The 1,093,033-nt window shown below is 41.4% G+C and overlaps 5 protein-coding genes and 1 long non-coding RNA gene across 8 annotated transcripts; 3 read left to right on the top strand and 3 right to left on the bottom strand.

The window, feature by feature from the left end:
* Positions 1 to 108,973: 108,973 nt before the first annotated feature.
* LOC124798181 (cytochrome c oxidase subunit 5A, mitochondrial) lies at positions 108,974 to 109,924 on the bottom strand. Its single transcript, XM_047261467.1, has 2 exons — positions 109,794 to 109,924; positions 108,974 to 109,600 (listed from the first exon to the last, which is right to left on the bottom strand). The coding sequence occupies exon 2, from the start codon at positions 109,589 to 109,591 to the stop codon at positions 109,136 to 109,138; it is 456 nt and encodes a 151-aa protein (XP_047117423.1). The 5' UTR covers positions 109,592 to 109,600; positions 109,794 to 109,924; the 3' UTR covers positions 108,974 to 109,135.
* Positions 109,925 to 110,113: 189 nt separating this feature from the next.
* On the top strand, positions 110,114 to 273,757 carry LOC124797872 (bifunctional arginine demethylase and lysyl-hydroxylase PSR). 2 transcript variants are annotated; one of them, XM_047260960.1, is made up of 9 exons: positions 110,114 to 110,399; positions 123,958 to 124,163; positions 192,609 to 192,761; positions 213,780 to 213,976; positions 220,878 to 221,025; positions 233,562 to 233,750; positions 234,759 to 234,997; positions 254,892 to 254,959; positions 271,356 to 273,757. In XM_047260960.1, exons 1-8 carry the CDS (start codon positions 110,339 to 110,341, stop codon positions 254,926 to 254,928), a joined length of 1,230 nt encoding a protein of 409 aa, XP_047116916.1. In that variant the 5' UTR covers positions 110,114 to 110,338; the 3' UTR covers positions 254,929 to 254,959; positions 271,356 to 273,757. The 2 variants fall into 2 exon arrangements, with proteins under 2 accessions (XP_047116916.1, XP_047116917.1); XM_047260961.1 differs by lacking the exons at positions 110,114 to 110,399; positions 123,958 to 124,163 and adding an exon at positions 125,577 to 125,686.
* Positions 273,758 to 275,857: 2,100 nt separating this feature from the next.
* On the bottom strand, positions 275,858 to 362,302 carry LOC124797871 (U3 small nucleolar ribonucleoprotein protein MPP10). Its single transcript, XM_047260959.1, has 11 exons — positions 362,203 to 362,302; positions 361,625 to 362,106; positions 337,886 to 338,121; positions 329,955 to 330,076; positions 325,455 to 325,795; positions 312,953 to 313,137; positions 310,279 to 310,437; positions 305,528 to 305,636; positions 304,512 to 304,678; positions 303,680 to 303,879; positions 275,858 to 276,017 (listed from the first exon to the last, which is right to left on the bottom strand). Exons 1-10 carry the CDS (start codon positions 362,277 to 362,279, stop codon positions 303,721 to 303,723), a joined length of 2,037 nt encoding a protein of 678 aa, XP_047116915.1. The 5' UTR covers positions 362,280 to 362,302; the 3' UTR covers positions 275,858 to 276,017; positions 303,680 to 303,720.
* A 35,532-nt stretch (positions 362,303 to 397,834) lies between these two features.
* On the bottom strand, positions 397,835 to 399,201 carry LOC124797893. Its single transcript, XR_007016899.1, has 3 exons — positions 399,079 to 399,201; positions 398,884 to 398,978; positions 397,835 to 397,962 (listed from the first exon to the last, which is right to left on the bottom strand). It is a non-coding gene; the product is annotated as an uncharacterized LOC124797893 (long non-coding RNA).
* Positions 399,202 to 414,386: 15,185 nt separating this feature from the next.
* On the top strand, positions 414,387 to 990,848 carry LOC124798104 (ral guanine nucleotide dissociation stimulator-like 1). 2 transcript variants are annotated; one of them, XM_047261355.1, is made up of 15 exons: positions 414,387 to 414,809; positions 882,964 to 883,068; positions 906,046 to 906,242; positions 906,968 to 907,030; positions 908,517 to 908,698; positions 914,437 to 914,567; positions 921,293 to 921,505; positions 939,998 to 940,108; positions 942,501 to 942,665; positions 954,061 to 954,201; positions 957,193 to 957,389; positions 966,174 to 966,288; positions 973,884 to 974,109; positions 980,076 to 980,210; positions 985,807 to 990,848. In XM_047261355.1, the coding sequence occupies exons 1-15, from the start codon at positions 414,786 to 414,788 to the stop codon at positions 985,947 to 985,949; spliced, it is 2,148 nt and encodes a 715-aa protein (XP_047117311.1). In that variant the 5' UTR covers positions 414,387 to 414,785; the 3' UTR covers positions 985,950 to 990,848. The 2 variants fall into 2 exon arrangements, with proteins under 2 accessions (XP_047117311.1, XP_047117310.1); XM_047261354.1 differs by lacking the exon at positions 414,387 to 414,809 and adding an exon at positions 566,876 to 566,971.
* A 60,180-nt stretch (positions 990,849 to 1,051,028) lies between these two features.
* On the top strand, positions 1,051,029 to 1,091,977 carry LOC124798406 (alpha-ketoglutarate dehydrogenase component 4). Its single transcript, XM_047261800.1, has 4 exons — positions 1,051,029 to 1,051,336; positions 1,064,169 to 1,064,223; positions 1,075,172 to 1,075,320; positions 1,091,838 to 1,091,977. Exons 1-4 carry the CDS (start codon positions 1,051,304 to 1,051,306, stop codon positions 1,091,853 to 1,091,855), a joined length of 255 nt encoding a protein of 84 aa, XP_047117756.1. The 5' UTR covers positions 1,051,029 to 1,051,303; the 3' UTR covers positions 1,091,856 to 1,091,977.
* Positions 1,091,978 to 1,093,033: the final 1,056 nt, after the last annotated feature.

Here is a 1,093,033-nt window from a genome sequence, read left to right as displayed (position 1 = left end):
AGTTTGGCTCGACAACAACATTGAAGGGAGTGGTTCGTTACGCAAGAGGAAACAATGAGTGAGCTTGGTATGACCAACGCGTAGACGGCATAAGACAATGGACTTCTTCCGAGAGGAGTGAAAGAAAGCCGCCAAACCGCAGTAGACTGCTTAGTTGTGCGGAGTTTATTACTGAGAGCAGTAGGTCATTAGATGTCTTTCCACTCTTGGGCAAAGAGATATGTGTCCTAGATCCGCATATCCACAGCTGAAATCATGAAAGAGGACGGGGGGGAGGGGGGTAAGTATCCGCTTCTCTAGCCAAACAGTCAGCCAGTTCATTCCCTGGGATGCCCAAATGACTTAGGACCCCGAGAAAGACAACTGAGTAGGTGGCACAGCCAAGGGCAGAGGAAAGGTCATGGATAGCAGAGACCAAAGGGTGACGCGAGTGGCATCGGTCGATAGCCTGCAGGCTGCTCATTCAGTTGGTACATATTAAAAAAATGTGAAAAGAGGCCTGAGAAACAATATGGAGGGTCCTACTGATGGCTAGTAGCTGTGCTACGAATACACTACAAGATCCTACCAATAAATGGTGTTCTAAACCAATACGAGACGTGAAAGCGTGTCACACCTTAGCTATCGTCTTAGAACCATCAGTGCAGAAGATGGTGGCACCCTGAAACTCTGCAAGGATGGAACATACAAGACGCCAGAAAACCATAGGACCCTGGAACAGATCAGTCCCAATCCATGGTCTAGGCACCATGCAAGGAAGGGTGTGGGAAGAAATACACAGGCGGCATTGCAATGAGTGGAGATGGAAGATCCCGACAGAGGAAAGTGAGACGCATCCCAGCTGGCAATCCCAATCATGGGTGGTTATCAGGAGGGAGACATCCCTCGCTTGCAAAGAGGACAAGGTACAGGGAATGGTCAGGGAATCGACGAATGGCGATTGTGTAAGAAATCAGGTGTTGGCTCTGTCATATTTCTAGAGGGGGAACCCATGCTTCTGAGAGTAGTCTGTCAATGGGACCAGTGTGAAAGGCACCAATATCCAGACGCACCCCACAGTGGTGAACAGGGTTAAGTATTTTCAGAGTGGAAGGACCCACTGAGCCATAAACTTGACAATCATATCCAGTCTGAACAAGACTAGAGCACAGTAAAGACAGAGAAGAGTAGCATGGTCTGCACCCCATGATGTATGGACCAGGAGGCAGAGAGCATAAAGCTTCTGCATTCACATAGTCTTCAGGTGGCGAATATGGGGCAGCCGCGTCAGCTTTTTGTCAAAAATAAGGCCCAAGGAACGGAACTGTGCTACTACATCGAGGAGCTGGTCACCTAATTAAAGTTATGGATTGGGGTGTACTGTAGGTCGACGACAAAAATGCATAACAAGCGTTTCGGAGTGAGAAAACATGAAGCCATGGGAGATGGTCCACACAGAGGCCCGTCAGATGGTGCTTTGGAGCTGGCACTCAGCAGATGCTACTGAGTGGGAGCTGCACCAGATGCAAAAATCGTCGACATACAACGCCAAGGTAACCATTGGCCCAACAGAGGTTACAAGCCCATTGATGTCTATGTGGAAGAGTGTCACACTTAAAACAAAACCGTGAGGAATACCGTTCTCCTGTACCCGAAGGGTGCTGAGTGAAGTGCCAACTATAACCTGGAAGAGCTGGTGAGATAAAAACTCGCGGATAAAAACCGGAAAGGGGCCGCGAAAGACCCAGCTGTGGAGGGTAACTAAAAGAGTGATGGTGCCAAGCCATGTCATGAGCCTTATGTAGGTCAAAGAAGACCATGGCAACGTGCTGGCGATTAATAAAAGTCCGTTGGACTGCTGTTTCCAATCTGAGTAGATGGTCAGCTGTAGATCGTCTTTCACAGAACCACACTGATATGGGGACAAAAGGCCTCGAGATATGAGTACCCAGTGTAATCGGAAGCTAACCATCCTCTCAAGCAGTTTACAAAGTACGTTCGTCAGCGGTCAGTACCTGTTGAGAGACGTTGGTTTCTTCCTGGGCTTAAGGATGAGGATAACTATACCGTCTCACTACTGCGAGGGGAAAGCACCCATGAGCCAAACGCGGTTGAGGACTTTTACTAAATGTTGCCTCTGGGTAACGTTCAAATGTTGGATCATCTGGTTGTGGGTGGAATCCAGGCCTGGTACTGTGTCATGTGAAGAGGTAAGAGCTTGCAAGAATTCTCATTCAGTGAATGATTCATTATAGGATTCAGCATGATGAGGCTGAAACAGAGAGGGGTCTGTTCAACTCGGAGTTTCTGCTGGAGAAAGGTAGCGGGCTAGGAAGATGACGCCGATGCCGTCGCGAAGTACACCGAGAGGTGTTCTGCAAGGACCAATGGATCAGTGCACAGAGCACCTTGGAGGATAAGACCCTGGACAGATGACTGTCGCTGGGGGCCCAGAAGGCTATGGAGCTTGGACCATACCTGTGAGGAAGAGGCATACGTCTCCAGGGAGGAAACATGGTGCCCCCAGCATTCCTTCTTACTCTGCTTAGTAAGGTAACGAGCCTTAACACAGAGATGCTTAAAAGTGAGGAGAGTGGTTTGTGAAAGGTGTTATTTAAATCGCTGCAGCGCTCGTCGGCGGTCCTGAATAGAGACTGCTGCGTCCTTGGTCCACCACGGTACTAGTCGACGACGAGGGGGACCCGTGGACAGGGGGACAGCTGTGCCAGCAGCGTGAAGAATAGTGGCAGATATACCCTGTACGACTGCATCAATGCAATTAGAGAGAGAGATGTCGAAGAGCACAGAGACGTATATAAAACCCAGTTGGCCCTGCAGAATGCACAACGTGGGGGCCTGTCTCCATGGCGGCGGCAGGGAAGCGATAAAATCACCGGAAAGTGGTCACTGTTATAAAGATCGTCATGGAGTGACCAGTGTACGGAAGCCACGAGAACAGGAGAGGAGGTGGTGAGATCGACAATAGTAAAGCTGCTATGAGCAGTACTGAAGTGTGCAAGGGAACCGTCATTGAGGAGACACAAATCGAAGGCTGTAATAATCTGGTCAATGAAGAGACCCCTAACCGTCGAAGTGGCACGCTCCCACAGGCGGTGGTGTGTATTAAGACCCAGAGTAGGAGAAATGGGGGCGGGGGTTGCTGTATTAAGGCAGCCGGTTCAAAATAAGGAAGTGGTCTACCTGGAGGGAGATAGACGTGAGAAACGGTGATTTCCGGAGTCGATTGCATTCTAACCACTATTGCTTCCAAGTTTATTTATATACCTATTCACACGTCTAGTTCCATAGGACCAAATATGAGGAGCAAATCTCCAAGATCATGGAACATGTCAGTACATGAAATTACAACATAAAAGTAATAACCGACCAAATAAAATATTTGTGAACCCAAAAACCCAAGCCATACGTTTAAGTAAACGCAATCAACGATATAACATAGGAATGAGCTTAATTGTTCAAGGAAATTCTCGACAGAATAGAAGGATTGGCCTATGAGGAAACTCTTCAGTTTCGTTTGAAAGCGCTTGGATTACTGCTAAGATTTTTGAGTTCTTGTGATAGCTTATTGAAAATGGATGCAACAGTATAATGCACACCTTTCTGCACAAGAGTTAAGGAAGTGCGATCCAAATGCAGGTTGGATTTCTGCCGAGTATTAACTGAGTGAAAGCCGCTAGCTCTTGAGAATAAGCTGATATTGTTAACAAGAAACAACAGTAAAGAATATACATAATGAGAGACCAATGTCAGAACGCCCAGAATAGTGAACAGAGGTCGATAAGAGGTTCGCAAACTTACACCACTTATTGCCCGAACTGCCCGTTTCTGAGCCAAAAAGTTGTTCCAAAATATAATACCATATGACATAAGAGAATGGAAATAAGCGAAGTAGACTAATTTTCGTGTCGAACCATCACTTACTTCAGATACTGTTCGAATAGTAAAAACGGAAGCATTAAGTCTTTGAACAAGATCCTGAATGTGGGCTTTCCATGACAGTTTACTATCTATCTGAACACCTATAAATTTGAACCGCTCAGTTTCACTAATCATATGCCCATTCTATGAAATTAAAACGTCCTGTTTTGTTGAATTTTGTGTTAGGAACAGTAAAAACTGATTCTTACTGTGGTTTAGCTTTAGTTTATTTTCTACAAGCCATGAACTTATGTCATTAACTGCACTATTTGAAACAGAGTCAATGTTGCATACAAGATCCTTTACTAACAAGCTAGTGTCAACAGCAAACAGAAATATTTTAGAATTACCTGTAATACTAAAGGGCATATCATTTATATAAATATGGAACAGGAGTGGCCCAAACACTGATCCCTGGGGCACCCCCCATTTGACCGTACGCCACTCAGACCCCACATCGCAGTCATTCTCAACACCATGAATAAATCACCTTTTTGCTGTTTGTTGTTAAAGTAAGAGCAGAACCAATTGTGAGCTTCTCCTCAAATTCCGTAATGGTTCAACTTCTGGAGCAATATTTTTGTGATCAACACAACAAAACACCTTAGTTAAATCCTCAAATACGCCTACCTTTCGAAACCTTTTTTTTAATCCATCCAGTACCTGACAAAGAAAAGAGAATATAGCAGTTCCAGTTGTTAAACGACTTCTAAAGCCGAAGTGTACATTTGATAGCAAATTACGTGATATAAAGTGATGAATTATCTTTACGTACACAGCCTTTTCAATAACTTTAGCAAACTCTGATGGCATAAAAATAGGCCTAAAATTGTCTACATTATCCCTTTCTCCCTTTTTATAAAGTGGCTTTACTACTGAGTACTTTAATCATACAGGAAACTGACCATTCACGAAGGAAAAATAACAGATAAAGCTAAATACAGGGCTAACATACGCAGCAGAGTACTTTAATATTCTGCCAGGCACTCCATCATATCCATGAGAGTCCTTAGTCTTCAGCGATTTAATTATTGGCTCAATCTCCCCCTTGTCAGTGTCACAGAGGAGTATTTCAGACATCAATCCCAGAAAGGCATTTTTTAAGACAGTTATATGATTTCAGAATCTAAGTTTTTATTTAATTCACCAGCAATGCTCTGAAAGTGAGTGTTAAATACTGTACATATATCTGACTTACCAGTGACAGAAATATTTTACTATGAACAGACTTCATATCGTCGACCTTGTGCTGCAGACCGACACTTCCTTCACAACTGACCATATGAGTTTAATTGTATTCTGTGAATTAGCTATTCTATTTCTGTACCATAGACTCTTTGCCTTCCTAATTACATTTTTAAGCACCTTACAATACTATTTGTAATGGGCTACTGTAGCTTTGTTGTGAATACTTCTAACATTTTGATATAATTCCTACTTTGTTTCACATGATATCCTTATCCCATTAGTCAGCCACTCAGGCTGCCTGTAACTGCTAGTACCATGTTTAGAATGTTATAATGGAAATCATTTCTCCAAGAGCATGAAAAATGTCTTAAGGAAACAATTATATTTGTCACCTATCTTATCAGGTATATAAACATCCTGCCACTCTTGTTCCTTAATGAGGTTTAAAAAACTCTCTATTGCTTTTGGATTAACTTTCCTATATAGCTTATAATTATGTGTAACATTTGTTTGAGTACAAAAGCCTTTTAGTGTTCAAATTTTTGCATCATGGGCTGAAAGGCCATTCACTCTTTGAAAACAGAATGCCCATGTATTAATGAAACATGAATAAAAATATTGTCTATGACTGTGCTGTTGTTCCCCTGCACCATGATTGGAAACAAACACAGTCTACGTCATATCATACTATTTAAGGGATCTACCAACATCGTCTTTCTTGCACAACCATGTACAAAGTTAATATTGAAGTCACCACATGTAACTAGTTTTTGGTACTTCCTATAAAGTGAACCAAGAACCCTCTCTAACTTGAGCAGCAAAGCTCTGAAGTCAGAGTTAGGGGACCTATAAACAACAACAATTAGAAGTTTAGTTTCACCAAATTCAACTGCCCCCACACAACATTCAAATACCTGTTCAGTGTAGTGCTGCGATATGTCTGCGACTCATATGGAATACAGTTTTTTACATACATGGCCACTTCCCCACCCCGCAAAGAACTCCTTGAAAGCTAACTTGAATCCTGGTAAAGTGATCCTCTGAATTGTCAAATTATTTAAATGGTGCTCTGATACACCACTAATTTTATAGTCAACATCTATAAGCAGTTCACTAACTTTATTTCTAATACCTCTTATATTCTGATGAAATATGCTAATTCCTTCTCTGCTTGGAAACATGGCATCCTCTGAAGGTGAGCCCTTAGCTAGAGGGACTTCCTTTAAGCAGGTATACCTATCAGCTGACTTCAATCTAAAAAAGATGCAGCTCTAACACCAAGTACTACAGGAATTTTTCCATGAGTGGTCCCACCAGCACCCACTACACTGTCACCTATTAGCTTTTCTAGCTCCCCCCCCCCTTCCCATACCTATTGAGATACAGGCCCTGCCTAGTGAAACCTGATCTACTGATAGACTCAACTGGCACCAATGAAGTGTGACTCATGACCTCTGCTATCAGTGCCCTCTCCAGACCCATGTTAACGTTCCTAACGGCTGCACTAAGATGAGGCCAATCATGATGCTGAAACAGTTGCACTAAATGCACATTAGTGCCACCAGTTTGAGTAGCTATCTTTACCAGGTCACCACCTACATCATATTCCCGATCCTTATGTCAGCCCCGATACCTGAGTGGTCAGCATGACGGATTGCCGTCCTACAGGGCCAGGTTCAATTCCCGGCTGGGTCGGAGATTTTCTCCGCTCAGGGACTGGGTGTTGTGTTGTCTTCATCATCATTTCACCCCCATCTGACGCGCAGGTCGCACAATGTGGTGTCGAATGTAATAAGACCTGCACCAAGGTGGCCGGACCCGCCCTGCAAGGGGCCTCCTGGCCAATGACGCCAAACGCTCATTTCCATTTTTCCCCATTCCTATCATAATCCAGTCAAATAGCAGATATACCTTGCAAAAGGTGGGGTAGAAGAGTTTATTTTTTCAACTCGTTCATATGGTTGGAAAGATTAGGAAATGGAGTTTTACCAACAAAATTTCGCTTGGAAAAACTTTCTGCAGTCAAAAAACTTGGAAAATTTCGGAATTTTTTCAGTTTTTCCAAAATATCTCAGCTTCATTTGCTCCTATCGCTTTAGCGTCTATTTTATTTTTTAAAGAGCACAAAATTCTCTATAAATTTGATTCTTGCCATTTTTTTCTACTCCCAATATCTAAGGCGCTACAGCGCCTCAAAAGATACCAGTTTTTCAAATTTTGAGCATAGTGGCAAGACACCTTATTTTTGAGCACTATTTTTTCAGTTTCTGTTTGTGTAGTATAAATACATTATACATCATGTTATATGTTGGAATTTACCACCTCACTTTCAGGTATTCAGTTTCTCTGTATGCAACATGAGTATTGCTGGGCACCCAACTATTGTGATTCTTACATCATTACCTGAAGTTCATGGGCCACCTCAGCCCTGGTATTTGTAAAACTATAAATATAAAAATACATCATTAAGAGACATAGACACACACACACACACACACACACACACACACACACACACACAAAAAGTAAATTGTCTCAGGAAACTGAACTATTATTAGCTGCAATAGGCAACCTAATTAGATAGGTAATTATTCTTGTGTATAAAAGCCACACAGCTGACATTAAAAATAAGCAGCTTTATTACAATTAAAATGCATTGTCAGTTACTAAAAAATGTTGACAGTTCTGGGTGTGTAATACTTGTAATATCGCACTTTAGCGCACTTGAGACAAATTTGAGCATCACTTCCAACGTTTTGATGGGCCAGGTTCCTCAGTGTCACCAGAAATACCTTGAGTTACGGATTCAGGGTCTGTACATAGAGCTGATCCCAGATTGACCTCTTCTTTAGACAGCGAGTCAGCCTCAGCAAGTTCGTTGATTTCGTCAGCGCTGTCCTCAACATCCTTCATAACATCTTCTTCACTGTCTTCATATAAAAATTTTGGCACGTTTTCACGGTTGACCTCAATACATTTCTTGCAAATTGAAGAACATTTCAAACCCGCTTTTCTGCAGGAGCACGCTCCGCCACAGTTCAGCTTGCATAAGCATGAAACAATGTGAAGTGCTTCAGGTGCTGGATCTTGGCTCATTATAACGGGTGTTGAACCGGGGTCACTGTGATTCCAGCCCAATTTCTCAGGAGGTTTCCAGTTTCCCATCCAACTTTGGACTTGTTGGTAAGTCCGCAACGAATGATGTTGTGCAGCATCTTGTGTAGGTGGCAACCGTGCAAATTTCAGTTTGCTTTTTGTGGCAGACTTGGCGAATAGCTGGTACCGCAAATGGTCTAGTGTGTGGGAACTGCTGACACCTCCACTATACAATGCGACAGTAACCTATTCTCCTGCTGTTATTATTTCTTCACGGGTAGCATGTGGTTTATTGAACGTGCAAAGCGCTGAGGTTAGGTGTACATTTTTCGCAACAATATTGCAGCACTTCATTTTTCCATGACCAAAAAAAGCGGATGTTATATCACATCCGCTAAAGGCGTGAGTGAACAGAATATATTCACTGTCAAAGTTGTAAGATGCAGTGGAAAACCACTTGTCTTCTGCATTTCCTCTTCCTGGCGTTAAGAAAAATAAGTTTTCAATGCCTTGCCCCAAACCGGTGATGAGCACGAGCAGGTCAACATCTTCTCCTACAATGACAACACTTCCAAAATCTTTGGTTCTTAAAATGGCAGATGTTACAATCATAACGCCAGCATCTTCTTGTGCCTGGTGCACTTCAATGCTACACTCCAGAAATTCCTTTTTAAGAAGTGCGATCAAACATCTTGTTTCGTTCGTTGTACAAGAACTTGTCCTGAGGGACTTGGTTCACCATCTCTGATTCAACCACAAGGTCAACCGAAGAATGTTTTTTGGACCTACGAATCCTCTCAGCACTCTTTGTGCTTCATTTGTCTCCCTCACATGGATACCCATCAAATGCAATAGCAAATTGAGATCCAAAATGACGTTGCAGGTAAGAAACATAGCTTTGGGCTATTTTCTTATAACTGATCATTAACGTCAATCAACTGTAGAAAATGTACGGCACCTGCATGCAATCGTATTACATATTGTAACACAAATAAACTTCACGCAATCCGACGTGAATGTGCTCGTAGTTACTGAATATGATGCTGTTTGTCCTGGCCCTGCAGCAGAGTGAGATGGCAAATTCCAATGAATAACATGATGAGTAATATGTTTATACTACACAAATAGAAACTGAAATAACAGTGTTCAAAAATTAGGTAATTTGCCACTTTGCTCGAAATTTGAAAAATTGGTATTTTTTGACGCGCTGTAGCACCTTAGATACCGGGAGTAGAAAAAAATGGTAAGAACCAAATTTGTAGAGAATTTTGTGCTCTTTTAAAAAGAAAATAGACGTCAAAGCGATAGGAGCAAATGAAACCGAGATATTTTGAAAAAACTGAAAAAATTCCGAAATTTTCGAAGTTTTTTGACTGCAGAAAGTTTTCCCAAGAGAAATTTTGTTGGCAAAACTTGGTTTTCTAACCTTTGCAACAATATGAACGAGTTAAAAAAATAAAATCTTCTGCCCCACCTTTTGGAAGGTACAGGCTTTTTTTCTGACAGTTTGACTTGACTATCAAGACTGTTCCCTGCTCCATCCACTATCACTAGCTGATCCTCTTCCGTAAAATTCCTACATAACTCCCCTATGCTGTCAGTCACCTAAGCCTACCCTGCACTAGGCTTCACAATGCTGGTGACCTGGTACTCACTCCCCAACACTTCATGCAACTGCTGGCCAACACCTCTAACGTGCGAACTACCTAGCAGCAGAACATTCTTCTCTCTGTTAGACTTTGCAACTGACCTAGGCCTCCTAACTGCTGATGACTGCTGCACGTTCCCTACACCTATAGCTACAAGAGGCTCCTCTCCACTCAACTCTGACAGTTAGTCAGATCTATTGCATATACGCAAAGTATAACTGTCTGAATACCTCCTCCTCCTAGCTGCCTTCTTGCCAACTGCTGGTTCCCATTACCCAGCAACCTTCACCCTCCTCAGCCTATCTAGTTCCTCCTTTGCATGTTGTAACTTCACCTGAAGGACACAGATCTTACGCTCCTGCTCCTCTATCACCTTATTTCTATTACAGATTCTGCATTCCCAGGAGAGGATCTCGCTAGAATGCCCATTGGCTTCTCCACTGCATTCCCTCCAATGAAAATACTTTGAACAAATCCCACAGCGTAACCCACTACTCACAAACCAACGACATAGCCCACACTTCTCACTCATGGTAATGATTTAATGACGTAATCCAAGAAAATATAATGACTGCTAACAATGAGTTAAATTTCATTCGAGCAGCAAATTGTACTGTGTTTTGAATCTTCCGGTAATGTTACTCCATTCTTAACTGTCAGTATTGTGTCCTTCTTACTTTTATTAATTTGTCTGGTATTACAGCATATGTCAAGTGCCAGGTTGTGATTTTAGAAGCCCACTCATAAGTACCAATCGTTACTGTGTCCGCAAATGAAATAAATGTTGCAAAACCTTCTGATGCCACAACTGGCAAGACAGATTCATGAGCCACATTTTATATCTCATCTTCTTTGGGCGATGTGATGTAAGGGTCACAGCCTTGGACGCAGCCACCACGTGCGAGTAAGAGTGCAAGCTGGCCTTAAAGTGGAATGCTGACGAACTGTAGTGTCAGTAACACTAGCCATAGACAACCTCCACACACGCAGTAGTCACAGTAGTAGTAGCGTCGCGTCGCTGGCAGCCTGCACGGACAGAGCTGTTTCCAATGCATGTGGTTTGATCGCGGAATTTATGTCTTTTTCGGCTCTCAATGAACTCTTGACAAATCCGTATTTGTTTATGCTAGGATGTCGGACACAGTTATGATGAGTCGGCGAAGCGAGCACGTTATTACAAATGTATTTATAGAACTAAAGTGGTGATGGTTAAAAACTCATAGTTTGCGTATTTCTGTATCTCCTCATGGACCCAATGTCCGCAATAATTCTGACAAATACCAAGGGAGACCCTCAGCCGAGGACACAAACTTCATAAACGCCTTTTCGAAGTGGTCTCAGCATGGCGGTCGATTATGGAAACCCTACAGTCCTGAGGAGGTGCAGCGATGTGTGAACCTCCGAGAATTTCCAAGTTCCTGGCACATCTCCACAGCGAATCAGCAGCAGGAGCAGTAGCAGCAGCAACGTGTACGTCATCTGACAACACGAAGTCATCCAACGCTGGAATTCAGATTAGTCTATTCAAATTTGAGTAGGATACGAAAGGCAGTGATGGATTTGTAAAACTTTTGAACAGGGATTTTGTTGGCATATATAAATCAGTATGACAGAATCTAACCTGGGTAACATGGCGAACTCCAAACTGTTATAAACGATTTGCGAAAAAGAGATTCAGTGGTTAAAAACAGATAGAATAGAGCGCATCCTTCCACATGACTTGTCAAATGATAGCTCTTGCAGTGCTCGCCCCATAAAGAGTTTTTCGTTATTGCCGTCGGTACCAGTGTTTAGTAGTAACCCGAGTAAGGCAAAAAAGTAATTCAAAGGTGGTAAAATTTGCTGTTTTGAAGAGCGCGCCGCAGCGCGTAGTGTAAAGCAGTCGCCCTCCGTTTCTAGCGGTGGCACCGCTGTGGCTATCGCAGCTTTGGTGTCTCCCTCTGGTGGAAAAGAGGGAAGGTAGCCTGTTCACGTGCATTTAAGGGGCGCTATCAGTTCGCTAGGCGGTTAGTCAGTCGCAGGCAGTTGGTCAGCGAAGTCAGCCTGTCAGTCTCGGCGAGTCTGGTCAGTTAGTCAGCTGGGTCAGTGTGGGCCAGTCAGTGTCTGTCTGCGTCTGGACTGCTGGTATGTGTTACGCCGCTTTCACACTATACGGTTTTGACCGTACGGCAAAAAGCCGTACGAGTTTTAGCCGTGCCTGTGTTGCTTTCACATTACACGGCTTTTTGACGTGACCAGTTGTTGGTGTCTATTCAGTTTGCTTAATGTGTGTATCAAGATGAACCGTAAACGAGTTGTTGCTTTGTGGTTGCTTCATCGTCGCCGCAAAAGAAAAGGTCGTCTTTTGTGGGTACACCCCATTAACCAGAGAAGAGACGAAGTGGGTTTATTTTATACACTCTTTGAAGATTTGAGGAACGACGGAAATAAATTCTTTAACTATTTCCGAATGTCTATTACCTCGTTTGACGAATTACATAGAAAACTAAAGGATGTGTTACAACGACAAAACACACAATTCCGCAATTGCATCCAACCTGTTCAAATGCTGGCTATCACGTTAAGGTAATTTAATACATAAAAACTAGTTCTGTTTATTTACTTATTTATTTGTGTTTTACATTTTTATTACGCTCAGATTATGAAGTAGAAAAGTCAATATCAATATCAGCAGTTGAAACCAAAGAGTTTGTAGCAGGACTGACTGTACTGTCACTTTGTGGCGACAGGCTCTCTGCAAAAACGTTGTAGAACTGCGTTGTTGATGGTGGGCCTTCATGGCTACTTGTGGAAGGCGAAGGGTATGGTGGTGGCACTTTATTAATTCGTTGATAAGAACTGCGACCTTGAGAAGTCTGTAATGGTTGTTCGAGAAAAGTAGTTGGGTTTGGTGCAGCTGGAGGAGGACGAATCTGATGCGTATGGTAAGAGGATATTGGAGCAGCATTTTCCATAGGTGAATAAGAATAAGCTTGAAATCTATTATTATAGGGCATGGGAGGTGTGTAATGGGTAAATGGAGGAGGTTGAGCTGTCAATATATTTCTCCTTTCATATATATTTTCTATAACTTTGAGGACTCCCATCTGAAACTGAAGATAATCCTGTTCATCAAATTTTTCCAGATGAGGCTTCAGACTAAGTAAAAATGACATTTTGCTGCAAGGTTTGTCTTCTTCCAGAGCTCGTAATATTTTCATTTCGATTGCATCAGGTTTTCTATGTTTTCTGTTTGTATGGCACTCGCTTTTGGATGTTTGTTGTGTGGGTGCTGTATCAAATGGCCCAGAAACATTCTCAGTATTTTCGACGGAGCCCTGCGTTTCTATATCTTCTTCCAGTCTGGCGGTGCGTTCCGATTGAAAACTGTCCTCCGTCTCTCGAGCATCATACAGCTTTTTTAGAAACTGCAGCTGATCAGAATATACATACTTTTTCATTTTCTTTGCTGCTGAGCCACTTTTTTTCGCAGCTTGAATTTTTATGTTTGACTTCACAAAGGAGTCTCGTAGATTGGTCCACCTCCGTATTACTTCTATACCTACATCAAAAGAAAACAAAACTGTATGAAAACATTTTAATTTTGTATAGAAAAAAGCAAAACTGTAACAAAAAATGTCCACTGCAAACTAAATGTCACTGATTTTTTTTCGTTTTGTTCAGGTATCTGGCAAGCGGTTGTTCCTTCACTGACTTACATTTCCAGTACAGAATTGGGATTTCTACAGCAAGTAAAGTGGTTAATGATGTATGCACAGCAATTTGGTCATCACTGCGGGAAGAATGTATACAAAGACCGACCAAAGAGGTATGGGAATCAATAGCGGCTGGATTTGAACGTACTGCTAATTTCCCCCACTGCTTAGGAGCGGTGGATGGAAAACATATCCGTCTTACTGCCCCATTTAATAGCGGATCAATGTACTTCAATTACAAAGAATACTTTTCTGTGGTTCTGATGGCTGTAGCGGATTCCAACTACAGGTTCATTTATGTCGACGTAGGAAGTTATGGCAAAGACTGTGACTCTTCAGTGTTCAGACGGTCCAGTTTATGGAAGTCAATAGAAAGTAATTCCCTGGAATTTCCAGACGTCCAATGTCTGCCTGGTACGGAAGGTCCAAAAGTACCCTACTTCTTCGTGGGAGACGCAGCATTTGGCCTACACACGCATTTGCTCCGGCCTTTTGGGGGAACAAACTTGACAGTTGAGAAACGTGTATTTAATTACCGTTTGTGCAGAGCAAGGAGGTATGTGGAATGTGCTTTTGGCATCCTCACCAATAAGTGGCGGTTGTTTCACCGACCTTTAAATGTTCATCCAGATTTTGCAGTAAAAATGGTTAAAGCTTGCATTGTTTTACACAATTTTGTACGTCAGAGAGATGGATTTATAATTGAAGACACCACATCCTTCACTGGTTTGGAAGACTTAGCCCAAGATGCCAACATAAGAGGAGGACTGACAGCCAACGCCATAAGGAACACTCTTTGTAAATATTTTATGACAAATGCTGGAAGCGTGTCATGGCAGATGTCAAAGATATAAATTAACAAGCCTTTTCCTTTTTGTAGATTGTTTGTGAAAGCCTGCGACTGTATAGTAAATAGTTTTCTTTATAAATAAATTACTGCTACCACTCACGTTTTTAATCGTTTTGTTTATATTTTGTACGACGCGTTTCGGGAAATAATTCCGATCTTCAAGTGCGTTTTTTTCTCTAAGTTTTCATTATGTGTAGTGTTTTTTTATTTGTGAGGTCTTGTGCGTGTTTCTCTTATAAATTACAGTAAAGAAAACAGAATGCAAGACCTGACACATAAAAAGACACCACACATGATGAAAACTTAGAGAAAAACGCACTTAAGGATGGGAATTATTTCCCGAAACGCGTCGTGCAAAATATAAACAAAACAAAAAAAACGTGACTGGTAGCAGTAATTTACTTATAAACAAACGATTTACTTTTAGAATAAAATTTATAACGTTAAATAAAAACTGTTTAAAACGTATTAAATGTAATATTAATATATTAAATAAATACTTACCAAACGCATTTTTATCTTTGTCTTCCATCTCATCAAAATCTTGCTTCAGTGCTACGCAAACTTCCCGCCAAGCATTCTTTGTAGCAATACGATCTCTATACGCATCTAGAGTTTTGTCCCACAGAACAGGTCTTACTTCCACCAAGGTTATCAAAAGTTCAGTATCAATTTCATCCATTCTTCTACACTTTTCAGTAAACAAGAATAAACACAAATGAATAAAACGACACTACAACGAACTAGTCGACGCCGTACGGCTCAAAACCGTCCAGTGTGAAAGCATGCACTTAGTCACGTAGGCCACTGTTGTCGAACTTGCCGTACGGCGACCGTCTGTTGTAGTGGCAAGACACGGCTGCAGCACGGCACGGCAGCGGCATTTTGCCGTCGCCGTATAATGTGAAAGGCGCCATACATTTCTTCACACCTACAGCCGTACGGCTTTTTGCCGTACGGTCAAAACCGTATAGTGTGAAAGCGGCGTTACGCCGCTTTCACACTATACGGTTTTGACCGTACGGCAAAAAGCCGTACGGCTGTAGGTGTGAAGAAATGTATGGCGCCTTTCACATTATACGGCGACGGCAAAATGCCGCTGCCGTGCCGTGCTGCAGCCGTGTCTTGCCACTACAACAGACGGTCGCCGTACGGCAAGTTCGACAACAGTGGCCTACGTGACTAAGTGCATGCTTTCACACTGGACGGTTTTGAGCCGTACGGCGTCGACTAGTTCGTTGTAGTGTCGTTTTATTCATTTGTGTTTATTCTTGTTTACTGAAAAGTGTAGAAGAATGGATGAAATTGATACTGAACTTTTGATAACCTTGGTGGAAGTAAGACCTGTTCTGTGGGACAAAACTCTAGATGCGTATAGAGATCGTATTGCTACAAAGAATGCTTGGCGGGAAGTTTGCGTAGCACTGAAGCAAGATTTTGATGAGATGGAAGACAAAGATAAAAATGCGTTTGGTAAGTATTTATTTAATATATTAATATTACATTTAATACGTTTTAAACAGTTTTTATTTAACGTTATAAATTTTATTCTAAAAGTAAATCGTTTGTTTATAAGTAAATTACTGCTACCAGTCACGTTTTTTTTGTTTTGTTTATATTTTGCACGACGCGTTTCGGGAAATAATTCCCATCCTTAAGTGCGTTTTTCTCTAAGTTTTCATCATGTGTGGTGTCTTTTTATGTGTCAGGTCTTGCATTCTGTTTTCTTTACTGTAATTTATAAGAGAAACACGCACAAGACCTCACAAATAAAAAAACACTACACATAATGAAAACTTAGAGAAAAAAACGCACTTGAAGATCGGAATTATTTCCCGAAACGCGTCGTACAAAATATAAACAAAACGATTAAAAACGTGAGTGGTAGCAGTAATTTATTTATAAAGAAAACTATTTACTATACAGTCGCAGGCTTTCACAAACAATCTACAAAAAGGAAAAGGCTTGTTAATTTATATCTTTGACATCTGCCATGACACGCTTCCAGCATTTGTCATAAAATATTTACAAAGAGTGTTCCTTATGGCGTTGGCTGTCAGTCCTCCTCTTATGTTGGCATCTTGGGCTAAGTCTTCCAAACCAGTGAAGGATGTGGTGTCTTCAATTATAAATCCATCTCTCTGACGTACAAAATTGTGTAAAACAATGCAAGCTTTAACCATTTTTACTGCAAAATCTGGATGAACATTTAAAGGTCGGTGAAACAACCGCCACTTATTGGTGAGGATGCCAAAAGCACATTCCACATACCTCCTTGCTCTGCACAAACGGTAATTAAATACACGTTTCTCAACTGTCAAGTTTGTTCCCCCAAAAGGCCGGAGCAAATGCGTGTGTAGGCCAAATGCTGCGTCTCCCACGAAGAAGTAGGGTACTTTTGGACCTTCCGTACCAGGCAGACATTGGACGTCTGGAAATTCCAGGGAATTACTTTCTATTGACTTCCATAAACTGGACCGTCTGAACACTGAAGAGTCACAGTCTTTGCCATAACTTCCTACGTCGACATAAATGAACCTGTAGTTGGAATCCGCTACAGCCATCAGAACCACAGAAAAGTATTCTTTGTAATTGAAGTACATTGATCCGCTATTAAATGGGGCAGTAAGACGGATATGTTTTCCATCCACCGCTCCTAAGCAGTGGGGGAAATTAGCAGTACGTTCAAATCCAGCCGCTATTGATTCCCATACCTCTTTGGTCGGTCTTTGTATACATTCTTCCCGCAGTGATGACCAAATTGCTGTGCATACATCATTAACCACTTTACTTGCTGTAGAAATCCCAATTCTGTACTGGAAATGTAAGTCAGTGAAGGAACAACCGCTTGCCAGATACCTGAACAAAACGAAAAAAAATCAGTGACATTTAGTTTGCAGTGGACATTTTTTGTTACAGTTTTGCTTTTTTCTATACAAAATTAAAATGTTTTCATACAGTTTTGTTTTCTTTTGATGTAGGTATAGAAGTAATACGGAGGTGGACCAATCTACGAGACTCCTTTGTGAAGTCAAACATAAAAATTCAAGCTGCGAAAAAAAGTGGCTCAGCAGCAAAGAAAATGAAAAAGTATGTATATTCTGATCAGCTGCAGTTTCTAAAAAAGCTGTATGATGCTCGAGAGACGGAGGACAGTTTTCAATCGGAACGCACCGCCAGACTGGAAGAAGATATAGAAACGCAGGGCTCCGTCGAAAATACTGAGAATGTTTCTGGGCCATTTGATACAGCACCCACACAACAAACATCCAAAAGCGAGTGCCATACAAACAGAAAACATAGAAAACCTGATGCAATCGAAATGAAAATATTACGAGCTCTGGAAGAAGACAAACCTTGCAGCAAAATGTCATTTTTACTTAGTCTGAAGCCTCATCTGGAAAAATTTGATGAACAGGATTATCTTCAGTTTCAGATGGGAGTCCTCAAAGTTATAGAAAATATATATGAAAGGAGAAATATATTGACAGCTCAACCTCCTCCATTTACCCATTACACACCTCCCATGCCCTATAATAATAGATTTCAAGCTTATTCTTATTCACCTATGGAAAATGCTGCTCCAATATCCTCTTACCATACGCATCAGATTCGTCCTCCTCCAGCTGCACCAAACCCAACTACTTTTCTCGAACAACCATTACAGACTTCTCAAGGTCGCAGTTCTTATCAACGAATTAATAAAGTGCCACCACCATACCCTTCGCCTTCCACAAGTAGCCATGAAGGCCCACCATCAACAACGCAGTTCTACAACGTTTTTGCAGAGAGCCTGTCGCCACAAAGTGACAGTACAGTCAGTCCTGCTACAAACTCTTTGGTTTCAACTGCTGATATTGATATTGACTTTTCTACTTCATAATCTGAGCGTAATAAAAATGTAAAACACAAATAAATAAGTAAATAAACAGAACTAGTTTTTATGTATTAAATTACCTTAACGTGATAGCCAGCATTTGAACAGGTTGGATGCAATTGCGGAATTGTGTGTTTTGTCGTTGTAACACATCCTTTAGTTTTCTATGTAATTCGTCAAACGAGGTAATAGACATTCGGAAATAGTTAAAGAATTTATTTCCGTCGTTCCTCAAATCTTCAAAGAGTGTATAAAATAAACCCACTTCGTCTCTTCTCTGGTTAATGGGGTGTACCCACAAAAGACGACCTTTTCTTTTGCGGCGACGATGAAGCAACCACAAAGCAACAACTCGTTTACGGTTCATCTTGATACACACATTAAGCAAACTGAATAGACACCAACAACTGGTCACGTCAAAAAGCCGTGTAATGTGAAAGCAACACAGGCACGGCTAAAACTCGTACGGCTTTTTGCCGTACGGTCAAAACCGTATAGTGTGAAAGCGGCGTTAGGCCGCCAGCCTGCTCGAGTTTGGTCAGGCAATGGTCATTGGCGGTTGGATCGATCGGTTGGTCGGTCGCGCATTGAGACACCAGATGACTTGTCCGCCTGGAGCGTCGGCGCATGTGAGGTGGCCACGGAGTCCAGTGGGCCGCGCCGTATAGCGAGGGGTAGTGGCTTCGCGGCCGACACGAGAGCAACAGGAGTCAACCCACGACATCTGTCTGGCCGGGGCGAGCTGCGACGGGAGATAGGCGCGCCTTCCTGCGTCCGTTGAAGCGGCTGGCAGCGGACGGCTCGGGAGAGCGTTTTGGGGGTGCTGCGCCAGGTCTTCGCCAGAAATTGCAGTTTATTAGAAGTTAAGTGATTCGTGATATGTTGTGTCATTTACTTGTTAAATTCTACTTGTTTTCTTGGTCAGTTTCTTGCCCCCCCCCCCCCCCCCCCCAGCTTGCTTGTCTGTCTCCCGTCCGCATTTGTTGGGCAGTTAGTGTCTGTCTGTCTGTCTGTCGGTCTGCCGTACGTTAATAGCTGCCTCTGTCATGTTTGTCGGATTCGGTGTTAAGGAATTTATTCCCGGAAGTGAAGTGTAACGGCCGAATTCCTGAAATATGTTTTTTTATCTTGCCTATCATCTTGAGAGGTGGTATATGTGAAATGTAGAGCATGTTGTACATTTTATGTAAGTCTGAATTTCATGGGTTTTATTTAAATAGTCATTTTTATAAAGTTGCCACCCTTCCACCGTAAGAGTCCTTTTAAAAATAAATTGCACTTTCGGTGGCAAATAATTTCTTAGTGTGAGTGTTTGTACCCTTTTCCATCCCTCTTACGGGGTGTATAGTTAATGTGTTTGTGTGAGTTGTTAAAAACTTTAGTTTAAAGTAATCTGGTGTGTTGCAGATTTGCACCAGTGTAGTCTTTCAGAGGTTGTTGTGAGCGGTCGTGACTACGGCCGTGTTGAAATGGAGTGGCAAGCTTCTCAGCCCGAAGGCTCATACTGTCAATATTGCTCTTTCTGCCTCTAAATAAAAGTGTAACTTGATATTTCGAAGGTGTTTTCTGCTTATAAATTTTAAATCTGTTTTTGAAAAGGCTTTTATGAATAAAATTCCCATTTGTTAAAGGTAATTTCATTTTCATCAGTTACTCCCTGGCAACTACTTCCACGCTCACCTAGTGTGATTAAATGTGTTAATGTTCTTGATGAATCGCTAGTAAATAAAGTAAATTCTTTAAGAAAAGATTTTGAAAGTAAATTCACGGTTCAGTGATCTTCCAAGAATTCGAAGAAACTGCCTTGTTGAGTTCATGTACTAATTCAGATAAATTATCAGTTGCTAAATTAAGAATTCAGGGAGCCGCACAAGATTTCATCAGCGCGGAGCCCACTTGCGTGACATCAGAAGATTACAATGAATACAAAGCGACAGTTGTTCAGAGATTCAAACGCAAAAATACTATATGATTCTACATAGATCAACTTCACAGTCTGCGGATGCGACAGGACAAATCTATTGAGCAATTTGCAGACAGAACCCATGAGTTCTATGGCAAGGAAGTAAGCAAAGCAGCCAGATTAGCGCAATGTAAGACCTTTCAGAAAGCAGCAGAAACAGGTGTTGGCTTCGTGGAAGCATTAAGACGGCCGATTGATATGCGAAAAGAAGAACATTGAGTATTCAACACAAAAGAAAGAATGTTACAGATGTAACAAGTCTGGTCCTAAACGTGAAGACTCTAAAGAGAAACGAATTTGCTACAATTGCGATATACAGGCCACATATCGAGAGACTGCAGCAATAAAAGAAAGAGTAATGCGAGCAACAGTCAACCTGGTAGATCGCTGAACGAGTGCAGGGACGTACATGCCACCACATCGTCCATCCTCTGCCCGAGACAGTGATTCCTGTTAGCTCCACCGAAAATCGGAACGACAATGATTTTGTGATAGGTACTGTATATCGTGTACGACAGATTAAGCTACTTATTGTTATAGGAGCACAGATCTCGCTAATGTATGTTACATTGAGAAAATGGATAAGTTAAGACCGCCAGTTTAAGGCGCGCGGGTTAAACGGCGGGAAGTTGCGTAACCACAGAGAGTTTGACGTAGAGTTACGTTTAAGCCAAGAAAAATACACAGCGAGGGTGCAAGTACTTACAAATAATGAAAAGCGCTACAACGGTGTACTTGGATTTGATTTCTTGTCTGCTAACAGGGCAGAGATATTTGTCGTTGATAGAATGATCAAACTATACTGCAGAAACCACGACCTACGAAATCGCTCTTCAGATCATTGTGCATTGTGTGTATTGTGTATTAAACTGGGGACCTAGAAACGACGGAGAGGCTTCGTCCCGCCGTAGCCCTCAGTGGTTCACAACACCACAACAGCCCACAGCAGTCCACGCACCACACCGCCACTCTACACTGAACCCAGGGCTATTGTGCGGTTCGGCCCCCAGTGGACCCCCGGGAACGTCTCATACTAGACGAGTGTAATCCCAATCGTTTGCATGTTAGAGTAATTATGGTGTGCGCGTACATGGAGACAGTGTTTGCACAGCAATTGCCGACATAGTATAACTGAGGCGGAATAAGGGGAGCCAGCCCGCATTCGCCGAGGCAGATGGAAAACCACCTTAAAAACCATCCATAGGCTGGCTGGCACACCGGACCTCACACTAAGCTGCCGGGAGGATTCGTGGCGGGGACCAGCACGCCTTCTCACTTGGGGAGCAGCGAGTTTGACCGCGTGGCTAGTCAGGCGGGCTCTTCAGATTATACTCAAAGGAGCAGCAGCACTGACGTCGTGGGATCGGTCTATTCGACCGATGCATTAGTTCGACCAACTGAGTCGATGTACAGATTGGTCAGCCTCAGAAAATTCCCCAGGGAACAGGTAAAACAGTCTATATCGAAATCTGGTCACCCCGATGCAAAGAATGAACTCTGTTATTGACTGAGCGGTCGGATAAATGTGAGTTACTGGACAAAATGCTATGTTATGGTTCCAGAAGTGTAGACGTAGCTACAGTGATGAGACAGAATGTAGCTACAGTCCCAATATCAGTAACGAACATGAGCAATGAAGACGTCGTATTGCCACAAGGAACGAATATAAGTAAAAGTGATGCCATACAGATTCCAAATGACGTTTCAAATGTCACAGTTACGAAGACAGATTTTTGTAGCGATACCGAAAAATAGCAGTCAGGAGTCGAAATTAATAACGAACTAAAGAACAAGATTTGGTTGAAGATAGAATATCTAGCAGTTTAAGAATAGAAGATCTGAGCACCTGTTTTATTGGAGTATGCAGATCTTTTCCAAGAGCGTTCAAATTTACCGGTTACTAATCTGGTTGAACATTGTGTACATATTGAAAACAGCACTGATCACTCAGATACCTTACAGAATACCATTCAGTCAGACAGAGCTGGTAGAAGAAATCATTAAAGAACAACTAGAAGCCAGAATTAAAGAACCAAACCCTGCAGATTCACAATGGTGTTCACCGGTTGTCGTTGTTAAGAAGAAATCCGTTTTTGGAGAAACACAGTTCCGTTTTTGTGTGGATTACCAAGATCTGAATTCAGTAACCACACCAGATATCTACCCCTTACCAGACCTGGTAGAAGCTCTGGATTACTTGGGCAGATGTCGAATTTTTTCGGTTTGTGATCTAACAAGTGGATATCATCAGCTCACAGCGCATCCAGATGATCGAGCGAAAATCTGGTTTATAGTAACAACAGGACTGTATTTATACTTGTGTATGACATTTGGACTTCTCAATTCACCAGCCACCTTTCAACGCCTGATGGATTCCGTTTTATGAGGGCTCGGACCAACACAAGCTCTTGTATACCTCGATGACTAACAATTTTCGGTGAAAACATGAAGTGGCATACTAAGAGACTCAAGCAGTTTTTGAGCGTATAAGAAGTGCGACCTGTCCTTATGAATGGATAAATATCACTTTTCCCAAAATCAAGTGAAGTACCTTGGACATGGACTAGTGAAGACATCTGCCCTCATCCAAAATTAACTGAAGTTGTCAAGAATTTTCCAGAACCACAGAATTTAAAGAAATTACAATCATTCCTGGGATTAGTAAAGTTCTATAGTCGTTTCAAGCCAGCAAATCTAGGATGCCCAATCACACAGATACTTAAAAAGGGAACTACATTCAAATGATCAATAGATTGCACAAAGGCAATGGAAGAACTTAAAACTGTCCTGACCACAGCTTCAGTGTTAGCCTATCTAGATTTCAGTAAGCCCTTCATTCTTTCAACAGATGCTTCATATTTTGCTGTTGGTGCTGTTTCATCTCATGAAATTGATGACCATGAACACCCAGTATCATTTGCTTCCAAACAAGTAAACAAAGCAGAATGGAATTACACGAGTACTACAACAGAAAAGGAGCTTGGTGCTTTGGTTTCTGGTATAGCAAATAACAGACTTTTTTGACAGGAAGAGAATTCACAGCGATTACAGATCATGCTGCGCTTAAACAGCTATTGAGCTTAAAGGACCCAAGTTCCAGACTAACAAGGTGAGACTCTGTGAGTTTCAGTTTAAAGTTATTGATCGATCTGGCAAATTACAAGTAAATGCTGATGTGAAGGTGAGTGTTTGTGTTACAATAAGTCATGAGGAAGAGTCAAAAGCAGCTCAGGTGGAGGATCCAAAATGCAAAGCATGGAAAAATGATCACCGTTTTGTCCAAATAGATGGATTGCAGTACAAGATCACTAGCAAAGGAAACTGCCTAGTTATTCCGAAAAGCATGAGAGAGCAAATCATGATAGAACAACATGACTCTTTATTATCTGGACAGTGTGGTGAAAAACAACAACAAACATTAAACATCTAAGGTATATTGATGGCCAAGACGTAAAGCTGACATTTTTGAGTTTGTTTCATCATATGATTCTCGCAACAGATGGAATAATTTGGGAAAAAATAAGGCCCTATTACAAGAACTGCCAGAAACTAGTGAACCATTTGAAAGAGTGGGCCTTGATGTTGTTGGACCTTTGCCTAAGACTAGGAATTAATACATATTGACAATGTTAGATTATTTTTCCAAATATATTCTCATGATACCAATAACTGATTAGAGTCAGAGATCATGGCTAAGTTTTTTTTGTAAGAGATAGGATTCTAAAGTTTGGGTCACCATTAAGCATAATCAGTTACCAAGGATCAAATTTCATGAATGAATTGCTGAAACAGACTTGTAAGTGAATGCAAATAAAGCAACTAAGGACTACACTGGCAACCCTGAAGGAACTGGATGCATTCAACAAGTTCCCAGAACAATCATTAAGATGGTTAGCCACCACATAAGCAGCAAGCATGACAGTTGGGATGTGTGTCTTACATAAGTAGTGAGCACTTACAATGCAAAAATGCACAAGTCAACTGGCTTAAGTCCATATGAAGTTATATGTGGAAGATAGATGCATTCACCCTTGGGACTTTGCATGATCGACCACTCGAATCAGCAATGAACACTTAAAGGAATTAGTGCATAGGCTAAAGAAGACATCCTTTAAATCCGTTCCGTGATCCGAGGCATGTTCCCTTTTTGAAAGCAGTTGATTTATCCACTACTGGCTTGCTAGGCCTATCGCAGCTTCACCAGAGCCCCGTTAGCCGTCACGTTTCAGGGTTCCCATAGGGCCTTCTCAGCTACCGTAGCGGTCCTGGGGCACACGAAGTCCCCGCTGTACATCGCCCCTAAAGGCAATCCCCTACTTTGTGCCGTTGCCCATCTCCCACGACTTGGACGAGGGGTTGGACTTATGCTTTTTACCGATGACCTGATGTTATGGGGAAATTGCGTGAAGGAGGTGCAAGAGCAGTTAGATGCATGGGAGGCAACGGCAGCACAATATGGAATGCATTTCTCTGCAAAGAAAAGTGAAATAATCGTCACAACAAGGAAGAAGAATAGGCCAAATGTGGATATAACTTGTGGAGGGGAAAAACTACAAGTGGTAGAGAACTTCAAGTACCTGGGAAGCGTGATTGAAAGTAAGGGGGGAAACGCAATGGAAATAAATGAAAGATGCAGAAAAGCAGGGCAGTTCTACAAATGCATTAGGGGGCTTATTTGGAGCAAGGAGGTGCCACAGAAATCCAAGGGAATTATATACCGAACCTACTTTGTCCCCATATTGACATATGGAAGTGAGACATGGGTAATGCACAAAAGCGACAAAAGTAGAATACAGGCTAGTGAAATGAAGTTCCAGAGGAGCAGGTTGGGTGTAACAAGACGAGACAGATTGCGAAATTTGTATGTGAGGGAAAGACTAAAGGAGGAACCAGTACAGGACAGGATAGAAAAATCAAGACTGCAGTGGTATGGACACATGAAGAGAATGGATGAGGGAAAAATTCCAAAGAGGATGTTTGATCTGCAACTGGAGGGGAAGAGGCCCAGAGGAAGACCAAGAGATAGATGGGTGAAGGGAGTGAAGGAATGTGTGATGAGAAGAGGAGAGAACTGGACGAAGGTGGAAGAGGGGGAATGGTGGAAAGACAGAACACGGTGGAGAGGCTTGTGTTCCCGACAGACCCAGCCAGTGGCTGGAAACTGTCCAAGATGATGATGATGCTAAAGAAGACATGGAAGGGAGTGATATGGTGAAATCATCCATCTTTTCTGCGGCAAGTGAAACAACTCGATCGCCAAGCAGTTGCGCCATAGTATCAAGTCAGGGATCTTGTCTACCTGAGCAACGTAGTGTTAAAGAAGAGTCTGGTCAAAAAGTTTAAGAAGTTTTGTAAAGGACCGTATCCAATCTTGGAGGTGTTGCCGCCAGTCACTCTTAAGCTCCAACTGCCTTTTCGTTCGATTGTCGTTCATGTTAGTCATGTAAATCTAATTCTAGGTAGTCTTCCTGTAGCATCATGAGATGACGACAAGGACCGATCGAGAGGCTGACCAGCTGTTTCTAAATCCAGGAACGAGCAATGCGACATTGCAGTCCAGACATCGAGGCTGAGGCGTCGCCATACACCAAGCGATCTAGCCCCAGACACCGCTACAATCTTGATAGATGTGTGTAATGTGAGTGAGTGTAAAACACGTGTTTATGTCTCAGCCATGTGCATATATGTGAATGAGTTGTGCAAATATAGATTGCAGCTATTACATAAAGTGTGTAAGAGTAACTAAATTTTATTCCACAGGTTACCACAAGAGACGCATTAGAACTAATTAACCATGTTTACCATAATTCTAATTCTTATTATGATAACGTGTTCCATTAATGTCATTGTAGTAGTACCACAGACAACAGCTGTTTCGTTCGAACCACAATCAGACATGGTAGTTTCAACAAATAATGCTAAGTGAATACTTAAATACAATTTAATTGAGATTCAACAACAATTCAATTCAGTTAAAAAGCAAATTGATTCGATTCGTTCAGTCAAAGATAATGACACAGTTTCTGAAATGGGAACGCCTCAGTATAACAATTGGATAACTGCCAAAATGCAGGTTGAGTCCACATTTGCTAATTATGAAAAGAGGTTAACTGTTTCTTAAACCTTTTGCCACACAAACCCTTGTTAGGCGCAAACATGCCTAGTATGATTTTGGAGGAAGAGTCCTTCATACTGTAGTTGGTACATTAATAAGCTGACATCTGCCGAACATTAAAGACAAAATTATACTCCTCAAACAGGTCAAGCACGAATTCATTTCACTAATCTAATGAAATAATTGTATGAAAGAGTATGCAAAGAACCTTCTAATCACACAGTTTTTATAGAACAAATTGTAAAGCAAGTTATTACGCACTTCCACATCATTCATGGTGAGATGAATGCAACCATCCATGAGCTGTTAGAAGGATTAAATGCTGTGAGTGCTCACTTGGATTTAAACACCCTGGTTTTAAGAATTACTACTGACAGTCTATCAAGTGTTACAATTGTTGCTCTTAATTACCCTGTTAATTCTTATAATTTGTATGATTACTACAAGTTAACTACAACACACTCTTTAATGACTGAAGATGAATTAACTGTTATTGTTTCTATACCCACTGCCATATTACAGCATATTTTTGAAATATATGAAACTGATACATTGTGACAACAAGCAGGCCTTCACATCATGTATCAGCTAAAGGGTTATTTATTCATCAGTAAGGAACAAAGGTATTTTTATCTCTTAATGAGCATGATCTGTATATATGTAAACGTAGTAATAAGTTAATTTCCTCTGAATCGGCAGCATTTTTAGATAGCAGAGTGTATAGCAGGGAGGAAGAATTGTTTATGAATAATCCTCCGTGAGATGATTTCCTTAGGGAGTTAACGCATCTGTATCAGCCATTTCTTAAATGATGTTATGAAGGTACAATTTAATCTTTCAATTCGACTTTCGATGTCACATTTACATGTACAACTTCTGGTACACTGGATCAACATTTCACCCTCAAATTAAATGGTAGTGAATTAATTTTAAATGCCACCGATTGTGATTTAGCATGTGATCTGTTTGATAGCCTTCTGCATTGTCAACTACATTTGATGCAGCTGGAAAGCTCCCATTAATGAGAATGTTACCTGTTTACTATAAGGAATCATTCATACTAACATACACAAACCATCTCCTGTCCAGTTTTCCCAAGAATTCCTATTCATGCTAACTTTTTGCAAGTTGTGTATACGCAGACTGAAGTGATGAATGAAGATTTCTACCAACGCTAGAATTCGCATCCAGGTCTCCTGCTCACTAGGGAGATGCGCTCATCATTACACCACCCTGGCACTGTGGCTTTGAACAACTGCACAAGCCACTCTAGCATGCCTCCCTGTTCAACCTGAATTCACATTCACTCCTCAGCCCACTTGATATTCCCCATAACAGCATTCCAGAGGTTTTCCAACTGTGTAGGAGTAGCACCTCAGCATCAAACGAAATGGGGGTTCCTGCCTGAAACCCAGGCGTATGTGCTTTAATCCAATGAAACTACATCATTCCAGTGACTTTTCAAGTCTCAAACATCTATGATGTAAACATGCAGACTGAAGCGATGAATGAAAATTTGTACCTAAGCTGGGATCAGCACCCAGACACTCTGCTCTCTAGGCACGTGCACTAACCACTATGCCACCCTGGCACAGTGACTTTGCACAGCTGCACGAACTTTCAAGTGGGATGAGGTGTGAATAGGAATTTGGACCAAGAAGGGAGGCATGCCACAGGTAGTCTGCACAGTTGTGCAAGACCACTTTGCCAGGATGGCTTAGTAGTTAGTGCATCTGCCCAGTGAGCAAGAGACCTGGGTTTGAATCCTAGCTTTGGTACAAATTTACAGTCAGTCTGCTTATATATGGAGGTCTGAAACTTAAAGGTTTCTTAAACAATATGTTTTCAGTGGATTTTTACAGGTTCTTACCTTAGCCATGTGGTCAAACACGAACGTTCTCTGGCGGTACAAGTACACGTTCCTGAAAAATGTAACAGACGAGCACCTGTCAATTTTCCTGACATCGAAGGACGAGTAAGTCATTGGAAGCCTTTTACAACTGAATCAGTTACATATTTCTGAAGCAACGCCAATCATGGCGTGACACATGAATACTGTATTTTCCTGTCAACTAACAGTTGCTTGTGGCGTTGAATATAGTACAAATACTATGTGTTGCTATTCTAAATATGTGGATTGTATGCTCTAAAATCTGAGATCTCTGCAGAACATTAGGTAGATATGGTGAGAACAGCATACTTGTTTACACTAGTGAGCCCAAACATATTGACCACATGTTTAGTACTGTGTTGTTGAGGTGTTCGTCCACAGCTGCGATTCTGCAGCGCCTGGATTCAAAAAAATTCTTGGTAGGTTTCCAGAAGTTGTGACACCCGGTATCAAAGTGCAGGTCAAGCAATTCCCGTAAATCACGGGCCAGTGGTTTGCGGGCGCGAGGTTGGCGCCTATTACCATCCAAGATGTGTTCCATCAAGTACACGTCAGGCAAATTTGGTTGCCAACATATCAATAGGAGTTAACTATCGTGCTCCTCAAACCACTATAGCATGCTTCTGTCCTCGTAACACCAATAGTTATCCTGGTTATCCTGATGGAAGATGCCATCGCCATTGGGGAAAACACCCATTTGTGGCCCATATCGTCGCTATAATGGTTCCCCAATTCCTTTCTGCTCCACATACAGGGTCTCAGGGATTTGAGTGCAGATATTTCTTTTGGTGACTGAAGACAGTGTACTGAACAATGTTACATCAGTGGTTACTTCATTTGCAGACTAATAATTATAGACATTAGGAATAGTGTATTTTTGGGTTGGTTAGTACCTCCAAGTACACGTGGCAAAAGCAAACTGTTAACGCTTACTTTTCACTGAGCAGCAGATCAGGTTTTGGAGTTTGGACAGGTCGCGCGGTTCCAGACTGAAGCGCTTAGAACCGCTCGGCCACATCGGCCCGGCAGTGGCTAGTGCAGATGTCACTCCCATCATAGCCTGCATTACTGCTACATCTTACTGTTGGTTAGCTTCCTAGTTGTCAACTGATAATCCAACAACAACTACCACCACCACATCAACAATCATATTTTCACACCTTTACTCCCCAACCTCATTTCTGTGATCAAAGGCACTGCCTTTTGATGATAGCAAATGAAATGAAGCACGAGTTTAACTCCAATCTTGACAGCTGGATAAGAAAAGCTCTCAACCTGACACAAAACCGTTTCCATGGCAAAAGAGAGAAGCCCCACATGTATTATAAGGCAAACCGCGCAGTCGGTAATAGAACAGAAAACACAAAAATAACGTAGAATATCTCTTGTTCATATTGGAGGGACATAGAAAGCTCATGCTTTCAAGACGTCATAGAGCAGATTTCGCCAACGTCCTATGGGTAGACCTGGAGACAGCCGCCCCCCCCCCCCCCTCCTTTCATGGAAGGAGGCCCAGTTGAGGGAAGGCAACGTCCAGCCCGCATCCACCACTCTGGCCCACAGCCATGCCCCATCCGGGCAGCCACAGCCTGTCCCTTCCACACCTCAGGAAGACAGTGTTACAGTGCAATGCATAGAAGGTTTTGTATCAGCGAAATTGCGATAGTTTAAGTGATTATGAAACCAAGGAAGAGAAAAATCTGCCTCCCCTTTGCCTCATAAGGTGTTTGTGTTCCATTGAGGTGTCCAATATAAAGTTGTGTCTTTTTCTGTCGTCCTTTTGTCTCATTGTTTCGATTAGATGTATTATAATATTATTTGACCCTATGTTTCTTGAACCATTTTCTGTTATCCCTTATATGCCATCACCAAGCGTGTTTATGTGGATCTATAATTGCTCTTGCTGTTTCGTTCCTATATGTTGTGCTCTCCACTTCATACTTTTTAATAACATATTTCCGTCTGTTCGACAAGAAAATTGTTGTCTTACTCATTTAAATGTTACAATGTTTAGTAATATAATAACACTCCTATTGACATTGATTATAGCAACAAATGCTTTTAAACAAGGAAAAAAACAACTAGATTAGAGAACTTTCATAATAAGACTCAAAGGACGATAATGCAAAGAGAAAAATATAAGCAATCAGGATATAAGCAAAGCAAACTCATAACACAAAGCAAAAATAAACAAGTACGAAACGAAAATTTAAAAGGAAATATGGCAATAAAATGTAACCCAAATTTTGTCACTTCGTTGTTGTTATACTTCATTAAAGAAACAAAGTATATGTTGTTGAAAGGAAAGGTATGCTAGCAGGTATGCGTCCACCGCCTTCAAAACTTTTTTAGCCACTTTTTTAAAAGATTCAAGGTCATTCTTATTCATTTAATAGAAATATTATCCCAAAAGTCGATGTTATTTATTATAAATAATGCATTTTTTGCAGTTCTTGCTGGAAAGGCCAACGGGTGAAATGTTTCCCTAGTGTCCAGAAATCTTCCTAGTGACCAGAAATCTTAATATGACTGTCAGTGCAAGTCTGAAAGTAAACACAAGCTGTACACAGGAAACTTCTGCTATTATGAAACTTTTTATAAAATATATAAACCTTTCTCCAGGTTTATGGACTGGCTCACGCTTGTATTTTTCTAGTAAATATCTTTCTCAATGGTGATGAGCAGCTTCAAAAAAATCTCCTCTTCCATTCGAACGAAATTACGAAACAAATCTCGATCTTGGAGTCTGTGATGAAATACGTTATTCCAGAGTGTTGGTAGTCAATGCAACATCGAGAATATTGATATTATGCAGGCGCCAACTGATACTCCACACTATGCTTTAACTACACTCCTGGAAATGGAAAAAAGAACACATTGACATCGGTGTGTCAGACCCACCATACTTGCTCCGGACACTGCGAGAGGGCTGTACAAGCAATGATCACACGCACGGCACAGCGGACACTCCAGGAACCGCGGTGTTGGCCGTCGAATGGCGATAGCTGCGCAGCATTTGTGCACCGCCGCCGTCAGTGTCAGCCAATTTGCCGTGGCATACGGAGCTCCATCGCAGTCTTTAACACTGGTAGCATGCCGCGACAGCGTGGACGTGAACCGTATGTGCAGTTGACGGACTTTGAGCGAGGGCGTATAGTGGGCATGCGGGAGGCCGGGTGGACGTACCGCCGAATTGCTCAACACGTGGGGCGTGAGGTCTCCACAGTACATCGATGTTGTCGCCAGTGGTCGGCGGAAGGTGCACGTGCCCGTCGACCTGGGACCGGACCGCAGCGACGCACGGATGCACGCCAAGACCGTAGGATCCTACGCAGTGCCGTAGAGGACCGCACCGCCACTTCCCAGCAAATTAGGGACACTGTTGCTCCTGGAGTATCGGCGAGGACCTTTCGCAACCGTCTCCATGAAGCTGGGCTACGGTCCCGCACACCGTTAGGCCGTCTTCCACTCACGCCCCAACATCGTGCAGCCCGCCTCCAGTGGTGTCGCGACAGGCGTGAATGGAGGGACGAATGGAGACGTGTCGTCTTCAGCGATGAGAGTCGCTTCTGCCTTGGTGCCAATGATGGTCGTATGCGTGTTTGGCGCCGTGCAGGTGAGCGCCACAATCAGGACTGCATACGACCGAGGCACACAGGGCCAACACCCGGCATCATGGTGTGGGGAGCGATCTCCTACACTGGCCGTACACCACTGGTGATCGTCGAGGGGACACTGAATAGTGCACGGTACATCCAAACCGTCATCGAACCCATCGTTCTACCATTCCTAGACCGGCAAGGGTACTTGCTGTTCCAACAGGACAATGCACGTCCGCATGTATCCCATGCCACCCAACGTGCTCTAGAAGGTGTAAGTCAACTACCCTGGCCAGCAAGATCTCCGGATCTGTCCCCCATTGAGCATGTTTGGGACTGGATGAAGCGTCGTCTCACGCGGTCTGCACGTCCAGCACGAACGCTGGTCCAACTGAGGCGCCAGGTGGAAATAGCATGGCAAGCCGTTCCACAGGACTACATCCAGCATCTCTACGATCGTCTCCATGGGAGAATAGCAGCCTGCATTGCTGCGAAAGGTGGATATACACTGTACTAGTGCCGACATTGTGCATGCTCTGTTGCCTGTGTCTATGTGCCTGTGGTTCTGTCAGTGTGATGTATCTGACCCCAGGAATGTGTCAATAAAGTTTCCCCTTCCTGGGACAATGAATCCACGGTGTTCTTATTTCAATTTCCAGGAGTGTATATTCAGTATACAGTGGGATGAAAATTCGGTTGAGTTAACGAATAACTTCTACTAGTAGGCCTATGTATCTTAGATCATTGTACAGCATCATGTAGTGTTCTTCTACCAGCAATTCGTTGTTCAAACTATCAACGAGTCCAGAATCTTCTTCGCGATTTTCCGCTCTTCCACAATTGCTAACAGAATTACCATACCTATTTTACGTGCCTCATAAAGAAACTGTGTGGTTTTCGAACTAAATGAAGCCGACAACGGCGGCTGGAGAGCGCTGACCGCGCAAATCACGTTAAACAGCTCGTCCCGCATGCTGACAGCGTTTTCTCCTCTGAGGTCAGGCGTCCCTTCCATGTCCACTCCAACGTTAGCTGCCTCGTGAGTACAGGATTACAACTTCCAGGTTAGTTTTTCTTTCTGTCCACCTTGTTCTTGTCATTTTCCGCCCTATCCACATTTCAGCAGCTTCAACTCGATTCGTTTCGAGTTTACCCAAAGTCCAACTTTCACTTCCAAAGAGCAATGTATTCCATGCAAACGATTTTGCAAAGGATTTTCAGACATCTACAGAAGCTCATAAATCACGCCAATAATCATTTTCATATGTTTGTGACATGTCTTTATTGCTCATTTCAAAAAATACTTAGATTCTAAAGGAAGTCACGTGTATATTACACATTAAGATGCAATTCTGCTGCTCTGTGGAGGAAGAAGCTCGACGTGACTTGCGCACATTGAGGAAAATATTGGCGTTTCCCAAAACGCAGCACTGACAATGCTTCTCTAAATGAAACTAGGTAATGAGTTTGGAGAAAATAAATCGCAAAGCTGTGTGGCAGTTCCTATGATGTCCTTAAAAGATTGATACTGAAGAACTGAAAAGGAATGCTACCGAAGAATATTCTTTATACATTGAATACTGAGTGAAATTGGCCTCAATACACAGCAAATTTGATACTATGTCGCATGTATGTTAGTATTCTCCCATCCTCATATTTCAAATAGAAGGCATTTTCTCCGCTTCCATTTAAAAGTTCCTTATCTGCTATCTCACACACGCGTATATGAATCATGTACACACAAATAACCGAGCATGTAATAGCCGTGCCTGTTGTCACCTGGCGCTATACTGCTCCACACCTGCATCCCTCATGTGTAGCAAGCAACAGTAGTGAGGGAACAATCGAAAAAAAAGTGATCTACTCGATTGTTGGGTGTCTGTTGTATTATTGTTTATTTATTTCGAGTGAAACTAGTCTGTGGGCACAACCGAATGAAAAAGGTCAGCTGTCACCGGCGCATCCAGCTCAGAGCGGAAACATTCCATCGTTTTGGCATTGGTAAATCGGCGTTGTTGAATGCACTCTGTTATCTCCTGCCGACACAGTTACTGTCGTTTCGATATTTGCTTGTTACTTAGTGGCAACAAGTAGGTTTTAGTTCAGTTTTTCGTCCATGTTTCTGAATAGCCATTTATTTAATAGTAAACTTTGTGTCTGGATCAAAATACAGAAGCACTCAGCGGCATGGGAATGTAAAAAATTATATCGTTGGATAAAAGGTGTTCGTCAAGCTAATTCAATGCGATATACCGTACATGCGAGGACGATTCATATTCTGAAACTATATTAAGGAAATTCAATGAAAATTAACGAAGATAACAAATATTTCTCGCGAACCAAACTCCACTTCAAGAAGTTTACGATACATATATTTCATTTACTCGTAGTTTGAGAAACCAGATAAAGTGACTGGTTCTGCTGAGAACATTTATTGTTAGCGAATCACAAACAATACGGTTTATTATGAAAGTTATTATTCATTCCAAGCACTTTTACTTAAACTCGGTTTTAGCAATATTCCGCATGGTACCATACAACACTGATTGTTTCACACTGAAGTCTTAAAGCGAACACCCGGTGGGAATAATTATGCAGAAAGCAGATTTTCTAGTACATCCAACAATACCGGCACACACATCGTCTGAACGCCGCTGCCTGTCTAGCACTGACTTGACCACCACAATAAGTGCTCGCGCAGAGCAGCAACAATATTTACTACGGAAAGCATTGTGAAAGGACAGAGGTTACTTTGGAACATTGGACTCGTCTAGGCCAGCGGTAGTTGCATTAACGTAATATACACTTTGCAGTGAAGATCGATAAGTTTACAACCAAATATCACAAATAATGACAAATATATTGAGGTGGAAGGATATACATTGGACTGTCAAACAAACTGGTACACCTGCCTAATATCGTGTAGGGCCAACGCGAGCATGCAGAAGTTCCGAAAAACGACTAATGCCTGAAGTAAGGCTGGAGGGAATTGACGTTGTGAATACTGCCGGGCTGTCCATGAATACATAATAGTATCGAGATCTTTTCTGGGGCCCTATTCTGTATCGTTCTTATCGATCGGTGTAATATGTTAGTCTCGGTAGTGACGTCATTCTCGATTCTTTATCGAAATATCCTATTCAGTAAGCTTCTGACACCTGTTACCGAACGGTCCTCCCACCGATTGTACGACAATTGTACCGAGAGGTTTTGGATTTCGGTGTGCCCCTGTCGATTGGTGAACTGTGGTTTATGTACATCTATAATTTGTTATTTTAAACATATTTAGCGGTTTTAGCTTTGGATTTAGTGATTGTGTTACTAAAGAATCACCAAAAAATGGCTGGCTCTGAGCACTATGGGACTTAACATAAGAATCACCAGAAGACGCGTCCAGTTGGAAAGGGAGTTCATAATAGACTATTTTTCTTTGTTAGGAACATGGTTAGGTTAGGTTGTTACTGTGAATGATTACATCCAAAAAACCGTTTTCGGTCAGTATTCTCTCAAAATACGTGTTATTTTTATGCAAATAAGAATTTAAAGATCATTAAATATCAAGTCATCGGCTCTGCTTACGTATATTACACGAGTGTGAACTGACGTTACTAGTGACTTTGTGTACTTTTTCCCATAAATGGTTTAATTAGTAATTGTTATTATTATTATTATTACTATGGAAAGCCATTATGTGAAGCCTGATACTGGAAACCTTCCAAACTATCACGCATTTATGACTTACGGAGCACCGTTTGGCAACGAAGTCAGCCTACGTTCCTCTACAGAATAATATGAGAACTGAGCGCTATGTTCCTGTTGTTTCCCGTGGTTAAGTGGTTAGCGCGCGGGAGTGTCATATGAAAGGATACGGTGAAAGGTCTCTGTTGGATTCCTTTCATGTTTAATTTCTTAAATCTGTTGTCATTTATGGAGTAAATTCCTCTCCTAAATTTACTGTGGCGTTTCTGACTATCTGGGAGGAGACTGAGTAGTGGAACGTGTTACTTTTACACATAAACAAGAACGATCTGTCACACTACTACACTTTAAAACACAGTTTATATGTAATTCATGTCACACAGTCTCATACGGAACCTACATCCGCTTTCTTTTATATACTGTATATGATAAGATACTGTCATCCCCCTTCCCTTCTGTGTGAGAGTATGAATGAGCAAATGTATTTGTAGTTGCATGCTTGAGGGTAGCAGACAAGCCTGTCTGCTAGAGAACAGTAGGACCAACGTCGGAACAGGTAGCTACGCTTCCTAAAAGCAAAGAGGTTTCTATCCTTAGTATGGTTCTGTCCGTCCGTTGTCATGTTGGTATAGGAAGCTGCCCCTCTGGCCACTTCCGTTGGTCTTTGTGAGCCACCCTGCAGGAAGCACGCTCGGCTGTAGGCAGTTGCAGTCTGGCGGTGGCGAGCGTCTGAAGTGGTAAGATCTCCGGCTAAGCGCGTGTCTGCTAAGTCCATAGGACAATGGATTTGTTAAGTTCAGCCTAACTGAAAATTTAATCATCTTTATCTCGGGTTTAGCTCTAAAATATCTAAGGTTATCTTAAATTGCAGCGTAGTGTAATTCTCGTGTGAAGTTCAGATTATTTTGGGGTAGTTGGTTTGTCATTACTTTGCGAGTAAAGTGGAACCACGTGTTGATCAGTAACTCTAACTAAGTTCATCAATCTTAAATGTGAATGCTTGTGTGATTATAACGTCTCGTCTGGACAATATTTTACAATATAGCAACTTTTCTTTATGCTTTTCTTTATGTTCAACCCACGTGGAGTGTACTTTGCGAGACCAGTACCACGTGCTTATATAACTGTTTGACCCATCAGGTTAATAGTAAGACGTTAGTAACCAGTTCAAGGTTTTGCTTTTGTCAATTGCTTTTCGATCTAATGTATTTTAATTATCAAAATTATTGTGGAGTTGTACGCTTTGTGTAAACCAAATTGACCACGTGGAGCATGTGGTGTAATCATCAAAGTAGCCCTCAGCTATTCTTTTTGCGAAGACTTCACAAAGAGTTAATATGAATTTAGTATACCAGTGTGTGGTAATTACATGACGGACAGGATTGTGGTATGAACGTAATTTCTTTGGGTATAAAAACTGAATCTGTTGGTTGTGGTTAATTTCTTCTTGCTTATTTTTCAATGTTCTTCGTGAGTTATTTTATGAATGCAGTGTCGTATGCAGTCTCCCAATCTTGGCTCCATATTTTATGTGTTCCGTAAGATTACAATCTCACATTTTTCAATCGTAAATAAGGCACCAGCTCAGTTATAACTCACGTATAATATGCTGAAATTTCAATGAACAATCTTAAATTAAATTTCCAAATATAAACTGATTTCTTTCTTTTTATTTAAATTCTCTTTATATATATATATATATATATATTACCGGTTTTATTGTCAGTCAGTACCACTTTCATCATAGCAAAAATTAATGTAGCAATATTACAACGGGTTCGCGCAAGGATGAGAAAAAAAAATTTCCTCTTCATAAATGCAACACGTTCTGAGACATTATTATACGAGTAAGTTAAGATTTTTCTTTAATATTCGTTTTTACTTTCATGTAAGATTGCCCTTCCTCAGTAATGATTTCGTGATTTCTGTGTGTTTAAAAAACGAAATATGAACTTGCTGGAGATGAAATTGCTGTGAGTGAAACAACCGACAGTGACCTTTATATTTTTTCTTGTCAGAAATAATTCACCATTTTTTCCGAATATGTAGCGATTTCCGAGTTGCGGTTAGACAGGAATCTAAGAGCACAACGTAAATTACTGGGAATGTAACTAGCAGCAGTCATCTTCATAATCTTGCTTGTCACAACTGTTTATCTGCAATCGAATCCTCATCAACAGTAGACAGAGATGAAAGATCTCCGCCGTAATATTTTTAGACTGTAGCACCATATATGAAACATTTTCATTCAATAGATGTATGTTATAAACTTCGACAAACTGCAGGAGCTCTCGAAAATGCGTTTTTTCAATTTTGTTTTTAAGACCCAAATCGCTGACGTATCGTATAGGGAAGTGGGCTACTTAATCATTTGGATTTCTGGGAGCGAGTTATAACCACATTCTGTTTACCTTCTTATTCTTTGAAACTCTCAGAATCAATTTTTCGGGTGTGGTACTACATACTATTCCTAACTCATTTTCCGAAACATAAAATCCAAAACACGATGTCAGTGTGAATGAGAATAAGATGACATAATGCGGCATTTACGAAATCTGCAGAATACAGTCAAATACGCTATCGTTATTATGCAAGCATGGAAACATGCGGTCTGGGAAACTGTAAAAATTTCTATTCATTTCAGCCGAGAATCATGGAAATGGATTTACTGTGCCTGATACTGTTAAGGAGGAAGCAAGAGCGATGAAAGCGGGCACGTTAGCTCGATGGAACGCGGCGCCATGCGTTATGGCAACGTAAACGCAATTTTCTGTACTTGGAAGAATAGCGCGCCTGTGTCGTCCGCTAGCTGTTTTGTGTGCTTGGCGCTGTGCGCGCTGCTGTGCGCATGCGCGGATCTGCGGGCGCTTGCTTTTGATTGGTTTGAGCGACGAGACCGTTCGGTGCTCTTGAGTACCGAAACGATCGGCACAATGGCGGAAAGATACAGAATAGGCACCCAGAGCAGCATGTTGCAAAGCATCCCAGAAATGCTCAATAATATTCATATTTGGAGAGTTTGGTGACAGCCGAAGTGTTTAAACTCTGGATAGTGTTCCTGGAGTCACTCTGTAGCAATTCTGGACGTGTGGGGTGTCGCACTGTCCTGCTGGAATTGTGCAAGTCCGTCGAATTGCACAGTGGACATGAACAGATGCAGGTGATCAGACAGGGTGCATTCCGTGCGTTTCACCTGTCAAAGTCATATCTAGAAGTATAAGGGGTCCCATATCACTCCAACTGCATATGCCCCACACCATTACAGAGCCACCACCAGCTTGAGCAGTCCCCTGCTGACATTCAGGGTCCATGGATTAGTGAGGTTGTCTCCGTACCTGTTACGTCCATTCGCTCGATAAAATTTGAAATGGGACTCGTTCCACTAGGCAACATGTTTCCAGTCATCAACAGTCCAATATCGGCGTTGACGGGTCCAACTGACGTGTAAAGCTTTGTATTGTGCAGTCATTAAGCTTATATTAGTGGGCTCTCAGCTTTGAAAGCCCATATAGATGATGTTTTGTTGAATGGTTTACATGCTGGCACTTTTGATGGCCCAGTGTTGAAGAAATGGTTCAAATGGCTCTGAGCACTATGGGACTTAACTTCTAAGGTCATAAGTCCCCTAGAACTTAGAACTACTTAAACCTAACTAACCTAAGGACATCACACACATCCATACCGAGGCAGGAGTCGAACGTGCGACCGTAGCGGTCGCGCGGTTCCAGACTGTAGCGCCTAGACCCAGTGTTGAAATCTGCAGCAATTTGCATAAGGGTTGTTTTCTGTCGTCTTGAACGATTCTTTTCAGTTGTCCTGTACTTGCAGGATGTTTTTCCGACCGCAGCGATGTCGGAAATTTGATGCTTTAACGGATTCCTGATATTCACGATACACTAGTGAAATGTTCGTATAGGACAATCCTCACTTCATCGCTACCTCGGAGATGCTGTGTCCCAGCACTCGTGCCCTGACTATAACACCACTTTCAAACTCACTCAAATCTTGGTAACCCACCACTGCAGCAACAGTAACCGATCCAACTGCGCCAGACACTTGTTGCCGACCACCGCGCCGTATTCTGCATGTTTACATATCTCTGTATTTGAATACGCATGCCTATACCAGTTTCATTGGCGTTTCAGTGTATCATCCTCACCAACAAGGACATTCTGCAGTAGGTAGGGTGCTAGATGCATTCTTGTGGGGTTTACTAGCGGAAAATTCACGCAAAGTATAAGTGGAATTACCAGAATCATTAAAAGATGCTGTAGCAGTTGTTACAGCTTTAGCAGATAAATACATACAGTGATCAGGATGAGGGAAAATAAGGTCTTTAATTCAGAAATCATATGCTATCGATGTAGTCAACTTGGTCATGTGTGTCAGACTAATAGGAAACCTCAGTGTGGAAGGTATAAATTAACTGGACATGCGAAAGAGGCATGTCTGCACAGCCTTCCACAGACACAGGAAGGGTGGTCGCAAGTTAGAGCTCGCACCCTGGCATTAAAGGAGTAAGAAAAGATGCGGCCACTCTGCAGTGCTCACAGTAAATATGAGGACAAGATACCCAGTTGCTGAATCAGTGGCAGATTATTTTTTGACTGGCTGTGTAGGAGGATGCGTGTGTAAAATTTTTCTGGATAAGGCAACACAGGTATCCATAGCGAGTCAGGGTATACTTCATGTAAAGAATTTGAACCTGCCTCATTGTGGATTAAGTGTGGTGTAAGTGGGATAGTATTCATTCACTCGATTCGGCATGGATGAACTTCCCATTGGCAGACACAGACTTCAGGGCCTGTGTGGAAGTACTTCCTTGAATTGACAAAGTCTGTACTGTCATGCCTGGACTGAATTTCCTGAACAAATATCAAGCCAAATTCGAAGTGGAATGGCGTGTAGTAGAGCTGGATGGGACATAATTCTGTTTCGGTTCTATTAATGGGAAAACTGTAATGTCTTAAGGCATGAACCTGCTGTTTGGGAAGCCATCCAGACTGCATGCATGGTCCCTTAGACTCAACTCATGGAATAAAAAACCGAAAGATGCAGAGAAGCTAGTCTTGGTTGATGTAGGAGCAGATTTGCCTTTCAGTACATTGTGTATAGTAGAACCCTTGGCAGAAAATGAGGAACTGGACAAGTCACAATGCTTTGTACACAGTACCTTGTCGTATCTTTAAGAGGTTGATGGAAACCAAGTAGTGCCCATTAGTGAAAATGATTTTGGGTCAATGGTAGTCGAACTACCATGAGGCGTTATGATAGCCAACCTGGACACGTTAGGGGAAGATTGCACTGTGCCAGAATTGGCACCTACGAGTGCTCACGTATCTAGCTCTGATAAAATGTTCAGTCATCGCCCCAACCCAGTACAAGAGTAAATCGAGAAAAAAATAAGAAAAAATAAAAAATATGTGCACACCAAATTGCTAATAATACATGAAGAGGTGCAATAGATCTCAATTAACCTCTCAGAAGAAACAGGTTCTTCAAGGCACTGTTTGTACATTGCAAAAAACAACCAGCCCTCCAACACTATTATCATAATTATCCCACAGATCTTTTGGAGATAGGCTTGTAAATAATTACAGAGATAATTAACGGACCACAAACGAGTGTGCTGTAAAAATTACTGTTAATGAAAACTATACTTGACAGACATACTTGACCACGTAATATTGACACCTCTTGACTCGTTATTCAGATAACATCACTGTACTTGGTACTAAATTATTTCAGTTAATTAATCCCAATTTTTACACATTTGAAAATGTATAAAAGGTTCTGCATTTAATTACTTTTATAAAGCAGTTAACATCTCAGGCCAAAGTTGTATTTGTTACTGTGGTTATTTAATCCTCTGACTAGTGATACTTCTGTTAATAATGTTTAAATCTCTATAATAACGTCACTAAGAATGAGTATGGACTAAATACACTGGTAATCACAATTCACTTACAATCCGTTTGTTCCTGTACTTGATCCTACAATCAAGGAAAACCCAAGGATTACACTTGCTTATTAAATCGCACAGAGTACACAACAAGTTACTACCTCATAGCTCATAGTAACACTACCCTCCACAGATTTCCACAAATAGCTAACACTCAGCTACTTTAGAGCGTGCTTGTCCCAAAATCTCCAAACTACAGGCAACACCCAGATCCTTTGGCATTTACAACAAACTATCACAGGCAACAAAACCAGTCCTCGTCAAACACAACTGCTGGCATTAAAACTTTATTTATGGTAATACCTACAACACACAAATACCACTCTTCAACGCTACACTAAGTCCATCACTCAAAGATTGCTTGGCCTCACGTCAAGTACAAAACAACATTACGAGGAGCTACTTTGAAATAAAATTTATCAAACTGTTCCACTGATTGTGCCCTGGCATCGTTACTGTGTCGTTTCAGCTTGCATTTAAAAATCTAAATCCATTAGTTAGAAGCTTCTGAAATCTTTCCAACAAAATTTACAGAAAATCTCCAACTGTCTTGATAATTGATACCGCATTCTCCGAGCAAAGTATCGATAGTGACACACATATCGTTGTTGGCGAATGTCGCGGTGGCTGTCAGGAAAGGCCTTGTCCCCCACATTAACTGCTGCTGAGGGGAGAGGAGCGGTGGGTGACAGGAAGGACACATCGGCTGCTCGTAGCAGCGCTGGCACCCGCGTTTTGTGCTTAACAAGAAATCGGAGGCGGCACTCGTATTAACATTGACCGCTTAAGGAAACAGGCTACTTTTCCGGCTCAATATTATGTAAAAATCAACACCTATTTCTCTCAGGCACTGTTTATAATGTATATGTTCTACAGATTTTTTGTTGATATCAGGTAATGCAGCACACTTTCTAAACAAATTAGAAGTATTTTGAATATTTATGAACAGGCTTAGGATTATTTAAAAAATTACAAAGAAATTGGTGCAATTTTTTATTCCAAAATGTTTCCTCAAATTGAGGTACCGTTTAATCCAATGTTGTACATTTAAAGGGGACCAAATTTTTGCCGGATATACATGACATGATGGCTGAAGTACTAGACCTGTTTAATTCCACCTATTATGTATATTACAAGGATAAAAAATATCACATCTTACATTTTAATTTTTATAATTTTTTTCATGAAACTTCCTTGCAGACTGAGACTCGAACTCGAGACCTTTGCCTTTCGCAGGCAAGTGCTCTACCAACTGACCTACCCAAGCACGGCCCAGGCCCCGTCCTCACAGCTTTAATTCCGAACTGATCTATCAGGTCGAATCCTTCGGGAACGAGCTGAAGTCAAAACGAACACAAATCTGTGTCTGAATCCAAGGTGATGAAGGGCTCTCCCCCATTCGGAAAGTGGCAAGAAGTGTGAACTGCAGCTGCCGAAGCAGGTGGCGAAAGCGGACGCCGGGAGGCCGCAGAGAAGAAATGTACATCTCGTACTGGCGGTCAAAAATGTCATCAAAGAAACGGTCAAAGGTTGGGTGGCCTGGCATGGAAAAAAGCCGACACGCATACCTACTGAGTAGGATGTTGCGCCGGTATGACAGTGGTAGTTCACCGGCTTCTGCGGAGAGACTCTCAGCAGGGCTAGTACAGAAGGCACCAGTGGCGTGACGGATCCCCAAATGGCGTATTGTATTTAGACGGCGTAAGATAGAGGCCGTGTAGAGGAGTAGACAATGCATCAATAATCCAACTTGGAGCGGACAAGAAATCGATAGAGGTGGAGGGGGCAGTCCGGTCAGCTCCCCAAGAGGTACCACTCAATACATGAAGGACATTGAGGAACCGGGTGCAGCGTGCAGCCAGGTAGGACATGTGGGGAGACCAACTGAGTTTCCTATCGAACGTAAGCCCTAAGAACTTCGTTCCATCCACGAACGAGAGAGCGTTTTGGCCCAGTCGCAAGGACAGTGGAAGAAACACATTGTACCGTCAGAAGTTTACACAAACGGATTTGGTGGCAGAAAAGCGGAAGCCATTTGTGACACTCCATGAATAGAGGTGGTCCAGAAAACACTGGAGAGAGTGTTGCAGGAGACACATCCGCTGGGAGCTGCATTAAATAGCAAAGTCGTCAATGAAAAGAGAGCCGGAAATGCCAGCTGGAAAACAGTCCATAATGAGGTTGATGGCTATAGCAAAGAGTACGACACTCAGTATGGAGCCCTGAGGCACCCCATTCTCCTATGGAAAGGTGTGGGACAAGGAGGAACCAACACATACCCGGAAAAGTCTGTTTGTTAAAAATTCCCGGATGATAGTCGAAAGATGACCGCGGAGGCCTCATGTGTGCATAGTACGTAGAATGCCTGTCCGCCAACAGGTATCATAGGCTTTCTCCAAATCAAAGAAAACTGCCACTGTTTGTCGCTTCTGCAGAAAATTATTCATGATGAACGTCGACATGGTGACAAGATGATCAACCACTGAGCGGCGCTTTCGGAACCCACACTGAACATAGTGAGAAGATGGTGTAACTCCAGCCACCACACTAATCGACCATTGATCGTGCATTCCATCACCTTACAAAGGCTGCTGGTAAGGGAAATTGGACGATAGCTGGAAGGAAGAGATATATCTTTACCAGGCTTAGGTAGGGGAACATAATAGCATCACGCCAAAGCGTGGGAAATACACTGTCAGTCCAAATACAGCTATAGGTATCGAGGAGAAAGCATTTTCCCGCACGAGGGAGATTCTGCAGCATGAGGACGTGGATTGTATCGGGCCCAGGAGCAGAAGACCTGGATGAGGAGAAAACAAGCTCGAGCTCCCTCATAGTAAAAGGAGTATTGTAGCATTCTCGATTCAAAGAGAGAATATAGATTGCACAAGCCTCCTCCACCTGTTTCTGAGGAAGGAAGGCAGGATGTTAGTGGATGGAGCTTGAAACCTCCGTAAAGTACCGGCCCAAAGCGTTGGAAACATCGACAGGGTCGACTATGACGTTTCCCGCCACAGTCAAACCAGAATCGAGGAGTGGGCAGTAGTCCCGGAAAGCTGGCACAGGCCACTCCAGAGGACGGAGTAAATCTGTTGAACGAGCTAGTGAAGGGAACCCAGCATGCTGTTTTGCTTTCCTTAATAGTGCGACGGCACTGCACACGTAGTTGCTTGTAGTGGATGCAGTTCGTTAACGTAGGAAGATGGTGAAAGACACGAAGCACACGTCGTTGGCCACTAATCGCATTGCTGCACTCCACAGTCTACCAAGGGACCAGGACCCGACAGGGAGAAATAGTAGTACGAGGGACAGAGGATTCAGCAGTCGAGAGAATAACGTCCATGAGGTGCTCGACCTGTTCATCACAGCTGGGAAACGGCCGTTTGTCTAAGACTGCCAAGGAGGAATATAGCCTCCAGTCAGCAAGAGACAATTTCCAATGAGCGGGCTTCTGAGGCGGGGTATGATTGTACAGGCGAGTCACACAAGGGAAGTGGTCACTCGAGTAAGTATCGGAAAGAGCACACCACTTGAGACGTTGAGCGAGCTGAGCACAACAGATCGAGAGGTCTAAGTGGGAATAAGTGTGCGTGGAATCAGAGAAAAACGTGGCTTCGCCAGTGTTAAGGCACAAAAGATTAAGATGATTAAGAAGATCCATCAAAAGAGAACCTCTCGGGCAGGCGACAGGTGAGCCCCAAAGAGGATGATGGGCATTGGTTGAAAGGTGGCTACACTGTGCCACTGCGCCAGAGATTGCGCCAAAGAGTACTATTAAGCCGCCTCCACAGTGTGTGTTAAGAGTTCGTAGCAGTCAGTGGTTGTCGGGAGTTCGTAGAAGTCAGTGGTAGTAGAGAGCTCGTAGAGGACAGTATGTGTTAAGAGTCGTACCCAGAGGTGCTAGTGGGCACTGCTTGTCGTGAAGTCGGAGTGAGATGTGGTAGTAAAGAGTGTTGTTCCATGTTTTATGCAGTTATTTGATGGGAGAGATAGCAGATGTTATTGTAATGAGTGCATTTCGTCAATATATATGAAGGTAAAAACTACAATGTTCTTTTATTGATTGTGTGTCTGAAATAATGCGTCACTACAGGTTCAGTCAACAAAGCATCTGGCTTGTGTTCTTGTATTAGAGTGAATTCTGGTTTTCTTGCGTAATTATAGTTTTTCTAATTTTCTTTTCTCACGTCAGCATAGTTGGCATTTAAAAATTCTTGTCTTGTTGGAAAAGAACCGTGCCAGATGTGGACGTTGAGTCACACTCCCACATACAGAACAGTTACTCTTGTGCTTGTTGGCTTCGTAGATTTTATAGTTGCTGGGGACTTAATTAATTAACTGTGTTCACGAAAATTTTCGTACATTGTTTGTTGCAGTCAGATTGCGTAATAATACTAGTCAGGGCCAACCGATTACGAGACACTGCGTAATCGGACGGACATACAGCTACTAAAAATATTTTCAATCATAAATTAAATTAAGCCCCCATTCACGTGGCGACCCTGCCAGGATCGTCCCTTGGAATTTTTCTGACTGTAAAAATAGTAGACAGTAGTATTGTTGTAGTAATTTGTAGCTAGTAATTGTAGTCTATTTTGCATGTGTAGATTTGGTAATTGGCATTCTTCTAATGGTATTTTTTCTCAGAATTAAATTTGTTGTCTTGTCAACGGGTTTGACAATTTAGTGCAATTATTTCAATTGTTCGATTGATCGTGTTTGAAGGAAACATCTCGTGTGAATAGTATTGTTGGAGATAAAGAGTCACCGTGTGTAATTTTCGTACAGTGACGAATCTTTCGTATATTTTGTAAATGATTACGCGATCAATGAAAAAAGCGAAAATGATGAATAGTGAGAATAACGAAATTGCTGACATGGCGAACTCGCCAACACAGGACAACAGTATGATGAATAATGGAGTTGAAAACAAGGTAATAAGTCGGGAAAATAGTCCGGAACCATTTCAAAATTTTTCTCAATTAGAAAATTCACAGAATCCGAGATTAACGATAGAAGATTCTGAAATAGTATCGAACACAGATAGCTTTACAGCTATGACGAAGGAAACTGGTTTTGCGGGAAATGTTAGGGGCGAAAATAATTTTGAGACAGTTACCATGGGGCAGTTGATGAGTGCTATATTAAAAATGGAAACACGGATGGGAACAATGGAAACACGGTTAGGATCTGAATTAAAAACAGAGATGGGAACTTTACGGGCTGAATTAAAAACTGATATGGGAACAATGGAAACTCGGTTAGGATCTGAATTTAAAACAGAGATGGGAACTTTGGAAACACGGATAGATTCACGAATAGGGACATGTTTCAAAAATATGAAAGATGAATTAAAGAAAGAAATCAGGGAAGAAGTACAACCGATTCTGAATTCTCACAATAATAGATTAATTGCAGTAGAAATCAGACAAAGGGAACAGGATAGAGAACAGGAAGAAAGAGATCGCGTGATAGTACAAAAATTTTCAGAGTTAAATTTACAACGTGCAAACGATAAGAAAGAAATATTTGAAAGAATCGAGGAATCCGTACCAAATGACAGAATAAATAATCTAACACGACAATATGAACAGTTAACTACCAAATGTGTCAATACTGAAACCCGAGTCGCGACACTTACGGAAGACGTAAACAAACAGAAAGAAAAAATAGGTGACTTATCGGAAAGAGTTGAGGAAATTTCAGATAAATTGACAAATCTTAGTTTACATGGGGACAGAGATTCAGATGATACAGCCCCATTGCCATTTGCAGAAACCGAAGAATACCAGAACATAAATAAGCATGTTGAAAATCAGGGAAAATTTAATGAACGCGTGAAAAAGGAATTTGAGGCATTACGGAAGCAAGTCAAACAAATTGAAGGCGAAATAGTAGGAAAGGACAGTAGAAGGAATTTAGAATCACAGGTAGCAGAGGGGTTTGAAGAAAATAATTTGTTTCATTTACGGGATGCAACAAGAGAGCGCCAGGCGCGCGAACTTTACAATAATCGACATTCGGACCGGGACAGACGCGGTAGGTCTTTGTCGCCACGAGGCGAAAACTTTGATTATAAACACTTTTTGACTGTCCGGAAATTTAAGATCTTCCGCAATTCTAAGAATGACATACATCCATGTGCATGGCTAGATCAATTTATGTACGCACTTCCACCAAATTGGCCACTAAGTCACAAACTAGAATTCATGTGTGGATATTTAGAAAACGAACCGGCGACGCGGATGCGCGCACTCATTAGAGATTGCAATAATTTAAATGATTTTTATCATGCATTTCTATCGGCATATTGGTCCGAAAACACACAAGACAGAGTCAAACATAGTCTGATTATGCAGCGTAATTTTAAACAGTCTGTGTTCCGCACGCCGGCAGAGTACTTTGAAGACATGATTCGAAAGAATCAGTTCCTGTCCAACCCTTATAGCCCGACTGAATTAATTCGCATTTGTTTAACTAAGTTGCCACAATCCATAAGACAAATTGCTTTGGCCGGAAGATGTAAAGATGGCATTGAGACTTTTAAGACTTTGTTGCAAGAACTGGAGTATGACAACGACGACGGGACTTCTTGTAACTTTTTCAGTAATAGTATTTATAATAGACTTTCAGAGAAAAGAAATAGTGATCGGAACGGGCGTTATATGGGTAATTTTGAGAATGACAGACGTAACAGACACGACAATAGATACCAGCCCTATGACAATAACAGACGTTCTAACAGAAATTACACAGACAACTATAACAACGGTAATTCGTATCGGAATGATCAATCATACGGAAACAGTAATCGGTATTATCAAGACAGAAATTATTCAAACAGTAATAGAAATTCTTACTACAGAAACAATCAGGGTAGTAGATACAACAATAATTTCAGAAGTGACAGTCGAAATTACACAAGGAGTAGTTATGCAGACAGACAGGAAAACAGAAATTTTAATAACAGACACAACCAAGAATTTGTATCTAACAGACAGGAGGGACCTAATTGGCATCCTCCACGTGACAGAATTTCAGAGAGACAAGTGCAAATCGTAGAAATGGATCCGCGAAATGACGCGAATACTCAAAGACGTGACGCAAACAATCGACAATGACTTGCAGCTTCGGCTTCTGGCAGCAATATAGACGGTTCAGAAAGTAATGACACTACGACTTTACACTACGTACGCCTGGAAGACATGAGAGACATTTTGTTAGATGAAAAGGAAAATAATGTAGACGCATTTTTACATCCTGTTATTGAAGTATGTGTGGATAAGAATAAGTTCACTGCAGTTTTAGATTCTGGGAGCCCATTGAATGTCATTAGTGAATCAGTTTTTCGTATATGTGAAAGAACTATTGCTTGTCCTGTGTTACCTATTTCTAAAACTACAATTCGAGGTGCGATTTCTGGAAAAAGTGTGGAGGTCAAACAACAGACCAATTTAAATTTCATTTGTCAAGGATACGAATTTTCTGCTAATTTTATTATTGTTCCATTACTCAGTACACAAATTATATTAGGTATGGAGTTTCTTAACGCACATAAGGCAATTTTGAACTTTAAAGAAGGAAGTGTAAATTTGACTGTTGCTGGAATGCCGAAATGTATAAAATTTTTCGAGTGTTTAACAAGATCTGAGTCAGATACAAAATGTTTAAGGTTTCTTACTTCTGATGTTTTCGTTGAGCATTATGACGACAATGTGTTTATTCATGATAATGACAACAGATACAGAGACGCGGTGGATGATATAATTAATGGCGAAGAATTAATTAATGAAAAGGTTAAGAAAGCTGAAGTGCCAGATGACGTTGCAAGAGAAGAGCTGCACCACATTTTGACTTCACATGCTACAGTGTTTAGTCATCACACAGGAACTATACAAGGCTTACAATATTTATTTAAAGTGAAGGAACACACACCATTTCGAGGAAAAACGTACGCTATTCCTTTGGCTTACAGAGACAAGGTTAAGAATGAACTTCAGTACATGTTAGATCAGGGCATTATTGAGCCTGCAGTCAGTCCTTATACTAGCCCATTACACGTTGTTCTTAAAAAGGATGGGTCAATTCGTTTGGTTCTGGATTCCAGACAGATAAATAATATCATTATTCCTGAAACTGACCGTCCACAAAATTTAGATGAACTTCTTCAACATTTCCATGGAATTAAAGTTTTATCCACGATTGATATGCGCGCAAGTTTTTGGCAAATAGAACTCCACCCTGATTGTAGAAAATATACTGCCTTTTTGGCTTTTGGTAACTGTTACCAATTTCGGAAATTACCGTTTGGACTTACTGTATCTTCAGCAGCATTCATTCGTAGCTTAAATGAAATTTTACCTGTTTATCTTCGTGACAACATTACTTCTTATGTTGAGGACATTCTTATTGCTAAACATTCTTGGAGTGAGCACAACAAAATTTTGGACTCATTATTACGTATTTTTGCAAGAGTTGGCATCACAGTGAACTTAGAAAAATCAGAATTTGGTCGTTCTCAGGTGAAATTTCTCGGTCACATTATCTCTACAGAAGGTATTCTTCCTGATCCAGAAAAATTAGATGCTATACGTAATTATGCTGTTCCTACTACAAAACGTGATGTTCGTAGTTTCCTTGGTGTCTGTAATTTTCTTAGACGCTTTGTTAAATTGGACGATTTGGCCACACCTCGTTTATGTGAACTATCTGGAAAGAAATCTAATTGGTGTTGGGATGAGGAAGCTCAGTCAGAATTTGAACAGCTTCGTGATGCTTTAGTTGTTGCTCCACTTCTTTCACATCCGGATTTATCTAAAGAATTTTGTTTGGCAACGGACTCATCATACAAAGGCCTAGGAGCACATTTATTTCAAGAGATAGAAGAAAACGGCGTTGTAGTACAGAAGACTATTGCATTTGGAAGTCGTGTTCTCTCTAAATCAGAAAAGAATTATTCGATTACGGAACTTGAAGCTTTGGCTGTTGTTTGGGCTTTCACAAAATTTCGCACATTTTTGTTTGGCAGACATACTAAGGTTTACACCGATCATCGAGCTCTGGAATTTCTTATGTCAACAAAATTAACTCATGGCAGATTGTCACGATGGGCGTTGTACCTACAGGAATTTGACTTTAGCATTGTTTACATACAGGGTTCTTCTAATATTGTTGCCGATGCTTTATCACGTGCACCTATGGGTTTGAAACAAAGTGCTGAAGAGGACTGCAAGGAAAACAATTATTGTTTGATGTATATTCAAGGTGTTGCGTTTGAGAACTTTATTTCGTCTTCGCTCCAGGACATCGCTAAGCAGCAAAATAAGGATCCAATCTGGAAGGACATTAAGGAGAAGTGGAGGAGAAAGGAAAGCGTAGCGATTAGACAGCATTATCTAGTTCGCAATGACATTCTTTTTAAACGAAAATCGGTCGACAACTCCGTTTGGTTAGTTTGTATTCCTGATGAGTGGGTCAATAAATTGATTTGGTATACGCATCTCAGTTATGCACACTTTGGTCCCCGAAAATGCTTTCACAAATTACGAGAAAATTGTTATTTCAGTAATATGGAAAAACGTATTCGATCTGTTCTTGCCAAATGCAAATTATGTCAAATGGCTAAGCCTCCAACGATTTCTCACAGAGCACCGTTGTTTCCCATCATTCCAACGAAATTAAAGGAGATGGCTGCAGTCGATTTGTTTGGTCCAGTGGTTCGTTCTATTAATGGTTTTGCGTACATTTTCGTAGCAGTGGAACTGACATCAAAATATGTGTGTTTTACACCTTTACGCAAAGCAACAGCTCGTTCAGTATCTAATGCTTTCATCAAACATTTTCTTAAAGAAGTTGGTCATGTTGATAAGGTTATATCAGATAATGGATCACAGTTTCGTTCTAAAGCTTGGCTTCGTACTCTACAGCGTCGTAAAATTAAACCAATCTTCATTTCACTTTTTCACCCTCAATCTAACGCTTCAGAGAGATGGATGAAGGAAATCAATAAATTGTGCCGTCTTTATTGTCATCAGAATCACAGAACATGGGATCAGTATCTTCATATTTTTCAAAATATTTTGAATGAACTCCCTAATGATTCAACTTCTTTACCACCTCTATTGGTATTAAAAAATAAAGCACCGACAAATCGCATTTCTGAAATCGTTCCTTTTCCGCCTTCACGGAAACTGCGGCATTCTGAAGTTGTCAACCTGGCTCTGCAAAATATTGCATCTGCGGCTGCTAGAAGAGAGAAATCAGCTAGACGTCCTGGTCGTTCAAAAATCTTGTCAGTTGGTCAGAAGGTATTAATTAAGTCCCACCGTTTGTCTCACAAAGGAAAAGGCTTGTGTCGCAAATTTTTTCTGGTTCATAACGGTCCATATAGAATTCGTAAAATTATACATGATAACACTGTTGAAGTAGAAACTCTTAAATCGCGACGCTCTAAAGGAATACATCATATATCAAACGTTAAAATTTTTGTGGAATGACATACTTGTGAGAAACTAACAGCTACATGTAAACACGCAGAGAGTACAAGGATACCGCGCTGTGTTTTGGTGGCGGCACATACTCAAAGCAACAGTCAAGTCTGCGCGCCGCACAAGGCAGTCGTTGACCGCGAACAATTGCTTCCTACGTCACGCGCCTACAGCTGATCGAGCGCTCAGTGCGAATGCACTGACAGCCGTAAACAAACACACAGTCTAATTTCTCCGACTAAATTCAGTATAAAGCTATAGTGACTTGATGAATTATGTTATTAACATTCAGTATTTTGCAGGATACGGTTGTATAAAGTATTTAAGACCTTCAGATAAATTCTGTGTGTCTCCGACGTTAAGAGGACTTGCTATCGAGAAATTTTCAGGAAGAATGTAATTTCGAAGAAGAAACTAATTAACTAAAAAAAAAAAAAAAGGTAACTATTAATTGAGTTTATTTTTCAGGTAACATATTTCCACTTAGGTACGTACTTTAGACGTAATTTGCTGCTCGCGATTACGTGATTCATACTTTGTGCTAATTTCATGTTCTATGAAATTACTTGTGAAGCGACGTGCTTGCGTACGTTAACTGATTTTGACAATGATTATTAATGAACTGGGTTGTAACTTGTGTATATTATGCATCGCTTGGCTGCACTGCTTTTTCACCGATGTCATATTTTTTAATTATGTGCCTGCTGTGCTTATTTATTTAAATTATAATTGGCGCCTGATTAATTGTGCTGTTGTGGTTAGGTATGTAAGTTATACTTTGTGATTTATCTGCTTGCGCCTTCATGTTTACTTATTAGGATGACATATGAACATTTATTTGCTTATGCTGATATGATGCTAATGACCTGTTTGCTGCTATGCGTATGGATTGCATATTTATACATATCTGTTGTTGTCATAACTACTCTTTAATTTGGTGTATAGAAATGCTGATATACTGTGTACAAACAGAGAGTTTAGGTTACACTATGGTATAGGTTACAGATTGTTCGCTTGGCAGAGCCTCGTTGTAAGGATTGTGCTGCATCCACTTCTTGACATTCTGTTCTCTACTGGTATATTTACTCGCTATTGCTTGTTTTGCTTACGCTAAGTGCCTTATATTTTTAAGATAAGAAAATGAACTGCTATAATTCGACGAACGACATTAGTACAAAAAACTTCATAGAAGTCACATGAGCTGGAGGTTTTATGGAAGCTGTATAACTTTATGCTAATAGGAAGGAAGCTAACGACATGACATACCAGTACTAGGTTTAGACCATTAACAGTTATTACACTGCATTTTTCGTGAGCAATTGAAATAGGACGTGACACTTGATACAAGAAATACTCCACATGTTTGCTTCTGCCATAATTCTTGAAGTGATGTACACACTGTGAAATATTATGATCATTCACACTCCGTAATCGTACTTAATTACTGAGAATTATTCGAACTAAGTCTGTTAGGGGTCATGTATTTATTTCTTTGTTTATAATTCATAATGAGTAGAAAATTTGGGTCAGATGGATTACACAGAGGTTGTGTGTTGACAATGTGTCTTCGGATTGTATGGGATGATGAGGTTTGCATTAGGATTTTATCTGTACTTGTTCGAGGAGACTGACTAGAGGAAAGAGTTGTTATGGAAGTGAAATGATATTGGTGCTGAGGTTTATATTTATCGACGTATTATTGAGGTATAGAGATTATATGAAGTTGAGTTGTTATGGAAGTGAAATGATATTGGTGCTGAGGTTTATATTTATCGACGTATTATTGAGGTATAGAGATTATATGAAGTTGATGATTATTGGAGTTTTTGTGGACAAGAGGTAAGGTAAATGCTATTAATGATGAGGTTTATATGTATCGACGTATTGAAGAAGTATTAGTGACGTATTGAGATTATGTGATGCTGATGATTATTGGAGTTTTGGTGTATAAGAGGTAAAGTAAGTGAGGAGCATATTCTTTTGTTGTTGGTCTTATGGAACAAGGAGGATGAAGATAGCAGACTAGAACATTAAAATAGAAGGAAGATAGTCTATACACACACTTTGTTAAATCACTAAGCAGTATATACTTTTTTTTTTGGAGAGAGGAAGTAATTGCATATCTTGGCTCACTGACAGTTGTTCAACAACAGTACATTTTGATCTGGCTTGGCAAACATTCGTCTTGACATGATGACTATGACGTTGACTAACTATTATTGACTGTTATACATTGCTGCCACTACTACTTGATACACATGATGAACATCAGATTTAGACAGAATTTCATTTACACAATTAACACTATTCAGTTACACAGTAGTACTTAATGTGGATGAAAGTTAAGTGAGTGTGTTTTGTGTGTTTTTCTTTACTAATCCTACCCACCTATCTCGTAAGTTTTATTTTATTGTTGGTAGTGGCTTGCACTGACACCCATGAATATTATAGGTTTACTGGTATGTGTGTATTGTAATAGTTAATAGGACAATTATCTGACATCATTTGTGTGTTTGTTATGATTTGTATGTTACTGTAAAAGCACTGTATGTGTATTCAAACTATTGTTCATGCCTGAACTGTCTGATTAGTGAAGATAAATATTCTGAACTGTTACCTGCACTTTTCAACATGATGTGTGACATTTAGTCATGTTTAATTTCTGCTGATGAACTGTGTGATCAGTGATTGTAAACAAAATTATGGACTGTTACCTGTACCTTTTCTACATGATTGGTGCCACTAGGACATGTTTAATTTCTGCTCATAAACTCTGATGAACAGTGTGATCAGTGCTAGTGAATTTTATCGAACTGCTTCTACTGAAAAGATGTCCCCTGTTGCTGTGTGCACCTGATCAACATTGCTGATGCCACTAATGGACTGCTTCTACTGAAATGGTGTCACTTGTTGGTGTCTGCACCTGCTCTCAATATTGCTGGGTGCCACTGATGGACTGCTTCTACTGAAATGGTGTCACTTGTTGGTGTTTGCACCTACTCAATATTGCTGGGTGCCATTGATGGACTGCTTCTACTGAAATAATGTCACTTGTTGCTGTCTGCACCTGCTCAACATTGCTGGGTGCAACTGATGGATTGCTTCTACTGAAATGATGTCACTTGTTGCTGTCTGCACCAACTCAACATTGCTGATGCCACTAATGGAACTGCTTCTGCTGAGAGATGTGACTTTTTGCTGTTTGCACCTACTTGACATTGCTGGGTGCAACTGATGGACTACTCCTACTGAAATGATATCACTTGTTGGTGTCTGCACCTGCTCAATATTGCTGGGTGCCACTGATGGACTGCTTCTACTGAAAAGATGTCCCCTGTTGCTGTGTGCACCTGATCAACATTGCTGATGCCACTAATGGACTGCTTCTACTGAAATGGTGTCACTTGTTTGTGTCTGCACCTGCTCTCAACATTGCTGGGTGCAACTGATGGACTACTCCTACTGAAATGATATCACTTGTTGGTGTCTGCACGTGCTCAACATTGCTGGGTGCAACTGATGAACTGTTTCTACTGAAATGAAGTCACTTGTTGCTGTCTGCACCTGCTCAATATTGCTGGGTGCCACCGATGAACTGCTTCTACTGAACTAATGTGACTTGTTGCTGTGTGTACCTCTTGAACTTTACTGGGTGCCACTGATGGTCTGCTTCTACTGAAATGGTGTCACTTGTTGGTGTCTGCACCTGCTCTCAACATTGCTGGGTGCAACTGATGAACTGTTTCTACTGAAATGAAGTCACTTGTTGCTGTCTGCACCTGCTCAATATTGCTGGGTGCCACTGATGGACTGCTTCTACTGAAAAGATGTCCCCTGTTGCTGTGTGCACCTGCTCAACATTGCTGGGTGCAACTGATAAACTGTTTTTACTGAAATGAAGTCACTTGTTGCTGTCTGCACCTACTCAACATTGCTGGGTGCCTCTGATGGACTGCTTCTACTGAACTAATGTGACTTGTTGCTGTGTGTACCTCTTGAACTTTACTGGGTGCCACAGATGGAACTGCTTCTACTGAAATAATGTCACTTGTTGCTGTCTGCACCTGCTCAACATTGCTGGGTGCAACTGATGGACTGCTTCTACTGAAATGATGTCACTTGTTGGTGTCTGCACCTGCTTAACATTGCTGGGTGCAACTGATGGATTGCTTCTACTGAACTAATGTGACTTGTTGCTGGGTGTACCTGCTAAACTTTACTGGGTGCAACTGATGAACTGCTTCTACTGAAAATATGTCACCTGTTAGTGTTTTTCTTTTTTTTGTATAAACTAATCATTGAAAGCATTTTAGGTGAGCATTTGTATAAACTGATTTTTTGTATATTGTGTAAACTATTATGTAAGTCACATGTATGAAAAGAAGTTGTATTGCTTACTGTATTTCATATATTAGGTTAGTGAAAGGTCAGTGCAAAGCCAAAATTTTTAACTAATTATGTGATATTTAGGTATTAATATTATCTTTTATTTTTGTCTGTATTTTTCTGGACGAATTTGGTGGTATTTTCACCACCAATGCTGGCAAAAATACCATCAAATTCTGGCCTGTGGAGGAGGGGCATATGAAAGGTGGCTACACTGTGCCACTGCGCCAGAGATTGCGCCAAAGAGTACTATTAAGCCGCCTCCACAGTGTGTGTTAAGAGTTCGTAGCAGTCAGTGGTTGTCGGGAGTTCGTAGAAGTCAGTGGTAGTAGAGAGCTCGTAGAGGACAGTATGTGTTAAGAGTCGTACCCAGAGGTGCTAGTGGGCACTGCTTGTCGTGAAGTCGGAGTGAGATGTGGTAGTAAAGAGTGTTGTTCCATGTTTTATGCAGTTATTTGATGGGAGAGATAGCAGATGTTATTGTAATGAGTGCATTTCGTCAATATATATGAAGGTAAAAACTACAATGTTCTTTTATTGATTGTGTGTCTGAAATAATGCGTCACTACAGGTTCAGTCAACAAAGCATCTGGCTTGTGTTCTTGTATTAGAGTGAATTCTGGTTTTCTTGCGTAATTATAGTTTTTCTAATTTTCTTTTCTCACGTCAGCATAGTTGGTATTTAAAAATTCTTGTCTTGTTGGAAAAGAACCGTGCCAGATGTGGACGTTGAGTCACACTCCCACATACAGAACAGTTACTCTTGTGCTTTTTGGCTTCGTAGATTTTATAGTTGCTGGGGACTTAATTAATTAACTGTGTTCACGAAAATTTTCGTACATTGTTTGTTGCAGTCAGATTGCGTAATAATACTAGTCAGGGCCAACCGATTACGAGACACTGCGTAATCGGACGGACATACAGCTACTAAAAATATTTTCAATCATAAATTAAATTAAGCCCCCATGCATGGTGTCAAAGAGGAGCAGAAAGGGTGGAGGAAGCTGAGCAACAAGCTGTATCAGGTCCGCCCTAGTGACAGCAGAAGACGAAGGGATATAAATGGTGCAGAGGGAAAAGGTAAATTCGGGAAGGAAAACACGGGCAGCAACTGCTTGCAGGTGGGTGTGCAAGGGGATAGGATGATGACAAACATCTTCTCGTAGAAGCATGATGACTCCACCATGAGCAGGAATCCCTGCCGTAAGGGGAAGGTCCATCCATAGCGAAGTAAAATGCGAAAGAGCAAAATGGTCTTGCGGACATAGTTTGGTTTCTTGGAGACAGACTGCAAGTGGACACTGCGATCGCAGGAGCAGCTGGAGGTCCGCCCTGTTAGACCGAAGGCCACAGATATTCCATTGTAAAAGGGCCATAAAATTTAGGAACACCGGAGAATGAAGAAGAAACACTCGCCTCGATGGCTGCTTAGGGCGAGCCATCAAGGGAGGACGGCCACTGGAATCCACAGGTGGAGGATCTTCGTCCGTCAACGCAGCAGGATCAATGGAGCTTCCCCTGTGTCGGTCAGTTGAAAGGGACCGACGAGTCGACGAGGGCCAGTCAGATGGCTGCGAACTCGAGGTACACAAGAAATCTTACTGGGAATATTCCTTTTTGAATTAATGATTCGTTGGCTGCGTTGCAACCGTCTTCGCCGGTGAGGGCGAAGACCTGGGAAGCGGGAGACAGGATATCAGCTTGAAGGCGAGGCAACTTTGCCACCATCAAACTGAACTGTAAGTCACAAGTTTGCGTAGCCATGCTTTTCGTGGGACGAGGAGAGGCTAACACTGTGCTGTAGCTTCCAGATGAAGGGACAGTCGGTTTACGGCTCGCCAACAGTTTCCAGACAACAGGAAAAGGTACCTTCTCCTTCACCCTTAGCTCCAGCACAGCCCGCTCGTCTTGACATACAGGACAAGAAGGAGAAGACGCAGCATGATCTCCATGGCAATTAATGCAATGGGGGAAAGGAGGTGGAAAGGAGCCTTCGTGTGCATCCCTGCTACAAGTGACGCATTTGGCTGCATTTTTACATGACGTGCTGGTATGATTGAACCGGTGACATTTATAACATCGCAACGGATTGGGAATGGAAGAGCGCACAGAGATGACTTCATACCCTGCCTTTATCTTTGTAGGAAGCGTTAACCGATCGAAACTCAGGAACAATGTGCGAGTGGGCACCAAATCGGCAGTTTCCTTTTTCACAACTCGATGAACAGCAGTAACGCCCTGATCCGATAGATAATTAGTTATTTCGTCCTCCGTCAAATCATCCAACAGCCGAGTGTAGATAACACCACGGAACGAGTTAAGTGTCCTGTGAGCCTCCACTTTTATAGGATATTCGTGGAGGGTTTGGGCCTTGAGTAGTTTCTGTGCCTGGAGAGCACTATTAATTTCCAAAAGCAACATTCCATTGTGGAGACAGGAGCATGGCTTCACAGGGCCGGCGATGCCACCCACGCCTTTCTGTATAACAAAGGGGTTTACAGAAGGAAAAGTCTGGTTTTCATCTAAACATAAGACTACAAGATTTCGAGGGGCAATACGTAGAGACATTGAGGCAGGAGCCTCATTCCACTTCCTTTTGTGGGAAACGCTCGGAGAAAGAGAAGGAAAATCAGTCATTGGGAAGAATTCTCCCATGACTGCCAGCGTCTTCGATGGCGTGTTCCTTCCAGCAGGAGCCCCCTGCCTTAGGTGATTTTCCACACCTTAGGACACACCTCCCAAACGAATGACGGAGGGACCAATCGGCAGAGGACGAAGGCAACAGCTCAGGCAGTCACCTCTCCCTGGGCCTGGCCTGTGCCAGGGGGTACGTGCGGGCCCTAGATGCCAACCCGGGGCTGGGAATTACCCGTTACCCAGTATCCTGCTACGCGTGAAATGCGTGGGTGGCTGTCAGGTACACATAGGGAGGAGAAGAAAAGGTAAGAAGGAAAGGAAGAAAGAAATAATGGCCTCAAACGCCACAGCAGAGGAAAAAGAGATCAGAACAAGATAAGAGCAGAACAAGGAATGAAAGGAACAAGGAAAGAACGGAACAAGGAAAGAACGGAACAAGGAAAACTGAACAGGGAAAGAGGAAAAAGGGAAAGAGCAAAACGAGGAAAGAGCAGTGCAGGGAAGAAGTGATACGGGAAAAGAGCAGTGCAGGGAAAGAGCAATACAAGAAAAGAGCAGTGTAGGGAAAGAGCAATACAAGAAAAGAGCAGTGTAGGGAAAGAGTGATACAGGAAAAGAGCAGTGTAGGGAAAGAGCGATACAGGGAAAAGACAGTATAGAGAAAGAGCGTTACAGGGAAAGGACAGTATAGGGAAAGAGCAGTATAAGAGAGAAGAGACCTACAAATAAACCAACGCAAATGAGCTTCAAGAGCCCATGGAGGCATGAGACATCTCCCCAAGAGAGGGGAAAAGGACAGAAGAAGAGGAGACAAGCATCACTGAAAGAGAAGCGGTGCTGCAAGGACTGGGGCCCCATGGTCGAAGCACGTACTCACCAAAGAGCAGTGAGCCCCCTGGGGGGAACACTGCTGATAATCGCAAGCTGCCTTCAATGCTGATTGGCAAATCTGCTAGGCCAAGAGCTTTTAAAAACTACAACATCAAGTCCCTGCCCATTTATTATCGCAACCAGAAAAAAGCCAGGATGGATGGTAAGCTGTTCAAAGAATGGTTTCATGGCCAGTTTGTTCCCTCTGTTCGACGGTTTTCTAAGGAAAATCATTTGTCTCTCTGTGCAATCCTTTTGATTGATAACGCGCCATCTCAACCCAACACCGAGGAATTATGTGATGGAGAAATTGTGATGAAGTTTTTGCCGCCGAATGATGCACCACTTCTACAGCCGATGGACCAGAGTGTACTGCAAACATCAAAACTGATTTACAAAAAAAAAAAAAAAAAAAAAAAAAAAAAAAAAAAAAAAAAAAAAAAAAAAAAAAAAAAAAAAAAAATTTCAGGACAACCTAGTTGAAAATGAAGAGGAAAATCTACTACAAATGATACAGACAACCCCTGGCTGTGAAGGAGTTAGTGAAGGAGATGTAGATGAGTGGATGGCAGTGGATGGGGCATGTGTGGAGAACCTTACTGACGCTGATTTAGTTGGTGCTCTGACTCAAGACCAGGAAGAAGGGCTGCTGTGACGGAAGTGACAATGAGCCTGAAAGCGACAAAGGAGAGCTGGTGCCACACAGTGATGCATCAGAAGCCCTTGAACTCGCGCTACGTCATTTGGAGCAACAGCCCACTGCTACACCTGCTGATTTGATGTTTATAAGACGATGGCGCAACTATGCGTCATATCACAGACTGTCTTCATTACACCAAAAAACAATGACTGACTTTTTGTCATCTAAAAAGTAGGGATAAAATGTCTGCTGCATTTTAGTAAGTTTGACAGCTTTTCTTTCATTGTTATGCATTGTTTAAACCTAATGGTTTCTTGCCAATTTTTCTAATACATGTTTACTGTACTGTGTAAATTAAAATAGTGTGTATGTACAGCAGTTTAACGCACAGTTTTCCATACTCAGATTAACATTTTCATGTTTGGATTAACCGAACATTTGGGTTGCAGGGGCTTGGATTAGCGGGACTCTGCTGTACTTCGTGCCTAGGGCAGTTTAATGTTGGCAGTGCTCAGAGACAAATGAATATCTTTCAGGTAGTGCCGATTTTCTCCGCTTCTGGCAGCACTAGCGAAATCGTCAAGTTGTTGTGACCAAACAATAAACGTGTCTCGGCCCACATGCAGTAACACAACAATTGTTTACCAACTCAAGCTCACACACTCTTCAGTTCCTCTATAGTGACTAACTGCTTCTTTCCACAAAACCACAGCCAAACTTTAACTCTAGACAAACGTGGAGCGCTACCATTACTCTTTAACAATCAATATATAGTTTGATGTGGTTGTCGTTTCGTAGGATAGCGGCCAGATGGCCCAGGATAATCTCTGGCGTGTGTAGCTGCTGTCAGCCACCACAGCATAGATGATCTTTGCCGCTTCACCTGTAAAGCTGATTATATGTTTACTGATTTTTATAGCACGCACAAACACACACACACACACACACACACACACACACACACACACACACACACTCACTGACTTTAGTTACACGAAACAAAGTATTTTTACATCCTTTATTTGCTTTACGACATTTTGCCGCTGTCATAATAGATTTAACGACCACATTATTTCTGTAACGCCACGAAACTGTCCAAAATTAATTTTTACACATTACAAGATTTCAGTATGAAGTATTCTCAGCTGGGACAGTCTGCCGATTTAGCATCACTGCAGGTAAAAGTATCACATTTGCAAGGAAGTGATAGGGAGGTAATGGAAAAGATGTTAGCGGAATATGCGGAATTATTCAACACCCCCAGACCATTGACAACTACATCAGTAACACAGAATAAGAGTGTACAAGGAAGTGTACCAAGTTCCACACCACCTCCAACTGCTGATGGAGGAATTTATAAATCACCATTTACATGACAGAATAGAGTACCAGTGCATGGGTGGAACTTGTAGTTATCATACCAAGAGCTCAGATGGAAGTAGGACCCATGGATTCTGTTTTGACTACTGATATTTGAATCAAAATATGACCACAGATGTGTACCCAATTTCAAAAATCACAGAAACATTGGCTAACCTGAAGTAGTGATGTTGACCACGGATTTGTGAAGTGGGTACCATCAGTTGGAGGTAGCGCCAGAAGGCAGACCTAAAACCAGATTTATGCTTCCATACAATTATTACCAGTACCTCTGAAAGCCTTTCAGGTTGAAAAATGGGTAAGTTGCATACCAAAGCCTATTGGATGACGTATTATTAGGCCTTATATCAAAAGAAGATATGGTGCACTTAGACAGTATTACAGGATTTTCTAAGGACATGAAAGAACATATGGTTTGTTGACAGGACATCTTTAGTTAACTGTGAGTAGCACAGCTTTCAGAAGAAGTTCATTATTTGGGTCACGTTATCAGCCAGGATGACGTGCAAACAAAGCCCCAGTTCACACAGCCTGTGCAGGGATTCCGTATTCCTACAATGGAGAAGAGTTTCAGTCCATTTTATGTTTGCCTAATTATTACAGCAAGTTTGTTCCAAAGTTTGCCACCACAAGACCTCTTACATATCTGTTAAAGAAGGAAATAAAGTTTCAATGGCCTCCAGATTGCAAGCAGACCTTTGTGTGATTAAAGGACGTATTGACTTCTGCTCCCGTGCATGCTCTACTGGATTCTTAAAATTAATCCACACTGCCTTGTGATGCCAGTTGCCATTCCTTATGGTGAATGTTAAGCCAAGAAATAGACAGGGCAGAGCACCCACTCAGTAGCCTATGCTTCTAGGCAACTAAGTATGGCAGAAAAGACTTATTCAGCTACAGAGAAAAATATGCTCAGCCTGATTAACGGTATTATATATTTCTGTTGTTACTAATATTGTAGACATTGCGAAGTCATACAGCACTGAAACAACTAGTGGGCCTTAAACTTCCAACTAGCTGCTTGACCCAATGGGCTTTACAGTTTCTGCAGTAGTACGTCATCCTAGAAAAAGTGCATGGCAGTGTTAACAGATTAAGACACAAGCTACACATGGTGGAACATATTGATATTTTTGCAGACGAGTGCTGAAAGCTTGGGCCAGTGACAGAGACTGTTAGCAGTTTGTGGCTCAAACCAAGTCCTGTGCTGCCGATGAAGTATTGTACAAAGGAACAATGTGTGGATGACTTAGTCATCAGCAGATTATATTACCGAGATTGTCAGAGGCCAACAGATAATTTCAGGTGGTTGGTGTGGACATTCCCAGACCACCTGCAAAGACACCAGCAGGGAATCGATACGTCTTAACTATAATGAATCGTTTCTCATGTTACTTGTCTATGACTGCCAAAACTGTAGGTGCAGACGGTAGCTCAAGCAATGGTGAATCAATGGGTTCTAAAGTTTGGGCACTGGAAACTGTGATAAATATCACAGTCAAGCTAATGAAACAGTTACGTAGACTTTTAGATAGATAGATAGATAGATAGATATTCAGCGATCACAGGCCCTGCAGACCACGCGCTGCTTCCACAAACTGCCTCCATTCCTTCCTGCTTTGGGCACGCTTCCTCCAGGTGTCTTCAGTTGCCACGGCTGCTAGGTCCTTCACCAGGTCGTCCATCCAGGGCCGCCGTGGTCATCCAATGGGACGTTTGGTGTTTGGTTTCCCCGCTAGTGCCATCTTCGCCTGTCTTCCATCTGGCATACAAGCTACATGGCCAACCCATTGTGTTCTTTTGCTCTTTATCTTCTGTAGGATAGTTTGTTGTCGTCGCATCAGAAGGTAGATTTCCTCGTTTTTGCTCCTCCTCCATTCTCCGTTATCTAAAACTGGTCCCCAAATCTGCTGTCATATGCACGTTGAAAATCGACGAACACGCTGTAGATATCTTTATCATATTCCCAGTGTTTTTCAAACAACTGTCTTAATGTGAAAATGTGATCTATTGTCGATCGGTTTGGTCGAAAGCCAGCTTGGTACTCCTGTATGTTGTTCTCTATGAATGGTTGCAATTTTCTGAGGATGATGATGGACAGCACCTTATATGTTACATTCAACAAGTTGATTTCTCTGTAGTTACGACATTCCATTTTGCTTCCCTTATTGTATATTGGGCATATTATAGCCAATTTCCATTCTTCTGGCAATGTCTCCTTCTCCCATATCAACTGGATCAGTTTATATATCTATAAGTGTAAGCCCTCACCTCCCTCCTTGATTAATTCTGATGTTATTCTGTCATCCCCTGGGGTTTTGTTGTTTCTGAGTCCTTTTATTGTGAGCTTCACGTCTTCTTCACTAACTTCCCATTCTTCTTCATCTTTCCTTTCCTCTGTAGTGTTTGCAGGTAATATCTCATCTTAGTCTGGGCGATTCAACAGTTCTGAGAAGTATTCTTTCCATCCTTCTACAATTCTTTCCTTGTCATTTATCAAGTTGCCGTTCTTATCTCTTATGAAAAAAGTTGTGCTCTGGAATCCACATTTCCGATTTTTTATGTATGGTATTGGAAGAATTGCCTTGAGTTCTTGTTTTGGCTATCTGCCTCAACTTGTTCTAGCAAACTGGTTAGATATATTCTCTTCTCTGCTCTTGGGATTTGCATTGTCTCCCGTCTGATGTTAATAAAATGTTCCCTTTTCTGCTCATTCTGCCTGTCAGCTAGCCACTTCTCCCTCGTCTTCCTTCTCTTTTCTGTATCCTTCTCTTTTCTGTATCCTTCTCTTTTCTGTATCTTGATGAACCATTTCCTCTTCTTCATTATCTTCTTTCTTCCCAATACATCCTCTGCTACACTTAGTACTGTGGACTTTATTTCTTTCCACCTTTCCTCCACATTCTCTCTTGGTTCCAGGGTCTCTAGGACCTCAAAATGGTTTTTGATTTTTATAGCATATCGTTCTTTAATGGCACCTTCTCGTAGTTTCTCAACATTCAAAGCAGGTCCTAGTGTCCCCTTCTTCTTATGCATGTAGGTTAACATGAGTTTAAGCCTGCACACAATGCGGAAGTGGTATGATGCACAGTCAGCTCCTCTATACGACCTGACGTCCATGACTCTATGGCTATAGTGCTGGTCGACCAAGATGTGATCTATCTGATTGGTGGTTCTTCCATCTGGTGAACACCATGTTCCCATATGTATTCTCTTCTGTTTGAAGTAAATCTAACTTACTCTCAGGTTATTTGAGATAGCTAAGTTGATCATCCTCTGACCATTCTCATTGGTCTCATCATGCAAACTGTGCCTTCCTATAGTTGGTATGTAGAATTCTTCTTTTCCTGCTTTTCCATTAAAATCTCCCAGCACTATCCTGATAGTTCTAGTTGGTCATAGAACTCTTCCTTTTCCTCATCTGTTTCATTCTCAGTTGGGGCATGAACCTTGATGAATGTGATGTCTGAGACTTGGTTTCCAAGTACTATGAAGGATATTCGCTTGTTAATAGCTTTGAATCCCTTCACCAAATTTGCTGCTTTGTTGAGTATTACAAAACCAGTGCCAAATTCGTGTTTATCTAAACATCCGCCATAGAATAGTGTGTATCCATCCTCTTTGTGAGTTTCTTCTCCTACCCGTCTTGTCTCTTGTACCGCCACCAGGTCCAGTTTATATCAGTTAATTTCTGAGACCGTAGTCTGGATGGTTCCTGATCTATACAGGCTCTGAACATTCCAAGATCCAAAATTAAAATTTCTAAATCTTATGGCATTTGTCCTTTGCAGTTTTCGTATTCCATTGTATCCACCCATGTCCAAGGCAAGTTTGTATTTTGTAACAAAGAGTTTTTTACAGGATTGGGTTGTTAGCCCAATGCCCAACCCTCCTCCTTTATCCGGGCTTGGGACCGGCAGTGGCTGTTACAAGGCAGCTGACCCCAGGCAGAGTTATGCAGACTCTTACATATTCAGAATTTGTGGACATGTGCAGTGGGTTGGAGGACAGAATATATGGCAAAACAGAACAAGTCCACTGAACCATAGTGAAAAATGTTAAGTTGTTATATGAATAACCACCTTAGTGACTGTGGCTCTACTACCATATGCAGTAGCAGCAAGTAATTCAAAAGCATATCAAAATACGAGATTATCACTGTATGAGGTTAATTATGGATGAAAGGTGTACCGGTGGGGAGGAAAGTCAACTGTTCCTGTTGTTACTGTGGGATTGAAGGGCATATGGCGCCAGGATAAAAAAGCAAATACAAAAGCCCTAGAGCAGCAAGGAGGAGTGTAAAAGGAAAAGGCCAAGCTGCCCAAGTACCTTGTCTGGCAATGGGTAGTGTTGACTGATCTCTATTTTCTGAAACGAGAAACAAAGAAATTCATTATGTGATAACAAGGGTTTATCAGCTAACAGAAACGACCTCTCTTGTCAAGGTAAAGTTACATCTACCTATGTGTACTGCTGTATTGCATATGGGATGAGTCCACCCATTTAGGGGTGTTCCAAAAGCCCTACCTCAGTTACTGGTGGCTCCCTCGAAAAGGGAGAGACCTGTTGAAATGAGCAAATACCTCTACAATTACTCTAGCTTATTCAAATGCACTAAGGTCACGTGGTAGCCTAATGAGATAACTCAAAATTTTCTCTTCCTTTATGACATGGTCTCGACCCAATTAACCACTGGTGAACAGCAGATGGTAGCCCCACTTTGGGCCACCAAATAATGGGCAAGGGAAAGTGAGTGAGCAAGAGACTTCATCATGGAGACGGTCTTGGGTCTGTCAAGTGGGTATGGGAGAACAGGGGCCCTGCACGTCCAGGAATTGGATGTGATAAGTCCAATGACTGATGGGCATTAACATTAGATTTTAGTGCACAGGCAGAGAAAAATGAAATACAATGATTAAACGACACTTTCAAAAAATTGCAACTGTTGGTTCAGGAACAATTGGTGCTAAATGACACTCAGAGTGAATATCATCTAATATGGTCCATTCTTGAATGCCTCCAGCTGCAGCTTCACTAGACAGCAGAACTAATGCTGCAAGTCAAGTGGCAGCAGAAAAGAGGGTAGATGGACACAATGGAGTGAATTTTGAAGGCAGTCTTTGGTATGGCTGGTACTGAAGACCTAGGAAAAGTAAACTCTGTTCTGCACTAGGTACAGACCAATACAAAAGATAATCAAGGGCTCGCTGAATTCCACACCAAACAGCTAGCATGTCTTTAGCAAATAATACTTCACACCTTTGTACTCTGTTCAACACGTTAATGTCTCACATTCTGGAAACAACAGTCAGGGTAAACAAGGACTTGGGAATAATAAAGAATTGTCTGGATGTCACTGAGCACCAGTTGACCATCACAAGGCTTCTTAAGACTCTCACAGATATCATCACGAATGAGCACTACTGTAGTTCAAGATGCACTCAGCCATACTACTCATGGCCACCTGACCCTAGTACATTTATCCCCCGGGATAGTTTTTTGAAGGATTACAGACACCTTTGGAATTGCTGGCAATGCTAGACGATAGTTCCTTACCCTTGTACTACAATATAGTCAATGTTGACATCACCCATATGGAACCCAGTTACAAATTCAGGTGCAAATATCCCTGAAGTGTAAAGAATGTTGGTTTGAGTGCTATGTCACCCCCTTCAATCCAGTAGCGTGAGGAGTTCTGAAGAAGTTCATGCAATCAATCATACATGTTGTACCAATTGTAACACCTGACAGAACATCCCACACATTACTCTCTGCTTCGGGAGTGTCGCTGTAGCATGCTGAGTGAATCACAGTGTGCCATACAAAGCTGATGCATACGGTCCCAGGATCATGCGAGCTCAGCCTGTTCCACATGCAGAACCCCTTGTATGAATGCCCTCAGGAAAGAATTACAAGGGAAATGAATACCTGCAAAGGATAGGTTCACAATGGTTCTTTTTGGTGGCAGACCTGGTAAATTTTCATCTGCACATGCTATGACTAAGGATGGTTAAGCAACACACAATAATCAGAGCTACAAGGACAAGGCTCAATAATCAAAGGCACCCACTGTGACAAATCTGGTCCCATTTTCCAGCTACTTACCGCCAATACTGGAAACACATCTTCACATGCTATCTATTCACTACTCCATCTTCTCCTTGAAATTCTTCCTAGAGAGAACCTGATCCACTCAAACACTACTCTGGACTCAACCTGTTTTGCCTCCCCTGACTAAATGCTAGCCACCCAGAATGGTTGGATTTCAATGGAGCAATTAGTTGGGCATATAAGGCAGCATCATAATGAATGTCAGCACAAACACATTACTAAGGAACCTCCACATCAGCCACACTCTTGTAATTAGGCTATTAATAGGTCTATTGCTATCTCAAGCATAGGGTCACACAGATCCTGCCCCTAGAAACCACCCACATGCAGACTTCTACTAATAGTGTCAGAACCTGTAAGGAAGAGGCTTAAGCCGGGTTCACACACACAACGAAAGTATAGTTACAAGTCAAGTCATTCTGGAGTGGCACTGTGAGCTACCGTTCACACAGGACGCCACAAATTCTTCGTAATTGCGCAGTTTGCAAAATGGCGTCACCTGTCTCAGCTGATTAAACAGCTGTACATATTACTAAATAACATGTTTTGGAAACATAATAAATGTAAAATATTACTTAGCAAAGTGTTTCTCGTCTCTCTTGTCTCGACTACATGTTTTAAGAACTGGTCTGCAGCTTCAAACCAAGCAAGGCTGGGTTTATAAATATCGTCTGTAGCTGCACCACTCTTAAGTGATTTGAATACTTTTTTATGTTCATTCAAATAAGCATTTCGAATGCTTCGAATTTTTAATTTTGTTGTAGCTACATCAATTCCAGGTACATATTCATGCATACTGTTTACTATTTCAATTAATGCAGCATCTCTCAAATTTCTGTCTTTGTATGATTCGCTTTTGTGGTTCCAAAGGCATTCTCGTTCTAGATACACCTCCAAGAATCTCATAATTGTCGCTGTTGACCACTTTTTCCACATATTAATAGCAAACGCACAAACAAAAAGCACTATCTGCGAATGAAGACGTACTAGAAAGGTTTGAATCCAGCCGCGAGGTAGCAATCGAATGACGTTATTCGATTGTGCAGAAGGTAAAATGGCGCAACAAAGTAGAACCAAGTTCAACTTTTTGTGGCGTGACGAAAGTTGCGCTTCTTAAATGGCGCCACCGAAAACTAGGAGTTCACACATGCAACTACAAAGCAACTGCAGGTCGCCATTAGCAGTGGCGATACTTTTGTTGCCTGTATGAACCCAGTTTTAGCTGTTGATAAGCTATGAAAGGACTTATATAGGTGATGTGAGCCAAGGACTAATTGAATGTGTAAAATGCTGTGGTGAACTAGACATCTAGCGCCAATGACAAACCACACAACTTCTAATTTGGTTAGGTTGCCTTGTGCTCCGCCCCTACAGAACAGATACTGTGAGAACTTGAAACTCTGAGGCCAGAACAGCAGGTGGCAACAACAGTGTACTATAACATGCTGTTGCAACATTATGCTGTGGCACCTGCCTGGATCCTACCTGCCAGTAAGTGACAAGTGAGTTACCAAAGCAAGGGAGGCTTAGGCAAATGGCGTACATGATTTTGTTTTAGTTACACCACAACAAACCCACGTTTGCACAAAGAAATACTGATCATCCGGTCATGCTGGTCACCAAATTGGCAAGTAGCTAGGTTAGCTTCTGCTGTAGTGTTGGCTTTCATCATGAGGCCGCCACTGCTCAGCTGTCTTCCTGATTGGACCGCCTGCCAGGGGTCCAGTCTAAGTGTCAACAGGCCGACTGCCAAACTGGGGACCTCTAATCAAGGCAATCTGCCAGTGCCAGGCAGTGCCAGCCACCATCAGGTCAAGGCTTCATTCTCAGATGCTTCCATCACCTCATACTGGGCTGACCACCAGCCAGCCTCACCTATGACCAAGCTCAGCCAGGCCACTTTACCTTCCAGCAGAGCCAGCACCAGAAGCCACGAGTAAGCAAATGTTGTATGTTCTCCTCGCTGCCACAATATTGTTGACTCAACCTGACCCACCAAGCTCCACCAGGGAACAACCAGACCTGTTACAAAGAAGAAAGGGGGAGTGGCTATAGATGTGAAAGGTGGATTTAACTCTCAGGTCCTTCATGTTAATGAATATTGTGTTAAACAGTTCTTTGAATGCTGTGCCACAATACTGGATCAGGAAACACACAGTCGTATGGTAGTGGCACCAAGAAAATATTAAGTTACCAATAGGATATAACAAGCAGCAGCCTTTTCCAAGTAGCAGTTTTCATCGTATTTTATATAATTTAGTTGAACTGGTACAAGCATGGACTGTTTCAAGTAATACAGTAATAGTTTATTGTCAATACAAATTATTGATTAAGTTTCCATAATTTGCTCCTCTTTTGTGCATGTATATCTTCACTCATGTTGAATAAATTAATGAGTGAATGAAAAGAAGAATGGAATGGTCTAGCTGACTATGAACTTTTGCACAGACAAGATAGTGGGTTTATAAGGCCTCCACAATTCTCCCTAGATAATTTCTGATGTCATTTACAGTTGTAGAATATGTGCACTTTAAATTTCTAATTATAATTAACAGTTCTTCCTGATTACATTGAAGAATAAAGAGAAATAAGGTTTTTGTCTGAGCTGTCTGGTAAGATCTGGTTTTATTATTACATGTTGGAAGTCTACTGACTTCCTGTTCATTTGTATTTGAAAAACATAACCTGAAGGCGATTGATTTGTAATTTTTACGCCTTTATGCTGTAAATGCACACTGACATTCTGTGGGCTCCTATCATCCGTCTGCTGTTTTACTATTTTTTCACACAGCTTTCACACTGTAGTTGTCATTTGGCATTTCATTTGGATAACTGATAACTTTGTTAAGTATTGTTTTGGGATACTGAGATGAAATCCAACATCCATTTTATGAATGTTTGATATCTCATTGAGTCTTCATTTTTCTAGAAGACAAATTTCTCTCATGTCTCTTCTCATGTGTAGGCTTCATTCCTTGTTTTCCTCCTTAGTCACTGTTTGAAATTATGTGTTCTGATGATTGAAATCCTCACTTCTCTTTGTTCTTTGTGGTGGCTAACTTTGGAGTTAAAACAATGATTTACTGATTACAAAAGAGGATTGAGATGATCATTTAAACATCTGCTCAAAGTCACAGTCAAGAGGCAATACAGGGTAAAAGCTGTGTTTGCAATAACTTAAATTCCAAGGTGGGAACAAAAATGAGGGAAGCTTGACTCACCTATAGGTAATCAGTGCATGGTGTATGTACACATGTGACAGCACAGAGGTTTTGACCTATCATTTTTACTCTTTCAAGTACATTTTCTCTCTCTCTCTCTCTCTCTCTCTCTCTCTCTCTCTCTCTCTCTCTCTCTCTCTCACACACACACACACACACACACACACATACAAAAAAACAAACAAAAAATATACATAGGCAAGCAAACTCACCCGCCTGTGTCCACAGTACCTGTTTATAAGTGATTACTCAGACTGGCCTGAGTGTGGAAAAAAGGAAAGGAATGGAGCAGCTGGGAGGGGGTAACATGCACAGGGTAAGAAGGGACTGTGGAGGACGTGGGAGAAAGGAAAGGAGGAAACCAGTGATTGCTTGAATAAGTAACAAAGCAAAACGAGAGAGACAGTCAAAAGATAAGGATATGGGGGGAGGGGCAAATGCAGGGGACAAGTGAGTACAAGGTATGGACAAATGAAGTGTAGTGTGGGAAATTACATGAAAGTAAAAGGTGAAGATAAGGGTAATAGATTGGGCAGAAGAATAGCATAAGTTTCTGCCAAGGATGATTGTAAGAACAGAGGATGCGCAAGATGGACAGTTCCTACCTGTGTAACACAGAAAAGCTGCAGGAGGGAGGGGAGACTCCAAATTGCATGGGTATTGAAGTAGCTTTCAAAGTTATTGATGTGTGGCATGTTTTCTAGCTGACGATCGAATCTGTGATTGGTCATAGTTTACAGTGGCCATTATATGGATAAACGAGTGATGGAACTGGTAAGCTGCTGTCATCACATAGAACATTGCACAGTAACCATTTTCACATGTATTGTTGCATTTAATAGGATATGAAGTGATTGTGAGAGGTGACAGTGAGAGGTAGTGGATGGGTGACAGTGACAAGTCTTGCATTGACATGTGGAATAATCGGGTCTACTGCTGGATGTTTGTGACGCTCTGGCACAATATTTCGGCCATGTAACTTGTTGCCTACTTCAGGTGCTACCTGAGACTGCCGTATTGGATGATCTTGTCCAGTATATATGCCCAGAGGGTGCTGGGCGCTCTGTTTGCCATCCACGCCCGCCCGGTGCTGCTTGTAAGGTGTTGTCTCTTCCCCGGTGCTCCCTCGGACGTCCGCGCCTGTCTTGGTCGCCATCTGTGGCAGATCTCTGAGGCCTGTCCTGTGTCAGGCGTTCCGTTCGCGGTTGGCGCCCGCCTGATGCTGCTCCTGAGGTTTTGGCCCTTCCCTGGTGCTCCCACAGATGTCCGCGCCCGGCTCGTCCATCATCTGCGATCGTGGCGGCTGTCAGAGGCCTGGCCCTCGTTGGGAGTTGCGTTCACGGTCCGCACCCACCTGGCGCTGCTCCTGTGGTGTCACAACTTCTTGAGGAGTTTCTTGGTTCCTTTCGTTGGGCCCTGATAAGCTCCAGAGCCAGACTCCATGCCGAGCTGAGCTGGTAACCGCTGTTTCGGTTTACTAGGTTGTCTATGACCTTGATCTCGATGGCCTCCTTTATGACACTGTCCCAAAATGTTGGCGTCTGTGTCACAATTTTGCTGTTGTTGTTGTCCATTGAGTGACCAAGCTCCAGACAGTGCTCCACTATGACAGATTTGGTTGCCTGTCCGAGTCTGGTGTGCCTCTGATGTTCTTTGCACCTGATGTCCATCGTCCTGGTTGTCTGGCCAGTCTATGAAAATCAACAGCATGTCAACAGGCCAAGTTTGAGCGCCTCAACAAGAAGGTACAACAGGATGGTGACACACGCACAGTGGTCAACCTGAGTGACAAGCAGCTCGATATGGTCACCTCAAAAGCACTCAGCAAGGGCTTCAATTTTTCAGTGACTCCCAGAAGCGTACCTGTTGCAGCCTTCATCAGTTCAGTTGAGCAAGTTGTGAACACGCTACCTTCCATCGTGTCTGAAGAGATCTGCAGGGAGACCTGCAGGGCACTCATCAGGACAAAGTCCCCCAAATCTAACATCTCGAGCAAGGAGATGGTGGCACTGAGGCAGTTATGGGAGGATGACAGCGTTGTAGTTCTGCCAGCTGATAAGGGTAACTCCACAGTCATCTTAAACAAGTTGGAGTATGATGGGAAGGTGCAATAACTTCTGGAAGACACTGCCTACAAACCACTATATGGTGACCCCACTGACATGGTGGATAAAAAGACCCAAAAGTTGCTGAAGGAGACAGGTCTACCTGAACAGGTCATCAAGAAGCTTCATCCCAAAGCACCTGTACCACCCAGACTCTATGGACTCCCCAAGGTCCACAAGGAGGGGGTCCCTCTTCAACCTAATGTCAGTAACATTGGCACAGCGACAAACCTCACTGCACAATACCTGAAGAAGATACTGGCACCATATGTGGGCAAATGTGCACACCACATTCGGAACTCGGAGGACTTCCTACAACGGCTAAGGCATCTACACACCATGGACTCTGACATCATGGTCAGTTCCGACGTGGTGTCGCTCTTCACATGAGTGCCACTCACTGATTCACTCAATATCATTGGAGAGAAATTTGATGGTGCCCTGCACGACTTGTTCAAGCATCTATTGACCTCAACATATTTCCTTTATGGGGGTCAATTTTATGAGCAAACAGGAGGAGGGGCAATGGGCAGCCCTTTATCACCAGTGGTAGCCAACCTTTTCATGGAAAGGTACGAAGAGGAGGCACTTGCATCAGCCACTTACCAACCCAAGTTCTTTCTAAGGTATGTCGATGACACATTCGTCATTTGGCCCCATGGCAGGGAGAACCTAGATGACTTTTTGGAACATCTAAATTTACGCTACCCAAGTATAAAATTTACTATGGAGCTAGAGAAGGATGGACAGCTCCCATTCTTGGATGTCCTGGTCAAGAGGAAGGCAGATGGCAGTCTGGGGTACAGTGTGTATCGTAAGCCCACCCACATAGACTTATACCTTCAAGCCAGAAGCTGCCACCACCTGGCACAGAAGAATGGAGTCTTGAAAACATTAGTTCACAGCACTCGGGCTCTGTCGGATACGGAAAGTCTGGCCACAGAGATAGAACATCTACAGCTGGTGTTCAGCAGAAATGGATACTCCTCCACAGACATCCAAAGGGCACTTCGAGCTACCAGCCAACCACAGGGTACAGAAGAGGAGCCAGAGGAGGTGAAGAAGGTGGCATACCTGCCATATGCTGGACCTATTTCTGCAAAGATCAGCAGAATTCTTTCAAAATATGATATAAAGAGTATCTTCTGTCCACCCTCCAAAATTGGGACAATGCTAGGGAGTGTGAAGGATGACCTGAGGCTACGTAAACCAGGCATTTACAACATACCGTGCCAGTGCGGAAAGTCATACATTGGCCAGACAACCAGGATGGTGGATGTCAGGTGCAAAGAACACCAGAGGCACACCAGACTCGGACAGGCAACCAAATCTGCCATAGTGGAGAACTGTCTGGAGCTTGGTCACTCAGTGACCTACAACAACACCAAAATTGTGACACAGACGCCAAGATTTTGGAACAGTGTCATAAAGGAGGCCATTGAGATCAAGGTCACAGACAACCTAATAAACCGATACAGCGGTTACCAGCTCAGCTCGGCGTGGAATCCAGCTCTGGAACTTATCAGGGCCCAACGAAAGGAACCAAGAAACTCCTCAAGAAGTTGTGACACTGCAGGAGCAGTGCCAGGTGCACGTGGACCGTGAACGCAACTCCCGACGCGGGACAGGCCTCTGACAGCCACCACGACCGCAGATGATGGACAAGCCAGGCGCGGACGACTGTTGGAGCACCAGGGAAGTGCCAACGCCTCAGGACCAGTGTCAGGCGGGCACGGACCACGAATGGAGAGCCCAACGCGGGACGGCCACGACCACAGATGACGACCGAATCAGACGCGGACATCTGACGGAGCATCAGAGAAGAGACAACACCTTACAAGCAGCATCAGGCGGGCGCAGACCACGAATGGAGTGCCGATGCAAGGTGGGCCTCAGACAGCTGCAACAACTGCAGATGGTGGACGAGCCGTGCATGGTCATCCATGGGAGCACCAGGGAAGGCCCAAAACCTCAGGAGCAGCACCAGGCGGGCACAGACCGTGAACAGAGCACCTGACACAGGACGGGCCTGAGAGAGTTGCCACAGGTGTGGACATCTGAGGGAGCACCAGGTAAGAGACAACACCTTACAAGCAGTGCCGGGTGGGCGCGGACGCCAAACAGAGCGCCCAACACCCTCTGGGCATAAATACTGGACAAGATCCTCCAATATGGCAGTCTCAGGTAGCACCTGAAGAAGACAATGAGTTACGTGGCCTAAATATTGTGCCAGAGCGACACAAACATGCGGCAGTAGAGATTGATTATTCCACATGTCAAGATCTCGCCGGGAAAGCCTGAAGAGTTACAAGTCTTGCATTGGTTCACCCATAGGGATTCACCCCTTGAACTTTGGCACTAAAAACAAATTTTATGTAGGGGCTGAACATGGTACTGCCTAGGATATTCAATTTTTTGATTTATTTATTCCGTTTTGAAATAGGCATTTACTATCACACCTTTAGTCCACAGGCAGTTTCTAATTTCTCAAGCTGATCAATATTATCAGTTGCACTCACCACTTTACTTTCACTGATCAGTGTCACTACAATCAACAATCTGAGGTGTCCTGTGATTGGTTGATGCATTCATTTATTCACCATGTTCGGCAGATCCTATAAGAAGGAAAACCTTAAGGAGTGTAGAACAAGTCAAAGTACACATTAACAAAAGAAAATTTATGTTTAAAACTTCTGCCTTTGGATTGTGTTAACAAATACCCTGTACCACTTTGGTTATTTGTGTGCACACCTCCTAAATGTAACCTAGTAAATTATAAGAAAAGTTGGTACTTACGGAAAAATGCTGCTTCCCTAATTACTTTAAATAGTTGTTGCTTATCTACTATTGATATGTCAATATGTACTTGTTCAGAGTGATATTTTAAACAAAATATATACCTATACCAGAATCAACAGAAGTCTGTCCGTGGCACCAGTACTGGTTTACTGGTTGTCATGTAGTTGCTAACTGCAATGCAGCTAGCAGGAATTTCCAGTTCTTAAAATGTAGATAATCAATTAATTTCTTTGTGAAGAGGTCAGAATTCACAATTTCTTGCTTTTTCTTGTTAGTGGCTTGTTAAATAGGTTGGCCTCAGAGAATGCATAATTCAACCATCGCTAGACAAGGTGACAAAGTCTGCATCAAAATTATTTTTGTGTCTTGAATTGTGATTGTGCCAATAATCTGTGTAAGATGCACTGTTCTCTGTCTTACATTGTTACTGCTCATTTACACTGAATAAATATTTTATTTACTTCAGCTGCATTTTCCCAGAAGATAAAGTCAGAAGACAACAGCTGGTGCAAATATACAATCCTGTTATGTCATCACGGTGAGAGGCACTTCTATGTGAACCAATGTGCCGAACTGGACCTCTTGATTAGTTTATGTTCGTGTTGGTTCCATTTTAGTTTGTTTTTCAGTTTGACTCCACGGATTTTGACACAGTGTTTCATTTGGTGGAAGATCATTAACAGATCTTTACTGCTTATTTGTAATTACTTCATAAACATATTTGTAAAATTTTATAGTTCTTATGTTAACTTTGAACCACCTGTAGAGTTGTTTAGGTATTACTGATCTTTGTCTCATAATGTTGAGTCTGTGCCTTTGATTAGTATGCTAGTGTCATCAGCAAATATTACAGTTTTTGAACTACTATTTAAAATGATTGGAAGACCATTTGTGTAGGTTAAGAATAAGAGTGGATCCACTACCTATCCTTGTGGAAATGTACTATGGGTGTCTGTAAAATAAGGTTCCCATTTTTTTCACAGTGTAAAACATGTTTATTTCATGAATGCATACATTTTTTCTGCATAGAAGCCACTGAGGTCAATACATTTTTGCTTGCAGTGTATGAGCTTTTGAATGCCCGAGTCAAAAAAATCTGCCACCAAGCTGCGCAGATACCTGAACCGCTTCTTCCAGCTCTTCTCTGTCGCCGAAATGCATTCCATCTAGGTGTTTCTTCATGTCAGAGAAGAGATGGTTGTCACTTGGGGCTAAGTCCGGGCTGTAGGGTGGGTGTTTGACAACACCCCATCCAAATTTTGTGATGAGCTCGTTGGTGGCTTTAGCGGTGTGTGGTCGCGCATTATCCTGATGCAAACGCACCCCCTTGGACAGCATACCCCTCCCCTTGTTTTGAATTACACAGTGCAATTTTGCAGTGTCTCGCAGTACCTGGCAGTGTTGATTGTTGTACCGGTGGGCAAGAACTTGCACAACAATACCCCCTTCCTATCCCAAAACAATGTTGCCATCACTTTGACGACACTTTACGTTTGTTTGAATTTTCGCAATCTCAGCGACTCTGGGTGCTTCCATTGTTTGGACTGTTCTTTGATTTCGGGTGTACAGTAGTGCACCCAAGTCTCATCTCCAGTGACGATGGAGTCGAGGTATTCCTCACCATGAGTTCCATGATCTTGAAGCTGCTTCAAAGTGTTGACGTTTGTGGTCTTCGGTCAACATTCTTGGCACCCACCTTGCGCAAACCTTAGCATACCCTAGATGGTCCGTCAAAATCTTGTCAATAGAGGTTTTGCTGACACCAGGGATCATTTCGGAGAGCTCATGAACTGTCACTCTTTGGTCTGAGAGCACCGCTGTCTACAGTTTTGCGATTGTTTCGTCAGAAACAATGGCCGTCCGGAACGCTCCTCATCATGGACATCAGTGCGCTCGTTCTTGAACTCTCTGCACCATTTGTGTACATGTTGTATGCTCATACACTTGTCTCCATAGATTTCACATAGCTAGGAATGAATTTCTGCTGGCGCAATGATTTTTGCAGACAAGAAATGGATCACTGGGCGCAGCTCACACCTGGCCGGTTAAGTGAGGGGAGATCCAAGCCAAGACTGAGCCTCACAGGCAGCTTGCTAGGGAGGGGTTTGGAGTGAGGGAACCAAGGTGCACTACAGAATCATGGGATTAACCACAACAGCACTTTTCAGGACTGTAGTGCCAAGGGAACTTTATTTTATGGACAAGCCTCATACATGCTATGTTTCATAATCTGAAGTTTGTTTCACACCCGAGACAAAGCCTGTTGTGACCTTCGGCTTTCTGTTATGAAGGGAAAAGTCCACCCACACAATAGGGATAACATTAATTATAAGGAGTGTTCAAAAAGAAACAAGCCAGAGGCATAATTACAGAAACGAGTACCTGTATGTTAGAAGTATTGACCCTGGCTGTTGGGACACTTGTCCCACTGTGACACACAGCAGTGAATAGCTCTCTCATAAAATTCCCAGGGCTGTGAAGTTAACCAGTTCCACACATACAGCTGGACATCATCGTCCGCGGTGGATCGTTTACCCCTAAGAGCCAGGGACCAAAAATGGCATAATCACAGGGAGAGAGATCCTGACTGTATGGAGGTTGGCTGAGAACCTCCAATTTTCATTTCTGCAGGAGTGCCACAACCGTCTTGGCCACATGAGGCTTTGCATTGTCATAGAGCAGAATGACCCCACAGGTGAGACTGCCTGGTAGTTTTGATTTAATCGTTTAGAGAATGACAGTCAAGGTTTGTGAGTAACACTAGTCATTCCCTGTTGTCTTGCGCTGCAGGAAGTGAGTCAGAAAGGGACCATGTTGGGCAAAGAAGAACGTCAGCATAACGATTCACCTCAGACGACAACGTCCAGCTGTATGTGTGAAACTGTTTAACATTGCAGCCCTGGGAATTTTATGAGACAGCCATTCACTGCCTTGTGTCACAGTGAGACAAGTGTCTCAATAGCCAGGGTCAATACTTCTAACATACAGGTACTGGTTTCTGTAATTATGCCTCCAGCTCATTTGTTTTTGAACACCCCTTATACACTTAAGTTTGCCAAGTAGAATTTTGTGATCCATACAATCAAAGGCTTGAGCATGGTCATGTAAAATATCAACAGGATAATTTTACAGCTTGTTAGCTGGCATAAGCATGAATAGCAATAAGCTGAATAGTGGTAGCCTTAGCTTTTTTTGTTAACAGAATGTACAGGTTAAATTTCTATGATTTACTTCTTTTTTCTGGACATACCTTGACTTCTTCTACTTGCATGAAAATTCTTCTTAATGGGATCCAAAAGATGTGATGAATGGATGAATGACTGACTAACTGAATGAATGAATAGTTTTTGTTGTTTATCTCATTGAGGACTGCATTTGTGGAACCGTACATACTGTTTCTGCAAGGAATCATTTATAAAAGTTAAACTGAAAGACTTTGACTTACAATAAATAAGTCAGTATTTTATTATAGACTACTTTCACAATACTTTTTGTGTAGATTGGAAGAACAGAAAGTGTATACAATTTATGTATTAAAAGTGAGTGAAGTCCCAGACCCTCCAGGATGATGAATATTGAGCTGTACAACTCTTTTAATGCTGTGCCACCATATTGGATAAGGAAACAGACATGCTAAAAGTATTTACAGTTTACAGGGCACCAGGAGAAATATCTTGTTGTTGTTGTGGTCTTCAGTCCAGAGACTGGTTTGATGCAGCTCTCCATGCTACTCTATCCTGTGCAAGTTTCTTCATCTCCGAATAACTACTGCAACCTACATCCTTATGAATTTGCTTAGTGTATTCATCTCTTGGTCTCCTTCTATGATTTTTACTCTCCACGTTTCTTCCCCGGTACTAAATGGTGATTAACTGATACCTCAGAATGTGTCCTACTAACCGATCCCTTCTTCTAGTCAAGTTGTGCCACAAATTCCTGTTCTCCCCAATTCTGTTCAGCACCTCCTCATTAACTACGCAATCTACCCATTTAATCCTCTGCATTCTTCTGTAGCACATCTCGAAAGTTTCTATTCTCTTCTTGTCTGCACTGTTTATCACCCATATTTCACTTTCATACATCGCTACACTCCATGCAAATACTTTCAGAAAAGACTTCCTAACACTTAAATCTATATACAATGTTAACAGATTTATCTTCTTCAGAAACACTTTCCTTGCCATAGCCAGTCTATATTTTATATCCTCTTTACTTTGACCATTTTGCTCGCTAAATAACAAAACTCATTTACTACTTAAAGTGTTTCATTTCCTAATCTAATTCCTTCGGCATCCCCTGATTTAATTTGACTACATTCCATTATCCTCATTTTGATTTTGTTGATGTTCATCTTATATCCTCCTTTCAAGACACTGTCCATTCCATTCAGCCGCTCTTCCAGGTCCTTTGCTGTCTCTAACAGAAGTACAATGTTGTCGGCAAACTTCAAAGTTTTTATTTCTTCTCCATGGATTTTACTTCCTACTCCAAATTTTTCTTTTGTTTCCTTTACTGCTTGCTCAATATACAGACTGAATAACATCGGGGTTAGACTACAACCCTGTCTCACTCCCTTCTCAACCACTGCTTCCCTTTCTTGCCCCTTAACACTTATAACTGTATCTGGTTTCTGTACAAACTGTAAATGGCCTTTTGCTCCCTGTAGTTTACACCTGCCACCTTCAGAATTTGAAAGAAAGTATTCCAGTCAGCATTGTCAAAAGCTTTCTCCAAGTCTACAAATGCCACAAACGTAGGTTTGCCTTTCTTTAACCTATCTTCTAAGATAAGTCATAGGGTCAATATTGCCTCACATGTTCCAACATTTCTACAGAATCCAAACTGATCTTCCCTGAGGTCAGCCTCTACCAGTTCTTCCATTTGCCTGTAAAGAATTCATGTCAGTATTTTGCAAGCATGATTTATTGAACTGACAGTTTGGTAATTTTTACACCTGTCAACACCTGCTTTCTTTGGGAATGGAATTATTATATTTTTCTTGAAGTCTGAAGGTATTTGGCCTGTCTCATACATCTTGCTCACCAGATGGTAGAATTTTGTCAGGACTGGCTCTCCCAAGGCTACTGTAGATCTAATGGAATATTATCTATTCCTGGGTTTTTTCGAATTAGGTCTTTCAGCGCTCTGTCAAATTCATCACGCAGTATAATACCTCCCATTTCATCTTCATCTACATCCTCTTCCATTTCCATGATATTGCCCTTGTATAGACCCTCTTGTATAGGAATACCTTATGCTTTATACAGCAGTTAGAGACAGTTTCAATAAGGTTATACACACCTGACTGAATAATCACTGTTGTGGAGATTTTAATATTAATTTTCGGTCAGGTATCCCTGATCAAGGCACCTAGAATTGTTGGTGTCCAAAACAGAGCATTTTATTGAGTTCTACCCAAATCAGAGGACAGTCTACAGTCAAGAATTAACATCATACTAATAGTGTAAATATTAGAAAATAGAAAATACTGTAGATAACAGAAAAGCAAAACACATGCAGTATGCTCAAAACATAAAAATACTTCATGAATGAAATGAAAGATATGTGGGATGTATTAAATAAAAATTGGAATGCTAACAACACTGAGACTCCAGCAAAAATGTGTGGAGGAGATAATGCACGGTGATCATTAAATTTGATAATTGCTTCCTTACTTTTGCAACAAACATTCCATCCACTAATAAGCAACCAAATGAAAATGCATTAGATTTACTTCTGTGGAAAATATGGCCTCTAAAAAAGATTACAAAAGTCATCAGGTCACTAATATGTAGTAATTCTGCTTGCTATGATGGTGAATCTGGCAGCATTTTAAAATCTTGTGCTGTCTTGACAGGATTACCTTTAACTATCTCTGAAATAAGTCAGTGTCACAGGGTATATTTCGTGACAAACTTAAATATAATATTGTGACACCCATCTATAAAACTGGGGCCAAGCAAACCACCTCTTTGAGAAAGTAGTCTATGTTGGAATACTGAGTCATTTATCTGTGGATACAGCACCTGTTTGAGAACATTTTTCCACACAAATGTCTTATCATTTGGTGACTAACTCACTCCCTCCCCCCTTTCCCCTTATGCACTTGCTTCCAAATCAGTTTTCACTACTATTTGTGATACACACTGTGCACGAATCCTGTACCTGGGCACCCTTGGTGCCCCACTGAACTTGTCACCTCAAGAAGTGTTGTGCAACAGAGTGTTTTATCAAATACCCTGGTCCACTATTGATATCTGTTCCAGGTAAAGATGATCATGATAGCAGATATTTGTTAAGTGGTGTATAAGAAAGGAGCAGATGTGCAACATGGTCTTTATTTGTGCACAGGTTGTGTGCACTGTATCAACAAAGGCAGCAGTGAGGAGTTGTGTCATGCACAGTGTTCATTGCAGTACAAGGCTATACGTATGTTTTGGCACTCTGAGTTGGCCTTGTAGTGGATGGCTTGTAGTAATGGGGCCACCAGCAGTGTCAACAGGAACCCAAAACAAATGTACCACTTTTATGTTAAATAGAACTTTGCTGCATGGCCTAAGAGTCAGATGTTATACATCAGTAGGTGTTAATGTCTGACATTTGCTTAAACTACTTGTAGTTCTAATTATTGGGATGTGTTGTTTTGAGACTTGTAGGCTTTAAATACAGAGAAGTGCATATGAGAGTTCGAAGCTCAGTTAGTAGCTCAAAGTAGTCATAGTGATCTTACATTTCAGTGTCACCCAGCAAGAATTGAATTCCAGAAGGAAATCAAGTTTGTACACAGTGGTGGGACAGAGCAACTGGACCACCAGAACAATTTCTCAAGGCGACTGTGAATAGTGGCTTGGGAGAGAATAGGGGTGCAAGCATGAAATATAATGTATAATGGAAACTGATTAAAAATTGCTGCTTAAATAATTAAAAAAGAAATTTTGGAAAAATAATTGAAAGAAATTGGAAAGTACTCATATCCTGAGTGAACTTTAGCTGGCATTAATATCAACATACCTTCAATATTCAATACATTATTAGATTAACATTTGTAAATTTACGTGCATCCTTTTCTTGTTACTGTTATTGTGCATAGAGATTGGTATGAGAATACTGGTTCCGGATCGCCCCTCCTCCGCTCACGCAAATTCTTCTTGTTAGCTACAATCCTCTTGATGCAGGATTCTTGGCGCATCATGGAATAATGAACAAAATATGACTGGGAGAATAAACTTTGCTATCCTCATAACTTTCTATAACACTTTTTAATGTACGACTCGAATACACATTTTTTTAACAATATTAAAAATTCATCAGTTGAAGAGCATATGTCTACTTGTTTTGTTTCTATGCCAATATTATCTGTGGTACAAAATTGTTATTATTATTATTATATCTAAAAACAAAGATGATGTGACTTACCGAACGAAAGTGCTGGCAGGTCGATAGACACACAAACAAACACAAACATACACATGAAATTCAAGCTTTCGCAACAAACTGTTGCCTCATCAGGAAAGAGGGAAGGAGAGGGAAAGACGAAAGGATGTGGGTTTTAAGGGAGAGGGTAAGGAGTCATTCCAATCCCGGGAGCGGAAAGACTTATCTTAAGGGGGAAAAAGGACAGGTATACACCCGCACACACACACATATCCATCCGCACATCTACAGACACAAGCAGACATATATGTATATTGGATAAAAAGAAAAGAATGAGAGAGAAAAGAAAAAAATAATAATATGATACATTACAACTGTCATCAGCAATATTTATAACAGGTAACTGGCAGATCCAAAATAGTGAAAATGTACTAAGTGCAGACAGCAGCTGAAGTACACCAATAAGAAAAAACTACTACCTTTTCACTGTGTGTGGCAACTGATCTACGAAACAAAGCATAAAAGTTTCAAGAATATTGATGAGATATTAGGAAGAACTAATTTGCTGTCCCCTTGGCAACTAATAATCAACAGTAGAGCTTCTAGAGCTGAAAGCTTAAGTTTGTCAGACAAAATTTTCAAAGACAATATTATTGAGATTGAGCCAAAAAACATTATTTAAAACTGTGAATTAACAATTTACATGAAGAAGGAATAATTCATTAGTGAAATATCAAATACCTAGCAACATAATATGACAATGTGCTTGCATGCAAGTAAAAGGCAAGACCAGCAGAATTTTCAACAGGTAATAGATTACAGGGGGGTTGGCAAGGAAGATAACAGATGTGACTGCAGCCAGTGAACAACACTATTTCATGTAACCATAGCCCACACCATTATGGAGCCACCTCCAGCTTGCACAGCACCTTGTGGACAATTTGTGTCCACGACTTCATGGGATCTGCACCACACTCAAAACCTTCCATCAGCTCTTACCAGTTGAAATTGGGACTCATCTGACCAGGCCATGGTTTTCTAGTCATCTACAGTTCAACCGATAGTCACGAGCCCAGGAGAGGCATTGCAAGCAATGTCATGCTTTAGCAAAGGCACTTGCTTTATTGTCTGCTACCACAGACCATTAACACTAAATTTCTCTGCACTGCCCGAACGGATACCATCTCACATTGATTTCTGTGCTTATTTTCCATAGAGTTGCTTGCCTGTTAGCACTGATAACTTTACACAAATGCCACTGCCCTCTGTTGTTAAGTGAAGGCTGTCGGCATTGTGTTGTCCATGATGAGAGGTAATGCCTGAAATCTGGTATTCTTGGCACTTTCTTGACACTTTAAATATCAGAATATTGAATTCCCTACCGTTTTCTGAAATGGAATATCCCATGTTCAAATCTGTTAATTCCCATTGTGCAGCCATAATCACTTCGGAAACCTTTTCACATGAATCACTTGAGTACAAATGACACCTCCGCTAATGCATTGTCCTTTTATACCCTGTGTACAAGATACTACCACAACCCGTACGAGCATATATCGTTATCCCATGACTTTTGTCACCTCAGTGTAAACATGTCCTGTTTCTGTGAGTTAGGAAGGAAGGAAGGAAGGAAGGAAGGCAGGACGATTGGGTTTAACATCCCATCGACATCGAGGTCATTACAGACGATGCACAAGCTCCAATTGTCTCAAGGTTGGGGAAGGAAATCAGTCATGCCCTTCCAAGGGAACCATCCAGTATTTTCCTGGAGTGATTTAGGGAAATCACAGAAAACCTAAATCTGGATGGCCAGACAATGGTTTGAATCATCGTCCTCCTGAATGCAAGTTCATGTACTAACCATTGTTAGTTGCCTCTCAGGGTGGCTTTTGTAATGATACTCCACAGAGAAACCCTGCAAGACATTATCAAGAACTCCGTGCTTACTCTTAACCATCAATTTCATTCAGATTTATAATTTATGCAGGGCTTGGTCAGAAATAAAAGTGACAGAAGTGGGAGCTCCAAAAAGCCAAGTGCGTGGAAAAAAACAGTGTTTTCAGTGTGGGTTGGGCAAGTTGTGAACCATTTATGTTGACATAGCTTCCTGGCAGTAGTGGGCACAGAGGAAAGAAGAACATGTAACAGTAATCTGAGGGTCAAGGGATCAAATCCCTATTCATAAACTTTATTGTTAATTTTTATGTTATTTACACTCCAGATGAAATGAAATAATTCTCAATAACTGTATTTATTAGCAATTTCATTAAAGACACCAGATTTTTCAAGGTGGAGGAGGGCTGCCATCGAGCAATATTTATTGTTAATTTTTATGTTATTTACACTCCAGATGAAATGAAATAATTCTCAATAACTGTATTTATTAGCAATTTCATTAAAGACACCAGATTTTTCAAGGTGGAGGAGGGCTGCCATCGAGCAGTATAAAAATGCCCCCCCCCCCAAAAAATGTACTCCACTAAAGACATTGAACAAAAAGTTTAAAAACTGCTTTTATCTCATTGAGAGAGAGAAAGAAATCACACCCCCAAGAAGATTGCATGGAATTACATTCCGTCGTACAACACTACTATTTGGTGAAATGATGTGAGATGACTGAGCACCTCTTATGAATGAAAACCAAATCTGTTGTTCCATACACACTTTAAGTAACCATACAAGCATACAAATGCGGCACTTATAATCCGTAGGAGATTCTGAGAATATTATTGCTTCCCGTTTTTACGAGTATCGCCCTAGCACATGTACTCCATCAACTGTAAAATAACAAAAGTATCTAATTTTAAACATGAAATTCTCATGCATGACTTACAATCCCTTCCTAGAAACTTATTTCGAATTCCAAATTACCGTTTCCTTTCCTTTTCATGTCTTTTATGAAAATATTAGTGTATGCAATGTTTTGAGCATTATTTCAGGTTATTTGCACTGTAATAAAAATAAAAATTTAAAATACAAATTTTGAAAAATCTGCTTAGAGACTCATCCCACAACCCTCTGATTACCATTCTATATTCTTTCCACTGCATCAACCTCTGCCTGGAAACTATGCTAAGATAAATGGCTCATGCCTGGCCTAACCAGCAGCAGAAATGCTATTTTTTTTTCTAAATGTTTGCTATCTGGTGCTGATTCTTCTATCTAGCCGAGCGCTCCATATAGCATAAATTTATGAGCAGGTGTGGTCCCCCTGTAACAGAAGAGTGTTGGCTTACTTTTGTTTTATTTTGTTTCTTACACCACTGACCTGTCTGTGGTAAGTTAATATGGATATAGAGCATGTGGATTCTTTCTTTTTTTTTCATTTTACATGACAATGTGTGATCCTTATAAACAAACCAATATATACACTCCTGGAAATGGAAAAAAGAACACATTGACACCGGTGTGTCAGACCCACCATACTTGTTCCGGACACTGTGAGAGGGCTGTACAAGCAATGATCACACGCACGGCACAGCGGACACACCAGGAACCGCGGTGTTGGCCGTCGAATGGCGCTAGCTGCGCAGCATTTGTGCACCGCCGCCGTCAGTGTCAGCCAGTTTGCCGTGGCATACGGAGCTCCATCGCAGTCTTTAACACTGGTAGCATGCCGCGACAGCGTAGACGTGAACCGTATGTGCAGTTGACGGACTTTGAGCGAGGGCGTATAGTGGGCATGCGGGAGGCCGGGTGGACGTACCGCCGAATTGCTCAACACGTGGGGCGTGAGGTCTCCACAGTACATCGATGTTGTCGCCAGTGGTCGGCGGAAGGTGCACGTGCCCGTCGACCTGGGACCGGACCGCAGCGACGCACGGTTGCATGCCAAGACCGTAGGATCCTACGCAGTGCCGTAGGGGACCGCACCGCCACTTCCCAGCAAATTAGGGACACTGTTGCTCCTGGGGTATCGGCGAGGACCATTCGCAACCGTCTCCATGAAGCTGGGCTATGGTCACGCACACCGTTAGGCCGTCTTCCGCTCACGCCCCAACATCGTGCAGCCCGCCTCCAGTGGTGTCGCGACAGGCGTGAATGGAGGGACGAATGGAGACGTGTCGTCTTCAGCGATGAGAGTCGCTTCTGCCTTGGTGCCAATGATGGCCGTATGCGTGTCTGGCGCCGTGCAGGTGAGCGCCACAATCAGGACTGCATACGACCGAGGCACACAGGGCCAACACCGGGCATCATGGTGTGGGGAGCGATCTCCTACACTGGCCGTACACCACTGGTGATCATCGAGGGGACACTGAATAGTGCACGGTACATCCAAACCGTCATCGAACCCATCGTTCTACCATTCCTAGACCGGCAAGGGAACTTGCTGTTCCAACAGGATAATGCACGTCCACATGTATCCCGTGCCACCCAACGTGCTCTAGAAGGTGTAAGTCAACTATCCTGGCCAGCAAGATCTCCGGATCTGTCCCCCATTGAGCATGTTTGGGACTGGATGAAGCGTCGTCTCACGCGGTCTGCACGTCCAGCACAAACGCTGGTCCAACTGAGGCGCCAGGTGGAAATGGCATGGCAAGCCATTCCACAGGACTACATCCAGCATCTCTACAATCGTCTCCATGGGAGAATAGCAGCCTGCATTGCTGCGGAAGGTGGATATACACTGTACTAGTGACGACATTGTGCATGCTCTGTTGCCTGTGTCTATGTGCCTGTGGTTCTGTCAGTGTGATCATGTGATGTATCTGACCCCAGGAATGTGTCAATAAAGTTTCCCCTTCCTGGGACAATGAATTCACGGTGTTCTTATTTCAATTTCCAGGAGTGTAGGTAGTAATATAAAAAAAAGACATAAGAAATATTAGATTAGGTTTACGTGGTAAGACGGCAGTTTCCACCATTTAGTAGACACAGTAAATAAAAAATAAAAGAGGACCTCACTTAAAAGAACCATGTATGTTACATGAGTATTTATATAATCGTTCAGCATTACATTACATTACACATTAATGTATAGTTTTAGGAGGGTTTTTCATTGTGACTAAGGACCTTTATAGAAGAAATTGCCTCAGTGGCCCCATTCACATGGAATAGTTATTAAACTTACATTTAATACTGAGGGAAGAGCATTATAAACTTTTATGCCAGTGTATTACACACCCTTCTGCACAATCCCCAGGCTTTTACTTTCACCGTAGAACTTGTGCTTCCTCCTTGTGTTGTATTCATGATATTCACTATTTATTTTGTACGACTCAGTATTTTTACTATTGAAACAAATAAAAAATATACAGGGCGTACATAAGATACTGGAAAACTTTCAATTATTTATTGCACAAGAACTAAACATTGTACAGATGTCACACATATTGCATTTTGAAGAGAAACTCTGAAAGTTTTTTTTACAAACATTTGATATGCGAACCATGAGTGACCCAGCACAGGTCTCTATGGTAATCGAATTCTTGCCATACCCATCCCAACATGGCATCGTCGACTGTGGCAGTCGCTTCCTGTATTCTCTCCCAGAACTCTGCTACATCACCTGGTAGAGGCAGTACATGCTGTGATTTTTATCTTAATTTTATTGTAACTTTATGTGAATGTAATAACACACATACATACACACAAAGTAAAAAAACACTATACACACTTGATATGTTGCTATGTTAACCTACCTTACAGATATACTTTATTTTTATATAAACTCTTAGATGTTAAGCACTATTCTTTTTTTTTAAGCACACACAGTAAACATTGTATTTTACTTGCTCCGCACCTTTCAACATCCCCCCCCTTAAAATACAATGTTTGTTTTTAATGACTCTAAATCACAAGCTTCACAAATTTAGTTATCACATTGTCATGGTAATTGTTTCATAATAGCATTTCCAAATTTCTCGAACTTTGATCTTTGTAGAGGTTTGGTCAGTATGTCTGCTAATTGTTCTTCTGTATTACAATATTTTATCTCAAACAAACCTTCTCTGTATTGTTCGCTAACATAGTGAAATTTTACATCTATATGTTTGCTTCGTCTAACCACCTGTCCTGTTTTGATCATTTGGATATCACTTCGATTGCCTACATGAAGAATGATTTTCACTTTTCTTCTGGTTAACTCTTGTATTAGGGTATTGATGTGTTATATTTCTTTGGTGCATTCTGCTGCTGAAATGTATTCTGCTTCAGTTGATGAAGTAGCTATCACACTTTGCTTCTTGGAACAACAACTAATGGGAGCACCATTATAAAGAACTATGTGTGCACTTGTACTTTTTCTGTCTCTTAAATCTTGTGCATAATCTGCATCACAATAAACATTTAGATGAATACTGTCATCTTCTTCACTTTCTTTTTTCTTACAGAAAGGACCATAATTCTTGGAACCATGTAGATATCTAAGAGTTCTTTTTACATTTTTGTAATCCCTTTTCTTGGGGTCTTCTGTGAAGCGGCTCGGCTCTCATAATTTACTGTAAATCCAAGATGTGGTCTGGTTTTACATGACAAATAAAGAAGGCTTCCTATGGCTTCACGATATGCAAATTCAATGTGTTCATTTTCTTGATTTCCTTCATTTGTCTTTCCCTCTGGAACTAATGGAGTCTTCATGGCCTTACAGTCAGCCATATTGAATTTTTCTAGTACTTTCTTTGCATACTGTTCTTGGTGTAAAAATATTCCATCCTGTGTCTTCATTATTTGTATCCCTAAGTACTTTTCCTATTATGATTGCATCATCAACATGTATAGCCATGTACATTTCTTCGGTTGCATCTTTAAATATGCACTGATCCAATTTCAATTGAATTAGTCCATCTGATTTAAGGAAATCTGTCAAAGTTTTATTCCATCTGGATGGGGCTTGTTTAAATCCATACAGAGCTTTCTTCAAAAAACAGATTTTTCCAGCTTCTTTGTATCCTTCAGGTATCTTCATAAAAATTTCTTCATCCAGTTTCCCATAGAGAAATGCTGTTTTGACATCAAACACTCTCATATGGAAACTTTTCTCTGCTGCCAGCTCAAACAACAGTCTCAATGAACATATATCTACTACTGGGCTGAATAATTCCTTGAAATCTATATCCTTTTCTTGTTGACAAGCTCTGATAACTAGTCTGGCTTTATATTGTCCATCATCTTTGACTTTAAAGATCAATTTGGTTGTTAAGATTTCTTTCCCTTTAGCTTCCCCTGATCTAACCAACTACCATGTTTCATTTTCTGTTGAAGAGATCTCTTTTCTTCTTCAATTGCTTTTAACCAATTTTCTTTGTCTGGACCACTCATACATTCTTCATAGGTACGTAAAGCTGTTTCATAATCATTATATTTTACAGGTTTTTTTCAAATTAGTTTTTTTCCTAAGGTTGTAGTTTCCTGTGTCTTCATTGCATGTTATTATGTCTTGATTTTCTCCTCCTTGATTTTCATGGTCTTCTACTTTATTTTCTTTATAGCTAGTATCATTTGATAGTTCATCAATAACAAGATTTTTCTGTAGTTTCTTTTGTCACTTTCTGCTCAAAATTAACATCTCTTGACACAACAATATTTCTTCTTTCTGCATCAAACAGTCTGTAGCCATTTGGTGCATAACCAACAAAAATGTATGCATTACTTCTTACATCTAGTTTCTTCAAATAGCACAAATTTTCGGCAAAAGCTCTTGATCCAAAAATTTGAAGTCTTGACAGATCTGATCTTTTCCCAAACCACATCTCTGCAGGTGGGCTTATATTGATTAAGTACGTAGCAGTGAGCACTGCCTCGCCCCATAGCTCTTTCTTTAGCTTGGTATTGAATATCATAGCTCTTGCCTTGTTCATTATTGTCATATTTAGTCTCTCTGCTTTCCCATTAAGCTGAGGGCTCTAAGGAATACTACAGTTAGCACAATTCCATTTCCTTCACACCAATTCTTAAACTCACGGCTGGTGCATTCACCACCTTTATCACATCTTACTTTTCACACTTTTGTATTGAACTTATTTTCACTTTGTAACACATATTTTCTTATGAATCTTTCAGCCTCTGACATATATCTTAACAAGTAGGTTACACAGAAATGAGTGAAATCATATAACACTGTCATGTAGGACCTATATCCATTAAATGTTGGGGGTTCTCTCTCTCCACAGATATCAGTAGGTACGATTTCAAGAAGTCTTGTTGCTCTTTCTCTCACAGTAGAAAATGGTTTTCTTCTAGATAGGTTCCCGGGAATTATGCCAGATAATACTGTAAAAGCCGCACAATATTTCAGCGAGACAACTGCCCGCCATCTTCAGGTGCTACTGTCGCGTCGCTGAGAAGCTCGCCAATTTATACGTTGGCGCCAGTGGGGCATAACGTCATCAGAGACCAATTGTAGACGTCGTCAAATACCAGAGCCCTCTGCTGGAAGAATGGGTTGCAGTCTGCGGAAGCGTGCTGCGGCGTGGGAAATGCGGCCGGGAGCAACGGACCCCGTTGGCGCGCGATTTAAGCATCTGCGCTAAGGTTTCCCATCTGTGTTGACTCGGTGCAGTTGCTAATCTGCGGCTGACGATTCCTTAGTGCCGCCAAGGCTGGCTCCCAGGTTTTGCTCAGGTGAAACCCCGTGTCTCTGTTTTTAGATCACTGCTTATACATATTTCGATCGCCTCTTTGATGATGGAGTCCCAGTATGTGGAAGCATATGAGAGGATCTTGGTTTCTTCATAGTTCATGCCGTGTCCCGAGTCAAGGCAGTGTTCAGCTACCACAGATTTCTCTGGTTGACCCAACCTCATGTGATGTTTATGTTCGTCGCATCTGTCTTTAACCGTATGACATGTCTGGCCAATATAAGCCTTCCCACAGTGGCACAGGATTTTATATATTCCTGGTCTCCTCAGGCAAAGGTTGTCTTTAACAGAGCCCAGCATTGACTGCACTCATGCTGGAGGCTGGAAAACGCATTTAATCCAGTATTTCTTGAAAATTCTGCCCATTTTAAAAGACATACCACCGACATACGGTAGAAAAACCAACCCCGTGGTGTTCTTTGCTTCTTCAGGCTGTTCTTGAGGTTTGGAGCATGCTGGTCGAAATGCATTCCAGATCTGCTTCAGAGTACCCATTCTGGGCAAACACAGAGCAGAGATGGCTAAGCTCTGCCGATAAGCTGTCCTGATCTGAGATGGCTCTAACCCTATGCACTAGCGTGCTAATACACCACTGCGCAGTGAGGGATGATGACAGCTCGTAGCTTGTAAATACAAGTCTGTGTGCATAGGCTTCCGGAACACACTGTGACCCAAGGACCCATCTCCTTTTCTACAAACCAAAACATCCAGAAACGGGAGCTCACCATCTTTCTCTACCTCCATGGTGAAACAGATGTTTGGATGGAGGGAATTCAGATGTTCCCCGAAAAGAAGGAAGCATTGCTGTCCCATGCGGTCATACCACAAACGTATCATCTACATATCTCCAAAAACATTTGGGTTTCAAAACTGCCATCTGAAGTGCTTTGTCCTTTTCAAACATGTGCTTACCTCGACTTACTTTTTATTCAATGACCAGTATTTTGAGCAGACTGATGGTGTTGCTATGGGTAGCCCTCTGTCTCCCATAGTAGCTAATCTTTTTATGAAGATCAGGACAGCTTATCGGCAGAGCTTAGCCATCTCCGCTCTGTGTTTGCCCAGAACGGGTACACCGAGAAGAAGATTTGAAATTCATTTCGACCAGCAAGCTCCAAATCTCAAGAACAGCCTGAAGAAGCAGAGAACACCACGGGGTTGGTTTTTCTTCTGGCCTCCAGCACGAGTGCAATCAATGCTGGGCTCTGTTAAAGACAATCTCGGCCTGAGGAGACCAGGAATATATAAAATCCGGTGCCACTGGGAAGTCTTATATTGGCCAGACGTGTCGTACGGTTAAAGACATATGCGACGAACATAAATGTCACACGAGGTTGGGTCAGTGAGAGAAATCTGCAGTTGCTGAACACTGCCTTGACACGGGACATGGCATGAACTATGAAGAAACCAAGATCCTCTCATATGCTTCCGCATACTGGGACTCCATCATCAAAGAGGTGGTCGAAATATGTTTAAGCAGTGACCTAATAAACAGAGACATTGGGTTTCACCTGAGCAAAGGCTTGGGAGCCAGCCTTGGCGGCACTAAGGAATCGTCAGAAGCAGATTAGCAACTGCACCGAGTCAACGCAGATGGGAAACCTTAGTGCAGATGCTTAAATCGCATGCCAACACCTCGTGCGCTGTGAACGGGGTCCGTCGCTCCCAGCCGCATTTCTCACGCCTTGGCGTGCTTCCACAGACCACGACCCGTTCCTCCAGCAGAAGGCTCTGGTATTCAACGCCATCTATGATTGGCCTTCGATGACATTTTGCCCCCGCTGGTGCCTGTGCTGTTCTAGAAAGCCAACATATAAATTGACGAGCTTCTCAGAGACACGACAGTAGCACCTGAAGATGGCGGGCAGTTGTCTCGCTGAAATATTGTGCGGCTTTTACAATATTATCCGGAGTAATTCCTGGGAACCTATCAAGCAGATGCAGCGCCGGGAAAGCCTCAAACAGCACAATGGTTTTGTTGTTAATTTAGCTCTCACACAAGCTTTGCACAATTGTTCTGCTGAGCATAAACTATTCGGAACTCCTTCACACATTCTCTTAATCTTTGAAGTACAGCTTATGCCTGGATGACCTAGTTTCTTATGCCATTCTTGTTTTTCTTCTTGTGTCGGTAGTGATTGCATTACTGATTTAATGTTCACTTCATACAACCCATTTGTTGTTTTTTTTATTATTTTATTTTATTTGTCCTTTCAAAATAGGTATTTCACCTTTGTAGATATGAACAGAATGTTTAGTAAATACAACTGTACAATCTTTTTCAGTGATTGCTTTTACAGACATCACATTTCTGCTCAGTTCAGGAACATACATAACATCTTTTAGAATACAGTTATCTCCTAGAAAGTTTCCTGTTGCTACTATTTTCATTGATCCACCTTGTTTGGCAACTTTTACAATACTATCATAATGTCTCACATTTGTTAACTTGTCCATTTCATTACACAAATGTTCTGTAGATGCACTATCAACAACCATGACCATATCTTCTTTCTCATTGCCTTCCTGTGAAATCTTTTCTTTGTTACATTTATATGCAATATGTGCAGTGTCTTCCATCTTCTTTTCATCAATGTCTTGTTTCTTGTTTTCTTGAGTGACTAGATCTTCTTCTATGTCTTCAAAAGTGCAAAATGATATTCTTTCGCTGTCTTTGTTCTTAAAATAACAATCTTCTTCTTTGTGGTTAGTCTTTTTGCAATGAGAACAGGGCTTGAAAGATCTCAATTTTGGTTCTTGAATTTTATTTTTAAAGTAACACTCTTCTTCTTTGTGATTATTGGGTTGGATTGTTTTGGGGGAAGAGACCAAACAGCGAGGTCATCAGTCTCATCGGATGAGGGAAGGACGTGGAAGGAAGTCGGCCATGCCCTTTCAAAGGAACCATCCCGGCATTTGCCTGAAGCGATTTAGGAAAATCACGGAAAACCTAAATCAGGATGGCCGGACGCGGGATTGAACCGTCGTCCTCCCGAATGCGAGTCCAGTGTGCTAACCAATGCGCCACCTCGTTCGGTTTGTGATTATTCCTCTTGCATATAGAACAGTGTTCTTTCTTCTTGGGCTTCTTGCATTCTCTTGCATAATGTCCATGACCACCTTTACAAATTATATAGTTTCTTTTATTTTTGTTAAACTCAACATCAAGGCAATACTCTCTTCTTGATTATTGTTTTTCAGTTATTCCTCTTCTTTTATAAGGCTTGCAATTAGATTTTCCATAGTCTTCTCACCACTAGGTGACGAATCCCATGCTGGACAAAAGTGTTTGAATTCTTTTGGCAAAATAGACAATATCTTGTGTATGATTATAATATCTGTCATCTTTTCTGACTGGAGACGATTCAGTTCAAATGCTATATTCTGTAGTGCACTTATATTACTAGCTTTGTCTCTGGTTTTATCGTACCATACTTGAAACTATAAAATTCTTGAAGCAACTGCTGAGTTCTTTGAGATGCATCTTTGTTGTAAATTGCTTTAAGTTTATCATACATTGCCTTGGAAGTTTCACAACACAGTACATGTGGCTTTATCTTTTTATCAACTGCTCTCATTATAAAATGTTTTACCTTGCTGTCCATTTTCTGCTTTTTTTCCCTAAAGTTTTGCAGTTTTCCAGTGTTTCAGTTCCATCCACAATATCACACAGGTCTTGCATATTAAATAATATTCTAATTTCAACATCCCACAGATTTAATGTACTACTATGTTTAATCACTTGTATATATTAAATTCTTCGTTTTCTTGAAACATCTTTAACTGTTTTTCTTCCTTATTCATGCCTTCTATTTTTTTAGCTTTTCTATTTTCTTATTGCTCTGGGCCATAACCTGCTGTGATTTTTATCTTAATTTTATTCTAACTTTATGTGAATGTAATAATACACATATAATAGAGGGATACATTCCACGTGGGAAAAATATATCTAAAAACACAGATGATGTGACTTACCGAACGAAAGTGCTGGCAGGTCGATAGACACACAAACATACACATGTCTGCTTGTGTCTGTGTATGTGCGGATGGATATGTGTGTGTGTGCGAGTGTATACCCCTTCTTTCCCCCTAAGGTAAGTCTTTCCGCTCCCGGGATTGGAATGAGTCCTTACCCTCTCCCTTAAAACCCACATCCTTTCGTCTTTCCCTCTCCTTCCCTCTTTCCTGATGAGGCAACAGTTTGTTGCGAAAGCTTGAATTTCATGTGTATGTTTGTGTGTCTATCGACCTGCCAGCACTTTCGTTCGGTAAGTCACATCATCTGTGTTTTTAGATATATAATAACACACATAAATAGACACAAAAAAAACTATACACACTTGACATGTTGCTATGCCAACCTACCTTACAGATATACTTTATTTTTATATAAACTCTTAGATGTTAAGCACTATTCTTTTTTTTAAGCACACACGGCAAATATCGTATTTTACTTGCTTCGCACCTTTCAACAGTACGTACACCAGATCTTTAATGTGTCCCCACAGAAAAAAATCACATTGAGTAAGATCTGGTGATCTAGGAGGCCATTTCATGAAACAGCTGTCCCCTTCCATAGCGCGGCAGATCCATCGATGCCATATTCAGGTACCCACGAACTTCACGGTCAAAATGGAGTGGAGTCCCATCCTGCTGAAAGATGAATGGAGAGTCTAATTGCATTTGAGGCATCAGCCATTGCTGCAACATGTCCAAGTAGGAACTCCACATGGAACTCCAACATACAGAAAGCTCACTCCGCACCCCAACTCGCCTTGTTTGCGACTAGCGCTGACTGTCGGAAAATTACCAAACTACGCTGTGGCAGTATACATGGAAAAAAAAAACACTTTCAGGGTTTCTCTTCAAAATGGCAAGTGTATGATATCTGTACAACGTTTGGTTCCTGTGCAATAAGTAATTGAAAGTGTTCGTGGACTTTATGTACACCCTCTATGTTGGGAAGAAGTAGTACTAATAGCAGTAGTACACTCCCTTCACCATAAGAATAAACCTAATGTAAACAAACACAAACGTGATGATTGGTCAGTAGCCGCAGCTCTCGTACATTGGTGTTGTTCCGCTCTTAGAAGTAGGTCCAGCTTATGTATTAGATACCTTATTACTATATCACTGTAAATGACTCTATTAGACATTCTGATGTATTAACAGCCATGAAATTTTTTCTTATTCATACTTTAGGTATTTAATTTTCATTTCAAAAATCGTGTACAGTCAGAGTCTCTGTTACGTGCTGCGCTAGTGCTCTGATTGTCTCATTCTTCAGAAGTACTGCGAAAATGGATGAAACTGCTTCGTAGTGAAACACGTGCATGGAACACCATTAATGGTTGGAAACAAGTTATTCTTAATGTTTGTCACAACATTACAGAGAAAAATGAGCTTTGAGATATTTAAAAAAAAAAATTATTAGGGACGGTATTTGAGATGTATTCGTGGCTTGACAGATTGTGGGTAGTGTCGTAGATTGATAATCGGCCGGGCTGGTGGGCGAAAGTTCGCAACCATTATGATCAACAATTTGTTTTTGTTTGGTTTGAATACCTAAATCTTTTTTTTTTTTTTCAAGAAAAATGCATGTCTAGTTTCTAATTACACACACACACACACACACACACACACACACACACACACACAAATCGGTATATTATAAAAATTGTTAAAGACTTTGAAGTTAAGGAAACATTACACAATCAAATTTTTTGGAGAAAAATGACCATTGTTTTATAGGACAAATGTGGTCTCACACGAGCCAAAGTGATAAATATCGTAGAAACACAGAAAACAATTTTCACGGCGTGAAGCACACTGCACAAATTTTACAGTTGTTACCTTAACACTGCACCCTGAACTCAATGGAATTGACATGGAGCCAAGTTAAGAGATTTGTCACGAGAAGTAACACGACATTTAAGCTTCCAGCCTTACTGCAACTAATGCACAAAGCTTTGTGACCCAACACTGCCGAACGACGTCATAAAAGAGGAGGAGGAAATGTGGACTTTTTGGTGGCTTGGGATTCTGTTGCTGATCGCCTCGTTATCAAGGTAGCAGTACTGATATGGAAGAAGTTCAGAGATTATCAAAACGACTGACTGTAATACCTTCAGTGGCTTCAATATGTAACTACATGATGAAATCCTAGCAGTGCGTTCTTACATCGCACCCAACTCCTGCAGAAAAATTACTCCTCTTAAAGTCATGAATTTTCAGCACATTCGTTTTTAATTACTGCGTTAGCTACGATCGAGCGCATATTATGTTTTCCATCAGCTCACCTAAGAAGCGTATCGCCTGAGTTTTACTATTATTTCCTTCTGTTCAAAAGCTGAATGGACATTCAAGGCTATATTGTTCACTACGTGTCTCTTTTTACGTCTTTACTTCAACTGTTCACATCACTGCAGGTTACTTGGATCACGTGGCTGGGCAGTGCTTTCCAAGATACATGTACCGGTAAAGCTGTTGTCCCGTATCATCATTGTGTCGATGTACGGCTAATGCACAGCATACAACGTGCCTTCATTATCACACTTAACAGTACTCGAGACAGCTTGGCTTCTGCTACACGTGAACCGAAATGATGTTTACACGAAGTTAATTCTTCCGATGAATGTAGTTTAGTAGTATGAACTTTTAGTTTTCGCAAAAGGATCCTACAACTATATCTACAGGCTACAAAGCTCATTATTATTATTATTACATGTTTTTGGGCCAGGAATATTCTCTTACCAAATTAACTAATGAGGCGGTGCAATAAAAGTAAATATATGGTTTATTTAACAGACACAAACTGTAAGAACGTCATAGATAACTGCACAGATTGTAGAGGTCTCTTTATAGCTCTTGGAAGCCTTACACTCACTTCCCCACACATTTACTGCTTAAAACTTTTTGTTACTGGTAATAAATTCATTTTTTCCCATGTCTTGCCCAGCGCTCAGAGTGTAACAAATAGCAAAACGATTTCTAAAATATATCTGTAGTATAGTGTGAAAATTGGCAACTGACCAAAATTATGAAAAGTGGGAGGTAATCCACAGGAGTGCTAAAGGAATACGTTAAACTACGGTTACATGACAAATTAATCAAATCTAACGGCCGTAAATTCAGCCAAATACCTAGGTATCACAATTAAAACAACCTAAATTGGAAAGAACACACACAAAATATTATGGGGAAGGTGAACCAAAGACTGCAATTTATGGGCAGAACACATAGAAGATGCAACAGGCCTACTAAAGATACTGGCTACACTACGTTTGCCAGTCTCCTTTTGGAGTACTACTGTACTGTGTGGAATCCTAACCAATAGGATTAATGAAGTACATCGAGAAAGCTCAAAGAAGTGCAGCACTGTTTGTATTACCGAGAAACAGGGGAGAGTGTGTCACGGATATGATACAAGATTTGGGGGTGGACATCATTAAAACAAAGGTATTTCTCGTTGTGGTGGGATCTTTTCACAAAACGTCAATCACTAACTTTCTCCTCCAAATGCGCAAAAATTTTGTTGACACTGACCTACCTAGGTAGAAACTATCATCATAATAAAATAAGGAAAATCAGAACTTGCCCGGAAAGATGTAAGCGTTAGTTTTTTTCCACACGCTGTTCGAGATTGGGATAATTATTGTGAGGGTTGAATGAACCCTCTGCCAGGCACTTAAGTATGATAAGGAAAAATCTCATATCTACTCCTACAAATTATCAGAATATCTGTATTCCAGACTGATATTTCTGTTAGCTACATGACAACTGAAGCATTCATTGTAGAGCTGCATGAGAAATAGCAGTGCATTGTAAACAAAACTATACATACATGTGCAGGTAACAAATTCACTGAAAGATTCCAGAAAACTTAAGTAAATATTACGCCATCAAGAGTACATGAACAGCATCCACTCAATTTCAAAAAGGAAACAGCAGTATTTTCAAAATATTAGCTTTCTTTCAAATGTAACTGGCCTAAGCACAGACAGTATTAAATAGTATCATGACAGTTTATTGTTAGTGCAGGGTACATACGAAGTTTCTATGATCTATGTGTATTTTTTTAATGTATGCTTTGGCTTATTCCACAGCCATTAGGGCTTTTTTTCCCTTTCTTTTGCTTTTGATGGAATCTACGGAACATGATGTTCGAATGAATGAGTGGTTTCCTAGTTTCCATTTCTATAAATGGATGTCACTCTAGTATATGTATGTCATTAAGTAATTATATATAAAAACAAAGATGAGGTGACTTACCGAATGAAAGCGCTGGCAGGTCGATACACACACAAACAAACACAAAACATACACACAAAATTCAAGCTTTCGCAACAAACTGTTGCCTCATCAGGAAATAGGGAAGGAGAGGGAAAGACGAAAGGAAGTGGGTTTTAAGGGTGAGGGTAAGGAGTCATTCCAATCCCGGGAGTGGAAAAACTTACCTTGGGGGGAAAAAAGGACAGGTATACACTCGCGCGCGCGCACACACACACGCGCGCGCACACACACACGCGCACACACACACACACACACACACACACCACACACACACACACACACCCATGGGTGTGTGTGTGTGTGTGTGTGTGTGTGTGTGTGTGTGTGTGTGTGTGTGTGTGTGTGTGTGTGTGGGCGCGCGCGCGCGCTGCGCGCGCGTGCGCGAGTGTATACCTGTCCTTTTTTCCCCCTAAGGTAAGTTTTTCCACTCCCGGGATTGGAATGACTCCTTACCCTCACCCTTAAAACCCACTTCCTTTCGTCTTTCCCTCTCCTTCCCTCTTTCCTGATGAGGCAACAGTTTGTTGCGAAAGCTTGAATTTTGTGTGTGTGTTTTGTGTTTGTTTGTGTGTCTATCGACCTGCCAGCGCTTTCGTTCAGTAAGTCACCTCATCTTTGTTTTTATATATAATTTTTCCCACGTGGAATGTTTCCCTCTATTATATTCATTAAGTAATTACTAAGATAATTCAAGAACAGCCATATCAAGTCAGGACAAGATTTTAACACTGTTACAAACACTAATAGGCATACATAGTGATTTTTGTTCTCTCTTTGGAGGTTCTTTTACATTAATAGCTGTTGATAGTGATAGTAGGTGCACTGTGCTTTTTCACTGTGGCCAAGTAATAAGTGGCCATAACAACATGAAAAATGCAATTTCTAGCAGAAATGTTTCCCTGTTCAAAATTAAACTACATTAAATTTCCTACAAAAAAGGTCCTATTCATTCTTTCTCTAGGACTGCACTGCACTACAGGGAATAGAAAAAATATCATCATTATTAAAAATAGTGTTTTAATGGCAAGTGTACCACATCTAAGTGGGGTAGAGCTGTATTAAGTGATAAATTGCATTCTGGGGGTGTAATAGAGTGGAAGATGGAGGGAGGGAGGGGGGAGGAAGCCAGATTGTGGCCATGCACTTCCCTCTTTCATAAGTCTGCAAACTGAAGAGCGAACAGGCAATTCCCGACTCTTCCTAACCCTACAACATCACAAGGAGCAACTACATGGTGTTTTACAACATTACACCAATGCTTCCACAGCATTCTTTATGAATCACTGATGACACAGTGGGCAGACATGCCTGGGCAGGATTTACTTCCCCCAAAATATGGTAACCCAACAAGGACTACTAACGTGTGGACAGAAAATACAGATATTTATCTCCAATGTTCTACACCACTAGAGGGAAAATGGATTCTTAGTCACACTGCACAGCAGCTGTAGCAATTGTTAGTCACCCTGCACAGTAGCTGTAGTGTTCTTCAAGGAAAGACAACTTCTCCCCACCTGCTTGCTTTCCAGTTTATAGGACTATACTGCACCAGCATTTTCTGTCCACTTATTTGAGTAGACAAAATAACTTCACTGAGCTGATGTTCGTATAGTTGAGTTATTTTCAGTTTTATTAAGTTAGTACTTATTTGTGACTGTTGAGTTAGCTTCCTTCCTATAAACAATGGCTGCACTGTTTAATTTGAGTTGTTAATTACTTATGTAGTGTTGGTGGGAAAGGGACTGGATTGGTCAGTGCGGCACCCTGTTGCTGGCTATAGTTGACAGCGTAGTGTAAAGCTGCGCAACCATGTTGTTATAGATGACCAAAGTCACTGCACTTCTCTCGCCATTAATTGTGCTACTGGTAGATTCCATAAACCTTCTCCAATCAAGAATTACTGGCACTTGAGGATAGGACTGCACTGAGTGGAGCCACTTACCACACACCTACAGCATAACATGCAATGTGGGTGTTATATCTTATGGAATGGGACGGATCATGTTCAGATTTAGAACAGGGATCTGCTGTAATGCAATGCTTAAATTACATGGAAATATTTGAAGTACTGTAACATCTAGGTGACCTACTGTTGCAGATACAATTTAAGCCTCTGGACCTCTTCAGATGTCAGGAGAGCCGACTCTGAAGTGATGCATTTGATACCCCTCAAGCTGTGAAACGTATCCCAGCCACTGATGGTGGAGACAATGGAACTGACATTATCAAATACACACTGATAGCATATTATATATTTTGACTAAAGTTCAGTCTTGATCACACCATTTATGTTTTAATGATATAGGTAACTGGTTTCGGTTCTTTTTACAAAAACATCATCAGACCCATGGCTCCCTTAGGATGGTAGGCGGAGCTCTCCTCACTGCTACGCAGAGTTGACTGCATAACAGTGAGGAGAGCTCCGCCTACCATCCTAAAGGAGCCATGGGTCTGATAATGGTTTTGTAAAAAGAACCGAAACCAGTTACCTATATCATTAAAACATAAATGGTGTGATCAAGACTGAACTTTAGTCAAAATATAATAATTAATTGATCACTGTTTTCCAAAAATGTTTACCAAAATTAAGCATATTATATGTTAGTCAAGATCTTCAGTGTGATATAACTCCAGCTGTTAAGTTCTTTACACAAACACTCACCCGACAACTGCAAGTAAGTACTCACTCAATAAACTGAAAATAACTACTATATAAACACAAGCTCAGTTAAGTAAGAAAACTGGATAGAAAATTCTGGAGAGGTGTAGACTGTCTTCCTTCAAGAACACTACAGCTGCCGTACAGAATGATTGAGAATCATTTTCCCCTCTAGCAGTGTGCAACATTTTTCAGAGACTTTTGAAGATTACGTTCACGTGTTTCTTGCGTTAGTGCTATTAGTAACACACATCTGTATTACATGGAAAATTAATGTACTATGTGGAAAATAAATGCCACCCAGGTATGTTCTCGTAGTGCATCACCAGTGACACTGTGGAAGGCTTGGTATAATTTTTTTAAACACCCTATAGTTGCTTCGTGTGATGTAATGGAGTAGTGTGTGTGGGGAATTGCTTGTTCTCTCTTCAATTTACACACCTATGAACGAGGGAAGTACAAGACACAATGCAGCAACTACTAGTCCACATAAGAAAATGAATAGAATTTTTTTTTTTGTAGCAAATTTATAGTAGTTTAATTTTGTACTGGGAAACATTTTTGCTACAAATTGTAGTTTTTGAGTTATTCAAGAAAAACATAAAAAAGTGACTTTAAACACCCCCCCCCCCCTCCCCCCAGGTTCCACACTCTCATACTCGCATACTTCCACTCAAAATTGTTAGTGTGTTGTTCATAGGTCTCCCTCCTACCACTGCACAAAAATTTGTGACAACACTTTTTCCTTGGACTACAAGTAAGAATCAACTGGCTTTGTCACACCTTCTCCCGGCTGAACTATATAACTTTCTTTTGATGTGTCCCTCCTGTCAAAATGAGTGACAGCTTAACTTTTAATTTTATATGAAGTATAATCTGTTAAATTATTTTGTCAACTAGAAAATGTTGAAATGATCGTAATATTTATACGGTGGAGCAGAGGAAACTTTTTTTTTTTTTGTGCTAGCGCTTTGTGACGAATGTGGGTACTCAACTTGGGTGATCGCTGCCAGACAACTCAGACAATGCTGTTTCAGTAGCATCTGTGGAGCTTTGAACCATAGAGCATCATGTGTTCTGTCAAGCAGTTTTTTTAGACACAATGATTCTATGGTCACAGTTCAACATCTTTTCTATCGAAAGTTTAATTTCAGATGTCAAGATGCAGTCTCAGATCAAAACATCATACTATGATTGGTTACAGCATTTAGAAGTACTGGATCTGTGATGAAAAAGAAACCAGCTGGTCTTCCTCATTCTGTTTGAAGTCCGAAAAATGTAGACCAAGTGAGAATGGCAGTTCTTCCTAGTCCGAAATGATCTACTAGGCAACAGTCTGTATCCCTTGGTATGTCATGTCGCTTGCTGCATCACACCTTAGAAGAGTATCTCAAATTTCACCCATATAAAATATGGATTTCCAGAAGGTAAGTGAAATGGATTTTGTGCACCTCAGAGAATTTTGTATCATAATGGACACTATTCTTGCGGAAGAGAGAATTTTGTATCATAATGGACACTATTCTTGCGGAAGATGCAAATATCCCAGTACTCATCAGTGATGAAGCCCATTTTCATATGGATAGTTATGTCGATGTAAAAATGCTGTTACTGGGTGTCCGACAACCCCCATGAACTACTACACAAAGCTCTTCACAGCTCAAAAGTAGTGTGTGGTGCATGATCTCAAAGACAGGATTGTTGGACTTTACTTTTTTCAAGGAGGAGAAATGTTAAACAACTTTCTTCATCCAGAACATGTAAGGCGATGAATCAACACGAGAGAAATATGGTTCCAGCAGGACAGTGCCATGGGTCACATGACGAGAGCATTGTGGAAGTGGTCTCACAAATGGTCCTGGGACCTGTCATTTCTTGCTATGGTGATACTACTTTGCCCCCAAGCTCACCCAATCTATAACTTCTTTTTGTGGGGCTACTTAAAATCAAGAGTGTACATGAACAAGCCCTCCACAATTTATGATCTCCAGTTTTTCATTCATCAGGAAACTGAAGCTGTGACGAATGAAATATTGGAGAGAGCTGTGTGTAACTTTCAGGAGATGATCCAAATATATGTCCAGCAAAGACATCATCTAAACGACATTATTTTCTGAACTTAATTAAGACAGATTTTAAAAGTGCAATAAAAGTACTATTATTGAGTGTACGTATTTTTAAAAAAAAAATAAAACCAGATTTCAGTTATCCAATATTGAAAAACATGCATTTCCTGTACCAGTACTCCAAGCTGTATATTCAGAAGAAAAAGAAAATTAAAATATCTGCAGCAAAAGGCTGAAAATAACGGAAGGATCATACAAATGCAGCGAACTTATTTTACAGCAAACTGCATGAACCATTCCAGGCTAATGGAGAAACTATCAATACAGGATACATGGGAAACGCTATGACATAGTCACATTGTAAATTAAGAACAGTAAACACTGTGCAGAAGTCACACACATTAGTGGTACATAATTAATTACAGATGTGAATTACAAACTGCCAGATGTGCAGTGCCACAAGATGCCACACTTGGAGTAGTACTATTAATTCTCTGCAAAAATGATTTGCCCAAAATCTATAAAACAGAAACTTACTATATATGACTCTACAATTAACATACGCAGCTGACACAAGGAGGCACTTGAAAAGTTCTAAATAGTGCAACAATCTCTTTGTAAATTAATCTAAAGCAATTTATGTAGAAGATCTGACAAATTTTCCTTGATACACATTTGTCTCAAATCTCTCTGCAATAATGTTAGAAGCTGAAGAAATGAATTAATATTTGTGCCACAGCCAGGAAAATAAGCTGAAGAAGTGAACTAAACTTCGTGGTAGGGAGGGCATTGGACTAGCATAGTCCACACAGCTGTGTTACCTATAATGTTGTGGTGATGTAATGGCTAGCACACCTGCCTAGAAAGCAAACTGGTTCAAATCCTGGCTACGGCACAAATTTTAAGTCATTTCTTCAGCTTCTACCATTATCGTAAATTATGTTGTGTTCCAAACCAAAAACAATGAAGTACATGATGTAAATAAATTAAAAAGAAAGTCCATTAATGAATTATGCAGCACAAGAATTTTAGGAACTATTATAGATAAGCATTTGACAATTTGGGGAGGAGGCAGGGCACATAGATGTACTGTGTGAAGGAGACATTTTCCCGGTTTGAAAGACAACAAAATTTGTGGATGATAAAGTTCTCAGGCCAATTTACTACAACCGTTTGTTCCCAGATCTGTCCTACTCCATTCATGTGAGGAAGTGCAAAATCTAGCTACTTAAAAAGAACATCTAAAATTCTGAAAAGAGCAGTTAGGTGTACAGCAAAAATGCCACACAGACAGACTTTTACACAAGTTTTTACAAAATATTACAACAGTATACTCAATATATATCAGAGTATTACAGCAGTGAGAGTAAGTGATAAAAACCAGCTAAATAAAGATGTGCGTGACCATGAAACAAGAGGCAAGGAAAATTATAACAGAAGACAGGAAAATAAACTGACAATGACTGCTCCAGATGAAGCAAGCAAAAGGTTCGCCCCCCCCCCCTTTCACAAGTTACCAAAATTAAGGAAGAAAAGGAATTACTTTTTTAAAACCCATTAAAGGTGCAACAAAACACACACACACACACACACACACACACACACACACACACACACACAATCTAGTTACAATTGATTATCTGTTACCATTATAGTTACATAAAATTTTGTTTTTCTGTTATCAACAATAAATATAAGAAATTTTATTCTGTGTAAAATTGACAACATAATGTGTCTAACATTATTGTAAGGTATAATCTATATGCAAAAACGCACTGAACTAAGAAAAAGATCCAAAGTGCCTATATAATTCTAAACTTATATTTGAATCATATCAATTTGACAACTCTTGTAATCCACAGAATAATTTCTTAACAACTGATACTTAATATTAAGTTGCTTCCCATGACAGTAAATCAGGGATGAATTTTAGCAAAGTAGATGTGACAATTGTGGCGAATGACACTAAACAACGTAGTTACCAGTAGTTGGTTTAGTACATGTGTTAAATATCTATTGAAAAGAAATGTAATTCACTTACTAAAAATAGCTTATTGGTTAACCCCTCCCCTCCTGCTATGCTTTATGGAGAAATCCAAATACCTAAAATTTTAACACGTTCCAGTGTAAGTTACAAAGATGCAAGAAAATTAGAGAAAACTGAACATGAAAATAAGAGAAAACTGAGAATCACCCTCTTGCCAGCAAACATAACAATATACTGTACTAAAAACCGAAATTTCACAAGTTTCACTCGTGGGTGCATGTTCCCCACCAGAGCACACAACTATCAATGGATTATATTTCACACTTTGCTTGACTGATTTCCATTGGTGGTGACAAACTTCTCATTGTTTGTGTGTACTTTAGTTGCAGAGTTTTCAGTTTGTTTGCATGTTGATGACTCAATGCATTTACTATCCAGAATGTTGTCATCTCCTAAATTTACATTTTGCCAGAACTTCGTGTTCTCTACTTCTAAATGGTCCTTTATCCCCCCGCTGCCACAGAACTTCCCCGGAAAACAGTACTGTGCTACAGACTGCATACTGAATCCCTGTAACCTACTTCATAACTCTGAATGTGCTCCTTGCATCAATGTTGCCTCCAGAACAGACTGCTCTAATGCCCATGCTTACCTGCTCCACCCAAGTATCATCATCTCTCAAACTACTGCACCCCACATTTTCCTGAACATCCTTGCAGTAACCAAGGTTTGTGTCCCCATTTACAATTTTTGTCCCCCAACACACTTTGCTTCCATTACAAAACTGACTACATTTTACTTATGGAAGCAGCAAAGAAGTACATACAATTATCTTTTCACTCTTTTGCAGTATGCAAGTTTTATTCTATGTCCCACAGTTTTGCCTCAAGATGAGGGTAATGCTGGAACTCCCAACTATGTAATATGATGAACTCCTAATCAAGCCAAAATTAAAATGTTCCACTTCATTCTGCCCCCTTACAGCATGTACTGTGTGTGTCACAAACTGCCACTGCATTATTTCAAGTCCACCAGAAAGCTACAAACACTATTGGTCTTATGAAGTCTTTTCTTTATCAATACCTATAACACCTACATCTCGCAATGCAACATCCAGCAATCCTTCCCAAATTTGTTTCACAAGCAAACACTGCACACAAAACTGTGTTTTCACATAGAGGCGCAATGAACAATAATGTACTTACTTTACTAAGGTTTCAAGCTTCTCTTTTCGTTCTTCCGTGTTTGCCATTTAAAAACTGGGTCGTTTTGAAAATCAGCCTTATGCGAACAATTAGTTTAATTTTATATTTACCGAGACATGTTTCGACACCAATGTGTCATCTTCTGTGGATCAAATTTTTATTTCTGTAAAGTATAATATCACATTTGTAATAATTTAACTGCTGTAGGCCTAAAAAATACAATGTACTGTTCAGTACCTTACATGCACCCCCCCCCCCCGACTAAATTTGGATTCTCAACAGATCAGAAACTGTCACATCACCTCAATTTACCCACAAAGTTTTTGATGATTGTGTGGTATTCTGGTTATATATGGGAGAAAATAAAAAAATTGTCATACCACAACAGGTAGGCCTACCTATACAGCAATTTAGACTGTCGTTCCACACGGCTGAAAACTTGGATAGCATTTGAAACTTTGAAATATAAACACCACTTAGTTTCTTCAGTGTCTTCTGCTCCAAATAAGTTTAATGCCGTTGCCAAAATCTTATGCGGATATCACACACTAAAGCATTGTTTTGAAGTATCACAAATTACTTCAAAACCTATATAGATCCAGACATTTTATGCGCTTACTGAAAACTCTGAATTATACCATACAGGTGCTGGAAAATGGAAGATACTCTGAACTCAAGTCCAAACAAATGAATTTATTATTACATTCAATTGCACATGTAAATTAATCACAAACTGCATACATTTACAACTGAAGATGTATGTCTGCGAAATGTTTCAGACGTTAATACCTGCTATAACACTTCACCTAAGCACTGCTTTATCAGCAATAGCTATCTACATATCATACACACTCTGCAATGCTAATTCTGGTTTGTCATAACCAAGTTCTTCAGGAGTGTTGATTCCGAGCTCTTCCAACGTCGGTCGGATTTCTTGTATTACGTATGGATAAATTTCTTCGACTTTGCTCCCACACTTATCCTTTACGGACTCCAGGAACCTTACCGCCAGGGCATAATCATTTATTCTACGGCATGCCCTCAATGCTGCATTTATAATTTTTGGCTCTGGTACCAGGTCAAAACCAACAAGGTCATTCATTGCCTTGCGCACCTCCCAGCCATCAATATCCTCCCTGTTAAAAAATGCCTCATACCGAGCATCAAATTCTTCGTCTGTTTCGGTGTGCGACGACATTAAACGTGATGGAATGGCAGAGCACGCCGCACGGTTTTTAAATGCCAGGCCCCGTAAAGAATAATGAAGTCTAAGAGCAACCGTTCGCATCATTTTGGTAACCTGCAAAATAAAACTGCTAATGTTATATGCAGTAACGCAACATGAGCAGTACATTCGCGAAGTAATTAATACTGCATTAACAATGAAAGCAGTCTAACGTCACTGTAAAACTTGACATTCAAAATTAACACATATTTTAAATTGCTGCATGACACATTTCATCACTTTCAAGCTAAATGATAACTCAACATACCAATTATTATACAATAAGTACTTTAGCCTCTACCGAGTACCGAGACGGACGAAGTTAACCAAGGAAGCTAAGATATTGCTACAGCACCAGCGGTGTTCGAATCACAGATGAAAGCTATTTATAGGAGAAAGTTCATTCTCGATATCGTACGTTTTATGAAAATATATATTCTGACTGATGTAACATGCGGCTTCAGATTCCTATTGTATACAGACATTATTACCGAAATTAAAATTTATTTAATGATTTATGTGTGAGGACATCTCGAAAAGTTGCTCTTCTGTTGCGCATATTTTTTTATTTATTATTTTCCTGGTTAAGACGATTGTGCGACTGTGTGTATATGAGTTGAAATATTTCACACCTGCAATAAAGCCGTGTACGTGACAAATTGGATGTCTGTAATGACGGCCCCGAGTAGTTTACTATGCTGACGTAGTGGTTCACGATGGCGGTTATCAGTATTTTGGTTATGATAGCTCACATGTGATTTAACTTCTGTTATTTTGTAATATTATTTATTGTCACAGCATATTTTATATAAAATGGAAATAGACCACAGAGCAAAGAAAAGAATTAAAGAAATCAAGAGAAAAGCAAGACCAGGTGAGTGTAATAGTAAGTTGTATACAACACTAATTCATGCAGTTTTGTTCGCCAAAAACGCCGAAAGAACTACAAAAATCATTTAGAATGGGAGGAAGGCGGAGTAGAAGTGACTGACAGGATTATTTCATTCTATCCTTTCCCCGATCCACGAAGTAAATGAGTGTAGATGCTCGGAATATATGTATGTACAGCCTAAGGAGTCTTGTAATTACAGGCAAAATAATGCTTTATTTTCGTTGCCGCCCACTGTACGTCACACCTATCCCTAATGGCACATGGACAGTATTTAGAAGTTTTTGAAGAAGGCTTAGCTACGTCGTAATATTAGTGTCGTATACAGTACACAAAACCATTTCATCGGAAGGGTGATATTATATGAGAAAGCGTCTAACGCTACTACAGGAGAGTGTTATCACAATACATTTCTCAGCATAAACACATTTTGCGTTTATTTTAGGGAACAATGACCAAAACTAGTGCCCAGTCAGCTTAAGATATAGAGAAGCTCAAGTTTTCGATAACAAAGTGAAAGACAAAATAAACTGTGCTTTCAAATATTTCTTAATGAGTATTACTCACAAATAACTATCGCCCTTTAAAATCTAGCATTAAACAAGTGACACACATGAAATTGTGAAAACTGATCCAAGGTTTTGGCCTCAGTGAAATCCCACTTAGTCTTTGCATGGAATTTAAGTTTGTTATGTTTCTAGCAATTTCTTCTCGTTAATAATTCGAGTAGATAAGTTTTTTTATCTGGAGACAGCAAGTACTGGAAAAATACGTGATATTGGTGGTTATGTACCTCTACACATTGAGACCAGATTACATAAATATTTAGGATTATACTAGACAGTAATCAGCCAAGACAGACTAATTGCAGGAGAGCCTCTGGAAAACTGAAAGATTTAATTCCCAGTAAGAACCAACAGATGAATTTGAAATGCTTGTCATGTAGGAATGGGAAAGATCATATTTGACAAATTACAGTTCGCAAAGGAATTCGTCGATGGAATAATGTGGAAAGTAAAGGAAAGGCAGCCAACCACCTGAGGCTGACTGATGTGCAACACATAAGAACATTGAGCAGAAAACAATATTCACATCAGCTTTCAAGCTCTTGCTCTAGCAAAAGCACACAAACAACCACAACAACAACAATGACCAGTTTTGCTGTGGCCTGGGGCATATATATATATATATATATATGTGTGTGTGTGTGTGTGTGTGTGTGTGTGTGTGTGTGTGTGTGTGTGTGTGTTTTAGAGAGAGAGGGGGGGGAGAAAAGTTTAGTCATCTTGTAAATATGTAAGGTGGTGGAAGAGTTGTAATAGTCTGTATTTTATTTAGGCTCTATCTGCTGTGGGGCTGAGATGGGAACATTTCTCTTTTCTGCAAGTTTAGGTTGAGTGTGAATTTGTGCCTTAGATGATGGCATTTTGTGATGTTTGTTTTTTCCTGCAGTCAACCAATTTTGACATGAAACACTGTCAGGAACTGAGTAAGAGATGAAGAAACAATTGTATGTGTGGTTCTTCCTCCAGTGATGTATGCCCTTCAACCTCCAGTGATGTATACCAATCAAAAGTGATGACTGTGAGCAAAAGAATGAAAAGTGATAACTTCCTTACAATTGGCACATGTTTGTTGTCATTGTAGGAGGAGGGAGGACAGTGCCGGATAATGCAGATTCGTATGTTGAAGTAAATTGAACAAGCTTTCCATATGGGCTCATGGAAACCACTCACAAGTGGTCTGTTGTTGGACATTGTCAGTGCTATTAGTGGCACAAAGTTAGTGTCCAGTCACTAGTGAAAGAGACGGGAACTGAAGTTGAGGGCAACAGAGTAGAATCTGAAATGCATAACTCTGTTTTCAAATGTTCCTTTACAAAGGAAAAACCAGGAGAATTGCCCCAATGTAATCCTCATACCACTGAAATGGTGAATGAAATAAGTATTACTATCAGTGGTGCTGAGAAGCAACAAAAATCATTAAAATCGAACAACAGAGCTCCAGGGCCCAATGCAATCCCTGTCAGATTCTATGCTGAATTTGCATCCGAGTTAGCCCCCCCCCCCCCCCCCCGCACACACACACACAAAACTATAATCGACCACAGATCTGTCAAACAAAAAACTGTGACAAGTTTTTGGAAAAATCACAGGTCACACCCATCTGAATAAGGATAGTAGTAGTGATCCACGAAACTGATGTCCAATAACCTTGATATAAATTTGTTGTAGAATCATAGAACATATTCTGAGCCCAAACATAATGTGGTATCTTGAACAGAATGACTTGCTCAATGTGCCAACCAACATGAATTAAGAAAACATTGATTATGTGAAACCCAACTCCCACTTTTCTCACATGACATACTGAAAGCTTTGGATCAAGGCAGTCAGGTAGATGCAGTATTTGTTGATTTCCAAAAAGCATTTGACTCAGTACCACACCTACACTTATTGTCAAAAGTACAATCATATGGGGTATCAAGTGAAATTTGTGATGGGCTGAGGACTTTTTGGTAGGGAGGATGCAGCATGTTATCTTGGATGGAGAATCATAGTCAGATGTGGAAGTAACTTCGGATGTGCTACAAGGAAGCGTGTTGGGACTTTCACTATTCATGTTCTATATTAATGTACTTGCAGACAATAGTAATAGTAAGTTCAAGATTTTTGCAAATGATGCAGTTATCTGTAACGAAGTACTACTTGAAAGAAGCTGCATAAATATTGAGTCAGATCGTGATAAGATTTCAAAGCGGTGCAGAGATTGGCAACTTGCTTTAAATGTTCAGAAATGTAAGATTGTGCACCCACAAACAAACAAGAAAGTAATACCCTATGACTATAATATCAATGAGTCACATTTGGAGTTGGCCATCTCATACAAGTACCTGGGTGTAACAGTTTGTAGAGATATGAAATGGAATGATTACAGAGGCTCAGTCATGGGTAAAGTAGATGGTAGACTCCAGTTTACTTGTGGAACACTGGGGAAGCGCAACCAGTCTACAAGGGAGACTGCTTACAAATCACTCACGTGACCCATCCTGGAATATTGCTCAAGTGTGTGGAACCCCTACCAAATAGGAGTAACAGGAGATATTGAACATGTACTGAGAAGGGCAGCACGAATGGTCACTGGTTTGTTTAATCCATGGGACAGTGTCACAGAGATATTGAAGGAACTGAACGGTAAGACCTGTGAAGATTGGAATAAATTATCCTGAGTGAGTTCGTTAACAAGGTTTCAAGAACCGCCTTTAAATGATGAGTCTAGGAATTTGGCCTACTGCAGTCCTCTACATATTGCTCACATAGGGATTGTGATATAAGATCAGAATAAGTACTGTGCTCTGTACATGAATGGAATGGAAAGAAACCCTAATAACTGGTGCAATGAGATGTACCCTCTGCCATGCACCTCATAGTGGTTTGCAAAGTGTAGGTGTTGATCTAGACATCTGCTCCCAGGACAGCCACCAAGTAGGGGAGCCTGGGGTGGTTTTCAGACGTAAATTTGAAGCAAGCTTAATAAACATACAGCCTCACCACTGCCCAAGGGAACCTGAATTTTTGTCAAATAAGTTTTCTTTTCTATTAGAGCGATCTTTTTCAAGCAGTTATATGTATCTTGAATCAAATTATTTTCATAGAACATTTACAGCAGCATGGGTTTAGAAAATGTGTTAGAAAAATTCCTTTAAACATTTAGTTTCATCAAGTTTTAATATAATTTTCCATTGCACTAGTGTATCAACAGTAGCTAAATTTTATACAGAGTTATCAACCTACATTAAATGGTCTTCAAGCAAGAAATAAAATCTTTAGATGATAATATGACAGAGAGAGGAATTTTGAAGAAAAGTGGCTATATTTCATACACTTAGGAGCTTACAAGGTAAATTTAATTGCTTTTAAGTTTCTAAGTGATAAATCATACACTCAGTGGACAAGCTGCAGATCAAGAGGAATATTCTATTATAATCTTTGGCTTGGACCAGTAATGTAATGTTAAAGGCTGCTCTGACATCAGCTTTCAATGCATATTTTCACAGTTTGGTTGTTAGATGACAAAGCCAGTGAATGTGGAAGCAAATAAACCTTGCTGTGGTTACAGACTGATTTGTAGCTTAGCCCAAGGGCTAAGTTAAATTGGAAGGTGATAGTTTGATTGTGAGTTGGGTAGCCAAGTGCAAAAACAAAAAGCCTGATTGTGGAGACTTACTGATCTGTAGTTTAGCCCTTTTCAAAAACTCACCACTTATATCACCTTATACTTGCCGTATTTGTTTCTGACGTTTATCATATTTTCTACTTCGCTTATCAAAGCCGGCGATAAGTATCGAATATTCCTCTTTATCCCCAGCTGCTAAGAGTAATCGCACAAGTGAATGAAAATCCCAGTGTAAGCATCAGAAATGTTACTAGGAAATGTGGGCAATACAGGGACTTATTTTCTCATCTTAAAGGACAACGCAGTGGCACAGCTGGAAGGGAGCTAGTTGTTTTTGAAAGTGAAAAAGTGGAACTGGAAAACTCATTGAAGTTTGTTGCTAAATGGGGATTTGCACTAACAATGTGACTGAGTGAAACATGTTACTTATTTTATCAACGAGAGAGTGGGAGAAGACTGATTCCCAAACTTTAAGAAGTGCCAGGATTTTGAACTTTAAGAAGTGTCAGGATTTTGCAGTGAAGAAACCACAGCCTAGGTGAGATGTCACAAATAATTCATTGACAATTTACAACTTTTATGATTTGGCGAAAGACGAAATTTGTATAAAAGATGATCCAGAATGTATTCACAATCTGAATGAGACACGTTTCTGCCTAGGTCCACCTAGAACATACGAAAGGTCTGATAGAATTTTAAATGGTTGGGAAAGGGAAAATATTGATGATCACTAAAAGACCAAGTGGAAGTTGTAGCCGGTCAGTAGTTTAGGCCAGACATGTTAAAGCCATTGATGATGAAAAACAACTCTATGTATAATCAAGAAGTAGAATAAATGACTCTTTAAAGTTAAGAAACATTAAACTGTGATTGTGATATACAAATTCTCTTTGAAAGGTTCATATCTTTCATTGCTCGTTGTTTCATAATTGGCTTAAAAATGCACTGGTATAGTGTTTCACTAACATAGACCTACATTTTGTCTTTCAGTTACCCCAGTTGATTGATTAATTTCATATTTTGTGGACCATGTGCACTTATAATTCGTAATTATGTTGAATGAGTCATATTGCATTACATCACAAATTAATTTGTAAATATGGCTACAATCTTAATATTTATAAATGGTGGCTTTTTTAAAAGAATTACACAGGTGTGAGTTGGGAATTCCTACCCACTGTCTTTCACACATTACAATAATAGAAATTCTTCTATGGAATATGAGGAATTGTAAAGTAGAAAATTTTTCAGTTTGATTTCAAATTTTACTTTGCTGTCTGCCAGACATTTTTTAATCAATGGGTAAGTGATAGAAAATTTTGGTTGCAGCATTGTGCATCCCCTTTTTGTGCTAAAAACAACTTTATTGTGGAGTAATGAATGCCACTTTTTCTCGTGGTATTGCACTTACGTACATCATTGTCCTTTTGAACAGTAGACCATTTTTTTTACAACAAACTTCATGAGGGAATAAACATACTGTGATGCAGTAGTCAGAACGTTTAACTCCTTAAACAGATGTCTACAAGGTGATCGTGGATCAGCATCATATATTTTTACAGCACATTTTTGAGCAACAAAGACCCCCTTTCTTAAGGATGAGTTAACTCAGAACACTATTCCATATGAAATTATTGACTGAAAGTATGCAAAATATGTCATCTTACTCTTTTGTCTCTCCCTGAGATTTGCAATGATTGTAAGTGCAAATGTAGCTGAACCAATTCCTGTTAGGAGTTCCAAAATGTGTGTTTTCCAGTTTAAATTCTTATCAAGATGGACACTTAAGAATTTTGAAGTTTCCACCCTATTTATTATTTCCTCACTATGAGTTACACTTCTCATTGATGTAGTACCCCTAGATGTGCAAAACTGAGTATGTCGCGTCTTTTTAAAGTTAATGGTGAGATCATTCCCAGAAGAGTCAGTGATACTTTTAAGAGCATTGTTTACAATTTCTTCAGTTTCTGTATGTGTAGTTGGACTACCTACAAAACTAGTGTCATCTGCAAAAGAACTAATTATTTTTGTTGTATATTAGCCAGAAAATTATTTACATATGTGTGGAACAATTGTGAACCTAAGACTAAGCCTTGTGAAGCTCCACATATGCTTCCTCCCGAGTCCCAGTTACGTACCCAGAGTATATTGGTACAACTTTCTGCATTCTTTTGGTTAGGTGTTACATCAGTTGGTTTGCTGTGCCATCAATTCCATAAAACCTCAGTTTTCTAGGAGAATGCTGTGACTCACATAGTCAAATGCCTTAGATAGGTCACAGAATATACCAGCCAGTGCTATGTATTTATTTAACACTTGTAAAAATTTGTGAGTGAACATGTGAATTGCATTGTCAATGAAGCAACTCTTTTGAAATCCACACTTCTGTTTTAATGAGGATATTGTTGCTCATGTGGGATACTATAGAATAGATACTTTCAATAATTCTTTAAATAATCCAAATGGCAGCCGTCTGGAAATTACCCCATGAATGTGTGAGATGCACCCCATTCCATTGTTAATTTCCAGACACATTTTTATTGTTTGTTCAGTATATCGTGAAATTTTCTGCAGACAATGGTTGGTTATGTAAGAATATTACATGAGGAAAGTTTTACAGAAAACGTCGGTATGTCAGCTATAGCAAAAGTAACATATTTGTCTGAAAGCTACCCCAAACATTCCATGAGAAATTTCAGAATGAGAGAGTTCTTTATCCATGTTAAATTCCCCTTCTGCTATAATGTGTCATTTCTCTTTTCAAAAGTGGCTTCGTTTCTTGCAAAAGAGTATATTGTGCAAAATAGAGAGAGATACGTACGTGCAAGCATTAAATAATGTAACAGCCATAATGGAATACAGGCCAGATTTTCATACCAGCGACCAACAAATTGAAAAGTGCAGTTGCAGATACACTGGAAAATGTGTAGCATCCTGAGAGAGAGGAGGAAACATGAAACTATGCGGGTTGAGTAGGTTCCTGCTATTATTTCAGTGATTACAAAAATTGAGTATGAGCCCACTTCTCAGTAATACATAGTACTCCCTCTGGACTAGATGTTTGCACTAATTTGGTTGGGAGTATGTCATAAAGCCATTGTATCCTCTCCTGAGGCAAGCTGGTTCACAGCTGCTGTAACTGGCCTTTGATCATCTTCAGGATAGGTAGTTAATTTCATGTTCCATGGATCATTTGCACAATAAATTGTAATGATCTGAAAGAATCATTTTGCATTCACATTGCAAATTGATTTGTAAATACACCTACATGCTGAACATTTATAAGACTTTTTAAATATACAGATGTGAGTTAGTAATTCCTTTTTACACATTTCAGTAATAGATATTCTTCTGCGGTACAGGAGGAGTTGGCATGGAGAAACAATTTCAGTTTATTTTCAAATTTAACTTTGCTGTCTGTCAGATATTTTATATCCCTGGATAAGTTACAAAAAGTTCAGTTGTGCCATTACACATCTCTTTTTGTGCTAAAGATGGCCTTAATGTGGAGTAATGAATGTCATTTTTCCTTTTGGTATTGGAATTATGTATGTTATGTTCCTTAATGCCCAAGTCTTTATACAGTGTCTATGAAATGAATGTGGGTGAACACATTTTTGAGCAATGAAGACTTCCTTTCTTAAAGATGAGTTACCAGGGAACATTATTCCACGACATTGAATGAAAATATGCAGACTGTCAGCTCACTAATTTGTCTCTACCCAAGATTTGCAATGATTCTAATTGCAAATGTATCAAACATTTATTTGCAACAACCTTAAGGACTTTCTCATTTGTCATTCTCACTGTCTACAGTATGATGACTGGGTGTTGTGTGATGTCCTTAGGTTAGTTAGGTTTAAATAGTTCTACGTTCTAGGGGACTGATGACCATAGATGTTAAGTCCCATAATGCTCAGAGCCATTTTTTTGTTTACAGTATCTTATGGATGTCACAATACATCATGTCTCAAAACCTTTTATTTTTCTTTTGTTCATTTATTTATTTACTCATTCATCCAAGGATCAAATCACAGTGATATAAGATTTGTCAAGGTAATACAGTGCTAATCAGTAGGACAAAATATAACACATAGCATACATGAAATGCTGTAAGAAGATAGAACAGATGCCTGCATGGATAGGAGGTGGTCGGCCATAGCCTTGATTAAGGAATCATTGCAGCATTTGCTTTAGCGATCCAGGAAAACCATGGAAAACCCAAATCCAGATGGCTGGATAGACCAGCTCCATCCTCCTGAATATGAAGTCAGTGTCCTAACAGCTGCACTGCCTCATTCAGTAATTCTCTAATGATTGATGTTTCTTCATTTACACACAAAGTGTTTCGTGTAACGTACAGTACAAAACATGGTTTTCTTCCTCACTTCCCATACACCGAGGACACTGGCAGAGACTCCAGGTTTGTTTCCAGTCACTTGCAATGAAAACAGTTCCAGTCTTTACTGTTGGTCACACTAAGATGCCCAGAATGAATTCTGGATGAGGAAGAGGCTGCAATGGCTCTTGACTCAATTCTGGACTCCACATATTCAAGTAGTTAGTGGTGTTTATTTTTAATGTCAAATCTTGTATCTCATAAAGGAGTATTGCCCAAACACAGAATTTAGGAAACTATTGTTTTATGCCCCAAACATGTAAGCACTATTTAAATATTTGCAATTCTACTTGAACCTATGGAATGTAGTTTAGGTTAGATACAGTGACAATTAGTAGAGTTCAGTAGCAAGCAACACATGTTTGTGCTCAAACGAGTACAGGATTATCAACACAAAATAAAGAATTAAAAAACTATGATACAGGATTGTAATTCAGTAGTAGAAAGAGAAAGCCGGCCACGGTGGCCGAGCGGTTCTAAGCGCTTCAGTCCGGAACCGCGCGACCGCTACGGTCGCAGGTTCGAATCCTGCCTCGGGCATGGATGTGTGTGATGTCCTTAGGTTAGTTAGGTTTAAGTAGTTCTAAGTTCTAGGGGACTTATGACCTCAGCTGTTGAGTCCCATAGTGCTCAGAGCCATTTGAACCATTTTGAAAGAGAAAGAACATGGAAAATAATAGAACATAGACTGGGGGAAGTAATGAAAGGGGAAGTCATTAGGTAGAATTGTACACATAGCACAGTCATCATTGCTAATACTTGGTTTAGGAATCGTGAAAGATTTTATATCTGGAAGAAACCTGGAGGCTCAGGAAAATATAAGATAAATTACAGAGTGATGAAGCAGAAAATTTAGAACCAGATTTAAACAGCAAACCATTTACAGGGCATATGTGGATTCTGACCATAATTTACTGGTTATTGATTATGAATGGAAGAAACTGGAAAGAGGGGGGAAAATTAAATGGGATCTGGATAAGTTAAAATAACCAGAGGTTGTCAAGAATTTCACAGAGAGTGTTAGGCAACAATAGACTCAAACAGGGAAAATGAATACAATAGAAGACAAACGTGTAGGTTTGACAGATGAAATAGTAAGGGCTGTTGTAGACAAACAGATGAGTCCCAGTAAAAACTCATGGGTAATACAAAAAATATTGAGTTTAATCAATGAAAAGAGGGAATATAAATAGGCAACAAATGAAGCAACCAAAGTGGAACAGATGTCTGAACATGAGAATGACAAAAAATGAAAATCGCAACGCAAAAACAGCTAGAGGAGAAATGCAAAGCTGTAGAAGCATGTGTAACTGTGGGGAAGGTGGATGACATCTGTCGGAAAATTAGATAGATCCATGGAGAAAAGATAATCATCTGTATGAGTGCTAAGAACTAAGATGACAAATTATTACTAAGCAAAGGAGGAGTGTACAAGAAACATAGGCTTGAAGACAATTTTACATAAAGGAGACAGATGAAGATTAGATATGATAAAGAATTGGACGGAGCCTTAAAAAAGCCAAATTGATACAGGGCCTGTGGGGTATACAACATTCCCTCAGAATGATAAAAATGCTTGACAGATCTATTCCACTCGGTGTGGATTGTGTATGAGATTGGCAAAATGCGTTCAGACATTCAAGACCAATGTAGTACGAAGTGCATTCAAGTTCTAAGGCCTCCGATTTTTTTTCTAATTAACTACTCACCCGAAATCGATGAAACTGGCGTTACTTCTCGACGTAATCGCCCTGCAGACGTACACATTTTTCACAACGCTGACGCCATGATTCCATGACAGCGGCGAAGGCTTCTTTAGCAGTCTGTTTTGACCACTGAAAAATCGCTGAGGCAATAGCAGCACAGCTGGTGAGTGTGCAGCCACGTAGAGTGTCTTTCATTGTTGGACAAAGCCAAAAGTCACTAGGAGCCAGGTCAGGTGAGTAGGGAGCATGAGGAATCACTTCAAAGTTGTTATCACGAAGATACTGTTGCGTAACGTTAGCTTGATGTGCGGGTGCGTTGTCTTGGTGAAACAGCACACGCGCAGCCCTTCCCGGACGTTTTTGTTGCAGTGCAGGAAGAAATTTGTTCTTCAAAACATTTCCATAGGATGCACCTGTTACCATAGTGCCCTTTGGAACGCAATGGGTAAGGATTACGCCCTCGCTGTCCCAGAACATGGACACCCATCATTTTTTCAGCACTGGCTGTTACCCGAAATTTTTTGGTGGCGGTGAATCTGTGTGCTTCCATTGAGCTGACTGGCACTTTGTTTCTGGATTGAAAAATGGCATCCACGTCTCATCCATTGTCACAACTGACGAAAAGAAAGTCTCATTCATGCTGTCATTGCGTGTCAACATTGCTTGGCAACATGCCACACGGGCAGCCATGTGGTCGTCCGTCGGCATTCGTGGCACCCACCTGGATGACACTTTTCGCATTTTCAGGTCGTCATGCAGGATTGTGTGCACAAAACCCACAGAAATGCCAACTCTGGAGGCGATCTGTTCAACAGTCATTCGGCGATCCCCCAAAACAATTCTCTCCACTTTCTCGATCATGTCGTCAGACTGGCTTGTGCGAGCCCGAGGTTGTTTCGGTTTGTTGTCACACGATGTTCTGCCTTCATTCAACTGTCGCACCCACGAACGCACTTTCGACACATCCATAACTCCATCACCACATGTCTGCTTCAACTGTCGATGAATTTCAATTGGTTTCACACCAACCAAATTCAGAAAACGAATGATTGCACGCTGTTCAAGTAAGGAAAACTTCGCCATTTTAAGTATTTAAAACAGTTCTCATTCTCGCCACTGGCGGTAAAATTCTATCTGCCGTACGGTGCTGCCATCTCTGGGATGTATTGACAATGAATGCGGCCTCATTTTAAAACAATGCGCATGTTTCTATCTCTTTCCAGTCCGGAGAAAAAAAATTGGAGGCCTTAGAACTTGAATGCACCTCATATTCGCAGCTGTAAATGAGACATCTGCTGAAAGTTATGAATATTACCAAATCATCAGTTTAGTAAGTCATGACTCATGAGAGAGAAATACTAACATGGATTATTTGTAGATGAATGGAAGAACTGGAAGAAGCTAACTATGAGGAAGACCAATTTGGATTTCAGTGAAATGTAGGAATAAGCAGATCAATACTGGCCCCACAATTTCCCTTTAGAAGGTAGGCTGAAGAAAGGACAACCTATATTAATAGCAATTGTAGACCTAGAGAAAGCTTTTGACATTGTTGGATGGAATACAATCTTTAAAATTCCGAAGGTGGCAGGGATAAAATAAAGGGAGTGAAAGTTTTAACTACAACATATACAGAAAGCAGAGTGCAGTTTTAACATAGGACATGATGTTGAGGGGGGCGGGGGGGAGTGTGAGTGAGTGTGTGTGTTTTAGCCTATCCTCTGTGTTATTCCGTCTATATGTTGAGGTAGTGGTGAAAGAAAAAATAAATAAAAACTTGTAACATTTGCTGATGACAGAGATTGCAAATTGCTTAGATCAGTTGAACAGAATAGGCAGTGGTTGAAAATGAGGTTATAAAGTAAACGTCAATGAAAAATAAAAAAGAGTAATTCATGGTAGTAGACTTAAACCTGACAATGGTGCTGGAACTGGACGAGGATATGAGACACTAAAAGTGGTAGATGAGTTTTGCTGTTTCAACAGCAAAATAATTGGTGATAGCTGAAGTAGAGAGGATAGAAAATGAAAACTGGCGATAGCAGGAAAAACTTTTCTGAAAAACATCTAATATAAATTTAAGTGTTGAAGATAAACAGTATAGATATGAAGTGAAAAGAAGCAGCTTTTGAAGTGTGATGTTTCTGAATAGTGCTTACGATCAAGTGGATGGATTAGATAATTGATGTAGATGCACTGAATTGAATGGAAGAGAAAAGAAATCTTATGGCACAACTTGACTAAAAGAAGGACATTTCTTGAATTCCTGAAGCTTCATGGAATGACTAGTTTTATAATAGAAGGAAAAGAGGGGCGGGGCGTGGGGGGGGGGGGGGGGTTAACAACAAGGCTTGACTGCACTAATCAGCTTAAAGTGACTGTAGTGTGAATTACTTTTGCAGAGTGATGAGGCTCACTCAGGATAGTGTGAAAAGCCATATCAAACCAGTCATTGGACTGCACCACATGAACAACAAAAAAAATCTTTCACGTTCCATGTAGAGGTACAACATACACATTCTAACATACTGCAGGCTAACTTACTTCACTGCTGTATTAGCTGATCACTCAGTGGTTAGTGTAAGGACATCACATAGACATTGTTTGCATCGTTCTTAAGTGATTTTGCATATTTCCCCTTTGATTCAGTGGCTTTGTGTAGCATCACCACCATAATTTCAGACTCATGTTCCCTCGACAAATATCATTCTGTTTCTGACCTCTGTACGTTGGCCACAACTGAAGTTCTCCATGACAGTTGGACAGGATGCTCGATAGTTAGTGCAATACACTTGAAAATTTAGCAGTCCCCATCGATAAATTTCTTAGATGACTTACAGCAATGATTGCTTTTAACACTTTCCTTATGTTTCCTCTTTTAGCAACAGCATCATCAATGGACCAGAGGACATAAAACCCTTGTGAGACCACTAAGATAGAATGCTCAGACTTGTGGAACACTATGTACATCACTCAGTTATTTCACTTACTCCTTTTGATTGAAAACATATATAGGGTGTTGCAAGTATGTGTGTACAAAATTTGGAACTGCTGTGTGATAAGTATTGTTTTAGCAGAAGAAGAGAAAAATCCATATTTTCTTAGTCTTCAATAGAAATGTATAAAATCTAGAAAACTAAAACAGTTCTAAATTAATGCTACTCGGAAGTTCTTCCATGCATCTCAACAGAATGAGAGTTGCATTTGTTTGTGTATGTACAAGTTGCATTGTGTAGTTGTGATATGATAACTGTGTTTTCAGAACTGAATGATAAAGGAGATTGGACACAACTTGGGTATGCCCAGAGGTTTGACCCTTACAAATTGGTGAATGACAATGTAGAGAGAATACATGTGAAGGATTTTTCACCTAAGGCTTTTATAGAAAAGTATGAGAGTATATACAAACCAGTAGTCATTCTTGGTATACAAGACAAGTGGAAAGCAAAACATAAATGGAATCTCGAGGTAAGTAGGATGCACGTAACCATGATTGTGATGTCTTCTGTTTATCTTTCACCAATCTTCCATGCATGAAAGGACACTGGGTGGCATCTAAGTTAGAAACTTGGGAAAAGCGGGTACCAACTAGTTAGAGATTATCAAGCATATTATTGTCTCAAAGAATTCTTTTTCTGAGTCTTCCATGTTTTCTACATTTAATGTTTGGGCTGTTAACAGATGTATGTCATTAGCTGATGAGTGCCTTATGATATCAGCAGGGGAAGTTGCTCATTACAGAATTGTAGAAATACTGGCACCATCCATTATGTGGGGCTGTAATATAAATCATGACGACTGTTTACTTTTCTCAATATGACAGTAAACTTATTACATACCGTAGCAGGTGTGTAATAACATCACTTAATAGATTTACAATGTATGTTTGCCTACTGGAGGAAGGTCAAATGTCAAAAGTGAGTCATACAGAATGGATATTACTTTTTGTTGAAGATACAGTTGAAAGAGAAACTGAAGGAGAAAAAGATGTAGCAGGCAGACACTTTAGGACATAGTATTAAAGTACTATGTTTATGTCGTGAGAGGCAGGAAACTTCCTAGGTGGCACAGGAAAAAACCGTCATGATTGGTTGTATTGAAGGGATCAGTCTCACTGTTACTGAACATGGTTTAGGAAAACAATTTAAAATGTGAATCAAGTTGATCAACTTGCAATGTGAGCATTTCCTAAAAAATGCCACAAGGAAGCTTGTGGCAAGTGCACTTTTTTATTTTTTTTTAAATTAAAAGAATCAGTTCAATCCGTAATCTCAACAGTTGAGGTGGCCACTCTTACATTGTATCTACTGTTGTTTGAAATCAGGCAGAAGTGCAGCCTGTGATATACAGGAAACTGATACTGACACAGTCTAGCACTCATTTTTGTATTCAAGTGATGGAGCCAAAATTTGACATCTTGCATATTGTGAATGGATAAATTTACAACTACTAGTGATAACAAGTAAGCTCAAAGAAAATCTAAGAGCCATTTGATGTTTGGTGTTCTGAAAGAGCCTAAAGTTATTTGTTATGTAATGTTTAATGCTTAAAATGTAAACTATTATACCATAGTAGAACACTCAACAGTTTCTGTCTTCATTATGACATAAGAAATTATTCTGATAAAGAAGAAAGTACAAATCCAGTGAAAGCTAATAATCGTATCTGACAAGAGTGTCTCATAATTTGCTCTTGAAGATTATGACTGCAGTATTTACAGTAGTGCAGAAGCCCACTTACATTGCTGTCAACATATGTTTATAGTTCACTTTCTCCTACAATATGCAGATGATGACTTTATTACTGATAGCTACCAAGTGTACAAATAATCTTTCCACAGTGCTTTTGGTCTTGGATAACTGCCTGGCTACACTCGTGATTGGGTGCCACATCGCAGTACAAATGACTGCAGGCTTCCTTGATGTATTCTAATGCTTAAATCTTCTTGGGTGATCAGTCAAGTGGTGTCATCGTCTTATCACAACATTTCAGTGAGTTTCATACCCATAATCTTAAGGTGAAGTGTCAGGATCCTGTATTCTGCATATCTACTTAGCCACTGGACTGCTACCTATTCTGTGGGCAGGCCAATCATGTGCCTACAGAAGCAGGTGCTGCTCCAGTGGTGGTGGGGAATTGGTATGCATAGTGTCATGAAATCTGTCTGCGGACACCACCACCTTCAGGATGGAACATTCCTGTTGCATTTGCATAACTACAGAATCCCATGGTGTGCTGAATTGAAAAATAAACATGCTATCTTGGTTTATGAGGTTGTTGTGCAAACGTGTTTCTACCTCCACTTTGACAATCGAGTCTCACAACCCATTGGGACTGCAAACCTTTTTTGTTTGTTCAGAATCGAAGGTGTGTTCCTTGTTGGTGCTATGCTCTGTGCAAAGATCCTCCCCTAACTGTCAATGTTGTAAATATTAATTTTAAATAACATAGCTCCCAAATATAAACTATTTCATATGCAGTGCACGTAGACAAAGTTCAGGAAAGGAGTCTTCACATATATTATTAATCATTTACTTAACTTGCAAATGTCATCAGTGTCTAGAGGTTGTGGAAATGACATGGCTGAAGTGTGGTAACTTGTTTTCAGATTTTGATGACTTACTTCAAATCTATATTAATTACTAAAGATATCAATATAATGGAAGGAAACATTCCACGTGGGAAAAATTATATATAAAAACAAAGATGAGGTGACTTACCGAACAAAAGCGCTGGCAGGTCGATAGACACACAAACAAACACAAACATACACACAAAATTCAAGCTTTCGCAACAAACTGTTGCCTCATCAGGAAAGAGGGAAGGAGAGGGGAAGACGAAAGGAAGTGGGTTTTAAAGGAGAGGGTAAGGAGTCATTCCAATCCCGGGAGCGGAAAGACTTACCTTAGGGGGAAAAAAGGACAGGTATACACTCGCACACACGCACATATCCATCCACACATACAGACCTGTCCTTTTTTCCCCCTAAGGTAAGTCTTTCCGCTCCCGGGATTGGAATGACTCCTTACCCTCTCCTTTAAAACCCACTTCCTTTCGTCTTCCCCTCTCCTTCCCTCTTTCCTGATGAGGCAACAGTTTGTTGCGAAAGCTTGAATTTTGTGTGTATGTTTGTGTTTGTTTGTGTGTCTATCGACCTGCCAGCGCTTTTGTTCGGTAAGTCACCTCATCTTTGTTTTTATATTTAATTACTAAAGAGGCACAATCATCATTGATTTTCACATGGAACCACAAATTAGCACAGGACAAATGTGTTGTGAAATCGTATATTATCTCCATAAACACATGTCATAGAGCTTCACGAACTGTTCGTCGTTACAGTCGCAGCACGAGTGAAGCATTTGTCCCCAAAAAAAAAGGAAAGTAGAGCATATATACAATGTGTTTTGTTTTAGGAATTTCCAAAAAAGTGCTGTAAATCAAATTAGTACCAAGTTGACTTCCATTTTTAAGTTTTACCATAATTTTGATTTAACTCTCAAAACACCCCAAGGGGGGGGGGGGTCGCAATTCATGCCCACCTTCTGCAGTTATTGCAGTTTAGTCATGCACTTTATATTTTACAATTTTGACACAATTATTTATTGTTTTTAATGATTTCTTATATGAGAGTCTATAGTCGCTTTGAATTTTTCAGTAAAGCTTATACAGAAAACTCTAGTCTTATTAGTGAACGTGACTTTTTGCAACAAGTGTCATATTCATATTTCCAAGTTCAGGACCCTTCTTACACATCTTTTTATCTTTAAGAAGTATGTTGTGAATAAAACTCAGTGAAAATAATGAAAGATGTATTTTTAAAAAAATTTCGGTTGTGCTCATAAAGTACCCCTCTTGTGTACACATTAAAGAAAACGTGTGATATTGTTAAGATAGTGCTAAAAGATATTTTCAGGTTCTGCACCCTACTTATTTATCAGTACCTATTTAAAAATTTATGTTTTTAATAAAAGTTAACAACAGTTATAGAAATTGTTTATTTTTAATTTTTTGTGGTGGGCACAAAGTACCCACCCCTGTAGTATGTGTTTTGGAAAATACGTTGCTATTGCTAAGGTTAATGAATGTATTTTAAATGTGTAAATTCTTTTAGTCATTTATGAAAATGTGAGGTAATGACAGTATTTTAAAAATAGTGTAGATATTTCTAAAGTTATTGGTTTTATTATGTTGATACCATAATCAGATATCAGTTGTAACTTAATATAAATAGTGACATTTGTCTTCAATAAATTTAAAATGACTTTGCAAGATAAGAATCAGTGATAATATTCTGTTTTATATGCTTTTACTGTCATTTACTGGAAAAATAATTTTCGTTATGTAATATTGTAGCATGTGTAACTAGGCGCGCGCACACACACACACACACACACACACACACACACACACACACACACACAAATTGTGAATTAAGTACTTTACAAATGAAAATAAACTCAGTCATGGTCAAAAACCAGGTGGTATCATAGGTCTCTTTAGTTGAGGGAAATTCTGTCAGGTCTTCATTTATATCTGCCCTGATTGAGCATTTCTGATGCGTTCCATATGGTGCTGTGAGATGCGTCGCACATTCACTCTCGATACTGTAAACACCTGATGTCTGCAGTCCTAGCTGGTTTTTGGTCGAGATTGCATGGAAAATTATCATTATTTGACGTTTCTCCATTATTCTCGCAATCTTGGCTGTCGGCGCAACTCATTTGGCTTCTTCTTCGTTTTCTTCTTCTTCTTCTTCTTCTTCTTCTTCTTCTTCTTCTTCTAGTTTTTCCTCCCTCCTCTTATGTACCTTTAATGTGCATCTTATTTGCATCTTGTTCTGACCATTATTGTGGAAGTCACTGCAGATGCTGTAACTCATTCGGCAAGCTCTGTGTCATAGATGTACATGTCTAGTAAAGCATCTAGAAATGTGCATGAAGTCTGAAAAGTATTACAGATAAACACTGCAGCTTTCAACGAAGTATGCCATGTAGTAATAAAGAGTGAAGATGGTGAATGAAGTTCTTTAATTTATATGAACTGAAAGGGTTTGGGTGGCAAAAATAAAAAAATTCTTTATATGGGTTTCCTCATAAAATATTATTAAAATATCAATGTTTTTATACTAATATTTCATCATCAGAATAATGTTCTACAGCTGTAAATGACGATTAACTTTTATTACATATTCATATAATAGAGGGAAACATTCCACGTGGGAAAAATATATCTAAAAACAAAGATGATGTGTCTTACCAAACGAAAGCACTGGCAGGTTGATAGACACACAAACAAACATAAACATACACACAGAATTCAAGCTTTCGCAACCAACGGTTGCTTCATCAGGAAAGAGGGAAAGACAAAAGGATGTGGGTTTTAAGGGAGAGGGTAAGGAGTCGTTCCAATCCCGGGAGCGGAAAGACTTACCTTAGGGGGAAAAAAGGACAGGTATACACTCGCGCACACACACACACACACACACACACACACACACACACACACACACATATATCCATCCGCACATATACAGACACAAGCAGACATGTGTAAAGGCAAAGAGTTTGCCTTTACAAATGTCTGCTTGTGTCTGTGTATGTGCGGATGGATATGTGTGTGTGTGCGAGTGTATACCTGTCCTTTTTTCCCCCTAACGTAAGTCTTTCCGCTCCCGGGATTGGAATGACTCCTTACCCTCTCCCTTAAAGCCCACGTCCTTTCATCTTTCCCTCTCCTTCCCTCTTTCCTGATGAAGAAACCGTTGGTTGCGAAAGCTTGAATTTGGTGTGTATGTTTATGTTTGTTTGTGTGTCTATCAACCTGCCAGCGCTTTCGTTTGGTAAGTCACATCATCTTTGTTTTTAGATATATTATTACATATTCAGTTATAGAGACTTGTTGTGAGCAGATACAAAATTCACATTAACTCTGATGTTATTGGGTTGGTTCACAAATTTGTAGTGTTTTTGTTTTGTGTGTTGGTATCCATGTTGCTAGGGGTTTATTTATCAATTGTCATTTTGTATTTGTAGTTCACTGTTGCTGTTTGAGATATTTGTCATTTGGAGATTGTGAGTGGAGCTGTGGATGCTAGAAAATGGAGTGCCAAGTTGAAAAATCTGAACATTTCTGCGATATTCTTCTGTTTGAGTTCAATAGAAGGGTGACGGCAGCAGAGGCAGTTGGAAACATTTGAGCTGTGTATGCAGATAATGCCACTGGACATAGCACGGCAAGGAGGAGGATTGTTATGACATTAGTTATCCTCCACTTTCAAGAAGACCTCCAGGGTTTGATGAAGATCATTTAAATGTAATAATCCACAACGATTTAGGTCAGTGTTCCCTGACAGCTTGCAGCACTGTTGCCAGCTTTCAGTTACAAAGTGCTAACAGCTGTAGGTGGAAACATTAGACATATATAAAGGTCTGTTTAGAAAATTACATTACATTATTGGTTGAGGTAGGCCCGCGAAGCTGTCGTGCCTGGCCCACTGCAACTGTCAGGGACCAATTTATGCTGACTAAACTGCAGTGAACTGGCAGATTTGACAAACTGTGATCATTCCATAATGTGTGACATTTGCATGCAATGAAGAAGGTTCAAAAATTGGGTGTATGGGTACCACATGCTCTAAGCCAAAATCACATAAATCAGCGGATGGCCATATGTGCATCTCTGTGTGCTCATTATCAGTTGGCTCATGAACACTACTGACAGCTTCTATCGTGTATTGTAACTGATGATGAGAAATGGTGTCTTTATGCTAACATAAAGAAAAGAAAGGAATGGTTGAGCCCAAAGAAAGCAACTCCCTGTACAAAGACCCGCATGCATTCACAAAAGATAATGTTATGCATCTGGTGGAACAATGATGATGTAGTATATTACAAATTGCTTTCCTGAGGTTTAACCATCACTGCTGACTTCTAGTGTTAACAAATGGGATATCGTGCAGACACAATCCAAGAACAAAGACCAGGAAGACTGAGTGAAGTGATGCTGCAATACAATAACACCTGCCCGCATTCTGCTGGACTGACAAAAAATACTGTATAGAAGATGGGTTGGGAACTCATTCCGCACCCACCTTACTCAGCTGAATTTGCCCCCTCAGATTTTCACCTTTTCCGTGTTCTATTGAACCATGAACAACCATTGAACAATCTTCGAGAAAGTTCGACGAGTTCTTCACCTAAAAACCACATGATTTCTACAGTCACAGAATCAAGAAGTTACCTCAGCATTGACAGAATGTTGTAAATAGTGAAGGAGAATATATCATTCATGATTAAAGTTTCTGTTATGTGTATCCGTTGTGTTTATTAAGCTTATGGAAAAACACAATGAACCTCTGCACCAACCTCATATAAGAGTTTCTACATCATTATAATACACATTATCATTTTGGGTCTTCACTTGCAACTCTTGTAAAGAAAGATTCTGGGGCCTTCCTAGGCAATCCTTGCAGTGTTGGTAGCTCCAAGCAGCCCCTGCTGTAATGTAGGCAAGTCTACTGGTGAACTCCAGCCACTACACCCAAGTACTACCTCAAAAAAATATTAAAATGCAAAACAAACATTTGAACTAACATGGAATAACAAGTACCTATAAGTGACACATTTCTGTGTTATTTAAACATCATAACCATTATAATAACAATATTATGAAAAATATTGATTGCTACGCACCACATAGAGGAGGTATTGAGCAGGACCGTGCCAAGGTGGTCCTACACAATTGGCAGAACTGCCAAGGCTGCACCACTGCCGCTCCCCCCTTTTTTTCAAGCATGCACACACAAAAAACAAGCACACTTACCATTTTTCCATTTTTATTTTTTCCCCCTCCTCCCCTACATAGGAGGTAGGTTTGATAAAAGTTATGCATTATTAAAAAATATTATTTGAATGAACTTTATATTAGGAGCAGTCAGATGGAAAAAATTCAGTAAACTGTTTATTATTTCAAAAGTAATTGCCGTAGCTGTTAATACAGCTGTCCCCACTGTGAGATTTGGAGGCAGGTTCACATGTTGCCAAGATTGTTCTGGCTATGCAGAAGTTTCACTGGGAAACCCTTATACATCCTCCATACAGTTCTGACCTCTTCTCACATGACTTCCATACTTTTTGGAGCCCTGAAGAAAGATGTTCGTGGCTATTGATTTGCTTCGGATGAAGAGGTGCCTGCATGGGTAAAATTACATGGAGACATTGACCATCTTGTCTCACAGTGGGATATATTTATTAACAGTTATGGCAAGTACATTTGAAAGAATAAACAATTTGCTTACTTTCCCACCTGTCTCATTTTCATTTGACAGCCCCTTACATTAGTGTTGTTATGAAAGAAACGAGTCAGAGGCTGTAAAATTAAAACCACTGAAGGGATCACAATATTGTAATGCCATGGAAACAGTTGTGGGCACTTTAGGAATGCTGAGACCCCAAACTCGCTGTTGGAAGGACTCAGGCACACCTCCATATGACGACAGAGCGAGAACATAGACGCCTCAACCATCCACTGCATTCAGAAGTGCTTAAAACAGAGAAACAGGGGCTTCCAAAAGAAGAGAAAATGGGTGTAGTGTGTTTCTTTACAATGGAAGGAATACAGGGAATGGAAATTCATTGTAGAATGGCACACATGTACGGAGAGCACTGCTTGCCCCCTTGCAAAGGTCAAGACGTGGCGCAAGCAATTCAAGAAATATCGAGGGTCTGTAATGTCTCACTACTCTGCTGATACCATTGTCCAACAGGTGGATGCCCTCATTATAAAGAATGGCGAGTTATGGTTGCCCAATAAGTCTTATTGAGTGTTGAAATTGCAAGAGACATTTAGTGCACTCTATTACACATCTGCCATTCTTCAATGCTTTTCCATTCCCTGCTGCCATTCTTCGATGCTTTTCCATTCCCTGCACTTCTTCCACTGTCAGGAAATGCACTACATCCCTTTGCTGTTCTTTGGAAGGTTCCCTTTTTCTATTTTCACCACTACTAAGGCCAATGGGCTCATGTGGGTGTGCGCCCAAGTCCCTCTAGTGGTTAGTTTGGGACTTCAGTGCTCATACAGTGATGACATCTTTTGCCGTAGGTAAAGGCATTACTGAACCTGCAACAATTTTCATTACAGTCTTTGACTCGGTTCTTTTTGAATGACCTTGATAGATTAAACTATACAAGGTCTGTTCAAAAAATTCTGGAACATTGTTCACAAAATTTTTTTGTATGCTTTCCTTTCACTTATTGTCATGGTCTCCTTCAAAATACTCTTCTCCACAATTGAAGCACCCCTCCCTATGCCATTTCCATTTCTGGAACCACTGTTGGTACTTCTCTTGCTGGATCACCCAAAGTGCCGCCTGGGAATTTTCTCATATCTTGTCTTTCATTGCAAATCTTCAACCTTTCAACATGGTTTTCAACTTTGGAAATAAAAAAAATTGCAGGGGTCAGGTATGGAGGGTATAGAGGATGAGACAGCACATTGATTGCTTTTTTTGTGCAGTAGTCACATAACAACAGGGAGGAATGCGTGGGTCCATTATCATGATGCAAGAACCATGAATTATCTTACCAAATTGCAGGCTGTTCCATTCTCACACTATCTCGCTGGCATTGCAACACGTGCCGATAGTACTGTCGATTAACAGTTTGTCCCTGTGGCATGAATTCATGATAAACTAATCCTTCAAAGTCAAAGAAAACTCTCAGCATGGCTTTGACATTTGACTTGACCTGACGAGCTTTTTTTAGTCTTCGAGAACTTTCCTAACCCGTTATGAAGATTGAACCTTGGTCTCAGCATCATAACCATAGACCCACATGTCATCAACAGTTATGATTATTTTAAGGAACATCTCGTTCTCATTTGCGTGATCCAAAAGCTCTTCATAGATTGTGAGGTGAAGGTCTTTCTGGTCTTGACTCATCAGCCGTGGGATGAACTTGGCAGCAACATGATGCATTCCAAGATGCTGTGTCAGGACTTCATGACATGCTCCAACTGAAGTATTACATTCTTCTACATCTACATCTACATTGATACTCTGCAAATCACATTTAAGTGGCTGGCAGAGGGTTCATCGAACCACCTTCACAATTCTCTATTATTCCAATCTCGTATAGTGTGCGGAAAGAATGAATACTTGTATCTTTCCATATGAGCTCTGATTTCCCTTATTTTATCTTGGCGATCGTTCCTCCCAATCTAGGTCGGTGTCAACAAAATATTTTAGCATTCGGAGGAGAAAGATGGTGGTTGGAATTTCGTGAGAAGATTCCGTCGCAACAAAAAACGACTTTCGCTTAATGATGTCCAGCCCAAATCCTGTATCATTTCTGTGGCACTCTCTCCCATGTTTTGCGATAATACAAAACGTGCTGCCCTTCTTTGAACTTTTTCGATGTACTCCGTCAGTCCTATCTGGTAAGGATCCCACACCGCACAGCAGTATTCTAAAAAAGGACAGACAAGCGTAGTGTGGGCAGTTTCCTTAGTAGGTCTGTTACATTTTCTAAGTGTCCTGCCAATAAAACACAGTCTTTGGTTAGCCTTCCCCACAACATTTTCTGTGTGTTCCTTCCAATTTGTTTGTTATTGTAATACCTAGATATTTAGTTGAATTTACAACTTTTAAATTAGACCGATTTATCGTGTAACTGAAGTTTAACGAGTTCCTTTTAACACTCATGTGGATGACCTCACACTTTTCATTATTTAGGGTCAACTGCCAGTTTTCGCACCATTCAGATATCTTTTCTAAATCGTTTTCCAGTTTGTTTTTGTCTTCTGATGACTTTATTGGTCAATAAACAACAGCATCATGTGCAAACAACCAAAGACGGCTGCTCAGATTGTCTCCAAAGTCATTTATCTATATAAGGAACAGAAAAGTGCCTATAACACTACCTTGGGGAATTTCAGAAATCAATCTGTTTCTTCTGCAATCTCTTTGACAGTAAATCCTTGATTGCCACCCACAATATCATTGAGGTTCCTGACGAGCATCTTCAGTAGACATCAAAGGGTGTCCTGAACGAGGATCATCTTTAACTTCCGTCCAGCCATTTTTGAACCGTGTGAACCATTCATATCACAGAGTACGACTTAAGCACTCATCACTGTAGGTTTCCTGCGTTATGTGGTGTTTCTATGTAAAGGTTTCCTTGAGTGTCACACAAAATTTAATGATGGCATGTTGCACCTGTAAGTCTGTCATCTCGAAATTCACAAACTGTGTGACACAACGTTGTACTCAGTACACTATTGGACAATAACTATCTGGAACTTCCAGCAGTTACACATTAAACATAGGCATGTGGAGGGGTGTCAGCTGCAGTTTGCTCCAACACACCATTGGCGTGAAATTATGAATGTTCCAGAATTTTTTTGAACAGACCTCATACAGATAACTGTACCGTAGGTGCTATCACAACAGAGGAGTACCTGTGAAGAGGCCAGACTAACCCTTGGGTCCTGGGAGGGGCAGCAGACTTTTGAAGGGGCGACAGTCTACATGACTGATTGATCTGGTCTTGTAACATCAGTCAACATGCTCTTGCTGTGCTTGCACTGCGAACAGCTGAATGTAAGGGGAAACTGCAGCATGTTATTTTCCCAATGACATGAAGCTCTACTGTGTGTTTAAATGATGATTGCTTCCTCTCGAGTAAAATATTCCAGAGATAAAAATAGTACCTCATTCGGGTCTTGGGATGAGGATTAGTCTCTGCTTACATCTATAACTACGTGACAACAATGCAATTCATATATAAGGGCCTGATAGAGATTTCATTAAACCACCTTCAAGCTATTTTGCTACCGTTCCACTCTCGAACAATGTGCGGGAAAAACAAACACTTGAATCTTACCATGTGAGCTCATTTATCTTATTTTATTATGGTGGTCACCTTTTCCTATGTAGGTGGGCCCAAACACAGGGTGTCTACGACCTGGGACAACCGGAAGATCCAGGAAAAACCCGGGAATATTTTCATCCGGGAGAAAACTGGGAAAAACCTGGGAATTTTTTTGAATTCCAGGAATTTTTCATTGTTTTTGTTCTCAGTTAAATTTTTGTAATTTTGACTGGTAAGAACCAATACTCTAACAAAGGATATTACTGTATCCTGCTGCTGCACAATAATACTGCAGCCATAAAACATGAATGAGAGAAAAAACTAAAATAAAACTTAAATTGCAAAGGAAGTGCGCCATATACAGCAACAAAACACAGTGCTCATACAAGCGTCTGCCAGCAGCGAAATGTGTCAAAGGCTTTAGGAAGACTATGCTATGCTTCGTAACAACAAATTGCCTCCGATGAGCATGACGTCACAACTGTTAACATTAGATTTGTTTTAGCAGTTACGAGTGGGATCATGCACATGCACAGTTGAGTAGTATCTTCTTCCGCTTCTGGCTACAGAAGGCAGCTAGGTGCTACCGGGAAAAATTTTACTGGCGCACCCAAGCTGCCTGGATCTAGGAGTGTGGGGGGAGGGGGGGGGGGGGGGGACAAATTCATGCAAACCTTGTTTCGCAAAGCTCCTAGCATCCAGCGCACATTGATCTATCGATTATTCGTATGACTTTGAAACGTGTCCCTGTCAGTTTTTGAACACTGTTGAACACATTCTAAGTTGATTTCTGAATGAATCATATGTTGATTTGTGAATGCCTCTGTCAGTGGAATCCTCATCACATCTAGGAATAAACTTTCCTGCAGACAAAAGGGGCTATACGAGCTGAGGAGAGTATTGCCGAACGAAAGAAAGCCAACCACTGTCTGATTATGTGGTTGATAGGGTTTGCAAATGATGAGTGTTGTTATGATTACCAGCGAAATCCATAGATTCAGACTACCAGAGTGCGAATAAATGACTAACAGGAATAACAGGTAAGAAAGATTGCGTATTATCTTCTCGGTGTATCCAAGAAAATGAAATTTTGACAGAAAATGTTTGGCCAGATCGCTATACTAGCAAAGACCAGTTGTACAGTCTCCGGCTAGCAGCCGCTTTAAGGGCTATTCTGGAAGTAGTGCGGAAAATGCATTGTTCGAAAACGTAACAGTGCCTAACCGGAGATTAATCGCGGGATAACTGAACTGGTTATTCTGGCAGAGTTAGTGAAGTTAACCGGCGAATAAGTTTTGACATTGGCAGGGATAGATACAGAATTAGTGATGACAACATTGTTTGTTAGAACGAGGAAGGAGAAGAAACAGGGACATCACACAAATTATCGAAGAATAAGATGATTCCAAATTTCTATAAAAATCTCGCACCACTACTTTTTGATCTCATCCTTGAGAAAATGGAGTGTATGAATGAAGTGTAAAACAATTTCCTAACGTAAAGCTTTTTGCTTGTAGTAGGCCTAATAAGCATTTGATATGGTACTTTGTGAATTATAATCTGCCGTGTTATAAAAATGACCATTTCTGCCAAAACAGTTTCGTTTATTTGGTGTGTGTGTGTGTTACAGTTGCTGCAATAGTAGAAAGACCTATTTTCTTTCGTCTACCAGACAGTGACAACGGACGTAATCAGATTGAGAAACCACACGAGTCATTGGTACTATTTGTATTAACAGCTTTTTCAGTAGTAGACAACGACATTTCGATTTTTCATGGAGCAAAAGGTTTGATGAACTTTGATGAGGTATCAGATTCTTTCGCAGAAAGGAAAGCGCGCCATGTAAAGCTGTAGGAAGATTAGAGAGAAAAAAATTCTAGGAGCTAAGGATTGAAGAAATGTGTACTGTCTTGCTTGTCCCTTCTCTTTACTGGTTTTATGTATCCTAAGCTTAATTTTATGTCACACAAAGCAGCAAGTTGTTAGCTAATAGGGAATAAAGAGTGCAAATTTTCTGAAGAGTTTTTTTTTTTTTTTTTTAAAAAAGCTAGGGGGGGGGGGGGACAGGATGTCAAACCGGCTGACTGGAAGCGATGGCATCCAGTACAAAAGATACACGTTTCAATTCCACAGACCGAAATACAGTGACGTGCGAAGAAGAATGCTGTGTGAAGAGGTGTGGTGCTGCACTTTGGCACACTTAAGATCAGATAACATGTCTTACAATTCCTCGGACACGTATGTTTTGTGTATCAGAGTCTTCAGAAAGATGTGCGTTACAAAATGAACGTATTTTTGAAAATTCGATTTTTTTGACGTCTTATCCCAAACGCTCGATGGACGCCACTATCTACTATTGCCCCGGTTCAGAAAGATCGTACATACGGGTCTGATGCGCAGAGCAGTCTGAGTTATAATAGGAAAGTGGGTAGTCTCCATGTGACCCGTGTTTAGTTTTAATGATTTTGCTGTTTCCAGTTTGTCTACTGCACTCACGTCAAATGAAAACAAAATTGATTTCTTTGGCCGGGAGCTGTCATGTGAATTAAAATACATTCACATAATTATGGAAGGCTAAAATACATTATTAGTTTCAGATTTTATTTTATTTCCACCTTTCTGACAGTCAAGCATTAATTGACATGCAGAACAATGAAGTTATTTTTATCGGTTTGCTGAAGAAATTTTCTTTTATTAATGTTTTCCCCTGAGGCAGTCAATATATTTGAAACAAAGGGTTTAATTTCAAACTATTGGCTAGTTTCAACTGTTCGGATCATTTCAAGTGTGTGTTTTCATCTTCTAGCAGGTATGGCATTATGCCATAACAAAGACATGTCTGCTTTTTGTGTGTGTGTGTGTGTGTGTGTGTGTGTGTGTGTGCGTGTGTGTGTGTGTGTGTGCGTGTGCATACCCGTCCTTTTTTCCCCCTAAGGTAAATCTTTCCGCTCCCGGGATTGGAATGACTCCTTACCCTCTCCCTTAAAACCCACATCCTTTCGTCTTTCCCTCTCCTTCCCTCTTTCCTGATGAGGCAACAGTTTGTTGCGAAAGCTTGAATTTTGTGTGTATGTTTGTGTTCGTTTGTGTGTCTGTCGACCTGCCAGCACTTTCATTTGGTAAGTCACATCATCTTTGTTTTTAGATATATATATATAAAAACCCTTAACTTTTCCTGTTTGTGTGTTCGCGCTACTTAACAGTGATGTTGCTATTGGCAGACTACACCACGTGTCCAAAGCTCTGAATATCCGCTGTCGTCGGCTGGCGAGATCACGTGACATGAGCTATGACTGGCTTATAAATACGCATCGCAATCTCGATTTCAATGCTTCGGAAAGTAACATGCGGTGTTTGTTGGAATTCAAATGTATACTTTCGTAATACGAAAATATGCAGCATACATGTTACTGCACATCAATATCTTTCCAAAAGGTGTTTCGTTTTCTAAAGCGCTGGAAAATTCTATGCCCATGTGTAACCATTCAAAGGACTGATAAGTTATACAGTTCCGAGAGAAAATATACTGTCAATTAACAGGGAAAAACTATGTTTCCATCCGGGAGAAAGTGTATTTTTAACCGGGAAATCCAGGAATTTTTTTTTCCTTGTCCACATATACCACCTGAAACAAAATATTTTCATATTTGGAGGAGAAAGTAACTGATTGAAATTTTGTGAAATGATCTTGCCGCAAATAAACGTGCCTATGTTGATAGTACAACTCTTTCAATGTCCTCAGTCAATCCTATCTCATGCGGATCCTATACCAAGCATCAGTAATTGAGAAGATGACGGACAAATGTAGTGCCTTGACATTTTACAGATCATAGTGTGGAACATTAGATCTTTTAATTAGGGAGGTGCATTAGAGAATTTAAAAAGAGAAATAAATACTTTGAAGTCAGTTGTTGTTGGAATTAGTGAAGTGCAACAGCAGGAACAACAGGATGTCTGGTCAGGTCAATATAAGTTCTATCAATGCAGAATGGGATCGAGTAATCTGTATTATATGATGAGACAAGGAAATTATATCAATTGTGGGATAAGAAAGAATAGAAGAACATGGACTGGGGGAATGAACGAAACAGGAAGCAGCCTAGTAAATTTTTTCACAGAGCATAATTTCATCATCATCAAGACTTGGTTTAAGGATCATGTAAGAAGTTTGTATACATGGGTCCACTTTAAGTTTTCAGATTGATTACATAAAAGTAAGACAAAAATATAGAAACCCTATTTTAAACTGCAAGACATTTTACAGAACAATTTTGACTCTGATCGTAATTTATTGGTTTTGAACTGCAGACTAAAACTGAAGAACTTGAAAAAAATTAGGAAGTTAAGGAAATGGGAGCTTGCTAAATTGAAGCAACTGGAGGCTGTTGAGAGTTTCAGAAGGAGCATTGGGCAACTTTTGTTTGGAGGAATGCAATAGAATGAATGGGTAACATTGTTAGATGAAGCGGTGAAGGCAGCAGATGACCACATTGGCAAAAGACAACAAGACCTAGGAGAAATTCTTGGATATCACAGGTGATATTCAGTTTTTTAAAAATGCACCAATGAAGCAGCCGAAAAGGAATAGAGATATCTAAAAATTGCTATTGACAGAAAGTGCTTAAATATTAAGCATCTGGTAGAGAACAAATGCAAGGCTGTAGAAGCATATGTAACTAGAGCAAAGATAGGTGCTGTCTATAAGAAAATTAAAGAGACCTTTGGAGAAAAGAAAAGCAATTGTATGAACATCAAGAGCTCAGATAGCATGCCAGTCTTATGCAAAGAAAGGAAAGCTGAAAGATGGGAGGAATCTATATAGGACCCCTACAAGGGAAATGAACTTGATGACAATATTTTAGAAAGGGAGGTATTAGTAGCTGAAGATGAGATGGGAGTTATGGTCCTGTGAGACAAATTTAACAGAGCACTGAAAGACTTTTTATTGGTGACAAGGCTCCTGAAACGGGTAACATTTTCCCAGAAGTTCATATTCTTGAGGAAAAAAACCTTGTTTCACAAAGCGTCTAGTATCCAGCACACATTGGTCCATCAATTATTCATATGATTTTGAAACGCAACGCTGTTGGCTTTTTAACATATTCTAAGTTTATTTCTGAATGAATCATAAGTTAATTTTTGAATGTGTGCATAGTGTACGTCATATCTCTGCCAGAGGAATCTCAGTTGCATCTAGAAATAAACTTTCCTGCAGACAGACAGGGACGGGGCTATATGAGCTGAGCAGAATAAAGCCGAAGAATGCCAATCGCTGTTTGTTTATGTGGTTGACTAGGCTTGCGAATGATTAGCGTTGTTATAATTACTAGTGAAATTAAGGCAAAAATAATTTGAAATTTTTAATTTATCCTCTATAACTCTTATTTTTACAATTATTTAAGTGTTGTCCAAATGCTTCTAGTTTATTTTATTGCACTAAACAAAGCCTGCAGCATTTTATTATTTATCACACAAAAGCACATAATTTTGTGTGGTTCTTTTAAATATAGTACACATAAATTGACTGTTAGAGTACCGAATTTTACACTCTGAAAAATTATACAATCTCTGTAGCAAATAAATTTCCAAATAAAACTATATTCCATGGTTTAAATTTGCGCATAAAAATTCCACCTAACAACTATGAATCACCACTCTGAACCCATTCAGTTTTAACAGACACTAGAAATATGTCACTGAAGAAACAGACAGGTCCCCATCACAACTTTCCTGAAGTTCTTCCTCTGAATTATACTCTTGTTCGATAGCAGAACTGTGATCACTGGCTAATGTAAAATCATTGTCTTTATCATTTATTTCTTGATCTGTATCACTGACACGTTCCTCCATAGACGGACTAACAATTTCATCAAACTCGGGAAAATTAAAAATGACACATTCGTGCCTACACATTTTGAGTTATATGGTACCACACTGAAGAAAACAGGTACGTAGTTCATGAGGCGCAGTCTATGAGACTCCAACACCTACCAGTAACACGTGTCAACAATAAACGCAGAAGGTGATAATGCAACCAACAACAGAACATTGTAGCTTGGCAATTTAAGGAGGGAAGGGGGGGGGGGGTTATAGAAGCATTCCAACAAAACTGGCATTGGACAGCGAGTTCAAAAACTTTTAAGCAGACTGAGAGACCACACCTCGTGAGTTACGTGTTAACAGGCAAAAAAGATTACATATTATCTTCTCGGTGTATCCAAGAAAATGAAATTTTGACAGAAATTTTTTTGACCAGACCACTACACTCGTAAGGGTCAGTTGTACAGTCCTCCATAACAGCCACTGAAGTTCTGTTCTGGGGGCAGTGCGGAAAATGCATTATACTAACACGTAATAGCGCCTAACCCAACTTATGGAAGAATATGACAATTCCAATAAAAATTTCGTACAACTACTTTTCGATGTCATGCTTCAGAAGCCAGAGTGTATGAATGAAATGTGAAACTATTTCCTAACATAAAGCTTTTTGCTTGTAGTAGGCCTAATAAGCATTTGGTATTGGTGCTTCGTGAAGTATGTTCTTTCATATTATAAAAATGACTATTTATGCTGAAAGTGTTTTGTTTATTTGGTGTGTGGTACAATTACTGCAATATTAGATGGGCCTATTTCGTTTTATCTAGCAGACAGCGACAAAATACACGTAATCAGATCGAGAAACCACACCAGCCTTGGATATTATTTCTTTTAACAGCTTTTTCAGTATTAGAAAAAGACATTTAGTTTTTTCATGTAGCAAAACGTTTGATGAACTTTGATGAGGTAACAGATTCTTTCCCAGAAAGAAAAGCATACCATGTAAAGCTATAGCAAAATTAGAGAGAAAAAAGTGCTAGGACTTACTAAGAATTGAAGAAGTGTGTACTGTCTTCTTGTCTCTTGTCTTTATTGGTTTTATGTAGGCTATATTTAAGTTCATGTTACCCAAAAAGCAAGTTATTAGCTAATAGGCAATAAAGAGTGCAGATTTTCTGAAGAGTCCTTGTTTTCCCAGTTACAAATATTAATATTAATTGCAAGTTTTTTTAAAGAGGGGCTGGATGTCAAACTGGCTAACTGGGAGCTGGAGAGGCACCACAGAACATTTTAATTTCCACTGTCTTGAATATAGTTTGATGGCATCCATTACAAAATATTACACCTTTGAATTCCACAGAGTGAAATACAGTGATGTGCGATAGAAGAATGCTGTGTGAAGAAGCATGGCACTGCACTTTGGCACACTTAAAGACCAAGTAACGTGTCTTACATTTCCTCGAACACGTATGTTTTATGCATATATCAGACTCTTCAGAAAGGTGGCACTACAAAATGAACATATTTTTGAAAAGTCGATTTTTTTAAATTTTTGGCATCCTGCCCCAAACACTCGAGGGAGGGGGCACCACTATTTAGTATTGCCACAGTTCAGAAATATCGCTAATCTGGGGCAGATGCACAGAGCAGTCTGAGGTGTTATGGGGAGCTGGATAGTCTCCACGTGCCTCATGCTCGTGTTTACGTTTAGTGATTTTGCTGTTTCCTCTCCGTTTATTGCTCTCACATCAAATGAAAACAAAACTGATTTGTGTGTCTGGGAGCTATCAAATGAATTAAAATACATTCACATAATTACGGAAGGCTGAAATATATTATTAGTTTCATATTTTATTTTATTTCCACCTTTCTGACACTCAAGCATTAATCGCCTTGCAGAACAATGAAGTAATTTTTGCCAGTTTGCTGTGGAAATTTGGCTTTTATCAATCTTTTCCTCAGACACAGTCAATATATTTGAAACGAAGTATTTAATTCCACACCATTGGCTAGTTTCTACTGTTCACTGCATTTCAAAAATGCAAGTTTTCATCTTCTCCCTGCCGCCGTTGGATAAGCAGCTGCAGCAGCAAGTCGTATACTCTTAGCTCACTTATTTGTTACATAGTTTAATTCTTAATTTCTTTGCGTGTTTTTCGTATTTGTGTTGTTTAATTCATAAATTTCGGGCGTATTGTAGTATTTGAGAGTTGTAGCATTGCGTTTTAGTACCTGAATAGTGTAAAATCGTAAGTCTCCTTCCGCCGCCAAGCAGTGTGTCAGCAGTGAGCAAGTAGCAACATTACTGCATTTACTAGGCACTCTTGTATTTTAATAACCGTTTAAATTTTGTGTCGAATTGTTTGTGCTCTCTGTAGATTAGTTCAGATGTTCTTTGCACAGCAGTTTTTAGCATGGATAGGGACTGCAACTGCTGTGTTCGGATGCAGGCTGAGTTGGCATCCCTTCACTCCCAGCTTCAGGCAGTGTTGGCTTCGGTCACACAGCTTGAGGCTGTTGCCAATGGGCATCACTTTGGGGGTCCGGATGGGGGTTTGTCGGGGACAGCCAGCTCGTCCCACGCATCCCCCGATCGGACTAAGACTGTGGCTGCCCGGGATACTGCCCACATTGAGGCTGATCACTCACCTGTGGTAGAGTGGGAGGTCATCTCGAGGTGTGGCAAGGGGCGAAAGACATTCCGGAGGGCTGAACGGAAGGCCTCTCCAGTTTGTCTGACGAACCGATTTCAGGCTCTGTCTCAGGCTGATACTGATCTTCGGCCGAACATGGCTGCTTGTCCCGTTCCAGAGGTTGCCCTAAGTCTGCAAGATCCAGGCGGTCACAGAGGGTGAGCTTACTGGTAGTTGGGAGTTCCAACGTCAGGTGCGTAATGGGGCCCCTTAGGGATATGGCAGCAAGAGAGGGGAAGAAAACCAATGTGCACTCCGTGTGCATACCGGGGGGAGTCATTCCAGGTGTGGAAAGGGTCCTTATGGATGCCATGAAGGGTACAGGGTGCATCCATCTGCAGGTGGTCGCTCATGTCGGCACCAATGATGTGTGTCGCTATGGATCGGAGGAAATCCTCTCTGGCTTCCGGCAGCTATCTGATTTGGTGAAGACTGCCAGTCTCGCTAGCGGGATGAAAGCAGAGCTCACCATCTGCAGCATCATCGACAGGACTGACTGCGGACCTTAGGTACAGAGCCGAGTGGAGGGTCCGAATCAGAGGCCGAGACGGTTCTGCGACCGTGTGAGCTGCAGATTCCTCGACTTGCGCCATAGGGTGGTGGGGTTTCGGGTTCCGCTGGATAGGTCAGGAGTCCACTACACGCAGCAAGCAGCTACACGGGTAGCAGGGGTTGTGTGGCGTGGACTGGGTGGTTTTTTAGGTTAGATGGCCTCGGGCAAGTACAGAAAGGGCAACAGCCTCAAAGGGTGCGGGGCAAAGTCAGGACATGCGGGGACCAAGCAGCAATCGGTATTGTAATTGTAAACTGTCGAAGCTGCATTAGTAAAGTACCAGAACTTGAAGCACTGATAGAAAGCACCAAAGCTGAAATCGTTATAGGTACAGAAAGCTGGCTGAAGCTAGAGATAAATTCTGCCCAAATTTTTACAAAGGCACAGACGGTGTTTAGAAAGGATAGATTGCATGCAACTGGTGGTGGCATGTTTGTCGTTGTTAGTAGTAGTTTATCCTGTAGTGAAGTAGAAGTGGATAGTTCCTGTGAATTCTTATGGGTGGAGGTTACACTCAACAACCGAGCTAGGTTAATAGTTGGCTCCTTTTACCGACCTCCTGACTCAGCAGCATTAGTGGCAGAACAACTGAGAGAAAATTTGGAATACATTTCACATAAATTTTCTCAGCATGCTATAGTCTCAGGTGGAGATTTTAATTTACCAGATATAGACTGGGACACTCAGATGTTTAGGACGGGTGGTAGGGACAGAGCATCGAGTGACATTATACTGAGTGCACTATCCGAAAATTACCTCAAGCAATTAAACAGAGAACCGACTCGTGGAGATAACATCTTGGACCTACTGATAACAAACAGACACGAACTTTTCGACTCTGGAAGTGCAGAACAGGGAATCAGTGATCATAAGGCCGTTGCAGCATCCCTGAATATGGAAGTTAATAGGAATATAAAAAAAGGGAGGAAGGTTTATCTGTTTAGCAAGAGTAATAGAAGGCAGATTTCAGACTACCTAACAGATCAAAACGAAAATTTCTGTTCCGACACTGACAATGTTGAGTGTTTATGGAAAAAGTTCAAGGCAATCGTAAAATGCGTTTTAGACAGGTACGTGCCGAGTAAAACTGTGAGGGACGGGAAAAACCCACCATGGTACAACAACAAAGTTAGGAAACTACTGCAAAAGCGAAGAGAGCTCCACTCCAAGTTTAAACGCAGCCAAAACCTCTCAGACAAACAGAAGCTAAACGATGTCAAAGTTAGCGTAAGGAGGGCTATGCGTGAAGCGTTCATTGAATTCGAAAGTAAAATTCTATGTACCGACTTGACAGAAAATCCTAGGAAGTTCTGGTCTTACGTTAAATCTGTAAGTGGCTCGAAACAGCATATCCAGACACTACGGGATGATGATGGCATTGAAACGGAGGATGACACGCGTAAAGCTGGAATACTAAACACCTTTTTCCAAAGCCGTTTCACAGAGGAAGACCGCACTGCAGTTCCTTCTCTAAATCCTCGCACAAACGAAAAAATAGCTGACATCGAAATAAGTGTCCAAGGAATAGAAAAGCAACTGGAATCACTCAATAGAGGAAAGTCCACTGGACCTGATGGGATACCAGTTCGATTCTACACAGAGTACGCGAAAGAACTTGCCCCCCCCCCCCCCCTTCTAACAGCCGTGTACTGCAAGTCTCTAGAGGAACGGAGGGTTCCAAATGATTGGAAAAGAGCACAGGTAGTCCCAGTCTTCAAGAAGGGTTGTCGAGCAGATGCGCAAAACTATAGACCTATATCTCTGACATCGATCTCTTATAGAATTTTAGAACATGTTTTTTGCTCGCGTATCATGTCATTTCTGGAAACCCAGAATCTACTATGTAGGAATCAACATGGATTCCGGAAACAGCGATCGTGTGAGACCCAACTCTCTTTATTTGTTCATGAGACCCAGAAAATATTAGATACAGGCTCCCAGGTAGATGCTATTTTTCTTGACTTCCGGAAGGCGTTCGATACAGTTCCGCACTGTCACCTGATAAACAAAGTAAGAGCCTACGGAATATCAGACCAGCTGTGTGGCTGGATTGAAGAGTTTTTAGCAAACAGAACACAGCATGTTGTTATCAATGGAGAGACGTCTACAGACGTTAAAGTAACCTCTGGCGTGCCACAGTGGAGTGTTATGGGACCATTGCTTTTCACAATATATATAAATGACCTAGTAGATAGTGTCGGAAGTTCCATGCGGCTTTTCGCGGATGATGCTGTAGTATACAGAGAAGTTGCAGCATTAGAAAATTGTAGCGAAATGCAGGAAGATCTGCAGCGGATAGGCACTTGGTGCAGGGAGTGGCAACTGACCCTTAACATAGACAAATGTAATGTATTGCGAATACATAGAAAGAAGGATCCTTTATTGTATGATTATATGATAGCGGAACAAACACTGGTAGCAGTTACTTCTGTAAAATATCTGGGAGTATGCGTGCGGAACGATTTGAAGTGGAATGATCATATAAAATTAATTGTTGGTAAGGCGGGTACCAGTTGAGATTCATTGGGAGAGTGCTTAGAAAATGTAGTCCATCAACAAAGGAGGTGGCTTACAAAACACTCGTTCGACCTATACTTGAGTATTGCTCATCAGTGTGGGATCCGTACCAGATCGGTCTGATGGAGGAGATAGAGAAGATCCAAAGAAGAGCGGCGCGTTTCGTCACAGGGTTATTTGGTAACCGTGATAGCGTTACGGAGATGTTTAATAAACTCAAGTGGCAGACTCTGCAAGAGAGGCGCTCTGCATCGCAGTGTAGCTTGCTCGCCAGGTTTCGAGAGGGTGCGTTTCTGGATGAGGTATCGAATATATTGCTTCCCCCTACTTATACCTCCCGAGGAGATCACGAATGTAAAATTAGAGAGATTAGAGCGCGCATGGAGGCTTTCAGACAGTCGTTCTTCCCGCGAACCATACGCGACTGGAACAGGAAAGGGAGGTAATGACAGTGGCACGTAAAGTGCCCTCCGCCACACACCGTTGGGTGGCTTGCGGAGTATCAATGTAGATGTAGATTTAGTGTGGGATCCGTACCAGATCGGGTTGACGGAGGAGATAGAGAAGATCCAAAGAAGAGCGGCGCATTTCGTCACAGGGTTATTTGGTAACCGTGATAGCGTTACGGAGATGTTTAGCAAACTCAAGTGGCAGACTCTGCAAGAGAGGTGCTCTGCATCGCGGTGTAGTTTGCTCGCCAGGTTTCGAGAGGGTGCGTTTCTTGATGAGGTATCGAATATATTGCTTCCCCCTACTTATACCTCCCGAGGAGATCTCGAATGTAAAATTAGAGAGATTTGAGCGCGTACGGAGGCTTTCAGACAGTCGTTCTTCCCGCGAACCATACGCGTCTGGAACAGAAAAGGGAGGTAATGACCGTGGCACGTAAAGTGCCCTCCACCACACACCGTTGGGTGGCTTGCGGAGTATAAATGTAGATGTAGATGTAGATGTCATAACACGTATGGCACTATGCCATAATAAAGAACCAAACATGAGATTAACAGTAATGGTACTCCAAGAAAATTTACATCCGAATCTGGACATATGAATGTGCACTTTAAGCCGAATTATGCATTTTTGTATGGTTCCCGAAATTATGATGCTCTTGGAGTATCCTTTGACGTCTTGTTTCTTTTATGACATAATGTAAGATCTTTTAATGTTGTACACATAAGAACACACAGGCTTCCTGCATCATTGTAACTGCGCAAGTGCGGTGACACCTGTTCTTTGGCATTCTCTGGCAGCTACTGAAACAAACCTATTTCCAACAGGTCGTAGGAAAATATTGCGAATGGAAGTAAATTTCCTTTTGCGCAAGATGAACTATGTGCGAGAATGTACGAGGAATTTCTTAAATCACAGAGCGTTTGACTGTCATTTAAAGATCAACTCTTTGAGGATGCCCATATAGAAAATTTTCGAGCCCATACGATCAGACACTTATGTCATTATTAAAAATTTTACTGGCACATTTGTGTAATGTATCTTAAAGTGTAACCCACGCAAAAAAATCAACATTATATGTGAAAGTCTAGCTTCTCTTCCAGCTTATTAATCTGAGAGACCAATATTGTATGTGAAAGGTTTGCTTTTCTGGTAGCAACACTAGGTATATTAATTTAAACCATTAACTTTTCCTATTTGTGTGTACGCACTACTTGACAGTGATATAGCTATTGGCTGACTACATCAAGTATCCTATGCTCTGAATATCCGCTGTCATCGGCTGGCGAGATCACATGACATGAGATATGACTGGCTTACAAAAGTGCATCGCAATCTCAATTTCAATGCTTGGTGGAATTCAAATTTATACTTTTGTAATACGAAAATATGCAGTGTACATGTTGCTGCACATCAAAGATCTTTCCAAAACATATTTTCTCCCCTGAGTTTCGTTTTCTAAAGAGCCGGGAAATTCTATGCCGGTGTGTACAAGCATAACCATTCAAAGGATTGATAAGTTTTACAGTTCTGAGGAAAAGTATACTGTCAGTTAACACAGGAAAAGTGTGTTTTCACCCGGGAGAAAGTGTATTTTTAACTGGGAAAATTCCAGGTTTTGTGTGCGTGTGCATGTGCGCGTGCATGTCTGCATATACACCCTGAAAATCTACGCCTTTCTTTTTGTCGGCAATGCACACTGATTTTAGCTTGATGTACATTATATAAGATTTTGTGCACGCCTCATAAATTAGTAGCAGTGCATAAATTATTAACTGGAAAGAAAAAGAAAAGGGCTATGAGTAAGTCTTGAGAACATAATCCTTTTTAAGAATTATGTTTTTATTATAATGCTAGTTCCATTTTCTTATATTGGTTATGTCCCTGAAGCCTCCATGTGCTGTACACAGTCCATCCCTTAGTGCATTGGGTCCAAGAAAGCTTACACTTGCTCGGTCTTGAAGGAGCCACTGTGTTGTTTATGCGGGTTCCTGGTCACATCGGTCAGACGGGAAACAAGGTAGCTGACACTGCTGCCAAGGCTGCAGTCCTTCTACATCGGCATGCTAGTTCTTCCATTCTTTACGATGATCCTCTTACCTCGCCCCTCTAGTTCTTCCACTCCTGATGATCTCTGTGTTGCCATCTGAGACAGGTGGTGTCACTTTGGCATCACCACTGCCCTACCCTTCGCAGGAGCAAGCTCCAAGGAACTAAACCTCTCCCAGTGGCTTGGCTGACCTCCTCTCGGCCCACTTGCCATGAGGGGATCACTTTTGCTAGGTCGTGTATTGGGCATTGTCATTTTAGCCATCACCATATGTTGAGTGATCATCCCCCACCGCTTTGTGCTCGTTGTAATCAACTTTTGATGGTACACCATTTCCTGACCAAATGCCCCCCTCCCCCCTCACTTCTTTAAGGGGGGGGGGGGGGGGGGGGGGGGGGGAAAAAAAAAAAAAAAAAAAAAAAGAGAGAGAATGATGTACAGGCTGTGAACCACGTTTTACTTTTTATCCATTGTAACAATATGGTGAAGGACATTTAATCTTTAGTTCGGGATCTCCATATTCTTATGATGTGGACCTTTCTCCCAGAGGAAGTCACTGTTCTTAACTCTCTTGCCTTCCATCAGTTGGGCTTAACGTGTAGTCGCTTTTAACTCGTTTTCCATATTAGTATTCTAAGATTCTGACTTGGGTGCGGATGACCTTAGTGGTTTTTGTGCACTGGAACAAAACAATCAAACAAACAAAGCCGTTGAGAACCTACAATACCGTAGCAAACTTGCAGCAAAAAAATCCATTGTTGAACATGAGGTTGTAGTGCCTAAAGAATTTCGAGGTAAATTCTAGAGGCACTCGTATTTCACTGTCTCGAACACACAATATTTTAAGGATGAGTGTGTGAGAATGGAAATGTGTCTACTGCGCCACGGTTTATGTGTGTGCAGGACAGGCATGCGTTACGAGAAGACTAAAGTTGTGGCGGTCTACCGGTGCTGACAAGTGGTGGCCGTGGACACCTTGGAATCCGTATGTTCAGTGCAAGGAGTAATCAAGGGCTACTCTTTGTTAGTGAAATAATAATGACTATTGGGAACAAATGAAATATGTTTTATCTAGAGACTGATATACTCTGTTGTGTGACAAGGGTTATTAAAACCAAAAGAGACTGTAATGGTATATGTGAAGTACTAAGGTTTTCCAGATGTAGATGATTTATGAGACTTGAAAGAACATGTGTAGAAGAAAATATAGCGGAGTTGATATAAAAGTATTCTGGGAGCAGTGAATCATTTCAAGGGTAGAGTAGTAGTTCAGTAACATTTCCCTAACCAGCACATAATCTTCTGAGAAGAAGCATTGTGAAGATCGATGCAGCCATCTGCCCTTAGAAGAAGATCGGCTGCACAAAATACTAAATCACCCACGAGAGACATGAGAGTCTTGCAGCCCAGTACCACACAGTCTCCGGTTGTCAGGAAAACGTTAGAACATGGTGACCCAAGTGACAGGACCCGAAGAAAATGGGAATTTTAAGACAGAAATTGAGATAAGAAGGTATTGAGTTGCCATAGCAACTGATAGTAACAAGACAAAAAAACTGTTATGCAGTATTGGATCCTGCCTGAAAGGAAGAAGTGGTGAAAGAGTTAATAAGCACCTTACAGAGGAAGACACAGAGGATAATTCGACTAAGAAAATTTGGTGTGGGGTAGTATGCAGTCCTCACACGTACGTCGATCCAGTGGACACCGATGCAGTAACCAGCCGCCGACACTGACGCAGTAAACCACCACCGTGCCGACTGCAGCGGCTGCCGTTCACCGTTGCTGACTGCAGCGGCTGCCGTTCACCATTGCTGACTGGAACGGCTGCCGTTCACTATTGCTGACTTCACTTCCGCTCACCGACACCGCAACCTATGTTCGAAACTGCCAGCGCCTGTGCTATTCACCGGTGCTGATTCTACACCTGCTTACCGACGCAGCCTAAAACTCTATGCCGGGTGAGCGAAAGACAATAATTGTTCAAGTAGAAAATTAAAAAAGAAACTGTTCAAAGACTATACTACTGTAGCTAATACATTTAGAGGTGAAGTTGTTTTAGATGATCATTAGGTCGAAAATCACTAGGGTTATGGACAGCATTCAAAAAACAGGGGAAACTTCAGAACCAGCCGTGGTCATGACAGTGAGTAGAGAGATGCCAGACTGGTCTGAGGTAGTGAATTTACTTAAAGCCCAGAGAGCAGATTCAGCGTCTTTAAGAATAGAACTGATTGATCAAAATGCTTCTTTAAGAAAAGAACTAAATACTAAGTTAGATGCTCAAAGAACAGATTTAAATGCTCAGAATGCTTCCTTGAGAGAAGAACTGAGTGCAACTTTAAGTGAAAAAATAGATGGCCAGAGGGTAGCTTCAACTGCTCAAATTGCCTCTTTGAGAAATGAAATAAGTACAACTTTAAGTGAAAAACTAGAAGCACAGGGTGAAGCTTTAAATTCGAACTTCAGTGTATTAAATGATGAAGTGGAATTTACGATTAGATTTAAAGAATGAATTAAGTAATTCTTTAACTGTCCAAATGAAGCAAATGTTTACGGACTTTAGCCAAAAGCAGAATGATTAATTTCAGAAGTTGACCCAGAAATTAGAATTTGATATTGAAGACAAGTGTAACCATATAGAGTCTGAATTTAATGAAAAATTAGGGTCACTTCAGTGTGTGTAATGTTACATTCGATGCAGTGAAACAAAGACTACATACCTTAAAAGATAGTGTAGAAAGACAGGATAAGCTGATCCCTATTGTCCAGTCGCAAATTGTAGGTGTCAACACTCGAGTCGATGATGTGGAGAGAAATTTTAAAGAAAAACTGGCAACTTCAGACACGCTAAATATAAGTGGGGTGGACGAACAGATAGAGGAAATGACAGACCGAAAAAGTGGCCGCGAGAGTAACCTCCGACAATGTGTCTCCAAATTTGTTTTCTGAACTTAACAATACCAGGAGAGGTATAGATAATTTTTGGAAAGAATTCAAATTTATCCAGGATAGAGTAGAAAACAGAATAACTTTACCTGATATTGTGTTACCTAGTAAAGTGGTGATTGTTTTGCCGTTGGGAAACTTTCAAACAAAATGTAACGAGAAGTACTGGTCTGCACTTGCTCAAGTGAAGTTAATATCAGATCCATAGGATCCGGGCTTGGTCACGTATATTCCCCAGGGACGTTAACATTCTGTGTTAATGGGCAGAGTGACGACTGTTGGTTCCTGAGTTGTTTTCGGTGTTACTTCCACATTAGTTTTCCTACACTGAATTCTCTTCAAATCTTCAACTATTCTGTAATCTATTCATAACCTCTTAAATTATCCTGTCATGTCACCATTTAAGTGACTGAATATGATTAAAAGATTGTGACTAATTTAAGAGAATCACTAATAAACAGTGATCTCTACACATAAAATGGAACAAACAGAATAATATTCTAGTAGAAGGTGTATTATGATGGTACTATGCAAACAGAGTGACATCAAGACAGAATGGACAAGAGCTTTTTTTCTCCGCCTCGAGTTTCGACCACTGCATTTTCATACATTATCCTACGAAGTAAATACATATTCCGTATTGTTCATCTTCGAAAGTAGCAGCATTGCAATGTACTACGAAAATCCGACTGACAAGACTGCTTGGGGTGTTTGTCAATATGGCCAACTATACGTCCTGAATTTTTTCCTACCTGTGAGAAGAGACGGTTGCTAATAAGAACTTTTATGAATTGTGAATCACATGCAGTACTCTCTTTAGCATAAGAATAATATGAGTATAAGCATTTTGCCATGTATTCTTCCGTGTTTGCTGCTATCTCATTTAAATCCTGACTGCCTAATAAACTACGAAACTAGAGCGACACAACAGCAAACACGGAAGAATATACATATCATGTCATGTTTATATTTGTATTATTCTTATGCCTAATAGTGATACAGTCAGAAATGAAGCACGGCAATTGACTAGATTTTTAAATGTAAGATGACTCTAATTTCTGTGCAGAATGTAATGTACTACAGAGGAGTCTGCAAAGATTTTCAAAGGGAGAAAAATTTTTGCTAAACTCTCATTCAGAACATCTTCTATCATGTGCAGTCTATTATTTGGTTCTTGTTGATCATTATCAACGAAAGCAGCAGTCTAAGTAACAACAAATAGCAGTCTCTTGCCATTGTTTTGCTACTGAGACGATTCCTCTCTCTCTCTTTTTCTTATTGTAGGCGGCGGTAGTGCGCACAAAAGGGAGCCATGCGAGCGGCGACAGGTCGTAAACGCTCATCAAAATGAGGCAAACAATTCTTGACACAGTACAGTAATGCATTTTCAGCTTAGAGTGACGTAAACACCTATTTCAAAGAGAACGGCACTTAAGAGATCAAAGAAAAATAAGCAATCAATTCAAACCAGACGAAGCACGTGAAAAGGAAGGGTACCCGTATAAATATGGACGGAGCACCTGACGCATAGCAATGGCTACCTGGTAAAGCTTAACTGCTAAGCTTATGACCCGCATCAAACTACTGTAGCTGTATCATCATTCATTCGACCTAAAACTTTTTTCTCCCCTTGAATTTCGAATCTCAAATTTCAGGTGTGGCTTAGATTCGTGAAATTTTTATTTCCCTTAATTTCGAGTCTCATTTTTCAGGTGCGGCTTAGATTCGAGTAAATACGTTAATTCCCTCAGCATCACCCAACTTAATTCGAGTTCATTCCATTATCCTCATTTTGCTTTTGTTGATGTTCATCTTATATCCTCCTTTCAAGACACTGTCCATTCCATTCAACTGCTCTACCAAGTCCTTTGCTGTCTCTGCAGAATTACAATGTTATCGGCGAACCTCAAAGTTTTTATTCCTTCTCCATGAATATTAATACCTATTCCGAATTTTTCTTTTGTTTCCTTTACTGCTTGCTCAATATACAGATTGGATAACATCGGGGAGAGGCTACGACCCTGTCTCACTCCCTTCCCAACCACTGCTTCCCTTTCATGCCCCTCGACTCGTATAACTGCCATCTGGTTTCTGTACAAATTGTAAATAGCCTTTCGCTCCCTGTATTTTACCCCTGCCACCTTCTGAATTTGAAAGAGAGTATTCCAGTCAACATTGTCAAAAGCTTTCTCTAAGTCTACAAATGCTAGAAACGTAGGTTTGCCTTTCCTTAATCTTTCTTCTAAGATAAGTCGTAAGGTCAGTATTGCCTCACGTGTTCCAATATTTCTACGGAATCCAAGCTGATCTTCCCCAAGGTCGGCTTCTTCTACTAGTTTTTCCATTCGTCTATAAAGAATTCGCATTAGTATTTTGCAGCCGTGACTTATTAAACTGATTGTTCGGTAATTTTCACGTCTGTCAACACCTGCTTTCTTTGGGATTGGAATTATTATATTCTTCTTGAAGTCTGAGGGAATTTCGCCTGTCCCATACATCTTGCTCACCAGATGGTAGAGTTTTGTCAGGACTGGCTCTCCCAAGGCTGTCAGTAGTTCTAATGGAATGTTGTCTACTCCCGGGGCCTTGTTTCGACTCAGGACTTCCAATGCTCCGTCAAACTGTTCACGCAGTATCGTATCTCCCATTTCATCTTCATCTACATCCTCTTCCATTTCCACAATATTGTCCTCAAGTACATCGCCCTTGTATAGACCCTCTATATACTCCTTCCACCTTTCTGCTTTCCCTTCTTTGCTTAGAACTGGGTTTCCATCTGAGCTCTTGATATTCATACAAGTGGTTCTTCTTTCTCCAAAGGTCTCTTTAATTTTCCTGTAAGCAGTATCTATCTTACCCTTAGTGAGATTAGCCTCTACATCCTTACATTTGTCCTCTAGCCATCCCTGCTTAGCCATTTTGCACTTCCTGTTGATCTCATTTTTGAGACGTTTGTATTCCTTCTTGCCTGCTTCCTTTACTGCATTTTTATATTTTCTCCTTTCATCAGTTAAATTCAATATTTCTTCTGTTACCCAAGGATTTCTACTAGCCCTCATCGTTTTACCTACTTGATCCTCTGCTGCCTTCACTACTTCATCCCTCAGAGCTACCCATTCTTCTTCTACTGTATTTTTTCCCCCATTTGTGACAATTGCTCCCTTATGCTCCCCCTGAAACTCTGTACAACCTCTGGTTTAATCTGTTTGTCCAGGTCCCATCTCCTTAAATTCCCACCTTTTTGCAGTTTCTTCAGTTTTAATCTATAGTTCATAACCAATAGATTGTGGTCAGAGTCCACATCTGCCCCTGGAAATGTACAATTTAAAACCTGGTTCCTAAATCTCTGTCTTACCATTATATAATCTATCTGATACCTTTTAGTATCTCCAGGATTCTTCCATGTGTACAACCTTCTTTTATGATTCTTGAACCAAGTGTTAGCTATGATTAAGTTATTCTCTGTGCAAAATTCTACCAGGCAGCTTCCTCTTTCATTTCTTACCCCCAATCCATATTCACCTACTACTTTTCCTGCTACCGAATTCCAGTCCCCCATGTCTATTAAATTTTCATCTCCCTTCACTATCTGAATAATTTCTTTTATCTCATCATACTGTAGTGTTACCTTTATTATCTTCTCCTCATTAGCTATTGAAACAACCTCGCTTTGTAATGTAATTTTAATTTTCACCCAAAGGCACATTCAACACAGCGGGAAAAATACACGTCTTTCGTATCAAGACAAGAGAGAGAGACATCAATTAGTTCTTAAAAACAAAAACCTACGCAAAAGTATAAAAAAAGAACAAAATTATTTATAAAATCGGTCGCTGGCGCAGCGCTCTTCTGCGTGCGCGATCGTAAATTTTAACTTTGTATTGGCGGAGGCGCGGAAGTCAAAGAACCATTACAATGCCTCCTCTACTGACACGCTCCGCAAGCGAGCGTGGCAGTATAGAAAATTTACATAGATACATATATATATATGAGAAAATAAGAAATGTACATATTACAAAAATATTTTTGAGCACAACGCTCTTTTCATATAAGTCTTTGTATACAGTCTTTTTGGTGTGTATCTTCTTTAGGAGTCGTAACATTAATGTCTTTGAATTGCAGCGTACTATCGTTGCTTAGCACAGCGTTTGAATTCAGTTCATATGATTCGTGTTTACAATGGAATTAATTCGAACAATAAATGTTTCTATTATATTGCTCCAATGTCTTTAAACGTAGTATCGGATTCTGAGTGTGTGTGTACTGCCTGGATCTCTTGCGTGTGACTGGAAGAAAGTCCAAAGTTTGTTCAATGTGCAACACGAAATTGTGATCTCCAGCAGTCGAATTTTGGTTTTTTTTTTTTTAATAAGAGGTGGAGCCCCTCCACGCCCACACCGGCATGATGGCCAACACAACAGGTCTACTGCCATCTCTGCATAAGGGTTAGTATTCACTAAAGTGAGGTGTCGCAGGATGTGGGTGCTGCGATGTTTGCGTACGTCTGGTTAGGATTAACCATTAATACGCGCTCATCTGGAGATAGATTGGTCGAAATCTGACGAAGGGTAGCGGTTTGAAGGGCAGAGGAAAAAAAGTGCCAAGGCAAGAGCCAAGGGAAAAAAACCTCTGCGAAAGTTAGGTCGGGCGGCAAGAGCAGTAGCGGTTGTCTTGCTGCCTGCGATAGGTTGTGCAAGGATAGGCTTTGTTAGTAGTGGGTATCATGCATGTCGATACCTTGACGTTGTGCGTTTGTGCTGCTCGGCGGCTGGCGCTGGGTGCTGGTACAGAGTCCTCGTTCAGCGTCCTGCTACCTGCAACAGTTATGTTTGTTATCGGTCTTGTGTCCGATAGGTCATATACCGGAGGCACAGTGTGAGGGAGTGTTGGGAGATTGTTCGTGCGTCTGTGGGCGAGCTCGTCGGTGTCCCTGCTGTGGCCTGTTGGTCGGCTCTAATAGCAGCTGGTGGTTGCCAGTCAGTATTGCTGATATGCAGGGGCTTACCGACGTTTGTCGCTGTTTGCGTATGTTAGTTTACCATAGGTGGTTATGCCCTAGCTAGCAGCGTAGCGTCTTTGGTCGCTTGTGTTTCCACCTGTGGTTGTGATCGTAGTTTACCAGAGTGAGGATGAAAGGATTGTTCGAGTGTTTCGAGTTCCTGTACAGTCGTGTGGCGTGTTTCTTGAATACTTCCTTGAGGGTATCAAGGCGGTATTCATGGTGAAGATCCACGGTGCGTGTGTAGCGTGGAGCATTGCTAATGATTCGTAGCACTTTGTTCTGTATGATCTGCAGGCGGCGCAGTCGTGTGGGAGCTGCATATCCCCAGACGGGAGCTGCGTACGTCATCAGAGGTCTAATCAGTGTCGTGTATAAGGACCTCGACACCCTCCTATTCAGTGTGCTTTCCCTGTTGAGCATTGGGTAGAGCTGTTTGAGCCTCGCGTGCGCTCGGTTGGCAACGTATTCGATGTGGTCCCCCCATGTAAGTTTCCGGTCCAGCCAGACACCAAGGTATCTGACTTTCTCTCGGAAACGTATTGGGCGTGTATGTAGTGTTATCGGTCTACAGTGTTGGTGTTTGCGCAGTAGTTTCGGTCTGCATGTGAACAGAACTGCTTCGCACTTGTCGACGTTTACTTTAATACGCCATCGCTCCAGCCAAGGCTCAGCTGTTCTGAGTGCTGTCTGTATTCGTGAGTTGATGTTCGACGGTTTCCAGTCTTGCGCGAGGATGGCTGTGTCATCCGCGTAGACGGCTAACGTCGTGTTTCGTGTCGCTGGGTAGTCATTAATGTACAGGTTAAACAAGATGGGCCCCAGAATGCTTCCTTGGAGTACTCCAGCTTGGATACCGTGTTGTGTTGATTGTTTATCCTGCACGTTAGTGTTGAAACATCTGTTCGTGAGATATGAGTGTATGAGACGTACGAGTCCGTCTGGGAAACCAGCTTCGCTTAGTTTGCGTATGAGTCCGTTGTGCCAGAGACGATCGAAAGCCTTTTCGATGTCTAGGAACACGGCCCCTGTGGCTTTGTTCATGTTGTAGCCGTGTGTTATATGTTCGACTACGCGGAGGAGTTGTTGTGTTGTCGAGTGGTGATTCCTAAAGCCGAATTGCTCCGGTCTTAGGGTGTCGTTGGCGATGCAATGCCTAGTGATACGTTTTAGTATTACCTTCTCAACAATCTTGCTGAGCGAGCACAGCAGACTGATGGGTCGGTAATTTTGTGGGAGGGAGTGGTCTTTCCCTGGCTTCCTGAACATCAGGACCTTGGCCGCCTTCCAAAAGTCAGGGAAGTGTTGGTGTGTCAGGATGGCATTCGTTAGGTGTGTGAGGTATTCTACGGCTTTATCCGTGAACTCTTGGAGGACACGGTTTTGAATGCCATCAGGCCCAGGGGCTTTTCTAGCGTTGGTGTGCTTGATAGCCCATGTGACTTCATTTGTGCTAGCACGTCTGATTTCGTCGCGCGAGGGCTGGGCTACAAGTCGTGTAACCTCCTGGTCCGTTTCAAGTGTGAATGCTGGGTCTGAAGGAACCAGATTCGGCATGAAGGACGCTGCAAGTGTTGTGGCCATAAGCTCTGCCTTCTCCGTCGCGGAGTAGGCTGGGCCGTCTGGTCCTTGTAACGTGGGAATGTAATGTTTCTCCCTGGTGAAGTGTCTGGCCAGCTGCCACACGCCAGAACGTGTGGTATCCAGCCGAGCGAGTCTCTGTCCCCATTGTTCGTTTCTGAATGTTTGGATTTTATTCCGTATTATGCCCTGGAGTCTGTTGACGTACAGTTTATAGAACGGGCGCCTGGTACGCTGCCAGTATCTCCTGAGGCGGTTCCTCATTGAGATAAGGCCCAGGATTTCCTGGGGCAGGGCCGTCGAGTGTTGTCTTGGTGTTGTAAATGGAATGGCGTCTGTCATTGCGTCTTGGACGGCAGTTGTGAGAGCCTCCACAGCCTCATCGATTTGCTGTGTGTTGTTAATTTCGTGGGTGTCAGGAATGCGACTATCAAGCGTTTCCTTGAACAGTGTCCAGTTCGCACGCTTGTAGTTAAGCATCCTGCGTGGTTCAATGTCCTGCAGTGTCTCTTCCATGTGCAGTATTACAGGCATGTGGTCTGAGTCCAGATCGTTTTCAACCGTTAGGTTGAGTGTGCATGTGATGCCCTTTATGAGGGCTATGTCTAACACGTCTGGCCTATGTCGGGCCTGTGTAGGCACGAACGTGGGAACGTCCGGCCCAAGTATGATGTAGTTTCGGCCTAGTGCGTGTTCGTACAGTTTCTTGCCGTTGGAGGTTCGTATTCGTGAGTTCCAATCGGGGTGTTTCGCGTTGAGGTCTCCAGCGGCTATTACCCGCGGTGCCATGTTGAGTACTGTGCTGATATCGCGTGTTACTATGTTTTTAGGAGGATTGTATAGCGATACCAGTGTGGTGTTGGCTCCGTTGAACTTGACCCTAACGGCCGTAGCCTCCAGTCTTTCAAGTGCTGGGAGCTCGATGTTCGTGTGGTCTATGTCTCTGTGTATAATGATTGCCGTGCCGCCTCCCCTCCTGCCATCCGCTCGGTCGGTACGATAGACGCAATAACCTGGGAGGTTTAGTTGTTTGCGAGGCGTAAGCAGTGTTTCGTTCACAAGAGCGATTCGGATACCCTTTCGCTCCATGAACGCGGCCATCTCGGCTTTTTTGTTTGCGATCCCGTTGGCATTCCAAAACCGGATCTGTGTGATTGTGTTTAAGTCTGCGTTTCGGGGCTGGTGTGGTGTATTATCCATGTAGTAGTGTAAAGAGCGGTGTGATAGTGGCTTGGAAGCTAGTCCAGTTGAGCGTACCCGACATGAACTGCATGAAGAGTTGTGAGACACACCCCATAATCTTCGTGACTATTTCGGTGGTCGTGCGTCCGGGGAATAATGTTTCCATTATTCTCTGGAATGTTGTTGTGATATTGGTCATGTCGGCCTGGGAGTTGTTGGTCGTGTTAGCGGCCGCTTGTTCCAGTGTTGGCGTTTGGTGAGGGCTGGCCTGCGAGTCGGTTGTTTGTGTGGCAGTTGTGGGCGCCTGTGTATTTTTTGAGGTGAGTGGGTGTGTTATGTGGGTTGTTGAGTTAGTGTCCGGGATGTGTTCGTGGGTGTTGGTGTTCTGTTGACTGTGTACTTGTTGTGGTGCGGTCGTGTTCCTCGTGCTGCGGCTGTTTCTCCTTCTCCTCCTCCTCTGGCGCTGTGGTTGTCCCTGTGTGGGTGCGTTTTCTGTAGCTTGTGATGGGCTGCAGTTCGCGATCTCAGGGGGTAGAGTGGTGTTGTTGCTTGTTTCGTGTGGTGTGCCCGGTGCGGGAGTGGTGTCATTTGTTGTGCTTGTCTGTTGTGTGTCTGTTGCTGGGGGTGTTTGCTGAGCGTGTTCTGAGCTCTGGGGCTCCTCTGACCGTCCCGCGCTGCTGGGGCTGCCAGCGACCGCTCCAGCGAAGGATAGTCCACTTCTTACTGGGCGCGGGGGCGGTTTTGGAACTGTGATGGCGGTTGGCTTCGCATGTTTCGCGATTTTGCGCCTCAGAGCTGCTTTGTATGCAATGCACCCTCTGTAGTTTGCCGGATGGGCAGCACCACAGTTGGCGCACTTGCGAGGTGCTGTATTGGGGAGTTTGCAGCGTTGGGTTGTGTGACCGCCAGCGCAAATGCGGCAGCGGGGGGCGAGACCGCATCTGATACCCGCGTGCGCATAGCGCTGGCAGTTGTGGCATTGTTGGGGGGTGCGCGGCGTGTTGTACACCTCTACATTAACGACCATGTGAAGAAATAATTTTAACTTCAGCAGGTCGCGGGATTTGGCCGTGTCGGCCAGCTCCGCCATGTAGTTATGTGACGGTCTCGCTGTGCCGAACTCTGACATCCGGTTTACCCGAATGCACTCCCACCCGAGAGCAGAGAGTTCGTTGTGTACCGTGTCGGTCGGGGTTCGTGAGTCTATCCCCTTAATCACGTACTGTTGTGTTTTTTCCAAGACTGTCCTGTACGTGAAGTGTTCTACCTTCCTTTCTTTGAGAAAGTCCAGTAGATTCGTGTAGTCTGCCTTGTTCGCCACGTACAGTGTGGCGTGTTCCCCAGTGAGCTTAGAGTAGTATGTTGTGGGGCTGTGCTTATTGTTAAATTCTTTGTTTAGGAGACTTAGGTCTCCATAGTTATGAATGATGACCGGTGGGAAGCCAGTCGCGGTGTTGTTTGTGTTCTGCGTAGCTGCGTGTATGTTTGTGGTTGCTGCAGTCGCAGGGTTGTTTGTGTTGGTCCCTGTGTTGTTATTGTTTGTTCGCGGCGTGGATGGTGTTGGCAGCAGCGCTCGGCCATTGCCTCGTGAGTTTGTGGGCTCACTTGTTAGCGTAGTTGGCTGCTGTTTGCGCCTTGGGCCGACCTGCTGCCACAGCCCGTCTTCATTTGTGTTTGTTGTGTCCTCTGTCGGCTCTGGATCCGGTTCCGTCGGTGCCTGGGCCGCCAGAGGTGAAATAGGGGGCATGTCCTTCTGTTGTACAGCAGGTGCCTGTGTGTGTGGTGTGGGTGTTTCTGTTCGTGTGTTTTCGCTGCCCATCAGCTCTGCGATCAGCTCCAGCTGTTCCGCGATCTGCTGGTCCTTCAGGGCAACCTGCTCCTGGAAGGTGGACAGTGGGACGGAAATGATGGCGGGAGTAGCCGGCATTACCGCCTCTTGTGCTGCAGCTTTGCTGCGGGTGAGTGGTGGGGAAGCACAGGAAAGATCGGACATCTTTGCTGTTTCAGGAGTATTTATTTATTTGGATAGGGAAGGATGGAACACGACAATTTTGCTCTTTTTAAGGAGCGACAATAATGCTTTTTAGCGAAAGCGCTGTGTACCTTGTTCCTACAGAAGAGGGGTGTCCCTACGACCTATCTGCGCGGAGTGCAATGCGCGGCGCAAGAGAGCGCGGGTTGAAGAGAGCGGCCTACAGTGCGCGGGGTTATCCGACGTGAACGGGCCCCTGACACTGAGATTACCCTACCAAAGAACGGGAGAGTCCCGCTGGGGAGATTTGCAACCGAAGTTGCAGGAAGTGGAGCCGAAGCTCTTGCCACTCAGCGCCCGAAAGCGTTAAGCAGCTTGCGCGGGTTCGTGCCGCTCAGAAGAGCATCACTGGCAGCTACGCCAGTTGTAGCTTATTAGGGACCACTCCAAGGAGCTATCCGCGGGCAGCTACGCCAGGTGCAGAGAGCAGCGTTCCGCTCGGGTCGGCTGCTCGACTGCGAGTCGAATTGGTGGCGTCTACCGGGGTATAAATGGTCGGGTCTAGTGCAGCAGGGGATACAACCCGACGGCTTTGAACAATGACGTCATTCCTTAGTCATAGATCGTAATGTCTTCACTTCGAGGCATAGATTATAAAGCAGTTCTGTGTTCTAATAAGCACTATCATTAAAATAATTGAATGTTAATCTAAAAGCGATCGCTTGATATTCGGTACATCATTAAACGTGTGATTTAATTAACTTAATTGTTTGTTTTTTATTCGGCCGGTACTTAATATTTTTCGTAATGATATTGAGGTAATGTGGATTATAAATTTTTTATTATAGAACAATTTGTAGTGTCTTACTTTCGTTTATAGGAATGGATTTATCTACCGCTATGAATCTGGACGATTTAAGGAAAGTTATGGGCCAAGATATGTTGACCACAATTTGCTTCCTGCAAATGTGTGGTCTCATAGCGGAATACGTTCAATGTCGTGAGTGCGGCAAACATATGCGCCTTAAGAGTGTATCGAGTCGCCGTACTCACGACTTGTTCGTATGGCGCTGCAGCAAAGATCGGTTGTGGCGGTCCATTAGACGAGGGACGTGGTTCGAGAAATCTAAGCTCGCCCTCAGAGACATAATGAAAATAACATATTGTTGGTGTTTAAGATATCCTGTATGGCTGTGTGTGCATGAGTGTCCTGTCAGTAAACATACTGTAGTAGACTGGTACTCGTTTTCTAGGGAGGTTTGTGGGGAATATATGAAATATAGGGGGCCGTTGGAGGGGCCGGGCGTTATGGTGGAAATTGATGAGTCTCATTTTGGGAAAAGGAAATACAATAGGGGGGAACCTCCGGTTGGATTATGGGTGTGAGGGGGCGGTAGTTTCAGGTCAGCATTGTAATGATGTAGTCTTTAGAGTAGTACCAAATAGAAGTAAGGAAGTTTTGGTTAGGTTAATTGAAGATGAGGTGGCAGAGGGATCTGTTATTTCAGACGGGTTTTCTTCTTATAGGGATTTAGGGGATAGGGCTTACCAACATCTTGTAGTAAACCATAACATTGAATTTAGATCTATCGACAGGCGCCTGTACTAACAGCATAGAGGGGTACCGGTCGGCGGTAAAATCACTCATAGGGAAAGGGAAACGCCGAATTTCAACTCTCCAAAGCCATCTAGATGAGTATTCTTGGAGACAAAGCATTCCGCGGACATATTGCCTGTTTAAATGTTTCATTAAACATGTGGGCAAAATGTACCGTCCCAAACATCTCAGTTAATTTCAGGAGGGAGGGAAGGGGGGTTGGTGAATGTGTGTGTGGGGGGGGCGGGGGGAGGGGAGAGAGAGAGAGATTTCGTAATGTGTTTGTTGTGAGTGTGGGTATGTGATTTTCATTACTGTCTGTTTAGGCGAGCTTCCGTTATTCGTCGATATTTCCGTGTGGTAAGTTCTCTTTTCCATTTCCTTCTTTATCTATATTTCACTATTTTCCCATATTTCACTCTCTTATTCCACCAATATGTGTATTTCCGTGTTGCGAAGTACGTAACAGAAATTTGGGAGCTGGCGATCTTTTTTCGTTTTCCAGCTCTAGTATCAGCATGACATTTTCGAATGTGTACTTCCGAAACCCCATCACAACAACATCCTTCACTTCACCTTTACACTGACGACACAACTATAATTTGTATCCCGTACTTCACTTCGCCTTTACACTGACACTATATATGTCAATTCGCGAGCAAGATAAAAATGTTGCGTATAGCTATATAGCTCACGTAACGAATGGGATACTATTAGCGTCCAAGGCACAGTAGCTGATAAGTGTTTTTTGGCTTTTTAAAAAAAAATCTCACGAGATAGAATAAACTGATCCTACTTTATTAAGCAATCAATAAAGAAACGAAACTGAAACATAACAGCAAAAGCGAAAATGGTAAACTGCAAATAGAATAGATTAGCCATGCATAACACCCACCCATCTCCCCAGGAGTCGGAACTCCCGCACCCATTAGAATATACACATGCTTCAGTAGGTGATAAGTGTTTTTTGGCTTTTAAAAAAAAATCTCACTAGATAGAATAACCTGATCCTAAGATACAGATGCTTCAGTAGCTGATAAGTGTTTTTTGGCTTTTTTTAAAAAAAAACTCACGAGATAGAATAAACTGATCCTACTTTATTAAGCAATCAATAAAAAAACTAAACTAAAACATAACAGCAAAAGCTAGACATAAAAGCAAAAACTAGAACAATAAATGTTTCTATTATATTGCTCCAATGTCTTTAAACGTAGTATCGGATTCTGAGTGTGTGTGTACTGCCTGGATCTCTTGCGTGTGACTTGAAGAAAATCCAAAGTTTGTTCAATGTGTCAACACGAAATTGTGATCTCCAGCAGTCGAATTTTGGTGGCGTCTCCCTGGGTATAAATGGTCAGTGAGGGCACAGGAAACACCTCACTGCCTACGACAGGTGATGAGCTTGTCTTTTACTCCAACCTGAAGACCTGCCGGCTTCCACAACACCATACACTTCAAAGCATATTGACACTATGTAAATATTGCTTGACCAGTGTTCCATCACGTTGGTTTCTTCTTTGCATTTTCAGTTCCATTTATATGAATCATGTGCTACATGCACAAGTCCTTTGCAGGTCATTAACATCTACTTAAAATACATTTCTTGATATAGTATGTGCATAAATATACAATATTTACAATTAATCATTACATGAGATAGTTACATTGTTGTCATATAGCACATATACAGAATTAAATGAAAAATATAGTAAATTTTTACGTTACATTCAATATCATTGTGCTGACATGTGAATTACATTACATTCAGATTGAAATATACATTTTATTTGTTAGCTCATTCTTTTTTTCTTTTCTTTCCTTTTTTTGTTCCTTTCCCTTTCGTTACACTTGCAACATTTGAAGATAATTGTGGCAGCTCTCTAGAATATTCAACTTAAAATTCACCTCGCCTCCTGGAATAAAATTTACACATATTTCAAGCTTCAAGACAGCCCTCTGTAGGAGGATAGGTTCATGGGATGGTTGCTAACTACTTCATAAATACTAGTAAAGTCATCCCCTACAGTGGACTACACAAAATAAAATATGATAAATAAAATACGTGTTAACTTAATATAATGTAAAAGTTCCTATACCTAATACCGTTTCTAAGTGTGGTGTCCCCACTATTGCTGTTTCTAAGAGTGGTACCCCTCTATTACCATTTCTAAGAGCTGTGCCTCTCTAAATATCTTAGGATCCTACAAGTATGTACATCAGTGTGGTAAGAGAGAGAGAGAGAGAGAGAGAGAGAGAGAGAGAGAGAGAGAGAGAGTGTGTGTGTGTGTGTGTGTGTGTGTGTGTGTGTGTGTGTGCCATGCTGTATATCAATTCTGTATTTACCTTGTGGTACCTGTAAAATTCTATTCATAAATAAATATTTGTGTATGTCTCTCCATACTGTCAGATAATCACGAATTATATAATGTCAAATATTTCATCAACATGTATAAATTTTTCTAAGGGAGGGATGAGAGTATGAACCACAACAGAGGACTGACGTTTTGTTTTCTCCTTATTCTCCTTTCTATTTAATGGTGCATTAGTTCAGTTCAGTAGATGATCTTTAATTATGTCATTAGATGGCTGCTAAATATGTTCTCTTAAATAATTCTTCCAATCTGAAGTGTCAAGCCTACATAACTCCAAAAATTTCATTACAAGTTCCCATTAGATTAGTGTTAAAGTGAAAGTAATGGAAAGAAAGATTTAAATCTTCTGGTATATTTCCAACAGTGGCTGCTGTAAATAATTCTTTCCACATAAATCTATACTTTCACCTTTAGTTATAAGAATATATAAGACACCACATAAGTTATTATCTCAGGCATACCAATCTTTCAATAAGTATTCTTTCCACTACTTTCATTCTGTATTCCATGAGTACATGTGATATAGCGTTCAAATCTAGTTTCTCTCCTCTCAACATATTCTCAATTACTCATAACATTCTCACCTATCCATTATTCATTCTTCACAAAATAACATATCCTTATTCCTCAGCATTATATATATATATATATATATATATATATATATATATATATTTCTCTTATTCATCACCACTTACTTTTTACTTCAACAACAACAACAACAACAACAACAATAATAATACCCTTTTCTCATCTTATATTCCATTTACCTCTCTCCATATTACTATTTATCCTCTTATTAAACTAAAATTACATTCACTCATCTCATTCAGTCACTCACATCACTCATATCAACATTACTATTATCACATGCCTCCTAAAGAAAATACTTCTGTTCAGTTCTCTGCCTCCTCTTATGTGTATACGCCTCAATAGCAACTCCTCTTATAACCAAATATCTTATTAGCTATTGGATGGTTCACATTGCTTTCTAGACTTACCTGCATTCATAAGATTGTAAGTATCTGTATAACTTAAATGTAGGCTCATCATAACTGTATATCATATTAATTATCTTCTTTGTTTTACTGGTACTATTAAAATCTATATCCTGATATAATTCTTTTTCTATTTTCTTACTGTCATCATATCGGAGAAAACAAATCGTCGGTTCCGTTGCGCTCTGCTCCCTATCGACCGTAACTCGAGCGCTTAGCTCGGTCGTCGTTCGTTTTCCGGCAAATTCGGTTGTTGCTGCAGGTTGGGTTCATTGCCCAACTCAATAATATTTACATTTCTGTCGCGCGTCACCCAAGTATCAGCTGTTTGGTTGTTGACATTACCTCGCGTCGCATTGGGAGTTCCGTTAGGTACGAATTGAGGGTTGCTGTATTGCATGTGTCGTGGCGGTGGTCCATTGTGATTTCCCCATACATTATTTCGCCCATGACTGTAACTGGTATTGTCATTACTGTTATTCCTGCAATACATGTTTGGATGTTGTTTCTCTGAAAATATCCTGGATGGTACCTGTTATCCTCTCTTCTTTGATCTCTATAATTTCGGTTCCTTCTTCTGTTGTTGTTATTTTGAATATAACTGTTATTGTTCTGATTGTAATTACTGTTCAGATAACCATTATAGTAATAATTACTGTTTCCTTGCCAATGCTGCGAGTTGTTTCTCCTAATATTGAATGGATTTGTCCCAGTGTAGTGCGAATTGTTTCTTTGAGTGTTTTGTTGTGGTTGTCGGAGTCGGATTCCAATAGCCTCTGTCATTTCTGTTGTGCGTACGCGAATTGCTTGGATGGATCGGATACAATTGATTGAAATTCCTGATCTCATCTTTGTAAACAACATCTAGGCCTATCTCATCAACATAACTAAAAAAATTCTTTATGTTGTCCTCGGACACTCCTATTAATTTATCACGGTAAGGAAATGGTAAGTGGCTTTTAAGTGTTCTAATTACGTCTGGTAAATCTGCTGGTTTTGTCCAATATAATGGTTTGTCTAGGTAGCGTTAAAAGTATTGTCGTAAAGTCTCTTTCTTCGGGTTGTAAATTTCTGGATTGTATACTTCTCGTTTTAAACTTTGCTGTTCTGTGATCGACCAGAATTCCTCAAGAAATGCTTGTTCTAACTGTTCAAATGTTAAACATCGTCTTTTAATTGCTGCTCCCCACTTAGCTGCTCCCCACTTAGCTGCTCTTCCACGTAACAAATTTGTAACATATCGAATTTTGTTGGCTTCTAACCAATGTCTCGGGAAAATACCATCAAAAGAGCGGATGAAAACAATCGGATGCACTTTGTCTTTCTCATCACATGAAAATGTCTGAAAGTATCCATGTCGTACTAATGTTTCATCAGCTACTCCCGATGGTATTATGGGTCCTGCATTTTGTGTCAAACTGTGCATAGTATGTGGTGATGTCTGATAGTAATTTTGATCTTGTGGTAGCATTGAAAATGGTTCATTGGGATTTGTATCACTCATTGGTAATACTATTTTCGGCTGTGTGCTGGGTCTAGCATTATTATGATTCTCATTTATGTTTTGGTTGCCTGTTATGGGTTTTGGTATCACTGACGAACTTGGTATTACATTTTCTTTAAGTTTACGTACCTCTTTCTGAATATTATCTGTTTCTCCCTTTACTTGTTCCTTTGTCTTATCTAAAATGATCTGTGTCATTGTGTCAAACTTCTCATCTAAATAATCATCACATAATTTGCATTCATGTACAAGTTTTTCTGCTAGAGTTGTCATTCTTTAAAGATGCTACATCTGCTCTGTCTTCAAGTTTTTCTAACTTTTCCTGTAAGGATTTCTGCTCCAATGTTACATCATTTAATCTGTCTGAAAGGTCTGTAATCGTCAGGTCTAAGTGTTCTTGGTTTGTTTTTTACGGAATTGTGTGACTGTCGTAATTCGTCAACTTGGGTACTGGTTTTCTGTTGTTCAAAAACTACTGTTAACAATTTCTCATTACATCGTTGTAAGTCAGTTTTTGTCTCGTCACTGAATTCCACAAATACCTTTTCTTGTCTCGTAACCTTGTCTGATAAGTCAGTAAATTTCCTTCCAAGACTACTGGTGGTTTCTGTCAAGTCGGCAATTTGTCTCGATTGTTTTTCAAAATTTTGTTTTATGTCCTGTGTCAGTTCATCGAATTTAGTGTCAAATTTCCCAATGTCACATTTTAAATTGTCGTCTAAAGCGTCAAATCTTTTGTCTAAAGTGTCAAATTTTCTGTTTTGGTCACCAAGTAACTTCAGAATCTGGTTGAGCATGTCAGAGTCCTGTGTCTTAGTTTCGTCATTTTTTCGTGTCTGATTGATGTCTGGTTCTGAAGTTGACGTTGTCAATGTCACGTTTTGTCGCGTAGTACTCACTCTCCATTCGCCTGTATATCTGTTTAAATATAGGGGTTGTTGTCTTAATCGATCCGGTAAAATTATGTCTTGAACATCCTCACAATTAAGTTCAATATTCATTTGACTGTCGGACATGTTTTGCAATGTGTCACTTTCACTAAGCTCGTCTGCGGAAACAATTTCTACGCGTCTAGCGTCCATCTTGCGATTTTCGTAATTAATTGCAAATAAAATTTTCCAATGGTAAAAAAAAAAATTTTTTTTAATATGATATGTTGAAATCTGAAATTTCTCTTATGGAAATGGATATTTCTATATGATTTCTAATTAGAAATTGAATTATTAAACTGGTACTGAAATTTCCCTCTGACAAATAAATGACTGTGAATATGCTCTTCACTTATCATTTGCAATAATAGTAGTAAATCAATTTTAACTACAATTTGAAAAAATAATTTCGAAATAAATGGATCGGAATAAAGGAAGTACAGATGGCTGCTTGAAACTGGAAAAAATGTAAATTTCTGTACTCACCCTTTTTCAGTCTTGTATTGCAAATGTAGCGTCAAATATACAGTTTTCAATCCAAAATTTTTCTTTCGCGTCCGTGCTAATTTTTTATGGAACGTTATCCTTTCCCCCTTTTTTTTTTTACCAAATTAATTTCCTCAAGATGAAAACGAAAATTAACACGAATTAATAACAGGGAAAACAATATTGTTGTAAATTTCATGCAAGTAACATTACAATTGAAATGAATGAGACTTAGTCCAAATTCATTTTCTGATGCTATTAAGTGGTTAAAATTAGATAAAATGTCCAAAATTTATAAATAACTGCACTTGTATTTAATCCGAACTGCACTTGTATCAAATCCGAAGATTGCAAGTCCTGTCACCAGGACGCCAATTGTACTGTTACCTTTATTATCTTCTCCTCATTAGCTATTGAAACAACCTCGCTTTGTAATGTAATTTTAATTTTCACCCAAAGGCACATTCAACACAGCGGGAAAAATACACGTCTTTCGTATCAAGACAAGAGAGAGAGACATCAATTAGTTCTTAAAAACAAAAACCTACGCAAAAGTAAAAAAAAAAACAACAAAATTATTTATAAAATCGGTCGCTGGCGCAGCGCTCTTCTGCGCGCGCGATCGTAAATTATAAATTTGTATTGGCGGAGACGCGGAAGTCAAAGTACCATTACAATACATTTCATCAATTTCTTCATCATCTGCAGAGCTAGTTGGCATATAAACTTGTACTACTGTAGTGGGCGTGGCTTTTGTGTCTATCTTGGCCACAATAATGTGTAGTAATGAGAGTAGTTCAGTAATATTTCCCTAACCAGCACATAACCTTCGGAGAAGAAGCATTGTGAAGATCGACACAGCCATCTGTTCTGAGAAGAAGATCGGCTATACACAGTACGCAAATCACCCGTGAGAGGCGTGTGAGTCTTGCACCCAAGTACCACATAGCCATCAGGAAAAGGTTAAAACGTAGCTGTGAAAGTGACAACTATGTGAACCAACCACACTTTGGCACATAACCCATGCACTGTCTATTTGGTAGCAATTTCTTTATGATGATTCTTGGATGAAATTACACTGTGACAACAGCATTTGTGTATAGCCTCAGGTCAAGAGAAAGGTTTCTTTTCACAGCAGAAGATAGGAACATGTGGGGCAAATGAACTGACATACCTCTTTCAGGTAATTCTTAAATTGTCTTTTAAGAAATTTTATTTATTTATTTTGTTTGTTTTATCCCCCTCCCCAAGCCAGTTTTTATGCTCTCTCTGTGCCTGTGGCTATATATACATATATATAATTGTTTTTGGGTGGATGGGGGGTGGGGGAGGGGGGCAGGAGAGACACATAGAAGGGTAGGAGCAGTGGTGGAATTTGTAGTGTTGGAGTGGGAGCATGGAAGGGAATTGGTTGAGGAAGGGCTGTGACTAGCGGAGGTTGAGGTCAGGGGGGTTTTGGGAACAAGGGATATGTTGTATGGAGAGTTCCTACCTGCACAGTTCAGAAAAGCTGGTGTAGGTTGGAAGGTTCAGTCATTAAAATGAAACAAATTGTGTTGGGGAATGTTTTTGGCAACTAGGTCTTGGTCACAGTTTGGTGATGGTCATTCATGTGGTCAGACAGTTTGTTAGTTATCATTCATGTGTGGGAAGCAGCACAGTGGTTGCAGCTTAGTTTGTAGATCACATAACTGCTTTTGCAGGTACTCTTGTCTTTGATGGTATAGGAGATACGTGTGACAGGGCTGGAGCAGGTGATAGTGGGAGGATGGATGGGACAGCTCTTGCATAATTGGGAACAGGAGTGGAGTAGGGATGGACAGGCGTATTGCAGAGGTTCATTGAGTGGTGAAATGCCACTGTGGAAGGGGTAAGAGGATATTCCTAATTTCATGGCACAACAAGACGTAATCAAGACCGCGATGAAAAATGTGACTCAGGTGCTCCACTGCTGGGTAGTACTGACAAGGGAATGTTCCCAGCTGTAAATAAATGATCCTGATGAAACTTTCAGGTATGTAGAGAGGTTAAAATAATGCGATACCTTTTTTTTGTCTAAGGGCTAGGGCTAAAAAGGCTCAATGGGGCTGGTACAGCTATTGGAAATGTATGGTGTTGATGTTGGAAGAACTTTGTGAGAAGATTTGCATATCTAGTTCTGCTGGATAATGATGATGATGATGATGATGATGATGATGATGATGATGATGTCGTCTCCACTTGAGAAAAAATATAATCTAGCACGTAACAGTTCTCTTTGCTAAGATTTTCCAGTGTACTGAAATATTCCTGATACAATTCGGGATTCTTAGAGGATCATCCACCACAATTTACAAAAACTACTGGATTTTGTTTAATATTGTGTTGCTTGTCGTGTGTATTATGTGGAGAAATTTTGTTCATTTTCTGTGTGTGGTGTAAAAAAAATGTATTGTTCTAAGCATTCCTTTATAGTTTGTCATCATTGTAATAATTTTATATCATAATAATGAGAGTTACTTATTAGTTTCAATGAACAAAATACATGTAAGTGAAATGGTAAACCAGAAAACAGAATAAACATTAATTTAAAATGTAAAATGACAGTTTAAAATTTAAAAGAAAATTAAGCAAAACATGTAATTAGAATAATAATGAATGGTTAGATATTTTGATTAGGTATATTGACAATACTCTGACAGTACAATGTATACAGCGTATTATCCAAAAATGGTATGTCAGAAACCAGCATTATTATACATGGATGGATGTGGTGTGAAAGCTTTTTTAATTTGTGTCGTAAGAAATGTTTTCATTTTTTTTCAAAATTAATTGATAGTGGTAGGGAGTTTCACAAAATTTCAGATTAGTACAGAAGTTGATTATACAGCTTTCAAGAATCTTAATTACATTTCAACTTTTATGTGAAACATATTTTTTATGTATTAGATATTTCCCATGAACCCAATATGCCAAATTACTTTTTAGAGTGTGCTGTACCTGTTAAAAGTGAAATTGGACAAAAACAAAACAATATATGTCACATTATTTTGACCTTTCTACATACTTGTGAAGTTACACCTGGGAATGTTCCCTTGTGGTTCACAAGAGCTGTGCTCCCTTGTGGCCGGACAGTGAGTATGTGGGAAAGTCGCAGTAAGTCTGTTCCTGGACTAGGTTGGGATGGTAATTGCTGTCTGTGAGGACTCAATGAAGCCCTTGACATATTTGGAGTGTGTCTGCTCGTCACTTCAGATGTGACAATTGCACGTGGCTAGGCCATATGGAACGGACTTCTTGTTACGGATTAGGTGGCAGCTGTCGAAGTAAAGGCATTGTTGGTGATCGGTAGGTTTGATGTAGAAGGATGTATTGATGTAGCCATCCCTGAGTGGAGGTCAACATCGAGGAACGTGTCTTGTTGATGGTAGAAAGGGGGTGAGGTGAAGCAAATGGGGCGATGTAGAGGCATGTTGCGGTTCTGGAAGTATATGGATAGGGTGGCCCCAGCCTCTGTCCAGATCACAAAGATGTCATCAGTGAATATGAACCATGTAAGGGGCTTGGGGTTCTGGGAGGTTCGGAAGGATTCCTCTAGATGGCACATGAATAGGTTAGCATAAGATGTTACAATTTGGTTGCCCATTGCTGTACCACAAATTTGTTTGTAGGTGATACCTTCAAAGGAGAAGTAATTGTTGGTGAGGATATAGTTGGTCACTGTGACCAGAAAGGGAGTTGTAGGTTCCCCAGTGCCCCATTGACTTCGAACCTTCCACTTAACTAAAAACCAAAAAAAAAAGCAGTTTATCATTGAAGCTAGAAAATCTGTTGTCTATTGGATCAAATATTTCATTCATTTTAGAAAATCCTTCATTGATTTGTGTTCTCAGATATGAAATCACCTGTCATAATTCTATTGATTGGTCTACATCTACATCTACATTGATACTCTGCAAGCCAGCCAACGGTGTGTGGCGGAGGGCACTTTACGTGCCACTGTCATTACCTCCCTTTCCTGTTCCAGTCGCGTATGGTTCGCGGGAAGAACGACTGTCTGAAAGCCTCCGTGCGTGCTCTAATCTCTCTAATTTTACATTCGTGATCTCCTCGGGAGGTATAAGTAGGGGGAAGCAATATATTCGATACCTCATCCAGAAACGCACCCTCTCGAAACCTGGCGAGCAAGCTACACCGCAATGCAGAGCGCCTCTCTTGCAGAGTCTGCCACTTGAGTTTATTAAACATCTCCGTAACGCTATCACGGTTACCAAATAACCCTGTGACGAAACGCGCCGCTCTTCTTTGGATCTTCTCTATCTCCTCCGTCAGACCGATCTGGTACGGATCCCACACTGATGAGTAATACTCAAGTATAGGTCGAACGAGTGTTTTGTAAGCCACCTCCTTTGTTGATGGACTACATTTTCTAAGCACTCTCCCAATGAATCTCAACTGGTACCCGCCTTACCAACAATTAATTTTATATGATAATTCCACTTCAAATCGTTCCGCACGCATACTCCCAGATATTTTACAAAAGTAACTGCTACCAGTGTTTGTTCCGCTATCATATAATCATACAATAAAGGATCCTTCTTTCTATGTATTCGCAATACATTACATTTGTGTCAGTGTGTGCCTTATTTCTGTTGATTGATTTAAAATCATATGCATAATTGTTTCTGAAGTCTACTTTTCCCTCATGGGAGTCATGGTAATCAGTATCCATACAAATGTTAATGTAAAAAGGCACTATAATCATACAATAAAGGATCCTTCTTTCTATGTATTCGCAATACATTACATTTGTGTCAGTGTGTGCCTTATTTCTGTTGATTGATTTAAAATCATATGCATAATTGTTTCTGAAGTCTACTTTTCCCTCATGGGAGTCATGGTAATCAGTATCCATACAAATGTTAATGTAAAAAGGCACAGAATTGGCACTGATATTAATTAAGAACATACTAAATAAGGAATGTGCATCTCTTTTGTCTGTATTGCTCTCAAATCAACAAAATTCACTGAATAAGTTCTCTGTCAAAATTGAAAATAGTCTAACAAATCACCTGTATATAATGGGAATGGCTTGACCAGTTATTAGACAAACTCAGTGTAATAATTAAAATTATGAATTTGCTGCATAATAAAATTGATATTAAGTATACAGATCCCACTGGATTTTCCTAAAGTGAACCCACATAGAGTTCGTATATGCCCCATCTGTCACTTTTGTATATGCTATTGTAAGTAGGCTGTTTATGTTTTCTCTATGTAAGTAGGCTGTTTATGTTTTCTCTATGTAAGTAGGCTGTTTATGTTTTCTTATTGGCAACGTTACAAGTAGGCTGTTTATGTTTTCTTATTGGCAACGTTACGTAGCGCTCAATATGAAAATCACTGGCTGTGCTGTGTGCAGTCTGTGGCTAGTTTGCATTGTTGTCTGCCATTGTAGTGTTGGGCAGCGGCAGCTGGATGTGAACAGCGCGTAGCGTTGCGCAGTTGGAGGTGAGCCGCCAGCAGTGGTGGATGTGGGGAGAGAGATGGCGGAGTTTAGAAGTTGTCATGAACTGATATATATTATGACTTGTGATGATATTAAGGTAAATACATTGTTTGCTCTCTATTAATATCTTTCATTTGCTAACTACCCCTATCAGTAGTTAGTGCCTTCAGTAGTTTGAATCTTTTATTTAGCTGGCAGTAGTGGCGCTCGCTGTATTGCAGTAGCTTGAGCAGCGAAGATTTTTGTGAGGTAAGTGATTTGTGAAAGGTATAGTTTAATGTTTGTCAGGGCCATTCTTTAGTAGGGAGTTTTGAAAGTCAGATTGCGTTGCGCTAAAAATATTGTGTGTCAGTATAAGCACAGTCATGTATAATTGTTCAAAGGGGAAGTTTCATATTAAACAGCCTACTTACATAGAGAAAACATAAACAGCCTACTTACATAGAGAAAACATAAACAGCCTACTTACATAGCCCCCATGCTCCCCACAAAAAATTTTACAAAATATTTTTGGGCAGTGGCCAATACATATTTGTTAAAATTTTTCACCATCGTAATTACAATAACAAAGAAATCAAATGCACACACTTATTGATATTATGTTGGTCAAAAGCTCAAATTTTCTCACAGTCTATAAAGACAGTCTTGATCATACATAACAGGAGAATAGCAGTGTTTTTCTCAAAGTCTGAGCAGTAAAAGAAAATGCACACAGAAGTAGTGGATTTCCATGCAGTCTTGAAGAAGTAGTGTTGTCTTTCCAATGGAAAGACAGTGCTGACTCTCGACATGCATGCAGGTAATGGGCCACAACAGAGCAAACCCACAGCAGAGTCAGTCGTAGTTTGGAAGAATATTGGTAGGTAGGTCATCACAGAGCAGACCCACTGTAGTCCTGGTAGAGATTGTGGTATTGGTGGGCCACCAGAGGTGCAGACCCACTGCAGTCCTTGTAGAAATGGCCAGCAGCCATCTGTTGCGATTGTGCAGGTGCACATTCACCATCGAAGAGTCTTGCGGAGAATATAGCAAGTCCATAAACCACCACTTGTGCACTCACAAAGTTTCTGGAATTGTCCTTAGATCCAGCAATGCTGTTATCCAGTCCCATGCTGAGTTATTAACACACGTGCAAACACTCACAGTCCCAACTTCTCACATATTATCCATATACTATGACCAACAGAAACGTGTGCAGTGAAATGTAACTAACAAGTTAATAATATCATGAACTGATGACAATTACAATTTTATAACAGAAGAATACAATAACAAAGGTACAAAATACATCATTAAAGAACATAACAATACAGATAACATTTGTAGTAAAACAGGCGTTACAAAAGAATAGAAATAGACATATACGTCAGTGTTACAAAAATAGTGACATAAGTACATACATAAAATAATGAGAATAGTTTTCGAAACATTAATTTCACACATGAACATAGAAACAGAACAGAATTGTAAACAACTTTACAAAGAAAATAACATATTATTAATGCAACTTATATTTGAGGATAACAGTATTCCTCCTCATAGTGAATATAGCTTAGTATTAGAAGAGAAAAAAAATTCTATGAAACAGTACACAGAGACAGGAAGAAAACAAATACTCAAGGGTACACAAACACATAGTGGGATAACACCAATAGGAAAGGACAGGGTTCGTTTTCAGTGTAACATTTGGTACTGCAGTCCAACCCAAAACTTCATATATCTTTCCTCTTATTTCATCCTCTGTTTCCACCAAAAAAAATTCTATCTAAGCATGCTTTCTGTATTTATATGTTCACACATTTCTTACCTCAACATTTATTTCCAAGAAAATCCTACCTAAACCTGTTTTATGTACTTTTTTCGTATTAATTCTCAATGCATTTCTTCCAATTCATCGCAACTCATTCTCTTATAGTCTACCCCCTCTTAAGCTAACTTAAATCTACTGAGCTCAGATGCTAAACTAAGGGACGAGGCAATGCAGCATCACATAACAAATCAACACAAACAGCAATGCAAAAAAATGCAAATTGGCAAAGCTAGCAGCATAAATGAGCAAAAGTCAAATTCAATAACACTATGCCTGGCAAACAGCAGCAACTTATACCTAAACATGACATAGCGCAAGCAGAAAAAATATTACACTAAACAACAATGCAGATAAGGGAAATGTATATTCACATCTTAATGTCTATGTAATTAAAGTGGTGCACCACAAGAAGTTATTCTACCAAAAAGTTACCAATTACTTGAAAAGAAAATTATGAATGCAGTTACTAGTTCCTTCTTATTGTTCTTTCCTGTCCAAGTGCTCCTTTTTTAAAGAATGTGGATCATAAAATAATTATTTAATAGATCTGTTGACAGAAAGTGTTCACATTAGCAAATGCATTTCATTTTATAAAAGCAATGCTGCAACACAGCTGGAAACCAGATATCAAATGAAATAAGCAATTACGCAAACCAAAGCATAAAAACATCATTCAATAGCTATGTGGCATTTCGTAAGTCAGTAGCTCTCAATTCTCGTAGAAAGACACTTGTCATTATCAGGTTTGCAGATGTAAGAATATTTCCAAGGATAATGGCCTCCCCTTTCTTTTTTTTTCTTTCTTCCTGTGCTCTGAAAGGCACGCGCTAATGACATTTTCTCCAGGCGTCTGACACAGCTGGGTGCCCGCGACGCATTACGTGCAGGTGGTCACTTAACTTTCGTACGGAAATATTTACGACAGGAGATTCTGCTACCGTGGTAGTCTCATATAAAAATATTTCACAGGTCAAGAATTAGCGTTGCAAATCTGTAGAAACAAAACCCTATAAATATAACAGTGTCCAAAAAAATTTTCAGTGGCATTGTGATACATTCATGCATATACACACACATTTCATAACTCTTAAAGTACGATTCTTGGTTTCCAACAACCTTTTCATAAATCAGAGTCCCTAACCCCTACTCCTTATTCCTTACCTTATTACACATATACATATTCATATTCATCAACACGTCTTCAATATTTCATCATAATAGCTACATAGCATAATCAGATTCCTCATATAGCATCAGCTTATTTATCATAAACATACCTCAACAGCATAGTACACATCGTCGTCGTAATAATAACATCATAACACTTCAGTCAAATCTTAAAATCGTCGTAACTTCCTCCAATAATTTCAAAACGTAAAAAAAATTCTCTGCTCATTTCAATAGTGTCATCTACCTCAAACGTACTTTAAAATCATGATCCCATACCAAATATCTCAAAGCTCTCATAGTATCACAATGAATCCGAAAAAATGTGAACATTTCACAAAGTACAGACAAAATACAGTTTCATAAGTGTGAAGTTATCCAACTGTAATTGCGTAAACATCTGTCACTGACGTAGTAAAAAGAATGTTTGTTTCTCTGTCAAATAATCAGATAGCTGTGTAATTCTGTGTTAGAGAAATATGGTACCGACGTGTAAAGTTGTATAAGCAAATACCATATTAGCTAGGGCTCCTTGTGGTTGCCAAACACATGGTACACAAAGTAGGCGTATACCCCCCTGAGGATTAATGTAATTATACCCTCAGGTGTTACAGATTACAGCAATGGAATGAAATGTATCACGGAAAACTTTCTTTGTAATTCAAAAATCTTTAAAAATAAATGTTTTAAGTATAAAATTGATCACTCAAATGCGTGTCCTGTAGCGCTAAATGCGCGTCTTGCTGTAAGATAATTCTGTGGAACTGTCGTAGTTATCGTCCTCTGTAAGCAAAGTTCTGCTAAAGTCAATGTACTTACCTCATGATAAACAAAAGTAAAATGCATTGTGTATAGATATCGTAGTTATTACGCTTATTGTTGTGATGAGGAAAGTACTGTGCTGTAACGTATTGTTGTGCTACAGAAAAGGCTGTCTCCTTGTAGCTACACCATAAAAGTTACTACTAAAACATGTTTTACTTTCCGGAATAATACAGAAAAACTGTGCAGATATAAAACAGAAACACCGCAAAATCAACATTGTAAATTGTCACTCATTAGTAGCGTCGTGATAAAAATCGTGTAGCTGTCACATAAACTAATCACTCTGTCGTCTGGTATCTCACAGAAAGTACTTTAAACCCAGAATGTATTTTCAAGTAAACCAAAATGTTGCATGAAAATTTCATTAGCAGTGCTGGTATATGTTCTAAGTATGTAAGCCTAATATTCGTTACGTAATCGTGCAACTAACAAGGAGGAATGTATAAATAACAACACTGTGTCGTCTGTTCGCAATAACAATGCATTCGCAATTTCTGTTTGAATAAGTTCTCTTGGTTCTTGACTGGATATTTAACTTCAAACATTGTTGCATGGTAACAGTTTCTTAAGTCTGACAAAGCATACTAGAAATGTGAAGCGAAACGTTTTATGGCAAAGAAAAAGTTAAAAAGCAGATTATCTCCCAATAAATGGTTTTACATGTGAAATGTGGTGTAGCCCTTTACTCTTCCTAGCACGCAGAGTTTCAACTTTAACGCAATTATCATGTGGTATACGTCGGTAAAGAATACTGGAATTTTGCTCAAGGTTAGCGTCAATGTTATTTTTCCCTGAGCCAGCGGGCGCACGCGGCTGCCTGCGGTGTGAGTCATTGTCTGTTTCTTTGTTGGCGCGCGCCGTTACTGGGATTAGGAGGCCTAACTTCCACAAATTCGCCTTGCCCAGAGGGCCCAGCTCTGTTTAAAGCTCGCCAGTTCTGATGGAATTCAGGTCTGTCGTTATGTCGGTAGTTGACATAGTTTCTTGTTTGTCGGTCATGTGGTGGAGAATTTCTCCCGGAATCGTAATTGCGTGGTGGACCGTTGCGTCTGAAGTTATTCTGTCTCCCTTGATAATAATTATTTTGGTTCCCATATTGTCTGTTTCTCTGATTGTCTCTGTGATAGTCATTACTGCGGCGAGGTGATCTTTCCCTGTAATTATTACTACTCTGCCAGCGGTTGTCATACGGGTGGTGTCTATTTTGGTCACGATTTACGTTGTAAGAATAGAATTGTCGTGTCCAGTTATTGTTTCTGTCGTCACGGAATTGTGACGGATGTGCCCTGTAGTGATTGTTTTGCTCCTGTTTTCGCGTTCCGCGGTTGTCAGTGTCAATTTCCAGTTCTTGTAACAGTCCCAGAAAAGCTTCAATGTCATCTTTGCAACGTCCTGCCAAAATAATATGCCGTAAGTGTTCAGGCAGTTTGATTAAGCAAATGCGGATGAGTTCTGAGGGGCTGTATGGGTTTGATAAGTACTGATTCTTGTGCAACATGTCTTCAAAATATTTGACAAGACTGGAAAATTCAGATTGTTCGAAATGTTTCATCATTATGATACCATGCTTTACGCGGTCTTGTGTGGCTTGAGACCAATATGCTGAGAGGAAGGCATGGTAAAATTCTCCTTCACTGTGGCAATCGTGAATGACCGATCGCATTCTCACAGCTGGTTCCTTCTCCAAGTAGCCACACATAAATTCTAATCTGTGTTCTAATGACCAGTTGGGAGGGAAACAATGAGAGAATTGATGGAGCCACGCTTGTGGATGAATGTCGTTGGCAGAATTCTTAAATGTTTTGAATTTACGTGTAGTAATGAACAGCTTATAGTCATAATCATCATGTCGTCGAGTCGCATATCGGTCATTGTTACGTCGCTTCGGCGGCTCCAACTCAAAATTCGGTGCACATTGCCGATTTCTTTCACAATTTCCGAAGTGCCCTGTGTTGTTATTTTGTGTCTGTTCCATATTTCTATGTCCCTCTTCCCGTATTGGGGCGCGAGTGTCCTCTGAAATACGTAATTCTTGTACTACTTGTGCCAACTGATCTTGCACTTCCCGGATTTCTCTTTGGTGTTGCGTATCAATTTGATTCAGATTTTGTTTCAGTTTCCTAATTTGTGCGTTCTGTTCTGTGTCATTAAAGACTACCGGTTTTGCGTCATTCAGATTATCATCTACCTTCGCAGATAAATTATTTAGCTGATCCGAAAGTTCAACTACTTTCTCTGATAATGAACACATTTCCTCAGTGTGTTTTTCTGAACCAAGTTTCAGAGTGTCCATTTGTGTTGAAATCGAATCTACTGTGTCCTTTAAGTTATCCTGAGTTTTTGCAAGTTGCGTAACCGAATCGGTAGATGCAACTGAGTCAATTTTAGCTTGCAAGGTGTTGTGATTTTCATGAACAATAGTTTGCAGTTCTTTTATGGCTGCTTCGTGATTCTGTAATGCATTTTCATGACGCGAAAAAATAGGTTGAAAATGCTCACAAATTTGAGTTTTTACGTCATTACAGACTTTTTGACATTTCGATTCAATGTTATGTAACTCAGCAGTTAAATCCTCACGTGTTTGTTCGAGAGTTTGTTCCAATGAGTCTAACTTTTTGAGATTTTGTTCCACTGTGTCTAACTGTTGCTGTGTTTGTCTCTGGTGTTGTTCCATTGTGTCTAACTTTTCAAGCTTTTGCTGTGTTTGTCTCTGATTTTGTTCCATTTGTTGCATTAATTGCAATAATAATGTATTAGTGTCTGGAATCTGTTTCTCTACGCTTTTCGGCAGTGCATTTGCACCGGCAACATTCACATTTTGACAAGCAGAAAATGCGTCTTGACTTATTTGAGAAAACGGTGATAACCCAAAACCTGAATCTACAGTATTTGCGAAATTGTGTCCTGTCATTTCGGATTCCTGAGGCGAGCTGTTGCCGACCGATCGATCGATAATGCTTCCCTGTTCACTACCTGTTTCACTGTCTACACCATTGTTTGCAGCCCGCTCCATTTCCCTATTCACAATTACCAAATTACTACTTTGAACATCAGTTAATTCATTACTCTGCGGCGCTAACACACTGCCTTCGTCTTCACTGTCATTTCTCAGTTTACTTTGGAGCCTAGTATTACGTTTTTCACACGCCATTATTGTCACAGTATTTCACACGACAACACAGAAAAACACAATTTGAAGATCAAAAATAAGAGAACACATTAACATAGCACTGAAAATAATATCTAGTTAATTGCAAGCGCAGCTGCGAAATACTTGCTGCAAATCTACATGCATGCCACAACTGTTTTACTATACAATAATGAAAGACTGCAACTACAAAGGAGATTTTCTCTACAATTACGCGCTAGCAATAAACAAAATCTACACTAATTACACAAACTACAAGAAAAAATCAGAAGATTCCAGTGAGGTATCCTAGGCTGAGGGTCGACATATGAAACGTCCCCTTTTAAACAATTTATATATGAGACTGTGCTTATACTGACACACAATATTTTTAGCGCAACGCAATCTGACTTTCAAAACTCCCTACTAAAGAATGGCCCTGACAAACATTAAACTATACCTTTCACAAATCACTTACCTCACAAAAATCTTCGCTGCTCAAGCTACTGCAATACAGCGAGCGCCACTACTGCCAGCTAAATAAAAGATTCAAACTACTGAAGGCACTAACTACTGATAGGGGTAGTTAGCAAATGAAAGATATTAATAGAGAGCAAACAATGTATTTACCTTAATATCATCACAAGTCATAATATATATCAGTTCATGACAACTTCTAAACTCCGCCATCTCTCTCCCCACATCCACCACTGCTGGCGGCTCACCTCCAACTGCGCAACGCTACGCGCTGTTCACATCCAACTGCCGCTGCCCAACACTACAATGGCAGACAACAATGCAAACTAGCCACAGACTGCACACAGCACAGCCAGTGATTTTCATATTGAGCGCTACGTAACGTTGCCAATAAGAAAACATAAACAGCCTACTTGTAACGTTGCCAATAAGAAAACATAAACAGCCTACTTACATAGAGAAAACATAAACAGCCTACTTACATAGAGAAAACATAAACAGCCTACTTACACTATATCTGCTCGATCAGTGCTGGAAGCCCATTGCACTGGCAGCCAGTGTCGTATTGAACTCTTGACTGTGAACTGCAGGCTGCCAATTGCAGCTCTCTCTCTCTGATGTTGTCTTGAACTATTCTTCTCATAAAGTGAGCTTACATCCACCAAACACACGTTGCATGTGTGTATTCGATAATTGTTGCCAGTGCATAACTTTTGATTAACTGTTGCTCAAGACCAATTGAAATTAAATTCATTGTGTGGGAATCATCATTGTGTTTAATATTGATTGCTGAATTTTACTTAATAATGTTTGCTGGTGTTTGTCCTCATTGTTGAATTTCTTGACAGCTGCTTGCACATTATTGATGCCTAGAAAAATTCACTTTTGTTCCTCCTTTGGAAGTAATACCGATTATTTTAAAATTGTTTCCAGTACAAAATATGCAGCACAGCTGTAGTTGCCACAGTGCCTGTTTCACACATGAATGTCTCAAGCAACATTGTATCACTCTTCCTTAACAACATAGGAACTCAGATTCGTGTGCAGCACTTAATGTCTTATTAATGTACATTTGTACAACTTTTAGTTAATATTAATTCTCCATCAACGTAAATGTTATATGCACTTAATTCGCATAAATTCTTCTCAGTACTTCACTATTACTTTAAAGTTCTCTGGTAAATGATTTTGGATTATCTTTAGTTTCGTTTTACACTCGAAGTAATTGGAAAGTCTTTAGTTCATTTCATGCCATACAGTTAGAAATCTTACTCACTGTACTGCAGCACTCGCCCACATATTGAGATTGTCTGAGTTCATTAATATTCTTCCACATGAATCAGAGAAATTTTCTTGAGTCTTGAAGAACCGAGTCGTACTCTAAGTGTTCTGCAATAAATCTTTTCTTATTTTTTGAATGTTTGTTCTTCTTAATAAGTCTCTTCTTTTCTTCTTAGTTAATTTCCAAATAGAACTTCTTCACTGCAGATCCGTTTTTTAACACACCTTCATCACACGAAAAATCCTGTACCTTCGTATTACTTATGTGTCATGGCAGAAGCATTTCCCAAGATTTTCGCTAATCAGTGATACAAATTCCTTCACGTACTAGTGTTCCTCTTTTTAATACGTCACAAACAGTATGAACAATGCGCCTGATGTAGATCGCATGATTTTTAAGTTGCAGAATGTAAGTCAGCATACACTGATGAGCCAAAACATAATGACCACTGCCAGCTAATGCCAATCAGGGCAAGTGACATGGTAAGAAAAGTATATCAACATTAGCAATGATACGTATGGGGAAATCCACTGACATAAGTAATTTTGACAAAGGCAGATTGATTGTCTGGCCCAGTGACTGGGAACAACCATCTCTGAAACAGTGGAGATGATCAGCTGTTAATGTCCTGCTGTCATAAACATCTATGTAAAGTGGTTGAAGGACAGTAAACCACAAGTAAATGACAATGTGTTAGACATCCATGCTTCATCACAAAACATTGAGGTCAGAGGCTTGGCCCGTCTGTAAAGCAGGATCAGTGGCTATCTGTGCCAGTCTGATGACAGAGTACAATGGTAGTGTAGGGCTGAATAAAATGATTGTGTAAGTAAAAGTGTTTTGGAACACACTGTTCAGTGCGCATTGTTGAACATGGAGCTGCACAGCAGCAACCCGTGTATTCCAAAGTTGACACATTGTGATTGCAGTAGACACGGGATTGTCAAGATTAGGCTATGATTACTGGTAGAATGTGGTCTTGGCAAATAAATCACATTTCTTATTACACCAGGTCAGTGGTTGTGTCCGGATATGCTGTTTTCCAGATGAACAGCTGCTCAAAATGTACGTCACACAGCAGACGCAGTGGCCATGTCCAGATATGCTGTTATCCATACGAATAGCTGCTCAAAACATGCAGCACTCCATGGACCAAGTTGGGTGAGGGGAAGTTATAATAGTGCTTCCCAGACAAAAACGGGAATTTGGATTGAAGAGTGAGCTGTGCTAGGATAATTCATGCAGTTGTACAAAGCCACTGTGCCAGGGCAGCATAGTGGTTAGCACATGTGTCTAGTGGGCAGGAGACCCAGGTTTGAATCCCAGAATTTTCAGTTGTTGCTTCAGTCTGCATGTACACACGATTACAAAATATGGACTGCAAAGGAAGCAGCAAAAAGTGTGCTAATATTCAGTATGACAATAATACCAATCTTATCTAGCGTCAAATAACTGTCACTGTTGCAGGCCCAGAATCGTATGTCTGTGATTTGAGAGGCATGGTAATGAATTCTCTCTGATGTGTTGGCCACCAAATTCATCTGATGCACCCCAGTGGAAATGAAATACTATTGCCCACCAGCTCCGTACCCACAAATCACTAGCCCTTAATTCGTGGAGTTTGCATGAGCTGTCCACAGGCATCTGGGGACATACCTCAAAACCTACCAAAGACTTGTCAAATCCAACTTTGCATCATGGCATTGTCTGTTTTCTCGAGGCAGCAGGTTATCAAAAGCATGGGGTTCACTTGTTCTCCAATCAAGGGTCCCACGAAAGTATTCATTGTGTATATATACTGTTCTTTCGGGCAATAGTTTTGTATAGAATAAAATACACTGGATCATCAGATGTTACTTGTCCTGATTTGCGACACTTTCTTCATATAGGAACTGAAAATACAACTTCTTTAATGTGCTGTCATCACGAACAAACTTTCCAGTATGCTTATACAGATACAACTTCATAATGCGATTGTTGAATATGGAAAGGGAATATCACATTCTAACATGTCACTGCTGTGTCAAAAAAAAGAAAAGAAAAAAGGAGGGGGGGGGGGGGGGCTACTCACCATTCGTTGTGCCTGTCTCCAGTTCAATGGGTCATCTTTATGACAGGTAGCAATGTATCCATCGCCTAATAATATTGACATTCAAGCCTGGCGTTATCTTTATTTAATAGTCACTAACATTGGCAGCTATTGTGTAGGAGCACAAGACCCACGTGAACACCCTAACTTTTGACATCTTGCGGATTTATTGGTTATTTTTCTTTGAGTGCTGTTTAACGTACTGCAGATGTGCTAATCTGAAATACCCAGCACTAAACCTGCCGCACTGTGATCCTCTAGACTCGGTGAAACTTTGGCATAAGGATCGCAAGCACACCTTCACTTGTGCACGTTTTTAGGAGCTTTTGTGCACGCGCAACTGGTGTGACATAATTGCATTATGCGACAAATGCATACTGATTTGATAAACGATTTGCACGGTTCAGGGCATGCACTGTTAGCTCTTACCATTCAACTACAAGTTTACATCAATGCCACGACGTGGTAACACACTGCAGCAGTCTTTTATTCATGTTTGCTTGCCATAAACCCCACTAGATGGTAGCACACTCCACAGATATGTAAGTTCACTCAGTGTATAGTAAATTATATGTTGTAGCTATACTGAAAGAACAACCTCTTTTGTGGAATTCTGAATGAGATATGTTTTGGTTTTAATCATAAAGTAATCCATTTGAGGCACCAAGAACCATAAAGCACATAATCGTCGATTGTGAGAGTGTACCATTTATTCATGATTCTGACATCTGTTGATCTTAAGGTGGGTCAGGTTTGTCTGCACTGTAGGGCCACATTGTACATACATCTCGACATTCACAAAAAATTGTCTCACTGGTTTCTGTGATATTCACTTAAATATGGGGGGGGGGGGGGGGGGGTCGAAGACGGTGTGCTTTTGGCCCTTATGGCTCTTAGCACCTCATTTGTATTCTAGTCAAGTAACCTTGTTGGTAGATAGTACTACTTGAATTTAATAATTTCTGCAAGAGGCAGTTTGTGTTTGGAGTTGGTTGTTTACTGTGCAGGAATTGGATTTTCCTGTGCAGTGTCAGCATGAACTCTATTGAACTTGTATTAAGTGCTAACAAGAAAGAAAATTACCAAGAAAAGTTAACCGCAAAGGAAGTAGACCAGAGCCATTGCCTGAGAAAGTGACGAAATCAAATAATTGTGACTACAAGCAAACATTTAATAAAGAAGCCTGTAATAAGTGGAAGCTGTGTGGGTGCAAAGCAAGAATGCCCGATTTTCAACCCAGAAGTTAATTCATTAACAAATAAATGAATTACAAAGCTTGTACTTTTGTCCAAAAAAATAAAAAAGCACGAAAACTCCCACTTACACAAGAATGCAAAACGGAGAGTAACAAAAGTTTAAACATTATTTCCTTCTTGCCATAAACTGTATTTATGTGCAAAATAAGGGAGTCCACAAAAACAATTCTTCCTTTTTCATACACATTATGCATATTATTGTTATTATTGACAGTGGCTGAAGTTGTATAAATGCGTTGACAAGCATAGCTGTTACACAGTAGATGCTATTAATGTTGCTCTCTGATATGTCTCTGAATTTAAAAATTTGTGAACACACAGAATGTGTACCTACGAGCTACAACTGGTCACTAATAAACTATTTGACTATGTCAAACATTCTCCCATCACTCATTGTGGATTTTGGCAGCTTGGATGCTGCAGACAAAAATAAAAAATTGGGTAGTAGTAGAGAAGAAAAAGTTACACTATTTACTGTTTGTGGTGCACTGTACTTCAAATTGCTTCTGCTTGTAAAGTGATCACGAGATAATTATCATGCAGACAATCTGTGCAATGATCATTGTTAGAACTGGCATATTTAAATAGTGTGTTTTGGCAGGAATTGTCATAGTTTATTTGTGTAAATGATTAAGACGGCATACTTTGTTGTTTCATTGAATTTTTGCCCCTTTTTCTTAGTGTTTCGTCTTGCAATTAACTTGCAGTTCGCCTCCACTCTCATGATAATGTGACATTAGTGCCTTGAATTACCAAAATAGTTCCTTTCTTCAACGTAAATCAAGTGCCAAACCACAACTACTGAAAGTATCATGGTAACTTTTCTGCTTCTGTTGGGTAAATAGCTGTAATCAGTAAGATTTTCCTCAGAATTAATAATGTGCTTCCAGATGTTCAACAGAGTTGATGTTTCCATTTTGGTCTTGCGCCAGTTTATAGCTACGTCTGTCTCTTGATACTGCACTCTTTGATACTATTTCGTTTTTCAGAGCCAGTACTGATATTGTGTGAAACTCACGTTCCCTCGTTGTTTACCAGCCCCCCCCCCCCCCCTTGCCCGCTGTATAAGTCATTTAAGTGCAGTATCCAAAAATCTAGGTTTAGTAATTGCACCTGTCATAAAATCCTGAACTACCAGAACAGTAATGTGATTCAGACCTACTAAACTTGGTTTCTTGCTGATTTTAAAGGATGTTGACATAGTTTTCTGTGCGTAAGCAGTTGTGATTATAAAGTTTTATACTAATTTTATGATGTTCCATTCATACACTATGAAAGTGCACAAGAATTAAGCTCACAAGACTGAAAAGTAGAGAACTATGCATCAGGAAATCCTTTCCAAAATGCTTGCCGAAACTATTATGTGAAGCCCTCTATCACCAAAGACCTGTTTCATAGCCCAGAAGTAGCCTTGTGGGGAACATATCTGTTCAGTTTTCCCCCACAAATATTGGTCACAAACATTCAGAGATTTAAGTAGCCGTTAAGAAAAGAAATTGCCTCTGCTTCTTGGAATGCGTGAGAGAGAGAGTGAATTCAACTGTTTGTTGTCTGTGCCCTGCCATCTTTTGCACTATATTACGAGAGTGGATCAGAAAGCAATGTCTTCTCAAACCAAAAAAATGTGTGTTATCTCTCCTGGCGTGTAATTTTGGAGCAAAACAAGAAAATAGTTATGTTCATTGTATTTTGACGTATGACTCGGATGGTTAAATGACTAGGCCAAATGTTGTATGAGATTGAGATCCTTTGCATGCAACCAGCATTTCTTTCTTTCATATATTCTATTTGTAACATCATCCTTAATGTTTGATACGTTGTAAATTGTGCTCCTAGGTGGTTCAAAACATATGACCATTTGATCTTTATCAATAATGGGCAGCTTAGGAAATAAATCCGTCATCAGTGTGTAAGTTATATAATCTTAGGAGAGAGAAGAAAATGATATCTAGCATTTGGGAAGTTTCCACTTTTGTTGCTAGTGATCATATATACCTAAATACATAGGCAGCAAATAATACTGATCCATTCTTAGTATAACCATTAAATTGTGATGTCTTACCTCATTATATGAGATACGAAGTCACTGCGCTGTAGTCATATCACAGAGCAGACGTGCTACACTTAAGGGCGATTCAGGACGAGCGGCACATAATTTGTGAATGATTCTACATGTGATAATGAACTGAAAAAGTCCAATTTTTCCCTCGTTATGGACCTGTAGTGAGTTGAAAACTACACCCATTCATGGACGATTATAAAGACAATTGTAAATATTACTTACCAAAATGCTGTGTAGGCACTGTGGTGGACATAATAATGATGGGGCAGATCTGTCCCTCAAGAGGTGTGAGGGGACGGGGGGGTGTTCTCCAACAGATGGCAGCACTGTGACGTCACACTGACATGACAGCTGCAGGCGTACTCCTTGTGCAATAGTGGGTTGAATCAGTGAACAGTCATGAGGCTGTGTGCGTGTTGTGCTTGAATGTTGTTTAATTGGGCAAGTCCGTTGTGTTATGTTAGACACATTCACCCATGCAGAATACTCAAACATATTGTTTATGTGCAGGTACTGTAAAGGCAATGCCAGTGCGGCTGTGACAGAATACCATAAATGTTTCACTGATCAATGAACCTCCTGTGGCAGGCTATTTCCCTGAATTTTTCAAACATTACGTCAATCCAGAACACTACACAGTGTACACTTAACATCAGAATGTGAGGCCATCAAGTCAATGGAAGAAGGGGAAGATATTATTGCAATTGTACAACGGAGTCGCACCACCAGTACATGGTGCATGGCCCATTAGCCATCAGCTCGATATTCCACAAACGTGAGTGTGGTGTATGTTACATTCCGAGGGCTTGTACCCATTCCATGTGCAGCCCATATAAGATTTGCAGCTAGGTGACTCAGTAAGCAGACAACAATTTTGTGAATGGTTGGCTGTGCACAGAGATGTCATGCAATACGCTTTATTTACAGATGAGACTACATTTAGAGAACCCGCATGACACTAAGGAAGCAAGATTCCAAGTTAGGTTCTCAGTGAATGTCTGGTGTTGTATGACTGATGACATGGTGATAGGGTCTGTGATCCTCTCAAATTACATGAAAGCCACAGAATACACACATTTCCTGATAGAAGACCTCCCTGCACTTTTGGAATATGTGTCAGTAGATCAACGATGGCAGACATATCTGCAACATGATGGATCAGCGATTCATTATACCAGACAAGTATCTCAGTATATGAATAACACATTTCCTCAGCAATGGATTGGCCATGGTGGACCCATTAACTGGCCTGCTAGATCACCCGACCTAATCCCATCAGACTCTGTTTATGGGGCTGGTTAAAGGGGAATGTGTCTGCTATGTACGTGGATACATGTGAGGAACTTGTTGCTCTCATCACTGACATTGTTGTCTGCATTAAATCCTGCTGAGATGATGATCTGTGTGCAGCGCAACACACCCGCCGATGCATTGACAAGTGCACTGAAATGGGCTGGGGACTTTTTGTACAACTCTTGTAGGTTGGATTGGTCATCTGTTCCACCATTATTGTATCCACCACAGTGCCTTCAAAACATTTTGGTAAGTAATGTTCATACTTGTCTTCATAATCATTCATGAATGTGTGTAGTCTTCAACCTGCTCCAGTTCCATAATGATCAAAAATCAAACAAATGTTCATAGAAATTTTTGTTTATTTTTTCATGTAGAATCACCTCACAAATTATGTGACATTCCTTCTGGATCACACTATATATTATTATTAGCAATTTCTCTTCATAACACTGCACCAACTTTGCAAGTGAGGATGGACTTCGCTCTGTCTAAGAAGCTGAATATATTTTAAAAGATTTCCAACAGTCTCAAACCAGTTGAAACATTGGAATACGCAGGCTGCTACTGTCTGTCACTAGGAGTTACAAAAAGCTAACATGCTTTTAAAAGTTTGTTTAATTTTGGTAATCACTGCAGCAAATGTAGAGATACCTTTTCAGTTATGTTCATATATTTTTACAATTAAGTGTATTGGTTTTTATTTTAGTTTTTAAAGTGTTTGACTATTTAAATTGTAAACATGTAAATTATTCTTAAACAGTGGAAAATCCAGGATGGAATAAAGACAATATTATGAAAAGGATAAATTGCTACTCACCAGCTAGATGAGATGTTGAGTCACCGACAGGCACAACAAAAGACATTTAAGTTTTTGGCCAAAAGATGTTCTTCTAAAATAGAAAACACACACATTCACACAAGCACAACTCACACACTCACATGACGTCTGTCTCTGGCCACTAAAGCTAGACTGCCAGTAACTGCACCTGATGGGAGAAGCCATGCATTGGCTGTGGGGGTAAGGAGGCGGCTGGGGTGGGGAAGGGTTGGTAGGGACAGTAGGTTAGGGGTTGAGGAGGATGTAGTGCCACTTTTGGGACTGTGGTGGGACATGATGGGATCAAGGTGGGCTGCTAGGTGCTGTGAGGAGATTTATTTTATTTTTTATTTTTATTTTTTTTGGGGGGGGGGGGGGGGAGTAGAAAATTAGAAAAATAAAAGCAAAGGAAGAGACTAGTGGATACATTAGTGGAATAGAACCCTATTGGCAGAAAGCTTAAATGTATAGCAGTATTTTTCGTGTGCATTTCTGTGACTTAACAGCTCCTCTATAAGATAAGTAGCAATCTACTCTTTTCATAATAGTGTAAGTTTTTCTTGTGTGACATTGTAACATATTTTCATAAAATTTTTAATAGTTTTTAGTAATTGACTTGTAATAGTTTGTAGATTTAATGTATCATGAATATTCAGCTGGAGAAAAGTAACTGTGTTTTTCCTTCATCTTGTTTATAGAAGCTGGCAAAGAAGTACAGGAATCAGAAGTTTAAATGTGGTGAAGACAATGAAGGTTATAGTGTGAAAATGAAAATGAAATATTATGTCCAGTATATGGAGACAACCTTGGATGACAGTCCATTGTACATATTTGATAGCAGCTTTGGTGAGGTATCAAACTATTATTTGTTAATTATTTTGAAAAATATGTATTTTGAGATTATGAATGGGCCCCTTTCCATGCCAGGTGGTCTAATTTTGGATTTTGTAGAAATTTTGTGTGAACATTTGCATGTTACCAGTGAACGTCGGTAAAGCTTTATTTTCACCAACTTACTACTTGCAAAGCTATAGTCATTTGTTTGACCCCATAGCACATCTATCAACAATGCACCTGTGAGTTTTCAGCAATGCATCTGTGAGTTTTCTGCAACATTTTGAGACATAATATCTCTGGAAATATTTTCTTCAGAGAAACAAAACTGAACCATCTTGCACAACATTTTGCGCTGTCTTAAGCGAAATGATTAAAAAAAGATTTCCTGGCCAATTGTACAGATAATTTGAAGCTTTCTATATCTCTGAAAGTAATTATGGAATAAATCTGTGTGTGTGTGTGTGTGTGTGTGTGTGTGTGTGTGTGTGAATGGTGTTTGTCTCTCTTTTACTGATGAAGGGTGTGGCTGAAAGCTTTTAATTGTGCCTGTCTGCAACTTGATGTGTCTTCTTTACAGTAAGCACCAATCTACCTTTCCCTACATTTTTATTTGTATGAAAAATGAAGTGGCTAAGGAATCCCATAAGAGAATAGTTTTCTCTTTTATTGTGGTTCTAATAATTTGAGGTAATCACATATGAAAGGTGTAATTTTTTGGGTTCTGTGTTTTCAAAATTTCTTCCCAAACTATCCCATCAGTGACACGATCTGGCCAGCAGTGTAGTTTTTCTCCTGACACTCTACAGCAAGTTAATGAAGCCTGTAAAAAAATTCAAGTAGCTTGAAGTATGCCTAAGCTCAGGATCCTAAAAAAGACACCTTATAGCTTTTGCCCCTGACACTTCTAGAAATGTATCAGCTTGGGAACTCGTGGTAAAGAAATCCACTCATGGCTGCTGTTGCAGAGCTATCGGCCGTGACCCCTATGGCAATGGAGATGCTGGCTTTCTCACTTTACAAGCAAACAGTTGTGATTTGGCCACCATAAACTGTAATAACACAGTTGTACAATATTTTATCTGTACACCAATTTTCCACATAACTGACAAACTATGCTAATGCAAAGTGTGCTAAAACTTAAACCAGAATTAAACTAGCACATCAGTAGCATTTCACAATTTTAAAGAGACACTAATAATTATCTATAACAGGAATCCATTCCATAAAATTTCAGGAAGACTGCGCCGAACTTCACCAAAATTTACAAAATGTGTGAGTAGTATAAAACCTGATGGCTATTTATGTGATGTGTGCTGCAGCTGATAAGCAACAATGTTACTACCATGATCTCCATTGCCTTGGTGATGGACGATTAAATTGTGAACTTTATAAACAATATGAGTCCCTAATTATAGCAGAAAAACATCCAAATATGTCACTATGGTCACTATGAGTCATGACAAGAGACACCCTTTCTTCTTGTATATGTGTGGATGGATATGTGTGTGTGTGCGCGAGTGTATACCCATCCTTTTTTCCCCCTAAGGTAAGTCTTTCCGCTCCCGGGATTGGAATGACTCCTTACCCTCTCCCTTAAAACCCACATCCTTTCGTCTTTCCCTCTCCTTCCCTCTTTCCTGATGAGGCAACAGTTTGTTGTGAAAGCTTGAATTTTGTGCGTATGTTTGTGTTTGTTTGTGTGTCTGTCGACCTGCCAGCACTTTCATTTGGTAAGTCACATCATCTTTGTTTTTAGATATATATATAATTCAGTAGTTAACCTTTCCTCCAAACCTCTCTCCCAATCCGAAACCTCTGTCCTATCCAAAGGCCTCACCTTCAGCCCCACTCCCAGATTCAACCAAACAGCCCTCGTCAAAGATTTACTGTCCTACACTCGTACTCTCTGCTGGAAGTATCACTTTGCCACGAAGAAAAATGATCCTAATCCTACTCCTAATGATCCGACTCCTCAAGACACCATCCAAATTGAACCCTGCCTGGAACAGTTCCGTCCTCCGTCACAGCGGGACCCACCTCCTCTTCCTCAAAATCACCCTCTCCAAACCTTCCAGGAATATCTGACTTCCAGCCTTGCATCTCAGTCCTTCTTAAAAAACCTTAATCCTACACCCAACATCACCACTGCTGAAGCCCAGGCTATCCGTGATCTGAAGGCTGACGGATCCATCATCATTCTTCCGGCAGACAAGGGTTCCACGACCGTGGTACTTGATCGTCGGGAGTATGTGGCTGAGGGACTGCGTCAGCTTTCAGACAACACCACATACAAAGTTTGCCAAGGTAACCCCATTCCCGATGTCCAGGCGGAGCTTCAAGGAATCCTCAGAACCTTAGGCCCCCTGCAAAACCTTTCACCTGACTCCATCAACCTCCTGACCCCACCGACACCCCGCACCCCTACCTTCTACCTTCTTCCTAAAATCCACAAACCCAATCATCCCGGCCGCCCCATTGTAGCTGGTTACCAAGCCCCCACAGAACGTATCTCTGCCTACGTAGATCAACACCTTCAACCCATTACATGCAGTCTCCCATCCTTCATCAAGGACACCAACCACTTCCTTGAACGCCTGGAATCCTTACCCAATCTGTTACCCCCGGAAACCATCCTTGTAACCATTGATGCCACGTCCTTATACACAAATATTCCGCACGTCCAGGGCCTCGCTGCGATGGAGCATTTCCTTTCACGCCGATCACCTGCCACCCTACCTAAAACCTCTTTCCTCATCACCTTAGCCAGCTTCATCCTGACCCACAACTTCTTCACTTTTGAAGGCCAGACATACCAACAATTAAAGGGAACAGCCATGGGTACCAGGATGGCCCCCTCGTACGCCAACCTATTCATGGGTCGCTTAGAGGAAGCCTTCTTGGTTACCCAAGTCTGCCAACCCAAAGTTTGGTACAGATTTATTGATGACATCTTCATGATCTGGACTCACAGTGAAGAACAACTCCAGAATTTCCTCTCCAACCTCAACTCCTTTGGTTCCATCAGTTTCACCTGGTCCTACTCCAAATCCCATGCCACTTTCCTTGACGTTGACCTCCACCTGTCCAATGGCCAACTTCACACGTCTGTTCACATCAAACCCACCAACAAGCAACAGTACCTCCATTATGACAGCTGCCACCCATTCCACATCAAACGGTCCCTTCCCTACAGCCTAGGTCTTCGTGGCAAACGAATCTGCTCCAGTCCGGAATCCCTGAATCATTACACCAACAACCTGAAAACAGCTTTCGCATCCCGCAACTACCCTCCCGACCTGGTACAGAAGCAAATAACCAGAGCCACTTCCTCGTCCCCTCAAACCCAGAATCCCCCACAGAAGAACCACAAAAGTGCCCCACTTGTGACAGGATACTTTCCGGGACTGGACCAGACTCTGAATGTGGCTCTCCAGCAGGGATACGACTTCCTCAAATCCTGCCCTGAAATGAGATCCATCCTTCATGAAATCCTCCCCACTCTGCCAAGAGTGTCTTTCCGCCGTCCACCTAACCTTCGTAACCTGTTAGTTCATCCCTATGAAATCCCCAAACCACCTTCCCTACCCTCTGGCTCCTATCCTTGTAACCGCCCCCGATGCAAAACCTGTCCCATGCACCCTCCCACCACTACCTACTCCAGTCCTGTAACCCGGAAGGTGTACACGATCAAAGGCAGAGCCACGTGTGAAAGCACCCACGTGATTTACCAACTGACCTGTCTACACTGTGACGCATTCTATGTGGGAATGACCAGCAACAAACTGTCCATTCGCATGAATGGACACAGGCAGACAGTGTTTGTTGGTAATGAGGATCACCCTGTGGCTAAACATGCCTTGGTGCACGGCCAGCACATCTTGGCACAGTGTTACACCGTCCGGGTTATCTGGATACTTCCCACCAACACCAACCTATCCGAACTCCGGAGATGGGAACTTGCCCTTCAGTATATCCTCTCTTCTCGTCATCCGCCAGGCCTCAATCTCGGCTAATTTCAAGTTGCCGCCACTCATACCTCACCTGTCTTTCAACAACTTCTTTGCCTCTACACTTCTGCCTCGACTGACATCTCTGCCCAAACTCTTTGTCTTTAAATATGTCTGCTTGTGTCTGTATGTGTGGATGGATATGTGCGTGTGTGCGAGTGTATACCTGTCCTTTTTTCCCCCTAAGGTAAGTCTTTCCGCTCCCGGGATTGGAATGACTCCTTACCCTCTCCTTTAAAACCCACTTCCTTTCGTCTTCCCCTCTCCTTCCCTCTTTCCTGATGAGGCAACAATTTGTTGCGAAAGCTTGAATTTTGTGTGTATGTTTGTGTTTGTTTGTGTGTCTATCGACCTGCCAGCGTTTTTGTTCGGTAAGTCACCTCATCTTTGTATTTATATATAATTTTTCCCACGTGGAATGTTTCCTTCCATTATATATATATATATATATATATATATATATATATATATATATATATATTAAGGTCTTCAAGTTTTTTCTCGCCTTAGTCATCAAATTTTTTGATACTCAGTTTCCCATAGAGTACTAAATAATTGTAGAACATAATAAAAGATGTCAGATTTTATTTGAGACCAGTGGAATGTGGGCCCATTTTCAAGGACATCCAACTTGTCATTATTTTTTGATGCCTTATATGGTCACATTGCAAAACCAAATATAGTTTTTGGGTGGTTTAGAACATTGTCTTTCTAGTGAAACAGGTTTAAAAGAGTTTGGCCTGCTATGCTGCAAATTATCCATATGAAAATTGGCCAGGAGATTTTTTTTCTTGTTTCACAAGAGATAGTGCAAAAAATTGTACAAGATGGTCTAGTTTTGTTTCTTTCAAGAAAATATTGCCAGAGATGTTATGTCTTAAAGGTGCCAAAAACTCAAGGATGCACTGTTGATAGGTGCACTATGGGGTAAAACGAACAACTATATCTCCAGAAGTATTGAATTGGTGACAGTGTAACTTTACCAGTGTTTTATCAGGAACATGCGAATGTTCATACAGAATTGGTCACGTGGGAACATCTAGAGTTGCTGGTATGGAAATAACCAATAGGATAAATTTAGCAGCAGGCAGGCAGATTTAATAATAAGCTGTTGGATATTGCAAGCTATTGGTCGAAGTATTACATCAGATGAACACACACACACACACACACACACTACTTTTCTGATAGCTTATGACATCCATAGCATATAATATCCACCGGCTTACTTTTAAATGTGGCTGTCCATGTGCAACGCCTCCTCTGTGTGATGATGAGTATCTAACTGTCCATTTCATATTGTTGTTTGTTACCCCATCCCAGATTTTCTGTTGTTTAAATATCTAATTTACTTTTATGTAATGGTAATTTTTTTAACTGGAATTATCAGTGCATCCTGTACTCATGGTGGAACCAAACTTCCAGAACAGCTGGGGTAAACACATCTAAAGGCAACAAAACTCATAGCTTTTAGAAAAACAACTTCGTTCTTCAGGGCAGGACCAAATGATCCCTCTTAATCTGGATTGTTAGTGAACTCCTACATCCTAACCACCCCCTTACATACTTACTTATTTTGACCTAGGTCATTAATTTTTAAGAGACAGGTGTTTGATAATGTTGCTCGGATACTGCACAATCAGTAGCTATAACAAATATGTTTTTATTGGGTTGTAGTTTTTGTTTTGGCTTTTATTTCATTGTTGTTTTTTAAGTACTACACTATAACCTTGTTAACACAAATCCAAAAGGACCAGAAAATCAAGAGTTTATGTTTAAAAAAATTGCATTAAGTGGAAAAACACAGATTCTATTATGTATACATTTACAGTAGTACAGTGATGTGTAATACACTATAGTATCAATCACTTAACATTACTGTAGACTTATAACACAATAAAGTGACTGTCAAACCACAATTACTCACAAACTACACCATTTTTTTGGAAAAATTCAAGCCTGGTTTGCTGACATGAAAATATCTTGTAATTTCACGACCAGTTATAACTACAGCATCTGTAAACCCAGCAGTGATGTCAGATATTGAAGCAAATCGTTCTAAACTGTTTTTGGCACTGAGATTCCACAGAAGCACATATGACAACATTGTCATGTGCACTAATGAACTGCTGTCATGTGCACTGTCCATTCATCAGTTGAAGTGGCATCATCTAACTTGTGGACATCTTCAGTTTTGCTGTCTCAGGGCTCTGTTAAAGCACTTATGTGTATGGTGTCGCGACACAGACTTCCTGGGTGCTGTGATGACTTTTATTGCATCAAGAAGATTCCAATGTGATGTTGCAGTATTGTTTTCAGCAGCACAAATTGCAGCTGTTAAAAAGTTGCTTGCGATGTAGTTCTCTTCATGAGAGAAATGATGCTTTGGGCCAAGGGCTGAAGGCAGCTTGTCGCATTTGGTGGGAAAAAACTGAACCCTTGTGTTGATCAGGTTCAGATAGTGTACATTGTGGGCTGTACATTTGTCCAGTGTAAGAAGAATATGTCAGTTTTGAGCACCCATTCGACTGTTGAAACGAAGAAGTCACTTGCAAAACGATGTGCCATTGATCCAAGTGTCCGTGTGGTGAGAGTAGATGGGAGGTAAAGTGCCCATATGTATGTTTTTAAAACAACACTGTTGCTCAGACTTACCAATAACCTAGGTACGAAACTTCTCACTGCCGTCCGCATTACATACAAGGGCAACAGTTACATGTTGTTTGCTGCGTGGTCCACCTTGACATTTATCGCCTTTTGTCCCTTCGGTGCAATGTGAAAAAAGTCTAGTTTTATCCTTATTGAACACATCACATTAGGCATACTTTTCCCTCACACTGTTGAATTCATGCAACCATCTATTTGCACTTTCTTCAACACCTTTATTTGCTTCACCACAAATTTGTACAGATGCAGTTGAGTATCTCTGTTGGAACCAATACAGCCAACCAGCAAAACAAATGAAGTATTCAGTGCCTATATTTTTGGCACTCATTTGCTTCCAACTGAATCATAGGGCCACTTCAAGGTATGTTAGATACACATATATGATTGAATCATTTTAGAAGTAATTCCTCATTGTCTTCACACTTATTGCTACAAAGTAATTTAAATTTGTTTCCGAAACCTAATGTAGCAGCATTAATGATTTTTTTTTCTCAATTCTTAATTATTGTAGATAAAATGGATTTGAGAATTCCAGACTGCTCTGCAGTTGTTTTCTCCATCTGTTTTCTCTTTGCCAAGTTTCACACACTGCTTTTTGTTGATATTTTTTCAATATTCGAACTCGATTTGGCTGCAACTAAAAAAACACCTGGCATCAAATATGTTTCTAAATGCTGATGCATATATTATTGAATTTATTTAAATGTATTGTATGCACTGATTGTTTTGGTAACAGTCACAGCTGCTGACCTACAATACATTAGAAACAAGTCAACAATGGGTAGTTAGCTTTGTAGCTACATCCTTGCATTCATTTCAGAAAAAAATTAACACTTAAAAATACTGTATAATTATGCTAGGGACTGAAAAAGATTTTGTTATTCATCTTCTCCGAAATTCATATTATCAGGTAAAACTTTGTATAAGAACTAATATATTCCTGTCGGGGCCAATATATTTTGCATGTTAAGTGCAAGACGGGCATGAAAGGGAAGCAGCGGTTGAGAAGGGAGTGAGACAGGGTTGTAGCCTCTCCCCAATGTTATTCAATCTGTATATTGAGCAAGCAGTGAAGGAAATAAAAGGAAAAATTCGGAGTAGGTATTAAAATCCATGGAGAAGAAATAAAAACTTTCAGGTTTGCCGATGACACTGTAATTCTGTCGGAGACAGCAAAGGACTTGGAAGAGCAGTTGAACGGAATGGGCAGTGTCTTGAAAGGAGGATATAAGATGAACATCAACAGAAGCAAAATGAGGGTAATGGAATGTAGTCAGATTAAATCAGATGATGCTGAGGGAATTAGATTAGGAAATGAGACACTTAAAGTAGTAGATGAGTTTTGCTATTTGGGAAGCAAAATTACTGATGATGGTCGAAGTAGAGGTGATATAAAATGTAGACTGGCAATGGCAAGGAAAGTGTTTCTGAAGAAGAGAAATTTGTTAACATCAAGTATAGATTTAACTGTCAGGAAGTCGTTTCTGAAAGTATTTGTATGGAGTGTAGACATGTATGGAAGTGAAACATGGACGATAAATAGTTTAGACAAGATGAGAATAGAAGCTTTTGAAATGTGATGCTAGAGAAGAATGCTGAAGATTATATGGGTAAATCATGTAACTAATGAGAAGGTACTGAACAGAATTGGGGAGAAGAGGAATTTGTGGCACAACTTGACTAGGTGAAAGAATCAGTTCTTAGGACATGTTCTGAGGCATCAAGGGATTACTAATTTAGTATTGGAAGGCAGTGTGGAGGGTAAAAATAGTAGAGGTAGACCAAGAGATGAATACACTAAACAGATTCAGAAGGATGTAGGTTGCAGTAAGTACTGGGAGATGAAGTAGCTTGCACGGGATAGAGTAGCATGGAGAGCTGCATCAAACCAGTCTCAGGACTGAAGACCACAACAACAACAACAACAAGTGCAAGTTCATGCTAATGAAGTTGTAGTGTATAATTAAATGGACTGTTATATATTTCAAATCACATTTAACTACTCTCAGATTTTGGGTTTATGTAAATACGACTTGGAACTGTGTTACACAATGATTGCACACTTTTTCTTCACAAGCAAAATTAATTGATGTTGAATTTTTAGATTAAATTTTTATTGTGATTACAACATTTGTTATCTTTGAAGTGCCCATATACTGTAATATTATAAGGAAAGTTATGCATGTCCTGACAGAAATAAGGAATGCAGGTAATAAGATTAAAGCTGTATGGGACATTGTCAAATGGAAGACATGACAGCCAGTGTGTCTTAAGGACTCCATAACAGTTAAACTAAGTGACAGTGTTGTGATTGATAACTCACGAGTTTCAAGTACATTTAACAATTGCTTTCTAAATGTAGCAGTAAACATGGGTTAGATGGTTCAAACAATGGAAAGTCCAGGTTGAAATATCAACAGTATTATGAACAGGATAGATTGCTACTTATCTTAATGATGGCACATTGAGTTGCTGAAAGGCATGATGAACAAATTGCTACATAAGCTTAGAGCCAAATTTTTCTTCATAAAAGAGAAACACACTCACATTCACACAACCAAGCACACCTCACACACACGACTGCTACCTGCAGCCATTCCGGCCTGACTGCAGTCTGGACAGAGAAAAGGGTTGTGTGTGTGAGTTATGTTTGCATGTGTGAATGTGTGTGCATTTCTCTTTTCAGAAGAATGCTTTGGCCGATATGTAGCAATCTTTTCATCATACCTATCTGTAATTCAGTATGTCATCTTTATGAATTAAATGGTTGAGTTGAAAAAACAAGATAGTGTATTAAAAATATCATTCCACAACACTTCAAGCAGCTAGAAGTAGCACCAACATTCCTCACTGAGATTAATGTATCACAGAAATTAATATAATTACAAAAATTCTAAAAAATAAAAGCTCATGTGAGGTTGATGAAATTTCAGACAGAATTCTGAAAAGTTATTCCAACTTAGGAAGCTTTTCTTATTTATTGCTTTAGCTTTTTATTACATCAAATACAATTATACATCAATTCATTCATTTACTTATTCAAGTTTCAGTTTGAAAAAAAAATGACTGCTCCTTTTATTATAGTGCTCAGGTGCTACTTTATCTAAGACTTCAAGCAAAACATTAATGTAACGTCACGTAGATCTGTTCTGTACAGTCATTAGAGTTTATTCTATTAAATTATGAAACAGAATTTCTGTCGAAAAACTATAAAATTATGAGATGGGGCTGATGACAAGTACTTGCCTTTAAGCAGAGAAATATTTAGTATTGCCAATAGAAACAGAAAAAAATAGAAGACACTATCATGGCTTTCAAAATTATTGGTTCTTTCCCCAGGGGGAGAAAAGAATGAGGAAGATGAGTGAGAAAAATGGTTGAGATTATTTGAAACTTACATCCCTTCAGTTCAGATATTCTAATCAGTTGTAATATTTAAGGAATCTATTTATGCTTCTTGCTTTGTGGTTGTGAATAGCACAGTTTCCCCTAATTCACTCTTGTTATTAACCATAAGTACCATTATGAAGATATGTATTGGCATGCACATGTGAGAATTCACATGTGAGGCTTCTGCAAGATGATAATATATAATGCCCACTTCTGTAGAATAAATACTTTTTGACCTTAGTAACATTACCCTGAAGATTACACCTTAGGGCAGCATATTTTGACTGATGCATGAAACATTTCAAATAACTAACTAAGTACCTAGTGAATTGTGATATTGTTGCTCGTTTGGATTGTGTGCTGTAGTTCTGATGCGTGTACGACAGCGGAATTTTCTGACAAATTTGTGAACAATTGATTTTTTCTAGTAGTTGTGATAATATTCACTCTTTGCTCTGGTTGCTTATGTCTTATTGATGAAGTATCCAATATGAAGTCAAAGGAAGCCATTCAGAAAATAATACATGTATGATCGCAATGTGTATACAACCATTGTAAGAACTGCTTTTGAGAGAGGTCAGAGAAGGTGAAAATCATAAATGTTTGGACCATTGCTTGTGATTTCTTGCATAAAGGTAAAAATCGTCCAGTTGAACTGATATTAATTGTTATTTTTCCAAGTGTAACAAATGCTGGGTTGGTTCACAGCTGATCTCTGTTTCTGAGGATCTTGACATCAATGGGAAATTAGATCTTTTACAAGCATAACTCTGTGTGCATATTTCTTATAGTTTTGTTGCCTTTTAACTGATATTATGTCCTCATAGTCCTTGTATTTTGTAATTGGATCTCTCTTAATGCACTGACATGAACCTCTCTGTTTTATCTCTTGATACATTTTCTGGTTTATCAGTACTTAAAAACATATATTCTTGTCTAGAGATGGAAATCCAGGTCTGGTACCTCAAACTTCTCAGCAAAACGCCGGCCGGTGCGGCTGTGCGGTTCTAGGCATTTCAGTCTGGAACCGCGTGACCGCTACGGTCGCAGGTTCGAATCCTGCCTCAGGCATGGATGTGTGTGATGTCCTTAGGTTAGTTAGGTTTAAGTAGTTCTAAGTTCTAGGGGACTGATGACTATAGATGTTAAGTCCCATAGTACTCAGAGCCATTTGAACCAATCCATCGAAACTGACAGACTGGTTCTTTCATCAGCCTTTGTTGGATTGTGGTTTGAAAACATGAGCACGGCATAAAATTACTTAACTACTTTATTCATAATTTACTGAGGACAACAGACTTGAAAGCACGTGCATAGCAACATCTATGAACACTTGTGACATTACATGGCTGTAAAATTGGAATCTCAAGATACCCCCTCAATTTTCACAAACAGTTTGAGAATTAAATCTTAAACTTCTGGTTCTAGGATCAAGGTCCAAATCCATTAACATATTTCTTGTGCTTTGATGCAGGAAGAATCTTCATCAATACATCAGCCGTTGTATCTTCTGTTGGATGATATTCCAGTTTCAGTGGATACTCTTGTAGAGCTTGCTGTATGAAGTGATATTTTATGTGAATGTGCTTTGTCTGTAAATGAAAAACTGACTGATTGACATTGAAAAGGGTGATGTATGATTGTTTCTCTAAACCCAGCTCCTTCATGAATGTTGACAGGTAGACCACTTCCATTGCTGCTTCATTGAGGCTCATGTACTCGGCTTCAGTTGATAAAAGAGCAATGGCTCTGCTTGTGTGAACACCATGAGATTGCTAATCTCGATGAAGTGAAGTAGTAGCCAGTATATGGCTTTCTATCAACACTGGAACTTCCCCAATCAGCATCTGCAAAACATAAGATTCCTTCCTTATCCTTTTTGCTGGTCAGTTCCCTGTCTATGGTTCCTTTGAGGTGTCTAAGCCTTTTGCCAGGAACAAAATTAAGGCTATCATTGTACTGGCATAGCTTATTTACCACGTAGCATAAGTCGGTTCAAGTACAGTGGTGATGTACATCGGTGCTCCTTCCAGGTCTCCGTATTTGTAGCTGTTGCACCCAACTTGCTCCCAGTTGTCAATGGAGCTTGCACTCATCCATTTCGAATCAGTGTAAAACTTGTCTGAAATAGCCATTTTGACATAATGTAATTTTGTCAACAATTTGCTTTACCTCAGTGCCCAGATAGCATCTTATGGCCCCAAGATCCTTGATATTAAGTCTGGCAGAGAACTCACTCTTCATTTGTTTCCTCCTTTTGGAGTCTGCTGAAAAGACAATAATGTCATCTACATAGAGGAGTAGGAAGACTGGACATTTTCTTATAATATTTAAAAGACATGTGGCTCTGAATTGATGTTATGGTCGCATTCAATTTGGCATGCTACCGGTGACCAGCTCGGTGCCACACATAATCTTCTTCTTGACTTCTTTTTTAAGTTTACACCCTTTATCACCAGATTCCAATATTTGGAGCACGTCACTTGCCTTCTTGGCTATGATTGTCTTTCTCCGCCTCTCTCATCTTTTGTAATGCTCTACTGGCAAGTCCAAGAGCCTCATGAATATTTCTGTCAGTTCAGCAATTGATAAATGCAGTGGTGATATGCAGTTGAGAGACACACAAGTCAAATTTGACTGAGAGAACCATGAGTAATCTAAGTGGTTCACTGCTTGTAACTCAGAGAGAATGTTTCTCCAAAGTCGTCTCCTTGTGCAGCTATTTTGCTTTTCCCCTCAGCAAATATCCATCACTATTGTATTTATTCCTCAAAACAGTCCTACAGTCACTTACCGTTTTATTTGTGTATCTGTCTGCAATGTCTGCTGTATCATTTTTCACTGGTGACCTAATTTCATCATACGTAGCTTTCAACCACTCTTGATGATCTGAACCACATAATGGATTGTTGACATTGACTTCTGTTGCAAAGTTAATATCATGAACTGAAACATTTGATCAGTCTACATAGAGGAACTCTGGGTCAAGTTTAAAAAAATAGTTGACTATGCACAGGATAGATATGTACCCAGTAGAACAGTTCATAAAGGGAGGGAACCTCTGTGGTATACATCACTGTGAAGAAAATTTTAAAGAAACAGAGATACTGCATAATAGATGTAAAACAAAGCATAGGGCTATCGATAGAGAGATGCTGAATGAAACACATTTGGCTGTCAAGAGAGCAATGTGTGATTCCTTCAATGACTACCATAAGAGAATATTTTTCAAGTGATCTGTTGCTGAACTCAGAGAAATTCTGGTCATTTGTAAAGGCTGTTAGTGGTACCAAAGTTAGTGTCCAGGCCCTAGTGAATGAGGGGGGGACTGAAACTGAGGATAGCAAAGCAAAAGCTGAAATGATTAACTCTGCTTTCAAATGTTCCTTTACAAAGGAAAACCCAGGAGATTTGCCCTAACTTTGTCCTCGTACCATTGAAAAGATGAATGAAATAAGTATTAGTGTCAGTGGTATTGAGAAACAGCTGAAATCGATAAAACTGAAAGCTCTAGGACTTGATGCAATCCATGTCAGATTTTATACTGAATATACAGCAGAGTTAGCCCCACTTCTAAGTATAATCAATCGTAGATCCCTTGAACAAAAAACCTCGCCCAGTTCTTGGAAAAAGGCACAGGTCACACCCGTATACAAGAAGGGCAGTATAAGTGATTCACAAAACTACCGTCTAATATCCATTATATCGATTTGTCGTAGAATCTTAGAATATATTCTGAGCTCATACATAACGAGGTATCTCTAACAGAATGACCTCCTCAATGCCAACCATCATGGATTTCAAAAACAGATCATGTGAAACGTAACTCGCACTTTTCTCACATGACATACTGAAAGCTTTGGATCAAGGCAATCAAGTAAATGCTGTATTTCTTGATTTCCAAAAAGCATTTGACTCAGTACCACAGTTATGTTTATTCAAAAGAATTATCATATGGGGTATCAAGTAAAATTTGTGACTGAATTAAGGACTTTCTGGTAGGGAGGATGCAACATGTTATCTTGGATGGACAGTGTTCGTCAGAAGTAACTTCGAGTGTGCCCCAGGGAACTGTGTTGCGACCCTTACTGTTCATGCTGTATATTAATGATCTTGCAGATATTAATAGTAAAACCAAGCTTTTTGAAGATGATGCAGTTATCTGTAATGAAGCACTATTTGAAAGAAGCTGCATAAATATTGAGTCAGATCTTAATAAGATTTCAAAGTGGTTCAGAGATTGCCAACTTGCTTTAAATGTTCAGAAATGTAAAATTATGCACTTCTCAAAACACACAAACTTAGTATTCCAGGACTATAATATCAATAAGTCAGTTGGAATCAGCCAACACATTGTAGGGATATGAAATGGAATGATCAGATGGGTTCAGTTGTGGGTAAAGCAGGTGGTAGACTTCGGTTTATTGGTAGAATATTAGGAAAGTGCAATCAATCATCAACAAAGGAGATTACGTACAAATCACTTGTGTGACCTGTTGCAGAATATTGCTCAAGTGTGTAGGACCCATACCAGGTAAGACTAACAGGGAATATTGAACATATACAGAGAAGGGCAGCACAAATGGTCACAGGTTTGTTAATCCATGGGAGAGTGTCACAGAGATACTGAAGGAACTAAACTGGAAGACCCGTGAAGATAGGCATAAACTGTCCTGAGAGAGTTCGTTAACAAGGTTTTTAGAACCAATTTTACTCTAGTCAGATACTACATCCCCCTGCATATTGCTTACCTAGGGGCCATGAGGATAAGATTAGAATAATTACTGCATGCACAGAGCCATTCAACCAATCATTCTTCCTGCATTTCATAAATGAATGGAACGGGAAGAAATCTTAATAACTTGTACAATGAGACGTACCCCTACCATGCACCTCACGGTGGTTTGCAGAGTATAGGTGTAGGTGTAGTCTACATGTGGCAGAAACTGTTGCGCAGGTGTCATCATTGGGGATGAATTCTTGGCCTGCAGTGATCGGAAGCCCACATACCTTAGTTCGATGGACCCTTTCCCATGTCTACACTAGCTTTGATCTTCCACCTCCAAGTTTTGTCGTCATGTTGAACTCATTACTCACAGGCACAATAAGTATTTCTTCAAACCATTGAATTTTTCATTGTCTAGCAATGATTCCGATTCAGTGTTTTTGCCACCAATGAAATCTCCTGGCCCTGAATTTATTTTGTGATGCCCTCTCTTTGGTGATGATCCGGTTCTTCTTAATAAGTTTGTTCGGGCTCAAAACTGTCATGATCAAGGAATCTCACATCTCTTGACGTGTGAATCCTATGATCTCTTGGTACCCACACACAATAGTCTTTCAGTCAGAGTAGTGTACAAAAATCCCTCCTTTGCCTTTAGTATCAAACTTTCTGTGCTTGGCGATTTATCATGGATGACATTTTGACTGAATGTACGAAGATCAGATAGGTCAGGTTTTCTCTTCAGCCATTTTTCATATGGAGTTCCATCAGACAATCCTTTGGTTGAGCAAAAATTTCGGCTGTAGTCAACTATGTTGATGGTTTCAGAACAAAATGATGTTGGTAGTCCTGGCTCGAGCAACATCGTATAATGATCCATTTCAACCTACAAATGGCCTGATTTTTCAACTAGGTTTTTGAATTCAGCATATTTGTTGGCACCTTCTCCTTTGTCAGAGAAGTAGATTTGCTGTGGTCATCTATAAAGGTAAAAAGTAAAAAGAAAAAAAAAATCTTGCACTGTCTACGTTTACATCTACATACACACTTTGCAGGCCACCTTATAGTGTGTGGCTAATTATTTCCATTCCATTTGCTAATAGAATAAGGGAAAAATGACTGTCTACAAGCATCCATATGGGCCCTAATTACACTTGTCTAATCTTCATGGTCCTTATGCAAAATTATAGTGACAATAGTAGAATCTTCCCTCCAAGGATTCCCATATGATTTTACAAAGCATCTCCATAATACTTGCATATTGATCGAACCGACTGGTAAAATAATCTAGCAGCATGTCTCTGATTTGCTTTTATGTCTTCCTTTAATCCTACCTGTTGGGGATCCCAAACACTCAAGCAGTACTCAAGAATGGGTTGCACCAGCATTTATATGCCATCTCTTTTATAGATGAGCTACACTTTCCCAAAATTCTCCCAATAAATGAAGTTGAGCATTTGCCTTCACTACTACCAACCTGATGTGGTCATTCCATTTTGTATCGCTTTGCAATGTTATGCCAAAATATTCTGTATTTGAACATTATCGAATTGTTTTTCCTACTTATCTGCAGTAACATACATTTTTCTACACAAACTAGAAATTTTGATTGAGTCATCTTGTATCCTCGTACAGTCATTCAACTTTGACACCTTACCATACACCACAGCATCATCAGCCAAACAATCGCAGATTGCTGCCCACCCTGTTTGCCAAATCATTTATGTATGCTTTCCAGGACACCCCTGACAATAGCCTTGTCTCTGATTAAAAGTCGCTGCTGAGGACAATTTACTGGGTTCTACTACTTAAAAAGTCCTCGAGCTACTAAGATATCTGGGAACCTAATCCGTATGCTTGGACTTTCATCAACAGCCGGCAGTGGCGCACCGTATCAAATTCTTTCCATATATTTAGGAATATGGAATCTGCCTGTTGCCCTCCATCCATAATTTTTAGGATGTCATGTGAGAGAAGGGCAAGCTGAGTTTCACCAGAGCAATGCTTTCTAAATCTGTGACGATTTGTGAACAGAAGCTTTTCCATCTCAATGAAATTTATTGTATTAGACCTGAGAATGTGTTCAAGAAACCACCTTGAAAATTTCTTTCATTGGACCACAACGGAATGTCTGTGATTTTTCTTTAAAGAAATATAGAGCTTCTGGTGAGATTGGCATCACTGAACTTGAAACCTATTGCATATTTGTTTTTGAGCATTTTGATCATATCTCACAAATTCAAGTGGTCTAATCGAGCTTCTCGCTTTTCGTAACTTTTGGCTCAGCAACGGTCCACACCTTTGGATCATTTTCTGGTAAATGAAACCAGCTACGCGCTCATTTTGCAATCGCATTGACTTTACCATTAGTATTTCATATAAATGCATGATTTTTCTCAAATGTCGATGTCTACAACTTTTGCTGCTGAAAGGAGGTTTGTGCAGAGTTTTGGCACTAAAGTGTTTTTCAGTATTATAGAGTTGGCGTCATTTGCTGCAATTGGGAAGTGTATGTCACCTTGAGGTGTTACTAGCGGAGTGCTATTGTCTGCAAGTATTAAATTCTCTTGCATTTCTGTCACATGTATAAACACTTTTGGATTGTTGCACATGCGTGATGTGCATGCACTGTCTGCACACAAAAAAATATTAGATTCATAAACTTCAGAGCAGACTCATTCGTAGAGAAACAACAATGAGCTTTGTCGACTTTGTTCTCAACTCTCACAGAGTTTCTTCTTGAAAAAATACACATCTTCCTTGTGTCCTTTCTTGTTATAAAAGCTGCAATTTTATGTTGATTTTCCCACTTTGTTTTTGCTTTGATTTTTGTTCCAATTTGTCACTGTCACTCACAGCACTTTTTCACTGGTTCACAAAATGTTTACCCGCTTTAACAAACATTGTAACACTTACATTTTCACTAGCTTTCTGAATCCTTGCATTGTGTTCAAGATTTTTGCTTTTAGTGGCTCAACATCTAGTTGAGTGTCATGGGACTCAATAGCACATCTAACATTGTGATTACTACCTGAAAGACTGCAGAGCATCACTATTGGCAATAGATCACTGTTTATGTCGACATCCATTGCTTGTAACTCGCTCACAGCATCGAAGAATTCAGTAAGGTGATGATTTACATCATCACTAGGTTTCATTTAAGAAATGTGATGGTGCATGAGGCTTTTGATGATCTTGCATTGGGTGCATAATTGATTCTATTTTAAACCATACTTTATGTGATGTAATGCAGTGTTTTACTTTCTTCATCTCACTGGGATTGGTGGATCAAATCAAGTGTACTTTTCTGTCAGTCACGAGCCATGCTCTTTACACAGCTTTTGTAATAGTGAGCATTTGTCCTTTGCCAGTCACTGCGGGCTACAGTATGTCTCCAGATACACATTGCCATGTATGATTTTTTTTATGAGTAGTGCTTCTAATTGTATTCTCCATGTGTTGTGATTATTGCATGACAGCGTTTCCAGTCAACTTCCCTGTGCAGCAGTCATATGTGGAATATTTGTCATGTTAATGAACTTGTGTATTCCCACACTTTTAAGCTTACAAATTTAGTTTTGTATAATCGAAAAATGTCACTTTTACTGATCACATGATCTTGGTCCATAACCTTTTAGGGTTGTAGTTTGAAAATACAGGGACAATATGTAATTACTGGACTACTTTATTCATAATTAACTATGTGGAGGATAACACAGAACTGAAAACAACAGAATTGAAAGTGTGCACATAGCAACATCTACGGACACCAATGATATTTTCATGGCAGTAAAATTTTAATCTCAGCAGCCTTCCCTGTTCAAGTCACTATCCAAAAAATTAACTTGACTTTTGACAGAATAGAATTGCCTTACTGTTCTTCATTCCAAGACATTGTCTTATATGAATATTATGATCTGCTTTGTGCTGATAAAAACATGGCTGCCAGCTTCATTCTTGTGGTGGGTGGAAATGATAGGTTATGCTTTGACTTTACAGCTGACAGCCTTGACAAGTGCAAGAGTTCTAATTTACCAGAAAGAAGTTGAAAAGATGTGTGTGTGATTATTATAAATATATATATATATATATATATATATATATATATATATATATATATATATATATATGTAATGGAAGGAAACATTCCACGTGGGAAAAATTATATATAAAAACAAAGATGAGGTGACTTACCGAACAAAAGCGCTGGCAGGTCGATAGACACACAAACAAACACAAACATACACACAAAATTCAAGCTTTCGCAACAAACTGTTGCCTCATCAGGAAAGAGGGAAGGAGAGGGGAAGACGAAAGGAAGTGGGTTTTAAGGGAGAGGGTAAGGAGTCATTCCAATCCCGGGAGCGGAAAGACTTACCTTAGGGGGAAAAAAGGACAGGTATACACTCGCACACACGCACATATCCATCCACACATACATACAGACACAAGAGATAGTGCAAAAAATTGGTCTTTAAATATGTCTGCTTGTGTCTGTATGTGTGGATGGATATGTGCGTGTGTGCGAGTGTATACCTGTCCTTTTTTCCCCCTAAGGTAAGTCTTTCCGCTCCCGGGATTGGAATGACTCCTTACCCTCTCCCTTAAAACCCACTTCCTTTCGTCTTCCCCTCTCCTTCCCTCTTTCCTGATGAGGCAACAGTTTGTTGCGAAAGCTTGAATTTTGTGTGTATGTTTGTGTTTGTTTGTGTGTCTATCGACCTGCCAGCGCTTTTGTTCGGTAAGTCACCTCATCTTTATATATATATATATATATATATATATATATATATATATATATATATATATATATGGTTATAATAGAGGGAAACATTCCACGTAGGAAAAATATATCTAAAAACAAAGATGATGTGACTTACCAAATGAAAGTGCTGGCAGGTCGACAGACACACAAACATACACACAAAATTCAAGCTTTCGCAACAAACTGTTGCCTCATCAGGAAAGAGGGAAGGAGAGGGAAAGACGAAAGGATGTGGGTTTTAAGGGAGAGGGTAAGGAGTCATTCCAATCCCGGGAGCGGAAAGACTTACCTTAGGGGGAAAAAAGGACGGGTATACACTCGCATATAGGGAAACATTCCACGCGGGAAAAATATATATGTCTTTGACAACAGGTTTTCCTCATGCACTTATGTCTGGAATAAAAATAAGCATTAGTTGCACAATTTACATCCTGTTTTATTCTGCCGTAAATGCACATAAGTACCAGTGCACAAATGGCTCGAAAGGATATAGATATCTTGTACTGTAACTACTTTCAAGCAGTCTTAACTTTTTGTGTTTCTAATTCACAGATGGGTTATTGTAAAATTGCATGACACTCTTATGTTAGATTTAAAACATTTGAAGAAGACCTCTGTTTTATCTAAATTAACTAAGGATTTGATTATGTGGTAAGTGTGCCCCAAATGTGTTGCAAGAGGTGGAGCTACTGTATTCGCTGTGAGCACCAAATCTTTCATGAGGACATTACTGTACAAATGATTTCAGTTGTCCTGCTTGATTAGTGTTTGAGCTCAGTGTTTGAAGCGTCATTTCCACCCTCCTCACAAAAACACCAGCTGTTGTTTACGCAGCCACAAATTGTAATTTTTTTCACCTTTTATAATATATATAGATTTAAGTGTCAGGAAGATGTTTCTGAAAGTATTTGTATGGAGTGTAGCCATGTATGGAAGTGAAACATGGACAATAAATAGTTTGGACAAGAAGAGAATAGAAGCTTTCGAAATGTGGTGCTACAGAAGAATGCTGAAGATTAGATGGGTAGATCACATAACTAATGAGGAAGTATTGAATAGGATTGGGGAGAAGAGAAATTTGTGGCACTTCTTGACCAGAAGAAGGGATCGGTTGGTAGGACATGTTCTTAGGCATCAAGGGATCACCAATTTAGTATTGGAGGGCAGCGTGGAGGGTAAAAATCGTAGAGGGAGACCAAGAGATGAATACACTAAGCAGATTCAAAAGGATGTAGGCTGCAGTAGGTACTGGGAGATGAAGAAGCTTGCACAGTATAGAGTAGCATGGAGAGCTGCATCAAACCAGTCTCAGGACTGAAGACCACAACAGCAACAACATATAATACATGTTAGTTCCATACCTGTTTTACCAAGTATTTCATACAAATCTTCTGTACCATGGCTAAACTCCTAGAATGTAGCATAAGTATAAATAAATTGTTGTCTGACCCAACTGGATCACTTAACTGTATTCTTTCAGCACCCTCGTAGGCGACGGTTACTGGAGGACTACGAAGTTCCAGAATACTTCCAAGATGACTTATTCCAGCATGCTGGAGAAGAGCGTCGTCCCCCCTATCGTTGGTTTGTCATGGGACCAGCTAGATCAGGCACTGGTATTCATATTGATCCACTTGGAACATCTGCTTGGAATGCTCTTATATCTGGTCACAAAAGGTTTGTTGCTTCTTCCTCTCATAAATATTAACATATCCCAAATCGTTCGTGAGGTATAGCACTGTAGATAGAGGTCTGCGCAGATGCAGACTTCCCCAGTAATATGTTCGTTTGCTTAGCTGTCTTTCACAGCAGCAATTATAATAATTTTTTTTTTCCTGTCTTATGCTAACTGCAAATAATAATTTTTTTACCAGGTGCATTTAGCTTTCATTTCTAAAACATTTTCAGTGGGCACAGTATATTTGCTTCTTGTGTACATATTCTGCAAACCGCTGTTTTTCCTTCGTTGTTAGCAGTGACTAAAGAAAACTGTGATTCTTAAACTTCTCCCGGCGTATTTCTTGCGCAAACAGTCCACGGGTGTACTGCCGGTCCATAGTGTCCAATGGGCACAATATTTCAGTGATCAGACATGTCGCCGTCATCAGGTGCGCTGACGAACTGAGTTCCTGAGGGCGGACGGCCGTCCTAAATCCCCTTCCCCTGCGAGGCGTTCTCTCCGTGGTCCTCGGCCACGCGTCGACGATCGCTGAGAGGCTGGCATCGGCATCTGTGGTGGTGGGTGGCATCGGTGTAACTGCCTCTTCCGTTCTGGTCGCTCATTCGTTTTCTTTGCTGAGCCTCTTTTTAATTTGACTAAGCCCTATTGTCAGCAACATTAGGGCACCTACATATTTGCTGGCCAAATACCTGGCAGAACTACTAAGCCCTTACGTGGGTAAATGCCCTCATCACATTCGGAATTCTTCAAGCTGAAAGACTCAGGACTCAGATATCCTGGTGAGTTTTGACATTGTCTCATTATTCACCAGGGTGCCTCTTCGAGAGTCAGTTGAGCTCATTGCACAGAAATTTTCGTCTTTGGTCGTGAATTTTTGTATGGAGTATTTCGAGGAGGAAGCTTTGGCATCATCCAAATGAAAACCTACTTTTTTTCTATGTTATGTTGATGACACGTTTGTGATATGGCGCCATGGAAGGGGCAAGCTCCTAGGCTTCCTTACACACCTGAACTCCATACATCCGAATATCAAATTCACTATGGAGACCGAAGCAGAAGGAAGTTTACCATTCCTGGACGTCATGGTCAAAAGAAGAGCGGATGGCACCCGGGGCCATCAGGTATACAGGAAGAAAACGCACACCGACCTGTATTTGCATGCAAATAGCTGCCACCACCCTTCACAGAGGAATGGGGTACTAAAAATACTGGTGCACAGGGCGCACACCATCTCGGACGCAGAGAGTCTGCCCCATGAGCTGGAACACCTCAAAACTGTATTTCGGAAAAACGGGTACTCGGAATGGCAGATCAGACGCGCACTCCGCCCCACCTCTACAGTACAGCGTGTGGAGATGGACGAAGTCACGGAGGAAGAGATAGCCACCGCCTATATACCGTATGCTGGCGCACTATCAGGGAAGATAGGACGAATATTGAGGAAACACAGAGTAGAAGCTGTCTTTTGCCTGCCCAATGAAACATTAACATTATTGGGAAGTGTCAAAGACGATCTCGGTTTGCAGAAGGCTGGCATATACCAGATTCCCTGTGAGTGTGGGAAGACCTACATTGGACAGACAGTGCCCACCATCTAAGATCGTTGCCGAGAACATCAGAGGCACAATCGACTTATGTACCCCAGCAAGTCAGCAGTCGCAGAGCACTGTTTGTCTGAAAATCACGAAATGGACTAGCAACATACCAGGGTCTTGACAAAGACATCTAAATACTGGGACAGCATCGTTAGAGAGGCTATCGAAATTCGTACCAGGGACGGACTAATCAACAGAGATTGTGGCTATAACCTCAGCAAGGCGCGGGAACCAGCACTGAGTCTAATTAAAAAGAGGCCCAGCAAAGAAAACAAAAGAGCGGCCAGGGCGGACGAGGCAGTTACACGGACGCCACCAAAGACGCTGACACCAGCCTCTCAGCAATTGCCGATGCGCGGACCACGGAAAGAACGCCTCGCGGGGGAAGGGGATTTAGGACGGCCGCCCACCCTCAGGAGCTCAGTTCATCTGCACACCTTACGATGGCGACATGTCTGATTGCCGAAATATTGTGCTCGTTGGACACTATGGACCGGCAGTACACCCGTGGACTGTTCAAGCGCTAAAGAAAACTGGTTATACATTTACTCATGGCAGTTTTCCCCCTTTTCAGTTCTTCTTTTTGTTAAGCTGCATTGATGTTTTTTCTCCAGACTTTTGTAAAACTTCAGAAGACTTCCATGTGTATGGGGGGGGGGGCGGGGGGGGGGGGTGAGTGAGAGCACTTAAACCAGAAAAAGAATGGTACTTTTTCAAAATCCACTGAAGTAATAATTATTTGTGCTTACATGTATCTGAGTGCCTCCCATCAATCATCTGTTTGTGTGTGGTGGCCTTTGCTCGTTTCTGTTTAATAACGTAAAATAATTGAATAAATTTTTATTAATAGTAACAAGTGTGCTGAAAACAATTAATGTAAACAGTCTACAACAGTATTCCCAGATGCTGGTAGAGTTTCTGTCTGGGTGAATTTTTCCCGTTGTGGAAGTATTATTAAGTAAACTATACTGATGAGTGGTTAAACTGCTAGGTTTTTTTTCTTTTTCTTTTAATTAATTAATTTATTTATTTATTTTTATTTTTGCTCGATGCCTTTTGTGAACATTTAATGTAAAAATTAAATATCTATAATTTAGAGTAAATGGGCAGGGGAAGATGTGGGAATTGCTTGTATCACACAGTGAAGTGGAATAATGGATTCAGAAGGGGAGTGGGACTGCAGCATGAGTGAAAATGGCGGTGCATTTTGGGAAACGACTTGCAAATGTTGAAGGTAGTGAGATTATGGGATCAAAGAATGTGTTTAAAGGAAAATCCAATCTACATAATTCAGAGAAAGCTCGTATTGCTCGAAGATCAAAATGATAAAAGTCATGAAACAGCCATTCACATTGAAGTGTGAAGCATTTTGTGCTAGACAGTATGTTTCACCACTAGGTGGATCTACTCTATACTTAGCCACAGTTTTTGGTGGTGGCCTGGCCGTACATAAGAGATGAGTAGTTGGTTGGTTGTCACGTCCACATAAATGACTGTGCAAAAGTTACAGCATCACTGGTATGTGATTCTTACTGCTTTCATACATGGTCCTACCTCTGATAGGGTAAGTCATCCTCTGATATGACCCATGGGGCAAGGGGTTGGGAGGTGGTGTGGCATAAGAATAGACAGTGGTGTTCTGTAGATTGTTTAGACAGTGGAAGTTACTTTGGAAGAGGTGGGAAGGATTGTGGGTTAAATGTTCATGTCCAGGTACAACAATAGATAGTCAGTCAAAGTCATGGCAAAGGATGTTAAGCTGTTTGCCATGCAGAGCAATGAAGAGGTTGCCGCTTTGCACCTGATTTGTAGGGATGGTTGAAGGTTCAGGTTCATATGTGGAAATGCTGCAGGAGATCTCCAGATGAATTTTTTGTCTGCAGGGGAGATGCACTGGTTTTAAACCTTCTGGCAGGTTAAGACTATGTGCCAGACCGAAACTTGAATCTGGGACGTTTGCCTTTCACAGGCAAGCATTCCTTTCTTCAAGGAACATTAATGAGGCAATATGTTGGGAGGAGGGTCGGTACCCCCCCCCCCCCCCCCCCCCAAAAAAAAAAAACCCTAACGACTTTATGTATGTAATGGATTGATATATTATTATTATTATTATTATTATTATTTAATTAATATGAATTAGAGTAGTGTTCTTATAATTGTAATTATTTTTTATTTTGATCATGCTGTTGCATCCTTGAGTCCCCGTTTCGTGATGTACTCATGTCCGGTTAATGGCTGACGCTAGCATCACAAAACGTATAATGTTCAATGAACATGTAGCAACATGTTTCTCATCACATCTAGAATGGTTGTCAGTGCTATGATGTAAGTTGGGCGTAGAAAATTTGCGTCAGCCGGCCTCGGCTGCGCGATGACGTCAAGGTCAGGCGATAAGTGTAGTTACGTAACAAAGCTGTTGCCTCCTTGAGCCCCCCCGGTTCGTGATGTACCCATGTCCGGTTAATGGCTGACGCTACAGATCAGTTTGAATACAGATGAATTTATTTGTGAAAATAAAAAGTACAGTCACCAACAAACTTTACATATTCACAAACTCCTTTACCTTTAACCCAAATGAATACAGACTCATTTACAGATATTTTTCTCTTATTACAAGTATACAAAGACAATGCAGAAGGCGACATATAAGCTGATTTACCAAAGTCTTTATTTGCAAGTTCTGCCATATGGTAGGTACGATAGGAGATAATGTCTCTATCAACAAAACTTTCAAGTCCGGGAACACTAGGTACTCCTGTACCTCCACGTACAATGGCTACAGTAAGCCAACCATTAGCATGTGAAAAAGTGTCATTAATATCAATACTAAAATTAAGTCTACATCTACAGAAAACACAAGGTCAGTCGACAAGTGCAGTAGCAGCAACACTCTTCACTGGAATGCGATTCTTCTTGTCTCCAGCTCTTTTGGCGAACTCGATGTTGTCGATCGTTTTATACCCTGTCTGTTTAGAACGGCGACGAAATCTCCTGTAAGGCATCGTGGCGGCGTTCAATGCAGTTGCCTGTGCAGCAGCAGCAGTGCGAATGAGCAACTTCTCCTGACTGTACTTTGAATTTTCATAAATAAATGGATCATTATGCAAACTGATCTGTAGCGTCAGCCATTAACCGGACATGGGTACATCACGAACCGGGGGGCTCAAGGATGCAACAGCTTTGTTCCATTATGTCACTTATCGCTCGACCTTGTTGACTTGCCGCAGCCGCGGCCGGCTGACGCAATCGTGGCGGTGCGCCAGCAGACGCGCATACTCTAAAACACCCAGTATGCGCATCTGGGATAACGATCCGCTGGCACTGTGAAAATTTTCTAAGTCCAAGCTACCGCATGTACTATATAAGCCTCCAAGGTATGTGGGAGAATTCTGTGAAGTTCGCAAAGTAGGTAATGTACCTGGGAGAAGTAAAGCTGTGAGGGTGGGTCATGAGGCATTAATCAGTTGAGCACATTACCATGAAAGGCAAAGGTCCCAAGCATGAGTCCCGGAAGTTGTGCAGGAGATCTATTTGCAAACTAGGTTTGGAGCATTATGTCTTAGTAAGTCCTTCAGGGTACTGGGCATTACCTTTATCGTGGAACACACGCAACTTCTCCTGCAAGCACCAAAAATGTATACTGGTGCCACACACCTGTCCCATCCACTTCCTGGCTGGTCATCCCAACCATCAGCCACTCTACCCTCCAACCTTCCCTCCTCTCCCCATCTCCTCCTTCCCCTCACCCATTCCATCTGACACAGCCACAGTACAATGCAATGTAGTGTGTGTGTGTGTGTGTGTGTGTGTGTGTGTGTGTGTGAGAGAGAGAGAGAGAGAGAGAGAGAGAGAGAGAGAGAGAGAGAAGGGGGGGGGGGGCGGCAAGGGGATCACTCTTGCTCTGAAATAGTACTTTGTTTTGAAAGCTTTAGCAATGTTTTCTATTGTTTTGTTTGTGTGTTTATCAACCTTTCAACACCTGAGTTATATGGTGAGTTACAAGGTGTGTTTTTTGAGTAAGTACCGTTTTGAAATTTAAAAAAAGACGTGCTAAGATATCTCAATAATTTTATTTTTACATGAAAGCCTGTACCTTAATCTACTTTTCTACATAATTTCCATCAATATTGAGGCACTTGTCATAACGTTGTACCAGTTTTTGAATACCCACCTCATAGAAGTCTGCCACCTGACTTGTTAACCACTGCTTCACCACTGTTTTGACTTCGTCATCGTCTTGAAGACACTGACCGCCCAGGTGTTTCTTCAAGTGCAGGAACAGATGGTAGTCACTGGGCACAAGATCGGGGCTGTACAGGGAATGATTTCGAGTTTCCCATAGAAAAGATGTGATGAGACCTTTCGTCTGATTCGCCACATGCGGACGGTCATTCTCTTGCAGCAAAACAATGCCCTTGCTCAACTTGCCACGTCTTTTGTTCTGAATTGAACAGCGCAGATTCTGCAATGTCTTACGATGAGCTGCTGCATTGATTGTCTCATTACGAGGCAGAAATTCCACAAGCAATACTCCTTTTCTGTCCCAAAAAACTGTGCACATGATTTTGCGGGCAGAAATTGTTTGCTTAACTTTCAATTTTCTGGGTGAATCTGAATGCCACCATTCCATGGACTGTTGCTTTGATTCTCGTGTGATGTAGGCCACCCATGTTTCATCGCCCATAACAATTTGGCTTCAGAAATCATCATTGTCATTGTGTACCGCTCAAGGAAAGTCAATGCACTGTCTAAACATTTGGTTTTGTGCACATCCGTCAACATTTTCAGTACCCAACTTGCGCACAATTTTCGGTAATTCAAGTGCTCGGTCACAATGCCATACAAAACACTACGAGAAACATTAGGAAAGTCATCCAGCAATGAATATCGATCACTTTTAGGCGTCTAGCACTAAGAAATCTTATAACAGCCCGTACTTCACAGTCGACGTGACTCAGGATTATCGGAGGCATCTTAAACACTCAGTACACAACGTAAATGAGGAAGAATCAGACTGTAATGGCGTCAGTACATAGACAACAGATGTAGGTACCCAGTGTGCATGCGCAGAACGCCGACCGCAGCGCTGCGGTGTGGCAAAACGGTACTTACTTAAAAAACACTCCTCGTATTTTATATTGGCTGCTTACTTGCATTTTTTTAAACTTTCCGTTATTTTCCACATTGAAAGTTAAACATTCTGTACAAATTTTTATACATATTGTATACTTTATTTGAATTCCTTATCCCTCTTAAAGCTATTCTTTCATGAGCATGAATTGTTTTTTATGTATTATTATAGGTGGTGCCTTTTTCCAACTCATACACCACGTGAGTTACTTAAAGTAACTTCAGCAGATGGAGGCAAACAACGTGATGAAGCAATAACTTGGTTTACTGTGATATATCCCCGCACTCAGTTGCCAACGTGGCCAGCTGACTGCAAACCTGTGAGTATGGGATAGTCTGAGACTAGATGAGCCTCTCTTTCTCTCTACCTTGATATTAAATTTATGTAGCAAGTAACAATACCTATAGCAAAGACAGAAAGAAATATACGTATTTATAAATGATTGTTTTCTAATAAACTTTTGTAAGCCTATCCAAGATTCATGTCATAACTTCAACAGTCTCTTTTGCAGCCCAGATTCCCCCTATGAGATTGCATCACATGGCCAGTTGGCTGAAAACGTAAATAAAATGCTAAAAATGCTAAGTACAATATTTAGATGTAACGTTTACCTATTTCAGCATTGTAGTATTGTCCTTAGATGCTTATAGGTGCACTTGGCTTCTTTTCTCTTCATAGCTTTTCACTGAGTGCGCAACCATCCTGCTGTAATTTGTATAACATTTGTGATGATGAGTGTCTAGCAATAAATGAACATCAGCAGCTCATTTAACTTCCCATGGTAAATTGTTTCATCTTTGAAATTACTCATCGGAAGAGTTCCTCAGATTTGTCACTTAACATGGCCACAGTTTTTAAGGATGAAATCAAACAGAAAATGTATTATCTTATAGCCCTACAGATTTTATTCTTCATCAAATCTTTATAGTTATCAGAATTTGTACTTCAAGGAAGTTAACGGACACTTGAACAAAGTAATTACATGCTAAATTCTCACTGCCTGTAAGAACTTAAGTGAGATATCCATCCTTGATCAGTTTGCATACATGCAGACCAACAAAAGCCCCTCCTCTGTTTTGATTTCATTGAGGCAGGAAACTTTCTTACTTAAGGTACTAAAATGTATACAGCTATGAAACCAGTGGTTGGAAGATGGTGTCATCTAGTGGGCAGTTTACAATTAGTATTTTCCTTGTAAAGGATTGGCGATTGTTTGCATTGATTTCAAACGTTAAAATAGTAACTAGCAAACATCATGTTCTCTGCCCTGCTGAAAAAATATACAATAAATGCTTAACTCGCAAGATAAAATTATTGATACAATGGAATTGCTTCTAAAGATACTGTCAGAGTGAGGAAACTGAGGCATGTGAAATACAACTTTAAAACGTCTATCCCATTCACCACCATTCACTCCGTTTCCACTTCTAAAGTAATTTTTGGCTGGAAAACATTTAGAGTTCAGTGAAGAGAGATGCAGTCGTATAGGTATTTTTCAAATTCTGCTAGATGGAATCTGTTTTCTAGAAAAGTACGGATAAAATAAATAGGCATAAAATGGCACTGTTACCAAATGAGTGTATTTTGACCAAAAAAGTCTTTCAGTGCCAGCTGAGTTTCTAATTGTTCTCGAAGTCTCGTTTAAAATTTCATTAAATCTTTTCCAACAGTATTGCTGGACCTGTAGGAGATTGTATATCTATTGCCATATTTGACTCTCACTGTGTCATTCTTATTTTTGTAGGCTCTTTACACTAAAAAGCAGGCTCTTTCAATGTACTGTAAAGTTATTACATAAGACTTACATGTAATGAAAACGGAACTGTCAGTGGTGGGACATTCAGTGTTGATCTGCTCTCCTTTCCAACTTCATTCATGATGTCCTATGGTTAAACCAGGAACAAAGACCAGGATGAGACATTTAACATAAATTAGGGACACTCTTCAGTATAGCCACCAGTATTCAGATTAAAGACTTCCTTGGGATAGTAGAGTTAGCTGTTCATAAATTTAGCAAAACTTGTCAGGATAGTCCAAGTATTTGTAAGTCATACTGATTTGAACTATAATTGTCATACACAAATTTGCATTGTTAGCCGCATCAGGCAGAAAAGTCCTCTACCATTTTTGCTTTGATTGGGGTAATGTGATGTTCTTTGGCAAGCTAGCGTAGAAACATCACAAAATTGGCTAAGTGCAAAATGCTCACATTCATTTACATATACAGGTTGTAGCAGAACAAATAGTAGGATATAAAAAGGATAGAACATCATAACATTTCAGAGCAAATTATTAAAACATAAGTAGAAATCAAAGAAAAATACATGCCATTACACATCATGTACTTGGTTCTGAATGTAACACCATATAGACAATTGCCATCATGTTCCATGCATTCCTCCAGGTGGCGAATGGTACACTCCATCACCCATTTCAACATGTTCGGTGAGATCTCCTCCACAACTGCAAGGAATTTTAAGTTCGGCCACAGTATGAGGATGTGTAGTCATACACTTCACTTTTCAACTATAGTGGCCAGTGAATGCCTGCAAATCGGGAAATCTCTTGACCAGGAAAAAGATGTTGTAAGATGTTCAAGGATTGGCAGGCCGTATGAGCTGTTGTCCAGTCCTGTTGGAACAAAACATCACTGTTCCACCTAAGAAGGGGCAAGTTATTTATCATTTGGACACAGCTGTTTCTAGTAACTGTTACTGCACATCTATGAAGCTCCTCAATAAAATATGGACCAATGATGCTAAATGAAGCCACACAACACGACACAGTCATATGTTTACAGCACAGGGATTTTTCATGAGGCTGACTAGGGTTACCCGGGCTGTGGTGCCTAGTGCCTGCAATTCTGTTTGTTTACACTACTGTCTAGGTGAAAATGAGCCTCATCTAACTTCAGTATGATGTTTCGCATCTGCAGGTAGGCTGATTTGTTTCAGGAAGCAAATGGTGAAGGTTGGTCGAACAACTTTGTCTTGTTTGTTTAGTTTCTGTGTGATGTGCAGTTTGTATGAGTGGAAATGAAGGTTATCATGGATGGATCTGCAGGGAATGATCTGACATTGTTAGCACCAAGGCATGTCTGGCAGCATAACAATGAGGACTTTGGATGGGTATGTGATGTGTCTCCTCTACTCACTGTGCAGTGTGCTGTGGGACTTTTCTTCTTTGCTCAGGATGCTTTTGTGCTGAATTATTGCACCCACTGTACAACTGTCTGATGATTGCAGACTTTATCATTACATTTCAACTTGAAATGATGATGAAAGAGTAACTGAGCTGTGATGGGAGACTCATTATTTTTTTAACCCATTTGTGGGCAAAATTACTGTAGGATTATTTTTAATAAGTGGAAAGCAGTTAGTAATTAATAGATATATATATATATATATTAATCATATAAAATGTCAGATTTGCTGCATTTGTTAAAGGGGGTCCATACAATGAAGTGGGAAGTATTCTTCCCATGGCCCTTCTTTGGAGTTAAAAAATAAAAGAAAAATTTGTAATATATCTCATATTAATTTGAAAAATTTACTTTTTTGTTCCAATTACTTTTCACAATTATTTGCCATGAAATTTCCTAAAACATGGGTCAATACAAAGTGGTATTTGACAGTATGTACAAACACAACATGTGTGTTTTTTGCTGCTTTGGTACTACAATAACAGCACCTCCTGTAGGTTTCTCCTAAAATAGGTTGGTGTGTTCTCCCACAGCCGCAAGACGAACGTCTTCAGGTACTTCGACTTTTTGTGCCAGAAAAACAGATTTCTGGCCTTGTCTTTTCCAGGATGACAAGCCAGCAATCAGTTGCCTGGCTAGAAAGATTCTGTATGTCAGCTGATCATGCTGTCAACCTTCTCTTTTACTTATTTTCCATAGTAAAAAACTGTTTACTTTGGCAACATCCACTAGGAAATAAAATATTGTGAGCCACCATTTCACAAAGCATCTGCCAAGAGTATACTTTCTCATAGTTGGTCAAATTTATCTACTCCGCCCATTATTTTATTGTATTCTGCCACAACTTCAGGACATGGAATATCTGTACTAGGTCCAAACTTGTCTTTTCTCTTCGCCACTGTTGTTATTCTTGGGTCTTGAATAAATTACAAGAAAGTGACTGGACAGTTAGCCATCCACTTAATAGCATAAATGGCTCCTCTCGTATCAAACTGGATCTCACCTCTCCCCAATTTGATGTTATCCTTCTTAATTTTGGGTAAATCTTTTCTCTTTGTCTTGACAGTCCACAAGCTTACACACCCTTCTTCAAAAGTACTGCCATCAATTTCACAGTGGCAAAGAATCTATCTAAAGCAAGAATATTATTTTTATTTGGTATTTTCTTTGTTAGATCTAACACAACCCTTTCACCCAATGTCATAGTACTATTTGTTTTACGCTTGCCTGTGTAAACATCAAAGTTCATTACATATCAATTGAGCGAATCTGACAAGCACCACACTTTATAGCCTCGTTTCACTGGCTTCATTGGCATATATTGCTTCATTGATGATCTTCATTTGAAGGGAATCATCGATTCATCTACTGACATAAATGATGAGGGCTCATAATTGTTCTTACATTTCTGCAAAAGTCTTTCTATCAGTGGCCGTAGTGTATGCAATTTGTCATATTCTGGAAGATTTCTAGGTTTTGCAGTTTCATTGTTATTGCAATGAATATTCTCTGCCATCTTTTTAAATCTTTTGCTTGTCTTAACATTAGTGATTGCATCTACTTTTAGTATAGGGTCCGGGCTCCAAAAATTAGAGGGAGCAGAAAGTTGGTGAATGCCCATTATAATAAAGCATACTATAAAAGCTTTCATTTCTTGAATTGTTGTGTCTACCCAGATTTTTGATGGGCTTCTGCTACCATGATTTTGTTTTGCATACAGGTTTGTTTCATTTACAATCAGAGTGAGAATAACATCATCAAAGAACTTACAAAAATAACTGAGCTCTCGATCGCTGCCACTAAATGGAAATTTAGGTTCTCCCCCTCCCCCTTTTTGCTTGAAAGTTGTTCTTGACATTGTCAAAGAAAGAACAGTCTCCATTCCATTCTTCTTCACATTCACTTCCACTTCCACTGTCAAGCGTATTGAAATTGACATTTGTAGGAAGCAAAAACGATTCAGTGTCAAGTACACCAACAAAAGCATCTTGCTCCACAGAAACATGACTTGAATCACCTATGAAAGTGTCATCTAAAACATTCAGTTCATTGACAGCACCTTGATCTCCTTCAGTTTATGAGTGACTTTCATCAGGCAACAAAAATAATATATATAAACTACTTCAACATGTTTACGATTGTTGAGATCTAATGAATGAGCCATCTGAAAGCGAAGGAATGCAAAAGATAGAGGATGGAAGGGGTAAAACAATACTGTAGCAGATTCAATGTAAGCAAGCGCATGGTTTGGTATGATAATGAGACATTCTTTGATAATATAATGATGTGTGTATTATTTCTGAAGTGTACTGGGTCAAAATTCTCAAATAATTGTATCAAAACAGAGAAACATTTATTTTAGAATCTTGGGAAAAAAAAAAAAAATCTACCAAAAAGGCGGTGGGAAATATACTTCCCACCAACAAGATCGAACATTGCAAGTGATGTCAACGAGTAATGAAAATAAAACACATTTTACAACACTCAGGAAACACCAAGTAATGAGATAACACAACAAAAATTAAAAGTATTTATCTTAGACTGAAGCAGTGGGAAGAAAATCACAAAACATCATGATAACAGTGAGTCAAAAGCTCCTCTACAGACAGACACTCAGCGACACAATGCCTCTAAGAGATCAGACTGCTTTAACGTCAGGAACTTATAATTGGAAGTGGTTCCCCCTGTACTTTTCGCTAGATGACAGCACCATAAAGAGGTGGGAAGAATGTATCCCACGGGACCAGGAGCAGATTACTTGAAGTGGGAAGCATGTTTTCCACTGCCTGTACAAATGGCTGCCCTAATGATTATCACAGATTTTGAGCTGAGGTGTGTTCTTACCAGGGAATACTTAGCTAGCTATATTATTATAGCCACTGTTGTAACCTCCAAATCCCACAGAAAACACACACTTAACTCCTATGCCCATATTTGATATCTGCAAATGTGTGCGTGTTTCAAGAAACAACAGTTTGCAGCAAACGCACAGAATTGACAGAACTGCTCTCGTGTTGTAGTTCACTTAAATCATATTGCATTACTGGCCTTTAATGTTGGCTCTGGATAAACTGCCCATTGTCATTGTCAATAGCCATTGATTGCTCCACACTGAAGATGTGTCTGTGTGTGTGTTGTTGTCTATCATCTCTTTAAAAGTTTTATTTCAGTGTGGTTCATGAATGGCAGTTTATGATGTCAGTTGGCAACACAAGTGTACCTGTTCTGTAAGTTGCTTTAAAGTATTAATAAGTGACTCTTCAAACTTTCCCAGTGAATATGTTGTAAATAGTCTTCACAGCTTTGCCGCCAGATCATATTGTGCAGATTCCACAATATTTCCTCGGAGCAACTGTCCAACATCTTCAGGTGGTTCAGCCTTGCTAGTGACTAGGTACGACTGATGGTATCCGCATGTCGACTCCCCATTTCTAGAACATGCGCATGGAGTATGCGCAGGCACGGAAATCACACATGCACAAATGATTTGCAGATAGATAGTGCCATATTCAAATGCCCTCTGCCGAAAATTGCAGAGCGGCTCTCCTGTGAGTGCGCTGTACCAACAGTGCGGCCAGACGTTATTCACGAAAGACCATACTAGACCAATGTTATGATGGGTCTGTTATCAAAAACTCTTTATTTTTGCATCGTGATTTAAAAGCAGCCAGTGCAGGGTTCCAGGCTGTGCTCGATTGAAATCTCATATTTCTGTTGATGAGATTATCAGCTGTACGGATATGTATTGCTTCTTTAATGGCGCAATCCCAGAAAGATTATGCCAGGGATAAAACTTGAAATGTCAGGGAAATTTGCCATTTTTCCCTATTCTTGTATAAAAATATAACAGTTAATTAATATTGGTAAATCATTGTTATTTTATGTTGAATTTTATCTTGACTTTTTCCTCAAGGCTAATGTTTGTATATAACCTAGAAATGACAACAGACAAAGTGAGACAAAACAGATGGGGAAATAGTAAACTTTGATGGTGAAGTTTGCAGATTTGTTTTCTAACTAGATCCTTCTCTTGTGTTAGGTCCGATTATGTTGATAATGGGGTACTGAGCAGATTTGACAGCTGTTGCCCGTCACATTAGGTAGACAGACTCTTTAGGTCAGTTCATACCAGTTGTTACAGAAATGAGCATTAAAACAGGCAATAGTTAATTACAAATGGAGACATTCATACAGACTAAGAGCAGAAAAGAATGTCGCATCACCATCAAGGTTTCTTGAGAAGTTAGTTTTGATGCTGAGGTCGTCAGTTAGTGTTAGAAGTTAACTTATTCTTGCCACCCTGATCAATTTATTTTATAGTGCTGGATTTTATACTGGTTTGACTTCTTAGTACATATTTTATTGCTTGCTTTGTTTTTGTGCCATATTATAGAAGTTTCTTGAGGATTTCATATTTTTCCTTCAAGTATTCTCTCAGACAAGAGTCATAATCTGAAAACAAAAAATTATTTAGGTTTTACAATACCTGTATAAAGACAGCCTGCACTATGCAAGAATAAGAATGTAAATAATTTTAAAAAAGTTTCCTAGTGAAAACTGGGTTAACAGTGAAACAGTCAGCTCGATTAAAGGATAGGAATACAGTTTTTCCTCATTATTTGGCAATTAGCAAGAAAATAAGACACAGTTGAATGAGAGAAAGATGATAATTACTGCCTACCAAATATTGCTTGTTTTGTGTGTGTGTGTGTTTTATAACAAATAAAAGATGACGACAATTGAAATGTTTGCATGATTCTTTCCCTATTCTTTCAGTTTGTAAGCACTGTGTAGCATTAACACTTTGAGAACTGGCAGCTTAGACACACTCTTGGTCCAGTGGGACGGCCATTTTTAGTGTTTTTTGAAATGTTGCTGGCATGTTTCTATTAAAGATACCTTGAAACAGAAAACATATTATGAAAGAACAGTCTTTAAGGTCTATTTAAAACATTTATTTTAATTATATTGGTTGATAACAAAATTAATAACAACAGACATAAAATGTACGATTTCGGTTTCACAGTCTGAACACCACCAGCTGGTTTCCTTCCTACCTGCTTTACCACTAGATTTTTTTGTTTCTGAGAGCAAACTTTACACACGCTAGTTGGACGCTCCTTCTTCGGAGTGGCTGGAATTTTTTCTGCAAAGTGTCGTCCTAGAAGTCTGTTGCTGTGAGTTTCACTAGGAACATTGTCTTGTGCTAAATATGTACCTTTGTGAATCACTCCTTTACGAATGTGTTGTAGAAAAGTGGAAAAATGACAGGTCTTTCTTTGAGCAAGAGTCCTGGTTTCCCGGTATAAGACAAATGCATTTGTTGCAGCCATTATAAGCATATGGAAGAACAATTTCTTCCACCACTTCATCTATTTTCTCCTAAATGCATAGTAAGAAATCATTTGATCACTCCTATCAACCCCCGTTTTGTAAATATTATAGTCAAGAATGGCATCTGGTTTTAATTTTACTTTGATACCTTTCTTTGTATGAAGAGAAGTGTTAGAGCTGGTCATTTTATGCACAGTGGACAGGCATAGTACATCTCTTGTGTCTTTCCACTTCAGACAAAGCAGATGATTCCTCCTCATTGACACAGATTCATACCTTTTCAGTTTTGGGAAACAATTTCATTTAGTAGTTCTTTCCGGTTAGTCATGCACGTACCTATTGCTTTCACTTTATGTTGCCCCAGAAAATCTAATACTGTTGGTGAACTATAAAATCTTTCCATGTAAAGAGTGTGACCTCTCTCAAAATAATGGTATTATGGAGTTGTCTTGTGTTCCTTTCCCAGCATATACCTCCAATCTAAGAACATAACCAGTTTGGGAATCACACATAATAAACATCTTGATTCCATACTTGTCAGGTTTATTTTTTATGTGAAACCGAAATGCCATTCTTCCACGAAAACCACACATGCCTTCGTCAATAGTGAGGTTTTCTCATGGGTAAAATGATTTTTGTGATTCTAATACGAAATGATCCAGGATTTGCCTGATTTTATGCATGGGGACATGCTGAGTTTGACTTTTCAGAATGTAAGTTGCACTGTCATTCAAATGCAGGTTTGATAATATTGCCTTGAATCTGTTTCTGGCCATAACGGAGCCAGGGAAAGGGTTGAAATAAAATTGTTAGTCGACCAGTAATCTGTCAGTTTTGACGTGTATATAAATATGAAAAAATAAATAAATAAATAAATAAAATAAATAAAAATAAAAAATAAATCATGAAGCTTTACTCCCACCCACGAATTACAAAAACTCTGAGGCTTGCCCTGGAAGCTGCTTTGAGTTTGTCATAAGCAGACTTTGCAAATTTGTTTGTTTCGGATTTTATATGTTCCATTATGGAATTGGGGAAAAAGATCGAAAACATATTGAGAGGAGTGGAATTCTCATGAACAGCTGCCATTATTCTAACTTTTCTCTACAAATTGTGGCACAGTAGGCTGACCATCAGCAAATTTCCAGCCAAATTTGGCATCAGCGGGTTTTTTCTGTGAAATTCGTTGCCTCTTTGTTGGAGTTACAGACAGCTGTGTTGCAGGGGATGTACTTTGTTCAGTAAACACCGGCTGCACAGTTGCAGGCTCATCAGATTCCTCTGCAAGATAGATGAGACGAACAGAAATAAATTTTCTGCTGACTGAAGCAACTTGAGCAATATAAGTCGTAATAATAATACTGAAGAAAAACTGCACTAGACAGCTCCCTACCTATATCTGAATGCTCTTCATTCTTTTGCCATTCAGACATTTCCCACTCAGAACCAGAATCCTCCAATTCTTCTTCTAAGGCTTCTAAAATTTCTTTCTCACTCAGAAAATGTGACATATTTGAGAGAGATAAAACAATAAATGGAAAACAGTAATGAGAACTTTGAAACTTAAGGCTACACCAATGCACAATGGCGCAGCGTGTCATGGAAGCTGCTATTCGTGTCTTGCCATTTCTTTTGACGTAGAGTTCTAAAACCAGAACACAGAGGGGAGCAGCAGTCAGGGGACAGATAGGCAGGTGTTCCACACAGCACTACCACAGTAGCCAGCCTGCTTCTGGATAGCTAATAGGCTGTGAGTGGCGTGCAACAGCTGCCCGACCTATACTCGCGTGCGGTCGTTTTGAAGCAGTTCTGTGGCCTGACCTATGCTCGGGCTTGTGGTCACCAAAGTGTTAAAAGAATGAACATTGTGAAGAAGATTCATTCTGATTTGGCTTTCACCAGTAACTCTGCAACCATTGATAGTGTTCTCATGCTGACAATATATTCCATCTTTGCTGTATGACAAATGGTCCCCCATAAATCCACTTTCGACTTTCGCCAACACCATTAGCAAGATGACATTTTCACATACTGTGAAAGTGGGTACTGGAACACGGCCTCCCCCCCCCCCCTCCTCTCCCCCTCCTCTCCCTTCTTCCTCTCGCCAGTCTGTGCATTTGGATTTGGTATTCAGAGTGGAATATATGAAAAAATTAACTAACCCATCACAAACAATTATTGGAGATCAGTAAGCCATGTTAAGTGCTCGACGCATAAATTGAATCTAACACTGCAATAATTAATATAAAGAGTGTTAGTAAGCGAAAGCATTCAGCAGTGCAAAATCCAGGATGGAATGTAACAATATTGGAAAGGATAGTTGCTACTTACCATATAGAGGAGATGCTGAGTCACAAATAGGCACAGCAAAGAGACTGTCAGAAACAAAGCCAACAAGAGAAAGCATTTGCTTTTGCATTTTTAAAGGTGCAGAAGAGAGATATGAAGGTTTTCGTTCTTACAGTAATAACACTCTGAACCTCTTGGCTTTCCAGTCACCATTGTGGCAGAATATTTTGAAGAAATGGTGTAATTCTTCCTCAGTTACAGTATGCAAAAGTTTCCATATGCAGTGATTGAATTCCATATGCAGTGATTGAATGAGCTATTTCACTTTCTAATGGTGAAATAAGTTCAGTATTTGTTGAGACCATGTTTGTTAGAGAATACTCCACTTCCCACAAACAATATTTCAATTAAAACAGATTGAAGGTGGCTTGATTATTGTGGGGAAAGGATATTGTGATGATGAAATGAACACACTTTTGACACACATGATGAGAATTACTTCAGAGCTGAAGGAAATATTGAAAAACTGTGGGTTGCACCTTCAGACTGGGCTGAAGGCTCTTATGGCAACAGATCTATGCAAATCTTTGGTCACAGCTTTAGGATCTTGTCTCAGTGCTGAAATGAAAATGAAAATCTCTGCTAACACTGATATTGAAAAATGTCTTTTATATCTTGGATGGCAGACCTCAGCGAAGTAAATTTTCTGAAAGTGTACAGCTCCCTTCAGAATATAGTAGAAATGCAAATCTCTGTGCAAGCTAGGAATGTAGACATTGTTAAATGTCTGTGACAACAATACTTCATAAACCACACCCTGCTTTGTCGCAATGAATGAAAAAATTATTTTTCTTTAAGTTACTAGATTTAATGGGGTCAAAGCAAATGTTTCTTTTTCCAACCAGTGTAATAAATAAATGTGTGTGTACTGCCTAGTGTAATACTAACCCTATATATTTTATAATCATATAGGTTTATAAGCTATTAGCACCCTCTCACTGTTCAGAAGTGAGATTGATGTTATGTTTAATGGGTATTGTTACAAAATCTTGTTCAATGATGGCATTTATTTTGTTACATGTAGACAACAGTGATCAAATAATCCTGAGTTGTTGTTTCTTTATTGGTCCAGATCTTGTTCTTAGCTTCATACTGCATGTAGCTTCAAACAAGGTTCCAAGCGGCCGCTACGGTCGCAGGTTCGAATCCTGCCTCGGGCATGGATGTTTGTGATGTCCTTAGGTTAGTTAGGTTTAACTAGTTCTAAGTTCTAGGGGACTAATGACCTCAGCAGTTGAGTCCCATAGTGCTCAGAGCCGTTTTTGAAGGTTCCAAGCTTGCTTCATTCAAAACAGTTTTGTTCATGAAACAGATTTGTGTTTTGGCCAGGTACAGTGTATATAGATGCTGCCATGTTGTTGTTACTTGCCATGTAAGTGAATGCTGGACTGTTTATATTACCTCCACAAGAAAATCTTTGAAACATATTTCAAAAAAACTTAGAAATGAAAGTTGAACTGTTACAATACTTATGACAGCATGACTCCATCAAGTACATGCTAAATATGTCCATGTATGTTACCTGTCCAAATTACAGTATTTATAATGACTGCATTAAGAGAACCCATACTGTTGAGCCAAGAGAAATGAGGAATAATGCCTATTTATTCTCCTCCATGTTTGTGCTGGTGGGTTTCTTAGATTTTTTGCAAGCTAATAAGACTTATTTTGTTGAGTGACCAAGTAAACAAATTTTGATGCACTGCTATACATCTACATCATTCCTCTTCATCAGAGTGGATTGAATACAAGTTTATGAGATGTAAAATATCATATACAATATGTCTTTGATGTACATAATAAAGCTTTACTGGGTCAGTGGCCCAGAATGTGCATTAAAGGAATTTTTTGGGAAAAATGGCCTACTTGGGGGCAGATGAAATTACACTGAAATGCTTGTTAGTTCCTAAATGCGTTCACAATGCCTTCCATGTTTTACTACATGGCATTTATTCCCTCTGTCTCAACAGGTAGAAATACTGCAGGGCCCCGGAGAGACTGTATTTGTACCTGGTGGATGGTGGCATGTAGTTCTTAACCTTGATACCACTATTGCTGTCACACAAAACTTCTGCAGCCGTACCAACTTTCCCATTGTTTGGCACAAAACTGTACGAGGAAGACCAAAGTTATCCCAAAAGTGGTACCGTGTACTGAAGGTAGGTTCCGTTTCTTAATTGTTTGACACATTTTTATATAAACTGTAAACAAACTTCTACTTCCTCTGTTTACCGTTCTTTCACTTTGCAAAATAGTTGGAAACAGCTGTACCTTTAAGTAAAGTAAAATGGTGCTCCAGAACCCAACATTATAGACAAAAGAATTCACATTGTCTTACTACGCATTATTATTATTATTATTTCACTTTTAATGTGGGTCAATATGCTAATGATGGCTTTCTTCATGTTGTCTGTATAGATTATCATATGACAGCCAAATGAATAATTATTGCAATGTCTGATTCAGCAATTTCTCCATATTCTATGCTGAAGATTGAAAACGTCCATCACAGGAACAGATACCTAGTTTCTTGATCTCATGGTCATCATCTTGGTAAAATATTAAACAGTTGATAAATTTAACAGAAGACAGCCCTTTTGTTAGTACATGGAAACAAACTGTACAGACTCAACACTGCTGTCTCTACAAATTAAACCCTAAATCAGTAAGATGCTTGGATGAACTGAGTACCACATAAGATGATTAGGTACATTTTTAGGGATACATAGATTGATAACAAGTCACAAGAGGCCAAGTCTCAAGACATTTTATGGTTGCCAGGTGCAAGAAAGTGTAATGTCTTGCACTGATGGAGGTGTCTTCCTACATGTACTGCACTCATATAATGAGACTGCGTTGTGTTTTTTCCACTCTGACACTGCTTCCGATTCCTTTCTGTGGTCTTCCAATGATGATGGTAGCATCTTGTCATCTGGCAATACTGTGAAGCATCTTTGTATCTTTTCACCAAAGAGAGACAGTGCATGTAGATTCAATATGAAGAATGCCACCAAACATTGAATGATGTACACTAAAGTTCACACTTCTTTTTCTTTTTGAAAATACTTTAAGAATAGGTTCAAATTAATATTAATGCTCATACTTTGTATTGGTCAAGTCTGTTTATTGTACAAAAATAATGTATTGTATTTCATTGTGTCATTTAGGAGAAGGAGCCATCGCTAGCAGCCATTGCTGATTCTGTGAATGTGAATGAAAGTACAGGTGTGGCATCAGACAGTTCCAGTGGCAGCTGCTCAACATCGAGCTCCAGTGACTCAGATTCTGATTCTGGCTCGTCACAGTCGCATACTACATCGCCAGCACAGAAGCGATCACGCACGAGATCTCGTTCCTCTTCAAGTGATAGTGGTCAGGAATCACTCACTGCCCACAAGAAAAAGAGGTGAGCAATTGTTGAATTTCGCATGTACATATATAATTCTTCGTTAAGCCAGTAACCAACTCACAAAAACAATAAGCATTACATGAATCATAAATTAGTTGCAATTCTTCCATCTGAAACATTTTTAAGTTGTCTGATGCAAGTCGTGAGCAGGTTACACAATATTACATTAGTTATAGCCATTTACAATGCAATGGCTTAGTTATCATTCACAGGTGCAATATGGGCGTAATTGGACGAGCTGTGGTTAAATAGTGGAACTTTAAATAAATAAACCATGTTCCCTAGAATACCTTTCACAAGTCAGTGGCTGTCCAAATATATAGAGAAAGCTATGTGACTATTCACGAGGACGTCGTTATCAGGAGAAAGAAAACTGGCGTTCTACGGATCGGAGCGTGGAATGTCAGATCCCTTAATCGAGCAGGTAGGTTAGAAAATTTAAAAAGGGAAATGGACAGGTTAAAGTTAGATATAGTGGGAATTAATGAAGTTTGGTGGCAGGAGGAACAAGACTTTTCGTCAGGTGAATACAGGGTTATAAATACAAAATCAAATAGGGGTAATGCAGGAGTAGGTTTAATAACGAATATAAAAAAAATAGGAGTGCAGGTAAGCTACTGCAAACAGCATAGTGAACGCATTATTGTGGCCAAGATAGACACGAGGCCCATGCCTACTACAGCAGTGCAAGTTTATATGCAAACTAGCTCTGCAGGTGATGATGAAATGTATGATGAGATAAAATAAATTATTCAGGTACAGAAGGGTGACGAAAATTTAATAGTCATGGGTAACTGGAATTCAACAGTAGGAAAAGGAAGAGAAGGAAACATAATAGGTGAATATGGATTAGGGCTAAGAAATGAGAGAGGAAGCCGCCTGGTAGAATTTTGCACAGGGCATAACTTAATCATAGCTAACACTTGGTTCAAGAATCATGAAAGTAGGTTGTATACATGGAGATACTGACAGCTTTCAGATAGATTATATAATGATAAGACAGAGATTTAGGAACCAGGTTTTAAATTGTAAGACATTTCCAGAGGCAGATGTGGACTCTGACCACAATCTATTGGTTATGAACTGTAGATTAAAACTGAAGAAACTGCAAAAAGGTGGGAATTTAATAAGATGGGACCTGGATAAACTGAAAGAACCAGAGGTTGTACAGAGCTTCAGGGAGAGCATAAGGGAACAATTGACAGGAATGGGGGAAAGAAATACAGTAGAAGAAGAATGGGTAGTTTTGAGGGATGGAATAGTGAAGGCAGCAGAGGATCAAGTAGGTAAAAAGACGAGGGCTAGAAGAAATCCTTGGTTAACAGAAGAGATACTGAATTTAATTGATGAAAGGAGAAAATATAAAAATGCAGTAAATGAAGCAGGCAAAAAGGAATACAAACGTCTCAAAACTGAGATCGACAGGAAGTGCAAAATGGCTAAGCAGGGATGGCTAGAGGACAAATGAAAGAATGTAGAGGCTTATCTCACGAGGGGTAAGATAGATACTGCCTACAGGAAAATTAAAGAGACCTTTGGAGAAAAGAGAGCCACTTGTATGAATATCAAGAGCTCAGATGGAAACCCAGTTCTAAGCAAAGAAGGGAAACAGAAAGGTGGAAGAAGGAGTATATATAGAGTCTATACAGGGGCGATGTTCTTGAGGACAATATTATGGAAATGGAAGAGGATGTAGATGAAGATGAAATGGGAGATACAATACTGCGTGAAGAGTTTGACAGAGCATTGGAAGTCCTGAGTCGAAACAAGGCCCCGGGAGTAGACAACATTCCATTAGAACTACTGGCAGCCTTGGGAGAGCCAGTCCTGACAAAACTCTACCATCTGGTGAGCTAGATGTATGAGACAGGCGAAATTCCCTCAGACTTCAAGAAGAATATAATAATTCCAATCCCAAAGAAAGCAGGTGTTGATAGATGTGAAAATTACCGAACAGTCAGTTTAATAAGTCACAGCTGCAAAATACTAACGTGAATTCTTTACAGACGAATGGAAAAACTGGTAGAAGCCGACCTAGGGGAAGATCAGTTTGGATTCCATAGAAATGTTGGAACATGTGAGGCAATACTGACCCTACGACTTAACTTAGAAGAAAGATTAAGGAAAGGCAAACCTACGTTTCTAGCAATTGTAGACTTACAGAAAGCTTTTGACAATGTTGACTGGAATACTCTCTTTCAAATTCTGAAGGTGGCAGGGGTAAAATACAGGGAGCGAAAGGCTATTTACAATTTGTACAGAAACCAGATGGCAGTTATAAGAGTCTAGGGACATGAAAGGGAAGCAGTGGTTGGGAAGGGAGTGAGACAGGGTTGTAGCCTCTCCCCGATGCTATTCCAGGGTGTATACGATCCGGGACAACCGGGAGATCCGGAAATTTTTTTCATCCGGGAAAAACCCGGGATATTTTTAGAATTCCGGGAATTTTTCATTGTTTGAGTTTTCAGTTAAATTTTTGTAATTTTGGCTGGTAAGAACCGATACTCTAACAAAGAATATTACTGTATCCCACTACTGCAAAATAATATTCAATAATAAAAGATAAACGAGATAAAAAAACAAAAATAACTTAAATTGCAAAGGAAATGCGCCATATACGAAAACGACACACAGTGCTCATGCAAGCGTCTGCCAATTGTAAATGTGTCAAATGCTTTAGGAAGACTATGCAGTGCTTCATAACAACAAATTGCCTCCAGTGAGCGTGAAGTCGCAACTGTTTACATTCAATTTGTTTTAGCAGTTAGGCGTGGGCTCATGCGCATGCGCAGTTGAGTCACGTTTGAATAGTAGATTCTCCCGCTTCTGGCTACAGGAATGTGGCTGTTGGCTGTGCAAGCAGTCGCAGCAAGCAGCTAGATGCTACCGGGAAAAGGGGATGCCAAATTGATATTCTTGAGGGGAAAAAACTTGTTTCACAAAGCGCCTAGCATCCAGCACACTTTTTTCTATCGATTATTCATATGATTTTGAAATGCTTCCCTGTTGGTTTTTGAACACATTTTAAGTTGATTTCTGAATGAATCATAAGTTGACTTTTGAATGCATGCATAGCGTACGTGATGTGTCTGTCAGGAGAATCCTCGTTGCATCTAGAAATAAACTTTCCGCAGACAAAAGGGGGCGAGGCAATACAAGCTGAGGGAGTAAGGCCGAACGGATGAATGCCAATCGCTGTCTGTTTATGTGGTTGATTGGGTTTGATCAGCATTGTTATAATTACTAGCGAAATCCATAGATTCAGACCACGAGAATGGAAATAAACGACTAACAGGAATAACAAGTGAGAAAGATTACGTATTATCTTCTTGGTGTATCCAAGAAAATGAAATTTTGACAGAAAACTTTTGGCCAGATCGCTACACTAGTAAGGACCAGTGGTACACTCCCCGGCTAGCAGACGCGTAAGTTCTTTTCTGGAAGCAACGCGGAAAACGTGTTGTTCGAACACGTAATAACGCCTAACCGGAAAATAATCATGGGATAACTAAACCTGTGATTCTGACAGGGTTAGTGAAGTTAATCGGCAAACAAATATTGACAGTGGCAGCAATAGCTACAGAATTGGTGATGGCAAGATTGTTAGAACGAGGGAGGAGAAGAAATGGGGACATCACACAAATTATGAAAGAATAAGAAGATTCCAAATGTATATAAAAATTTCGTAATACTACTTTTCGATCTCATGCTTGAAGCTGGTGCGTATGAATGAAATGTGAAACTATTTCCTAACGTAAACCTTTTTGCTTGTAGTATGCCTAATAGGCACTTGATATTGGTACTTTGTGGATTATATTCTGTCATGTTATGAAAATGGCCATTTGTGCCGAAACAGTCTTGTTTATTTGGTGTGTTAAAAAATTGCTGCCATATTAGAAAGGCCTATTTTGTTTTATCTAGCAGACAGTGACAAAATAGATGTAATCAGATCGAGAAACCACACCAGTCTTGGGTATTATTTGTATTAACAGCTTTTTCAGTTTTAAAGATAACGACATTTCGATTTTTCATGTAGCAAAACGTTTGACGAACTTTGATGAGGTAATAGATTCTTTCGCAGAAAGGAAAGCACGCCATATAAAGCTGTAGCAAGATTAGATAGAAAAAATTCTAGGAAATAAGGTTTGAAGAAATGTGTAATTTCTTGCTTATCTCTTGTCAGTATTGGCTTTATATATCTTATATTTAATTTTGTGTTACACAAAACAGCAAGTTATTAACTAATAGGCAATAAAGAGTTCAGATTTTCTGAAGAGTTCTTGTTGTCTCGATTACAAGTAATTCCATCCGCTATTAATTGCTAGATTTTTTTTTAAGAGGGGCAGGCTGTCAAACTGGCCGACTGGGAGCAGGAGAGGCACCACAGGACATTTCAATTTCAACTCGCCTGAATATAGTTTGGACGTGCGGTAGAAAAATGCTTTATGAAGAGGCGGGGCACTGCACTTTGGTATACTTAAGACCAAATAATATGTCTTACATTTAGGTAGTCTCCACGTGACCCGTGTTTACATTTAGTGATTTTGTTGTTTCCCCTTCGTTTACTCTCACGTCAAATGAAAACAAAATGGATATCTGTGGCCGGGAGCTATCAAGTGAATTGAAACACATTCACATAATTACGGAAGGCTAAAATATGTCATTTGTTTCAGATTTTATTTTATTTCCACCTTTCTGACAGTCAAGCATTAATCGCCTTGCGGAACAATGAAGTTATTTTTGTCTGTCTGCTAAAGAAATTTTACTTCTGTTAACCTTTTCCGCAGAGGCAGTCAATGTATTTGAAACGAAATGTTTAATTCCACAGTACTGGCTAGTTTCAACTGTTAGCTGCATTTCAAGTGCACGTTTTCAATTTCTAGCACGTATGGCATAATGTCATAATAAAGAACCAAACATGATATAATATGGTACTGGTGCTCCAAGAAAATTTACATCCCGAAAACCTCACTGAAAAGCCTAACTAACCTAAGGACATCACACACATCCATGCTCGAGGCAGGATTCGAACCTGCGACCATAGCGGTCGCGTGGTTCCAGACTGAAGCGCCTAGGCGCCTAGAACCACTCGGCCACTTCGGCCGGCTTACTGGCACATTTTTGTGGTATATCTTAAAGTGTAACACGCGCAAAAAAGATCAACAGTATATGCGAAAGCTTAGCTTCTCTTGTAGCTTGAGAACAATATTATATGTGAAAACTTTGCTTTTCTTGTAGCAACACTGTGTATATTAATTTAAACTATTAACTTTCCCTGTTTGTGTGTTCATGCTAGTTAACAGTGATGTTGCTGTTGGCTGACTACACCACGTGTCATATGCTCTGAATATCCGCTGTCATCGGCTGGCGAGATCACTTGACATGAGCTACGAACGGCCTACAAAACCGCATCGAAATCTCGATTTCAATGACTCGGAAAGCATCATGTGGTGTTCAGTGGAATTCCAGTGCATACTTTCGTAATACGAAAATACGCAGCGTACATGTTGCTGCCATCAAAGATGTTTCCAAAACGTGTCTTTTTCCCTGAGTTTCGTTTTCTAAAGTGCCGGGAAATTGTACCCCCCCCCCCCCTCCCCGTGTATAAAACCACAACCATTCAAAAGATTGATAAGGGAAAATATACTGTCACCTGGGAGAAAGTGTATTTTTAACCGGGAAATCCGGGAAATTTTTTTCCTTGTCCACGTATACACCCTGTATTCAATCTGTATATTGAGCAAGCAATAAAGGAAACAAAAGAAAAGTTCGGGGTAGGCATTAAAATCCATGGAGAAGAAATAAAAACTTTGTGGTTCGCCGATGACATAGTAATTCTGTCAGAGACAGCAAAGGACTTGGAAGAGCAGTTGAATGGAATGGACAGTGTCTTGAAAGGAGGATATAAGATGAACATCAACAAAAGCAAAACAAGGATAATGGAATGTAGTCGAATTAAGTCAGATGATGCTGAGGGAATTGGATTAGGAAATGGCACTTAAAGCAGTAAAGGAATTTTGCTATTTGGGGAGCAAAATAACTGATGATGGTCGAAGTAGAGAGGATATAAAATGTAGACTGGCAATGGCAATGGCAAGGAAAGCGTTTCTGAAGAAGAGAAATTTGTTAGCATTGAGTATAGATTTAAACGTCAGGAAGTCGTTTCTGAAAGTATTTGTATGGAGTGTAGCCATGTATGGAAGTGAAATGTGGACGATAAATAGTTTAGACAAGAAGAGAATAGAAGCTTTCAAAATGTGGTGCTACAGATGAATGCTGAAGATTAGATAGGTAGATCACATAACTAATGAGGAGATATTGAATAGAATTGGGGAGAAGAGGAGTTTGTGGTACAACTTGACTAGAAGAAGGGATCGGTTGGTAGGACATGTTCGAGGCATCAAGAGATCACCAATTTAGTGCTGGAGGGCAGCATGGAGGGTAAAAATCGTAGAGGGAGACCAAGAGATGAATACACTAAGCAGATTCAGAAGGATGTAGTCTGCAATAGGTACTGGGAGATGAAGCAGCTTGCACAGAATAGAGTAGCATGGAGAGCTGCATCAAACCAGTCTCAGAACTGAAGACCACAACAACAACAACAACATGTGACATTATAATCCTACACATCTATGTACTCTGCAAGCTGTAAGGGGAATGTACATTATGCCAGTATTAGCAATTTTGTATCCTATTCTGTCTGTGTATTGAGTGAAGGGAAACATGAAAATGCATCTGTATCTGCCCTATCTCTCTCGTCTGCTTCTCATGATCTCCGCAAGAGACATGAAAGAGTGGCAGCAGAATTAGCAAGTCATCTTATTCAACTACTGTTTCTCTAATGGCTCTGAGCACTATGGGACTCATACTGTTTCTCTAAATGTACCCACCAGGCTATCTATCATCAGGAGTCCTCCTGCTTCCAAAGATTCCATTTAAGTTCCCCAAGCATCTGAATTACACTTTCGTGTAGATCATACTGACCTGTTTTTATCGTAACAGTGCGGGTTCAAATGTTTGCTGTCTTGCTTATTATTTCACAAGGACTCTAAATACTGAATGATGGAACAGTACTCCAGGATTAGTTGCACTGTTCTCGTGTGTGATTTTCTTTACTGTTGCACTAATCTTTTCCAATATCCTTTCAATATATAGGTCTTCCATTTGCATTCCTATCAGATTTTGTACGTTCATCCCATTTCATATTGATTCTTGGTATTATCCCTAAATATTTAAATAATACAACAGGCTCCAGAAGTTTATCATTGATATTGTAATAGGATAAAGTCACATTTTTTTGGTTTTATTATTGACATTGTCTTTCATTTAAACACCTTTAAAGAGGTTCATTTGGTGCATTATTCTGCATTTCCTTACAATCATCCAACGATGCTACTTTCTTGTAGACAACAGTATCATCAGTGAACAGTTTGATAGTGCTGCTGACTCTTCTTTCTTCTTTTTCCTGGCCATATCCCATATCTGGACCATGTTGTATGTTAATCCGGATTTGCCAATGTTAGTGGTAGACGATGGCCAGATGTCATTCTTCTCACACACACATTTGAAATGGAATTTGTTTACCCCATCTGTCTGCCTCTATTTTTTTCCCACGTAAAAGTGTGAGGAAGTTTTAGTGAATTGTAAATCATGTATCAGGTGGAATGTACACCTATGTGATCAAAAGTATCCGGTCACCCCAAAAAACATACTTTTTCATAATAGGTGCATTGTGCTGCCACCTTCTGCCAGGTACTCTATATCAGCGACCTCAGTAGTCATTAGACATCGCGAGAGAGCAGAGTGGGGTGCTACGCAGAACTCATGGACTTTGAATGTGGTCAGGTGATTGGGTGTCATTTGTTCAAATTGCTCTAAGCACTATGGGACTTAACATCTGAGGTCATCATTCCCCTAGACTTAAAACTACTTAAACCTAACTAACATAAGGGCGTCACACACATCTATGCCCAAGGCAGGATTTGAACCTCTGACCATAGCAGCCACGTGGTTATGGACTGAAGTGCCTAGAACCGCTTGGCCACAGCAGCCGGCTGTGCCATTTGTGTCATACGTCTGTACACAAGATTTCCACACTCCTAAAAATCCCTTGGTCCACTGTTTCCAGTGCAATAGTGAAGTGGAATCGTGAAGGGACCCGTTCAGCACAAAAGTGTCGAGGTCTACCTCGTCTGTTGACTGACAGAGACCGCCGACAGCTGAAGAGGGTCATAATGTGTAATAGGCAGACATCTATCCTGACCATCACACAGGAATTCCAAACTGCATCAGCATTCACAGCAATTACTATGCCTTTTATGTGGGAGGTGGGAAAACTTGGATTTCATGGTTGAGCGGCTGCTCATAGGCCATACTTCATGCTGGTAAATGCCAGATGACACCTTGCTTGGTGTAAGGAGCATAAACATTGGACGATTGAACAGTGGAAAAACGTTGTGTGGATCATGGTATACAATGTGGCAATGTGATGTCAGGATGTGGGTATGGCGAATGCCCGGTGGACGTCATCTGCCAGCGTGTGTAGTGCTAACTGTAAAATTCAGAGGTGGTGGTGTTATGGTATGGTCGTGTTTTTCATGGTGGGGGCTTGCACCCGTTGTTGTTTTGCATGGCACTAACACAGGACAGGCCTACATTGATGTTTTGAGCACCTTCTTGCTTCCCACTGTTGAAGAGCAATTCGGGGATGGAGATTGTATCTTTCAACACAATCGAGCACCTGTTCATATTGCACATCCTGTGGCCGAGTAGTTCAACAAAATAACATCCTGGATGGGGTTTTTAGGCAGTTTCCTCATATCTGATTAGGCAAATACAAGACTGGTACCAATATCTCACCTCAGTTACACAGTTTGCGAACATTTAGAAAATGTTGGCATATTTTCACATGGATAATACCAGATGGAGACAGTTAGGGTGACAAATTTCATGCCAGTAGATAAGGGTGACAGGAAGGATGTCTGGACACCCTCAATCAGTAACAAAGCCAATTCCTATAATTAACTTGCCAATTCGGGAGGCACAGCCTTCGCGCCACACGCAACACAGTAATCACCTCTGTCAGTGCACCGCTATAATGACTTAAACAGATACATTTCGACAACATTAGGTACTTGGCAACAAAATCACTCATGTTCTGTACCTTGGCATGTGCTCCACACGTAAGAACAGTATCTACAGTTAACTCACTGGAGCTGCCTGAACCAGTACATTCACATGGAGATAAACATAATGAGCATTACAGTCATGTTCTATGTTCTTCTGTATACAAAATATAATTTTCATTACTCATTGTTTTGCTATTTATGATATACACTACAAGGTGGCACAGCAGTACTACACTCATGCTCATAAATTAAAGATAATGCTGATACATGGTGAAACAACGCTCTGGTGGGCGGTTTGCGTGTTTAAATCACCTTGGGGCATGAGGCATGCGGCGCATTTGACCTGCGGTCTTCGCACGGTGGCATTGGCAGCAGTCCACATACGCAGAGGTGTATATGTCAGAGTACGATGCAGCGAGTAAGTGTGCAGACATTTTCAGACGTGCTAATGGTGACTGTGTGTTGAAAATGGCTCAAAGAACACATATTGATGACATTACGAGGGGTAGAAAACTAGAGCAAATGGAGGCTGGTCAAACACAGCAGGTCATAGCACAGGCCCTCCATGTGCCACAAAGTGTGATCTCAAGATTATGGCAATGATTCCAGCAGACAGGAAACGTGCAGGCGCTACGGTACGGGATGGCCACAGAGTACAACACCACAAGAAGACCGATATCTCACCATCAGTGCCCACAGATGGCCACGGACTATTGCAGGTAGTCTTGCTCAGGACCTTGCTGCAGCCACTGGAACAGTTGTCTCCAGACACAAAGTCTACAGACGACTGAACAGACGTGGTTTATTCACCCGGAGACCTGCAAGGTGCATACCGCTGACCCATGGTCACAGGAGAGCCCGTAAAGCGTGGTGTCAGGAGCACAGTACATGGTCATTGGAACAGTGGTCCCAGGTTGTGTTCACGGATGAGTCCAGGTACAGTGTGAACAGTGATTCTCGCCAGGTTTTCATCTGCCGTGAACCAGGAACCAGATACCAACCTCTTAATGTACTTGAAAGGGACATGTATGGAGGTCATGGTCTGATGGTGTGGGGTGGGATTATGATTGGTGCACATACACCCCTGCATGTCTTCGACAGAGGAACTGTAACAGGTCAGGTGTATTGGGACATCATTTTACACCAGTATGACCGCCTTTTCAGGGTGCAGTGGGTCCCACCTTCCTCCTGATGGATGATAACACACGGCCCCAGTGAGCTGCCATCTTGGAGGCGTGCCTTGAAACAAAAGACATCAGACCTAAACCCCATTGAGCACATCTGGGATGTACTCGGTCGACATATTGCTGCACGTCTTAAAACCCCTATGACACTTCAGGAGCTCCGACAGGCACTGGTGCAAGACTGGGAGGGTATAGCCCAGCTGCTACCTGACTACCTGATCTGGAGTATGTAAATCCATTGTGCGGCCTGTGTACATGTGCATGGTGATCATACCGCGTATTGATGTCGGGATACATGCACAGGAAACGTGGTGTTTTGTAGCACATGTGTTTCGGGACAGCTTTCTCAACTTGTCACCAATACCGTGGACTTACGGATCTGTGTCGTGTGTGTTTCCTATGTGCGTATGCTATTAGTGCCTCTTTTGTGTAGTGCCACATTGTGTGGCACCACATTCTGCAATTATCCTTAATTTATGAGCATGAATATAGAATGGCAGAGGCTATTAAGTACATTTTCAAAATTGGGTAATTTTTTGTTTTTTTCCACAATGTGTCCTGCACAGCCAGACAATTTCATGATTCGCAGAGATTACAACTTTTTTGATATCATTCTCTCCTAAAAAGATTTCTCATTTACCACAATCAGTAAAGTGAGGCAGTGTCTGTCAAAATACTGTCTGGTTTAATACACTCCTGGAAATGGCAAAAAGAACACATTGACACCGGTGTGTCAGACCCACCATACTTGCTCCGGACACTGCGAGAGGGCTGTACAAGCAATGATCACACGCACGGCACAGCGGACACACCAGCAACCGCGGTGTTGGCCGTCGAATGGCGCTAGCTGTGCAGCATTTGTGCACTGCCGCCGTCAGTGTCAGCCAGTTTGCCGTGGCATACGGAGCTCCATCGCAGTCTTTAACACTGGTAGCATGCCGCGACAGCGTGGACGTGAACCGTATGTGCAGTTGACGGACTTTGAGCGAGGGCGTATAGTGGGCATGCGGGAGGCCGGGTGGACGTACCGCCGAATTGCTCAACACGTGGGGCGTGAGGTCTCCACAGTACATCGATGTTGTCGCCAGTGGTTGGCGGAAGGTGCACGTGCCCGTCGACCTGGGACCGGACCACAGCGACGCACGGATGCACGCCAAGACCGTAGGATCCTACGCAGTGCCGTAGGGGACCGCACCACCACTTCCCAGCAAATTAGGGACACTGTTGCTCCTGGTGTATCGGCGAGGACCATTCGCAACCGTGTCCATGAAGCTGGGCTACGGTCCCGCACACCGTTAGGCCGTCTTTTTCTCACGCCCCAACATCGTGCAGCCCGCCTCCAGTGGTGTCGCGACAGGCGTGAATGGAGGGACGAATGGAGACGTGTCGTCTTCAGCGATGAGAGTCGCTTCTGCCTTGGTGCCAATGATGGTCGTATGCGTGTTTGGCGCCGTGCAGGTGAGCGCCACAATCAGGACTGCATACGACCAAGGCACACATGGCCAACACCCGGCATCATGGTGTGGGGAGCGATCTCCTACACTGGCCGTACACCACTGGTGATCGTCGAGGGGACACTGAATAGTGCACGGTACATCCAAACCGTCATCGAACCCATCATTCTACCATTCCTAGACCGGCAAGGGAACTTGCTGTTCCAACAGGACAATGCACGTCCGCATGTATCCCGTGCCACCCAACGTGCTCTAGAAGGTGTAAGTCAACTACCCTGGCCAGCAAGATCTCCGGATCTGTCCCCCATTGAGCATGTTTCGGACTGGATGAAGCATCGTCTCACGCGGTCTGCACGTCTAGCACGAACGCTGGTCCAACTGAGGCGCCAGGTGGAAATGGCATGGCAAGCCGTTCCACAGGACTACATCCAGCATCTCTACGATCGTCTCCATGGGAGAATAGCAGCCTGCATTGCTGCGAAAGGTGGATATACACTGTACTAGTGCCGACATTGTGCATGCTCTGTTGCCTGTGTCTATGCGCCTGTGGTTCTGTCAGTGTGATCATGTGATGTATCTGACCCCAGGAATGTGTCAATAAAGTTTCCCCTTCCTGGGACAATGAATTCACGGTGTTCTTATTTCAATTTCCAGGAGTGTAGTTTGCACGAAACAATCCTTCGTTAATGTCTTGCTCATTTTCCTACCAATGTATTTTCATAATACGTGGAACCCTCACATATTTTGAGAAAACTGTTAAGACTGCAGTCTTAATAGTTTGCACTTGTGGAAAGTTCCCTGTTACGTCCAATAGCAAGCAGGAAAGATCCAATGCTGCCAATATCGTGGTTCATCAGGTATTGTATGATAAATGAATATCTTGTGTTGAAAGTGGTTAGCACACTGGACTCGCATTCGGGAGGATGATGGTTCAATCCTGCATCGTGATTTAGGTTTTCCGTGATCTCCCTAAATCGCTCCAGGCAAATGCCGTGATGGTTCCTTTGAAAGGGTAAGGCCGACTTCCTTCCCCGTCCTTCCCTAATCCAATTAGACTGATGACCTCGCTGTGTGGTCTCCTCCCTCAGAACGACTCAACCTTGTGTTGAATAGTTGGAATTTTGTTTCCTGCTAAATGTCACACCTTTAAGCAGTGCACATATGCTACAGGCCTTGTTATTAAAATCATGTGTTCCTGCAGCTTCATATTTCTTTGGTCTGAAATGCCAGTAGCTGACATCTGTATAGTCAGTCAGTCACCTACTGCATTTCTGGATACACACAATCTCCAGTTATCAAAATTTGCCAGCACCCTGTGGTACAATACATCCTCGTATAAATTCCCTTCACCATGAGTTGGGCTGTATTCACTTACCCTATGTAACCCTGATAGCATATTGAGAATAATATTCTCTTTCATGGCATGTATTCAGTTTCAAAATCCTATTGCTGAAGTGCGAGTGGGTTATCTTGTCAGCAGTTGTGTGTCAGCTTATATTTCATTAAAAATGATAATGCTTTGTGGTCTGTGTGCACCCTTCTTATTCAAACTTCGCACAATGGTGGAATGTTTCCTTGGTCTTTATTTCCGTGATGGGGGTGTTAAAAATAGGCTGTTGAAGCAGTCCAGTAATCAGTTCGTAACTTCCATATCTTGCTAGGTTTTGTGCTTCTCACAGTCACTGTACAAGAACAGTGCTGCAAGGATCCTGCTGTCCTGTAACCTTGGACCATGAATACAGTTTCTCTCCCATGGACTTCGACCCATTGCGCCAAAGATGCTGAAAGAGAATTTCCTTGTTCCAGTGGAATCACACACTCAGAGAAGTTGAACTCAATGTGTTTCCTATAATGTACAACTGTAACTTCTCTTAATAAATTGATTATATATGTGTTACATTCCAGCTAGATGTTGTCATATTTCCATCTCACAGGAAACTCAGAACAGTAGTACAATAAAAACTGAACATCAATGGCATGACAATTTCTTTGGCGTCACAGAGGTCACATGTGCTTCATGCCTTTCCCTCATGGCCCACACGGCAAATGACTGCCCAACAGGTAGAAGTGTCAGCCAAGAGCCTGCAACTCCGATAGCACAGGATCAGTACAATTCCAGTCCACACAAACCATCAAATACTCTCTCAAAAGTGGGGTGCTTCCTACTTCCTATCTGTCTTAACTCACTTCATTATGTTAACTCATCGTGCTTTCCCACGAATATGCCAGTGATTTCCTTTCATGACTTTTCTAATGCTTCTCAAATGCCTCGTGCATGGTTTTCGACCTGATGTTAGAATGTTTGTTTGCACATGCGCACACACATGCACATTGTACACATAACATACTTAGTTGCAGGTAGACCAATATTGTATAATCAAATGTTATAGAGAATTTTCTGCAGTACATTATCAGCATTAAGCTGGTCTCAGATGTGGATACCTGTGGCAACAATTAATCTCTTCATCATGTGGAAAAATCTACAATACTGTGTTGTGAACGTACAGGTTACCAGTGGATGACTGACCAAGCTTCACTAGTTCTTGTAAAAGGATTTTAATACTCTCTACCCCCCCACCCCCCACCCACCCTCACCCACCGCGAAATAAACAAACAAAACTTGCATCCTCTTCTCCACAAGAGTAAAAAAAGTCTTTGCAATGTGCAACCTGTGAAGATGTTTATGGAAACACTCATGGTTAAATTTGAGTGTGGCTATTAGATAGTCTGTTCAACAAAATTCTTCATTGGATTTGAGAATCAACATGTATATCTCCTACACTACTGCAGGTATCATCATTGTTAGATGTGGTGTATTATTTCTAAAACTTTCATATATTTACAGTTTGTAGTTCACAAGTTATCCTTCCTTTCCGACATTGCTTTTACTAAAGCAAAGTGCTGCTGCAGCATTAATGGAATCAGAATAATGAAATTGTGCCTCAAGATTCTAATATCATCTTACATTCAGCACTAGTTCTACCCTGGATGACATTCCCTACTTTTGAGCTAAAGTTAAATATTCCTCACACGTGCGACCGCACACACATTACGACACCACTATGAAGACTTTTAACAACAACTCCTACTGTGCTGTGTGCCCAAAAACAAGCAAATAAATACCCATTGTTGTGACCATAGTGGTTTAACCATGTGTTGCCGCACCTCACAGAGGCTGTAGTTATTCTCCTATCGATCAAGATAGAGCAACGGTGACTCCTTCACTGTCAATGCTACCTCCCTATACAACAACTTACCCCTTCCCCATGGCCCTGCAATTTCAAACACTACCTCTCCCCCTGTCCTGCCAGCTTCAGCCCCACCACATTTCTTATCCATAACTACTTTTGACCCAAGGAGACTATATCCAAACAAATTGGTGGTATTGCTATGGGTACCCACACAGCACCCTCAAATGCCAACTTGTTTGTGGGCCATCTAGAGCAAGCTGTTCCTGCATTGCCTCATGGGGCAGAGGCACCTGCAAGTGTCTGTCAGCATGCCTACTGGTGGGCGCTGAGCGGCCTTGTTGCATTCATTCTCCTGCTTGGTCACCTCTGCCCTTGTGTCAGTTGTTTGTGTACTCCTGTTGATGTGTGCGTGTAGGTGGGCACTCGAATTGAAACAGCCCAGTTTAGAGGAAGTGTTCCTAGCCATCCAAGATTGTAAACCACTCGTCTGGTTCAGATTAATTTATAATGATTTCTTCGTGATCTGATTACAGGACCTCATTTTTCCATTGCGTCAACGCCTTCTTTCCCATCCATTTCAGCCAGTCCTCTTCAAACCATTGTGCCACTTCCACCTCTCCATATTGAGCCTGCCAACCATCAACTACTCCTCTAGTTTGATAACTGCCATCCCTTCCATACAGTCTGACCATCCTTGGACTGATTACCAGCAGTCAAATGTCTTCCTAAGGCGTATACAGGCAGGCTACAAGTGAATCTGGAAAGTGATGAAGGCATTACTTGCTTGTCTCATCTGTGACTTTGCTCTACGAATCATACACCACATTAATACATTCAAATAATCTGGACTATCAAGAACACTTTCTGCTTCTATTATTGAGGCAAAAGAGTCTTGAGCCTTTTTGGTTGAGAATGAAACCAGCAGCTCACTGATCAGCGGAAAGTGGATGCCAAGCCAAGGTTTGTTGAAGAATTCATAAAAAATGTAATTCCTCTATGAAAGATGTTACTATTAAAGCTCTCACTTGTGCTTGTGTCTGTGTACTTTAATAAAGAGACAGAAAAGATTCAAGGAAGAGCTGTGTGGTTTGTCGCAAGTTTATTAAGCCAGTGCAAGGATATGCACAATAAAATTCAGTGGGAGATACTTTAATGAAAAGACACTGTGCATTAAAAAAGTCCTTTACTTAAAACACCATTAATCACTACATCCAACCCTATCCTGGAAAGCATCGCCCTTCCCCTCCCAACAGCACCTCAGTGCTTAAAGGGATTAGGTATGCCAACTGCAAGAATGTAAATGGAGTACAAATGTTCTGGATCACATCTAGTTAATTAGTTACCCTTTACAAAGACAAGTCGCTGTACTTCCAAAGATACAGAATGAGTAGCTATTACTTACGTGCCTTCAGGGAGCAAAATAGCAGTACTGTTGATATAATCTTATAAAACACTATGATCAACTTTTGGAACTACCAGTTTGTTCCTCATAGACGGATAGGTTGGGGAAGGTTAGAAAGGAGTGATAGTTGTATCTTTCTCTCACAACAATTACAACAATATGCCTATTACATTAAGAGAAATCTCTCAGGCTGGTCTTTTCTAGGTTTTAATTATCATTACTCTGAGACGAATGAAACATTACATGGCAGTTACTTATTTTGCTAAACTGCTAATGGGTGTGCAGACATCCCAAGTATTAAGATTTGTCCATAATTACCATGATTTCTAAGCTAAAATTATAGAATTCACCACCATATTTGATTTATTTTAGTGGTTTCACTACACAATGTTTTTTGTTGCATCATTTTGCGAATCATTATTGTTTCAGAAGCAATGCAATACCCTTTAATCATTTCTTTAACACAGACTATATAATATACACAAACACTTCTCAGCTACACTGTTGTCGGTGTGTGCGTGTTAACTTTTAAGTTACATTTCAATTTGGCGTACTGATGTTCATGCTGTGATGTCACCGTCGAGTAGCATTTAAACTAACTTTCACACCTTTTTTTTTTAGTCTCTTTTGGGCATAGGTAAATGACTGTATAAAGTTTAATGTAATTGTTTCTTTTGAAGTCATGAATACTCTTCCACAGAATTTTTTATTGGTCATCTTTTTCACATCTTCACAATTATGTCACAAATCTGTGAAACATCACTAGCAACTGCAGTCACAGTTCCCAAGTGACTAGCGACACACTCATTGCTGTATTCTGTGTTTGCATGGTATAGTCAATTGTTTGTGCGTAAATAACGACAGTTTCAAGTTGTCATTTTTTTTCTTTAATAATATTTTCGATTGTGTTATGTGGTTAGTCCTGCTGCTTTAACAGAAAGTTTTGGTTCACTGATACTCAAGTAAAATATATAGTGTGTATTTATTGTTACAATGTTCTTTGCATTCAGTAATCCAAAATGAAGGGATTTTTAGTTAGTTTGATCTTGAAAGCTGATGGCGGTAATTCAAAAAACCTGTAACTCATACAGTCACAAAAGTCTACTCATCATGAATTCTGTAGTATTTGTTCATGCAATATTGTTATTTCACACGGAGGTCAAGATAACTCACTGTCATATAAATAGCCAGCTTCATATAAACAATGGAAAGTGTTTAGCCAAAGTAAATCTTCCATAGAAATGTTCATAACCTCTGTGAACAAAAGAACCGTGTAAGTAATTCTGAGTTACTCTTATGCAACTTCGAGATCTAATTTTTAAATTTCCAGCATCCTTTTTGCGTTTCTTACTAGGGATTAAAGGCCTCAGTTTTCACTTTTCAAGCAATGCAATTACACTTCAGATTGAGATTTTTGTCAATTTAAAAAAAATATCCAGGGGGAGGGCCCCACAGCCACTTCCCCAATTCTCTTGTCTCCATTACAGATAACTTCTTTCCATACTTAGCATCTCCACACCTAATACATGCCATTGTTGAAAACAATCCTTCGCACATTTGTGGCAATTTAAAAGCAAGCTTATTATAGCATGTTTCTCCCTTCATAATTCCTGAAATAGCTACCTGTATTACATTTAAGATCTTTGTGCCTTTTCTTGTTATTTTGGAAAATGCTAGCAAGATTGTGAGAAGTAAATGGTTATCTTGCACTTTTTATAAAATAAATAATGCTTGTTGCAAATGTCATGTGTAACAGAGGTGGTATATCAATGAAAACAATCAATTATTGATAAAATTATTTAATTGGGTAGACAAAAAAATCTATTCACCAAGCGGCATCAGAACACACACAAAAGATTGCTGTGATTGGGAAGCTTTCGGAGCCAGTGGCAGAAGGTTTGGGAAGAAGGGTGAAGGAAAAGGATTGGAGATATCTAGGAAAAGGGGTAGATTTTGGGAGAGTCACTCAGAACCGCGGGTGAGGGGAGACTTGCTGTACAGGACGAGAAGGAAAGACTATCATCCCTTCTCATCCCATACAGTAAAGTCTCCTGACCCACGGTTCTGGGTGACTTTCCCAAAATTTACCCCTTTTCCTTCAGCCTTCTTACTTCACCTTCAACCCTTCTGCCTGAAGAAGGAGCCACTGGCTCCGAAAGCTTGCTAATCACAACACTCTTTTATGTGTGTGTTCTACCACCGCTTGGTGAGTAGATTTTTTATCTATCCAATTAAATAATTTTAGAAATAGTATATCAGTTTGACACACATTAAGGGTGAAAAATCTAAACCAAAACTGACATGGCAATATTACTGAAGAAGTGAAAAATGTATGGAAAGGCAACTGACTGTTGTATGTACTAAAACTAGTAAAGTACACAACTGCTTGTACAATACTGGTAAAAATACAAAAGAAACAAACCTGACAATGTAATATATTGTGTTTGTAACTGAAACATATTGAAATTTAGCCCTTACAAATCAATGAGTGAGTGTCATGAGCTATTTCAGTTTCCACATAAAAAAACCAAGTTGTGGTTAGAATACAAGGAAATACTACCTGCAATAGCATTGTGTCTATAAAATCACCATATGTGACTTTAGCTTGAGCTAATGGAAATCCTACCATCTTTCACTTCCACAACCACCACCATCATCATCATCAGCCACTTAAATCCGTATGTGTTATCATGCAGTATTGTCTCCTTTGTGGTGCTAGCATATGATTTTTCATCCATTTCTGTGTTCTGCAGTAGATTGTTTGTAATCAACCTGTACCTGAGAAACATTAGGAGTAGTTTCATTTGCTATTGACACCTTTTATAATTATTTCAACCACTTTGTTTTTAAATTTGTCTAGTGCACTGTTCATGCAGTAGTCTTCTGACTTCATACATTCAGGTCATCCCATTTAAGTTTTGCTCCTCATTTTGTAAACAATTCGAACGGTAACAATAATTTGTACCAGTGTTTGTACAAAAACAATTTTTTGGTGGCCTAAATGTTAACTCAGAGCACAGTATTGGCATTTGCAAGGCACTAGGGGGTAGTTCACTTTTCTCCCATTTTGTGTTGGTGCTGCTGTAACTGATGATCCTACCCCTTCCCCCAAAACACACACACACACACACACACACACACACACACACACAGTGAATTGTCTTTCTATAAATATTTATGTTCCTTTTTAGACAATGTGATATTGTAATTAAACAGTGAAAACTGACTGTGAAATGCATTTTATTTTGCAAACACATCTCTAAAAACACTGACAGAGTTGAACTTTATTCTAATGGGGAGAATGCTTTTCTTAAATTATCGAAATATTTTGTCAACAAACATGCTGTAAAATCTTCCAGGGCTCTTTAACACAAATCACTAAGGGATCAGTTTTGTGCTTACAGTCCGTGTAGTTAGCAACTACGACACCACACTGGACAATTCCCATGCTGCAAGAATATCAATTTCATTGCAATCTTGTAGATGTAATGTTTAGTGTTGTCCTATAAGAATCTTGTTTAATCATTTTCAGGAGAAAAGCAGTCCAGTCACCAAAGGCTACATCATAGTGCATGATATACCATGCATTATAATGTTTTGGTAAGTTCAGCAGTTTCCTCTCCCTTCTGAAGTAGATGTATATGTAAATTGCAATGTGCTAATGCCCTTTACTTACCGCAGAGTTTCACAGTGTTTAAAAGAACATACATAAAGTGTATGTAACTTTCAGTTTCCAAGCCATGTGGAAAAGAGCTGGTTTTCAGAGAAGTGTGAAAGTACATCAGTGGCACAATTTGGACCTACCTACACGTGGCTTTGTCAAAAGCTGTATAACAGAAAAATTTCCTGAACATTGGATCACAGCTACATAGAGCCACTCCACAATAAAGAAGATAAGACCAATCCAGATAACTACAGAGTTATATCTCTATTGGATTGCACATAAAAGTTTTTTTTCTGTAATTTTATATCATAGAATTAAACAATAACTAGAGCAAGAAGTAAATGAATACCAAGGAGGTTTAAGACCTTGGGGGTTTAAGGCAGGAAAACTGCCTGTCACCACTATTGTTTAATTGTATATTGAAACATATAATGAGAGAATAGTACATGGTTAACCTAAAATTAATTTAACTTTAAACTGCCTGCGACTCTCAGATAACCGTGCTCTCTTGCTCAACAATGTTCAGGAAACACCAAAAGTTAAACCACTGCAGGAAATCTGCCTCAGAATATCCTTTGAAAATACAGAAATTATGAATGAAAACCGTGCATGGCTGAATAGAATAAACAGTCTGACAAAAATGCCCTTCAGTAACAACAAAACAGTTACATGACAAATTTCTTAACAACTAATGTTGTAGAAAGACAGAAGAAAATGGATACTGGAGACTAGCTTCTGATGAAACCATCTACGAGGAAATGGAACTGGAACCCCATGCGCACTTTTTCTATCCAGCCAGGTATATATACTTTACAGAAACATTTTGGAATACACTTCTTTGCTGTACAATTAGAGCTTTGACGAACCGTTTGTGATTTGAAATAGCAGATTAACTATAGTGATGTCAGCATCTCAATGTATAAAGTGGATTGAGTCCATTGAATCTCTGGACTTCCATACAGCTAGCCAGAAATATTCGAATTTGCTCAGAAAACTAGATGGTGGTACCCCACAAGATCACATTTACAATCTTGTTACCCCCAACCCATTTGCAGCCAACATCATATCCACTTCCAGAACTCCTCAAGTCTGAGCACATACTATTAGGGGTAATAGGAAATTAAAGGCACTCAAAAGAGATTGCAAAGCTGAAACTGACTGTTCTCTACATTCAAAATTGAGGAAGTAACAATTGCCATAAAAGAAATGAAATCAGAGAGAGCCCCAGGTTTGATGGCATTCACACAGAATTCCTTTTGGTGTGGCCACTATTGTGAAAAAGTGGCTGGCTGAGTTCTTCACAAACACTCTGCATACATGCAACTTACCATATGCAGTGAAACAAGTTAAAAGTCATAGCCTTATTGAAACCAGGTAAACCAAATGACAGGCCAGAAAGTTATCAACCCATAGCCCTACTTAGTACACAGGAAAGAATGGTATACAATAGAAGAGTCATACAATCTTTTTTTTTTAAAAAAAAAAAATGCTGATTGAACAGGGAGGATACAGACCATAAGACAGATGCATTAGATGCAAGTGCTCTCCCTTACAGCAATAGAAGCTGGTTTCCAGAGCCACGGTACGCAGCAGCTGTATTCATTGGTTGACAGCTGCTTCATATTGGAACTTGTACAAGTCGTCCCAAGCCTAAAAATTGGCAATCTCACCAATAAAATGCTCAGTAAATGATGTTTCCAAATACTAATGGGCAACAAGATGAGTTCACAGCTACAGGTAAACAATGGGCTGCCACAAGGATCTGGCCCTCTCATGTTCAATTTGTTCATATTGGATATGCCTGAAACCACATCAAGAAAGTTTGGGTATCATGGCAACTGGGCACAGGCAAAGTTATCAAGTCTGTATTGACCAGTGATTTAGTAACTGTTTGTCTGTATTTTCAAAAAGGAGGTTGCAGCCAAATGTCCTAAGTCAGAAGTCTCAATGTTTTCCCTAAACAACAAGCTGGCCAACAAAAAGCTCACAGTCTACTTTGAAAGAATGTTAATATAATAGAGGGAAACATTCCACGTGGGAAATATTATATATAAAAACAAAGATGAGGTGACTTACCGAACAAAAGCGCTGGCAGGTCGATAGACACACAAGCAAACACAAACATACACACAAAACTCTAGCTTTCGCAACCAACGGTTGCCTCATCAGGAAAGAGGGAAGGAGAGGGAAAGATGAAAGGATGTGGGTTTTAAGGGAGAGGGTAAGGAGTCATTCCAATCCCGGGAGCGGAAAGACTTACCTTAGTGGGAAAAAAGGACAGGTATACACTCGCGCGCGCACACACACACACACACACACACACACACACACACACACACACACACACACACACACATATCCATCCACACATACAGACACAAGCAGACATATTTAAAGACAAAGAGTTTGGGCAGAGATGTCAGTCGAGGCAGAACTGTAGAGGCAAAGAAGTTGTTGAAAGACAGGTGAGGTATGGGTGGCGGCAACTTGAAATTAGCGGAGATTGAGGCCTGGCGGATGACGAGAAGAGAGGATATACTGAAGGGCAAGTTCCCATCTCCGGAGTTCGGATAGGTTGGTGTTGGTGGGAAGTATCCAGATAACCCGGACGGTGTAACACTGTGCCAAGATGTGCTGGCTGTGCACCAAGGCATGTTTGGCCACAGGGTGATCCTCATTACCAACAAACACTGTCTGCCTGTGTCCATTCATGCGAATGGACAGTTTGTTGCTGGTCATTCCCACATAGAATGCATCACAGAGTTCATCCCTATGAAATCCCCAAACCACCTTCCCTACCCTCTGGCTCCTATCCTTGTAACCGCCCCCGATGCAAAACCTGTCCCATGCACCCTCCCACCACCACCTACTCCAGTCCTGTAACCCGGAAGGTGTACACGATCAAAGGCAGAGCCACGTGTGAAAGCACCCACGTGATTTACCAACTGACCTGCCTACACTGTGATGCATTCTATGTGGGAATGACCAGCAACATACTGTCCATTCGCATGAATGGACACAGGCAGACAGTGTTTGTTAGTAATGAGGATCACCCTGTGGCTAAACATGCCTTGGTGCACAGCCAGCACATCTTGGCACAGTGTTACACCATCCGGGTTATCTGGATACTTCCCACCAACACCAACCTATCCGAACTCCGGAGATGGGAACTTGCCCTTCAGTATATCCTCTCTTCTCCTTATCCGCCAGGCCTCAATCTCCGCTAATTTCAAGTTGCCGCCACTCATACCTCACCTGTCTTTCAACAACTTCTTTGCCTCTACAGTTCAGCCTCGACTGACATCTCTGCCCAAACTCTTTGTCTTTAAATATGTCTGCCTGTGTCTGTATGTGTGGATGGATATGTGTGTGTGTGTGCGAGTGCATACCTGTCCTTTTTTCCCACTAAGGTAAGTCTTTCCGCTCCCAGGATTGGAATGACTCCTTACCCTCTCCCTTAAAACCCACATCCTTTCATCTTTCCCTCTCCTTCCCTCTTTCCTGATGAGGCAACCATTGGTTGCGAAAGCTAGAATTTTGTGTGTATGTTTGTGTTTGCTTGTGTGTCTATCGACCTGCCATTGCTTTTGTTCGGTAAGTCACCTCATCTTTGTTTTTATATATAATTTTTCCCACGTGTAATGTTTCCCTCTATTATATTGACATCATTAATTTGAATCCAACAATTACGTTTGTTATTGTCACTGTTGCATTTCGAAATCTTTTCTGTCGTCTTATTTTCCTCTTTCTGTTTTTGCCAGTAGTTTCACTTTGTATTCACCTTCCCCTTTTTACCGTAATCTGCTATACTATTTTATCCCGCCTTTATATACTCAATAATACGTAACCCACTTCCAAACCATAACCAAAAAAATTGTTTTGCCGCTTTCAGCACTACCGCCGCTATAATATCCACCGTTTCTAGTTCACAAACAGTTCCTTTCACCTTTTAAACAACCATTTTGGCCAGTTCTAATAACTTTCGCTTTATTTCCATTTCCGTTTTTCCCACATCACTTATAATTTTTAGCTGCTTCCCACAGGTTTTAACGTCATTATTTCTTCGTCTGACTATTGTTAGTCTCATTTTCATAATCTGTCACCACAAAACCACTCCTTTTAATATACTACACGCAGTTTTTTCGAAATTTTCCCGAATTTCTCCGTCCTTTAACGTGTTTTGGTGGCAACACAACCACCTAACCTTTATGCACATCATTGTCTACCAACCCAAGTCCAACATAGCCCAGCTGTAACCAACACCCTTTCGCCTTTTTTCATTCCAGATCTCCAGTTACTTTCCAGTTCACCTCATGTTACACTTTCCACCTTCTAATACCATGTCACCCTCACAACGACCCCATTAAGTTTTATTTACATTCCCTCCGCAAACATGCCTTCGCCCTAGCAAGATTACGCTCCCATATTCTATTTTCTCAGGCTTGTCTGACATTTGGCATTACCCCCAAAGGCCTCACACTTAAAGTTCCCATCTCTGGCTGCAACCCTTCCTTCCATCAGTCCCTATACCAGTTCCAAACTGAACAATCCATTGCCCTCACCCACCTAATCCTTCACCTACACATCAACTCAGCCAATGAACACACCCGTCAACTCCTATCCTTAATAAAAGTCCTTAATCTTTCCTCTCCCACATCCACACCGGCTGTTCAGAGCATCCTCCTACAGGCCAACCGTAAATTAGAACAGCATGCCACCCTCCACCTCAAAAAACTATCCAATCTCCTGGTTTCCCACCTCCGGAAAGGCAACTCACTCGCCCTTCACAACCTTTCCAGCAAACCTCAACCTCCTGTCATTGCACACAAACCCAGTCTCTCCCATCTACTCGATCTCCCACTTCCAGCTCCACTCCCTCCAAAACCTCAAAATTCCGATCAACACAATTTGGAACCACAACACCCTAATTCAGTAGTTAACCTTTCCTCCAAACCTCTCTCCCAATCCGAAACCTCTGTCCTATCCAAAGGCCTCACCTTCAGCCCCACTCCCAGATTCAACCAAACAGCCCTCGTCAAAGATTTACTGTCCTACACTCGTACTCTCTGCTGGAAATATCACTTTGCCACGAAGAAAAATGATCTTAATCCTACTCCTAATGATCCAACTCCCCAAGACACCATCCAAATTGAACCCTGCCTGGAACAGTTCCGTCCTCCGTCACAGCGGGACCCACCTCCTCTTCCTCAAAATCACCCTCTCCAAACCTTCCAGGAATTTCTGACTTCCAGCCTTGCGTCTCAATCCTTCTTAAAAAACCTTAATCCTACACCCAACATCACCACTGCTGAAGCCCAGGCTATCCGTGATCTGAAGGCTGACCGATCCATCGTCATTCTTCCGGCGGACAAGGGTTCCACGACCGTGGTACTTGATCGTCGGGAGTATGTGGCTGAGGGACTGCGTCAGCTTTCAGACAACACCACATACAAAGTTTGCCAAGGTAACCCCATTCCCGATGTCCAGGCGGAGCTTCAAGGAATCCTCAGAACCTTAGGCCCCCTGCAAAACCTTTCACCTGACTCCATCAACCTCCTGACCCCACCGACACCCCGCACCTCTACCTTCTACCTAAAATCCACAAACTCAATCATCCTGGCCGCCCCATTGTAGCTGGTTACCAAGCCCCCACAGAACGTATCTCTGCCTACGTAGATCAACACCTTCAACCCATTACATGCAGTCTCCCATCCTTCATCAAAGGCACCAACCACTTCCTTGAACGCCTGGAATCCTTACCCAATCTGTTACCCCCGGAAACCATCCTTGTAACCATTGATGCCACTTCCTTATACACAAATATTCCGCACGTCCAGGGCCTCGCTGCGATGGAGCATTTCCTTTCACGCCGATCACCTGCCACCCTACCTAAAACCTCTTTCCTCATTACCTTAGCCAGCTTCATCCTGACCCACAACTTCTTCACTTTTGAAGGCCAGACATACTAACAATTAAAGGGAACAGCCATGGGTACCAGGATGGCCCCCTCGTACACCAACCTATTCATGGGTCACTTAGAGGAAGCCGCCTTGGTTACCCAGGTCTGCCAACCCAAAGTTTGGTACAGATTTATTGATGACATCTTCATGATCTGGACTCACAGTGAAGAACAACTCCAGAATTTCCTCTCCAACCTCAACTCCTTTGGTTCCATCAGATTCACCTGGTCCTACTCCAAATCTCATGCCACTTTCCTTGACGTTGACCTCCACCTGTCCAATGGCCAACTTCACACGTCCGTCCACATCAAACCCACCAACAAGCAACAGTACCTCCATTATGACAGCTGCCACCCATTCCACATCAAACGGTCTCTTCCCTACAGCCTAGGTCTTCGTGGCAAATGAAACTGCTCCAGTCCGGAATCCCTGAATCATTACACCAACAACCTGACAACAGCTTTCGCATCCCGCAACTACCCTCCCGACCTGGTACAGAAGCAAATAACCAGTGCCACTTCCTCATCCCCTCAAACACAGAATCCCCCACAGAAGAACCACTAAAGTGCCCCACTTGTGACAGGATACTTTCTGGGACTGGACCAGACTCTGAATGTGGCTCTCCAGCAGGGATACGACTTCCTCAAATCCTGCCCTGAAATGAGATCCATCCTTCATGAAATCCTCCCCACTCCGCCAAGAGTGTCTTTCCGCCGTCCACCTAACCTACGTAACCTCTTAGTTCATCCCTATGAAATCCCCAAACCACCTTCCCTACCCTCTGGCTCCTATCCTTGTAACCGACCCTGGTGCAAAACCTGTCCCATGCACCCTCCCACCACCACCTACTCCAGTCCTGTAACCCGGAAGGTGTACACGATCAAAGGCAGAGCCACGTGTGAAAGCACCCACGTGATTTACCAACTGACCTGCCTACACTGTGATGCATTCTATGTGGGAATGACCAGCAACAAACTGTCCATTCGCATGAATGGACACAGGCAGAGAGTGTTTGTTGGTAATGAGGATCACCCTGTGGCTAAACATGCCTTGGTGCACAGCCAGCACATCTTGGCACAGTGTTACACCGTCCGGGTTATCTGGATACTTCCCACCAACACCAACCTATCCGAACTCCGGAGATGGGAACTTGCCCTTCAGTATATCCTCTCTTCTCCTTATCCGCCAGGCCTCAATCTCCGCTAATTTCAAGTTGCCGCCACTCATACCTCACCTGTCTTTCAACAACTTCTTTGCCTCTACACTTCTGCCTCGACTGACATCTCTGCCCAAACTCTTTGTCTTTAAATATGTCTGCTTGTGTCTGTATGTGTGGATGGATATGTGTGTGTGTGTGTGCGAGTGTATACCTGTCCTTTTTTCCCACTAAGGTAAGTCTTTCTGCTCCCGGGATTGGAATGACTCCTTACCCTCTCCATTAAAACCCACATCCTTTCATCTTTCCCTCTTTCCTGATGAGGCAACCGTTGGTTGCGAAAGCTAGAATTTTGTGTGTATGTTTGTGTTTGCTTGTGTGTCTATCGACCTGCCAGCGCTTTTGTTCGGTAAGTCACCTCATCTTTGTTTTTATATATAATTGAAAGAATGTTATTCAGACATAACTAAACTCAGTATATCTAGAGATCATGCGTGATAGAACACAACTCAGTTACAAACAGCATCTATTAACAACAGCTTCTGTAATCAAAATTCGATATAACATTTTCCAGAAACTGTGTTGGGACAACATGGGGATCCTCTGTGTCTACATTTTGCACTCCAACTGTGGGACTGGTTTACCCTGTTGCAAAATATTGCTTCCCATGGTGGATGGATAGTACTCGCACAAGACTTGTCAACATACAGCTCAACTTTATCATGTAATTCAAGTGGTACAATCAGACCTACATCTACTTGTGGGTTATCCATACTTAGCCACATACCACCTCCTTCTCTGTGGCTGGAAGCTGCACTTGTACAGGAGTACAAAAAAACTGCAGAAAAATCCTCACCTCCCTGTTCACACAAATATTCCAACTATTAGCAAAAGCGGACTTCACTCTTTGACACCCACCTGTGGTAACCACAAGGGTGTTATTTGACACCAGATTCAGTATTAATGACTACTTGAGATTCACATGGCAGATTATGCTATTATGGAACAACTAAAGATGCCATGCATATCACCCAAGCCACATGGCTTTGCAGGGCCACACAAGATCTAGCCAGTTCTTAATCGAATAAGATCCAACACTGGAAGGTGTACTGACTCTGTACAAGTGGAAAAAATAACTTCTCCAAGTTGCAACTATGGCACTGCAAAGCAAAGTGTTTGCCATGTAAATTCTAGCATGTCCTGCAAGGGCTTTCCCTGGTGATTCAACTGACTTCCTAGTGGTGACAGAGGAATCAACAGACTGTGTATATGATTGGATACTAGTTTGTAAGTGCAGCCATTTGTAATATGAGGATTGGAACTTTAATAGTGGCAACTATTTATTTACAGCTCGTACAAAGTAGATATATGTTTCAAAGTAGTCACAAGCATTGTGTATAACCTGTTGTCATAGTTTGTGTTCCAAAAATGAACAGCATAGAAACAGATGTGATGACACTTTCTGCAGGACCTGTCCATCATTTTGCAGGACAATGCTCAAGCACGTACAGTGCAAGCTGTTGCTGATTTGTTTGACTGATGGGGTTGCTAAGTGCTATTCCACTACTGCACTCCCCTGACTTAAGCCTTCGTAAGTTCAACTCGGTTTCTAAACTGAAGGAAACACTTCACGGCATTCGCTTCAGAACTGCTATAAATTTGTCGGGCAACAGACCGCGCTGCTCAAACTATCAACACAACTGGCACTGCTAAGAATATCCTACTTCCACATCACTGCCAACGGGTTGTACACAATGCTGGTGACTATTTTTGTGATGTAGCCATACACAAAATAAATACATTACTTTTAATGACTCAGTGCCCCTACCGATTGGCCGACGAAATACATTTTTAAGAGTATACCCATTAAAATATTTCCATGTTGCTGTATGAAATATGAAAGTTTACAGTATAATTGTATCATAGGGAAATTCCGTTGAGGAAATTAATAAATTATGAGGCAGAATTAATTGCTTTGTCTTCCTTCCTTAATCCTCACTACTGGCAGGTACTTCTCATCGTGAGGTGTGAATGAACTGCCCTTCCTTTTTAACTGTTCCCAACTTACCTATCTCTCCTACCCGATGAAGGAAGTGTAAGTTCCAAAATCTAGGTATTGTGTCACTTTCACTTTTGTGTTTATCTATCAACAGAACTGTACATATTGCTTCCTGAAGGTAAGTATTGGCCAGCAATTTATTAATTTACAATATAATTCATGGATGGCGAGTCTCGAGGGACAGACAAGATGTCATTTCTTATGAAAAAAAAACTGTCCTGTAAGAGGAATTTTACACAAATTTAAAAATACATGAGGCTAGTGAACTTAATCTGTATTTGGGATGCAGATTTTCTGTGAAGAATACCTATATTAATATTCTTTATGGAAAAGTCAAATTTCGAGGTGAAAAATCTGCCAGCACTCATTTTACATTTACTGAATAAGTAGAAGAGAGACAGACTCCCAGTAGTCAAGAAGCAATGCTTAAGGATAATGCTGGTACCCCAAATTCAACCTATATTTTCTCAGTTTTAAAATGGAGTTGTGTCCTCTTTCTTCTGCTAGTGCAGAAATGATGTATAGGCAGGTAATAAATTAATTGGCGAGCCTTTTTGGAAAAAGAACTGACAAGTACTCAAAAGTATATGTTCAACTATTCCCAAGACTTCAACAATGCATTCTCATACAGACACGTAGAACACCCCTTTCATAAAGAAAGACTATATACTGGAAAGATGAGTCACGCAAACTATTAGTTGTCAATGAGGTAGAGACACTTTTCATCAGCATCTAAAAAGAAAGGAAATATTGAGGTAATGCGGTACTTGTATTTAAAAAATAATATTGTTATAGAACAGTAGCAACACAGATAGGGAATGATTGTCAGTGTAAAATAACTAACAATGGAAAATCCAGGATGGAATGTAACAATATTATGAGAAGGAAAGTTGCTACTCACCAAACAGTGGAGATGCTGAGTCACATATGCTGTTGCTGTTTGATGCAGCTCTCCGTGCTACTCTATCCTGTGCAAGCTTCTTCATCTCCAAGTAACTACTGCAACCTACATCCTTCTGACTCTGCTTAGTGTATTCATCTCTTGGTCTCCCTCTATGATTTTTACCCTTCACGTTGCCCTCCAATACTAAATTGGTAATCCCTTGGTGCCTCAGAACATGTCCGAAGAACCGATTCTTTCACCTAGTCAAGTTGTGCCACAAATTCCTCTTCTCCCAAATTCTGTTCAGTACCTCCTCATTAGTTACATGATCTACCCATCTAATCTTCAGCATTCTTCTCTAGCATCACATTTCAAAAGCTTCTATTCTCTTCTTGTCCAAACTATTTATCGTCCATGTTTCACTTCCATACATGGCTACACTCCATACAAATACTTTCAGAAACGACTTCCTGGCACTTAAATCTATACTTGATGTTAACAAATTTCTCTTCTTCAGAAACGCTTTCCTTGCCATTGCCAGTCTACATTATATATCATCTCTACTTCAACCATCATCAGTAATTTTGCTCCACAAATAGCAAAACTCATCTACTACTTTCAGTGTCTCATTTCCTAATCTAATTCCCTCAGCATCCTCTGATTTAATCTGACTACATTCCATTATCCTTGTTTTGCTTTTGTTGATGTTCATCTTATATCCTCCTTTCAAGACACTGTCCATTCCGTTCAACTGCTCTTCCAGGTCCTTTGCTGTCTCTGACAGAATTACAATGTTATCGGCAAACCCGAAAGTTTTTATTTCTTTTCCATTGATTTTAATTCCTGCTCTAAATTTTTCTTTTGTCTCCTGTATTGCTTGCTAAAGTACAGATTGAATAACATCGGGGATAGGCTACACCTTTTCCCAACCATTGCTTCCCTTTCGTGCCCCTCAACACACAACTGCCATCTGGTTTCTGTACAAATAGCCTTTCATCCCTGTATTTAACACCTGCCACCATCAGAATTTGAAAGCGAGTATTTCAGTCAACATTGTCAAAAGCTTTCTCTAAGTCTACAAATGCTACAAATGTAGGTTTGCCTTTCCCTAATCTATCTTCTAAGATAAGTCATAGGGTCAGTATTGCCTCACGCATTCCAACATTTCTATGGAATCCATACTGATCTTCCCCAAGGTCAGCTTCTACCAGTCCTTCCACTTGTCTGTAAAGAATTAGTGTTAGTATTTTGCAGCCATGACTTGTTAAACTAATAGTTTGGTAATTTTTCACACCTGTCAACACCTGCTTTCTTTGGGATTGGAATTATTATATTCTTCTTGAAGTCTGAGGGTATTTCGCCTGTCTCATACATCTTGGTCACCAGATGGTAGAGTTTTGTCATGGCTGGCTCTCCCAAGGCTATCAGTAGTTCTAATGGAATGGTGTCTACTCCCAGGGCCTTGTTTCGATTTCGGTCTTTCAGTGCTGTGTTAAATTCTTCACGCAGTATCATATCTCCCATTTCATCTGCACTAAGTCCTCTTCCATTTCCACAATATTGTCCTCAAGTACATCGCCCTTGTATAGACCCTCTATATACTCCTTCCACCTTTCTGCTTTCCCTTCTTTGCTTAGAACTGGTTTTCCATCTGAGCTCTTGATATTCATACAAGATGTTCTCTTTCCTCCAAATGTCTCTTTTCCTTTAGCCATCCCTGCTTAGCAATTTTGCACTTCCTGTCCATCTCATTTTTGAGACGTTTGTATTCCTTTTTGCCTGCTTCATTTACTGCATTTTTATATTTTCTCATGTCATCAATTAAATTCAGTATCTCTTCTGTTACCCAAGGATTTCTACCAGCCCTCATCTTTTTATGTACGTGATCCTCTGCTGCCTTCACTAATTCATCTCTCAAAGCTACCCATTCTCCTTCTATTGTATTTATTTCCCCAATTCTTGTCAATTGTTCCCTAACGCTCTCTCTGAAACTTCCTGCAACCTCTGGTTATTTCAGTTTATCCAGGTCCCAGGTGCCTATGTGTAACTCGGCATCTCCGCTATATGGTGAGTAGCAGCTTTCCTTCTCATAATATTGTCAGTGTAAAATTTGTACTGTGTGAGTCCTTTGTCAATTGGTAGCCCTATATCAAAATATTCCATAAACAACTTTGAAAATAAAAAAAATCATTAATTCTATACTTGAAATTCAACACAATCAACATTGTTTGAAAACCATTAGTGCTGTATGTAAAGTAACTCATCAAGTATTTATAACAACGGAAGGGTTAATGTCAACCTTGCGTTTATACTTTCGTTTCCATTCATTCAACAATAACCTTTCCTCTGTACAGAACAATGAAAGAATGGGTAATTCAAATGTGATTATCCCCAAAATTCCTTTGCCCTTGTTTGTGATAAGATTAGGTTAGTACTTGTTCCATAGATCATGAATACGACACTTCGTAATGATATGGAACGTGTCAGGTTAATAAAAGGTGTCTATACAAGATACTACAGTACACAAAATATTACATGACACTCAATGTGTGTTTTTCTTCTTTTTTTTTCTTTTTTTTTTGTGTGTGTGTGTGTGTGTGTGTGTGTGTGTGTGTGTGTGTGTGTGTGTGTGTGTGTGTGTGTGTGTTGGGGGAATTACCCACTTACTATATCCAAAAATTCATCTGATGAGTAGAAGGAGTTGCCATTAAGAAATTCTTTTAATTTCCTTTTAAATGCTATATGGCTATGTGTCAGACTTCTTATGTTATTAGGTAAGTGACCAAAGACTTTTGTGGCATCATAATTTACCCCCTTCTGAGCCAAAGTTAGATTTAACCTTGAGTAGTGAAGATCATCCTTTCTCCTAGTGTTGTAGCCATTTATTTGCTATTACTTTTGAATTCGTTCGGATTGTTAATAACAAATTTCATAAGTGAATGTATATATTGTGAGGCTACAGTGAAGATTTCTAGCTCTTTGAATAAGTGTCTGCAGGATGATCTTGGATGAGCTCCAGCAATTATTCTGATTACGCGTTTTTGTGCATTGAACACTCTTTTACTCAATGATGAGTTGCCCCAGAATATGATGCCATACGAAAGGAGAGAATGAAAATAGGCGTGGTAAGCTAACTTACTCAGATGTATATCGCCAAAATTTGCAATGACCCTAATAGCATAAGTAGCTGAACTCAAACGTTTCAGCAGATCCTCAGTGTGTTTTTTCCAGTTCAACCCCTCATCAATGCACACACCTAGAAATTTTGAATATTCTACCTTAGCTACCGATTTCTGATCGAAGTCTATATTTATTAATGGTGTCATTCCATTTACTGTGTGTAACTGTATATACTGTGTTTTGTCAAAGTTTAATGAGAGCCCATTTGCAGAGAACCACTTAATGATTTTCTGAAAAACTTCGTTTACAATTTCACCAGATAATTTTTGTCTGTTGGGTGTGATAGCTATCCTCATATCATCGGCAAAAAGTACCAGCTTTGCATCTTCGTGAATATACAGGGTGATTCAAAAAGAATACCACAACTTTAGGAATTTAAAACTCTGCAACGACAAAAGGCAGAGCTAAGCACTATCTGTCGGCGAATTAAGGGAGCTATAAAGTTTCATTTAGTTGTACATTTGTTCGCTTTAGGCGCTGTTGACTAGGCTGAAAACCAAACTACCCGAGGCAGCCCGTGACAGAGCATTTCATCACTGGCCTCCAAGAAGCCCTGATCTTACCCCCTGCGATTTTTTCTTATGGGGGTATGTTAAGGATATGGTGTTTCAGCCACCTCTCCCAGCCACCATTGATGATTTGAAACGAGAAATAACAGCAGCTATACAAACTGTTACGCCTGATATGCTACAGAGAGTGTGGAACGAGTTGCAGTATCGGGTTGATATTGCTCGTGTGTCTGGAGGGGGCCATATTGAACATCTCTGAACTTGTTTTTGAGTGAAAAAAAAACCTTTTTAAATACTCTTTGTAATGATGTATTACAGAAGGTTATATTATGTTTCTTTCATTAAATACACATTTTTAAAGTTGTGGTATTCTTTTTGAATCACCCTGTAGAATGTCAAGTCATTAATATATATTAAGAACAGCAGAGGACCCAAGACCGAACCTTGCGGTACCCCATTCTTAATTGTTTCCCAGTTTGAGAAATCACGAGTTTTTTGCATATTATGTGAACTGTTAATTTCAACTTTCTGCACTCTTCCAGTTAGGTATGATTTAAACCATTTGAGCACTGTCCCATTCATACCACAGTACTTGAGCTTATCTAGAAGTATTCCATGATTTACACTATCAAAAGCCTTTGATAGATCACAAAAAATCCCAACGGGTGACTTCAGGTTACTCAGAGCATTTAATATTTCATTAGTGAAATTATATATAGCATTTTCCCTTGAAAAAGCCTTCTGGAAACCAAACTGACATTTTGTTAAAACTTTATTTTTACAAAGGTGTGAAGCTACTCTACAATACATTACTTTTTCAAGAATTTTGGATAAGGCAGTCAGAAGAGAGATTGGGCGGTAGTTGTTGACGTCAGACGTATCCCCTTTTTTATGCAGTGGTTTAACAATGGCACACTTCAGTCTATCTGGGAAAATACCCTGCTTCAGAGAGCTATTACATATGTGGCTAAGAATCCCACATATTTCTTGGAACAAGCTTTTATTATCCTGCTGGAAATGCCATCAACTCCATGTGAGCTTTTATTCTTGAGAGAGTTTATTATCTTCCTAATTTCAGAAGGAGAGGTGGGTGGAATTTCAATTGTATCAAATGGTGTGGGTAAGGCCTCTTCCATTAACTACCTTGCTTCTTCTAATGAACATTTAGATCCTATTTTCTCTACATTTAAAAAATGATTATGCAAAATGTTTTCGACTTCCGGCTTGTTGTTTATCAAGGTTCCATCCACTTTGATGGTGATGCCGTCATCCTGTACTCTTGGTTGCGCTGTCTCCCTTGTAATAATATTCCAAATTGTTTTGATTTTGTTATCAGAGGTATTAATCTCAGCCATGTGCATATGCTTCTGGACTTTTTAATAACATTTCTTAATGTAGCACAGTAGTTTTTATAATATTTGGCTGTTTCTGGGCCATTACTCTTTCTTGTTGTTAGATACAGTTCCCTTTTGTGGGTTACAAGATATTTTTATTCCTTTAGTAAGCCCAGGTTTTTGCATGGTTTCTTATAATTAGATTTAACTACTTTCTTGGGAAACAGTTTTCAAATTCTCTTACAAGTGTGTCGTGAAATAAGTTATATTTTAAATTAGCATCGGGTTCCTTGTACACCTCATGCCAGTCTAACTGCTGAAGATTTTCTCTGAAATTTCTAATTGTTGAGTCATTAATTGAACGCAAAACTTTGGAGGGTAGTTTTGAATTACTGAATGGAGCTATGTCATACTGTAACTAGCTGAGCATCATGAGCCCATTCTCAACAGGACAAGAATTTATGTTTTTAAACGTATCTTGGTCTATAAAAGTGTTAGCTATCAATGTGCTGCTGTCGTTTACTATCCGAGTAGGAAAATTAATGACATGTCAAATTGAAAGAACCCAGCAAGACTTCCAGGTCATTCTTCCTATTACACTCTTTCAGTGAATCAACATTGAAGTCCCCACAAATAACAGTTTGCATCCAAGTTTTCCAAGAATAAATGAAAGTTCCCTGAAGGGGACCTATATACTGTTACAATTATAAAAGAGCCCTCCTTCAGTTTAAGTTGACAGGCACATGCTTCTATATGTTGCTCTAGACAAAAGTTTTTTGTATCTAAGCTTTCTACACAGTGATAACTTTTGACATATATGGCAACTCCTTCTCCCACCGTATTCTCTCTACTCATATGTGCAGCTAGTTTATAACCACTGATATTTACCTTTTCCATATCAGACACAATGTGATGCTCAGACAGGCATAGTATATCTATTACATTATCAGATTCAATGTCATCTAAACAAACCAGCTCATCTACTTTATTCTTTAATCCACCAATATTTTGGTTAAATATGGTAACATTATTATTTACTTTCCTTTTGTGAGATTTTGTCAGTTTTGGACCTCTTTAGCACTTGCTGCCTGAACTTCTCATTGGACCCTGATATTAGTCTAAAAAAGTGGTACATCCATGAGTACTAGTGTCCCCCCTTTTGCATTTATCCACTCTTTGTATTGTAATACTATCCACTTCTTTAAAGATCAATTTGATGTGTGGCTAAACACTCATTTGTTTTGTTTACAGACATTTACTTCAGCAACCAAACCACCTACTACAGTACATCAGCATGAAGATTCAATATTTTTTATAAACAAACAAGTGATAAGGCTCCCATAGAATGGCAGCAATGTGAACAATGGTTGAAGTTAGTGGCCATTAGATATCACTGACTGGGATTTTTAAAAATTAGGAAATTTTTCATAGTTTTTTGTGTGTGTTTCATTTTCTGTTGTAAAAGATTTTAGTGCTCTCCACTTTTAAGACATTGTGATTTTTTCCTGCCTAACTTTCCTATTTTAAAATATTTATGGCATTACTTTATTACCTCTAGTCTGGCTTGGGGAGGGGGAAAATCAGTATCCCATGAACTGTGAAATGAAATGTTTTTGAGGAGGGGGAAGAAGAAATAGGAGTAGAGCAATGGAGCTATTGTTGTGAAGTACACAAGGTCAGTATAATTTAAAACTTTTACTCTCCTCTATGTACACAGTCATATTTACTTTTGCTACATGTAAATTTGAAAAAGCCAATTGGCGTTCAACATCAAACTGCTTCCTCAACTACAGCAGCCACTTTAAACCGTTTCATTAAATGTTTGGAGTCTATTGGTCTTTTTAATTTCAACCAAAGGCAGCAGACATAACAGGTAAGGTGCCGAATAAGAAGACATATTGTTGGCTACAGGAATTAAATTGCAGTGTTCATAGGTGACTTGGTGGGGAAAAAATTTCTTGTAGATGTTCATAGAACAATTTTTTGACAGCAAAATATGTTGCTTATATTACGTTCACTTATCACATATGTGGCTGATACCTGAGCCTATCAGTACTTTGAATTTACAATAGGAAATAACTTTTACTTTAGATAAGTGCATAATGGCCAATTGTTCCAGTAAACAAAAAATATAGTGTCTTTAAACTAATTTTTACCCTTGCTTCCATATGTTATTTTTGTCTTTTAATAATCAGACCCTGTGCGGAACCTTTCACTTATGCCTATTTGTAAAACTATTATCAGTTCTTTACTGCACTGTGCAGTAACATAAGTCAAACAGAAATAAATGATAACATTGACTGCTGCACCTGGAAACAGCCTCGTTCTGATCTAACTTAGGTGAGATGATCTGCAAATCACTTATCAGTGCTATTTCTCTTATGTGGAAAAAAATGAGTTATCACAGCTTATCAATTTAAAACTTCTTAGATTATTTCTATAATATCAAATGCAGAAAATCAGAAGAGCAATTCATATTATAGAAATACCTGTACAAGTTTTGTGTCAGTTTTAGTAACATGAATGTACGAAGTATGTATTTTATTGTGGTGTAAAACTGGATATTTATTCAAAGCACTTTTACTTGAATTTCACTAAACAGTATTGGTTAGAAAGACTGTAGAGTGGTGTAGGCACTATGTACTCATAAATATTGTGTGTGTGACATTTTCACTTCTGAAGAAGTGTGAATCAGCTTTACAACAGTATGGGTACTTCAAGTACTCTTTGATATCTTAACAATACATGAACTGATGTTACTTAATGTGTTTGAGTTACAAAGAAATTGTGTTCTGAATCCATATTTCTGTGGCCACCCCTCTGATTTTAAAAAATTGTAAAAAAGTGTCAATTTGTTTCTGCTGTTTTTACAGTTGTGCCTGGTTTGGCAAATATCCTTAACTGTAAATTGTATTAGTTTCTGTACAGATTGTATATAATGTATTATTGTATAAAACAGTAGGTTGCCCAAGCACTCAGAAAGATTTTGGTTTATATAGTAAGAATTGAAACTGACATTCCTGGTGCTGTAGTAGTAAATTTCTTACAAGAGATATGGTAATCTACATGCAGCGAAGTATTTGTGTCACATTATTGGTGATACGTGGTGAATATTGTTTCTCAGTGATCAGTGCTTAGTTAGTGCTGGTTATTATAAGTATTATTGTTAGCCTTGAATTTCAGTTTTTACCATGGAAGGAACCCTACAATAGTAATTATTTTTGTTATTATTAGGAGTTATGTGGAAGAAATTATCAGTAATCATTTTATAAAGCTTGAATCCAAAGTTTTTCTTACATGTCATTTATTTTAAAATATATGACCAGAGGTAAAATTCCACTTTTCAGCCGTAATAATAATAATAATGAAGAATGTGCCTTCTGAAATCTCTGAGAGGTTTTATAATTATAAATGTTTCCTTCCTTGTAGCTTCCTATTGAGAGTGAAGGTAATAGTTACCATATGAATGTGTATTTATGAATCATGAATGTATCTGGTTTGATTGTATGCCTTTCTCAGGGAAGCATTTTGGCATTTGGGCAGTATTACTAAGAGCTACAAATCTTAGTGCCTAAAAGCCTGTGGACACTAGTCTTCCTCCAGCATTCAGTGTACTGTTGGAAAGATGCTATTAAAATACTATGAAATTAAAATTACTTGTTATTTTTTTATGCAGCACTGTTCCAAGTTTACAGAATAACCCAGTTCAAACTAAGAGCATACATCCTCAACCAAATGAGTGTTCAGTACAATCAATTTTACTAAGTAATTAGAATTTTATGCATGCAACAGTAGTAATTATGAGGGCCCATTACAAGAAAAATGAATAGCATGTGAAAACAAAAGGACTGTTGCTTGGTAGAACAGATGTAATGGCTTAGAAGCTGAGTGACATTACACTTGCATTAAAAAAGAGGAAGTGATTTCCCATTAACTAAAGTCAAAGGTGACAGCAAGTAGTATTCTACTTCTAATAGAGTTACATATTCTAAAGGCAACCTTGTCAAAGCAACCACTCTACTGTCATTTTCTGTTCGTTTTAGTTTCACATAACTGTCACATCTTTTTTTATGCCCTTCCAAACCCTAGGCCAACCTCTTCCCCTTTTTCCTCACCCCCCCCCCCCCCCATTTTCCCTTCAAGAATATTAATAATAAAGTAGTTGTGTCGGGTGACACGTCAAATAAATTTTATTTTTGTTTTCCATTTCCTTTAATAATCTCTCTTCATGCACTTCCCTTGAGACTTCCAGGTTGATTTGTACCGAATTCACATTTCAGCAGCTTCAAGTCAGTTCCTTTTCATTTGATCCATAGTCCAACTTTCCCTTCTGTAGAGCACTCTATGCCAAGTATTTTCTGACGTCTATATTCATATGTTTGCAGGTTATAATGTTTTCCTTAGTGATAAATGCCTAATTTACAATGCTATCCTTCTCTTCACTTTCATTAAGCCTTTATTGCCCCCTGTGATTTTAGTAGTTACATTACAAAATTGTTTCACCTCCTCAGTTCTGACATCAGTTTTTATGTATCCCATTACTTTTGTTTTCAGTTTGTTCACTCAGTTTAAGAGCATTTGATAGGACTTGCAACAATCACAGTGTCATCGGCAAATCTAATATGCCTATCCTTTCATCATTTGCCTTTATGACCTTTCCCTTCTCCTTCACAATCTGAATAGCTTGTTAAATAAATGTGGAGGTAGGGGGAATTCATTTCTAATCTTTGCCACTTCCTCTATGTTATTGATGTTCTTTGGTTCTAATGCAGTTGATTAATCATTCTTCTGGCCGTCCTGTTAAGTCCTATTTTCTTCATAACTCTCAAGAGTAGCTCCCAGTTTGTATTGTCAAAAGCTTTTTCTAAGCCAATGAAAGGACATCAAGTTCTGTTCACATCAATCTTGCTCTCCAACAGCAACAACAAAGCCAAAATTGCTTCCCTTGTTCCTCTGCCCCCTCTAAATCCAAGTTGGTCTGCTCCAGTATACTTATCTACTTGTCCTTTTATCCTGTTTCTAACTATGTTAATGAGTATTCCGGGGTCGCAGTTAAAAATATTGAAAAGAATCTAAGTAACTCTGGAAATCTGTCTGTGTCTGTCTGTCTATGTCTTGAACTAAAAGGTGGTGATATAGGGAAAAAATTCCGCGTGGGAAAAATATATATAAAAAAACAAAGATGCTGTGACTTACCAAACGGGAAAGCGCTGATAGATACACACAATAAAAACACACACACACAAAAATTTCAAGCTTTCGCAACCCAAGGTTGCTTCATCAGGAAAGAGGGAGAGGGTAAGGAGTCATTCCAATCCTGGGAGTGGAAAGACTTACCTTAGAGGAAAAAAAGGAATCTCTCTCTCTCTCTCTCTCTCTCTCTCTCTCTCTCTCTCTCTCTCTCTCACACACACACACACACACACACACACACACACACACACACACACATTATATTTGCATTCTAGTTTCTGTAATGGAGAATAATAGTGACTATAGAAGATCCTAGTTACTGACTAATTACTCAACACACACTTCCTTTGGCTGAGCTATAAGTGAAAAGTTTTCAGGTACTCTCCAGGTTTCTTACACAAAGCATTTGTAGAACCACATAATTTTATGAATGTGTGTTGTCATTGGCCATATGCCATTTAAATGACTATTGTGAAATGACACACAGCTGAGGCAATATTAAAATGTTATATTTAAACCTAATTTGAGGTGTAGATTGTAGTATCAAGTGACAACAGAGATATGATTGATACCATAGTTTATACAATCTTTACGTATAAAAATACAGTGATTATTTACAGAACAGCTGTATAAACAGTAAAGAAGATAAGTTACCACTATTTTGATGGAGTTCACTTCAGAAGCAAGTGTTGACCCGAACTGTCAGGGGAAGAAATTAACCTGAAAATAAAATATGTGAACACAGATTTTAATATTGCTGTCAGTACCATTTTCATAGAAAACACAGTTTAATATTAAAATAACATCCAGAAAAGTTAGTTAAATTGAGCCATTATCTATGAGTAATTGTCCTTCAAATATCTGTAATTAATACACAGCACATCCAAATTCTGTACGTGTGTCTACAAAAAAAGAAGTAAATTATTTTTATAATTTCATGCATTTATTAAAAATAAACAGCCCCACCCTTGAATCAGTACACAGATGGAAGCAAGATCAATTCTCATAGAATTGTAGTACATTCTTTTTGAAGTCCATGTACAATGATAGTCATGATTTCAGAATTTTGAGCTTTTTTCAGATAGGAAAATTATCAAAAGAAGTGCAATACATAGTCAGGGCCCAATTTCTGAACAATCAACAAGGAGAAGTATCACCAAAATAGGGGTGCAGTGGCATTGTAGCATGACAGTGTTAACGTTTTACAGCAGTATCATGAACATTTATATGTTATTGTTTTTCTTGATGAAACATTGGTAAAAACAAGCCATTCCAAGAATAAAAGGTATGTGATAAAGGCACTATGCCTGCATTCATAAATTTATGAAAATTTTGTGTTCCTAAAATAACAAATACCACTGTGAAATTAAACACAATTGCTTTTACGACCTCCTGTACTTCCAATGTATGTAACTTAGTAATATTCAGTGATTCATGACCAACCAATTCTAATCGCCTCCAGAAAATAATACAATGGGTATATTTTAACAGTATGGTATTAGTCAGTGACCCATGAGGGACCACTCTCAATTGCCTGCAGAAAATAAAACAATGGGTACATTTAATCAGCAATCAGAAATTTTCCACCCAAGCTCTACAGCACATGCACAGCATTGATCACAAGGAGATTCATACTTCCAGAACACTTCTCTAGTGTCACTTAACAACACACAAATTATTTTCACATCATACTGGATTATTTCATTCCAAGTACCTTTGTTTAGTTTGAGACTGAAGTTACTTTTTAGTGCTGCACCATACAAATGTGCAAGAAGTGCATTCTTTCATCCTATAATAGTTGTACGATATGCACAGGGGAAGAAACCATTGTACTAGCAAGCCTAAATTACGTGTAACTACCTGTCTAAATCAAACAATGGAAGCGCCAAGTAGGAATGTCAACAATGTAGGAAAAGACAGAGTGTTACTTACCAAAGACTGTGTCCGAAAGCTTTCCGTAAGTGTCTTTCAATTGTGCCTGTCTGCAACTTAAAGTGTCTTCTATACAGTAGGTAGCAATCTGTCTTCTCCTACATTGTTTAACTGTCTGTCTGCATCAAACAGAACCTTACATTCTGTCTTTGCCTGTCTGCAACTTAAAGTGTCTTCTATACAGTAGGTAGCAATCTGTCTTCTCCTACATTGTTTAACTGTCTGTCTGCATCAAATAGAACCTTACATTCTGTCTTGTTTAATTCCTGATATTTCTATACTATTGCCACTACTGCTCATTTCTTTACATTAGGTGTCATATACAATGTACCAAAGGAGGATGTATAACAATAAAACATGACATGCAACTGATCCATAAAATTGACACTCAAACAAAACTACACATGGACTAGCTACAAAGGAAGAACATTTACTGTGCTGTTTAACATTTTTATAACACAATAAATGTCGGTGAGGGCGTGGATTCTCTTGCTAAAACTCAATATATTTGACCAGCAGGCACTTCATTAATACATTGAAAATATTTAGACACACCATCCAACGAGATGCCATATAGTCTCAGAATTCAAACTTCAGTTTGGTTAGATCAACAACTCTTGTTTTATGTATGAACAGTGAACGTAACTGACCAACACACATCAAAAGGAAGCTGGTGACTTTGCAGCACTGAGTGTACTTACTGCGTGTAAGTTGTAGTCGCAAGTACATACTTGTGTTCCAACATGGCATGTTTTATTATGAAATGCATCATTCAACAGTGTGGTAACATAGAAAAAAGGAAGTAGAAAAAATGTAGAAACATTTCTGCATGCACTTAATAACACAAAAAAGGTTCAAAACATTATATCTTTCAGTATTTTCAAAATTAAGAGACTGTTAATGTAGTCAAAATTTGGTTGAAATTCATTTTGGTAAAAGAAAGTGTTTGCATCAGTGATCTCGCAAATTCCATCTTAATGTACTTAAGGTAGTCCAGTTGTTAATTATCTTCAATTATTGTTGGAAATTTTAGAGTGGGAAAATTATCCGAAGTTGAATACTGAAAATTTGTAATAATCTCAATGAAAATAACCAAAAGAAAATCAATAAGTCTCCATATATGAAGATTCTCCGACTAGGCCTGCATAATCTTGTTAACACTTTCTCGAACTGTTTATTGGAACCTAGAGTATTTCATACTGGTGATGTGTACACTTATGTACTATTAGTTCGTGTGTATCCAGATACACTGTTCTGAAGATGTACACAGAGCTTTTAAATACAATATTCATTAACCTGCAGGGCCTACAATTTAATAAAAATGGCCAATTCCCCTTTTCTTTTACTGATACCACAATAGTATGATATTAGACTTTCTCCATTGGCTACACACTGAGGTTACAAAAGTCATGGGATAGCAATATGCACATACATAAATTGAGGTAATACTGCGTACACAAGGTATAAAAGGGAAGTGCACTGGTGAAGCTCTACTCTGTACTCAGGTGACTCATGTGACATGGCTTCCGGCATTATTGTGGCCACACAATGGAAATTAACAGGTTTTGAATGCGGAATGATAGTTGGAGCTAGACGCATGGGACATTCCATTTGGGAATTCAATATCTGTGATCCACAACATCAAGAGAGATGAGAATACCAAGTTTCAGGCATTATATCTCGCCACGGACAACACAGAGGCCGATGGCCTTCACTTAATGACTAAGAGCAAAGGCGTCCATGAACCATGGACCTTGCCGTTGGTGGGGAAGCTTGCGTATCTACAGATAGCTATACTGTAGGTGCAACCACAACAGTAGGGTATCTGTTGAGAGGCTAGATACAATGTGTGGTTCCTGAAGAGGGGCAGCAGCCTTTTCAGTAGTTGCAGGGGCAACAGTCTGGATGACTGACTGATCTGGCCTTGTAACATTAACCAAAATGGCCTTGCTGTGCCGGTACCACAAATGGGTGAAACAAGGTGAAACTACAGCTGTAATTTTTCCCGAGGGCATGCAGCTTTACTGTTTGGTTAAATTATGATGACATCCTCTTGTGTAAAATATTCCAGAGGTAAAATAGTCCCCATTCAGATCTCTGGAGGGGACTACTCAGGAAGACATCATTATCAGAAGAAACAAAACTGGCAATCTATGGATTGGAGTGTGGAATGTCAGATCCCTTACTTGGGCAGGTAGGTTAGAAAATTTAAAAAGGGAAATGGATTGGTTAAAGTTAGATATAGTGGGAATTAGTGAAGTTCGGCGGCAGGAGGAACAAGACTTTTGGTCAGATGGACACAGGGCTATAAATACAAAATCAAATAGGGGTAATGCAGGAGAGGGTTTAATAATGAATAAAAAAAATAGGTGCATAGGTAAGGTACTTCAAACAGCATAGTGATCACATTAATGTAGCCAACATAGACACGAAGCCCATGCCTACCACAGTTTATATGCCAACTAGCTCCGCAGATGACTAAGAGACTGAAGAAATGTATGATGAGATAAAAGAAATCATTCAGATAGTGAGGGGAGACAAAAATTTAACAGTAATGGGAGACTGAAATTTAAGAGCAGGAAAAGGAAGAGAAGGAAAATTAGTGAGTGAATATAGAATCGGGGTAAGGAATGAATAAGGAACCAGGTTTTAAATAGTAAGACATTTCCAGGGGCAGATGTGGGCTCTGACCACAATTTGTTGGTTATGAAATCTACACTAAAACTGAAGAAAATATAAAAAAGTGGGAGTTTGAGGTGATGGGACCTGGATAAACTGAAAGAACCAGTAGTTGTAGAGAGTTTCAGAAAGAGCATCAGGGAACAATTGACAAGAATGGGGGAAAGAAATACAACAGAAGAGGAATGGGTAGCTTTGAGAGCTGAAAAAGTGAAGGCAGCAGAGGATCAACTAGGTAGAAAGATGAGGGCTAGTAGAAATTGTTGGGTAACAGAAGAGATACTGAATTTAATTGATGAAAGGAGAAAATATAAAAATGCAGTATATGACGCAGGGAAAAGGAATACAAACATCACAAAATGGAGATCAACAGAAGTGTAAAATGGCTAAGCAGGATTGGCTAGAGGACAAATGTAAGGACACAGCGGCATATATCACTAGGGGTAAGACAGATACTGCCTACAGGAAAATTAAAGAGATCTTTGGAGAAAAGAGAACCACTTGTATGAATATCAAGATCTCAAATAGAAAACCAGTTCTAAGCAAAGAAGGGAAAGCAGAAAGGTGGAAAGAGCACAAGGGTGATGTACTTGAGGGCGATATTATGGAAATGGAAGAGGACATAGATGAAGATGAAATGGGAGATATGATATTGTGTGAAGAATGTGACAGAGCAACGAAAGAACAAAGTCAAAACAAGGCCCCGAGAGTAGACATCATTCCATTAGAACTACTGAAAGCCTTGGGAGAGCCAGCCATGACAAAACTCTACCATCTTGTGACCAGGATGTGTGAGACAAGAAGAATATAATAATTCCAATCCCAAAGAAAGAAGGTGTTGACAAGTGTGAAAATTACCGAACTATCAGTTTAATAAGTCACGGTTGCAAAATACTAACATATGGAAGGACTGGTAGAAGCTTACCTTGGGGAAGATCAGTATGGATTCCATAGAAATGTTGGAACAGATGAGGCAATACTGACCTCATGACTTATCTTAGAGGATAGATTAAGGAAGGGCAAACATATGTTTCTAGCATATGTAGACTTAGAGAAAGCTTTTGACAATGTTGACTGGAATACTCTCTTTCAATTTCTGAAGATGGTAGGAGTCAATTACAGGGAACAAAAGGCTATTTACAATTTGTACAGAAACCAGATGGCAGTTATAAGAGTCAAGGGGCAATAAAGGGGAGCAATCATTGGGAAGGGGGTAGTGAGACAGGGTTGTAGCCTATCCCCGATATTATTCAATCTGTATATTAGCAAGCAATAAAGGAAACAAAAGAAAAATTTGGAGTACGAATTAAAATCCATGGAGAAGAAATAAAAACTTTTAGGTTTGCCGATGACATTGTAATTCTGTCGGAGACAACAAAGGACCTGGAAGAGCAGTTGAAAGGAATGGACAGTGTCTTGAAAGGAGGATATAAGATGAACATCAACAAAAGCAAAATGAGGGTAATGGAATGTAGTCAGATTAAATCAGATGATGCTGAGGGAATTAGATTAGGAAATGAGACACTTAAAGTCGTAGATGAGTTTTGCTATTTGGGGAGCAAAATTACTGATGATGGTTGAAGTAGAGATGATATAAAATGTAGACTGGCAATGGCAAGGAAAGCATTTCTGAAAACATCAAGTATAGATTTAAATGGCAGGAAGTCGTTCCTGAAAGTATATGTATGGAGTGTAGCCATGTATGGAAGTGAAACATGGACGATAAATAGTTTGGACAAGAAGAGAATAGAAGCTTTCGAAATGTGATGCTAGAGAAGAATGCTGAAGATTAGATGGGTAGATCATGTAACTAATGAGGAGGTACTGAACAGAACTGGGGAGAAGAGGAATTTGTGGCACAATTTGACTATAAGAAGGGATCAGTTCGTAGGACATGTTCTGAGGCATCAAGGGATCACAAATTTATCATTGGAGGACAGCGGGGAGGGTAAAAATCGTAGAGGTAGACCAAGAGATGAATACACTAAGCAGATTCAGAAGGATGTAGGCTGCTGTAGTTACTTGGAGATGATTAAACTTTCACAGGATAGAGTAGCATGGAGATCTGCATCAAACCAATCTCTGGACTGAAGACAACAACAACAACTTAATCACAACAAGTTGCATCATCTGCAAACTGTTAATATTGTCTGTCAGGTCATTAATATGTAATACAAACATCAAGGGTCCATACATACTTCCCTTTGGCATAACTGAAGTTACTTCCAAATCTCTTCACAACTCTCCAATCAAGATAACATGCTACATCCTCTATGCCAAGAAATCCTCAAACCAATCGTAAATTTTGTTTTTTTATTGCTATAACCCTTTACATACTATTTGGATACATGCCACCACACCATGCCATTGGTGTGTTACATTTTAAATATTCTATAAGTGGCATCTGTGTAGACCTGTGGTAAGCCACATGACTTGTGCACAGGGCACAGCACCTGCTGCGCCACCTACCATAGCCCCCTCTTGAGTGCTCCAGGTACTTACTATCATATTTTGTTCATACTTATCTGCTTGTACCAGTATCTGGATTGGTTCTATGTTTGTGTCTACATTTTCAACTGTTGTTCACTTGTCTGTGGAAGAAGAACGAACTTCGTTCATTGCATCTGTGCTGTTGTTTGTGTATTACAGTATGATAAGGCTACCCCATGTGATCATAGTTTTATCAGCAAGTTTAGGTATGGTCCTGAGTCAAATGCTCTTTGGAAATGAAAAAAATACTACAGTAGAGCATCGATTATCCGAATTGGGGGACGTGGGTGTTCGGAAAACTGGTTTGTTCGGATAATTGAACTGTACATGTTTATTTGCCAAGAAGAACTACTGTACAGTAGGATCAAGCATAGCTATAAAATTTGCTATGCTCGTCTTTTCTTTTTTTATATCTGTAATTGTCGACTTCCCCACCTTGTACTCATTGGATAAAGTGGTTGCAGATTCACCTTCTTCTAATCTTTTAATAATCCCGTACTTGTCCCTCATGGAAAGGACAACACGTTTACGTTTAAGCATTTTGTATCGCCAAGTTCACTTCTTCACGCAGCAGCACACAAGTGGTCGTAACAGAAAAAAGAAGGTGACTGTTTGCACCGTGAGAAGCTCTTCTTGGGGGCGCACAATCCTTCAAACTGCGCGGAGCGCCACGCCTCAACTCTAAACTGGCGCAGCTGTTGCTGTGAACAGCTTTGATACTGCCGCTACTTCTTCTGCCAGTGCCCAGCCGACAGAAGTGTGCTGATTGTTGAAACACAGCGACTGGCGGCTTGGCCGGTCAGAAGCGCCTCGTGAAGGCTCCATTAGAAGCAATGTTCCGCCAGCGGTGGCCCAGTGCGGCAACTACTGTGGGAAACTTGGTTTGGGAGTGAGGGGGATGATGGACAGTAGGGTGGGAGAGTAACAGGTGCGAGCGAGTACACAGTTCGGTTAAGCGGTCGTTCGGTTGACCGACGCTCTACTGTACTTCTCCCTGACTGCCTTGAGCCATGGTTTTTAGGATGTCACATGCGAGAAGCGCAAGTTGTGTTTCACTTGACCAAAGTTTCTGGAATCCATAACATCACCTAAAGTGTTGCCAGTCCCTTGCCTGGGTAAAGGAGGTGCTTTGGCATCAGATATGCCAAAACAAAGATGTCAAGACCTTCAACATCAGCCATTGAAACCAGAAGAGCGTTCCCCATACGCTGACGTATGGGTGAAGGCTACTGAGTCAAGAGCAGGCTTGGCGAAAGAAGCTAGCTCCAATCAGGATAGACACACTGAATGTCAGATCAGTGACAGGAAGAAAAAGAGAGGTGGCTTTTATGACAGCTCACACACACACACAAATATATACAAAATGAGTTGAAAATTCTGTTAACTTTCATACTGAGTTTAGGTAAGTGCTGGTGACTGGATGGTGGTGACAGCATAAATGGGTTTTAGGATCTGAGTACCCAGGTGCCTAGGTTGAGGGGGGGCAGGCAAAATAATAAGTAGTAGTAGTAGTAGTAGTAGTAGTAGTAAGGCAGGAGGTTATGACGGTATAGAGACGAGAGGTTCACACACGAGGTCATCTCTATAGGAATTTGTGGGATAGGAAGGTGTAGGATAAAGTAACTGAATGTGGTTGTGGAAGTTCTGGCAGTGCTACGTAAGAAGTACTATTTGCATAGTGACTACTGCATAAGAGAATTATATTTTTTTGCTTTATATGAAGAGTACAAATTGCTCAGTAAAACAATAATTTTCTCTCCCATAGTTAATGCTGTGCTGTGGAATGATTGAGCATATTAGTGCTTACATCTCTACTAGTTCCTCAATTTTGTTCATTGTAAAGGACATCCAAGGTAAATGACATGTTTTCCCTCTAACTACCAACACTTTTTTAAGAATTTCATTGCACTTTGAAACAAAACTGTAATAATGACACGAAGGTTAATTATCTTCGAGCATTATTTATTTATTTATTAATAAGTAATCCTTTTTATGGGGTAATTAGTTTCTACCTGTTTTGCGGAAATAATTTTTGGTTGTGGATTTATATAGTTTTCTAGGTAAAAGTAGTTGCAAGTAGACTAGTTGGTCTTGGTTGCCAATTTTGATCAGTGAGCAAGAATGATTTGCGGACCTCCACAGGACACCAGTTGATTCAAAAGATTTCTGGTGAAATACTGGAACTTTCAGAGGCAGTGTAGACAACAATAAACTCCTGATCAATTTAATGTAACTTAGTTCTTGGGACAAAGGAAAGAAACTATTCTCTGGTATTGAAAACTGAAGTAAAAGTATAGAGAACAAGGGGAACACACATGTAAATATCTAGTTTTGGTCACATACCAAAATGAAAGGGATTATTAGATGCCTAGATGGTTCAAATGGCTCTGAGCACTATGGGACTAAACTTCTAAGGTCATCAGTCCCCTAGAACTTAGAACTACTTAAACCTAACTAACCTATGGACATCACACACATCCATGCCTGAGGCAGGATTCGAACCTGCAACCGTAGCGGTCGCGCGGTTCCAGACTGTAGCACCTTTAACCGCTTGGCCACTCCGGCCGGCAGATGCCTAGAAACTCAGAGTAAGTTGACCCATCGGAAGTGTTGCACACTGTAGTGAATTGATATAATCGTAATGGTCCTTAAAATCACAAAAAATAATAGTTAAGAATAAAATTGTGATGTATTACTGAAACTCAAATGCTATACGAATCACTTATCTGGTGGATACTTCATAACAACCATATCACAGTGTACACGTGGACAAGGAGAAAAAATTCCCGGATCTCCCGGTTAAAAATACATTTTCTCCCGGGTGAAAATACACTTTTGCCGTGCTAAGTGACAGTATACTTTTCCTCGGAACTGCAAAACTTATCCTTTGATAGGATATGCTTTTATACAGCAGCGTAGAATTTCCCAGCACTTTAGAAAATGATACTCAGGGGGAAAAAACATGTTTTGGAAAGATCTTTGATGTGCAGCAACATGTACACAGCATAATTTCTTATTATGAAAGTATAAATTCGAATTCCACCAACAAGAAAAGTTAATGGTTTAAATTAATATACATAGTGTTGCTACAAGAAAAGCAAAGCTTTCTCATATAATATTTGTCTCTAAGATTAATAAGCTACAAGAGAAGCTAAGCTTTCACTTATAATGTTGATCTGTTAAGTGCATGTTACACTTTAAAATACATCACACAAATACGCCAGCAAAATTTTTAATACCGACATATATCTCTGATCGTCTGGGCTCAAAATTCTTCTAAATGGTTCATCATCAAAGAGTTGATTTTTAAAAGAGACCAAACACTCTGTGATTTAAGAAATCCATCATACATTCTCGCACATAGTTTATCTTGAGCAAAATGAAATTTACTTTGAAGGTAATGCTTTCCAAACAACAGTTCACAATATTTTCCTGTGACCTGTTAGAAATAGATTCATTTCAGCAGTTGTCAAAGAGCGCCAGATAAGAGGTGTCACCACGCTTTCGCAGCTACGGTGATGTAGGAAGCCCGTATGTTCATACGTGTAAAACATTAAAAGATCTTACATTACATCATAAAAGAAACAAGACATCAGAGGATACTCCAAGAGCTTCAGAATTTCATGAACCATACCAAAATGCATAGTTCGCCTTACAGTGCACATTCGTATGTCCAGATTCTCAATGACATAGGCCTCAACCAGATATGAAGCTTTTCAGTGTGGTTTTCGGGATGTAAATTTTCGTGGAGTACCAGTACTACATTGTCTTGTGTTTGGTTCTTTATTATGGCATAATGCCATACGTGCTAGAAGATGAAAATGTGCACCTGAAATGCAGCGAACAGTTGAAACTAGCCAATAGTGTGGAATAAATTGACTGCTTAAGCAGTCTGTTCTGTTTTGTGTATCTATCGGCTGCACTGAGCTGAGGTAAGTACTGGCCAGCCCCTCTATCTCTTTGTTAGTATTTGTTTCACATCTTTATATGAGATTTTCCATTAATCATTTAGATCACCTATATGGTCCACATCCTTCATTGTTTTGTCCCTTTGTTAGCTATCACTTATATCTGTCATCTAAGCACTTTCTCTTCTTCAGTGATTCGTCACCAACTGGGCTAGTTTCATTTCCCTTCCTCCAATTATCTTCTTCCGTTTATAGTCCACTTCCCTTTATTTATTTACTGATTTATTTATTTAACATTCCACAGTTTTAATGTTCATTATTAGCTGTTTTCCAGCCAACAATCACTGCCAACAATCTTTGTCTAACAAATTTCCACACCTACCAGTATCATCCCTTTCCGTCAATTTTGTGTTGCTGGCGATCTTTTTGTGCCATTGGCTATCTTTCTCTGCCACAGGCAAATTTTTTTGGGACATTTTTGCGCCGCCCGGGATCTTTTTTGCACCGCTCGCAATCTTTTTTGCGCCGTTCGTGATCTTTTTTGGGCAACGTGTGTTCGTTTCCCCTGATCTGGGCGTATTTGCTTGGTCTGGTCAACCTTTATCCATAGTGTTTTTCTTATTTAGTGGTCTTCCTTTGGCATTGAACATTACCAACACATTTTCTTTCTCATCCTTCCCTCCTTGTTTTATTCCTTCTTATTATTACTATTTTAACTTTATTTATTTAATTTCCCTACCCACCAGTTACCCACTATGTACCCTAATCCTATACCACATTATTTACATTCATTCCGGAAACATGCATTCACTGTAGCCAAACTGCAATCCCACATGCTTTTCCTCCGGTCCTGCTTAACCTTTGGAATTACCCCTAAAGGACTTACCTTAAAAGTTCCCATCTCTGGGTGCAATCCCTCCTGCCACCAGTCTCTCCTGGACTTCCAGAACCTTCAATCCTTAGCCCTTACCCAACTTGTCCTGAATCTCTACACTACTTCATGTAACCACCACTCCCAACAGCTCCTATCTCTCTTCAAAGTCCTCCACCTCTCAAACCCTTGCTTGGAGAACACACTCAGGAACATCATCCTAGAAGCCAGCTGCAAACTTGAGTTCCACGCCACACACCACCTGAAAAAACTATCCACAGTGCTAGTGCAACACCTAAGAAGTGTGGTCCCTCTCCCTATCCCTCACAAACACCAACCACAACAGCACCTTCAACAAACCCCCCTCACAGCCAACAAACCTAGCCTAACCACCCTACTCAATCTCCCAATCTCAGCACATACCCCACACAGACCAAATCTCAACTATAACCACAGTCAAATGCCACATATCACCAGTCCCAATTCAGTTCTAAACCTCTCATCCAGATCCCTCTCTCCTCCAGAGACATCTGTTCGTTCAAAATGCTTAACCTTTAGCCTCACACCTAAATTCAACCACACTGCCCTGGTTAAAGATCTCTCATTCACCCGGAACCTCAACTGGAAATATCACTTCACCACCCAAACACAGCCCCTAAATACTAGACCCAGTTTTGAACCCTGTCTAGAACAGTTACGACTGCCTTCTCAAAGGGATCCTCCTCCCCTCCCCCAAAACCATCCCTTGCAAACATTTCAGGAATTTCTCACATCCAGTGTTGCCTCCCACTCCTTGAAGAACATCCCGACAACCCCCAACATCACCCCAATTGAATCCTGTGCCATTAAGGAGCTGAAAACAGACCGCTCTATTGTCATCCTCCCGGCGGATAAAGGCTTCATAACTGTGGTACTTGACCGTGTGGAGTATGTGGCAGAATGACTGCGTCAACTCTCCGACACCTCAACCTACAAAGCTGTTACCCAAGATCCCATTCCTTCCATCCAGACTGAGCTGCAGAAAATCCTAAAAATCCAAGGTCCCTCACAAGGCCTCACAACAGCTTCCATAGACCTACTCACTCCACCTGAGCCACATACCCTTACTTTCTACCTATTACCCAAAATCCACAAAGAGAAGCATTCTGGCCACCACATTGTGGCAGGCTTCAAAGCCCCAACAGATTGTATCTCAGCTCTAGAGACCAACACCTTCAACCTATCACTCGTAGACTCCCATCCTACATCAATGACACAAACCACTTCCTAGAATGCCTCAAATCCGTTCCCACTCCCCTCCCACCTGAAACCTTTCTTGTCACCATAGATGCTACATCCCTTTACACAAACATCCCATATACCCATGGTCTCTCTGCCCTTGAACACTACCTCTCCCAAGGCCCACCCGAAGATCTTCCGAAAACCTCGTTCCTTATCACACTTACCAACTTCATCCTCACCCATAATTACTTCACTTTTGAAGGTCAGACCTACAAACAAATCAGGGAAACGGCCATCAGAAGTGGGATGGCTCCGTCCTATGCCAACCTCTTCATGGGCCACATGGAAGAGGCTTTCCTGAAGACCCAACAGCTGCTTCCCCTGGCCTGGTATAGGCTTATAGATGACATCTTTGTGGTCTGAACTCTTGGTGAAGAAACACTCCTTAATTTCCTCCATAACCTCAACTTGTTTTTGAATCTGAATTTCACCTGGTCCTTCTCCAAAACCCTAGCCACCTTCCTGGATGTTGACCTTCATCTTGTTGAAGCTCACATCCACACCTCTGTCGGCATCAAACCCACAAACAAACAACAGTACCTTCACTTTGATAGCTGCCATCCATTTCACAACAAATGCTCCCTTCCCTACAGCCTAGGTATTCGTGACAAACGTATCTGCTCCAGTGACAAATCCCTCAACAATTACACCAATAACCTGACCAGTGCTTTCCTCTCCCGCAACTATCCTGCAGACCTCGTCCACAAACAGATCTCCTGAGCAATACATTCCTCCCTGTCCAACAATAATGTTCCTACCCCCAGACCACGCAGAAGCATCCCCCTTGTCACCCAATATTATCCTGGCCTCGAATACATCAACAAATTACTCCGCCAGGGATATGACTTTCTCAAGTCAAGCCCTGAAATGTGATCATCCCTTGACAATATTCTCCCCACACCACCCAGAGTTACCTTTGGTCGCCCCCCTAACCTCCGTAACATCCTTGTCAAACCCTACAATACTCCCAGACCACCTTCTCTACCCAGTGGTTCCTACCCCAGTAACCGACCCCGCTGCAAAACCTGCCCCATGCATCCCCCCACAACCACTTACTCCAGCCCCGCTACTGGTAAAACATACACAATTCAAGGCAGGGCCACATGTGAAACAACACGTCATTTATCAGCTGACATGCCTGCACTGCACAGCCTTTTACACTGGTATGACGACAACTAAACTGGCTGAGCGCATGAACGGGCACAGACTAACTGTCCGCCTAGGAGATGTCCAATACCCAGTAGCAGAGCATGCCGTCCAGCATAATTCTAGGGACCTAGGAGCCTGCTACACCGTACGTGCCATTTGGCTTCTCCCACCCAACAGCAGTCCCTCGAAACTGCAGAGATGGGAACTTGTACTCCAACACATCCTTTCATCCCGCCATCACCCTGGACTGAACCTACGTTAACCAACCTCACTCCCATTTACTCTTCAGTCTTCTCCTCTTTTCCTTTCCTCTTTAGCCATTCACGCATCTTTTCATCTTACATAGTTGTGTTTACCTTTATACTATATACCTCTTCACTTCTATATGCATCCCCTTTGGTTTGAAGCTGGCACAGTACTTACAATAGAATATCTTTGGCTTCCCTCTGACACCCATGCCTCCATCTTTGCTACCCTCTCTGTTTACCTTTCCCTTGTTGCTTCAATAACCTGGGTTGTGAGTAACTGAATCCACTTTCCCTTCTTCCCCCTTCCCCCCCCCCCCCCCCCCCCCCCCGACAAAGGAACAAAGTTCTGAAAGCTAGGATAAAAATTTTCTGTTCTGTTTTGTGTATCTATCAGCTGTACTGAGCTGAGGTAAGTACTGGCCAGCCCCTCTATCTCTTTGTTAGTATTTGTTTCACATCTTTATATGAGATTTTCCATTAATCATTAAAACTAGTAACATAGTTTACCCTTCCGTAATTATGTGAATGTATTTTAATTTACTTGATAGCTCCCAAAAAAATCCATCTTGTTTTCATTTGACGTGAGAGCAGTAAACGAAGAGGAAACAGAAAAATCACTAAATGTAAAAACGGGTCACGTGGAGACAACCCGCCCCTCCCCCCCAACTATAGCTCAGACTGCTCTGCGCATCAGAATGTCAAAAATAAAAGAAAAAGACTTTTCAAAAATAAGTTCATTTTGTAGCTCACATCTTTTTCAAGAGTCTGATACATAAAATATATATCTTCGACAATATGTAAGACACGTTATTTGGTCTTAAGTGTGCAGTGAGGTGCCACACATCTTCAAACAATGTTGTTATACTGCACGTCACTGTATTTTGCTCTGTGGAACTCAAATGTGTATATTTTGTAATGGATGCCATCAAACTATTTCAGGACAGTGGAAATTAAAATGTCCTGTAGCGCCTCTTCTGCTCCCATTCGGCCAGTTTGACATCCTGCCATCTTTTTTTTTTGTGTGTGTAAGAAACCCCTCGCAATTAATACTGGATAGGATTATTTGTAACCAGGAGAACAAGAACTCTTCAGAGAAACTTGACTCTTTATTGCCTATTAGCTAATAACTTGCTCTTCTGTGTGACATAAAATTAAATATAGGACACTTAAAACAAGTAAAGACATGAGACAGGCAAGACAGTACACATTTCTTCAATCCTTAGGTCTTAGCGATTTTTCTCTCTAATCTTGCTACAGCTTTACGTGGTGTGCTTTCCTTTCTGCAAAGGGACTATCACCTTATCAAAGTTCGTCACACATTTTGCTACATGAAAAATAGAAATTTCGTTGTCTAATACTGAAAAAGCTGTTAATATAAATAGTACCCAAGCCTGGTGTGGTTTCTCGATCTGATTACATCTATTTTGTCACTGTGTGCTGGAGAAAACAAAATAGGCCTTTCTAATATTTCAGCAATTGTAACACACATCAAATAAGTGAGACTGTTTTGGCAGTAATGATCAGTTTTATAATACGTCAGAATATAATTCACGAAGTACCAATATGAAATACCTATTTGGCCTACTACAAGCAAAAAGCTTTATGTTAGGAAATAGTTTCACATTTCATTCATATGCTCCAGTTTCTCATGCACGAGACCAAAAAGCAGTAGAACGAAATTTTTGTATAAATTTGGAATTGTCATATTCTTCCATAATTTGTGTGATGTCCCCGTTTCTTCTCCTTCCTCCTTCTAATAAACAGTCTTGTCATCACTAATTCTGTAACTATTCCTACCACTGTGAAAAATCATTCTACGGTTAACTTCACTAACCCTGCCCCAATCACCGGTTTAGTTACCAGCGATTATTCTCCGGTTAAGCGTTATTACGTGTTCGTACAATGCATTTTCCGCACTACTCCCAGAGTGGACCTTAAGCGGCTGCTAGCTGGGGACTACAACTGGCCCTGTCTCGTGTAGCAATCTGACCAAAAGATTTCTGTCAAAATTTCACTTTCTTGGATACACCGAGAAGCTAATATGTTATCTTTCTTACCTGTTAGTCGTTTATTTCCACTCTGGTAGTCTGAATCTATGGATTTCGCTAGTAATTATAACAACGTTGAATGTTCGCAAACCATATCAACCACATAAACAAGCAGCACTTGGCATTCACCGGTTCGGCTTATTCCGCTCAGCTTGTATAGCCCCATCCCATTTTGTCTGCAGGAAAGTTTATTTCTAGATGTGACGAGGATTCCCCTGGCACGAACATCAAGTACACTATGCACGCATTCAAAAATCAACTTATAATTCATTCAGAAATCAACTTAGAATGTGTTCAAAAACCAGCAGGGGTGCGTTTCAAAATCATATGAATAATCGACAGACCGACGTGCACTGGATGCTAGGTGCTTTGGGAAACAAGGGTTTTTTCCTCAAGAATATGAATTTGCCCCCTCCCCCCGAAATTGCCACCCGGTTCAGATACCCCGGTTTGCTTTCACTCCCCACTAGATCCGGGCCTGCAGCACACGTGTGAATCTGGCAGCTTGGGCGCGCCAGTAAAATTTTTCCGGGTACCATGTGGCTGGTTGCTGTTCTTACTCAGCCAACAGCCACATTTACGTAGCCAGAAGCGGGAGAAGATATTACTCAAATGCGACTCAACTGCGTGTGTGTGCTTGAGCCCACTTGTAACTGATCTAATGAATCTAATGTAAACAGTTGTGATGCCACACTCATCGAAAGCAATTTGTTGTTATGAAGCATTGCAAAGTCTTCCAAAAGCCTTTGACACTTTTGCTGTTGGCAGACGCTTGTCCGAGCACTGTGTTATTTTAAATTGTGCATTTTCTTTGCAATTCAAGTTTTATTTTCGTTTTTTTCTCTCTTTCATGTTTTAATTCTGCAGTATTATTCTGCAGTAGCGGGATACAGTAATATCCTTTCTTAGAGTAACAGTTCTTACCAGTCAAAATTACAAAAATTTAACTCAAAACTAAAACAACGAAAAATTCCTGGAATTCTAAAAAAATTCCCGGATTTTTCCCGGTCTTCTCGAGGATGAAAAAATTCCCGGGTTTTTCCCGGATCTCCCAGTTCTCCCGGCTCATATACACCCTGCATATACAAGTTCCAAAATATTGCCCATAAAAAGCTATTATATTTTTGATGTAAGAGCCACAATTAATGCAAATGGTTAGCTGAAAAGGACTATGCGTATATAAAAGAGACAAATAAGAGATCTTGTGTTACAAATCTTTGTTTCTGCAATGAATTTGTTATGTTAATAATTATTTTAATGCTTCCCACGCTTATTCAATCATACAGATAGCATATGTGGGGGTACAGATGATTTTTAACATATGCAAATCTTTGGATAGCATTTGTACCCTCTACAGTCTTGTATGTTTGACCAAGTGCATATATTTTGAACTAGCTTCAGCCAACATATAATTGACATTTGTTAATTGATATATTACCATTATGCTGCTTTATTTATTGTGGGAATTTGTTTGTTTGAGGTACTCCTAGAGAGTGTCGCGTGGCAACATTGGATCTCCTCACAATGTGCTTGCACCATACACAGTGCTTCCTCAGATTCTGCAACATGTGCGCCACACCATGGAACCCTCCTGGAGAAGTTCTTTGCCAAGGAGCTTCTCAACAGTCAAAGAACAGATGGAAGATTCAACCTAAGATGTTTCAGTTAGTACACAAATGACATTGTTTGACTTGGGAACATCTTGCTTTTGTTAATGGAATAATTTGATGTTCAAAGATTGATACATGCATAATAAAGAAAGTAGTCATTCATTATATGGACTTTCTATCAGTAGCTTGGAAACATCGCAAGAATAGTGTTTTTTAGATTTTACAGAGTATTCATCTGACCAGCACTGAGGCCTAACTGCAAGAAGTTGGACTTCGTTAGCATGAACCCTCACAGCTGGATGGGGCAGTAACTCCTCAGTTGGTCTCCTCTGTCTACATATATTTTAAAGAAATTTTAGTCTAGTACAGTGTCTGGTGTTACCGCTTCCCTGTATCTGCTCCTGGATTTTACACTGACATGTGACAGGTGAAGGAGACTCATACATCACACTTGTTTTTCCATTTCAAGTAGATTTGGTGTCTTTTGCAACAAAATACTGTTTCTCCTTTCAATTAGTTTCTTATTTATTTGGTCTCTAGGTAAACCTGTCTCATTCATAACTATTTCAAGTTCCAATGTATTTTTTTCAGGAGGTCAAGCACTGTAAGGCTCTTGCAGAATCTGCCTATCAATATTCATGAGCCTTTCTCAACAAGAGGAACACAGCTTTAGTAGCAACAATCTGACAGAATTGTCCACATTTAATTTCCCTCCAGCATCCTTGACAACATACATTGTAATCCACTTTTTTTTTTTTTTTTTGAACCCGGAACCCAGTTCTCTCTTCAAAAAGGCAGACTGTTTTATCTTTCATCAGATTTTGATATAGATAAAAAACTGTTCTGTATTTTTATGTGTAGTGATCCCAAATAGCTCTTGTTTCATGTAAAAGTCGTTGGCCAGTTCTCATTGAGGCATCCATATTACCTTTATTACCAATTCTATGCCATTCACCAGCCACAGCTGGACAGATACCGTCAAGATACAACAATATCAAAATACATGAATACAACTTTACTGTGATAGTGATTTAATACCGCAAGACATATTTAAGTTATAAATTAGATTAAATAATATCATAACTATAAAATAGATACAAGTATATAATGAAATTAAATATAACGGTTGCTGTTGGAGTCATGGAATTGAGCTGCAGCTCAAGTAAACACTATGCTATTACTAGAGAAGAAGTCTTCAATATTGTAGAAGGGTTGCTCTTTTAGCTTACACAAAATAGAAGTTTTAAACTGCTCCCATGGTAAAGACTGAATGTGATCAGGTAGAGCATTAAACAATTTTAGGGCCACCATTGGGAAGCTGTTTGGTGTCGTTGCTAATCGACACCTTGTCATGTCAATACTGTCTTTGTTGCAAGTGCTGTATTTGTGAACTTCATTTCTCTTCTGTAAATATCATGGTTTCTCTTTATGTGGAAGAGGCAGTTCAATATATATACTGGCTGTAAACAGTCAGAAATCCTAACCTGGTGAAAATTGGTTTACTGTGGTCTGTTTTTTAGCTTGTAGTAATGATCCTCATTGCTTTCTTTTGCAGTAAAAGCAAATTCTTGCAGCCTGCAGAATGGCCCCAAAACAACAGCCCATAACTGATGCGGCTGTGGAACACTGCACAGTACACAGTTAGAAGGTACTGTTCTGGTACTATACTTTTCAGTTTCCTCAAGAGGTACAGGACTCGTGAAAGTTTGGAACATACATGTTTGGTGTGCTGTTGCCAGGTTAATTTGGTATCAATGAGAAAGCCCAGAAGTTTAACATCTGCTGTGTTACCCAGTGCTCTAGTATTGCTGAGGCTGCATATCATCCTCTGAGTTTTTTTCTTCATTAATTTTCATTTTGTTCATCATAAACCAGGCCTCAGCTTCATTGAACAAGACTTCTGCTTGTTGGACTGCCTGTTCAAAATTCTCTGCTTTTGAGAACAAGGTTGTATCGTCCGCAAACTGCAAGGTATGCCCATTGGACCCTATGTCATTTACAAAGATAAGGAACAGCAGGGGCTCTGTTACCGATCCCTGTGGCACACCATGCTGTAGCTTCTTCTCACCTGAATCAGCTCCTTGCACGGAGACAATCTCGTCTGTTTCTCAGGTAGGATTCAAGAGTTTGCAGGACAGATCCCCCTACACCATATGTTTTTAGCTTTCTGAGCAGGGCCTTATGTGGGATGCAGTCAAATGCCTTACTAAGGTCACAGAGTACTAGTGCTATAGACTCTTTGTCTTCAAAACCGTTTCTTTCATTATCAATTTCATCACCTTCGCTAGTACTGGTATTATAGATATAGGCCTGTTGCTTGACACTTCATGTGGACTGCCTTTTTTTGTAAACAGGCACTGAAGTCTGGAAATTCCCCTGCACGGAGGCTTTCATATATTACTACTGCTAATGGCTGTGCAATTTCACTGATTATAGTTTTTAAACATAGTACAGGACATGCCATAAATATCAGGGCTCCCTGAAGACTTGTAGCCTTTTACAATTTTTATTATTTCTTTTGGATACACTCTTTCCATATTGCCATGCTGCATTTATTCTCAAATTTCACAGCAGCTGCAGGATCTATTCCAAAGTCAGGAATTTCATCTACTGTGTTTTCCACTGTTTTTATAAAATAGTCATCTGGAGCAAGAACTAGAGCAAGAGATGGGCTTTTTCCTGTGCTCATTAACCAGGTCCCATGCTGCTTTACAAGGATTGTGAGCTTCTTCAATAAATCTGGCATTGCTTTCCTTCTTTGCTTTTCTACTTCCTTTCTGTAGGTCCTTTTGGTCTGTAAATAACTAGAGTACAGTCTATCCTTAATATCTATATCTTTAGCAGCTTTGACCTTGTCATTTAGTATTTGGACAATACATTTTATTTTGGTTAGTCTAGGAGTATACCACCTCTTTACTTTGTTAGTTTTTTGTCTACATTTTGATGTAGCATTTGAATATCTCTTGGGTTTTAATGGGTAATGTTCACCAAATTTAGGGTCTGGAACATGTGACTGAATGCAGAATCTGGTGGCAATTCATCAATTATTTGGTGCCAATCTATAGAAGACACCGTAGTTTTGAAATCATCTAAGCTTTTCTTTGTAATAACTCTATTTCTGAATACATAATTTGAATGCCAGCTGGGAATTTGTTGTGTACTTACTGAGTTTGTCCATAACTTCATGATTACCGCATGGTGATCTGCTAATATAGGGTCCACCACACTTACTTTGTAGTCCCAACTATTCAGGTTTGTCACAACTGTGTCAAGACAAATAGCTCCTCTTGTTGGTACAGAGTTTCCTACGAATAGCCCATAGCTGCTTACTAAGTTCATGAAAGCTCTTTCTTTATCATTACCTTCTCCAATATGAGTGTTGAAGTCTCCACATAAAGCAATTTTTGTCCCTAAGTGCACTAGGTGATACAGACAGCTTTCCAACTGGTTGAGGAAATTTTCAAAATTTCCATCTGGGGAACGGTAGACGGAAACAACAATTAAGTTGGCATCTGACGGTCCCAAAGCAGCTAATTCTAGGTCTAGACCTACACAAAAATTTACTTAAGTCAATTTTATTGGCACTGAGTTTACTATTTGCATACACAGCCACACCACCATTGACAGTAGTTTCTCTACACCATGCAGTCACCATTTATAAATATTTAATGTTTCTGTAGTATTCTGTTTGTGGCTGGGCTAGCCAGTGTTCACATATACATAATAGATCAAGTCTCACTTCATCAACAAACAGTGACAATGTATCAAGTTTTGTTCTGAGACACTGCACATTTACACTCGCTATAACTAAGACAGCATTTTCTTCAATGATATCATTTCGTTTTTCACTGGAATGTTCTTGGTCTTGGGAGTTTATTGTACTGGTGCACTGGGCATCCTCCAGAATAAAAACGTTTTATCACAATGTTCTTCGGCCATATACTGTTGCCATTATTTTACCTTTTAGGTCAAAATCAACACCAATTTTGAAGCTATTATTTATTCCCTTTGTTTCCAGTTTTTCAACTGTAAAATTGTTGTGATTTGGGAAAGTGTTCTGTATGCTTTGCTCAAATACAGCAACCTGGATATGGCAATAATTTTGTCTCTTGACATTAGCTGAGAGACAAATGGTGATGCAAGAACAGAGTCCCACAATTCCAAGTTCATTACAACACACATATGCAACACAATTGTAAAGAACTGGTGAAATTTGGTGTATTCTCACTGTGCTCCAAATTCCATAGTAAATTTCGTTTGACTATGTTTCAACAGTAAAGTTAAGACAAAGTAGCACTTGTGGAGCTATTTTTCCTTCATTTTAACAATATTATGGAAGGATAGTTGATAGTTGCTGCTCACCATAGAGCGGAGATGAGGAGTCCGCAGAGAGGCACAACAAAAAGACTGTGACAAAATAAGCTTTCGTCCACAATGCCTTTGTCAAAAATAGACACCCACACATGCATGAACGCACATGCGCCCCCCCTCCCCCTCCCCGCCACACACACACACACACACACACACACACACACACACACACACACTCATAACCGCAGTCTGCAGCAGCTGAAGCCACGCTATAAGCAGCAGCAACAGTGCGTGATGGAATAGGCAACTGGGTGGGGGTAAGGAGGGGGCTGCGGTGGGGTGGGGTTGGGGAGGGATAATAGGATAGGGGTGGAGGACGGTTAAGTGGTGCTAGGGAGCTAGCTGGGACAAGGTGGACAGAGAGAGTAGGGCAGCTAGATGCAGTCGGGAGGTTAGAAAGAGGGCAGGAGAGAGAGGGGGAAGGGTAGCAGAAAAGGAGAGAAGTAGAAAGACTGGGTGCATGATGGAATAGAGGGCTGTGTAGTGCTGGAATGGGAACTTTCGGACTTTAGGAAGTATGTAGAATGTAGGAATGCAGGGAGTGGTAGGGGTGAGGAGAGAGATGGACTCGGGGAGAGGTTCTGGGATGGGCTTATATGGGCATGACAACCAATAAACTATCTGTCCTCATGAATGGACACCAACTGTGGCCAAGACACAACTGGTCCACCCTGTTGCTGAGCATGCCGCCCAGCGAGACTTTCTTCATTTCAATGACTGCTTCACAGCCTGTGCCATATGGATCCTTCCCACCAATACCAGCTTTTCTGAATTCCGCAGGTGGGAATTCTCCCTGCAATATATCCTAAGTTTTCTTAAGCATCCTGGCCTCAACCTTCATTAGTCATTGTCCTCACCCATATAGCCCCTCCCCCATTCCCATTCCAGCACTAAACAGCTCCCTCTTCCACCAATGCACCCAGTCTTTTTACTTCTCTCCTTTTCTGCTACACCTCCCCCTCTCTCCCCAACCCTCTGTCTAACCTCCTGACTGCACCTAGCTGCCCTACCCTCTCTCCACCTCGTCCCTGCAAGCTCCCCAGCAGCACTTAACAGTCCCCCACCCATACCCAAATATCCCTCCCCCTCCCCACCCCAGCCTCCTCCTAGTTACTTCTCCTATCATGCATTGCTGCTTCTGCCTGTAGTGTGGCTTCAGCTGCCACAGACTGTGGTCATGTGTGTTTGAGTGTGTGTGTGTGTCAGTCGTTTATTTATGACAAAGGCCTTGTTGACCAAAACTTTTTTTGTGACAGTCTTTTTGTTGTGCCTATCTGCGACTAAGCATCTCCCCTTTATGGTGAGTAGCAACTATCTGTTTCATAATATTGTTCCATCCTGGATTTTCTGTTGTCTCTCATTTTATTTTTAGAAATAGGCTCTGATCAAAAAATGAGAGACAGTTCTGGTCTGTTGATAATTCATCAACAGGTACCTGAATTCCACTTGTTTCTGCAAAGATAAATAGGTTGCGCATCTAAATCACACCATTTGTTATAGAAACGTACATTGTTAAAGTGAAAGAAAAATCTTGCATATCTGAAACTTGTAGACTATGTTTTCATGGCCACTTGCATCTCTACTGGCTACAGCACAATTTTCACTTTCTGAAAGATATAATTGCCATTTCCCTGTTTTATACCACAATCTAAATTTCAGCCCTAGACCATTATCAAGTGTTACAACTGTAGAGATGCTCTGGTCCTCTGGCTCCTAGGTACCACTTACACAGATTTAGCATCTCACCACGTTGCAAGAATTCAGAGACAGTATGGTGACGATTCTGCATTGGACACATTGTCTCCAAATCCGTTACATATTATGTGGGTAATGATGAGCCTTCTACAGCTGTCATCATGACCTTGGTGTCATGCTATGGCACTTCCAGAGCATGCACAATCTGAAATACGCAGCAGACATATTTGTGGAGTATACTCGTTTATACAATGTCCCAATTCTTGGCACATCACAAACATTTCAGTTCAATGACTGACACAACATACGTCAAGACTTATTCACACCCAAGCAGAGTCCTGGAAATGCAAAAATCTGACAAGCAGAGTCCTGGAAATGTACAAATCAGATATCCTTCACTTGCACTGTTTCAGCAGTAAACATCCACTACACATGCGAACACTGTCTTAGTTCATCCATGCATTAAGCAGAGCACAATTCACAGAATATTAATCACTGGCTTTTTGTAGTTCATCAATGTTTTGTTCATGTTTATACGCACAAAAGCTAACAGACCAACCATGTGGTATAACTGCGGCTCCGTACAAAAGTAAAATCGTTAACACTTTTCACTCTCCAGCTCAAATTAATAATTGTCATCTTCTGAAAATTCGGCATTTCTGTCTGACAGTTTGCCCAGTTCTGAGCCATTATCCAAGAGTGCTGAGTCTGATAAGTGATACTTGTATGCCAAATTATCTGAATTTCAGTGCTACTATGTTTTCATGCACCTATCAATGTAGGAATAATGCAACACGTCATGAAACATAACAACCTACGACAATGCTCCTAGTGCACGAGAAACTCATGTAACAACGGCAAAGTCAATGAGACACTGAAGCATGCATCAAATAAATGCCTTGAATATAGAACTTCTATTGCCTCCTAGAGATGAACATTACAATTACCTCAAGCCAAATAACTATTCTTGCAACACACCAACTGAAAAGACACTTTTAAATGGCAGCTAAATACGATGCAACTAAAGAATATATGGAATATATACAAAGGATTCAAGATTAACTCTTACCAAAGAGTGGTATATTCGTAACCCCAATGTTTTAACTGGCAGACACTTTAACAGGGTGTATATGACCCGGGAAATCCAGGGAAAATCCGGGAATTTTTCATTGTTTTAGTTTTCAGATAAATTTTTGTAATTCTGACGGGTGAGAACTGATTCTCTAGCAAAGAATAATACTGCAGCAAAAAAAAAAAAAAAAAACAGAGGGGGCAGCGGGGGGGGGGGGGGGGGGGGGGGGGGGGGGGGAGGAATAAATCTTTAGTTGCAAAGGAAATGCGCCATTTACAACAAGAAAACACAGTGCATGCACAAGCATCTGCAAACAGCAAAAATATGTCAAAGGCCTTAGGAAGGAGACTATGTAATACTTGATAACAATAAACTCCTTTCTATGAGCGTGAAGTCACAACTGTTTACATTAGGCTCATTTAAGCGGTTGCCAGCAGGCTCATGCGGATGTGCAGTTGACTTCCGAAAGAGCAGTACCTTCTCCCGCTTCCGGCAGTAGCTGCAAACAGCCAAATGCTAACGAGAAAAATTTTTCTTGCGCACCCTAGCTGCCAGATTCGCTCATGTGCAGAGTTGTAGTGGGGAGGGGGGTAGTTGTTTGCATTAAGTGATTTTGCTGTTTCCTCTTCGTTTACAGCTCCCACGTCAAATGAAAACAAAACAGATTTCTGTGGCCGGGAGCTATCAAACAAATTAAAATACATTCAAATAATTATGGAAGGCAAAAATATATTATTAGTTTCAGTTTTCTGATTTGATTTTATTTACAAGTTTTTAGCATTCACACATAAATGTCTTTGCAGAATAATGAAGTTATTGTTGTCAGTTTGGTAAAGAAATTTGGCTTTATTAATCTTTCTTCCTGAGGCAATCAATTTATTTGAAACGAAGTGTTTCATTCCACAGTATTGGCTAGTTCTAATTGTTCGCATAATTTCAAGTGCATGTTTCCATCTTCTGGCCATGTACGGCATTATGTCATAATAAAGAACCAAACATAAGATAGTACAGTACTGCTACTCCAAGAAAATTTATGTCCCATAAACCACACTGAGAAGCTTAATATCAGGTGGGACCTACTTCATTGTGAATCACGACAAACCAATGTGCACTTCAGGCTGAATTATGCATTTCAGTATAGTTTATGAAATTCCGATACTCTTGGAGTATCCTCTGATGTCCTGTTTCTTTTATGGTGTAATGTAAGATCTCTTTATGCTTTATACATACAAACATGCGGGCTTCCTCCATCACAGCTGTGCAGGAGCAATAATGCCCGTTTTCTGGTACCTCAGGCACTGCTAAATCAAACCTATTTGTGACAGTCTTGCTATAGTATTGTGAATGGTGGTTTGAAAGACGTTACTTTCGAAGGAAATTTCCTTTTACAAAAGATGAATTATGTTATGTGTGAGCAAGTGGGATGAATTTCTTAAATCACAGAGTGTTTGGCTCTCGTTTAAAACTGAACACCTTGAGGACCAGCCACATAGATGAAATTCGAGCCCAGAAGACCAGAGATCGTAAATTTACTGACAGATTTGTGTGTCATACCTTAAAGTATAACACACACAGAAAAGATCAATATTACATGTGAAAGCTTAGCTTCTCTTGTAGCTTATTAATCTTAGAGACCAATATTATATGTGAAAGCTTAGCTTTTCTTGTTGCTACACTATGTATATTAATGTTAACCATTAACTTTTCCTCTTTGTGTATTCGTGGTACATAAGTGCTATTGGCTTACTACAGCAGTTGTCCTATGCTCTGAATATCTGTTGTCATCGGCTGGCGAGATCACTTGGCATGAGATATGATTGGCTTACAATAGGGCATCGCAATCTCGATTTCAAACCTCTGAAAACTAATGTGATGTGTTCAGTGCAATTCAAATTTACACTTTCGTAATACGAAAATAAGCAGCGTACATGTTGCTGATATCAAAGGTCTTTCCAAAACTTCTCTCTCTCCAAAACTTCTCTCCTTTTTTTTCATCAAAGGCCGTTCCAGAACTTCTCTCCCCTCTTCCCATTTTTCCGGGAAGTTCTACGCCAGTGTATAAAACTTTAACCATTCAAAGGATTGATAAGTTTTACAGTTCCAAGGGAAAAATCTACGGAAATCCTTCTATCACTTAGCAGAGAAAAAGTGTATTTTTGCCCGGGAAAAAGTATATTTCTAAACGGGGTACCTGGGAAAAGTTCTGGATATTTTTTTTTCCCTTGTCCATGTATACACCCTGTTTAAGTAAGACATTGTATTCCCTACAATAACCTGTTTACAAAACTTAAGGAACCATCTTTCAGGGCAGAAACTACAAATACTCCTCAGGCCCTAGATTATGCAGATAAAATTGGGCTACCAACAGCTCACTGGAGACACACAAGCAGTTGAATCCTTTTTCAAGCTGATGCTGATCCTGAATCCAAATAAACATAGATGTTAATGCAGTTCTGTCTTGAGCTTCAACAACATGCAACTAAGCTTGGAAAAGCACGAATGGGGGCATTATTGAAAGAACTCCAAAAAATTTTGTCAGCACTTATGAAGATCGCATCATGTGGTGTTTTAATAAAATGTAACTGTCCTTCTCAAAGACGTAATGTGTGCAGCCCAAAGCAATTGGCTTTAGAGAGAGAATTAACCAGTGCGCACAACGTGAAGGAGAGTAATAAGAGAAGAAATGAAGTTAAGCTTGTGGGAAAACTGGCACTGCTTTACTTCCTCACAATGTTGAGACAATCTCTCAAGCAGACAGATTAATATACTAGATTATGACTGCGTTTTTTAGTATGCATTAATCTTGAAACAACAGGGAACTTAAGAAACATGAAAGCAATAATATATTTCCTAATTTGCAAAATCATTTGAATATCCTTTGAAACGACACACATTTACTGCACTAACAATGTATTCACCGAGTTTCTTTCTTACTTAACTTTGGGTTGATCAGATACGACAAACATATCCATTATGGGAAAAAAACCTCTCCTAAGCATTTTTGAAACTATAACAGCAGAATTGGTACCTTTCATAGTTCAACCACGAAGCTCCAGGGACACTTGTTTTTTATAGTTTCAATTTCTTGGCATTAGCTGAATGGTGTGCAACACTAGCATCCCGTTTTGCTGCACTGAGCCTCTGCACCTGGCCCCGGACTTCATCTTGTAGTTGATTGAAGAATGCAGTGGATGACTTAATGCCACGATCAGCACCAGAATCTTCCAACTGAAAACAATGAGGTATGATTATAGAAAAGTTTTTATATGTAAACATAATTCACTAGCACACAGTATACAAAACATGAGCATTCGTATGAACTAAAACAAACAATACACAACTGTTTAAAAAAATATGAGGCTGAGGTCCTATTGTTGCATGAGAAAAGAAAAGGATGAAGGAAAATAACATCTGAGGTCATTCACAAAAGAAAGGTCACTTTAAAATGTTAGAGAACCATTCTCTCAGTATTGTATCCATAAAATTAATATTTTCTCCCATTGTAGTCTACTACTATTGCCCAGCTCCATTTAATTTTGGTGAATGCTAAGGGTACAGATACTTATACTTAATATATACTTTTGCCTATTGCTTTTAGTGTGGTCATGATATTCATTGCTGCTACGTGAAGCTTATTGAATTTTCATCAATATAACTGGCTTTCATACCTGACTTTCAATTTATGGGGGCAATCCTCTCAAAAGAGAAGTAACAAGATGGGTATACAAAATATTCTCAATGTCATTTATGACACGATTTAAATATCAGTATGTGTAGTGTGTACACAAGTAATTAAAAATTCTGCTGTTTAATTTCTCAAAAGAGTTATTCATATGATAGGTGAAATAATATTTGCTTGCCTTTGAGATGTTACTGCCTCTAACCAGTACACCAGACACCTTTTGCTTCTCCACCATTCTCTGGGCACGCCTCTTCTGTGCCATCTTCTTACGACGACGCTCCCTTTTTCGGTCAGTGGCAGTCTTCTCTGCCGTGCTAGCAATGTCTCCACCTCCGCGTGGTTTTGCTGCAAAGTTTAATAAAAGTTATGTATTAAAAAATACCACAAAAATTATTTATTAAAACATTTACCCTTGCATCACAGTACAAAGTAAATAGAGAATTAATAACAGTATGAATTCCAGGGTATATGTAAAACTCAGATGTCCTTCAGATTTAACATGTTTGTCCAACTTTCAGACACTCAGGTAAGAAATTTAAGCTTCTGAATCAAAAGAGAACTCCCATAACTAAAGGGAGATCTTGTGCAGCTCTCTGCTTGTCAAATGATTACTGTTGGTCACCCAAGAATCCATTGTGAATGAAGCATATGAGAATAAATACAAACTGCATCCATCAGTTAATCTGTAATTTCTCCCAACAGAGTATAATATTCACACACAATGGTGGCAGGAGAAAACACACATAAAATGTATTGAAATGTGCAAGCTTTTGGAGCCAGTGGATCCTTTTGGAAAAAGGGTTTAAGGGAAAGGAAGAGGAATGAAGGAAAATGACTGCTAAAGTTTGTGAATGGAGGGAAGTTATATGACAGTCACCCAGAACCCCCGAGTCCGGGAAGACTTACTGGACGAGATGGAGATGAAAATGAAAGAAGAAAGAAATTTTTGTGTGTAAAATCAAATCTGCACATAACTGAAATTGTGCCAGTAGATTCTTTTTTAGTGAAAGTGAAATATAAGTTACAATTAAGGCACTGCTCTTATTTTGGGGGACGTATTAGAGTCAGTTTATGCAAAGCAAATTTCTGATTTGTATATCCAAGTGTTTCACTTTCTGAGATAAAGAGATAAATCCAGTATATTTGCTCCTAATTCCTGAAGTGCACTTTGTATTTGCTTTGTGTGTGACTTACATTTGACTTCTTCTGGTGCAAGTAAAGTTGCATCACTAGTAGCCGCAGGTGCCACCTCCTCAACAGAAACTGCTGGGAGATTTGTTACTACTTTCACTTCAGGAGCAACCTATGACAATAAAATGAAAGTAATCAAACTAACACTTAGAAACATGCACAAAGGAACAGATGACAAATCAGTTCCAAATGGCTCTGAGCACTATGGGACTTAACATCTGTGGTCATCAGTCCCCTAGAACTTAGAACTACTTAAACCTAACTAACCTAAGGACATCACACACATCCATGCCCGAGGCAGGATTCGAACCTGCAACCGTAGCAGTCGCGCGGTTCCGGACTGCGCGCCTAGAACTGCTAGACCACCGCGGCCGGCGACAAATCAGTTCAATGGATTGAAAACGCCTTTATTTAAATATACTGTGAATTCGATTACACTTGTATTCGTCTTCTTCTTGAATATCACAAAAAGAAGCATTCAGTCTAGCTGCTACTCTATCTACTGCTATAAGTAACTATTTTAGCATAAAACATGATACACCAAAAGGACCAAATATGGTTAAGGGGATTATGAAATGCTCAATTTACAGTCAAAGTCTCTTTGCAGTGTGTCATTTTAACAGTCACTCATGAACACTGAGAAAAAACTTCCACATTAGTGTCGCATAATTCAAATCCTTATGCGCCTCCTCCCACTTCATTATCCACAACTGAGATTGAAATACTAGGAGCTACAAAGAAGTTTGAGCCACAGCCTTCCTTGCCGATAACTGTGATCTACATGCTCTTCCAAATTTAGCTTTTCACAATATTTCTAATCTGTGACAGTGAAATGTTGAGCCTTAATGACTGTGGTCAATACCTTCATTTATCCTAAAAGTCTATGACCAATTACCTCACTATTCTGCATGATTCACAACTTATGTCAATGCACCCCTACTCTGTGAAGTCCCTTGAAATTTTAAACCACAGGCACATACATTTTCTCACTGTAATCACAAATAACATAAGTGAAAATGTGTGTGTTGATCAGCAACTGGAGACACTATCCTCTTTACTAAAACAGTTCTCAACCTACCACTGCACGCTGACCAAAAGCTGAAACTCTGAAATGGAATCACCAGTATGATCAAAAGTAGGGTACAGTAGAATCTACATATAAATCTTTACAACCCACCTAACAGTGTGTGGTGGAAGATGCTCTGTGTATCAGTGTTGTTTTGCCCTTTTCTGTTTCAACCGTAAAAGATTCACACAGGAAGAATGATAGTTTGAAAGCGTCCATGCAAGTTTGAATCTCTATAATTTTACCTTCATGATCTTTTCATTAAATATACATAGGAGGAGACTAGTATAGTTTCTTGCTCCAGTTCTCTTTAGTGACAGTGAATATGCTTTGCTTCTGATGCAAACTGAACCATCTGGGTGAAAAAGAAGCATCTATTTACACCCATTTACACCAAAAAGCAATACCATCTACATTCAGTGTATTCACGTTAACAGTATCGCAAAAAGGTTACACAAAGCAAACTGTCATTGTAATGAAAAAAAATTTAAAAAAGTCACTTATGACATTTTCTATTACACTTTGAATCACTTATGAGGTGTGAACAAAAAGTAAAAGGAATTTCTTAATTCTGCAGGTTTTATTCAAACTATTTTCAATTTTTTTATCTTATTGGTACACATGTTCCTAATGTACATTAGCATTCTAGCTGTTTTGAATATTTAATTTATTGTTGACAGTCAAAAAGGTTACATATAATTTTGACTGCTCTGCAAATTTTTACTTTTGAAAAAGATGGATCAAAAAATCTGCATTAAATTTTGCTTGGAAAATGAAATAAAGTGCTGCACTGCATCTGAAATGTTGGCTGTAGTTTTTGGTGAATCTACTATGAATAAGACAAGGGTTTACAACTGGTATAAATGTTTCAAAGAGGGTCACATGAAGACACTGAAGATTATGCCCTGGCACATCAGTTACTGATGACAATGTGAAACAAGTAAAGAAAATGGTTCCGAAAAATTGCCAAATCATTATCACTATCAGAGGTTGCTGATGATGTCAGCATATCCTTTCGCTCATGCCAAGCAATTTTTTTTTTTTTTTCAGATATTTTGGGCATAAAACTTGTGGCAGAAAAGTTCTTTCTAAAATTGTTGAATTGCTGAATGAAGTCGTCAATGATCCAGAACTTCTAAAGAAAGAGATAACAGATGATGAAACATGGGTATACAGGCATGATGTTGAAAACAAATCCCAATCGTCCCAATGAAAATTGCCCAGAGAGCCAAGACCAAAAAATATTCAACAAGTTCGATCACACGTGAAAGGTTCTCCTCACTGTTTTCTTTGATTACAATAGGATAGGGCATCACGAGTTCCTGCCTTCTGGTTGTATGGTCAATAACACGCTGAAGTTGTGCGCCATTTGCGTGAAACAATCTGAAGAAAATGACTAGAATTGTGACAAAACCACTAGTGGAAATTACATCACAATAATACAATAATGCTCCTGCTCACATCTCAATACTTGTTCATGATTTTTTGGCAAAAAAATGAAACTGTTAATGTTGCCTCAGCCACCATATTTGCTGGATATGGGCCCCTACAACTTCTTTCTATACCCGAGGCTGAAAAGAACCGTGAAAGGATGTTGTTTTGCCACCACTGATGAGATAAAAACAGAACTACTGAAGAAGCTGAACACCTTAATGAAAAGTGTGATTCCAAGACTAGAAAAAGTGTTTGCACAAGTGTATTATATCTCAGGGAGATTACTTTTAAGAAGACAAAGTTGTTGATGGAAAAAAAAGATTCTTTGAGAAAAACAATAATTCCTCTCACTTTTTGATCACACCTCATATGCTTAGGTTTAACTGTGCATTTAATTTGGAACAATGAGAAGTTTTGTGTATTTTCATTCGTGCTTCCATTTGACATAAATATTGAAACTATGTTGGTGTTGTAATATGCACATTCTTTCAGATAGAATGGTGTCCTTTGCTACACACCAAGATTTTCAGTTTTCTTACCAGACTAAATCCAAACTTCTATTTCATTTCTTAGTGGGATTATAGTTGCATATACTTTACTTCATTAATTTATTACTCTTATATAATAGCTGGATCTCATCGGTCCCCTGCCTTGAGGCCAGCTAGAATGAGAGGCATTTCTACTGGCATACGTCTGTGTAGTGTGTACACACAGTGATCTGAACTGTTACAGGATGTGACACACCTATACTGACAGCAGACATAAATGAATACGAAGTATAAATATGAACAAATCTGGTCATTTTATTCGGATCTTTTCGTGCAAGTGGCACATAACTTCCAGCAGTATTCCTTACCAAGAGACCAATGTGCTCATATTTTAAAAGTTAAGGCTTTGTAGATAACATATTCTTCTTGTTAACTGAAGGGGATAGTTGGAAAAGAAAAGCTAATTAGATATCATAGTGAGAAGAATATTAGTACTAACTAGCAGTACGTGAAATGGAAGTGCCTTTGTCCTCTGTCCACGGCAGAACCCTTTCTTTCATAGATACAAGGAAACATCAATTTATTGGCAGTTGCTGTGGTTTTTGTACCCTTTGTAGGGAAACCATATTTTTCCCTATTTCCCTGTTTTCTTGTAGGAATTTGGTCCACAAGGAAATGTTAATGTTAATACTAGTCGAAACACTAAAGGAAACAGAACATCCTCTAACAATCTTCCACTATGAGAGTATTAAGGATGCTTCCATTCTGATAAATGTTCATAGTCTTATGAACAAGCTGATCACTTCAAAATTTCAGAACAGTTCCCGAATAACATACCAAATTAAATATACAAGATTATGTTACTACAATTTTGCCTACCGGAAACCTCTCAATGGTACATTCCAAATGAGGCGATACCTCACTAGCATACTAGAAAGCCTTTGAACACATTTGAAACCACTCAGCGGTGCTATGTCCTTTTATGGACTTGTGCAAGTAAAAACAATAAGTATGACAACAGAGCTTGAAAAAAAATGCAACCCTAAAATTAAATTTATGTTCTCACAATGGCTCCATCAGACAGCTTGAAGTGAATCAACACGCAGTGTACTGTAGCCTCTAATACTTTATACATCACAGCCCACTTTATGCTGTCACTCTCTTGCTTTATATACCTATGACCCTTTGTATCCTGACAAATGCCACTAGAACTTTGTAGCATTCAGAAAAACAAGTCACCTTTTGTACTATACCAATATACAGGCTCACACAGCAGTAAGAACTGGAGATGAAATAGAACAGATGCCTCACTTACTATACTCACTTCAATGGAAACATGCAACATTTCATTCGAAAGAGATAAAAAGTGGAGCAATGGCAAAATTTTTCCTTTGGTGGAAGAGTACTTAACACCCTACACCACTGTATTGAATGTAATGCCATAAGTCAAAGAATAGAAAGAAATTAAGGGTTCAACATACTGACAGAAATATTCCTGCAGAATTAAGAAGCAGTTAAATGTTCACCATGAGACCTACCCGACAAAACAGAGAAATTAGAAGAAGATTTAGGAAAGGTAATGCATAGCTACAATTCCAGGGACATATGAAATAATACACACTGTGAAATACATCATGGAGGCACTTCACATGAAAAGTGGTACGATCATTTGATTGACACACACTCACAAAAACAGTAAGCAGTAATGTTGCATAGCAGAATTTGTGTACAAAACAAACTGTTAACATGCAACAACAAACCCTCACCATTTTAGGAGTGTAATGAAAGTTTGATAATGCATCAAGCTTGGAAAATAAATTTGCCATGAGGGTGCGGATTTCACGATGTTCTGCAGGCTCTTCTTCTGGCTTCTCCTGCCCAGGTGCTGCATCGTTAGATGTTTTTTCTTTCTGCTTTAGGTACTCCTGCACAGAAAATTGGATTGAAAATGAACACACGCATCTAAAGTAAACTGAATATTAAATTAAATGAACTGATTTTTCTTTGCACGTGATCTTGTTGATAATAATGACTTTTTGTTTCCTCAATAGTAGCAGCTCAGCTTGATTACTCTCTGTGGCACACAAATCATAAACTTAATAAGGTAATATGCTTCAACAAATGAATATAAAATGAAAGATGTAGTTGCAGAAACTGATTAAAAGAATAAATACTGTTTCCTTATGCTATGAGGGAACTTCAAAAAGTAAGTTACACATTATTAAAGCATGCCAAGTAATTTTTATTGGATGCTACATTACACTTCCAAGTGACACAGAGACATGACAGTTTTTCATAGTCAAAGTCTATAAACAAGGAGTCAGAAATTCTATGAACTGCTCAATTTCTCAGTGATAGAAATCTGCTCCCTCATCAAAGAAACATTTGAGAATTGCTGCATGAATGGTCTCATTACAGAAAAAATCTCCCCCCCAAGATGTCCTTTCAGTTTGCCAAACAGATGGATATTTCATGTTGCAAGATCTGGACTTAACAATCAGCATTATCCATGTTTGTGTGGCCTTGGTCAAACTGTTGACACCATTTCTCTATGACTGGACACGAAACTGCATTACCAGAATTTCGTGGTGAATCTGAGTGTAATTTAGGCATTTTACCCACAAGAACCATACTTCAACTTTGGAGTGTTTCAAGTTGCTGCACTGTGTCACTTGCACATGTGATGCACTTATCATTAATATCACAACAGAACTGTGTCATCAGCAGGAAAGTGAGACCATGTAATCTCTTCTGACAATGTGCCATTCTTGTTGCAAAATGATCTCAGTGTGGGACAATATGTAACTTTCTCTCTGTACTGACTATGTATTATTTCTGCTCTTGTTGTTAAGGTCCTCAGTCTGAAGGCTGGTTTGACGCAGTTCTCTCAGCTAGTGTGTACGGTGCAAGTCTCTTCATTTCTGCAGAACTACTGTAACCTACATCCACTTGAACATGCTTACTGTAGTCAAGTCTCCTTCTCCCTCTACACATTTTATCCTCAGGATGTGAACCTCAGCATGTGCCCTATCAGTCTATTCCTTCTTTTAATCAAATTGTGCCATAAATTTCTTTCATCCACAACTCCTCATCAGTCAGCTGATCTATTCACCTATTCTTCAACTTTCTCCAGTGGCACCACATTTCGAAGTTCCTTTTCTCTACTTGCCTGTGCAGTTGCCATCCATGATTCACTTCCATATACATTTAAATTCCAGACAAATAGTTTTAGTAAAAAACTTTTCTTGCTATTGCCAGTCTGCATTTTACACCCTCTCTACTTTGGCCATTACTGATTATTTTGCTGCTCAAATCTCAAAACTCATCACCCACTTTTAGTGTTCCTAATATAATTCTCTCACTACCACTTGATTTAATTTTGTTGATGTTCATCTTATATTCTTTTTTCAAGACATTATTCCTTCCACTCAAGTCATCTTCCCAAGTCGTTTGCTGTCACTGTCAAATTACAATGTTATTGACAAACCTTAATGTTTCTATTTTTCCTTCCTAAACTTTAATTCAACCTGTATATTTCTCCTTGCTTTCCCTTGCTATTTTCTCAGTGTAGAAATTGAGTACCTTTGGGAAACCCTAACTCATTCCCTTCTCGACTACCACATATGTTCAGTAATTATGCAGGTAAATGGTTTAATAACAGAAAACAGTGCACTATATTTCTTCCTATTGCATTCAACAACCTTAAAGTAGATTGAAAATGCAGCATAAATGTTAGAATGGCTTTAGAACGATACAGTTTTGACACAGATAAATTTTTCAGAGGGGAAATAAGTTTTTCAACCAATTAACTTGCTCATTGTAATACATTCATAATATGGTATTATTGTAACTAGTAAGATGAAGTTCTAAGCAATTCATCTTGGCAAGAACAACTCTGAAACACTGTAACTTTTCATGTATATGAAGTCTGTTAATGGAGAAAGAAGCAAAAGAGGGGACTGCCTACAGAGTCAAGTGGTATAAACCAAAAGTCAATGGCAAAATATAGTTGGTAGCCTGTAGAATTGACAAAAAAGGACTCTGTTGTTAGCACTGGTACTGAAAATATTATTCAGAATATGTCTTTTGTGGCCAGAGCTTCAATATTTTCACATGTCAATCTCACATGCCCCTGCTACATACAGGATACACTGCAGTGAACACCTCAGCAGTGCTGACAGTAAAATTATGTATCTTTCTGTAAATAGTGAACATATCTAGAGGACTATCCTAATATCAATGTAAACTCATATGTTGTTAATATTCTAATGGGAGTCCAGCATATGCCTAGAATTAATAAGAAAAAATACAACATTGAACATAGGTGAATATGTACAATATATAATTTTTCAAGTTCAAGTGATACAGTCTAAAAGATAAACCACAAACTACTCACTAATTTATCTGATACTCAGGAAATAGGCCTACAACTACACACACCTGCTCATACACCTCAGCAAGACTCAGTTTGCTCTTTTCCTGATCCAGGATGAGTCTCTTTCTATATTCATGAGGAGATTCTACTGGTTTCTGCTTCCTCACTACATCATCCCAAGCACGGTCTTTAATTCTTTGTCTAATTATGTCCTCCAATTTCAGAGTGGTCTTCTCAGTTCGCACAGGAGCTGCAGACAATAGGTAAACAGTGCTGCAAGATTTGTTTACAACAAAATACAGTACATGAAATAATAGCTTCCCTTTGTGTGAACTTATAAGTCGACACAGGTTGAACACTAAATGAATTCAAAAGCACCTCCAACAATAAGACATCAGATATCTCAAAAAGCAACAACTATGTCACTGGAGGGCAATTCTGCTGAATCCCTCATCGTCAAAATTTCTGTTGCTTGCAAGTAAATAAATTAAACACGACGATTTGTAGTACTATATTGACTAATGATGTTGGTCCTGACAGTTCATGCTAATTTTAATCACACACTGTGCAATTCTGTCTACCAGTTCATGCTAATTTTAATCACACACTGTGCAATTCTGTCTACAAATGGGAGAAGAGAAAGTTTCCTGCCTATAAGACTCCAAACATGTCAAACTTTCTTTTGTTACTGCCACAGTCTCCATGTCATATAAGCAGTGGACACAGCACAATTTTTCACAGTTTATCTCAAATATCAGTTACTCAAATATTTTCAACAAGGTTTAGTAAGAACGTCATGCCTCTTCTAACAATTCCCATTCAATTTCGTTGAACATCTCAGATACACTTTCATAGCACTATACCACAGCTTCTTACAGTCCCACAAATATAAATCAGAAATCTTTAAATTACTGCTGTCATAGCAGCTTGATAGAGGCTCCACATACTTGAGCAGCACTTTAAAATACATCACACTGGCATCATGAAAGAATTTTTCTTTAAGGATGCACTGTATACTCCCACAACACCCCCTTGAATATAAGTTTTGCACTTTTTTCCTTACTTCTGGTTTTACATGTTTGTTACATTTCACATCACTTAGTAGTTTTAGTACCCCTGCAGTTACATGAACACTATTCATAGCAAATAACACATTAAAGGAAAGCAGTGCTATGACTAAGATCAAAAACCACTGAAGTCTGAATTTCATACTTGAATGGAAGCGTTACAAATATAATGTTCACAGTTTTTACTTCAACAACATTTGAGAAAAGTGAAAGATCAAGTCCCACGCAGAGTGTGAGAAAAAAGTTTTCAGTCAGTGAGAACAGTCCAAACAGATCTGGTGCAATAACAGCACGTTGTATACAGAAAACAATGTATGGAGTGCCGTGCTGGGCCAGGCAAATATTGTATCGGTGTGAGCCAGGAGATAACGGCACAGGTATGATCAATGCCAGCTGGACCACTAACAGGCAGCAGCCATGGTGACTCATGGCTAGACAGTATAACGGTACAGTCTCCCCCCAGGACTCATATGAAATGCCCAATACCACCTGTTTTACATGCATCCGGATAGTTTTCAGACAATTCAGTGCTTCCTAAGACCTTGTATATGTGTCTTTATATGTACCATTCTGTCCTATTTGATAAAAAAAACTCAATATTCGTTGTGAAGGGGCGTGGAATATTCTGGAAGGACGTGCGTTGTCGTAATTATCGATGTATTGTTGTCACTGATAAAATTATGTACATATACTAAATTAAGTAACTAATCAAGAAATTGAAGTAATAAGTCCTCAGCAATAAATAAATAGAGACTGCAGAGATGTTAGCACAAAAAAATCAATGCTTCTAATTAAAAAAATGGTAATCTAAAAATCCAGTAACAGAAGACCTCACTATCTTGAGAAACGGCTTAAAAGTTATTACCAAGCAAAGTATTTTCATTTGTTATTTATTTTTATGTCTTCCTCTGTAATTAATGTTCCTTGTAATTACATTTATAATTAACTCTCCAATTGTTTACATCTCACAGTTTTCCAATTTCCAAAATTCAAGGCCTTATTTGTGCATTCTATTTAACCGGATAAAGCATGAGCTCTGTACTACCATTACATGTTGGTAACCAAATCCAAACTGTAATTAATTACATAACTAAAATAATACAAGAGACATTATTGTAATTAAAGTTCAGAATGATTTTCTTATGGAAAAGTAAAGATATTACTTTAAAAGATTGTCACTGAATATTGTATTTTATACCTTATTCGGCTGTAACATCAGTTTCTTTACGTTTTGTAAAATTTAATTGTAACATCAAAATTGTACGAAATTAATAATGCTTTATTTTGGAAGTTATTGTTAAAATTCTACATAAAGCGATGCAGCGAGTTAGCTGTTGAGTAGTTGTTTTGTCAGTCAGTTTTTGAAGTTACTTTTGGAAGTCAAAGATATCAGTGAAACCTGTCCGTGTTTTGTTTACATGACGAGTGTGCAGTTCGAATGTCAATTAATGTGAATAAATTTTGTGAAGCATGAAAATTTCCCATTCATTCATCAATGGACCAGGCAGAAGAAACTTCAGTTAAGTAACATTCAACATGAATTGTTACATTTGGTGGAGTTGAGCTAGGATCGATGTTTGATATGTGGAAATATGTTGAACAAGTGACTGTTTCAGGTGAACGTAAGATGAATGCCAAGCATAAATTTTGTGTTATGGACGCACAGAACAAATGGATGTTGCCACATGGAAAGAGTTGGTGTGGATAAAAAGGACCAAATTCTCGGACAGCACCATCAACCATCATATGAGTAACACTTTATCTTTTTAATTAAATAGTTTTGTGACAGTGAGAAACATTTGTGTGGGAAGTTTTTATATTTTGAAATTTACCATGGCCAATAATGACAAGGTAAAAATGATTGAGGAACCAATTGAAAACACTTCGGACCTAGGAGCAAGTATCGGTGAACTGTCGATCAGTAGTAATCAAAATGTAGATCGAAGCTTTTGTGGAGAGGGTTCCAGTGAAAATGTCAACACGAGTACCCCAATTGCACAGGGAAGAGTAAGTGGAGATGATTTGTTAATGTTATTAATGCAGCCTATGAAAGAAGTGAAGGAACAGATGGGACAGAGGGGACAGATTGGACAGATTAGGCAAGAAGCGAAGGAACAGATGGGACAGATTAGGCAAGAAGCGAAGGAACAGATGGGACAGATTAGGCAAGAAGTGAAGGAACAGATGGGACAGATTAAGCAGGATACTAGTAAGATAAGGGAAATCCTGGTTGGTTTGGAAGCATTAAAAATTACTGTTGAGACAGGGTAAGGTGGACTCAATACAGGTGTAGGAGCAGTAGAAAGAAGGTTAGAAATATTAGAAACTAATTTCACACAAGAGCTGTCAAAAAAAGAGGAGAGATTCGAAACACTAGATAAGCATGTAGAAGTAGAAAATTCTGAAATTAAAGTAGAGGTTGTTCAGACTAGGAGAATCTTAGAATAAAAAGTAGAAACGTACCAAAGGAACTCTGAGCTGACATTTACAGACATTACCAATCAAATAAGTAATGTAGAACTGAAGTGTGATGAAAAAATAGGTTTGTGTAAAAATAATGTTTTAGATTTAAGTAGGAAAGTTGTAGAACTACAAGAGGGTGTAGCTCAAAGAAATTTTGTTAGAAATATTAATTGTGTAAGGGTGGCATACCTTTAAAATGCTTTCCAGGAGATGGTAAATTGCATCCTGTTGATTTTTTACAGCATTGTCAAGATAATTTTAGTAATGACATGTTGTTGTTGTGGTCTTCAGTCCTGAGACTGGTTTGATGCAGCACTCAATGCTACTCTATCCTGTGCAAGCTTCTTCATCTCCCAGTACCTACTGCAGCCTACATTCTTCTGAATCTGCTTAGTGTATTCATCTCTTGGTCTCCCTCTACAATTTTTACCCTCCATGCTGCCCTCCAATACTAAATTGGTGATCCCTTGATGTCTCAGAACATGTCCTACCAACCCATCCCTTCTTCTAGTCAAGTTGTGCCACAAGCTCCTATTCTCCCCAATTCTATTCAATACCTCCTCATTAGTTACGTGATCTACCCATCTAATCTTCAGCATTCTTCTGTAGCACCACATTTCGAAAGCTTCTATTCTCATCTTGTCTAAACTATTTATTGTCCACGTTTCACTTCCATACATGGCTACACTCCATACAAATACTTTCAGAAACAACTTCCTGACATTTAAATCTATACTCGATGTTAACAAATTTTTCTTCTTCAGAAACGCTTTCCTTCCCATTGCCAGTCTACATTTTATATCCTCTCTACTTCGACCATCATCAGTTAGTTTGCTCCCCAAATAGCAAAACTCCTTTACTACTTTAAGTGTCTCATTTCCTAATCTAATTCCCTCAGCATCACCCAACTTAATTCCACTACATTCCATTATCCTTGTTTTGCTTTTGTTGATGTTCATCTTATACCCTCCTATCAAGACACTGTCCATTCCGTTCAACTGCTCTTCCAAGTCCTTCGCTGTCTCTGACAGAATTACAATGTCATCGGCGAACCTCAAAGCTTTTATTTCTTCTCCATGGATTTTAATACCTACTCCGAACTTTTCTTTTGTTTTCTTTATTGCTTGCTCAATATACAGATTGAATAACATCGGGGATAGGCTACAACCCTGTCTCACTCCCTTCCCAACCACTGCTTCCCTTTCATACCCCTCGACCCTTATAACCGCCATCTGCTTTCTGTATAAATTGTAAATAGCCTTTCGCTCCCTGTGTTTTACCCCTGCCACCTTCAGAATTTGAAAGAGAGTATTCCAATCAACATTGTCAAAAGCTTTCTCCAAGTCTACAAATGCTAGAAACGTAGGTTTGCCTTTCCTTAATCTTTCTTCTAAGATAAGTCGTAGGGTCAGTATTGCCTCACTTGTTCCAACATTTCTACGGAATCCAAACTGATCTTCTATAAGTTTTTCCATTCGTCTGTAAAGAATTCGCGTTAGTATTTCGCAGCTGTGACTTATTAAACTGATTGTTCGGTAATTTTCACATCTGTCAACACCTGCCTTCTTTGGGATTGGAATTATTGTATTCTTCTTGAAGTCTGAGGGAATTTCGCCTGACTCATACATCTTGCTCACCAGATGGTAGAGTTTTGTCAGGACTGGCTCTCCCAAGGCTGTCAGTAGTTCTAATGAAATGTTGTATACTCCACGGGCCTTGTTTCGACTCAGGTCCTTCAGTGCTCTGTCAAACTCTTCACGCAGTATCATATCTCCCATTTCATCTTCATCTACATCCTCTTCCATTTCCATAATATTGTTCTCAAGTACATCGCCCTTGTATAGACCCTCTATATACTCCTTCCACCTTACTGCTTTCCCTTCTTTGCTTAGAACTGGGTTTCCATCAAAGCTCTTGATATTCATGCAAGTGGTTCTCCTTACTCCAAAGGTCTCTTTAATTTTCCTGTAAGCAGTATCTATCTTACCCCTAGTCAGATTAGCCTCTACATCCTTACATTTGTCCTCTAGCCATCCCTGCTTAGCCATTTTGCACTTCCTGTCGATCTCATTTTTGAGACGTTTGTATTCCTTCTTGCCTGCTTCATTTACTGCATTTTTATATTTTCTCCTTTCATCAATTAAATTCAATATTTCTTCTGTTACCCAAGGGTTTCTACTAGCCCTCATCATTTTATCTATTTGATCCTCTGCTGCCTTCACTATTTCATCCCTCAAAGCTACCCATTCTTCTTCTACTGTATTTCTTTCCTCCAGTCCTGTCAATTGTTCCCTTATGCTCTCCCTGAAAGTCTCTACAACCTCTGGTTCTTTCAGTTTATCCAGGTCCAATCTCCTTAAATTCCCACCTTTTTGCAGTTTCTTCAGTTTTAATCTACAGTTCATAACCAATAGATTTTGGTCACAGTCCACATCTGCCCCTGGAAATGTCTTCCAATTTAAAACCTGGTTCCTAAATCTCTGTCTTACCATTATATAATCTATCTGATACCTTTTAGTATCTCCAGGGCTCTTCCATATATACAACCTTCTTTCATGATTCTTGAACCAAGTGTTGGCTATGATTAAGTTATGCTCTGCGCAAAATTCTAACAGGCAGCTTCCTCTTTCATTTCTTAGCCCCAATCCATATTCACTTACTATGTTTCCTTCTCTCCCTTTTCCTACTGACGAATTCCAGCCACCCATGACTATTAAATTTTCGTCACCCTTCTGTACCTGAATAATTTCTTTTATCTCATCATACATTTCATCAATTTCTTCATCATCTGCAGAGCTAGTTGGCATATAAACTTGTACTACTGTAGTAGGAGTGGGCTTCATGTCTATCTTGGCCACAATAATGCATTCACTATGCTGTTGGTAGTAGCTTACCCGCACTCCAATTTTTTTATTCATTATTAAACCTACACCTGCATTACCCCTATTTGATTTTGTATTTATAACCCTGTATTTGCCTGACCAAAAGTCTTGTTCCTCCTGCCACCGAACTTCACTAATTCCCACTATATCTAACTTTAACCTATCCATTTCCCTTTTTAAATTTTCTAACCTACCTGCCCGATTAAGGGATCTGACATTCCACGCTCCGATCCGCAGAACGCCAGTTTTCTTTCTCCTGATAATGACGTCCTCTTGAGTAGTCCCCGCCCAGAGATCCGAATGGGGGACTATTTTACCTCCGGAATATTTTACCCAAGAGGACGCCATCATCATTTAATCATACAGTAAAGCTGCATGCCCTCGGGAAAAATTACGGCTGTAGTTTCACCTTGCTTTCAGCCGTTCGCAGTACCAGAACAGCAAGGCCATTTTGGTTAGTGTTACAAGGCCAGATCAGTCAATCATCCAGACTGTTGCCCCTGCAACTACTGAAAAGGCTGCTGCCCCTCTTCAGGAACCACACGTTTGTCTGGCCTCTCAACAGATACCCCTCCATTGTGGTTGCACCTACGGTACGGCTATCTGTATCGTTGAGGCACTCAAACCTCCCCACCAACGGCAAGGTCCATGGTTCATAGGGAGGAGTAATGACATGACAATGTTAAAATTAAATTTGTTAACAGATTTTTGGATGGAGAAGCAATCTCATGGGCCAATCAGAATGTTAATTGTACCATGTCATATGATGAATTTGAAAGAAAGTTCTTAAATAAGTTTTGGTCAAAATCTGAGCAAGCTAGGATTAAGAGTGAGTTTTTGAATGGTCGAATGTATGGGGAAGGTGATGGTAGCTTGAAGTGTTCTTGTGAAAACCAATTGAGGAAATTAGTACACTTAAACAAACCTTTTGACGAACTAATACAAATAGATGCCTTAAAAATGAGATTGCCAAAGAGTACAGTGGGAGTTGATTTATGGACCAGGTGACTCCGTAGATCAGTTCCTGAGGTATGAAGATAAGTTGGATAGAGCCTTTGAGAGAAATGAGAGGTTTAGTAATGGCAGATTTGGCAATCCACCATCATGGGGGGGGGGGGGGGGGGGTGAGGGGGGGGGCATCAGAGCAGGAATCGAGGTAGGGGTGACAATGAAAATCAAAATAATAATAATAATAATAATAGTGGTTACAATAGAAGTGAATATAGATGGATCAACAGCAGAAATGGAAATGGAAACTGAGGATATGACAACAGGGAGAGACCTTGGGAGAATAATGACAGACAATTGGATAATCACCAATCAAGACCAAACAAATTTAAACTGAATGACTCCTCACTAGGAGCCTGTCAGTTTCAGATGAGAAATAAGCACCTAAATCAGGTTAAACATTACTGACCTAGAAACAATGAAAATAATACAGAAGACAGAGTAATCGAAGATACTGGAGTGGAAATGACAGAACTAATGTAAGAAGAGCACATCAGATTAGCAAATTACAGTCTGATAGTAAATTCTGGAAAAGTATGAATGATAGTGCGGAAGATAGAATTATTAGCATTTTTAAGAATGTCGAAGAAACTATTCAGTGCGGCAAAGAAGTTTGCGAAGAAAATGTTGGTTCTGATGGTGAAGAAAATGTTGGTTCTGATGGTAATTTTGATGAGTTTGGATTAAGTAAATTAATGGAGGAAGAATCTATCACCGTTAAGCACTTAAGTGATGATACTTATACTGGTGTACTTGTCAACAATTCTGATGATCATTGTAAAGATGTTGTAGAAGTGCCTAGTATTGGAGATGATAGCATGTGTGACAATGTTGATAGTGAAAGCAACAGTAGCAATAGTGAATGGGAGGAAGAATTAGACAGTGTGGTGTGTATGGAGGTTAAAGAAGATTTAATTAATGGTGAAGATGGTGATGTCAGTAGTATTTGTGAAGAATATGAGAACCAGATTGGAAGGTATCACCAGATAAGGAACATGTAGACAGACAATATGACTTAGATGCGTGATTTAGATGCATTCCAACTGGGAAGGTAGAACCAATCAGCAGGTTTACAGTGAGATCAGTTCTGGGAAAAGTAGACAGTGTGTAAAAGAGGGACATGACATCAAGCAATCATCTGATGTAGCTCTAAGTAAAATTCAGACAAGTAAGAGAAATTGTACAGGCAAGAATGGTGTAAATGAAAAAATTGATGTTACCAAGGAAGAAAACGAAGAAGAATGCAGTGAAGACAAGTATGCTGAATTAGTGGTCACCAAACTAAAAGAAGCTGGAAGTCTAGATGAAGAACAGACTCATCAGTTAGGTAGTTTGTTGTGGGAATACAAAGATGTGTTTAGTGAGAAACCTGAAAAGGGAGAAAAACTATGAATGCAGACTTAATCTAAAATCTCACAAACCATTTTTTAATCAAACCATATGGAGTAAGTGTCAAACACCAAGAAAAATTATGATGATATAAAAGCCCTCAGGAGGACACATCTTTGTGTCAAGTGAGTGGCAAGCACTAGGTCTCCAAGCTATGTAGCATTCTATTTTCTTCTTTTCGGTTTCGGACACTACATCTTTTACTCATCTATAAACCTGTAGTGAAGTTATCTCTTACTGAAAATACTACCTATTCTCTGTAGTATGAGTTTTCTGTATGTAATATGACTATTGAGTGACATTATTTGAGGAATAATTTGAAAATGTAAACTGTGTACTAAATTTAACTTTCCTACAATAATGATTGACCAGTTATTGTAGTTATACTCTGTAGAGCATGTATTTGATTTGTAGGTGCTTCTTTGAGAATTACAGGCATGGTCATGATTTTACGAATTTGTTAATGAGATGAACAAATGGACAATGGTAAAGATGTACATGTGTTATTAATGGACAAGTTGCACTGTGAAAAAAAGACATTTTGTGAAAAGTTTGTTATTACAAGATGGTGTGATGAGCAACCTGTGAGTTTGATTGACTGATATGCTAAAGAGTTAAATGAGATCTGGGGGGTCAAATATACTGTATAGTGGAATATACTGAAATATTAATAAAAAAGGAAGGATACATATATAATTCATTTTTGGTTCATTGACTTTAATCTGTATATAGCTAAATCTTTACAGTTTAGAGATGCTTAATTGTGTGTGATTTTGTTTGTAAATATGCTAATAGTATAGGGTAATAAGCGAATGCTTTTGATATATTCATACCTGATGCGACCTTAATTGTAACCTACACGAGTACCTTGAGTAATGAGTTCATCCCTGTTCCTACCTAGAGAACTGTATCCAAGATCCTAACCCGACATGGAAGTGAAAATTAAAAAACTGTGAAACTAATAGTGGACTGTGCTACTGCAGCGTAGAGACTGCCAGAAAAAGAGGGGTTGCAGACACAAGATGGACAGCACAAAAGGACCGATGATTGTGAGCTGCCAATTCCTTAAGATGTGCAATGTGAACCAGTGACTGGAACGACAGCTAAGAAAAGAAAACATTGATACAAGTAATACTTGTAAGAGTGGCAGGGGGGGAGGGGGGGGGGGGACCCAACCGGTAAAGTCTCCCCCCAGGACTCTTAATGTCCAATACCACCTTTTTTTTTTTAAAAAAAATCGATATTCGTTGTGAAGGGGCGTGGAATGTTCTGGAAGGACGTGCGTTGTCGTAATTATCGATGTATTGTTGTCACTGATAAAATTATGTACATATACTAAATTAAGCAACTAATTAAGAAATTGAAGTAATAAGTCCTCAGCAATAAATAACTAGAGACTGCAGAGATGTTAGCACAAAAAAATCAATGCTTCTAATTAAAAAAATGGTAATCTAAAAATCCAGTAACAGAAGACCTCACTATCTTGAGAAATGGCTTAAAAGTTATTACCAAGCAAAGTATTTTCATTTGTTATTTATTTTTATGTCTTCCTCTGTAATTAATGTTCTTTGTAATTACATTTATAATTAACTCTCCAATTGTTTACATCTCGCAGTTTTCCAATTTTCAAAATTTAAGGCCTTATTTGTGCATTCTATTTAATCGGATAAAGCATGAGCTCTGTACTACCATTACATGTCGGTAACCAAATCCAAACCGTAATTAATTACATAACTAATATAATACAAGAGACATTATTGTAATTAAAGTTCAGAATGATTTTCTTATGGAAAAGTAAAGATATTACTATAAAAAATTGTCACTGAATATTGTATTTTATACCTTATTCGGCTGTAACATCAGTTTCTTTACGTTTTGTAAAATTTAATTGTAACATAAAAATTATAAAAAATAAATAATGCTTTATTTTGGCAGTTATTGTTAAAATTCTATACAAAGTGATGCAGTGAGTTAGTTTAGTTGTTTTGTGAGTCAGTTTTTGAAGTTACTTCTGGAAGTCAAAGATATCAGTGAAGTCTGTCCGTGTTTTGTTTACAAGACAAGTGTGCAGTTCGGATGTCAATTATGTGAATAAATTTTGTGAAGCATGAAAATTTCCCATTCATTCATCAATGGACAAGGCTGAAGAAACTTAAGTAACATTCAACATGAATTGTTACAACGGGCAGTCTGAGAGATAAAGTGGCTTCATCTAATCCAGGTGCCTTAGCTGTGTGGCAGTGGTCTGAAACTTGGGGCATCTGGTTTTTAACAAAGATACTTTGGTTCCCCTTCTTGTGTATAGCCAAATGTACGGTCCCAGATGTATGAGGGAGACCAATAAATGTGATGGTATGGGGGTTATGAGCTCTCTGGGGCAGGCACCAAAGATTAAATAATGTATGGTGAGTGTGCTCTTGTAGCAGCTCTATCAGGTTACAACCAGTCACAAGGATAAACTGTTATGTAGTGAGGAACCTTTTAATAACTTGCTGTAATTTGCAGCATCTTATCGACTCTCTTCCTGTACATCTCGCAGCAGCCGTGCTTCAAAAGGCAGTTGTTCAGGCTTTTGACAAGTGGTCACATTAATGTGATTAGACAGTGTAATTACTGTTAATAACTACTTACAGCTCAACATAAGCATATGTTCAAAATAATATATGACACATGATGTAAATCCTGTTATCAATTTCTCGTGACATGACTGTAGAAAAACAAATAGCTACACATTTACGTATAGTGAAAACCATATTTAACATGAAATCATATTTTTGTTCTGATGCAATAATTTTACACTTGTTTTTTCTTATCTTAACATAAAAAGATTTCACTTATCAGATGAACAAAAACAGTTTTTGCAGTTGCAACGATCCACAAATTTATTGCTGCCCCACCTTTTATATTTATTTTTTCCTGTTACGCTGAACAAAGTAAACAGTGGGTGCTACTATGCAATTGTTTGTCTGTAGGTACTGTTATTATAATGACACTTCTATCATTTTTCAGATTCCTAAATGAATAAGGCGAAGTTGGTGAAACGTATGTGGCAATCAATTGATTTTGTGTCAATATTATATTATATTGTTCTTTATATGCAGCTACCATAAATTTATTTATTTTTACATGCAACGGTAAAGGAATTGTGACAAAGCAAACTGCTGTTTCATTACCTTTTCAGCTGAACACTGCTTGGACATGCATGTATGGTCTTGTATAGTATGTATGACTACTCTAGTTCAAAAAAGGATCTGAAAGCTATCAACATTATCAGTCTTGTTTATGTGCATTTTGACAACTCCATGTTTCTACTATTCAGTAAGATGTATGTTTGCGATGTACAGTTTATACCTAAAAGACTAAATTTTAGCAGATAATGGATACTGGACTATAATAAAATTTTACAAGATCAAAAATACAGTATCAGCACACCCCTCCAGCAAGCACTGTTTAATACAGCGCGTGCGCACACGCACACGCACACACACACACACACACACACACACACACACACACACACACACACACACACACACACACTTCACCAGTTTTGTATATTGTGCCAATTTGTAATTCTCCCCCCCCCCCTTCTCTCTCTCTCTCTCTCTCTCTCTCTCTCTCACGAGCAATACTACATTGTTATACACTGCAGTCTTGGCAAATACTTTATTGGACATTAAGTTTTTTATATATATATATATATATATATATATATATTAGCTGCAGAACACTGAGAACATAACAAATAAAATTGTTACCTGGTCTTGTGACGCTGTCAAATTCAACTGCTTCCTCCAGCAGTGAATTGTGGGGACGAGTGTCAGCACCAACTTCACCTTTAAGTTGCCATGGTTTTTCAGAAAGTGCTTGTTGTTCTAGTTTGGCTACCTTTTCATCTAGTCGTGCCTTCCTTCGTTCAAGACTAGACAAGGTAGTCTCCTCACTGACAGCAACAGCCTTTTTGGTCCCTATATCTGTGCATTTAATTTCATTTCCCTGCAATTGCTCTATGTTTCTTTCTGTGTCATCATCATCATCATCATCATCATCTTCTTCTTCTTCTTCTTCTTCTTCTTCTTCTTCAGCTGGCAGACTGAACCTGTGAGTAAGTTTTGAAAACTTCTATATTAAGAAATAAAAACTAAATAACAAATGCACTCACAATCTTAACATACAAAGACAAAAAAAGGCCTATACACTTTCATTCTGCAAAAGAAAAGGAAATACTACACTAATATTGTAAATGAAATCTGTACACTTCTCCTCTGCTGCTTCCACCACACAACGTTTTAGTGTTATATGTTAGAGCATTCCATCAGAATTGAAACATATAATTGTAGCAATTACAAATAGACACATTAGTTCACTAATAATATGTTTTTGTTCACATGGCCATCATCTACAGCAGCTGTTGTGTGTCAATTATTATTGTTTTTCCTTGTCTTAAGCTTACTGCAATTTGTCATCTGTTGTACCAACTGGCAAAAAACACCGAAAGGAATGTGTGTGCCACATTTATAAAAGAGAACTGTTTTTAATCTATAAATACCACCCCTCCTTTCAAAATGATCTTCACCTTTACAGATTCTGCCAGTCCCTGTCCCTCACAAGCCTGGTACTGCAAAGACAACTCCAAGCCATAGGCATTTCAGAGCCACCTGCACTCCCTCTGCAAGATACTAATACTGCGCAGTCCTTACTACATACATCACATCTTTGAAATTGAATCCCTTGCTCTCCAGTACCTGGAAGAGCATTCCAGACACCACCTCCATAAATTATCCAACCTGCTGACATCCTACTGCCGCCTGAGAGCACCACTATCCAGTCCATACCCTATGCACTGATTCTCTTTGTCAATCCCTCAGAGCACCCAAACCCTGCCTAGCTGATCTTTTCAACCTGTCACATCCCCCAGAACTCCCTACTAACACTCCACCAAATCTAGCGCTGAAACATTCCTGTAACACTGTTGTTAACCATTCTATTGAAACCCTCAGCCCCACAAAAGTTCCAGTCCTATCCAGAGGCCTCACCTTTAATCACACACCCCAATTTAACCATGCTGGACTTATCAAAACTTGTCAAGGACCTACTGCCCTTCTCTTGATCCCTGCAAAGGCAACACTTCTTTGCCACCAATCCCTCCAACCAAAGCCAATTTCATTATTATTTTACTGGCAATCCGTTTCAACAATACAATTAATCATCATCATAACCTCCAAATATATAGTGGCTAAATTTTCCCAAAAGACAACATCATAAAGTCCCACATGAAAATAACTGGTACCCACATCAGCTCTTGTAGTGCTTACTATACATGCAGTATACATTTAGAAAACCTGGTGATGATGAAATGTATTGTTGAAACTGGTTGCCAATGAACTGATAATGAAATTACAGCTGACGAAAGGTTGAAAATAGTAATATTCCTATCGGCTGTGATCCTCTCCTCCTATTTAATAGAGGTGGATATGCCAAAAAGCCAACCTAATCCCAACACTGAACCCTATCTCCCCAGTTCACACTACCATCCAACTGTGATCCCCCCCCCAACTGTCCACTGGTCACCTTACAGGAAATCCTTACCTCCAACTTGGCCTCACCATCCTTCGCAAGTCCCTTCCTCAGAATACCAACCTCTCAGCAGAAGAAAGGACACCCATACACAACTTCAAAAACAAATTCTGACCTAATCATCCTACCTGCAGACAAAGATTGCACCACTGTTGTTATGAATTGCACTGACTACCTGGTGGAAAGCCACTGTCAATTATGTGACTACTCCACTTATAAATTCTGTCAGAATGACCCCACCCCAGAAGTCAAACGTAACCTCCAATCCCAGTTTGAAGCCTTAGGCCCTTCACTGAACCTCTCCCCTCAATACATTTCTCTCCTAACCCCTATGACATCCATACTCCCACCTTCTACATGTTCCCCAATATCCACAAACCCAACAATCCTGAACACCCCATTGTGGCTGGTTATTGTGCTCCCATCAATAGAGTTTTGGCCCTCACTGACCAACACCTTCAGCCAACTGCCCGAAATCTAGCCTCCTACGTCAAAGGTACTGACCACTTCCTTCATCAACTCTCCACCATCCCCATCTCTTTACCTTGTGGACCCCTACTCATCAATGTTAATGCCACTTCCCTCTAAACCAACATCCCTCATGCCCAAGACCTTACCGCTATTGAACACTACCTTTCCCAGCATCTTTCAGGCTCCATACTAACAGCCTCACTCCTCACACACTTTACTAACTTTATTCTAACTCATAATTACTTCTCCTTCGAAGGTAAGGTATACAAACAAATATGCAACACAGCCATGGGCACCTGCATGGCATCCTCCTATGCCAGCTTGTTCACAGGTCATGTAGAGAGACTTTTATAGCCTCCCATAACACCAAACCCCCATCCTAGTTCAGGTTCACCTATATCTTAATGATCTCAACTCACTGCCAGGACACCCTATCATTACTCCTTCACAACCTCAACACCTTCTCTCCCATCTGCTTCATCTGGTCCTCCTCAACCCACCGTGATACCTTCCTGGACTTTGACAACCTCCTCTCTAATGGATCCATTCACACCTCTGTCCACATTAAACCCACCAACAGTTCTTGCATTGTGACCACTATCATCTCTTCCACACCAAAAAATCCCTCCCATACTGCCTGGCCACCCAGCGATGGCATATCTGCGGTGGCAAGAACTCCCTTGCCCCCTCCGCTGAAGGTCTCACCAAGGTCTTCATAAACAGGCGCTATCTCCCAAGAGTCTGCAAACAGATCTCACACCCCCAACCCTCCCACACACTAAAGACTAGCCACAAAAGAGTGTCCGTTTGTCACTCATCACCACCCAAGACTGGAACAATGGAAGCACATCCTTCGCCAGTGCTCTGCTTAACAATCATCATGCCCTGAAATGAGACAGATCCTGCCACCTCTCCTGAAGTGGCGTTCCATCATGTACCCAACCTGCACAACATCCATGTCCATCCCCATGCCACTCCCAATGCCAACCCCTTGCAACAGGGATCATATGCCTGTGGAAGACCAAGATGCAAGACCTGCCCAATCCATCCAACAGCACTTCCAGTCTTGTCACAAGCTTATCCTACTCCATCAGAGGCCAGGCCACTTGTGAAAATAGCCATGTCATATAGCAGTTCTGGTGCAGTCATTCCACAAATTTTTATATTGGTATGACTATGAGCCCGCCATCCGACAGGATGAACAGCCACCACCAAACTGTGGCCAAGAGCAAAGCAGATCACCATGTGGCACAACGTGAAGCTGAACATAACATGCTTGACTTCAATGGCTGCTTCACTACTCAAGCCAATGGATCCTCCCCTGCACCATTAGCTTTTCTGAAATGCGCAGGTGGGAGTTATCCTTACAACACATACTACACTCCCAAAATTATCCCAGCCTCAACCTACATTAATATACTGTCCCCTGCCCTCTGCCAACCTACCTGTCCATCTTTCCCCTTCAACTCTCCTCTCCTCTTTCACTCTTTCTCCTGCCCTCCCCTCTCCCTGCTCCACAGCCTCCCTACACTGTGTCTGTTGGCAATCTGGTCCCTGCAGGCTCTGGCACACCTAGCACTCTTCTCTCCCTCCACCCATACACTGCTATCCCATTCCTCACCCCCTCTAACGAATGCTGTGGCAAAAAGTTAATGTGTAAGTGTCTTTACGCTGTGTCTGTCTGCAACTTAACCTGTTGTCTTTATGCTAAATAGCGATCTATCTTTTCCTTACACTGTTAAAATGTAAACCATTCCAAAATAAGCACTAAGTGTGCTCTACAAATAAAAGTGAAACATGACTGGTGAAAACCACACTTAAACTGCAGTAAGCTTAAGAAAGGAAAAAACAATAAGTTGGTAAGTACTTATTTTCAGGAGACAAAAGCCTATTACTGCTGATACACCCAATTCAAAGTGTAAGTTTGCCTTGGCCTAACACGTGGGCCCCCTCTCGTCGTGGGAACTGAATGATTTGCCTCTCCTTTCTTATCTTCTACAACCTATGCCTCTTTCCTCCATGAGGAAGAAAATATTAGCTCCAAATGCTATGAATAGTTCTCAGTTTTACATGTTTGTAACAGCAATACTGGAATTCTGCCTTCCAAAGGTAAATAATGGACATCTATCATGTCCCTTTATAATTTTATAGTTTTTGTGTTGAATTTTCCTTTTGATAAAATATATAGTAATAGTAAGACCGTTCATTACCTTACACTCCTCTTGTTACTTCTTCCATTTACTTGGTCATCAATGTGTGTTCGGTCAGTTGTGCGCCCTCCTAAATCTGGTTCATCAAAGAAATCTCCATACTTTGCTCTGAGTGCAGATCCCTGTTACAAAGCGATGAAAAGATGGAATATGTGTTTAATATTAACTGTTCGGTTCTTGTAATAGTCATAGATTATATTTATAGTCTCCGCACAACAATGAGCATGACTGGTGCAAAATACTATTACCGTATTTACTCGAATCTAAGCCGCACCTGAAATCTGAGACTCGAAATTCAAGGGGAGAGAAAAGTTTTAGGTCGCGCCTCCAAATCAAAACAAAGTTGGTCCATTGTAATATGAGACACAATTTAGGTCAAATGAATGATGATACAGCTATAGTAGTTTGGTTCGAGTCGTAAGCTTAGCAGTTAAGCTTTAACAGGTAGCCGTTGCTATGCATCAGGCGCTCCTTCCGTATTTATACGGGTACCCTTCCTTTTTCACATGCTTCGTCTGATTTGAATTGATTGCTTATTTTTCTTTGATCTGATAAGTGCCGTTCTCTTTGTTATAGGCATTTACGTCACTCTAAGGCGAAAATGCATTACTGTACTGTGTCATGCATTGTTTGTCACATTCTGATAAAGAGTGTTTACGACCTGTCGCCGCTCGCAGCATGGCTTGCTTGTGCGCGCACTACCACCGCTTACAATTTAAAAAAAAAAAAAAAAGAGAGGAAACATCTCATTAGCAAAACAATGGCAAGAGACTACTATTTGTTGTTACTTACACTGCTGCTTTCTTTGATAATGATCAACAAGAACCAAATAATAGACTGCGTATGATAGAAGATGTTCTGAACGAGAGTTTGGCAACAATTTTTCTCCGTTTGAAAATCTTTGCAGACGCCTCTTTAGTACATTACATTCTGCACAGAAATTAGAGTCATCTTAGATCTAAAAATTTAATCAATTGCGTGCTTCATTTCTGATTGTATCACTATTCGGCATAAGAATAATATGAATATAAACATGACATGATATGATATGTATATTCTTCTGTGTTTGCTGTTGTCTCACTCTAGTTTCGTAGTTTATTAGGCAGACAGGATTTAAATGAGATAGCAGCAAACACGAAAGAATACAGGGCAAAATGTTTATATTCGTATTATTATTATGGTGAATAGAATACTGCATGTGATTCACAATTCATAAAAGTTCCTATTAGCAACCATCTCTTCTCACAGATAGGAAAAAATTCAGAACACAGAGTTGGCCATATTGACAAACATCCCAAACAGTCTTGCCAGTCGGATTTTCGTAGTGCATTGAAATGCTGCTACATTCGAAGTTGAACAATAAGGAATTTGTATTTACTCCATTGGATAATGTATGAAAATGCAGTGGTTGAAACCCTATGAAAATGCAGTGGTTGAAACTCAGGGCGGAGAAAAAAAGCTCGTCTTCCACCTTTTTTTTTTAAATTTATTTACTGACGCAGAGGTTTTGGTGCCAGTATTTATCTTTGTGCCTGCGAAGCGCTACATATATTCGACGACAGAAGTTAGTTATGGCGGCACCTACCAACGTTTTTCAGAACTTCTGCTTTGCACTCGATTCTAAGCCGCAGGCGGTTTTTTGGATTACAAAAACCGGAAAAAAAAGTGCGGCTTAGATTCGAGTAAATACGGTAACTTCTGGTCCTTCAAATGGTAGCTGTGGTGAATAACAAAAATAAAAAAATCTTACAATGTATTACCCTGCAAGGAGAAGTGGTAATGTGGCCACAGCAGGAACTAACTTGGTCACGTGACTAGGGACAGCCATGCTCTGATTAAAATAGTATACTTTGTTACATTTTTGTGCGAGAAGTATTGCTGAATAAAAATGCCAGTCAGTGTTTAACCGTTGTTCATGCAGACAACAACATGAGATTCACTTCTCATATATGACTCAAAAATCAAAACATTGGATTATCACTCAGAAATGGACAGTAAAAGTTTTCAAAAATGTGTATAGTCCTAGGTTATCCAGGCTTACCCCCATAAAATATTGTCATTTTTGACAGTGCACCTCATCACAATAAGCAGGAAAATGAACCAATGTCTACTTGTTCTCTAAAATGTGAAATGTAATTCTGGCTGGCCAAATACAAATATTATGAGCCATGTCTACAGAAAGTCAAACTTTTGGCATTAGTGAAGAATCACCAGCCTTGTTCTGTTTATTACATAGGTAAAATTTTTGCAATAAAATGGATTTGTCTTCCTCCTACTGCCACCATACCATTCAGACCTAAATCCCTTCTATAATTTTTAAGGAAAGATGTTTTGATGGACCAAGAAACAGAAAATATAATTATATCATCTGCTATGTATTCAAGCCAGGAATCATTATTCACAAGTGCAGAAATATTTTCTCAATTAACAGAATAACAACCGCACTATCCTTTGTACCATGCTTTCTCCTACCTGCAAACACTGTCATCCATAATTGTTTGTGGGTGACAAAATATTCACTACCTCACAAAGGGAGGCAGAGGATAGCAGGAATCGACTTTTTGAAACCTATAAGGAGGTGAGCAAATAAAAAAGTTTGCGTGACGGTCAAAATGATAAGGCAAAGGTTTAGAAATTTTAAAAAAATACTGAACAAAGTCAGTTTGATAAAAATTTAACAATAAAAATTTGAAAGCCTCTGTAGGGATTCAAACTCATAACCTCTGCTGGTCACAAATATACCATATTTAAACCCCTATACTGTGCCTCGTCTCAGGACAGGTACAAGATTTTAATACTCTGGATGCTATAGCATTCTGTTTAGGAAAAGTACAAAAATTTTAATGCTCTGCATTCTACAGCACCACACATGATACTTTTTGCTAATTACTCGCAATGTCTTTACCCATTTGTAATATTTCTAGCCACTGTAAGTGTTCAAAATATTTGATTATAATACTGTTCAACCAGCAATCACTTAGCAATTAATTTCCATAATGCATGTGATCAGTGGGAGTAATAAAAGTATCACATGGATAAGATTTCTCCTCTTGAACAACCTCCTCAGTATCTGTATGTTTTAAAAGGCTCCAAAGGTGCTGATAATGTCACTTACAGAGTTGACTAAATCAGAACAGCACATTTACATAATCATAATCCACTCGTGTTACACAAGTGACACATGAATGCAATATTTGATCAGGTTAGCAAATTAGATTCAAGATTAGCTTGTAAACATGATTGTGAACACTGCCATCAGATTTCAAAATCAGATTTTTGTCTTCTGCAAATTATGTAGCTTGTAAAAATGGCAGTAGATGGGCGACACATGACACCACTCCATCTACATCTACGTCCATACTCCGCAAGCCACCTGACGGTGTGTGGCGGAGGGTACCTTCAGTACCTCTATCGGTTCTCCCTTCTATTCCAGTCTCGTATTGTTCGTGGAAAGAAGGACTGTCGGTATGCCTCTGTGTGGGCTCTAATCTCTCTGGTTTTATCCTCATGGTCTCTTCGCGAGATATACGTAGGAGGGAGCAATATACTGCTTGACTCTTCGGTGAAGGTATGTTCTCGAAACTTCAATAAAAGCCCGTACCGAGCTACTGAGCGTCTCTCCTGCAGAGTCTTCCACTGGAGTTTATCTATCATCTCCGTAACGCTTTCGCGATTACTAAATGATCCTGTAACGAAGCGCGCTGCTCTCCGTTGGATCTTCTCTATCTCTTCTATCAACCCTATCTGGTACGGATCCCACACTGCTGAGCAGTATTCAAGCAGTGGGCGAACAAGCGTACTGTAACCTACTTCCTTTGTTTTCGGATTGCATTTCCTTAGGATTCTTCCAATGAATCTCAGTCTGGCATCTGCTTTACCGACGATCAACATTATATGATCATTCCATTTTAAATCACTCCTAATGCGTACTCCCAGATAATTTATGGTATTAACTGCTTCCAGTTGCTGACCTGCTATTTTGTAGCTAAATGATAAAGGATCTATCTTTCTGTATATTCGCAGCACATTACACTTGTCTACATTGAGATTCAATTGCCATTCCCTGCACCATGCATCAATTCGCTGCAGATCCTCCTGCATTTCAATACAATTTTCCATTGTTACAACCTCTCGGTACACCACAGCATCATCTGCAAAAAGCCTCAGTGAACTTCCGATGTCATCCACCAGGTCATTTATGTATATTGTGAATAGCAACGGTCCTATGACACTCCCCTGCGGCACACCTGAAATCACTCTTACTTCGGAAGACTTCTCTCCATTGAGAATAACATGCTGCGTCCTGTTATCTAGGAACTCCTCAATCCAATCACACAATTGGTCTGATAGTCCATATGCTCTTACTTTGTTCATTAAACGACTGTGGGGAACTGTATCGAACGCCTTGCGGAAGTCAAGAAACACGGCATCTACCTGTGAACCAGTGTCTATGGCCCTCTGAGTCTCGTGGACGAATAGCGCGAGCTGGGTTTCACATGACCGTCTTTTTCGAAACCCATGCTGATTCCTACAGAGTAGATTTCTAGTCTCCAGAAAAGTCATTATACTCGAACACAATACGTGTTCCAAAATTCTGCAACTGATCGACGTTAGAGATATAGGTCTATAGTTCTGCACATCTGTTCGACGTCCCTTCTTGAAAACGGGGATGACCTGCGCCCTTTTCCAATCCTTTGGAACGCTACGCTCTTCTAGAGACCTACGGTACACCGCTGCAAGAAGGGGGGCAAGTTCCTTCGCGTACTCTGTGTAAAACTGAACTGGTATCCCATCAGGTCCAGAGGCCTTTCCTCTTTTGAGCGATTTTAATTGTTTCTCTATCCCTCTGTCGTCTATTTCGATATCTACCATTTTGTCATCTGTGCGACAATCTAGAGAAGGAACTACAGTGCAACCTTCCTCTGTGAAACAACTTTGGAAAAAGACATTTAGTATTTCGGCCTTTAGTCTGTCATCCTCTGTTTCAGTACCATTTTGGTCACAGAGTGTCTGGACATTTTGTTTTGATCCACCTACCGCTTTGACATAAGACCAAAATTTCTTAGGATTTTCTGCCAAGTCAGTACATAGAACTTTACTTTCGAATTCATTGAACGCCTCTCGCATAGCCCTCCTCACACTACATTTCGCTTCGCGTAATTTTTGTTTGTCTGCAAGGCTTTGGCTATGTTTATGTTTGCTGTGAAGTTCCCTTTGCTTCCGCAGCAGTTTTCTAACTAGGTTGTTGTACCACGGTGGCTCTTTCCCATCTCTTACGATCTTGCTTGGCACATACTCATCTAACGCATAATGTACGACGGTTTTGAACTTCGTCCACTGATCCTCAACACTATCTGTACTTGAGACAAAACTTTTGTGTTGAGCCAACAGGTACTCTGAAATCTGCTTTTTGTCACTTTTTCTAAACAGAAAAATCTTCCTACCCTTTTTAATATTCCTATTTACGGCTGAAATCATCGATGCCGTAACCGCTTTATGATCGCTGATTCCCTGTTCTGCGTTAACTTTTTCAAATAGTTCGGGTCTGTTTGTCACCAGAAGGTCTAATATGTTATCCCCACGAGTCGGTTCTCTGTTTAACTGCTCAAGGTAGTTTTCAGATAAAGCACTTAAAAAAATTTCACAGGATTCTTTGTCCCTGCCACCCGTTATGAACGTTTGAGTCTCCCAGTCTATATCTGGCAAATTAAAATCTCCACCCAGAACTATAACATGGTGGGGAAATCTACTCGAAATATTTTCCAAATTATCCTTCAGGTGCTCAGCCACAACAGCTGTTGAGCCAGGGGGCCTATAGAGACATCCAATTACCATGTCTGAGCCTGCTTTAACCGTGACCTTCACCCAAATCATTTCACATTTCGGATCTCCGTCAATTTCCTTCGATACTATTGCACTTCTTATCGCTATAAACACGCCTCCCCCTTCACTGTTCAGCCTGTCTCTACGGTATACATTCCAATCTGAGTTTAGGATTTCATTACTGTTTACGTCTGGTTTCAGCCAACTTTCTGTCCCTAGTACTATATGGGCATTGTGACCGTATATTAATGAGAGCAGTTCTGGGACCTTTCTATAGACGCTCCTGCAGTTTACTATTAGCACATTAATTTTGTTATTCCCTGTTGCATTTTGCCTACTCCTACCTTGCCGCGTCTCAGGAGGCGTCTTGTCGGGCCTAGGGAGGGGATTCTCTAACCTAAAAAACCCCCATGTGCACTCCACACGTACTCCGCTACCCTTGTAGCCGCTTCCGGCGTGTAGTGCACGCCTGACCTATTCAGGGGGACCCTACATTTCTCCACCCGATAGCGGAGGTCGAGAAATTTGCACCCCAGATCTCCGCAGAATCGTCTGAGCCTCTGGTTTAAGCCTTCCACTCGGCTCCAAACCAGAGGACCGCGATCGGTTCTGGGAACGATACTACAAATTGTTAGCTCTGATTCCACCCCGCGAGCGAGGCTTTCCGCCTTCACCAATTCCGCCAACCGCCTGTACGAACTGAGGATGACCTCTGAACCCAGACGGCAGGAGTCATTGGTGCCGACATGAGCAACAATTTGCAGTCGGGTGCACCCAGTGCTCTCTATCGCCGCCGGTAGGGCCTCCTCCACATCTCGGATGAGGCCCCCCGGCAAGCAGACAGAGTGAACACTGGCCGTCTTCCCCGACCTTCCCGCTATTTCCCTAAGGGGCTCCATCACCCGCCTAACGTTGGAGCTCCCAATAACTAATAAACCCCTCCCCCCGTGTGCCTGCTCGGACCTTGCTGAAGGAGCAGCCACATGTCCACTCACAGGCAGAGCGGGCGATGCCACACGGCCAGCCTCCACATTGACCCTCCGCCTCGTGCGCCGCGAACGCCGCTGAACCCGCCACTCCCCTTGGGGAGAGGGTGGCCCAACCGCGCCCGGTACCGGCGAAGATGTCTCGACAGCAGGGACAGTGTGTGAAGCATGTAACACCTGAGGTGTACCCTGCGACGCACCAGACTCCCCACTGCCGCTACACTCCGAGGCAGCAGCCTGAAGACGGCTGACCGCGGCCATCAACGCGCTCAGCTGTTCGCGAACAGTGGCCAGCTCCTCCTGCGTCCGTACACAGCAGTCACACATCCTATCCATCCTAAGGAATCAATTTACTGAAGAGAGTTGTTCAACCTTTAACTAGACTGCTAAGGCGGCTGTTTATTCACTAAACTGGGGTTGCTAGCCACTTCTTGTAGAAAACAATGAAAATTGCACTACCTGTCTCTGTGCTGTATTGAAAACAAACACGAAATCTATGGAACACTATTAATAGCACCAGACAATTAAAGCTTCCTAAAAGCAAATACACACGGAAGAAGTGACAAGTGAGAAAAATACAGTTAATACTTAAATTAAGGTAGCTCGCTGCACAGCAGACGTGAAGCAGACGGCAGTTACGACGACACTGACTCTACTGGCACTATGGCTGACTAAAGGGACTCTCTGACTGTATTCAAAACAAACACGAAATCTATGGAACACTATTAATAGCACCAGACAATTAAAGCTTCCTAAAAGCAAATACACACGGAAGAAGAAGTGACAAGTGAGAAAAATACAGTTAATACTTAAATTGAGGTAGCTCGCTGCACAGCAGACGTGAAGCAGACGGCAGTAAGAATACTGGAGAGTATGCCAGTGTTGCTCCGCTTCCCCTTCACCCCCCCTCCCCTCCCCACCCTATTTCTTGAGCATAAACACAGCGGTGCTGCCACCATGGCAAGATTACCCCATCACTTAGCTGAGTAATACTCAATGCTATTGATGTTATCATGACACACAAAGCACCACATACAAAATCTGCAACCAAAACCATAAAATTCATACATTTTTTGGTATATCTTATGTTTTGCAGAAGGAAAATAAAAAATTAATTTGTACTTCGTCATTGCTGTCTTCAGAAGGCATGTCCTCAAAGTAATCTATTGACTCAACATCATCATTGTCGTCATCATCATCATCATTTAACTGCCCATCTGACTTGTCCCCAGGTATTTTCTTTGAATTCAGGCGGTTGTTTGAGTTTTCTTTCCTATCTTCCTTGTCTAGGAACTCTTCCATCTCTCCCAATTTAAAGAATTTATCATCCACAACTGATGTTTTCTGTCCTCCACTGGCTGAAAACAGACATTAAAATTCATATTATAACATCTGCAAATAAAACACAGACACACATGAATAATTCTTAAGCATTTTAATTACATATATAAAATTAACATCGAATTTTTCAATGAATGGTATGCTTCCAGATGTTCTACCAAGTTATTGTTTCCATTTTATGAACAATATTTCAATGACTGAACCAGCTGACTCCTTCAGGTGCTGCAAGTTAGTCACAGAGAGAAAACTACAGTGAGAATCATTTTAACTGACTGTAAAACAGATGACTGCTTCCTGGAATTCATGAGTCATTGTATTTGACCAACTTGGATACAGTAAAATTTTAACTGGTTCTTGCAATGTAATATTAATGAACTGTTTGCATAATTAGGTTAGACAGCCAATATTAGTGTGCAAAAAGTGTCTTGTAACAATATTATAATTCTGAGTAGGGAGTGAGTGCTGCAAGTTATAAAGAACAAGTTTTGCCTTTATAACCCATAGCATTCACTCATTACTAAGCAGCTGACGATCATGCCTTCCAGCACACACTACAGCTGCTATCATGCAGCTTACCGATGGGTATTTTATTATCATAATCTTTTAACATTTCTGTATCTAGTTAACATGCTATGTAAATTCCGAGTTCCCTTGTAGAAATTTGTGTTAAATTTCAGTGATTGCCTACGGTCTGAGGATGGTCTTTTATGACTGAAACAAGTCACAATTATAAAATATCTGTTTTTTGCACTCAAGACTGATTATTTTATCATCATCTGTCTGCATTGATAATGTGATCCACACTGAACAAGGAAATAGTTTTTGTTCCCTGTTGCTGGAAGTTTATACCAGTTTGTAACATATCCTCCTATGATAAGAGTCGCTCCTGCCCACAAACTGTGTAACTGCTTGCTGCCAAATCCTATAGTGCATTTCAAAACTTTCCATCCCCATGAAGACAGCATCACTGCTGCACAGTACTGTGTCAAGTGATTGTAATGTTGCCTGTCATTGATCCTCTTTGAAAAAAGCTTAAAATATTTTGGCTGGTAATGGTACAACCACCTTCAAAACGAGCCAGTGACTGAATGAAAACCACTAGTCACAATACATATAAAATATCTTAAGAAGATATAATACTGACCTGGATACATGCCTACAAGATGATTTTTTTTAGTCAATATAAATGGGATGTGTCTGAAGATCTGCCCTATAGCCCAAACTTGGCTGCAAATGTTTTGCACCTCTTCAAACCCACTAAAACATGGTTTGGCTTTCAACACTGAGCCTGAGGAAGAATTTTCAGTGACTATCATGAGCTGACTACAATCTCATAAATTTGTGCAGAAGGAATTAGCCTGCTTGTTAGGAGACACGAAAAGTCTCAAAGTGAAATGGTGATTATGCAGAGGTATAATAGAAAAGTGTAATATTTAGCTTTTTGCAATAAATTTGCTTTTAACTGTTGCAGTATTTATTTATAGCTTAACTGAGGTTAACTTCAGAATACATCTCTATTTCCTCTGACAAGTTCAAAAATGTTCAAATGTGTGTGAAATCTTATGGGACTTAACTGCTAAGGTCATCAGTCCCTGAGCTTACACACTACTTAACCTAAATTATCCTACGGACAAACACACACACTCATGCCCGAGGGAGGACTCGAACCTCCGCCAGGACCAGCCGCACAGTCCATGACTGCAGCGCCTCTGACAAGTAAAAAGTTTCCTGAAGTAATTGCAAAATACAAGCCAATTAATTGGCCAAAGTAGGAAAGTTACAGAATGACAAAATTACATTCATTAATCCAAAATTCACTATCAGAGCCTATATTCCTTGTGATGAAGAAATAGGCATGGTTTGCAATGAAACTTAAGCCTAAGAGTTCATAAGAGTAAATTCTTCTACAATGTTAATCAGGTCTGTTTCCCTGGAGAATTGGCTGTACAAAAATGCAAATGTAAAAAAAGACGACTTTGCATTGTTTGAATGGTGTGGTCTGATGCATCCCTTGACATTACCTGCAACACAGAATCTAACATTTGTCCAGACAGGTCAGACAACACCAAATGATCACAATAGAGTCATTACAGTTATTTACATTAAACACTCGTGGGAGTCACTGCAGTCAGAGATACTAAATGCACAGTGAATCAAAGTGTTGTGCTTTGGAGGGAGTAGAGTGGCATTACTATTACTCTTTGTTTTTTGTTTTTTTTTAACATCTCCATAGTTGTAATGGATTTTTTATTCTCGATCAGAGTCTGTTCTCACAAGGTTTAATAAAAAGTTTCTTCATAACTTTACTTTGGTTTGTGTTACTTAGTATTTACAGTGAATATTGTCATAAAGTGGTGAACCCACAAGCAAAAAGAGCTAATGTTCATGCAAATGGATGCACAAAATCAGGCAGTATCATTGGGTAAAAATGAAAGAAGAGATGAGAACACAGCTGGCAGCCTTGCGGGACAATATGCAGAGGCAAATCGCAGGTCTGCCAATTAGCGAAGTCAGACAAGTCTACCGACCAGTCCGCAGTCACAAAACGACGGGACTAGATGTGCTATTAGGGAAAGACCATGGAGGAAGGTATGGACCCTGCAGTTCCTACTGGACAAACCAGTACTATGGTCTGCAATGCTGGAACTGGTGTACTAGCAAAATGGGGTAATGGATGAGTGCACAAAATTCGCAGCAGTGGTGAAACACATTAGACAACAGGGTGGCCACTATCGGCACAGCCGCTGGAGGAGCAACAATACACATGCTTGAAGAAAGCACTAACTGATTACAAGTATAAACCATTTGATCACTCTATCAAGCAAGTGTTACATTATGAGCAAATGGGGGACGGGACTCCCCCCGAGTATCTGCAGCACTTGTGTGGCATCATAGGAGACACAGATTTACCAAACAGAATGCTGATGCATATATGGTTCGCACAGCTACCAGAAGCAATGAAAACATCAGTGGTTAAATGTGAAAAAGACGGTATTACCACACTGATAAAGTCCACGCAACATTAAACTACTCACAGACAGTGGGCATCGCACTGGTTCCTAGCAACTGTGAAAATGAGGCAGCAGCTATACACAGAATCCAACAACTGGATCTAAATCAACAGCTGCATGAACTGCAACAGAAGATTGAGTCACTACAGAAAGAGGTGATTAGCTGCTTCAAGAGGCAGAGGAGATCAATCAGGTGAGACTTGGAATGAAAATGAGGTGAATCAGAATAGTTTTCAGCAGCAGGTCTGTTGAAACCATTGGCGATTTGGTGATAGAACCACAATATGCACAGTTTCATGTAGCAACCATGAAAGTCAGCAGTTAGGACGTGAGCCAGGGAAGAAGCTGAACATGGTGAGTAATCTACCTCGAGCCCCTATTCTATCACACAGACTGTACATCAGAGATGTGTATTTATGCCGTTACAATTTTATAGACTCTGAATTGGACATTAGCCTACTACTGGCAGAAATCTGTATAGAGGTATGAAATTCCCCACAAGCAGTTCTTATGGCAGCCAATAAATTACCAATAGCGATGCATGATAAATTTACATTAAGAGTCAGTTTGGGTCTCCAGCAGGACTATGAGTGGACCTTTGTTATAGCAGAAGCTTTAGATTCCATTCTAGGTGCTGCTTTTCTTTACCACACCAGAAAGGAAGTCAACATTAGCACCACATAGGTTTGCAAAGGCAATTAAGTCATCAGGAGCTTATTAGGACAAAAAGTTATGCAGGCAGTGACCCATGCAAGAATATCATCATCATCATCATCATCATCATGTGCGAACAGCACTGAAGTATCACTTATACAGCAAGTAGTACCCAATGTGGTGCACCACATTCAAATGATACCATGTCTACAAGTTTCGCAACCCCTCAGGTGGTCAGCCTCAGACCATTTTGTAGCAACAACAGCACAATTCAAAAATTTACTGCAAAATGGAGCAATACACACGTCTGGCAGACAGTGGACCTCGTCATTGCATTTTGTGAAGAAAAAAAGATAGTACTTAAAGGTCTTGTGGTGATTACAGGGCACTTAGTGCCCACAAAGTCCTGGACTGATACACTTTACCAAAGTACTGGCAGTGATGACAACATTCAGTGTGATTGATTGTAAGAAGGCTTACCACCAAATTCCAGTTGCAGACAATGTTTATTGATGAGGTACTGCATGGATTAAAGCATTGTTTTTTGTACTCAGATTACGCTTGAGTATTTTCAAAGTCAGCAAGTCAGCATGAAGAACATCTGAAAAATGTATTTGAGTGCATAAAGAAAGAGAGAGAGAGAGAGAGTTGTAGCCAATGAAGTGAAATGTACAATCTAGCAGAAACAAGTAACACTTTTGGGTTATGATGTATCAGCATCCAGAATATGCCCTCCAAAGGACTAAATAGCTTTCATACAGAGAGTAGCCTCCCACAGTTTATCATCAAATTGGAAGATTTACTGGAGCAATCAATTTCAACACACAGAATTTACCAGGCACAGCCTAGATGCAGACACCATTGACAGCATTTCTAGCGAGCAGAGACACAATTGGCCAACATCCTCCGAAATGGTCCCCTGATGGTTCTTTTCACACAAACTTACAGCACGCAAATCAAAAGAGTACATGTGACAGGGAGTTACTTGCCATATATGAGTCAGTGTGATACATTCGTCTGCACATATAAGCCAGAGCATTTATGGTCTACACCGATCTTTAGCCTATAACCTTTGCATTAAGGAGAACAAGGACACCTGCTCCCCACACCAATTTTGGCAGTTGGAATTTATTGCCCATTTACAACAGACCTGTGTCACATTAGTGGAATGGAGAACATCACTGCAGATTTCTTGTCATGGGTGAAAGCCATATCACAAACCTACCTGGTAAGAGCCCAAACGCATGACCCACAACTCAGACGATACAACAATGACATCTCTACATGGCTGCAGTTTAAACAAGTACGAGTAGCAAGAACATGAACTGAGGTCTGGTGTGATGTGTCACGTAGCCAGTCAGACCCATTTATCCTTGCAGCCCAGTGAAAATCATTCTTTGAAACTATCCATGGGTTGTCCCACACAAGTTGTGTGCCATGTCCAAAAACCAGTAGGAGATTTCCTGCCAATGGTGGAAAGGTTTGCACACTTCCACTTGGATACTGTGGGACTACTATCGCCATCAGAAGGATTTTGTTATCTCCTGACAGTAGAAGATCAATATACAAGATGGGCAAAAACAGTACCACTTAACAGTCGTGTCAGCAGAGACAGTAGCATAAGTCTTTTTGGCCACACGGATAGCGGGATTCAACTGACCTCTGCACATAACTACAGATCATGGGAAAAAAGTTCGAATCAAAGGTATTCTCAAAGCTGTCCAGATTATGCGGATTCCGATACCATTACACAACCACCTATCAGCTGACCAGTAACAGAATGGTCAAATGGTCGCACAAGATATTAAAGGCTGCATTGATGTGCCATACAGACAGTTGAGCCTCAACCTTGCCAGTGTTGCTACCGGGATTGTGAACTGCTTACAAACCAGATTTAAAAATGTCTACAGTGGAAATGATCCACAGAGAGACTCTGCAGCTACCAGAAGATTTCTTCATGGGATGAGGACTATCGACAACCGTGGAATTGCCACATGTCTTACCAACAAGTAACGGACCAGATATCTAAACTCTGTCCTCCATCAGAACCGTGACATGGAAATGGAAAAATGTTCTTGCATACAGAGTTTCGAGCATGTTCACACGTAATGCTGAAGATGGACACCATTCAACCACCACAGAATACTGGCAAGCAGTGAACATCCATTAAAGGTAGATGTAAATGGCAAGGCACAAACCGTGAAACCCGCCCACATACTAGCTACTGATGAAGAAATCGCAGACAGAAGACTCAGGAATAGAAGACAGGAAGAGACACTGTTGCCCCACAAGGAGGGCAAGAAAGCAGACCAGGAGGTCGGACGTCCTCAGGAGACAAGACACAGCTGACACAGGTGTACAAAGGGCGCACCTGAGTGGGTCGAAGGACAACATACAGATACTCATACGTCCCAGGAGCTCTGCTCTTCTGTGCGGGGCTCTGTGGGAGTCACCACAGTCAGAAAAACAAATCCATAGTGAATCACAGTGTTGTGCTTCAGAGAGAGTAGAGCGGCATTGCTATTACTCTTTACATTTTGTAACAATTCCAGGGTTGTTAAGGGTTTGTTACTCTCAATTTGATTCTGTTTTCTCACAGTTGAATAGAGTTCCTTCACAGTTTTACATCAGTGCATATTGTTTTTATAATATTTATAGCAAATAACACCACACACTTTTTATAAATTTGTAAGTTCATTTTACCCCTAGCATTACATCAGTATGAAATCTATGACACTAGACCTATAGCTATAGTAGCAGTTTATCACAATGTTAACATTAACAGAACAGAATGATAGTGAAATTCATAACATTATTAACTGAATGAACTATAGGTCATAGAGTAAAATGTTATTACAGTTTCTTGTTCATTTCAATAAAATCTACTTCTTAATAAAAATATGCAATGCAACAAAAATATGTTTATTCTGTAAACGAAGCACTGGTGGAGATAGAAAGATAAGGGTTTATCCCGATGACGATGAGAGGTGCAGCCCAAGCTCAGATTGTGAGAATAAATAACTTGATCAAGCACTTTCCAAGGGAATTGTACAGGCATTTCTATTAAGCTGTTTGGGGCAACCATGGAAAGCCTAAATATGGATAATTTGACAGGTAACTGAACCGTGAACGAAAAGTACACAGAATTTACAGAAGTGTACTTCTGGTATGGAAATACAGGGTGTCACAAAAAGGTACGGCCAGACTTTCAGGAAACATTCCTCACACACAAATAAAGAAAAGATGTTATGTGGACATGTGTCCGGAAACACTTAATTTCCACGTTAGAGCTCAATTTAGTTTCGTCAGTACGTACTGTACTTCCTCGATTCACCGCCAGTTGGCCCAATTGAAGGAAGGTAATGTTGACTTCGGTGCTTGTGTTGACATGCGACTCATTACTCTACAGTACTAGCATCAAGCACATCAGTACGTAGCATCAACAGGTTAGTGTTCATCACAAACTTGGTTTTGCAGTCAGTGCAATGTTTACAAATGCAGAGTTGGCAGATGCCCATTCGATGTATGGATTAGCACAGGGCAATAGCTGTGGCGCGGTACGTTTGTATCGAGACAGATTTCCAGAATGAAGGTGTCCCGACAGGAAGACGTTTGAAGCAATTGATCGGCATCTTGGGGAGCATGGATCATTCCAGCCTATGACTCGCGACTGGGGAAGACCTAGAACGACGAGGACACCTGCAATGGACGAGGCAATTCTTCGTGCAGTTGATGATAACCCTAATGTCAGCGCCAGAGAAGTTGCTGCTGTACAAGGTAACGTTGACCATGTCACTGTATGGAGAGTGCTATGGGAGAATCAGTTGTTTCCATACCATGTACAGCGTGTGCAGGCACTATCAGCAGCTGATTGGCCTCCACGAGTACACTTCTACGAATGGTTCATTCAACAATGTGTCAATCCTCATTTTAGTGCAAATGTTCTCTTTAAGCATGAGGCTGCATTCCAACGTGGTCAAACTGTAAATTTTCACAATCAACATGTGTGGGCTGACGAGAATCCGCACGCAATTGTGCGATCACATCATCAACACAGATTTTCTGTGAATGTTTGGGCAGGCATTGTTGGTGATGTCTTGATTGGGCCCCATGTTCTTCCACCTATGCTCAATGGAGCACGTTATCATGATTTCATACGGGATACTCTATCTGTGCTGCTAGAACATGTGTCTTTACAAGTACGACACAACATGTGGTTCATGCATGATGGAGCTCCTGCACATTTCAGTCGAAGTGTTCGTACGCTTCTCAACAACAGATTCGGTGACCGATGGATAGGTAGAGGCGGACCAATTCCATGGCCTCCATGCTCTCCTGACCTCAACCCTCTTGTCTTTCATTTATGGGGGCATTTGAAAGCTCTTGTCTACGCAACCCCGGTACCAAATGTAGAGACTCTTCGTGCTAGTATTGTGGATGGCTGTGATACAATACGCCATTCTCCAGGGCTGCATCAGCGCATCAGAGATTCCATGCGACGGAGGGTGGATGCACGTATCCTCGCTAACGGAGGACATTTTGAACATTTCCTGTAACAAAGTGTTTGAAGCCACGTTGGTACGTTCTGATGCTGTGTGTTTCCATTCCATGATTAATGTGATTTGAAGAGAAGTAATAAAATGAGCTCTAACATGGAAAGTAAGCGTTTCCGGACACATGTCCACATAACATATTTTCTTTCTTTGTGTGTGAGGAATGTTTCCTGAAAGTTTGGCCGGACCTTTTTGTAACACCCTGTATAACACGGGGTGTTTCTAAAAGGACTTAACATCTTTGAAAATTCATATAAAGTAATTCACAGTACCTACAGAGTTGATTGTAGTGTCAATTTGTACGGAAATACATAAAGTTTTGTCTCGTGTAGTTTGCTAGTACTGAACTGCACTGTAAGGAGTGCTGGCAGCAGTTACGTTAAGATGGCTGCCTTCACTGGACCCGAGCATGCTGGCTGTGTGTTTTGGTTCGAAGACTCAAAGTCGGCAACAATAGTTCAGCTTAATTTCCATACCAAGTACACTAAAGATCCTCCTAGTAGGCCTACAATTTATGAATGGCATAAATGTTTTGTAGAAACAGGGTGCTCGCTATGCATGGGAAATCATCAGTTAGTCCAGGCATGTCTGACGATGTCGCTGAGCGAGTGAAACAATGTTTTGTCACACAGTCCTACAAAACTGACCTGGTATGCATCTTGTGAACTGCAAATCCCACACATGATTCTCTGGTGTGTGTTGAGAAACCGTTTGCATTGAAACTGTTCAGACAGATAATCGTATAAGCGATAAAAGACATTGATAAAATTGCTCATAAGAACTTGTGTGTGGATGTGTTATATCGATAACATGAGAATGAATATTTCTTGGACAAGATCATCTTTTCTGGTAAGTCGACTTTTCATTTAAGTGGCTAGGTTAACTAACACACATAACTATACGATTTGGGGCGATGAAAACCCACATCCTTCATTGCAACATGCTTGTGAATTTACACCACCACTGAGCAAGTTACACCTGCAATGCTACAGCGAGTTTGGGAAGAAACTGACTTTCGATGGGATGCGTGCAGGATAACCAACGGAAGCCAAATATAGCATCTTTAGTTAAAGGTAAAAAGACTTGATGTGTTTCCCTACAAAATAACACTAAACCCAGCTCTATATCTTCTTTCAATAAATTTATATGAATTTTTAAAGTTGTAAAGTCTTTTTTGAAACACCCTGTATATCTAATGGCAACATACAGATCTTCCCTCTTTGAGGATGTCCATATCAAAACTATTATCAGTGGCCATGAGGAGGTTGTAGCAACAATGATTACTGAAGTAAAAAAGGTGACTAAAATACATGGGAAGATTCATGTGCTATAATGAAGTCATTAGTTTCATGGAATGTGAAGAATGTAGAAAACAAAGCACAATTTCTTATCAAATGAAACTTAAAACTATTGAATAACACCAACACTACTACTTTAAAATAGATATGTACTATCTTCAACATACCTAACTGAGTGAGAGTAATTCATAGGATATTTGTATGTAGTTTGTCGTAAGGCATGTAGTGTTAAGCATATACATACTATACTTTCTATATTCAAATGTTGGTAGATTTTACATTGACTGACAACTAAAATAGAATACTTGAAGTTACAATGCAACTGAAAGCTTTCAGAACTCAAAGACTATCACATTTTCTATTGGTAGGAAACTAGCGGTACACAGGAAAGTAGTTTTGAGATTTCATGACAAACATGATTTGTTAATATCTGACTGCGGTACGGGACGGGACAGGATGTGAAATTGGCTTGCAAAGATCACAATATTTTCTGGAGGAGTGGAAAAAGGTGCCCTAAGTTGCATTTCAACAGATATGTTGGCTCAACTTGAGCTTTTGACATCACTTTTCTGCTTTGACCTGCGACTTAACTGTGTTGTGTGACATCAGGTGGCATGGCATATTTGAAATGCATCAAGTTTGTTGAGGGTGTGTTGGAGTAGGCAATGGTGCACACTAGCGTGGGATATTTATGTTTCTAAATTGTTTGTGAGTGTTGTTAGTGATATTGAACTCCTTGACTGTTGTTTGTGGTAATACTATTAGAAGAGATTGTTGCAGTTTGTCAGTGAGTTGTTTTGATGTTGGCAGTTATGGACAATAGATGCATTTTTAGGTTTGGAATTATTAGGGAGATATATTGTTTATGGATGGAGATTTAATTTTATGTTTTGTTTTTTGTTGCTTATGTATTTAACAATGAAGTTCACGAGCATGACTCTGCATTGCAATGAGGGACAACATGTTCAACATGATTAAATTCTATAGTTATTCAGTTTAATTGCAGAAAATGAGAAGTGTTACATTTAAGGAGAAGGTATGAGACAGAGTGAAGTTGCCACACTTGGGACCAGTCCAGTAATGTGTCACTGTCGGCGGGACAACATTTGGCGTTCTACCAGGAGAGTTCCCTGGTTTGAGAAGTCTGGAGATTGTGTTGTTGACACACTGTTTCTACTATTGGTAGATTTGTGTGTCAGCTGACTGGTTGGTTTGGGAAGTATGTTCTTATGTTTTTATTTGTTTAATTGTAGTCTGTATGGTACACAAGTCTTTGTGCATAATTTTGCATTTCTTGTACACAGAAGTAGGAGTAAGTGCAATTTATTTATGAATTTTTTTGTTATATTGTTAACTGCTGGGATTATGAGTAGTAGGTATCATGGAGTTTGATTTACTTACATTGGTGAGGTCAGGTTTTCAATGTTGGTCATGTTTGGTTTTCTGGTTTCATGGAATAGAATAGCTGACTGATACTGTCAAAACTGCCTTTCATTGGTTTATGTAAATTTTCACTATGTGTATCTGTTGCATCTTTTAACATTTTTCGGATGATTTGGTTTAGGACCTTGTATTGCTATCAGTCTTTCAAGTGACTGATACAGCTCAAATAATGTTGCCAATACCGTCTTTTAGTTTTCGTGATTTTTCACTATATGTATCAGTAATGGCTATTTTAGTGCAATTTAGCTCAGGAATTTTGTATTTTTATCAGTCTTTAAGTAAAACTACGTAGGTCAACTGATGTTGACAGTATCACCTTTCATTAGTTTTCACAAATTATAGCCATATGTATTGATCTTGCTTTTCGTTTTGTGTAGAGCAACCTGTTTTAGTATCTTCGTAGCAGTAACAGTCTTTCAAGATGAGCTATACAGCTCATCTGAGGCTTTCGATACCAGTTGCTTCACTGTCCATTTTTTGCTTGTTTGGGAACTATTGTTTTTCTTGTTTATGTCATCATTGCATTTTGTACATCTTACTATTAACGTGATTTTGCAGTTCTGTTAAATTTTAGTTTCATCCTGTGGACCCCCCCCCCCCCCCCCCCCCCCCCACACACACACACACAAAGTAGTCTTGTTGGCTTCAATATTTTTCATTAAGAATTTGTACTATCCATACCTACTTGAGGTTTATATTTTCATGTCGTGGAAATATTTGAGATTACTGGTCGCCATCTTGAAATCATGCTTGTGATGCATCATCGGTCTTTGTATAGCATCGCTGGTCAAAGCTGATGGGTGATGCCAAAAGTCTTATGGTGGTGAAGTGTGCTCTCTTTTCCCAATTTCAGCAGTGTTGTATTTTCCAAAAAATGAGGGCCAGTAATGAGCAAATTATGACTTTGTTAGACATCAATTTTGGAGCTAGAACACATTGTCTATTTTCTAACCTCTTACTGAATACCTCACAATATCCTCCCACTGGCCAACATGTACAAGAGTATGTACATGTGGAAGAAACATACTGAGGCCTGCACCAATCATATTCTTAACTTTAACCTGCCAAGCTATTTGATAGCTGTATAAACACTTTCACCAGGTTACAACTCAGTAACGTATAGCTAAACTGTTGTTAGTGTTCTAATATAAAGGAAAAGAAGCACCACATAAGACAGTTGTTCTAATGGTGAAAGTCTAAGAAATACTAAGAAAGATACACTATGGAGAACAACTGCACTCCATATTATGCTAGGTTATTACTCGAACATGCAGGTACAGTACAAGAACTAGATAATTTTGTTATCTGTTAGAATGGGTGAATGCAGCCTACGTATTAATTTAATTAGCTAGTTTGATGCTACACGATTGTAGGACAAGTACATCATGATTAGTGCGAACAGCCCAAAGACGTCATAACATGGTGGAGATATGAGCTTCCACAAATAAATGATGGGTGACATCACTAACAATAGAAAAACTGACAAATTAATGAGACCTATGTGGGAATTCCCTACCCCCATGAATCATGGACCTTGCCGTTGGTGAAGAAACTAGCGTGCCTCAGCGATACAGATGGCCGTACCGTAGGTGCAACCACAATGGAGGGGTATCTGTTGAGAGGCCAGACAATCGAGTGGTTCCTGAAGAGGGGCAGCAGCTTTTTCAGTAGTTGCAGGGGCAACAGTCTTGATGATTGACTGATCTGGCTTTGCAACACTAACCAAAACGGCCTTGCTGTGCTGGTACTGCGAACGACTGAAAGCAAGGGGAAACTACAGCCGTAATTTTTCCTGAGGGCATGCAGCTTTACTGTATGGTTAAATGATGATGGCGTCCTCTTGGGTAAAATATTCCGGAGGTAAAATAGTCCCCCATTCGGATCTCTGGGCGGCGACTACTCAAGAGGACGTCGTTATCAGGAGAAAGAAAACTGGCGTTCTACGGATCGGAGCGTGGAATGTCAGATCCCTTAATCGGGCAGGTAAGTTAGAAAATTTAAAAACGGAAATGGATAGGTTGAAGTTAGATATAGTGGGAATTAGTGAAGTTCGGTGGCAGGAGGAACAAGACTTTTGGTCAGGCAAATACAGGGTTATAAATACAAAATCAAATAGGGGTAATGCAGGTGTAGGTTTAATAATGAATAAAAAAATTGGAGTGCGGGTAAGCTACTACCAACAGCATAGTGAACGCATTATTGTGGCCAAGATAGACATGAAGCCCACTCCTACTACAGTAGTACAAGTTTATATGCCAACTAGCTCTGCAGATGATGAAGAAATTGATGAAATGTATGATGAGATAAAAGAAATTATTCAGGTACAGAAGGGTGACGAAAATTTAATAGTCATGGGTGGCTGGAATTCGTCAGTAGGAAAAGGGAGAGAAGGAAACATAGTAAGTGAATATGGATTGGGGCTAAGAAATGAAAGAGGAAGCTGCCTGTTAGAATTTTGCGCAGAGCATAACTTAATCATAGCCAACACTTGGTTCAAGAATCATGAAAGAAGGTTGTATACATGGAAGAGCCCTGGAGATACTAAAAGGTATCAGATAGATTATATAATGGTAAGACAGAGATTTAGGAACCAGGTTTTAAATTGGAAGACATTTCCAGGGGCAGATGTGGACTGTGACCAAAATCTATTGGTTATGAACTGTAGATTAAAACTGAAGAAACTGCAAAAAGGTGGGAATTTAAGGAGATTGGACCTGGATAAACTGAAAGAACCAGAGGTTGTAGAGACTTTCAGGGAGAGCATAAGGGAACAATTGACAGGACTGGAGGAAAGAAATACAGTAGAAGAAGAATAGGTAGCTTTGAGGGATGAAGTAGTGAAGGCAGCAGAGGATCAAGTAGGTAAAAAGAAGAGGGCTAGTACAAACCCTTGGGTAACAGAAGAAATATTGAATTTAATTGATGAAAGGAGAAAATATAAAAACGCAGTAAATGAAGCAGGCAAAAGGGAATACAAACGTCTCAAAAATGAGATTGACAGGAAGTGCAAAATGGCTAAGCAGGGATGGCTAGAGGACAAATGTAAGGATGTAGAGGCTTATCTTATTAGGGGTAAGATAGATACTACCTACAGGAAAATTAAAGAGACCTTTGGAGAAAAGAGAGCCACTTGTATGAATACCAAGAGCTCAGATGGAAACCCAGTTCTAAGCAAAGAAGGGAAAGCAGAAAGGTGGAAGGAGTATATAGAGCGGGCTGTTCCAGCTCGTCGGCTCCGTTGTGAGCCGTGGAGTGCTCCCTGCTCCGGGGAGCCGTGTCGCTCGCTGTGACCATTCTAGTGGGCCGGCACGCTAGCACGTGGCACGGCTGGCTGAGGCAGACGGCAAGGCAAGCGTTTTGATGTGCCAGCTGCGTCTTACAGGATCAACAACCTCATACTCTTAGGTGCTAAGACGTGGTTACATGCTACTTAAGGAAATACGATGTTCAGAAAATAAATAAGAAACAGCTGTTTTACAAGAAATTGCATACTAAATTTATTGGGCCTCTGTAGCTTGAATTTTCTTTTCATTACAAGATTGGAAATATCAGTCGTCAAAGTGTTCGCAGCGTTAATGAGGAGGATGGCCTTCATTGCTGCGTCCTGAAGAAACGATCGTTCCTTACTTTTTACTCTTTTCATTGCTGAGAAAAGCTGCTCACGACAATACGTAGATCTAAACATCCACATGATCTGAGCCGCATTGTTGTGTAGCTTGGGAAAAGTTTTTTGCTGTAATGAACAATACCATCGTGACAAATGCAATGTGTTGTAGTACCTCAATTTCAACAAAGTTGAATTTTGCAAATCAATAATCTCCAATTGAACTGAGGATGACAAGTTATTGGAGGAAACTGAAAAAGGAGTGCACTAGTGAGGTCTCGGAATCGTGTTTCAAACGACATGATGAGCTGCTTTAACTTTGCTTGGTAATTGCCGAAAGTAGTACCTTCATGTAGTTTTAAAGAAGCAAGACTAATGAAGAATGTTAAATGTCCATTACTCATCTGCCTCTCAAAATAACGTAACTTTCCCACGAACACTTTGATCTGGTCGTGCATGTCAACGATTAGCTGCCCTTCGCCCTGCAATGACAGATTTAAATTATTCAGATGCATTGTTATGTCAGCTAGGAATGCCAGGTCTGGTATCCATTTTATATCTTTCAGACAACGCATTTCTTCCTCTTTCATTTTGAGAAAAAGGGTTACTTCCTCACGACTGGCAAAGAAAACATCAAGAACTTTTCCCCGACTCAGTCAACGAACTGTACTGTGGTAAGGTATATCCCCATACTCTGCTTCCATATCTTTCAGGAATCCTTTGAATTGGCAATGATTCATATCGTGACGCCGCACAAAATTCACACACTTCACGACATCTTTCATTACGCCACCTAGCTCTACTGTTTCAGCACACAGTGCCTCTTGAGGAATAAACCATTGAAAAGTGAAAATGTCTTTCCCAAATTCGTCCCTGAGTTTATTTTTCAAACGAGAAGCAAAACTTTGGTGACACCCGATCATTTGTGGTGCACCGTCTGTCACTACAGAATGGAGCTTATCCCACTGCAAATTCATATTGTCCACTGATTCACAAACAGCTTCAAAAATGTCACGTCCTGTTGCAGTGTAATCAAGTGGTACCACATCCAAGAGTTCTTCATTTACTTGAAGACATGTATAATGCCGTTGCATATTGTACCTCTTCGCAGATTTAAATACTTTATGACATACAACACACTGCGGACGACCATCCCTCTCAATCAATAGAAAGGTATCCTCCAATAGAAGTACAGGGCTCCCGCGGCTAGTCATAGCTGTCATTGAACACGGATTATTGCGTCAGTTGCGGCTGCATGCGGCCAGGGGGCAGTGAGTTCACTTTCCCCCTCCACGCGGGCTCCGAGCTGCCGCAGCTCGGTTGGAACAGCCTGATATAGAGGGTCTATACAAGGGTGATGTACTTGAGGACAATATTATGGAAATGGAAGAGGATGTAGAAGAAGATGAAATGGGAGATACGATACTGCGTGAAGAGTTTGACAGAGCACTGAAAGACCTGAGTCAAAACAAGGCCCCCGGGAGTAGACAACATTCCATTGGAACTAATGACGGCCTTGGGAGAGCCAGTCCTGACAAAACTCTACCATTTGGTGAGCAAGATGTATGAGACAGGCGAAATACCCTCAGACTTCAAGAAGAATATAATAATTCCAATCCCAAACAAAGCAGGTGTTGACAGATGTTAAAATTACCGAACTATCAGTTTAATAAGTCACAGCTGCAAAATACTAACGCATATTCTTTATAGACGAATGGAAAAACTGGTAGTAGCCGACCTCAGCGAAGATCAGTTTGGATTCCGCAGAAATGTTGGAACACGTGAGGGAATACTGACCCTACGACTTATCTTAGAAAATAGATTAAGGAAAGGCAAACCCACATTTCTAGCATTTGTAGACTTAAGAGAAAGCTTTTGACAATGTTGACTGAAATACTCTCTTTGAAATTCTGAAGGTGGCAGGGGTAAAATACAGGGAGCGAATGGCTATTTACAATTTGTACAGAAACCAGATGGCAGTTATAAGAGTCGAGGGGCATGAAAGGGAAGCAGCGGTTGGGAAGGGAGTGAGACAGGGTTGTAGCCTATCCCCGATGTTATTCAATCTGTATATTGAGCAAGCAGTAAAGGAAACAAAAGAAAAATTCGGAGTGGGTATTAAAGTCCATGGAGAAGAAATAAAAACTTTGAGGTTCGCCGATGACATTTTAATTCTGTCAGAGACAGCAAAGGACTTGGAAGAGCAGTTGAACGGAATGGACAGTGTCTTGAAAGGAGGATATAAGATGAACATCAACAAAAGCAAAATGAGGATAATGGAATACAGTCAAATTAAGTCAGGTGATGCTGAGGGAATTAGATTAGGAAATGAGACGCTTAAAGTAGTAAAGGCATTTTGCTATTTGGGAAGCAAAATAACTGATGATGGTCAACGTAGAGAGGATATAAAATGTAGACTGGCAATGGCAAGGAAAGCGTTTCTGAAGAAGAGAAATTTGCTAACATCGAGTATAGATTTAAGTGTCAGGAAGTCGTTTCTGAAAGTATTTGTATGGAGTGTTACAACCTCTGTAGTTGCACAAGAAAAATGAATCTTAGCTCCTACAAAAGTAATAGGTCCATTTAGTAGCTCTTCTTGTGCTACATTATTAGGAGTAAGACTAAATGTATCAACAGTCTTGTACACAGGCAGTCTTGATCTTCTTGCATATCTTCTCCTCCTGTACGGCATGGCTGTGTGCTCAGTGCGGCTGCCTCGAGTCGAATGAGCGTGCAGCTGCCTGTACAGCGGAAGTTACTGCTGATAAGCGCCGCCAAACTGGGCGCGGCAGGAAGTAGCGCGCTGATAATCCAACATGGCGGCCGCATCCGGAATTTTTAGTAGCGGCTCGTGCTTAGTTAAAACTCTAGCGCGAGCCGCCGAGCCCTAGCGGCGGCAGAGCGAAACTCGTTCAAGGTCAACCGCCAATATGGCGGAGCACACAGCCATATAGAAGTGAAACATGGACGATAAATAGTTTGAACAAGAAGAGAATAGAAGCTTTCGAAATGTGGTGCTACAGAAGAATGCTGAAGATTAGATGGGTAGATCACATAACTAATGAGGAGGTATTGAATAGAATTGGGGAGAAGAGGAGTTTGTGGCACAACTTGACAAGAAGAAGGGATCGGTTGGTAGGACATGTTCTGAGGCATCAAGGGATCACAAATTTAGCATTAGAGGGCAGCGTGGAGGGTAAAAATCGTAGAGGGAGACCAAGAGATGAATACACTAAGCAGATTCAGAAGGATGTAGGTTGCAGTAAGTACTGGGAGATGAAGAAGCTTGCCCAGGATAGAGTAGCATGGAGAGCTGCATCAAACCAGTCTCAGGACTGAAGACAACAACAACAACATGTGGGAATGCGAGGAACTGAGTGGCGAGGAGAGGAGAAGGAGGGGGGGGGGGGGGGGGACAGCAAATTCCAAAAATCTTTTGCTTAGACATATAGGCCTATAACTCAGGTGTCCTCAGATTAAGGAAGGGGGGCAACAAACAGTAATAGAGTGGGTGCTGGGTTGCATTAAAATTTATATCTCATATTATCACCCTCAGTCCAGCCTCAATGCCAGAGGCAGTGGTCGTGTGTGTGTGTGTGTGTGTGTGTGTGTGTGTGTGTGTGTGTGTTAGATGAGGGCTTTTGGGTGAAAGCTGAAGTCTATAGCAGTCTTTTTGTCGTGCCTGTCTGTGGCTTGGTGTCATCTCTATGTGGTGAGTAGCAATCTATCCTTTTCATAATACTGCCATGACTACAAGAATAGATTATTAATCAAAGCAACTGTGACTGAACACTCAATTTCAGTCAGACTTCTGGAGTTACTGCACAGGTAATGAGCTAGAGAGAGGTTGAATTCTAAAGCATGTTCAGTGGAAGTAGTTAATTGGATTTAAAATAAAGTAATGCAATCCCTGTCATTCCCATGGATAAATGGTTGATTCACAGTGGTAGCAACAGATTCCAGGGAAGTGATTCACCATCTATCTCTTCTCTTTCAAAAGCATGTAGTCCTAATAAGGAAGAAGATTCATATTTAACTGAAGAACTTTCTTCTTTCATATCTCTCCCTGTACTTATCAATAACATTAATTCCAAATGCAAAATGAAAGTGCATACATATCAGGTTGATTACCCAGTATTAGGCTTTACCACATTATTTTGAATCATGAAACAGCCACAGTGTTTCTTTGTTTGGAGATTTTTGCCAGCAATAACTTAAAGCATGCAAAACTGAAGAGATATCTGCAGACAAATCATTCAGACTACGTAAGAAAATCCATCAAATTGTTTATTCATCATGACCAACAACTGAAAGAAAATGTCAGATTCCCTTAAAAGAAAACGAGCATCCCTAGAGGTATCCTACTTAACTGCAAAATCCAAATCACTACATATTATTGGCGAGAAATTACTTCTCCCCACAGCCCTCAAAATGTGAAAAATCATACATGGAGAAATTTGGTGAGAGTCTGAAGTTGATACCACTCTCAGATGACTCATATTAATCCAAAAGGTACTGACACGAAAAAACAGTTGCCACCACATTTTAATGACAACCAAAAATTCACCCTGCAACTTGACAACTGTACTGATGTCAAAAGTTTTTCTCAGCTTCTTGTTTTTGTACACTACTGTTATGAAGATGAAATGCACAAGAACTTTCATTTTGTAAAGCCCTGGAAGGGAGGACTACAGGTGGGGATATTTTGTTGCTTGTGAATTCCTTTTTTGTTTATAACAGCCTTTCATGGACAAATTGTGTTGGTATACACACCAGTTGAGTGGCAGCATTTAATGAAACTAAAATGGGGTTCATGGCACAATTCACACATTACATGAGACACAGAAAAGCATTGCCTTCTAAAGTAGTACAACCAGAAGTCAATAAAATGCTGAATGATACAGTCAGTGTTGCAAATTTTGTGAAAGCATGAACTTTAAACATTAGGCTATTTCCATTCTTTGCAAGGAGATGGGTTCTACTCATGATCCACTTGTATTGCACACTGAGTACACTGGTTGTCTCAAGGTAAAGTTTTTCATTGGGTTGTGCTGAAACCCCAACAGCTTTTCCTACTGAACAGGAGTCTTACAGTACGGCTCTGTTTTTAGGTGCAAAATGGCTTCTAATATTGTGCTAGTTGACCGATAGGTTTGAGAAACTGAATGATCTTAATGTATCACTTCAAAGACAAAATAGCAGCCTAATGTCTTTCTAAATGATAAAGTGCATGCAGCCGTGAGAAAATTTGGACTTTAGAATACTCAGATGTAGGAGAGCAACAGCAATACTTTTTCTTGTATGAATGATCTTGTAAAGGAAAATAAGCTGGATGTAGGAAAAATCAGTACAGGTGGCGTAGTACATATCAAAAACCTTCGTGGGTCGACAGAAGCGTCCGATCCCATGTGTCGGCTTTGAGCAGTGACGTAAGGGTGTCGTCGTATGTGACGTCATGACAGCGCGGAGTTTGGTTTGTGAGTTTGGCGTGTTTGTAGATGTCGTCGTGTTGTGGTTTGTTGTGCTCTCTGGTGGTATGTTCAGCGTTTTCGTTTGTGTGATGTAATGGGCTCAGTTTGCTTTCGCTCATTATCCAGAATTGTTCGAGTGTCGGCTGTGTTTGTAGTGGAATTCGTTTCAGTGAGTTAACGATTTTGTGTGAAGGTTAATTTAGTGTTGTTCGCTGTACATCGTCTGGTAATTTTAGTGAAATTAATCGGTTGTTGTTTTTGTTCAGAAATGGATATGACGGATAAAATTAACAGTGCGCACGTCATGGGAAGTGTTTGATCCAAATGTGTGGCTGTGTATGTTGATATCGGTATCAGGAGATGTTTTTGAGCTATATAGGACAAGGGAAGTGTTTGATCCTAATTTATGGGATCGGGAGCTGCTGTTGAGCTATCGGTCAAGGGAAGTGTCCGATTCCAGATGATATTGTGTTTAGTGGTATTTGGGGAGTTTTGTGGTGTCGGTTTTTTTCGTCGTTTTGTGTGGTTTTGTATGGGGGTGGGTGTCTAAATTTGTTTATATTTAGTTTGCCCTCAACCAAAAACACCCCATTTCCCACGCTTGCCCCGTTAGTGTCATTAGGCTTCTTGTGGAAAGTGTGTGTGTTCGTTTTTCGATGTATTTTCGTACTCATAATGTGTACGTACCGACTTTATATGCGCCACATTGGAATTGTGGTTTATCGTCGTTTCCACCATATTTGTGACGTCATGGGTCAAAGCAGACGGGCGGGATTGGACGATTCCGTATTTCCACCTTCGTCAACAATTCGATGATAGATTTCCAGGACTTTCACCTGAGTATGACTGAACCCATAATCTGTTCAATACGATAACAACAGACCATTGTCAAAAGCAGAACAAGAGGAGCTAATAAAACTCTCAAGTTAAAGGATGTTTCAAAACGAATATCTAAATTAGCAAGAAGGGCAGTGGGTGAGTTGTTACCCTTCCCATCAACTTACGTGCGAGTCAACATTTTCCACAATGGCATTAATCACGACAAAACATAGGTCTCAACTACAGCTGGAAGCAGAACTGCAAGTTGCTGTTTCAAAAATGTAGCCACATCTAGATCTGCTTTTTTGACTAATTCAAGCATACATTTTACACCAAATGCGCAAATGTCAGAACATTTCTGAATTCTGAGCTGTAGGCACTTTTAGACTTGCTCATTTCCTTTATGGATGATCAGTTTGAATATAACAGCTTTTAAACTGTCATTTGAATATTGACTATTGTTCTCTTGTCATTTATGCATCATGATCTTTCAAATATTAAAGCATTGTAAATTAATTGAAAGCAATATAGATGGAAACAGTTAAACTTTAATTGACTAATTTGTGAACAATTTTATAAAAAAAATATGTAGTGAAATACACACATTAGCTTAGTTCCAGTAATTGCACATGCAGCTGTTGTTATTTATAAATATAGCTGAGATGGAGTAACAAGATCCCCGACAACTAGTGCTATTGTCAGCTTTCAGCAGCGAAGTACATATAGCTATATGCAAGACAGTAGCCTTCTATAGAGCTGTGACAACACTGAAGCATTGCCATAGGGATGTTTACAGAATTGCATTACATGACTGGTTGAGGTGGGCACATGAAGCTGTCACACACAGCCCAATGCAACTGTGAGGGATCATCTTACGCAGTCTTTACCATAATTGTAACATTTTGTCCAAAATTACAGGAGCAGCAAGTTTGCACAATGAAAAAGAAACACTAATTCAATCTTCAGTGTAATGGAACTAAGTTGAAGGCCAGTCCCTGAAGATAACATGCTAAAATACCAGTAAAAGGTGGTCTTGCATATTACTCATATGTTATCAACATACAACAGGCATCACACAATAGGTATCCAGATATTTAGGGCCACATGGCGTATGACAAAAAAACAAGTTGGAAATGGATACAGTTGTGAATGGACCACTTATAAGACGTGTACAAAACTATAGGAAAAAAAAGAACATGAATTACAACATTGTACTGGTTTAATGGATTCTGGGAAAGCTTTTGACTCACTTTCAACAAACTCTGTTCTGTCAGAACTTGAGAAACAAGGCAATGATTCAGCCTAAGCATGCTATGCGAGTCAACCGAAGCGTCTGATTCCACTCGTTGGCTTTGACATGAGACATAAGGCCGTTGTGGTGTGTGACGTCAGTACAGCGCGGAGTTTAGTTTGTGAGAGTGGCATGTTTGTAGGTGTCGTTTTGATGTGATCGGTGGTGCTCTCTCGCAGTGTGTTTATATGTTGTGCGTTAGGTGATGTTTTTGGTTTAGTTTGCGCATGTGGCATATTTGTAAGTGGCGTATTGTTGCAATCGGTGGTTCTCTCTGGCGGTGTGTTTGTGGTTAGCATGTTATATGACATATGGGGTTCACTTGCATGGTAGCATTGCATGTGTGTGGTATCAGTGGTGACTGTTCTTTCAGCTGAATATTTTTCAGTGAGTTAACGATTTTGGTTCTGTTGTGTCGACATTACAGTAGTTTTTTTTTCTGTTTGTCGTGTGTGAATTTTGGTAAATCGCTTTGTTTATCTCTTTGATAAGTATGGATATGACTGACAAGGTCAACAGTTTTCAGCTGTCAGCGATGACGAGGGGCAGTGCGTTGTCTCTAATACAATTTCTTCAGCTATTCGACCTGTTGGCTTAAGTCGTGAAGTGTTCAGTGTGTCATGAAGAAATGAGGCTTACTAAAGTTCTAAGGATAACAGGTCAAGGGAAGTGTTCGATTCCAATTTTGATTCTCCAGGTTTTTTTTTTTTTTTTTTGTAGGATTAAGTGTGATGGTTGTGGTGGTGAATGTTTTGAGACATAGTGTGGCATCGGTAGTTGCTGTTGACTTATACGTTATGGGAAACGTCCGATTCCACTCGACTGCTTTGACCAATGATGTCACCAATATGGAGGAAACGACCATTCAGAACAACTCCCATATCGCGACTATGACGTCATTACGTAAACATGACGACAAACACAAAATTAGATCGAAAAACCATCAAATACATATTCCTCAAAAAAATAATGAAAAAAAATGTTTACAGCCATATTGAAAAATGCAAGGGGTGGTCGTTGGTCAAATACTTAATTTTTACTAGTACCGCAAATAGCTTCATTGACAATATCGAAATGGGTGGTTTCTAAAAACTATTTGCTGCGTAAACAAATTTCTGTAAATATTAAACAGATAATAAACGTGGCTAGTAAAATATTTTGCCCGCAAAAACATTCTGATACATGAAATGAAAATCGAAGTCATCAGCGATAATAAAACTTGATAAAATACTATATAGTACAACAAGGGAGGAACGTTGGTCAATGTAAAACACATTCAATGAGTGACAACTTTAGTTCCAACTAAACATCGGTCCTAAGTATTACACTATAACTACAAATAACAGAAACACAATTCCAGGACATAGGCTACATACCTCTCTGCAACTTTGTCATATTTCTGCCGCGTCTTGGTGATTCGCTTTCTTCTGCATCTTTCTCTTCTAAGGGGTCAGAGGAGCAACCCTCTTCTTCCCTATTCGGTTTCCTAACACGTACGTCTCCGTGATCGGAGAAAACCTCGTCGTCACTGCCATTTTCACTACTATACGATTCATGACGACCGCTTTGATGGTTTTCTGGGTTATCGTCTGTCGTGAATGAATCGTCCTCAATGCTCCTAGTCGTCGGGAATTGTAATCGCTTCTTGCACGCAGTAAAAAAAGCAATTTTATCAATAAAGTTGCCAAAAACTGCTTCATTCTGAAGTTCCAGCTGTTGCCAAATTTGTTCTTCGTCAAAGTCTTGTATAATAAGCTCTGGTAAAGCGTCTCCACATGATCCATCTTCTGCTGATTTCGTGTAATCATATAAAGTCTTTACTAGCAACTTTATACTATCAGCTAGCTCATTCTGAACCCTGTCAAAGATATAAATAAAATAATTTTTCTGCGTTTGATGGAACTGAACAACAAAAAAACACAAAAAATGTTGAAATCTTCAATTTGTCACTTACTTCAAGTAATTTTCTGGTTTCTTAATAAAATTTTCAAACTTCTCCCTAACCTCATCCAACACGTGAGCACTTGCCATCTTCTGCGCACATTGTATACAAACAGCGCAACGGACGCTAAGAAACAGATATAACACTTTGATACCACAGACACAACCCATGCATAATATAATCTCTGCGAATTTGGTTACATTTTTATTTAATAATTTATACTTTACAAATTTCGCATCGTTAGTAACAGTGGAACTGGAGAAACTTTCTGCAGAAAAGAAATGTCTACAATTAATTGATTCTTTCAAGTAAGGCTATCACAACCAAGCGCAACCATTTTCAAATTGTCGCTATTCCAAATGCGCAGCTTCTCGATTGTTTCGACCGTCGCAACCCTTTGCGTTTACATCACCCATTGCTAGCACTTGCTATGCTCGAATGCATACTTACACTTAGTGTTTTGTTGTTTGAGCACCCGCAGTGCTAGTTGACAATTTTATTATTTTCGTGTTGCCCAAATGTTTCTGAATTAGATAATGAAACAAAGCACCGGGTACTTACTTTTTTCATGCTCAGCAATAAGCGTTTCTAGTTGATTTTCATTGTCATGTGAAAATATTTACAGAAGTATTTTGTGTGCTGTTTGTATGACTGTTGTGCCTCTCTTGCACTATACTGTGTCGTCTTTTTGAGGTTAATATAACATACTTTGCCGTCTACATTATGCAGAAAAACATACACCCTGTTAAATATCTCACACTATTGAGTGGTGGTTTGCGTGTGTGTGGTTTTCTGCACAATGGAAAAGGCATTGTATCTTATAACTACAAAAAACGGCTACAGCGCAAGATCGGCAACACAACACAAATATACCAATGAAAATATTTTATCATGACGATGAGAATTTCTCGATCATGACTATGATAATTTCTCGGAATGCATCGTGCGATGCATGAAAAAATACCTGAGTGGTGCAATGTTTCATTTCCGTATTTACAGAATGATTGAGAGTTGCAAGCTTTCCAAAAACATCGAGTATTATAAATGAAATTGAGTCAAGCGTTTTGCTTCCCACTTGTGGTCGGCACTCCTTGGAGAACAAGCCATACAAAATATTATCTGAAGACGTTCTTAATTATTCCTGACACCATTTTCTTCAACAACGCCCTGTTTTCTTTTACATATTTAGACTATATGCATATGGTGAAAAAATTTTATCAGCTTGTAGCACTGATTTTGGTAACACAAATTTTGTTGCTGCTTGACAATACATTGGAGATAATTAGTACCAATGTGAATAAACAACATTGTACTTAATGCCCAAACATTACAAATGCTAGAAATTAGTTACTTTAAGGAAAAATGTTCATTGTTTTAGTTGGCTGATAGTGGCTGCAATGTGTGCACTGGTTAAATATCCGCTATGCAGCTTAATTTCACTAATAAATGTGTAACAGCTTCTTCTTTTGCTTGCGCCTTTGTCTCGCAGTTTTTGCAGGGTTGGCGTGGTTACCATCGGATTTGGCAATGATAATTGAAGGGGTGGCCAGATGCCCTTCCTACCACCACCCTGTACCCCCCAGGATGGAATCAATGTACCTCAGCTGTCTGCATCTAGTGTAAACCATGAAATAGCGCAAATGTGTTTCAAATGTCTGTGAGGTGGGACGTGGGGACCAGCCCAGTATTCACCTAGTGGGATGTGGAAAACAGCCTAAAAACCATATCCAGCCTGGCTTGCACACCAGGCCTCATCGTTAATCCACCAGTTGGATTCGATCCGGGGCCAGGAAGCAGCACTTTAGTGCTCTCAGCTAACCTGGCAGGTCAATAAATGTGTAACAGCATAGCATGCTTATTTCTACCTATGCCACCTGCCCTCTAAAAAGATTCAAATTAACGTGGACACGTCATTTATAGCAATGTGTATGTCTACCTCCATACTCTGCAAACCACCCTGAGGCATGTAGCAGAGGGTACGTCCCATTGCGCCAATTACTAAGGCTTCTTCCTGTTCTATTCATGTATGGTGTGCAATCTACAAATTTCATTCCTTGTTTGAAGACCATTTAACATAAGTTGATAACTCTGCAGAAAATTTAGCTATTGTTAATGCACTGGTGCAACGGAAAATTAAAATAAAATTTGATGAAACGAAAAGTTAAAAAGAATTTTTCTGCCACATTTTCTAAACTTATGCTGCTATAAATGATATATGAAAATAATTTGATTCACAATACATATAACTGCTCGAAAAAAGATTACTCTAATAGAAAAGCAAAGTTATTTGACAAAAATTCAGATTGTCATGTGGGTGGTGTGGCTATTTGTTAATTAGGCTTGCTCCGGTTTTATGTATGCATACCCTACTTGTTGGCTGTCATGGGAGCAGATGTATTATGATGTCTACATCAACGTCTATACTTTACAAACCACCATGAGATGCATGGCAGAGGGTACATCTCATTGTACCAGTTATTAGGATTTCTTACCATTCCATTCATGTACGAAGTGCAGGAAGAATGATTGGTTGAATACCTCTGTGCATGCAGTATTATTGTAATCTTATCCTCGTGATCCCTATGTGAGCCATACATACAGGATTCTAGTATATCCCTTTAGAGTAATCATTTAAAGCTGATTCTTGAAACTTTGTTAATAGACTTTCTCAGGATAATTTACTTCTATCTTCAAGAGACTTCCAGATTAGTTCCTTCAGTGTCTCTGTGACATTCTCCCACAGACTAAACAAACCTGTGACCAATCATGCTGCCCTTCTCTGCATATGTTCAATATCCCCTGTTAGTCCTACCTGGTACTGGTCCTACACAGTTGAGCAATATTCTAGAACCAGTCACATGAGTGATTTGTAAGCAATCTCCTTTGTAAATTGATTGTACTTCCCCAGTATTCTATCAATAAATCGAAGTCTGCCACATTTTTTACCCATGACTGAACCTATCTGATCATTACATTTCATATCCTTACTAAGTGTTACACTCAGGTATTGTATGAGTTGGCTGTTTCCAATAGTGACTCATTGGTTTCATAGTCACAGGATACTACATTTTTTCGTTTTGTGAAGCACAAAATTTTACATTTCTGAACAATTAGAGCAAGTTGCAAATCTCTACACCACATTGAAAACTTATCAAAATCTGACTGAATATTTTTGCAGCTTCTTTCAGATAGTACTTCAGTATAGATAATTGTATCATCCGCAAAATGCCTGACTTTATTATTAATATTGTCTGCAAGATCGTTAATATACAGTATGCACACTAAGGGTCCCAACACACTTCCCTGTGGCACACCCGAAGTTACTTTTACATTGACAATAACTCTCCATCCAAATGATGACTCTCCATCCAAGACAATATGCTGTGCCCTCCCTAACAAAAAGTCCTCAATCCAGTCACAAATTGCACTTGATACCCCATATGATCATACTTTTGGTAATAAGCAGAAGTGCAGTACTGAGTCAAATGTTTTTCATAAATCAAGAAATACTGCAGCTACCTGGTTGCCTTGATCCAAAGCTTTCAGTATGTCAAGTAATAAAAGTGTGATTTGGGTTTCACATGATTGATATCTTCGAAATCCATGCTGGTTGGTATTGGGAAGGTTATTCTGTTTGAGCATTTTCAACTTCTCACGGTGTAATGAATAGTCCATTATGTTTGAGCTCAGAATATGTTCTTAGATTCTACAAGAAATCAATGTCAAGGATATTGGAAGGTAGTTATGTGGATTACTACTACCATCGTTCTTGTAGAGAGAAGTGACCCGTTCCTTCTTCCAAGAACTGGAAACGGTTTTTTGTTCGAGGGATCTGTTGTGGGTGAACTTAGGATATAATTTTATAGCAAGAAGACAACACTTTTTGGAATAGTGATCTTTCTTTAATACCTAAAAGATGACTCACAGCAACAATAAAACCCTCATAAAGTAAAAGCATAGAAAATAGAAAAAACTCTTAGGAGCAAAGAAATTCGGACAACACAAAACCAGGCACCACTGTAGGAGAGGAGAGGAAATGCACAGGTCTGATTTATTTACTTTAACACTTCCCCTTAAATCAAACTGTGGTGCACTGAAGAACTTTTAAATAAAAAATAAGAATTCAAAACACATTAGTTATGAAGTCCTATCTTGGTACAAATTGCTTTAAATTTGTATGACTTTAAAGGCTTTGTAAACATGTCACCAAGTTGATTTTCAAAACACACATATTCTACATTGATATCCCCATTTTGATAGAGTTCTCGGACAAAATAGTACCCTATTTCGATGTGCTTAGAGCGTTTGTGGTTCTCTGGGTTTTTACTAATTTAATGGCACTTGCATTGTCAGTGAACAATACGTGCATGTTTCTTTTTCCACTGATCTCCAACAGTAGTCTGTTGAGCCATACTAACTCCTTGGCTCCTTTACTTGCAGCAACGAAATCCGCTTCAATGGTAGATAGCGCAGCTGGTATTTGCAGTTGAGATGTCCACGATACCACCGTATCACCAATCATTGAAACAAAACTATTTGTTAATCGCCTTGTTTTGGTGTTGCCAGGATAGTCAGCATCAGCATTGGCACAAAATTTACCACAAGACGAAGTATAGAAGAGACCTAAGTCTGAAGGACTGTGAAGATATCTGAAAATGCGTTTTACAGCTTTCCAATCAGAAGAAGTGGGTTTAGCCATAGATCGAGCAACTTTTGAAACAGCATAAAGCGAGATCTGGACAAGTCGAGCATGCCAGGTACATTAATCATCCCACAGCCGAACAATAAGGAACGTTGTTGCCAAGAGTATTGCTATATTCACTGTCTAATTGTTCATTATCACAGGGAGTTTTTTAATGATTTTGAATCTGCCACGTTAAACCCATGTACAATTTTCTCTGTGCATGTTCGCTGTGAAATAAACAAGCCAGACTCTCGTTGCTCTCTTTGCATACCTAAAAAATTAGAATAAGGATCCCAATGTTATTTTGAATTTAGATATTAACATATTTAAAATGAATTCACTGCACTTTCAATTGTTCCTGCAATAACTCCATCATCGGCATAAATTAGCAATCAGCAATTTTTCTGTTTTGCTTTGTCGAACGTAAATTACGAGGATCTGCTGCCGAACTAATAAAGCGATTTTTCTCATGAATGAATGAAACTTTTCCTCCAGCAACGAAGTGATTGCTTAAGTCCATACAATGATTACTTTAGGCGGCAAACACGACCTGACCCGTCGTCGAAAACTTCCGGCTGAGCCATGTATATTTCTGTATTCAAGTCACCACATAAAAATGCTGTTCTAACGTCGAATTGATAAAATTTCATATTTTCTTCTGCTGCAATCGCTATTACAGCACGAATAGCGTCATAACAGACAGACGTAAGACGGCGTCCGGTGCGGTTGTTTGTAGTGAGAAAATGAACAAAAGTTACAGCTGTGCGGTGAAAAGCGGAACATACGTGAATTATAACATTGAAATAGTGAAGCTAAATAAACGTGTATCAAGTCTGCCAATGAATTGTAGATGTACTAAGGCGCATTTAGAAAAGTAAAATGCCGAACTGAAAAATGCGCGTAACATCCCGATCGCCAAAGCAAGTAAAGCACAGAACTGGGAGCACAGGACTAGCACGACCAAGGAAGAAAGTAGCAAAAAGGTGACAAATACAACAAATGGAATGAACCGCGGCAATAAAACCAGTTTCAATGTCCTACCTACAATAATAGATATAAAGGCAGAAGCAACAAGGCAACAAATCTTTACTAGGCCAAAAGGACTTGGTCATGTGAAACCTAGTGACTGTAGAAACCCTGTGGTAACAAACAACCGTTTTCATGCACTAGATGTGTAATACACGGAAAACTGTGACAACAACATGACGAATCTATATAGCGACAAGCAGATGACCAGAAACTTCCACAACAAACGTGAAGACAAACTCAAAGTGAAAACATTCTCTGATACCCATTGACGTGAAATTGCGAAAATCTACGTTACAATCATTGTATACAAGAAACTAGTATTGTCAAACCAAGTGCACCCACCCAAGAACTCGTTAGCAACGTAGAAACTGAAAATGATCTTCATATTTTCGTCATAGCTGGAGCCAATACTGTCTATAAAAACGATCTCCACAGTGCAACACGAAACCTTAGGGCAATAGTAAATTCAACAGAAGAGAAATCAGTTTTTGTAGTCGGAATTCCACATAGGCATGATCTTTTGGAATGGTCATGCGTGATGTGGAAATCCTATATGCAATCAGGCAATACCCAAAGATTTGCAGGGCTTACCAAAATGCATATTTATAAGTCTGGACTCCTTGCAAAGAGACTGTTACACTGCACCTTAATAACAGAGGCAAAGAAGATTCTGTGCCAAAACATCAGCATGATACTGAAAGCATCTGACAACCAAGAAGTAATTGCTGCCCTTCTAGTTCCTTCCTTGATGCAAACAGAGCCTGAAGAAATGATTACTTCTAAAGCAGCAGTAGAGGTAGAAGCAGCAATTGTACCTCCACACATAACAAATGCTGCAGCAGCATTACCTACCACACTTCATGTACAGGATTCCGCAGCAGCAGAAGAAGAAGCAACAACCACATCTCTGTAGGCACCAGATGCCACAACAGTGCCTCCACACACCATAACAGCAGTTTCATCAATTCCTGTAATAGCAGCCTCACCTACAATACCATCACAATGAGGGAAGAGTAGGCATAAAACGGTAGATGTGCTACCACTCTAAGTGAACATTTTTTTAGTAAAAGCCAACAAGATGTAGAAATCCAAAAGATAAGCAATGTCAAAGGTTTGAAAACCAAGCACCATAGTGTTCATTGTGTGAGCAATAAGAGTGTAGATCTTAAAATATGTTACCTTAACGTTCAAGGACTGAAAGATAAAGAACTTATCACAAATGAGTTTGGTCTTGATAACCAGTTTGATATTTTTTGTCTGAGTGAACACTGGGCTAATGACAATGAATTTGCAGTTCCCAAATTTGACAACTTTAGTATAGTAAATAGCTACTGTAGGAAAGAGCACATTAGAGGTGGTGTGGCAATTTACACCATCCAGTCACTCAATTGGACAAAAACCAAACTTGACCTAAATTCCTTGTGTGATGAACAGCACTTTGAAGTTATGGGTATAATCATTAATAGTCATAAGCTAATAGTAGTATCCATGTGCAACCACCAAAGAGAAGCATTAACATATTTTTAGAAAAAATGGACATGCTACTGAGTGAATTGAGTAATATTAGATGGCTACACTATGCTATTGCAATAGGAGGTGATTTGAATGCTGATTTTGATGTTCCTAAATGTAAGGGCAACGTTGCAGAGCTAGAAAACTTACTAAGACAACACAATTTACATCATGTCAATAACAGGCCCACAAGAAACAAAGCATGTTTAGATAACATCTTGGTAAATTTCAAGACCACTGAAAACACATGCGATGTTGTAGTGTTCCCATTCTCAGACAATGACCCTGTACCTCTAAATTATGCAAGTAAAATTCCCCTCAACAGGAGCAATACAAACGGACCTGTCCCAACAGTTGTGATTACCAGACTCATAACTGAGGATAAAAATAACACATTTCGTAATTCACTTGCTGACAGAGACTGGTTTGGCCATTGTAGTCTCGATGGACATTACACATCAAGTAATGACCTGCCAGCCAAAATAATATTTGCTATTTAGCCATAGTATTCCCATGCAGAAAATCAAAATAACAGTCAGCAGCCACAAATCTAGATCTCAAAACAGACAAAATATGTGGTACACTAAATAGCTAACAGGTCTAAACAAACAAGTTTTGTTACTGTACAACATATACAATAGTATGAAGTCTGACTGCCAAATCAGCCTATGTGGAATGCAGGAATGAATACTAAAAAGCCATCCTGCATGCCAAAAAAACCTACAATGCGAACAGCATACTTAATTCCACCAATAAATGCAAAACAGCTTCGAAAATAATTAACAGTGCTGCCACAGATGCTAAAAAAGACAAAATTAATATCCCACCTAAAACACTCAATGAGTTTTTTATTAATTCAGTGAAAGAAACAGGAGAGACAATTATCAAACCCGACATTAGTCCATCAGAGATACTCTCTCAAAATTGGGATAGACGGTCACTAAACACAAGCTTGCTAGCCTTCTCCGAAGTATCACCTAGATTTATACAAGGGGTCATAAAACAACTGAAATCATCTGATAGCTTAGATATATATGACATATCATGCAACGTGCTAAAAAAGTGTGTGATTGCATTCTGCACCCTTTAACCCAATGCATAAACAAGTGCTTTAAAAAATGGCTCTGAGCACTATGGGACTTAACTTCTGAGGTCATCAGTACCCTAGAATTTAGAACTACTTAAACCTAACTAACCTAAGGACATCACACACATCCATGCCCGAGGCAGGATTCGAACCTGAGACTGTAGCGGTCGCGCGGCTCCATACTGTAGTACCTAGAACCACTCAGCCACTCCAGCCGGCAGAGATTTTTGGTAACAACCTTTCTTCAGACTGTAGCAAAACAAGTGCTTACTTGAGGGATATCTTCCTGATGAATTAAAACTGTCTAGAATCGTCCCAGTGTACAAAAAGGGAGATAAAGACTCTCCATCTACTTACAGGACTATCTCAATAGTACCCGCATTATCCAAGGTAATAGAATGCATCATGGATATTATTATCTCACTTTGAGAAACTAGGAATAATTAATGTTACACAATATGTGTTTAGGGAGAATCTGTCGACCATTGATGCAATCGACACGGTAGTCAGTTACATCCTCAAAGTTTTTTAGGACAAAGGCTTCGCTCAGGTCTCATTCTGTGACATAAGTAAGGCCTTCGACTGTGTTGAGCACACATCGTTACTAGAGGAACTAGAATTCTATGGTATCAAAGGAAACAGTCTCAGACTATTAAAGCTTATCTCAATAACCGTAAATACGTAGTTTGTGTTTGTAAGAAAATTTCAAACATAGAAAATGTTAAAGTAGGTGTGCCTCAGGGATCTGTACTGAGGCCCTTTCTGTTTCTGACAAAGATCAATGACCTCCCCTCAATTATTAGATCCACCATTGTATTGTATGCAGCTGATACGACTTTTCTACATAGCAGTAACAATCTTAAATATCTTAAAACCTGTGCTGAAAATACACTAACTCACACAGCAAATTGGTTCAGAGCAAATGATTTCTCGCTAAATGAAAATAAAACTCAGCAGATAATCTTCACTCTAAGAGACAAGCCACTATCTGATGACCCTAGTTATGTTAAATTCCTGGGAGTTTATTTAGACGAAAAGTTATCCTGGGGCTAACATGTAAATTGTATAAGTAGTAAGTCATCTAGAGTAATTTATTTCTTTAGACCATTCTGAAATTGTGTACCTGAAACATACATCAGATCATCTTATTTTGCATTTGCTTCTTGAGAATGGTGTGGCTGGTATCCTAATTCGTAGTCACTATATTTTTTCTGGGGAGCGTATTTCACTGGACGTCGATTTGGTAACTCATTCGAATATTCTTGGTCAATAGTTTCCATCTGATCAACAGTAGATTCACGTTTCTCTCCTGTTTCTTTAGTTACGGAATTAAATTCCAATTCAGTCGAATTTTCAGTTGCACATAACTTTCCTGGTTGAAAATCGACATTGTGTGACTTCATCACACGATGTTTTGATGGAATTCACACTTTGTAGCCATCTTTGTCATTCATGAAGCCAATGAAATGGCCAGGCATTGCCTTGTCATCGAACTTAAAACGAAATTTCTGTGGCAAATAAACATAGCATTCTGATCAAAAAATTCTTAGATAGTTAAAACCGTTAAACATTTTGCCAGTTCACAATTCGAAATGTGTTTTACCTACAATAGTTGACTTCCCAGTACGATAGAGCAGAAAAACGGCTGTCTCACATGCAGGAGCCCAAAATGATTTAGGTCACTTGCTAGAGGTTAACATCGAGGGAGCTAATACAACTACACTATGTGGTCAAAAGTATCTGGACACTCCCAAAAGCATTCGTTTCTCATATTAGGTGCATTGTGCTGACAACTACTGTCAGGTACTCCATATCAGCTACATCACTAGTCATTACACATTGTGAGAGAGCAGAATGGAGCGCTTCACGGAACTCACGGACATCGAACGTGGTCAGATGATTGGGTGTCGCTTGTGTCATACATCTGTACTCAAGATTTCCACAGTCCTAAATGTCCCTAGGTCTACTGTATCCGATGTGATAGTGAAGTGGAATCGTGAAGGGACACATACAGCACAAAAGCGTACAGGCCGACCTCATCTGTTGACTGACAGAGACTGCCAGCAGTTGAAGAGCATCGTAATGTGTAATCGGCAGACATCTATCCAGACCATCACACAGGAATTCCAAACTGCATTAGGGTCCACTGCGGGTACTATGACAGTTAGGTGACACGTGAGAAAACTTGTATTTCATGGTTGAGCTGCTGCTCATAAGCCATACATCACGCCGGTAAATGCCAAATGATGCCTCGCTTGGTGTAAGAAGTGTAAACATTGGCTGATTGAACAGTGGAAAAACGTTTTGTGGAGCATGGTACGCAATGTGGCAATGCGATGCCAGGGTGTGGGTATGGTGAACGCCCGGGTCAACGTCATCTGCCAGTGTATGTAGTGCCAACAATAAAATTCGGAGGCGATGGTGTCATGGTGAGGTCATATTTTTCATGGAGGGGCTTGCAACCCTTGTTGTTTTGTGTGGCACTATCAGAGGACAGGCCTACATTGATGTTTTGAGCACCTTCTTGCTTCCCACTGTTGAAGAGCAATTCGGGGATGGCGACTGCATCTTTCAAACGATCAAGCACCTGCCCATAATGCACGGCTCTTGGTAGAGTGGTTACACGACAATAACATCCCTGTAGTGGACTGGCCAACACAGAGTCCTGACCTGAATCTTATGGAACACCTTTGGGATGTTTTGGAACGCTGACTTCGTGCCAAGCCTCACCGATCGACATCGATATCTCTCCTCAGTGCAGCACTCAATGAATAATGCGCTGCCATTCCCCAAGAAACCTTCGAGCACCTGATTGAACGTATGTCTGCGAAAGTGGAAACTGTCATCAAGGGTAAGGGTGGGTCAACACCACATTGAATTCCAGTATTACCGAGGGAGGGTGCCACTAACTTGTAAGTCATTTTCAGCCAGGTGTCCTGATACTTTTGATCACATAGTGTATTTGTCGATTTGCTTGTCCAGCAACACCATTTTGCTCAGGAGTGTCTGGACACGTAAGACGAAACTCAATACCATGACCTTGTAGCGCAGCAGCTACCAAGTTGCAATTAAGCTCTCCTCCACTGCAGACCGAAATACTTTTACCCTATGACCAACAGCATCACACTCCTTCAAAAATGTTTTCAAATTTTTAGCCACTTCAGATTTATTTCGCATAAAATTTATCCAAACAAAACGAGAATAGTCATCTTTGAAAATCACATAGTAACGAAAACCATTTATAGAGTCAACAGACATGGGTCCATTAAAGTCTGCATTGATCAACCAGTCGACAGTTTTTGGACGATCTCTGTGATGGCTATATGGTTTATGGCGAGATTTGCCAAGAACACATCCATCACAAAACGATGTGGTATCAGGGCACTTAACTGATACATCGAAACAAGAAGGCACATCTTATGACTGAGTCTCTCAGGCCAACATTGTAATTGTTCTTCTGAAGTTGCTATGTTAATCATTACTTGTGAATCCTAAGGGCAAACTTGAATGTTCATATCTGTACTGAACCAATTATCTTCGTGTTATGACTGTTTCACTGTTCCGCCGAATGATAACACCTTTGTTATGACATTTTCAAGCAAAGCAGGTGTCCACCTTTTGTTTCTGAATATTTCAATATTAATATTGACAGTTCCATGTGCAAAAATAAGTTGTTTCCTATCTGTCTTTACGTATTGTGGAATCGGAAATTTTTCTGATGTAGAGAAATGCCGTTTATTTGGTGAAACATAATGTATCATGCCAGAGTCCAAAATCTAAGAATCTGCACTATCAAAATTAAAATGAGACAACAAGCTAGTGGCTAGAAATACAGCGTGAGTCAGAAGGAAAGGTACATGCCTTGAGGGGTGATCTTCATATGGACGTATGCCCAATTCCGAATGGTTTCCGAAATAGAACACAGCTTTTGTAAGTTTTTCTTGAATAACTCGAAAACCACACCTCCCCCCCCCCCCCCCCCCGCGCAGAGAAAACGTGTCCCAGTACAAAATTAAACTATATTAAATTTCCTACAAAAAAGGTCCTGTTAATTTTTTTCTCTAGAAGTAATGGTTTGTGCGAAGAGAGCGTGAGAATGTTCATGACCTCAGAAGTTAAGTCCCATAGTGAAAAAAAAAAAAAAATGAGAAACTCGCTCGACGCGCATGTGCTGTAGCTTACGTAGTTTTTATTGGCTAACTTGGGGTAGTATCCCGACTTGATATATCAGAAGTGTCCCATATCAAACTGTTCGTCGCAACTTGCTGCCGAAATTTGCCTACAAAATCTACGTAAGCTACAGCAATTTGAGAGAGTTTCCTGACTTGAAAGACCAAAAGTGTCCCGTATCAAACTGTTCGTCTCAACTTGCTACCTCATATTGGCCTACAAAAACTACGTAAGCTACAGCGCATGCGAGTCGAGTGAGTTTTTCAACATTATAGCGCCCTTTTCGCACAAACCATTAGTTCTAGAGAAAAAAAAGAAATAGGACCTTTTTTGTAGGAAATTTAATATAGTTTAATTTTGTATTGCAGCAAGTTTTCGCTGGAGGGTGCGGTTTTCGAGGTATTCAAGAAAAACGTACAGAAGTGATATTAAATGTGTTCTACCTCGGAAACCACTCGGAATAGGGCATATGTCCACATGAAGTCTTTTGTACAGAATTCATAATACACTAGTGGCCATTAAAATTGCTAAATGAAGAAGAAATGCAAATGATAAACGGGTATCCATTGGACAAATATATTATATTAGAACTGACATGTGATTACATTTTCATGCAATTTGGTTGCATAGATCCTGAGAAATCAGTACCCAGAACAACCATCTCTGACCGTAATAACGGTCTTGATACGCCTGGGCACTGAGTCAAACAGAGCTTGGATGGCGCGTAGAAGTACAGCTGTCCATGCAGCTTCAACACGATACCACAGTTCATCAGGAGTAGTGACTGGTGTATTGTGACGAACCAGTTGCTCGGCCACCATTGACCAGACGTTTTCAATTGGTGAGAAATCTGGAGAATGTGCAGGCCAGGGCAGCAGTCGAACATTTTCTGTATCCACAAATGCCCGTACAGGACCTGCAACATGTGCATTATCCTGCTCAAGTGTAGGGTTTCCCAGGGATCGAATGAAGGGTAGAGCCACGGGTCGTAACATATCTGAAATGTAACGTCCACTGTTCAATGTGCCGTCAATACGAACAAGAGGTGACCGAGACGTGTAACCAATGGCACCCTATACCATCACTCCGGGTGATTCGCCAGTATGACGATGACGAATACAAGCTTCCAATGTGCGTTCACCGCGATGTCACCAAATACGAATGCGACCATCATGATGCTGTAAACAGAACCCGGATTCATCAGAAAAAATGACGTTTTGGCATTCGTGCACCCAGGTTCGTCGTTGAGTACACCATTGCAGGCGTTCCTGTCTGTGATGCAGTGTCAAGGGTAACCGCAGCCATGGTCTCCTAGCTGATAGTCCATGTTGCTGCAAACGTCGTCGAACTGTTCGTGAAGATGGTTGTTGTCTTGCAAACGTCCCCATCTGTTGACTCAGGGATCGAGACGTGGCTGCACGATCCGTTACAGCCATGCGGATAAGATGCCTGTCATCTCGACTGCTAGTGATACGAGGCCGTTGGGATCCAGCACGGCGTTCCGTATTACCCTCCTGAACCCACCGATTCCGTACTGTGCTAACAGTCATTGGATGTCGACCAACGCGAGCAGCAATGTCGCGATACGATAAACCGCAATCGCAATAGGCTACAACGCGACCTTTATCAAAGTCGGAAACGTGATGGTACGCATTTCTCCTCCTTACACGAGGCATCACAACGACGCTTCACCAGGCATCGCCGGTCAACTGCTGTTTGTGTAGGAGAAATCGGTTGTAAACTTTCCTCATGTCAGTACGTTGTAGGTGTCGCCACCGGCGCCAACCTTGTGTGAATACTCTGAAAAGCTAATCATTTGCATATCACAGCATCTTCTTCTTGTCGGTTAAATTTCGCATCTGTAGCACGTCATCTTCGTGGTGTAGCAATTTTAATGTCCAGTAGTGTACTATCATCGCTCAAAGCATGCACCTTTCCTCCTGACTCACCCTCTATATTTGGTTTGCTGCTCACTTTTAAACTGGAACTTGAATTATTATTGTCGTTAGCTGTTGCTTTTGCTTCTTCTGTGGCCATGCAGCTTTCTTGCAATAAAGACAGTACGATTTACTCTCTTCTTTGACTTACTCCCCTCTGTTGCAAATTTCTTTTGTTTTTGATGTTGCTTATTGGATTTTAACTTTGCGTAGAAAGCATCAGCTGCCTGTGTAGCTATCGAATTCTCAATCAAATGCAAACTCTCAATAAGAAGCTTTGTCGTCCGCTCAGATTCAGGAACACGATACCAAGTCAACCTGTGAAACTGATATTCGAGTCCCAATGTTTTGAGAATACGATGGTGGAGCAGAGAAAGGGACAAAGCATTTGGATTAATTTTGTTCAGTTCACTGCACAAGTCATGGAAATATTTGCAAGTAGCTACATGTATTTTGTTATAGACATGACGCCAACTTTTGACGTTCCAAAGAATCAATCAGTCGATGTAATGAAGATTGCTCGTATACCGACGTAAGGGTGTCTCAAATTTCTTTTGTGTCAGTCTTCTTTCTTACATGAATAAGCAGGTTCCTCATCAAGCACCATTCCATTGATACGAGATGCCCAAGCATTGCATATTGCCAGGACTGATATGCGTCGGACAGTTCGTCTTCTTCTGCTAATGACGGACACTGATGTGTACTATCTTTAATGGAATAAAGAGACTGTTCCTTTAAACAAAGTTGAATCTGCAATTTTCATGTTTCCCACTGACCTTCACTTGACAATTTGCAAATGTTTGTACGACTACTATCATCACTCAACTGAAGAGCTGTGTCTGCCATTTCAAAAATTTTGCAGTATCACGAATATCCTAGTAAATGCAAAAATAGTCTAGCGAATGAATGTTATAATTCTCAGAACCTGAAGCGTTCAAACCTGGGCCCATAACATGTAGGGGGTGAACTTAGGACATAATTTTATAGCAAAAACAGAAGACGTTTAGGAATAGTGATCTTCATCCTTTACTAAAGATAACTCATAGCAGCAAGAAAAACTTCATAGATTAAAAGCACAGAAAATAAAAGAAATTCTTAGGAGCAAAGAAATTCACACAACACAAAACCAATCACTGCCATAGGAAAGGAGAGGAAACACACAGTTCTGATTTATTTTCTTTAACAATTAAAATTTGTATCATCTTCAGATAGAATGTAAATTTTCTGTTAATTTCATGTAATCTTGTCCTTGTAATAGACCAGGAAATTAATCACCACAAAAAAGGAAGTAAACTGTGTGTTGCCTGCTGTAAGAAGTTTTATATTTTGTATTTATGTTGGAGTTTATAGGACTTTGGATTGTTATCAGTAGTTTATTTTGTATGAATTCTGTCTGTAGTAGTGATCAATTTAATCTGATTCATTGTTTGACAAAATGTAAATTTGCTGTTTTATTTTTGTATGTAGTTCAGTTCTTTTGTGCAATGTTAATCTATTTCTGTTTATGACAAGCCAATATTGTTTGTTCAATGGAATGGATGCTAAATAAATAAAAAAAACAATATTATGAGAAGAAAAGTTGCTACTCATCATATAGCGGAGATGCTGAGTCACAGATCGGCACGATAAAAAGACTCTCACAATTAAAGTTTTCAGTCATTAAGGCCTTCATCAACAGTAGACACACATGTGTACAGACATACACTCACGCAAACGCAACTCACACACATGCTTGCAGTCTCAGGCAACTGAAACCACACTGTGAACAACATCACCAGTGCAGGCTAGAGTGGCAACTGGTTGGGGGTAAGGAGAAGCTGGGACAGGGAGGGGGAGAGATACTATGGTACGGGTGGTGGACAGGGTGGACAGTGAAGTTCTGTAGGTTAGATGGAGAGCAGGGGACAGGTGAGGAGGGGAGGGGGAAGTAGTGGAAAAGGAAAGGAAATAAATACTGGGTGTGGTGGTGGTGGAACAACGGCTGTGTAGTGCTGGAGTGGGAACAGGGAAGGGGCTGGATGGGTAGGACAGTGACCAACGAAGGTTGAAGCCAGGAGTGTTATGGGAATGTAGGACATATTGCAAGGAAAGTTCCCACCTGCGCAATTCAGAAATGCTGGTGTTAGTGGGAATGATCCATAAGGCACAGGCTCCCCCACCTAAAAACAAAAAACAAAACAAAAAAATTGACAACTCATCCCTGCTCCTCTCATGTCTCTACCTAACATACAAGACAATTTCACTAATTTTCACTCTCTCTCTCTCTCTCTCTCTCTCTCTCTCTCTCTCTCTCACACACACACACACACACAGACAAATAAACAAAAATAAAGAAAAAAGTGGTTTCACAGGTTGACAACACTCATAATGCCAACAAAGACAAACAAACAGACGTAAGCACTGTTACCATGTAGAATGAGAAACAGTTTACAAAAGTGAAGTGTAAATAATGCAGCACAAGAAATACTGCAGAATGGCAAAAGCTGACAAGTGCAAATGTGAATCGAAGTCTTTCGACTGCTGCTAACTGTAAGGGAAAGAGCAGAATATGTAAAGAAACACCATAAGTAACTTGCACACCAACTTAGAAAACAAAACACTGTTTTTCAGCTAAAACAAACAAAAATGTACAAATGTTTGTATCCAATTTGCAGAATAACCACAGAAGATACTTTATAAACAGAAGTGAATGTGTCTAGTGGAATTGTTTTTAATTAAATTGCTGTCAGGTCAATACGGATAATCAGTTGTATGTATTTGCAGAAATTACTGTATGCAGACTGTGTGCCTGGGAGCACCAGAGGAATATAAAGAGACTGGAAGGAGGAGTCACCACAAATGGACTGGAATCTTCTCAAGCAGTGAGACAAACATATAAGAAGAATATATACATTTTTTTCTTTATAGTTTTGTGTAACTGATGCAGTTATTTCTTTTTAAAACTGTGCGAAAATGGACAAGTTTTAAATCTGAATCTTTGTGCTAAGCTTTTCTTTGAGCATGTATTCATAATTTTTGTGTATTTGATCTGCTACACTCTCTGTTACATTTTGTGTTCACTGAAGTCAACTTCATGTGGTGGTGATTGCTGATTTTTGGGGAATTCTATATTATGTTTCTGGCAATTGACAATTGAGTAAAGTTTTATTTTTGACAGAGTATAAAATCGATTCTAATCTCTCATCTACAATACTCTGTGGGGGGGGGGGGGGGAGTGAAACATGCCAATATATGATTGTTAGGATAACTATGACATGCAGTGTTCACCTCAGGTGTCAGACTGCCACATGTACAAACTTCTATAAATTTTTTAACAACCTTATTTCAGTTATCGGGTCATTTAGAATTCAATTTATTATACTGATTCATATTCTGTCATTAATTTTATTCCAACTTTAGCAAGCATACATATATTTCTGCACTAGTTCAACTGTTAATAATCAATAGTTGAACATAAAACATAAACAGTTCTCAGTTTTTAATTGAAAGATCATTTCTGTAAGGACTGAAAGTAGCATTCCAATTGTATTGGTGTAATAAACTCACAGAAATGTTGGGAACATATTCCAACTAGTAATTTTCATGATATAAGTAACTTTACAAAAAAACATAGTTAGCTAACATATTTTATGAATTTCAATACTAAAAATGCAATGTGAGAGGAACAAATTAATGCATAACTGAATGATGATAGTCATGACAGTCTATGTGCACTAGCAAGATTTTGCTTGTAATCTATAAATTTTGTTTCTAACAAGACATGATGACAGTAACTGTTACAAATATATAGAAGGACTGGCGAATCAGCCAGGGAGGTTTCAGTTTTCTGACAGTTTTTGTGAGACACTTTTGTTACAATATTATGCAATAACATGTGATTTTGAAAGAGAACATTGTGTTAACCTGAATTCCTCGAAATTTCTCTTAGCAACCAAATCAATAGCTACACTGCCAAGAAGTCAGCAAGTTGCAGCAAATTTTGGTGAGCAGGTAACTCGCAAATTCTTTTACAGAGGTCACCAAGAAATGATGGTTATTTGCTAATTAATTGTTATGGCCTGGTATGTTTCATGTTGAATTACATATCCCATAAAAACTTAACTTCTCTAATAGTATACACATTCTGATCAGAAGTACATGGACATCACTTAGTAATGCAGAATTGACCACTAGAAGCCGTGAGAGATAGTCCTGCCAGAATAAAAGGACATGGGGGTATTGCATTGTAGTAGAGAAGCAGTAACTGCTGAATGGATAGATCAAGAGAGCTCAGTGACTTCGAACTTGGACTGGACTTTGGACATCACCCGAGTATCAGATCCCTCATGGACATCAAAACCATTCTAAAGCTGTTCAAGTCCACTGTTGCCAATGTGATTGTCAAGTGGAAATATTAAGGAACAAGATCAGAAAGATCTCATGTAATGACAGACAGGGACCATCAGGTACTGTGGAGGATGGTTATAAAAGAATTGGATGAAATCAGCAGAAGGCATCACCTATGAGTTCTGAAGTGCTATGAGCAGTCCATGTAGAATAATGACTGTGCATAGAGAGTTAAAAGAATGGGGTATAATAGAGTGATGACACACACTAAATCTCATGACACACTGATGGGAGTGTTTGGGTTTGCTGACTGCCTGGAAAAAGTTACCTGTCATCATGTGTAGTGCCAAAAATGAAATATGGAGGTAGTGGTGTTACAGTAAGGGGGGGATGTTTTTCATGATTAGAATGTGGCCTCCTTATTGCAATTAAGAAAACATTAAATGAGGATGGATAGAAACTCATTTTATAACATCGCGTAATGCATACAATAGAGAAGCAGTTCAGAGATGATGACTTCTTGAGTCAGCATGACAGTGCACCCTGTGAGAAAGTAGTATCTGTGAGGCAATGGTTTATGGACAATAGCATTCCTGAAACGAAATGGCTTGTTCAGACTCCCATCCCAAATGTAATGGACTACCTTTAGGATGGGCTAGAACATTGACTTTGCTACATATTGCAGTGTCCAACATCACTACCATCTCTGGTTTCAGTTCTTGAGGAACGATAGGCTACCATTCCTCCACAGATATTCACACCCGTCACTGAAAGTATCCACAGCAGAGTTCAAGGTATCATAAAGCTGAAGGGTGGGCACACACTACATTAATGTACACTAATAATAGGTATCCAGTTAGTGTTGATCAGATACTGTATTATGACAGACATAATAAAATGTCTTCACTAATTCACAGAAGATCCCAGCTGATGATACGACGTCAAGATTTTATTATGTCGTCACTAAATGTTCAAAAAGCATACTTAGTAGAGTGCTTATTTTGAAATCCAAATTATGACTCGCCAAGTATCCCATTACTACACAGGTGGCTGTCAACTCTGGAGTACATCACCCTTTCAAAAATTTTACGAAATGAAGTAAGAAGTGACATTGGGCAGTAGTGAGATATATCTATGGAATCACCCTTCTTATAGAGAGGCCTAAACAGGGCTCACTGCAGTATTTCTGGAAAAACATCCTAAACTGATGATTCATTACATACAAGATTAAGAACATTGGATATTACAGGACACAACTTTTTAGTGTCATTCTGGAGTATTAACCATCCCATATAAACTTTTACAGTTAACATTCATGATGATCTTCCTTTTTTAAAATGGATTTATGGGATTAATTTTTATTACACTGAATGTCTGTACTCCAAATTCTTCCGAATTATTTGCACAAATTTGTAAAAAGTGATTATTAAAAATACATCCAACATATAAACTGTCCTAACACATTCCCATTCTCTTTAATAGAAATAATTTCATCTTCTATGGCTTCTTTCTCCGGCTATATTTTAACAATATTCTTTATTGATTTGATATTATGGTGCGATCTGTCAGTTTCAGACAAGATGTGCATACTTTTGCATTTTTTATGATTTTTCTTAATATCTTACAGTACTGTTTGTAATATAAGAGTATTTATGGATTATTATTTCTTCTGGCTGTTTTTTTATATGTCCAATTTTCAGTGGGAATGTATCTGTTGTGATCCACAGTTTCTGATGACTTTTTATCATTTTTGTTTAATTATATTTTTAGGAAAACTACTTCCAAAAATGGATAGGAACCTATTAAGAAATATTGTGAATTTAGAGCTGGCATTAGACTCATTATGGACTCTGTCACGCTTATCATTTTTCAAGCTTTCTTTAAAATCATCAGTAGTTTTGTCATTAATTAGGCTCACTATTTTCTTTGATTGTTTCTGAACTCTACACAAAGTTAAATTACGTAATGTGTGTAATAATGCACTTTGATCTGACAATCTGTTTATCACAGCATAAGCATGCACTCTTTGACTTCTTTTTGTTGTATGAATACGTTACCTGTAAGGCTACTACTACCATAAACAACTCAGTTAGAAAAATTTATGACCAATAGTAAATTGTAAGTGAGTAACATTCACATCTGTCAGATTCTTTCAAGAAATTACATTAAAATCACCACAAATTATAACTATTTCTTTCTGTTTGGCAGACAGCTCAATATATCAACAAAATTTGTCAAGTGCATTACAGAAGTACAGCACTGAAACAGAATATGGAACTCCAGTATGTGGCGATAGCGAATGGTAGGTAACACAGTGGTATGGAGGAGACAATACACTTTACCATATAGAAACTCATACAAGTAACTTATTTACACCCCATTACATTGTGTTGCTATATATGAATTTAATGCATCCACATTTTATTTTCCAGTCATACATACATCAGTTATGAGAGTTTAATATTTTCCTAGGGAGAAACAGAGAAAAACATTTACATCAGGATTCTACATTACGCGTTGCTGGCTCAGCTACGCTTTGTCCACGCCTCCTGCATTGGGGAGGGAGTAAGGAATACTATTCTACTGATTTATGGATTACTAAGGAATTGCTATTCGTCCTTTCTTAAATCACTTATCAGGGAACTCCCTTTTCGTGGAACTGAAACGTATTAACGACTCATGTACTATATACTATTGTGTTGCTTATTATTGTTTACGTGTAGCTTTGTGTTTGTAACGCTAAAGTTTTTGAATTATTTCATGCTTATCTCTTTATGATTATGTGGAAACGTCATTGTTTATATTCGCATGTAATGCGATATAAATTGATTAGTTTTATTTGAGGACACATGACTTCGTGTTTATGTGCACTTTGTAGTCAGTAGGCACGGATAAATGATTTGTAGTTGGATTGCAATGATGTATATTCTTATTCTTCATTTGCTTGATGACCAAAATATACAGACAGACATACTAATAATTAAATCATTTCTTTGAAATGCGGCCCGTTTCTTCTTTATGGTACCTATAACACCTGTCGTAAATCTCTTCTTCTGCGCCATGTCGATGCACTGGTCGCTGCAATATAACAAACTTATGACAAACTTAAAAACTAATTGTGTTTCGTAGCTCATAGGCCACACATATACTCGGTCATCACATTCGTTCGCAAACGTTTTTCATTTTTCATTCTTATTTGTTTATATATTAATTTACTTGCATTTGTATCCTTTTATTCATTTACCCTGCAAAGAAAGTTTCTTTGACATCTCCTATGGTATCTTATCCTTTTGTTAGGTAACACGACCTGTATGTTTCGTTATAATGATTTCTTTTAATTCTAGTTACAATGTATATATTTTAGTATTCACGCAACTTCGCATGTTGATATAAATATAATATTATATTCTTTCATTCCATGATATTAAATATAATTGTTACGTGTTATTATTTATTTTGAAATTGGGCTTGAAACTTGTGCAGCTTCACGTTTCTATTTGGTTGCACCACGAGTTAACCTGTTGCGCTTGTGCAAGTTCAACGTCTCTTCCCTAGTACTGACATAAGCATGCAGTGTTGAGAGTGGACAGCTGAGTCGTATGCTGCTCTAGTTTGCATTTTGCTTCGCGTGAAGCTGTGTTTATACACTTCCTTCTCATCAACTGTTTGTCTTTGCTTACAAAACAAAAAATTACTTAAGTCTACACATATTTCATTCAAAAAAACACATAATAAAATATTTTACTTATAAAACTATGACATTACTTATAAATATATTCTATGACAAGAAAACTGCTGTGATATTGTGTCACTACTCGTGAAAAGCTCTTGAGCCTTTGTGAGGGTGGAGACCTTTGTCTCTCCCTGTGTTTTCATATACCAACCTACGAGTTCCAGGATAAGGTATTTTTGCAATAATATATGGCCCTGAGTATAGAAATTGCCATTTTTTGTTCAACTTACCGATCTTTGTCGATTTGGGATGTGTTCTCAAGAAGACTCGTTGCCTTCAAAAAAATGTGTAACTCGTTTTAACTTTTTGTTGTATATTCTTTTTCTGTATTCTGCTCTACTCTCCAGCATAGAAAGAAAGATCCTTTATCATTTAGCTACAATATAGCAGGTCAGCAACTGGAAGCAGTTAATTTCATAAATTATCTGGGAGTACGCATTAGGAGTGATTTAAAATGGAATTATCATATAAAGTTGATCGTCGGTAAAGCAGGCGCCAGACTGAGATTCATTGGAAGAATCCTAAGGAAATGCAGTCCGAAAACAAAGGAAGTAGGTTACAGTACACTTGTTCAGACACTGCTTGAATATTGCTCACCAGTGTGGGATCCGTAACAGATACAGTTGATAGAAGAGGTAGAGATGATCCAATGGAGAGCAGCGCGCTTCGTTTGATGATCATTTAGTAATTGCGAAAGCGTTACGGAGATGATAGATAAACTCCAGTGGAAGACTCTGTAGGAGACCCGTTCAGAAGCTTGGTACGGGCTTTTGTTGAAGTTTCGAGAAAATACCTTCACCGAGGAGTCAAGCACTATATTGCTCCCTCCTACATATATCTCACAAAGAGACCATGAGGATAAAATCAGAGAGATTTGAGCCCACACAGAGGCATACCGACAGTCTTTCTTTCCATGAACAATACGAGACTGGAATAGAAGGAAGAACCGATAGAGGTTCTCAAGGTACCCTCCGCCACACACCGTCAGGTGGCTTGTGGAGTATGGATGTAGATGTAGATGTAGATCTAGATGTAGATAATTACTGCTCGTTTGATTTGATCCTGTAAAGTTAACTCTTTAGTAGGTTATTTTGGTATGGGTGCTTTGTGTTAAACATCACTTCATTAGAAGTGAAACCTGTGGAAGTGTTGGGAGATTGTTTACTATTTGCATAAATGGAGTCACGTATTCAATCCATCATGAACGCTTATTATGAGCGTATATTCTAATAAATCTATTGAATTCTTTAAACACCCTCTCCACGGAATTTGCTTCTGGGTGGAAAAAACTTACCAAGATGTCCAAGATGTCCTGTGTATTCATGAATTGTTTCAATTTTCTTCCCACGAAATCGGCTTCATTGTCTATTAATATTACTTTGGGTTTCCCTACTCTCCGTAAATAATCCTCTTCAATTCTCCTTATGATGCTACTGGCTGTAGTGGTTTTGATAGCATGAAGTTTGATGTATTTTTTGAAAATATCATAAAGAGCTATTATGTATATGGTCCTGCGATATCCACAGAAACCATTTCCAGTGGAGCTTTGGTTAGGATTGGGTGTAGTTCTGTAAACTTTGGCATCTTGGATGATTTTGTTCTTTGGCAAATAGCACTCTTTTTAAATATTTTTGAAACAAGTTGTCGTAAATTAGGAAAGTAACACAGTTTGGAAATCTTGTCTGTACCTTTTATTACTCCGTAGTGTCCCCATACTTCGTGCGTGTGTTTGATAAATTCGTCGATATATTCCTCAGGAAGGCATAACACCAATGGATAGAACTTTCGTGCCTCCAGTGAAACAAAACGCCTTTGTATAACTGATACCATTTACTTACACTACTAGCCATTAAAATTGCTACACCAAGAAGAAATGCAGATGATAAACGGGTATCCATTGGACAAATATATTATACTAGAACTGACATGTGATTACATTTTCACGCAATTTGGGTGCATAGATCCTGAGAAATCAGTACCCAGAACAACCACCTCTGGCCATAATAACGGCCTTGATACGCCTGAGCATTGAGTCAAACAGAGCTTGTATGGCGTGTACAGGTACAGCTGCCCATGCAGCTTCAACATGATACCACAGTTCATCAAGAGTACTGACTGGTGTATTGTGATGTGGAAGTTGCTAAGCCACCATTGACCAGACATTTTCAATTGGTGAGAGATCTGGAGAATGTGTTGGCCAGGGCAGCAGTCGAACATTTTCTGTATCCAAAAATGCTCGTACAGGACCTGCAACATGTGGTCGTTCATTATCCTGCTGAAATGTAGGGTTTCGCAGTGATCAAATGAAGGGTAGAGCCACGGGTCGTAACACATCTGAAATGTAACGTCCACTGTTCAAAGTGCTGTCACTGTGAACAAGAGGTGACCGAGATGTGTAACCAATGGCACTCCATACCATCACGCCGGGTGATACACCCGTATGGCGATGACGATTACACGCTTCCAATGTGCGTTCACCGCGATGTCACCAAATACGAATGCGACCATCATGATGCTGTAAACAGAACCCGGATTCATCAGAAAAATGACGTTTTGCCATTCGTGCACCCAGGTTCGTCGTTGAGTACACCATTGCAGACGTTCCTGTCTGATGCAGTGTCAAGGGTAACCTCAGCCATGGTCTCCGAGCTGATAATCCATGCTGCTGCAAACGTCGTCGAACTGTTCGTGCAGATGGTTGTTGTCTTGCAAACGTCCCCATTTGTTGACTCAGGGATCGAGACGTGGCCGCATGATCCGTTACAGCCATGCAGATAAGATGCCTGTCATCTCGACTGCTAGTGATACGAGGCCGTTGGGATCCAGCACGGCATTCCGTATTAACCTCGTGAACCCACCGATTCCATATTCTGCTAACAGTCATTGGATCTCGATCAACACGAGCAGCAATGTCGCGATACGATAAACCGCAATCGCGATAGGCTACAATCCAACTTTTATCAAAGTCGGAAACGTGATGGTACGGATTTCTCCTCCTTAAACGAGGCATCGCAACAATGTTTCACCAGGCAACGCCAGTCAACTGCTGTTCGTGTATGAGAAATGGTTCAAATGTCTCTGAGGACCATGGGACTTAACATCTGAGGTCATCAGTCCTCTATGACTTAGAACTACTTAAACCTGAATAACCTACGGACATCACACACATCCATGCCCGAGGCAGGATTTGAACATGCGACGTAGCGGTCGCGGGGTTCCAGACTGTAGCGCCTAAAACCGCTCGGCCACCTCGGTCGGCTGTGTATGAGAAATCGGTTGGAAACTTTCCTCGTGTCAGCACATTGTAGGTGTCGCCACTGGCGCCAACCTTGTGTGAATGCTCTGAAAAGCTAATCATTTGCATATTATAGCATCTTCTTCCTGTCGGTTAAATTTCGCGTCTGTAGCACGTCATCTTCGTGGTGTAGCAATTTTAATGGGCAATAGTGGATATTATGGTTTGTATTCTGGTTGAGATTTTGTATTACCTTTTTTCACCTATTGTCTTGGTGTTGTATCATTCCCATCTGTTTACAAAATTTTTTTGTAGTCTGATTTTTGTGTATTATTTTGCATTAATAATGTTTGAATTTCTGAATTGTGGTCAGACAGTTCACTGAACTCACCTAGGCCCTGTGGTAATCTGGATAGTGCATCTGCAATAATATTCTGACTGCCTTTTACGTATATTATTTCAAAATTGAATTCCTGAAGGTACAAACAGCACCTCGATAGTCTCCGGTGTAACAATTTACATGTTAAGAGAAAAGATAATGATTGGTGATCAAAATAGGCCTTAGTGTTTTTACCCCAAAGAAAATACTCAAATTTCTTAAATGCTCAAATTACTGCTAAACTTTCCAGTTCTGATACGGAATATGATCTTTCTGCCTCTGATCAATTTCTGCTGGCAAAGCTGATGGCTTTGGGTACTGTTTTTCCTTCTTCTTGTTCTTCTTGTATCTGGAACAAATATGCCCCCAGCCCCTGAGACGAAGTGTACGTGCTTAAACAAAAGTCCTTACACATGTCAGGATGACTCAAAATGTTTGCTGATATTAATGCATTTTTAATTTTGGTAAAGTCCTCCTGGCATCTCTCATACCATAGCTGAGGTTTATTCTTCCTCAACAGGTTAAGTAGGGCATCGCTATTCATAAGTTGTTGTAGTATAAATTTTCGAAAAAAGGAGGTTAGTCCTCGGAATGCTTTCAATTGTTTTTTGCTCCTTGGGGACGGGCAGTTACGTATGGCATCTAGTTTCTTTGGGTCGTTAATATCACAGTGTAACATAATAGTCGCGACACTCACTGCTGTAAAAGTTGTCACCGTTTGACAGATGGAGCGACACTAGCGCTCGAAGAGGCGAGTAAGAGGACCGTCAGACGTGTCGTAAGCATAATGTTTGTTTTGCATCCATTTCCTACGTAATTTACGAAATAGTTGAGTTATTTTCTTTCCTTTAAGGGTTTGTGTAGTATCAGAAGGCATATATGTTTCTAAAAATGATTCTAAAATAAGCGCAAGTGTGGACAAAACCGTGAATCGAGTGGCAAGCTACACATTCGTGAAGAAACACTTGTGACATTGGATAGAACTGCAGTTTACCACGTTGATATCAAAAGAATATGAACACACAGATTCACATGTAAGTAGCACAGACATGTACCTCTACATGCAAAAGCGATCGACAGCTCATTTATCGTTCTGTAGGCCTACTGTGTTTGTCATTGTTGTCGCCTGTTGCCACAAACACGGCCTTCATCTTTATATTATTCTAAGTGGGACAAGCAACTGCCAAATAGTGGGAAAAATAACATTATAATGAGCTGATTACATTACATTTCACGCAAAACCAAATATTTGAGTAATTTTCAAACAATCTGTCAGTAATGAACAAGGTGCTAACAAAATGAAGTCATCGCACGAAGGAAGCAAGGAAAATTAAGTGACTAACAACAGAAGTGAATGAAATACATACCAAACGCTTTTGTAAGACACGAATAACTCCACTTAATCTAACCACTTCATCGTCAAAGCATGTCTGTGTTGATGATTCACACGAATTTGCCACTGATACATGGAGAGTTGAACTGGCTGCTTCTGTGTCATAGGACTTCAGGTGGATTGTCGAATCTTTGTGGCAGTTTCCTCTTCATTGTCAGTTGAGGTGACTTCTTTGGGAAGTCAAACAGTGTGGGTACTGCATTCTACACGAGTTTATTATTGTCTGCATTCATGAACTGGTTTTGTTCGAAATGTAGCGAACAAAACCTAATATTATTATACTGGTAAACTGGGTCGTTTTTTCATAAGGTCTTCTCGTCTTCTACTAACTAACCATATTCTGCTCCTGAAACGAAACATTAGTCATTAATATACATGTAGTTTGCAAGTGAATCCTGACGATATAGTTTAGTAACATGATGGTATATACCTCTCAGGATCCTTAGAAAACGTAAAAAAGACAGCTTTGGTGTCTTCTTCCTGTTGTTACTGCAATTTATTGCGCTACAAACGCTCCAGCTTGTAAAAACCATTGTAGAAATCAAAATAAACAACCACTATTCGCTTTCACAATCGCGCCGAACTCACAGTTTAACCTGCTGGCCGCTTGGGGCGCTGCTGGCGCGGTAGGCAACATAATCGAGGCGAAGTGTCGCGACTGTTATGTTAGACTGTGGTAATATACTCTGTTCTGATATGATATGTCCTAAAAATTTTACTTGTTCTTTGCCAAAGTTAAATTTTTTTAAGGATTTGCTGTTACTTTGTACTCTGTAAACCTCTGAAATACTTTTTCCATTATACTGATGTGTTATACCCAAGTTGATGTGGCTATTAACAAATCGTCAACATAAAAGGTAACCTTACTGAGCAATTCTGGTCCGAAGACCCAGTACAAAGATTATATAAATACACCTGCACTAATGTTTAAGTCAAAGGGTAGAACTTGAAATTCATAACTCCTGCCATTGCAGACAAACGCTGTGTATTATCTACTCTCCTCATGTAACTTTATTTGCCAATAAGATTTTTTAAGTTCGAGGATACTGAAATATTTGGTGTTATGAATTTTTAGTAACTGTTCATCTAAATTATCTGGCTTTGTTCTTAGTGGTACTAGGATTTTATTTATGCCTCTAGCGTCTAAAACCAGTCGTTCTTATCCTTCAACTTTGCTAACTTGTAGTATTGGGCTGCAATATGTTAGAATATGATGGCTGTATGATTCCCCATTCGCACATTCTATTGATTTCCTGCTTAACTGCTTCACGCTTTGCCCGCGGTATTGGGCAAGACATAACACAAAAAGTTTCGTGAGGATAGACGTTAAGTTTATGTCCATAATCTTTGATTACTCCTGGATTCTTATTAAAAACATTTGCATATTCAAAAAGTAAGTCAGAAAGCTCTTGTCGTTGTGTAGCATCTAGAATATTTGATTTGTTCAATTTTTTCTCTACTAATGCCTGGTTAACTTCAGTGTCAGTATCGTGTTCATTATCACATTTGTTCAAAAAATACACGGTGGGATATGAACAGTGTACAGTGACATGGGGTTCTGGGTTTATTGGGTCATACCTCTCTGGTGTGGTAATCAGGCTGACACAAAATCTTTGGTCTTTCACAAAGAAATGGCACTTACCATTACCTATGACTATTTGAGTTTCGTAGGTTATAAATGTGTCCATACATATCAGGCAGTTCAAATGGCTCTGAGGACTAAGGGACTTAACATCAGAGGTCATCAGTCCCCTATCAGGCAGTTGACAATAAGTTTGTCTGCTATTAAAAAATTACACTGCACAGAAAATTGTTCAATGTGCATGGTGATAAGAGCTTGGTGGTTTACTAATTTGGTTTTGCCGCCAGTAGCAGTTTGTACTGGCAGGACAGGAAATTTATTCCGTCTTTTTAATACATTGAAAAATGCATCAGACATTAAATTAGTCGTGGACCCTGTAACAAGTATTAACTCTGTGTCTATACCAAAGATTTTCACCCTGACTACTGTGTGCACCTTTTCTTCTAGTGTGTTTTTCGTCAGTCCTGGTTCATGTTGGTATAGCACGTCTTTTATGTCTCCTTGCTCACTGAATCGTACAAAACATGTTTGAAAATCTGATTTGCTCCCATCATATACTATGGGGCTCACGTACAACCAATTCGGGTTTTCCTGCGTTGTAGTCTGATCTTCTACTGTGCATGGAACAATTTCTGTCAGTTGTACTGTGTGATTGTTTCCCCAGTGCGTATCATTTCCAGTTCGCGACATGCCTTCTTGTGTGTTTATATGGCTGTTGTGGAAATTGCCATATTGTGATTTTGCTGCGCAAAATTTGGCTGCGGTACAGTGTGTGGCTTATTATTGTTGCCGCGCGCTGGCCTTTGGTACGGCTAACTTACCTACATGTGGTGCATAGTTTTGAGGGGAGGGATTGAAATTAGCTTGTGGATGGTAATCGTTCCTATTATACGAAAAGTTTTGTTTAAATCTCTTGTTCTTGCCATTTCCATTCCCGTATCCATTACCACGGTTAATGTATCCTTGCGTTTGCGCGTACCAGACTTGCTGTATGTTCATGTCTGGCTTTTTATTTTGACCATTCGATTTATGTTGTTGTGATGTTTGGCTGTCTGACGCCCTATTTGTTATTACTTTCTCTTCATATATTAGATCGATTGAATCTAAAATGGATATAAAATATTCTGTGTCGTGCTCAGGTGTAGTAATTAATTTTTCACGAATGTGTGATGGCAAACGACTTTTTAAATTTTTTAAAACATCAACATGAGAAATAGGATTCGTCCAATAACGTGTTTTATTGAGATACTTCTCAAAATACCGTTTCAAGCTACCATATTTGCTATTAAAAAGGGAGCAGGGTTAAAAACCTCTCGCCTGAGTCTCTCCTGTACGGCTTCTGAGCAGTATTTGTCAAGAAACGCCCGTTCAAATTGTATATATGTGGCACAACGCTCAGCTACCTCGGTCGCCCACAAAAGTACATCGCCTTGCGTGTACCCAATCACAAAGCTGATCTTTTGAGCTTCCGTCATTTCTAGGAAACAAATGGCGAAAAGCACTAATAAATACAACAGGATTCATCTTCTTACCTTCACTCATAAATGTTAGAAATTGACGGTGCCTTAATAGTCCTTCGTCAGCAAATATAGTGGACAAGCTGTTTGCATTGTGCGCTGTGTTTACATAGCTGTCATAATTATTTACATTTCTCATAGGTACTGGTTCTGGTGTTATGCCCTGTAAACATACTCTCTGCATTCCGTCATTACAACTGGCATTGTTTGTTGTATTTGCAATATCTCTTTGGTTTGCTGTCGCTGGCTCTTTGTTTATGGGTACAGCTTGTGCCCTTCTCAACATTTTCGCGTAAGTAGTTGCGTATCCTGTGCTCTGTAGCTTGCAAATTGAGGTTCACTTTGTCGGTAATGTCATTTTCCTTTTGCTGAATAACTTTTTCAACTACATCATTGATTAATCTACATGCCTTCAGGGTCTAGTTTATCATGGGATACGACCCACAGAACACCAATAAAGTAGAAGTGCAAAGACCACGTTATTATACGGAAACACAGAACGACACCAGCGCTACTTGTGGCCTGGCTGTGAACTTCAATACGAAAAAATATGGCGCGAAAATCACTTATGTTTATTTCTAAATACGCGAATTAGATGACAATATTTTTCATTTAATCTTTGAATGTGGGCCGCATAGTGCAGTAATAAAGATTTTTGAGATTTTGCAAAGTAATATATAAAAGAAATTTCAATCAAAAACAAACATTAACTACTCGTAGCTGCAGTTTACATTGTGAGAATTTTCGTAAATTACGACGTCACCTTTTGACTGTGAAATTTTTTTGTAAAACTAAATATTGCGATTTTGGCCGTGTGGCCATTATCATGTGGAAATAAACGAGCTTTAGCATATGTCAGACTAAAAAATCATCTGACATTGCACGCATATATAAATGATTTTTACGTTTCCACATATCCTAAAGCACATTATGTCCACTCGCATGATCGAAAGTGGAATAGTAGGTTACACAAATAAATAACTACACAGCTAAAGGATAACCAAGAGGTCATTTACAAAAAACAAATCTGTGCTACAAACCAAGGATGTACTGTAAAGTCTACAAAATCTGATTTATTATTTTTTCTGTTGATTGTTATTTATGGATATTCAGTCATCCGAAATTGAACTTCTGCACAGTTCAAATAAATTTATGAAACACATAAAATACTACTTTACATCAACTGAAAAACAAATTGGGAGCAGAGCAAGTAGACACTCCATGAATGTAGCCAAAATGTTTTTGCCAATGAGACATACAAAGAAAATGAACTGCAACACATAATATTTTTTTTTCCTTTTTCCCCAACTTGGCTGTTATTTTGGTAACACTCATCATGTTTAAATAATGAAAGAAGACGCTGGTACAACGTTTGTTTTTAACATTTTTATTTATTTACTTCCTCTTTGAAAACTTTGTTTGGTACACTACTGAAAATTAACACAAATTCCCCTAGACAGCACTTTATTCATTATACTTTTAGAGTCCAATCATCACATCTAGAAAGTGTTAAGTTATGTTACTGCTGAATTACCAGATTTTGTCATAACAAATCAAAGGCATGATTTTGATACAAGAACATGTAATTCTCTGCTTTTAACACAACATTTGTATATGTATAGGGAGCTTACTCTCATTGTACACATAATAAACACTGAAATACAAAGTCTTTTAACATGATTTGAACTTCTTTTTAAGTTGTTGCATACACAATTTCCTCTTGTTTGTAAATTTCTTTTCTTTCACATACTTGTAGATTATAAATGGAATACTTGTCTTCAGAAGTCTCTCTTCAATGTCATGTTTATTAGAAATTGTTGTATGAGACAGAACAAATGTTTTTTAAAAATTATCATGTAGTCTTGTGTGACCATGACTATTTAGATACTCATACAGCTGATCATGGAGTGCCCTTAGGAAAATCATGACTCTCACTTGCATATTTCAAATGAGAATGCTCCTCACTATTCTCTTTAAATGAGGTAAACAAATGATTTTCAGTCACAACAGAGGAGTAGAGACTGGTATTACATGTTTCACAATCATCTGGTACATCTATGGCTTTTAGTACATAGCCTGCTCCATAGGCTAAGGATTGTTGATCTTCTACAGACTCGATGATACCATCTGAGTAAGAATAAATTTGCTCAGGTGTATCAGTGTCATTCATCTCACATTCACTTAAATGTTCACTCCTACCACGAGCTGCCAAAAAGTGCCACAAACTGCTTAAGGGAGTGTAATCATCATTTTCACAGTTACTTACACTCATGGCTTTGAAAGGCAAATTCATATGATTGACAACACAAGTCTTCAGAGCTTGTACAAACTGAAAACAAGTTGGGTTTGTATTAGCAATACCATGTTGTCTTATACAACAAAAGAAATTTTCTGAAACATCTTGATTGAATGCCTTAAAATTTAAGTACTTAAAGCCAACCACTTTCAAGGTCTTCCACAAGAAAATAATAGACTGTAATGTAATCTGCCAACCTTTTATGAAGCTAAACATATTAGTCTTGTTTCTTCCCGTTTTTAAATCTATTATTTGCCAGCTGCCTATTTCCCTCAATATGCTATACCACATTTCTAAATGTGGCGAATTTTCTGATAAAGCACACCTAAATTGTTTTCCATCCCTGGGATATTGCTCATTACTGTTGAGTGACTCAAAGAGATTATCTACCTTTTCCACAAACTCAGCTGTGTGTATAGCTTCAGATGGTAATGTGTGAGTAGAAACATACGTTTCAATTGCAGCTGCAACCATATGGCTCATTTGTGCAGCAGCAACTTTTACCTTAATTTTGACATGGGAATCAGAAAAGTTAAAGTGTTGTGCTTTTAATTTGGGTAGAGTTTTGAACCATTTTTTTTATCAAAAAAGAACACTGTACTCATGTACTCAAACTTTGCTGCTTTGTGAGGTTCAAATTGAATTTTATTATCTATCAAAGCATTTCAAGTGTTTTTGAGCAGATGTGGTACATCATAAATGGTAACAATTGGTTGATTATTGATGACAAAATGAAATATACTGGGCTTCAACAAATTTGCTTCACACAGTTGCTTAAGGGCCTTTTGGTTTGTTGCATTCTGGTCACAAACAGTACAAACCACTCTGAACCCAATATTCTGTAGTTCACTTATGATGTGAACAATGAGTGATTTCAAATGGGTGTAGTGGATAGTGGTTGCGATAAAGTAATATGCTAGAACTTGTTTCCAAGTTCTGTGAATGCCTTTCAGCATAAAAACCAATGCTTGACTAGCAGCTACAGGCGAACGTCCTGAATGACCCAAGTCCTGATACCCATAGATTAGCTGTTTGTGTGCATCATAGTACATACCATCATCCAGAGACATTTCATCACAAAGTAGAGCACAATACTTGTCATTTTCATGCATATTACTTACTTCCCTTGCTAAAAAGTTTAATAAAGCTGGATTAAGTCCTGTATCGAATGGTATGTGGGAAAGCACTCCCTTGAGCAGCCTGACAGATGGAGGGGAGAAGTATGTGGCCAAATATCTGTACAACCGGGGACTATGCTTATAAATAGATAAAGTAAATGCCTTATCTTGTATAGACCATCGTACTGCTGTGGACTGCATATTGGCATTTCTTAACTGACTATTACTAAAAGTTTTAGTCACATCATTCAACTCTTCTTCAATTAACTGAAATTTCCTGTCATCATACAACTCTTTTAGAATTTTCAATTTATTCCTCTCATTCTGTAGCTGTTTTTACAATTTACACACTCTGGAAACTGTAATTCTCTGCAGTTTATACATTTTGTGTTTTCTTGGAGTTAAGTCACGTTTAGAAACGCCAGATCCTATTACACCTGGACTACTTTCAACATCATAAACAGGTGAGGATAAAAAGCTGTACTCACCATCATCTGTGCTCTGTAAAGGGGGACTGCTTCGTTGTATTACTGTAGATTCTGCATTGTGACCTGTCTCATGCACACTTATATTTGCACCTGATATGGTGAAACCGCTGCCACCACCACCAGTGTAACACAGATGGGTGGGGGGAGGGTGATACAACACCAATTCCTTGTGCTTTGGTATAACACCAGGATTTAGCCTGTGTCTAGTAAAGTTCACAAAATCTGCTTCATGAAAATGATCGGGACTAGTGCAGCAGGGGATACAACCCGTCGGCTTTGAACAATGACGTCACAAGTCGCCAGAGAGCATGTATTACAGAGATGAAAGAGCTGAGGATAATGTTGAGAAACAAAGGAATGCGAGAGAGATAAACATTCATCTTGTCAAAAGCATAAGTGTTTTTTGACTTTTTAAAAAAATATCTCACGAGATAGAATAAACTGATCCTACTTTATTAAGCAGCTCCCTTCAGTACCTAATAAGTGTTTTTTGGCTTTTTTAAAAAAAATCTCACGAGATAGACTAAACTGATCCTACTTTATTAAGCAATATCTTGTCAAAAGCCGAGAAGCGATTCTTCGTAGTGTTGTAGCTGCCTTCAGTAGCTAATAAGTGTTTTTTGGCTTTTTTAAAAAAAAATCTCACGAGATAGAATAAACTGATCCTACTTTATCAAGCAATATCTTGTCAAAAGCCGAGAAGCGATTCTTCGTAGTGTTGTAGCTGCCTTCAGGTAGCTGATAAGTGTTTTTTGGCTTTAAAAAAAAAATTTCACGAGATAGAATAAACTGATCCTACTTTATTAAGCAATAGTGTTTTTTTTTTGGCTTTTAAAAAAAAAATCTCATGAGATAGAATAAACTGATCCTACTTTATTAAGCAATCAGTAAAAAAACGAAATTGAAACATAACAGCAAAAGCTTATTAGAACACAGAACTGCTTTATTATCTATGCCTCAAAGTGAAGACATTACGATCTATGACTAAGGAATGACGTCATTGTTCAAAGCCGACGGGTTGTATCCCCTGCTGCACTAGACCCAAATGATCCTCACACACATAATAATAACTACAGTTGACACCTTCATCTATATTACAGATCAATTTCCATTTCTTTAAAGTCTCACTTTTTGATGCAGCTGGAAATTTATAGAAGTGTTTATTCTTGTGTTTGGAATTTGTTTTTACATAATAACTACTCCTGCATCTGGGAAACTTGCACAACTATTTCAGTTTCAATCTCAAACTGGATTCTTCTCTTCTTGTATGCTCCATCCTCAAGTGTCTGAAATGTTATTCAAACCAAAAATTAGGAACGAGAAAAAAAGATCAGGTATGGTTTACATTGATTAACGTTAAAGAAAACTCAATGTGAAATTAATTTCCCTATCAAAAATCATATTAGCTTATGTCTAAATGCAGCTATCCTGTAGTGAAGTATTGATTACTGTTATCATAGATTGTAATCTGATGTGGTATTGCTACAAAATAGTGAAAAAACGAAACAAATTCTCATTTCTACTACGGATATGCACATCACTCTATATATAACTGTGTGAGCGTAGTTGCACTATATTCTATATTCAATACTACTTCGTTAAACAGTGCTATCAGGCAGTAGAAACACTGCTTATTGTACCATTTCAGTATATTTCAGCATCTAGATACCATGGTAGATACCAAATTCAATTGTACATTATCAGTAACAGTTACAGCTGTAAATCTGTATTACACTGTGTTGAGCATTGAAGTGCGAGAAGATTTCTACTGCATTGGATATTGCCACAATAATACGAGTAAATGTCCAACTGCTTGAAGAACCTGCTTTGTGTGACTTCCAAACAAATGTCTAATTATGTGACAACACAACCTTTGTCGATACAACAGCAACAAACACTTTTTACCTGGATAGAGTGTTATGTACTGAACAGAATATTTACTGTCGAAAACGGGAAATAGAACACACTCGAGGCATTACAAATCAATTGTAACACGTCCAATATTTGGTGTGTAGTAAACGGGACAATAAATGGTACTTATTATGTCACTAAGAGTACTTCGTGGCAAAAAGGAAGATGAATCAAAGTCAGAATTATATTCAATTACAGGATTCGGAAAGTTGAATACCAACTATGTCAAAATCTGCTAGCATGGGATTCTCTATGATATACAAGGAAATATGAACAGAAATAAGAAATATACTTACCCTTTAAGTAAACTGAGCAATGGAAATTGTATTTCTTTGCAGGAACAAATATACAAGAGTCCACAGAACGTAATGTGATGATACAGCCTCGTGTTCTATATGAAACAAAAGTAAAAAAGTAAATACTCAATCATCACACCATCAAATATTACGAATGCATCCAAAAATTAAGCAGAATAATAGCAACATACTTACACTGCAATTTAAACGAAAAATCACGATCACGTTCCTACGATACCAAAACCATTATGGAAGACTACATCATCCAAGAGGAACACGAGACTATAAATTGCTAAACTTGCAGCGCTCCAAGTGGCCTGGGACCAAACCAACGTCGTGTTACCGGAAATCCCTATATGAGTTTCACCCCCCTGGATACAACCCGTCGGCTTTGACCAATGACGTCAGAATTGGCCAGAGAGCATGTATCACAAAGATGAAAGGGCTGAGAAGAATGTTCAGAAACAAAGTAACGCAAGAGAGAAAAACTATACTTCACATCTATAAGGGCCAGTAGTATTTTCATGTTAATGATATCGCGTGTTTGTATCTTAGTATTTCTCCGCAAAATACAATGGAAAGAAATGAATGAAATATATTACTAGCAAAGAATACATGACGTTACATGTATGTCAGTTGTACCTCGAAACTCTTTCGAACTGTATTGCTTAAGTGCAGTACGGGATACAAGTTCAGCGTAAGTCGATTTCTTAGTTTCAACTAGCATTGCTGTCCTGTTGTTCACTTGAACTATGTATCCCCTGCTTCACTAAACCGTAAATGAAACACCGGATACAAATTAAAAGCTCATTTGAAGCGTGTTGCTTAAGTACAGTACGGAATAGGAGTTTGCGGTAAGTCAATTTCTTCGTTTTCACTAGCATTACTGTCCTTGAACGATGTATCCTCTGCTTCATTAAACCCTAAGTGGAACACGGGATACAAATTGTAGATGCAGTGTTTATTTCGTCTCCGCTAATACTAACAGTCCTTTCTTACGTACATATCAGTATTACTGATGACAGAAGGACCTACGTATGTAATATATGTATACCAGACTTCCGTTGACCTCTATATATGTACACTGGTAACTAAAAGGTGGAAATAGACGTAAGTTACATTTGCAACCTGTACCTCAATTGAACTACACGGAGACAAGAAGACGACACATGTACAATTTGTATCCCGTACTTCACTATGGGGTACAGTTTTCTTGTTGCCTTGTACGCTAATAGTATCCCATTCGTTACTTGAGCTATATAGCTGTATGCAACATTTGTATCTATATTGTGTCAGCGTAAAGGCGAAGTGAAGGACGGGATACAAATTTTAGTTGTGTCGTCAGTGTAAAGGCGAAGTGAAGGACGGGATACAAGTTGCAGTTGTGTCAGGGGTTTCGCCTGTAATATAGCAAGTACACATTCGAAAATGTTGTACTGATACTAGTGCTGGGAAACGAAAGAAGATCGACAGACGAGAAATTTCTATTACGTACTTCACAGCACGAAAATACACATATTGGTGGAATGAAACAGTGAAATATGTCGAAATAATAAAATACAGTGAAAGAAGCTAACGGGAAAGTGAACTTATCACACGGAAATATCGAGGAATAACCGAAGCTCGCCTAGACAGACAGTAACGAAAATTACATACCCACAAACAGACAAATCCAGTCCTATAACGAAAACAAGACATTAAAAATTGTTCTACAATAACAAACTAATACTCCAAATTACCTCAATATCATTACGAATAATTATTTCAATGCGCAACGATAGCGCTTATCCAGATCACAGAACTGCTTTATTATCTATGCCTCGAAGTGAAGACATTGCTATCTATGACTAATGTACGACGTCATTGATCAAAGCCGACGGGTTGTATCCCCTGCTTCACTAGACCTTTCCTTCATTACTTTTTCCGCTGCTGTACTGGTTTTGTCTACAGTACCAGCTTCAGCTTTTGAAATTACATCAGCTAAATTTTCACCTTCTTCTGCCATAAGTTTTTCTCTTTCTTGACCGTGTGTACAATATTAATTCTTAATCGGACTTCCTCTTCTGATGCAGGCAGCTATGTTGGCACGACAATGGGATACTCGGCGGAAGAAAACTCGTGGTTTTGCACAAAAACGAACTCTCAGAAGTCATATTTTCATAGGATTATTATTCAAACAACACATTGTATCACAAGAAATACGTCTTCTCGCCACGACAGAGTTTTTATCACTTGTCATTCGCCTTCCGGCGTAGCAAATTACATTTTTTCCGTCGCTTACAGCGGCCGTGCTTATGATTATTATAATTGGTTTTAAACTTTTGTCGTAGCTTGTTGGGGCTTTTCCTCAGGTACCTATACACTTGGCCGAAGCTGTGATATCAGAGCGTCGGAAGGCGGATACTGGCGATGGATGGAAGAGACCTCAGGTCCTCTTGTTACTGCACTGTCTCGCTGACCACCCATTTTGCACCTTATCCATCTCTCAGCTCAACTCCTCTTCGAAATTTCCTTCTTTTCAGTGTTTTCATTGGTGGACAAAATTTTGAATGCAGTCCAATGACAGATCGCCGTTTCATGGCCACGCCTCTCCAGATAGGATGGATGTTTCCTATCTGGCATGGGCTGGTGTGTGCTTTGGGAACTGGGATCTTTCTCACGATTTCACATTCTTATGATGTTTTTCTGCATTCCGTGGCTGTTGTGAGAGCAGCTACACAATAGTTCTTTGTAATCACTCTCTCTGCATGATGCCTGGACAGACTCATGTTTGCACTTCGTCTCAGAGTCTGCTGGCGTCCATGATTTATAAGGAAGTCAGCATTGTTAAGAAGATGCTTTTCTCCACAGTAAGGACTTACTGTCGAGAAAGCATCTTCTTAAGAATGCTGACTTTTTTCACAAGCCTCCCTGTGTGAATTCTCAGTGCTTCGTGTATGCTCCTCTCTCTGTTCCTGAAATTGTTGGCACATTTCTGCTTTCTAAAGCAGGTAAAATGACTGCTGCCAGGCCATAACATCTCAAATGTTCTTGCACATTCATTCTTGACATTTCATCCTAACGGCTGCAGATTTCCATCAGTTCCCGGCAAGCTTCTCATTGTTGGTGAGGCTCTTCGCAACATGTCCCTTCTTGAGTGAGGCAAGAGCATCTGCCCAGCTTCTTGCTGTGTGCTTGCAGAATGGCTAGGTGCTCACCTCAGGGTTTCTGGCTCTCTCCTCCTCCTCCTTCTCAGCCGCTGGCGCTATGAGTTGGCAAAGGTGGCCACGGCTGGAGGTATTACAATACGAAATAGTAGGGTGGAAAAATAATGTCCGAGGACTGCTCAAGTGGTTGAAAGGCACAGTCATGAATATGTTTATTGTCCAAATGTGGCGCAGCCAAAACAGTAGCATTGATAAGAGCACGCTGTCAAATTAGATGGATAGTGTGTCTCTGTCTGGCACTGCAATAACACTCCATGTTTGAATTGAAGTCGCTTGAAGACTGTTTGATGCTATGTTGTGGAGTGCCAGACATTATGACTATATATTCCACACACAAATGAGCCATCTGTTGCGCACCAATGGACAGTGGAACACCATGATGCACCAGGCAGTCGGTATGCTACACAGCTGTGTCAATGTCTCATGATTGAACATGTTTGAAGCATTGCACACAAATGTTCTATGTCATAGCATGGGACATAAAACAAAGCTGCAGGAAAATTACTGTCAGTTCACATGAAATACACAGCGGTGGAGTGTGATAATAGTTGAACTGTCTTTGCATGGTAACTGGCTTGGTAAAAAGTGAGAAGATATGGCATGACACAGTAATTGGGGCTGACCAATGTGGAACTCCAGTATGTAGTGATAGCAAATGAGATGTAACACACTGGTATGGAGGACACAACACACTTTATTTTATAGAAACTCAATACACATAAGGATACACGACATAATGCACTTGAGTCACAGAGTGAACCTAACTGCTGCCATCGACTGTCAGAGATAAGAAGGAGAATTGTTTGCCTGGCCAGTGATGCTATCAGTCCCACAAATTGTTCAATGCAACACTCATTGAGGGGTACAGACTGTGACACTATTCCTCTATAAGTGCTCTAAGCCACTCCCCTTTTTCTCATGTTATGCCTAAGGTAAATCGATACAAATTGATACAATCTTGTATCCCGCTATGTGCATGTGTTCAATTTGTATGACTTCCAACAATATTCTGTTACGCGTAACTTATCTGCAGAAATATAGTGGTATGAGATTTCTAATTTTACAAGCTCTGTATGTTTTGATGGAAAAGTTCAAATATAATAATATTGTTGTCTCTTCTGCTACCATTTTTGATTCTTGACTGATTGTTGCAACTATGTCTATGACTGTTTGGCAGTTGTGTGTGGAAACATTTACCTTACAAAGGCCTAGTGCAAATGTTAGAAATTACAGGGAGTCGACAAACAATACTCTAGAAATTATTCATGCAAGTAAAATCCTTCCAGAAACATTACTTATTTACCAACATCAGCTTCATAAAAAATTCCAAAATTGAAAAAAATTGCAATAATGCAAAACCCAAGATGGAATAACAACAATATTATGAAAAGGACAGATTCCTATTCACCATATAGAAGAGATGCTAAGCTGCAGACAGGCACAATGAAAAAGACTGCTATTTGAGCTTCAGAAAAAGTCCTTCTAAAGTAGACAACTCATACAAATGTGCCACTATCTCTTGTCTACGGCTGCTGAGGCTGGACTGCATGCAGCAACTGCACCTGATGGGAGACGTGATCTGTGGGTGGTGGGGGTAGGTGGCAGCTGGGGCAGGTAGGGTAAGAGTGAGGCATAGCAGGGACAACCTGCGGCCAGGTGTAGTGCTGCTTGTGAGAGCAGGATAGGACTTCCAAGTGGTAGTGGGAGGCGGGAAAGGAGAGAAGCAGAGGAGATGAAAAAGACCAGTGGGTACATTGGTGGAATAGAAGGCTGTGTAGTGCTGGAGTGGGAGCAGGAAAGGGGATGGATAGATAAAGAACAGGGACTAGCAAAGTTTGAGACCAGGCAGGTTATGGGAATGTAGGGCATGTTGCATCAAGAGTTACCATATATACAGTTCAGAAAAGCTGGTGCTGGTAAGAGGGATCTAGATGGCACAGGCTGTTAAGCAGTCACTCATGTGAAGCATGTTGCGTTGGGCAGTATGTTCAGCAAATGATTGGACAAGCAGCCTCGTGACCACAGTTTGTCACTGGCCTCTCACGCGCACTGGCAACTTATTGGCTTCCATGCTCATGTAGAAAGCAGCACAATGGTTGCAGCTTAGTTTTTAGATCACATGACTGCTTCCCAGGTAGCCCTGCCTTTGACGGGTCAGGAGATGCCCATAATCAGGCTAGAATAGGTGGTGGTGGGAAGATGGAAGGGGCATGTCTTGCATCTTGGTCTATTGCAGGGATAGGAGCCATGAGGTATGGAATTAGAAGCAGACATTGGGCGGGGATGAACAAGGATTTTCGTGAGTGGCACAACACCACTATGGGAGGACTGGGAAGGATATTATGTAGCACATTTCTCATTTCAGGGCATGACGATAAACAATTGAAACCTTGGCAGAGAATGTGAAGCAGTTGCTCCAGTCCTGGGAGGTACAGAAACATAAGGGGAGTGCTCCTTTGTGGCCACGTGATGGATATGCGGGAGGCGGCAACTGGCTGGTGAGAGAAATCTCAGCAGGAATGAGTGGATAATTTTGGTTTGAGTAGGCCTCAGTGAGACCCTTGCTTACCTGGAGAGGGACTGCTCATCACTATAGGTGTGACAGCAATGGATGGAAGAAACTTCACGGTATGGAACAGTTGGCAGCTGTCAAAGTGTGGGTATTACTGGCGATTGACAGATTTGATATGGGCAGTACTTATACAACCATCCTTGAAGTGGAGGTTAATATAATGGAAGATGGCTTGTTGGTTTGAAGAGAACCAGGTGACGTGAATGGGGGAGAAGCTGTTGAGGTTCTGGAGGAATGCTGATAGGGTGTCCTCACTCTCTGTCCATATCACGAAGTCATAAATGATGACAAACTGTGGCCAAGAGACAGTTGGGCCACCCAGTTGCTGAACGAGCTGCCCACAAGAACATGCTTCACTTCAAAGACTGATTCACGGCTTGCACCATCTGGATGCTTCCCACCAACACTAGCATTTCCGAACTGCACAGGTTGGAACTCACCCTGGAACATATCCTATGTTTCTGTAACCCCACTGGCCTTTGCTAGTCCCCATCATTCACCTAGCCAACCTCTTCCCTGTTCCCACTCCAGCACTACACAGCCTTCTATTCCACCTATGCACTCACTAGCCTTTTTTGCCTTCTCTCCTTTCCCACCTCACGCCCCTCCCCTTCCCTCAAAGCTCCCAACTGCATCTAGCAGCACTACCCTGCCCCTACCATGTCTCTGCATGCTCTCATGTGCAGCACTACACTTTCCCACACCACTATCTTGCTTTCCCCCTCCCCCTCCCCACACCCGCCGCCTCCTTGCCGCCACCTTGCCCCCACCATCCACAGTTGCTTCTCCCTTCAGCAACCAGAGATAGAGGTCATTCATGAGTAGGTTGTATGTGTTTTCTACTTTTAGAAAAACTGATTTGACCAAAATTTCAAATGTATAGCAGTCCTTTCGTTGTGCCTGTCTGTAACTCAACATCTCTATATGGTGAGTAGCAATCTATCCTTTTCATAGTATTGTTTGTGTTCCAAAGCTGGAATAATGTATCATGAAGGCTAACTGCAATTTCGTGGGGAGTCAACACAAACCTGAGTATGACAGCAATGGCTCTGGTTTATTGATATGATGATGATTGTGTAGCCGTGTAGCTAACCAGTCACCACATCCATATAGTGTAATTTCAACTATCAAAAGCTGTACACATTGTATTTGATGTACTTCTGGCTATGACTGTTCAGTGACTCTCAATGGTAAGCAGTAACACTCCACCGCCCATAAGGAGTACATTGCCGAGGAATAATTTTTTCTCCACAGACTACATAATCCAATAAGGTTTAACAACCCAAACAAAATCTTGTCAAGCAGCCTAGAGAATCACCACAAGCCCTGTATCCAGCAATTTTGATCCTATGGTTGCTGGAAATTGGAGTGGTTATCTGGCTACATGGTATACACTCAATGACATCCAATATGGAAAAGGAAGAACTATGTTTCACTCCACACCAGGGAATGGTGAGAGTCTTGAAAGCTTGACTGCAGTGATGTTGAGTAAATGATGCTACACATCACACTGGGCTGTCACTGTGTGATTCTGCTGAATCCCTGAAAGAACTACATCAGATTGGTTGTAAGGCAATTGAGTGGTCAGAAAATGTGAATACTGATCTTCATTTTTTCAATCTTTTGCATATCTTGGTTGTGCATATTTTTTGTTCGTGAATGTTAGTCTATCAGAACTGTGTATTTATTTATAAATGTCCAAGATCATCAAACACTAAATAATAATAAACAATAAATCATCTGTAAGTGATTTCCCCTTATTATATTTACCATAGTCATTTAATTTTACTGTCAGTACTGCTTATCATTTCTAGACTTAATGTGCACTCCCCTCAGTTATTTCAGAACTTTTCTTAATAAGCTGTAACACTATTTCTAACACAAAAAATATTTCTCCATTTTTCCTTATACTGGTCATATTTAATTTTTTGTGTGGCTTTTTTTATTTATTGTTTTTCTGAATCCTGCCTTGATCCAAAGATATCTTGGCAAGTTTCTAATATTTACGGGGTGTTTATAATTAAACTTTTGGTACTTAAGAAGGCCCCCATGTAAAGTGAGTTTTTGTTGGACAATGAAACTGTCTGAAAACATTTGTAAACATGTACAGAAGAGAAATAACGGACAAACCATTGAAGGAAACATTTTAATTCCCACATGAGGGGGTAACATTTGTTAATTGCGTACAATGTTTACATTCCAGGATACCAAACATTGCTCTATTTGATGACCATCTGCACTGCCAACCTGAAGCCACACTAAAGATTGCTGCCCAAAAACTATGGTGAACCCTAGAATGTTCAACTGTCATGACACAGTTTGTACACTGCTTGATATTTGCACATTGCATCCACCATTCTCAGCCATGACAACAGTAACTTCTTCAACAATAGGTGGCTCAATTGGCTGTCGACTTCTCCCAGGAGCAACTTTCAAATTGCCAGTTAATTCAAACATCTGCATTATGTTCTTTAACTTCTATGCACAAAGAGGACCACTCCTTATTCCTTTAATGCATCGACATTCACAAACAGCAGCAGCATTATTGATGTTGTGATAAAACAACAGCCCTACGAGTAAAATCCTGCTCACCTAACCAAGAACCATGTTGACTGTCTGCAATGCACACAGATGCTTGTTGTTCTGCCCTATATCGCTGTACCAGTGCAAGCGCCTAATAGCAAGACATGACATTAGAACTACTAGCGAAACAAATCCTGCAATGCACAGTTTGAACATCATTCCTATAAAGTTGGGTACCTACAAAATAGTTTTCCATCTATACTGGCTCAAGTATCAAAAGTATAACTATAACCACCATGTATTTTGAGGGAGGAGGGATTTGTACAAACTGTTTCTGAAAGCGGGACAAGCTTATTATTATACTGCTGAAATCTGCTCAACCATTTCTTCACAGATCAAACAATTTGTCTTGAAAATATATGATTAAAAAAGGTAATACAGCACCCAATATATAAAATTAAAGAAAGGCAACCATTCAACTATGGCAGACTGATTTTTGGAGCCAGAGTCGTACCGAGGCCATGGTAAGATAGGCCTCTGCCAAGCATGTAGGCACAGATAAAAAACTGGCTGGGAAATAAAATCTTCTACCCCTTGTGTTATTATCTACTGTGTACATGTGAAGCCTTTCCCTCAGCTTGCAACTGTAAACACCTGCTGTTATCACAATGTTATTTCATTCAAGGAAACAACTATTACGAACAGAGGTCTGCCACCATCATTGTTTTTGTGGTACAGTTGCTGCTTGCACAACATACTCATATTTAGCAATGGAATTTTTGCAGCTACATTGCAACAATATTGTAGGAACTCTAAAACTGGTGAATGGATATTGAAGCAGATATGGTGTTTGACTCAATGTTTCCAGTTCTTGCTGGACGTTTGCATATGAGGACTGTGGTGAGACTGTTCCAGCTAGTGTGCTTGAAATTATTTGATACAATAATAAATGAAATGCAAGGCTGGTCTCATATATCTCAATCACCATTCCATCTGACTTAAATAGGAAGTCAGGAAACACCTTAAATGAAAGCTCAGCATCTTATCCTGAAGAATGTCCAGCTGATTTTGATGCCAAATGTAACAGGGATATTGACAGAGCAGAGCTAGTTAACGAAGTAGTTGCTTTCAAGTTCCAGGTGAAAGCTGATGAAGATCATTGACATAGTTTCCTATTTGGATATTTTGAAAGGTTTTTCAAAAGTGTAGTTAGGCAATGTTTTTCCATACAATGGAATAGTTTTGAGTATATTTTTGACAATACCAGTGACAGCAACAACTTGTAAACTCAGTTTAAGCAAATTTATGATGATAAACTACTCAAGATTCTGTATGGGCATTAGTAGACTGTCAAATTTAGCTACAACTCCCACGTCACTCTCATAGGGACTGTGAGAACTAGATTAGAATAATTACTGCACACATGCACGCATTCAATCAATCATTCTTCCTGTGCTCCATACGTGAACGGAACAGGAAGAAACCCTAATAACTGGTACAATGGGACATGCCCTCTGCCCTGCACCTCACGGTGGTTTGCAGTGTATAGATGGATATACTTGATATACCAATGAAAATAACCAGTGTCCGAAAATATAATAGGATTGTTGGTATCTGCACCAGATGAGATTCGAAACCCTGAGAGCTTCAAGGTGGACAATAGGGCAATACCCAAGAGAGAGAGATTATTTAAGAAACATTGTGTAAGAGTCATTAAAAGTGGAAAGCTAAGTGCATTACATATGGTAGACAGGAGGGGGGGGGGGGGGGGGGAACACACAGGTTGGAAAAAGAAAGATATAGTAAAATAAAAGGAAGTGAAGAAAAGGAAATGTTACCAAAAAGAAATGCTGAGGCCCAAAAGTTAACTTAAATTTAAGCCAGTTCCCATCTGCAGAGTTCTGAGAAACTGGTGAGTGAGAAGGCAGTTGGCAAGTTTGGTGAAACAGGCACCGAGGCTCTGTTACGGTGTAGAGCGTGCTATGCAACAGGATATTGTGTGTTGCCAGTGTACACCTGTGGTTCATCATAACTGATAACTTGGTGATAGTCACACACACGTAGAAGGCCGAATTGTGTTTACATAACACCTGGTACACAACATGTGTTGGTTCACAAATGGCTCTTCTTTTGGTAGTATATTTGTTGCCGGTTGCAGGGCTTGTATAAGTGATGGTGGAGGGTGCATAGGGCAAATCTTACAGCAGGGACAGTCACAAGGCTAGGAGCCATGGGATAAGGAAATGCGTGCGGAAGGAGCATAGGGTCGGGCAAGGATATTGCAGAGATTGGGAGGATGACAAATAGTTTTTCTAGGTGTGGTTGGACTAATGTGGGGCAGAATGAACTTCATTTTAGTACATGATTCTAGGAAGTCATGACCTTGTCAAAGTAGCTGATTAATACATTCATGGCCAGTACTGAGTGACAAGAAGTGTACTCCAAAGCTGTTTTTTGGCGGCATCTCCAATACCAGGACTGGATGTGATGGCATGGGAAATTTGCTTTGAGCTTGGCTGGAGGGATAGTTATGTCCAGTGACGGCTGAGGTGACAATGATGGTGTATTGCTGTAAAGACTCTACATCTGAACAAAAATGTATGACTAGAGTGCCAAGGCTGTATGGGAGGGAATGCTTAACATGGAAAGGATGACAATTGACAAAATGTAAGTAGTGTCATTTATTTGAAGTTTAATGTGAACAGTAGTGTGTGGCTGACCCACAGTGATGATGAGGCCAACATCAAGGAAGGTGGCATGAGATTGATTACAGGACCATGTAAAATTAAAGTGGGAGAACATATTTAGAGATTCCAAAAATTTCAACAGGCCAGTCTCACCACGAGTCCATGTGGCAAAGATGTAATCAATGAATCTGAACCAAACCAAAGCAGGAGCTGAAAGCTTATGGAGCCCCATGGAAAGGCTGGCATAGGAAGGAACTATCCTGATTCTCATGGCCACACCCCTGATCTATTTGTATGTCTACCCCTCAAAGGTGAAGTGGCTGTTTGTAAGTATAAAGTTGATTAAGGTGAGCAGGGAGGATATCACAGATTTGGTAGCTTGTGGGCACTGGTTGAGATAATGTTCAACAGCAGACAGACAATGCACATGGGGACTATTGGTATGGAGGGATACTTGGCTTAACTGACATAACCAATGAGTTTACATATCTTAAAGCAAGGAAATGCAATGTAAAATTATAGTGAAAACACAGTTCCTGGAAAGTTACAATTTCTCAGCAATTAATTATATATATTTCTTGTATTTTTAATTAGTTATTCATGCACTACTAATAATTTATGGGAAACAAATAAAATTTGATCTTTATTATACATAGTTCTAAAACAAATATACAGTCCAAGTAGATGCCACAAAAAATAAACTGCAGATTCTGTTTAACTTCTCATTTTTTTAGAATGTTTACACAATTTGTAATTTTCCATTATTTTTTAGTAATGCATCTGGAATGTATGTAATATTCGATCTTCCAAGAAAACTTAAGGAACTTGTAATTTATTTACTACAACAATACATTTAGTTTGTAGCTTTATATCAGTACAGTTAATATACCGTTTTTCTATAATATTCATTTTTTATTAAACCTACTTACAAAATTAGAAAATTTGCTAAATCTGCACAGAGAGATTGCAGAAAGATTGTTTCATGGAGCAGTGAAGCAGAAAAAAGGGGGGGAGGGGGGGCAGCAGCTGTGATGGTCCTGTTACTGTGCAGCACAGGATCACACTGGTACAGCTCTATGTGGAGTATAGAAACACATAACAGAAAACAGTCTGAAAGCTAGTGTGAATACTGTTTACTTTTATACATTTCTATGCTCCACACATCAGTCACTAAACATGAGTGGTTACCTTTCTCTTATTTTATGTCCATTATTGTTAATATGTCACTCATTCTTTCATAGAATTTGGTGCAATAGATATTCATTTGTAGAACAGTAAGGTGAAAATTTCATTCAAATACATGCTGGTGGATAGTCACATTGCATCTCTGTATCAGTACTGAAAAGATCACTTTTCTCAAAAGAAGGCATACTATGAAATTACAAGACCAGTAAGTAAAGAATTAGTACTAGTTTGAATTGTCCATATATTCTGAAAAGCTTAGAAAATGAAGTGAAATTCCGTGTCTGCTACATACCTAGCCACTATGCACTGTGGATCACTGGGCTTCCCTTTAAAGGATATGTGCACAAAATTGTAAAGTAATTTCTACTGAATCCTAGTCAGGATCGAAACCTGGGAGGGCCACAGAAGTTTTTCAATCTGCCTTTATGCTAGTCTTCACCTCTCAATGATGTAAAGGTGTCCCAGGAATGACACTTGATTCAGATTCCACACTAACCTACAGGACCCCTTTCCCAAGTAGGATGATTGCTGTAAGTTAAAGGTGTGCAAGTCCCAGAAGTGGTGTACAGTTAAAAAAACTTGCAAACAGGCAGCTGAACATTACTCTAAGTGAGGACACCCAGCCCATCATGCCATATGATTTTGCTTTACTTTAACTGGATAAAAATTCTATATTCTTAGAGATAGCAGTTAGAATTTGCCTTGTGTTTTAATGGCATTTTGCTTATATTATTTCTGTTTTCATATTTTTAATACTGAATGTTAACTTATACAACTTGTAAATTTCCTAAATTTTGTTTGTACTCATGGTTATTGCAGAAACTAGTGCAATCAAGCTTTGGCACTATTTTTGTTGGTTTTACAAAAATACACAGTATTCTTTAACTCACTGAATGAGGTTTTAACAATAATTCTTGTTTCATCTGCTCTTTTACTGTAGCAGTTTCTGCATATTACGGTGTTTAAAAAATTTCTGAGACTTATTCCTACCATCCGGGAAACCAAAGAATTGCTTCTAATGCTCTGCTTCAGCTATTTTTAAAATGTTAAGTTGGTATATTTAAAAGTATTGGAGAAAGTGAGGAAGATAATCTGAAAAATGTATGGAAACAACCATTGAAAATGTGACATGGTATGCATTTTGTTTTCTTGACTTGTTTGACTCTTATCAATATTTCGTGACATCTTTGTTTTCCGCAGCTTTCTTCTGAAGTCTCCCATCTTGTTGAGTTTCTTTAAGCCATTCGCTAATTGCCTTATCTGCAGTGGAGATGATTGCATCATAAATGATTTTTTGAGCAGTTTCCACAAATGCACTTGGTTTGTAGCCTTGCTTTCCCATAATCTTCACTGTTCCAAAGTTCTCTTCATTTATAGCAATTACAACTTTAAATGTCTCCTCTTTTGAGAACTTTTGATAATACAGAGAGTGTTGAATTCTTTTCGAGATTATTGCTCACATACTGTCATTGGAGCTATGTATTTTACCATGGACATAGGTCTGTAGTAAGTCTGGCTGTACCAGACCCCAGAATATAGATTTATAACACTGATTACTGCTGATGGAAAACTTTGTTCATGATTGTAGGCCTGTTTTTCTTTACTGGACCAAATAACCCTAGGAGAAACAGTGTTGTGGAGTTTCATTGGCAGGCATCTTATGGAAAAATGCTGCCTTCACATCACATTACTTTTCTTTCATATTGCATGAATTTCTTCTAGTTTTTGAGACATTCTAGTGTTATGGAATTACTTTAACTTTATGTGGCACTGAATAGTAAAGCAATTACACAAGACCCCTCTCAGTACGGAAATGTCTCAACACAAGCACACAAAACTTTCGAATACAAACAGGGAGCTACTGTAGATGCCACAGAGTATAAAAAAACCAATCAGCTCTTTCTATATGTCATCTTAATACGTCTGTGAGTCTGCCAGCACAAAATGGCACGAATTTCCCCAATACCCAGAACTTAGGGGAAACAGGATGTTTACAAGTAGAGAGTAGTGGCAGCTCAAAAGGAGGCATAGTTGGTGTACAATGTGGAGTCATTTAGAGATTGATTAACAACATAATACTATGCCACTAAAAAAATGACATCATTTGTATTGTGATGAAGCTGAGAAACGACAATCAACTGGCGTCACTAAATACAAGAGAAACTTATAAAATCCAACACAGTACCTGACTCCCACAGGAATAGGTGATTTTGGGCTGGCAAGATATTTGTTATTAATGTCTTCAAACATTTATAAACTTGAAAATATTAAACTAATGCGGAAAATTAGAGATTTTAATCAGGGATATTAATGAATTGCACAATGAGCAGTTCATATATAAAATACGATTTTCCTGTCATTCGTAGGCGCTTCACCACTGCAAAACCATTCGCCTACAAACGTTACCTAGGCCCCACGCGACGATACAGTAGTTTGTTATCATGACTTTCTTTTTTAAGTGTACAATACAATCCACAATATCGTTCTCTTCTGTAAATTGCTATCTCCCACTACAGTAAGCAACACAATATAAGCCACCACCCACAAGAAATAAATGATCTAATACAAACAAAACACTTGGCTCACAACTACAAGTGAAATGTACAATCCAAAATGTAACAGACTGTGTCTACGTGACAGATGACATCACACGTCAAAGTATATACCCACGGCTCGCATTGTACACTAAGATTAGATGTACTTTCCGTTCCAATTGATCCATAGTGAGGAGATCCTCTGGGATGAGGAACACGTCAGGAAACAAGAATAAAAACAGATATGCTAACAGTACTTTCCAGAGACCCCAAATGAAATTTCCCTTGTGGGTGTGGAATCGGTCAAGAAATCTTACGCAACTTTAGCTCGGCATTTACTGGTTTAAAGACGTTTACAGGGAAGATGCTGAACAAATACTTAGGGAGAGGTTTAAGTGGGCAATATGCGATTTTTTAAACCCATTATGTTTTTCACAATTTCTTTCTGCACATATTCCCGAAACATGTAAGTTCTTGGGCGTCTATGGTTGACCAACTCCTGTTCCATCTGAAGCACATCTGTAAAAGCAAAACTTCACGTTACTTACTGAGCACTAAAATCATCTTAAACAATAACATTCAGCAAGGCAAGATATTAGCACATGAAAACATCAAGCTGTTGTACAGAGTGATTGGTCCTTTCCCCATCCGTCAATTGTCATCTTGCAAGTTACAACTGACAACTGCTTAGACTCGCAGAGCGCCACCGCCATCTCACAGCTACCAGCTAAGCGAACGTCCTCTCATGGTTCAGAATTCCATTCACAGATGGCGCGCACAGCACCGCAGAGCTTGTACGAATCACGTCACACGGAAACAAGAAAGCTTGGCAGGTAGTACTCGGAATCTCGGAACCTGTTGAAGTGTTGTTTGCAGTGAATGGCATACAGGCACCGGCCGCGTTCAGTCGCTTCTGGTCTTCTTAGACGAAAAGATGCGCACCTTTCGTCTGCAGTCACTGTTCTTCTCCGGTGAAAGTTAGCATCGGTTACCACATTATACAATGAGTTCAGTATTCGAATGCTGTTTATCTCACACAGTGGAGGAGAAAAGAATGAGTGAAGAAGTGCTGTAGTGCTAATTAAAGAGTTTCGAAAGGATCTCAGTGTGCAGCAATGTTCTGGAATGTGTGAAATCCTACGCCTGGAAGACTTTATTGGCTTTTGGATCCGGGGACAATGTGGACTGAAGAAGAATGAACCCAGATGCGGATAGCCTGGTAAGTGGATGATGTACACAGGATTATTTATTCGTGTTATGAGTGAGAGTTTATGTGACTCCTCAGTGCTCTCATGTATGTGTGCGGTACGTCTCAGTGAGCCGATCGCTGAACAGCATGACGAGTAGCTAGCTGTCAGTTTGACAGTTGAACAGTGTCATCCCTGTCATCGACTTGCTTGAGATTTTATGCATGCCTTGGCGTCATTATTTAGTCTTCTTGATTTATTTTTGGCGAATGGAGATGCGTGTCATGTGCTGGAATTAAATGACAAGAAACCGAAGCGAGCAGTGCCTTGCCAGGGCCTTGGCCCCTCGGAGGCGCGGCCAGCCGCCTGCGCCAGGGATAGCGGTACCCGAGGCGCTGACGTGCTACCGGCCGGTCCCACGCCACTGCCAGGCGCGTCCTGGGCAAAAACCCAGCGCTCGGGCCTTCTCACTTCTAACCATCAACTCCCTACGCCTGCGCATATGCGTTCCTGCGTTGGAAACATGGCAACGACAGGGAATGTACACTGGTCAGCAAGGAAATATTAAAGTATACATAGATTTGTCTTTAAATGGTTTTTTGGTTTCCGGAATTCGAAACGAAATTTTGTGTAGCAAGAATTTCTTAAACATTTAAGCTCATGACAGGATTAATGGTCTACTATTAGTTTAATCGACCAAACAGTAGGGCAAAAGTTTGACTCTTATCTTGATTATTTACAGTCTTCTAAATTCCCATTCCACCTTTCTGCTCGCCAACCTGCAATTTACAATACAATACAATACATTTCTAAGGTAAGAAAGAGTTACTACTTTGTGCAGAGTATTATTTAGTAACAGAAGCGCGGGATTACTAGAAGATTGTTTTGGAACAGTTCTGTGCTACAGGTATAGTTCAATACTTATTAACAGCTGCTGAACAAAACATTGCTCTGTCGCACGGCAAAATATGTGTGTTACATACCGATATTGCATGTGCATTTTTCCCTCTTGTGAGAAATGTCTAACTGATATTAACTTGGTTATAAAGAGTAGTCACTTAATGGAAGTAAGGCAAAGGAACTGTACGTACATACTCTTCTCAATTATGAAGAAAGGGTTGTTCCTTTGCCTTATATATAATTATTAATTTTAGCAGCTTCCGAAAGCATTGATGATGGCCCATAACAAATGCGGAATTTCAGCTAAATGTTGACACATATCCTGCTGGCAAATCCCTATTTTCGGCAGTTAGATTTAAATATAATTTATATTATTGTAACTAAACTAATATGGAAGATACTGGAAGAAAGTTCTTCTAATGAAGTCACAGGACTGTTGCATGGTCCAGCCATGCTAAAATGGTTTCCTTTTTTTTTCTTTTTTATTAAAATCATGTCGGTCGCGTGTCGGGATGGTTCTCAACAATAGGCCTTGACCGTCACCTTCCACATTCCCTGCTCATTAATAGTAAGGGCCTCATCAATGTATTTAAATACTATTCATTAAAATAGTGTCATTTACACGAATGTGACAATGTCAGCGTCTTTCCGTGATACGGAGAAAAAAAGTTTTCGTTGTAACTGATTAATTACAGATCAGAATAAAGGTGAATATATAAAGTGTTTACGCCACGGTTAGCTTTTCGTGTATTTGGTGTTGAAAAAAACTATTTTTTCTACATTATAGAAATACATGTCATTTAGCCACGATGTAAATACCAGTCTCGTTGTACTTGTAGATAAAGCGACCTATTGCGTATGGAATAGGATTAATCTGTAGAGGTTCTTATTACACTGGTGGTGTAGATTATCGTTAAGATTGCATTTCATAACTGTGAAGGGAAACTTTTGCAAATATCGAAGAAAAAAGGGTAGTTTTCATTTGATTTATTTGTGAACCGTATTATGAGCTCGTTCCTTTTCTCGCGGTACAATAGAGATCAACAAATAGCACTTTTCCAAACAAAATTGGCAATTTAGTTGCGTTGATCTGGTGATATACCAAGCCATAGCTTTCAGCTGCCTTTTTATAATCCAGAAAATAAGATGTGGACGATAAGCAGTACAGACGAGAGGAGAACAAACTTCTGGAATGTAACACTACAGAAGAATGTTGGAGATTAGATGGATAGTCGGGTTGAACAGAACCGGAGAGAAGAGAGCATTACGCCAAAACTTGACCAAGTTGATAACAAAATGACGGATCAAGGAACAGTCAGTCTGTTGATGGATTTGGGGGGGGGGGGGGGAGAGAGAGAGAGAGAGAGAGAGAGAGAGAGAGAGAGAGAGAGAGAGAGAGAGACTCTGACTTTTTTTGAGAGGGGGGGGGGGGGGCGGTGGCACGTAACTAATGAGGGAGAACACTCACAGTGAGTCTGCTGCTAATAATTACTGCTTGAATTTATCTATGTGATGGCCCGCCTGGGTCTTCTTCAGTCAGTTCCCGGTTACAGCCGGATAATCTGTCAGCAAATTTCACATGGAGTAATCCAGGAGCGACTTCCTTGTTTGACGTCGGCATCCCACTACGGAGATCCTTCTGGGCTCTCCTCCTTCTGCGTTTGGAGTTAACCGTGGAATCGTGTTCAAAGTCCGTAACAGTCACGCACTCATGCTTCCTACACACATTATGTTGCTACGAACGAGTGACATTGACAGTAAGGCAAGTCATCTTCCGAGTTTGATTTGCACTAGTGGCAGTACTGTTTAAAACACGCAGACACTCAGCGAATTTAACTAACCATTGCCTGATACTGCTGAATTTCTGCTTAAACCATCTTCGAAAATAATAATTTCTCACTCTTATGTGACTTTAAAGAGCCTAGAATTATTTCCAGTTATCATGCGAAGAGAAAAGGAATTCGTTCGGATGAGAAGACATCCATTTCATGGAAGCTGCTTGCAGTTGCTTCTGATTGTGTCCTGTATGGCCGGACAGTTAAAATTTAAACTTAAGAGAACACCATTTTAAATCTTCCAACGTTTTTCCTTACGGTTGTGATGATTGATTTCTCAACTCTAGAGCTAAGCCTTACTCACACTTCCACTACTACGGATGTGCCAGTGCCTTAAGAATCTTCACGTATTGCAATATGTCTCAGGTATGCAAGTATTTAGGGTCAGGATCGTCTCGAGGGTTCTTAATTTTCTCATTTTCATCAGAAGCTGTAGAAGTTTCATGGACGTAAGATTGATGAATCGCAGCAGGGGACACTAAAGTCATGCAAGTACCTGTGGAACTGTCACTGCACGGTAGTGAAACTGAATGGCTGCAACGTTCTGGCCATGGCTGGCTAATGTGCTATGCTTCGGTTCACTAGTAGAGTACCACGAAACTACACATAGTTTACGAACGAAACTGCTTTAGAAACGCTGGCAGTAACTGTCCTACATTGTTGCTCAGTTGTCAGACCACTCGAGGATTTTGGATGTGTGCGGCGAAGGACAATAAGTGTCGTATCATGTTTGCTCTAACTCTGGGAAGTTCATACGTATTATACCAACACAAAAGAAAAGACATTACTCGTATTACTGCGAAACAACTACTCGTGGATTAATGCTAACGGGTTACATTTTTTCAGACTTGAGCTGTGCCCATAACGTGGTGATAATTTTCACTGAATCTGTAGAGTCCGTGGCAGAAATCGGGCAGTTTACTGCGGGTGTGTTCTTGCGCCCTGCTGGATGGAAAATGCTGTGTGCGAAGTGTCATATTTAGCGCACCATTTTAAATCTTGTAACCAGTTCTTACGTCGAATTTAGTTTCTAGTACGCTCCTCGTTGCATGTCTCCTGAATTCGCTTAAAATTTACGGAGAACGAAGTAAAATTCTGAGTCACACTGGACATGCATGTCGCCGATGTGACGTCCAATTGAAAGAATTGCATAAGACATCATCATTACTATTATTACACTGATGGGGAAAAAGTCGCGCAACACCAAGAAGGAGTTGTGCGATATAATGTAAGTTGGTAGACGTATTTCTTAAAGTGAAAGACGATACCTATTCAAATTTCGCGCCAGTCTCGTAAGTGGCGCTATGAGGATGCGAATCAGGTTTGTTTTAAATACACAGTCAAGAACGCCTTTGTCGACACCTCACTGAGTTTGAATGAGGTCGTGTTAATAGGGATGTGAGAAACTGGATATCCCTTCTACGATACTGCAGAAAGACTTGGCAGGAATGTAGCCACTGTATATAATTACTGGCAATGGTGGTAGCGAGAAGACCAGCCTCCGGACGGTCAAGTGTCAGTACCGAGAGGGAAGATCGAGTGTTTGGCGAATGGCTCTGGCGTATCTTACTGCATCTGCACCAGCAGTTTGAACAGCAGTTGACACCACACTGACACAAAGAACTGTTACGAATCGCTTACTTCAAGGACAGCTCCGAGTGAGAAGCTGTGTAGAGTGCATTCCACTGACATCACACCACCGCCATCTCTCCGACTTCAATGGTGTCAAGTGAGAGCTCATTGGAAGGCTGGGTGCAGGTCTTGTGTGTTTTCTGATGAAAGCTGGATCTGCCTCGATACCAGTGATAGCCTTGTGTTGGTTAGGAGGAGGCCAGTTGAGAGCCTACAACCAATCTGTCTGCGTGCTAGACACACTGGGCGTACACGTGGAGTTATGGCCTGTGGTGCGATTTCGAGAACGGGGACACTCTCGTGGTTACCCCACCCACCTTGATTGCAAATTTGGCTGTCAGTCTGTTGATTCGATCTGCTGTGCTGCCATTCATGAACAGCATTCCAGGAGGATGTTTTCCAACAGGATAACGCTCGCCCACATACCGCTGTTGTAACCTTTCATACGTCAGTGTGTCGACATGTCGCCTTCATCTGCTCAATTATCGGATCTTCCTCCAATCGAGCGCATATGAGACTTCATCGTATAACTCCCCAACGTCATCCACAACCAGCATTAAGCATCACTGTGTTGACTGACCAAGTGCAGCAGGCATAGGACTCCATCCCACAAACTGACATCCGGCACCTGTACAACACAATGTGTTTCACATTTGCAGTGGCTTATCTCGCGCTTTCATCAATCTGTGATCTTCCAATGTTAATATTAAATCGCTTAAATAGGTCACCTAGACATACGAATTTCTGAAATTTCATTACTCTACATTATTCTTTTCGTGTTGCGATTTTTTCTTCTGTGTATTATTATTAATTATTATTATTTTCGATTATTCCCACTTAAAGAGAGCGTTTGAACTTGAATTCCTTTATAATGATTGTTTGTTTTTTCTGAGCCCAAATATTCTTCCTGTGTTCACTGTGTTGTTTCTTTCGCTCCGCTGTCCATTTGCATCCTGTTCTCTTCTGTGTTGTGGTGTCAAATTTACGTTTTTTGATGATGATCCTCCAAATATTCTTCCTGTGTTCACTGTGTTGTTTCTTTCGCTCCGCTGTCCATTTGCATCCTGTTCTCTTCTGTGTTGTGGTGTCAAATTTACGTTTTTTGATGATGATCCTGAATTCAGTTCTATTTTCTGCATCGTTTACTGTTATGTGTGCTTGTCTGACGTCCTCTCAACTTCTTTTATCCATTTTGTTTTTCCCCTGCCTAAGTTGATGACTTTGAGAATTCGCTTTGAAATTGTTTTCATTCATCCTTTGGATATGCCCGTAGAACTGCGTTCTTCTTTTCCTTATTGTATCCGTAATCTTGTCTGTGTATTTATATAATTCTGATGTTGGTCTCTTCTTCCAGATTCCTTGCTCTTGTATCGGGCCAAAAATTTTCCTGAGAATTTTCCTTTCTTGTTTCTCGGTTTCCTTGATTTTAGTTTGCCCACCTATTTGTGTTGTTTCAGATGCATACAGTGCCTCCGGAAGTAAGACAGTGTTGTAGTGCCTCAATTTTGCGTTAATGGATATGGACTTATGGTTATAGTTCCGCGTGAGTTTATATGCTTTCTGTAGTTTTTTTTATTTTTTCCTCAATTGCCTTTAGGTTGATCCCTGATGACTGGATGATTTCTCCCAAGTACTTAAAATGTGGTACTTGTACGATTTTCCCATGGGTTGTCACAATAGGCAATTTGTCTTGTGGCACTCTCTCTATGTACTGGGTTTTCTCATACGAGATTTGCAGGCCAGTTCTTTGTGCAATTTCGTGTAACTTCTCAATGGCAGTAGTGGCTTCTTTTCTATTATTTGTGAGGATTGCAAGGTCATCTGCGAAAGCTAAACACTTCACACTGAATTTATTATCTTTTCTAATGCCAATTTGGATTATTTCGACTTCTTTTCCCCGTGTCCTAATAATTTTTTCAAGAATGATATTAGAGAGTAATGGTGAAAGTTCGTCACCCTGTCGCACTCCAGTTTGGATTTCAAATGGTTCAGAGATATCCCCCATAAATTTAACCTTGGAGACTGTGTCAGTCAACGTTTTCCGAATGATTTCTCTTATCTTTCTGTCAGTGCTGAATTCTTCCATCGTGTTGCAGAGCGCTACTCTGTCTATTGAGTCGTAGGCCTTCTTAAAAGCTACAAAAGTGACCACTGTGTTTCGGGTGTTTCTCATCTGGAGAATCATTTTCAGATTCCAGATCTGTTCTATACATGATCGTCCTTTGCGAAAACCAGCCTGGTAGTCTCCTATTTGTGGGTCAGCTTGTTCTTCTAATCTATTCATGAGAACTTTTGATAGGATTTTATATGTGACCGGCACGAGTGAGATAGCCCTGTAGTTATTTGGTTCAGTTTTGTCCCCTTTTTTGTGGAGTGGATGGATGAGTGCGCATTTCCATTCAGAAGCGATCTGTTCTGTTTCCCAAATGTTTAATATGATTTTGTGGATTTTCCTGTTAATCTTTCATCATTTAGTTTCCATAGTTCTGCAATAATTCCATCTTCTCCTGGTGCTCTATTGTTTTTCAGTGTCTTGATAATTTATACTATTTCGTTGATGGTTGGTGGTTTAGCGTCTTGATTTGGTGTAAACGTCTGGTAGTGAATATCCTCTGTAGGTCTTTCGCAGTTGAGAAGTTCGTTTATTATTATTATTATTATTATTATTATTATTATTATTATTATTATTATTTCTTTCGTTTCTCAGACATTATGTCTGGTTAAAAATGGAAAGTGACGCGGACCTTCATCAAGCGTGACTTCCTTTTAACTGTACGGTTGATGTTACATTGCATTTACGAACTTACGGGTAAGTGAACGTGTATCAATAATTATAGATTTCTGTAGTTGTATATATTCGTTTGGATGTAGCTGTATTGCGTTGATGTACTCGTGGATATTGTGTGGTATGACTCCTGTAGTTGATAGTATAATTGATACAATGTAACTTTATCCTGGTGCCACATGTCTTTGACTTCCTCAGGCAGTTGGATGTATGTTTCAATTTTTTCTCCTCTTTTCCTCTGTATATTTGTTGTATTGGGTATGGATATTTGTATTAGTTGTGTTAATTTCTTCTTTTTATTGGTGAGTATGATGTCAAGTTCGTTATGTGGTGGTGTTTTATCTGTTATAATGGTTCTGTTCCAGTATAATTTGTATTCATCACTCTCCAGTACATTTTGTGGTGCATACTTGTATGTGGGAACGTGTTGTTTTATAAGTTTATGTTGTAAGGCAAGCTGTTGATGTATTATTTTTGCTACATTGTCATGTCTTCTGGGGTATTCTGTATTTGCTAGTTTTGTACATCCGCTTGTGATGTGATCTACTGTTTCTGTTTGTTGTTTGCAAAGTCTGCATTTTCTGGTGTTTATTGTTTGATCCTGTATTGCAATCATGAATCCTTCCGTCTCACTGTATATATTGCCTTTTCTTAGCCATGTGTTGGATGCGTCTTGATCGATGTGTGGCTGTGTTAGATGATACGGTTGCTTGCCATGTAGTGTTTTCTTTTTCCAATTTACTTTCTTCGTATCTGTTGATGTTATGTGATCTAAAGGGTTGTAGAAGTGGTTATGAAATTGCAGTGGTGTAGCCGATGTATTTATATGAGTGATTGCTTTTTGTATTTTGCTAGTTTCTGCTCGTTCTAGAAAGAATTTTCTTAAATTGTCTACCTGTCCATAATGTAGGTTTTTTATGTCGATAGATCCCCTTCCTCCTTCCTTTCTGCTTAATGTGAATCTTTCTGTTGCTGAATGTATGTGATGTATTCTATATGTGTGGCATTGTGATCGTGTTAAGTGTATTGAGTGCTTCTAGATCTGCGTTACTCCATTTCACTACTCCAAATGAGTAGGTCAATATTGGTATAGCATAAGTATTTATAGCTTTTGTCTTGTTTCTTGCTGTCAATTCTGTTTTCAGTATTTTTGTTAGTCTTTGTCTACATTTTTCTTTTAGTTCTTCTTTAATATTTGTATTATCTATTCCTATTTTTTGTCTGTATCCTAGATATTTATAGGCATCGGTTTGTCCATTGCTTCTATGCACTCGCTGTGGTTATCCAATATGTAATCTTCTTGTTTAGTGTGTTTTCCCTTGACTATGCTATTTTTCTTACGTTTGTCTTTTCCAAAAGCCATATTTATATCATTGCTGAATACTTCTGTTATCTTTAGTAATTGGTTGAGTTGTTGATTTGTTGCTGCCAGTAGTTTTAGATCATCCATGTATAGCAAATGTGTGATTTTGTGTTGGTATGTTCCAGTAATATTGTATCCATAATTTGTCTTATTTAGCATATTGGATAGTGGGTTATTATTATTATTATTATTATTATTATTATTATTATTAGCTGGTAAGAGCAGTACCTTCAGTTGAAACGCCAACGCCAGCGCTATCCACTTTACCGTTGTTTTCCCGGCCGAGCATGGGAATGCTATGGCGTCTGCTGCGAAGCCATTGCTATTCGGCTTGCGGGCAGCGCGTTCCACATCCTGCAGCAGTATCCGGTCGGCAGCCCGGCCGCGCCGCCGTCACGTACACGCGGTTTTCTTCTCACTGCACTTTCTATAGCGGCGCGTCGCGTCGGCCGCGGCGTGAAAACGCCGCAGTCGGCAATTATCCGCGCGGCTTGCGTCGCCAGGAGAAACACTGCCGTAGGGCGTAGCGCATCTCACTTATTGGCGTAACAGCAGCTGCACTGCGCTCTGACACAACACGCCCGCCTGTGCGTCTTCTGCGGCAGCGCTCTACTAATGCGAGGAAAAGGGGCTGTCATTAGAGGCCGACCGCTAGCTCAAGAGGTCGAAAAGCGGCTAAGGGACAGCAAGCTTTAGGTTGAGAGGAACCATCCCAGTATTCGCTTCAAGTCCTTTACGAAGGCAGCAGAAAATCTAAACTAGGATTCTGCACAAACTGATACACTGCTTCAGTGACTTTCTATTTTCTACATCTACACCTGCAATGGTAATGGCAAGGAAAGCGTTTCTGAAGAAGAGAAATTTGTTAACATCGAGTATTGATTTAAGTGTTAGGAAGTCGTTTCTGAAAGTATTTGTATGGAGTGTAGCCATGTATGGAAGTGAAACGTGGACGATAAATAGTTTAGACAAGAAAGCTTTCGAAATGTGGTGCTACAGAAGAATGCTGAAGATCAGATGGGTAGATCACATAACTAATGAGGAGGTATTGAATTGGGGAGAAGAGGAGTATGTGGCACAACTTGACTAGAAGAAGGGATCGGTTGGTAGGACATATTCTGAGGCATCAAGGGATCACCAATTTAGTACTGTAGGGCAGCGTGGAGGGTAAAAATCACAGAGGGAGACCAAGAGATGAGTACACTAAGCAGATTCAGAAGGATGTAGGCTGCAGTAGGTACTAGGAGATGAAGAAGCTTGCACAGGATAGAGTAGCATGGAGAGCGGCATCAAACCAGTCTCAGTACTGAAGACCACAACAACAAACAATACCTGCAATTACTCTGCAGTTTACAGTTACGTGTTTGGCAGAGGATTCACCACCTTTAACCTACTTCTCTATCGTTCCTGTCTCGAACAGCGCGCAGGAAAAACGAAAGCTTAAATCTTCCCGTGCGAGCTCTGATTTCTCTTATTTTATTACGACCATCATTTCTCCCTATGTAGGTATCGCGGCAAACAAAATATTTTCACCCTCTTAGGAGGAACTGGTTATCGAAATTTCATGAGAATGTCCAGCCGCTGCGAAAAGCGTCTTTGTTTTAATGACTGCCACCCTGTCATATCCGTCGCACCCTATCTCTCATTTCGCCATGATGCAAAACAAGCTGCCCTTCTTTGAACTTTTTCGATGGTCTCCATCAATCCTATCTGACACAGATCCCGCACCGCATCCAGAAGCGTGCGGACAAGCATAATGTAAGCAGTCTCTTTAGTAAACCTAAGGCATTTTCTGAGTGTTCTGCCAATAAATTGTAGTCTTTGGTTTGCTATACACACAACATTATCTGTGTGATCGTTCTTATTTAAATTATTCGTATCTGTAATCCCTAAGTGTTTAGTTGAGTTTAGTCTTTAGATATGTATGATGTATCGTGTAACCGAAATTTAGTGGACTTCTTTTAGTACTCATGTGGATGACGTCACACATTTCATTATTTAGAGTCAGCTGACACTTTATTAATAGTATCGCATGATGTTTTCAGCTCCTTACCGCTCGTTGTTGATCTACAGTCGAAATTGAAATGGTGGAAATTATAATAAATAATACACTTAATGGTAAACATACAATTTTAAAAAATCTACAAGACTGTTATCCCAAATCAAACAATTTTGACAAAATGCAATTTCTTTCTATTATCTGATGACTTGAAAAGATGGTAAATGGCAGCATCATCTGCAGCCAATCTAAGAGGGCTGCTTAGATTGTCTCCTGCATCGTTTATGTAGATCAGGTACAACAGAGGGCCTATAACACTTCGTCGAGGAACGCCAGATATAACTTCTGCTTTATTCGATGACTTTCCGTCAATTATTACAAATTGTGACCTTTCCGTAAGAGCTGTACTCGCATTCGGGAGGACGACGGTTCGAACCCGCGTCGAGCTATCCCAATTTCCCTAAATCGCTTCAGGCGATTGCCCGGATGGTTCCTTGAAACGGCACGGCCTATTTCCTTCCCCGCCCGTCCCTAATCCTATGGGACCGATGACATCGCTGTTTGGTCCCCTCCCCCGAATCAACTAACCAACCAACCATCCTCTCCGTACGAGTTCTGGCTTCTCGTATTTTTTTACGAAATTAATTTCTCCCAATGTAGATGGGAGTCAACAAAACATTTTGAGAAAATTGTATTTGGTTTGGGGTCACAGTCCTGTAGATTTTTAAAATGGTATATTTACCATTAAGTGTATTATTTGTTACAATTTTCACCATTTTAAATTCGACTGTAGCTCAACAACAAGTGGTAAGGAGCTGAAAAACATCATGCGATAATATTAATAAAACGGGCATATTAAGGTAGGTAAAATTTCACGAGGAGGAGAAAGCTAGTGATTGAAATTTCGTGAAAAGATCTCGCTACAAGGTAAAACACCTTTGATTTTCATGATTTTCACCCCAACTCGCTTGTTGTATCCGTGACTTTACATCTTCATAATCTTTAAACCACCGTAAAGTGTTTGGCAGAGGTTACTTCCCATTTTACCAGTTGTTATGGCTTTCTCCTGTTCCATTCACGTATCGAGCACGGGAAGAATGTCTATTTAAATACCACTGTGCGCACTGCAATTAATCTAATTGTCCTCACAATCGCAATGGGAGAGATACGCAGGGGATTGTAGGATATTCTTAGATTCATCATTTAAAAATTGATCTTGGCAACTTATTATGCTTTCTCGGGATAGTTTGCGCCTATCTTACAGCCTCTGCGTGTTCAATTTCTTCACTCTCTCTATGACTCTGCCACAGTGCAAGAAAGCCTGTGGCCATTCATGCTGCCCTTCTCTGCATATGTTCGATATCCTCTGTTAGTGTTATACGGTACGGGTTCCACACACTTGAGCAATATTTTTGGATGGGTCGAGTGATTTGAAAGCTATCTCCTTTGCAGATTACTTGCATATCCCTGGCAGTCTAGCAATGAATCGAAATCTGCCACGTGCTTTATCTAAGATTAGCCTGTGTTATCGTTCCATTTCATATTCTTACAAAGTGTTATACCAAGGCATTTGTATGAGTTGTGGCGCTTTGATACTATAGTCATAAGGTACTATGTTTTTTCGTTTTTTAAAAAACAAAATTTTACATTTATGAACATTTCAATCAAGCTGCCAATCCTTGCGTTATTCTGAAGTGCTTTCAAAAATCGACTGAATATTTGTGCAATTTTGTCAGTCATACCCCTACTTCATTACAGTTAACTGCATCATCCGCGAAAAGTATCAGATTAGATTAATATTGTCTGCGAGGCCGTTAATATAAAAGAACAGAACTCCCAATACTCTTCCCCGAGGCACATCCGAAGTTACCACTACACATACCGATGACTGCGTGCTACCTACCAAGAAATCCAGTCCAATCACAAATTTCGTTTGATATCCCCTACTATGTTCTTTCGATAATAAGCGTAGATGCGTTACTGAGGCAAAGGTTTTTCCGAACTGCATCTACCTGACTGTCTTGATCCCTGGCTTTCAGAATGTCTTGTGGGAAAAGTGCAAGTTGGGTTTCAAATGATTGATGTTTTCGCAATTCATTTTAGTTATCATGGAGGATCTCATTACATCTGAGCTCAAAAAATGTTCCAAGATTCTGGTAACGATCCCATACCGAGCATCAGTACTCCGGAAGATGATTGAATTTAGTAGATTTGTTGCATCTTCTAAGTGTTCGGCCAATAAAACCTAAACTTTGGGTCGCCTTTCCCACAAAATTTTCTATTTGACGGTTCCAATTTAAGTTGTTAGTAATTGTAATACTTGGGTATTCAGTTGGATTGAAAATCTTTAAATTTGTGTGATTTAACAAGTAACCGAAATTTAATGGAATTTTTTTAGTACTCGTGTGGAGGAGTTAATGCTTTTTATTGTTTAGGGCCAAACACAACATTTCGCATCTGCAGCTCTAGTGTATGCTGCCACAGCGCACCAGTTGTGACTATCGTTACGCGTTTGAGTCACTATTTTCCAGGTTTTATAGTGCAAAGATGTTAGCTGTCACAACGGATTTTGGACACTGGTGAGAGACTCTTCACAGACAATGAGGTACGCGTATGTCACAGAATTCTTAGTTAACACACTGTTGCAGTTGTAGGAACCTTTTTAATTAAATAAATGGGACTGTGATGAAATCAGTATTATGTGTCTGTATATTTATATTAGTGCATCACGTATCTGCGTCTAATGGTAAATATTATTTTTGCTAATGTTACAAGTAGAAATGAGGATACATAATAAATATATTGTTTACAGTTTGCTGAAATCACGTTGATATTTTTGATACATTTTTAAATAAGTTGATTGAGCTTGATTCAGGCTGTTTACTCAGTAATTTTTGCCCAGTGTGCTAGGGGTAAATGAAATTCTCAAGCTCTTCATGCAGATTCATCATATGTAAAGTCTAAGTGGCCCCACAGACAGTGGATGAGCTAAGGGGAGCTGATGCAGGAAACCTACATCGCCATTGTAAGCATGATCCTAGTGGAGGTGCGTCCTGTGAAGTTTGTGGTGTTCCACTTTCGTTCAGCATATTTTGGCTACGTGTGTCTTGTATACTGACATGACGGCAGCCTTCGGTTTGGCAGGAGATATGCCTACCATCCTCGCCGGTACTAAAACCATGTTACTTGGGTTCTGAAACTTTGTGAACTGTCGGGGTTATCCCTAAAGCACTGGGGTGGGGAGGCGAACTGTAATAAGCTATAACCTACTCCAAATGTGAGGACAACCTTCGTCGTAAATGGCTTCATTTGTTTCTGATGGCATTTTGTTGTAAGGAATTCGAATTAACCTGTAGAAAAATAGAGCACGACTGTGAAATGCCATCTCCAGCAGACTACGTGTTGTTCCGTCAATAAATCTACTATTTTATGATCCTTTCGAAACCACGTAATTTCAACGAGGTTTGTTTTCCAGTGTTCTTACATAGCATTATTTGCAATCGCTTGAAAATGCCGCAAACTGCGCTGTTGACAATTGTTTATTTCAACAGATACCTGACACGTTCCACATCATTACGAAGTGTCGTATTCATGATCTCTGGAACAAGTACTAATCTAATCTAATCTTTCGTATAGCACCCAGAAGAACTGTGTTTTCTTAGACTTATTCACCATTTATTTTGTCTCTGCATAACCACTTGCCTTCCGTAAATAATATTCCACCGAATTTTGTACAACTTTTCAACGTATTATGCTATTTGTCTAAATCGGCCTTGTAGCAAATAAAATTTCAACCATCGTGGGGAAAGTGGTGCAGATTATGTAAGGCTTCATAAAATCTGTCGCTTAACTCTTCCATCGTAGCTTTTTTTGTAAAGTACATTTCACTTTGCTAAGCCATCAATCTAGGTAAGTTTTACAGGTAATACTAACATTAATTTCTTTCAATTACAGTGAACAGTAGTCCACATCGGTTATTTCAGTGATCATATACTAGCACAAGAGAAGATAATAGCAGAGTTCATTAAAAAAACGCAGGGAGGGAGAGAAATTTCCGTACGGAAACTACTGACATCAAGTACATTTTCTCCATAAATCCTACACTACTGAATCTAAAAGGCTAATATATTTTTGCTTTCCTCGAGATGAGATTAATATATATTTGTACAACCGTCAGAATTTGAAAACACGAAATATTTGTTGAAAAATATCTTTTTTTTTGTAAACACTGTTCACACATTTGTTGTACAACCGTTATTTACTAATTGATGCCCAACGAAGTCGGATTTGTAGATATTTCTGAGACCTATGGATATAACAGTACACCAAATCCCCCATCATAACGCAAGGCGTCTCACATGTCAGAGGAAGACATTTGTGTTGCTGTTCTGACGCAGCGTCAGAGTCTCCCGGGCTGTTGGTGCCGTTGTCAATGGAAGTTGGTGTATCAACGGAGCAAATTGCGTCGACAGAGCGTTCGAGTGTGTTAATAGGCGTTTATTTGTACATAGTGCATCTGATTCTTTTTAAATATTTTTTGCTCGCTTTGATAATTATAAATATTGGTAGCAAATTCATACCTAATAAAAATACGATGAGTGACATGCTAGATTTCGAAGTGCCATGAGTGTTTCTAAGCGCTACAGAGACAACAGTGCAGTTTTGTGCATATCTACACTTGCTTCACTACATTTCAAGGTGGTTGCGTCATCTTTATGTGGCAAACTACTACATGTTTGAGAGTGAGTCTGTAGTTGATACTATGATAGTGAGAGAAGCCAGAAGGTGCAGCAAGGACTGCTTAGGGTACAAAGGAAAAGGAACGCGATCTCATGCATCTCATCCGAACTAGTCGGCTCTTGAAACTTCCTGGCAGATTAAAACTGTGTGCCCGACCGAGACTCGAACTCGGGACCTTTGCCTTTCGCGGGCAAGTGCTCTACCATCTGAGCTACCGAAGCACGACTCACGCCCGGTACTCACAGCTTTACTTCTGCCAGTATCTCGTCTCCTACCTTCCAAACCCCGCGAAGGCAAAGGTCCCGAGTTCGAGTCTCGGTCGGGCACACAGTTTTAATCTGCCAGGAAGTTTCATATCAGCGCACACTCCGCTGCAGAGTGAAAATCTCATTCTAGTCGGCTCTTGTTCGTGCTGTGGGAATGGAGCTACTTTTGAACATTGTATGCTAACGCTACATTATGGTGACTGTTTGCGAAAAAACCAACCGCATGGGTACGAGGTATGTTTAAAAAGAATTTTGTAATTTTGCTTGCTGTGTTAGTCATGTTCGTGCAGTTTATTCATTTTTGTTGGTAAACACCTCTGAAAACAGTCTGTAGTGTTAGCCATTTCGGTTATTTAGTCTTTGACAGCTGTCAAAAATTTGTACGTATTTTTGTTGCACTGGCTGTTAATTATTTAGTACAAAAATAAATCAGAGTATCAGTATTAAATTACGCTAAAGGAATGAAATAAAGTGCAACAAATTTTTAGATGTATTAAATATTGTTTTTGATGAGTCTGATAAAGTGATAAAACAGGGACTTACGAAAGGTGTAAGCTTTGCGAAGAACGCCTTGAAGACATTGAAGATATAGATCGTCAACCGATGAAATTGTGGAGAAAGTGAAAGAAATGATTATGAACGAACGCCGAATCAGTCATAGAAATCGATGAAAACGTGTCATAACAGGTGATGACACATGTATTTACAGATATTACGCAAAGCTCAGTCGTCCCAATGGAAGAATTCTGGATGACCAAGACCGAGGAAAGCTCGACAGGTACTGACTAATGTAAGGGTTATGCTCACGATGTTCTTAGATTTTTAACTGAATAATGCATGATGAGTTCATACCACAATGTGGAACGACCAAAAAGGAATTACAAACTCAATACCGACTGCGTGAAGTAGTCCGAAAAGACGCCCTGATTTGTTGCGAAGCAATTCATGCCTTCTGGACCACAGTAATGAACGTGCTCACACTTCGTTACTCGTTCCTGAACATTCTGCCAAAAACAATACTGTAATGATGACCCTGCCAGACATGGTCCGATGTTTTTTTTTTTCTGTTCCCAAATATGAAGAAAATCTTGAAGGGCCGTCGTTTTACAAGCATAGGTGAGACTGATAAAGCATTGCTGAGAGAGTTAAAAGCTATCCCAAATATGGTTTCAGGGTGTTTCAGTGATTAGAGAAACCGCTAGTGCTAGTGTGTTATATTTCAAGGGGACGGTTTTGAAGGGGATAACATTGATGTAGACGAGTAAACAATTTTTTTCCGAAAGCGAATCCCATTACTTTTTGAATACAAACTCGTACAGTTGATCGTTCACCAAAGTAGGGAGCGTTTGCAACTGGCTCGCTTACATGTACACTGCACTGCAGCTCAATTCAGCGCAGTTCTCTTCACAGACGAGTTCAGTTCAGATTGCGGAAATACTGCAGATGTGTTTTGATCTAGTGAAAAGATTTAAACCGTTACCCTTTACACATCCGTGAAAGTAACGCTTGCGGAAGCGACTGCTATGTTGTACGGACACATTCCACGTGCTCCTATGCCTGTGCAACGAATGCCTCCAGGATGCTTGTGTGCGACGTTATGGCGCTGATAACGTACAGCCACTCGGTACTGATCTCTTGTACGAATATGTGAAACAGCGAACAAATAAACTCGTGGAGGTGGCAAGTTCGATCTCCCGACCTTAATCCCATACGCCTAAGGGGTGCTCGAAATTATGTTGCTAGGTTTATTGTTATTCTCAGTCCTCCCCTGAAAGAGGCGTTCTACCTTTGGATGTCACAGTCAGTTATAGACAGAATCACAAGTCGCTGAATGTAGCTTATAGTTGCTAGGGGTAATCACACTCCATCATTAGCTTTTTGTTATTGACGCGTCTATGTTGTGCGTTCCCAAAGAATTTCTAACAATCGATGCCGACAGTGGTTTTTCGTGTTTTATTTGTCCTGTGCCACATAAGCTAAACGTTGTCTAAACTTCTACAGATTCAGTACTTAAAGTTGGTTTTTATCCATTTACGGAAACCAGTGTTGTTTGACAAGAGAAGAAAGCAGACAAATGTCGAGGCACGAAATAAAACGGTTAATGCCTGATGAATGCAAAATCAGGAAGGGACTAATATTTAGCATACAAAAAACCGACACGTACAGCACAAAAGCGTACAGGCTGACCTCGTCTGTTGACTGACAGAGATCGCCGACAGTTGAAGAGGGTCGTAATGTGTAAGAGGCAGACATCTATCCAGATCATCACACAGGAATTCCAAACTGCATCAGGATCCACTGCAATTACTACGCCTGTAAATGCCGGTAAATGCCAAACGACGCCTCACTTGGTGTAAGGAGCGTAAACATTGGACGATTGAACAGTGGAAAAAACATTGTGTGGAGTGCAGAATCGCGGTACACAATGTGGCGATCCGATGGCAGGTTGTGGGCCTGGCGAATGCCAGGTGAACGTCATCTGCCAGCATGTGTAGTGCCAACAGTAAAATTCGGAGGCAGTGATGTTACGGTGTGGTCGTGTTTTTCATGGAAAGGACTTGCACCCGCTGTTTTGCGTGGAACTATCACAGAACAGGCCTACATTGCTGTGTTCAGCACCTTCTTGCTTCCCACTGTTGAAGAGCAATTCGGGGATGGCGACTGCATCTTTCAACACGATCAAGCACCTGTTCATAATGTACGGCCTGTGGCGGAGTGGTTACACGACAATAACATCACTATAATGGACTGTCCTGCACAGAGTCCTGGCCTTAATCCTACAGGATACCTTTGGGATGTTTTGGAACGCAGAGTTCGTGCCAGGCCTCATCGATAGCTCTCCTGTGTGCAGCACTCCGTGAAGAATGGGCTGCCATTCCCCAAGAAACCTTCGAGCACCTGATTGAACGTATCCCTGCGAGAGTGGAAGCTGACATCAAGGCTAAGGGTGGGCCAACACCATATTGAATTCCAGCATTACCGATGGGGGGCGCCACGAACTTTTAAGTCATTTTCAGCCAGGTGTCCGGATACTTTTGATCACAGTGTACTTTAAAAAGAGTTAGAAAAATCACCGACAGTTCAAATCTGTATCGTTGTGCGGGAACTCGAATCCTTCTCATCTTAGACGTGCGTCTAATGCCGTCACACTGCGTCACCTCGCTTGATCCGAGGATTACACCTGAAACCAGTCGTAATTAGGAGTTCAATAGCTGAATCTGAGCTTCACTATTTAGGTATTATTTCAAATTTGTAGTATATTTTTTCTGTTTTTCTCCTGCTATAGTCTGCTGAAACAAATTTCCAGTCACTATAAAGTTAATTCGTGTTTGCAATTGTATGATACAGGGTGAGACAAATAAAAGTGGCCCGGACGAGTGGTTACGATTGGACTTGAATGTATGCACATAATCACACCCAGTAACTTGCACACCACGTGTACGCCAATCACGAGATACACATCGGTTCAGAGCGTAGTGCGGGCGCCTTTACATAATCTTCACGTCCGACAGAGTTCTTAGCAGACGTCAGTCTGATCGCGGCCTAGGTCGCGTGATCTATCAGTGTGCGATTACAATTTGTGTGGAGCCGTAGTCTAAGGCGTATGGCAATAACACTCGTAGTCTCCAAGAACTGCAGCAGACCATGGAACTATGTTCTGCGGGCCACTTTTATTTACTCCACCCTTACAAGTACATTGAGTAGTTATTAGTAAACTCCCAAAAACACTTAGCACTCTTTTGTCCCGTTACTTGCGATAAAGGGCGTTACTTTTAAAATAACCTACAGATGCAATACAATACAGCGAGGTGAAAAGTCATACGATACTACCTAATATCGTGCCAGCAGTCCTTTTCCCCGGCGTAGTGCAGCAAATCGACGTGACATGAAATCAACAAGTCGTTGGAAGTAATCTGCTGAAATGTTGAGCCATGCTGCCTCTACAGCCGTTCATAATTGCGGAAGTGTAGCCGGTGCAGAGCTGTGAGCACGAACTGACCTCTTGATTAGGCCTCATAAATGTTTGATGGGATTCATATCGGGCGATATGAGTGGCCAAATCATTTGCTCGAATGTTCTTCAAAGCAGTCGCGAACAATTGTGGTCCAGTGACATAGCGCATTGAGATCCATAAAAATCCCATGGTTGTATGGAAGCGTGAAGTCCATGAATGTCTGCAACTGGCCTCCAAGTAGCCGAACATAACCACTTCTGGTCAATGATCGGTTAAGTTAAACTAGAGGACCCAGTCTGTTCCATGTAAACACAGTCTACACCATTATGGAGCCACCACCAGCTTGCACAGTGCCTTGACAAATTGGGTCGATGGCTTCGTGGGATATGCGCCACACTAGAACACTACCATCAGCCCTTGCCAACTGAAATCCGGAATGACCTTACCAGGCCACGGTTTTAGAGTCGTCTAGGGTCCAACCGATATGGTCACGAGCCCAGGAAAGGCGCTGCATGAGATATCGTGCTGTTCGCAAACGCACTCCCATCGATCGTCTGCTGCCACAGCCCGCTGAGGCCAAATTTCACCGCGCTGCCCTAACAGATACGTTCGTCTTACGTTATTCACGCACTGTTGCTCATTTCTTAACACTGGCAACTCTAGTAAAAGCCGCTGCTCAGTCGTTAAGTGAAGGCCGTCAGCCAGTGAATCGTCCATGGTGAGAGGTAATGCCCGAAATTTGGTGTCCTCGGCACTCTCTTCTGTGAATCTCGGAATATTGAATTCTCTGACGATTTTGAAATGGAATGTCCCATGCGTCTAGCTCGAACTACCTTCCCGTCTTGCGTCAATAATCACATCGGTAACCTCACATGAATCAAGTGAGGGCAACTGACAGCTCTGACAATGTAGTGCCCTTTTCTATCCTGTGTAAGCGATACTATAGCCATCTGTCTAAGTGCATATTGCTAGCCCATGACATTTGCCACCTCAGCGTATTTTAATCTGTTTTACTTTATCTCTCATCCGTAATGTCATCCCAATGTAACGAAGAGGTTTCTTTGGAAATAGTATTCAGTTGAAACAATAGTTAAGTCTTATACAATTATTCTTACGAATAAGTCAGTTTTTCTGTGGGCTGCCCTTAACTGATTTACATCTGTGTTGAAATAAGATCCTTATGAAATATTGTACCCACAGACTTTGTAACCCATCTGCAGTGTTCTTTAAACGTTAGGCAGCCAGTCATTAACGGCTCGTCACAGACCGTAGTAAATGGCTCTGCCTCTTGGGGCGGAACTTCGCAAAATGCCAGCAATCTGAGATCTTAGCCCCGTCTGCGGAAGGCAGTCGACGTTGTTTCTGCCTGCAGGGTATCCCAGTTAATTAGTAAAAAGAGGAAATTAGACAGAGATTCAAGTCTAATTAAAACAAATTAAAGTTTAGTTGAATATATTCTCCTAAATTTATATACATATAGCCGAGAGTAGCCTTCACTGACAAGATAAACAAGACACACAGAGATAGTAATCAGTGAATGCTAGGATCAGCATACATAATTATGAAAAGAACTTGAACAACCCCAGGTTGTTAAAAGTGCCACTGAATAATGTGATGAGAGTGCTAACATATTATGGAGAGAGCTGAACCCATGACGTAGTGATCGCTGCTACTATAGGGGCTGGTTGGGGTGGTTGTGGCGACAGCTTACCACATGGCAGAGGGTGTCGTATCGCTGGAAAAGCGCTGCATAGTCGTGATAGGCAAATTCCAAACGATGACGTGTACATACGCTGCTTTAGGCTTTTTTATACAGCTCATATGGTACTACTTAACGTTTTGATGAGTATTACGCACAATATGCCCCAGTTCCATTGGGACTGCTTGCGTAAATTTCGAAACTGCAATGCCATCTCGCGGCGAGTTGCACAGTTACGAAAATTCGTGAAGAAGGTCAACAGGCACCCTGCCCGCGAATGTAGCAATGTGAGTCTGACGCTCATCGGAAAATGATGGTGGAGCAACGGGGCAACATCAAGTATTGTGTTAACTTTTGTGTTTGTGGACAAGAATCCGTCGAATTCGACCGGAATAGCGAGAGGCAGGTACCTGGTCGGTCCTCCACGACAATGCCCCAACCCACAAAGCGAAGATTATCTACCGGTTATGTGTCAGTCAACGGAGCACTGTTCTAGATCACTCGCCGGATTTGGCTCCAGGCGACTTCTGCTGGTTCCCCTGATTGAAGTTGACAATGAAAGAACACTCTTGCGACGCAGTTAAGGACATCCAAGGAAATTGCACAGCAGTACTAAATTCAGTTTCAAAAAAGGTCAACAGAGACTGTTTCAAAACAGTTTTAAAACGATTTCAGCTGTGTATTGATTCAGGGGGAGTCTATTTAGAATAAAACCAGTGATGTTTTGAGCATAATCAATGATTTTTATTTTTCATAGCCACAGTCCTAACGAAACTGGGACACAGCGTGTATGTTTTGCAATGAAATTAGTGCAATGCCACTTTGCATCCAAAAGATAAAGAAACCCTTGTCTACTCTGCTGTACGCCACCACTGCATTTAAAAAGATCTGGGAAACAATATTGAAGAACAGACATCAATGTGTTACGTCATTTGGCACACAAAGGTGGAATACACTCTTCTATTCGTTATGACATGAAAGCAAACGGCATCTGAATGTCATCTTGAGGAATTTCTTGTCATGTTGTGACAACTCGTGAAGACTGGTGTCTGGAAGCAGGTGTAAAAGTATGTCTTCCCATCGCATCCCAAACAAGCTTTACGTGTGAAAAAACAGGATACTGGGCAGGCCATTCGTCAAGACAGTTTGGGCTGTGAACCGCAACGTCGGGTCATGCATTATCCTACTGAAATATACCTAGTATCGTTGTGATATGTATATGACAAAAGTGTTTGCCATTCTTGCCACATACTGGCGAGCATTCAGCCTTTTTTCAGCAGCTATCAAGTGAATCCTGTTGTCATATCCAATAGCTACCCACAGCACGAGTTGGAGATGTATCGGTCCCTAGAATCGCTGCTTCCTGCAACCTTTTGTCGGGTCGTCTTAAGGACACATTGTCGTTGGTCTGACCGCCACCAACGGAAGCCAGATTCACCATTGAACACAACAGAATGCCATTCAATGTTCCAGCTTACTCTGGCTCTAGACCATGCAAGTGTCTGTTGCCTGTGGTATGGTGCAAGCTGTTAACGACACAAGGTAACTACATATCTCAACCTAGCTTCCAATAATCTGTTCCCTACGGTTCGTGGTGACACTGCCTGTTACCTTCACTAGAATTCAGCTGCTGTCATCCATCTTTTTGACAGAGCCAGTCGTAGAATCGTACGACCTCCTCGTGGCGTACGGTAGTTCTTGTGGAAGGACCCGTGCCTTCTCTTCCTGACACACTTTTGTCCTGACTCCATCTGGGCACCACTCTTTCTGCATTGTACTACAGCTTGCTGCCTGTCAGACCAGTCGGTATGATGCTCCCATGTCCCTCATGTCAATGATTAGACTTTTCACGAAGTCCTAAAGATGGCGATCAGCTGTGCGTACATGTCTTCTGGGCATGCTGCTTTGTGATCTCAGCTTGAATAGTTCAAAAACCGTTGGATAATCCCAGTAACCACCATCCCATTCATTACTGCGGGAATGGCTTTTTCTGTACTGAAAATAAGCTAGCACATGAATGAAATTTTGCTCAACGTACAGAGGAGTCAGTTTGGCAGAGTTCGGTCAAGAAGTTCATGATGTAACACTTTCCATTCCCATTAGTGTAGTAGACTCCAAACGGTTCAGCTGATTTGTTGCACATTCAACTTATCATATTTCGTAAAATGTAATAAGTAAAATACCCGCCATCGCCATTTATCACGTTTAACACAAAAGACCTTTTTCTTATTTCGATAGAAAGGTGATGTAATAAAAGGAATTTATAACACGTTGATGTATTCTCGCATCAGTTACACGAAACTTTTGTGAACATGTGCGATTTTTCTTGTGAGAAATGTTCCTAATAAACTTCTACGTTTTAAATGAATATTCAGTACTGTAATACGGAATGTAATAGGAAATTTTGTTCTTTTCGTGCTGTCTCCTGGTCTTCGCTGTTTATATTTTTAATGAGGTAAGAAAAGTAGTCTCGGCTGCAACGTAGTGTGCAATGTTACTGTGTGTGTTGGTCAGTCACATTTCAAATTAACATCCAGGAACAGTTTCTGCAATCCAAACACAGATAAAGTTGTGTTTCATGAAAACTCTTATTGTTCACCCAAATTTAGATAAGTGTTCAATGTCTTAATCAGCTGAATCGCCTTGTAAGAGACATTGTCTGTATAGGAATCTAGTCTATTTCAAAACATGTTTTCTTCACTCAAGAAACATCATCAAACTGATCTTTCGTCTACCTCTTGTCGGTGAGGTTTTTTTTTCTGCTTCCGTTCAAACGTGGCTCTTCACTTAACGTTTATTAGTGGCTTTCTCTCTTATCAATACACTCAGCTGCATTTGTCACACAAATCATATTGCATTTCATGTAACTACGTTGCATATTATGGTGTTCAACCATATTGCCGTTTCAATAAACAAATTCCTGAGTTAATTGTTGTAACAACCATGATACTCCGTTCTAGCGTTGACACTTTTTTATACTCCATTTGTGCAATATAAATGTATAAAGGTAATGTTTATTTATCACGGTGCACTACTCTAATGGAAATCGAAATTGAACACATCCGACCAGGGACGGCGAAAGAAAACTTTTTATGCTTATTTCAAAGGAGTGTGACTTGTGTTTTCTCGAATGGTTTTGATTAAAGTTTCTCGTAATCTTATTTTGTAATCTCTTCGAGGGAACTCTAGAAATATTCTTGCACTATGACACATTCTTTTCCCCACCATTTTCAGAAAATGCGCTTATAGCACACGACTAACACAGTGCATCATTCAGATTACATAAAGTGTTTGCTAGATTAGCGAGACTACGACATGTCAACAGTTGGGCAAGTGCAACCGAACTACTGCAGGAGCGCTCTAGAACGCAGGAACGTGTTAATTTTTATCGCAACAGTGTGCACGAACAGCAGATACCATAGATCACTGCGTGACAGGATATTCTCAGAGTCAGTGCCTATATCGGAAATTTCCGAAGATACTGCACATTATTCTGAACGGAGTAATATACAGGCGCTGCAGAAATAATCGGCTGTGCAGCAGAGGAATATAATATGACCATTGCTATTCCTTACTGACTTAACGTTGATAATTAGTTGCAGCCACAGGCTTTTCGCAGATGATGCAGTCGTACCCCGTAAAAAATTATGATTACAACCAGTTAGCACTGAAAAATAACTGTTAACCTTATGCAGAGACTGGTAAGAGTTTATAGTGTATAGAAATTTAAAGTTGCGCAGTTCACGAAATGTAAAATCGAGGCATGTTTTGATTAAAATTAACACATCTCAGTCGGTCAGTCATGCCATTCAAATATTTGGAGTAACAAGGACTAGTTATATGAACTGGAACGACCACATAGGCTCACAAGGGTGAACCTCCATAGGTCACTCTCTGACACAGCCTAAACTTCATAGGGACACTTATTTTGGCTTAGGTGCCAATACTCAATAGGTTTCTAGAAAATGACCGTCAAAGTTTCGTCGCAACTTCGTCAGCCCACCCACGCAGTGTGTATGGATCAAAGCCGATGTATCATATAATTAGTAAGAGAAAATTATCGTTTCGAGGTGATAAACGTACGGAAATAGCTGTCGGCCAATTGAATCACCTGACGCACTCTTACACTGCCCATTAAGGATTAACGCTTTCCGGAAAACAGTTATCAACTGTTTTTGTGTGTGTCCGGAAGTAAGTAGCTAGTTTCGTCCTAGAGTCCAGGAAGACGTAAATAAATTAATGGAACAGCATCAGAATGTGTACGCAACAATCACAAAAACGTATCATTAGTTTCTGGACAAAGTTTTGCTAACTTAAGTAAAAACGAAACAGTTTATCTGCATTATTGACTTGTGGGGTGGACAAAACTATGCCTACTTAAGGGTGGGCCGTTTGACGATGAAATCAGAATACCAATGTGTTCACTAAAAGTAACTTCGCCAAGTGTACACAATTCTGTCAACCCTACGACGTATACTTTAGTCGACAGATGGAGAATTATATTCGTCGATTACGGAAGTGCCCTACTCTCGTAGCACAGCAAAGGGAAACGACGAATAGAAGCGACTTAGTTACGGTACGTGCCTTGTTCCTCCATCAATTGCAGTCTCCAGCTTTCGAGAAATGCTTCAATACCCATGATTTGCCGCGAAATTATCGCCAGATCGCGAAGTATTTAGCAGCGTTAACGAGATTGTTTTTCCTAATGATATTCACACTAGAAATATGATTTTGACCTACGTATCTTCACATGGTGCTCTTGGTGCTCCGAATTTTTATACTTTGAACATATTTATGGCAGATATCACCCTGGGGAATGGAATGGTTTTCTTCAGCTATAAAAGTAAACATCAAAACAAAAATTGAAATACTAGATTTTATGTGTTTTCCATTTTATAAGATTTGTGATGATAAAATTTATTTTTAATAACATTTGACATGAAAGAAAGTTAAAAAGTCATAAGATTGGGTTTGATCACGTGGCGCAAAAACTAGAAACTGTGCTCTTCCCCTCTGCACTACCGACTCCATGACAAAGTAGTGTTGAAACATTGACCGTCATTTTCCAGGAAACTACTGAGTGTCGGCACTTAAGCCAGACTAAGGATTTCTTTATTTTTGCCCTTCTTTCACCCCGCGAAATTTCGTCTGTGTCAGATAGCGACCTATGGAGGGCTCCCCTTGTCAGTTATATCGCATACAGCATTTTTTGAATAGTAGACGGGGCAACTAGACTTTCTGTACGAAAGACGTTGGACAAAAAACGCTTGAACACCCAATACTTGAAATTTGTTCATGAATACGGGATCATGTCGGGTGGGACTGACATATATTATCGAACGTATATGACTGGTCACAGGAATTTTTGACTGCATAGAGGGAGTGCAATAAAATGTTGAAAAATCTTAACTGGTGGCGGAAACTCGAAAAAAGATGCAAGACATGTCACGATAACCTGCTTAGAAAAACTGAAGAACCATATGCCAGTGCAGCAGTTAGCAGTATTGTCCAGCCCTCTATGTAACTATCCTGCAGAGATCGTGCAGGTAAATAACAGCTCGCTCAGAGGCGTACGGGCAGTTATCCTTTCTAAGCTGCATCCTTGATGAGAATGGGAAGAAAGCTCGATAAGTGATACGAACATGACCCTCCGCACTTCATTCGTCTTTTTCCGTAAGAACTTCCATCAGTTCATGTTCTATGAGGACAAGATGAAGAGTTATCTGCTCTTATTTTTCAAGGTAGTCCCCGTCAGAGGTTGCCAAACTGAGATTTAAAGGTTGGATATTCCAACACTTAGTAACTCAAATCCATAATTTTGACCTGTTGTCAAAGAACATTTGTGGGCCGATTCCTTGCTCTGATGAAGGATGATTTTTTTTTTGTCTTTTGCTGTCTTGCTGTCTTGAAAAGCAGTTTAACTTCAAGGTTATTCAGAAACCTTGCTTAGTATTCATCAGTTACTGTATAGTAATCACCTTTTACAAGGCAATAAGTAAGAGGAATCGTCAGCACACTGATCACAGCCTTGTCGACAGGCGAAATGAAACTTCCTCTAAGCTGCTACAAGACCGCAAGCTTTCACCCACGGCTTTGATTTTGGTTTCGTTTCTGGTTTAACGTCCTGGACCATTACCTCGGTCCGTTGTAATCCTTGGATTATTATTAATATTAAATATGATGATCTGTAAAAAGTTGGTGGTCTGGTCATGAACCGGCTTTCGGCTTTGTAGGCCAACGTCAGGTGACAACAAAATTTCGTAATCACAAATAAACTGACGTGCGACTGATACCATAGAGTATAAGTAGCTATGGAGTGAGCATTCGGATGTGCAGAACGAGAATTTTCAGAAACATCTGTTGCAGCTCAAGTCACGTGATTTTGGGACGGCGAATTTCAGCCCGTATAGCCCTTAGGGTATTTTGAATGTTATTGCTTAGTTGCTATGGATAGCTCTCCTTCAGAAGTACATTGAAACTTGGTATACTCGTTTTACAGAGATTTTAACAATTTGATGCCAGGTACTGAAGTTGGATTAAATGGTTTTTACTTTACACACTGGACTCGCATTGGGGAGGACGACGGTTCAAATTAGAGTCCGGCTATCCTGATTTAGGTCTCTTGTGATTTCCCTAAATCGCTTCAGGCAAACGGTGGGATGATTCCTTTGAAAATGGCACGGCCTATTTCCTTCTCCATTCTTCCCTAATCCGATGGGACCGATGACCTTGCTGTTTGGCCCCTTCCCCAAATCGACCATTTACATTACAATGACACTGTATAGGGAGCAGTCTCAAGCAGAAATATACACACACAAGAGTTTGAGAACTTGTATAAATTGGAGGAAATTAATCGGACTGTCGTGTATAAATTTTATCTACATATGAACATAGCACCAATATGTATACACTGACTGGCATTTACTCAAACACACTTGCACCTTTCTCTAGCACTTGTCTCGTAAGCACAAGGTCATAAAATACCAGAAATACTCTTTACAATGTAAGACTTCATAACATCTTGTATCAATGTTTTTCAACATGTGAAGTGCCTCATATCAATATGACATTTACAATTACACATTCGTTGTACATACCCATGAAAAGTAACTGGTCTTATTTTCACATACAGTACTTCTCTTTACATCCATAACATCGACAATAGCGCACCGTAGCGATTACTAAAACTCAAACGTGTGGGAACGTATATAAAATAAGGCGAATACGTGTAATATTCTAGTTTCACTATTACCGAAAATTGTAGACAGGTGTCGTCGTCCCAAAATCACGTGATCAGCCCGGTTTGATGTTGAGAACATACGCATTCGCCTATGCTCACACCGTAGATTATATATATAAAGTGCTTACAAAAGAAAGTATTCCTTGTACACGTTACGCAGAAATTTTTGTTTTTAGCAAAATAATGAAAAATGAAATTTCATATGTAGAAATCTTCACATGTTTAACAAAAGATGAAAAATAAACGAGAATTTTCAATTATAATCTAACATTTGCATAATTGAAACTTAATTCAACAGAGGGGGAAAGGAAATCATTTCATCAGCTAGGAACATGAAAGAAGCTGGAGGCTAGAAAACATGGAACGTCTTTTAACAACGAAATCACCAATACGATGCAAAATGGCGTTTTACGTACTGTTAAGAAAAACAGAAAGAGGACACTACTAGAAATATGTGAAGCCAGTGAACATATGACACAGAAATCAAACTTAATTTTAAACTACCGAACAAAAATTGCTTTCACTTATTCTGTTAAATTAAATTTAAATTATGTAAATGTTAGATCATAACAGTAAGTTAAAGTTTATTCTTCATATCTTGTTAAAAGTAACGGGTTTCGCATAACATAAAAAGTATCCTTTCATTTGTAAACAGCCTGAATCCTATCATTTTTATGTATCATCTGTGCCGGTAATATCTGTACCAGTCGCACATCAGTTTATATGTGGATACAACATTAAACTGCCAACCGACAATGGTCTTAGAAGCCGAAGACTGGTTCATGGTGAAATAAATATCTTCTTGCAGACCATCAGGAATGTGTTTCTCATTTAGCATTATTATCGTGTTTTCTCAAGCATCGGTGGCTATTTCAGTAAAGATTATTTGTAAACATTGCACTCAATTCAATTTTCGCATTGTCTGCGTCACACAAATCTTTCTCTTTCTTCTGGTGCGCCTGAAGCATCAGTTACTTCAGTCTTTTTATCGCCAATCATCCAATAGTATTTTCTTGCATGGATAAACTCCTATTAGCAATAAATCGCCTAAAACAAAAAAAAATTACTGACCGCCGAGTGGACTTTTGACTTTTCTTTTTGCGCCACATTTATCAACATAACAAAAACAAATTTCATTGATATCAATGCCGTGTCTGTGGTAGACAGGTTTCAGGGTGCCCTTGTATTAGGGATATCTTGCTGGACACATTTGGCATCTTCACAAACTGGCTAAACTTAGCAAATGAAGCAGTTAGTTTTCCATATGGGAAGCTGCTTATTGGTGCTGGTGCCTACACAGAAAGGTGAGCTATAACGACGGTCGTAACTTTCACCGCGACAGACGCAACCGCAGCTAAGAGTTGCAGAACCGTAACGTAAAGCCGAGGGTCGCCCACGGACAGATCCAGAGTCAATTCCATTTACGCCCGTCTTGAACTTTCACGTACTCTTATATTAATAACTGAAAACCTCGTTCCTCAAACTGTATGCGTAGGCCTTAGGAAATAATGCAATAAAGGTTTCTGCCCTGACAAATGATTAAGAAACGTATGAAAGTGATTAGTGTTTCACTGAAAATTACCCATGCACCAACAAGAGCAGGAAAACTTTTTTCCTATGCAAGAGACAGAATAGCGGTTTCTAGAAATAAACCAGTGTTATCCCAATTACGAGTGGAATATTTTCAGCCAATCGAGTTTACGCGTAGCTTAGAGAATGATATCTTTCGGGATGCGAGGCAGATTAAAATATTGGACTGTCCTTTCCGACGTCAGTTTTCCCCAAATCACTTAGTGGAATATTAAGATATTTCCTGCAGGAAGCCTACTTTAACTGAATCCCCCCGTCATTCTGTGTCTAAGGCACAAGTTCTGTTCATCGAAAATGAGAGATGCACTCACCCGCGCGTGACTCTGGATAGGCATAGCCTCCTGAGATGCGACTTCCACCTGAACTGAAAAGATGCTACAAGCAAGTTTCTACTCCTTAATGAATGCTTACGTATGTAAGGATGTAGTATACTTCATGCCAATTTGACGATTGTTGTACGTCACTTCCATAACGCTGTAATTTTTAGAGATCAGCAGCATATGTTTCACGGCGGGAATTCTGGATTTCCTTGCCAGTAGCGTCTAGTAAGGCAAATCGACTGTCATACGACAAATGACATCTACATAGTTTTTGTTTAAACTTCCGCTACTACCGTGAGAAACGAGTGATCGTAGGACAATCAAGCTTTGTAGAAACATTCGTAAGGACAAGCGGAAAAGAAATAACGAATAAACCATTGAACGAAACACGGTTTAATTTCCACATGACGGGGTAACATTTCTTAATTGCGTGCCACGTTTGCGTCCCGGGTTACAAACATTCCACATTGTGACGACGCTCTGCATCCACATCCTGAAAGTTTGTAGTGCAACTACTTCACAATTGTTCGCAGCACTTTTCGAACGACAGACCATTAAGGTTCTTTGAGAATTTTTTTCTCGGGATGTGTTATAGATACCAATGTCATATTTCGTCAAAATGTTTATTGATATTTCCTCTACAAACTGGAAGTTTTTTGACCGGAAATGTCGAAGAGCAAAAACGGAAGTGCCGCCGGATCGAAACAAAATTTCGATGTAGACCTCCACGCGCGGTATGTCACAGGTCAGCCGGCTCTTCTGAAATCAAAATTCAGTTGACATTAGCGAAGTATAAAACTTCCTTTAGGAGTTGTACCTCGCTTAAGTTATTGGGCCATTGGAAACAAAATGGCGGCCATTTGAAAAAAATGGGGTTTTTTCATCGATTTTTCGACTTCGTCGGCCAAGTAAAAATATTTATAGTTGATGGATCGGAATAAAAGTGGTACACTACTAGACAATTTAGTTAGCTTCGTCGGAAACAAAGAATCATGCTGATCGATTCAGTAGACTTGAAGTTACCACATACCACGCGATAAAAAAAAAGTCATTTCGAGGAATACGCGTTTGAAGTTTTGACTACATATAAATGCAATATTATGCAACATACGTTCACTCTGCTATTCCGGGTCCATAAACTAGTCCTTCCTCTTCCTCATAGAGGGCATTCTACCCGAACTGGGCCATCCTGCGCTGCTCCAGAGCCGCTCGTACGGCCGGTGACAAGCGGTTTTCGGCCGCTTGATCCGGTGGTCGTCCGAATGCTTGGCGAACTGCGTCGAATAGAGTACCAGGGTGACGTCCATCGTTGGTCTTCAGAATTGCTGAATACCCTTCGTTGAAGCTGCTCACTGCCGGGAAAGTCGCAGTCTCCACAGTCTTTGCACCAGAATGCAAATGCTTGGGGGCTAACTTCCAAACACACGCGTTCAAACTTTCGTTTTGATTTTTGTGTTTCCTAGGAAGCACCAGTACAATAACTCGTCCCCCGAAAGAAAGAAAAAAACTGGTGCGTCAAGAAGGCAGATTTCAGGCAGGTGCATTTTTCAAACATTTTCGTTCCGTATTCGGAAAAACACTTTTATGGATCCAAAAATGCAATTTAAAAAATCTATTTTTTGAACTAAAATATAGTAAACCTCACCTCAAGTGTTCAGCTGCCGTAACACTGCTTGAAGCTCGCACACTGCGTCCAGCATTCGTAGCCATGGCAAGAATAACTTCAGCAATATGTGGTGCAAATGGCCACCGGCCACTCCGAAGAGCAATTCCCAAATCGCCAGTTCGAACTTCGGAATCATGTTCTTCAACCTCGGTGTGGAAAAAGGACTTTTTCTTATTTCAATTTATTAGCTTACGCTTTGTGTCCATTCAGCCATCTCAATAATGGAAAGGCGACGACACGTCAGTGTACTGGAGACGATTTTGTCAGTTACGATGATACGAACGTAGGAACAAGGCAGCAACCAGTCTCCGAACGCAGAAAATCTCTGACCCGGCCAGGAATCGAACCCGGACACCTGTTAGCAATCTGCGGCGCTGACCCTGCAGTTGCTGAGGCGGACAAAAATGAGGATTTCATCATATTCTTTTAATGCGTCGATACTCGCGAAGGGCATCAGCGCTATTGCTGTTATTTTGATAAAACAGCTTTACGAGTAAAGCCCTGCTCACCTTGTCCAGACCCAAGTTGACTGTCCGCAACTGTACTGCACACTGATTTCAACCCTTTGGGGCCTAACGGTAAGTTGGTTGCTCTGTGCTTCGGGCGCTCAACGCCGGGGTTACCAGCGTTAATGGTAAGTTATGACACTAACACTACTAACAACGCAAATACTGCAGCATGCAGTCGGAGCGTTCATTCCTATCAAGTTGGATGCCAATACGTAAATAGTTTCCTGTCTATAATGGCTTGCACTTCTGAGATCATCTTGCTCATAACGCACTTATCTTACAAGAAATCGTTTGTACAACCAACCGGTTGCAAATAATTTATTGTAATAATCCTTTACCAGGTTTCTTTACCACTGAGGGTATCTTATTCAGAATGAATAAAGTCACCTGTGTTAAATATTTTTCTTCTGTCTTTTTAAAATTTTCTAACAGCTTTGGGAACTTGGGCAGGCAGAAATACCGTAATTTTAAACATGTTTGACAGCAACAAACGTAAATAAAAATTCAATAAATGATGTATTCAGCCAACCGACTGGCTGTCAAAAATTGTGAGGTTTCTACCTGCCCAAGTATCGAACGCTGTTGGCAAAATACAAAGATTTCAGAAGAGACATATTTAACGCAGGTGACTTTCTTCCTTTTGAAAAAGATACCCTTAGTGATATCGAAACCTGGTCAAGACTTATTATAACAGAGTTTTAGCAACCGGTTATCTGGAGGCCCACGACAACGACAGGCGCGTATGTCACAACATATCTTACGAGCGCCAGCAACCGTCTACGGCGGGGAGCGAATAACTATTTCAGATGAGTTTAATAGTTCATAACTGCGCGTTTAATTGCACGCAACTTTTCGATAGCACACGACAAAATTGAGACCTTTTCAATTAATTCATTTCCCTTGGGCGCTGCACGAAGCCAAATGTTACCGAAGTATTGCGGACGTCACGAGCTCGTTGCACGGCCCATATTTCTCGCTGCCCCGCGCGGCTGTATACATCATTTATTGAAAGCTTATGAACAGTTGCTGCTGTCAGTCATGTTTAAAACTGAGGTATTTAACTGATTTAACAGGAAATCGTTCTTGAATGTGATGACCTGGTAATGGAAATGAACGTGGGTGAAACGTTTGTTGTTTCCTGAATTACAAAATTGTGATGTAATTTCTTCACTTTCGTACACAGTACACATTTGTGTCATTAAGCTTCACTGCAAACAATGAAGAGATTTTCTCTTAGCGTTAAGAGTCGTGGAGATTGTTTTGTAGAAACTGCCTGTCAATAAGTGGCTATCGTGACCTGTCTCATACCTCTCACATCACTACGTCATGAGCATTTTCTTTTACGTCTCGAAACCTACATGCACAGATGTTTAGATCGCCAGCAATCACGCTAGTGGATGTTGCTCGTTATTTTCAACATTGCGTTTTCTCCACGGGAACCGTTCTGTGGGTAAAGACGCTACTTTCACTCCCACGGTTGCAGAAACAGCTCGGGACGATTTGCTCGCTGCGGAGAGGCTGCCGTGGGACCGACAGCTGGCGGTCGCCCGGAAACCGCGCACGCGGCTGACGATGATGGCCAAGTTACGAAACGCCCAGGGGTGACCGCCTGCCAAGCGCCTGCAACTTTCTCCGCCCGCTGCTTCTTGCTACAGAGCCACAAGCCACGCTTTGCGGATTTCGTCCCAGAAGGCGCCGCACAGCATCCGATTAACGCCACTTACTAGCGCTGTTAGTAAATTATCGATTCATAGAAATATCGATACCTCGTGCAAAAGATATAGATATATATGAGTGATAATGATTTACCGATAAGTCAATATCGAAATGGCAATATCGAGAGCTGATATTTGTATTTTATATTGCGTAATTTTTATTTCTTTTATTTTTATTTATTTTTTGCAATTTTCGGTAAATATTTGAAATTCTCCTTTTGAAATTGTGGTAGATCATCATTTTGCTTTCACTGTGTGAAGGAATCTTCCTACTTTCTGAGCTTTCATCACGTCCATTTTTCTCTTTGACTGTGTGAAGTAAATAAAGGTGGCAGAAATATGTAGTCCAATTATATTGGCAGGTGGCGGTGTGAATGGAATAACAAGATTTCCCAGTTGCGTTAAAAAAAAAAAAAAAAAAGGTTTTTAACGCAACTAATGTGCTATTTCTTCATACTGGCATTCTTAAAAAACAGGTGCTGCAAATGATGGACAAAAGTCTAAATGACAAGATTGGTCTTTGCGGTTGGTGGAGACGTGTGAGAGGAAATGCTGACTCGCTCGGCGCTACAGACAGAAACTGCAACGTTTCATTTGACACTACAACTGCAAGTTCTGTGGCGTTTGGAGAAATGAAAAAAAAGAAAAAAAAACAGGGAAGTCGAAATGAAGTGTTCGGACAAATCCGATATGAGATGAGACAAAACAACGGACCCATCGGACTACTTCTGTTGTTAGCAAAGTGCTTATCGCCAAGCCTGAACGTGAATCGTTTTTCTTTCAATTCTTGCTCTAAGGGGGATAAGCAGGATGCTAGCTTGTTGATGTACTGAATATCTGATAATAAATCAGCGACAGTATATTTACAATGTGCAGCTGATATTTTTATAGGCCAGTATGTCGTTATTTTTTTCGTCAATATATCGATATATGAATTTTTTTCGGTATATCGAGGGCCGATATTGATATTTTTTAAACATCGGTTAATCGGATTCCTGATGTTTTTAAAAATATTAAGTCCTCTCACTTGCTATACCGTCTTTATCTCGCTCTATAGGGTGTTCGGAAATTCCCTTTACAGACTTGTAGGACTTGGAGAACGGAGTTACTACATACGATTTTGAAAGGAACCCGTGTCCGTTAACGTCATCCAACGACGCTACGAAGCGTCATCCAACGACGCTACGAAGCTTCAAAGGTATAGGCGTCTGCGTCTGTAAATTTATGTACATGCAGGGTCATTCCCTAATGTTGTTACAGACTTGGAAACGGATAAATACATAACTTCCTGGTAAATGTCCCTGGTTCAGAAAAGAAAGAGTCGAAAATTACAAGCCAAGATCATTCTGATATTTCTGACAGTGGAATACATGTACCGGTACTTTCGTTGCGAAGAACCTATGGTATGCAGCTTTCAGAGGTGGTAGTATGAATCAAAACAAGAAAAAATGTACAATAAACATGGACTCTAAAATGCATACCTTAAGAGTTATGAGCACTTATTTATCTTCACTACTATGGAACACACCTCTTCTATTGAACAAGTGCTCATAGCTTTTAAGGTATGCATTTTAGTGCCCATGTTTACTGCACTTTCTTCTTGTTTTGGTCCATACTACCACCTCTGAAAGTTTCCTATCGTACAATCTTAGCAACAATAGCACCGGCACATGTGTTCCACCGCCAGAGATATCAATCAGTACAGTTTTCGCTTATAACTTTCGACTCTTTCGTTTCCGGTATGGGGAGCCTTACCTCAGTTGATACATTTACCCTTCTCCATCACCCCTGAAAACTTGTAACGTCATCACAGAATCACCATGTACATACATACATTTACAGGCGCCGGCCGTATACCTCTGACGCTCTGCAGCGTCGTTGGGTGACGTTCCCGGACATGGGATGCTATTCAAGATATTATGTACTCATTCCCCTGTACAAGGTTAGAAATTTGTAACGGGCATTTCCGAACACCGTGTATACATCCAGTCTTTTGACTAGTTCGATGCATCCATTTACACTCTTATTGTCTCATGCTATTCGTTCAGGACACCTGGGCCGCAAAATTGGGCAGGCTATTTAGGCTGAAACACAAAAATTTGATTGAAATAAATTGCCCTGTGGCACTGTTGGCTGGGAAATCCTATGGGGTGGATTCAGCTGCCTAGTCTGAAAGCTGGCTCGCAGCTCAACCGAGAACCTTCTTTTATGAGGGCATCAGGATGCTTATACTACGATGGACCAAGTGCATTGAAATGCAAGGAGACTATGTCGAAAAAGGATGTTCTTGTAAGTTTCCTATTTGATTACAATAAAATTTTATAACTACTTTGCGGATAATAATTGACTTACCCTCGTACCTGGGAGTGTGGGGTATATTTGTGTTAAAATATTGAGGAAGCGACTTCTCTCGCCCAAAAGCTACCATTCAAGTAAGTAGACATTATTCAGTCATAATAATTTAACTTCAATGTAATGGGGAGAGAAGTTAAAACATGACTCATAGGGTCATGCACTTCACCAGATCAATAGATGCTGTGCATCACGGATTTCTGCTGGATGGATACCCGAGCTACTGGAGAGCGGAATTCTTTAAAAAAGGGAAAGACTACGGTTTAAGCACTACGGAGCTCCATCCCATTGTCTACGGATCGTGCGACACTACCTCACCGCAATGATTCATGGGCGACAGATTGGTCGAAGAGATCTGTCCGTTCGCCGGACTTGAATCCGTTGGCTTCATGGCTATGGCTATTGGTGTTGCCCAAACCATCGACGATGTGCAGATGTTACAAGAACGCTTGCTCAGTCCGTGTGACTTAATCCGAATGGAACCAGGTGTATCTGAAAGAGCGTGTGATTCACTACGAAGAAGGCCTGAAGGATGCTTCAGGATTCGTGGTAATCACCAGTAGCACTGCCTATGTCCGCTTCTGCGTAACAAGCAGATAGGAATGAGAGGGCACATTGGCTAATATCTCAACAGCTACGGGGTTTCCTAACATTTCGTGATAGGAACTTTTCTTGTTTTGATCGAGACTACCTCTTGCTTTGGGAACTCCAATTGGTATCCCTGGAGGGAATAGGGCGTTCTTTTCGATGAACACTCTTGAGAAAATTTCGAGAACCAGAACTTCAAGCTGAATGCAGAACGGATCTACTGCCGCCAACGTACATTTCTTGTAAGGACCACGAAGATAAAAGAAATTAGAGCTCGTGCCGTGGCATATAACCAGTCGTTTTTCGCTCGTTCTGTGGAACAGGGAAGGAAATGACTGGTGGTGGTAGAAAGTACCCTTCGCCGTGCACCAGACGGTGACTTGCGGAGTATGTACGTTGACGTGTATGTAGATATGTAACACTTTTTTTAAACACCACGTATATTACGTCTTCCAGTATACAGGTGTAGACGATGCCTAGTAAAACACTGCAGTGCTCAGACCTTCTTGTTGAAGACTGATTTATACGCGGAACAGGAAAGAATACGTTGGTAGTACGCGTCTACACTCCAATACGCCTACAATGAAAGTACGCAGTCTTTTATAATATTTTAAGATAAAATCTCTACCTATCTTTATCCCACAGGACTCGCGTACATAACATTCAGTAGCCGTTTCGGCTTCGTTGATGGAATCTTCCTGAAGATTGCAGATGAGTACCTGCGTACAGAAGTTCACCTTTAAGAAAGTTGTAACAGGGAAGACAGGCCTGTAGATTGTGTTTAACTCCAACTCAAGGTTTTTTTGTATTACATAGGGTTATGACCCCCCCATGAACCATGGACCTTGCCGTTGGTGGGGAGGCTTGCGTGCCTCAGCGATACAGATAGCCGTACCGTAGGTGCAACCACAACGGAGGGGTATCTGTTGAGAGGCCAGACAAACGTGTGGTTCCTGAAGAGGTGGTGGTGGTGGTTAGTGTTTAACGTCCCGTCGACAACGAGGTCATTAGAGACGGAGCGCATGCTCGGGTTAGGGAAGGATTGGGAAGGAAATCGGCCGTGCCCTTTCAAAGGAACCATCCCGGCATTTGCCTGAAACGATTTAGGGAAATCACGGAAAACCTAAATCAGGATGGCTGGAGACGGGATTGAACCGTCGTCCTCCCGAATGCGAGTCCAGTGTGCTAGCCACTGCGCCACCTCGCTCGGTGTTCTTGAAGACGGGCAGCAGCCTTTTCAGTAGTTGCAAGGGCAACAGTCTGGATGATTGACTGATCTGGCCTTGTAACAATAACCAAAACGGCCTTGCTGTGCTGGTACTGCGAACGGCTGAAAGCAAGGGGAAACTACAGCCGTAATTTTTCCCGAGGGCATGCAGCTTTACTGTATGATTACATGATGATGGCGTCCTCTTGGGTAAAATATTCCAGAGGTAAAATAGTCCCCCATTCGGATCTCCGGGCGGGGACTACTCAAGAGGATGTCGTTATCAGGAGAAAGAAAACTGGCGTTCTACGGATCGGAGCGTGAAATGTCAGATCCCTTAATCGGGCAGGTAAGTTAGAAAATTTAAAAAGGGAAATGGATAGGTTGAAGGTAGATATAGTGGGAATTAGTGAAGTTCGGTGGCAGGAGGAACAAGACTTCTGGTCAGGTGACTACAGGGTTATAAACACAAAATCAAATAGGGGTAATGCAGGAGTAGGTTTAATAATGAATAGGAAAATAGGAATGCGGGTAAGCTACTACAAACAGCATAGTGAACGCATTATTGTGGCCAAGATAGATACGAAGCCCACACCTACTACAGTAGTACAAGTTTATATGCCAACTAGCTCTGCAGATGACGAAGAAATTGAAGAAATGTATGATGAAATAAAAGAAATTATTCAGATTGTGAAGGGAGACGAAAATTTAATAGTCATGGGTGACTGGAATTCGAGTGTAGGAAAAGGGAGAGAAGGAAACGTAGTAGGTGAATATGGATTGGGGGACAGAAATGAAAGAGGAAGCCGCCTTGTAGAATTTTGCACAGAGCACAACATAATCATAACTAACACTTGGTTTAAGAATCATGAAAGAAGGTTGTATACATGGAAGAACCCTGGAGATACTAAAAGGTATCAGATAGATTATATAATGGTAAGACAGAGATTTAGGAACCAGGTTTTAAATTGTAAGACATTTCCAGGGGCAGATGTGGACTCTGACCACAATCTATTGGTTATGACCTGTAGATTAAAACTGAAGAAACTGCAAAAAGGTGGGAATTTAAGGAGATGGGACCTGGATAAACTAAAAGAACCAGAGGTTGTACAGAGATTCAGGGAGAGCATAAGGGAGCAATTGACAGGAATGGGGGAAATAAATACAGTAGAAGAAGAATGGGTAGCTTTGAGGGATGAAGTAGTGAAGGCAGCAGAGGATCAAGTAGGTAAAAAGACGAGGGCTAGTAGAAATCTTTGGGTAACAGAAGAAATACTGAATTTAATTGATGAAAGGAGAAAATATAAAAATGCAGTAAGTGAAACAGGCAAAAAGGAATACAAACGTCTCAAAAATGAGATCGACAGGAAGTGCAAAATGGCTAAGCAGGGATGGCTAGAGGACAAATGTAAGGATGTAGAGGCCTATCTCACTAGGGGTAAGATAGATACCGCCTACAGGAAAATTAAAGAGACCTTTGGAGATAAGAGAACGACTTGTATGAATATCAAGAGCTCAGATGGAAACCCAGTTCTAAGCAAAGAAGGGAAAGCAGAAAGATGGAAGGAGTATATAGAGGATCTATACAAGGGCGATGTACTTGAGGACAATATTATGGAAATGGAAGAGGATGTAGATGAAGATGAAATGGGAGATACGATACTGCGTGAAGAGTTTGACAGAGCACTGAAAGACCTGAGTCGAAACAAGGCCCCCGGAGTAGACAATATTCCATTGGAACTACTGACGGCCGTGGGAGAGCCAGTCCTGACAAAACTCTACCATCTGGTGAGCAAGATGTATGAAACAGGCGAAATACCCTCAGACGTCAAGAAGAATATAATAATTCCAATCCCAAAGAAAGCAGGTATTGACAGATGTGAAAATTACCGAACTATCAGCTTAATAAGTCACAGCTGCAAAATACTAACACGAATTCTTTACAGACGAATGGAAAAACTAGTAGAAGCCAACCTCGGGGAAGATCAGTTTGGATTCCGTAGAAACACTGGAACACGTGAGGCAATACTGACCCTACGACTTATCTTAGAAGAAAGATTAAGGAAAGGCAAACCTACGTTTCTAGCATTTGTAGACTTAGAGAAAGCTTTTGACAATGTTGACTGGAATACTCTCTTTAAAATTCTAAAGGTGGCAGGGGTAAAATACAGGGAGCGAAAGGCTATTTACAATTTGTACAGAAACCAGATGGCAGTTATACGAGTCGAGGGACATGAAAGGGAAGCAGTGGTTGGGAAGTGAGTAAGACAGGGTTGTAGCCTCTCCCCGATGTTGTTCAATCTGTATATTGAGCAAGCAGTAAAGGAAACAAAAGAAAAATTCGGAGTAGGTATTAAAATTCGTGGAGAAGAAATAAAAACTTTGAGGTTCGCCGATGACATTGTAATTCTGTCAGAGACAGCAAAGGACTTGGAAGAGCAGTTGAACGGAATGGACAGTGTCTTGATAGGAGGGTATAGGATGGTGTCTTGAAAGGAGGATGTAAGATGAACATCAACAAAAGCAAAACAAGGATAATGGAATGTAGTCTAATTAAGTCGGGTGATGCTGAGGGAATTAGATTAGGAAATGAGACACTTAAAGTAGTAAAGGAGTTTTGCTATTTGGGGAGCAAAATAACTGATGATGGTCTAAGTAGAGAGGATATAAAATGTAGGCTGGCAATGGCAAGGAAAGCGTTTCTGAAGAAGAGAAATTTGTTAACATCCAGTATTGATTTAAATGTCAGGAAGTCATTTTTGAAAGTATTCGTATGGAGTGTAGCCATGTATGGAAGTGAAACATGGACGATAAATAGTTTGGACAAGAAGAGAATAGAAGCTTTCGAAATGTGGTGCTACAGAAGAATGCTGAAGATTAGATGGGTAGATCACATAACTAATGAGGAAGTATTGAATAGGATTGGGGAGAAGAGAAGTTTGTGGCACAACTTGACTAGAAGAAGGGATCGGTTGGTAGGACATGTCCTGAGGCATCAAGGCATCACCAATTTAGTATTGGAGGGCAGCGTGGAGGGTAAAAATCGTAGAGGGAGACCAAGAGATAAATACACTAAGCAGATTCTGAAGGATGTAGGTTGCATTAGGTACTGGGAGATGAAAAAGCTTGCACAGGATAGAGTAGCATGGAGAGCTGCATCAAACCAGTCTCAGGACTGAAGACCACAACAACAACAGCAGGGTTATGACCGCTCTTAACGACGCGTTATTCCGGTCTATGTGCACTTTGTTACCTGGGAAATAACCGTAAAAGGTTTTGCTCTTACTTTCAAGATTACAAAGAAAACTTAGACTAGGACAGAATCCGTCAGGAACATTATCATACGACATTCCCACACTCGGTCTTTCCACGGGGTGACTGCAGTGCAAACTTCACAGAAGCTCTCTCAGTAACTTGCTGCACTAGCACTCGCGTAAGTTTGTTAGTTGTACATCTATATCTACATTTATACTCCGCAAGCCACCCAACGGTTTGTGGCGGAGGGCACTTTGCGTGCCACTGTCATAAACTCCCTTTCCTCTTCCAGTCGCGTATGGTTCGCGGGAAGAACGACTGCCGGAAAGCCTCCGTGCACGCTCGAATCTCTCTAATTTTACATTCGTGATCTCCTCGGGAGGTATAAGTAGGGGGAAGCAATGTATTCAATACCTCATCTAGAAACGCACCCTCTCGAAACCTGGACAGCAAGCAACACCGCGATGCAGAGCGCCTCTCTTGCAGAGTCTGCCACTTGAGTTTGCTAAACATCTCCGTAACGCTATCGCGCTTACCAAATAACCCTGTGACGAAACGCGCCGCTCTTCTTTGGATCTTCTCTATCTCCTCTGTCAACCCGACCTGGTACGCATCCCACACTGATAAGCAATACTCTAGTATAGGTCGAACGAGTGTTTTGTAAGCCACCTCCTTTGTTGATGGACTACATTTTCTTAGGACTCTCCCAATGAATCTCAACCTGGCACCCGCCTTACCAACAATTAATTTTATATGATCATTCCACTTCAAATCGTTCCGTACGAATACTCCCAGATATTTTACAGAAGTAACTGCTACCAGTGTTTGTTCCGCTATCATATAAATATACAATAAAGGATCCTTTCTATGTATTCGCAATACATTACATTTGTCTATGTTAAGGGTCAGTTGCCACTCCCTGCACCAAGTGCCTATCCGCTGCAGATCTTCCTGCATTTCGCTGCAATTTTCTAATCTTGTAACTTCTCTGTATCCTACAGCATCATCCGCGAAAAGCCGCATGGAACTACTAGGTCATTTATATATATTGTGAAAAGCAATGGTCCCATGACACTCCCCTGTGGCACGCCAGAGGTTAATTTAACGTCTGTAGACGCCTCTCCATTGAGAGCAACACGCTGTGTTCTGTTTGCGAAAAACTCTTCAATCCAGCCACACAGCTGGTCTGATATTCCGTAGGCTCTTACTTCGTTTATCAGGTGACAGTGCGGAACTGTATCGCACGCCTTCCGGAAGTCAAGGAAAATGGCATCTACCTGGGAGCCTGTATCTAATATTTTCTGGGTCTGATGAACAAATAAAGCGAGTTGGGTCTCATACGATCGCTGTTTCCGGAATCCATGTTGATTCCTACAGAGTAGATTCTGGGTTTCCAGAAATGACATGATACGCGAGCAGAAAACATGTTCTAAAATTCTACAATAGATCGATGTCAGAGATATAGGCCTATAGTTTTGCGCATCTGCTCGACGACCCTTCTTAAAAACTGGAACTGCCTGTGCTCTTTTCCATAGTTCAGCATATTCTATCATTTTGTTATCATCGTTGACTATAAACTCAGTCCCTCACCCCAGTTCTTGCCTTCTATTTTGGTCTAGTTATATTTGTGACATTTTTTACCCGCCCAGATAGCCGCGTGTGTTAGCACGCTACTTCCTGCATTCGAACAGGCGCGCCGGCCCGGACAGACATCGTGCTGCGAATTAGCGACGACGTCTGGAGAGTCGGCTAGACTGGATGAGGTTTTTGGATGGTTGCCCACTTCACACTGAGTAATACTGAGCTGGTACCCAGGTCGCAACCATTTAAAAAACGTTTGCACACCGTGACATGGTTAACACTAAACATAGACAGTTGGGGTGCTCAAATTCCGTCTCAGAGAAGGGGGAGGGGGGGGGGCGGGAGATGGGTTAAAGGGGGGAGGGTAAAGAGGTGGAGACGTCTTTTTATTGCCGCAGTTTTGTATTTCATCTTTCTTGACCGTGTCGCATAGAATTTGAAATAATGAACTTTAGTTCTCAGCATTGCCAAATGAAGAGCACCAAACTTAATTTTCTTTCATTTGCAACTGTATTCTTGCCATAAGTGCAGCTGCGATGTAATATAATGACGTCTTTGTCATCCCGTGGCACAATAGCTTTTGTTTATTATTCAGAAATGACTTTTGGTGTAGCAGCTTCACTATTGCTCACGAAAATAGCTCAGATACTGTAATACAGAATTCATGACTTTGCCGAATAACGTGTTTAATGTATAGGCAATTATAATTAATATAATGTATTGTCTCACAATAATTATTCTTAGACATGGAACGTTTATGCTCAAGGCGCAGCAAATTTTATATTCTGTGAAAGTAAGGATTAAAATATTCTTATTTGTTATTGTTTCTCATTTGGGATCTTCCAGCATTTGCTAGGACGAATTTTAAAAATCAGCCTACAGTAGGCGTCGTACACTTAAATAATATAACTGGGACATGGAAATGAATGGTTATAATACACTAGCGACAGTGAAGAGGAAGATAAACCTATATAAATTAGTGATACGCAACTGTACCTATCGATTTGTCAATTGATGGGTTCGCAGCTTGGATTAATACTTTAAGTTACAAATTTCTGCTTTTGAGCTGCTAATTTTGTTCAAATTTTCTTTCGCAAATTCATTAGCAAATGAATAAGAATGAAATAAGTAGAAAACGATGACTTTATAACGTACTGATCAAGTGAAATTTGCGGGCTAACATCCCAAAGATGGTCGAGCTCACATGCGGTTCCTCTTCGTCGAAATGTCTTGGCTCAAACTCGTCTGGGGACTGAACTGCGCGTGTCGCATTATACGCCCTAAATTAGACACTTGTGACCGTTTGGTTAAATTGTCGGGCTGATGGCAAGTTTGCGAAATACAAAGTTAACATAGCATATAATAACAGTAATAATAATATCGGGAACGCCCCATAAATGATGTAGGCCACACATTTGCGAATTGCTTAGAATAATGTTTATTCAGAAAGAAAACTAATGGCGAAAGTGGTCGCATTTAGAATTACTATTACATTCGAGCGCATATCCATTTGGCATAGTTAGATCACTCACAATCTCTTCGCCAAAAACAATACTCCAACTCGATGTTGGCACGAAAAGTTAGAGTTCACTCCAGGCTCGCGGCTGCTCACCGCTCAGAGACCACACAACGCGAAATTTTCTAAGTCGTTTCACTCCCTAGCTGCCTAAAGACCGACTGTCCACTTTCGCGTCTCAATCCGAACTGTACCCTTTGGTGTCTCCAGCCAAACTGCCGCTTTCGCGTCTGCACCAGCATTGTCTTTCTGCCCGTCCCTGGCCGTGTTTCCCGCGCGCCGAGCATCCTCTCTCAACTGACTGGGGCAGTTCCCTTTCTGAAGCCGTCCATCTGGTTGGATACAACTTATTCTACATTACTTTACATTTTGACACATTTAAATAATCAAAGAACAGATACCATCTTTATAATTAAGGCTCACCGGCGATTTGACCAACTTCTTCTGTGCGTATGCACAAACAGTGCCCGAACTCTTACGGGAAGCGGCGGTAAAGCCGCGAGTAATGAGTATGATGGGCAGGGGTACTATGAATATAATGCGGGACAATAAGTTGCGAATGTGGGTCTCACGGGAGGCGTGCCAGAGGTAAGTCCCTGCAGTGGCACTATCTTCTGTGTCCTTGGTGGCTCAGATGAATAGCCGGCACGGTAGCTCAGCGTGTTCGGTCAGAAGGCCGATTGCTCTCTGTAATAAAAAAAAAAAAAACTGAGTAAACGAATCAACGATCAAATTGAACGGATGTCATGTGACGTCCGCCCAGACCAAACGCAACCAACAATACCGAACAGAATGGAAAAAAAGGTGGATAGTGTCTGCCATGTAAGCGGGAGATCCCGGATTCGAGTCCCGATCGGTGCACACATTTTCAACTGTCCCCGTTGACGTATATCAACGCCTGTATGCAGCTAAGGGTGTTCATTTCATTGTAATTTCAAGTTAAATTCTTTTACATAAAACTAATACAATTTCCTTCTTAACTTTGAATGTCACGGCCAGTAGCCTTGCAACAATGTGCTTTCTGATAAATAAATAAAGAACAAAAGTAACTATTACGCACTAAACTTTACAACAAATACTTAATGATTCAATGAGGTTTCATGCTGTCATCGTTCAATGTGTTTTGTGTGGAGGAAATGACGATCTGATGCTTGACTGTAAATACTGATCATTTAAATTTAGTATATCTTTTAAACAAATGAAGTTACAGAGTTGTTATTTACAACATTTGTCATTTTAATGATGCACTTCTATATGCAATGTCGTTCGTTAAGATAGGCCATAGCGCTCAGATGTTAGAATTCAGGTTTTCGTTACAAAACTTGTGAATTTCACTTTTACTGTAAATCCTGAACTATTATAGATATGATCAATATTATGGGACCACCTTGAAAATTTATGGAGGATGGCAGATTAAAATTACTGTGGCTCGATTCCCTGCATTACTACAGAATTAAATAGTTTTCTTAAATATTTCCCTTTATAACACATCTTAGGTTTGCCATATTTAACACTGCTACGTCTCCTTAGCCACTACGGCTTGACGTAGGTTCTCGTCTGTCTCACTCGCAAACTACAGCGCTTAGGCCTCAGTAGACAACAGACGTCTGTGAGTTTCCCCATCTCGTGGTGAATCTCATCCCCCTTTGTGGCACGCGGTCCTGGACGACAGGGTTCGTTTCACAATTCCTGTAGGCCAACTCTTTCATCCATATATTTAAAGGAGAGCGCAGTGTTCGTTAACTCACAAATTACACCATAGAAGAAAGATTAATTTTTACGACGAACAGTGCTCGTGTGACAAAATGCACAATATTGTGACACTAAAGTAAGGTAAAACTAATTCTTTTTCCTTAATTCTATTTTTCTCGCTATAGGCTGCCTCACATTCTTTACTGCTGAATAATTACTCGTGAGCACAGAAAAGTGATTTATCAATGGAAATTTAAAAGTATTTCTTTGTGTGGTTCTGCAGGTCGATCTCTAAAAATTACAGGGTCCTGCAGTCACACTTACAGATGTCTGATTACTCGAGACAGGTCCTCCTTTCTGGTTCGGCTGATAATTAAAACGCTGTGAAATTAGATCGTGCGTGCCGGCTTAGTGTGAACTCTGCTGTTAAACGGATCACCGTGGAAACTTACGTTGTGATGATGGTGGTTGTGGTGGTGTCGTGATAAGACAACGGCGACACAATAAAATCGTAACCCGTCGACGTCGTCATCTGATGGATAACGATACATCGACATCCACATCAATATTCCGCAACCCACCGTACGGTATATGGCGGAGGGTGCCTCTGGTACCACTATCGTTTCGCTCCTTCCTGTTCCATTTACGAACTACGCGTGGGAAGATGTCCATAAATTTCCGGATGAGTTCCAGTTTCTCTCATTTTTCATCATGGTCACTTCGAAAGACACACATGGGAATGAGGAAAAGCTTGTTCGACTCTTCTTTGAATGTATTCGCTCGTAATTTCAAAAGAAGCCTTCTGGGAAGAACATACCGCCTCTCTTGTAGCTACTGCTACCGGAGTTCGTTGAGCATCTCCGTAACTCTCTCGCGCTGAGGAAATGATACCATGACGAAACGTGCTTCTCTACATTAAATGTTGTTCCTCTCATATATTAATCGAACCCGCTAATGGTACCACATAAATCAGTAATACTCAAGAATAGATCGAACAAGTGTTTTGTAAGATACTTCTTTCGTGGATGAGTTGCACTTCCGTAAATTCTTCCAGTGAATTTCAGTCTGAAATCCTACTACTCTTATGTGGTCATTCCGCTTCTTACTAAAGCCTAGGTCTGCCCCTCAAAAATTAAACGACGGCAGTGTTTCAAATCGCGCTGCGACTTCCCCGTTGCACTGGCTTTCAGTTTCGTTTCGTCCACCAACCTACCTCGCGCCCGCTTTTTAGCAACTCAAAAGCGTAAATTTATGACTTAAAGTGTTTTTCCAGGATGCGAACCCATCAATTGACAAATCAGTCAGTACGGTAGTGAGTGCATCACTAATTTATAAACCATTATCTCTCTCTTCATTGTCGCTAACGTATTATAGTCATCCATTTCCATGTCTCAGTCATTATGTATCAATTAATTGTACGACGCTTGCTGTAGGATGATATTTAAAATTCTGAAATTCATCCTAGCAAATTCTAAAAGATCCCGAACGAGAAACAAAAACCAAATAAGAATATTTTAATCTTTCTTTTACTGAATATAAAATTTGTTGTGCCTTGTATATAAGCGTTCCATGTATAAGAATAATTATTCTGAGCTAAGGGATGGCGGTAGATCTTCCGTAAGCTTCGAAATGAGCACTGCCAGCACGTTGTCCATGTTTGGCAAAAGGAGAGGAGAGACGTAAGCTGTCAAGTTTTCTAGGACTCAGGACCGTCAACCGTAGTATTGAAATAAACCAACGATGAAGGCTGAAAATTTGTACTGGACTGGTACTCAAACTCGGATGCTCCTCTTCTCCAGAACGGTTGTGTTAACCACCTCGGCCATCTAGATACGTTTCCCATCCAGCACAATTTGTGAACATGTTACATTTCTAAAAATCTTGTAATCTACATGGGCGAGTTCCACGGAAGTGGTGCCTGTTCTGTCGGACATCACAATTTGATGTAAGGTATCACAATGAATCTGTTCAGAATGTTTCCTGCCGAAACATGACTCACGTAAATCCCTTGGTTTAGTATAATGAACTATTTGTATGTTACAGACATTCGGTGCCGTACTTTGCTTGACAGTGATGCTTAAATTAATTATTGGTCGATGGAGCTTATTGTTAGCGCTTTGAGCAACGCTTCAAACAAGAAAATAACCGTAATGTCAAAAGTCATTCTATGTTGTTGTAGTTGTGGTCTTCAGTCCTGAGACTGGTTTGATACAGCTCTCCATGCTACTCTATCCTGTGCAAGCTTCTTCATCTCCCAGTACCTACTGTAACCTACATCCTTCTGAATCTGCTTAGTGTATTCATCTCTTGGTCTCCCCCTACGATTTTTACCCTCCACGCTGCCCTCCAATACTAAATTGGTGATCCCTTGATGCCTCAGAACATGTCCTACCAACCGATCCCTTCTTCTGGTCAAGTTGTGCCACAAACTTCTCTTCTCCCCAATCCTATTCAATACTTCCTCATTAATTATGTGATCTACCCATCTAATCTTCAGCATTCTTCTGTAGCACCACATTTCGAAAGCTTCTATTCTCTTCTTGTCCAAACTATTTACTGTCCATGTTTCACTTCCATACATGGCTACAGTCCATACAAATACTTCCAGAAATGACTTCCTGACACTTAAATCTATACTCGATGTTAACAAATTTCTCTTCTTCAGAAACGCTTTCCTTGCCATTGCCAGTCTACATTTTATATCGTCTCTACTTCGACTATTATCAGTTATTTTGCTCCCCAAATAGCAAAACTCCTTTACTACTTTAAGTGTCTCATTTCCTAATCTAATACCCTCAACATCACCCGACTTAATTCGACTACATTCCATTATCCTCGTTTTGCTTTTGTTGATGTTCATCTTACATCCTCCCTTCAAGACACCTTCCATTCCGTTCAACTGCTCTTCCAAGTCCTTTGCTGTCTCTGACAGAATTACAATGTCATCGGCGAACCTCAAAGTTTTTATTTCTTCCCCATGGATTTTAATACCTACTCCGAATTTTTCTTTTGTTTCCTTTACTGCTTGCTCAATATACAGATTGAATAACATCGGGGAGAGGCTACAACCCTGTCTTACTCACTTCCCAACCACTGCTTCCCTTTCATGTCCCTCGACTCTTATAACTGCCATCTGGTTTCTGTACAAATTGTAAGTAGCCTTTCGCTCCCTGTATTTTACCCCTGCCACCTTTAGAATTTGAAAGAGAGTATTCCAGTCAACATTGTCAAAAGCTTTCTCTAAGTCTACAAATGCTAGAAACGTAGGTTTGCATTTCCTTAATCTTTCTTCTAAGATATGTCGTAAGGTCAGTATTGCCTCACGTGTTCCAGTATTTCTACGGAATCCAAACTGATCTTCCCCGAGGTCGGCTTCTACTAGTTTTTCCATTCGTCTGTAAAGAACTCGTGTTACTATTTTGCAGCTGTGGCTTATTAAACTGATAGTTCGGTAATTTTCACATCTGTCAACACCTGCTTTCTTTGGGATTCGAATTATTATATTCTTCTTGACGTCTGAGGGTATTTCGCCTGACTCATACATCTTGCTCACCAGACGGTAGAGTTTTATCAGGACTGGCTCTCCCAAGGCCGTCAGTAGTTCCAATGAAATGTTGTCTACTCCGGGGGCCTTGTTTCGACTCAGGTCCTTCAGTGCTCTGTCAAACTCTTCACGCAGTATCGTATCTCCCATTTCATCTTCACCTACATCCTCTTCCATTTCCATAATATTGTCCTCAAGTACATCGCCCTTGTATAGACCCTCTATATACTCCTTCCACCTTTCTGCTTTCCCTTCTTTGCTTAGAACTGGGTTTCCATCTGAGCTCTTGATATTCATACAAGTGGTTCTGTTTTCTCCAAAGGTCTCTTTAATTTTCCTGTAGGCAGTATCTATCTTACCCCTGGTGAGATAACCCTCTACATCCTTACATTTGTCCTCTAGCCATCCCTGCTTAGCCATTTTGCACTTCCTGCCGATCTCATTTTTTGAGACGTTTGTATTCCTTTTTGCCTGCTTCATTTACTGCATTTTTATATTTTCTCCTTTCATCAATTAAATTCAATATTTCTTCTGTTACCCAAGGATTTCTACTAGCCCTCGTCTTTTTACCTACTTGGTCCTCTGCTGCCTTCACTACTTCATCCCTCAAAGCTACCCATTCTTCTTCTACTGTATTTATTTCCCCCATTCCTGTCAATTGTTCCCTTATGCTCTCCCTGAAACTCTCTACAACCTCTGGTTCTTTCAATTTATCCAGGTCCCATCTCCTTAAATTCCCACCTTTTTGCAGTTTCTTCAGTTTTAATCTACAGTTCATAACCAATAGATTGTGGTCAGAGTCCACATCTGCCCCTGGAAATGTCTTACAATTTAAAACCTGGTTCCTAAATCTCTGTCTTACCATTATATAATCTATCTGATACCTTTTAGTATCTCCAGGGTTCTTCCATGTATGCAACCTTCTATCATGATTGTTAAACCACGTGTTAGCTATGATTAAGTTGTGCTCTGTGCAAAATTCTACCAGGCGGCTTCCTCTTTCATTTCTTAGCCCCAATCCATATTCACCTACTATGTTTCCTTCTCTCCCTTTTCCTACACTCGAATTCCAGTCACCCATTCTACTAGTGCGAAAATCAGTGTACATTAATGTAATGGAGAGAGACAAAACTTACATTTTCTGAGGTGTCTGCCTTACCGTAAATTACTGGAACCGACGATGACCATAAGCAAGTTGTTAACTGACATGATTTTAGAAAACTACGTAATCAAAATAGTTTCTCAGTAGTACTGTCGTTCTGAAACGATTTTTAGTCAAAAAGAAAGAAGGAATATTATGGTTTAATACCCCGTCAACTACGCGGTCTTCAGAGACGGGCCACGTACTCAAATTGGATAAGCATGGGGCAGGATACTTGGCGTGTCCTTGGAAGTGCTGTAGTTGCATTTGTCTTAATTAATAGACACAGCGAAAATCTTAAATCCAGATGGCCTGATGATTATTTGAACCCCGCTCCTCGCACGGTTCGATTGTTGTTCGGCGCGTTACCTATAGAAGCCAGATTAGCTTTAAAGTTCTGCACTTCGCCTTATTTGGCAAGTCTAGTAAAAAAAGGATAATTAAAATAATCGAATAAAACCATAGATCTCATTTTTTTAGTAACTGCATTCATAGTTCCCAGTGGCAGCAGTGTCTCGCTGACACATTTTGGAAGTCGTGGGCGATAACTACATACTTGAACGACTTTCCCTCAGGGTTTCTGCCCACGGAAGCCGCTGGTAGATAATTAAATCGCGTATGCAGAACCACAGCTCTCTGGATCTTAGCCGAATCGCGCCGCCTGCACGTAATTTTCCTCAGTGCGTGGGAGTGACCAGTTAGCGGTGGAGAATACGTGTTGGAATTGTCAAGGGCGTTCAGTCAAAATGTATTGACGTATACAGTGAAAATTTTGCTAATTCGTTAAACAATAAATTGCAGGCTACCATAAAATCCGTCGTCTGTCAGAAGGCATTTACTGGAAAAATCGCAACATCCTTTTAAGTGAGTTAAAATAATGTGGTGTAACAGGAAAATCTGCAAAATGGTTAGTCATATCTGTCTATCTTAAAGCAAAGTGTGTCAATGGGAAAATATTAAGCTATCAATCTTCATCCTACTGGGAACTAGTTGGTTTCACACTAGATCCCTTATTAGAACCCTATTTGTCTTTTGCCCTTTAATTACCTTCCTTCAGCAATATAACCAGATTCAAAATTTACTTTTCGGAGATTGTACGAGCACTGTGATACAGAACAAATAGAGTGTAGATTTAGGAAAAGCTGTTAATGAAATTTTTATGGACCCCAATAAAATGGTTTCTGCCCAATTCATTGTCGTTAATCTCTGGAAAAACTCAGTATATGCAGTTCAGATCTGTGAGCTTTCCACTCAGAAAATGCGTAAAATATGACGACATTCAGATGAGAGGGTAACAGCATAAAGTTATTGGGATGACTACCTGATAACAAATTAGTCAGGAGGAGTATCTGAAAGAACTGATGAAATGAACAAATAAATCTTTATTTGCAATTCAAATATCGTTGAGTATAGGTGATCTAAATATTAAAAATTTAACGTACGTCGCTTATTTGCGTTCCAAATGCCATACGGTTTAATAATGTCCGATACGGTAACTTAAATCTCAAAATATAGAAGTGTACAATGTGAGTTATTTGTATTGTGCGGTCGCGCGGTATTAGTCGAGCGGACTAGGCGCTGCGGTCATGGACTGTGCGGTTGGTCCCAGCGGAGGTTCGAGTCTGTGTGTGTGTGTGTGTGTGTGTGTGTGTGTGTGTGTGTGTGTGTGTGTGTGTGTCCTTAGGATAATTTAGGTTAAGTAGTGTGTAAGCTGAGGGACTGATGAGCTTAGCAGTTAAGTCCCATAAGACTTCACACACATTTGAATATTTGTACTGGGCGTTCAAGAACGTCGCAGCCCTGTTCGAAGAACTGGATATAGCCTATTAATTACTTATTATGAATTTTTTTCCGTAATGAAATTTATTGTAATGTGTATCTTTCATATCAGTTGTTCACATAACATGATGAATATTAGGAACAGAAACGATCTACGAGCACTTACTTTGGCCCATATTTGTGCTTAAAGCTCAGAAACACGCACTTTAAATAATTTGCGTGCAGTCATGAAAAGTTTAGCCGCTTCAGAAGAGCTTAAAGAATTTGTTAGTGGTTAACTCCTCGTTCCCCAGTGACGAATGTCGTAGAAGCAGCAGTTGGTGTATTTATTAACATCAGTTAAAGTAAATTTTTTCATAATATCTAAGTTGTACACCTCTTCCACGTAATAATGCAATCTGTGTAAATAAGCACTGTAAACTTTTTTAAAAAAATGTTGTTTGTCTACAATAACTTAAGAATTATTTTATGCACTTCGGTATGTATACGGCACACTTAAATCTTCGTGATAAATTTTGCATTATTTTATAAATAAAAATATACTTGATATTTCACTTATTCAGTATATTTCACTTATTCAGTATATTTCACTTATTCAGTATATTTCACTTATTCAGTATATTTCACTTATTCAGTATATTTCACTTACTCAGTATATTTCACTTACTCAGTATATTTCACTTATTCAGTATATTTCACTTATTCAGTATATTTCACTTATTCAGTATATTTCACTTATTCAGTATATTTCACTTATTCAGTATATTTCACTTATTCAGTATATTTCACTTATTCAGTATATTTCACTTATTCAGTATATTTCACTTATTCAGTATATTTCACTTATTCAGTATATTTCACTTATTCAGTATATTTCACTTATTCAGTATATTTCACTTATTCAGTATATTTCACTTATTCAGTATATTTCACTTATTCAGTATATTTCACTTATTCAGTATATTTCACTTATTCAGTATATTTCACTTATTCAGTATATTTCACTTATTCAGTATATTTCACTTATTCAGTATATTTCACTTATTCAGTATATTTCACTTATTCAGTATATTTCACTTATTCAGTATATTTCACTTAGCCCTCTATGAGAGGAGTATCAACATATTAGTTCCTCTGTAAATATTACGTATTTTTGTTTTTCTGATACGCTCCTTGTCTTCCAGAATCGCCTCATTATGGAACGGGCAGTGTCTTGAATTTAAATCTCGTGTAATAGTTTCAGCGACTGTATCTCAAAAGGGGACATCTTTTACCCCGCCTGACAGATAAAAAATGTAGCCGTATCAGGACGGGTAATCAGATATTTAACTCTCACGGACGACGATTTACGGTCAGAAGCACCCAAGAACACCACATACCCAGCCACACAGCTTCAATCTTAGAGGTTTTTTATATTTTAAACCTCTCCAACTGGAACAGTGTGTGAAGAATCTGTGTCCGCGTTCTAATCTAGAAATGTGAAAAAAAATGGCTCTGAGCACTATGGGACTAAACTTCTGAGGTCATCAGTCCCCTAGAACTTAGAACTACTTAAACATAACTAACCTAAGGACATCACACACATCCATGCCCGAGGCAGGATTCGAACCTGCGACCGTAGCGGTCGCTCGGTTCCAGACTGTAGCGCCTAGAACCGCTCGGCCACACCGCCCGGCTAGAAATGTGAAGTGTAATATTGTCTGCATATATTAATGCTACATCAGTTTCTCACAATTTACTCGAAAATGAAACCATTTATATTCCATTCACTGCAACACTACTGTACCGTGATTGAAAACAGACTGCATTTCCCATCTCTCATTGTCTAAAACATTTAACGAACTGGAAGTTCGTTCGTATCGCACCGACGTTTGTATTGCACGTTCAAACAGTACTTAAAGCGCAAATGAAACCCATTTGTATTAATGACAGAGGTAATAACAATGCCCCGGCTCGCTTCATGTCTGTCATTGATTTCCCGCTTTGTAGAGCCAGAGCCGTAGGAGGAACATCTGTTCTGCGGCGTGTAGCGAGTAGCGTGCTACCGCCCCCTGGAGCTGTAGCAATTAAACGCCAGGTTAACGGCCTGGGCGTGCCCCGTTACCCAAGTCCCCGCCCCATGGTTCAGCTGTAGGAGGAGGGCCTTATATTCCGGATACTGCCACAGCGCGGCATCTGTACGAGTCTCGCGGGCGAAAGCGTTGTGCTTGTCAGGACCGCAGAGACACCCTCTGGCTTGGAATGTAGACCCCGGATATTTGAAGATAACAGGAATTTTACGTTTCATTTCTCTTTTTTAGTGCATTGCCTTCCAAGTAACTTACTCCTAATTGCTGACAACCATTATGCAAATATATGCCTTTTTATAATATGCAAGTGGAACGCATTTTGATCAAAGGAGAGACAGATGATGATAAATGCAGCAATACTATTTTGCTTAATTCTTGTAACACATTGGTGGTAAAAGGTTACTTAATTACAACAGGCGCATTCGACTTTAGAGTAATCTCTGATTTTTCTACTGTTAGGATGTTATTGGTAATTCAGGTATACATTCCTAGACCGGCAATAACGCATCTTTTACTGAAATCTGACGTTTGGTGAAGTAAGATGGCGGCGTCAGTTGTAAACTTTAAGAGGTGGTCTAAAGAAGTTCTGCAGTTGAGCAAATGTATGTGTACTAGTTGAGTTTAACACACACACACACACACACACACACACACACACACACACACACACACACACACACACACACATTGTAGAATTGTGTTATGAGAAGACTATCAGTTACCTATACACACGTTTAAAGCAGACAATGATTTCGTAAAAACGCTCAAATTGATAAAGACACTTCTTATCAGCGACAAAAAGCACTTTCTACTTATAGGAGCACTTTCATAATGAGCATGTGATTTGAAGAATAGCCGAAATTGATCAAAATTCGTTAAACAAAATTCAGCTAAGTCTGTTAAGACTAAATTTATTAACCCCCTTAAAATATAGATGTACTTTTTAAACACTGCCGGTATTTCAGATAAGACAATGTAATTGTTTAGCCTTACAAACAGTATAAAAGAAAAACACGTAAAATGTTTCAATTATTGCTTGCATTGAGACATGTTCCTTTCCTAGTACCTCCCGTCTACTGTACGAAAAATTACAGCCAGACTCGATGAATGTATTGACCATATGTCAAAACTCATACGTAATGTTATTATGTTAGTTCATCCCCATTTCTTACGACTGTTTGATCAGTAAATAAACAGCTGTATAGCAATCCTTTCCGCTCGTCGCCATATTGTGACACCAGTGATACTGTTTACGATATTGCCAGTCTAGTAATCTATGTCTCTGGATTAATTTCTGCATCATTAGCGTAAAACAAGTGAGAACGGACAAAAGAATAAATACTAAAGGGCTTAGCGTATATAAAATTTCCAATAGGATAAGCAACATTTCTATTTTTCTATGCCTCAGAGGCACTCGGTACATGTTGCTTTAATTCAAAGGATATACAACCTACCAAGAACGCGAGTCCTGCTGTATGGGACACATTGAGTGATTAATGTGTGGTTGACTCAGGGAATATTGTAGAAGCTGCAGATTAAAGAAGACAGATTCATCATTTGCTGAACAGTACTTTAACTAGTGAGGCAGATATGTAGTAGATGTAAAAGTCCGATACATGGCAAGAAAGATACAAAGCTCACTCAATTAGAAGTTTAGAAACTAAAAAAAACTGTGTATCACTATATTTGCTACCGAATCAGTTGACTCAGTTCAATTACTTGCGCCTTTTAGATAATGTTACAACCTCTACATAACAGAAGAACCTTGGCGTCTTCAGTAACAAATAGGTGTTCACACAGATACCCGTTGCTGCTCACAAAGTTCTACTCCGACGACATTATGTTCGCATTAAGACAACGTGGGTGGGTTGAGGGGTGGTAGTGTGGGAATAAACAGTGGGGAGACCGCAATAACATTCAGATGTGAGCAGGGAGCAATGTGGTGCAGTCTCGACTAGGTGAAAAAAGTGAGGAAAACCGATACGTAGCAATAACGTAAACTGTTTTTGAGAACAGATATGTTGTTAGCGTACTTTGTATAGTTCGGTTACCTGCAATATTAGAGTATTTCCTACGCAACCATTTTTTGTTACTGTTTGTTTAAAATTGAAGTGTAATATGGCTTGGATAACCACTTAACTTCAGACAGTTGAAAAGTGAGTTTTTACACTTTATCTGCAACAGTTTGTACTAATAGCCAACCTAATGCGTGAAAAATGGTCAATATTAATGTCCGCTCAGTAGATAACATAGAAACGTTTTTCAATTGGTGCATCGAGTGGAAATGATTCTCTTTACTTTCATGCAGACACAAGGCGCTAATTATTGCCTTGAAAGAATTATTACGCCAATGGACGACACGTGTTCCAAAGCGGAAGTATCTTTCTCAGTTAATTCACCCATAAAAATGTTTTGCACCACCTACATGTCTGCGAATATATGAGAGATTAGATTAAAGGAGAGCAGGGGTTGAAACAAAAGCTGTGAAACAAAAACACTGTAACGCACTCCATTCGAACTGGCCTCTAGCGATGAGAGTTGGCCGACATAATACACGATGCCGCACCAAAACGTTACTGACACGCATTCCTGCTGAATCTTTGGGACTGTGTCACTAAGACGTACATTTGCACCAGACCGCTTCCACACTCATCTACAACGACCACCAGGCACGAGAGAAATCCTATACTCACGAGGAGTACACGGATAGTGCCATAATCCGATTTCCCAGAAACTTCCGTCAATGTAAGAGGGTTAAAAATAACCGAACACGTATCTCGGCTTATCCGTAGATATTCGACCGTTTCTGAGAACATGACCGTCAGAGTTTTCGAGGTACTTTAAGTGCCTGTCAGTGAGTGAATAGTTCAACCGAAGGGGTGGCGATGTGGCTATCGATGCGGCTTTGTGTTCGAAATCCGATTATGATTTTTATTTTTAATTTTCATTACCTGTCCACGTCCGTAGGAGATTACTACATGAATGTTTTCCGATGTATATTGAAATAACATTTTCCTTATTCGTCTATTAATTGTGTGTCTGGTAAATGAATTTTAAAAATTAATGAATGAAAAATTGTTTGTAATTTTTTTTCGGTGAAATTACTGTGGTGTATTTTGATTTACAATAAGTTGATAGCGCCAGGTTTCTGAAAACTGATCGGTTACTAGTGGTTTGCCGCAAAATTATTGCCAACGTGTGAAATCTTCAGCAATCTTAACGTTTCCATGCCGAGTGCATTTGATATCGCTGTGGCAAACCTGTCTTCGCGTGATGCTCGTTATATCCGGAATTTCTGTGTTTGGATGGTTTCTACGATCGATATCAGCCTAGGGTATGCACCAAATCATCCTGAAGAATAAACATAAGTATAAAATATAAGAATTAGAAATTGATATAAGAATGAAATATAAGAAAACGAGAATGTAAAAAAAATTATCACTGAAAGAATCATACACACATACGTATATTATATAGTGGAAGTGTGAAACTTATTGTGAAACAGTTGTAATTTTGCAATTAGTATAACGCCCTTGTACCCACTAACACGATTAGAAACATTCGGGAAGTAAACTTCTACGGACATGAATACAGAAATGAAGAAAAATAAAATAAATAAAAGCAATAATCGCGTTTCGAATACGGGACGCAAAAGTGAGAGGCCGCGACGTTAGCCACCATACCAGCAGCGGGCTGCGCTTATCGCGTACTGAAATGCATCTAAATTGCGTTGAAAACATTGCTAGTCGTTTTCTCAGAAACGGACGTGTATCTCCGGATAAGCTGAGACACGTGTTCGCTTCTTTTGGCTTCTCTTCCACTGGGCAAAGTTTCTGGAAAATCAGTTAGTGCCGTGTTCTCCTCGTCAGTGAAGAGACCCTGACGCCATTGATTCAGATTCCAGTCCAGGTATAATACTAATGTACTTAATTGACTCATAGAGGTGAAATTCACAGAGTGGAGAACGATCTGTCTTGGTCAGCCAATTTGTGTGTAGCGGGCGACAGTTGGTATTGTTGACCGTGGACGAAAACCACGAGACAGATCTTCGATGTTCTGTGCCACTTGATACCACTTGAATATTAGAGGGACGTGGTTCTGTTGCACACCTGTTCAACGGGAAATTTCCCGTGTTCACAATCCTTCTTGGTGGAGACACACTACATGCGCGCACTCTGCGCTCATAATGGTTATTCGCGGCACATTGACAGACTGAGCAGCGTACAAACGCCGCCTTGTCCCGTTTAATATTGGAGACACAGTGTGCTCCACTGAAAAAGCTCTGACAATGCATGTTTACATTTACCTCCATTACACAGACAGGTAGCTGTAAGAAGCGATTTCCTGTCGTAAAAACTACTGAGAAAGAGGACCTCAATAAACAATTGGGCAAATGCACTACACAGGTCCTGAGAGGCTGTAAAATCTTTTTAATCTGGTAACTTATTTCCTTAGACTAATATTTACACTTTTTTTTTCTTCCAGCATGATGGATATAAGCAGGACTGGAGGTTAATAGTTGCGCTAATTATAGAAATACAGGGTAGTAGCTTAACCCTAATTCTTTTCTGTCTGTACACTGAGCAAGCAGTAAATAAAGCCAAAGAAAATTTTGGAGAGAGAATCAAAGTTCAGTGAGAAGGACTGAAGACTCTGAAGTTTGCTGTTAACATTGTAATTCTGTCACAGACAGCAAAAATTTGTAAGAAAGGTTGAGCGGAGTGTCTAGTGTCTTGAAAGGGTGTGTAGGATGAACAACAACAAAAGCAAAAGAAATTTAATGAAATGGAGTCCAAATAAATCAGGCGATGCTGAGGCAGTTGGATTAGGAAATGAGACAGTAAAAGTAGTACATACGTTTTGCTGCCTAGGGAGCAAAATACCTGGTGATAGTCATAGGGTAGTGGATATAAAACGAAGACTGGTTATAGTAAGGAAAACAAATGGTAAATCATGACATACCTCCTAATATCGTGTCGGACCACCTTTCACGAGCCGGCCGGAGTGGCCAAGCGGTTAAAGGCGCTACAGTCTGGAACCGCGCGACTGCTACGGTCGCAGGTTCGAATCCTGCCTCGGGCATGGATGTGTGTGATGTCCTTAGGTTAGTTAGGTTTAAGTAGTTCTAAGTTCTAGGGGACTGATGACCTTAGAAGTTAAGTCCCATAGTGCTCAGAGCCATTTCATTTTCCTTTCACGAGCGCGCAGTGCACCAGATCGACGTGGAATGGAGTCAACAAGTTTTGTTATTGTCCCCTGTATAAATTTTGAGCCCTTGTACCTCCATAGCTGTCCATTATAGTGACAGTGTTGCGGTGTAGGATTTTGTGCACGAACTGACATCGCGATTATGTTCCTAAACGTTCGATAGGATTCTTATGGGGCGATTAGCTAGTACTGACTAGAATGTTCTTCAAACCACTCGCAGACAATTGTCGCCCGGTGACATGGCGCACTGTCATCCATAAAAATTCCTTCATTGTTAGGGAATGGCTGCAAAAGTCTCAAAGTAGTCGAACATAACCCAATCATTCACTGGTTCAGTTGAACCAGAGGACCCAGTCCATTTCACGTAAACACAGCCCGTACCATTATGGAGCCACCACCAGCTTGCACAGTGCCTTATAGACAATTTGGGTCCACTGCTTAGTGGGATCTCCGCTACATTCGAACTCTATCATCAGCGCTTACCAACTGAAATCAGGCCTCATCTGACAAGGCCACAGTTTTCCAGTCGTCTAGGGTCCAACTAATATGGTCACGAGCCCAGAAGAGGCGCTCCAAGCGACGTCCTATTGGTGGCGAAGGCACTTAGGACGTCGTCTGCTGCCAGATTTTGCCGCCATGTCCAAACGGATACGTTAGTCGTACGTCACACATTGATTTCTGCGGTTATTTCACCCAGTGTTGCTTGTATCTTAGCACTGAAAACTCTACCAAACGCCGTTGCGTTCGGTCGTTAAGTGAACGACGTGGCCACAGCGTGAAGAAAGGTGATGCCTGAAATTCGTTGTTCTCGGCACTCTCTTGACAATGTACATCTCGGAATTTTTAATTACAGAATGATTCCCGAAATGGAATGTCCCATGCGCCAGCTCCAGCTACCATTCCTCGTTCACCGTCTGTTTATTCACGTTGTGCGGCCATGATCACGTCGGAAACCTTTTCGGATGAATCACCTGAGTACAAATGACAGCTCCGCCAAAGCGCCGCCCTTTTGTCCCTTGTGTACGGGAGACTACCGCCATCTGTACATGTGCATACCTCTATCCCTTGACTTTTGTCTCCTCAAGGGAAATTTCAGTGTTAGAAAAGCGTTTTTTGAATGTAGTTGTCTGGAACGTAGACTTGTTCGGAAGTGGATGATCAACTGTTAAAATAGGAAGAGAGCAGAAGTTTTTGAAATGTGATACTAAAGAATATTAAGTGGCTTGATCCTATAACTAATGAGGAAGTACTGAAAGGAATTGGGGAGAAAGGAAATCTTTGGGATAACTTCAACAAAATAAGAGGTCGGTTTACGGGACACGTTCTGAGTAGTTCAGGAATCACCAGTTCCGTGTTGGAGGATAGTGCGAGGGGGTAAAAATTGTCCTGGGGGACGAAGTAAATGGAATGAAATGTGCGTATGGCATATTTTGCCGAGGTCCCCTTCTGGGATTACGGTCGCCTGGTGCAAGACTTTTTATTTGACGCCATTCCGGGGTATTGTGCTTCCGATAGTGATTCTAATGGACGCAGGTTGTAGTGGTTATTCGGAGATGGAGAGGCTTGCACAAGATAGACGAGCATGCAAAGTAGCCCAAACCAGTCTTCGGACTGAAGACCGACGACGACGTCGACGTCTACAATAATATGTAAAATTAATTACATAGTCATTAAGATGGTATCTTTCGAGTACTTTATAAACGTCAACTGAAGATTCAGAGCAGGCATGCTGTTTCATAACTGAGAACTTTCATTATGTGGGTTCTGAAATGTTATAGTTACAGTGTAGAACACTTCGCAAAGATTTAAGGAGTGTTCAAATACAGATGTAAGTAGCGTCGTGACAAGCATATCGCTTGAAATTTGAGATAACATAGACACCTTGGGACGCGAATATACTGTCATCACCACCCAAAGTATTCGAAGCAGGCAATGCGACGCTCACCGTCTTTCACGACGTCCGAGGTCCGATACTCATCAAATTCCTCGAGCACGGAACGACTGTCACACTCTCAGTAACCTACGCACGTCCATCAAGAGCAAAGGGCCCGGGCTGCTCGCGGAGGGAGTGATTCTGCTCCACGATAACGCGCGTCCACACTTCCCCAAGGTCACAGAGTGTAATGGCCAAGTTCAAGTAAGAGCAGATAGAGCATCCGCCCTATAGCTCGGACATGTTGCCCTGCGACTTCTGTGTGTCTGGCCTCCGGAAAAAAAAATCTCACAGGCAAGGACGTGAACTCGGACGAACTGAAAGACACAGTGGAAGGCTGGGTCCTGTCACAACCACAGGAATTCCGGGACGGGGAAACCTTTGGCTCGTGAAACAGTGGGATAGTTCCGCTCAGGCCTCTCACAGTTACTTTTGAATAAAGGCTTTAATTACACTCACGGTATGTTTTCGTACCTTTTATTTTGAACATCCCTCGAGTTATACCTTAAAATGCGTTGTTGAATAAAGAGTTAGATTTAAACTTGTAAAGCTGAATAGTTTATTGTTTCATATACAGTCGTCTTATATAGTTAACGTCAATCTAACCTCAAAATTCTCTGTTTTCAAAGAATATCTCGTCACATAATTCCAGAGATAGCCAGAGAAGGTTTTGTAGGAACGGTGACCTGTCGCCATGAGGTAAAAGTACGGCAGGCTGGACTGTCAGATAATCTGTGTGAGCTGTCGCTATTCTTGAGGAGGAAGACATTCCGACGCGGGTCTTTGTGTCTTCCCTACAGAGGGAGAGCGAGAGAGAAGGGACAGTAATTCCCGCTGACTGCTGAGCTGTGATCAGCTCAGCGCGACGGGAAGCTGTGGCCGCTGCCGGTCTTATCTGCGTCCGCCTCTCTCTCTCTCTCTGACGGAAAAAATTGTAATATCAAGGAAGAGTTGTGCGGCATAAACGGAAGTTGGCAGGTGTGTTTCTACATCTGAAAGATGTCTATTAAAAATTCGAGCCAGTCGCATAAGAGAGGCGCTAATAGCAAAACAATGAGAATGCAAATCAGGTTTGTTTTAAATACACGCTGTAACGGTCGTGGTTACCTTTGAGACTGGACGTCGTGAGTTGATGTTACTCAAGAACGCCTCTAAGGTGACAAAGACGCTACTATCAACACCTCACTGAGTTTGAACAATGTCATGTAATAGGGCTACTTCGAGCGGTACTAGACGCTTCAGTCCGGAACCGCGCGACTGCTTCGGTCGCAGGTTTGAATCCTGCCTCGGGCATGGATGTGTATGATGTCCTTAGGTTAGTTAGGTTTGAGTAGTTCTAAGTTCTAGGGGACTGATGACCTCAGATGTTAAGTCCCATAGTGCTCAGAGCCATTTGAACCATAGGGCTACTTGAAGCTGGATATTCCTTCTGTTTTACTGCAGTAAGAACTAGCAGGATTGTAGCCATTGTACAATGTTGCAATGTACAGCTGCAAGAAACCCGGGCACTACAAAGAGGGAAGACCATCGTGTGCGGCGTGTGGCTCTGGCGCATCGTACTGAATCTGCAGCAGCAATTCGAGCAGTGGTTGGCACCACAGTGACGGAACGAACTATTACAAATCAGTTACTTCTAGGACAGCTCCGGGCCAGACGCTCTGTAGCGTGCATTCCAATGATCCCAAACTACCGCCATTTGCGACTTCAGTGAGCGAGAACTCATTGGATGGCAGGTTGGAGGTCTGTTGTGCTCGCGTGTGCGCGTGCCTGAGTTATTATTATTAAGATTGTTAGTTGCGTAATTAATAGAATGTAGAGTACGTCTTAGCACCCAGACACCGAGCCATAAAGTCCACGCAGCAAATAAATAAAAATAAATAGTAAATGTTTTGTGTCACTTCTACAAGTTACCATATTGTCTTTACTACGAAACTGCACTTTAAACTTGCACAGTGTCATTGTTTACACAGTGCGAAAATAAGATGGCGGAGAGTTCAGCGTGTTCTGAGCAGGAGTTTTGAAAACTTGTTTTGGTCTTAAGCTTTGATGTGTGTGTTTGTTTTATGGAGCTGGGTCGTCTGACAGTTCTTTGACGACAGACAACAAAGTTCCGTTGCAGAGAACTCTGTATTCATTTATTACTTTTCCTTCTACTACGGTTTTCTGGATTTTGTAGTTTTCTTCAGGTGTTAGTTTCTCTGGAGGGGGGGATTGTTGCGGCATTTGAAAATTTTTAGGTCAGTCTTGGTGTTTCCTGGTCTGTGGTCCATATCCGTAAGGTGTTACCCGAATGTAGAATGGCAGCTGCTACTTTTTAGTGCTCTTCTGTATATCTAACTTTGAAATTTCAATTTGTCCGTGCCGAAACTACCACTAAAAAAATTTATTTGTAAACAAACACAGACACAAGAATGAACCTCAACATGACTGCGTCCTCCAACTCGCCGTACATACAGCAACAAGAATTAAGGCCCACCAATCCGCTCCCGCCACGAGTATGGTAGGCTTACGTGCGTTTAAGTAGTTCTCAGCAGCGACTTAAGCCAGTAAGTTGCAAGGTGGCTCGTATCATTTCGGTGAACAATGATGACTTATTAGTCTTACTATTATTTTATTATGATATAGCTCGAATGTGAAAAATACTGGTGGAAGATAGGGTCCAAAACGAAGGAGTTTGTGCGTTTGAAGATAATTTTTTTTCATCCGTCTTCTGACCGCCATGGTTAGTTGATTTGGGGGAGGGGATCAAGCGGCGAGGTGATCTGTCTCATCGGATTGGGAAAGGATAGGGAAGGAAGTCGGCCGTGCTCTTTCAAAGGAGCCATCCCAGAATTCGCCTGAACCGATTTAGGGAAATCAAGGAAAACCTAAATCAGTGTGACCGGATGCGAGTTTGAATCATTGTCCTCCCGAATGCGTGTCCAGTGTGCTAACCACTGCGCCACCTTCCTCGGCGACCGGGATAGTGCGGTCCGCCACAAGTGTCGTCTGTGCTAACTTAATCATCGGAGATAGTTTTGTGGGGGTGGTGACGCATCACTTTGAGGCCTGGATTGTCACATAATCCGTGTGAGCCGTCGACACAGAGGAAGTGCTGCTACCATATCCGGCGTAGGTCAAACACTTAGGTTTATGTAACTACAGATTTGTGTTACGCTTCAATAACAGTAGCTGTAAGATATCTGCTGTGCAAGGTTTTGTTATTTCCTTTACACTGGAGCATACTGTTCCGCAGTGAGCACTGACAACAGTCCTGCAAGGAGATGAGAGACTCTAGATCTTCGGGACCATTTTCGAAGGCCACAACTGCCGGGTGATGCGATAGGGACTTACCATACTGTTTCCTACTCTCAATTTTCTCTCTCTCCTCTTGCTGTCTTTTAATTAGATTCCTTCAACATTTATATATAGTTTACATCCTCTAGATTTATTAGCAATAGACTGCACAAAACACTAACAGAACTGTCATTCTTTCAGTTATTCTTCTATTATCAAACAGCATTGCGTAAATAATTTGTGAACGAATCCGAGAACTGTATGTCATTTTCTTATTGTGATTAAGACTGTTAGTTGTGCAACTAATGGACAGTAAACTCCGTTACAGTATCTAGACAGCGAACCATAAAGTCCACGCAGCAAATAAATAAATAACCAATGTATATGTCCCACTCACTGCTTTCCCTAAAAGTTTTACCATTTACTTTCCCCGATGCCATGACATGTACCATTGGTAACGTATTTTTGTTGAAAAGTAGTTTCGTCCCTGTCATGAAACTGCAGGTTCGATATTTCACGGATGCTAACAGTCTTAGCCAAGTTTCCCGCTGGGAATTCGTCCTGTCGGGCAAGACAGTCATCGCGTAGCGGAGCCATCGTCAGCTGCGACTGTAGGAGAATACAAGATGACTTAGACAAAATTTCTAGTTGGCGTGATGAATGGCAGCTATCTCTAAATGTAGAAAAATGGAAGTTAATGCGCATGAATAGGAAAAACAAACCCCTTAATGTTGAGATACAGAATTAGTAGTGTCCTGCTTGACACAGTCACGTTGTTTAAATACCTGGGCTTAACGTTGCAACTTCCATATGCTCCCATATTATCTTGACTATGAAACTGCACTTTAAACTTGCACTGGAATGGAACGAGCATCTGAGGACTGTGGTAGGGAAAGCGGATGATGGATTTCGGTTTGTTGTTTGAATTCTAGGAAAGTGTGATTCATCTGTAAGGAGACAGCATATAGAACGCTAGTGCGAACTATTCATGAGGCCTGCTCGGCTGTTTGGGATCCGTACCAGGTCGGATTAAAGGAAGACAACGCAGCAGTTCAGCGGCGGGTTGCTAGATTTGTTAGTGGTAGGTTCGAACAGTACGCAAGTGTTACGGAAATGCATTCGATATTCCATTGGGAATCCCTGGAGATAACACAATGTTCTTTGCGGGGAACGGTATTGAGAGAAACTGCCTCCAACATACATTGATCGTAAGGACTACGAAAGTAAGATACGAGAAATTAGGGGATCATTCAGAGGCATATAGACAGTCGTTCTTCCTCGCTCTATTTGCGAGGAGAGTGGAACAGGGAAGAAAATGACTAGGAATGGTACGGGGTACCCTTCGCCACGCGTCGAATGGCGGCTTGCGGAATATCTATGTAAGTGCAAGAACTCAAGAGCTACTTTCTATAATGTTGGTATGGACTTCGAATTAGTAAGTTTTTAACAGTTACAACTGCGCGAGAAGACCCAGTAGATCACTTTGTCGTCTTCTGTGTACAGCGTTTTTGGAGGTTGGCACCCCTCCCCTGCTGTGGCCCAGGGATCCCACCGCGGCCTTTGCTTGTCGGTCTGGCCTGGCCGTACCCTTCCCACGCTTTTGTTTACCTTGTGCTTATATTTGCCATTTTTGATATTTTATCTTTCCCAAACTTTTGTCATCTTGTCTGCGTTGCTGCTTTCCTTATAACGGACGGTGAGGGGATGCTGTTGGGATGCAGAGGGTGCGTCTGCCACCGCATCCCATGCTGCCCGGGCCTCCGACTGCATTCTGGACAGAGCGGCACGCCCACCTTACCCCCTCTCACTCCCCTTCAGCTTCTCCTTGATTTTATCTCTTTTATTGCCTTTTGTATCCTTCTTCTGAGAATTCCTCCTGGCAGATGACCTCGCAGTTTGGTCCTTTTAACTCCAACAACCAACCAAACAATTCGAAACATTGCAGCACGTTTCCAGAAACCGAAAAATCGATCGTTGTGAAGAATGGAGTTGAAGACTTCCTCTGTCAACATTGCTGCAGTGAGACATGTGTTTTAGTAGCTACCTGCTCAGATGATCAAACCACATGACTAACCTTGCGTGTAGGCGTCTAAGCTAACCGGACGCTTCAACTACTTTTGGCCATGACAGGACGCAAGCTTATTTCCAGCAGGCCCAGGAAGCATCTGCTATCATGGGAAAGTCGCTAGCATAGAAGCCAGAGGTGTACACGTTCGGTTTCTAACCTGTCCACAATTGCCTGCTAGCGAGGCAGGCAAGCTGCCGCACATTGTGAGTGAAATGTGCAGGCTGCTTTACTCCTATCCAAGCCAAGCTATACGCAATTGAAGCAGGCAAAGGAATCTTGCTCATTACTCAAATATCGCCTTATAGGATTTGTTGATCTGGAAAAAACGTTCGAAATTCTGAGAAAAATAAGAGTAGGCTATAGGGAAAGATAAGTAATATACAATAAGTACAAGAACCTAGAGGGAACAATAAGACTGGAACACCAAGAACGAAGTGCTCCGATTCCGATTAAAAAAAGGGGGGGGGGGGGGGGTAAGACAAGATGTAGTCATTCGGACCTATTGCTCAGTCTCTGCATCGAAGATGCAATGATGGAAATAAAAGAAGGGTTCAAGATTGGAATTACAATTCAGTGTAAAAGGATATCAATGACAAGATTCATTGATGACATTTCTATCTTCAGTGAAAGTGATGGCCGGCCGGAGTGGCCGTGCGGCTCTAGGCATTACAGTCTGGAGCCGCGTGACCGCTACGGTCGCAGGTTCGAATCCTGCCTCGGGCATAGATGTGTTTGATGTCCTTAAGTTAGTTAGGTTTAAGTAGTTCTAAGTTCTAGGGGACTGATGACCACGGATGTTAAGTCCCATAGTGCTCAGAGCCATTTGAACCATTTGAAAGTGATGAAGAATTATGTGATCTGCTGAATGGAACGAAAAGTCTGATGTGTACAGACTGTGGACTGAGAGGAAATCGAAGAAGGACGAACGTAATGAGAAGTAGCAGAAATGATAATAACGAGAAACTTAACTTCAGGATTGGTGATCACAAAGTAGATAAGGAATTATGCTACCTAGGCAGCAAAAAAGCCAAGACGGACGGAGCAAGGACGACATAAAAAGCGAACTAGCACTGGCATAAGGGATATACCTGGCGAGGAGAAGTCTGCTAGTATGAAACATAGACCTGAATTTGAGGAAGAAATTTCTGAGAATGTAGGCTCAAAGCACAGAATTGTATGGTAGTGAAACATGGTGTTTGGGGAAACCAGAAAAGAAGAGAATCGAAGCATTTGAGATGTGGTGCTACAGAAGAACGTTGGAAATTAGGTGGATTGAGACTGTAAGCAACTAGGAAGTTCTCCAGAGAATCGGCGGGTAAGGAATATATGCAAAACACTGACAAGAATGAGGGAAAGGATGGTATGACATCTGTCAAGACATCAAGGAATAACTTTCATGGTACTAGAGGGAGCTTTAAAGGGTAAACACTGTAGAGGAAAAAAGAGATGGGATACAGCCATCAAATAATTGAGATGGGTTGTAAGTGCTACTCTGAGGTGAAGAGGTTGACTAAGTCCCGCGATACAACACAACGCGAAATTTTCTGTCATTTCACTTCCTCACTACCTAAAGACCGACCATCCGCTTTCGCGTCTGCTTCCGAACTGTACCCTTTGGTGTCTCCAGCCGAACTGTACTTTTTGGTGTCTAGACCAGAACTGTCCGCTTTCGCCTCTGCACCAGCACTCTCTCTGCGCGTCCCCGGCCGTGTTTCCCGCATGCCGAGCATCGTCGGTCAACTGACTAGCGCAGTTCCCTTTCCTGAAGCCGTCCATCTGATTGGCTACAGCTTATTCTACATTACTTTACATTTTAACATAGTTAAATAATCAAAGAATGACCACTTTCACGTTTTAAATAAAGTAACAATAATATCCATAAGATAATAAACGTAAAATTCTTTTACATAAAATCGATACAATTTTCTTCTTAGCTTTGAATGCCACGGCCAGTAGCCTTGCACCCATGTGCTTTCTGATATATAAATAAAGAACAAAAGTAACTATTATGCACTAAACTTTGCAACAAATATTCTATTACCTAAATGATTCAATAAAGTGTCATGCTGTTATCTTTCAGTGTGTTTTGTGTGGAGGAAATGATGATCTGATGCTTAACTCAAAATAGTGATAAATTAAGTGTACTATATCTCTTAAACAAATAAACTTACGGAGTTTATATTTACAAAGTTTGTCATTTTAATGATGCGCTTCTATATGAAATGTCGATCGTTAAGATCGACCAAAGCGTTCAGATTTTAGCATTCAGGTCTTTGTTACAAAACTTGTGAATTTCACTTTAGCAGTAAATTCTAAACTATTATAGATATGATCAATATTCAAGTTTTATTGGGATCACCTCGAAAATTTATCGAGGACGACAGATTAAAATTACTGTGGCTTGATGACTACAGAATTAAATAGTTTTCATAAATGTTTCCCTTTAAGGCCGATCTTAGTTCCGCCATATTTAACACTGCTGCGTCTCCTTGCCCTCAAAAGGCTGCTACTGGGTTTCCCTATGACGTAGGTTCTCGCCTGTCTCACCCGCACTCTACAGCGCTTAGGCCTCAGTAGACAGTAGACGTCTGTGAGTTTCCCCATCTCGTGGTGAATCTGCGCCCTTTGTGGCACGCGGTCCTAGACGGCAGGGTTCGTTTCACAGTTCCTGTGGGCTGACTCTTTAGGCCTTATATTTAAATGAGAGCTCAATGCTTGTTAACTCACACTCTCAAAAAATCTCATGACGAGGCACAACGAAATATATATTCATTTTGGGTGACTGAAGGCCAAAAGCGGGTGAATTTTATTTGTCCTTTTTTCCTTTTTGTTGTATTTCCCTCTTATTTATTTCATTATGAACGGTTTTCTCCGCAACTTCACTCTCTTTCGACTGGTACTGGCTATTCTCAGTTCGAACCTTCATCAGGTCACTTCTTTATGTTTTCTGTAGTAAACAGAATCGTCTCTGAAAATGGATTCCTTTGCACATATGAACCTGAAGATGTCTATTGTACTGCATTGCCAACTAAAGTAAGGTTTTGGAATTCCAGTTTCTGTAACCTCAGTTTGTTCCAGCCAAATATGACCCCAGTTACATTAATTTTAATTACTTTTTCCAGGACATGTATTGCGGGTTCGCTGAATTCATTCTATGTGGCCAAAATAGTTCATTCTAAAATCCCCAAATGCATTCTAGTGAACACGAAGTTCGTTTTTCATATCATGTTAATGTAAATATACATGTCTTAAAGAAGCAGCTTTTCTGTCATTCAAAACTTCGTTCGTACTGTATTACATACTACCAGAATGTAGTTTTTAATATCCACTGAACCATATTGTTCAAATGTGTGTGAAATCTTATGGGACTTAACTGCTAAGGTCATCAGTCCCTAAGCTTACACACTACTTAATCTAAATTATCCTAAGGACAAACACCATACCCATGCCCGAGGGAGGACTCGAACCTGCACCGGGACCGGCCGCACAGTCCATGAAGGCAGCGCCCAAGACCTCTCGGCTAATCCCGCGCGGCACTGAAACCTATTATTTCCTATTTTAGACCGAGCGAGGTGGCGCAGTGGTTAGCACACTGGACTCGCATTCGGGAGGACGACGGTTCAAACCCGCGTCCGGCCATCCAGATTTAGGTTTTCCGTGATTTTCCTAACTTGTTCCAGGCAAATGCCGGGATGATTCTTTTCAAAGGGCACGACCGAGTTCCTTGGCCATGGTTAACACAATCCGAGCTAGCGCTCGGTCTCTAATGATCTAGATATCGACGGGACGTTAAACCTAATCTTCCTTCCTTTCTACTTCACTCAGTGTTTGCTCTAAATGGGGAAAGCCTATATACTGGTAAATGTCCACCAAGTCTTTAGCACACATATTCACGCATTTTTGAGCCAAAAATTCTTTGTGCTGTTTAAAAATATTCAGTAAGTGAGGAAACTGCTGGTCAAATTTAAAAACATATCGTAACATACTCAAGGTTCCCGAATGAGTGCCTAGTAATTTCATATACAATTTTCATTGCGAGACACCTACCGATTCATACGAAGCTGCCTGATAAAAACACGAGAATTTTTTCACTGGTCGGCTTGGGCTCTGTTTCCTGACTCGTATATATTCCCCAGTCTTAATTTCTCCATTTCTCCTTCAACTTTTATTCTGCTCCCACTGTTTTGGTAACTGAGCTGCAGTGAAGCTACGTATGCAAACGTATGTCCGGCTAGTCACGCTGTATTGATAGCGCAACCTGTTGTCGTCAGGTGCAGCAGGCTGAACGGGTCCCGTGAACCTTTACCAGGTTTGCGGAAACCGAAGTTGGCCTGTTTTATCCTATGTGCTTCAGTACACAAATATTGTAAAATGATGAACAAACCGCCTTCAGTCACAAGTTGCGTTTATTTACTGCACTATGCATTTCGAGCCCTGGAGGCTCATCTTCAGGTGCTTTTTAGTAAATCACTAAAAAGCACCTGAACATGAGCCTCCAGGTCTCGAAATGCATAGTGCAGTAAATAAACGCAACTTGTGACTGAAGGCGGTTTGTTCTTCATTTTACGAAAGTAAAACAGTCGCGGACGAAACACTGAAAAACAATGGAAACATTAAGACACAAATATTTTTTTGTCTCCGTTGCGGCAGGCTGAGCTGCTTTAATGGTTGCAGCGTTTATGGTAAGTCAGATATATGTACAGTATTTAACAATCACTTTCTGGACATAGCTGGTGAATTAAATAAAAACTCAGTTTCTACAGGGAATTATATAACTCGCCTGAAGAAGGGCTTTCGGAGACTTTCAAACACATTAAATGTATTCGGAATTGACAATATGGACAAACATTAGCTGTACAATAGAATGACAGTGAAAATTTTGTGCCGGACCGGGACTCGAACCCAGATTTCCCGCTTATCGCGACAGTTGTCTTACAATACGGCTACCTGTGCACGACCTACTACCAGAACCAAACTTCCATATGTGGACAATCATGTGTCTACAACCTGTACTCGTGCGACCATTATATATAGTCTTGTATTTTATAGCTTGCCCGGTGTCTGCGGTTAAATACGGTATTGCAGTGCCTGTGTTATTCTGAATTACGATGCAAAGTTCCTCGGGACATGGATCCATGTCTGAACTCTTTTTTTTTCCCACGATTATTTTGTATTGTCGGTACAGTCCATTTAATTTCAGACTATGCAGTAATCGCCTATTCCCCTTCGGATAACTGCCAAATGCAGGCCGTTTTTAATTGCAGGCAGCACCCCGCCCACCTTTCCCTTATATCTGTGCAACGTAGCCGCCGCGGTGCAGCGAATTACCTTCCACGAGCAGTTTGCCGGTATGGATCTGGCGGCGCGCCTCTTCCTCGACATCAAGCAGCAGTTCCACTCTCAAATTGGCCTTCCCCTCTACCGCATTACGGTAAATCACATTGGCGCGCGTGCAGCAGCGGTGGATATTGGACTGAAGTACCGGCCGGGCGGCACGTGCCCGCGCACTCCAGTCGAGTGCAGAGGTGGGTGGCGGTTGTGCTGATGCCGACGGCGGCACGTGACCCAGCGCGCCTCGTGTCATCCACACGAGCAGTCGCGAGCCGTCTGCTCTGACGTCAAAGCGTCAACGTCGGTCCAGTCCTGCGCTGTCGGCAGTGGCGTCCACACGTGTTCGCCGGAGAAACACGTGCAGAGTGCGCGCAGAATAACGTGACCGATAGATGCGCAATCGGTAGTGCAAGAGTGACGAGGGCGGTAGAGTTGGGGGGCGGGAGCAATCGCTGTAGGGGAAGTATCGGTCTAGACCAGGGCTTCCCAACGTGTGGTCCGCGGACCCCTTAGGGGTCCGCCGGCTCTTTCTAGGGGGTCCGCAGCCACCTTTCACCAAATCGTGTAAAATAATGAGTAAAATTATTGAATAAAAATGTGAAAATCAAATTCATCACTATTTTTTTTTCTTTGAAAACATGTGTATAGCACTCGAAAGTTGGCAATAACATTTGATCTTTGGCAATAATATTTGACAGTCGGCAACACAAACGAAAACATTGGTGCACGTGTGTGTGTGTGTTGTCCTTAGCGGAAGTTAAACTTAGGATAACAGTGTGTGAGACTAGGGACTGATGACCTCAGCGGTTAAGTGCCATAGACTTACATACATTTGAACATTTTTCTTCGGATTTCACGAACCCCCCCCCCCACGCACACACACGACTGTTACGAAATACGCATGCTCCTTACACAACAGTTGCCAAACAGTGGAAGTGAACAGACCAAAGGCGGCAGCTTGTGAACAGCGAACACTTTGGACGTGACGTCGATTGCTCTTGGAGGTAGGCAGCTCCAATGTGTGAAATGTCAATTACCAAGTAATATTAATCAGGCTATAGCGTTTTGAACAAAGGGAGTAAATCCACTAGTAAGTGCCTGGATACAGTGGGAATTCAAATTGGATCGTTAATTTCAAGTTGTTTTCATTCATCTCTAAACCAAAGCCTTTTGATACTTCGGGGGGGGGGGGGGGGGGGGGGTCATTGGGAACATGGTACTTGCATTAAGAAGCTTTCAGTTCCCATCATGGGTTTTGCTCTGAAATTTAAACTTCATGTGCTCATGACTGACTAGGGGTCCGCCATGAATTTTCGACTGAAGAAGGGGTCCGCCAGCTGAAAAGGATGGGAGGCCCTGGTCTAGACTGAAGCTTGCGCTCCTGTTTTTTGTTAATATTAAGTGGAGCGCCTCCAGGCCACACTTGAACGATGACCATTCAATAAGATCTACTGTCACCTCTGCTTTGGTTAGTATCTATAGGGAATTCCGCTAAAAATGCAACAAAAGCAGCGATTTATTTTCGCCAGGCTTGTTACGCATTTGTGGCCTTCATAGAAGCGTCATGAGTAGCGAATATTGAGTAAAATTTCTTTTGTTGCCATGCTAAAATTTACTTTTTTTTACCAAAACGCAGCAGAGTTTACACGATGTTAGCTCGCTATGTTGTGCAGACACAATTGTGAGGGTATTCTGAAAAAGTGGTTTACTAAGTTTATTCGGTGAGGAACTGTGGAAAAGTAAGGTCAGTACCTTTTTGAAAAAGTTCAACCTCGATAATAAAAACAAGTGTAATGTCTCCACTTACATTGTTCCAAAACCCATAGCATTTCTCGTTTCACCAGCTATCGATGGCACCTAAAAATTAAATTCTTTCCTCGAAAAAGTCTGTTGTTAGTGGAATAATACAGTAGACAATGAAGTTTTATGTAATAACCATATGGCAAAATACTCTCTTCTATGTGTGCTGTCATTTACCAAAATCCATTTTCGATATCTCAAAATGTTTATGAAACGTGAGGAATGGTGTGTATTATTTCATTCTGGCTTTATCGCTGGCGCGCGCGGTCGCAAATCAGTCATAGATCAGATCCATTTTCTCGATACTGGTGACAGAGAGATCTCCACCCATATACAGGGGAAACTTCAATATGTTAGCTAAATTTCATACGCAGCATCATATTATGTAATATGCACCGAATGCAGAATCATAGCGACCCCTAATTTTCATTGCCAACTTGTTCGAATTTCCGGTAGTGTCTTACTTAAATGTAAATATCGCAACAACTTTGACCATTAACGAAATGGTGGAGACACAAAAATAAATCGGACATCTAAGGCTCTAATTAATAGAAAAATAGATTTTTTACCGAATAGTTCCTGTTAAATCGTTTGAGAGAGATTGGAGGGCTTGCGCCGAGGTTGTCATTGCAGCGCGCCCCTGATTGGCCGAAAGCGGGCAAACAATGTTGGCCTCCCCCTCCGAACAAACGAATGAACTCGCCCAGCGCAATGGACGAAAATTAGTCGCTGCGTATTGTCCACCGTATCCTGCGCGGACTGTACTGTAGCGCTCTCAAAACATAAACGAAATTTACCAAGTCCTTTCACGGTAATCGCGAAATGTAAAGCGACTGTTCGTGTTGTAAAGTAACTCTGCACCAAACAAGCTTTACCAGAATGACCAGTTGCCTTTAGGAGGCTGAAAGCTAGAAGAAAGATGAGGGTTAATTAATTAATTAAAGCTAATCTGATTAGGGCTAGCAGCCCCTCCTTACATCGGGCCACACATACAGAATATTTTTTCTACATCATGTTGTTGTTGTGGTCTTCAGTCCTGAGACTGGTTTGATGCAGCTCTTCATGCTACTCTATCCTGTGCAAGCTTCTTCATCTCCCAGTACCTACTGCAGCCTACATCCTTCTGAATCTGCTTAGTGTATTCATCTCTTGGTCTCCCTCTACGATTTTTACCCTCCACGCTGCCCTCCAGTACCAAATTGGTGATCCCTTGATGCCTCAGAACATGTCCTACCAACCGATCCCTTCTTCTAGTCAAGTTGTGCCACAAACTCCTCTTATCCCCAATTCTATTCAATACCTCCTCATTAGTTATGTGATCTACCCATCTAATCTTCAGCATTATTCTGTAGCACCACATTTCGAAAGCTTCTATTCTCTTCTTGTCTAAACTATTTATCGTCCATGTTTCATTTCCATACATGGCTACACTCCATACAAATACTTTCCTGTCACTTAAATCTATACTCGATGTTACCAGATTTCTCTTCTTCAGAAACGCTTTTCTTGCCATTGCCAATCTACATTTTATATCCTCTCTACTTCGACCACATCAGTTATTTTGCTCCCCAAATAGCAAAACTCCTTTACTACTTTAAGTGCCTCATTTCCTAATCTAATTCCCTCAGCATCACCCGATTTAATTCGACTACATTCAATTATCCTCGTTTTGCTTTTGTTGATGTTCATCTTATACCCTCCTTTCAAGACATATTCTACATCATAGGCAACTAAAAGTAACGATTTGAATATGGCAAATGGTAGGAAAATGATTTGAGTGTCTGTACTGACAATTTGAGTAAATAATAACTTCACTATTAACTAATAAAGTTAGTACTGACAGTGCTTGGCTATTGCTGCTGCCTGATGATGATAGTGACAAATATAAAAAGAATTTATAGGTGTACAAAATGGATGTTTTCTGATGTAGCGAGTTCTGGCAAACGAAATTTGCGGAAACTGCATCAGCTAAGAAAATTGAGAAATGAAGGAAGATCTGGTTGGAAACGAGGATACACGAGAATGGCGAGTGTCCGTACAGGGACAATGGTAATTGTTATTTTTGCTTTAGTAAATGTGTCATTAACTATCTTCTGAAGCTGCAGACGTTATTCAGATCTCTAATATAAAGCGGGGAGTAACCCGTGATCTAGGGGTAGCGTCTTTGATTCATAATCAAAACGTCTTCGGTCCCGGGTTCGATCCCCGCCACTGCCTAAATTTTGATAATCAGCATTGGCGGCCGAAGACTTCCGGCATAAGAAGTCAGCCTCATTCTGCCAACGGCCTTGTCAAAGAGGGCGGAGGAGCGGATAGAGGTTCAGGGCACTCTCTTGTCCTAGGAGTGGGAAATTGCCCCTAAAGGCGGAAGAATCAGCAATGATCAACGACATGAGGATGCAGAAGGCAATGGAAACCACTGCATTAAAGACACGTAACGTGTATCCACAGGACATGTGGCCTGTAACTGAAGAAGTGTTATGATCTCTCCATTGGCAAAAGATTTCGGAATAGTCCCCCATTCGGATCTCCGGGAGGGGACTGCCAAGGGGGAGGTTACCATGAGAAAAAGATTGAATAATCAACGAAAGGACGAAAGGATAACGTTCTAAGAGTCGGGGCGTGGAATGTCAGAAGCTTGAACGTGGTAGGGAAACTAGAAAATCTGAAAAGGAAATGCAAAGGCTCAATCTAGATATAGTAGGGGTCAGTGAAGTGAAGTGGAAGGAAGACAAGGATTTCTGGTCAGATGAGTATCGGGTAATATCAACAGCAGCAGAAAATGGTACAACAGGTGTAGGATTCGTTATGAATAGGAAGGTAGGGCAGAGGGTGTGTTACTGTGAACAGTTCAGTGACCGGGTTGTTCTAATCAGAATCGACAGCAGACCAACACCGACAACGATAGTTCAGGTATACATGCTGACGTCGCAAGCTGAAGATGAACAGATAGAGAAAGTGTATGAGGATATTGAAAGGGGGTATGTAAAGGGGGACGAAAATCTAATAGTCATGGGCGAGTGGAATGCAGTTGTAGGGGAAGGAGTAGAAGAAAAGGTTACAGGAGACTATGGGCTTGGGACAAGGAATGAAAGAGGAGAAAGACTAATTGAGTTCTGTAACAAGTTTCAGCTAGTAATAGCGAATACCCTGTTCAAGAATCACAAGAGGAGGAGGTATACTTGGAAAAGGCCGGTAGATACGGGAAGATTTCAATTAGATTACATCATGGTCAGACAGAGATTCCGAAATCAGATACTAGATTGTAAGGCGTACCCACGAGCAGATACAGACTCAGATCACAATATAGTAGTGATGAAGAGTAGGCTGAAGTTCAAGACATTAGTCAGGAAGAATCAATACGCAAAGAAGTGGGATACGGAAGTACTAAGGAATGACGAGATACGTTTGAAGTTCTCTAACGCTATAGATACAGCAATAAGGAATAGCGCAGTAGGCAGTACAGTTGAAGAGGAATGGACATCTCTAAAAAGGGCCATCACAGAAGTTGGGAAGGAAAACATAGGTACAAAGAAGGTAGCTGCGAAGAAACCATGGGTAACAGAAGAATTACTTCAGTTGATTGATGAAAGGAGGAAGTACAAACATGTTCCGGAAAAATCAGGAATACAGAAATACAAGTCGCTGAGGAATGAAATAAATAGGAAGTGCAGGGAAGCTAAGACGAAATGGCTGCAGGAAAAATGTGAAGACATCGAAAAAGATATGATTGTCGGAAGGACAGACTCAGCATACAGGAAAGTCAAAACAACCTTTGGTGACATTAAAATCAACGGTGGTAACATTAAGAGTGCAACGGAAATTCCACTGTTAAATGCAGAGGAGAGAGCAGATAGATGGAAAGAACACACTGAAAGCCTTTATGAGGGTGAAGATTTGTCTGATGTGATAGAAGAAGAAACAGGAGTCGATTTCGAAGAGATAGGGGATCCAGTATTAGAATCGGAATTTAAAAGAGCTTTGGAGGACTTACGGTCAAATAAGGCAGAAGGGATAGATAACATTCCATCAGAATTTCTAAAATCATTGGGGGAAGTGGCAACAAAACGACTATTCACGTTGGTGTGTAGAATATATGAGTCTGGCGATACACCATCTGACTTTCGGAAAAGCGTCATCCACACAATTCCAAAGACGGTAAGAGCTGACAAGTGCGAGAATTATCGCACAATCAGCTTAACAGCTCATGCATCGAAGCTGATAACAAGAATAATATACAGAAGAATGGAAAAGAAAATTGAGAATGCGATAGGTGACGATCAGTTTGGCTTTAGGAAAAGTAAAGGGACGAGAGAGGCAATTCTGATGTTACGGCTAATAATGGAAGCAAGGCTAAAGAAAAATCAAGACACTTTCATAGGATTTGTCGACCTGGAAAAAGGTTCGACAATATAAAATGGTGGAAGCTGTTCGAGATTCTGAAAAAAGTAGGGGTAAGCTATAGGGAGAGACGGGTCATATACAATATGTACAACAACCAAGAGGGAATAATAAGAGTGGACGATCAAGAACGAAGTGCTCGTATTAAGAAGGGTGTAAGACAAGGCTGTAGCCTTTCGCCTCTACTCTTCAATCTGTACATCGAGGAAGCAATGATGGAAATAAAAGAAAGGTTCAGGAGTGGAATAAAAATACAAGGTGAAAGGATATCAATGATACGATTCGCTGATGACATTGCTATCCTGAGTGAAAGTGAAGAAGAATTAAATGATCTGCTGAACGGAATGAACAGTCTAATGAGTACACAGTATGGTTTGAGAGTAAATCGGAGAAAGACGACGGTAATGAGAAGTAGTAGAAATGAGAACAGCGAGAAACTTAACATCAGGATTGATGGTCACGAAGTCAATGAAGTTAAGGAAATCTGCTACCTAGGCAGTAAAATAACCAATGACGGACGGAGCAAAGAGGACATCAAAAGCAGACTCGGTATGGCAAAAGAGGTATTTCTGGCCAAGAGAAGTCTACTAATATCAAATACCGGCCTTAATTTGAGGAAGAAATTTCTGAGGATGTACGTCTGGAGTACAGCATTGTATGGTAGTGAAACATGGACTGTGGGAAAACCGGAACAGAAGAGAATCGAAGCATTTGGGATGTGGTGCTATAGACGAATGTTGAAAATTAGGTGGACTGATAAGGTAAGAAATGAGGAGGTTCTACGCAGAATCGGAGAGGAAAGGAATATGTGGAAAACACTGATAAGGAGAAGGGACAGGATGATAGGACATCTGCTAAGACATGAGGGAATGACTTCTATGGTACTAGAGGGAGCTGTAGAGGGCAAAAACTGTAGAGGAAGACAGAGATTGGAATACGTCAAGCAAATAATTGAGGACGTAGGTTGCAAGTGCTACTCTGAGATGAAGAGGTTAGCACAGGAAAGGAATTCGTGGCCGGCCGCATCAAACCGGTAAGTAGACTGATGACAAAAAAAAAAGGCGGAAGATTATTCTAGTCAGGTTTTTGCTACTGAGGAGGACTTAGAGACATTGGGTCATTAGAGATGGAGCACAAGCTGATATTGTTCCAAGGATGGAGAAAGAAATTTGCAGTGCCCTTTCAAAAGAATCGTCCCGACTTTTGCCTGGAGCTATTTAGGAAAATCACGGGAAATCTAAATGTGGATTGTCGGACGTGAATTTGAACCACCCTCTTCCCGAGTGCAAGTTTATTGTGCTAACCATAGCGCCACCTCGCTCGATCTGAAAACTAGAACTGTGCTGCCTTCTACTAGAAATGAGACCAAGACTGTCACAGACTTGAGCATCGGACTCAATCAGTAATAATTCTTCGTTTGCAGCAGCCAGGTTTCGCCTATCAGATCACGCAGGAATGTTGGCGAGTGTGTTCATTAATTTAGATTACTTGTAACAGTTACGATATGATTCCATTCGGGACGACAAAGGTTGATATCGCCGTCCGGCCACTCAGAATTGGGTTTTCCTTCATTTCTGTAAATATTTCAATGCAAATAGTAGGATTGTTCCTCCGTAAAGCACACGAACGAGGTAGTGCCCTGGCCCTAATGAGCACCTCGTCGACGGACTGTTTCCTCCTACCTTCCTTTCTTCTTCCGTCTCGAAACCTACGGCAGTGCTAACCTATTTCTTTTCTTTCGCTTTTTCCTTCTTTCTTAAAATCGTTCAGTGTACAAAGCTTAAAATCGTTCAGTGTATAAAGCGTAATACACGAGTTAGATTACTATCTGTGGTGCTGGATATTCGGGAAAAGCTGCCGGGGTCACATAAAAGTCTGACCTTTCAGATGATGGTTTGCTGTGGTTGCCCTGAATAATAAGCGGCAAGTGCACGGAGGATGCATAAAGGCAGTGGCTGGTTTCTTGATCCGTGTATGTCCTCTTCCGTCAGTGGTCTGTTCGATTCTCCGCACTGTCCCTGCTGTTTTACTGTAACAGGTTGTCCAGTCCGTAGTGAAAGCGGAGACAGTAGTGCATTGCTTAAGCAGTGGACTCGTGTTCTGAAGGAACGGGCATCAAATATGCACCGGCCATATGCTTTCTGTGATCACCTAAAATGAGACTTCTGGGCTGAATCCTCATCTGAGGTGAGAGCGACGGCCGCGGTGGTCTTGCGGTTCTAGGCGCTCAGTCCGGAACCGCGTGACTGCTACGGTCGCAGGTTCGAATCCTGCCTCGGGCATGGATGTGTGTGATGTCCTTAGGTTAGTTAGGTTTAAGTAGTTCTAAGTTCTAGGGGACTGATGACCACAGATGTTAAGTCCCATAGTGCTCAGAGCCATTGAGGTGAGAGCCTGCCTTATCCTCCATCCATCCTAGTCTGAGCTGGTGCTCCCTCCCTACTACGCGTAGATAAATAACAGCAGGTAAAGGCAGCCTCATCTTTTTAACACACTTTCATTGTCACTTTCTTGTTTCTCTGTTTGCCTGGGGCAAACTTTGCAATGGATTTTAGCTAGTCAATGAGCTAGAGACTTCATATTTTGAACATAGCTCAGAACTAGATGAAAATGCAATGTTAACTTGTTTTCTTGTCTGTGTGTTCAGTAGGGGTGGGGGTTGGGGTTGGGCCTGAAAAAAGCTGGTAGTGCCTGACATCCCAGCTGCACTGCAGCACTGGTGTGGTTCGTGGCTAGCACGACAGAGCTGAGAAAGGGAGAAGAGGAAACGGACGGAGAGAGGGGAGGAGGAGATGTGTGCAACATATGTGACACATGTAAGTGGGCAAAGTCACAGGTAAAAAGTTGGTATATAATTATATAAATAATTGTTTGAATAAAAAATAATTTTATCAAAATGCTTAAAATCCATTGAGAAATTTCGCACACACGGGACTTCAAGAGGAGGAAATAATTATTTACACTAAAGCGAAGTTTTAATATAATACACTCTTAAACTGAACTAAAAGTTAAAATAAGTCTCCTAGCTGCATACAGATTCTTAACCTCATACAGAAGCTCCTGAGAAGTTATACTTGTGAAATTTTTGTAGCTATGACAATATATGCAAGATTTAAAACGAATAGCTAGAGGTACATGCAGTAGATAATAATGAGAAGATAAACTATTCATCATTGATTATGTGTTGCATGCATCCCATGTTTTTGTTATAGATCTTAAAAATACTGTCATAGCTATCAAAAATTCTCAAGCATAAATTTTCACGTCTGTCTGTATGGGAGTTAGGAATCAGTTCGGGGCTAGGAGAAACTATTTTGAATTAAAAAAAAACTTGTTATATTAAATTGTTTTTATTTAAATAATAATTATTTGATGAAGCTTAGTTCAGTTGAAGCGAAGCATTTATCAACGGAAGTTAAAACTTAGTAGTCACATTTTGTGTGTGTCTACAGCACTGTAATTGAGAAATCTGTCAATGTGATTGCGATCGCACGTTATTAGAATACGTAGTGAAGAGAGAAATAGGAAACATTTGGAATGTGGTGAAAGAGGAAAACCGAAAAAGGAGGAGAGCAGGTCAAATATGAAATGGAGACTGTTAGGCAATAAAGGGAGGGGAGAGAATGGAAGATCTTCATGATAAGAAGAGAATTGATTGGGTATAGACCGAGACATTCAGGACACATTATTTATATAATCCGTTAGGTTAAAATTTTGCGATATGTAATGTAAATTGATACAGACTCTGGTGTTGAACCTAATGAGTGGTGAAAGGAACAGCCTTCTTATATGACTCGAAAGACAGACGACTAAAACACAAAGAAATTAACTTCGTCCTCTATTTCTCCTCCTCTCCCCCCTCCCCCTTCCCCTCCCCCCCCCCCCCCACACATACGTTTCCTTTCTAATTTGTGTCTCTTTCTAAACTCTTAATGGTAGTTATTTAAATAACATGTTATACAGAGAGACATGTATAGTTTTCACGTGTAATTTTTCGTTCAGAAACGAAGGGAGGTTGGTTTTTAACGCCTAGTCGACAACGTAGTAATTCAGGGACTGATCGTACTGACTGACAGGAGCAGCAGTCACATCTTGTAACGGAACTATTTTATTCTGCTCTTCAATCTCGGATCTTACAAACAGTTTCGAGACAGGTTACGACTTCTTAGTAGATCGTCAGATATTTTGAATGTTACGCAGTAACCAATGTAAACATGCATGTGAGTCAGGAGGAGGTGATAATATTGGTGATTCTGAAGAAAAAACTTTAAATGAATATGCGCCCTTTTCTTAACTGTATCCGACACAAAGCTGTTCGAAAGTCACGGGCGTCGGTCGCATGTCCTGCTTCACAAGCACTCATATGCGTACACAACCAAAGCCACGCCAGGTTACGTAGTGTCGTCTTCACTACTTCAATATGCACTTCACTAGCGCATGATTGGGCGATTAGTCCTGCAAGTGAACATGTTTACTTCACATGTCAGTACTACAGTGGTTGCACCAGTTGTTACGTATGCTTTAACTGCATTAGATTACCGTTTGTGAGGCTTGCGTAAGAGCCAAGTCTACGAGCGCAGAGTGGATTCAAATGGTTCAAATGGCTCTGAGCACTATGGGACTTAACATCTATGGCCATGAGTCCCCTAGAACTTAGAACTACTTAAACCTAACTAACCTAAGGACATCACACAACACCCAGTCATCACGAGGCAGAGAAAATCCCTGACCCCGCCGGGAATCGAACCCGGGAACCCGGGCGCGGGAAGCGAGAACGCTACCGCGCGCAGAGTGGACACGGAGGAGGAACGTCTCGCTCGTATTTTGCACGGTGAGCTGAAGTAGAGGACGGTAAGAATGAGCTCAGATCAACAACACAGCAGCTGTCTAAAAGAGCTGCATTGCAACTGACGGTGGACTTTTTGAATATCTTCTGTGGGGGGGGGGGGGAAATGAAACAATTAAGCAAAACATGAATCACAATGTTTCATTTACTATCACGTGCATTTGTCCTGTTCCCCGCTGTTTTCATCAGTTTCCTCGGAAACTGTTAAGAACAGGACGTACGTTCATATGACTTGTTTCGCTCAGAATCACTAATAACATCGCCCCTCAAAGTATGTACCTTTCCTCGTATATGCTCTAATACAGCATTTGATCGGACAGGACAAGAATAATGGAATGGAGAATTTCAGTGTCTCTTCGAAGTAACAGTTCCAGCGTTCCCTACAATTGATTTGTGGTAACCAAGGAAAATCTAGCTCTGGACTGAGTGACGGGCAACTGGAGCGTGGTCGTGTCGAATGAGAATCCCATGTCTACACGACTGCGTCTCGTCGCTCGGTTGACATCAGAGGTAGACTACTCGCATAGAGGTATTTACGGAATCATTTACATGGAAAAAAGTACCTACTTGAGAAAGTAAAGAAATAATTACGGAGTCCAGGCCGGGACATTAAGCATTCCGACTGCAATTCGTGTTTCACCGTTACTCAAATTACGTTGATTATTGACTGATCGCAAAACTTATTACATGGCACGTTATGGAAGCTATTACGTGGGTGATTGTGCAGTTAATTACATGCTTCGTTGTGGATGCAGGTTCTACGTTACAGCACTGCATTACAACACCAACTGTTGTTATATAAAATGCTTCCGCTGACAGGCCTACCAGGTAGGGTTATTATAAGCACATCACGCGATTCAGATGGACTCTGGGAAGGGATCTGTAGTCAATAAATTTTGAAGCTATTTTGTCACTCGAATACATACAGTTAAAATCTTGTGTAAAGGCAAGGAAATATTAGGTTGGTGTATAAGTTCGTAGCGTTTTTTTTATATTCGTATTCCGGCTGCTACCTACCTATTTATTTATCAACTGGTTTTTTTGTCATTTGTGGTTCACTGTTGCCTGTTGCTATTTGAGTTCACACATTGTCATTTTCTCAGTGAATAGAGCTGTGGACGAAAGAAAATGGAGTGGCATGTGAAGAAAACGGAACATTTCCGACGTATTTTCCTGTTTGAGTTGAGCAGAGGATTGACAGCAGCGGTGGCAGCCAGGAATGTTTGCGCATTGTATGGCGATAATGGCATTGGACAGAACACGACAAGAAAATAGTTTTCTCATTTTGAGGAGGATCGTTTTGACATCAGTGACTCTACACGTTCAGGAAGACCTTCGGCGTTTGAAGAAGATCGTTTCAACGCTTTAATTCGCAATAATCCTCGTCATTGTACCCGAGAACTGAAAAATGTAAAACATCATTCCGCTGTCGTGAGATATTTATATGCAACGGGGAAGGCTCAGAAATTGGTTGTACAGGTACCGCATATTCTAAGCCAAAATCACGAAAATCAGCGGTTGGCCATATATGTATCTCCGCTTGTTCGTCAACAATTAACTCGTGAACATCTCCAAGCATTCCCATCATGTGTCAGTACTAGTGACGGGAAATGGTGTCTTTAGATCAACAAAAGGAAAAAAAAGGAATGGTTAAGCCCAAACAAAACACAGCTCCTCGTACAGAGACATGCGCACATCCGCAAAAGATAATGTCATGCATCTGGTGGAACGGCGACGGTGTGGTGTACTAGGAACTGGATCCCCATCTCTGCTGACATTTATCGTCAACACTGAGACGTCTTGCATACGCAGTCCTAGAACAACGACCTGGAAGGCTGCGTGATTTTACCCCACGATAACGCCCGCCCACATTATGTTATTCAAGGAACTTCCTTTAGTAAAAAGATTGTTGCGGATGAGGATGAGGAGGGAGGAAATGAAACATTGTACCAGGCACACAGCCTACACCTCTCGGATTGCGCTAAGGAACCGCCGTATTTAACGGATGTATCACCATCAACAATGTCACATGCCTTCACTTCACGAGACACTGAGAACAAGTTTGGAGTTTAATCAAAGACACTGTAGGTGAAGACGAAATTTGCGTTACCACCTCTCCTGACCTTTTCGGCTAAATACAGGTGGTGAAACTTCCTTCCAACACCAGGATTCGAAGCTGTTACCTTGGAGTCGAGTGCCACCGCACATGCATGCATTAATGATCTCGCCTATGGAGGCGCGTACTAGTCCAGAGATCATTTGAAACTCTGCCCAAGAGTTCAGTGTCATCTCGAGAACTGAATCTCCCACGTCTTGCTCAAAAGAAGCGCTTCTTCCCCGTTAAGGCTATGTATAAACATGTACGTAGTTAACAGGGTACTGAAGTGCTCACCTTTCATCTGGCCACATTAATAACAAATTTTGTCTTCATTGTAAGGCTTCAAGATAGTCCAAACTTTAAATGACGGAAATTTGAGCCATAAGGTTTTAATGCTGTTACTAACTACAGCCACGAGAATGAAACTTCATATCTGTGATGGCATTTACACTGTTATGAAAGTTTCGTAAGAGTGGAAATGGGCGCAGTATCTGGATTGGAATCCTGGTGTGCTGGAGAACTGGTGTAGGATTTGGAAGAAAAGGACAAAGGTACTGGCAGATTGAAGTGAGCTGTGCTCAGATGATGGGAATACCGATGCATCCTAAAAGCCATGTCCGGATTTTCCGGTAACGTTCTCGTGTATACACAAAAGTCATGGGATAGCTATATGCACATATAAAGATGGGGGTAGTGTCGCGTTCACAAGGTATGAAAGGGCAATACACTGGCGGAGCTGCCGTTTTTACTCAGGTGATTTATGTGAAGAGGTTTCCCATGTTATTATGGCCGGGAATTAGGACTTTGAATACGGAATGGTGGTCAGAGCTAGCCACACGGGACATTTCATTTCGGAAATAGTTAAGAAATTCAATATACCGAGATCCATAGTGTCAGAAGCGTGGCGAGAATACCAAATTTCAGGCGTTACCTTTCATCAAGGACAACGCAGCAGCCGATGGCCTTTACTTAACGACAGAGAGCAGCGGCACTTCATAGATTTCTCAGCGATAATAGACAAGCAACACTGCGTGAAACAACCACAGAAATCAATATCGGACATATGTCGAACGCATCCATCAGTGGAGTGTGGTGGAATTTGGCATTAATGGGGTATGGTAGCAGACGACCGACGCGAGTGCTTTTGCTAACAGTACGAAATTGCCTGCAGCGACTCTGCTGGGCTCGCGACCATATTGCGTGAATCCTAGATGACTGGAAAATCGTGTCCTGGTCTGATACTTACCGATTTCAGTTGGTAAGAGTTGAGTGTGGCACAGACTTCACGAAACAGTGTACCCAAGATGTCAATAAGACACTGTGGAAGCTGTGGTGGCTCCATAATAGTGTGGACTGTGTTTACATGGAATAGAGTGGGTCCTTTGAGCCAACTGAACCGATCACTGACTGGAAACGATTGTTTGCGGCTACTTTGAGACCATTTATTCCCAAACAACGATGAAATTTTTATGAATGACAATGCGCCATGTCTCCGGGGCCACAATTGTTCTCGATTGGTTTGAAGAACATTCAGGACAATTCGAGCGAATGATTTAACCACCCAGATCGCCCGACGTGAATCCCATCGGGTGTTTGAGACATAGTGCAGAGGTCAGTTCGTGTATAACATTCTGCACCGGCAACACTTTCGCACTTATGGTCGGCTATAGAGGCAGCAATGCTCAGTATTTCTGCAGGGGACTTCCGACGATTAGCTGAGCCCATGCCAAGTCGATTTGCTGCACTAAATCGTGCAAGAGCAGGTCCGACACGATATTAGCTGGTATCCCATGACTTTTGTCACCTCTATATACGCTGCTGATCTGTTAAAAAATTCAGTATTTCTCATTTCCGATGAATCTTAACACAATCACCAGTGACCTTAGGGTAAAGCAGACAACAACGCTTGTACAATTAGGGAAACTGAAATGAATAAAAATGTTTGTAACTTGTGGGTGAGTAAGTTTTCACTTTGACCAGTGTTTGACGTGGTCCGCCCCGCAAATCTGGAGGCAAAGTGATAAAGCGTGTACGTCCTCCCTCGAGTCCCGGTATCCGATGGCTGTTGACTAAGGTTAGGAGATGCAAATCGAGTTGGGAGTTAGCAAAGCGCTGTTGCCGGACCGTCGACACTCGGCAGACGGGGCGCGCTTTGTATTCATGAGCGCAGCACTCTGGCCAAGGCGGTCGCCAAAAAAAGTAAAGGAGGCACTGCCTTCCCTGTTAAAGCAGCCATTCACAACACAGTCGTAGGAGTTCATTGTTATTCTCGTGCTGCGTATATTGAGTTATTTTCTGCATACAGGAACAAAAGAGATTTACATGTATGTGATCTCTTTATCCGTTTCTTCCAGAGCCAAGCACCCATTAAACAAAGTAACCTGACCTTTGCCAACGACATTTCTAACGTTTCGACGCAGTGTTCCGTCTGTTACTTCACTGCTTTCTTCTTCCTGAAACTCAAACTTCTCAATGATTTTCTCTGAACACTTCGTTCCTTTTAACAATATCTACAACTAACTACTCCTTTCAGTGCCGATTACATAATCGTTCAAGTCTTTGGCGCATGGCTTACAAACTTCTACATTCTGTTACGGATTGTCCTCGCCCTGTACTCCAGGATCCTTACATTAACCGCCATTCGCTCTTAGATATTCTCCGTACCTATGTAAATAAAAAATCAATTGCCGCACTTATGAAAATTCATCACCTGAGAACGGCTTGAGCGATATGGTAGATTTTATTGTCAGGACAAGGTTTGATGAAAGAAAATTTTTGTAAAATCCACCGGAAAAACCGGAAATTAAAATCAGTTGTGAAAGATCGCCACTTGAGAACGGCGCGACCAAACTGGTTTTTGAGGGGTTGTGTTCGTAATTATGGATGGTAATGGTATTTATGGTACGAAAAAGGAAATAAAAAAAAACTTTTTGGCAGTTCTGCTGTTAGATGTTTACACAACAAAAAGGGATCAGATTGACAGTTTTATACGTATGAAGAAATAAATAAATAAATACGTAATGCAGAAATGGAAAACGTTCTTCCCGAAAACCTCGAAAAGTTCTTCAGCAGTTTACTTCCAACTATTACATGACAATCTGGGTGGCCGAGCGGTTCTAGGCGCTTCCGTCCGGAACCGCACGACTGCTACGGTCGCCTGCAGTCGCAGGTTCGAATCCTGCCTCGGGCATGGATGTCTGTGATGTCCTTAGGTTAGTTAGGTTTAAGTAGTTCTAAGTTCCAGGGGACTGATGACCTCAGCTGTTAAGTCCCATAGTGCTCAGAGCCATTTGAACCATATTACATATATAAATATATGTGTAATACACAAAGGGGAAACACTGTTACCAAAAAACTCGAAAAGATCTTGAGGAATTTAGTTACACGATACTATTCTAAACATTCAGACAGAGAGGGCGTGGAGGAGGTTATGCACAGAAAGATCGGGGGAGCAGGAAATGTACAGGGAGAGGGGGTGGGGATGAGGAGACAGGCAGAGAGAGGAGGGGGCGGGGGGAGGAATTTAGGATGTATATTCAATTCCCCTATATATTTAGCAACTGTGAAGCACTGCCGCGTTCGTTAGTTTCAAATGTTTTTCTAGATTTTTTTCTCCGACAAAGACCACAATTCACCAGTTACATTTTTTTAAATTGCTTCTTTAATCTCTCTCTTTGAAGACCAGTTTTCTCTTTAGCAAGACTTTTTGTCCTACGTACAACATTTTCGATTAACATGTCGCGTTAACACTGAGTATAATTTCGAGCTTCCACGAAAATCCCCCTTTGTACTCGTCAGGAACAAGTGCCTACCGTGCTTGCTTTTGTGGTGCGAAGGCTTGCGATTCGTCAGTGTACGTTACCTTTACCTCACACTGCCACGGACAATGTTCGTGTCTGAACTGGTTGGTGGTGTCACCACTCTTAGATGGACTTCAGTCTCGCACATTTGTCTGCCTTCTTAGGGCCCAGGGCTTTCTTTCACGCACTGTGAAGATTACAGCCACTGTCTCGGTTGAATCTGTCCTCGCACATTCTAAATTTCTATTGCTTCTTTGATAACAGAATCCCGGTATGCAGGAGCGTGGTACAACATTTTAGTTTCATCAAAAATTCTTTTGTGTTTTTAAACTGTTTTCATCTCATTCCTCAAATTCTCGATTTTTTAAATGTGCCTTTGGTGTGCGCAGCAGTCGGTGAGACTACGAATAGACTGACCGATGTAGTTGCTTCCGCTTTCACAAGGAGCACTAAACATTCCAGGGACACGGAACAGAGACTATCGGTAAAAGTGTTCAGTATCTCATTTATCTTCTTGGCTGGTAGGAAAATAGGCCTCATGCATCTTCTTCCCTGGACAGCACCTGTTTTGCTAGATCTACATTTTCTTGGTTCTGCAACTCAGAAGTTAGCCTTTAGCCCTGCATCCACTCAAGCAAGTGTTCGCCCCTTATCTTCTCTTTCGTGATTCCTTGTTGCTCTTGTCCGGAAACTGATTAAATACCCCTGTGTCTGTATAATTAATTCCCGTCCTTCACGTCACTGACATATTAATATAGCTTGTACACATTAACAATTTGAAATTGTTGAAAAATATTAATTTTTATCTCTAATAAGCTAGATGACCGTTGAGAAAGTTTACAGTCTGATAATTTAACCGTAGTGTATTTTGTTCCGAAACTAGAAGATGAAGTTGAAATTTTTATAACAATTCTTGAAGATAAGTGCCCAGGTATGTTCCCATTCTCACCTGTGCACAGGCAACAGACGTCTAAAGGATGGGTTTAAACGTGTTGCCTTCTGTCCTATTTCTCTCTTTGTTTTCTTTTCTTTCTGGTAAACGGATGCTGTTAACTGATGAGTAAAATGACGTTCACGGCTAGTGCAGGCCCTCTGGTTATATCAGTCCATTCGTAGGAGGCGACGAGAAAGTAGAAGGTCGGTCGGAGGCAACGTAGGAGGCTCTCATCTGACCGAAGTAAAGTTGTCCAGCACACCCTGAGTTATCGACTAGTACTCTCCTAACGACTATTCCGGTTACTATCTTCGAAGGCGCTGACAAAACGGAAGGGGCCCCATTTGACAAATACGAGAGGATTAACTTCAGCATTGCGTATTTCAACTTACCTGACGTACTACTTATGGACGCATTTTCTGAGGAATATTGTTGCAATTCTGCTGGGGAAATATTTTTCTCCCCCATCGTTGACGATATTTCGGAGGCAGGCAACTGCAGTGCGTGTTATTCTGTACAGACGCATCTGATGAGTATTTCGAAATAAGAGCATCTATCCTGTATGAATAATAATAATAATAATAATAATAATAATGATCATCATTGAAGTCTATTCTGAGGAGCGTTTTTATGTTGTGTAAATTGTGATATCAGAATTGTGAGAATTTGCCCGTATTATAAGAGGGGAGATCGGAAAGTAAAGGACAATAATTTTACTACCAAAACGTTTAATAGGTAACAAAATAAAACAAAACACAAATGAACTAAAAATCGCAAAAAACTTACATCTTTTTACCTACTTTTTCTACATAGTCACGAACGTTCCCGACCAATTTTTCCCCATTGTGGTTCCAGTTTCAATATCTCCTGCTCGTAGAATTCCATTTGGTTGGAATATAGCCGCATGTGAACTGCTGATTTCACTTCCACGTCCGTCGCAAAGCGTTGGCCGGCCAGGAAATTCCTCAAGGGACCAGACAGGTGCAAGTCCTCTATTGCAATGTCTGGACCGTATGGTGGCTGCTGGAGCACCTCCCATTCAAATTTGGCAGTCTTCTCACGAACAGGAGTAGCAAAATGGAGGTGAGCATTGTCATGAAGTAGTCTGAAACCTTCAGCATTAATGCTGTGGCGTTTGTCACGAAGGTCATGACTTAACTTAATCAAAATTGTAATGTAGGATGCAGCATTCACAGTGGCCCCATGTTCAGCAAAGTCCACCACCAACACACCAAGATATCCCAGAACACTGCCACAAGCACTTCCCTAAAAGACTGTCTCACTTTGAATTTTTTTCGTGCTGGCGAACCAGCATGTTTCCACTTCATATCGGCCTGGTTGGTTTCGGTGGTGTAATGGTACGCCCGCGGCTCATCACTAGTGAAGATTGCTTCCCGAAAGTCATGCACTGCTGCGGTGCAACGAGTTAAGCGATCCAAATTTGTCATCATTCGCTGGCCTTTGGGGTTGTCTGTCGGGTTCTTGGCCACCCAGCGGGCACTAAGTTTATCAAATTTCAACGTATCATGACAATATCTTACACTGCACCACAGGAAATTTTTAACTGTTGCGATAAGGCTCGCAGTTGCAAACGCCGGTCTTTCAAAATTGCTACCTCAATGGCTCCGACATTATGCGGCGTTGGAGCTGTGACCGGAGCGTGACGGATCACTAAGTTTCACACGTCCCTCTTGGAAGAACGCTTATCACCTGGAGACATTGCTACGGTTCATGCGGTCGTCCCCATACATGCCTCGCATGTCCCTGTGAATTTCACTCGGTTTAAGCACTCTGGCCCACAAATATCGAACTGCATTTCGCTGCTCTTCGTAAGCTGACGACAGTAACAAGAGCGCCATGTTTGTTTCTTAGTTCGGGCTTCTCTCGCTAGAGCTGCACATGGCAACAAAACACCGTCTGCAGCGCGAACTTCATACTACATCGTCGTGAAATTTCAACATTCCAGCTGCGATACCAGGGGAAAAAATTATTGACCGTTACTTTCCGATCCTCCCTCGTAGTTCTTAAATTAATTTCGTGACACAGTTATCCTAGTTTATAAAATTTCGCACGTATCTTATATTTTCCTATATGTTCCTGAATTGAAATTTCTTAGATGTTATGTTAAACCAGTGTTCAACTCACTTATGTAAACAAATTATTACTGCTACATTAAAACGTTTATAAACACTGCCTGACAAAATTCACGTACGTACCGGTTGCGTTATTACTAGGCCTACTAATGCACATGCGAATGCGTGAACAGCGTGAGATGAAGACTTTAACTTTGCCTACTTGTGGGTCTCCATTTATCCGACTGGTCGAATCGTCCAATATGTGGGTCACTAGTATGTGACAGCGTCCGAGGTTAGACTGTATTGAAAAGTGAGAGGAGGCATACTCTTTGTGAAGGTCCTGGTCGTCCACGTCTGTCCAAAATGCAGGATCGCCGTATTGTGCACCACACACATCGTAACCCCGTGACGACTGCGCCTGTCACCCAAGAACGACTAATGCAAGATTCTACGTCACCCTGCACTATTGGTCGGAGACTAGCAGCAGCTGGACAAGGGAATTACTGTCCCATGTGTAGGTTGCCATCAACACCACAACACAAACGGCTGCATTCGCAGTGATGCCGTGACCAGAAAGTGTGGACTGCCGATGGATGGCATCGCACTGTGTTCAGTGATGAATCTCGGTTCTGTAGTATCTCGGATGACCTTCGTCGGCGAATATGGCATCGACCTGGGAAGAGTTCCATTCTTCCAATGTTTTTGGAGATGTCCATTGGTGTTACTCCTGCCGTCATGTTACAGGGAGCTGTCAGATATGACTTCACGTCGCGGATGACAATGATTGATGGAACTCTGACGGCACAACAGTCTGTCAGAGACAGCTTGTGTCCTCATTTGATAATACCGTGATGCGATTTTTCAACAGGACAGTACTTTACAATAATGATCTATGTCGAAGCAACGAATTAAAATTTGTACCGGGACCATGATTCGAACCCGAGTCTTCTGCTTACTTTTTTTCGTCGCATTTTGTTCTACATTTTTCGTTGAACTTGTTTGGGGCAGACGTCCGATGACACTCGTTCAGGTTCTTCGTTAATCCGTTCACTCAGTTGACAGATGGTAGCTGACCCTCTGACCGAACACGACGAGCTACCGTGCCGGCGCTTACGACGCAGATGCGTTACCTGTTACGCCACTGTGTCACATACTCGGAATACCCTAGTACGTCTCACTCCCTGATACAAACTCCAGCTCACGCCTCAGCCCATTGCTGTTCCTCTTATAAACTAGCATCAGTATTGCTGAGGCTCTCCCATGTTGGAATAGGACCTTAGCAATGAGCGAAATGGAATTGATCCTGCATGCGTAGGCGATATAAAGTTGATTTTCCTGAGATATATTGAGTCTCTCCTTTATCTATGATAATGATGTAGGCTGAAGCAATGAATTAAAATTTCTGCTAGAACCAGCATTCGATTCCGGGTCTCTAGCTTATTACGTAGATGTAGCAGCCATTACACCACACCATGGCCTTCACCATTATCATAGATAAAAATGAGACTCAATATGTCTCAGGAATATACACTCCTGGAAATTGAAATAAGAACACCGTGAATTCATTGTCCCAGGAAGGGGAAACTTTATTGACACATTCCTGGGGTCAGATACATCACATGATCACACTGACAGAACCACAGGCACATAGACACAGGCAACAGAGCATGCACAATGTCGGCACTAGTACAGTGTATATCCACCTTTCGCAGCAATGCAGGCTGCTATTCTCCCATGGAGACGATCGTAGAGATGCTGGATGTAGTCCTGTGGAACGGCTTGCCATGCCATTTCCACCTGGCGCCTCAGTTGGACCAGCGTTCGTGCTGGACGTGCAGACCGCGTGAGACGACGCTTCATCCAGTCCCAAACATGCTCAATGGGGGACAGATCCGGAGATCTTGCTGGCCAGGGTAGTTGACTTACACCTTCTAGAGCACGTTCGGTGGCACGGGATACATGCGGACGTGCATTGTCCTGTTGGAACAGCAAGTTCCCTTGCCGGTCTAGGAATGGTAGAACGATGGGTTCGATGACGGTTTGGATGTACCGTGCACTATTCAGTGTCCCCTCGACGATCACCAGTGGTGTACGGCCAGTGTAGGAGATCGCTCCCCACACCATGATGCCGGGTGTTGCCCCTGTGTGCCTCGGTCGTATGCAGTCCTGATTGTGGCGCTCACCTGCACGGCGCCAAACACGCATACGACCATCATTGGCACCAAGGCAGAAGTGACTCTCATCGCTGAAGACGACAAGTCTCCATTCGTCCCTCCATTCACGCCTGTCGCGACACCACTGGAGGCGGGCTGCACGATGTTGGGGCGTGAGCGGAAGACGGCCTAACGGTGTGCGGGACCGTAGCCCAGCTTCATGGAGACGGTTGCGAATGGTCCTCGCCGATACCCCAGGAGCAACAGTGTCCTTAATTTGCTGGGAAGTGGCGGTGCGGTCCCCTACGGCACTGCGTAGGATCCTACGGTCTTGGCGTGCATCCGTGCGTCGCTGCGGTCCGGTCCCAGGTCGACGGGCACGTGCACCTTCCGCCGACCACTGGCGACAACATCGATGTACTGTGGAGACCTCACGCCCCACGTGTTGAGCAATTCGGCGGTACGTCCACCCGGCCTCCCGCATGCCCACTATACGCCCTCGCTCAAAGTCCGTCAACTGCACATACGGTTCACGTCCACGCTGTCGCGGCATGCTACCAGTGTTAAAGACTGCGATGGAGCTCCGTATGCCACGGCAAACTGGCTGACACTGACGGCGGCGGTGCACAAATGCTGCGCAGCTAGCGCCATTCGACGGCCAACACCGCGGTTCCTGGTGTGTCGTCTGTGCCGTGCGTGTGATCATTGCTTGTACAGCCCTCTCGCAGTGTCCGGAGCAAGTATGGTGGGTCTGACACACCGGTGTCAATGTGTTCTTTTTTCCATTTCCAGGAGTGTATACCAGCTACGCCTGAGGTACTGGCAGGATAACCCCGTTTCGCTCATTGCTAAGTTGCTATTCCAGTTTGGAGAGCCTTAGCAATACTGATGCAATACTCATGCCTCAGCCCATTGCTACTTCCCTTCCAAGGAAATAGCAATAGGCTGAGGCACGAGTTGGAATTTGTAACGGGAAGGGAGACATACTAGGGTGTTCCACGTAGCTGCAGTGCCGGTGTGGAGTAAAGGCTAGTGCATCTGCCTAATAAGTGGGAGAACTGGGTTTTAACCCCATTGCTGGTAAAAATTTTAACACGTTGCTTCGGTTTGCATCGTTATCGTAGGTAAAAGCTGAGATTCAATATGCCTCGGGAAGATAAACTGTATATGGTTTTTGTAGGAGAATGCTCTTTATGAACTGTCTGCGTGACGGTGGGGTACTCCGATCACTAGCAAGAGCTGCAGAATCTGTCACTGATAGTACAGTGTACATGCGTGAGACCAGCTCGGACGTCCTTCCCAGTGCCAGTATCCAGAATATCAGATACCAGTTAAAACGGTTGTGGGCCACTTTGCTCAGGAGATGATAAAACGGCATTATCACACCTTTCCCAAACGAAATCACTACATGCATCCAGCCTAGAGGGGCTGCAACATCAAATTGATAAGTGGGCTCATACTGCGTAGTTCTTTGTAAATTTGACACAATTTTTTTTATCACTGAAACATCATGTATCGTCTCAGTCCGCGAAGTTCCATTTTATAGTCTCCTCTCCTTCTGGGTCGTAAGAAACGATCCCCCCCCCCCGTCACCGAACTCATCCCTGGATCCGCGCCTGAGTGAGGAGCAACGACAGTTTGCCTATGTGAGCGGCGCGTACAGCGGGAACGGTTAGCGCGAGCTCGTGTCTTGGGTCGTGTGTGGGCGCGCCCGTGGGAGCGAGCAGTGTGCCGGCAGACGGAGTTCCGCTAGCTCCTGCTTCTGCCTCTGCTTCTACCGCTGAGTAACGGGCGGCAGACGCTGGCCTTGGGCGCTCCGGGTCACCCACCCGACCGCGACCGAGCCACACACACACACACACACACACACACACACACACACAGAAGCAGGAGGAGGCGCCTTTTGTTCTTCCACTCGTGCCAGAGCTGCCGGCCAGATCGAACTTTCACTTTCCATGTGCACTTCCATCCTTCACGTCGCTGCGTGTGGCCGCCGGCCGCCGGCCACCGTCTCGAGGCAAGTTCTCCCGTAAAGCTGAATATTCTGCAGCGGTTCTCTGCACCACCACACGGAGGGAGCTTTCATTCTACTATACAGCCCTTTAAGTCCCGTTCACTGGCGGAGTAGTTGTTTGTCGTAGCTGTTCACGACTGCTCTCTCCGCATTACGCCCACAGATGTGGTAGACACGACGTAGCATTATGCAGAGAACTACCTCCTAGTTCCACTCAATTTTCGCTGACTCATAAAATACGACATGCAGAGAAACACATGTAAATACTTTTCTAAAAGAGTACAGCGACATTTCACTGTGTTACTGTTTTCTTCTTTACAATCCAGATTTTGGTTTTTACGTCATTATCGAGTACAACGATAAAAATTCTTAAGCCATTAACACGTCATATCTGCTAAAGTCAGCCAGAAGCAGGTCCTGATTACGTGCTTTGGACAGACTTCACCACATATGACGTGTTACTCGTTTAATAATTTTTAGCATTGTACTCGATAATGACGTAAAAGCCAAAATATACAGAGTGCAGAAGAAAACTACAATAATATATATACTCAAATGGCGGTGTACTCTTTCTAAAAACACTGTGAGACTGTGGTCGGCACCATCTAAAACTTTTTCCTTGCAAGTACGTGTTAAGAAAGCGCCGCGCAATTTTCGCTTCAAAAAAAAAAAAAAAACAATCTCTAAATAGTCATTCCGAGCATACAGTAGTGTTTAAAGCCTTGTACTTCCATAGTCAGAAGCAAGCATAAAATTAATGAGCAATAAGATCAGTTAAAAGCGTTTTACTTCCTATCCAGTAGCCATCAGTTTACTGTAGTTGCAAGTAATTAAATGTCACGTGGCTCCCAGCTGATGGAAGTCTAAAGCTTTCACGACAATTAGATGTCTCGCATCATGATGTAAGTAGTTAATTACTTATCCAAGCGCCTTCGCATTTTTCCTCACGAGTCTGGATGTCCCGCGTTCCACAACCATCCGCCACAGAAAAATCTGAGTTCTACGGGAATAGAATCCACGGCTTCAAATGGTTCAAATGGCTCTGAGCACTATGGGACTTAACATCTGAGGTCATCGGTCCCCTAGAACTTAGAACCACTTAAACCTAACTAACCTAAGGACATCACACACATGCATGCCCGAGGCAGGATTCGAACCTGCGACCGTAGCGGTCGCGCAGTTCCAGACTGAAGCGCCTAGAACCGCTCGGCCAGACTAATCTATGCCTTCCTCGACATTAGCTGACAACGCTAACATTGACAAACATCTGCATACATATTGTCGAGCATCATGCTATATACTACACAGATTATTTTTGTCGAAATATTTCACTCAAGGAAAGTTCAACAGCAACATTTCTCTCGAGCACTACTCACGTTCTTTTACAGATGACTTACTCTCCATCTGAAATGACATATTGCGTCCTCCTTACCAAGAAATCGTCAGTCCAGTCCCATATTTTATTTGATGTCCCGTACGATGATTTTTTATTATTTTTATTCTTTAGAATAATTTTTTTAAGTTAATGGTTAGGTAAGAGGCAGTCTTAGTTAAAAAGCGTCGCATGCTTTTCAGAAGTCAAGAAATAATGAGTGAATCTGATTGCCTTGGTCTATGGTTTTCAGGCTGTCATATGAGAAAAACGTGAGTTGATTTTGGAATGTAACAGGTCATTCTGTTCGAGAAACTTCATTGCATTTAAACTCTGAAAACATTATAAGATCTTACAACGGATGGATGTCAGAGATATTAGGCGAAGTTTTACGGGTCACTTATACTATCCTTCTTATAGACTTTCGTGACCTGTGACTTTTGCAACTTTTGGAGCACAATTTTCTGTTCGAGGGGTTAAGGGATAGTGGACACGGACACAAATATAGAAACACCACCAGAAATAAATGATTGAACATACATGTAGATGCTAGCCAAGCCTGCAAATTGGGCTGTTCTTTGACTACAAAAGACATTTTTGCAATGTCCTTAATGTTGCAGGCGTGGCACTTGAAGTCAGTCGCGGTCAGAAAGTGTCCTGCGAAGTTGTGAGTGCATTACATCAGGAATAAATAAATTCAAATGTGAGTAAATTGTTGGTGCTCTTATGATGGTCCTTCCGTTACTAAGGTAGCCGAAGTATTTGGTGTTTCAAGGGGAATTGTATCGAAGACTTATAACGCATATAGCGAAAGCGGAGAAACATCCTCCGCTAAATCACAACGTGGGCGAAAGTGTATGTTGAAGAGGACTGAGACAAAAAATAAGAGGACGACAATTGCAAAAGCCACTGCAGGACTGAATGTCGCACCAAAACAGCACGAAGGGAGCTCCATGGGGTGGGAACTGAAGGGCGAGCCAGAATTCCAAAACCACTCAACAGTGATGGAAACTGCCGAAACAGGTTAACATGGTGCCGAATTGGGAAATCTGGATTATGTAGCAATGGAAGAAAATCATTCGGCCAGGTGAGTCTTGTAACACAGTGTTTCCAAGTTCTGGCCGACTTTACGTCCTAAAAGTGAAACATGGCGGGGGTTCGGTGACGATTTGGGCAGACATATCGTAGTATTCCTGGGCCCCATGGGTACCCTGCAAGGTCGCTTCACTGCCAAGGATCATGTGACCATTTTGGCTGATCAGGTCCATCCCGTGGTAAAAGGGTTGTTCCCAATCCTGGCGCTATGTTCCAAGACCACAGGACCCCATTTCATGCAGCCCGTATTGTCGTGGACAGCTTTTCTGAGCACGAGGATGAGTTTTTGCATCTCCCCTGGCCACAATAGTCACCAGGTCTCAATATATTGAACCTCCGTGGACGTCCTTGGAAGTAATGGCGCGTGATCAGTAGCCACCTCCATCATAGTTACTTGAACTTACCACGGTTTTTCAGGAAGAATGGTATAACACACGCTTGAAAACCTCACAGGAACTGCTTTTATCCATTCCGAGACGACTGGAAGCTGTTCTGAATGGTGATGGGTTTCCTATATGATATTAGCCATGGTTAAGTGGTGTTTGTGGTATTCACATATTTTCGTCCAATACCTGCATATGATGATTTAGAAAGGGACTAGCGCGTCCGCAAACTTTGAGTGAAATCTCAGAGATTACATCGCGGCCTAGGACCTTGTTCGGTTTCACGGAGAAGCTTATTGTCGAAACTGTTAAGTTCCGTGGGTTCAAGAAAGGGGAAGCAGGGTATTACTCCCCCTCACACGTATCTTACTGACTAGCAACAACATAAGATGCTGGAGCACGTGACCGTTGTTCCCGAATGCATCAGGAAAGAAGAGTCGGATATTCATAACTGGCACAGTTAGCAACGATATTAGAAAGTCTTTTTCCACAGTGCAGATGTAGAATAACGGCACTTCATAAAACTATCTCCCTTCACAAAATTCAGTTCATTTTCGTGGAACTGGAGAAAATGCGGAATTTTTTTTTGGAATATAACAACTACCTGCACAGTCAACTACGCCGTGACATTTACTGGGAAAAGACCTCGAATCGAGTCCAGAATTGGTTCAGAATGCAATAAGAAAGTTTGTGCTGAATAGCTTTTTTCTCACGAACGACCTGCGCGTCGGACAGTTTCATTTGTTGGGTTTAGTGCCAAAATTATCTGCCCCGGCGCCTGGCCTCTCTCTCTCTCTCTCTCTCTCTCTCTCTCTCTCTCTGTGTGTGTGTGTGTGTGTGTGTGTGTGTGTGTGTCGGCCGTCCCTTTCCCTCCCCCTCTCAGTCCGCTCTCTATCTTCCGAGCGTCCCTCGAGCGGTTGGGCGCCATTATGTCTGCGCCCCGAGTGGAGTGGTCAGGCGACAGACAGAACAGTGGGTAGGCATCCTGGCACTGCCTCACACCCTACGATGAACAGTCGATGCAGACAAGGCACTGGACACCCAGTCCTCGGTCGTAGCCTAGCAACGGCTCCCGTCTTGACCGGGACCAGCAACTGGCCCCACCGTCTTCTCAGGCTGACTCCACACAACGCACGGAGACGAAAAAGTGTATCTCACCGACAGCGATATGTAGTGTTTTTGAAAAGATAAAAGTTCAGTTTTACTCAGTGCTACCAACATGTGCCGTTTGTCACATGTAGTAACTAGTTTTTCTTTTATTCGCTTCTAGTTACTTCCTGCGTTAGAAACCACTTTTAGTCACTAGATCAAAAAATATAAAAAACAAGTGAAGTATTTGAATCAGCAAATTGAAGGGGCAACCACGGGAATGAGTGGGTTTCGGGCGTGCACAAACTAAAAAAAAAATAATAAAGCTAAGATCATTCCCAAGCAACCAAAAATCTAAAATTAACATGAACTCCTCCTGGATAACCAAAAAAAGCAAGAAACACAGAACTGGAATCGAATATTTCGCTGGAACTATATAACGGAGACGAAGACAGCGATACAGGACATACCCACACGAAACGAGATAATCGAGAAATAACACACAAATTACCACAGAATAAAGCAAAAGCCAATATAAAAATGTGGAATCGCATTGTACGCTGGGCTTATACAACTCAAATGAAGACAACGATACCACACATCACTCCTCAAAAAAAATTGAGAAATGGCATACATGAATTCGTCTTAAATAAACAGAAAAATCAAAAGAAAAAGGAATCCAATACTTAGTTTCACTCATATACTTGAAGCGAAGACAATGATAATCTCGGACACTCCCATAAAACGACGGCTTAATCAAAAAACATACAAATTCTTTCAGAATTAACTGAAAGAAAATATAGTTAAATATTGGAATCGCACAACAAACTAAAATTAACAGGTCAATAAATGAAAACAAGTAACCAATAATTAACAAATACTGGACCACATTCATTTAAATCATTACTACAAACCAAATCACAAAAACAAAATATCCACCACAAGAGTTAGACTCCGAATAACAACACTACTCCTATAAGATCAATCGATTTCATATATGCAACGTCTCAACGACGTTGTCCTCGAAAACAAGCCAAATATTTGTAAAAACCGAAATTATAAATAACATAACTGTAGTTGCATTCACGACTATTTGAGCTATGCATTGTTGTCAAACATCATAGATTACGACAATAACTGAGACAATCACAGAAAACATTTAATAACAGACCACTCACATTCTTCGCAATGCAATCTCATGACGTCACAGAGGACTTCGTGAGTTTGGATAGACGGATGGAATCGGACCGTGCGATTGCCACAAAAATTTATTTGCACGAAAAATGTTTGTGCAAATTTGAATTTGGTAATTTTTGCAAATGAAAATATTTACATATGGTATATTTTAATGGAAGACTTCTCCGACATACAGCATTCATTGGGATTACCTAGACTTCATTTCAAAAAGCATAGCACATCCAGATGGGTAACACTGGAAACAGCTTCAGCAGTCCGATGGTATCAGAAATAGTTCTTACATTTTATTCCAGCAAAGAAGTCTACTCTAGCTTCCAACAGTGGGTACTCACACAGTCTTCAACTTCTGAAAACACACACACACACACACACACACACACACACACACACACAATGAAAACTGAATTGGCATTTGTTTGCTTCACTACACACATTTTAATCCGATTCACGAAAGAAAAAGGAGCCATTGATGCATTTGCTTCATAATGAAATTAAGATTTCTTCAGGTGTTGCTAGGAATAATTTGTAAAACGTCGGTATTGAAGACTTGTAAACTATCAGAGGATACAATAAATATCGGGCATGCAGCCGCTCAAATACTACTTCAACTGATATTTCGGACATTTTTTGGCACGTCATCGTCAGTCTTGTGACTCTCTGAGGATGTTCGGACGATACGTGGCCGAAATATCAGTTGAAGTAATACTATTTGCGCTGCTGTTTGTTCGATATTTAATGAATTATTCAATAGGCCGCGAGAAGTTGAAAATGCGTACTAGAACATATATTACAGGAATAAAATTTACTATCTCTACAAGACATGTTCTTTTTTGATGATGATACAACAGCTCTCCAGCAGGTATCTGAAAAGGCCAGTTCTTGACGCATGTTAAGAAGTGTTCCACTGAGATCTGCAAATATAATCTTCTTCAAACCAACTTGGCAGGGTCAAAGAATCTGCAGTATTTCCGGCATCATCACCCACGTAACAGGACATCAGCAGAAAGTTTCAGTGATAATGTAAGCATCGCAAAATCATTACCGCTGGATACTGATTGTGATCGGCTAGTAGATGAATGGAAGCTTCTGTGTGTGTGTGTGTGTGTGTGTGTGTGAAATCTTATGGGTCTTAACTGGTAAGGTCATCAGTCCCTAAGCTTACACATTACCTAACCTAAATTATCCTAAGGACAAACACACACACCCATGCCCGAGGGAGGACTCGAACCTCCGCCGGGACCAGCCGCACAGTCCATGACTGCACCGACTTAGACCGCTCTGGAAGCTTCTCAAGTTGGATACCAATACAATAGAACCAAGTAGAGCTAAACTTAACGTAATTATAAGTAAATAATGGCCAAAGCCATCCAAAGTAACGCATTTGCTTTCGATATCCTTAAACAGTGAAGAACTATAAAATAAGGATGAAGCACGTCGCACTTGACAGCTATTAGAATAAAGGTGAAAGAAATGCCTTCTTCTTATTTGTAAAGAGTTAATTACGATCTTAACCGGCCTTTTTGGTGAGGGATATTTTTCTCTTTAAATCAGTGGTCTTATTTTTGACGTGCTGTAGCATCTTAAATAAAGTTAGTCACGTTTTTGCTAAATTTTGTCACCTTTATCGTCTTTCAGATCCAAAAATTGTTGGCAGCCTTGTTTAATTTTATTAGATCTCTGTCTAAAACCTGGTCAAGCAAAGTAGGCTACAGGCTACAGAACTATTAAAAAAACATATATTTACTAAAATGTTCAGCTATTTTTGAGAATGTCGCTTTGAGCAGAAAATGAAAACTCCGATAATATCCATGTTGGAAGTCAGAAAAAAAATGCTGAAGATGGTATGCACAAAAATAAGAGTATGTCATGCAATATTGCACGTAAATCGTAAGTGAAGAGTTCTCTGAGTGAGTTCCAACATAACAATAAACATACATTGTGCGTTAAATAAAGAAAAAGCTGTCTGTCATCGCATGGACGGCAGGATCTATCCTCGCTTTCGCCTGCACTATTGGAGCAAAACATTTCGAAGCTCACAACAGAATATAAAAATATCGTAACTTGTTCTTCTACTTTTTTTTCCTGAGTGAACTCTTATTTATCGATAGATTCGTTCTGGAAATTTCAGCAGGGCCTTTTGCACTGTATCAGATTTGGGCATCGGCTAGAACGGTTCCGTAATGCACAGCCGCGATTTATAACTAAGTGGGGGAGGGGGTTGAGCGGTGTCTGTCTAGCTGTAAGAGAGAACAAAGTTTTGGGGGGTGCGGAAGAAATGTGGAGTCCACCAACTGCAGCAGTGTTCGTTGTGAGACCGTGTTGAGAAGATGAGGTCCCAGAAGCTGAGTCGAAGGTAATTTGCTTAAAAGGAAGATTGGAGTAATATTACTATGTCGAGTAGACTCGCGAGCGTTCCGAAGTTGGTTATTATCGCTAAGTGGTGTAATACCGCAGAATAATGTTCCAGAAGTGACCGGAACATTGTTTCCCAGACACAGGAAATTACTTAACACTCTAGTTCAGTATCCCCTTCCACGGCGTAGAAAGTCCAGTGGCATGCACTAGTAGAAAATTAATAAACTGCCCGAAATGTTACTGGCATAAACTTAGTTGCAGCGCATGAACAGTGACTTCGACAACCTAGTTCTAAACCATCTAAAGCAATAATAATAATAATAATAATAATAATAATAATAACTTTCTCTTTAGACACGTGATACATATTAATTCACGCGGCTGAGCCTATTGTAACAAAGACGGCTCCTTACTTGACCATTAACTTAAAAACAATTTATTCTAAATAATAAAAAAGGGGAGGGGCAAGGCTGAAACGAATAACGTAAACAAGCTTTAATCCTCTTTACATGACAGGTTTTCTTACGTCCCGATTCAAGACAGTGTTACAGTCACCGCAACAGAATCATAATAACCTAAAATATACACACATCAACAGTCTTCTTATAATTTTCTATTAATTTAACCGAGTAACAATTAGCACGACACTTCCGCAGCTCTTGTGCTAGTGGCTGACTTTATTACCTCTGGACACGGGGCCTCGGTTTCGATTCCCGGCCTGGTCGGGGATTTTCTCCGCCTGGGGACTGGGTGTTTGTGTTGTCCTCCTCATCTCATCATCATTCGGTAAGTGCTGAGATTGGAGCTGTAAAGACTGGGAACATTTACGGGTGACCTCGATGTTGTGCGCCCCACAAACTATCATCATCATCATCATCATCATATCATCATCATCATCATCATCATCATCATCAACAACAACAACATTAGCATGATACAGTGAAAGTCATTTTGGTAAGCAATAACATTTTATGATGGTAAAGCTTTCAACTTTGCCTTAAAATTTGTAATTCGTCGTGAACTATTGTAGGGTGTGGGAGGGGGGGGGGGGGCTATTAAAAGTGTGTTACAGTGTGTGCGCGCATTTTTTTATTACCCAAGGACAAGTTCCTGACCTAAAAATCATTTCTCTGCCTGGTGTTCGCAGAATGAACGCTGCTGTTCCTCTGAAACAAGTTCAAGCTATCATACATACAACTCATAGGCGAACGGACGTGCTTCGACGCCAGTCTAATAAACAATTAGTTAAAGAGGGGCCAACTGGAGGTTCGTAACTCAACACCACACATGACTTTGTTGGATCTAAAGATGTTCTTCGTACCTTCCCCAGAATGTTACCCTATACGTTATCGAGAGATAAAATTATGCAAAGGAAACCTGTTCAGTAAATCACTATTGCTAGCTGTGAACTATGTTCTGGTCGTAAAATAACTCTGTACAAGCTTTAATAGTTCAGAGTTCAACATGATAATTAATATGAAGACTAGTAACTCATACTCTATTCTCATTTACGTAAATCAAGCGGCAAAAGTTAGAGTCCCACTCTGGAACATATTCAGACGTCTCAAAATGTATAGTCCCTTCAAAAGTTAGAATATTGTAGCGGCTATTCACTGCCCAGAAACCTGTACGAATGAACTGCGCATGTTACTCTAGGCATGTCTGCCTTCTTCCAGAACTCGCCACAAAGTGTCCAGGATTGCTCCCTTTAGTTCTTCACTTAAAAATTCCCAGCCTCCATTTGACTGTTGTAGTGTTCTGCTACTGTCAGCTTTTCCATTGGCTGAAGGCCATCCCCACCAAAAATTCATCGTTCTTACGTGCTGCAGACATGATTTGACCCATCTAGACCACTTTCCCGCACTAAACTAATGTATTACAGCAATATTCAAATAAAAGAAATGTTACAAACATTCAGTTACATTCACAAGATTTACAATAAATGTAAGTAATAGTTTATACGTAAATAAACAAGCCCGCTTTCCCGAGCAACTGCACTCACGTTAAATGAAAAATAATTGTAGTTAAATCTTGTTTAGACAATTATTTATGCCCGCGACAGAAGAGTTTTTCGGTTCTATTTTCAATTGTAGTGTCCATTAACACATGCAATTGTCCTTTCTTAAATCAGCATAGTTTTTTAATAGCAATTTCAATCTACATCTGAATAAAGTTACTGGCAAAATGGTAATCGGTTCATAAAATAGCTACACAAATATGACAAAGTGAGGTATTGATGTTGTGTTCATTTGCTGTGTGACTGTGGCGGATAGGATGTTCTGACACACATTTGCATAAAGAAACAGATATAAAAGACGTCGTAATCAATAACTAAAATAGATACAGCTACACAGCTTTCAGGGATAATAGCTATAGTGCAATGCTATCATCTGAGATATATGTAGTTTGCTGAAAACCCATGAACAGATTAAGCATTAATTCAGAGGTTCATTGTGTTAATGTTTATTCACTGTGAAATATTAACTTCTGTAGTTTTAAAGATGTGGAAATATCGTTGTGCCATTGGATGTGCCTCATTTTTCTGAGATCAGAGATGTATTCAGATTTGCATTTTATCTGGCAGTGAGTTACTGTCGAATGTCAAAGAGCTGTAAGTTACCCATCTTTAAGATTGCCAGACACTCCGCCATTTCTTGGGATTTTGTCTCCTGCACAATTCAATACGAGCGACAGCCGTCTACGTTCCCAGGTTGGGATTTGCCCGTTTCCGGCGACGCTGCTCGTCTCTGCTGCACCTGGACACGCCCTGGCCGGCCGCCTGACTCGCACTCACCCCAGCAAGCAAATTGTGCTCTCCTCCAGTACTAGAGCTAGGTAAACGAGTAATTCTCTTAATTACTCTTAACGTTACAATCGTTCACCAAAATGTATTTTGGCGGCAGTAGAATCAGTCCACAGTCAGTCACAAATGTCAGTTTTCTAAATTTTATCAATAGTTTTTTTGCGAATAGAACATTGTCTTCTCTTCAACGATTCACATTTGAGTTCACGAAGCGTTTCCGTAGTAGCAGTACGTTGACAAAACCACGTCCAGGGTCGATTAGAATACGTGCATATGTGTTTCTCATCCATCCCATGAAATATTTAGATAAATGTAGCAAGTCATCTCCCATGTTGAGCTTTCATCACCATTATCGCTGGGAGTTTCTGAGCGTTACGTATCTCACTGTTGTGGCGCCCTTCAGTTTACTTAGAATAATACTACGCAAGTATAGTAGAGTTGTGAGAGCATCCGCGGCATGTTCCGAGCATCTAACGACGTGCTGTGAAATAATACTATCGTATTGTATCGTACAGTTCCGAACCGACCGAGTCGAGTGTTGGAATGCCTGTTAATCCGATTTCTGTCTTAACTGGTTCAGAGATTTTATTTCTGCTCCGATAGCTGACCATACCATGGGGACGTGGTCTTGTATGTTGACCAACTCCGGCGGGTTCCCGCTATCCCCGGGGGCTCTTTTGTTGTTTTTGAAGATGGTGCCTGATGGATTGGTTTTCCTAAGCCGCCTGGAAATAAGCTCCACGGGAGACTGCCGTTGCACACTGCAGGTTGTGATCCACGTCCGCTACACTTCCTTAGGAGTTGCAAGCTTTCTTATGTCTTAGAGTATTTTCCAGCACCGTTGAAGTTGAAAAAAAAAACTGCCTTGGCAGAAAGCAGCAATTTGCGGAGTAAAGATATTAGTGGAGAAAAGGAAAGGGAAGAAGGTGACGGATGACAGTGCTTTCATTCTGCTCCTGAGATTTATTAGCGATAAGGTCTTAAAGTTTAAACTGTTCCGAGAGGTACTTCGAGCTCTCCAAATCGACGAGTCGCTCGGTACGCTTCCCTAGGGACTAGCTTGTAAACAGATAGACAGTAGGCAATGCTTCCTTAAACTACAGATAATTTGTATAATTTGTACAGATGGCCGACTTTTTTTTCCAGAATTCGCGCTGGAAATACTGTCACCTATAGAGTATCAAAAGAAGTGGATTTTGACACATTATACCGTACATTATAGCTTGTTTCTTTGTATATGATTACTACACGTTCAAGGTGGAGCAAATTAAAGTATGGCGTGATGTAGTGTATTAGCCATTCATTATAACGTCCCGGAAAAAATGGGAATTGACCAGGAGAAAAGATACGCTTTAGTTATTTTACACGCTCTGAAGAAATTCCAGAGTTTTCTGCTTGTGGAAGTTCACTGTTCAATTCAATAGTCTAACCTTTATATAGCTTTTTCCTTCCCAGCTTAATATATTTAGATCAGATCATTGTGGATCTAAAACTGTCTCATGCTAGAGAAATCTAGAAGACATACTTCCGTAATGCTTTTTAGAAACGCTAAACATTTTCACAGCAGCTAATTTTCGAAAACGAAACGTCCTTTACTAGCATTTCAATACGGTTCTTAATTAAACATCAAAGGATTATTAACAAGAATTGCTTAATTGACACTTCAGTTCCGGAAATGCAATTCAGATAAAAGTATAAAGCAATAATTTGGTGACAGCAAGACGGCACACTACTTATTGAGCTACAGGCGAAATATTTCGTAGATAATAGTGACCTGAAATGTTCGAAGTCGATTTTTTTTCTTCCCAAGAGAAGAAATCTGTAGTTGTGGTCTGCTACAGACTGAAACAGTTATCCAAAAACAACTCCAGAAAGCTCAGCGAACAGTCGAGATGAGAGAGACCCTGGCAAAAAAAATGTCGCGTCTCGCTGATAAAGAATTTCGTTACATACAGATAACTTTCAAGGATTTTCATTTGCGTTCCTCGTATGTGGGCATGAAGTCTAGCAAAGGTTAACCGGTTTTTGTAGGCAAGTATGCGAGTTGGTGTGTCCGCACTCGATTGGTAGGAAATCTAGATGGTGGAGGTGATGGCTACCTAGAGGTGCAGTTTAATGATGGAGACGGACTTGGCGGGTATTAATTAAAATAAAAAAATATTGCGTTTGTTGTCGTGAAAACGAAGAGTTTCTATGTGCTGTCTCACCTTCGTGTAGATTATCTGCAGAAGTTGCAAGAATGGGGTGGGAGGTCGTTTGCAGTATACTGACTGTTGCTGGTGAAAGCCTTCCAGTTCAGCCCTAGGATCCTGGAATATATTTGAAAGCAGTTTGTGCTACAGGAGATCCATTATCGGTGCAGTACGTCACGTAATTTGTCTCGCGCGCTGCACACCCCCATAAAGCCGGCTATTTCAACGTGCGGGGAGTTTGCGCGGCAAGAACAGACACGACATTTTGCGTCGGCAGGGAAGCAAAACTTAGGAGGTAGCGCATCAGTGTTTTCCCAGGAAATGAAACTTCAACGAGTTAACTATCAGTCCATTCCTGCTGTCTGAGGACTACATTGTGTGAAACCAGTTTTGTTATAATTATTAATGTTTTATTATTTACAAAAAAATCAATGAAAAAATTTTACAAGTCTGTAGCACACAGCAAAAACCTCAGCCACAAAACAATATTCATAGATTTAAGTTTTATGTAGCAACTTAAGTACTGAACCTTGTACAAATCATTGTACTCTTCAGTATTATTTATTATATTAGTACTGTTCATCACTAAAGTCATGTAGTGAAAAACAGAATGCTTGGGTGACAATCTCACTTATTTGAGTAACTTCCCTAAAAAGTGACGTAGACATGTCAGCGTAAGACCTGGAGAACGGTGCTGACAAGTGCTGCCACTTCGAATGACTTCGGTTATAATTCGTAGTTGATGAACTGCGAGGGTGAGTCAGTAAATAAGTCGCAAACGCCATTATACCGCACATCATTTTAAATTTCGCACCTATACGTATCTAGAAGGTGGCAGCACACATGGAAAGGAAGGTAGCCGATTCACAGTATTCCGGTATTCCGCACGCAGTGGTTAATGACCTGCAATCAGATATAGATGGGAGGTGTGTTATGTGTGTGAACACGACTAGAGCAATGTAATTATTGAGAGCCGAGGGGCTGTCCTCAGAGCTCCTCCGTAGCGAAATTAGCCCCGTACATATTTAGAAATGTATTTCATAGAAATTTTTGTCCAGTTGGATACAAGAATTCAGCAAAGAACAGAAAAGTCACAAACCACGAGCGTCCTGGCCATCCTTGTTATCCAGGAACACCACATTGTTTCCACCTTTAGGGCCGCTGCCGCTTTTGGGTTGCAGAAATTTAAGGAACCAAATAAATTTGTCATATCCTGAGAGGCCTCTCGCAAGATGCGAACGCTGCCACAAGAACTCTAAGCTGCGGGCTTTTAACACTTTCCCGAACGGTAGGATAAGTGTTTAAGTTTATAAGGGCAATACGTTGAACAGGAAATATATTTCAGGCTGTACATGCGACTCTGATGTCTCCGTCCCATTCTGAGACTTCATTACTAAATGACCCTCATGGAACCACACTGACGCTGTTGGTTATTGGTTAATATTTCTATCGTTCTGACGATTCGGAAAACACCAGTATTGTTCTGGGTAAAGGGATCTGTCCGAAATTTTTGAAGAACATGTGAGTTTCATCCTCTTGTGGTGGTGGTTTCGAAAGCTCTTCCAGACAGTTTCTAATGTGGAGTTTGTCCTCTTGGTTCTCATTTAAATATTTGAAAAGGGCATCACTTTTCTTCTTTTTGGGCAGCTAAAAGAGGTGGTTCTGATGTTCGCTAAGATTCGGTGGAAAGTGGTTTAAGCTCAAGGGTTCCTTGAGAGTTAGCTGCACAGTTAATTATTGGTTCTCATACTGGTGGCTCGATGGTTGCTGGTCACGTATGCTTTAATTACTCAGGTGGGACGTACTGAACTTCGGTTCTTGCCCTATGGCTGTAATGTTTTCATGCAATCAAAAATGTTCAAATGTGTGTGAAATCTTATGGGATTTAACTGCTAAGGTCATCAGTCCCTAAGCGTGCACACTACTTAATCTAAATTATACTAAGGACAAACACACACACATCCAAACCCGACGGAAGACTCGAACCTCCACCGGGACCAGCCGCACAGTCCATGACTGCAGCGGCTGAGACCGCTCGGATAATCCCGCGCGGCTTTTCATACAATCCCTCGTGCACTTGAGCACATCAGTTCCTGCACTGGTGAGTCTTTCTCATCTGCAGCGACTCACTGAGCAATCTGCAAACTCTCGACCAGTGTTATCCTTGCCAACCCTTGGTCATGGCTATCCAGGATTCCCTGCATGCCCTTGAACAATATGGATGCTCAGTGACCTTCGTCTGGACCCAGGCTATGTCTGGATCACGGGGAATGAACTCACTGATAGCCTGGCCAAACTGGCCACCAGTAAGCCGACTCTTGGGACCGGTATTCTGGAAACAGTCCTTCGATCGCTACTGCGCAGTCAAGTTTTAGGGATCTGGAATACGGAATGTCTCATTCTGACTTCATCAAACCAACTTCTGGTGATAAAGGAGACAACGAATTTGTGGAGGTCCTCTAAGTAGGCCCCTCGCAAAGACTCTACTGTCCTTTGCCGGCTCCGCATCAGCCATATTTGGTTGACTCCTGGTGATCTCCTCCGTCACGAGAACCCACTTCACTGTCGTTGTGGTTCCCTTTAGACGCATTTTGCTGCACTTTCCCAACTTAGCCGACCTGAATCGTGCTTTTAATCTCCCTGACTCGCTACCCCTGGTGTTAGGAGATGATACCTCAGCGGTTGACGTAGTTTCACGTTTTATTTGTCAGCGGGGCTTCCACCACTCGCTTTAAGGGAGGGCCACTTAACCCCATGGGTCCATTGATGGGTTGTCAGAACGCTCTGTTGCCTCCTATATCCAGACCGGGCTACGGCTGTCCTCTCGCGCGTAGTCTCTTCAACTCGTTCGTCTTTTGTCTCTGTGTGCTTCTCTTGCCCTGTCCGTGTTTCTAGTCATTCCTAGGCAGTTGCTGAGTGGAGTACCTCTGGTAAATGGCGAGGTTGGAGAATGTATCTCCCCTCATAGCACTCTATTTTCGAGGGCTTCCGGATAGAAGGAGCACCTCGCCTGCCTTTCTTCCTATGTCTCCCTTTCTTCATTTTTGTCCCTTAACTAGCCCTCGTTGACCTTTGGTAGATCTTCGGGTTTTCTTACTCTGGGTTTTACGTTGTAGGTAATTTCTAATATACAGTCATGTAGATCTGTCTGTACGAGGAAAAAGGGACTGATGGAGTAGTAGTTTGGTCCCTTTAATCAACCAATGAACCAGCCATTGTTGGATTCCACCGACACATTAGTGCTCGTTTCATATTCCACCTATTCTAGATATCTCAGCCCTGTCCCAGCTCTTTTCTTTTTTGAGCAGAGGCTGTGATAATCTATTCTCTGCTCTTCCACAGTCTTTAGTGCTAAATCACTAGAACGCAGCGTACAACGCGATAGACTCGTCCGGAACCAGTTGGGCTGTTACGCCTGACGTAAAACGTTGTAGCACTACGCGTTGCGCTCTCTCCGAAAACTCCTTCACTGTTTTGTCACTGCTCTGTGGGCGACACAGTACGCCGAGTCTATTACGTTCTACGTGCGGCAAAATTACTGCTCGTGGGAAAACCTGGCTTAAGGGTGCATGGACTGCGATCGCCGTCGCGCGGTGAGGAGGGTGTGAGGGGGTGGGGAGAGTGTCATGGCGTGACGCCCCGGCATTATAGAGGAAGATTTGTGGAAACGTTTCAGTGTATGTACTTGCTGGCTGCAGGGGAAAGCTCAAATTTCTAGTTCGAATCCACGATGGGGAATAATTTTTGTGGCTTCTTAAGTTCCTTGCACCCCAGCAGCATTAGCGACGTAGATAAAATTTCCAGTTGGTGCAATTAATGGCAGCTAGCCTTAAATGTGGAAAAAGTTAATGTGGATGAGTAGGAAGATCAGACCTGTAATGTTCGGATACAGTATTGATAGTGTCCTGCTTGACACTGTCAAGTCATTTAAATAATTGAGCGTTACGTTGCAAAGCGATGTGAGGTGGAACGAGCATGGGAGAACGGTGGTTAGGGAAGGTGAATGGTCGACTTCGGTTTATTGGGAGAATTTTAGGAAAGAGTGATCCACTTGTGAAGGAGACGCTGGTGCAACCTATTCTTGAGTACTGCTAGTGTGTTTGGGATCCATACCGGGTCTGATTGAAGGAAGACCTCGAAGCAATTCATAGGCGGGCTGCTCGATTTGTTACCGGTAGGTTCGAACAACACATAAGCGTTACGGAGACGCTTCGGGAACTCAAACGGGAATCCTTAGAGGGAAGGCGACGTTCTTTTCGAGAAATACTGTTCCGAAAATTCAGAGAACCGGCATTTGAAGCTGACTACTGATGCCAACATGCATTTCGCATAAGGACCACGAAGATAAGAGAAATTAAGGCTCATACGGAGGCATATAGACAGTCGTTTTTCCGTCGCTCTATTTGCAAGTGGAACAGGAAAGGAAATGACAAGTTGTGGTACAGGATACCCTCCGCCACGCACCGTACTGCGGCATGCGGAGTATCTGTGTGGATGTAGATGTGACACAGTTCCATTACTCGCCACTTCTATCTGCTGATACTATTCATTATCCCATCCAGGCCATGTTGTAAATCATCCCTCTTACTCGCATGCCCCATTTCCTTTATTTCAGTTGCTATAATTTCTATCGTTGTGTTAAAAAAATTACTTTCTATAATCACAGCTGCTTGACTCAACTGCTTAACATCATTATTGTCTTACCTGTTTGTAATTTGGGACTTATTAAAGATAGGATTATTTTGTTGAGCCACGTCTTTGGAATATGTCACCAGAGCTTGTCCAGTTATTTTTTTATGTGCAATTGTTGTAATTTGTCTATAGTTGATTAGTTAATGTGACACATATTTTATCTTAGTTAAATAGTCTTACGTCGTATTCACACTGAAATAATCCCTGTTACTCCTAATTCTAACTGTGACCGAGCGGTTATAGGCGCTTCAGTCCGGTCGCAGTTTCGAATCCTCCCTCGGGCATGGATGTGTGTAATGTTCTTAGGTTAGTTAGGCTTAAGTAGTTTTAAGTCTAGTGGAGTGATGACCTCAGATGTTAAGTCCCATAGTGCTTAGAGCCATTTGAGCCTAATTCTAACATTAACTTTTCTCATTTCTGGAAATGGAGATACTCTGTACATGCACTAGTTTAAAATGTGTGATCCACAAAATTTCACTGCACTGCATCCGTATCTTTGTATCTGATGATGACGTGACAGTCCAAAACCGATTCGTATAACAAATAATAAATACTGTAGAATGTTATACTAGCGTTGTGTGTGTTCCATTCATAATGTATACAATATTCTACCAAGAATCGACGGAACAGTCAATCAGTGCACATTTAGAAAAAGTTCTCACACTTAAACATGAGGTTTGCTCTAGATGCAGGGAGAAGGAGTACACAAATTCCGTCCCGCGTGGGTTGATGGCATCAGGAAGGGGCTCTCGCCACCAGATGCCACGAACATTGCGAAAACCCATTCAAAATGCCGACTACGTAGAGAAACGGGAACAGGCGAAGAAGAAGTAGTGTAAAATTTCGTGTTTTATTTTGTGGCTTAATATAAACATCTTTTTCAGTTTTACTTTACTGAACGAGGCGCGACTAAAAAGTTCTCTCTTTAGTCTTAAAAGTAAATCTACTGAGCATAATACACCTCGAGCGACTCACCGCCGTTACACGTCTGTGGATGTGATACAGACTGCCGAGCGCTGCGACCGTGGTGGTTGCCGGCCCGTCACTTAGTAGAGCTGGCAGAGGCGGTATAGAACGCACTAGCTGTTACCCACGTCTGCGCTCGCAGTCATTAGTTCTACTATGAAGAATGATGGTGCTTAAGTAAGCTACTAATTTATAAATATCTGGGTATACAGCGTTGTAGATACGCATCATACTCAAATGCAACCTCACTGAAAGCCTTCCACGTACTACATGTAGCGGCACGTCGTGTCTCTGTTTGCAGTACAGCATTTAAATGACGCAGTCATTATGAGTCTTGAAGCGTTTCAGAACTCATAAGAGACGCGTGACGCTCAGCGCCTAACGTGCGACGGCCTAGTGAATTTTCTAATGTCTCTCTAGCTCTTACGGCTGGATGACATTCTGCATCTAAGTTCCAGAGGACTTGAGACTGCTCCGAGGTTTGTTGGTTTCGAGTAACTTGCTCAGTTCGAGAGCGTTTATGACTATGCGCTATATCTGACTTACTCTCTGAGACATGTCGTAAAAGAAATACGGTAATATTTATTTCTTAAGGCTTTCCTGACGTATTAGTTTTAAATAGGTTCTCGAGCTTATCGTCGGATTTCTTTATTGTAACATCACAATATTTCGTCGTCAAAAATGTCCAGCTTTGACAGGTGGTGTAGCAGTTGTTTTCAAAATTTCAGAAACCTCTAACACGAGTAAGCACTGGATTCGCACTTTTACAGAATATCTAACAACAGATTCGCCGACCTCCGCGCAACCGTCGTCTGCATACCACTCATGTACACCATACTTAAAAATATTAATAATACTCAGAAAAAATAACTTTCTGAAGTAGCCTATTTTCTTCCTCAAGGTTCAAGTTACCTTCAACCAAATTTAATCGAAATCGGTTCCGCGGTTTAGTCGTGAAAACGTAACTAACAGAGTTACTGTCTCCATTATCATATTAGTATGGATGACACGCTACGAGCCCCACGCTGCCAGTGGTTCCCGCATAGCTGTGTCCAGTTTTGCGGGACAAAATTAACAGTCACCAGTTACGAATTTAAAATAACTTAGCTTACGATTGTGTGTACATGACTGACCAGTATTTTTAAAGCACTGGAAATAGTAAAATACTGACATAACGTTATTTGTATTTTCAGAACTTAAAGATTATAATCGACGCAGATTTTTTCAAACTACATCCAACAAATTTCAAGTTGCACAAGAGGTGTGTGTGTGTGTGTGTGTGTGTCATAGTCGACAGAGGTTATTTACTTTACATTGTTAACAAAGGTCGCTTAAAAATAGTTTGCTGACATACCGTCTCATTAAACTTTGAGGCTCGTCAGTGGAACAGTCGAACAACCCGAATACTTCCAAAACTTGACAGCGATTCGTCTGAATTACAGTTAGCGGCTGTCTTCTTCAATTACAATTAATGCTGTTTTTGAAATCCTGCTTCACGTTTCTTCCTTGAATTCAGTCAGAGTGCGCCCCCACAGTGCCTTTGGCCACCACGTTTCAACGTATTTCTGTAAAGTTTTCATAGATGCTTTTAACTATTCAGATTACTCATTGTTCTCATTTTCTCCCACTGACTGTCGCAATGTTAGGTTTCCAGTTTATGCTGCAATGCGCGACATATATTAAGCTTTCTCAACTCATGGGTCATGAACTTTTACTTTGTTTCACAGTCGTATAAAACTCTTATGAAATTGTGTACTATCCAGAGACCTAAACTCTATAAGTTTATAATACGACACATTTCACTTTTAAAAGTGAGCTGTAAATCTTTATAACCAATTTCCAGGAATTATCTTCAAGTCATCACTTGCAACGGCGGGCATCTGTCAGTTCTGCATGTCGGAAAGTCGAGTGTTTGGAGAAATCTGGAACAGTGGTTAAGTGACTGTTCCCACTTAATGAAGACACGAGTAAGAGACGCCCCGGTTATTTGGTTAGTTCCGGCGTATACACGACGTTAGTTTGTTGTGGCCTAGAAATATATTTCAGTTTTATGACACAAAAACTTATTAATGGCAGACTGTTTTTTTCTTCGCTATGTGTACAGAGTCAACCGTCAACCGTCAAGTGTAATGTTAGTGTTTCGAGTAACATTGACAGTGTTACTCAATGCAAAAATCAAGATGCATACCGCCTGTTAATGCTTAAATTAGTGACATAAGTTTTTATTAGATATTTATCTTCACTTACTATATGAAATTATAATATTGCAGTACAAAAGTATAAACAGTGTGGTTGAGAATAAATATTAAATGTTCTAGAAAGAGGTGGTATATTCTAATTCGTATGAAAAGTTCCGTATAACATAAACCAACCGTTCGAAAAGTTCCGAGGCTTATCTTATTCTTGGCGTATTCGTGACGTCAGTGCAGTAACGACGGTGGGAACTTGAACTGACACGTGTCAGTTGCAGGTAGGCAGTGTCAGGTAGTGGACGTGCAGCCGTGGTGTCGCAAATCGCAATAATTCTAAAAGAATTCAAGACATTCTCCAGAATGTTTTGGAGAAGAGGAAAACGTGTGAAACGTTTGTCCCGGACGCCATGACTATCGAACGAAAAACACGCTTGGACGCCTGCCGCGACTTGATTGAAATGAAAAACGCGGTTAAAGGCGCTACAGTCTGGAACCGCACGACCACTACGGTCGCAGGTTCGAATCCTGCCTCGGGCATGGATGTGTGTGATGTCCTTAGGTTAGTTAGGTTTAAGTAGTTCTAAGTGACTTATGACCACAGCAGTTGAGTCCCATAGTGCTCAGAGCCATTTTGAAAAACGCGTATAGTTCTTTTCTGGAAAAACTCATCACGGCTGATGGGATCTGGTGTCATCAATATGAACCTACCACAAAACGACAAAGGAGTTCATATGAACGATCAACACTTTGACGAATAACCCACATTAAAGCCAATGTGACGCGCGAACCGATCATCCCAAAGGAAGACTTTTCTGACAGTTTCACGCTGTTGTATGAACGTTCTAAATGTTTTACACCGTTGGCGGGAGACTCTTTTAGAGCACCTGAAGCATTAAAACCACTGTCTTCAGTTTTCTCTAGTTTTTATTAATTGTCTGGAATCTTTTTGGACTAACAGAGTACGTCCAGTTCTTATTGGTTACACAGATACAGCTGGTTACAGGGACAATGTTTTTCTTTCACGTGTTGGTTCTCCAGTTGCTATGGATTTATTTATCGACTGTCATTTTTGTTTTAAAGTTCAAATTGTCAAGTTGTACTTGACTTAAAGTAACTGACTTTTCAACTTTCTGATTTGTTGGCCAGCTCCACTATATCGTTTAAGAACGCCACACGCATTTGTTAGTGCTGAGCATGCCAAAAATGGTTTTTGTGTATGGGTTTTGCAGTGGAAACGTAGCTGCTGCTTGTAGAGAATGTGATAGATGATTTTGCAGCCGCACAGAACTGGATTCACGAGTGTTCACTCGCGTTTTCACTAGACTGCGTGATACTGTAGCAGTGCCCAGCAGTCATTTTGTATCTGAATGTTCGAGTTAACAGAGCGTCGACGAAGAAGCTGAGCCGGCCGAAGTGGCCGAGCGGTTCTAGGCGCTACACTCTGGAGCCGCGCGGGTTCGAATCCTGCCTCGGGCATGGATGTGTGTGATGTCCTTAGGTTAGTTGGGTTTAAGTAGTTCTAAGTTCTGGGGGACTGATGACCTCAGACGTTAAGTCCCATTATGCTCTGAGCCATTTGAAGAAGCTGACATTATTCAGCTGAAGAACGTAATCCTTCAACAACCACATGTAGAATTTCAACACGTATCTGTCTCTCACACACAAGAATACGGCGGAAATTACATATGCTCGGCCTCTGTCATTACCATCTACAGTGGATTCATCACCTTCGAAAACGAGGTGAAGGCAGGCGTTTGGAGTATTACTGTTAGCTAGTTACAAATCGCCGAGTAATCCCATTAATACTGTTTACTGATGAAGCCACTTGCACCAGTGACGGTATCAATATCACTAGCAAATCATGTAGGTGGTCTGCCGAAAACCCAAATGCCTCTGTCTAGAGACATTTCAAGCTTGTGTGTCTGTACATTTGTAGTGAGATGTGATAGACAATCGGTTGATTAGGTCTCTTGTATTACCAAGTCATCTAATGGAGCCCCGGATCTAAACTTTCTCGAAAATTAGCTTCTTGCGTTTTTGGAAGAGATTCCTTTAGCCACAAGGATGTGTATGTTCTTTCAGCACGAAGGGTCTCCTGTTCATTCTAGTTGTCAGGGGGCACATCACCTAAACCTAACATTCCCCGAAACACGGATCGGCCGAAATGGTCAAGTTTCTTATCCACAGGGGTCCCTGGATCTCACGCCTTTAGATTTTTTCTTGTGGGGATGGTTGAAAAGAGACGTTTCAAAAGACAAAAAAAGCACAAGAGACGATCTGATCTTCCAGATTACGAGTAACGCTGTCGTCATAAAAGTACGCTAGTACGATCTCAGAAGGCCCGCACTTCGAAAGTGCAATGACGTCGGCATTTGAATTTATGAAAAACAAATTTGGACTTAATCTGTTGCCTTTGAGTAACACCATCTGTGAGTATTTGTTTCTGTTATGTTCTAACAGCTGCATCTCTGGAACCAACAAAAGTGGGAAACATGTTAACTTAGTGTGGAATGTTTCATGCGAATTAGTCTATAACTTACTACCACCTTGTAAAATATACACTGTTTCTCCTGTATTGATGAACAGAGGGCCCACAGTTCATCAGTGCTACAGTCTCCGCGCAACCATGAACCGGCCTGGGAACTGGTGCCATCTGAGCTCATGATACCACGAAGAAAGACTGCTTCCCTGGCCCAAGTTTCAGTGAAATCTTCAGTTCTTTCCGCTTACTCAGATTTGTGTAAAGATAACAGTAATTTTTCGTAGCCATTTTGCAGTTCTTCTGATACTGATATTGATGTGTGTATGTCCGTTGTCTTGCCTGCATTTTTTACGCTTGTTCCATATTATGTTGTTCGGCCTGTTCTTGATCGATTCTGCCGTGGCATAACAACAGCTTCCACTCCGTCCAGAGTGAGTCTGAACCGGTCGTATGTAAATTTTCTGCTGCACGCCCTAGCACCCTCCAAGCATGCGTTTCTCAGTCGAACTGCAGTGGCGGATTAATGTCCGCTAGTTTTCACACCAGGCAGCCATATCATGATTTTTGCAAAACGTTGTTCATTTGTCTCTTTCTTTTTCCCATCATGTGAAAACTACGGCAGGAACTGCGGAAACCGTGACGACAGTTTAACGTGATAAAAAGGTTTGACGTATAGCGATAAACGCATGGAAATCAGGACAGTACATTTCGTGCAGTGAATACGCAACGGGTAGCCTAACCGGAGAGGCGCAGCCAGCAACAACCGCTTCGTTCTGCGTCAATTAACGAGACAACGACTACAGATAATTTAATTAAGGCGCTGTAAAGGGTTATAAGATCATCTGCTACGTGGAAGACCGAGTCTTCAGCAATTAAACTTTTGGAAGCCCTCTTAGTGTCTGGTTTATTATTGGTAATTTTACGGCCTGTAGAGTTTAGAGCACAGTGCTCAGTAATTGTGATCACACACCTCTTTGAAACCACCCATGAAGAAATTCCTCTTTTAAAAAAAAAACACTACTTTGCACTAAGTATATAGATAAGTGAACATGTTCGACGTTTGAAAAAAGGTTTTCATCAAATTTCTCTCCACTGGACAACAGTCCAGCTTGTTCACGGGAGTTCTCATTAAAGATGAAGCCATGTCAAAACTCATGAAAGGTTCAGTGTTCGAAGTCAACCGATGAAGTCCACTAAAATTAAATACGTGTTGTTTAGACGTGTAACTTTAAGGATCCTCAGCCTGACTCGATAATAAACAGGAATGCCAATATTGTCGGTAACTTTCTGTAACAGAGGCTGTCCATGATTTCGGGCAAACAATATAACCAATCTCGCTACACTACATACATTCGGCCTTACTCCAAACTGTCTTGCTACAGAAGATACCATGCGTGAATTATGACACTTTTGCGTGTGCTTCGTCAGTTTAAGTGTGATACAAGCAATTGTATCGAAGATAGAGAAAGTTTGGGGAAATATTACAAACCAAAAGGGGCCTGCCTGCAACTCAAATGTATAAACGATTATCACAGTCTATAACGAATCTCTTTCAGCTAGCGTCAGCAGTCACGTAATGTCACCTGCGTATTAGTTCTTTCCACTGAATTATTAACAATTTATCTGCTTTTATAATTAACCGTTATGCCACACATTCTTATGTATGTTTGTATGTATTGGGGGGTTTAGAGTTGCTATTATTTCTTATCATATTAAAAGACGGCGTTAAAAGTGTCCATAAGGCGCGTTCCGGTATACAGATACAGTGGCATTTTATTAAAAAGTCTGCTAAACTGATTTAACTGCCAGTTTTTCATACTGGAAATACCCATTAGTTTCGCAGAATTACGCAACGTACCGTCTGTCTACGACACATTGCTCCGAAGTCGGGTACTACAAGATAAAGCATCCTCACAGAAAAACACCACCGCTCACTGAAACTTATGTCTCGCAGGCTGAAGTATCGTGAGCCAGTGCCAAACTGCAAGCTGACAGTCCGGCCATGGCGCACCTCCGACCAGCCTCAGAGGAGGGGCCAACTCTCCTCAGCCCCCTTCGTATTGAGCACGCGCTTACCGCTTTCGATAAGACGACTCACCGGAATGCAGAGCTTATGGAGGAACATTCTCAGTGAATTGTGTTTTAATATATTGTAGTTCATATGCTGACAAGATGGAAACCTTTGGTTTTCCCTCAATTTTTGGCGATAATGGGATGACAGGAAGAAAATTGTTAAAATGCTGTTTGACTGGGCGGAGATTTTAATGTGTTTCATGATGGCTGGTTCATGCTATTAATTTCACAGCCAATAAGCCAAATTCACGTACAAAACTATTTTATTAATACTTTAAATGTATCACAACAGTATGCTAAGAGAAACTGGTGAATGGATGTATAACATTTTAATGATTGGATTTGTAGATTTATCTTCAACATTAGTAACTATACGCACCATTAAATTGAATACGGGAGGTAATGATCGCTGTTAGGCACCCAAAATTAAACCCATCAACCTATCCATCCACCCATGCACATTTACGTTCTTTCAACACGGCGTTTATGCCATGATGCGATTTATAATAGTTTTGATATGTATTGTACTGTCTGTTACATCGTGTTGAACTCAATCTCGTATTTATTTTGTCTTCGTGAAACACAGTAGATTGCAAGAACGTTATTTTGTTTGCACATATTTGCTCTTTCCATTCACTAATAGGTACTTCATACAGCTCCGAAAGTAGATACTACGCTGTGAATAATTTAGGTATGTTTTGTAAGCTATTTGTGCTCGCCTTTGTATAGCGGATGTTATCGTAGTGCCTCTTTGGTTCTAGATAACTAACCTTTAGACCTCGATCTGGTTTCTGCAAAACCGTTATAACGTAATCGACGTCCTGTACTTCATTCTTGATATAGGATCATCATGTAAATGGTACCAACTGATGATGAACTTGCAGTATCTTGAAAGCTGGCTTATGGGAGAATAATTATTTCGAAACAATAAACTTCGAAGTGTAATTCTTTGCTGTCGGAAGATATTTTATTTAGAGTAGAATCGCACCAACCTCCAAGATTGCCCACACCAAGTTAAAATATGTTAATTTCTTCGTTCGGTTTTCTTTTTTTCCCTAGTCTCACTTCAAATGCCAGTAACAACGAACTTTCATCAAGTGCGCACAATAGTTCGTTCTGCAACCGATTGAATATTTCTCTCAGGCGCTACAAATGTTACGTGCGAGTCTTCGGCAATAACTTCACTTGCAGAGTGAGTTTACACTTACATCACTGTTGCGGAATTCTCAGAGCGCGGATCGTCTTCGACAGGCATCTTTCTCATTCAAGGGCATGAAATTTACTTCCAGCTGTCGTCCTTGATGGAACACACGCCTCAAAATAATCTGTCTAATTGTAGTGGAGTGAGTCTAGAGAAAAGCCTTTTCTGTCAGCGCTCCAGACCAGGTCACAAGAGCTGCTTCCATCTCGGAATGGAAATCGCTCGTAAATCATTCTTCCACCTTTCCCACTGTCGTAGACAGATCGTCCCATGCTACAACCAGTTCAGAGTGTGGGCTGACAAAGAACCTCAGTCATATTACAGAGCGTCTGTAATTTTAGTTACGTTTGTTGTAAGGCTGTTACTGGTCTGTGCTATTATCTTCAGACTATAATAGGCAATAAGTTCGACTCTGTGCTATAGCTGTAATTTTTTATGTACACTAAGTCAGTAAATAATAAGATATAATACTGTTATTCAGTGTCCAACATATTGCTGTCAGGATGCGGTCTTTATCCGTTCAGGATATAACGTACGCTGTACAGATTCGAAGATATCAACCGTTGCCTTTGCACACGTGTAAGTGCGTAGTGTGTTGAAATACAATGAAAGAAGAGAGATTCCCCTTACGAAAAACGACTTTTTATTTACTGGAAACTGTCAGGAAGTTACCTAAACATTTACTCCTAAAGCTTTAAATCCTTTGGCTTCGCTCAAAATGTTACTGGTTTGATCTCTATTATCTGTGGTAGGTTTGTTTGGAGGGATATCATACGAAACAGTTGTAAAATAGCAACTATTATGTTTTTACTTTTTAAGCGCAGTGGAGATGAATATTTTTACTATGTTAGTTACATTTTATTGTTAAAGAAACACAATTTTAAACTATGTAGGAATCAGAATGCAAAAATTTGTTATAGATTCAAAATATCTACTGAGTGGCTAGCGATGATGCTTTGAATCTCCACTGATGATACTTTAACAATAAAGCGAAATGCATCTGGTGAAAACTTTAATAATTTGCAATGTGCTTAAGACAGAAATAAAACAAATGTTACATTTCATTTTCCTGGAAAACTCAATGTACATGGTCTAGCTATTATTTTCTGGTGATTAGGTGATAGGTCAATGTGTACTTTACGAAATAAATGAACGTCTGATGTATTCCAAGCGAGTGAATAAAAATGTTAAAGAAATGCAGTTCACGCACAACCTCTGGACGTCGATAAACGTTCACCTGGGAAAAGAAAAAAAGAGAAACGTTGCTACTGATGAAAAACTAAAAGGAAATTTCGTCATGGCGCACCAGTGTCAAATTTTCCGGTAGCAGGTAAAATTTGCGGAAATAAAAATTCTGGTCAGAAAAGCGTGCGTTTGACTGCAGCCTTCCGTATCGGAATTCTATAATTAAACTCCGGGTCGATGGTGGGGAAAGGCGGCGAAAGCAACAGCGGGGAAGCGCTCCAGGTGAACGGCACTCGGTTTGGGGAGAAACCAGGGAAACCAGAGCGGCTGCGTAGCTGACCAAGCCTACACAGACAAAAAGGGCTGGGGGGGGGGGGGGGGGGCGGCGGCTCGGGGGTAGAGCTCACTTACGGAAAAGGTGCCTCAATTTCTGCGTTCCGTAAAAGAAGCTAAAAGTAATGCTTTATGTGTAGTATATGCAGTCTGTACTACGACTGTATTAAAGTTTGAAACGCCTTACACAGCTCCAAACAATATTAAAAATGGACGACACAAAAATAAAATATGGTGAGATGGTGTTGGAGACACTACGGAATCTGGCTCATGTATCGACGTCAAAACCATTTACAAATTTGAAAAGAAAGTTTTATGTATCTTATATTGGTCTGTGATTATGTGCGTCCAAACTTTCACCCTTCTTGTAAACGAGTGTGACCTGCACTCTTTTCCGGTATCACGGAACAGTACGCTGCGCGAGAGATTTCCAACGCTATTCATTGTGATACATAACTAGAATTACGTCCGGGGCCGATACCTTGTTTGCTTTAAGTAGTATTCTTTGTCTCTTAGTACCGGGGTACTAATATCAAATGGTAGTATCCTTTTGAGCGAATCCATTCTAAACGCGGAAAATCAAAATTTTTGCTTCCTGTCTGTTGCCATCAGTTTCAAAAGCAGACGGATCCACGAGGGATTGAATGGAAGGTTTGGACCCGTTCATAGATTTTACGTATGACTAGAATGCCCTAGGATTTTCTGATGATCTTCCACGAGGATCTGTCACTGAATATTGTTGTGAACTTCTCACGTGGCCCTTCAAGAATACACGCGTTGCTATTAACTTTTTTTCGTCAACAATCCCACAATTTCGGTTATAGAAAGAGTGTAATAGTCTGTTATCGCAACATTCTACCAATGGTACCGTTAAACTCGTCTCTGCCTTTGCCGTCTTTTATTCTTCGCTTTGAGAAGTTGCAGTGATACTTCATTCCCCTGCCGACACTCATTACCAATTTAATGTTACGCAGTGAGCAGTTCAGTTAAAGAATTAATTATTTGAAAACGTGCAGTGAAAAAAATTTCCATTTTATTGATGCAATCATCATACAAATCGAACCTGTGGTTAGATTTCTGTGCAGTTTTGAAGAAAGTGAAGCAGCAGAATACAAAGGCAAGCGAGGTAGTCATGTTTACTATTGTTCCGTAGGAAATGAGAGGGAATGGCCGGACGTGCAGCAGTAATGCTGCGTAAGCAGAAGCTTCATCAAGTTAAGGTTCCAACGTGGGTTATCGAACCTTCTAGAAGTTCTGCTTAAAGATACGCTTCACTCAAAGGAAAAGAAGGGCTAAATTTGAGTGAAGGGATATCCTTTCGGCCCGAAGCAGTGGACTCGTCCATATTTGTCAAGCGGCGGAGACACAAAACAATGCCCGTATCTCGTGGTCGTGCGGTAGCGTTCTCGCTTCCCACGCCCGGGTTCCCGGGTTCGATTCCCGGTGGGGTCAGGGATTTTCTCTGCCTCGTGATGGCTGGGTGTTGTGTGCTGTCCTTAGGTTAGTTAGGTTTGAGTAGTTCTAAGTTCTAGGGGACTGATGACCATAGATGTTAAGTCCCATAGTGCTAAGGGCCATTTGAACCATTTTTTTTTGAACACAAAACAATAGTGCGTTGTAATTGTACTTTCTGTAAGATAATTGCACATAGTAAAATTCTCGTAATAGACTATCCGAGTGAAAACTTAAACTGTAGTTCAAAATGGTTCAAATGGCTCTGAGCACTATGCGACTTAACTTCTGAGGTCATCAGTCGCCTAGAACTTCGAACTAATTAAACCTAACTAACCTAAGGACATCACACACATCCATACCCGAGGCAGGATTCGAACCTGCGACCGTAGCGGTCGCTCGGCTCCAGACTGTAGCGCCTAGAACCGCACGGCCACTCCGGCCGGCAAACTGTAGTTCAGTCGACGTTGTAAGGTAACATAAGTAAAATCGCATATGAAGCGACTTCGTACCACGAGCGTAGGTTCTGTTTGTATGGTGACAATAATTCCGTCATTGGAAGTGATTAGATAATGATGAATGAAGCTTACGCCGCGTTGCTGACTCATTGCTAGCGACAATCATGGTAAGTAGGACTGAGTGGTAATTTCGGTATTCTTTAGACCAGGGGTGTCCAACCCTTCAGGTGCCTCATTAGAAGAGGACGAGTAGTTTTGAGCGGTACAGAATATACTTCTACATCTACATGACTACTCTGCAATTCACATTTAAGTGCTTGGCAGAGGGTTCATCGAACCACAATCATACTATCTCTCTACCATTCCACTCCCGAACAGCGCGCGGGAAAAACGAACACCTAAACCTTTCTGTTCGAGCTCTGATTTCTCTTATTTTATTTTGATGAACATTCCTACCTATGTAGGCCGGGCTCAACAAAATATTTTCGCATTCGGAAGAGAAAGTTGGTGACTGAAATTTCGTAAATAGACTTAACACTAACGATACGCGCTGAAAAAAAAAGATCATGGACCAATGAGAGAATATCATGATGTGGCGGGAGTTTCAAATCGAAAATATTCAGTTTATCATAACTTCACATAAAATAAATTTTATGGACATTTTTTAATTTGGTTTTTTATAGATCGTGTGATACATCCTGGCTTCCTGGGCCACACTAACACTTGGTTTGGGCCGCGGTTTGGACAACATTGCTTTAGACGATGGCTAATAGCCTTACGATCGCGACTTAGTATGTAAACATGATAGGAGTGGAAAACCTTTGTTGAGCAGTGCCAAGCAGTATCTCAGTGTACCAGCGTTTAATGAGTAAAATTCCACGTGGCAGAATATTTTAACAGGCTTCGTTAAAAATGTATGTTTATCACTCGCCTTGTGTGTTTAATTTCTTATGGGTGTCGCGAGTTTTTGGAGTGCACTTCGAGAACATAATTGATCTGAATTAATGGCTCCCGTGAAAACTTTTTGAATTCTTGTGTTACGCAAATGTCGCTTTGATCGAGAAATCATACTTGTGTATACCAACTTAACTGGAGGACACAGGGCTTCAACAATGTAGTTTGTTTTTATTGAACGAGTTTGGCATTTATTTGCTGGCGGATCAGCCTCCTCCCTGGCCTATTGTTTAATTCAAGGTATGCGAAGATCTCGCCAGTGGGACCGCAACGTCGGAAGAACTCGTGCAGATGTGTTTTACAGGACACATTGTCGCTAAGGTCGGAGACTCGTCCAAAAAAATCAGTGGGTGCGAGTCAGAGTGCTGTTACGCGTGCCCGTAGCTACGCTAGCCACCATTCCAGACAGCCCGTTTATACTCTGATGAGCCCAAATATTATGACCATCTGCTTAATAGCTCATTTGTCCGTCTCTGGAACGAAATAAATCACTGATTTTGCGTATCAGAGGTCTGTCAGCATGTTAGTAGGTTTGTGAAGGTATGTGACATTAGATGTGTTCGCAGAGGTCATGTAATTCGCATAAATAACGGGCCGCCGATTTGCGTGTGCGATGATGGCGTACGATAGCGACCCAGATCAGTTCCATGATATTTACATCAGGCGAATTTGGTGGCCGAGACATCGACGTGAGTTCACTATAATGTTCCTCAGACCACTATAGTACGATTCCGACTCCGAGACTCAGACAACTGTGCAGCTGAAAGATGACATCGCTGTCGGGGAAGACATCAAGCATGAAGGGATGCAAGTGGTTCGCAGCTGTCAGCGCGTGTTCGATTACAACCACAGATCCCACACAAGCACAGGAGACTGTCTCCCACAGCATAATACTGCTCCCACCAGCCTGCTACACTTTTCATCTCGATGACGGCCCTTGTGGAAACGGCTATCGACCTACTGTAGCAAAAATGTGATACACCCGAAGAGCCGACGGGTTTCCATTGATCGACAGTTGAATCCAAATGGTCCTGTGCCCACTGCGTCGTAATTGACGAATGACGTTGGGTCAGCATGTGGACACACATGCGTGATCTGCTGCGGAGCTCCATGTTCAACAATGTAAGATGAACGGTGTGCTCTCAAACACTTGAGCGTGCGCCAGCATCGTGCTCTTTCGACAGAGATGCCACCGAACACCATCTATCCTACTTTACAGAGCAGACAAGTCTCCGAACCACAGTTCTGTGAAGAGTCGTGCAAATCCAACCATTTAGCGCCTAATGGTAGTTTCACTGCCCTCTTTCCTCTTACCGTAGACGCTCACGACAGTAGAATGTGAACATTAGACTAGCTTCGCCGTTTTCGAGATGCTCGTTCACGGGCCCTGCGTAATTAGAATCTGCTCATCGTCAAAGTCGTTTACCTCAATTAATTTCCTCATTTGCAGCCCCTGACTTCACTGGGGTGACCTCCCGTCACTGTCTGCTCCGCGTAGATACTTTTGTTACCGAGTCACGAACCCACAACGGCACCAGGCGGCATTCAGCGTCGTGATGGGCAGCGATCATGTTTCGGCTTATAAGTGTATAAGGACGTTGTATTTTTACCTTCACACAGCTTGTACAAACTGTTAAAAATTTGTAAATGGATGGAAGATTAAAACATGGAACTGAGGTTTATAACATGTTTCAACTTTAAATAGGATTATATACATATAAGTATATAGTTCTGGCAATACCGGCCATGACCTCCTCCTTCTGTGCACACATATTCCCCGAACTCTTACAGGACGACTTGGTAAGAATGTCTTCCACGAGTAATGAGTGTGTTGGGGTGGGACACTACGAATGTAGTGTGTGGACATACAAGGTGAGAATGTGAGTCTCGTGGGAGGCGTGCGCGAGGTAGTCCCTGCAGTCGCGCTATCCTCTGTGCCCTCGGTGGCTCAGATGGATAGAGCGTCTGCCATGTAAGCAGGAGATTCCGGGTTAGAGTTCCGGTCGGGGCACACATTTTCACCTGTCCCCGTTCATATATATCATCGCCCGTGAGCAGCTGACGGTTTGAATATAATTCTAATTAAATAAGGTTGTTCTGACTGTGCCGGATCTCTAATGGCGACCTGCTTAGGACGCCGACACAAGACAGCAGGGCTATCTCCACAACCGTTGTAAATCTAGATGTTGTCTCTATCTTGCGCCGTGCTATAGTAAATGCGAATTCAAGCTATCTACCTGCACCGAGGAAGGTAGCGCAGCGGTTAGCACACTGGGCTCGCATTGGGGAGGATGATGGTTCAAACCCCGTCCGGTTATCCTGAATTAGGTTTTCTGTGATTTCCCTAAATTAGTTGAACCAAATGCCGGGATGGTTCCATCGAAACAACATGGGCGATTTCCTTCTTCTTCCTTCCTTAATCCGAGCTTGTGAACTCAAATTACTTCGTTGTCGACAGGACGTTAAACGCTACTATTCCCTCATTCCTTCATTCCTTCGCTCCCTTTACGCTATCACCCAGCATAACGTCACTCCTCCGTAGCCGCCTGGTGCCCGACGGAGAGGTACGCGGTTCGAATTCTGGTAGTGTCGTACATCATGTCGTAAGACGTGAACAAAAGGGGGTGAAGGGGGGGGGGGAGATAGTTCCCGTAGCTTCCTCACTCATTCCGCATTCACGATATTCGTTTTTTTTTTTTTTTTTTCGTTACATTAGACTCTGCCTTTGTGTTTGGGCTTCCTTCCTTAATCTACACGATTTGATATTGCACCTTGCATGGTGTGAACGAGAACTGATAAGTACTTTAGTTTTCTGTATCAGTAGGATGAATGATAATTGCGCGAAGAGATTAGTTTCAAAGGAAATAAACCATGTTGACTAGAACAAATCAGTTGTCCGGGAAGAGTGAAGGATCTGAAGTACAGTGCGCATTGTTGAAACCTCCCTCTATCGAGGTTATGACATTTTCGGCCTCACTGGTTATTTTCTTCCGAACTTACTTGTCCTTTTCGTAAATAGTGAGCATTATGCGAGTTCATTAAGTAATGGCGAGCTAGCCGACGCAAATCTGTAAGGATTATGGCCACTCCAACAGGCTAGGAGCGTCAGCCTGACTGAGGCTAACGATGTGGTGGTAATGCTTCCAACGAGAGCATGAGGAAGCAGCTTGGTCCCTCGGGAAATTCTGCTCATACGGTAGCATACAGCGAGGGGCAGGGACGGCATGAAATCGAACGCGAGGAATGTGTCCGTATGAAATATAATTTCATTACATCTCGGAAATGGCGGCTAGTGGGATCGAGAGCTAGCCGCGGCTATAAATTGCTACCTTACTTACATGTTACAGGATGAATTTTCTGAGCAACAGAATTTTCGACGATTTATATTTTCTGTCGTTCCTTAGTTGCTTTAATTTGCAACTGTCCTAGAAATCAAGAGAATAATAAGTAAAACTGTAATGTAGATAGATATTTGTAATTACTATGTATCCCAATATACAGGGTGTTACAAAAAGGTACCGCCAAACTTTCAGGAAACATTCCTCACACACAAATAAAGAAAAGATGTTATGTGGACATGTGTCCGGAAATGTTTAATTTCCATGTTAGAGCTCATTTTAGTTTCGTCAGTATGTACTGTACTTCCTCGATTCACCGCCAGTTGGCCCAATTGAAGGAAGGTAATGTTGACTTCGGTGCTTGTGTTGACATGTGACTCATTGCTCCACAGTACTAGCATCAAGCACATCAGTACGTAGCCTCAACAGGTTAGTGATCATCAGGAACGTGGTTTTGCAGTCAGTGCAACGTTTACAAGTGCGGAGTTGGCAGATGCCCATTTGATGTATGGATTAGCACGGGGCAATAGCCGTGGCGCGGTACGTTTGCATCGAGACAGATTTCCAGAACGAAGGTGCCCCGACAGGAAGACGTTCGAAGCAATTGATCGGCGTCTTAGGGAGCACGGAGCATTCCAGCCTATGACTCGCGACTGGGGAAGACCTAGAACGACGAGGACACCTGCAATGGATGAGGCAATGTCAGCCTCAGAGAAGTTGCGGCTGTACAAGGTAACGTTGACCACATCACTGTATGGAGACTGTTACGGGAGAACCAGTTGTTTCCGTACCATGTACAGCGTGTGCAGGCACTATCAGCAGCTGATTGGCCTCCACGGGTACACTTCTGCGAATCGTTCTTCCGACAATGTGTCAATCCTCATTTCAGTGCAAATGTTCTCTTTACGGATGAGGCTTCATTCCAACGTGATCAAATTGTAAATTTTCACAATCAACATGTGTGGACTGACGAGAATCCGCACTCAATTGTGCAATCTGTCATCAACACAGATTTTCTGTGAACGTTTGTGCAGGCATTGTTGGTGATGTCTTGATTGGTCCCCATGTTCTTCCACCTACGCTCAATGGAGCACGTTATCATGATTTCATAGGGGATACTCTATCTGTGCTGCTAGAACATGTGTCTTTACAAGTACGACACAACAGGTGGTTCATGCACGATGGAGCTCCTGCACATTTCAGTCGAAGTGTTCGTACGCTTCTCAACAACAGATTCGGTGACCGATGGATTGGTAGAGGGCGGACCAATGCCATGGCCTCCACGCTCTCCTGACCTCAACCCTCTTGACTTTCATATATGGGGGCATTTGAAAGCTCTTGTCTACGCAACCCCTGTACCAAAAGTAGAGACTCTTCGTGCTCGTATTGTGGACGGCTGTGATACAATACGCCATTCTCCAGGGCTGCATCAGCGATTCCATGCGACGGAGGGTGGATGCATGTATCCTCGCTAACGGAGGACATTTTGAACATTTCCTGTAACAAAGTGTTTGAAGTCACGCTATTACGTTCTGCTGCTGTGTGTTTCCAATCCATGATTAATGTGATTTGAAGAGAAGTAATAAAATGAGCTCTAACATGGAAAGTAAGCGTTTCCGGACACATGTCCACATAACATATTTTCTTTCTTTGTGTGTGAGGAATGTTTCCTAAAAGTTTGGACGTACCTTTTTGTAACAAACATGTGTTACAGGCCACTGAAGATGCTTCACAAATAAAAGAAGCGAAACGTGTAACGGAATGCATGCGGTGATGCACCTTAAGTAATTGTAAGCTAGCGCTAAGGCCTTATGTGGTCACCTGGCTCGAATAAATATGTAATTTGTAATTCCGTTAAAGATTTCAAAAAACATATTTGTGTTTTTAGGCAAAGAATTGGAATAGAACTTTGAATTTCCAAAAATGTTTAAGTATCAACCTCAAATGTAATAGTAAAGCTACTGTAATTAACTTTACTTGTCACGATCCACGTCGTGTTGAAGCGGCATTCGTAAAAAGATCTGTCTTCTTCTGGGACAAATAAAGAAACAATTGCCCAGGGAGGAAGTTGATTTGTACTTAGTAGTGGTTCAAAAAATGGCTCTGAGCACTATGGGACTTAACTTCTGAGGTCATCAGTCCCCTAGAACTTAGAACTACTTAAACCTAACTAACCTAAGGACATCACACATCCATGCCCGAGGCAGGATTCGAACCTGCGACCGTAGGAGTCGCGCAGTGCCGGACTGAAGCGCCTAGAACCGCTTGGTCACCACGGCCGGCGTACTTAGTAGTGACTGAAGGGATTCGTAAATGAGGTACGTTTCCTCAACGCAAGTCCCGAGGTTCACAATTGCCTTGAGGCAAGTGCAGACTACTTACAGGTAAGAAGGATTACAGAAGTGCGTTCCTAGGTTCTAAGACACTGCTGTCAGTGGCTTGTCCATATGAGGAGTCAAACGTGGTGACTTCATTGGTGCTTGTTGCAAGGATTAATCATAATCGTTCCATTCCCGTCTACTACCTCTTTCCCATAATCAAAAAGCACGACAGTTACGACGTACTAACCTGAGTCGTGTAAAATTTACCACCGCATTTTCGACAGGCTGCCATAGACAAAGCGTAGGTGGCCGATAGGCATCGTAAAGGATGACTTGTATCACAAAGTGAGCGATGTACTCCTCAAATCATCTGAAAGTTACGCCGCTGTCGTTCAGAGTTACGTCACTTTGAAGGTGGTGGCGTCGAGAAAGCGGTAGCAGAGCCGCGGTACGAAGTCCTTCTGGTGGTGAACGAGCCATCCGAATATTCTGCGTCAGCGAGAAGCTGGCGAGAAGCGGAGAGAGGAAGTTGAGGGCCCCAGAGCGGCCTGCTAATCAAAAGTTGCGCCCTTCCCTTCCGTCCCAGCAGACTGACTAATGCCGCCTTTGCGTATGTCGGACGCGGAAGTGTAGCACGGGCCAGCAGTCGTGGTTGCCTTTTGACTCATTTCGCGTTAGAAGCTGTCTTCTTATCACTTACTCAGTGCTTTATAAGGCTAGGGTGCTGACGCACGTTTGTGAGCAGCTGAACGGTTTGTTACAGTATCTGTGGGTTTCAAAATGGTTCAAATGGCTCTGAGCACTATGGGACTCAACTGCTGTGGTCATAAGTCCCCTAGAACTTAGAACTACTTAAACCTAACTAACCTAAGGACATCACATACATTCATGCCCGAGGCAGGATTCGAACCTGCGACCGTAGCGGTCGCGCGGTTCCAGACTGAAGCGCCTAGAACCGCACGGCCGCACCGGCCAAACACTTAAAGCAGTCATTAAAAATGCCATTTTCAATTTTCTAGTGGTCTTTTTGAGTTGTGCTCAGACGGAATACTAATCTGATGCAGTCCTTTACGCTAATACATTCGGTGTAAACCTCTTCATCCTTGCATAACTACCGCAACCTATAACCTCTGTAACCCCCTTTACTTCGTTCAAGTATTGTTCTCCGTCTAAAAGTTTTAATCCCGCTCGCTCGATTCCCCCTTCCTCCCCCCCCCCTCCCCCCCCACACACACGGTCTTCCCTCCATTAACCAAATCGATTACTCCTCGATGCCTCTGGATGTTTCCTCTCAACCGACCCTTCTTCTAATCAAATTGTGCCACAAACTTCTCTTCTCCTCGATTCAGTTCAGTATCTCTTGATCAGTTATCCGATCTACGAATATTACATTTAGCATTCTTCTATAGTACGACGTTTCGAAATCTTCTATTCTCCTCTTGTATGAACATTTTATCGTCCACGTTTACGCCGCCCAGGGTTACACTTCTGGTAAATAATTTGATGACAGACTTCCTAACACTTAAATTGATATTATATGTTAACATATTCTTCTTCTATACACTCTCTACTTCGGCCATCGTGAGTTATTATTCTGCCCAAATGGCAAATGTAATTTACAACTTTCAATGTCTTATCACGTTTCACTTGAATTAACTGTCCATTAGGTTAAAAGAGGCTTTGAAGAGAGTCTTCCTGACATGTTTCAGTTAAAATGAGATTATCACATGGATTACTCCATTATACTGGAACTCAGAATTTTGAAAGACGCGTAATTCTTATTTGAAATCACATCTGCAAACTGAAAAGCAACTGGTTGGTAAGCACGCGGCCTGGCTGCGTGTGTAAACATCAGGAACAGAAGAAAATTGTCAGTGAAGCCTCGCTCGTCGCAGGTCTGTTCGACTTCTAGATCATGACTTATCTAATTCTATAAAAATCTCTGATAAATGGGACGGGATCGGGGAACTTCGAAACACAGATCATTTTACGTTTAATTACCGCGCCCATTAACTACGACACAATATTGACACAAAATACTTTGGAATAAAGATTGTTTTACGACATTGTTTGTCCGCAACTCGTGGTCGTGCGGTAGCATTCTCGCTTCCCACGCCCGGGTTCCCGGGTTCGATTCCCGGCGGGGTCAGGGATTTCCTTGCCTCGTGATGACTGGGTGTTGTGTGATGTCCTTAGGTTAGTTAGGTTTAAGTAGTTCTAAGTTCTAGGGGACTGATGACCATAGGTGTTAAGGCCCATAGTGCTCAGAGCCATTTGAACCATTTGAACGACATTATTTGAAATGGTCCTTCAGTTACGTCGACTGACATCATTTCAAACGTAAAACAAATAGGATAAGTGTAAGGCATTGTGAGAAAATCAACAGGTGTGTATGTTATGTTTTGATATGCGATTAAAGTTTGTGAGGTTGTTATATACTATTAAAATGTCATTTTATGGTCAACACGACACGGTGCTCTGTAGCCATCAAAAATCGCTACCACTCCCCCTCGCCCCGCAAGCTTTCATTCGTGAATTGTGTGCAGGATCTGTAGCTGTTAGTAAGCCACTGATAAGCTCAGGTTTATCTGAAACTCGCAGTCTGTAAACTAAGTGATCATTTGACGAAATACATGAGAGAGATACCACAATAAATTAAGCAACAATATCATCTGAAAAATGCGAAATATGGCAATTACCTGACAGCACATAGGGCACAGAGAAAAAAGTTGGCAGGTGCGAAGAAGTCAATAGAAAGGAAATCTAAAACGGAAGAATTGACTATTAAAGACAAGACAAAAGTTTAAAGCAGATGATCACGTAGTGTTACACGTCACCTGCCCACAACTTCCGCTAACAAATGGCACCCAATGAAGATGATGCCACACAGTTTGGCCTTAGAAGAATCTGACACGATCTCCTTGCTGGTGTCCACGAAGCAGGCACTTTGGACGTTGATTAATCGAAGCTAACTATGGGGTGTAGGTGGGCAGAAATGGCAGTACCACCAATCAACAATGGAAGGAGCCCAAATTTGACTCCTTAATTGCGATATATTCTTCATTCAAGAGTTACAAAGCAAGAGGAAATTAATATTAAGCACTGGTATGGGGAGGAAGGATAACACTAATGTCCAACCTCAAGTTTACGCGATAAAAGTCTAAATTACGATAGAAGTTACAAAAATGTAATCCGTGAAACTCTCGTAAGTTTGAGATGAGCGAGAGAGAAAAATATTGACAATAAGGGGCAACAATGGATCATGACGGCACGTTAAGTAGCCTGTAGGGCGTAGGCCATATAGCACGAGTACTGGAATATCTGGTGTCCGTGAGGTGTAGCGTCTCGCCGCGTCGTGCCGGCGGCTGCTGGCGAGGTCCTGGCCGCTACGCGTTGTCTGCTCCAGGACACCGACAAAAGTGAGGCTGAGTGACCCTGCTGGGTCCTATTTGAAAACTCGGTCCCAGGAAGGAAACAGCAGACTGTCAGGGAAGGAAGTGTTTTCTATGCCACACTAAACGACCATCCATATAAAAAGCTGTAACTATCTTACTAGCAAGTTCTGAAGGAACTCTCCACATTTATTAGGCTGTCATTGCCTGGCTTGTCCTAACCACTAACTGTCTCCCAGTAATGTATCCCTAGGCTCCTAGAGTAGTCCTTCAAACCAAGAGGGTTCTCTAATGGTCACCGCCATCATGGTGACCAAAATTAATTCTAGTCAAAAAGGCGCTGCCTTAAAATTAACCAGGCACAAAATTATTCTTGTACAGAGGAAACGATGTTAGATAACTAGCCGCTCACTCTCGTATCGGGAACAGGAAGGCAGAATATTCATTATTTAATTTATAGCTTTATTCCGCAATAAAATAAATTTAATATCACAGTTACACTGAAGTGATGGAATATATAGAATTCAAAAAATCTATTGAGAAATGTCTTAGAGAGGATGTCAAAAAATACAATGACAGTTTTTTAAGAACAACAATTGAAAATAATAACCATCTCATATAGTTAAATCCTCAGGGTACTAGCTTGGCAGACAGTGAAGTGATACGGACGCGAATCGAATTTGCGTCATTTAAGACCGCTGGTCTGGCACTCCGGGCAGCCCGAGTGTGGTCTTCAGGCGGTTTTTCACGTTCGCTTAGGCGAATGTTGGTCTGGTCTCCAATTTTCGCCTCAGGAAACGCGATACACACAGACTTAAAATACGATAGCACGAAGAACAAAGTTTACACAATACATAGACTAATGTCGCACGTGACTTCCCTCACTTTGATTACATGGCGACTGTGGCGATAGGAGTAGCATCCGATCACAAAGTTAAAATGAAATAAAACTGCCACATCATGAAAACAGCGGATCCTGTACGTTCGAATAAACACCGAAGAAGACAAGACTGAAAATAATAAAGGTATGAACAAAAGAGAACAAATTTATATGAGGTAGGTGACACATCACATGGAAAGAACATTGTCCAAGCGTACCAAAATTTCTTTACATGATTGTCTAGGTCAAGAGATGAATCAGAAATACAGATAGCTTACAATGGAAACAATGGCAGCCGGCCGGTGTGGCCGTGCGGTTCTAGGCGCGTCAGTCTGGAACCGCGTGACCGCTACGGTCCCAGGTTCGAATCCTGCCTTGGGCATGGATGTGTGTGATGTCCTTAGGTTAGTTAGGTTTAAGTAGTTCTAAGTTCTAGGGGACTTATGACATAAGATGTTGAGTCCCATAGTGTTCAGAGCCATTTGAACCATTTGAAACAATGGCAGTGCGGTATTAATGTGTGATAAGGTGTTACAAGCCATTTCTGTTATGTAGAAGGGAAAGGCAACGTGGTATGGTGATATTTCAGTTGAAATTGTTAAAGACGGATGCAAAGTGACAAAATGGAATTTGTAAAATTGTTTACGGACTGTATATGGAAGAAGTCAATTGCACCAAACTGGAACGCTAATAAGACATAAAAGCAAAGGAATAAGCTGACTTCAGGAATAGATGTCGTACAGTTCACTACCCTGACTAACGAACAGTGGTGTAGAAGTGAGAGGTGATCATGGATTACTACTTTGCCTGATAGATTTTAAGAAAGTTTCTGATTCGGTTTCAACCAAATCTATACGAACAGCCATTTAGAAACAAGGCTCTGATCCAGTCTTCGTTAGTATACCGGGGAGTGTACACGTCAGTGCGACTTCAACATGACTGTGGAAAAATAAAATTATATATACACTATGTGATCAGAAGTATCCGGACACCTGGCTGAGAATGACTTAAAAGTTCGTGGCCCCCTCCACCGGTAATGCTGGAATTCAATATTGTGTTGGCCAACCCCTAATCTTGATAACAGCTTCCACTCTCGCAGGCATACGTTGAATCAGGTGCTGGAAGGTTTCTTGGGAAATAGCAGGCCATTCTCCACGGAGTGCTGCAGTGAGGAGAGGTATCGATGTCGGTCGGGGAGGCCTGGCGCGTAGTCGGGGTTCCAAAACATCTCAAAGGTGTCCTATAGGATTCAGGTCAGGGCTCGGTGCGGGGCAGACCATTACAGGGATGTTATTGTCTTGTAACCACTCCGCCACAGGTCGTGCATTATGAACAGGTGCTCGATCATGCTAAAAGATGCAATCGCCATCCTCGAATAGCTCTTAAACAGTGGGAAGCAAGAAGGTGCTTCAAACATCAATGTAGTCCTGTGCTGTGATAGTGCCAAGTAAAACAACGAGGAGTACAAGCCCCCCTCTATGAGAAACACGACCACACGATAACACCACCGCCTCCGAATTTTACTGTTGTCACTACAAACGCTGGCAGATGATGTTCACCGGGCATTCGCCATACCCACACTATGTCATCGGATCGCCGCATTGTGTACCGTGATTCGTCACTCCACACAATGTTTTTCCACTGATCAATTGTCCAATATTTAAGCTCCTGACACCAAACTAGGCGTCGTTTGGCTTTTTCCGGCGCGATGTATAGCTCGTGAGTAGCCGCTCGACCATGAAATCCAAGTTTTCTCACCTCCCGCCTAACTGTCACATTGTTTGCAGTGGATCCTGATGCAGTTTGGAATTCCTGTGTGATGGTCTGGATAAATGTCTGCGTATTACACATTACGACCCTCTTCAACGTCGGCGGTCTTTGTCAGTCAACCAGCCTGTACGCTTTTGTGCTGTGTGTGTCACTTAACGTTTCCACTTCACTGTCACATCAGAGACAGTGGACCTATGGATGTTTGGGAGTGTGAAAATCTCGCGTACAGATGGACGACACAAATGACACCCAATTACCTGACCACGTGAGTTCCATGGAGCGCCCCATTCTGCTCTCTCACGATGTATAATGGCTACTGAGGTCGCTGATATGGAGTACCTGCCAATAAGTGGCAGCACAATGCACCTAATATGAAAAACATATGTTTTTGGGGATGTCCGGATGCTTTTGATCACTTAGTGTATATATGAGGTATGCAAAGAGATTTGTCACCAAAACTGTTGTTAACCGTCTTAGACTGGCTTTTCATAGCTGTAAACTGGGAATACACAGGAATGAAGGTCAAAGCAACATCTCTGAACCTCAATTTATTTCGCTGGTCACTTCCACAATAAATGGAAGAAATTAACAGCACGTTTGAGTAGACCTGAAAATCATATGGAATACTCTAGTTGCCCCCTTAGCAGCTACCAGCTCAGCAAAGAATGTCGTAAACACCAACTCTGCGTTTGTTACCAAACTTTTATCTTCTGAGGATGTAGTAAAAACTCTTGAATTGTGTTCCTGTACCTCCCTCAGCTTCACTGCAGCTGAATGAATTTTGCTAGCCACATGTTTCTGGCAGTCGTCTCTTGCACCACGCACAAGTATTCATCTAAATGGACTCCATTTTCGCTAATGGCTACCTTAATAAGAAACGTACATATGCAGACTGAAGCGAAGAATGAAAATTTGTATCGAGGCCGGGATTTGGGGTCTCTTGCTCACTAGGCAAATGCAATAACCACCCTGGCACATTTTCACAGCTGCACGGACTTCCCTATCACTCCTCGTTCCGCAGTCGAAATTCCCGTTCACGCCTCTGCCCACTTGGTATTCCCCCTAAACTCGAACAGCACTGCAGACACTCTTCAGCTGTATTGAAACAGTACCTCAGCATCTAACGAAATGGGATATCCTGCCTGAAATCTAGGCGTAGGTACTTTAATCAAGTGAAACTATATGGTTGCAGAGACTATTCCAAGCATCACACATCCCCAAGTGGACTGAGCCCGAATGGGAAGTTGGATCGAGGAGGGAGGAAAGCTAGGGTAGTTAATCGCGTTGCGCAATGCCAATGTGCCAGGGTGGCGTAATGGGTAGCGCACCTGTCTAGTGAGCAGGAGACCTGGGTTCGAATTCCGGCCTTCGAACAGGTTTTCATCCGTCACTTCAGTCTAAATACATACGTTATATATGTGTGACGTGAAAAGGTCTCTGGAACCATATAGTCTCATTTGATAAAGAAAAATAGCCCAGTGCTTCAGCATGTTACATGTTACATTTTTTAGTGTACACTTGGGCCTGTTAATGGTGGTGTAACACATGTTGTCCTCGCATTTGGATGCAATACTGCACTAGTCTCTCCAGTGAATTATGAGTTCTTTCAGACACCCACGGACCATCTCGCAAACCTCGGCAAGACTGCAAAGTTCGCTGCTCCAGTTCTTCAACCGTATCGACGGCAGTGCACATATGAGATTATGCAAGACACAAAAAAACTATTTAGGTCTGGTAATATCTAATGTCAAAGTGCAGTCCATCGTCTACCGTATGTCACCTGACATCAGTAGCAAACTGTGCTTGTGAAGTGTCATACATGATCCACATTCCCCACTCATGGGACCTGCGTGAAATTTGAATCCAATTAGATGGCGACGTAATCGAAAGGTTTACATTTAAAAAAAGATTTGTATTATCTAGGACAATATTTCATACTGCAGTCCGTGGCTGCTCGTAACGACGCAGTGGCAGCTATCTTTCAAGCGGATTGTGTACTGAAACAAGTTTTTGTTTCTATTTTTGCAGATTTTCACCCGTGCCATATTTCGCTGTTAATTGAGACACATTTTCTATACAAAAGCATCGCCTGCAAATATCATGAAGGGCTCCCGACGTTCTCCACCAAACCATTTCTATAGTAAATCGTGTACTTTACCGGCTCTATAACACATCCTTTGGGAAACCCGAAGCTACATTCACGCGTGATAATTCCTTCGTGTTGACTATGTGATGAATGCTATTTTCGAGGAAGTTTCAATCCAGTCTGTAACCTTATGCGACATTGCTTAAGATCGTATATTGATCGCAACCTAAATTAGCGATATCTTACCGAATGCCTTATGAGAGATATCGAAAAAACTCAAGCGTCATTATCCGCTGCATTGTGAAATCATGGACGGACAGAACGAGACGAAATTCACGGGAATGTTGCTGTCTGAGTCCGCTTTCCCTTTCCTGAAAACAGAAATAATTTATAACTGCAAAAATTCCCTTGCAGCACTGTGTTTCTTCACTGACTAACGATTAACTGCTGTTAAAAGGGGAGCACGTTCTTTCATTGTATGACCACGCTCAGTCACTAGACATACGAGAGCTAAATCGTCTGAACATGCCGATTCACAATTTTGAAGTAGTTCCCAAAGTGAGTAAGCGCGTGTGAATACCCAAACGACACACGATCAATTGCGTCTTCTGCTGTAGCCAGCTTAGAACGTAGAGTTAATTGCTGCTATAAACGCGCGTCCGCCCGCCCGCCCGCCTCCTCTTCTGCGTGTGCATGTTTGTGTGCATGTTTGTGTGCGTGTTTGTGCGCGCGCGTGCGTATGGCAAAAAGCAGCAGCATGGTCACAAGGACGTCACTCATCCTAAAGACGTCCATGCTTGACTGGACGATATTAAGAAGGTCGTTCAGTAAGTAAATCAATACAACTTTTTTATCTGTCAATTTGGTTGGAAAAGAACGCGGAATTTGTTGTGAGACATCGTGGAATATTCCCTCTTCACCCTCCGTTGTTTCACGAAGATCCGATATATGGCGGCGCTATACGTAACCTTCAAAAAGACGTCTGCAACAGAGGTGCGTTCAAGGCAGGGGGCTGTCATTGAGTGTCTTTTAGCGGAAAACCATAGCACTGCAAATATTTATAGGCACTTGCAGAATGTCTACGGGGCCCTGGCAGTGAAAAAAAGCACGTTGAGTCGTTGGGCGAGGCGTCTGTCATCGACGCAACAAGGTCGTGCAAACCTGTTAGATATCCCGCACACCAGCTGACCGCATACAACTGCGACTGCTGCAATGTTAGAACGTGCCGACATTCTCTTTCGAGGTGTTCGATGGATCACAAACAAACGTCTCACTGTTCAACTTGACGTCTCTGTTGGTAGCGCTGACACACTCTACCATAGAGAGGAGTTCGCAAATCTTCATTGGACTGTTCTTCCTCATCCACCCTATAATCTGGATCTCTCACCTTCCGACTACCATCCGTTTGGCCCAATGAAGAATGCACTATGCGGAAGCAGTACATGGATGATGGAGGGGCTACTGATGCAGCAAGACTTCGGCTTCGATTGTACATACCATAGTTGCCCGATTTTCTGGTGTGTCTAAGACAAGGTGCTGTACATATACCAGTGATAAACAAAGTTACCGGATACAATATTAGTCTCTTCCTTGAAAGAGGACATATACAGCTTTGTGGCTCTGTAGCCGGTGTGAAATTGGTACCAGACAGCCATGTAACACTCCACCACTGACGTAGTGTTTGAGGCAGTCAAATGTATGGTATCAGGGCAGTGGAGGCAAGACAAACGCCAGAAAGTAGCTAATGTGTTTGGAAGTGCCTATGACCATACCGAAAACGAAATTGTCGAATTTGTTGCCATATCAGCGTCCGCTGTGTAACATGTCAACAAGCATTGATGTACCACTCTCCACCGTGAACATGGCGTAAAAATCGGTCGTAAGAAAATGTTAACCGACAGGTACCAAAGACAAGTGTCACACTTAGTCTGTGACGATGGTTTCAAACTATGCTGGAATTACTTATTTTTTTCTGTTACCCTTCACGCTAAGTTGTTTCATGAGGGGTGTTCAGTAAGCAATGCAACGCACTTTCTTTCTGAAAGCTGGTTGCTTCTACCCAGGATTCCAATACACCATATTACTACTCAATCTTTGGCTACAAAACTCTACTTTGCAACATAATCTCCACTGAATGCGACGGCCTTTCGCTACCTCACTGGGAGGGCCTCTACGCCCGCATGGTACCACTCCACTGGTCGACGTCTGAGCCAAATTCTTACTGCATCACTAATCTCCCCATCGTGCTCGAACTGCTTCCCACGGAATGCATCCTTTATTGGGACAAACAGATTAAAGTTGGAAGGTGCGAGATCCGGGTTGTAGGGTGGATGAGGAAGAACAGTCGAATGAATTTTACGCGAGATCCTCTGGGTGTCAGCAATCTCAACAGAGACACACAGTTTTGCAGTGACATGTTTCATTAAGATCTGTCGATCACCTCGAATCAGTGTGTTCGCATGGTTCAACATTGCAGGAGTCACATCAGTGTGTGGTCGGCTAACACATGAAGGATCAGACAGGTCTGCACAAACTTGTTGGGATGATGACAGACGCCTCGCCCAACGATTCATCATGCTTTTGTTCACAGTAAGGTCTTCTACACATTCGGCAAGCGCCTATGAATACCTACAATGCTCTTATTTTCTGCCAAAAGGAACTCGATGACATCTCTCTGCTTGGAATGCACCTCCATTACAGACAACATTTTGAAGGCTAAGTATAGTGCTGCTGCTACCCATCGGTACCAAGAAACTATAGGGGTTGAAGCGAGAATATTTCACCATGTCTCACAACAATTTCTGCATGTTTTAAACCGCAACTGACCGAGAAAAAAATGTATTTTATGACTTGTTGAAGGTTCCTCATCTGTTTAAGCAAACACATTGCAACACTTTTCAAGGAAGGTTTGGCTCATCGACAGATCTTTATTCATGAAGGTAAATATTACTGTTCTGCTGCTGAAGTGGCTATTGGGGTGTAACTATTACATAGTCATGGTTCCTATACTTACCACCCCTCCCCCTCCCAAGTTAGCTGTGTGAAAAAACGCCTGATAACGACAAAAACATGCTTGTAACGCATTCAATGTGTTCAGTTAAACATAAAATAAATAAATAAATAAATGTGACTAGTTTAGGAAAAACACAGATAATTACTGCGCACAGTCACGATTCCTAAACCAGTAAATAAAAAGGCCCAATTCTGGTAGAAGGGAGCTACGTTATGGAGACCCAATGTCTTTGAAATAAGTGATTGTACAGTATTCCTTACAACACACACCCTTCAAGGTGGTGCACATCAGAATTCAAGGCGCAGATTCTGCCGAGACTGGGACGCTATCAACAGAACAGTGCCTTGCACGACTCTTCACTCCCCTAAGAGATTAAACGCCACAACACCGGTAATGTTGGGAAAGTTCTTCAATACTCTGTGTCTTGTCTTGTCCTGTCTTGACTTGCCCTGCATTACCACACGGGACTTCTAAAATCTGGCCGGTATATTTTGGGGTGGCCGAAAGCAACAGCTAGTTATTCCCGAAACGGAAGCCACTACGGTAAACGACGAGTCGCGACCATACACTTCCCAGCGACGTTCTCCACTTGAGTAACGCACAGCCTCCAAGTACGCCGAAAACCACCTATGTTGCATCTTCAGACTTGGTACGACGTAACATAGTGTCGGTTGGTTTTTTGACTGTTTGCGTCTAACCTCTTCAGTCTGTTCTCAGAAAAATACACTTATTGCACATGTTCAAAGTTACTTCCTATGCTAATGTGAATCACACAACATTACTCACTGGGGATGAACATTAAGAAAGCTAATTCGGTCATTTTGACTGAGAGCCACTTTCACGCGTCTGTCCGAGTTGAACGATCCACCGCGACTCCCGTAACAGTGGCCGCGCGTCCCTCAGCTTACCTCTGGGCGTTGAGAATGTCGTCAGCCAGCGTCACTTACTGTATATTAAATACACTTGCAACTCCGCCTTTCTCCGTTAGGGAAGGTAAATAGAGCTTGTAACTGATGCACCGCTGCCACTTTACTGTAGTCCCCGCACCCTCACACTGACGATGCGACACAGAAACTGCTTCGCGATTTCATATTACAGGGGAACATTAGACTAAATTGTAATAAAGGTGGCCAGTCTCCCACCGTCCGCCACAACAAACCTTTTAAGGGACTACTTTTCCACCGAAATATGACACCTCATGGACTCGTCCGTCCGAAGCGAAGTGAAGGGGTGCTCTCCCTCTAAAACTGCGTTGCAGCTTCTTGCTTTAGGCCACCTTCGGTATTCCTGGGCGTCTGTGAGGCAGCTACTAGCCCTGCGACCGCCGGCCGCCATGCTGACGTTCAGCCCTGGCAGCTGCGCCCCGTTCTGGGGCGGCGGCACGCCACCGACCACCAATCGCACCTGATATGGTCGCCCTAATTCTGATACTCCCACAGAATTAAACTGAGAATTTCTCTTATATCCGTAGTTCGATGTACAAACTGTTTTCATCGTTCGACTTCACATAATTTACTACTTTAATGACATGGATTTTTAACTAGCTAACTTTCATGATTCGATACCTAAAATCTTATACTTCTTTAATCGAGATTTCGAGAGTGCGTAGTGCTATGACAGTACACTGTCACATCTCAGGCTGCACGTCTTCAGTGGTCAAGGCAGGAGAGAAACTGAACAGAAGCTGGGTGCAGGTGTGTGCTCTTGTCCAAAGACTCGCAGCTGTCTCTTTCCAAACGATGCAAGCCATCGCATGCACCGTTGCCCACAATGAGGCGTTCAACCCGGAGAGTCTGGATATTGTAGAGCGAGTCATATACGGGTTGGTGATATTCTGGAGGTGTTGGCAGGGCTGCTAGTTGACAGATGCTCGGGTATGCTAGCTCGCCTTGAATGACATGCTCACTCACTAGATCTTAATCCCACTGAAAATGGTTGAGACTATTCAGAAAATCAGGTGAAACTGATCAAGCACAACCCCCGCAGATTCGTAGCTCTAAGAATGGTAATCATCAATGAGTGGTGGCTTCAGTTGGATATAGCACACCTGAAGAAACTTGAGGATTCTTTTTCCCGTCGAACTGAGGTCACACATTAAAGCTACAAATTGCGTTTCGACATATTAGCGTGAAGTCTTTCGGGGATAGCTATATTTTTTTCCAGTATGCTAATCGGTAAAAATGCTTACCAACAGGTGACGCAAAGTTCTTTACAGTCGTCTTATAATAGCGAAGATTTTCTATGGCCGTTGACAAGTCTTTTCTCAACTTAAGCGTCCAATGCTTAGTAGGTGTGCAAGTGAAGAGTGAGGTGTGAAAGTAAGCTCGTCACGTCGTAATGTCTAGAGAAAGAGAGTTGGTTTCACTGACAGCAGAACTTCCCTTCCTACCGCTGTGGCTAGCGTGGTCGAAAGACTTTGACCTACCAGCGAAACGTCGGCCCTCAGGGAAATGACACGTTGTCAGAGTTTCACTCTTCTTCTTCTTCTTCCTATCCATTGTTGGATGATGGCGACTACATGGTGCATCTTCATTGTAGAGACTGCTGTATGTAGCAGGTGCTCTGCACTGGCTAAATCTACCCTTCCTTTGTTACCTAACCAAAGTATTATTCTTCGCCCTTTCCTTCTTTTACCTTCGATCTTTCCTTCTAATCTAAGCAGTAGAAGTATATACGAGGGTTGACTGAAAAGTAATACCTCCACCTTCGTAACTATTCAACAGTTGGCAGCATTGGTATGCGGCAGGTACTGGCTTGTTCCGTAACCTCTTCTCTAAAGCTGCAGTTGGCGGGAAGCCTTAACATTGAACGGTTGTGCTGTTACACTGCAAAGTATGGAACCCTGCGCAGACGGTCGGTCCATGCGATTTAAGCAACGTGCAATCATTGAATTCTTGACAGCAGAAGGTGTCACCCCAAAGGAGATTTATCAGAGAATGAAAGCAATTTATGGCGATTGTGTTGATGTGAAAGGAAAAGGGATATGTTTTCCTGCAGCATGACAATGCCAAACCACAGCAGAACTTCAGAGACTGAATCTCACCACCGTACGGCATCCTCCATACAGACTAGATTTAGCACCGTCTGACTTTCATCTGTTCCCGATAATGAAAGACGATCTGCGGGGACATCATTATGCTTCTGATGATGACGCTGAGAGAACTGAGAGACTGTGGTTGCGGAAACAGAGTGTCGACTTCTTCCATGACGGCTTCAGAAAACTTGTTCATCGTTGGCAGAAATGTATCCAATTGGCTGATGATTGTGTGGAAAAGTGAATATTGGTAATTAAAGATCACACTCTAGGCATTATTTCGGCGTTTTATTTATTGAAATATTCCCATCCAAACCCAATTAACGAAGGTGAAGGCATCACTTTTCATTCAACCCTTGTATCTGCTGTTCCGTAAGGCATGACCTAGGACTGCATGTTTTCTTTTTTTAAACGCTGTTAACATTTCTCATTGACTGCGTATTCATCGAAATACATCGATGTCGGTTGTTTTCGCTGTCTTCGATATTCAAGTATTCTGTGCTGAATCCATATTTTAAAGGCTACGATCTTTACTGTCTGCATTTAGTATCCATCCTTCGGACCAGATATAGCTTCTTACAAACAGAACCCTTAAGTTTAGCCGGCCGCGGTGGTCTCGCGGTTCTAGGCGCGCAGTCCGGAACCGCGCGTCTGCTACGGTCGCAGGTTCGAATCCTGCCTCGGGCATGGATGTATGTGATGTCCTTAGGTTAGTTAGGTTTAAGTAGTTCTAAGTTCTAGGGGACAGATGACCACAGCTGTTAAGTCCCATAGTGCTCAGAGCCATTTGAACCTTAAGTTTAGGTGTAGATTTATACTTGTGAGAATTATCTTCAGTTTTACGAGAGACATTTTATCTCCATGTGTGATGTCCAGTCTTAACATAGCCAGGTTCCAAGGTACTTAAACTTGCCTACTCTTTGTATTAAGGACCCACTGAATCGCAGATTTCCATTTTCAAATGAGTGTGGCTGCCATGTGATAATCATAAAATGCGTGTTTTTGGTTCTGATATTCAGACCTAAATTACTGCTGTAATTCCTACCACTTCGAGGAGTTGTTGAAGATCATCTAAATTATCAGCAGTCACTCCTACAGTTTCGTACAGGAACACAAAAAACAGTCGCGGACAGTAATAACATTACAGTGGTCAATGCTTTCATAGCAGCACGCCACGGTAGTCTCCAGGACAGTAATTGTTTCATAAAAATTATTCTGTACCAAGCATGAGGCTCGGCCACTCACCTCGTGTCTCTCAGCTGTGTGCAGCAACCTCCAGATGGCGCTAACAAACATGGACCTCTTTCTGCTTCCGTGCCCTTCCTCCAACCCTTTGTGTCACTTCTCCGATAGTGTGGACAGCCAATAGGGAGTGATGGCGACTGCAGACCGCTTCGATTCTGCCGACAGTCACCAAAACACGACGCGTGGCAAACACTGAAATGTTGCTTTTTTGAATAATTAGTAGAATATGCCCCAATTTTTTGCGGCTAAAATACGTTAAGAACTAATTTTCTCCGTAGAAATAAATCCGCAAAATAAGGAGAAAAGGTCAGGATCTAATGACAGGAATGTATTTTCTTGCTGTTCAGCTAAATAATTTTCTAAAGAAATGTTTATGTATCGAAACTGTAAAGCAAGTTGAAGGCAGTCGCCGTAATATGTATTTGGATTATACAAAAGCAGGAGCTGTGATCTCTCTCTCTCTCTCTCTCTCTCTCTCTCTCTCTCTCTCTCTCTCTCGTTTGGTTTCGGTGGTTGTTTCAAAAATGTAAGTTTTGCTCTGTAACGTTTGGCAAATAATTACGCTAATTTAATTTCAAAATCCGTGTTTTAATTAAGACTGTACTTTCCTTTTTTCATTAATTACACATATCAAATTTTTGTGCTGCATTTTAGAACTTTTTCAGGCTGCAGCGAAGGAGAGTTGCTGTCAAATTGTTTGGTGGCCACAGTCGAACGCTACTATCTTTCAATCGGCTATTACTTTAGCAAACTTTTATTTCAGCGTCCCTGAGATCTTTTACCGGTCTTTTCTATCAGTATCCGGGCAATGTAATTCCGCAAACTGCATAATTTTTAGATCAGTTACTGGCCTCTAAACAATGCTTTTGGTCAACGGTCTCGTCGGTCTGATGCTGGTTGGCGGAATATCATGGTCAACAAGTAAAAATTTTTCTATGCACCATTTTACCATTTTGGATGCATTGCCACCAGCAAAAGCAATAAATTTAATAATAAATCATTATTTTTTAAAATACCAGTAATATTAAAACACTGTAAGCTATACTTGCAAATGGATAATGCATCTGTCTTCTCAGCCGCGCGGGATTAGCCCTACGGTCTAGGGCGCTGCAGTGAAGGACTGTGTGGCTGGTCCCGGCGGAGGTTCGAGTCCTCCCTCGGGCATGGGTGCGTGTGTGTTTGTCCTTAGGATAATTTAGGTTAAGTAGTATGTAAGCTTAGGGACTGATGACCTTAGCAGTTAAGTCCCATAAGATTTCACACACATTTGAACAATTTTGTCTTCTCAGGGTGTTAAACAGACATTCGACAGAAATATGAATCTGGCCCTGTAAGTTAGCTAATGTCAGGTGCAGATTGTAACAAATTAATTAGAAATGCTGCTGTCACGTAACTAGAAGGCATGAATTAATAAAAGTGAAAGTTTGGGATCTGTTCTAGAAAGACAAAACAGCTGTTCTCTTTTTCATTCTACGTATAATTTATCAGGTGAGATTTCAGGGTTCAAGTGATACACAACAATCACGTTCAATCACTTTCAACCCTCAATAACAAAATATTTAACTCTTGGAAATATTGAATTGTTAGTTACTAAATCGTTATCGCTACAAATGAAAATTTTATCACAGGCAAGAATGATCAAAAATCTTCATCTATTAAATTTACTTCTACGATATCGTAGCTGGTCAATGCACTAAGTTGGTGGAGAATAAATTTACCTTTTAAGCCAATCAAAAAAACTCATGTACTCAACGTGAGGGTAGGTTAGTAACTTGGCTTTTGATATTCAATGATCAAAGTGTACGTCGGTTAGAGTGAGCAAAATCTTTACTCAACATTTGGTGTGGCCTAATGCGTGATGGTACTTTACCAAGTGGGATCTGCAACGGCGTTGTTCCTGTGCTGGATCTGAAACGCTAATTCCCTACTCTGGCCTTGACTGAATCTACTCAGTCTCAACTTTCCTGTGTCCTGTAGAACGTTAATATTTCCCTAGTCGAAATAATGACTATTGCACACTAGCTAAGGGTTGAAGCGATATGCGCAATTTCATTGCATCATTGGAGGTGAATTTTTATTTTTCTTGCCGGGTCGCAGCAAGCCCTGTTAAAGCCGTGCAGCCATTTACCCTCGGTCCTGGCCGTATTTACGTTAAAAGGAATAATGTATTTTTCTGGCCTTATCCTTTTCTGTGCTGAAGCTCGGCATTCTCTTGTTAAGTGGGGTTTTCCAATGCCATTAACCCACCTTCTCGGTTCGTCTCCAAAATGCGTTTCACTTTCTTATTTATGCATGCCCCTGTCCTTATATTGGTAGATATTGTTTTGTTAGTTTTTGATACACGAGATTACTGCAATCGCGTTGTTCCTGTGCTGGATCTGAAACGCTAATTCCCTACTCTGGCCTCGATAATATAGTTTTCTGAGGATCTCGTACTGTGTCGTACTGTCGTTACAGACCGAGCTCATGTAAGGTCCGTAAATGCGGACGCCTTACAACATTCAGTTACAAACCAGTAATTACACTTCACTTGCTCAGCTCTGAAGCCTTCGTTCCAAAATGGCAGTTTCTATTTACAGAGAACTTTAACCATTGACAAAGAGTGTCCAAATATTACTATAAGCGATACTTAAAATGTATATACGCAGTGATGATATAACTTTAGGGTAGGCCTACCTTCTAATGTCGTGTTGGATCTCCTTTTGCCTGGCGTAGCGCAGGACACTACATGGCATGGACTCAAGAAGTCATTGGAAGTCCCCTGCAAAAATATCGAACCATGCTGCCTCTGTAGCCGTCCATAATTGCGGAAGTGTTGTCAGTACAGAATGTTGTGCACGGACTGACCACTCGATTATGTCCCATAAACGTTCAATGGCATCTGGGTGGCCAAATCATTCGCTGATTTGTCCAGAATGTTCTTAAAACCACTTGTGACCAGTGACATGGCGTATTCTCATCCATAAAAAATCCGTCGTTGTTTGGGAACATGAAGTCCATTAATAGCTGCAAATAGTCTCCAAGAAGCCGAATATAACCTTTTCCATTCAATGGTCGGTTGAATTGGACCAGAGAACCCAGCCCACTCCATGTCAACACAGCACACACCGTTATGGAGCCACCACCAGCTTGCACAGCCCCTTTTATACAGCTCGAGTCCATGCCTTCGCGGGGCCTGTGCACACTCGACCCCCACCACTAGCGCTTACCAATTGAAATCGGGAATCATCTGACTAGGCCACAGTTTTTCAGTCGCCTGGGGTCCACCATTAAGTAAGCACAGCGGAACAAGCGTGAATGTTTCCGGTTGGAGTAGTAGTAGCATTCAGTTTCGGCATTCACAACAGAAATTTAGAACGACCGGAGGGCAGAGTGCAGGAGTGGCGCCAGCTTTCGGTGGCGCTCGCTGGCCGCGTCCGCAGCCGGCTGCGAGTGGCCGCGCTCAGCGCTGCCGGCCCCGCCCCCTTACTACGGAAAGCACTCGCGTCACAGCGCGCCGCTTCGCCGGTTGCCTACCCCAAGGAGCGCTCCCGTGAGTGACGTCAGAGGGACGCTGCGCGCCGCGGCTCGATATATCGAGCGCATCTGCCGATAAGAGCGGCGGCGACCGCGGCGCGCCAGCCGCCGGCGCCGGCTCAGTCGGTAGACGGCCGCCCGCGAGTGTGCATGCCGACGCCGGCCGCCGCGCCGCCGCATGCTGCTGCACTGCGCGTGCGCGGGCCCTCCGGCGCGCAAGCACCGCCCCAAGACGCAGTGGTATGTCAAGGTACGTCTCGTCACGTCTCCAGGCGCTCCCCTAGTCGGCGCGCAGCTTCTAAAAGCGGCTGCCGTGTTCGGTATTAATCTATGCACAGAAGGCGGTCATTAGTAGCACTAAGGGAAGAGCTCGTACCTACCACGAATCGCCTACGCACACACGTCGCCACAGCTTCCAGCGCTCGTCGTTTTGTGATGCAAAATGCATGAATTATTTAGTGGTTTTATAACGCACAAGGGAGCTGATTTCTTAGACGCTGATTTTTTCCTCCAGATCTCGTTCAAAAGACGAAACACTAAAGCGCCCTTATTCTTTAGATGCAAAAAAACCTCTTGTCGCGTTGATGAACGATGATCACCTGGCGTGAAGCGACATCTAGTGTCAGAGACCAGTCCGAAAGCTTCTCGCAGAGTTCGTTGCCTAGAGTTTCCCGACAATTTGAAAACTTGTGATTCCGGCGTCTGTTCGGCCCAGAGTTCTTACGACAGGTGTCCGCATGAAATGCGGACGCTCCATTGCTCTGGCAATGTCTTGGAATGTCATGTCCTGTCAGGTCATGTCAAGGCTAATATGAAAAAAAGATCGCACATTAGAAAACCGAGAAATGAAATTTGATGAAAAAATTGTCACTTTTATGTGTTTATGTAGCGTTAAAGAGTTTTTTTGCTACGAATTCGAGGAGAATAAATCTTTTCATTTATTTATATTTAGAAGTGCTGAATTCGTATTTCCTGTTACACTATTTCATCACTGCCTGTTACTATGTATGTCGTTGGACAGCAGCTTGTTTTGCATGACATCAGCTTTTACTGAATACATCTTTAATGTTTACAAATGATATTAAATAACCTTCATCATGAGAGAGATTTTCTTGCATTTGTTTTCTTCTCCGGAAGATGATAAACGTACAGAATCGTTCCGCAGATATTGAATTAATGAATGTTTCTAAATTAATATTTGTAAGTTAAATATAATATGTTTCGTGACAGTTATTGTAATACTGTGGGTATTGGGTCTACCTTCTACCAAGCACAGTAGTCTTTATATTCACCAAAATATTTGGCACTTTTACCCGTAGCATAATACGAATTTTGCCGTTAAATTCCATATGTGAGTCTGTTTTGATGTATACCCAATCTGTTCCGGACTGCTTTTGACAAATACGAAGCATAAACTGGGCTACGTCGTCCGTTGGCAGTAAATTTGTCGAAATTACAAATCTTGGAAAATAGCACCACAGAGAACGAAATAAAAACAAATTTGCAGATGGAAATCACAGCAGCGACCAAACACGTCAGAAAGAACGCAAGCAGTAATTTATTTTGATGTGGCCGTGTTGCTCGGTAGTTCAGTGGACGAGGGGCAGACTACGTACCTGAAAGTTCAGGGTTCTATCCTCCGTTTCGCGTAATTTTTTTATGTCTGTGCGTTTTTCATCTGTGACAATGACTTGTTAATATAAAGGTGCCAAGTTACACCGTGGGTCGGAAATCTCCCCTAACTTGCCTGTCAGTCAATGTTCGAACAAGCCTTCGGGTTTAGTACAGATTTGCTTTACAGGGCGGACTTAATTATCCAACTACTATTAATGCAAATACAAAAAAACCTATAGATACTGAGTATCACTAAATTACTTTCAGGTATACTCTTGTTTTTCCGGCCGGAGGGGCCGAGCGGTTCTAAGCGCTACAGTCTGGAACCGCGCGACCGCTACGGTCGCAGGTTCGAATCCTGCCTCTGCCATGAATGTGTGTGTTGTCCTTAGGTTAGTTAGGTTTAAGTAGTTCTAAGTTCTAGGGGACTGATGACCTCAGATGTTAAGTCCCATAGTGCTCAGAGCCATTTGAACTCTTGTTTTCTGGTCTGGCTGCGTAAAAGTTTATGTATCGCTGACTACAATTTCAGTACTGGATATTATTCTGAATTAATTATTAAATTGTGTCTAAATTATATTTAAAAAGTCAGACTATGTACTTCATCTAGAACGTTGTGTAGAAGACATTATGGAAAACACGCTTCCGTTAAAACTTAACATACCAATGAAAGAAGCTACTGTTAGCTTATAAAAGTAATAACAAAATTTTGAACCACATACAGGGTGTTCGAGAGTGCCGCATATTGTTATACAGGATTAATCGGTGTAAACTCGAAGAAAAATCTGGAATCGTATGTCTGGAAAAAATACTCTTCCTGCGATAATCGTCTGTTGCTTGACACTACAGGAGGTGCTTATTATTACCACCAATCATTCTTACACATCCTTCAGCCAGCCCCCTCCTCAAAGAATTTTGAACTAGTGTGAACACATTTGGATGCTTTTGGATTTGGTGACATGCTTGTTACACTCTCTGCTGTAACGTGTGTACGTTTTCGACGCATGTGGAACACACGGGTGCTTTTAAATACCCCCACTGCCACAATTGTCAGGTATTAAGATGAAGAGAGCGGGGAGGCGTGCGAACTGTGCGACGGCTACGGCGATACCTCGTCGCGAGTGATCACGAGCCTGCTAGTCGTTGGAACCTTTTTGTCGAGTTGGAATACGGGGTTGAAGATGTTTGGCGTTCATGACACGTGCCTCTCTATTAACGGCTTTGTCTGAACCATAGCGGAATACCATATCTGTCAATTCCCGTGTGGAATAACAGGACTCCATCTCACTGTTCACGCTGTTGACGCTCCGCGGAATGCCAGTACAACCCCAAACGACACGTGCGGTATGTCTGATGCAGGGGAACGCTGTAAGTGCTACTCCTGACAACAGCATAACGTCAGAGGACTAAACAGAGACAAACACAAACAATAAGAATGTGAGCAGTGAACATCAGCAGGAAGGCAGCCTGCAGCACTGAGTACTGACCGTTCTCGGCAAAAGTAAAACGGACCGTATATCGACAAGTATTTGTTACCGAACACGTGTTTACGGGACCTTTTTCTGTTTTTGACCAGTGCTGTCTCCTATAATAAATACGGTACATTCCTTTTTTGAAACCGTAAATGTAGCACCCGCAACGAAGTACTTTTTACGCATTACTCCAATTAATTACTGTCCTGTACAACGCGTGTCATGTTTCGGATGAGCAGTGGGCGCCGGATGTGTGTTGACTACGTATGATGCGACCAGTGTCGAGAGGAAGACGGGCTGCAGGTAATTGGAATTTCCGAACCTTGTCGACACCGGGCGACACACCAACTCAACTTTGTAAAGAGATAGTACCGATTTCCTGCTCATTAGTAATCCTTCTAATGGGGCACCAAATAGTAATCTAACTTCAAACTGTAACTTTGGTGACGCATATCGAGCCCTACAACACTTGTAGCTCATACGTGCCGCTCTAGGCACAAGTTTCAGGTAGCTAACTCCTACTGCTGTCACCGCCAAACATTGGCCTAACGAAGTATTAAGATGTTTGACGCATCATCTTTTGATGGAAAGAAAGCAGGTTCGAGTCCTCCCACCGGCATGGGTGTGTGTGTTTGTCCTTAGGATAATTTAGGTTAAGTAGTGTGTAAGCTTAGGGTCTGATGACCTTAGCAGTTAAGTCCCATAAGACTTCACACACATTTGAACATTTTTTTTTTGAAAGAAAGGCTAATTAAGACCTCATGTTAAAAAATGTTCAAATATGTGTGAAATGTTATGGGACTTAACTGCTAAGGTCATCAGTCCCTAAGCTTACACACTACTTAACCTAAATTATCCTAAGGACAAACACACACATCCATGTCCGAGGAAGGACTTGAACCTCCGCCGGAACCAGCCGCACAGTCCATGACTGCAGCCCCTTGGACCTCATGTTAAATAAAGTACATTACGACTAGTCCATCAACAGCGTTGCTACTCACGGTCTAAATAGAAAACGACATAAAAACCTTGAGCAATATTTTGCCGTAAGAGATAGTGTACCATAATAAAACATTAACCGCTTTCGGCGAGGACTAATTCATGGGAACGATGCAATATAAGTTCACCGGACAAAGTATTAGTCTCCGTATTAAAAAAGAGCACACTGACAGTTTCCTCACACCAATGAGAATCCTTGGCAGTACCGGGAATCGAACCCGTGGCTCTCAGCATGACAGCCATCTATGCTGACTACTCTGCTACGGAGGCGGACACGGCGTAAGAACAGTGGTAGTAAGAAGATTCTAATTGACACGGACCAGAAGCGAATGTCACACCTTGTCAACGACACTAGATTTCAAACTCAACAGGAAGCGCTGCTGCCAGAGAACACAGGTTGATCTCTACCATTTATCGAGGGAAAATTGGGAAAGGAACAACATGCAGTAGGCGTTTGGAGTCTGGTGCTTCTGAAAAGAGCACTGCGTACAGGTGTACGTAAGACAGCATGTCTTAAATGTGCCAAACAACATAGAAACTGAACTACATTAAATGTATTCGCAGTTGCGAATACGGACAACCATCAGTTGTAGAATAGAATGACGACAATGAAAATTGGTGCCGGATTGGGACTGGAACATGAATTTCCCGCTTATTGGGAGCGATCGCCTTACCATTTGGCTGTTCAAGGACGACTCGAGGCCAGACTCAAACATTCATATATCGTCAGTCACCCGTCTACAACCTGGACTCGTACGGCCATTATGTATAAACCCATACAGAGGAGACATTTAGTTGAAAGTCGCTTGTCCGGTGTCGGCGGATAAATATGATACTGCATCGTAATTTGGAATAACACACGCACTGCAATACGTACCGTATCGTAGAAACTGAATAGTTACCGACTGCACTGACTACTTAATGAGTACTTCAATCCTCAATATCTGAAGGGTGTTATGTTCTAAGTACATATTTCGTACCATAACTTCGGCCCACTCATTGAGGTTATCGTGAACATGAACCAGGGTGTTTACTTCAACATTCTCAGTGACCAAATGCAACCTGTTCCTCTACATCCTCGTGGTGAGCATACTGTGGACACTCCTTGTTCCAAGACGATAATGGCCGTGTTCACAGGACTGGAAGCATACGTTCCTGGTTTGACGAGCACTCAGATGTCCTATACAGTACCTCGACTGTTCCGTTAAATCGCTCAAATTTAACCACATAGATAAAGTCTGCGACTGTTTGGAATGATGTGTGTAACTTAGTAGTCATCGCCCCAGCAGTCTGGTAGCTCTAAGGTATTAGGTAACTCACGAGTAGCTTCTGCCGGCACCGACGTGAGGAAACTAGTCGCGAAATGAGGCCATTAGGGCACTGCAGAGGAGACCGGTGTGACCTTTGCGTGGGATTAAATTAGAAAAGTCAGTGCTTCGGTCACATATTTTATTAAAATCGATAACCGGTTTCGCCTTTGCAGCCATCATCAGATATAAAAACTATAGCAACAAAACATAGGGGAGTGTACTGACTACACGCCTACGTGTGTCAATCAGTCAGTATACTCTTCTTTGTGTTAGCACCGTAATTTTTACCAGATCTGATGATGGCTGCAAAGCCGAAACCGGTTGTCAGTTTTAATAAAGTAGCTTGTGTACAAGTCATTGACTTTTATCATATAATGGGGAAACAAGGAGTCTCTCAGCCTCGCAAAATAGCGGCTATTAAAAGGCCAGAGGAGTTGTTAGACTGTAGAAGCGTGTTGTCGCCTGCAGTACATGATTTTTAATTAGCTGTGCTTATCTGGAGAATAACGAATTCGAATACGAAAACCACCCCGTCACACAGTGGGCCAACTGGCTTCAAAACCTGGACATATAATAAAAACGGGTTTAAAATCCAACAAAACTGTCTTCTTTTCAGATTCTTCGGGTCGTTGGTTAGGAATCGATGACATAATTACAAAATGCCGGATCCAATTTGATGGATTAAAAAATTATAAGTTTAGCTGACTCGGGTAAAACTTGGGCAATAAAGTGTTGTGAGATCGATGATAACGTATTAAAGTCGAAATTGCCGTACTGAAATGTTTTATACCACGTTTTATAGTTTTCAGTCGAAATCAGTCACATTCGTAGCTTGTGTCATTACTGCTTTCAGAAGTATCGCTGTCAGGTTGTCCACTGGTAGATGGTTCGAAAATCTTTTGCCTCAGGTGGCATCTGTTTATCCTCAATTGTCATTTTCTGGACTCTCCAGGTGAATTGACCCGAAAGTGCTAGAAACTGATGAAATACGACTTGCATCGCTTTCTCACGGTAATATTTGCGTGTAAAATCTGCTTGGTAACACCGGATATCCTTATTCTGAGCTTCCTGCGCACTTTCAGATAGCAGACCTATCGGGAACGTAGCAGCTTCGATTATTGCATATCCCCGCATCAAAACTACGTGAACTGAATGTAACTCCACTTCTGTCTGGGGTATGGGACTATGGCTGGTCAATATCCAATAAAACAATACCAATCGCCGTTATTTACGCTTTATTTTTAGGCTACGAGTTTCGACGATACACTACGTCATCTTCAGGCTTGCTTCAATTGGGTAACCTGTATTCTGTAACACGAAGGTTACTCGATTGAAGCAGGCCTGAAGATGAGGTAGTGTATCGTTGAAACTGGTAGCCTAAAAATAAAACCTAAATAATGGCGATTGGTATTGTTTTATTGGGTATGTGAACTGATGTCGGTATCGAAACTTATTGCATGATATTGAAGAGTCCAGTGAAGCTGCCCCCCGTCTTTAGAGAAGTATATCTCTTTTTTTTCAGAGACCTTGATAGATATGTTTCAGTTTTAGAGTTGTCTCCAAAAATTTAAATAGTTCTGAAGCATCTGGCGAAAAAAACATTACTCGGGGAAATTTTGATGTTGTAAAAAAATTTATTTGCCAAATTGCGATGAAAATTTATGATCATAATGCTGAATAGCTCCCCAAAATTCTATTGAAAACCCTATGACACTTTTTGTGCAGATAATAGTGTATGAGATGATTTCAATAACGAGGGACCCATATATACAGAGTGGCAATGGCGGACGGTAGAAAAATGACCGTCACTAAAAACGTGCAAATGTGCGCACGCAAATACGTTTGAACACGTTAACATACTATCAACATAGCAGGAGAGCCATTTACAAAAAGAGGAGCCACTGAGAGGAAATTTTGTAGCCAACGATTTCGTATAATATCGGTAGAAATTTATTTTTAGGTCGATTTACGTCCTTACACCGGTTAAAAAGTCATAAACCTATCTTCTGGAGTACTACTCATTTTATCCCGACAGCTAGGCGGGGTCGTTGTCACGTATCAAACAGGACACACAAGAAATATCTGATACTGTGTCGTTGTCCGATCCACTGTTTACCGTCAAATGTCACGGCACGTGTCATGTCGACTTGATACTGGAGATACACAGCAGCATTGGGGAAGTGTGCACCAGTGCAAACTGCCTAAGATTTCGCGCGACTTACGTCCGAACGCGCAACCTTCTTCTATTCTGTCCAGGTTTTGATGCGAGTTGGTCAAATGTGTAGTCTGGTCGAATTTTGTGTTGGGGTCTACCGAATGCGTATTCAGCGTCGTTGAATATAACGAAGCTCCAGGATTTGCAGCGTGCGCCGCGCCTCCTGTCACACGTGTTGCGGCGCCCCTGAGGAAGTCCGGCAGCGCGACTCGGGCGACCGTCACGCCGCTATGACGTCGGCGCGGTCTCACGCCTGAGCTGTCCGCGCCGTAATAACACATTACTCAGCGGCTGACAGCAGGTTGCTAGGGAGCGCGGCAAGGCCCCAGGCCCTAGGGACAGCGCAGGGAAGCGTCGTGCTGGACACACACTTCTCATTCCCCACCCGTCGTCTGCAGCACGGAATGACGTCAGCGCTGGTGGGCAGATGTAGGATCAGTCTCGTCTGATAGGAGGACTGCTAAAGATAAAGAAGAGATTGCGCGTCAAGATTGTAAACATGGCTTCGTTGCGTAATGTTACTGACCGGATAAGCGGAAATAACTCGAAAGTTACATAAGGTGATAAGGTTTTCAGGCAACTCCTATTACTTTGCGAAGTGTTCTGATGACTCTTTCGCAATCAGTGGTGTGCAGATCGCTGTCAGGTCTCCAGATTTACATTTTAAGTGGCTTTCCTAAATGACTTGAGGCGAGGGCCGATATAATTCCATTCAAAAACCTCATCCTCGCTCATTACCAAGTCATACTTCCCGTCTACGATTCCATCGTAGACTGTAAAGCAGCCACAGTTTCCAGCAACTTTTAACATCCAATATTCCTTCTCTATTACTGACTGATAGAGAATGTAAAGAAACAACAGATTTACAGGTAATTTTCAGTACAATGAACCCCCCTCACTCTCCCGGGGGGCTCGTCACTCTTTGGCGGGTTCGTGCTTGGCGACCACGGGGCCACAACCTTTGTAGCGTTTTTTTTCTTTTCCGTGCTGCTTGTCTATCCTCTTGCTATTCTCCCCCCCCCCCCCTTGGGGAACATGTCTAGGATATTATTGGGAATGTTCTGCATTGTCTGTCTCTGACGTAAGAACACTTTGTTTTTCGCTCCCTTTTCCTTTCTTCGTTTCCCTTCTCCTCTCGTTCCTCCTCTTCGGCGTTTGAGGTTCCTCTTTTTCTTCTTCCTCCCTGTGCGCTCCTGAAGGCCGGCTCACGCATCCGAAGCTTAACAGGTGACTGGGTAACGCGTAATTCCCAGCCCCGGGTCGACAGGTAAGGTTCGCACGTACAGGCCAGGTGCAGGGAGGGGTGATTGCCCTAGCTGCAACCTTCTCAATTTGCCGATTGGTCCCTCTGTCAGATGTTTAGAAGATGTGACCTGAGGTGTGAACAGTCCCTAAGGCGGACGCGCACCCTTGTGAAGGGAGCCCCAGTTGGAAGGAGCGCGCCTTCGGAGACGCTGGCAATCATGGGGGATTTCCTCGAAATGAGTCAATCATCTTCCCAATCAACGTCTACGAAACGTAGACTTAATTAAGCTAATGATTCGAAGACACTTCCCGCTGCACCACGGTTCCTCGTGGTCTCACGTACTGAAGAGTCAGTCCTTCGCCACGGTAAATCCGTTTATTATTCAGAAAGGTGTTGATGCAATGACTGGCACTGTCAAATCCCGCTCTCGTTTACGGAACGGCACTTTGCTTTTGGAGACTGCTTCTGATTCTCAAGCACAGCGACTGCTTGCTGCCTCGCTTCTCCACGGCTACCCTGTTCGTGTCAAAGCCCATAGAACTTTCAATTCTTCCCGTGGTGTAATTTACACCAGGCTGCACCGACGGTCTAATCGAGGCAGACATCCAATCTTACCTCTCTGGCAGGTTGTCATTGCCGTCCATCGTGTGATGAAAAAGATAGATTCCTCCTTAGTGCCCTCCCGCACTCTTTTCCTCGTCTTTGATAGAGTAGTACTGCCGTCAAAGATCAAAGCAGGCTAGATAGGTTTAAATGATAAGCATAATAATAATCGTAAAATGATAGGATGCCAACTAATTTTGTTTTATTGCACCAATCGCAAAATCAGTAAAACTATTCCTAGAGCCGGACTGTCGTTATTACTGGTCATTAATCATTAGTTCCCGAGCACTGCGGAAGTCATAAAAATGCTTCACAGGATCTTACAGTTAATTCCGTCTTTTCGCGGAGTTGCACTTCACACACTCGTTCACATGTTGCCACCTCGAAAATCGATTGTAGACTGCCTTGGATTACCACGACGTTGCACATGTACGTCATCCGAGGCAGTTTTTCAACAAGCCGCTCCGTCTTTACATGACATCAGATTTTATACACGGATTCATGCGTTAACTTCACGGGAACTAATCGTAGACTAGTATTGAGCTATCTTAGCAGTTTGGCCCCTGCCCTCTCAGGGCGCACTTGTGGTTCATCTACATCCATACTCCGCAAGCCACCTGACAGAGTGTTGCGGAGGGTACCTTGAGCACCTCTATCGGTTCTCCCTTCTATTCCAGTCTCGTATTGTTCGTGGAAAGAAAGATTGTCGGTATGCCTCAGTGCGAGCTCTAATCTCTCTGATGTTATCCGCATGGTCTCTTCGCGAGATATACGTAGGAGGGAGCAATATACTGCTTGACTCCTCGGTGAAGGTATGTTCTCGAAACTTCAACAAAAGCCCGTATCGAGCTGCTGAGCGTCTCTCTTGCAGTCTTCCACTGGAGTTTATCATTTCCGTAACGCTTTCGCGATTACTAAATGATCCTGTGACGAAGAGCGCTGCTCTCTGTTGGATCTTCTCTCTCTCTCTTCTATCAACCCTATCTGGTACGGATCCCACACCGCTGAGCAGTATTCAAGAAGTGGGCGAACAAGTGTACTGTAACCTATTTCTTATTCCTTTGTTTTCGGACTGCATTTCCTTAGGATTCTTCCAATGAATCTCAGTCTAGCATCTGCTTCACAGACGATTAATTTTATGTGGTCATTCCATTTTAAAACACTCCTAATGCCTACTCCCAGATAATTTATGGAATTAACTGCTTCTAGTTGCTGACCTGCTATATTGTAGCTAAATGATAAAGGATCTTTCTTTCTATGTATTCGCAGCACATTACACTTGTCTACATTGAGATTCAATTGCTATTCATCCTTTCCATCAAAAAGCATGACGGTAACTAAAATGTTAAGTTGGCACTTTCTAATGAATTGAGTGATGTTAAAATCCTTATTAACAAGTTCTCAGTGCAAGTAACGTGATCAGCAAGGATGGAGCTGGGATGCTGATATCCTTGCCGCCCAGCCTTGTAGGTGAATCCCCACTGTCTCTCTGCTCCATTGCGATACGACACACGTTCACCCTGCCGTTGTCGCGCTATGTGACTATCTGGCTCGTTGTTCGACGAGTCTTCCTTGTGATACAACCTACTCGCTAGTTTCCCGTAACAAAATCTTGTTATACTGTGCGTTAAAACATTGTAACTAAAATGTAATAAACGTGGGCAGTGATGTAACATAAACGCCACGACTAGCGACAGTCTGATCATTCGGACTTATTATGGCAACTCGTAATTACGGTCGCATCCCGGCCACCCACGCTTCCATGCCGCCACTAAGGTAATCTATCACGTTCTCATGGCATGTGCAATCATTAGTTAATACGTTTCTTGCACGCCCTCAATTACGCTTTTTTAATTCTTCATTTTGTATCCTCCGATTACTTACGTATGTGGCTGCTTCTTGAGTGACAGATATTTGCCTACCGGTCAGTAATAACCTTCTGGTATCCAGGCACTTCTGCGATCTATTTCAGTGCCTTTTTACCTTGATCACTCTGTGAGACTCATTGTAGATGTCTGTTGGTCTTTTGAAACTATACCTGTTGAGTCTGTGGTAGACTCCTATTTAAGAAGAATCTTGCTGTAGCCTCTGTCCGTAATCTCTCAATTATAATTGTGAAGACAAGGACGAATTGAACACGTGGTAAGAAATGAATTTGGTGCATTAGGCGCGGTCGGGGCAGGAAGTAGCTTAGCTCGGTGGTCTTTTGGAAGCCACACAAACTGGAACAGTGTTACATCTTTCACAATCATCTGTAAACAAACACACATGAACACAACTATGCATTTCCGTAAACGTCTGGTGTTCATTAAATAGCAAATGAAAGCATGAAACTTCATGGTACTTTTATTTTAGATACATGTGTACATAACTAACTTCGCTATCAAAGGGAATATGAAGGCAGCTGTGTGTTTCTTCCAGTTTTCATCACACAATACACAGTGACACATGAGGCAACTGTGATAAGATTGCAAAGGGAAGTAAAATGCAAAATTCTGAACTTCCTGCGAAATAGTTTCCCTGCGTGCTCTCATCTCTTCGTGCCGAAGTCTGACAAACGGTGGTGTCGACAGCATAGCATATGAATCCCCGTGATACATAAGGGGCGATAAAAAAGTTTCCATTTCGAGGCCGTAAAGTCCAGAATCGGTATGCCAATCAGGCAAAATCACCGAGAGCTTTGAGGCAATCATTCCATCGACGCACCAGGTTGAAGATATCCGTTTGGTAAAACGCAGTATCTTGTATGTGTGAAGAAACTCGTGCTGCACACCTTCGTCCGACGGAAAAAGTCGACCCTTCAAGGCCTTCTGTAAGGAACCGAACCCGCGATAATCGCATGAGGAGAAATCAGCAAAACCGGCGGGTGTTAGTGTCTCTCACTTGTCATCTATAATGGATGGGACTGGCCTCCCAGATCGACCACCGTCTTGTAATCGAACGGTGACCAGCACGGAACTTTGAGCACCATTCCACTACGGTGGTTTAGACAGATTAGACAGACGTGCTGCCCTATACACATACTTCACTCTCCCGTGTGTGTGTGTGTGTGTGTGTGTGTGTGTGTGTGTGTGTGTATACAGGCGTTTCTTTGGCAACCAAAAAAAGAATAACATCATTTTGGTCCTGTTTGGACACATTTGGTAATAACATCGCCATAGTTCAGATTTCCGCATTTACCGCACACACAGTGTCATACTAATACCTCGCTTACACGTCGGTGCTTATATACCAAATGTTGGTCGTTTAGAATTTTTTCGCCTGTGATATTGTAATTTCTACACAAAGGAGCGCGAGCGTGCACGCCTGTGTGTGTGTGTGTGTGTGTGTGTGTGTGTGTGTGTGTATACAGGCGTTTCTTTGGCAACCAAAAAAAGAATAACATCATTTTGGTCCTGTTTGGACACATTTGGTAATAACATCGCCATAGTTCAGATTTCCGCATTTACCGCACACACAGTGTCATACTAATACCTCGCTTACACGTCGGTGCTTATATACCAAATGTTGGTCGTTTAGAATTTTTTCGCCTGTGATATTGTAATTTCTACACAAAGGAGCGCGAGCGTGCACGCCTGTGTGTGTGTGTGTGTGTGTGTGTGTGTTTTTGTTTGGAGGGGGGTCTCACTTGTTTGCGTTAGTGTTGATGTTCATATGAAAAAGTCGTTACGAAACAGTTTCCCGTGCGGAAGCTACCTCGGGAAGTCACCGCTGCAATTAAGGGATTTCGCCATTCCAGCATATTCACAGACGATGAATCACAGTTTCCACACATGAACCTATAGTTTCTAGAGGACCTGTATGCCATTCAGTCCTTCTGCGACTGATATTTTAACAGGGACATTTTCAACACTCTTACGATTATGGAATTAGTGATTTTAGTGGGACATAATCGAGACATCAGTTCGTGCACGATGTCCTGCACCGGCAACAGTACGACGGACAGCCAAGTGGAACATGAACGTCATTATTCGTTCGATAATAGCATTGCATTCAGCATTCGGCACTCGTAATATTGGCGAGTTCAAAGAGGCGGAGAAACACTTCACAAAAAAATGGTTCAAATGGTTCTGAGCACCATGGGACTTAACAGCTGAGGTCATCAGTCCCCTAGGCCTTAGAACTACTTAAACCTAACTAACCTAAGGACATAACACACATCCATGCCCGAGGCAGGATTCGAACCTACGACCGTAGCGGTCGCGCGGTTCCAGACTGAAGCGCCTAGAACTGCTCGGCCACTCCGGCCGGCCGAAACGCTTAACAGCTTCTTACGTTCTCACAGAGGCAAGCACTCAAACTACGTTTCCGTACTATAATTTGCTGCACATACATTTGTTCAGACGAGTTGTTGGCTCCACTTCTGTGTGCAGTATATCGACGACTGGGCCCAGTCTCCTATCCAGGTCTGTGAGCTTGGTTGGTTGATTGGTTATTTCGTTGCAGTCCAGGTAGCCAATACGCACACACTGGACCTGAAGAAGGCAACTGGTCAGTCAGATATATTGCGCATAAATGTGGAGTCAACAGCTTAGCTGAACAAACAAAATCACACCATTAATGTCGCGGGGAGGCTGTACCAAGAAATTCAGTATCGTCTCGTTCTGAATTCGTCTCTCGAGCTACACTGTCTGTGTGTCGGTTTCTCACTTACTGTAGCACCAGTGCAAAAATATCTGTAACCTAAATGTAATGTGTACTGCTGCAGTGTTCTTCTTTTACGTCCGACCACTCTATACTTCATCAGTGTTACCATGAAAAGAAAGCGCTTTACACAACGCGAAACGATCCATATTCAGGCGTACTATAATGCTAAAGGCAAACACCGATAAATAAAAAAATTAAAAAGCAAAACCTCGATAACATCGACAGATATGAAGAGTGGACAATAAAATAAAAAACAGATTTCTGAATGGTGCTAGAAGATCTGTATTACATGGTTTTATTTTGATGCGTATTGCAAGAAAAATCAAAGTTGTTCTTCCCGAGCAACGTACAGAAATAACGAAAATGCAACTTTTTTGTGGAGAGAAAGAGAGTCGAACAACGGCCATCTTATTATGCTTTTAATAATTTACTCGAAGACACCTCGCTTGATGTTTTAATGATTATCGTCATGAGTAGAAAAGCTGGTAGAAACAACGAAAGTTTCAGTGCCACATACTGATATAATAGCGATTTTGACGATGTTTTGCGCATTGTACTGTAGTTAACGGAAGCGTTTCTGTATCCTATTACACGCCACGATCGGAAACAGAAACGGGAACTGGTTAGTGCGCATTCCTGTGCAGGCCAGTTCAGTGTTTAGATCCACGCGGTATTTCGCTGATTTCACGGAAATTGTCGTCGGGACGCATAGAGCCAGCCACGTACCGCGTTGCAAACTGCGCGTGCTACGTGTGTGGTACACGGGGATTCAGGCGGGGTTTTCCGTACCGATGTGACGGCTGGGTCGCGACCGGGATGGGAACGGCGTCCGTAAGTCTGTTTACCGAGTAAGTGTTAATGACTGCTGCGTACGTACTTCACTGGAAATGTACCTGGCGTGTTCTGTTACGGAAGATCCGTAATTGGCTTCCTTGTTGTTGCTAGCGACAACAGGAACCAACGGCTGCGGGCTATTTCCGAAGGAAACAGTGTGAATTTACTTACCTATGCACTATTTTCCGTAAGTATTTTTATGATCCACTGACAAGCACTGCATAAGTTACACACACATTTTTATTTTCTTAATGAGCTATTTTCCTTGTATGAAGACGGAAATTGTGCACATTTTAGTTTACTGGAGTTTTTATTAATCAAAATCTGAAATATTGAAACAGAAATAAACAATCGCTTGATGTTTTCTTCAGAGAGGGCATTTACTAATCACAGGAAAAAAACCTGCCGGAAGAATGTGCGGAATGAGGGAAAAATCGACTGGTGCAAGCGTTGTCTTGTAACAGGCAATTCGTTAAGAACACAAGAGACGCTGAATGTTTAACATTTCAACCGCAATGAGTTACCACAAAAACTGGTGTATATCTGAAACGCGACTGTTAAGTTTTCGTCTTTTGATTTCAACTGGCACTCGTACTTAGAGGATGAAATGCCATGCCTCGGTGACCGTGCCGATGAAACAGAATATTACGAAGGAAACATGAGACGACAAAGGTTTCGGATCTGCGCGAAGTTCTTGATCGATTCAAATAATTTCTCGTAAAAGATATTTCTTTCTGCCTACCACCTAGTACGGTACGTTGCCAGAGGTACTGAATAGGTGACTGTAAGTGCGCTAGAGTATTCTGCTAGTGATTTGATTAGGCATTCTTTTCTTCAATGCTTCTATATTGTGAGACTGGATAGTACTTTCTTATACACGTGTCTCATCCTGGTATGCGTTGCGTCCATACCTGTATCACAAGAATGCGACATCCCTGTCCCCGTTTGTCGGAAGTCACAGTACCATGGTCGAACTCGGAATGAGACGAGCGAAATGTTTTTGCCATTAGCGGTGGATTACTCTCGCAAGACCAAATAATACGACGGTGTTTGTTCCAGAGGCCACGACAGTGATGTCACGGCCTTGGCATTTAACTCCGGCAAAAGAAATATCCGATGCGAAGTTCGTGCGGGCAGCCGACTGCACCCCCAGCGAACGCCACGGTCTCTGCGAGAACAATAGAAAATGTGTTTATACTGAAGTTCTTGCACTCCGAAGGCCTTGAAGTCGACACAGACGCCGTGAAATGAGAGCAGAGGATCACGTAATTTACACGAAAAGAGCGAACTTCAGGGAATGAAGGAGAGAAGACCTCTCGTTGTGAAAGTTCGGGTACCCGTCATCAACAGCAAACAAGTGATACGGGAACTATTTTATTACACTCACAGAACAGGGTGACGCAACAAAAGGCTTTGTGGAGCATCAAAGTTACAGAACAGTAGAGGGTTTTACAGGTTTCCTTTCACATTAGTGCCTTGCGTATCTCTACGCCATGGTAGTTGGATGCATGTCTAAGTCTTTCATTTTGAAGAGTATCCCGCAATTTTTCAAATTAAATACCTGGATAACTAGTCAAGAGATTGGAATAGTGTTCGTAATTAGTTCGAAGTACAGTGAACTAATCTCTGTTCTAGGGAGTACACGTTGACACTTTTTGATATCTAAAGGGTTGTAAACAACTACTTAACGACTGCACAATATTTGCCTTCACAAGTACGTCATGGATCTGAAAAAGAAATTGTAGAGAAACAGTACCAGTGAGACGTACAACTGGTGACGGCTTTACTTATTCTGCGTACCAATAAGAAGCTGATTTTGCTTGGCTGCAAAATAAAAGCTGACTTATGTTATCTTGTTGAAAACAGACAATTTGAGAATAGTGGCTGTAGTAGTATTATAAGGATTATAAATTGAATACAAAAATTAGACACAAATATGATGTAAGAAGTCTATTCATACTAAAATTTGTGGTTTCGGATTTTTAAATCCACTGTCAGATGGCTCTCACAAGTAATCATACTGAGGCCACGCTTTGTGGTGTTAAGTTTTTGGTGCTCTAAGGTAAAGTAAACTTTAAAATCCATTAAGCATATGTAAAAGTTTCATAATGTTAAGAACCGAAATTTCTTAAAGTTGACTGACATATAATTTGGCGAAAACTAACGTGGTGTATGCTTGTGAGACACATGCGTAGACCATTTTTAATCTGCCATTTTGCTATGGTATACATAGTCTACGTGCGTATACAATGGAAATTTCAGTAATTATCCGTTTAATAAAAACCATTGTAATTTTAGGGTACCACACACTATCCTCAGCATCGACAAAATGTCCCGGCTTCACAAGGGCAACGAAAGGTACAATAGAAATAATCGACGAATGCTTCGCCCAGGAACACACACCACATAAGTTTACGCCAAATAATATGTCGAGCAAATTTAAGAAATTTCCCTTATGATTCCTCAAATTACGAATCTTTTCTATATAAGTTTACTTAATTTCGAACATTTTTTCTATTATTTTACAGCACCAAACAATTAACGACAACAAAGACATGGGTTTTATAAGTTTTCGTGTTGAGCCTCAAAGTATGGATTTAAAAAAGAATCCAAATCGGATGATCGTTCAATTTAAAATAAGTATTTATACCATATTTGTGGCTAGTTGGTTTATTCAAGTTATAATAATCACAAAGCGCTGTATTGATACAGATTGAACTCGAATTGTTCAGGGATACTATCTAGGTGTCTTAGTACAAGCGACCCGTGATCTCTAGAGGATGGATACACAGTAATTTCAGTTAGTTTGATTTCTTACCGCATCTTACTGCACAGAAAAATCAGTATAGTAGTAAACCTGTCAAAGGTGTGGGCTTTGTATCTTGTTTGAAAAGAAACTTGCAGTTGGCAACGATGAAACTCACTTTATACCTCGTCCTCAAGCTTAGTTCAGTAATACTCGATTCGTTCTCGCATTTGTTTTTCCAGCAGTGTTAGTTGTACCTTAAGAGCGAAACGAGGCAGTGTAGATAGTTGTACTGACGAGGAGTTGGGCGATATTTGCCTCGTGTATGGCTTCATTGAATGCAACGTAACAGCGGTACAGAGACGCTATGCTGGGCTGTTCGCGCAGTGACGGCACAGTACTGTTACTTCTTTACATCTGTGTTTCGTGTTGAAGGTCTTGGAGATGGCGTTTTACAAGCGTTTTCGCCGCTGTGAAGATACTTTCGCAGAAAGAAAGGTAACAAATCGAGTAAATGATACTTACATTATTCTCGAATGAGTCATTGGAAATCGCGGATCCCTTACGCCAAAATATTTGGGAAATATTTGCAAACAGCATCCGATATTTTGTCGGTAGGGTTGGGGCTCGCCCTACATTCGGCGACACTAGGGGATTTGCTGTCGCTGTCCGAAGGCAGCTGAATGTGTCTGTAGCCGGCCCTGTGCTGCTATCGTGTTGTGATGTTTTGTGTTGTGGGTTCCTCGGCTTGACAGCTGACGACACGCACTTCCGAGAGTCCCGCCGAGGGCGCTGAGCAGTGTCTGCTCTTGGCTTCCCTCTCCCAGAACAGCGGCGCGCGACGGCCCGCACGATGGCTGGGGTTCCACGAGAGTGATACCTGCGGCAATACGCCGCAACAGCCTTGTAAGACTGAAGGCTCCGGCATTTGCTGGAGAACCGCATTCCGCTAGCATACCTTCTAAATTCTCTTTGTGCTTCCGTAGAAGTATGCATACATTTTCAGCGAAAGAAAACATTTTAGAGCTTTATTTTATGTTTTGGTGGTCTTAGTGGAATATTAGCTATGCACGTTACGCGAGCCGGCCGCTGTGGCCGAGCAGTTCTAGGCGCTTCAGTCCGGAACCGCGCTGCTGCTACGGTCGCAGGTTCGAATCCTGCCTCGGGCATGGATGTGTGTGATGTCCTTAAGTTAGTTAGGTTTAAGTGACCCATAGTGCTTAGAGCCATTTGAACATTACGCGATGAAAAGTGTCTCGACACCTATTGGTGGACGTTAATATGACGTGCGTCCACCCTTCGCCTCAGACAGTTTGAACGCTGCAGGGGACAGTTTGAGTGAGGCGTCTGATTGTTTGTGGAGGAATGGCAGCCCGATCTTCCTCACGAGCAGAAACCAGAGAAGGTAGTGATGTTGGACGCTCGGGTTTGGAATGATGTCGGTGATCTAACTCATCCCAAAGGCGTTCTATTGGGCTTTTATCGGCTTCTACTGTTCCTCTACCGTACGCAGTGCATAACACTGTGGTTGATCTGTAGAGGAGATCACATATAGGAAACTAGTGTGATCCAGGGTTAAGTAGTGTTCGAGTGTTTGGGATCCGCACCAGGCCGGATTAAAGGAAGACATCGAAGCAATTTGGAGGCAGGGTGCTTGATTTGTTATTGGTAGCTTCTAACAACGCCAAAGTATTGTCGAGATGCTCCTGGAAGTCACATGGGGATCGCTGGAGAGAAAAGGACGTTCTTTTCTTTTTCACGGTTCAGAAAACTTAGAAATTAGACATCGTATGGGAGCGCATAGACAATCGATTTTCCCTCTCTCTATTTGGAGTGGAATGGGAAAAGACTAGTAGTGTTACAGGCTACCCTCCGCCACGATCCATAAGGTCGCTTGTTGAGTATGTATTTAGATGTAGGAGATACGTTCATATCCTTCCGCATTCAGCGCATTGAGCGCAAAAAGAGGACCGCCTACTAACTACGAAAAACACGCCAGTACGGTAACACCACCTGCTTCGTACTGCTCTGTTGGCACTACACATGACGGCAGGTAACGTTATCCAGGCATTCGCCAAACCTAAACTCTTCATTCACATTGCCACAGAGATTACCGTGATTCATCACTCCATTGTATCCGATTCTTTTTAACACTCTACGCACACTGATTGTGCTAGCTAGTTTGTTGGTAGCACTATGGAACTCACCGGTGATCTCTTCCGCTGATTTCGTACGATTTTTAAAACCACACTCCGCAATACTCAAGGTTCCTCGTCTGTCAGTACAGGATTATTGCTTGATCTTGGAATATCTGAAGTTTTTCCTTGGCGCTTACATTTCATAATCACATCACCAACAGTCAGCATGAACAACTGTAAAAGGAGTGAAATGTCGCTGATGTATTTATTATTCAGGTGACATCCAATGACTTGTCCATGTTTTGAGGTCACTGAGTTTTCCTGACCGACCTATTCTACTGTTTCTTCTTCTCTACTGACAATTACGTACTATCCTCCCCTCTTATACTGGCGGGTCCGTCTCTTGTGACATCCTCATGGTCAATTCCGCATTACATGTGGCTGTCCGGATGATTTTGATATGAGATAGTGTGTTACCTGTCAGTCACGAAAATGGTTCGAGTAGGGTCCTTCAGTTTTTATATCACTGTTCCGTAAATAAGTTGTTCATTTTACATTTGTAGTCCGAGAGTGCTTCACAGCTCACTTAAGGAGACGCTTTTACCTCTGTAGCTGTGAATGCTACGAATGGTACAGACGAGGATCAACAGAGGAAAAACAATGAAGTGAAATGAGGTGTTTCGCAAGTACGTAAATACTGAGTTCCACATCACTGATGATGCTGAGAGGTAGAGAGCAAGGATTGGGCTAAATTCGTCTCACGTGTGCTTACACATATACAGGACGATTTAGTTAAGCCATTGACTGGAAATTGCAGCAATTAGTTCACGACGGCTGTGTTCTCTTGATGTCTTCTACTGGTCGTATTATTTTGTGAGGCTGATGTGACTGTGGACGTTTATTTGCAATGAAAACAACTTTTGCCAGATTGTATGCCATAACACAATATTTCAAATCATTTATATATCCGATCGGCGTCTTAAAACCACGCATATTTCACAAAGGAGAAAGAGCACATTTTTGTAAGATTATATACCATTTTCTGTGAAGATCCTCTTCAGTGGAGTAAAAGAAGTTGCCCAACACAAATGTCTTTAATAGAATCTTAAGCTCCATTGCATTACTCACAGTACATTTAGAATATCCCCTGGGAGGTGATTGAATACGTGTGTTCCGATGTGTCTGATTAACGTCTGTACTAATGTGACATTCTTAAAACTAGTGTAGAAAATAGTGAATACTAATATAGTGCTATATTAATTTTAACTAGATTTTTTTTATGAGAGAAATCAAAGTTCAATATGGCAGTTTTCGGACAGTCGTACTTCCCGCGCACCATTCGAAAATGGAACAGGAAAAGAGGAAAATGACGGTGCACCATAAGTACCCTCCGCCACATACCGGGTAAGATGGATAGCGGAGTATAGATGGAGGTGTAGAATAACTAATCTCCGTACACTACTGGGCAACGATCTTGAGCAATTGAATCAGAGACAGCTGCTGTGTTGGGGCGAGAAGTACAGGGTGTGCATACAACGTTCCCCCGATTACAAAAATTTATTTCTACTTCACTATGCTAGGCACACGTATATGATTTGTTGCGAATGGTAGTTTAAATCATGAAGTTTTTAAGGATACACTTTTACGCCTTATTTTGCTCCTCAGTTACAGGAATTTCAATCGTGGGTAGTGTTTCAACAAGATGGTTTTCTACCACGCTGGAGATTATTTGTTCGCCAGTTACTGGATGAGACCTTTCCGGACAGATGGGGTCGGTAGAGACCGTCGAACATCATGGCCAACCCCCCCAGGGGGTCCACAACTCTTTTGTGGATACGTGTGTAGCGAGCACGGGACCCCGAGCTAATGTGGCCTTCCTTCCTTTCCGGGCTGCATACTTTCCCTTTCCGCATCCTTTCCCATCCCCCATCTTCGCCCGCCCCCCCCCCCCCTCACCTCTGGCTCTTTCCTTCCCTTTCTCCCCCTCTGGGAGTACGGTTTGTGGCTACGTCCGGAGACGGACGCTCGTAAATGTACCGCATTCTTTGCCTTCCTTGCTTGTATGTCTTCATCCTTCCTTTGTCCTTCTCATTTCCTTACCTCTTCTCTTTACCCTGCGGCGTTTGAGACCTCTCTTCTTTCCTTTCCCTTTCTCTTTCTTCCTCCCTGTGCGTGTCTGAAGGCCGACCCACGCATTTTTGTGCGTAGCCGGTGACGGGGTAACGCGTAATTCCCCGCCCCGGGTAGACAGGTAGGACACGTACGTACCCCCTGGTAACGGCCAGGCCCAGGGAGGGGTGATTACCCGAGCTGATACCTTCCGAAAGTGCCGATTGGTCCCTCCGTCCGTTTGTCGGGAGGTGTGACCTGAGGTGTGAACAATCACCTAAGGCAGGAGTGCCCTCAGAAAGGGCTCCCACAAGGGAGGAGCGCGCCATCGGAGACGCCGGTAATCATGGGGGATTCTTCCGCAATGGTTTCCTCACCTTCCACTATGACTGCTCACAAGCGGAAGTTCACTGAGTCTCAGCCACAGTCGGTTCTTCCGTCGTTGCCACAGTTCCTTGTTGTTTCTCAGTCTGACGGAAGTCACGGCTTCTCCATGGTCAACCCTTTCATTATTCAGAAAGGTGTCGACGCAATTGCAGGTCCTGTAAAGTCTTGTTCCAGATTACGGAATGGCACCTTGTTGTTAGAAACAGTCAGTGCCCTCCAGGCACAAAAATTGCTGCGTACTTCACTGCTGTACGCCTTCCCTGTCCGGGTTGAAGCGCACCGCACTTTAAATTCCTCGTGTGGAGTCGTTTATACACGCTCCCTCGATGGATTGTCTGACAAAGAAATTCAGCACTACTTGTCTGACCAGGGCGTAACGGCTGTTCATAGAGTTATGAAAAGGGTTGACACAAACCTCATTCCAACCCGCACTGTCTTCTTGACATTTGACAAAGTTCAACTCCCATCGAAAATCAAAGCAGGCTATGAGATAATTTCCGTTCGCCCTTACGTCCCAAACCCTACGCGTTGGTATCGGTGTCAGCGGTTCAATCACACCAGCCAGTCCTGTTCCAATCCGGCCAAATGTGTTACGTGTGGCAAGGATGCCCATGAGGGTGCTTGTCCACCTCCATCCCCTCGCTGCATCAACTGTATGGGTGACCACGCTGCTTCCTCTCGTGATTGCCCCGTTTTTAAGGACGAAAAGCTCATCCAGGAAATCAGAGTGAAGGAAAAGGTGTCGACCTTTGCTGGTCGAAAATTATTCGCCAGTCGACAGCCCACCTTGCCTCAGACAGGAAAATACAGCACTGTCCTTGCTTCTCCTCGGCCAACAAAGGAGGCGGCCACGCAGACCTGCGACCTCACCTTTAGTACCACGGTCGTCAGATCGGCCAGCGCAAAGATCGCCCGTTCAATCTCATCACTTTCGCCTGCCCACTCTATGGCTCACCCTTCATCGGGTTCTGCTAAATCTCGAGCCCAAAAGTCAGATACCAAGACTTCGAAAAAAGAGCATACTCGTGAAGATTTTTTACGTACCCCAACTTCACAACCATCGGTTCCTCCTTCTTCTAAACATCATAATTCCAAGAAGGCTACAAAGAAACCCGGTTCATCTCCTTCTCCGCCAAGGCGTGTCCCATCTACAGCACCACCTGGCGGAAATCGCCCTCGGCCGTCTTCTGTGTCGCCGAGGCGCACTGCTGGCGGCCGATCAACCGGCCGATCGCTGGTGGCAGGAGCTGCTCCTGAACAACCTATGGATCAGGATCTTCTGCCTTCGGCTGAATGCCATTCCATGCTGTCGGTCGCAAGCTCTGAGCAGTCGTTGAGTCGACAGCAACTTTGATCACTTTCCTCCATTTTCTGTTCACCCTATGTCCATTATCCACTGGAATATCCGCGGCATTCGAGCCAATCGGGATGAATTGTCGATCCTCTTACGATCCTACTCGCCGGTCATCTTCTGTCTTCAGGAAACAAAGCTGCGTCCCCTTGACCGCTTTGTTCTCCCTCATTTTCAGTCCGTCCGATGTGATCTCCCCTCTGTTGAAGGCACTCCAGCCCATGGAGGACTCATGATTCTTCTCCATGATACTCTCCATTATCACCCAATCCACTTAAACACTTCCTTCCAAGCTGTCGCCGTCCGTCTTTCCCTTTGTGGATACAGGTTCTCTCTTTGTACTGTATACATTCCATCGTCCACACCAATGGCACGAGCTGATCTCCTTCATCTTCTTGGTCAGCTTCCACCCCCCTATTTGCTGTTTGGGGACTTCAATGCCCACCACTCGCTTTGGGGATCTCCACATCCTTGTCCACGTGGCTCACTATTGCTAGACGTCTTCCACCAAGCGGATCTAGTTTGCCTCAACACTGGGGTCCCCACATTTTTGTCTGCCTCCACGACAAATTTATCTCATTTGGACCTTGCGGTCGGTACTGTTCCGCTAGCTCGGCGCTTCGAATGGTTCGCCCTTGATGATACACACTCGAGTGACCACTTTCCATGTGTCCTTAGACTGCAGCCTCAACTGCCATATATGTGCCCGCGACGCTGGAAGTTTGCCCAAGCCGATTGGACACTTTTTTCGTCTCTAGCGACATTCGATGACCGTCGCTTTCCCAGCGTCGACGATGAGGTCGCACGTATTACCGACGTTATTCTTACAGCTGCGGAACGTTCAATACCACGCACCTCCGAATTGCCCCGGCGCCCCCCAGTTCCTTGGTGGAACGAGGCATGCCGTGACGCAATACGTGAGCGGCGACGTGCTCTTCGCATTTTCCGCCACCATCCTACTTTGGCCAACTGTATCCGCTATAAGCAGTTCCGTGCGCTATGCCGTCGCGTCATCCGCGATAGCAAGAAGGCAAGCTGGAAATTCTTTATTAGCTCATTTAACACCTTCACTCCCTCCTCGGAAGTTTGGAGTCGACTTCGACTGTTCTCAGGCGCGCCTAGTTTCTCCCCGGTCTCTGGGCTCACTGTCGCGCATGATACATTAGTGGACCCCGTCGCAATTTCTAACTCATTGGGTCAGCACTTTGCTGAGATTTCGAGCTCTTCAAATTACCCGCCAGCGTTTCTCCCGAAGAAACGTGCAGCGGAAGTGCGACATCTTGCTTTCTCCTCTCAAAACCGCGAAAGCTACAATACTGTTTTCTCCATGCGGGAACTCCAACATGCACTCTCTTCTTCTCGCTCCTCCGCCCCAGGACCGGATGGTATCCACGTCCAAATGTTGCTGCATTTATCAACCCATAGTCTGCGTTACCTCCTTCGCCTTTATAATCGAATTTGGACCGACAGTACTTTTCTCAGACGATGGCGGGAAGCTATCGTCGTTCCCGTTTCGAAACCTGGAAAGGACAAACATCTCCCCTCTAGCTATCTCCCCATTTCTCTCACGAGTAGTGTCTGTAAGGTTTTGGAGCGTATGGTGAATTACCGTTTAGCTTGGTGGCTGGAATCCCGCAGTCTTTTAACACCTGCCCAATGCGGATTCCGAAAGCATCGTTCTGCAGTTGACCATCTTGTTGCTCTCTCCACTTCTATCATGAACAATTTTCTCCGGAAACGCCAAACGGTAGCAATATTTTTTGATCTGGAGAGAGCATACGATAGCTGTTGGAGGACAGGCATCCTCCGCACACTGTTCTCTTGGGGCTTTCGAGGCCGGCTGTCCCTTTTTCTTCGCGAATTTATGGCATAGCGCACATTTAGGGTGCGGATGAACACTACTCTCTCCCGTACTTTCTCCCAAGAAAACGGGGTACCCCAGGGCTCCGTGCTGAGTGTTCTACTGTTTGCCATTGCCATAAATCCAATTATGGATTGTCTCCTTCCTGATGTCTCGGGCTCCCTCTTTGTGGACGATTTTGCGATTTACTACAGCTCTCAACGGACCAGCCTTCTTGAACGACGTCTTCAAGGATGTCTCGATCGCCTCCACTCGTGGAGCATCGAAACCGGCATCCGTTTTTCTCCCAGTAAGACCGTTTGTGTTAATTTTTGGCTACGTAAGGAGTTTCTTCCACCCTCCTTACATCTAGGACCTGTCAACCTTCCGTTTTCAGACGTCGCTAAATTCTTGGGTCTTATGTTTGACAGAAAACTGTGCTGGTCCTCCCACGTTTCCTATCTTTCGGCTCGCTGTCTGCGATCCCTCAACACCCTCCGTGTCCTGAATGGTACCTCCTGGGGAGCGGACCGAGTGGTCCTTCTCCGCCTCTATCGCGCCTTAGTGCGCTCGAAATTGGACTATGGAAGCATAGTCTACTCCTCTGCTCGGCCGTCTATTCTTCGGCGTCTCGACTCTATCCACCAACGTGGATTTCGTTTAGTGTCTGGAGCTTTTCACACCAGCCCTGTGGAAAGCCTTTATGCTGAGACTGCTGATCCTCCGCTGTCCAATCGGCGAACAGTCCTTCTGAGTCGTTATGCTAGCCATCTGTCTTCCATGCCTGCTAATCCAGCCCATGACATTTTTTTCGACGCCTTCTTTGATGTAGGGTATGCAGGCCGCCCCTCCTCCCTACTACCACCGGGAGTCCGCTTCCGTCAACTGCTTCATTCTCTTTCCTTCCGCTTTCCTAAAAACTTCTTGACAACTTGGGGTACAGCACCGCCTTGGCTCCGTCCCCGGATCTGCCTGCTCCGTGACCTTTGTCGATTTCCCAAGGATGGTACCCCTTCACTTGTTTATCGTCGGGCATTTGCTGCTCTATGTGCACAAATGACGGACGCCACATTTATTTACACCGACGGCTCGAAAACATCGTTAGGTGTAGGGAGTGCCTATATTGTTGGAGACGCCCCAAATCAATTCCGGCTTCCCGACCAGTGTTCGGTTTATACTGCGGAGCTTTACGCTGTTCTCCAGGCTGTCCACTACATCCGCCGCCATCAGCGGATACAGTACGTAATCTGCTCAGATTCTCTCAGCTCTCACCTCAGTCTCCAAGCTCTTTACCCTGTGCACCCTCTGGTCCACCGGATTCAGGACTGTCTGCGCTTGCTCCACCTGGGGGGCGTCTCGGTGGCGTTCCTCTGGCTCCCGGGACACGTTGGTATCCGTGGAAATGAGGCGGCCGATATTGCAGCCAAGGCTGCAGTCTCTCTTCTTCGGCCAGCTATTCAATCAATTCCCTTCGCCGATCTACGGAGCGTTTTATGTCGTCGAGTTGTTCTTTTATGGCACGCGCGTTGGTCGACACTTCCCCATAATAAATTGCGGGACGTGAAAACTCTTCCTTGTGCTTGGACCTCTTCCTCCCGAACGCGTCGTCGGGAGGAGGTAATTTTAACTAGACTCCGGATAGGGCACTGTCTTTTTAGCCATCGACATCTTTTAAGCGGCGATCCTCCCCCACTCTGTCCCCACTGCTCTCAGCTGTGGACGGTAAGACACCTTTTAATTGAGTGCCCCTATTTTAATCCGTTACGCTCCCGTCTACAGCTATCGCCTGATATATCGTCGATTTTAGCAGATGACACGCGCTCAACCGATCGCGTTCTCGAGTTTATTAGTGCCAGTTAAATGACATCAGTCATTTGAAGCTTTTTTTTGGGGACAACCAACCCCTTTCTGTAGTGGATTTTTGAGCCTTCCTTCTGCTTTTAGTTTCTCCAATTTTATGGCTTTCGTTCCCATTGCTGCTGGTTTCCATTTTGGGTTTTTTACTGTTTCCTAAGCCACGGACCGGGCGCTAATGACCATAGCAGTTTTGCGCCCTAAAACCACAAAAAAAAAAAATCATGGCCAACGCTTTCACGAGGTATAACACTCTTGAATTTTTTGTAGGTATACGTTAAGGATAAAATGTTCAGTTCACCAGTTTATACACGCTTAACCAACGAGCTGTACAGCGAGCGGCGGAGAGGTAAGCGGCTATGTCCCTCTGTAGGCGCTCTACTCTACTCTACATCTACATCTACATCCATACTCCGCAATCCACCATACGGTGCGTGGCGGAGGGTACCTCGTACCACAACTAGCATCTTCTCTCCCTGTTACACTCCCAAACAAAACGAGGGAAAAATGACTGCCTATAATCCTCTGCACGAGCTCTAATCTCTCTTATCTTTGTGGTCTTCCCGCGAAATGTAAGTTGGCGGCAGTGAAATCGTACTGCAGTCAGCCTCAAATGCTGGTTCTCTAAATTTCCTCAGTAGCGATTTACGAAAAGAAATCCTCCTTTCCTCCAGAGACTCCCACCCAAGTTCCTGAAGCGTTTCTGTAACACTCGTGTGATGATAAAACCTACCAGAAACAAATCTAGCAGGCCGCCTCTGAATTGCTTCTATGTCCTCCCTCAGTCCGACCTGATAGGGATCCCAAACGCTCGAGCAGTACTCAAGAATAGGTCGTATTAGTGTTTTATAAGCGGTCTCCTTTACAGATGAACCACATCTTCCCAAAATTTTACCAATGAACCGAAGACGACTATCCGCATTCCCCACAACAGCCATTAGATGCTTGTCGCACTTCATATCGCTCTCCAATGTTACGCCCAAATATTTAATCGACGTGACTGTGTAAAGCGCTACACTACTAATGGAGTATTCAAACATTACAGGATTTTTTTTCCTATTCATCTGAATTATTTTACATTTATCTATATTGAGAGTTAGCTGCCATTCTTTACACCAGTCACAAATCCTGTCCAAGTCATCTTGTATCCTCCTACAGTCCCTCAACGACGACACCTTCCCGTATACCACAGCATCATCAGCAAACAGCCGCACATTGCTATCCACCCTATCCAAAAGATCATTTATGTAGATAGAAAACAACAGCGGACCTACCACATTTCCCTGGGGCACTCCAGATGATACCATCACCCTCGATGAACACTCTCTCATCTTAGTCTCACGACCTTTACGCGAGACGTAAGACGATGGTAGTATTGTCTGCTTGGAATAACTGTTCTCTAAATTTACCCTAGAAGGCTACGGAAGAACTACGTCCTTTTTTCCGAGAAATCCTACTTCAGTTACTCGAGCATTGGTGTTACTCTTTCGTACTGGTTGTAGCAACCTATTACGGTGCTAGCAGAAAACCACTGCAGTCGTTCGATGCCTGCTGTCAGACCTGCTTGATAATGTCCCCACATGTGCCCTATTTGCAGTGTACCTCACAGAGGCAGTGCACTTTTCGTGAATCCTACCAACAAATTTGTGTTCCATACGCCTTTTCTAATGCTGATTTTACGCTATCGTTCAATTTCATATCGCTTCTTAGTATTGCCCTTAACCACTTACCTGATTTCACGTACTCATGTGTCAAGGATGAGCCGTGAGCACCTCAGTTCAGGGAGGAACCGCCGCCGGTGCCCGCAGTCAGTTGCCGTCGGCTGTAAGCTGCTGGCCGGCCGGAGTGGCCGAGCGGTTCTAGGCGCTACAGTCTGGAACCGCGCGACCGCTACGGTCGCAGGTTCGAATCCTGCCTCGGGCATGGATGTGTGTGCTATCCTTACGTTAGTTAGGTTTAAGTAGTTCTAAGTTCTAGGGGACTGATGACCTCAGATTTTAAGTCCCATAGTGCTCAGAGCCATTTGAACCATTTATAACCTGCTGACAGAGATACTGTCGACTGTGACAGACTGCAGCTTCGGGAGGACAGGCAACAGCATTCCAAATCATTCGCCAACTGAGTCCTGGATAACGACCACTCCTAGGTGAACCACCTCGTTGTAGGATACGGAAGTCACTGTTGCACTCGTGTTCCTCTGCGCACCGCCTGTCATGAACCACAGAAACACCACCACTGGACGCCCGAAGTGTAGAAGAGTGTCGTCTGTACAGAAGATTCACGTTACATGTTGGTATTCGCAAATTCCAGGGTGACCGTACGTCGAAGACAACAGATGCATCTTGATCGCCGATTACACAACGTTCTAATAACTGGTGAAAATATTCTCTTGTGAGAGATGTTTGCATTGGAGGACATGGAACTGCTTGATATTTATGCGTCGAACCTTTTTGGCGAACAATATAAGAAACTGCGGCTCGATCATGTGCATCTGTTTGATCACTTACAGCAATCCGTAACGGACGACATCTCAGCAAGACAACTGGTTCCCAGCTGTGGCTACGGTTTCACGAACTCTTCACAAGGACGCCTGTATAGTTGCCCCATGTCATCTGATCTATAGGGTATTATGCTCCTCACGGATCCCCCTCCAGACAATCTCCGTGAGACGTTGACGGTAACTGTAGCTACAGGAGAAACTGCATCATCCCTCTTCTTAAATGCAGCATGTTGCTTATGCCTTAAACGGCAGGTTCACTAGTTCAAGGCTCATGTTACCTTGGTGGTGAATGACGTAACGGTTTTCAGATTTCATGACAAACGTCTGTGGGAATACTTGTTACTGATCAATACCCATTGCACACTGAAAACACTCTTTAATGAGGAGGGGGAGAAAGCAAGGTGAAAGAACGCCTTCCCAAGGTATGGCCAGTGTTCCCTCAGGTGCAAAAGGGATTTTCCTTATCGACTACTCTTCGAAATGTGAAACTATTACTGGGGAGTTCTACAATAATCGTCTAGATGAAATGGGTAAAGAAAAACGTGATGAGGCCCGGTTTCATGAGTGAAAAAGAGAACAGAGTAATGCTCCTGCTCGTAAATGCGCTTCTGCCACGTGCTGTACATGATGTTGAGTCCAATGAAGAAGTTATGGAGACTTTAGATGGATTTTTGTCAGCCCTTCCAGAATCAAACTTGAGAAATAGGATCTAGGACTCCGAGGAACGTTGTACAAAATACTATGACCGAGAGTTGCTGTCCTCACTACCAGGAGGAGAAATGAGGACGCTACCTCGGTGTGTCCACTGCTGAAGTTCGTAGTTCGTCAGCCAGAGACGGCTATTTGCGAAGAGGCCCCGAGATGCGGCAGCCGCAACAGCGGCTCAGCGCGGCGGTGTCTGCAGAAGGGCGGCCCAAGGTCGCCTGAGGGAGAGCCAGGCAGAGGCGGCACGTGAGGCGACGGCCCGCTCCGCGCGCTCTGCCCGTCGCGCCGCTGCGATGCATAATGCAGTCCCGCGACCGGCCGCAGCTAATGGACCGCGCGCGTGGCGGCGAGCCGCTGCTGGCAGAAATAGACGCAGCCGCTCCAGTGACCTGGCCCATGGGGGGCACGCCGTATTCGCGACGGTGTTCACAGGCCCCTGTCTCGGCCATGCCTCAACTACAGCACCCTCCCCCCTTTTCTCTCTCTCTCTCTCTCTCTCTCTCACACTCTCAAAAACACACACACACACACACACACACACACACACACACACACACACACACAAATTTGACTTGTTCTATATCCACTGTACTGTCAAAGTAGTTATGGATCAAAATAGATCTGTAGATGATGATGATGATGATCTGTTCAGTAATCAGTCAACTCTTTGTGTCAGAGCGCAAAGGTTTCAAAACTTACAGGGAAATGTATTAACACGACAGGATGGCACAGCCAACATGATTAACATGTGATTTCAAACCTGAGGAAACGCTATTACGGAGTTGAGTTTAAAAAGAAATTTCATCTTGCATGAAACCATTCGTAAACTGCAGCCAATTCATGAATGGTTCTATGAAAGATGAAATTTTTTCTTAAGCTCATCTCCGTTGCGGTGTTTCCTCAGGTTTGAAATCGCATGACTCACTGTATGCGATGTCTTTTTCTTTACTTAGGCCAGAGTACTCACCGTAGTGCTAAGGACACTACAGTCTGAAAGAGAATAGATTTAAGGAGGCATGAAACAGACTTGTAGAGGGATGATATGTCTATCAAGGACATTATCGATACCACTCCTTGCCCAGCTGTGTTAATGCTCCATCTCTGAGGCTCAGGAAGCTGATGGGACAAACTCCTGCCCTTCGTTTTTTTCTTTTCTTACACACAAACTCCAAACCGTCCTCCCTATGCGGTCTTCAGAGCTGGATAGAGTACTTGCCTCCGAAACACATAGTTAACATAAAATGTTTCTTCCTCTCTTTTATTTTCCGTTCTCGTTACACGAGTTATTTTCACAATGAGTGTGCGAAATTGCTCTACGTGCAATTAGAGCAGACTCCTCTTGATTAGACGAGCACCTCTTTGCAAATACGATATTACAGTAAAAGGATACTTTTTAGAATACCAAGAATTTACTTTGCGATTGGACTCGCATTACTGCCTCTTGCAACACATTGCCCATTGACATGGTGGTAAAAGTTGAGAATTCGATGTGACATCAGGCGTATAGCTTCCTTGGCCAACTGTACTGTCTAAGAGGGGAACATCTAGCGAGAGCCGTTCCAATACCACCCAGGTCAAGCCGTACAGACGAAGGTTCGTTTGGTGTATGGTGTCATCATAGACGTAGATGACACAAGCAGGTCACACACACAATGCTGTTGTTGTGGACTTCAGTCCTGAGACTGGTTTGATGCAGCTCTCCACGCACATACAATAAAGCTGCATGCTCTCGGGAAAAGTTACGGCTGTAGTTTCCCCTTGCTTTCAGCTACAAATGTTGTCGTGGCCAAGACTTCGTACACGTGGGATTTATTTTTGATTTTTAAATCTTCGTTGTGTTTGTATACGACGTTGGAAGTAGTATGACTGGGGACATGAACCAGGAGCTTGCTTGCTTCAATAACAACCGGGAGAGCCACGTATAACTGGCCATACGAAAAGCTACTCATACTAAGGTCCACGCCCGCAACACGCAGCCGTCTGGACTTCTACTCTGTTTATGGTCATGGCATAACATAAGCTCACTGGGAACTGTGCACTTCTGAAGTCAAATGAAAAATCGTGAGGAATAAGTGGGATTCAGTGTGTAAAAACCCGCCCGCCTGCACCGCTTCCCATGAAAATTCCCGCTTCTGTGATGTTACTTTGTAGAGAAATAGCTTTAAGCCTCTGTCACTGAGGCGATCTGAAGAACGAGGTAATGCACGACGCTTTCGATCAAAGTCATGCATCGGTTTTGGAAAGTGTTTCCAGAGAACGAGTTAAAGCCTGATGTTCTGGACCCGCAACAAGTCTCACCTCATGACCATCATTGGATTCTCGAGACCGTATTTTAGCTTTTCTAGTGTATTCAGAAAGACTCGGTCTTTTTCTAGCCTTTTTTATTCGTAAATAAAACAAATTCAAAATGAAATGAGTAAGCACTCGTATTACAAAGAAAACTTATAAATTCGTTTTTCCTAGCAAAGATTATAAGTAAAACCCCCAAAAGAAGCAAAGCAATTTCGTTAAGCGATTAACAGGTAAAGAGAAAGCATTACATCCGTATATCCTAACCAAATAAATTCACTGTTAGTTCGTATTCGCAAAGATAAGATTGAGGCTCGTAATTCTGTCACTGATGTAAACTAATGAAAATACATCAGTCACTGAGTTAAAAAAAAAAAACTAACAGCACCGTCTATCGGTACTGTGCTGTGCTAGGTCGTGATGATTAAACATCTGAATTACTAAGCTGCGAAGATGATTTTAGATAAAATGTTAAATTAGGAAATCTATTTTTTTTCGTGAAGCGGTTTTGATGAAATAAAGCCTATATGTTTCCCCAAGCTACGCTCAGATTACCTGTCAAAACCCTATAAAAACTCGTCAAGTGGTTTTGCAGATTAGCGTGTTCAGACAACACGACGATTTTGCAGTTTTATTACTAGTAAAACACACACACACACACACACACACACACACACACACACACACACACACACACACACACTTCAGTGCAGTGTTTTCATTCCGGCTTTTGTCGTTCGCAACCATCACGCACTATTTTTGTCAACTGTATACACAGATTTTGATAACACAATTTCATGTTCATCTAGACAGGTGGTGCCCCGATAGCAAAATTACGTTTAATTAATTCTGGTAACATTGTTAAACTCTCTGCACTAAAATTAACGGCAGAAAATTCACTGACAGTGCCAGTGACTTACCTCACATAACTTGGCTCAAATTTCAGTCACAATCCATGGTTGGGGAATGTGGTAAAAGCATGGTTGTGCACTGGTAGATTTTTCTTCTGAAATATAAGTCGCGACTATTGTCCGAGATGGGTAGGTTGAGAAGGGCCTGAACATCCGATCTAATTCCTCTAAATTTTTCTGTATGGGTCAGCTAAAAAGTGATGTGTAGAGTACTCCCGTTGATATGGTTTAAGCAGTGTACTGCACATCTTTGTCAAGATTCATGAGATGATCTGGGGGTGTCTGAAGACATTCGAAACTCCCTGCAGTGACGAGTGAAGTGTTGCGTCCAAGTACGAGGACGGAACATGGGAGACCTTTTACAAGTAAGAATAAGCAGTAACTTGCAACATGTAACTTAACGAAGCAGTACTGAAGTCGTTGCCAAGGTAGGCTGTGAATAAAATTGGAGCGTATTCTGAAGGGGACTAACTCAAAAAGTTCCACTGACAGAAAAGATTGCAACACCAACAAATAATTAATGCAGATAACGAAATTTCGGAAATACATTAGTCTCGGTAAGATATTTAAGTCGTTGACATTGCGAGATCACAGGTTAATGTAAGTGCGAGGTAAGCCACTGCTAATGTGAAATGCTGGTACATTAATAACCGGTGTCCCACCAGAATGTTGAATGTATTGTGTCTACAGCTTCCGGGTGTAAGTTTGTGGGATGGAGTTTCATGCCTGTTGCACTTGGCCGGTCAGTACATGGACGAGGCTGCAGTTGTCGGCCTATGATGTCCTATATGTGATCGACTGGAGACAAATCTGGTGATCGAGCAGGTCAAGGCAACATGTCGACACTCTGTGGAGCATGTCAGGTTGCAATAGCCGTATGTGGGCAAGCTTAATCCTGTTAGAAAATACACCCTGGAATGCTGTTCATGAATAGCAGCAAGGCAATTCGAATCGCCAGATTGAGGTAACGAATTTGCAGTCAGGCAGCGTGAGGTGAAAACGAGAGTTCTTTTGCTACCATATGAAATCACTCCCCAGACGTCCAGGTGTAGGTCCAGTGTGTCTAGCATGCAGACAAAATTAGAATTAATTTAATACCTTCAGCTGCTGACGGGCGTTGATATATATCAACGGGGTCAGGTGAAAATGTGTGCCCCGACCGGGACTCGAACCCGGGATTTCCTGCTTACATGGCAGACGCTCTATCCATCTGAACCACCGAGGGCACAGAGGATAGTGCGACTGCAGCGACTATCCCGCGCACACCTCCCGCGAGACCCAAATTCTCACCTTGTATGTCCACACACTACATTCGCAGTGTCCCACCCCAACACACTCATTACTCGTGGAAGACATTCTTACCAAGTCCCGTAAGAGTTCAGGGAATGTGTGCGCATCCGCACAGAAGGAGGAGGTCATGACCAGTATTGCCAGAACTTGTATACTTAAATGGATATGGTGTCTGTTCTTTCGGACATGTCCGGCCATCACTGGCACCGAGACAGGACCAGCTTTCAACACAACAGACCTCTACCCTTCCCTCAAATGAACTGTAGCTTGATACCAATGGAGCCACACATGGCGGTGGTTTGCTGTCAGTGGAATGTATGCTACATGGCGTCTGGCTCGGAGCTGTCCTTGAAGTAACAGATTCGTTACAGTTCGTTGTCATTGAGGTGCTATCTGCTAATCAATTGCTGCTGCATATGGATTACGATGCGCCAGAGCCATACCCCGAATACGATGGTCTTACCTCTCGGTAGTGTCGCGAGACCGTCCGGAGCCCGGCCTTCTTTCGACCGTGTATTCTCGTGACCGCCGCCATGAGCAGTCGTGTACAGTGGTTACACTACTGCCAAGTCTTTCAGCGATATTGCAGAAGGAACAGCCGGCTTCTCGTAGCACTATTACATGACCACGTTCAGACTCAGTGAGGTGTTGGTAGTGGCGCCTTTATCGCCTTGACTAACATCAACTCACCACGTCCGATCTCAAAGGTTAGAAACGCTCAGGACCTTTAAGGTTCTATTTAAAGCAAACCTGATTTGCAACCTCATAGCGGCGCTTCTAGTCCCACTCTTCTGCTACTGGCTCGAAATTTGAATAGACATTTTTCAAATGTAGAAGCACGCCTATCAAGTTCATGTCGCACAACTCCTCCTTGATGTTGCAGTCTTTTTCCGTCAGTGTAGTATTTCATATTAGTGCAGTATTTCAAACTGAAGTTAGTGGCTGTTGGAAGCCACTGATTCGCAGTTACGTCGCAAACGGCTCGTTAGCAGACCCCATATTTGCCAGAGTGCTTTTGCTACACGCGTCGGTTTTCGATATTACAATATCCATAGTCTCACCGCGTCATAACCCCTTTAACTTGCAGTCCATAACTGGTTTGGTGCCCAGCACAGTTACCAGGAGTCGGCCGTTGTGGCCGAGGGGTTCTAGGCGCTTCATTCCGGTGCCGCGCTGCTGCTGCGGTCGCAGGTTCGAATCCTTCCTCGGGCATGGATGTGTGTGATGTCCTTAGGTTAGTTAGGTTTAAGTAGTTCTAAATCTAGGGGACTGATGACCTCAGATGTTAAGTCCCATAGTGCACAGGGCCAGTTACCAGGAACATTGAAGAGCAGAGCGCGGCCGCCTAGCCGTCCCCTCCGTGTCCCTGGACCGCATAGAGCCCGTCCTCTGGCGTGTAACTGTACCGTACTGTACACCGCTGTGTGTGACGCCGACTGTTGTGTCTGAGACGGCGGCCTCGCCGTGGTTTGCTAGAGCGCGCTAACAGGCGCAGCGGCTCCTTGCTACTCCGCCTCCTGCCTAGCACACCGGTTTCTCAACTGACCTGACCCCGACTCTTCTTCAGACACGACTGTCACAAACCGACACACGTACATGTTGCTTTGGCAGTGGGTTTTTGTGTTCGTGCAGCCATCTGGAAACACTCAATAGTTAAAAAAAAAACTGTAAGAGTCCAGATTGACTAAATTTTGATTCTTTCTCGCTCTTAAAATTAAAAAAGTTCGAGTCATGTTCTTTAAACGAAATGGAACAAAATTAATTAGGTAATTTTTCTTTTTTGGAGGCGATGACTAGCCTCGTAGACGTGATCCGGTTGTGTCCTACAGCTTCGTAATGCTGTTGGCTGGTAATCTTGTTAATTTCTCTTTTATCAACAATTTTTAAAATAAGGAGGTACTCACAGGAGCGAATATTACCGAATCACCAGTTTAATGACTCATTGTTAGAGAATATCGACAGGAATTATGTACCGAAGAATGGAAATAATATTACACGTTATGGAGGATAAGGTTGAGTTTCGAATCAATGCAGGACCGTGCAGGGTAATACTTACCTTACAACGTAGGTTGGAGAAAGACAAACCTACTTTAGAGCATTCGCAGATTTAGAGAAAGCTTTAGATAACGTTGACTGGAATACATTCTTGCTTCCAGATTCTGAAGATAGCGATGATAAAACACAGGGGGTGAAACGTTATCTACAATTTCGACTCTTATACCTGCTATCTGATTCCTATAAAAGAGCGTGAAAGGGAAACACTGAAGAGACGGGAGTAAACAGCGTTGTTACCTATCCCCATAATTATTCAGTTTTGACATCGAGCAAGCAGTAAAGGAAACCAAGGAGAAATTCAGAAGCGGAATTAAAGTTCATAAAGAATAAATAAAAACTTTGCGTAGCGATTTTCCGCAGCAGCTGTTAAAATCAGTTATTATTGGTTCTTTCGTCTTAGGCTTACTGCAATTAATTAAACATAACACGAGACGCGTTTCGCTTTTGTTTACAAAGCATCTTCTGTGATCGCTGGTATTTCTCTGCCTCTTCTTTACGTATTCTCGAAATCACTGCTCCTTGTCTCTTTGTTACAGTGACTGATGTCGGAAGGAACTTTGTTACACGTGTAAACTTGGCAGTTTTTGCGTTTCTGCGTTTTTTATTACGCTGAATTTCCGTTATGCGAAGTGTAAATAACGCAAATGCAGCGTAAGAAAGGGTGCGGACAGGCAAAAACTGCCAAGAGTATGTGTGTAACGAAGTTCCTTCCGACATCAATCACTGCTAATAAAGAGGGAAGAAGCAGTGGTTTCGAGAAGATGTGAACAAGAGGCAGAAACACCGATGACAACATAAGCTGCTTTGTAAATAGAAGCGAAACGCGTTTCGTGTAAAATTCTGTTTAATTGCACTAAGCTTAAGATGGAGAAACCAGTAATAACCGAAAAACTTTGAGGTTTGTCAGTGACCCGTAATTCTGTCAGGAAGACTAGTGGACTGGGACGAGCAGAAAAACGGAATGGATAACGTCTTGAAAGGAGGTTATAAGATGAACATTAGCCAAGTAAAACAAGGATGATGGGATATAGTTGAATTAAACGAGGCTATCTTGAAGGAATTTTTGAGAATCGAGACACCAAAAGCAGTAGATGGATTTTACTATTGGCCAGCAGAAAACTGATGATGGCAGAAGTTTTGAGGATATGAAATGCAGACTCACTATAGACCGGGAAATATTTCTGAAAAAGAGCTATTTTTTTACATATTTCTGAAGGTATGTGCCTGGTACGGAAGCGGAGAAGTCCCCTGTAAACAGTTCAAAGAGGAAGAGAGTAGAAGCCTTTGAAGTGTCGTGCTCTAGAAGCATATTGCACCTTGAATGCGTAGGTCAAACAAATGATGATGTACTGAACTGGAATGGGAAAAATGGAAGTTTATGCCACAGCCTCATTAAAAGAAGGGATCCCGAGGCATCAAGAAATCGTCACTGCAGGGTAGAATGAGTGAGGGTGGGTGGGGGGTAAAAGTTATCGAGGGAGACGAAGGGGTGTATGCAGTAAGCAACTTCAGATAGATACAGGTGGTAGCACTGATGCAAAGATGGAGAGATGTGCACAGGATGACTAGCGTCGAGAGGGGCATCCAACCAAACACCGGACTGAAGATCGCAACAACATGAATTTTTTCACACATTGACTGTGTTTTGAGATTTGTCTGATGCTCCTCTCTCTCTCTCTCTCTCTCTCTCTCTCTCTCTCTCTCTCTCTACAGGAGTGGAAGAGGACAGAGGGGAATGTCTGACAACTGATTGCGTACATCTCGAGCCATGGTTAGTGCAGTGACTTGTAGACCATAAGTAATTTTGATCAGTGACATCTGATGTCGCATTGGAGAACGATCGTGCTATAATAAACTTCTCTGGTCCACAGCTTGTGAGTTATAATGAGCGAACGTGGAACATGTGCGCTGCACACCAACACAATCTCCAAACAGCCAGCGCCGGCTTGACCCTGAAGAGCTTCCGCCGAGGCGGCATCAGCTCCCTTGTGAGACAGGCAAAACATGGAGATAAGACGGGCGGCAAGGCTGTTTACTGACGCCGTGCTCTCAGCACACTGACTGAAAACTCCAGTAGCGGCGAAAACCGCACAACTTGCAGCAAGAGAGCAAACAAGGCGACTCCAAGGTAGATAAGTCAGTTTGTACGGCGTAAGAGGAGAGACTGTTCTAGCGGCTTAATTACTAATAACCTAAATTGGAGGATAACTTTTACGCTCTTCGTAAGAAGTTTTAACGCTTGTATAATACCGAGAGTGCTTCATAGCTGAAAGTAAAGCGTTCGCGCAGAATTCTTTTGTACTCGTGATTGCGGCATTCTGTGAAGTAAACTGAACTTTTCGGTCTGATATTCGTCAGGATGACGACGTACGCAGATTTAAGATCAGAATGACTCACAGTTATCAGAAAAAGTTCAGAATTCATCATTCAAAAAGGAGTCACTGGAACATGGAGCGGTTTTCGTAGCAATGCACAAGAACAGTGAGATGATTGCCATAATGGTGACAGTTTTCACCTATTAGGGGCCGCTGTAGTTGTCCCAATGCTGATCGCTCTCAGCGAACAGTTTATTCGCCCATCTAAATTTCCGTCTGTCGTTAAAACTATCTCCGCAAAATTATTTTTATTTGAAAAAAAAAAAACGATCTTTATACTCATTACATACAAATTTTATGAGCAAGTTTCACAAAAATAATGTTAAGCATCGGACAAAAGATTTTTTTCTAGTGTAACAATTACAATGCTTCACTTCACTAAGAACCCACAGTAAAGACAGTTAAAATGACTATGCCGGGCCTTTCCCCTAAGAGTCATTAGATGCATTTTTCCTGGCGTTTCGGCAGATATTTACAATTTCGTTTTTGCATTGTGTAGCTGGAGTCAGCCCATACAAACAGTGCTCGTCACGTCTATCGTGCAACGCCTAGAGTCGTCCGAAAGCGTCTGTTTGTTCCCATTACAAATAAAATTATTTTTAAATCGGAATTTTACGTGCCCATTCCATAGAGCGCTCCCAAATTAGTCTAGTCTGATATTCGTTTTACTGGTGTGTGTTAACAGGGACAGTAAAACACGGAGAATAAACAGCAACCCAGCAGCGACTAAGTAGCGCTGCATGCTTGGCGGTTGCAGTCAGCGCGCGCCGGGGCAGTGTTGCCACTGCTGGAGTACTGGCTGTTATTCCAATGTTACTGTACATATCGATAAAACAAATATCGCACTTGGTTAACCTGGAACCGCTCTATCGAATGGACATGCAAAATTCAGCTTTAAAACAGCCTCGGATCTACGATATTTCCGAACCGGGGAAGAAACTTGATAGTGGCGGCCCCCCCTCCCCCCAATCACATTCGAGCATTTGAGACAGGACGCTAAAATTTTTTAATAAATCCATTTTTCAAAAATGTGTTCGTTCTATAGCACACATCTTTCTGAAGAGTTTGATTTATAACACGTGAAAGTTCAAGGAAAAGTAAGACTTGTTACTTGGTCTCAAGTATGCCAAAGGGCAGTGCCTCGCCTTTTCACACACAATTCTTGTATCGCACGTCACTGTATTTCGCTCAGTTGAATTCAAACGTGTATATTTTGTAATGGAGCCCCCGCCCATTAAAAAAAAAAAAAAACAAAAAAACCTCACAAGTAATAAGTAATAATTGGGTTCGATTATTTGTGACCGGGAAAGTAAGAACTCTTCAGAAAATTTGCATTAGGTAATAACTTTCTCTTCTGTGTGACATAAAGTTAAATATAGGAAACGTAAAACCAGGAAAGGCAAGAGACGAGCAAGACAGTACAGATATCTTCAATCCTTAGGTCTCAGCATTCTTTTCTCTTCAATCTTGCTACAGCTTTGCACTTCGTGCTTTCCTTTCTGCGAAAAAATATATTACCTCATCAAAACTCGTCAAACATTTTGCTACATGAAAAATCAAAATGTTGTAGAATACAGAAAAGGCTGTTCATACGAAAGGTATCGAAGATGGCGTGTTTTCCGATTTTATTACGTCTATTTTGTCACTGTCTGCTAGATAAACAAAATAGGCTTTTCTAATATTGCAGCACTTTTAACAAACACCAAATAAGAGAGACTGTTTTGTCGCAATGATCATTTTTATCTACCTCATATGCATAAATAACACAACTGAATGTAATTCACGAAGTACCAATATCAAATGCCTGTTATGCCTATTACATGCGAAAAGTTTTGTGTTAGAAAATAGTTTCCCATTTCATTCATATGCTCCAATTTTTCAAGCGTCAGATCGGAAAGTAATAGTAATAGAAAATTTTTACATAAATCTGGAATATTCATGTTCTTCCATATAATGTGGGTGCCGTCCCCGTTTCTTCCCTCGTCCTAACAAACAATCTCGTGATCACTGATTCTGTAACTATTCCTGCCACTGTCAAACCTCATCCTCCGGTTAACTTCACTAACCCTGCCAGAATCACTGGTTTAGTTATCCCGCATTTATTCTCCCGTGAGATGTTATTACGTGTCCGTACAACGCGTTTTCCGCGCTATTCCGAGAATAGAACTCAAGCGGCTGCTAACCGGGGACTGTATAACTTGCCCTTTGTTGTGTAGCAATCTGGCAATAACTTTCTGTCAAAATTTCAATTTCCTCCATATACTCAGAAGATAACATGTAATCTTTTTTACCTTTTATTCTCGTTAGTCGTCTATTCCCACTCCGCCGGCCGGAGTGGCCGAGCGGTTCTAGGCGCTTCAATCTGGAATCGCGCGACCGCTACGGTCGCAGGTTCGAATCCTGCCTCGGGAATGGATGTGTGTGATGTCCTTAGTTTAGTTAGGTTTAAGTAGTTCTAAGTTCTAGGGGACTGATGACCTCAGAAGTTAAGTCCCATAGTGCTCAGAACCATCTGAACCATTCCCACTCCGGTAGTCTGAATCTATGGATATCTCTGATAGTTATAAGAACGCTTATCATTCGCACAACCAGTGAATCACATAAACAGCGATTTGTATTCACCCGTTCAGGTTTATTCGGCTCAGCTCGTATAGCCCCGTTAGCCTGCAGGAATTATTTTTATTTCTTGCTGCGACGGGGATTCCACTGGCAGAGACATTAGGTACACCATGCACGCTTTCAAAAATTGACTTAAAATGTGTTCAAAAATCCACAGGGATGCGTTTGAAAATCATATGAATAATAGACAGACCACCGTGCGCTAGATGCTAGGCACTTTGTGAAACAAGATTTTTTTTTTTTCTTCAAGAATATGAATTCGTTTGTAATGGGAAACAAATAGACGCTTTCCGTCGACTGTGGGCGTCGCATAAACCTGCCGAAACACCAGAGAAAATACGCCTGACTCGTGTGTGTGTGTGTGTGTGTGTGTGTGTGTGTGTGTGTGTGTGTCCTTCACTTACACACAAAATGTTACTACAGCACTTTACTATCCTAGCAAGTGTGTCCGGATTATTCCGTAACCTAATTTGACCTTTTCGCTTTCTTTTTCCACTGCGTTTTTATGCTGGTTATCCCTTTTCCTCATAAACAAAGTATCTGCCTTTCCGCGCTCGGCCAAAATTCTGAGTTTACATCCTAAGTGTATTTTCCTGAAGTAAAAACAGCAGCGCATATAATTTCTAGGAAAGCCAGAATTATATCGCTAGGAATTGCAATGAAACAATATTGTTCCTCATTCCGCTGTACTTGACAGTGCGCGCTACAGGATCTATACAAAGATGTTTCATCTGAAATATCCAGTGCTGCAGTATGCGAGGAATGAAATATTCACGGACTATGGAGTGGCGAATTTATAACTCCACGCACGCAGTACAAATTAACTTTTCAACTGCTTAATTATTGTAGTGTTTTTTGCGTCTTTTTTTGTTGCCTCGATGCTGCTGAGAGCGGAGCCACAGAAAGCGCGGGCACGAAATCACATACCTAGTTCCCTGACAAAATAAGCGCCTTTTCAAAGCGTTGCGCAAATCGATTTCACTGATTAGAGTGAAAATTACAAAACTGCATTTCTGCTAATCTCCTTTTCTCAATGCTTTCATTTTATGACGACTTTAAAACGTGAAAAAAAATTTCCAATCTATCACCATTACTGTTGCCATAGAAACTGATCAGGTATTTCAGTACAATGAACGATCTGTGACACAATGGAACAATCAAAATGAAAGTGCCTGTTCAATTAAAACTGCTTCGTTCGAAAGTACCTCAGTAGCATCGAGTAAATTCGAATACTGATGAAACACAAATGAAATTGATAATGTAATTGAAGTTTTCACAGCTGCTGTATCCTTCCTTGGAGACGATATTTTTTGGGGCGTGCCATTGGTCTAAAGTTTAATTTCCTATTCCGGGTAACTTCTATGGGGGATGGAGAGAGTGGTCTCTGGATTTTTCGAAGTTTACTGCTTTAAAAGGCAGATGCTTCGAACACAGTACTGTTCAAGCTAGACGAAACAGATAATACCTTTATTAATGAAACTGTCAACTCAGTTTTCAGTGTGGTTTTACAGACTTCATAAAGCTTCAGAGATTTCCGTCAAGTCCGCTGCAACCCCCTTGTAAACGGTGGTCAGGGTTCTCGAAATCTGTGTACTGGATGGATGAAGGATGGTGTTAGAAGGAAAATGCTTGTCGCAAGGGTCCTTGAGACCTGTGAGCTGTTTGAAAGTTTTCACCGTAGCGTCGAAAGTTCCCCGACGCGCGTGCTCGTTATTCATCCTAAACTCAGTCGACCACGCACTGGTTATTTCAGTAGAACACGTTTGCTGGCTGATCTTATGTACAATAATTTCCCGTTGTACTTGTTTCCATTTACGGTGAGTCGTCAGTTTTAGACAGAATTTTTGATCACTTACATTCGCATGTCTTCTTCATGGAAAATGATTAAGTAACAGCAACAGAGGAAGACACAGTGATAAAAAAAAACTACTTGCAAGTAGCTTTCATCGCCGTTGAAGATTAATACAAAAATACACTTATGTGGTTAAGTGTAGCTGTTAAATTGCGTTAATTGTCGAGGACGATTAACAAATACCGCACTGTTATGGAGAAACTGATATCGGATGTAACATTTTATCAACGACTGCAGTATTTTCGACATTGGCATTAAGGTGCTTGACCAAAATACAAATTTACATATACAAAATAAATAAATGCGACTGAGACTCAATAATGTCATTTCGGCGTAAACAGTTACAAATTAAAAAGAAAATTCATTGCTTTAACGGTATTTATATTTAAAATGTTGTACTAAATCATCTTAGTGTTATTACTCATTTGCCGCGCGGGGTTAGCTGAGCGGTCTCAGGCGCTGTAGTCATGGACTGTGCGGCTGGTCCCGGCGCAGGTTCGAGTCCTCCCTCGGGCATGGTTGTATGTATGTGTTGTCCTTAGAGTAAGATTAAGTAGTGAGTAAGCGTAGAGACCGATGACCTAAGCAGTTTGGTCCCGTAAGATTTTACCACAAATTTCCAAATCAAGGAGATTTTAAATCAATTTCCCATCCTTTTCGCATGACTGGGTAATAACTGAAAATTAAAACTAATGTACGTTGCATAGACTGGTCTTTGAACTGCTGCAATTTTTATGATTCCTGTGGCGGCAGCAGTATTTCTTATCAGGATTTTGCCCACAGTCCTCCGACGGGGGGAACAACGCGGACCGAGGTCATTAGAGACGTAGAAAAAGTATGAACTACGAAGAAAACAGGACGTGTCCCATTTGAAGGAAGTATTTTGATGCCTATATTCGCTATTTTGGAAAAGCACTTTTAGCCTAGATCTGCGTGACCAGACGGGGATCTGAGCCACATCATTCGCAATGAGAGTCCAATACCTTACTCAACGGCTGAATATCAACGTCCGTCGTGAAGACTATTTACGTAACTATTTACATAAAGTTACAGCCAGTCCTTTGCCCACCTTCTTTAGCGTATACACACGTGTACTCTGCTTTTAATTACATCATTTTCTGTGGGACGTCGAAGTCCAAAAGAGAAAAAACGTTAACACGGCGTAGCTCATTAGCAGCAATTAAAATTTTTGGCTGTACTCCGCCTTCTAGGCTTGCAGCAGTGTTAAGTAGAGCCGCCGTGCAGTAGCGCTGTGACTTCAATGCCACTCTATAATCTCTCATCGGCTTTCTGACGTTACCCGACAGCGAGAGTTCAATGAGCGGACCGTTCTCATTAAACCCTGATGGACGCTCTGCGCCGTGTATTTGTAGTTGCCGTTATACCTGAGCGGCTTCGTGCTGCGTCCTTAGCTCTCGGAGCTGCGGGCCTGGCGCTAGTGATGTTGATTGGACACTCAGTTTTGTGGACTACTTGAAAATGCAGTTTGTGAATTTCTCTCCTCGTTATCCTAATTTCTGTTACGTTCCTCTCATCAGAGGTGTGACGATGCTTTGCACTACTTTGAGCTCACCGAGTACGACGTGTACTTAAGTTTCCCACGCTTGTTTCCACGGGGCACCTGAAATACGGAAGCAAGAGTCAACGGATACCAGTGGAATTTCCAGCATTCTATTCTGCATTCTCTGGAGTTGGTTGCTATATCCTGTTGGGAGTTAACTGTATTTGTACTTCTTTATATATATATATATATCCCCCACACACACACACTTCCGTTATCAGACTGAAGAATTCTTTGATGCCTCAGAATGTTTGTCCTATGTGTCCTACTAACCATTCCATTAGCCATTACTTTATTTTCGTTGCAGTTCTACATCTACATCCATACCCCGCAAGCCACCTGACGGTGTGTGGCGGAGGGTACTTTGAGTACCTCTATCGGTTCTCCCTTCTATTCCAGTCTCGTATTGTTCATCTTGGTCTCTTTTTAAAACGCTACCCAATCCGTTCAGAAGCTCTTCCAGAATTATAATGTTATCAGCAAATCTCCAGGTTCTTATTCCTTATTTTTTAAATTTAAATTCCATTTCCAAATTTCTCTTTCATTACCGTGACACCTTGCACATTGAGTGTAGACCAGTCAACACTGTCAAAACATTTCTCTAAATCTACAAGTGATGTATATGTAGGTTTCCCTTTCTTCAAGAATAAGTTGTAGGTTAAGTATTGCCTCGCGCATTAATACATTTCTCCAGAACCCAAACTGATCTTTCAACCTATACCTACTTCTACATTCTTCTGTAAATAATTCGTGTCAGTATTTTGCAACGAACTTACGGTATTTAGTAGTATTCACATCTGTCAACACCTGCCTTGTGTAGAATTCCAATTATTACATTCTTCCTGAAGTCTGAGGGTTGTCCACCTGTATCACGTATCTTGAAAACAATTTGGTCATGGCACGCTATCCCAAGAATCTCAATAACTCCAATGTAATTTCATTTGCTCTAGGGGACTTGTTTCCACTGAGTTCTTTCATTGCTCTGCCATTTCATCTCGCAGAACTGTATCTCCCATCTCATCTTCATCTACTGGCTCTTCCCTTTCTATAGTGCCGTCATCAAGTTCAATTCCATTGTACAGATCCTACAAATGTTCTTTCCTTCTTTCAGCTCGCCCTTCTTTGCGTACTGTTTATTTGTTGTCCCAGCTCTTGATGTTCATACAGTTGATCCTCTTTCCTCGAAACATCTCTTAAAATTTCTTATAGGCAGCTCTTGTCTATCCTCTTGGTTTTGTAAGCTTCCGCAGCCTTCCATTTGATGTTTAGCCTGTTCTCATTTATGCATACTTGTTAATCTCAGTGGTAAGACGTCTATATTCAAGGTCTCCTATTTCATTTACTGTATTTTTTGATTTTCTCCTTTCATCAATTAAATTTATTATCTCCTACATTATACAAGGATTCCTACCTGTGAAATCGTTTGTTGCATTGACTTTTTCATCTCTCAAAGCTCTCCATCGTTTTCTGTTGTATCCCTTTCCCCTATTTCAGTCAAACGTTGTCTAACACTTCCACTGAAACTCTCAACAACCTCTGTTTGCCTCAGTTTATCTAGGTCCTATCTCCTTAATTTCGTATCTTTTTGCTATTCCTCAGTTCTAATCCGTAGTTCAAAACCAATAAATTAGACAAGAGTTCACATCTTCCTTGGAAATGTCTTACAATTTAGAATCTAGTTTGTAAATTCCTGTGTTACCATTACACACAGTCGGTCTGAAAACTTCCAATGGTCTCAGAGGTCTTCCATGTACGAGGTGTGTTTTTTAAGTAAGTACCGTTTTGAAATTTAAAAAAGACGTGCTAAGATATCTCAATCATTTTATTTTTACGTGAAAGCCTGTATCTTAATCTACTTTTCTACATAATTTCCGTCAATATTGAGGCACTTGTCATAATGTTGTACCAGTTTTTGAATACTCTCCTCATAGAAGTCTGCCGCCTAACTTGTTAACCACTGCATCACCACTGTTTTGACTTCATCATCGTCTTGAAGACGCTGACCACCCAAGTGTTCCTTCAAGATGAAACATGGTTCCTTCAAGATGAAACATGGGTGGCCTACGTCACACCAGAATCAAAGCAACAGTCCATGGAATGGCGGCATTCAGATTCACCCAGTAAAATGAAGGTTAAGCAAACAATTTCTGCCGGGAATATCATGTGCACAGTTTTTTGGGACAGAAAAGGAGTACTGCTTGTGAAATTTCTGCCTCGTAATGAGACAATCAATGCAGCAGCTTACTGTAAGACACTGCACAATCTGCGCCATTCAGTTCAGAACAAGTTGAGCAAGGGCATCGTTTTGCTGCAAGACAATGCCCGTCCGCATGTGGCGAATCAGACCAAAGATCTCATCACGGGAAACTCTAGATCATCCTCCGTACAGCCCCGATCTTGCGCCCAGTGACTACCATCTGTTCCTTCACTTGAAGAAACACCTGGGCGGTCAGCGTCTTCATGACGAAGTCAAAACAGTGGTGATGCAGTGGTTAACAAGTCAGGCGGCAGACTTCTATGAGGTGGGTATTCAAAAACTGGTACAACGTTATGACAAGTGCTTCAATATTGATGGAAATTATGTAGAAAAGTAGATTAAGGTACAGGCTTTCATGTAAAAATAAAATTATTGAGATATCTTAGCACGTCTTTTTTAAATTTCAAAACGGTACTTACTCAAAAAACACGCCTCGTATAAAACCTTCTTACATGATTTTCAATCGAAGTGTTGGTGATGACTGAATTACACTCTGTGCGAAATTCTGCTAGGCGGCTTCCTTTATTATTCATATCCCCCTATTGTTTCTTTTTCTTCTGTCGAATTCCAATCATGCATCGCAATTAAACTTTCAATATCCTTTAACCATCTGAATAGTTTGTTTTCTCATCATACATTGCATAACCGTATCCAAAGTTGTATTGCTAACGTTATACATACCTGATCAGAAGTCATGTTCTTCCTGCTGATGCACTTTACTAATTGCCACTTCAAACTATCATTTTCCCTTTTTAAGTTCTCTTACGTAACTACCCAAGTAAGGGCCTTAAGGCGCCCATTCACAGCCCGACTGGTCACAACCCGCTCGTAGCCGCCGCCGACTGTGTCTGGTCACTGGTGACTGCTTGGCAGACCTTACTTGCATGCACTGATAGACTGTAGGCTGGCAGGTAGAGGGCTAGGGTAGCAGGTAGAGGTTCGCCGGTCGAACCGACGGACCCGGACCATGGACGCGACCACGAGCCCATCGCCCACACACAAGCGAGCGCGTCGTGGCAGACCCGCTCGCCGAGATGTCGACAGACCGATCCTGCTCTGTGTGTGTGTGTGTGTGGGGGGGGGGGGGGGGGGAGGAGACCTAGAGAGTGGTGCAAACAAAGGTCCTTGATGGACGGAGGGGGCAGTGGAGCGAGGTTCTGTGCAGTGGTGAGTCACCCTAAATGACGTGGCACTCGCGCGGCCGCGTGTGATCCTGGCGTATGCCCGAAGAAGTTGGGGTGGCGGCCTCGATCTCCTCTTCGCGGTTTATACTCGGGTCATTAGGTATAATTGGAATAATGAAAAATTCTGATTAAAAACCATATAAAACAATAGGTTGAGTCCCACGCTATAGAAATAATTAAAAGGTGGAGCTTTACTGTTCATCATAATGCCTCTGCCCACAAAACAAGGGAATCTCTTAGTGATTCCAAGAAAATTACATAAATCTGCTGTATCGGGTGTGTATACATCCCACACATGAACCCCTAATTCTTTCACCAGTTCTACCCACAAAACAAGGGAATTTCTTAGTGATTCCAAGAAAATGACATAAATCTGCTGTATCGGGTGTGTATACATCCCACACATGAACCCCTAATTCTTTCACCAGTTATTCCTAATCACCTGCCTACTCAGTGTCTTCCTCGAATGAAGAGATTTTTTAGAAGTACCTCACCATTTACTCACATTTTATTTATAACTTTTCAATGACTGAGAATTTGTGTGTGTAATCTTTAACATGAGTGCTTTCACACAATACGAGGTCGTATAGCTTAACGCGCAGCGTGTTAGCTCGAGAGACATGGAGGTGAGATAGACAAGGATCGAATCTGAGCGAAAGGAACACAGAAAGGAGAAAGACAGTTGGCCAGGAACACTGTCCGGTCTGAGTGTGGTTTTAGGTGGTTTTCTACGATCTTTTAGATGAATTACAGGCTGTTCCGCCATCTCTGCATTAGAAGATATGATACACAAACAAACCACGAGGACACACAGAAAAGAGTGTACACGGTTCACAGACAGATGTGAAAGTTTCGTTAGTTCTTGCTAAAGACTGAGACACGGGCAGTTCATCTCGAAATAAATAAATGTTAGGTTTGTTACTGTTTACAGTGGTCTTCCATCAATACTATAATCGAATAGTAAACTATCTCTCCACCTGCTTATATGCAAAACTTTAAATAGCCATGAGTTATTGTCCTCATCGAAATGAAAAGAAATTACCGCATAAAAGTAAAAGTAACTGCTCGACTCACGAGGCAGTCAAATGAAAACCGAAGTGGTGGCCGAGCGGTTCTAGGCGCTACAGTCTAGGACCGCGCGACCGCTGCGGTCGCAGGTTCGAATCCTGCCTCGGGCATGGATGTGTGTGATGTCCTTAGGTTAGTTAGGTTTAAGTAATTCTAAGTTCTAGGGGACTAATGACCTTAGAAGTAAAGTCCCATAGTGCTCAGAGCCACTTGAACCATTTTTGAAAACCGAACACCCGCCACAACGAGACCTTGAAATGGTTCCATTCGAAAGTAATGACTGCACGGCTTAAGACATTTTTCCCCTCTGGAAGACAAGACAATCAACTCCTGTTTCGTAGAAAGTGGTCGGCCGATGACTGAACCACAAGCGCACCCACTCTTGCATTTTCTCGTCCTAGTGAAACCGACGTCCACGCATATCTTCAGGTCTCCAACGATTTGAAAATAACACCGTGAAAGATCCTGGGTGTACGGAGGATAGTGCCGTGTTTCCCATACCAAATCGCTGAAACGTAAGCTTCCTCCGATTGGCCGTGTGAGGGCGGCCGTTACAGAGAAACAGCCTGATTCCTCTCGATAGCATCCAGGGCGTTTCGATTTCGTGACGCGTCGCAGTTTCTGCCGAGTATCTTCGTAGCGCTGCGCAATGATTTTGGTTCCACGCTCCAGGAAGTGGACGAGCTGAGGGCCCTTGCAATGGAAGGAGGTGGTCATCATGATCTTACTGGAACTTGTGTGAACAGCTTTGGATTTCTTTGGTGCGGGAGATGTGGGATACTTCCACTGCCATAAAGCCATAACACCCAGCAATGTTATCAGACGGAATAAATCCTGATGCACGAAACGCCCGCCGCCACTCTGCCAATCGGACGAAGCCACAACGATTTGGTTGGGAAACACTGCAACGTCCTCCGTACAGCCTAGATCTTTCACCGCGCAATTTTCACGTCTTTGGTGATCTAAAGAAAGACATGCATGGACGTTGGTTTCAGTCTGGAAGAGTTGGTGCGGTTGTTGTGGGACCGTCAGAGGCCGATCGCGTTCTAAGGAGCAGGAACAGATCGTCTCGTCTCCCATTGGGACAAATGTTTTAACGCGTGTGGTGATTACATTTGAATGGAGCCATTCCTTGGTCCTGATGTTGCGGAAGTTCGGTTTTCATTTGACTGCCCTTCATAATTCATCCACGAAAGAAGTTGCTTTTGAAACAGTTGTAAGGTCGATTCTTGACTCTTGCTCTTCTTGGCCTTACCTTGGTGGGTTAACAGAAGACAGACGGAAAAGAGGAGGGCGGGGGGGGGGGGGGGAGGAAAGTAGGGAGAAAGAGAGAGAGAGAGAGAGAGAGAGAGAGAGAGAGAGAGAGAGAGAGAGAGAGAGAGAGAGAGAGACAACTAAGAGCAGCGCAGCAGCGCGTTACGCGTTACGCGTTACGCGTTACGTCACTGGATCGGTCGGAGGAAAGAAACAATATTGCACTAGAAATAGCTTCCACCGAATATCGTAAGGTGGCTTGCGAGGTATAGATTTAGATGTAGGCATAATTCAGTGTTTGTAGCAGCCCTGCCCGTCTCGTAATTAGTGAGTACGTAGTCACTTACCAGCTCGTAATGTGGGCGTGTGGGTGTGAACACAATACTGCACGCTGCCGAATGCTGGGCCAGAGGCGGTGACAGGTGGCGCCGCGCTGGGACAAGCAGTGCTGGTGGGCGGGCTTCATGTAGTCACAGAGCAGAGCTCAGCTGGCGCTATGAGGGTCACGCCGGCCGTACCCGCCAGCCAACAGCCGTGGTCCGCCTGACTCACGGAGAAACACCCGGCCACCCACACCCACCACTCTACCTCTCGTTTACGCAGCCGGGAAGTTCAGTCACAGGCGGAGGGCACGGCGCGCCTCTCCGGGAGCTCGTGTGGACGGAAGTCGACCGGTATTACCGAAACAAATGAGCACAACCTGCTCTCGCATGGTAGTTGTGGCGCGATAAGACAACCGAAACAACGCCCTTCCTGTAGGCCATTACAATTTCAGAAAAGAGCAATCCTGTTGGACGAACATCCGCAACTATTATACAAGAGGTTGAAAATACCGCTTCTGTTGTAAATTTCTTTTATTACCACTACCGGTTTCGGGCTTTCATAACCCCATCCTCAGGTGTCGCACTAAAAATAGTAAGAGGCGGCAGATAATTTTTAAACGCCGCAGAAAAGATATAAAAACATAAAATTTCATAAAAAAGTTTTAAAAAACGTTTAGATACCGCCGGTCGAGATAGGTGCTGTGGAACCTATGTCAGTGCGAAAGTGACACCAAGCAGTACTGCGGACGACTGCCTGGGTAGGGAAACAAACAAATAAAACCAGGACACAAAATTAACGGCTTTCGTTGCCACTTGTTGACAAACTGCCTATTGGCTTCTGTCTCGGGTTCTTCGGCCGACGTTCGTCTAATGATTTTACTGACGTTTCGCCTGCACGAGTGGCTGGCATTGTCCAGCCTTCACCACCGGCAATGGAGAGTGAAGCCTTGACAATGCCAGCCACTCGTCTAGGAGAAACGTCAGTAAAATCATTAGACGAACGTCGGCCGAAGAACCCGAGATAGAAGCCAACAGGCAAAACTAGGACACTTACATTGTGCTGTGGTCCCCGAGCGCCGCGGTGGACGTGTACTAGGCGCGGTTTGCTACCTATGAGCAGAGAACAGGGAGTAGTGAATGCGAACGAGGAAGTAAATTGGTAAATTATATAATAATTTTATATCGCAGCTTCCACTCAGTTTTACCACAGTTCTGCACCGACCTGTTCAATGCGCTTCTTTACTACGCATAATGCACTTATTTCGTGTATTTTTACGTAATTTTGTTTTTTCTACATTTTAAATGTAAACCACTAATTCAAATTGTGAACGGCCGGGCTAGTGGCTCCGCGTTCTTCTCTGCGTCAATAGATGGCAGCACTTTTGCCACTCTGGTTTACCAATTTGCATCCCCGTTCGCATCCGCTACTCCCTGTTCTCTGCTCGTAGGTAGCACACCACGCCTAGTGCACGTCCACCGCTGCGCTCGGGGACCACAGCACAGTGTAACTGTCCTGGCTTTTTTGTATATTTCCCTACACAGGGTGTCGTCCATAATACTGTCTGGTCTCACTTTCGTGTTGACACAGGTTACACAGCACCTAGCCCTCCGGCGGTTTCGAAACGTTTTTTAAGAGTTTTTAAAACTTCTTATGAAACTTTATGTTTTTTTATATCTGTTGCGGCGTGTAAAAATTGTCTCTCGCCTATTGCAATTTTCAGTGCAACACTTCAGGATCGGCTTACGAGAGCGCGAAACCGGTCGTGATAATGAAAGAAATTTACAACTGAAGCGGTATTTTCAACCTCTAGTTCAGAAAAAAAAAACTGTTCCACTTAAAACGAATCGATCACGTATGGTTTTGAAGCTCGAGCTTCTAAGCTTTGTTTAAAAAATCATCTGCGTGTGAGAAAAACGAATATATTGATTTCATAGAGTTGTTCTCATGTAACGTGTGCTTTAGACGTCGTATTCAATTGCTGAGCAAAACTGACTGTTGATTGGTCCCGTGTTGCGCATGTGAACAGGGTCGCGAATTAAAACTTTAAACTTCATGAATTGAAAAATCTGAAATAAAGGAAACGAATCTGATAAAATGCCAAAGGAAACTAATTGTGTGCTCAGTGAAAACTACATAACTAAAACTCACTATCGAAGTACATTATGAACGTTGCGCGGGTTGATGTTCAAAGTTTGAGTTGGAATGTCCACAGAAATAAATGACTGCTCTACTCGAAAGAAAATAACTGTTTGAAATTATCAGCTTTGTTCACTGAAAATTAATGTTCTAGGTAGTATGACACCTGACAATCCTGAGTGCACACCATTTGCTCAAGAATGCAAGGAGAAATCTGCCGTGAAATACAAATGACTTACCTCTTGCTCAGTATGCTTTTTTGTGTGTATGCGGCACTGATGTTCTCGAGAACAAACACAAATTAGCAGATGCAGTAACTAAAGATAATTTAATCCTCTGTATTTTTTGTGCTTGTCAGTAACAATCAGTGATTCGTATGGCGTAAGGTGCATTGCACACACGACAGAATATTTAAAACTTTACTGTAAATCATGGAGGTGGGTTTTACTTTAAAGAAAATCGTTTTTGAGAAAACAAACTCTGATCATTGACGAAAAGGCCGCACAACATAGGAAGACTGCAACAATTACAAAATTCTCTGATTACAAATAAACTAATCTTTAAAATTCTTCCTCAGTCTTTTCCATCAATGTAGAGAATAAGAAAGTATTATAAGTTTTCATCTCCATAATAAAGTATTCCAGATAGATTCTCCCGAATTCACAAATACAAATTCATGATCCTCTGTTCTGGAACTGCACACGGAAGCATGGTGAATGTTTTTGAGGAATTGCTCCCCGCATATTAAGCTTCTGCAATTTACAAAACACAGTGTTTATGTTGCTGCTGCGTGTCTGACCCCTGTTGATATTCACTCCGTTTCATATATGTTGGGCGTAAACAAAGCTTAGATTTGATGTCAGGCTGATACAAAAACAAATGAATATTGCCAGGGGCTAGATACACAACAGCAACATAAACATTGTTTTGTGAATTGCAAAAGCGTAATTTGCGAATGGAACTCCTCAAAGCCGGCCGATGTGGCCAAGCGGTTCTAGGCGCTTCAGTCCGGAATCGCGCGACCGCTACGGTCGCAGGTTCGAATCCTGCCTCGGGCATGGATGTGTGTGATGTCCTTAGGTTAGTTAGGTTGAAGTAGTTCTAAGTTCTAGGGGACTGATGACCTCAGATGTTACGTCCCATAGTGCTCAGAGCCATTTGAACCATTTTTGGAACTCCTCAAAAACATGTACCGCTGTCATGTTTTGATGTGCATTTCCACAACTGGGGAACATGCAGACGAGGGCGGATACTTAGAAAATCACTATTAATACTCGGAAAATTCAGCCGTTAAATAATTTCGCCCAACAAAATTTAAGTTTATATACGATCTTTATAGATGAAATTCGTCAACCAAACCCACAGAACATCATCTAATTGCAGATAAGTTACCAGTATACAATATTATAAAAGAGGATCCTACAGAACCGAACAATATAAACATGACATAATAACTACAGCAGACAAACTGTTTAGTCCCTAACTTCGTTAGAATAATTAGTACTTAAAACAAGCGTGTCTTGGCTTTATTATTTTTAATTGTGTTTATATTTGTAACCTGTGTCTCATTGATATTACCAGATTCAGAGATCAAGCGATTTACTGGTAGGGGAGGTTCACATCCGTTAATAATATGTATGCCTAAGTGTATCCCGTATGCCCTAAGCATACATGATTGATGTAGAAATTCCAAAAGAGAACATCGCCCAGCCTAACCGCAAGCATACACACTACGCTCACATAATATGCTATTATGCTCGTATTCTCGCGAGCGATTGAACGCCAGTAACAAGTTACGTCATACCATTACGAAAAAAACCTGACTGAACATCTCGAAACAAGTGGTTAAGAATATTAACAGTACCAAAACTACCTATCCCTGCTGCGTACTACGATTTGCCGAAAAAATTAGATTCTTTCTCTTTAAATAGTTTAACATCTTACGATATAAACTTGTAGAGACACGGAACGTAGTGCTGTACTCCACGTGTAGCGACGAACGTTTTTGGAAAGGCTTTGGTTCATCGTGTAACTAAGTGAGGTACAGGTCTACAGCATGGGAAGAAATAGAGAATGTATAGAAGGTGTGCAAGTGCTTCCCAGCGGGGCCCACATGTTGCCGAGATTGTTTCGGTTATGCTACAGAAGTTATGCCCAATCTCTTAGACATTCTCTGTACAGTCCTGATCTCCGCCCCCCCCCCCCCCCCCCCTCCCCCGTGCGGTTTACATATTTTAGAAGACCTCACGAGAGACATTTGTGGTTGTGGCTGTCGATTTGTTTCGGACGAAGAGGTGCACGGCTGGGTATAACCTCGGTTCCGTAGGCACCTTCAAACAGTTTTTTTTTTTCGATAAATATATTAAGTGCATGAAATGCATTCGCAGTTGCGCACGCGAACAACCATCAGCTATATTAGGGATTGAGGACAATGGAAGTTCGTGCAGGACCGGGACTCGACCTTGGAGTTCCCATTATTACCCGAACAGTTGCCCTGGCTATCCGTGCACGACTCACGGCCAGACCCATACTTCAACATCTCGTCGTTCTTGCGCCACAACCTGTGTTCTTACACACATCATATAAGTCCCATACAGGCGAGGACATTTTAATTGAAAGTCGATGCATGGCCGAAGCAACTTTGCATCGTTCTTCTAAACACAAGCACTGCAGTATCGTACTTATTCGCCGATACCAGGCAGCGTCTTTCAGTTAAAATGACCCCCCCCCCCCCCCCCCCCCCCCGTACTGCAGTTACATAATGTGCGTACGGGTATGGGTTATGGCGCAGGAACGACGACATATTATGGAAGTTTGGGTCTGGCCGCGGATAACCAAACCGGTTTAAAGCGACCGCTTGCGTAAAAGCGGGAAATCCAGGTTCGAGTACCAGTCAGGCAGAAATTTTCATTGTCATTCCTTTATACAGCTGACGGTTGTTCGTACTCACAGCTGAGAATACAATTCATGCATTCATAACGGCTGTAGTCGCCACAGTGCCTGTTTCTTTGGACATGCATGCATGTTCGAAGGAATATTGCATCGTTATTCTTAACAACACAGCCTCTGCAATATAGTAAATGTATTAAGTTACGGTGATTACGTCTGAAATAATAAACTGTTTACTTGATTTTTTCCCCTACTGGCCGGCCGGTGTGGCCGAGCGTTCTAGGCGCTTCAGTCTGGAACCGCACGACCGCTACGGTCGCAGGTTCGAATCCTGCCTCGGGCATGGATGTGTGTGATGTCCTTAGGTTAGTTAGGTTTAAGTAGTTCTAAGTCTAGGGGACTGATGACCTCAGATGTTAAGTCCCCTGGTGCTCAGAGCCATTTGAACCATCCCCCCCCCCCCCCCCCCCCCTACTGTCTCGTTTTCATTGACTGCCCCTCATAGCTGATGAATTTCATATTTGAACAACGTACGTATTCGAACTAAACGAAAAAAGAAGAAATGACCGATACGAGACTCGAACAATCCAGCGATTATCAATCTTTCTCCATCTCTATGTGCAGGGTTCTCAAAATAAAATTTTGATTTGATGTGTCACAATAAAATGGAAGTTGAAGTCTTTCGACAAAATCTTTATTTTTTATTGAAATATACAACTTAGAAATTTATTTTTTAAAAATACTGTCATTTAAAAGCAATCAATCACGTCTATGACACTCATTTAAACGATGAACAGAAGTTTGTATGACGTCTCGGCATGTAAGCACTGACTGAGTTGCTCCAGAGAAGATGGATTATTGACATATTCCCATAAGAAAAAATCAGTGAGACTCAAATCTGGACTGCGTGGGAACCAATTTATGCCACCCCTCCTGGAGATCGATTTGTCAGGGAAAATTTCACGAATATGTAGTAGAGACGCATTGGACGTGTGTGCTGTGGCTCCGTCTGGATGAAACCATGTTCTTTGGTTACAACAGGGAAAATTTTGTAGTTCAGGCACCAAAAAGTCATTTAACATCGTCACATAAGGCTGCAAATTCTCTGTAACTACAGGACCGTTCTTGTCCTCGAAAAAGTACGGGCCAGTTATTCCTCCAGCCGACATTGTAACCAAAAAAATGTTCAAATGTGTGTGAAATCTTATGGGACTTAATTGCTAAGGTCATCAGTCCCTAAGCTTACACACTACTTAACCTAAATCATCCTGAGTACAAACACACAAACCCATGCCCGAGGGAGGACTCGAACCTCCGCCGGGACCAGCCGCACAGTCCATGGCTGCAGCGCCCCAGACCGCTCGGCTAATCCTGCGCGGCATTGTAGCCCATACAGGTAAAAACTTGCGCGGCATTGTAGCCCATACAGTAACTTCTGGCGAATGAGGGGTATTCTCATGCTTCTGTTTAGGATTCGTTGCGCTCTAGTATCGGCAATTTTGTTTATTGACGTGATCATTAGGGTGAAAACGAGCCTCGTCAGAAAAAAAGATATTTTTAAATGAAGGGCACTCACTCACACCGTTAACGAACTGCAGCCTATGTCTGGCATCGTAAGGTTTTAATTCTTGCACCAACCGGACACATGTCCGTAAAACCTGTTTTCCTCAATTTCCAGTCAGGAAATCGTTCCTACAGTTTGTCGGTTTTATTAATGTTGCCCCGTATAGTCTACTGCGAAAAATGGACACTCCGAACTTGGTACAGTTGTATGCTGCTTGTTTCTTCACTGTCTTCCTTCTCTTCTAGCGCAGGTTGAAAGTGAACAGGGAAATAATTCTTGTTGTTGTGTTGGACGAAAGAAGATTAGAAGTTCAATGAACAAATAAAATACGAAATAAAGACATAGAACAGGTGGAGAATGTATCTGCTGAAAATCCTGGAACACTTCAGTGTGACCTATACTTGGCGATCCGGAAAAAGTTAACTTAGTACTCGAGGAGCACTATAGGAGGGGGGGAAACGTAATGGGCAACACAAGGATTCACTTATCTAACACCAGCTACCGCTGACTTCGCGTTTCACGGCTGTATGGAAATGAATAATTGAACATAAGGTGGCAAGAGGTGAGAGTTCCTGATTTCAGAATTTTTTTTTTATGTAAGTTCTTCCGGCACTGCGCAGTGCAGTGGCTTATGCGCCAGATCTTCTGGTCACAATAGAACATTTTATTACAACGGTTTTTCTACTGCTGTCTCAAAATCTTACATCGTTGAATTGCAAGTAGCATTTTCCGCTTTCCGTATTTCATTTTTGTTGTCACAGATAGATTATATTAGGGAAGTTGTGTTCATTTGCAAAGTAATTTTTAAACGATATCGTCAATATTTAGAAGTGTCCGGTCAGTGTTTAATGTAATCGATGGTAGTTGTAAATTGTTATTAAAATTATGCTTTAATTTTTGTCTTTGTAAAATGTAACTGTTATATTGTGCGTGCTGAAACAATTTCTGTTTTTCCAGGTAAGCTTCTCGACTATGCCGATCATTGCAGCAAGAGCCTTACAGATTGGTAAGCACGTGTCAGCTCTGTTACCTATACTACTCTGTGCCTGCCAAGCCAACTGCCATACTGAAGCACTATTGTCCAGTGCAAGGCTTTGAAGATTTTGTTACTTTGTGCATTGTCGAGTAACACGAAAGTAACATTTATTCTTATTGTTTTGTGCTATTATTTGCCACGTCGTCGAACAGTCCGAAAGTAATGTTTGGATATAACAACTTTCTTTTCTCCTGCTTGTTGTCCGGTGTATCGGTCTCTATTTAATAAATTAACAACTTTTCTATTGTCCTCGACATTGGAGAACATATTGTAACGAAGAAGAAATATAAAGTCTATCACGAGAGATCCATAGACGAAGTGAATAGTCTGGGTTCCACTCTCCGTTACCAAAATATCTAACGCTTATAGTACCTATGGAAAGATGAGGTTGGAAATTGTAAACTCAAGAAACTGGAAGCTGTTTATACCTTACTTAAACCATGACACTGTCTCTCACACCATTAACTCTCCACTTCAAGTGGTACACATTTTTCTGTATCTTACAATATGAATGGTAACACTCCTCTTCCGTTACATTCAAGGGAATTATTTGGACATTCTTCAAACCTTCAATGTGAATTTTAGATGTTTCCCTATTTTTAGACTTTTGACCAACATCAATCACGCCTACTGCGACATACGAAAATGTATTTAACAGTATTTGTGTTTAGCAGAAATTTCCGTTGTGGTTTGCAAGATGTCAGAAATTGCTCTTTTACTTAATGCTAAGTAACATATACTTTAATAGACAATACAAATTTGTATTTTTCCTAAAAGAGCAAGGTACTATAGCACTGTATATAAAGAATAGGTCCATATTAATAACTGAGTGCAGCTGAAAGACGTGCCTATAAAAAAACTCGTAGATATAAGTGTCGGCACTTGTCTCTATACTAAAGCTACAATACTTCGTCTGAGTTTCTATGTAATTAAATTATACTTTTTTGCTTGGTTTTTGACGCTGCAGATCAGTTATACCAGTGCCAATGCAACATTTTAGTCAGTTCGTTTTAGAGCTATTTTGTCCCTATAACGAACTGGAATAGAAGAGACACATTTAGGTTGATACGCTAGCCCGAAGTACGTCCAACAGTTTCTCAGTGGTCGACTAAAAACTTCTCGAATCATTCACGGGACGGTGAAACGTTTTGCAGTTCGTTCACATTTCTCAAACACTTCCGCTTCACTACGAAATTTGTTTTATTTCCCACATTTCACGACTTTCTGACAGTGATTTCTACTAATAATCGGAAATGGCCCTACCATTCGGCTCTTTTTTTGCGGGGGATTGAGGGTGGGGGGGGGGGGGGGGGGAAGGTGCCCTTGTTGAGTCCGGTTCTGTGCAGCCAAATACTCGGAGCGTAGCGAGTGTACTACGTAGGGGAGTTGGAAAATAAGTTTCCCCTGTCGACTGTGGTCAGAGTAGTGTGTGACAGGAAAGAAAGAAAATGAGATATTAAAGATAAAAGACATCTTTATTTTTCTACAGAATTTTCAAGTACATTGATACATTTGTCATACCGCTTTATAAGCTTCAAAAAACCTTCCAGGAAAAAATCAGGGCGTTGCATACGGAAGGAGCGTTGAATGGCTTGTTTGACGTCAGCACCGCTGCCAAAGAGCCTTCTGCCGAGAGTTTTCTTCAAAGAAGGAAACAGATGGAAGTCACTTGGTGCGAGAACTAGACTGTAAGGCGGATGGTGTAGGAGCTCCCAACCAAGAGTTGCAACATGGTTTTGCGTTACCATCGCCCTGTGTGGTCTCGCATTGTCATCCAACAGCAGAACGCCAGATCTGAGAAGGCCAAGCCGCTTTTTTCGAATCACCTCTTTCAATTTCGACAGTACCGCGCAGCACTGATGGTTGCATGCTCCAGAAAGTCCAGCAGCAAAACTCCTTTGCCGTCCCAGAAAATGGTGAGTAGCACTTTACCTGCAGACAGAGTGCTTTTGGACTTCTTTTGGACAGGTGATGATGGATGTTTCCTCTCCATGGATGTGGCCTTCGATTCGGGCATGTAATGGTGGACCCACGTATCATACCCCGTCACAATCCGAAACAGGTCATTGCCAGATTCATGGTAGCGCACGAGCTGTTCCAGGCTGGACGCCATGCGTTGTTCCATGTGTGTCAGGGTCAATTGGCGGGGCACCCATCGTGCTGACACCTTCCTGTATCGAAGAATGTCGTGGATGATCTGAGCTCGCTCATGTCCGATTCTAAGTTCTGCCGCTACTCCATCGATTGTGATACGCTGGTTCGCTTTAATAATGTCATCCATCTTCCTGGCATTTGCACTGCAGTGGTCGTGCGCGTCCGTCCAGGTCTCGATACGTCCTGCATTTGCTGACGTCCATCACTGAATTGCTGGCACCATCTCCGCACCATTTGCCTCAACATCACACCTGACCCATACACCTCAAACAAGACGGTTATGAATTTCTGTGCATGATACTCCACGTGCCCAATCATAGCGGATAACAGCTCTCACTTCCGCCTTTGACCACGACTCCAAAACGCACTTTCTCTCCAGAGCTCCGGGAAAAGACTGAGCGGCTGGCCTCTACCCAGTGGTATATCGGTGTCTTGCACGTGCGCGTTCACCTGCCGTGTCGTCTTTCGCCCATATCACACAACTCTGCCCACAGTCGACAGCGGAAACTTATTTTCCAACTCCCCTCGTAGATCAATTCTAGCTAAGAAGAGATGCTTTTGTTTCTGGAACTATTCATCTTTAGCAGAAATTTGGAAGCTTAAAGTGCATATGTGTCCTAAAGTAACTTTTTTAACATCTTCTCTACGCGAAAGTAGCTGAGTAAATGTCAAATATGAGCCGAGAAAAATTGCGGCGACAAAAACTTGTATGTCTCGTACGCGCCGTTGTCTCATAATGAAGTTCAACTCGAGCTTCATCATTGCAAACAGTTGCTAACGCAGGAGCAGAACGTTCATTGGTTATAAATTCGTTTTTAGGTAACTTACTAGCATTAGAGATGTTTAGAGAGGCGTGCATTGCTTCAGACTTTATCTCCAGCTTTTTTTTCTTTTCTTTTCTTTTTTTTTTCATTTGTCAAGGGCAAGTAACCTCTCCTCAAAACTTAGGTCTCCACTCAGTTGTAAACAATAGTGTCACCTAATGAGCAGCCAGAGAAATTATTCTAAGGTTGAATTTCGTAGTTACTGCTCTGATAAAATGACGATAAATGAAAATGCAACAGCAGTAACAGAGGGACGCCACTGCAAAATAAAATTTTCTTATTACAGATTCTAAATGCTATGTCAAACTTTTCGCCAAATGTGTTATGCTCAAAGGGATGTCAGAAAACGATATCGTGCAAGCTGGCTATATAATCGTTACATTGCATTTGGACAGTAACACAACTTTTACATTGCTTAAGGATCTACTAATGTAAATATCCACGAATAAGTTATAATAAAAACAAGTAAGCTTACATAAGGGAATGGCTCCCTTTCCATCCGTATAATGCCATACTGGATTTTTCGTACGGATCACTATCCTATTTGAAGCTGAATGCTCTAAACGACCTAAATGTGAACAACAGCTTTCCACAAGTGTCTCGTGACGTAATTTTCTTGTGCTGTGCCCTGAAGTACTGTTTTCTGCTCTAGCTTAGGAGAGTGTTGTCCTATAAAATATAATACCGCCTGTGCGTTTGAAATTCATAGCTAATGACACCATTCGTAAAAGGGAATGTGCCTGTTTCGCTGAACGGAAAGAAGGAAACAAAGAAAGAAAAATAATTATCGTTTGATTTCCCATCGACAACAATGTCACTAGAGACTGAGTACAAGCTCGGATTAGGGAAGGATAGGGAAGGTAATCGGCCGTGCCGTTTTCAATGGAACCATCCTTGCATTTGTCTGGAGCGATTTAGAGAAATCACGGAAAACCTAAATCTGGATGACTAGACGGGTATTTGAACAGTCCTCCTCTCGAGGGTGAGTCCTTGGTTAAACAAACTTTGCTGCATAAACATAGCCTACAGTTTAATGCAACTGACTTCATGTCACTAAGGCCACCGACAAAGTTTCAGAGGTTGTTCAGGGATATTTTCTGTTTTGGTACAAGGAACGTGTGGTCTCTGGTGGCTCGTTACAGCGTGAAAATGTGATACTGATTTATTCAGTTTGTTAGCATAATTACCTTTGATTTTGTGAAAATACCTTCACAAATGTGAAATGTGTGTAATTTGCAACCACTGATACGTCCAACACGAAACAGAGACTAATGTAACAACGCTCAGATGTGATGAGCTTGCGTTCGTCGTGGGAACAGCTCAGCTTAGTGTCCTCGTGCTGTCACTGTGCTGCTCTTACATTATGTTCAGAGAAGTCATACGCGAGCAGCATATCGGCTATCCATACTGCTGTATATTACTACTAACATACAACCAACACTGCCGGAAAAATACGTCCGAGACAGAACCGAGCAGTATTGAATAAAAGCTTGACAGCAAAGATTAAATTGGACATTACTCTTTTCAGGTGGAAATACCGGGAGTGAATGGGGCTGGTATGTTTAGAGGCAAGTGTGGGAAAGAGGAGGGATGTTATGGAGGGAAACCGTCACCAGTGTTGGACTGAAACTAGAAACTTTGAAGGACTGGAAGTAATAGACTTTTAGCATGAAACTATGTTCATTTTTGTGCATTGGGAAAATACATTTGTCGTAGTTATACTTTACTAAGTCAAGAATAGCTAAAATAACTTTATTTCTGTGTTTAGCTCCACTCTGGTCTGCTGTGCATTCTGCTACTTTTAATGTCGCTGTGAATAGCAAAATTGTTTCGATATTAAGTAAAACTTTTTTCGGATAGATTTGGAGCTATTCAACACTCATAACGAGTTCTGCCTGTCTTGTAACTGATAATGAATGGATACGTTTATGTGTTTGGCGGGGCACTATGGGAGTTCCGTTGGCGCACTTTTTCCTTGGGGGTGGGTGGGTGTGTCGGGGAAGGGGGGGGGGGGGAGGAGGAGGAGGATGTTACATTCAGCCTACCCTTGCAATTTGCTGTGCACACCCGTGGTGATAGGTAACTTTAATGTCTTGACTGATTTTTAATTATTTTGGTCCAAAAAAATGGTTCAAAAATGGGAAGTGCATAGTTTTTTTTGCTGCTTCAATTGGTGAAATAAATTTTTATTGGTTACCTTCGCATGTTGTACGGAAGTAACACAGTACATTCATTTGCTGCTGAAAAGGGGCCCTGCAGCCGACCCGTGCTACGGGCCCACTTAACCTTGACATGGGATTGAGCAGTTAGAATATGGAAGACGTGGATGATTAAGCGTGGATCAAGGGTGAGGCGGGGTGGGGCATCAATACCACCGAAGAACATTTCACTAAAAGGTCCATATTTCTGTGTGTATCAGTTTCAAAGTTCCTTAGATAGTATCCGGAAAATAAAGCAGTGTTAGAAAATATAAAAATGGCAAGCATTACTAGAAAATTGCAGGCTACGTTTGACACAGGAACTTCAGTTGGTCGTTAGAGGGCTGGTCGACTTGGATGCATTTCGGATAGGCTGCAGAGAGCATTACAGCTGGTGAAAGGCGCCCATTCAGTAGTGGCTGTGCGTGACGTCAACAACAAAAATGACTTGCTCGTGAGCCCCCAAGTATATCAGGCAAAGCACAGAAAGTTGATTAAGGCAAGACAGAAATAGGAAGTTTCTTCTCTAAGGAAACCGATGACGACGACGACGACGACGACGACGGCGACAACAACAACAACAATGACGGCACTGAGTTTCCTGACTGCAGGCGTAAATGACTGACAGAAAAAGTGTCTCCTGTTTATAGGCTCGCGTAGCCATAGTTTGCATAGTTGTGTTTACAATCATAATGCTTAGTGAAACATTGATAACGGCGAGCCCACACTTCCATTTTATACCATGTACATTATTATTATTATTATTATTATTATTATTATTATTATTATTAGACGTAAAGCGATGTCCTAAGCATTAATGTAAGGCAAGTTATTGCTGTAGTAAAACATTTTATATTCTAACACCTCATTTCAGAGCCACGTTCGTGTGCTCTTCGTGTGGCAATTGTCTTCGTCAGGGTCGGTTTCTTCCGGAACGAATTTTTTCCTAATCGTCCTGAATGTGTAATGGCCGTGGGCGATAAGGTTCACCTCAAGGTTGAGTAATTCCCGCGACAGCCTATGTTTTCCAACTAGGGATGACGGTTTTCCAACTAGAGATGACTGTCATCGCTGAAACAGCAGGTTTTCGATTATATTGCTATTATTCCACGCTAGTTTAACCTGAGTGTTAAAATCGCTCAAAATAACCAGTTTCTGAAATAACCAACTTTAGGTTTTTTATTCCTGTAATAAACGTAGAGAACGAACAAAGCTTGAAATATTATAACTCAGTTTCAGGACACATGGAATCAAAATGTTAAATTTATTCTGTCCATCGTTCGCTGATTTTTCTCGGAAAGTGGTAAGCGGTTAAATATTCCAAAAAATTTCCTATCCTGTTGATTCTAATTATTTGATTTCCGCTCAAAATCATGTTGTAAACGGGGAACATGCCGGTATTTGGTCAGTACGAATAGTCAGTGCTAAAGGCTGAAGACTTGAATCGAAGAATCCATTTTTCCAGTTAATTTGTCCGTTTGAAAAGGTTGCAAGCGCATGAATGCATATTACGTAGACACAGGCAGCAGATGAGAAACTTTCTATTTGTATTGTATACTATGTATGGATTGTTGTTAAGTTTTTAATTTATTGCTGTTACATAATTTCCTTCGTGATCTATTATTACATAGACATGGCGGGAAAATCTTTAATCTTTTAAAACAAATAAAGCATTGTACTTGATTGCTAGTCATTTGGTAAAAATATTTCCAGTCTATGGTAGATGCCATTCTGCAACACGACAGATGCCCGGCGACGACAGCGGGAAACAACCGCGTACATCAGGTGGTGGCAAATCTTACACACTGCACGAACAAGTGTACCTCAAGCCACGACACAGGGACAGTGTCTCAGCAGTGCTGAACCAATTCTTATGCCACGTGTTTGTTGCTCATTTCTGACGGCATTGTTACTAAAATGGCACTGATCGCTTTTCCCTTTTTCTATAATAACGTAATATTCCATACTAACGCAATTTTCACAAATAAAAATTACTCCTTTTTTAAAAATCGTTTTTTTGAGAACGAAAAATTTTGGCATTGCTGCCATAGCTAATTAATATTTCGTTTTTTATTCGGTTGTTGGTAAAAATAAAAAAATCTACGTATTATACCAAACAAATGCAGAAAAAAACTGGTTATTCAGAACTAAAATAAGATTTTAGCCGATCCGTTTTTCCCATCCTTATTTTCAACAATCGCAGGAAAAGTTGTTAAGTCCTGACAGGAACCAGCACCTTAGAGAAGCTCCGTAAGTGGTAGAATGAAACGGCCAGTGGACAAGGGAAATACCTTCCGATTCTGGTTGCCCGAAAGATATGAATTTTAAGTAATTCGTGGAGCTGTTTCGAGCTCGCGAAATCGTGTAGTCGGCCGGCGACCCTCGTAGGCGGTGGAAGGGGTGCGCCCTCTGCAGCCGATCTGGTCGTTTAGATTTTAATAGGAGGCAGTTGGTGATCTTGAGCAATCAAACAAGTTACTTAGCGCAATGTAGAAGACAGTATCCGAAGAGCGTAACTGGGCTTGGCCGTAGATTTTTTAGCCGCTTGCCTGTTCTTCTCGATAAGTGTTGCGGATTGGTGAGCATGGACTTGTTCAATAAAAAGTCACCAGAGCAAAGACTGTAGCCATTAGGTAGCTGGTGGCTAGGGTTAAGTCGGGCAAAGTTGACAGCGATGTTTCTTTGTGACATTGCCGGTACTGACTCTGAACTTTGTATTAACTGTGAGTGGTCGTCATTATTGCAGTCCAGTGGTCGGATCTCGGAATCTTTCTAAAAGTGGGTGGTTTGTCACAGAGCTTTGATTATTGACGTGGAGCTATGCGGAGTTCAATGCTGTCTCGTGGATCAAAGACACGCTAATGACCGTTACGAGAGAACACGGCAAGTGCCATAACCCGATTTCCCAGAAACTTCGCTCCGTGGAAGAGCAGCCAAAATAAGCGAATACGTGTCTCGGCCTATCCGTGGATACTCGACCGTTTCTGATAAAACGAACGTCAAAGCTTTACACGTAACTTAGATGCCTTTTAGAGCGCGATAACAGCCTAACTGGTGGCACGTGGCTAGCGTTGCGCTCCCTCACTTTTGCACTCCGTGTTCGAAAACCGATTATTGTTTTACTTTCTCCAATTACCTACTCACGCCTGTAGAAGGTTACTACACAAATGTTTCTTATCAATCTGGGGGATACATGGGCGTTACATTAATTGTAAAATTACGACTACGTTTCACAATAAATGTCATACATTTCTTACATGATATATGTGTGCATGGTACAGGCTTAGAACCTTTACGTTTTGTATGCAATGTGTGTTTATGGTTTTTTATGGTGTAAATTCTCATATTTTTAGATCTCATACTTACATCAATTGTTATATTTTATTTTTATGTTTATTCTTTAGGAAGATTTGGTGCATGCCCTTAAATGACACCCATCATAGAACCATTTAAAACATTGAAATTCCGAACATACAGGCGTAGAGCGAAGGCAAGTTTGCCATAGCGACATTTCTTTGTACGAGGGTTGACTGAAAAGTAATGCCTTCACCTTCGCAACTCTTCAACAGTTGGCAGCATTGGTATGGTGCAGGTACTGGCTTGTTCCGTAGCCTCTTCTCTAGAGCTCCAGTTGGCGGGAAGCCTTAGCACTGAACAGTTGTGCTGTTACAGTGTAAAGTATGGAACTCTGCGCAGACGGTCGGTCAATGCGATTTAAGCAACGTGCATTCATTGAATTCTTGACAGCAGAAGGTGTCACCCCAAAGGAGATTCATCAGAGAATGAAAGCAGTTTATGGTGATTGTGTTGATATGAGAACTGTGCGTCGTTGGGCGAGTAAGTTTAAAGATGTTGAGGCGGAAACATCTGACATGCGTAACAAACTGAGTTGGTCGTCCTGTGACAGCAGCTACCGAGTTTCACAAGCAAAATGTTGACAGACTGATTCAGGACGATCGTCGTATCACTCAGAAAGAAATTGAAAGCACAACTGGTATTTCACAAGAACGTGTGGGTCCCAGTACTGCTTTCCTTGGCAAGTCACACACTTCACGTGCAACCACAGCAGAACTTCAGTGACTGAATCTCACCACCGTACGGCATTCTCCATACAGTGTGTATTTATCCCCGTCCGACTTCCATCTGTTCCCGACAATGAAAGACGCTCTGCGAGGACATCATTATGCTTCTGATGAAGACGTTGAGAGAACTGTGAGACTGTGGTTGCGGAAACAGTGTGTCATCTTCTTCCGTGACGGATTCAGAAAACTGGTTCATCGTTGGCAGAAATGTATCCAATGGCTGACGATTATGTGGAAAAGAGAATATTGGTAATAATTAAAGATCACATTCTAAAGATTATTTCTGCGTTTGATTCATTAAAATATCCCCATGGTTCAAATGGCTCTGAGCACTATGGGACTCAACATCTGAGGTCATCAGTCCCTTACACTTAGAACTACTTAAACCTAACTAACCTAAGGACATCACACACATCCATACCCGAGGCAGGATTCGAACCTGCGACCGTAGCACCAGTGCGGTTCCGGACTGAAACGCCTAGAACCGCTCGGCCATGGTGGCCGGCAAAATATTCCCATCCAAGCCCAATTAACGAAGGTGGAGGCACTATTTTTCATCCAACCCTCGTATCAATTTCAGTCAGCAAAGAAAAGTTGTTAACATTGCTGAATATTTCACGCGTTGGCAATAATTTAGCGGCAAACCACGCATGGCGGATCACTTTTCCGTAAACTGACTGTTGCATATGATTACGAATCAAAATACACCACACGAATTCAATCGAAAACAATTTCAAATAATTTTTCTGCTAAATTTCTTTTACTTCTCATCTATGGTCACAAAATTTTTGTCATCAGTCACCGGTTTCGGTCTATAACGACCATCTTAAGATTTGTTTTATAAAAAAAATGTCCTAACTGTGCGGCTGGTCCCGGCGGAAGTTAGTCCTCCCTCGGTCATGGATGTGTGTGTTTGTCCTTAGGAGAATTTAGGTTAAGTAGCGAGGTGCCGGGGCTAGCAGTGTATTTAACACTAAATCCTTCTAGAACCATCATATGGAAATGATGATCTAAGCCCCCCCCCCCCCTTCTCTAACTCCGACTTTTGCTGTTGCACATGGATTCAGAAGAAACGCGAACTGACTCTAATAGACCCTGCAAGTGGAGTAGAAAAGAGTTTGGCACCTGCAATAATTTAATTTGATAGAAATTAATTTGATAAATAAGTTTCATTAACGTGGTGAGAAATGAAAGGGTTGCTCTACCGCTCTAGAGAATGAAAGTTCTGTACAAAATAATAATTTGATTTATTATGACTAAACTCAAAATAATAAACACAACACATGAAACATTTACAATACGTCAAATTGGATACTCAAATAAATGCTGTGAAGGTGAAGTTGTCTGTAAACTAGCTTGTGACGTTTATGATAAGTGGTAAGTGGAGCCAATTCCTTGCAACTCAAATCTTAAGAGAAACACCCAGCCAACCCAACGTTAATTGCTGTTACAGTAGTGAGAACTCAGACAATGAACACCCAAGACAGAACCACGTTAGAAAAGACGGGAACAGACGCGCTCTGCTGAGCTCTGATTATCAAAGGGCAAAATTCCCTAATCTGCCGGTGCTGCTGACATACATTACCAAGCTGTCTTGTTAACTGCAAGGACACGATCTGGCGTACCGGAGGCGATGGCTGGTTGCTTCGACGTCCAGTCGTGGTGATGATAATGTCGCGAGTATAGCCCGAAACAAATTATCCTGGTCTGGTTGTTCAAGACTAAAGACTTCCTATCAATACAAACGCGTCTCTGAGGGAGACGAAAAAGGCTCGCCACACAATCACTGACGATACAATGATTGATTTTAACAAGCGAAGTCACACAGTAACTCTGATACAGTCAACTTTAGCCAAAATTGCTCAAGACAGACAACATAGGCCGCTTGTACGCAGAACGCTCAATTGCCAACTGTGCTCGGAAAGTTAGTTGAAGTCGAAACTTCAGTAACTTCGTCTAACAGTTACAATTAAATGACAGTATATTAGACAGCCAACAGAAGGCAGGCTGTCCAAAGCAGCGAGAGCTCAGCTTGTAACCTACTCCGACCGAAAGGCGAGAGCTGACCCTTCAAGAGCACCCGTACAAGCCGAACACAGAACATTCTCGCCCCCACGACAGTGGCCGAGGTTAAACGTTCCAATCAGCAACTCGAAAACAGGCGGAAAATTCCACTCTATTGCCGTCGCACTGCTATTCCGCCAATGAAGACACTTGGCGCCAATTTCCGCGCCGATTTTGCTACGTCACGGAGCTATGCCCTGAGCAAACCAATCACAGTTATGATTTTGCAGAAAACGCGGGAATTAACCCGCCAAGACTGCCTGCTAACACAAGTCATTCCCACGCCTCGCTGGTAGCCCGCCAGAAAGTGTTTTCACTAACTTTCTGCGAAGTAACGGAATCTCTAGCCCAGCCGCTTCGTCAGGCCCCTGTGGGCGTGTCGCCCCCGCTCTTACGACAATGTCGGCGTCTGGAAGGCATCCACTCGACTCCCTCACACCCGTCGGCTTAACCCTTTCAAGATCAGCAGAACCCGCCTGTCACCGGACCACCTGGGTGACGAGAGACGCTGCATGGGAAGTCCGCATGTGAAGGAATAGCAACTTTTCACCGCATGCAATTAGAGAGGAAAATCGAATTACTCAGAGTAAGATAGAAATATGAGAGGGGTAGTAGTGTGTAAGCTTAGGGACTGATGACCTTAGCAGTAAAGTCCCATAAGATTTCACACACATTTGAACAAAAAATGTCCTAATATGCTGAAGCCATTATTATTGCTAACTGTGAACAGTAAAAAAAAAATAATTTAGTTGCACAAAATTATATTCGCGGGAGGGGTGGAGAGAGGGGGAGGGGGAGGGGGAGGGGGGAGCGGAAGAAACGGTGATGTCCCCAGTACTCACCCCGAATCGCTGCCTATGGGTGGTATCGGTGGAGAGAGTTAGTCTGTACAAGTGCCCAGACGGATCCCGCGTGGACAATGCTCGCATTATCTTCGGTGAAAGCCGACAGGAGAACAGTGGAGCGGGCGCCCTGCATGACCCATCTGGCAGTGCCAGTGGCCGTGGCAGTCATCTGTTCCGGCCGCGGAGCGCGCACACTGCGCTCGATGGCCCGTACGCTGTCGCGTTTACAATGCCTCGCTTGTTTAGGACGCGCTTTGTTACTTTCTTCTGCTCTGTTTGGGAAACAAAATCAGGGCGCGTAATACACGCATTTTTGCGCTTCATTTCCATTGAAACAAATCGCTCTTTTATTACTAACCATACGTGCATCACATTCTTTGTGCATTACAGTGGTTGTTATTGCTACTCATTTCTCTTTGTTCGAGCATGAATCAGTAAGAGATCTCTAGTAAGAAACTATGAGAAATTATTTTTAAAAAAAGTTAAATTTCAACGTTCCGTCGACATTTAGGCTGGAAAATAACGTAAGGATGAAGCGCAGCAGGCTCTGAAAAGGACCAATTTTTGGCATTGGACTGAATTTACCTATAGAAAAAACGGAAAATTGAACTCAGAATGACACGTAAATACATGGTGACTCAAAAATGACTTCTAAATGTAGAATTATATTGGTTTATTAAGATAACTTACAGAATCTGTAGATGTGCCATTTTGTAGCAAACAACCTCAACTTTGATTCACGTAGTGTCTCAGTACACCATTTCGCCACCAGGAGCACGCCTATTTTCAGTGATGCGGATCGTGCTCGCTGCGTGTTTTCGTTTAATGAAACGAACACCGCAACAACTGCAGAACAAGCGGAGCGAGATTCCACCTGCAACCATGGAATACGTTCGTGACAACCCCAAAATTAATGTGTTTTATGCCCGTAGCAAACTGAAAGTGTACGGCCCTTTCTTGGTGATGGAGAAAACTGCCACTCGTATTGTGTAGCCACAGACCGATGAAAATGACCGAGACGGTAAGGTTTACTACCAGGAAGACGGCGCATCACCTCATTTGTTCGTGGAAGTTCGAGGTTTCCTCGAGAATCGCTTTCGTGGCCGGTGGACCGGCCGTGAAAGGCCAATCGCAAGGCCACCTCATTCCCCAGACTTGACGCTACTCAATTCCTTCCTCTGGGCTGTCATTAAAGACTGCGTTTATGTTGCTTCCCTACCAAACAATTTAGCCGACCAAAACATCGAATCTACGCTGCCGGTGCACAAGTTATTCCCGATTTCCTAAAACGAGTGTGGGAAGAAACTGATTACCGGTGTAATGTTTGCCGCTTCTTAAATGGCACACACATGGAACCAAAATGACATTTGACACTTTCATGTGAAACTTGAGGCTGTTTACTACAAAAGAACACATCGACCTGTTCTGTAAGTTACCTCAATAAATGTCATTCCAAAGTTGTAAGTCCTTTTTGACTCATCCTGTATATTACTGTGTGCACGCCGAACATGAAACTGAAAGTGCGCTTTGCATAGGGTTGCTCAGACGGCTCCGTGGAACGACTACTTCACCGCCACTCAAGATACAGATGCAGTACTCGTTGTACTGTATTTTAATGTTACTTGGATAATACTGTTAATATTTGCTTGCTGTAGGGCATTCTGAAGCGGCATACGCAAAACTAGCCTAAGGCCGATACTAGTCTAGGAAAGGTAATGAATTACGAAAAAGTGCGACGACGGGGTAATGATGATTTTACGTCATCTGCGGAATCCAGAAAGAGTAAAAATGTAAATTAAATATTGTTTTCCGCTGGGATATTCTTTTTGACACGCGTACGGCGTTACACAGTAGGAGCGGCACAACGGTTAAAAATATTGGCCTCGCATCAAAGTGGAGCGTGCTTCGTATCCCCATCCTCTCAACCTGACGTAGGTTGTCCATTGTTTCCCTCACTCACTTTCATCCGTTCAAAGAGAATTCCTTTGTAAAAGGCGCAGCTGTTTCCTACCACATATTTATCCAATCGTTTTTAAGTTTCTAGTGACGTCATCGACGAATCCTTAACCCGTAATCTTCTTCCGTCATTTAACGTTGCTGGTCTCAATCATCTCCTCTTCCCGTGAAAATGTGTATAACTTTCTCTTTTCATCTACGACTGGAGTGGAACGAAACCTTAATTTTCCTGATATTCCCTTGAGTGTGCATTCTTCATGTGTTTCTGAAAGCATTTTCGATTACGTTTAAGTGATCTATGAGTGGAGTCGTATCGGTTCTATTTACAAATAAGACGTTATTAATATTTAATTTTGCGAGCCTAGTTGAAAGAAAAGTGTTATTTTAAAATGGCTTCATATTTAGTCTGTATATACTTGTTATCGGTGACAGAAAACACCAGGAATAGTACATGGTGGTTATAATCCAACTTTTGCTACTTCAATCAGTGTAGGCAGTAAACTATTTACCATATTGGTGTTCAACTTCACAGCAATGATGTTCAGACAGTGCACTGCAGGATTAGCGTTGTCATGACCTGCCGTTAGGCGCCGATGCTGGCACGGCAACGTAGGGTTGACACACAAGCATCAGCATGCATTACAGCTGCAGAAGATCAACACGGGTCTGGACAAGGTGAGCAGGGCCTTACTCGTAAATCAGTTTTATCAAAACAGCAACAATAGTGCTGGTGCTCTTCGTATCAGTTCATTAAAGGGGTATGGAGAGAGCCTATGGCCGCACCGGGATTGAAGAATATGTTTCGGATGTTAGAATAAACTGGCGATTTGTGAACTGCGCCTGGGAGAGGCCGATGGTCAACTACACCACCACCAGCTGCGAAAGCTGCACGCAATATGAGGTCTTCAAGCAACGCACGAGCTGACAAAAACAGCTGATCACGCCACGGCCCACCGTTCGGAAAGTGCTGCGAACAAAATACACTCCTGTAAATTGAAATAAGAACACCGTGAATTCATTGTCCTAGGAAGGGGAAACTTTATTGACACATTCCTGGGGTCAGATACATCACATGATCACACTGACAGAACCACAGGCACATAGACACAGGCAACAGAGCATGCACAATGTCGGCACTAGTACAGTGTATATCCACCTTTCGCAGCAATGCAGGCTGCTATTCTCCCATGGAGACGGTCGTAGAGATGCTGGATGTAGTCCTGTGGAACGGCTTGCCATGCCATTTCCACCTGGCGCCTCAGTTGGACCAGCGTTCGTGCTGGACGTGCAGACCGCGTGAGACGACGATTCATCCAGTCCCAAACATGCTCAATGGGGGACAGATCCGGAGATCTTGCTGGCCAGGGTAGTTGACTTACACCTTCTAGAGCACGTTGGGTGGCACGGGATACATGCGGACGTGCATTGTCCTGTTGGAACAGCAAGTTCCCTTGCCGGTCTAGGAATGGTAGAACGATGGGTTCGATGACGGTTTGGATGTACCGTGCACTATTCAGTGTCCCCTCGACGATCACCAGTGGTGTACGGCCAGTGTAGGAGATCGCTCCCCACACCATGATGCCGGGTGTTGCCCCTGTGTGCCTCGGTCGTATGCAGTCCTGATTGTGGCGCTCACCTGCACGGCGCCAAACACGCATACGACCATCATTGGCACCAAGGCAGAAGCGACTCTCATCGCTGAAGACGACACGTCTCCATTCGTCCCTCCATTCACGCCTGTCGCGACACCACTGGAGGCGGGCTGCACGATGTTGGGGCGTGAGCGGAAGACGGCCTAACGGTGTGCGGGACCGTAGCCCAGCTTCATGGAGACGGTTGCGAATGGTCCTCGCCGATACCCCAGGAGCAACAGTGTCCCTAATTTGCTGGGAAGTGGCGGTGCGGTCCCCTACGGCACTGCGTAGGATCCTACGGTCTTGGCGTGCATCCGTGCGTCGCTGCGGTCCGGTCCCAGGTCGACGGGCACGTGCACCTTCCGCCGACCACTGGCGACAACATCGATGTACTGTGGAGACCTCACGCCCCACGTGTTGAGCAATTCGGCGGTACGTCCACCCGGCCTCCCGCATGCCCACTATACGCCCTCGCTCAAAGTCCGTCAACTGCACATACGGTTCACGTCCACGCTGTCGCGGCATGCTACCAGTGTTAAAGACTGCGATGGAGCTCCGTATGCCACGGCAACTGGCTGACACTGACGGCGGCGGTGCACAAATGCTGCGCAGCCAGCTCCATTCGACGGCCAACAGCGCGGTTCCTGGTGTGTCCGCTGTGCCGTGCGTGTGATCATTGCTTGTACAGCCCTCTCGCAGTGTCCGGAGCAAGTATGGTGGGTCTGACACACCGGTGTCAATGTGTTCTTTTTTCCATTTCCAGGAGTGTATGTGAAATGGTATCTGCTGTCGTAGATTTAAACGCTCGTCATAACCAGCAACGTTTGTAACCTGCAACAAAAACATTGTACGTAGTTACCAAATGTTACTCTTGTCATTTGGAAATTTAAATGTATATCTTTCAGTGGTTTATTCGTTATTTCTGGTTCGCATATCCCTATAAATTTTTCGACTGGTTTTATTATCCTATAATCGGTTATTTTCCATGGGGACCCTCTCAAGTAGCGAAAGTTGAATTATAGTTACCCTGCATTTCCAGCCGCAGCTGGACTGTGAACACAGATGATGTTGGAAATATAGATTTATATACTTAGTGTACAGTTGTGGAATGAATATCGCGCTAGTCGGACTATCGTCTGAGCACATTAAATTATACTTGAAAATGTTGTAAAGGCAGCCAAAAGACGTTTCTCGTTGATACTCGAAATTGAAGTACGCTTAAGCAATGTCCGTTTAAGCTGACTAATACAGCACGTCTCAAAAACCGAACTGAAAATATATGCAGAAACACCACAGAAAAGCGACATGACGAGGTTTAGCACGGAGCGTCTGTATAATACCATGAAGAGCGAGCTGTCACCTGAACTTCACACTGATTTCGAAAGCTTAGATGTAGAGGAAGCTGTGAAAATAGATGCAATTATAACACGCTGAAGTTACGGAGACTTGTTGTTGTTTTTGTAGTTACGGTCATCAGCCTGAAATTCACCATTCCTGTCGCTTGCCCACTGAAATGAAGAGGTTCCTTTCCGAATGACTACTGCATCCAGCTTCAAAGGCCTGTCTTGTATACTCGTGTCTACTCCCACACCAACGATTGTTTCCTTCAACCACGATGTTCAGGAATGACCCGTGTCGTAATATGTTCAAATCCTTTCTCTCTTGTCGATTCATCGAACTCTTGGATAACCATCTGGTGTTCTGCAGTGCCCTATAACAATACATTTCAAAGGCTTCTAATCGTTTCATCTTGGTCTTCCTCCTTATCCCTGTTTCGCTCTCATATAGAGCTGTGCTCTGAACGTAGCAGTCCCTGAATCTGTCTCTGCTCTGAAAGTTAATATTTTGGATAATTACGTCTGTTTCTAATAAACAGAATTCAATTTGGCGTTGCGCAATCCCTGTTGCTGTGTCTTCTCTGCCTCTAAATTCGAAATCTCTTGTATTTCTGAGACAAAAAAAATTCGTAAACCTGTCCTAGAGTCACTTGTCCAAGTTAAGCGTTTATCGTCCATCATGTCCACCTGCGGACAAACAGTTACCAAAAATGCTAAAAACGTTCAACAGCCACGTTCGTATAAATATATAAATATTTCGTTATTCAAAACAATCTGCTTCGACAGTCTTTGCTGTCATAAAGCACCTTGTGAAAATAGCCACACACACACACACACACACACACACACACACACAAATATATATCTCACAATGAAACATCCAGGATGGAATGTAACAATATGACTATTTCTGACGAAGGCCTTGCTGGCTGAAAGCTCATTTGTGACAGGTTTTGTTGCGCCTATCTGCGACTCATCATCTCCGCTATGTGGTGAGTACCAACTTTCCTTTCATAATATTATTATATATATCGCTCACACATGCTTGCTGCATCACAAAAACTCACTACGCAGTAGCACATCTGTGAACATTTTTAAACATTGAAAATCCACCTTAAAAGTTGTACCGGTGAAGGTGGATTTTCAATGTTTAAAAAATATCCAGTTTACTGTGTTTTCGTAACGTGACAAACATCTGTCAGCGATGTATATCTATGGACATGGCCATTTATACAAGGTGCCTTACGTTTTTAAATGTTTTAGTGACGTCAGACCTATTACAGTGTGCTGACTTTCATCCGCGTGACAACTTGGTGTGACGTCCAACGTAAAATGAAGACGTTTCAGAACAAAAAGATTTTTTAAGACTTGAAGATCACAGCAAAGCCTGTCGAAACCGGTTGTTTTAAATAAAGAAATATTTATACTACCTTGGCTATTGAATGTATTTAGTAAATAAAACAGGTCATCCTTCGGTCTTATCAAAATCAGAAAATTGAGTCACCGTTAGCCTAGTTTTCATTGTTGTTTGTGTGCATTTTAACCCCATGTTCAGACTTTTACGAAGCATCCGACATTCATTGACCAGAGACTGGCATCGGACGCAAAATCCGAGGTTCGCAGATCCGCTAATGAAACTGAAGTACCTTTGAGCACCAGCAGCGCGGAAATCGCCAAAGGGAGGGCCGCTCCGCCACCTGTCTGGTGAATACCACCGAGATATCGATTCGGCAAGTAATGACGGCGGCCGTGCAGTCGCCATCATTAAGTTTAACCCCGGCGCGGGAGGCCATTGTTGTGAGGTGTTTTTGTTTAACGCGCGCCGCCGGGGCAGGGCGGCCAGTGACCGCGGGGGGGGGGGGGGGGGGGGGGAGAGGGGGCGCTATAAATACCCGCCGTCATCGATCAGCTGGCCAGAGCCGGGGCTGGGGTCACGCCGCCACCGGGCGCGCAGCGGAATGCAGCCCAAAGGCGAGGCGCCAGCACGCGGCACCCCCACCCCTAAGGTCGCTTACCGACTGGCGGTTTTGTCACGCTATTTGCCCGCGCGGCAGAGCCGCGTACTTGCTTTAACACGCAGTTCCCTCCCACAAGGCCTAACACACCGGCGATTTGACGGCGCGACTCGCTGTGCACCCGCCAACCTCCACGAGTAATCGCGGCGAATTCAGCCTCGTCTGACCCTTTGACACGCGGCTATTTGGCAGCGCGGCTACAGAGAGAGGGGGTGAACAGTTGCCGCCTCGCACGGTTGTGCTGCATTTAATTTTTGTTAGCGCTTTGTGATTGTTGAAGCACGTGCATTTCAGCTGTCGGGTTAAAGAATTTTGTGCTCTTTTCTGCTGCAAAAGAATTTGTGGCATGGAACTTTTGGTCACTGAAGTAGAACGTCGTCCTATAATTTGGGGGCCGGCCGGAGTGGCCGTGCGGTTCTAGGCGCTGAAGTCTGGAACCGAGCGACCGCTACGGTTGCAGGTTCGAATCCTGCCTCGGGCATGGATGTGTGTGATATCCTTAGGTTAGTTCGGTTTAATTAGTTCTAAGTTCTCGGCGACTGATGACCTCAGAAGTTGAGTCCCATAGTACTCAGAGCCATTTGAACCATTTATAACTTGGGACTCAGGAAATAAGGGTTAGGCCAGTAAGAACGTAAAACGTATTTCTTGGGAGACGATGTGTGAAAAAAAGAAAAAGAATATTTCTGACTTCCAAAACAAACCAATTATTTCTAAAGTTTCATCCAGCTTGAACCCGTCTCTTACGCGAACGAAGTTGTGCGTATCCCAAAAGTGCGCTACATGAAGCGGCGCGCTGTCTTAGAGAGCAAATGCTTCATATCTGATAAAGCAGAATAGAAGTGTCTCATACGAAATAGAGGGAGGACGAGGTTTTGGGAGATTTAACTCAACAAGTGGAAAATCTCAAAAAGTAGTTCTACTGCGTAATCAAAACAAAAAAATTGATACACTAAATTTCCTGTCATCTGTAATTCCCATTAAACCAGCAGCGTTGGGAGAAGCTGATATTGATGAGGCAAATGACTCTGGTGTGCAGGTTGGAGTTGACTCCAGTACTCGTAAACAGACAAAGGACGACAGAGGAGGAGAAATTATTTTAGATCCTTGCGGCAAATGTAAAAAAAAATTTAAAAAAATCTGAGCTTGGAGCTGATGGCCCTGACAAGTCTTTTCTGCTGTCATTACTAGATGATTTGAAATCTGTACGACAGCTTTAGAAAAAAATTTCAGCTTTTAAGAAATACAGTTCGCCATAAAAATTAAATTTACAGCTCACTCACTCACATACAAACACATTATATCAAATCCACACACAGCTGTTTTTGCTTCCGGTCCAGGGCCAAGTATATCAAACCGTGATGCCACACTGTCACTTATATCACCTGGTTGATCTGTTGACACTGATTTGTTTTCTGTGTAGAATATCAAATGATATGTAAAATAGGCATTTTATTTACCTTAAAATAAGGTCACAGACATTCTGAAGTAGTTTAAGAATTTTTGCCGAGTTTTCTCTCAATTCCTTACGGATTTTAAAAAATGCAGTATTTCTCCCGAATATGGCTCAAATGGCTCTGAGCACTATGGCACTTGACATCTGAGGTCATCAGTCCCCTAGAACTTAGAACTACTTAAACCTACCTAACCTAATGACATCAGACACATCCATGCCCGAAGCAGGGTTCGAACCCGCGACCGCACCGGTCGCGCGGCTCCAAACTGAAGCGCCTAGAACCGCTCGTCCACCGCGGCCGGCTTCTCCCGAATAGTATACATGGGATGAACCTATTACTTTCGTTGACATCCATGGCGTTTGTATTTTCTTTGCAATAATAAAGCGAAAAACAACGCTTCCTCACCAGAAGCCACTTCGTAATTGGCTCGCAAAAAGCACACTGACAGCTCTCGTCACAGAACTTCTGCCGCGTGCCCGACGACTTACCAGCGCGGCCGAACTACCTCGCAAATGTACGTTGACGGCAGTAGAATCGATCCGCAATCGGCCTCAGATCCCGGATCTCCAAATTTCCGCAATAGTTGCCTGGCGAAAAGAGCGTGGTATTCTCCAGGGTTTCACATTTGAATTCACGAACCATCTGGTGATCGAACCTGGCGGTAGCGAATCTAGCAGAGCGCCTCTGAATTGATTCGATGTCTTCCTTTAATCCGACCTGGTGGGAATCCCAAACACTCAAGCACTACTCAAGAATGTGTCGTACAAGCATTCTATATTACCACAGTCTAATATATACAATCGCGACACTCACTGCTGTGAAAGTTGTTACCATTTGACAGTTCAAGTGACACTAGCGCCTCTAGCGGCCAGAAAGCTCGCCTTCCTCTGACGGCAGATGCGACGTAAAAATAATGTTTGTTTTTAATTCGTTTTGTACATAATTTACAAAATAGTTAGTATATTTTTGCGTCACAAGTGTTAGGAAAACAGCGAGGGACATAAATGATCGTGAAATGTATGTAAACAGTGCACGAACTATTGAATGAAGTGACATAAGCTGCAACATATTCTATAAGAAATAATCAATAAGTAGCATACAATCGCACTTATTCCACTGAAAGTAAGAGAATACACACTGTGTATGCCACATATGAAGTATATGGATGCTCTTCCTTGTGTAAAAATGAAGCGACACATCACTTTTCATTACGTTCTGCTTTGCAGGAAGCCTGCTTCCAAAAATACAATTTCCATTCTTTGTGGTATCAGGTTATCTCAGTAAAAAGCATGACTGCTTTAAAACTTATTACATCCCATGATACATTTAACGAAAATGAAATTAAATGGATGAGTCAGTCCTAACACGTTAGCAACCCAAACGAGCCAGCTTCATCACTTTTTTACTTCTTCTCTTGCTCCTACGGACTAAGTCTTCATTCCTGAATTTAATAATGTAAAAGAGCCTCAGTTTCACAAACAGTCTTATTAACAACAGCTTGGTTTCAGCACAGCACCCAGGTGGAAAATTGGGTATGACCATCAACATGTTCACAAAGAAAGTACCACAATTACTTATGTGAGCATATTCATCAAAAGCAGAAGTCATCTTAGTCTCACAACGAGTTAATTCTTTGACATCTTCTGTGCAAATAAATAGGCTTCCAAAGTTGCCTTCATAACTTTTAAAATGACAGTAAACTTAGTCATTTGCATCTAAGTCTTGGCTGCCATCTACATGTACTGTCCTACATTTATAACAGTCATGAATTGTAAGCAGTTTCTTTAATACATAACCAGAAACGTATCTCATGCTGTTTGCCTCTCTGAGGTCTGTTTGGACTTCCACATTTGGTAGTCTGATCAATATAATAAAGTCGTGTGACCAGGGCCTCCCGTCGGGTAGACCGTTCGCCTGGTGCAAGTCTTTCGAGTTGACGCCACGTCGGCGACTTGCGCGTCAAATGGTTCAAATGGCTCTGAGCACTATCGTACTTAACATCTGAGGTCATCAGTCCCCTAGAACTTAGAACTACTTAAAGCTAACTAACCTAAGGACATCACACACATCCATACCCGAGGCAGGATTCGAACCTGCGACCGTAGCGGTCGCGCGGTTCCAGACTGAAGTGCCTAGAACCGCTCGGCCACACCAGCCGACCGACTTGCGCGTCGATGGGGATGAAATTATGATGATTAGGACAACACAACAACCATTCCCTGAGCGGAGAAAATCTCCGACCCAGCCGGGAGTCGAACCCGGGCCCTTAGGATTGACATTCTGTCGCGCTGACCACTCAGCTACCGGGGGCGGCAGTCTGATAAATGAACTCCTGTCACTGATGTCCAACAGTGGTGAAACAAGTAATTTGGGAGCTCCTTTCATATCCACTATTGTCTGACCCCAGTTGATCCCCTCACAATTGGAGGTAGGTACACTGTGTATGTTCATTAATTTGCTTAAAGCACAATTATTGAATGCAGCACAAATCTGTCGTGGTGATGGGTTGCTACAAAAACCACCTTTATGCCTTATCACTGAGAAAACGTTTTCCAGTGGATCTTGATTAATTTTGCGTGTTAATAAATATGACTTGGTTCCATCCAAAACATCATCAACAAACATGTTCAAAGCAGTTATGTTACCCAGAAGTCCTTTAACACATTTAATCCTAGATGAAAAATCTTTTCCAACCACATCTACAAATTTCCATGACTGTATCCATGGCTTCAGTGTCTTTAATATTTCCAAATGTCTTGAAACACTTGTAACGCAGTTCCTTAAGGATACAGGCCGTTTAACACTATATGCATTAAATATGTCAAAAATATCGTTTACTTTTTGGCAAAAATCTGCAGTAGCAGTAGTAGATGATGAATGGTGCCACAAGTAACAAGTGTCTCAATGCCTGCTCCTGCTGTATGACTCAACACACGAACTGTAGTGCTTACCTTCGTTTTTGAAAATGCTGGCAATTGGACAGCTCTTTTAGTGAGCTTGGGACCAACATGTACTTCCTTTCACAATCGCTTGAGTACAACTGACAAATGTCCTTCCATGAAGCACTGCCAATCCATCCTTTATCAGTTGTGTGGATAATGTTATACCTGAATAAATTATTACGCATGCTTTTTAACAGGTGTGGGGTGTCATAAAAAAGTAGATGTTACTCCCTTCGTGTACTAAGCATGGAATAAGTCGTGTGATACCCAGTCTGTACCTCCACTCCACAAAATTCGAGCCTTGGTCAGTCACACATGTTTTTACAACCAAACCTGTCTCTGTGAGTTTTTTGACAACTTTAAAAAATATACGCGTCAGATGGGTGGCTCCTACTGGTCCTTTGGAGGAATAATATACTAATGGCTGTTTACAATTTGAGAAGATGCCGTTAATCATTATAACTAATGCAGTATTGGCAACCACAGATGTACATATGAAACCCATGTCTTCAAACCCAATAAACGATCCCTAGAGCTATAATATATCAAATTTTCCATTAGTGACATCTCATCCCTAGACAAATTAATAATTATATCAGTTTCTGGTAACTGCTGCACTTTCTGCTTTAAAAGATGAAATTTGTTATTATTTATCCCACAATTTAAGTGTATATCTTCTACCTACTTCTGTAAGGTACGTACTGATGGAAGGCTAAAACAGTGTGATAAAAAACTGTATGCCTGAGTACTATAATACAACAAATTAAGTGCAAATAATTTAGTTTCATCTTTCCATCTCGCACCACGTTTTCCATTCAATGGTATACTGATTTGGCTTATCAATAGATCGAGAGCATCTTTTTTCAAGTACTTGGAACCAATACTTTTTAACATGAGCTTGTCCTTTTGTACTTGTGTCCTGTGATGTTGTGGTTGCAGTTTATTCTTACGATGGGCACTTTCCTTGCCACGTAGTAATTTTGTACGAAGTCTAATGATTTGAACATTTTTACATTTCACACGATTTTCCAACGCACGAATAATTTCACGTAATCTAAGCATTTCATCTTCAAAAGATGTCTGTGTTGCAGATTCCGTTGTTAGTGATTTTATGTATTTCTCTCGTGTAGGAACACTTGTGGTAGCTGTTTCTTCAGTGTCAGGAGACAAGTTTTATTGTTTTTGCAGTAACACTTTCACGTTTGTATGGCAATTTTCTCTTCATCGTCACTAGTTGTGGCTTATTCGGCACGTCAAATAACGTAGGAAATGCATTCCATACCAATGTCTTCTTTTCCGCGCTCATGAACTGGTTTGACTCGAAATGAAACGCACAAAACTTCACGTTATTGTGCAAATAAAGGACATCTTTTTGCAGCAGGTTCTATCTTCTACTATTTATTAACCATTTCTTGTTCCTAAAAAAGAAAAACAAATTCAGTAATTAAATACAGTTTAGAAAAAAAATCGTAAATAAAGTTCTAGGCGCTACAGTCTGGAACCGCGCGACCACTACGGCCGCAGGTTCGAATCCTGCCTCGGGCATGGATGTGTGTGATGTCCTTAGGTTAGTTAGGTTTAAGTAGTTCTAAGCTCTAGGGGACTGATGACCTCAGAAGTTAAGTCCCATAGTGCTCAGAGCCATTTGAACCGTAAACAAAGAGCGCTCTAATGCCATGTTTCATACCTCACAGGGTCCTTAGGAAACCTGAAGAATGACAAATGTGGTGTCTTCTTCCTATTATTACTGCAATTGATTGCGCTACATACGCTGCGTTTCGTAAAAACCTTGTTAAAAATGAATATAAACGATACTGTTTACATTTACTGAATACCGTATTCAGCAGCGTAGCTTCTCCACCGCTTGGGGCACTGTTGTCGCGATGTAAAACAAAAATCAGTGAGAGTGGCGCGACTGTATATATTAGACTGTGATATTACGTTGTCGCCTTTATAGATGAGCTACAATTTCTCAAAATTCTCCCAACAAAACGAAATCGAGCATGCTCTGTTGAAGGAAAGCGCATGCAACATGCTAGTGCGACTAATTCTAGAGTACTGTTCCATTCCAGAATGAGATTTCCACTCTGCAGCGGAGTGTGCGCTGATATGAACGAGATACTGGCAGAAGTAAAGCTGTGAGTACCGGGCGTGAGTCGTGCTTCGGTAGCTCTGATGGTAGAGCACTTGCCCGCGAAAGGCAAAGGTCCCGAGTTCGAGTCTCGGTCGGGCACACAGTTTTAATCTGCCAGGAAGTTTCATACTGTTCCATTGTTTGGGAATATGCAAAATGTGCCAAGGAACAGTTACACGTTTTTGACAAGGTTTTGCATTTTCGGAAATACCATTTTTGACTACGTTACGGTGATTTGAAAATGGGAGTCCCAAACCGAAAATAGTCACAGAGTGAACAAAAAAGTGAAATTTGGAACTTTGGCTGGTTTTTCGCTGTACTGACCACAGCTATTCCAGCATGCTGGAAGTTAGTTCAAAGTGGGATGCGCTTGCGAAGAGCGCATTACACCATTCATTAGCGTTGCAATCTGGATGCTACTGGCTTGCAAATAAACTGGCTTATCTCTGCACTTCTGTGGGTGGGGCGACACACTGGCAGACATATACTGTGCAAACGAACGTCTTTCAGCTTTCGATTCAGTTTGTTGGCTCTTACGAGGCGCGTGCGAACTCTGTAATTGTCATGCAGGTACTGTTAGACATACTCATACAGTCAAGGTCGAATATCGGTCCTCGTGCGTGAGGGTTGCTCTTGATAAAGCATCTACTGTGGTATGAGGAATGAGAGTATATCTTCTCTGGTGAAACTTCACCAAACACCTGAAATGACACCTGTTAGTAAATTCAGCGCTGCTGAGGGTGTGGCCTGGATCCTTAGATGCGTCAGAGGACTCTACACTGCAAAACCGAACTTTTTCTTTGTTTTTACTCTGTAAACCTCTTCAAGAAACAACACCCTGTTCCGCCCAAACGACTGTGATATTTCATATCTACAGCGCAGCGCTTTTGTTACCTTGCACTAACGCACCCATTGTAAACAGCAGACTCATTTCCTATACACATAGTACATTCAGGTTTGTTACGTTATCTTGTCGATCATAAACAAATACGGCACACCTTTTCTTATTTTCCTCATTTTCCCCTTTACACTTAATGTTAGAATACTGTTGTCTTGGCTGACAATGTTATCACTAGGTAACCGTTGACACATGAAGTGATCCAAATTAACGTGACTCACGCTTGACTTTGCTACAGTAAACAGAATATTATACGGTTTCATAATATGCTAGTGGCGTACGTTTTCTCAGTAAATGTTTCAGTTCTCCCTCCTTCAAGTCAGGAGTTTTTCACTTAGTTCGATACCTCTCTCTGTATCTTCCTACCTTGGCCGATTCTTTCGATACGTACCTACGTGCCACATCCAACATCCGCGATAATCTGATTTCCATAGCCTTTCGCTAGTCTTATAACGTTTCCCTTCTACTGTGACTTCCTGTGAGCGAGGTCGATGGCGTAGTGGTTACGACATTGGTTCAAATCCACATCCAACCATCCAGATTCAGGCACAATGTAGTTCCTCCCAACCACTTCAGGCGAATGATGGGATGGCCCTTCGTATAGGGCACTGGACGTTCGGTAGCTCTCATGCTCTAAACCTAGTTTCTATTTCGTCTGTAATGACCTCGTCGTAACAGACCGTTAAACCTTAACCTCTTTCTTTCTTTTTTTTCCCCTCCAAGGTCTAATATGCATACTTGTGGATGCAGTAATACATATGCCATTTAACTATCCACCCTTCTGGTAATGTTTCCCGTAGATTACTTTCCTCTCCTCTTTTCTTATTCATCATCATTTCGTACTTCATCTGTCTACTAAAATTTTAACAGACTTCTATAGCTCCATCTGCACACATTTACATTGTCTGCTCTTTCCCGATTGTCCATATTTCACTTCCACACAATGCTGAACTCTAAACGTAAAGTTCTAGAGTACTTTCGCTAAAAAAGAAACGATTTTCTGCTACGCCACTTTGTTTCTGGTACATCCATTGATTCGAATGGGATACCTCAACTAATCATCTTTCATCTTTTTTACATAGTTCTTTTGTCTTCTAATACCGACTCTTCCTCAATCTTTGTTTAGCAAATTCATACTCCTCAACGCTCTCGTATATTGAGCCTTTCTGTAGATCCACGAATGTTATCAAGATATCCTGATTTTTTAAATTATTATTATTGTTCTTTCTTTTCTCAGACGGTATGTCTGGTCAAAAATGGAAAGTGACGCGGACCTTGATCAAGCGTGACTTCCTTTTAACTGTACGGTATATGTTATATTGCATTTAGGAACTTACGGGTAATTGAACACGTATCAATAATTACGGATTTCTGTAGTTTTATATATAAGTTTGGATGTAGCTGTATTGCCTTGATGTACTGGTGGATACTGTGTGCTATGACTCCTGTAGTTGATATTGTAATTGGTATTATGTCAACTTTATCCTGATGCCACATGTCCTTGACTTCCCCAGGCAGTTGGATATATTTTTCAATTTTTTCTCCTGTTTTCTTTTGTATATTTGTTGTATTGGGTATGGATATTTCGATTAGTTGTGTTAATTTCATCTTTTTATTGGTGAGTATGATGTCAGGTTTGTTATGTGGCGTTGTTTTATCTGTTATAATGGATCTGTTCCAGTATAATTTGTATTCATCATTTTCCAGTACATTTTGTGGTGCATACTTGTATGTGGGAACGTGTTGTTTTATAAGTTTATGCTGTAAGGCAAGCTGTTGATGTATTATTTTTGCTACGTTGTCATGTCTTCTGGGGTATTCTGTATTTGCTAGTTTTGTACATCCGCTTGTGACGTGATCTACTGTTTCTATTTGTTGTTTGCAAAGTCTGCATTTATCTGTTGTGGTATTGGGATCTTTAATAATATGCTTGCTGTAATATCTGGTGTTTATTATTTGATCCTGTATTGCAATCATGAATCCTTCCGTCGCACTGTATATATTGTCTTTTCTTAGCCATGTGTTGGATGCGTCTTGATCAATGTGTGGCTGTGTTAGATGATACGGGTGCTTGCCATGTAGTGTTTTCTTTTTCCAATTTACTTTCTTCGTATCTGTTGATGTTATGTGATCTAAAGGGTTGTAGAAGTGGTTATGAAATTGCAGTGGTGTAGCCGATGTGTTTATATGAGTGATTGCTTTGTGTATTTTGCTAGTTTCTGCTCGTTCTATAAAGAATTTTCTTAAATTGTCTACCCGTCCATAATGTAGGTTTTTTATGTCGATAGATCCCCTTCCTCCTTCCTTTCTGCTTAATGTGAATCTTTCTGTTGCTGAATGTATGTGATGTATTCTATATTTGTGGCATTGTGATCGTGTTAAGTGTATTGAGTGCTTCTAGATCTGCGTTACTCCATTTCACTACTCCAAATGAGTAGGTCAATATTGGTATAGCATAAGTATTTATAGCTTTTGTCTTGTTTCTTGCTGTCAATTCTGTTTTCAGTATTTTTGTTAGTCTTTGTCTATATATTCTTTTAGTTCTTTAATATTTGTATTATCTATTCCTATTTTTTGTCTGTATCCTAGATATATATAGGAATCCGTTTGTTCCATCGCTTCTATGCAGTCGCTGTGGTTATCCAATATGTAATCTTCTTGTTTAGTGTGTTTTCCCTTGACTATGCTATTTTTCTTACGTTTGTCTGTTCCAAAAGCCATATTTATATCATTGCTGAATATTTCTGTTATCTTTAGTAATTGGTTGAGTTGTTGATTTGTTGCTGCCAGTAGTTTTAGATCATCCATGTATAGCAAATGTGTGATTTTGTGTTGGTATGTTCCATTAATATTGTATCCATAATTTGTATTATTTAGCATGTTGGGTAGTGGGTTCAGAGGAAGGCAGAACCAGAAAGGACCTAATGAGTCTCCTTGGTATATTCCACGCTTAATCTGTATAGGCTGTGACGCGATATTATTTGAATTTGTTTGGATATTAAGTGTGGTTTTCCAATTTTTCATTACTATGTTTAGAAACTGTATCAGTTTAGGATCTACTTTGTATATTTCCAATATTTGTAGTAACCATGAATGGGGTACACTATCAAAAGCTTTTTGGTAATCAATGTATGCGTAGTGTAGCGACCTTTGTTTAGTTTTAGCTTGATATGTCACCTCTGCATCTATTATCAGTTGCTCTTTACATCCTCATCCTCATGCTCCTTTGCAACAGACTTTTTGCTCTTCATTTATAATTTTGTTCTGTGTTGTATGTGTCATTAATTTCTGTGTAATGACTGAAGTTAATATTTTGTATATTGTTGGTAGGCATGTTATGGGGCGATATTTAGCTGGGTTTGCTGTGTCTGCTCGATCTTTATGTTTCAGATAAGTTATTCCATGTGTAAGTGTATCAGGGAATGTGTATGGGTCTGCAATGTAACTGTTAAATAATTTAGTTAGATGTGAATGTGTTGAGGTGAACTTCTTTAGCCAGAAATTTCCTATTACATCTTTTCCAGGGGCCTTCCAATTGTGAGTAGAATTAATTGCTCGGGTGACTTCATGTTGCAAAATTATCACTTCAGGCATTTGTGGTATCATCTTGTATGTGTCTGTTTCTGCTTGTATCCACCGTGCATGCCTGTTATGTTGTACCGGGTTTGACCATATGTTGCTCCAGAAGTGATCCATGTCTGTTATGTTTGGTGGATTGTCTATTTTAACGTGTGTGTTATCTATTGTCTGGTAAAATTTCTTTGGGTTTGTGTTGAATGTTTGGTTTTGTTTCCTTCTATTTTCACTTTTTTGTATCTTTTAAGTCGTTTGGCCAATGCTTGTAATTTCTGCTTCTTTTCATCTAATTGCTCTATCGCTTCTTGTTGTGAGATTTTACCTCACTTTTTTCGTTTTTTTCTGACATTTCATTTCTTATAATTTGTGTTAGCTGTCCAATGTCTTTTCTCAGTTTTTCTATTCTGGTCTGTAGCCTGTGTTGCCATGCTGGTTTTGTGGGTTCTTGTGTGTGTTGGTTGGTTCTGATCTCTGCCTAGTGTGTATATTTAGTGTAGTGAGTGCTCCTATATAAACCAGTAGTTGTAACTCTTGCATAGTTGTATTTTCATTTATTTTGTTGTGTATGATTGTGTTGATAGTTGTTATTGTTGTTTCGACTTGTGGGTTATTTGGTGGTCTATGCAAGAATGGTCTAATGTCTGTATTTGTGTCTTTGTATTCTATATATGTTAGCTGAAATTTTTCTTCATATCTAACATGTGTGTCACTTCGTGTTTTATTTGTGCTTGTTCTGGTGGCTGTCTTAAGATGTCGTTTTCCTCTGATTGTTTAATTGATGCATGGTGTTCTTTGTTTGCTTGCTCTGAAATGTTTGAGTCTATTACTGTATTTTCTTCTTCTTCTGATTGCACATTATTTTGTTTCAGTATTTGTTGTACTTCTTGTTTGATGTTTTCTAATTCTGACTGGGGTATCCTGTTATTTTTGATTATTTCACAGATCTGATCAGCTAGTTGTTTTTCTGTTAAAAATTTTAATTCTGGGTATCTGGTAATAAATGTTTTGTATACTTGTGGTCTGTATCCAGTTGTGTTGGTTCTTAAGTTTGTTGCTTGGTAATAACAGAACATGAGGTGTCGGTTAACTTCATCTGACCATCTCATCCTCTGTCTTTGTTTTCCATCTAGAGTGGTTGCAGGAAGCATGTCCTGCAAAACACCTCTATTTGGATTATTATTATTATTATTATTCCTTCTCTTGACAACTTTCAGATCCGAAGCGCTTCTCTGTAGCGTCTACTTCTTATATGGTTGAAATGGCTCTAAGTACTGTGGGACTTAATATCAGAGGTCATCAGTCCCCTAGAACTAACTACTTCAACATAACTAACCTAAGGACATCACAGGCACCATGCCCGAGGCAGGATTCGAACCTGCGACCGTAGCAGTCGCGCCATTCCGGACTGAAGCGCCTAGGACCGCTCGTCCACAGCGGCCGGCGTCTACTTACTATAAATCAATCCGCTTTTCCTCCACTATTTATCTTTATATTCATTCATACTCGATATCCTGCATCTACCCATATCTACCTTATGCTTGAAAGTCGTTCCACGATGTAGGTTGCGCTCATGCACTTTAATAATAAGTACTGTTCCAGCAGTACTGTTATCTAGCTCCACATTCCCACATTCGTCGACCCGCCAATCGGCCCTCCTCCCTCTCCAGCTCAAATTAATGTTGCAGTGCAACACCATACTGTTCTGTACGCTTCGTTCCAATAAATCTCTTTGATGCGGCTGATTGAATTTCATTCTATTGCTGCTGCTCGTCGTGTTTGCAGAACACTGCTCTGCTACAAGTTGAAATGATACACGCTATGCCGGCCGGAGTGGCCGTGCGGTTCTAGGCGCTACAGTCTGGAACCGAGCGACCGCTACGGTCGTAGGTTCGAATCCTGCCTCGGTCATGGATGTGTGTGATGTTCTTCGGTTAGTTAGGTTTAAGTAGTTCTAAGTACTAGGGGACTGATGACTTCAGATGTTAAGTCCCATAGTGCTCAGAGTCATTTTGATACACGTTATATTGGGTTGTTGCGAGCGTTAATATGCGACCCGTTCAACTCCATTTTTACATGTAAGTACAAATAATGAGTAACATTCTACGACCTCCACCAGAAACTGACGTACATTCCTTGCAACGAGATCATCCCCGTTGAATAAATTCAGTTAAAATTCTTTATTTCACTACAAAATTTGCTATTTTACGTGACAATATGCAGTTTTTGTCCCAAAGTAGTATTATGAATTACCTACATGAACAACTAACGAACCAAGTACATGCGAACCAGATCTTCTATAACTGAGGTGACAGAAATCATGGGATGGCGATATGCAAATATACAGATGGCGGTAGTACCGCGTGCACGAGGTACAAAGGGGCAGTGCATTAGCGGAGCTGCCATTTGTGCTCTGTGAAAACGTTTCTGACGTGACTATAGCCACTCGACAGGTGTACATTGGCATACAGGGTAACGACATGGCTGACAAAGCTGCCAAGGAAGCATGTTCGGATAGTGCTGCCCATCAATGTCCCATCCCGCTGCTCGCCATTATTCATTTTCTGACATGAATCATGCGTCAGTAGGAGACGGAATGGTTGCAGGTGACAGCCAACAAACTGCGGTCGCTCAAATCGACCACAAAGGGTTGGCGGACTTCATGTTAGCCTCGCCGCTAGAAGGAGGTTTTGCTTTGCAGACTGCACATCGGGCATAGCCCTTTCACACACGGCTTGCTCTTCTGGCGGGAGGATCCACCATTCTGTGAAGTTTGTGGCGTGCCGCTTTCAAAAGATGGTTCAAATGGCTCTGAGCACTATGAACTTAGAACTAATTAAACCTAACTAACCTAATGACATCACACACATCCATGCCCGAGGCAGGATTCGAACCTGCGACCGTAGCGGTCGCGTGGTTCCAGACTATAGCGCCTAGAACCGCTCGGTCACTAACGCCGGCTGCCGCTTTCAGTTCAGCATATTGTGGCTACGTGTGTCCTGTATAGTGATATTAGGGCAGCCCTCAGTCTCGCTGGAGATCTGCCCACCATCCCCGCAGATACCGATACCAGTGTTACAAGAGTGGTGAAATTTTGTGAACTGTCAGGCCTCATCCCTAAATTGGTGGAGAAGGGAGGCAAACTTTAATACGTTATAAACTGCTCCGCATGTGGGGACAGCCTTCGTCCCCACCCCATGAGATTTGCGTGTTGGCCGGCCGCGGTGTCCGAGCGGTTCTAGGCGCTTCAGTCCGGAACCGCGAGACTGCTACGGTCGCAGGTTCGAATCCTGCCTCGGGCATGGATTTGTGTCTTGTCCTTAGGTTAGTTAGGTTTAAGTATTTCTAAGTTCTAGGGGACTGATGACCTCAGATGTTAAGTCCCATAGTGCTCAGAGCCATTTGAGCCATATTTGCATGTTGACTTTTCGTCAGGGCGCTGATGACCATGATGTTGAGCGGTCCCTCAACACAAATAATCATCATCATCATCATCATCATCATCATCATCATCGTGCATTAGCAATCTTCGCTCGCAGAGTGGTAATTGGAATTAGACGCATGGAACATCCCATTTCGGAAATCGTTAGGGAATTCAATATTCAGAGATCCACAGTGTCAAGAGCATGCCGAGAATACCAAATTTCAGGTCATTACCTGACACCACGGACAACGCAGCGGCAGACGGCCTTCTCTTTAGACCGAGAGCGGTGGCATTTGCATAGAGTTTTCAGTGCTAATAGACAAGCAACACTGCGTGAAAGAACCGCATAAATCAATGTCGGACGTACAACGAACGTATCCGTTAGGACAGTGCGGCGAAATTTGGCTTTAATGTGCTACGGCAGAAGATGACCGACGCGAGTGCCTTTGCTAACAGCACGACATCGCCTGCAGCGCCTCTCCTGGGCTCGTCACCATATCGGTTGGGCCGGACTACTTTAAAAGCGTGGACTCGTCAGGTGAGTGCCGATTTCGGATGGTAGGATTTGATGGTAGGGTTAGTGTGTGATGCATGTCCGACGAAGCCATGGTCTCAAGTTACCAGCAAGGCACTAGGCAAGCTGTTGATGGCACCATAATGGTGTAGGGAATGTTTACATAGAATGTATTGGAATCGAATGGATTGGGATGGAATGGGTTCTCTGGGCCAACTAAACCAATCATTGAAAACATTTGTCGGGCTACTTGGAAACCAGTTTGTTAATTAGTGCATCAAGTGATGCATAGCTAACCAGTGACAGTTGTAAATGATTTGACTGACAGGATGTGCAGCAATCTGCGGTTGTTTGCTGATGATTCTGTGGTGCACGATGAGGTGTCGAAGTTGAATGACTGTAGGAGGATACGTGGTGAATTAGATAAAATTTCTAGTTGGCGTGATGAACGGCAGTAGCTCTAAACGTAGACAAATGTAAGTTAATGCGGATGAGTAGGAAAAACAATCACGTAATGTTCGAATACAGCATTAGTAGAATCCTGCTTGAAACAATGACGCCTTTTAAAATCTGGGCATAATGTTGCAAAGCGATAGGAAATGGAATGGGTACGTGAGAACTGTGGTATGGAAGGCGAATGGTCGACTTCGGTTAATTGAGAGCATTTTAGGAATGCGTGATTCATCTGTAAAGGAGACCACATGTACGACGCTAGTGTAACCTGTTCTTGGTTACTGTTCAAGTGTTCGGGAAACGTACCAGGTCGGATTAAGGATTAAAGGAAGACAATGAAGCAATTCAGAGGCGTTCTGCAAGATTTGCTACTGATAGGTTCGATCAACACTCAAGTGTTACAGAGATGCTTAGAGAGCCCAAATGGGAATCCCAGGAATGAAGATGACATCGTTTTCGGGGAGCTCTAATGAGAAAATTAGAGAACCGGCATGTGAAGCTGACTGCAGAACGATTATTCTGCCTGCAACATAAATTTTGCATAAGGACCACGAAGTAGTAGTAGTATGGGATACCCACCGCCATGCGCCTTACGGAGGATTGTGGAGTATCGATGTAGATATAAATTCTCCAGTAATCCTATGGCAAAGTTAAGTAAATTTTTCATTCATCTATGTAATAAAGTGAACTAATATTACATGTGATTTGGTTTGATGCTTTCTCCCAAAGCAATCAAAGAACCCGCAGTTATGGTTGGACGATTGTAGTTTCGTGAGGTCATAACAATCTTTTCTTCCCTATTCTTTCCAGAACCTTTTCATTAGTCACACTCTGTACCCAATTAATATTTTCCATCGTAGTCCACGCCAGCATCTGAAATGCTTCCCACCATCTATCGTGTTCTCAATATCCACGAGAGTGTCACACTTTATTACTCTTTTCTTGAGCTCTTTATCTAGCTTTCCACATAAGTTTCTCTTTCTATGGAAAGCTTCTTTAACTATCCCAATTTGAGCTTTCACCTGGTGGTAGCTTAGATATTCCGTTACTATGCTTCCCATGGTACTTGGAAGCTATCAGTGGGCTAATTTTGATTTATCGTATCTTAATATTAGCTTCTTTACCTCCTTTGCCAGTCACCATGTAGTCTGTTCTTCTCTCATTGATCTTCATATCATATTCTTCAGAGGATTCAATCACTGCTTTCAACATTTTGTTTGCACTACCTTCATTTCCTGTTAGTAACACCATATCATCCGCAAATGTTGGAAGCAACTAATTATTTCTCGATAATTTCCTCTAGGTGCACGTTAAAGATTAATGAGGAAAGATAACGGCCTTACCTCACTCCGCTTCCGATCATACTTACCTTAGACATTTAACTTGGAACCTTAGTCTTATATTTTGTTCAAAATAAAAATTTTGCATCAATCTCCTCTCCTCCAGTCGCCTCCTTATATTCATCACCTTGCTGCATTGTTCTCTATCGAAAACTTTTCGTATGCCATTACGTACAGCATAAATTTGTCTCCATCTCTCAAGATATGTCTTCTATATTTTTTAGTAGTCCAATAGCATCTCTTGTTGCTTTACCATCCCTAAATCCAAACCGTTCCACTGCAATGTGCCAATGTAGCTTTCCATTAACCTTCAGTTCAGCACTCCCAATCATAGTTTTGCTTCATACGATATTTAACTGATAGTCCTCTACTGTTCACTCTTTTCGATATTCTTTTTTTTTCAGTTGGTATCATTACTTCACAGCAAACGTGTCAGACAGGCACTGGATGAGTTTCTGGACCACATGTATAACGTCCATCAAAATGTTTCACTATTTCACTATGGAAATAGAGGAGAACAGTTGTTTCCCTTTCCAGGGCATACTAATAAGGTAGAAGGCAGATGGCACGTTACGCCATTCGGTATATAGGAAAAAAACACACACACAGGCCTGTACCTGCGTGTAAGGGGCTGCCACCATCCCGGACAACGTCAGTTCTCACCACCCTGGTACACAGGGCGCGCGCCATATCCGATAAATAAAGCCTCCCGGACGAACAACACTTGAAAGAACTATTCCACAAAAATGTATACAGCGAAGGGCTGATCAGTAGGACATTCAAGAAGAGACAAGATACTGGGAACTGGAATGAGGAAGAATAATTGAGAATTGCTTTACTTCCATACTTAAGACTGCTCTCAGCCAAAATATCGAGGCTACTTAAAAAGTCCAACATAAACAAACGTCTTTCACGGAAGAGGAAAAAGAGGCTTGGCTGTGCGGAAGACTCACTAAAAATAATCTTACCTGGAATATGCAGCATCACCTGAGAATATTGTAAACGTGCAATGGGTAAACGCAGTGATGTATTTCGAAATGCTGCGAGGAGCACGTCAGATATGTGCGACAGGGTATGACAGAGATATCAACGATGGCAGATCGTGGCATCATGGAAGACAACTCCTATGACGTTCAGAACATCTACGTGCTTTGCCGATCAACCGGGTATTGGTACAGTGTCGTAAAGAAAACCATTGAAATAGGGGTTAACGTGATTGTCGTCAACAGAGACGGAGGATCCGACCGAAGTGGGACATAGGACTCCATATTAGAAGCAAGACGACCAGAGCGTGACCAGCACCGTCCAGCCTGCAACATGCGGCCGGAATGCCCACACAGTATGCGAAAGGCGCACCAGCTATCCCCATCACTGCTGCCTCACTCCGCCCCACCCCCTCCCCCGCCATCCTCCACTGGTGGTCGGAGAATACAGAGTCGTTGGTAGACAGCATGTGGACGGGGGGGGGGGGGGGGGGAGGGGGGGCGGCAAACCACTAACATAAATTTTACGATATCTGCATATCTCCGCACTTCGCCAGAAGGTGATTGGTATGACACTTGTCGAAACATCGCGTCATATTCCAACGGCACACGCAGATGGAAACTCGAGAGCTTTTCACTAACAAGTTTCTTAGGGTTCCGTACCCCAACCAGTAGAAACGGAACCCTTATAGGATCGCCTTGTTCTCCATCCTGTTTGTCTGTCGGTTTGCCTATCCGACTCTTAAAAACCCTTTTGCTCAGGAACGAGATGGCGTATTAAGAACAAATTTAAATCACCCAAAGTCTTTGGTTCCTTTCCAGCAGAAAAAATTTAAGTTTTGATGTCAGAGTAATCAGCAATTTCTGTCACATATTTTGATACTCGAAATCTCACTCATCAAAATCTATAGTTACTTCCCATTGACCTGGAATCATGACATTTCACAGTTCAGGTAAAGTAGAAAATTCTGAAAAATGTTGTCATACCACATAAATAATGCCTTTTTCTCATTGGAACACACATTGCAGTCATCATCCGTCAGAAGCATAATAGGCGAACATTACTGCATGCAAACGTAAAATCTAAGCTGCAGTTATGTTTTAGCAATTAAAAAAAAAATTTTATAAAATCTTCTATATGTACATACGTGAAATGAAGTCCCCTGTTCGTTTCTTTTTGCATGTCCGGGATCGTCTGCTGAACTACTGTAGAGATTTTGATACTGATTTGGAAATCCCACGACCAATAACTTGCCAGTAGTTGTATAGAAAACAGGCCAACATCTTCAAGATTCTTCTATCCCCAGCATGGACAGCCTACTCCCACTTCGCCAATATTTTTTGTTTCATTCCCTGCCTCTGTTGAATCCCAGCGCGCGCTCGCACACACCACACCACTCAAGTTTGTAAATATCGAGTATGGTGCAGAAAGTTTTCTGTGCGGTTTACATTACGATGGGCGGTCGAGGTCTGAATTCCTCTAATCTCTCCAACACACCCACACACACACACCCACACACACCCACACACACACACACACACACACACACACACACACACACACACACACACACACACACGCCTGTTTCAGTGCGGCACTGGCTGGTCAGCGACAACAGCCTACTAGCGGGATGTGGAGAAAGCAGTGGGTAGGCCACTCCTCGGATCATCCGAAGCCGCATTCCTGGACACCAGACTCTCTGCACGGCTGGCACAGAACGCGCTTTGTCGCTGTGCTCTCCCATCTCTCGTGAAATCAAAATTCTCCATTTCAGGTACCGGCGGTCCTACGAGCGTCGACTGCTGTGAAATACGAAGTCGCAGGTAGTTGGTACTTAGCGTACGTGAAGTGCAGGGAAAGTCTGAGGTCACGCGGGATCGTTGGTACTGGTCAACTACGAGGCTCCTATCTGCAACGTGAAACACTCCCTTATTGACCCAACGTTATTAACTAGTGGATTATAGCCTAACAGTTTAGAACAGTTTGACCGTGTGCAACTGATAAAGGCTGATCGGTTAATATTTGCACAGGAGTTGTTTCGTATCGAATCCAACAAAGCTAATTAGGATGTCAAGTAGCAATAATCTGTACATACTTTGTTGATAAAGTTCTATGTGCATTGTCTAAACAGCACGAATGAGGCAGTTACTCCCTTTGTCTGGCAAAATAATTATGGTTAACTCATCACAGGTCGTCTATCGATATCGTCAGACGACAATATTCTTCATGTAGCACTAAATGCAAAATACTCACTACAGTCCTAATCGTTGGTGCCCGGCGCGGTTGTCGCGTAATCACTGTGCACAAATGAACACTTAAAACACATCAACAACTCAAACAATTAATTCCATTTCCGTATTTGCTGGAGTCAGGCCCACGACGTTGGGTGACACACACAGCCGTTAAACATTTGCATCTGCGGTCGACCGTCCCGCCGATATCCGCCCTGCTCGTTTAGCAGTCAACAAGTTACTTATTCGGAGTCCCAACACTGACTACTGCGGCGCACCGGGCGCTCGACTTTCGGTAGTGCCTATTGCGACCTGCTGAGGCAAAGATATATTGCTCTCAACACGTAAGGGGCTGTTGACACCTTACAAACATGTACTCATATTAGTCTTGGAACGTCTCATTTTACTTCCATGCATAATTTGCCAAGAAAAAATAAACGTCAAACTCAAAACAGCGTTTTCTACCAACGAATAAAACTGTACAATAAATTGCCAAAACAGATAAAAGAAATTGCAAAAATACACTTATTTAGAAGAGCAACTAAAAAGTACCTGTTATGCAGTACATTTTATACACTGAAGGATTACTTAGGTGAAACAGAGTAGTGTTTGGTAAAAAAATGTTATACAAATAGTCTAAATAATAATAATAATAATAATAATAATAATTATTATTATTATTATTATTATTATTATTATTATTATTATTATTATTATTATTATTATTATAATAATAAAACGTCCAACATTCCACATAACACCTTCACACTGTTTTTTCTTTTTTTTTTCCTTTTCTAGAAAAACTTACCCCGAAGCTATGCATTACACAATACTGACACCTCTTGCTCTTTCTGAGGGATGCTGACTCAGTTTTAAGAGGATAGCAAAGGGGAAATCGTGGTACAGAAAATGGCCCAGAGATCACCTGTGTGTGTGTGTGTGTGTGTGTGTGTGTGTGTGTGTGTGTGTGTGTGTGTGTGTGTGTGAAGTAAGTGTTGTTTCGTGTGTAGTGAGTGAAGTGTTGTGAAACAATGTGTTTATAGTGTGTGCAGTGACTGATAGTGAGATAGGAGTGAACAGCGTGGCATTACATTATTTAATAAGTTATTTGTAAAAAAGGTATTGTATACCAGGAGTAAATCTAATGATTGTCTCTAACTAGAAATCTGTAAATGTACGTGTATGCGAATTAACTTATTTTAAATTGATCTAAATTTGTAAATACTTTGACATGTCCTATGTCCTTGTAAAAAGAGATCTATAGATGAATAAAGCTGCTACTACTACTACTACATGTGAAGGTAGCGTCATATAAGAATTGTATTTCACCCATTTATACACTAACTTCCCTTTCCTGCAAATGCACTGACGGAAAAAAAATCGCAACAGTGAGAAGTTGTGCAACACAAATGAAAGTTGTCAGGCATCTTTACACGGCATGACTGCTGGCCACTGTACGTTGTTACTGCCAGGCGCGGTCACGAGAATGTACGGTCGTAAGAAGATCGTACCCCGGATTGCCAAGTGGCACTACCGAGAGGAAAGACCGTCGTGTTCGTGATATTACTCTGGCGCAGCAATTTGAGGAGCAGTTGGCACCACAGTGACACAGTGAGCTGTTACAAATCGGTTGCTTCAGAACAGCTTCAAGCCATACGCCACTGACCCCAAACCATCGCCATTTGCGATTGCAGTGTTGTCAAGCGAGAACTCATTTGATCAGGGTGGAGGACTTGCGTTTTCTGATAAAGAATTTTTAACACTGTGTAGCCCTGTCAGCAATTGTGATAATTGAAAGTGTAACACGTCAGCCTCAGTTGCAAATAGAAACCAAACTTTACCCAGGTTCCAGCCAAAATAATTTGGCGAGCGACACTAAACTACCGCATGCCAAAGTTTGGCCATGTCAGGTATAAAACTGTAGCACCGTGGTAACTAGTCATAATGTACATTACTTGGGCTGAAGAGAAACAGCAGATCCCGCTGCGCGGATGAAGTCGGTAGGCCGCGAGAGGTGTGCCGGAATTACACGCGGCGAGCAGCTGTATAGCGAGCATTGCTGATAGTCATGCGCACCCGCGCGTGGAAATATAGATAAACAACAGTAACTAAGTTTACATTAGGAAATGGATTAATATAATCATTAAAACCTTTAATGGTGTAATGTGTAAAAGAGCTTACTTCTGAGGAGACCGATACCCGTATAACAAATTCGGAACCCTTGAGAAAGAATAGCTATTACTCAGCAACATTATTCCTCAATTTTGAATACATTGCTCAAACTTTATCTGGTTGTTTATGGGGCTATTTAGAGGAATGATCTGTAATATCGTTGAGAGTACATCAGATAAAAGTCGTGGCCGTGTGTTGGCTAGAAGGACGCCAGCTGAGGACCTGTAACCAACCTGTCTGTGTGCTAGACACACTGGACTCATGGTATGGGATGCGATGTCATATAACCACAGGAGCACTGTCGTGGTTATCCCACGGACCCTGACTGCAATTTTGTGCATGAATCTAGGGATACGATCTGTTGTGCTGTCATTAATGAACAGCATTTCAAGGGATGTGTTCCAACAGGGTAACGCATTTTCCCAGTATCCTGCTAGTGAACCGAAGTTGTCTGTCCTGTGCCTTACACCCAGCTGAGCATGTGTAAGCATTAAATTTTATATCTGTACGAATGACGGTATTTGGAAGAGTTAACCAGATTCCACTTGTGGCTCATTGATGGTGTACTCACAGACATTGCTTATCTTCGTTTTGAAAATTGCACAACGTTATATTCCTGGACATATTGCCAATCTTGGTGCCACTTCGAAATGTTACAAGATGTGGCAAGACATTTGACCACCTTCTTTCAGATGGCGCTTCATCATAGATAACTGCATCGTCTGCAAAAAATCTTAGGTTATTAGTAATGTTCTCTGTCAGGGCATTGATAAACAGTATGAACAACAAGTGTCCCAATATATTTCCATTGGGCATGCCGTAAGTCCCTCCCTCACTGCCTACGGAGGTTACATGTACACTGGCACTGAGTGACAAGAGTATTCTTGCTCCTGTGATCACTAAGTGGTAACCCAGAATTTCACATTTTTTACCACATCTCAAGTCATCAGCAAGTTAAACTAATAACTGCACACAGTTGCGGGCACTGGCTAGTACACATAGTCCCGAAATTTACTACAACTCGCGTGAAAAAATAACATTCGCCGTATTACAAAATATAGACCTATAGGTGGAGCGAAATTTTTTACACAGTCCTTGGAACTACGTCACACAGTAAAGCGTTTCGACACATCGTTTGGGAAAGCTTCATCTAATCGGATCATTCAGAAAGTAAATACTGCATACATAGGATAACATCAACGATTAGTGTGTCACTTTTCAATATAATCACCATCATTGTTCGCTGTTTTTTTTAATTTTTTTCACCTTGAAGCAAAATCATGTATACCTGTGCTTCCTCAGGCACTAGCTCACAAAATTTTTAAAGGTTACGGCATCTTAAAAGCGATGCCCCCGATGAGCTGCTTGGATACTGCCGCCGCGTACGTTTAGATGAAATTGTTTTCCATGCCCTTCTATTCTCCTCGGTCAACATTTACGGTACCCAGCTTGCACAAATATTGGAGTGGCCCAGTTTTTTAACAGTGCTTTTACTGATGCATAACTGGGGTCGCAATTAATCTGTCGTTACCCAGCAGTCATCACAGATGACTGGTAGACAAGTTGGCTGGATGTTGTGCGAAGTCATAGTAGTCGCTGGACGGCCGCCCCGCGTTGCATCAGCCAACCGCGTCTGGCCTTCAGTTTCTCTACGGCGACGGCCCCACCGTCTAACGGTCCTGACATCCACCACAACATCAGAACGTCGTCTGCTTATGCTAGTATTTCCATTGAAGTTCTACAATCGACGCACGGTTAAAGAGAATGAACGGTCACAGTTAACAAGCAAACATGCATACTCTAGAAACAGAATTTAAAGGGAACGTTCTAAGCTGATAAACTAGAACTAAAATTGCAAGAACTGCGAAGATTTCGCGGATGAAAAGGAATATTTTTGATTGTGAGCCATGTGTTCAACAAATAGTGTCAAATGCAGAAAGTGACTATCTAGACAAATTTTCATCTGTACGTAACGGAAACGAAAGACAACTCACTTTCAATCGTCAAAAAAATTTTCTACCTCACTGCCAAATTCAACTGAATGTTAAGACTATATGTTGATGAACTGTAACCAAGTTTATCTGTTCGATTTGAAATATTGTTATGCCCAGTCGGATGCACTAGAATCAAGCTTTGAACTGTATTAATGATACACGTGGCTAAACCAAGAGACTCAATTAACTGGAGCCTCGTGTATCAGGAAGTCATCATTGGTGCCCATAAGATGGCATGAAACACCTGAGAAGGCCATATGAATAAGAAAAGGAAAAATTTGAGAATTGATAAAGAACTTACATAAACTCTCGTAAACTGATAAGGACCTGATTGGTTTTTACAAAAATTCAGAAACAATAGCTTAACAAATCTAAACAGTAGCCCATAATCACATGAACACTGGTAATTGGCTATTTAAATTTTTCTTGAAGACATAGCGGGTTTTGCAACTGCATAACACATTTAGCAGGTGTTGCAAGACAATGGGTAGCAGTTTTGTTTTTCCGTCAGCGTCAGCATGCAAAAACTGCTATTTTTATATCAAGAGTTTGGAAAGGACAGAGGTGGGCTAATAAAGATACCAAACTCCTTAAAAACTATTACTACTATTATTTTAACGAAATTTTCCCGCTGGCTCAGTATCCATCTATAGGTTACCCACTAGCAGTTCACAAGTACTAGTTGAAAAAGGAAACAATACTGTAACATCAAAATATGATTAAGTCAAATCTGATGTGATGTGAAATCCGCTTCATCTAGCTCCTTTCATATCAAAATCGCTCCGACTGTAATTTTCTGCGTCGTCATTCTTACAGCCTTCTCTCACAGCACCATCAGCAGCAACGAGCGTTTTGTACAACTGCAACTTTTCGTTTACATACAGTTTTTACCAAAGGGGAGACGTAAAAGTCACCTGTTTGCCTTCAGTTTCGGTGCATTCACTCGAACCTCGTTTTCAATATCTTCAGTGCAACTATTCTGCTTGAAGTTATCCCCGTTTTGCACAGGCTTTTGGATTCACTTACACCCAACTTCTAAAATGAACCACCTTGGACTACGGTCACCTTCTTGTTCTTGTTACACCTGATTGTAACTTCTTTGGTTTCTGGAATCTGAAAAGCCATTGGCCTGCTTATTTGAGGATATCATCAGAGTAGGATTTTCAGTTCTTGATTACACAGCTTTATTACAGCATCATGCCTTTGTATCAGATTTGTGTACGCGTCTGTTCTCTCAATCACATCCCTGTGTCTGAACTGTCTTCCCAGTCCAGCGAAACTGCTGAGTCGTGGAATGAATAAGTGTTTGACAATGGGGAACCACGTCTGAACAGTTAAAATATTTAGAGAAGTTTCGAAAAGCAGCCAATGAGGCAACATTCGCAACAATTCTTATTCTTATTCTGACCGCTACATCTGTCAGAAAATGAACACACATTTGAAAGACCGTCTGAAGCAGTGTTGCATAGTCTGTGATGTAATGCTGAAACAATATGATTGCACTCATTGGGATACACATTTTTTCCTCTTGTAATATTACTGAAGGTTCTTCTGCTTTCGTCACGATACTTCCCACTCTGTCAGAGTATCTCAAGAAAATAAAATCAGATATACGGCACTGTCAACAGAAGAACAGGACGTCTGAATTGACAACTGCGTGTATTGGCGGGCCTCGCAGAAAACAAATGAGAACCTGAGAAGCTGTTTCCTTCAGAGTGAAGAAAAATATCTATCATCTTCGCTCGCTGCTTGCTTTCCTTGCTGACTGCAGCCTGAACATTAAATTTTATTCCCAGACAGAAGAGATCACTACAGTTTCACGAAAACTTAGCTGATGTTCCATCTGTAAACTCAGTGACAAGGCTGTGGCCATAACAGCTGCGGTGAATGTAATGGCTTTTCATGCCCACAGGGAGGTAGCTGGCACTGCAGGTATGTGGCTGATGCAGATAACGCGCTTTGCAACTCAGTGCATTTTTCGTTTCTCTTTTTAGAAGGTTTGCAGTGGGTTTTGAAACTCGGATTATAGTCAAATCTATTGGTCATGAAGTAAATAAGGCTGGGGGTGAAACTCACGAAAACAAGTTTCCTGGGATATGGGTAATACTCTCTCCGTTGCAACTAAAGCGAACAGTGTGGAGCAATGAGTTCTGTGATTTCACTTAGCAGACACGCAAACAAATATTTTATGAGTGTATTAGAGAGAGCGAGAGCGAGAGCGAGAGCGAGAGAGAGAGAGAGAGAGAGAGAGAGAGAGAGAGAGAGAGAGTGGTAGCTTAAATGGATTATGAATTACCATGCGCTGGCATGTGAAGTAAGCGCCTCCCCTCCACTCTTTCAGTCGAATCCACTCTGAAACGGATTTTGATTATGAGCGTAATGCACTCCAGAAATTTGATTCCGTCGAAAGCTATCATGCTGCAACACGATACGCGTCCGGCTGCAACACTCCGCCATTCCCCCAACCACTCTCCGTCTCTTCCCCACCTCACTCCAATCCACGTCTCTCCTTCTCCCTCTCCCTCTACCCCCCCCCCCCCCACACACACACACGTGGGACATGTCGATGATGGCCTATGGAATCGATCGTCAGTGTAGTCCCTGTTTATGGACTATTCTGCACATTGTTGTTACAAATATACTAGAACATTTTCTTTCACAACAATCGATCTTCATCCCGTAGCTTTGATTTCATGTTGGAAATCGAGAATAAAACTTTCCCTTGTTGCTCACTATTAATAAAGAATTAAGCTTGATCGTCCAATGTGATGCACACAGTCTAAAAAATTCTAACAGATATTTAAGTCAGAGCAGTAAAATTTAAAACACTGGTGTAATTTTTGCCTCTTTCATACCCTGTGAGAGGGGTAGAGAGAATCCCAATTCAGAATATTCTGGAAGGAGTTTTCAGTTCCGCATTCACCTGATAACCATGGAAATCCTCCCGAAAGCCTTGGTCGGGACTGGAGGGGATTTTTTTTTTACTGTTCATTCCCAGCTTACAGCAGGCTATTTTAGATCCGACCCATTGCAGAGTCACGATTCTCTCCAGCCAATTAGCCAACTAGGTGGTAGTGGGACAGAAGAAAGGTTGTCAGTTGAAAGTAAAAAATACGAGTTGACTATCAGTCCTGGCATTTGCGTTATAACCAAAAGAAATTTCGCGATAACGTCGGTGGGGAGATTGGAACTATTTTAATCCCTCTCCCCCTCCCCCTCCCCCTCCCCCTCTCCTCTCTTTTGTGTGTGTGTGTGTGTGTGTGTGTGTGGTAGAGATAGAGAGATAGTTGAAATGGTTTCAGACTGCGACACAATGAGGTGAACTGGAGTCGTTTGTTATCCGCTTTTTATATGCAGAACTACAATGACGAGCCAAAACATGATGGTCACTGTCCATCGCAAGACTTCGTGCCACCTGCTGGAGTTGTGGGCCCGCGGCGCGATGGGGAAATATACAAGCGGAGCAGAGACCAGTGGGAAATCATTCTAGCGACGTTAAGTGGAAATCCAGTGATATAAGGAACTTTGACAAAGGGCAAATAGTTATGGCTTGGCGCCTGAGAACTAGCAACTCGAAACGGCTGTTCGCGTGCCACTGTCGTGAGAATCTATGGAAAATGGTTGAAGGATGGCGAAACCACAAATAGGCGACAATCTGTTGGACGTCTATGCCTCATCACAGAAAGGGGAGGTCGGAAGCTTGCCCGTTCTGTAAAGCAGGATATACGGCGATTTGGTCCACTGGCAGATCTGACGACGGAGGAAAGAGCTGTTGCAGTTACGAGTGTTTCGGGGCACGCAGTTCAGCGCACAGCCGACCAGGGTGGCCGAGCGGTTCTAGGCACTACAGTCTGGAACCGCGCGACCGCCACGGTCGCAGGTTCGAATCCTGCCTCGGGCATGGATGTGTGTGATGTCCTTAGGTTAGTTAGGTTTAGGTAGCTCTAAGTTCTAGGGGACTGATGACCTTACAAGTTAAGTCCCATAGTGCTCAGAGCCATTTGAACCTTTTTTTTTTTTCAGCGCACATTGTTGGAGGTGGGACTCCGTAGCATACGATCCCTGTGTGTTTCCAAGCTAACTGCTAACCCAACGACATCGTCAGTTATGACTTCAGTGGCTACGGGATCATAGAGATTAGACTGTGTGTCAGTGAAGTCGTGTCGACTGGTCGGATGAATCAGTTTTCTTATTGCACCGGGTCGATGGTCGTGGCACCCAGCTACTCGAAACTTGTATTACGTTATGGATGCTGGTCGGTAGGGGTAGTATTATGTTATGTGACATAATCATCTGGGCTTCTTTAGTACCTGTCGTAACAAAGGCACCGTGACAGCTGTGGACCACCTGCTTGCCTTCATGCATACTGATGGCAGTATAATCTTCCAGCAGGATAACAGTTAATGTCACACGGCCAGAATCGTGCTATGGTGATTTGAGGAGCATGATAGTGAACTTACGTTGATGTCTTTACCACTGGCCTGATCTGAACACTGAACACGATGGAACAAATTTGGGACACCACCCGGTGCCAGCCCCGCGCCATCAAACTACCGGCCCGTAATTTATGGGGATTGTCTTGACATGTTAGTAGATGTCTGGTGCCACATCCCTCCGGAAACGTACCGACGACGTTTTGAATCCGTTCCATGCCGAATCGCCCCTGTAATGCGTTCTAAACGTGGACAAACACGCTGTTAGGCAGGTGATCATAATGTTTAATTCACCAGTGTTGTTTTATCTGATCTGGCAACCATTATGGCTTAATTGAATTGTCTACATCTGCTTAGATGAGTGCTTGGTTGTTTCCATACTGCCGCCTCAGTCGCATATCTTCTTCCTGAAATTCTGCTGCTTATGGAGCAGCTCATCCAAGCTTCTCCAGTCTTTTTTCGGTTCACATCATCCTTCACCTGTCTAGGGCTCTTCTTCGAAGTCTTTCTGACCCCACTCTTTTAATCTGGCCAAACCATTTAAGCCTGTTATTCTCCATAATTTCTTTTAGGGGCATGAGCTGCAGGGTGTTTCTATTGTTTCATTCCTTATCCCGTTCCTTCTCGTCTTACCCAGGATCCCTCGTAGAAAGCGAATCTGTGTTGCTTGTATTCTGCTCATATCTACCTAAGTCCCAAATTCTGATCTTTAGGTAAAAATTAACAGATAATATGACTTGTATATCATGATATTTGGTTTGGCAGCTACTTCCCATTTTCTAATTATATACGATAAACAAAATTTTAATTTCGAACAATTTTCTATTCTCTCCGAAATTTCATCCGTGATGTTTCCTTTCTTGGTTAGTTACCTTTCTGTATACTTCTTAAATAATTTTTTCCAGATCAAATTACATCCTTCATTTTTTCATTTTTCGTGCTGATTTTAATACTTCACTTTTTGTTAAGCTTATTTCCATGCTTGCTTCAATTACTTTCTGACAGATATTTCAGTTTGTATTCCAATTTCCGCTCATTTTCTTCCCAAATCATCACATCATGTGCTATGATATTCCTATCACCTGCTGTTGACCCTTGGCGAACTTCACTTATGATGTTGTCCATGGCTATATTAAAAAATACTGATAAGAGCACGCTTCCTTGCCGAACCCCTCTGTCCGCTATAAACTATTCCGACGTTTGCTGTCTATTACAAGAGTTCAGACATTTTTTGTACATGTTCCCGATTCTCAGTTTCATTCCTTTTGACAATTTTAGTCTACGCAGACCTTGCCTTCTCTCTTCCCTTGTAACAGTGCCATAAGCCTTTTTTCTATACCTAATATCTAGAGATCGAAAACAGTTCACACGATTTAAGCATACATGGTGCACGCAATTTTCTTGCTTCCTTTTCAGTTCTCATCTTCGTGACCCTCAAGTAAGGTCAGAGCAATGCTTTGGAGAAGAGACCACCTTTGTATGGACTATACGTAAACTCTTTATCATATTCAAATTTACGGTCCAAGACAACAGCGAAAACAACCACCTCCTCCCCCTCAAGTGAATTCATTGGTAATAAAAAGCGACATCGTGCTAATCGAGCCCGCAAAGAAGCAGAAACTGAGGAAAACTGTAAGAGATATAACACTAAGCTTGCAAGTCACTCATCACTCCTCCATTTGAATGTGTCTTATTTTAAATTGAAGTTTTGTAGAAAATTAATGGCCGGCAAGATGAAACACTGGTGTGGGTGTACTTTGTCCATGATGCAGAAAGATCGTTGAATTTTCGAGAGTAGTCCGAAAATTTTATAAATAGGGAACACGAGACAGAACGAAACTCAGATGCGTTGCCTTTGCGGGGGAATATGCTGCGCTCCCTAGGGAGTTGTTGACCCAGGGTGGAGCCAACAGTGAGGGCCCTAATTAAAATTAGTCAGCAGGCTTCTAATTATACAGATGGACTTGCATTACCACGATCGTCTGGAAAATGAGCGTCTGTGGAAGCAGACGGCTGTCGGGGCTGTAGTAGTACCGGCTAGGCAAGCAAAAGGCGTTGCTGCTTGTCCTGTGCTGTGGCTTGCATTGTCATATTGAATGTGAGCTCACATCCTTCAACAGTTGACCAACTTTGGGTGGCCAGTGCTGTGAGAATTTTGCTCTTCTCGAGAAATACTTCACACTCCGGCTTTTATGAATGCTTCAGCAATTAATTGATAATGACTTAACAGGTTCTTCTGTCCGGAACGTTGCTTGCGAACTCATATCAGTTTATGGAGCTCTGTAGCCGTGTTCATCCCAAGTTGATAGCGTGTCGCCACCACAGTCTGCGTTCTACGTACATACTACACTGACAATCCTAATCCAAAAGGCTGACCACATTAAGAAAAAAGAGGTTTCCAGAATATGTTTTAAGGGATCCAACACTAGCACTAACACGAGTGATGGAAGCTAGTAAAGGAACACTCGGATGCAGTTTTATCCATTTCAAATTATCATCCTGTAAAACTCTGAAAATTGTTCAGTATTTCCCTCGGCTTACTACCTCCAGAATATATATTAACATTTTGCGACTGACACGCAGGGTGAATACACACTGAGGTGACAAATGTTGCGGGACACCTCCCAGTATCGCGTCGGAAATGCTTCTGCCCAGCGTTGTGCAGCGCTCGACTTGACACGGACTCAACAAGTCGTTGGGAGTCCCCTGCAGAAATATTGAGCCACGCTGCCTCTACAGCCGTCCATAATTACGAAGGTGTTAACGGTGCAGGATTTTGTATCTCTCGATCATTTTGTACGGGATTCATGTCGGGCGATCTGGGTGGCCAAATCATTCGCTCGAATTGGCCAGAACGTTCTTCGAACCAGTCGCGAACAATTGTGGCCTGGTGACATGGCGCATTGTCATCCATAAAACAAATCCATCACAATTTTGGAACATGAAGTCCATGAATGGCTGCAAATGGTCTTCAAGAAACCGAATGTAACCAGAACCCAGTCCATTCCACCCAAACAGAACCCACACCATTATGGAGCCACAACCACTTTGTGGAGTGCCTTGTTGATAACTTGGGCCCATGGCTTCTTGGGGTCCTCAACACACTCGAACCCCACATCACCTCTTCTCAGATGAAATCGGGACTCATCTGACCAGGACACTATTTTCGACTGGACCGATACGGTCACGAGCCTGGGACGGGCGCTACAGGCGATGTGCTGTTGGCGAAGGCACTCGTGACGGTCTTATGCTGCCAGGTTTCGCCGCAGTGTCCTAACGGATACTTTCATCGTACGTCCCACGTTGATTTATTCGGTTATTTCACGCAGTGTTGCTTGTATGTTAGCACTAACAACTCTACGCAAACGCTGATGCTTTTTGTGGTTAAGGGAAGATCGTCGGCCACTGCGTTGTCCTTGGAGAGAGGTAATGCCTAAAATTTGGTATTCTCGGCGCAATTGACGCTGTAGATCTAGGAATACTGAATTCCCTAACAGTTTCCGAAATGTGGAATTTCCCATGCGTCTAGCTCCAATTGCTATTCCGCGTTCAGTGACTGTTAATTCCCCTCGTGCGGCCAAAATCATGTCTGAAAGCTTTTCACGTGAGTTCCCCCAGTGTACTGCCCTTTTATACCTTGTGTACACGATACTACCGTCATCTGTATTGTCTATCCCATGACTTTCGCTACGTCAGTGTATTGTGATATCTATACATTGTGGAAGAGACTGTATGCAAGACATGTTTAAATAACCATTTTTAAAAAATATTATTTATATGTTCATCTCCTGGCGTATGTCTGCTGCAATAAAATATTCTGCTTACACCACTTCCAAAACGTATTTATTGTGCATTTTGTATGTTACGTGGCAGATCTTCTTCGTGTTCGTGTTTCAAAGGGAAACAGTAAACAGTTGAAAAACAATTGTTGTGTACCTTCGCAGGGGCAAATACCGTAAAAATACATACATCGCACAAATATAAACATTGGTAATAGTTTGAGAGATAGTTATCTCCCGTGAGCTCAATACTGAACAGGAGACATTACTCAAAAGCGTCTTTGCATAGAAAACCGTGCCGCTGTTTGATGGGTTCACCATATTGGCATGAGGCACTCGGCGTTGTTAGTACTGTTTGTGCTGGAGATTTTCGAGTGATTCTTTCATTGAGCTACGAACTAAACCTAATCAGCGTCACGTAGTATCAGTAAACAGTAATTTCATTTCTCATGATTAGTAGAACGATTTGACAGCTTGCTGCGACCTACACGTACACTACGTGATCAAAAGTATCCGGACACCTGGCTGAAAATGGATTAAAAGTTCGTGGCTCCCTCCATCGGTAATGCTGGAATTCATTAGGGTGTTGGCCCACCCTTAGTCTTGATGACAGCTTTCACCTTCGCAGGCATGCGTTCAATCAGGTGCTCCAAGGTTTATTGGGGAATGGCTGTCCATTCCTCTCGGAGTGCTGCTCTGAGGAGAAGTATCGATGTAGGTTGGGGAACCCTGGCACGAAGTCGGCGTTCCAAAACATCCCAAAGGGTTTCTACTGGATTCAGTTCAGGACTCTGTGCAGCCCAGTCCATTACAGGGATATTATTGTCGTGTAACCACTTCGCCACAGGCCGTGCATTATGAACAGACGTTCGATCGTGTTGAAAAATGCAGTTGCCATCTCCAAATTGCTCTTCAACAGTGGGAAGTAAGAAGGTGCTTAAAACACCAATGTAGCCCTGTGCTGTGATAATGCCATGCAAAACAACGAGTGCAAGCCCCCCTCCATGAAAAACACGACCACACCATAACACCACCGCCTCCGAATTTTACTGCTAGCACTGCACACGCTGGCAGATGACGATCACCGGACGTTTGCCATACCCACACCCTGTCATCGGATCGCCACATTGTGTACCGTGATACGTCACTCCACATAACGTTTTTCCACTGTTCAATCGTCAGTGTTTATGCTCCTGACACCAAGTGAGGCGTCGTTTGGCATTTACCGTCGTGATGTGTGGCTTATGAGCAGTAGCTCGACCATGAAATCCAAGTTTCCTCACCTCCAGCCAAACTTTCATAGTACCTGCAGTGGATCCTGATGCAGTTTGGAATTCCTGTGTGATGGTCTGGATAGATGTCTGCCTATTACACATTACGACGCTCTTCAACTGTTAGCGGTCTCTGTCAGTCAACAGATGTGGTCGGCCTGTACGATATTGTGCTGTACGTGTCCCTTCACGTTTCCACTTCACCATCACATCGGAAACAATGGACCTAGGGATGTTTAGAAATGTGGAAATCTCGCGTACAGACGTATGACACAAGCGACACCCAATCACCTGACCACGTTGGAAGTCCGTGAGTTCTGCGGAGCGCCCCATTCTGGTCTCTCACGATATCTAATGACTACTGAGGTCGCTGATGTGGAGTACCTGGCAGTAGGTGGCAGCACAATGCACCTAATATGAAAAATGTATGTTTTTGTGGGTGTCGGGATACTTTTGATCACATAGTGTATCATGGTGGCTGTAACGTACTCCGTCATGACTTCAAAAAAGTGGTGCAAATGGCTCTGAGCACCATGGGACTTACCATCTGAAGTCACCAGTCCCCCACACTTAGAACTACTTAAACCTAACTAACCTATGGATATTACACACATCCACGACCGAGGCAGGATTCGAACCTGCGACCGCAGCAGCAGCGCGATTCCGAACTGAAGCGCCTAGAACCGTTCTGCCACAACGGCCGGCGTCATGACTTCGCTTCGCGGAGTAGTCTCTCCAGTATACAGTGCTACTGAGATCACTGGTTGTCTCAAAATGCCTGCAATTTCAAACAGTTGAGCTGATTTAGCGTTGTTTACTATTTTATTTATTGTTTCGTTGATTAACGGTCGAAGTCAACACCAAAGTTTGCAAACAAAGGAGTACGTAGACGCCAGATATTCCCAGAAAAACAGCATCTGCTTACATGGTTCTCAAAAAAAGCCTAAAGTTGGTAATGGAGTTTCTGAATGCAAGCTGCAAAAGGAAACAGACAATCACACTGAAATAGTAATCAATTTTCAATTTACTGCAAACTCCGTTGATCTAAATCTTCTGTGTCAAATATGCCTATTTTGGATAAACTGTATGTGTAGTATATGTGTTTCTAAGTCTTGGCATCAAACGTCTAGGGGTGATGGATCACTTCACGGAGAGCTGCTTTTGTTACAGACGAGAAGTTGGCTGACGCTTCCCGGCGTGGTATGCCCCTGAGTGGCAGCAGGACGTAGGACGCTGCAATGCACGTACACACTGTATGTTGCATATAATCCAGTCGTATGCGCCGCATGGAACGGCGTAGGCCGAATATAATCAAAGCTCCTGATGCATTGAATATTATTGACTTAAATAAAGAAAAACTGTACTATTTATTATTTCAAGCTTAGCACAACGCATTTCGAGAATTTTTCATTTCAAGTGCATTTGTTTACATGAATGGAATGGAAATGAAGTCCCATGCTGCTTGACAGAGCGTAGGGGAACGATGCGGGAGACCAGCACCGCCGTACTAGGCAAGGTCCTAATGGAGGTGGTTCGCCGTTGCCTTCCTCCAACCGTAATGGGGGGGGGGATGATGATGATGATGATGATGATGATGATGATGATGATGATGATGATGATGATGATGATGGTACAACAACACCCAGTCATCTCGGGGCAGGCGAAAATCGCTGACCCCGCCGGGAACCGAACCTGGGACCCCGTGCTTGGGATGCGAGATCGCTACCGCGAGACCACGAGCGGCGGACGTTTACATGAATATTTTTGGTAATGTTTGCAGGTGTGATTCTCTCTCGTATTGTAGATGTCTTTTTGTGTTTATACTGCAATCGTAAAATCGGACAAAATGAATCTTATTCTGCTTTTATATTCTAGTGTTAGAAAAAGTATATTTGTTTATTTACTTGTGGGCGTTGTCTATTACACATTACGTCGCATACACGCAAGTCATCACTCATGCTGTTTATCTTTGTAGCATATTTTGATTATGAAAACAAACAGCGTAAAGTAATGATCAGCGTGTGTGTGATGTTCTGTGGAGGAGGTACAATGCCTGTAAGCAGACAAACAAAAATACTTCTAACACAGATATATAAAAAATCCCAAGATTCATTTTGTCCGATTTTCCGATTGCAGTATAACCTTAAAAAGACATCCACACTTCAAGAGAAGCAGACTATCACATATGTAAACACCACCAAAGATGTTCATGTAAACAAATGCACTCGAAAAGTCCTCAAAACGCGTTGTGCTAAGCATGAAAAAAAGTAACTAAGTGTTTTTCATTATGTAAATCATGAATGACACAGTTACACAGTTAGAGACTCTGCTAAAGCATTGACGATGACGAACCAAATTAACATAAACCGTGCCGCGTGAGACACTCTCGCTCCGTTGTTATATGCAGCAAAAGACTGGCCTACGCAACTAAGGTAAATAGTATTTTCTCTTGGGCCTACTTACACGAAATAGACACCCTGTCAGTTAAGGCTGTTGGACATGGAATTATATACCAACTTCTATTGTCTCTAACGGGGCTTGGGAAAAGTGTGCATACTCAAGTTCAAGCGAACACCTCTTGTGAAACCGAGCAAACAGTCCAAAGATTTGATACAACGGCGGGGCCCGCCATCAGAGACCCACTTGGCTGTGTTTACAGCACAGTAGCTGATACCGGCCGCCTTCCTTTTCGCTTTTAGCAAATTTTTCGTTACAGTATATCGTCCCATCAAAAAAAAAAAAAAAAAAAAAAAAAAAAAAAAAAAAAAGTCTTGGTTCCGTATTTCAGCTGATGTTTGATGTTCCGAGTATTACCCCTACAATAAAATTAAGTAACTTTGTTCTTAGTATCATTTACTGAACCATTCTGTACATATCCACGGTGATTCAGCTTCCCCTACTGATGGGATTTCATGCGACTCGCAATGGCTTCAAATAGCATGCACAAGATTCACATTCTCTCGCTCCCTATGCGCAAACTATTAGTCCTACAATAAGTGTTCACAGGACCTTTTTAGTGAAATTTAATGTAGTTAAATTTTATAATTGCATGCATTTTTGCTGGAGGCCGTAGTTTCCGAAATACTGAAGAAAAAAGTGTAAAAGTGACCTTCAAACGCGTTTTCCTTGAATAACTAGAAAACTCTGGCATCCAGCGAAAAAGTGTCCACTACATTAAATTTCCTACAAAAAGGTGATGTTCATTTTTCCGTGTATGACAAACAGTTTCTGCAGGGAAACTAAAATCACGCATATGACTTTTGAAGGCGTTGTGAGTTGCGCAAACGCCAATGATAGTGGTAGCTGAACCACTGTGTACGTCCGTATCCATATCTGTATAGTCAGCGTGGCTGACTTATGTGGAGGACCCAGGTTCAGTTCCCAGCAGTGACAGGTATTTTTCCTCGGTAGAAGGACCATTACAGGTGCACTCAGACTTGTGAGATCAACTCGACGGAGTACTAGCGGTTCCAAGGTCAAGACACCCAGGAGATGGGTGTGCTGACCATTTGCCCCTCCATACCGTATCCAATGACGCCACTGCCAGTGTGTGACAAGGCGGTCGTGCGGGCGCGATTGGCTCGTCTAGGGCCAGAACGCGAAATTTTACCTTTACGTTACCTGTATACATACATTTGAGGGCTGTTCGGAAAGTGAGGTCCGATAGGTCGCGAAATGGAAACGGCAGTGAAAATCCGACGAAGCTCTGCACAGATGTGTTGGGCAGTGTCTCTAGCGTGCCTGACGACTACGTCGTGTCGTTCTTTTGAGTTACGAGCATACAGTAAGCATGTAAATATGCCTAGAACAATAGTGCCCCCTGCACGCTGCGAGGTTTCGCCTGATTTCATGCAACCCCACATGCATTTCCTTCCTCGTAACAATTCTCGGCCCCACACTGCTGCGACAATGAAGACGCCCTTGCAGCGTTTTTGGTGGGAAGTTTTTGATCGCCCATCATACAGGACTTGGCTCCTTCTGATGTTTATCTTTGCCCACATGAACTGCTGGTTACGAAGAGGGCATTTTGGCACAGACAACGAACTGCAGACAAGCGTACAGAAGTGGCGGAAAGCACAGATGGCTGTCTCCCATGGCGAGGGTACGGAACATTGGTATAAAGCTACGACGGATATCACAGGTGGAACTGTGACTATGCGCAGAAGTATCTGGAAGTTGTAGCAAACTGCAAATAAAACCTTTTTTTTTTTTTTATTTTTTCTGTGGTTCCCATTTCGCGACCGGTCGGCCTTACTTTGCGATCCTGATTTAGGTTTTCCGTGGTTTCCCTAAATCTATTCAGGCAAATGCGAGGCTGGTTCCCTTGAAAGGGCACGGCCGGTTTCCTTCACCGTAGTTCCCTAATCCGAGCTTGCGCTTCGTCTCTCTTAATGTCGTTGTCGATGGGACGTTAATCACGAATCTCCTCCTCCAATTACTTTCCGAATAGCCCTCATAAAAGAGATGTTCTTTACAAATGGTATGCCGTACCGATAGTGGACACATGATCAAATATTGCAAGAAATCCTTTATCGGTTTTTCTCGGACAGAAAATACTCTTCTGTATCGTTCAGGCTGAACGAATGTAAACCACTTCCTCCAGCCATTATTTTACACGCGACGGGAACCGGCAGTATGGAACCACGGTTTTTCATAGCGGAATCATATCTCCGCTGCATATCATGAGTAGTGAAATCGTTGGAAAGGTAATCCGGAAAACACTCCCAGTTCAGAATAAAAACGTGCTACACGTCGAAGAAATGACATGGGGGGGTAAGGAGGAGAAACGGAAGGCGTGTAAGAAACGCGAGGAATTGCTGGAGAGCTGCCCGCCCGCGAGTCAGCGCCGCGCTGCGAGATAGGACAGGCGACGCGCAGGCGCGCCACCCTGCCCAGAATGTCTCTGGTGCGAGAGGCAAGGGAGGGGTGGGGGAGAAGAAACCTGAGGCTGTGGCTGGCGTCGGAGCTATTGGCGCTGGAACAGAGCCACCCAGCCACTCACAAGTGGGTCGCCAGGGCGCGGACGCCGACGCCGACCGGGCGCTGCAAGGCGCCGCCGAGTCTGCGTGCGTCCGTCTGCTCTGGCCCGAGACTGGGCGACGGCGCCGACACTGTCAGGCGGACAGTTAGGAAAAATAAACAAAAGGTACAAAGTATGTGCATCGGCTGCTGTTCATCACTGGCAAGGCAGTTACGTACACACTACACACTAATCAGCCAGAGTATTATGAACACCTACCTAATAGCCGGTCTGTCCACCTTTAGCACAGATAACAGCGGTTTCGCGTCGTGGCATGGAAGCAATGAGGCCTTGATAGGCCGCTGGAAGCAGTTGGCACCACATCTGCACACGCCTAAGCTACCTAATTCCCGTAAATTCCAGGAAGGGGGAGGGGGGCGATGAGCTCTGACACCACGTTCAATCACATCCCATATGTTATTGGTCGGGTTGACATCTGGCGAACTGGGGAGCCAGTACGTCAATTGCAACTCGCCACTGTATACCTCGAACTACTCCATCACGCTCCTGGCCTTGTGGCATGGTGCGTTATATTGCTGAAAAATGTCGCTGCCGTCGGGAAACATGAACGTCATGAAGCAGTGTACATGGTCTGTAACCAGTGTGCGATACTGCTTGGCCATCGTGGCGCCTTGCACGGGCTCCACTGCACCCACGGATGCCCATTTGAATGTTTCACAGAGCATAATGGAGCCGCCGCCAGCTTGTCTGCGCCCCACAGTACAGGTGTCAAGGAGCTGTTCTCTTGGAACACGACGGATTCGCGCCCTCCCATCGGCATTATGAAGGTATCGGGATTCATCAGACCACGCAACGCTCTGACACTGCACCAGCGTTGTGCCAATGGTCACGTGCCCATCTCAGTCGTAGCTGCCGATGTCGCAGCGTTAACATTGGCACATGCATGGGTCGTCGACTGTGGAGGCCCATATATCTTTGGCGTATTCAATTGGTACATATATGAGTTAATATCTCTCGTTGGTCTATGCAGATAAAACGTATACAGTAGGTACCTACACAAGCATTAAATGTTGCATAAGATTATTTATTGAAACTCCGTCTTTGGGGGTAACGTTATAGGAAAACTGTGGCCCTTTTGTTCAATCTCAATTCTTTCATAAAATTAAAAAATGATAATACTGGTATTTTAAAAACGCAAAATAGCTACGGCCTGCAGTTAGCTTGGAAACAATTAGTTTGGTATTGTACTGACCATGAAAAGTCATGAAGTTCCCTTTCAGAATAATTGCACTCAGAAATGTCATCGGAGTTCGAGAAAAATAAACGATAGCGGGTTCTAATGAATGTTGGACGCAAATAGTAATTACAGCATAAAGGCTTTTGAAATAATAGCGAACCAAACGAAAATTTTCCGTTTTTAATTATCTCCCTTGCACCGAATGAAATGTTTCTGTTCTTTTTATCTAAAATGAAACACGTTGTTCAAATGATTTTGGCTCAATGCGACAAAAATATTTTAATGGAAATTCAGTCTACGACGCATATCAGACCCACATTTTATAATCCAGCTCAGTGACAGTGATCAAGAAAGACCTAATTCCCAAAAACAGACCTACTCGCATACGACAGTTAATCGCATGAGAGCTTTTTTTTATTATTATTATTGGTCCATAACATTTATAATGGTTTCATAGGCAATAGCTTCTTTGTTTTTACAATAGATACTAATGACTAATATCGCTGTCCTACACAGACGACAAATCTTCAGAAAATCAAGTATTAGTTTTATTACACTTACTTGACGCAGTCATTTGGATAAAAGGGGAAAAATCTTTAAATGATGCTGTGACTCTACACCGTCAAAATGACGATGTGGTATGAGGAAGCATGCGGTATTGATATCTATATTCTATAAAAACAGTTGTGACAAGCGCTAGATCTGAATCACTGGAGCCCAGCGAAGTCTCTGTACCTCATGAATGTGCCGAAATCACATACCTAAAGACGTAGAGAAAAAGTAGTAGATAACGCGAAAGTAACATAAAACTGAAAAATCAGTAACTGCAAAGTATTGGCACAAGCGCAGAGCAGGTTGCGCGCAAACGTCCAGAAAAATGTGACGTTTTTGGAGTAATTACAAACCCGCATTGCCTGAACGGCTACACATTTGAGCTGCAGCTGCGTCCCGCGGCCATCCAGCCCTGCTGACGGATGAGGCGCGCTGCTCGAGTGACGGACGGGCGGGCGCTCGCTGTTGTCACCTGCAGTGTGCCGCTGCCACAGCCGCTGACTCACGTATAACGCCAGCTGTCGACGACAAAAATATTTGTCACAACTGTTTTTCTATTGCCAAAAATATGAGTCTCCTGCGCATTCATGTGAAATTCGCATCGCCCTAGTGCAATGACTGCTGCAACTGAATGTAACTTACTTTTCGGTTTCAGATATCGAAATTAAATTTATCAAAAGAAGACCCTTTCCATTAAGATTTTTCATTATCAAAAATTTTCAGAATTCGTAATTTCAATGCCAGGAAAGATCTGACGAACTACTGGGGTGGATACAGTATGATTTCAGTGCGTTATTACTCCCTAGTCATTGATTTCCGGTATAAGCAGGTCTGCATCTAGTGGCTTATTTTCAGCAAAATCACACCTCATAGTAAGTGGTCTGATTCACAGTAAGCGGTCTGATTTCTGCACACACCTCGTTTGGAAATTTCTGTAGGTTACTGTGAGACATGTAGCTTGAGGATGGTAAATTATACGTTATTTGTGAACTTGTTGATAGTGACTACCCAGAGTTTGGCTGCACGCTGTATCTGAGAAAGTGTGTGTGCTTAGGTTTAAGTGAAACAGATAAAGATTAAACCTTATTGCTGTTGTTCTCTCCAGTCTGAAGACTCAGCGTTAGCCCATCCTGTGCAGGCTTTATACACGAGGGTGAGTCAAATCAAAACCTTAAATTTGTAATAACAAATCGAAATTTCGTGCCGTTATCCTGTAAGTTGGTAAGCGTGCTACAAACAGCATGCAGAATGGCCTGCAGGTGGCAGCATAGTGCAGATGCACACATACCGTCGCAATATCAGTATAAAGATGGCGCCCCACTTGCGACGTGCACCAGGGAAGAACAGCATTCTGTTATTCGGTTTTTGCGTAGTGAAGGTGTGAAACCTATTGAAATTCATCGACGAATGAAGGTTCAGTACGGTGATGCATGTTTTTTTACAGCAGCAAGTCTACGAATGTAGTAGGAAGTTCGCAAATGGTGTGACTTCAGTGTAAGGTGCTCCTCGTCCAGGTCAGCCACGACGAGTTGTGACTCCACAGAACATTGCAGCAGTTGAAGCCATAGTGAAGGAAAACCGCCGAGTGACATTGAATAACATTGCAGCATGTTTACAGATAAGTCATGGGTCAGCACACCACATTGTGCATGATGCGCTCCAGTTGCACAAAGTGTCTGTAAGATGGGTGCCACGGCAGCTGACTTCTGAAATGAGAGAACGACGTGCTGATGCTTGTGAAGAACTTCTTCGGAACTTTGAACGAGAAGGTGGTGGATTCCTTGCAAGAATCGTTACTGGGGACGAAACCTGGGTTCACTACCACCAACTGGAGACGAAGAGAGGAATGGCGCCATTCCTCATCACCAAAACCAAAGAAGTTTCGAACAGGACCATCAGCAGGGAAGGTTACGCTGACTCTCTTTTGGGACGAAAAAGGCGTCATTTTCGAGCATTATATGATTGGAGGGACCACTGTCACCAGTGCATCATACACAGATCTCCTAAAAAATCATCTGCGGCCTGCAATCAAATCAAAGCGACGTGGATTGCTGTCAGCAGGTGTCCTTTTGCAACATGACAATGCAAGGCCCCACACTGCCCGTACAACAGTTGCAGCAATCACTGACCTGCATTTGGAGTGTCTTCCCCATCCACCATACTCACCAGACCTTGCCCCCAAGTGATTTCCATATGTTTGGACCACTCAAAGACGCAATGGGGGGAAAGTAGTTCTGTTCTGATGAAGAGCTTCGCCACGCGGTGCGTGAGTGGTTTCGCGGACTACCAAAAGAATTTTTTTCCAAAGGAATTTATGAATTTTCTAAGCGCTGGAGGACTTGCATTGATTATGTTGAAACGTGATACAGCTTTGTACCATTTCTGCACAATAAATAATATTTTTAAAAAAATATTTAAGGTTTTCGTTTGACTCACCATCGTATGTACGTTCAAACCATCTTTCCCTTTATTGCTCAGTACTGACTTTCTATGGAACCTCTTGATATTCACACAGTTGCTTTTCTTTCCTTCAAAGGCGTTATTTGTTTTAGCTTTAGATACACACACATCCGCACCCATGCATTTGTCCTCTAGCCATTCCTGTTCAGCTATTTTGCACTCTCTGCCAACTTCATTTTTGTAGACGTCGTGTATTCACTTTCGCCTGCTTCATTCCCTGCAATTTATCTTTCCTCCTTTCGTCACTTAAATTCAACATCTCCTGTGTTGTACATGGTTTTGTACTAGTCCCTGTCGTTCTACACATTCGATCCTCCGCTGCCTTCACTGTTTCACCTCTCAAAGTTAGCTGTTCGTCTTCCACCCTATTGACAGCCTCTGCTTCAGTAAATTTTTGGCCAATGCTTGCTCTGAAACTCTCACCGACCTCTGCTTCTTCCAACTTACCCAGGTCCCATCTCTTTATATTACTACCTTTTTTCAATTTCCAAACTTGTAACTTGCAGTTCATAACCAATGAATTACGGTTGGACGCCACATCTGTTCCTGGAAATGTCTTACAGTTCAAAATCTGGTTTCGTAATTTCTGCATCCCTATCATAGAATCAGTCTGAAACTTCCTAGTGTCTCCAGACTCTTTCACGTATAGAATCTTCTTGGATGATTCGTAAAGCAAATGATAACAATTGATTAAATTATGCTCTGTACGAATTTCCACGGGGCTTCCTCTTTGATTCCTTTCTCGCAGTCCACATTCTTCTAATATTTACCCTCCTTCTCTTTTTCCTGGCATCGATTTCCTGTCCCCCACCACAATTATTTCCCCTGCCATAACTGTCTTTATTTTATGTCATCTCACATTCTTTCAATCTCAATATCCATCGAAACCCCATGAAACTAAAAAAATAATTACGATGAAAGATGAAAATAGTGAAAATGTAGCCTGTGTGTTCAGCAGTATACTTTTTAACACGTTTGTTTGCATGGCCATCATCCGTAGCAGATTAACAGAGCGGTCTAAGGCGCTGCAGTCATGGACTGTGCGGCTGGTCCTGGCGGAAGTTCGAGTTCTCCCTCGGGCATGTGTGTGTGTGTGTGTTTGTCTTTAGGATAATTTAGGTTAAGTAGTGTGTAAGTTTAGGGACTGATGACCTTAGCAGTTAAGTCCCATAAGATTTCACACACATTTGAACATCCGTACCAAGCACAGAAATGTTCGTTTTGTAACTAAACGCCTCCTAGCAACGCAAGAAAATTACGGGATCAAAAAACCAAAGCAAAAAAGAAAACCCTGTTGAATGATCAACTACACGTGACAAACAACTTACTGTTTACATTTACAGATAAAATAATAGAGTAATACTCCAACAGAGGATTATTATCGTAATAATACCATCCAACCCCTTTCCACTCATTCGTCCTTGAACCCCTCCATAAGACATTAAATGAAAGCAAAACTACACATAAAGAGAATAGAAATGAATAGACGTTAGTTTTCAACATGTACTTCGTTCGGTTGGCAATATGCACGCAAACAAAGAAGACATATAAAGTGAATACACAGTAGCTATGACTTTAAATAAATAAAATTTCTGCTACTAGTGACAGAATACTAATAGTGTTCCACAACTGTTAACGCAAACAATATGAAAATAGTTAAGAAAAAAGTTCGTAACATGAAAACGTGCTTTGTGAGCAGATGAGAGGAACCGTATACGCCAGCCAAAAACGCGGATGACTGTAAGCAGTCACTTTTTTACGTAAAAAGCATGATGTGAACTGTTTTATAGTCTACAAGTTCCTCATATCAAAACAAAACTGTATCATTCTCGAGTCCACTGAAGATCGCTTGAAGAAAAATGCGAAACGCGTGTGGAAGAAGTAAAATACACCGCAGCAAGAAAAGGCGGTTTTTATTTACAAAACGAGTATAGGCGGCCGGTGTGGCCGAGTGATCCTAGGCGCATCAGTTTGGAACGACGCGACCGCTACGGTCGCAGGTTCGAATCCTGCCTCGGGCATTGATGTGTGTGATGTCCTTAGGTTAGTTAGGTTTAAGTAGTTCTAAGTTCTATGGGACTGATGACCTCAGATGTTAAGTCCCATAGTGCTCAGAGCCATTTGAGCCAAAACCAGTATACATTCTGTACATAGGCGAAATCAGAATTTGCTGCTGGGTCCTCGTGGTGTCACCCACAGTGTGAGGAGAGTTCGTGTGACGACGCTCTGTAAGTTTCAACCGGGTCCAAGCATGCTCAACCGGATTTACGTCAGCTGGTGCTGCAAACCATTCCATTCGGCTGGCTCTTTCCTCCTGGAAGAAAGTGTTGGCGAGGCGGGTACAATATGCTCCTGAATCATCTACGTACATGCTTCGTAAACCACCGTATGGTGCTTGGCGGAGGATACCCTGCACCACAACTAGTCGTTTCCTTTCCTGTTCCAGTGTGAAATGCATTGAGAGGAAAAACGGCAGTCTATATGCCTCCAGACGAGCCCTAATACGTCTGATCGTATCGTCCTGGAAGACTAAATCATCGCCGAAATGTTGACAGTAGGGCTCGACAATGTTATTGATAATTTTGTCCCGCTGTCCGAAATCCGTGTACGATACAAGCCCAAAACGTTACTGGCCCACCTCCCCGCTGAACCACTGTAAATGCAGGTTTGAGGCGTGTATTTGCTCATGACCGTCCTCCACAACTTTCTCGTGATGAGAAGCCGTCTTGTCGTCAAGTGGCAATGTGCGCACGGTCTGAGCTTGAATGACACTCTGAGGTCCTGAACAGTTCTTGAGTGCCGGGTTGTCCCGTTCACGTTTTGTGCTGAACAGCGCTGGGAATGGAGGTTTTCTTCAAATCCGTGTGAACATGCGTGGGAATATACCGCCACTTGCTGTCATTGAAGACCTTGACAAGCGGCCTCGGCATGCCGATATACAAAACTGGAAATGAATCCCTTGGCGATCAACTGCACGCAGACGAGCGTAGTATCAGTACCAGTCGCAAGTGAGCATCGCACGGTGTTGCTAGTTGGACCGTTTAATCGTTCAGAACAGTATTTGTGTGATATAGACAGAAGCTGGAATTATAGCACTCAACTGTCGTTCGTGAAGTTGTTCAAAGTGAGCCCAGTTTCAACCACACAGTGACTATATGTCGCTAGTATGCGGCTTTTAATTTTGTTCTCAGTGGGTGTCATTGCAGAACGACTTTGACGATTTCTTGATGCAATAATTTACCAACAGCCGCATGTATTGTAGAAATTTATTTTATGAACTTCGTATGTGCTACCAGTTTCGACATTACATTGATGACATCTTCAAGCCCTTGTACAATGAGTAGAACAAATGTACTAATATAAAAAAGATAGAACATATGGTAACAATTGACAGGTGTCATGCTAACTATGTAACTGTGGCACGGATTTGTGAATGATAGCGTATACATATGCTCATCTGTTATGCTATATTCGAGTAAAACAGTGAAAACTATTAACAGCAGTATGACATATGCAGAAGCATATTTGCCCTAATGTTACATATAGTTTTAATGATATACAATAAGTCTTTTTGAGCCACTTACATAGTTAACATGATACCTGTCAATTGTTACCGTATATTCTATATTTTTTATAATAGTACATTTATTCTATTCATTGTACAGGGGCCTGAAGATGGCATCAATGTAATGCCGAAACTAGTACCACATAAGAAGTTCATAAAATAAATTTCTACAATACATACGGCAGTTAGTAAATTATTGCATCAAGAAATACATGCCAGCCGTTGTTCCACGGTCCATAATGGATCAACAAAGACTTTGACGATGGTAAAATAGGAGTACCTGAATAAACAAAGACTACTACTTTACAAGGTAGGATAAGTAGCGGTGGTACAGATGGATCCCTTTAGTATCTGTGACAGTGGCACGGAGGTTTATATCATACTCCAGAACTCAAGCTACAAAAGAGGTATTGTGAATCGTGCAGAGGTTTTCTGTTAAATTTAGAGATCGTATGTTCCAAGATGCATCGAAGAACAGACTAATCCTGCCATAAACATCTCGCGAAGTGGCCATCATAGTAAAATTGGAGAAATTAGAGATGATATAGGGAGTTATTAACCGTCGTTATTCCTGCGCACCATCCCGGAGTGAAATGGAGCGGAAAAGAGGGAGGATGATAATGTTGGTCGAGGAGTGTTTCACTACACAACGACGGGGGGTCGCTTACTGAGTATGGATGTCGATGTCGATGTAGATGGAGGTGCGTTATTACCAGGTGACTAGTGCTGCTTTTGGAAGTAGTGTGATGCTGTAGTGAAATAGCGCCGAACGTGTAGAACGCTGGATGGTGCAAGAGGAAATAATTAACTCACTCAGTACGTGACGGCCAAACAGTTCTCTTTCCTCCAGAATGAATCTCTCTCTGCATATAGACCAGGAATATCTATGGAGTGATAATTCAGTTCCGCAGACCAAATATTTGTCGCCAATACACATTGCCTTCAAACTCGCCTATCTGGAGCGCGCTGTGAAGTTTGCCAGTAAGCGTTCTGCAGTTTCTGAATCTCATTACACCGCTAGTACAGAACGATCGCCGTCAAAAGTACTGTCGGTTTATTCCATGAAATTGATATGCATATTAACAATCTGCATACGATATCTGGAATGAACATGCTGCAAAGTTTTACAGAGATTAATGTAATGGCATTTCGCTTGTTTGCGCCAAGTGTCACACTTCACATGTCGCTACTTTTTAATACAGTATAAGAAAGGACATCCCTCACTGCTTTCTAGGTTTTCTATGAAGTACTTGACTGTAAAAAGTTGCTGTTCCTCGTTTGATGTATTTAGATTCGCATACGTAGCAACAGCTGTTCTTCGCCATGGCTCTTGCTGAAAATTAAATATCGAAAGAGGGCAAAAATTGTTTGGCTCTTACAAGGGAACGGCGCCAACTAGTCTTCACAGATTTCTTCCAGATTTATGGTGTATGCAGGACCTGGTCATAAATGAAAGTGACAGAAGAAGGTGCTCCAGATTGCCAATCGATTAGAAAAAGATAGCATTTTTGGCTCGGGTAGGGTGAGGCATGAGCCATTTGCGTTAGTGTAAGTTCCAGGCAGCGGTTGGCACCGCGAAAAGCTTGCAGAACGGCAGTCCGAGGGAAGTGGTGTAGGGTATGTTTACTTTACTTAAACTGCAAATAAACCGCAAAAATGCTCAGTATACTGTGTTTATTAATATCTTCATAAAACGGATGAAAAAGGAAAGGCAAAAGAAAACTTGGTATTCCAAATAAATTTCCAGGGAAGGATTGTACCCGCTGCGTCCACGAGGACACCGCAAATAATGTTCCAAGAAGGGACTGTAATTCAGGCCTACAGGACTTCTTTACGTGTGGTTTTCTGCGAAACTGTCCGACGAGAAACAATATTTTATGAATGTAAACCACGTTTGTTTTTCTATGGAAACTATAAAACAACCACTAACTATAAAAATATAGCGCTTATAAAGTGTGCAGCATGACGAGAAAATTACTGACTCTCCTGTTTTTTCTATGAACATCGCCTCAGCACGCATATTTCATCAACAGTAAAATAATAAAACCATCTAATGTTATATACGAAATTCTCGTTTTATGAAAATATTAATAAATTCAATACATTGAGCACTATTTCGGTTTATTTTCTGAGTAAGTATTGTAAAAGTTGAAACTAAGATAAACAATTTTCTCGTTAGGGACTGGATCCCACGACCCTCGGATTACCATTGTACATTCTCTTCGTTGCGCTACTCGCTGTCTGGATACTACGCTAGCATAAATGGCTTTTGCCTCGCCCTACCCGGGTCAAAAGTGCTATTTTGTACTAAACGCTTGGCGGTCTGGAGCTCACGCTTCTGTCACTTTCATTTCTGACCAGGCTCTGCACAAATCACAAATCCGGATGGAATCGGCGATGATGAGTAGGCGAGGTCCCCTTGTTAGGGCACAATGCAAACAAACTGCGTTATGCTGAAGTTCGTGACGATTCAGGTTGTGTGTTAAGGGCATGAGCAGTACACTATGCTAACTCCACCAGTCTGCGATTGCAGCAATGAGCGCTTCGTTTTCAGAATCCGTAATTGATTAAAACTGTATGCCAGGTCAGGTCTCGAACTAGGGCATTTGCTTTACGGACAGCGCACCAACCGAAAGAACTACCCACACACTATTTATGTGATGTCACCGGAGTTATTTTTCAGTATATCCGTTAATTGTGTGTATTACTCCGGCTAAAAACATTGCAGGGGAAATGCAAGGACTGTGGTTAGAGTTCTGCCGCTTATGAAATTACACTTCTTCCTCCAGGTTATTTCACAGTCAACGTGTCACGCACGTGTGCATGTGTGTTCGATGCTAATAGTGAACAGATGGTTTGTAGGTCCTTTCAGCATTTACAATCCACGAGCATGAGATATAATAGAACAGTCATGTTAAGGATAACTCGCCATCGGATTTGAGTAATGACGTAGTAAAGTTGCGCCAGATGACGTGAACAACACTGCAACTGAAAGACAAATAAAATTTTTTACCATCAGGTTTCGCTGTATACAAAAAATATATTTTGTTATAACTACGACGTTCCATCATAGACCGATAAGAGAAACGTTTATTGGAAAGATAACTAATTGAGTATAAAAAAGAATCTCTTCAGTTAAAAACATAACGGATACCTGCAGGTAACAACCATACGAATTTAAAAAGGAAATCAAAATCGAAGCAAGTGTTGTAAAACTAGTTTTAAACATATAACTGGAGACTGCGATAAGTAGTTGGTAATATTTGCTAACTGATCAGTAGTAATATAAACGGTTACCGCAAGACTAACTATAACTGTTTATATGAAATAAAATGAATTGTATACAGGGTGTTACAAAAAGGTACGGCCAAACTTTCAGGAAACATTCCTCACACACAAATAAAGAAAAGATGTTATATGGACATATGTCCGGAAACGCTTAATTTCCATGTTAGAGCTAATTTTAGTTTCGTCAGTATGTACTGTATTTCTTCGATTCACCGCCAGTTGGCCCAGCTGAAGGAAGGTAATTTTGACTTCGGTGCTTGTGTTGACATGCGACTCATTGCTCTACAGTACTAGCATCAAGCACATCAGCAGCATCAACAGGTTAGTGTTCATCACGAACGTGGTGCCCGCATCTCGTGGTCGTGCGGTAGCGTTCTCGCTTCCCACGCCCGGGTTCCCGGGTTCGATTCCCGGCGGGGTCAGGGATTTTCTCTGCCTCGTGATGGCTGGGTGTTGTGTGCTGTCCTTAGGTTAGTTAGGTTTAAGTAGTTCTAAGGTCTAGGGGACTGATGACCATAGATGTTAAGTCCCATAGTGCTCAGAGCCATTTGAACGAACGTGGTTTTGCAGTCAGTGCAATGTTTACAAATGCGGAGGTGGCAGAAGCCCATTTGATGTATGGATTAGCACGGGGCAATAGCCGTGGCGCGGTACGTTTGTATCGAGACAGATTTCCAGAACGAAGGTGTCCCGACAGGAAGACGTTCGAAGCAATTGATCGGCGTCTTAGGGAGCACGGAACATTCCAGCCTATGACTCGCGACTGGGGAAGACCTAGAACGACGAGGACACCTGCAATGGACGAGGCAATTCTTCGTGGAGTTGACGATAACCCTAATGTCAGCGTCAGAGAAGTTGCTGCTGTACAAGGTAACATTGACCACGTCGCTGTATGGAGAGTGCTACGGGAGAACCAGTTGTTTCCGTACCATGTACAGCGTGTGCAGGCACTATCAGCAGCTGATTGGCCTCCACGGGTACACTTCTGCGAATGGTTCATCCAACAATGGTCGTAAATCGATATCGAAATTTGGCAGGTATCGAAGCTCTTGTTCGTTTACTGGTGCTGATAAGAGGAGGTCGACTCGCGAAAGCATGAGGGCTATTCGGAAAGTAAAAATCAAAACCCTGTTATTTGCTACAGTTAGCTGCACCATCCATGTACTTCTCTAAACAGTCTCCGCTCTGAATTAAACGTCAGCCGTAGTGTTGCACCATCTCTCCAGTACCCTCGTCACAGAACGCAGCCTCCTGTGCTTTAAGACGATTTTCTGCGCTGGACTGCAGCGTGTTGTCTGTGCCAAAATGTTGTTTTCATAGGTAGCGGTTCATTTGGTAGAGATGCAAATCAAAGCCAAGTCCGGGTTGTACGGTGGGTGATCAAACATTGCCCATCGGAAACGCTGCAGGAGCGTCCTCATTTCTGCTGCCCTGTGCTGTGTCATGAAGAGGGAAATGCTTTACAGTTATGTTATGTAGGATGCATAAGATCAAGCAAAATCTGTCGGCAGGCACCCACACTGGGCAGGAGACAGTATTTTCTAGGCATATTTACGCTTTTACTGTGCGCCCAGAACTGAGAAGAATTACGTGACGCTGCCCACGGGAATACTGGCCACACTGTCCAACACACATGTGTAAAGCTCCATCCGATTTTCACTGTGGTTTCCATTTCGTGACCGCCGAATAGCCCTCGCAGTTGGGGAAATCCGGGAGTAGTATGCTCGCCAGTACTTGGTGGCTGGTGCGAGTGCGCCGCGGAATGCAGCAGGCGACGCACTTTCGTTTAATCTTGAAAAAATCCCTGTCAAAGTGGCGTACAGGTACCTGCTGTGCCATGTTTATCGAATTGTGAACTGAACCATAAGGATTAATCGCGAAAATATTATGCTGTGCAATGTACGGCGACTTAACATCGTGAGATCTGAAGTTGAATCAAGTGATAATGACAACAAAAAATACACTCCTGGAAATGGAAAAAAGAACACATTGACACCGGTGTGTCAGACCCACCATACTTGCTCCGGACACTGCGAGAGGGCTGTACAAGCAATGATCACACGCACGGCACAGCGGACACACCAGGAACCGCGGTGTTGGCCGTCGAATGGCGCTAGCTGCGCAGCATTTGTGCACCGCCGCCGTCAGTGTCAGCCAGTTTGCCGTGGCATACGGAGCTCCATCGCAGTCTTTAACACTGGTAGCATGCCGCGACAGCGTGGACGTGAACCGTATGTGCAGTTGACGGACTTTGAGCGAGGGCGTATAGTGGGCATGCGGGAGGCCGGGTGGACGTACCGCCGAATTGCTCAACACGTGGGGCGTGAGGTCTCCACAGTACATCGATGTTGTCGCCAGTGGTCGGCGGAAGGTGCACGTGCCCGTCGACCTGGGACCGGACCGCAGCGACGCACGGATGCACGCCAAGACCGTAGGATCCTACGCAGTGCCGTAGGGGACCGCACCGCCACTTCCCAGCAAATTAGGGACACTGTTGCTCCTGGGGTATCGGCGAGGACCATTCGCAACCGTCTCCATGAAGCTGGGCTACGGTCCCGCACACCGTTAGGCCGTCTTCCGCTCACGCCCCAACATCGTGCAGCCCGCCTCCAGTGGTGTCACGACAGGCGTGAATGGAGGGACGAATGGAGACGTGTCGTCTTCAGCGATGAGAGTCGCTTCTGCCTTGGTGCCAATGATGGTCGTATGCGTGTTTGGCGCCGTGCAGGTGAGCGCCACAATCAGGACTGCATACGACCGAGGCACACAGGGCCAACACCCGGCATCATGGTGTGGGGAGCGATCTCCTACACTGGCCGTACACCACTGGTGATCGTCGAGGGGACACTGAATAGTGCACGGTACATCCAAACCGTCATCGAACCCATCGTTCTACCATTCTAGACCGGCAAGGGAACTTGCTGTTCCAACAGGACAATGCACATCCGCATGTATCCCGTGCCACCCAACGTGCTCTAGAAGGTGTAAGTCAACTACCCTGGCCAGCAAGATCTCCGGATCTGTCCCCCATTGAGCATGTTTGGGACTGGATGAAGCGTCGTCTCACGCGGTCTGCACGTCCAGCACGAACGCTGGTCCAACTGAGGCGCCAGGTGGAAATGGCATGGCAAGCCGTTCCACAGGACTACATCCAGCATCTCTACGATCGTCTCCATGGGAGAATAGCAGCCTGCATTGCTGCGAAAGGTGGATATACACTGTACTAGTGCCGACATTGTGCATGCTCTGTTGCCTGTGTCTATGTGCCTGTGGTTCTGTCAGTGTGATCATGTGATGTATCTGACCCCAGGAATGTGTCAATAAAGTTTCCCCTTCCTGGGACAATGAATTCACGGTGTTCTTATTTCAATTTCCAGGAGTGTACTTTGTGTGTGTGTGTGTGTGTGTGTGTGTGTGTGTGTGTGTGTGTGTGTGTGTGTGTGTATGGGTGGGGGGGGGGGGAGGGGCGCAACACAATGTTATCAGCGCGGAAACGAAATTAGTAGAAACGAATGTGGTTAAAACGGAGAAAATGCGAGGAGGGAGAGAGAGAGAGAGAGAGAGAGAGAGAGAGATATAAATTCGTACTGAGTCTCCTACGACCTCACGCGTGGTCATTCGCACAATTGCACTAGCTCACATCATGGAAGATATTGTTAAAATTCTTCGCATGTTTTAAAAACCATAAGCAAACGTTTATTAAGAAACCAAAACCGTTAAAAAACAAAATATCTTTATTCTTACAAAAAAAATCGGCCGTTAAACTTACGAGCTGGCTCTGAGGGGGATTCTAATGTAAACGGTGCGACCAAGTCAAGCAAAATTTCACAACGGACATTTTGTACCACAAGTACGCTACTTTGATTAGTAGTAGTGTTTGACAGTATTGTTGGCGATACCACGGAAGAAGCAGTGCAGAGCAGGAACTTTATTAATCTTTGATGTATAACGCCCTGTGCATTGGCGCTGGTGGCACAGAAGCTGCTGTGCAGACTAAAATGCACTACATGAACTACAAAAAATATTTTATAGCAATCTAAGCTAGTATCGCAAAATACACCATAGCTATCTAGACCAAGGGGAGAGAGAATTACGCGCTATATGTATTGGGAGAAAACGTAAACGGTTAGAAAGATCATAAAGAGAATGAACGGAGTATTAGAACTCCCGCCGAAACGGACGAGATCGCGTTTTCTTTCCCGTTCACGGCAAAGATAAAGACGTTTTCTCTCTAAACCAACAAAAAATATGACGACGAATAATGCTATACAGAAATGAAATTCAACATGCATCCCAAAAAGTGAGGTGACAGCAACCATTATCATTACGTCACTGGTCAAAGTCGACGGCTAGTATCTGATTTCTCTTGATCCCTGTTGGTACCGAACGTATACAGTAAGCTATTTGCGGAGACACTTACTGCGGGCAACAAAGGAGTGGACATTAGCGTGACGAAGTCGACGACTCTGACGATGCGGCCGCTCCTGTCGGAGAAGGCAGCCGGTGTTGCTGTGCTGCGGTGAATGGCCGGCCGGCTGGTCCACTTTCTCCGGCGTGCCGGAATGCTGGGCGCGCCGCCGCCTGCGGATCCCCCGCGGCAAGGTCACGGCGCCGGGGCTCGTCCTCGCGGCCGCGCGGATCGTGCATCAGAATGCGGAGCACTGAGCGTGCCGAACTCTTGGCTCCGTAGGATGGATAAAAGCACGTCGGGGAGTCCTTCCGAACGTGCAGAGCAATATCTAGCAAGTCTGATATTCTGAACGTACGTCTGGTCGTAGATGCAGTGAGATGGAAGAACGCCATCTGCGTCACGGGCGCGCCATCTCTGTTCAGTACAGAGCCCCGAAGAGGGAACCCAAATATTTCATTCAAGATTTGGAAAGAGCGGCAGATTTCACGTATAAATTGCAGACATAAGTAGCTCAATGAAGGTCAAATAAACATGCTTTTAATTCTAGTAAGGAATTACTTAGACTAAAGGAGGGATATAGAAAAATACAATGTTAGATGCAAATTGGAAGAGGCATCCCGAGGAGTGAGAGGGGAGAGGACTTATTTAACGGCTTCTAAATCAATGATCTACGTTTTATTGATGTTTGTTCTGTCTTGCAAATGCCACAATAACATTTACGCGCTGGGTTCTACTTATTTTCGCCAATAAATACGTTAATTAAATTTTGTTGTTCAAATCTCTGTTTGCTCTTTCCAAATCGGACGTCACAAATAGGGGTTATTGGTAATGATATGTCACCCCTTATGTCCCTCTCAATCTGCATCTAACATTGTATTTTTCTACATCCCTCCTCCATTCCGAGTTAAATCCTAATAGAGCTAAAAATATAGTTGCTTATTTGACCTTGACTGAACCTTCCCGCGGCGCGGAGAAGCCGCGCGGTTAGAGGCGCCATGTCACGGACTGCGCGGCTCCTCCCGCCGGAGGTTAGAGTCCTCCCTCGGGCATGGGTGTGTGTGTGTTTTGTTCTTAGCACAGGTTAGTTTACGTTAGTTTAAGTAGTGTTTAAGTCTAGGGACCGATGACCTCTGCAGTTTTGTTCCTTGAGAACTCACACACATTTGAACCTTGCCATGACCTTGTATAAGATATTTTATACGTATAATTAACAGCTCTTTTCAAATCTCGAATCAAATATAAAGTTATTTTAAAAAATCACTTTAACCTCCAAATCACCTTGAAAACCATGTTCAAGGTCACGGTCATTAGTAGCAATGTGTGACCCTTCTTGTAACATACAACTTCAATCTAAAACATTTTGCTGTATCTCATCTCTATCCCTGTTTATTTCCCATTATGAATTAAAATGGTCCGTCCTGTATATGCAGTTTTTATGCACCATAAAATTGAGGATCTCTCAGAAACCCGTCGTTAATTGTATGATTTGTTATATAAAATGGCGGAAAACATATTGGTGGTTAAAGAATTATCGTAACTTGCGTATTGTGACAATATGCCGTTTCGCGGCAACGGCACATTGAGAATCCATCAAAAACGCATTGTTCGTGGTACCATTTGTTATAACTGAATGTCAGTTAATAACATATCTACAATTAAAGCTTTCAGGAGCGGTAAGATACAATGTATTGTGGGAAATGACTCGTGGTCACTGTATCGTAATGAGTATAGTCGCAGAATTATAAGGTATTTGGCGAAGTGTTGCGTGTTCCAGTCTCACTGGAGCCAATCTAAAACATTTTGCTGTATCTCATCTCCATCCCTGTTTATTTCCCATTACGGATTAAAATGGTCCATCCTGTATATGCCCTAACCTTCGCGTTTTTTTATTAGTTTAATATTAGTATGTTGTATAATACCCCATGTTATGAGAATATAAGTGCGTTCTTTCTGAGGAGTGACTTTGTTCGATTCATTTAATCTATGAGAGCTTCCACTACTTGTAATGTATTTTTCACTTTCTTGTTTTATTTTCATGTCTTAAAGATTCTGGCATTGAATAAGAACAGTGATGAACTAAGAAGACCTTAAGATGTTACTAAAAAGTGAGAATGATGGGCCGGCCGAAGTGGCCGTGCGGTTCTAGGCGCTACAGTCTGGAACCGAGCGACCGCTACGGTCGCAGGTTCGAATCCTGCTTCTGGCATGGATGTGTGTGATGTCCTTAGGTTAGTTAGGTTTAATTAGTTCTAAGTTATAGGCGACTCATGACCTCAGAAGTTAAGTCGCATAGTGCTCAGAGCCATTTGAACCATTTTTTGAGAATGATGAAATAATTTTCTTCTAATATAGAGAGCTATTGTAAATTTGTATCGCACTGTTTGTAATGGAATTTTTATAATCTGATGATGTCCTTATTGATGGGGCACGGTACTATCCTTTTTGTCCTGTAACAAATCCATGCACACTGAAGTTTTTACTTATGTATACTAGAGGCAGAACAACACGACTAGCATGTGGGCAAGGGAGGAAAGTTGGAGGTCGAACGTAGAAATTCTGCGTCCGTCCATTTCGTAAACAGTGTGTTTTGCTAACCAGATAAAGCCGACAACTGCTCCTCAAGAGCGTTTCGAACGCGTATAACAAGTTGAGGCTCATGTGCAGTATGCCCAATTCTCATCTTTTGCGAGCGTTCAGCAGCACGTTGAACTCGGCGTGCTCAACGTTGACGTTTGAAAGCGCGGTTCATATGCCGACAACTTTATCGCCGAAGCGCATCAGCGCTGAAACCCAGCACCGACCAAACGCTTTCCTGGGATACTGAAAACATTATTTAACAAAATCTTCCTTGACAATCGCTTTTTCTGCTTGCGCTCCAGCAGCCTGCAGTTGTACGTTACAACTCTGAGAGAGTTGAGGGTTTAAACTTCATTCTTAACTCTGGTTCTATCAAGATTGCATGCGGAATGACGATAAAATGCCTCCGTTCACGCTTCAGTTTGCCTGCTCTTGTCTTCGCGGTCTGTTAAGAAAAACCTTGAACGACTAGAGATAGGATGTTCATATTCACACTACGTGTACATTAGTATGTTCTCCAGAAATGATTAGCATTTGTCACCTAGGTTCAGTATGTGTCCTTCGCGCATACGTCTGCGAGGCCTCCTGCACGTCTACTCAAGTCACCTAAACCTTCTGTTTATGCACATTTTCCTGTAGATCGCATTGCCCGCGAAATCGGTGCTGAGCATGAACCCGCGGGCCGACGTGGTTCATATGCTAAACATTTCTGCACAACATACTGATGTACATTATACTGTGAATATGAACGTCCTGTCTCTAGTCGCTCAAGGTGTTCGTTTTTTTCTGAAGATGAGTGCACGCAGGGCGTTGCAGTATATTCCTGAGATTGATAATTTAGTACCGATTCTTGACAGTTCGTAAGTAGTATTTCGTCGTATAATATTTGCGTGTGCCGTCAAAAGCTGGGTAGTTAAAGTTTTTCGGCGTTGTCCTGACGCTCTCTCGTGAATCAGACTGGCCTATGTCCATTCGCGTCGCTCTTCTTTGTACACGTTTAATATTGACCGCGAGTCCTACCAGTTACTGGTCTCACACACTTCAGCATACTTCAGCTGCCCACGTGCTGCTGAGTGGCGTGCATTAAAGAAACGTTTGCCGCTTGAAGCACTCTCTTTGAAACACGTGAAAGAACTATAAAAGACATAAGGAGACACGCTAACAATTCAAAGCTTTTGGGTGAGGGTAAGGAGTTTACTGAAAACACACTCTTCAGTAACGACTCGATTTTTCCCTCGCGTCGGAATGAGAATACAGACAGCTGTTAGATCAGAGGCAGTGGAAATTTGACGCAATATATAGGACTTTTCAACGCATTCTTTTTCCGGTCAACAGGTTTAGTAAACTCTAGTATTGTGAAAACAGTTTCAGTTTCGTGATCAAGAACTCAGTATACATCTGGAACAAGATGGCGCTTATCGAAGCCCAGGGTTTCCTCATTTACTGACATTCGGGCCAATAGCTACTTCTAATGAGACCCATTGCATGGTCTGATAAACCTAAAACCCATTTGATTTTTGTTGCTGGTGATTTGCCAGAGTTTTTACGTTATCTCGACCAGCCAGGCTCGGTAACTTCAGAACAAGCTTCTGGGCCGCACCTAAGGTGGTTAGGTGGGATGTGCTGCAGCTTCGTTTGCAGGACTACGATGTCAGGCGAGGATGTCTATCGAATTGCCATTGGAAGTCACTCTGAACCGTAAGCTGCATTATGGTAAGGAATTAATAGCAGTAGCAGCTCTGACAATCGTCACAAAATTGTATAGAGAACTGGAAGTTATCAAGTTCTTGTCGAAACAGTTTGTGCATTAGGGAGACTCTCATTTTTCAAGTTTGATTTTTTTCCATTTGTGGTGCCACAGCACAAAAGAAGGGTTGCCTGAAAAGGAGAAGGGGTGGCTTCCGGCGCCCGGACAAAATTTGTACCAAAAAAGTATTTAGAAATAGCATATAAGTTAACAATTTCATTTCTTTCAACTTAATTATTAACGTTTCTGTACTAATTTTTATGATGCAATCTATGAAGCTACTGTTAACAATGTTTGTGAAGCAAATATGACGAGACGATCACATTTTTAATTTGAAAATTTTGTTCTTTGATAAAATATCTTATTATACCATGGAAAAGTGATACTCCGGTACAACCTGAAGCACATACTGCTTTATTGTTCTTCTGCACGAGCCTGACACTCATCTCTGACGGATCATTTACAACTTTCACTTTAGTAATTAGTGTTGACAGGTAATTTTCTAGCCGCTGCGAAGATTCCGTCTTAAGAAACTTACGACTGAAATCAGAGATTCTTAAAAAGTCAGTAGTGCAGTGTCTGTTTTTGGCAGTGTCAGCCTATTTCGATGCAATGTTTCTTCGGACACGGAAGTGAAACACAGACATCGCACGTCAAAGCAAGGCACCCTGACGAGAAAAAGTACTCTCTCCCTATTTGGAATCGCATGATGTGCGAGCACTGTGTGACGCTGACTCTAGGACATGCGGAGGCTTAGGTCAGTCCTGGAAGCGTTCTCGGGTGGTCTAAGTCGTTACGGTGACCGGGAAATCCGGGTTCGAGTCCCGGTCCTGAACAAATTTCATATTTCTAGGAAATTGTGTAACTCTTGCGTAACCGTATTCGCAGTTTAATCGCAGTCTGCGAGTACATTTTATAATTTTAGAAAGTGCCGCACAAGAGCCACCAGCTTTTTGTACGAAGGGCGAGTTCCGAGACGTCACACGGACGGAAGTCGGCAGAACAACAGCAGCAGTCGTCGGCGAGATTCTGCTGACGTCGCACTGCTTACTGAGGAGTCATCGGGCAAAGCGCCGCGTAGCGAATGGCAGGCAGGCAGGCCGGCAGACCGGCAGGCCAGTATTGCCTTCGCGGCCAGTCGGCGTAAAATGAGACAGCGGCTCGGTCTCGCGTTACTGATCCGCGACGGCGGGCGGGCGATGCAGACGCTGCACCAAAAAACTGCGCACCACAATTCTCCGTCGCTACACGTGACAGCCTCTCCCGCTGCTCTGCTCATGTTCTGAAGCTACATGTCCTGAAAACACTGTGTTGTGAATCGTGAGTAACTAATCGTTAACATAGAAAAGTAAGGAGGCAGCAAAAGACAGCCCAATTCGTAACGTCCTAGGCCGTTTTGCACTCTCATTTAGCTGAACATTTAAATGTCTCGTCCGTTGTGACTAGAAATAGACGAGGTGCATCCAGAAAGTAAGTTCCGATGACCGATGAAGACAATAAAAACGTCACTAAGTAAGAAATATTTATTGGAATATTTAGAAAGATTCAATAGCTACTTCTCAATATAGTTGTTTACGCATTTACCGTAACGGTGCGCCATCAGTCTGGAGTCTGCCGCCAACGTAAGGAGCCACCAAGTCACTTCAGTCTGCACCTCGGCGCCGTTGTGGAAACGTCTTCCGCGAGCAAACGTTTCGTGACACAGAAGAGATGAAAGTCACCTGGGAACGAGGTCGGGGCTGTAATGTCGTGGTCCAAGATATTCCATCCAACCTGATTCAAAAAAATGGTTTAAATGGCTCTGAGCACTATGGGACTTAACATCTGAGTTCATCAGTCTCCTAGAACTTAAAACTACTGAAACCTAACTAACCTAAGGACATCGCACACATCCATGCCCGAGGCAGGATTCGAACCTGCGACCCTAGGAGTCGCGCGGTTCCGGTCTGAAGCGCCTAGAACCACTCGGCCACCGAGGTCGGCCAACCTGATTCAACAAATTTCGTGTGGCCTTGGCTTTATGGGGTGCTGCTTTATTATGCACAAGCATAATGCCTCTTGTCAACATCCCACGTCTCTTGAAGTGAAGTGCCGGTTCTGCAAAATTGCTCTCCGCAAACTTTCCATCGGTTTGGATGTCATCAGAGACGGTTAGTCACTACGGACTTCGTCGTGAATACTGGTTCGCCCTCTAGCGAATTGCCTCCACCTTCGTCTGACCATACCGTCTCTCATAATGTCGTGTCCATACAAGTGACAAAAATGGCGATGGTTCTCTGCTGCAGATTGCTTTTGAGCGTTCAAAAATCGGATAACTGCACGAACCTCGCAGTTGGTAGGAGACAGTATCATAGCATCCATTTTACACTAGTACTGTGCGATAACCGCTACCGTCGCAAGACTGAAATTGCATTATAACATTCCCGTCTACCTTCTCTCCTGTGCATGCGCTTTCCCATAAGACTACTCATGTCATCTGTCGGCGCGATCGGAACTTACTGTCTGGGTCCGCATCGCATTTATATTTATTTATAATTATTATTATTTACGAAGGATTATTCCGACTTCAAAGTGGCATCCGCTAACCCTGTAAAAGACATGAATAGAAATTTTTTTTCGTTTTCTACGATAATGCGTCTCTAAATTCATATTGACCAATGATAATAAAGGGGTAGGATCCAGCACGATAATGTTTCCAAATAAATAACAGCATTATCAGCGAGCACTGTATCGAATAATCACTCCACACACACAAAATTACGGATATACTCTGCTTTAAGTAATAACATACGACAGTAGTGAACTCAGGATGGATTTATTATACGTTGACAGTGTATACGTCGTATTTACAAACCTGTGTGCTGGACCTCGTCTACAACCATGACACCTGCCTTCCGCGAGAAGTTCTTCTCCAGTTGAATCTCACGCCCAGTGTGTGCTCTCTAGAATAGCAAACACCACCACCAGCAATTTGTGTAGCAGGTCACAAATGGTCCTGATGTCACTTTTTTTTGCCCATAAATTGTACCTGCCATACCTGTTAGTGTTCAAATAGTCACCTACCTAAATTTGTTAAAAGCGGAATGTTTATTACCTGTGCAGAAAAAGAGGCGATTTTCGTAAGGTTTGCAGCCTTCCACTGACTGCGTCCTTCAAATGTCATCACGTTCGAAAGGACAGAACATATCAGAGAAAACAAAAGTGCAGTTATGTATTCAAACTTTCCTGATATTCCGAATGATTGATCTCACACATATTACTAATAAATGCCTTTATTATTGCATGAATATTTCTATAAGATTAAACTAATAATTAACAGAACTTAACATACAGGGTGCACATAAAGTCTAGCTACCATTTCAAAAAATCATAACTTAGAAACTAATAGAGACACAGCTTTCTGGTTTGCTGAGAATTCTTAGCATCTCTCAAAGTTTTTTTTTTTTTTTTTTTTTTTTTTTTTTTTTTTTTTTTTTTTTTTTTTTTATTCCGAATTTCATTGTGTGTCCCACTCGTCGCTCTTAGTCCTAAGACGAGGGATGTAAGAGTTCTGACCATAAACCGGTTAATAGTGCATCATCACCTTTCAGGAAATACCATTCGGCACAATCCGGACATCCGAACTCGAATCTGGGGGTGGGCCACCATGCTGGAAGATGATGGATGAATGGCTGCAGCTCTCCCTTGTACAGAGTCTCTGTATACTCTTTCCATCTTTCAGCTTTCGCTTCTTTGCTTAGGACTGGTTTTCCGTCTTGTTGAAAAATGAAGTTGTCTTGTTGAAAAGTGAAGTTGTCTTGTTGAAAAGTGAAGTTGTCTTGTTGAAAAGTGAAGTTGTCTTGTTGAAAAGTGAAGTTGTCTTGTTGAAAAGTGAAGTTGTCTTGTTGAAAAGTGAAGTTGTCTTGTTGAAAAGTGAAGTTGTCTTGTTGAAAAGTGAAGTTGTCTTGTTGAAAAGTGAAGTTGTCTTGTTGAAAAGTGAAGTTGTCTTGTTGAAAAGTGAAGTTGTCTTGTTGAAAAGTGAAGTTGTCTTGTTGAAAAGTGAAGTTGTCTTGTTGAAAAGTGAAGTTGTCTTCATGCAGCCAACAACCAGTTTTGTAACATAGCGAGGTACTGCTGACCGTTAACCGTGTTTCCATCAAAGAAGAATGGGCTGTAAATATATGATCGGGATATAGCACAAAACACATTGACTTTGGGCGAATCTCGTACGTGTTCAATGGTTGCATGTTGGTTCTGTAGGCCCCAAATTTGAACATTGTGTTTGTTTACTTGACCACTAACGTGGAAAGTCGCTTCATTACTGAACACGACGCGTTGTGCGAAAGTGTTATCATTGTCAATAGCATCAAGAATCTCGTTACAAAATGCCACACGTTTGCGACTGCCATAAGGACGCAGAGCTTGTGACAGCTGTAACTTGCACGGCTTCATAACCAACCGACGTCTCAAAACACGCCAAATTGTTGTTGTAGGCAGTTGTAACTCCCGACTGGCACGGCGAGTTTATTTTGAATGACTGCGTTGGAAAACAGTTTGAATTCGTGCAACATTTTCTACAGGAACTCGAGGGCGGCCAGGACTCTTTCCTTTCCTGTATCTAGAAACTGTCGATACCATCTGCGAATGTTCCACCCATTCGGAGGATCAGTTTGATACCTCGTCCTGAAACGTCTTTGCACTGTAATCACGGAATTGTACTTCGCAAACTCGAGAACGCAAAACGATTTCTGCTGCGGAGTAGCCATTTTAAACATATGACGGTTACCAAGCAAAACAGGGGACAACTGACTTCTAGCGGCTATTAATATAAACTAGACCGTGTATTCGTTTGTTTCTACAATAGCCGAGCCGAGGCACAGCGATCGATAGTTTGGATAAAATAATACTTTGTATTACATGTATTCTTTTTGGAACACCCTGTATATATCGCATACTCCTATCTGATCGTCTATTCGTGAGCGTTCTCGCAATCAATGGCGTGAAATATATCATATAAACAAGAACAACATAGACATTGCTCGCACCATGCGCAATACAGGAACGAAATTTCACCGCATTGACATGTTTATCGGTATATTGTTCGCGGAAAACATATCAGATTCATATTGGTAAAAAAGAGATGTATCGGATATTAATTTGGATGAGTAGCAAGCGTATAGAGGCATATCTTGAAAGACAGGTATGGGCAGGTGGTTATGGACCAACGTACGAATTTTGATAGCATCTTTGCTATCTTGTAATTCTCTCCTCTGCTGTGGTGTCGCATGGGTTTGAAGTCGTGCGATGAGAAATTTTAGCTGTCGGAAAAAGTAAACGTCACACGGTTGACAAAGAGAAGTCGTTTCGGTGGGATCACTTTCGTGGTGCAGGCCGGTTGAGCATCATTTACGAAAGTCGTATCTAGCACCTCATAAATTTCACGATGAAAATACATATCAATGCATTATATATACTTATTTGATTATTAATCACATCTCCCCCATGTTTTACTTCCAAAAACGAAAGTAGCTTATAAATATTATCGGATTCACAGAAAGAACTATCGAATGAAAAAGAAGCCACGACCAAGAATCGAGCACAGGCCAGCAGTTTGGTAATCTAAACCCTTGAACGGTCGACCGCCGACTTCGCTCTGCTAGGCCCATTGAATGATGGGAATTTACGTTGTTGCATGAAAACACTAGAAAGTTAACAACGGGAACATTATTGACTTTGAACCCCATATTATATTAATACAAATATTTGTTTTTAGATGATATTGCGATGTACGGCATTGAAAATACGATATTCCATCATAAAATTTGACTGCAATTATTTGTCAATAACCAGGGAATGTATAGCAAAAAGCCGAAACAGGTGTCTCTTTATTTTCAGTATAGAACGTCAATGCAAAACTCGCTCAAAATTGGTGACCCAAAAAATGGTTCAAATGGCTCTGAGCACTATGGAACTTAACAGCGGAGGTCATCAGTCGCCTAGAACTTAGAACTACTTCAACCTAACTAACCTAATGACACCACACACATCCATGCCCGTGGCAGGATTCGAACCTGCGACCGTAGCGGTCGCGCGGTTCCAGACTGAAGCTCCTAGAACCGCTCGGCCACTCCGGCCGGCTGTGCCTTGTGCCGGTACGTCGCCAGCACTCGGACATGGTCCCCTAGCACCACATCAGAGCCGGGACGGCGCGGCCCTTCTGGAGGCGAGGCGAGGCGAGGTGTGGTGTGGTGTGGTGTGGTGTGGTGTGGTGTGGTGTTGCGCTGCACTGGGCTGCGGGTGCCCTCAGCCCCCGCGGTGAATCATGTTCGGCACCTGCGGTCACACTGCCGCCTCCGGCGCCGGCCATTGACCGAAACTTTTACGACGGCGCGCCTCACTCGTCAGGTCGCGTCTTCCAAAACCGTTTCTCTCCTGCCTGCGTTCTACAGTGTTTTCAGAAAATCGGCAGTGCAGTCGGTATAATGTGATTGACTGTAATAGGTACAAATGAACGGTGCGAATAGAGGGCAACCAAACAAACAAATAAAGAATCCTATTAAACATAGGTCCGGAAACCAACAGTCTGCCCCATACGACCTACACTGCTGGCCATTAAAATTGCTACACCACGAAGATGACGTGTTACAGACGCGAAATTTAACCGACAGGAAGAAGATGCTGTGATATAGAAATGATTAGCTTTTCAGAACATTCACACAAGGTTGGCACCGGTGGCGACACCTACAACGTGCTGACATGAGGAAAGTTACCAACCGATTTCTCATACACAAACAGCAGTTGACCGGTGTTGCCTGGTGAAACGTTGTTGTGATGCCTCGTCTAATGAAGAGAAATGCGTACCATCACGTTTCCGACTTTGATAAAGGTCGGATTGTAGCCTATCGCGATTGCGGTTTATCGTATCGCGACATTGCTGCTCGCGTTGATCGAGATCCAATGACTGTTGGCAGAATATGGAATCGGTGGGTTCAGGAGGGTAATACGGAACGCCGTGCTGGATTCCAGCGTCCTCGTATCACTAGCAGTCGAGATGACAGGCATCTTATCCGCATGGCTGTAACGGATCGTGCAGCCACGTCTCGATCCCTGAGTCAACAGATGGGGACGTCTGCAAGACAACAACCATCTGCACGAACAGTTCGACGACGTTTGCAGCAGCATGGACTATCAGCTCGGAGACCACGGCTGCGGTTACCCTTGACACTGCATCACAGACAGGATTGCCTGCGATTGTGTACTCGATGACGAACCTGGGTGCACGAATGGAAAAACGTCATTTTTTCGGATGAATCCAGATTCTGTTTACAGCATCATGATGGCCGCATCCATGTTTGGCGACATCGCGGTGAACGCACATTGGAAGCGTGTATTCGTCATTGCCATAATGGCGTATCACCCAGCGTGATGGTATGGGGTGCCATTGGTTACACGTCTCGGTCAGCTCTTGTTCGCATTGACGGCACTTTGAACAGTGGACGTTACATTTCAGATGTGTTACTACCCGTGGCTCTACCCTTCAATCGCTCCCTGCGAAACCCTACATTTCAGCAGGCTAATGCACGGCTACATGTTGCAGGTGCTGTACGGGCCTTTCTGTATACAGAAAGTGTTAGACTGCTGCCCTGGCCAGCACATTCTCCAGATCTCTCACCAATTGAAAACGTCTGGTCAATGGTGGCCGAGCAATTGGCTCGTCACAATACGCCAGTCACTACTCTTGATGAACTGTGGTATCGTGTTCAAGCTGCATGGGCAGCTGTACCTGTACACGCCATCCAAGCACTGTTTGACTCAATGCCCAGGCGTATCAAGGCCGTTATTACGGCCAAAGGTGGTTGTTCTGGGTACTGATTTCTCAGGATCTATGCATCCAAATTGCGTGAAAATGTAATCACATGTCCGTTCTAGTATAATATATTTGTCCAACGAGTACCCTTTTATCATCTGCATTTCTTCTTGGTGTAGCTATTTTAATGGCCAGTAGTGTATTACGAACGAGTACATGAACTCACTGTAACAGAGTCCCTAAGGATGCAAACTGCAAATATGCACTTGAGCACAAACATGTTACAAGAAATGTTCCAGATGACTTTTGTTATGATTAGAGTCAGCATCCGCTATGTTTCGTGGAGCCAAATCCTGCGTCCTCGCTGCTAATGATAAATGGGTAGAATCTGGCCAAAGGATCTGCCTCCGTAGGAATCTCGGATAGGCAAGCAAAAGATTAGTTGACACTAAATAAATAATAATTTACTCAACATGTGTGAAAGAACTGCTGCACTGTTCCAACTTTGGGCAGACGTATACAGACAGGGCTGGAATACACCAGAGCTTTTAAATAACCAAAAAAAGAAAAAAAATCAAGTCGGTCGATGTGGGAGGCCATGGTATGGCGAACCACGGCTGGTACACTTGTCGTCGAAACGCTATTCACCAGTACTTGGGTATCCGGAATGGTGACAAAATCAAACGAGGGCAGTTTCTTCTTCTTCTTCTTCTTCTTCTTCTTCTTCTTCTTCTTCTGCTGTGTGTTCATTTCTCGATGACCAAAGACGTTCCTCCATAATTTTTCGAATGTATTTCGCACTGAATCACAATTTTTTTAAAAATAAGAATAACATGATGGTATTTTTGGTTGCTGTTGATACGAAAACAAATTAATGTTTCATAGACAAGGAAATGACTTAGTCTATATCCAAATGACAAAATCAGATATATTAGTAATATTGGCCAGTACCTACAGATAAAAAAGTATTAAATTTTTTCCTTCATGTTTCGCACTTTTTAACATAATTTTAATTTGTTGTTGATACTCGCATTTTTCTGTACTTAATAATTAAAAATAAAAGATTTTATTTTTATTAAAAATTTGATTGAATATGTTAAATAAAATTTCCATTTGATAATTAATATAAAATTTAAACAAGAGTAGAAAAGTTACAAGCAATGAGATTTGACTCAACTACTTCACCATTACAACACTATTACTCTAAGCTTTTTTTAAATTCTTGATATCTTTAGCAATTACTCAGTTTGTTGACAAACTTCTGTCTTACACTCCTATAATTTGCAGTCTCTGCCTCCCCTCCCCCTACCCTACATAAAAATCTCCAGAACCTGTGACAACTCATAATTTTCTGATCACACATTAAGTGTATTCGGTTGGCAACCACCAATCATATCAGTTACATACATCTGTTGAAATACTATCCTTCGCCATTAATATTATTTTCCTAAAGGAATGATGGCAAAGGAGGTACAACGAGCTTAACAGAAGACAAGACGAAATCTCACCCCTCAACTCCGTGATGACCATCCAGATTTCATTACTTTCGGCACATATACAATTTGTCAGTACGTCTCTCACAAAAATAGTATCATGTACCTCACCAGCACAACTGACTGCACAAAAATTGAAATCTTTTGTTATACGCTCTTTAACAAGGACATTCTCATCTTTCTTCTTGTGACAAAAGATTTACAAGGAAGCTTCCACACAAACTGAACTAGATGTTCCAACATCAACACCCTTGCAGTGCAGGAATCAAGAATATCACGATTACGTCCGTGTCTTAGCCGCCGTCCACCTACGCGTGTTACGCTTCAACCACCTTGTGTAGGCGAAAGTACATCATCACAATTTTCATATGTACCTGCCGCACTGCCGATTTCACACCTTACACAGGGACTTCTACGTTGATACAACCGAAACACAGGATTAAACTTCAGGACTAGTTCCACTAGATGCAATCTTTTAAGTGCATCGAACTCTATAATACCACTTTTTTTTGTCGATGTGGAGTAATTTCAAAGACGGCGTGTGGCGTGACTCAACTCCGAAAACATAGCGTCCGTCCCGCTTGTTGTCGGACAGTCTCAATGCTACCAGCTCGGGGATCTTCTGAGCAACTAGATTAAGTAACAGCGTTGATAGGTCTAGAGATTTGGTATTTGAGTTGGAACAACTTGGCATGGCTTGCTTAATAAGGTCACCAACATTGTCTGTAAGGTGTATATTGGGGACAGTTTGTCTTCGAATCAAGTCTAGCCTGAACTCGCCAATCAGGCAGCGTAATCCGCCTGTTCGCATTTGTGGCATCATAAAAATGTACGTCATTTCCGTTGATCGTGTACGGCGGGGTGTTGAAGACTAGAGAAGCAACGTAGTTTGAGTCTTCACGATGTATCCCTTCAGCTGTTTACCTCCATGCGGAAGCACGACTTTGTATGAAGTGCAGTTATTGGGAACTAATTTCCTCCTATTTGCCAGATGTATATATACAGGTGAGCTGTGACCGCATCATCTACTGCTTCCACGATCATCAACATGTGGGCGCCGAGCCCTTCCACTATAAATATTGAAGCGATCAAAAGCTTTTGACCCACTAGTGTCTGTACCTGACGTATCAGTATCATCATAGCAACTCCCAACTCTTATTTCGCTTCTTGTTTTTTGAGCGGTCGGAGGATTTGAAAGACACCCTTCTTGCTGTATCCACTGCATGGCCATCATTTTAGAAATAATATTCACCTGGATCACGACTTCTTCCATCGCTGCCTCAGCTCCCGTTGGCTGATTTTCGTCTAGGGTTATGAGAGCTGTGCTAAATGACACTTGGTCGGAGATGGAATTTGTTGTGATGTTTTCGTAGCGCACCACACCCCAGGTCGTTTTTGCTTTTAGATTTTAAATTTCACATTTTTGCTTTCGTATGCTCATAGCCAAACTGTGACATTGCAACCTAAACTAGACCATGCACTAAGCGACAGATAGGCCTGTCACCATAACCAGGACTTTCTGCTTCGCCAACTGATAAACAGACTGTGATTCTTCAACCTAGCCATAGACGTGGTCTAAAGATGGCCAAACGAGCCTGAAACTTGTAAAAGCAAAATAAATTACCATAAACAAGTGATTGGTCGCAGTTTTTTCAATCTTTCAACACATATTAAAACAAATTCCTAGTAACTCTTGTACACTACAGCACGCAGTGCTACACTGTTGACGGGAATCAAATTCGTAGTGTGCCTGTATGCTATCTGCAGAAAGCTCCAGCCTCTTCAGGAATCTCTCTCCGTGGAAGTGTCGCTCCATGCAAGTGATCGAGTCCCGGTTCCTTTTGGTATATTCCCCTAGTCATTAAGTGGGAGTTATTTTGCTAACTGTATTAACTATTACAGCCACACAAAACACAATTGGCAGCGTGAGTATGCCTCTTCGCACTGAGCTACCAATGGCCTTATTACTAAACCTTAATAGTTTTGTATTTAACAGCGCTTAGGAAATCTAATTTCCAAAGGCAGTTTTTTTAAGCTTTTTGGAGAATTGCTTTTCGCAACTGATGTGCAGGCATCTACCTTCTAGTCCTACAAGCAAGAAGAAAATAGAAGAGAGCCACTCGTTAACAAAGTCGCTAAGATTTTTTCTGTCGACTGGCCTTTCAAGAAAAACAAAATCTGGAGTGTTCAGCAGCAAGCTAACCGGGGCAGCAGTGGCGTGCGGCGGTAGCCAACTAGCCTGCCAGCCAGCCCCCTGGGGGGCTGTAGGCGGCCGCCCAGCCGAGCACAAGGGCACTTATCGCCCGCCCTCGGCAAAAAGGCCTTCCTCTCCTCAACTTTTCCCATTTGATCCCAGATAGCGGGGTGGCAGGGCGCCGGAGAAGAGCTCTGTCGGCGCCTCGGCGCGCCGCGAGGGGCCGCCGCTGCAACACATTGTTGCGTCTGGAATCTGTCAGCTCGCGCGGAAACAACAACCGCAGGCTAGACCAAAATGTTTTATCTGCCGGACACAGAGCACTTCGCTACAGGCAGGAAAGGGATAGCGCCGTCGAGTTATGAGAACAAGTACGACGAAATCCTTTGAATGTTTAGGGACGCAACGGAAAACGTGAAACAGGGGACCTCAGGGTTCTTAAGAGTTGTTTCGCAAAACTCATCTCCTCCTTTAAGTCTTCCATTTCCTAACTGCATTCTCTTAGCATCGTCTGATTTAATCCGACTGCAGATAACTGAACTTGTTTTAATTTTGTTGTTATTCGTCTTGCAACCTCTTATCAAGAAACTGACCATTCAGTTTCAAATCTTTTACCGTGTCAGACAGAATTACAATTTAATCGGCAAACCTCAAATATTTTACTTCTCAATCAAGAACTTTAATTCCCTTCCAAATTTCTCCTTGGTTTCCTTTTCTGCTTATTCAGTGTAAAGATTGAATAATCTCTCTCTCTCTTTATCTTCTCAATTAATACAGCTTCCCTTTCATCGCAATCGAAATGAAAAAAAATCAGCCTTGTTTCCGTAAAAGTTACACGAGGGTGAATCAATAAGTCGCAAACTCCAGTATACCGCATATCGTTTTAAATTTCGCGCCTACATGTATCTAGAAGGAGGCAACACGCCGCGTATAAGATAGCCGGTACACAATATTCCGCGTCCAACGATTGATGATCTGAGTCAGACCAAGATGGCAGGTGTGGTATGTGTGTATATCCACTAGAAAAACGCTATTATTGTGAGCCGAGGGACTGTCCGCAGAGCTCTTCTTTAGCGAAATTCGTCCCGTACATGTTTACAAATGTATTTGAAGCAAATATTCGTTCAGCTGGATACAGGAATTCAGCAAAGGACAAGGAAAAGTTACAAACAAGGAGCGTCGTGTTCACCCAGGTTATACAGTGATGCCACATTGTTTCCATGTCTAGGGGTATTTCGCTACCCCCTGGACACATCGATCTTGTGGGTTGCAGCAACATAAGGAACCAAATAAACTCGTATCCCGAGAGGTCACTCGTTAGATGCGAACGCTGCCACAGGAATCCTGTGCTGTTGGCTTTTGATGCTTTGTCGAACGATGAGTGTTTAATTGCATTAACTGACTGTTCCGTCGGATCTTGGTAGAATATATCATACATTATGAATGAAAACAAGCATAACACTTACGTAAAATTCTACATTATTTATTATTTATGTCTTTGTACATTTGGTGGCGGTACAGCCGAAAACACGTTTATGCAATAATTCGTAAATATTGTAGAATATTACGCCAGTGTCTACGCTTACAAGGGGAATTGCTGAAAAGGAAAATAAATTTCAGGCAATCACACGCAGCTTTTATGTCTCTTTCCCAGTTTGCTACTGATTATTGACTCACCTTCGAATATAACCTTCCGAGCCCTGAATTCTATCCCCGCTACCCTCAGAATGTCATAGGGTACAGTCCAGTTAACATTGTCAAAAGCCTTTTCTAAATGAGCAAATGTCGTTGTCTTACTTCAGTAGGACCAGTTTTGCCTAGCGTGTACTTACTTTTCTCTGAAACTCCAAACTGATCTCCTCCAAGGTCGCTTTCTACCAGTCTTTCCATTCTTCTGTAAATAATCCGTGTCAGTATCTTGCAACCATGACTTACTACACTGATCACTCGGTAATATTCGCGCCTGTCTCCTTTTGGATTATTACATCATTATTGAATTCTTAGGTTATATTAACTGTCTCATTTTCTCACACAACTCAGATATTGGTTGCGAACGCACACACTCAGACCTTTCAGACTAATGCTAATGTTTGGAGGATACTCTATTATTTAAAAAACAAATTTCATTGGATTCAGTTCTTTTTGAGATAAACTGTCACCGAGCTCTTCAATACAAACAGCTGTTGTTCTGTTCATGCGATGATAACTATGCTATACATAACTTTTATTTCGTATTCTAATTTAAACACATAATTTTCATCAGGCTATGAGCAACTACGAACTATATTCTTCGAAGTGTTTGTAATTTTTTAAGGTAAAAGATTAAATCCATCTATAAATAAATAAAATCATATGTGGCTGGATGAGAGACCGCGAGGAATTGATTACGAAAGGTTTTTGTCTCTCCTCTTTTTGGATGCACAATGAGCTCTTCTCTTCGTCGAGTGTGTGCGTGCGCGTCGTGTTTGTCTGTCACCAGCTGGTGTGGCAGAGCGGTTCTAGGCGTTTCAGTCTGGAACTGCGCGACCGCTACTGTCGCAGGTTCGAATCTTGCCTCGGGCATGGATGTGTGTGATGTCCTTAGGTTAGTTCGGTTTAGGTAGTTCTACGTTCTAGGGGACTGATGACCTCTGATATTAAGTCCCATAGTGTTCAGAGCCATTTGAACCATTTGTTTGTCAGATGTTGGTGACTACAGGGAGTTTTAACGTCGTGTTTTTGTTGTTGACGACGGGAAAGAGACAGGAGATAGTAAAACGCTGAGATGACACGCAGACCATACCTTGTCGAATAGCACCAATGGGATCTCGAACTTAACTTCCACGTCTCACGCACTGATAATCCTCAACAGTGTTACATGGCCCTTGTTTATGCAGCGCTGCGGAGAGGTTTTGAGTTTAACCCAGAACACTGTTGCGCAAGTCTGTTGATCATTAACTCTACACCACCAATACCACCACCACCTCCTCTTCCCCCCCCCCTCCCCCCCCCCCTTGCCGGCGCAATACTAGCGTGATTATTTCTTGCACCACAAACATTCGAACGACTAGCCAAAATAGAGGGTCTCTGAACAATCATAATATGAAGGAGAAAACGGCGAACGAGGTCGAAGGGTCGTACTAGCCTGCTACACTCCCTTAAAACCATTAAAAGATACTCAATACAGCACGTACGATCTGAGAGTGTAAATAAAGCCCTTTTTAGTTCCTCGTACTTCCATGTATATCCGTAAGACAGCTGGAAAGCGGAATTCGTGTGAACAGAATTGACCCTACATATGCCACCAGCTGTGGCGACGCTGACCTCATATCATAATGCTCGGCTTCCGCTCCATTGTAAGGGAAACACCCTAACTCTGCATAACATTAGAGCAACTCCTTGACTAAACAGCTAGTTATAATACTATGGAAGTCTTGAGAAATTGCACTAATAATACTCTTCGCATCCTCGATCTATAAAATGTCCATAGAATTTTTACAATTTGTTTTTAGACGTTAGTGCCTTAGAAACGCCAGAGTAAGTCTACTGTGTACGAACTTCATATGTTCTGTGCTGTACATGTGTGACTAAGTGTCGGAGTAATGGAGTTCGATCTTAGGTTTTTCCCTCCCACTTACAGATTTTCACTTCAGGAAAAGATTAGTATATGTGAAAAATGCCAAATGGAACCTTGGTTCGGTGTACGTTTTATCCCGTAGGTCCCCGTATAGCTAGCGAGAGTTCAGCGACCAGAGAAAGACAGGTGCATACCACCGCTAACAGAATCATATACAGGGTGCGTCACCTAACATTACCGCTGGATATATTTCGTAAACCACATCAAATACTGACTAATCGATTCCACAGACCGAACGTGAGGAGAGGGGCTAGTGTAATTGGTTAATACAAACCATAAAAAAATGCACGGAAGTATGTTTTTTAACACACTTACGTTTTTTAAAATGGAACCCCGTTAGTTTTGTTAGCACATCTGAACATATAAACAAATACGTAATCAGTGCCGTTTGTTGCATTGTAAAATGTTAATTACATCCGGAGATATTGTAACCTAAAGTTGACGCTTGAGTACCGCTCCTCCGCTGTTCGATCGTGTGTATCGGAGAGCACCGAATTGCGTAGGGATCCAAAGGGAACGGCGATGGACCCTAGGTACAGAAAAGACTGGAACAGCACATTACGTAACGTTAGGTGACTCACCCTGTATAGCAAAGAACTGTGGTGTACAAACCGACCTTCAGGTTTAAGAAAGATTTAGTAATTGCTAATTGATGTAACCCGGAAAAGTCTCTTACATATCAATACGAAACACATGAGGATCAAACAGAAGGTTGGAGAAACACACAAGAAAACATTGTTGCGTATCTCATATTTACTGGAGATAGCTGGGCGCAATTAAAGTTTGAGCTTATCGTAAACTCCCGTCCCGTCCCTGAGCGCTTTACTAATATAGTTATGGCTCCCGTGAATCGACAGTTACTTAGGGGCCTAATACACAAAAATCTCCAGATATGTGCAACGGATAAGTGTCTAAATTGTGTGTTTGTAGCCCTTGATATGCATCTGACAGCGTATTAAATAAAATTCCTATTTAGGCGTTGGAAACGCAACAAATTAACTATAATCTAGTTAATATCATTATTAACGTAAATAATATTTAAGTAATTTTATCCCATGACGAAAACGACGACTACGACTACGTCGACAAGTGGCAGGAAACGAATCGCAAATAAATATTAAAATATTAATTAATCTGTAATCTGGTTGCAATACATGTATAGGTATACTGTTGAGCCAAAACATTATGAAATTCTGCTTAAGAGCGGGGTGGTCCACATTTAAAACGCAGAGCGTCTGCATGACCTGGACTCACATTAATGTTTCTCTGTCCTTAGTAGATTACTGGAGTGGCCGAGCCGTTCTAGGCGCTTCAGTCTGGAACCGCACGACCTCTACGGTCGCAGGCATCCTGCCTCGGGCATGGATGTGTGTGTGATGTCCTTAGGTTAGTTAGGTTTAAGTAGTTCTAAGTTCTAGGGGATTGATGACCACAGATGTTAAGTCCCATAGTGGTCAGAGCCATTTGAACCATTTTATGAAGGTATGTGCTACCAGAGATCTGCGAACAAATCACTCAGTTCCCGTGAACTACGGGCTAGTGGTTTGAGGCCGCGGAGTTGGCCATTGTCCGACTGGCAGTGTGGGGGCGGGTGTTATGGTGCAACAGGACGATTCCGTACGACAGCATCTCTTGGCGTTTTGATTTCATAGCGCGTCACAGTTTCTGCATTGCTACGCGCTTTGATTGTGGCTGCTCGCTCGAGGAACTCGACGAACATTGGGTCTCTGCAGTCGGACTTGGGCGAAAATCTTTGGATTTCGTTGGCGGAGGAGATACGAGATATTTCCGCTGTTGACTTTGCCGTTTGTCCTCTGGCTGTCGGAATGGTGTTGGACAGAATAATCATATTGCACGATAGCACCCGCCCCCCAAACTGCCAATCCGCGATTTGTTTCGGAAACAGTGCAACATCCTCCATACAGCCCGGATCTTTCATCGTGAGATCTTAACATCTTTGGCGACATGAAGAGACGTGGGTGGATGTCGGTTTCAGTAGCACGGCAAAGTGAAAGAGAGGGTGTGGTTGTGGATCCGTCGGCGGCCGACCGCGTTGTACGAAACAGGAATTGATTGTCTCGTCTCCGATTGGAATAAATGTCTTAACGCGCGTGATTATTATTATTTTTGAATGGAACCATTCCACGGTCCCGCTGTGTGAGATGTTACGTTTTCATTTGACTGTCCCTGATGCTACCCCTTCGTACCTGCCACAGATCACCGCCTGTCCTACTTTACAGAGCGTGAAAACCGTCAGCCTCCACGTTTTATGATGGGGTGTGGACATACAACACACTGACGCCCGCTTGTAGTTTCACCGTCCTTCAACGGCTTTTCATAAGTGCTCACGTCAAGGAGCATACGGACAACCGACGGCTTCGCCGAGTCATAGATGCTTGTTCCCAGGCACCGGGCTATAACAATTTGTCTTCTGTCAATTTCGCTTGTATCAGTGAATTTCCCCGTTTGCGGCCTGTTTCGTCGCTAGAATGATTCACTATTCGTCTGTGCTCCGGTTATATACTTTCCTTACCGCGTCCGTGAACATAACACCACCAGGCAACATTCAGTCTCACGGTAGGCAGTGTTCATAATGTTTTGGCTCATCAGCGTGTCTCGTTTACTATAAGGCAGTCAGGAAGGGCTATTCTGCCAACATTGGTGGTGGTGGTGGTGGTGGTGGTGGTCGTCGTCCTGACGACGAGCTGGCAATTTGCTACAAGAGTGAGGAACGCACCCGCGAAAGTTGCCACGGCCTCCTTACGGTGTTGGAGTTGGCGTTGGCGTTATATCCAAGTTCACTGTGGCTTGCCTGTCGGCACGTAAACACGTGAGGACAGGTGAGAGGCAGCGTGTCGTGCAGTGAAAGTCGAGATGCCGGCGGAAGCAGCTGTGCCGGAAACACTTTTGCTTAAATTCTCTCCACTCTCTGAAGAGTAAAACAGAGCTAGAGAATCCAGAAGAAACTGCTCAGGTTCCAGTTACATTCTAATTCCATGTATCATCCTGCTTGTTTATCTCTTAAAGTAGTTTATTTTTATCACCATCACATTACACTAACGCTTGTTGTACCTGTATTTCGGACACGCGAAGGAATTTAAAAGTCAGTCACCCATCTATCTGAAAGTAGTTCAGTTTGCACTGTGCTCAGTAGGACAAGTTGGTCAACCTGCTGAGGTTATTTTCATAGACTCATAAAAGCAGGCAGGCTATATGCAATTCTAGAAAATGAGACCATCATTTCGCAAAGTACAATTCATTTAAATGTTTGGTCACAGTCTTGCAGTTACACTTCAGTCTTGCTTAGACCAAAAATTCTTGCATATTTAATTAAATATATTAGGTAGTGTTACTTTACTTTAGACAAGAGTCTGAAAGTTATCGTTCCTTAAATGCACTGGTCGTTCTAATCATAGGCACGGCACTGGTCGCTCAGTAGCTTCTAGCGTTGATTTTGCTATTCACTTCTCACATTAATTTACTGCTTGTAAAGAAGAAGTTCATGTGACTGAAAGAATTGGAGGGTTGATCGAATAAGTGCCTATATTCACGTATTCAACTAGATATTATCACCCAAATGTAACCTGCAGAGAAAATGATCAAACACTTTTCGGGACACCATTCTTCTTTCACAAGGGAAAACAATGTCATTATGAAAGACATAATAGCTCTCGGGCATTCGTGGGAACATGGGGACCGACGCTGTTGGCAGTGAGGCATTTAGCAGGTTACTGTGACAAAATTTGTCATCCACAAGTACATATTCACCTTCGTGTAAAAGAGATAATTCATACTTCAACGACCAGTTGAGTTACTGGGGAAACGGAAAAATAAATGAGATAAAGTATAGTGCTTTATAAGTGCTCCATTCAGTAACACAGGTGAAAGGAAGTCACTAACAGGTTTAAGTACAGAGCACTGCTCTCTTACTGTGGGCATTGGAAACTATTAGTTTTCGGTACTTCTAGCGTTCTGATTTCTGTACGGCGCATTTTAAATATTTGTTTTACATTCAGGTAAGAGTATGTCCCTAGTTTTGGCTGGAAATCTGTCCATCTTAAGTGGCAATTAGAAGGGTATTATATTTATATATTTCTGTTGTCTCGAGACTCGTTCGTTATTTCTCTAGTAGTAGCACTTCCAGGAACACGGGTAGTCAATAGATAGTTGTTCGCGTAAATCAAGTTAGGCGGAAAAGAGATTAATGTGATGAACGGATAAACAGAAATGGTAGAACCCAAACTGTTTTCTCCAATCATAATCGCTTAAAATTATTGAATTACAGTGATCTTTTAAAACACGCGAGACGTTAAAAAAAGTAAAAGCGGTATCCAGAATGCATTATTAGCGCCATACTAGACGAACGCCCGGCGTGATGAGGTGGAACACACAATGGCTTCAGTTCAAAATGTTCAAATGGCTCTGAACACTATGGGAGTTAACTTCTGAGGTCATCAGTCCCCTAGAACTTAGAATTACTGAAACCTAGCCGGCCGCGGTGGTCTAGCGGTTCAAGGCGCTCAGTCCGGAACCGGGGGACTGCTATGGTCGCAGGTTCGAATCCTGCCTCGGGCATGGATGTGTGTGATGTCCTTAGGTTAGTTAGGTTTAAGTAGTTCTAAGTTCTAGGGGACTGATGACCACAGATGTTGAGTCCCATAGTGCTCAGTCATTTTTGAACTGAAACCTAACTAACCTAAGGACATCACACACATCCATGCCCGAGGCAGGATTCGAACCTGCGACCGTAGTGATCTCGCGGTTCCAGACTGTAGCGCCTAGAACCGCTCTGCCACATTGGGCAGCACGGCTTCAGTGATTTATGTAACACGAAGTAATACCTTCCTTCCGGATTATTACTGGAACCTTGTTGCAATATCACAATATCCGTTCACAGATTCAAAGCAATAACCTAACTTTATATACGGTAGATGGTTTATCAGACTAAATACAATATCCCTACTTATATGAAGACGGTGTCTGTTCTTTTGGGCCGGCCGCGGTGACTCAGTCTTACGGGAATCGGTAGACTGACTGCCGTGACTAATGAGTATAGTGGGCAGGGGCGCTACAAATGTAGTGTGTGGACAATAAATTGGAAATGTGGGTCTCATGGGGAGCGTCCCAGATATAAGTCCCTGCAGTTGCACTATCCTCTGTGTCCTCGATGGCTCAGTCGGATAGATCGCCTGCCATGTAACCAAGAGATCCCGGGTTCGAATCCCGGTCGGGGCACACATTTTCAACTGTCCCCATTAACATTTGTGAACGCCTGTATGCAGCTTATAGTCTGGATTTCATTGTAATTTCATACCCCTACTTGGTTGGACGGAGATTTTCTCGTACCACAACTGATGTTGGCTCTGGCATAAAATATCAGGAAAATCATTGTTAGGGATCACAGTCAAAACATGACCACGATGAGAACAGGTTATTACTTCACCATTCCCTGGCTTCAGCAAATATTGGTTCTCACAATGAGTTTGGGAAGCATTATAGTTTTGAACGTAAGTACAATGAGAATAGGGTGTTATTTGACCACTGGCTTCACCAAATATTGATCCTCATAAATATTTTGGGAAGCAATATTTTCAGTGATACATGAACTTTATTGTTGCTTTGTAAGCTCATGAACAAAATAGACTGCGCAAAAAGAGTATCATGTTTCGAAACGCTGCAGTTGTCTCCCACTAGGTCACATAAATTTGGCTCAAAGGTGCCTACGATCTTCCTCTGTAACGGTGCAAAACCGTGGCGCCCTGCGACATCAGTGTCGGGCTTGGCGACGCTTCAGACGGCAAGGTGTCAACACATGCGGAAAAAAGGCCACAGCTCACAAGTTCGTGTGAGGTGTAAGGTGGGGTAATTACTTCACACTGGCTCCGAATTTCAGTAAAATTCTACCCAGCGCCATCGTGGAAGTGTCACACGATGGGACGGTTATGACACCCTCTCTTGCCCACATTTCACCCCTCTTTATGATGGTTCTGCGATGATGGTCATAACCGCGAACTCAGAGCTGAAACTATGAAGTTTCCTTATGAGTGGTCGAGGAAAATCTTTCAAACACACGGCCTCTCAGAAACGACTCGAAAAGCCCTCAAGAGTGGCATAAAGGGCTTCAATGAAACCACACCTTCCCTCGAGGCGTTGATTCTCACACATTTCGAGATCGAAAACGACAGTTCGCATTGCGGTTAGCAAAAACACGAGATTCTTGACAACGTTCGAATTGCTGACGTCCTTCGGAAGATTCACCACTCCTCAAAGGACATCGTGGAGCTGGAACTTCATTGAACGTGATCTGACCTCTTTCGAGCGCAGTGCGAACACAATTTTTGCTCTGATACACTGAGGAGAACGATTATGGACCGTTCAAAACCATTCGACGCAATTTGAACGTGATCCGAAGCAAAGGGTGTTCATGCTTTTTCAGCCCTCATATTTCGCGCCTTCCTGTGGCGTGATCACGGGGAAAGGTGATAGGAGCATGCAACCCCAACACTCTCGGTGCCGCCCACACACATTTGTTGAACATGTTAAAAATTTACGTGTCAGAGTCTTGATACCCAGCATTTAGCTTCGTGACTGCTTTAACGCCTGAGGTCAGGCAACCCCTTCGACACCCCTTGGGTGAGGTTGCCTACCTCTATCAGAATAGTGTACCACCTGCACCCACACAACAAAGCACAGTAACAGTGGTCGTAAAAAGAGACTAATCAACAGGACCGCGGACGAGTGTCGCGCCTTGTCAATGACAATCGGTTTCCAATGCGATATGAGTTGCTGCTCAACCATTTTCCGAACGAAACTACGAAGAGAGGTTTACATTCTGGTACCTCGCAATAGGCCATTGTTCACCAGGGCGTATATAACGCAACGTTTTTAGCAGACCAAACAAGGCAGTAACGGATATCAGCTGACTCGAGGCGTTTATTGTGGTGCAGACAGTCGCAGTTTTGCCTCTTTTCAAACAAAACACGGTGTCGAGAGCAGCGGCGGCTCTATGAGGCGTTTAACTTAGTGTATGCAGGCGGTAGTTCAGGCTGAATGTGATTCCATGATGTCCATAAGCTGGACCCACTAATTTGTTTTACCGTGAAAATTAACAAGGATATTTATTTGAACGTCATAGATGACAAATTATTGTGCTTTCTTCTACATCTTCACGCTGAGTATGCTGTGGACACTCCCGTCTTCAGAGAAGACGACAGTCCTGTCCATAGGGCTGCACGCATACGTTGTCGGATAGACGAACACTCGAGCCTTCTACCGCACCTCGCTTGCCCCACTAAAGCACCAGATCTTAATCTTATAACAAACGTCAGCGACTACTGTTTCCTGCGGTTAAAACGTAGTAATCAACACCCCGAAATTTAATTGCTCTAAGAGATATGATCACCACTTACAGTCGGTCTTCCTCGCCGAAATAAACACGTCACCACTGGTACAGGCGTTGTTACACGGTATTGGTCTGACGCATAGGTCATCAAACTTTTTTGTTCAAAAGCCAATACTGACGTTGTGGGGCGGCATCTCCGGCCACACAGTTAACTATCTTATTATTTAATTAGTATATTTTTCTTTACAGACTAATGCAAAAACTGGTAGAAGTCGACCTCGGGGTAGATCAGTTTGGATTTCGTAGAAATGTTGGAACACGCGAGGCAATACTGACTCTATGACTTAACTTACAAGATAGATTAACGAAAGGCAAACCTACTTTTCCAGAATTTGTAGGCACAGAGAAAGCTTTCGACAATGTTGCTGGAATACTCTCTCTGGAATTCTGAAGGTGGCAGGGGTAAAATACAGGTAGCGAAAGGCTATTTACAATTTGTAGAGAAACCAGATAGCAGTTATAAGAGTAGAGAGGCACGAAAGGGAAGCGGTGGTTGAGAAGGGAGCGAGACAGGGTTGTAGCCTATCTCCGATGTTATTCAATCTGTATATTGAGCATAAAGTAAAGGAAACAAAAGAAAATTTTGGAGTTGGAATTAAAATCCATGGAGAAGAAATAAAAAGTTTTAGGTTCGCTGATGACATTGTAATTCTGTCAGAGACAGCAAAGAACTTGGAAGAGCAGTTGAACGGAGTGGACAGTGTCTTGAAAGGAGGGTATAAGATGAACATGAACAAAAGCAAAACGAGGATAAATGAATGTAGTCGAATTAAATCAAGTAATACAGAAGGTATTTGATTAGTAAATGAGACACTTAAAGTAGTATATCAGATTTGCTATCTGGGGAGCAAAATAACTGAGGATGGTCGAACTAGAGAGGATATAAAATGTAGACTGGCAATGGCAAGGAAAGAGTTTCTGAAGAAGAGAAATCCGTTATCATGGAGTATAGATTCAGCTATCAGGGAGTCTTTTCTGAAATTATCTGCATGGAGTGCAGCCATGTATGGAAGTGAAACATGGACGATAAAAAGTTTAGACAAGAAGAGAATAGAAGCTTTCGAAATGTGGTGCTACGGAAGAATGCTGAAGATTAGATGGGTAGATCACGTAACTAATGAGGAGGTACTGAATAGAATTGGGGAGAAGAGGACTTTGTGGCACAACCTGACTAGAAGGGATCGTTTGGTTAAGACACGTTCTGACGCATCAAGGGAAGCGTGGAGGGTAAAAATCGTAGAGGTAGAGCAAGAGATGAATACACTAAGCAGATTCAGAAGGATGTAGGTTGCAGTAGTTACTTGGAGATGAAGAGGCTTGTCCAGGATAGAGTAGCATGGAGAGCTGCATGAAACCAGTCTCAGGACTGAAGACAACAAGTAAAACATTGTGAGCCTACAGTAGACTAAATGTAGTAAGGGCGTGTTAGTTGGCCGTCAGTCCCCAAGTACTGATCGTTAGACGATCGTTCTGTACACTTCGTGCGAGCGTTCAGTTTGATTTCTGGCTCCTCTCAGTGACCCCTAAGTTGTGACACTAATTTCCTGAGGAAGCGTTGTATTTTTTGTGTGAACGGATGGTTTTAATTGGTCAACAATTAGACTGCCCGCCAGGCAAGCCTTGCCATTTCGTAGAATTCAATCTATTTGTGTGGGTTCTCAGTATCTTGTACTAAGAACACTATTCACCATTTCAATGTGCTGCTAAACTTTGCCGGCCGGGGTGGCGGAGCGGTTCTAGGATCTACAGTTTGGAACCGCGCGACCGCTACGGTCGCAGGTTCGAATCCTGCCTCGAGCATGGATGTGTGTGATGTCCTTAGGTTAGTTAGGTTTAAGTAATTCTAAGTTCTAGGGGACTGATGACCTCAGAAGTTAAGTTCCATAGTGCTCAGAGCCATTGAACCGTTATTGCTAAACTTTACGGAAGTCTGAAACTAATTCTTCTGGATTACGTACATAAGTTGTTACAAATTTCTTTCACGTAGCAGAACTCTTTGTATACAATATTTTGAAACAAGATTGTTTGCACGTGGCTTTTTTACACTCACTGCACTGGTATGTAGTGGCTTTTCTTGGTGCCCTCCCTCTTTGCCTATGGCAAAAGAGAGTTTGATGGTTCAGGAAAAGAAGAAACAGAAAAGAACGCACTGTTTAGCGTTTTACGAAATCAAGACGAGAAATACCCATTTGGTGTTTGATACAGCTTTTCTTGACCAAAGTCAGGATCGTCACTTCATTCGTCGATATCGTTATCTTCAGTGTCATTATAAAGAAAATGTTCCTACAATTCACGCAAAATTCCATCGTCCGTATAACAACCTGAAGTCATTTCTGTCGTTTTACCTACTGAACGAATAGCTGCCACCCTCGATCATTTGATTTCACACAACGAACGACTGTGTTAGAAATTACACGTCCTCCACAACACAGTTAAGACCGGCAGTCAATCGAAATTTTTGCGCCCCATCAGCTGACGGGATTGGCAGTGAAAATGTTAAATCAGTGATTGTAGCGGTCTACCCGACGGGAGGTCCTAGTCACACGACATTTACATATTTACTGACATTTAAACGAAGTATGCAATATGAAACATGATCGGTAATGTTTACTAAAGATGTTAAATGTTGTTTTTCTTCTATTCATTGCGTTGTATTACAAAAGCCTTTACTTAATTTTATATTTATTACTACTACAAACATGTACCTTATTTGAAGATGACCGTCACTACAACGTGCGTTCACGAATCCTTTCGAAATTTGTACCACAACGGCTGACCGGTACGATGCACGTACGTCAGTGTCAGTACAAAAAGACAAACAACGAAACATTTCCCCTCTCACACCCCCTAACCCAGCAGTGGCCCCGCTATATACCCCTCTGCCCCTGAGATAAGCGACCAAATTAGCTCACGGCTGAATTCACCGACGTCAAAAAAAATTGAGAGCATCTTAAAATATAGCTTCGTAAAATATTACCTTCTCTGTAAGTGTTTTTGTTTGTTACTGTGCAGGAAGTTCTTAACGGTCTTTTGGGTGCGACTTTTACTTGCTATATTGCACATCATTATCAAATAGGGCTGAGAAACGCGGGCCGCACGATGCTTGACTGGGGCCGCATATGGCCCGCAGTTTTACTACAACTGGCCTAACGTCTCCTGAGGATGGATGTTTTTCTGTCCGTCGTGCTCATTACTGCGGGTCTTCTGAGAAGAGTACCTCTTTGCCCAGCTCAGGCGTAACAAAAAAGAAGAAGAAAGCGGGTCCTACTGAACGAAGCAAACACTGCAGCCAAAGGGAGGGTTGCCTCTAGATACAAACGGTGGCTGCGACTGCACGCTGTCGTCCGCTGCAGGGCGCCCCCGTGCCGGCTGTTTGCTTTCACTGCGGCGTTCCAGCCGTCAGCAAAGGGCGCGTGCCAGGCGCTGCGTCAAGAGACGAAGAGCAGCGAGCAGCCAGAGGCCAGCGGTGGAGGAGGGTAGGCCAGGGCAGGGCAGGGCTGCTGTGTCAGGACTGCCGCCTCACAGTGGCCGCGAGAGCAGTAGTACTCTGCTCCACATTACCCATTACAGCTGGCTGCCAGACTCGTGTTGCCACTGCCTTATCGAAGGCAAATTGCTAACTGTCTGTAAGAAATATTTCCCATAAGAGAAACGCTACAATCTGCCTTTAGAAGGCAGCCTGACGGAGGTATTTGTAACTGACCTTGAAGACAAAGCATCGCGATTCATTGAATATAAGGGCAGAACTGTCTGTTGATTGCGGCACACTCTAATACCGAAGAAAACCAACATCGGTTTAAACACATAGTAGTAACAACAGTAGATAGGATAACGTAAATTTGATAGGTTATGTTTTAGATGTTTAGGAAGCATGTTTTTAGAAAACTGCAGCTTTGCAATTATTTTTCTACGTAGAGATATCGGCTTAAACAGGAAATATTGTCATTAAATCACTTAAAACCATTAGGGCACTACAAGAATACTGCCATCCATTTTTCGCCCTGTATTTTGTTATATTTCTCCTTAGTTACATGTTCGTGTTTTAAATATTTATTGTCGGGAAAGCAATGGAGAAGCAGTCAATGTTTGCCTGATAAATATGTAGATTTGTCTAAAAACGTAGTGATTGGTGGCCGTATTAAAACACAGAGGAACTCCTGAAGACGCCCAAAGATATCTGTGTATTTTATCTTCTCTTGCGCTGTTTTTCCTTGACACAAAATAAGATGAAACATCCCCTTTGAAAAATTAATGAATTACTGTGCTCATAAACCTCTACGTTAATTGATTTTCAAACAACTGAGCAGAACTGAACGTACTCAGACATTTCTCTCTTTACTTGTTCTGATCAACACTAAACTGACACACAATATTTCTTAGCCCAACGCAGTCTGACTTTCAATAACCCCTACAAAAGAATGGCCCTGACTAACAATAACCAATACCTTTCATTAATCACTTACCTCACAAAAATCTTGGTTACTCTAACTACTGCGATACAGCGAGCGCCATTACTGCCAGCTAAACAAAAGATTCTAACTACTGAAGGCACTAACTACCGATAGGCATAGTCAGCAAATGAAAGATTTTGATAGAGAACAAACAATGCATTTACCTTAATAATGTTCTAAAGTCATAATATATATATCAGTTCATGATATCCAGTATTACAAATTTAGTCCTTCTGGCGGACACGCGTCCAGATCGTCCGCTCTTAAAATTCTGCCATCTCTCTCCCCACATCCACCACTGGTGGCGGCTCACCTCCAATTGCCCAACATTACGCGTTGTTCACATCCAACAGCCCAACACTACAATAGCGAATATTCCAACAATGCTAACCAGCCACAGACTGCACACAGCACAGTCAGTGATATTCACACAGAGTGCTACGTGGCGTTACCAACATAAAAACCTAAACAGCCTACTTACAGAGAGTACGTTAAACGAACGAGAAGAGAAACAAGAAAATGTTGACTTATTTGCATACTTCTCGCAGTATATGTAAATGAGCTGGTGGGTAACGTATGAAGTTCCAAGAGGCTTTTCGCGGATGACGCTGTTGTATACGGAGGATTCGCAACGCTAGCAGATTGAAGGGAAATGCAAGAAGACCTAAGCATTGTCCAGGGGTATCATTTGACTCTCAACGTGCACAAATGTAACAGCACTGCGCATGAAAAGGAAGAAAGACCTGTTATTGTGTGATGACACGATTGCAGAACAAACGCTGGAAGCAGTGACAACCATTAAATACCAGGGAGTATGCGGACGCAGCGATTTAAACGGAACGACGACGTAAAACTAATCGCCGCTAAGATAGATGCCGGACTGAGTCTCATCGGAAGAATTCTCGAGAAATGTACTCCACCCACAAAGAAAGTACATTACAAAACTCTCGTATGCCAATACTTGAATATTGCTCGTCATTCTGGGGTCCGTACCAGACGAGATTGATAGAAGAGCAGCACGTTTCGTTACAGGTTGATGTAGTGAGTACGAAATCATAACGGAGATTCTCAGCCAACTCCAGTGCCAGATGCTACGAGAGAGGTGTCCTGCATGACGGTGTGGTTTGCTGTTAAAGTTCCGAAAGCGTAAGTAGAGTCAACCAATACGTATTGCTTCTTCCTACATATATCTCGCGGAAGGACCACGAAGATAAAATCAGAGATTTTCGAGCTGTCACGCAAGCGTACCAACAGTAATTGTTCTTCCTCCGTACCATCCACGACTGGAAAAAAGAAAAGTGAGGGGGGAGAGTGATAGTGGTACACAAAGTACCCTCCGCCACGCAACGTAAGGTAGCGTGCGGAATATGAATGTAGACTAATATTTTTATTAGCACTCACGTGGTTTAAGGGGAGGTTTACTATCTTTTGGTTCAAAAAATCGATTTTTTAAAATTGCATTTTTGGACCCATAAAAGTGTGTAGAATCCACCCCTGAAACGGTTTTTTCCGAATACGGACGGCACTCCAGTTCGGTGGAACAGATGAAGAAAGCAATTTGGGCAACGTATTTCCACAAGTGTCTGACGGATGACCACCCACAAACCAAAATTGTCCGGCTGGGGAAACTAGTTGGCGCAAGTGGCACATTGCAGAGGCTACCGGCCACCTGGACGAATATCAACACGACGAGCCGCTCTCCAAAGAAGTTCAGAACGTGATTTATCCGATCTGCGAGGTCCTTTCGGAGGACGTTTTATTGTACCGGAGCTTGGGAGGAAACACACAAATTTCAAATGAAAGTTTGAACGCTTGTGTTTGGAAGTTAGCCCCCAAGCATTTGCATTCTGGTGCGAAGACTGTGGAGATTGCGACTTTCCTGGCAGTGAGCGGCTTCAACGAAGAGTATTCAGCAATTCTGAAGACCATAACAACGATGGACGTCACCCCGGGACTCTATTCGATGCAGTTCGCCAAGAATTCGGACGACCACCGGATTCAAGCGGCAGAAAACCGCTTGTCACCGGCCGTACGAGCGGCTCTGGAGCAGCGCAGGATGGCCCAGATCGAGCAGAACGCCCTCTATAAGGAAGAGGAAGGACTAGTTTATGGACCCGGAATAGCAGATTGAACGTAAGTTACATAATATTGTATTTATATGTAGTCAAAACTTCAAACGCGTTTTTCTCTACATGACCTTTTTTATCGCGCGGTATGGTAACTTCAAATCTACTGAACAGATTGGCGTGATACTTTGTTTCCGACGAAGCTAACTAAATTGTCTAGGAGTTGTACCACTTTTATTCCGATCCATCAACTATAAATAATTTTACTTGGTCGAGGAAGTTGATAAATCCATGAGAAAAACCATATTTAGTTCAAACGTCCGCCATTTTGTTTCCTATGGTACAAGTAACTTAAGCGAGGTACAACTCCTAAAGAATCTTATATACTTAGCTAACGTCAACTCAATTTTGATTTGAGACGAGCTCGCTGACCTGTGACATACCGGCGTGGAGGTCTACATCGAAATTTTGTTTCATTCCGACGGCACTCCCTCCTTTGCTCTTCGACATTTCCAGTTTGTAGAGGAAATATCAATAAACATTTTGACCAAATTTGACACCGAAATCTATAACACATCCCGAGAAAAAAATTCTCAAAGAACATTCTTTTTTCTGGCCAAAGGTAGTAAACCTCCCCTTAACAGACGAGTGCTTAAATCATGACGAAGTGCTTTACTAAACGTTCCGCTGTTAACTGTAATAAAATTGCTTGTACTGTAGTGTGTCGTACAGCACAATAATAAATTATCATGGTATACTTCTGTAATGCCTCCGGTGTCGATTAACACATTATGAGCGTGGTGGCTATACAGCCACTGCATCTGCCGAAACTCCTTCGTTCAGCAGTTGTACTGCTCTGCCGTAACGCCGCTGTACACAAGCGTTACGTTGTCATGATAAATGGGGACCTGGCAAAAAAATGTTCAAATGTGTGTGAAATCTTACGGGACTTAGCTGCTAAGGTCATCAGTCCCTAAACTTACACACTACTTAACCTAAATTATCCTAAGGACAAACACACACACCCATGCCCGAGGGAGGACTCGAACCTCCGCCGGGACCAGCCGCACAGTCCATGACAGCACCGCCTTAGACTGCTCTGGAAGCTTCTCAAGTTGGATACCAATACAATAGAACCAAGTACAGCTCAACTCATTATCTACAAATTTCTGTCATTTTACTGGCGTATTTTAGGAAATAATATGTTTCTTGTCGGTTATTGGAAGTGTATTGGAATTGTATTGGAAGTTATTTGAGTGTACTCTGAGAGGAATTTTGAGCGTACCACACTTTCTCGAGTAATATCCCACCGGAGTTCATTCAATACTTCTGCTTCAATGAACCATTTAAAACAGCGTATCACTTCTGTTCATCCAAACTGGTAATGCTACAAAGCCGACGATCTCAATTCAACAATTTCCCGAAAGGGGGCGAACAAAATTTAAGAAATTGTTGAACGTGGGTTGTGTAACAGATCGCGCACATGACTTAGGATTGTTGTGATAAAGCTCAGCCTAGTATCTGTCGTCCAGCGACTAGAGCTTTGTGCTCGTCGGCTTGTCCGTTTTTAGGATGTGAGGCAGTTCGGAATGATTCCTAATTTTTTTCATTTAGTTGCATTGCAGAATTTTGTATCACAGATGAAAAAGTAACATTGCAACTTGAGAGGAAAATCGTATAATTTCTATGTCTCCTCTTATTACCTTATGGTTACGAACAGGCACTCAACGATTCTTGACGCTTTTTGGATGACTTCAGTGACAAATAGGCGACAGTGTGTCCAAGTGATATAGATGATTCGAATAACGCATTACATTTATTTATGTCTAAGTCAGCTTCTAGTCTTAGCAACAGACGCTGATAATTCACAAGTGTTCCTACATTTCGTAACAATTTTCTAACGACATCGGCTTCTTGTGCAAAACTGCGCAGTCAGAGAGTAGCCTTAAAAAGCCACAAATTTACTGGTGAGTTTTCGTGATTGTATGGCCATGGTTTCTTCTCTGCGGTTACAGTGGTTTTGTTCAGAGCTACGCTGGGCGTCTTAAGGAAGTGCTCCTGGCGACGCTGAAGCTTGCCGAATGAATCTGCAAGATTCAGCGTCGCCGCGAGCGTCTCCGAAAATATCCTGTGGAGCTCTGGACGATACATCGGAGACCGAAGACTTTATTAGTCCACAGCCATACAACCCGGAAGACTCGCCAGCAAGAAAGACATGCGGGCGTGAAAGCCTTCATCGTACAAAGCCACACGTGTTAAACTGCACGTCTGAGAACTCTTCCGTCAATTAATGGATGTATAATAATTTATTGCGATGAAATAAAATTACTGGCAATTTCACAACTGGCTTTTAAAATTTCAGTACCGAGGAAGACAGCTAAATAACTAAATCATACTTGGTGTGCGTAGCAGTATAGTAGGAAGAATATCTGGTTGAGTCTGTAGGTGTTTTGGAGGTATTCGGGGTGCAAAATTTAGCACACAGAGCTGACACCTCAGGCAGCATGACTCTGATCCAGTTGGCCATCTGTCAGACTGAACTTGAATGGCAGGTACGGGTACGTCTTTGCATGCAGCGTCAACTCTATTCAAGTGTTCGCCAATCCTAGTAGCTGGTGAGTGCTGGTGCGTCATCCACAGACATGCTGACCAGAGCAGGAGTCGAACACCATCTGAATCTCGGTAGGTCAGGACAGCACGAGCAAAATGTGGTCTTGCTTTATCTCGTTGAAAGATAACGTCACGACGGAACGATTAATCGCAGCCTCCACAGGACACGATCCTGCTGCTGTTTAATTGGTAAATATGCTGATAAACGTTTCTCATTCTTACAAGAGGCGTCACGCAATATTCTCAGTCATAAGCGACATTTAAATACAATTTCTGAATGAGAATCCTACTGTGTAATCTCTTGCTACGTATGTACGTAGTGCAGTTCATGCCAGTTTGACATTCGTTACATACAGCCTTCCTGGCAGTGCAGTTTCAGTGGCCAGTAGTGCATTTAGGAAAGCAAGTGTAGGGCAGCCGGCCGCTGTGGGCGAGCGGTTCTAGGCGCTTCAGTCAGGAACCGCGCTGCTTCTACGGTTGCAGGTACGAATCCTGCCTCGGGTATGGATGTGTGTGATGTTCTTAGATTAGTTAGGTTTAAGTAGTTCAAAGTCTATGGGACTGATGATCTCAGATGTTAAGTCCCATAGTGCTTAGAACCATTTGAACCATTTTGAACTAAATGTAGGGTGCTTTTGATGTGTAGGGTGCTTTTGATGCGCAGGGTGCTTTTGATGCGCAGGGTGCTTTTGATGCGCAGGGTGCTTTTGATGCGCAGGGTGCTTTTGATGCGCAGGGTGCTTTTGATGCGCAGGGTGCTTTTGATGCGCAGGGTGCTTTTGATGCGCAGGGTGCTTTTGATGCGCAGGGTGCTTGTGACGAAGAGTACGGCGTTGCCCCTGTTGGAGCTGGTCACCCCGTGCGGAAGTTGCCACTCGCAGCGTAATAACCGCCTCGGTGCATCCAAGGCTAGCCGGGCCCTCGACCGAGACGCACGTGAGGGCTGGCTCGCACACAGCTGTGGAGCTGTCCGCTGCGGCCGCCAGCCTTGGCACGGATGCCCCCGCCGTGAGAAGGCACGGCGCACCGTCATTACACAACGCCTGCCTCCTGTTCGCTGTTTCCTACCTGCGCAAGTGCATCGCTGGGAAGTGCCCTCTCGACTCCAGACGGCTCGGCTTCCCTGCCAACAATCACTCTTTCACACACACATCACACGTGAAACACCATTGTGAGACTCTTACTTATGGAGCCCCAACATATCTAGAAAGGCCGTCGCAGGAGGAATGGTCAATACACAGCGATGCGACAGTAACGATGATTCGAAGCAATAAAGTCTAGTAAACATGGGCTCCAAAACGCATACATTAAGAGCTATGAGGACTACAGCCGAAGATGTGTGTTTCACAGTAGCGAAAATGAACAAGCGCTCTTAGCTCTTCAGGTCACTCGCTTGTGAATATTTTAAAAACAATTTTTTTGTTTCTCATCTTAAATTTTAAAGTGTTTTGAACAATTTGATAGTAAAAGGAATTGAAGTGGACATTGGGAAGTTGTTTAAAGATTACCGTACAGTCCTCTCGGCTTTTTATTCTCGAGTCAGAAACATACAAATTTACAGTAGCCTCACATGCGCGCGCGCGCACACACACACACACACACACACACACACACAAAGTCAGTATAAATTTGAAAACAATAAATCACGGAATAATGTAGATAGAGAGGTACAAATTGACACATATGCTTGGAATGACATGGGATTTTCTTAGAACCAAAAAAATACAAACGTTCAGAAAATTTCCGACAGATGGCACTTCATCTGATCAAAATAGCAGATAATTAGCATAACAAAGTAAGACAAAGCAAAGATGATGTTCTTTACAGGAAATGCTCAAAATGTCAACCATCATTCCTCAACAATAGCTGTAGTCGAGGAATAATGTTGTGAACAGCACTGTAAAGCATGTCCGGAGTTATGGTGAGGCATTGGCGTCGGATGTTGTCTTTCAGCATCCCTAGAGATGTCGGTCGATCACGATACACTTGCGGCTTCAGGTAACACCAAAGCCAATAATCGCACGGACTGAGGTCTGGGTACCTGGGAGACCAAGCATGACGAAAGTGGCGGCTGAGCACACGATCATTACCAAACGACGCGCGCAAGAGATCTTTCACGCGTCTAGCAACATTTTGAATTTTTTTTTTTTTTGTTCTAATAAAACCACATGTCATTCCAAGCATGTGTGTCAATTTTTACCCGTCTATTTTCAAACTTAATAAACACGGTGTAATATCACGCGGTATATATATATATATATACAAAAAGGTACGGCCAAACTTTCAGGAAACATTCCTCACACACAAATAAAGAAAAGATGTTATGTGGACATGTGTCCGGAAACGCTTCATTTCCATGTTAGAGCTCATTTTAGTTTCGTGAGTACGTACTGTACTTCCTCGATTCACCGCCAGTTGGCCTAATTGAATGAAGGTAATGTTGACTTCGGTGCTTATGTTGAAATGCGACTGATTGCTCTACAGTACTAGCATGAAGCACATCAGTACGTAGCATCAACAGGTTAGTGTTCATCACGAACGTGGTTTTGCAGTCAGTGCAATGTTTACAAATGCGGAGTTGGCAGATGCCCATTTGATGTATGGATTAGCACGGGGCAATAGCCTGCACCTTTCAGTCCAAGTGTTGGTACACTTCTCAACAACAGATTCGGTGATCGATGGATTGGTAGAGGCAGACCAATTCCATGGCCTCCACGCTCTCCTGACCTCAACCATCTTTACTTTCATTTATGGGGGCATTTGAAAGATCTTGTCTACGCAACCCCGGTACCAAATGTAGAGACTCTTCGTGCTCGTATTGTGGACGACTGTGATACAACACGGCATTCTCCAGGGCTGCATCAGCGCATCAGGGATTCCTTGCGACGGAGGGTGGATGCATGTATCATCGCTAACGGAGGACATTTTGAACATTTCCTGTAACAAAGTGTTCGAAGTCACGCTGGTACGTTCTGTTGCTGTGTGTTTCCATTCCATGATTAATGTGATTTGAAGAGAAGTAATAAAATGAGCTCTAACATGGAAAGTAAGCGTTTCCGGACACACGTCCACATAACATATTTTCTTTCTTTGTGTGTGAGGAATGTTTCCTGAAAGTTTGGCCGTACCTTTTTGTAACACCCTGTATATATATATACCGGGTGATCAAAAAGTCAGTATAAATTTGAAAAAATTAATAAACCACGGTGTTTATATATATAAAATGGTGTGGGTACAGTACTTGAAACAGGTGAAGTTTGTGTCCAACATCACTTCTTGCCATATATGTGCCCAGTACTTTGGAACCTCCAAGGCGCGCTTGGAGTGGCTTGCAGGAGATCATTCTTCGTGCAGGATGTAGGGCACAAAGGCACTGAAGCATATGGCTTGTGGTTTTGTCCTTGTCCACAATCACAGGATGTGTCTTCTGTTATGAAGCCTCTCGATGTGAGGCCAAAATCATGTTTCCGCTGCTTTCACACGGAAATTGTCGTCATTAGACTCCCCTTGGAGGTTGATATGCTATACAACTGTTTTACGAGTTGGCAGCGCTATTAGGAGATACACTTTCCGTAGCTCGTAAGTTTTCCCTTGTAATATCTTTCGTTTTCGGTCGTGGTTTTGCTACATCTCTGTTATGATTTAGTCATAAGAAGGAATCAGTGTGATGTAGAGGCCATGAGGAACGCAATCTGGACCACCTTCTTCCATAAAGCTTCTACAGATGAGACTACACAGCACGGGTTTTATAACAGGTAGATTCGTGGTGTGGGTACAGTACTTGAAACGGGTGAAGTTTGTGTCCACCATCACTTCCTGCCATTTGAAGTGAAGTGTTCGAAGCAATTAAGCCCATGTACAGAGACCTAAGTCACTGTAAACTACTGTCATGGTGCTTACATGGGAAGATGCAAGACGTGAACAAATGTTTCAACTATCAAACATGAGAACGCCTGCCAAAAAGTGTTTGTTGGACTCAAAATTATGAGCTTAAGTGTGCCAGATGCTGTAATTTATTTTAATAGTGGGGCAATTGGCTGGCGTGAATATCTAGAGTTACTAGGAATGTATTCTGCGTTCAGTATGAGACTGTCACTGGTCGCAGTTGAATACATGATAGTGGCTGAAGCTGCAGAGTGTGTCCTTGAGGCAAGTAAAGAGGTCAAATAACAAGGAAAATAACGAAAAGGACGTAACAAGATGAGGAATATGTAAACCAAGATGGTTATGCAGCTGAAATGTATTAGAAACAATGGATGCGAGTCATAGATCAAATATAAATTCCTGAGAATTAAATTTTTTGCCATGTTTGTTTTATGAACAAAAATCTATTTGAACTGTATTTCCGAAATTTTTGGGAAGTTTCAGGGTACTATTTGGAGAAAAGTAGACTACACTCACATACTATCTACAAGAAGAAAAATACATGCTGATTAATCATAAAAAGTGGCCTTAATTTTGATCATCAGCTGTAGATATTTCTAGAATAAAAACTTATTACTGAAATGACATGATTGTAGTCTACTTTTTAGACAGACATGGAGTTGATGTGCTCGTAAAGTTCCAAGCATCTGAGTAAGATAGTAGGTGCAAAGATCCCAAGTAAGGATTGGCAAATCAAAAATATAATTTACTCATCTTCACAACAACTGCAACAATATGAGAACTAAAATAATGGAGTGTATGTAAAAATAATCAGCAAGAAACACACGTATTGCACTATTGCAATGCAGTTTTGATTCTGCTTAGAGTTCATGTTTTTTTAGTTAGAGCTGTGGAAACTTTATAAAAACTGTCAGCATTTTTCTAAGCGTTCACAGCCAAGTCATCGTAGGGTATGCATCTCAGAGCCTGTGTTTACTGGACACGTTTTCTTGTTTTGGTCCCTACTACAGCGTCCAAAAATGTTGAAAGCAAAGAGCTTTCAGTAGAAGAGATTTGTGTCACAGTATCGAAGATGTAGTGCTAATAGCTCTTAAGATACGCATTTTAGAGCCAATGATTACAGGTCGTTGTTGCTTCGAATGGTCGTTCGTGTCATAGCCATGAATATTGACCATTCCTCCTAGGACACCATGTGGAGCGAATCATACGGTTTTGAGTGATATCGGTCGTACCTTAAGGAAGCTCTGCGACTGCGACCTTTACAGAGTTATGAATAACGATGAAGCAACTACTTGAGGAGTATCTACTGTAGGATTCGTCGGCACGGCCTAGTTTAGATCGACAGGTAGACCAGTTTCTTAACGTAGGAAAAACCTGTCCGAAACTGAAAAAAGTGGAAAATACAATATTATCGTGTTTCGTCATTGAAAACTCGACCAAAAATAAATATGCCTGGATATGGCTGGAAGTTATTTTTAATATGATTTGTTATTGACATTTAGCTTCCGGCATAAGCGATACATCTCGCCTACGTAGTACTATTGTCAACATATATTGTGAGATATATTTCATTCGTAGCACCATGGATGAGTAAGGAAGCAACACATGAACTATCTAGATCAATATCCCCGTATTCATTTGGAGTGTCTTGGGAAAAGTATGGAAAGCATATGGCTGGATGGGGATATGACGGCGGTTCTTCCGAACGCCAAGTTCAGAGCGTTAACTGCTATGCTACACTGCTCATTCCAACAGCAGATTTCTTAATATGGAGGGAAGGAACGTCATATTTTGTGTAGCAGCTCGTTGCATTCTCATAGTCCTTCCCTCCTCCTCGATTTTCTTTGATATCGATCCATACACAGCTGTGGTTACCTCTGATGATAAACATAATGGTTGAATTTTATCGTCTGCTTCATCATAAACGCATTATCAGCTCGGGACGATTGATGGCAGGGTGCGGTCGTGGACTATCCAAGGAACCGTCCCAGAATTCACCTGAAGAGATTAGGTATACCAACAGCCTACATCACGAGTCGAGGAATGATGTCAACCCTGCTCCGTCTGCACGCGAATACACTGTCGCAGCCAATAAGCCGCAGTCGTCGATTTTCGTGAGCTGTCGTCTACTTTACACCATTCTAGTTTAGCAGCATCTCTGCTACACTTACCTCAGTGGTTTCCTTCCTCTAAAAATGCTTCCCTGCCTGTAATCATCGTTTCCAGCTAACTCAAGATTTCGATTACCTGCTCCGCACATTTTTTACGCAGTATTCAAAGCTGCATACCATAAAAGCAACGTCGTCTCCGTAGAATAGAGGCTAGAGTAGCTTATTGCTGAGTCAGAGGTCGGATTTCGATTCCAGTGCCTGTCTTCTATAGCTGTGGGGTGAAGCTGGCAAGAATGGGCACCACACTGCCTCGTGAGGGCAAATTAGAAGTTACTTCGTCAAGTAAGATGTGCAAATGACACGCCAGCCGCCGAATTAGGATGATATTGAAAGGCCTGTACTACGCTGCGAAAAATACATTTCACTTTATGTATACCATTTTCAATCTCCGAGCCAAACTGAATCTTTCATGCTGAATATCTGATTAAATTAAATCACCCTTTTTTGTCGTAACAGACAGCACGTCCAAGCAAAATGTTAACTGTAAATAATCTACTAGCATTTAACACGCAGAATTATATAAACTCGTATGAGTGCCCTCTACATTCGCCTTCTCTCAGTCCAGATTATTCACTTAAAGTTTTTACTTTAAATACACGTTTCTAAAGAGGAAATCAAGCGGCATGTAAATTACCGTTCTGTGGAGAACAGTATTTCTCTGCTTAGCAACCTTCAAAACTGTTTTCTTACCATCGCCATGAATTTAAATATTTCAGTATCTATTGGCTGATTCTGGCACTCTGATCCATATGTTGTTTGTTATCAATAACTGGATTATAATGTCTAATCTTCGCTTCGATGGATATTGATTTATTGTACTAGTTATGCGTTAATTTGTGTGTAAATTCTAACTTCCTTACTCTTTCTTTATTTGTTGTGTTATCCAGTCCGTTGGCTTGGATCCATTCCCCTAGGTATTTAAATTTATTAACTCTCTTAATTTTTCCATACTTCTTCATAAATTTTTGTCTTGTGTTTGTGTTCTATCTACTCGGCTTTTTCATAAGATATTTTTAGCACCGTCTTTTCAGCAATCTCGTGTAACAGGTCAAACATAACAGTTGTGTGTCTTCGGTTTTCAGTTACCAATGCTGTATCGTCAGCAAGGTCTAAAATTTTTACTTCAAATTTGTCCTTCCCTTGTCTCATGTTTACACCTTTTACTCATCCCTTTTGTAATGTGTTTTTCCCATGTTTTTACTATTTTATCTAAAATTAAGTTAAAGAGAATCGGGGACAGTCCGTCTCTTGTCGAACTCCTGTTTTGATTTTGACGGTTCAGAAATTTCGCTTTGAAACTTAATCATTGATGTTGTATCCGTGAGCGTTTGCTCAACAAGTCTTCTGGTATTTTCTTCTACCCCTGATTCGAATAGTATCTTACATAGCGTTTGTCTGTCAAATGAAACGCAAGCCTTCTTGAAGTCTACGAAAGTAACTACCGTGTTCTTATTTTGTATAGGTCTCACTCTCAAAATAGTTTTCTAATTAAGAATCTGTTCTGCACATGATCTATCTTTCTTAAATCTTGCTTGGTGCTCTCCTATATTAGATCCTACTTGTTCCTCTATTCTAAATAGAAGGCTTTAGACAAGATTTTGAGTGTTACTGGTGACAAGGAGATTCCTCTGTAGTTTTTGGTGTCTGTTTTATCTCCTTTTTTATAGAGAGGAAGGATCAGTGCTTGTTTCCAGTCACTGGGTATGATTCCTTTTGTCCAAATGTCCCTCATTACCTTGTGAATTTTTTGCCGTGCTGATAAACCTTCTAGTTTCCACATTTCTGCTACTATCCCATCCGCTGCTGGTACCTTGTTATTCTTCATCGGCTTGATAATCTTTCCTATTTCTTCTACTGTAGGTGACTCCTATGTGGATGTTGTGGTTTTTGAAATTGTAATCTGTCAATAGCCTCTAAAAATTTAATAGCTTTTCAAAGTATTCAGCTAAGAGCTGGCAGTTCTCTTTACTGCTTAATTCCATGTTTCCATTTTTATCTTTAAAATGTAAACTTGGTGACTGGTATCCTACTGAACTTCTTTCAAAGTATTGCAGAATTCCGTGGTGTTGTACCTTTTAAAGCCTGAATCCATTTCTGCTAGTCTGTCTTTGTCATATTTTCTTTTCACGGATCTCATGATTTTTGCCTTTTCTGTCTTTCTTCTTTAAACTCTTCCTAATATTCACCTTTGTTGTTATTGTTCAGTTTTTTCCGTGGCTTTAGTCAATTGTCAATTTCTTCATCACATAATTCGTTCCACCATCTGTGCATTGTATTCCTCATGGTTGTCCCATTTCTTTAACAGGGTCTTATATTGGTTCTTTAATTTTTTTCCAGGCTCCTATTTCTCGTGTGTTTAATATGTTACAGAATTTATCCCGATACTGCGTGAGCAATTTAGTATTTACTCCTAGAAATCTTTTCGATTTCCGTTTAGGTTTGTTTTTGTTGGTCTTTATTTCTGTTAATGGTCTGGTTGTGTCTGAGCATATGTTTAGGCCCTTCCTCACTCTGATACCCAAGATTTATTTGTGGTTTCGAGTAGTTATTGCCACATGGTCCATTTGGTATTCACCTTGATTTGGATTAGGCAATACCCACGTTTTTTTCTTCCTTAACGTTTCTTGAAAATGCTGTCACTAATTTTAGGTTAAATTAGTTTACGAAAGTCTATGAGCCTTCCCCGTTTCTGTTTATTCTATCGCGTGCTGGATAGTCTCCAATTACTGATTTAAATCTTCTTCGTGTATCAACTTGTGCATTAAAGTCTCCCACTAAAATTTTGATGTGTTCTTTTGATAGTTTGGTTGTTTCGTATTCTAACATTTCCCAAAAGTCTTCCACTTTTTCAGTGTTTGACGTATTACGTTGGTTGATGGTTGCATGTGAATTTAAAATGCCGTAAAGTTTATTGTCTGACTTAAAAGTCACACATGAAGTTCGTTCTGACGGCGAGCTAAAGTTAGTTATTGATTCAGTAAGTTGCTGTTTGACCATAAATGCTGTCCCTAACATAGAGATGTTATTGGAATTTCGAATGGCTGGGCCGGCCGGGGTGGCCAAGCGGTTCTAGGCGCTACAGTCTGGAACCGCGCGACCACTACGGTCGCAGGTTCGAATCCTGCCTCGGGCATGGATATGTGTGATTCCTTAGGTTAGTTAGGTTTAAATAGTTCTAAGTTCTACGGGACTGATGACCTCAGAAGTTAAGTCCCATAGTGCTCAGAGCCATTTGAACCATTTTTCGAATGGCTGGTTTTCTTTTGTAAATTCTGAATCCACCAGTTCCGACTGCATTTTCATCCAGAAACCTTATTTCTTAAAGTGCTAATATAAGTATGTTGCGTTTATTGATGATGTCAGTTAGGTATTTTAGTTTTCCAACATTCATAAATGTGTTGATGTTCCGAGTGCCCAGTAGGTATTTTTTTAATTGGGTCTTATCTCTGAAGAAGTTCTAGGAAGCTCCGACTCTTCCTTACATAATGTTCTAGGCTCTCCAGAATCCAAAGGCCTAGTTGCACCGCAATAACTGGCGATGGAAGATTGGTTACTTCCTGGAGTAGTTTTCCTTTTGAAATTTAACATCATGCCTCAGATTAAAGTTTGTTTGGGGAAGACAGTTGACCCATTCCATAATTAAAGTTAAAGAATTTAGCTTAGAATTATAAATGAGGCCGTCACTAATATGCTAAATTTGCTATACTAAATTTGTAGCCGCCCACTGAGGGAACAGACGCTATAATTTCGTGCTTTTATATAAACGCCTGCCTCTTCCGCCAGTTCCGCCGTTCTCATAATCTTTATCTCTGCCTTCACTGCCATTGAGATTTTCGCCATTATCCTGACAGGGAATGCATACAAGGTACTATCAACCGTGTCAGGTAACCAAGGTTTTTTAAAGAGGTGCTACTCCTCCCCTTCTCCTTTTCCACCGCTGTTGGGATCGGCTTATTGATACATATACCCTTATTTATCATTTCTTAAAGTTTGTAACATCATCACGGAATCACACTGTATAATTTGCTTAAAAGACAGACGAAATTCTGCTGAAAAATGGGCTGTTCACCATAATGATGTCTCGTTTACTAACATCTACTGCTAAATACAATAATATTGAGTAACCCAAAGAATATTATTTCCTTTCACGTTTGTTATTTTTGTAATCATTATTTTCGCGACGAACAGTGAGGTTTCCATGATATGCGAGTATTATGCTAAGAATTTTATTATTATTTTATTATTATTATCAGGAATGTTTTGTAATATCTTCGGTATGTGTTGTTCCTGATCAGATGTGAGGGTCTTCAGGCCATCTGGTCAGGCAAAAAAATAAATAAATGGGATTTCAGTTGCTTTTCAAGCCTAGGTCATAATCGAAACTGAGCAACTGAGCGAATATCGTATGAACAGTCTTGACACTCCTCGAGAGTTGATGAGATGGGAATTGAGAACATAAAGGATTGCTGTTAATATGTCAATGTATCTCACAAAAGTCTGTTCACTGCAAACTTTATCCTTAACTTTATCTCGGCACTTATGGTTTACACCTAACAGAGATATGGCGTATTGGATCAATTCTTTCGGTACCGTTTGCTAAACTCTGCCAATCGTAGTTCGACGTGGTTGAGCGACTAAACTTACTCAGAAATCGTGTCTAACCGTAAACTGAAAACGTTAGCCACATTTGCTGATGGACTACAGAACAAAAGGCTGGAGGAAGAGCGTTTGCTGGTTTTCTCATGAAAACGCTTTTATCTGCACCCCCTATGGACTTTGCTTTACAAGCTGTGAACTTCCTCAGCGATAATGCTTCGTTGCGTACATATCTAGCTTTTGCAGCTGTGCAGAGGAAAAATATTTACGAGCTGAAAGAGGAAGTCGCAGAAATGGATCGCTGGTGTTGAAGCAGAAGAAGATAATAGCGGCGAAGCTTTAGAACGAGGAATTTTTCTCTTCCTTAAATTGCTGTACACGTGACAGGCATAGCAAAATTGTTGCTTAAACAGTGAATGGAGCAATCTTGTTGGCGAACAACCTATTCACCAATTTCACGAACAGCTTCATTGTTCCAAGTTACGTTGATTATGTAAGACTTATCTTGAAAACTACTGCTGTTACGAATTTGTAAAGAGTTCTGATTTAATCATCACAAGGAGAGCGTCTGATATAGACCATTAGTGATGTTTTGTTTTGTTTTAGAAGATTTTCTTCTGTCTACGTCATGCCGTTGTTTCGCCGTCATCTAATTTTCACAGATTAGTTAACAATGGCTTCTTCCAGACTTTCAGTCATATTACAGTCTTCAGCTGTATGCGTCCTGTTGTTGATATCGTCCATCCATCTTCCATTTGGTCTTGAGAAACATCTTTTATTATTACGAAAAATCCAGCAGATAATTTCTTTAGTCAAGCCTCCGTCACCACGTCTAGCTATATGCCTTTTTAATACGTATTTCAGATTTGTACAAGTAACTATGGCGACCTAAACAGCATTCTTTCTCATAAAACATTTATTAAATTTACTCTTACTTCTCATGATTCCTAACATACTTGGTATTTTTTTTTCTTGTGACACTCTTTAGTTTTAGAAGTTTTGGGCATTTATATTCCTGTCTCATTGTCATTTGTGTGTGGCAGTTTCTACTGGTCACACACGTCATGTTTCAGGCACATTGCAAATTTATTTTGAAGTAGGCCTACAGCGGGCAGCTTACCAAAGGAAATAATTTTTTTTCTCTTAAACTTTATTTCTTGCAGAGCCAGTCTGTTCTTTTTCTAGCAATATCATTGTGGACTTGTAGAGTCCTCCTATCAGCATACCTTCAACCCGTCAGTTGGCTGTGCTAGCCCTACATCTGTACATGCTCTATTGAATCCTACTATTGTATTGAGAACTGTTACGTTGTCGAAGCAAACTAATCGAAGTCATTCAGACATCGACAATTTTCCAGATAATCTTCATTGATGTGTGTTCGTTTCTCGGCGGCTGTAGGAAATATCTTTTTAGCTCATCTTGCAGTTATTACTGGTCCACCATTACTTGGGTTTGTAGTCTTACTGTAGCAGTAGCTTAACAAATCACCGTATGTAGGATGGATTCGTTGTTTTCGTTAAGTGATGTCAGCGTAGATCTTGTCCAGAGCCTCCAAGATTTCTTCGAAACGTTGTTTATTTGCCTTGTTTTTACGGCCGACGCGTAATCCTGCGTCTAGAAGCCTCACTTGGAATGTCACGTGTTGGGACGTCTTCCATGTTACTCGCATTATGTCCTTTTCCATAAAAACATAACTAGTATTACAGTATCAATAACGAATATATATATCTCCAAGTTTTGCAAGTTCGATTAACTCAGCATTCACACACTCAGTCAGCCATAATAAATATGTAAAAGCAGTACTTCATCCCATGAATAGTAGTCAAGCAGTCATGTCATTTGTTCGAAGCTGCACTTTGTGACGTGTTTTCATGGGCGTTTGTGGGATATACGTATGGGGATGCTGAGGTAACGTGAGTGCAGGGGGCCCAACGTAAATCCTTCCAGGTTAATCTGACAAACAGGTTATAGGTGCTGTCTATGGCTGACACTGTCCCTCAGTCAGATGCAGTCGCTTGTCCTGTTTCAGAGGAAACCTCTCCTGCAATGTCTGGGTATTCATAGGGAGTCGGATTATTGGTAGTTGAGAGCTCCAATATTAGGCCCATCATGGGGCGCGTTAGGGACATGGCTGCTAAGGAGGGTAAGAGAGCCAATGTGTACTCCATGTGCAGTCATCCCAGACGTGGAACGGGCCCTCCCGGATGCCATGAAGAGCACAGGGTGCAGCCAACTGCAGGCACTAATCATGTGTGTCACTTTGGGTCAGAAGAGATTATCTCTGGTTTCGAGCGGGTACCAGAAGTGGTAAAGGCTGTCAGTCTTGCTTGAAAAATGAAAGCAGAGCTGACCATCTGCAGCATAGTCGACAGGACCGATTGCGGACCTTTGGTACAGAGCCGAGTGGATGGTCTGAATCAGAGGCTCAGACGGTTCTGCGAACGTGTAGGCTGCAGATTCCTCGACTTGGCCAAAGGGTGGTTGGGTTTCGGGTTCCGCTGAACAGGTCTGGTGTCCACTACACGCAGAAGGCGGCTACACGGGTAGCGGGGGCTGTGTGGAGTGAACTGGGCGGTTCTTTAGGTCAGAGGGTCTCGGGGAAACACAAGAAGGGCTTCAGTCTCAAAGGATGCAGGTTGAACACAGGAAGAACGTAGATCTATGAACCAGTGGTATAACAGATGTAAATTGTCGTAGCTGTGTTGTGAAAGTTATCAGAGTTCCAAGCGCTACTAGCAAGCACTGATGATCAAATTATTATAGGCACTGAAAGCTGACTGAAGCTGGAGGTTCAGCCGAAATTATTGCGAAGAACCTAACAGCGGTCAGAAAGAATACGCTAAATACAGTTGGCAGTGGCCTGTTTGTTCTTGTTAGAAGTAGTTTTTCTAACAGCGAAATTGAAGTAGACAGCTCCTGTGAGCTAGTCTAGGTAGAAGTCATTCTTGGAAACTGGAACAAAATAATTATTGGATCCTTTTACAATGACACAACTGCTGAAAGGTTCAAAGAAAGATAGTCTAACTTCAAACACGTACCTGACGCATTCAATTACAATTGGTGACGACTTCAGTTTACCGTCGATACGTCGGCGAAAATACGTTTTTAAATCCGAAATTGTGCTAAAAGCATTGTCTGAAAACTATTTCGAGCAATTAGTTCACGAGCGCACTCGAATAGTAAACAGTTGTGAAACACACTTGACCTCTTAGCAACATCTACTCCTGACTTAATAACGAGGGTCAAAACGGATACAGGAATTAGTGAACACAGGGTTGTCGTAGCGAGACTAAATCCGATAACTTCCAAATCCTCCAAAAAGAAACGAAAATGTATCTTTTCCAAAAACCAGATAAAAATTCTCTTGACACCTTCCTGAGAGACAATCTCCATTCCTCCCAAATTAGCAATGTCATTGTAGACCAGATGTGGCTTCAGTTCAAAGTAGTGGTACACACAGCAATTGAGAGAATTATACCAAACAAATTAACAAACGACGAAGCTAATCCCCCATGGTACACAAAACGGATCTGGACACTGTTGTAAAAACAACGAAAAAAGCATGAAAAATTTAAACGAACGTAAAATCGCCAAGGTTGCCGATCTTTCACAGAAGCTCGAAATTTAGCGCGGACTTCAATGTTTATAATAGTTTCCACAACGAAACTTTGCCTCGAAACCTGGCAGAAAATCCAAGGAGTTTTTGCTTGTATGAAAAGTATGCTAGCAGCAAGTCACTGTCAGTGCCTTCTCTGCGCGATAACAACGGAAATGCTGTCGATGACAATACTATCGATGACAGTGCTGCTAAAGCAGAGGTACTAGACACAGCCATCCGAAATTCTTTCACCACAGAAAACGAAGTAAACATTCCAGAATTTGAATCAAGACCAGCTGCCAACATGAGTAGTTTACACCCGACCTCCAGAAGTCAGACACTCAGATCGGTATCAAACGTTGTATGTCGATAGAATATCAACCAAAAATCCAATTTCATTCGTACTACGTGCTTTCGTCCAGAAGAACGGGCGTAAATGTTAATTAAGAGTAACATCACAATTACGGAGCACAGGAAAAGCATGTGAGTAATTAATATTTGTAAGTTTCGGGGGAAATTTGGTAGAGCGATAGATCGTCGAACCAAGGGTTCTGGAATCATACTCCATACGTCAGAGAGAACACCACATCCATGCATACAAATGTACTCTATAGGTTTGCTACTTTCAGCTAACGGAGCGAAAGCATCCTGACAAAAGAACATTGCTACAAACTCCGAAAAGTCATTTGGCATGTCAGGAAAATGTTCTCCCGTTTCATGTGTAAACAGCTAAAACAAATTGTCATCAGTGGGCTTTGAACGCTGGGCTTTTGACACGACAGTCTCACGCTCTGCCGATTCACCCATGCGAGACCTGCAGAATTATCACTAACAGACATGCTTTTTCTGTGCTCTGTAGTTCTGGTGCTACTTCTAATTATCGTTTACGCATGTTCTACTGGACGACAGCACACAGCACGAACTAAATCGGTGTTTTGGTTGATTACCTATCTAAATACGTTTGGTACGAAAAGCAAGTCTTCAGTTGCGTACTGTATACCAATTAGGTTTCTGATGAAATAGCTCCATGCTTAACGATCACATAAAAGAGAACATCGTTCTTGTGAAATACAACTAGCTCTTTACTCACACGAAGTGTTGAGTGCTATCGACAAGGCCTTCCAAATTGATTCCGTGTTTCTAGATTTCCATAAGGTTTTTGACAGTGTATCTCGCAAGCGGCTTGTAATCAAATCGTGTGCTTAAGGAATATCATCTGTTATGCGACTGGATTCGTGATTTCCTGTCACAGAGGTCACAGTTCGTAGTAAGTGACGGGAAGTCATCGAGTAAAACAGAAGTGATTTCTGGCGTTCCCTAAGGTAGTGCTACACGCCCTCTGCTGTTCCTTATCTATATAAACGATTTAGGAGGCAATCTGAGCCGCAGTCTTAGGTTGTTTACAGATGACGCTGTTGTTTATCGCATAGTAAAGTCATCATCAGAAGATCAAAGCACATTGCAAAACGATTAAGAAAAGATATCTGTGTGGTGCGAAAATTGGCAGTTGACTCTAAGTAATGAAAAGTGTGAAGTCATCCACATGAGTGCTAAAAGGAATCCGTTAAACTTAGATTCCACGGTAAGTCAGTCAAATCTAGAGGCCGTAAATTCAACTAAATACCTAGGAATTACAATTACGAACAACTTAAATTGGAAAGAACATAGTGACATTGTTGTGGGGAAGGCGAAAGAAAGGCTGCATTTTATTGGCAGAACACTTAGAAAATGTAACAGGTCTACTACAGAGACTGCAACTGTACGCTTGTCCGTCCTCTTTAGGTGTACTGCTGCTCAGTGTGGGGTCGATACCAAATAGGATTAACCGATTACATCGAGAAAATTCAAAGAGGGGCAGCACGTTTTGTATTATCGAGGAATAGGGGAGAGGGTTTCACGGACATATTGCAGGATTGGGGGGAGGCGTTGGAGACATGAATTAAAACAGGCGTTTCCCTTTGCGGTGGGATCTTCTAACGAAGTTTCAATCACCAACTTTCTCCTCCAAATGCGAAAGTATTTTGCTGACACCGACCTAAATACGGAGAAACGATCATCATAATAAAACGAGGGAAATCTGAGCTCGCACTGAAAGATATAGGTGTTCGTTTTTTTTCCGCGTGCTGTTCGATAATGGAATAATACAGAATTATTGTGAAGATGGTTCGATGAACCCACTGCCATGCAGTTAAGTATCCATGTAGACGTAGTTTTGAATGCAGTTTCCGATTAGAAGACGTGCATAGGTACCCCTCCTCTCCGAACAAGCGAAACTCATGACGTGAAAGTTCTTACCCTCTCAAGGATTGGCTTCGCCTGCGAACGGGAGATACGATCAGGTACTGTAAAAGTGCTTCTGCGTCAGTCTTTGGTGTTGTTTGCTCTTCATATTCTAGAATTTAAATTCCTGTGTCCGTTTACAAAAGTTACACAGTTAAAAAAAGAAGTGACCTGTGTCAACCATGTACTGAGTTTTCGATGCAGGTTTCTACGTTGAAGCAGTGCCTGCGAGAATTTGGACAGACGTCTAAACTTGCAACCAGAAATACCGATATATATTTTGGATGTGCACTCGACAGCACAAAAAGTGGCCGTGTCTGAAATTTGAACTGTCCGCCATGTTACGTAGGACCCAACACTATTACAGTGTCAGAATTGCTTCTAAAAATAAGGAAACCCAGCACGAAGCACGCACCCTTTACAAACACAAAAGAAAATCTGGTTTCCGTCGTTCCAAGGATTTCAAACGAGGAAGGGCAATTGAATTCGTGAGATGGATTCAAGAGCGGAACAAGTACTGAATATGACGACATTTGGTAGAGTGAGTTCGTCATTCGGTGGTGTAGTCGAGAGACTGGTTATAAGCAACTACACTATGGTTCGGCAATTTCTTTTTTATTTACAGCGCTGTTTTGTTTAATCTGTAGAAAACGCGACGTTATCAAGAACGCTGAACTGCTCGTTCTGTTAAGATTTTTTCGATCTTAAAAAGGACACGGCATGGTCTTTCCGTACCACTTAATATTCCAACCAATCTGCTCCCTGCAAGGACGGTTGTTAAGAGATAAGTAATAAACCTTTAATTTTCAATAGGTGAAACAATATTGAAATCGGTAGGTCGACGGATGTAGCTTCCCCTTCCCTGAATTCGTAATACAATCATACGAAAATGGCAATGTTCGTGGTACTGCTGTTGCTGTAGTACAGACTGAATAATCATCTTTTGATTATCTTCGTCCTTTTGCTAGATAGTGATGGAATTAGTTTATTATTACGATACCATTACTATAATATTTTCCCCCAAGTCAGAGTTGTCCATTATTAACAAATGTTGCCACTAATTTTATGATATCTTCCACCGCAAGTGACCCTCATTGACTTGCAGCCTAAAAACTATCACATGTACTGTGAAAATTAACGCACATCATAGGAATGGGGGGCGGGGGTGTTTCCCATGTAGTTCATGTCTCTTATGGCAAGGATGGAAAAAGAGAGACAAAAGATTTTTGCTGCTGAGCAAGGAATCGAACTTCGGTCCATTTACAGAATGAAATTTTCACTCTCCAGCGGAGTGTGCGATGATATGAAACTTCCTGGCAGATTAAAACTGTGTGCCGGACCGAGACTCGAACTCGGGACTTTTGCCTTTCGCGAAAGCAAAGGCGAAAGGCAAAGGTTCCCAGTTCGAGTCTCGGTCCGGCACACAGTTTTAATCTGCCAGGAAGTTTCATATCAGCGCACACTCCGCCGCAGAGTGAAAATTTCATTCTGGAAACATGCCCTAGGTTGTGGCTAAGCCATGTCTCCGCAATATCCTTTCTTCCAGGAGTGCCAGTTCTGCAAGGTATGCAGGAGTGTTTCTGTGAAGTTTGGAAGGTGGGAGACGAGATACTGGCGGAATTAGAGCTGTGAGGACGGGGCGTGAGTCTTGCTTGGGTAGCTCATTTGGTAGAGCTCTTGCCCGCGGAAGGCAAAGGTCTCGAGTTCGAGTCTCTGTCCGGCACACACTCTGTCCATTTACTCAGAAAGCTTACAGGCTGAACATTCAGCTATTGACGACTAGCAAAATTTTCCTGTTAAGTGTGAGTAGAGTATCTATAGCTAATAACAGCGTATTTTACGTGCATAAAAGTTTTTATGTCTTCATCGATATTGTTCTAGAATACAGACAGGGCTACATTTTCGCATAATATTTCAGTTCATAATTCCCCTTTCACGTGATCTCAATGTAATCCGGAAAGATGGAATGTTGTATTTCACTCGCGTCAGTTCAGTATCGGGCTTTGAGTCTAGCTGAGATTGTCCGGCACCACTTTTTTTTTGCTGTCCGGTGTTAGCATTGCCAACGTGCTGTCCTTAAAACTGTGTGCCGGTCTGTGATTCGAACCTAGGACCTTTGTCTTTCGGAGCCATATGCTCACCGAGGCTCACGACCTGGTAGAGAGAGAGAGAGAGAGAGAGAGTGTGTGTGTGTGTGTGTGTGTGTGTGTGTGTGTGTGTGTGTTTTACTATATTTGCCAGTGAATGTGCTACCCAGAACGTTTCTTATAGTACTATTGTAAATACTGTACTTACATTTATTGAGTTTTGTTGGACGTGCTGCAGTAGTGAGAAGCATGGAAATCAATGTCCATAGCAAAACTGTCGATTAAGTAAACAGTCCTCTTCACGGTATCATTAGAGAGTAGACTTTCAGTGTTTGATGAACTGCAATCTCGGACAGAAACTTTCACTGCTGCAGAGCTCATTTGTCGGCTTGCAAGAAGCAATTAAGCCGTAACAGTGGCAGCTTCAGCTTCTCAGAACACGAGGCGTGTTTTGATCAGCCGCCCAAGGATTCGCGTCACCGTGTTTACCACAGTGGAAGTCGTGACTTGCGATTGCAGCGGCCCGCGCCTGTCTTGCTAGCTTGCCGCCTCTATAACGTCTCTCCGTCAACCCGCTGTCTTCTCTTTTTAACTGAAACCAAGAGAGATTTGTCTTTAAATGAGGACTCTACCACCTGCACACCAAGCAGTTCACAATGCGGCATCTGCGACTGACATCACGTGAGAAAATTTTGCTCACGATATCATTTGCTTAGTGTTTTGTTTATACCTTCTATTTAAATACTGCTGTACCCGTGTTAATGTTGCGCAGGTAGAATATTCCTCGACAGCATCGCACCAGCGAAAACAATACTGACTGCCAATACGAGCTATTTATACTAAAAACGCCGGCTGTACATTAGCGCATGTCTAAGCTGAGTCGCCGTAAGTTGATTCACGACATTTGAGGTTGGCTGGGCGCGGCAGCTTCGGGGGCCTACTTCAACCAATAACCCAACACGATTTAGTAAACGTCTCTATGGCAACGACTCATTGGTGCCACCTTGGAGGTAAAAAAAAAGGTTGTCTTTACATCACAAGTTTGAGGCCGTTGTCCACTGTCTTAAATAGCCTAAAACATTAAGTCCACCGCATTTATACCACCATGTTTCACCGCGGTTATACTTCCCCATGACGTCACTCTGATGTGCCAGTGCCCAGTTTCGACCACTGAAGATACCTACTGTTGCCAGTACACTGGTAATACGGATAAACATGGAGGGAGGATTTGGCGGGACAGGCGGGGGGCGGGGGAGGGAGGTGTCGTACTGTTCCTTAATGGGGTAGTAATGTCATAGAAGTGCATGTCGATAGCGTTGTCGCCTAGTCACCGTCTAGCACCAGTATGTAGAACACTACTTCGTGGCGCGAAATAACACGGCATATGTGCACAGAGCACACGCACAATTTATCGACTGGGGTGCTCAGAATCCTAATTTATCACGGATTTGAACTAGTCCATTGCCTGTTACTTTCGCATTAACCCTTTGAGTGCAGGGGTTTCTGTCTGAAACCACCATTTTATAATTATTTTTCTTTTGTTTACTACCAGCGCGTTTCGTATGGGACACCTGAGGTACTCCTTGAATGTAGCCCATTGTTTCACTCACAGCGTTGAAAGCAAGAACGTGGTTGTAGGAGACTGAAGTCTTTTTTTTTTTTTAAAAAAAATCGTATTGAGGTTCAAATGGTTCAAATGGCTCTGAGCACTATGGGACTTAACATCTATAGTCATCAGTCCCCTAGAACTTACAACTACTTAAACCTAACTAACCTAAGGACATCACACAACACACAGTCTTCGTCGTATTGAGGAGAAATGGCAGTGAAAGTAAGCATATCTAAAGGTATTGTAAATTTCACTTTGTTCTACTGCTGTTAAAAGTGGTTTTGAAATAAAACCACTGGAGCCGTATGCACTTTTCATATAAATGTATTAAATTTTACTGCCATTTGCGGTTGTTATTTAGGACTAAGATTTATTTTAGGCATTATGAGTTCATTGAAATTTCGAGATGTGAAACTGTTCGGCAAAAATGCAGAATTGGTTTCAAAAGTACATAAAGTTATGATGGTCAGTTGGAAACCATATATCCCAGTGGTTCCAAAGTGCAACCACCTCCTTAAAACAATTGACTGTTTACTTTGTGTCAGATTATTCTTGTATTCGTGTCTTACTATGATATTAGTCAATTTTGTGAACAATTTTAAAATTACTTTGTTATATTTTTGGTACTCGGAGAAGAGTTAATATTTTATTATGCAGATCAGTTTCGTGGATTTAAATTAGCATCTTTGCGATGTCCTTGACGTCTCGGCATTGATGAGAGAAAGGTAACATCCCGAAACCGGTCTGCGTCAGAAATTACAACCAAAGCAGCTGGCAGCAGATTTATTCAAACAAGCATCGGACAGCTACGGTGAAAATAGGTTGAAAAAAAAGTGCCGTGATGCGTTGCGACATCACAGTTCTGCAAGAAGAGTGGGTTGTCATTTTACAGTAGAACTTCGTAACTTCACTCAGCTCATTAAAGAAAAATCGGGACGTCGTTAATGCAAAAAGGAGTACCATTCCTGCCACTTCTCTGTTCCGCTGATTAGTCGCGAGTAGTGTGTTTAGGGATGAGCGTTTGCCACTGGAGTTGAGTGAGGATCTCCGTGATGCTTTCGCGCGTACTAAACAAGCCTGTGAAGAAACACGCTGCTCTTCTTTGGATATCCTCCATCAGTCCTATCTGGTACGGATCGCAGGCTGACGAGCATTATTCAAGTATTGATCGAAAGAGGGTTTTGCAGGTGCCTCGTTTGTGGTTGGGCTACATTTCTTGAGGATTCTTCCAATTAATATTCATGTGGCATCTGCTTTATCTGTGATTAGTTTTATGTGGCAGTTCCTCTTTCACCCGCCACATATGCATACCTCTTGATATTTTATGGCTGTGACTGGTTGCAGTCACTGTTTTCCAATCGTGTAATCATACAAATAACGTGTCTTTCTTCCTGTTTATGCGCGGTTCGTTACATCTGTTTATGTTGAAAGTCGGCTGCCAATCACTGCACCAAGCATCGATCTTCTGCAGGTCTTCGTGAATTTCGCTACAATTTTCTAGCGTCGCTACTTCTCTGTATACAACAGCAACGAGAAGCCTCATGGAACTTATACTATCCACTAGGTGATTCATATGTATTATGAAAAGTAATGGTGCTATGACACTCCCTTGAGATACCCCCGAGGTAAAAACGTCTGAAGATTTCTCTCCGTTGAGAGTGACAAGCTGTGTTCTATTTGTTAGAATCTTTTTCATTCCAGTCACAGAGGTGTTCATTTCCCGTGCGCTTGTGTTTTGGTCGTTAGGCGGCAGTGCGGCGCTGTACTCGTAGTAAACAAGAGGTGATTTTCCGTGATCCCCCTTGCTGATGTTAAATGGTCGGCAGCCGCCTCTCCGCAGCGGCCCTTGCACGCTGACTGCGAGGTATTTCAGTCAGACGTGAAGCCCGCGTGACGCGAACGCCACCGCCTGCGGCTGCGCGCCTCAGCTGACCGCCGACGCGGCGCACGGCGCTTTTGCGACAGCCCACTGTGCCAAGGCCTGCGGCTAACAGGCCGCGTGCCCAGCTGCCGCAAATGCCACGGCCGGGAAACACGTGGGCGGCTGGTGCAGCTGGCTGGCACCGAACTGCGCCACGCGTCTAACGACACCACCTTACTGGCTGCGGACCCCTCCACTGGCTTCACTCTTACGGAGTTTGTAGCTCACTGCCAGGACATCAATTTTCTAAAGCAATACGACGCGCTTCTTGAAAAATCGACTTTGAAGCTTTCTGAGCGCTGTTAGCTACAAAACATTTCGAATGTTTTGATAGAAGCCTATAGTCTTGTGCGAAGGCTAATATCAGGAACTTCTGTAGAGATCTTGACATGGTGTTCGCTGATAGATAAACGGATTCACGGAGGTGGTTTCTCAATGAAATTTACACTACTGGCCATTAAAATTGCTACACCAAGAAGAAATGCAGATGATACTAGAACTGACATGTGGTTACATCTTCACGCAATTTGAGTGCACAGATCCTGACAAATCAGTACCCAGAACAACCACCTCTGGCCGTAATAACGGCCTTCATACGCCTGAACATTGGGTCAAACAGAGCTTGGATGGCGTGTACAGGTACAGCTGCCCATGCAGCTTCAACACGATACCACAGTTCATCAAGAGTAGAGACTGGCGTATTGTGACGAGCCGGTTGCTCGGCCAACATTGACCAGACATTTTCAGTTGCTGAGAGATCTGGAGAATGTGCTGGCCAGAGCAGCAGTCGAACATTTTCTGTATCCAGAAAGGCCCGTACAGGACCTGCAACATGAGGTCGTGCATTATCCTGCTGAAATGTAGGGTTTCGGAGCGATCGAATTAAGGGTAGAGCCACGGGTCGTAACACATCTGAAATGTAACCTCCACTGTTCAAAGTGCCGTCATTGCGAACAAGAGGTGACCGAGACGTGTAATCAATGGCACCCCATACCATCACGCCGGGTGATAAGCCAGTATGGCGATGACGAATACACGCTTTCAATGTGCGTTCACCGCGATGTCGCCAAACACGGTTGCGACCATCATGAGGCTGTAAACAGAACCTGGATTCATCCGAAAAAATGACATTTTGCCATTCGTGCACCCAGGTTTGTCGTTGAGTACACCATCGCAGGCGTTCCTGTCTGTGATGCAGTGTCAAGGGTAACTGCAGCCATGGTCTCCGAGCTGATAGTCCATGCTGCTGCAAACGTCGTCGAACTGTTCGTGCAGATGTTTGTTGTCTTGCAAACATCCCCATCTGTTAAGTCAGGGATCGAGACGTGGTTGCACGATCCGTTACAGCCATGCGGATAAGAAGCCTGTCATCTCGACTGCTAGTGATACGAGGCCGTTGGAATCCAGCACTGCGTTCCGTATTACCCTCCTGAACCCACTGATCATTGATTCCATATACTGCTAACAGTCATTGGATCTCGACCAACGCGAACAGCAGTGTCGCGATACGATAAACTGCAATCGCGATACTCTACAATCCGACCTTTATCAAAGTCGGAAACGTGATGGTACGCATTTCTCCTCCTTACACGAGGCATTCCAACAACGTTTCACCAGGCAACGCCGGTCAACTGCTGTTTGTGTATGAGAAATCGGTTGGAAACTTTCCTCATGTCAGCACGTTGTATGTGTCGCCACCGGCGCCAACCTTGTCTGAATGCTCTGAAAAGCTAATCATTTGCATATCACAGCATCTTTTTCCTGTTGGTTAAGTTTCGCTTCTGTAGCAAGTCATCTTCGTGGTGTAGCAATTTTAATCGTCAATAGTATATTTCTGTTACTTCAGACAAGTCGATGGGCCGTAGCTCCTCAGCGAAGCAGAGGCGGATCAGCCAGTTTATTATAAAAATATTAATTAACAATAGTCCTAACTTTTAATAAAATTTATATATTTTTATTTTTAACAACTAATCGCTTAAAGTGTGAGTATACACAATATATTAAATTTTGTAAAATAAAAAGTAAATAAATAAATAAAAAGCAACAAACGAAACATCAAATAGAAAATGAAATATTTTATTATTTGTCGAAACTGATCAATTATTGATTTATAAATAATTCTTTAAGAACGACATTTGGCATTTTTGTACTTCTTGTTATTTGATCATCAAACCTCTGACTGGTTTCATGCGGCCTGCCACGAATTCCTCTCCTGTGCCAACCTCTTCATCTCAGAGTAGCACTTCCAACCTACGTCGTCAATTGTTTGCTGGATGTATTTCAGTCTCTGTCTTCCTCTACAGTTTTTACCATCCACAGCTCTCTCTAGCACTGTGCAAGTTCTTCCCTGATGTTTTAACATATGTCCTGTCATCCTGTCCCATCTTTTTATCATTGTTTTCCGTATATTTCTTTCCTCTTCGATTCTCCTCATTCGTTACTATACCAGTGCACCTAATTTCCAGCATTCTTCTGTAGAACCCATCTCAAATGCTTCTGTTCTCTTTTGTTCCAGTTGTCCCACGGTCCACGTCTCACTACTATACAATGCTATGCTCCCAACGTACATTCTCAGAAGTTTCCTCCTCAAATGAAGGCCTACATTTCATACTAGTAGACCTCTCTTGACAAGGAATGCCCTTTTTGCTACTACTAGTCTGCTTTTTATGTCCTTACTGCTCCACCTGTCATGGATTATTTCGTTGCTTAGGTAGCGCAATTCCATAACTTCGTCTCCTTCGTGATCCCTAACTCTCATGTTAAATATCTCGCTGTTCTCATTTATGCTACTTCTCATTATTTTCGTCTTTCTTGGATTTATTACCAGTCCATATTCTGTACTCACAGGTTTCATTCCTTTCAACAGTCCCTGTACTACTACTTCGCTTTCACTGAGAATACTACATTCTAATTTATTGTGAATACTCGCATTTTCATGCAATTGGAAATTAAAAATAAAAATACTATTTTATCAAAAAACTATGATTGTTCGCTAACTAATGTTTAAATTAAAAATAAATACATGATTTAAATAAAAGTAAAAAGAAAGTTGCTTCTATCGAGAGTCGAACGAGCTATTAAAAGACTAGACGGTACGCATTCAGCTACAAGCGACTCTGTTAAAATTCTGGACATGGTTTCTTCTTAAGTGGTGTAAAAATCTACAAGGTCGATTTTTCCGAGTGTTTTTCAGTAATGTGTCGTTCTATTTCAGGAAACTGATGTCGGGACACTGTCCTTCAAATCTTTTAAGTATGAAAAAAATCGAAGAGATCCAGACGTAAACCCTAGCAGCATGTCTCCCAATTCTGTCAACGTCCACCGTCAGTACCACTTTTTTATTTTTTTATTTTTTCATAACTGTCATCGTTCACCTGGCAGGTTTGCCACACATACCAACCCTTTCATCTCAGAGTAGCACCGACGTTCATCATCCTCAGCTATTTGTTGTACATATTGTAGCCTCTCAGTCTCGCTACAATTTTTTCGGTCTGTGGCTTCCTCTAGTAGCATGGAAGTTAACCCTACTGAGGTAGCCCATGTCCTATCAACCTGTTCCTTTTTCCAATTAATGTTTTCCAAATACCCATAAAAGAAGAACAAGAAGTTGTAAACAATGCGAGGCTACTAACGTTTACCGCAAATCTTGGGAACAGAAACCACGGTTCCCATGTTGCTCAACGAGCTGCTCGAACTCTGTAAAGTCTTCTCGTAAAAGCACTACTCGTTCCTTCCTTTCTCCACAAAAGAAACTGGCGCCGAAAGCTAAGCTAATGTTCTTTCGCTTAGATGTTTATGTACCCGTGCATTCTGTAATGCAGGTCTGTAATACACCCTCTGGCGCAAATATGCAAATAGTAACTTTTGGTTGTTAATTAGTATAAATGGGGTGCAAATTTGAGACGAATTAAAGACGCACTCACAAAAGCACGACGTACGTGTAGAAAATCTTTACTTAAAACAGCTAAGACAAAATGAACTGGTCTTACTGAAGCCCGAAACGTTTCACGGAGCGCATTTTACGCCTGCGGGAGCATTAACACCTGAACCACCGCGAGGAGTTGTTAGTAACGGCAGAGTCGGCACTCACCGTTCCGTTGCGAGCTGTAAGTTCCACCCGGTTTTGCACGGGGGGTCTTCAGCCAGTCCTGCCTTACGAAGAAACCGGGCACCGCGTGTTATTTTAGAGCTTTTGAGGGCTTTTAGTGGACTAACTTGTTATGAAATCATTGTCAGATACTATCGAAGTTTCATTGAAAGTCATTGCTAATTGGTTGAAGGGCTATTCTGAGACTTCGAAATTTCTTGAGCACGATCACTATGACTTAGTGTATTATTCGGTATGCCCTTACCTTAGAAAAGACTTGTTCCCTTACAGGTCAGTTGGCTTCCGTCTGAAATCTATCTGACAACATTGCTACTGTAAATTGCATCTATATAATTTTCTTACAGTTTTCAATTGTTAATATTAGTATATAAGCAAATTTTTTGTGTTCATTTAAATAAAAATGCTGCGTAGAGTTGACACCCTTTAAAGCACAGCGCGTGTTCGAAAAAAACCTTCCATCTTTGGGTCTCAGTGTTACGTTATTGCCGGAGCGTCGTCGTAAAGTCTTAGCGTTTTGAGTCAGGCGTCAACAGAATTTTACCCTCCACATCCTCACATCGCATCGCTTGCTTGATCTTTGGTCACTGCATGCAAAGGTTTCATGTACAATGACCGACCGCTCCGGGCTTTTAATGCGGACGCCAGGGGTTCGATACCCGGCAAGCAAAACATATTTTTCTGTGGTCTAGAGCGTGATTCACTCAATCTCGTGAGGACAGCGGGAATCTGCCCAATTAAACACGTACCGGAGACGACACACTATCCGTCGAAGATCAAACAAAACGGAAGACATCCATCATGATGGAAGCAGATTGGTTTTATTGCATTTAGGTATTTCATTTATACTGACTTTATGATTGATGGAACATTAACAATACTTTAGTAAACGCACGAGCCTTCAAAAAATTACCATGTGTCCTATGACCTGGTGCAAGAATTGTTCCTCTTGCTTCTCTGGTTTTTCATGGCTAGTGAGTTTAGGATGTTTTATGTATAATAGGATGTGCCTCCGAATTTTTATGTGAAAACTCTTTAAGCTTTTTAAAGGAAACAAACGTTATTAACATTCTACGTCTTAATTCTTCAGGTCTACATATCTGCAGCCCTCTGCCGATAAAAATTTTAGTGTGTAAGATGGCGGTGTAAGATGGCAGTGCGGGAGAAACTGCGTGCTGCAATCGATTTTTGAATACGAAGCGCTCGTCTGTAAATGGAACAGAACACCCCCTCCTTCAGGCGAATGCCAGACTACACAGGAACGCTGCGTCGTCTGTAACAATTCGGCGCCTTGGGTTCACTGTCCTCCATCGTCCTCCTTTCAGCCCCGACTTGGTGCCATCCGATTTTCATGTTCCCAAAACTTAAATAACATTTTGATAGTGATGAAGTAATGCAAGCAAAGGTCAGACTGTGACTTATTCAACGAAGTCAAACAGTCAATAGGGACGACAACAAATTGACCTCTCATTGGAAGAAATCTACATCATACTCCGCAAGCCACCTAATAGTTTGTGGCGGAGGGTACTTTTTGTACCTCTGAGCCCTCTAGCCCTGTTCCACTCGCGAATAGTTCGTGGGAAGAATGATTGTCGGTAAGCCTCCGGATTGGCTCTAATTTCTCGAATTTTCTCCTCGTGGTCATAACGCGAGACGTATATAGGGGGAAGTAATATGTCGTCCGACTCTTTCCAGAAAGTGCGCTCTTGAAATTTCAATAGTAAATCTCTCTGTGATGCACAACGCATCTCTTGTAACGTCTGCCATCGCAGTTTGTTGAGCATCTTCGTAACGCTCTCGTGCCAACTAAACGATCCCGTGACGAAACGTGCCGCTCTTAGGTGGATTTTCTAAAAGTGGTTCAAATGGCTCTGAGCACTATGGGACTTAACATCTATGGTCATCAGTCCCCTAGAACTTAGAACTACTTAAACATAACTAACCTAAGGACAGCACACAACACCCAGCCATCACGAGGCAGAGAAAATCCCTGACCCCGCCCGGAATCGAACCCGGGAACCCGGGCGTGGGAAGCGAGAACGCTACCTCACGACCACGAGATGCGGGCCTGGATTCTCTCTCCCTCTCCCTCTCCCTCTCCCTCTCCCTCTCCCTCTCCCTCTCCCTCTCCCTCTCCCTCTCCCTCTCCCTCTCCCTCTCCCTCTCCCTCTCCCTCTCCCTCTCCCTCTCCCTCTCCCTCTCCCTCTCCCTCTCCCTCTCCCTCTCCCCCCCCCTCCCTCCTCCCCCCCCCCTAATCAGTCCTATCTGGTAGGGATCCTAGACAGATGAACAATAGTCAAGAAGTTAAATTTCCTTAAGATTTTCTATGAATTTGAGTGTGGAATCTGCTTTTCCCACAATGTGTTTCGTAGGGTCATTCCATTTAAGATCGCTCTGGATAGTTACTCCTACATATTTTACGTCAGATACTGTTTTCAGCGGTTTGCCATCAGTAGTGTAGTTATACAGTAGTGGATTTCTTTTCCTATGTATGCGCAACATGTTACATTCATCTACCTTCAGGGTCAACTGCCAGAGCTTGCACCATTCATCAATTATCTGGAGGTCATTCAGCAAATCGTTACTATCTTCTGGCGGTGCTACTCTGTTATGGACAACCGCATCATCTGCTTACAGCCTTGGAGAGTAGCCGACGCTTCCAACTAGATCATTTACATACAGGGTTATTACAAATGATTGAAGCGATTTCACAGCTCTACAATAACTTTATTATTTGAGATATTTTCACAATGCTTTGCACACACATACAAAAACTCAAAGTTTTTTTAGGCATTCACAAATGTTCGATATGTGCCCCTTTAGTGATTCGCCAGACATCAAGCCGATAATCAAGTTCCTCCCACACTCAGCGCAGCATGTCCCCATCAATGAGTTCGAAAGCATCGTTGATGCGAGCTCGCAGTTCTGGCACGTTTCTTGGTAGAGGAGGTTTAAACACTGAATCTTTCACATAACCCCACAGAAAGAAATCGCATGGGGTTAAGTCGGGAGAGCGTGGAGGCCATGACATGAATTGTTGATCATGATCTCCACCACCACCGACCCATCTATTTTCCAATCTCCTGTTTAAGAAATGCTTCTGCTTTAGCCTTTTCCGTAAGATTTTCCAAACCGTCGGCTGTGGTACGTTTAGCTCCCTGCTTGCTTTATTCATCGACTTGTTGATTTCCCCTTACAGAGGCATCCAGAAGCTTTAAACTGCGCATACCATCGCCTAATGGAGTTAGCAGTTGGTGGATCTTTGTTGAACTTCGTCCTGGAGTGTCGTTGCACTGTTATGACTGACTGATGTGAGTGCATTTCAAACACGACATACGCTTTCTCGGCTCCTGTCGCCATTTTGTCTCACTGCGCTCTCGAGCGCTCTGACGGCAGAAACCTGAAGTGCGGCTTCAGCCGAACAAAACTTTGAGTTTTTCTACGTATCTGTAGTGTGTCGTGACCATATGTCAATGAATGGAGCTACAGTGAATTTATGAAATCGCTTCAATCATTTGTAATAGCCCTGTATATTGTAAACAGTAACGGTCCTATCACACTTCCTTGGGATACACCGGAAATTAACTTTACATTTGTCGATTTTGTAACCTTAGACGCGTGGTGTAGCCGTGCGGTCAAAGACGCCTTGTCACAGTCCGTGCAGCTCCACCCGTCGGACGTTCGGGTCCTCTCTCGGGCATGGGTGTGTGTGTGTTGTCCATAGCGTAAGTTAGTTTAAGTTAGATAAAGTAGTGTCTAGGGTTAGGGACCGATGACCTCAGCAGTTTGGTCCCATAAGATCTTAGAACAAACTTCCAAATTTGTTCCGTTAAGAGCGTCTTGGTGTTCTATTTGTAAGGAAGTCTTTAATTGAGTCGCAAGTCTGCTCCGATACTCGATAAGCTCGTATTTTTGTCACTAAATGGCAATGCGGGACGGCGTCAAATGCCTTCCTGAAGTCAAACAACGCGGCATCAGCCTGAGCGCCATTGTCTATGGCACTGTGGATCTCGTGGAACAACAGAGCGAGATGAGTTTCGCAGGATCTCTGTTTGCTGAATCCATGTTGGTTTTTATAAAGGAGTTTATCCTTCGCCAAGAACGACATAATTCTTTAGCATAAAACGTGAACCATAATTCTACACCACATTGACGTCTATAATTGCGTGTATCTGTGCCACGGCCTTTCTTAAAAACGGGAATGACCAACCCTTTGCCGGCCGAGGTGGCCGAGCGGTTCTAGGCGCTACAGTCTGGAACCGCGCGACCGCTACGGTCGCATGTTCGAATCCTGCCTCGGGCATGGATGTGTGTGATGTCCTTAGTTTAGTTAGGTTTGAGTAGTTCTAAGTTATAGGGGACTCATGACCTCAGAAGTTAAATCCCATAGTGCTCAGAGCCATTTGAACCATTTGGACCAACCCTTTGTCCCAGTCGCTAGGTCCCTGCCTTGTTCAAGCGATTTAAAATGGTTCAAATGGCTCTGAGGACTATGGGACTTAACTTCTGAGGTCATCAGTCCCCTAGAACTTAGAACTACTTAAACCTAACTAACCTAAGGACATCACACACATCCATGCCCGATGCAGGATTCGAACCTGCGACCGTAGCGGTCCTGCAGTTCCAGACTGCAGCGACTAGAACTGCAAGGCCACCCCGGCCGGCCAAGCGATTTACGATAAATTACTGCTAAGGGGAGCACGTTCTTTCGCAAAATCTTTGTAGAATCTTTATAGAATCTTAAAGGTATCTCATCTTGTCCTGACACCTTTCCCCTACTAAGCGGTTGTTGTTGGTTTTCCATTCCGTGATCGATTATGTCAATATTTGCCATTTTCACGTTCGTACAACGATTGGATCGAGGGACCGTGTTAGGATCTGCCGCAGTGAAACAATTTTGGAAGACCGAATTCAGTGTTTCGGCCTTCTCTCTGTCGCCAAGGTGTATGTTGAGATATAGTCAAGAAGAATAAAGATGTAGAATGTTAATAACGTTCGTTTTATTGATAAAGCTTTCTGTGTTTGCACATAAAAATTCGGAGGCATTACTTTTCAGCACGCCCTCTTAGAATTCCACTGACAAAATCTGAATTTTTTTGGGGGCATGTTCTTAATATTTTAGTATAAGGGACCCACGGTCTTCGGCAGCTCTTCAGAGTCATTGCATTTGATTTGGTTTCTTGCCCCAAATATTTTAGAATCTGCGTTGAACATAAAACAGTGCACATGTCAACGATATACTGTGTGTGTGTGTGTGTGTATGTATTCGCTCACGGTACGTGCTGTTGACAATGCTAATGCCCTTTATACCTCGTTGCCCTCAAGTTTGCGTTCAGTATTGATCGCTTCTGTCGAGGGGTTTGTTTTCCAACAGTGTTAGTTGTGCATTAACTGTGATACGCAGCGGTACTATGAATAGGTTTACTTGTAAGGATTAGCCAATATGCACATAGTGAGTGGATTCACTGAATGCAATGGAACAGCGGCACGTTGCGCTTATCTGTACCCGCACCGACGGCAGCCACATCACCGCACTTGCGCGGATGGGGGTTGTTGTATTACTTTGTGCTGGACATTTTGTTTATTGCGTATTGCAGACTTCCCCACTGTGCTGTAGGTACTTTCACAGAAATAAGGGTGATTCCGGTAACAAACGGAATTAAACATTACGATACTACTCTGTAACGAGGCGCCAGGACTGTGGGTAATATATATACGGGGTGAGTCAGCTGCCCACACCTATGCGTTTTTGTGCAACCTTCAACGCCTTTAAAACCATCTGCACAAATTTCATATTGTCTGTCTCGCTACACGCGAACTGTTAGTCTTACAGAAGAAATAAACAGGACCTTTTTGTAGAAAATTTAATGTAGCAAAATTTTATACTGGGATACGCTCTCGCTAGAGGCCGTACTTCCCGAATTATTCACGTAAAAGTGCAAAAGTGACCTTCAAACGTGTTCTTCTTGAATAACTCGAAAACCTTGATCTCAGGCGAAAACTTACCTCAGTACAAAATTTAACTACTTTAAATTTGCTAAAAAAAAGTCCTGTAATTTTTTTCTGTTGGACCAATGGTTTGCACGTACCAAGCGGGGAATATGAAAATCGCCTGCGTCGTTTCTGAAGGCATTGAGGGTTGCATAAAATCCATCGGCAGGGGCAGCTGAATCATGCTACACACACACACACATTATATATATATATAATCATCGATTTATAAGCCATCGACATTTCTTCTTTATCGAAACACCTATGACGCTGACTTCAAGTTTTAACATGTCCTATCCAAAAATTATACGCACTAGACAATAGATACAAAGCATCGCCCTGAATTGGGCGCTATCTAGAATGGCAGTGAGAGAGACTTTTCGTCGGTAATATTTTATTCTGCGCAAGCGGCCTTGACTTACATGACACGAAGTAGTCAATGACTTGCCATCCAGTCTTAAAAAGGCTTCCACTCTTTTTTTCCCTTTCGCCCTTGTTCATTGCTCTGCTGAGAGGGGAATATGTTTAGACGCAGGAATATTCTTTCTCTCTTTTGCTGCGGACAGTACTACTGCGTACCTCTTATCTGCTTTTATCAGTGAAGGGAGAGGCTTTCCCGAAGTAGCAGTTCTTTATAGTTGTATTGTTCTTGAAGACATATCTCACTTTTTAAATTAGAATCCAGTGTCAAATCTGATAATTTTGTAAGGAGTACATTCATCTCCTTCCTAGCCTTACGCATTAGGCCGTCAGACCGCACCGACCATGTGTCCTGTTGTCGTACGAATCACTAAGATATGCTCCCCACAGTTTAATATAAATTCTCCTTTTTCATGTTGGGACACACATTAAATTTCCTCGCACCACCACCGCAAATACGCACTCTCCGCCACCACCATAGTCACTGAATTTTATTACGTGGAGTCATGTCCAATTTTGAACGCATGCTCCCTGACTGCTCCTGTTCGTTCATTTTAAGGCGTGATGCATGAACATTGACAGCTGTGTGGTCCGGCTCTATCGACCCATTTAAGTTCTAGCGTAATGACGCTCCATTTGATGGAAAGATAACAATTTTATGCGTGAAAAATGATCCACTATACTAAAGACAATGAAATGTAGCAGAAAAATGTTCTGAAGTTACTTTCCTCTCCATTATATTGACTGTGGACAACTGGTGACATTTTATACTGCGATAAAATCTGCGGCTGAAGATATGGGCACGAAACACTTTGAAACCTTACGAGAAGACAAAGCCACCACTCGGCTGTCACCCAGGAGTAGTCTATCAGTAGAATGCTCTGAGAAAGCCTGCAATAACGTGTACTTTATACTGCGTCACCAGCTGTACATTACGACAATGCGTCATCCAACGCTTTGAAATGCAGTGATTAGCGACTGAACTGGAGACATGTGCCACAGCGCATAAAGTTATCTCGATCGCCTCGGCAAACAGAAATTTAAGCATGATAGCGACAGATACTATACTGGTCTCTTGGTTGGGAGTTGCCGACACGATGAAGTGAGCACAAGGGCTTAGCTCAATACATTGTGACCACTGAGCTTTCTACGTCCGGAGTTGGCAAAAGTTCTGCCCGCCTACATGGAAGATAAAGTCCATTGTAGTTATGAGCAAGGTGACTAAGACAGGAGCTATGTCTGCTGTACCGGTAGTTACATGCTGGAGGACTACATCAATACCATGTGAGTAGCCTAGCCATGCAGAACCGTCCAAGTACCTCTTTCGACGACAAGGAGTAATATGGGCGAGGAAACCATGTCACTGGACTTCGGGGCACAAAAAGATTTCCTGGACTGACTAGTAGGTGCTGATATGCGACTAAAATAAGAGTACGGTTCTGTCCAGCGGCTGTACCCTTTAAGGAGCCATATCTGGGACGTCTACCATATGCCGTCCCAAGCGAACGACGTAATAGTCCTGAAGAAGGACTTGCAGTCGTTTCTCCGCTTGCACCACTCTGCCAGAGACGTTGAGATTGGTAAGACCATCCACCAACACGTAATCAGATGTGTAGAGTGGTTCAGTGCCTGGACACAGTCGTTTGTGATGAATGTCGGTGGCCTCGCTTCCCGACCAGCATCACCCACGTGTGTGCAGCCTTGCTCAAGTTGTTGGCACCATTTCACTACGTTTGGACGCGACACTGCATTTGGTCCGTACACCGCCAGAATTCTGCAGTAAATCTAAGTTGCGACGTTTTGCCCACAAGAATCGTACTGTCCCCTGCACTTTAACTTCGTAAACGTTTCCGGTTCCTGCACCACTTCATTCCCACCCTGTGATTTACATCTATATTTACATACATACTCCGCCAGCCACCATACAGAATATGGCGGAGGGAACCACGTACATTACTAGTTATTTCCTGTTCCACTCGCAAATGAAGCGAGCGAAAAACGACAGTCTATACGCCTCCGTACGAACCCTATTTTCTCTCATCCTATCTTTGTGACCCTTAAGTGAAATGTACGTTGGCGGCAGTAGCATAAGTTCTGCAGTCCGTGTCAAATGCCAGTTCTCTAAATTCGCTCAACAGCGCTTTGCGAAAAGAACGTCGTCTTCCCACCTGTTGCCGTCCCACAGCAGATATGTGTCTGCAGGAAAACCGAAACATGTGTTGTCTTCCGACAACGTGCCACTTTCGTTGCGCAATGGTCTTAGCGTGGAGTGACGTTCCATGATGTAGGACAAGACCCCATCGTCTAAACAGAGGGTAGGCAACGTTTTTTACCCACCACCCATTTTAGTATTTCTGTTAGCAGTAAAATGTTCTGACCTCGCACAGGTTTCACGGAAATGGTGATATATAAAATAGGGAAGTAACTGTACATTATAAAATTTATGACGAAAGGTTACAACAAGTTAAAGCATATAATAATAACGAATAGTTCAGCGCCCACTGCTTCGCTCGCGTAGACTGTATGGCCTGCAGAGATTCTTTTGATTTTATTTAATTGAATTTTTATGTTCACAAATAGCAGCATTTTGTAAGCTTTTCACACTAATTAAGTCTATATAAGCGTGGTGTTTCCGAATGCACATCAAACCAGACAGCGATTCTGGTAGCTGGATTCCAAAGTTTTTGTTAATCATGACTTTTGCGATCTTTCGGAGATATTTCGATAGCAACTTTCATCCCCTAACAAATATTACCTTGCGTATAACCGAGAACTGAAATATCATATTTCTTAAATGTAGCCATAAATTTTTTTTAATGTAACGAAACATTTTCTTAAAAAAATTCCATCCCTATTTCACCTCTTAGGAGTTGAATTTCCAGAAACACTGAAACATATATTTCTTTTGCTTCTAACCGAGAAGTCAAATACCAGTTGTCATAGATGTAGCATTTAAAAATACTTTACTAGTTTTCCAATTTATTTAAAAAAAAAACTTTCATCCACTACTTTACCTTCTTAGTGGTTGAATTTCCAAAAATGCTGAAACACGTATTTTTTATTTTCTGATTGAGAAACCAAACAAAAGTTTTCGTAGTTCTAGCCTAAAAAATTCCCATACTTTCAAAAAGCCTTTCATTCCCTATTTCAGCCCCTTAAGACTGGAATTGCGAACAATCACTTCTTAAACCTTGCCTACAGAATAAGATCCGCAACCTTTCCAAATTTCAAGTTTCTATACTCAGCGATTTGGGCTGGACAATGATGAGTCAGTGAATCAGTCTGACACCATTTCATCTTTCCAAAAACAGTGACATGTGTACGTTTCATTTGTAAAAGAGAAGCCAAATACAAATTTTCATAGATTTAGCTTTAAACATGTTTGTACAGTGAAATATTTCCATAAAAACGTTAACGTTCTGCTTCACCCCATACAGGTTAAATTTCCAAAAGCAGTGAAAGATCGGTTTTGTATTGTTTCATTTCTAAGTGAGGAGCCAAATTTAAATTTTCTTAGATTTAGCTTTTAAAAATGCTGTCATAATAAAATTTTTCATAAAAATCTCAAAATCTTATCCCCCATTTCACCCCCTTAGGGGTTCAGTTTCCAAAAACACTGAAATACGTTTATTTCCTGACAAGTTAAATACCAGTGTTCATAGATGTAGCTTTAGTAATGCCTCCCACCATAGCGTTAAATTCCCAAAACTGCTGAGATACGTATTTTCTTGCTTCTCACCAAGGAATCAAATATCAATTATCGTAGGTCTAAGTTCAAAATTGCCTTAATAGCGACATTTTTCAATAAACTCTTCATCCCCTATTTCAGCCCCCTAGGGTTTGAACTTCAAAGAAATCCCTTCTTAAACGACACCGACAATATAATATCTACACCTCCAAGTTTCAAGTTTCTAACCTTAGCGGTTTGGGCTGGGCGATGATCAGTCAGTCAGTCAGTCAGTCACGACATTGCCTTTTATATATAGAGATTACTAACCACGTTAAAATTTTATGACAAAGTAAATACAATGTTTTTAAAACACCTACAACTGGTCATGAAACCTGGAACGCCCGCCTGTGGGCTGTAGGGACCACGTTGACTGCCGCTGGTCCAAACCAATGAGCTAAAAAACGTAACTCTTCAGTTGTCAGAACATAGAGAGCTGGATTCGATCCCCGTTGAACTTTTCTCCTCTGATGTGTTACTCATTTCTGTCTTTAAAAAATGCGCGCGGGCGCGCGCACACACACACACACACACACACACACACACACACACACCACTCTTCGAGATGTCGTGACGGCAGATTGGTTTTGCTTTCGCCCATCTCGCAGTGCTGAAGACGGTGAGCAGGTACCGGTAGAGTTCCCTACTTCACAGTTGAAGTCCGTCAAGACAGGCGTGGGCACGGCATCGCGCAGCGCTCTGCAAGAAGGGCGCGGAGGAACGATTGGGCACGTCCTACTCCGGACGTGCTGGAGCCGACACGGCGGGCTGTGCGCGCAAAGCAGAGCGCCAGCTCAAGGTTTCTTTGGAGCTTTCTAGAGAAAAAACATAAAAGAGCAGTACGGAGCGGATTCAGGGAGCAGAGATAACCTCCCTTCAGCCAGAGCCCAGCGTCGAGACAGCTTGAGGTGGAGCGGCAGCTGGAATCAACCGTGACCAATTTAAATGAAACATCCCAGCATTCGTCTAGTGTCATTTTTCTAAAGCGCAGGAGACAGAATTTCGGATGGGCGGACTGCAATTTGAGTCCTATCCCTGTCAAACAAGTGTCCAGCGCCATAACCACTACACAGGCTATGTAGGTTTTATAGCCTGCAGTAATCGTCGGTCACAGAACTGCAGAGCTTCAAACATCCTACTTACGTTCGGCAGGACCAGAGATGACCGGAGTGCCGTATGTTTCGTGTTCATCCTAAATCGTTTTAAGCAGCTGACCTGGTACGCATACGGAATCAATTTGCACATCTCAGTCGACTGCGTGAGTGATTCCAGTATCGTATACCACGCTTCAAGAAAGTAATTCTACTCAAATATTCGTATTGGCTCTAAGACCATATGTGAACTGTAACTTTGTTCAAAATATTGAACTCTAACTTAAGTGCGAGTGCATAAGTTCATCCTTTCCCTGCAATGTTGCATAGTGTTTGTAACGTTTTTGTAAATCTGTAAGAAAATGTCAGCCTGCTTGACAATTTGCTGTTGGCATCATACATGTTTAATATTTCATTCTGTCCATTCGTACGAGCATTTAAATTGATCCGCTTTTCAAGTGTTGCGTTGCTACGGTTTTTTTTTTTTTTTTTTCATAGTGCATGTGGCCAATGTCTTTGGTGTTCCCCATTGCCTTTGTAGTGCAGTACGGTTATATCTGAAATTTTATGGAAAGTTTATATCATTAGTGTTATTTTAGTTTTGTGAGCTACTGTAGTATCATTAGAAAAAAAGTCATTACAACTTCTTTTTCAACGCATGTTGTCCAAATATCGAAACAACGGCTTGGTGCAATGTAGAATGCTCGTGTCTTCTCCAGTCTCTCTCTCTCTCTCTCTCTCTCTCTCTCTCTCTTTGCGCCACATTCTTATGCCTCTCTTTTTACCTAGTAACAATAACAAAGGAAGTTACTATACTGTTTTCGACAAAAGACGTATTTGTACATTGGTTAACACAAAAACTTATCAGGACAATTTGATCCATTTGGAGTTACGCACGCCGGCCGCTGTGGTCGAGCGGTTCTAGGCGCTTCAGTCCGGAACCACGTGGTTGCTACGGTCACAGGTTCGAATCCTGCCTCGGGCATGGATGTGTGTGATGTCCTTAGATTAGTTAGGTTTAAGTAGTTCTAAGTCTAGGGGACTGATGAACTCAGATGTTGAGTCCCATAGTGCTTGGAGCCATTTGAACCATTTGTTGGAGTTATGCACAAAATCTGAAGAGCCCTGAAAAATTGCAAGTTCGAATTTGACAACCAGTAGTGGAAAAGGTTTTTTTTAGAAACACACTCTGCTGAAAACAACACAATCTGTCTGTGCAGAAAAAAATGCACACAATACTTATATCCGTCAGCGGTGACGTTGAATTCAGTCATGCAAGAGCGTGCTGATAAGCAATGCCTCCTAATTTGTATGTGAAAACTCTTAACGCTTTTTTAAATAAAACAAACGTTATAAACATGCTACGTCTTTATTCTTCATGTCTATTTCTCAACATACTAACGCTGACGACGAACACATTTCTCTCAATGGCAGGTCAGTTTGTAGATATCGTCACTATAGTGTGTTTGACTTTTTTGACGGAGACACAACGTCGCTTCTACTTGCATCGCTTCATCACTATTAATGTGAAGTCCTCGAAGGTGTTCTTTAAGTTCTGGAAACAGATGGAAATCGGATAGGGCCAAGTCGGGACTGTATGGAGAATGTTCAATGATAGTGAACCTGAGGCGTCGAATTTCTGCAGATGTTGCAGCGCTCGCGTGTGGTCTGACATTGTCGTGCTAAAGAATAGGGCGCTCTGTGTGTGGACGAACTCTTCGAATTCCAAACTCGATTATAGCACGCTTCGTCTCAGGCCCCGACAAGTTACACGCTAGAACAAGGAGCCCTCAAGCGACAGAGGACCGCAAATATTGGACGTGAAGAATAAGGACATAGAATATTAATAACGTGTGTTTTTATATAAAAGGCTGTAAGAGTTTTCACATAAAAATTGCGAGGCCTTACTTTTCAGCACGCTTTCGTAGTCCGTTGCCGAGAAAATGCAAAGACGCTGCTCACAGCAAACTGTGAGTGGTGGGTCATAATGTGCGAGTGTGTGTCTTTCCGTCAAACGTCTCGACTGCAGCGCTCTTGCCACATATTCTGTGGAGGCTTTCGTCAACTCCTGGTATTACTGCTACGCATACGAAAGTGGAGACGTTTAGTGGGTTTACTTGGCTATATTCATAACGGCTTAACATTCGAACATCTTATTGCTCATAAACACACCAATATACACAAGACGCATTACGTTGCTTTAACCGTATCAGAGAACTGGTGAACAAGCGGTAGTGCCCGGTCTCGATTGAAGAAAGTAGCCAATAACAAAATAAATTTTTCCACTCTGTTTTTCTAAATTATATACTACAGTTCTCAGTAGTTACACTCAAGGTCTTAGTAAATAAGCAAAGCATAAAACATACATGGGTTGACAACCTGAAAGTAGGGCAATTACAGGAGAAAGCTTCCAAAGAGCGAACAGTTACGAATGTTTGAATTCACCGATGCGAAAGAGAACCCGGTTGAAGAACTATCCGTTGTGCGTTTTGGAGCGAAATCTGAGAGTAATATCTGGAAATCTATTTCTTCAATGTGTGTGTTAGATTCATATATAAACTTAAATTCAGTTCACTGATTTGTCACAAGGACTGAACATAAGACTATAATGATAACATCAGTATTTTAACAGTTCTAGGTCGATCATTGCTAGACTTCACAGGGATGTTTGTGTTTGGAATGTAGTCATTCAGATCGAAATAGAACTAAACTACGATGTTCAAGTGTGCATGTGCACTGTGAGGTCTCAAGTGAATTTCAACAACAGGGGTGTGTTGCTTCCGCGTTCTTAAATGACGACCAGCTGACAAATTGCAAAACTCTGCCGCACCTTTAGTATGAAGTGCCTAGCGCCTTGATGAGGAATCGGACGACGCCACAGTTGCCTGGTGAGCCGTGTTGCCGTCTCTGGACTGAAATAATTTGCATAGTAATATTTCTGTTTTTTTTGTTGCCATTGTGTGAAAATGTGTTAACTTGTAATCACTGTAAAGCGCTTAAAACGAGTGCCAAATTCTTTGCTCTGCAACTAACGTTACATACTAGCACGCACCGGATATTTCCACTCGCCGCAATCAGCTCTGCTTTTAGAGCAACGTAACAGCGCGGTGGGGAAAGGGCAGCACGAGCGCTTCGCTTCGACGCTGGGATGCAGCGCTGAACTTTGATGGGGGATGGGGAGGGGGTGGGCGGAGGGTTTGTACTGGCCTTAATAATTAGCTCGCACCGTTAACCAGATTCAAAATGGGAAGTGCTGGCCAGGTGCTTTTAGGGGAGCCCGCTCGCGCAAGAATTTCATTAGCTCGCCTTTCCAATGCTCCGGTAGGGTGTTTTCCGATACGTAGCATCGGGGCTGGCTGAGTTCATCGAGCGCTCGGGCAGAGCAGAGAGCACGCAGAAATATTGTTACTTCCACCTCCCCCGTCCCTCTGTCTCTCTCTCTCTCTCTCTCTCTCTCTCTCTCTCTCTCTCTCTCTCTAAACTGCAGTGCAGTTTCTTTTATGAACAACACATCTGCTACTTAATAATTGAAGCGTTTGCTACAAAAACATGTAATTCCATTCTTGCAGTTTTCATTTCATCGATATTTTAATTGGTACAATGATGTAAATTTCTCATGCTTGTGTATCATACTTTCTATTTTCTTTAATGAACAAATGTTTCGTTCATAATTTAGTAGTTAGCTGCAGAAAGTATTGTTTTTGTAAATGCTAGTCATCTTCTTTGTAATGAGTCGAAAATACTGTAAGCATCAATGTATATCTGTCAGTCAGTTGCTGTCGAATTGAAAAAGTCGTCGTAAATGCGGTGTTCACAAGTAAGAGTCGAGCACAAGGTGGAGGACAGTATGGTTAAGCTTGTGATGTGATAGGCATTGTGGTAACGCTCGCCATTGGCCATCCTTTAACTTACAGTGGTATCTTAAAAGTTCTTGACTAAGCCTGCCGGAGTGACCGAGCGGTTCTAGGCGCTACAGTCTGGAACCGCGCTACCGCTACGGTCGCAGGTTCGAATCCTGCCTCGGGCGTGGATGTGTGTGTGATGTCTTTAGGTTAGTAAGGTTTAAGTAGTTCTAAGTTCTAGGGGACTGATGACCTCAGATGTTAAGTCCCATAGTGCTCAGAGCCATTTCAACCAGTTCTTGACTAAACCCTAGGAGGAGCTAAATATGAAGCCTACTTAAACTGCAGAACAGTATTGCACACCGAGCCTGGCCCAGGGTACCACGAGAGAGAGAGAGAGAGAGAGAGAGAGAGAGAGAGAGAGAGAGAGAGAGAGAGAGAGAGAGAGACGAAAACTATTATTCAACTTGGCTTAAAGTTCAGGGAGTCAGTTGGCCACTTCAAAAGCGTGATGTGCTCTCGTATTAGCCCAGCTCTGCTTTATGCGGCATTATCATCCGTCAGGTGGAAACCAGGAAAAATTGTAAGCGCTTGCGGAATCACTCTCCATGTAGGCGGCAGCCTACGTATTACTCCTAGAGAACGGAGGATCCATCACAGACAGCTAACCGCAAGATAATCATTTGTCAAACTTTATTCGTCGGAAGAATATTCAGAAAATGTAGTCCAGCTACGAGCTTAAAAAAACCTTATTCGACCGATACTTGAAAACTGCCAGTCAGTCTGGGACCCTTACCAGACAGGATTGATAGAGTATATGAAGAAGACCCAAAGAAGAGCAGCGCTTTCCGTCACACGTTCGTTTAGTAAGCGCGAAAGCGTTGTGGAGATGCTAAGCCTAAAGTGGTGGACGCTGCGAGGAAGCTGTTATGCATCACAGTGTGGTGGTTCACCGTTAAGATTCCAAGAGCGGACATTTCTAGGACTGTCGGCCAGTGTATTCCTCTTCTCCGTACGTGGGCGGCGGGGAAGCAAGCCTTAAAAGTACAATTAACAGAGATTAGAGTTCTAAAAGGCTGTCCAGCAACCGTTCTTACCGCACCTATTGCTACTGATGCAGGAAAGGCAGAAGCGACAGTAGTTCACGAAGTACCCTCCGCCAAATAATTTATGGTGGCTTGCGGAGTATAGATCTACACTTCTGGTCTCAACACATGTTGCCGACACTAGACGGGAAGGGTGGCACCGGCGTAACGGTTCCTTTACTCCATATTGAAAGGTCTGTAAAGCGCCTCAGGGACGAATATACGGTGAAAAAACACTTCCCAATCTGAGCCACAGTTCACCTGTAAACAGGGCACTACCATACTGTTTCTGGGTCTACTCACAAAGGGCGTGACACAAATTTGCGGAGTCGGGTCCACCACGGTAGCTGCGCGCTCAGGGCGGCGGATTGCTAAGCGCAGGGGTCCGGGTTTGATTATTGGCCGAACGAAGATTTTTCCAACTCTGGAACCGAGTTTTGTGTTGTCCTTGCTTCCGTATCGTCATAACTGACGTTGCTGTTGAGATGACTGAATGGGCATGGCCCACGGCATAAACTGAAGGAAGAAAGGAGTCCAGGAAAGCACCTAGCAGGTGACCGAGCATACAGAGCACCTCTCCATGACGACGGCACACAGTGTGGCGAGAGACCAGTGACTCAGTAACGACCTCAAGGTCTCTGGCGACGGCAGCGGCTGTTCTGGTTGCGCGTCTCCAGCCACATAAAGGGAAAGTACCCCGGCTATAACGGCTGAAAACGAATAAAAGAAAACTCAAAATACGGGGATGTGTTGTAACGTTTATGTCTGAAGTAAACTGTGATGCTTATGTCTAATAAAGGACAATTTTATCAAGTGGTGTACTGACTGCGTAATTGATTACGTGTATATTTACCTTGCCCTGTATTAAACAATCTATTAGCACGCAAACAACACCATTAAACCCAAACTAATTAAAACATATGCGCGATACTGACGAAATTAGAATTAAGTACATTCAGATCCACTCTATCTTAAAACGGTCCGGTAAATCCGAATAAGTACAAAAGCGGTCCCTGTGCAAAAATTCATAAACTGTGTGAAATAAATTTCTTACCTCATACTGGTATCGCCTCTGGATAACGCGCTGTTCTACTATCAGCACTACTAAACTAACTACAGTTGCAAAAGCCAAAATCCAATATATTTGACTGAGACACATTTAGAATTTTTTAAAATAAAAACAACTTGGAACTGGGAGACTGAACATTACTGAGGATAATGACTGTAATATCCTACTTGAAAAGCTTACTATATTGTGAAACTGACTTGCAATTATTAAGTCATATCGTAAAAATTACATTCACGCAAACAAATGATCTTCACAAAAACATCAAATAGAAAACTTGAGGTTACATACAAAGCTGATCTCATTCAAATTGGTTCTACAGTAAGGGCGCATAAATACATGAATATTGCTTACCTTATTGTAGATTGATATAACAATATGTAGAAAGATTCATCAAAATTTCATAATAATGTGTGTAGCATTTTCTTAATAGTTTTTGACACAGATCTTAGTTCTTTCATAAATCATTAATACACAACACTGAAATTATTACACTGAGTATTTAATACTAAGAGACTGCCCACTCCGGAGCATGGCAACATAACCTGCCAGCCTCTCTTGCGCTACACCTGTTACCCCCTGAGCAACTACTGCCTGCTATTGTACGATCTAACATAAGCTCTTTTTTTACACACACTCTGCCTCAGCGATAGCTGCCTCGCAGCGTTCTTTCACATTTAGACCTTTGTAATCTCTATGTTACATATGCTCTTGGATAATACGTTAAAACTTACAATTTTCCTTATATGTACCTATTTCTGTGTCTGTTCCACCATCCATTAATGTCACTATTCTGGAAAACTCTGCATTTATGTACTGTCGATGTTCCAAGGCCACTGAATATGACTACAGAACAACAAATGCCTGAAAAATAATACCGTCCAGAAGACAGTTACGACCAGATATTTGACAGAAGTTATAAATGAAGTGTTATTCAGTTATTGAAACAATATGTGTTAACACATTGATTACCAACAGAACCTATTTACAAAATTACAAATTACTATGTCGTCGTGCGTTCTACTCGTATGCAAAGTGCCAATGTGCAGTTGCAATGAAGCGAGTAAAACAGAGCACACACTCGACAAGGGCAAATTGTTGAAAAGCTACATGATTGTCCAGAATGAAATTTTCACTCTGCAGCGGAGCGTGCGCTGATATGCAACTTCCTGGCAGATTAAAACTGTGTGCCGGACCGAGACTCGAACTCGCGACCTCTGCCTTTCGCGGGCAAGTGCTCTATCAACTGAGCTACCCAAGCACGACTCACGACCCGTCCTCACAGCTATAATTCCGCCAGGACATCGTTTCCTACCTTCCAAACTTCGCAGAAGCTCTCCTGCATCCTTGTCACGAGATGCTCCGTTCCGCTGTGTTTTAATCATTTCATTGAAACTCCGCCTTAGTACTTCGATAACGAATAAGGGGAGAATGTGATAAACAGCAACTTCGAAGCAACACGTGTGTGTGTGTGTGTGTGTGTGTGTGTGTGTGTGTGTGTGTGTGTGTGTGTGTGTGTGTGTGTGTTGTGCCTTCAAACACAGCCTCACCATTGGGGAACAAACATTGTACCATGTGATGGACCTCAGTAGCAAAAATGGTCATATAGTTCAACGCGACCTTGCAGAGTAACCGTGGGGCCCTTCCAATACCACGATATGGATGCCGAAAACTTCACCCAACCCCCGAAATGTTTCACTCTTGAGTTGGAAACTGTGTGAAACAAGAGTCGTCAGACCAAATTACTTTCTCCCGTTGCTTCATAGTCCACATTTTAGGATTTCGCTGTCACATTTTCCTCTCACGGGTATTTGCATTACTGATGGGTGGTTTTGGAACCCCACGTCAGCCTGCAATTGCCAGCCTATGGTGCTCCCTTCCTGTAATTTTGGTGCTGACGGGGCTCGCGAGTGCATTCAGTTCTGCAGTGACTTAAGCAGCTGTCGTTTCCGTCGCAGTTCTCTTCAATCACCTTTGGTCGCGATCACTCAAAATACTCTTTCGTCCGCTTTGTGACTTAGCGGATGATGTTTTTCCGCTTTCCTTACATGCGGTGCTTCTTAATACACCACACACTCCAGCTGCCTAGATTACGGAGACCACCTGCCATACGAGCACCAAAAATTTGTCCACGTTCCAATTCACTTAGCTCTGACATAATACACTCATTACGAGACATTATAATGTTCTTACTAAGACTACATTGCATCGTATTGCGGACATTGCACATGTGCCGTTTCTGGCCAAATACAACGCACACCTGGCTAGCGTCTGCATTTATGTTGAAGCATGCGTTTCTCGCTGTGTCTCCACATTTTTGTACAACCCATATACAGGGTGTTAGAAAAGGTGTCGAATATTGTGACAGTTTATAGTTAACAGAGGGGCTAATGCAGCAGCAAGTCTGGTATAGAATCTATAGTCCTATGCTTTATCTTACAGCTATTACGCAGTAGTCTCTCTCTCTTTAGAAGTTTGTTTGCAATGACTGTATATCATCGAGGATCTCTCTCTCCCATCACGAACTTTTTTACTGAGAACATATCTATCCAGTGCATGGTCAACTGTTCTTTTAAACTTGAGCAGTAGTCTCAATACTCTTGTTCTGAGCTAAAAGTTTCAAGTTCCTCATTGAGTTGCGGCACTGTAGCTTCTCTGTCTAGTTTACTGAACGTATAAATCTTTCTGCTTGTTTTACTCGCCCTTTCTACTTAGGTATTCATTGTTCCTATAACTGCTTCATAGTCACTGGTTCCAGTTTCGATGTGGATTTCCTAAGATATCAGATGTTTGTTGCCATCATGAATGCGGTTATGAACTATTTGTTCTATGTAGTTTTGAAGGGCGGCATTCATTAACTTTTCACAGGATGTCTTTCTTTATCACATCGACCACCAAAAAACCTATAATTATCCCAACTGATCGTTAAATTACTAAAGTCTCCTCCAATGATGATAGTATGGTTGGGGACTTACGTAGAAGCAAACTGAGATTTTCTGTGAAGTTTTCGGTTACATCAGGAGTGAGTCTGGTGGTCGATAGAAGTACCCTCTAATAGTTTTATGCCCAGCCTTGGTACTGAGTCTTGATCAAACTATCTCACATGCAGCTTCACTTTCTGTCTCGGAGGATTTGTTTCTTGTCGACAAATACATGACTTCCATTCTTTAATCGTCAAACGTCGATTGCACACAAATATCGAATTCTACAGAGCGGAAGGCGAGACACATTTCCGTACTTCAATGTCACTTTTATTTGGTTTAGCCCTTAGAGCTTGGGTGCTTCTCTTGTAAGGCAAGATGACTAGGCTGTAGCCGACTGATGTTGTTTCTGCTGCCGTTGAGGTTTTGATCCCTCTTGCAATATTCTCCACAAAATAAATGGCTCTGAGCACTATGGGACTTAACTACTGAGGTCATCAGTCCCCTAGAACTTAGAACTACTTAAACCTAACTAACCTAAGGACATCACACACATCCATGCCCGAGGCAGGATTCGAACCTGCGACCGTAGCGGTCGCGCGGTTCCAGACTGTAGCGCCTAGGACCGCTATTCTCCACAAACCTGTAATGACACTGCTGACATCGCTCCTTTCTCGGCCACCAATCTTCCACCTAATTCAGCCATGTGTAACGCCACCCGAATGGCCTCACTTTGTCTTTGTGCCTCCCTTCCATTCAAATAATGTTCGCCTAACGCACACAACACGTAGTCAGAACCATTATACCGAAGACCTCTACAACAGTATTGTTGCAAAAACGGCATGTTGTTTCCGTGTTGTTCCTGCACGGTGTAGTCTGCACCTAGTCGCCATGATGCATCGTTTTAGTGGTGGCTCTTGAAGGTCTTGTAGCTTAACACATTGCCAACATTGTCTAGGATGGTTGCAAATTACGCTAACCGAAATGGTTGTTACCAGATTTGCTTGCCATTGCGAGAAATAATTGACTGTATTGATTGGTTTATTTTAGTACTGTTCCTCTCATTGTCAGTATTACAGATACTAATTCGGCAATCTGTTATAGTAACACGTTTCCATCGTTCTGTACCACATGAATGTAGTATGTCATTTAATTTTATTTCTCTTGCGCACTTGTAACAGTATAACGTGTAGGTGACGAAAGTACCGGACACAGTTTTTCTTTACATCGTCTGAGGACGGATCAGACACTCAGTAGAACAGTGTTCATGTAAAAGCTCCACAGCGTGAGTCGGTTTTTCTCTGGCATCTGCTTCCGCATGCATTGTGGTAACAGAGCTCATCCGTCCTGGAAGTAAACCAGGTTCAGCCGAGTGTGACCGTGAGAAGAGGTAGCGTGGCGGCCTTGGGAAGAGGCGGCGGAAATCTACGATGGCTCATCATCGCGGGCCGACGGGAATCCCATCCTACCGACTGCATGCACTACGTTCTGACGTACACGCAAACGCCAGATACCCTCTGTAGTAGGAATGTCTTCCCCTGTATGGCAGTTTGACGCACAGTATTGTTCGATGGTAGAATCGTCTTCAGCTAAGCGTGCATTTTATATCTTTTCTGGTAAACCTTGCGGGATGTAAGGTCGTGGTCCATGAAACTCTTCAGCTCCTAACGTTTCGTCCAGTGCTTCGCTGGACATCTTCAGAGGGGTGTTTCTCCTCCGGTGAGTCTTGCCGGCAAGACTCACCGGAGGAGAAACACCCCTCTGAAGATGTCCAGCGAAGCACTGGACGAAACGTTAGGAGCTGAAGAGTTTCATGGACCACGACCTTACATCCCGCAAGGTTTACCAGAAGATATGTCATCCGGTCGTGAAAGCCTTCATACATTTTATATCTCTTGATCTCGATGTATCCGTGGCTTTCCAAGAAGTGCTATAATGCAATAGCTGAAACGGTAATCTATCGCCTTTCACACAGCTTACGCCTACTTTTTAATTTGTTACAGCGTCATTTATCTGCCGTAGTAGTCTTACGGTGTGTTGCTTTGTACGCTAACCAAGTCCTGTTAAATTTTAAACTCTTCTTAGGAATCTAGCGCCCAACATTTGTTTGCGTTACTTCTTACTTTCTCCTTCACGTACAGCGCTTCATCTCCATAAACCACTGTCAATAAAGGTAAAGGTACGACACTGTGATTGTGGTCTTTCCGGGAGTATACTGCTGATGGGAAACTCTCATTACCCAGGCCACGCTGCATTTCCTGTACAAAGCTAATCGTAACTACAAGAGCGAAATGATCTGCAAATAAAAGGGCGTCAGTAAGTTACCATCTATCTGTAGAGTGTTATACAGCTGTTCTTTTACATTCTTTCAATTCAGGACCTAAAAGTGTTTCACTTTGATAGTTTCGAGGATGACCAAGTTCTTGCCCATTGTCGCACTTCGAAATACATGCCCTATTCGTTCTACACTTGTCTGTTGATGTAAGTTTCAAAGACTCTGATGTTACTACTATTGATTCTGCCGCCTGTATTATCATGCTTCCTACGCTGTTCACCAAGGAGTTGCAACAACACCCTTTTTTACTATTTGAAAGTCAGTTTATGCGCGTCTACATCAACATTCTCGAAGTGAAGTCCAACAAACAACATGAGTAGTTTCTCATTAATTGGAAAGTGTTATGCTTGATTTTCAACGATTTGCAACGCGTCTGACAAAGACGTCAGAAAAGTTATTACACATATGCTTTACTTGCTGTCGAGTTGTATGCTCATTCACACCTAGATATCTACAAATCGATCCAAGGGCATAGCGTAACAGTGCGACGAAGGGACTATAGAATTCGATATCAGCTACCAAGAGCAGTACAAAGTAGGAATATTTGGTGATTATTTCTTGACACTGATAAAGAATGTACGTAGATGCACAAGAAAATAAACAGAGAGGCACACATTTTTAGATTGATTAGCGATGTTGTGCGTAAAATTTTATATGATTGACGGTGGCTGTTCTTTACTTCAAACGTTGAACAACTCCTGAATGATATTATGTAAGTCAAGCAGTAAAGAATTCAGCAAGCAAGGGTAAACAATATTTACTTCACATCCCGATTTCGGTAACTGCGTTAGCAAAAACATTAAAACCAGTAATATACTCATATAGTCCCAACTTACATTTACTGCACTGAAGATAGTCACACAGTGACCGAAATCTGGCTATGAAGTAAATATTATTTACTGCTGATTTCTGTTCCCTTAAAATAAATACTATCGCTGGTCACGACTGCTTCCTCATGGAATCAAACCTTATTATGTAAGTCATTATTTGCCTTAATCATTGTATTTTGTATAATGCTACACTGTATTGGTATTTACATTTGGTTAACCAAAGGAATTCTAAAACCGAGATTAGAAATAGAAACAGTGACCACTGATTTTATAATAGTGTGTTAAGTAAACTTGCCCATAAGCCATTTTTTTTATCCAGTGAGCAGTCTCTAAATTCCCATCGCCTGATGACGAGCCTGCAGTGGCTCTAGAAGTGGATAATGGGAGGGGTGGGGGAGGGATGGTGTGTGTGAGGGGGGTGGGGCGTGGCTGTGGGGCCTGTGTGAGAGGGGGTGCTTGAGAAAGAATATGACAGTAAGTCTTCGAAAAGGCGGGCTGTGGTATTACACGTTGAATCGCCGGAACTATCCTGCATACACAGCAGATTCAAAATTATATTTTTCATATTTCACTCACGACTAAATCGCTTCCCCGATTGCATTCCTTACTGCATTATTGTGCTACTTCCTTCGTATAAACAGCTTACTGTGAGAATAGCGTGATTAGAACTCTCGTTCTATTTTACCACCTTATGCAAAACGATTTTATTCCCATGATCGAAGTCTTAGAGTATAAATCAGCGCGAAGTTGAACAAACGCCCTTGCATGCCGAATGCAACGGTCAAATGAGTATCAGCGCTTTCTCTGCTGAATGAAATGCTTCCTTCCATATCCCTACAAAATGTTATACACCCAAATTTGTTTTGGTTGGTAGATTCCAACTATAACAGTCTTAGGACCATACCTAGTAAAATTATGTGGAGTTCTGTTTAACGTTGGGGCCAATGACAAGTTTACTGTTGCATCTGAAGACGGAAACGACGAGCTATATTGATTTCACGGTTTTCTGTATTTTTCATTGTCAGTATATGACATCTATACCAGCTGTTCAATTTTTGGACCTCACATTCATTAGTGACCCTCTTCCTAACTTAATCTCACATGTTCATACTGAGGAACTATGCCCTCTGCCTGCCTGCGTTTAGTGACAAATGAAATATGCTCTGCAGCTCTGCTGAAAAAACAGGTTTGCAGCTTTGGAGTACATCTTTACATTAAGTTCAATGAGTGCTGAAACCTGCCTTCAAATTATAGTATTTGACAACTTCGCAGCATCCAATCTTAAGACCTTCAACAGCGGGACCTTGAGTCCTAAAATCTACCTATGCTGGTTACATAAGACGCAAGATTTAGTGCCAGAGGTAGTAAGCATCCCGTTTTTTATAATACATCGTTTACCGTCTCAGGAGAACGTGTATTTTTTCCGATCAGTTGGCTCAAATTGGAGATCTGTGACACAACGCTCGAGGTAAGAACTGATTTGAAGAGTTCTGGTGTTCTGTTACAGACCTTTGTAGGTTCCCAAGCATCATAATAAAGACGAGCGATCGTGAAAGGTCCCAGAAATACTCACCAGTTCAGTTAGAATCTGGCTCACTATTAATTCCCATTTGTCGACATGCTCCCACTGCAACGGAAGCGACGACGTAGCCACTGGACTTGTGCCGAAGAAGCATATCGACGACAACACATCTTATACATTAGTTTATCTAAAATTACTCCACTTGTAATTCTGAAGTGGCCTGCTTCTGTAGACATGAGCTAAATTAGCTACTGCAATATACATGATACACAGAAGACAAGCATGTTTCAGTAGCCTGCATCCATCTACTTGTAATTATACACACACCAAAAAAAGTTTTGCATCATACCCGGTTCCCAGAATTCGTGAAGATAGACGTTGACTGTGGATATTGTATCACAGACATAGTTCCGTTGACTGTTCAGAGATGTCACTAAACGAACCCAAAGATGTAAACAACCATGCACGGGCAGCGCCTATCAGACGGAGGGGGTCCGACAGCCGATCAGTACCAGTCATTCCACCAGGAAGGAGGTACACGGCTCGTGTTGCCTGTAGTTCTACCATGCCTACACGGTCAGTACCGCGGTTCGATCGCGTCCGCGTTGTTACTTTGTGCCAGAAGGGGCTCTCAACAAGGGAGGTGTTGTTCGGACATGGAGGAGATACAGAAAGACAGGAACTGTCGATGACATACCTCGCTCAGGCCGCCCAAGGGCTACTACTGCAGTGGATGATCGCTACCTGCCGGCCGCTGTGGCCGAGCGGTTCTGGGCGCTTCAGTCCGGAACCGCGCTGCGGCTAAGGTCGCAGGTTCGAATCCTGCCTTGGGCATGGATGTGTGTGATGTCCTTAGGTTAGTTCGGTTTAAGTAGTTCGAAGTCTAGGGGACTGATGGCCTCAGATGTTAAGTCCCATACTGCTCAGAGCCATTTGAACCATATGACCGTTACCTGCGGATTATGGCTCGGAGGAACGCTGACAGCAACGCCACCATATTGAATAATGCTTTCGTGCAGCCACAGGACGTCGTGTTAAGACTCAAACTCTGCGCAATAGGCTGCATGATGCGCAACTTCATTCCCGACGTCCATGGCGAGGTCCATCTTTTCACGACGACACAATGCAGCGCGGTACAGATGGGCACAACATGCCGAATGGACCGCTCAGGATTGGCAAAAATGGCTCTGAGCAGTATGGGACTTAATATCTATAGTCATTAGTCCCCTAGAACTTAGAACTACTTAAACCTAACTACCCTAAGGACATCACACAACACCCAGTCATCACGAGGCAGAGAAAATCCCTGACCCCGCCGGGAATCGAACCGGGGAACCCGGGCGCGGGAAGCGAGAACGCTACCGCACGACCACGAGCTACGGACTCAGGATTGGCATCACGTTCCCTTCAGCGATGAGTGTCGCATATGCCCTCAACCAGACAATAGTCAGAGACGTGTTTGGAGGCAACTCGGGCAGGCTGAACGCCTTAGACACACTTGTCCAGCGAGTGCAGCAAAGTGGAGGTTCCTTGATATTTTGGGGTGGCATTATGTGGGGCCGACGTACGCCGCTGGTGGTCAGGGAAGGCGCCGTAACGGCCTTACGATACGTGAATGCTATCCTCCGACAGATAGTGCAACCATATCGGCAGCATACTGGCGAGGCACTCGTCTCTATGGACGACGATTCGCGCCCCCAGTGTGCATATCTTGTGAATGACTTCCTTCAGGATAACGACATCGCTCGACTAGTGGCCAGCATGTTCTCCAGACATGAACCCTATCGAACAAGCCTGGGATAGATTGAAAAGGGCTGTTTATGCACGATGTGATCTACTAACCACTCTGAGGGATCTACGCCGAGTCGCCGTTGAGGAGCGGGACAAGGTGGACCAACAGTGCCTTGATGAACTTGTGGATAGTATGCCACGACAAATACAGGCATGCATCAATGCAAGAGGACGTGCTACTGTATATTAGAGGTACTGGTGTGTACAGCAGTCTGGACCACCCCTCTGAAGGTCTCGCTGTACGGTGGTACAACATGCAATGTGTGGTTTTGCCGGCCGAAGTGGCCGTGCGGTTAAAGGCGCTGCAGTCTGGAACCGCAAGACCGCTACGGTCGCAGGTTCGAATCCTGCCTCGGGCATGGATGTTTGTGATGTCCTTAGGTTAGTTAGGTTTAACTAGTTCTAAGTTCTAGGGTACTACTGACCTCAGCAGTTGAGTCCCATAGTGCTCAGAGCCATTTGAACCATTTTTTTGTGTGGTTTTCATGAGCAATAAAAAGGCGGAAATAATGTTCATGTTGATCTCTGTTCCAATTTTCTGTACAGGTTCCGGAACTCTCGGAATCGAGGTGATGCAAAACTGTTTTTGATGTGCGCGTTTACTAAGTTATCTTTTTGCAGTTTCTTGATTTTCATGAGTTACTACTCTTACAGACTGTTGCAGATGGATGTTCCTATCTGTAAGGTAGAGTAAATTTTATTTCATAGTTACATTTGTTATTGTTTGCGAAACTTTAAGATATTTTTTCCTCACTGTAGACACGTTAAAAACGCTCCCTTTGTCATTTATTTCTAGGTGTTCTTGAACATCCTATTTTGATGTAAAGCAGCCAAAATCTTCTCAGTTTCACTCCTTTTCCATTCCACCCTTTCGAGCACAATAAAATTTTCATAATGAAATTTCTGGTGTCGCTGCCTGTGTAAAATAGGATTACCTTCTGTATCTTAATTACAATTTTAAAAAAAATTCACGAGCTCATCACAATTTGAGTTCCTTAGAATTCTCGTCTGTTTCAAAAAAATCAAATGCATGTGTTTAGTTGATTTTGAAGTAAAACTGTCATTAAGTTGGAGGGTGTTGTGAACCCGGTTTTGTTTTAGATGTATCAAACGTTGGCCTTTCTCTGACCTGTAAAATACCTCATCCAGGTAGCTGCAAGGGAACTTTACAGCTGTATATGCAATCACAGGCGTGGGTCAAACTTCTCCATATTCGTAACGTATAGCCAGAGGTGAAAGTCGTGCAAACTGACCAAAATTGTCCTAGTGCTGACAGAGGTTAAGCCGTAAACCATTGAATTTCTGATACCATACTATCATTTCTGTTCATTCTGTATTTGAGTCAGTGAATAGCTTATATCAGTTTTGTTGCATCTAGACACAAAACGTGCCACGTATATCATGTTACAGATTAAAAGGAGCAAGTAAGTCTATACAGATACTCGGCTTGGCTTGTCAGCCATTTCGATTTGAACCACAAAGTCACTCAGTGGTATGTGGTCATTGATATTTATATTTCTGCAGTCGTGCTTGTACTTCTATTGCGCTCGCATGATCATTTCTGCAAAATTCTCTCTTCACAACACAGATTTCACTTCTCCTTTCTCAAACTTTTCGTTTTCGTTGTCGATTGCCAAAATCTTTCTTTTTATATCCACGAAATATGCAGGACGTCGGGAACGAGAGCATTCGGTTGTTCCTGTTAGTGGTAAAGGTGAGCTATTATCGCGCAGGTGTTCCCGCGAGGCGAGATTCATCCGCAGGCGCTACCGACGGCCGATGGCTGAGGATTGCAGCAGTAGCGCCTGCGGCTGTCCGTGATGCTCCTTCCGGTCGCCTACCGGAAGAAGCGCGAGGCGCTGCGGCCTTGCCCCGCTTCTCCGCGGCGCGGCGTCCTCCTACGGCTCGTTAGGGCGTTGCGAGGGCGCGCGAATTAGAGGGCCACCACGGCCACCGTGTTGTTCGAGGCGTAGAAACTGTGGGCCACGCGTCACTATACTCCTATCGACTACCTATTTCTCGGACTGATACATTCCAGTAGGTTAAGTACGCACTATCAAAGGTCTGGCAGACGATCTTGGACGTTATTTTTGGGTGTGCAGACATATTTCAAACGCAGCTAAAGAAGCTAACATATCACCGAGGTCTGCAAACCATTGTGCAGTGAATAATAGAAGATACCTTCACCTTGTGCCACATATTGGGGTTTCTCCCAGTTCCATTCGCGTATGGATAGCGGAAAGAGTGTGTGCGTAAATTGGTTTAATCTTGCCTTCAGGTCCCTACGCTAGCGATACATAGGGGCTGTAGTATATTCGTTGGTTCCTCACTTAATATTGTTTCTTAAACTTTGTACGAGTAAGCAGGCTTTCGCGGTGTAGTTTCTGTTTCCAAACATCTGTCAACTCAGGTGTTTCAGCACTGGCGTCACCCTCTCTTGTGAGTCAAACCTGTGACCATTCATGCTCCCCCTTTTCTTGTATATTTTCATCAACCCCAGTTAGTCTTATTTGGAGCGGGTCTCTCACAGCTGAGCAATATTCTGAAGTTCAAAGCACTAGTGTTTTGTAAGCCATCTTCATTGCAGACTGCATGTTCCCAGTATCCTACCGATGAACCGAAATCTAGCACGCCATGCGGAGTGGCTGCACGGTTTGAGGCGCCATGTCACGGAGCGCGTGGCCCCTCCCACCGGAAGTTCGAGTCCTCCACGTAAAGTGCACAGTCACTGTTTCTTTAGAAGTTTACTTACAGCGAAGGTGTGTCATGGAGGGTTCCTCCTATCGCTGTTATACTAAGGTAGACATCTATTCAGGGCATGGTCAATTATTGTCGTAAGCTTCAGCAAAAGTTCTTCTACAAGCTTCCGCCCGGAGATGAAAGTTTCGTGTTCTTCCTTCAAATATGTCACCACTGCCATTTTATCTAGTTTACTGAACATGTAAATCTCCCTGTGCGTTTTAGTTACCCTTGGTTGTACTTTATTAACCCCTGTTGATACACCAGGCACCTGGTTATTCATACAAGTTTCATTTTTGTCATCCTCAAAAGGCGTCATGTCTAATTTTTCCCGTTAGACCTACTTCCGTCATGAGTGGATTTTCGACTATACGTTCTGAATAGTTTCCAGATAATGTATTTAGCAGGATGTCTTTTTCATGCTTACTACTTACAAAATTATCTGAAAGTAGTAAGGTATCCTCCTGTTGCGTAAGTGTCAGAGCTCAGACTGCAAGTCCAAAGATTCGCCCTCCCATTGATCGCAAGCTTCAGTTTTTCCTCGTGCAAAGTAAGGAGTATTTTTTTTCGATGCTTTCTGCAAGTGAAAAAATATATATTTAGCAGGAATTCAATTCGTGACTATCTAGTAACGTGTGGCATTCCCATTTGCACTGATAGTGGACCAAAGAAACACCGTGGAGAGGGGGTGCATCATCATCTATGACGGATCCTTCCTTCCCCAAGGACATAAGAGGGGCGTTCGATTTGATTAGTAATGCACCACTTTCTTTCTGAAAGCAGGTTAGTTTTACTCAGGATTCCATTTCACCATATTATTCCCCACTCTTTATCCTGCAAAACCTTACTTTTCAAGATAAACTCCGTTCCGTAAAGCGCCGCCACCTACTGGAACGCCATCAAACTAAGGGGCTGAAGCGCGAGTATTCCACAATGTCCCACAACAAATTCCGCAGTCTTTCAACCGAAATTGACCGAGAAAAAAATATTTTGCAGTACCCATTGAACGCCCCTCATATTTAAATATTAGCAACAATGATGATAAAAAAACATATTGTACCGGTCATACTTGTCAAATTTGTCCTTCAGCTTCGCATTTTTCAACGTCTGCACGTTATGAGGGCTCCGTGACTTACTCTGTAATAACGGAACCTACACAGGATTGCTTTGTTGTCCGTCTGTCTGTTAAGAACCCTTTTTGTCAGGAACGGGTAGAGATACCAAGTTCAAATTTTTGTCGTATACTAAAATCTTTAGTCTCTTGGCATCGTAAAAAGATTTAAGTTTCTGAGTCAATGAAACCAAAAATTATGTCCTTTATGTCACATATTTTGATACTTGCAAACTCATTCATCATAACCACTATCTTACTTCCTGTTGACCCAGCAACATCAATTTCAGTAAGAAGCAAGGTTTCACATACAAGTAAAATAAAAAAATTTGAAACTCGTGAAATTGTATCACATAAAAAATATCTTTTGCCATTTGAACGTACGTTGCATTTATCATCCGACAAAAGGATAATAGACGAACATTGCTGCTTGTAAACATAAAATGTAAGTCGTAATCATGTTTTAGTAAGAAAATAATAAATGTTTTAATAAATCTTCTCTCTCTAGTATATAAACTGAAGTCTTCTGCTCGCTTCTTTTTGTATGTCCAGGCTAGTCCGAGGAACGACTGTAGAGATTCTGATGTGATCTTGGAATTCCGAGGAGCAATATATATATACACGCCCCCTCCCCCCCTCCGCTTCCCTTCCTGCGGTAGGACTACTATGGTAGGTTAGAGGTACGCAAGTCGCCGAAATGACGCCCAATTGCAGGGCTTGCACCAGGCGCTTGAATCACATGAATTATTATTACCACAGCGACAGCGCGTAAATATGTACGACCCATCGACGATGTGGCGTTTCCCATTATGGCTTTCCCTGCTTTCGACAGCTGGGCAATGTCTGTGCTCTTCGTACCCCTAGATGAATGGTTCTTCTCCTGGTTCAGCGATCAATGGTGCATGTTTCCAAGTATTCAGTGGTAATACCACAGTGCTTTGTGTTCGTCTTGAGGCTCTCTTTGAATACTATCTTCTGTCCTCCAACGCGGCGATGGCACTTTTTTTTCATAATTTTCACCAAACCGATACTATACACAGAACTCGGAGGCAATTTTAAAAGACTTAAATTCTGATATGGTCTCACAATGAATCTGCAATTAAAAAAAAAGAAAAAAAGAAAGCAGTATGTTATGAAAATATCGAAGCGCAAACCTCTACACACAACTTACTCGACAAAAATAGTGGGACTCGAAAAAATGTAGAGTACTTCTAGAAACACAAATGTCAAGGGATACCTACTATTACTGAGTGGGACATCCTTTTACCCGGCGTAGTCCAACAAGTCATTTGTCACGTACTCGACAAGTCGTTGGAAGTCCCCTTGCCGGCTGCGGTGGCCGTGCGGTTCTAGGCGCTTCAGTCCGGAACCGCTGACTGCTACGGTCGCAGGTTCGAATCCTGCCTCGGGCATGGATGTGTGTGATGTCCTTAGGTTAGTTAGGTTTAAGTAGTTCTAAGTTCTAGGGTAATGATGTCCTCAGATGTTAAGTCCCATAGTGCTCAGAGTCATTTGAACCATTTGAAGTCCCCTATAGAAATACTGAGCCATGCTGCCTCTATAGCCGTCCACAATTGCGGAAGTGTTGCTGGCGCAATTTGTACTAACTAGCCTCTCGATTATGTCCGGTCACCGTTCGCTGGGATTCGTGTCGGACGGTGTGGGTGCCCCCCAAATCATGGTTTCGAATTGTCCAGAATCTTCTTCAAAGCAATCACGAAGAACTGTGGCTAAGGGGACACGGCGCATTGTCATCCATAAAATTCCATCGTTGTTTGTGTACGTGAAGCCCATAAATGGCTGACGTAAATATTTCCAGTCAACGATCGGTACAGTTGAACCAAAGGACGCAGTCCATTCTATGCAAACACGTCCCACGCCATTGTGGAGCCACCATCTGCTTGCACAATGTCTTGTTGACAACTTGGATCCATGGCTTTGTGCGCTCTGTGCTAAACTCTAGCCCTACCATCGCATATTACAAAGTCAGATCTGGACTCGTCTGACCATGCCAAGGTTTTCCAGTTGTCTAGGTCCCAACAGATACGGTCACGAGCCCAGGAGAGGCCCTGCAAGGCGATCTGCTCTTAGCAGAGGAACTAGAGTCGGTCGTCTGCTGCCATAGTCCATTAACGCCAAATTTCGCCGCACTGTCCTGACGGACGCGTTCGTCATACGTCCCACATTGATTTCTGCGGCTCTATCACTCAGTATTGCTGCACTGACAATCCACCGCAAACGCCGCTGCTCTCGGTCGCGAAGCGAATGCACTGCCCGCGGTGAGAGGTAACGCCTGAAATGTGGTATTTTCGACTCGTTCTTGACACTGCAAATCCCGGAATATTGAATTCCCTAAGTAGTTCCAATGCGCATTTCCCATGCGTCCAGCTCCAACAACGATTCCGCATTCGAAGTCTGTTAATTCTCGTCGTGCGGCCATAATCGCGTCGGAAACATTTTTACGTCAATCATCTGAGTACAAATAACAGCTGTGCCAATGCACTGCCCTTTTATGCCTTGAGTATACGATACTAAAGCCATTTGTATAAATGCATATCTCTGTCTCATGAGTTGTCAGCTCAGTCTATAACGTTATATTGTGCGCCAGTGAAACCTTGCAATTCACAGATCAACCACCTTAAATAAATTTATAAACAGTGTGTGTCAGTCGTGCAAGTTTGGTAATTTGGAATTCATACTGAGACATCTTTAATTTCACTTATTTGTTATTAATTTTTATATCATGTGTTATCAAAAGATATCGCGTTGTTGACATGTTGTGGTACGTTATAATGTGATAAGACCCTCGTTTGAGCTACTCTCTCAATAGCGAGGCTAGCCGTCGGGCAGTGCACGCGACGGGGATCTGCCGAGCCCTGCTGCCGCACCTGTTGCTCGCGAGACTAATAATTAGCGGCAGCGACGAGCCACCGACCTTCTGTGGCGCCCCTTTGGGAGGCAGACCGGTTCCGCGACCGATTCTGCGCTCGTGCTTTGTGCCTGCTTTGCCTTCCTCGCAGGGGGTTTTGCTCGGTGGTCTCGCTTTCGAATAATACTCTTTGTCTTCCTTTCTTTCGCCCATGTCGCGGACAGTCACGCTCCCACATAATGGCCATTGTCTGTACAGCACCGCAGTCGGCTGGTGCCCGCCACAAAGCACGCAGCAATTCGTGGAAGTTAAAAGTTTTCACGAGAACACCATAAAACGTCACCGCTAAGCCTTTTTCTTCCTGTTTATTGGACTCTGTTTTTACAAAGGTTTTGAATCTTTATCCGCTGCTAAATAGTTTACTAATATAAACTGGCCACTTTGCTGTATTACTGAATAGCAAAGTGACCAGTTGTTTTAGCTAACTATACAGCAGTAGACAGAGATTAAAGTTTACGTAATGGTCGCATGCCTCCTGCGCGATTTCTTGTCGCTCCTTGTGTTAACAACAAGATCCTTGTACCCGACTGGCAAATGACGTTTTTATATAATTTCGCATATCTGGGTATTTGGGGAAAAACACTTACGCACTTCTCAATGAAAAATAAGATAGAGAGAAATATGACCGCTAATGCACGTATGATAGCACATATTTACTATCTTGTACTTGACACTAGTAGCAACGCAAAAAAGGAATAATCGCGCATTTGCATACATGTACCTGATGTCTCTCGTAAGAGTCGTCGCGCGCATCTTCTCTGATGTTTCAGCAGATATTTACAATTTCCTTTACACATTGTTTAGCAGAGTTAGCGCAAACAACAACTGCTCGTCACGTCTTTCATGCGACGCACAGTGTCAACAGCAAACGTCGGTTTGTTACCCATTACAAAGAAAATTATTTTTAAATCGCACTTTTACAAGTCAATTCGATAAAGTGCTCCGAAATTAGTCTAGTGCGACATTTGTTTGATTAACATCTATTATCAGGGGCAGTAAAACTTGAAGAATAAAGAATAATCCAGCAACCACTCAGCAGGGCTGCATGTTTGGCGGTAGCATCCAGCGCGGGCCAGAGCAGTGCTGACGCTGCTGGAGTAGGCTACTGGCTGTTATTCTTAGAATTTTACCGTCCCTGTTAATACATATCGATAAAAACAAACATCGAACTAGACTAATATAGGACTGCTCTGTCGAAAGGGCGCGTAAAATATCGCTTTAACTTTTTTGTTTGAAACAAACACGCTTTCCGTCGACATTGAGCGTCGCATGAAACAAGTGAGATCACTACCGACATTTGCTTGGGCTGACTCCAGCTACACAGTGCAAAAAATACATTGCAGGTATCTGTTGAAGCACCAGAGAAAATGCGACTGGAGGCTCTTATGAGACACGCTCTTCATACTTGTCTGTTTTACTGACATAGTTAAACGTTCAAAATAATATATCAACTATAAGAATGCGTTTATTTACCTAAACCCATTCGTTTATTATTAATACTGTGGTAATAGAACTTTGATAAGTACATTTCAGTCGTCTGGAGACACCCATGTTGCTATAGTTGTTGAAACAATTTTTGCTTTCTAAGACAGTCATATCAAATTTCGGTATTCCCAATTTCAGTCTTACCAAACGGTCGTCTTCATATTAGTGTGCAGCACAGTACCCTTGGCTCTTCGAGGACCATGCGTTGTTAGCGCAACACACGCATCGCCGCTCTCCATTATATACTGAGCGTATTAGTATACCGAAGTCTCATATTCTAGAGATGATGTACCCATGCAGCGGGTCCGGTTTCGATTTCCGGCCTGGTTGGAGATTTTCTCCGCTCGTGGGCTGTTTTTGTGTTGTCTTCGTCATCATCATCATCATCATTATATCATAACCAACAAGCAAGTCGCCCAGTGTGAAATAAGATTTGCAACCCAGCGGCCGAACTGCTCTGGTTGGGGCCTCCCGGCCATCAATGCTACACGATCGTTTCGTTGCTTTTCTAAACGATTAAGGCGATGGTTCCTTTAAAAGGCGGTGCCTGATTCACAGCCTCATCCTTGGCCAACCGAGCGTTACTCCGTTTCTAATTATATCGATGTCCTTTTGACATTAAACTGTAGGCTCTTTCTTTGACTGTGTGCAATAGATACAGACGCAACACATGCCAGACGAAATAGCGGTCCAGCATGAAACCACTGAAAGTGAAACATTTCTGCTCCATCTTCTCAAACTTCAAGTGAAAAAATGGCTTTGTCGGTTGATAAGTCTCGTATACGTGCACCAAAGTAAGTGGGAAATGTTTTCTTTATTCGAACTCACTGCGAACCTTCCTTTGGCGGTGTTTAATTGTAGAGCATTGATCGTAACTGTTAACAATCCCAATTGGACACCACTTCAGCGATTTTTGTCCCACTAAGCTATCCCTGTAATTCTACCACGGAAAGGAGATCTGCAGTTTATCGTGGAATCCGAACCACGTGTCATTCCTGGCGAATTCTTACACCGTTGAAAGATGCTGCCTAAGTTATAGCCAGACTGGAAACTTCCAGGATTCCATTCCGCAACCTTTCCTTTTCCAGGCATGCGCTTTACCACGACACTACCAAACCTGACTCCCAGGAATGCAATAAATAATATCGCAGTGTTTGAAATTGGTATTGGTGTTGTTGATGACAATGAGTGGTGAGCAAGTCCTTGGACGCTACAGACAGGCTCTCTAGTAAGTTTAGGACATCAACTCAGCTCCCTTCGTTGTCAAGTACTACTGATGAAAATATCTTCGAAAACCTTGTTTTGAAACGGCTACCTGGTAGTCAAACGTCGCCGATTTAGCAAGCGTCAGACACCTAGGCAATCCAAAATACTTTCTAAATTGAGACAGAATTTTTGTAAACAAATACCATTGATTTCCTCAGGTCGGGTGTTGGACATTGATGACAAGGTTCGGTCTTGTAGAAAATTTAAGAAGCTAAAGCAGTAGGAAAGAAAAGGAAAATAACCCTCTACCAGTCACTGTATATCTTCCTTATGTACGCTTTCACTACTGGTTTAAAGTCGATTGGTACAATTGCAGATTGTTTATTATGTTGCAATTCATGGTACAACTTTACCTGTTAGACATATTCTTATTGTAAGAAAGATGTACGTAAAACCACTTGCACATTTCGTAGGCAGTTACAAATTCAAAAACATTTGGTGGAAACGCAGAAATTTTGAAATATCTTACACAGCTCCGAATTGTGGATCGAAATCACAACAGTGCTCACAAAAAAAAGTGGCTGCGGTTTTCGTATACATTATAAATAAAAAAATCCTATCTGGTGCCCGTTACTGCCTCTGGATCACCAGGTCCCGGGTTTGATTTCAGGCCGAGTTGGGGTTTTCTCTGCCTGGGGACTGGGTGTTTGTATTGCCCCCATCATTCCATCGTCATTCATGAAAGCAGCTCGTTTGAACTGTGTTTAAAATGGGAATGAGTAAGGGCGCTGATGACCGCGCAGTTGAGCACCCCACAAACCAATCATCATCGTCATCATCATCTTATCTGGCGACAGTACACATGCGATCTCGATCCACACTTTAGAACTACTGAACTTTTATCGAGATTTTGTTGCTAAGTTTCCACAAAGGCTTTCTTAGTTTTTAACTGTATACAAAAAGTGCAAGATCATTTTTTCACTTTATGTCTATCCACAAAGCGAAATGTGAATTCCAACACACTGTAAATAGCATGCATGTGAAGAAGGGTAAAAGCTGGATTTAAACAATAAATTTTTCTTTTCTCAGTTTCGACTTTCGGTAATGTTACTGGTAGTGCAGTGGATTCGAGATCGGAACGCCAGCGCCTGATATCGGGGTCAGTGCGACTGTTTAAAATTACCTCACTTTCTCCTGGCGAGCACGCGGAGAAAGTGAGGCGCATGCGCACAGCGCTCGAGCGAGAGCAGAGCGCTCTGTCCGCGCCGCTGTTTAGCCGCCAGCGCGGCTGGTCTGGCTGCCCGCTGTGACTCACCCACCGTTCCCCGCTGGGCGCTAATGGCTTGGGAAGCCTGGCACTGCTAATTGCGCTACCGTGCCTCCTCGCGACATACACTTCCACTCTTCTGAGGTTCCTGGGTGCGAGCGCCGACGCAGCTTCACACCTGTCGTTCAACTGTGTGCCACTGACGACAGTGTGACGCCATCCGACGAAATTCTTCGCGGAATCCTCAGTTGTCTGACACTGCAACGAATCAGCACATACAAGGCATTTTAGATCAACGATCGCTTCGGCTCATTGTTGGAAGCGGAGGTTCGCAACGACCACTGCTGCTGGTGACTTAAAAGGTTCTCTGTACCAACGCCCTGGTTAAATTCCAAAACTCCGCAATGCACTATGAAGTGAGAACAAAAAGGCAAATTCGGGTTTAGCATCCTGTCGACGAAGAGGTCTTTAAGAGAAGTATCAGGTTGGTGCACAAGTCCGCAGCGTTTTTCTTTATGTTGGTATTCCGTTTGCTACAGGTTTATTTATCGACTGTCAATTTATTTGTAATTCACTCTATCTATTTGAGTTTTCATATTGCCATTTTGTCGTTTGGAGATAGTGACTGGAACCGTATACGCTAGAAAATGGAAAGCCAAGTGTAGAAATCGGAACAGTTCCGAAATATTCTTCAATTTGAGTTCAGTACAGGGGTGACAGCAGCGCAGGCAGCCAAAAACATTTGCGCGGTGTACGGAGGTAATGCCATCGGACAGCGCAACGCAAGAAAAGGTTTTGTCGTTTTAAGGAGGGTAGTTTTGACATTTGCCACTCTCCATGCCCAGGAAGACCTTGGGTGTTTGAAGAAGATCGTTTGAACGCATTAATCAACAACGATCCAAGTCAAATGTGATGAACTGTGATCATTCCAGCATCACGCGACATTTGCATGCAAGGGGGAAGGTTCAAAAACCGGATGTACTTGTACCGCGTGGTCTAAGCCAGAACCACAAAAATCAGCACATGGTCATATGTGTATCTCTGTTTCCTCGTCATCAGTTGGTTCGTGACCAACACCGACCATTCCTATACTGCGTCGTTAATGGTGACGAGAAATGGTGTATTTGTACCAACATAAGGAAAAGAAAGGAATGGTTGAGTCCAAAGAAAGCAGGAATGCATCCCGAACGTGGCTCGGTAAGTTCACCTCAAAACCACGCGATTTCTACAGTCGCGGAATCGAAAAGTTACGCCAACGTTGGCAGACTGTTCTTAATAGTGAAGAAAATATATTATTCTTGACTAGTGTCTATTACGTGTAACTGTTGTGTTTATTAAACGCTACGGACTTAAACACCAACCCAATTGGATAAGTTCGGGTTAGTGGAAGTATGAATAAGGTAATAGGACGTGTCCTTATCAGAGGAACCATACTAGTATTTGTCGTAACCGATTTAGGAAAACCATGGAAAACTTTAATCTGTACGATGGATGGGAATTTCAACCGTCGTCCTCTCTAGTGCAAATCCATTGTGATCATCCTCGCTCGGTGATGTGTAGCAAGGCCGGCTTGGTGCAATTAGAGAGAAGAAATTTGTTTTCACTCCACCTCACACCCACTCCTCCCCTGAATGACAAACACATCCCTAACAACACAAACACAACACACGAGCACACGGTCATCCACACGGTGCTGATGCAAAATTGAATGTTTTCAACACTCCCTAGCTGGGGAGTGAGAGTGCCTTTGCTTCGATTAACAGTGTGACAAAATCTGGAAGCATCGTGTGCTTTCCGAAACGAACAGGGATTGTGGCACTGTGTTGAAACTAGGGTTTCTTCGAATACTGACTAATATGTAGCACTAAATTTTGATGTTAAATCGTTTTCGAGGTTACAGGTTGTTTGTGTATGTTTACTGTACTAGAATAGTCGTCTGAACGCAACGGGACTGCAATTTCACTCTAACATTATTGACAAGTTCAGATTTTTTTTTTACCATTATAACACGTCATGACTGGCTTTTCTCATTTTCCAAGTTACTGTATTTGCTGCTTAATTTAAAATGGTATACGTTCGCACAATTAGTTAAATTCTCATAATTCACGTTTCAGGAGCTCTGCCCGCCTGATTTTTTCCAGTTTTTACCTACTTTTACTCTGCATCTTAAACTATACTATGATCACTAGAAACACCACAAACTGTATAGCATCTTTATTGTTAAAATAAATTGCATTTTAGTTCAATTTTCTTCTTATTAAGTCCATTTTCTGTTTCTTTTATTCTAGAACAACATGTAAAGGAAAAACATTTTGATCTTTTTGGCACATTCTAGTGACATATGACGTCCATAATTTCTGATATGATGTCCAAAGATTCCTCTAAAGAATTGCTCTATAATTTTTGTCCTCATTCTGCATTATATTCTCCATTATCATCTTTCAGTGGGGTTTTCTGTCATTGATCAAGTTTATGTACTATTCCATGAAATTGAAAATGTTGGTGCATAGATTTCAGTCGTGGTTTTCATGAAACATTTTGTTTTTTAAACAAATGTTATTTTTAAGTGTAGGAGTCCAGTAACATCTGTATCACTTTTATATTCTGGTTTACACCTCTACTTCTTTACAATAAATCACGTGTTCTGACTTTAATTCTATTTGGACTTCATTTTTACAACGCACTTCAGCGAATTCGTGTACATCCCATACGCTGTTTTTGTTTAACTCCCCCTTCTATCTCCGCTAACTTCTATTCGTCTCATAAGGTTCTGTAATTTATTGCTTTTAAATAGAGTAGTACAAGCTGTTGAGTTTCTGAGGTCCGTAGTATTATTTATTTAGTCCTGCGTTGTGGAGTAAGGTGCGGGAGAAAAAAAAATGGCTCTGAGCACTATGGGACTTAACGTCTATGGTCATCAGTCCCCTAGAACTTAGAACTACTTACACCTAACTAATCTAAGGACGTCACACAATACCCAGTCATCACGAGGCAGAGAAAATCCCTGACCCCGTCGGGAATCGAACCCGGGAACCCGGGCGCGGGAAGCGAGAACGCTACCGCACGACCACGAGCTGCGGACATGGTGCGGGAGAAAAAGGAAATAGATGAGTGTGCTCTGTGGCTTAAAACAATGTTAGAATTCCCTGCTCCCAGTGTTGTTTCATCCGGTTCGGAATACCCAAGTCACAGGAACTCGAGAGCATCAGCAGGGTGCTGGAGAAACCTAGCCGTAGTACTCTAGGCTGTAAGGGGCCGAAGAGCTCATGGAGACACATGAATATACACTTCGGAAGCGCGTTCATTCCAGGTGTGTGTGTTATTTGACGGTCAGTATGAGATGGTGAGCAGCTCGTTCGAATTTCTTCCCCACGGAGCTATCGATAAAGAGGCTTGTCTTAAAAAGTACTAAATAGCAGCGCGCGCGAACTTTTGAACTACATATTGGTATCTACGCTGACGGGGTTCCTTAATATTCACTGTTTTTTTTTAGTATCGCCTTAGGCATCCAGCTTCACATATTCGGTTTTTAGAACAAAGTAATGTGAGACTTCATTGATGGTTACAATACCTGTGTTCATACAGTATCTGAATATTGATAATACAGTGTCCTTCAGACATGAAGGCGTGTCTGAAGGAGTCCCGGTCCGGCACAAATTTTCATGTGCTGCAAACAGCTGACGTCAATGCATATTCCCAATATGCGAATATATTTCGCAGTATTAGATTGTCTTGCATGTTATGATTCTTGTTCGTCTCTGCAGTCAACTATTTCGGGATGTGTTAGGAGACTTTCTCGTAAACTTTATTTCATGTTTCATCAGTTCACTAAAACTGAAATGTTTTTCTATAGAATTGCATTTCGAATACTTTCAGTTTCTCGACGTGCTGATTTCTTCGGCCCAAGTGGTCTCGCAACATTCCAGGCATCGCCTGCATGAACTGCTTCCTCAGTTCCAAGTCCTTTCTGGAAACTGGTACGCCTGTATCGTGGACGAATGCATTTTTTCATACCTCATTTGCTCCGATAGTCTTGTGTAGTACTTTTTGGTAGACTTTGGGGTTGTAACATTATGTGATTGCCTTATCATTTTAAATCATTCACTAATCGAGCAGTCGCTCGGCAACAGCTACAGTTAGCAAATAATGTTGCGAGAATGTAAAAGGTGAACGACCTGTGACGTAACTTGTTTATTGTCGAAGCGCCGTCAGAGATGCTGTGAGTTATTGACTTTGAAAACCGCGGCGCGAAAAACGGACAGAAGAAGAACACTTTCTTACACTTTTTTTTGATTTACGAGATATTCTCGATGAACAGTTACTCATTCTTCTTTTGTCTCCTGTAACGTGTGTTGGACGCGCATGTCTTGCCGCCGTATTATTATTGTTAAAAATAATATTGTTCTAGTGTAAAGTAAATGTGTAATACTAAAAGTGCCTAGCAGTAGATTTATTTTGCGACGTGTATGTGAAAACGTCAAAGGAATTGTTTTCATTACGAGAAGTGCCAGTCAAAACGGCATCCATGTTAAATCCTTCATTGCAGTGTAAGTTCGTCTATTAATTGCCATAAATTCAGATTTAAATGGAACTGGTGTATGGACTATTTATTTAATATAGAATCTATGTCTCACTCCTTCATGAAGTTATTTAATTTTCTATATGTTTCTGCCAAATAGAGAGTTCACAGTCACGAATTCTTTCGTCGTGTTCGAACGGAAGTTGCATGCGGCGAAATATTTTCTCCGCGCCATATTCTACTGGTAAATGCATGATAAACTACGGTCCCTTAGGAAATTCATGTTGAGCTACCCAAAAATAATTATATTTTGAATAGGCATTTACTCTCCTCTGCAATGCAACTTCCGACTGATCAGACGAGCCAACAAGAAACAGCCGCACACTGTCGGCGTTCGCAAATACACTCCTGGAAATTGAAATAAGAACACCGTGATTTCATTGTCCCAGGAAGGGGAAACTTTATTGACACATTCCTGGGGTCAGATACATCACATGATCACACTGACAGAATCACAGGCACATAGACACAGGCAACAGAGCATGCACAATGTCGGCACTAGTACAGTGTATATCCACCTTTCGCAGCAATGCAGGCTGCTATTCTCCCATGGAGACGATCGTAGAGATGCTGAATGTAGTCCTGTGGAACGGCTTGCCATGCCATTTCCACCTGGCGCCTCAGTTGGACCAGCGTTCGTGCTGGACGTGCAGACCGCGTGAGACGACGCTTCATCCAGTCCCAAACATGCTCAATGGGGGACAGATCCGGAGATCTTGCTGGCCAGGGTAGTTGACTTACACCTTCTAGAGCACGTTGGGTGGCACGGGATACATGCGGACGTGCATTGTCCTGTTGGAACAGCAAGTTCCCTTGCCGGTCTAGGAATGGTAGAACGATGGGTTCGATGACGGTTTGGATGTACCGTGCACTATTCAGTGTCCCCTCGACGATCACCAGTGGTGTACGGCCAGTGTAGGAGATCGCTCCCCACACCATGATGCCGGGTGTTGGCCTCTGTGCCTTGGTCGTATGCAGTCATGATTGTGGCGCTCACCTGCACGGCGCCAAACACGCATACGACCATCATTGGCACCAAGGCAGAAGCGACTCTCATCGCTGAAGACGACACGTCTCCATTCGTCCCTCCATTCACGCCTGTCGCGACACCACTGGAGGCGGGCTGCACGATGTTGGGGCGTGAGCGGAAGACGGCCTAACGGTGTGCGGGACCGTAGCCCAGCTTCATGGAGACGGTTGCGAATGGTCCCCGCCGATACCCCAGGAGCAACAGTGTCCCTAATTTGCTGGTAAGTGGCGGTGCGGTCCCCTACGGCACTGCGTAGGATCCTACGGTCTTGGCGTGCATCCGTGCGTCGCTGCGGTCCGGTCCCAGGTCGACGGGCACGTGCACCTTCCGCCGACCACTGGCGACAACATCGATGTACTGTGGAGACCTCACGCCCCACGTGTTGAGCAATTCGGCGGTACATCCACCCGGCCTCCCGCATGCCCACTATACGCCCTCGCTCAAAGTCCGTCAACTGCACATACGGTTCACGTCCACGCTGTCGCGGCATGCTACCAGTGTTAAAGACTGCGATGGAGCTCCGTATGCCACGGCAAACTGGCTGACACTGACGGCGGCGGTGCACAAATGCTGCGCAGCTAGCGCCATTCGACGGCCAACACCGCGGTTCCTGGTGTGTCCGCTGTGCCGTGCGTGTGATCATTGCTTGTACAGCCCTCTCGCAGTGTCCGGAGCAAGTATTTTGGGTCTGACACACCGGTGTCAATGTGTTCTTTTTTCCATTTCCAGGAGTGTATGTTTCTACCGCTGATTATAGCTATATGTTACAGCACAAAAGTAATATATTGTTATAATTAGCGACTACGAACGGGGACATTTATAACTGTATGTTTATGTATACACATTACGTAAACATATCGTTATAGGGTTCTACACAGTATTTGTAGAAATAGTTACCGTAAAGTTTTTACATCGTCTCTTCTTTTTCTTTATTTTGTTCTAAATACCGGGTGTCGAAGGAAAGGCGTGACCTTGCTGAAACTGGACCTATTACAGAGTCTTCTAATTTCTACAGATACGGGCCAATCGACAGTGGATCAGAATATATACAAGCGATTGTAGCACTTTGTTTAATTTCAGCTACTTCGTACTTCCCAGTTACGACGTTTAGCAAGTAGCTGTATTCATTCCTGCTACTCTTCAAACATTTGTCGTAGCTTTGTTTACACGTCTTTCACATTGTGCAACTAGGTAAGGTGTTCATTCAGCTGTGGGTTTGCTTCCTTCCGATTCGAAGACCAATGTCGCCAGCACAACTTACCATCGGTGCGTGTTCAGCTGCTCTTCTATTCCCCTTCTGTTAAAGCTTTGCTTTCTTGTCTCTCTCAGAAAGCCACAACAATTACGCTGCGTATCCTTGTCAAGCAGATATTGTATGCGTAGATCCTCGTTCACGTCGTCTCAGAAATGAATAGAGTGCCACAATTCCGGAACTGAATGCAAGAGCGTCCACGAGGCCACCTTGCCAAGAGCCGTGTCAACATTAAACACGCGACCCGTGGACGCATTGGCGGGCTTATCAGCTCTCTGTCTGGCTGCTCTGACTCACTGGTACACTCATGCGGGTGTCCCACTCGTAGCTTGCTAATCGCCGCGCAGAGCACCGTGACAGATCTTCGCTGTGGCCTATTTGCTGCCACATTTCCTTACCCAAACAAACAAAAGAATACAAACCAATAATTAAACGCTTTCCGAAAGTTCTGTACCACCCACAAATTTAATCGTGATGCATGTTGTTCCAAACGAGATTTTCTGGAAATTTGCATATCGTATATCCGTATAATGGAATGTTTGTTCATATCGACCTCAAAATATATGGAAAGGCTATTATTTGTTTAAATCTGTCCATGTTGCACGGAACTGGTTGGCCGCGCGGGATAGCCGTGCGGTCTGGGGCGTCTTGTCCCGGTTCGCACGGCTCCCCCCTTCGGATGTTAGAGTCCTCCCTTGGGCATGGGTGTGTGTTGTCGTTAGCGTAAGTTAGTTTATAGATTAAGTAGTGTGTAAGCCTAGTGACCGATGAGCTCAGCAGTTTGGTTCCATAGTCCTTACCACAACTTTCCAATCACGGAACTTGTTGATGTCGAAGACTGTCTTAAGAAATGTATAAGATCACTCGTTCAGCTTCCATCACATTTGTTTTCCAGTATTTACATGCACGATGCGTTTCAGCAGCAATGTGCCGCCAGCGGGTGCCTAACTGTTCCTTGTACGGCAACTGTTACATTACACATTCCTGTGAAGTGCGAAAGAGTTTTTCGTTTCGCGTGCCAGTTGAGATAGCTCCTAAATATTGTTACCTACTATCTCTCGGCTTATCGTATTGCCGAAACGCACTAACTGTTCGAAAATAAGCGTGACGGAAGCTGAAAAAGTGTTATTTTATAAGAGACTGTTATTGGTGAACGGGGTGTGTAGCTCATACCTCTGATGTTATAAGGAAAATCCCGAAAGCGCCGCAGGTCACGGAGTCTAGACGGTAAATGCGGCATGAAATTCCCATCTGCAGTTGAAACGACGAGACGGCTTAGAAGTGCTGAGGAAACACTTAATTTCTATCGTGCAAAGGAGAACTCCGAAATTAAAAGACGGCGAGCTAGCAGTGGAGACGATGAGAGGACGACAGCACGCCCGGAGAAATACGGTTACAGGTCTTCAGCCGGTGGTGAATGTTCTTCATCTGAGCTAACGATCACAAGAAATGCCTAAAGACTAACCGAACGCCACGTGCTGCTTTTTGCTTTTTACTAACAAGGCACTCTACATGTTGTGAAGGCATACAGCTGGAACCTGCAGTTTCCCGAGATATGCTGACATTACCAAGTAATTGTGTCGATGTAAATTTTATCCATGGCGGATGCTGTTGAACTCTGTGACTGTTCCTTTGTAGGGCGTAGAAAAATTTCCGCTACCAGTCACAATAAAAGATTATTTATTCGTCACACGACTGGATTCGGGCTTGCGCCCATCCTCAGGTGTTCATACATTCATGTACATGTTTATGTTGCTGGAGATCACTGTATAAATAAAAAGAAAATTATTTTCTGGTGACTAAACAGATACAAATGGAACAATTGTGAGTGGCAAGGCAGCATTTGTCGAAAACATATCTGTACTTACATAAAGATGAAGCACCATTATTATAATTACGCTGGGGTGGTAGTTTTTCCATGTAGTTGCACATCTGTTATCATATCCACGTCCATGTTCTAGGTTTATAAAATTTAGCTTCATATTTCACTATTGCGACGTCCATTCGTGATATACACTGTGTTTTTATACAAACATGGAGGCTATGGTCAAAGAACTTAGACGTAGGAGGTGTAAAGATGGTGCTCATACAGAAACATGCATAGGTTTAGTCAAAGAACTTAGCCATAGGAAGTGCAAGGATTTTGTGCACATAGAAACTTCAAAAGCTATTATAAATTGCGAAGTTTTTTGATCCACAGTATGAAATTGTCGACAAACGTTGCCTGGCGGCGTACAGGTCTTCCACTTGTATCTGTTTAGTCACCAGCAAATAATTTTCTTTGTATTTATACAGTGATCTCCAGCAGTATAAACATTTCCATGCGACATACGGTGCAGTCCACCCGGCTGCAACTGAATTCAGCATGGGCTACACCCTCTCGGCAGCTACCTGACTTCAGCGCCAGTCTGGCGTGAGCTACTCTCTGTGTGTGACCTTGTCCCGCATTTCCCGTCACACCAGTTAAACATTCACTTCATACCAAAAGAACTGTTCTTATCGGCTTTATCCCGCATAGCAGATTGCTTAGGAAGTTGGTGGTAGCTCACGCTGAGGTAGCTCGCTACAGCCGACCAGCCATGCGCCAGTACCCTAAGCCCACACACATTTCTCATGAATCGGTATTAAAATCCCTGCATTAGTCCCGGAGGTCAGCCCGAACTTACAGACAGAAATCACGACTGGGGACTTCAATTTGCAGCATGTATAGATGATGTGAATGAGCAAAAGTCTTTAAGGCTTTCTGTCGACTAACGCCCAAATTATCGACAAGGACATTTCAGTGTGTAGCAAAGTGGTGCTTCGTCCTGTTTTAATCAGAAAGCAACTAAACACATTTATGTGAATCATATTTGTACAATTTTGACTGCTTGGCTATTTCTTTACAAGTTTTCAGAAAAGCCCTGATTTTGAATTAAACTGTTTTAAAGACGCAGCATTAAAATGTTACCTTCATTTCTTTTGTTTCCTTTGTTTCGATCGCTGTGACATCTCTCTAGGCAGAAAGTTACTGTTCTTAAGATATCATCCCCAGCCGCATTTGGGGGCCCGTCTTGTTCACTACATTACAGTTTTTTCCAGTATACGGAGACTTTTGTCCAGCTTGGAGATGGCGGCTTGGCCTTATCTGTAAGCCTTCTAAATAGGTTGTAGCCCGAGTCTGCTTACTATACGGGCTTACGGGCTGGTGAGTATTCCGAACTGGCAGGTGTTTTACATGTCACTTTGGAAATAAACTTGGAAAAGCCGTTTCAGAAAACAGCTCCTTGCTGAATATTGCTGCTAGCGGAAGCAGGAAATGGCCCGTGGAAGTACTTAGCCTGCTCTGGAGGCTGATTACGCGGAAGGCCTGAATCGTGGATATTACAAAAACGTATGTATGTATGTAAGTATGATCCACATATCCCCCTGAACCATTGGACCGGCTTCAACCAAACTTGATACACATATCACTTACTTTCTGTAATGAATCGCTGTGGGGGTAAGAATCACCTGTCTATCAAAGAATAGGGGCGGGGCGGGGGGGGGGGGGGCGGCAGAAAAAGAGTGCGTAGCTCACGACGCGCAAATGGGCAGACTATATCCATCCAATATTTGAGAATGAGAGCACTTAGTTACTTAAAAAAAATTCCACTTAATATCAAACCTTTAATAAACATTTTCGCGAACACGTCCCCTCCCCCCCCCCCCCCCTCCCTTGACGGTATGATCAAAGGAAAAAGTATTTATCGCTTCTACATTTTCGCTGCTCAAGCAGTAAAACTACAATATGAAGCATGACGTTTTATTATTTCTTTACTACTAACGGTTTTAAGACACAGTTTGCAGACAGTATTCACATGTACCACTGTTTGTTCTAACGGAAATAATCACTGTACTACACACAGTTTAGGAAATACGTCGTCATAAACATCCGGGTGATGAAATGAATTTCATCGGAGAAACTCGCAAGAGATGCAGGTGAAAAGTGTATACCGATATGTGTGTGTGTGAAATATATTTGACAAGTGCGTACGCGGGTAAAGCTCCGGGTGAAAAGCTCATCCTAAACCCCTGGCACATGTATTACTTACGATCTGGAAAGAAATACTGTGGGGCAAGAACTACCAGCCTCCTGTTGGCGTGAGGTTGATAACGTGGAGAGAGAAGGGGGTGGAGCATATGGACAGACAGAGAGGGGGAGGAGCAGATGGAAAGAAAGTGCGGAAGGTGGAGCAGGAGATGGAAAGAGAGTGGGGGATAGGGTGAAGGAGGAGATGGACTAATAGAAGATTGTAATGTATACATCCCGGGCAACGCTTTGTAGTCAGCTAGTTTTAAAATAATTTCGTGGAAGATAGCTTAAGCGCTGAATTCTGGTTAATTTTCCTGGTTTTTAGGTAACTGTTGGTATTCTGGTGACACGCGTCGATAGGAAGAGACTACAGAGACTGGAGCCATTAGCTAGCTAAATTGCGGCGTTTCATGAACAAGAGTGGCCTGGTGAGGACGTCTTTCTGTGAGAATTTGGAGTGTCGTATTTGTTGCGATGTTTGAGCAGTGGATTTGTGACTATTATCTTCTAGTACTTGTGGAGATTATCTGGAGAAGGTCTGGAGTTGATGTATGAACTGTTAGCGGGTCTAAGTATTTCAGTCCAGTGGCCGTACCTCGGTATCTCCCTGATAGTAGTTAGACAGGTACAGGGCTTTAATTATTGACCTTGGAGTAATGACTCCATCTCTCGAGTCAAGGCGCGGCTGATGCCCTTTGTTTAGACTTTTTGTACGACTAGCAATGCAGAGAATTAACGCGCGATTGGCCAGTTAGCGTTTCCGAGTAAATCCGCGGAGCGTAATTTACCTCACGCGGCGCGCATCGCTAAGAGTCGTATTACTGTGTCGGAGTTCTCTGAATAACCTTTTATAAAACGTGTTATACAAAAGATATTGAGGCAAATTCTTTTATAGTAGAATACGAGCCTAATAAAGCAAAGTCTGTATCCAGGGCAGTGTGGGGAGTGGTACGGGGGCGAGTGGGGTGGGGGGGGAGGGGGGGTCATTATAATCCCACCCTTTAAAAATGGCAGAAGCATTTGTATTTTTACATGTATCAATTTCGAGATTTCTGGGCTAATTTTCGGAGAATGAAGTAGCTTGAAAAACACGACGGTCGAGAATATCGAGGAATCTCTGAACTGCAAGCTACAATTAATAACATGTACTTATCAGTTGTGCGCGGGAATCCTGCCCACGTGGATGGGCTTGCAGCCTGATGGGTAACATTCCTAATAGGTAAAGGCGCACCACATCCTTGAGCTGACCGTACCTGCCGCCCCTGCGAACAAAACGGTTCCTGAGGGCACAGACAGGACCGGCAAACCATAGTAGGACAGGAAACGTCAGACAGAAAGCGGAAATCGTGTGCCATTAAAAAAAAATAGTTAGAAACTAACTCTTCCATCACAGAAACGACTATATGAAACAACGTTACCATTATTTACACGCTCGCAGAACCATAGCCTGCAGACCTGTATTCAGAATCACACTACTAAGTGAAATACTAATACTGCTGATTGCACACTTATACTATACACGGAAGCGCCAAAGAAACTGGTATAGGCAAGCGTATTCAAATACAGAGATATGTAAACAGGTAGAAGACGTCCCTGCGGTGGGCAACGGCTATTTAAGACAAGTGTCTGGCGCAGTTGTTAGATTTGTTACTGCTGCTACAATGGCAGGTTATCAAGATTTAAGCGAGTTTGAACGTGGTGTTATAGTCGGCGCACGAGCGATGGGACACAGCATCTCCGAGGTAGCGATGAAGTGGGGATTTTCCCATACGACCATTTCGCGAGTGTACCGTGAATATCAGGAATACGCTAAAACATCACATCTCCGTCAAAGCTGCAACCTGCAAGAACGAGGCCAACGACGACTGAAGACAATCGTTCAACGTCACAAAAGTGCAACCCTTCCGCCAATTGCTGCAGATTTCTATGCTGGGCCATCAACAAGTGTGAGCGAGAACCATTCAACGAAACATCATTGACATGGACTTCCGGAGTCGAAGGCCCACTCGTGTACCCTTGATGACTACACGACACAAAGCTTCACGACTCACCTGGGCCCGCCAACACAGACATTGGACTGTTGATGACGAAACTTGTTGCCTAGTCGGACGCGTCTCGTTTCAAATTGTCTCGGCCGGATGGACGTGTACGGGTGTGGAGAAAACCTCATGAATCCAAGGACCCTGCATGTCAGCAGGAGACTGTTCAAGCTTGTGCATGCACTGTAATGGTGCGGGGCATGTGCAGTTGGGGTGATAGGCGACTCCTGATATGTCTACACACCACTCTGACAGGTGAAGGGTATGTAAGCGGCCTGTCTGATCATCTGCATCCATTCACGTCCATTGTGCATTCCGACGGACTTGGGCAATTCCAGTGGGACAATGCAACACCTCACACGTCCAGAATTGCTACAGTGTGGCTCCAGGAACAATCTTCTGAGTTTAAACATTTCCGCTGGCAACCAAACTCTGTAGTCATGAACATTATTGAGCATACCTGAGATGCCTTGAACTTGCTGTTCAGAAGAGATCTCCACCCCCTCGTACTCTTACGGTTTTATGGACAGCCCTGCAGGATTCTTTGTATCAATTCCCCCAAAATACTTCAGCTATCAGTCGAGTCCATGCTACGTGGTATTGCGGCAATTCTGCGTGCTCGCGGGGGGCCTACACGAGATTCGACAGGTGTACCATTTTCTTTCGCTCTTCATTGTATTGTGCAAATTACAACGTAGTCAAAGTTATAAGATTTTGTTGCTCTTATACTACTTCCATCAGTTGCATGACACACTACTTCACGAATTTTAGAATGCTTTTAAATTGCTCTATTTCTCTGAAGTACAGTTTTATGGAGCTCATGCTGAAGCGATTATCATCACTATAATGTTAAAACATTATATACATTTTATTGTAATTAAAAAAAATTTGTTATAAGGGACGATCAAAAAGTTTCCGTATAGTCCAAAATCGGTATGCCAATCGGGTAAAGTCGCCGCGAGCACTGGGGCAATAATCCAATCGACGCTGCAGGTTTAAGATACGTGTTTGGCAAAATCACCGTGTCATGCTGCGAGTAGTAGTCCATAACTGCCTGCTGCACATCCTTGTGCGACCGGACTCGTCGACGCTTCAAGGCCTTTTTTTAAGAGACCGAAGGCGTGGTAACCGTATGTGTCTCCCACTTGAGGTGGCGTAACTTCTGCGATACGGGGATATAGGTTATCATGAAGTAGCAGCACGGAAGAAGGCGCACAACTGCACAACGGTGGTTTCCGACATACATGCTCTCCCATATACATTTTTCATTCTCGGATGGATGTCTACCATTGTTTGTCCTTCGGCAGCCAAGAAAAGAATGACAATACGTTGGTCTTGTTTGGACGCCTTTGGTGATAACGTTCCCCATAATTTACGTTTCTGCATTTACCGCACGCACGTGCGAAAGACAGGAATGCCACGCTAATCCCTTGTCTGCATTTCTGTGTTTATATACCCCATCGGAGTAGCGCTGCGTTGCATATTAAGTTGCAGCAACGCCCTTGATTAGAAACTTTCTGATCGCACCTTGTATCACACAGGCTATTGATCAGCACCTCTGGTGTTTCAGAAGACGTATGCACGAACACAACGTTTACAGAAAAAATGACAAATATCAGTGGCTATAGAATCTCTCAGAGTTTATTCGTAATACGTGCCATGAAGTAGTTGCACTAGCGGGAAGTTGCCAGAACTTGTAGACAAATCATCATTTCTCGCATCCAACTAGCCTACGCTCGCATTTAGGCAACCCAATGGACATATTTCCAAAGCAGGTTGCTGTCGCGCCTTCCGAAGCAATTCGACCCAGCGATTTCAATCAATTATGCACGTACTGACGTCTAGCGTATCGCAAACAGTGCCCTTATTGAAGACCTGTTACATGAGTTGAAACTTGAAGAGGTGCGTTGTCCACGTCTACATCTACATGGATACTATGCAAATCACATTCAAGTGCCTGGCAGAGGGTTCAATGAACCATTTTCACAATTCTCTATTATTCCAATGTTGTATAGCGCGCGGAAAAAATGAACACCTATATCCTTCCGTAAGAGCTCTGATTTCTCTGATTTTATCGTGGTGATGTCAACAAAATATTTTCGCATTCGGAGGAGAAAGCTGGTAATTGGAATTTCGTGAGAAGATTCCGTCGCAACGAAAAACGCCTTTCAAATGGTTCAAAAATGGCTCTGAACACTATGGGACTGAACATCTGAGGTCATCAATCCCCTAGAACTTACAACTACTTAAACCTAAATAACCTAAGGACATCACACACATCCATGCCCGAGGCAGGAATCGAACCTGCGAGCGTAGCGGTCTCGCGGTTCCAGACTGAAGCGCCTAGAACCGCTCGGCCACCCCGGCCGGCGAAAAACGCCTTTCTTTCAATGACTTCCAGCCCAAATCTTGTATCATTTCTGTGACACTCTCTCCCACATTTCACGGTTATACAAAACGTGCTGCCTTTCTTTGAGCCTCTTCGATGTACTCCGTCAGTCCTATCTGGTAATGATCCCAAACCGCGCAGCAGTATTCTAAACGAGGACGAGGAAGCGTAGTGTAGGCAGTCTCTTTAGTACGTCTGTACATTTTCTGTCCTGCCAATAAAACGCAGCCTTTGGTTAGCCTTCCCAACAACATTTTCTATGTGTTCTTTCCAATTTAAGTTGTTAGTAATTGTAATACCTAGGCATTTAGTTGAATTTACAGCATTTGGATTGGACTGATTTATGGTGTAAACGAAGTTTAATGAGTTCCTTTTAGCACTCATGTGGATGACCTCACACTTTTCGTTATTCAGGGTCAACTGCCACTTTTCTCACCATTCAGATATTTTTTCTAAATCGCTTTGCACTTTTTGATCTTCTGATGACTTTATTAGTCGATAAACGACAGCGTCATCTGCAAACAACCAAAGACGGCTGCTCGGATTGTCTCCAAAATCGTTTATATAGATAAGAAACAGCAAAGGGCCTATAACACTACCTTGGGAAACGTCAGAAGTCACGTCTGTTTCACTCGATGACTTTCCGTGAATTACTACGAACTGTGACCTCTCTGACAGGAAGTCACAAATCCAGTCACATAACTGAGACGATATTCCATAAGCACGCAATTTCACTACGAGCCGCTTGTGTGCTACAGTGTCAAAAACCTTTCGGAAATCCAGAAATACGGAATCGATCTGAAATCCCTTGTCATTAGCACAGATTCTTGTCTTTTCCTTTTAATTTACACGCAATAATCTGAAAAGCTTTATTAAACCATCTTGAGACGACAAGTGTTATTAAGGGGGAGGGAGGGAGAGGGCTGAGAGACAGTAGTAAACGGTGACCATCCCTGCCCCCCCTCCCCCACCTCCTCCTCCTCCTCCTCCTCTGAAACAAACCACGGATCCGTCCTCGAATGATTCTGGCTGGGGCCGTGAGTCGTGGAAGCTGTTGAGGACGAGGCGGAAGGAACGTTCCATATTGTGGCTTCCTCTCTTTCTGCAGTTTCACAAGGACCACACTCCTAGAAGGGTCGGCACATTGTCGAGTGCCGATGAAGCTGTATGGGATCGTTCACGCTAGGCTGTACTGTGTCACAAATAAACCGCTATGGTACTGTTTCCGCGGCTGACTGAGTTCCCTGGGGAAGGAAAGCCGGTCTCGTGCGAGGGGTAGGGATGGTAGAGAATGTTGCCTTTCACAAATCTGAAGGCATCGAGAGCGCGGTGTAACCGGAGCGCGCCGTGTCGCGTTACCTTAGCTCGCTGAGTCAGTGCGCGGTATATGGCGGGCGGCCGCGACCGGTCCGCCCAGGCGGCAGTCGCACGCAGTGGCAGGCGAGCTGTGGCGACCCGCCGCCGACGCCGACCTCTGCCGCGCTGCACCGGCCGATATGGCTCTTGCCACACGCCGCGCGCCCACGCCACGACTCCAGCAGCTGCGCGCTTGGCTTTCTACCACGACTCTGATAACACTTGACAGTCTACCAGCCGGTTTTAAGTTGGTGCTGCCCAACAGTTGCCATTTGAGACAAAAAATCGTGTATTGACCGACAAAAATCAAGTGAAGCACTCACGAGCGGAGGAAGAAAGTGATGAAACTTCACAGGTTGACCGATTACGTGATGTTATTTCAGTAATTACAAAATCGAGTCAAATTTACAGAGAACTTGCCAGTATGAGCTCACCTTTAGCCGACTGACGCCGATTTGTTGCCACTATCGTGGCTGACAACCTTCCAGTAATCTTGAAGGGAGTGTTTCGCACAGGAAAAAGAAGAGCCTATGGCATTGTTGGCCGTGAGGCCCCATGCGGGGCTGTTCGGCCGCCGCATTTCAAGTTCTTTTTAGTTGACTTGCGGGTCTACATCTGCATCTACATACATACTCCGCAATCCACCATACGGTGTGTGGCAGAGGGTACCTCGTACCACAACTAGCATCTTCTTTCCCTGTTCCACTCCCAAACAGAACGAGGGAAAAATGACTGCCTATACGCCTCTATACGAGCCCTAATCTCTCTTATCTTTATCTTTGTGGTCATTCCGCGAAATATAAGTTGGCGGCAGTAAAATTGTACTGCAGTCAGCCTCAAATGCTGGTTCTCTAAATTTCCTCAGTAGCGATTCACGAAAAGAAATCCTCCTTTCCTCCAGAGACTCCCACCCGAGTTCCTGAAGCATTTCTGTAACACTCGCGTGATGATAAAACCTACCAGAAACAAACCTAGCAGCCCGCCTCTGAATTGCTTCTATGTCCTCCCTCTGTCCGACCTGATAGGGATCCCAAACGCTCGAGCAGTACTCAAGAATAGGTCGTATTAGTGTTTTATAAGCGGCCTCCTTTACAGATGAACCACATCTTCCCAAAATTCTACCTATGAACCGAAGACGACTATCCACCTTGCCCACAACTGCCATTACATGCTTGTCCCACTTCATATCGCTCTGCAATGTTACGCCCAAATATTTAATCGACGTGACTGTGTCAAGCGCTACACTACTAATGGAGTATTCAAACATTATGGGATTCTTTTTCCTATTCATTTGCATTAATTTACATTTATCTATATTTAGTGTTAGCTGCCATTCTTTACACCAATCACAAATCGTGTCCAAGTCATCTTGTATCCTCCTACAGTCACTCAACGACGACACCTTCCCGTACACCACAGCATCATCAGCAAACAGCCGCACATTACTATCCACCCTATCCAAAAGATCATTTATGTAGATAGAAAACAACAGCGGACCTAGTATAGACTGGGATGTCTATGGATTCATTACAGGTGTCGTGTGAATTACTTTTGAACACATTATCCGAAAACTGTCTTGAGCAGCTAAATCGACAGCCAACGCGTAATCGAAATATTTTAGATCTGGTAGCCACAAACAGACCAGACCTCATCGACGGTGTCAGTGTTGAGACAGGGATTAGTGATCATGATGTTGTCATTACGACTATGGTTACGAAAGTTAAAAAGTCGGTCAATAAGGCTAGGAGAGTATTCTTACTAGAAAGAGGAGATAAGCAGTTGTTAGCATCCCACTTAGTAAATGAATCGACTTCATTTATTTCCGGTACGATGGACGTAGAAGAATTATGGGCAAATTTTAAACACATTGTAAATCACGCATTGGAGAAGTATGTGCCGAAAAAGTGGGTTACGGGCGGAAAAGACCCACAGTGGTTTAACAGCGCAATTCGGAAGAATACTCAGGAAGCAAAGACAGTTGCACCTGCGATACAAAAAAGATCGGGAGAATAAGGACAGGCAAAAGTTAGTAGAGATTCGAGCTGCTGTAAAAACAGCGATGCGCGAAGCATACAACCACTACCACCGTCATACCTTAGCAAAAGATATTGCTGAAAACCCAAGGAAATTCTGGTCTTACGTAAAATCGGTAAGCGGGTCGAAGGCTTCCATCCAGTCACTCACTGATCAGTCTGGCCTGGCAACGAAAGACAACAAAACGAAAGCTGCAATTTTAAATTTAGCATTTGAGAAATCTTTCAAACAGGAGGATCGTACAAACATACCGCCGTTTGAGTCTCGTACAGATTCCCGTATGGAGGACATAGTGATAGACATCCCTGGGGTTGTGAAGCAGCTGAATGGGTTGAAAATAAATAAATCGCCAGGTCCTGATGGGATTCCAATCCGGTTTTACAGAGAGTACTCTACTGCATTGGCTCCTTATCTAGCTTGCAGTTATCGCGAATCTCTTGCCCAACGTAAAGTCCCGAGCGACTGGAAAAAAGCGCAGGTGACGCCTGTATCTAAGAAGGGTAGAAGGACGGATCCTCAAAATTACAGACCAATATCCTTAACATCGGTTTGTTGCAGAATTCTCGAACATATTCTCAGTTCGAATATAATGAATTTCCTTGAGATAGAGAAGTTGCTGTCCATGCATCAGCACGGCTTTAGAAAGCATCGCTCCTGCGAAACGCAACTCGCCCTTTTCTCACATGATATCTTGCGAATCATGGATGAAGGGTATCAGACGGATGCCATATTCCTTGACTTCCGGAAAGCGGATGATGAAAAAATGATGGACACACAGCACCCAGTCACCTGCCGGGAATCGAATCCGGGCCCCCTGCGTAATAGACAGAAACGCTAAAGCTACGATACGGAGGCGGATTTTGCACAGGAGATTGCTACTTCACATCGCTAACCTCATACCAAAAAGTGGCGCAGAGAAAGGCAGCCGCAACGTGATGTACCACTGTCTAGTTTATCGCGCTCTTCGAACATTGCTGCATCTAAGGTGCGCTCTCTGTCGGAACGCACGCTCGCAGAACTAAAATTCGGATGTTCGAATCAATAAAACTAACTCTCGCTAGATGTGTCATTAGTCATTAAATGCTTTATTACTGAAGAAATTAAAAAAAAAATCACCGAGTCCGACGTCTTAACCAGTTGAAAGCGACCATCACGATTAATCAGATCTTGCGCCAGACATATTTCTACCAATTCCTTAATAATTGAATCCCAGACGGATGTCATCGAGGTCAAGATTTCCGTGGTAGAATAATCCCTGGAATGACCTGTGGAGATAAAATTCTCGGCTATGGCGACGTGTTGGGCTGCGGAAGGTGAGTGTGGCGACCACGTTCAACGCATCTTTCATGCACTATGCGCGTTGTCTGACCAATGTAGGCAATGTCACACTGGCAAGGTTTTCAGCAGATTCCCCAGCGACAAAGGCTTGTACTCCTCTCGTTTCGACTGAGGTCGATCTGGGACTGCAGAAGTCTGGAATCTACAGAATGCGTTCCTCGTGTGCCAAAGGCTACATTTTTCAGAATAAGCGCACAGGAAAGATGCGTTCAGCATGATGGCCACATTCGCCTTTCTCAGCCCAGGAAGTCAGCCGTAGCCGAGCATTTTATCTCCACAGGACATTCCACGGATTATTCCGCCACGGAAGTCTTGGCCTTGACATGATCCTTTTGGGATTCAGTTATTAAGGAATCTGTGAAAATATGTTGCCGCAAGATCTGATTAATCGTGATTGTGATGGATAAGGCGTTGGACCCGGCGATTTCTTTAATTTCTTCAATCTTGTTAATTTTGACATCTGAATTTTAACTCTGCGAGCCCACATTCCAACAGAGCGCGCGCTTGTTGTAACATAATTACACCTGCGCTTGGGAGCCGAAGATGGGGCAATATTCGAAGAGGGCTCGAAATTTGACACAGGTCGCTCATGTAGCGGCTGCCTTTGCGCATGCTTCGACGTGGCATTCTTTCGGTATAAATTCAACGACGTGAACTAGCAGTCTCCAGTACAAAATAATCACCTGAAGGTGGCTGAATGTTTACAGGCGAAATATCGTGGCAAGAAGTGGTCGTAATCGAGCTGCAATATGGTAAATTTCAAGAATCACATTATGCTTGCACTTACCAGCCCCTCCGGTCTGGATGCATGCACTGATTCGGTTGGGAAGGGCGTCATAAAGCCGTTGTAGCCTCCCTTGAGGCAAGCTGGCCCAATGCTGTTGCAACTGATCCTTGATATCCTACCTAGGTACGAAGTTCATACCTGAGCTGATCTCACACATGTCCTTTTGGGGACAGATCTAGGGATCTTGCTGGCCACAGGAGTACCTCACATCGTGCACACAGATTACAGAGACACGTACCATGTGCGCATCAACATTGTCCTGCTGAAAAATGGCACCTGAATGTAAGCTCGTGAGAGCGAACACTGTTGTGCCGTCAATAGTTCCCTCAGTTACTAACAGCCGCGATCTGATGTCATGCCCGATCGCCATGAGTAACACCGTCCCTCCAAAACATGGGACGACTGGAACCTTTCCCCAGGTCGCCACCATACACGCCGCAGACGGACATCGGTGATAGTGTTGAACCACGATTCTTCGCTAAACACAATGCGACACCGTTCATCAGCACTCCATTCTTCCCGGTCACTGCGCAACTCCAAAATCAGCTGCTTGTGTTGATGCATTAAAGGCAGCCAACGCATGAGATGGTTATCCACTAGTCTAATTGCTTCTTCCCAACAAGTGGTGTAGGATGAGACTCAAAATCGCAGAGAGTCTATTTCGTTCGGATGGCAGGCACAGATGTGAAAGCGTTACTTTGTGCTCGGTGCACAATACGGTGATCTTCCCTTGATGATGAGTATCCTTGCCCTCACGTTCCCATGGAGTCCAGCATTTGGCCACTGTCGCATCCGAATTTCCCACAAATCTAGACATTAGACGATTCCACCAGTTGACCAAATGGAGACCCACAATGAGGCCCCTTTGGAGTTGCGTCAGGTGCTGCCAACGTAGTATCACACGAGTATGCGGCATCCCCATATCCTTCACTCATCACTCAACATTTGATGTTGTTCACGTCCCATGTGTACCCTAACAACGCTAAACACGAACAACATTAATGCAGACTGTTCTGTCCGTCACATATAATTGCAACTCTACTAACTTACATACCCCCGATGATACGTACGTATATAAAGATAGATACACTGACATCCAAACATGTCTTCCGAGTGCTTCGCTTTTTCTTTTTTTTTTGGGGGGGGGGGGGAGGGGGGGGGCGGCGGCACACCAGAACCGCCAAAATCTTTCTTTCAGTATCGAAACTTTCGTGGCACTGCGCGAAATTCCACTCGCAACCGCGATTAACACTCATGCACTCGGAGCGTGGTGTGGCGCGCAAGGCAAATTATGCAGAGCTAATCGGGAAATTTTACTGGCAGACTCAGATTAGTTCTCTGGGCTTTAGCACCTGTAAAATCAGTCTAAATAAGGGTCATCAGCTTCGCTTTTCCCCGCAAGCCAGGGTTAAAAAAAATTCTCACCATTCCAGTAATTAAAGCCCCTGTATCTATCCTTCTAACTACTCTCACAAGGGAACCTTCCCATCGCACCCCCCTCAGATTTAGTTATAAGTTGGCACAGTGGATAGGCCTTGAAAAACTGAACACAGATCGATCGAGAAAACAGGAAGAAGTCGTGTGGAACTATGAAAAAATAAGCAAAATATACAAACTGAGTAGTCTATGGCGAGATCGGCAACATCAAGGATAATGTGAGCTCAGGAGCGCCGTGGTCCCGTGGTTAGCCTGAGCAACTGTGGAACGAGAGGTCCCTGGTTCAAATCTTCCCTCGAGTGAAAAGTTTAATTTTTTTATTTTCAGTTTATGTGACAAACTCTTATGCTTTCATCACTTTTTTGGGAGTGATTATCACATCCGCAAGAAAACCTAAATCGGGCAAGGTAGGAGAATCTTTTTTACCCATTCGCCAAGTGTACAGGTTAGGTGGGTCGACAACATATTCCTGCCATATGACGCACATGCCGTCACCAGTGTCGTATAGAATATATCAGACGTGTTTTCCTGTGGAGGAATCGGTTGACCTATGACCCTACGATCAAATGTTTTCGGTTCCCATTGGAGAGGCACATCCTTTCGTCTACTAATCGCACGGTTTTGCGGTGCGGTCGCAAAACATAGACACTAAACTTATTACAGTAAACAGACACGTCATTGAACGAACGGACAGATCATAACTTTGTGAAAATAAAGAAAGTAAACTTTTCACTCGAAGAAAGACTTGAACCAATGACGTCTCGTTCCGCAGCTGTTCACGCTAACCACGAGATCACGGCGCTCTTGAGCTCACCCTATCCTTGATGTTGCCTATCTTGCGCATGGACTTCTCAGTTTGTATATTTTGCTTATTATTTCATAGTTCCACACAACTTCTTCCTGTTTTCTCGATCGATCTGTGTTCAGTTTTTGAAGGCCTATCCACTGTGCCAACTTATAACTAAATCTGAGGGGGATGCGATGGGGAGGTTCCCTTGTCAGCAAGACTGCGAGATTCCCCCATTGGACTCGAGTATACGCCGCCTGTAACTGCCTCCTAATAACTTCCGATAACCTACACCAAAACATAACGGATACACAGTTAAATTTCAACAGTTCAAAATTTCCGCGGAAACAAATGGAATTTATTTGCTTCTGTTAAAGTGAATACCACCTGAAGGTAGCTAATGGTCCGACTGTCCGACATAAAATACATCCTCCTATCAAGCACCTATGCGCTCACTAAAAGGTAACGGTCGTCTAGAAAACCGGAAAAGGACAAAACAGAATTCCACGGTCTCACAAGGGCACACAATTCCACTTTTTCGGTAGTCTCTCAGTTATTGAAACGTAGCTTTGTTGAACACAAAGCATCACGAACTCCTCATTTCAATTAAAGACCAACTCCACCGTTCTGGGCCCTCGAGTCTGCACCTCAATTCTGCGAAGCCTGCGCACCGATTCCTCGAATTCGCGAGCTCCGAACTACTCCACTAAACTCTTTAACATTTAGGTCTTTCGCTCGTACTTAGTAGCAGCATGCAGACCATTCCACGGACCGTTTCCCGCCTGTGAAAATCACTCCATTTCAGAATATAAGCGGCGATCAAGAAGTTTCCGTTTATAGCGTAGCGCGATCCCGACGCACGCAAATATGTAACCACCGATATGTAGGCGAGGAATGAGTGTAGCATTCGTGAACTTTTCGACGTGCGTGTGGTAAATACGGAAACGTGAACTCTGGCGACGTTATTTCCAAATGCGTCCAAACAGGACCAACGTGCTGTCGGAGACTGATGAATGTGTATGGGGCAGCATGTCTGTCGGAAAGCTCCATTCTGGAATGGTGCGCGACAAAGGGTGCTGCTGCTTCGTGGTAACGCACGTCCCCATACCGCAAACGTCGTAACGGAGACGTTACACAAACGCAAGTGAGAACACTCGAGCACCCGCCCTAAAGTCATGACCTCTCCGCCATGCAAATATGACGCCTTCAGTCCCTCAAAAATAGGCCTTGCATTGTCGACGACTCCTGTTAGACGAAGATGTGCAGCAAACAATTCGCAGCAGGACACGGTATTTTATCTAACGGGTATCTTCAAATTGGTGCGTCTGTGGTATGATTACTTCAATGTTCAAGGCGATTTTGCATAATTGGCATGGGTTCGTTGGCCTCAGACACAACCTACTCAGGAGCTGCAGGAAACCGCCTTCTCCCTGATACCGGATGTCAGCTTTGCCCTACACAATAGCCACAGCGCTTACAGGTGCGGCCAGGAACTCATCATATACAGGGTGTTTCAAAGTCTTTGCATCAAATGCCTGGAGCTGACAGATCTCATCAAATGGAACAACTTATTCCAGACACACAATATTTGCTGATGCTTCCAGGAGTCGGAGGCGTCTTTTACTACCTATTATGCCCCTGAGAGGCAGCAGACAATCTGTGTGTTTCCTATAAAGTCATCCGAGCCACATGAAAGGGCGTAGGCCGAGCTTCTGAAATATCTTCCTCCGCTTAGACACACTCATTCTTAAGGTTTTCTCTCTGAAAATCATTCCGTAAATTTAATGTGATAGGTGGCACGTAGATTCAGCACACCTGGTTAGTAGTACCCGCTCGTTCGGTGGAAACTCATTGTCCCATGACCAGCGAATTAAATAAAAATGCTCCTAATGCTACTGGGTAGCATCAATCCAGATTTTGTCTCCATCAAAAGTTGTTTCACTTGACATGATCTATCGCTCCTTTTTATGCAAAGACTTTGAATCATCCTGTATTATGGTGCTGATGAAACTTTGTTAATTTCTGGTTCCGATCATCTGATCATCGTTAAGTAACGTAAAATTCTCTATAGCAGCCCGAAAGGAAATATCCTTACTGTAGCGTGAAATAAATGCATCTTTTAGTGACGCAGGATGGTTTTTGTTTTTGACGCCGCAGTAATAACGCTGACACTCGGACTCTAGTAATTAATTTTACGAAACCTCAAGATAATCCGGTAGTCGAAACCGAAAGTGAATAAGGATTTAATTCATCATCAGCTCTCGGCGATTCTGAAATACAACTTTCCCTTTTATCTCTCTCAATTGTCAGGGCGCGTTTTAGGAAAGAAAACGTTCTGCAGCATACAGTTTGTTACGAGTCGAGACGAGAGGGCCCGGGCGAGTGTATGTAGTGATATTTGTCTGCTTTAAAAAGGCATACGACTCCATTTACAGATTGTGCTTTGTCTGCTCCACGATGGGTGATAGTTATATACTGATCTCCTTGGTGATGCTGAGTTCCAGACCACTGAAGGTAAAGGACGACGATCAAATTTACAGGACTGGGAACAAATCGCGCGAAGAAAAAGCAGTTAATAGGGAACCAAATAATGGCTCTTTCGCTGGAGTGTACTTTGTTTTAAAGGTAGCTTGGCAGATTCGGACTGAAAATCAAACCATGACTCAATAAGTTTCAGGTGTCTCTTTTGTACTGTGTTGAGGGCAACAGAAAATGGGTTAAAGAGCAGAACACCCACCTCTGTGAACGACGAACATCACTAACGCACTCTATTGCAGCGGATATAGGCGTGGAAGTGGTTGGCTGCTTAAAGTGTGTGCCAATGTCCCGGATTAAATCCCAATTACTTCCACAGTGTGTGTTTCACTGCGGATGTCATGCAAAAAAAAAAGAAAAGCTACAATTAAAGAAAGGCAGGGAAAGAGAGAGAGAGAGAGAGAGAGAGAGAGAGAGAGAGAGAGAGAGAGAGAGCTGGTAAGTAAGGGCCGTCTTCATCTTTCACGGATATTTCTTAACAATGACTATTGCAAGGCTGATCAAACGATTCATATTACAATGTTTTTCTCGGCACCTAGCAGAATACTCAGCTCTATATGACTGGGAACAGTCAGAGGCTGTCATAACTGAAAACTGGTAAGCAGAAAACCCCTCACAGCGCAGTGGTGGAAACAAAATGGCTGGTGGAAAATATCAAAGAATTAGTAGTAGGTTATATCAAAGACGGAACATCTTGTAGAAGACTTACAAGGCAAGAGAGATTTTCGGACAGACAGACCTGCGCTAAGCGCAAGAGAACTGAGAAGAAGACAACTGTGGATTAAGCAACATTTGATAAATGTCACAATCCGTTCTGAGAAGAAAAATTATTGTATTGCCTAGATGGCTCATTCAGACTGAAAAGTAATCTTGCGACTGATGAGATGCAGATATCTCCCTGCGAATACTGCGGATAAGTGATTACGCCCTTATCACTTAATCCGATTTTGGCCTATCATCAATCAGTTTATCCTTCGTTTCCACTTCTAGACGCCTTGGCACTTCTCCACCAGTAGCTTCTTATTGCGTAGCAAAGCTTTCCTAAAATTGTTTGTTCGCATTTTCCACGGAGTGTTTCCAATTCAAACTTTTGTGTGCTCTTAAACTTGAAAATAGTTCTTTAGTATCACATCGCAAAATCTTCCAGCTTATTTTCCTCCCACTGTGGCCCGCAGCCACACTTTCAGTGTTCCTTCCACGTTGCACGCAAAAAGCGGGTACCGGGGAGCGATAACCGCTGGGGCGCATAGTATTGATCTGTCAGCGACTATTCATGCCAGTTTCATTCGTCTCAAAAACCAACAGCTGCCACCGTACAGAGTTTCTAAGTTTTACTGTTTATTTCCGGGGTGATCGTGTTTCATTACAGTATCCACGTCTCACGAGATTATACTAATCCTAAATTTGGCGCTTGGCTTTATGATCGGATTACTTCCAGATATCACAAAGTTATTTTAATCCAAGGGGTGGAGTACGAGAGGAGTGAAGGACGTTTTCAACGCACTGTATCTGAATCGTTAGAAAACTTCCATGTGCATAGTCTTCCTTTCCAGACCTAAATTAGTCCGGTATTCGCCTAAACGGGGGTGGGGAGAAAAACTGCTGCAAAATCCCTCCGAGGTCGTATTGCTTATGAAGTTGACGAATATTAATACCACTCGCAACTTACCCCATATACGACGTTATCGTTTTGCTGTATGATAATATTTCGTAGTTTATTTTGAAACGTCCCCTTAGAAAATTATGAATGACAGTGCTGGAAAACCTCTTACGTTATTTGATTTTCAAACAGCTGAGCAAAACTGAACGTACTCAAACAGTTTTCTCTTTACTTATTCTGATCATCACTAAACTGACACACAATATTTTTAGCGCAACGCAGTCTGACTTTCAATAATCCTTACAAAATAATGGCCGTGGCTAACAATAACCTATACCTTTCATGAGTCACTTACAACAATCTTCGTTACTCGAACTACTGCAATACAACGAGCGCCAATACTGACAGCTAAATAAAAGATGCTAACTACCGAAGTCAGTAACTACTGATAGGCATAGTTAGCAAATGAAAGATTTTGATAGAAAACAATGTATTTACCTTAAGTGTTACAAAAAGGTACGGCCAAACTTTCAGGAAACATTCCTCACACACAAATAAAGAAAAGATGTTATGTGGACATGTGTCCGGAAACGCTTCATTTCCATGTTAGAGCTCATTTTAGTTTCGTCAGTATGTACTGTACTTCCTCGATTCACCGCCAGTTGGCTCAATTGAAGGAAGGTAATGTTGACTTGGGTGCTTGTGTTGACATGCGACTCATTGCTCTACAGTACTAGCATCAAGCACATCAGTACGTAGCATCAACAGGTTAGTGTTCATCACGAACGTGGTTTTGCAGTCAGTGCAATGTTTACAAATGCGGAGTTGGCAGATGCCCATCTGATGTATGGATTACCACGGGGCAATAACCGTGGCGCGGTACGTTTGTATCGAGACAGATTTCCAGAACGAAGGTGTCCCGACAGGAAGACGTTCGAAGCAATTGATCGGCGTCTTAGGGAGCACGGAACATTCCAGCCTGTGACTCGCGACTAGGGAAGACCTAGAACGACGAGGACACCTGCATTGGACGAGGCAATTCTTCGTGCAGTTGACGATAACCCTAATGTCAGCGTCAGAGAAGTTGCTGCTGTACAAGGTAACGTTGACCACGTCACTGTATGGAGACTGCTACGGGAGAACCAGTTGTTTTCGTACCATGTACAGCGTGTGCAGGCACTATCAGCAGTCCGCAGCTCGTGGTCGTGCGGTAGCGTTCTCGCTTCCCACGCCCGGGTTCCCGGGTTCGATTCCCGGCGGGGTCAGGGATTTTCTCTGCCTCGTGATGACTGGATGTCGTGTGATGTCCTTAGGTTAGTTAGGTTTAAGTAGTTCTAAGTTCTAGGCGACTGATGACCATAGATGTAAAGTGCAAATGTTCTCTTTACGGTTGAGGCTTCATTCCAACGTGATCAAATTTTCACAATCAACATGTGTGGGCTGACGAGAATCCGCACGCAATTGTACAATCACGTCATCAACACAGATTTTCTGTGAACGTTTGGGCAGGCATTGTTGGTGATGTCTCGATTGGGCCCCATGTTCTTCCACCTACGCCCAATGGAGCACGTTATCATGATTTCATATGGGATACTCTACCTGTGCTGCTAGAACATGTGCCTTTACAAGTACGACACAACATGTGGTTCATGCACGATGGAGCTCCTGCACATTTCAGTCGAAGTGTTCGTACGCTTCACAACAGCAGATTCGGTGACCGATGGATTGGTAGAGGCGGACCAATTCCATTGCCTTCACGCTCTCCTGATTTCAACCCTCTTGACTTTCATTTATGGGGGCATTTGAAAGCTCTCGTCTACGCAACCCCGGTACCAAATGTAGAGACTCTTCGTGCTCGTATTGTGGACGACTGTGATACAACACGGCATTCTCCAGGGCTGCATCAGCGCAACAGGGATTCCATGCGATGGAGGGTGGATGCATGTATCCTCCCTAACGGAGGACATTTTGAACATTTCCTGTAACAAAGTGTCTGAAGTCACGCTGGTACGTTCTGTTGCTGTGTGTTTCCATTCCATGATTAATGTGATTTGAAGAGAAGTAATAAAATGAGCTCTATCATGGAAAGTAAGCGTTTCCGGACCCATGTCCACATAACATATTTTCTTTCTTTGTGTGTGAGGAATGTTTCCTGAAAGTTTGGCCGTACGCTTTTGTCATGACCTCCATCTTTACAAATCTTCTTTTTCTCGCGGACATACGTCCAGATCGTCCGCTTGTAGTAACCTCTCAAAACTCTGGCATCTCTCTCTCTCCACATCCACCACTGCTGGCGGCTCACATCCAACTGCCCAACACTACACAAGCGAATATTCCAACCATGAGTCCAACCAGCCACAGACTGCACACAGCAGAGTGAGAGTGCTACGTGGCGTTACCAACATAAAAACCTAAACAGCCTACTTACAATTTTAATTAAGTAATGAAAATAATGCATGAAATTTGTTGCGCTTACTTTAAACCTTTGTGCACATTTTTTGTTTCATATTACCAGACATTTTCGGCATCCAAATTTATATCCCACAAGCCACCTTACGGTGTGTGGCACAATTATCATTCCTAGAGCGTACGTTTTCTGACTGTCATCAATAATCCTGCCTTTGATGCACAAAACCTGTATTGTAGCGTCTACCACTGGAGTTTTTCAGGTCAGAAATACAAATATATTGGTCTATCGATTTTTGAGTAAGCCACTTCGTTCGCGCACGAATTAAATTTCCTGTTTCACCCGCGTAAATAATGCTCACTCAAAAGTAACTAACACACAGGTCAATCAAGCGGTGCGCCTCGTGGCAGCGTGTATTCGTCTCACAAACACGCACTGGCTATAGGTTCTGAGCAGTATTCCACAACCGTCGGCAACAAGATCAGTCATTGCAGAACGAGTGGAGCAAGGGGGGGCGGGGACAGAATTAGCAATTCATTCGCAGTTTTCATTATCAGAACGCCAGCGACTGGATTTTAGAAAACCAACGTGCCGCATAACAATCAGCCTGCAGGACAGTCATTTCAACATGCAAGATGTCTGCAATAATTAATGGTACTTGCAGACTTCCTTCGTGCATCACCGACTAATTACAACTCCTTGGGAGCGACCAGCACATTTTCATTTACCTGAACGGTGCTGGTGCACAGTTTGTAAGACGAGAGCTGACCGGGGCAGATGGGGAGCATTGCTGTCCCAGTGGGTATGGAAGTCCTCTCCTCAGTGTGACCGTAGAAAACTGCACGCCATGTAACATTTGACTGTTCTCCCAGAGCCTTCGGAGAAACAATGGAAAACCTTCACAATTTGTATACAGAATCATCTGACTGAATTTCAGGCCTGGAATGAGGGGTTCGAACCCATTATGAGATTGGTACTTGTGTAAATACACTGATGGGAACAAATGGCATCAACAAGAAGTAGTTGCCCGACACAAAAGAGCTGGTAGGCATGTTTCTTCATTGGAAACTGGTGCTAACAGCGTCACTATGAGGATGCAAATTAGGTTTGCTTTAAATATACGCTGTATCGGTCGTGAGCGTTGTAACCTTTGAGATTGGACGTGGTGAGTTGATGTTAGTCAAGAGTGCCTTTAAGACGACAAAGACACCATTATCAACACATCACTGAGTTTGAACGAGGTTATAAAATGGGGCCACAAGAAGATGAATGTCCCTTATGCAGTACTGCAGAGAGACTTGGCAGGTATGCTGCGCGGGATTAGCCTAGCGGTCTAAGGCGCTGCAGTCACGGACTGTGCGGCTGGTCCCGGTGGAGGTTCGAGTCCTCCCTCGGGCATGGGTGTGTGTGTTTGTTCTTACGATAATTCAGGTTAAGTAGTGTGTAAGCTTAGAGACTGATGACCTTAGCAGTTACGTCCAATAAGATTTCACACACATGTGAACATTTTGCCGGCCGGGGTGGCCGAGCGGTTCTAGGCGCTTCAGTCTGGAACCGCGCGACCGCTACGGTCGCAGGTTCGAATCCTGCCTCGGGCATGAATGTGTGCGATGTCCTTAGGTTAGTTAGGTTTTAGTTCTAAGTTCTAGGGGACTGATGACCTCAGAAGTTAAGTCCCATAGTGCTCAGAGGCATTTGAACCATTTTTGAACCAGGGCTTGGCAGGTATGTAGCCACTGTACGTGATTGCTGGCAGCGGTGGTCACGACATTGCACGATCGCAGGAAGACCGGGCCCCGGACGGAAGACCATCGTGTTCGGCGTATGGGCGTGGCGCATCGACCTGCATCTGCATCAGCAATTTGAGCAGCAGTTGGCACCACACTGACCCCAAGAACCCTTGCAAATCAGTTACCTCAAGGACAGTTCCGAACCAGTCGCCCTGTATCGTGCCTTCGACTGAACCCAAACTACCGCCTTTGCGGCTTCAATGGTGTCAAGTGAAGCCTCATTGGAGAGAGTGGCGGTCTGTTTTGTTTTTTGATGGAACCTGGTTCTGCCTCGGTACCAGTGATGGCAGTGTGATGGTTAGGACGAAGCCAGTTGAGGGCCTGCAGCCAAGCTTTCTGCGTGTTAGACACACCGGACCTGCACATGGAGATATGACAGGGAGTGCGATTTTGTATGACAGCAGTACTCTTGTGGGTGTCTCACTCATCCGGGATGCAAATTTGTACGTCTGTCTGGTGATTCGACCTGTTGTGCTGCCATTCATTAACAGTATTCCAACAGAATAACGCTCTCCCACATACTGCTGTTGCAACCAAACATGCTCTACGGCGTGTCGACATGTTGCCGTGGACGGGCCGATCGATCTGTCTTCAATCGATCACATATAGGACATCATCGGGCGACAACTCAAGCGTCGTCCACAAACAGCATTTACCGTCCCTGTATTGACAGACCAAATGCAACAGGCATGGAACTTCATCCCACAAACTGACATCTGGCATCTCTAAAGGACAACGCATGGACGTTTGCATGATTGGGTGCAACATTCTAGCGGTTACACCGGTTATTCATATACCAGAATTTCACGTTTGCAGTGGATTATCTCCTGTGATCCTGCAACGTTAATCAACTAAATATGTTACCTAGACAAATGTATTCCCGAAATTTCATTACCCTGCTTTTTTGTGTTGAGATTTTTTTCCGTTAGTGTAGTTGTCAAGAAGTTTCTCTCATCATACGATAGATAACCAATAAGAATCTTTCGCCAGTCCCACTCCGGCATCTGCTTTTCGTACAATTTGTTCTATTCATTATTCTATTTTAGGTCGCTGCAGGCGATTACTGCTATGTATTTCTTGGTTTCTACTTTTTCCAGTCGTTTATCGCATATAGTGTGAGCGAACAGTAGTGGACCTCTTCACTTACTTACGTGCAGTATGGTTAATTAATTAGTTGCATTCAGAGCCAACTGACAGTAGCTGTACTAGTCGTTGACCGTCTGCACATCCTCTTGCATTTTGTTGGTCACCTGGCGTTGCACCCTTCCTACAGGGAACAGTATCAACAGTGAACAGCATCACGAAGCTTTCGGCATTATTTACTAAACCATTTAAATACTCAATTAACAACAATGGCTTTATAATACTCCTTTGATGTGCCTACATAATTACAGTGTCACATCAGTTGATTTCGTTTTCGGTTTTAAAAAAATTGATAACTGGTAACAAGTATTCTTGAAGTAATTTTTCCTCTCTGAATGAAACAGAAAACAACCATTCGCACAGCGTCGAACTCGATACTGAAATTCGGCACCATCAATGATTATTTTGTAAAGTTATTTTTGTTTTCTTTAAGAATAACTTACGCAAAGCAGCTCAGAGCTTCCTCGTGCATCTGTCTTATGTCTATCGCACTGTTGCCGTGGAGCAAAAGAATTTTAATAATTTTTGAGAGCACTTCTCGTGGAGAAACAGCGATCTGGTTAAAAATACTTGGATTATAAACAGTCTCTGCTGCAATAAAATATTTATTTACAATGGTTATCGGTTTCGGTCAGAATGTGACCATCTTCAGACCATTTATACCGTGATGGTAGGCAGCTGAAAGTAGCTGACGTTCGTAGTCATGGCACCTGCTACATTCACCGCCACCGCGTACCATCATGGTATTAAATGATCTGAAGATTGTCACATACTGATCGATAACCATTGTAAATAAATATTTTATTGCGGTCAATATTGTTTCTAATTCCTTTTTAAAACATGAGTTTTAAACACAGCAGGCTTCCTCTAGTCGCACAATTCTTCATGAAAGCAAATAGGACTACATGGTCGAAAACGGTTTTGCTTCAAAGCAGCAGATGAGATATCGCTAACGTTATACACTGTGAAAAATTTCGATTCGCGACATCTGATTATCACATAGCTGCCCGAAACTCTGTATTTTCGCAATAATTCTACCTTCAATTATTTTTCCTAAATTTTCAATCTTTTAATTAATTAAAAATTCGAAACAAATTATTGCATGTTGATTGTACCCCTTCCTCTCAAACAGTGGAACAATAGTTTCAAATCAAACCGTTGACAACGTAGGATGTATTGCCTCCATTTTCTCGAATGTTGATACTCCCTCGAAACAAGTGCAGCTGCACACCTAGGTTCCTGTTAACAACATATGATTTACTTTAAACTGCGACACAAGGTACGCAAAAGCTAATAACATGTTTGTCAATTCGTAGGTGTCAGTGATATCCCGCGAAAGTACTAGTATCTCGGTAATGCTGAGAACTGTTCGAACCAGACGCGAAGACACGGAGCTGCGCCTCTTCAAACAAATTCAGTGAGGTATCAGCTTTTGCGCCCAGTTCGTGACAAGATGGCGCCCAGAGAGCGGCGTTTAACGGACCCTTAACAGAGCGCCGTTCGCGAGCGAGGTCGTGACGCAGTATTCATGAGCCCGCGACGGCGACTGTCGGGCGCAGCTTGCTTCGCTTTAACGTCCGCTGGCAAGGGCGACCCCCTGGCCGCATCTCAGTGGCAGACGGTTCCATTACATACGCCACGACGCACCATGAATTTGGTGCGGTTTAGTTGTGAAGAATCTCATCATTATAAGTTTGTAGCTCTTTACTTCTTTCTACTAGTGGTACACTTAAGACATGCTGCCTCTACAGCTGTGCATAACTGCGAAAGTGTTGCCGGTGCAGGATGTTATGCACGAACTGACCTCTCGATTATGTCCCACAAATTTGATGAAAGTTACGTCAGGGGATCTGGGTGGCCAAACCATTCGCTCGAACTGCCGAGAATTGTCTTCAAACCAATCGCGAACAATTGTGGCCCGTTGACATGGCACGTTGTTATCCATAAATTCCATGGTTGTTTGGGAACGTGAAGTCCATGAATGGCTGCAAATGGTCTCCAAGTATCCGAACATAAACAGAGGACCCAGTCCATTTCATGAAAACACAACCCACACCACTATGGAGCCACTAGTAGCTTGCAGAGTGCTTTTGACAACTTGGGTCGATGGCCTCGTGGGGTTTGCGCAATACTCGATCCCTACCATCAGCGCTTACGAACTGAAATCGGGTCTCATCTGCCCAGGCGACGGTTTTCCGATCGCCCAGGGTCCAACTGATATGGTCATGAGCCCAGGCGAGGTGCTGCAAGCAATGTCATGCTGTAAGCAAAGGCATTCGCCTCAGTCGTCTGCTACCATAGTCCATTAACGCTCAATTTTGTCGAACTGTCCTAACGGATACGTTCGGCGTACATCCTAAATTGATTTCTGCGATTATTTCACGCAGTGTTGCTTGTCTGTTAATATCGACAATCCTACGCAAACGCTGCTGCTCTCGATCGTTAGGTGAAGGCCGCCGTCCACTACATTGTGCATGGCGAGAGGTAATGCCTTAAATATGGTGGTCTTTGCACACTCTTGACACTGTGGATGTCGGAATATTGAATTCCCTAACGATTTCCGAAATGGAATGTCCTATGCGTCTAGCTTCAACTACCATTCCGCGTTCAAAGTCTCTTAATTTCCGTCGTGCAGTCATAATCACGTCGAAACCTTTTCGCGGCCGTTGTGGCCGAGCGGTTCTAGGCGCTATGGTCGCAGGTTCTAATCCTGCCTCGGGCATGGATGTGTGTGTGGGTTCCTTAGGATAGTTAGGTTTAAGTAGTTCTAGGGGACTGATGACCTCAGATGTTAAGCCCCATAGTGCTCGGAACCTTTTCACGTAAGTCACCTGAGCACAAATGACAGAACCGCCAAAGCACTACCGTTTTATACCTAGTTTACGCGATACTACTGCCATCTGTATATATGTATATTGCTATCCCATGACTTCTATCAATGTATAGTCCTCCTGAAACGTCCCCTTTGAACAATTATACATGATTGTGCTTAAACTGACACACAATATTTTTTTTAGCGCAACGCAATCTGACTTTCAATAATCCCTACAAAAGAATGGCCCTGACTAACATTAACCTATACCTTTCACAAATCACTTACCTCACAAAAATCTTCGTTGCTCGAACTACTGCAATACAGCGAGCGCCACTACTGCCAGCTAAATAAAAGATTCAAACTACGGAAGGCACTAAGTACTGATAGGCATAGTTAGCAAATGAAAGATTTTGATAGAAAACAAACAATGTATTTACCTTAATAGTGTTGAAAAATCATAATATACATAGCAATTCATGACATCCAGTCTTACAAATTTCAAAACTCCGCCATTTCTCTCCCCACATCCACCACTGCTGGCGGCTCACCTCCAACTGCGCCACTCTACGCGCTGTTAACATCCAGCTGCCCAACACTACAGTGGTAGACAACAATGCAAACTAGCCACAGACTGCACACAGCACAGCCAGTGATTTTCATACAGAGCGCTACGTGGCGTTACCAATAAAAAATCCTAAACAGCCTACTTACACTCCTGAATATGGAGGATGAAGTCCATACTGTGCCATTACTTATCCTCCTGGGTGCATTCGCTGCACACATGATTTTGCACAGAATGAAATGCCACGATGTTAAAATCAAAAATATCTGCAGCTAACGTAAAACGCTTGTTACCAAAATAACTTGGTTCACGTCTTTTTACCACAGGCGAGACATTTTTCAAGAGTGATTCATGCGCACATTGGCGAGGCCAAGTCAACCAGAATATACAGCCCATACAAAGAAAGCCATCTTACGAATCAGTTCCCCAAATTTCCATCACAGATCCTAACAACTAATGAAATTACGAATCGAACGACCGCAGTGATGCGTCTCGTATACGTTAAGCAAATGCATGAGCTTAATACATTCTTAGACATCCAACACCTCAATCAATCAATGCCAATGCCAGCCGAATTACTGCTTGCATAAGCGCCAGAGGTGGAACAACGCCTTATTGACTTGTTCAATTTCTGAAGCTGTTTCTCTTGAATAAATCATCCAATTTTTCTGAATCTGTAATCATTTCTTAGTGACATCTACCGATTTCCGCGACATTCGGATAATTCCCTCGTGGTGGGTCCTTTTATTCTCTCTCTCTCTCTCTCTCTCTCTCTCTCTCTCTCTCTCTGAATGTCTACTAATATATTGCAGTAAATCAATTGTACACGAAATTCTGAAACTTCCAGTGTAGTTTAAAAGAATACGGTACAACTATTAGAAAAAAAGTCAGACTAATTAAGGGATTACCGTAATTTACTTTCATTACAAATCCCATGATGGCGTTGGCCGCTAGGAAAAGATGTTTCTATACAAATTTTGTTCGTGGACCACACGGTCGTTCAGAGAGACGTTTACATACGGATCATCGTGTTGACGGTACAGGGACAGGGCAACCCTTAAGCTAAAGGAATTCTCGCCTCCGCCCATAAAGACACACAGCGTTTCCGGAGCAGGTCAGTATAGATTCCTTGCCGCGATGGCAAGGCAGCCTGTGTTTTTAGCCGTGGAAACACATCACCCAGGTTGTAAAACAGCCGGGACACCGCGTTTCGCTCATTCGTCTCTTATTCGTGTCTCATTCGTCTCTTATTCGTGTCTCATTCGTTTGCAGTCGGTTATTCGTTCTTCCATATCGTGAATATTGGCGCAGCAGTCTGACGACGTGTTAGATAACAGCATGCTCTGACCTCCATTACTTTGGACTCAGACATGCGGAGTCCAGCCTTAATATTAACCCAAACGCGTCACAAGATGGCGGCATCGACGGACTTCAGATCTGGGGAAACGCATGCCTGTAGTAAAAAGTAAAGTCTTGTGGCATGAATGGCTGGAAGACCCCAAAGCGCAGGTTCAACCGTCCAACTGGAAAGGGTTAACCTGTCCTTCTCGTCCGTAGGCATCTTTCTTCCGTGAAGTGTGAGAGTTGTCTACGAAAGTGTATCTGTTAAGTGTAGGTGAGTGTGGTGTGTGTGTGTGTGTGTGTGTGTGTGTGTGTGTGTGTGTGTGTGTAGTGTCATGTTAGAGTTGGACATGAGAGAAGGGAGAAGGGAGAGTGCGCCGGCACATAGCCTCCCATATCCTCAAAGAGCACAAAGGGGGGCGACGAGCGGATCACCACCAACAGTGTCGCATGCCCTCATTTCATGAGACACTGTGGAGAGGTTAGGAATTGAATCCAGGGCATTTGCCACGAACACTGGTGACCTGGGACTCCACGCCACCACCCCTCCTGTCTCCTCTACCGTAAAGGCAAAGGGGAAAATGTCAGCAGCGTGTGGCGTACCTGAACGGTCACCCATCCAAATACCTACTACGCCCGACAGCACTCAATTTCAGTGATCTGAGTGGAACCGGTGTATCCGCCTCGGTACGGCCTTTGACAAGCCTGCAGTCGACGCTGTGAGCTGACAGCTACTTACTGCCACTGTCACTAAGCTGATAAGGGCTACAGTTTATGAAGCCTCTTGCAAAGAATCTCCATTATCTCGTAGTTAACAGCACACATTGTCTCATCTTGTAGTTTTCCCACGAGTGCGTTTTAAATTCTAACTGTTTTGTTCTCTACGCAAGCATACTAGTTAGTCAGTAGCCATCTTGTCGTACGGTCTTAACATTCCACGAGGCGGAGTAAGCCAACTTCTTTAATTTTTTTAACACTTTTCAGGTTAAATCTGCTTCCATGTATAACAGTCTTATTTCCGCCAACAGGTGGCATTCTAAATCAGTGACTATCCTAATGGAAAGGTTGCCTCAGACTTCATCTGTCTTTGAAGAATATATCTAAATTACATTAAAATTCACCATAAAAGTTTCGTGCCTTTATCCATCCCACATATCCCACCATAAATCATACAACAAGTATCCACACAAACACTTGAAGTACGACAAGTCCAACGCTGCCACATGTCGTGGCAACAGGAAGATTTCTCATGAAGTAAGAGATTGCTTATCTGAGAGAATGGAAGGAAGCGACATTTTGGCAGTCATGCAAAGTAAGATTGATGTCTTTATTATTCCACAACTAGCATTTCACCGATTCTTTCGTCAAGCTAAGTTCATAAAATTCTGCCAAATTAATCGAATTTGGGCTTCTCAGACTGACCCCAAATGTTAAGTCACTATGTCGTAAAATATTCGAACTACTACAAACACTCTTGTTTACACAGGGGTCCACTCCTTACACGACTTAACTGTGAAAATCGCATCGCTGTTGTGTAGTACGCCTAATCTATACATCTAACGGCTGTGGGACTGCTACATAGATCGTAGCACGATTACACACTGCAGTTTGACACTGTTGCACAAAGAATTACAAAAGAAACACACTTTAAAGTTAGCTGTGGTCAACAAAATTGTCACAACCGTTGTGCAGTTTATAAATCATTTCCCTAACCGAAACAATGCAACGGGAACGACGCTGTTACAATGCAATGCAACATACAATGCATTTCAAACAAAGAACAGTAAGTTGGAAATTTCACATTCACTCTAGCGTCGTAAGAATGAATACATTCCAAATTCTCGTAGAACACGTGCAATTACAGCTGCTGCAGTGACATTTAAGCTTACATTGCTCTCAGTAAGTGTAAATCACCTAGCCGCTGTTGTTCCTTGTAGCAGTTTAACAAAAACAAAAAAACTAAAAGCTGCGTATATGCAAGGCAACAATGTCAGTTACACTCCAGATAATTTCATTTTCGATTGTACTGAGCAAAAATGAAGTAAAGTTACTGAATTAATAATCCATGTTCAAGTTCACTACTAAATTTAGAAAACCAATAACGGATGAAACAAAAAATTGAACACGCATAACTTAAGTTAGAAAGCTGTATAGTCTTCATTTCTAACAGGCTCTAAATGAATGACTCGGACAAACACAGTTTTATTTAGACCTTGTCTGCAGGAAGGAAAGAAAAGAACTACAGTATTTAGCGGCCCGTTGACGATGAGGTCATTGAAGACGAAACTGAAGCTCGTGTTGGGATATTATACCAGCCCTGACCTTCTTAATGAAACCATGCAAGAACACATCTTAAGCGATTTCGTAAAAGCAGAAAAATTAAAATTGGGTGGCCTGGCGGGGATTTGAAGCGCCTTCCTCGCGAAAGCAAGTCCAGCGCCTTACTACTACGTCATGTCACTCGGTTTGTCGGCAGTGGCTGCAGTCATGTCTGTGGGCTGTTCTTGTTTGCCACTGAGCGCCGGAAACTCAGTGACGTATCACAACAGTTAAATTACTGGACCTGCATTCGACGGCTGTTCAAATCCCTGTCCGGTCATCTAGATTTACATTCAGTTTGGATTCACTAAATGGTTCAAATGGCTCTGAGCGCTATGGGACTTAACATCTTAGGTCATCAGTCCCCTAGAACTTAGAACTACTTAAACCTAACTAACCTAATGACATCACACACATCCATGCCCGAGGCAGGATTCGAACCTGCGACCGTAGCAGTCCCGCGGTTCCGGACTGCAGCGCCTAGAACCGCACGGCCACAGCGGCCGGCTGGATTCAGTAAATCGCTTAAAGTCAGGGCTGGGATGGTGTCTTTGAAGAGGCTGGCAGATTTCTTTCCCCGTCTTTGTTCTAGACAAGCCTGTGCCTTCTGGTATGAGCTAACTACAGGCCCCATTTTTTCGTCATTTTCCAATTAGTACTGCAATTGCATGTATGCGATAACTGCAGACAGATACTGTATGTAGTGAACTCGGACGTAGCGAGTTAGCAGACTTTGAACATGGGACGATAATCGGCGCAAGGCGCAACGATCACAGCACTGGAGATTACACAAGGTACCGGTTTCTCGAAGTCAACAGTGCGTAGGGTGGACCTACGAAGGATATTCGATAAGTATTGCAACACATTTCTTAGACATTTATTTTATTCAGGATTAAATACACAATACTATTCCCGACTCTTTTCGCTACAAGACCCTATTTTTCTACATAATCTCCGTGCAATGCGACGGCATTACGCCATCTTACAAGGAGGACCGGTATGCCCGCATGGTACCACTCTCCTAGTGCACGTCGGAGCCAACGTCCTGTTGCATCGATAACCTCCCCATCGTCCACGTACCGCTTCCTGCGGGGTGCGTCCTTCATTGCGCCAAACAGATGAAAGTCGGAAAGTGCGAGTCCGGGCTGTGAGGCGGCTGAGGAAGACCAGTCTATCGCAGTTTAGTGAGCTGCTCTCGGATGCACATACTTGTACGGAACTTTGCGTTCTCATGGAGAAGAGAATCTCGTTTGCATTTTTGTGGCACGAACACATTGCAGGAATCGTAGCTGTGTGTAGCTGGCCGTCACCCGGGAAATCGGACAAGTTGGCGCAACCATGTTGCGATGATCACAGACACCTCGCCCAACGATCCCTCGTGCTTTAGTTCACTGCCAGATCTGCTTATACATTCAGCAAGCGCCTATGAATTTCTTATGCTCTGATATTCCACCAAAAGAAACTCGGTGGCAGCTCTCGACGTGCAACGCACCTCAGTTAAAGACCCCATTTTGAAGGCTACGATATCGCTGCTACCTATGGACTGTATGGGTTGAAGCGGGAATGTTCCACGATCCCCCACAACAGATTCTGCACTTTTTCAATCAAAACTGGCCAAGAAGAAAGTGTGTTGCATTACTTACTGAACGACTGTCTTTGAATATCGCAGAGGCAGCGTTCTCGCACGCGTAAACCGCCTCACACAGAACGACCACAAATGTTTTCGAACGGAACCCACGCCGCGTCCGCAGATCAGTACGGAGCAATTGACGGTCGACTGACAGTCAGATGGCGCAGATCTGAGTGCGAGGCGTGAGCAACACATTCCTACAAGGACTGTAAGCGACAGAAGTACGACACAGGCTTCTGCAACAGACGACGTATACGCGTCCCTTGCCGACACCTCGTCAACGAATGTCATGAACCCACGGACATCGTCACTGGACCATGGAACAATACCGGCCTGTAGTATGGCCTCGACCAAATCTGATTTTTCTCGTATCGAGCTGATGGCACATGAGAAAGCGGCATATGCACCATGAAGCTACGGATCTTTTATCCAAGCAAGACGTGGTTCAGCTAAGCTCTGCGTCGTGTTAACACTGTCCCAATTAGGAAGTACATTATTCGTTGAAAAGTATAAGAACGCACACTATGTAATGCGTGAAAGATAATCTCAAGTCATGATAGGAGGAATTGCCGGTATAAAAGGAGGTATGGAGTCTTGTGTTTTCAGTAGTGACGCAGTAACAGCAGAGCTCAGTCACGTCGAACAAGGGATGCCACCTGCGTAAAAATGAGTTTGGGATATTTCAGTCGTTCTAAAGCTGCTAAGGTCAACTTTTGGTGGTGTGATTGTGAACTGGAATCTCAAAAAAAAAAAAAAAAAAACAGCCACAGCCACAGCCACAGCTAAACACAGACCACGGAAACCTCATGTACTGACGGCCAGGGACTGTAGAACATTGCAGATGGTGGTTGTAGGTAGAAAATCGTCTTAATTCAGCGGAAGGAATGACTCGTCAGTTTCAAAGTGGTACCAGCTGTCCGGCTAGATTAAAAATAATGTGGTACAGTGGTCGAGCAGTTCCTCATAAGCCACGCATTTCTGTAGTCAGTTCCACGCGAAGCTTGAGATGGTGGAAACATCGACGCCGCTGGATAGTGAGTGACTGGAAATGAGTGAATCTGAGTGATGAATCACAATGTACACTGCGGTAATGCGATGGAAGGGTGTGGGCTTGGCAAATAACTGAACAACGTCATCTATTGTGTTGTGCCAACAGGAAAGTACGAAGGAGGTGGTAGAACAGTGCAGGGGTTTTCTTCGTGACTTGGATGTGGTTACTTTATTGTGCTTAAGAGAACGCTGAATGCTTAAGGATATGAACAAATTTTACAGAATTCTGTACTGCTGTAGTGGAAAAGTTCGGAGACGATGATCGTATCAGCCTGACAAAGCACCCCGTCATAAAGCAGCATTAGTTAAGCAATGGTTCAGGGACAGTGACATTCCTGAAATGGACTGCCCATAACCAGAGTCCCGACTTGAACGGATATAGTGTCTCTTTCCATATATTTGACATGAACAATATAAATAACGACAAAAGTACTATACATGCGTAATGTTGTGTGAATTTAAATGCCTAATTGTGATGTGGACAAAGTGACGAAATAACTTTAAAGACAATTTATCGATTCTGATAATAGAAAAAGACATTATTCTCCGTGATATAAGATCACATGTGTAAACTAAAGAAGTGAACACTATAATCCTTGTTATATTGTAAAAAGACTGGAAGACAATGAACTTAATCGTCTTCTGATGTTTTCTTGTGTCTTAGCTAGTGTTTGAGTGCAGAAGGTTCGATTGTATTGCGATAGCTTTCGTCTTGCTCTCTTTTAATTACTAGAATGTAATTGATGTGTAAAAGAGTTACGAAAATATAATAAGCTAATCTGGAGTGCAGAGTAATCATTTAAGAAACCCACGACACATTTGTTATCACGCAAGAGTTTGTGTAGCATTTTTTGCAGCTGCTGCGGAGCTAGCTGCGATCATCTTTGACTGAGAAAGTTGGCCGCCATTACGCGGCGCATTTAAACTTTTTATTTCCACAGGAAATACGACGAAGCCGGAGCAGAACAACTTATTTAAAAATACTATCAAAATTAATTAGCATCAAATCACAAGATTTATTTTATCATAAAGTGACTCTTTTCAGTGATACAATTTACTATAAGTCAGGTGCCTCTCTGCATAAATTTTATTACGCTAACGCATCTGATGATATTTGTAGGGAGCCTGGCGCTCGTTTTCAATTAGAATTTAAAGTTTAATTTGGCAACATGCAAATATAATATTGCTTATATGTAATTGTTTATTACGAGATTTTATGGAAGACAGCTTTACGAAATTTAACTTCACGAACTTAATAGAATCCTCATATAACATAGCAGAAAGAGGCCTTACACAGAATAGAACACCTTTGGGATGAGTTGAAACGTCGACTTTGCTGCAGACCCTGAGGAAGAATAGGCTGATATTCCACCAAAGACACTGACACTTCATCGAAAGTGTCCTCCATAGAGGTCAAGCTGACATAAAGGCGAAGGGTGGACGCACCCCATACTTGGATCCGCTAATACGTGCCCGGATACTTGATCAGGTAGCGTATTGTCTTGCTGCAGGGACGCAATTTCAGGTACATGTTATGTTAATATTTTTCCGGAACATTTGCCTTTCTTCCTGGTATTAGAGTACCCTGATGAAACACCGTGCTTTAACAGAATAGCATGATACTTCACCGCTCTTGGGTTTCATGTTGGTGGCTTGATGAATACTTCAGGCAATTGACGATCATGGCTGAGTCCCGAAGATCACACGACCTTGAAACATGTTTGGGGTACTGGAGACAACGATCAACACAGCACCAGTTGCACAAAAGCGGTTGTGGATACCACTGAAAGATGCCTAGATCAGTGTCAGTGCGGAACGATTCCAACACAACGTCAAGTCCATGACTGGACCTTCTTGCTGCAGTTCTGAGGCTTAGCGGAGGTGTAATTCGCTGTTTAAACATCACTTCCATTGCCTCTCCTTGATTTTTGATCTCTCTTTGTACGTCCCCTGTAATGACAATTACAATATTTAATGGTGGCAGTTGCTTCATGAGTAGTAGTTTCGTAGGTATACATTGTATCCAAATGTGAGCGTGCAAAGTAGCGAAATGTGTGCGTGGCACATACAAGTTCAGTCCAAAATATTCCTAGATGGATTTTATTCCTGGCGTATAAGTGACGTCAGTACGTGAGTAGGGTGAGAGCTCGTACTAACTACTGCATACAAGAGGTGTGCATTCGACCAGTCAGCAGTGAGGCAGGCAGTGTTCAGTAGTGTACGTGCAACTTGCTGTGACAATGTTGTTCTGTCACAAATCACAATGGAGCAACATCTTTAAACGAAGTGTTAAAGATATTCTCCAGAAGAACAGAAAAGGGCATGCGGAGTTCGAAGCGGACAGCTTAACCCCCCACGTCTGGGCGCCTGCCGCAACTTGATTAAAATACAAAACGCAGATAAATCTTTTCTCAGAAATTCGTGACGGATGCCGATACTTGGTGTTATCAGCAAGGACACACCATAAAACGACGAGGTACAGAAATTCACGTGAATGATCGAAGCGTTGACGACATTACCGACATTAACGTTAGTGCGACCCGCGAGTTGATCAACGTCCTAAAGAAGGATTTTTCTGCCAGTTTCGCTTGGTTGTAGGCACGTTTGTGAGTTGTTCTCAAGTGGAGGGAGGGGGGACACGATTTAGAATATTTGAAGCACTACAAGCCACCATCTTTTCTCATTTTTTACTAAGTTAGTCTCTAAACATTTTTGACTGACAGAGTACAACTATTTTGATTTTGTACGTTCACATAAACCGTCGTGGCATTCCAGAAAATGGTCCAAAACTGACAGAATAATTCCTCGTGATAACATGTCCATCACAGATCTCTACGTCCATCGATTACGATGTTATTACAGCGCAAACTGTTATCATTCTTTTGCACGAATCCTGTATGCTGGAGGGATATTCTCCGGTTAGCGCAGACATTAAGCGAATGCCCGGCTTTTGCTTCCATTATACGTAGCCGCGTATTCTGCTTTCGGGTAATCTGAGCTGGCAGTGTCGCGATAGCAGTGCGCGGTTTGCAGGGGTAACCCTCGCGGCCCGTGAGCTCTACTAGCCCTCGCTATTCCCCCTCGCTCGCTGCCAGCTCATCCCCCCGTGATTACACGAGTGAGTGCTGCCGCTGCCGCCGAGGGCAGCAGGGGAGTGAAGGGTAGGGAAGGGGAGCGGTGGCGCCAAGGGCCCGGCCGCCTGAGGGCGGTGGGCGGGGTCCCGCCGCGAGGACACGTCACGTGACGCGGTCCGGGCCGCGCGCCTCGCAGCGTCGCCCTCGTGTGGCACGTGCCCCACAAACAGCTGCTTCCTTGCCACTGCTGCCCACCGACAGCACACAGTCATAGGCGGTGTTGTACGATATGTAGAGAGGCAGGTTGGTGGTACGAAAAACAAAAAATGCAACGATGCACATTGAGTTCACAAAAGTAATGTAGGTACCATCCTTTTTCCTGGCATAGTGCAGCAACTCAACTTGGCATGTACTCAGAAAGTCGTTGGAAGTCCCCTGTAGAAATAAATATTGAGCCACGCTTCCTCTATGGCCGTCCATAAATGCGAAAGTATTGTTGGCGCAGGATTTTGTGCACGAGCTAACTTCTCGATTATGTCACATAAACTTTTGCTGGGATTCATGTCAGGCGATCTGGATGACCAAATAAAAAAAAAAAGGTTCAAATTGCTCTGATTACTATGGGACTTAACATCTGAGGTCATCAGTCCTCTAGAACGTAGAACTACTTAAACATAACTAACCTAAGGATACCACACACATCCATGTCCGAGGCAGGATTGAACCTGCAACCGTAGCAGCTGCGTGGTTCCGGACTGAAGCGCCTAGAACTGCTCGGCCACCGCGGCCGGCGTGACCAGATCACTCGCTCGAATTGTCCAGAATGTTCAACAAACCAATCGCGAATAATTGTGGCCCGGTGACATGCTGCGTTCCACCTTTGTTCGGGAACGTGAAGTGCATGAGTGGCTGCAGATGGTCTCTAATTAGACCAATATAACCATTTCGAATCAATAATCGGTTCAGTTGAACCGGAGGACCCGGTCCATTCCATGTAAACACAGCCTACACCGTTATGGCGGCACCACCAGCTTACACAGTGCCTTGTTGACAAGCTGGGAGCATGGCTTCGTTGGGGTCTGCGCTCCACTCGAAACCTACCATCACCTCTCACCATCTGAAATCGGGACTCGCCTTAATTCATCACCGTACAAACAGGCCTAGAAGGCTCAACGGTATCGACCGACCGCCGGCCACAGTTTTCCAGTCGTGTAGCGTTCAACCGATATACAATACTGGCCATTAAAATTGCTACACCAAGAAGAAATGCACACGATAAACGGGATTCATTGGACAAATATATTATACTAGAACTGACATGTGATTACATTTACACACAATTTCGGTGCATAGACCATAAGAAATCAGTACCCACAACAACCACCTCTGGCCATAATAACGGCCGTGATACACCTGGGCATTGAGTCAAACAGAGCTTGGATGGCGTGTACAGGTACAGCTGCCCATGCAGCTTGAACACGATACCACAGTTCATCAAGAGTAGTGACTGGCGTATTGTGACGAGCCAGTTGCTCGGCCACCATTTACCAGACGTTTCCAATTGGTGAGAGATCTGGCCAGGGCAGCGTCGAACACTTGCTGTATCCAGAAAGGCCCGTACAGCACCTGCAACATGCGGTCGTGCATTATCCTCCTGAAATGTAGGGTTTCGCGGGGATCGAATGAAGGGTAGAGCCACGGGTCGTAACACATCTGATATGTAACGTCCACTGTTCAAAGTGCCGTCAGTGCGAACAAGAGGTGACCGAGACGTGTAACCAATGGCACCCCATACCATCACGCCGGGCGATACGCCAGTATGGCGATGACGATTACACCGCTTCCAGTGTGCGTTCACCGCAATGTCGCTAAACACGGATGCGACCATTATGATGGTGTAAACAGAACCTGGATTCATCCGAAAAAATGACGTTTTGCCATTCGTGCACCCAGGTTCGTCGTCGAGTACACCATCTCACGCGTTCCTGTTTGTGATGCAACGTAAAGGGTAACCGCAGCCAAGGTCTCCGAGCTGATAGTCCATGCTGCTGCAAACGTCGTCGTACTGTTCGTGCAGATGGTTGTTGTCTTGCAAACGTCGCCATCTGTTGACTCAGGGATCGAGACGTGGCTGCACGATCCGTTACATCCATGCGGATAAGATGCATGTCATCTCTACTGCTAGTGATACGAGGCCGTTGGGATCCAGCACGGCGTTCCTTATTACCTTCCTGAACCCACCGATTCCATATTCTGCTAACAGTCATTGGATCTCGACCAACGCGAACAGCAATACCGCGATACGATAAACATCAATCGCGATAGGCTACAATCCGACCTTTACCAAAGTCGGAAACGTGATGGTACGTATTTCTCCTCTTTACACGAGGCATCACAACAACGTTTCACCAGGCAACGCCGGTCAACTGCTGTTTGTGTATGAGAAATCGGTTGGAAACTTCCGTCATGTCAGCACGTTGTAGGTGTCGCCACCGGCGCCAACCTTGTGTGAATGCTCTGAAAAGCTAATCATTTGCATATCAGAGCATCTTCTTCCTGTCGGTTAAATTTCGCGTCTGTAGCACGTCATCTTTGTGGTGTAGCGATTTTAATGGCCAGTAGTGTAGTTACGAGCCCAAGAGAGGTGGTGCAGGCGATGTCGTGTTTAACGAAGGCCCTCGCGTCGGCCACCTGCTGCCGTAACCCATTAACACCAAAATTCCTAACGGATACATTCATCGTTCGTTCCACATTGATTTCTGCGGTTATTTCACGGAGTTACTTGTCGCATAGCACTGACAAATCTACGCAGCCCTCGCTGTTCTCGGTTGTTAAGTCAAGGCGGTCGGACACTGCGTTGTCCGTTGTGAGAGGTAATAGCTATTTGTGTTCTTGACACATCTTGACTCTGTGGATGTCGGAATATTTGGATTCCCTGATGGTTTCCGAAATGGAATGTCCCATACATCAAGCTCCAACTATTATTCCGCGTTCAAACTCTTAATTCCCGCCGTGCGGCCACAATCACGTCGGAATCATTTTCACGTGAATCACTTGAGTACAAATGACAGGTCTGCCAATGCGCTGCCCTTTTATACCTTGTGCACTACCGCCATCTGTATATGTAGGTATCGCTATTCCATGACTTTGTCACTTCAGCGTACACCATGAACGAACGCAGGTAACGGTGTTCAGGTGGGTGCCGTGTTCCTTGATTTTTGCAAAGCAGTGATTACAGTTACAAACTTTTGTCAATTTTTATTGAAATGGGGACCTCCTTGCAGATGGATCTCAGCACTACCACCACAACCACCTTAATGGAACATAATAGACAGACATGGAGGTAATTTCTGGAGTACTCTAAGACAGGGTAATACGGCCATTACTGTTTACAATATAGACAAATGACCTAAAGGATACTGTCAACAGCTCCGTGAGGTTATTCGGAGATGCTGCTTTCGTCTGTAGCAACCTTGCAACGCCAGAAGACTGTACCGCAACGCAGAGAGACTTCCAGAGGATTAACTACTTGTGCATGGACTGGCAATTGAACCAGAACGTAAATGAATGTAACGTGTTGCGGACACATACGCAAGGAAATCCACTGCTGCAGTTACACTATTGGCGACAAAACACAGGAAACTAGAAGTGAGTTTGTGACAGTTGTGAAGAGTGATTTTTGTGCTGAGATAAAACCTGTTGACATTTCTGCGGAGCCCAAGACGATTCGGACAGTTTTTTGCTTTCACTTTCGTTTGCAACACCAACTTACAACCGAAATGTCACAGTGCAGCTTAACCTATGGCCATACCAGAGTGGAACGGATAAAAAAAATTGCATATCATAAACAAGTGACTGGTTTAAGTTTTTTCAGCCTTTCAGTGGATATTAAAATTAATTCTTAGTAACACGTATCGTAGCTACAGCACGCTGTGCTAAAAGATAGACACGAAGCAAATTCGTAGTGGGTCTGTATGACACCTAAGAAAAGCCGCTTATCCCAGCAAGAGCACCATGTGTTCCATCTACCTTACGATTAACCATCCGGGGTGGCCTAAAGAGAAACGACCACAGAAAACAAACTATAGGAAAAGCTGATACCACATTCATAATCTTACGGAAATGTAATTTATCCACGAAGGAAATAGCTTACAAAACATTCGTTCAACCGAGTCCTGTGTATAATGGGTGGCGTGTTCCGCCACGAGTTCGTTTAGTAGGCGCGAAAGCGTTACTGAGATATCGACAAACTCCAGTGGCAGACACTGCAAGAGAGGCGCTGTGCATCACTTGGTGGTTTAATTTTGAAAAAAGAAATACGTTCCATGAAGAGTCTGCCAACATGACTCTAACTCTCACAAAAATTTCCCACAATGACCAAGACATGAAAATCAGAGAAGGGGGGACGGGAGGATACAGTGAAATTGGGAGTGCTCTCCACCACACATGGTATGGTGGCTTGCAGAATATAGATGCGGAGGTAGTGTAGCGTAGATGGACGAAATTGATACCAAAGCAAGTAGAGTGTCTCAGCGTTACACGGACTGACCAGATCCGATTCGCTGTTCTTTCTTTCTTGGGACGACTGAACGAGTTCCACTCATTTTCCTGGAGAGAATGGAAGAGAAGTAAGACTTCCAGTTTCGATAGCCAGTCCCAACGGAGAGCCTAAGAAATTCCCTTAGCAAGTACGGAAATAAGGAGAACGGCAAAATTTTTCTCTCTCTCTCTCTCTCTCTCTCTCTCTCTCTCTGTGTGTGTCTGTGTGTGTGTGTGTGTGTGTGTGTGTGTGTGTGTTTTGTCCTCATCATCATTTAGTCATCGTCGACATGCTGAAGTGGCGTCAAATAAAAATACTTTGACCAGATGACTGAACTCCTTAGAAAAGAATGAAATTTTCAGTCTGCAACGGAGTGTGCGCTGATACGAAACTTCCTGGCAGATTAAAACTGTGTTTGGACCGAGATTCGAACTGTCTCGCGAAAGGCAAGGGTCCCGAACTCGAGTCTCGATCCGGCACAACGTTTCAATCTGCCAGGAAGTTTGCTTAGAAAAGGATTCCAACCTGATATGTCTGATGCACAAATTAGGTGACAATTATCGCACGCAGCAAAAAATACCACCATGCATACCATAAATTCATATCCCTAACGTTTGTTGCAGGTCTGTATATTACGAGGGTTGGAACTTTAATAGTGGCAACTATTTATTTACAGCTCGTACAAAACAGACACGTGTTTCAAAGTTTTACTGACCTTCAAAGTAGTCAGCAGTACTGTGTATAACCCGTTGCCAGCGATATGGAAGTTGTAGGATACTCTTAGCAGTGCCAGTTATGTTCACAGTTCGAGCGGAGCGATCTATTGCCCGATGAATTTGTAGCAATTTTGAAGCAAATGACGTGAAGTGTTTCCTGCAGTTTAGAAATAGAGTTGAACTTACGAGGACTTAAGTCAGGGGAGTGCAGTAGCTGGTATAGCACTTCGCAGTCCCATATGTCAAACAAATCAGTAACAGCTTGCACTGTACGTGCTTGAACATTGCCCTGCAAAATGATGGTCAGGTCCTGCAGAAAGTGTCATCACTTCTAAACTGGTCGTAGGTTTCGTTCCAAAAATGACCAGCATAGAGACAGAAGTGATGACACTCTCTGCAGGACCTGACCATCATTTTGCAGGACAACGTTAAAGCACGTACAGTGCAAGCTGTTACTGATTTGTTTGACTGATAGGGTTGCTAAGTGCTATACCACCTACTGCAGTCCCCTGACTTAAGCCCCCGTAAGTTCAACTCGATTTCTAAACTGAAGGAAACACTTCACGGCATTCGCTTCAGAACTGATACAAATTCGTCGGCCAATAGACAGCGCCGCTCGAACTGTCAACACAACAGGCACTACTAAGAGTATCCTACGACTTCCACATCGCTGGCAACGGGTTATACACAAGGTTGGTGACTGCTTTCAAGGTCAATAAAACTTGGAAACACGTGTCTGTTTTGTACGAGCTGTAAATATAGTTGCCACTATTTAAGTTCCAACCCTCGTATTTTCTAAACTCGAACGAACAGGCGTTCTTAGACTCCAATATGGCTTTCGCAAGACATCACTCGCTTGAAAACAACTCACGTTCTTCAAACACGATATCTTGCAAAGAGTATACGTGGGTTAACAGCTAAATTTCTATATTTTCTGGTGCTGATACAAGCTGTCCACTGATTTTGAACTTACACCATATGAGTATTTCCTTAATTATGGAGTATCTGGAAGAATTTTTAATTGGTAGTAGTACCCCCTATCTTCTATTAGATGACGAATATTCAGCAGACAACGTTCTTCCTTCTGTCTTACCGAGGAATGGGGAATATAACAGTAACAATAAAAATAATTTCGGGCGCCTGGCAGAAACTGGCGTCGGAGAGACATTATCGTTATCTAATTGAAGGTGAAGGAGAAGGAAGACGACGACTATGGTGTACAACATACGATATCAGAGATGGGTACCCCGCAAATAAATTGATTGCGAAGGCTTCAGGACCCTAAAATCTGACTCGAAAGTTGTGTGCGCGCACAATTACAAATCGCCTTTTTATTGTGCATGTGAAGTAAATGAGTTGAAAATTAAGGGAGCGAAGCGCGTAGTTTTCTAACAAAAGCACCTAAAGACTGGCACGCACTGTCTGCTATAATTGTGATTTTTGTTATGTAATACGCTGTCTAGAAAACGTATGCAATAATAAAGCAATTGTCGCTTCCTTTTCTTCTATCAAGCACGTTGTCTTTGACGGTACCGTACTTTCCGTTTTTCTGCACGCCTTCTTCCTATTTTCGATGTTCTATTAATTTACGAGTGTCACAAAGCTCAAATTTCTGGAAAGATTGCGTCCATGATACGTCACCAGCTGCTGACGTAGAATTCCCTGGTTCGACTCTAATTTTGCGAAGAGAAAAGGTGTGGAATAGAGTCCACTCAGTCTTCAGAGTCAAAAAGAGGAGCTACTTGCGTAATTGACACATATTCTCTCTTAGCAGGAACGATAATTGCTTTTATTTTTCACTTACATTAGGCGCCGTGGATGAAAACTAAACTGGAACCGAAAACGAAAATCTGGCAGCGACAAAGCCATGATACTGAGTTTCAGAGATACCGTGCACTAATTATACGATGGCCATAAGGTGCCAGGGTAAAGGAATAAAGCGTTAAAAGGCGGCGAGGGTTTGTATTTTACCGCACTTCTATTTTCTATCGCTTTATGACGGAAAAGGCTTTTCGTATAGACGAATACAGTGGTTCCTTTATGTCGAGCGAGTGGTAGACCAAACTTGTACCAAGACTAGCGATACATACACAGCGAATTGTGACTGCACCATTCTTTATCAGCAGCAGCCGCCTCACAGACCGTGCGTCACCGGAACAGCACATGCGGCTGCGGTGTACCTGTGACCGATGACGTAGCACCAGCGTATCCACTCACGTCCCCAACGCTGCCCATCGGACTGCGGGGTCGTAAAATCTTTTTATCGGCTGTTCTGCAGTTCCTCGTAAAGTGACGCTTCTCGGTAGGCCGTTTCTCTTATCAGCTGCGAGGGATTCCGAGCGTTAGGCCACGAGAAGCGGCGAGAACAGCCCGAGCACACGAAGCAGACGACGCGACAAGGGCTGTATATCTGTGTTGGATCGGTGACGCGTTATGCGTGTGTTGTCACGCATAATTTTTATGGAGCCGTGCGCTGTATCCAGATGTGTGCATTCCACTGGCGATTACTCTACTTTGTGTGTTTTACCCACTGTTCTTCTTTCACGTCCCTACCGCCAGTCGATACTGCCTACCCCGTTTTTCACTGCCTCAAGCAGATTCTCGTCGTTTCATGTGTAGTAAAAGTGTATTTCCCCTCTTTTTTTTACTTCGATTTTAGTGTGCTACACTTCACGGAGCAACTATCTAAGGGTCAGTCAGATGAAAATGAGAAAGCTGGAGGAAAGTGTGTAAAATGTTTATTATTTCAGATCTAATCGCCATAACTGTTAACACATTTCTTCCCCTGTGAAACAAGACGGTCAATGTCCTCATGGAAAAATGTTTGTGGTTACGTACAGAACCATCACTGTGTCCAGGTATACATTTTTTCGTCCGAAGCAATCCGACGGTCACGAATGTCTTTCTTTGGGTGGCCAAAGACATGCAAATCGCAGGGGGGGGGGGGGATCGGGACTGTATGGAGGATATGTAAGGGCTTCTCAGCGTACTCGAAAGAACCTGCTCACAAAATGCCCGCCGACCTGCTGATAAGGGTGTTTCGAATACACTGCAGATGTTTCGCCGGGAAGTCCTTACACACCCTGCATAAAGTTCGTATCTCTTCCCAGCTGATTTCCACATTTTTCGACAGCCTGAATAAAGATATTCCTGGCTGTCGATCCGCTTCGGACGAAAAGCTGCGTGCTTGAGTATAATCGTGGTTCTGTAGGCAACCACAAACATTTTTCGTTGAAGGCAGAGGCCTCCTGTCCCACAGTGAGATCAATGTATTAATACACTACTGGCCATTAAAATTGCTACACCACGAAGATGACGTGCTACAGATGCGAAATTTAACCAACAGGAGGAAGATGCTGTGATATGCAAATGATTAGCTTTGCAGAGCATTCACACAAGGTTGGCGCCGGTGGCGACACCTACAACGTGCTGATATGAGGAAAGTTTCCAACCGATTTCTCTTACACAAACAGCAGTTGACCGGCGTTGCCTGGTGAAACGTTGTTGTGGTGCCTCGTGTAAAGAGGAGAAATGCGTACCATCACGTTTCCGACTTTGATAAAGGTCAGATTGCAGCCTGTCGCGATTGCGGTTTATCGTATCGCGGTATTGCTGTTCGCGTTGGTCGAGATCCAATGACTGTTAGCAGAATATGGAATCAATGATCAGTGGGTTCAGGAGGGTAATACGGAACGCCGTGCTGGATCCCAACGGCCTCGTATCATTAGCAGTAGAGATGACAGGCATCTTATCCGCATGGCTGTAACGGATCGTGCAGCCACGTCTCGATCCCTGACTCAACAGATGGGGACGTTTGCAAGACAACAACCATCTGTACGAACAGTTCGACGACGTTTGCAGCAGCATGGACTATCAGCTCGGAGACCATAGTTGCAGTTACCTTTGACGCTGCATCACAGACAGGAGCGCCTGCGATGGTGTACTCAACGACGAACCTGGGTGCACGAATGGCAAAGCGTCATTTTTTCGGATGAATCCAGGTTCTGTTTACACCATCATAATGGTCGCATCCGTGTTTGGCGACATCGTGGTGAACGCACATTGGAAGCGTGTATTCGTCATCGCCATAGTGGCGTATCACCCGGCGTGATGCCATTGGTTACACGTCTCAGTCACCTCTTAATCGCATTGACGTACTTTGAACAGTGGACGTTACATTTCAGATGTGTTACGACCCGTGGCTCTACCCTTCATTCGATCCTTGCGAAACCCTACATTTCAGCAGGATAATGCACGACCGTATGTTGCATGTCCTGTACGGGCCTTTCTGGATACAGAAAGTGTTCGACTGCTGCCCTGGCCAGCACATTCTCCAGATCTCTCACAAATTGAAAACGCCTGGTAAATGGTGGCCGAGCGACTGGCTCGTCACAATACGCCAGTCACTACTCTTGATGAACTGTGATATTGTGTTGAAGCTGCTTGGGCAGCTGTACCTGTACACGCCATCCAAGCTCTGTTTGACTCAATGCCCAGGCGTATCAAGGCCGTTATTACGGCCAGAGGTGGTTGTTCTGGGTACTGATTTCTCAGGATCTATGCTCCCAAATTGCGTGAAAATGTAATCACATGTCAGTTCTAGTATAATATATTTGTCCAATGAATGCCCGTTTATCATCCTCATTTCTTCTTGGTGTAGCAATTTTAATGGCCAGTACTGTAGTTACGGCGATCAATTTTGAAATAATAAACGGTTCACTTTTCCCGATATGGCTCGTTTCCTTTTGACTACCCCTTATACTATTCTTTCACTGCCTCATTTATTTTGTCCAAACGGACATTAAAATTAGCGCTACAATATAAATAAATGACTTACTTCAGTAACTCACATAACGCAACGTGTTTCTTGTATCAGATGTAGAGCTCGTTGCGAAAGTAGCTTATCTTAATCAATGGGATTAGCGCCAAATCCAATTTTAATTTGAGAGCTTTCGTTATGAAATGCCTTACTATCGGTTAAAACTATTCCAGTATTGAATTTCCTCATATTAAGTAGCGGTTTACACACTTGACACTTATCAAACCCCTTTTATGGAATGTTCTGTAAAACGACATGGAAGCTTTCTTTCTAGAAAGATATTAAGAACAATGATGGCCTTGCGACAAAGTAGTTACGTACGAAGTTCTTATTGCCTTTTCCGTACTTATTACAATTACATCTACGATCAAAGTTTTCGTTTACCTTTCACAAATGTTCAATGAGCCTGCCAGTGAATCCATGACAGACAAACACTTGGTTTTTCAAACTCGTCCACACTTTTACGGGCATATTAGGAGTTCATTGCATTCGCTGCTGGTGCTACGCAACGTGGTAGTTCATCCAAAGATGTTGAGAGGGAAGGCGCTCGGGGGAAATCCTTCACAAACCCCTCAGAACAACAAATAGTACTGAGAGACTTGGCGACTATGGAGGCCACTGATGGACTGAAAGATCCATACGACTTACGTTCTATCAGTCGTTGAGGCAGCTCGGCCGGCCGAAGTGGCCGTGCGGTTCTGGGCGCTGCAGTCTGGAACCGCGAGACCGCTACGGTCGCAGGTTCGAATCCTGCCTCGGGCATGGATGTGTGTGATGTCCTTAGGTTAGTTAGGTTTAACTAGTTCTAAGTTCTAGGGGACTAATGACCTCAGAAGTTGAGTCCCATAGTGCTCAGAGCCATTTGAACCATTTTTTGAGGCAGCTCGTCAGATGCGGCTGCCAATACGAAGGTGCTCCGTCCTGCTGAAAAACAGAAGTTTCGGCGTGTTTTAGCACCTGCAGAGATGATCCAGATCACCAGCATGGGTAGTGAACGAGTGAGCTAGCTTCACCTGGTCGGTATTGATATAAACCGGAAACTTACAGTTCCCAGCAAGGGAAAATTCTAGTTAAAATTTTGCCAAGTTTCTGCCTTCAGTTACCTATTGGTTGATGGATGTGGGGAAAGCGGACCAAAGAGCGAGATCATCGGTTTAATCGGACTAGGGAAGGATGGGGAAGGAAGTCGACCATGTCCTTTCAAAGGAACCATCCCGGCATTTGCCTGAATCGATTTTGGGAAATAATGGAAAACCTAAATCAGGTTGCCGGACGAGGGTTGTACAGTCATTCTTCCGAATGTTCATTTATCTAGAAGACACTCCGTATATATGAGAGATATGAAATGTGGAATAAAGAGAAGATAGTGCTATAAACACACTAACAACTTGTTTAAGTTATTGCATTCGTTTTTGTGAATTTTGTCTCGAAGAACTCGGCACACTCGTTTATGAAATGTTAAATATTCGTCTCTTCTGTTTGTAGCTGAACCACAAACTCTATGGAGATTTAACGTCTTGCTAAATTTATGTAGACGCACGTCAGCTCACTGGCAAATTAAGGAGCTCTAAAACTGTCGGTAGGACAGGAAACGCGCTCTCTCTCTCTCTCTCTCTCTCTCTCTCTCTCTCATAAAACTTCCTAGCTAACACGCGTACCCGGATCTGGAGATGAACTCTAAGAGCTTCCTCGCCAGCTGCCCGCATTCCGATGCTGCAAGGAATGTTTAGAAAGCCACTGTTAAAGGAGCGCTCGATGTTCATAAAGCAAACTCTTAAGGCATCTCTGCTTCAGTATGTCGGCACAAAATTGCTTATTACAAGCTGATACATCTGCTTACAGGCGGGATGTTAGTGAAAGCCAACTAGTCGCCGTCTCAAGAAAAAGCGCGTTATTTTTTACCTAAAATATGGATTCTACTACAGATTCATCCTGCAAAGGCTCGCTGGCTAAGGTGAGTGTCCGGTAAGGAACAGTCGTAATTCTGAGTCCTGCCTTCGGCGTAGGCTGCGATCTCCATCTTCGCGCCTGTCTTCTTCCTGTTTTCTTTTATTCCCTCCAGCATCATGATCACTACTATTATGACGGTGCACCCGGTTAAACGGCAAGATAGGCAAATACATGACGGGAAACGGCACAATGCTTCCACGCTATCTGATTAAAAGTATTTAGACACGCACTAGTGGACTTTAATAAGGGGTGCGACCATCCTTCGCCTTTATAACGGCTTCAACTCTGTCGAGGACACTTTTTCAGTGACATATTCGTGTGCCTAGAGGAACGGCAGCCCGTTCTTCCTCAGTAGCTGAAACCAGGGAATATACTGATGTTGGACACTATGGTATTGAGCGAAGTGGACGTTCTGACTCGTCTCACAAGATTTCCATTGGGTTGAGGTCTGGAATCAGGGCAAGGCAGGGAAGGGCAGGGAAGTTCCTTCAGGGAACAGTTGCTTCGCAGATGCTGGTTCGATACGGTGCACTGTCGTGCTGACACAGTCTTCGCCTCCCAACCGTTCTTCTGCTGTACGCATCGCACAATGCTGTAAAATGTAGTCATACCCATTCGCATTAGCGTTTTCTTAAGAGTAATAAGGGGAACATACTCTGCGGGGTTTCAAATAATAAAAATGAAATGAAATGTGATGGCTTGTTGGCCCTCAACTAGGTATCCTCAACTCAAAGTTGAAACACTAAAGTTTTGGCTGGTTTCGTTGTCTAGGGGCTCGGATACGTAGTTGCCGCATTACAAGCCAAATACTGCTGAGTCTACAGCATACAATATGAATATACACATGAATCTAATGGTCAAAGGTTCCTATCACTCGGGAATTGCGAATTTAATGTAGAAATTTATAAATGAAAGATTGCAATTAAATCAAATCTGCAGGTACTATTTTAACGACTTTAAATGATGAGTACGATAGCAGAGGTACTTTTGAGAATGCCGTATATTTCTGCAAAACACTTATTGATGTCGATGATCCAGCAATTAAATAAAATATAAGTTGAATAACAGGGAAACAATAGATTCCTCCTGCACGTAATTAGTTATGAACAACAACATAGCTTGCGAGATATTCACTTCTAAACGCATACTATGTCTTCACTGTCGAAGCCACGGAAATCACACGAGAGCACAAGTCGGCACTACGAAATATTTCTTTCTCGCGCTTACCACGCGCAAACTGCTCCAAGTCTTGCCCGCGACTGTGCGTCCGTCGTGGCGTCACGTCACGTCACGTCCAGCACTTCCCGTGCCCTGTGCGACTGTCCGTCGCGCCGCACTGTACAGAACTGCCCTGTCCTCTCTTGGGAAAACGATGCTCTTCTCCCACTTCCATTTAGTCTCCCCATTCACACGAGCGCTGTGATCGGCTAGAGCGCTCCTGCCATGTCTTCAAGCCAACGCCCATTCACAAACATAATGAAACAGTTTCGAAATACTGGATTTACATTTAAATAACTTTAAATTAAATAAATCTTCCTATGGCTGGACCATAAACACGCTCCAACATACATTATTAAATACACAAACAAATTAAATAGACATACATCAAAGGAATAGCAAACAAAAGTAGGCCAGTAGCCTAACGTCTCTGTGCTTTCTGAAACACAGGAAATATTTGACCAATTTCTTCATGAGTAGTATATATCGGATATAAACAAAGATATAGATGAATAAATATATTTATAAGCATGCTGCTACCGTTTTTTCGTGTAATTATGGAGTACTTATGGCCTGACGCGATCGATAGTAGTCATGCCACTTTGACTTCCAATAACTCATGTACTATTGAAGTTAAATGCCTGTAATTCATACCAATTTAGGTTTACAATAATAGCTTTCTAAAGACACGTCGATCGACGAAATCGGATAAAGAGTTTAGATTTTGGAAATTCGTTGCTGGGTGTTACTTGTATAATTTACCGTCAGATAACTGAACTTTAAACTAATAAAGATATTGAAAATCTGATTACACCATCAGACTCGTCGTGCAAATAATAGTGATGTACATCTTTCTTTTTGAGGTATTATTGAGGTATCATGATCCATCTGGCTACTACTAATTTCTATACGAGCTGTGAAATGTCTGCCATGATGGTTTCACAAAGTTCGCCATCTTTGGCACTCTCGGCATACAAGTCTCTTTCATCGACACAGCGTCACCATGGAATTACCAGCTACACGCTCGGTCTGGACACCTTTTGCTTCGGCCAACGTCCGGCACCACGTGGTCGGCATGCCGACCCGCGCCCGCCGAGCGGTCCGTGCGGCCACACCAGCTCCAGACTTCGAATATTTTCAGGGCGCCACAATTCGCCCGTTAACTCACAACCCTAACCACCAAAACACCTCCCATAACGTCACATCACCTCTTCCGTAGTTCACTCTTGGCCTTAGAAGTGGTGGCTCGTTGTGTCCTCCAGGCATTCGAACCCAAACCCTTCCACTGGATTGGCGTAGAGTATAGCACGATTCCTCATTGCACATCACTCTTTTATAGTCATCCACTGCCCAGTGGCGTCGCTTTACACGTCACCTGGAGCGTCACTTCACACTGATTTCTGAAATATGTCGCTTATGAGGAGCTGTTCGACCATCGTACCCAGTTCCTTGTAACTCGCTACGAAGAGTAATTGTATTAGTTACATTTCTCGTAGCATTTTGAAACTCTCTAGCGATTCTTGCCACTCATTTCATGTCTTTTACAACCACCCTCCATAATGGTCGACGACCTCTGTCCGTCAGTATATGAGCTCCGCCTGGTCTTGGTTTGCCTGGTCTTGGTTTGGCTGTGGTTGTAGCTTCGCGTTTCCACTTCACAACCACAACACCAGCGGAAGACTGGGGCAGCTTTAGAATGGCTGAAACGTCCCTGAAGGATTTCTTTTACACGTGACATCCAATGACTAGACACGTGCGAAGTCACTCAGCTCTGCTACTGCTGCTGCTTCTCGACTGACAACCCAGTACTACCTGCTTCCTTTTATATTGGTAGATGCGCCCCTGGTGACATCTAGTGGTCAATTCTCCAATCGGCAGAGGTGTCCGGAGGGCTTCATCAGGTGGTGTGTAAAGGTAGTGCATCAAGCGAATTCTATAGTAGCGATAGTTTACATTTGTCACTATGTTTTCGAGGATAATTACTATTGCTGAAGTACGTAGCTAGCAGCCATGCTGCTAGAGTTGTTATGTACTATTTGTCATTGTTGCAGGAAAAGTGGTTAGAAAAATCCTCTCCGATTAATGAAGCGCAGTTAAAATAAGGTCTGAACGTGACGGTCGCATTGTATTTATTAAAGGAGTACGAAAGCATGACGTACAACCATGGGCGACTAGGTTCATCTCAATTCCCGCGATAGTCTGTTTTTCCAGTATCAGGTGCAGAAAAAGTTCTTAATGTTCTACAAGGAGGCAGTGCCTTACAAAAGGGCTGTAAATTTTTTAGGATACAAGAGGTGACCTGGGATGAAATTTGTAATGAATCAACTACTAACATCAAATTTAATCTAACTCGTGACAAATTCATAACATTATTTTAAAATAACTTTCCGCGTAAGCTGATCAAAAAGGGCGTTAAAAAAGGTTATGTAAAAAAGCCGTGGGCCACTAGAGGGATTAAAGTATAATGTAAAGGGAAGAGGGAAATGAATCTCTTAACAAGAACGAGATGGTGCAGTAGTAGCACACTACAAAAATGTTCAAATGTGTATGAAATCTTATGGGACTTAACTGCTAGGGTCATCAGTGGCTAAGTTTACACACTACTTAACCTAAATTATCCTAAGGACAAACACTCACACCCATGCCCGAGGGAGGACTCGAACCTCCCCCGGGACCAGCCGCACAGTCTAGGACTGCAGCGCCGAGACCGCTCGGCTAATCCCGCGCGGCAGCACACTAGAAAAACTACTTACAGTTACTAAGAAAAGTTACTACAAAGGAAAGTAACATATACATAACGAGAGAAAACAGTAATTCCGACAACAGACTTACGGCTATATGGAATGTAGCGAAATGAGAGACCGAACAACAAACCACAAAACAGGATAACTCCATTATTGAACTGAACGGAAGGCTACAAATGATACGTCACAGGAAGCAAACATATTTAACAATCATTTTTAAATATAATAAAGTATAGGCAGAAACAGTTACAGACAAAAACCACAAATGTTGGAAATGCAACTCCCATAAAATTCAGTTATACGAATGTATCACCAAATTCTCCTCCTGAAATTAAGAAAATTATATGTTCTCTCTCAAAAACTGGATTCGATGTTCGCTAACTGAATGCATTACTCCAGGGAGACTGACATACGCCGTTTTTAAACCACTCCTTAAGAAAAGTGATAGGAGGGATGTATATAACTACCGACCTGTTTCACTACTGACATTATTTTCCGAAATTTTTGAGAGAGTGATGTGTTCTAGAATCAAATCTCACCTGACCAACATTAATATCCTCAGTAAATCACATTCTGGATTTCGGGAGAGTTTCTTTACAGCGAATGCCATTTACATGTTCGTTCACCAAATTTTACATGTTAGATAACAAAATAGCGCCGGTTGTTCTGCGACATATATAAGTCATTTGTGTGAATCACAGTATTCTCCTACATCAACTAAAGCTTTATGGGATTGGTAGTGTTGCCAACAAGTGGATAATGTAATATGTAACCAAAAGAATGCACAAGTTGTCCTCAGTAATTCAACCAATGTAATCAGGGGAGATGCTTCTGACTGGGGAGAAATCACGTATAGTGTTTCCCAAGGCTCAATCTAACGTGCACTGTTGTTCCTCACATATGTAAACGATCTTGCGTCTAATGTACAACAAGCAGAATTAGTTGCGGATGATATTGTTATAGTAATCAAACCAAACATACAGAAAACAACAGAAGAAATGGTAAACAATGCTCGTAAAAGTACTATTGACTGGTGTTCAGCGAATGGTGTCACTTTAAATTTTAAAAAGACCCAACATATTCAGTTCTCCATAACTAGATAAGTGTAACACGTGGTGAGGAAGTAATAACTTGGGGTAGAAGCGTTAAAACATTTAGGTGTCAACATTGATGAGGATGTAAACTGGAAAAAGCACATTTTGGATCTCCTAAAACAATTTATTTCAGTCATATCTGTACTTAGAATCACTGAAAATCTTGAGGAGAGACAAACAGATAAGTTGACATATTTTGCGTACTTTCATTCACGAAGGTCATATGGAATAATGTTCTGGGTGTAGACATCTCGTTAAGGAGTTTTGGCATTCTATTACTATAAGTACATTTATTCCTTTATGAATTTTGTTGTAAGTAATCCACTGCAGTTGAAAAAGGACAATTATGTACATAATTACAATACCAGGAGAGAAAATGCCATTGATTACTCCACATTAATGTCGTCTTTAGTACAAAAGGGGTACACAATGCTGCAACAAAAATGTTCGATTACCTGCCCAGTGACAGAAAATGTCTGACATACAACAAAGTAAAAGTTGGATACAAACTGGAAAAGTTTCTTCTTGACTATTCGTGGTGTGTTGAAGAATTTCTGTTATTGTCATATGTAAAGGGTGGCGATGAGACTACTCGCATGTAAAATGACTCGTTGCAGATCATGACAATTTATCGTGGAAATGATCAACGGAACATGAAACTAACTAAACTTAGATAATGATGCGCGGCCATGTAAGTTTCGCAAGTTGTGTGTAGTTTATTTAAGGGATGACTGAAATGGCACGGCCAGCAGCGCGTGTAATGTAAGTAATAAATCTCTCTTTCTGGTGACAACATAATGGCCGCACTTTTCTAAGAGGTTACACGTATTTCTAGTACTCCGCTATTTACCTGTTCTCACTGGGTTTTTCCATTTTTTTAATGCCTCAATATGTCACCCATGAGAAATAATTGGAACATCTACTACATCGAAGAACGTGATTCTGTGTATTACAAATCTTTGCGGAATCTCTTGCACACTTGTCGGCGTCGTCTTGAACCACCAGTAGAGGCATGTGTGATGTCTGAGGAAACAGTTTGCTGACTGTACGTGTTACACACTGGTCAAAACAGACCTTATGTCCTGTCCCTAACGACCTCAACGTCGGTGGATCCTTAAAGAGTGCTCAGCCCCTAGGCATTTGTTGTGCGCGCAAACCATTCACGGAAGTCGGCGCACTGGCGCCACTTTGTGCGACATCCGTTATCGGCTCAGCGCTAAGAGGCGTCTCATCGGTAGCAACCCACATGACGTCGCAAACTCCTTCCAGTGTCGAAGAGGATCTGCTCAGACTTGCGAGTTCTACACATGTGTTACGCAAAATACTGTTCTTCGAAGGTTAGCCTTATGGGTGTCCTTTATACGGTGTTCCAGACCAACTCAGTAAGTATTTTATTTTTAGTACATGTCATTCATTTCGACAATCGTATCATTTCGTTCCTGTTATGGACTGAAATGATACCGTCATTGTAGAATGGGAAAAGGGGAGATATTTTCGGCTGCAATGGCATGTCTTCTCTTCTCTTCTCTCTCTCTCTCTCTCTCTCTCTCTCTCTCTCTCTCTCTCTCTCGTGCTTTTCTTGCTTATACTGAGATTTTTTTGAGGCAGGTCGCTAAATGGCGTGAATATTTAGAAACAGAATCTAGATTTTAAAACGATAAAAAGCTCATATAAATGAGCCTTTTTTCCTTGGGCGCTGTGACGGTTATGGTCACACAAGACTGAGTTGGCATTGTTGTGCGTTGCTTGGTGGGCGGGGAATGCTATTGCCGAGTGCCACAGTGGAGCTGTGTGGTACAACCATAGAGGTATGGAGTTGTCATGACGTCTCAAACTTGAAGCTGACGACCGCCATGTCAACTGTCCAAACATTAGCTTCTGTGGAAATGCTTTGATCAAAAATAGCTTGCGACATTTACGGGTGTAAATGATTATAGTCCAAAGCGTAAAGGAATCACATTTCATTTGTAACTGAACTTGTTTAAGCGATATTTTCTTGTATTATTATACAGGGTGTTACAAAAAGGTACGGCCAAACTTTCAGGAAACATTACTCACACACAAATAAAGAAAAGATGTTATGTGGACATGTGTCCGGAAACGCTTAATTTCCATGTTAGAGCTCATTTTAGTTTGTTCTTCCACATACGCTCAATGGAGCACGTTATCATGATTTCATACGGGATACTCTACCTGTGCTGCTAGAACATGTGCCTTTACAAGTACGACACAACATGTGGTTCATGCACGATGGAGCTCCTGCACATTTCAGTCGAAGTGTTCGTACGCTTCTCAACAACAGATTCGGTGACCGATGGATTGGTAGAGGCGGACCAATTCCATGGCCTCCACGCTCTCCTGACCTCAACCCTCTTGATTTTCATTTATGGGGGCATTTGAAAGCTCTCGTCTACGCAACCCCGGTACCAAATGTAGAGACTCTTCGTGCTCGTATTGTGGACGACTGTGATACAACACGGCATTCTCCAGGGCTGCATCAGCGCATCAGGGATTCCATGCGATGGAGGGTGGATGCATGTATCCTCCCTAACGGAGGACATTTTGAACATTTCCTGTAACAAAGTGTTCGAAGTCACACTGGTACGTTCTGTTGCTGTGTGTTTCCATTCCATGACTAATGTGATTTGAAGAGAAGTAATAAAATGAGCTCTAACATGGAAAGTAAGCGTTTCCGGACACATGTCCACATAACATATTTTCTTTCTTTGTGTGTGAGTAATGTTTCCTGATAGTTTGGCCGTACCTTTTTGTAACACCCTGTATGTTAATTTTGGTTGCAGTGATTACTTTTACTATAGTACTTTTATTTCTGTCATTCGACTTTAGATTTCCTATCAGTCCCTCTCTAAAGGCTTTCTGGATGAACGCTGTGGTAAGGAAAGTTTGGAAACCGACCAAACATAGCAAAACATGTTCTCAACATTTTCGGGAACGGGTCATAGACTGAACATCAGTTTCGTCAGTCCGTATTAAGGAAACAGCTGGATTACGAAAGCAGACTTGTCACATTACGTACATCAATTCCTGTTTAATAGAAACGTGTAACATAAGCAAAGTTTCATTAACGGGAATAAATGCGCTATATTATAAAATCAAATATACGTTAAAGATCAGAAAAACGTCTGTAAACGCCTTCCTGATACTGTGCTGTTCACGAAAGCAATGCAATATCTGCTACTTAAAACAACTGTTGCGTGCAGACGACGGAAATTAAGAAAAAGAAGCAGTCGTAAATAGTAGTCTGCTAATGTTCTGGGGCATGCAGGAACACAACGTGCAGCATAAGTCTGCTGTGATGTTTCCCCTTATTGTACCTCAATGGGTACAGCGGCACTACTTACGTTAGTGACTGCGCACTCGGTAAAGCATTACACAAGTGCTGAAAGTTATCTTAATAAAAATAATAGTGACTGTTGTTATTCATTAAAAGCATTGCTTGCTCCCAGTGTAACCTATCTGTAAGCTTACGTAAACTTTCAACATAGGAATTCGGGAACTCTTGAAAATAAGAATCCGCTGCGAGAATGTGTCGCTAAAGTAAATTGAATTCACCTATATGGTTCTCTGTCTGTTTAAACATTAGCGATGGCAAGAACAGTGGCCTCACGGAATGGCCGCGCGGTTAGAGGCGCCATGTCACTAATCGTGCGGCCCCTCCCGCCGGAGGTTCGAGTCCTCCCTCGGGCATGGGTGTGAGTGTTGTTTTTAGCGTTAAGTTAGTTCAAGTAGTGTGTAAGTCTAAAGACCGATGACCTCAGCAGTTTGGTCCCTTAGGAATTCACACACGTTTGAGCATTTGAAGAGTACTGTCTGAACTCAATATTGTGAACCATTAAACTCTTTAAACTGATAAATTGGCCCTGGAAAAACTTAATGTTCCCTTCTTTTATTTTTTAATTTTTAACTTACCTGTTGCCCAATGAAAACGCCGTGACACTGCTTTTGTCTTAAAAGCGCCTCGCATTTGCTGAGCTACAACTGACCACTAAGATGCGCCTGGTTCAATGCGCTCTCTTTTATTAAAAAAAGGCAAAGCATACTTGGTTCATAACAAATACGCATTAGTGAAAATGATAGCCTATATTTTGGTATGGACTTTGGATTTGGACAATGACTTGTGATAAATAACATCAAATGTAATTAGTTTTCTGGTTAGGAAAGTTCTATATTACTTAAGTAGTCTTTAACATCAAATAAGATCTTTATGAAAACCCATTTCGTGAAAATGACATTAAATAGTAAACAATTATTTCTAGCCCCAAATTCAAACTGAAAATATGACCGGCCGGAGTGGCCGTGCGGTTCTAGGCGCTACAGTCTGGAACAGCGCGACCGCTACGGTCGCAGGTTCGAATCCTGCCTCGGGCATGGATGTGTGTGATGTCATTAGGTTAGTTAGGTTTAAGTAGTTCTAAGTTCTAGGGGACTGATGACCTCAGAAGTTAAGTCCCATAGTGCTCAGAGCCATTTTTTGAAAATTATGTATGGATGTTTATCTTTCTCTGTACCCAAGTCTCTGGAAGTCTGAACCAAGAATGCTTAACTACAAGCTGCCGCAATAAAATACAAAATCTGAAACCAATTACCTTAACGTAAATCCTCTTCCATTACTTCAGTGTAATCATAATGAAATATTCTTCTCGTAATGCTCCAGTCTCTTTCCTCGTCTAAAATAATTAAGCAATAAATCAACATGTTCCAATTCCTCAGAATATAGCTACAACCGCATCACTCCGCCTGTGCCGTACTACTCGTCATGACACATCACTGCCGACTACTGTCCCTCGTCATCTCACGATTAACAGTGCGCATCATCTCGCCCGCCTCTTGCAAGGCAGCGAAGGTCTAAGCAAGCCTCCAGGCGGCACAGCCTCTGTGTGACACTGCGCGCTTATAATTTCAAACAGGACAAAGGCGCTAACGCTTTCACGACTTCCAAATACTAGAAAAATGCCCCTGAAATTATCTACAGCTCCTCATCAGTGCGTCGCCGAGAAAATGCGGTATTCGTGCCGTCAACTTCACGAGTGAAACCCAAATGATGGTTCTTCGTCATAATGGCGGCCTCCAGCGGGGCCTGTTGAGAATGTCCGTAGCCGTTGTCTTGGAGGTTGGTGCAACGTCTTAGGAATGATACGGTGAATCTGGAAGGAAGTTAGTAGCATTCAGCATCTCCTGGTGTTGAGATGTTGAGACATAAGAGACGATTAGGGGAGGATGGGATCAAGAGAAACCTTGATACACCTGAAGTAATTAGTGTAGAACCAGGGGGAAGCTAAATCCGGGAACTTGTTCCTCTTGAATATGAATGTGGCAACTGGTTAAGGTATTGTACTACTAAGAGCTCAGACTCGACATACCTGATGGCTAGAAAATGTGGATGAAAGATTTCTGCAGAAAAGTTTTTTTTTCATCAGTCTTCTGACTGGTTTGATGCTGCCCGCCACAAATTCCTCTCCTGTCCTAACCTTTCGTCTCTGAGTGGCAGTTGCAACCTGCGTCCTCAGTTATTTGCTGGTTGTGTTCTATTCTCTGTCTTCCTCTACAGTTTTTACCCTTTACAGCTCCATCTAGTACCATGGCAGTTATTCCCTGATGTCTCAACACATGCCATATGATCCTTTCCTTTCTTCTTGTAAATATTATCCACATTTTCCTTTCCTCGGATGGTGGTGCAGGAACAAAAGCAGGTATTTGGGGGAAAATTATGGTGTATTGAGAATGGTTCCACCGGTTCATTGCCGATTAAGTGCTACTGCTGGAACTCGGAACTCTGTTTCGTCCTGTCTCGTGCGGGTATTGAGGTACGTTGTCTATTATTTCCTCGCTCCAAGCTCTTCATTTTTATTCCAGTAACTTCAGATGGTTTGCGACCCCCTAGAAAAGATCCTTCGTACGTACTGACTCGTCATACAAAACATTGTAATTCACTTTACTGTGTAAAATGTGAGTTTTGACTAATTGCACGTTCAAAAGCGATAGCACTCAAATTTATCGGAAAACCAGTATCGGAACCTCTTTCGAAGTTGGGTTGTTTCGAATAGTGAATCGAAACTCAGTAATGTAAACGAAAAAAGCTATGAAAAATACCTCCAATAGTAAAAAATATTTTAAGGTAATTTAATAAACGGAACTTGTTCAGTCTCTCGGTATGCATCGCGTAGACGAGAGCAGCCGCAAGAGATATCAGCATCTTGGTCTATAAAACACCATGCGACAGTGTATCGACAACATCCTAGGAAGTAAAACCTAATACGCAGCAGCTGTGTCAAGATGAACGGGTTGGCAGGGACAGATAGCTGCATCAAACCAGTTTTCGGATCAAGACCACAGGAATCAACTTCTCACCTATGGAGTTATAAGAAATCGCTACGTGTGTCTCGTGTCGTTCATTCGCCGCAACCTTCGCACTTCTAAAAACATTGACGTCGAGTTCACAACGTTGATAGTGTTAGGGACACTGCTAACTTTTATCGGTTAAGCAAATGGAACCCTATGTTACTGCATATGGTGTTCAAAGATTGTTCAGTTTGAATCTTGATTAGAAATAACCCCGTCACAATTCCGGGTAACAGCGTAGTGGCTTCGTAGGGGACGCAGTGGAGACGAATAAAGAATCTGATCAAGTCCTAGTGAGCTATCTAGCCTGTCCGCCACTACTATCGGTTTGTCTGTTACAGTAAACGGCCTAATTTGAACACGGTTTCCCATATCTTTCTGTATGTTATGACCCGCCATCGAGGAAAGATTGAAACCTTATACAATCGTACATCAGCGACGATTTTTTTTCCTATTTTGACGAACGCTGACTTAATACATCCACCCGACAGTGCAAATAATTATTCCACCTTCTCTTTCGAAAGGTGATTAGGCGCTTTTTCAGCGCTGAGAAAATTTCATTGGCCTCACTGACTAAATGAATGTCATAAAGTTTCTCAACATATTTTGGAGCGTGTAATATATTGCGCAATTTTTGACAATTTAGAGCTGTTCGCCAGACCAGACCTAATACGCCTCATGGACCGTCTCAGAACTTTCAGCTAGTCACTAATTTCTCCCTCTCATATTAAACTTGTCAAAGATGTTGATCCCAGCTTATATTTATTTATTTATTAAACATGCTAAGAGAGACCCTGAACGCCCGAATCTTACATCGGACCATGGTTTCAAACAGGCAATATTTTTTATCATCACTGTTATGTTTTTTCAACAGCATAGTTACATAAGAAATGACAATTTTAATATGACAAATAGTAATAAAATAATATTAATGGAATAAAAATTATTTTAATGTTTGTAAAGACACTGTGAATGAACAGTGCTTACTAAGAGCTAATAATGTTAATGCTAGCAGTGCTATCGGTACTTTAATATACCGAGTTCTCACATAAAGAAATGTAAATATACTACACTACCTTCCAGAATTGGGAAATGTAATTTTGGTTGGAAAGAAGGATGTGATGAGGTAACGACTGTACAGGACGAAGACACAGCCATAATCGTTGCTTTAGTAGTTACGTCAATGGCTGTCGTTTGAAGCTGGAGCTCGTAATCAGTGCCGGCCGTTGTGGCCGAGCGGTTCTAGGCGCTTCAGTCCGGAACCGCGCTGCTGCTACGGTCGCAGGTTTGAATCCTGGCTCGGGCATGGATGTGTGTGATTTCCTTAGGTTAGTCAGGTTTAAGTAGTTATAAGTCTAGGGGTCTGATGACCTCAGATGTTAAGTCCCCTAGTGCTTAGACCCATTTGAACCATCTTAATCAGTTTTGACACAAAGAGGGAGGGATACATTGAATGCAGGTATTCATCACCAGTTTCAGGCGCCGTAAGCTTTCCTGAAAAAGACCTTGCACGATAATATCACAGTAATCAACAACTGGAAGTATAAACGTTTGTTTTTGACGTTAAATTAAGAGTAAAGGCCCTAATATCGAACCCTAGGGGACGCCTAATTCTGGCTTTTCTCATAGTGCCAGAAATGAGGCATTGTTGGCGAGATGGTAGGTACGAGTGAAACCATTCCATTGAACTTGAAAAAAATTAGATCGCTAACTTTAGGATGAAAAAAGTCGTTGTCGACTGTTTCAAAGGCTTTGCCACAGAAACACAACATAGTCGCCTCTTTGTCTCTCTTTGGCAAGCTTCAGGTCATCTGTTAAAGCAGACGTCGCGCTGCGATGTTTGCGACGATCGGAGTTCGTGTAATAGATTGTTTATTCCTAAGTAGTTTTTTAACTGATGGAGGATTATATAACTAAGGCCTTGGACGGTGTCGGAAGACTGTAATCAGAAGGTGCTGTGGCAACGACCTTATTAGATAATGGCTTGACAATTTCCTGTTTCCAGGTCTCAGGAAAACACTTGTGGTTGAGGAGTGATGGAAGATATGTTACAGTGGGCAGTAGTAGGTTAATAGCAAAATTCATCATTCAGACTGCTATGCCCAGAAGACGTTGCTCTGATGCGCATGATTGATTTTTTAACGGTATTGACAGGAACATGCTTGAGACAGAATTTTTCGTAGCTAATGTCGTTATTCCCCATAAACTACTGATTGTTTTGTTTTCGATTCAGCTGGGGTTGTAGGTAATGTGAAGTAACGATTCCTATCCTCGAGTGGAACAATGGGATCAGTTGCAGCTTTTACTTTTCCTATACCAGAACCACTCTGGCTTTTCCATTACACAACACATATGTTTCTGTTGTCATTTAATGTACAACCATATCTAAGTTTAGCATTTCTCACAGTTTGTTGTCATGAAAATTATGTCATGAGCAGACATGGCAGGTTCCGATGTTATGTGAGGTACTGGTACGAGGATTTCGTTACAAATATGAGAGTTGACTACTAGCCGTGTTATGGGTAGGTGCAGTGTGATGTAGAGTCATATTTGAACAAAAAAGCATACACTAGAATTTCGCAATGGAGGGACTGTTGTGTAGAAGATTTATGTTAGTGACAGCGGCAATACTTGGGATTGATTGAGGGTGGAAATATGCCAGATCTACGCATTGTATTGTAGTGAACTATCTGTAAGCCTTTTCTTGAGAGTGCGGGTCCATATTTCTGCACCGGTGAAACTTTGGAGCTCTCGTATCGTTAAACTTACGTGCCTGGCCCAACGGAGGTAAACGTCCATGCCGCGAGTGCTTTGTTTTTTTTTTATGTGAGGGAGGAACTATTAATCTGTGAACACTCGCAGTGGTACCATTCGTAGGTCAGGAGGAGCTTTGAGTGCAGAAGAATATTTATTGTTTGTGAACCGGAGTTGGTTTCAAACGGTCTGTGATAAATCTGCGTGTATCATTAGAGTAACATGTGACTATGGTCATTAATTTGTAATGTCACTAAAGGCGTTCAGTTTTCCCTACTGTATGAGAGGCGTTCAATAAGTAATACAACACATACTGTATTTTTGTCGGCCGATTTCGGTTGAAGAAGCGCGGCGTTTGCTGTGGGACATCGTAGAATATTCCCACTTCAGCTACTATAGTTTCATAAAATATGTGGGGACCCTACACGTAGTCCTCAAAATGGCGTCAGTAACGGAGGTGACATTGAATTTCTTTTGGAGGTAAACCAGACGATCGCAGATATTCATAGGCACTTGCAGAATGTCTATGGAGACCTGGACGGGAACAAAAGCACGGCGTCACAGAAGTCTGCGCACCCGAGACGAGCTCCAAAACTCCAGTGGACTGTTCTCCCTTACCCACCCTCCAGCCCGGATCTTGCACCTCCCGACTCTCACGTGTTTGGCCCAATTAGATTAGATTAGATTAGATTTACTTTCATTCCAATTGATCCGTAGTGAGGAGGTCCTCCAGGATGTGGAACATGTCAGAAAAACAACAATACATGACAAATATTTAAACTAAAACAAATAAGCTAATGTACCATTCCACAGGTCCCAAGTGGAATGATAGTCATTTTTTAATGAACACTAAGAGTCATTTTACAAATACTATTGCACTGAATTTAAAATAAAAAAGTTTTATATTTATTTATAAGGTAAGAAACATGTAATACAACTACTGTAATACTTATTTACAATGAACACATTACTGCACTGAAATGGTGCAGAAGTTAGATTATACTTACACACACACACACACACACACACAAATTTTCAGTGAACACATTACTGCACTGAAATTGTGCAGAAGTTATGTTGAACTTATATACAAATCAGTTGGTTTTCCTCAGAAATTCATCAATGGAGTAGAAGGAGTTGGCCACCAATAAATCCTTTAGGCTTCTCTTAAACTGAATTTCATTGGTTGTTAAGCTTTTTATGGCTGCTGGCAAGTTATTGAAAATGTGTGTTCCTGAATAATGCACACCTTTTTGTACAAGACTAAGTGACTTTAAATCCTTGTGAAGATTATTCTTATTTCTAGTATTGATTCCATGAATTGAGCTGTTGGTTTGAAAAAGTGATATATTTTTAATGACAAATTTCATTAAGGACACATTCTGCGGAAAGCAGTACGTGAATGGTTGGGAGGTTCTTGATACAGCAAGACGTTGGCTCCGATGTCGATCAGTGGAGTGGCGCCATGCGGGCATACAGTCCAAATCAGGTGGTGTAATGCCGTTGCACTGAACGGAGATTATGTTGAAAAACAGAGTTTTGTAGCGAAAACAGTGGGAAATAATATGAAGTATTAGAATACTAAATAAAACTACATGGTTTCAGAAAAAATTGTGTTGGATTAGGTATTTAAGGTCCCTCGTAATTTGCTGTAGAAACGTGTGAGGAAAATGTGGTCATATGAAAGTAGCAGAACTCGAATTCTATCTCCTGTGATAACGGTATTTTGCGGCTCTCGTAAATTACTTAATGATCGGTGAAAGGTTCCTTAAACGGAGGACACGAGCGATCTGTCCAAAGGAGCTCGTCAGATACTACAGTCGCTACGCTACTTATGTCGTACATGAAACGCAGACTCAATAACGGCGGCGGGGAATCCCCGTTGGCAACGGCACATTCGACTTGGAACTCGAGGAGAGAGAGAGAGGAGTGCATTTTCGTCTTCTTGGCAGCGGCGCAGGTGGCGGCGCGATGCGTGAGGTCAGCTTGCCGAGCAAATTAGCGCGCCTGCTCTCTCGTGTAAACCTCAGCCTGTCGCGTAATCGGAGCTGGCTGGCTGCGTGCGCGCGAGGGCGCGGCGCCCAGCCGCCGCCCGCCACTGGCAGAGTGCCGTGCTGCCCGCTACCCACTCCGGTATTCCTGCTCCCACACCAGTGTTTGCAGAAAAAAGAAGTGCTGTCATGAAACAAGGACGCAAATAATTCTAGACTCTCAGCACGGTGAAAGACGAGTGAAGCACGTACGTGATAATTACAGAGCTGTAGTTTTTACTAGAATCAGGCTTAGTAACAGCCACGTGGCATCACTAAATTTCTTATCTTCTAGTAAAAATTCAGTAGACGTATGTAGGTGTGCCAGATTTCGCTATGTATTAAGATCGGAGTGAAAGTACATGGTAATGAAACCAAAATGTTCAAGTAACCGTAAATCCACAAACGAGTCGTTAACGAGACAGTTGAGAGTTACTTCTGTATTGTGCTAGTTGGTACAACTGTTTGAAATGTAAATTTTTTTATTAAGTCTCCACGTATCAGGGCTAAAATTTTACTCATGGTTCGCGGCTGTGGAATGCATATAGGATGAAAGACAGAGGTATGGCCAAAATTTCAGGAAATGTTCTTCACACACAGCGTAACACAATTTAGCCAACCACAATAGAAAGAAAAATCATTGTTCGACGTGTTTGTCATAAATGTCGAAAAGTTCTTGACAGACTTACTTCAAATTTTTACTCATTGCTTCCTGTAAACTTCCAGATGGACTTTTTTAGTAAAGAATGTACAAGTTTTCTGATAAAACAGACTGCGAGAAAGAAGATGCTTTGCTGTGCTTTCATAAAGCGCCGTTTCGTTTTCTTCCTCGCAGTCTCTTTTAAGAAAATACCAAAAGTTGTTTTCAGCTTATCTGCTTAAGATTAGAATACTAAACCATACAGTCTGAATCATCTGAAACTTTGTAATCCTACTCGTTCGCCATTTAAGCCCAAACGTGCTCCTGCAGGGCACTGTCGTCCTTCAAATCTCTCCCAATATAAACGCTGAGCGCGACGACTATTACCATCTGCTAATCCGTACAGCAAAGGGGCATGTGCCAACTCCGCATTTGAGTGCACATCCAGTGGAGAGGATTACCGGAAACAAAGTCCGTGGTGGGCACTAAACAGTTGATGCTACGTGCTTCTTGCTAGTAAAGCAATGAAGCGCGTCACAGTCAACATTATCTCCGATAAATTGAAACAACGAACACTGGTGGTGAACCTACGAATTGCAACTTGCTATAAATTCTAACAAACCTAACCAAGATGCGGTTTTGAACATTTCGAGTAATAAAACGATTCCTGTACTACTGGTGAGTTCTGTTCCTGTGTCCTTCTCATAATTAATATGATTATGAAGAGAAGTAGAAAATGAGCTCTGACGTGTAAATAAAGCGCCTCTGGATTCACGCCTAAATAACAAACTTTATTCCTCTACTAGCGGTTACCGGTCACACTTTGCTGCTGTTGCTGAGTCTGGTCCAATGGGAAAGAAAGAAACGAGATTCTGCTGCCCCCTTGTGTATAGACGGAGGGAGGAAAGGAGGTTAAAAATATATGGTCCATATTCATTAGCGTATTGTCTAAAAATTTAAAGTAAACAGGTCAAGAACTTTTCGAAATTTTTGGCAAAAGTGTTTCCCTTTATACACTCTTAGGACAGAAAGAAAGACTCGCCACGAATGAATTATCCGAATGGAACGTAAATTGGTCAATAGGTACAGACAAACAAATGATTAAAAGTTCTGAAGAGTCGGATGGTTTATTAGAGAGAGAGAGAGAGAGAGAGAGAGAGAGAGAGAGCTTCACAAATTGAGCAAGTCAGTAACGGGTTGGTCCATCTCTAGCCCCTATGCAAGTTATTCGGCTTGGCATTGACTGATAGTTTTTTGTGTCTTCCTGAGTGAGTATCCTTCAAAATTCCTTGTAGCCGGAGCCTTAGATCGTAAAAATTCCCAGTAGATTGGATGACCCTGTCCATAATGCGTCAAACTTTCTCAGGTGGGAAGGGATCTGACAAGCTTGCTGGCCAAGACAGGATTTGGCGAGCGCGAAGACTAGCAGTAGAAACTTCCGGTTTGTGCGGTCGGGCATTATCTTACTGAAATGCAAGCCCAACTCGGCTTACATGAAGGCCAACAAAACGGGGCGTACATTATCGGATGACAACGTAAGTGGTCCTGGTATAAAATGGAATGGCACCCTTGACCATGTTCCTGGTTACTGGCCCATACAGAGGGCAACAGACAGATTGGTATCACACCGCTGTCTCCACAAACGTCTCGCTCATCATCGGAGCTCAGTCCCAAGCGAGACTCGTCGCTGAAGACGGTTCTACTCCAGTCAGTTAGACTCCAGTCCGAATGTGACCGAAACCACTACAAACGGGCTTGTTGGTGTACAGAGTCATTGGTAGTCGGTGCAATGGGCGCCCTGAGCTCAGCTCCCTGTTAGTGACGAATTAAAGGTTCTTATGGTTACTCAGACACCATTCGCACGTCGGATCGATGATAACGATGAATCCGGGGCTGTGAGCGCCTGTTTGACAATTGCTCTGTCCTCACGTTCTATTTATTTATTTATTTATTTATTTATTTATTTATTGTTCCGTGGGACCACATTTAGGAGAAGTCTCCATGGTCATGGAACGAGTCAATACATGAAATTATAACACGATTGTAGAAACAGATAAAATGAAACAAGTCGTTAGTTTAAATAAAGAAAATCAAGAATGTAACACTGGAATTTGCTTAATTTTTTATCTCTTCCAGGAGCTCCTCGACAGAATAGAAGGAGTGAGCCATGAGGAAACTCTTCAGTTTAGACTTAAAAGTGTTTGGGCTACTGCTAAGATTTTTGAGTTCTTGTGGTAGCTTATTGAAAATGGATGCAGCAGAATACTGCACTCCTTTCTGCACAAGAGTCAAGGAAGTGCATTCCACATGCAGATTTGATTTCTGCCTAGTATTAACTGAGTGAAAGCTGCTAACTCTTGGGAATAAGCTAATATTGCTAACAACAAACGACATTAAAGAAAATACATACTGTGAGGGCAATGTCAAAATTCCCAGACTATTGAATAGGGGTCGACAAGAGGTTTTCGAACTTACACCATACATAGCTCGAACAGCCCGTTTTTGAGCCAAAAATACCCTTTTTGAATCAGAAGAATTACCCCAAAAAATAATACCATATGACATAAGCGTATGAAAATATGCGAAGTATACTACTTTTCGTGTTGAAATGTCACTTATTTCAGATACTGTTCTAATGGTAAATAAAGCGGCATTTAGTTTCTGAACAAGATCCTGAACATGGGCTTTCCACAACAGCTTACTATCTATCCGTACGCCTAGGAACTTGAACTGTTCCGTCTCGCTTATAACATGCCCATTCTGTCTGATTAAAATGTCAGTTCTTGTTGAATTGTGGGTTAGAAACTGTAAAAACTGAGTCTTACTGTGATTTAGCATCAAATTATTTTCCACAAGCCACGAACTTACTTCATGAACTACATTATTTGATAATGTTTCAATATTACACACAAGATCCTTCACTACCAAGGTGGTGTCATCAGCAAACAGAAATATTTTTGAATCACCTGTAATACTAGAAGGCATATCATTTACATAAATAAGGAACAGCAGTGGCCCCAGCACCGACCCTTGGGGAACGCCCCATTTAACAGTGCCCCATTGGGACTGAACATCATTACCACTCTCAATATTGCGGAGGATTACCTTCTGCTTTCTGTTCTTAAAGTAGGAGGCGAACCAATTGTAAGCTACTCCCCTTACTCCATAATGTTCCAACTTCTGCAGTAATATTTTGTGGTCAACACAGTCAAAAGCCTTCGTTAAATCAAAGAAAACACCTAACGTTCTCAACCTTTTATTTAATCCGTCCAAAACCTCACAGAGAAAAGAGAATATAGCATTTTCAGTTGTTAAGCCATTTCTAAAACCAAACTGTACATTTGACAGCAAATTGTGTGAATTTAAATGCTGCAGTAACCTTGTATATACAAGCCTCTCGATAACTTTAGCAAACACCGCTGGCATAGAAATAGGTCTATAATTGTCAACATTATCCCTGTCTCCCTTTTTATAAAGTGGCTTCACTACCGAGTACTTTAATCGGTCAGGAAACCGACCACTGCTAAAGGAAAAGTTACAGATATGGCTAAGTACTGAGCTAATATACGTGGAACAATACTTCAGTATTCTGCTAGATACCCCGTCATATCCATTAGAGTTCTTGGTCTTTAGTGATTTAATTATTAACTCAATCTCCCTCTTGTCAGTATCATGGAGGAGCATTTCAGGTAACAGTCTCGGAACACTTTTTTCTAAGAGCGCTATATGATTCCCTGTTGGGACTAGGTTTCTATTTAGTTCACCTGCTATATTCAGAAAGTGATTATTAAGTACTGTACATATATGCGACTTATCAGCAACACGGACATCCCCACTACGCACTGATTCTATATCCTCGACCTGTCTCTGCAGACCAGCCACTTCCTTTACGACTGACCATATGGTTTTAATTTTATCCTGAGACTTAGCTATTCTATCTGCATACCACATACTTTTTGCCTTCCTAATAACTTTTTTAAGCACCTTACAATACTGTTTGTAATGGGCTGCTGCATTTAGATTTTGACTGTTTCTAACGTTTTGATATAATTGCCACTTTGTTCTACAAGATATTCTTATCCCTTTAGTCAGCCACCCAGGCTGCCTGTTTGTGCTAGTACCCTGTTTTAAACGTTCTAACGGAAAGCAACTTTCAAAGAGCACGAGAAAAGTCTTGAGGAAAGCATTATATTTATCGTCTACTGTATCAGCACTATAAACATCTTGCCAATCTTGTTCCTTGATAAGGTTTACAAAAGTCTGTACAGCAACTGGATCAGCTTTCCTAAAAAGTTGGTAACTATATTTAACATGTGTTGAAGCACAAAAATCTTTTAGACTTAAAATTTGTGCATCATGATCTGAAAGGCCATTCACTTTTTTGCTAACAGAATGCCCTTCTAATAATGACGAATGAACAAAAATATTGTCTATGGTTGTTCTACTGTTCCCTTGCACTCTCGTTGGAAAGAATACGGTTTGCATAAGATTATATGAATTAAGGAGGTCTACCAGCATCCTTTTCCTTGCACAATCACTTATACAATTAATATTGAAGTCACCACATATAACTAACTTTTTGTATTTCCTATAAAGTGAACCAAGAACCTCCTCTAGCTTTAGCAAAAATGTTGTGAAATCGGAGTCTGGGGATCTATAAATAACAACAGTAAGAAGTTTAGCTCCACTAAATTTAACCACACCTGCACAACATTCAAACACCTTTTCAGTGCAGTACTTTGAAACATCAATTGACTCAAATGGGATACCGTTTTTCACATACATGGCTACTCCCCCACACCGCAAAGAGCTCCTAGAAAAGCTGCCAGCCAACCTGTACCCTGGTAAAGGAAGCCTCTGAATTATCTCCTTATTTAAGAAGTGTTCAGATATACCAATAATTTCAGAGTCAACATCTATAAGCAGTTCACTAACTTTATCTCGAATACCTTGTATATTTTGATGAAATATACTAATTCCCTCATTAATCGGATACCCAAGCTTTGTAGAAAGTGGTTTCTTTGTTAGAGAGACTTCCCTTAAGCAGGAATACCTATCAGCTGACTTCAATCTAAAAAAGGTACAGCTCTAACACCCACAACTACCGGAATTTTCCCATGAGTGATCCCACCACCCCCACCTATGCTGTCACCTATAAGTTTTGCCAACCTCCCCTTCCCATACCTGTTGAGGTGCAGGCCATGTCTAGTGAAACCCGTCCTACTGATAGACTCCACCGACACCACTGAAATGTGACTCATGCCTTCTGTCATCAGCGCACCCCCAAGTCTCATGTTATTACGCCTGACGGCTATATTAAGATGAGGCCGATCGTGACGCTGAAACAGTTCCACGAAATGCACATTCGTGTTGCCAGTCTGAGTGGCTATCTTTTCCAGGTCACCATCTATGTCATACTTCCCATCCCTATCAATACTATTACCAGCCCCACCCACAATCACTACCTGATCCTCTTTAGTAAAATCCCTACATAACCCCCCTATGTTAAAAGTCACCTGAGCCAATCCTGCATTAGGCTTCACAATGCTGGTGACCTGGTACTCACTCCCCAAAACTTCCTGCAACTGCTGGCCTACACCTCTACCATGAGAACTACCTAACAGCAGAACCTTCTTCTTTCTCTTAGACTTTGCAACTGTCCTAGCCACCGTAACTGCTGAGGTCTGCTGCATACTTCCTACATCTACAGCTACTAGAGATTCCTCTCCACTAGACTCTGACAGTTGGTCATATCTATTACAAACACCAATAGTAAAACTATCTGAAAATCTCCTTCTCCTAGCAGATCTCTTGCCAACAGCCAGCTCCCATTCCCCAACCCCCTTCTCCCTCCTCATCCTATCTAGCTCCTCCTGTGCGTTTTTCAACTGCACCTGAAGGGCACAGATCTTACGCTCCTGCTCCTCTATCAACTTACTCTTGCTACATAACCTGCAGTTCCAGGAGAGGATCTCACCAGAATGCCCACTGGCTTCCCCACTGCATTCCCCCCAGTGAAAATACTTCGAACAAGTCTCACACCGCAATCCACTACTCACGAACCTACGGCAAAGCCCACACTTCTCACTCATGGTAAAATTTTACAATTATTGAAACAAGAAAACAACTTTATCTAAGTTCCGCTACTACAATAAGAAGATGTTAAAAACTGACTACAATTATCACAAACTTGCTCTACAAGGGAAGTAACTACTATTATTGACAGTATTAATCAACAACAAATGAGAATATAACAAAATACTAACACAGAAAGAAAATCAAACGTCTAATGACAGTAACGAAACTGAAAGCAGTTCGCAAAAATTTCTTCTGAAGTTATTTCACCGGAAAACACCAAGAACACCGGTTGAAGACTACTAAAGTTCCTAAATAAACTACTATACACAAACAATTAATTAGTACTTAGCTTTCGATGCGCCGCTACAGCTGCAACTGGTCAGCGCGGAATGTAAACACGGGTAAGAGGTTAAGTTGCTCGATACGAAACACTCACAAATATCAGGCCACAACACACGAAATGCAGAGGTGAATGAAGAAACCACTAATAAGTCACTTATATAGTAAATATTATCACAAAAACAGTTAAAATATATATCTGAAAACTAAAAATAGATGAAAACTTAGAGAGCGATCTATCTTCTATCTAGGTCGACCGCTTCCTTTTGACGCAGTGTTCGGCGATGGTTCACCCATTCCCGCCAACATCGGTGAATAGTAGCGTCGCTTCTATTCAGATATCGAGCGGTCGATGATTACTCCAAGCAGCGGCTTTCAGCTCAGATACACGTCCTGTCTGAGGTGCTGTCATCTGCATACATTGTTCATGCGCTTGTCTGCGAGACCTAGTTACTTTCCAACTGTATAATCACAATGAATTTCCAGCGACTTCATGCCCTTGTATCGACATGTCCACTGTTTCCTATACTTACCATCTGCGCAATGAAACTGCGCTGCTGCGCCACACATTCATCCATCGGCCGCCATCGATTTGTGACCAATTTGCGCAACTCCTTCGTGGTGCGTCGTTTTTTTTTTTCCTTAGAATGTATGTGACACATTTTATGTGTTATATGTGGCGCTCCAGAAAGTATATAAAAATATGCTCGTATTCAAATGCAACGTTGTGTAAATGTTTGAAATAATTTTGTGAAGAGCTTTCGGAGATCTACGATTTCGTACGAACGATTGTTAGCAATTTTATTTGTGTAGATGTCTGAGGAAGGTTTGGCCATACCTCCTTGCTAGACACTGTTGGATGAGGTATCGACATAATTTGCTGTTGATGTAAGAGGACGCACTAAAATGGTCCAAGATACATAGTTCGAAAAGTGTCCGGCCAGGGTCGCCTGATCTCAACCCTCTGGAGTTAACTGTAAGGAGTCATCTCACAATCAAAGTGAATAGCGCTCCCGTTGATAACGCTAAAGAATTGTACAGTTTTGTCAAGGTTTACGAGGTGATCTGAGGATGTTTCGTTCGTATCTCGCTGCATAGACGACTTCATTATTGAATCTGAATGCGATGACGACACGTAGGATGTCCGCCTTTACAAATACGAGCTTACAATAAACTGTAACGTGCAACTTTGTCAAATAATAGTGTATTAATTGTTAACACATGCCCTGATAACATGTAAGTCCACATAGATGGGGACTTAATCGAAAAGTTTACGTTTCAAATACATTTTGAATATTTCTCGGGTATTGAGCCGGGTGGTGTCGACCAATAGGCACGATATTGTACGTCGTACTGAAATCAGTCGTTAGTGTCTGCTGAGTACGATGAAAGCATTAAAAGAAATCTGTTTTATCTCTTAAAATTAACATGGAGTATCCGCTATTGTACAGATAAATGACAGGCCTCTGATCCCACTATGAAGAATATCTTGTGCTTATCGTGCCACAATTAATCTATGAAATCTCTTAGCTCCACACCACAGCACTCCTTGCAAATTTTGTTTCCTTAAACTGTTATCGTGCCCGGTGTTTGCTTGCAGCAACACTTGGTTTTTTATTGATCTGTTGTTAACGTGAATTCACGAAATACTTGTTCAACAAACTATCGAAAATCTCTTTTTGATGTCCTACATTGCTTGCGCATTTCTTGAAGAACTATAGAGTTATAGCCAAAGACAGCAAAAACGGAAATTTGAAGGAAAAAGGTAGGAAATTAGACTAATTAAACGGAAAAAAGAAAAATGAATTTTCAAAGCTAGGCTATCTGAATTAACATTCTAGTTTATAGGGCAAATAAGAAGCACAGCATACTACTGCTTTCGCTAATAGCGGCGTAGAAAGGAATCCAAATATTGTATCATAGGTAGAAATAATAAGTTAAGTACCCATAGGGCTCAGGTCCTTTAAGACGTATCATATGAGATAAGCAAAACACGAGGTTAAACAGCTTTTAATGAGCGATGGGTGAGACTTCGCTGTTTTACGTGACATATGTTAGTTCAGACTCTCTGCGATTAATAGTATTTCTTTTTCGCAATAATCATTCTGCAATACATCGCACCGCCAGACGTGGAACGCTAGATGTTTCATCAATAATTTACTTTTGAAATGTAAATATTCCATAAAAACAGGTTATAAGCAAATACTGCACTATTACCATCCATTGTTGAAAAGATGACTTCCGCAACTCAAAACGCACACGCGAGTGCCATTAGAGGAAAAAAGTGCAAACTTTGTTTTGCTTTTATTTGGAAGAGGGTGTTCCCAAAGCTATTTTTATTAATCGACGTAGTCTGTATTTTCACAGAAATCCGTAAAATATTTTGTTTCGAAAGTGAAGATATTACAGATAACGTAGTTTCGTTCTATCAGTGACAATGAGATCGGGAGTATACAGAAATAATCCAGTTTGTTCTCGTAACTAGTTTAACCTAGTTGATGTATTTATTGAGTTCAGTGAGTGACAAAACGTCCATACAAATGTATAATTGCGTGAAACAGATGAAAATTGATAAAGCACGCCTTGGATAATAGTGTTTCCTGGTTCTTTTTAATACGACGGGCAAACAGTTGAGAGGAGTGTGTGAGAAGAGGGTCGGGTCACGTGCGAAAATGAAATTGCTTCTTAGCGCAGTCCTCGGGCAATTTCGAACACATTTCTGTCGCGCAGTATAAGAAAAACAGTATCTCGCGAGGATGTTGGAAAGTGGAGGCTCTGCGAGTTCTGTATACCGACTATCGGCACGTGAAAAATACGCTGACATTCTTAAAATAGTTATGAGAACCCGTAAGAAGACTGTATGTATTTGCAGAGGGGGAAAGTAATGTCCACCCATAAACGCTTCGCAAGGAAGGAAGGAAGAAGAAAGAAAAGAAGACTGGGTTAATCCTCCCGTTGACATCGAGGTCGTTAGAGACGGAGCACAAGCTCCGTTGGTGTCAAGGAAGGAGAAGGAAATCAGCCGTGTTCTTTCAAAGAAACCATCTTGACATTTGCCTCGAGCGATTTAGGGAAATCAAGCTAAACCTAAATCAGGATGGCCCGACTCGGGTTTGAACCGACGTCCTCCCGAATGAGAGTCCAGTGTGTTCAACACTGCGCCGACTCGCTCGGTAAAATGCGCTTCGCCTCCAGGCAACATTACCACAAATTGCGTTTGAGAGAAAATGTCTCATTCGCAAAGTGGCAACAAATTCTATAGAACATGAAACTGCAAAGACTGTGCGCTAGGAAGAGGATTTCATTGATACATAATTGTTACTTAACCTGGTCCTTCATAGTCGTTATTGAATTAATAAGTCACGGAACTGAAGGAAACCACGGTTCACTACATCAACTGGGTGTTCCAAGTAGTTTCAGGTACAGCAAGGACAAACAAAAGCGAAGGATAAGAAAGCTGATCAGGCGTATACTGTTGTCCTTTATCTGGTATCTTGCGGCGACAACGCCTTTCGTTTGCACGATGTACACGTCTTTGTTTCCAATTTTGTATCGTACGAGTTTTACCCATGTTCTACGGGGATACGTGCAGAGCTAACTGCGCGTGTTTTGTGTGTGTTACAGCAGCCGACCTGGAGACTGTGGGGCGAGGAGCGCGTGGAGGGTGCTCTCTACACCGTCTACCTCAAGAAGGTGCGATACCACCGTCCGACGCGAAGCGTCTCTTCCGTGAGTATTTGCAGTCCTCCATCTTCCTGCAGTTATGAAACGCAGCAATGATCGATTACTTTAGAAAAAGCAAACTGTTTTGTCCGTGACACTGTGGAGTTAAATGTTTGTCTCATACATCATTGAGCAAATGAATTAGGCACACCTACGCAGCAGATAGCAGCAGCCGCTTGAGCTCTGATTATAGAGATGACACATCGAGGCATAGACTCCGTGTGTAGCGGTCTTCAGTCCGAAGACTCCTTCGATGCAGATCTCCACGCTAGTCTGTCCTGCGCAAGCAGCAAGTTTGAATAACTACTGCAACCTCCATACATTTGAACCTTCTTCTTCAAACCGTTGGTTAAGTCGCACAGTGCTCAGAACCATCTTCAAACCGTTGTCTCCCACTTCAATTTTTACCCCACTCACTTCGCTCGATTACCAAACTGAAGAATCCTTGGCGCCTATCAACTGATCCCTTCTTTAATGAATATTTGCCATAAATTTCCTTTTTTGCTCAATTCGATTTAGTACCTGCTCATCAGTTATTCGATCTACCCGTCTATCAGAAGCTTTTGTTCTCTTCTCCTTTTAAATGTTAACAGTCCACGTTTCACTTCCGCATAAGGCTGCAATCTAGATAAATGCCTTCAAGAAAGACTTTGTAATATTGAAATTCACATTCGATGTTGACAAATTTCCCTTTTTTAAAAATACTTTTTGTCGTTACTAGTTTGCATTTTATGCACTCTATTCCAGACATAATCAGTTATTTCGTGGCTCAAATAACAACAGACAGAGGTTATTTTAGTGCCTCATTTGCTAATCTAATTCCCTTAGCACTGATCTATTTAATTCGAATACACTCCAACAACTTTGTTTTAATTGCTGATTTTTTTGATTTATGGGCATAAGGCCGTGGCCCATGGCATAAACTTTTGCCTGTCGTTTCGTTTTCAAATGCTGGAAACGTCATCAGAGGCATACGGGCTCGGAAAGCAGTTACAGACTCGAAGGCGCCCAGCAAGACGAACTGAGCTTATTCAAGTGTGTAACTGTTTTCTGATCGTTAAAGCTTCTGATGATGTCTTCAACACTGGAGGACGAAACGTTAGGCAGAGAAGTATACTTGGAGCCATGACCTAATGGCCGTTAAACAAATATCAACAACTGCGCAGATACCGCATTCAATGATTAAGCCTCGTTTTATTTTTTGTTAAGGTCCAACTTAAAACATCTTTTCAAGCCACTATTTATTCTTTCCAAATCATGTTTCAAAGATGATCCACATCCTTTGCCATCTCTGAGGTTTGCCGAAGAAATTGTAATTCTTTCAAAGTTTTTATTTCTTCTCGTTGAACTTTAATCCCTTTCCGAATTTATCCTTGCTTTCCTTTACTGCTTCCACATTTTACTGACAGTAACATGGAAGATATGCTACAACAGTGTCTCATCCCTTTCTTAGCTATGGCCCCACTTTCACGTCCTTCGACTCTTACAACTGCACTCTGGTTTCTGAGCAAGTTGTAGATAACCTTTTGCACCCCGTGTTTTATGCCTGCACCCATCAGAATTTCAAAGTGTGCATTCCAGTCAGCATTTGTTGTAAATTTGGATTTGCCTTTCTTCATTCTGTCTTTTAAGATGTCGTTATAGTATTGCTTCGCGTGTTCCTATCCTACATCTCTCCGGAACCCAAACCGAACTTCCCCAAGATCAGTTTCTACCAGTTGCTACCAGTTTTTCCACTATTCCGCAAATAATTCGTGGCAGTATTATGCAACTAAGACTTATTGAAACTATGATTCGGTAGCAGTCACACGAATCAGCACTTGCTTTCTTTGGAAAGGGATTACTACATTCTTCTTGAAGTCTGAAGGTATTTCGCCTGTCTCGTGCACTGAAGTGACAAATGGGATTGCGATATGCACATATATAGATGGCAGTAGTATCGCGTACTCAAGGTATAAAAGAGCAGTGCATTTGCGGAACTGCGATTTGAACTCAGATGATTCACTTGAAAAGGTTTCCAACGTCGTTATGACCACAAAATGGTCATTAATAGACTTTGAACGCAGAATGGTAGTTGGAGTTAGACGTGAGTGACATTCCATTTCGGAAATAGTTAAGGAATTCAGTATTCCGGGCTCCATAGAGTCAAGAGTGTGCCGATAATATCAGATTTCAGGCATTACTTCTCGCCACGTACTAACGGACAACGCAGTGAGTGACGGCCTTCACTTGACAACCGAGGGCACCGGCCTTTGCGTAGGGTTGTCATTGCTGACAGATAAGCAACACAGCGTGAAATGACTGTAGAAGTCAATGTGGTACGTACGAGGAATGTATCTGTAGGTACAGTGCGGCTAAATTTGGCGTTAATGGGCTATGGCACCAGACGACCGACGTGAGTGCTTTTGCCAACACCACAACATTGCATGCAGCACCTCTTCTGGGCTCGTGACCATATCGGTTGGATCTTAGACGGCTGGAAAACTATGATCTGGTCAGATTAGTCCCAATTTAAGTTGGTAAGAGCTGGTGGTAAGGTTCGAGTGTGGCACAGATCCCACGAAGCCGCGCACCAAGTTGTCAACAAGGCACTGTGCAAGCAGGTGGTGGCTCCATAATATTGTGGGCTCTATTTACATGGAAAGGAGTGGGTCCCTTGATCCAACTGAACCGATCATTGATTGGAAGTCGTTATGTTCGACTGCTTGGAGACCATTTTCAGCCATTCGTGGACGGAATTTTTATGGATGACAGTGGGCAATGGCACTGGACCACAGTTGTTCGGAACTGGTTTGATGAACATTCTGAACGATTCGAGCGAATGGTTTGGCGACTCAGATCGCCCGATTTGAATCCCATCCAACATTTATGGGACATAATCGAGAGGTCAGTTCGTTCACAAAATCCTGCGCCGCCAGCACTTACGCAATTATGGTGGCTGTAGCGGCAGCGCGGTTCAACACCTGTACAGGGGACTTGGCAGCGATTTGTGGAGTCCGTGCCACATTGAGGTACTGCGGGATGCCGGGCAAAAGGTGGTCTGACACGATTTAGGAGGTATCTCACGACTATTGTCACCTCAGTGTATGTCTTGCATATCAGATGAAATACCTTTGTCGTAGTGTGTTCTCCCTAGAACCTCATTTATTCCGAGGAAATGTCATCTACTCCAAGAGCCTTATTTCGACTCAGATATTTGAGTGTCCGGTCAAATTCTACTCATAGTATCATATCTGCTATCTCATATTCATCTAAAACCACTTTCCTTTCTATAATATTGCCTTCACTCTTTTTGTGTAGCCCTTCTACGAGGAACGTTTAAAAGTCCGTGCAAAGTCCGAGAGATGGCACGACAGGCACGTATCGGGGTCATGTTTAGTTAGTAGCATCTTTGGAAAGAGCGCACACCAAGTTTCAGCCATATCGGTCTATTTCTTTGTGTTTGACATTCGTGTGAATCAAGGAAGTCGAGTGATTGTCAAAAAATGGACGAAAAAGAATTTCGTGTGGTGATTAAACATTACTGTGTAATAGGCAAAACGCCTCAGGAGGCTAAAGAGAAGCTTGATAAACATTATGGTGACTTCGCACCTTCGATTAGAACAGTTTATAAGTGGTTTCAAAATTTTCGGAGTGGCCATATGGGCACAAGTGATGCTGAACGTTCTGGACGCCCTGTGGAGGTTACGACTCCAGAAATCATTGATAAAATCCATGGTATGGTGATAGATGACAGAAGAGTTAAGGTGCGTGAGATTGCTAGTGCTGTGGGCATCTCGAATGAACGGGTACATAATATTTTGCATAAACATTTGGACATGAGAAATCTATCCGCAAGATGGGTTCCGCGATTGCTCACATTTGACCAAAAACGGAATCGTGTGAAGTATTGCAAGGATGGTTTGCAGCTGTTCAGGAAGAATCCGCAGGACTTTAACCGTCGTTTCGTCACTGTGGATGAAATATGGATACAGTACTATACTCCAGAGACCAAAGTACAATCTAAACAATGGGTTACCAAGGGAGAATCTGCACCAAAAAAGGCGTAAAGCTCATGGCGACTGTCTCTGTCTCTGATTAGCAAGGGATAATCCTCATCGACTATCTGGAAAAGGGTAAAATTATCACAGGAGCATATTTTTCATGGTTATTGGACCGTTTGAAAACCGAGCTGCAAGAAAAACGCCGGCAATTGGACCGCAAAAAAGTCCTTTTCCACCACGACAATGCACCAGCAGACACCTCAGCTGTTGTGGTCGCAAAATTATTGGAAATAGGATTCCAACTCGTTTCACATCCCCCCTATTCTCCAGATTTGGCCCCCTCGGAGTACTATTTGTTCCCCAATTTGAAGAAATTGCTGGCGGGACAAAGATTTTATTCAAACGAGGAGGTGATTGCAGCAACTAATAGCTATTTTGGCCTTGGACGAAGTGTATAAGTATGAAAGGAGACTATGTCGAAAAATAAAAAAGGTTTACCCCAAACACGTAAGTAGTTTTTATTTTTGCACGGACTTTTCAAACGCGCCTCGTATACATTCCTTCCACCATTCAGCGTTACAGTCTTTGCTTAATACTGGCTTCACGAGGCACGAAAACCGTTGGAGACCATTTTAATCGATGGTCGCACGCATCAACGCATGAAGGTTGACTAGAGCTGGGTCCAAAACTCGCACTTCTCGCTCGATGGCGTCCCATATAGAGTATAACTTAAGGGGAGTGGCCTGGGCGGCGATACACTAGTCTGACCCAATGTGGGGACGGTGATAGTACATGGGTGGTTATGGACCAGGACGCAACAGGCAAACAAACGGGAGTATCTCCACCAAGTGTCCACACGATGCCTAGTTGGCAAATGGGATGCATCGATGCCTGTTGTTTACAACGTTGTCATATTGCCCCCCCCCCCCCCCCCCCCCCCCAGCCCACGAGTCTCCTGGACAGTGCAGAATTCGCTCGTATGTGGAATTATCTTGGCATATAGCTCTGGAGAGGAAAAAACAGGGTCATTTCCGTCGTTTACTCACACCCCAGATATAGCTAATTTTTTTTTGTTATGGATACAGGAAAGAAAGCCACTGCAAATGTTTTAGGTTTGTAATGCTCTTGGCCATATTGCCAAGTCCATATTGTAATAAATTATCCTGCGCCAGCATTGCCAAATGGTTTATGATATCCCAGTTTATTTCGCTGTAGCCCAAAACACATGGGCTGACGTGAAGCAAATGAGGGATATATAGCGTGTATGTCCATTTTTCCCCGACTTTTTTTTATTGATCTTCCTGTTCCCTATTAGGAAGTACACCATAATAATCAACATTCCAACGTATATATATTTTAGTTTATGCACAAGAGTCCAGTGAGTGCTCAGTACAGAGGGGCTACATACACTGTCACCAACTGCTGAATAGTGTTTTGATCCATCTTTGAATAGAAATACAACAACGATTGTGCACGAAAAGGATTCGAAAGGTCTTTGGTAGGTTTCCGGAGGTATGTGACTTTTAGATGACTACGTATAGGCCACACAGTTCCCGTAAATTATGGCAAAACGGTCTCTGGTCTCGGAGCTTGCGCTGATAACATCCTACTCTTGCTCTATGTGGTGGAGATCAGACAAATTTGGTGTCCAAGACATCAAATTCAGTTGATTTTCAGTCTGCTCAAGCCACCGAATCGATTCTGGCCTTATGACACGGACAGCTAATTCTACTAGAGGACGCCTTGGCCGTCGGGGGAAGCAGCAAGCATGGAGAGATACAGATGGTCTGCAATAATATTCATGTGGTCAACAACTGACGTGGCACCTTTGATTAATACCTCAGGTCCAATAGAAGCCCAGGTGAATGCCGGCGTTGCATAATACTGCCCCTCCCCCCCCCCCCCCCCCCCCCTCCGGCCTGCGATCGTGGCTCGGCACATCCGTTCAACAGTATGACGAAGTATCTCGACACCACCAACAACCTTGTGTAACTAGAAATGTGATTTGTCCGACACGCTTGCATTGATTCACGGTATAATCGAGATGATCCTGTGTCCACTGTAGTCGTAATTAACTACGTTGTGAGGTCAGCATGTAGGGGTGCTGCGAAGCCCCATGTTCAACAGTGTACACCGAAAAGTGTGTTTCAAAACAATAACGTACGGACCGGCGTTGTACTCCGTAGTCAGATCTGCCACAAATCGCTCTAGAGACGGGAGAACCTCCGATCTCGACGTCCTGTTATGAGACGTGGACATACAAGATGTCGCCTACTCGTGGTTTTAGCGCCCTTTAAACACTTCCCTGAGATACTGACGACAGTAGCACGCGAACAGCCCTTTCAGTCTGTCGTTCCCAGGCGCCGGTTCATAACAATCTGCCCTTTGACAAAGTCGCTTATGTCAGTGTATTTCCACATTTGCGGCCAGTATCATCGCTACCATGATTACTCATTCGTCTCTGCCCCGCGTTTATACTTTCCTCACCGCGTCACGTGCCCGCTGCTCCACCAAGCGGCAGCCAGTCTCGCGATGGACAGAGGTCTCTTACAATGAAGTGCTGCCCTGAAAAATTAATTTTAATCCTGGAGTTGCACATGTTAGCGAAAACTCAATTGACCGCAACAAAGAAAGTGAGCTTCGTCTGGATGAAATCGGTATGTCTAAGTCGACTTCAATAAAAAAGTAAATGTCCTTGCCATACGCGTACGGTAATCAAAGTGTTTTACTTCCACCGCGCCCGTGTTGACATTCGCCAAGCCCAAGGCCATTTTTGGTACGCGGTGCCCTTACCAGTGTTAAACAGTGTGTACTCATATTTTTAAACACATTTTGCTTTCATATAACACGTTAAGACGACGTCTAATAACATTCATTTCAATAATTTAAGCACTGTAAAATGATGTACACTTTATCATAAAATTCAGGCTTTCACGGCCGGTTTTTGCGACATTGCTCATATTTGATTAATTGGTCTTCGAACACCGCCGTATGTCCACAAATAAAATATTAGCAGTGTCACTCACACTTTACCTGTAGACTTAACCATTTTGTTTAGACATAAAACACACATTTCTACAAACACAAAATGTACGTAGGTACAAAGAAACACCTGCAAACCTCCCACCTCCGATTCTTCAGAGAATCGAGCTCCCACGTATAAAACAGCTTAAAACGTCTCATTACTTTAGAGATGAGTAAATGTATTAAATATTTGACGTTAAGCGTTTAAGCGAAAAAAGTTCCGAAAAAGTTTGAGAACTCTTGTAAATGCTCTTATTCTCCAATACTGAATGATTGTCTGAGAAGGAACCCCTTGAGTGCGAGGTCGCAAAAGGCCGATGATGCTTCAGAATTCGACGCTCCACATATTGTCTACCATGCAACCACAGTATTGGCTGCTAATGGCAACAGGGGGAGGGACTGGAGGTATCCAGTGGTGAGCACAGCATGAGGCTGCGAAGCGTCGTTGATCGCTTTAGTCGACGAGTAACTCACAATAGTGCTACAGCACTAGGGCTGTTGAAACGGAGCAAAGCAATGACAACGATAAACAAAGCAAATGTTGCATTATATAAGTTTATATGTCAACTAGCTCTGCATATGATGAAGAAATTGATGAAATGTATGATGAGATAAAAGAAATTATTCAGGTAGTGAAGGGAGAAGAAAATTTAATAGTCATGGGTGACTGGAATTCGAGAGTAGGAAAAGGGAGAGAAGGAAACGTAGTAGGTGAATATGGAGTGGGGCTAAGAAATGAAAGGGGAAGCCGCCTGGTAGAATTTTGCACAGAGCATAACTTAATCATAGCTAACACTTGGTTCAAGAATCATGAAAGAAGGTTGTACACATGGAAGAACCCTGGGGATACTAGAAGGCTTCAGATAGATTATATAATGGTAAGACAGAGATTTAGGAACCACTTTTTAAATTGTAAGACATTTCCAGGGGCAGATGTGGACTCTGACCACAATCTATTGGTTATGAACTGTAGATTAAAACTGAAGAAACTGCAAAAAGGTGGGAATTTTGGGGAGATGGGACCTGGATAAACTGAATGAACCAGAGGTTGTAGAGAGTTTCAGGGAGAGCATAAGGGAACAATTGACAGGGATGGGGGAAAGAAATACAGTAGAAGAAGAATGGGTAGCTTTGAGGAATGAAATAGTGAAGTCAGCAGAGCATCAAGTAGGTGAAAAGACGAGGGCTAGTAGAAATCATTGGGTAACAGAAGAAATACTGAATTTAATTGATGAAAGAAGGAAATATAAAAATGCAATAAGTGAAGCAGGCAAAAAGGAATACGAACGTCTCAAAAATGAGATCGACAGGAAGTGCAAAATGGCTAAGCAGGGATGGCTAGAGGACGAATGTAAGGATGTACAGGCTTATCTCACTAGGGGTAAGATAGATACTGCCTACAGGAAAATTAAAGAGACCTTTGGAGAAAAGAGAACCACTTGCATGAATATCAAGAGCTCAGATGGAAACCCAGTTATAAGCAAAGAAGGGAAAGCAGAAAGGTGGAAGGAGTAGATAGAGGGTCTATACAGGGGCGATGTTCTTGAAGACAATATTACGGAAATGGAAGAGGATGTAGATGAAGATGAAATGGGAGATATGATACTGCATGAAAAGTTTGCCAGAGCGCTGAAAGACCTAAGTCGAAACAAGGCCCCGGGAGTAGACAACATTCGATTAGAACTACTGACAGCCTTGGGAGAGCCAGTCCCGAGAAAACTCTACCATCTGGTGAGCAATATATATGAGACAGGTGAAATTCCCTCAGACTTCAAGAAGAATATAATAATTCCAATCCCAAAGAAAGCAGGTGTTGACAGATGTGAAAATTACCGAACTATCAGTTTAAGAAGTCACAGCTGCAAAATACTAACGCGAATTCTTTACAGACGAATGGAAAAACTGGTAGAAGCCGACCTCGGGGAAGATCAGTTTGGATTCCGTAGAAATGTTGAGACACGTGAGGCAATACTGACCCTACTACTTACCTTAGAAGAAAGATTAAGGAAAGGCAAACCTACGTTTCTAGCATTTGTAGACTTAGAGAAAGCTTTTGACAATGTTGACTGGAATACTCTCTTTCAAATTCTGAAGGTGGCAGGGGTCAAATACAGAGAGCGAAAGGCTATTTACCATTTGTACAGAAACCAGATGTCAGTTAGAAGAGTCGAGGGACATGAAAGGGAAGCAGTGGTGCTATTCAATCTGTATATTGAGCAAGCAGCAAAGGAAACAAAAGAAAAATTCGGAGTAGGTATTAAAATCCATGGAGAAGAAATAAAAACTTTAAGGTTCGCCGATGACATTGTAATTCTGTCACAGACAGCAAAGGACTTGGAAGAGCAGTTGAACGGAATGGACAGTGTCTTGAAAGGAGGATATAAGATGAACATCAACAAAAGCAAAACGAGGATAATGGAATGTAGTCGAATTAAGTCGGGTAATGCTGAGGGAATTAGAGTAGGAAACGAGTTCTGCTATTTAGGAAGCAAAATAACTGATTATGGTCAAAGTAGAGAGAATATAAAATGTAGACTGGCAATGGCAAGGAAAATGTTTCTGAAGAAGGGAAATTTGTTAACATCGAGTATTGATTTTAGTGTCAGGAAGTCGTTTCCGAAAGTATTTGTATGGAGTGTAGCCATGTATGGAAGTGAAACATGGACGATAAATAGTTTGGACAAGAAGAGAATAGAAGCTTTCGAAACGTGGTGCTACAGAAGAATGCTGAAGATTAGATGGGTAGATCACATAACTAATAAGGAGGTATTGAATAGAATTGGGGAGAAGAGGAGTTTGTGGCACAACTTGACTAGAAGAAGGGATCGGTTGGTAGGACGTGTTTCGAGGCACCAAGGGGTCACCAATTTAGTACTGGAGGGCTGCGTGGGAGGTAAAAATCGTAGAGGGAGACAAAGAGATGAATACACTAAGCAGATTCAGAAGGATGTAGGCTGCGGTAGGTACTGGGAGATGAAGAAGCTTGCACAGGATAGAGTAGCATGGAGAGCTGCATCAAACCAGTCTCAGGACTGAAGACCACAACAACAACAACAAAAACACGTTAAGACGTCTAATAACATGCATGTCAATAATTTAAGCACTGTAAGATGATGTACACTTTATCATAAAATTCAGGCTTTCACGGCCGGTATTTGCGACATTGCTCATATTTGATTAATTGGTCTTGGAACACCGCCTTATGTCCACAAATAAAATATTAGCAGTGTCACTCACACTTTACCTGTAGACTTAACCATTTTGTGTAGACATAAAACACACATTTCAACAAACGCAAAATGTACGTACGTACAAAGGAAAACCGACAGACCTCCCACCTCCGATTCTTCAGAGAATCGAGCTCCCATGTATAAAAGAGCTTAAAACGTCTCATTACTTTAGAGATGAGTAAATGTGTTAAATATTTGACGTTAAGCGTTTAAGCGAGAAAAGTTCCGAAAAAGTTTGAGATTATGTGCACTGTTCGTTCGAACTCTTGTAAATGCTCTTATTCTCCAATACTGAATGATTCAAGTCTGAGAAGGAACCACTTGAGTGCGAGGTCGCAAAAGGCCGATGATGCTTCAGAATTCGACGCTCCACATATTGTCTACCATGCAACCACAGTATTGGCTGCTAATGGCAACAGGGGGAGGGACTGGAGGTATCCAGTGGCGAGCACAGCATGAGGCTGCGAAGCGTCGTTGATCGCTTTAGTCGACGAGTAACTCACAACAGTGCTACATCATTACGAGTGTTGAAACAGAGCAAAGGAAAGACAACGATAAACAAAGCAAATGTTGCATTATATCTACAACAACAGTTGCCGAAATTGAGATTTCGTTAGAAAGAAATCCTAGGAATTTCTCAGTGTGTGAAAGTAGTAGTGGACGAAATATTAGCGATTCTGCAAGATGAATCAGTGGAATGTGTTGTACAAGCTCGACTGTGCGAACAATGTACACGAGGAGTACATTGATGCCGATATGTGATTAACAAGTGAAAGTGATATTCAAACAGGTGTCGAATCATAGTTCATTATCCATGTCGGACAAGGAGCCATAAATCCTGTTTCCAGTGAAACGTAATAAAGGACAATCGTCATCCAAGGAGCGGGTACTATACATAATTATGTACATGGAAGATCATCCGCAACGTAGGAAAAATAGAATTACGGAAGGATCTTGAATAAGTCCGCAGCAACATGGCCGGGTAAGTGCATAAGAAAAACTATGGACATTTAAGGAAGGAAAATCCGTACTTGCAAAAACTCGCGTTTGCGCGTTTCAAGGATGCCCGATGACATTGTCAGGAAGTGCGTAATAGTGACCTATCACGTTATGAGCGTCAAATGGCGCGCGACATACATTAGTGATACCAAGGGATCATGGTTGGTTGCTTAACTAAAAACAGTGCTACACAATTAGAAGACGTAAGACAATGAAATTTCAAACAAAGCGTCAACTTGATTATGCACAGAAAACTGCGGAATCGGCCCGAAAATAGGTAGATTAGGTAAACAAACTTATCCCATCGTTCAGTAAGGAACTAGTTTTCGATTCCGTCCAATCGGGATTTTAAAAGGAAATGCATATGAAAGGAACCCTAGAAATCAGAGGTACCAAGAGAGTTGTATAAAGTCAACTAACACCAGGACCTTAACGCATTAGTATACAATTATGCCGACTCTTACTGTGGATGGTAAATTGGCTGGAAAGTTGGAAGTGCTCTGCCCCTACGAGTCTTCCTCGTGTGCGCGATCTTGCGAGGGCAGTGGGGGATATCTAGGTCACAGCTCGCAATAGTGGAAAAATGAACGTAAGGGACCTGCAACTATGACATAAACACTGCTTTCGGCAAATAGCTGGTCCAAAAAACCTGCTTTTGCTTGATTCTTGATCTGTGTATAAAAAATCATATTACTTCAGAGCAAACCATCGCTCCAGAAAAGTATGTGACATTGTAGTCATACCACCTGGAACCACTGGACAAACTCAGCCTCTGGGTGTTTGTTTTTTCCGTACCTGTAAAACATATTATCGCACTGCCTGCAGCTAAGCCTCAAAGGGTAGCCGGTTTCACAATAAGCTCCACGGCAACCTGTTTCTGATTCAGTTGCATGTCATAATATTCCAATAATTCTCATCATCCAGTTACACCAATATAATTCTATATGCATTCTTTAAGAGTGGATATCGAGCTGAAAGTCCTGCACGGTTTGTATCTCCCAAAGAGTTCGCCTTCGATCTTGATGGTGCAAACCTTTGTGGTCTCTATGGCACGCCATTTTTCATTCGGTGTTCATGGGTACAAGTTAATGGTTTGTTTTGAACATTTCCTGAATATCGACGACGTCCATTTTGTGAAGTGTAGTACATATATCCCATCCAAGTTTGATCTCTGCATCCCCCAGACACGTTTTCTGTCGTCTTGCTGATGCACATGGTATGTCATTAGCAGCTAACATTTTTCCTGTCATACTTTTTAACACAACAATTTCAAATGAATTGTATTAAAGATTGAACTTGCGATCTCACACTCAAGGGGTTTCTTCTAAGAAATCTGCGCTTCATGAGTTGCACTGCCTCCAGACATGGTATACACAGTTCCGAACCGTAAAACTCGCCTCAAATGTGTCAAACCTTTAAATAAAATTGTAGCTCTTAATAAGTAGCCTATGACAGCATTTTAAGTCTTTTAATTTGGTCAATAACTGTATGAAATATTGAAAGTCAATTTTTTTGCCCCTGGAAGCCCAGGCGAAATCCAGTTTCCTCTTTTCTCACGCAGAATCCTGAAAGCTATCTAGGAAATTAGGTTGATGTAGTATTTCTTGACGTCAGGAAAGCATCCGATTTCGTACCATATTAATAGTTACTAACAAAGGTACAATCATACAGGGTATCAAACGAAATTCGTGACCGGGCTGACGATTTCTTGTTAGACAGAACGCAGCATGTTGTCTTGGATGAGAGTTATCGATAGAGGTAGAAGTATCTTCAGGCGTGACCCAGGGACGTGCGTTGAAAGTATTGTTGTTGTTATTCAGTATCAATTACTTGACAGTCAATAGTAACCTCAGACCTTCCCCAAACGATGCAGTTATCTAGACTGCTGAAAAAATCTGCACAAATATTCAGCTGATCCTGATAAAATTCCATAGTGGTACAAAGGTGGGCAACTTACTTTAAATGTTTGGAAATGTAAAGTTGTGCACTTTACAAAGCGAAAAAATCGTAATATCCTATGACCACAATAACAAAAAGTCACAGTTGGAATCGGTCAACTCGTACAAATATTTGGGTGTAAAACTTTGTAAGGATATGAAGTGGAACTATCCCATAGTAGTAGGTAAAGCAGGTAGTGGCCAGCGGTTGATTACAAGAATATTAGCGAAATTCCATTTGTCTATAAATACGATTGCTTCCACTTCTGCTCAAGTGCATTTGGAGAGTCCAAATCGAAAGTTTCAGTCCACTTTGTCTAGTGTGTGTCTAACTGTACTGGCAGTAGCAGCACGAATACTGTTCTGCAGTTCACCCAGGGTCTGTGGACGATTGATGTGCTCTAAGGATTTAAGTTAGTCCCGTAAGAAAAAGTCGGAGGGGGGGGGGCTAAATCTGGTGAGGGTGCTGGACACTGAAGATCGCCCTCGCAAAGACACGAGACGGTCGGAGTCATTGACGCGTTCGTGCCGTGTGAGACGTGGCGCCGTTTGGTTGTAACCAGACACCCCCCCCCCCCCCCTCCCACACTGATTTCTTCAAGATTGGGAAAAAAACTCGTCAATCGTGTGGAGATAACGCTCAGAAGTGACCGTAACTGCCCTGCTGTTCTATTCGAAAAACCATGAGCCAGTTTTGAATAACGCACACCAAACAGCGACATATTCTGTATGCGGGGGCTGAAGTTCTCGGGGGTTCGTGCCACCCCAAGTCGCATGGTTTGTTCACTTGCGCATCCAGACCATTGCAAATGTGCCTCGTCGCTGAAAACCGCAAGGACGTCATGAGGCAAGTTTTCGAGCAAGATTTCACACGGGTTTTTTCGTGAAACAGAATTGTCTGGATTAAGTGCGTGCCTTACTTCCAGTATGTACGGATGAAATCGTAAGTCTTCGTGAAGGATTCGTCTCACTGTGCGATCAGAAATTGCAAGAGCAGCAGCATGTTTACGTGCAGATTGCTTGGGGGTATTCAAAATCGCCAGCCTTACTTCCTCGACGTTTTCTCGTGTCCTGACGGTTCTTTAAGGGGCTGGTTTCTTTTTCTGTGCACTACCAATATCCATAATCGTGTTTACTCACATAACTATCGATTTTCTAACAGGAACACGAGCCGCAGGCGCGAAATTAAACTTTTCCTTGAATCCACGCTGCGTAGCAATGACCGAACGGCCACTGAGAGAAGAAAGTCGTCGTAACGAACGTGCGCTCCTCTCTCGTCCTCTGAATTATCGCTACTAAACTAACTCTAAAAAAAAGTTAGGTTCCCACTTTCGAAAGCGCTCAACCATCCACAATAATGAGAAACGGCTGCTGCGTGGCGTGTGTTTCAAGTAAGGAAGTTTCTGCGCCACACCCTGTATTACAACCCGTTTTGTCGTTTTGCGTCATTATCATGGTGAGTATGAACAAAAGATTACGCTAATTACGGCGTGCACCGAGGCATTTAAGGTATCATTCTTTCCGGAAGGAACAGGAAGAAACATATCTGCCATGCACTTCACAGTGGATTGCAGAGTATGTGTGTAGATAGAGGTATTCTCCCTCCATACAACTGATTTTACTGAGGAAGGGGGTGCAGTTATTAAGGTACTGGACACGAATTTTCGAGGAGCAGTGTTCAGGTCATCCAGATTTATGTTTACCACGGTGTCCGCCAATTGATTAAAACGAATGTCAAAACTTGTTCTTTTAAAAATAATAGCCATAATTTCTTCTCCATCTTTGTGCTATCAGAACTTGTACTCCGCTAAGATCTCTTCCTTGATTTCCTTTTAGGAAAGGTAATAAACAAACAAACAGCTTCTTAACTATCTGGCTTCAAATAATATGTAGTCTGAGAAAAAGTTTGGATTTCTAAAGGGTACTGATATTGGGAAGGTTATTTGCGCAAGTAACGAGAATGTAAGTAATTTGTTTGACAATAAAACACAAGCGCCTCAAAGCAAAACAAGAAAATGTGAATATTACTGTGAAAGAGGATATGCCGCAAAATATTTCGACTCATATCTCTCTGACAGGAAACAAATGATGCAAAAAAACCGACTGAAGGAAAAGCATTTGACCGAACAATCGGTTGATGAAAACTGTCGGTTGTCCCATCACTAGTAACTGGGGTGTTGAATAGATACGAAGAAGGGCAGCATGAATGGTCACAGGTTTGTTTGGTCCACGAGAGAATGTCACAGAGATGTTGAAATGACTTAACTGGCAGACGTTTGCAGTTCCAGGTAAACTATCCCGAGAAACTTAGTAAATTTTAAGAACCCACTACGTATTGCTCCCATAGCAATCGCGAAGACAAGATTACACTAATTGTAAAGTGCACAAAGACACGCTCTATATTGGAATCGAACAGGGAAAACGCCTTGATACAAGGGTAGTCTGTTAAATTTCCATGAAATAATGGAACATTTTTTGTTGCTCCTTCACTGTTGGTAAGCTTGATTGTCCAAGGATCGCATAAAGAATTTCAACAACGTACAGCGTGCAGTTCATTGTTGACAGCCGTCTGAATTGGTAAATGAGTCGACTGCGATTGAAAATGAAGAAAACAGAGTATCGTGTTGTTATTAAACACTTTTGTGTTGGACTGCCACACAAAGCAAAACAGAATAAGATGGCCCTGCACCTTCACTGAAGACCATTTACTTTTGGATTAATGAATTTCAACGTCGTCGGACAAGCACCGAAGACGAAGCGCTGGAGTTACCACGAAGGAAACCACTGACAAAATCAATGATACGGTAATGCAAGACCGCTGGACAAAAATTCGAGAGATTGTTGGGACTGTAGGCATGTCAGCTGGGCGAATGTATAACATCCTGCTATGAGGAAGCTATGTGCGAGGTGGATACCGTGATCGCTGGCAGTCGACCAAAATTTTAACAGAATGTCGCAATGTTTAGTCGCAATCAACAAGACTTTTTGCGCCGATTTGTGACCTGGAAACCTGGATCCATCATTGCACAACATAGTCAGAACGGCAGTCAAAACAATGGACGAAGGTGTCAGTTGGCAACGTGATGACCACTGCTTTTTTATTATTATTATTCTCAAGGAATAAGCCCCATAGATTACTTGAAAAAAGGCAGAATCATAACAATACTCTGTTGTGTTTCATTGTAGAATCCTTTGAAACTTTCGTTACCTGAAAAAATAAAAATCTTGGCACACACAAACGTGCTCTGTCACCAGGGTAATGCACCACCCCACACGTCACCTATAAGAATGACCAAAATGGGCTTGGGTTTGGTTCCTCATCCACCCTATTCGCCAGACTTAGCCCCAAGAGACTTTCTCCTCTTTCCTATTTGAAACTTTTGCTTGTTGGAAAGAAATTTTCATCAGTTGAGGTACCGAGGTAGTGATTAGTTTTAGTCAACGAGTATTTTGCAGAGTTCACAGACCCTAACCTAATTTTCCAATGGAATAAAAAATTGAGAAAATCTCTGGACCAAGTTTATATCCCTTAAATGAGACTTGTCTAGAAGTAATGTGAGTTGTTTACGAAACAAACATTTTTTCTTGCTTTTCTTAACAAACCATCCTCGAATCTGGTACAATGGGATGTACTCTCTGCCATGCATATCACAATGGTTTGTGGAGTATAGATGTAGACGTAGAAAAAGCTGTATGGGACGCTAGCTGTTTTGTAACCTACTTCCTTTTCCCAGTAGCGTGGCAGTGAACCGAAGTCTGCCACCTGCTTTTCCTCGGACGGAGCCTATCGGATCATTCCATTTCAAAGTGTTCACCCAAGTTTATGAATGAGTCGACTAATTCCGGTTGTGGCTAAAATTGGACATCTCTTCATAAAAAGGACAATTATTAAAAAGGGAGGACCTTTTAAAAATAGTAATAAAATAATTGTTAATATATCAGCTTCAAAATCAGGCATATCCCACATGTGCACTTTTAATCGCGAACTTCAGCCACAGCTACATTACATTTGTCGCTGGAACCCATTTTGGTAAGGACTGACGGATTTGTTTCTTGCAGCATGTAATTGTAAAATCGTTAACAGGATATGTCCTCGAAATTATGTTTCACCATTATGACACCCTTAATTGTCTGTGGCAAGAGGCGGTTTCCTTCATTCATTAAGGAACAGCCCCTTCTAATATTCGCAATGGGCCCTAGAATGTAAAAATACAACTGGCAAATTGAAACTTCCTGACAGATTAAAACTGTGTGCCGGACCGAGACTCGAACTTGATACCTTTGCCTTTTGCGGGCAACTGCTCTACCAACTGTGCTACCCAAGCGCGACTCACAATTAGTCCTCACAGCTTCAGTTCTGCCAATACCTCGTCTCCTACCTTCCAAACCTCACAGAAGCTCTTCTGCCAGCCTTGCAGAGTTAGCACCCCTGGAAGAATGGATATTGCGGAGACATGGCTTAGCGACAGCCTGGGTGATGTTTTCAGAATGAGATTTTCACTCTGCAGTGGAGTATGCGCTGATATGAAACTTCCTGGAAGATTAAAACTGGCAAAATTTAAAAATGCTTACCGGACCCAACCAAAATACGAAAAAAAGTACAGGGGTGTTTGGAAATGATTTAAAATAGCGGTTTTATTTATATCGTACTTATCAATGATCGTGAGATTTCTCAAAATACTCCCCACCGACATCAATACACCGCTGCCACCCTCTTCGTTGTTGCCGAATCTCTTGCCTCACAGTTCATTCTTCATGCTGTCGAATCAAATATAACCCGATAGAGGAAGATACGGTCATTTGATGGGGTGTGGCACAACAATTAAACCCACTGATGTTAATTTTGCAGTCATGGCATTGCTGGTGTCATACTAGAACAGCACTCTCCTTTGGACCATTTTCCATGTCGCCTTTGCTGAATCCTTCGCGTAAGGGTGTCACAGTACCACTTACAGTGATCATCAGTAGAGATACATTCAGTGCTCCCAGGCTAACGCGATATTGACGGGCAACCAGTCCTTTGTGCTGGAGCTTTTTGACCACACACTGCAGTTAAACATTTATGAACATGTGTTGTTCGAGAACAAAGAATTTTTTTCACAATTGGTCATTTCACAATCAAATAGACTTCGTCACTGTTGTGTAATACAGGGCACATAGTAACAAAGTAATGCCAAGTAACTATAGTATACATATTACGGCACAACAATAATAACATACACAACAGGAAAATTTCTAAGAGCTGGTGTCGATAAATTATAGTATAATGTAGTATGGTATAAACCCTGTGCAATAATAATTGGGTAAGTGACCAGAGTAGTCTAAAGTATGTCACTCTAAGGTAATCCAAGTTCACTAAATCCTTAAGTTTCAAAATGAGGTATGACACCCGAGATTTTTTTTCATATAGCTGACTGATATGTTCCTCCCAGAGGAGTTTGGAGCCATTGTAAATACCCAGATGTTTTGCTAACTTATTTTCTGTTCCATTTGACATTCCCATTAGGAGTTTTGAATTTTATATCTGATTACACAGGAGTTCATTAGCTGCAAATCAGTTGAAGACCTTATCAAGATTTTTTTTGTTAACCTATTTAGAGCTGAAATTCTCTGGTGTGTGGAATGAGCTATAATGATTGCTATAATGATGGAGGGTCTGAGAACAGATCCTTGTGGAACACGTGTGCCGATTTCCATTAAGAAGGAATTTACATTTCTGACTGAGACAAATTGTTTTCTGTTGCTTAAATAAGAACACATAAGCTACAGCTTCCTTATTTTGACTGCTTCCTTCCACAAATAGCATGTGGTCCATCTTTGACCATGATAGCCACTTTCCATCTTGTCCATAACTTTCTGTACTTAATAAACAAGCATTGTCCTTTCAGTATACACAGTAACGAATGCACTGTGTTCACAACTTCCATCTAGTGTCTGCGTGGTGTACCCGAAGCAGTTCATCCTACAATACGACGTGCCTGTAGTTTGATCAGTATTTGTAAAACAAGACAATTGGAAATCATTTCTGAGCATCCCTTGCAGTAGTACACACTTTTACCTTCCTGTACATTAAATGCAAGTTGCCAGTCTTTGCACTACTTTGAAATCTTACCAAGATGTGCCTAGGTAATTGTGAAGGTTTTACAGCACACTGTTTCTCACTCACTGACATAGTTATGTTGCATACCACCATGTTACATGCTACAATTCATAGTCACCTAGCATCGGAGGGCAGTAAATATGTAGCCATGAAAAATAAAGATAGATGCTGAAAACTTTTTTTACCGGTATTTAAAAAAAAACTTTGAGTTTTCACTTTCATTTGGAGGTATTGGTTTTCAGCACACCCTTGTACATTATCTGCAAAAAGCCTTGAGTTGAGTAGCAATATTGTCTGTCAGGTCATTATTATGCAACATCAGTGATGAGGTTCCCAATACACTTCCCAGAGCCACCTAAGAACTTCCTCATCCATGGTAACATGCAATTCTTCCCTAACAAGGGATCCTCAGTTCAGTCACAAATGTTTGATACTGTACATTATATAATTGTGCTTTTAGTAAGAAGCATTGACATGGTAGCTTACTGAGTAGAATGCTTTTTATAAACCAAGAAATCCACCACGCTGCTTTCATCCAGGGCTTTCAGGATGTTGTGCGAGGCAAAACAAAGTAGCGTTTTAAATGACTGACATTTTTGGAATCATTGCTAGTTAGCATGGATGGAGGTCATTCTGTTAGAGATAAGGTACCTCATTATGTGTGAGTTAAGAAAGTGTTCCATTCAAAAAACTAATAATTACATCATTGATGACAAAACTGCTACTCATTTTCATTGATGTTCCTGTGTTGTATAATCTTGGAACACATTAACAGGAAAAATTCACAAAATCATATTAAACATTTGGGAAACAGAACAGATCCATTCTGAATGGAAATGCGCACTCATCCATCCACTCCACAAAAAAGGGGACAAAACTGAACCAAATAATTACAGGGGTATCTCACTTGTACCGGTCACACACAAAATCCTATCAAAAGTTCTCATGAATAGATTAGAAGAACAAGCTGACCCACAAATAGGTGAATACCAGACTGGTTTTCGCAAGGGATGATCATGCATAGAGCAGATCTGGAATCTGAAAATGATTCTCCAGATGAGAAACACCCGAAACACAGTGGTTACTTTTGTAGATTTTAAAAAGGCCTACGACTCAATAGACAGAGTAGCGCTCTGCAAGACGCTGGAAGAATTCAGCATTGACAGAAAGACAAGAGCAATCATTCGGGAAACATTAACTGACACAGTCTCCAAGGTTAAATTTATGGGGGATATCTCGGAACCATTTGAAATCCAAACTGGAGTGCGACAGGGTGACGGACTTTCACCATTACTCTTTTAAATATCATTCTTGAAAAAATTATCAGGACATGGGAAAAAGAAGTCAAAGGAATCCAAATTGGCATTAGAAAAGATAATAGATTCAGTGTGAAGTGTTTAGCTTTTGCGGATGACCTTGCAATCCTCACAAATAATAGAAAAGAAGCCACTAACGCCATAGAGAAGTTACACGAAATTGCACAAAGAACTGGCCTGTAAATCTCATATGAGAAAACCCAGTACATAGAAAGAGTGCCACAAGACAAATTGCCTATTGTGACAACCCATGGGAAAATCGTACAAGCACCACATTTTAAGTACCTGGGAGAAATCATCCAGCCATCAGGGATCAACCTAAAGGCCAATGAGGAAAGAATAAAAAAAACGACAGAAAGCATATAAACTCATGTGGAACTATTATAACAAAAAGTCCATATCCATTAACGCAAAATTGAGGCACTACAACACTGTCGTACTTCCGGAGGCACTGTATGCATCTGAAACAACACAAATAGGTGGGCAAACTAAAATCAAAGAAATAGAGAAACAAGAAAGGAAAACTCTCAGGAAAATTTTTGGCCCGATACAAGAGCAAGGAATCTGGAAGAAGAGACCAACATCAGAATTATATAAATACACAGACAAGATTACGGATACAATAAGGAAAAGAAGAATGCAGTTCTACGGACATATCCACAGGATGAATGAAAACAGAATTTCAAAGCAAATTCTTAAAGTCATCAACTCAGGCAGGGGAAAAACAAAATGGATAAAAGAAGTTGAAGAGAACCTCAGACAAGCACACATAACAGTAAACGATGCAGAAAATAGAACTGAATTCAGGAACATCATCAAAAACATAAATTTAACATCACAACACAGAAGAGACCAGGATGCAAATGGACAGCGGAGTGAAAGAAACAACACAGTGAACACATGAAGAAAATTTGGGCTCAGAAAAAACATAAACAATCATCATAAAGGAATTCAAGTTCAAACGCTCTCTTAATTGGGAACAATCGAAAAAAAAAATAATAATAATAATAATAATTATTATTATTATTATTATTATTATTATTATTATTATTATTATGAGATGCTTTCATTTGTTTCTTGTTTTAGCAGCCAATTACTCCTAATTTAACGTCTCAAGGACATTTCTCTATCTTTTTTAGGTTAAAAACGGATGTTAAACAATGGAAACTCCAGATAGGAATATCAACAATGTGCAAACAGACAAGTTGCTACTTACCGTAAAGAAGACACGTTAAGTTGTAGACAGACACAACTAAAACACTTACATAAAGCTTTTAGCCAGAGCCTTCATCAGTAAAAGAGATACACACACACCACTCGCACACACACAAGCAAGCACACCTCATGCACACAAGATCGCCATCTCCAGCATCTTGGGCCAAAATGCAAAAGTATCTCCAAATTTTCAGTGAATGGACATTGTTTTAAGACATTGGATTCATCTTAACAATGAACTATGTTCAAATCACCGTCCAGCCATCCTGTTGTAGGTTTCCATTGGCTTCAGGTGAATGCTGACAGGGTTCCTTTCAAAAGGATACGTCAGATTTATTGCTTGTTTTTCTTCAGTTTTAGTCATAGTATCATGACGATGAGCTTTTGAATTAAGCAAGTGGTTCTTCAGGTTAAAATTCAGTGAAGGTAGTTTACATTTTCAAGCAGAAACTCTAATTATTTTGAAACACTTTTGACACACACCTCAAGTAAATTGTAAAGCTGGTCTGTTAGTGAGGCTCAAGCCAGTTCCTTCTACATTTGTTTCTTACATCAAAGACAATTTTCCATATATTAAGCTTGGAGGAGATTATACAGACAAAGCCTTTATTTCTTGAGCCACAGGCAGAAACATGTAATTCCACAATCAGAAACATGAAATCTGGCAAATGGAACCAAAACATTGCATGCTCTGTAAAAACTTATCATATTTCACATCATAGTATACACATTTTACCTTCAGTTTGCTTTCCTTGCAGTCATTCACCATGTGAAAATTTTTAACTTCTCTTTCACAAAGAGATTTCCATATTTATTCCACAACAAGCTGCTGTTAATCCACTTAGTTGCAACTCGGTATCTCTGTTTTATTTTGGGGCATTTAAGAGAGGTAATTTTTGATGACGACAATAATAATGAGGAAACTGAATTTTTTTACTCTTCTGTATTAAGTTGAGCTTTTTTCTGGTTATTGTTGTAGATTTCATTTTAATTATGTATATTGTATTTGACTACTGTAACAGCATACAAGCATTCTGAAGATGAAGCTATGAATGTATATGTTGAATATCTTTAATTTGTATTGCAGAAAGCTTTCACTGATGCATAATGTTACACTTTAAAAATGTTAGTGATGTGAAGTGCAGCACCAATTGCATTAGTCTTCTGTACACGTTTCAGGATTCAGATGATGAAATATCACACCTAGAGTGGGAGACTGTCCGTGTTCGATTTGTGAAAGCAGGCACCTTGGAGAAACTTGTTGAGAGTTTAGCAACTGATGATGGTGAACTTGAATCTACTTATATTAATGTCTTCCTGACCACATACAGAACTTTTGCCAGTGCTCGACAAGTACTCACTCTGCTGCTTGACAGGTAGAAGCTGCTTCTATACATGTAGCCATATTAAGTTTTAAATGTAGTTCTGTAGTACTGGTACATATTTTTTAAAAGTTCAGTAAGTCTGATATGATTGAAGGTGGCAAACATTTAATTATAGACTATATCTTAAGAGAAACAATACTGCTCCAAAATACAATTTACTGGGCTTCCGGAACTTTTGTTTCTTTAGCATAAAAAGGACAGACAAATTAATGGCATTAATTGCATACATCCATACAGTGCTTAGTTTCTACATACAAAACGTGCTAAGATTTGCATCTGCTAGTTATTTTTCTCTTCTGTTATTTTCATCATTGTTGGTGTATTTTTCATAGCTATTCTATAGTTCATAAAAATAGCTATAATTAATGTAAAATGGCTACAAATAAATTCTGTAATTACATCATGTGTGTACCAATTGTACACTGATGCCTTTATATTTGACCTGTACTCATGAATGGCATTCAATTTATCTTACCGTTAAACTATAAAGAGTCCTACTTATCAGTCTTGGGCCTAACATAGACACATTGTTAGTGACAATTTAAAAATAATTTGTTCCATTGTTACAGAATATTATTCTATATGCAACAAATTTCAGTTCCTATACAACAAAAAATAATATACATCAATTTATGAATTTTTAGAGCCTTTGATTTTCATTTAATTACAATGTTCAAAGAAAACATTTATGTAATATAATCAATTTTGTTTATTAGGTATGAACAGCTAGCAAATGGTAAACTCGACTTACCTGAGGCAGTAATGGAACAACATATGAAGTAAGTATCAGAAGCATACATAAAGTATACACTAACAGCAAAAGATAAACAGTGAAACAGAGGTGAAAATGTTGCTTTGTATATTGATAAGCTCTTATTACATTATTTACTTTTAAATTTTCTCAGTTTAAACCACCATATACTTCATTCAGTAAAAATTAAATTAAAACAATAGAAAATATTACAAACCAATGTAAAAAAGCAGCAATTTGGTTAAATATTTAAGCAAATTATCAGCTTGAAGCTTTAACTAATTGACATTCCTAATTTGTTTGATAATCAAATATTTTGAGGTCTCAGGAATTTTGTTTTTCACCAATTGACCACATTATGATCCTTTTATACCATCCATCAATGGATTTATTTATTATTTAGCTTATTATTTGGCTGCATATTCAAATGCCACCAAAAACAAAAATGACTGGTTTGTATGCTAGGAAGCCTGTTAAATGCATTCCACTTTAACCATGCCATTGTCAAGAAAGAGTTGATTGTGTAGGGAGCATATTGTTTGGCATCGGCAACAGTAGTCCAGTGAGATGTTTTCCGACTGATCCCGCTTCACTGAGGCAAGTGGTTCTGCCCATCAGGTAGTGTGGAGAGAGGGGAACACATTTCACAGCACAGAATGTTAACAGATGTCTTCGGTATGATCTAGGCATTATGGTGTGGGCAAGCATTATGCACAGTGGCCAAACACTGCCGGATACCTTTGTGCGAGGTACCGTTACTACACGGCAGTACTGCAGGGAGATTATTCTGGAACATGTCTGTCTGTTTAGGGGTGCAATGGGACCCTACTTTCTGTTTATGGATGAAGATACCCACCCAAATAGAACCATTAAGGCCTTTGACACTGAAAATTGAAGATATCAAATGTCTGGAATGGCCTGCATACTCTCCAGCCCTAAACCCTGCAGAACATGCCTGGGATACTCATGGCAGATGTATTTCTCAATGAACATCCCCTCACCAAATCATGTAAGGACTGGAAACTGCCTTGAGAGAAGAGTGGGACTTTATCCCCAAGGACTCCTCAATGGTTCGGTAGCCAGCACGAATAACGGGTGCAAAATGTGCATTAGTGCCCTTTCCATTGGGAGTCTCACCTGTGGAAACAGGAATGTTATTTATGTCTGTTATTGTGCTTTCCCATATGGTAAAATCTGTACCGACTGTCATTCTAAATACCACTCAACCTCTACTACATATGTATTGTGTTTCATATCATCCATCATTGCCTGTAATTATTCCTATCCAACGATGTCTTGGTTCCTTAGCAAGTGTCGAGCAGTGTAATATTTCCATCTTGTATATATTTCAGTTTTGTTTTGAATGTTCATTACACTGATTAAGTCAATGTAGAGGTATACATTACTATTAATGCTGTTCGTTTTTCATGTGTTTGCTAACTTTTGGGAGTATTTTGAAATGGGAAATTTCATGTTTCTTTCTATAAAATATTCTCAAACATTTTTACTCATAGGACTCTAGTCCTTGCGTTGCATGTGTGGCTGGATTCATTTCCTGAAGACTTCAGAGATCCCCCAATGCATCCTACTCTTCATCAGCTGCTGTACTTCTGCCAACAGTATCTACCTGAATCAGAACTTGAAGTAAAAGTGCGGCACAGGCTTGACAGGTTCAACAAGGAAGACCAAATGTTAGGTATGTTACAACGTTACTATCAAAATTATTTTATGGTATTGTGCTACTACATTTGTGACTCTTTTGTAAGAATGTGTGATGTTCCTGTGTTACAGCTTCTTTTCAGATTCTCATAAATTTTAAAAAGTATGAGCACAGTAATTAAAAATAGTTTGATTGAAGAGTATACAAAACACCAACATTCACTTTCATAACAATGTAATAGGTTGTTTGCAGATGACAATGAGAGATCGCTCTGCAGCCTCTCCTCTTCCTGCCGATTGCTACATTGCTTTCCTGGCTTCTACTCCCTGTGCCTACAGCATATGTTTTGTGACAGCATGATACCCAAAGTATTAACAGTTTTATCTGTAACACAAATGTTGTATAATGTGTGTAGTAATGGTATGCATAGTATTGTTATGAAATGATATTATGAATATATTACCAAACAGTTGGATGAGAAATTTGGTAAGTGCAGAGAATAATTAGAAATTTAAACAGATTGCCATAACTGAGACGATCAAGAATTATTTTCTTGAACACGTTCAGTGGATGCCATTTTGCTAATTATCTAAGAAGCACAGCTCATATTACCTCATGAAAAATGGAGTTAAACTTCATATCAAATTTTCTGAAACTATAAGAGCAAATACTGAAGTTAAAATCTTTGAAGTCATACTTAAGTAAGCTATTCCTTCATTGAAGCATATTTAAGTGTTTGAAATGCACTAGATAAATATTTAAGTGTATGAAGTGTACAATTTTACATATGTATCCATAGAAATCACTTTCATCTGTACATATTTCAACTAATTTTTCCAATGCCTTACGAATATGCTGTTTTTGTAGACAACAGGACCAGTGAAAACACAATACAATAAAGACAGATTGTGAGTGTGATCATAAGGGTTTTAAGTATCACTTAAAAAAATATATATATAATTAATTTTTCATTTGTTAGCAGGTACGTATCTAGGTACACACTGGAATTCCCATGTCATAGTACCATAGCACACCACCAGAAGTGCCAAAATAAAATGGCACAACTCTTTGCTAAAGTGGAGTACCATGCAGTGATTCATTATCAAAAGCTGGAGAAACATTGTAACTGTATCAGGCCAGTTCAGATGGCTAAAGAAGTTACCTAGAATTTCCTGACACAGTTGCAACATTTTCACTGCTGCTGGAAACATATTATTACATGATACTCCACTTCATCAGTTGGCTGCACCATTCTATATTTTGGTTCCTCTAATGGCGTGCAATGGTAATGTGGTACTGGGGAAACAATGTTTACCCAGACCACAAACATGTACTTGCGAACGAGAAAAAAATTCATAATGTAAGTTTACTTTTCCTAGATGATAATTAAAACTTCAAATATTGCTGATACAGTATGGTAGATAAACTGAGGGAACTGGTGCAAATGGACGTCAGAAGGGATGGGAGAGGGAAAGAAAGAAGGTTGTGATAGAACATGAGCAACGAAGAGAAGGAGAAAGAAAGTGGCATGACTGATTGAGAAAATAAAATAAAAAGAAGCACAACTGGAAGAAGATCAAGACATGAAGAGAATTTCAGGTAATTTAGTTGACAGTCAAGAAACAAGAGTTATTCTTACTTTGATTGTACATACAGGTGTATGTCTGTCTTAGAGAGCTGTGATTTTGTCTGTAACTTCATGAATGTTGACATCTGTTTTGAACACACTGATTTGGTGCCACTGAGTTTCTGGACAGTCAGCTGCTATGGTGTAATGATATATGTATTCAGTGTTCCTGCAAGTTATGTGATGCAGTTTAAGTTTTGGTGGTTGTGAGAAGTGTTATGTCATGTGCTGAGAGGCTTGGAGCCATAGTCTGACTGACACCTCTTACTTTGTCAGTCTGCTTCATTATAATTATAAGATTGTGTCTGTATGTAATGAGTTGTAATTGGAGAATGCTCAAGTTGTTTCTTTGTTCTTCATAAGAGTTAATCATAGGTACAATGGTGTATCTGTAATACTGGAGTAGTTGCCTTGTAGTTGATGCTTGATGCTGTATGAATGAGGCAGAGATGACATAGCCAGGGAGTAAGAAGCAGTTGGTGCTATGAAACAAACAGCAGGAAAAATTGTGCAATTGCTCTTGAGCATGGACTATGTAGATCCCACCAATGAGGAGGACCTCTAGAGATGTGGGACAGGTCGAGATACATATTAAAGAAAGGGAGCAACTCTTCTAACTGAAACTGTATTAACAATGAGCACTCTCTGCGGTTAACAACCGGAGTTGTAAATCGGAGCTTGCTCCAACTAAGGTTGACAACCTTCGACAGTCAAAAATGGAAAGGTCTTTTAGGAAACAAATTCCACCGTCCTGCTCAAAAAGGCTACATCGGATTCGGTGGGTAGTCAACTAGAAGACAGCAACGAACTGGAGCGTTTGCAACCATCCAAATGCACACTAAAACACAAAAAGAAGATTAAACATGAGCAAATAAATTATATAGCAACACACAACATAAACTCACTACTTCAGACCGGAAAACTCAAGGAGCTCACAGATGAACTAAATAAACAAAAAATTTTAATAGCAGGGATCCAAGAAATGAGAAACACCACAGAGGACCCATTCGAATCACAAGGATACAGAGTTTATAATGGGAAACCGGGACCGAGGGCAATGAAACAATGTCCCCAGTTTGGAACAGGGTTTTTAGTAAACATAAAAATAATAGATTCAGTAACGGATTTCCAAGTAGTATCACCAAGAATTGCGACTCTAAGCTTTAAAACAATGAATAAAACCTATACAATAATAAATGCTCATGCCCCAACAAATGAAAAAAATTGTCTAACAAAAACAAAGGAAGAGGTAGATAAATTTTGGGACCTTCTAGAACAAACTGTGAACAGAGTAAATAAAAAGAATGTAAAAATCTTGTTGGGAGATTTCAATGCTCAGTTGGGAAAAGAAAGGAAATATAAAGATATAATTGGAAAATGGAGTCCACATAAATTTCCCATGCCAGTCATGAGCACAATCAGGAAGAAATCCATCTCATTCTTTGGACATCTGATGAGAACTCCAGAAAACAGAATTAGTAAAAAAATAATACAAAAATTGTGGAATAGCAAGAGTGACATTAAATGGATCACAGAAATTAAGGAAGATATAAGAGAACTTCAAATTACAGTAGATGACCTAAAAAACAAGACAGAGAAAACCAGAATACTGCAAGACCCGCAAACCAGACTACAATTGAAAATCAATAAAAGGAGTACAGGAAGAGTTGTCTCAGATGAAGAAAGAAAGAAAATATCTGAAAGAATGAAGAAATATTGGGCAGACAGAAGAGCAAAACACCTTTCATATAAGAATAGCCTCTAATAATTATATTACCTAAATATATTAAGATATTGTCGAACCAAATTGTATCCATGTGTAACAACTTGTTTAGAACTTCGTATTTTTGACTACAGTGGTCCAATGAAGGCCATAAAATAAATAATAATAATAATAATAATAATAACAATAACAATGAGCAACCACAATACTGTTTAAAGCTATTAATGCTTATACTAGCTAAATTTAACCAAGTACATTTGAAGGAAATGCAATGTTTTGAAACAGTTTGTGGTGTAATATATACTCTCCTGGAAATGGAAAAAAGAACACATTGACACCGGTGTGTCAGACCCACCATACTTGCTCCGGACACTGTGAGAGGGCTGTACAAGCAATGATCACACGCACGGCACAGCGGACACACCATGAACCGCGGTGTTGGCCGTCGAATGGCGCTAGCTGCGCAGCATTTGTGCACCGCCGCCGTCAGTGTCAGCCAGTTTGCCGTGGCATACGGAGCTCCATCGCAGTCTTTAACACTGGTAGCATGCCGCGTCAGCGTGGACGTGAACCGTATGTGCAGTTGACGGACTTTGAGCGAGGGCGTATAGTGGGCATGCGGGAGGCCGGGTGGACGTACCGCCGAATTGCTCAACACGTGGGGCGTGAGGTCTCCACAGTACATCGATGTTGTCGCCAGTGGTGGGCGGAAGGTGCACGTGCCCGTCGACCTGGGACCGGACCGCAGCGACGCACGGATGCACGCCAAGACCGTAGGATCCTACGCAGTGCCGTAGGGGACCGCACCGCCACTTCCCAGCAAATTAGGGACACTGTTGCTCCTAGGGTATCGGCGAGGACCATTCGCAACCGTCTCCATGAAGCTGAGCTACGGTCCCGCACACCATTAGGCCATCTTCCGCTCACGCCCCAACATCGTGCAGCCCGCCTCCAGTGGTGTCGCGACAGGCGTGAATGGAGGGACGAATGGAGACGTGTCGTCTTCAGCGATGAGAGTCGCTTCTGCCTTGGTGCCAATGATGGTCGTATGCGTGTTTGGCCCCGTGCAGGTGAGCGCCACAATCAGGACTGCATACGACCGAGGCACACAGGGCCAACACCCGGCATCATGGTGTGGGGAGCGATCTCCTACACTGGCCGTACACCACTGGTGATCGTCGAGGGGACACTGAATAGTGCACGGTACATCCAAACCGTCATCGAACCCATCGTTCTACCATTCCTAGACCGGCAAGGGAACTTGCTGTTCCAACAGGACAATGCACGTCCGCATGTATCCCGTGCCACCCAACGTGCTCTAGAAGGTGTAAGTCAACTACCCTGGCCAGCAAGATCTCCGGATCTGTCCCCCATTGAGCATGTTTGGGACTGGATGAAGCGTCGTCTCACGCGGTCTGCACGTCCAGCACGAACGCTGGTCCAACTGAGGCGCCAGGTGGAAATGGCATGGCAAGCCATTCCACAGGACTACATCCAGCATCTCTACGATCGTCTCCGTGGGAGAATAGCAGCCTGCATTGCTGCGAAAGGTGGATATACACTGTACTAGTGCCGACATTGTGCATGCTCTGTTGCCTGTGTCTATGTGCCTGTGGTTCTGTCAGTGTGATCATGTGATGTATCTGACCCTAGGAATGTGTCAATAAAGTTTCCCCTTCCTGGGACAATGAATTCACGGTGTTCTTATTTCAATTTCCAGGAGTGTAACTTGCAGTGATGCAGGAAGGAGCCTATTGACTTGCAGTTAGCATCAGATTAGTCTAACTTAGAACATAATGTTCAGTTGGTGGTAATAATCCATTTTTTTCTATTAATATATTCCAGTTTCTTTTCTTCCATTCAAAATGTTAGAGTGCTGTCATGTTGAAGGAAGCCTGTGACATATTGCAGACACTTTAATTCTTGTTCTTTGTATTCACCACAGGCCCCTAGTCACCGGAAAGTGTCAGAAATGTGGTATCAGTTGCTTTAATATTATCTGTTCCTCTGGCTCAAATAGGGATCCAATTCAGATAGTACTAAAAAGTATAGATTACCATTTACAGCTGATCAGTTACATCATTGTTTGATATATTTCTGATCTATGTGTAAAAAAAAAAAAGTGGAGAAACTGACCCAGGATGTAAAAACATATGGGATTGTAACTGATTTATTTTCTTCATTAGTATTTCATTTTTATCCAAAGATGTCAATTGCATGTAGCATATTAAGTTTCCTAATAAGCAAATGATCTTAATAGCAAAGATCTGCATTACAGTAATTCAGATAATAAAAGGCATGTATTATTATTATTATTATTATTGTCAATCACAATTTATTCATAATGTGAACTAAAGTCCCGGAAAGTGTCAGTTTTCTGTCAAATAATGTTTGTTAGTGACATCATTAATTTATTTGTTACAGATTATTCAGAATATTCTTCTGGCAGCTTATGTTTTCATCCTTCCCTTGTCAATGGCAACTCTGCTCACTTTTATCACTTTCCTGATGTACCTGAGAGGCATTTTGCTGAACAGCTGACTAGAATGGACAGTGTAAGTTTTTTAAGTATTCATATTTTAAGAGCTTTATTTCTTAGTGAACAAAGACTTTATGTAGTGCTAACAAATTAGTTTCAGGGGGCTAAGTGTCTCTTTGAGATCTTGTTTCATAGAAATTGTATTGGAAATGTGTAAATGAGAAAAATATGATGATAAATAATAGACATTTCTGATAAATATCCCAAACCAGAAACTACAAACTCTGCTTATGATACACAGATGTGTTATTTTATTAGAAATAAGGAATGGGGACAAAAATAAAGAATGGGGACAAGGCAGCAATAGTAAGAGAATATTCATTATAAAATTAAATCTTTTGTAACTCAGGATTTATTGTATATATTTATTATCTGTTTTGATTCTCATTTAGTCTTGAGTAATTGTGGTGTTCTGTGACAAAGTAGTAACATGTTAGAATACGATGAACCCACTTTTGTAATTATTAACTACACAGCAATATTTTATGTCACAGAATCCCACAACTGTTATAGTCTGTTAAAAGTAAACCATATGCATACGGATATTTGGAATACTAATGTTACGAAATATGACACAGATAAAAGGGAGAGAGAGAGGGATGGGAAATGGATGCATTCTGACAATTTATGGCACTCCACAGTAATCCTTTCAAACTATGTTTATAAAATGGCCAGCCTCTAAATTTTTCATTTTGAATGAGAGAAGAAAAAAAAAGAAAGAAAGAAAGAAGAGCCTTAGCAGAATACATACAGGGGTATGAGAAAAAGACAATCTGTTGTAAGGAAGAAACACATAAACAAGAAGTAAATTTTGTAACATAGCTTTTGATCTGGCATTATAAATCGGAATACACAGTGTGACTCATGAAGATGTAAAGCTTGCTACCCTCTTCCTTTATGTGAATACATTTTAATATGTCTGGGTGGTAAGTTATTATTACTTACATCTAACATTACAATGAAAATAATCACTTTTTGACAATATCATGGAATTAGATAGACAACAAAATCTACTCAACAAGCGGTGGCACGAGAACACATGCATAAAAGAAGATTATACTTATGCAAGCTTTCAGAGCCAGTGGCTCCTTCTTATGGCAGAAAGCTTGAAGGGGAACAAGGAGGAGTGAAGAAAAAGGACTGGAGAGGTTCAACAAAAGGGGTAGATTTTGGAAAAGTCACCCAGAACTGTGGATCAGGGGGGACTTACCAGACAGGATCATAAGGAAAGACCGATTGTTCAGTGATCAGTCTATCCTTCCAATCCCATCCAGTAAGTCTCCCCTGACATACAGTTCTGGGTAACTCTTCCAAAATCTTCCCCTTTTTCTAAACCTCTCCAGTCCTTCTCCTTTACCCCTCTTCTTTCCACTTCAACACTTCTGCTGTAAGAAGGAGCCACTGGCTGTGAAAGTTTGCATTAGTATAACCTCCTCTTATGTGTGTGTGTTATCTTTCCACCACTTGGTGAGTAGATTTTTTTTTACATGTACCATTGTATTATACATACAATTTCCTACTTTCATACCAATTGTTTTACTAATATTAGTAACATTATTTGTCAAATTTACTCAGTAACTGTCTTATATTATATAGGTCTGCATTTTTTGGCAAATTAACATGATTGTGTTCAGACAATGGGCTAGGTTGTGCTGTTTCATAAACGAATAAATAGTACAAAGAATGAGTCTGCTATTATTTTGCATTTCTCTGAGAATATGATAAATTGTGTATGGCTCTACGGTAATTTATTGCCCTTTTCATTACTTACACAGCTTAGGTATTCTATGAGAGATTACTTTTATCTAGAACTGAGTTTGGTTATTTTTCTCTGTCGCTGATAAGCAGATTATTTGTCCCAGTGATTAGATTAAAAGAGTTTTTCTTTCATTCCAATTGATCTGTAGTGAGGAGGTTCTCCAGGAATAAGATCATGTCAGAAAAACAAAAAAAGTTTTTATTTATTTATAAGGTAATAAACATATAATATAACTACTACAATACTTATTTTCAATGCACACATTACTGCACTGAAATGGTGCAGAAGTTAGATTATACTTTATATATATATATATATAAAAAAAAACAAAGATGAGGTGACTTACCGAACAAAAGTGCTGGCAGGTCGATAGACACACAAACAAACACAAACACACACACAAAATTCAAGCTTTCGCAACAAACTGTTGCCTCATCAGGAAAGAGGGAAGGAGAGGGGAAGACGAAAGGAAGTGGGTTTTAAGGGAGAGGGTAAGGAGTCATTCCAATCCCGGGAGCGGAAAGACTTACCTTAGGGGGAAAAAAGGACAGGTATACACTCGCACACACGCACATATCCATCCACACATACAGACACAAGCAGACATATGTCTGCTTGTGTCTGTATGTGTGGATGGATATGTGCGTGTGTGCGAGTGTATACCTGTCCTTTTTTCCCCCTAAGGTAAGTCTTTCCGCTCCCGGGATTGGAATGACTCCTTACCCTCTCCCTTAAAACCCACTTCCTTTCGTCTTCCCCTCTCCTTCCCTCTTTCCTGATGAGGCAACAGTTTGTTGCAAAAGCTTGAATTTTGTGTGTGTGTTTGTGTTTGTTTGTGTGTCTATCGACCTGCCAGCACTTTTGTTCGGTAAGTCACCTCATCTTTGTTTTTATATATAATTTTTCCCACGTGGAATGTTTCCTTCCATTATATTGATATCATATATATATATATATATATATATATATATATATATATATATATATATATATATATATATATATATATATACAAAAATCAGTTGGTTTTACTGAGAAATTCATCAGTTGAGCAGGAGGAGTTGGCCACCAATAAATCCTTGAGGCTTATCTTAAACTGAATTTCATTGGCTGTCCAGCTTTTTATGGCTGCTGGCAAGTTATTGAAAATGTGTGTTCCTGAATAATGCACATCTTTTTGCACAAGAGTAAATGACTTTCAATCCTTGTGAAGATTATTCTTATTTCTAATATTGATTCCATGAACTGAGCGGTTGGTTTGAAAAAGTCATATATTTTTAGTGACAAATTTCATTAAGAAATATATTTATTGGGAAGCAGTAGTTAGTATCCCTAGTTCCCTAAACAGGCCTCTGCAGGATGTTCTTGGTTTCACACTACATGTAACTCCTACTGCACATTTTCATGCCCATAAAAATTTAGCTTGGTTTGATGAATTACCCCAAAAAATAATCCTATATGACATTATGGAGTGAAAATAAGCGTAGTATGCCAGCTTTTTCATTTTTATATCCCCTATGTCAGAGATAATTTGCATTGCAAATAGAGATTTGTTTAGATGCTTTAGCAGTTCTGTGGTGTGCTCCTCCTAGTTTAATCTATTATCAAGCTGAAATCCCAAGAATTTAAAACTGTCCACTTCTTCTATCTGCTTGTCATCATATGTTATGCATATACTCTTGGGACACCCCTTACAAGTTCTGAACTGCATGTAGTGTGTTTTTTGAAAGTTTAGTGACAAAGAATTGGTTAGGAACCAGTGATTAATGTCCACAAATATTTTATTAACCAATCTTTCTAAGACTTCACTTGATTTGCTATTTATTGCAATGTTTGTATCATCTGCAAACAAAACGAACTTGGCATCTGGTAATGTTACTGATGAAAGGTCATTGATATACACAAGAAAAAGTAAGGGTCCTAGAATGGAACCTTGTGGGACCCCACATGTAATTAGTTCCTAGTTGGACGATTCCTGATAGCTTAATACATGTCTCTTTCTTAGTAACAACCTTTGTTTCCTGCCAGAGATATGAGATTTGAACCATTTTGCAGCATTTCCTGTTACACCATACTATTCTAATTTACTTAAAAGGATATTGTGATTTACACAGTCAAATGCCTTTGACAGATCACAAAATATACCAGTTGTCTGCAATTTTTAGTCTAATGAATTAAGTACATTTTCACTGCAAGTATAGATAGCCTTCTCAATATCAAAACCCTTTAGAAATCCGAACTGCGACTTTGACATTATGTTATTTGTGATAACATGGTTATAAAGCCAATTGTATCTTTCCAAAAATTTTTGAGAATGCTGGCAAAAGTGAAATTAGATGGAAATTTGATACTATTTCTTTATCTACCTTCTTAAACAGGAAATATTCCACTGATAAATGACTGGTTACACAGATAGCTTAACATGTTACTTAACTCAGAATCACAGTCTTTAATTAACTTTGTTGATATTTCATAATACCCACAAGATGTTTTTGATTTTAAAGATTTTATGATGGACATTACTTCTGCTGGGGTAGTGAGGGTCAAATTCATATTATGGAAGTTCTTGAAATGATTGGTCTGAGGTATCCCATGGCAGCATCCACAGAACCTAACAACCCCATCTTTTCAGTAACAGCTATAAAATGTTGGTTAAAAAGTTCTGCAACACTATACACATCTGTCGCCAATGTATCATTTACTCTTAATGCTATTTGCCCCTCTTCATGTCTGGTTCTACTGGTCTCCTCCTTCACTATATCCATATTGTCTTTATTTTGTTATCTGATATGACTATCTTTTCCTTGTAATATATTTGCTTTGATGTCTGTATTACAGTCTTTAATATTTTGCTGTATTTATTGTAATGTGCTGTAGCATCAACATCAGAACTGTTTCAGATTGACAGATACAGTTTTCTTTTTGTTTCGCAAGATACCTCTGTTCCTTGAGTAATCCATAGCTTCTTTGTAGACTTTGCTGTAACCTTGGTTAGTTTTGGGGGAAAACAGTGTGCAAACAAGGTAAGCACTTTATTAGCAAAAGTGTTATATTTTTCATTCATGCCATGAGCACTGTAAACATCATTCCAGTGAATGTCTCTGAGTGTCCTAAAATAATCAATTTTTGGCTTATTGATTACCCTCTTGAGTTCATAAGTAACAATTTTATATCCTGTTCAGTATTAATATTTAACAGAAGGAACTGCAAGTCATGGTCTGAGAGGCCATTGATTATTGGTTTTGTAATATAATTTTGTTCATTGGACTTTTCTATAAAGATATTATCAATGGCTGTTTGTGAGCAATTGGCTACCCTAGTTGGGAACTTTACAGTGGGAATTAAGTTGAATGATAGTGTTACTAACTCAAACAAGTTCTTATTGGGAGAGTCTTCAAGGAAATATACATTGAAGTCACCAGCAGCCATTATTTCTTTGTTTTTAGTTATTAAATAGGCAAGTACAGCTTCAAGGTGGATTATGAACAGATTAAAGTTACCTGCAGGTGCTTGATATATATTTAAAATTATGAAGGTGTTTTTTTTTATGAAATTCTACTTCTGTTGCACATGCTTCCATATGCTGTTCTAGGCAAAATTTATGAATGTCTACATTCTTAGATTTATGACAGTTCCAGATGAATGTGGCAACTCCTCCTTTCTCTATTTCTGCTCTACAAAAGTGAGATGCTAACCTAAATCCTGTAACACTTAAGTTCTGTACCAATTGTCACATGGTGTTCAAAGAGGCATGATGTCAGCTGGGTTTGAGGATCTAATTCATCTAAGCAGATAATTAATTCATTAATTTTATTTCTCAGTTCTTGAATATTTTGATGCAAAAAAGATAGCTGATATTTCACATTGACCAAATTAAAATTGGGTAGAGTTGAATTTTCTGCTGATTGTTGAAAATTCTTAACCAACAGCTGTTTATGCTGATGTAATAAGCTAGAATTATGTTTTTTGGTTTCTTTCTCATACTGAAGGTTTGTCTCAGTCCTAACCTCTCTTAAAACTTGGTTTCTTTCTGTCCTCCCTACCCTGAAAAAGGGTCTTTTCTGAATCCTATAACCAGTGGTATTTTATCACTCATGACAGTGCCTCCCCCCTATAACTTTCCTGCTATTTTACCAGCCAGTTTACCCTTCCCTTTCCTGTTGAGGCGAAGGCCATGCCTAGTATAAACCTACCTATTGAGAGAATCAACAGAAATCACACCAATGTGTGACCCTGCACCTCGACATGAGCAGCTGTCATTGTTTAAAGAACAACAGGCAGATAGTGAAATAAACAGTGAAGAGTAGGATAACTCCTACATTTGGGTGAAGAGAGAGGAATATAATATCCACTGGCTTCATCAGGAATGAACATCTTAATTGAGGCTGCGATGGCTTGACAAGCAGTGGCTCTGTTTTTGAAAGATATGACATTAACAGTATGGAATGTGCTTTGGTAATTGCATACTCCACAATTCTGCTGTTGAATAGTGCCACTGACAGATTGTGACACAATTGTTGGATGCCAGTATCGTTCCAGTACAGCCTGATCAAAAAGTTGTTTGTATTCTTAGATAGCATAAGCTGACTCTAACTTGAAGTCATGAACTTTCGGGACAATGTGATTGGATAGTTAATTGCTTGTATGATTTTCTGATGAACTGAGGACCTTCTACATTGAGATGCCACTGATTACCTCCTTTTGTACTATGGTGCCATTTGAGTTCTTTGATTGTGTAATGGTGTATGAGAAATATGATTAAATTGTGAAATAATGCTGGTTTATACCTAATTTTTATTGTTTCTAGGTAAAAACATAAATAGGAAGCATGATAGATCATATCATGAATTTGAAATTTTTTAGAAATAATGTGGCGCCTTTAAAACTAATGTAATGTATGTTTCAGGTAAAAATTCATTTTATAACTCTCAACGGATATAAAAATAGAGGTCTATTAAAATAAACTATTTCATTTAAAACAGGAGCTGTTCAAAAAACTTGTTCCTCACCAATGTCTTGGTGCCATTTGGTCACGACGTGACAAGAACAGAAGCCATGAAGCTGCAACAGTGCTGGCCACCGTAAATCAGTTCAATGCTGTTTCATTCCGTGTCATCAGTACAGTCCTTATGGATCCAGACATCCGACCAAGTGAAAGGGCAAAGGTGATAACAACATGGATAGACATTGCTCAGGTACGTATAACTGTAGATGTTAAGAGAATATAGCCAGCAACTTATGCTGAATTTAGCTCGATACAAATAAAATATCAGCCTAACACCAGAATGTCTGTTGCTAATCCACGTGTATACCAAACAGGTGCAAGATAGGATGAGGGAGTGAGAACCCAGTAATGATAGCTGCAAATGATAACAGGAGAATTAAATAGGTAAAAAGCATGGTGTATTTGAATATACAGGATACAATGAGAATGCCTACGGAAGGCGAACATGGCACCAGCTGCTCATAGAAGCTATCGCAGCTAAGTCAAGACAGAGCAATGTCTGGAATGTTAGGAGTGTGAAGGAAGGTGTGTGTTGTTAGGTCAGAGACTGAGGGCAGAGAGAGGAATTCCTGCTGGAACTGGCACTGTGGCCCACATTGCCCAGAACCTCATGTGACTGTCTTTCCATCCTTCCTGTTGCCTGTTACATGCAGTGCTTGTAAAGTGTGCTTCACCAGAAACCTCTAACCAGTGGGAACTATTCTCGACCTGCGATGTAGGCCAGGTTTGGCGTAAAAGTAATGGGAACAGTCCTGCGAATGGTCAGCAACTCAAATTGCCAAAGAGTGACAATTTGAGAACTCAGAACATCTAATCAAACATTCACTAATTCCTTCAAGCAGATGGCCACCTGAACAACCCTCTGCCTTACCACAGGAGTGGCACCTCACAAGTTTACAATATTTTGTCAAATGCTTTTTGGAAAAATGGGTTGCCCGATTGTTAGACTTACTGGCTATGGGAGGGTGAGTATTAAACAACCTGAAATTTGTTGGTATTGGGACTTCATTTAACAAAAATTTATTATTGGACACTCTAGTGGGCATAACTGATGATGGGGCTGGAGATTGTTCAACCTGTCTGTGCAGACCAGGCTTCAAAGACCAAAGGAGTGGTGTGGCAGTGCAGTGGGGTGTAGAAGTGATGCAACTGCGCTAAAGATGGATGTTGTGTTGCCCACTTGGTAGCACGTGCATCATGAATTGGTGGTACAGATCTTCTACACTCCGTCCAGTGGTCATTAGAGGGTGCTATAAGGGCTGCATCATTCAATGAAAGGGGTATAATTTTGAAGGGGCTCTATTCATTAATGATTAACATCTCATTTAATCCAGAAGGGCATAACTTTTCAAAGTAAGTTACATCAAAATTCTAGTAAAAAAATCAGTGAAAAAAGTTAAGGGGATTACTGTTGATACTGAAGTTATGTTGGAGATCATTACAAAATAGGAGAGAAGCAGTGGGTAGCCTTTAAATATGCGCAATCTTAATTGGGGGTCATACCAAATGTAGATTTATATTTTGTCATTTTTAACACACAAGAACTATGTATAACGGTCTTGGAGTCATCAATGAAAATGTAGAACTTCCACAGTTATTATGCTGATTGTAACACATAGATTTAAGAGGATGTGTTGATCATCAGGCATTAGCTAATTTTTAATCAGGTAGCTCAACAAAGCATTAAACTTGCTGCAAATGCTGTCAAGATACTGCTGAAGGCAGTATGCTCTACAATTTCATTCTATTTTCTACTTTTCAAGTAGGATAGTTGCTCCTTACCAAATTGAAACAAATCAAATGACTACTACTCCGTTATGTGAAGTGGGGTAGTCAGTTGAAAAATAGAGATTAAAACTGACTGTACTAGTACACTTAAATAGTGATACCTATTGAGATTTAATAAACATGAATTTGGGTAACAGGCGGACAAAATGGCTCATGATTAAATCTAAGGGAGAGAGAAATTATCTCTACCCACTTTACAACCATTTGTCCTGCTTCCCCAGTGGTTGAGATTTTTTTATATATATATAAAAAAAAAAAACAAAGATGATGTGACTTACCAAATGAAAGTGCTGGCAGGTCAACAGACACACAAAATTCAAGCTTTCGCAACAAACTGTTGCCTCATCAGGAAAGAGGGAAGGAGAGGGAAAGACGAAAGGAAGTGGGTTTTAAGGGAGAGGGTAAGGAGTCATTCCAATCCCGGGAGCGGAAAGACTTACCTTAGGGGGAAAAAAGGATGGGTATACACTCGCACACACACACACATATCCATCCACACATATACAGACACAAGCAGACATATTTAAAGACAAAGAGTTTGGGCAGAGATGTCAGTCGAGGCGGAACTGCAGAGGCAAAGATGATGTTAAATGACAGGTGAGGTACGAGTGTCGGCAACTTGAAATTAGCGGAGATTGAGGCCTGGTGGGTAACGGGAAGAGAGGATATAATGAAGAGCAAGTTCCCATCTCCAGAGTTCGGATGGGTTGGTGTTGGTGGGAAGTATCCAGATAACCCGGACGGTGTAACACTGTGCCAAGATGTGCTGGCCATGCACCAAGGCATGTTTAGCCACAGGGTGATCCTCATTACCAACAAACACTGTCTGCCTGTGTCCATTCATGCGAATGGACAGTTTGTTGCTGGTCATTCCCACATAGAATGCATCACAGTGTAGGCAGGTCAGTTGGTAAATCACGTGGGTGCTTTCACATGTGGCTCTGCCTTTGATCGTGTACACCTTCCGGGTTACAGGACTGAAGTAGGTGGTGGTAGGAGGGTGCATGGGACAGGTTTTACACCGGGGGCGGTTACAAGGATAGGAGCCAGAGGGTAGGGAAGGTGGTTTGGGGATTTCATAGGGATGAACTAACAGGTTACAAAGGTTAGGTGGATGGCGGAAAGACACTCTTGGTGGAGTGGGGAGGATTTCATGAAGGATGGATCTCATTTCAGGGCAGGATTTGAGGAAGTCGTATCCCTGCTGGAGAGCCACATTCAGAGTCTGGTCCAGTCCCGGAAAGTATCCTGTCACAAGTGGGGCACTTTTGTGGTTGTCAGGTTGTTGGTGTAATGGTTCAGGGATTCCGGACTGGAGCAGATTCGTTTGCCACGAAGACCTAGGCTGTAGGGAAGGGACCGTTTGATGTGGAATGGGTGGCAGCTGTCGTAATGGAGGTACTGTTGCTTATTGGTGGGTTTGATGTGGACGGACGTGTGAAGCTGGCCATTGGACAGGTGGAGGTCAACGTCAAGGAAAGTGGCATGGGATTTGGAGTAGGACCAGGTGAGTCTGATGGAACCAAAGGAGTTGAGGTTGGAGAGGAAATTCTGGAGTTCTTCTTCACTGTGATTCCAGATCATGAGGATGTCATCAATAAATCTGTACCAAACTTTGGGTTGGCAGGCCTGGGTAACCAAGAAGGCTTCCTCTAAGCGACCCATGAATAGGTTGGCATACGAGGGGGCCATCCTGGTACCCATGGCTGTTCCCTTTAATTGTTGGTATGTCTGGCCTTCAAAAGTGAAGAAGTTGTGGGTCAGGATGAAGCTGGCTAAGGTAATGAGGAAAGAGGTTTTAGGTAGGGTGGCAGGTGATCAGCATGAAAGGAAATGCTCCATTGCAGCGAGGCCCAGGACGTGCGGAATATTTGTGTATAAGGAAGTGGCATCAATGGTTACAAGGATGGTTTCCGGGGGTAACACAATGGGTAAGGATTCCAGGCGTTCGAGAAAGTGGTTGGTGTCTTTGATGAAGGACGGGAGACTGCATGTAATGGGCTGAAGGTGTTGATCTACGTAGGCAGAGATACGTTCTGTGGGGGCTTGGTAACCAGCTACAATGGGGCGGCTGGGATGATTGGGTTTGTGGATTTTAGGAAGAAGGTAGAAGGTAGGGGTGCGGGGTGTCGGTGGGGTCAGGAGGTTGATGGAGTCAGGTGAAAGGTTTTGCAGGGGGCCTAAGGTTCTGAGGATTCCTTGAAGCTCCGCCTGGACATCGGGAATGGGGTTACCTTGGCAAACTTTGTATGTGGTGTTGTCTGAAAGCTGACGCAGTCCCTCAGCCACATACTCCCAACGATCAAGTACCACGGTCGTGGAACCCTTGTCCGCCGGAAGAATGACGATGGATTGGTCAGCCTTCAGATCACGGATAGCCTGGGCTTCAGCAGTTGTGATGTTGGGAGTAGGATTAAGGTTTTTTAAGAAGGATTGAGATGCAAGGCTGGAAGTCAGAAATTCCTGGAAGGTTTGGAGGGGGGTCCCGCTCCGACGGAGGACGGAACTGTTCCAGGCAGGGTTCAATTTGGATGGTGTCTTGGGGAGTTGGATCATTAGGAGTGTGATTAGGATCATTTTTCTTTGTGGCAAAGTGATATTTCTAGCAGAGAGTACGAGTGTAGGACAGTAAATCTTTGACGAGGGCTGTTTGGTTGAATCTGGGAGTGGGGCTGAAGGTAAGGCCTTTGGATAGGACAGAGGTTTCGGATTGGGAGACAGGTTTGGAGGAAAGGTTAACTACTGAATTAGGGTGTTGTGGTTCCAGAGTGTGTTGATTGGAATTTTGAGGTTTTGGAGGGAGTGGAGCTGGAAGTGGGAGATTGAGTAGATGGGAGAGACTGGGTTTGTGTGCAATGAGAGGAGGTTGAAGTTTGCTGGAAAGGTTGTGAAGGGTGAGTGAGTTGCCTTTCCGGAGGTGGGAAACCAGGAGATTGGATAGTTTTTTGAGGTGGACGGTGGCATGCTGTTCTAAAGACACCAACCACTTTCTCGAACGCCTGGAATCCTTACCTATTGTGTTACCCCCAGAAACCATCCTTGTAACCATTGATGCCACTTCCTTATACACAAATATTCCGCACGTCCTGGGCCTCGCTGCGATGGAGCATTTCCTTTCATGCTGATCACCTGCCACCCTACCTAAAACCTCTTTCCTCATTACCTTAGCCAGCTTCATCCTGACCCACAACTTCTTCACTTTTGAAGGCCAGACATACCAACAATTAAAAGGAACAGCCATGGGTACCAGGATGGCCCCCTCGTATGCCAACCTATTCATGGGTCGCTTAGAGGAAGCCTTCTTGGTTACCCAGGCCTGCCAACCCAAAGTTTGGTACAGATTTATTGATGACATCCTCATGATCTGGAATCACAGTGAAGAAGAACTCCAGAATTTCCTCTCCAACCTCAACTCCTTTGGTTCCATCAGATTCACCTGGTCCTACTCCAAATCCCATGCCACTTTCTTTGACGTTGACCTCCACCTGTCCAATGGCCAGCTTCACACGTCCGTCCACATCAAATCCACCAACAAGCAACAGTACCTCCATTATGACAGCTGCCACCCATTCCACATCAAACGGTCCCTTCCCTACAGCCTAGGTCTTCGTGGCAAACGAATTTGCTCCAGTCCGGAATCCCTGAACCATTACACCAACAACCTGACAACAGCTTTCGCATCCCGCAACTACCCTCCCGACCTGGTACAGAAGCAAATAACCAGAGCCACTTCCTCATCCCCTCAAACCCAGAATCCCCCACAGAAGAACCACAAAAGTGCCCCACTTGTGACAGGATACTTTCCGGGACTGGATCAGACTCTGAATGTAGCTCTCCAGCAGGGATACGACTTCCTCAAATCCTGCCCTGAAATGAGATCCATCCTTCATGAAATCCTCCCCACTCCACCAAGAGTGTCTTTCCGCCATCCACCTAACCTTTGTAACCTGTTAGTTCATCCCTATGAAATCCCCAAACCACCTTCCCTACCCTCTGGCTCCTATCCTTGTAACCGCCCCCGGTGTAAAACCTGTCCCATGCACCCTCCTACCACCACCTACTCCAGTCCTGTAACCCGGAAGGTGTACACGATCAAAGGCAGAGCCACATGTGAAAGCACCCACGTGATTTACCAACTGACCTGCCTACACTGTGATGCATTCTATGTGGGAATGACCAGCAACAAACTGTCCATTCGCATGAATGGACACAGGCAGACAGTGTTTGTTGGTAATGAGGATAGCCCGTGGCTAAACATGCCTTGGTGCACGGCCAGCACATCTTGGCACAGTGTTACACCGTCCGGGTTATCTGGATACTTCCCACCAACACCAACCCATCCGAACTCCGGAGATGGGAACTTGCTCTTCAATATATCCTCTCTTCCCGTTACCCACCAGGCCTCAATCTCCGCTAATTTCAAGTTGCCGCCACTCATACCTCACCTGTCATTCAACATCATCTTTGCCTCTGCAGTTCCGCCTCGACTGACATCTCTGCCCAAACTCTTTGTCTTTAAATATGTCTGCTTGTGTCTGTATATGTGTGGATGGATATGTGTGTGTGTGCGAGTGTATACCTGTCCTTTTTTCCACCTAAGGTAAGTCTTTCCGCTCCCGGGATTGGAATGACTCCTTACCCTCTCCCTTAAAACCCACTTCCTTTCGTCTTTCCCTCTCCTTCCATCTTTCCTGATGAGGCAACAGTTTGTTGCGAAAGCTTGAATTTTGTGTGTATGTTTGTGTGTCTATCGACCTGCCAGCGCTTTCGTTCGGTAAGTCACCTCATCTTTGTGTTTATATATAATTTTTCCCACGTGGAATGTTTCCTTCTATTTTTTATATATATATATATATATATATATATATATATATATATATATATATATATATATATATAAGAATCATGAAAGAAGGTTGTATACATGGAAGAACCCTGGAGATACTAAAAGGTATCAGATAGATTATATAATGGTAAGACAGAGATTTAGGAACCAGGTTTTAAATTGTAAGACATTTCCAGGGGCAGATGTGGACTCTGACCACAATCTATTGGTTATGACCTGTAGATTAAAACTGAAGAAACTGCAAAAAGGTGGGAATTTAAGGAGATGGGACCTGGATAAACTAAAAGAACCAGAGGTTGTACAGAGATTCAGGGAGAGCATAAGGGAGCAATTGACAGGAATGGGGGAAATAAATACAGTAGAAGAAGAATGGGATAGCGTTGAGGGATGAAGTAGTGAAGGCAGCAGAGGATCAAGTAGGTAAAAAGACGAGGGCTAGTAGAAATCCTTGGGTAACAGAAGAAATATTGAATTTAAGTGATGAAAGGAGAAAATATAAAAATGCAGTAAGTGAAACAGGCAAAAAGGAATACGAACGTCTCAAAAATGAGATCGACAGGAAGTGCAAAATGGCTAAGCAGGGATGGCTAGAGGACAAATGTAAGGATGTAGAGGCCTATCTCACTAGGGGTAAGATAGATACCGCCTACAGGAAAATTAAAGAGACCTTTGGAGATAAGAGAACGACTTGTATGAATATCAAGAGCTCAGATGGAAACCCAGTTCTAAGCAAAGAAGGGAAAGCAGAAAGGTGGAAGGAGTATATAGAGGGTCTATACAAGGGCGATGTACTTGAGGACAATATTATGGAAATGGAAGAGGATGTAGATGAAGATGAAATGGGAGATATGATACTGCGTGAAGAGTTTGACAGAGCACTGAAAGACCTGAGTCGAAACAAGGCCCCCGGAGTAGACAATATTCCATTGGAACTACTGACGGCAGTGGGAGAGCCAGTCCTGACAAAACTCTACCATCTGGTGAGCAAGATGTATGAAACAGGCGAAATACCCTCAGACTTCAAGAAGAATATAATAATTCCAATCCCAAAAAAGGCAGGTGTTGACAGATGTGAAAATTACCGAACTATCAGCTTAATAAGTCACAGCTGCAAAATACTAACACGAATTCTTTACAGACGAATGGAAAAACTAGTAGAAGCCGACCTCGGGGAAGATCAGTTTGGATTCCGTAGAAACACTGGAACATGTGAGGCAATACTGACCTTACGACTTATCTTAGAAGCCAGATTAAGGAAAGGCAAACCTACGTTTCTAGCATTTGTAGACTTAGAGAAAGCTTTTGACAATGTTGACTGGAATACTCTCTTTCAAATTCTAAAGGTGGCAGGGGTAAATACAGGGAGCGAAAGGCTATTTACAATTTGTACAGAAACCAGATGGCAGTTATAAGAGTCGAGGGACATGAAAGGGAAGCAGTGGTTGGGAAGGGAGTAAGACAGGGTTGTAGCCTCTCCCCAATGTTGTTCAATCTGTATATTGAGCAAGCAGTAAAGGAAACAAAAGAAAAATTCGGAGTAGGTATTAAAATTCATGGAGAAGAAATAAAAACTTTGAGGTTCGCCGATGACATTGTAATTCTGTCAGAGACAGCAAAGGACTTGGAAGAGCAGTTGAATGGAATGGACAGTGTCTTGAAAGGAGGATATAAGATGAACCTCAACAAAAGCAAAACAAGGACAATGGAATGTAGTCTAATTAAGTCGGGTGATGCTGAAGGAATTAGATTAGGAAATGAGACACTTAAAGTAGTAAAGGAGTTTTGCTATTTGGGGAGCAAAATAACTGATGATGGTCGAAGTAGAGAGGATATAAAATGTAGACTGGCAATGGCAAGGAAAGCGTTTCTGAAGAAGAGAAATTTGTTAACATCCAGTATTGATTTAAGTGTCAGGAAGTCATTTCTGAAAGTATTCGTATGGAGTGTAGCCATGTATGCCATGGACGATAAATAGTTTGGACAAGAAGAGAATAGAAGCTTTCGAAATGTGGTGCTACAGAAGAATGCTGAAGATTAGATGGGTAGATCACATAACTAATGAGGAAGTATTGAATAGGATTGGGGAGAAGAGAAGTTTGTGGCACAACTTGACCAGAAGAAGGGATCGGTTGGTAGGACATTTTCTGAGGCATCAAGGGATCACCAATTTAGTATTGGAGGGCAGCGTGGAGGATAAAAATCGTAGAGGGAGACCAAGAGATGAATACACTAAGCAGATTCAGAAGGATGTAGGTTGCAGTAGGTACTGGGAGATGAAAAAGCTTGCACAGGATAGAGTAGCATGGAGAGCTGCATCAAACCAGTCTCAGGACTGAAGACCACAACAACAACAACAACAACAACAACATATATATATATATATATATATATATATACACACACACACACACTTACTTACTTACTTACTTACTTACTTACTTCCTTACTTATCGCGAATGGACCCAGAAGGATCACGCAAAGCTTTCTGACGTCGTTTCTTCCATACTTCTTTCATTCGTTCTCCATGTTTTCTTTCTTCTGTCCATTTTGTTCCTGGTCTCTTTAGTGCTTCCTTCTCCAACAATACAGTCCACTTTTCCACCTTATTTCTAAAAGTTTTTCTATCTTTAACATCTTTAAGTTCAATATTTGCTTTTTGTAAATCTAATTTTACTTGGCTAATCCATGGTGTTGTTGATTTGACTTTTTCTATGTAAGTGAGAATTCTGTTGGTGAGTCGTGTGGGGGGAAGTCTAGTGACATGTCCATAAAATTTTAATCTTCGCCTTCTTATGTCTGCTGCCAGGTTTGATATAGTTTCTGTGGTTCTTCTTGATTGTATCCGGTATCCTTCTTCTGTTAATTTTGGACCTGAAATCTTTCTCATAATTTTGCGTTCTTCTTTTAGTATTTTTTCTAAATCACATTTTGTGTGGAGTGTGAGCGTTTCACTAGCATATAGTGCTGCTGGCTTAATTACTGCGCAGTAGTGTCTGATTTTTGTGTTCGAGGAGATGCATTTTTTATTGTATATTTCATGTGTCATACCATATGCTCTCTTCATTTTCTGTTGTCTGATCTTCTGTGCAACTTTCTCTCCTCCGGTTGGCTCCAAAATTTCACCTAGGTATTTAAAATGTTTTACTCTATTTATTTTTCCATATTTCGTGTTCAAACTGTGTACATGGAATTTCGTACAGAAAAATTCTGTCTTTTGAAACGAAATTTGTAAACCTACTTTATCCGCGCATTCCTTAAGGATCTCTATTTGTTTGGTGGCAATTTCTTCATCATCTGCAAGTATGGCCAAGTCGTCCGCGAATGCTAAACAAGATATCTCCATGTTGTCTTTGGTTCTACCAAGATGGATTGGTTTCCAGTAGGATTGATTTTTTAATTCTTTTTCCCATTCCTTAATGACTTTATCCAGGACTATATTAAACAGAAGTGGAGATAGCCCGTCACCTTGACGTACTCCAGTTTTTATGAGAAAAGGTTCAGAGATTTCTCCCCTGAATTTAACTTTAGATACAGTGTCTGTCAGTGATTCTTTGATAAGCCTTAGTGTTTTGGAGTCAAGTCCAAGTTCCTCTAAAATGTTAAACAAAGATTGCCGGTCAATTGAGTCATAGGCTTTCTTAAAATCTACAAATGTACAAATTATGGAGGCATTTCTAATTGCTTTGTGTTTTAATATTGTCTTTAAATTAAATATTTGTTCTATGCATGAGCGACCAGGGCGGAAGCCTGCTTGATAATCACCAATTTGGCGTTCCAGCTGCTCTTGTGTTCTTTTCAGCAGGCATGTTGAGAGAATTTTGTAGGTGACTTGTAAAAGTGAGATTCCCCTGTAGTTATTGACATTTGTTCTGTCTCCTTTTTTATGTAACGGGTGAATAAGGGCACATTTCCAATCCTCTGGTAATTTTTCTGTTTCCCATATTTTTGTTATTATTTTTGTGAGCTCTTGCAACGTCTTTGGTCCTAAGTTTTTTAATAGCTCTGCAACAATGCCATCTTCGCCAGATGTTCTATTATTTTTTAAGTTTTTAATGTGACATTTGATTTCTTCCTGTGTTGGTGGTAATGAATCCGGTTGAGCGTTGGCACTGATTTCTTTGGGAAACCTTAAACTAGGTTCTGGGCAATTTAGTAGGTTAGAAAAATATTGAGCCAATACTTGACAGTTTTCCTGGTTTGTTAGGGCTAATTTACCATCTGGTTTTCTGAAACATAAATTTTGAGGGATATATCCTCGTATTTTATCTGCGAAAGTTCTGTAGAAGTCTCTTGTATTATAGTTTTGGAAATTTTCTTCTATGGCATCCAGTTGTGCCTTTGTGTACTTCCTTTTTGCTTGCCTAATAGATTTTGAAACCTGTTTTCTAACCTCGTTAAATAAATGTAGACTTTCTTGTGATTTTTTACTGTTATATTCTTCAAATGCCTTTTTTCTCCTTTCTGAATCCCACCAAGGGTGTTTGAATATCTTTTTCAAGGGAATAGTTTCCTTAGCTATTCACGTGATTTTAGAATGAAATTCTTCCCATGTGTTTGCCTTTTCCTTCTCCCATTCTTCTTTTACTTTAGATTCTTTAATCTTCTTGGTGTCATATTTCTGTATGTGACTTACCAAACTCTTTGTCTTTAAATGTGTCTGCTTGTGTCTGTATATGTGTAGATGGATATGTGTGTGTGTGCGAGTGTATACCCGTCCTTTTTTCCCCCTAAGGTAAGTCTTTCCGCTCCCGGGATTGGAATGACTCCTTACCCTCTCCCTTAAAACCCACTTCCTTTTGTCTTTCCCTCTTTCCTGATGAGGCAACAGTTTGTTGCGAAAGCTTGAATTTTGTGTGTATGTTTGTGTTTGTTTGTGTGTCTGTCGACCTGCCAGCACTTTCATTTGGTAAGTCACATCATCTTTGTTTTTAGATATATTTTTCCTACATGGAACGCTTCCCTCTATATATATATAATTTTTTTTTTTTTTAAATTGATAGGAAAGGAGGGAATATCCTTCATTACCAAGTCCTAGTTTGTTGAAGACCAATGTTTTGGTATATTACATAATACATCTTAATCTTCATATACTTTTCTAATAATTAATCAGTACCTGTGGTTTGCAGTTTCACTATGTTCATGAGGAAAAATCTTCAGGCAACACATACATGCACTATGTGATCAAAAGTTTCCGGACACTCCCGGCAATATACGTTTTTCATATTAGGTGCATTGTACTGCCACCTACTGCCATGTACTGCATTGTGAGAGAGCAGAATGGGGCACACTGCAGAACCAACAGACTTCTAACATGGTAATTGCCATTGACGCCTCGCTTGGTGTAAGGAGCGTAAACATTGGACGATTGAACATTGGAAAAACATTGTGTAGAGTGATGAATTATGGTACACAATGTGAAGATCTGATGGCAAGGTGTAGGTGAGGCGAATGTCCGGTGAACGTCATCTGCCAGCATATGTAGTGCCAACAGTAACATTTGGAGGTGGCAGTGTTATGGTGTGGTCATGTTTTTCATGGAGGGGGCTTGCACCCCTTGTTGTTTTGCATGGAACTATCACAGCACAGGCCTACATTGTTGTTTTAAGCACCTTTTTCCTTCCCACTGTGGCATCTTTCAACACAATCGAGCACCTATTCATAATGCACGCCCTGTGGCGGAGTGGTTACGTGACAATAACATCCCTGTAATGGACTGGCCTGCACAGCGTCCTGATGTGAATTCTATAGAACACTTTTGGGATGTTTTGGAATGCCAACTTCATGCCAGGCATCACTGACCATCAATGATACCTCTCCTCAGTGCAGCACTTCATGAAGAATGGTCTGCTATTCCCCAAGAAATCTTCCAGCACCTGATTGAATGTATGCCTGCAAGAGTGAAAGCTATCATCAAGGCTATGGGTGGGAAACACAATATTGAACTCCAGCATTACCAATGGAGGGAGCCACAAACTTGTAAGTCATTTTCAGCCAGTTGTCCGGGTGCTTTTGATCACGTATTGCACATACATACAGAATGTAAAATAAAAGACAGGGATTGCATTTGACATTATACTAAAACACAAATTTTGAGTGTACCAGGAGTACATAGTTAATACCATGGAAGCAAAAAGACCTTTACTTCAGCCTTACAAAAATACAGTCAGGCAAATATAAAGTGTTTGTATTCCTACATGGGTGCCTCAAGGATCATAAAAATCCAGGCAGACTTTGCCAAATGTCTTAGCTTATAGTTCACAAAATTCATTGAAAAGCACTAGGAGTATATGGCATTGAATAACTGAATCAGTACACAACATTGACATCATCTGCCACCTTTGTGGCATGATCTCGATCTCTGTTATCAGATTATACAGTAATGAACAAATACATAATTGTATGTCATAGTCAGACACTAGATTTTAGATCACACGTTTCATCTTCAGGCCCTCTCTCTTTCTGATAGTTGCTGGTTGGCTGTGACTTGGGGACAACCTGTTTATCTGAGATATAGCATTGCTTATAATAGCACTTCTCATACAGTACTCAGATGATTTTCCAATTAGAAGCAGAGCCAGAGGAGAGGAGATGCCACTAGCCAGCATTACAGTCATCTTGTAGTTCTGGTGATGTTAGTCACAGATGTGTGAAGCAACACTATACAAGCTAATTTACCCATTCTCGTGGGCTGTGAGTCAGTAGATTGTTTGTAGCAGACAGGTATTAATTATGTGGAATGGACCCACTATTGTGCTGATGAATTTCAGATGTTAAATCTGGCAGGTAAACAGAATGCGATGTTAACATATGTTAAAAGTATATTTCAGTTGAGCAGACAGTTAAATTGTAACTGAGATGCAGTATGGGTAGGTTGCAAGAAAATGGCGTGCCATGCGAATATGAAAGGCATCACATAAGGGCAGCATACTGCCAGCTGGGTAAGCCATGAAAAACACACACCTTATTCTGATGTCAGATGACACAGCATAACTTCTGTGGAGTGGAAGAAGGGCACTCATGACATGGAAAGTAATGGCTGCCTGCTTGGAAACAGCAAGCAGGGATCTGGAAGAGTAGGGGAAGACAATAGCCATATGATGGCTCCGCATCAGCCATGCACACACCTGGGGAAAAAGAGGGGAAGTGTGAATGGAAAATATGACATCCTGTTCAATTCATAGTATTGCTGAAACAAACTGTAAATACTGTGCATTATTTTTGACTTGTACAATCTGCACATTTTGCATAATAAAAGAACTATCCTGAAGAGGTGGGTATCCCTTTAATGAAAGTAACATAGCCTTCAAATATATTATGAGAACTACACCCATAAGATCAGGCTTGCAATTCAGTCTCATTTCAGTAAAGAGAATTGAATAGAAAACCATTATACTATTTACAAATCGATCTACTGATAATGAATGTGAGGAAACAGTGATGATGACAGAAAAGTGAAAATTAATGAGAGAACACATCATGTAGTTTCAATGAATATGAATAAAATTTAAACTTAAGCAGGCTCACTCGTAACATAGAGGAGCAAAAGTAACAAAAAAACATAAACTGTATACCAGGTAGCACACTGATTAAGATAACAGTTCCTTTCTCAAGGCAGTGACATAATCGATGTATGTATAACACATTGATAAAATGGGGAAAATGGATGAGGAGATTGTGGTACTGCTTATATTGGCAGGTAGCCTGATAAGTTCCCACAGTGGACACGGTACCACTTATCTCTTGCTGTGGCTGGCAGCATGGCATGTGAGTAGCCCAAGCCCCCGTCCATCTCGCTATCAGTACATGGTCATAAACTTGAAAGGCTGGTCATATACTTTCAACATATGTGGCTTTCTTCTCTAAGTTTAACACAGTGCAAACATTTAGACAGATCTGCACTGTCTTGTGATTGGAGGCCATAGGTATGCTTGAAATGTAAAGGTTACTCTGATGGTGCTTGGGGCCAGGGATTTCTGTGCTTCTGAACATCTTTCATAGTACTGGGTTTGACTCATGGTGGTTCCACCAGAGGGCAAGGATGGCACTGCTTGTCTGCAATGGTGCTTCAAGCTACTGTAGTACATGATTACAGAGCAGTTGGGAGACTGCTCTGTAATCATGTATTAGTCCAAACTTATTGGTAACAAATCTATCAATCTGTCTTCGAATTGCTTCAATATCTTCATTCAGTGCAGACCCCAAATACTCAAGCAGAACTCAAGCATAGGTTGCACTAGTGTCCTATATGAGGGTCTTCTTTACAAATGAACCACACTTTCCAAAATTTCTCCCAATAAACTGAAGTGAACCATTTACTTTCCATACTGCAATCCTTAACATGCTCATTCCACTTCATATCACTTGCTGTGTTATACCCAGCTATGTAAATGACATGACCGTATCAAGCAGACCACTACTGATGCTGTATTTTAACATTGTGGGTTTGTTTCTCCCACTCATCTGCATTAACTTTAATTTTTCTACATTTAGAGGTAGCTGCCATTCATCGCAACAACTAGAAATATTTTTATAAGTTGTCTTGTGTTCTCTTACAGTCACTCAATCATGACACCTTTCTGTATGCCACAGCATCATGAGCAAGCTGCTGCAGACTGCTGCTCGTCCTATCCACCAGATCATTTATGTATACAGAAAATAAACAGCTGTCCTCTCAGGCTTCTCTGGGGCACTTCTGATGATACCCGTGTCGCTGATGAACACTCACTGTTAAGGACAACATACTGGGTTCTAGTACTTGAGAAGTCGTTGAACCACTCACATACCTGCGAACCTATTCCATATGCTTGTACCAGATTTGATGCAATGTTCTGTGGAACTGGTAGAGCTGTATTTACAATAAAAGTTAGCTGCATTGTTAATGTACAGTAAGATAGTTCTTACAAACACTTGCAAGACATGTTTCACAGTTGACACAGTGCCACTACTATGGAAGTATTCCTTACAGGGTGACAAGGAATGTCCCAATAATGGAGTCAGTGATTAATTGCACATATATTTTATTTATGAAATGCAATACAGTAGCTTGTCTATGATGTATCATAGCTCAAAATGCACTGAAGTCTTTGAATCATCCACAGATGTCCTCTTTCTCATTTGCCAGTGATCCATGTCACAGTCAGTATCCCCATAATCAGCTTTCACACTATTTCTCAACATTTCCCCTCTTGAACAGCATGCAGGAAAAATGGACATTTAAATCTTTCCATGGGAGCTCTGATTAATCAAAATGAGAGTCATGATGGTCACTCCTCACTATATAGATGTCCATCAGTAGAATATTTTTGCATTTGGAGGAGATAGTTAGTTATTGAAATTTTTTGAATATTTTTGCATTTGGAGGAGATAGTTAGTTATTGAAATTTTTTGAAAAGATCTCACATAAAAAAAAAAAAAAAAAAAAAAAAAAACCTTTGTTTCAAAGGTTGAAACCCCCTTTGTTTCAAAGGTTGAAACCCCAACTCATGTATCATATCCTTGACACTCTGTCCCCTGTTTCATGAAAGTACAAAATGACGTGCCCTTCTTTGAACTTTTTCGATGTCCTCTGTCAATCCAATCTGGTAAGCATCCTACACTGCACAACAGTACTTTAGCATCTCTTTAGTAGCTCTGTTGCAACTTGTTAGTGCTTTGCCAATATCTCTGGTTCACTCTCCCTTCAATATTATCTATCTGATTGTACCTATTTAAGTTGGCATAATTGTAAGTCCTGGCAGCCTTCAGCTGAATTGGCAACCTTCACTTTTGTGAAATTTATTGTATAACCGAAATTTAACACATTACTTTTAGCACTCATGTGGATGACCTCACACTTTTAATTATTTATGGTCAACTGCCACACTTTGCACCATACAGATGTCTTGTCTAAATTATTTTTCTATTGGTTTTATCTTCTGATGACTTTATTAGACATAAATGACAGCCTCATCTGCAATCAGTCTAAAAGGGCTGTCCAGATTGTCACCTACATCATTTATGTAGACGAAGACCAGTAGAGGGCTCATAACATTTCCACATAGAATGTCAGATATCACTTCTGTTTCACTCAATAATTTTCCATCAGGTACTGCAAAATGTGACTTTTTTAAAGGAAATCGGAAATACAGTTGCACAACTGGGATGATACTCCATAGGCATACAATTCGAACAGATGCGACAGATGTGGCTTATAGATCACAGGATAATGCAAGACTTTTCTTCTTCTCTCTCTCTCTCTCTCTCTCTCTCTCTCTCTCTCTCTCTCTCTCTAAAAAGGTACTCCTTTTGTCAGTACCTTGGTCATGGGCTTGGTGACAGTAGCATAATCTTTGATGAAATGGTAATGGGGGAGAGAGAGAGAGAGAGAGAGAGAGAGAGAAATGGATAGTGTTCAGTGCCTTCGTATCTATATTTGCATTGCTTTGGGTTTCTCTTAGTATTTTTTCTCTGGAAATGACAACTCCATTTGCATCTTTCCTTTTCTCTGTTTTTGAAATTCCCTATGCCCTTCATGAATCTAACTTCACTCTGCTTTACATCTACATTCACATTTCGCAGACCTTTGTGAAATGCATGGTAGAGGTGTCTCCCATTGCACTACATATTAAGATTTCTTCCCATTCCATTCACATGTGGGTTGCTGGAAGAATGATTGATTAAATACCTCTGTATGCACTGTAATTTATCTGATCTTTTTTTCCTGGTGTCTGCAGGAGAAATACATAGGAGTTGTAATTTACTCTTAGGTTCCTCACTTAATACTGGTTCTTAAAACTGTGTAATTAGTCTTTAACATGATAGTTGTTGCCTATTTTCAAGCATTTTACTGTTAAGTAAGGTTTTTCAGTATTTCTGTGAGTCAAACTTGTGACCATTTGTAATGCCCTGCTTTGTATACATTCAAATCAACTGTTGGTCCTAGTTGGTGTGGGTATCACATGATTCTAAGATAGGGCATACACCAATGTTTTTAAGCAGTCTACTTCATTCTCCCAGTATTCAATCAATGAACCTTAGTCTGCCCCCTGCTCTGAAATCTACCGAGTCTATGTGATTGTTCCATTCCATATCAGCACAAACCGTTACATCCATGTTCTTATGTGAGTAGACTGATTTCAGTTTTGAATAGTTGATATTGTAGTCACAGGAAACAGCCTTTCTCTAGAATGACATTTTCACTCTGCAGCAGTGTGTGCGTGGATATGATACTTCCTGTCAAATTAAAACTGTGTGCTGGACCAAGACTTGAACTTGGGATTTCGAGTCTCGGTCCGGCACACAGTTTTAATCTGCCAGGAAGTCTCAACCTTTCTCTATTTTTTGAGGAGCACAATTTTTTGTTTCTAAAATTTTAGTTACCCTAAATTTTCCAGCTGTGCTCTGTGTTCCCTTTGACATGATTTGAAAATTTCATTGTTTACATCCCTCTTGTCATGTCATGCTGTCTCTATCTGGAATTGAGGCCATGACTGACTACTCTACTGAAACCCACTTCTGCCATCTGCTGTTTTTGCTCATGCCTGTTAAATCTAGTAAATAGAGGTACTCTTTGTTTTTAGGACTGTATACTCTTTTATAGTCACTTTATTGCACGACGATGACTCTGTGAGTAAGAGTAAGACTATAAATCCAAAGGTCTGGTATGTGGTCCTCAGTTTGTATTGTCTCTTTCAACTGTGGCAATGATTTATTAATGTGAGAAATGTGAAATCCTACAGTGCTTAAGAGACCATGTTTAAATGTAAGTTCCCCTGCAACTGGACGAGTAAGTCAGTTCGGAGAAAGTCAAAAGCATGCCATCTCCATTAGGACCATACCTGACCACCTCTCAAATTGAGGACAATTTTACCTTTTTAACGGTACCTTATAATCATTTTCTCAAATATTTTCTAAGAAAAATTAAATTTAACAATAGTATTACAATTTCAATCAATGTGCACTCTTTTCAGTTTCTTGTTATAGTTCCTGACACTTTGTCTTCATATTAACACCAGCTGAATTATCATCAGTGACAAAATTTATAAATAAAAATGTTTCCTTTATTTTCAGGAGTTAAGAATACTGAAAAATTTCTCATCATTAAAAGCAATCATTTCTGGGCTACAGTCAAATCCTGTGTATAGACTGCAGAAATCATGGCAGCTTCTACCCAGGGAGAAGGTATAGTAACTTTAATTATTACTTTGTGTTGTAGCATGTGATCATGTAACTGCCTTATTGTAAAAGAATTAAAGTGCCTTATTGATCAGATTAGTTTACAACAAACACTGACTATTACAGCTCTCAAGAAAGATACTGAAGGAAAATTAGATGAGCTAAAACACTTATAAGAAGGGTCATTCAGAAGGTATTGTAAAAGTAATTCATGTAACTGTATTTTCCAGACTTACAATTATCATATCTTCTGATATTAGTAGCCCATTGTTATATATAGGAATGCATCATGTAAAACAAATCAATGAAATGTCTGTAACAGAGTTACACTTTTTTTCCAAAAGTTTCTCAAAGATGCTTCCAAGGATCTAGATTGTTTGGCACACAGTGTTTTTTTCTTTTGTGTGTGTGTGTGTGTGTGTGTGTGTGTGTGTGTGTGTGTGTCTGTGTGCCTACAGAGTGACTCTACTACTGTGGTGTGGGTGATCAAAATATGAAATAAAGTCCAAAGGTTTCAGAAGATCTGACATAGAACTGAAAGCACCATGTAGATTGAGAATGCTGTGGATTATTTGTAACAGATGAGTTCATTGCTTTCATACAAAAAAACTAGTAGGCAGGTACTAATGAATAACTGTGTCACTGGTTTTCATTTGAGAATATTTTGTTTTGTAGTGGATCCCGGTGTGCTCAGATAATACTGAGGTGTGAAAACAAAGGTCCTCTCGAAAGTGTAGATGTTAACATATGAGGGCTGTTCAGTAAAGAATGATCATAATTTTTCGTGCTTAAGTTTAATCTCATGATAGTCTGTTAGCTTAATGTGCAACAAACACACCATAGTAGTTTCATTGTTGGGACTCCTGGTCCCCACCTGTGTGAGGCACGCAATGTCAGACATGTTCAGTATTGCCTACTGCTGCAATGGAGGTAACATGCGAGGAACAATATGCGGCTTTGAAATTCTGCTTTCGTCTGAACAAATCTTCAGCTGAGGCCTATACAGTGTTACAGGAGACCTATGAGAGTCTATTCTTCCCTACAGCATAACTTAAAGGTGGTTCAAAATATTTAAAGAGGGGAGACAATCAATTTCAAAGGAAGGTGGACCCAGTACTCCAGTTACTGCTCTTATGGAAGAAAACATCAACACTGCTGCTGTTATTGTGAGAGAGGATCGAAAAATTACCTTAAGATCACTTTCTGAAAGACTGAGCATTTCATTGGGTGCCACCCACATGCTGGTGACAGAAAAATTACACGTGACGTGTGTTTGTGCATGATGGGTTCCAAGGCTGTTGATTCCTGAACAAAAAGGACATTTGCATGCAGGTCCGCATGTAGTTAAGATTGATGTTAGAGGAAGATCCAGAGTTTCTTTCAAATATAATCACTGCTGATGAAACCATTTTGATCCTGAGAGCAAACAGCAAAGCTCCATGTGGAAATCCCCTTCATTACCAACCCCCAGAAAAGCAAAAGTGGTTACTTCTGCTGGGAAAGTTGTGGTCATCTCATTCTTTGATATTCATGGAATGGTTTATCAGCTGGATGCTGCACCACGATAATGTGTGGCCGCATATTGCCAATGCTGCTGCTGAATGTCTGAAAAAAATCAACGTGAAGTGCATCCCTCACCCTCCCTATAGTCTGGATTTAGCCCCATGTGACTTTCTTCTATTCCCTAACATGAAGAAACACCTTCAAGGGAGGCATTATCAATCACAGTGGTGAAGGCTGTGGAGGTGATTTTGAAGGACCTCTCAAAAAATGATATCCAGCGTGTATTTGAAGATTGGCAGAAATGCTGGGACAAGTGCATTGCATTCATGGGAGACTGCTTTGAGAAGGACCATCAAAATTATGAGGATGTGTAAAGGTATGTTGTCAAAAAAAAGTTGTGAACATTCTTTATTGAACAGCCCTTATATTATGACATACAATGAAAAGCTATTATTGTCAACACCGAAGCAATCAAATGCTTCAGCTGAGTTAATGGAATAATTTAATGAGGCAAGGAGTTTTGCCTGACTGTATATACAGAACAAAGGAAAAATGAGTTTGGTACATTTAATTATTGACAATGTGACATATTTTACTATTTAGCAGGTAACACTTACTTTATGATGAATTTTATGCTTTTTGGTGCCTTAAGTTTTATATCACCATGTAAGCTGTTTAAAATGTCTTTAAGCTTCCTAATGTTGATCTAAGGACTGAAACCGAATATAATGAATAATTATGTATGCAGCCCTTGGTAGTGAACTAAGACATTCCTTAAGTACTTAGTAGCTATACAGCACCATCTTCACAAATTTTATTGACATTTTTACTGTCTGACTCAGTGAGCTTCTAAATTTAATGTCATACTTGAAGTTTTTTGGTTTGTTTCTTGCAGGTGGAACTGTTTGAAGAACTAGCCAGGATATTTAGTGAGGATAATAATCAGTGGGCTCAGCGTGAACTACTTATGCGAGAAGGAACAGCAAAATTTGCTGACACAGTTGGTGAAAATGACAGGCAGTTACAAAAAGTAATCCAGCGGCAGCATAATAATAGTGGAGTATGTTTCAGCAGTATTACATCATCTTACTAATGGTGAATTGTAGTCTAGCATTTGAATCCAAAAGATTTCATGGTAATACAGTAGTTCACATATGCATTAATAAGTATAGAGACACACATACAAATACCTGTCCACACTCGGTGTTTGCACTGGTTTTGTTTTTTATATTACTCTTGATTAGAAACATTATTCTTGACTTTCAGCTCTGACAAAAAGTTTTAGAGTTTAGGTCAATGTGCAAAACATCTGAGTCATAAAAAAGACCACTATCTGTAAGTTTATTCCTCAGACCTCTGTCTCTAATTCTGCAACCAAGTTGACCAGCTCACTTCTGGGTAGGATGAGTGGGTTTGGATCCATGTAAATTACAGCAATCCACTCCACCGACAGTTGCCTTCTCACAAGCAGCACATCATGGCTGTATCTTTCTCAACCTGGAGACAAGTCTCTGTTCTACAGAGATATAATGGATCACACAAAATTAACTTACATGATTTAGAGGCAGGTGGCACACATGACTGTCATCCTGTAAGAGTTAACTGATGGCTGTGGCTGCAAGAAGGGCAACCAACCACAAAGTTAAAAATACACAAGTGTCAAACAATTAACTAGAGCAAACAGGATAATTTCAGGAGGAAAAGAAGCCAATGAGTTACCATTTTTCCATGTCCTTTCATGAGCAAAGGACTGATTCAGAGATGAATCAACATGTTAGCTAACCTTTCCCAGTCTAGTGACCATAAAAGTTAAAACTCTATTTCTGCATTTAAATGGCAATATTTTCGGTTCTCTAGTAATAAACTCATTTGTTGGGGCTCAAGTGGAAGGTAAATCCTTGTAGAATATTTCTCGTTTGACACTTCGTGTGTCAGTTCAGGATAAACTGAATAAAAACAGTTTTAATAAAATGTTATTAAACACAGAATTTTGTCAAATGTCTTTTTCAGAAATTTTATTTCTTTTTATTGAATCAATATACCATGGAGACAATGGTCAAAACACACAACATTTCTTTTGATATAAAAGAATAGGGCCAACGCATTGTCCAATATTAAAAGCTATATTGACCATTAGCTGGTGTTAGCAGAAACAAACATTTGAATATATTTGCTCAACAGACTAGTTCTTATAGACTCACAATGATAGTGGTGGATCCCTCAAATTCTCTCATACTGCTGTGGATTTTGTGACTCCAAATTAATAGCCACTATTCTAACAGACACCAAATATATTCCAGAGACTTGAAAAAGCCACTCTAGCATACACATTCATTTTTCTTTGAAGCCCATTGTAATTGTTGTAGTTGCAGAGACAAGGACATACTCTGCAGATACAGAAAATGTCCAACTGAAAACTGTTCCCAAAATATGCAAAGCTCATGTAAATATTATTCATTGAGCATCCACCTAGACCAGACTAAACATTCGGAATGCCACATGTTGAACCACGATCACCACTCCATAGAACCACCTGTCACTAATTAGTAACAGCATGATATGCACAAGTCTAACTGATATGAAGATCTACATACATACTCAGCAAGCCACTGTGTAGTGCATGTTCGAGGGTACCTTGTACCACTTCTAGTCATTCCCTTTCCATCGAACTTGCAAATTGATTGAGGGAAAAGCGAAGGTCTATATACCTCTATGAGCCTTAATTTCTCTTACATTGCCTTAACAGTCCTTAAGCAAAACATATGTTCGCTGAGCAGGATCATTCTGCTGTCAGTTGCAGATTTTGGTGCTCTAAATTTTCTCAGTACTGTTTTGTGAGAAGAACAGTGTCCTCAATCCAGGTTTCCCATTTGGGTTCACAAGGTATCTCTGTAATACTTGCAGGTCATTCAAAAACATGGGTAACAAATCCATCAGCACACCTCTGAATTGCTACAATACTTTGCTTTAATCCAACCTGGTGAGGATACCAAACACTCAAGCAGTACTCAGAATAGATCCACAAGTCCTTTATAGAAGAGCTACACTTTCCTAAAATTCTCCCAATAAATTGAAGTTCCCTACTACTATCCCTATGTGCTCATTTCATTTAGTATATTTCATAGATTTGCAATGCTATGTTTATACACATCTACAGCTACACTCCACAAATCACCATGAGGTGCATGGCAGAGGGTACATCCCACTGAACCACTTATTTGAACATAATAGGATTTTTTTCCCAGTCATCTGCATTAACTTACATTTTTCTACATTAAGAGAAAGCTGTCATTCATCACACTAAATAAAAATTCTGTTGAAGTCAATGCATATCCTTCTATAATCACTCAACAACATTACTTTGCCATATACTGCAGTGTCATCAGCAAACAGGTGGCTGCTCATCAATCGGATAACTTTATGTATAGAGAATAAGAACAGTCCTGTCACACTTCCCTGGTCCACTCTTCTCAGTACCCTTGTCTCTGAGGAACAATTTACTGGTTTCTATTTCTTAAGAAGTATTTCAGCCACTCTAATGTTTGGGAACCTGTTATGTATGTGGGGCACCACATCAAATGATTTCCAGAAATATGTGAATAGGGAATCTGACTGTTGCCCTTCATCCATGGTTTGCAGGATACTGTGCAAGAAAAGGGCAACCTGAGTTCTGTCTGAGTTATGCTTTTTAAATCTGTTCAGATTTGTGGAAAGAAGAAATTTATTATATTCAGACTTAGAATATGTATAAGAATTCTGCTGCAAAGTGACATTGGTCTGTAATTTTGTGGGCCCTTTCTTTTACCCTTCTTATATTAGTCACCTGCACTTTTCCTCAGCTGCTTGGCACTTTTTGCTGGGCAAAAGATTTGTGATGAATGTGAGCTAAGTAGGAGGCCAGTGCAGCGGAGTACTTTCTGTAAAACTGAATTTGGACTCCATCCAGACTTGGTGACTTATTTGTTTTCAAATCTTTCTGTTGCTTCTCTGCACCCATTACGATGTCTTCCATACAGGCATCTGTGCGACCATTATAGGAATCTGGGTGACGTTTATGGGAATCTGTTCACATAGAAGATCACAGTTTCAAATCTCATCAGACAACAGTATGTATGTGAAAAATTTCTTGAACGTAAAATTTAGAATTTCAGCTATCCTTTTATTGTCTTCTACTGTTACATCAGACTGGTTAACAAATGATTGGACAGCATAGTGATTTTATGTAGGACCAAAATTTTTTCAGGTTTTTGGTGAAATCTTATCCTAAGGCATGATGGTGTAAGGTTCTTTTTTTTTTTTAGGTGCATGAATTTTTAATAACTTCCGCCTGTCAATATTTCCACTATTTCCACATTTACTTTTAAACCAAGAGTGCTACAATCTCAGTGTTGTGACAGTGCCACGACATTTAACAGTGCCACCACGACAGTACGCGCAAACGGCGATAGAGGCGCTCCGCAACTCGGCTGAGCGCGGGAGCGCCACCTAGCTACAAACGGCACCGGCCGCATGTCACGGCACAGCAGTCGAATAAGAGATACTGAGTTGTTATCATGTAACCAGCTATTGTTTCTAAGTGAGTGTGTTTGAATATCCATGCAATTATTGGTGATTAAAGGTTATAACACTTTTTGGCGACGAGGTCAGATATTTTCACTGCGTTGTGGATTTGTGTGTTTGTGATGGGGCAGACATGGAACAGCTTATGCAAGTGCTCATTGAACAACAAACACAGCTGACGGCTGCTATTCAGGCACAACAAACACAGCTGACAGCTGCTATTCAGGCACTGTCGACGTCGCTTACTCATCGTCTGTCTTCCTCTTCTCTGCCTCCATTCCCTCCTTACGACAAGGCCGCTGAAGACTGGGAGGATTATGAGACGCGTTTGCAGCAACACTTCTTGGCTTTCGGCATTGCCGACACTCCTATGTGTAAGTCGTTATTTCTATCTTGGATTTCCCCACGGATCTATCAGCTGCTATCTCAGTTAGCCCCTCTGCGAGAACCTGCCTTTCTGTCCTTCCAAGAAATGTGTGACTTATTGCTAACTATTACCAAAAAAACACCCACGTCATTGCCGCCCGCGTGGCTTTCTACCGGTGTCGTAAACAGCCCCATCAATCTTACCGGGCTTGGGCGGCAGAACTACACGGTCTGAGTAGGAAATGTCAGTTTGTCACGGACACTCATCGCGAATCTTATGCCAATTCAATGGTTAGAGATGCTATTCTACAGCTTGCTCCTGATAAAGAAGTTTGGCAACGTGCCCTACAACTGCCAAACCTGTCGTTGTCGGAAGTTCTAAGCATCGCTCAATCCTTTGAAGTGTCTCACGCTGCTGGCGCGCAAATAGACGCGTGGTGTGATGTAGGTGCTGTACAGTCAACTTTCGACACAGACAATTTGCCTGTTTCACAGGATAATGAAGATGTGGCAGCGGTTCACTCGCGTAAACAACGTCGCCGTGGGCCGCAACGCTCTCAGCGAAAACAGCAGCCACAGAAGAAGGTTCGTTCGGCACTTCCTTCTTGTCCACGTTGTTTTGTACAGCATGACAGGGCCGCATGTCCAAAATGTTGGGCCACGTGTAATTCATGTAGGAAAAAAGGCCACATTGCTTCTGTGTGTCAGTCCCCTAAAGTTCCTGTCACCGAGGACGAGGCATCGGACATGGATGTTAACTGTGTGCTTTCTCAAACAAATAAATTGTTCGTTACTGTTCGTGTTCTGGATAGAGACATTTGCAAGCAAGTTGACACTGGCTCTGCAGTAACTCTCATTAATTGTTGCACGTATTTGGAGTTGGGCTCCCCTCCCTTGTCTCCAGTTACGCGAAATCTGAGAACTTATAATAAACAGAAAATTCGTATCATTGGCCAGTTTGATGCTTCCACTGCCTACAAGTCTGTTATTAGGCCCCTCACATTTTATGTGGTGGATCATGCGGGCACTGAAAACCTGTTCGGTTATGATGCTTTCCAGTTGTTCGGGTTCTCCATTGATGATGATGATGATGATGATGTGGACCTCATATCTGAGGATATTCCGTATCAACAGCTGGATGGATTGTGTCCTGAATTTTCGTCCGTGTTCTCTGCTGGTCTTGGTCGTGCCAAGGATTTTGAAGCCCACATTACCCTTAAACCTACAGGTCGCCCTAAGTTTTTCCGGGCACGCCCTATTCCGGTGGCGTTGCGTGCACCTGTCAAGGCTGAGATTGACAGGTTAACAGCTTCAGGGATTCTCCTTCCTGTTACCTCCAGTGAATGGGCATCACCAATCGTGGTGGTTTCTAAACCAAATGGGAGTCTGCGATTCCGTGGTGATTTTAAAGCCACTGTCAATGCTCAAGCCTCATTGACACTTATCATCTTCCCCATCCTGAGGAGTTATTTACCAAGCTGACTTATCGGAGGCGTACCATCACTTGCCGTTGGATGCTTCTTCCAAGGAATTTCTCGTCATCAACACTCCTTGTGGGTTGTATCAGTACCAGCGGTTACCATTTAGCGTCGCTAGCGTGCTGGCCATTTTTCATCGGTTTTTGGAACAGCTCACGGCTTCCGTTCCCAGCTGCATAAACTATCTGGATGACATTGTTGTCACGGGGGCCTCCACTGAGGAGCACCTTCGCAATTTGCGTTCACTGTTTCGGGTATACGTCCTCTACGTCAGCACGTTGTGGCCATTAACACTCTACCCCGGCCATCTACAGTCAAAGAACTTCAGGCATTTCTAGGCAAGATTGCTTATTATCATAAATTCATTCCATCCGCAGCGGCGGTAGCCCATCCTCTGCATCAGCTGTTACGCAAAAACGTCTCTTTCTGTTGGTCCGACGAGTGTGAGCAGGCTTTTGTCCGCCTGAAGGCTCATTTGCAATCGGCGCCTTGTCTTCCCACATTCCGTCCGGGTCAGCACTTGGTTCTGGCGACTGACACGTCACAGTATGGCCTAGGGGCTGTTCTCGTCCATCGGTATGAGGATGGGTCGGAATGACCCATTGCCTATGCTTCCAAGACCCTCAACAATGCGCAATGGCGTTACTCTCAAATCGAAAAGGAGGCGCTCGCTATCATTTATGCTCTAAAAAAGTTCAGCATTTTTTTGTATGGTTCTAAGTTTCACCTCATCACCTACCACAAGCCACTGGTCTCTCTGTTCAGCCCATCCGTGTCACTTCCGGATAAGGCAGCTCACCGCCTGCAATGTTGGGCCTTATACTTGTCTTGTTATCACTATGAGATTCACTATCGCCCCACGGCCCAGCACGCCAATGCTGACGCATTGTCACAATTGCCGATGGGCCCTGACCCGGTTTTCGATCATGATGAACTACTCTGTTTCCACACTGATGAGGAAGAACATCGTGCGGTCGAGGGTTTTCCACTTACAGGTTTGCAGGTCGCATCGGCTACTCCGCGGGACCTGGTCCTGCGTCAGGTGATTGATTTTGTTCAACGGGGTTGGCCAGACAGGACCAAGGGCTGGGCATCGGATCCTCTTCGCAACTACCATGCCTTGGACCTTCGTCTGTCTGTTTGTGGTGGTGTTGTTCTTCTGGCCACGGATGGCGCATCTCCACGGGTCGTGGTGCCAGCCTCTCTTCGCAAAGATGTTCTCAAACTGTTGCATGAAGGCCATTGGGGTATTTCTCGGACTAAGTCCCTGGCCTGCAGGCACGTTTATTGGCCTGGTATTGATTCGGACATCGCCCACATGGTTGCTGCGTGTGGTCCGTGTGCTCAACAACTGGCTGCACCTCGTACACTGCCCTCTCCGTGGCCTGATCCAGTGCAGCCATGGGAACGGGTGCATGCTGACTTTGCCGGCCCCTTCCTCTGTACTTATTGGCTACTGTTGATTGACGCCTTCTCGAAGTTTCCGTTTGTTGTTCGATGTCCGTCGCCCACCACTGCGGCAATGACGCTGGCTTTGTCCAAAATTTTTGCGCTAGAAGGTCTTCCATCCACGATCATCACAGACAATGGCCCTCAGTTTCTTCACAGGCTTTCCATGATTTTTGTACTGGACAAGGGATTCATCATGTTACAGCACTGCCTTTCCATCCGCAATCGAATGGGGAGGTCGAGCGCCTTGTCCACACTTTCAAAAGCCAGATGAAAAAATTCCTTAGTGATTTTTCCACAGATGACGCTCTGCTGCAATTTCTGAGTTCTTATTGCTTCACGCCTCTGGGTGATCGCAGCCCTGCTGAACTCTTGCATGGCCGCCAACTGCACACTCTACTGCACCTGCTTCACCCTGACAGGCCTTGTGCTGTGTCCCCTAGTGCGGGAAAATACTCGGTGGGCACCGACGTGTGGGCATGAGGGTATGGATCTCGCCCTAAATGGATTCCAGGGGTGGTCAAGGCTCTTCTCGGCCGCCAGCTTTGTGAAATACATACGGACGATGGCATGGTTGTTCGCCATTACGACCAGATGCGCCCACGAGTGGTGGCCACGCCGGTGCCACTGCCCCTTCCTTTGCCTCCAGCAGCCCGAGAAGCCAGTCCTGTCTCTGCTGCCGATCTACCGTACGTGTTGATGCAGCCGACGTCACTACCGCTTCCGAGTACGCCGGAACCAGCCCCAGTCGCGACGCCGCCTTCTCCGGGACCCATCTCGCTGGAGCACACCCCCAGGTCGACGAGACCTATGGATGCTGCTCCGGACTTTTCACCCATCATCTCGTCCAGGAGGCACGTTCCATGCACGAGCTTCCGTCCTGGACATTTTCGACCATACTCTCGTGTCTCTCCGCGGGATCTTCTCAGGGCCTCACAAGAGGCCATGGATGTCTCCGCACTGTCCATGTCTCCAAGGAAGTGAGTTTTTTTTTTTTTTTTTCAAGGGGGGAAAAGTGTTGTGACAGTGCCACGAAATTTAACAGTGCCGCCACGACAGTACGCACAAACGGCGATAGAGGCGCTCTGCAACTCGGCTGAGTGCGAGAGCGCCACCTAGCTACGAACGGCGCCGGCCGCATGTCACGGCACAGCAGTCGAATAAGAGATACTGAGTTGTTATCATGTAACCAGCTATTGTTTCTAAGTGAGTGTGTTTGAATATCCACGCAATTATTGGTGATTAAAGGTTATAACACTCAGCTTCCTCAGTATTTCAAATTTTGATATTAAACCACAGTGGATCTTTACATCCTTAATCCACTTACTTGCCACATACTACTTCAAAGCACAATTTACAATCAGTTTAAACATTACCTATAATTCCTCTACATCCATCATATTGGAACTATAGTCCAATTAAAATTACCTGATAGTTGACACTTCAAGGGTTGGAACTGGTTTCCTCCAATCAGTGTGGTTTTCATCATGCCTGAATCATTCACTGTTGCCATACTGCCACAACATACACACGTTTTATACACAGCACTAACCAACCACTTCTGGATCCTTTCGCAAAAGATGGCATTCAGCATCACATATACAGTTATTATAAGCACAGAAATGGCTTACATTAGACAAGCTTTGCATAGCATTGCGTGAAGCCAAATTCTTGAAGGCTACAAATCGTCATTGTAACTGGGCCATCAGAGTGATAAATATATCACCATAATGCGGAGGACTGGTGTAGTGCAGTCGTTAGCACATAAACCTACCATGTAGAAGATCGTAAGTTCAGATCTCGCCAGGTACAGTGATTTTTTATTATTTTTATTCAATTAATTAGTTTAAATGTAATTTTTAATTTTGAATACTTTGCAGCATCATTTTCATCATTATACTGTCTTTTTTTACTTGCTCTTATTTTTTCATCCTATCATTCTTTTTTTCATTTGGACTCTGCCTGTGTTGCCTATAATCACCTACCAAGTGCAATTAGAACTGCTCATTGGTTGGTAACACAGTCACTTGTGTAGCCAATGTGAGGTCAGTCTCAGGTAACCAATGATGCAAGAAATTACAGTTGGCCTCTAGTGTTGAAACTGAATTTTTTTCTTTCTTGCCTTTGCTCATAGAGGTTATCTTTGATCACTGTAAAGAAAGTGATCATGACCTTAGTTTTGCCACAGATTGTTCATAGCCATTTTCTTGGATACATTGCACATAACAAGGGTGTGGTTAGGTCAGAACATGAGCTGAAATTCAGGGCTACAAAATGCATCATATGCTGCAGTTCAGTCAGTGGGTACTTAAAATCAACTGTTGACAGAGCATCTTGCATTTTCATCGTATCTCATAGGGGCTACTTCCAAAGTTGTTCTGCTTTACACATTAACAGCATTATTTTGTGAAGGGACCAACCGTATTTGTGTATGGCCTATAACTGAGCAATAGACGGCAGCCGATGTGGCAACACTGTAGTGGCAACTGACAGATGTCAGCTGCAAAGTAATTTTGATTAGACTGTAAGTGAAATCTGTTCATTGTATAAGTAGGATGCTAACAACTGCTTATCTGCTCTTTTCACCATAGTCTTATTGGTGGATTTGTTAACTTCATAGCAGCCATCATCACGATGCTGCCTGTTCAGAACAATTGACAACTGCATCAGAGGCTTTGTAAATATACGCTACACAGTGGGTGTGATATCACACATTAAATCTTATGATGGTTACTGGACATCAGTAAAGCCCTAAAAGAAGTCCCATCACTTCTTGATGCATTTTTTGACATTGATCCCAGCACTTGAGCTGTAGGAAGTGCCCTCTATGATCCACAGGAAAAATAACAGTAATTATAAAACTTTCAATGATAGATGTACAAAATAATAATTGTCAACAACACAGGCCAATGATGGAAAAACTTTTTTGCTGAAAATACCTTATTATTATGCTTTTTAGGGTGGGAAATCCAAATATGATACTTAAAAAACTGTATCAACCACCATTTCTTCACATTTTATAGTTAAATTTATTAAATTAAGCGACTTTTAAAAGAATTTAACAGCTTTTATATAGTTAAAATAATTCAGAAAGGATGTGTAATGAATGTAGATAATGTTGGTAGCTTTGCTGAAAAACATTTGCTGGCAAAAGGAGGTCAATTCTATATTTTGTGTTAACAGATGGTGTTTTGTTTACTGTCAACCTATCCTCACTTTCCCGTTTCCCGTACATGTGCTCAGTGCAATGTCTAATCATGGTTGTAAAAATTCTGCTGACTGTTTTTGCTATATTTGTGGCGGATTTGTGATTAAAAAATACCAAAGAAACATTACAGACTTTGTTAAAAAGATTTATCTATCATACTTTGGATCTAAACTTGATGATCAAGATAAATCTTGGGCGCTGCATAAGGTATGTTATGCGTGTGTTGAAGATCTAAGAAAATTGTCCAAAAAGGAGAAAAAAGCCTTTAGATTTGCTGTTTGTATGATATGGAGGCAGCCAAGAAATTATTCCAATGATTTCTACTTTCGCAGTGTTGATATTACTGGTTGTAATTCGAAAAACAAGAAGGCAATAAGCTACCCTAACCTTCTGTCTGCCACTCGACCAGTAGGGCATGGTGTAGATATGCCGGTTCCTGAACCACCAGATGATTTAAATTCTATTCCAACAGAAGTATTTTCTGATATACAATCTGATTTAGATGAACCAGATGATGAAGAGAGATGGGGGGGGGGGGGGGGGTTGTATGAATAAAGCAACACTATATACAATCAAAGACAGAGTACTAAAACATTTCTATTTTATATTTGAAAAAATGTTTTCTCATTAGTTGCATTTAATATTTGGAAAATTGCTACTTTGGGAACCACACCATACAAAATCCGGTGCATACAAGCCACACAAATGCATAATAAGGCTACCTGTCACGACATCATAAAGCAGAGCACTAAGAAAGATAAAATAAACCAATCTAGCATACCACAAATAATTAAGTGTTCACAAAAGGCTGTACTAATGTGATAGTGCACAACGTGATATGAAGAGCAGTAGTCAATAATAAAACTAGTAAAAGCAAGATAAAAATATATCGCAGAATTACTGATCAATGTGTGCAAGTAACTGAAGAATATTTATTCCAGTAGAATAACAACTTGTATAATATATGATGAAATGACACTAAAAGACACCTGTTTTTCCCAGAACCAGCTGAGAGGTAATCAGGAATTGCACATAATAACAATTTGTAAATGTGGATGTGCTTAATATCAAAGTAAATGTTTCTTACAGACATACCTTGCAGCATTCATGTACATTCCTCTCTGATAAAACATACTACTGTAATAGCACATTCTGTATATGCAAATGTGATCATGATCTACTGCCACACATGTAATTGTATTCTGTCCTAGATTTACCACCAATTTGTAAACAAAAATGTTTGCTATCTGGAGATATGTATCTGAAGTTGTATGAAAGAAAATGATTGAGTGCCTAGTAGTTTACAGTTTGGTGTGTTTTTAGGACAAAATTGGAAAAGTTTTATTATCTTTATGTGGTGTTACATCTACAAACTTGTCTACTTCCTCTTTCAGAGTATAAGCCATGGGACAATTCCATATCTTGGCACATTTTTGACTGATCTCACAATGATAGATACAGCTATACCAGACACAGTTGCTGATGGTCTTATAAATTTTGACAAAAGAAGAAAGGAATTTGAAGTATTAGCCCAGGTGAGTTTTAATAACATAAATGCTATTAAATAGAAAGTTATGACAAGTGAACCTGAACTGTACATTAATTCATCATGTGATGAATAGGGCAGAAAACAGTGATGCACAGATTCTAGGATTTAAGTTCTAGGTAATTCCCAAAAGCTTTGATAAAAGTGAAGGGCACTGTAGAGGACTTCATCATTGCATAGCACGAGAGTCATCAAAGCTTGAATGAAAGCTGCTGAGTACTAATCTGTTTCTGTTCTATGGACTCATAGTATGTACCAATCAATAGGTGCATAGTGTTTCCAATGTTTTCTACAACCTCTCCACTCAAGTGTTGGATCAGTGTCTTGCTATTCCTGGGCTGTTTGACACACACACACACACACACACACACACACACACACACACACACACACACACACACACACACACACACACATGAAATTCAGACATGTACATGGGCATTACAATAGATGACAACAGTACGAGTTCAACTGCCTAACCTGATGTTAATTAAGTGATAATAGGTAATCTCAAAGTTTGATACCAATATAGGCATCACAAAAATTGGGCTATCCAGAAATAATGCATGTCATGTTTCTAATAAAAAACCGCATACACATAAAAAAATGATGTTTCAGAATCATAAAACATTATTGCTTTTTATGTAAATTTATTAACTGGTAATTGCATGAAAATATTATTTCCATACAAGATATAAGTGTACTAACCTGATTGTGGACTAAAATTCCAAAGTGGCAAATGTGGAATTAAACTCTCATAACCTGAAAGTAACTTAGATGGTGACCTCACAATTCAATACTGGATTTAAATGTGTTTTATTGGCACAGTTATTTCTGTTAAGCCACATCTGTGTGATGACCAGTTTTGATTCCATTTGGGTTTATATTTCACAAAGGGCTAGCAATTACACCCTTCACCAAGCAATCAAATCTAAATGACTAGGCAATCTCACCCGTGGTTTCATTCTGCTCCACTACAATGCAAAGCCTCATATGGCCAACACAGTTGTGGCACTTCTGCTGAAATTCAAATGGGAGAATCTCAGCCACCATCCATAGAGTCCAGACCTCTATCCCTGTGATTACAACATTTTTGGACCCCTTAAAAAGGCTCTGAGGGGCAAATGATTCACCTCGGACAACAACGTCCAGCTGTACATGCGGAACTGGTTAAAATCACAGCCCCAGTAATTTTATGAGACAGCCATGCACCACATTGTGTCTCAGTGGGGCAAGTGTCTCAACAGGCAGGGTCAATACTTCTAACATACAGGTACTAGTTTCTGTAATTATGCCTCTGGCTTGTTTCTTTTTGAATGCCCCTTATACACTTCAAAAAATGAAATTGGGGCTTTCTAAGAAGTGGTGTCAATCCTCTGAGAAATACTGATTATCTCACATAAATTTTCGAGCACTATGTTGTGGTGAAAACATTTATTACTAATTTCTCTTAGTTAACAAAATTTTTTTAAAAAGAGAAGAAAACACACAGCTATTGACTGCGAGTGTCAAAGTGATTCCATATTTTTAGATTTCCAGAAGGCTTTCCACACTGTACCTCACAAGCTACCTCTAATCAAACTGGATGCCTGTGGACTGTCATCTCAGCAGTGTGACCAGTTTCACGATTTCCCATCAGAAAGGTCACAGTTCATAGTTACTCATGGAAAGTCATAGAGTAAAACAGAAGTAGTATCTGGCATTCTCCAAGAAGGTCTGTAGGCCCTCTGCTGTTTCTGATTTACATAAACAATTTAGCAGACAGTCTGATTAGCACTGTTAGATTGTTTGCAGATGATGTTGTCTTTTACTGCCTTATAAAATCATCGGATGATCTAAACAAATTGCAAAACAATTTAGACAAGACATCTGTATGGATCAAAAAGTGGCAATTGACTCTAAATGATTAAAAGTGTAATGTCATCCACGTGAGTACCAAAAGGAATCCACTAAATGTCAGTAACACAATAAATTGCACAAATCTAAAGGCTGTAAATTCAACTAAATACTTACGGATTACAATTATGAATAATTTAAGTTGGAACAATTATATAGATAATGTTGTGTGTAAAACAAACCAAAGACTTTGATTTATTGACAGAACAATGAGAAAATGCAACAAGTGTCTACTAAAGAAACTGACTGCTCTATGCTTGTATGTCCTCTTCAGGAGTATTGCTGTGCTGTGCGGTGCAGGATCCACATCAGACAGGATCAGTGGAGGATATCGAAAAAGTTCAGAGAAGGGCAGCTCATTTTGTGCTATTGTGAAATAAGGGGGGAGAACACCATAGATATCATATGTGAATTGTAGCGGCAATCATTAAAAAAAGGGAGGGGGGCATTATTCACTGTGACAGTATGTCCTCATGAAATTTCAGTCATTAGCTTTCACTTTAGTGTGTGAAAATATTTTGTTGGCACACACCTACATAGGGAGGAATGATTATCATAATAGAATAAGAGAAATCAGAGCTCACACAGAAAGATTAAGTGCTCATTTTTCCCACACACCATTAGAGAGTGGAACAATAGAGAAATAGCTTGACGGCATTTTGATGAACCCTCTGCCAAGCACTTAATTGTGAATTGCAGAGCAATCATGTGGATATAGATTTTGATGTAAATATAGCACTAATATCAGCAATTGGTAAATTTTGATATTATTAATGATATTACATAAAATGCTGCTGCATAAATAAGAACTTGCTCATTTCATGTATACATAGTATACACCACATTTGTATACTCACAATCAGCTGAATAATAAGAAAAGATTATTATAAGGAATAGAATGATAGCAAGTGGGTAATCTCACCTTGCTACATTTCATACTTGGTGCTAGAGAGATTTTGTCATTTTTATGTTATATAATTTCTTGAATTAAAGACAAATTCTACTAATGACAGCAGATTCCCATTCAAAGTGACTGCTACCATTTTTAAGCACAAAGTCAGCTCATGAGTCTTTTTTTCCCCAGATAAAATTACTTCAGGGAGCAGCAAATGCGTATAACATTCCTGATGATCCAATGTTTGATCGCTGGTTTGATTCAGTTCTGGTACTTGATGACAGAGAAGCATATGAATTATCATGCCAGATAGAGCCACCCATACCAGGACAAGGACAGTCTGTTATGGGCACTGTCAGAGAGCACAGAAATAAAAGACGACCAGGGTGAGTTTTTATCATGTGTTAAATTTCTTTAATATTTATTAAAAGCCGTGCAACAAGTTTTAGTGTTAACATCTAGTTTCCTTCCATGGCTATTGATTGATATTGATTATTTTCTTGTTCCTGACATGGAAATATGTTGTTGTATTCTTGTCAGCCTTCAGATTAAACACTCAACTGATATACTGTGAATCACATTCTTGTCATCTTGATGACAACTGATATGTAGTAATGGCAATGTTTCTAATGATAAACTGTATGCTGACCATATTCAAAGTGAAATGCTGCTCTGAAAGGTAACATTATTTTAATCACTTTTTGACAAAAAGGAAGCATGCATAGTCAATGTTGATAACACCAATAAATCTTGAAATGTTAAATAGAAGAAATTGGCCAGATGCAAGTAGGACTTGCTCACTGAGGGTTCCGTACAAACTTAGTTATGTACGAGGTGCATTTAAGTTCTAAGGCCTCTGACTTTTTTCTCCGGACTGGAAAGAGATAGAAACATGCGCATTGTTTTAAAATGAGGCTGCGTTCATTGTCAATACGTCCCAGAGATGGCAGCACCATACGGCAAATGTAATTTTACCGCCAGCAGCGAGAATGAGAACTGTTTTAAATACTTAAAATGGTGACGTTTTCCTTACTTGAACAGCGTGCAATCATTCGTTTTCTGAATTTGCGTGGTGTGAAACCAATTGAAATTCATCGACAGTTGAAGGAGACATGCGGTGATGGAGTTATGGATGTGCCGAAAGTGCGTTCGTGGGTGCGACAGTTTAATGAAGGCAGAACATCATGTGACAACAAACCGAAACAACCTTGGGCTCACACAAGCCGGTCTGACGACATGATCGAGAAAGTGGAGAGAATTGTTTTGGGGGATCGCCGAATGACTGTGGAACAGATCGCCTCCAGAGTTTGCATTTCTGTGGGTTCTGTGCACACAATCCTGCATGACGACCTGAAAATGCGAAAATTGTCATCCAGGTGGGTGCCACGAATGCTGACGGCCAACCACATGGCTGCCCGTGTGGCATGTTGCCAAGCAATGTTGACGCACAACGACAGCATGAATGGGACTTTCTTTTCGTCGGTTGTGGCAATGGATGAGACGTGGATGCCATTTTTCAATCCAGAAACAAAGCACCAGTCAGCTAAATGGAAGCACACAGATTCACTGCCACCAAAAAAATTTCGGGTAACCGCCAGTGCTGAAAAAATTATGGTGTCCATGTTCTGGGACAGCGAGGGCATAATCCTTACCCATTGCATTCCAAAGGACACTACGGTAACAGGTGCATCCTACGAAAATGTTTTGAAGAATAAATTCCTTCCTCCATTGCAACAAAAACGTCCGGGAAGGGCTGCGCATGTGCTGTTTCACCAAGACAACGCACCCGCACATCGAGCTAACATTACGCAACAGTTTATCGTGATAACAACTTTGAAGTGATTCCTCATGCTCCCTACTCACCTGACCTGGCTCCTAGTGACTTTTGGCTTTTTCCAACAATGAAAGATACTCACCGTGGCTGCACATTCACCAGTGGTGCTGCTATTGCCTCAGCGATTTTCCAGTGGTCAAAACAGACTCCTAAAGAAGCCTTTGCCGCTGCCATGGAATCATGGCATCAGTTTTGTGAAAAATGTGTAAGTCTGCAGGGCGATTACGTCGAGAAATAACGCCAGTTTCATCGATTTCGGGTGAGTAGTTAATTAGAAAAAAAAATCAGAGGCCTTAGAACTTGAATGCACCTTGTATATCGACAGTTCAACCACTGTGGGAATCAAGAATCTGGACAAGTTTGCCTGCTACCAACATTGATACTGGAAGTCCCATGGATTCCAAGACATCAATGTGACATGAAGTCATGTAGGAGGACAGACAGAAGGATGGATGGAAGGATCATCCTGCAGGAGAAAGGATGGAAGGAAGGAAGGAAGGAAGGAAGGAAGGAAGGAAAAACGATCCTATAAGGGTTCCATTTTTACTGACTGAGGCACAGAACCCTAAAAACAAACAATCAAATGAACAGAATTATTTTAGCCTTTTTCCCTTTCTTTCATTCTCTCTTTGTGATTGATATGGATAATGTGTGCTTCCTTGTTTTTGGAGAGGAGTGCTTTGTGCTGTTCTTTCATTTACCAAATGGTGTTCCCATTGGTAGCAATGCAAGTGACAATATTTCAGAATTACATAAAGAATGAGTTGCCTTACCACACATCATTATTTTAATATGTAATTATATTTTTTTTTAATTAATTATATATGTTTGCTTTGCAGTAAAGCATTTCACATTCAGTGTGGTCCATATAAAGATTATCATTGAAATTATTATTTTATTATATTGGTTGAAGAATCTACATTTGAGGAGGCGGTACTCATTTTTGTCAAAAGAATCCTCTATGAGAAGTACTGGGAGAAACAACAAACACTTGAAATGTCTGAGGTATAAGTTCCTGATAACATCATTGCATGAGGAAGATATGAACAAGTCAAGAGTTTTGTACAGGTCCAGAAAGGTAGGTCAGGTTGGCTCAAAACAAGGAGCTAAGTCCAGAAAGGAAGTTTTCTTTCACCACTCTTCATCATCATAATGCATTAATGTCTACATGCAGTCCAAAGAGCGAGTCTATAACTAATTGCTTAGCTTTTGCCAGTGATGTAATGATGCAATGATAAGGGGAGAGACAGAAGTGGAGGTACAAACTAAACTACAACTTCAGTTTGATGAATTCACGAGAATGAGTCTTACAACCTGCAAAACAAATGCAGTTGGTCTGATGTTGAGCAGGAACTATCCAACAGTCCATCTAAGAACTGGAGATGATGATTTAAGATACGATAAACAACTTACAGTACTTGGATATTGTTGATTCCTCAAACAACACTATACATAAAGGGATCTGAGAAATAATATAAAGAGCTTTCAAATTCTACCATGCAGTGTGTCATCTGCCTTGGGAGGAAACGTACCCACATTCTTCTAAGATTAGCCTATACAAAACATACCACCTACCGAAATGAACATATGGATCAAAAGCAGCAATGGTTACTGGAACAACTAATAACAGCCTCTGGGGCGAAAAAAAGTTTCTCTATGCTTGCCTAATGAAACCAAAAGTGAGTAAACTTGCCTATAGAAAACAAAAATGTATATAACGAGGAGATCAGGCAATAGGTAGGACCTGGTTTGCTGTGGCAGAAAAATGATGGTGATGGTGAATTGTCAGTTTTTTTACTTAAAAGACTAAGTAAATGACAGTTATAAAATAATGTATTTCAAGTCTAGGAATCTGTTCTGCTGAAATGTGTATTGTCTAACAGCACAATGAAATTGGTTTTTCAGATGTGTGAAATCTGTAAGAGAACTTCTTTTTATATTAAAGTTTAATATAAACTTTTAAAACAAAACTTTAACAGATGTACCTTGCACATAACATTGTCATAAATTGAAGATGGGAATGTATATTGTTGTGTAGCCTGTAACTAACAAGACAGCACCAAAATATGCCTCTGTACCAACCTTATTTTAGTTAGGAATGAAAGGAAACTGCTCACATTTAGCTGAAACAACAAAACTACCATAATTTGCTTTGACTTTTTGTTTTGTGTGTGGTGGGGGGTGGGGTGGGGGGTGGTGGGGGGTGGGGCAGTGGTAGTGTCAAAATAAAAATGATCTCATACAGAAGCAAAACATAAACACCTGTTTGTTTCTCATATTAGCAGATAATGAAATGACCATCCAATGAACCCTACTATTCAAGAGGGAAATCCAGCTTCGCTAGAAAATTTAAACTGTAACCAATCTGTCATGTGATGTGTGTAACTTGGTAAGGAGAGAGTGACTGTCTCTGCAAAATGAGCCTTAGTTTATGGATTGTACATGCGGTAGTTAATACGTAATGTCCATCATAAGGATGCATTTCTGTGCAATTCTGCAGCCACACCCCCAGGACTGGTTGCAGACAGTCCCAACTTCTTTATGCTACTCACATCAGAAGGTGATTCAGATCACCTATTCTTTTTGTGTAAGTGGTTTTGTGGTCATAAAATGACTTTGTGCAAGGGACTGTGTGTTGTGGCCTTCAGTCTGAAGACCAATCTGATGCAGCTCTCCATGCTACTCTATCCTGTGTAAGTCTGTTCATCTCCGAGTAGTTACTGCAACTTACATCCTTTTTAATCTGCTTACTATATTCATCTCTTGGTCTCCCACTACACACACACACACACACACACACACACACACACTCTCTCTCTCTCTCTGTCTGTCTCTCCTCCAATACTAAATTTGTGATTCCTTAATGTCTCAGAATGATGTGTCCTATCGACTAATCCCTTCTTCTATTCAGATTTTTTTTACATTTTTTTCTCCCCAATTCTATTCTGTACCACATCATTAGTTACATGAAGGTTTCCAAAAACTAAAACTAAGATTACTGTTACTATTTGACATAAAAGAGCTACAAACATTGAATTGGCTAGTTACTTTTGTGTTGAATTTCTTACAAATACAGACTATATATTTCATACTATACTTGGAGTCTTCCATTATCAGAGGGGTGCATTATTAGCAGTCCAAAGTACCGGAGTTATGATTTCAATGATGTTATTGGTTTTAAGAATCACTGGCTAACATAGAAATCACCAAGTAAACATTTGTCCTAGTGGTTCAAGGGACAGAATACTTCGTATAGAACTGATCCACAATATCATATAGCTGTCGGTGTTGCACACTTTGCACTGCACATTCATGGAGCTAGAAGATACATCTTTGTTCAATTCAATTCAATTCAAGTTAATTTATTAACATCCTTGTAGGACATCATCAAAATGACATAGGACTTGTCAATAAACATTACAATTTAAAATACATGTACATGAAAATTTATAATTGAATTTACTTGTCACTTCGACATTACAATTTTAATAGAACTATAAGAACATTAACATAAAAAATATACAAGTAGGATAACAAAAAAAAAAAAAAAAAAAAAAAAAAAAAAAAAGAGCTAGTGATTCTCACATTAAAGATTATTTCCATTCTTACATTAACACTGTTTCACACTTTCATAGAAACAGCAAGTATTTAAATGTGAGCAATTACACATATTTATTATGTCAGGGAAATATTAACTGCACTTTTATTGTCAATGATTCATAAACTCATTAATACTGTAAAAATTATTGCTCAATAACATGTTTTTTAATTCTCTTTTAAATATGTGCAGTTTTGGTATTATTTTTAGTTCTTTGGGGAGAGCACTGTAGAGGATTTTGGGTTGGTATAGTACACTTTTGTGATATATAGCCGTTTTATGAATTTCTCTGTGGAAATCATTCCTATTCCTTGTTTCGTAGTTGTGAAATTCTCTGTTTAATGTAGAAAATTCCTCGTGTTCTTTTAAGAAACATATGCTTTCATATATGTATAAGGATGGTAGTGTCATGATTTTTAATTCTTTGAAAGCATGCCTACAAGAGTCTCTATATCCTATACTTTTTATTATTCAGACTGCCTTCTTTTGTAGTCTAAATGAATGTTTTGTTAGACTGTTGTTCCCCCAAAACTGTACACCGTATCTTAATAAACTGTGCATGAATGAGAAATAAACACATAACACTGTTTTAATATTACATGAGCTTTTAAGCATTCTAAGTATATAACATGTTTGACTTAATTTTTTGTTCAATGATATTACATGCTTTTTCCATCTTAAGTGTTCATCAAACCATACTCCCAAGGATTTAGTGTATGATGCTTGTTCAATCTTACACTTACCCAGTTCTACTGTAAGGTTAGTTTTTATTTTATTTGTAATATGTCTGAAGTTGATCCACGTTGTTTTTTCGGCATTCACAATGAGTCTGTTTTCATTAAACCATATGTCTGCTTCGTCTGTTGCTAATATGACTTTTTCCTGTAAGTCAGCTTCACTATTTGCTTTAACAAACAAACTTGTATCATCAGCAAACAGTACTGCCTCTGCTTCAGATAGTTGACTTGGTAGGTCACTGATAAAAACTAAAAACAGTAATGGCCCTAATTCAGATCCCTGGGGTACTCCGTACAAAACTCTCTCGAATCTTGATGAATATGTTCTATCTGCATGGCTTATCTCCACCTTCTGATACCTGTCCGACAGATATGATTCAAACCATTTGTGGGCAACTCCACGTATCCCATAGGCATATAACTTCCTGGCCGATGACATCAAAGGCCTTTGATAAGTCTAAAAACAATCCACAATTTAATTCCTTTCTATTAATGGAATTTAGAACAAGTTGCAAAAAATTGATGATGGCTGTTTCAGTTGATTTATTTTTACGGAACCATTTTGCACATTATACAATATTCTATTCTTAATAAGAAATTTGTATAGTCTATGATGCATTATCCTTTCTATTATTTTTGAGAAACCTGACAACACTGATAAAGGCCTGAAGTTACTAACATCATATTTATCACTGTTCTTGAAAAGTGGCTTTATAGTTGACATTTTAAGTTTTGATGGAAACACCCCTGTCTTAAAAGATTCATTTATAATTTCAGTGAGATGTGAGGCTATGTTTCTTGCACTTTGCTTAATGACTTTGTCAGGAATCCCATCACACCCACATGACATTTTATTTTTTAACTTATTTATAGCATTAAGTACCTCTGATTCAGTTACTGGATATAGGAACATTGTCATGTCATTCATGGGGATTTTTACCTTGCTATTGGAATTGCATTTAGTTTCAATTAAATTTATGGCTATATTTGTGAAATGTTTGTTAAATATGTTGGCAATCTGAAGTGGGTCCTTAACAGTTTTACCCCCATTTTTAATGACAAAGCTGTTATCTTTTCTTTTGTGTCTACCTATATTTTTATTTATTACCTCCCAAGTTGACTTCATTTTGTTGTTACCTTTCTCAATATATGAATCATTATCAAGCTTCTTAGCTGCAATTATTACTTTCTTCTACAGCCTTCTACAACATTTCACATGTGCTTTCAGTGCTACATTCTTCCTGGCTGATTTATTTAACTTTCTGAGAGTGTCTGATGACTTTCTAATCCCCTGTGTAACCCATGTTTTGGTTTTATGTTTAGTTTTGACTCTTTTTATAGGAAAGGTAACATCAAAGCAGTGTTTGTAGCTTTCAAGGAATGAGTCAAACTTTGTGTTGACATCACCACTTGATTCACTACCCCAGTTGTTATTTTCCAGAATGTAATTAAAAATTCTTATGCTGTCATCATTTATAAATCTCCTTTCTCTGTAATTGTTGTTGATAACAGGGTCCTTGTAAGATGTGACATTTAAACTCAATTTGATACCCTTGTGATCCGAGAAACCAGTGTCAATTACTTCAGTGTTATATTCACACTTGTCCTTGTTTATAAATACTTGATTTATTATAGTTTCAGACATATTTCCGCATCTTGTAACTTCATTTACAGTTGCCATCATATTATGACACAAAAACAGATTGCACAGTTGCTGTTGTTTACTACAATCATTCTTAAAGTTAACATTAAAATCACCAAGAACAATTACATTATGTTTAAGTTCATTCAGTAGGCCATCAAGGTTTTCCATAAAAATGGCAAAGTTGCCCAGTGGTGATCAGTACAAACACACAATAGTAATTTTTAATTTGGTTAGCTCACATATACTGTATTCAAAATCTTTTTCTATGCATTTTAGTTTACATTTAATTTCTTTTGATTCTACCCCTGTCCTAACATAACCCCTTTATGGTTGATTCTACAAAATTTGCTAATCATTTCAAAATTTGGAATAATTATGCTAGACGCTTGCATTTCTTTTACCCAGTGCTCACTTATGCATAGTATGTTAATGTCTTTTAGGTAGTCGGTTAATGGAACTTCTATTTCAGCTAATTTACTTTCTAGTCCCTGCACATTTTGGTATACAACTGTTAATGTTTCATGTAGTGGATTTGCTGCACTATTTACATTTGTACTTTCTTGCTGACACTATAAATATTCTGCCTTTTCTTCTTCTTCTTCTTCAAATTGCGAAGATCCCATAAAAAATAGTCACTACCCACAGCAGCTCTTCTTATCCTGAGGCTCTTCCTTTGAGATGTCTGCAGAGCAGCTGATGAGTTTCTGGATCTAGCAGAATGGTTCTTGGCTGTTGGTGTGGTTGCAGTCCTAGTTACAAGTGAGCATGAGGCATTAAGTGTGTCGAATGTGCTGACAGCTTCATCCTTGGAGGTTTCAGGTGCACATGAGTTTACACTAGGTTTGTAGGCTTTCTTATCTGAAGAAATTGTTTCCTCTTCAACTCTGCTGGATGTTCCTGACATTTCTGCTGGTACCCCATATTCTACCACTCCTTCAGATACTGGTACCGGTATGTTAGGTATCTCTCTCACTTTAGATGTTTCCTTGCAAATTTCTATTTGCTCAGTTACTGCTATGGTGAGGATACCAGGCAGTACTTCATATTCAAGAAGTAATAGATTATTACATAATTAAGATGAGTTATTAAGGAAATATCATCATAAAACTCCATTACTATGTTTTTTTTTATACATGATATGATTTGAATAAAAAGTTGTCACCATAAAATATGAAAATAAGTGCAGAGAAATAAACAAGGAAACAATACATCAACAGTGAAGTATAACAGATTTATCTTTCCAGGAAAAATTATGACTGCAGACATTAGTTGCTATTGTGCTGTATTTCTGACGTATCTTTTTTATTTAAATGATGATCATTTATTATAGAACATATTTTTATATTTCATTTTCAGACTGGGGCATCGGAAAAATGATTCCATTGCAAGTACATCTAGTAGTTCTAGCAGTCAGTTTTATTGTGACCTGGATAGCCTCCCATCGTCACCACATAACTCACTAGACAGAAAGGTATGTGTTGTAAGAATGAAATAATCCTGTAGAATACTGAATATTCAATGAGAAAAACATAGAATAGTTTTCAAACATTGGAAAATCCAGGATGGAATGTAACAATATTATGAAAAGGGTAGTTGCTACTCACCATATGCCAGAGATGCTGGGGTGCAGATCCACTTTGACAGCAGCCACCCATTCCATGCCCCAAAGTCCCTTCCATACCGCCTATCCACCCATGGCCCTCACAACTTTAGTTTTGGAGCAATAATTTTTCTGATTCGAGGCTAAAATGCAGAAATTCTGTTTATGGAAAAACTGACTTGACAGGTCGAAATGTCAACAATATTAAGAAAAGTGTTGACTGCTAAATCACTGTAAAGAAGACACACTGTGTTGCTGCAGACAGGCACAACAAAACGACTGATATACATTTAGCTTTTGGTCATAGCCTTCTACACACACACACACACACACACACACACACACACACACACAAGGAGGTTCAACTCGTACACATACAACACAATGTCTAGTGCCTGTGGGTAGATTCCAATTCCTGTGTTGAACAAAAGCAGAAAAGCATTAATCCAGAGTGGGGCACAGAGGGGTGAGGCAACAGAATACAGGTGGGAGGAGAGAAGAGCACTGTCTGATATTTGCAGATGATACTAGTGTGATAATAAGTGCACCAAAGCAATTGCTACAAACAACTGCTGATAAAGAACTAAATTACATCCACTCTTGGCTCAATGCAAACAGGTTGACATTGAATGTAAATAAAACAAATTATATGCAGTTTGGAAAAAGATGTCAAAATGTAAATCTCGATCTGGTGTGGGGTGACAAAGCCTTAGACAGAGTGACATCCACAAAATTGCTGGGGATTCATGTGGATGAAAACTTAAATTTTAATGACCACGTAATAAAACTTGCACAGAAACTTAATTCAGCCTGTTTTGCCCTCAGAATTATTGCAAATGTTTGTACCTCAGAGGGTGCCAGAATGGCATATTTCAATCTCTTGCCACATACGGTATAATATTTTGGGGTTCCACAACAGGGCGCCTAAAACAAATTTTTCTGTTGCAGAAGAGGGTCATCCGAATAATAGCTCACAGCCATCCACAGACACACTGCAAACCCATATTCAAAAAGCTTAGAATACTTACTATACCATCATTATACATATACAAATGTGTATTGTATGTCAGGACCCACATTGCAGATTTTCAGACAAATGCTGACTTTCATAACTACAATACCCGTAATAGAGCAGCACTCCATACTCGGCGAACAAAAAGAACAAATACACAAAGACATGTGAGCCATATCGGTGCAAAACTGTACAACGCACTGCCAGTCAACATCAGGCAATTAGAAGATGATAACAAATTTAGGACAGAATTTAAAAATTCTAGTAGAACAATGTTTTTATTCTGTAAATGACTATGTAGGTCAATAAATTTTTTCGGATGATATTTACAAAGGCAAAATGGAAAATACTCTATCTGTACCTAATCATTCATTACCTAATCATTCATTACATTTACATACTTAAAGGACAGCTGTTGTGTGATGTAAATATATACTTAAGCAGAGTTGTGTATATAAGGACTTGCTGTTTAGGGAGGACAAAACTAAAGCCTTATGAAAAACAGACTGTTGTTGTTGTTGTGGTCTTCAGTCCTGAGACTGGTTTGATGCAGCTCTCCATGCTACTCTATCCTGTGCAAGGTTCTTCATCTCCCAGTACCCACTGCAACCTACATCCTTCTGAATTTGCTTCGTGTATTCATCTCTTGGCCTCCCTCTATGATTTTTACCCTCCACGCTGCCCTCCAATACTAAATTGGTGATCCCTTGATGCCTCAGAACATGTCCTACCAACCGATCCCTTCTTCTGGTCAAGTTGTGCCACAAACTTCTCTTCTCCCCAATCCTATTCAATAGTTCCTCATTAATTATGTGATCTATCCATCTAATCTTCAGCATTCTTCTGTAGCACCACATTTCGAAAGCTTCTATTCTCTTCTTGTCCAAACTATTTATCGTCCATGTTTCACTTCCATACATGGCTACACTCCATACAAATACTTTCAGAAAAGACTTCCTGACTCTTAAATCTATACTCGATGTTAACAAATTTCTCTTCTTCAGAAACGCTTTCCTTGCCATTGCCAGTCTACATTTTATATCCTCTCTACTTTGACCATCATCTGTTATTTTGCTCCCCAAATAGCAAAACTCCTTTACTACTTTAAGTGTCTCATTTCCTAATCTAATTCCCTCAGCATCACCCGACTTAATTCGACTACATTCCATTATACTCATTTTGCTTTTGTTGATGTTCATCTTATATACTCCTCTCAAGACACTGTCCATTCCATTAAACTGCACTTCCAAGTCCTTTGCTGTGTCTGACAGAATTACAATGTCATCGGTGAACCTCGAAGTTTTTATTTCTTCTCCATGGATTTTAATACCTACTTCGAATTTTTCTTTTGTTTCCTTTACTGCTTGCTCAATATACAGATTGAATAACATCGGAGAGAGGCTACAACCCTGTCTTACTCCCTTCCCAACCACTGCTTCCCTTTCATGCCCCTCGACTCTTATAACTGCCGTCTGGTTTCTGTACAAATTGTAAATAGCCTTTTGCTCCCTGTATTTTACCCCTGCCACCTTTAGAATTTGAAATAGAGTATTCTAGTCAACATTGTCAAAAGCTTTCTCTAAGTCTACAAATGCTAGAAACGTAGGTTTGCCTTTCCTTAATCTTTCTTCTAAGTTAAGTCGTAAGGTCAGTATTGCCTCACGTGTTCCAGTATTTCTACGAAATCCAAACTGATCTTCCCCGAGGTCGGCTTCTACTAGTTTTACCATTCGTCTGTGAAGAATTCGTGTTAGTATTTTGCAGCCGTGGCTTATTAAACTGATAGTTCGGTAATTTTCACATCTGTCAACACCTGCTTTCTTTGGGATTGGAATTATTATATTCTTCTTGAAGTCTGAGGGTATTTTGCCTGTTTCATACATCTTGCTCACCAGATGGTAGAGTTTTGTCAGGACTGGCTCTCCCAAGGCCGTCAGTAGTTCTAATGGAATGTTGTCTACTCCCGGGGCCTTGTTTCGACTTAGGTCTTTCAGTGCTCTGTCAAACTCTTCACGCAGTATCATATCTCCCATTTCATCTTCATCTACATCCTCTTCCATTTCCGTAATATTGTCCTCAAGAACATCACCCCTGTATAGACCCTCTATCTACTCCTTCCACCTTTCTGCTTTCCCTTCTTTGCTTATAACTGGGTTTCCATCTGAGCTCTTGATATTCATGCAAGTGGTTCTCTTTTCTCCAAAGGTCTCTTTAATTTTCCTGTAGGCAGTATATATCTTACCCCTAGTGAGATAAGCCTGTACATCCTTACATTCGTCCTCTAGCCATCCCTGCTTAGCCATTTTGCACTTCCTGTCGATCTCATTTTTGAGACGTTCGTATTCCTTTTTGCCTGCTTCACTTATTGCATTTTTATATTTTCTCCTTTCATCAATTAAATTCAGTATTTCTTCTGTTACCCAATGATTTCTACTAGCCCTCGTCTTTTCACCTACTTGATGCTCTGCTGACTTCACTATTTCATTCATCAAAGCTACCCATTCTTCTTCTACTGTATTTCTTTCCCCCATTCCTGTCAATTGTTCCCTTATGCTCTCCCTGAAACTCTCTACAACCTCTGGTTCATTCAGTTTATCCAGGTCCCATCTCCTCAAAATTCCCACCTTTTTGCAGTTTCTTCAGTTTTAATCTGCAGTTCATAACCAATAGATTGTGGTCAGAAACCACATCTGCCCCTGGAAATGTCTTACAATTGAAAACCTGGTTCCTAAATCTCTGTCTTACCATTATATAATCTGTCTGATACCTTTTAGTATCTCCAGGGTTCTTCCATGTATACAACCAAGTGTTGGCTATGATTAAGTTATGCTCTGTGCAAAATTCTACCAGGTGGCTTCCTCTTTCATTTCTTAGCCCCACTCCATATCCACCTACTACGTTTCCTTCTCTCCCTTTTCCTACTGTCGAATTCCAGTCACCCATGACTATTAAATTTTCATCTCCCTTCACTATCTGAATAATTTCTTTTATTTCATTATACATTTCTTCACTTTCTTCGTCATCTGCAGAGCTAGTTGGCATATATACTTGTACTACTGTAGTAGGTGTGGGCTTCGTATCTATCTTGGCCACAATAATGCGTTCACTATGCTGTTTGTAGTAGCTTACCCGCATTCCTATTTTCCTATTCATTATTAAACCTACTCCTGCATTACCCCTATTTGATTTTGTGTTTATAACCCTGTAGTCACCTGACCAGAAGTCTTGTTCCTCCTGCCACCGAACTTCACTAATGTGAAGGGGATGTATATAGGCTATATTAATTTCATTGTGTTATTATTAACTCCCATGTGTTGTTATTAACTTCATTGTATTATTTTGTTTTGTACTTTTTTACGTATATATTGTTTGTGTCCCATTTCTTTGAAATGGCTTACATGTACCCTTGACAACATCCATACAATATTTATTGTCAACGGATGGATAAATAAATAAAATAAAAATGGGGCATGTAGGGACTAGATAGTAGCTGGTCAAGGCTATCAGGTACAGCGTCAGGAGACTGTGTGAGAGGGAAGGTCAGATGGGAGGATGGGGCAGGAATGGGAAGGGAAACAGAGAAGGGGAAAATACCATTGGGTGCATTGGCAGAGTGGGGCACACAATGAGAGTGAGGGGGCATGAATTGGGAAGAGGTGATAGGACAGAGAGGGCAGAAACTATTGGGTGAAGAGTGTGTAGACAGTATGTTATCATAGGTTGGGGCTGGGATGATTTTGGAAGCAGAGAATGGGTAGTAAGGGTAACTTCCATCTATAAAGTTCATAAAAGCTGGCTGTGGAGTGTAGGATCCAGATGGTCTGGGCTGTGAAGCAACTATTGAGGTTGAGTATTTTATGTTCAGCTGCATGTTGCATCACATGGTGGTCCTCTTTGGTCTTGGCCACAGTTTGGTGGTGACCATTCATCCTAGTGGACAGCTGGTTGGTAACAATAGCAATATAAAAACCCGTGTAGTGATTGCAGCAGAATTGGTATTGACCTGGCTGCTTTCAGAGGTGGTCTGGCCTCTGATAAGGTAGAGTAGGCCTGAGACAGGACTGGAATAGGAAGTGTTGGCTGGGTAGATTGGGCAGGCTTTGCACCTGGATCTTCTACAGGGAAATGATCCCTGTGGAAAGGGGATGGTGATTAGGAGTGGCATAAGGATGGACCAGGGTGTTGTACTGGTTGGGTTGGTGACAGAACACTACTTTACTTTAGGTAGGGTGGGAAGGATCTTGGGAAGGATGACCCAAATTTCAGGGCATGATGAAAGATAATCAACACCCCAACAAAGGATGTGGTTCAGTTGTTCCAGTCTGCAGTGCTGCTGGGTGACGAAGGGCATGCTCCTTTGTAGTTGGTTCTTATTGGAGGTGGGAGGATTGGGAAAGTGTGGGAATATGTCATGGGAAATCTGTTTGTGGACTAGGTCTTGGGGATAGTGCCTTTCTGTGAAGGCTTTCTGAGACCCTCAGCATACTGGGAAAGGGATTTCTCATTACTGCATATATGCCATCCCCTGGTGCTAGATTGTATGGGAGGGATTTTTGATGTGGAAGGGATGACAGCTGCCAAAATGCAGTTATTGTTGGTGGTTGGTGGGTGCAAATGGAGCCTTGAGAAGGATGATCAACATCCAGGAAGTGGTACACTGGGTTGAGGAGGTCCAGGTAAAGTGGATGGGAGAGAAAGTATTGAGGTTGTGAAGGAAAGATATTGGATGTCTTTACCCTGTGTTCACAACATGAAGATCTCATCAATGAACCTGAACCAGACAGGGAGTTTGGGGTTTAGGGAGGCTAATGTAAAATCAACATATATACTTCCATGGTGTCATTGTGTATGTAGCACAACAATTAGAGAACTAGTAAGTTATCCATTAGATAATTAAACAAGAGACAGCAAATAAACCTTAGTTGTCACAAAATTAATATAATTTTATTGTGACCAGATGTGATATCTCCAAATGCTATAAAAATGACTGTCGTAACAGACAAAAGATGTAAAATGGAAGAAGTCTCAAAAATGAAAATTTTCTGGAAGAGTAAATATTTTTGTGTTCATTTTAAGTAGCAAGCTCAGGACAGAAGTTACACACACAGTATTCTGAAAATTGTAAAATATTAGTGATTCTCACTTTAAGATACATATGTGTGTCAATGACCTCTTATTCACTAAGCAAATGTGCATCATAGCAACCAGACCCCACCCTTATGCGAGGTGAAAGACAAGACAAACACAAACCATAGACATGTTCCAAACAAATAGAAGTACCTATATCCACATTATAACATCAAAGGCAACTGACTTGCTTAGTTACAATCTTCCTTATACAACAGAGATGAAAGAGTTGTCCTAACAGGTGGAGGCATAGCAGTAAATTCAGAGTGGTGAAATGTTGCACATGAAGTTCTTCCGGACTCAATACTCAAACCATCAATTTTCTTTATTTTCATTAATGACCTGCCAATGTCAGTCACTAATAAAGAAAAAATGTTAATGTTTTGCTCATAGTATCAGTGTCCTGTTCAAGCTGCCGAAATCCACAATACAGGCTACAGTTAAAACAGTAACTCACCAAATATATGAGCGGTTTAAAGCAAATAGTTCTTGGGTTAAACCTTTCAGATAATCCACTTTATCTAAATACTGTGGCTTGAGGAGTTCACTGTGTACCAAAATTGCACACATGTAATTGTAAACAATCAAAAATGTCATTATATAACTTAACTTTTTTGTGGTGAAACTTAAAACTTTGACTACCCCCTCATACACGCACTTTTTATACATTTATTCATTAACGAGGTTCATAGCCAACAGCAGAGAACTTTCCAAAGAAAGAGGGACATTCACAAATGGCACAAGGCAGAAGTGAAGTTTTCACAAAGACTCTGTAACCCTCACAAGAGTGGACACCTCTTAAAAATACTAAACCACATATAGTGTGGTTTTTCAAAATTCAGTGATAAAGAAATGGCTAGGATCCATTTATTAATGTACATGTATTTTTAATTTACCATACTTGGTGTGCTATTTACTGTAATGTTTGTATCATCTGCAAACAAAACAAAACTGGCATCTGCTCATGTTACTGGGAAGGTCAGTGATATAAACGAGAAAAATTAAGGGCCTTAAGATGGGAATTTAGGAGATACCAAACATAATTAGTTATCAGTTGGATGATGTCTGATAGCTTGATACAGGTCTTCTTCATGTTGACACCCTTTGTTTCCCACCAGAGAGAGAGGGACTTGACATTATAATTTACTGAAAAAGGTATGATTCATGCAGTCAGGTGTCTTGGGCATATATTGAAGAACAAAACCAGGTAAAGTAACTTACATGAATGATTGGTACAAAATGTGACAAATAACTTCAGTCATTATTTTGTGCAATAGTTATTATTTGTTTTTGTTTTTAAATAATAATAATTTATTTTTTATTGCAGACATCGCCATCACAAATGTCATCCTCATCCAGCAGTTCTTCCTTGCCATCACTTGATGTATCTATGAGCAGCAGCAACACAAATACTTCAGCTGGAAATCAAAGCAACAGTACTACCAGCAAGTCATTAACTGTACCTTCTCAGATGCACAGTCCTGCTCAAAATAAGTTGCACGACTTTTACATCATACGTGTCACAGTTGAGACAAGTTCAGTTGAAACAGAAGGTAATAATGTACTGTGAATAAATATATGGTGCATTTGCTACAAATCCCTGCAGTAAACTTGTGGATGTATATTAATTTGTGTCCTGTGAAAGTGTATTTGCAGTATTCAAGATACACAACACCCCCACTGCAGTTCCATCACTACATTTTAGCAGCAAAAGTGCCTATGTGCTGATGTGCAGTCATTATAGCCTTCTATAGTTGTGTGATAATAATGAAACTTCATGCAAGAAGAGCAGATATAGTTTACTAGTGCTACACAACATTAATGTGCTAGCTTATTTATGTTATTTGACCTATATACTAACTATTGTACAACAAACACTGTGAGGACTAATTGTGCCATAAACAATCTCATATTATGTACATTATTCCATTATTACTTCATTAAGGCCAAGCTCCTTTACTGAGTAATGCGACAGACTGGCTAGCACGTTTGACTCATTGAGGAAGAGCTGTGTTAAAATCCCTGTATAGCCATTCTGCTTTGATTGCCTTCTTTTAACTCCCTTGTTACCACAAACATGACCACCACCACCACCACCAACAACAACAACAACAACAACAACAACAACAACATTTTCTTTGTATTTATGTAGTTTTTGCTAAGAGACAAACAAAATAACTAACTACATGGGAGCAATGACAATATTAGCTGCTATGACTACATGCAAATTCTAGTTGACACATGGGAAATGTGGCTTGCTGAATCAGAATAGTGCACGAGAAATTGAATGATAAAATAAATGGGAAAAAAAATTATGCTGACTTCTATGACAACTTGTACCTCCGTGTCTCTGTTTAACAAGGTGTCTTTTAACAAATCTGTTTAATATGTTATTGATAATAATACATTTCTTGGTAATTGGTTGAGTTTTCTTCAAAAGACAAAGGACTAAAGGACTAAATGCATAAAAATACAGTTGAAATCAATTTTTTTATATCCTTGTTTGGATGCTACCATATTAAGCTGAGTATAAGATGGCCCTGATTAAGAGATGACCCTTTGTTTTGTCTTATTTATTTATTTATTTATTTTTAAGAGTTTCCTTGAGAACAGATTATTTTTTATCTGCATTTTTATCAGGTTTTACTTCTGCACTGACACGAGTATGTTACAGTCTCTTGTTCTTTCAAACATATTTTCTGCCCACTACTCTCTCATTGACTGCATAGAACCTGAGTGGACACTCTCCTTTTCATTCCTGTCATATGTCATTGTAAGCATCTACAACATTGCAGCATGGAACATGTTAGTATGCCATGACCCCTATCTAGACTTTTACTGTCTCCTGCAGAAATAAATGCTAGTATTACGCATATGTCCAATTTTAAAGTCAATTCAGTTCCAACCACAAATGGATTCAGGCAAATTGTAATCTAAATGTGACAGATGGCCCTAAAATGCCAAATTATACAGTGAAGATTCCCATGGTTGGCAGTGCAATGAAATTTGCTGCTCATTCTTTGCTCGTCTCCCTGCATTCATCCTAGTTCTCAGCCAAACTAGTATCATTATTCCCCCTCCAGTCCTCCTTGTGGGCTGTGCTTGAGCAATGGTAAAGCACTGACAACAGTATCTTGTAGGGTACAAGTCATATGTAACAACAGCAACTAATACATAAATAAAAGACTGAAGTCATGACTCAACTTGAACATTTGCTAGCCCCACAATCTATTGACGTCTGTTGGTACTATCTCCTGCTGCTGCAATTTATTCTTGCAATAACAATTACAGTCATTTTGTATTATTTATTTTATTTGTGAGACACTTCAGTCTGAATTAATTTTCCTTCTTGCTTCATCTGAATGTCACCATCATTTCGTAAGGATGGTAAGAAGCTGGTAAATTTTTTACTTGGTATTCTAATACATGAACAGCAAAAACAAATTACTTATTTGCAACTCACTTAGTAAACCATTACCGTCTCTCACAATCAAATAAAATATTGATCTGGGTTCAAAATCATGTAATGCTTTTTGAAGGAGAATATTTTTGCTTTATAATGTAACCTTTACTTAAAAAACAGCAATAAGATTTGTAAACAGTATCCATACATGTATGAGAGATTTTATTTCTAATCTTTTCAAATACAAGAGTTTGTAAGAAGATAGAATTAAATGCTATTTCCTCCTGTGTTCCAAAAATTTTTCAAATTTTAAGCAAAGCAATACACTGTCAAAGTGGTTAGTTCCCAGTTTCTTGTATATCCCTTCCACTAGTGCAGCACGAGACAAATGTCAAGTGATTGTTCGAGAGTGTCAAAACTGTATCAAGTGCTTCAGAGTATTAGGGAATCTTGAGCCTGTTCAAACACAAGTATCATCTGCCCTTCAGAATTCTTCAAAATAAGTTTGCATGTGACCTCAGTAGCCAAAACTTCATTTATAAATGTTAGACAACCTATATATACTCTACTAAACAACATAATAAAGTTGACCTCCACAGCAATAGTTTAATCTGCGAAAATAAGATGACCAATTATTTCTTAAATGATGAATTTGGGAAAAAACCCTACTTTATAATTGGGTAAATATGGTACATACTATGTTCAGATGTGTCTGAAAACAAAAATTAACTGAAATTTGTTTATTAGATACATGTGCTGCCTGGTGAAAGTTTGAGTCCTAGATCCTTTGCAATATGCACATGACAGAATCCTGCAATTCTTCTTCTTCTTCTTCCTCCTCCTCCTACTACTACTACTACTACTACTGATTTCAGCAAGTACATCTGCTGAAGGGAAAACATACTTCAAAGTAGTCATGTTCTGCCAGGCACTGACACACAAATCAGTTGAGCTTAAGATATGTCTTTCTTAACTAAAATATGAAACATGTTCATTAAAACTGCTTTAGGAAATTTTGTGTGTAATTGCAACTGCTTCTCTTTCCCCCCCCCCCCCCCCCCCACCCCCACCCCCACCAAAAAAAGGTTCAACATACTGTCCATGCTTTAGGAAATTTTGTGTGTAATTGCAACTGCTTCTCTTCCCCCCCCCCCCCCCCCCCCCCCCACCAAAAAAAGGTTCAACATACTGTCCACAGTTTACTGCCCCAAGTTGAAATCGAGAAACGGCATGTTCACAACAGATCGTCTCAGGGGTTACTTTCAGCATTCATTGCACTATGTGTGCCTTCTATAAAACTATGCTTGTAAGTGGAGCACTAAACACAGCATCGTCCAGATAACACTACAGCCAGAAGTTGTATGGATTAAGATCAGATGGATCTGGACATCCAGGTTGCAGGATAATGCCTCTGCATCAGTGGCTTCACTGACTGCGGTAGGTGCAGAGGAGCACCATCTTGCATAAAAATGATCCTACATACACATCTGTGCTGTTGAAGGGTTGGAACGACGTTGGTGTGCAAAAGACTCTCATAGAGTTTACCAGTGATGGTAAAGGTAATAGGATGTCCAGTAACCATCACCCCAAAAAACTATGGTTCTGCAATAAACAATGCTATCAACCAACACCACATAGTTACCTTTGCAGAACAAAGTGGCACCAGTTGATGTGTGAGCAGATTTTCCATTGCCCACATTCTGCATTCCTGTTTTTGGCAAACATTGTACCAATGCCTTTTTTCATACTCGAGTCAGGAACTTCTGCACGTCTACTAGCACACAATCACCATTCTTGTGAAAGAATTTTACCAGCAGCTCGCAAGTCCTGAATTGAGACATCATGCTGATCATAAGCCAAATGTAACATGTGAGGTACACGAATGATCCTCAGACACAAACTGGGGATCAGTCATGCACCCTACATCTTTCATTTGGCATATTCTGCCACTTTCAATACCTTCTAGTGGTAAAATTTTTGTTATTTTTTGTTTTGTTTCCCCTGTTCTTTGATAATATTCATTTCAAATTTGATATCACTTTGAGCAGCGGTTCATTGTAACAGCATTTTGAAACAAGAACTTTAATCACCCTGTGTGTGTGTGTGTGTGTGTGTGTGTGTGTGTGTGTGTGTGTGTGTGTGTGTGTGTGTGTATGTGTAAACATACATACACAAAACCTCTATAAAGAAAAGAATAATATAGTTTCCACAAGGCTGTTAGTTCAAATTTTTAACCAGGCCCCAAAATTCAGTAACCCAAAAACCCAAAATACCAGTTACTCACATTCAACCCAGACATCCCATGCCACATGTCTGTTGAAAATATTTGTGGAATTTTATATTTGGACAATGAAGACTGTAAATTCCTTGGTCTGCATTTGGATGGTATTCTTACATGGGAAAAGCTTGTTTACTTTGTATGCAAAAAAATAAGCAGTGCATTGTACTTCCTTAGCTAGCTTCCAAAATTGTATGTAATAAAACACTGAAAACCGTATACTATGGGACAATTTTCCCATTTATAAGTTATGGGGTAGAGCTGTGGTGGGGTGGTGCTCATGTGCACTTGAACAGAATCCTGATGCTACAAAAGAGAGCTGTTAGGCTGATACATAGTCTGGGGTACAGTAGACCTGTCCTGATGCCCTTATCAAAAATAAATATCTTGCTGTACACTCATTGTATATATGTAGTCTTAGCACATTTTTAGTAAGCCATCATGGTGACACACCTAAATATTACAATGTACATAACCATAATACAAGAAATAGCACAGTTATTACCGACAAAGAACAAAATTTGAAAGTAACAGACACAGTCACAGTCCATGTATCAGTGGCTCAGTGTGGTACAACAAATGCTCAGGATTCATAAAAGCACATACTGGGGATCCGTTTAAAGCAAAATGAAAATCTTCCCTTGTAAATAAACATCTGTATTCATTGAAAGAATTCTATGGCATACACTTATTATATATTATGTGTGTGTATTAATCTTTGCACACCAGTATGTTACATATTAAATGTTTGCATACACATACTGGTTAGTGCTTAATAAATTGCTCATTTAAACTAACAGCACGATGGAAACTGTCATTCTTTAATCAAGGCTGTGGTGTCCAGCTATGAAGTCAGTCTACAAATATCATTGGTGCAATGGTTTCAAACATGTGACTGTTTCCTTATGATAATGTCAAAATAGTAATCCCTGGGAGATACTAGCATGTATTATCATATTGTGTACATCAGATATAAGTCATGTTCAAAGCACAAACAGCATTATAAAAATACAGCGTACTCAATGTGTCAAGTATGATGAATAATGTGTTGTATAAATATCAAAGTCACCTGAAAGATGATCATAATATGCCCAAAGAATCGCTGGAGCTATAGATTTCCTGTGTGAATAGGCATGCTATATGACTCAAGTGACTTACCCTTGAAATAAAACTGCTGAATCAAAAAAAAAAAAAAAAAAAAGAAGAAGAAAGAAAGAACGACAGAACGACATACACAGTCATCCAGACATTACTCTCCATTGATGTGTGAGAGAAAAGCACATGCATTTTGCTTGATCACAAGAATGTGTGCCTTTCAAAAAAAATTTAATAGAATGCTTTTATCTATTCTTTACTGTTGCCGGCTTGTCATTTGCTTCTCTCCTTTTTGTGTGGGAAGAGCCGCATTTGAGGCAAACTCTGACTTCTCTAGCTGAGCGGCTCTCACTTCTCTAACTGAGTGAGCTGGTGCAGTGGCAAGATGGTGGACTCAGATCCAGGAGGACAGGAATTGGGAACCATGTCTGGCCATCCATATTTAGGTTTCCCATTGTTTTCTTAAATGTCTAAGACAAATGTTTGCATGGCTCCTTTGAAATGGTGTGGGATATTTCTTTCTCCATCCTTCCTCCATTCCAGCTGGAGCTCAATCTCTAATTAACTCAATGTCAATGGGACACTAACCCCAAATTTCCCTTTTGCTGGTTGCTCCAACTTCTAAATAAGTTAACATAGTCCCTTATTTTTACTTCACGTTTTATATGAGCATTTACACAAAAATATCACATTTAATAAAATAATCCTGAAAGATACACAACTATTTATTTTCCTCCCCACAGGTATTGTGCTGTACAAGAGCATAATGCTAAGCAACAATGAACGTACTCCACAAGTTATACGAAATGCTATGCTGAAGCTGGGTCTGGAGGGGAACCCAGATTCATACACACTTGCACAGGTGTTACCAGATAAAGGTATGTTGCAGTAACTTCTGTGTTGGTATTATTATTCTCTTCTTCATCACCATCACCATCATCATCATCATCATTATCATCATGCAAGCCCAGATTTTATGTAATATAAATTTAAAAATTAGTAAATAAATAAGTGACCAAAACTGATGAAACATGTAAATAAAAATTTAACGAGACAGTTACATGTAAAAGCCAAAGTTTTATTTTTTTTTCCTGAAAAATATAACTTCACAGGTAGACTAGTCAAATATGTACACTCCTGGAAATTGAAATAAGAACACCGTGAATTCATTGTCCCAGGAAGGGGAAACTTTATTGACACATTCCTGGGGTCAGATACATCACATGATCACACTGACAGAACCACAGGCACATAGACACAGGCAACAGAGCATGCACAATGTCGGCACTAGTACAGTGTATATCCACCTTTCGCAGCAATGCAGGCTGCTATTCTCCCATGGAGACGATTGTAGAGATGCTGGATGTAGTCCTGTGGAACGGCTTGCCATGCCATTTCCACCTGGCGCCTCAGTTGGACCAGCGTTCGTGCTGGATGTGCAGACCGCGTGAGACGACGCTTCATCCAGTCCCAAACATGCTCAATGGGGGACAGATCCGGAGATCTTGCTGGCCAGGGTAGTTGACTTACACCTTCTAGAGCACGTTGGGTGGCACGGGATACATGCGGACGTGCATTGTCCTGTTGGAACAGCAAGTTCCCTTGCTGGTCTAGGAATGGTAGAACGATGGGTTCGATGACGGTTTGGATGTACCGTGCACTATTCAGTGTCCCCTCGACGATCACCAGTGGTGTACGGCCAGTGTAGGAGATGGCTCCCCACACCAAGATGCCGGGTGTTGGCCCTGTGTGCCTCGGTCGTATGCAGTCCTGATTGTGGCGCTCACCTGCACGGCGCCAAACACGCATACGACCATCATTGGCACCAAGGCAGAAGCGACTCTCATCGCTGAAGACGACACGTCTCCATTCGTCCCTCCATTCACGCCTGTCACGACACCACTGGAGGCGGGCTGCACGATGTTGGGGCGTGAGCGGAAGACGGCCTAACGGTGTGCGGGACCGTAGCCCAGCTTCATGGAGACGGTTGCGAATGGTCCTCGCCGATACCCCAGGAGCAACAGTGTCCCTAATTTGCTGGGAAGTGGCGGTGCGGTCCCCTACGGCACTGCGTAGGATCCTACGGTCTTGGCGTGCATCCGTGCGTCGCTGCGGTCCGGTCCCAGGTCGACGGGCACGTGCACCTTCCGCCGACCACTGGCAACAACATCGATGTACTGTGGAGACCTCACGCCCCACGTGTTGAGCAATTCGGCAGTACGTCCACCCGGCCTCCCGCATGCCCACTGTACGCCCTCGCTCAAAGTCCATCAACTGCACATACGGTTCACGTCCACGCTGTCGCGGCATGCTACCAGTGTTAAAGACTGCGATGGAGCTCCGTATGCCACGGAAAACTGGCTGACACTGACGGCGGCGGTGCACAAATGCTGCGCAGCTAGTGCCATTTGACGGCCAACACCGCGGTTCCTGGTGTGTCCGCTGTGCCGTGCGTGTGATCATTGCTTGTACAGCCCTCTCGCAGTGTCCGGAGCAAGTATGGTGGGTCTGACACACCGGTGTCAATGTGTTCTTTTTTCCATTTCCAGGAGTGTATGTTAATTCTTAATCAGTTCACTTCTGCTACACACTGTACTGTTGTACAAGTGTCTTCTGTTCAAAAATTCACACTGGAATGGGATGCAAAATTAATTTCAATTTACTTTTCCAAATGTTCTGTTGCCACACACAGTCTTCCATCTATAACCATGTCTTTATTAATAGAGAAAGATTGCTCAACTTTGCAAAAAGTCAGTGGCTCATATTTATACAGAGGGTTTGTGCTAGGATAAATATTCTCATGGGGTTCTAAAATTTCGCTATTAAATAAGCAAGCCAAAACAACAAGATCTGAGTATCCAGGATTCTTACTCAGCTCAGATTGCAGTTTACTGGAAACTACACAACCCACTTCACCTGGTACAACTCTGATTTTCTGAACTGCATCTTCCATTACTCCCACAACCTCTCGGAGATGCACGCTTGAAGTCTCCAGTTTCTTGATACTGGCCGGGAAGCCAACTGAAGTGACTTGCGATGTATGAAACTGAACTGTGCACTTCAGAACTGTAGAATGCTGACAAGGATTCACTCACAGACACTGCAGTATCAGAAGAAAAATTCTCCATCACTGACTTCATGGCTTAAAAGTGCCTTCTGTAGAAAATAAGGACTTCAATCCATGTTGCCCACCATCACTGGCTCCAGAGGTAGTGTTGTATATGGCAAGGACATTTCAATAAAATCTTCTTTACTACTGATATCATTATATTTACTTCTGGGAATTTATGTCTAGCTGCATCTGTGTTCATCAACACAATGATCTCTTCCCTTATGCCATTTGGCCATAGTACCTTAAGTCCATCATTAATGAATCTAGGAATTGTTGAAGTATTTGTTGCATCCAGAAGTTCACAATAAATTAAATAGGGTTTAGGTGCAGTCTCATTGTCCACCTTGGCCACAATTAGATAAGCAATTAAACAGCCTACAGCGTTCATCATCTTCTCAGCAGAAATCCATAAAGGCGATTTGCCAATGTCAGCCCTAATTTTTTCTCATATGTCAATATGGCACGTTGCGGTTGCAGTATTTTGGTTAGAAATGTTTAAATTCATGTACCTGAGGTTTGTTCCAGTGCAACCAATGCTAAAAGGTCCTTTGCAAAATTCACTATTAGATGATGTAGGCTGCCCTGCAATTGTGCAAGTAGAACCTGCTTCTTTGAAGAAATCCATTTTTTATTCATAATTTGCATATTGCTTCATAAATGTTATTCATTCTGAGATTTACTGTATAGCGTATATGTTTATCACAAGTTTGGCAGAGGACTATTTTACCACCAGTGGTTAAATCACTGTCAATAGAAATCTATGTTTTAAGCTTTTATGACAATGAAGACACAACTAGTGCCATGACGAACTTAAAATGTAACTGACTATTACATACTGTGAAGTATTTGAGAACAAGATAGGAAAGCGCTTAAAATGAGTCTTAGTCATCTGCATCAAACTTGGGCAACATAGCTTTGAGTGTAAATGACTGATGACAGTATGAGAAACACAACAATAAAAATTAATTTTCTTTTTTTAGTCTTGCTTTTAAAGCAAACGTATGAGACGTATGAAAATCCAGATTTAAGTTTTCACTCTTCCGCATAGTGTGCGCTGATATGAAACTCCCTGGCAGATTAAAACTATAAGCCAAACAGAGACTCAAACTCGAGACCTTTGCCTTTCATAGGCTTGCCCGCAAAAGGCAAAGGCCCTGAGTCTGACTTTTAGTCTAGCACACAGTTTTAGTCTTCCAGTACAATAATTCTGCAATAATATTAAAATGGGTAAAATTATGTAGCATATTGTGTTTCAAAATAAGTAAAAATATTTAATTTAAAATTTTGAAATAAGCATGCTTTCAGTGTAATTTATCAAAATTTTAATTTCTCCTATAGCTACATATAAAGGACCATAATATGTAATTAAATAAAATCTGGGCTCTAATAATCATCATCATCATTATTATTATTTTCAACTTTGGTTTCAGACTTTTACACAGCTTGCAGTTTAAATTGTGAATTAAATAAACTTAAGAAAGTACATACCAAACTCAATTTTTTTCCAGAACAGAAGGTGAAGAAACATCATTGAATATGCATGAAAAAGTATTACTCCAAGACAGTATTGAGAGTAAAACCAAAGTTCATTGTTAGCCATTTGCTGTTGACTACAAGAAAAGGCTTCTTGTAGACTTATCCAGATATTAAAATCTTGTGGTTAATACAGGAAAAAAATGTTCTGAATGTTTCCTGATTCCTCTCCTTCTCATCCTGTCCAGCAAGTCTCCCCTGACCTAGGATTCTGGGTGACTTTTCTGAACTGAACCCCTTTCCGTAAACCTCTCCAGTCCTTTTCCTTCGCCCCCTCTTCCTTCCCCTTCAGCTCTTATGCTAGAAGGAGGAGCCACTGGCTTCGAAAGCTTGTAAACATTAAATCCTTTTGTGTGTGTGTTCCCCTGCCACCACTTGGTGTGTAGATTTTTTATCTATCCATTTTCATCCAGTACTTCATTATTTTGTCATAGGGTTGTGTTTATAACAGTCTTGTTACCCATGATGAATTTTTTCAGAAAAGATTTGTCCCATTCTACATTTCAGTCAAGTCACGGAAGGTGTCCATGCACTGATTTGTTCGCGAGCCAAGGTGTGCTGGACAAACTTTGCACGTATTTCCTGTTCTTCTAGAGAATGTCTTGAACACTTCATTTAGACATATTCAGTTCTTCAGCATAGCCCTGAATGTGAGAGATGACAAGTCAGTTTTCAAAATATCGTGAAATATCATGAATTTTCTCAATGTTTCCATCAGACAAACTTGATGTAGGGTGCCCTGACCTCACATTGTCCTCAAGCAACACCTGTCCTCCTCTAAAATGTTTAAACCTCTCAAACACTCATGCATGACTTACACAATTTTCTCCAAAGATGTTTTACTGTGTGAAACTTGAAACTGAATCACTACTTGTTGCTCCATTATGATATGTAGCACAATGACATTGACACACTATGGCAGCACATCCACTACTTGTTACAGCAAGAAGAAACAAGATTTATGAAACATAGCACTTTATAGAGCCAATGTAAGATACAATGAAGTACAGGTTTTGCATAGCACCAAACAAATTGAATGGACAACACTAATACAGGTTAGAGAATAGGCCGAGCACTCATTTGTGATTGCTTAAATAATACTTTTCAAGGCACATCAATTCTTAACACTGCCTCCTCACAACTGACAGCCTGAAATTGCACCTATTGTTTACAGTTGGTAGTTCAAGCCACCCCATTAGTTACTGTGCTGATATCACTTACACACCAGAAATAAAATAAGTCTCAGAACTTTTTGACAGATGGTGTATGTAATGATGTCATTGTTGATGGATCATCAAATGCCAATCTTTGTTCCATTTGGAATACACTTTTGCAGGCCATTTTTGTGTCACCATTAGTTTTCTCAACATAGCCTAAGGCAAATAAGATATACACGATGAGATACAACAGCAGTGCAGAATACCAATTAATAAGGTAACTTATAAGGTACAGTCATTCAAACCCCAACAGTAATGAAAAAGTACATAATAAAAAAAATATTTTCACAAGTTCCTTAATGCAAAGATATTTTGGAAACAGGAAATTTAAATTTTCTATGTAGAGGGCACCTCAAAACTCTTTTAATACTGTTACCCAGGAGCCCATTCATTCATTGATAATATTTGCACAATATATTAATATTTACTATTACAATAATGCCTAAAATAAAGCAATTTTATGAAATGTCAAATAGTTTCCCAAATATTACGTAGATGAGACAGTATAAAATATTGTGCTGTTTCTTATTCCTATATGATTTTATGAATGTCGCTGTACAAGAGCTAATTCTATGAGAAGATTAATACTATTATCTTCCATTGTATTTTCAGAAATGGTTCTTCCACCAAATGCAAATGTCTACTATGCGGTCAACACAGCATACAATCTGAACTTCATCCTTAGGCCTAAGGCAAGCAAAGAATTGGATTCAGCTAGCCGAACCAAACAACCCAAGAAGTCAAGTTCTACATGAGCTAATATATAACCTGAAGTCAAAGAATAAATATTTGTGCAAGCTTCATGAGCATAAAAACTTATGATAGTATGCCTCATGCCCAGCTCGGTGCCTCTAAGAACAATTTCTTGTTTCTGGGAGACATTTCTTCTCATTTTCAGCTGCTTGAGTAAAACAGTCAGTGGAGCTCAAAGCACCTGTCATAAATGGGTTATAGAGGACAGTGGTTTTTAAGAGACTGAATTTGAATTTTAGAGAACTAAAAAGTGAAAAAGTTAAATTATTATGAAGTGGTTACCGCCTCCTCGGCAAGTAACAATGTTCTTTCTTGAAATGTGTAACTTTTTAAGTTCTATTTGTACTTAAAAGAGAACATTGACTGCATCATTGCATGTACAAATTTTAGCATTTTGTCAGATGACTATTTCATTTACTTGTGCTTTACTGTGAATTTATGCATGGCTCTTTGCACTCTTAAGAGGATTATGGATTGCCATGCACAATTATATGAAGTAATGGGTGACAGATCTGGTTTTAAATAGAGGTGAAGTTTGAAAATTGTTAGTGATATTTTTCTGGAGCTGTAAAACAAACCAGATTAGTGGCATTGTAGCAATAATTGAATAGGTAATTGGTGTAGTAAATCAAATGAGAGGCATAATTTTATAAGCGCACCATTCAGTTTAAACCAAAGAGCAGTTATACTGGCTTTGTGGTGCTATATCTAATAAGTGACTGAATTTGTGGAGGGGAAAATCTGGAGATGACAGCTAAATATATATCCAGTAAGAGTCAAAGAGCAGTTGTGATGTTGCTCTTGTTGCTATTGTTACTGTGGGTCTAGACCAAAGTCCAATTTGAAGCAGTCTCCATGGTAGTCTGCAGTGTGCAAGCCTCTTCATCTCTGAATAACTATTTCAGCCTACATCCTTTGGAGCCTGGCTGCTGTAGTCAAGCCTTGATCTCCGTCTGCAGTTTTTCTCCTTCTCATTTTCTCCATTACCAACTTGATTATCCTTTGTCTCAGCATGTGTCCTGTTAACCAACTCCTTCATTTAAACAAATTGTGCCAAAAGCTTTTTTTCCTGCCCCTTCATTATTTATCCAATCTACCAATCTGATCATCAACAGCATTCCATTCCTTCAAATTTCAAAAGCTCCAATTGTCTTCTTGTCCGTACTGTTTACATCCGTCTTTAACTTCCATATAAGGCTACCCACTCCATACTGCTACCTTTAGAAAACATTTCCTAACACTCTAATTTATATGAGATGTTAACAGATTTCTCTTTTTCTGAAACACTTTTCTTGCCATTGTTAGTTTCATTTTATATCCTCAGCCTTTGTCAGTTATTTTGCTGCCCACATAGAAAACTCAACTTTCAGTATGCCATTTCCCAATCTAATTCCATCACCACCACCTGGTCTAATTCAACTACATTCCATTACCCTTTTTATTTACTTTTGTTGTTATTGATCGTGCAGCCTCTTCCCAAGACTCTATCTGTGCCATTCAACGTAAGTTCCAAGTCCCTTGCTGTCTCTGATGGGACTACAATGTCATCACCAAACCTTAATATTTTTATGTTTTCTCTCTGAACATTAATTCTCTTTCCAAATTTCTACTTGTTTTCCTTCACAGTCTGCTCAGTGTGTAGACTGAATAAATACAGCCTACAACACTGACTCTCTCCCTTTTCAATTACTGCCACCCTTTCATGTCCTTTGGCTCTTATAGCTACAGTATGCTTTCTGAACAAGATGTAACCTTTTGTTCCATATGTTTTATCCCTGTTACATTCAGAATATCAAACTGCATATTCTGGTCAGCATTTTGAAAATCTACTAATGCTATAAGTTCAGGTTTGCCTTTCCCTCACATGTTTCTACATTTCTCTGGAAACCTTGCTAATCTCCCTGAGGTTTGCTTCTACGAGTGTTTCTACACTGTAAATAATTTGCATTTGTGTTTTTCGGTTATTACTTATTAAACTGATCTTTCAGTAATATTTGCACTGGCATTCTCAAAATAAATAAATAATTTTTTTTAAAAAATATTTATTGTAACAGTCTCGGTGAATATAGTCCCACTTGATTACTATTTTCAATCAGGTCAAATGATCATCATCTTATCTGAAAATGAAATAAAATAAAACATTTATGTCTAAGAACACCAATGACTTTGCTGATAGTGCCAAACATATTTCAGTACAGTAGATGCACTGCTTGCATCATTTAATGAACTTATTTAGTATTAACATTTTATATCATTTTTAGTTCTGAAGATGATCATTACAAGTAACCGAAACTACTTATCAAGTGTGATTATTCAAACTGAGACTATTATAACAAATATTTTTTAAAACATTGAACAGCTGCAGACTCTCTCATGACAATAATGCCTTCCTTTACTAACATAAATAAACAAACAAACAAAAATTAGCAGTTAGAACAAGGAACTCAAAAATAATGCTAAGATACTGAAGACATAATGTTGCCAGCAAACCTATTGGACAGTGTAGCTCTACAAACATGACTATAAATTGATGGAAAGTTGGGAAGACAGAGTAGATAAAAATAAATAAAATGTGTAGATAAAAATAAATAAAATGTGTCAAATGAGCAGCAACAATAACAATAAAACAACCACCATCTTCATTATCATCACCAGCATCTAGTACGTAAATAACTTTGCTGGCGAAGGGTGATTTTTATGTGGTGTGGGCAGCTGCTGCATAAAAGTAAGATTTTAAAAACTCAGGTTATGTGCAGGCTCTTTCAGTGCATATTAAATTAGAATTGTGGAATAAAAAATCCCTTCACTCTCCTCAGTTGGACCTGTCACCCAGTGCTTCAACTGTCTGGTAAGTGGTAGTGACCCATCTCCCTCTTGAGTGACTTGTGTCTTCAGACATTTCCAGGCATGCTAACTGAAATCTCTCAATGGACTGTGATAGTGTGTTCAGTTTTGTATAAATATTGTAACTCATTTTCTTGTAGTCTCTGGTCACAAGTTCAAGGATAAATGTGGACCAATGTAGATATTTGTACATTTTTATTGTATAATATGAAATGTATATATATTGTGTAAGTGTGATTTGTGTATGTGATAAGTGTATGATGTTTTAATTACTCTAGTGTGATGCTCAGGAATCTTTGTGTTGTTATTACCACAAGGCATATGTATGTAAATATTAGATAGTATTAAAACTGAAATGAGGAACAACTGTTATTTGGGTTACAGTTGTTGGTTTTCCAGTTTTAATATGGAGTCTGAGATTCCTCAATGGTCATAACAAAACCAGTATTAAAAAGAAAAAAAAACACACTCATTACTTGATTTTCCTATAATGCCCATTAAATGTGTGTTTGTAAGCGACAGAGCCAACATATGATCAAATAAGTCACTACAATAATGGAAATGCAAATTCCAGTATACCTGAATGATGAGTGTAAAAACTGTTCATGTAGGAAGACCTGTTGAATGACTAACAAATTTTTTAGAAACAACTTTCAATTCAGTTAAATACTGAAAACTGATGTGAATACAACAGTGCATAATCAACAAGAATGTGCATGTTAGTCGGCATTTCAGATGTCATTATGTAATGCGCCAATTCATAATGCAGACTGATGAGTTTTCCACAGAAGTGTCACTCATACCAATGAAAATTCAACATAATGTTTAGCCTTTACAAATTGCCACAAATGAGTGAATAAAAGGCTGCTACAATCTGCAAATAACAAGTCATGATAATTCTATAGAGAATTGTTTCTTCCATAGATTATGTGAAAATACATAGATCTAATGCCTGACAATTAATTGAATTGATGTTAAACATTATAAGCCCAGTGTTATTCTTCTACTTGATTAGCTCCTCATCAAGCATACAAATAGGGGAGGCACCTAAATGTGTCTGCCTATTTTACAATGGTACAAACCACTTTTCTCCGTATCATAACTTCCGAAAACAAGCTGTCAACAAAGTGATCTTTCTTGTTAGTTATGTTATCTCTTCGGGAAAGGTGTAAGTCACTCACATAATTCAGCTATTAAAATTTTTCTTTATGCCGAAGTTTTTCTAGGTTAAATTTAATATGAAAGTAAGGTAAATTTGAAGAATGACAACCTGCTCACTCTTGTTGGTATGTACAGCTTCTTTATTCCATCTACACTGAAATTTAAAGGAACCTTTCAGTGTGACATCATCTTATGGAATGGAAGATATGAAATAGTATGAATCTCAGAATTAATGGTGCCTGTTTGCTCACATAATCTGGTGCCGATTTTATGTGATGAAATGTCTTTTTTAGTCAAACATGTATGTGCAATATGTTAAGATATTATCTCAAATATATTTGTTTGGTGGCCAATGTAAACAAAGAACATAGATTGGTAAAGATGACATCATAAATATGATGTGTGCGAAACATAAAAGTGATATTATTGTCAAAATGTGCAATGGAATACCAAGATTGATTAATATCCTCCTGTCCTTTGACATTAGGTATAGAGAAATCTGGGAATTACATCTAAAACTTGTTTGTAATTGAATGTAAACTATGTTTAATAAATGCTGTGCTCTTAAGACCTGTAAAACCACCAGTTGATGTACTGGTTCTATAAACTGCTGTAGTAAAAATATTACCTATAGATTACACCATTACTTTCGTAAACAGGGAATTTGTAACACTTTGTATGCTTGTATACTGACAGATTGAGAATGATGTAATTAATATGCTGTGTATATCTGTATCTATATATTTATTGTTACATAAGTTAACTGTACATTGAACCACCTCTATACAATGTATAAAAAACAAAATGCTCACTTTCATATTGTTTTTAGATGTTTGTATGTTGTATATAGTAAATGTTTTTAACAATGATGTTTCCTATACTCAAGTGTATTCCTCCTGCCCCAAAGCATCTATAATTACAAATACAAAAATAATTACAAAAAGATGTTTTTGTTCTGCTGCTGTGTATACATTTGCAGTGAATTGTTCTAATTGCTAAAACCTGCAAGTTGGACCAGAACTCTAATAATCTGGATCTCAAATTCTGCAGATTTTTACCAATTAAGTTATCCAGGCATACCTCTTAGCTCTGCTCAGAGCTTCTGTCTGTCAACATCTCTCTCCTAATTTCTAAACTTCGCATAGGCAGCATACACACTGAAATACCACCAGAAACTAAAGGATATGGAGGAGAATGGATACTGGTAAGAGTCTTTTTCAATGCAGTGGTATGTAACTCTAGTTGCAGTTAGTAAGGGTTAAGTATTAGCACACTGACACAATTTGAGTCAGTCTACGAGACACATCAGGATTGCCTGTAAAGACAACATTTAAAATCCTTGTCCAGCACAGAGACAGGACTTGTAGTTAGCAGAATGAGATTTTCACTCTGCAGCGGAGTGTGCGCTGATATGAAACTTCCTGGCAGATTAAAACTGTGTGCCTGACCAAGACTCGAACTCGGGACCTTTGCCTTTCGCCAACCATGGTAGAGCACTTGCCCTTGAAAGGCAAAGGTCCCGAGTTCAAGTCTCGGTCGGGCATACAGTTTTAATCTGCCAGGAAGTTTCAGGACTTGTAGTTGTTTGACATTTCTTGAGAAATTTTCCACAGGTCCGTGCTATCTCAAATGCCATGTGCGTCAGCTATATAACAAAGCATCTGCAGTGACGAGAAGTGCAGCTCCATGAATACACATTTAAAGCATTTGTTTAGATTGCAGACTAATTTCTTAGTATCATTAAATGTGACACACACAAAATTCATTAGACCTAAAGTATGCTCTTGTAAGTTAATAAGGAGGGTCATTCCAAAAGTAATGCCTATGACTTTGGATGCCCACCTCAGATGTCGTTCATGTAGTGCTAATGCTTGAACCTTCCTCTTTCATTTGTAGGTGGTTCCATTGTTCAGTGGTGGTTGGCACCAGCAGAGGAATGTACCAAAATGGAACCTGATATGGAGGCACTTATAAAACAGCAATGTGTGATTGAATTCCTCACTGCTGAAGAAATTGAACTGACTGAAATCCATTGACGCTTGCAAAAGGTGTACGAAGACAATGCAATAGATGTGAGCAATTTGAGGCAATGGGAATGGCACGTTCAAGGTGGCGAAAAGGGTCTGCATGACATGCCACGGCCCAATCAGCCCTACACAGCTGTCATCCCTTGCAATGAAAAGCATCTTGATCAACTCATCCATGCTGAATGGTGAATAAGGATCAGAGAACTGTGTGAAAAGCTCACTGTTAGCTGTAATGCCTTTGAAACAATGTTGGAACACCTTGGTTATCACGAAGTCTGTGTGAGTTGGGTTCTGTGGATGCTTACAGAAGAACAAAAAACTCATCAAATGAAAACTTGGCAGGACCTACTGGACCAATATGAAGCTGAAAGTGACAGTTTTTCTGAACAGCATCATCATCAGCAGAGATGAGATGTGGTGTCACGACTGTGAGCCGAAATCCAAAAGACAGGCCATGGAATGGTGACATGTGAATTCTTCATCAAAAAAGAAATTCAAGCCACAGCCATCTGCAGGCAATGTGATGTGCACAGTCTGCTGGGTTAGCCAGAGTGTGGTTCTTTTGGATGCTGTAGCCTGAAAAAACTGTCAATGCAGTATGCCGCAAGATGACACTGACTAAACAGAAAACCAAATTTCCAGGGTAAGGCCAGAGAAGAAGACCAACTTCCACCTGCAACATTGCAACCATGCAACTCACTGCAAAATTTGGCTGAACTGTCTTGCCACATCCACCATACAGTCCCAATGTAGCACCTTCAGACTTCCGTCTCATTGGACCTGTGAAAAATGGACTCCATGGTGAACACTTTCAAGACTCTGATGCAGTTGTCAAAGCTGTAAGGAAGTGGTTAACCTCTGATTTTTACAAGCGCAGTGTGCAGGCTCTGGTTCATCATTGACAAAAGTGCATAATGAATGGTGCTGACTATGTGGAAAAATGACAGTCTGTAACTGAAATATTGTTCTGTTTACCTGTGCTGCTGTGATTCATTTGTCTCCTGTAGTTTCCATGAATAAAAATAGGAGGGGTTACTTTCAGAATGACCCTCTTAATTTGCAAGCTGAATGTGTTGTAACATATTAAATATGCCTTTATCCACTCAGTTACATCAGTGAGAAATAAACACCTATTGTGAGTCATTTACAATTACATTTTCAAGGACAAGAACACTGTCAGGAACAGTTGGAGGGGAAGCTGCTATTTCAACTCCACTAATCTCCCAATGTTTCTGTGTTACGTGCAGTCTGGTCTCATAATGAGAAAGTATGTCTTTCCAGTTGACTAAAGGTGGGTGTTACTTTAAATTAGCAGTTTGATGTTCAGCTTCTGTATTCCTGCACTGCAATTGTAATTCCTGATGACACGGATTTTGGAAGGGTTTTATTAGAAACCAATGAATCTAGCAATGCTTGGCAATTGCTAAATATGTACTGGAACTGCATATACTTCCTAGTCTCCTTCTATCTTCTATCTCCTCCACCTCCGCCCTCTTTTTGTACATCTCCCCCCCCCCCCCCTGCTCTCTCTCTCTCTCTCTCTCTCTCTCTCTCTCTCTCTCTGAGACCATAACATGCTCCCCTCTTGGTCTGCCCATCTCCCCCTCCTTCATCCTTCACTCTCTCTACATCTCTCTCTGTCCTCTTCATTCTGCCCTCTGTTCATCCTGCCCCCCACCCACCCCCCTCTCTCCCTCTATGAGCTTTGGTGCCTTATTCATAGTTACTGCAAATGAAATCTTGATTGGAAATTGAAATCACTTAAAATTTATGAGTAAATTGGTTGGAATGATTGATATTCAGGGTATGAGGAAGACCTAGCTGCTGGATCTGTGGTGATAGTAGCTTTTAATCTGCAAATGAACAGGATTGCAAATTTTTGAGTGATTCAGATTCCATAACAATGTTCTAATCACAAGCCAATAAGCCACAAACACAACTTTACGGTTTTCTCTTAAAATTAACTGCAAAGAAGAAAACAAAACAGCACATTATTAGGTATATAATTTTTGTTTAAAATTAAGATATGAAAAAACAATACATATGGGAGAAACATCATGTCTAATGGTTTAAATGGACTGCTATCATAGTTGAAACTGACTGCAAGAAAGAAAACTAAACCACACATTTTCACAGCATGTCACATCACAGCACAGCATTTTCACTTTGCAGTCATTTCTAACAGAGAACCTGCTCATTGTTGCTTAAAAAAGTATATAGCCTATTTACCTCTGTATCTTTAATAAAGTATCACATAAAAATCTGAAGTAAATTGGTCATGAATTTTTTGAGGTTTTTGCTAAGTTTCATCTTTATGTTATTTATACTGCTCAGAATTATTAGGGGAGATACTTGTATCAATGTTAGATCTATTTTTAAACAGGTGGTACCTGTGGTCCTATTGTATAGCCTGAGATCTTCGCTTTCCAATGTATGCAACAAATAAAGTCGCTCACCATGTACCAGCTGTGTTATGCATTACAATATTACATGGCTCCTCAGAAGGAAGTGAGAGTACCAGCATCCCAGTGTCCTCTTGTGAGGTACACAAAAATGTAGTTGTCGTTTGTGGATGCTATATTTAACCAAGCCCCTACAAGTCAACATCTTAATGCAGGGCAAGCTGCAAGGGCAGTCAATTTGATCCAAGGATGGACTTTCTGTTGTGTTGCTGAGTATGTCAATCTCTCTACATCTGTTATCCACAGGTTTTGGACATGCTACAGAGAGACAGATCAGTACACAAGACAAGTTGTATAAGGTCATCTATTCGTTATAACACCATGTGAAGACCAATATCTGGCCATCTTAGCATTGTAGCATTATATGGCTGCTGGAGCACTCAAAGACCATCTCAGAAGGGCCATTAAAGCCACAGTGTTCAGTTAGACTGTAAAGAACATGTTACAAGAATGAACCTTATGACTCAGACGTCCTGTTCAAGTAATGTGCTTTAAATGACAACATCTCTCAGCTCACCTTCAGTTATGCCATTCCCAAGACAACTGGCAATTTAGTCATTGGCAAAATGGTGCTATTCACAGACAAATCCAGATAGCCTCTGATGCAAGGTGATGGCTGTATTTGTGTGTGGAGGTGCTGTGACCAGTGGTACCTACCAAATGTTGTTCAAGAGACTGACAGATTCGGCCAAGGATCTGTGATGGTGAAGGGGAGGCAACAGTATTGACAGTGATATGGATATTGTCATTGTTCATGGTCTCCTTACTGCAAGGCAGTACATCAGACAGATCCTGTTGTACAATGCAGTGGCTGCTGCATGAGGTGTTGGCCCAGAGCTCCTTCTTATGCACAGTAATGTCAGAGGCCATATGGCTGGCATCGCCAGGGATGTCTTGTGAAGCCTGGGCATTGAACTAATCAAACGACCAGCAGTGAGACCCAACCTAAACCCCATTGAGCATGTGTGGGACTTGCTTGACAGACGTGTATATGGTGTCCTGTTCCACCACAGAATCTCCAAAATCTCTCAAGGGCTCTTGTTGAAGAATGGGAATGGATACCACAGGGCAACTCCATTGACTTATATGGGAGAGTGCCACATAGGTGTCAGGTGGCGATAAACACTAACAGGTGCATATATGTTAGTGAAGCTCTCAAATTCCAATAAAAAACACCCAGGATGATGGAACGAATGATTGTTTTCACTTTGTTTTTGACACATGTTGGACATTTCAGTTCTTACTGTGTAAATGAATGAAGATGTAATTATGTTTTATTGTGCACTTAATTTGTGAAAGATAAAGGCCTAATTTGGTAACATACTCAATCCTCAATTATTGTTCAATGGAGTACAGCAGATGCCCAATTCTATTGTGCAATATATACATATAATTTTGTATTATATATATTAAAAATGTGTAAACTATGTCTGTCTGAATAACAAAGTTTTATTGAAAAAGTAGCAGCATATGGGTGACAAAAATTAACTTACATACTTACTATTGTCAAACTACACTAAAGAGCCAAATAATATGGCTGTGAGATAGAATGCCACCTCGTGGTATTGCGGGCAAGTGACATGGCAAAGAAAGTTTATATGCACAGGAAAGATGACTGGAGAATCATTCTGGTGACAACATTCTGGTACCGCGCGCCGCGGAATTTGAATCCGCGCCAGACGTCATGGACGTCGAAGACCCATAGAGGTCTCTGCACCATCGCGCCATAAGCTGTGGCAGTGGGCGCCTCCTGGCCCGCTTTTAGTGTGAGGGCGCCACAGTTGAACACATGGTCCTAGCAGCCAATAGCGGCGCCTCCAATAGCGTACTTAAGCGCCGGCCTCTCACGCAGCCAGTCAGTCTAATCTCGCTTACGTTGGTTTACACCTCGCTTTGTGCTAGACTCCTTACTTCCTGGTTCGTGTATGAGTGGACGTGTTTGTTTCCTTGTGACTCTGTTGTTCGGTCTTGTTGTATTTGTTCTGTCCTTCGTTGGTTGTGTCTGCCCTCTTCTGTTGTGTAGTTGTTCGCAGGCCTCTCTGTGGGTCCCACCTCACTTTCCATCATTGTTACCCCACGACCGCCCTGGTCACAGTTACAACAAACGTGACTGCAAATACAGAAATCAACTGATGTATGCAACTTTGACATGGAGTTGACTGTTGTGGCTTGGCATCTGTGACAAGCATCTAAGAAATTGATTGTGGTCGCCGTTCATTTGCTAAAGCCAGTGAAACTAGTTTTGGACATCCACGCCTCATCGCAGAAGGAGGTTGAAGGCTTGCTTGCTCTGTAAAGTAGAGTAGGCAGTGATCTGCAGCAGACCTGATGATAGTGAAATACTGGTGGAGGGAATAGTGTTTTGGAGGGCACCAGCCAATGCACTTAGTTAAATGGGAGCCACTAAGCAGACAGCCTCTTTATATTCCTATGTTGGCTCAAGGGAGTAATTAATTAAATTTTCGGTGGGCACTGCATTGTGGAGACTTAACAATGACTTGACAGAAATATGTCACATGGTTGCATGAATCACATTTCTAGTAACACCAGGTTGATGGTCGTGTCTGGGTATGCAGTCATCCAGGTGACCAGCTGCTCTAAACATGCACTGCACCCCATACAGGCTGTGGAGGACATTCACCTGTGCTTCCATGGGATCTCTGGTGGCAACTCAAGGCACCATGACAGCGGTGGAATACATGAAGATTACTATGGAGTACTTTCATCCCTTCATGCCTGTGGCATCTTCCAGCAGGGTAACCGGCCTTGTCACAGTGCTAGAATTGTGCTACAGTGGTTTGAGGAGCACGAACTAGTGTTCTCATGGTGGCGAAATTTACCTGATCTGAACTCGATTTACAAGATCTGTGTGTAACTATCTGGTGCAGTAGGTCCTGCACAACCTCTACAGATCTGTTACAACACTCTCACTCATGTTCTCTTGTGGGAATAAGCTGAAATTTTAATGTGGTTTATACCAATTCTGGCCATGCATTGCTTGAACCACCTAGACACAAACTGTGGAGCATTGTCCAATGGTAAAGCCTCTGGTTTTCCCAGTTGGGGTATATAATCTGTTTCCAATTTATACAACAGTCCTTGCGTCTGCTCTCTTCACTGATTAGAGTTTGACAAACTTTGAAAATGTTTCTAGGACCACAAACATGTAATTACACCCTCCTCTTGACACTGGGAAAGGGCCAAACAAATCTACTGCTTTCAATTTCTAGCTCCAGTAATGAGTACACTTGTCTCAAACCTGAATTGACATGATAATTGCCCTCGCCTCCTGACATGTATCTCACACAGATAGCCTCTTTTTCACCCTTCTCCAGAAGTTGTTAAATATAATACTTTTTGAAACTTAGCAATGTACTAGGTCAGTTAATTCTCCACATGATGGTCTGATAAGCATAGTTTTCAGTCTTATTTTCTCGCCCTTACACCTAAACAGAATATCATTGTGCAGTTTATAATAGACCTTGACCTCTGGGTAACCATCAGAGTTCAAATAACACTTAACCAATCTCAAGTTTCCACCTGCATTCTGCTCACATCTGTTAGTCTGGGACACCTTCCCAATCACTTTCTCATGTCTCATTTTTTTAATGTATAGTATTTTTTCCTCAGACTTGTCCTGTGTCAGCTCCTGAACACTCTCTGTCACCCTTGGCATCTTAGACAAAGCATCTGCTATAACATTCTCTCCACCTCTTATATTATGTATCTTCATTTCAATGTATCTCCAACCTAGTGAGTCTGCTATGCTACAAACTACAAGTTCATGGCTTGTTATCTATGAAGACAATAGTTTTGTTTCCCAGTAGGTACTGTTGAAATTTCTGGAACCCCCACACCACAGTGAGGGTTTCTAGTTCAGACATATTCATATCAAGTACAATTGTCCTGTGTTCTATTGTTCCTTCTGATGTGGGTATATTTTAAAACACTTCCACACCCAGTCTATATCCACATGCAACAGCAGCAATATAAAATGGAATACTGACACTGGAATGGTATAATATTTTTCTGTGGAGCAGTTCTGCCACCAGGTTTCTAAATATTTATTCACATCACTCTGTCCGCGCTGAAGTGGAATTCCTCTTTAGTAGCTGCATCATGGATGGATTATGGAGCAAGTTTTCACTCAAAAATTTGTGGTAGAAGACAAACAGTCCCAAAATTGCTTTCAATTACTTCCAGTTTGAGGGTGCTGCCAATTCCTCTATTGCCTTCAGCTGCTCAGGATCTGGTGATATACCCATTTCACCAATGTCTCAAAAACTTCACTTCCTTCTTGACAAATTCCTTATCCAAAGCATAAAGTATGTTATCCAACAAAGTACAATGCTCCTCACATCTTTTGCTTGAAATCAAAATATCTCCAAATAAACACTAATACTATTCAAAAAATGTTGTATCTAACACTTCGTCCATTGCCCAAATAGAAACACATACTGCCCCATTCAACCCAAAAGACGCCACATGAAAATAATAGCGTTTTCCTTCGTGAAGGAAGGCAATGTACTTTCTTGTCTCTTCTGCAGGCTTTATGTTCCAATACCTGCAATTGAGTATTTGGTACTGAGAAACTTTCATAACATTTCCTCCATATTGCCAGGCCTATCATTCTGCTGTACCACAATTTCATTCAAATTTTATGCATCAATCCCTATTTTCACAGCTCCATCATTTTTCTTTACAACTACTAAGGGGTTGTTTTACATACTTTGGCTCTGCCAGTGACCCACCAGTCTACCATTCTTTGGATTTCTTCATGTACCATCTTCTGTCTTGAAACTAGTAAGCAATAGTACTTTCCAGAAAATGGAATATGTTCCTTCACCTCTAATTTACGTTAAAACCCATTCATAAGTCTAGAACCTGCCTTAAGTCTTCCTGCTGGTCGTCTTCAGTTCTCACTTCCTCCATGATGATTTCCTCCTGGTCACCCAACACCTCTTATGCTCCAGGCCATATCCCTTTCTCATCTTTATTATACCCTATCCCCATATCAGTACACCTTAAGGTATCTCCTTAGCACAGCAAAACACTCCATTTGCAAAGGTCAGATTTTCCCTTTCAACTTGTTGAACAGATCTACCCAAAAAAGTAATCCTACTGCTAACCCAGGTATCACTAAGAACTGAAATTCTATTCTATGTCCCAGTATGGAAATATCTAATAAAACTTCCTGCTTAATTGCTTTTGCCAGTTCTCCAGTTGCCCCCATAATCTTTATTCCCATTACTGGTGTGGTCACCAATTCTATCTGCTTAGCCATTGACTCATAGCATGTCTGAGATATCCCACACACCTCACTTCCACCATCTGGCAAAGCTTTCATGGGGATACCCTCTATTTCAATTTGAATAACTTGGTGGTTCTCTTCTACTTCATCCACCACAAACTGGTCCTCATCTAATAACTTAGCACTGATTTGCTGTCTCTTACCACACGTGACTACCACCTGTCTATGTTCACCCCCAATTTTATGTATTTTCCAATTTTTACATATTTTCCAATCGGTCTAATAGATTCAGGTTACAACATGGTTTTAGTTGTTTTGCCACTATTATTTTCTCCATGTCTGATTCATCACCAATGTATTCAGGTTTACTCACCAACATATCATCCTCATCAAAAACAAATTCCTGCATAACTTTTTCAACTTTCTCTTCATCCTCACTTTCCATTCCTTCTTCTCCTTCAGATAACCTCTCCTCTTCCATTCCATACTCTTGTCTCAAATGTCGTTTCACTCCATCTTCACTGGACCAGGCTTTTGACCGACCAATGGTTTTGCATTCGCCATGTTGTTTTATATGTCTAGTGCCATCTTGGAACCCCTGTAGGTACATTCTCTCCATTCCGCTTTCAGCAATCTGTTCTATTTCATCCACCTATCCCCCCAAAGACCCAAGTTCCAACCCTTCCCCAGAGGAACTATGTTTCCTTTCATCTAAAACTACACCTTCAACCACCTGGTTATCCATAGCCAGAACAAATCTGTTCTATTTCATCCACCTGTCCCTCCAAAGACCCAAGTACCAACCCTTCCCCAGAGGAACTATGTTTCCTTTCATCTAAAACTACACCTTCAACCACATGGTTATCCACATTCTCTTTTGACTCTTGGCTCCTCTTCCCCTTTGGCAACAAAACGAACTCTCATTTTCGTTTCCACCCTCTTCCAACTAATATCCTAACCCCCAAAAGGTCCCCCACATTTCCATTTTCTTGTGGCTCTTTCTCCAATTTTGCCCCTGCCCAAGTCCCAGCAGGAGCTAATCCCAGTTTCCCAGGTCCACTCTCCTAAGATGAGGTTGTCCTTTGCTTCTGTCTAAGGATCTGACATTCCTATCCATATTTGGTTACCAACCCATGACTATTATCCCATCAGTTTGACGTCCTTCGACCTTCATTTCTATTATTCTCTTCCATTTAGTTTACTCCATATTGCCCCCTATCGCATATTTAAAAAATGCAACGCCTGAAAGGCAACAGAACAGCAGCCAGAACGAATAAGTTTTTTAGAAAGTACTCCAAGTACAAAGAAGACTCCACAGGAAGGTTGTTGGATTGGGTGTTGCCCGGAAATGTTATGTAGACGCATGAGGTACCATGTGAGCTCATGTGATAAGCCACGTGGGCAGCAATGCATTGGTTGTGACACACTCAAGGCCCTCCAGGGCTGTGTCAATGTGGAAAGGGCAGCACAGCCTGCTGCACAATATGGAGATGGAGGCGGCATAGCCCATGGGAAAGTTCATTACAGACAGCAGTCTGAGTGAGCTGTCTATATAAGTCAGGCCCAGGGCCTGGTCTTGTAATATTTTCTCTGGCTTGTACTCATACTTAGTCACGTACCTCCCTCCACGGGATTTTGCAATCAGGAGTAGCTACCTTCATTCGAGTCATTATCCAATTCTGGCTCAGACGAGTAATTAAAGATTGTAGTTATTCAAGTCTTGCCTTTGTTCGATTATTTCCCTACTGAGTTCCATAACTCTCTCAAACTTCCAGTTAGCTATCTGCACATTGGCTGAGTGGACAGACCTCCATTCTCCACTGTCATTGAGCGTCTAGACTGCTCGCTGGATGTGGCATAAGGACACTATTTTCTTGTGTGAGGTGTGGGGTTGGTCGTGGATTAGCGTGCAGTTATTACATTATGAGTTATAGGAGTAGGTCCACCTCTCTTTGGAATATTGAACCCACTCAGCCCGACATCAAGCAAAACAATGGAATAGCTTTGAGAACTCCTTTTTCATTACCTGAATAACCCGTACAAAGGCCAGCAGCAGAGACAGGAACAAGGAGAATAAAAGAGCTCCCAAGAACATCTACATCTACATTTTTACTCCGCAAGCCACCCAACGGTGTGTGGCGGAGAGCACTTTACATGCCACTGTCATTACCTCCCTTTCCTGTTCCAGTCGCATATGGTTCGCAGGAAGAACGACTGCCGGAAAGCCTCCGTGTGCACTCGAATCTCTCTAATTTTACATTTGTGATTTCCTCGGGAGGTATAAATAGGGGGAAGCAATATATTCGATACCTCATCCAGAAACGCACCCTCTCGAAACCTGGACAGCAAGCTACACCGCGTTGCAGAGTGCCTCTCTTGCACAGTCTGCCACTTGAGTTTGCTAAACATCTCCATAACGGATCCCACACTGATGAGCAGTAGTCAAGTATATGTCGAACGAGTGTTTTGTAAGCCACCTCCTTTGTTGATGGACTACATTTTCTAAGGAATCTCCCAATGAATCTCAACCTGGCACCTGCCTTACCAACAATTAATTTTATATGATCATTCCACTTCAAATCGTTCCGTACACATACTCCCATATATTTTACAGAAGTAACTGCTACCAGTGTTTGTTCCACTATGATATAATCATACAATAAAGGATCCTTCTTTCATGTATTCGCAATACATTACATTTGTCTATGTTAAGGGTCAGTTGCCACACTCTGCACCAAGTGCCTATCCGCTGCATATCTTCCTGCGTTTCGCTGCAATTTTCTAATGCTGCAACTTCTCTGTATACTACAGCATCGTTTGCAAAAAGCTGCATGGAACTTCCGACACTATTTACTAGGTCATTTATGTATTGCGAAAAGAAATGGTCCCATAACACTCCCATGTGGCACGCCAGAGGTTACTTTAACGTCAGTAGACGTCTCTCCATTGATAACAACATGCTTTGTTCTGTTTGCTAAAAACTCTTCAATCCAGCCACACAGCTGTTTATCAGGCGACAGTGCGGAACCGTATCGAACGCCTTCCGGAAGTCAACGAAAATGGCATCTACCTGGGAGCCAGTATCTAATATTTTCTGAGTCTAATGAACAAATAAAGTGAGATGGGTCTCACACTATCGCTGTTTCCGGAATCCACGTTGATTCCTACAGAGTAGATTCTGGGTTGCCAGAAACGACATGATAAGCGAGCAAACAACATATTCTAAAATTCTACAACAGGTCGATGTCAGAGATATAAGCCTATAGTTTTGTGCATCTGCTCGAGGACCCTTCTTGAAAACTGGAACTATCTGTGCTCTTTTCCAATCATTTGGAACCATCCGTTCCTCTAGAGACTTGCGGTACACGGCTGTTAGAAGGGGGGCAAGTTCTTTCGCGTACTCTGTGTAGAATCGAACTGGAAGGAGAAGATGGTCCCTATTCAGCGCCAAGGGACGGACAGCGCCTGGAAAAGTCGGAAGAAGAGGCCAGGACCAGCCCAGCAGACATACGGCGCCTGAGGACAGAGTGGTGTAGTCTCAGTAGTAGCAGATGGATGGCCTCCGTAGTCGAGTGAGGACATCCCAGAAAGCGGTCAGGGGTGGCTGAAGACGGCAGCGCGAGGACAGCCTGGGGCCACTGCGGGCAGCGAGGGGTCGACACGGCGTGCAGAGGTGGTGCATCAGCACCAGAAATTACGGACAGGAGCGCGAGGTCGAAGACGACGACGCGAGAGGCAGCCAGCAGCAGCGGCAACTGCAGCAGATTGCACGGGGTCGCAGACGACACAGAGGTGATGCAGCACAAAAGCAACAGTAGCGGCGAGAAATCCAACAGTGAGTTAAAAGACTAGCAGGAAAGTCACGAGAAGAATGTTTCTGGCGCAGGCTCTCATGCGCTAAGTCACAAAGTAGGCAATTCGTTAGTCTGACAGATGTGCTAAAATGAATACCGCAATTGTTTGGTGGCACTAAGAACACTCTAAATGAGTTCCTCGACTATTATGATCTTGCGTTTGAACTTACAGATCTTGAACAGCATGATACCCTTTTGAAATTTGTTAAAACAAATCAGTGGGCTCAGCACGTAGGAACTTATTAGTCAGAGACCTAAGTGGCACTTGGCAAGATGTGCGTGCCATATTAGTTGAAGACTATGCTGGTAAAAGGATACTTGACTTCTACATATGTCAGACTTTTGCAAGTCGCCAAGAACACGGGGAAAGTGTAGCTCAGTGAGGCTTAGGTTGGCTACCAGGGATCACCATTTCAGGGAAGCAATCAGAGATAGCTTCCGAGAGCTGGAACTAGAAAGCACCTTGCTCTCATTTAGAAAACAAGCCGATTAGTGTTTATCCAAGAGTTTTATGATGCGCGAGTTGAGCAACTAACATTAGCAGAGGCTACAGAGATAGCTCTTACAGAGAAGAGCGCGATAGCCTCGGCCTGAGAAAAAGACGATCGCCCCAGGTGGCGGTGGAGGTGGCGGTGCGGTGCTGTGGACCGAGAAGAAAGCCACCAAGTGTTTTGCGTCTGGGAAGCCAGGCCATATGGTGTGAGCGTGTCGTGCAGATAAAAGAATAAGAAAGGTGGGGCCGGATGTATCAAGAGATGTCTCAAGAAAAGGTAGGGAAACGGATAAATCACGAGTACTGAGGTGTAATTCGCCAAGTTACAGAGGGCCATGCATGCATCTGAAGTCCGTAACGTCTCTGAAATGCAAACGAAACGGTCAATGCGAGAGAGACTGCCCAGGAAATGTTTTCCATGTGCAGAATGCACGTAGGAGAAGTAAAAGCCAGGAAAACTAAGTAGTGGTGTAATAAAGCGCCGACTTACGCCTGACCTGGAAAGATATTAGCAAGGCCGGCCGCGGTAGCCGAGCGGTTCTAGGCGCTTCGGTCGGGAACCGCGCGACTGCTACGGTCGCAGGTTCGTATCCTACCTTGGGCATGGATGTGTGTGATGTCCTTAGGTTAGTAGGGTTTAGGTAGTTCTAAGTTCTAGGGGACTGATAACCTCCGATGTTAAGTCCCATAGTCTCACAGCCATTTGAACCATTTGATATTAGCAATCGTATGTGAAAGTAAATATGAGTTTATACAATCGGAGTGTCTGGACAGCATTACTAATTGCCTGAGATTTCTCACAGATAGCGGTGTGGTGTGCAGATAAGCCTAGTTAGGAGAAGTAGTTAGAGAAACTGGGGAGAATATAATCCAACAGAAAGTATCAGGATTCTGTTGCAAAGACAGAGGGAACTATAACCCTCGAACTACACACGAGGAACATAATGCAAGTGAGGCATCGTTTCCATGTAATTGACGAAGATGTGGATCTTACATTTGATGTGGTTGTGGGCTGTGACTTTTTCAAAGATGATGGAGTCGTAATCAATTAAGACACCACAAGCCTGTGTATTCCTGGGGAACAGATGAGAATGAAAATGGAACACAAGAGCAGTAGGTTACTGGCGGTGCTGCTACAATTTTGATATCAAATTGATATGCAAATTAATTAAATTGATCAAGTAATTACGCCACTCCCCAACCATGCCCATCCCCATGCCAGATGATGTCATGTGTTTTCGTTAGCCTCCATGTGAGTTGCAGCCTGCTCCCCTCTCCCCACCACTCCCCTTTCTGTTCACCCAGCTACCCTATGGGTGGGAATTTCGAATTTTGATGGGAATTTCTTTGTCCCTGGGTTGGGCTGAAGTCCCCCCACCACCCCCAGCCCCCACCAGGGGAACTGTGTGGGAAATTTAAAATGGGACTTGGACCTCCTGGAAGGAAGCCCAAATGCACCCCCCTAATGCAATTATACCGTCAGAGGAATCTGAAATTGGCTGTAGCCAATAGGAACGCAGTGTCTGACCACTTTGGGGATATAAGGTGGGCCCAGCAGTTCTGCAACCTCAATTGCAGTCAGTCAGTCAGTATAAAGCACCAGCTGAGATTGTCCAGTGCCACCCACCCACAGCAGCAACAGAATAGGAAGAAGCTGCAGAAGGGAGTAACTAGCCCGTGCCGTGTGAGGAAGATAAAGTCTTTATGCTTCTACCATCGCTTGTAACAGTTTTTCTTCTTTGCTCATCAGTGGATATGGCGTCTCCAGACTGTAAATGTCTGCAACAGCTATGTGTCCCAGTCCATAGGGACCCGCAACAGTGGCAGCACGCTGGGATCCTGTCGCATACCGGTACCTGACCAGCTTGATGGAGCAGGACAGTCAGCTGTTGAAGACACTCAGCCAGTCCCTGACACGCTGAAGTGCACCAGAGGTCCTAATCAGCATGACACAGGTCGTTGCTGGAACCCATTATATGCTCCATTGCAGAATATTCGATCGATACTGATTGGACAAAGTGAGACTGTAGTGGATGAGAAGATACAAATTAAATCCAGTGCACCACTACTCTTCACTTCAGTGTATAATTTAACCGCTAGTGGTTCGAAGCGTTTACATGTTGGTATAGAGGCAACTGCAAACAGAGACTGGCATGAGATCGAGAATGCAGCTAAAAGTATTAAAGTGCAGTTTACGGAGTGGCAATGGAATGAACTGTGTCATGCAAAATCCTACATCAAGCAGCAGGTGATTGTTGAGTATCATCTGATCCATCCTCCCCTGGACATTTACTGTGCTGCTCTAACTCTATTCATTACAACAGTGTACAATGATTCTGCATTCCATGTGAAATCAGATGACATATCCATTTATCTACAGTATTTCACCGCTAAAACCTGTTCGGTCTACAGATGGTTTTATCCATTGCTTTGAAAGACTGAACAGATGGTTGCCTTCTGTTAAAGCTGTTTATATGAACATTGCAGAGTACCTAAGTATGAAGAATGTGTACGTAAACGACTTTGAACAGTGGGTCAGTATGGTGCCAGCGAAAACTGATGTACTGCCAGTAAGTTTGAGAGAAATACATGGTGAATTCTGTACTTACAAGAAGGCTTTATTTTCCACATTCTGTACTCGTGTTAAGATAAAAAGAAAGCTGTTGATGTAGCGCATCCTGTTCATGATCACTGAATTAAAATGTTTGTAACCATGTGTATGTTTTTTGTTGTTTCTCACCGCTCATTATATTGCAAGTACTAAAGCTGTTGCCGCCAGTATTTTCACTGCGACAGGCAACAGCAGAAAATTGTCATTTCACTAAATCCCCGTAAAAGCCTATTGCATGGCAGTATCTGACATAGTCAGTATCATGGAAGGGCACAGTGTTCATTATTTTCTATAAAAACGCAATGCACGCCAGTACCTGACGTAGTAGGTATCATGGCAGGGTGGGTGAAGCATTAAGACTTTGTTGTTAGCTACTGGAACTGTGACGGTGCGCAAGAAGACCAAAAGAAGAATGGCATACTCCTTCTCGACAACATACGCTCAATAATTGGAGGTCCATGCTACTGTGGCAAGACAAATGTTCTCATGTTACTGCTAACACATTCGGATGGAGTCCACTTTGAGCATGTACGTGTATTTTCAAAAACACTTTTACCCCAAACACCAACTATTTCAGAATATATTGCAGATGCTATGACATACACAACATTCACATATACGACATTCACATACACAACATTCAGTGAGAGCAATGATATCCCTCCAACGGAGAAAGTAAAGCCAAACACAGTGTTCATATTTGACAATGTTGCTGTGGAAAACCAAGACAAAATTCGGCGATATTTCTGTTTCGGTCTCCATATGGCTGTCGTGTGTTTTATCTGAATCAGACATATTCCAGAATCCCAAAACAGCTGGTGAGGGATAATGCAAACCTAATTATAGCATTCAAACAGGGCAATCTGAATTTAAAACATATTTACCAGGCTCATGTAGGAAGTGATATGTCGTTCAATGATTTTGTAAAGATATATGCAGATTGCTGGAATCACTCACAGTATGGGTTTCTCGTTATTGATAAAACAAGAAAGCTGAAACATGGCAGGTATAGACGGAACTTCCAGGAGCCATGCAAAGAGGTGAGTACATCAGAATACGCATCATCATCGATAAATTCGCACGCATTCCGGCAGCTCAGTTTGATAGGATGGGGGTGCACAGACAATTCATTCGCTTGTAGATTGACGTGAGAATTCAAATTCTCGATCATAAAGTTGGAGGCATACGCAAGGAACTAGAGACATATTGCCATACCCTTCTGAGACTGAACAATACACCAAATGATCGGGTTAGTGCAATCGAGTAGAAAGTAAACTATTAAATGAAGAGGAAATAGCTGTTACCAAGAAGCGGGAGGAGCATAAGAAGAAGAAAGAGCGGAAATACAAAACCTCACGCAGGACAGAAGTCCGATTAGTATACAACGAGATGTCGACTAGGCATAAAGTCATTGAGGCACAGAAGGCCTTTCGCGAGAGGTTACGGTTGCTGAGGCTAGGGCATTTGAAGCGAGAGCAGACACTGCGAGAAGCCTTTAAATTACTTACTGAATCTCTCGATAAACTCTCAGCCAAACTCCACAACGACGGCAATGACGCTATTGCCGATTTCATTAACGGTCACAGCGACGCTAGGACAGACAAAACATTTGGTGACAGTGGTGATAAACCATACATGTTGGGGATGCGGCCTACAACTATAAATGAAAAAAGAATACAGGTCTGTGATAATAAGTCTTAAAGAACATCCGGAACACGGGGCCTTATTTTCCTAAGATCCACAAAAACTGTAAATTATTCGCCTGAAGATCTGGAAATGTATCACGAAATATTGCCTTTGACTGATCTGCAAAAAGTCGAAGCAATGTGAAATACAAATCCATTTTATAACATATATTGGGTGGTGAAAAAAATAGCAACGGTGATGGTATTGACATTCGACTTAAAAGAGTGAGCAATCAGCACCAGCGGTATACATATTACAACGACCTCAATGAGCTAATAGACCGGTTGCGACTGCTCATGGCGTCAGCTGCCGCTGGTAATACAGCTCATCCCAATGAAGTTGTTTCAATAATTTCTGAGCTTAGAGAGAGAGAGAGAGTCATCATCAAATAAGTATGGAGACCGTAGCTCGAGAACTGCACAAACCAGCACGCAAAGCACACCCTCGAAGACATATTATGATTAAAGGCTTGTGCGACCTGTGGCAGGCGGATCTTGTCGATATGAGAGAATGTTCAAGTGTGAATAACGGTTTAAAATATATTTTAATAGTCATTGATACCTATTCTAAATTTGTCTGGGCATTACACCGTGCAAGCGAAAGCAGGGAAGGATGTCTTGCATGTGATTGAGGGATTGCTACAGACAGGGACGAATCGAAGCACAGACAGTCTTCAAACAGATCATGGCGGCGAGTTTTACACTAGATATTTCATGACCGTGATGGAGCGGTTTGGAGTACGAGTAAATCACACTACTCGACGTTCACGCGCTTGAGGGCGAGTATCGTGGAATGTCTGAACAGAACAGTGAAATCCCAAATGTAGATGCAATTCAATCTTAGTAACGCACACAAATGGACCAATGTCCTCCCGCAAATAATTGCACTGTATAATCGGACCAAACATCGCACAATAAAAATGAGACCGATCGATATTCATGATAATAGACTTCGAGATACAGTATAAAATCGTACTGAAATGCTAGATCCGCGCAAACAGCAATTTAATGTAGGTGATTAGTACGTATTTCAAAATACAAGACAGCATTTGAGGAGTCATAGATGCCAAACTGGTCAACCGAGGTACGCAAAGTTTACGAAGTGCAGAGAACAAATCCTAGAACCTACTACCTCTTAAACGACAGCAGTGGTACTGAAACTGCAGGATGTTTTTATACTGAAAAGTTACAGAAGAACTCGGAGCCAGATTTGTATCTGGTAGAGAGGATCATACGGTGTCGAGGGAATAGAGCGTTGGTTAAATGGCTTGGTTTTCCTGCATCACAAAACAGCTGGATCGACGCTGACGATTTGTTATATAACAGGGAGCGCAGACCTCAAGCACCTCAGTAGCGTAACATGGCTAATAGGAGACGCATTAGAGGAGGAGGCGGTATTCTCGACAAACTACCAGCCGAATTACACATTCTTGGATATAACTACCACGGATCTGGAATGTCGGCAGCTCGTGGTCTAGTGGCTAGTGTTGCTGCCTCTGGTTAAACGGATCCCAGGTTCGATTCCTGGGCAGGTTGGGGATTTTCTCCGCCCAGGGACAGGGTGTTTGTGTTGTCCTCATCATTTCATCATCATCGTTCGTATCTGTGGGTAGGTTGGAGTGCGAAAAATTGGACTGCGTAAAAACTGGGACTTAACATGGGTGCTGTTGACTGTGCAGTTGAGCGCCCAACAAACCAAATATCATCATCATCATGGACCTGGAACAAAACTTCAAAAACGATTGGCATCTGGTGATAAGGAGATAAATCTGCTCGACAAAGCTGTATGGAACACGACATCGCATACACAGCAAATAAAAATTGTCACATCGCCGATCGAATTTTAGCTGATAAAGCTAAGGCAACATGTGCGAGAAGGGATATTGGTATAGGTCAACACATTGCAGGATTTGAAGTTGAAGAAAACTATGCATGGTAAAGTTAAGTTGGGCCTGGGTGTGAAGAAGTTCAACCAAGTTATGAGCTCTACACGTATTGTTGCCCTAAGGAAGAACATGACAACCAAACGGTGCACGAAAAACTGTATCCTGGTAGCGTTGTATGCAGGTAAAAGCGCCATGAAGCAGAAAGGAGCCTAAAAAAGTTCGATTAAACCACTCATGGCTCTACCAATACCCCAGGACATCAGGTGGAATTATTCACTTCCTCATTCCAGCCCTAGCCAGTCTCTCCAAGGTGGTTTCATTGGTTGGGGATGCTGCGGCTGTTACTAGGACAGTCAAGAACGCACAAATCTCTCAGGAGCAACTGCAGAAGGCACGAAGGCATAACCACATGATGGAGGCAGTAGTCATCGGAAAAGGGCTATACTTGAAACCATACAAGAAAGGACCAAAAAAAGCCCCCTAGCAGTCCTACCAGACAGGGCGTTTATAAATACAGATGTGCTTAAGTTTGTTATGAAGAAATTCAACATTCTGAGATTCTGAGGTGTGTTTATGCAGGATACACTACGAAGACTATGTGGAAATAGGAGAATGCAGAATTGTGAATTTGGATGTAGCAGGAGGACCTGCAACTCACTGGGTAGCATATTTTAAAAAAAGAAATAGAAATGTCTACTATCTCGACTCATTCGGCGACCTGTAACGCTCAGAAGAATTACAACGATACTTCACAGACAGAAGACATGTGTTCTACAATTTTCGACGCTACCAAGGCTTTAATATATCCCTATGTGGTCATCTATGCATTATGTTCCTCCTGACGTTTACGAATGACATATAAGGATGGGTACTAAGCAACTATTCACCAGTTGATGTTCAGATGCAATGTCGTACACTCTGACCTTGAAAGAACGATCGCCTGTATTATGTGCAAATTACTTCCCACCAGTTGATTTAAGCATTGGAGATAGGAGTACCGCGCTGACTGGACTGGAGACATACAACACCATCCCAAATATCACAGAGGCTGACAATAAACTACATCTGGAAATTAATCATAAAAACGAAATTGTTGAAATTGAACCTGGTGTATACGACACTGACGATTGAACGAAGTTTTGGAACAGTCTGGAAGAGGGATTGAGCTCTGTGCAAACATCAGTACACTTAAATCTGAAATAAGGACGGTGAATGCATCGATTGACGTTCAACAGAAAGGTTCAATAGGCCCACTACTGGATTTCACAAAGGGTCATGTTTTGAAGACGGATCCTAGTAAATTTTACAACTCTGATCAGACAGCGGATATTCTCCCTGTCAGCAGAATCCATGTTGAGCGTAACATTGCAACGAACTCATACCTCAACGACAGATTGGTTCATTCAGTTTAATTCTTCCCACCAGTTGGAACAGGGTATAAGATTGTTGAGACTTCTACGAACGATATATAACTTCCAGTGACAGTTCATACATTGGACCATCTGGAGCTGCGTATTATGGATCAGAATTATCCAATTTCTTGACTGTCGTGGTGAGGAAATCATTGTATGACTATATCTAAGACAAGATGGCTGTAAGGTATAAAATCAACGCACACTATGCACAGCGCAGCACTGCGCAGCAGAATTACAAGGTGATAACACGTGCGAATTACGAGTTTCTTAAATCAGCAGGCTTGAAACCCCTCAATGACGGCGTCGCTCAATATATCTCACCCAGTGGAATATGATGAGCGAATCATACGCCAGGAATACTTCTCGCATAAACCTTATTCTTCAGTGACATTTAACAAGAACAATGAAATTAGGATTGCCATCCAGCACCAAGACGCTTGAACTCTTCCACACAAGAGTTTCATATATTCAGGATGGTAGTCATACAGTGGGATCAAAGTTTACATGTAATGCTTTGGTATTCCTGTTCCAGGAAATATGATATGAACTTAATGGGTTAGAGGTTGGTCATACATGTAATGTCAGCATCAACCCTTAAAATGTATGTCTCATAATCACCCTCTGATTTGAATGGGATAGAAAATGCAGGATGGTTCATAGACGAGCCTGTGGGCAGAACAGCAGAAGAATACCGCCGATTTACTGCAAGTATACCTCTGAAAATGCTTATAGGGTACTTTTAGGACATGGAGCAAATTATTATGAATGCTAAACAGTCGCTTAATCTGGTATAGAGTTCAGTAGATAACAACTCATACGTTCAAGGAGCTCAAGAGGAGAATCAGATCATCTTCAGTAAAATTATATGAGAAATTCCACATATCACTGTGGCAGACACAGAGCGTTTGAAGCTTTTAAAAGTTCTGAATACAGGTACATATCTTTCATTAACTTTCCAATAATGAGAGCTTTTTGAGCACCCGGTGCTACCGATAACGAACAGACGAACATGGGCTATTAAAACCTCCATGCAGCTGGAAACACCAAGATTCATCATACTTGCATTTCAGACAAATAGAAGGGAGAATTTAGCAAATGATTCCACCATATTTGACAACTGTAATTGAACTAATGCAGGGTTCTATGCAGGGTTCTATGTTTCTTACTGTGGAGTTGTTGAAGAGGAAGAATGCCTACTCAGTCCATGGAAATTCAAGTAGCTGGCAGCAATCATCGTAATAGATTGTTCTAAGCAGAATGAGGTGCTTAAATAAGGACCAAAATATTTATGAATCGAATTTGAATCTTCATAGAATTTCCTGGAACACACTGCAGCACATGCTCTAGTTCTACATGATCATGTGATTAACTATTGCCCCCTTACTGGTATTGTGCAACATGCTGTATAAATGATCAAGTGCTGTGGCATGCTCAGAGCATTTCACAATGACAACTTCAGTGTGAATGTAGTTGCTGACATTCATGGTTTCTATGATGATGAGTGTAGACAATTCATATTTAAAGATGTTGCACTCGTAGCATACACAGAAGATGCTCATATAACAGAGAAATTCTCAGAAACTAGTGCTTCACAAGGCCTTTCAAGGATGTGAACTATGCTAAAACATGGAGGAGAGAAAAGTGGCTAACACGTATCATTCATGGACTCCACTAGGATGGTCCTGGTATAGCTTATAAAGAAATGATGACGTCACTTCGAATATTCGGTCATCCTGAGACCATCGCCTACGTCAAAGGTGAGGAGAATGTCACATGGCTGCAGCGAATCTTCAAGTTTGCATTTATTCAAGACCAGGGATTCTAAGGGTGCCATGTTATCCAACAGCTCAAGCAGAAGAAGATGAGTGAAAATAGTGTTGTGTATGCTAATGAAAATGTAAAATTACTTTTAAGCTGGATTAATGAAAATAAATGAATTTTTACCTCAGATTCTGTGGTTTTCTTTCTTCTACCTAGCTCCTACTTAGGTGGTAGCTTTGCCCTGATCGTACATCTGTGGCTTTGTACGATCTCGGCAAAGAAGATATAATTTCAGCCATGTTTGCTATATGTCTTTGGAAGCGGACATGATCACACGTCGCCTGTTCCCAAAAACCTATACGTGCAGCATGATAGGCGAAATCCCAACCATTACATATATTTTGTTTCCCTCCATGTTAAACGTCATTTACCTCTTCCTTTAAACTATCTTGTGCATCTTGCACAGTCTTTATATACATTTGTAAGGGTAGGGATTTATGAAATAACAACAAAGACATATGGTAATGTATAACAATTTTTTGTTCAGACCTAAACATTCACAGTATTAATGCTACTTTACATCCACAAATCCTGTTGTTTTTCCAGTACACGAAGTAATAGAGTTTTAAATCCACAGTTCTTGTTACTATTTGAATTTTTTTATTCACAGTTCTTTGTTTTAAAAATAATAGTACTGGTTGAAACAAAATTTTTACTTTAAATTGCAGTGCAGTTTATAGCTATTGCAGAAGTATAGCTTCACTTACATAAATACTATTGCTAGTGAAATTCCACCCAAACTGAATACTTAATTTATATGTTGAACTGGATGGCTCTAAACATTTTCCAACTCTAGCAGTTGAAGTAATTTAACAATAGAATGAAGCGGATGGCCCTAAATTGTTCATTGCAAACAGCTGCACTAAAATGAAGTGGATGGATCTCATACTTAAAATTAGTATGACTTGGACAGCTAGCGGTAGGTGAAAGTTAAATCTAATCCACACTACTGGCCATTAGAATTGCTACACCAAGAAGAAATGCAGATGATAAACATTGGACAAATATATTATACTAGAACTGACATGTGATTACATTTTCACGCAATATGGGTACATAGATCCAGAGAAATCAGTACCCAGAACAACCACCTCTGGCCGTAATAACGGCCTTGATACGCCTGGGCATTGAGCCAAACAGAGCTTGGATGGCGTGTACAGGTATAGCTGCCCATGCAGCTTCAACACAATGCCACAGTTCATCAAGAGTTGCTCGGCCACCATTGACCAGACGTTTTCAATTGGTGAGAGATCTGGAGAATGTGCTGGCCAGGGCAACAGTCGAACACTTTCTGTATCCAGAAAGGCCCGTACAGGACCTGCAACATGCGGTCGTGCATTGTCCTGCTGAAATGTAGGGTTTCGCAGGGATTGAATGAAGGGTAGAGCCATGGGTCGTAACACATCTGAAATGTAACGTCCACTGTTCAAAGTGCCGTCAATGCGAACAAGAGGTGACCGAGACATGTAACCAATGGCACCCCATACTATCACACCAGATGATACCCCAGTATAGCGATGATGAATACACACTTGCAATGTGCGTTCACCGAGATGTCGCCAAACACGGATGCGACCATCATGATGCTGTAAACAGAACGTGGATTCATCCGAAAAAATGACGTTTTGCCATTCGTGCACCCAGGTTCGTCATTGAGTATACCATCGCAGGCGCTCCTGTCTATGATGCAGCGTCAAGGGTAACCACAGTCATGGTCTCCAAGCTGATAGTCCATGCTGCTGCAAACGTCATCGAACTGTTCATGCAGATGCTTGTTGTCTTGCAAACGTCCCCATCTGTTTACTCAGGAATCGAGACGTGGCAGCATGATCCGTTGCACCCATGCAGATAAGATGCCTGTCATCTCGACTGCTAGTGATACGAGACTGTTGGGATCCAGCGCGGCATTCCGTATTACCCTCCTGAACCCACCAATTCCATATTCTGCTAACAGTCATAGGATCTCGACCAATGCGAGCAGCAATGTAGCTATACGATAAACCGCAATCGTGATAGGCTGCAATCCGACCTTTATCAATGTCGGAAACGTGATGGTAGGCATTTATCCTCCTTACACGAGGCATTCCAACAACGTTTCACCAGGCAACGCCAGCCAACTGCTGTTTGTGTATGGGAAATCGGTTGGAAACTTTCCTCATGTCAGCACGTTGTAGGTGTCGCCACCGGTGCCAACCTTGTGTGAATGCTCTGAAAGGCTAATCATTTGCATATCACAGCATCTTCTTCCTGCCGGTTAAATTTCCCGTCCGTAGCACATCTTCGTGGTGTAGCAATTTTAAGGGCCAGTAGTGTATTTACTCATGCACTCACAATCACAAATGCACATGAAGTGCAAAAAGGAGAAACACAGTACACCATTTTTTCCTTTGCTTAAAATTTTTAAACTTTTTTGATGATTTTAATCCATTTTTTAACCTTCTTTATACATATTGCACGTTTTTAAATTCTTAATAATTTTTATAATTTCTTTTCCAGCACATTCTGCTTGCATATGAATGCATAGATATTATGCTAATTATTCAGGAAAAATAAACAGACTATTATTTACATACAGGCATACATATTTATACAGACATCCACACTCAAACGCACTCACAAGCATACACTCAGACCTACATAAGCCCTCACATGTGCAGGCATACTATGCATCACACATACATGTGTTAAATGGGTAGGTTGAGTGCACTAAGAGATGATTTAATGAGGAAGCACAACCCACCCACAAAAATAAATACGAAAATTAAATGAATAAACCTCCTCATGGGACATCGCCTTAACATTGCACTGTCCATGCTGGTGAGGAGGTTTGCATGCACTGGATCTGGAGGGATATGCCGGCAGTAGTGTTGCATCCAGCAGGGTCACCCATGCCGGACAGGCTGAAGGGGAGGAGCCAACCAAGTGTGTCCAACAATGACCTATCGAAAACCTGTCTCCTATCCTTTTCCTACCCCTAGCGCATCCTTTTTTTCCCTTTCCATTTCCCCCAATTAACCGATGCTGGCAGTTAAACCGTGTATAGGGATGTGGAGGAAATGCCAAGCCCATATGCCGAACATTTAGTAAATCGTCAGTGCCTGGGCTATAGGATGGCAGCCCCACCAAGGCAATCGGAAGCGGTGGGCCAATCATCTGCCCTTCTTAAATAACCTGTTTACTGAAACCGAGACGAGAATACAAAACCAGATGTATAAACTGGTGAATGAAAAGGAAAACGAAAATTGGTTTCTGGAATATACAAACCTTGAGGGAGAGTAGCAAGCTGAAACAAGTGACCAGGGAAATGTGTAGCTATAACCTTGGTATCCTGGGATTGACTGAAGTGAGAGTTTGGTGAAATGCAGACATGGGATGGACTTACATTTTTATACTCAGGATGAGAAGAGGAAGAGGAACACTGGGATAGTGTTGGGCTGTTGTTGACCAAGGTAGCAAAGAAGAGCCTTCTAGAATGGAGACCTGTGTTCAGTAGGATCATGACTGCCAGATTTAAGACAAAGATCCGAAACATGACGCTCATCCAATGCTATGCCCCCACAGAGACATCAGAGATTTAGAAGAAGTAGTTCTATTACCTGCTGCAAGAGACTGTAAGGAAAGTGAGCAAGAAAGATGTTCTCATTGTTATGGGAAATATAAATGCCAAGGTGGGTGATAACAATGATGGGTTGGAACAGATAATGGAGGAACATGGCTTGGGTAAAATGAATGACAATGGGGAAAGATTTAGTGACTCCTGTGCAAGACATGACCTTGCAATAGGAGGGACCTAGTTTCTTCATTGGAGATGTCATAAGATGACATCGGTATCCCCAGATCATATTACAGAAAATCAAATTGACCACATCACAGTATCCAGGAAGTTCAGGAGGAGCCTGGAAGATGTTCGGAATAGAAGAGAAGCAGACGCAGGTAGCGACCACCATCTTGTTACTGCCAGTTTCTGAATGAAGATTGTGGCTTCCAGAAAGAAATTCGAGCCAAGGAACAGAAGATTCGACGTAAGTAAACTGAAAGCTCCACAGATAGCTGAGGGGTTCCATCTGGAACTCCGGAATAGATTCCAGGCACTGGAACTGGAGATGACTGAGGATAAGGACATGGGGGAAATGTGGACAGAAGTTAAGAAAACTTGTGTGCAAGTGAGTGAGAGACAACTTGGGTGTCCGAACATACTTGGAGGAAGATACCCATAGAAAGGAGGCGAAGGGAAGAGTAAACCAGAGCAGGACTAGGCAGCAAAAAGCACAGGTACAAGCTATTTATAGAGCAGCAGATAAGGAAGTGAAAAGGAGTGTGATAAGAGACCACAGGAGATCGATAGATGGATAGGCTCATAGGGCAGGGCAGGCAGCAGAGAGGGGGGATGTGAAAGAACTATATGATATAACTAAGATGACCAAAGAAAAGCTCCCAGAGGAGCCGACCAGTAAGGGATAAGAAAGGGGAGATACTAACTACAGATGAACAACCATCACGTAGGTGGAAGGAGCACTTTAACGAAGTTCTAAACAGAGACTTTAGTGGTGAGGTAGAAGAACAAGAACAAACGGTATACACTGACTCTAGTCCCAGCATTGGTGTAAATGCGCCCACGAAAGCAGAAATTCGGATAGCGCTGAAGCCGATCAAGAATGGGAAGGCACCAGGACGAGATAATGTAACATGTGAGATGCTGAAAACAGAATTGGACACCACTGTCGAGCTATTGTACATCCTCTTAGAGAAGATATGGAGAGAGAAGAAACTGCCAACAGATTGGAAATGAGGTATTATCGTGAAAATACTCAAAAAAGGAGATGTAACAACTGCAACAACTGGCAGGCCATTACCCTATTGTGAGTACCGAGTAAGGTACTTTCAAGGATCATTCTAAACCACATTAAGTATTCTGTGGAAGAACAACTCAGGAGAGAGCAGGCGGGTTTTAGAAAACGTCAAAGCTGTGTGGACCTTATCAGTACTCTCAGAATTATTCTGGAACAAAGTGCAGAGTGGCAACACACCCTCTACCTCACCTTCATTCACTTTGAAAATTCTTTCGACTCTGTCAATTGAAGAGGCATGTGGGATACACTTGCAAAATATGGCACTCCAACGAAGATTATTAACTTCATCAAGGAAATGTATGAAGATTACGAATTCCAAGTAGTACATAATGGAGGACTAAAAGAGCCTTTCCAAGTTAATTCGGGAGTACGACAAGGGTGCATTCTTTCGCGAACACTATTTCTTTTGGTGTTGGAACACATGTTGAAGAGAGTGATGGGGGGATGGAAGATAGGTGTTCAATGGGATATGCAGGATAGGCTCGAAGGTCTAGATTTTGCAGACTACATCTGCTTAACGGCACAACGATATCGAGACATCGAAGAGAAACTGGCCAGGTTACAGAGAGAGGCAGAAGTCGCAAGCCTTAAGATAAATGTTCGCAAAACCAAAGAAATGCACGTAAATTCGACCATCGTGAATAGGCTGGCCATTAATGGAGAGGACATAGAATAGGTCCAATCTTTCCTTTATCTCGGAAGTATAGTCACGACTACAGGAGGCGCTGAGGAGGACGTCCATAGTCGCATCCGCAACGCAAATAGTGCGTTTGTACAACTGTACTCTGTTTGGAGAATAGGAACATTTCAAGAAGACCAGACTCTGGATTTTCAATAGCAATGTGAAGGCTGTTCTGTTGTATGGCTCCGAAACTTGGACAGTGACTAACCACATCAAAAACCAGCTCCAAGTTTTTATCAACCGCTGTCTCTGGCATATTTTAAATTTGAGGTGGCCAGATATAATGACAAATGAAGAACTTTGGAGGGAGACAAATCAGCAACCAATCAATACAGAAATCAAGGAAAGAAAATGGAACTGGATTGGGCATACATTGAGGAAACCAGATGGATCTGTTGAAAGGATGGCGTTGAACTGGAACCCTCTAGGAGTTAGAAAATGTGCTCATCCAAAACAGACCTTGAAAAAGGACGATCGAGAGAGAAGCCACAGAGGTTGGGAAAACCTGGAGTGAAGTGAAGAGACTCCATAGAAATCGTACCAGGTAGGGGAATTCCGTCACAGGTCTGTGTTCCAGAGGGAATGACAGGAACTAAATCAAGTAAGTCAAATGAATGAAAATAAATATAAAAGTTTACTCATACAATGAACTCCAGATCATGAAACTTGTTATCATTATTTTTAGTTCTCTTCATTCCTTTATATTACTATTTCCAAAAAAATTGAAAACCCTATTAAATTTTTAATCTATGTAAGTATGAGTAATGTGTGAGATGTATTTTGAATTTACGTTTTTGTTGATAGAAATAATATACCAAGATAGAAACAAGTTGAATGTAAAATTTGCAATGAATATTTTAAACCATCTTTAATTACAGAATGCTTCAGAGGTCATCACCATACTGACAGTATTGATATATTAGAGTGCATTTTTGGAGAAAAAGGATGCAAAAGGATGTTTTACAGTTATGCAGAAACTGATATAGAAATATGGAAAGAAAATGAAAATTCGGATTCCTTCTTTTTTATGACTGTAAAACAAATAGCAAACTACAATTTACCAAAAATATTACAAAATTATATTAAAGCTTACTCATTATTTTTAAAAGTTTCTCATTTAATAACTATTGGTTTAGAAGATAGAGAATACAATACAAATCAACCAATAAATACATATTATTGGTATAAGAAATGTGGTATGAATTTTTTGTAGACATTACAAGAGATGGAAAAGTTATTTTAATATCCATAATGAAATATCATATTTTTCTAGAACTACTCTTTTAGCATACTGAAATGAGAATTCTGTCTTAATCTGTTCGTTGACTAATTTTTTAGCATCTACGTCTCTAACCATCTGAGTACATTCTAATTATATCTTTTCCTTCAATTTAATGTTATTACAGATGTGCCATTCAGCTTTTGAATATTCTTATAATTTTAATGTGAATCCCTTTACTTTCATCTCTGTTTTTTATCAGTTTTCTCATAATAATAACTTTTTGGGCCAGTTGGAGCCCAATATGTAATCCAGTTATTTCCTAATTCATCAGTCCATTTTCATGACATACAACATGTTTCCATAGTATTTTCACCACTGTCAATGCGTACTATACTATCTGTATCAAAATATATAACAGATTCTCCTAGTGTATGTAACATATCATACAATCTAAGCCTTGCATTTGATGTAGTGAATTCAGCAATAAAAATATTTTTAGCAATATTATTTTCCATGTAATAATCCTTGAAGCTGAAGTTCATCTGAACCATATTGTCACTAATAAAATTTATATGTGTATTGTCTACTCGATCACCCAATAATATCTCACAAAATCGTTTTGTAAATCTGTTACATATACTGTTTGACTCATATTTTGCCTTTGCCCAAATTTCCTCCATAATGAATTAAAACATATCTTAGCAACAACTCATCCTCATGGATTTTCCATTATTCTATCAGGATCTAAGTCAATATCTAATATCTCTTTGTCTTGATATACTCTTTATCAGTTTCAAAATCATATGGACTTGTTTCTAATTTTATTTTCATAAAATCCTTCAAATAATTTTTAAACAACATGTAGCCTTCATTTCTAAAATCCCATACTTCATAGACATTTAAAATTTTACATCCTTTTTCCACAGGTTTCTTCACTTCATTAGTTGCCCAAGTTCCAATAAAACTTGTTTCTTCATCATATGGATTGCATTTATTTATTTTTTCTTGAGTACATTTGACACACAAAGGAAACAGCAGTTTTCATTTATTCATACTGGTAAAAAAAGGATAATACAATCCTTTAGGTGACACTACTTTCGATTTTATTAAACCATACCAATTTTTAGAATAATATCTTGGTCTGTATATTTTTCTCAGGTGCTGCTCAGTTTAAAAATCACAAAACTGCACAGTAGGATAAAGATTGCACATTTCAATATATTTTGTTTTTGTGCTAACACTACCTGCTTCAGCTCTTACCTTCATTGCATTTGTTCAACCACCACAAAAAGCATCTCTTGGATTCAATGGTTCGACAATTTCTGGTAACAATTTTAATTTTTTAAGCTTCCTGTACTCTGGAGAGTTAAGCCAATCACATTCCCACATTTTGTATTTATGCACTGCTTGTTAAAGTTTTTTGATGAATGTCATCCATGGTTTGGTTATTTTTATTGTTAATCGTCTCACTTTTAAAACATTTTTTATTACCATGCCAAAACTATGGTGGTACTGACAGACAGTATTAATTTCTTTATCAAATCCATCTACTTTTGCACTGGCTATTTTCTCTTTTCCACCGTTAAGTGTATGGTGAATAATTTTATTGTTTAAACTATTTAACCAACCTATGACTTCTTTACTATAATTTTCTTTTTGTTACGTATCCAATACAACGATTGTATTTGAGGTAAATATTTAGATCTGTAAATGGCCATACTAACACCTGCAATTGTTAAATAACAGAATGGATCAATATTAGCTATCTCTAGAAATTGTTTTCTTAATTTTCAAACAACTCTTCTCAATATATTACATCAGAATTACAGTACTCGTTAATGTCTTTCTCCATACTGAACATATAATTTTCTTTAACTCTGGAGATACGCCATTTGAGAAATGATTGTCTATCTTTCAGTTTCATAGTGTCAACACAATAATATCGAGTATCTGGAATTGGTCCCATGTAATTTTCATATTCTTGTGCACTGAATAAATATGGAAGGTAACCTTTCTTTAATTCTTTCAAATCAAATGCTTTAGGAAAACTGCTAAGTTGACCTTGTACAAAATTACGGCTGTCTACAATTTTTAAACCTAAATACTTTATCTCCAATAACATCAGCTTAGTTGCTGTGTAGACAGTATATGGTTTTATTGTTTTTCAACACATTATTTCAAAATGAATTGTGAGTCATATCATTTAGCACAGTGAGCTATGAATGTATAACTCATGTTTTTCCAGATATCATCCAACTACAGAATTCATCATTTGCCTTAAATCTGTAAACAGTATCTCCTTTAACATAAGAATATATAATAACCTAATAATTCTCTATTAATATAACAAACCCCTTTATTACAATTTGGACAACCTCTGAGTATAAAATCCTCACCAAAATTTCTTTCACAAATACCACATTTTTGTAATCTGTATTGCATGTAATATTGATGATTTGTAATTTCTACTTTTTGTTTACAGTTTCTACATAGTTCATAACCTCTTTTATGTTCTTCCAATCTCAAACAAATATTTTTACATTCTTTACATTTATAAGCTGTATCACAAACTTCTTGTTGATTTTCAAACATTTTTCATTGTAACAGTATCTCTTGCAGTTTTCACAGTATACCTTGTTTACTGCACTTCCATGTTGTAGACCATAGCAAGTACATTGATTTCAGCCTGCCAAGTTAGCCACGTGGTCTGATGTGCCGCTTCCCAAGCAGGAAGGCATGAGGTTTCCCATCACGAATCTGCCCAGCGGATTAGTGTCTACATCTGGTATGCAGGCCAGTCTGTGGTTGGTTTTTAAGGTGGTTTTCCATCTACCTCTTCAAATGCGGGCTGGTTTCCCTTATTCCACCTCAGTTAAACTATGTGGGCAATTGCTGCACAAACAATGTCTCCACGTATGCGTACACCATAATTACTCTACCACGCAAACATCTGGGATTACACTCGTCTAGTATGAGATATTCCTGGGGGGGGGGGGGGGTCTACTGGGGGCGAAACCGCACAATAACCCTGGGTTCGGTGTCAGGCGGCGGTGGGGTGAGTGGACTGCTGTAGCCTGTTGTTGGGTTGTGAACTGTGAGGCCTGTGGTGGGACAAAGCCTCTCTGTCGTTCTAGGTCCCTGGTTTAATACACAATACACACACATACACACACACACACACACACACACACACACACACACACAGATTTTTCTCTCTATTTTTATTCATGTTTATTTTATTGTTATATGGTTTGCTACAGTCATTACAGAAATTAACAACTGTTAATTATATGATAATGGTTGCGATCTTTACACAGATATATCTTTATTTCCTCTTAGGAAAACTATAGGCAACTCAATTTAAATTCTCAACAACATTTATTTGAATATCCAACAATTCTTCAACATTTTTAATATCATCTAAAGTAATGCCTCCTTCGTTAAGTTCACTGAACTGATTATATAATATTTAGGTTAACTATTCTTGTAATTCATATTGATTTCCTTCTCTAATTTTCTTAATGCCATCCTTACTTAGTTCTCCACACAAAATATTATTTGTATGGTATTTTAATGATACTATTGTTGCTCTAGGACAACACAGATTGTCATTATTATTCATTTTTGTGATAAATCTCTAAATCTTTTTTCTTCAGGTAGATTTATAATTTTTTTTACCTTCATCACCTCTGCCTCTAGGAATCGCTGACATTCGAATAATAAATGAAGTACCACCTATCTCAATAGTCTCATCATACGTTAACATATATTTGATTTTATTGCACAAAACTTGAATGGATTGTTGGGAATCTGCAGAAATTGGATGAAACACTTTTGGATGTTATATTCAGCCTGCCTCCTTTTTAAAATTAGTTTTTTTTGCTACTTCAACCATAAAATTGAGTGCTTTTGTTGTAAAATTTGTTTTCTCACTAACAGTATCGAGTTTAGCAATATTGGTATCATTAAAGACAGTTTTATAGTCAACAGACGAAGCTTGAAATTTTTCATTAAATGTCGATCTTATTTCTTTAATTTCAAATAAATATTTTTAGATGACTCAGTCTGTTTTCCTTGCTCAAATAGTTTGCTGCTGAATGGATAAATTTGATCTAGTCTCACTATGTTTTTCTTTTCTAGGTGGTTGAGTTTTTTCAATAACATCATCATCAGATCGGTAAAAATAATTTACATTAGGTACACGTTTTGGTCTTGATCTAGTATTCTGGAATAGTTATGCATGAAATGGAAACTCCTGTAACCCAATTGCATTAATTAAATCTGATTTCTTCAATTTACTGTATACTCTAGTACCAAGTTTTTAAGCTCTAGCTTTGAGTTCCCGTACTTTCAAATCATAGAGAGACTGGACCATCTTCTGACCACTCGATGGAAATGGAAATATGTTGTCGTAGCTCCGCCAACCTTGTACGATGTTTAAGGTCAGGGCCAAAACAAAGCTCACTCCTGCAACACGAGGTAGTATGAAAGAGAGTACAAACAGTTACAGTGGTGTTTCTTATCGGGAAAATTAGGAAAACTCCACATAATACAGGTACTGCGGTCTGAAGCAGATCTGCGTCCTTCAGAATGCATTCATGTCTGTCACCCAAACATTCTATCATTGTTATTTTGTACCATCCAACAGAGAAAAACTACGAACTATAAAACTTCTGATAACTTCATACGACAGAGAACTCGATAAGATTTTTACCACATCTCTCTCTTCTGATATATCGAAAACAAATACCGTCTGCATGCTGGCATCGACCATATGTGGTGATCCAATTAAATATGCAGGTATTGTTCCACTGGAGCAGGTGCCCAGTGCCCAATGTCGCCCGCTCATTCCAATGTAAAGTTGCATCGCCTGTACTGTAGGAGGAGGACCATGACCCATAGACTATCAGTCGCAAGAGGGGGTCCCTGTTTTGTTGTTTGATACATTGTTTCTTTCTGCCGTAACACGCCTTGTACACAGCCATACATTTTGTCTTTTCCTCCACGACTTTGAGGTCTGTGTCAGGTTCTAAACTGACGTTAACATGTTTTGATCCACTGGCTCTTACAGAAAACTGGACATCGTGTGGTGTAAATCATCTTGCTGCTGCCCCCAACACACATACTGGATGATTAGAGTAAAAGATGGTCACAACGTAAGGCAACTGGTAGTATTTTGGGGCATTGCGGAACGTTTCCAAACTGCTCTCTGGAGGTGATTGACGCCCTCTACATTTAAACATATCTTTCACAGTGGCACGATATCTGATGGCTGGGGGTTCAATTTTGATTGACTCCTCATATAGCAGCGATCACTGTTTCACTGCCAGCCAACCCCGGAAGGTGTTACCCATCCACCAAGACTCTTTTGCTATCTCAAACAAGTGATGCCAGTCAATCTTTATGTGGTAATCAACAGTGTACAATTGGGTGGATGAGATGGAAAAGACGCCACCAATGTACTGTAATAAGCATCATAGTTGATAGTGCGATGAGGTTTAGCAATTTTACCAGTTTTTTGCAATGTAGACCAGTGACTCAGTGGCATGCTTCCCCGTTTCTGTGTCATCACTAAACCGCCCCTCCTCTACTTTGCGAGTACCATTGTGAATGTAGATAGATGACTGTGCAGTACGTCCATTCATTGTTGACCCTTGACATTTGCACCAAAATATATCAGACAATGATCTATAAATTTCTAGTACATTGATCATAGTGCGTAATTTACAATTACGATTACGCATCTTTCCCTATGTCGATGGGAGTCACAGAGCATTCTCGTATTCTTAGGATAAAGTTAGAGACTGAAAGATCTCCTTGTATTGTCTTTCTACATCGCATCTACATGGATACTCTGCAAATAACATTTAAGTGCCTGGCAGAGGTTTCATCGAACCACTTTCACAATTCTCTATTATTCCAATCTCTTATAGCGTGCAGAAAGAACGAACACCTATACCTTTCCGTGCGAGCTCTGATTTCCCTTATTTTATCGTGGTGATGGTTTCTCCCTATATAGGTCGGAGTCAACAAAATATTTTCGCATTCGGAGGAGAAAGTTGGTGATTGTAATTTCGTGAGAAGATTCCATCGCAACGAAAAACGCCTTTCTTTTAATGATGTCCAGCCCAAATCCTGTATCATTTCTGTGACACTGTCTCCCATATTTTGTGATAATACAAAACGTGTTGCCCTTGTTTGAACTTTTTCGATGTACTCGGTCAGCCCTATCTGGTAAGGATCCCACACTGTGCAGCAGTATTCTAAAAGAGAACGGACAAGCATATTGTAGGCAGTCTTACTAGTAGATCTGTTACATTTTCTAAGTGTTCTGCCAATAAAACACAGTCTTTGATTAGCCTTCCCCACAACATTTTCTATGTGTTCCTTTCAATTTAAGTTGTTCGTAATTGTAATACCTAGGTATTTGGTTGAATTTACAGCGTTTAGAAACCGAAGTTTAACGAATTCCTTTTAGCACTCATGTGGATGACCTCACACTTTTCGTTATTTAGTGTCAACTGCCACTTTTCGCACCATTAAGATATCTTTTCTAAATCGTTTTGCAATTTGTTTTGATCTTCTAATGACTTTATTAGTCGATAAATGACAGCGTCATCTACAAACAACCTAAGATGGCTGCTCAGATGGTCTCCCAAATCGTTTATATAGATAAGGAACAGCAAAGGACCTATAACACTACCTTGGGGAACGCCAGAAATCACTTCTGTTTTACTCGATGACTTTCCGTCAATTACTACGAACTGTGAACTCTCTGACAGGAAATCACAAATCCAGTCACATATCTAAGACGATATTCCATAAGAACGCAATTTCACTACAAGCTGCTTGTGTGGTACAGTGTCAAAAGCCTTCTGGAAGTCCAGAAATACGGATCGATCTAAAATCCCTTGTCAATAGCACTCAACACTTCATGTGAATATAGAGCTAGTTGTGTTTCACAGGAACGATGTTTTCTAAACCCATGTTGACTGTGTGTCAATAGACCATTTCCTTCGAGGTAATTCATAATGGTTGAACACAATATATGTTCCAAAATCCTGCTGCATATCGACGTTAACGATATGGGCCTGTAATTTATCTGATTGCTCTTACTTCCTTTCTTCAATACTGGTGTGAGCTGTGCAACTTTCCAGTCTTTGGGTACAGATCTTTCGTCGAGCGAACGGTTGTATATGATTGTTAAGTATGGAGCTAATGCATCAGCATACTCCGAAAGGAACCTAATTGTTATACAGTCTGGACCAGAAGACTTGCTTTTATTAAGTAATTTAAGTTGCTTAACTACTCTGAGGATATTTACTTCTACGTTTCTCATGCTGGCAGCTGTACTCGATTCGAATTCTGGAATATTTACTTCGTCTTCTTTTGTGAAGGCATTTCAGAAGGCACTCCCTGCAACACTGTCACTGATTTAATCTGCAGCTGGCCAGAAGTATACCGCTACATTCCCCGTTTCGTAAGGGAGCAGAGCAAACCGAGTCTGTAACTGCTGTATCACAACCACCCAAGAGCACACGACTTCCCCAGATGCGCGAATGTCAAGGAGGTTAGCACCCCTTATCGGCGTATAGTAGATATGAAAGTGCTGTGATGGTGTAACAGATGGTTAAAAACAAGAAGCAGATGGTTTTTATGTATGATGGAGCAGATGGACAGAGTTTGAAGCATTTTACGTAATTCAACTGCGCTATCAATTATGAAGTATTGTTCTAGTGTCGGGAGTAAGAATCAAGAAGGTATTGGTAAGAGAGAACATAAACACATGCACACCTAAGGTTATACGGTTCTGCACTTAAAACACTCTATAATGTTAGATCACTGCGGTTTCCGGCTTATTAGTCATGTGGAATGCAACGCTGTTACTATTCCAATGTAAAAAGTATATTACCAGCGCATGACATACATTCTCCTTGCGGGTTTCGCTACGATAAACCATGGTGACAAACTGTAAAATGAAAAATCTAATTCCTTAAGAATTCTTTGTGTTACATGAAAAATATAGCTTGCCATAGGTGCATAGCGCGCACTGTTCACGTCCGATCACGGTTCAGTAATTATATTGTCCTCGCATCAGACCTATATAAAATGATCGTTAGTAATGGAGAGTGCCTCTTACAAAGAAAGAGACAAATGCATAGCACCAGCGCTTGAGACGTGAAATTACACGTCATTCCACCACTAACTCTGTAAACAGGACGTCTGTCAAGCAGATGTACACACAGGATCACAGTCCTTCACAGACACTTAGAATCACCATAGCTATGAAACTGAAGATGGAGTGTGATGAAACAGGATGGACATGTTTCATCACACATTAGACGGAAGTCCTCTGATGACTGAGAGGTTTGCTGATAACGATCGCAAGTAGACAGTGCTCTAAATCACACACAGAACACGCAGTTGTAGACGAGTCGAACGCAAGTTATGTCACACAGCTGATGCATCCCAACAGATAACGGAAAAAAATGGTCAAATGACCTGCAGCAACGTCTCCCTCTCTCTCTAGAATGCATCATCAGTCTACCATTAAATACTACCTCGTTACAACTCCAACTCAACTGATCACTCCATCCACTCTCGGTCATCCTTAAACACAGATGCAAGAGTAAGTTTAGAGGCAGATGGTTCCCTTTTTTCCAGGAAAGCATCAAAGACTGCATTTACCTCATGTGTATCACTATTCCCTCAGTAGACATACAGTAGAATGCTGTCTTGATGAAAAAAATGACTGTTTACCCTGGTTCCTGGTGCTTCCATGTCAATGTTTTCTCATATTCCTCATGCTGTCACATACTCATTCCCATGTACAAGAATTCTTCTGCACCAAGCAGAAGGCATGTAAGTACTCCCTAAATTTTCCCACATTTCGGCATGTTTTCCCTTAATTTACATGTATTTTCCATCATTTTTCATAATTTTATCGATTTTGCCTCACTTATACCCATGTGATCATGACATCACTTCTCGTTCTGTATTTTCAATTTGCTTGTAAACGTAGTACAGTTGTCAAAACCTAGCGCATATTCACTATTTTTCCGGTTGGACGGCTAGTATTGCACTGTACTTGTGCTGGTGTAAGCTGTCGCCAGCACACTAATTGGCAAAGATGTAGCAAGAAGATCTATAGTAGATGTTGGATCAAGTATGCCTATCAGGCAGAGGCCAAAGACAGACTCGCAAGCAATATTCCGCCAATGCCCTCCGCAAGTATTTTGATCGCCGCCGCGGACCAGAGGTCTCAGTCTCAGACACTTGCTCACCATCTCGTCACTGGCGCACTAACTCACACTCCAAGTTGGCATCTGTGTGTATATTGTGACCAGATTAGTGTACATAGTGGGACCTGTTCTTTTCCCATAGCCATACTAAAGTTTGTATTAGCTAGAACACCGATGTTGTCTACAAAAAGACGATTACACAAGAGCTTGTACAACAACACATGGAATCTCTTAAAGATCAGTAGCTTCCTGTCCATGCAGATAAAGAACCCTGTTAATACATGTGCGCAATTGCGTTGTAGAAAGAGGATACCAGCCACCAAACAACATCCTCTCTCTTGATTCCTGTGGTACAATAGTCTACAGTGGCGATGAGGACACAATAGTGGGGGCAAGAATAATTCAGTGCAGATCAACAATAATCGACTTTGTCAAAGATTTTGCTTGCTTCTCTTGCGTTTTAGCTTGCAAGGGTGCTCATTTCTATTTGCTTAAATGTTGTTGTGTTCTTGCATTTATTACAGGAAGAGAGCCGCTGAACTTAACAAATTTCTCTTTTCAGAGACCCTGCTTGCTTTTTTACTATAACATATTTGTGTAAACCATTAATTCCTCACCCCCTCCACCCTCTGCCCCCGCGCCTCAGCAGTAGATGGCCAATGTGATGGGTCTAACATAATGTTTTCAGTTTCAGAACCAACGAATTGCAGCTTTGCTGACGACGGTACAATAACTACTGGCTGCACATGCTGGGTTGGCCGCACAACCAAGCAACCAATCAATCAACCCAACTAGTGCTGCCGACCAGCATACCACCGTTTCGGCATTTTAACGATACCGAAGAGGAATGGTTCGAATACCTGGCTCAGTTCCAAGCACATTGTCAGGTTCATCGTGTTGAAGGTACTGTTAAGTTACAATACTACCTTTAAATTGCGGGTTCCCCAGTGTTCAGGTCAATACAAAAACTATTCCCAACTGCGTCTCCCGATGAACTTAGCTATGACCATTTAATCTCTGCATTAACTCAGTATGATGACCAGCAAGTCCAAGTAGCTGCAGCTAAATAACAGTTCTTTCGTTTATAGAAATAATGGTACACAGAAATTAACGGGAATGACTGGGAAGTGTAGCTTTATGTGTAGTTGTGGCAACTTTTACAGTGATTTAATGATAAGGAATGCAATAACATTCAATGTCACAGATAGTAGAAAACGGGAACAGATTCTAAAGTACTCTGATCCATCACTTCCCCAAGTAATGCTAATCCTAGAGCAATACGATTCGGATGCCATAGCGGCCGATAAGTTTGACCAGATCCCGATTTGTCGGGTCGAGTAGCCCGTTGCTCGCGATCGCCTCAAGCAGCCACAACAACGAGAGCGTACACAGCCGCACGGATAGCCTGCGAATTTAGTGAAGTCTTGTGCTAAGTGTTTTGCTCGCCATTAACGATAGGATTGTCTACACGTGTGGAAAAAAAGGCCATGCCCAAGCAGTTTGTTTTGCAACAACACAAAAAAGCCAATTACGTCCGCTCCCAGAAAAAACATGCTCGTGCACATGCAGCGATGCTGTGTTTTCAAAACCTACAACAGGTTCCGACTAAAGTAAGATTAAGGTTGTGCCTCCTTCTCGCCTTAGTGCTGTGCTAAAAAACTAGTTGTCTCATTACGAATTGCTGGCCGTCGCATGAACTTGCAGTTAGACACAGATGCCTCAGTAACTCAGCTTAATCGTGCCACGTACGAACAGTTAGGCTCACCACTCCTTTATAAATCTGGCAAGCGCCTCATTGCTTACAACGGACAGAAAATACCAGTGCTTGGAGGTTTGCCTGCCACTTACAAATCTCACACTAGAGCAGTAAATTTTACTGTGTTGAAATCAAGAGACAGTGAGAACATGTTCGGTTTAGATGCCTTTGATTTGCTTGGCGTTAGCATGCAAGGTATTCTACTTTCAGTATCGGCTTTTGCACCATAAGACAGCGTCGCTAGCTTGCTTAAAGAATTTACTTAACTGTTTTCAGAAGGAATGAGCAAAGCTAACAGCTTTGTAGCGCATGGTACATTGAAAGACAATGAACAACCAAAGTTTTTTCGGGCCCGCCCCGTTCCAATTGCTTTAAGAGACACAGTAGCCAGTGAATTGAAAGAACTGCAAGATAATGATGTAATTGCTCCCATTCCAGCTAGTCAATAGGCAGGTCCTTTCGTTTTGTTGCCTAAGCCTTCTGGTCGCATTCCCATTTGTCTTGACTTCAAGTCTACAGTCAATCCACAGACAGTAGTTAACAATTATCCGTTACTTCACTCTGAGGAACACATGGACAGGCTTCGTGCAGGACGTTACTTTTCTAAGACAGATTTGCGTGATGTCTGCTTGCAAATTGTCTTGGGTGAAGAATCACAGAAAGTGTTTGTTGTAAACACACACTTAACACTGTTCAAGTATTTGCGTTTGCCCATCGGCAGTGCTTCTGCATCTGCCATTTTTCAACGTTACTTGGAACAGCTGATTCCAAAAGTGCCATTTTGTTCAAACTACCTTGACGATATTGTCGTTTCAGGTAGTGCACCAGAGGAACACATCTACCAATTTGCGTACTCTTCTTCGAGTTTTGTCAGAAGCAGGACTGAAGTGCCGTCACGAAACGCGTGACTTTTTTCAAACTGAACTACAGTACTGAGCTGTGTGATAAACAGTCGGGGTGTGTACTCGCTCCAATCTCCTTTTCTTGCAATCCGTGACCTACCTGTTCCTTGCAATGTGCCTGAACTGCAGTCAGTATTAGGCAAGATGACATACTACATGCGGTTCATACCGAATGCCGCTAGAACGCGGCTTCATTGCATCGCTTGCGTCGCAAAAATGTATCTTTTGCGTGAACTAAACGCATTTCAGAAACTCAAAAATGTTTTGCTTAGTGACAGATGCTTAGTGCATTTTGACCCTGCCAAGCCAGTAGTTTTGCAAGTCGACGCTTCTTCCTGCGGAATTAACACTGTGCTTTCGCTGAGAGTTGGTGCACAAGACGGATCTATTGCTTTTGCCTCAAAGTTATTAACTCAAACTCAGTGCAATTATTCTCAAATAGAAAAAGAGGCTCTTGCTATTGTGTATGTTGTGACAAAATTCCATCGCTGTTTGTATGGTCGCAAGTTCTATTTAGTGACAGATCACAAGCCTCTGTATTACTTGTTCCATCCCTCAATGCCGGTTCCTACACGCGCTGCTTAAAAATTGCAACGATAGGCTTTTTTGCTTTCGCAGTATCAGTGTGAAATTGTGTACAGACCTACGGCGAGGCATGACAATGCAGACTCTCTATCTCGGCTTCCGATTGGCCTAGGCTCTGATTCCGATGCATCTGCCGCATCTTGTTGCCAAATCTATGCACAGCACTCTGAATTGCTGGAATATTTTCTCTTGGACTACAGAAAAATTGCACAGGCCACGGAAGCAGACCCAGATCTCAAGATTTTGTTGCATTACATTCGCGCGTCTTGGCCTCGTTCTTTGAACAGTATACTGAACTCAGTTGTGCGCCGATAGTTTGCACGTCGGCATAACCTCACAGTTCAACAGGGCGCGATTCTATTTCAAAATGGCAGTGGACAATTGCGTGTGCTTATTCCCAAAGTGGTTGCAAAAGGACGTGTTGCGATCTGCTGTATTCTTTGTGCTAAACAGGAATTCTGCGCGCTAAACAGTTAGCGCGCCGGCACTGTATTTGGCAGGGCATGGACACCCATTTTGAACGGATGACATAACAGTGCCGCGCATACGCGGAAAACGAATCCGGTCTGCCACAGACATTCTCAGCTTGACCTAAGACTCAATCGCCATGGCAACGAGTGCACGTAGGCTTTTCAGAACCATTTTGGAACATTCGTTGGCTCATAGTGGTAGACTCTTTTAGCAAGTTCCAATTTGCGGTGCCTATGGCTTTTACCATATCACGTAGCACCATTCAAGCGTTGTCCTCCATATTTTGCATCGATGGTTTACAAGAAGTACTGGTGTTGGACAACGGACCACACTTCACTTCATGTGATTTTGCACAGTTTTGTGAACGAAATGGCATTCCTCATCTAACAAGTGTTCCTTTTCACCCGCAGTCCAACAGAGAAGCAGAACGTTTCGTACACACTTTCAAACAACAAATGACCGAGCTTCGCACCACTCACACACGGGAAGAGGCGCTGCACCTCTTTCTCGCCTCCTATCGCTCCCACCCACGAGACGGACCATCACCAGGGGAACTTCTGGATGGCCGCCGCCATCGGACGATGCTCCACTTGCTACACCCATCGCAGCATCCGGCGTCGCCAGTGGTCCGCAAGTATCGCTTTGCGCTGCACGATCTTCTTCTTTTCCAGGTTTATGGCATCTATGGTCGCTGGGAAAGAGGCATGACCCAGGAGTGCATCGGCTCTTTTATGTACTTAATTGCAGGTCCCGATGGTTTGCAGCGCCGCCACCAGAACCAAATTCGTGCATGTCATTTGCCTCGTGATTCTGCTGGTTTTCTTCCCTCAGATTCATGGCCTCACAGGACCTCACAGCTTTCGCAGCCGCCTTCTGGTGCCACCAGGGCATCCTAGGAGGAGTGGATGGTCGATGCGTCCTCGGCTCCACTGTTCCCGCTCGCCAACCCAATGGACCTGGACCCACCATCCCCGTCGCCATCAGCGTCCCAGGACACGCCCTCAGGCCTGGACGTAAGGCGTGGCAGCAGTTTTCCAGAGGATGTTCGTGTTGCCTCGCAAGCAAGATGGCAGAGTATGGTCGGGGGTACGCTGTCCTCCACAGTGATGACTCCCGTCTCACTCTACATCCAAAGTCCTGCCTCTCTCCCTGTTGTCGTTTCCATCCTCCCTACATGACAATTGTGTGACATTTCGGGGGTGAGGAATGTGCTGATATAACCTGTCGCCAGCACACCGGATGGCAAAGATGTAGCAAGACGATCGATAGTAGGAGCTGGATCAAGCACACCTATCAGGAGAGAGACCAAAGACAGACTCGTAAGTAACACGTCGCCAGTGCCCTCTCAACTGCAAGTATTTAGATCGCCGCCGCAGACCGCAGGTCTCAGTCTCAATCACTATCTCAGACGCTCAGTCACTGGTGCACCAACTTGCATCCCAAGCTGGTGTCTGTCTGTACATTGCGACCAAATTAGTGTGCATAGTGGGACTTGTACTTTACCAATAGCGATACTAAAGTTTGCAATAGCTAGAATACTGATATTGTCTGCAGCTGGACTATTACGGAAGAGTTTGTACCACAACACATGGACTCTCTTAAAGATAAGTAGCTTCTTATTCTTACAAATAAAGAACCCTATTAATTGATATGTGCAGTTGTGTTGTAGAAAGAGAAAACCAGACACCAATCAATATCCTCTCCCTTAATTCCTACATTACAAGACTACAGTAGGGACGAGTACACAATAGTACTCGAATGCATCCAGTCACCTCCAACCACATATTCTGCAGCTGCAATGCGTTTGCTCTGTTTTCTGTATCTCTGTGTCATGGGAGGCTTCCATGACCCAATATACCACATCTTGGAATCCTGGATAGTGTTTGAAGGTGTATCTGCCACACATTATATTCAGAGTGATGTTCAGAGGCAGATCCACCTTTACCACAGTTCCTTGCCCCATCGTTGTGGTAAACTCCTTGAATTCTTTCCAGGAAATTGATAAATCCCACCACTCTGAGAGCTATACACCCCCCCCCCCTCCCCAGCAGTCCCGCAGTATGGCTTGCCAAATATCCTTCAACCAAAACTGCATCATAAACTTGGACTCAAATTCTGACACTGACTCAAGAAACTCTGCCACTTCTGTGACCCAGCTGTATGCCTCACCATCCAAATGACTTTTTATAAATGACATTTTCTCTCTGTCTGAGCAACATCTGGGTAAGACATTACGGAAACCTTTCAAAAATTCTTTCGGTATTATCGCAAGATCAAATCTACAAAACTTTCTACAGTTTACAAGCAATCTCTCTGCATGCACAGATGCGCACTTGTACTACTATTAATTTCCTTAAACACAATTTTTTAACATTCTCTTCAATATTTACTCACTTATTCTCTACCTCCTGGAAAAATTTGTTAACTTCTGGCTTAACAGCTTCGTGGTTCTCATCACAGTCAGTCTGTGCGATTTTAACTTGTTGTTCTGCATACACTACAACTTAACATAGCTTGGCTAACTCCTCTTATTATGATGATCGTTAGCCATCCCCTCCATCTGCTTGGTTACTCGAGTCTCCAACTCATTATTCCTGTTGTTACATTCGATTCTGGTAGCCTCAGTGTCTTTCTTGAGTTCGTCTCTAAAGGAATTCTGCTCCAACTTTACAGATTGCACTCTGATTTGATTGAATCCATACCTGTTTTCACATAAAATGTTTCAGAGCTTACTTTAGATATAATTGAGTTTACTTCACCTCCAATTTGACTGAATTCACACCGGTTTTCATATCAGATTTAACTGAGCTTACTTCGGACTGGGCATCCTACTGCCTATGTGAAAAGTAACGGGAAACTACCACATTACATTCCCAAGCAGTACATGGTATGTCTCTCCACGTGAAAGATTCCAGAGTTAAAACTACCCCTCATTCGGATCTTTGGGAGGGAAACACATTGAGAGTAGACATATTTGAAAGGAAAAAAGGGACAGTGAAGGGAGGAAAGATACGGATTGGAACATGGAATGTGAGGACACTTCTGCAAGCAGGAAAGCTAGAGAATGCAAAACAGGAGATGAAAAGGAACAGATTAGATGCCCTTGGTTTGTGTGAAATGAGATGAGGAGAGGATGGGGAGATAGAAAGTGGAGATTATAAACTCTTTTACTCAGGGGAAATCAAGAGTGATGAAAATGGAGTAGGAATATTGATAGGGCAAAAGTTGAAAAATAAGGTAATGAAAGTACAATGTATTGATGGAAGACTGATGATGATATGGCTGAAGAGTAGTTCAAAAGATTTGGTATTAATACAGGTATATATGCCAACCAACCAGCACAGAGATGAGGGAGTGGAAGAATATTATGAGAAAATACAAGAACTCATCGAGAAAGAAAATAGAAATGCCTGCATTATCATCATGGGAGACTGGAATGCAGTGGTGGGTGAAGGAAGAGATGAAGATACAGTAGAAAAATTTGGATTAGGAATAAGAAATGAGAGAGGTGAACGACTAATTAGTTTCTGTAAAGAAAATTCATTAGCAGTGGGTAACACATTATTTGAACATCACAAAAGGAGACGTTACACATGGATATCAAATTTGAATAGGGAAAGATATCAGCTGGACTACATCCTGATACAAAAATGTTTAGGAACTGTTTAAAGAATGCTAAAGCTTATCCAGGAGCGGATATAAATTCAGACCACAACCTAGTGATGGGAGAAATACAAGTGAAGTTGAAAAAAGTCTGGAGAGGTAAAGCAAAGGAAAGACTAAACTTAGAAAGACTCAAAGAGGTAGGAAAGGCATCAGATTTGGAGAACAGATTTATGGAAAAATGGCAAAGAGGTAGTGTTGATGAAAGTGTTAATGACAAGTGGATAAAAATGAGGGAAGGATTCATGGACTCTGCCAAAGAAGTACTAGGAATTAGAGTATCCCAAAGCACCAGGAAAGAATGGATAACAGAAAACATGTTGAAAAAGATGGAAGAGCGCAGAAAGTGGAAAAGTGTAGAAACTGAAGAAGGCAAAAAGAGGTACAGGAAACTGAATAATGAGTTAAGAAGAGAAACTGAAGAAGCAAGAGAAAAATGGATGAAACAGAAATGTGACGAAATAGAGAAAATGGAGAGAGAGGGAAAGTATGAAATGATGTATAGACTGGCTAGTGAGATAGTTTTTGAACGTAAAAGAAAGAGGAATAACATAGAAATAGAAAGAGTAGATGGTACTCTAGCAGAAGAACCACAGGAGGTTTTGAACAAACGGCAAGAATATATTGCATGTCTGTATAAGAGGGATGAAATGCAGAGCGAAATTAAGGTTGAAGAGGAGCAATGTGTGCCGGAAGATGGAAAGGGATTTACCATCTTGGAAGCAGAAGTAGAAAAGGCGCTGAAGGAGATGAAGAATAGGAAGGCATGTGGAATAGATGACTTGCCAGCAGAACTGTTGAAGAGTCTGGGAAACAAGGCAAGAAAAGAAATAGTCTACCTCTGTAACGAGATATATGACAAAGGGGAATGACCTGAGGACTTCGCTGCAACAGTTATGATACCAATAGAGAAAAAGAGAAATACTAAAAAATGTGAAGAGCACCAGACCATCAGTTTAATTTCTCATGCAGCTATAGTCTTGCTGAGAGTGTTAAATAGAAGGTTACATGGCAAGCTGGATAGAGGGATTGCAGAGGAGCAGTTCGGATTTAGAAGAGGAAAAGGAACAAGAGATGCTATTGGCCTGCTAAGAACTATAGGGGAAAGATATATGGAAAAGGGTAGAGAAATCTTTGCTGTTTTTATAGATTTAGAAAAGGCTTTTGACAGAGTTCAGTGGAACAAGCTGATGGATATCTTGAAGAGGAAAGGAGTAGATTGGAAAGAGAGGCGACTGATACAGAATCTATATTAACGCCAGAAAGTAAGGATAAGGATTGGAAAGGAAATGTCAGAAGGAAGCAGCATTGGACGAGGTGTTAGACAAGGTAGTTGTCTTTCCCCACCGTTGTTTAACATATACCTTGAAGAGATTATTGCGAAAAGTTAGATGGTAAAAGAGGAATATGTATTGGTGGGAAGAGAATAGAATGTATAAGATTTGCTGATGACATGGTATTAGTGGCAGAAAGTGAGCGGACAGTGAATAACATGCTCAAAGATCTGAATGAAGCTTGTGTGGAATATGGGATGCAAATAAACACAGCAAAAACAAAGAGTATGGTCATCAGTACAAGACACAGACTGTCCAATATTAAAATAGGACAATCTACCATTATCCAAGTAAGTGAATTTAAATATCTCGGAAGCACAATAACTGAAGACATAAAATGTCACCAGGAGGTGAAAACTCGAATTGCCATAGCGAAGGAGGCATTCAACAGAAAGACGAGACTCTTATGTGGCAAATTAGACAAAGGACTAAGGAAAAGGCTTGGCAAATGTTTTGTCTGGAGTGCGGCACTATATGGGGCAGAAACATGGACACTGAAACGAGAGGTTGAAAAAAGGTTAGAAGCATTTGAGATGTGGATGTGGAGGAGAACGGAGAGAATAAGCTGGATGGAAAGACTGAGTAATGAAAGAGTATTGAAAAGGGTTGGTGAGAGAAGATGTCTGCTGCAGGTTGTAAGAGAAAGGAAAAAGAACTGGTTGGGACATTCATTGAGAAGGGAGTGCTCGCTAGTAAATGCTTTGGAAGGATTGGTTTGTGGGAGAAAACTGAGAGGAAGAAGGAGATACAAGGTGATAGACAGCATAAAGGGAAGAGGAAATTATGCAGACCTGAAGAGGATGGCAGAATAACTACCATGTGAAAACCGGCCTTTAGGCAGAACACTGCTGATGACTTCAGACTACTCCAGTTTTAACTGGGTCTACCTGATTCCCAATACTCTCAAGCATCTCTAATAACATCTGCCGTCTGGGAATCACTTGCATCTTACCAACATTACGATTGTAATCTTGCTGCATTAAATCCTGTTATTCCTTGTTAGAACCTGCACATCCTCTTTGGCACTACAATCTCCATGATACACAAAACTGTCATTGTCACAATTATCCTCTACTGTTGGTTCCTGCCCTTGGTCAGTCTCAACCAAATAAACATTTCCGTCTTCCACATCTACACTGACCAATGTTCACGCTCCAGGAGCAGTTGCATACCACTATACTGCACTGCGCCTCATCTGTTGTTAATTTTCCTTCAACACGCTGCCCCACACGTCGAAACAGCTGTGATCACCAAGGGTGGGTAGCTAACTAAAACATATTCACAGCACAGGTGCAACTCTGCCTCATGCTATGCGAGGGCACATCTCAAAATGTCTTAAATGATGCAGCTGCCACTGTCTCCACGTGTGCATGTGCACTAGTCCTGCTTGGTCTACTGGGAAAAATTCAGAGATGGTGGAACTGCGCCAGCAGCTGTTAATTGTCTCTGTCCTTCACTTGTGCACAACAGGCACTCCTCGACTGTTCACTGTTAGCACGTCGATTGATATTTGTTACGTCACACATTTGCATCACCGTTCACACATCACTATTCTCATTTCTGGGCCGTGTTTTTCACGTTTAAGTACCGTAGTAAACCAAACTGCCTTGATCCTGGTTGTGGCACCAATTGTAAACTAGCCAGTTAGCACTGAAGCTAGCTAACTCCCCATCGGATACAATTTCACCATTCCACGTTCACGCCATACTCTATCATGATATTGAATTTATCAAGCCCAGATTTTTAATTTTAAACTCGAAATATTCATTGACGACTATCCTTTAACACATAATTATGCACCAAAATACGCAAATAACACGACAATTTTGAAAAACAATACTCTCTACTTATCCTTGCTGTCTACACACTTCAACTCTGATCTTTCTCTGTTAGAACCTCCCGAGTTCTACTACGAAAATGCCTAAGTGCAGAAAGGGTAAAAAGTCAAAGATCAACTCCAAACTTGTTGTCTACCCACATAGATCTTACTTAAACACAGCAGATTCATTATATGTAAAGCTATATCGATACTGGAGGGGGAGGGGGGGGAGGGGAGAGCCACTTGTAATGTTTCAATACAACGCTTGTGTTTCCTAGTTTCACGGCCATGTATGACTGTGAAATCAACACTAGCACGGCAGATGGACATAAATAATATCGCATTTTCGACCACTTCTGGGCCCCCAGTGGCCTATGTAACCTCCATGGCCTTGTCATAGTGGGAAACTTTTGTGCCATCATCGGCTTGCACACAAGGTTACATCGACCATCAAGTTCTGTCCGTGGCTGCAGTCTTCGGCCTGCTAACTCTTAAACCTGAAATTACTTCCCACTGCTTTAACGCTGCACTGCCTGTAGCCACAGATGTGCTTACTGCCTGTAAGTGACCAACTCGTTTTCGATGCATGTTCTTCATTGCTTGTTTCGGACTGCTAATACACCTTTTGTACAACTTCCACGTCAGAACCTGATGACCACGATCATTCCTCCTGTGTCAGTGCACATCATACCTGCACCTACCATATAATGCATCTTGTATGGCCACAATCTTATCATGTCCACCAAGACCTCAGGTGATGCAGTGCACTGTATTCCTGCTCTACATTGTGTCCTCAATCATGATCTCACACCTACTGCCAGACATTCGTCACTATAGCATCCACCCACTGTGTGCACCTCGCAGATAGTTCACATAACCTACGGCTGTGTAGTATGTCCCAGCAGGCAGATTCCCCAAACTGCCACAGTTACAAAAGAATAATCCAAAAACATTGCCCTCGTCGACAACTTGCTAAACATCCTCAGCATCCTGGATGTTGACGCCTGTATTATATGCCTTGTCAGCCACTTACATGACTTTACGGATCTTGTCAGCGACCTACCTTTATCGTTACCATCACACCACAAGTATCAGAAGGCGAAATCAATTATTACCAAGTGTCTGTCACACCCACTGACCAAAGCTATCCATTACATAATCCGCAATGAGCATTTTGGTTCTAGAACGCCTTCTCAGCTCTGGTGCCACCTACATATACTCATGGATCGGTAAGTCATGCCTGACATCGCCATGTGGACAATTTAGCTTGTTAAATTCTCACATGTACTACAGTTACAGCTACAGCTGGACCCCTCAGAGACCAAACTTAATCTGCCTGACCTAGCTCTCAGAATCATCTGATTCAGATAACCACTACCGGCTGTTGCTCCAGTTACAGGAAATGCAGTTGGTAGAAGTGTACAAACTCCCACTCTACCACCTCACTTCAGCAGCAGGGGTTATGTGCAGTCAGCTTCATCATAAGAGAACAGTATGCTGCCACCTGGTTATCGATAGCCACTGCCACTGACTTTGCACAAGCCAACTCTTGTGCAAGCTGTTGCCTCCAGGCAGAGTGAGATGGATGGTGCAGTTGGCACACCTCACACTCCCCAACCAGCTTACCCACTGTGCTGATTTCACGCCACATTTGGAGAGACAGCACGAATTTGTCATTCACCCTGTGCTTACTCAAATGCTGCACACGGGCTGGTCTAGACGCCATGGCACACGACGACTCTTTATGGTGCTGTCAGATATAACAGTCAGCCACCACATCCACATTATCCAAGAGTCTCTATATGTGAAGGACCTTGCATCTTATTTTCTCATCATTTCTCATCAACACCAGAGTAGAAGCCAGCATCGTTCCAATTGACCATCTGACCATTCCCTCCCCCCCCCCCCCTCTCGCACTCTCTTCCAGTGAAACTGTCTTTATATGCCTCCAATACATTCCTCATCGGCGAACACGACACAGCTGAACTTCGAGTCAATTTCGTGACTGACAGAGGGAGAGAGTTTTGCTGGACTTTTCACAATGCCGATGTGACAAGCCAGTCATAGGCATTGGCGTCGTCAAACACTTTGATTTATCTCCTGATTTACAAACTGCTACTTTATTTTATTGTATCATACTACTGGCACCCATATTTCGAGTTCGTACAGTCGTACCCACACCAACAAGTGACCTGTTTCTTTCTCCTCTGTCCGAGTGCCCTTCATTGAATTCCCTTCTGGCTTCCATTAAGCGAGGTGGCGCAGTGGTTAGCACACTGTACTCGCTTTCTGGAGAACAATTCTAACCCACATCGGACCATCCAGATTTGGGTTTTCCATGATTTCCCTAAATCGCTTCAGGAAAATGCTGGGACAGGCACAGCTGATCTCATTCCCCATTCTTCCCTAATGTGAGCTTGTGCTCAGTCTCTAATGACCTTGTCGTCGACGGGACGTTAAACAATTATCCCCTCCTTCTCCTCGCCCTTCTGGCTTCCCTACTTGTCGAGTTCATGGCCGAACGCTCATAGGTCGACACCTTACGTGCTCACAACAAGAAGCTAAAACACTCGATCAGCGAAGCATTAGAGAACCTGTCGTGGACTCACCATATACTGTAATACTGTACAACCTCACCAGTTCACTTCGATGCACAACTCTGTCACCCTAACCAGAGCCAATGCATCCCTGGTGGAGCCTCAGCATTCAAACGTGAATGTTAGTGACATTCTTTGTCTCACTGTCTGTCTTACTACCCTGCAGTCCCATTGACTACACCTTGTTTCTCTCATGTGAGTGACGAATGTACATTTAAGGGCGATCACAAACGATACTTGTCATAGAATTACCACCCAGGATATGCATAAAGTATGAAGAAGAGCAGATAGAAGGGGTTGACAGTCTTAAATTACTGGGATTACAACTTGATAATAAATTCAGTTGGGAGGAACACACCACAGAATTGCAGAAACGCCGTAACAAATCTGTATTTGCATTTCGAGGCATAGGCGACATAAAAATGAAAAAGTTTGCATACTTTGCCTACTTTCATTCCATAATGTCATATGGTATAATATTTTGGGGTAACTCTTCAAGTCAAACAAAAGTTTTAAGAGTCCAAAAGCGTGTAATATGTATTATTTGTGGGGTAAATTCACAGACGTCCTGCAAAAACCTATTCAAAGAACTGGCTATACTAACTACTGCCTCTCTATATTTACTCCTTAGTGAAATTTGTCCTAAATAACATATCTCTTTTTCCAACAAACAGCTCAGTTCAAACATATAATACTAGGAACAAAAATGATCTGCACAAGGACTTAAAAGCACTTACTTTAGTTCAAAAAGGGGTCCACTACTCAGGAACACTCATCTTCAATAATTTGCCAGTAAACATAAAAAATTTAGATAAAAATAAAGGTCAGTTTAAAAGGAGCCTGAAAGACTTACTAGTGGCCAGCTCTTTCTACTCTGTTGACGAATTTTTTAATAGAAACAAATGATGTTTTGTATATGCTCATACTATTAGTATTGTTATTTCAGCTTTAAAAAAAATTGACATGTTTCACATCCACGAGGATCTCCTCAGCACGGATCTATGGAACGAAAAACTAATGTAATCTGATCTAACCACAAGAAAAGGCCATACCAGGCATCACAAGGCTCACTGCCGTATGCTGCATAAGTTACGCCATGCGAAGGCGATTGCCAATGAATTGCTATCCGCTATGATTGCATGACACTCACACAGTAGCTGGTTGTCTTCTACCTGTCTCGTACTCAAGAAAGAGAGTACATCCCTTTTGTGTGGGGACTATCACCAGCTTAATGCCCACACTACTATTGTCAGTTTTCCTATTCCATACACCCAGGACTTCGCCCAGCTACTTAATGTGGCACAAGTGTTCAGTATCCTCGATTGTAGAAAGGCGAACTTGCAGATTCTTCTATTTAGTGATAACATTTCAAAAACAGCGATCATTGTCCCTTTTGGCCTTTTTGAGTTCTGTTTTATGCTCTAAGGTCTCAAGGATGCGACTCAGACTTGGCCATCCTTCACTGACTCTATATTGTTCAGTTTCCCCTACTGTTATGCGTATCTTGATGACGTCCTCCTCTCCTTCTCTCCAGGTGAGGAACACGAGCAAGATAAGGCTCAGGTTTGGGTAACTCTGACTGCCAACTGTGTCAAGATTAATCCCAACAAGTCACAGCTTAACCGCACTAGTGAAACACACCGAAACGACTTACAGCGTTTGTCCAACGTCTGATCGTGTTGAGTTCATTTGGAATCTACCCTTACCCACGAATTATCGTAATTTGCATCGTTTTCCCGACATGGTAAACTTTTATGTAAACATTTCCCACACACTGCCTCCATCTGAAACACGCCTTCTCCATTCAGATTCCCCTCACAGAAGCTCTGGCTGGGAAGAACACCTCCAGGAAACACAAGGTTCCATGGTCAGAAGTAATCATCCAGGCATTCAACACACTATAGACAGCACTATCGAATGCTGTTATGTTCGTGCAACCAGTGCCAGGCGCACTGAATTTAATTTGAAGTCCTGATTCCTCTTAATAATGATAAAGTTTTACGGTCATATTGACAGAATGAACGACAATAAGTTAATGAAGAAAATTTTTTATTTCATTTCCAAATTAAAAAACACCACAGGGTGGCTGGAAGAGACAAGAAGGGATCTAAGAAAACTTCACATCATAGAAACCATCATACAGCACAGGGAAAATTTCAGGCCACTGATCATTATTGCAAAATTTCCTATCGAACAACAAAAACCGCAGGGTAGGAGGGTAACATCGAATGAACAGAGGCAGACAATCAGCCAACACACAAAGAAGTTCTGGGAACACAAGAAGAAAAAGACAAAGCCATAGTCTTAGGTTCTAAGCAGTTTATGATAATTAATGGCAAAATTCTGTAATAAAAAAATTAATCCCTGTACAACTAGCTTCCCCCTTTATTTGGAAGCACATGATGGTACATGATGGTTTCTCCACAGAAAAGGCAATAGTCATTTGACTGCACACTGATGACAGTTTAATGCTTCCACACTGAAGCCTCCATTTGCAGGGCAACTCTGTGTTTGTGCTTGGTAAATGATGTTAAATACATGATAAAACGCTGTATACATAATGATCCAACATGTCAATAATGTTCATAAAGACTCTCTACACAATGGTGGACTAAAAGGGGGCAAAGGGAACAGCCTGCCCTGGGCCACTCTTCCTGGGAGGCCTCGAGTTGGAGGCCCCCTAGGACCGGATAATTTTTTTAATGAAATCACAAACAAGGGCAAAGTATGTTCAGTAAGTAAGAGGCAGTTTGGAGTTTGAGGTCCCAAAAGGGTGCAAAATACAAAATTAGGTACCTATTTACCTATAACCAGGCAATGGAAACCGTTAATAGGCGTGTTTAGAATTTTTAAAATTATTGCAAAATGTTTCATGAGCCTTAAGACTAAATAATGATAACCAGTTCTCTGCTAGATGCAATTATTCCACAAAAATATTTTTTGATACGTATGCCATTTACAAAGGCATACTACAAGTACAGCAGAGTTCCATTAATCAAAACTAATTGGGACCGGACCTTGTTCGCATTACCGATTTGTTCGGATTAGCCGGAATTACGGTGACGAGTTTCTAGAATGAAGTACACCAAGCAGATAAGTAGGTACATCATGGTAACAAATGGGGACAAGTGTGGGGACAATGGCTCACTCTTACTCCCTGCCCTTGTTGTTGTGCGTTGTCGAGAACTTTGTAGTGTCTGAGGTCAGGGCACTGCCAGTTGGCTTGCAAAGCGCTTGCTTATGTTAGTTATCGACCCCTGCCACGCGTAACAGTTGTATTGTATTCGTTCAGGAGTAGTGGTGTACGTATTTTCGTCATGAGTAAACTGAAACATAAACGCTAACTCTCAAAGAAAAACTGAATGCTTTGAAGCGGATAGACAATGGAGAGAATGTATCTAAACTGGCAACGGAACTGGGTGTTGGTAAACCAACCATTTGTGATTGAAAGAAGAACCGAGTGAAGCTTGAACAGTCCTGTGCAACGTCTTCGGGAAAAACACTCGGAATTCGGCAGACTTTAAAGCAGTCCCAGTACGATAAGGTGGATGAAGCTCTTTTCCTTTGGTTTACGCAGGAAAGAGAAAGGGGAACTCCTTTGAGTGGAGCGCTCGTTCAGGAGAAGGCTGTTTGCCTGACCATTTAAAGAATGGTGATGAATCTTTTAGTGCGAGTACGGGTTGGTTGGACAGATTCAAAAAACGTTATGGAATCCGCCAGCTATCAATTAATGGAGAGAAGCTTTCTTCTGACCGTGATGCAGCGAAGGAATACTTGGATGAGTTTGAAAAAATGATAAGAAAGGGAAAGTATTATCCCAAACAAATTTACAACGCTAACGAGATTGGCCTTAATTTTTGGGCATTGCCAACAAAAAGCCTGGCATCAAAAGCAGAAGACCATGCTCCTGGTTTTAAAATGTGCAAAGATTGTGTGACCTTATTAGCGTGCAACAACGTTTCTGGTAACCACAAGCTGCCTTTAATGCTGATCGGCTGATCTGCTAGTCCCAGAGCTTTTAAAAACTACAATGTGAAGTCCCTGCCCGTATATTATCGCAAAAAAAAGCATGGATGATAGGTAAGCTGTTCAAAGAATGGTTTCACGGCCAATTTGTTCCTTTTGCTTCACTGTTTTCAAAGGAAAATCATTTGTCACTGCGCAATCCTTTTGATTGATAACGCATCGTCTCACCCCAGCACTGAGGAATTATATGATGGAGAAATTGTGGCGAAGTTTTTGCCGCCGAATGTTATACCACTTCTACAGCCGATAGACCAGGATGTACTGCAAACATTTAAACTGATTTACAGAAAACAATTTTTAAGTATGCTGATCCAAGATGATAGCATTCCTTTAGTGGACAAAATAAAAAAGACCAAGGTGAAGGGTGTTCTTTATTGGCTCGCTGAGGCATGGCAGAATATTTCAGAAAATACTCTAAGAAAATCGTGGAGAAAACTGTGGACATCTCTTGAATTTCAGGACAACCTAGCTGAAAATTAATAGGAAAATCTACAACAAATGATACAAACAATCCCTGAATGCGAATAAGCTAGTGAAGGAGACATAGATGAGTGGATGGCAGCGGACACTGATTTAGTTGCTGCTGTGACTCAAGACCAGAAAGAAGTGGACTGTTGTGACCGAAGTGACAATGAGCCTGAAAGCGACAAAGGAGAGCTGGTGCCACACAGTGACGCAGCAGAAACTCTTGACCTCGCGCTACGTTATTTGGGGCAACAGCCCACTGCTACACCTGCTGATTTGATGTTTATAAGACGATGGCGCAACTATGCGTCATATAACAGACTGTCTTCATTACGCCAAAAAACAATGACTTAGTTATTAAATGAAACAAGAAGTTTGCTGTTACCAGTCACCGTTTTATTTATTTCCACGACGCGTTCCAGAGGTTTAAACCTCCATCATCGGGTTTAAACCTTTGAAACGCGTCGTGGAAATAAATAAAACGGTGACTGGTAACAGTAAACTTCTTGTTTCATATAATGTCAATAACAGTCACGATAAAGCCTAACCTAAAATGTTCGCATTTAAAAAGACATAGTTTTTGTCATTTAAAAAGTAGGGATATAATGTCCACTGTATTTTAGTAAGTTTAACAGCTTTTTTCATTGTTCTGGATTTTTTAAACGTAATGTTTTCTTGCCTTTCTTTCTAATACATGTTTACTGTATTGTGTAAATTAAAATTGTGTGTACGTACAGCAGTTTACCACACAGTTTTCCATACTTAGACTAATATTTTTCATGTTCGGATTAACCGAACTCTCGAATTACCGGGGTTCGGATTAGCGGGACTATACTGTACAGTTAAAAATATGTGAAGAACTTACTAGCGATTTATTTATTTTTTAACTGGAGTACTACGTTTTAAAAATTACTTTTTCGAAGGTTAAAGATAATTATTATGTAGTTTGCTTTAGGAACATGAAAATTCAACAAGATGAACTGGAGGAATGTCAAAAAATATTCAATAGCAGTTGCCAAAAGAAGGAATGCACAATGCGTTGTTCAGCGTTCAAGGTTATGACAGTTCCGCACAGTTGTCAGGCACATGAGGAGGTGTACAACAAAAAAACCTAAAAGTCAAACCAAAAGCTCTATCCAGTTTCTGCACTAACCATCCCATAAATGTCTGTGGAGTCCATGCTTCCTCATGTGTTTCCTCCAGCGTTACTTGTTTTGGAACTTTAGTGAAGAAGTTATATTAATTAATCTTGTGTTTTACATATAGATGGGAATTACTTGTATCATAAACAACAAAAAGTTTGAAACAGTTGTCCATTACTTGCTGCAGTGCTCATTACAATTCAGACAAAGTCATAGAAGAAAACGTGGAAACAGTTGTGACCACTTTGGAAGATATATATATGAACCATCCAAGGGAAATCTTGATATTAAATTTGCAGCAAGCTTGCTCCTTCCAGTTACATGTGATTTTACCTTTTTGACCAACACCAAGATTTGGTACACATTATTGGAGGTAGTAAATTTAGACCAACAATATCTACAGTTTCCAAAAATGACTTTACTTAAACGACTCCCCAAATTAAAAACCGTGAATGGGGTTTTAGTGACCAGTTGAACAACAATTATAGACAATGCTATTACTTCTGGCACAAAAAATGACTAATGATGAAGAATATGGGCACATAAAACAATGACAGGTGAACCAGGTCTTGACACCAGAATATTGATTCAAGAAGAAGTTAGTCGATCAATGTTTGGAAGCAAAGACCAATTTATGTATCAATTGTAACAACGATACACAGCTATGAAGGGTATCACTAAAAATTTTCAAATCATTGAAATGCTCCTGGTGATGCTCTGCCTAGCACTGGAGAATACGGTAGAAATTTCCAATGAATTTGATAAAAAGCAGGTGCTACAAGAAACAAAAATGTATCATAGTCATCTGCATGGAGCTGATACAAGTGTGAACTTTGCTGCTTGACGGACAGCCCAAAAAGTCCTTCAGTTTATAATTAAATGGGATTTCAGTGATTCATTGCCCTCTATGCCACTTTAATCCAATACTTCTGGACCATGTGTGTTTCAGTGAAATCATGTGAGAGAAGTTTTTGTCAACTGAAGCCAAAATAAATTACCTTTATCTTATGATGAATCAACAAAGGCTAGTCAATCTGTCCATTTCATCAACAGAAAGAGAAGTTTCAAATATATTTCAACGATATTGTTCAGAATTTCAGTAAAATAAAGATATAAAAATAGGTATTATAATAATATCAATAGAAGCTCATATATCATACTAAGGTTACGAAACTAACTGATATTTTGATTGTAAAAGCTTTGTTTTCAGATGTATAAAATGAAAAGTATAAAGAGCGATTTCAAAGTTTCCATTTGAGGACGTCGCTGTAGCATATATGCAACATAGTGCGACCCCAATGAGGGTATATAAGCATCGATATATAGGCAAGGAATTAGTGTGATATTCATGTGTGAGGTAAATGCAGGAAAATGAACTACAATGAAGTTACGAATATTACCAAATGCGTCCAAACAGGACCAGTGCTCATGTGTCCAAACAGGACCAGTGCTCCGCTGTCTTATCTTGGCTGCTGAAGAATAAATAATGTTAGATATAATAGGAGAATGAAGAATTTGTATGGCACAGCGTGTCTGTCGAAAACCATCGTTGTAGCATGGTGTGTCAAGTTCTGAGCTGGTTGCGGTTCGACACAAGCTGCTGATCAATCTGGAAGGACAGTGTCACTCATTACTCAACTGGGAGACACTCGAGCTCCCACATTACAGTTCAGACCTCTATCCATGTGACCACCACACATTTCATCCCTTTGAAAATGCCTTGAAGGGTCGACGATTCCTATTGGATGAGGATGTGCAGGAGACAGTTACTGACTTCTTCACACAGCAGGATATGGTGATTTACCAAACATGTATCTTCAACCTTGTATGTAGGTGGAATGTTTACCTTATTGCTCATGGCTGTTTTGCCTGACTGATATACCGATTCTGGTCTGTGCAGCCTTCGAAGGGATACTTTTTGATCGCCTCTTACTCTACTCTTTACTATTTCATTTATTTATTTATTTATTTATTTTTGCACGCTACCTGATGGTTACTTTACTAAACAGTGATTCCCTTTTGCAAGTTTCTCATTTGTATCTTTGAGTATATGAACTACAATTTCTAGATATCATTATAAATACTTAATTTTTTATGTTAGTCACTACATCTATAGTATTCATTTTTTGGAGAGCGCACTTCACAAATACATTAATTTCTAAGCAGTCGGGGATCCAATTAGTTTCGCTTCCTGGGCCTCTGACGGACGTAAACCACAACAGTGTGTATTCCCGTTGTTAGAAAAAAGTGTGAGAATACGGTGGCTGTTGTTAAGGTAGATAAAATTATGCCCTACGAAAATAAACTGAGGACTGAATAATAATGGCAAGAGACACCCGCAGAATGTGTTCCAGGAAATATTAAACAAGCATCGAAAGTGAAAACCTTAGCGAGTGATAAACTAATCTCAATATTTGCTACTTGATAAGATTCATGAAACTATCTTGAATTGAAATTTTGACGCATGTTCACTCAAGCTAGTAAAAACGATCCCTACCTTCTAGAACAGATATTTATAACTTCCCATCTTTTGATGGAGACGTAATACAGAAGACTAGGTAACTAAAGTGATGTACGACAGGCTTGATTAGTCAGTGGAAAGTGTGAAATAAACATCTTTTCATTTTGTTCTTCTGTTTCCTTTCGTTGTAGCTCGTATCCTTTAAGTCATAAGGCGAATATTCATATTCGTCACTGCGATCTTCTATTCCGGAAGTTTCCTCACTTCTCCGCTACGGCGTGGTAGCTGCTAGAATAAAATACCCAACTTTTTCTGTTGGCCACCCTTATTTTAAATCAGAGATGTATTAAAAAGCTTACCACTCACAGATAGTAATTTGACGCCGTCTGCTCTTTAGCGGAGCGGATGTATCGTTGCAAGTTTTAAGCCTTACTTAAATAAATTGGCTGTCTTGCGAAATATATGTGTTTGGCAACACGTGTTTGCGCGATTTGTGTATAGGGTGGTAAAAGAACCCAATAATCTGGATCTTAGGAAAATTTAGAAGAGTCTCCTTTGATACCTGACGATCCAGTAACCCGAAATAATCTATTCAAAATAACAACGTGAGTGAACTGAGAGGGCAAATAATGGGCGTAACAAGTGTATTACGTGCGATGATGGTAAGTATAGAATGAATAATTTTTTTTCAGCACCCTTTGCTTTTCTTTCTGTATGTTGTTGTGTTGTTGATGTTAATGCTTTCATTCGTATTGTTTGCAAATAGGCCTAGTATTAGCATTTTTTTTAAAGTAGGGTCTGCGTTATTTACGTTCTTAATGGCAGGCAAGCAGTTGATACTAAACGCGATGAGATCTTAGAGGTCTGCGGAGATACACCACTCTCCTCGGCGTTTTAATAGGTAAAAGAATTTGACTTCCTTTGTTATATAGTGTTACCGAGGAGAAGTGAAGAGCTGAAAATTTGTAGTGAACATTTCTTTTTTTACTATAAAAAATTATCTATGTAGACATTTGACCGCTCACAAAGAAAATTGAAATTAACGAATTATTGCATTCTATGGCATAATCGGAACTTTATTTTGTTAATAGTACAGTGTTACTTATTCCTTGTTGTGCAGGATGTCAGGCTAATTGTTGTTTTATCCGAGCTGAATACCAGCAGCAAAGTGTAGTTGATGTTAATAGTAACGAGTCTGGTAGGTCTCCATAGTGCGAAGAAAAGGATGAATGGAGTGAATTGTGAAAATTGAGGCGCTGTCTCTTGACATCAGATATAGTGTGAAAGCATGGCATGTTGAGGAGGTGTTTAATTTGTGTTATGGTATATCATCACGTGGCTACCTCAAAGCATTTGCATAGTTGTCAATGCTTTTGTCACACACCATTGCCATGCCAGAGTGAAGTTTTCAATGTGAAATACGACAAAGTGCCTTCACAGTGTATGCTACAGAACTACAATCTTGGCGGCACTGGTGTGGGTAATGTGTGTTTGAATGAGTGATTGCTCATTTACTCCAGTGCCATAAATGCCCTTAAGTCCTTACAACGCTTGTAACTAACAGTCAAAATATTCCAGATTATCAAGGATGCCCTTGATCTACAGAGGCTGAGGGAGGAGGTACCATTCAGCAGGGTACCATGGTACATAGGTGTTCATGGAAATGAATTAGCAGACGTAGAAGCACAGGGGCACTCCAGCGACAGGACCCATTATTGTGTGGTGCTTATGTGGTACAGATCCCAGTGTGAAACATCTTAGTTGACTGAGATTCCTATTGAGACAAGTGGCCAATTTACCTACAGATCAGCCTCGGTTTTAGCTGACAGTGAGATGAATGTGGTACAACATTTAAGATTCTGTTAAACATCTGACTTGTTACCATAAAATATTATAGAAGAGTTTTCAATGTGTTAAGAGTGGCTGGCTGTGAAATGCATGGCAGAGTGTTCTTAATACTACTGTACCAGTTATTAAGGGCTCTACCCATCCTTCACATAGGAAGTGAGGAAGAACAATAGCTTAAATGCCTCTGTGTGCACTGTAGCTAGTCTAAACTTGCCTTCTCCAAACCCTGTGAAAGTCAAACATGTGAGATTTCTCACTTAAAACTAGTTCCTGAAACTTGGTAAGTAGGCTGTTGTGATTTAGTTTTTGTTAATTTGCCAGTTCCATTTCTCACTTTTAATTAACTATAATGAAAAGTGTGAAGTCATCCACAGGAATGCCAGAAGGAGTCTTAAATTTTGGCTACACAATAAATGACACAAATCTAAAGGCTGTAAGTTTACTTGGTGATTACAGTTATGAGCAACTTAAATTGGAATGATGACATAGATAATGTTGTGGATAAAGCAAACCAAAGAGTTTGATTTATTGGCAGAACACTGAGAAAATGCAACAGGCAATTAAAGAGACTGCCTTCATTACACGTGTATGTCTTCTTCCGAAGTATAGTTGTGTGGTGTGGGATCTGCGCCAGTTAGGATCGAAGGGGGGCTTAATAAAAAGTTCAAAGAAGGGCAGCTTGTTTGCCCTCTCCTCAGAGTGTGAAAATATTTTGTTTGTACCAACCAATATAGGGCGGAATAATCATCATAATAAAATAAGAGAAATCAGACCTCACACAGAAAGATTAGAGTGTTCATTTTTCGTTTGCGCTGTTATAGAGTGGAATCGTAAAGAAATAACTTGGAGGTAGTTGGTTGAATCCTCTGCCAGGCACATAATTGTAAATTAATGTGCATGTAGGGGTATAAATTTTAATAGCCTTGTATTGGGGTTGGTCGAGTCATTTGGGGGAGGGGACCAAACAGCAGTGTCATCGGTCCCATCAGATTAGGGAAGGAGGGGGAAGGTAATTGGCCGTATCTTTTTACAGGAACTGTCCCGGCATTTGCCTAAGTGATTTAGGGAAATCATGGAAAGCCTAAATCAGGATGGCTGGACATGGGTTTGAATCGTCGTCTGCCCGAATGCGAGTCCAGTGTGCTGAACACTGCACCATCTCACTCTGTCTTCTATTGAGGAGTCAGGGAGTAGAGTGTTAATCTAGGAGATGGTAATTTGAAATTATCTTTGTTTATTGTATCACACATGTTGAAAATGGTTTTCTAGAAATAATTCTGTTTTGTTGCATATAAAGGTAGTTGGTTCATAAATGTAAATAGGCCTACATGGAATAGTTAAAATATTTAGATTCCTGAATTAAACTTGTTAATAATAGTTGTTTGAAGTAAAAATATCCTGTTTACATTATTTGCATTCCACCAAAAATTTGGTCTGTATCGGACAATATAGATTCAAAAAAGCTATGCTAAACAATTTTTCTGGTGTCCATGTCACTTATGTAGGACAATATTGGCATTGCGAATGCAAGGCTGTTAAGCTTATATGCCAAGTAGCTTACATGAGAAGATCAGGATATTTGTTTATCTAAAAATCTCTCCAGGAATTTGACAGAATTCATTTCCTTAAGTTCTGATTTTTATGTGTTGTTTAGTTTTAAACTGTGTTAGGTCTTTGTCATGCATCAAACCTATGTTATAACTATTTAGGATCTCCATGATTCTTTGCGGAAGTTGTTCTGTGGTGTCATGTCCAAACAAAACTGAGTGGAATGTTATAGTTAGACATAAATCAGTTATAGGAAATAAAAACAAGACTGGACATAAAATGTAAAATCGTGGAACTCCCTGTGGAATAATTTTCCTGTCTGATAAACAAATTCCTGTACCTGACTTTACAACTACTGTTTGTTTTGTATTCTATCTGTTTAATATGATTTGATCAGCTTCAAATCTCTGCTGTATATTCCATATCTTTCTAATTTATATAATAGCAGAGTGTGGTTTACATGGCCAAAAGTTTTTGTAAGGATGCAGAAAATTCCTGTAACATTTTGGGATGTGTCCAGAGATAACCAAATTTTCTCAACAGCTTTGTTCATGGCACATATTGTATTGTTCCCTTTCTGGAAGCCAAACTGATTTAATTTGTTATTAGATTTTGCTACAAAATTTTGGATCTGGATTACAAAAAAATTTTCAAATACTTTTGAGAGTATTGGGAGAAGACTTACAGCTCAGTAGTCTTCTACATCTTCCTCTAAGCTCTTTTTAATAATGGCTTTACTAGTGCATACTTTAGAGGGTCTAGGAAGCATCCATCTTCAAGTAACTGGTTAATTATTTCAGATAGGGTTCCTGATATTGCACTAGAAACTGTTTCAATTACTCTAATGAATATTTTATCCATTTCAGCAGAATTTGTATGTTTAAGAAATAGTACAATAATTTTTCTACATCTTTAGCTGTAATTCATTCAAATTTAGTTACAGCTTTCACATTATCCTGATTGAAAGTGAAGGATTGGACATTTTGCTGGTAACCACTTCCATCAGCATCTGATTTTATACATTTATTCTTTTTTCCTCCCTCTCATTGAAATACTCTTAAGCAGTCTCCTTGTAGACTCATTGCATTTTCCTATTATTTTATCTGTGGACCTAAGTCTGTCAGCAGCTTGACCTGCAATTGGCCATACGCGGTTGTACCATTGTGTATCACTTGAAACTACTCTTTCGGATATTTGCATGAGCTAGCTATTCCAGTAGTTACTCATTGATTAAGTAGTCATAGGAAACTGTGGTATCTCATTTTGTGACATGCAAAGTTTTACATTTCTGTACATTTAAAAGGAAGCTACAGTGTTTCTGTTGGACAGGCTAATTAAGTTATTACAGTTTGGAGTAAATAAGTTTTATTGCAATAAAACATCCTCAAAGATCTCTGGGTCTATTTGTTGCCATTAGATCCAGTATATTTCCATCATGAGTGGTCTTATGAACTATCTGTTGTAGGAACTTTTCAGAGAAGGCTTTTAATATTGTTTTGCAGTACATTTTGTCATGCCTAATAATTACCCAGCTGTAATTTTCTTAGTTGATTTTTGGATAACTGAAACAATGACAGCATAATTGGGGAGCATACACACTAGCAAAGTGAGATTTCCTCAAAAGTTTTTAGGTTACATTTGGGGTGAATTTGCTGATCAATGAGAAAGATACAACTGTAAGTTTATACCCATCCTTGATCCTGAGTCTTTCCCAAACAATCTCAGTGTCTGTTTCTTCGGATTTGAGATTCCTGTTTACTGTGATAAATATGCCACTCCATTTCCTATTAACCTTTTCAATAAACATTTAAATTTTTCCCAAAAGTTCCATAGCTATTAGTTTAAACTTTTAAGAAGCTTTCGGTACCTATTATTACATGAGCTCCACTGCTTTTTAGGAACACTTCAAACTGTGGCACTTCGTTGTGGATGCTTCAACAATTATCACTAGGATTTTAACACACTGATCTGTGGGGGCATTTCTTTGGCTGTTACCCTATTGTTTTGTGGTGTCCAACAGATATTTCTCTCTCTCTCTCTCTCTCTCTCTCTCTCTCTCTCTCTCTCTCTCTAACCGTGTGTGCACCCTACACACAGCCAGTCACCTGGATAGGGGCCTCTTGTGTGTTCCTGTTTGTTGTTTTATTTAAGCAAGATTATGTAATGTTTTGAACTTGTTAGTCACATTTGTCCAGTTACATTAGTAAGGGTGCTGATGACCTCTTAGTTGAGCTCCAATAAACCACACTCTCTGGCAAAGCATTTGGAAAAAAATATATAGTTTTCTTTCTGATATACCTAATTGTTATGGCTGGTACTTCCTCTGAAACAAAAATCCCCATATTATCCAAGAGCAAAACAACTCCACTTTTTTTACAATATTAGCACAAATAGGTGTTCTAATACATCCAATGACAAACATTCCCGTCCTGTAAAAAGAGAAGTCTTCTCTATGTCATCAGGGCTGTAGCTAACAGCACTAGCAACTTAACCAAGGCACTCACAAAGGGGAGATAGGTTAGACTTTCCTTTTGTGACAAGTTATATATTGTTGGGAGGCAAAATCCCAGTACTGTCACATTTAAGTGAAGAGTAATACCCATTCTCAGCTTTCGGAGACCCCTTATCCTCACAATAGGTGTCTCTGTTAACTTGGTATGAGAGGTACCTGACCTTCTATATCAACCTTCCCAAATCCCTGTCTCTTTCCCATCCGAAGGAGGGAACAAACTGTTCTGAAAACTAAGAATTCCTTTCTTTCTGCATTCAAATGTGTGTATCAACAGTACTAGAATTACAGTACCGGCCAGCCATTCCGTGTCCTTGTGATGGTAGTTTTCTCAAGTGAATTCTCCTTTAATACAAGTTAAATATTGTCGTCATTAAAAGACACATATACTTTAACAACTTGGTCTTGCAAGTCCAAGCACTGTTGATATTGTTTTCTTCAATGCAGCATATTTTGACTGGATGTAATCTACTTTTGCACATGTTTGCTGAAATTCATAAAACAGTATGTTGCCGAGGATACATACATAATGGAATACCTTCTTCCTTTGTGACCGATTCGTAAACAATATACAGCAAGAAATATTGTTAGTATTCTTCTGTACAGATACAAAATTATTTTTGTGCTCTTTATGACCGTTTCATGAAGTAAAAGTCCAGGGGGTTAATATCATTATAGAATCATATTACAACAGAAGTTAGAATTTTGAAAGTAAGACTCTTCCCTATAAAAGGGCTTTATTTGTAGCCTCTCATGTTTGAGCTAGTTGAGCATTTGTGTGACACTTTCATGCTGAGTAAATTAGCCTGTAGCTTAATGTGCAGCTCTTCTTTGAATCTTCTTTTATTCTTCTGTTAATCCAAGTTGGTAAAGATCCCAGACTAATGAGAAATCTGAAGAACTGGTTCGACAGTGTTTTTGTAAGCAACTGCCTTTAATGGTAAATTACTCTTGCCTTAGTCTGACCTCAGTGGTCATGTTTTTGTGAGTTGTGCTTGTGTGTGTGTTTTGTACTTTGGAAGAGTCCTTTTGCCCAAGAGCTCTAATGTAGAGCAGTGTCTAACATTATCTGTGTTTATTGTGCAAAATAAGTGTAGTTACCGCATACAAAAGCTCTTTTTTCACGTTAACATTCTTCAGGTGCCCAAGGGTAATATTCCGTGCACTGTGGCCATTTCTCTGTCAGTCTTGCAGAGAAACAACCATTGCATAATATGTCTTCAGTGCCTCCTCCTTTAGACTGCACATCTGAAGCACTGCCCCAGTTAAATTTGTATCAGACTACAAATGACTGGAAGGTTGTTTTCTGAGTTTTCCTCTTTCTCTTTTTCAAGAACAAAACTTTCATTTCTCTTTCCTTTGATTGCACTACACCTTTCATCTTTTTGAATTGTTTCAAATGCTCTATCTGTGGAGACAACGTTAGCTATTTAACAGGTTCAGAATGTGCTGATTTTACTGGGTCATGTCACTCTTGATGTGGCTTTCTGACTTTCTGAGATTGCTGGATACCAATTGGACACACATTTACTCTGTGCTTTGTATCTTGTGTGTCAAACTCCTGGTGTGTGGCGAAGTCATTGTCTCTAAGTGTATGTCTGTTACATGGACAGAGTCCATTTTCCGGAGGCTGTTTATATCATTTTACATTTTTACTGCTCTCAGGTAGGCCACTTGAAACAATCTTGTAATCAAAAAGGAGTTTGCTACTTGACCTTGGTTATTTAGCCACCAGGTATCTGTTTCTTGGGGATAATGCATTTTAAGAGGTCCCATGAATTCCACACTCTCAGGCCATATTTTCTGCGTGGAATGGGATGATGAACAGATGATGTGGACACAGTTTTGTCCTTCCTTGTATAACACACAAATGTGACATGATGCCCACAAACTATTAGCACAACAGGGTTATCTCTAGATAGCTTCACAAATTCCACAGAAACCACTTAGTAAAAATATAGAAGTTTGAATCTAGCTACTAGAGTGGCAAGTTAAGTTATCCTAATACGAAATACCATGTACTACTGTGCGATATTGTCTCACATTAGGATACTTGTGGTAAAAAAGAAGCCTCACAGTTACACTGCATTGTTTAAAGGATAATTCATTATAGTGACTGAAAGAGTACTCTGTGAAGAAGATAATTATATGAATATTGTTGCGACAGCTACTCAGTTTCAGATATTGAAGCCCTATACATACATACACCCAAAAAACTTATAAAGTTTGACACTTTCAGAGTCAAAGAGTCTCGGAAACATCCAGCTTTGTAATGGTCTTACTGCCATTGGTCTTCTCCTCAGGCGTGAGAGAACGAAGTTTTAATACTTCCGAACAGAGCTGAGCACTTCCTTTAGTCAGAATCTAGATTTCTCACATTAGTGAACTCTGCCGTAATATGCACCTTTCCTCCATATTCAAAATCATTTTCAGTTATGATAGTATCTTTTGGGTTAACCAAAGCAATGTCAAATCAGATCATAAATAGTCATTTTCTCAAATTAAATTCTAATGGAAGTGCATTTGGTCATATGGCATCTGTAGTTTGACTTGGAAGGTTATGAAATTTCAGTCCTGATTGTCTCTTTTGGAACATTATACACGTCCAACTGGATTTTGATAAATATTTTATGACGTAATTTAAATGTCTGAGATTAATTATGTGGGATAGTCTAACTTATTTTTCCTCAGGATATTTGTAATTTGACTTTGGGATCAATATTTATCAGCTCATAGTTAAATATTTATCCTCTCTTACACTGTTTCGTCTTCATGATGTGTCTGCCAAGTGTGCTTTCCTGCTACTTCTGTGAATAGTTTCGTGCATACGGTAAAATCTTTCACTTTGGCAACTTAATTTGGACATGATTAATTTCAAAATAATGAATTTTAGTGTTCCCAAATAAAAGGGCAAAAGGATTGTTTAATGTATAATTTGACAAAAACTATATCATTACCTGTTTCATTTGTGCCAAGTAATTGAATAATTATTTGATTAGTTAATGTCTCCTGCATTTGGAACATGAGCTTCGTGAAAGATAAAATCTTGCTAGAAGTCTGGTAAATAAGAAATTGCTTAATCCTCAGCATGGTAACATTCTCTCTCTGCTATAAAATTAATGCCCCTAAAATAACATAGGTGAACTTTTTTCAGAATTTTGAGACTTTAATGCAATTTTTTTGGCTCAAACTACAATAATTCTCTTAGACATTGCAAGTAATCTGCAGCAGGATTGTACTCATAAAGACAACAGAAGCTACCACAGAAAGGCCATTGTCACATATTGTGATGGAGACATGAAGAAATAGTGGCCAGATGGTTCAGCTAATGATGAACTGGCACTTTAATTGAGAGCTGCTTGCACAGCGACACTAACACCTCCTTCGGACAGCATCTAGCGCTGCCGTTCAGGTCATTAGATATTTCATTATTGGTGTTGATGTCTTTTACTTTTGTGTATAATGTTTAATTGGTATTAATTTTCAATGCAGTATATAATAAATCTCACTAGTATGATAATATGTTACTGCTATAACTCATCATGGCCATTAACAGAGCAAAAATGTTGCCTTAAATGTTGACATGGCTGTATATGTTGAGAATGTTTATTGTGGGACTTTTTCTGTGCAAACAATTTTGTTTTGTTGACTGACAGAGAGAGGAGGAGAAGCTGGTGGTGAAGGAAATGATGTACCATGCTTCTGCGATATTTGCAATGAGTCACAGAGCATATGAGGAAAAATATTTTAATGGGTGGAAATCCACAACTGAGGAACATATTCATAGAATAAAAATCAGTTTCAGTTGCCAGCAATTTTCCTAATTTATTCCATGGCCAGTTTCAAAATACAGCTTCCTCTTCAGGTGCCATTAAATAATTATGGGAACACAAACATGTGGAGGTTGGGTCAGTCAGTCATGGGGGTCACACCAACTTCAAACATATCCACGGGTATGTAGGACCGGCAACAACAGTGCCTGTCTGGTCATGATGCCCAGGTGGGAACTCTGGTTGCTGGTCCTGTACTCCCATGTGTGTGCTTGATGTAGGTGTGTCCCCCATGACTGATTGACCCAATCACCGTACATTTGTGTTCTCACAATTACTTAATGACACCTGAAGAAGAAGCTTTACTTTTAAATTATCCATGTAATAGATCAAGAAAATTACTGGCAAACTGAAGCAGATTTTTATTCTAAAAATATATGGGGAAAGTTCTTCACTGAGTGAGCATTAAAGCTAGTCCAAAAGAGCAAGGGAAGATTAGAGATTTGCTGAGGCCAACCAAAGATGCCATTGATATGCTGCACAAGCCAAGAGTTTATAAGTCAGCTTGTATGTAGGCTAGTTTACATTGTGGAGATGTGGCAACCTATATGGTTAAAGGACACCAGAATGACACACAACATGGAGAACATTATAAATCAAAATTGGCAGAACACCAAAATTAATGTCGTAAACATGTACAGTTTAAAGAGTGCTTGCAAGGCAGCCATTTACCATCAGAAGGAAGTGTGGAAGGCAATCAAAATAGTCAAGTGGTCCACCAAATGAAGCATGAAGATGGTTAAAAAATTCCATTGTCTTGTATGCCAACAGAATCTATTATATGGACACACTGCACTTTTGAGGTTGCCTCATCATGCTTCGCTGCCAACTCTTCTACAGAAAGGACTCAGTGTATTGACTCATCCTAACTGCCACTGGACATGCGAGAGCAGCTTCACTTCTTATAAATAGCAACCACTGATTCGTCGTTGAGGGCCAATAAAATTTCACCCTAAGTGGAGAATATCAGCTCCTGTCCTCTCCACACCTGACATCCAATTATATGACAAATATTACTGAAACCCCTTTTAAAGAATTGTAGGGCTTGGAGTGAAATGTTAAATTGGACTGAAAAGTAATATTGCTTCATAGTATTACCTATGCTACTGAAGGCTACTTCCAGTAGTGGTCAAAATGTTTTTTCATCATTTTACAGCATGATGTGTGACACAACCCAGAAGAATTTTATGGTTCTTGAGTCTGCCCCTGAAAGCCTACTAATTTATGCAGTCCAAATTATTTGATTGCTTGTAATGGTGAAAACACAACAGTTTTTGTATACATGCAGTTACAAGTTAAAGCAATGCCTGTGGTTCAAAAATAATGTGAAACAGTAAATTGCTGAAATATTCAGTGAAGAATTATTTTTTTGTTCACCTGTATAACAAGAAATTCGTGTTTACATTAACTTTCTCCCCATCAGTCTTAGTAATTGGAACTTATCTGTAATTACTGTATATAATATAAAGAAAATAATATTAAATTATGGGGAAATAGAATTTTATTTGGAAATAAATAACATATATTTTAAAGTCCAGTTTGGAATATACACACTTATGCGTAGAAAAATGCACTGCACCCAAGCGTTCTGTACCAAAAGTCGTATGTGATGAAGAGAGGAAAACTGAGGGAAGGAACAGTGTGAACAACTTTTAAAATTGGAGAGAGGAAGGTTAGGCTTTAACACACCATCAACACTGAATTTGTTATAGGTGGAACTCAAGCTTAGAATGTACAGTATGGGGAAGTAACCAGCCAATTCCTTTTTAAAGCAACCATTGTAGCATCATTATAATACCATTTGGATTTAAAGAAGCAATGGAATGACCAAATGTGAAAGACCAGATGGAGATTTAAATTCTGCTTCTCGTGAGTAACCTAGGACAGTCGATGCTGAGGTGTGTGTGTGTGTGTGTGTGTGTGTGTGTGTGTGTGTGTGTGTAGCAGTTTAAGATTATGCTTACATTGTAATGTTAACATATTCTTTAATCTCTCTATGATAAAGCCAGTTCTTAACCTTTCCTCTTATGGGAACAAGGAAGTAATGCTTTTTTAAAATTGTGTCAAGTTATACCCAAGTCCTTCCTAAACCAGAAGCATGTATGGTTTTTGTAGGTTTGGTTTATACTGATGGGAAAAAGAGAGCATTTTCTAAATAATTTTCTTTTGTCTGTTGCCAATTCAGAAGTGTTTTCCTGACTGCAACAGGCTGTCTGTGTCGTACTCTGTTAGTCTTTGACCACTGCTCACTGCAGTGGAACATCAGTTCAGTGTTCTGTTTACATTTTGCCCAGTAGAGTGATTTGAAGGAGTTGCTTGACTTCGAGAAGTGTTTCTTATTGTGTTTATGGTTATATTTTATCCATGTGGATAGTTAAGTAAGAGCAGAGTACTATGGAGAAGTAGTAATAATTTACAAGAAATGAGAAAAGCTCTGTGACCCACCTTTCACAGGATTGCTGTAGAATAGGACCCCTCTCATTATCCCTGTCCAAAGGGCCCCGATTATCGGTGTAAATATCAGTGATGTACATGGACACAACCATACCCTACCGATGTCAATAGCAAATTTATAAAACATGTCAGTAGAGAGTTGTTAGCAAAAGCTTAAAGTCCCAACTAAAGTTTCAATAACTATGTGTGGGGAACACTTGCCTAAAACAGTATTTTTGGGCCTCAGTCCCTAAAACTGAGGTAACGGTCACAGTGTTGTGTTTCAGTGGTGTGTCAGTTGGCAGGCTGAAAGTTTTCTAGTTACATGATCGTAGAACCTGGAGTGAACATGAATAATGTACTTCTGTCAGTTGACCAGTTGAGGTTGTGGAGGCTGAGAAAAATATCCTGCAAAAAACAAAAGTCCGGAATTCAAGACAGTGTCCAGGCAAAAGATGAACCATACAGAAATCCACAGTGATTACAGCTATGGTCATGGCAAGTTTCAGCTTTGAATGTAGGTTGAGTAGATAGTATCTCTAGATGCAGTTCCCCAAAAGTATGAAAATTTTAGCTTTGGGCACAATTTTCTGTGAAACTAGTATATCCATGTCAATGAAACAGAAATTAATTACCACTTTCATTGACATAAACTAGAATTATGGCAGTGAAATAAAAGGTGTGACAAATATTTAGTAGATTTTTTAACGCCAATTTTTCATGTTGTATACTTTCCTGTCCATTTCAACTGTGGTGATGATGATGTCAAATACACGTTGAGGGAAATATGTCAGCTTATACATGCTTCAAATTTATTTTGAGTTGAAAAAAATAAAGAAATGTGCACCATTGTAGTGTGGTCAACCATAGGAAACACTCAGCCATAGGAAAACACTAATGAGTGATCCCCTTAATGCTGTTGCTGTTTACATGCATGTGTGCAAATGCAAGCAGGGAAGTTGTTGTTTTTTTTTTTTTTTTTTTTTTTTTTTTTTTTTTTTATAGATGCATTTCAACAGATAATATTGTCAGTCACTTTCAGTTATTAAGAAGGAAAACCTTTAGATAACTTGGAGAAGAGACCATGTAACTCTGTAGTTTAAAGAAAAAATGTTCTGAATTTACTTCTTTGTATTCCTGGCAGTTTGCTGAACATTACAACTTATTTATATTTTGATTGGGGCTATTGGATTTTTATCATAGTAGTTAATAATGTTATCCTCTGTGGTAATACTGCAGTAATATTCATCATTGTGTGTGTTTGAGGGGGGCTGAGGCAAATGGACCTTTTTCTGTTATTTGTAAATATTTCTTTCATTTTTTCAGACAGTGAAACCACATGTTCCACTAATCAAATTCCGCAAGGGGGGTAAGGTTCAAGGTAAGTTATCATCTGCATCAGAGTATAAAGTACTCTTTATTGTAAAGTATAGCTGCAGTTATTGTTGTAAAATGCCCCTCCTACTCTCTCTCCTCCAAGTGTATTCCTGAGTTCGTGCATTTGTTTGCATTCATCACACTTTGGGAATGAGGTCAGAGAATTTTTAGGAGAGGTATTAGGTAGTAATGCTGCGACAATCATGAAATAATGGCTGTTAGTTTTTACTAGTAATGTTATCTTGTTGGCTTAGTTGCTTACCAGTAAACTCCCATTTCCTTAAGGAATCGAACTCCCACTGTTTCTAAGGATAATCCTTTCCTTACTGTGTTAAACCTTTAACATAAGATTATACCTTTTAATCAGTAGATTATGAGAGCATTTTAAATGTTTAAATTTGGTCAGTAATTATATGAAATATAGAAAATAATTCTTTTTGCCTCTGGAAGCCATTACGTAGGCACTCTGCAATTGGGACTATGAACTATGAACTAGGTTGACTCTTCTGTGATATAGATTAACCTTGTAAAGCTCCAATAATGACTTTTTGTCTTAATTTAGTTTAATTTTACAACTGTCTGACTTGAGTAGGGGAGCTTTACATAGAGAACATGCTTTGTTACTTTGAAACAATAACAGTACAAATCAGATAATTTTTTTATTGCCTCTTAAGCATGTAACACACATCTCTAACAATGCCTGGACATATCCAGTCTTGTATTAGAGGTTATGCTAGTTCATATGCACACTGAAATAACCACTGCTGTGTTGTGTTTCTGCACTCATTAAATAGGTAATCACTGATCATAGAAGCATTTTCATTTACATTCTACTATTAATATGTTCCTCCACAACAATTACTGATACACAAACACAACACTGTTTCAACCGTAAATCTTGTAACTAATCCTGCACCCTTCTCACATAACTTAATTGCGCTCACTTTTCTCCTGTGAACCAATGTAACACTCTCAACTCTTAATTATACTTTGTAGCAATTTATTCACACTGTTTACCCCATTGCAGCTGCCTTTGACCATTGTGTGTGGAAACCCAATAGCAGTTCTTTTTCGTACACCAAGACAGCATGTGATCACTATCACTGGGGCATTTTTGCCACATTAATCAAAACTATGCTCTCGCGATGGAAAAGGTGCACTCAGCTTCAGAAGTTCCAGAAGCCAGCAATAAGTAAGGAGTATAATGTCGATACATTAAAACATCTAGGATAGCAGTACTCCTTATGACCTCAGATAGTGTTAGCAAAGGAAGTCAGAAAACCATTGGCTATCTGAAGAAGCTGTACTTGCCAGATATAAAAAAAATAACCATTCTTTTGAGAACTAAGAACTGTAATAATTTGACCAGCTGCTTGTATGCAGAGAGAATGCCATCCTTTAGATTAGATTTACTTTCATTCCAATTGATCCATAGTGAGGAGATCCTCCAGAATGTAGAACATGTCAGAAAAACAATAATACCTGACAAACATTTACAACTCAAACAAATAAGCTAATGTACCATTCCACAGGTCCCAAGTGGAATGATGGTCATTTTTTAATGAACACTATATGAAAGAATCATTTTACAAATACTAATGCACTTAATTTAAAATATGAAAAGTTTTTATTTATTTAATTATAAGGTAATAAATGTGTAATTCAACTACTATAATACTTATTTACAATGAACACATTACTGCACTGCACTGAAATTCTGCAGAAGTTATATATATAAAAAATAGAGGGAAACATTTCATGTAGGAAAAATATATATAAAAAACAAAGATGCTGTAACTTACCAAACGAGAAAGCGCTGGTAGACAGACACAATAAAAAACACATAAACACACACACACAAATTTCAAGCTTTTGCAACCCAAGGTTGCTTCATCAGGAAAGAGGGAAGGAGAGGGAAAGATGAAAGGATGTGGGTTTTAAGGGAGAGGGTAGGGAGTCATTCCAATCCTGGGAGCAGAAAGACTTACCTGGGGGGGGGGGGGGGGGGGGCGGAATGATGGAATTCACCTGGTCCTACTCCAAATCCCATGCCACTTTCCTCGACGTTGACCTCCATCTGTCCAATGGCCAGCTTCACACATCCGTCCACATCAAACCCACCAACAAGCAACAGTACCTCCATTGTAACAGCTGCCACCCATTCCATATCAAACGGTCCCTTCCCTACAGCTTAGATCTTCCTAGCAAACGAATCTGCTCCAGTCCTGAATCCCGGAACCATTACACCAATAACCCGAAAACAGCTTTCACATCCCGCAACTACCCTCCAGACCTGGTACAGAAGCAAATAACCAGAGCCACTTCCTCATCCCCTCAAACCCAGAAACTCCCACAGAAGAACCCCAAAAGTGCTCCACTTGTGACAGGATACTTTCCGGGACTGGATCAGACTCTGAATGTGGCTCTCCAGCAGGGATACAACTTCATCACATCCTGCCCTGAAATGAGATCCATCCTTCATGAAATCCTTCCCACTCCACCAAGAGTGTGTTTCCGCCGTCCACCTAACCTTTGTAACCTGTTAGTTCATCCCTATGAAATCCCCAAACCACCTTCCCTACCCTCTGGCTCCTACCCTTGTAACTGCCCCCGGTGTAAAACGTGTCCCATGCACCCTCCCACCACCACCTTCTCCAGTCCTGTAACCCAGAAGGTGTACATGATGAAAGGCAGAGCCATGTGTGAAAGCACCCACGTGATTTACCAACTGACCTGCCTACACTGTGAAGCCTTCTATGTGGGAAAGACCAGCAACAAACTGTCCATTCGCATGAACGGACACAGGCAGGCAGTGTTTGTTGGTAATGAGGATCACCCTGTGGCTAAACATGCCTTGGTGCACGGCCAGCACATCTTGTCACAGTGTTGCACTGTCCGTGTTATCTGGATGCTTCCCACTGACACCAACCTATCAGAACTCCGGAGATGGGAACTTGCCCTTCAATATATTCTCTCTTCTCGTTACCCACCAGGCCTCAACCTCCGCTAATTTCAAGTTGCCGCCCCTCGTACATCACTTGTCATTCAACAACATCTTTGCCTCTGTACTTATGCCTTGACTGACATCTCTGCCCAATCTCTTTGCCTTTACACATGTCTGCCTGTGTGTGTGTGTGTGTGTGTGTGTGTGTGTGTGTGTGTGTGGGCGCGCGCGCGCGCGCACACGTGTATACCTGTCCTCTTTTCCCCCTAAGGTAAGTCTTTCCGCTCCCGGGATTGGAATGACTCCTTACCCTCTCCCTTAAAACCCACATCCTTTAGTCTTTCCCTCTTTCCTGATGAAGCAACCTTGGGTTGCAAAAGCTTGAAATTTGTGTGTTTGTGTGTGTTTTTTTTGTGCCTCTCTACCAGCACTTTCTCGTTTGGTAAGTCACAGCATCTTTGTTTTTTTACATATTTTTTCCCACGTGGAATGTTTCTTTCTATTATATTCATAAATTTGTAAATACTTTGACATATCCTATATCCTCGTAAAAAGAAATCTACGGATGAATAAAGCTGCTGCTGCTGCTGCTGCTGCTGCTACTACTACTACTACTACTACTACTACTAAATACATTGCTGCCATATTAGGATTGTACCTTAACTATAAAGGTTAATTAACCTAGCTTTTATTACACTTTTTGGTGCAAACATCAGATTTCACCTAGTACTTCAAAAAGTACAAGAAGTAGCATCATGAAAAACTCTACAGAATCATTTTATGTAAAACTAACCTAAATCACAAAGTATAAGTTTCTACCTCTGATATTACTTGTTTTCAAAATTTTGTAAAAGGTGGAATATGTGGAAACAAACTAATGAATCATGCTGAGGCTCAAACCATTTAACATTGACATAGTTTTACACAATCTGGCCAAGTATTTTAACATTATTTGAACATTTAATTTAACTTAGGTGCTGCTGGCTTGACCTTTGCAGAGTGAGGCGGGTGGGGGGGGGGGGGGACCTCTCTCTCTCTCTCTCTCTCTCTCTCTCTCTCTCTCTCTCTCACTCACTCACTCACTCACTCACTCCCCACCATAGACATACAGGTACAGCACTTGGGTCACCACACCACATCTTCGACATCTCAGGATATTTGGAGACAAGGCCTATGTCCACATTCAGAGTGCCAACCGACAAAAATGATACTGAGTGTATCTTGGTAGAATACTGTGCAGAATCAAAAGTGTACATACTTTTTGAACCTAATCACCAGAGGATCATGAAAATGTGGGATGTTATTTTTAATGAAAATGTGAGGTGACGATTGAATTGTTTAGCATACTTCTAAGGTGATACAGGTCCAATCCCCACCGACCTACAGTGAAATAAAGCTCCCCGTGAGATAATGCAAAATTTAAAAGAAACCAGGGCATGCAACGTATAAGGTCTTATTAAGTGGAATTTACTAGGGGGCAGCCCAATTAAACATGAAACTATGGGTACCACACCTCCCATGGACGTAATAATAGTGTGAGCCAATGAACTACAAATGTAAACTAATGGCCATTACAACTATTTGGTTTATTGGAATAAGAAATCAAACAAAATTATTTACCCACTGAATCTAGTATATAAACACCAGCGGAAAAATGCTTGTATCAGAGCACAAAAAATGTGAATGTGTTCCTGTTTATTTAAAAGAATCTGTCTTAAAATGGGGTACCAGCTTCCTCATTCTACCTTCCTCAGCAACGTGAAAAACTTTCGCAAAACTTTTGGCCTGCAAAAATATTCTCTTTTTTAACATGCGACTCAAGTGAAACTCCCACAAGCTCCCCTAATTGTAACTCGCTCACCCATTGCTGTAAGTTGCTCACATTCATCCACTCCCAGTTTGCCCTTACTCACTCACTCTTTCACCCCATATCATTGTCATTATTTCTTTGCATCTCTCTGTTGTCATTGTCTTCTGTGTCACAGCCACAGTCCCCTTTGTTCTGTTCTACTACTACAGTCTCCTCTCGCTGTCACTGTCTCCCCCTTGTTCTCTCTTACTGCTAATATCTCATTTCTTCCTTCCTATTGGTGCTGTCTCTTTTCACTGTCACTGTCACTATCTCTCTCTCTTCCTCATTGTTGTCAAAATATACTCTCTCTCATTGTCACTGGCTCTCATTCACTCATTTTCTCTTTCTCTTTATTCCTACCCCCTGGCATTGTCTCCTTAACTCCTTTCCAGCACTGTTCTGTCACTGTCAGCTGTGTTCCACTGCCACTGTGTCCCCCTCTTTCTCTCACCCTATCATTATCTCTTTCACTCTTTCTATAACACAACTGTCCACTATCTTGCAATATTTATAACTTTTCTGTCTCTTTGCCACTGCCACTGTCTTTTCCTCTTTCAACATAAAAAGCGTGAATATATTCACATGCCAAAATTTTTGGGAAAAATTTTGAAGGTGCTGAGGAAGGTGAAATGAGACACCTGGTACCCTATCTTTCAGTCAGTCTCCTAAATAAACAGGAATATATTCACATTTTTTGTGCTCAGATGGGAGTATTTTTCCACTGGCTCGCTTCTTTTCCCTGCTGCAGCGGGATGTGTAGTGCATATGAAAAGAAATGTAATGGTCAGTGAAATGTAGATAGTTTACTTATGTGAAATTGAAATAATGCAAAACTAATTTAGCACCTCACACCATATCTTATGTATAAAATCATTTTCCATATGTATGCTTCAGTTTTACAGCATGGGATTCCCAGATGATATTGGAGACACTTTACAGCATATTTTTCAGTGTTACACCACTTTATAAACCAGGTTTTCGCTTCACATCAGATTTTACATGCATATTTCATGTATACAAGTGAGATAACTTGGAATCACTGTATCTCAGAAATGGATAAAGATATGAAGAAAATTTTCAAGGTTCAAGATCGAGATCTTAGGAATACATCAAAAACATTACAGCCTTTTGCTGTGCATAGCTATCTGAGAATCTGCGACAGTTTTTTGGTAAAAAACAAATATACATTTTTTTCATTGTTTCTCAACAACAGATAAATAGGCAGATACCTCTTATAGATACCTAAAGAATATATCATTAAAATTTGAGCAATTGCTGCATTTATTTGTCATTTAGATTTTGCTTCATACTGGTATTAATATGGAAGTATGGTAACTTTGAAACTCTATATCTTGGAAACTGATAAAGATATCGAGAAAATTTTCAAGGTTGTGAGAGATCAGGATCTTAGAAATATATGTATCATAACTTTCAGCCGGAAAATTAAAGAGACCTTTGGAGATAAGAGAACGACTTGTATGAATATCAAGAGCTCAGATGGAAACCCAGTTCTAAGCAAAGAAGGGAAAGCAGAAAGGTGGAAGGAGTATATAGAGGGTCTATACAAGGGCGATGTACTTGAGGACAATATTATGGAAATGGAAGAGGATGTAGATGAAGATGAAATGGGAGATATGATACTGCGTGAAGAGTTTGACAGAGCACTGAAAGACCTGAGTCGAAACAAGGCCCCCGGAGTAGACAATATTCCATTGGAACTACTGACGGCAGTGAGAGAGCCAGTCCTGACAAAACTCTACCATCTGGTGAGCAAGATGTATGAAACAGGCGAAATACCCTCAGACTTCAAGAAGAATATAATAATTCCAATCCCAAAGAAAGCAGGTGTTGACAGATGTTAAAATTACCGAACTATCAGCTTAATAAGTCACAGCTGCAAAATACTAACACGAATTCTTTACAGACGAATGGAAAAACTAGTAGAAGCCAACCTCGGAGAAGATCAGTTTGGATTCCATAGAAACACTGGAACACGTGAGGCAATACTGACCTTACGACTTATCTTAGAAGAAAGATTAAGGAAAGGCAAACCTACGTTTCTAGCATTTATAGACTTAGAGAAAGCTTTTGACAATGTTGACTGGAATACTCTCTTTCAAATTCTGAAGGTGGCAGGGGTAAAATACAGGGAGCGAAAGGCTATTTACAATTTGTACAGAAACCAGATGGCAGTTATGAGTCGAGGGGCATGAAAGGGAAGCAGTGGTTGGGAAGGGAGTAAGACAGGGTTGTAGCCTCTCCCCGATGTTGTTCAATCTGTATATTGAGCAAGCAGTAAAGGAAACAAAAGAAAAATTCGGAGTAGGTATTAAAATTCATGGAGAAGAAATTAAAACTTTGAGGTTTGCCGATGACATTGTAATTCTGTCAGAGACAGCAAAGGACTTGGAAGAGCAGTTGAATGGAATGGACAGTGTCTTGAAAGGAGGATATAAGATGAACATCAACAAAAGCAAAACAAGGATAATGGAATGTAGTCTAATTAAGTCGGGTGATGCTGAGGGAATTAGATTAGGAAATGAAACACTTAAAGTAGTAAAGGAGTTTTGCTATTTGGGGAGCAAAATAACTGATGATGGTCGAAGTAGAGAGGATATAAAATGTTGGCTGGCAATGGCAAGGAAAGCGTTTTTGAAGAAGAGAAATTTGTTAACATCCAGTATTGATTTAAGTGTCAGGAAGTCATTTCTGAAAGTATTCGTATGGAGTGTAGCCATGTATGGAAGTGAAACATGGACAATAAATAGTTTGGACAAGAAGAGAATAGAAGCTTTCGAAATGTGGTGCTACAGAAGAATGCTGAAGATTAGATGGGTAGATCACATAACTAATGAGGAAGTATTGAATAGGATTGGGGAGAAGAGAAGTTTGTGGCACAACTTGACCAGAAGAAGGGATCGGTTGGTAGGACATGTTCTGAGGCATCAAGGGATCACCAATTTAGTATTGGAGGGCAGCGTGGAGGGTAAAAATCGTAGAGGGAGACCAAGAGATGAATACACTAAGCAGATTCAGAAGGATGTAGGTTGCAGTAGGTACTGGGAGATGAAAAAGCTTGCACAGGATAGAGTAGCATGGAGAGCTGCATCAAACCAGCCTCAGGACTGAAGACCACAACAACAACAACAACAACAACAACAACAACTTTCAGCCATTTGCTGTGCACAGCCATCTTGGCATTCTCAGCTTGGTTTTGGTCTACTGCCAGTATCTCATCTCCTAACTTTACTGTCACTTTTGAATCTGACCTAGATCTCAGGCTAAGCCACAGATTAGGCTGACAATGACCAGATTGGCTGGTTTCAGCTGACTGGTAGTTGTGCAACAAACATTTTAGTGACTCGTCAAACCAGGCGCGGCTCGTAATTAAAGGCTCTGAGGCGGAGCCGCCCCAAAATATATGTTAAAGCAAATTTCGCAAGAACGTATTACATAATTTAAATTATCAGAACGAATTTCGCATAATTCCCATTCCGATTAAAATAACGATGGTCAACGTTTTTGGAACTGTTTGTATCGATAGATGTTTTCCGAACGGTTAGTAGTGTTTAGGCTGCGCCTTGGAACGTCCGTAAGCTGCATGTAGTAGCGGTTTCGGGGCGTGGCTTCTACATAGTACTGCTCTTTATGGGCGACCCGAAGGCTCAGAGCTTGCAGCCTAAGGGTGTCATACCAACCACCACACATTTTTCACGTTCCACTATCTATGTAATAAAGAAATGTAGAGTGGCCGAAACTTCGCTATCCAATCTCTGTCTGCACATCTCGACTACGCTTCGATGCGTCATTAATCGACGTTTAGTATTATTGTTTTGATAATGTTTTACATAGTTGTTTTGTTTCTGCCACTGGCTATTTTATCCACATTTAGAATAAGTTTGCAAATATCCCGCCAGAGTGCACTAGACTACAGTAACATAACAGTACTGCCATCTAGCGAGAGTTTCATAAGTGACTAGAGGACAAAGCGCGCGAAATTTGTCCCATTACTTTTCTTGCTTGCTGATGGTGACTGCTTTTGTTGATATCGTGTGATATTAGCAAGTTTCTTTTTCGGAGTGTATTTTGCAAGATTTTAATGAGTTTTACTTGCACAAGACCTGTGACGTCACCAAAACATCACAGTATCGTCATGCGAACTCGTAAACTTCGAGCTTTGGAGGTAAACCACAATAAACGCCTTCAGTTTAGAACTGAAAACACCTAAAATATTAAGCAGCCGCAAAGTTAACATTCATCGCATTAAAGATCTCTCCGAAACGCGTCTTTTCATGTGATTTGCTACAAAGTGTCAGAAAATGTAATGATGACGTTTAAAAACACTAACCAAAGATTTTAACTCGAAGTTAGCTTCTAATGATATTTAATACCTGATTATAGAAGATACAGTGCGTAAAATTATGGGTAGAGAGTGATACGCCCACCCCCCTCCCCCTGAATTCTTAGTTGTTTATGTCAGACTAATCTGTAGCGTAACTCGAGGTCTATGTTGGCTCCGATCGATAAATACCGCAGCCTTCCCCAGTATAGAAACCACGAGCCGCGCCTGCGTCAAACAGTAAAGCATTCCTCCTGTCACATCCTCTAAGTCTGCTGTGCTGCAACAGGCCTACTTCATTTAGCTGATGGTCAGATTCATTAATTAAATTCAATTAAAGTCAATTGAAATTGAACACATTTTGAAGTAGTACTGCATCTGGAACTGTTTTTGTTTGTTACTGAGCAGCAGAACTATACTGTTAAGAAGCTCTTAATGGTAGCTGACTTTTCTGTATTTGTCCGTTAGTTGCTAGATGCATATTATTATAAAACTCAGCTGAGAACAGTAGGCCACATGAATTCTTAATTCGGGCCACGTGTTGGCCATGGGCTGTAGTTTGATGACCGCTGTCCTAAAGAGTCACTGGAAGGAGCAGTGATGCCAGACAGTGCTGAAAACTGGCTGAAAGTAATTAAAGAAGAGTTACTGAAGCTCAGAGAGAACCACGCACAGGAGTCTGCTGCTTTACATTTAGACAAAAAGCCTGTAAATGCAAAATAGGTTTATAAAATTAATTAGGTTTTTAAAATTAAAGAAAGATACGAAACTTCACATTGTATGTTCTTAAGAATAACTAGTAATAAATAGTTGTGCTCAGAAGCAAGGCCTGGACTTTGATGAAACTTTCCCTCCGGTTGTAATGCATAGCTGATCAAGGTTTTTATTTGCTATGGGTGCTAAAAATGCTATTAATATTGACCGGATAGGTGTGTTGTCATGGACTTCTTACTAACTATTGTATGTGAAGAGATCTAGGTGAAAGTTCCAGAAGTAGATCCATTTATGAAGACTTAATCCACTGGCAGGCAGTCCAAAGGATCGAAAAGGTACCAAGAGTATGAAGCTATTGTTTTCTAATGCTGAGGATTGCCAAATAATAGATTACTGTGATTCAGATTGGCCCAGAGATTGGAAGGCAGAAAGTTGACAACTGGATGTCTGTCTAAATCGCAAGAAGCATTTATATCCTTTCATAGTAAGAAACAACCAGCAGTGGCCCTCTCCTCAACTAAGGCAGAATACATGGCCCTGAGCTCGGCATGTCAAGAGGCTGCGACTTCAAAGGTAGTCACCCAAAGTCAGTGTGGAGCGTGTACCTTCAGAGCAAATGCAGGCAGGCATGATATCATCTCTGGCAAAGCCTCACCATCATGTTTCGCTACGAGATTTGAACTGCAAATTTTTATTTTTTGTGGGCATAACTCTAGTGGAGGTGTCAGAATTTAGACTCTGTACCTCACTTATTACATTATTGTTGGTGCTGCTATGCTGTAATGTGGATGCTCAGAGTTTTTATCCCATGTAGTATATGGTTCAAGGGTTTGTGTTACAGTTTTACCACATTAAAGTCTGGGTGGTAAACGTGTTTTTTCAATCAGTTATTGCCTGTAAATTACTCTGTTAGCGGAGGTAACCAGAATGCATCACAGCATTTTAGGTTTTTTATTGTCTTCATTTGACAGTTAAATTGCAGTGATTTTGAAGATTCCTATATAAAACAGATACTAATTAGTGGAGAGCCTAAGCCATAAAAAATTATGGTAAATACAAGAGGTATTTTGGGATCATATTTTCATATTGTATTTCTGTCACAGAGACCAGCACAATGCTTTCACCAGCCCAAGGGCCAACCCCCGCTGCATCTAAAGGGAAGGTACAAGCAAGACCTGTTATTGAAGATTATCAGTTACCTGCAAAGTACCGGAGGCGGCCAATTGATGAGAAAGAAATTGAATATATCAATGTGAGTTGCGTTAAATCATGCTCAGTAGACATAAGTTTGCAGTAAGTAGCTGACTTTTACGGAATTAGCTAGGGGAATTTGTTTAAACATCTGCACTTCTCCACCAGTGTGTTAACTGGATAGCAGTATTCTAATTGCACAGTCATTCCTGCAGTCTACTCTTGTTCAGTGTTGGTGGCAGGTTTGTAAACTGTTAAAAGTAGTACTGGTCTAATTGTTTGGGCTGAAATATACTGAAATGACAAAAGTCAGAGGAAACCTCCTAATGCCATGTCAAGCCACCTTCTACCCAGCTTAGTGCAGCACCTTAACGTGACGTGGATTCAACTTGGTGTTGGAAGTCCCCTACAGAAATACTGAGCCGTGCTGCCTCTATAGCTGTCTATAACTGCGAACGTGTTGATGTTGCAGGATTTTGTGCTTGAAGTGGCTTCTAGATTATGTCCTATAAATGTTCGATGGGATTCATGTTGGACAATCTGGGTGCCCATATCATTTGCTCGAATTGCTAGTGTGTTCTTCAAACCAGTCATGAAGAATTGTGATCTGTTGACATCATTGTTTGGGAACATGAAGTCCATGAATGGCTGCGAATGGTCTCCTAGTAGCTGAACATAACCAGTTCCAGTTAGTCATCAGTTCAGTTGCCCCAGAGGATCCAGTTCATTCCTGCAAACACAGCTGACAGGATTATGGAGCCACCACAGCTTGCACAGTGTGTTGACAACTTGGGTCCATAGCTTCATGGGCTCTGTGCCACACTTACCATCAGATCTTACCAACTGAAATAGGGACTTACCCGGCAAGGCCATGGTTTTCCCCGTTGTCTAGAGTCCAACTGATACGGTGACGAGTCGAGGAGAGGTGCTGCATGTGATGTCATGCTGTTAGCAAACGAACTTGAGTTGGTACTTTGTTGCTGTAGCCCAAATATATCAGATTTCGCTGCACTGTCCTAACAAATACATTCATTGTACATCCCACATTGATTTCAGCAGTTATTTCACACATTGTTCTTTGGCTGTTAACACTGAAAACTCTACGTAAACACAGCTGCTCTCGGTCATTAAGTGCAGGCCGTTGACCACTATGTTGTCTGTGGTGAGAGATAATGCTTGAAATTTGCTATTTTTAGCACACTCTTGATACTGTGGGTGTCAGTATATGGAATTCCCTAATGATTTCCAAAAGGGAATGTCCTATGCTTCCAAAGTTCTGTGACTTACAGTTAGGCGGGCATAATCATGTCGGAAACCTTTTCACATGAATCACCTGGGTACAGATGACAGCTCTGCCAATGTGCTGCCCCTTTATACCTTGTGTACATTGTACTACCCCTATCCGTATATGTGCTTATCACTATCCCATGACTTCTGTCACCTCAGCGTAATAACTGTAATACTGGTTGTTCAAAACAATCAGTGAAACAGACATATCTATCATACAAATAATGGAAAATCCAGGATGCCATATAAATGAAGTACACAGTTACCAGCTTTGTTGTCTTTTGCAGTTGCTCATATTTTCTGTAGGTTTTTAGTGTTATAACCTTGCAAAACTTGTGTCATTGATTTGAATCCATTTTACAGTAAATGTATGAAAGACGAATATGTGCTATTGAGCTACAACTGTGTTCATAGGAGGGGGACTTCAAAAAGTAAATCACACATTATTATAGCAGGCCATGTAGGTTTTATTGAGTGTAGCACTAAGGTTCAAAGTGATTCAGTACATAACACTATTGTTGGAAGGTTCTACCAGTTGTTCAGTTTCTTGGTTATAGAAATCTGGTCTTTGGTCATGGAGCTGTTCATGAACTGCTGTATGAACATCCTCATTATAGGAAAATCTCTTTCCTTCCAAATGTTCTTTCAGCTTGTTGAAGAGATGGAAATTGGACGAGTGTATGATCTGGACTTCCTGATCATCACCACCCATATCTGTGCAGTCTTGATCAAATTGTTGGCACCATTTCAGAACAGATGGATGCGACATTGTACTTGGTTCCTATGTTTCCAGAATTTCAAGGTCAATTTGTGTGCAATTTAGATGTTTTGCCAACAAAAATTGTACTGTCCACGTACTTCAACTTTGGAGTATGTTTCCAGTTGTCATGCCATTTCACTCACACACGTCTTACCTGTACCACAGCAGAACTGTAACTGTGTATTGAGAAAACCCAGAGCAAGTACACTCCTCTCAAAACATACCAATCTTGTCTGTGTAACTTACTTTCTGAAGTCTCTACTTAATATTGCTGATTATCATTTTGTTGTGTTTAGATGGAAATTAATATTTACGTCTGAGATAATGATCAGTGTATAAAAAATACTATTATTTAAAATTCTGGCTTGATTACAAGAAAGAAAAGCTCTGCTAAAGAAAAGTAAATCATTGGAATCAGATTACTGTCACTTCAAGCAATTATTCAGATGGAGTTTCAGCCATTTCCATTTGTTTAAATTATCTGTCCAGTCCAGAATAACTGCCAAAGGAGGAATTCCGTATTAAAGTCCAAATATACAGAATACTTTGATGATGAAAATCATTTGGAAAATTTGCTTGCCATTAGCTTCATGCACATATATAATTGGGTATTGTCTTTGCTTTTTTAAAATTGCAATTTATTTCTACTGTTTGTCTTGTTCTTCATCCAAAATGTATCCTGTTGTAGAATCTGACCTAAGTATTATTCAAAATGTCCCTGCCAGCCATATGTGAGACATTAATTACACACTGTAAGAAATTTCCTTAAGTATGCAAGATACTTTCTTCTGAATTTAATATCTTTCTTGAATGAGACTTTAAGGTTTGTCTGAAAGGAGCATCATCATCTGGTCCACTATCTCAGTGGATGTCACAGCACTTGTCTGTGATTTGGCATTGTCATGCTGAAGGAGGGGGTGCTCCATGTGTGGATGAAAACTTCAAATTCTAAACTCAATTACAGCATGCTGTTTCTCATGCACCATCATACTTATGTTAAACATCACATTGCATGCTCCAATTCAGAGCCCTCTAGTGGCAGAAGACTGCAAATATGTAGATGTAAAGAATAAATATGTAGAATGTTAATAACATTTGTTTTATTTAAAAAACTTCGACAGGTTTCACCTAAAACACTCAGATGAGTTAGTTATTAGCATGTCATTGTATATGGAAAGAAAACCATTAGGAGATGACAACCCGCCCACTCCCCTATGGATCTCACAACTCTGTTGGCCAACACAGAACCTGAGCCCTTGAAGTGCTACTTCACTTTCTGTGCTGCAAGCCCATTCTTCGGCTATTTTTTTCTCTCTGCCTTTTGGTTGGATGTCTTGGTTTATGATTTTTGGATGTTCGTCTTGTTATTTTTTCTTGTTCTTCTTCCAGCACTTTAGACATCTTTTCATCCTAAACTACACGGTCCCCATTGTTTGGTTTGACCTACTGTTCCTCCTCTTTCAAATTTTATGGAAGTATGGTTCATGCAGGTAAGGCAACGCAGTGCGACGTATATTCCACATGTGTACATTTCTGTCTTTGCACCCTTACCATCTAGTGTAGTCAAGTACCTGCACTGTGGTAGCCCTCTGATCATGCAGGGATCACACTATTGGTGCCTGGGCTTGTAGCTACCCACATATTCCAAGGAGAATGTGATCGTTGTTGCGGGGCAATGAAAACTGGTCATGTAACCATTGCTAAGGCTGGAGGCAACTGTGGGGAGACCCCTCGTTTGGAGTGAGTGGCACCATGGCAGATGACTCACATATGAACTGTATTAAGTGTCCTTCTGCTGGTGACTGCATGGCTCCAGCGGTCTTTTCTGAAAGGAAAGATTCGTACGATGCAGGGTGATGTGACCCCAAAATGTTCCTTCCGTGGCCAGGACATAGGGCTAAGATACAAGGGTAGAAATACTCCCCACAATACTTCATTCCTTTTTGGCCACAAAGCCGTTATTCTTTGTTGAACACATTGAGGACAGGTTTAGGGAAGTAGAAGTAATCTCAAAAATGAAGAGTGGTTCATATCTGACGAGAGCAGCTCACTTGTGACAAGCCAGATGAAATTCCTATAGCTGTAAACCCCCCCCCCCCCCCCCCCCCCCATAGCAGTTTGACTATGATACAGGGTATCATCTTCCACAGTGACCTTCTTTTGCAGACCAGTGCCGAATTGGTCCCAGTTTGGAGTGACGTGGAGGACATTTTGTCCATTGTGTCCATTAGGGATCAAAGAACAATAGGGGTGTTACAGGGGCCTTCATTTTGGGCTTTGAAGGCACCTCGTTGCCTAAAAAGGTTGAGGTGATGGTGTATCGATGTGACATGAAACCGTATATACTGTCTCCCATGCGGTTCTTCAGATGTGTGTGATTTGGGCACATATCTTTGTGTTGTAAAATAGTTGTGGATGCCAGCTGCACACAAACATTCTTGTGCACTTCCCCCATCTGTGTCATCTGTAGAGGGCATCATTCCCCCAGTGGCCAGACAGCACAGTCTCCCAATGGGGGAAGAAACTCCAAGAATTCAAGACTCTTGACTGATTGACTGATGTACCATCCAGCCAAGAAGAAATATAATCTTTGCATCCTGTGCGAATGACTATGGCGTATGCTACGGATCCGACATCGTCATTTTCTCTAGCGACATTACCCACACCCTTTGTGCCTTCTTCGTCAGGCCATCAGGATTGCTCATCTATGCCTGCTCCCCTGGTCATTGGGGGCCCCCCTCCTATTATTCGAGTAATGCCCCCCTTCCTGCCCCCCCCCCATTGACTTTGGGAGCATCGACTCCCCACCCACTGGGGGCGTTGATCCCTGATACCCAGTCCCAGCTGGAGAAGCAACACCCTCCACTAGCATCCCTCACCAGGAAAGGGTCACTCAAAACACTCCTTTTTTAGAATTCTGCTGATCTGCAACGAGATACCAGCCAGTGGCTGAGGGAACCACAATTTGCTTGTCATAGAGCTTCGCATTTCTTCTCCATCCCTGAAGCTAGTGCAAGTACAGTCCTCATGGGTATCAAAATCTTCCAAGGAGAAGAGAGATAAAGGGGAGACAAAGGAGGTTCTGACAGTCACCTGGCCACTGGACCCTGCATGACCTGATTGAGAATGAAAGTGTGTTGATGCTGTATCGTTCCTTCTGGTGGCAGCAGGTGAACCTAGGGCATGACCACCTGCTTACTTGGTTCCTACAGCTTCCTACCGCCACCCCCCTCTGTACAGAACACTGATAGCATGATCCTCCAGTGGAACTATTCTGATATTTTCCACCACCTGGCTGAGCTATGTTGTCTCATATGCATTTCCCTCACTTTCCACATTGCCATCCAGGAAACTTGGTTCCCAGCATTGTGAACCCCTACCATCTGTTGGCTATCAGGGCTATTTAGAGAGTAGGTCTGACTGACAGAGTGTTGGGTGGAATTTGCACTTACTTTCCAGACTCTGTCTACAGTGAGCATATGCCACTCAATATGACTTTGGAGGCTATGACTGTTTGTGTGTGGATGTCTCTGCATTTTACCATCCGTAATGTGTATCTCCCTCCCAATAGTGAAGTATCTCAGACCACATTGTCTGGACTCATTTCTCAGCTCTCCACACCTTTCCTCATTTTAGGTGACTTCAATGCCCACAACCCTTTCTGGGATGGAACTGTGACCACTGGCCATGGTAGAGCTGTTGAGTCTTTGCTCGCAGAGCTCAGTCTTTGTCTTGTGAATACCGGTGCCCTAAACACTTTAATGTGATGTATGGATCTTATTCGCCCATTGATCTTTCCATTTGCAGCCTTGGCCTTAGTCCATGATGACCTGTGTGCAGAGATCATTTTCTGATTGTCCTGCCCCTCCTTCAACATCACTTGCCTGGACATCCACCCAGGTGGGCTCTCAGCAATGCTAACTGGGAGGCCTTTGTCTGTGCTGTCATCCTTAGCACTCCATCATGGGGAGGTATCAATGCGGCTGTCTAGGGCACAACCCCAGCTATTCTCTTGGCAGCAGACTCAGCGATTCCTTATTCCTCGCAATCCCCATTTCACTTCAGTAGATTGTATCTTGGTGAACTTCAGAAATCGCCATGGCCATTAGAGGTTGCTGACAAGCTCTGCAACATCATAAGCAGCATCCGTCGATGGAGAAACTCACTGCCTTTAAACAGCTCTGTGCCCGGGTCCACTATCTCATAAAATGGCAAAAACAAGAATGCTGGGAACAGTTTGTTTTCTACCATTGGGCGACATACCCCTCCTTTGCTGCAGATTTGGGCAAAAATTCACCGCCTGTATGAACCCCCCCAGCCCTCTTGTCCACAGGTGTACCTCATATCTCCCTGAATGTTGTTGTCTAAACTGACTCAGATGCTTTTCTGGAACATTTTGCTCTGCATTAGGCTTGAGTCTTTAGGTCTGTCCTCAAAGAGCAGGTCGAATGAATTCACCAACTTTCATGATATTGTCTCCTAGAACTATGTAATGCTCCATTCAGTGAGTAATAATTCATCATTGCCCCGCCCCTTGCCCAGAGCTGGCTCCAAGCCAGTCCATCTGCAGCCAAATGCTCAAATACCAATTGATGGATTGTCAGCGTCACATCCTTGCCATTTTCAACCATATTTGAGTGAGGGTGACTTCCCATCTCAGTGGCAAGAAATGTGATCATACTTGTACCAGAAACAGGTAAAACACTCCCTTGAGAAGAATGGCTATCACTCAGTTAGTCTCACTAATGTTCTCTGCAAGTTGCTTGACACCATACAAAAGTTACCGTCCTGGACTCTCATTCATGGCTTCCAGTTTTCAGCCACCTAGCTTTGCATCATGCACTTCTGTTACTGCTGTACTGTCCATCCACAATTGGTGACCAATTGCTCAACAGGATTGAGTATTATCACTGTCCAGAACTGGTCTCTGATGCCCATTTAACGTGGTTTCCCCATCTTAAGCAAATGTGTTTATCACACCTTAATTCTCTTTGCTGCCTCAGTAACACCAGCTGTGGCTCCGACCGCTCTACACTTTTTGGCTTTACGAAGCTTTGACACTGTTCCTTCCTGATTTTGGAAGCCTGGCATATGGCTTGGCATGACCTGCAGGTCTGTGGATGCTGGATCCAATACACAGTTGCAGAATCTGATTTGTGTCAGGTTCCTGTGAACAGTCTCCACTACAGATTAGGAGCAATTGCTGCTACTCAATTATGTGATTCACATTTTCTGCTTCCCTGAGCTTCCAAACTACCATGTCGTTTTTCATGGTAGGGAAATCCACCTTCCACAACAGTGGCCCAAGACTGGAGTCCCAATTGCATTTCACATACAGTGTCTTTGCAGTGAACTCCAACCTCCCCCACAGTGACCTCTTGTCAAGGAGCATCTGCATATGCCCCCATGGTGTGTACGCTGCCCTTGGATTTGTCACAGTCTATCATTTGGACCTAAAGACTCGGTGACCCCCCAAGCTTTCTCAGCCTGTTCCTCATCTTCCTTGATGCGTTTTCAGTTTCAGAAGTAGTATACACTGACACCTCTGTGGGTGACATCCATTGTTTTTGCCTACTCACATGGAAGGTACAGTGAACAATGTTCCCTGCCAGACAGATTCAGTGTATTCACTGCAGAATTGGTGCCCATCACAAGAGCCTACAGTACTTGGTTGTGACTAACCAGGATCTCCTTACTGACCTCCATCAAGCTGGATGATTGGTCATCTTTGTCTGGACCTCAGGTCACCTTGGGATTGCAGGAATGAACATACTGGCCAGATGGCCAAGTTGACCGCGAAGATGCAAACTTTGGAGATGGAGTACTGGAACTAGACCTTTGATCAGCTGTACACTATCAGTTGTTGGAGCTTGGAACACTGGTTTCTGTGAGCAATCCAAGGGGACCACGACCATGTGGTAGTCTTCCCTGCAAGCTTCTCACAAAGAATCTACCCTTTTCTGTTGAATATGCATTGGCCACAGTCAGCTGACCCATGGCCACATCAGGTGACATGAGGATCCACCTCACTGTTGGTGTGCTGCCCATCTTACGGTTGCACACACATTACTTAACTGCCCTAATTTAGCTACTTTTTGTGTAACTTTGAACTTATTGACATGCTGCCTGTGGTGCTAGTGGATGACAGCAGAGTGGCTTATCTGGTTCTACAATTCACCAGTGAAGGTGATTTCTGATCGTCTTCGTGAGGTTGGGCACATTGCCCTCGTCAGCCACGTGAGGAATTGGAATGGTCTCCTGTCACATGCTTGATCTAGTGGCCCATGGTTGACCTTGGTAGGCAGTCCGGCATGGCACCTGCCCTTACCACCTTTTAAATTCTTCTTATTCTTTTACATCTGTCATTTGGTTTACTGTCTTGCCATTCTTGTTCTCTCTCCTAAGATTTATCAACTTGTCTGCATCTCTAGCTTTCTTGTGGTAATGGAGGAAACCATGATCAGGTCATCTCCAAGTGCATAACATGTCCTAGTCGACTCAGCTGCTTTCTGGGTGGAGAAACTCTCTCGCCTGGTGTTAAGTGATTCTCAGTTGCAGTCAGGTTCATCAGGATTTGTCTTCTGTGTCCCTCCTCTCTCAGAACTATTCCCGGCTTGATGCATATAGGATGGAGGGACTGATGACATTGTAGTTTGGTATCTTTAATCCCCTCAATCCAATCCAACCCAGTCAATGAGTAGATAACATTTTTATGGCTGGTTCAGGTTACCTATAAATTCTGACATGAGGTTAATGACTGATAGTAAAATTGATAGCAGAGAAATGCGACATAAGAAAACAATCATCAATAATGATTGTGTAAGCAGAAAATGTGTTTGTAACGTGTGTTGTGAAAACAGACAGATGGAGGAGAGAAAAGAACATAGAGGACAACATGTGTAAATTTTAGCAAACTATGTGACCATGATTGGTCTCCCTCTGTTTTAGTATCATGAGGGATGATACCTGATTTATCCCCTTCATCCATAACCTGAGTGGAAACTGATCGAGAAATGTTGACTTTACTTTGACACAAAAAGATTTTTCCTTATAAGTCCAAGGCCAAAACCACATTGATCACCCCTACATACAACAAAGATAACATTAATTTTAATCAGAAACCACCACCACCACCACCACCACCACCACCACCACCACCACCACTACAACACTTTAATGGCTTCCAGATGATGACTTTAATGGTGAAATAGGTCACGGAGTAATAAAAAAATTTAGCATGTTGTGGTGGTCTTTTATCACAATGGCTTTTCAAAAGCTGCACAGGAAGACTTAAAGAAGTAAGGTAACATTTACCACAAGGAATTTGTTCCTGCTTTGCAAACTCTGAGTGCAAAATTTCACAAGGAATTTTTGAAACGATTCCTGTGATGCATTTGCTGTGTGCAGCATTGTGGATGCTGCTGGCCACTAACAGGTCTTCACACCAAGCTACACTATGTGAGCAAAAGTATCTGGACACTTGGCTGAAAATGACTTACAAATTCATGGCGCTCTCCATCGGTAATGCGGGAATTCAGTATGTTGTTGGCCCATCCTTAGCCATGATGACAGCTTCCACTCTTGCAGGCATATGTTCAATTAGATGCTGAAAGGTTTCTTGGGGAATGGCAGCCCATTCTTCAAGGAATGCTGCACTGAGGAGAGATATTGCTGTCGATCGGTGAGGCCTGGCATGAAGTCAGCATTCCAAAACATCCCAGAGGTGTTCTATAGGATTCAGGTCAGGACTCTGTGCGGGCCAGTCCATTACAGTGATGTTATTGTCGTTTAACCACTCCGCCACGGGCCGTGCATTATGAACAGGTGCTCGATCGTGTTGAAAGATGCAGTCGTCATCCCCGAATTGCTCTTCAACAGTGGGAAGCAAGAAGCTGCTTAAAACATCAATGTAGGCCTGTGCTGTTATAGTGCCACGCAAAACAACAAGGGGTGCAACCCCCCTCCATGAAAAACACTACCACACCATAACACCAACACCTCCGAATTTAATTTTGGCACCACACACGCTGGCAAATGACGTTCACCAGGCACTCGTCATACCCACACCCTGCCATCAGATCGCCACATTGTGTGCCATGATTTGTCACTCCGCAAAATGTTTTTCCACTGTTCAGTTGCCCAATGTTTACACTCCTTACACCAAGTGAGGCGTCATTTGGCATTTACTGGCATGATGTGTGGCTTGGGAGCAGCTGCTCGACCATGAAATCCAAGTTTCTCACCTCCCACCTAACTGTCACAGTATTTTCAGTGTATCCTGATGCAGTTTGGTATTCGTGTATGGTGGTCTGGATAGATATTTGCCTATTACACATTACGACCCTCTTCAACTGTCTGCAGTCTCTGTCAGTCAACAGACGAGGCTGGCCTGTACGCTTTTGTGCTGTGTGTGTCTCTTCACGTTTCCACTTCACTGTCACATCAGAAACAGTGGACATAGGGATGTTTGTGAGTGTGGAAATCTCACGTACAGACGTATGACACAGGTGACACCCAATCACCTGACCACGTTCGAAGTCTGTGAGTTCCGTGGAGCGCCCCTTTCTCTCACGATGTCTAATGACTACTGAGGTCACTGATATGGAGTACCTGGAATAGGTGGCAGCACAATGCACCTAATATGAAAAATGTATGTTTTTGGGGGAGTCCAGATACTTTTGATCACATAGTTTATATATGCCTACCAGTAGCGGGCTCAGTGTGGCCTACCTGATCTGAGTCATCTGTCCAACTACAACGATCTGGCAGTTGATTACTTCTGTTATCCTTCCTCAGAATTCATAAAGAAGTACATGTTAGTAAATATGGCACAAACCTAGTGTTTATGGTAGGGTTTTGCAGTCACTCATACATGCTGCAGGTTTCAGCCTTCACAGCCCATGTCTCCTGCACTGGACAGTATGGACTGTGGGCTAGCACACTCGGGCTGGTGAGTTGAGTGCAGCCCACTGCTCCACAGATAGTGGTCTAGCAGCTTGGCACATTGGATCACCAGCTCACTGTGCTGTGCACGCTGCTTACGGTACTTACTGCTCCAGTCAGTGGTCCATGTTGTGGCATGGCTTATGTCTGTATACAACTTCATAAAACATGCGGGGGGAAAAAAAGCATGATTTGTTAAGTGCAGTGTTACTAATTAGCTTTATGTATGTTTCATTTGCATTGTTTGAAATCTAAGGAGTGTAATTTGAAAAAATCTTTTCAGAGTAAAGGTATTTTGAAATTGTTATTGTCATGTAAAGTCCACTGACCTGAAAAAAATGTGTGGGTACTACAAGTAGCTATAGAATATATAATTTGTCACTACAGTGTAGCATACAAGCTCAAACATTAATTGAAACAGCTGCAAGCCTGCCCTCGTATTGACGATGAAAGTATTGGTAAAGGGAGGACAAAGTAATGGCCTGGCAAGTGGTTGCAGAAGTTAGCCCACCAGATGCAACAGACTGGCCTGAGGAGTGATCACAGTGTGCAGCTTGGCAAGTGCTGGGTTGTTGAGGTGTGTCATCCAGGCTGGACTGGGTGAGTGGGTTATGCTGGGTTACACAGTCCAGTGAGCCAGCTGGGCTGATGTGCATACTGCAAGATCCAAGTTACATGACCCTGGGCTGGGTAGGCTGAAACCTGTGCCATGTATGACACTATCTACAGTCAGACATTGAAGAGATCTTTTTTGATATACTTCAAAAGTCTTATGAACACTGCTAGAAATTTTTGTTACTCTTATTTTAAGGCAAATTGAGGTAATTTTTTTGTATTACGTTGCATTTGCTTTCTTTCTGATAACAGACTTTACTTCACATCAGTGGCTGTCTTTGCTGTTTTTTCCATATGAAACCAAAAAAAGCACAATAATATTGAACTGTTTGCTCCTGTCCATGTAAAGCACTCCCTCACTCAAAACTTTGGGATCCAGACAAAATTGTGCTTTCTGACATATTATTATCTGTAATTATGTAGCCAGCTTTGTTGCCACCTGTATTTTGCAGTTACTCATATAATTTGGTGCTTAAACAAATTCCCCAAAGAAATGTAACCATATAAATTGCAGTAGTTTACAAGAAAAGTAAATTCTTCATGCTGCACATTGTTTTAAAAAAAATATTTATATTTAAATGTTGTCTCAAAGAATCCAAAATCAAGTACCAGTTGCGAGAGTAGGATCATCAACAAGAACTAACTTATCCCACTGAAAGAATGTTTATTGAACATGCACAAAAGTACATACAGAGCTCCACTGCCCATGTGAGCAGACAGTGCTCAAATGTAAACATATGTAGAATGTTCTAGTGGATTACAATATTACACAAATAAGTCCAATAATCTTCCAGAAATCACAAGTGTTAAATAACCGATAATTGCAGAAAATGGGACTCAAATTAGTGACCTGCACCTTGCCAGTCAGTGCTATAGCCACTACACCTTAGTGGATGATGCAGAGGATGTGACAGTATATAAAATGTGTGTGTGTGTGTGTGTGTGTGTGTGTGTGTGTGTGTGTGTGTGTGTTTTCTAGGATAGCTTTTGAATGTCAGGAGTAATGTACATCAAACTTAGTCCAAATATGGCTCTTCCTTGAAAAAATTACTGTGGGAGTAGACACTGTAACCGTTACAGAGATGGAGGTGTGGATAGGGGAGGAATACTAGCGAAACTGTGGAGTGCGTGGAGAAATTTTAACCAAACTTTGTACACTTGTAGCATTCTAAGGAATAAAAATATAATACCTGGGTAAGATGCCTTTACACCCCTTTTTGTTTAAGTGGCTGTGGAAAAAGTGATGAAAAGTACACTTAAAACTGGAATTCTTGAGTGGTTCCAACTAAGCTTAGTACGAATTTGATTTGCTGTCTGGAAAATATACTTGAGGAGGGATGATAATGCATGTCTAGCACCACAAGAAGTGGGGGTGGCAGTGAGAAGAAGCTGTTATTTTGAAGTTATCGTAAGTGGTGGAAATTATTGTTGATGGGTGTATGGTTTTGATATTGTTGGGTGAATTGGTGACAGTTCTGATGATACTTAACCCTTAGCGTTTTGATGGAGAGAGTGGTGTGTGTGTGTGTGTGTGTGTGGGGGGGGGGGGGGGTTAAAATAAGTTATAGTGATTGGAAAATGATGAATATTAGAGGCTTATCCATAGTACTGAGGATTGCTAGCTGGATGGTAACAGTTGTGATTACAGTTGACTCCAGCAAGTGAGTGTGGGGGAGTTGGAAAGGTTTGAGATTTGAGGTGTACGTGTGAAATGGGTGGAGTAAATTCAGCCAAAGTTGGGCCACACATCATTTACTATTCTGTAAAAATGGCGAGGGTAATACTTCCCTATCAGCCATGTCTGGAGGGAGGGATGTTTCCTCTCTTGTAATTGGAAACAATACAGAGTTTCTTTTCTGAATGAATGAACAAACTGTAATCTAAATGAGTTAAAGATGCTAACTAGTGAAACACTCCAACTTGAACATCTAAAAACAAATAAAAATTATTTTAATGTATGGAGGTATGTGTATCATTCATCCAAGCCAATACCCACTGAACTCTTGTTTGTTGAGGCCTACAATTGATTATTGAAGGTTAACAAACCTGTATACTGCAAAAGTGCAACCCATTGAAGGAACAATACCATCTAATAGACAATTATGTTATTTTAGATTGTACAAACCCAGTGTTAGATTTTTTTATTTTGTAGGCTTGCAAAATGACAAACTGCAGATCACATTACGTGACTGCCATTTTATCAACTGCTTTCACTCTGTTCATATTTGCACTTCAGTGATGAATAGGGTAAAAATGTACACAACTACTTCTATTTGGGAAAATACAGCTGTAAATACTGCATGTGTTACCATGTATCATATTAAGCAACTGTTTAGATGAAACTTCCTGGCAGATTAACACTACGTGCTGGACAGAGACATGAATGGAACATTTCCCTTTAATGGACAAGTACTGTACACAGTTTGAATCTACCAGGAAGTTCCATATCAGCATTCTCTCTGCTGCAGAATGAAAATCTCATTTGCGAACTGTTAAGATTCTTGCCAAGTAATGGACTAATTGTGACTTGTGAATCTGCTGGCTGTGACAATTCATGCCTCTGCAGTCTTTAGGTTCATTAACTTCAGACATCGCTTCCACACAAACGCAGTTTTACGGATAAATGTTCTTGATGAGTGGTAGAACACACACATGCCATTATTTTAAAACAGTTCAGTATTAGCCATTTGAGTTGGGTTCTTTTCTTGTAAGTGTGATTGATAGTACATGTAAAAAGAAATTTTACTTTGTTGGTTTCCAGGCTTATGAATCCACTCTCTTTACTGATGTGATATGCATAAACCAACATAAGGACTGGTGCAGTATCGCGGAGATGACTGCCAATCTACTCTCAACTGTTTATTGGTGCATGTGGTGGACATAAGCTTTAAATCATTTCTTGGACACAAAATACCTCGTCAAGTGCTGGAACTGACCTTCTTTATCTTTTTTTAATGTTTGTATTTATTTAACAAATGAAAGATCACAGATGGAGGAGACTGCAATTGTCATATTCATTGCTCAAGACAATGATTCATACTTAAGAGTTTTAAAATTATAAAAAGGATCATTACACAGAAATACTCCTATAATTCAAGTCCATGGCAGACAGCAACTGGATACTATGCAGAACATGTCAGTGGAGGTGCTTCAACCTTTTTCAATAATCAGATATTGCTGAAGTTTGCCATAATGGATCAAGTTGGATACATGTCTTTCTTGGGTGTGTGAGTTTGCTCTCAAACCCATTCATTCTCAGAATTTGTCTCTTGACCAAATCAAATGGAAGAGAAATCCCTAAAATATAATTAAAATTACTTGTGATTTGACACATCATGCCATGAAACTGAGTTTTTCCAGTCATAATTATCTATGTAACTTGTGAACTGTCCACCACTGTCAATTTGATGTAATTATTACCAGCTGCCACACATCCTATTTGCATTGGCAGACAGATCATTGCTTGTTTGAGCCTTTGTTAAAGGAAACCAACAGCCATCGTGGCAGCGCTGTAGTGAGCATGACAGATGCTAACTAACAAGTTACTTTTATTAGACTGCTAACTGTTAAAATATGGACTGTAAGTTGGAGCTAACAGACAAATAGGTCTTGAAACTTAGAAAACGAATCCTTCACATGAAGGAACCAATAGATACGAAGAAGAAGAAGAAGAAGAAGAAGAAGAAGGAAGAAAAGCATACAAAAATTGGTCTGAACCAGCAAGTTAGAGGAGCATTTTCTTCCTTCCAAGAGAGCTATTGCAGAACTCTGAAGATTTTGAATGAGGTTGCAACCTGCCACAAATGTTTTTAAATAAGTTTATATCATTGTCTTTACCAGTCTGGACCATTATGCCCATCTTCAGGTGGCTGCACTTCTTTCATTACTCGGTCAATACAGTCAGCAGTATGTTGTCTGCTCCTGTCCTGCAAGAGAATGAACCCTGACGATGGGCTTGATGGCCCAAAACTGGTCATGCACCTTTTCCAAGTGTTTGATGAAAGCCAGCTGAACTGACAAAAGCAGATACATTAATTTTTTTTATTACTTTTGGCAAGTTCTGATCTTAATTATCGCCAGGTGAACAAATATTATAAAATAAAATGGGAGGACCGTTTCTTTGTGTCAGAAGAACAGTGAAAACCCAGGAATCCACTGTATCAGATGTCATGGTTTGACTAAATTATTCAGTTTGTTGACACTATATGAACAACTTAAGAGTGACTATTTGATGTCAACAAACTGATGTACATTTTAAAATGATGATGCAATGATACATTGAGCTCCTGTTTTGTGTCTGTCACCAGACTCTCCTGTCATGTTTTATTGATAATATTTGTTAACCCGATAATGATTTAAAATTGAAAGTAATCAAAAATAATGAAAATTTTTCATATAGCAAATTTTGACAGTTTAAACATATCTTTCCTCAAGCATTTTAAGACCTTGCAGAAAGTATTTTACAGTATTTGTGACTAGTTATGGTCTCTCTCAGTGATCTTTGATTGAATATCAGTCACACAGCTCACAAGACCCAGCATGGGTTAAACTGAAGGTGTAAAATGTTTAATCTACTTTTTAGTGTTATGTTTCTTTTGTCTTTTAGGCTGCATTGCTTGCCATTATCCTGCTACCACTGAGGCCTTTAGGGTGCATGTTCTCTTTTCCATTGTGTAGTGCTGTATATAATTTTGAATTTGTTTGATTTTAAATATTTGAGTGTTAAAGCCTGAACAAAAGAATCTTAGAGTATGCATAGTTTTAACATTAAGATTCCATGTATGGCTATAGATAAATTCAGATTTCTTGTATGCCTACAGACTATCACTGAACTACAGTCTCCTTGTAATGGTATTAGAGAAACTTGCTGCAGTTGTCTTTTAAAGCAAATTGTCAATGTATATCTTAAATATATAAAATGAATCATAGTTACTCAAATTAGTAAGTTCTAATTTAATTCTGCTCTTTTACAGAGAGGTGGTCCTGAGTGAGGTTTGGGCTTACAAAAAACAGCAGAATCACCAGTATTTCATCAAGGATGTGAAATAGTGAATTAGTTGTATCCTGTACATATTGTATATAACAATATCAAATAATATTTTTCCTCTCTTCATATGATGCATCATCTGTTGAAATAAGATTGTGGGTATTGACTAGGAAACATGCCATTGTTGATGAGACCAATATAAGTAGGCAGTGATGATGCAAGTGTTGAATTTGGGAACCTGTTGGTTACAGTATCGTTGCAGGCAGCTGTTTTTCAGTTAACACGTATCCTTTTGCCGTTACCTACTTGCCCTCATATACACGTTTGGTCACGGTAAAAACACAGACCAAAAGGTAAATGGAATACCGGGGAGAAATGTTCTTGCCAGAGAGGTTCCCCTGCTCTCCATTTCTCTGCATTCGATGTTATCAATATTTTGAGTGGTACAGTGTACACTGTTTTAATTCCACAATAAATAATCAGACTGACTCTTCCACAGATGGGTTGCTTCTTCTCCATAGATAGAGCAGAAAAAATGTAGTGATTTTAAGGAAACAAGGTATGATAATAGGGACGCCTATCATTCTTTAATGACAAAATATTTGCAGTCATTTCCTGTTAATGAAAAGAAAGGATTGTTGAACAGGAACTATTGTTTTGAGGATTGTGTTTACCCAAGAAAAGTTAAATAAGAAAACACCACAAGAAATTGCACTGGCACAAAATGTCATTAATAACAAAATAAACATGGCTGTAAATGAGAGGTGTATTATGAAGAAATTGATTTGAAAACTAAATCAAAAACCAAGCATTTAAAAAAGTAGCTATTTGAGTGAGAGAAACATATGGTTGAGAAGTGTTGCAGAAAGTTGCTTTCAGGATCCAGAGGAACACATTTGTAGGTACAAAGTTACGTAGAATGGTGTGTGTGTGTGTGTGTGTGTGTGTGTGTGTGTGTGTGTGTGTGTGTGTGTGTGTGTGTAGGTTTCTAACAAGAGACAGATTGATTTAGAAACCTAATAAATGCACAGGGGACGAAACAAATTAGAAAATGCCAAGATATCTCAGACTGGAGCTATGTATGTTTCTTCATCGTTGTTTGTCAGGCATACTTCCACCTAAAACAGGTATGCTTTTTGCATTTGTGGTTATTGTAATTTATGTTTACATTTTGGTTCGTCT

The sequence above is a fragment of the Schistocerca piceifrons genome, chromosome 5 (assembly GCF_021461385.2).
Source record: "Schistocerca piceifrons isolate TAMUIC-IGC-003096 chromosome 5, iqSchPice1.1, whole genome shotgun sequence".
In the NCBI taxonomy this organism is placed as follows: domain Eukaryota; kingdom Metazoa; phylum Arthropoda; class Insecta; order Orthoptera; family Acrididae; genus Schistocerca; species Schistocerca piceifrons.
This window is presented reverse-complemented; position numbering and strand designations above follow the sequence as displayed.

Bases quoted from the DNA above. Each gene is read 5' to 3' on its own strand.
- LOC124798406 (XM_047261800.1), top strand. From the start codon at position 1,051,304: ATGGGCGTAACAAGTGTATTACGTGCGATGATG. The intron at 1,051,337-1,064,168 runs GTAAGTATAGAA...TCATTTTTTCAG, and splicing joins GTGTATTACGTGCGATGATG to ACAGTGAAACCACATGTTCC. The intron at 1,064,224-1,075,171 runs GTAAGTTATCAT...TTTCTGTCACAG, and splicing joins CAAGGGGGGTAAGGTTCAAG to AGACCAGCACAATGCTTTCA.
- LOC124797871 (XM_047260959.1), bottom strand. From the start codon at position 362,279: ATGGCAAGTGCTCACGTGTTGGATGAGGTTAGGGAGAAGTTTGAAAAT. The intron at 362,107-362,202 runs GTAAGTGACAAA...TATCTTTGACAG, and splicing joins AAACCAGAAAATTACTTGAA to GGTTCAGAATGAGCTAGCTG. The intron at 305,637-310,278 runs GTGAGGGTTTGT...TTATTGTCATAG, and splicing joins TTCATTACACTCCTAAAATG to GTTGCTCCTGAAGTGAAAGT.
- LOC124797872 (XM_047260960.1), top strand. From the start codon at position 110,339: ATGGAAATAGACCACAGAGCAAAGAAAAGAATTAAAGAAATCAAGAGA. The intron at 110,400-123,957 runs GTGAGTGTAATA...CTGTGTTTTCAG, and splicing joins CAAGAGAAAAGCAAGACCAG to AACTGAATGATAAAGGAGAT. The intron at 192,762-213,779 runs GTATCAAACTAT...GTATTCTTTCAG, and splicing joins TTGATAGCAGCTTTGGTGAG to CACCCTCGTAGGCGACGGTT.
- LOC124798181 (XM_047261467.1), bottom strand. From the start codon at position 109,591: ATGATGCGAACGGTTGCTCTTAGACTTCATTATTCTTTACGGGGCCTG.
- LOC124798104 (XM_047261354.1), top strand. From the start codon at position 566,900: ATGCTGCTGCACTGCGCGTGCGCGGGCCCTCCGGCGCGCAAGCACCGC. The intron at 908,699-914,436 runs GTATGTTACAAC...TATTTGTTACAG, and splicing joins CAAGGAAGACCAAATGTTAG to ATTATTCAGAATATTCTTCT. The intron at 966,289-973,883 runs GTATGTGTTGTA...TTTTTATTGCAG, and splicing joins ATAACTCACTAGACAGAAAG to ACATCGCCATCACAAATGTC.